The sequence below is a fragment of the Eschrichtius robustus genome, chromosome 10 (assembly GCF_028021215.1).
Source record: "Eschrichtius robustus isolate mEscRob2 chromosome 10, mEscRob2.pri, whole genome shotgun sequence".
NCBI lineage: Eukaryota > Metazoa > Chordata > Mammalia > Artiodactyla > Eschrichtiidae > Eschrichtius > Eschrichtius robustus.
In genome coordinates this window covers 54319396-55455160 of record NC_090833.1, presented here as the reverse complement: position 1 = coordinate 55455160, position 1135765 = coordinate 54319396, and the positions used below count along the sequence as shown (strand labels likewise).

Below are 1135765 nucleotides of genomic sequence, written 5' to 3'. Positions count from 1 at the left end.
GGAAAGACTTGAGGAACATTGCAAGGCTGGCAGTGGCAGCATGCACAGGAACCAAAGTCTTCCGACACCAGGCCATTACTTATGAGACACCAAGCTTTGCCCTTTTCACATCAGTGGCTTCCCTTTACAGCCACTGTGCTTTTTGTCAAGTCAGGCCCTCCCATTTTGCATGCCTCAAAACGGATAGTTGCAATAACTTATACACACACACACACACACACACACAGCTCTTCCCTCTTTCCCATCCTCTTCTAATCTTGCACACCAAAAGCTTCCCAAAGATTGGATTATGTCACTCCTCTGCTCAAAAACCTTCAAAGATAACGCAGTTATCTATAAAATGATTACAAACTTGGGAGTCCAATACCATAATACGGTTGGTTTGTAGCGATTCTCGGACAATGTCACCAGATCATGAATTCCAGAACACATGGGGGAAGAGGGGGTTCTGGAAGGGGTCAGAGCTTGAGTAAGATTAAAGAAGGTGGCTAGCGTTATCTGGGTAAGACTCAGTTATGGGGAACCACTGAAAGGTCTGAACTCGTATAGGGTGACAGGTTATTAGAGGTGTATGTAGAGTTTAACAGAATCAGCCCTGAAGTTCATTGAGGGAGGTGGGTAATCCATGCACATTATTGCCATTTCTTGAGACTTCTTTTAGGAAGTTGACAGTACTGAAAGCTCCAGGGCCTCTGAGGGCCTCCCTTGAATCCTGCTGCGGAGGATGCCAAAGCAAGGAGAGGAACCATCACACCAGGAGTGGATGTTTTGTATATCATCTCATCTTAATTACTCAACAACCTTAAAAAACAACTAATATCTTCTGTAGCAACCCCTGTCTGTGCCCTGTTCATATCCCTTCAGCTCTTACTATTTTCAGTGCAAACCTGCTTAATTTTCCTCCAACAGCACCTAGATCTCTTTGTCTGAGGGTTTTTCCCACCTGTATGGAACTCAGCAGGGCAAAGGTGCTGGGGAATTAATGCCCCGCCCCACCTCCCCCAGAGTCCTCAACCAATGGCTGATGGGAGTTGATGTATGAAAATCCCAGCACCCTTAAACTTTGGGTGAGATAGCTCTGAGACATAGATTCTACAGCGTTTCCCCAGGGACCCCCAGAGATTTTAATCTTCAGTTGCCTACAGCAGGGGTCCCCAACCCCGGTAGCGGTCCGAGACCCATTACGAACAGGGCCGCACAGCAGGAGGTGAGGGGCAGGCGAGCAAGCAAAGCTTCATCTGCCACTCCGCGCCGCTCGCATTAACGCCTGAACCATCCCACCCACCCCCCTCCCCCGTGGAAAAATTGTCTTCCACGAAACCGGTCCCTGGTGCCAGAAAGGTTGGGGACCGCTGGCCTACAGGGGTTACTTGCTTAAGTACCTTTTACCGGCTTCCTTCCCTTCCCCGTATCCTTCCTAGCTCCCTTCTGATATTTCGTGGGAATTCTCAAACTACTTTCACTCAAATTACTGCCTCAGGGTCTTCTTCTGGGCAACTCCAATATAAGTTCTGATTTTTAATATTTGAGAACTGAGATTCAGAGAGAATAAGTGACTTGTTTAAAGTGACATCACTAATAAATGGCAGAACCAGAAAACTTCGTCTGCCTCTCTGTCACTGTCTGTCTGACTGTCTCTCTCATCTCATATCTTTGGAACCCTGAACCTCTAATAAGAAGTCTGGCTACCATGAAGCTGCCATGCCAGAGAGACCACAAAGATTTAGTGCCAGCTGTTCCAGCTGACAGCATCAACTGCCAGACACGGGAGTGAGGAAGCCTTCAGATGATTCCAGTCCCCAGCCAGCCTCTGACAAGTCTTTGGAGCCACCCTAGCTGACACCATATGGAGCACAGATGAGCTATCCTCACTGAGGCCTGCCCAAATTGAGCTAAATAAATGATTGTTACTATTTTAAGCTTTGGGTTCAGGGGTAGTTTGTTACACAGTTATGGATAATGAAACTACATATCCCTGAATCCCCTTCCCTGCATAATTCTGGGTTAGCAAACCACAAGAAACATCTTGCTTGAGATTTCAAAGGCAAACGTGAAGTCACAGCCACATTTTTTTATGTCTGAAAGGTCACTGCAGGGGACCAGGCTCTCTTGCAGCTCACGTACTTATTACCTTGTTGGCATGGAGTAGCAGCCAGGCCCAAAGCTCCTCCAGCTGCCACCTGATCCTACTTAGCAACTCCGACTCCTGGGCCAGCTCTGTATCTACCTCCATGACAAAGGACACCATCTTCTGCTGGTCACTCCCATCACTGGAGTCAGAGGCTTGGAGTCAGTGAGAGACTGATGCAGGTTCCAGCTCATCCTGCTGGCTTTGGGCTCTATCACCAGGCGCAAAGACGACAGCCTCATACAGACTGTGAAACCAGCCCCCACAATTGCATAAGGTCAGATCCCTACAATAAAGCTCTAGTGAGTGGTTCTGCTTTTTTGAGTGAACACTGACTGGTGCACAAGCCATTACTGAAAGCCTACTGAGATTAAGGCTCTATGCTAAAGGCTTTACACACATGATCTCATTTGGTCCTCACACCAACTACCTCAAAAGTTGGGTTTTAAGTACATAGGGGTTTATAATACAGTTCTCTCTACTTTTGTTTATTTTCAACATCGTCCACTACAATTTTTTAAATCTGCTCATAGATTTTTCTTTCACACTAAATGATAAATGACATATACCTTGCTTTGTAATCACTTCCACAAATACTTCCACTTTAATAATGATAAAAGTGTACTTGGCTCAGTAGTGGATTTGGGGGCCAGAGTAGAAACAGATTCTTCCCAGTCCATAAAGAAAGTTACTCAACACCACATTTCTACCCACTCTGCTATCTCATCATCTCCTTTATTCAAATCATAATGGTTCAATGGGCTTTTTCTCACCTCAGCCTGGAACTAATGCTTACACCACTCCAATTTTAGGATGAATGCTTGTGTCCAGTGCTCCTCCTTTGGGCTCCCACAATAACTATTCACAAGTACATTTCTGCATATATATCGTCTTTTTTTTATCATTAATTAATTAATTTATTTATTTTTGGCTGCATTGGGTCTTTGTTGCTGCACGTGGACTTTCTCTAGTTGCGGCAAGCGGGGGCTACTCTTTGTTGCATTGTGCGGGCTTCTCATTGTGCTGGCTTCTCTTATTGCGGAGCACGGGCTCGACGCACAGGCTTCAGTAGTTGTGGCACGCGGGCTTCAATAGCTGTGGCTCGCGGGCTCTAGAGCGCAGGCTCAGTAGTTGTGGTGCATGGGCTTAGTTGCTCCGCGGCATGTGGGATCTTCCCAGACCAGGGCTCGAACCCGTGTCACCTGCATTGGCAGGCAGATTCTTAACCACTGTGCCGCCAGGGAAGCCCCCATATATATCCTCTTCTAACCTCTTGACACCTGTTTATGTGGCAGCCTACCTAACAATACTTTGTGATCCAGTGAGTGTGAGGACTGTGTCCTATCACTTAAAGCAGAAATCGTCTTATCATTGTATGCCCAGTGCTTAGCACCTAGTAGGCGTTTAATAAGTGTGACTATAATTAATTCTAGTTTAATAAGTGTGACTATAGTTAATTAAAACACACATGGCTAGCCTAAATCAATAAACTCAAACTGTCTAAAACGATGGTTCTCAAACTTTATCATGCATCAAAACTGCCTGGAGGGCTTGTTAAAACACATATTGCTGGGTCTCATCCCCAGAGTTTCTTCAGTACATCTGGGGTAGGGCCTGAGAATTTACGTTTCTAACAACTTCCCAGGTGATGTTGATGCACCTGGCCTAAGGATCACACTTTGAGAAGATTAAAAAAAAGCGGGGGGAGGGGGGTGGAATTCCCTGGTGGTCCAGTGGTTAGGACTCCATGCTTACACTGCAGAGGGTACACGTTCGATTCCCTGGTTGGGAACTAAGATCCCACAAGCCATGTAGCATGGCCAAAAAAAAAAAGGCATATGCTTACATACACAGAATGGGAGTCCAGAAGGAGAGGAGAGAGACAGGGACAGAAAGAATATGTGGGCAAAACTTCCGACATTTGATGAAATACATAAATCTACACATCCAAATAGTTAAAGTCACTACTTTAGAAGTTGAAGTTTTATTAGAAGTGGAGCCTCCAGACAAGAACCCAGTCCTGGCTGACACCTTGATGAGCACCTTGTGAGGCTGTGAAGCACAGAACCCATCTAAACCATGCCTGAACTCCTGAACCACAGGAACTGTGAGATAATTAGTACGTGTTCAAGCCACTGAGTTTGTGGTAATTTGTTACACAGCTATGTAAAATTACCACACTGGTTTTCAAACCCAGGTCTGTCTGGCTTCCAAAGTCTGTGCTCTCTCTCCTACACCTGATTAAACGTCTTGTGAAAGGTGTTAACCGAGGAGTTGTTGGAGGTGATAGACCTTCCAAGTTTCAAGAACACAAGTCATATGGTCCAGCCTGTCTATGACAAACAGATGCCCCTCTCTCAAGGGAACATCAAAGAACAGCGGCCCCAAACCGTTTCAGCACCAGGGACTGGTTTCGTGGAAGACAATTTTTCCACAGACCGGGGGTGGTGGGTGGTTTTGGAATGATTCGAGCGCATTACATTTATTGTGCACTTTATTTCTATTATTATTACATTGTAATATATAATGAAATAATTATACAATTCACCATAATGCAGAATCAGTGGGAGCCCTGAGCTTGTTTTCACTTGCCACTCACTGAAAGGGTTTTGATATGAGTCTGCAAGCAACTGATTTATTATACTCTCTGTGCAGTCAAACCTCTCTGCTAATGATAATCTGTATTTGCAGCCGTTCCCCAGCACCGCCTCAGCCCCACCTCAGATCATCAGGCGTTAGATTCTCATAAGGAGCGAGCAACCTAGATCCCTTGCATGCGCAGTTCACAGTAGGGTTCGCGCTCCTATGAGAATCTAATGCCGCCGCTGATCTGACAGGAGGCAGAGCTCAGGTGGTAATGCGAGCGATGGGGAGTGGCTGTAAATACAGGTGAAGCTGCGCTCGCTCACCTGCCACTCACCTCCTGCTGTGCGGCCCGGTTCTTAACAGGTCACAGACCAGACCAGTCCATGGCCCAGGGGTTGGGGACCCCTGTCTAAGTAGGTTGGGACATTGAACTATAAGACAACACCCTGAGTCCCACTTATATTTAGATGATGGCTAGGGACAACCATAACTAACACTTTTAAAGATTCTTATGATTCTCAGAGACACCCTGATTGTGATATTTAACCTCTGTTTTTCTATAATTGTTAACAGTAAAAACACTGATAAAATTCAAAAAAGTTTCTGTGCTTGTTTCAGAGCCTTTGGGAGAAGAGCAGGGTGGGGGACCTCAGTCTTCTTTCACAATCATAAACTCTCTTCATTGACTGTGAGAGTGAAAGAGAAGTGGATGATCGGCAGGTGATAAACAATCAGAGCAGAATTTTTAAGGCACCAGTTGTCAATCCTTTTTTTGTGTGTTTTTGTTTTTTTGGCCACATCACGTGGCATGCGGGATCTTAGTTCCCCAACCAGGGATCAAACCCGTGCCCCCTGCAGTGGAAGCATGGAGTCTTAACCACTGGACTGCCAGAGAAGTCCCACAAGTTGCCAATCTTGAAGCCATCATATCATAATTTTGAAATACTAGGATTTATAACTATGAAACTTCAAATGTTAACTGACGCCTAATACACAAATGCGGCATTGTTACATAAATGATACATTCCTGATTTTCTAGGACTGTCTTAAGTTCCTATATTTTATTCACTATCTCCATCAAATCATACTCATCACTCAACAAATCACATGTTCCAATATTTGATTCAGAACCATCTATATAACAACTCTTTCACTGTCTTAAAAATGCTAAACCATAAAAAGGAGTGTATTGATTCATTAAAAGTTAAAGGGTATCCAAATGTCCATTAACTGATGAATGAATAAACAAAATAGAGTATATCCATAGTGGAATATTATTCAGCTATAAAAAGGAATGAAGCACTAATACATGCTACATCATGGATGAACCTTGAAAACATTATGCCAAGTGAAAGAAGCTATACACATACACACACACACACATTTTGTATAATTCCATTTAAATTAAGTGTCCAAAACAGGCAAATCTATAGAGACAGAAAGTACATTAGATGGAGGCAAACATGGTCATTAGAAAATCCAGACTCATGTTCTACCAGTTTGGCAAACCCACTATGAATAAGCCACCTCTTTCCCAGCAGCATCAGCAAATGTGGGGTAGAGCATTCACTGGCCCTGCTTGGATCACATACTCATTTCTGAACTGACCACGGTTGTCTGGAGGAGTATGGTGCTCTGATTGGCCAAATCTAAGTCACATGCTCATCTCCTTTGTAGAAAAAGTAGTATCAGTGTCTCTCAAACTACAAGAATGGAGCAAGAGAGAGGAGTGGCTCCCCTAAGGAAAATTAAAGTTCTGTTATCACAAGAGGTAACAGATACTAGATAGGCAAAAACAATACATGACAACTTCACCAAACCCACGCAAAGCCCAAGAGTCTCATTACCTAGAATCTCTTCATGACTTTGTGGAGTTAAAACTTCACAATATGTGGATATTTTCCCAACTCAATTCAATTCCATAAAAATTTATCTAACACCTACTAGAGTGCCAGGGTTGGCCGTGCCAAGAAATGTACAAGGATACAGGATAAAGGACTAAGAATGTAGAGATGAGAAAGACTCAGACTCTGTTTCCAGGATATTCACAGCCTAATCTAGTGATTCTTGACTTTACTGTACAAAAAATTCACCTGGGGCTCTTATTAAAAATGCATACTCCTGGGCCACAATCTAAGATTTTCTGATTTGGTAGGTGTGGGATTGGCTCTAGAAATACATCTTTAAAAATTCCCAGGTGCTCATGCTGCAAGGAGTCCAGGAACTACTCTTTGAGATTCTCTGATATGATGGAGAAGAAAGACATGCAAAAAGGAAAATACAAGGCATCTGAGAGTAGCTATACGACCAATATGAATGTCTGGGAGGTACAGAGGAAGTAGTGCCCTTGTTTAGCTTATATCACACATTTTGCACAAGACAGGGTTTTCAATAAAGGAAACTATAGGATTACATCCAGCCTACTGTGAATGTTTCTGATTATGACGAGCCTGGGGATATCTGAGCGATGAGAAGCTAAGAGCTGGCTTCATTCATTACTTGTAACAATCCTGTATATTTGCTCTCCTTTAATCCCACTGAGCATTTTTAGTGATATTACAAATGAATTTACCCTTCAGAATTTATCCTACCCTTCAGTACTTTCTTAACTGAAAATCTTCATCCTTATATGTTCCTTTCAAATTGTTTCAACATATAATTTTCACCTTTAAAAATAACTTACTATTATCTACTACTAGGGTTCCATTTAGATTGACTCTTCTGATCATAAGTAAGAAGGCACCTTAACCTCATGAGTAAAAGGTAGGTACAGTCCTTCAATATATTGAAAACCAACTCTGTAGTCTTTTTTATATTCGGAGAGTTTCTGAGACTATAGTTTTATCACTTTAGGATGTTACAGACCTGTAAAATTAAAAGGAAAAAGGAGACCAATTGTGATGGTTTAAAAATGTCCACAAATTCTCTGATACCCCCTTCAATAGGTAGATCTTAATTAACCTTCCTTTTAGTGTGGTTGGACTCAGTGACTCACTGACTCACTTCTAATGAGTAAAATATGGTAGAAGTGACAGTTTGACTTCTAAGACTAGGTCATAAAAGGCACTGCAGCCTTCTGCCTGTTCTTTCTCTTGGATTTCCTGCTGTGAGTGAAGCTAGTTGCCATGCCATTAGGTCACTCCAGCAACCCTGTAGAGATACCACGTGACAAGGAACTGAGGCCTCCAGGCAACAACGATGTGAGTGAACCATCCTGAAAGAGGAACATCCAGGCTCAGTCAAGCCTTCAGATGACTGCAGCCCCAGCCAATATCTTGACTACTGCCTTGTGACAGATACTGACCCAGAATCACCCAGCTACATGGCTCTCAGATTCCTAACACTCAGAAACCATATGAGATAATAAAGTTTGAACCTGAAAAGTTTTGGAATAATTTGTTATGCAGTAACAGACAGCTAATACACTGACAAAAAAAGATGCCACCCTTTTATTTTAAAGTAAAGGACATTAAAAAAAAAAAAAAACCTACCATCTATTATCACCATCATTTTATAAAATACATGATTAAAATCTTTTAACGTTTTAATGTGTACAATTTTAACATACCAGAGAAAGAACCCTCATGTACTTATCTACCTAATTCAACAATTATTAATTCACAACCAATCTTATTTCATCTAGACCCACATCTATACATCCATCCATATTCATCTTACATTATTTCAAAGGAAATTCCAGACAAGATAACGTTTCATCTGTAAATATTTCTAAAAGATCCATATCTCTGAAAGATAAATACCCTCTTTTAAACGTAACCAGAGCTTCCCTGGTGGCACAGCGGTTAAGAATCTGCCTGCCAAAGCAGGGGACATGGGTTCCAGCCCTGGTCCAGGAAGATCCCACATGCCATGGAGCAACTAAGCCGGTGTGCCACAACTACTGAACCTGTGCTCTAGAGCCCGTGAACCACAACTACAGAAGCCCGCGTGCCTAGAGCCCATGCTCCGCAACAAGAGAAGCCATCGCAACGAGAAGCCCGCACATTGCAACGAAGAGTAGCCCCCGTTCGCCACAACTAGGGAAAACCTGCACACAGCAATGAAGACCCAACGCAGGCAAAAATAAAATAAATAAATAAATCTATTTAAAAAACCCATAAACAAATACCTTTACAACACCTAAAAGGATAATGTCTTAATATTGTCAAATATCCAGTCACTATTCAAAGGTTTTAAAATTTGTTTAGTTTGTTTGAATCAGGATCAATTGCTTGATTTGTTTCACAGGTCTCTTTTAATTTAATGGCTCCTCATTTCTCTCTCTCTCTCTCTCCCCTCTTCCTTGCAATTTCTTTGCTGAAGGAACTACTTTGTCTTTTATGTAGAGTTTCCCACAATCTGGATTTTGTCGATTGCAGCCCTAAGATGTCATTTGACATGTTCCTCTGTTCACAGTATATATAATTGTATATAAGTTGATTTTTTGATCTCAAGTGGGTTTCCTCAGGCTCAGTTTTCTCACTATTGACATTTTGGGCCAAATATTTCTTCATTGTGGGTAGCTGTCTTATGTGGTGTAGAATGTTTAGCAGCAATCCTGGCCTCTAACCACTGGACACCAATAGCACTCCCTCTCCCAATTGTGACAACCAAAAACAATCTCCAGATCTTGCTAAATGTCTCCTAGGAGTAACTGATATTGGACGACTCAGAAGATTCAGGTTCAAATTTGGAGGGGGCTACGGAACAGGAGGCATACTTTACAGGTAGGATGTGCACTTCTGTCATAAGGCATGTAATGTCTAGATGTCTCTTCTTTTTGCCTGTTGACAGCCATTGATGAGCATTGCCTACTTCCATTAATTCATTAAAGGTTGCAAAATGGTAATATTCAAATTCAATTATTTATTTTTCATTTATTATCTCAAATATTTCCATAAAGAGAAACTTACTCTCATCCACTATTTGGTTACCTGAGGTGCAGTTCATAGAGGAAAGGTAAGATGTGTGTTTGTTCCTTTTCATTTATCTACCAATTTTCCAAATAATGAGTTCTTCAAAGGAGTCCACTGGGGATTTGGGGGTATGTGAGCCTTTATGAGCTCATTAATTTAAACATATTTGATGTGTTTCAATCCATTGCAGTTAATATTCTTAATAATGTTCAAATTATCCCCTCTCTCCAAGATGTGACTCTTCAACTTGGTTGCTGAGGATTTTTGCATTATTCAAGTGTATCCTGATAACTTCCTTGCTTTCTTGGATGAGATGATGTTCCAGCCTCAACTTGTATATTTTCTGTCTCTAATCTGGAATCAACCATTTCCCCAAGAAACTCTGACTTCTTTTAGTGGGAATCAGAGGCCATAATCTGGGCACTCTTTGTTACTTTGTCCTTGTTTCTAGGCTTTTTCAGTAGGCAAAGCAGAGAAATACCTTTTCTTTTTTAAGATGAAATATACTGTGAATTCATAGTGGCACTTCCCATTCAAATTCAGGATTCAAGGTATTTAAGTTAACTTCATTGTTCTTACATTTGTATCTCTTTGCTCCCATTGCAAAAAAAACTTGGTTCCCAAGGACCCCAACATAATTACTCATTTGCTTTATCCCACAAAACACAAAACTAGTCTCAGAACAACAATACTAACACCAACAATACAGTTACAGAAAAGAGTTTACAATATTTTTTTGTCCCCAGAGTATACTCCAGGAGGGATGTATAGTGAATTTACTGTGTTTTAAAAGTCCTGAATAGTTCCTCTCTGTGTAGTTGTGCCATCTACTCAATATAGACTTAGGCTTATTTGTTTCATTTTGCTTCCAATTTTTAGGGATTTTTAAAAAAATGTTTAACTTTGTTTCACAATTATATAAAATTTACAAAACATTGTATATATAGAAAAAGGTAGCTACTATCTCCATCCTTTCTACACTGTCCCTTCCCTCTCCCCTATAAAAGACTTATTTTTAAAAAGTTTTTAGTTTATCCTTATTTTGTAAAATATAATTTTATTCCCTTTCCCTTCAGCTTTCTTAGATAAGCAGTACCGTATCACACGGAATTTTCTTCATGTCGGTTTTCAACTGACAGATATACGTTAGAAATCACTCCACAGCAATACATAGGGTTATTTCTCATTTCTCTTTACAACTTCCTTTGTGTGGATGGGCCATTTTATTAAACAATCCACAACAATTTCCAGGGTTTTGCTATTACAACACTGCAGCAGTTAATAGCTCATTTGCACTGTTCCTCAATGTCTTTATTTCCAGACCATTCTCTTTCCCAGTCCCTCACCTCTGGACCATTCTTCAGTCTAATAACCAGGAGGACTCTGAATTTGACATGCACTAGTCTCTACTCATTTCCCCTGCCCGCTCCTCCCCACTCCCCACTGCCACCTTCCCAAGCTGGTAGCTGCAGGATTGGAAGCCCTCCCATAGTAAAACCCGTAAAAGACACTTTTGTTGTGACAATCCTCTAAGAGATCAAAACCACACAGAGTAGAAGAGCTAGTAGTTAGGTCTGGGACTAGAATAATAAAAAAAGGACAAATCCCTGAATTTTGCCTTCAGGGAGAAGTACTGGAACAATGGGCTTATTGCATAATTCCAGCCCATTGATTTTGGGGACCAAAGCTGTCTAAAACCAGAGAAGGGAAACCAGCTGCAGGGAATTCCAAGAAACATCAACATGTGTGTACTTCTTGGAGGGAAATCTCCAGTGAGTTCTGGGAACATTTAGTAACTTCTGTATTTACGTATGTTTGGTGTGTAAAGGCAAGTGCTCACCCCAAAGATATTCATTCAGAAGTAGATATAGTGAGTCTTTATTTTTTAGTTAAAAAAATGTTTCCTACATTTTTCCTGATTTATAAAATACTATACATTATCAAAAAAATTGGAAAACACGAAAAAATATACATAAGTAGAGGGTAAATCATATGTGACAGGTACTCATACAATAAAACCTTTTCACATTCAAGAGACAACAGCATACCTATTAATGGTCATGTTTTATGTAACAAAATTATGGCACAAAATTATTTGTGTCCTTTAACACAGGATTCATAATTTTCAAGTTTTAACTCTCCTTTCTGCTAGAATTAAAGAATTTATTGTAATTCCTTAATTTAATAAACCCGATGACTACTTCAAGGCTGACGAAATTGTCAAAGAAGTTTCCCAGTTTGGCTGTTTGCAATAGCCCATAAGAAATACTTATAGTCATTTCAAACTCAACATGTCTAAAAACTGAACTCTTCCACTCAAATCTGAGGTTTTTTTCCAGTCATGCCATCGTTTTTCTTTCTTTTTTTTAAAATTAATTAATTAATTTATTAAAATTAATAAATTTAATTTATTAAGGCTGCATTGGGTCTGCGTTGCTGCACGCGGGCTTTCTCTAGTTGCGGCGAGCGGGGGCTACTCTTCGTTGCCGTGCGCGGGGCTTCTCATTGTGATAGCTTCTCTTGTTGCGGAGCATGGGCTCTAGGTGCACAGGCTTCAGTAGTTGTGGCACGTGGGCTCAGTAGTTGTGGCTCACAGGCTCTAGAGTGCAGGCTCAGTAGTTGTGGTGCACGGGCTTAGCTGCTCCGCGGCATGTGGGATCTTCCCAGATCAGAGCTCGAAACTATGTCCCCTGCATTGGCAGGCGGATTCTTAACCTCTGCGCCACCAGGGAAGTCCCATCCTTTTTCTTTTTAAGAGATGAAGTAATGTTATTTTTCTGGTTCACCAGACTTACAGCATCAATGCCTCTCTCTCTTCTTCCCAACATATTCACAAAGATAGAAATTCTCCCTTTATCTCATCACAAGAAGAAAAAGTTTTTCCTTTATTCTTTTTTTTTTTAATAAATTTATTTATTTATTTATTGGCTGTGTTGGTTCTTCCTGCTGCGCGTGGGCTTTTCTCTAGTTGCAGAGAGTGGGGGCTACTCTTTGTTGCAGCGCGTGGGCTTCTCACTGCGGTGGCTTCTCTTGTTGAAGAGCACGGACTCGAGGCACACAGGCTTCAATAGTTGCGGCACATGGGCTCAGTAGTTGTGGCGCACGGGCTTAGTTGCTCCACAGCATGTGGGATCTTCCCGGACCAGGGCTCGAACCCATGTCCCCTGCGTTGGCAGGCGGATTCTTAACCACTGCGCCACCAAGGAAGCCCCTTTCCTTTATTCTTTTCTTCTTTTTTAAATTGTATCTTTATTAGAAGATGGGTGTTAGCCAAACCTATTTTAGTTATCATTTCACAACATATGTAAATAAAACTATCATGCTGTACACCTTAAACTTGTACAGTGATGTGTGTCAATTATCTCTCAATAAAACTGGGGGAAAAAAATAACTCTCCTTTAAACTGTCTAGAATTCTATCTTGACACCACACTAGGCCTCATCAACAGGAAACATGTTAGTAAGAGGGTTCAAGTTAATGTCCATCCAGCTGCCTCCATTATTCCCCCAACACGTCCTTATGTTTTATCGGTCCTTTTTCTGAACTGTGTGATAGCTCCTCATTGTTTATTGACTAAAATCTAAACTATTTGACCTAATGTCATTCATTTTAAAACTATTCACTCTGTGCCAGGCATTGTGCGAGGCAGAAAGGATACAAGGATGCATTTAACAGACAAGATTCCCTGCCCCCTGGTGCTGCATCTAGTGGGGGAGACAGACAATAAAGTGCATGACAAGATAAGCGTGCAACTTGTGACGGATGCTCTGAAGGAAATGACCAGGGCGCCCAAGAATCACAGGGAGGGTCTACTGACTGGGGGCAGGGGGTTGCTGAAAGAGGAAGTGGGGAGACCAACAAAGAGACTCCTCCCATGGTCTGGGCAGCAGATGACAATGGTTTGGATTATTGTGGTGGCAGTGGAGAGAGAGGGAAGTGGTCATAGTACAGATTAAGAAGTAGAAATGATAGGACTTGCTAATAGATTTGATATGAAAGGGAAGGTCTGAATCAAAGATCATGTCTAGCTCTCTGGTTTAAACAATTTGGCAGATGGTGGTACCAGTTCTGAGCTACTCAACCATCTAAGAACCAGCCCTAGGATCACAATAGTAACAGCCACCGGGGAACAGGCTCCTGTGACCCCATCCCTTAAACCCAGCTCTCCCAGACAGAACCCAATCCTCTGGGCAGCCAGTGGCTGACCCTTATCCCAGCTGGGGACCCAGCCCAGGGCAGCTTTGACAGAGTGGTGAGTTTCTCTTCTACAGCCTCCAGTACAGGAAGAATCTGGTCAAAGTTCTTCCCCTGCAGCACCTGCTCCTAACCCTCCCCTGGCTTAAGGGAAGGAGATTTCTCCAAAGGCTCCCACATCCAGCAGGGCCACCCTCTCTAGACTGCCTGTGGAATAGAAGGGGAGCTCCTCCCTCCCAACCTTCCAAGGGTAGGATCCCTTCCAGGAGGAAGCATTGCTCTCCACAATTCCCTGTTGGTTAGGAGGAAGATTATCTTCCTCTCTCTGATCTGGAGGGTGTGCTCTCCCTGCTATGAGCAGAGAGAGTCAACGTCAGCCCCTCACTGGTCCACGGCCATCCTGAGGCTGAGTCCTGGCATCGTTGGCCAGTGTGGATAGGGCCTCTGGCTGGCTGGCCTCCTGCCCTCCTCCAGGCAGCACTCCCTGGACAACATGAGCCAGATCTGCCTCCCTTGATGCATCACGTGTTGTGTTGTGCGGCCCCTGGAACCTGCCCCCAGCTGCTTACTCTCAAATCAGCCACCAGGGCAAGGCCCTGGACTTCCTGGAGAGAAAGATTACTGGTAGTGCTGCTGCGTTTACCACTCAGGCTGCCCAGAATCTGTAAAACATGTTCCCTGAGGCCCAGGGCTCACTCTGGCCGGAGACCATCAGTGCTGTCCACAGCTGGGGCAGACTTGGCTCTCCTGCTTCCAGGGGACAGCTCCCTTGGGCCCAGACGTGCCCTTCCTCCCGCTTTGGGAGGACACTGGACAAAGACAAGAACATCTGCCACCTGACACTCTCCTTCTTGGTGCTCTCCAACCTCCCGGCCACTGGCCCCATCCAAAGGTGGCTGTGGGCCTACCCCTCATCATGAGGACAACCAAACCCATGTGGGGGATCTGGGAGGATGCTCCCACCTGCTGCTGTGACCAGGAGCTGGCCAGGAAGTCCCAACTTGCTTGGCTCCCCACCTAATGAGTTTTGAACTTGACAGTTCAAGGAGTAAAAAGAAAGAGAAAGGGAAACTGTATCTCCTCTCATTCCTTTTAAGCACTTCCATCTAGTTTATGCTGGGTCGCTCAGAACTTGAAAGTTCTTTCCACCGTGTCGAAATTACTGTGATGCCTTTAAATTGTGCCTTCCTAATAAGACTGAGACTGCGCTGAGGGCAGGGGTTTTGCTTCTCCGTCTTTGCGTCTATCATTGTGTCTACTGCTCCCCTCCCTTTGCAGAGCGCTGGGAAGCCCCTCCCCAGCCGTCCTCCCTGACGAGCGCCTCGGGCAGAAGCCCCTACCCCGCCCCCCTCCCTGCCGAGGGCCCCCGGCGGAAAGCTCCGTGCTGGGAGGAAAACAGCTCAGCCTCTAGCTCTGGCCCTGCCTGATAGTCTTCCCAGGGCCCCACGCCAGCCCTATCAGTTCTGTGCACGTGGATGCCCCTGGGGGTCGAGAGGGGAGGCTGGAAGGGGGAGCAAGAGTGGGCTATGGGGCCCCTGGCTTCTAGACTGTGAGGCTCACTTCCAACACCTCGGGAGAATCAAGTATTCAGCCCAGGAGGAAGACTCAGGCTTTCAGACGTTGCATTGCAAAGGAAACGACTTTAAAAGGTTAGTCACATAGGCATTTGACAGTCTGTAAAGGAAACGTGGATGACTAACAGAATTACAGGATGGCTCCACCCTCTTACTGAAATGGCTTATTCTTTTGAATGCTTTGGGTAATTTCACAACATTTAGCGCTCGCTGGGAGCAGCTTTCCATCAGGAGGATGGAATAGGGGTAATTAGAATATCTTTCCCTTCTCTTTCATTACCTGCTCAGCTTTCTGTGACCAGCCTCTTTCCACTTGTTTTTCTTGTCTAAGTCTTCATGCCTTCAGAAAGCAATTTATTCATGCAAGTGGGACAATGGTAGACAAACTGGGTAGGAAAAAATAAATTCAATTACTCAGCAGTCTAGTGTTGAATTCCTGTAAAACAAAATTTCCCATCTTCCTCCTCCCCTCCCCCGGCGTAAAAGCATATATGTCGTCACAGCGCCATCTGCTGGTATCTGGAATCGCAGTAGCCGAATATTCGCTTTATATTTGTGTGGCCTTGACCAGTGCTGCCCATTTCACTCATTCATTAGGAACACATTCATTGTGTGCCTACTTTGTGCCAGGCACTATGCTAGATGCTAGAAGTACAAGAAAGCATGGCCGCTGTTTTGTCTAGTGTGGTCAGGATCCTGGCACAAGTCAGAATCTTCTCAGGAAATTTCTAAATGCAGACTCCTGGGCTCTACCCTGTGAAGATTTTGAGTTGGTGGGACCGAGACAGGTCCCAGGAACCTGAATTTTCAACAAACTTCCCAGGTGATTCTGAAGCAGGGGGTCCACGAATTATATTCTGAGAAAAACTAATGATGGAGAAGCAGACAGTGGAATCTAATATTGAAATGTAGCCTGGTAAATGCCACATGCTATGGCAGGGTCTACTGGAGGCACAGAGAAAAAATGTCTAATCAGCATAGGGAATAGACTGGAGAAGGCTTCCCAAAAGGTAAGACTCTAGATACATAGGAGTTGATGAGGTGAAGAAGGGGAGCAGAGGATCCAGGCAGAGGTTGCAGCATATGCAAAGGCAAAAGGTCATGAAACTTCACGGGACTGCAGGTAGCATGGGAAGCTAGTCTGAAGTGTGGCAGAGTGTCAGAAAATGAAAGGCCTGGAATACTAGGCTAACTTTATCCTAAAAGCTCCAGGGAATACAGACACTTTTTAAGCAGGAGAATGACCTGGCCAGATCTGCATTTTGCAAAAATCCCTCTGGCAGCAAACTCAGGGTGCAGGACTAAAAGCAGGGCATCCCTTGGGAAAGAAGTGGCAGGGCTGTGAGTGGAAGCAATGGCAGAGGATGAAGAGGAGGGAGCAGATCGGGAGGAGTTAAGAAGGTACAGACAGTAGAACCTAATGGCTGACACACGGGGCAGGGAGCAAGTGAGAGGGGTCCAAGGATGACACTAAGGGTTCTGGTCTGGGTGACCAGATGTCATTTCCCAAGACAAGGCACACAAAGGGAGGGACAGGGCTGGGGAGGGGCAGGGAAGAGTAGGAGAGACACAAAAGGGAGAGAGGAAATGGACAGTGTCCCTTTCTAACATAATTGTCACTGCCCTCCTCCGCCGTTTACTGTGTGATCTTAATTCTTCCTTAACCCCACTATGCCTTGGTTGTTTCGTCTGTAAAATACAGATCGTATTAGTATCTACCTCATAGGGTTGTTGTGAGGATTAAATGAGTTAATACATGCAAGGTACTTAACAAAAGTGCCCAACACTTAATAAGACTCAATAGATGTTACCTATTGTTTTATTACTTTTTATGTATTATTCATAATAATGTTTATTGCCAGATTACTAATTGTGGTAACATTGGGTCATTGCTCCCAATGCTTCATTCCCTCCATGTTTTAGAATTTTACATCCACGTCCTTTGCTAAAGGACTTTGCACTAGGCTAGAGTACATCCCCCTGTTTGGCATCCATGACTTGCTCTGGCCAGTGCAGTATTAGTGACACTGTGACACAAGCAGAGGCTTTAAAGGTGCTTGTGAGGTTTGGCTTGATATTTTGTGCTTATGCCATTCACCAGCCATGACCTTGTTAGCCACTGGGCCTGGAATGATGAAGACCAGGCAGCAGCCTCAACCCAGAGGGGGCCAAGCCAACCTGTAGACTTGTGAGCAAGAAAACAAATGTTTCTGGTTGTGTGTCACTAAGATATGAGTGTTGTTGTTACAGAGCATTATGGTAACAATTGCGAACTAATACACTGATGTGGGAAAACATTCTCTGGCCAAACTTTTACACTGTTTCAGAGACTCTTGTGTCTCTACACTAGGTTCCTCGCAAGCAGAGGCTGCCTAGGCATCCTAGATCTCTGACAATATACCAGGCCTTTTCAGCCTTTGTCAAGAGTAATCATTTTAGAGGCTTCCCAAGTGGTAGCCACCGAGGGGTTACTTTGGGTGTCTTCATGTCCACAGAAGAGAGGCACTGAGCCGGAAAAGTGGCAGGTGCCCAACCCACTTCTGCTTATACCCTTCCTTCCCCTTGACCAAGCTCAACTCATGGCCCTGACCACAGAATGAACCAACAAAGCTAAATTTAACTGTATGTTTGAAACCTGGGGGTGAGCTCAACTTGACCTCCAACTCTCCTAAGAGCAGCACTGTTCCCAAAGCCATTCTCTGCATAGGTTGGCTACTACAGTGGGTCTTCTTTCCCTTTGTCAGGAGCTCTTGTATTTGACAATCCATTTGCCCACATGCCATGCAGCAACTAAGCCCGTGCGCCACAACTACTGAGCCTGCGCTCTAGACCCCGTGAGCCACAACTACTGCGCCCACGTGCCACAACTACTGAAGCCTGTGTGCCTAGAGCCTGTGCTCCACAACAAGAGAAGCCACCACAATGAGAAGCCCGCGCACCACAACGAAGAGTAGCCCCTGCTCGCCATGACTAGAGAAAGCCCGCACAGAGCAACGAAGACCCGACACAGCCAAAAATAAAAAAATTAATTAATTAATTTAAAAAAAAAGAATAAAAAAAAATACAACTCCATTTCTCAGTTGTATTTGACAATCCTGCTTTACTCTAGACAGCAGAGTGGGAAGGGCACTGGCTCAGGAGTTGAAAGACTAGCTCTGCCTCCTAATTGTCTGACATTGAATATTCACTTAAAATGGCTGACTCTCAGTTTTCCATCTGTAAAATGGGGATAATAGAACCAGCCTCTAATTATCATCTAGTTATAAGGACCAAATGAGAAAGTGCTCACAAAACTGTAAAATGAAATATAAGTGTTAAGTCCTATCACTAGGAGCTTCATTACTGGGGGGTTGGAGCAGGAGGAATAATTCAGGAATGGCGCCTCCTTCTGTGCGTCTCAGGAACTGCAACACATGACTGAGGGGCAGCCTTCATCCACAGCGGGGATTTGGGGCCTCAGGCAGTACAGGTTTCCCCTATCTCAGGTTCCCATCATCAGTTGCTTTACAACTTTCCTCCTCATCACCACTCTCCCATCCCTCAATTTGGCTTAGTCTGGGCACAGGATCTTCAGAGCAGCTTAGAATTCTCCACCTGACCTGTGATAATTTCTTACCCCACTGCAGAGCTCCATTCATCACTGTGGGCCTTTCCTGGAGGAAATTTGTGAGATGTTTAGGACAGATTCGATTCTGACAGAGTTAATCTCGTGTCTTTTTAGCTCAACAATTAGTGCTTGCTGAGAGATAGTCGTCACCTGCTTATCCACCTATTCTGCGTTGTTCTCCAGACAAGTGAACCACAAGCCCAAGGAAAAACTGCAAAGATGGTCAGGGTTTCTCTTGAGGGTCCTTCCACTCACCTTTCTGTCTAGGGGTTTTCTTTAAAAGCACCAAGAGCCAGGAACCAGGTTGTTCTTGAAGGACTTCCCACCATATCCAAACCCCAATCTCACTGTGCCCTGAGGCATCACAGTTCTGCTGCTTAGACTAACTTGAATAATTAACTTTTAAAAAGTTATTTTTTAATAAATATGTTTTATAATAAATATATTTTAGGTGATAGTATCTTAATGTGCTATCTTAAAAGACGTTTGTCTTTTAATAGCAATCTTTAAAACCTTGATTCGAAAATGGGGGTGGTAGGGAATAAAGAGAATTTCAATTTCAAATCACAAGCTTTGCCTAAAGAGATAATTTGGAGACAGAGCCTTTGTTTACATAATGATAAAACGTGCCCACATCACTAAGATCCTAAGTAAGAGCCTCACCACCTCTCTGTGACAGGCGTGATCTCCATTTTACTGTTGAGAGTGAGGCGCAGAAAGGTCAAGTACTTGCCGAAGTTTACAGAGCTAATGAGTGACTGAGGCAGGACTAGGACCCAGCTCTTCTACTTTGCACTTCATTCTCTGACACTTCATTCTGTTGTAGAGAGTATTTGATGAGGCAGATATTGCAAATATTCACTGAAGAGATAGTGATATTTAAAAGAATTCCCTGCAGATTTAAATTTTCCTTTGCTTTATTATTATTATTCTTTATTTTTTTCACAGTACTCATTACTATCCTCTTTCCCTTCCACATACTGGAAGGAAAACTCCTTGAGTATAGAGGTTTTGCTGCGTTCACTGCTGCTACATTCCTAGAACATCAGTAAATGCTAATTGGATTAAAATGAATCTAATTCATGAATAATAAAAGCGTGATGTCATCAATTATACTTCAATAAAGTTTTAAAAAGCTGAAGAAAATCCACTGTCTTTTTTTTTTTAATAAATTTATTTATTTATTTATTTTTGGCTGCGTTGGGTCTTTGTTGCTGTGCGCAGGCTTTCTCTGTTTCTCTAGCTGCGGCAAGCGGGGGCTACTCTTGGTTGCGGTGTGCAGGCTTCTCATTGCGGTGGCTTCTCTTACTGTGGAGCATGGGCTCTAGGCGCGCAGGCTTCAGTAGTTGTGGTTCACAGGCTCTAGAGCACAGGCTCAGTAGTTGTGGCTCACGGGCTTAGTTGCTCCGTGGCATGTGGGATCTTCCCGGACCAGGGCTCGAACCCACGTCCCCTGCATTGGCAGGAGGATTCTTAACCACTGTGCCACAGGGAAGCCCTGTCTTTCTTTTTTTTTTAAAATTTTTGGCTGTGTTGGGTCTTCGTTTCTGTGCGAGGGCTTTCTCTAGTTGCGGCAAGCAGGGGCCACTCTTCATCGCGGTGCGCGGGCCTCTCACTATCATGGCCTCTGTTGTGGAGCACAGGCTCCAGACGCGCAGGCTCAGTAGTTGTGGCTCACGGGCCGAGTTGCTCCACGGCATGTGGGATCTTCCCAGACCACGGCTCGAACCCGTGTCCCCTGCATTAGCAGGCAGATTCTCAACCACTGCGCCACCAGGGAAGCCTTTTTTTTTTTTAAGGTGATGTATTAGATGGGATTTGTTGGGGTTTTTTTTAAGGTGATTTTTTGGGGGTAAAAATTATATATGCTCATTAAAATTTTTTTCAAATGAAACAGAAAAGTAAAAAAAATCAACATGTCACATCCGTTATGATGGCATGCACACACAGAAAAGAGGCCATGTGAGGATGCAGTGAGAAAGTGGCCATCTGCAGCCCAGGAAGAGAGCTCTCACCAGATACCAATCCTAATGACACCTAGATCTTGGAATTCCAGCCTTCAGAGCTGTAAGAAAATAAATATTTAAGCTGCTCAGTCTATGGTATTTTGTTACGGCACCCCGGCAGATTAATGCTGGAAATATGTTTACATTTCTCTTGAGTAAATGCCTAGGAGAGAGACTGCTTGGTTTTTTTGGTAGGTGTGCATTTAACTTTACAAGAAACTGCCAAACTTTTCCAGAGTGGTTGTACCATTTTGTATTCACATCAGCAATGTATGAGAGTTGTAGTTATCCCAAATCCTCTTCAATACTTGGTGTGACCTGGTTTTTAAAATTTTAGCTGTTCTGGTGGAATACACTGGTATCTCATTATGGTTTTATTTTACATTTTCCTGATGACCAGTGATATTAAGCATCTTTTCATATGCCTGTTTTTCAATCATATAGCTTTTTTTTTTTTCTAATTTATTTATTTATTTATTTATTTATTTATTTATGGCTGTGTTGGGTTTTCGTTTCTGTGCGCGGGCTTTCTCTAGTTGTGGCAAGCGGGGGCTACTCCTCATTGCGGTGCGCGGGCCTCTCTTTGTCCTGGCTTCTCTTGTTGCGGAGCACAGGCTCTAGACACGCAGGCTCAGTAGTTGTGCCTCACGGGCTTAGTTGCTCCGCGGCATGTGGGATCTTCCCAGACCAGGGCTCGAACCCGTGTCCCCTGCATTGGCAGGCAGATTCTTAACCACTGCGCCACCAGGGAAGCCCCATATAGCTTCTTTGATGAAGTATTTGTTCAAATTTTTTGCCCACTTTGTTATCAGGTTGTGTGTTTTGTTATTATTGATTTGTAAGAGGTCGTTACATATCTTAGATACAAGCCTTTTATTAGATATATATTTTGCAAAGATTTTCTCCTAGTGTATGTTTTGCCTTTACATTCTCTAAACATTGTTTTTCAAAGAGCATAAGTTTTTAATTTTGGTTAAACTCCAGTTTATAATGTTTTTCTTTTATGGTTCATGCTTTTTGTGTCCCATCTACGAAATCTTTGCCTAAACAAAAGTCACAAAGATTTTCTCTTAGGTTTCTTGTAGAAGTTTTATCATTTTAAACTTTTACATGGAGGTCTATGATCCATTCTGAGTTAATTATGGCATATGGCATGAGGTAAGAATTGAGTTTATGTTTTTCCACATGGATATCCTATTATTCCAGCAACATTGTTAAAAAGACTATCTTTTTCTCCTTTGTCAAAAATGAATTGACCCTATGTATGAGTCTATTTCTGGACTCTATTCTGTTCCATTGATCCATATACCTATCTTTACATCAACACCACACTGTCTTAAATACTGCAGCCTTATAGTAAGTCTTGAAATCAGGTAAAGTTCTCCATTTTTGTTCTTTCTCAAAATTGTATTGGCTAATCTAGGTTCCTTTAATTTCTACAAATTTTAAAATCAGCTTGTTAATTTTTATTTTTAAAAAAACCTGCTGAGATTGTGATTGAGACTATGTTGGATCTATAGATGATTTGGAGAGAACTGAGATTGTAACCAAACTGAGTGTTTTGATGCATAAACATAGTATGTCTTTCCATTTATTTAGATCTTCTATAATTTTTCTCCAAAATGAGTTTTCAATATTCAGTTCTTGTATTCAATTTGTTAGATTTACCCCCAAATATTTTTTGATGTTATTACAAATGGCATCTTAAAAACTTTTTATTTGCAATTGTCTGTTTCTAGTGTGTAGAGATACCAATGTTGCTTTGTATTTGACTTTGAATCCAGAACACATTAGTTCTAGTAGCTTTTTTGTAGATTCCTTAGGACTTTTTATATACATGCTCATTTGTGAATAAGACAGTTTTGTTTCTTCCTTTTCAATCTTCCTTGCTTTACTGCACTGTCTAGGAGCTCCAGAACACTGTTAAAGAGACACGATGAGAGCAGATATCTTGGCCTTGTTCCCCACATTTGGGAGAATACATTCACCATTAACTGTGATGTTAGCTTAGGTTTTTTTATAAATGCCCTTTATCAGATTGAGATGGTTCCCATCTATTCCTAGTTTTCTGAGTTTTTAATCATAAATCGGTGTTGAACTTTATAAAATGATTTTTTGCCTCTATTGAGATAATCATATGGTTTTTCTTTTTAATTTGATAATATGGTGAATTATATTGATTGATTTTTTTAAATGGCTATTGAGATATATTTCACACATCATACAATTCACTCATTTAAAGTGTACACTTCAGTGGTTTTTAATATATTTACAAAGGTGTGCAACCATCACTACAGTCCATTTTAGAACATTTTCGTACCTCAAAAAGAAACTCTGTACCCTTTAGTTATTACCACCCTATCCTCCTTGTTCCCCATATTCCCCAGCCCCAAACACTACTAATCTACTTTCTGTCTCTATAGATTTCCCTACTCTGGACTTACATATAAATGGAACTATATAATATGTGGCTTCTTTCACTTAGCATAGTGTTTTCAAGATTCATCCATGTTACAGCATGTATCAGTACTTTATTCCTTTTTATGGCCAAATAAAGTTTCATTGTATGAATATATTACATTTCATTTATCCATTCATCCATCAACGGACATTTGAAATGCTTCCACCTTTTGGCTATTATGAACAATGCTGCTATGAACATTCATGTACAAGTTTTTGTGTGGACATATGTTTTCCATTTTCTTGAGTGTATACCTAGGAGTGAAATTGGGTTATATGATAACTCTATGTTTAATTGTTTGAGAATTATCAGGCTGTTTTCCAAAGTGACTGAATCATTTTATATTTCCAACAGCAGTGCATGAAAACTCAGATTTCTCCATATTTTCACCCACACTTCTTGTTATCTGGCTTTTAAATTTTAACCTCCTCCTTTCTTTCCAATTTTTCTCTTTCCTTCTGTCCTTCCCTTATTTCCCTACTTCTCTCTTCCCTTGGACAAATCTGCACAATTTATAATACTATTGGGACTAAAGTATTTCCACCAAGAAACCCATTCCTCTGTGCTTTTAACCCCTAAATGCCTCTTCACTTAAAATCACCATTGACCTCTACACCCACATTTCTACTACATTTATCTTTGAATTTCTAATTCTAGCGGCCAAGCCTCCCCATCTGAATGCATTGCACTTCATCAATACTTCTAAGGACCTCAGAGTTTGAGAAGAACCTTAAAAGTTTCCTAGTCTAATTATTTTGTTTAATGAAGAAAAGGGTGGAGGGAAGATTGAATGAAAAGAAGGTGGGAAAGAAGAGGAGGGAAGCAGAGCAAGGAGAAAGAGAAGCAGCACCTAGCATATGCCTGGCATTTTACATACACGATCCTATTTAAATCTCACAACGACCCCATAGGATTAATATCACCCTCCCCCTATTTCATAAATGAGGCAACTGAAGCTAAGAGAGGTTAATATTTTGCTCAAGGTCCCTCAGCTTGTGAGAGTCAAATTTAGCTGTGTGCAACTCCAAATCCTGTGACCCAGAAAACTCTTGAATTTCAAGGAGGAGGACTACCCTCAGGGGCATATGATTACCCTATCCCTGGGTCCTGGGACAGAAATGCCCTGGATGGACCACAACTTCAGAACCAACGAGGCGTTATTATGGGAATAACACAGTGTCTCCTCTCTGGAGGGAAGTCAGTGCTCTGATAGGAGTAGTTTTGTCTCAAAGGACAAGCAATGCCTCAGGCTAGGACAAAATGGTGAGGAAGTATGTTCTATGGCCAAGTTACAGTATTTGTCGCCCGGCAGGAACGCCAGAGTGAGCTATGTGAGATGGTATAGAAAATTCCAAGATAAAACTTCAGAACATGCGTTACCTCAGTAGCAAAGGAAGCAACTCAGATTTCTGCAAGCTATTCAAAGAGCAGTAGCAATGTATAAAAATAGACAGAACCGGGCTTCCCTGGTGGCGCAGTGGTTGAGAGTCTGCCTGCCAATGCAGAGAACACAGGTTCGAGCCCTGGTCTGGGAGGATCCCACATGCCGCGGAGCAACTGGGCCCGTGAGCCACAATTACTGAGCCTGCGCGTCTGGAGCCTGTGCTCCACAACAAGAGAGGCCACGATAGTAAGAGGCCCGCGCACCGCGATGAGGAGTGGCCCCCGCTTGCCGCAACTGGAGAAAGCCCTCCCACAGAAACGAAGACCCAACACAGTCAAAAATAAATAAATAAATAAAATTAAAAAAAAAAAAAACTGGAGCATTTGCATGGACCCTTCCTTCTGTTTCAACTATTAAAAAAAAAAAAATAGACAGAACCAAGTCATTACACAGCCATGTTCATTTGTTTCATTTTGCCTTTTACTTTTTTTTTTTTTTTTTAAACTGCCTTTAACTTTTAAGGCTTGCTTTTGGAAACATTAAAAAAAATTAAGTCTTGCTACATACTTAACAAAGTCACTCATATAAACCAAAGTACAGTCAGAGAAGTCTGACCTCCATCTGCCCCATTCCTTCTGCCCTTCTGCCCCATTCCTTCCTTCTGCCCCATTCCTTCCTTCCCCTAGAGGTAATCAGTTTTTGTTTGTTTAAATAAAACAAAAATTTTAATTTGTTTTATTTTTTTAAAAACTTTGTTTCTATTTTATCCTTCTATTTTTCTAAAACATAAAGATATATTCATATCTTCCTCCCCCTTCTGGTTAAGTGGTAGTATATAACCTTCAGCTTTGCCTCCTTGCCTTTTTTTCACTGGCAATCATGCCATAGCATTCTATAGAGATATTTCTCATTTGCTTTTACAGCTGCGTAGTATACCAATATGTGAGTGGATCCTCGTTTATTTGACCATTCTGATGGACTTTGGGATTGTTTCCACTCTTTTGCTATTACAAATAGTGTTCATTGAACAACCCTATGTATATATCTTTTTGTATTTTTGCTAGTGTATCTTTAGGTTAGATTCTTAGAAATGGAATTTCTGGATTGACAAGTGCACGTATATGAAATTTTGCTATATATTGCCAAATCTCTCTCCATGGATTGTACCATTTTTGTATTCCCACTAGCAAAATATGAATGCCTGTTTCCTCACTACCTTGTCAACACATTATGTTGTCAAACTTAGATTTTTGCCAATATAATAGTTGAGAAATAGTATCTCACTATAGTTTTAATTTGCATTTCCTCTGTCATAAGTATGATTGAACATCTTTTCATATGGCTCTTTCAAGGGCTGTTAAACAGAGCCCTTTATTTTCATTTCTTTGTGCCTCCTCTGTTCTCTTCCCCTACTTTTGTCTAGATCTTCTCTTTCTTTTTTCTCTAACATCCTTGTTCTGGACAGTTTGAATTCTACTCCCAGAATTCCCTCTCAGAGAAAGCATTTTCTATATTTCACCTAACATTTTTTGAAATTACTAATTCAGTTGTTGAATAGCTATGGGATTCTTGGCAAAACTATCCTCTGATATTTTCATTTACACATTGTAAATGAAAAACAATCTCTTTTTTTTAACACTTAGAAATAATTTCAGTCAGTTCTCAGTCCTATCAGCAGAATCTGACTCATTTAATCACTCCCTCCTTCTTGAAACACATTCCATCGACTTCCAAGATACTGCACTCACCTGTTTTCTTCCTAATTAACTTGCCTCTCCTCTCAGGCTCCTTCGGTGTTTCCTCCTCATCCCAAAATGCTGGCGAACCCCAGAACTCAGATTTCAGACCTCTTCTCCTCTAGTCTAAACTCACTCCCTAAGTGACTTTGTACTAGCTCATGAATTTAAATATATCAACAACTTCCCAGATTTTATATCTCCAGCCTGGACCTCTACTATGTAGTCAAAATTTGTACATCTAACTGCTTCCTTATCAATTCCTGTGGATGTCCCAAAGGCATCTCCAACTTAACTTACCCAAAACAACACTGATATTCTCCCCAAACCTGTTTCTCCTACAGTTTTTCCAATCTCAGGTAATGACAGTTCTATTTTTCTAGTAGCTCAGGGAGAAATTCTTTCTCCACTCTCTAATCCACCTACTCCTGGGTTCAGTCCTGTGGCTACAACTGGCAGCTCAGCTGCAATGGCTGGACCGACTCAGATCGCTGGCCCTCTCTCCACATGGTCTTCTCTCAGACTTCTTTGGATCTGGCCTCTTCAGGAGTCCTAGAGGGCAAGCCCCAACATACAAGCATTTTTAAATCTCTTTTTGACTCACACTTTCTGTTGTATTAATGTATTATTTGAGCTCAGTGTCTTTACCACTGGGGCAAGTTCAAGGGTGAAGAACCAGCCCATACAAATGTGTGTGCATGGCCAAATGACTGTGCTAAGCCCAGCTGCCAGGAGATTTCTCAGTTTGGCAGTTACTTATTCATTCCTCATTCATAATCCACAAACTTTAGCAAACCTGCAGTTAGTTGGCATTTTGTGGGGCCTGGTGATGTGACCACAACACTCAGCTTTTCCTCCCCAATGATGGGATGATTCCTCCGCTATTTTGTTTGTTTTCTTTCTAAGCCAAATATCCCCAGGATTTTCTTTCAGGTTTCTTTTGCAGCTAAACCCTCAAATGTTCCCAGCTTTGGAGATTAGAAGGACTCTCTATGCACCTAGTTCTCTAGTGTTTCGTAACTTGTACTTGTCCAGACCTTTTCATTTTTTTGTTAGTTCTGTTTCTTAAGTTCTCTGATCCTTTCATTTATGTTCTTTTTCTTTACTTAATCCCTTCCTCTGCTTTCCATGGGTTATTTTGATGTCTTTTTTCTAACTGTATGAGTTGAATGCTTAATTCATTTATTTTCATTCTTTCTTTCTTAGTAATAAATATGTAAGAGCTACTAAATTTCTTTCCAAGTACAGCACTGTCTACCTATTAAATCCCCCCATCCACTCACCCAGCTCAGATTCACTGGGGAGCAAGATTTCCCTTACCACCTCACTCTGAAATAATTTCTATCTTTTAAATTGAAAGCAGTTTTGGGCCACTCATTCGGCAACTTCTGAAGAGGATGGAACTGTTTATTTTCACAGAGCCTTCTCTCTGCCTTAGCACAGTGACCTTCCACAAAGAAACGATAATAATAGTGGATGACTTTAATGTAACATTGAACACTCACCCTGTAGCTGGCATTACACACATTATTTTAACAACTCCATACTAATCTTCCATGCCTATTTTACAGAGGAAATAGGTAGGAAATTTTTGTCTTGTGTTTCTATTCCTGGAACATGACAAACATTCCATGTTAGGGCCTTTTCCCCTTGACTTTGTCCCTCTCCCTCCACCTTCCCATTCAGTGCTAAGAGCAAATGCCATTTCTTCAAAGCTTTACTAACCACCCAATCTAAGACAGCCTCCCTCCACACATTGTACTTTATTTTGTTCATAGTACTATCTCAAATTACCTTGCTCATTTATCTGTTTCCTTGTTATGACCTGCTTCCACCACTAGACTTTCAAATCCAAGGAGCAGGAATTTTACTGAATAAATATTTATGGCATCAATGCAAACAGTGGAGCCTGAGGAGGAGCCAGTACTTTTAGGCTCGGCTCCGTAAAAGCAACAGTTCCTTTTGAATCCGAAAGTGTGATCCTGGGAAGTAAGAGACACCCCTCAACAGACCTGTGACTTAGAGCACCTCACTCATTTTCAACTGGGATTCCTCTTCTGTGAAATGAGGAGGAAGGCCCTTTTGGTTCATTGCCACCCACTGGGAATCTACCTAGACAAACGTACCTTAACGGCCTGCGTGAGAAAGCAAGCGAGCAGGAAGAGTCGCTCAGCAGCAGAGGAGGAAGGGAAGGGAGGGGAGGGAACTGCGGGCTTGGGAGGAGGAGAGGGGGGACCTCTGAAGACCCAGGGAGCCGAGGGGCAAGGGTGGTGGCGAGGGGGGGCAGCAAGTGGGAGCCGCGCGGAGGACGGCGCTGGGGTTGGGAGGGGCCCCGGGCGGGCGCGGTCGATCCGCTGGGACTGGACAGGACAGGGCGGGGCACTGACAGGTGCGAGGTGTGGATCTGAGGGAAGTGGGGGCCATTCAGGGGTCACGGAGGAGGGCCCCCAGAGGCGGAGGAAAGCAAAGGGGATGCAGGGGGAGCTGGCGGGTGGGGAGAAGGCGCTGAGGGCCGCAGGCTGTGTGGGGCGGCCGAGGCGCTCGCAAGTGTCGCTGCTGGAGTGCCGAGGGGGCGCGGCTTGCGTGGGCCGGGCGGGGCCAGGCGCGGCGGAAGGGGGGGTGTTCCCGGGTCGCGAGGGGCGGGCGCGGCAGCCCGGCGGGGCGCGGGCGGGGCTGGCCGGGAGGCTGTCGCCTCACTTCCGGGAGCGCCTGGGCGCGGAGGTCGTCGCTTTCTCGCAGCGCTGCCAGCCGGCCGGCCCCGACCCGCGGAGCGGGTGGGCGCGCAGCCAGGCCGAAGCCCCACTGTCCGCGCGGCCCCGGCCTCTCTCGGCGGCCATGGGGGCGTCTGCGCGGCTAGTGCGCGCAGCTATCATGGGGGCGCCGGGCTCCGGCAAGGGCACCGTGTCCTCGCGCATCACCAAACACTTCGAGCTGAAGCACCTCTCCAGCGGGGACCTGCTCCGAGACAATATGCTTCGGGGCACAGGTGGGAGCCCGGGCGGGAGGGGTGGCTGTGCGCTGTCGCCCCGGTGGGGATTTGTGGGCGGAGGGACCGGGGCGCGGGAAGTGCGTCCCAGGAATGTGGGTCCAGGCGTGCGGGAGCAGCATCTCCCAATTGCCGCCGGGGGGGTGGGGGAGACCTCGGGCTGCTGAGCTACTGTTCCCTGAAACCTCTGGCCTCTGTGGATAGCTTCAGGTGGGTTATTGAGGGAAGGCACTAGGAAGTTAGGACACATTCGAAGTTCAAAGATTAAAGGAAACCACGTGGCTTTGAGAGGTATGTCCAGCCCCAGTCGCAACTGCTCCTAAGGGTCCATGATCTGTGTGTGGCTTATTCTCTGCCTGCCCTTGCGCTTGGAGAACTGTTAGAGCGCTCTTTCTTTTTCTTCTTCTTTTCTTTTTTGTTTTATAAATTTATTTATTTATTTTTGGCTCTGTTGGGTCTTCGTTGCTGCGCACAGGTTTTCTCTAGTTGTGGCGAGCGGGACTACTCTTTGTGGCGGTGCTCGGGCTTCTCGTTGCAGTGGCTTCTCTTGTGGAGCATCGGCTCTAGGTGCGCGGGCTTCAGTAGTTGCAGTGTGTGGGCTCAGTAGTTGTGGCTCACGGGCTCTGGAGCGCAGGCTCAGCAGCTGTGGGGCACAGGCTTAGTTGCTCTGCGGAATGTGGGATCTTCCCGGACCAGGGCTTGAACCCCTGTTCCCTGCATTGGCAGGCGGATTCTTAACCACTGCGCCACCAGGGAAGCCCAGCGCTTTCTTTTTTAACTTTTTGTTTGTTTTTTAAGCGCTATGGAATTTTCTGGTTTTGACCTTTCCCCCATAATCTGCAGGCCAAGTATTATTCACCCTCGTTGCTGTCACAAAATTGGCTTAGATCTTTAGACACGAAAGCTGTTCTTGTGCAGGGTTATCTGAAAGATTGTTTTGTTTCTCACGCCAAACAAATTCTTGCAACTCAGCACGAAATCTAGTCAACAAACTGTACACTTTACAATGGGTGGATTTTATCTTACGTAAATTATATCTTAAGAAAGCTGTTTTTCAAAAGTAACAGCAAGGTGAGTTTTTTTTTTCTCTCAAAAGTGTTGACCTTTACTTTCCAAAACAAAGTCATTTTGAAACTCCTTTTAAAAATTAGAACTAACCCCTTGCACAAGGTAAAAAAGGATTGGAAACAGGATGGAAGTACATAATATTAAAAGTAAAACTCTCTCTCATTCCCTGCCTCAGTCTCATTCTTCAGAGGGGAGCAGTGCCATATGCTTGCTTTTAGAAATCTGTATTTGTGTATAAGCACATACAGGGTATATGTATATCCCTTGTTTTAATGCAATATGTAACCCTACTAAATATGTGTTCTGCACCAGTGTGTTTTCACTATATCTAGGATATTTTTCCACACGAAAACACAGAAATCCATTTCATTATTTAACATTTGTATAGGTATCTATTTGCTGGATCTGCCATGGTTTATTTAACCGATCCCCTACTGATGGGTTATATAGGTTATTTCTAGGTGGGTTTTTTTTTGTTTGTTTCAGAATACTGACATTCAAATGAAAAAACCGTTTTTAGCTTGTCTCGTGGCGTTCTTTGGTTTATCACCTAATCTGGTGAATTACTACTTTTATTTTTCTCTTCTAACATTGATCTTTAAGAAAATCATAAAGTATTAAACTTAAGAAGGTTAAACTGTTTGGCTCACTTCGTAGTGTTCTTGATGCAACATATTGCATTAGGTAACAATAAACAATCCCCAGTACTGCACCTGCTTGGGGCAAGATTATTCAAAGTGGGAAGGAGTAAAGAATACTTAAGCGATTCTCTGAAAAATAACTCAGCAGTGAGGCATAATTGCGTGTTAGGGAACACCTTCAGTGAAGAGTTAAAGATATGTTAACTTGGGAAAACACAAAACATTGAAAAAATTAAATTTAAGGCAAATTAAGTAAACTTTTATTTTAAATTAAGAAACAACCCTCTTTGTTTATCCTTAACATCCCATGACAAGCCTGCCGTCCTCTTCCTGACTCCACAACATGAAAAGAGAGGCTAGAGGGAGGGAGGAGAGGATCACTTGGAAGGATGTGCAGCCTGCCTTAGCCGCCTGCTCTTTCTGGAGTCTCTACAGGCAATTCTTTAACAAAGAAAACAGAAGATGGAGTTGAGGGAGGTGTCATGAGATTGTTATTACAGATGTTCTGTATCTCAGGACTAAGAATATATTCTCAAAAAATATTTGTGAATGGATTGGATATTTCCCCCAGGATCAGAGCCAAAGGAGAGGTGTAACCTTTTATTTAAAAACTACTGCTTAATGTTTTTTGATACTAAGAGTAAAGTATATTTACTATAAAGTAAGAAAAACACGTCATGAGAGTATAAAAAAGAAAATTAAAGTCCTGTATAGTTCTACTACCCAGAGACAATTATAATTAACTCTTTGGTGCTTTTTCTTACATGCTCTTTTTCCTTTCTCCTTTTTCTTTTTGTTTCTTTTTTTGTTTGTTTTTTTAAATGTATATTTATTTATGTTATTTATTATTTTTGGCTGTGTCGGGTCTTAGTTGTGGCACGTGGGATCTTCGTTGAGGCATGCAGGATCTTTCGTTGCAGCACGGGCTCTTCCTTGTGGTGCACGGACTTCTGCCTAGTTGTGGCGTGCGGGTTTTCTCTTCTCTAGTTGAGGCGTGCAGGCTCTAGGGCACGTGAGCTCAGTAGTTGTGGTGTGCAGGCTTAGTTGCCCCGTGGCATGTGGTATCTTAGTTCCCTGACCAGGGATTGAACCCGTATCCCCTGCATTGGAAGGCAGATTTACCATTGGACCACCAGGGAAGTCCTTCTCATTTTTTCTCTGTTGCATTTGTATGTCTTTGCAGACTTGTTATAGTCTAAATGATTGCTTAGATACCTTTTTTCACACTTACGTGAGCATGTTCACACATCACTAAGCAGTCTTTTAATTTCATCAAGATTGCACAATTGTCAATTGAAACATTTTCCTATTATTATACACATATGTGGTTAACCATTCTTTGTTATAATTAATACTGTTATGACTATCCTTGTACACGAACATTTGGCAGCATCTCTACTTACTTGCTTCAAATAAATTCCCTAGTGTTGAATTTCTATAAATACAGTACCATCAAATATGCTAAGGAAGGATGGTGCCAATTTACTTTCCAACCACCATTTCATGATGATGATGTATTATGTAACCCATGGCTGTATTTTATAGCTAAAGTTTAAAATCATCCCAGCAGATGCGAAAAAGACACTGGAAATATGTGGGAACCTGTTGACTGTAGCAAATCTGGAGTAACTGTAGACCACCATTGAACACTGCAGTCAGGAAACTTGAGTCTGCCCCTTTGTCATTAGTCCAGCCCTCTCATTTAGAGATGAGGAAACTGAGTTCAGGAGAGGTTAAAGAACTTGCTCAATAATAAAAAGCAGTCACTGGGAGACAAAAGTGGACACCCAGGTCTCCTTGTATGCCAGTTAAATTACTCTCTCCATTATGCAGCATTTCCAAAATTGAGGTTCATGAGATAATTTTAGGTAGACAAAAAAATTTCTCAAAAATTTTTCTCAAAAATTAAATGCAAATAAAAAATCAATAAAATTTTTTATTTCAAAGTATATTTGAAAAATGATAACTAGCACACCAACCCTTTAATTTTGTGAACATTATAGCTTATTAAATTAAAAAGCTGGACTTCCCTGGTGGCCCAGTGGTTAAGAATCTGCCTGCCAATGCAGGGGACACAGGTTCTATATCCCTGGTCCGGGAAGATCCCACACGCTGTGGAGCACCTAAGCCCGTGTGCCACAACTACTGAGCTTGCACTCTAGAGCCCGTGAGCCACAACTACTGAGCCCATGTGATTCCACTACTGAAGCCCACGTGCCTAGAGCCTCTGCTCCACAGCAAGAGAAGCCACCGCAATGAGAAGCCCGTGCACTGCAACAAAGAGTGGCCCCTACTTGCAGCAACTAGAGAAAGCCTGCGCACAGCAACGAAGACCCAACGCAGCCAATAAATAAATAAATAAGATTTTTTTTAAATTAAAAAGCTGAGTCACTTTAAAGAAAATTATATAGTAAATAATAGTTCAGCTATGGCAGAAATTGTAAGGTTGCCATGTGGTTGCCCAAAGTTTGAGAAACTGCACTGCAGCTTAGTGCTTCTCAAAGACATAATCCTGGACTAGATGGCTACCCCTTTTGAATCTCATTTGTTCTCATTTGTAAGTCGGGGAAGTTGAACTCAGTAGGTAATCCTCAAAGCCTCTGTCAGCTCCCAAGGTTCTGTATGTCTAACAAAACTTCTATTATGTACACACAGACAGCATAGATGTGCCCAATTAGAATGATATTGACAGAGCAAATTATTTTTGTAATGGCAAAAATTTTGATTTGTATTGAAAATAGGCAATACATTTACATGGTTTTGAATTCCAAAAAATTTAAAAGGACATTTAGTGAAAAGATCCTTTCAGAGCTATTTCAGGCACATACAACCCACAGTTTACCTATTCTTCCCTCTGTTCTTTTTTTCTTTTTTACACAAGTGATAGTAAACTGTAAGTACAGTTTCCTACCTTTAACAATATTGCTTTCTGTGAGGATTGCTCCATTTCTTTTTTTCTACCAAGGTAAGTTAGGCCTTTCTAAAATTCCATGGCTAGAATCCAGGATAGGGACTGCCTGGTTAAGTGGTTAAGGATCTGCCTGCCAATGCAGGGGACACGGGTTCAAGCCCTGGTCCAGGAAGATTCCACATGCCGTGGAGCAACTAAGCCTGTGCGCCGCAACTACTGAGCCTGCGCTCTAGAGCCCACGAGCCACAACTACTGAAGCCCACGAGCCTAGAGCCCTGCAGCAGGAGAAGCCACCGCAATGAGAAGCTGATGCACTGCAACAAAGAGTAGCCCCCACTCGCCACAACTAGAGAAAGCCCACGCGCAGCAACAGAGACCCAACGCAGCCAAAAATAAATAAATAAATAAATAAATATTTATTGGGGGAAAAAAAAGAATCTAGGATAATCCAGGCAGCTCATCTCTCCAGCTATCCATTCATTCATCCATCCATGGACTTGTCAAGCACCCAGTGTGTGCTGGGTACTGGAGATACAGAGACAAATATATTTCATTGCAGGTGCTCACAGTTGGAACATGGGCAGGCCGATGGCCATAAGTCTGCTCAGGCCGCCATAACAGAATAGCACAGACTGGGTAACTTAAACAATAGAAATTTATTTTCTCATAGTTCTGGAGGCTAGAAGTCCAAGATCAAAGTGACAGCAGGGTTGGTTTCTGGTGTAGCCTTTCTTCCTGGCTTGCAAATGGCCACCTTCTCACTGGGTCCTCATGTGATCTTTCCTCTTCCTCTTCTTGTAAGGACACCAGTCTTATTGAATTAAAGTCCCCCTTTATGACCTCATTTAACCTTAATTACCTCCTTAAAGGCCCCATCTCTAAATACAGCCACATTGGGGGTCAGGGCTTCAACATATGGATTTTAAGGGACACAATGCAGTCCATACCAACATGTAAACAGGTAGTTTCAGCAGTGTGATAAGTGCTCAAACAGAGATAAGTCTGTGACATTATGGAAGTCCAGAGGAGGAACTTTTGGTTGCCTCGGAGGTTGAGGGACACCACATCATGAAGGACCCTTTAAGATGTATCTTGAAAGATGAGTGAGAGCTTATCAGGCAACAGAGAGGAGAAAGAGGCTTGTGCAAAGGCTAGGAGGACCCAGAGTATGTGGAGCTCCTTGCTGGGGCCATGGTTTGAGGGTTGGGTAGAAATGGTGAGGAGGTAGGTGGGGGAGAGATAAGATGAGGCCAGACCCACTTGGACCTTTATACAGTTCTTGAGTTGAGATTCTATCCTGAAACACAGTGGGAAGGGGAGGAATATAGACCTGGAATGGGAATTCTTTCTAGATGCTTCACTGAAGAGGAGTCAGATTGAGTGATGGTTGGAGGGAGGACCAGGGTCAAGGGATGTTTTGATTTTCAGTATAATTCTTGTGAACTATCCCATGCATGAAAGTATTATAATTTCTTTGATGGTTAGAAGAAGAATAAAATGAACACCCATTTACCCACCATCAGACAGAAAACCAGTACTTTTGGGGTCCCCATATGTGCCTACCCATCACATTTCCTTCCTGCCACCCCAGAGGTAACCGCTATGTTGACTCAGTCTTTATTATTTGAGAAAGTTTTTTTTTTTTTTTAAGCCCGTGATTGGGTGTAAAGCTATCACTTGACTCATTCCTGTTGTTTTCCTAGTTTTATTTTGTTTTGTTTCAACATGTTTTAAAGTAAAGTTTTATGTACGTTATAATATAACAATGCTAAAAGCACTTTTGTCAGGAACTAGATTAATTCTCTGTAGCCCTTTCTCTTGGCATATATAAAAGAGAACTGTATTTACAGGTTGGTCAGGCCCTCTTTTGTACTTCACAGCTGCTCAAACAATAAGTTGTTTCCAGTTAGTTCGGATATGAGGTGTGGTTGGTTTGAGTAGTCTTATAAGAATGACCAGATGTTAAAAGGAGATATAGAATTAAAAATGTTTTTTTGTGTAATACAAGCACCATCTCTCAGATTAATATTTCTGTGTTTTAGAATTTCTGATTATTATCCTTAAAATCAAAAGCTGGTTTTAACCCTTCCCATTCCCTTTTAACCTTCCTTTTCTGTTTTTATTTGTGAATAACTTTATAGAAAATCAGTTTATTTTGAATGATTTACTTTTAAACTAGCTTTTTGTGTTTTGTAGGTGTGGAAGCTCCCAAATTTGTTAATTTTTTCAAATAAAAAAGGAAATAGTTTTTTTAATGAGGAGTCTATTTAGATACAACATTAAATTATAGGCAATCAAGGGAATAAAAATTTACTAAATGTCCAAAGAATATGCTAGACAAAAGTCCTTGCGTAATTTTGAGAGTAAAAACTTGAAATGTAGGGCTTCCCTGGTGGCGCAGTGGTTGAGAATCTGCCTGCTAATGCAGGGGACACGGGTTCGAGCCCTGGTCTGGGAAGATCCCACATGCCGCGGAGCAACTGGGCCCGTGAGCCACAATTACTGAGCCTGCGCTTCTGGAGCCTGTGCTCCGCAATGAGAGGCCGCGATAGTGAGAGGCCCGCGCACAGCGATGAAGAGTGGCCCCCGCTTGCCACAACTAGAGAAACGAAGACCCAACACAGCCAAAAATAAATAAAAATTAAAAAAAAAAAAACAAAACACTACTGGACCTTCATTTAAAAAAAAAAACAACAAAACTTGAAATGTAATAAACAAACTGCTTAGACTATGACGTAGAGAGTTGAATCATTTTTATTTTTCTTTTAAATGGAAGCATTACAGGCTTCAGATTTTAATAACTATTTGTGTTTAGTGATATAGAAAGTTGTTAGTGATATGAAAAAGATTATTAGACTATGCATGGGACTATCTACTCATAAAATATTTGGAGGTTTTTATGTTATCAGTTTTGATGATAATTATTCCTGAGTAGTGTTGGTTTTATGAGTGGCTTTTTTTTTTCTTTTGTTTTGCTTACCAGGTATTTTTCATCTTTAATTTTTTTTTTTTTGGCTGTATTGGGTCTTCGTTGCTGTGTGCGGGCTTTCTCTAGTTGCGGCGAGCGGGGGCTACTCTTTGTTGCGGTGTGCAGGCTTCTCATTGCGGTGGCTTGTCCAGTTGCGGAGCATGGGCTCTAGGTGTGCGGGCTTCAGTAGTTGCAGCATGCAAGCTCAGTAGTTGTGGCATGCGGGCCCTAGAGCATGCAGGCTTCAGTAGTTGTGGTGCGCGGGCTTAGTTGCTCCACAGCATGTGGGATCTTTCCGGGCCAGGGTTTGAACCTGTGTCCCCTGCACTGGCAGGCGGATTCTTAACCACTGCACCACCAGGGAAGTCCTACTATTTTTAAAAAAACATCTTTATTGAGATATAATTCACATTACATAAAATTAACCCTCTTAAACTATGAATCAGTTTTTTTTTATTACATTCAAAGTTGTGCAACCATCACCACAATCAATTTTAAAACATTTTTATCACCCCAAAAAGACACCCTATTCCCATTAACAGTCACTCTCCATTTTCCCCCAATGCTCCCAGCCCTGGACAACCACTGATCTTCCTTCTGTCTCTCTAGATTTGCCTACTCTGAACATTTCGTATAAATGGTGTGATGTAATACGTGGTTTTCTGTGTCTGGCTTTTTCCACTTAGCATGTTTTCAAAGTTCATACACTTTGGGACTTCCCTGGTGGTGCAGTGGTTAAGAATCCGCCTGCCAATGCAGGGGACACGGGTTCGAGCCCTGGTCCGGGAAGATCCCACATGCTGTGGAGAAACTAAGCCCATGTGCCACAACTACTGAGCCTGCGTGCCACAACTACTGAGCCCGCATGCCGCAACTACTGGAGCCCGCGTGCCTAGAGCCTGTGCTCCGCAACAAAGAGAAGCCACAGCAATGAGAAGCCCACGCACCGCAATGAAGAGTAGTCCCCGCCTGCCGCTACTGGAGAGAGCCTGCGCACAGCAACAAACATCCAACGCAGCCAAAAAAAAAAAAAAGTTCATACACTTTGTAACACGTATCAGTACTTCACTTCTTTTTATGGCTAAACAATATAATTTTGTATGGATATTCCACATTTTATTTACCCACTTGTCATTTGATGAAGATTTTGGTTGTTTTCGCTTTTTGGCTATTGTGAATAATGTTGCTGTGAACATTCACATATAAGTTTTTGTGTGAACTTATGTTTTTATTTCTCTTGGAAAAATATACCTGAGTTGAATTGCTGCATCATGTAGTAACTCTGTTTAAACCTTTGAAAAACTGCCACACTGTTTTCCAAATTGCCTATACCATTTATAATCCTACAAGCAATATATGAGTGTTTCAATTTCTCAACATTCTTGCCAACACTTATGGTTTTTCTTTTTTGTTATGTCTTTTTGATTACAGCCATCCTGGTGAGTGTGAAGTGATATCTCATTGTGGTTTCCATTTGTTATTTCCCTAATGATTAATGATGTTGAGCATCTTTCCATGTGCTTATTGGCCATTCGTATATCTGTTTTTTTGTATTCAGATCCTTTGCCCATTTAAAAACATTGATTTCCTTTTTAAATGCTGAGTCGTAAGAATTCTTTAGATAGTCTAGATAAAAGTTCCTTATTAGATATATGATTTACAGGAATGTTCTCACATTCAGTGGATTGGATTTTCACTTTGGTGATGGTGTTCTTTGAAGCATAAAAGTTTTAAATTTTAATGAAGTCCAGTTAAGAGTTTTGTAGTTTTAGCTCTTACATTTAGGTCTGTGATATACATATTGAGTTAATTTTTTAATATGGTGTTAGGTAGAGGCCCATCTAACCTAACCTGTTCTTTTGTGTGTGGATATTCAGTTGTCCCAGCACCACTTGTTGAGAAGACTATTTCTTCCCCCATTGAATTGGCTTGGTATCCTTGTTGAAAATCAATTGACCGTAAATGCGAGGGGTTATTTCTGGGCTCTCATTTCTGTTCCATGTGTTCACACAAAAAGTTATATATGTATATTCATAGCAACATTATGTCTATCCTTATGCCAGTACAAACAGTCTTTTGAAATCCGAAGTGTGTGTCCTCCAACTTGGTTCTTCTTTTTCAAGATTGTTTTCAGCTATTCTGGATACCTTGCATTTCCATATGAATTTTACAGTCATTTTGTCAGTTTCTACAAAGACACCAGCTGGGATTTTGATAGGATTGCATTGAATCTGTAGATCATTTTCAAGGAGTCTTGCCATCTTAATATTAACTTTTCTAATCCACGAATATAAGCTATCTTTCCATTTAGTTAGGTCTTCTTTAATCTCTTTCAACAACGTTGTGGTTTTCAGATTACCGGTTTTGTGCTTTTATAAAAAAGTATATTGCTAAGTTTTTTATTCTTTTTGATACAATTGTAAATGGAATTTTCTTAATTTCATTTTCATATTGTTCATTTTTGTATACTTTTGATCTTGTACCTTGCAACTTTGCTGAACTCATTTATTCTAAAACTTTTTTAGTAGATTCCTTAGGATTTTCTGAAAACAAGATTATGTCACCTGGAAATAGAGATAATTTTACTTCTTCCTTTCTGGATGCCTTTTATTCTTTTTCTGGACTCATTGCCCTGGCTACAGTCTCTGGTACAGTGTTGAAATGGCAAGAACAGATCATCTTTTCTTAAGGCTATTCTTATACTTAATATAAAATTAAGTACTTTATTAGTTAATCCCATCATCTCAATCTATTTGTTGCCATTAGTTGAGGGCTTGGCCTGAAGAGTGAGAGGGGAGGGGAGGGACCAATACTAGTTTTAGGGACTCAGCCCTGGAGAATTATGATTTTCCTCAGTACTGAATTTGAGCTCTATGTCCCCCAGAGCAGTGGTCAAAACCCTGACAACAGAGAGGTGCACACATATTAAGTATGTGGACCTTTCCGAGAGGGTATTTTAGAGAGTCCTGGGTGCTCTCAGAACCCAGGGCCTCTTCCAGATGCTGTTTATAAACCCAAGCAGTACACCTGTCAAATGGCAGCCAATTTCCATGTAGTTAATGTCCTTAGTTAGAAATCTGGTTTCATGAATTTGACAATTTAGGATATGTTCTGAAGTCAGTATGTCAATCCATACCAAGAATTGTGAAAACAGTCATAAACTTTTTAAAAAATTTTTTATTGGAGTATGGTTGCTTCACAACGTTGTGTTAGTTTCTGCTATACAGCGAAGTGAATCAGTTATATATATACATATATCCCCTCTTTTTTAGATTTCCTTCCCATTTAGGTCACCACAGAGCACTGAGTAGAGTTCCCTGTGCTATACAGTAGGTTCTCATTAGTTATCTATTTTATACACAGTATATATATGTCAATCCCAATCTCCCAATTCATCCCACCCCCTCTCCCCCCTTGGTATCCATGAAAACAGTCATAAACTTTGACTGTTTAATCTCTGAATCCTGGGAATTTATCCGTCAGAAATAACTCAGAAGCCACCCCCCCCAAAAAAAAGAAAGAAAAAAGAAAAAGAGTGTTAAGATCTTTAAAAGCAGAAGTTGTAGGGAAAAATCAAGACTAATTTTAAAATTTAAATGTCCAACAGTATATATTGCCATGATAGAGTATATATTTTTTAATTTTTTTTTTAGAGGTTTTTTGTTTTGACGTAGACGTTTTTTTTGGCTACGTTGCAAGGTCTTCATTGCCGCGCGTGGGCTTTCTCTAGTTGTGGCGAACAGGGGCTACTCTTCGTTGCTGTGCTTGGGCTTCTCATTGTGGTGGCTTCTCTTGTTGCGGAGCACGGGCTCTAGGGCATGCAGGTTTCAGTAGTTGCGGCATGCGGGCTTCAGTAGTTGTGGCTCGCGGGCTCTAGTGCGCAGGCTCAGTAGTTGTGGCGCACGAGCTTAGTTGCTCCGCGGCATGTGGGATCTTCCCGGACCAGGGCTCGAACCCGTGTCCCCTGCATTGGCAGGCGGATTCTTAACCACTGTGCCACCAGGGAAGTCCAAAAGAGTATATTTTTATCAAACATAGATATATACTGATGGAGTATTAGTTACCAAAAATGACTAAATGACTATATAAAATCACTGAAAAGTATTTACAAAATGATGCTAAGTGAAAAAAGAACACAAGGGCTTTCCTGGTGGCGCAGTGCTTGAGAATCTGCCTGCTAATGCAGGGGACACGGGTTCGAGCCCTGGTCTGGGAAGATCCCACATGCCGCAGAGCAGCTAGGCCCGTGAGCCACAATTACTGAGCCTGCGCATCTGGAGCCTGTGCTCCGCAACAAGAGAAGCCACGATAGTGAGAGGCCCGCGCACCGCGATGAAGAGTGACCCCCGCTTGCCACAACTAGAGAAAGCCCTCGCACAGAAACGAAGACCCAACACAGCCATAAATAAATAAATAAGTAAAGATGGATCTAGTGTTGTAATTAAAAAAAAAAAAAAAAGAACACAAAACTAGTAAGTATACAGGTTTTTACAGTGGCATTAAAAATTCTGAATGTGTGTAAATAGTTTGGTAAAAGATGATGAGGAAATGAAAATACTGTTGTGTAAGAATGACATACAATTATAGGTAATATTTAAAAGTTGTTCATAAATTCTTTTCACGTATTTTATTAATAAAAATGTAACATGATCACAGTGCTGATCTGGTCAAAAACTGAATTGTGACAGCAGCATCTCTTTCAGAGGATTAGAAAAATCTCTATAGTAACATGATTGCCAGCACTTAAACTGAGCCACTTAAAAATAATGACTATTTCAGTTTCTTATTTAAAAAGAAAATAATTTCCATTAGTATATATATTTTTTCCCATAGAAAATTTAGAAAAACACAGAAAGTGAAAATATGTTAAAAAAAAAAGATAACATAATTCTATCACAGAGATGACTACTGCTAACATATTGGTTTATAGCTTTCCATTATTTTTATGTAATGGAGATTTTGAAATAGGCTTAGATTATTTTGTAATCTCTGTTTTTATCACAAAAGTTGATGATGCACATTTTCAAACGAGTGTGTTATCCAGGGGGCTTCTTTAGGTAACCAGTTTCCTAGAGGCCTAGAATGGGGTAGAATAGATACACTTGCTGACTTGCCTTTTTTCCCGCCTCTGCTATAGAAATTGGTGTGTTAGCCAAGACTTTCATTGACCAAGGGAAGCTCATCCCAGACGATGTCATGACTCGGTTGGTCCTTCATGAGCTGAAAAATCTCACCCAATATAGCTGGCTATTGGATGGTAAGTGGAATATTGAGAATATTTCAGCTGCCCAAAAGGATGCGTGAAGGCAGGAGAGTGAGGATTTCATGCGCTACAGACATGGATGGTGGGCAGGGGGCCTGAGTGCTGCCACTCCCCACCCTGGGGCCTTGGGGGCCAGTCATCTTCTCTGGCCTGCTTCTTTTTTTAAATGCAAAGAGGGAAGTGGACTGCATGATTTCTAAGCTCCTTCAGATATGACTTTTTGTTCCTTCCCCGCTTTTTGAGAATATTTAGGATAAGGGAGGATCACAAAAGGAAGAAGGAAGGCTGGAGAGTAACTTACAATCAGCTGTAAACATTCCCCAGCCAGAGGTGTGGTGGGATCCTTGAGGATATGTTGATTTTTAGTTTCTAGAGAGAGGTGTTTATTATAAGGAATTCGCTCACACAGTTGTGGAGGTGGACAAGTCCGAAGATCTTCAAAGCGAGTCAGGAACCTGGAGACCCAGGAGAGCCAGTGGTGTGATGGTGTAGTTCCAGTCTGAAGGCAGATGAGACCCAGGAAGAGGTGATGTTTGAGTTTGAGTTCAAAGGCAGGAAAAAGCCGTGTCCCAATTGCAAGGCAGTCAGGCAGGAGGAATTCCCCTTTATCTTCTGGGGAGGCCAGCAACTTTATTCTATCCAGGCCTACCCACATTAGGGATAACAATCTGCTTCACTCAGTCAACTGATTTAAGTGTTAATCTCACCCCAAAAGACATCCTCACAGACACACCCAAAATACTGTTTGACCAAATATCTGAGCAACCTGTGGTCTGGACAAGTTGACACATAAAATTAACTATCACGGTTGCCCTACAACTACAACAAGGTTGTCATCAGCCTTCCTGGTGTTATTGCTTTTGTTCAGATTGCTCAATATTAACTCATTTTCTTCCTTCTCCCCTTTCTCCCCATGGCTCTTTCTTCCTTTGTTCATTTTTAATTTACTTTGTAAAGGTTTTCCAAGGACACTTCCACAGGCAGAAGCCCTGGATAGAGCTTATCAGATAGACACAGTGATGAATCTGAACGTGCCCTTTGAGGTCATCAAGCAACGCCTCACCGCTCGCTGGATCCATCCAGGCAGCGGCCGTGTCTACAACATTGAATTCAACCCTCCCAAAACCATGGTGAGTATTTAGGGGGGAACTGACTTGGCCTTCCGCGTAGCCAACTGTCTCCAGTCCTCTTGCACTCACAGATGACCTTGGATACCCTTGGATGACCAGAATTCCTGAGGGCATGTTCTCAGGTTACTTGCTGTAGTCAACTGGTCTAGTCCAGTCAGCTTGGTAGTAAAGGCATCCCCAGGAGCAACGGGGGTTTGTTATTCCTTCAAAAGCATGTATTGATTTCCTACTCTGTGCCAGGGAGTGTGTTAGAAATTGGGGCGGTAGGGATTAATGACACCTTGGGTTATTTAGGGCTTGCAGTTGAGATTCCCAGTCTGTAGCTGAATCTTTTCGTATATGTATGTTTTTAATATAATATATATAATGATATATAACATAAATATAGTATATAATATAAAATTATCTAGAGGCTGCTTAGAAAACTTTTTGCTCTGAAGAGGTGATTGACACTGTGGAAATGATCGTGGGGTCTCATGGCTCTGTGTTGCAATGACCTGAATTTGGATTTGATTCCATTTATTTAAAAACACATTATTGTTTGGTGCTTGCATAGATGTCTGTTTAAAAATCAGTTAACTACCTATAAAAATATCCTTCAAAAATATGATATTTGATGCCAGCATCTTCTGACTCCCATTTAGGGCATTGATGATCTGACTGGGGAGCCTCTCGTTCAGCGTGAGGATGATAGACCAGAGACGGTTGTCAAGAGACTGAAGGCTTACGAGGCCCAGACAGAGCCCGTCCTGGAATACTACCGGTGAGTTGGTCACTTTTCACAACTTCTCTTGTATGATGAATCACTAAATCATTTTCTGATTGTCCATGCTTTATAGCCAAAATGCTAAAATACCAGAAGATCCAATTCGAATTGGTTTAAATAATAAAGGAAATTTATTTGCTTGGGTAACAGAGAAGTCCAGAAGGTAGTTTGGGCTTCATTTGCCCCTAGGTTTGATGAGAATTTTGCTCTTCTCTCTGTTTTGTATTGGCTCTGTCTTTAGGCTTCCTGCATAGTTATACATGGTTGCCAGGAACAGCCACAGCATTCTCTTTATGAAAGGCTGAGGGGTCACCTTTCCCCCAGTGAACAAAAGCCTTAGATTGAACCAACTTGAACAGCCACTGTGATCAGGGAATGCTTTGTATTCTAGGCCTAGGTTACTGCCCATTCCTGAACCAGTCACTGGGATGGGAGAGATTACACTCATTGGTCCACACCCAGAGCAGGGAGTGGGTCAGTCTCACCCAAACTCTGTTGTCTAGTGGAGGGAGGGCTGGAATGAATGCCGGGGAGGCAAACCTAATGGTGCCCACTCCCTGTGACAATAGAGGACACTACAGCACAGAAGACTCTCAAAGGACATAATCCTCAGGTCATTTATTTGCCAAACAGTCTTTAGAAGTTTATATTCAAACATAGTTTTGTTAACTCTTAAGGGAATTCATATCCCACCACAAATATGGGAACTCTACTGGATTAATAATTGACTCAGGCTAAGAAACAATTCCGTTTCTTTACTCAGCCTTCCCCTCTCCTAACAGAGGATTGGTTACATTCACTTTCCTTTCATTCATTGACTTACTGAAAAATGACTCAGCATTAGGACAGGACAGTGCTGTGGTTAGAGCACAGACTGTGGAGCCAGAGTGCCTAAGTTCAAATCCCAGCTCACCATTTATTAACTTGACCTTAACCTCTTGCTTAACCTCTGTTTTCTCCACTGTAAAAGGGGGATGAGACTAGAGGGTTGAAAGATGGAGTTAATATGTGTAACTCTTAGAATTGTGTCTGACACACATTAAGCACTACATGATTATTAGCTATTATTATTGTTGTTGTAATGGGGTAACTATGCAGTGAATTCTGAAGCAGTAGTCTCCAAATTATTTTAATAGTTATTTCTGGATGGTGAAATTACAAGGGAGTAGCTGTTACTATAATTTTGTGATTGATTATATAAAGAGCCTGGCTCTGCAGATTACCAGCTGTGTGGCCCTGGGCAAGGTGTTTCAACTTCTGTGCCACAAATTCTTCATTTGTAAAATCAAAGCGGTATTAAATAGTACCCACTTTATAGGGTTGTTAAGGGAGTGAAGTGAGAGAGCCCCTGTAAAGACTTACAGCAGTCCTGGCACTTTAACACTTTTAACTTTTACCACTCAGTGGTAACGATTATAATTTACTCGGTTGACACTATGCTAGCTAGGCCCCTGGTCCACACAGATAATTAGACCCAGTCCCTGCCAGCCCCAAAGAAACTCACCTTCTTTATGAGGCAAAGTGCTAGGTAAACAATATTCATCATACAATGTGATACGTGCTTATGTGAATCAGAGACCTAATTCACCCTAGCTTAAGCAAAAGGGAAATTTATTGGTCATGTAACTAAAGAGTCCAAAGTTAGATGGTTTGCGTCCAGGTGTTCAAACAGTGTCATCAGGCCTCAGTCACTCCATTTCCTTGTGTTGGCTTCAATCTCAGGTGGGCTCTCCCTGTGTGAGCCCCTCAACATTCCAGCTCACCTCCTACCAGTTTATCTACCCCAGCAGAAAAGAGAGCCTCTTTGCCTGCAAAAGTCCTGGAGTTGGCACTAACTAGCTCTGATCATGTCCACCCTTGAGTCTGGGAAGTAGGGACAGTACCATCTGAATCTCACGGACTGAGTTTGGTGAAAAGGTTGTTTCTCTAAAAGACGTTTGTTATTCATTCAAAAGTAACCAGAAGAAGGGAGAACACATTGTTGCTGAGCAGATAACAACACTGTGAGGCTATTAACAGAGGTAATAACAGAATGCAGTGGAAATACAGTGGCTGTAGGGATTAGTTCTGTAAAATGTGGAAAGGGAATTTGGGGAAGACTGTAGAGATGAAGTGTATGGCCCGGGTCCCTATCTCAGGAGGTACCCTAGTCTTTCTCGGCTTCTGGCTTTTGCTACCTCTTGCCATCAATCAAAGCATTTCCGTCTCAGCTCCTGCACAAAGAACTAGGACTAGACTTAACCAACAATTAAAAGTGGTATTTGCAGCAGCCTTAGTGAGAGTCTGCATTGTTATTTTAAAATACCGACAGTTGTACTGTTGCTCTTAAAACTCTTCTCAGCTGTGGGACATCTGATAGTGTAATTAAGTCTGTGTTTACAAGCAACATGATGCTCTTACTTTTTAGAGGACCAATAGCTGAAGCTGGCTCCGTTTTATTACGTAGAAATTAAGGTGACACATGTTCGTCCAAGGTGCACAGCTTTAGGACTGAATAGGTGCCTATAGTTGTTCCTTCAGTAATTAACCCACTTCTGACATTGGCTTGACTTTAAGGTGGCTCTTCAAGAGGCTTACAACAGTTAAGAAGCTTGTTCTCTTGAAAGCTTTACAAGATGTCTGTGAATTTAGAAGCAGGAGGGCTTTAGCAGATGTTTCTTACCAAGAAAACAGTGGGAATTATTTAACTTAGTCTTAACTGGCAAATCTTATGAGGTATCCAGAAAGGAATGCTTTTGTTCCCAGTGAAACATCTTAAAATCTAGTGAAAAGGTTGCAGAAGTATGACAGATCCTGGTTTCAGAAAGTAATAAACCAGAGTTCTTCATTTGCTCTTCTGCAGCCTTTAAGCCGGTGTGTATATGAGTAGCTGGAGGAGGAGGGTAAATAAGAGGAATGCCAGAATCTCTGGCAGCAATCTGTCTGTTTTGAAAAGCAACCCCTGGATTCTGATACTTCTCACCATTGAACCCCCAGGAAACTGGAGTGAATAGACTTTGGCTGCTGGCCTGGTAACAAGCCAGACAAATCTGCCTGGGGAGAAATGAAGAAACCCAATAGGAAACACAATAAAAACAACGTTTTAAAATTCCCTTTTCCCTAAAATGCAGAAGGAGAGCATAGAGAAAAAATAAACCAAGTGAAAGAAGGAAGGATAATCAAGTATTAGAAAGCTGTCTTGCAAAGGGGTAAGTAGACAAAGAAAGCCAGGGATGTTCTGGTGTTTGGCAGGACCTGTGTTTGGAAACCTACTACCGTTTTGGTGATTTGGGTTATTGCTTTACATCCCTAACACATAGTTTTATCAGTAAAATAAGGAAACTTGAGCTCTAAAGAGGATTAAATGAATTATTAGCACTTAGCACATGCTCAAAAAATGATAGGTGCATCTTCAAAGTGACCATTTGTATTAGCCAGAGGGCACAACTGAAACCAAAATCTAGGTTTTCCAACACCCAGCCAAGTGCCTTTCTCTCTTGATCACACAGACCTATACTTACTGACACCCTTAAATCTACACTATCATCTTTCAAGAATCATTTTGAAAAGCTCATTAGGAAAACTCAGACCTGTGGGGTTTTTTTCTTTCATTTTTTAAAAATTGAAGTATAATTGACTTACAATATTATATTAGTTTCAGATGTACAACATAGTGATTCAATATTTTTTTATTAGAAAATGATCACAATAAGTCTAGTTACTGTCACCATACAGTTATTACAATATTATTGACTATGTTCCCTATGATGTATATTACATCCCCATGACATTTATTTTATAACCAGAAGTTTCTGCCTCTTAATATCCCACACCTATTTCCCTTATTCCCCTGTATCCCTCCCCTCTGGCAACCAGCAATTTATTCTCTGTATCTGAGTCTGTTTTTGTTTTGTTATGTTTGTTCATTTGTTTTGTTTTATAGATTCCACAAGTGAAATCATACAGTATTTATATTTCTCTGACTTACTTCACTTAGCTTAATACTCTCTAGGTGCATCTATGTTTTTGCAAATGGCAAGATTTCATTCTTTTTTTATGGCTGAATAATATTCCATTTTATATACATACTACATCTTCTTTATGCAATTCGTCTGACACTTAGGTTGTTTCCATATCTTGGGTATTATAAATAATGCTACAGTGAACATGGAGGTGCATATTGCTTTTTGAGTTAGTGTTTTTGTTTTCTTTGGATAAATGCCCAAAAGTAGAATTACTGGGTCATATTGTAGTTCTATTTTTAATTTTTTGAGGAACCTCCATACTGTTTTTCATAGTGGCTGCACCAATTTCCATTTCCACCAACAGTGCATGATGGTTCCCTTTTATCCACATCCTCACCAATACTTGTTATTTGTTGTTTTTTGATAAAAGCCATTTTGATAGGTGCGAGGTGATATCTCATTTTGCTTTTGATTTGCATTTCCCTGATGATTAGTGATGGTGAACATCTTTTCATGTGTCTGTTGGCCATCTGTATGTCTTCTTTGGAAAAATGTCTGTTCAGGTCCTCTGCCCATTTTTTAATCAGATTGTTTATTTTTTTGATGTTGAGTTGTATAAGTTCTTTGTATATTTTGGATATTAACCCCTTATCAGATAAATCATTTCCAAATATCTTCTCCCATTCAGTAGGCTGCCTTTTCGTTTTGTCGATAGTTTCCCTGGCTGTGCAAAACCTTTTTAGTTTGATGTAGCCCCATTTGTTTATTTTTGCTTTTGCTTCCCTTGCCTGAGGAGACAGATCCAAAAAAATATATTGCTAAAACTGATTTCAAAGAGCATACTCTCTCTGTTTTCTTCTAGGAGTTTTATGGCTTCAGGTCTTACATTTAAATCTTTAATCCTTCTTGATTTTGTGTAAATGGTGTGAGAGAGTAATGCAGTTTGATTCTTTTCCATGTAGCTGTCCATCTTTTCCAACACCATTTACTGAAGAGGCTGTCTTCTCCCCATTGTATATTCTTGCCTCCTTTGTCATAGATTAATTGACCATACAAGTGCAGGTTTATTTCTGGGCAGCTTATTCAGTGCCATTGATTTATGTATATGGTTTTGTGCTAGTATCATACTGTTTTGATTACTGTAGTTTTGTATTGTAGTCTGAAGTCAGGCAGCCTGATACCTTCAGCTCTGTTCTTCCTCAAGATTGTTTCAGCTATTTGGGGTCTTTTGTGTATCCATGCAAATTTTAGAATCATTTGTTCTAGTGCTATGAAAAATGCCATTGGTATTTTGATAGGGATTACACTGAATCTGTATATTGCCTTGCATAGTATGGTCATTTTAACAATATTGTTCCAATCCATGAACATGGTATATCTTTCTATTGTTTTGTGTCTTCTTCAGTGCCTTATAGTTTTCTGAGTACAGCTCTTTTACCTCCTTGGTTAGATTTATTCCCAGGATTTTGTTTTTGTTTTTGCTTTAGTGCAATTGTTAGTGGGATTGTTTTCTTAATTTCTCTGATAGTTTACTAGTGTATAAAAATGCAACAGAATTCTATAAAAAGAGGGAGAGGACTCAAATCAATAAAATTAGAAATGAAAAAGGAGAAGTTACAACAGATACCACAGAAATACAGAGCATCCTAAGAGACTACTACAAGCAACTCTATGCCAATAAAATGGACAACCTGGAAGAAATGGACAAGTTCTTAGAAAGGTATAACTTTTCAAGACTGAACCAGGAAGAAATAGAAAATATGAACAGACTAATCACAAGTAATGAAATTGAAACTGTGATTAAAAATCTTCCAACAAACAGAAGTCCAGGACCCGATGGCTTCACAGGTGAATTCTATCAAACATTTAGAGAAGAGCTAACACCCATCCTTCTCAAACTCTTCCAAAAAATTGCAGAGGAAGGAACACTCCCAAACTCATTCTATGAGGCCGCCATCACCCTGATACCAAAACCAGACAAAGATACTACAAAAAAAGAAAATTACAGACCAATATCACTGATGAATATAGATGCAAAAATCCTCAACAAAATACTAGGAAACAGAATCCAACAACACATTAAAAGGATCATACACCATGATCAAGTGGGTTTTATCCCAGGGATGCAAGGATTCTTCAATATACAGAAATCAATCAATGTGATACACCATATTAACAAATTGAAGAATAAAAACCATATGATCATCTCAATAGATGCAGAAAAAGCTTTTGACAAAATTCAACACTCATTTATGATAAAAACTCTCCAGAAAGTGGGAATAGAGGAAACCTACCTCAATATAATAAAGGCCATATATGACAAACCTGCAGCAAACATCATTCTCAATGGTGAAAAACTGGAAGCATTTCCACTAAGATCAGGACGAAGACAAGGATGTCCACTCTCACCACTATTATTCAACATAGTTTTGGAAGTTCTAGCCACGGCAATCAGAGAAGAAAAAGAAATAAAAGGAATACAAATTGGAAAAGAAGAAGTAAAACTATCACTGTTTGCGGATGACATGATACTATACATAGAGAATCCTAAAGATGCCACCAGAAAACTACCAGAGCTAATCAATGAATTTGGTGAAGTTGCAGGATACAAAATTAATGCACAGAAATATCTTGCATTCCTATACACTAACAACGAAAAATCAGAAAGAGAAATTAAGGTAACAATCCCATTCACCATTGCAACAAAAAGAATAAAATACCTAGGAATAAACCTACCTAAGGAGGTAAAAGACCTGTACCCAGAAAACTATAAGACACTGATGAAAGAAATCAAAGATGACACAAACAGATGGAGAGATATACCATGTTCTTGGATTGGAAGAATCAATATTGTGAAAATGACCATACTATCCAAAGCAATCTACAGATTCAATGCAATCCCTATCAAATTACCAGTGGCATTTTTTACAGAACTAGAACAAAAAATCTTAAAATTTGTATGGAGACACAAAAGATCCTGAATAGCCAAAGCAGTCTTGAGGGAAAAAAACGGAGCTGGAGGAATCAGACTCCCTGACTTCAGACTATACTACAAAGCTACAGTAATCAAGACACTATGGTACTGGCACAAAAACAGAAATATAGATCAATGGAAGAGGATAGAAAGCCCAGAGAAAAACCCATGCACCTATGGTCAACTAATCTATGACAAAGGAGGCAAAGATATACAATGGAGAAAAGACAGTCTCTTCAATAATTGGTGCTGGGAAAACTGGACAGCTACATATAAAAGAATGAAATTAGAACACTCCCTAACGCCATACACAAAAATGAACTCAAAATGGATTAGGGACCTAAATGTAAGACCGGACACTATAAAACTGTTAGAGGAAAACATAGGAAGAACACTCTTTGACATAAATCACAGCAAGATCTTTTTTAATTCACCTCCGAGAGTAATGGAAATAAAAACAAAAATAAACAAATGGGACCTAATGAAACTTAAAAGCTTTTGCAAAGCAAAGGAAACTACAAACAAGACGAAAAGACAACCCTCAGAATGGGAGAAAATATTTGCAAACGAATCAACGGACAAAGGATTTATCTCCAAAATATATAAACAGCTCATGCGGCTCAATAAAAAAAACAAACAACCCAGTCAAAAAATGGGCAGAGACCTAAATAGACATTTCTCCAAAGAAGAGATACAGATAGCCAAGAAGCACATGAAAAGCTGCTCAACATCACTAATTATTAGAGAAATGCAAATCTAAACTACAGTGAGGTATCACCTCACACCAGTTAGAATGGGCATCATCAGAAAATCTACAAACAACTAATGCTGGAGAGGGTGTGGAGAAAAGGGAACCCTCTTGTACTGTTGTTGGTAAGAATGTAAATTGATACAGCCACTATGGAGAACAGTATGGAGGTTCCTTAAAAAACTAAAAACAGAATTACCATATGGCCCAGCAATCCCACTACTGGGCATATACCCAGAGAAAACCATAATTCAAAAAGACACATGCACCCCATGTTCATTGCAGCACTATTTACAATAGCCAGGTCATAGAAGCAATCTCAATGCTCATCAACAGACGAATGGATAAAGAAGATGTGGTACATATATACAATGGAATATTACTCAGCCATTAAAAGGAATGAAATTGGGTCATTTGTAGAGACGTGGATGGATCTAGAGACTGTCATACAGAGTGAAGTAAGTCAGAAAGAGAAAAACAAATATCGTATATTAATGCATATATGTGGAACCTAGAAAAATGGTACAGATGAACCGGTTTGCAGGGCAGAAATAGAGACGCAGATGTAGAGAACAAACGTATGGACACCAAGGGGGGAAAGTGGTGGGGGTGGTGGTGGTGGTGGGATGAATTGGGAGATTGGGATTGACATGTATACACTAATATATATAAAATAGATAACTAATAAGAACCTGCTGTATAAAAAAAATAACATTTAAATATTCAAAAAAATACAATTCTATATATTAATTTTGTATCCTACAACTTTACTGAATTTATTTATTAGCTCTAACAGTTTTTTGGTGGTATCTTTAGGATTTTCTATATATAGAATCACGTCATCTGCAAAATGACAGTTTTAGTTCTTCCTTTCCAATTTGGATTCCTTCCCCCCCCCCCCCTTGTCTGATTGCTGTGGCTAGGACTTCCAATACTATGTTAAATAAAAGTGGTGAGAGTGGGCATCCTTATCTTGTTTCTGATATTAGAGGAAATGCTTTCAGCTTTTCACCATTGAGTATGATGTTGGCTGTAGGTTTGTCATATTTGGCCTTAACTACATTGAGGTATGTTCCCTCCATACCCACTTTGTTGAGAGTTTTTACCATAAATGGATGTTTAATTTTGTCCAAAGCTATTCTGTATCTATTGAGACAATCGTATGATTTTTATTCTTCAATTTGTTAATGTGGTGTATCACATTGATTTGTAGGTATTGAACCAATCTTGCATCCCTGGGATAAATCCCACTTCATCATGGCATATGATCCTTACTGTTGAATTTGGTTTGTTAATATTTTGTTGAGGATTTTTGCATCTGTGTTCATCAGTGATATTGGTGATTTTCTTTTTGTATGCTGTCAGACCTTTTTTTGTTTGTTTTTCATCCTTAGGAAAAAAGGGGTGTTGGAAACATTCTCCGGAACAGAAACCAACAAGATCTGGCCATATGTATATGCTTTCCTACAAACAAAAGTTCCACAAATAAACCAGAAATCATCAGATACTCCTTGAGGAAAAGTGCGTGTAACTAGTAAGATGAGCAGAAGTTCCTTGTCTGTGCATTTAGAAGTTCATTGTCCTAAGACTCTGGCATGTATAAATTCTTTGAAAATTGTGTGTTTTATTTCTGCTGATTTTATTCTGGAAATTAAGGATGTGCCAATGAGTCAGATGTGAAGATTCATCTTTTGAAATGTCTGTTGTGTTTTATCCAATTATCTTCTATGGATGCACAATTAAAAAACATCAGAGATGTCTAACTAAACTTTTGAAAATTACTGACCATAATTAAAAGAGCAGTTGGTAATAATCTAAGTTTTGTTCAGAAGAGAAGTGGTTGATAAAGTTTCCTTATTTTTCTTGAAAAGTAAAAAAAGAAAAAAAATCCATGTCATTTGTGCCAAGTGTCTTATCAGAGGCTTTTGTGTAGACTGATGCTAAAAAAGAGATCTCTAGCACTGTGGTACACAGTTTTGTGGGACACTGTGTCTACAGAATTCCAGAAAAAAAGCAACGGGATTTACAGATTAGTTGCAGAATGCAAATTCACTGCTGCCTTTTATTGACCTAAAACAAATGGACTGCCAGATATTTCTCCAGCAACATGGGTTTATTCGAGATCAGCAGATAATTGCAATTTGGGGTCTGCAACCATGGTGAGCCATGTGCAAGTCCTCCTCACAGCAAGGGAAGGAGAACGCTTTTATAGAGGGAAAAGGAAGTTGGGAGGGCTATAGTAAACAAAGAGTCCGTGGCTTTTCATTGGCTGAGTCCTTGCCAGGAAACGAGAGTCTGTCTTCTTCTGTTGGGCTCTACTATCTTCACAAGTCATGAGAGCTCCCCCTTCTGGTCTCCTGACTCTAATTGAGGTGTCTGTTTACACTAGCAAACTTACAGTAGCCATATATGCTATATTTTGTTGTTAAACATACTTTCAGTTTACTCCAGATTTTCAATTTGCTGTAAAAATGTATCAATTAGCATATAGGAAAATATATTTTTCTATGACTTATTTTCTTTTGAAAATAGTTGTGTACTGAGGGATATGATTTGTTAGAAATTGACATCATAAGTTCTTGCAAAAGCACCAAAGTTGAATTTTCAATAGAATATGTAATTAAACTCTTATGTTTTCAGGTGTTACTCAGGTTAAGAAATGTGTGCTTTAGGATCTACTTGCCAGTTTCTCTTTTTGATCCAAATGTATGATCTGCTTTGATGAGTAACAAATTAAAGAGAAAGAAAGAAAGAGAAAGCGAGAGAGACAGAAAGAAAGAAAAAAGCATAAGAGAAAACCCATGGCACTACGTAAAATAAGCATACTTTTTCATTAGGAAATCGATCATGTTTGCCTGGGGAAAATTCCCTTGACATAAATAACAATCATAATTAGTAAAGGTGTAGCAATTAAAAGGATTTACATGACATGTTAAAAAAAACAGGAAACTGATTGATTTTGCTTGGAAGAGTTCTTTATTCCTAATCAAAGAAGTTGACACCTGCTAGTGTTAACTGCTATCCTACCTTAATGGCGAAGAATTCTGCCGGTGAATGTAATCTGAGCAGCCATTTTAAAATGAAAAAGATTTGGTTCCTTAGTGGGGCAACGGGATGCGTGCTTATACAGTGGCCTGGTAGGAAGAGCAGGGCAATGAGAGGTGAAGGAGAAATCCGACAATATCTTCAGTTTCTTACTTGGTGCTAGATGAAATGAAACAAGTCATCGTATAAGCAATTATTAACTGCCTTTGAAAATTTGGCCCATTTTATTCTAGGCACTGAAAATACAAATGCCAGCAAGCGATTCTTACATATCTTGTGGGGAAAAAAACTTACTTTTCTTAGATTTTAAAAAATTCAATATTGATCTTTCAAAAATGTACCAAGGCTTTAAAAAAGTATTATGGTAAACATTTCATCCTTCACAAAACTTCCTTTAATGCCTTATTTGAATGTTAATATTATGTGCATTCTAAAAATGTTGGGAACTACTAAGCTTATGAATTATCAAACATACATTAATATCAGTGAATTAGAATTAAATGAAAATTTAGAACTGTGGATATTGTCTTTGGTAATTCACAGGGCCCACTCTATCTCACCTTCCCTTCTGCTGCCCTGATGTCTCATTTGCTTCTGAATTAGTGTCTGCTTTCTAAATAATCATTGTCTTAAAACAGTACTGTTTTAGGTACATAGGCTGGTTTCATTTTACACTTTATCTCCTGCCATAGTACTGCAGCCATACTGGCCTTCTTGACACCTTCAGGAGATTTGGAAATCAAAAAGAGGGATAGAAGAACATAGCTATGAAAATTAAGACCCTTCTTCCTGTGATCATTCCCTCCCCACTCCCAAAACAACCCAAAGTTTTGCACATACATCCATTACTTTGGGAAACGCCTGCACTATTACAGAAAGAATTTTTCTGCTGTAACTATCATTATGATTTATGTGTCACATGAAAATATGTCTGGAGTTGAATGCCATGGCCAGAAGCTACTATGCCTTAGTTAAAAGCTAGTAAGACTTCAACCCATTACCTTATTTTCTAGAGTACCACACGTTATTTTGGTGCACCTTTCATAAGCAGAATGTGCTGTGGGAAATGCAAAGTGGCAGTTAGTACCATCCAGAAATCTTATTTAATTCCATTTGAAATAGTTCAGATTTCTAAACCCTACCCCACAGCTGCTTCCCCTCCAGCTATTTACAATGGTATTTGAGCAAATTATTTTGGACATTCATACTTTGTGACAAAACTTACCTATGTTAACAACAAATCATGGTAATTACAGACCTCAGATTATATTAAATTGCTGTAATACTGTAACCAACAATAAATTTGTATTTTAAAACATGTTTATAAGTTGTCTTTTCATTAACAAAAGAAAATATTCCAAGACACTGATAAACTGCAGAAATAGCCTTCCTATCTTTCCAATTCAAGATTCTGATTTTAGACGTTATAGTTTAAAATATTTTTTATTTTTTTAAATGGGATTTATTTATTTATTTATTTATGGCTGTGTTGGGTCTTCATTTCTGTGCAAAGGCTTTCTCTAGTTGCGGCAAGCGGGAGCCACTCTTCATCGTGGTGCGCGGGCCTCTCACTGTCGCGGCCTCTCTTGTTGCGGAGCACAGGCTCCAGACGCGCAGGCTCAGTAGTTGTGGCTCACGGGCCCAGTTGCTCCGCAGCATGTGGGATCTTCCCAGACCAGGGCTCAAACCCGTGTCCCCTGCATTAGCAGGCAGATTCTCAACCACTGCACCACCAGGGATGCCCTATAGTTAAAAAATTTTAAACACAGAATAGTCTAGCTGTGTTTAAAGCTTCTGGTAAAAACGCATATGCTTTGTAGAGTCCACACCCAGCTCTAGCTTTTTTTTTTTTTTTCTTTAGCTCACTAATGATCACATTTTTCCATATAGCATTGAGTAAAAAGTTAAACTGTCGTGCATGTCAAATTGCACGACAAAGTGTAAATCAGTCTGGTGATGTCACATTTTACCAAAGGACTCTAAATAAGTGTTTGAAGAGTAAACAGCATGACAAATCATGCCATTTAAAGAAACAAGTGAAATATGTGACAATTTTAAAAAATCATTTTCATACTTAGAAAAGATCAAACCTTAAATCTAATTCTTCAAGGCTTATGAGAATGGTTTCAACTGCATTATTAGATGGTAAGCAATTCATAATCAACTTTTATTCATCTTTGTACCCTCCCCCCCAATTAGCTTACATAGTAAGCAAGCAAATAAATACTTATTAGATGAGTCAGCTTCTTAGAAGACCTGTGAAATAGTACGTACATGTCCATTACAGATGGGAAATGAATGCATAGACTTTTAAAATGCATATGATATAGCAGCAATGAAATGAAAAGCCTGGCCCTCAACTGAGACAAGTACATTTCTGTCCCACATCAATTTAAGAACTGAAATACATGACTGACTTTGAGAACAGTAAACTGACATCTTTTTATTTTTCTCTGAAAATACGCCAAGGTTAACTTCAGGATCACTTTGCCTAAACCCACAATGTTTTCATCCTGTAAGAGAATCTACTTACTAAACTATATTCATGTTCTTTGGGCACCATTTTAGTTCACTCTTAAAAGGGTAATAGGAATGCCAGGCGGACAGAAGTCCCAATTTTCCTAGAGAGAAGTTACAGGAGATTGTGAGCTTTTAGGCAATATTTGAAAGAGCCCATTAATGGTACAAGTGGATGAGAATGTTACTCGTCTATCTCTCCTAGAGAATAATCTTAAATCAGTATTATTTCCACCACCATTAATAAAATGACACTGAGTTAACAGGGAATAGTGAAAACTATTTTTAAAAAATCTTTTATTGGAAGATTAATTTTATCAAATGAAATAATCTCTGATGGACACTTTGATGTCAAAGATGTTTCACTTATTTGTTTGGACTTTCCATGGTTTATATAGTTTGGAGAAAATTGTCCAACATGAAATATAAATTATTCCTTTGCTTAGTATACTCTTATTATTTAAGAAACAGAAGACAGTTCTCCTAATAGGAGTTAGTTCTTAGTAGTAAAGCAAAATAAAAATAAAAAGGATGTCAATTTATTGTTCTGAGTACTATAGTACTGCTAAATTGTAAGTTATAGTCTTTAAGTGCAAATTATAGCATCAGTCAGTAGTTCCCAAAATAAATCCAATCACTTTCACACTGAAAACATACAACATTTCCCTTTGAAAGTAAAAGAATACACATAGCCAAATCTTAAATAGTTCTTCTGTTTTAGAAAACAAAAGCCAAAAAATCCTTCCGGAATAGTTTACTCAGTTTGTTGATAATTTCTCTCCTTCCAGTCTTCAGTTTTTAATACCACTAACCTAAGGCAAAATGAAATTCAAAACAATTTTAAAGCTTACAGGCAAATCCTGGGGAAAAGTGAGAAGAATGGAAAGTAATGCTTCAAGTTACATTTCTGTGAAACTGGGGATTTTATTCCTATGTTCATTCTCCATTTGATAGGAAGGAAAAAGCAAGAGCTTGCTCCAAAACAGAAAAAAACAAACAGCAACAAAAAAACTTCTATAACTAGGTCATTGGTTAAAAAAAAATTCAGGCTGATGAATACTACCATATAAATTAGTCAAACATTTTATTATAGAGTATGTATTTATATCAAAAGCACAAAAACAGCTTTATTCTTAAAACCAGGAAGATTGTGATGTTACATACGTAGATTCAGTAATTCCAGTCCATTTCTATGGGTACTAAGTGCCTTATCACCTCAGATTAGTTAAAACAAGGTGCAAATGAGGCCAAGATAACAGGTCTGATCACCACGTGGGTCCCTTGGCATCATCTGGCTTCTCAAATTGAGACGTGTAGTCCAAATCCCATTTAGTCATCTTCTAAATGTTTGCTACTAGTCTCAATGGGACTGAGCCAAAGACTACATTGGTTTCAAATCAAAGCTCATGTTCCTATAAGTCAGAAGGTTAATCCTCAAATAATAAGGACAGAATAATTAACACTGTCATCTCATTCCAAATAAAATGAATAATCAAATATCCTGGCATATTTAAAGTGAATTATATAGGAAGTAGTAAAGCTCAGAAGCATTCCATGGTAACTGAGCTAAAGAGAGGAATGACAAATGTAGTAAAAGCCATCATTACCAATAAGGATCACCAAATTCTTAGAAATAAGTAAGTAGCTCCAAAAGATTTCTCTTGCCTTTTTAAAAAAGTCTTTGGGCCACATCAGAGTAAAACAAACAATAACCACAATTTAAAAAATCAGATTATTTTTCCCTATTTGTTCTTACAGGCCATTGGTATTCTTTTAAAACTTGCTCCCTGAGAGATCCCAGACTATGTCAAATAAAGAAATTAAGAGTGAGATTGGAGTTCCTCTCATTAAAAAAAAAATCTGTATTAGCTTTATCACTTTTTATATCACTATATAACCCTAATATTAAAATGTCAACAGGGTAAAATCAACTACTAAGGAATACAGTTCTGAGAATACTTGGGGGTAAATTTAGTATCTATATAAAATTGATATTATAGTCAAGGATTTAACTGATGGTGCCGAAAAAACAAATGTAATATTATTTTAAGGGGAAAGATTTTGTTTTAATTTGTACCACCCCGCTTATTTAGTAAAGTAGATTATCAACTACTGATTTATTGCTTTTAATATGATGAAACACCAGATTTGACAGCTAAATTAGCAATAGGATACAAGTACATTTTTATCTTTAATCATTTTTGTAGAGTAGAACATGTACATATCCATATAAAAAGACTGTAGCAGATGCCTCCTAGAATCAACCAGTTCTTGTAAACATTGCATTTGTGCAGATTTTCATACTTTGATTCCAAAATTGAGAACAATAAGATTAAAGGCAAATTTAGTAGCTAAAACCACCAAAAAAAAGTCCAGTTTGACTTCTTGCAACATATGGTACCACTCCTCTCTTCCGAAAAAAAAACAAAACAAAAAAACCTAGCAGCACATAAAAGAAATTTTACAAAACGTTTCAGTACTCTTTGTATTCCCTCCCATCAAAAACCGAACAAAAATAAAGTGCAGCACCCATAAAAGTGTCAAGAAAATAGCCAAGTTCTTCCTTTCTTGTAGCAAAATAGCACTTGGCTTCAGCAGTCTTAACCAAATTATACAGTGTCCATCATTTTGGGTTCATCATCATCTTTATGTACCACTGAGTTTAAACTGCAGAGAGCTGTATTGATAGAATACTGAAGATAATCTGGATTCTGAAAAGAAAAAAGAATGAATGAATGATAATCAGTTTTATGCCAGTATATGCAGTTGCATATTCAGTTTTGCATTCTCTATTTCTCTGCAGTATAGCAGAACAGGAAAAAAGATGGACTTTGAAGTCAGACTTGGGTTGAAACCCAAGAAGGTAAAGAAAGAAAAAAATTAAATAGATTATTACCACTTAATCCAAAGAGATGTGATAAAGAGAGAATGATGTATGTGAAAAACAGAAATGTAATAAACACTACCTTTTTCCTCTGTTTAACAAAACTGTATAATTTTAATTATTTAATCATATAAGACTATATCTTCCGTATGATTATATGTACATAGCTATTGATAATTTAAAAGATAAACATGGCTTTAAGCCAGCAATGTATTATATGTATTATGAAGATTACTAATTATAACAGTAAATACTAAAATTATAAAAACACTTGAATAAGGAAAAAATCTATTTACTAAGTAAATATTATAGCTATCTTCAGAGTCTATTTTGGTTTCTCAAAGGTTAAAACAAACCCAAGTGAGAAACTGTTAATCTTTTGAAAGGTACTTAGACTCGTATTTAAAAAGTTGAAAACAAAAGAACAGTTTAATTTAGGTTTTGTTTATTTTTTAAACAGAAGAACTCAAAAATATTCTACTTTGTTCATTTCTAAAACTAGGAACAGAAAACCTTATTCAATAAATGCAAAAATAAACCCATTATTATTAAAGCATCATGAATAGAGACATAAGCCCTTAGGACCTAGGACTTTAGGAAATTCTTCCCCAAGAATTCAGTTTTGTCTACTCAGTTGTTCTGAATATCTGCTCATACTTAGAGTTTTATTATGTATCACCTACTTTCATCTATTTTATTTAATAAACATCAATGAGGAAAACAGTCCACACAGGGCATAGATATCTTAAACCTCCCCATACCAAAGGGAGGCAGGGTTTTCAAAAGGTCTCCTTAATAAAGTACAATACTTTGTGATTCTTTTATTGTAAAAGTCAAAAAGTAAGCCAGAATTTAGTTGGATTATTCTCAATCAGGTTTTTATGAAGGAAGTGGCACAAATAACTGACTGAGGTCTGGAACACTAAAATAACTTTGGACCTCAGTTCTAACCCTGCCTCTTCCACTTAGTATAATGCCATCCTCAAAGAGAAAATAATTCATCAAAATTTAATAACATTAAACGCTAGTATACAGGATAAGCCTAAGGTAACTGTTACTTATATCTCTGTCCAAGAGGCCTTGGTTTAGTTCTCTCAAAGCTAAGGATAATGGTATTTGGCTTATTTCACGAGACTGTTGTCAATTAAAAAAAGATTAAAAGCTAAAGTGTTATCCAAATTTAAGTTTTATAAAAAATTATTAATAATCTTGTTACATTATCCCATTCTCCAAAGAAACAGAGTGCTAAGATCTTTTCTGACCATCCAGGCCCAATTCCAAAGCCCTTCAGAACAGAGCTTACAATTACTCTCTATTAAGACTAGGCTCCAGATTTTCATGGAGAATTTTGAGTATTAGAACTGGCTAAAGAGATTCTCTAGAATTCATCTACCCACCTCCTTAAGAACTGAAGACATCATCACGAGGAGACTTAAAAAAACAAAAAGCAATCCATATACCTAACCTAATGTACACTTAAATTCCACTGATTACCCTATATTCTCATCTAGTAACATACTCAACACATTTCTTGTCCCAGAGACCAGTTCTTCCCAAGAGCACACAACTGAGGGTCTTGTCCTATTTCTAGCATATGATTCAACAATAGTCTATGATGTAGGTCAGTGGTCCCCAACCTTTTTGGCACCAGGGACCGGTCTTGTGAAAGACAATTTTTCCACTGGCCCGGGGTTGGGGGGATGGTTCAGGCGGTAATACAAGCAACAGGGAGCGGCAGATGAAGCTTCGCTTGCCCGCCACTCACCTCCTGCTGTGCGGCCCGGTTCCTAACAGGCCATGGACCGGTACCTGTCAATGGCCCGGGAGTTGAGGACCCCTGATGTAGGAGAATGAATGAGCAATGGAGTAGAACAGAAATCCAGGATTAGCATATTAGCTCCATCACTTACTGTATTGACTTCAGGTAAATTACTTAACCTCCAGGAGCTTCAGTTTATTCACCCATAAAATGAATGAAAATGTGTCACAGGGTTTTTGAGAAGATTAAATGAGACACCATGTAAAAGTGTTTTGCAATTTATAAACTGATATAATAAAAATGGGATGTTATTGTTATGGTAAGCTCTTCTTCCAAATCTCCTCTCAGTTGACAACTTAGTCCCTCAGGTTGTCTCTCATCTTATCCTATCTATCATCTTATCCTTCTCTCAAGTAACAGTGCTTCTATGGATCTAGCTGAAATCTTATCTTTTCCCTCTTACGTTTAGAATCAACAACATCCTTCAAAAGTCTTTTTTCCTCTGCATTCATTATGTAACACCTTAGTTTTAGGAGGTTTATATGTTGAACTTACAGAGATTTAGTCATAAAATTCCTTTGGAAAGACTGCCGTCCCTATGGGCTATTTCTCACGGAACTGAAGAGAAAATTATCATTTTATTTAAACAGCATTAAGAGGTAATGTGTAGGACAAATTGAGAAGGAATACTGCTTACATGTCTAACTAAGGGTTAACATTACTAATTATTTAAAAATCAGACCTTAATTATTTCTATCCTTGAAAATAATATTTTTGGCTGAGTTGAATATGATCAATTGCTTTCCTTAAATTGTCCCTTTGGCCTACAATACATATAACCAGAATAGTGAAATTATAGATACATAAGGTCAAGATATTGAAAATCTCAATTTCTACCACTCTGAGATTTAAAAATAAATACAGAGCTCTCCTCACATTGCCTTTTGAGTGAGACTTCCCTTTCACTGTGTAGGCAACAGGCTAAACTGGCTAAAGCTGTTCCTAAAATCTTAGGGCCTGAAAATGAGAAAATGAGAGATGACTGGTTCAATTTAAATGCTACTAGAACCAAAATGGGCAGTAACTTTTAATAACTTAAAATTGTAATCCTAAGTAGAATCAGGCAGACCAGTGGTCCAACCTCCTCTTTGACATAAATTCTTTCACACTAGTGACATGGTTTTATCTTATTCTAATAGCAGATTTCCAAGGGGCTCAAAGAGTTGGCCAATATTACCATAAAGAACAGCTTAGCATAAGTTACGTTAATTTGTAGTAAAATGTTACATCTGGTAGGCAACACCAACATTCAAAAAGATAATACTACTAAACTCATGCAACAGATCACCGTGGTTGCTACTTGGACATATGCTTTGAAGCTAATTCATCTCAATAAGTTCTTAACAGTATAGTTCTACTTAGAATGAGATGTTCCTCAGGAGCCATCTTGAGAAGTTTATGATTGAGATGATCAATAGGTAACACTTGCCCTTAAGAATGCTTAGGTGGTCCTCATCTTCTGTATTTAAAGGAGTAGAATTTGGTATCTCTCTAAATACCTAAGAGATGAACAAGATTTAATGCCAAAACATGGCATGAGATGAAACTCAGAGTTATCTTTTGAGGCAAGAATATTTAAAATGACCACACATATATAATGTATAAGAAGAAAGAGAAGTCCAAAAGAACAAAAATTATGTGAACTAATACATTTATAAAATAAATATTTACTTTTCCAACTTACCTGTGGTAAGGATTCTAATAAACCTATAGATCCAACACCAGAATGGGGAACATTATTCTGAACTGTCATAGGTTGGAAACTTGGTGATTGAGAATAAAGTCTTACTCTTGACTTGAAAGCTTCAAGTTCATTTTTGAATGCTTCAAAATAACCTTCTTCCTCTGCCTAGAAAACACAAAAAATAAAGACTGTGTTTTTCAAGACTTCCAGACCACACAGTAAACTCTAGCAAGCATATGTTAGGCCTGAAGTCGAAGAAGTAAAGATGAGGTGAATAATTTAAATGTAGAAACCACCAAGATCTCTGTCAGATTTCTAAAAACTGCCTGTTTTATATGAATATTAACGATTGGTTTGTTCCATTTACCTCTGCTTCAGCAAAATAAAACAAACTAATAAGAAACAACCCCTCTTTACACATACACACTAATAAAATGAAAGAGGGTAGGCTTCCTCTGTATTTCTCTTGATTTATCTATATTCTTGACAGGATCCAAAATAGTCCTTATTTAACCTCTCACGTTCTCCTCTCCTCTTCCCACTGCCAAGCAACAGCCAAGGGATATTCTTTAAACCTTCTAATTCTCTACCAATTAATGAGGGAACACTATTACCTGTTATTAGTAATTCTCTGACCCTAAAATCCCTATTTGCAAAAGCCATGAAAACCAATTAAACTCAACATTCAACTTCGTTATGAAAATATCTTAGTGTTTTAGTTAAGGAAGTACCTTCTTTTCAAGATTATGGAAAGAAAAAAGTACGATGAGTTATGTTGAGGGAAGGGAATTCTCTCCCAAGATGTATATAATATAAGCAAAATTCTTAATGCAAAACATCCTTTTGGCAGTAGCCTCCAATTATAAACGTTTCCTTTGCAGATTAAAAAATGACACAGAGCACATCCTACACAATAGATCATAGAATTTAAGTTCAAGTGGTGGAAGAGATTTTGTCGAAGTCTCATTCCTGAATATCAATGGGCCCATTCGTCTGCAGTGCGGTTTTTTTCTTTAATGTAGTTTACGTTGTATAACTGGATTAAAACCTATGGATTAGTTACTAGCATCAATATCTATATAAATAATGCAGACAATGTTCTGTGCTGCCATTCTATCTTTTTAAGAATTTAGGAATCATTTCCCTTAATTATATTATAGCATTTCACTTTAGTCAATATACGGTACTCGTGTAGACACATGCAATGTTAGCCTTCATATCCAAAAGTAATCCTTCTGAAATGGTTATGTAGCAAACCGTTAAAGGAATCAAGTGACACAACTGCTGACCTTACTTCATGCCTAAGGCCTAGGGATTTAGATCTAGAGACTTGATTGATTTTTGTTTTATTAAGCAACCTATGGGTCACTTGCTCAGTTTCTCTATGCTAATTTCCTCATTTGTAAAAAAGAAATAAAAATCCTTATAAAATGTTATGATGATTTAATGAGTTAATCCATGTAAAGTGCCTAGAATAATACCTGGCACAAAGCAAGCACCTCATGAAAGTTATTCCTTAATTTTAAAAAAATTATTAAGAACACAGTGTTAAGATCTAAGACAGCAGAGCTGTTCAGTTCTATTTTGTCGAAGAATACATATAGTTTGACTATGTTCCATTATCTTACTAAGCACTAGTTCAAACATATCCACTAATGTAAGATGAAAAAGAAAGTGTGATTTTTTTTTTTTAATGCCTATGTGTCAAGTGAAAATTTAGAGTAGTCATCAGAAGCCTAACTAAAATACCAACTCAATCGTTTACTCATTAACGGCTTCCCTGGTGGTGTAGTGGTTAAGAATCTGCCAGCCAATGCAGGGGACACGGGTTCGAGCCCTGGTCTGGGAAGATCCCACATGCCGTGGAGCAACTAAGCCCGGCTGCCACAACTACTGAGCCTGCGCTCTAGAGCCCGCGAGCCACAACTACTGAGCCTGTGTGCTGCAACTACTGAAGCCTGTGCACCTAGAGCCCGTGCTCTGCAACAAGAGAAGCCACCGCAATGAGAAGCCCACGCACCGCAACGAAGAGTAGCCCCCGCTCACTGCGACTAGAGAAAGCCCGCGCGCAGCGATGAAGACCCAACGCAGCCAAAAATAAATAAATAAATAAATAAGTTTATTTTAAAAAAAATTGTTTACTCATTAAAACTACTGTTTTGGGAAAATTTCCTATTTTAACAGTAGAAGTAGAAGGTAGAACTACTGCCACACTAATTTTTTTTAATTTTAAAAATACAATGTTTTTCTCTATTTACAAAAGGAAATATGTTCACTGTAGTATATGAAAAAGAAAATGGAAATCACTTATAATTCTACCACCCAAATATAATCAAAATTAAACTTTTGGTATATTTCCTTCTAACTTCTAACTGTGTATGCTAAAATGTATCATATATGCAAAAAAGAGCATGTAAAATATTTATGTACAATTTATTGGGCAAAAATCTCACTATGTACCCACAAAAATTAGGAAATAGATCATTACTAGTATCTTAGAGATGAGTTTCAAAGAGCATTCCATCTCTCTCTGAGGTTACCATTATTGTAACTTGTCCTAATCACTCCTTTGCCTCTTCAGTTTTACTGCTTAAAATTTATGTATCCGTCAACAATATATTTAGTTCTGCTTGTTTTTGAACTTTATAAGAAATACAAAATTTTTAAAATGATACCAGATATATCACTCTGAGACTTGTTTTTTTTGCTTTCTTGTCTTTTATCCATGCCAATGCTGATTAGTATATTACCAAATGAATATACCACAATTTATTCATTCTACTGTTAACAGACATTTGGGTTGTTCCCAGACTTTTTGCTATTATGAACAATTCTATTAAGCACATACATGAGTGTCTCTAGGGCAGCAGTTCTCAAACTTTATAGTCGCAGGACTCCCTCATACTCTTGAAAATTATTGAGGAACCTAAAGAGTTCCTGTTTACGTGGGCTATATCTATCAATACTTATGTGTTAGAAATTAAAACAGGAATTAAATATTAACTGAAATATAATAACAAACTCATTACGTGTTATTAACATTTATAACATTTTTTTTTAATTAATTAATTTATTTATTTTTGGCTGTGTTGGGTCTTTGTTTCTGTGCGAGGGCTTTCTCCAGTTGCGGCAAGTGGGGGCCATTCTTCATCGCGGTGCGCGGGCCTCTCACTGTCGCAGCCTCTCACTGTCACGGCCTCTCCCGTTGCGGAGCACAGACTCCAGACGCGCAGGCTCAGTAGTTGTGGCTCACGGGCCTAGCCGCTCCGCGGCATGTGGGATCTTCCCGGACCGGGGCACGAACCCGTGTCCCCTGCATTGGCAGGCGGATTCTTAACCACTGCGCCACCAGGGAAGCCCCTATAACATTTTTTAAAAAAAAAACTATATTTCCAAAACAAACAATTTAGTGAGAAGTCTGGCTTAACAGAAGACAGCTGTATTCACACATCTGCTTCTGTATCAATCTATGCTGTACACTGATGAGAGAATGAGAGTGAAAATGGCAAATAACATCTTAGTATTATTATGAAAATAGCTTTGACTCAGGACTAATGGAAAGGGTCTTGAAAACCCTCAAGTGTCCCTGGACCACACACTGAGACGTTTTTCTCTAGGGTATATACCTAGGAGAATTTCTGGCTGTAAGCACTTGTCTTATTCAACTTTACAAGGAAATTTTACAAAGTGGTTATACCAATTTATACTCCTACAGTCAGTGCATGTGAATTCTTATTGCTCTACTTCTTGTACAACTTTTAAATTATAGTAATAATTTAAATTAGTAAATTTAGTGAGTGAAATGTGATTTAATCTTTCTAGACATACCTATTTTTCTTTAATATAGCTGACATCATCCTGTATATGTAAACATGTATCACTTCTTTTGACTTTATAGCAAAGCATTTTCTCAGATTAAAAATTTTTCATAAATATAATTTTGATGGCTGCATAATATTCTGTATACTACAGGGTTTTTTTTTTTAACCATTTCTCTAATTTTCCTGAATACATACATTCATGTGAATGGCTCTCAATTTCACATACATACTGTATAGTATAGCTTATTATATAGTTCCTTTAAATCTATATTAGCATGAAAACAGCAATATAATTTTTCTTTTCCTTATAAAACCTACAGAATTTAGCCTGTGGCATCCTGGTTGGATGGCTTCCATTGATGTGTATGGACAAAAGAGGTCTCAGCTAAAACCTAACCTTCCCATTTAACAATACCAAATAGCTACTTACTTTGGCTTTCTGGAAAAATAAGCGAAAACATCCTCTTGGATCCACATTACAGTTTTTGGCCATTTCCATAATAAACTGCATAACAACTGCTTGATGTGCTATTTGTTCCATCAGAGCCCCTTTCTGAAAGTAATAGATTAAAATTATAAGAAATATATTTAATATTGTGATTACTATTTGGATTTTTAAAATATGATTTTTTTTTAAATAGGTTAAAAACGAAAAAGGTTTATAGTATCAAATACATGGGAACAAGAGAGGTGAGGGGGCAGGGAGGCAGGGAAAGCACATTGGAAACAAGTTTCCCTATGCTAACTGAAATAACTAAAAAAAATTCCAACAGTAAGCTCAAGTAGATGTGAAAACAAAACAAAACAAAATTATAATTTCATTTAATGACCTTCCTACTTTCATTTAAAGTAATGGAAAAAACAAAACAAAAAAGTAAATCAGAATTCCACTAAGGTTCCCAGAAATTCAAGTTTCACATGATACCTGTTCAGCTTCTAGATGAAAACACCATAAAATAAGATATTTAGCAGTTTCTTCACATACAAGGTATGGATGGTCAGACAAAAATCTCTGACTATCATCCCATCGACTTAACATACCTGTAAAAAAAAGAATTAAACCATGAATGTCAAATACCTTCCTCTTGTAAGCAAAGAAATGGTATTTTAAAATGATTCTCTTTAAAGACAACTCACATTACTATAGCAGTATGTTATGGTAAAAAAGCAAATGAAGAGCGATAATAAAGCAATACCCAGCATATAGGGAATAGCTTTCAAAATTCATAGCAAACTTTATTTCAAATAATGTCAGGCTAAAGTAGGTTGATTGGTTTAAAGCCGTAAGTTCTACATCTGGGGAATGCCCGAAGTCCCAGGCAAGAGACTGCTGGTCATTCTAGGCTAAAGTAAGTACAGATAATTTCAGGAGATTCAATATTATTTATTCAGAGAATACAAATTTTTCTGTTAGATGCATAAGAAAGCAAAACCTCAAGAAACTACACTGAGCAAACAAAGACTTAATAAAAGATTCAGAAAAACTACATTTCTTCTAATTTATTAAAATATGTCTAAGATGATATGGTAAAATGTCAACAGCATGGGAAACCAATCCAGTAAGTGTTATAATAGTAAATATACTTTAACCATTTTAGTCATGTTAACCATTTAGTCATGATGACTGTTTATACATAGAAAACAAAATCTTTTTAAAATTAGTTAAGCATATTTGAAAATAGCTGCCATTTTGCTTCAAAATACCAAACCAGTCCAAATACTACTAAAGGTGTACTGTCATCTTTACCCAAATTAGTTAAGAAATTTGGTCAAAAAGTTGTTACCACCCAAATAATTAACAGAACCAGCAAAGTGTTGAGCTTTATTTAGACTCATCCAACCAAGAAAGTTACTGAGTCATCATGGTAATTTTATAAGGCTATCTCAATAGTTTGGCAATAAATCTTTACTCTAGACACAAAATGAACTTCTGAAGTTCCACATCAGAACACAAGTAAAAACAAAACTGAGGACAAATGTCTTACTGAGAAATACACAGCAACACATGGAAATTAATTAAAAATAATGATTTTTTCCTCATTTAAAAAATTGGAAAAAAGCATTTTAGCATTTTTCATAAAGAGTTTTACAAGCTTTATAGAGTTATTTCCCCAACACTTTGGATACAGTGACTAGGTCATTTTAAATTCTGAGAAACAATGATTATTTAAGTTACTTTAAACTACTTCTCAAATAAGATAAAGAATCTAATTAATAATTTCTGTGGGTCAGATCTAAAGAAAGCATAATCCTATTTCTTATACCTGAAGCCATAAAATAAATCCTATAAAGCAATTTTGCCTTAGCTTTGTTACACTTCTGAAGAGGGAATATTTTCAACTCTATCAACCATTCAGAGAGATCACTGCTTCTCCATGGGCAGCACTGTGACTTACTCAGGCACCAAATTCCTATCCATTCTGGTTTCTTTTGCAGGAAAGATAATATACGAAAGGGTTAGTGACACTTGCAGGGGCCATGAAGAAGGGTGTCACTAAACGCTAAAGGTTTTAAACTATCTACTTAATAACTGAGACAAAATTAACACTTGAGGATGACCATAGCTTTTCTTTACCTGAAAAATAATTGTCAATACTTGATTTCAAAAATGCATACTAAATTATTATGAAATTGAGAAGTTACGTTACAGGTAGTCCATTAAGACCTCTGTGGGAAGAGTGTGGAATTTTATGAACAAAAGATATCAAGAGAATCAATGGCTTAGTGGAACAGAACATACCTGAAAGTACACATATTACTTTGGAATTTATAAAGAAACTTAAAATCAAACGGAGAGTAACACAATCTAGCATGATGACTCTAGGACTAAACTGCCTAGGTTCAAGTATTGGCCTTACCACACCTTGGGCAAGTTCTATTATACCTCTATGCCTACATTTCCCCATGTGTAAAAGAGGGCTAAAGGCTTCCCCGGTGGCGCAGTGGTTGAGAATCTGCCTGCTAATGCAGGGGACACGGGTTCGAGCCCTGGTCTGGGAAGATCCCACATGCCGCGGAGCAACTAGGCCCGTGAGCCACAACTACTGAGCCTGTGCGTCTGGAGCCTGTGCTCCGCAACAAGAGAGGCCGCGAGAGTGAGAGGCCCGCGCACCGCGATGAAGAGTGGCTCCCGCTTGCCGCAACTAGAGAAAGCCCTCGCACAGAAACGAAGACCCAACACAGCCATAAATAAATAAATAAATAAATAAAATTTATTAAAAAAAAAAAAAAAAAAGAGGGCTAAAAATAGCATCTAACTCATAGGATTTTTGTGAGGACTAAAGAAGTTAATACATATAAAGCACTTAAAACAGTACCTGACAGAAAGTAAACACTTGATAAATACTAGGTATTATTAACACAATATGAACAATTCATTCATTCATCCATCAAATATTAAGCTAATCTTTTGGTTAAGGATAATCTAGTCATTTAAACTAGCCAATCAACTTCTCTGAATGCTTGAAAAACCTTACTTTGACAAATTAAAATATTTTAATTATGTATCTTTGCCCATATATTTTTTTCTGGTGAACATCTAAATCCCAATCCACCCTTTAGCTCTCAATATTACACCTGATACCTAAAATGGTCCCCAAATACACATCATTATTTATTTCCCTTTCCTTTTTGCATTATCCTGATAGAATGATAGATTTCAATCTTTTGAATTATAGTAAGTATTTTAATTTCTCAATGTACCAAAAACCTCCCAACTAGGTTGTGAATTTCTTAATGAATGATATATGACCTATTTTTCAATATATCCTAAGCTCCAGATCTCCTGTATTCCCAATCACCTACCACCAGACAGCTATTTCTACCTACATGCCTGCACATAAACTCATCTTATTGAAACCAAACCCATTCTTCTCTCCCTGACCATCTACATTGCTTCCTAGGTTCCATGTAACCCAATCAGGCATTTCAGAGATTTTTCTGACATTTCCATTCCTCCCACATCAAACTTATCACTAAGTCCTGTGGTTATGCTATTGCAATCTGTTAATATGGTGAATCACATTAATGAGTCTTCTAATGTTAAGCCATCCTTGAATTCTTAGGATAAACCCTTTAAAAATATTTCTTTTTCAGATTATAAAAATAAAGTATTTTCATTGTGAAGAATTTGGAAAATCCAGAAAATAAACCACCTGCAATGCTTACAAGAGATAATCAATGTTAACATTCTGATGTATTTCCCTCTGGCTTATTTTTTAATGACTTTTAGAGAAACAAAATTAGAATCATATCATACATATTAATTTCCTACTCATTTCACTTCACGTTCTGTTCTAAGAGTACTTTTATTAAATGTTTTTCAAAAATAGTATACTGATGTGTTTTTGAAAAGCAATATATAAGTGATTACATTGAAGAGACTGAATATCCACCTACAGCACAACTGATTCTAACATAGTATCTATGCAAATATTTACAGCTTTTAACAAAATCTCCAGTGGCAACATCCTACACAGATTCAAAAAAATGCTGAATCACAGCTAACTTTGGTTGGAAGTGAACAGATGATGTGCCATGAAAAACTGTGTTAGATCATCAAAAATCAGCTCTGATCATCATAAAGACAGTGATGTCAAAGATGCATATGACTTTGAAGAAAACTGTTCTGTGAAGTTTAAAAGAAAACAGACTTTATTTCTAAATTGGTATTTTATATTTATAAAACATGAATTAACTAAATTAATAAGTAAACATAAATATGGGGGAAAAAATCAATACTTCACAATATTCCATGACATGGTTGTACCATTAATCATTAGATGGTAAATTCCATCTAATTACAAGGGGGTAATAAAAGCAATATAAGAAAGACAGTCAAAAAATATCAAAAAATACCATAAGGGAAAGTTAGGAGGAAGTCTGAAGAATATAAGTACGCATGAGACCACAAAGAAATATGGTGTCAAGCCTTTGCAACCCTTCACAACCTCCCATGTTCTAGGCAGAGTCTTCCACGAGTCTGGAATGCAAACCAAGTTTGGAAAGCCTCCAGCTAGAAGCCCTAATCACAGCTGCTATTCCAAATGTGTTTACTTCAAAGGATTATATCAATGTAGTCATTATTCTGACAAATGCCTTTTTTTCCTTTATTACAAGCCCAAAACTCCAGAAACATTTGCTTACACCCAGGTGGGACAATATTAAACTTTCACTGTCTTGCCTCAGGTCTCTCCGTCAACTCTGTGCCATAATTTAGTCCCCAGAGACTTTGACTATCTCATCATCCCACATGACTGCAAACTGGTCTACTGCACTCTGATGGAACTTGGTGAGCAAGAAGGAGCAGGTATCCCATTTGTCTCGGTACAATACAAACAAACATGCCAGAAAGTGGGAAATAAAAACACAGGAAAATTTTGGGAGCCTACTACCTTAGTAACATTTCTGGGGATCCAATGGGCTGCGGCAAGTAGGATATCTTGCCCAAAGTGAAAAGTCAAGTGTATTTCCACTAAGAAACAGGCACAATGTGAATCTGGGAATGGCTATCAGGTCTGGTTGGCTTTGAAGACAGTAAGGCACTGGTTAGCATTACAGGATGAGACACGGAAGCCCACTCATGCAATGGCAAAACTGTTTATTAGTCACATATTTCCCCACCATCTGATTGTTTGTACAATATTTTATAAACTAAGGAGTCATGGTGGTAGATTTGAGATTATGCAGAGATTCAACAGCATGGGATCTCTTCATCAAGGGTATTCCAGGTTAGCCACTAAATACCTAATTTACCAGTAGCAGAAACCAGTGCTGAAACCTCAATATTGGAGAGGCCAGCCAACCATCAAGCTGGAAGGACCAGCCAACCATCAAGTAATAGGTTGATAATCTTGGTCCTGTTTCATTTTGGAGGGACCAGTGGTTCCTCACTTGAACAAGACCATTTGAGATCTGGTATTGCCCTCCCTCTTTGCCATGCTTCTACCAGTAATGCATCTGTGGTCTTACTAAATGAGATGTTCCCCATACCACATTATTTCTTGACCCCAAAACTCAATTTACAGCAAAAGAAATGAAGACAACAGGCTCATGAAACTCACTGGTCTTATGAACATTACTACACAGAAGCAGTAGGTTTTATAGAATAGTGAAATGTTTTATTGAAGACCCACATAATTATAGTGCCAGGTGGGTTACTACACCTAGTGAGGTAGGGATATTTTCCCAAATAAAATTCCTTCTGACCACAGCACTCAGTTTATAGCAAAAGTGAGGGAACTATTTTACATGCACTAGGTTTCCCATGGTTCCAAAGCAACTAGCCTACAGAATGAGAGCTGTGTGAAAGCACCTTGAGGTATGCTATTCTACCAGATGCATTATGCTCTGAAAGAGTAATCAGTACATGGTACTCCTTTTCCTACAGAACACGCAGGCCTGGGGAGTAAGGACTGTAGGTGGGAGCTGCAACTCACATTATCACAACTAAGATTCATTCACAAAATTTTTGCTTTTTATTCTTATAATTCAGGGCTCCGCTTATTTAAAGATTTTAATATCTACCCAAGGGATGACTGTATATCCATTTTTTCTATTATAAATAATACTGGAATGATAATATTTGCAAAAATAAACTTTGCTTACTTCTTCAGACACTGTTCTTGAATTAAACAGAATACATAACTTATTTCACTTTTTAAAAATAAAAAGTATGAGGGCTTCCCTGGTGGCGCAGTGGTTAAGAATCTGCCTGCCAATGCAGGGGACACAGGTTCAAGCCCTAGTCCAGGAAGATCCCACATGCCATGGAGCAACTAAACCCGTGTGCCACAACTACTGAGCCTGTGCTCTAGAGCCTGTGAGCCACAACTACTGAGCGTGCTGCAACTACTGAAGCCCGTGCGCCTAGAGCCTGTGCTCCGCAACAAGAGAAGCCACTGCAATGAGAAGCCCGCACACCGCAACGAAGAGTAGCCCCCGCTCGCCACAACTAGAGAAAGCCCGTGTGCAGCAATGAAGACCCAACATAGCCAAAAATAAATAAAATAAATAAATTTATTTAAAAATAAATAAATATATAAAAAGTATGAGAAAAATTAATAAATTTTATGAATAAACTTTATGAAATAATTCTATGAATAAACTGCAAAAAAAGGAAAAAAATCTAAAGTAGTATCCGTTGTACTGACATAAGGATGAATAAAATTCTAAACACTTTGGGAGAGAAACACCAATAGGAAAAAGGTCTCAAAATGTCATTTAAAAAGCTTATTAACATACTCCAAATAAAAACTATGTTTACTAAATTGCCACATATATACTTCCCAGTAGCATTTTCACTCCAGCAGTATTGTCACTGCTTATAATTCTTAGAACATAGCATACTGTTTCCCGACTCTGCCTTTGGACATGCTGTTGCCTTGCCTCCCTTATCTACATGGAGAACTCTTACATGTTCCTTACAATCTAACTCAGATGTTATCTCCTCTGGGAAGCCTTCACTTAAATCAACCCCCATCCCACTGCTTTTCCCCAATAAAGAAAACTATTTTTCAGTTCTTTGTATATGTATTTCTATTACTTATTATTTATTATAAATTATATTCTATTACTTATTATTTATCTGAATAACAGTTGAAGGATCTGCATAAATTGTATAGCGTCATATCCAAAACCTGAAAAAAATGAATGCTAATCTTACAACCATAAAATAATCAGATACAAAGGAAGCAAAGATGAAAAAAGACAAAAGCAAAGACTAGTTGGGAAATGGAAAGAGTCTAGGTAGTAAAGAAGACCATGTTTTAGAGGGTAGGATTATATAATAATAGATTGAATTTTGCTTCTCTTCACAATTCAGTTTACTCTGTCACTCTATTTTTTTACGACCAAAAAAAAGTCTAAAACAAGAGCTATACAACTGTGCCAGAAGCAGCTATGCAACTGGAGTTTGTCACTTGTCTTCTTTTTGGTCCCCATTTTATAAATCCACCTTTTGTACACATATTTATGATACCAAACATTACAAAAGAAGGAAACTCAAGTAGTAGACTTACCAAAATGTCTGATTTTCTGCTCATGTTTCTGCATAAATGATTTTGATTTATCTTCATCTTCTGTTTCTTCTCTTTTATCTTGATTAATAAAACTCTAAGAAAAAAATTTTGAAGTTAAAATCAGATTTTATATTCTAATCGGATTTTCTTTCTCAGTTATTGAATGCCTAGCAATCGTTCTTATAGACACTATAAAAAGGTGATGTAGTAAACTCATATTATATCATTAAATTCATCTGTAAAACTCTATTAAAAATAAAAATTTTCTTATAATGAACTTTCATTAGTCTTATTTAAAGTGAGATATATGTAGAAAATTAAACAATTATTTTAGAAATCAACACAGAAAAACAAATGAATTAACCTTTCTGTAAAGCTGAATTTCCCTGTCAAAGGCAGGTATAGAAAGATCCTTTATATGCGTAATTTATGTTTTGCATTATTCATTTCCATTAAATATTTGTAACTCTACTGTAATCTTTGGAGTTCTTGCTGGAAACAAACTCAGAAATTCAAAGCATATAGAGTATATTTACAACAAAATTTTTGGTAAGACATAAACCTAAAACAGACCTTTGCTGTAAACTTTTCTTAGGAGAGGCTAAACAGTTTGATTCTGAAATCAAGTACAAATTTCTATTAAGGAAGTGCTTCTTTTCAGTTAAATAAGTCATAAAACAGACGAAGGTGAAGTTTTTATCTGGCCAGAAAAACTGGCAGAACAATTTCTCAGAACATTATGTGATCACGTTTAAACCTTGAGATCATCACTGCCAAAAATGAAAATTGGAAACTAGCTCTCTGCCAGTTTACAATCAGGAAACACACAAGTTTATATATTTCAAAATAAAAGCATTTTTTTCCTTTATATATTCTCCATCTAGACCAGCACTGTCCAACAGAAATATAATCCAAGCCACAAATGTAATTTAAAGTTTCCTATCAGCCACATTAAAAAGCAAAAGAAACAGATGAAATTAATAACATATCTATTTAACCCAACATATCTAACATATTATCATTTCAACATGTAAGCAACACAAAAAAATTATTAATGGAATATTTTACTTTTTTTGGTACTAAGCCATCGGAATCTGGCATGTATTTTACACTTACAGCACATCTCAATTCGGACTAGCCACATTTCAAGTGCTCAATAGCACACGTGGCTAGTGGCCATCAAGTTGGACAGCACAGATCTAGACCAGTCCTCTCAAGTCTCAAGCTCCCAGACAAAATCAATGTACGATTTTGAGCAAATGACTGGAACATAAAGATGGTCCTAATTAATTTGTGGTATAAATGTAGGCTATGTTAGATCCAACTTTAAAAAAAAACAATTAAAAGAAGAGACAAAAATATTTTCTTTGTGACCACTGTGTTAACAGAGGAGACATTAACTTTATAAACAAAGAAACATTGTTTTGACAATTCCCTCTGGAATAAAAAAAATATTTTAAATAGTTTTGGGGTATAAATGCAAACCAGAAATAAAGTAATACTTAAGATGAGACATCCCTTAGAACAATATATACAGAGATAGTGAATCATTCAGTTAAAGAATTATTCTGTTGAGGGGAAAGAAAAATATATAAATATAAATTAGTACAATCACAGAAAAAGTCTAGAAAGATATGACTCACTGTTAACAGTGGGCATCTCTGGGAAATGGAAATGAAGGAAGCCTTTCAATTCTACTTTACAGGTTTATGTTTTTGTTTTTTACAAGAAGCATGTTGTACTCTTACAATTTATCTCCATTAAAGAAAGAAGTACTGATAGGGCTAGTGGTACTAGACATTTACCTGTGTGTATTACTTATTGCTGTAGCAGGACTAGACCTAGTCCAGGGGAAGGAAATTAAAGGTGCTTGCGGGGGGGAGTGTTGAGAGTGGATGCCAGAGCAGAAACAAGTAGTGTTACACACTACGTCTAGAGAATAATGACGGTTAAAGATAAACTGAATGCGGACTTAGACAAGAATGAGCAGTCCATACCTGAGTCTTGAGAATTAAGTTTAGTACAAATAGAAAGAGTATTACTTTAGACATTAGATGAAAATGACTTTATTTCATTGCCCACTTCTTTTTCAGATACAAAAGTCAAAGAATAAGGCCTATGTATGTAATCCAGTGAGAAACAGAAGACTGCTCTTAATAAACTATTAACGTGGCATAAGTATTTTACTACTCCTTTCAGCAATAATGCTTGTAACACTAAGACCAGATTACTATCTGAGGTTTACTAAACACATACTGGTAAATAACAGTGAGAGACTTTGTTTTATTTGATAAAACCAGTAACTATACATTAGTGTTACAAAATTGAAAGCAAGCTGATAAGCATAGCAACATCAGAAAGCACTGGTAACATCTGAGCTTTACCACATACCAGGCCCCATGCTATCTGCTTTTAAGATGTTACCTTATTTAGTTTTCATACCCACTCTTTATAGTTGATGAAACTGAGCCTTAGAGAAGTGACTTGCCCAAGGTCACAAAGCCAGCCTATGACAAAGTTGAGATTTGAGGCAGTCTGACTCCAGAACCCATGCTTATATGCAGTGTGCTATGCTGTAGCCATAAAACTGGATTAAGGACTACCCACATTAGACACTACTGGGGATAACACATTTCTGTAACAATCACTTTTCCTAAACTGTCAACACTGAGTACTGTTTACAGGATTCTGTTGCTTTGTTAAGATATGCACAACTGGTTTGTACAAACACTTCAGTCTTTCCTTCTTTCATTATGGTCCAATAAAAGAGAGTACCTTATTAAAAACATCCTTGCTAATGGCATCCATGTTCCACATACACATTCTCTCTCTTTGTACTAGAGCCTCTTCTTTCTGCCGCCACTCTTCTTCCCGTTGCCTCAGTTCTGATACTGCTGTTTGTGCTTTGGCATGTTCCTGATCCAAGGACTCAGAGTTATGCAGTGCTAAGCTACCAAGTTTCTGCTGAGCTTCAGCGAGATTCCATTTGCAAGCCACAGAGCTCTTCACAAACTCTTTCTGCTTTTGGCAAGCCATTTCGATTCCATGGCTATACATCTGGATTAAAAAACAAAACAAAACAGTATTTTTAAGAAATGAAGAAGGCAACAGAACAGGTATGTTTATGTAGCACAGTTCAAATTTCTATTAGTCAAGGATTTCTGTACAATGTTTTTGGTACAGAGGTATCCAGCCTTCTGTGTTTGCAGTTAAGAGTTTTATATTATAGACCTTGTTTCATCAACTGGACTCTAAGCTTCTTTGTTAATTTGTGCCTCTCCCCTGACAACTAACAGCAACAAAAAGCCTGGCAACTAGCACAGTGTCCTGCATACAGTGGGGCCTCAACAAACATTTGATTTATAGTCTTCATAATCCTGAAACAGAATAACGAGAACGAAAGCTTAAATCTAGTTCATCATCTTATCACTCAACATGCTGAAAAGCAGACCTTTATAGAGTTTTGCTTTGCAAGTTCTTCACTCAAAGAACCTTTTATTTAGAAGTAATCACTTCTTGGTTTCTATTTTCTTTCTGTATTATCCCAATCCTTGGTAATCTGAGTTGTTATTATTGGAAATTTCTATTTAAAACTGACTACATCAGATAGATAACCTTTAACTTAATCCTAATCAAAACAGACAAAGTTGTTTAAAAAAAAAAAAGTTACTGGTCCACCCTGGTGACTCTGTTTTTTTTTTAACATCTTTACTGGAGTATAATTGCTTTACAATGGTGTGTTAGTTTCTGCTTTATAACAAAATGAATCAGTTATACATATACATATGTCCCCATGTCTCTTCCCACTTGCATCTCCCTCCCTCCCACCCCTCTAGGTGGTCACAAAGCACTGAGCTGATCTCCCTGTGCTATGCGGCTGCTTCCCACTAGCTATCTATTTTACGTTTGGTAGTGTATATATGTCCATGCCACTCTCTCACTTGGTCCCAGCTTACCCTTCCCCCTCCCCATATCCTCAAGTCCATTCTCTAGTAGGTCTGCGTCTTTATTCCCATCTTGCCCCTAGGTTCTTCATGACTTTTTTTTTTTAAGATTCCATATATATGTGTTAGCATACGGTATTTGTTTTTCTCTTTCTGACTTACTTCACTCTGTACGACAGACTCTAGGTTCATCCACCTCACTACAAATACCTCATTTTCATTTCTTTTTATGGCTGAGTAATATTCCATTGTATATATGTGCCACATCTTCTTTATACATTCATCTGCTGATGGACACTTAGGTTGCTTCCATGTCCTGGCTATTGTAAATAGAGCTGCAATGACCATTTTGGTACATGACTCTTTTTGAATTATGGTTTTCTCAGGGTATACGCCCAGTAGTGGGATTGGTTGGTCGTATGGTAGTTCTATTTTTAGTTTTTTAAGGAACCTCCATACTGTTCTCCGTAGTGGCTGTATGAATTTACATTCCCACCAACAGTGCAAGAGGGTTCCCTTTTCTCCACACCCTCCAGCATTTATTGTTTGTAGATTTTTTGATGATGGCCATTCTGACCAGTGTGAGATGATATCTCATTGTAGTTTTGATTTGCATTTCTCTAATGATTAATGATGTTGAGCATTCTTTCATGTGTTTGTTGGCAATCTGTATATCTTCTTTGGAGAAACGTCTATTTAGGTCTTCTGCCCATTTTTGGATTGGGTTGTTTGTTTTTTTGATATTGAGCTGCATGAGCAGCTTGTAAATTTTGGAGATTAATCCTTTGTCAGTTGCTTCATTTGCAAATATTTTCTCCCATTCTGAGGGTTGTCTTTTTGTCTTGTTTGTGGTTTCCTTTGCTGTGCAAAAGCTTCTAAGTTTCATTAGGTGGTGACTCTGTTCTACTAAGAAGCAACAGTAATTAGTTTTAACATTTATTTTTAAAAAATTTTTAAATAAACTTATTTTATTTATTTTTGGCTGCATTGGGTCTTCGTTGCTGTGTGCAGGCTTTCTCTAGTTGCGGTGAGCAGGGGCTACTCTTTGTTGTGGTGCGCGGGCTTCTCATTGCGGTGGCTTCTCTTATTGCAGAGCACGGGCTCTGGGCACACAGGCTTAGTTGCTCCGTGGCATGTGGGATCTTCCCGAACCAGGGATCGAACCTGTGTCCCCTGCACTGGCAGGTGGATTCTTAACCACTGTGCCACCAGGGAAGCCCACTTTTAACATTTATTGAACCACCACGTGTAAAGCATTGTGATAGATGTTTAATTCCTTATATTCCTCAGTTCTATCAAACAAAAGCTAAAGGCACATTCTTTATGATTTCTTAGCCAAAATGTAGATCAATTTCAAACTAGGTATTCAGAATAATTTTACTCCAATCTATTCCCTTATCTGCATCGCTATTCAAGCCCTTGTAATTTCACACTTTAATTATATAAATACAGCCTTTCTCATTTCAAGCCATTCTCTACTCTTCTAGACTTGGAGTGATTTCTCCAAGAAACAAATATTATAATTTTACTCATTCTTAGAGTCTTGGGATAAAGCACAAAATCTGTGGCATGGCACGGTCCCTCATGATCTCACTTCCTATTATCTCTCTAGACTCAGTCCTAGTCACTCTTCTACTTGTTTGCTTATTCTTTACATCCCCTTCCCACCCCCCCACCCCATTCAATGTGGCAACTCCCCCATCCCTAAACCTATCTCCATCCCAGATTCCAGCATCATGTCCCTTCCCTCTTACCCTGTCCCTCTCCACCCAAGTTACGCATATTTCTACAGTGGTGTTTTCACACAATACTGTGCTTATTTGTTTAGCTATCAGCTTCTTGAGGGGCTAGAATGCAATAAATCTTAGATGAATAAACGACTCTTGACTTCTTGGAACAGACTAGTGGTGGTAAGGAATTCTAAGGCAAGTAGCATGCAAGGCTCCTTTTTTAGCTAAGTCTTCAGGCAAACTTAGATTTCTATTGGAGGGAATGTGGACACTTGCTATTCAGATGTTTTACTTGTTTAGCAGGTTTGGAGCCCAGATACCACTTGGTCCTAACTAACCAAGTAAGGTATTTATTTTTACTTTTTGCTACCTTAGAATAGGGTTAAGAATAACTGCAGACTAGCTATGCTTAAGAAGGCACTAGGAAGAGGAGAAAAATGAAGCTATAAAATTTATTTTGTAAGAAAAGACAAGGAAATACTAAGAAAGGTAAGGACAAATGGAAATATCTTGCATTGTCAAATTATGCGGGAGCAAATTCTCAAATCACCTCTCAAATCAAACATAGAAATCTTATTTCTAAATCCTAAAAATGATTTATGTTTATATTCTTCTGCACAGACTACACAGACTATGTTTGGGCATTTGAGTAAACTATCCCACATGTATTGAGATGATTGATTATATTTTAATAAACAAAGATTTGAAAAAGGAACTGTTAGCATTAAGGTCTACTAATGTAACTTTACATAAAAAAAAATTCCCAAACAGGATCTCTAAGTTCCAAACTGCATTTAATTGGATCTCAGAACTATACATCACATATGACATTAATATAGCTAGGTTCCCTATATTTGGTAAAATTACACCAAGGCTGTTTTTATAAAGATTATAAAATGTTTATAAACTGAATTAAATATTTTATTCTTTCCAAATATTCCAAAAGAAAAACTTAAGTTCTAAAACTTAAATCCAGCAAGACAAGTAAGTAGGTTTGTTATAAACACATGAACTAACTTAGGATTAGAAATCATTTTGCAAATCTTAGTACCATTCAAAGTTAGTTTCAGCCAAATAAAATTTTACATTACATCACAGGATGGGCAGTACAGTAGGTGGGAAAAAACACTGTACTAGGTGTCAGAAGTGGATTCTAGTTTTAATTCTGCCACTGCCTAGCTACATGGCCTCAGGGAAATCACTTCTAATGTAGGATTTAAGCCTAATCATTTCTAAAATTCCTTTCAGCTAAATAAGCTTATAAGTTAATATACAGCTATTTTTAAAATTCAGTTTCTCTTAGGTTACTCTTTAGATTCAACCACAATGCAGTGAAATTCTTGAGACCTTTCCATCCTCTCTATACTCCTTCAAAACTGACAATGGCAGCTGCTGTTCATTCTTTTTCTATCTCTGTAACACATTCATTATGTGCTTATATAACACATTTTGTATATAAAGATGACACCAGTGATCCATAATTAGTGGGTGACTACCAACCTATCAACTCTCATTCTGTCCTCCTAAAAAAATGTCTTGTACTTTCCCAGTGACTGGCTGGCCGAAGTACAGTCTGTGGTTATGAAACAGCATTTTTCTCTGTGCAGCCAACCAACCCTGTGAGCTGGGCATAGGATCGATGACCCTACACTTATTGGCAAACAATTTAAATCACTCATTTTCATTAACAGCTAGCAAGATGAGTCTAGAGAAAAACTGTTTTAATTCAGTTAAGCCCTGGGGGGCCCCATTTTGCAAGAAGCCTAGAAGGCAAATACCTATAATCCATTTCATTGAACATATTAGTGTTTAGTCCGTGATCCTGAAATACACTTCGAAAACACTCAGGTTAGGAGAAAAACCGGGACAAAGTGATATGAGTACCTAAGCACTCCCTAAGATAGGACCAAGAAAATCCTAAGTGGCAGTATATCACATTTGGATAAGTTTCAGAGGAAAGAAGGCTGGGCTGAAAACCACAAGCAGCGGCAGGAATCTGAGGAAGAAGTCTGAAGGGAAAAGGCAAACGTGTGCCTATATATTTTTACTGAAGAATGGTGTGAAGCAAAACTAAAATCAGAAACGTAAGGGGAAAATGGTCACGCGAATGGGCGAGATTTACGCCAGCATCAATAGCAAGGTTTACAGAATTTGCTCAGATGTCAAAAATCAGTGAAATAAACTGGCTCTGAAATCTTTATGTCAGGAGCTCAGTGAATTATTGAAATACAACCATTCACTATTCCCATCAACTGTGCACAAATATCAGTGCCTTCAAAAGAATAAAGTGCTCGGATAAAAGCAGGCACAAGAGGACAAAGGGTCAGTGTTATAGAGTGAGCTGTCCCAAATCTGGGTGCCATCAGAAGAGGGGTGGAGGGGAGAAACTTCTTCCAAGAGTGAGGAATTAACCAAGGTGAAAAGGTGTGCGTGGAGGTGAAGGTTGGGGCTATATGGCCAGCCCCTCTTCGAAGACCTCAGTAGATGCTACAAAGTGATGGGATGGCTTCAGGCTCCCGACGCCCGAGGTTGGGGGTCGGGAGTCGGGGGCGAGGGAAGGGGGAGGTGGGGGCTCAGAACAGGGCACAGAAGAGGGTCGCAGAGACAGAGGGCTCTGGGGGCCTGGTGACGGCTCCTCCCCATCCCCGGGCAGAACACGGGCCCCTTCTAACCTGGGTGCCGCCTCCCGGCAGCTGCGGGTAGCGAGGAGAACCGGGGGACACGTCCAAGTCACTCTCTTCCTCAGCCTCACCTTCTGCCCGAGGGACGCTCCAAGGTCCTGGCGGCGGCCACGGCTGCTCCATGTCCGGCTGCCCCCGGCCCTACAATCCCCACTGCCAACAGACTTGGCGTGAGCTGAACCTACTGCGCGGAGCCAGCCGCCCCAGCCGGCTGGGGCCGTTACCCAGAATCCCTCTGCCGGCCGCGACGGCGACGCACACCCCGCGCCAGCCTGTGCCGCGCCACAGGCGGACGGCGGAAAAAGACGTACTCCACTTGGTACGTCACTTCCGGATTGGAAGGCGTGGCCGCGGGAGGTGCGTCCCGGGGCCTGGGAGGAGGGGGTGGGTCTGGAATGGTTTCTTGTTTAAAACTTCTTTTACTGAAGCCTTTCAATGTTGCCAGTTTACCCTCAACGGCGCTGAGGGTCATGTAGTATTAAGTGCTTGTTGTCTGGAGTTTCCTACGCAGTAAACGGTGGGTCCTAGGGGCCGGGAGGTGTTCGGACCAAGTGTTGTCCTCCACTTTGAGTATTGTTTAAAAACTGCAGCTCATTCCTGTACTCGTTACTGATATGTAAACCAGTTTCTGAAGCAGGGGTGAGGGTGGAGGCAGTTGAAGTGGAGAGAAATTTTAAAAGCAGAGCCAACTTTCCTCTCGTTCTGAGTTACAAGCAACGAGGATTCTGCGAAACTTGGCTGGGAAGAGGAGTATGCCAAAGATAAAGTACTGGAAGGAGCAGGACTTTAAAAAATACAGTACCATATATACAATGGAATATTACTCAGCCATAAAAAGGAACGAAATTGGGTCATTTGTTGAGACGTGGATGGATCTAGAGACTGTCATACAGAGTGAAGTAAGTCAGAAAGAGAAAAACAAAGATCGTATATTAACACATATATGTGGAACCTAGAACAATGGTACAGATGAACCGGTTTGTAGGGCAGAAATTGAGACACAGATGTAGAGAACAAACGTATGGACACCAAGGGGGGAAAGTGGTGGGGGGTGGTGGTGGTGGTGTGATGAATTGGGCGATTGGGATTGACATGTATACACTGATGTGTATAAAATGGATGACTAATAAGAACCTGCTGTGTAAAATAAATAAAATTCAAAAATTGTAAAAAAATAAATAAAATACAGTACCACTAATAGTGGATGTGTAGGAAGGGCTTCCTTGTATTTCTACATATCTCGTTTAATCGTAAAGATTTGTGCTCTCATTATCCCCTTTTTTGAGAAGAAGAGATAGACCCCAGCATGCCTAAGGTCACACATTTTAAGGGGAAGAGGTAGGATCAGCCCAGGGCGTATGACTTCAAAACATGCACGTTTAACAGTCAGGCATTGCTGCCCTACTCATAATTAGAGACACAAATAAAAATAACGAGACGCCATTTTTTTCAGTCTTTTGAAGTTTGTCGATACCGAGTGTAGGCAAGGTGTGAGGAAATGCTGTTAGAATGTCATTTGTGTAACCTTTCGGGAGGGGTAACCTGACAGTATCAGAGGTTTAAGTGCTTTGATTCGGCAATTTAACTACCAGGAAATTATGCAACAGTTATTTTTGCACCAATAACTAGTGATTTATCCACAAAGGTGTTTATTGCAGCTTTTTTCTTTTTTCTTTTTTTTTGTGGCAAGGAACAAAAAGCAGAAAGTATATATAACTGTGCTGATATAGAAATATCTCCAAAATGTGAGTAAAAAAAGGCAACTTACTTTCTTATATGTATATTTATATAGCTATACGTATCTATCGAGAGACAGTAATCCAATTTGTGTAAAAACAATTCTCTGTGTGTGTGTGTGTGTGTGTATACATGTGATAGAAAATTCCTGGAAAGTAAACAAGAATTATTAATGATTACTCCTGGCGGGTAAGGCTGGGGAGGAAAGTTTCTGAGCATCTTTCCTTTCTTTTTTTTTTAAATTTTTTCGCCGTACCCCGCAGCATGTGGGATCTTAGTTCCCAGACCAGGGATCGAACACACGCCCCTTGCATTGGAAGTGGGGAGTCATAACCACCGGACTGCCAAGGAAGTCACTGAGCATCTTTACTTTCTACTCTTAGTTTTACTGTATTATGCTGTTCCAGTATTTTCCAGTGACTGTATGTTATACCTTAGTAACTAATTACAAATAAAAGTTGAGGAGCACTGTGCCTGAACCTTTTGAGTTTAAGAGTGAAAGCCATAGGAGAAAACATGACAGCAGCTAAAGCAGGAAGGGAGAGGAGACAAAAACAGCTTTATTCACTTGTGGCTTTTTACTACTTGAAGAACATTTCTCAGAAACTTCCAGTGACTTCCCCTTATATATTATTGGCCAGAACTGGCTTAAATAAATTGATTCATTCCCTGGACCTAAATGCATTGCCACCCGCACAAAACCGGGATTCCATTGGCAAGGAGGAAGAGCTTATGGCTCTTAGGGAGGCAATCACATTGTCTTCCATAACTGTTTAAGTTCCTGTGCCATCTAGTGCCAGCCTAACTCCTGAGTGTCATTTCTTAACTTCCTCTACCCCCTGCCCAGTTTTCTCTTAGTATGCTCATTGGCCTCCTTTCAGTTCCTCAAACATATCAATTTTTTTCCTGACTCATGGCCCTTTACATTTGTTGCTCCTTTTGCCTGGGTATCTTTTCCCTTTGTTCTTTAAAAGTCTTGTTAGTGGTCATGCTTTTCTTTTTAGATCTTAGATCAACTGTCACACCCTTAAAGAGGCTGACATGTCCACTGGGTCTAAATTAGGTTCTTCTTCCCTCTAACCTGTAACTTTCTATCTCACCCCCCTGGATATTTCCTCCCTAGCATTTATCATACTGTTTATGATCTATGTTCACATATTTATTTTATTTCTTACTCCACTAGAATGTAAGGTCCACAAGGGCATAGATTGTTTCTTGTTCACTCTTGTGCCTCCATGGTCCAGAATGGTACCTAGCACATAGTAGGTACTCAATAATATGTGTTGAATCGATGAATAGGGAACAAATGAATGGAAACAAGGAGAAAAGGAAAGGTGTAGGATTACACACAGACAGAAGAGGGTAAAACGGGAATGGGAAGAGTTATATTTTGGTAGGAGAAGAAAGGGTGGATATAATAACATCAGAAGTAGCCTTATCTTAGCCATGGCTGACTTTGGGGCCTGAATCCTGTGCCCAAGTACAGTGGACACTTTTTACAAGTCTTGGAACTAAATCATACTCTTTTCTGCTTTCTTATATCGGATAATATAATTCCTTGGAAATTGCTTTGGGTCGTAGTTATCCTACTACTCCCATGGACATAGAACTAGCCAGCTGAAATGCAAAGGAGCAAATCAATTTTTCCTGAAGATAAATTACTTTAAAATGGAAGGATATGCACTATGTACATAGCCCAGAATGCCCAAGGGCAGTCCTTGTGGAAGGTTTTGTGTGGTATCATTAAGTAAGTATTGATCCTACAAATGCCAGTCAGTCAAAGCAGAAGCCAAAGAGTAACATGAGTTTGACTCATGAACTCTAATAAAGTTTGTGAAATAGATTTCATGTGTGGGTCCAGATCCCAAATGACTTCAAGATTGTTAAAAGCTGTTCAAATGCAAGTTAATTCCTTCCCTGGAAGCATTCCTGATACTTGGGGAAAATTCTCAAGAAGTATGTATGCTTAAAGAAATACGCAAATTGCCAGCTCCTGTTTTGGATATTCATGCAGAGACCATAGTTCTTCTAATACACTGCTGCTTTTTTGAATTACTTGTAAAGTATTACACACCACAATAATATTCTTATGTTATCTGAATCTGAGTTGAACAGATCCACCATATTTTTTCTTTAAACGTACGTAAGACTTTTTTTTTTTTTTTTTTTGGCTGCGTTGGGTCTTTGTTGCTGTGCGCGGGCTTTCTCTAGTTGCAGGGAGCAGGGTCTACTCTTCGTTGCAGTGCGCGGGCTTCTCATTGCGGTGGCTTCTCTTGTTGTGGAGCATGGCACACTGGCTTCAGTAGTTGTGGCTTGCGGGCTCTAGAGCGCAGGCTCAGTAGTTGTGGCGCACGGGCTTAGTTGCCCCGTGGCCTGTGGGATCTTCCAGGACCAGGGATCGAGCCCATGTCCCCTGCATTGGCAGGTGGATTCTTAACCACTGCACCACCAGGGAAGTCCCGAATGTACGTAAGACTTCTGTCAAAGGAATTCATGGTGATGCCACCAAGAATCCTCTTGATGGGCTATCTTAAGACAGAATGAGGTTTACGTAAGGATATGATTACTTTTCTTATTTAAGTATGTGTTAAAGATTTTAAAATTTTTATTATAAATATTTTTAAATACACAAAAGTATATTATTATAGTAAACTCCATATGTCCATCACCCAGCTCAACAATTATCAAGATTTTGCTACATCTCCTTTATCTATTTCTTTTATTAATTTGCTGGAGTATTTGGAAACAAAATCTTAAGCATTAGATCATTTCTGCTACATACTTCAATATGCATCTCTAAACAATGTTGATATTTGTCTTCCATAAACACGGACATTATCATACCTATCAAAATTAATTAATTTTGATTAATTAATTAATTGCTTGGTATTATCTAAACCCAAACCATAATCAAATTTCCCCGAGACTTAAATATTCTGTTTAAGTTGGTTTGTCTGAATCAGGGTTCGAACAAAGTCCACATATTATATTTGGTTGTCAGGGCTTGTATCTTTTAATCTAGAACATTTCTCCTCCCCCTCTTCCTTTTTTTTTTTTTTTTAATTTGCAGGGTTTGACTTGTTGCAGGCTGTTAGTTGTCCTATAGAATGTTTCACATTCTAGATATGTCTGTTTGCTGTCTTGTGGTGTCATTAACATGTTTCTCCATCCTCTATGAAGTGAGGTTAGCTCTAGAACAACACTGTTCAATAGATGTTTCTGTGATGATGGAAATATTCTACTTGCACTATCCAGTACAGTAGCCACTAGCCATTGTGGCTATTGAGCACTTTACAGGTGACTAGTGTGAGTGAGGAACTGAATTTTAAATTTTGTTTAGTTTTAGTTAATTTAAATTTAAATAGCCATATGTGGCTACCTTACTAGATCGTGCAGCTCTAGTGGCTCAGATTCAACTTCAACTTTCTTGGCAAAAGTGCTTCATAGGTGCTTCCTATGAATCACATAGGAAGAAGACATGTGATGTCACCTTTAGTGTTGTTAAGAGTGATCAGTGGGTTCATATGGTGACACCCTGATCCCTCTAATATGAAGTTCCCCCAAAGGGTATGATTTTAACATTAAGATTTTAAAAAAATATAAACTTCATCTTTATGCAGTTTTTGAGAACCAAGGAAAGAGCCCAAAATAGCTCATTGAGCTCTTTTATACATTTATAGTAAAAGTCAGAAAGGTAAACTTTTCTCCTCCATATATCAGACTCTAAGGAAACTATACTGTTAAAGAACATTTCAGACTTTGAAGAAGGCCAAACATAAAGCACAATTAGTTCCTGAGTCTTGAGGCTGGGTCTACACTTAAAAAAACAAATCAGTAATCTGCCATTGCTTTAGGGCTGAAATAATCCGGAGTGTTTCAGGTACTTGAGATTCCCCCGCCCCCAGGCATTTCTCCCAAATCCTAATGAACAACTCGCTTTGGAAACTCAGTTTGCTGGTGTTATTCACATTTGCTAATGAATAATTCACTGGCACAAAAGATTGTAGGGCCTAACAAATGAGTCTGAGTCCAGACATAAAATAATGGCCTAGAACAGGACTTTGAAGATCTTTCTCACTTATTATTGAATCCAGCTGCCGTTGGAGAGACAACTGGCTCTAATAAGTGGGCATGAATGTGATGGAGAGAAGAGCCCCTCTTTCCTTATCTGCCTCATTGTCAGATAACGTGGGTGGCCCTTCTTTTTGCTATAGCAGGGAACTGATTGCAGGACAGTGGTTCCAAAACCTGATTTGACTAACTCTACCCCTTCCAGACTCCAATGAAAACTACAGGCTCTCTTCCCAGAAGAATGCACATATGCACATGCATGAAAGGTTTCCTATCATTTCAGGGCCTTTAGGATCCCTGACACATCCAGAGGTCACAGGATAAAACACACTGCACTGGAAGCAAAAGTAGCAGACACACTTGCGTGGATATTCTCACAGTATGCAGTATACAGGCTGGAGCCCCAATGCTGAAGAAGCCAGTTCCTGGTCCTCCCTATCCTCCCAGATTTATCCTTTCTATTATTTTATATTTTCTACTTGTTTTAATTTGTTTTCCTTTTTAGACCAAATAATGCAAATATTTTGCAAAAATATTTTAAAAGTATCTAAGGCTATTCAATGAAAAGTAAGTTTTCTCTCTGTGTCTCTACTCTAGGTTCTTTCCCCAGAGGCATCCACCATTAGCAGTTTCTAGTTTTTTCTTTCAGAAATATTCTAAGCATGTATGTCCATATCATATTCTCTGTCTGTTGCAAATGGCAGCACAGTTTACACATTTTTGTCCCATGCTTTTTTTTTCTTAGCTCTATATTTTAGAGAGTTTTTACTGCTGGGACTTAGAGCTCTGCTTTATTCTTTTCCCATGCTGCATACTATTCCATCTTGAGGCTTAACCATAATTGATTTAATCTGATCATACTTAATGAACATTTGGATGGTTTCCAGTATTTTTTTAAACTACAAATATTGCTGCAGCATATGTTTTTGTGTACTTGTGAAAGTATACCCATATATACCTATTCCTAGCAGTGGAATTCCTGAGTCAAATGAAAAATTTTGATAGAGATTAACAAATTGCTCTCCAGAGAGGTTATATGTGGTAGACAGAATAATGGCCCCCAAAGATATCCATGCCCTAAGACCTGGAACCTGGGAACGTGTTACCTTTCATGGCAAAGAGAAATTAACTTGAAGATGGAATTAAGGTTTCTAATCAGCTGACCTTAAAATAGGGAAATTATCCTGGATTATCTGGTGGACTCTATATGGTTACAAAGGTCCTTAAAAGAACCAGAGAGATGGTGGCATGAAAAGGAGTTGGTTCAATGTTGCTGGCTTTGAAGATGAAGGAAGGGAGCTATGAGTCAAGGAATGAAGGCAGCCCCCTAGAAGCTGGAAAAGCAAGGAGATGGAAAAGACAAGGAATGCAGCCCTCACATTTTGCTTTTAAAGATCTCTGTTGGATTTCTGATTCACAAAATCAAAAATTATACATTTGTCTTGTTTTAAGCCATTAAGTTTGTGGTAATTTGTTATAGAAGCCATAGAAAATTCATACACTTTATGTATTTACACTCCTACCAACAATGTATGAATGTATTTTCCCACATCCCTGCCATTAGTGATTCCTTTTTTTTTAATATATTGTCCTCCCCTCGTATGAATACTCCTTCCAATGTTATTTGAAAAGAAATGTTTACAATTTAGTGTCCTATATTTTTTTAGATAAAAGGAAAATCTCAGATATAATTATCTGTAATATTTTGTTCTTTGCTCATTATAATTAACTCTTTGGAAAATCCCCATCTGGGACATGTACCATTTTCTTGGCAGTGGCCAGGATGTGAGCAGGATGCATTACTGATGTGTCATTTCTGCAATGCTGTTGTCACTGCTGATCAGCCGGCACTGCAGAAATACTCTGGGAATAAGAGTTGTTTAATGAGATTTGTTTTCTGCCACCTACACAGGTACCTACACAGGTAATAAAGCCAGTCTCTGTAAGAGGTGACAGTCCAATGGCTTTGCTTGGCCTCCAGTGGAGGTGGCAGCCTCAATCTTTGCAAGATGGGCCAGAGACATTGTATATGTAGCAACTTCCGCATCTCCCTGGCAGCTGAGTGCCTCAGGTGACTGGGGTGGGGGAAATTAACAGAGTGTAAATATTTCCTATCAACTCAGTTAATACCCCTATGCCAGACTAGCGGAAGTAGCTCTGCCTGGTCCTTTCTCATTTTGCGTATTTAGTTTGCACTGTAGTGGTGGGACCTCCCCTTACCCGTGTACATACGTTAAACCCTATAGCCTGGCTTGACCATCTCTGAAATTGACATCTATTCAGGATAATTATTGAGCATCTACTCTGCTAGGTATTTAGGATACAAACTCTTAGCCATGCAGAGCTTACAGTTTATAGAGACAAATAGTAATCAACAATCACAGGAGCAAATGTAAATGTGACTGCTATTGTCACAGTTGCCAAAAAGAGGATATATATGTATGTGTTTGTGTGTGTGTGTGTGTGTGTAAATAAATAATAGTGAGATTCTACCTTGTCTGGGAAAGTATAAGAGAGGCTTGGGTGGGATATGTAAATCTGTATACATTTGCTAATCCATACCTACATTGGATGACACCCTAGGTAAAGGATATAGAGGGAGGAAAAGAAAGAACTAGAAACACTGCTTAGCCAGGGAGAGGAGGATGAATAGAGTTAGAGGAAGAATGGCCAGAGAGTTGAAGGGAAACCAGAAAAGGGCTGTGCCCTAGGAGCCAAGCAAGGAGATTCCAGTTATATCAAGGAGAGTTCAGTTAAGCAAGGAGAGTCCAGTTAAGGCTGGGAAGAGCATAGAATGGGACACTGTGTCTCGGAATCAATAGGTTGTCTATGTTGCAATGGCAGAGACATGGTAGGGCACACCTGGATTCAAGTGTGGCTCCTTCCCTTTAGATGTGTGGCATTGGACAAAAGACTGTCTGGCTTCAGATTCTTCACCTGTAAATAAGAATAATAATATCTCCCTGAAAGAGTTACTGTGGGGATGAAGTTAATTAGCATATGCAATATCCCTACCATTTTGTAGGTTCTCAATAAAGATTGATTCCTTCCTTCCATTATGTCTGTCCACTTATTTATTTGTGTTTTGGTTGTCACTATCCTTGATGTCTTAGCATTGGTGTTGATGACGTACTTGTAAGGTCAAGGCAGGTCCTGTCCCTGTATATAAATGCATTAGTAAGGGTGCCAGCAAGTTGTGTGATCTGACAGATCAGTGCTCTGGATGCTGTAGGGAGCCAAGCACCCACTGATGTGCCTCTTGCTATGCTGACAGACAGATCATCGAGGATTGGATAAGGACATAATACATCTTCCTTCATCACACTGAGTTTTTCCCTTTCAGGGAAAGGCACTCCAATTACCAAAATTAATACCTAATTCTTGTCTCAGGACATCTTTTTGCACTCACATTTCTGCAACTGCATAAATCTCCAATGCAAAATATTAGTAATAAATGACTGATTCCAATAAAATTTGTTTTGTTTAGAGACAGCATTGGCCCTCCCAGATTTTTCTGATTGGCTAGAAGCAGCCACTCCCTCCTCTATTCCTTCATTTTTGTCTATTAAATACAGTGAATGGGAAAAAATGCAATTTCTTCTACTGGTTAAGAACTCTTGCCCTGCCTGCTACCTCTGACGGTTTTTACAGTGTAACCCTGGCTTTGGCAACTATGGTAACTACCCATTGGGAGATAATGTAATTCAGTGCTTCCCTTAAGTTAACTAAACCCCGGTAAAGAGACTGAAAAATATTTCTATTGGGGCTAAAACAGGATACGTAACTTTTAAACCTCTTTAGGAATTGTCCTTGTATTTTTAATTAGCACACGTTTCATTTCTTATTGACAGTGGGCATGTTTTCCGAACCAAACATGAGGACGTAACATTTCATAAGCATGATTTTTATAAGCATGAGAGTACCTTTAGGGACATACTACTATTTTAATTGTAATTGTTACAGAATTTCCAGGGCTTGGGGGTCGTATAGATACTAAAAATGGGCAGGGCTTAAATCGTAACGGAGCTATGATCACATTCGACTTTTAGAATTGACACTGTAAACATTTTAACATAGTGACTGGGGCCCTAAAGAGAGTGGATGGAAAGCGCGGTGGAAAGGAAGCTAGGGCTCTTAGCATCTCGTGATCCGGCCACCAGGGCATATACACTAGGACATTCTCTCCCGCTAGCGCACAGTCTGGAAGCCAGTGTCGTTCCAAGTGGAGCACAGGAGGCTCACACTCCGGCGGCGCCGGGGGCCTCGCAAGTGTTCCCGGGTGGAAGGTTGCGTGTTTGAGTGTCCATAGCAACGCGACGCTTCAGCCTTCTGGAAGCCTTGGCTCCAGCTCGCGCTGTATGAGACCGTCCCGGTGGGAGGGACCTGGGCTGGTGGCAGAACTGATGAGGGTACAGGGGGGTGGGGAGCTTGGGAAACTACTGGGAACATTTGCTCCAAGGATTGAGTTAAACTAAGAAAAATCGGTCCAAGGCTCAGCGCAAAAGGATCTTTTCAAATTCAGTCCTTTCGCCCACGTAGGGAACTATGCCTTTGGAGGTGGTGGTGGAACTGCAGATCCGGGCGGTAAGAGAGATCGACGAACCTCTCCTCTTTGGCCCAAATCAGACTCTTTCCCCAGGGTTCTTAAATGGTTCTGGGTCGTTTTCACCACCCCCTCGCCCCACACACATCATTAATCCTACCTCTGTCCCTAAGACTCTCTACATTGGTCTTTTCTTACTTTCTAACCTTTAGTTCAACTCAACCTCTTCCCACCCCTCCCGCCCCCCACCCCGTCCCGCCCCCAAGCCTAGCTGTTTCTTGGCTTTATCCGGAATTTTTCTGTTCTTTTAAAATAACCTTGCATTAAGTCCAAGAAGGATTTTATTTTCTTTTCCGGGATACAGATTTGTGAAGATTAAAAAGCCCCTTCTTTAAATAACCAGGGAAGATTTTAATTTCAAAAAGCCAGATCACTTCCCTGATAATTTGCCACCTCTGTAAACCAATCAAGTATCTTCTAAGCTACTTCCCCTACAGGTGGCTCTGGCTTGCTAATTCCAAAAGGGATCAATCAACAGCTGTTTAATAATTATCCACTGAATCCTGCTTAAGTGAGGTGCTGTGGCAGAATGACTCCATTGTTCCTGTTTGGGGTCAGTCATTCCTTATTTCAGCTTCCATTTTCCAACCCTTCCATGTGTAGTTGGTGACAGACTGTCTGTACACAGCTTTGCCTGAAAGCTATAAGGAGCTTCTCTACTGGCCAGGATTATAAGCAGAACACCAACAGGTTACGGCCATGGAAAATCTGGTTAGCCTCCATACAAGTGACAAATGCTGTGATTTCATCCTACATGCAGCTCTGAAACAAAGATGGAAATTTCCTGGATTTGACCGATTTTGCTGACAGCAAATAGGACCAGATTGTATCAATTGTGCTATATCAACTGTGACCTCTCACAATTGTGCAGTAAGATGAAGGAATTCTTGAGACGTTGAGTGATACATCTGTCTTCCTGCTCATTAAGGCAAAAATTAAACAAGTTTTCATCTCACTTCATTCAACATTACTGGTTAATTTTATTTTGATTTTTAAAAGGCATTCTTCAGTGTACAATTAATTAACAGTGGAATCAGTTTTTTTTACTCTACGGTACTTAGGATGCTTCAAAAAAAATCAGGTGAATTGATCTGTGCTTTAAAAGCCAGCAAACTCAGGCCCCAGCAACCAAGATAGGGAATTCCAGAAAAATAACCAGAAATGAGGTGAGCCTAATTTTGATCTCCCAGTATTCAGACTTGTAGATGCTGCAAGAGGAAAAACTGCTTCCAAATATCTGGCCTGAATATTGCTGCAATTAAAATAAAGGATCCCTCTAAGGCTAAACAATAAAGGAAACCACTTAGAGTGTCACAGTTTGGCTGATTCAGGAAGTGAAGATGTAGTCTGTGTTCAGGATGTTGTGGAAATGCAAATAATTTTGCTTCATTTTGAAAAGAAGCTATTCCTTTTTCAGTGTTCCTCTCACATGCAGAAAGTTCACACTTCCACCCAATCAGAGCCTAGCTGTCACAGCCATTCTCCGGATTCCTATGTACATCTCTATATGACAGATCAAATGCCATAATCCTTTCTATTTATAAATGTCAAAATAATTGGTTGTTAAGATTATCTAAAGACACCAGTTCCACAGGTAATTTAAAGGTTCATGTTTTCAGGCAGAGCAGCATTTAAAGCACACACCCTCTTCCATCTTTCCTGGTCAAAGAATAATGAGCAGAGTCCACCCTGCACTTGGAGGTTTTTGGTCTTGTGATTTGGGGAGGCACCATCGATAAACTGCTTTAATTGTGAGGGTCAATATAAATGGAAATTTAGGAGTTATACTTTGTGCCTGGTATAGCAGTAGGCTCCACTTGATGAATTTCAAGTTAAATGCTGTTACCTAAAGTGTGCTGTATACCGGGAAATGGGATTCCATATGAAAAACTATAATATACAGGGTCATCCTTGTGGTATATATTTGAAAGCTTATGCTCTTGCATTGCAAAGAATCAAGTTATTTTTCCACTTTATTACCTCATTAAAGAAGCATTATTCTTTATTCAGTAGAGATGGTAGGCAGCAGGGCCCATCTTCTTCCATGTTGGTCCACTGACAAAGTATGTAGTGAGCCTACCCCGAGACTCTCAGTTCCTTTGATCTCCTCAGCAGCTTCGCTTTTCTGTCCTCTGTCATGCCATGCTATTTGCTGTCAACAGAATTAAGCATGAGGCCATAGTCCCATCTTTCCTTTTCTATGGGCACTGTCGATATGCCCACCTTTAAGTGTTTCTTCTTCAGGAAAGTTCTTGGCTTGTTCTCTGAATGCAGAAAGACAATTTTAGTGGGAAATAGATATCTTTTTAAAGATCTTTTGAGGAGGTAGAGGAAAAGGAGAGAAAGATATGTACTATAATCTCTCTTCTCACTACCTGCTCTGCAAAGATGGAAGAGACAAAACTAAAAAAGCGTACCAAGAAAATTAGGATTAAGAATAAATCTTCCCAACTGTGGTAACAGATCTTCAGAGGATAAATTAGAAAAACCTATGTCTTAGACTCTTAAAGTACTGTTTAAAATCTACCTCAGGAAAAGAACTAGGATTAGTATGTGGCTCATCTGCCTTTATATTTACAGAATGAAGGTGATTTGTTTTTTCAAAGTTCAGTTTACAAGTGATATGCTGCCTTACAGGATTACACAAAACAAAATTTTCTGATGTCAACTTTTAAAAAGCAGCAATATTATAATCACCTCAACTTGGTTTCTTTGAAGTTGTCCTGGAGATATAAAAAGTTGTTGAATAGGTATATAATAGAGGGGGTTTTTTTTGCTTTCTATAATATGGCTGTCATCAGTAATGGTCAGCACTGTGCTCTAGCCTAGCAACCCATCAAGATTGTAGGACACCTGAAATCCCAAAAGAAAGCCTGAAATCCTTAGGGGGGCAAGCAGGATGGCTGCTGGTTTATGTCAGCATCATCACGTGTAGAAGCCTTCAGATCTGGTGCCATAACGAATGAGATGGTGTCATTGTTGGTTCCACAGTACAAAGAGGACTGGAGCATTGTGCGGTGAAAGCCAGCAATAGTCCACGATGCTGTACTGCATGTAGCCCAGAAAAAAGCCAAAAGCCACGTCGGTGACATTGTGCCGCCCCAGCATGACCCTGGAGAGACCCAAGATGAAGGCCCACAGTACCACCAGCACCCTCAGTGGGATGGCCAGCACTAGGTGGTTCAGGATGAACCGTGACACCAGGGCGGCCCTGGTGGCATGGCCCGAAGGGAAGGAGTACTTGTCCACCGAAAGGGTGAAAAACATGTCCATCTGGTTGTGGGCCGGGCGGCGCCTGCGGACCAGCCCCTTGATCAGGGCCACCAGCAGCAGGTCCAACAGCAGGGAGAAGAGCAGGTTCATCAGCACTTCTCGCCCGGCGCAGCTGTCGCTCCTGGACAGGCAGTAGAGGGTGCCCAGCAGCCAGGGGATGCCGTGTCCCGAGATCTCCAGCAATTTCATAAGGGGCCTCACGCTGCCCCAGGATGAGCTCTCCCCCGCACACACCCCCAGCTTCTTAGACAGCCACAGGTCGATGGCCAGCAGGGAGCGCAGGGCGATGCCCAGGAAGGACGGGTTCAGGTCCATGCGGTCCTCCTCGGGCAGCGGGGGCGGGAGCGCCGGCGAGGAGCCCGCCCCGGCCAGGGGGAACGAGCCGCGGCGGTGCACTGGGCTCTCGGACGCGCGGAGCCGGGCGCAGGTGGGGTCGGCGCCCGGCGCGCGGCTGCTGAGCAGGGACTGGAACTCGAACCTGCCGCCGCCGCCGCCGCCGCCATGGGCCGGGCTGCCGCTGCTGCTCGGGGCGCAGGCGGCCAGCGGGCGTCCCTCGGCGTTCCTCCGGGGGCTCGGCATCGCGGCGGGCGGCCCGGACCGCAGGACCCGGCCGGCCTAAGGAGAAGCTTCCCGGCCCTGCAGCCTCTTCCGCTTCCGCACTGCCATCCTGGAGGGGCGGGGAGAGGAGCCAGCGAGAGGACGATTGTGACACCTGGCGGAGACTTGGGAGGAAATTGGAATTTCCAGTTTGAGCAAGGAGAGGAGAGGGGAGGGTAGTGCTATGGGAGAGAGAGGTGAGGGTTAAGGTGGTGGGGGAAATTTGACATTGTTTGTGGGAGGTTAGGGAAAATAGACCCTTTACAAAGCAAAACGCAAACCCTGTTCTCTATTTTTTTCTTTGTTTTGAAGATTTCTTGCCCAGGGGTGTGCCTTCCTGGCAAGCAAGATGTGTTCCTTGGGGTTTACCTCCTGAATCAGTACCTGGAGACACAGTGCTTTCCTTCCGTGTTCCCTATTGTGATTCAGCGGAGCATGAGGTTTGAAAAGGTGATCTTGACTTTCTCTTTGCTAAATAGAGAAATTCAAATTCTGTTGTCTGAGGATCATTTAGTGGTTCTTATAAAGAACACAGCTTTTATAAAGTTATTTTGTAAATTTTCTTTAAAAAAAAAATTACATGAAGGCACCTCAGCACAGTGCAGAATCATAGTTGGAGGACTTGCTTTTGCATCCCAGATCTGAGCCAAGTTCTGTCAAACTAGTGCTAAGTACCCTGGTAGATGTTTTCTATTTTTGGAACTCCCATGGCATTTTCTAACTGGAACAGAGAGCATTTTCTGAATGTTCTTGGAGGTGTTAGAGGCAGCTGCGTTACATTCTGAGAGAGATTATCAATAAACTAGCAGACCTTAGAAACAAACTTTTTTAGACTCAGAAAAATACCCCAGACTAACCAAATTAGTTAAATCCTGTATCTGAAATCCTGTAACAAAACAAGAAGGCTTTTTAGATTTACTGAGTTTCCTTAGGTCATATCTGGTTTATTTAGCTGCAGTGATAAAAGCTAGATTCCATTCCAGTGAATGTGATCATAATATAAGTAGCCAACACGTTACCAACCCTCTTCCCACTTTCATATTTAATGGAACATTAATTTCATTACTATCCAATCACTGACAATCTCTTGAAGTTTTTGTTTTGGAATTTAGAGATTGAATCAATTTTAACCTTGATAAGCCTATGATTTTGTCCCAAAAAATATCACTGAGGTGGTTCTTTTGGGGAGGAGATGAGAATGGGAAGGCTTCAGGGTAGGGCCTATCACTTCTAAAGGTCTGGATGGTGGTGACCTGTCTATTTCAAACAGAGTAGCAGAGGAGATGAGGATTGATTTTTGAAAGGGCTAGGGCTGTGTGTAATATTTTTATAAATCACAGCTCATTAATTAATTAATTAATTTTTTACATCTTTATTGGAGTATAATTGCTTTACAGTGTTGTGTTAGTTTCTGCTGTATAACAAAGTGAATCAGCTATATGTATACATATATCCCCATATCCCCTCCCTCTTGCGTCTCCCTCCCACCCTCCCTATCCCACCCCTCTAGGTGGTCACAAAGCACCGAGCTGATCTCCCCCGTGCTATGCAGCTGCTTCCCACTAGCTAGCTATTTTACATTTGGTAGTGTATATATGTCCATGCTACTCTCTCACTTCGTCCCAGCTTACCCTTCCCCCTTCCCGTGTCCTCAAGTCCATTCTCTACATCTGCGTCTTTATTCCTGTCCTGCCCCTAGGTTCATCAGAACCATTTTTCTTTTTTTTTTAGATTCCATATATATGCGTTAGCATACGGTATTTGTTTTTCTCTTTCTGACTCAGCCTGTTAATTTAAATAGTCTTCCAAACTGGTTGGTTAAGAGAGGAATAAATGGATATTACCTTGGAACATACAGTCCGAATCCAAAGGAACCTAGTTCTAACCATTTCAATGTTGGTCGTGGTTAAAAAGTGGGTGGTGAAAGTCCAGTCTATTTTTTTCCCCCAAGAATTTCCTTATTAGTTTTATCAATTGTAAATTTGCTTCTCTAGAAGACTTTAAAAATCTTTTTATAAGAAGCCCAAGGACGTAAAATTGTAGACGCTGTAAATCAATCTGTAAATGACCTTGGAGGTCATCTAGTCCAAGCTCCCTGACTTGCAGAAGAGGAGAATGAGTCTCAGAGTCACACTCTAGATGTTGCAAAGCTGTGTATTTGAGATTACTAGATATCACAGACCATTTTTCATTTTATAAAGTGCAATTAAATAAATGCTTTATTTTAAATTTTGAAAAATTGCCTTCTTGTGTGAGCTGTTTTAGTTCATATTCAAGCTTTCTACCAGTTGGCTCTAGCTTTCTTGTATCTGTTCCATTCTCTAGCTGCAAATACTTGCAGGGAGTAGCAAAAACACTTTCTCCTCCTTGGACCTTCTGTATAATTCAGAATTCAATGTTCTAAAGCATTCAGATAAACAAGAAATTACTCATAAAGAATGTATGAGCCATTGTGTTTGAGCAGTTCATGTTGATCATATATTCCCCACAGTCATCCTTGAGAAAATTCTTAGACATGGATGAAGAGAAGGGTTGAACTAATATTACTGAAATAATTTTGGAAAAAAACCCAACTCACTCACATTTGCTTGTTAAATCCAAGTCAGTAAGACAGAAATGGATTACAGGGAACAGCCTCCACTTTTGTAGTTAAAGCAGACCTGGTTTTGGATCAAGAGTAGATTTTAATCATGCTTAAGGTTAAACACCGTTTAAATCAGAAATTTAATGCCTGAAATCAAACTCTGCTGAAAAATTGTGTTTCTTACAGGGTTCTAGAGTTCAGGGAGAGGGTCATGTTATGCCTTTACTTCAGTCCCGTAGGCCCTTTTATCTCAAGGACAAAATAAACATATTTGGCTGTGGGTAGACAGGTATCACAGTGTTTTTCTTGTGCTTCATGATACACCTAAAACTTATGAGGCTCTCTCTCTTGTTATTTTTGGATTCTGTGGGAGTCTAGCTATGAGTACTTAGCTTTTCTTTTGTGTTGCACATAGAATTTTTATTTATGTTCCTTTTTAGCACAACCAATTGCTTGGGAAGAGAAGTCATTTATTCAGTTAACATGTAATGAGTATCTGTTGTATTCAGGATGTTTTTCTAGGTACTCAAACAAAACTCTTTCAGGTAGATGCCAGATGTGCTTTTAGCAACAAACTGTGGGGCTAGGTCAAGTAGATGATGTTTTGAACATGTGGTAGATTCAGCTAACTTAAATTTTCCTTGTACTTGGTGTTGTGTTAATTCTCATTCATTTATTCTATAGTCATTTGTTGAACTTTTAACCACATACCTGTTAAAGGTACTCCTGTTGAATCCTAAGATATTATATGGCTGGATTTGACATGTGTTAATTATTTGGAAGAATATGATCTAGATTTTCTGTAAGTATATATTAATAAAACTTTGAAGATTTATTTTCCCCATTTTTTTTCCTGCAGGTATTTGAAAATGCAATAGATCCTGGAGCTGTAGCAGACATTTTAGAAAGTAGGTACTCCTCCCTTCACCCCCAACAAAAGAGAGAGAGACTATTGTGTATATGTAATTCACAGATATAAAATTCTATTTTCTAAGTTGTGATACTTCCATATTTACCCCATATTTATGTTCAAGATAGTCTGTGTAAAATTTCAGTCATGTCATTGATTCAATTACAAATCCTTTTCTAGATATATATGGCACTTACTGGATGGTATGATTCTGTTTGTTTTATTACAATTAAATGGTTTTTGTATCTTAACTGAGTTGTGTAACCATCACCATAATCAATTTTAGAACGTTTTCATCACCACGGAAAGAAACCCTATACCCATTCTTCCTCATCCCTTCCAGCCCTAGGCAACTACTGACTAATCTTTCTGCCTCTATAGATTTGCTTATTCTGGATATTTCATATTTCATATATATGGAATTATATAATATGTGGTCATTTGTAACTGGATTCTTTCATTTAGCATAATGTTTTCAAGATTCTTCCTTGCTATAGAATGTGTCAAGATTTCACTTCTTTTTATGTCCAAATAATGTCCCATTTTATGGATAAACCACATTTTGTTTATCCATTCATCAGATGATGAACATCTGGATTATTTTTGCTTTGGTGCTATGATGAATAATGCTGCTATAAATATTTGTGTACAAGTTTTTTTTTTAAACATGTTTTTACTTCTCTTGGGTGTATGCCTAGGAGTGAACTTGCTGGGTCATATGGTAACTCAGTTTAATTTTTTGAGGAATTTCCAGACTATACCAAAGGAGTTGTATCATTTTACATTCCACCAGCAATATATGAGATTTGATTTCTCCACATCCTGGCCAACACTTGTTATTATTTATCCTTTTGCTTGGTAGCCATCCTTGTGGGTATGAAGTGGTACCTCGTGGGTTTGATTTGCATTTCCCTGATAGCTAAAGATGTTGAGCATTTTTTCATGTGCTTATTGGCCATTTGTATATCTTATTTGGAGAAGTGTCCATTCGGATCCTCTTCCTATATTTTAATTGGATTTTTATTATTGAGTTGTAAGTTCTTTATATATTATAGATATAACTTTCATATCAGATGTATGATTGACAAATACTTTCTCCCATTCTTTGGATTATCTTTTTGCTTTCTTAATGGTGTTCTCTGAAACATAAAAGTTTTTAATTTTGATGAATTATATTTTATCTATTTTTCTTTTGTTACTTCTGCCTTTGATGTCATAACTAAGAAACCATTGTGTAATTCAAGTTAAAGATTTATGTCTATATTTTCTTCTAAGAGTTTTATCATTTTAGCTCTTACATTTAAGTCTATAATACATATTGAGTTGATTTTTGTAAATGGCATGAGCTAAGGGTCCAACTTCATTCTTGTGCATCTGGAGATCCAGTTGTCTCAGCACCATTGTTACTAAGAGTAGTTTTCCCCCATTGAATGGTCATGGCACTCTTGTTGAAAATCAATTGACTGTAAATGTGAGGTGTTTTTTTGGGGGTGGGGGGTGTCTCAGTTCTATTGCATTGATTCATAAATCTATCATTATTCCAGTGCCACACTATTTTGATTATTGTAGCTTTATAGAAAGTTTTAAAATCAGGAAGTGTGAGTCCTCCAACTTAGTTCTTCTTTTTCAAGCCTGTTTTTGCTATTTGGGTTCCTTTAGTTTGCCATACGAATTTTAGGATCAGCTTGTCCGTTTCTGCAAAGAAGCCAGCTAGGATGTTGATAGGCAATGATAGGTTGCATTGAACCTGTAGATCAGTTTGGAGAATATTGCCATCTGAACAATATTAAGTCTTCTAATTCGTGACATGACACGTGGTGAGAATTAATTGAGTGTAAGGAATTTAGAGACTGAGATAGATTAAGCGCTTTACATTACCATTGGGGTGATGGTTGGAAAGGATATAGTCCTTCTTCCTGTTTGGAAAACCCAAAATTATGGGGTGTCTTGGCTTTTAAGTTTCTTGGCATTTAAAATTCTGTCCTCATGTATTTGTGTTTTTCATAAATCTACAAAGGGAGAATTTTACTTTTATTGTATATATTTTTTTCAGCTTTATTTGAGGATATAATTGACATACAACATTGTGTAAGTTTAAGGTAACAACATGGTGATTTGATACTCAGATATTTTGCAAAATGATTATTATAGTGTTAGCTTACACCTCTAGCACATCACATAATTACCATTTCTTTTTTGTGGTGAGAACATTTAAGATCTACTCTCTTAGTAACTTTCAAGTACAGTATTAACTATAATCACCATTATTGTCCATATTAAAATGTTTTTACTTCTAATATTTTGTGGGAATTATCTTTACTGATTTTTTATTGTTATACCATTTGTATTTTAAATTACTTTTAATATTTAAATTTTATTCTTGGCCTTATAGACATTGAACATGGGCTCACTATTTCCTTTTTTTTTTTTTTAACATCTTTATTGGAGTGTAATTGCTTTACAATGGTGTGTTAGTTTCTGCTTTATAACAAAGTGAATCAGCTATACCTATACATACGTCCCCATATCTCCTCCCTCTTGCGTCTCCCTCCCACCCTCCCTATCCCACCCCTCCAGGTGGTCACAAAGCACCGAGCTGCTCTCCCTGTGCTATGTGGCTGCTTCCCACTAGCTATCTATTTTACATTTGGTAGTATATATAAGTCCATGCCACTCTCTCACTTCGTCTCAGCTTACCCTTCCCCCTCCCCGTGTCCTCAAGTCCATTCCCTACGTCTGCATCTTTATTCCTGTCCTGCCTCTAGGTTCTTCAGAACATTTATATTTTATTTTTTTTTAGATTCCATATATATGTGTTAGCATGAGGTATTTGTTTTTCTCTTTCTGACTTACTTCACCCTGTATGACAGACTCTAGGTCCATCCACGTCACTACAAATACCTCAATTTCATTTCTTTTTATGGCTGAGTAATATTCCATTGTATATATGTGCCACATCTTCTTTATCCATTCATCTGTCGATGGACACTTAGGTTGCTTCCATGTCCTGGCTATTGTAAATAGAGCTGCAGTGACCATTGTGGTACATGACTCTTGTTGAATTATGGTTTTCTCAGGGTATATGCCCAATAGTAGGATTGCTGGGTCATATGGTAGTTCTATTTTTAGTTTTTTAAGGAACCTCCATACTGTTCTCCGTAGTGGCTGTATCAATTTACATTCCCACCAACAGTGCAAGAGGGTTCCCTTTTCTCTACACTCTATCTGGCATTTATTGTTTGTAGATTTTTTGATGATGGTCATTCTGACTGGTGTGAGGTGATACCTCATTGTAGTTTTGATTTGCATTTCTCTAATGATTAGTGATGTTGAGCATTCTTTCATGTGTTTGTTAGCAATCTGTATATCTTCTTCGAGCTCACTATTTCTAAATATATTTTGAACTCAGGAAATATAAAAAAATGTTGTTTTATGTCTAATTTATATAGTCATATAGCATACTGCTTTAAGCAAGATAAACTTTTATAGGTTAATGGGTAACAGTTGTATTTTGAATTTTTAAAATGAAAAGTAGTATATTGTTATTTCCGTGATTTATGAATACATCTTTAAGAGAGAAAATATCATATTTTGTCAATATTTTTCAGGAGACAAAATGCTATGTTTATAACTCAGTTATTCTCACCCCATGCCCCCAATTTATTGGGTCTAGAAATACCTGAATCATTGTTGGTATGCCACTTACTATCAGTAGTAGTAATGTAAATGGGGTATTATGGCAGTTTTAAACTTAGTAATTAATGAAAAACTCTGACAGTATTCTAAAGTATTAATATCTCATTTTTCCTTTTTAGGCTTTCTAACAAGGTTTGAGTTAATACAGCTAGTGCCTCCAGGTAATGTGCCAATAAATGAATTTCTAGATTAGTTTAATTTAATTTTAAAAGGATTTTGGCATGACAAAATGGGGACTGGCATTTAAAAGCTGTGCTCTATATAACACATGCTTTTTACCCCACCGGTCTGTGGAATTTTGCCCGTTTTTTTTTTTTTTTAAAGAAAGTATTTTTTTAAATTTTATTAATTAATTTATTTTATTTTTGGCTGTGTTGGGTCTTCGTTTCTGTGCGAGGGCTTTCTCTAGTTGCGGCGAGTGGGGGCCACTCTTCGTCGCGGTGCGCGGGCCTCTCACTATCGCGGCCTCTCTTGTTGCGGAGCACAGGCTCCAGACGCGCAGGCTCAGTAGCTGTGGCACACGGGCTTAGTTGCTCCGCGGCATGTGGGATCTTCCCAGACCAGGGCTCGAACCCGTGTCCCCTGCACTGACAGGCAGACTCTCAACCACCGCGCCACCAGGGAAGCCCTGCCCGTTTTCAGAAGAGTAACTTTATGGGTTTGAAAAAGCAGTGAGCATAGCTTAAACAGGTTCTTTGACTTTCCATTTTTTCATAATTTTATCTAATAATCATCAAATAATTTTTTTAGTCCTGGCTCAGCTTCTTTCAAGTGTTTGCTTTTGGCTGTGTCGTAATTTGTAGAGTGAGTGAGTGAGAGTGTGTGTTTGTGTGTGTGTGAAACCCAAAGCCATCTTCTCTCTTGATGCTAGAACAGGGTTGGCAAACGACAGCCCCCAGGCCAGATCCAGCCTGCAGTCTGTTTTTGTGTGGCCTGTGAGTTAAGAATGGCTTCTACATTTTTAAGAATTAAGATTTACTTCATATACAATAAAATTCACCATTTTCAAGTGTACAATTCAGTTGTTTTTAGTATGTTCACAAGATGGTGTGACCATCACCACTATCTAATTTTAGAATTTTTATTACCCCCAAAAGAAACCCTGTACTCATTAGCAGTCACTCCTCATTCCCTCCTCCTCCCAACCCCTGGCCACCACTAATCTACTTACTGTCTCTAATTGATTTGCTCATTCTGGACATTTCATGTAAATGGAATCACAATTTGTGCCCTTTTATGTCTGGCTTCTTTCACTTAGCAAAATGTTTTCAAAGTTCATCCTTGTTGAAGCATATATCAGTACTAAATAATGTACTTTTATATGAATATGCCAAATTTTGTTTATCCATTCATCAGTTGATGGACATTAGAGTTGTTTCCCCTTCTGGATATTATGAGTAACACTTCTGTGAACATTCACGTACAAGTTGTGTGAATACGTGTTTTCTGTTCTCTTGGGTATGTATTTGGGTATATACCTAGGAGTGGAATTGCTGGGTCACATGGTAACTCCGTGTTTAACTTTTTAAGGAACTGCCGAACTGTCTTTGGTTTTTACATTTTTAAATGGTTGGAAAAAAATTATTTTAAAGAAGAATATTTACTGATACATGAAAATTATATGAAATTGAAATTTCATCGTCTGTGATGTTTTATCCATGCTCATTCATAGAAGTATTGTTTATGGCTGCTTTTGTGCTGGAATGAGAGTTCAGTAGTTGTGACTATATGGCTTGCAAAGCCTAAAATATTTATTCTCTGGCCCTTTGCAGAAAAAGTTTGAGACCTCTGTGCTGGAATCATGGGACTTTAGGAGGAAACTGTTCTGTGATGACTTTGTTTTGTGTTATGCAAGAGACCTGAGCTAGTGAGAGCACGTAGGAACTGCCACCTGGTGACACCACTTCTCAGAGTTTCTCAATGTGGCTGATTATCTGGTGATTTTAGAGTTTGCGTGTGTATGTGTGTGTGTGTGTGTGTGTGTGTGTGTGTGTGAGAGAGAGAGAGAGAGAGAGAGAGAGGATACCTAAAACTCAGAAACATTTCTAATACTCTTCTGATCTTTGCTGCCATACGCTTTGCCCTTTCCCTTCCCAGCTTCACAGTTTTAACTTGTAAAAAGCATCCCCAAATGATGAGGAAACCTTTATTTATATTTTGGTGAACATGTTTCTTGCTTTCTCTGTGGTTAGAAGAACACATGGATATGGAATTTTTACATAAATAATGTCACATACATTTTCTTCTCTTACTAACTTCCCCAATTATATGTTACTGTTATATTGTAATTTTTAAAAACAGATCGAAAAGCATTATTTTTGATATCATGAAGAATTTCATGAATTTACTTATGTGTTTTTATAGGTCTATAAAAAGTCTGTAAATAATACTTTGGGTTTTACTTTTTCACTCTACATTGTTACCTGTAGGTAACTTATTTGTCATTTTCAATAGCTATGTATTTTCCGTAGTGTTATTACCAATCTTAAATTGATATTGTTGAGCATTAGGATTTCTTTGTCTTTCATATATTTATAACAATTATTTTTTCTCTTGATATATTTGTAAATAATAGAATTGCTAGATTGAACCGTATCTTATAACCTGAGAGTAAACTGATCCCCAGCAAGTTTCCATTATTTCTACTGCATTCAGCACTGTATAGAGTGCCTGTTCCCCATATCCTAGCTAATGCTGGATGCTATCATTTGGATTTTTTGTGTTTATAAAGTGTGTAACAATTCTTTAAAATATATTTTACCATATTTTCCGGTCCCTTCTTTTTAGATACGATTTGTGACAACCTTGACATTTTAAATTTACTTCAGAAATTTTCCATTTTCCCATATTATAATTTGTTTTCTTTCTTTCCTTCTGTATAGTATGACTGTCAGTGTCCTTTGATTACTTGTGGAGTGATGTCTGCATATTAACATTGCATTTTGGTATAAATTCCTGATATTTTTACCAAAGTTTTAAATCAATTATGCTTAACACATATGTATTTCCCCTGTTTTGTTGCATTATTTTGATATTTTATTGTGTGAAACTTTCTTTTTCTTAAGAAAGCATGGGAGAAGAAAGGTGAGTCTGGCAGATGCCTCAGCTAAAGCAGAGGTGGCTGTGGAGGCTTTTATGAGGATCATGGCCCTGCCTACTATGGCTGTTCTGGAGCAGGTCAAGGGCCCCAGTGGAGTGGAGTGGACCCAGGAGTCTGTAGTTCTTTCTTCTGCTGCTTGGTTTGTTGGCAGAGGCAGGTCCTGAAAACAGATAAGAACCCCACTCTCGGTGGGTCTAGGGATGGACACTCTTGTATATGTCAGTGCTTTCTTAGGTAGGCAGAACAGAGGGAAGATCAGAGATGCCTCCTACCTGCTTTTCAGAAATTCTCACTGAATGTTTTGTAGCCTAAAAGTAACAGGCTAAAATCTGGGCATTGAGTTTTCTTCCATAAGTTTTTATTTGACCCAATTTTATGTTCAAACGTATGTCACTGTTAACTGGCAAGTTATATTTTAGTATGCTAACAAAATAGAAGCAGGACCATTTTGATCTTGTTTAATTTTTCGTGAGTTAAAAAGATTACCCAATATCTATAATAAATATTATCACTGTAAAAATTTTAAATAACAAAATAATATAAAATAAAAAGTAAAACGCCACATTCATCAACAACCTCTGACAATAATTACAATTAACAATTTGTTGTATATCTTTTTTAGACCTTTAATAATGCATTTAATATATATAATGCATTTAGTATATTCAATTCTAAAATATATACACATATACACAAACACACACTCACATATATGTACATAAATATTAACTATGTCTAATATTTAGTATATGTATATTTAATGTATATATGTGTATATAGATAGGTTGAATATATATTTCCTGCAACTTTTAAAAATTTGGTATATTTTTGACTGCCATTTTTTTTTTACTTGACCGGAAATCCATCTGTGAGAAGGTTGCAAGAATAGTTCAAAATTGTGATGACTGGAGAATATTGAAGCTGTGTGCATGCTTACAGGTTGTAACTCAGAAGTTAATCAGATACAAAGTGGGGGCTTTATTGTACTTGTCTTCCTTTTGTCTACAATCCTTCAGTTTCAGATTGTAATTTTAGTGGAATTAAACTTGAATTGCTTGATATAATTAATTTTGTTTAGCTTCAGATGCATTACAGATTGATCCATTAATTTGTCCAACATATGTTTATTGAAGGTGTACTTAGAAAATGCCCTACACTGTGCCACTTCCTGGTATTATGCCAGTGGCACCAGGTACAGAGTGGTGACGGTGAGCCACCTTGATCTGCTGGTTCTTGATACTAGATAATTAAGTAAAAATGATTTGCTTAAAGTCTCAAGTGGACTGTGCTGTGGGGTCACATGGGCCACATTTAGGTTCTCAGGGAACAATTCTTCATTGGCCGAATTGTTACCTTTTCATTTTGTTGTAGATATTACTGTGTTTGATATTTTTTCATAGCACTTTCAAACACACTTACTATAATCAAAAGACATATTATGACCATTAAGTTTGTGATACAAGTACCTCAGATTTGCATACGACTTTACTTCTAAAGAATGAAGAGATCCAATGACTTGGCTTAGAAGTAATAAAGACTCCTCTGGGTCTTCAGTTTACAAAGATGGGAAAAAGCAAATAGACACAGGGGGGCAGCATAATTCTGTTTGACAGCGAGCTTGGTGCTTTTTTTTTTTTATTGACCTCTTACACAGAAACTTCTACTTTGGGATAAGTCATGTATATTCAGTCCAGCTGTAAAATGCTCAGTCCAGCTGTAAAATGCTCTTTTTTAGTGGGCACCCATTCTGTGAATCAGAGCTTGATCTTTTTTAAATTAATTAATTTATTTTTGGCTGCGTTGGGTCTTCGTTACTGCGCGCAGGCGTTCTTTAGTTGCGGTGAGTGGGGGCTACTCTTCGTTGTGGTGTGCGGGCTTCTCATTGCGGTGGCTTCTCTTGTTGCGGAGCGCGGGCTCTGGGCACGCGGGCTCAATAGTTGTGGCTCACGGGGTCTAGAGTGCGGGCTTAGTAGTTGTGGCACACGGGCTTAGTTGCTCCGCAGCGTGTGGGCTCTTCCCAGACCAATGCTCGTGTCCCCTGCATTGGATTCTTAACGACTGCGCCACCAGGGAAGCCCCAGAGCTTGATTTTATACTTTGTAGTGATGTTTACTAGGCATCAGCAAGGAAAGAACTCCTGCCTCAGATGATCTGGTTTTGAATTCCTGCTTTGCCATTTGGCATCATGACAAGTGTCTTAACTCTCAGAGCCTCAGTTATCTGTAAAGAAGGAATCAAGTGAGACTCCATATGGGGAAGCAAGCTGTCAATTCTGATATGCTCTCTAAATGTTAGATATTTCTAGAACCAGTATCGTTATTAAAATTACTATTTCTCTTAAAGTCTCATTTGTTTCGTTTTTCAGGGAGAAGTTTTTCACTGATGGCATTGATGATGTCCCTGTCTGTGCCATTAGCCTATTAAGAACACCGAGCTCTTTCAGGCATTTTACTTGGCTTATGAGACTTGCTCAGCCTGTGCACATGTTTATTTATTATTTATAACCTAGGCTCTTGCTGTAACATCCCCTTGGTGTGCTGACATTTTCACACTGGGTGGTAGTTTGGATCTTTAGAAAATGACCAAACCAGAGAGACAGAATTGAGATGCGTCACAGCCTTCTGTTTCTCTAACCCTATTTCAGTTTCTTTTTTATTCTGGTGATTCCAAAGATAGCAGATAACTCACTTCCAATTTTCGGACCTCTCATTTTTATCTTAATTCTTGCTAAATGTAGGAATAGTAAGTAATAGCTATCATTTTGGATGCAGTGACAAGAACTAGCCAAAAACATATGAAAGGAAAAGGGAAAAGCCCACTGTGTAGAGCACCATACCAGGTGTTTGTTCCCAATAGGAACATACGATCGAAAACACACAATGTTTGTGGAGACCAGCATAGTGCTGGGAGCACTGCTGGGCTGGTATCACAGATCATTGCATGTATGACGCTAATTAAGTTAAGGATCTCAAGGTGAGATTATCCTGGATTTAGAGTGAGCCCTAAATCCAGTACCTTTTTTTTTAATATATATATAAATTTTTTACTACGTTGGTTCTTTGTTGCTGCACGCGGGCTTTCTTTAGTTGCGGCAAGCTAGGGCTACTGTTCGTTGTGGTGCGCGGGTTTCTCATTGAGGTGGCTTCTCTTGTTGTGGAGCACAGGCTCTAGGCGGGCTTCAGTAGTTGCAGCATGCGGGCTCAGTAGTTGTGGCTTGTAGGCTCTAGAGCGCAGGCTCAGTAGTTGTGGCACACAGGCTTAGTTGCTCTGTGGCATGTGGGATCTTCCCGGACCAGGGATTGCAGCTATGTACCCTGCATTGGCAGGCGGATTCTTAACCACTGCGCCACCAGGGAAGTCCGAAGACGGACAAATCTTTAAGGTAGAGATGACCTCAGTGTGTTTGAGGGACAGCAAGAAGGGCAGGAGGGATGCTAATGAATGACCAAGGAGGAGAGTGATAATAAAGGAAGTAGGAGAGGTGATTAGAGGCCTGATTATACAGAGTCTTAAAGGCTAGGATAAGACGCTTAGATTTTATTCTAATATGATGGCAAGCCTATTGGAAGGTTTAACCAGGTGAAAGTCACAATCTGATGTAACATCACAGTGTGTGGGGTATAGATTTGAGTTCAGGAAGAATGGAAGCAGGGAGACCAGCTAGGAGGTCATGGCAGCAGTCCAGGAAAGAGGAGGGTGGGGGCTTGGACCATGGTGGTAGCTGTAATAATAGAGAGAAGGGAACAAAATTTAGATTTGTTTTGGAGATATAGTCAACAGAACTTGCTAATGGATTGATGTAAGGAGTGAGAGTGGAATCAAGGATAAATCCTAGATTTTTGGCTTGAGTAACTAGTACTGGCTCCTCTGATGGGAAGGTAGGGGAGAGCTTATTTGTGGAAAGAAGTCAAGAGTTCTATTTTGGACCTGTTATGTTGGAGATACTATAAGACACTTAAGGTGAAACTTGAAAGATGAATAGAATCTCAACAGGGTGGGAAGGGAGAAAGGATGTTTTGTAAGAAATAGCATAAGCTGAGGAAGTGCAGAGCAGAGGAGGGAAAGATGCATCATCAGTCCTTTGTGGCTGGAGCATGTCTGAGAAGGGAAGAAGAGAAAGAAATATGATGAAAAATGTAGAACACATTCTTTTTGCACTTTGATCCTTGTTAGAATCCAAACATTCACATTAAATGGAATAAGTAGGAAGAAATTAATCCATCATATTATTTGATGTAAGGTCAGTTGTTTTCTACAGTTGATGCACCAAAATATACCCTCATCAGAATTCTTCAGACAAATAAAATAGGAGTCACAAAACAGTAAAGTTGAGACAGGCTGGGACCTGGGACCCTTTGCTACAATGCCTGCACCTGGACACACCTATCCTCCAGCAACAAAATACAGAGAAACTATATGGGACTAAAAATAACTGTGTGCATGGGCAGTTGGGGCAAATTCTGGGCAAAAGATACAAAGGGACCAAAAAACGCAACTGCCACTTCTGAAGAGCCTGGAGCAAAAACAGGGTGTCGGGGAGCAAATGCAGGGTACTGCATGCCTGCAGGTATGCCGCCTGCACTCAACACACACCACCGGAGGGGTGGGCAAAACACCTAAGCCACCTACTGGCCTGATCCCTGGACACATCCCTACCCTCACCCCCATATAAGGAACCAGCTCACCCCGCCTCGGGGACTGAGCAAGCAAGGGAACCGTTATTTGTTTTTGCTCCCTCCTGAGGTCGCAGGGGCCCCAGTAAAGCCTTGCCTGAGTTTCTTATCTAGCCTCTAGTCAATTGCTATTGATTGGGGAAGGCCAGGAACCCTGGTCAGTATCAAAGCTACCTCACTGACTACAGTTACTTTTTTGGTGGTGCTCTGTACAGGGGCCACTCTTGGTCCAAACCACTTGTGTAGCACCTGCTTTGTAGAAGGCACCTTCTCCATCCTTTAGCTCAGTGATTCTTAATCATATTACACCCAAGATGATCTTTTGGTAATGAGTATTTCATACTATCCCTTTTGCCATACTGAAATAATATTCGCAGTTAATATAACCAATTATATAGGTCACTGCAAAAAATATATAGTATTCCAGCCATAATATAAAGGAGAAATACAAAGGAAAATGATTTAAAATAAAATGACATGTATACTAATATGTAAATGTTGAGCAAAATGTAATATTTGGATGTGATATGATTTTCAAAATGCCAAAAGGGTCTTGGTAAATATCCAAACAAAGCAAAGTACAATTGTTCCTTAATCTACATGGTACCTGCTTTCCTGAAAATTCAGTGTATTTTTAAGTTGTACAAAAAAATGCTTTGTGTTTATATGTAACAGTTAGATTCCAGGCTCAGATAACTATAAAAAGTTTTCTTGCCTGAAAGAATGTCTGGTAGGTTGTTAAAAAGTCGTGCAGGAGTGTCTTGAGCATTGCAGGATACCTTGAACTTTGGTTCCTGCCTGTGAAATTTCTCCACAAATTTCCAAAATGTCCCTGGGTTTGGTACCAGTACTGCTGAGAACCACAGTTCTGGCTGTTCTCTGAGCCACTGGGATGCTGACATTCCTGCATCACAGAACACATGGAACCCTAGTCTACACTGTAACCTTTGAACAGGGCATTGTCTGCCTGTTCTATCCCTAGGACCTGGCCCACGGTATGTCCTTAGAAAACATTTGTTGATGTTGGATGGAAAGAGATGGATGGAAAGAGATTTTCCCTTTTGTTCTATTTTGTGGAGCAACCCTTTAGATAGTCTTTTTTTTCTGCAGTGACTTGGGAAGGCTTTTAAAAATTATGCATGAGACAAAAAGTAGTAGAAGTCGTTGCCTCTTGAATAACAGGTGCTGTGATCAAAATGTCTATTTTTATCTGAGTGCTGTCTCTGCCATCACTTGTCTAAGCTTTTATTTTGTTAAACTCAGGGATGTAGATACATCATTTTCAGAACATAAATCTACTTATGCCTTTCTTCCTTTGTTTCTAGCGTGGGAAGAGTTGGCCTACTATGAAGAAAACACACGGGACTTTCTCTTCCCTGAACCCAGGCTGACACCTTCTCAACCTGGGATGTGTAGGGAGGTGCTCATGAAGACAGTTGAAGGTTTTCCGGTAAGTGATCTGTGCCCAGCTGGGCTTCTGTTGGGAGAGGAATTCTTGGGACCTGAACATTTTATTCCTGACAGGACCAGTTCATGGGCAGATCACTTCATCTTGATTAGTGTTCCTGTTGTTCTCTTCAGCAGCCCTGATTAGATGCCCCACTCAAAATAATAAATGATACTGATTCCCACTATTGATCTCAGATGTGGGAGTCTTTTTTTTTTTTTCATTAAATACATTCATTTTGGCTTTCTTCCCACAGTGAAATACTCGAAGTAACCAACATTACTGTGAATTGCCCTGGTTCCTGTAGGAGTACCATATTTTAGCACCATTTATAAGAATACAGATCAAGGCATTTTTCATTATATAAAAGGTCTGAAGTACAAAAAAGTTATTTTAAAGTTCAGAATTAAGCTCAACCACCCCTGGTTACTGGGAAAAAGATTGCTGAGACTGTGGTTATCTCCAGCCCTGTATCCTTTCCTTGGATTACCCATGTTTTGGCGAGTTCACCCCTGTGCCACAACTACACTCAAGAAATCAACAAGAATGAGATAAAACTCTGGTCAGTGTTCTCCCTCGCTATTAATGAGCATTCAAAATATGGAAATATACAGATGGCCATAAAGGCCTGGGAACAGAGATATACGTAATAAATGGCTTGTTGATATGACTTTTCACTACAATTATCTATTATCTCCAGGCTTAACGACCACTCCGTATAGTTCAATTATACTTACTAACCCATTCCACCATTCCCAGTAATAAATTTCAATTTACCATGAAAAAAAAAAGCAAACGGCACAGCTCACCTTCACCCTCCCAAATGTGGCCAGGTCTCAGGCTGTGGGACCTCGCATACTTAAGAACGTCACTTTGTGACTGTAGGCCAGTGAGCAGGCACATTCATACACACGCATTCATCCCTTCTGGTCATGGCCGAGCCTACCTTACTCCTACTGCTACTGCTACCAAGGGTGGGAGCAGCTAAACCAGTTTAGTTTTGTGCTTCTCATGGCTCCAAGTTATTAACTGGATCACACAGGTATTAATCATCAGCTGCCCATGTCTTAATTCACTGCATAACTCAGCACTGGCTCCCTGATCTCTCCAGCCACTCAGAAGAGATCACCAAGAAGGTTTTCCGAAAGAGTTAAGCATTACATAGTCTTCTTCTGTTAAATAAGGAACTTAAACTTTAGAGAAAGGAATTTGCAGAATCCACGCACAGAAGTCTTCCACTGGTTCAGATTTTTATCCTTGTGTAACGTTAAGACATGGAGGTCTGTCAGGCATGAGATGTGGGAGTCTTATCTAACCATTCTAAGTCACTGCCATATTCACACCATCACATAGTTATGAAAAGGTTGCTTCTTTCACCTCTTTTTTTTAATTTTAAAATTTTTTATTGAAATATAGTTGATTTACAATGTTGTGTTAGTTTCTGGTGTATAGCAAAGTGATTCAGTTTTATATATATAATATATATATAATTATTCAGTTTTATATATATTATATATAATAATATGTTATTATTTATATGTATTATATATAATAATGTGTTATTATTTATATATATTCTTTTTCAGATTCTTTTCCATTATGGTTTATTACAGGATTCTTTTTGAATTAATTAATTTTATTTATTATCTGCTGGGTTGGGTCTTCGTTGCCGCACATAGGCTTTCTCTACTTGCGGCGAGCGGAGGCTACTCTTCATGGCGGTGTGTGTGCTTCTCATGCGGTGGCTTCTCTTATTGCGGAGCACGGGCTCTAGGCGCACAGGCTTCGTTAGTTGTGGCACGTGGGCTCAGTAGTTGTGGCTCACGGGCTCTAGAACACAGGCTCAGTAGTTGTGGTGCACGGGCTTAGTTGCTCTGCGGCTTGTGGGATCTTCCTGGACCAGGGCTCGAACCCATGTCCCCTGCATTGGCAGGCGGATTCTTAACCACTGCGCCGCTAGGGAAGTCCCTATTACAGGATATTGAATATAGTTCTCTGTGCTATATATAGTAAGACCTTGTTGTTTATCTATTCTATATGTAGCAGTTTGTATCTGCTAATCCCAAACTCCTAATTTATCCCTCCCCCACCCCCTTTCCCCTCTGGTAACCATAAATTTGTTTTCTGTGTCTGTTTTTTCATCTCTTAATGCAGACTAACTGAAAGATTTAACATCAGTTTATTTAATCATAGCTATTGTTTTAGTAATAATAGTAAAATAGAGTAGTGATAGTAATAATGCTACCTCTGATTTATTTTGTGCTTGGGTTTTTTCATGTGATATCTTATTTTCCTCATAACAGTTCTTAAGTCAGCCAAGGCAGATATTATGGTTTCTACTTAATGGAGGGGAAACTGTCAGAGGTTCACAGACTGATATTATTGAAGGATCTTAAAAGATACAGCAGTTATTTAGTTGATTATCTAACTGTTTGGGGGGCATTATCTGAACCCAAATTCAAAATATTCATTTTGATGTTATCTGGGATGATTTTTAACACTGCAGAAACTCTGACAATTTTCTTTACTTTTATGTCACTTGGATGACCTCTGTTTTTTTTTTAATAATTTTTTTTCACTTTTTTTTTTTTAAAGTTTGCTGTTCTTCTTTTATTTATTTATTTATTTATATTTATGGCTGTGTTGGGTCTTCGTTTCTGTGCGAGGGCTTTCTCTAATTGTGGCAAGTGGGGGCCACTCTTCATCGCGGTGCGCGGGCCTCTCACTATCGCGGCCTCTCTTGTTGCGGAGCAGAGGCTCCAGACACGCAGGCTCAGTAATTGTAGCTCACGGGCCTAGTTGCTCCGCGGCATGTGGGATTTTCCCAGACCAGGGCTCGAACCCGTGTCCCCGGCATTGGCAGGCAGACTCTCAACCACTGCGCCACCAGGGAAACCCCTGACCTCTATTTTAAGGGCCACATCTTTGTGAATTATAAAAAGCATACTTAATACTCAACTTTTCTGTTACTGCCCCATGAATCACCATTATTATAATTTAATAAAGTGTTATTGTCTCCATTTTGTTGAGAGTACTGTGCAGAATACATAACATGCAGGACCCCTGTTTCTAGGATGTTTATGATGACAGGACTTCTAGTTCTAATACTTCAAACAGCAAGCATTCATCAAAAGTTCTCCTAATCTGAATTCCTAATGAGCATAACTTTAAGTCCTCCAATAATCTTTGAAGGTTTGGTGAATATCACTGACATCATTTTTTTTTTTCTCAGAGATGTTCTTTGTGTATCGCTTATACCCATGGTACTTGTGAGATGCTCGTCTCTATTATGTTGAGTTATTGGGATTTTGCTCTTCAGAAGCAAAAAGGAATAAAAACCGTTGAGAATTAGGTGGGAGATACTCTTTATATTAACTTTGGTTTGCCCAAGTTTTCTATTAAATAAATTCTATCTACAAACACTGGGCTGGTATCCAGCTAAGTATCAAGACAAGAAGAAACACACTTTCTCATATTTTCCCAAATGTTATCTTTGTTTAACTTTATGGGCATAAGTAGGGAGAAGAACCTACAGGAAGTTGTGTTTGTAGTTATTCATAAATGCAGGTAAATAAGCGAAAGAGCTTTAAAACTGCAGGGAAACATCTTCATGCATTAGAGGTAAAGTATCAATTCTTACAATGAAGTTAATGAAAGTATATTTTAAACAATTTGTAAAAAGATAGAGGAGCTCAATTTCTCTATGTTCTATAAAGCAAAATAAAACCAATTGCTGAAGCTTTACTAATAGCTGACATTCATTGCATGCTCGCTAGAGGCCAGGCACTGTGCTGAGCTCCTTACATGGATTATCTTGTTCAATCCTCCTTAACCCTGCAAGGTGGCTACTATTATTTTCCTCATCTTAGGCATGGGGAAGCTGGCATGGAGAATTTATCAAAGGTACTCAGAGTCACAGACCTGGTGAGCAATGGAGCAGGGATTCTCATGTTGGCCTGTCGGGCTTCGAAGTTTGCACTCAGTCACTGCATGATGCTAATTCTCTCATGTTTATTTCAGCCCAGGGTCCAATTTCTTTTCATTAATATTGTAGGACATGAGAATAAATGACATGTGCAGGTCAGGCAAATCATTCACTTCATTTATTTTCTCTTCTTAGTTCATTAAGAATTAGATTTATTTCTTCCAATAAAACGTGACTTTTTCTTTGTACTTCCATACTTTATTTCATTTCCCTTGTTACGCTAACAGCCTTTTTTTCCTCCTTTTCCTGCTGAGGTCAAGAATTCTGAGGAGGGGAATATAATCTGTTTTTTTGTTAGGTAAAGGCTGAATTTGTAAATTAAGTGGAAACAATATTATTTTTTAATTATTAATTTTTAGTTAATAATTTCCATTTTTCTTTAGTGCAGTGATTCTAGGAAAATCCTACTGTTAAATCCATTTATTGACCTAACCATCATCATCACCATTCCATTGCTGAGGGGATTGCACAAGATAGAGCCTGTAAATTTCAGCTCTAAACTGTTATGCTAAAATCAGTACTTCTGTGAAAAATACCTTCCTCCGTATTGTCTGGAAGTCACTGCCAGGAGTGGAGGTCAAATAGGTGAACAAGATGGTGTTACAGGCTGTGGATTCCTTACTGGTAGGGGACCCTCCTCCTCTTCTGTAGGCAAAGTGGAGCTGCATGTATAGCGGTTAAGTGTGGACTCAGGTGGTCTGGGTTCAAGCCCAGTTTTGTCACTGAATGACTGTGTGATTTTGGGTAAATTACTTAATCTCCAGGTACCTTAGTTTCTTCATCTGTAAAGTGGGACTGGTAATAGTTCTTCCCTTATAGGGTTATTAGGAGGGTTAAATGAGGTAATGTATGTATAGTCTTTAGCATAACATCTGGTGTATAGTTAAGTGCACAATAAATGTGAGCTGTTATATTTTATTAAACAGTCATTCAAGGGTTAATACTACTTCTCCATGAGGCATTAAGAAGACTACACCAGTCTGTGGCTTAAGAGATGACTTGTTCAGGCTCAGGCAGCTGGGCCGCTGGGGACCTGGGGCTTCACGCACCCATGAGGTTTTGGATTTCCACCAGTGATGCTGTGGACCCCAGAACTCCCCTTCCCCCACCCTCTTCTTCATGTGGGCAGTCTTGATAACTGGAGGTGAGGCTGTGCCGGCCATGTTATTGTGCATTTTTTTATGAAATGCCACCTCCCCGCCCCCCGCCCCAATTATTCAACTCTGTGCAGCAACTGGGCTCTTGTGTTTATAAGCCCAGAAATCTTGAGTCACCAGTCCAGGCCTAACACTCTTATGGGCGTACTGTGCATTCTAGAGGCAAAAAAAAAAAAAAAGAGGAGGGGGAGCTGAGGAGGTAGGTTGTGCCTGTGAGGACCTGTTCTGTAGACAAGATGAATGTACAGGACTGAATGTGCATCGGAATGAATGAATGCACAGGAATCGAGCTGACTAGTTCATCCATGAGGCCCCCTGAGAGGTAGCATGAGGTAATAGAAAGAGGATGGGTTGTGCTGTCCAGCAGCATTTCAACTCTTGGCTCTACTGATCCCCAGCTGTGTGACATTGGACAGACTAACCTCTTCAAGCCTGTTCCCTCACATTTAGAGTGGGATATAATTGTCTACTACACAGGTTGTGTGAGGATTAAATGCGATCGTACATGTGAAAGCCTCTAGGAGCACCTGGTACCTGTCTAAACATGCAGTGCATGTTGGTTTATTTTCCCTCTAGGGCTTCGGCCGATGCAAATTCTTCTTGCAAGTACTTGGAGTATGTTATATAAGTGAAATGAGCTGTTAGCAACTGGAGGGAGAAGTCGCTATGGGTGTGCCTGGAGGGGAGAGAGTGAGGCCAGGCTTCAAGAGACAGGTAGGATTTGGATGGGCAACAAGAAGAAAGGGAAAGTGCCCCCAGGACAAAGGGGTACCTGGCCAGGCGGTGTTCTCTGGGGGCGAGGAGAGCAAAGGGTCATGTTCAGAGGGGCTGCAGGTGACTGGATGGGGTCAATTGGAGACAGTGTAATTCAGCTCCAAGTCCTATCCCTGTTTTGACGTTTACAAGACATGTGACCTTGGGAAAATTGCTTAATATCTCTTTCTGCCTCAGTTTTTTTTAAAGAAAAATAATTGTATTTTTTAAATGTACAGTAAAATTGACTGTTTTTGATACACAGTTCTATGAATTTAACACATGTATAGATTTGTGAAACCACCATCATAATCAGGATACAGAACAGTTCCATCACTCCCCAAATCTCCCTCATGTTATCTCTTTATAGACACATCCTCCGCCATAATCCACTAATCTGTTCTCCATCATTAAAACTTTGTTTCCTCTTGAGAATGTCACATAAATGGAATCATATAGTCTGTAACCACTCGAGACTGGCTTCTTTCACTTAGAACAATGTTTTTAAGATTCATCCATGTAGTTGTGTGTATCAGTAACTTGTTCCTTGTTATTACTGAGTAGATTCCATTATATAGATATACCACAGTTTATTCACCTATGAAGAACATTAGAGTTGTTTCAAGTTTTTGTCCAGTTCTCAGTTTTATCATTTATAAAGTGGGTTGATGTTAATAATTGTACTTTCCTTAAGCATTATGAGAATTAAGTAGGATAGGGTATATGTATGTGTATGTATATATATGTGTATGTATGTATATATATATGTATGTATCACAATGTTTTAGATAGGATGGTACTGACAGAAAAAGAAGTATTGATCAATGAAACAAAATGAAGAGTTTGGAAATTAATATAAATATTTTGTATGAGATATGAAGCATGTTTTCAAAGCAGGTAGGTAGGGAAGGAGAACTTCTATCCATCCCTCCCCCTAGGTAATCTCATTCAGTTCCATGGTCCAGTGTTTTAAATAGAGTAGCTAACTGCGGGGACACAAGTTGGAATGCCTGGATTCAATTACCAGCTCTGCCAGTACTAGCTGGACAAGTTGCTTAAATTCTCTGTGCCTTAGCTCACTCACCTACAAAGTGGAGATACTACTGGGACCAACCTCACAGGGTTGTTGTGAGGGTTAGATGAGTTAATATAGGCAAAGCCCTTTGGTTGGGCTCTGGCACACAATATGTAGTATTATATGTGTTTAGCTATTCTTATTATGTATGTATTTTATTTTATTTTCAGCTTTGTTGGTATATAATTGACAAAACCTGTATATATTTAAGGTATACAACTTTATTTTTGATATATATATACATTGTAAAATAATTGCCACCATCAAGCTAATTTTTTTTTTTTTTGGCCGTGCTGTGTGGCTTGTGGGATCTTAGTTCCCTGACCAGGGATGGAACCTGGGCCCCGACAGTGAAAGTGCCAAGCCCTAACCACTGGACTGCCAGGGAATTCCCACAATCAAGCTAATTAACATATCCATCATTTAACATTGTAAACTGTTGTTTCTTTTCTTTTTTGTGGTGAAAACACTTAACATCCACCCTCTTAGAAGATTCCAAATATAAAATATGGTATTGTTAACTATTGTCACATTGCTGTACATTCCACTTCTAGAACGTGTTCATCTTGCCTAACTGAAACTTTGTACCCTTTGACTAACATCTCCCCATTTCCCCCATCCTCCAGCTCCTGGCAACCAGCATTCTATTAGCTGTTTCTATGAGTTTGTTTCAGATTCCACATATAAGTGAGACATGCAGTATTTGCCTTTCTGTGTCTGGTTTATTTCACTTAGTATAGGGTCCTCTGGTTTCTTCTATGTTGTCACAAATGCCAGGATCTTCTTCTTTTTAAAGGCTGAATAATATTTCACTGTATGTATATTCGTTTTGTATGTATTTTAGATAATGTGTATAGATTATGCCAACTACACAAAAGAGCATTTAGGTTCTCGGATGATTTCAAGTTAGGATAGGATGAGCAAAGACCCTCTTTACATTTTATTTGTTTCTTTTATGCTGTTTTATTTTCAGGGCATTGCTCCCAAAATAGAGTTTTCTACGAGGACAGCCATCAGAGAACGTGTGTTTCTGCATAGAAACAGATTTCTTGTAAGTATAATCGAGAATCCAGTGATAGAAATGTTAGAAATTTTCTCCACAAATTTAAAGAATTTCAGCCTAAACTCGGTTTACCAAGTTTAGATGCAACTGGACAAACAGAAACCTGGAGACTTATTGCTGGGTTTGAATTTCCATAGTCAGACTGTTTGTTCAGCCTGTCACGTTAGAGTGAGTATGTTTGGCATGTATTCATCATGGCATAATTGGTAGAACAGAATGATCCAGAAGCTACGATCACAAGCTTGATGTGTAGTTTAGTTAGCTTTTGTTGTTGTTGTTCCATGACTTTTACTCTTGATTTTATCAACAGTAGTGTTTCCTTCTTTCCTGTGCTGAGGCTGAAGCTCAGAGTTGTATTTGTGGGCCACCTTTGGTAACAGTGAGGGTCTTGGGGCATCCATGAGCACTACCTTCATTTTACTCTCTTGTTCAGCCCTAATTTCCCCTTCACCCTGATTTCTTTCTGTTTTTGTTTTACCTTATTGTCCATAATTTTGCAACCATGTAAAATCGTTTCTAAAATGATATAGAGGATTAATGAATATAGTTTGTAGACCTCACCTGGAGTCCTAGAAAATACCTTGAAAATGTGGGCTTTGGGTTAAGAGGTACTGAATGAGAAGGGTCACTAATCTGTGCAAATCCATCGATCCCCTGGGCACCATAACTCATAAATGGGAAACCAGTGGTTAATTTTCAGGAAGGCAATAGCTGCTTTTTAGTCTCTCCTTATTTACCCACTGTTTTCTCCTATCTGTTTAAGTGTGCACAGTGATTTTTCAGTTTATTATTCTTTTTCTTCCACTCCACCATTTTAATCTTGTTTTAATCTCCTAATATAGGTCTTCCTATATTAACTTTTTTAAGTGTTAACTTTTTTTTTAAGTGTTAACTTTTAAAAATAATAGCTTTCGTTGTTTTCTTATAACAAAAGTATCCCATTTATTTTATACAATTAGAAAATACAAATAAGAAAAAAGGACAAAATAAAAATAAAAATTACCTGTTATTCTTACTATCTAGAGATGAGCATGACTACTTTTTTGAATATATTCTTCTGTACACACACACACATACACATATTTTAATTTTAGAAGATTAGGATCATACTATACTGCATATTATTTCATATCATATTTTCACTTCGAATGTCATGAACGTGTTCTCATGTCCTTAAGTATGCTTAAGCCAGGCAATTTTTCATGGCTTCGTACTATGCCATTGTACAGAAGTACCATAATTTTTGGCAATTCATTTTTCTGCTGTTGGGTACTTAGCTAGTATATCAGTCAGGGTCCAGTCTGGAAAACAAACCATACCTGTTACTTTAACAGAAAGATTTAATGTGAAAAAAAAAGAGGGCAAACAAGGGTTGGAGGACTGAAAGGAAAAGGGGAACACTGAAGTGATGGAGATAGTAACTACAGGAAGCAGCTTCCACCTCTAGAGTTGGGGGAACAAAGGGAAGAGGTTGGGTCATCAAGAACATAGAAAGTGGAGGAAGAAACCCCATAGAAAGGGCACCCAGACATATAGGGAGGGGCTGCTCTCCTGGGTGTTTCCTCATGATTTCAGAGGGGAGACTTTGATGAGCTGGGACTCAGACCTCTAAGGAGGGACACTGCTCATTGCTGCTGTCCCAGGAGCTTGGAGGAAGGATCCTGTGGGGCTAGACTCAAATCTCTGAGCAAGGGGCTCTGGCTACCTGGTGCTGTGAGGCTAGTTTTGGATTATGGTAGGAGAAAACTATAAACTGGAGCCATTTGCTGCTGTCAAGGTGAAGAATGGTTGCTGGGGTGATGCTGACAGGAACAGAATGCAAAACTGCAAGTCCCCGGTCCCTTCCTCCTCCTCTAGTCTTACAGTCTCCCTCTAGCGCCCTCTAGTGGTGGACCCTAACAGAACAGCTGGAAAAGCTGAAGGGGGTTTGCAGAGTGCCAGGTCTAGTATCATAAAGCTGAGTATAGAAAGGTGGGTTTGGAGCTGAAAGGAAAGTGCTTACTCACCAATATAGTTGGTTTCTAATTTTTGAAGTGTTCTAAGAATTTCTTTAGCTATACATATAGCCATAATTATTTCCTTATAGTAAATTCCTTGAAGTGAAATTGCTGGACCCAAGTATATGCCGAATTCTCTCTCTGTCTCTCACTATATTTCTACATCTATCAATCATCTGTCTATGATGGGGTGGGGGGGGTATCTGATACTTTCCAACTTTCTCATAATACAAATAAATCTCACTGCTAATAGTTGAAATATACTAGTGATACTAACCTGACCTGAAGAAAAATTTTAAAATGCCCTTCGTTAAATACATGTTTTATAAATCTGAGATGTTCAATCTTCTACCTTAGTTAAAGTTCAATTAAACACAGTTATATTCTGATTGAGTTTTCTTCTTTAAAAATATTGTTTCTTTTTTGGGGTTTCAGGAAGAAAGATGTAAGTCACGAAGGCCTTTATCTACATCAAATGGACCAAAATTCCCCTTAAGTAGTATAAAGATGAAATCAAGGGAGAGTAATCTCGACAGACTGCCCCAAGGCATGCAGTCCCGGCCGCCCTCTCCATACTTCACCAGGCGTTTCTTTCAGGACCAGTCAGCTCAACTGAATCTTGGAGATAGTTTCAAAATACCCAGAGAAAGCAAACCTCCATTTGTAGTAAGACACGTGAGCCTAAAATTATTTTTCACAGTCCTTTGGAATGGTGAGGGTGTGAATGAGGGTGGAATAAAGGAAGGTTGGACCATGAAAACAAATGGGTAAGTAAATAAATAGAGGAAATTCAAATTGAATGACAACTATGATTAAATTATGTTCACTTCCTAGAGTCATTGTCAGGAAAGATGTCTTATGCAGAAGACTTGCTTAGTAAATGTCTGCCATCCCTATTTTTAATTTCTGAAAATTATTAATAGAGAGTGTTATCTACATATGATAACCTGCCACTGTCCAGAAAAATCAGTGAACTGTCAGTGGTAGAAGATGCATATCAAAGGCTGGCATATACTCTGTACCAGTCTGAAACCAAAGCCTCATCTGTTTTAAGAAAACTGGTTTGAGTTTTCTTAGTGAAGTTGTTGCTTAATGGCCACACTTTTAAGAGCAGGAAACATATGTGTGCAGGAAGATGCAATGATGTGCCATAGTCAAAACCCTTAATTAAAGTTATCTTAGATTTAGCCCTCAGGAAATAGTAGGCAAATTTAATCACACTTGTTCTCATAGTCTCAAGATTTTTTGACTACTATAAAAGTAAAGGAAAATGTAGAAGAGTTCAAGAAAAAAATTACCCACAGGTTCACCAGAATAATAAAATCATTGTTTAATTTGATACATTTTCTTTTGCCTTGTTTTGGTGTTCATAATGCCTTATTTTTTCCCACAAAGTTGTAATTATACTGTATATACAGATTCGTTTCTTGATATTTACAGTTAATATCACATTAAAAACACTTCCAGTATTAGTTCATATTTTTCATGAACACCATTCCACATTCTAGTTCATGACTTATTCTTCAGAATGTTAACTATTGATATTATTGTCAAGTTGATAATTGGACTTAAAGTTACCCGTGATGATGTTTATGCATTAGACACAAGAAATGAAGCATATGGTAAATCTCAACGGCAAGGTGCTTTTGAGATGACTGGAGATAGAGTTGGTTTGTAGGTAGAACAGAGATGTTGTTTGGCTAGAAAGTACAGGATAGCTGTTTTCTTCATGGTGACCTGGGTAAAAATGTCTGGCAAAATCTAGCAACCACTCTTTAAACATGGCTTCATACAAATATTGTTGAATTGAGTTTATTGAGTCTGATTTATCTCATGTGACATGAATTTTTATAAAATACAACTTTAGTGTATGCCATTATGGGCTAAATAACCTTAAAATCTTGGAAGTTTTCTTAGGGAATTAAAACTTGCTTGATACTTTTATTTAACAAAGTCTTATACAGTCTTTACTAATGTGCCAAGCTCCTAAGTGCCTTTTTATTTAGCCAGATTTCCTGATGATATCTGAAGTTTAAGTAGCAGCATTAAAATGTAGAGGACCTGATGTTGTCAAGATTGTAAATTCTAATCAAAGTATTTCTTGAAGTAGAATGAAGAGTAATATTATAACATGCTTTCTTGAAATTAAAAAAAAAAACAGAAATAAACAACGTTACAAAGAAACTCCAGCAACTCTATGTCATACATATTCTGGAAGAGTCTCTATTTCAAGTATTTTGACATGTTGGCAGATCATGTTGTCCAGTGTAGGAAAATACGGTTACCTTAAGTAAAATAATACAGTCACCACTATCCTTTTTTTCAAGGATATAGACACTCAGACTGGAAGGGGATGTGGAAGGCTGAAATGTCACCTTGTGAAAATCCCTTGTCTTCAGGGAGGACCACACCTAGGCCAGTACTGCTCAGACTGTTTAGGAACATGAAACTCTGTCTGGTTCTAAAAGAATGTGAAATAAATGTCACGTGCTGTTTTCTGGGCTGGAGCCTTACCAGTGGTTAGAATATGATTTGTGCCTAGTGTTAGCCCATGTCTTCGTGTTCTAACCTCAGTGAAGGTAGGGACAGACAGGTTTCCCTATTGGGTATAACATTTTATATACTTGGAGACTGTGATTTAATCTGTTCCCAACCTCTTTTCTCACCTGCATGACTGTGACTGAGGGGGAGAAAGGCATTACAGGTAATGAGGAGAGGGTAATACAAGCTACAGTGGGTTCAAGTCTCATTCCTTTCAGGTGGACAGTGCAAAGCCCTTTGGTGAGAACAGTTCAGAGCATCATTCCCAGAAGTCTAGAAGAAAATCTGACTTTTCAAACTTTCCATTTCCAGTGAGAAGAGGTACTTGAGTTTCTTGTTATTCCTATACAGTTTCCCCATGGGAACGAATGCATCCTACCTACCTCTAAGTCTTCTTTCATTCTGAGGAATCACATGTTTCTTTGGAAATTCAGGGCCTAATTCTCAGGTGCCCTCCCGCTGTGGAGTTTCCAGGGAGGGAGTTCCCATGAGCAGAGTCAGCTGAGAAGCTGTTTCAGAGTTCCCCTAGCTGTTGAAGGAGACTGCTCTGAGTAGTGTGACCACTGAGCGTGCTCTGGTTGTGGTTGTTCCCTGGCTGGGCTGGAAAAGCAGGGAGCATCTTGTCCTGGTGGAATCTTCTTGCTAAGGTACCACTGATAGCTAACATATAGGACTCTCCATTTCTCTGGATAGGAAGCAGCAGGGGATTGGTGGAGATCAGGAGATGCAACACTTACTTTACAAGATTCCATGTCAGCAAGGAGGAGAGGCAATTTGTCTGAAGCAGTGAGGTTAAGGCAGGGGATCTCAAACGTTTAGATTTCAGTACCCTTTTGCGTTAAGTATTATTGAAGACCCCAGTGAACTTTGTGTATGCAGATGATATCTATCAATATTTAGTGTTAGAAATTAAAACTGAGAAATTTGTAAAATACAAGAATATACAAGCACACATTCCATTAGCCATCAGAGTGGTGATATAATGACATATCATGTAGCTTTTGGAAAACTCCATTATATAGTCGTGAGAGAAAGAGAGTGAAAAAGAGATTAATATTATTAGGAGAACAGTTTTGATCTTGCAGAGCTCCTGAAAGGTCTTAGGGACCCATGGGGAGGCCCCTGGATCACACACTGAGAGGCACTGGGTTAAGGCCTCCCTGGGAGGCCTTTACTTTATGATTGAAATACATGAACCATGTCAATACTGAAGGTCAGGGCAGTGAATTTCAACCATTCCTGAATTAATAAAAATTCTTAGGCTAGAAAGGGATGGTGGTGGCCCATTCTCTTGACTCTTGGTGAGACTGGACCTGTACCATCCCTGACAACAGGGTTTCCTATCTTAGGCTGAAAGGTTTATACTTTTAAGGGGCTGCACATTCTCTTGTGGTAACTCAAGCCGGTGTCCTTGAATCACTGTGACTGTTCTACAGCAGCAAACCAAGGACAGAAGACAGGGTTTGAAGCAGAAAGTGCTTCATCACCTCTGACATTTAAGTCCTTTGGATTGAAAATCACCCATGTAGCCCATAAAAGCAGCACTGTCTTCCCCATTACTGTGAAATCAAGCAACAGGGAATGTCCTTTCCCAGGGAGGACAGTTGGGCTTAATGCTAGCTCAATTACAACGGGACTCATATATCATATTGGTCTCAGGCTTTGTCTTTCTTAATCCTGGCAGGTGGAGAACTAAGGTTCCAGAGAGGTTACAGAGTGTGTACAGGTCACACACCAAGTTTTTGGCATACTTACATTTACAGAAGACGTTCAGACCTCTGGGCTCAGATCCTTGGAATCCCTGTAGCTTCCAAGCCAGACTTTTCCTTAGGTCACCTGTCAGCTCATTCATTCAGGCCTAAGGTAGAATAAAGCAGTGCTTCTCAAACTTCAGTGTGCATTTGAATCACCTGGGGATCTTGTTAAAGTGCAGATTCTGATTCCGTAAGGCTGGGGTAGGGCCTGGAATCCTTCTTTTCTAACAAGCTTCCAGGTGATACCGATGCAGCTGGTCCATGGACTACACTTTGAGAAGCTAGAGAACAAGGGCAAACTCCCCATGAAAGGGAGTGTTCAAAAATCAGTAGCAAGGGGGTTCCTAGGCAACAGGGCAGGTTTATGGTTATAGCTGAAAAGGCGCTTAGCATTACCAATTCCCTGCTCAGCTGGGAGTTGGGTAGAAGAGAGCTTCTGGGACAAGATACCCACACACATACATGCATGCCCAGAGGATATGACAATTAGCTTTAAAAAAATCCCTTTTTATATCTTCCTTCTTATTGCCAGTGGCATTGGGGAATCAGCAGTCCCTTGTCACTGCCTAAGCCCCAGTCATGCTGGGGGAAGCCACGGTGGCCTTAGCATAGCCTTGCAAATACTCATTTCAAAAGCATTTTTTTTTCAACCTGGAAAAATCCCATTTATTCTTGTTTTTTTCTGTGTGTATTTATTACTTCCAGTAATTCTTACCATTCTCTGGCATTAGGTCTCTTTACTTATTATGATTACTTGGGTAATCATAATGATTTACACTTTTGCTGTGTTGTTTTTCCAAGCTCTTAGGTATTCATTTTTGTATCTACCTTGGACAAGTACACTCAAGAGTTTCTGCATAAGTAGGATTTTATGTAAACCAAATATAAAGGGAATGCCAGAAGAGGCAAAGGGTATGAATTTTACATTGAGCCAAATGGCTTTCTTTTAGGCCCTGGGCACCTGGGCAAATAAGAGTTTTCCAGGCTGCCCCAGGGCTACTGAGCTTATTGCTTCACTTTAGACTCCCGTTTACTCTTCCTGTATCCATACGTGCTGTCATTAATATAACCTCATTGTTGACCTCAAGAGGACAGTAAAACTAATAGATAAATTGCTGTGACTTCAGGAAGACTTAAAGGTGATGGTATAATTCACAAGGGAGCATTTAAGTTCTCTGATAATTCATTCATTGTGTAATATTTTTGTACTTCTGTGGAATAAATGTAACAGCAGCTTTAGGGTAACTGGTAATAATGAGTCATTGAAACACCTGTTCCTCTTTCTTCTAGCTTCTTCTCTTGACAGCCTTGCAGCTAACGTAAAGGTAATTTTAGAAGTAGCATTTGTAAACTGATTTATTTCCAGCTATCTAATGTCAATTATTGTGCTTTCTCCCATGAGTGGTGGAAAGTATATTACTAGCTAATGCTGGTTATGGAATTGCTGTAGTTTAACTTGAGTTGCTTTGCTTTAGTTGGTTTATTCCCCTCACATACACTCTTTTCATTTGTAGGATGAATCACCAGTGAGGGTGTATGTAGGCCCAATATCTACTTTATCAGTAGGGATTTTCATTACTTTTTCTCTAATCGAGTACCTTTGTATATAGAGGTGGTAAATCACTTGTTCTTAAAGTTTGATTGGTTTATTCAGGTGAAGGTGCAAACTTCCATGTTACAACATGAGAATGGATATATGCAAAGAAAATGGAGTACACTGAGCTTCCTTTGCCATAGCAGTTAAATATTTTGTCTAAAAAATTATGTCTTTCCCAAACCCAATAATCTCCAATCCTCACAAACCAAAGCTCAGAGCAAGTTTATTATGGCTTGTGAATATATGCCAAATGTACAGAATTTTGGTTATCTTTCCTCGCCCTTGACTCCTGAGCATTTTGTCTCTAGTCTTCTCTACTCCCACCCCTCTTTTATTTGCAGGAGATCTCCAGGGCAGGTGTTCTATCATCTTGCCCTCAGTTCTCTTCCCTGTCCCACCCGGCCCCCAGCTCTAAATTAAGCAAACCAAAGCAAAAACTACAGCTAAAGATTAATGCACATTGTCACTCAGGTTATCAAAGAGCCAGATGAACGGATTGTTTTAAGGAATGAATCACCATCATCGTTAGATTCAAGTAAATTTGGAAAGCCCTCGGCCAGTTACAGTAACCAAGGGGATGCCGATTTCCACCGGGAAACTTCATTTGGCACCTCCCAGCACTCCAGATATCCCTGCCCTCTTCTGGATCAAACCCTTCTCCGAGAAAGGTCAGCAGCAAGCACCCATCTCTTTGCTAGAAGAGTGCCTTGTGGTCTGGCAGGAGTAAAGTCAGGTCACTTCATCAGTTTGCTTCCTTAGGAATATTCAGCTGGGGACAGCTGAATTTTTCCTTGAAAAATAATCCCAAAAGTAAGAATTGAGACTTTTCTCTTACCCTGGAAAGCATATCTCAGAATGCTTGTTGAAAATGGGACAGACAGCTAACTTGGCATAGGTACTATTTATCTATCCATTATTATGTCATAAATTTTAGAACTCAAGCTTTTGATTTCACCAGTATAAAAGAACTCATTATAGAAAGTTTGGAAATTATAGAAGAATGAAAAGGAGTGAAAAAAAAATCACCTATAGTCCTACCACCCAAAGACAAGCATGATTAATATGTGGGTGTATTTTCTTTCTCTTTTTCTAGACATCGTTTGTTGGCTTGTTTATATTATTGTCACACACACACACACACACACGCACACAAACCCACAATTGCATATGTCTGGAGGGCAGGCCAGAGATTGAGAGCAGGAACCTTTATTTTCCAAACTGCACTCCCAGCTGATGTGACTAACCATCCGGTTTGCCCCAGACTATCCTGATTTTAACCCTGACAATCCTGCCTTCTGGGAAACTTCTTGGTCCCAGGCAAACCAGGACAGTTGGTCACAACTCCAGGGAAGTAGCACGAAAGATAATATTTTTAAGATAGTTGTTTTGAATGAAAGATAGGCCAGTCTGCTTTTCTCTGCATTGTTAGTGATAAGAATAAGAAATCTCCACGTAAAAATAATACAATTGCTAACAAAGAGACTTGTAGTAAATATCCCAGAACAAAAGTGGCACTGAAATTTTAGTAGGAATTATAAGAAAGTGACATTGCATTCTTAGACTTTTTTCAGAAATGATAGAATACCTTTATATTAAAATGGACTTGAGGAAACCAAGTAAAATATTTTGATAAAATCTACTAAGTAATGGTGAGTCCTTGATTAGTTACTATATTGGAAGAAAATAACACAACATAGATTTTTAAAAATTGGCCTTGGCTCCCAGAGACAGGTGGTGAGAGACAAATTTACACCCCTCTCTGGGCCTGGTCTCCCTTCTCTTCTGGCTTCTTCTCTTTCTACCAGCCTGCAGCTTAACAGGTGGACAGAGCAGGTGGGGGGTTACCCCAGATGTAAAGACTTAGAATTTATTTTAAACAGAGAAGGGGAGGAACCTTCAACTGGTGGTAGTCAGGACACTTGAGCTCTGCTCACCTGTCTCCAAGTGCTATGTGATCTCACACAAGTACTCAGCCTTTTAGACCTTAGTTTCCTCATCTGTAAAAGGGGTTTAGTGATCAAAGATCCATCCTCTTGCAGCCCACAGTACTTCTTTGCTGCCAGAACTGGAAGAAGCTCATGGATTTTGCCCATGTGCCTTGTTTCTGTACATCACCCAAACTCCTTATAAGCAGCATAGCAAGCTTTTCTGAGGGACTGAATTGAGCATCCATTTATTGAAAACCTACTATGTGCAGTGTATGTGATCGTGACACGTCCTTGCTTCCCAGTGGCTCACACGCTAGACGGGGTGGCAGGCATACCCCCATGTCACTAAATGTGAGATGGATTATGATGTGCACTTAACAGAAGTATAATCGAAATGTAGGGGAAAGGCAGAGCAGGAGGAGGTTAATTCCATTAGGAAGGAGATCTAGGAAGGCCTCGTTTCTTTTTAAATAAATTTGTTAGATGGTTTATGCGTTCGTTCAACCAGTCTTTCCTGAGTATCTTTATGCAGCAGGACAGTAATTCTCAACTCTGGCTCACTGAAGAATTGCCTCATATTGAGTCAGAATCCTTGAGATTAGTACTGGGTGTGTGGAGGGGAATGCAGAATATCTGTGGTTAAAAGTGTGCCTCACCAATTATACCTCAATTAAAAAAAAAAGACACATGAATGATCAGTTACCAATTCATGGCACTTAGTAGACATTCAATAAATACTTGCTGACACAAGGGAAAAAAACAGTGCCTCAGAAGAAAAACAGGATTGATAGTTAACCTGCTAGTCCTGGAATAGAAATGCTAACATTTAAGACATTTCTTCTGATCTCTGAGAACTTGCAGAGGATGTTAAAAAAAAATGTACACAGTTTTCTACAAGGCAGAACTTTGAGAACAGTACAGCCCAAATGCTATCAGAGTATAAAGGAGAAGGAAATGTCTGGAATGTTTTATGGAGGGGGTGGCATTTTCATGGGGGCCCAGAGGGGAGGGGATCGGATTGTGATAGTTAATGGAGGGGAGGGATGGGAGGTGAGAAGGCAGGGGGTGCTGTCAGCTTCTAGAAGTTAGAGCAGCCTTAGGGAATAGTGGGTGCCAAGGCTGAGAGTCTGAGGGGGACTGTGGAAACCAAGCTAAGGAATTTGGGCTCAGTTGGAAGGCAGTGGGGAGCTTTTGCAAGTCATTCACAGGAATTAGCACAGTTGACTGTAGAATGATGACTCTGGCTGCAGACCAGAGTTTTAATCATTTATCTCTGATAAGTCAGCAAATTCTGTGTCCAAAGTCACTCTAAACTGATAAGTTTGGAACTAATCAAACTATGAATTTGTAAATAAGGTGACAAAGTATAACATGGTCACACAAAGGCTATCTGGTTTGCCCAAGACTGTCCTGGTTATAGCGCTGAAAGTCCTGCACTGTGGGAAACCTCTTAGTTCCAGGCATCCAGGATAGCTTGTCACCTTAACCTCCAGGGAAGTGGCACTGAAGATAATATTTTTAAGGCAGCTGTTCTGAGTAAAGGATATCCCTTTGTATCCTTGGGGAAGAATCCATTCCTCATTGACCTCAGTGTAGCCCCTGTGGAAGAATCCATTCCCCATTGACCTCACAGAGGTAGCCCTTGGAACACTAGGTGTTACTGTTATCGAAACAGGTTCGTTTGCCCTATGCACAGCAAGCCAAATGCTGAGGTGCAGAGAAAGTTTATTCACAACGCAGCCAGGTAAGGAGATGGGAGAACAAGTCTCAGATCCACCTCCCCAAAGGCAAGGGACTTGAGATATTTATGGGATAAAAAAGCAGGGTGGTCTTAGGCATGGGGAAATGTGATTGGAGGTAGAGAAAAGGTGAAGTAATTGGTACTTTGCCCAGGCATATCTGGGTTACATGCTTCTTCACGGGATGCATGTTCAAAAATGGAGGTACTTAGCATGACCTGAGGGTGGAGTTTTTGGCCCTCTGATGTCAAAAAATTGTTCGTCAGATAACTGTGCAGACACAGTTTTAGGGTCAGTTATCCCACACAGTCTTAGCCAGCTTGAACTAGACAGGATCCAACTCCACGTTCTTGTAAAACAACTTAAGTCCACCATTACTATAGTGACCTGTGATGTCAGAGGCTTTATCTATAGGGGCGGTTAAGAAGTCTTGTGATATATTACCCTAGGCTATGTGAAGCTTGGAGGGTATGCAAATAAAGAAGGGAAAAAAGAATAAAAACAACTAAAGCAAGCTTAATCAGTAAAGGCGGTTTGTAAGAAGAGGGGTTTTTAACAAGCTGTTTCCTTATCTTCTGTAAGTCAAGCTCAAGAATTTCTGGTAGTCAACTGTAAGGGGCATAGTTTCACTACCAGTGCTTAGGCTCTGCCTCACTCACCGTTCTTTTCACATGAGCCACTGGGACAAGTCTCCCTCTGCTCAGATCACAGAAGTGCATGAGAAATACCTTTTGAGTTTCTGCTGACTTAATACTGAAATCAGCAAGGGCCAAGTTTGCAAGGATGAGATGGGAGGCAAGTTTTGGAGTGAGAATCAGCCCAAGGTTTTAATGGAGGAAGTGGAAAACCCTTTTAACTAGCAGCATGGGAAATGGTAGTCCCAAATGTGGGAGAAACACTCTCAAGCCGGTTCCCTAGCTCCAGTGTCCGGATAGAGTCACATCCCTTCAGCATCCATCCTCAGTTCAGCATCCATCCGCAGTCGTCCCACTGCACAAGGAGAAGGCCATAATCAAGGCAGAGCACTGCTCTTGCCTGTTGACTCATCATTCTCAGAGGTCTTCAAATATAGTGTTGATTGTATATAGTAATAAGGGTAACAAGTGTATGGATAATTCTGGCACTGGTTACTCAAGGCCAATGAAAAAGCATTTGCAGTGTCCATTTGGTGGCTATTTTTAAATGCCAATTTTATTTATAGCTTCAAAATATTTCTATTCCTTCATCTTAAAAATTCTTAGAGGAGTGTAGAAATGATGTGCCTTGCCTTTTCTTAAACATGGGCAGTGCTTTAGGTGGTTCGTTCATTTGCTGTGAGTCATTTTCCTGGGTTGGTAATGGATTTGTGTAGATCCAGTCATTCTCTCGGTCTTGTCTCCCTGGAAACCAGAGGGTACATGCTCCTGGTACAGGGAGCCAGGATGGGTGGCCTGGATGTGGGTCCCAAACTGAGCAGAGGGGCAACTGCACAGGGACCCATTAGTGTGGTGGCCACAACAACAACTGGATTGATTCTCACATGTTTCTGTCATTTCCAGTGTTTACTGTATATTAGTTAAAGAGAACGATTTTATCCAAATTGCTAAAATTTTTAGGCATTTTAAGAAAACAATATCTGTGCTTTTCATAATCAAACTGCAAATTCTGCCTCAACTTAAGAATTGGTACTCACTTCCCTCCCCAAAATGAATGAATGAATGGATGAATTCAATCACTCAAGAAATATGTATTAAATTCCTACTGTGGTATTCAAAGCCCTGAGATGAGCTATTAGCCCAAGAGGCTCAGTCCCAATTTCAGTCTAGGAGGAGAGACAGACATTAGCCAAATAATGACAAAATGTCCACTGGGGGAAGTGCTATGAATGAGGGGTGAATGGATTCCAAGTGCATGAAATAGGGAAGCCGACTTCCTCTACAGCGGGGGTCCCCAACCCCCCCAGGCCGCGGACCGGTACCAGTCCGTACCAGTTAGGAACTGGGCCGCACAGCAGGAGGTGAGTGGCAGGCGAGCACGCGAAGCGTCGCTCGCATTACCGCCTGAACTCCCCCCCGCCCCACCCCGGTGCCAAAAAGTGTCTTCCACAAAACCGGTCCCTAGTGCCAAAAAGGTTGGGGACCACTGCTCTACAGGAAGGGGCTCAGGAAGGATCTTCCTGAGAATTCAGTAACTTGAATTGAGCTCTGAAGGTGGGTAGGACTCAACATGAGCGGGGATGGGGGTTGGGGGTGGCAGCATTCTACCCAAGGGAGCAGTGCTGGCAAGTGCCTATGGAAGGGAGAAAATTCAGCCTGTTTGAGGAACTGAAAGACACTGTAAGATCTGTGATTAAGTTTGGGTCTGGGTGGCCTAAAGTAAATGACACATAAAATACCCCATGGTGGAAAACAGTTGAGATTAAATTTTGTATTAAAAATTTGGGGGTTACATGTTTTAAAAGTAAAAACAGGATTTGCTCTTTAGAGAAATATCTAAAATACACAGTAAATTACAAAGAAGAAAAGAGTCACACACCCTGACACACACCATTTTTAACATCTTGGTTGTTTTTATTCCCAGTGCTTTTCCTATACCTAGGTTTAATAAAGACATTGAAACTACACTATGCACACTGTTTTGCATGTTGCTGCTTTTTTTCTCACCTTTAAGTTATAAATATCGACCCTTATTGTTATGCACTCTAAGTGTCCTTTTTATCAGCTGCATAATACTCCACCCTGTTTCCTCTGTTGAGCAGGTTCCACCCTGGGTCCCAGTCCATGTGGAAGAAGATCCACGAAAGGGTCTGCAGTCATCTGATGTCCCACAGATCTCAGCAACACCTAAACAAGGTCAGGGCTTCTGATGGAATTAGATCTTTGCTGACAAAATAATATGGGAACTGGGTCTCACAGTCTAGCAGGGGAGACAGACATTAATCAAGTAACCACAGAAATAAATGTAAAATTGTGATGCTCACCAAGGAGGTTACATGGTATCCTGAGAGTGTATGAAAAGGAGTATTTGACTTGGTTGGCAGTCAGGGCAGGCTTCCCTGAGGAAGAGACAGTGGAGCTTCAATCTGAGTGATGAGTAGCAGCTGCTTTGGAGAACAGCACGCATCAAGCAGAGGTCCTGCAGCGAGAGGGCGCATGGTCCTGTCAAACAACTTAGAGAACACAGTGTAACTGGCCCGAAGCACATTTCCTTCCGCTCTGGACAGGAATCCCTGTGCAGGGAAGAATCTAGGGACGTGTGTGGTCTGCATGAGCTCACAACATGGAAAAAAGTTTCCGTCAAAGTTCATAAGGTGTTTTTCACTGTTTGACTTTTATGGGGGTGAGGGGAGTGTTTCTGATCCATAGATAGATAAACCCAGCACTTTGTCTACTGCAGATGTACAGCCATTAGCTGTGACCTGTCACCAGTTCAAAAAAATTCAACTGGAAGGTTGACATTGGCCCCTCTGGTTGGATTTAACTATACCATGTAGTTGAATTGGTCATCTTGACTTATTTAAATGCTGGCATTTAAATGAATATTGATTACCCTAATCACCAGGGTCGTGGATTACTTTACTGCCTGTCTGCAAAGTCATTTGCTTTGCTTTGTTAATTCGTAGTTTTTTCAAGTAAGGGAATCCCTTTAAAATGTAAAAAGAATAAAAGGAAGAAAGGGAAGAGGGAGGGGGCGTGGGAGAGAAGAAGGAAGAGGAAAGAGAAAGCAAGAGAGATAAAGGGAGGGAGGGGGAAGAAAAGAAATAATATCTATATACACACATATATCATGAACACAATATATATGGCATATATGGGATTCATAGACCTCTTAAATGCAAAACTACACATCCAGATATCCTTGATCTGTATTACATTATGAGTAATGCAATTGCTGGATTTGTTTTTGTTATATAGGAAGACTCCATCTCTGAAGTAAAGAATATCCTTGAAAGACCAAGCTACCCTCTGAAGAAATGTCCGGTGCATGAACAGAGATATTTTTAAACTGCTGTTCTATGTAAGTAAGCAGCTTAAGTGCTTCTTGTTGATTTGCTAAAATAATTTCAGTTTCCTGCTACAATATAAAGTACCTAGAAAATGTGGCAGACAGGAGTCGAGGAGGAGATAAGAGCCACATTCTTCCTTCAGACAGCACATATGCGGGCCTGCCAGCAGTCTTGCCTCTTGTATCCTCCTCCCTACCCCCTTACCTAATGGTCCCTCTTTCAGCTCCTCAAACACAAGCTCCTTCTGACTGTGGGGCCTTTGCATGTGCTCTCTGACTGGAATACTTCTTCTTGACCCTGTATGGGTCACTTCTCTTTACCTTTCGGGTCTCATGACTTTCCATGACACCCCCTCCCACTCTGAGGTACACCTTTTTAGCCCTCTGCAGTTTTCTTTCATAAAGTATGACACAGTTCATTGTTATATTTTTATGTGGGTTGATTGCTTAAAAGTCTGCTCCTTCTACTTGAATGACACCTTCCCGAGGTCAGGGACTCTGCCATCCTGCTCACTATTTTACAGCCAGAATTACAGTGGGATCCCATTTAACTTAGGTGAACTCAACCACACATGCCAGGTGTGTGCCCTGAACAAGAGCCTTCCTTCCCCCCACCACCCTGTCACCACCCTTGCGTCAGACGACCTTCCACTGTGGTTGGTGCTCAGTAAATATTTTTTGTGGGAGGCTGTTGAATGAGGTGATGAGGCAACTCTTGAATTCAGATGTGTGGTAAGAAGTTCATCATTTTGTGGGCTGTCGTCATTTCTCAGGTTTTCTCTTCTTTCCCTTCCTACCCAGGCCCAGCATAAGAATAGCTCTTCCTTATTAAGTGCTTCCTGAGTGCCAGGAACTGGCCTGAATACTTCACTTGTATTAAATGAATTAATATTTAATTATCACAACAACTCTGTGAAGTAGGTACTGTCACCAGTTCCATTTCACAGGGAAACTGAGGCAAGGAGAGGTTAAGTGCCTTGCTCAAGGTAACATGGCTAGTGAATGGCCCAGCTACAGTCTGAACCCACGTGATCTGGCTTCAGTGACCATGCTTTTAACCATTACATTCCATTGTTCTCCAAAACTGGAGTGTGTGATAGGAGAACCCTGGGGAGAAGGAGCCAGAGCCCTTTGGAACCTAAGCAGAGTCGGTGGACATTGCCCTTGAACACCCCCAGAGGGTCCTATGGTGTTGTATCATGTAGTCCCTTATTCTAGCAACATCAAGATAATTAACGAATCTTTTTAAACAATAAAGGAGTGTGGGATGATGTGCTAGGTTTTCACTGTCTTCAGGCTCCTGAAATTCTGGTTTGAGGGTCATTCATGCTTTAGGGCACACATCGCCTTGCCCAGGGCTGGCCAGGACTTCCCGCCTTCAGCACAGAGGAATGTGGAGGACAGCTCAGTAATTTCCCATTTTGCAGGCTTCTACCTTAGAACGTTCTGCTTGGTAGATTAAAGGATGGCTTCTGGGCCACATAATCTCCAGTTGCCAAAATAGTCATCTAGGCATTTATTAGGTGGTTATACGGAACACAGCCCACTTAATTACCACTTAGGGAATGTGGCCCACGTAATTACCAAATGCCAAATTGTGTTGAATTTCAACATGGCTAACATCAAGTTACATAAAGCCCTGAACCGGCAGATATGTGAACCCTGACGTGAGGGGATAGAGAGAAGGTAAGAAAAAAAAAATTTCGTCTTAGTAAATAGGTTTCCTTTGTAACATGAGTTCCCACTCAGTGGTTTGGAATATGCTCATAGGCCTTCTCTGAAAGCTCTCCATACCATTCTCTTCCTGTCCCAATTTGGGTCATGGATTCCTGGTGAGGCAGGGGTCCTGGAGGGCTGTGTCAGTGAAAGTTTTCATGGTTGTAAAGAACCCAGGTGACTTTGACTCGTCTTAAGCAAACAGGGCATTTAGTAGAATGATGCTGTCTCAGTGAATCCAGGGAAGATCCAAACAAGCAAGGTCAAGCAGCTAAAATGGGACCGTCACGCCTGTGGGCTGGGCAGACAGCAACAGAGAGGAGCATTTGGCAGAAGACCCAGTGAGTTTCCACTCCATGTCCCCTGCCCTGCTTTTCTCAAGGACTCCCCTGCTTACAGCACCAACTCTTGTCCTTCCCTTCTGCACTTCTGCTCTTTCACTGTTCATCATCTTTCCCTCTCCTGGTTTCCTGGTGATCTCAAGATTCAGGGGAAATGAAAAAGTAGATTCTTAGCACTTAGGGATTAAGTTAGGGATGCTTGGACCAGAAACAATAAGTCCAATTGTCTGACCAGGGAATGTGTGGAAGAGATGGGTCGAAGGGGTTGGAATACACCTGTTTCTCCTTACTCAGGATGGTTTGGGCCTTGATACTTTTGGTATAAAACAGATGATCCTTTGTATACTTTAAGATGGTGAATTTTAGGTTGTATGAATTTTACCATTAAACAAGTCCCATAAGCGTGCACATGCACACACGCACACACCCGTTATCCCTAGTTCTCCTGTGAGGTGTGATTGCCTCGGTGTCACCGTCCTTATCGAGAGCTGATTGCCCACGTCTGGTGTGTGCTCACTGAGATTCCACTTTCAAGGTCAGGCTTACAAGGCCTCCTCTGATACCTCCTGGTGCCTCAGGCAGACTCAGGCCCTCTGCCTTCTGCCCCTCCACATGCCTCCACTAAGGACTTCATTCCTTCAGCCTTGTACTGTAGTTGGTTTTCCTTATGAAAACTCTCCCAAGAAGAGGGCGGAGGACTGGAGGGAGGTCTCTGCAAAGGGATGGGAGACTGAGCAGATGGCACCAGCTCTGGCCCACCGACCCTCCCATCCCTGTGAGCAGCTCCCGTGATCCCAGCTGCCGCCGCCATGGCCGGCCTGCAGCGGGAGCTGGTCCACTTGTAATGCTCCCAGCTCGAGGGAGGGCAGAGAACCCAGGCCCAGACGTCCTCAGACACAGACAAGAACTGTAGCACAAAAACTTTTCTAAAATTAAAGAATAGCAAAAAGGAAATAAACCAAGAAAAGGAAAGAAAAAGGACAACAGTGAATTAAAATGCTGGTTTCTGATTCTGTCATAGCTCCTTAGGCCTCCAGCTCCAAAGGGAGGGGCTGCTATGGCTTCCAACCTTACCGTCTCTGCTGGGCAGGCAGGAGCCATTTCACTTCCTCCCACAGGGCCCTTTCGTCTCCCTTACAACCAAAGCAAAAAGCAAACCAGCCTACAGATGCCAAGCTCCAGCCTCGAGGCCCTCCCTCTCTGATTTGCTCACCAGCTTCGGAGGGATTTGTCATTTGATGGCTTGTGGTGATTGACACATGGATAATGACACACCTCCCTTCATCCCAGGGGCTCCTGGTCCTGTCAGAGTCTAACAAACAGACCACACAGGCAGTGGCCATACACCCAAATCACATGGCAAATTCCTGGGTCAGCATTAGAATCACCTGGGGGTGCTAAAAAATACTGATGCCCAGGCCCCACTCTGGACCAGCTTAATTGGAATCTCTGTGGGTGGTGCCTGGCATCGGTATTTCTATAAAGGTTCTTCAGGAGATTCTAATGCACATTTAGCACTGAGAATCTCTGCAGTAGGCTGCAAATGCCTTGAGAATGGGGGACTCAGAACACCCCCAAATCCTATACTGACCCCCTCCACTCTCAAAAGTAATTGTTCCATGGAATAGAATTGATTTGGGCATGTTTAACAGTTCGGCTCAATAACAGCTAGCAGTTTCTGCACATTTACTATGTGCCAAGGACTGTACTAACTCCTCAGAGTAACACTAAGAGGTAGATACTCTGCTTGTCATCATCCTAATAGTATACAGAGAGGCCAGGTAACTTGCCCAAGGTCACACAAGTGTTTGTCTTGCTAACCTAACATTGCCTCTTTCCTACACGTAGAGCTATGTGCCAAGATTTGGATAGAGGGAAATCATCTTCTTCTCCTTGGTTGTGTTTATTGATTGCCTTTTTCTCAGTACCACATGTAGTGTATGAAGTGTCTTCACATTTCACAGGGGAGACGGAATGAAAGCTGGAGGAGCATCATGAAGAGCTCACTCATCAAGCCAACTGAACAACAGTTTTTGTTCTGTGTATCAAATCACCAGTGTCTAACCCCCTTTAAATCAAACCTGTATCCACCCAGTCTTTTGTACCCAGGTAAGAGTCATTGATTAAAGTGTTTGCTGTTTGAGGCTCAAGTTTTCTTGTCAAGCTGGAAAATTTGTGTTTTAGTTTGTTTGTGTGTTTGTTTTGAGCTTGAAAACGAAAATAATAATTGGGTGGCAGAACAGATGGAGAGATATACCATGTTCTTGGATTGGAAGAATCAACATTGTGAAAATGAGTATACTACCCAAAGCAATCTACAGATTCAATGCAATCCCTATCAAATTACCAATGGCATTTTTTACGGAGCTAGAACAAATCATCTTAAAATTTGTATGGAGACACAAAAGACCCCGAATAGCCAAAGCAGTCTTGAGGCAAAAAAATGGAGCTGGAGGAATCAGACTCCCTGACTTCAGACTATACTACAAAGCTACAGTAATCAAGACAATATGGTACTGGCGCAAAAACAGAAACATAGATCAATGGAACAAGATAGAAAGCCCAGAGATTAACCCACACACCTATGGTCCACTAATCTATGACAAAGGAGGCAAAGATATACAATGGAGAAAAGACAGTCTCTTCAATAAGTGGTGCTGGGAAAACTGGACAGCTACATGTAAAAGAATGAAATTAGAATACTCCCTAACACCATACACAAAAATAAACTCAAAATGGATTAGAGACCTAAATATAAGACTGGACACTATAAAACTCTTAGAGGAAAACATAGGAAGAACACTCTTTGACATAAATCACAGCAAGATCTTTTCTGATCCACCTCCTAGAGTAATGGAAATAAAAACAAAAATAAACAAGTGGGACCTAATGAAACTTCAAAGCTTTTGCACAGCAAAGGAAACCATAAACAAGACGAAAAGACAACCCTCAGAATGGGAGAAAATATTTGCAAATGAATCAAGGGACAAAGGATTACTCTCCAAAATATATAAACAGCTCATGCAGCTCAATATTGAAAAAACAAACACCCCAATCCAAAAATGGGCAGAAGACCTAAATAGACATTTCTCCAAAGAAGACATACAGACGGCCACGAAGCACATGAAAAGATGCTCAGCATCACTAATTATTAGAGAAATGCAAATCAAAACTACAATGAGGTATCACTTCACTCCTGTTAGAATGGGCATCATCAGAAAATCTACAAACAACAAATGCTGGAGAGGGTGTGGAGAAAAGGGAAACCTCTTGCACTGTTGGTGGGAATGTAAATTGATACAGCCACTATGGAGAACAATGTGGAGGTTCCTTAAAAAACTAAAAATAGAATTACCATATGACCCAGCAATCCCACTACTGGGCATATACCCAGAGAAAACCGTAATTCAAAAAGACACTTGCACCCAAATGTTCATTGCAGCACTATTTACAATAGCCAGGTCATGGAAGCAACCTAAATGCCCATCAACAGACGAATGGATAAAGAAGTTGTGGTACATATATACAATGGAATATTACTCAGCCATAAAAAGGAACGAAATTGAGTCATTTGTTGAGACGTGGATGGATCTAGAGACTGTCATACAGAGTGAAGTTAAGTCAGAAAGAGAAAAACAAATATCGTATATTAATGCATGTATGTGGAACCTAGAAAAATGGTACAGATGAGCCAGTTTGCAGGGCAGAAGTTGAGACACAGATGTAGAGAATGGACATATGGACACCAAGGGGGGAAAACTGCGGTGAGGTGGGGATGGTGGTGTGCTGAATTGGGCGATTGGGATTGACATGTATACACTGATGCGTATAAAATTGATTCTTAATAAGAACCTGCAGTATAAAAAAACAAACAAAACAACTAATACTAAACTTTCATTGGGTTATTTGTATGGAAATATGTTAATATAAATGTTTCAGACATTACATGAAATTTCTAAAAATCTTATATTTGTATTTGTATGGAAATATGTATGGAAATATGTTAATATAAATGTTTCAGACATTAAAAAAAAAAAAAATTGGGTGGCAGGTGCTTTTTCATTTGGAAAGCACTTCTTAAAATTCTGATGAAAATGTCAAGATGCCTTTTCAGGTGTTCCTCATTTTTGGCAGTGGATGTGTTCTTGGAAAGTTCTTTTCTTTCCCTCCTTCCTCATTTTTTCCTCCTTCCCGCTTGTCCTCACCCCTCCCCCACCTCTACCTATTTCCCTTCCCTTCCCTTCCTTTTCCTTCCCGTCCCTTCCTGTCCCTTCCCGTTCCTTCCCTTTCCTCTTACATTTTCCATGAGCTCGAGGAAGCTGCTATCTAGAGGAATAAACTGATACATCCTCTAGAAAAAGACTGTCACCCTGATTTTCCATTTTTGGTAAATCTGTTTTTTTTGTGGTTGTTTGTTTGCTTTTTAGTGTTAGGCTTGATTTACATGATATCAACTGAAAACCTAGGAAGAGGGAGCATTACTTCTGGAGAATTCAGGTCTTGCTTTAAAGGTTTAATTTCTATGATACATTTGTAAGAGGAGGCTAATTTCTCTTGATTGTAGTTTAAACCACTCCTTCTGTCACCTACCGCTCCTTTTTTCCAGCAATTCTTAAATAAATTTATATGAGGAACAAAACCTTCTTCAAATATTTCTCTGAAATAACTACACTAAGTTTGGCAGAAATGACTGCCAAAACAAGATTTAAAATTAGTAGAAGGGTGCCTTTATGAAATGCTTACCCAGTTTGAGGAACAAGAAGAGGATGGGGATGGATTGAAGTGGACATTTGTCTTCATGGGTCTACAGACCCAGAGAAGAGAGGGCTTGAAAACGGAAACCTTTGTCTTTCCTTCATGCTATAACCTGAGCATTTTCCTCTACCATGCCCTAAAACCCTTTCAGTTTTTACAAGATTCAGTGAGAATCAAGTTTTCTTTTCTCATTATGACCACAGGAATTGGTTCATTAGGTAAATTAAGAAAACAAAATTAAAAATTAAAGGAGAAAATAAGTCCAAAAGCCAAAATAAAACAAAATTCATTTATCCCCTTCTCAGAATTTCAGCCTAATAAAGGTATATATCACAACAAGCATTCCACCTTTGAAAGACAGACGATATGCTTAAATTACACCTGCTTGTATGTTCTCAGTGTGTCTGAAACTATAGTTGTCAGTTTGTTATTTTGAGGTCTAAGTAGTCATCAATAATAAAAAATACTGTATTACATTAAAACTATGGTACAGTTCTCAGAAAAGGGCCACTTAGGAAGGATATAAGCAGCTGAAGGAAATCAGTTCTAATGAATTGGTATCCCGTGGCAGTTGTTGTTCAGATACACACTGTGACACTCATTGTCCTTTTTTTCTTTTTTTATGGTTTGAGCATAACTCCTTAATTCAATTTAGGGATAAGATCTTAAATGCCCATTCTTATTTAAAGTCTTTTTTTCTTTTTTCCTTCGCAAATCAATCTGCCTTTTGCTCACTTTCTGATCTGCTAACTCTATTGTTTAAGTTATTCCTATTTTATCTTTTTTTTTCTCAAGGAGTTATTTCAGTTTTGAGGAGTTACATTGGGGCCAGGATTGCAGCAGGATTTTGCTTTTGGAATATATAAAAATGTGAATAATTTTGTGACATATTGGGGTTCAGATTACTTTGGGAAGATCTGTGTCATTAAATGTAATAAAAATCCCCACCTGTCTTGCTTCAGTTTATTACTGTTTTCTTGACTTTCACAGCTGCAGATCTATCAAAGCCTGGACCATATTTTACAAACGTGTTTCACAGGGTCTGGGTTTACAGAGGCTCCTGGGAAAATCTCCTTGGTGGAGCCTGGGCCCTCCAAGCAAAAGCCACCATACAGTAAGGCCATTTCCCTACTGTCACCTGACTGACCCAAAGTTAGCTGAAGCCTATAGACCTTGAATTATAAATAAGGTTTTAAAAATGAGAGTGTACATGATATGTTTAACATAAGAGAAGTTGGTCGGTTTTAAATGCATAACTGGGGAGGGCTGATGGATTATGTATGCAAGTTCACCTAACCCCTGAATGCCTAGCCGCTCTTACTAGTAGTCATGGCTGTTCTTGATTAGTTCCATTAAAGGAGCCCTCTGACCTCTCTGAAGGCAGCCCGAGGAAAGGACGTGCTCTCTAGTCCATGTGTGACCAGTGAACCTGCTAGTACCGCCTGACGGGACTGCTGTCCTTCCCTGAATGGGAGGCACACCCCAGCACTCCTTGGGGACGTGCAGGTCTTGGAGAGAACTCCGTCCCCTCTTCCCATGGAGTGGGAACCCTGCTAACAGTGAGTGGAGCTGCAATCTTCCTGCTCCTTGGGTCTGCTCCCCCGGCCCCTCCACATGGGGCCTAGGGGAAGCAGTAGTTACTTTGATCATCAGAGGAAAGAGCCTGTGCTTGGTTTCACCTTCAAAACTAGGAAATTTGGCAAAAGCAGGGTCATGCCTAGGACAAGCGCTTTACCCTGGTGCAAATGGATGGCTGGCTTGTCAGAGCTTCTTCAGCAGTCTGAAATTTCCCCCTTGGGCTTCTGTATTTTTAGAGTGATCCTGCAGCACCCCCGTAAGTACATATTTTTATATTCATAAATGTATATTTATATACTTTTCTTTCTTTTGTCTTATCTTTATTTTAAAAGTACCCTGTAGCCCATAGTATAATATCAACCCTCCTTCTCATTCACCATGAGAATCACCTGCCAGGGCTCATTTATTTGCTCTCTGTGGTGCCTACAGCTTTGCCTCTCCAAGACCCTGTGGGCAGAAGGAATATAGCATATTCTGTGGCAGGGTTTGCTTTGTGTGTCATCTCACTTCCAGGAGCTCTGAGATGGCAGCACTGAGGGCCACCATGCCTGCCCAGAGATGGTGTGGGGAATTGGGGGCTGCTAGGTGGCTCAGGTACCAGGATTAGGATTTTCAAATGAAGAGGAAGAAGGGAGACCTCTGGCAAGGCGGAGTTCGCTCTTAGGTAGGAGAGCTGAAACATATGTGATGGGTCTTTGGTTTGTGACTGGTTGGAGCTGCTTTTGGCTCGGCCAAGGTATGTCACTGCATGTCTTGCTCAGCCTGGGTGGGGGTGTGGGGTGGTTTATTCTAGGTCCTTCCACAGAGGAGGCCAGGACAAGGGCAACGTCGAGGGACTTGGGAGAGCTACAGTCTTTTTTTTTTTTTTTTTTTATAAATTTATTTATTTATTTTTGGCTGTGTTGGGTCTTCGTTTCTGTGCAAGGGCTTTCTCCAGTTGCGGCGAACGGGGGCCACTTTTCATCGCGGTGCGCGGGCCTCTCACTGTCGCGGCCTCTCCCGTTGCGGAGCACAGGCTCCAGACACGCAAGCTCAGTAGTTGTGGCTCACGGGCCTAGTTGCTCCTTGGCATGTGGGATCCTCCCAGACCGGGGCACGAACCCGTGTCCCCTGCATTGGCAGGCGGATTCTCAACCACTGCGCCACCAGGGAAGCCCTACAGTCTTTTAAAGACCATACTAACTAACTCTGGGAGACCTGGAATCGCAGGAGAGAAATGGAGTAAAGGTGTTTTTCCTTCTTCCTGCCCCCTCTTTTTCTCTCTTTTATTCCTTTATTTACTGCCTCAGTTTGCCAGGTGCTGTATCAAGTACTTTCCAAGGGCATTAGTAGGTGGTGTTAAGGTTGAGGGCCCTGGAGTGAGAGCACCTGGATTTGAATCCTGGTTTTACCATTTACTGGCTGAGTGACTTGGGCAAATAACGTAACCTTTTTTTGTGCGTCAGTGTCCATCTATGTGAGATGGAGTCAGTGGTACCATCTATTTCATAATGTTGTTGTCATAAGTAAATGAGTTAACGCATTTAAAGCCCTTCAAATCAGTGCCTGGCACAAAACAAGCACTCAGTAAGTGTTAGCTGTTGTTATTCTCATCTCATTCAATTATTGAGGAAAGCATTCCCCTCCCCCCATCCCCCCCCCCTTTTTTTGCTGAGGACACTGAGGCTCAGAAAAGCTGAGTGTCCGAGCCAGTTTCCAAACCCTGCTCTGTCCTGCCTCCAAACCTCATGACCTTTCTGCTACTTTCTGCCACCCCTTGGTTGTCACCTGATTGTGCCTGAGGCTGGTGCATGCTGGATAATTCAACCTCAAGGGTTTGAAAAAAATGAATTCAGAGTCCTTCAGTAAAGTGACAGGGCAACTAAGGTCTCTTGACAGGAGTTGGGACGAGGTTAACCACTTCCTGTTTAGGCCAACAAGAGATGCTTTCTGCTCTCATTTCCTGTCATTGGAATATTATGTTTGTAAATACCATTTTTAGGAAACCACCCCCCCTTCTCCCACCCCAAAATCAATATCCCTGTTCCTTTTCCTCCAGGAACTGGCACTTATTTAGAATGATATCTTGAACTGAGGTAAATATCACACCTATTTTAGTGGGACGACTTCCAGGAAAGACTGTGTGTAATAGGTGTCATTGCTGGAAGTTCTGGATTCATGGTGAGAACTCCTTGTCGTGAAAGGTCGTTTGTCCTTGCATGAGGGGAGTTCAACATGGCGAATGATGACATCCTTTGTTCATTGAGTCATATGGTCTCAGCCCTGACAATTAACTGAACTGATTCTGTAGCCTTGAGTGCAATCACTGTTGTTTTGGGGTTTTTTTTAACATCTTTATTGGAGTATAACTGCTTTACAATGGTGTGTTAGTTTCTGCTTTATAAGAAAGTGAATCAGTTATACATATACATATGTTCCCATATCTCTTCCCTCTTGCATCTTCCTCCCTCCCACCCTCCCTATCCCACCCCTCTAGGTGGTCACAAAGCACCGAGCTGATCTCCCGGTACTATGTGGCTGCTTCACACTAGGTATCTATTTTACGTTTGGTAGTGTATATATGTCCATGCCACTCTCTCACTTTGTCCCAGCTTACCCTTCCCCCTCCCCATATCCTCAAGTCCATTCTCTAGTAGGTCTGCGTCTTTATTCCCGTCTTGCCACTAGGTTCTCATGACCTTTTTTTTTTTTTTTTTTTTAGATTCCGTATATATGTGTTAGCATATGGTATTTGTTTTTCTCTTTCTGACTTACTTCACTCTGTATGACAGACTCTAGGTCCATCCACCTCACTACAAATAACTCAATTTCGTTTCTTTTTATGGCTGAGTAATATTCCATTGTATATATGTGCCACATCTTCTTTATCCATTCATCTGTTGATGGACACTTAGGTTGCTTTCATGTCCTGGCTATTGTAAATAGAGCTGCAATGACCATTTTGGTACATGACTCTTTTTGAATTATGGTTTTCTCAGGGTATACACCCAGTAGTGGGATTGCTGGGTCGTATGATAGTTCTATTTTTAGTTTTTTAAGGAACCTCCATACTGTTCTCCATAGTGGCTGTATCAATTTACATTCCCACCAACAGTGCAAGAGGGTTCCCTTTTCTCCACACCCTCTGCAGCATTTATTGTTTGTAGATTTTTTGATGATGGTTATTCTGACTGGTGTGAGAAAGAAAAACGGAGCTGGAGCAATCAGGCTCCCGGACTTCAGACTATACTACAAAGCTACAGTAATCAAGACAGTATGGTACTGGCACAAAAACAGAAATATAGATCATGGAACAGACTAGAAAGCCCAGAGATAAACCCACACACATATGGTCACCTTATCTTTGATAAAGGAGGCAAGAATATACAGTGGAGAAAAGACAGCCTCTTCAGTAAGTGGTGCTGGGAAAACTGGACAGCTACATGTAAAATAATGAAATTAGAACACTCCCTAACACCATACACAAAAATAAACTCAATATGGATTAAAGACCTAAATGTAAGGCCAGACACTATCAAACTCTTAGAGGAAAACATAGGCAGAACATTCTACGACATAAAATCACAACAAGATCCTTTTTGACCCACCTCCTAGAGAAATGGAAATAAAAACAAAAATAAACAAATGGGACCTAATGAAACTTAAAAGCTTTTGCACAGCAAAGGAAACCATAAACAAGACCAAAAGACAACCCTCAGAATGGGAGAAAATATTTGCAAATGAAGCAACTGACAAAGGATTAATCTCCAAAATTTACAAGCAGCTCATGCAGCTCAATATCAAAAAAACAAACACCCCAATCCAAAAATGGGCAGAAGACCTAAACAGACATTTCTCCAAAGAAGATATACAGATTGCCCACAGACACATGAAAGAATGCTCAACATCATTAATCATTAGAGAAATGCAAATCAAAACTACAGTGAGATATCAGTTTGTTTTTAGTAATACTATGTGCTCAGTATTGTACTGTGCCCTGGGGGGTATGGGACGAGATATGCTAAGGAGTGTAAGATACAACCTGTGCCCTCCTGCAGTCTCTGGAATTACTAGGGCAATGAGATGTTTCACGTGTGACTATCATCAACTGAACAGGTCTCTCCCTTCCCACACCCATCAGAGTGCGTGAGATAAAAGAACAGATTAGGGAAGGAAAAGGCAGGGAAGAAAGAATGATGGAAATGTTTATTGAGACTGAAATGGAACATTGTTCTCTTTTATGAGTTAACAGCACAGCGCGTTTAAGAGGCTGGTTACAAACTCACTCCAAAATAAGGATGACCTGCAGTTCACGAATGGCTCTGCCAACTCCAGTGCCTCAAATCGGAGCAGCCTGCCAAGGGGGTAGAACCATTCAGCCCAAGATAAATTACTTATTCAACTGTATTTATATTTACTTCCTAAACAACAACACAATATTTGCATGTTAAAATTCACATTGAATCATGGGTCCATATTTTATGTGTACATGACCATTTGGTATCATCCTCTTGTAGATTTCAGGTGCAGGTGGTCAATATTGAGCATTTTGTTTTACTATTCCATGATCTTTGGCACAGTTTCTGGTTTCTTAAATATAAAATCACAGGCTTAAATTGGCTACGCAATACTGCAGAAACAGGACTATTTTGGATCTCGGTGTAAACACAAGTATATGTTAAGCATTATTTACAAGATGAGAGCCAAGCACAGACTTCAATACGCTGTCTTCACAAATGAGCAGAAGAATGACAGGCAATGGATTTTAATGAGCAGGGGCCAAGATTACTAGACTACTAGTTAGTTAGAACAAACTTCCCTGGAGGAGGAGACAAGTTTCATACAATGGAAGAATTTCCCTGAACCACTGATACCAATGTCTCATGTTGTGGGATTTACTCTGCAAGCATCTAGGGTAGGGACAGTGCTTTTCTGGCCAATGTGGCTTGTTCAGTCCATCAAACCCATATTAAAATACAACTTAGCTGGTAGCTTGCCATTGTTGTTTGGGCCTGGTGGGTAGGAAAGGGCAAAGTACTGTCGTTTTAAGTAGGTATAATTGACTTTGGAAGAATTATAGTTGGATAATATAATTATTATATTAAACACATCCAGTTGGATAAAAACACATCCAGTCTTATATGAGTGACAACTTTGTATATAGTCTTATATAGAGCTGATATGGAGTCCCTCCCAGCAGTAGAATCTGGAAGTTGTAAATGAGTGGGCCGTGCCACCTCAGAGTATCACCAGAATAACATCTCTGCTTTGGGGCTGATACACAGACGTGAAACGATCAAACAACATGATTTCTCATTCTTGTGCTTATGAGAGAGGGGTTCTGATTAAGCCCCAAAGCAGATCTGGATTGAAATCGTAGTTATTCAAGTACAAGGAGAGCTCTGTATTTCACATTGACAGTTCAATTGTGATCTCTGTCTGGCAAACTGTATGAAAATAATAAATATATACATATTTATATATATATATATCTATATATATCTATATCTAGCTCTATACTGAACACTGGGTTAACAGTTACCAGCGTCCCAATACAGTACATTGAAAAAAAGAACCCTTCTCTCTTCTCCCCAGACCTCACATACATCTTAAAACTATTACTGCAGAACCATGCTGGTCTGTTTTCTTTCAGAGTAGTTTCTTTGAAATTGGGTGGAGATGAGTTCAAAATGGACAATTTGGCACATTAACTTGCGGAGGGGGTGGTGTTTAGATGCATTATAATCTATAAAAATGTGAGAGGTCAAAGGAAATCCATGGCAATAGAAAGCCTGAGTAATGACCATATTTTTTTAAAAAACCCAAAACACTGGTCTGTGCATGAGAAAGCAGTTTCTCTTTCACATCTATTGATATTACCTAATTAAAACAGTTACTACTTTAAATACTTCCTAACTCTGTCTCCCATAGAATTTAAAAATTCCAGATAATACAGCTTTCCTTTCAATCAATTTCCTCTCATATTACCCCACCCCCAAGTCCCAGAACCCGGAGAGCAAAAGCTGTGAGTCCAAATATAGAAAATAATCCAGAGGTCTGTATATCAAATCAAATGTACAGTTGGCCGTTAGTGTTTTTCTTTTCCTTACTTAATGTTTGAATTTGCTAAGAGATGACTCTCCTGGAGAGGTCCTTCACCACTCCCAGTTTTCCAAAGCCAGGGCCCTAGAACTGTGAGGTCTGGGTGAATGAGATGGTGTCGGACTTGTCGATGGCAAAGCCTCCGTTGACATAGGACTTCTTGGCGTCCAAGTCTTCATTGTCGAGTGTCGTGGATTCCAAGGCAAAGGGGTTCGCGATGTTGACCTCAGATGAAACATCCATCTGCTCCAGCTCCTTCTTAGAGAGCTTCTCCACGATGCCAGTCCCGAATGCATCGCCGAGGACATTCACCATGGTCCTGAACCGATCCCTGGGGAGACAGAGGGAGAGTCAGACAGAAGGCCCAGATTTCATTTTCCTTCAAGTTGGAGACGGGAAAGGACCCAAGGAATTCAGTTACAAATTAAGCAAAGCACAAAGTACTGTCCCCAGGGCTGGCTGACCAGAGGCTCTCCTCTTCAAAGGCCTGGGCCAGAGGTGGTTTGTAAAGGCACAGAATGAGCATACAGGCTGCCCTGGGTCCCCGTCAGTCACAGTGAATCTCCTGAATTCAGCACTGAGCTCCCTAAATTCCCTCTTCTCCCAAAGAAATGTGAACACCATCTTCACCGATATTTTGGGGGAGCTGAGGGAGGGTCAGGATTCATTAGTCTTTCACCCAACCTCTTTCTTATGGGCGTTCCTGAGCCTTCTTTTGGCTAAGATGAGAGAACTTGGACGTTTTGGGGGTGGTGTGTGTGTCCCCGGTGTGCTCCTTTCCTTCCCACACAAGGACACTCCATGAGCAAGCCGACAGGGACACCACTGAGCACAGGGTCAGAAACCCCAGCCAGCCTGGGAATAGCTTACTCCTTGTGGCACTCTCAGCCAGTGTTAACCCCCAGACAGCCCAGAGGAGAGGCTGGTGGCAGGAAGCTGAGTAGGTGGAGGAGGCATCCTGGATGCTGGAGCACTGTTGCTAGGAAATGTGTACATGAATACCGTGAAAGCTACACCTGCAGGACAGAAAAGGCTTACGCACGTGCTTACACACGTCCATTCTGGGTGCCCTCCTGCTATTTAGAACATGGATTGAACTAGACCCTGGTGTGGACCAGCTAGTGTCTTCTTGTCCGTGGATCAGGTCAGGACTTTGACTTCTCTGGATGTCTTGGAAGTGAAGGTCACTGGTGTTTCAGGAAGAACCAGGGAAAGGAGAGAAGTGCAAATCCACCATCACCACTAGAAAGAAAAATTGAAGCACTTGCCTCAATGGTAGGGTATCTTGGCAAGAAAGGTGCCACCTCAGTTGGGCCTTGAAGAACCAGCTAGCTGCTGAGGGGGCCCCATAGCAGCTTCCCAAGTGCAGAAGCTTCTGCCTTCTGGGATGTGACAGTATCTTCAAAGCCACATGGAACGTTTGTGCTTTCCTTTCTACTATTTCAGCTGCTACTTGCAAACTACATAGCACTGTACTTCCCAGTAAAGCTGGCTGGTTCTGAGTGAAGGCTCAATATGGAGCAAAGTCTCCCCTGATGGCCAGGGGACAGAGCCACACCCAGATGCTGGAAGACCACTGCACAGAGTGGATATCAAGGTTAAAGCCGGGAACCAGGCTCATTCTAACTTTAACCTCGGGGGTCACAAAAGGCATGTTCTTACCCAGATGTTCTGCTGTGTTCCTTAGGTAGGTGTGTGCATGTGTGTGTCTGTTGTTTTGTGAGAGAAAGAGAGAATGAATTGTTGGTTCAGGCCTGAATGGTCCAACTCATTCTAATCATAACAATTAAACTTGCTGTTAATTGAGCACATACTGCCGGCCAGACACTGTTCTGGACACTCCTCTCATTTTAGCTCACCCAGTCCTTATACCAACGCCATGAACTAGACAAAATCTTTCCCATCTCATAGATAATGCAGCTGGCCCCCAGAGAGGTTAAGGAACTTGCCCAAGGTCAAAGAGCCAGTAAGACACTGAACCAGGATTCAAATCCAAATTAGTCTTATCCCAAAGCCTTTGCTTGTGCTACTGCCCTGATGGTGCTGACGATCTTGGGAAGGTGGGCTGACGTTGAACCAGGTGGTTCTGAACCTATGATGCTGACTCAGGGCTGGGATAGGCTAGGGTGGCCTATTGGGTTTGGAAGGTCTGGGGCCTTGCCCAGCTTCGTCACCTTATTATTTTATGTTTATCTCATCCCACACCCAGCTCCTAACCTTGAGCATTACCAGGTATAATGAGTTAATGGAGATCACTAGCTTTATAAAATCACTGCTTGAAGTTATGAGGAGTTAATTTTTAAGCATGTTATCAGATGGCTTGGTCAGAGGGAAATTAAAGCAGCAACAGATGGCTCATTAGGCAATCTGAGGAGAGAATGATGACAGACTGCAGATTATGCATGGCTGGGAAGCCTGCCTTCCCATCCGGCAGAGGTAATGCGTTTATTCCAACTCACAGGAGCCAGTCGACAGCGATGATGAGGGTGACATCCTCAGTGGGCAGGCCCACGGCACTCAGCACGATCACCATGGTCACCAGGCCGGCCTGGGGCACACCGGCAGCTCCGATGCTGGCGGCTGTGGCCGTGACACTGTAGACAAAACACACCAACACGGTAGGAGTCAGACACCCATTTCTCCCTTCAAGGGCCCTGGTCCAAAACGGTTAGTCCTGTTGGCTGTTACTGCTGTGTCCCTAGACTGGCCAGTCAGAATCTGTTCTCTGCTGAGCACAAGCTCTGCCTCATTAGAGAGCTGTGGAAGACTGAGGAGAGCTTGATCTTTTTCCAGGGGGGAGATATGGCAAGTCATTCTAACGTGAGGAAGTGGAGAGGAACTGCGTGAGTGGCACACAGAAATGAGCTAGAGAGACACTTAAGAGGAAGGCAAGAGTTTACCAACCGAGGTGCTAATGGAGGGCTTTATCCACCCATCCATGTATCCATCCATCCTAAACAAGTGCCAAGTACCTCTCCACCTGCTTTCTTCCTCCCTTCCTCCATCTACTCACCCAGGCAATCATTTATTGAGCATCTAATGTGTGCCAGGAATTTACACTGCCTTGAAGGATGGTGAAGGAGTGGGGATGGGGGTGGATGGGCAAGGGTATTCCAGGTGAAGGCAAAAGAATGAGGCACTGGCCAAACAGGTTTCATGCACTTTCTTTTACATCACAAGTCTCTTGACCTCTCTGGGAGCTGCCCTTTAGGGCACTGAGTTGAGAAATAGCTGTGACTCCTGTCCAAGGTACAAGTGTTCATTCCCGACTGCTCCTTTTTGCCAGTGGATGCACTTTGTGCAAAGGGAAGAAAGATCTGGAATCCAGGAGAGGCAGCCAAATGAACTTCATTACCTTGTATTTAAAAAGATCCCTCTTGGGCAGATCAAATGTGGCACTAGGGATTTTTCTCTTTGGAATGTGCGGTTTTTCATCAGCAACATCTTCCTGATTTAAATCTGGTCATTTTGGAGAAAACAAGGGCTTGCCCTGCCCTGAAAAGTCCCTGGATTTGAATGAGCTTGAGGGGACCCCTATATTTTCTGGATACACGTTCTCATCCTTGGGCCAAGGATGCCATTGGATTTAAAGCTGAAGATGGAGACACTGTCAATTTGAACTAGAAGAATCCCTGATTCTATCCACAAATCCATACTCTGTGGGCTAAAAAAGCCTCAGAGTTCTCACCAAGTTGATTCTACTGTTCATTCATCTGCTTAGTGATGTGTCACAGATGGTCTCTAAGGGCACGGTCAAACACAGGCCAGAGTTCTTTGACAAGTGTGGTTTCCTTCAGTGGCTGTGACCACCAACTTACAGTAAATTAGAGATTTCTGGGGCTGTCCCAATTCCTCTAAAAGTTCCAGGCTTGCATAACCCTTTAGATCTGTTCTGACTTAAGTAGTCTTTGGAAAACCTAAGTTTATGTCAGTGGTGGTTGAAAACATTTAAAGTGAATGCATCAGTGGGTTTTCTTTGTCAGAAGTGATTTGTGTCCATACCCACTGATCCCTCTTGGAAGACCCAACACATCACGGTTAACCACGTCCCTATAGCTTGAGGCTGGGCTTGAAACTCAAAATCCATTTAGTCAAAGAAAACTCTGCCCTTGAGCCTTGACCTTGCTGATTAAACTTCAGCCATTTGCCTGGCTTAGGTCTGAAACTTGGAACTATAAATCTTCAGATGGGGGTAAAAATATAAAAAACCTACTTCTTCTTCTTGAACATACCCCACTTTGACTTTAGAGGGTTTCACAGAAGAAAACACAATAATCATTGGTAGAAAGTTCTTTCCTAGCACTGAGATCTAGTTTTAGGTTAGGCCATTTAAAACTCAGCTCTCCATACAGGTTGGGGACTGAGTCATGAACTAGAATGAGCACAGGTTTTAGAGGCAGACAGATCCAGCTCTGCCGTTTTACTAACGGTGTGTCCTTAGGCAAGTGACTTCTCTAAGTCTCAATTTCTTGCCTGTAAGATGGGGAGAATATGTCTACTTTGCAGGGCTGCTGTTATGATTAGATGAGGTAATATATGTAAGGCATCAAGTATAGCACCTGGATGTAGTAGATGCTTAAAACTGATGCCATTTTGCTACGTCAGCAGCTGTTACAACTACTACTGCTGCTAGTATTACTATTAAAATTATCATAAAAACAACTACTATTACTACTGCTGCTACTTTTTTCCTCTAAGCTCTTTCTAGGCCCCAAATCCCATAATTATCTTTTGTTATAAGAAACTTTATCCCATTTTCAATCAGTTGTAACCTTTGGTAAGTGAATATTTTGACAAAACCATGAAAGGGAATGTTTTAGGTGGATGGCTTCTTTGATGTCCAGTCCAAAACGACCATAGAAAGAGATAAACTATGGATCCAAAAATCTCTGTAACCATCAACCACATGAGCCACAACTGTAACTTGTAAAATTAAAAAAAAAAAATAACACTTATTATTTCATTCTCTCCCAGGTAGAGCCAGAGGATTTTTTAAGTCACTGATTACTCTGGGCCTCACAGTTGTTGTTCTTTGCTCTGGGCCAGTAGTTATCAGCAAGTCTGATTTAAGAATACACCAGAGGGGCTTCCTTGGTGGCACAGTGGTTAAGAATCCGCCTGCCAATGCAGGGGACACGGGTTTGAGCCCTGGTCCAGGAAGATCCCACATGCCACGGAGCAACTAAGCCTGTGGGCCACAACTACTGAGCCTGTGTTCTAGAGCCCATGCTCTGAAACAAGAGAAGCCACCGCAATGAGAAGCCTGTGCACCACAACGAAGAGTAGCCCCTGCTCGCCGCAACTAGAGAAAGCCCGCGTGCAGCAACGAAGACCCAACACAGCCTAAATAAATAAATAAATAAAATTAATTAAAAAAAAAAAGAATACACCAGAGCAGGGAGAGAGGTTTTTCATGTGAATTGATTATTTAGTCTCTAGGCCCAAAGTTTATTTCTCTACCAGTGAGGTTAAAAAAAAAAAAAAAAGGTTAGAAAGATCTAGGAAACTTATAAGCAGAGGAAGGGAATTCATCCCCCAAATGACAAATACCCAAAAGAACTGGCACTTCATACAACACTCCTTGGAAATGAGTTCAGCACAGACTGGGTTCCACAGGCTGTGGTGAGGGAGGTGGGAAAAGGCACTTCGACAAGTAAAAGTAACAACTGCTGGAACCACGGTGGTTGTGGAACTTTCTCAGGCATGATTCAGGGTTTCACTTTTAACATACTCGCTGCTACTCAAATTACAGAATTTTACCCATGCTCCTTGGGGTCTAGCTTCCTTAGCCACTAATACATTTTACAGATCATGAGGCACTGGTATAGCTTCCCAGCTGATGTGCCAAATGGTCTAGTTTGTACTTCAGTTAATTTCAAGCAAACTGCCATACATACTTTATGATTTAGGGTTGGGAAGATTTAAAAATTTACTGCATTAGAACACTGTAAGAACTTACTTTATACCTGGGATTTATGCCTATGTCAAGTGCTGAGGATGCAAGAGTGAATTAGCTCTGAAAGGTTCGGATTCAACTGTCTGTAGGCCTAGGGACCCGGTTTAGTCTTAAACTTCTACTCTAAACTGAAGTCTCAGGATTAACTCTAATCCCAACCCATCACTTCAAAGCAGCACTGTCCAGTAGAGTTTTCCACTATGATGGCACCTATTTCTACAGTGATAGAACCTTCGCTGTCTGCTCTGTCCAATTTGTGTGTGTGGCTAATGGCTATGATATTGAACAGTGCTGTTCCAGAGAAACATCTCTGGCAAAACTCACTAATGAGGACTTCCCTGGTGGCACAGTGGTTAAGAATCCACCTGCCAATGCAGGGGACACGGGTTTGAGCCCTGGTCCGGGAAGATCCCACATGCCACGGAGCAACTAAGCCCGTGCGCCACAACTACTGGGCCCGTGCGCCACAACTACTGAGCCCGTGCGCCACAACTACTGAAGCCCACACACCTAGAGCCCGTGTTCTGCAACAAGAGAAGCCACCTCAATGAGAAGCCCACGCACCACAACGAAGAGTAGCCTCCACTCACTGCAACTAGAGAAAGCCCGCGTGCAGCAACAAAGACCCAACACAGCCAAAAATCAATCAATTAAAAAAAATTCGCTAATGACATTTTCACCATCCACTTGAGCAGACAATTTCAGTCTTCATTTGACTACAATTCGCTGCAAGATTTTACTCTGTTGACCATTTCATCCTTGAAAATCTCTCTTCTCTGGGTTTCCATGACACCATGGTTTCATGGCTCTCTTACCACCTTTCTATTCCTCCTCATTCTCCTGTTGGGTTTTCCCCTTTCTGCCTGCCTCTAATATTAGGCTTTTCTAGGGCTCAGTCCTTCGTCTTTTTCTCTTCTCTACAAACTCTCCCTACGTAATGTCATCCATTCCCAATATTTACTGAGTGCTCAGGATGTAGGCACCCGTTCTAAGCATTTTATATGCATCATCTGACTTAATTATCACTATTTGCATAAAATGTAGGTACTATTATTATCCTCATTTTACAGGTGAGAAACAGAAGCTTAGAGAATTCGAGTAACTTGGTCAAGGTCACAGCCAACCATGGTCAAACATACATAACTGACTCACGACCCACATGCTTGATGAGCACCATCAAGCTGATGACTCTGACTTCTGTATCTGCAGTTGTGACCACATTTCTCACTGCGTATTTCCACCTGCATGTCTTAAAGGCATTTCAAATTCAATGTGTCAAAAAGTGTAATCTCTTTACCTTCCCACCTATACTTGTTTCTCTTATACTATTCCCTGTTCTGGTAAGCACCATCCACCGATCCAGAACCATCCACCAATCCTGGGGGTCATCCTAGCCTTCCTCTGTCCCTCACTCTGAATCCAGTAAATGCCTCTTGAATTCATTAGCTCTTCTCCATCCCCCGTGTCAGTACCTTAATGTAGGCCTTTTCATACCTTACTTGCAATAGTCTTCTAACCGGTCTTCTAGCTTATGGTTCCTGCCCCCACTGGGGCCATCCACCATATTACCAGTTACCTCTCTAAAATGCAAATCTGTCCATAATATGAAAGACTGTCTAAGACCCTTACCTGAGCTCCTCACACAAAGCCCTCCACGATATGATCCCTGCCTTCACATTGTACTCTTTATGCCAACCATACCAAATAATCTGTACTCTGTAACTAGGCCATAGTTACATCAAGACCCCTGTTAATGCTATTCCTTTTTCCAAAATGCTTTTAGCTTCCTTTCTTCTACTACTAAATTCTTATTCCTCTTCTAAGACTTAGCTAAACGTTCCCTTCTTCCAGGAAGCCTTTCCTCGCCTTCCCAGGTAGAGCCAACCCTTTCTTCTTCAGTTCCCTTTGTGCCCCCTCAACTCAAACCTCTATTATAGCCTTTACCATACCACTCAGCACTTACTTAGATATCTTCATACCTTACCTTTCTACCAGGAACCCCATGAAAGCAGGAACTGGTCCTTATTCCACCTTGAGTCCTTGGTACCTACTCTGTGCCTAGCACCTAGTGGGTGCACTGGACTGAGAACACAGGGATGCCTTTGGCTATCCAGACCTGAAGCAGTTTTATGTACCACGATCCCACTACTTGTAATATAGTTGTGCTTAATCTTGGGAAGGGACTTTGTAGACCAAGAAAATCAACCTATCACTGGACCATCCTTGATCTCCCTTCACAGATGATTTTCACTTGAGGCAATTCCAGTAACAGAGATGAAAATGAGTGTGACTTCATGCCCCACCTGATAGTGACAATCTGCCCAATGCTCAAGTCTAAGTCATTCAACTGTGCAATAAACACAGCTGCCACTGCTTCATAGAGTGCAGTCCCATCCATGTTGATTGTAGCACCAACAGGTAACACAAATCTAGTGATCCTCTTGTCCACCCGGTTCTTCTCTTCAGCACAGCGGAAAGTGACAGGCAGTGTTGCTGAACTGTGTGATAAAAGAGAAAGGAACTGATGGTCTAGGAATGCTGGTCCTCGATCCCTGCCTGAAGAGACACCTCTGTTCCAAAAACTAAACCGAGATCTCAAAGCATGATGGCACTTTTGGCAGGTCCAGGAATCAGAAGGCGCTGTGCTTGCCACTGCCCCCCGCTACACTATAACCCCTTCCGGGCTGCAGGCTCTGCCAAGAGGGCAGGAAATATCCAAGAGGTAAGGGAATATGTTTAAGGACATGGGCAGAGACTATGGAGGTCATTTCTCAAATTAAAGGCAGCTACAAAACCCACCAGCTGCAGCCAGTGCTTCATCAGGTGAGGTGAGAGTTGCTAAGGCTTGGCTCACAGACTTCTTCTAGACACCCCTCTTCTATTTACCTGGAGGAGATCATGACAGCTGTCAGAAGAGCCTGGGCCATTCCCATGGCGAATCGGAAAGGGTTCTTTCGTACAACTATAAAATATATCAGTGGGAGAATTACAATGGAGTGGATTGCAAGCCTGTAAACAGGAGAGAGAAACAGGTTCATAGATGATATCATCTCTTCATACTACTTCTTTTTTTCAAACAGCATTTTTACTCATGATATTATCATTCAACTTTCATAATGACCCAATGAGAATATGAAAAAGAGGACAGGAATATATGTCTCCAGTGCACATATGAGGAAGAAGAGACTCAGCAAATCAAATATCTTGTCAAAGTTAGTGGCTAAGCCAGTAGCTGAGCCCATGTTTTGGAGCTCACAGAACAAGTTGTGTCATGCTGCTGAGCCCTGTACCTGTGCTTCCTGCTATACGTCCTAACGTGCTTTCACTTCCTTCTGCTATTGAATTCTTATTCCTCCTCTAAGACTCAACAAAACTTGCCCCTCCTCCGGGAAGCCTTCCTTCACCTTCCCAGGTCAAGCTGACCTTTCCCTCCTTGGTGACTCTGTGGCCAATAGTATTATAGCCCTTATCACAGCACTCAGCCTGGACCATGCCACTGTCTGGTTGGACGGCACCCACCACCTAAGAGGAGAATCAGGGTGCAATAAGGAGGAAGTAATCCCTGCTTTTCCACAGTCATACTTCAGGACTGACCCTCTTTTCTTTGTCATTCCTACCTTCCAAACTATTCCTTGCCAGGGGGCTTAAGAAATGAGACTAATTTAGCAGATGCCATGTAAGTGGCAACTTAGAGTTTACAGATCAGTTATGTGAAGCTGAAATAATAAGAAATGGTCATGGAAAATACAGATCCTGGAGGTCAGGAAAGAGGATCTTATAGACAGAGAGCCTGTGGCTTAGAACTATGAGAAACTGACTTTTAGTTTTCTGTTAGAAACCTAGATAGGTCGATAGAGCAGAAACCAGCAGAACCCCATTATGAAATAGCTCAGCATAATAAACCTCAGCCACACCATGACCTGGACACAGCCCCTGGCCTCCAGTAAGGTGGATGGTCCCACCTCCATTACTACTGGGGCCCTGGGATTTGATTCTGGCTTTCTTCTCCATTGACCAGCAGGGCTATGCTTTTGGTACACACAGATTAAGAACCAGATGCTATGCGGTGGAAACTCCCCAGTGCATCTGAGTTCCAATAGGTGAGCTGATTGCTCCAGTTGGGTGTTTGGGGGCAAGGACCTATGGGAGTCAAGTTGATGATGTTTAGTCATTCCCTTGGTCCATATTTCTTAGCACATGTGACGTATCCTGCCCCCGGCTAGATATCTGGGCACACCATTCATAACCTACCCCACCACATCTCCCCTCAAGAACCAATAAGTGGGCTACAATACATATGCACACGACCTGTCTCCTGCTGCCCTCCTGCTTTGCACAATTCTTACCAATCTGAAGATTCTCCTAGCACCCTCTCCAATGATGCAGGCTGTGACAGTGCTTACCAGCCCCACCAACAGGAGTGGAACCAACCAGCCATCCCACTCCTACTTGCTCCAGTCTGACTTAATTTAGGCCCTGCTTAATTTCTTTCAGACTCGGGGTACGTGGGGCCTGTTCTTACTGGTTTGGTTGGTTTACATCCTTGAAGAAGTTAAGGCCAGGAGCGGGCCAAGAGAGGCCACCAGTGGGTTTTTCTCTTGTTTTAAGAAATGATTTTAACACAGCTAATAAAGGCAGTGACAAAGCATGGTCCAGGCTGTTCTGCCAAGATCTGGAAATTAGCACAGTGTGATCCACCTCCAGTTCAGCCGTTAAAGGGCAGCCCTCCTCCCCGCTGCTCTCTTATCTCTGAACCCCATCTTTCCCTGCACGTGGGAGAGAAGCCAATTTTAACCAACTGAAACCCAGGCTCTCAGCAGCAATCCATTGGCTCAAATGAGGTTTCTGTTTCTTCCCTTGAGTCTGACATACCCACTCAGGACGGTGGCCATGTAAAGGCCCAGCTTGCGGAATATTTCCCAGTCTTCAACTTCTATGATCTTCCCGGCAATCAGGAACAAAATACCAACCGGCATGTAGCTAGAAACCAAACATAAGAAAGACCCACTTCTGTCATCAAGTATTTTCTCAGGGTGGGAATGCTGGGGAAGAAACAAGCCAGGGCATGCACCTGGGCTTGGCATCTGCCCTCAGCTGGGAGTACACAATGAAGCTAAGGTCTCACTTTCAGCCCTGCTGGACCACACTGGCACCAGGTTTCAGCACCCCTGTGCACCTTAACTTCTACCCACCTAAGCTACTGTAAGGGGTACACTTGGTTAGAAGGTGTGGTTAAACAGGTACATACCCCATGCCTTGCTTCTGATACATAAACACCCTGCCTACTGTCACATCTGCAGATCTCTCCTTAGCTTGACCCTCCAAATATGGCCACTAGGCTCTTTCTGGACATGGTTGTCTTGTTTCCCAGGTAGTGGTATCAGCAACAGAGCAGTAGAAATAGTCGTGCAAGTGGTCGTAATAGTTCTGTTTGTGGAGCTGTCATTACGTGCTTTGCGTTGGGTTAAGAATTTTACATGCATCATTTCACTTAATGTACTTCTCCCAGCTCTAGGGGTAGACGTTATTATCCTTTTTTACATGTGATGAAGCTGAGGTTTAGCAGGATTAAGTGACTGAAATGTCACTGTCAATGTCTATACTTTGAACCAACTTGCTATGAGATAAGCGGGGCAGAGGTCTCCTAGGAAAGGTGGACTTTTTGGCATCTCTAGGGACAGGGCAGATACTCAGGTGGTGCCACTGCTATGCTCACCAATGGCAGCTTTTATTTGGATGCGTTAGGGCCCATGTCGTACCAACTGTAAATATTCTGAATATCCCTTCTGCCTGGGGCCTGGTTAAGGAAAGCACTTTGTGTTCTGATGTGCAGGAAACTCTTTCAAATCACTCCTTTAAGAGTTATTTCTTACATAAATGCTGCTTGGTTGCAAGATGATCAAGGGCTTTGGTAGAAAAGACAATGGCTGATATCTAGGCTTTTGTTAGTGACCTAAGTACTAAGTAATACATGGAATTATTTAATACTCCAGTGTCTGGATACCCTCTCTAAGGTGAGGTCAACTGAGAAACATAAATCTCTTCATGCTAGTTTTGAAGGGTCAGGGGAAGCAAGATGGCATTAACCGGTGTGTGCTCACCACATAATGATTTGAACGATTTTCATGGTTGCATCACTCAGAGCATTGAAGAAATCCACCAGAATCTGTCCCCTTTCTCCCATTTTTCCAATGACAATTCCAAAGACGAGGCAAAAGACAATCAAGCCCAGGACATTTATGCCGTCTGAATACATGCCTATGACTTTGTATTCCTTTGTTTTGTTCTGTGGATCAAAACCAAGAAAATACATTGATGCATGATTACAATCTTGTTAGAATGCATAGGCCCTGAAACAGAAAGATATGATAGCCAAACAAACAAGTGGATCTAGCAAGAACTTTGGCTCTACAACTTTGGGAAACATAATTAAAAACACAAACACCTACGCATGGGTCAAATTTTACTGCCCCCCACCCTCTGCCACTGAAGTTTAAAGTGTGTCTTTTTTCCTTTCTTTCAACAAATCCATATTTGAATATTTCTTTTGAAGATTTCTTATTCTGGGGTGTTTTAAATTTTTAATAAGAACTTTAGAATCAAGGCACTTTTCAGGGTTATTTTAACTACTAGTTACATTTGGAGTCTGCATAAAAAAGATACAGATTAATAATGCAGGAAGCTCAAAATATTTACCAGTGTGGACATTTTTAGGACACTTTACTATCTGTTTTATCCTGATAATGAACACAGGAATATTCTTTTCTGCCTCTAATCCTGGATGACCAATAGGATTTTAGAGATATAAAAATTAACCAGACATAGACTACTATGAACCATGTCTTTGTTTTATGCTGGGTAAGAAGAGCATGAGATATACCAAGAGATAACTCAATCTGTGTTGTGCAGCATGAGATTTACTGAGCGATTTCACAGGGAGATAACGTATTCTGAGTGGTGCAAACCAGGTTTACAAAGAATTATGTGGACGAGCCACTGGGGTACCAATTATTTCTTACTTATGATCTGACATGATCAAACATATTTATTGAGCAGTTAAGTGTGCTAACTGCATTGGCTACAGCATAAGGTCTTAAAATGCAGCTGGAGAGACAAGACTAACTGTGAGAAACATGAGCCAATGATAGCAAGATGGTGTGTAATTAGCTGCACAGCCAAGCTACGCGTTACAGGCATCATATGGAGACTGGGGACATGAATGAGGGCTGTGAGGTTAGGGAAAGATAGGCCTGAGCAGTAGGCAGCCAGGAGATGAAAGCACAGTCCAGAAAAATGTAAGGAAAGGCAAAAGTCATCATGCACCAGGTCCCTGTACCCTGCTTGAATAATTCCTACTCATCCTTTATGGACCCCAAACTAATTTAAACCTCCCTGCTGAATGCCCCAGAGTACCCTATTCTTCCCTGTTTTAATATTCATCACTCTTCACATGAGGGCATATGTCACATCTGTCTTTTCTCTACTGTAATCCCAATGCCCAGCAGGGCTTGGCTCATGGAGGGTGCTCAGAAAATCTTTATGGAACCATATCACAAAGCAGGAATAGAAACTAATTGAGGAGGTGGATCTGGATAGAATAGATTGGGCTCACCGAGAAATAAGCTGGGAAACCAGGGAGGAGCTAGGTCATGGAGGGCTTTCTGTAGGAAGAAAGAGGGAGCTAACTGTGGCCTACTTAACCTGAACTCTTAAGTCTACTGAGTATTTCTTTTTTCCTTAAATCTTTCCTTTCTGTGTGAAGGCAGAGTACATTCAGGAGCAATCTACAGGACTACAAATATACTACTTTAGGCCCACACGATCTAATCTCCAATGCTGAAATCCCCAAAATTCTCAAAGCCTGTTGATTTCATTGATAAATTTATGGCAAACTCTTGGTGGCAAAACCTATCCCGAACTGAGATAAGGCTACATATAGCCTATTTTTCTCACTTGGTAGAACATTCATAAGTTAGTTGCAGAAATATTGATGTGCTTGATTCTAGAATGTTATTGTCAATTCCACTTAAGGATGTTGTATAACATATAGTACATATACCACCTGGACCTTCTAAAGTGAAAAGCTCTGGACTCAGTATCAAATACGGGCAAAGAGTTTCGGATAAGGAACTGTAGGCCTGCAGTTTAAGCAGTCTTGCAAATCTAACATAGTTCCCAGAGGTGCCCAACTCAACTCTGAGTGGCAGAGATACAGAAGTGAAAGGGCTCATTCTTTTCTCTGCGTGGTTCAGTTGCTTCTCATTATTCTCAGAAGTTACACTCTATAAAGTGGCTGCGAACACTGAATTAGTGAATATTGAATCAATGTTCCTAGGGGAAATATAGGATTAGGTTCCTGGGAATCAACAGTCACAACATTTTTGCGAAATAATCAACATAAAACCTTGTTTTCTCTGTGTTTCAGTTCAAAGACACCTTATTTAATATATATTATTTAGTTGTTAACATTGAACTCACAGCCAACACACTTTAACTCATGCCTGAATGAAACTTATCTAACATGTATTTTCTCATATGGCACATCAGCCTGCCTGCCTTTGGGAAAACTAACTAGACAGCACTGCAGCATGATGCTTGGGGGACATTTCAAACAGCGAAATCACCAAGACAAAGTACAAAAATGTGAAAAATGTGGCATAAACACACCGCACAAAGGACACTTATTTACCGTGTAAGAGCTGAACCAAGAAGGCTGAGCGTAGCCTTGTTCAGCCTCAGCGGGGAACGTGTGCATTGGGCAACTTAAAATTTTCACCACTCTCTGTGTGTCTGTGAACGTGAGTAGGTGAATTCACAAACGTGGAATCTGCGAACGGTGAGGATCTACTTATTTCCATCTCCTGCTCACTCATGGCTCGGCCCCTGCCTACCAGGGAAGGGAGCAAACAACAGGATGGAAATGGTACCTTGGAAATAGCAGTTGTCATGACGGCTGTGACAGACGCCTCCGTCCTGTTTGTCCCTGGCTCATCGGGACGTTTCACTTCTTCACGTGTGGTTTTGTACTGCACGTTGGCGGGGAAAAAAGGTCAAAGAAACAAACAAAAAAAGAATTTTTTTTAAGCTTCTGAGGCTAAACCATAGGAGTATTACTTTGGCCAGACAAGTGTCACTGAAAGGTTCCACCTCCGAGGCCTCTGTTGGCTTCAGTTTTAGACGGTACCTCCCATGAGGCTTTGGAAGCAAAAATGGGATTGAGAAATCCAACCTCCTGACCTCCATAGCCACCATTCAATGGTGTCAAAATGCCCTCTCACTTCTGTAATAAGGGACCAATTAATGGAACAATAATGTGAAAGAAAGCATGGGTTTTATTTGTAGTTGCTTTACCAGACAGACTCTATAGGAATCCTATGAATCATTTTTGTTTCTGTTTATTTATTTATTCATTTATTATTTTTAATCTGGAAAAAAAAAACCTCACCACTTGGATAAATGTAGTCACCATGACTTTAACAAACATCAAGAACTATACGGTTGTTCCAAAGTCAATAGTCCCTTTAGGGCTATTACGTGAGTGAGATTTCCATTGAATTTCTTCAGCCCTGTTTGATTCTGCTGGACTTCAGCAGAGATGTTTAAGAAAGAGCTAGTATATCATCACGCCAGGCGTAAATGTCACTCCTACGAGGCTTTGCCAACACCAGGAACCTTACAAATGACCACTGTGGCTGAATCGCAAAGGCACTCCCTAAATAGAGGTGGTTCTGTACCTCTTGGAGGTTGGCAGGGAGCAATTTAATTGCCATTTTTGTTGGTCTACACAGAGGTCTCTGTTCCTGTAATTATGTAAATGAATTCAGCAGCTTGTGATAGACTCAGCTGTCTTAAAGTGCACAGATAAACAAGAGAAAAAGCCTTAAAGGAAATGGAGTGAAGAGATTGTTAAACTTCCTAAAGGAAAAAAATCTTGGCTTTGTTATATTGCTCTGTAGAGTGCCAGCAATGGGCATGTAAAGATGAAAGAAAAGACCAAATGCCAGGAACACCCATGTGGGTCAGATACTGATTTCCCAACCTGGGAGGGAAAGGAAAGAAGAGGTGGAGGGCTACTTTTCTAACTGCATTATATCTGTAGATAGTCTAAGTTTCTTCACAAATATAATGTGGTTCTCCAAAAATAGGTACTAGAAGCCACATTTTAAAACACTCATTATTTGACAGGTTCCTGACTTGCTCCAGTTGAGCCCTTTTGGAGGAAAGAAAAAAAGCCTAAGGGAAAACGGAGGAGCTACAACAGGCATGTCACTGTGCCTGGAAATACTAGGGTTACGAAATAGGTCTCCTGATATTCCTCCATTCACAGGTGCATTTCCTGTCATTTTTGACGGGCTAATTCCATTTCTCGGGTCATAGCAGGAAAAAAAGCTCAATTGGTAAGGGAGAAGAGGGGAGCAACTTGAGGGCAAAAGTCATTATTCTTACCTGCTGAAAACAGGCTTGGACAAGGTTCTCAGGGAACATATTCCTGTTGGAGACAGGACAAGCAGTATTACATTAAGGCAAAAGTGTTTTGTTTTGTTTTTTGGGGTTTTTTTGGTCATACCCGATACTTTGATGGAAATGATTATGCGATAGAATTAGTACTCTGGTTTCTCTTCTGGCCTCTCCTTTACATAATACTTCCTTGTATTAAGACTTATTTTTCCCTACTGAGCTTCAACCAGGGATAGATAGAAAGCTCTCCTAACCACCTGTCACGCTTAACTGATTCACTGAGTAGCTGACATGCTTGCTGTCCTTGGTGAAATTCACACTGGCAGGTAGACATGCACAGTTAAGAGACTTCTTTAATATTTTCCACATTTCTGTTTTCATTGATAATGAGAGTTCTCTGCACTTGTTCCCAAATTCTTTATGCCAGTTGCAAATATCGTTGTTATTACTGAATTAAAAATTATGTAAATCAATGCATTATAAGTGTGAAAAGGAAGGAGCAGTTTCTATAAAAACTAAGCTGGAATGCCTGGAAACTCAATCAAGGCAAGTGAGTAAAACTTCTGTGGTTGCATTAGGTAAGAGAAGACAATTGAAATAAAAAACAACTGGAAGAACTTGGCACTCAGCTTTCTTTGCTATTTCTAAGGGTTTTGTTTCTCCACTTCATGGAAACTGAATCTGGAAATTGTAGATGATGCGTTTATAAAGGCAGCCTAGGCAACAGGGAAATGAAAAATCAACTGACACACTCTAAGAAAAGACCTTGGCCCGACATGAAAAAATTGGCAAATAAACGCATTTAAGTTTTAAGTGTAAACAAAATATGTAATTCATATTTATGATTCTCTGCTTTAAATGCTGTGTTTTTTTTTTTAAATTAACTGACCAATCTCCAGCCCTGATTGCTTCAGATAAGAGGGTTTCTCCTGTACAATTAAAAAATGTATTTCTTCAAGTATGCTTCAGAACTGACCACCCAACACAGCCCGGCATCTTAACGCACCAAGTATACTTTAGGCATCTCTGTCCATCCTAAACCCTGACAGAGAACACTGTTCCTTCCATTCCCTCTTGGAAACATGACCTGGTAAGCATGACTGGCTGTGTAATTTGCAGGGTCCAGGGCAAAATAAACATGTATAATGATTCAAAAATTATTAAAAATTTCAAGACAGCAACAGCAGAGCATTAAACCAAGTATGGGGCCCTGTGCGACCACATAGGTCACATGCCTATGAAGCCACCCTGCTGGCCAGACACTCACCTGATCAGGTCTAACATGGCATCCACTGAACTGACTTCAGGGCTGCTGCCTGTCCTGTCAATTTCATTCACTTTCTGGGTGACACCAGGCTTGATGCTCACCACCAGCACGATACCTATGAACAAAGATAGCACCCACAGAGCATTAAGAGCCTCCCAGGGCACCTGACACCCCTCGTGGATCCATTTTAGAAGCAATAGGCCTGGTGGTACCAGGCAATACTGGGATGGGGACCCTGAGGTCCAGCCAAGACGACAAGCCTCAGTGGGGACCTCAGCAGCTGCCTTTATTACTTTTCCATCTAAATGAAGCAGAAAGAACTCTTCATGTGTGTTTTTAAAAAATGAAGGGGCTGTATTCCAGAACTGCTTCTGGAAACACCTGCTGATGAGAATCCTCTTTTTTTCTTTTCTTTAGCTTATGAGATCAGCCTAGGCAGGGGTTAGGGTGAGAATAATTCATTTTCCAACTCAGGGCATTCACTCAACATCTTTCTATAACTTTTACCCACAGTTGCTGGTTATTTTTCTGAGGGTCATACAGAATAAGCCTTATTTTCCTTTCATATCACAAGCCTTCAAATATCTGGAAAGCTGTTGTGTAACCTACAAAAGGATTTGGGTTAGGAAGTGTTGTTCTGTGTGACTCTTAGGGGGTGGAATGAGGACAGGAGTTCCAAGGAGAGATAGTTCTTCTCATTGTAAAGAAGAAATGTCTAAACAGAGAGCATCTGAAAGCCCCATTTTGGCCTCTAGAGGTAATGGGTTCCTCTTGAGGTGTTCAAGCAGAGGTGGGAGGTTTTAGGAAAGACCAGGTTGTTTGACTGGAGGGGAGTGAAGAAGAAAAGGCCCCATGCCCTTTATCACTCTTCCCAAGGAGAAATGCTAGTCCAAGGGGGTTAGGACTTAAGGATGCTGAATGGGTCAGTTTTGCTAATGGGAGGAGTCACTGGGCAATAGAGGGGCAATGAATGGGTGTGGTCCACTCTTCCGTCTCAGGGTTGCAGAAAATAAGCCCAGCTTTGTTCTTTGCGTTGGCCTCCCTCAGGAATCTCATGAGGAGATGTAGCTTTGATTTAAGGCGGGGTTCAGGCCCTCCTAAGTCCCCTGGCCTAATACCACTAAAATGTCACCACATCTTCATCACCTTTTATCAGTTCATTAAAGCAGAGCTGCAAGGGTCAAACTGGCTGCAACATCTGAGTACAGTCCTCTCCTCTCTTCCCACTCTGGGCATCCTTCTTAGGATGTTATGCTAGGTCCCAAAGGATGGAACATACTTTTTTCACAAAAGAGTGCCAAAGGTATAAGAGCAACCATATTCCCTTATTAGAACATTCTCCCTCTTTCAAGTGGAACTTATACTTGGCAAGACTGTTAGCTCTGGCTACTACATGAAATTTGAAATGTAATGAAATGCTGTCTTTCTGGAAATACTTTATAATTATACTCAAAGCCACTATTATAGACTAATTATCAAGTTTAAAGATTATATTTGCTCTTGGCTTCATTTCTTTCTACCCAATAAGGTAGATATAGCACAGAACTGTCACCCTCTTTCTGTTTCTTACTAGAGACACTAATAAGCAGTACCACGGCTGAAATTCAGTCAGTATTATATTGTTCATATAAAATGTGCTGTGCTGACTTCAAGCCAAAAATTTTCATAGTAGTTTGACAACTGTAATTTCTGATTTTAAAAAAGTGTGCATTTTTAAAAGCCAACTACTTTTAAATGGAAAGTCACAATTATACAGAAAAATAAGGATTCAGAAATAAATTTTACCTAAAATTACAGCAATGACAGTGGTACAGAAATAATATACAACAGCACGTAGACCAATTTTTCCAGATATGTTGGAATCCAGTGCAGCAACACCTGAAATGGGGGAGAAATCAAATTATATTACTCAAAAAAATTTCCAGGACTGGTGGTGATTCAATCCTCAAGGTGTGAAAAAAAGAGCTGAGAGCTGTGTCTGCATCTGCTAGGCCTATCTCACACATTTTGTTTGAATAAATGCAATGGGCAAAAGAACCACTTCAATATTCCAAACACAGAATTAAGAGATGGAAGCCTAGTGGGAGGCAAGTTCCCCTCTGGCTAATCCCCACTACTTTAGCCCATAGTGAGTGCTGTGTCTTTGGCTCCTCTTGGGGGTGGTCATGAGACAGTAAAAGGAGTCCCCCCTTTTGCATCCGCTCTAAGAACTTTATCAAGATTTGCACATTATATCACTCAACATTCTTTTGGGATTCAGTATCAAGGAAAAGTTTACCTTGAAGAACTGAGAAAGTTCTTTCATCACATAATAAAAACCATGTAACTCATGATTGTTTCCCTTTCTGCCTTTTTTGTCAGGAATCTCAGAGTCAACTAAAAAACTTTTACATGTGATTATAAAAGTAATATATATGTTTATTGTAATTATCTGAAGAAAATAAAAAAACATAAAGATGAAAACAAAAATCACTTCATGTCATCAGCTGTAGTCAATATTCTGGTGAATTTTATCCCCATATTTTTTTCTCAATTTTTTGTAAACATGGCTGAGATAATTTTATAGTTTTTAATCCTCTCTCTTCTAAATACTGTATTATAAGCATCTTTTCTTATTGTTACAAATTCACCCCGCAGATAATTTTAAAGGCTACATAATCTTCTGTCATGTGGCTGTACCACAGGTATTTAATCATCTACTTAATGATGGATCTTTAGACAATCTCAGGGCCAAATTCAATAATAAATCACAGTAATTTCATTATCCATCCTGGCTAGCAAATTTCCTTCTTTTCATGATTTTTAAATTGCTTTTATGTTTACAACCTTATTCTGTATGGCTTTGATTGTGAGACTCCTTAAAATCCCAGTTGGAGTTGGGATATAAATAAAAATTTCCGAGGGCACAGGTAATCAAAGAGACTTAGGACCACATTGTTAGATCTAGTTTCAGATGGTCTTTGGCTGCCAGTAAAATGACTGAATGTTACCTGACTTGAAATGGTTGTGTAGAATGCCAAGGATAGCTGTAGAGGTGGAAGGCACACATCCCTCCTTGCTAGAAACCTCTGCGTTCCATCAAAGATGCTCATACAAATGGAATCAAATGATGCATCTCTCTAACTGGACTACTTCTACGTGGGACACGAGGCAGGTTCAGAAGCGACCAAGTCATCTTTCAGCAAACTGTCATTTGAAGGTTTCAGACTACCCTGTCCGATTTCCAAAATGAGAATCACATTTTGAATCAAACAATCACCATAGAAAGTGATTTTTGAGTCTTCAACACACATGAGTTGTTCTATAACTGTTTGCAAAACCTGAAGCACAGGGTAGCAGGAAAAATGAAGAGGTTGTCATGAGGCAACCCCGAGGAAAAGGTCGTAAACCTGCAGGCTATCAGCAAGCACAAGTAGCTTTTATATTCACTCCTCATGCTATAAAAAGCCTATCCATTTTTTTTAAGTGACTAGGGGATTATGCTCCTCAAATATAATCGTACATAGTTGACGTACAGGAAAAATCTGTAAGGAAGCTATCATGATGATGATGACAGAAAAAGTCATCTCTCACTCTAAACACGCCATTCCTCTGGCTGTTGATTGCTCCTTATGAAGTTAATATTTTGAGAGAAGGGGCTCTGGCCTCTAGCAGTCACCCCAGGATGTTTTTAAGGGCTCATTCACCAACCTCCGGAGCAAGATTGTGCAATTACCATATGATGGGTATACTGCAGCAGTCACATACTAGAATAACCTGGATGATAGATCCTATTCTCTTTCTTTGGGAAAAAGAATGTGGTATGCTGAGCAGACTTTCTTTTCCTAACGTTAAGACAATTAAAAACAATAATTCTGCAAGAAACAATAACAACAAAAAAAATTAAGAGACACTGAAGGCTACAACTCAGAAACCAATGAACTATCTCATATTTAGCTTTGGTCTCTTAAAAAAGAGCAAACAATAATGCAAATATATAAGCTTGCTAAGTGTATTATTTGATTATAAAATGTTCCTATTCCATTTTTGAGCTCCATACATTATTTTGATAAACAATTATAATAATTATTCATAACAATAATGGTAGGTTAAAAAAAAGAAAATCACCAACTTAACAGAACTCCAAGTAACCTGTACAAACACCTGTATCCCTGATCTAACAGAAGATGTATTTTCAGATATATTGTCCTTTGTTAGACATCCAATTTAAGCATCTCCCAGTCCCTAAGGCACTGACAAGTGACAGGTTCACAGGGTGGCTGCAGAACTGTTCTCAGGTATGTTTTTCATGCCCGCTCAGGATTTTCTTCCAGCAGTGAAACAAATTAACTCTATGTGGGTAATTGTTTCCAGCATATATGAATATGTCTTAATTTGTCTTAATGATTTTGTCATGGGCTGGTGCCCCTGCTTTTATTCCAGGTCCCAGCTGGCAATAAAAGGCTTCATAATAAGGAGATTCTTGGTGGAAACATTTTAAACAAATACAGCCCCCAAAGCAGTCAGCCAGCTCCTCTCTGCTGGAGTACAGCAACTCTCTTGTAGTTACTTTCAGGAAGAGCTTTGTTCCCCATTTCTCAAATCTACCTAGGTCCTACAGTTCTCTTGGATATATCAGAAGTGTATTCAAATCAACAGTCACACTTCTCCACCTCTCTAGAGTTACCACTCTAACTTTCTAGCCACCACTGATTGGGGGCAGCGTTCGCACTCAAATCCAGGTTCTCGACAATTTTTAACAGAATGTTGAGGATGAGGGGTGGGTGACTGCCATAAAGGGAGGGAACATATGCAGGGAAACAGGCTAATATTTGAAAACCTTTATAATAGGAGCATTACTGAACTTAACATGAATATAAAATGTCTGGATAGGTGGTCTAAACACCCCACCTGCCAGTAATAATGATAATTATAATAAAAATGAATATGATAATAGACACTGTGTATTGAGCAATGACTGCATGTTAAGTGCATCATCTCCTTTTATGCTTACTATATAACCCCATGAGGTAGGTCTTATTACTCCCATTTTACAGAGAAGACCGTGGCTCAGAAAGGCTAAGTGACATGCCAAGGTCCTACAGCTGGTGAGTGGTGGAGCTGGATCCCAACCCGGGTTTGACCCCGAGGGCCAGATCTTAACCACTATGTCGTACTGGGTCTATCCACGTGCTACAAAATTCTAGACCAGCACTGGCCCGTAGAACTTCATGTGATGATAGAAATGTTCTTGGTTTGTGCAGTAGCCCCAGCTACACATGGCTTGTGAGCACTTGCAATGTGGCTAGTGTGACTGAGGAACTGATTTTAAATTCTGCTTAATTTTAATCTCAATATATGTAGCCACATGTGGCTAATGGCTACCATACTGGACATCAGCATAATCTCTAGACCTTACCAAAGTGTCCAGCATTTAGTGGGTGCTCAACAATGTTGAATGAATAAACTCAAGCTTAAATATATTACAAAATTCAGTGCAGGGCTTCCCTGGTGGCACAGTGGTTAAGAATCCACCTGCCAATGCAGGGGACACAGGCTCGAGCCCTGGTCCGGAAAGACCCCCATGTGCTGCGGAGCAACTAAGCCTGTGCGCCATAACTACTGAGCCTGCGCTCTACAGCCTGCAAGCCACAACTACTGAGCCTGTGTGCCACAACTACTGGAGCCTGCATGCCTAGAGCCTGTGCTCTGCAACAAGAGAAGTCATTGCAATGAGAAGCCCGCGCACCACAACGAAGAGTAGCCCCCGCTCGCTGCAACTAGAGAAAGCCCGCACGCAGCAACGAAGACCCAATGCAGCCAAAAATAAATAAATAAATAAAAGTATTTAAAAAAAAAATTCAGTGCAACCTGTACCTTGATAGCACAGGGGCGGGGGAGAGGATGATGATAAACCAGATCAGCCACATCTCTTGGTATGCTTTTCCATCACCATGCTGACCATAGTGCTCTAAGGCCGGAGGCTTATTCTTTTCTGGATCCTCCGTGTATTAAATAAGATGATTTATGAATTTTGTACTCGATGCATTCCATGTGACAGAAAACACTGCACTTCTTATTGGTATTCCTCTCCTTACAAAGTGAGCCCATTTCAAAGATCCACTCCTGTGTCAGAGATTAGGAACTTGGCAGGTAATCTTAAAAACCACTCATACAGGGCAGTTTGGTATGGTTCCCAGAGCGGCCGACAAAAATACTTTTCACCCATAACAGACCTCCATGTGAGAACATATTTAGCATCTTAGTGTTTCTCTTTTTTTTTTTTCATTATTGGGTGCTCCACCCCACTCGCCCCTCCCCCAGTCTTTTAGATATTTTTTCCTCATTGCCATCCCATGAAATTTTAATAGCACAAACTGTTCATCTGTTCATGTACTAAATGTATATAAGTGCTCTTCACATGAGAAGAGTAAGTCCCCCCTCCACCCCAAGAACCAGCTTTTGCTGCCTCGAGGCCATATTGCTCCTGTTGAGAATGTGTGGTCTAGCTCAATGGATGTTGTCCTGCAAATGGTAACTTAATCCAGACCTTGGACGCTGAAGACAGCGCTTTTCAAGTGCTCACTTGTCACATGTAGCTGGTGGCTACTGCAATGGACAGCACAAATAGAGAACAATTCCATCATCACAGGAAGGTCTACCGGGCAGCACTGGACTAGATTTTGTAGCACATGCATGGAGCTAGTATGACATAGTGGTTGAGAATACGGCTCCCTTGACAAAGGAGAATGGGGAGCTATTTATGAGTACAGAGTTTCAGTTTGCAAGATGAGAAGAGTTCTGGAGATGAGTGGTGGTGATGGTTATGCAACAATGGGAATGTACTTAATGCCACTGAATTGTACACTAAAAAATGGTTAAGATGGTAAATTTTAGGAGTTCGCTAGCGGTCCAGTGGTTAAGACTCCGCGCTTCCAAAGCAGGGGGCGCAGGTTCGATCCCTGGTCGAGGAACTAAGATGCCATATGCCACAGGGCATGGCCAAAAAAAAAAAAAGGTAAATTTTATGTTATGTGTACTTTACCACAATTAAAAATAATTTTAAAAATTTAAAACTCTTTCAAAATTAAAAAAAAAAAAGAATATGGCCCCCTTCACTTACTGCAGAGGAGGTCAGACAGCAGGCCCACCTTAGTCCCAAACAGGTGAAACGTCACCATGCTTTATCCTGGGGTTTTACTCCAAAGAGCCTCCTAGATTCCTGGCTTTCAGGCCATGCCTCATGCCTGGTGAAGCCTAGAGGACCGCCTCTCCTTACAGTCCACTCCCAAAACTCAATTCTTCTGGAAACTAACACCTGCCCTTTAGCAACTGACAAATAAATGAGAGGGACTGTGCACTAATACACTGCAAAGCAAGTGCGACAGGATCTGCACAGAAATCAAAGGTAAGTGTTTGCAAGTGTTTATAGCAATTGAACAGAATTTTATGTCTGTTGAATGTAATAAAAAATCGGGCAAGTGTTTTGTGTGTCTTTTTTATATCTTCTTCCTAGTAATTCATTTCTATTATAGTTTACAAAGATTATTGATCCATGCAGATTGGAAATTTAAAAACCTGGATCTTTCCCGCCCACTTTAAAAACTGGATGCTCTGTAAAGCGCTGGTGCAGAGAACTGGTCCCATGGGCTTTCAGAGGAGCCAGAGGTGTCACCAGGCTGAGGTGACCAGAAGCAACTCGCAGCAGGCAGCATCAAGATGTGCCGGATTCTGACAAAGATTCTTTGCTTGGCCACACTTTAGTCAGGCTTCTGAACCTTTTCTTAGGCCCATCTGTGTACTTCCTTGCAAAATACAGTTTTAGCAAGAACCCTGCTAAGTCAGTTTAGCCAGAACCCCCTACCCTTGATATCTGATCATCCTAGATATCTGATCAGGTCTCTTAATCCTCTACCATCTCCCAGATGATGTCTGATTACTCTGGCCTGTCTTCAACATCAATCTTATTGGGTCAGTTTAGCCAGAACCCCCCTTACCCCTGATGTTTTCTCTTAATAATTGTCCATCCAGTGCCCCCCACCCCCATTGCTCCTTGGCTATAAATTCCCATTTGTCCATGCGCTATTCAGAGTTGAGCCCAATCTCTCTCCTCCACTGCAAAATCTCATTGTAGTGGTCCCTACACTTGTCTTTATGGTCCTAGGTAAAGTCTGTCTTACCATCTTTAACAAGTATCACTGAATTTCTTTTAACAAGTCCAGTTACCAGTGAGTCCAGGATTGTCCTTTAAAAACAGGGACAGTTTTGAGGCTGAGCTGTGGCCTAGAAACAGAGGTAGTCCTTGGAATTTAGGGGCACCTGCTAGCTCTTTAAGAAACCACACTTGTTTTTTCACCTCCGGAGGAGGCTTGGATGAGCTGGGGTGCTGGCTCCTGACCAAAGCAGTAACAATCTACTAGAATTTTTTTAAGAAAACACTGCAAAGGAAGAAGTTGCCGTGGGCTAAACAATAGTATGTTTTAAAAATAAACAACTGAGGGCAAAAGACTCCTCTGAGAGCTCTCTGATTGAGCTACCACCCACCTGAGAACAAAATTTTGTGATGCTCTCTCCCCACCTTGCCACTAAGGTGTCAGAATTAACTGTTACTGGAAGTTTTTTGGGTCTGGCATCTGATGGTGCTTCACAATTGTGAATGGACACATCATTCAAGAAACTCGTTGCACTGGGGCATCCTCTTATCCAGCGGACTCCTGTCTCTCCATCACCAGCAGACGGACCACTGGCACATGGAGAAACAAGTATGGGCTTCGGTGGGACCCCCTGGGATCAAATCCCAGCCTTCTCCCAAGGCTCCATCTATAAAATGGAGGGGTTTTTTTAAAAATATATTTATTTACTTTATTTATTTTTGGTTGTGTTGGGTCCTCGTTGCTGCACACGGGCTTTCTCTAGTTGAGGCGAGCGGGGGCTACTCTTCTTTGCAGTGTGCAGGCTTCTCATTGCGGTGGTTTCTCTTGTTGCGGAGCACAGGCTCTAGGTGCGTGGGCTTCAGTAGTTGTGGCACTCAGGCTCAGTAGTTGTGGCTCGTGGGCTCTAGAGCGCAGGCTCAGTAGTTGCGGCGCACGGGCTTAGTTGCTCCACGGCATGTGGGATCTTCCCGGACCAGGGCTCGAACCCGTGTCCCCTGCATTGACAGGCAGATTCTTAACCACTGCACCACCAGGGAAGTCCCTAAAATGGAGGTTTTAAATGCCTCTACCTCGTAAAGTGTAATTGTGAGGAGCAAAGTGAACAACCCCATCTTGTACAGCTGTTGTGAGGGTCAGAAACAGTACCATACAGGGCTATAGCACGCCTAGAACTTAAATTTTACTCGGTCAATAGCCTCTGTTATTATTGAATGAAATGATCAATATGAAGTGTGTCACTGAGCACATGGAAGGCACTACACAAGTGTTAACTTGTTCGTTCCCTCACTCCTACCATAATCCTTCTGTGTTCCTTCATCACATGGCCACTAAAGAGATCTTTTTAAAACATAAATCAGACCATTTCACATGCAGGTATAAGCCTCTCGTGGCACTTAAGGTAAAATAGAAAATCTATGTATGGCTGCCTGCCCCCAGGCACCTCTTCCCAGGCTCTGGTCCCCAGGCAGCAGAAGGTTCCAGAATGGAGCTCGAGACTCTGCGTCAGTCCTAGGTGCTGCCCTTATGATCTGTGTAATCTTGGAAAATTGGCTGAATCTCTCTTCAATCTCCTGTTTCCTCATCTCTAAAGATAGAGAGGTAAGGTCCTACTTACTTTCATTGCGTTGCTATGAGGATAAAGAAATAAGTTCATTCCCCAGATAAAACAAGGCTGGCTATGCTCTCACTTTGTTGATTCAGGGCAGCCTGGATTAATACTCCTGGGATGTTAAAATCGGGAAAGAGAAAAGGCAGAGGGGAGCATGCAAAATATATTTCTGTGCACGCTTCACCTGACGTCTATTTTCCTTAGAGACATTAATACAAAGAACTGCCTTGAAATAGGTTTTATCACCTCCCAGACTATTCTGTGAAGTTAAAAAAATAAAATGGTCCCCAGCAAATGAACTAAAGGCTCTCACTTGCAGCCTTTGTCAGCAGGTCCACATTTGATGTTCAAAAACATCTGTCAAGAAGCAATGGGCTGGTCTCCTGGTTCTTCAGCAACCCAGGTGCTGTTTTAACTTTTTTTTTTTTTTTTAATACCATAGAGGACAGTGGTGTTTGTAGTTGGGCCAATTTTTCAGAAGATTCAATGAGCTTTTATAGGAGGCTTCTTGTTCAATAAGCATTAAACACACCTCAGAGGATCTAAGGAGCCCAGCCGCTCTCTTCAAAGTCCGTGCTTTGACATCAGGATAGCTAACAGTTCAGTGAGACTTTTTTGGCTTTCTACCGCAAGCTAATTATTACCGAGCTCTCTCCTTGCTTCTCCTTACCTTACAAAGCTGGTAGCTCAGGCATCTGGGTAGAGGCTGCTTGTATGCTGAGGAACTCAACATTGCTGGCAGAGCAAGCCTTTTCCTATTATTTTCATTTCCAGAATGAGCGCATTGTGTGAACTCACCTGTGTGGGCTTGATTCTAATATTGGCCCTGTAGCTTCTGATGCCAATGTTGGGACTGTCTAGAAACCTCTGATAGTATCAGACAAGAAAGAGTAAGTTAAAAAATTATATAGCTCTTTCAGGGCGCTCTGACACAGTATTATCATTATCCCTACTTTACAGTTGAGGACGCGTTAAGTAACTTGTTCAAGGTTTCACAGCTAGTAAATGGCAGAGCCAGGATGCAAACCCAGGCAGTCTGGCTCTTAACCAGTAGACTCTCCTGTTCCTCTGTGATTGATACTGACAAAGATTCTTTGCTTGACCACACTTTAGTCAGGCTCCAGAACCTTCTCCTAGGCCTAACTGTGGACTTCACTGTAAAATCTAGTTTTAGCAAGAACCCTGCTAAATCAGTTTAACCAGAACCCCCAAACCTCAAAATCTGACCACTCTCCATATCTAATCAGGTTCCTCATTCTCCACCACCCCCCAGGTGATATCTGATTAACCTGGCCTGTCTTCGGCAAGAATCCTGTTAGAGGTCAGTTTAGCCAGAATCCCGCTTACCTCTGACGTTTCCTCACAGTAACTTTCCATCCACTGATCTCACTGCTCAGTTTCTTGGCTATCAACTCCCAGTGGCTCATGTTGTATTCATTTGGAGTTGAACCCACTCTCTTTCCTCCACTGCAAAATCCCATTGCAGTGGTACCTCTACCTACCATGATGGTCTGGAATAAAGTCTGCCTTACCATCTTGGAGTGTCACTGAATTTTCTTTTACACAATACTTCCTCACCTGAAGCTTGTTCAGGGTGTTCCTTTGGAGATAATGGCACAGATGGGAGTCACTGCTCTAACTTGCTTCCCCACGCCTACAGGCTCATGTCGACCCCCCAGGAAGGCGCACAAATCACAGGAAGCCATGCCCTCAGCCTTCCACTCCCATGCCTCCTCCCCAGGTTTGCAGCATTCCAGTCAAAGTCTCACTGTCCTCCCAAGATGCCATGCCTTCTGCTATTTTCTTCTGCCTGGAATGCCTGCCTCACTTCATCTGATTCCTATCTCTTCTTCAAAACTCCACCCAATGTCCCCTCCCCTGTCCTCATTCCCACAAAGCACTTATCACACAGCATTGCAATGTAGTTTCCCTTTCTTGAGGGACAGGACTTCTCTTTATATCTTGTATGCCCAGCACAGAGCCTGGGACATTGAAGATGAAATGAATAAATGAATGAATGTAGTTTCCCAGATCCATGTATTCCACAAAGGAGGTTCCTTAGAATCCTCGCATGATTTCTCACTCATTTTTTCTTTTTTTTAAACAGGAGAAAAGTATACACATTTACTTAATACAAATTTTACAGGACATGGAAGCCCTCATAAAGAATGAAGTCCCAAAGAAATGGCAAAACCTACTTGCTTTTACATTAGGTTGACAAAGAGAGGCAATTATGGAAAAGTGACTAAAGTATATGAGGCTCACTCCTTTTTTTTTTTTTTTTTTTAAGAAACAAAACCAGGTTAACTCAGTTGAACAGAGCTGTGAACCAGTCTAGCAGCACTGGTTTAGGCAAAAGGAAAGCTCATTCAGGGTGGATTCTCTGGGTTTCACTATGTCAGAGACTGAAGCAGGGAATATTTATCTCTTGCCGCTTTTCTCTTTATTACTGTGGCCAGTGGCACATTCATTATGGGAACTCCATTCCTTACATATACAATGTACCCCTTCCTTCTTTGGAGAAAACACATTGTAGAAACCCAGTTAATATAATAAGTCCTCTGGCTTCAGTAACTGTGTTTTAACACAACAAAAATTTCTTGTTGGTCTTAGGGAAATGTTTAATTCATGTGTGCAAAGCTGTTTAGGCCATCTTATTTTCCTGGTTCCCAAACAAGTCTGGGAAAAGAGAAAGGAGGCACTTCTTGAAATGCAGGCAGAGTCCAGTGGTTCCAGATGGTGCACATGAGGTAAGATGTTCATTCTCAGCCTGTGTGATTTTAAGCTCCAGCAGTAAGTTTTAAATTTATAATCCACCTTGAAGTGGCAATTTTCGTAGAGACTAAACTACGTAAAAAAGCCACCAATGTTTCAAGAAAAGCATGCATACTTTCCCCCATAGATGAAGTTGACATTGGATGCTCTTAGTTACCTAATAGCAAGCTGTACAGCCAAGTGATATGTGAGTCTTCAACTCTTACACCTTCTGGCCAACAAGGGGACTCATGGACTTGGGTGGCTAGCAGAAGACCTGGGATCCAAGACCAGGTGGATGGTAGGAACTTCAGCCTCTCGCAGGGTTAGTTTGTTTTCACACGGTTAACCAGTGTTTTCTGAATTAAACTGAACCTGTTTCAGGGAGGCACATGGCATGATTCTTTCCACTGGAGGGTGTGGGACAGCTTCCCAGTACACAGCTGATTATGAGTAAATGAATACGTATCCTTAAAAAAAATGCCCTCCCCAGCCTAGATCCCAGTATGTCATCACCTGCAAAGTCTGAATTTAAAAATAGGGGTCTCGGGCTTCCCTGGTGGTGCAGTGGTTAAGAATCCACCTGCCAATGCAGGGCACACGGGTTCAAGCCCTAGTCTGGGAAGATCCCACATGCTGCAGAGCAGCTAAGCCTGTGCGCCACAATTACTGAGCCTGCACTCTAGAGCCCATGAGTCACAACTACTGAGCCCACGCGCCTAGAGCCCGTGCTCCACAACAAGAGAAGCCACCGCAATGAAAAGCCTGTGCACCGCAATGAAGAGTAGCCCCTGCTCGCTGCAACTAGAGAAAGCCCGTGCGCAGCAACAAAGACCCAACGCAGACAAAATTAAAATAAATTTTAAAAAATATGAAACAAAAATAAAAATAAAAATAGGGGTCTCCAAATACCTTGAGACTTCATCTGCTCTATCCTTCATTCTTGTGTCTCTTCACTTCTTATGAGTAGTATTTGCTTGGTGTGTTGGTTTGTCACTCAGATTCCATCTCAATTAGACTGTATCTTGAGAGTTAGAATCTAGTCTTAAATTTATCTCGCCAGAGGTCAGCTGCCAGCTGGTCTCCTATTATTTTGTAAATAAACATTTTATTGGCAACACAGCCAGGCCCAATCATTTACATATTACTGATTGCTGCCCTTCTGTGATAACCAGTTGGATAGTTGGGCAGGGACTGCAGGGCTCAAAAGGCTAAAATATTCACTATCTGGCCCTTTACAACAAAAGCTTCCAGATCCCTGCTTGAAAGGAAACCTACTCACACATATATTCTAATAAATACTGTTTATATCTAAGCCTTAATAAATACTGGCTGTTGCTTAATAAATACTGTTTATATCAAAGCCTTGGTTAAACCAGTAATGGAAAACCTTTGCCCCGGAGGTGAGATCAAATGGTTGTCATTCCAGCTTCTGCATCAGGGGAGTAAGACAGCATTCTGGAAAGATGCTCAGGGAATTTCTTGGAGCAGGAGCCAAGGAGCTGTTCCATTCCTGTGCTGGAGGCTCCAGTCATTATAATTTGTATATTAAAGAAAATGTGACCTGAATTTAAACTCACTGGCTGATAAGAATGGGCCAGGATTTTCCAGAGCCACAATTCTCAGGCATGGCCATAAGCCATTTCCCCTGCTATTTCCCTGGTGGTGTGATATAAATACAGCTTACAGACCCTAATGTTAACAGGGCCTAAGCACTGATATTCTGCACATGGCCCGAGTGTGTCCCTCAGGATGTAAATTAAGGGTAGGATTCTGTTAGTGCCTACACTATCCGCCTCTGAAAATGCCTTGAGATTATGTCTATTGTGCCTTCTCTTTTTTTTTTAAATTAATTTATTTTATTTTATTTTTTATTTTTAGCTGCATTGGGTCTTCGTTGCTGTGCGCGGGCTTTCTCTAGTTGTGGTGAGCGGGGGCTACTCTTCTTTGCGGTGTGCAGGCTTCTCATTGCGGTGGTTTCTGTTGTTGCAGAGCACAGGCTCTAGATGCATGGGCTTCAGTAGTTGTGGCACGTAGGCTCAGTAGTTGTGGTTCGCGGGCTCTAGAGCACAGGCGCAGTAGTTGTGGCGCACGGGCTTAGTTGCTCCATGGCATGTGGGATCTTCCTGGACCAGGGCTCAAACCCATGTCCCCTGCATTGGCAGGTGGATTCTTAACCACTGTGCCACCAGAGAAGTCCTTCTTTTTTAAAGCAAATTCCAGACATTATGTCATTTCATCCCTACATAATTCCATACACTTTTGATAAAAGAACATTTTCTTACATAACTAAATGCCATTATCACCACTAACAAAATTATCAACAATTTCTTGATACCATCTCATAACCAGTGTATATTCAAATTTCCCTGATTAATGTGACATCTGATCCTCATCATCACATGAAGATTCTTCCTGTTAAAATAGCTATAAAGTAAGTAGTTTTACATCAGCAGAGGCTTTCATGGCAGAGGTATTTTTCCTACTTGTTATGCAAGATTATGCATAAGCACAGATCATTAGTCTTAGGTCTCAGTTTTGCTGTGTCTCTACCACTAATTTATGGATCCTTAGGGCACTCACTCCACTCTCCCCCACTTCCAACATGTATTCTCCTTTGTCCTAATAAATGTATAAAATAAGCTCTTGACCTGCTGGATTTATAAAGGCTTTCAAAACTTGAAAACTGTTCTTCCTGTGTATTTTCCATAGCCATCTTCTGCTTTACCCTCCTGGTTCTGTGCTGGGTGGGGAGGCTGAGGACCACTGCAGGGTTTGGGGGAAGGACCACACACCAGGTAAAGGTGGTGCTGAGCTGCAGGAACAGGGAGCAGAGCTGGGGAGGAGAGGGGGAGGGAAACTACCAGAGGGAAGGCTGGAGGAGCACAGAGCAGAATCCATCCTACTTTCTTCTTCTGGAAGGAAGGAAGGAAAGAAAGAAGGGAGGAAGGGAGGGAGGGAGGGAGGGAGGGAGGGAGGAAGGGAAGGAAGAAAAAAAATACAAAACAAAACAAAAATAACGTGTGTTTGCCTTGAAAATGTGAAGAAAGCTCAGTGAATCACTTCTTCTTAGTATCAGGATCTAATCATTGTTAGCCATTTGGTTTTGATCCCAACTCTTAAAATGTATATACATTTTAATAAAATTTGGATTGTACACAATATCTTGTTGTTTAATTTGTTTTATCCTTCTACTTTATATTGTATTAGGAATATTTCCACCTTCATTAAATATGTTTCCAAAACAAAGTGTTTAATAGTTGCATAGAATCCTAACTTACAGGTATAACATACATTTAGACTGCTTATAATTTATCACCATTATTAAAAAAATGTTACCATGAACATCCTTGTACCTAAATCTTTGAACATATCTCTGGTTATTTCTTTGCGGTAAATTCATCAAAGTAGAAATACTACATGGAAAGATCAGAACATGCTCCAAACTGCCCCCAGAAAGTTTTTTCCAATTATACAGTAACTGAAAGTGAATGAATGAGCCCATTTTCCCATAACCTCGCCTTCATATTGTTATTATTTTTTCCTTTTAATCTGACAATCTAAAACACAAATATAGCATCATTGTTTCCATTCTGCTTTGTTTGTGTCCCTTGAATCTTTGATCATTTTATCACTTTATGTCAAAAGAATGGGTAGTTGTTCTGCTTTCTAACTCCTGTTTAACTGCTGGGTATTTGGTGAAGGAAAATTGTAGAAATTTCCAGACCTGTGCTACACCTTCAAAAAGCAGCTAGGCTATGTGAATGGAATGCTGAGGGTTGCAAATTATTTTCCTAGATTATTTGCAAGGCTGAGCTAGCACCCAAAACAGTCAGACTGCAAAAATCTCACTAGTTATTGAATACCAAGAGCAGTATATATTTTCAAACATCCTACAACTAGTATATGCATACATGTATTGTTACCTGGTTTATGGCATGAGTTTTGGATTTGCTGTCTAATCTGCATCAACTTTCCATACCTTCCTCCATAGACGTAAGTATCAATCACTAAGTAGTTTATGAACTTCGTGCAATTGCATGTAAAATACAGTATATATGTACAACTGTGAACACTTTTCTTGGGAAAGAGTCCAAAGCTTTCATCATTTTCTCAAAGGAGCCTAAGAAGAGATTAAGACTCTTCAATATGGAGAAAATTCTAAGGGGTTGTAACGGCAATGTCTACAGGGGAAGGCAGGTAATGTAAATGAGTGAAGTAGATGAGGTATTAGGCAATAGGGAGTGGTGGGGACTGTGGCATCCTCAAATGCATTTGCTCCAAGTAAACAGAGTAGCTGTTTCTCAGCTCCAAACCACTGTTGGTGTGTGGGAACATGGCTCCAATGTTTCCTGATCTTATTTTTTTTTCAGAGGAAGCCAGAAATCTGGATGCTTACATGAAGTCTTCCAAATTTTAAATGCTTACTATCACTTCTACAAATAAACAAACATTATATGGTACAAATGATTGGTCTGCTGATTTGGCCCTCTGGCTGCAGGGCCTAAAAGAAGCCAGTCATTTCAAAACATAATTATACTCTCTTTAGGTTTGTAATAGGCCAAGAACACCAACACCCAAGGGACTCTAGTCTGATTGGAGTTTGGCACTTCAAAAGGTCAATGGCCAAATCCACAGCTCAAGCAATGCATTGCTGAATGCAGAAGATACTGACACCCACCCTCCCTTCCCCCAGCCAATGTCCAGTACTCTACATAGATCAGTCCTAGGTCTCTTTAGTGGAAGTAGAGAAAAATGTTCTAGAAGAGGCCATGTCGAGAACCCTAATTGCCTGGTTGTATAAAACCATGATTTTCAAGCTGGCAACACTAGTGATTGCCACATTTTACCTACTGCCAGAATGAAGATAAGGACAAGAAACTATAGAATGCACAGAGAAGCTTACCATACCCAGACAAATGACATTTTTGTAAGCCAAATTAATATCTATCTACATAAAGGCGCTTGTTCTTTAAAGAGACCCTGCAATACAATGATCTATAAGGAAAAAATCATTTCCAAATTCAACTGCATCACAAGTTCAGATTTAAGAAAACCAGGTTTTTAAAATATGGTGCCAAGCCATCATTAAACCTTTCCCACAGCATGTGACTGCTGGTCCCCTGGGCAAATTTCCAAGGCAAGTATGTAGCAAGTTCTGAGTTCTGTGGAGGAGTGGATGTGAGTGAGAAGAGGGGACAGAGAACTCTGCAGGCTGCCGCTGACAGGGTAGGGGGCAGGAGGGATGCAACTGAGAAACAAACGAGTAAACTACTGAAAACATGATCAAGACTGACAACCACATTTTCCCTGAGGACACTGGCTGACATCCCATTGACCAAATATGCCTTTTCTTTTTCCTTCCTCATAAGACATTATACGGCTGGTCAAATGAAGATCTGAGCTGCAGTGGACAGTGCTACAGGCAGAGCAATGCCACAAAGCAATGCCACTTTGTGAATAATGAAATATTTCACTCAAGCAAATATACACTTTCCAAGTGAGGGGTGTTTTGTTTGTGTGTGTGTTTGTGTGTGTGTGTGTGATGCATCAAATGCATTTTGACTTTTTCCATAATAAGAAAAGAACAACTCAGGTGATGGGATGGCTCCTTAAATAATCATGGAGAATGTCAGTTTTCTCAAGGTACCTGTAATCATGCTGGATATAATTAATGGTAAAACGATGAGTTTCAGCATTCTCATTAGAATTTCTCCAGGAAAGGAAAAGTAGAATTTCTCCAGGTTAGAGAACTTGCTGTATTCTCGAACCAAAACGCCTATGGCAATCCCTAAGAAAAACAAGAATTGGAAAGAAGAAAGGAACAACATTGAGTTCTTCTGTATAAATTTCTATGGAAAAATACCACCCCCAGTGCAAATTTTAGTGGCAAGAAAAACAATTTTGATGATCTCCCATGAGTCTGTAAATGTTAGACTTAAAAAACAAATCACATTTTAAAAGGTAAAGAGTACAAGTACACATTATTCAGCAAATCTGGAAAAAGTATAGTTCATGTGAAAGCTTTTGTTTTCATTTCTTTTCTTCCCCTTCAATTATATTTATTATCATGACAAAACATCTAAGAATACTGTGAGAAGGAAAAAAAAGTTCACCTTAGTCAACCCAATATAACTATTGTTTTTACACACCACTTTTATTCTGTCTACCTATAGATATTTTACATATTTTATAGTTTACATATCAGTTTGTATTTTTCTCATATTCTTTTAATAATAATTTTAGTAATACTCTTCTCTTTTTTAATTGAAGTATAGTTGATTTACAATGTTGTGTTAGTTTCAGGTGTACAGCACAGTGATTCAGTTATACATATATATATATACACACACACACACACACATATATATATATATATATATATATATATACATATATATATTCTTTTTCAGATTCTTTTCCCTTATAGATTATTACAAGACATTGAGTATAGTTCCCTGTGCTATACGGTAGGTCACTGTTGGTTATCTATTTTATATATAGCAAGGAAATGTTCCATATCAAGAAACATACATTCTCTGAAAGCTTGCCTTAATGTTAATACGAACTTCTTCACTTGTGATGACTTTGACAACTAAAATTCACAAATTCTATCAGTAAATATTTCTTCTTTATCCTCTTCCAAATGATTCTAATAACGTCTAATTGGCTTAACCCCCGCCCCATCCCCAGGAACCCTCACTCCCTACTACCTTTTATTAACCAAGAAAGAATATGGGTTGGGATGACTCACACATCTTTTTTTTCTTCATCAACCTCTGATGGATGACATGCTAATTGGGAGTAAAATGACTAGAGGGCAGGAAGATTCAAGGAGGATATCACTGGATATGTTAATTCACAAATTCAAATAATTAGTATGTGAAAATTTAGAGTTATTTGTTAAGAATTTAGGGCAAATGAAAAGAGATGTGAATTATAATCAATACTAGAGTTTTCATTTAAATTCTGGTATACTTCTCATGCCCACTAGTAGACCAAACAGATGAACCACATAAGATACATTTGTGTAGTAACCTTATCTTTAGCTTACTTTTATTTTCCTGCATTAGCAGGTGGATTCTTAACCACTGCGCCACCAGGGAAGCCTTGGATGGGAGACATAAAAGAGTCCACAAGGAGAGAACGAAAAATGGAGCTGGGGGAATCAGGCTCCCTGACTTCAGACTATATTACAAAGCTTCAGTAATCAAGACAGTTTGGTACTGGCACAAAAACAGAAATATAGATCAATGGAACAGGATAGAAAGCCCAGAGATAAACCCACACACATATGGTCACCTTATCTTTGATAAAGGAGGCAAGCATATACAGTGGAGAAAAGACAGCCTCTTCAATAAGTGGTGCTGGGAAAACTGGACAGGTACATGCAAAAGTATGAAATTAGAACACTCCCTGACACCATGCACAAAAATAAACTCAAAATGGATTAAAGACCTAAGTGTAAGGGCAGAAACTATCAAACTCTTAGAGGAAAACATAGGCAGAACACTCTATGACATACATCACAGCAAGATTCTTTTTAACCCAGCTCCCAGAGAAATGGAAATAAGAACACAAATAAACAAATGGGACCTAATGAAACTTAAAAGCTTTTGCACAGCAAAGGAAACCATAAACAAGACCAAAAGACAACCATCAGAATGGGAGAAAATATTTGCAAATGAAGCAACTGACAAAGGATTAATCTCCAAGATTTACAAGCAGCTCATGCAGCTCAATAACAAAAAAACCAACAACCCAATCCAAAAATGGGCAGAAGACCTAAATAGACATTTCTCCAAAGAAGATATACAGATGGGCTACAGACACATGAAAGAATGCTCAACATCATTAATCATTAGAGAAATGCAAATCAAAACTACAATGAGATATCATCTCACACCAGTCAGAATGGCCATCATCAAAAAATCTAGAAACAATAAATGCTGGAGAGGGTGTGGAGGAAAGGGAACACTCTTGCACTGTTGGTGGGAATGTAAATTGATACAGCCACTATGGAGAACAGTATGGAGGTTCCTTAAAAAACTACAAATAGAACTACCATACGACCCAGCAATCCCAATACTGGGCATATACCCTGAGAAAACCATAGGTCAAAAAGAGTCATGTACCAAAATGTTCATTGCAGCTCCATTTACAATAGCCAGGACATGGAAGCAACCTAAATGTCCATCGACAGATGAATGGATAAAGAAGATGTGGCACATGTATACAATGGAATATTACTCAGCCATAAAAAGAAATGAAATGGAGGTATTTGTAATGAGGTGGATGGAGTTAGAGTCTGTCATACAGAGTGAAGTAAGTCAGAAAGAGAAAAACAAATACAGTATGCTAACACATATATACGGAATCTAAGGGAAAAAAAAAAAAAAAGGCCATGAAGAACCTAGTGGCAAGACGGGAATAAAGACACAGACCTACTAGAGAATGGACTTGAGGATATGGGGAGGGCGTGGGGTGAGATGTGACAGGGTGAGAGAGTGTCATGGACATATATACACTACCAAATGTAAAATAGATAACTAGTGGGAAGCAGCCGCATAGCACAGGGAGATCAGCTCGGTGCTTTGTGACCACCTAGAGGGGTGGGATGGGGAGGGTGGGAGGGAGGGAGATGCAAGAGGGAAGAGAAATGGGAACATATTGTATATGTATAACTGATTCACTTTGTTATAAAGCAGAAGCTAACACACCATTGTAAGGCAATTATACTTCAATAAAGATGTTTAAAAAAAAAAAAAAAGAGTCCACAAGGAATCATTTAAAAGCAATCAAAGGTGACAAGCACAATGAATAGGTTACTGTATTTAGTAATGAAAGCTTTCTATCAAGCTTGTTCTTGAAGTTAAGTTACCACAAATTATATTCTGATATTTGTTATTTTACTGAAAAGGAGAATATAAATGCCAACCAAAACCTGGAAAAGCAGTTGGGAGATTCACCCTGGGCCAGAGATGTCATCCTGGGACTCTCAAGAACAAGTAGCTGGTGAATGACCTCAGCCAGGAGTTATGCTTGTGAATGGGTATGCTTTATCTTGGTCTCAAACACATTTGGAAAAATGAGATGCAAGATAAGAAAAAAGATCACTGGAAGATTTGCCAGGTTCCAAGATGAGGTCAGGATTTCACAGGGCACAGTCCTTCCCTACCCTTTTCCAGAGTCAGAACCTTGGACTGGATTAAGGAGCATGGAGAGGTCTCCATAGCCAAAGGCTGCTGGGAATAAGTGCCTGCCTGGGGGTGCACAGATCAGACGCACATGGTAGGGCCACTCCCAGAACTAGGGAAGATGAAGATCAAGAACCTCCCTGAATGGTAAAGCTCTATGGAGGTCTACAGCAGGGCCAACAAGTAAGCCCAAAGGTAAAATTGTTACGTAGACCTCTGTAGCCCCCTTAATTACCAGGAATTCATTCTTGGCTGCCTTCCCCCACACAGGCAGGAAGATCCCAAGCAGGTACTGACACAGCTTGGGAAGAATATGGTGTTAGAAGAGTAGGCTCAAGTTCTGGTTCCACCACTTACAAGGTGCATAACTTGGGCCACAACTTTAACTTCTCCCGTTGTCAAGTGGTGGGATTGGAGGTAGGGCAAAAAGGTTGAATTACATGTCTTCAAAGGTTCCTTCTGTGGCCCAAGATGCTGTGAGCATCACTGAGCCTTGGTGTCCTCGACTTTAAAATGGGATCATAAAACAAGCTCATTAGTGCCTGGAGAGTTCGCCGTGCTTTCTCCAGTTTTTTTGCGAAAAGTAAGTATATTGGTAAAATGGAAGGGAGAAACTAGGGAGGAAAACAATTAAGACCGCAGCTACAGATTTCTTCTTCAAGTTCAAAAACTTAAGCTTAAAAGATACACAGAATGTCATCTCTTCATGCCCATGTTGTCCCAAACAACAATTGCCAGTCCAGTAGCCCTATTTTGGAAGCAATGGGGTGATTTTTTTTCCTGCAAAGTTTATAAAAAATTATTGTTCATGAAATAGTTCTGGAGATCAAAATAAAAGACAAAAGTCATAAATAATTAATTACACCAACCTATCCACTCCTTTCCCCTCACCATTTTCCAGGTCCCACTCAGTCTTTGTTCTGATGCACACGTGTTTTTAATAGTTATAAAAATTAAACCTGGGGATAGTAGCTGAACTGCACTTGATTCAGATTTATGAAAACAGCAGTGTTCCTGTTTTAGGGTATTTGCAAAAAAGAGATTAAAGTCTTCTGTGGTTTTTTTTTCAATCTTTTTCAATTTATTAAGGCTTGTTTTACCGCCTCACATATGATCTAGCTTGGAGACTGTCCCATATATTCCTTTTTGGGTTTTTTTGACATCTTTATTGGAGTATAATTGCTTTACAATGGTGTGTTAGTTTCTGCTTTATAACGAAGTGAATCAGCTATACATATACATATATCCCCATATCTCCTCCCTCTTGCATCTCCCTCCCACCCTCCCTATCCCACCCCTCTAGGTGGTCACAAAGCACAGAGCTGATCTCCGTGTGCTATGCGGCTGCTTCCCACTAGCTATCTGTTTTACATTTGGTAGTGTATATATGTCAGTGCCACTCTCTCACTTCGTCCCAGCTTACCCTTCCCCTTCCCCGTGTCCTCAAGTCCATTCTCTACGTCTGCGTCTTTATTCCTGTCTTGCCCCTAGGTTCTTCAGAACCTTTTTTTTTTTTAGATTCCATATATATGTGTTAGCATACGGTATTTGTTTTTCTCTTTCTGACTTACTTCACTCTGTATGACAGACTCTAGGTCCATCCACCTCATACAAATAACTCAATTCCGTTTCTTTTTATGGCTGAGTAATATTCTGTTGTATATAGGTGCCACATCTTCTTTATCCATTCATCTGTCGATGGACACTTAGGTTGCTTCCATGTCCTGGCTATTGTAAATAGAGCTGCAATGAACATTGTGGTACATGACTCTTTTTGAATTATGGTTTTCTCAGGGTATATGCCCAGTAGTGGGATTGCTGGGTCGTATGGTAGTTCAATTTTTAGTTTTTTAAGGAAACTCCACACTGTTCTCCATAGTGGCTGTATCAATGTACATTCCTACCAACAATGCAAGAGGGTTCCCTTTTCTCCACACCCTCTCCAGCATTTACTGTTTGTAGATTTTTTGATGATGGCCATTCTGACTGGTGTGAGGTGACACCTCATTGTAGTTTTGATTTGCATTTCTCTAATGATTAGTGATGTTGAGCATCCTTTCATGTGTTTGTTGGCAATCTGTATATCTTCTTTGGAGAAATGTCTATTTAGGTCTTCTGCCCATTTTTGGATTGGGTTGTTTGTTTTTTTGATATTGAGCTGCATGAGCTGCTTGTAAATTTGGAAATTAATCTTTTGTCAGTCGCTTCATTTGAAAATATTTTCTCCCATTCTGAGGGTTGTCTTTTTGTCTTGTTTATGTTTTCCTTTGCTGTGCAAAAGCTTTTAAGTTTCCCGTTTGTTTATTTTTGTTTTTATTTCCATTTCTCTAGGAGGTGGGTCAAAAAAGGATCTTGCTGTGATTTATGTCATAGAGTGTTCCGCCTATGTTTTCCTCTAAGAGTCTGATAGTGTCTGGCCTTACATTTAGGTCTTTAATCTATTTTGAGTTTATTTTTGTGTATGGTGTTAGGGAGTGTTCTAATTTCATTCTTTTACATGTAGCTGTCCAGTTTTCCCAGCATCACTTATTGAAGAGGCTGTCTTTTCTCCACTGTATATTCTTGCCTCCTTTATCAAAAATAAGGTGACCATATATGTGTGTGGGTTTATCTCTGGGCTTTCTATCCTGTTCCATTGATCTATGTTTCTGTTTTTGTGCCAGTACCAAACTGTCTTGATTACTGTAGCTTTGTAATATAGTCTGAAGTCAGGGAGCTTGATTCCTCCAGCTCCGTTTTTCTTTCTCAAGATTGCTTTGTCTAGAGAAATTAAGGAAACACTCCCATTTACCACTGCAACAAAAATAATAAAATACCTAGGAATAAACCTACCTAAGGAGACAAAAGACTTGTATGCAGAAAACTATAAGACACTGATGAAAGAAATTAAACATGATACAAACAGATGGAGAGATATACCATGGTCTTGGATTGGAAGAATCAACATTGTGAAAATGACTACACTACCCAAAGCAATCTATAGATTCAATGCAATCACTATCAAACTACCAATGGCATTTTTCACAGAACTAGAATAAAAAATTTCACAATTTGTATGGAAACACAAAAGACCCCGAATAGGCAAAGCAATCTTCTGTGGTTTTTAATCAAAGCCCCAGAACAGTTCTCTGGTACACAGATCGAATTTGTTTTGATTAAATAAGAATTATTGGCAAAGGAAAACATATTTTTTATTATCACTGAAATAGTTATCTAGCCATGCCATCATGCTATGCACTATTTTAAGCACTGGATTAAGCCCCTCAGGAGCTAATCTAAGATGAACATTGATAACCAGAAAATAAAAAGTATGGAATGAATAATGTTATTAACAAATGACTATGTGCATACACTCAATAGATGGAAGGATGGTTTCTCTATCTTATCCTTCCACTGAAATATACCTGTCCCTTTTTCTCATCTTTTTCTTTGGAGCTGAGCAGCTTCACCAGTGCAAGCTCTTTACATGAACTTAGGCTCAAAAAACAGATGCCTCTGTGTCTGTATAGCTTTTATTTTTAAGCCCTTAAAAATATATTTACTGCACAAGCAATGTTATAACAGCTCTCCTGGAAATCAAAAGTCGTAAAATTCACCCACAATCTCATCAACTCAAATATATGTAAAGTGAAATTGTTTTCATTGTTCATATAGTATTATGGTTAATCATAATACAAAGATTAACAATCAGTGAGTACATACTATATGTCAGACTGTGCTAAACACTTAGAGTGAATTACCTCTTGCATATCTCTTGTAATTCTGAATGGCTTATATAATTACAGGGTTTTGAAATCAATAAAACACCAATCTGGGTATTGCTGTGCAGGTGTCTTGTAGATGTGGTTAACACCCATAATTAGTTGACTTTAAGTAAAGGAGATTATCCCTGATCATCTAGGTGGCTCATCCAATCAGTTGAAGGCCTTAAGAGCAAAACCTGAGGTTTCTTGGAGAAGAAGGAATTCTGCCTCAAGACTGCAGCATCAACTCCTGCTTAGTTTCCAGCCTGCCAGCCTGCCCTTTGGATTTCGGACTTGACTCATCACATGAGCCAATTCTTTAAAATAAATCCCATGTAGGTGTATATAAAGAGATTCTATTTCTCTAGAAAATCCTGACTGATAAATAGTGGCATCTGTGTCTGGATCCTTTCAACTAGCATAAAGTTTTCAAAGTGCATCCATGCTATAGCATGTACAGGTTTTTGTTTTGTTTTTGGTATTTCTCCTTTAACATTATATCACAGGCATTTCCTCATGTTACACATCTCCACCTTTTTAAAATGCTGGATAATACTACTTTGGATGGACATATTTCTTGACCATCACCCAACTGTTAGACATGTCATTTCTTGACAACTTTGCTGAATGTTATTGACTTTACCTAACCACCAAAGAGTACAAGCATAAAATATGATGAAAGGCTTGAGTTACTGTCCGTTTTCAGGTTCAAGGGAAGGAAGTCACATTAAACACATTCTTTGTAGTATATGAATTCAAGAAAAAGCAAAAACAAAGAACTTCTATTGACATCCAACTATATGCCCAGTACTGCACTGAGTGCTAGAAAATCTGAGGGAGAGGAGTTAAAAAAAGAATACAATTTTATTATTATTGCAATAATAAATATTTTCCATCCATCATGGATGGATCTGTCCACTATCAACAGGAAATGTGGTTTGCACTGTTTTGTCAATAGCCATGATTGTTTACATTGAGTCTTTTATCCCTTTTTGTCTACTACCCACAATTAAGAATTTAGTCTGACTCAGGAAGAAAGTTGATTCTGGTGAGGATCTAATAGGTTTCTGTGTATGTCTCTATCCATTAAAATGTATAATGCTGTTTGTATGTGTTTGAAAATTTGACTTACATGGTATCAGTCTGGATGTATTTGTAATCTGCCTTTTCTTTTTGAAATTTTTTCATTACGTCTTTGAGATTCATTCATATTAATGCAGGTGATCCATTTTAAGTGCTGTTCAGTATTCCATACCACACTCCCTATTGTGTTTCTGTTTTCTATATCATTAAATTCTGCTCTTATCTAATGATTTATTTCCTTCGTTTTTTATGCTTACCCTATTCTTTTTCTAACTTTTTGAGTTGACTGCTTAGCACATTCACTTGTTTTTTTCAATATATGCATTTCCTTCTAAATTCTGTGCGTGAGTCCTATAAATTATTATATAGTATTTTCATTGTTGTTTAGTTCTAAATGTCTTATAATTTCTATTATGATTTCTTCTTTGAACTGTACATTCTTTACAAATATGTTTCCCAGTATCCAAATACATGGGGATTTGGGGGCTTTTTACACTCCTTGTTATCTCTCTGTGATGAATTTGACTGAATTTCTCACACTACCTTCCAGTTTACTAATCTTTACTTCAGGCGTATTTACTGGATGTTTAATCTTGGGCAAAATACTGATCCGGCTGCCTGTGCCTCTATTTTCCCATCTGTAACAATGGGCATAATAAAATATCAACCTCAGAGTCATTGGGAGATTTAAAAATGAGACTATACATAAAGTGCTCAGAGTAAACAGTACCTGGCTCATATAGTACATACACAATAAATGTTAACTATTATTATAGGTAATACACTCTTCATAGGGTTTCTCATGAAATCCTCAAAACAGCTGTGGCTCTCACAGGTGAGTCATGGTCACAGAGCTCAAAGCATGGTCAGGAGTTGAGGAGAGAGATTCAGGTAAAATATTTTCAGTGTGACTAAATTTACAAACTTACTCTCTTAGTCTACTGTGTTTACTTTGGTAAAGAAATATTTCCTTTTATCCTATAAATGAAAAAAATGTCAGGGTTAAAATAATGACACCTAAAGGACCCATTAAATGTACCGAATGGAATGTTTGTTCATTTCAATACCACTTGACATCACTGAAATAAAAGTCTCAGGATCTTGGTAGCACCAGAAGAAAAGGCATTTCGATTTTTTTTTTTTTTTGGTGTCTTCTGAAATCATTTTCATTGCGATTCAATAACTTAATTAAATTCTGCAAATATTTACTGTCCAAAGGACGTTAGGTCCAGCAGTGGGAGTAAAGATATAAAAATGGATGGCATAAGACCCCTTCCCTCAAGAAGCTCCCAGTCTAAAGAGGGCCAGTCACAGATATAACTGAGCAGAACCAGAGTCCAGGTGGGGAAAGGACTAACGCAAGGAGGGAGCAGGAGCTCTGGAAAGACAGGGAGGCAGGGGAGAAGGAAGAGGAGAAGAATGAGGAAGGCTCAAGAGTAAACACAAAGAGAGAACTATTTCAGGATTTCTATGAAAATGTTTGCAAGTCTGAGAGCACATCAGGGAAATGCCACTTATGTTTCTTCATCCAGCAAGGAAAGGAAGTTGCAGTCAGTACAGCTGGCATTAACATCACACAGGCCAACCCATGGAAGCCGGAAAGAAGGAGGAAGACTGTTCAGACACACAGATTGAGTAACCACATGAGGTGAGCAGCAACAGGGAGACTGGGACCTGAATACCTGCTTCTTCAACTTCGACGTGCACACACTCACCTGGGGATTTTGTTAAAAGGCAGATTCAGTCAGCGGGACCATGCTTTGAGTAACAAAGAGGTAAATGAGCCTGGCAAGGGCATCCACAGGACTTTGCAGTAATGGTGGCATCCACCTCAACAGAGCAGAAGGACCCTGCCACCAGCCTCAAGCCCAGCGCAGTGAGGACCAGCTCCAACAACACACGAGCAAGTGGGGCTGCTCCTGTAGAGGCCCTGGACACACAACGGTTCCCGCTGACTCCTGGTCTCTCACTTAGCCACCCTCTTCAACCTCAGAGGAAAAGCTTCCTATGAAGCCGCCTCAAACTGGCAAACTCATCTTGACTACAAGAAATGTGCCCTAATGATGGCTGATGAGGGGATGGGAGCTCATCTGCCCCAGAATTTTTCTTTAAGAGCAAAAGACAACCCAATTCTTAAAGACGCAGACGTAAAGAATGGACTTGAGGACACAGGGAGTGGGAAGGGTAAGCTGGGACGAAGTGAGAGAGTGGCATGGACATATATACACTACCAAATGTAAAATAGCTAGCTAGTGGGAAGCAGCTGCATAGCACGGGGGAGATCAGCTCAGTGCTTTGTGACCACCTAGAGGGGTGGGATAGGGAGGGTGGGAGGGAGACGCAAGAGGGAGGGGATATGGGGATATATGTATACATATAGCTGATTCACTTTGTTATACAGCAGAAACTAACACAACATTGTAAAGCAATTATACCCCAATAAAGATGTTAAAAAAAAAAAAAAAGACAACCCAATTCTGAAGCAGAAATGTTTCCATCCCACCACGGATAAAAATGCCATAAACCCTCAAGTTTCTGCCCCCACCTGCATCCTCTGCCTCCAGGGCACCTTCCATTACGAGGGATGGTGACCATGGCTTTCCTCAAGGCAGCGGGGAGGATTAATGCATGACCTCAATGGCAAAACCCGCAGAGAACAAAGTTCTTCCTTCCCACCCCAATCTCCATTCTTTAGTGAAAGTTCTGATGACCTTCCAAATACTAATAGGTAAAAATGAGGTTAGGGCCTGGTAGAGACCACAGAGCTTCACAGTACGGCAACAAAATACAAATTTCTTGAAAACTTTGCTTTGTAATCAACTCAAGAAAGGCAGATAGGGCTTCCCTGTTGGCGCAGTGGTTGAGAATCTGCCTGCTAATGCAGGGGACACGGGTTCGAGCCCTGGTCTGGGAAGATCCCACATGCCACGGAGCAACTAGGCCTGTGAGCCACAACTACTGAGCCTGCGCGTCTGGAGCCTGTGCTCCGCAACAAGAGAGGCCGCGACAGTGAGAGGCCCGCGCACCGCGATGAAGAGTGGCCCCCACTTGCCACAACTGGAGAAAGCCCTCGCACAGAAACGAAGACCCAACACAGCCATAAATACAAAAATAAATAAATAAATAAAAATTAAAAAAAAAAAAAGGCAGATATACAAATCATATATCAGGTAAGGATCTAGTACCCAGAATATATAAAGAACTCTTACAACTCAATAATAAAAAGGCAACCCCAACCCCAGTTTTTACAAATGGGCAAAGGATTTTCTCCAAAGAACATATACAGATGAACAATAAGCACGTGAAAAGATGTTCAACATCATTCCTCATTAGGGAACTATAAATCAAAACCACAAAGAAACACTATCTCACACACATTAGAATGGTTATAAAAAACAAACAGAAAATAACCTATGTTGGTGAACAGGCTTTCCTGGTGATGCAGTGGTTAAGAATCCGCCTGCCAATGCAGGGGACACGGGTTCGAGCCCTGGTCCGGGAAGATCCCACATGCTGTGGAGCAACTAAGCCCGCGTGCCACAACTACTGAGCCTGCGCTCTAGAGTCTGTGAGCCACAACTACTGAGCCCACATGCTGCAACTACTGAAGCCCGCGCACCTAGAGCCCGTGCTCCACAACAAGAGAAGCCACTGCAATAAGAAGCCCATGCACCGCAACGAAGAGTAGCCCCTGCTCACCACAACTAGAGAAAGTCCGTGCGCAGCAACAAAGACCCAACACAGCCAAAAATAAAACATTAATTAATTAATAAAAAAAAAATAACATATGTTGGTGAAGATGTGCATGTATGTAAAATGATACAGCCCCTGTGGAAAACTATTTGACAGTTCCTCAAAAAGTTAAACATAGTGTTATCATATGACCCAGGTAGTGTTACAATTGATGTAGGCAATTCTTCTCCTAGGTATATACTGAAGGGAATTGAAAACATATCTTCACCAACAACTTGTACACGAAATGCTCATAGCAACATTATTCATAATAGCCAAAAAGTGAAAAACAATAACTGTCTATTAACTTATTATTGGATAACAAAATGTGGTGTATCCATACATTGGAACAGTATTCAGCTACAAAAAAGAATGAAGTACTAATACGTGCCACAGCATGGATGAACCTTGAAACTTTATGCTCAATGAAAGAATCCAAACACAAAAGGCCACATATTATATTATTCCACTCACATGAAACGTCCAGAATAAGCAAACCCAGAGAGACAGAAAGTAGATTAGTGGCTGCCATAGGATGGGGGTCCAGGATAGGGACTGACTGCTAATAGGTATGAGGTTTCTTTTGGGGGCATGACTTAAAATGTTCTGAAATTAGACAGTGATGATGGCTGAACATCACAGTGAATATAATAAAAACCACTAAATTGTACACCTTAAAATGGTAAATTTTATTTATGTTATATGAATTTTACCTCAATTAGAAAAAGCAAACACATACTCTCAAACTAAATTGATTTTAAAAACTGAAAAAGAGAAAGGCAGGTAACACTAAATGTGATTCATTTACATTTTGATTGGTTGACAATTTGAAGACTTTTCCATGGGGTGGGAGAGAAGACAAAACCATAGGGAGACTTCTTTTTTTCCTTTTAGTTATCATACTAATAGCACAAAGACTGCCAAAGATGCAGCATTTTGTTCAAGTTTTCACTTAGTATGATATGTATAAGCTTATCAGATCTGAAGGCCTTACCATCTGGAAATACCAATTTGAAAACCCAAGTGATGCCAGACATGTTTATTAACAGCTCAGAAAGAAGATGATCAATTTAAAGAAAAGTTGTGATTACAGATTGTAGTTCATAGCCCACAAAGGAGATGTTTGAGAGCTTAATTTTTAATTATAGGTTATAAAAATCAATCAAAACAACCAATAGAAAACCAGGATTAATCTGAGAACAATATGACCTGAAAATCCCTGCAGGAGAAGAAAAATCAAACTAATGACCTAGAAAAAAGTCAGCTGTCATTAATTAATGACTTGAGTCCCTGCTGCATACAACCAGTTTGCTAAGCTCTATGGAGGATACACTTGTGGTCCTGGTCCTCATCTGGCTTACAGTCTAGCAGAAGATACGAATACAAGTCATATCAGAAACTTCCAGGTGTCGTCCAGATCTGGAGTTGAGTCTGCTCTAACAGGTACTAGCTGTATGACCTTAGGTAACCTACTTAACCCTGTTAAGATGCAGTATCTTCATCAAAGAGACATAACAACAGTAGCTATATCATGTGGTTTGCAATGTTAAGTGGCATAATGAATGCAGATAATTTGGCCCCACCCCTGGCAGGAAGGCTCAGTAAGTGTTAGCTGTGATTGAGTAACAACAGAGATAATAGCAGCAGCAAATGAGAATAGAGCTTTCAGAATTAACTTAGACTCTCTATGGTATAAGTAAAAACCAAACAGGAGCATATAATGCAAAGAGGAGTCACGAATCCAGATTTTAATTCCATTTCTACCACATACTTAGCTGTCAATGCCTTTGATTTTGGTTGCTTCATTGAAGTGCTTGAAGTATTTACTTCAGCAAAGGTACCTCAAAAATATTGTGAGAACCAAATGAGAAAATGTACGTAGGAAGCACTTTGATCTCAACCAAAGTCATGTATTATTCTTATTTCACAATGTATTTAATGTTATTATTGTTTTTTGTTCCTGTTTCCTTGAAGACCATTCAAATTATAGAGCTATTAATGGTGGAAAGTCGGGAGGCCTAAAGACACACTCCCAGTGGAGGGCTGAACAGAAACTTCTTATTTAGAGCAGGCAGAAGCTCAAGTTTTGTTTATTTCAGCTCAGCTCCTGATTGTCTTCCAACTAATAAACACTTATACAAATACCAGTCTTAGAAACGTGGTGGGAAAGGCTGAAGATCCTAAGGCAGACAGAATAGGAAGAATGTGACATAAGTTAGATACAACTGGGCCCAAACTCTGCTCACCATTTATTTCCTTGCTCTGGGACAGAGGGTAAACAATTGCCTCTTTGTGCCTTAGTTTCATCATCAGTCAAGGAATCATACTTGACTCAGAAACATGGGGTAAGGGTTACATGTGTTAAAGCGTAAAGTGAGAGAGTTTTCTTCTTCCTCCTTCTCACTTCAAGGAGGGTGGACCTTCCCTGTTGCTTCTGTCTTTCTCCCTGGGGAGCAGAGGGACCAGTGTTAAAAGGCGACTGTGACAGCAGAGGGATTTGCCATTTTTCTCTTTTCCCTGTTAGACAGAATGGGGCTGACGGCTCCTCCATCTGAAAGAAGCCAGATACTGCATCGACAGGTGGTTGGTGTTGTAACGGGGCTTGAGGCCTCTATCACCATTGATTCTAAACAAATGAAAGAGGTCTGCAGATGGAGAGCACAAAGACATTTACAAAACATATGTAATAGAAGAGTAAACTTTTCACCACCCTGGGAAGCAACAGCAACTTGGTCACCTGCTGTAAAATCAAAAAGGGGGACTACTCCATTCTTTTTAAAATTAATTAATTAATTAATTTATGGCTGCATTGGGTCTCCGTTACTGTGTGCGGGCTTTCTCTAGTTGCGGCGAGCAGGGGCTACTCTTTGTTGTGGTGCACAGGCTTCTCATTATGGTGGCTTCTCTTGTTGCGGAGCAGGGGCTCTAGGCATGCGGGCTTCAGTAGTTGTGGCACGTGGGCTCAGTAGTTGTGGCTCAAGGGCTTAGTTGCTCCATGGCATGTGGGATCTTCCCCGACCAGGGCTTGAACCCGTGTCCCCTGCATTGGCAGGCGGATTCTTAACCACTGCACCACCAGGGAAGTCCACCATTCTTAATTATAGAGTTGAAATATATTTTAATGATTTTTCACAGTTTACATCAAAGGTTGTAAATGTCCAAGGCCAGAAGTCCGGGCAGAAGTGCAAGAACCAGGCCTGCGGGGCCTGTGGTGGTCCTGACAGCTCCAGCCAAGCAGTGTCACATGGAAGTGAGGGTCCAGGGTGGCCTCATCTTCTGAATTTTTTACAGAGAAACTAAGAATCTGGGTCATTGTGTGAAACCACTCAATTTTTAAATGTTAATGAAAGCTTAAAGACAATTGTTAAGCTCTGTGAGGTCACACTAAATACTTCTGCAAGCCAACTTCCTGTTGAGCTGTCATCTTTCATTCTGGTTTTCCCACTGAAGACAGTATAGGAACATGATAAAACACAAGAGGGAAAGCCGCTGTGTTCAAAAGAAAGCAAACACCACAGGGACCAGGAAATGATCATGATGACCTCATACAGCCTCCCATGTTCTTGAGTGAATCCTGCAAGTGTTATCTAACTTCTTGCACATAACACGGGAAGAGAGGCCAAAGAGAGAATGCTGCCCCGGCCATCAAGAACCTACAGGCTAAGAGGCAGGACAGGACACGCACAGTAATGATAGTCAGGAGAGCTTGTGAGCCTAGAGAGGAGGCCACCCCAGAGTCTGTAGGAATTCAAGGCTTTCTTGAAATTCCCATTAGGCTAGATTAAGAAAGGGAGAGGTTCAGATGCACCTTCCATAACAGAACAGGAATTCAAAAGGCAGGTATTATTGAGGAAGAAGGAAAGTGGGGGAAACACCCAAAGACAGAGGAGTCAGGGGAAGAAGAAACTAGCACTCATCAAGTGCCTCTGTCCTAAGCACCTTTACCGTCATCTAATCTAACAAGCCTTTATTCTACAATCTACATTACTTTAACCCCTGCATTACTTTAACCACAGGGGAGTGATTCCAGGAGCCCCCGCATATACCAAAATCCAAGGATGCTCAAGTACCTTATATAAAATCGTGTAGCACAATGAATACATACAAGAAAGGTTAGAAAACTTGCCCATGGTCACATGGCCAGCCTCGAGACCAGGTCTGTCAGACCCCAAAGGGCAGCTCCTGCCACGAAGAGGTTACAAGAATGTATTTGGCCAGTGGTTTGGCTGGTGCTCGAGGGGTGGTTTAGAGAACTGAGACAGAATCCTAAGTTGGGGCATACCATGAAAGGCCTAGAATGCCAGGGAGGAGAATTTATACTTCCCTAAGCGTAGGTCCCTTCCGATAACTGGGTCATTGTGCAGATTAAAGAGAAACCATGTGTTACGCTATAAAGTAATATACCAAGATTAGCTATTAGTAGAGATAATGAGCAGCCACTGAACATGTTTGCATAGGGGTGGGCCTGGATTGGAGATAAAGCTGGCTGAGGTATGTAGGGGCTGAGATATGTAGGATGGATTAGAATAGGGAGATAAGTAGTTAGGAGGCTGTTCTTGGGAAGGAAAGTGAAGCCACACGGGGCTGGGAGATGGAAAAGGAGCTTCATCAGGAGAGGGAAAGAGAGAAGGCTGTAGAAGAAAGGAGGAGGTCAAGAGAAGCCATTCTGACTCTGCCATGTCCCCACCGCAAGCCCTGGCTTATTTCACTTTCTTGCTCAAACTAAACCTACCAGACCCGAGCTCGATCTATCAGGAACTGGTTGATGTGTATTGTATTCAACTGTCCAAATGTTCAGGTCATTCAGGGTAGGTGTATACTGGTGTCTTTCGAAGGATGCCTGGGGCGCAGGGCTCAGCTCTGAAGTCAGACACATCTGATTTGGAACCTGGCTCTTTTGCGGAATCGCAAGTCACTTCCTTTTTCCTTGTGGCAACGCAAAAGAGGAACCAGGCTAGCCCTAGTACCAGAGCGGTTCTCTAAAAGGATCTGGAACTGAAGGCCAGTCACAGGGATGTGGCTTGAATTCAGAAAAATCATTTTTAGGTGACTGAAGAGAAGTGACTTGCCTAACAACTTGCTCAAGTAATCTTTCAGTTCAGGGAAAACACCTGACTGGAAGGAGGGAGGAGGATCTAATTCCTTGCCCCATACTGAAAATGTATAGGACAGAAGCAATCAGAATGCTGTACTTCCTGCACGCACTGCCTGGCCTTGCAGGGAGGGCAGGAGATTCTGACAGTAGCAGCCTGGTGGGAGAGGGGGAGACGATGCTCAACGTGGGTCCTAGAGTCCATTCTGGTTGAAAAGATAACTCTTTGCCAAGAGGATGCCAGGACCCAGAGAAAGAATTCTCAGACTGCAACATCCTACGAGTAAAACCGGATGGATGTCTGCAGGAACCTAGCCAGGCCAAGTAAGCTCTCCATCTCCCCATCTCTGGATATTCCCCTCCACACTGATACTGGTGTTTCCCAAGGAGTTTGTATTCTGACCTCTTCATGGGCTGTCCACTCTCACAGGGTGATCCTATCTGCTCTTATAGATTCAGTTTCCACTTCTATCTCCTGCCTCATTCTGTCTCCCAAGTTCCAGGTCTTCAGGCAATCTCTACCTAGATATATATAGCTCAACATGGGACCCAACATACTAAAAATAAACCTATCTTTCCTTCTCCCAGAAGACTTCTGACTTTTCCTCCTGGGTTAGCTGGTGGTTTTAAAATAGGTCCACACATTATTTGACACTCTTCCCATCAGGAGATGGAGTCTCTGTTCCCTTCCCTTAAACCTGGGTAGGCCTTGTAATGGCTTTAATAAAGAAAATACAGCAGAAATGAGCCTGCATGGATGGAGTCTGAGGCTAGCTTAGAAAAGGGGTGGCTTTTGATGGTTTCTCTTCTTGGGACACTCACTTTGAAGCCCTGAGGTACCATGTAAAAAGTCCAGCTACCCTGAAGCTGCCCTGCTGGAGAGACCACATGGGAGAGCGAGTGAGTGAGTGAGTGATAGAGAGGGAGAACAGCTGTTTGAGTCTTCCAGGCAGTAAACACGTGAGTGATGGCCCTTCAGTTGATTCCAGCCCAGCCACCATATCCCTGCAATCACAAAAGCGACCTCATGTGAGAATTGTTTAGCTGAGCCCAAATAATTCTCAGAACGATGAGGGATAATAATATGATTGCTATTTTAATCCACTAACTTTGGAAGTAATTAGTTACACAGAAATAGATACCTGGGAGTTCCCTGGTGGTGCAGTGGATAAGACTCCGAGCTCCCAATGCAAGGGGCCCAGGTTCGATCCCTGGTCAGGGAACTAGATCCCACATGCATGCTAAGAGTTCGCATTCCACAACCAAGGAGGCTCCCTGCCGCAACTAAGATCCAGCGCAACCAAATTAATTAATTAATTGGCTTATTAATTTAAAAAAAGAAATAGATACCTGGAAGAGTTCCCTATCTTCCTAAATTGTGTTGTCACTGCAGACATTTTTTGAGGGCTGTGTAGACTATGGTCAGGTACTGTTCAAAGCATAATTAACTCTGACTGATCTTCACAACTCTGTGAGGTGACTTCATTTTCAGGTGAGAGACTGAGGCACAAGGAAGTAAAGTAGCTTGCCCAAGGTCCACAGGAAATAAGTGACACAGCTGAGATACCGAAGCAGTCTGGGTCTAAAGTGGTACACTTTGGGGACATTCTAGACAACTCTGCATCCCATCCCAGGCCCACATCGAACAGCCACCAAGTTCTGCTGATTCTACTGTCTAAACAACTCTCCAATCTGTCTCTCTCCCTTCCATCCTCACTGGCACCACCTTGGTTCAGGTCGGCCTCATTTCTCACCAAGACTATTTCAATCAACTTCCTAACACTCTCTCTGCTTCTGGTCTTGTCTCTTCCAATTCATCCTCCAAATCAAAGCCAGAGTGATCTTTCCGAGATGCAAATCTGGCTGAGTCACTTTCCTGCTTAAAGCCCTTTCAATGGTTTCCCATCACGGGGTGGCATGCAAGCTCCTTGGTCCGTCCTACCCCCAGCCCCGCCCCCGTGCCCAGGTCTCTGAGCCTGTGCACATAGGCCCCTCTGCTTTCCGACTTTACTTGTTTACCATTTCAGCAACTTCAAATCTCAGCTCAAGGGACTTCCCTGGTGGCACAGTGGTTAAGAATCTGCCTGCCAATGCAGGGGACACAGGTTCGAGCCCTGGTCTGTGAAGATCCCACATGCCGTGGAGCAACTAAGCCTGTGCACCATGACTACTGAGCCTGCGCTCTAGAGCCTGCAAGTCACAACTACTGAAGCCCGTGTGCCACAACTACTGAAGCTGGCGCGCCTAGAGCTCGTGCTCCACAAGAGAAGCCACCACAGAGAAGCCCGCGCACCGCAACGAAGAGCGGCCCCCACTTGCAGTAACTAGAGAAAGCCCTCACGCAACAAAGACCTAACGCAGCAAAAAATAAATAAATAAATAAATTTATTAAAAAAAAAAAACCCAAAAACCTCAGCTCAAGGGTGTTTGGAAAGCCTTCCCAACCTCCTCCATGTGACCTGTGTCCAGGTAACAAGGCAGGCCCTGGCTGGCCCTGCAGATGTGGAATTAAGAAGATCCCTTATCTTCCACGCCCCAAAATACCAAAAACAATTAGATCAGATATCCTCCGTAGGAGGGCAGCATCAGTCCACTGGAGGCTTCGCTCTTCACAGGAATGAAAAGACACCAGAAAGAAGGAATTCCTCACACCATTTAAACACAGAACACCTCCTGAAACACTGGGCCTGTCTGTACCAGCCAGACTCTTAAGGTGTGTATGTTTAAGTGTATTTATCATACAGTAAAACTGAACTTTAGTGCACAGTCCTATGATTTTTAACATGTGTTAAAATTCTTACAACCACCGTCAAAATTAGGATATGGACAGAGAATAGTTCTATCACCCCAAAGAACTCCCTCATGCTATACCTTTACAGTGATACACACACACACACACACACACACACACACACACACACACACCCTGTCCCTAACCTCTGGCAACCTCTGATTTGTTCTCCATCACTATGTTTTTTTTCTTTTTGAGAATGTCTTGTACATAGAGTCATACTCTATGTAGCCTTTTAATACTGGTTACTTTCACTGAGTATAATGCCCTTGAGATTCATCCATGTTTTGTGCATATCAATAATATGTTCCTTCTTCTTGATGAATGGATCACATCTTAGAGGTGGACAGTATTTATTTTTTCATTCACTGAAGGACATCTGGGTTGCTTCCTGTTTTGGGTGATTATGAATAGAGCTGCTATAAACATTTGTGTATAAGTTTTTCTGTGAACATAAGTTTTTCTCTTTCTAGGGTATATACCCAGAAGTAGGACTGCTGGATCATATGGTAAGTGTATATTTAACTTCTAAGAAACTGCCAAACGGTTTTTTAGAGTGGTTTTACCATTTTACATCTCCACCAGCAAGGTTTAAGGGACCAGTTGCTCCACATCTTCATCAGCACTCAGTACTGTATTTTTTATTTTAGCCATTCTAATAGGCATGTAGTGGCATCTTGTGTTTTTTCTTAATTTATCCTTGTTTTATTGAGATTTAACTGACATACAGCACTATATAAGTTTAAGGTGCACAGCACAGCGATCTGACTTACATACATTGAGATGACGACCACAAGAAGTTTACTGAACATCTGTCATCTCACATAGATACAAAATTAAATAAACAGAAAAAAAAATTTTTCCTTGTCTCATTGTGGTTTTAATTTACATTTCCCTAATGGCTAATAATGCTGAACATCTTTTTGTGTGTTTACTTGACAGCCTCTTTGGTGAAGTGACTTTTTAAAGTTGGATTATTTGTTTTCTCACTATTGAGTTTTGGAAGTTCTTATTATGTTCTGGATACAAGTTCAGATGTGTTGGATATGTGATCTGCAATTATTTTTTCCTAGTATGTAAGATTCTTCAGTCTCTTTCCCCCCACCCAGCTTTACTGAAATATAACTGACAATTAAAAATTGCATACATTTAAGGTGTACAACTTTATGATTTGTGTGTTCATTCTCTTAACAGTGTCTTTCATAGAACAAAGGTTCTTTTTTTTATAAAGTCCAATTTATCAATTTTTTCTTTTATGAATTCTATTTGGTCATAATATCTAAGAACTCTTTGCCTAACTCTAGGTCACAAAGACTCTGAAAATTTTCTTTTTTACTCTTCTTTTAGATCTATGATCCGTTTTGAGTTAATTTTGTATAAAATATGATGTTTAGGTAGAGGTTCTTTTTTTTTCTTTTTTCTTTTTTGCATATGAATGTCTAGCTGTTCCAATACCATTTGCTGAAAAGACTTTACTTTCTTCTTTGAATGGCTTTTGCATCTTTGTCAAAAATCAATTGGGCACATTCATATAGGTCTACTTCTGGAATCTCTATTCTATTTTATTGACTTATGTGCCTATCCCTTCACCAGTACTACAAAGTCTTGATTACTGTCATCTGTGATTCTTCCAACTTTCTTCTTCTTTTTCCAAATTGTTTGTTATTCCTTTGCCTTTCCATATAAAGTTTAGAATCAGTTTGTCTGATACATCTACAAAAAATACTTCCAGGATTTTGACTAGAATTGCATTAAAACTATAAGCCAATTTGAGAAGAACTGACATCATCATTATGATGTATCTTCCAATCTATGAACAGGTATGACTGTTTACTTAGGTCTAGAATTTCTTTCATCAGTGTTCTGTAATTTTCAACTATAGATCCTATTCATACATCTTGTTAGATATATACCTGATCTTTTACTTTTTGGAGCTATTTTAAATAATATTTAAAAATTTCCATTTCCAATCATACATTGTTAGTATACAGAAATAACAAATGCTTTTTTGGGAATTAATCTTGTATCTGCAACCTTGCTAAATCACTTACCAGTTTTAGGAGTAGATTCCTGTAGATTCCTTGGGATTTTCTATGTAGAAAATCATGCCATCTGTGAACAGGGTAAGTTTTATTTCTCTCCAATCTATGTTCATTATTTCTTTTTCTTGCTGTATTGCACTGGATCAGGCTTCCAGTGAGATACTGAATAGAAGTGGTAAGGGTGGACATCCTTGCATTATTCCTGATTTTAAGGGGAAAGCATTCAGACTTTCATCATTAACAGTAGCACTAGGTTGGGTTTTTGGGGTTCGGGGTTTTTTTTTTTTTTTAATTCTTAAGAGTTTAAAGCAAAAATTCAATTGTGGTCCTTGCTTAATTTTCCTTCCCCTCCCTCAGGCTTTAAAATAGTTTCTGTCTTAATTATTTTCAAAGTACGTGGTTATTATCTAAACAACTTCAAATGTTTCTGCAATGCTATGAATTCAATAAAGCTTAGCAATGAGTATACACCGAGTGCATTCAGGGAATAGTTCAGGAGCACAACAGATAAAAGGCAAAACATTTGTTGTAATTGCCACCCAATGTCCATTGTCTCTGCTGTTAATAGCATATCTCCCAACTCTCAATCTGTTTCAGGTCCAGCTCAAGCTATAGAAGTTAGGGGAAGAGGGTGGGATGAAGGAGTGACTTTAGCCTGGCCCATCAGATAATCTCGTTTCCTTCGTCCCAAGACTGATTATGGAATGGTCATATGACCCAATTAGGACTGAGTGAAACTCAGGCCAAGGCCCCAGAGTCCTGTTTGAACAGAGAGAAACTTTCTCTTTTCTGCTGGGTATGAAGCAGGGAAATGGAAACCTTGAACTGTGCTGGCAGCTTATCTTACCACCAGCGGGAGTGTCTTACCTGAGAGTGAAAATAACACAAGAGTGCAGAGACTATATGTAAAGAGAGAATAGGACAGAATGATATTTTTGAACCCGTGAATTCAGCTGTACTTGAAACCACTCGCCATTTCTGAGCTCTTAAATTATCTGAGCCATAAATTCTATGCCGACCCCCCACATTTCTGGCTTAAGCCTGTTCAACCTGGATTTTCTGTCACTTCCAATTAGAAGAGTGGGGAGAGTGAAAGTGTCACTGATATTCTGGGTGCCCCCTCAATCAACCACACTGGCCCTCTCTGCATGAAAGAAAAGCTGGTTGATGTGAGGGCAAGGCCTTCTAGTTGTGGAAGCCATGCGGATGGGCCTGTGGGATAGGGCAAGGCAGGAGAATGGTCATGCTGGTACACGGTTACAGACGATACAGGAGTCATTATACCACTTACTTCTCAAAATGCCCATAGCAGAGGGCTCCAGTATTACCAGACACCATCAGACTAACTTCTCTACCATCATTCGTAGACCTTGATAATGGTGTCCCAAGAAAGCCTCTTAGCATGGCATTCAATGCCATGTGGCTCTGTGCCCGTTATTCTCCCTTTGCCCTTTAGATTTACCTTCTGTCCTTTTTCGCCCCGCTTTGTGTCCCGGGAGACTGATCTCTCTACCAATTGTGTAACCTGGGGTTCCTTGCCCTCTGGCTTTAGCTGGGTTTAGCCAAGGAGAAGCACTAGCTGTGGATCTTAAGACAGAGAGAGAAAAGTTGGGGTATATGTTGTCTTCATTCCTTCCCTGTCCTGCCATGGTTCTGGCAGTGGCTATGTTCCTCTGTGGCCATACAGGTCCTATCAAGCAGCTGCTCTGTCACAGCCCAGTCCCCAATGGGCTGTGATAACACTGTCCCCCCTTCCCTTGCCCATTCTGGCATAGGGGAGTTAACAACTTCCCACAGTTACTAGCCCTGGGTGCCTCACCATCCCTTAACCCCACCTAACTCTGTGAGTAGTCCCTTGATTACAGTCTGTTCAGTTAAATACCTTTGAGTGAGTGGATCATCTGTTTTCTGCCAGGTCCCTAGCTGATATAGGCCCTCACATCTTCATCATCATTGATCTTATCATGTCCGGTCACAAACTCCTTGCTGTTTCTTAAAGATGCTCCTTGTTTTTGTGCGCTTGTTCGCAGATCCCCCTCCAAGGAAAACCCTTTGCCACTATCTTTGCCTAGTGAAGTGCTACTCACCCCTCAAAACAGAGTCACCTCCTCCAGAAAGCCTTCCCCAGGGTCTCTCCCCAGGTGGGATGAGTCTCTTCTCTGGGTCCTTCAGAGCTTCATCTGCATCTACTGTCCCCTCTAAAAGACCTCTATCTCAGCCCCTCCCTCCATCGCAAGTTCCCGAGGCATAAGCATTGAATGCTCACTTTTGTACCCCCCAATGTCCCAGGCACCAGTGCCTGACACTCCACGGATGTTTGGCCAATACCTGCTGCATTGAAGTGAACCAGGAATGCATAATAATTGCTATTTAATGCATATGCCCAGGAAACCACTGCATTTTCTATTCGTTACTCATCAAATCTGATTACAAAAGGCAGGAGAAAATAGCTGAGATAGGGTACCATTAGCAGAGTGTGAAAACTGGGCTATAGGAATGTGGGTATAAATTCTGCCACGTTGTCCCAGGGCCATCAAACCCAGAGAGGCATCATAAATATGGCCTCTCCAGCAATGGACAATGGCTATAGTAATGCACCCATGAGAAGTTAGATGCCTGGTTCCTACACCTTGGGACTTCTCCCAGGCTTCTGGAGCCCCTGAAGTCCAAAGAGTCCCTTGGGTTCAAGTAAGGATAAGGTTGGTTATAGGACCAACCCACAGGAATCCAGTCCCTACAGCAAGCATTCAACTGGCTTAGAGGTCCAGCTCGTTCTAAGCTAGGAACAACCAGACTGTCCCTACCCCCCTAAAGATGGGTCAGTCCCACATACGTGTGTTTGGGTTATTTCCTGAGATACCTATCTATGACTTGACTTGTGGATTCTAAAATCTCCCGTTTCCTACCTGTGGTCGACTTTCTTTATTCTACTTTTTTTTTTTCCTCTTAAAATGGTTCGCATCTGCTAAACTCATGGGTCATTCTACCTATCAGCTTATTTTATACATTCCTGTGAAAGATCTTCATCTACCTTGTGGTCATACTCCACTCTTTCCCCTCCTTGGTACCCAGGCAAATATTTGGTCTCTAAGTCCCTGAAGGAATGACAGGTCTCCTCACTCAGACGTACACAGTTTGGAGAGGCCCTGGAATCCTTTGCTTGAAGGACACACCTTTTCCTCAGGTTTAACACCAGATTATCTGGGAACCCTACCTCTTTACAGTAACCAGTTTTACAACTCCCATAAACACCTTCTTGGTTCATTACACAATCTCAGGAAGGCTTCTTTCCATGTGTAAAAGAAATATGACCTTCTACCCCACCGTGGGGTTGAGTCAGGAGCAATTTGAGAGCAGGAAAGAGATGGACCTCTGTGAGAAAGAAGGGAGCCAGTCATCCTGGATTTTCTAGACCTGTCACAAGCCTGGAATTCCCATCTTGATGAACCCTGCATCCAGAGTGCTAAGTCTAAGTAACTGGGACTCCCCAAATTTCTCAGCCCATTCCTCACCTCTGCCTCAAAACTGTGTCACCTGCTTATTCTTACCATGTTCCTGCCTGCCAACTGTTTATCCCTCTCTTCTCCTAACTTCTATGGAGCCTTAACTCTGACCTCTCCTTCCCCACTCCCAGAAGGACTGCAGAAATATTTACTTTCATCTTCAAATGAGTTAAGGTGTATTTGAAGAATTGTATATAGTCTTTCCTAAATTAAAATGAAAGTGGTACCCACTGTTGAAAGTTTGGGTCAGGGATTTCTGTCTCTAAATACCTCAGATGCTTCTCTTAATCCTAACTGAAAGAAAAAAGGCAAAGACAGACCAGCTTGTTTATTACTTCTGAAAGGAAAGAACACTCATGTATAGAATATTAAACATGTCATATAGCTACAAAGAGCCCAGGTGCCTTTTCACAGGGAAGAGAGTAGGGCCCTAGAAAACACACAAAGATAACATTGTATATTAGTGCCTTCAAGGAATAACATTGTAACCAGGACTCAAGTTTTACAATTTGCATGGCTCCCTTTTTTGTTTGTTTCTGGGAAACAATAACAAACACAAGACACTATAGTTTTATAAAGTACCTCCACATGTATTAGCTCATTTGATAACAACAATGGATTAGATTTAAGGTCTAGAAATAAGTATAATGCATTTAAGATGACTGGCAGAGACCAAAAAAAGAAAAAAAAAAAATCAAACATGGTGAGTATAATCTTTTCACAGTAATACTAGAAGATTTTGTTTATTCTTGGAATCTTGGAATGTTTTACGTTTGTGAGGATCTTCAGCCTCCTTTCTCAGTATTGCCCTCATGAACAGATGTTCCAGGGCATGGGGAGAGGCTGTAAAAGGGGAGAAAGAGAGAGAATCTAAGCAAAAAGTCACAGCTGCAAACCTCATTCACTGTGATCTACCAACACTTTCCCCTAGAACACAGAGCCCTGAGCAGGATTCACAAAGCCTTTAAAAACTCAGCGATGAGCACGGCCTCAGGAACTTCAGGATCTTGATCTTGGATTCAATAAATCCAGTCTTCTATGGTTACTTACTTGCTATTTAAAAAGCAGCCAAGGGGGCTTCCCTGGTGGCACAGGGGTTGAGAATCCGCCTGCCAATTCAGGGGACACGGGTTCAAGCCCTGGTCCAGGAAGATCCCACATGCCGCGGAGCAATTAAGCCCGTGCGCCACAACTACTGAAGCCCGCGCACCTAGAGCCCATGCTCCGCAACAAGAGAAGCCACCGCAATGAGAAGCTCATGCACCACAACGAAGAGTAGCTCCCGCTTGCCACAACTAGAAAAAGCCCGCGCACAGCAACGAAGACCCAACGCAGCCAAACCTTACCCAGTCATTTCCGCTTAAACAACAGTAGATGTAAACTTCTAATTTTTTTTTTCAAAATAAACAAGCTAGTTAGAGATTACTGGTAAATACTTATATTTAATGCAAATGGCAAACCAGTTACAGAGGAGACCTGGGCATGTTTCTCGGGGTCTGTGGCTTCTGCACTGGCAACAAGAGCTCAACCTCTGTTACTCTGTGGAACTCAGAATCTCTCCCATGTGATGAAACCTCAGGAAATTCTCTAGGTGTGAGAAAGAAATCAATGAAGTGGAAGCAGAAATGGAGCAAACCTGTTATGTCTCCTGGTTGACAATTAACTTTTGCTAATAAAAAAAGTAAAAACTCATCTTCAGAATCTTTAACAACCAAGTCTAGTGTTTGTCCAAGCTGTTTAAGCTCAAGGTCTACTGGAACAAGCAGCACAGACAGGCTAATTAATCTCTTATCATAGAAATAATCTCCAGACAGGGACAGAAATGGGCAGAATTTGGACAGGGATGTGAAACGATGCGTGGAGGGGGAAAACCTAGAAAAAAATTCACTGAAAGACATAGGAGTTGCTAAATACCACATTCAAAAAGACTCTACCAACCAAGGGTGATTCAGCTCCACGCCATGGCCCAACTTTGGGAAGCCAGATGGATCTCCCAATCTCTCTAATTCTGTCCACTTTCAGTATTGTATGGAACTATTAGTTAGTCTAATTAGTCCAAAGAACTCTCTGGAGATCAGGCTCATTCCTGTGCTGGTTTCCTGAGAAGGTCAGATCTTCCTCAGGGTAGAAAGATGCTCTCCATTCTGAGAGCTCCAGGGTCATGCTGAGCTCACACTAAAAGGGCTTCAGAACCATTAGTGACTAGGCTTGCTCTTCTTCTGGGGCCCCCAAACTAGGAGCAAAGTACATTTCAGATGACTCCAGCTTGGATAAGAGTTCCTCAGGGTCTTCACTCAAAAACCCATGCAACTTACTGGGTAACTAGGGGATCAGTGGGATAGGCTCATCAAGGATTGACCTCTTCTTCAGTGAAGAAGGTTCTATAATCAGTCAAAAATATTTGGGAGCATCTCTTATGAAGCAGGTTAGATGCTATGAGTGTGACAGACCCATATAAGACAGCACTTTTTTTTTTTTCAACCCTCAGGACACTGAGATAAGAAAGAGAAGCTGTAAAAACATAACAATACATATATTAAATAGTTTCATACAATACTGAAATTGGACACAAGATAAAGACCCCTGTACTCATATCATTATCTCTACCTGGGTTTGTCATCTTTCTAATCTTCAAGCCCAGAAATCCTACCACACCTGCTCAAGGCCATTCCTGGCCTCCTCCAATTCCCAATTCCACCTGTTTCTCAATTCCCCCTCTCCTTTGAAGGCCCAAGGCGTGTTGTAGCTTTCCTGCAGCATTTACAACACTTAAGCTCATATTATTGATTTCTGTGCACATATTGCCTCTGACAGACTAAGACAAAACACAGACTTCAACTCTGCAGCTCTTGCCAGTTAACATCAATACTTGTTCAATTTAAATTAATTGTGAAATGAATAGATTTTTCCAGCAATGGACAATACTTTTCGTCTTACATGCCAGTTCCCTTTGATTAACAGTAGTTGCCTAGAGAAGAGTTTTGAGGATTCTGAGGTCATAGCAAAGCTCCAAGGTAAAGAGTGCTATAATCAATTAGTGATGTCTGCCACAGGGCAGGATTAGGAGTAGTGGTTCAAATGCAGTACAATTTGGGAAAATAAATTAAGGGTTATACGAGCACAGAGAAGGGAAATCATCTCTGACTGGCAGTCAGAGAAGTCTATATGATAAAAGTGAAAATTAGATCCACCATCAAGGATGGGTAGGATAACAGTAGGTGAAACACATGAGCAAAAGCAGTAGGGCAGGAGAGTATGACACATCCTGGGAAAGCAACTCTTAGACAAGCTCAACTAGAATAAGTTCAAATAGAAGGTTTATGTGGGAGATGAATAGGGAAAGGACTAAATACTGTAGAATGCCTCAGGTTGAAGGACATGATAAAGAAAAGCCAAGAGACAGACAAGGGATGGAGTAAGAAGGAGGCTACTAGGCTTTATTTAGCTACTGTACAAGAGTGAAGTCTGCAAGAATGCTCTGAACTATCAATTAGGTGTATCAAGGTTCATTAGGAAGTAGCCTTGCTTAATAGTTAAGAACTGCAGTTTTGGAGTCAGACAGTCCTGGGTGCAAATCCCAGCTCTGACTGTGACCTCACGTGACTTAAGCCTTGTAAGTTTCAGTCTCCTTTTCTGTAAAAAAAAAAAGTACACTTCTTACCTCATTGTGCTGAGGCTCAAATGGGAAATAATGTGCATAAAAGTCATAATAAGCCCTCAATAAATATTACCTATTAGGCTAGGCTTGGTTACCCACAGAAAAAGAAATTTTCAAAGGAGAAAATGTGTCTCCCTCATTGTCTCATAATTTGGGAAATTTTATACGAAACTTGTAAAGTGGTTAAGTGGCTCAGAAAACAATTAAGTATATGAAATAGCCACAGAAATAGAACAGAATCAGTTTATTTTCCAGTAATGCTTAGAGGCTTGGAGATTAGGCTTTTTGTGGTTAGGCATTTCTGGTGATGGTGCATTTTTTTGTTGACTTAATTCTTTACTGAATTATAAGTAACCAGATAACTCCCAAGCAACAGAACAGCGGTAGAAAAATAATTTAATTTTATAATCTCATTTAAGCATTCTCCTCTAAGGGTTTCCTCCTTAGTCAAGTAAGTAAGTACAGTTTTAACCCCCTGAGAGCATAGTTGTCTCAATGCAGCTGTAAAAATTAACACACAGTGCAGACCCCCACTGAGGTCACTTCTGAATAGAAGTTCCAGTCCCAAAGGCCACCACTTTGCTTCAATATGCAGACCTCGCAGAGTCACATGATGCTGGTATCAGGACCCTTCCTGGACACAGGAAAATCTGCTGTGACAACTGTCCTGCCGGTGGACCCAGTTATGGACTCTGACCAATAAGGGCCCTGGGAACAAAGACCTTAGCCTGAGTGTGGAAGGATTGGTGGGAGGGTCTTGTTTCCTCAGTGCTGGTCTGGGTCTCGTGGTGGAGAACAAGGCACAGCGTCCCTCCTCTCCTGGCAAAGCGGGGACCACTGCCCACAGCTCACACAGCTGGGGCTGGACCTGGGAGAGGAACCACCCAGGACACACATCATGAAGTGTCTGTGAGCTGGGACAAGGTCTGCCCATCCCAGAAAGTGCAGGAGTATTTGCTGGAAAGGAAATATTCTACTTCTGGTAATGGAACAGGCAGTGGGCAGATATTTTTCAAAGGTAGGGTAGTAACATTTCTGGCAATGAGTGAGTCACTGAAACACTTCCTTTCCATTAACAGAGGTGTTACTGTGGAGCATTCTAATTACAACAGAGCACTCTTTGTCGCAGTTTGGGGCTGTTTCCTCAGCAAGTATAATGAATCAGCTCCTTCTAAATCTATCTGTCGTGCTAAACTACAGCTCCGAAGTGAATTATTGGCTTAATAGTAACTGTCTTCAATGTTGTCTTCTATTAGATGTATGTTTAACATTCAAAATAGGAAAGGCCATTGAAAAGACTTGCTACTTTAACAGACACTGCTGCGGGGGAATTTAAGTGGGCCACTCAGTGCCGTCTAAGATGAGTTCATTTTCTTCGAGAGTGCTAGAGTCCCCACGCTACACGTGACCCCAGATCTCCAGCGACATCAACATGGGGGAGATCTGCAGTTCCTCAGGTGAACAGAGCTGCCTGGCAGCAGGCCAGCGTGTCACTGACTCCCTATATAGGACAGCTATTTTCAGTCTCAGCTCTGCTAAAGGTAAGCACAATTTCTCCCAAGTAATTAACATGGAAAGCTTTCTCTCTTTATAAGCAAGTGTTCATATGAGCACACATACGCTCTACAACAGCTAATTCCTAATCCCATTTATTTACACGGTGTCTGAGCAACCCAAGGTTTTTACTCATCTGAGCTACTATATGAGCTCCACCAAATCCAAATTTGGCATGTGATAATTTTCTACATCTTATGTCATTTGAAGCTTCCTTTATTTCTTATGCCCACTGCTCAAATTTTTGACAGATGGGTTACGTTTGATCAGCCAAAAATCAGAATCTTTTCAGTGATTCCCCAACTCTGGTGGGTTCTGATTTGGTTTCAAAACTGAAAGCACCAGGCATAGGCATTCAAAGCCCAAAATTGTTTCCCTAATCCTTCAATATGTGGAACTAGGCACAAGTCAGCTAAAGGATCGCTTCTCAAAGGTAATTAATTAAGCAGATACATGCAAGATATATATACATGTGTAGAAACAACTTAAGTTTATTAGACCTCACATTACTGTTGTGATGAATAATTTAAGGCTGACATAGAACATTACCCTGGTAACAGTCCCAGACACAATTTACATTTTAACACCCCAAGTCACAGATGTAGAACAAATGACTCAACATCAAGGTCATTTTACCCTCTAGTAATGACCATTAACCCTTCCTTAGTTCCCTAAGGAAGACTTCCTCTAACTCCCAGCAATGTACTGAGGAATGACTATACAAGCATAGAGCTAAGGGATTTTAAACCTAGAAGGAACTTCAGCGACTTTCTGACCCAGGGTCAACAAGTATGCAGCACACAGGCCACTATTTCCTAACCTTAAGTCCTTGGCAGACATCAGTAATCAATTTCAGAACTTTTCCTTCTCAACAAACATATCATGCTAGACAGTCCACTACCTATAAATTGGAGTTGGCACATGAATAAAATCTCTTTGATCTTCCAGCTAATCCAAACCTCTCTTCCTTCTGACAAGAAACAAAGATTCACTTTTTTATATAGCATTTTAGAGTCAGTCTCATTACTTTAAGGTCTCCTTTCATTTTCTAGTGCCTGCTAAGGGTAATCAGAATGCTTTTGCCCTCTAGGGGTCTATAATCTAGTTTTGAAGAAGAGAAGTTTAACATGCTTGATAAGTATATGTAAACTAAGTGTTAATCTGTCTTACTGATGCAGATCAGAGGAGGCTGAAGTAGGCAGAGAAGAATGTATGGTGGAATTCAAGCTTAGCTTTGGGCTCATTTACTCATTCAATAAACAAGGATAACGTTTAACTATCTCTCTGGATCACAAATGACACAACAATTTAACAAATGTATTGAGCCCACCAGGCTTTGTGACAGGTGCTGTGGGTATAGAGAGGGGCAACACAGAATTCCTTCCCTCAAGGGCTCTTGGGTCAGTGGGGAAGGCAGAAAATTAGAATACACTCTAACTATACAGTAACAAAAAGCAAGTAGACATTGGTTCTGTACAGTGGGAGAGCATGATAGTTCTTTTCCAAGCTGCTGCCCCCTCTGGGACTTCCTCTCCTGCTAAAGATCACCACCTCTTTCTCCCAAGGACTAAACCTAGCCAACAGGTTAACCTGCTGAACACCTCACAGAGCTGTCCTTTCCTTTCCACTCTCACTGCTGCTGCTCTGCTGAGGCCTCCATCTCTCTCTCTCTCTCTGCCTGGACCTTAACAGTAATCCCCTAGGGTGATCTGCCCACTTGCAAGATCACCCTTCTTGGATCCATTTTCCACAGCCATCTGCCTCAAGGATCTTTTCTAAGCACAGTCCTGCCTATGTCATTGTCCAGTTTTGTCCTCAGGAGCATGTCTGAACTTATCAGCATGGCATTCCAGTCTGTCTAGGATCTGGCCGCCAACCTCCGTGGCAGCCTTGCTTTTTCTCCCCCCATGTCCCTCAATCACACCCTTTCCGCCAGTCACACCAAGCCACTTAGTTAGAAGGTAGAAAGGGCAGGCTTTGAAGGTGGAAACAATAGCAGGGCAGCCTCATGGACAGAGGTGTAAGGGTGGCTCTGAGCCTAGAGTGGAGACCAGTCTGGCTGATCAGTCTGGCAAATCCCACAGGAGCAGTGTTCCTCCAGGGCACACACTGCAATTCCGAGAGTCCTGTGGAGGCATGTTGCTGTCCCTTCTCAGTCTCAGGGGAGAAAGAAGCAACTACAGCCCAAAGCGCACACTACAGGATCCTCATACCCTATCCCGATGTGGCATACAGCCAGACCACCATGGTCCCCAGGAGGGTCTGCAAGGACCAAATATGACAGGGAGATGGGGAGCAAGATGGAGGACAGCAGTCCAAAGGTAGGAAAGGAAAAGTATAGGAAGACTGGGCATTGCCAGTTGTTATCTGAGTGATCCTGAGCGAGTCCTGCACTGTTCCAAGTCTGGTTCCTCGTCCATATAACGGTGAACAATAAGGCCTACTTTATAGTTGCAATATTTTTTTCATTGATTTTTCTTAAGCATTTCCTAAGATTTCACTAGCCATGATGGAAATGAGATTAGAAAAGTGTAAAAGTAAAATACATAGCAGGATAAGATCCTAACTTTCTTATACAGAACAATTATAAAATACATCATTTTTTCAAGTAAAAAAAAAAATACATAGCAGGTTAATTGTACTAGCCTCCTAAACTGATCTCTCTGCTTCCACGTTTGTCTCTGCTGTCTGTGGTCAAAAGAGCAGCCAGCCAGGGAAAGCTGATTAAAAGATAATCAGACCATGTCACTGCTCTGCTCAACACCTTTTAATGGTTTCCCAACTCCCTGTAAAAGTCAAAGTCCTTATAAGAACTCACACCATCCTACTGCCTCTTCCCCTCACCTCCTCACTCCACCCCCATGCTCTTCCTTAAACACACCAGGATCTCCCCAGATATCTGTGTTCCTTCACCTCTTTCCAGTCTCACTTCAGTTCTCGCCTTCCCAGCAGGGCTTTCCCATTCTCCCTATTTCAAACTGCAATCTGCCAGCGCCCTCTCTGCTTTATGTTACTCTAGAGCACTCTCACTATCGAACATACTCTACATTGTAGTTTACCTATGTTTCCGGTTTACTGTCTACTTGTCTCCACTTGAACATAAGTCTCATGAGGACAGGAGTTTTTATTTTGTTCACTGTTATGTGCCCTGGTTCTAGAACAGTCCCTGGCACACAGTAGGTGCCTAATATATATTTGTTGAATGAGCGAATGATTTAAGCATTGGTTACTGTACAGGTATATTCCAAGGCTGAGCTGATTAGACGGCCAGCAGCACCAGGCCTGAGACCTGCCAGAGCACATGAGTTTCATGATAACAAAATACATTCTGAACACTGAGCTGCAGTCGTCTCCCCGCCTGACCCCCGATCTTCAGGAGCTTCACAGACACGTAGAAACTGAGCAAGAGAGCTTATACCATGACTCAAATTAGCACTGCCAGATACAAGAGCTCCGGCGTAGGAGACGTGAGGCTGGGTGGAGCAAGGGTTATTACTAAGAACATGAAGGAATTGTTCTCGATTTTGGACAATGGAATCTGAATCTGTAAATGATTGCTTCCTTTAGTGCTCCAAAGAAAATTATTCAGGATGAATAAGCTTGCCAGCTCTGTCCTGTAAATAACAACAGCTATTTCCTTTCCTGAAAATCCATAACCTGGAAATCAGATTTTTCAAATGACTGAAATAAAGCACAACCTGTCTGGAAAGAAAGATCAGGCTTTATGTTGTGAACAGGGTGAGGGTTCCATGAGTGCTTTACCAACATTATACATGCTATGATCAGTATTGGCTGACGTGAATCACAACGCTTGGACACAGAATTCTCACACACAGATTCTGCTTGCACAGAATTCCCACTTAAAGCACTAAAATTCTTCCCTCATAATTTCTGCCCTGTTAAATGAAATGAGAATCAGGCTATGCGGCACAAAACAAAATGATTAATCCTTTCCATATCCTTTTAAAACAGTAAATAATGCTCTGGAGGCTGGTGTTCACCTAGACAGAACATGTCATCAAAACACGTGAATCGGGGCTTCCCTGGTGGCGCAGTGGTTGAGAATCTGCCTGCTAGTGCAGGGGACACGGGTTCGAGCCCTGGTCTGGGAAGATCCCGCATGCCACGGAGCAACTGGGCCCGTGAGCTACAAGTACTGAGCCTGCGCGTCTGGAGCCTGTGCTCCGCAACAAGAGAGGCCACGATAGTGAGAGGCCTGCGCACCGCGATGAAGAGTGGCCCCCGCTCGCCGCAACGAGAGAAAGCCCTCGCACAGAAACGAAGACCCAACACAGCCAAAAATAAATAAGTAAAATAAATTAATTAAAAAAAATTAAAAACAAAAAACAAAAAACACGTGAATCACCTTGGACTCAGAATTCTAGGCTGGACACCAAGCAGAACAGAGAAAGACCACGAGAGACCTTATTTTATAAGAAAGTATTAATTTCCTCAGAATGAAATTATTCAAATCATCTTAAAATGACATTTATTGAGTACCTGTTATATGCCAGTCACACAACTAGATATTTTCACGTTATCTTAAACAACTCTAATAGCAAATGAGGTAATGACCTATATCCCTATTTTCCAGATGAGGAAATTGAGGATTCCAGAGAATAACAGAGTTTGTCTAAATGGTAGAGCATGACAGTATCAGAATTCAAATCTAGAACTCTTGACTCCAGGCTCTGTGCTCATACTACTACACTACAGAAGCAGGGGAAAAGTCTGAAAGAATTGTAATGGATGCAATGAAAATTGTTCCTTATCAGATTTTAGTAAAGGCCTCTCATCTGAAAATCCAAGATATTATTTCCAGGACCTTGTAGGGTTTCACAGAAATTAACAAAGATGGTCACTTAACTATTCAATCCCTTTATCTCATGAATAAGAATATGTGGAAATATTTAGCTTTTAGCATCTCCTTGTCCATGAAAGAAATTAACTTTTACACCTAATAAAGATGACCTTTAATTTCACTTCCCCTCAAAAGCTGTCTTGAAAAATCAGAGGCTTTAAGATGGCTGGTAAAAACCTTTGCCCCTCACTTCAAAAATCAAAATATTTTAAAGTGTCAGGGCTGCTGAATTATAGCAGGGACAAAACATTTCAATTTTAATCAGAAGATGATATTCTGTCAGGGTAATAAATAAATTTAACTGTTTTTTCTTCTTTAAGATCCACATACTGAAAGGTTCAGAAAGGAGGCTACATGAGAGTGCTTGTGATTTCTGTATCAATTAAGACTGTTATAAAAATAAACTTACTATCATGGCCTAAAGGGCTTATGGATGGACTTAGCATCCCTGTTATAAGTTGGCTGCAATTTCAGTTCTGGGTTTAAACCAGAATGAGTTAGCACAGACTACACAGACAGAGGTATGATTTTTGCACTCAAGCCCAAAGCTCCAAAGAATGAGGAAAAGAGGAGGACTCTAGGAAGTGCCTTGTGATGGACACATTGAGGGTGGTGTAGGCTTGACTTCTCAGACCAGGAGCTGAAATGCTCAGGGACTGCCCGATGTTGTTCCTTTTGCAAATGTGCTGAAAGACTTCAGTTGAGCGCTTACGATTTTTATATGGTGCTTTTCCTTTCTGGAGCAAAGTATCTGAATCAAGCTCCTGGGGCTTACCCACATTAAAACTGGAGGAAATTGCCCATCTGACACCAAAGGCCACGTCTACAAAACAGACATGTTATCTCCCGTGACCCTGAAGACGTATTTATGCAACAAGTTCCAAAGGCCAGGGAAAAATTTTCAAAATCTTTGCCAAACCAGTCTCCAGTGAATCAGTAAACTCAACACTGGTGTGCCACACCTGGTTAATAGGTGAGTATCTCTGGAAAACCCCACAGCTGAAAAGGCAGGATCATTTCACGTCCACGGGGGATTGTGAGGGAAATGCCAGGCTACCCAAAACCATCCTTAAAAAGGGATTTAACAATTAATTCTGGAATCTTGTCACTAGGAAAACAAACAAGGCCATCTCATCTATTTGGCTGCAGGGTAAACAAATCACTCTCTCTGAGGCATCTGTTATTTAAAACGTGATGGGGCAGGATAATGCTTCCCTTAAAAACACCCTAACCGGGACTTCCCTGGTGGCACAGTGGTTAAGACTCTGTCTGCCAATGCAGGTGACACGGGTTCGAGCCCTGGAGCGGGAAGAACCCACATGCCACGGAGCAACTAAGCCTGTGTGCCACAACTACTGAGCCCGCGCGCCACAACTACTGGAGCTCACGCGCCTAGAGCCCGTGCTCTGCAACAAGAGAAGCCACCACAATGAGAAGCCCACGCAGCACCACAATGAAGAGTAGCCCCCGCTCGCCGCAACTAGAGAAAGCCCGCGCATAGCAATGAAGACCCAACGCAACCAACCAACCAGCCAACCAACCAACCAAAACAAACGCCCTAAACCATGTGGCTCTTCTTGGGGAAAAGAGTTAAGCAGTCAAGACTTGCTCCTCTACTTCTCTCTTTTCCTCCCACAGGTGGCCTCTGCTAAGGTAATTCCAGGATGTTATTTATTTACTAGAAACCTGACTTGACTTTGCATAAGGATCTGGAGGAGCAAATCCGACCCTGAGGAATCCATTAACCTCCACAGACTTTTTTTGGGGGGCGGGGGTTTGGGCACCAAGAGGGGGAGCAGGCAACACCAAATATTCTGAGATTCAGGAGCAGCAGCTGGAGAGAAAGGTGCATGAGGCTGGGAGAGGTACAGGCTAACCCTCTCCCCAGCTCCACTTTCCAAATGGAAGGTGGGGTTTTCAAAGGAGCCTCACCTGCTGGGTGTCCCCACCTGTGCGAGCTCTTAGAGGAAAGGAGGCAGTCTTGGCGCCAACCCCAAAGACGAGCATCCCAGGACCCAAGGTGTAAAACAGACAACCTGGCAGAAATTCAGAGTCTAAATAGGTGCAACTCATACCCCTGAGCAATGGATCTGACATTCACCTAGTCCAGTGATTTCTCAGGAATGAATCACTTAAACACACCTTGTTTAAAAACAAGCACATATGACTTGAAAATTACTTTCAATAGAAAAGCAATGTGGAGAGCAAGGAAGCTCAGGGAGGCTACCTCGGTAGATTTGCACGGGGGAAAGGGAGAAATCTGATAGCTCTCTTCCCTTTGACATCCTGGGGGCCACAACTGCATACTCCAGAATTCAAGCACGAATCTGGCCGGTTTTCCGTGCCTCCGTGCGGGCATCGGCTCGCCGCGTGGGAAGGCACCTTTCCAGGCACTGCCCAGGGTGAGCGACCTAAGGTAACATCCACCTCCTCCCTCCCCCCGGGAACCGGACCACCCCTGAGGTTAAGGTGTCTCTTCCAGTCCAACCGCGAACCATCATCCACACTCAATCTCTGTCCGGACAACGCATGGTTCAGGAAAAAAAGGGGGGAGCAGATAGGATTTAAAAAATTAAACCACATTTGCTTCCAAACGGGAAGAACCGAGAGCTCTTGCTTCCCTTTCTCCCTTACAAACCCCTTTGATCATTCTGGGTAAAGCAGGAACCCGCAGCTCGCGGAACACCCAAACGGGAGTCCCGGAGGAGCTTTGTTCTTTGCACGCAGAAATCAACACCCTCGAGGGTAAGCCCCCGCGTGGTGTCCGAGGCCGAGGGGGAGCCGAGGGACCCGAGCACCGGGTGCGCCAGCGCCATGCCCACCCTCGCACCCGCCCGCCCCGTACGCGGCCTGGGCGCTGGGAGCGCGTGAGGGTGCGCGCGTCGCCCACCCGCCACGCAACTCACCTAGCACCACCGCAGCCACGGTGGAGAGTAGCAACCAATTATTCCTCAGGAATCGCTTCCAGTCGCGTCCCTTCTTCGCCGGCTTCCCCATGGCTGGCGCCCGGGCTCGGAACCACAGCAGAGGCGGCCGCTCTTGCGCGTGGGGTTCGGCCGTGCGCGCTGGGGCCGGGGGAGCCCGGGGACCGCCGGTGGCTCCGCGGCTCAGTGCAGGAGGGATGCGGGCGCGCTGGGGAGAGGGTGTGCGTTGGCCACTGCCGCCGCCGCCGTCGCCACCTGAGCTCGCGCGCCGCGCCTGCAGCCCGTGCTAGCTCGGTGGCCGTGCGTGGCGGGCGCGCCCGGCTCCTCCTGCCGCCGCCGCGCTCTGCGGCGCCGCAGCCAACCAGCGAGGAAAAAGGGAGGAGCGGCAGTCCCAGGGAGGAGGGCGGGTGGGTGCGTGCGTGCGTGGTGCGCCCGGGGGTCCCGGTGGAGCAGGCGTGGGAGGGCGCCCACGCTGTGGCTGCAGCGGGGACGGCTACTCAGGGATTGCTGCGCTCCTCCCCAGCCTTAGGCTGGAGCCTTTCGCTTTTTTTTTTTTTTTTAATTTAATTGGTCAGGCTAGGTTTTCGGATTTATGGTTTCCTCCTCTCCCTAATCCAGAGGGGCGGAGTCGCTGGCCCCTTTGGTTTGGACTTCATTCGGCACACCCGCACGCCTCCTCTTTCTCCATACCAGCCACTGCCAGTGCAGCACCGCAGTGGGGAGAGTCGGGGGCAACTGAGTTCTGTCCTGGGTCCCATTTGCTTCTCCACTGCAGCCTCGGATTGGCCAGCAGCCTGGAAAGCCTCCTAGAAGCGTCTAGGAGGAGGGGAAAAAAAGAGTGCTGGGGGGAGTGAGCAGGACAGGACTTTGTGAACTTTCACACGAGGCCTCTAACTTCCCTGCCCCCACAGGTATTATTAACTCTTCTCCTCAAGCCGAGGGAGGTGACGCTCCCACAGGATGGTCTGTGGACCCAGGGCTTGGAATGGGCCCTCTTAGGACTTCACTGCTGCTCCTTGCGACTGGCTCTGTGGCCGCCCAAGGCCCCAAAGCTGTGAGACTTGGCAGAATAATTGGGACTGAGAACCCGACGGAGCCGTTCTGAGGAGAAGGTGGGCGGGCCCATCCCTAAGGCCAGATGCTTTGGAAAGGCCAACACAGGAGAGGTGGAGAAACTAGGTAAGTGCAGCTAAGTGAATTTTCTAATTCTCTTCCATTCTTCTACCCAGTTTTTTCACCCTCGCTTATACAAAACTTTTTCCTTCGCTTTTACCACGCCACCACCTCTGCAGCTCCAGTCTGACTTCTCATCAGCTTTCCTAACGTTAAGTCAGCCCTGCACCTTTTTGCTATTGTAGAGTCTCCTCTGATTGGGGAGGGTGGGGGAATCTCCCAGCTAGATGTTCTGGTGACTAACCTCTCACAATTAGAGCTCCATTCCTTTGGCTTAAATTGACAGAAGTGTCCTTGAAGAGAAAATAAGTTTTATGAACCATGTACACTTTAGTATGAATGAGTTTATCAGCTCCTTTCCAAAAAATAAATTTTGAGAGAAGGAAAGCTAGAGGGACACCAACGTGTCCAAGACATCCATCCCACAGTAAAAAAGCTGGAAATACTCAGATGTTCAACGTGAAGAGTGGTAAATATATTATGGAACTGCCATGCAACTGTACATTATGCAGCGTCTATAAAAGAAGTTTATGAAATTTCTAATAGCATAGGATGGCACATGTCATAGTATGAGGGAAAACCGGAAGATGAAAATTGTATATATCATGTGATCACAACTATGTAAAACGAACATAGAACAAAACCATGTACTTAGAAAAAAGTCTAGAAGGAAACACAAAATTTTAACAGTGGTCATTTTTGGGTGATATTATTACTTGAATCTTTTTGCTTTCTATTTTTCTGTATTTTCTAAAGTGTTTGCCATAAGCATACCTGTGCCCATTACAGTTGTGGATAGGGCTGTATTTAAGAAATAAAAAGGTCCTAAAGAGAAAAACGTGGAAGAATCTAAGCAGACTTTGTACATCACAATTTTTTGAGGTGTATGTAGTGAGATAATTACACCTGGGTTTTGGGAGTAGGATATTTAGGTTTAAATCCCAAGACTACCATTTACCAGCTGGGTTACCTTGGGCAAGTTGCTTAAATTTTTTGTGTTTCTACATCTGTAAATGTGGGCATTAATAGTATTTATCTCATGAGGGTATTGTAAGAACTGAATACAAGAATGTATGTAAAAGACGTAGAACAGTGTCTGGCATACAAGTGTCATCATGAGTTTTACTTGGGGGTCAACCTGGACAGGCATCTTTTTACTTCCTCTCGTTGCCTGCCTGTCATGAACACACCCTGAGCCACTTCACACCCACAAGAACCCTTGTATACGTATTTTTTATTATTAATTTTTATTGGAGTATAGTTGCTTTACAATGTTGTGTTAGTTTCTGCTGTACAGCAAAGTGAATCAGCTATATGTATACATATATGCCCTCTTTTTTGGATTTCCTTCCCATTTAGGTCACCACAGAGCACTGAGTAGAGTTCCCTGTGCTATACAGTAGGTTCTCACTAGTTATCTGTTTTATACATAGTAGTGTATATATGTCAATGCCAATCTCCCAATTCATCCCACCCCCCTTTTCCCCCCGGTATCCATATGTCTGTTCCCTACGTCTGTGTCTATTTCTGCTTTACAAATAAGTTCATCTGTTCATTTTTCTAGATTCCACATATAAGCAATATTATACGATACTTGTTTTTCTGACTTAACTCTGTATGACAGTCTCTAGGTCCATCCACGTCTCTGCAAATTGCACAATTACTAGAACCCTTGTATATTGGTCAATAGTAATTGCCTTTAGAATTACAATCAGTGGGCCCTGAATCTATTGTACTTTCACACCTAAAGCCCATATAGTACATATTCATTTTATGCTTATTTAAATTATGCAATTTTAGGATAGTGCAATATAAAAAGAAAAATAGAGTCTAAACATACACACTCATTTTGAAATAATTAAAATCTCCTAAATTAACAATAAAAGTCAAGAATCGAAGAAGTTCAAAGCACGTGGGCCAAGTGAATTATGAACTATGTTTATGCTATTGCTACATGGCAGGTCCACTTTAGCTGGTAATAAAAGGTAATTAATAAGCAAACACTTATAATACACTTAACATTTGCCAGACACCCTTCTAACCACTTTATACATAGTAACTACTTTGGTCCTCACAACAACTTAATGAAGTAGGGACTATTGTTACCTGCTGGAAGAATCAAGTGAGATATTGTGTATTATTATTATCTTCATTTTACAGCTGAGGAATCTGAGGCAAAAAGAGGTTAAGTAACTTGCTTAAGTTCCCTCCATTATTAAGAGAAGGATCAAGGATTGAACTAGGTGGTCTTGCTCAAGCTAAATGCACAAACTCTGCATTAAACCAGGGGTCCCCAACCCTCGGGCCACAGACCGGTACCGGTTCATGGTACCGGTTCATGGCCTGTTAGGAACTGGGCCGCACAGCAGGAGGTGAGCAGCAGGCAAGCGATCGAAGCTTCATTTGTATTTACAGCCTCTCCCCATGGCTCACATTACCGCCTGAGCTCCGCCTCCTGTCAGAGCAGCGGCGGCATTAGATTCTCATAGGAGCGCGAACCCTACTGTGAACTGTGCATGCGAGGGATCTAGGTTGCGCGCTCCTTATGAGAATCTAATGCCTGATGATCTGAGGTGGAGCTGAGGCTGTGATGCTAGCACGGGGGAGCGGCTGCAAATGCAGATTATCATTAGCAGAGAGGTTTGCACAGAGACCATAATAAATCAATTGCTTGCAGACTCATATCAAAACCCTATCAGTGGGGCTTCCCTGGTGGCACAGTGGCTAAGAATCCACCTGCCAATGCAGGGGACACGGGTTCGTGCCCTGGTCTGGGAAGATCCCACATGCCGTGGAGCAACTAGGCCCGTGAGCCACAACTACTGAGCCTGTGTGTCTGGAGCCTGTGCTCCGCGACAAGAGAGGCCGCGATAGTGAGAGGCCCGCGCACCGCGATGAAGAGTGGCCCCCGCTTGCCACAACTAGAGAAAGCCCTCGCACAGAAACGAAGACCCAACACAGCCAAAAATAAATAAATAAATAAATAAATAAATAAATAAATAAATAAATAAATAACAAAAAAAAAACAAACCCCTATCAGTGAGGGGCAAGTGACAATTAAGCTGCATCTGGTGGCAGGCTTTATAATGGCAAGTGAGTTGAAGTACTTCAGTTGTACAGCTGCATCTGGTGGCAGGCTTTAAGTCAGAATCCGACACGTATTTTAGTCCACACATGTCCCACCCATTATTTTATTTACCACTTCCGTCCGTGCCTCTTTCCCACACTGTACACTTGTCTCAGTCACAGTTTTGGTAAGCCCACAAGGTAACCCTAGCCAAAATGAGTAAAAAACAAACATCACTGGAGAGCTTCTTTGAAGAGGGGTAAAGCCCCAATGATGAGACAGCAGAAGACTCTAAGACTGCCAACAAGAAGAAAGAGGCATTTAAAAGAAAATACCGAGAGTCCTACTTAAATTACAGGTTCATTGCAACAGGTGATTCACATTCTCCAAGCCCGCTTTGTATAATATGTGGTGACCGGCTCTCCAATGAAGCCAAGAAACCTTCAAAACTGCTTCGTCACATGGAGACCAAGCACCCTGCATTAAAAGACAAGCCTTTGGAGTTTTTCAAAAGAAAGAAACGTGAACACGAAGAACAGAAGCAATTATTGAAGGCCACTACTTCATCAAATGTGTCTGCACCGAGAGCATGGTCCTTAGTGGCTAACTGCATTGCTAAAGCTAAGAAGCCCTTTACTATTGATGAAGAGTTGATCCTGCCTGCTGCTAAGGATATTTGTCATGAACTTTTAGGAGAGGCTGCAGTTCAAAAGGTGGCACGTGTTCCTCTTTCGGCTAGCACCATAACTAGATGAATTGATGAAATAGCAGAGGATACTGAGGCACAGTTATTAGAGAGGACTAATGAGTCACCGTGGTACACAGTCCAGGTTGACGAGCCTACCGATGTTGACAACAAGGCAACAATGCTTGTTTTTGTGCGATATATTTTTCAGGAGGATGTGCATGAGGACATGTTATGTGAACTTTTGTTGCCAGCCAACACCACAGCTGCAGAACTATTCAAGTCTTTGCATGATTACATATCAGAAAAACTGAATTGGTCATTTTGTGTTGGTATATGCACAGATGGAGTGGCTGCCATGACTGGATGGCTTTTTGATTTCACTACTCGGGTCAAAGAGGTCACTTCTGAATGTGAGTCTATGCACTGTGTCATCCATAGAGAAATACTGGCTAGCCAAAAAACGTCACCTGAACTTAACTGTTTTGCAGGATGTAATTAAAATTATCAACCATATTAAAGTACATGCCCTTAACTCACGTCTGTTCGCGCAGCTCTGTGAGGAGATGGACACAGAGCACACATGTCTTCTCTTATACACAGAAGTGAAATGGCTTTCTAAAGGTAGATCACTGGCCAGAGTTTTTGAGTTGTGAGAGCTGCTCCAGAGATTTCTTTTAGAAAAACAGTCACCCCTGGCAGCACATTTCAGTGACACAGAATGTGTCGCAAAACTTGCTTACTTGTGTGACATATTCAACCTGCTCAACGAACTCAATCTGTCACTTCAGGGGAGAATGACAACTGTGTTCAAGTCGGCAGATAAAGTGGCTGCATTCAAAGCCAAACTGGAATTATGGGGCCGATGAGTGAACGTTAGGATTTTTGACATGTTTCAAACATTAGCAGAGATTTTGAAAGAGACTGAGCCAGGGCCTTCTTTCTCCCAGCTGGTGCATGATCACCTATCTCAGCTTTCAAAAGAGTTTGAGCATTACTTCCCAACCACAAAAGACCCCTGAACTGGGAAGGAATGGATCCACGACCCGTTTGTGAATAAGGCAGGTGAATCGACTTTGTCTGTGCTAGAAGAGGATCAACTGCTTGAGATCTCAAATGATGGTGGCCTTAAAAGTATGTTTGAGACAACTTCAAATCTCCATACGTTCTGGATTAAAGTCAAGGCAGAATGTCCTGAGATTGCCACAAAAGCACTGAAAAGCCTGCTTCCATTTCCAACATCCTATCTTTGTGAAGCAGGGTTTTCTGCAGTGACAGCAACCAAAACGAGATTATGGAGTAGACTGGACTTAAGCAACACAGTTCATGTGTCACTGTCTCCCATCACCTCCAGATGGGACCATCTAGTTGCAGGAAAACAAGCTCAGGGCTCCCACTGATTCTGCATTATGGAGAGTTGTATAATTACTTCATTATATATTACAATGTAATAATAATAGAAATAAAGTACACAATAAATGTAATGAGCTTCAATCATCCCGAAACCATCCCCCCCCGCCCCACCCCCACCCCACTCCGTGGAACAATTGTCTTCCACGAAACTGGTCCCTGGTACCAAAAAGGTTGGGGACTGCTGCATTAAACCACCACCTCTTATATGAGGAACAAATACAGAATTGTTATGGGAAAATTACTCTTGAGTTACATGAATTTTACTTTATGCAAGATCTTCAAGAATCCCTCCGTTCACATCCAAGAGACACTATGGTGTCCTACAGTGCTGTGCTGAAGTGGAAACTGCATACATTTTATGGGGCAGTGGTTGAACTCTCGAATCCTCTCCCCATTGCTGCTACTGGAACTTAATAATTCTATGTGATTTCTCTGCCTAAGACAAGAAATGGTGTAGGAAGCATCACTTTGGGAAGGGGGGAAATTGGAGACCCCTAGTGCTCAAGTTCTATTCTTTCTTACTTTCTTAGCCTGGGATAGTCATGGACACAAATGATCACAAATTCGAGGAGAGTGAAGAGGCATTTCCCTTGTAAACTCTACCTGAGGGGATCTTGACCACTCAGCTCCTGGTACAAAAACTTCACTCTCTTGGGATAAGATCTTAAAGCCAAGTAGAAAGAAGTGTTAGAATTTTACCCCCTCCAGTAGATGTTAACATCTCCCTTTTTCCAGGTCCCTCACATTTCTCATCCTGCTGAAATACACCTTTGGCCAGTTCTTACTAGATTACATTTTGCCAGTGTGCTTGCTTGCTCTTTTCCTCCCTCCCTCCCTTCCTTCCTCCTTCCCTCCCTCCCTTCCTTCCTTCCTTCCTCCCTCCCTTCCTTCCTCCTTCCCTCCCTCCCTCCCTTCCTTCCTTTCTTTCTACCATTTAAGTAACTATGCCATTTCCTTTATTGTTATTGTTCCCCACCCCCCTTTTAAATTGTTAACTCATGGACTCTCTTGTTAGTTATTAAAGAAAGGAGACTTCGACTTTGCCACACAAGGTTAAATGAGCAGGTGACAACCTGGCCTTATATATTAATTGGGATAGAAATGGAAAGGGGCATTCAGAAACAAAAAGTAAGGCATCAGCTTCTGAGTGTCTCTCAAAATAGTATGCTGGTTGCATTCTACCCCTATAAAACATATGCAGTTAGATGCTTTGTCCTCAGGCTGTGGTAATGGGGAGAAAGAGGTCATGGGTACCAGAGTCTCCTTCAGCATCTACAGCTGTGCAGCCATTCATGACTGATAGATGGTAAGAAGGATGCTGTCAGCATATTCAGATGCCCTTTTTAGCAATCTCCTTTTTATCTTCCAATCTTGATTTGCATTTCTCTTGGAATTAAAAATGAAGGAGTAAAAGAACTGTAATTCATTAAATCTTCACAGTAGTTCTCCAAGCAATATTTTATAAAGATGATTTGGCCTGAAGAGACTTACATGTTAGTTAGATATACTTGAACTCTTAGATTCAACAGAACTTTGCCCCATAGGCTTTATTGCTTACTCTGACAAACTGAAGAGCAATTCCGTTTCATTTTAAAATACGAAAAAAATAAGTTATCTGCTTCGTAGAAGCTGTGTGTCCTTGAACAAGTCACTTAATCTCTTTGAACCTCAATTTTCTCATCTGAAGATATCATTTAAAGTAATACAAATGGTCAATACATATTTGAAACATATGAAAAAATTTTCAATCTCACTAGTACTCAAAGAAATGAACATTTAAACCAATATTTGTTTACCAGCTGAACAAAGATACTTTAACATAAAATATTTTATTTTATTTTTTCACATCTTTATTGGAGTATAAATGCTTTACAATGTTGTGTTAGTTTCTGCTGTACAACGAAGTGAATCAGCTACATGTATACATATATCCCCACATCCCCTCCCTCTTGAGCCTGCCTCCCACCCTCCCTATCCCACCCCTCTAGGTCATCACAAAGCACCAAGCTGATCTCTCTGTGCTATGCAGCTGCTTCCCACTAGCCATGCATTTTACATTTGGTAGTGTATATACGTCAATGCTACTCTCTCACTTCATCTCAGCTTCCCCTTCCCCCCCATGCCCTCAAGTCTGTTCTCTACGTCTGTGTCTTTATTCCTGCCCTGCCACTAAGTTCATCAGTACCACTTTTTAAAATTCCATATATATGCATTAGCATACGGTATTTGTTTTTCACTTTCTGACTTACTTCACTCTGTATGACAGATTCTAGGTCCATCCACCTCACTACAAATAACTCAATTTTGTTCCTTTTTATGGCTGAGTAATATTCCATTGTATATAATAGCATAAAATATTTTAAAATTCACAATTATAAAATTTATAGTTTTAACATTTTAATTATAAACTTAGAGAAGGTATGGAAAAATGGGCAGTGTCACACACTGCTGGTGGACCTGGAAAATGCTATGATTTTTCTAAGGATAATTAGGCAATTTGTAATCTTTCCATCAAAAGTGTTTGTATTCCTTAATTCAACCAGTCTACCTCTAGAAATTTATACCAAAAAAGTACTACAGGGCTGTTTATCCCAACTCAGTTGGAAACAACTTAACTGTGTAGTATAGTAGATTGGCTAAAGATTGATTAAGTGTGTAAAAATACACTGGACAATGGAACACCATTCAGGGATTGAAAAGCATATTTTAGCAGAATATTAAATTACATGGGAAAATGTAAACACACACATACAACTATGTTTTGAGATGGCAAAAGTAATAAACAGTGAGTGGGTTGCTTTTTACAATGAAGATGTAGTCATTTATTATTTTTAAACCTAAAAAGATAAAACTTAAAATATGCATATTATAATTGCAAGTAAGTCTCTGTGTGTGTGCGCACGTGTGTATAAGAGTTGTGATATGAAAGTTATTAATGTGCTTTTTTCGTTTTCCTTTCTGAGCATATGTTCTTTGCCCTGCTAGGCCAAGGTGTTCATATGCTTAGGAGATTAAGATTTGTTATAGAAGGAATTTAAAGAAAAAAAAGGTACTAACATTACACTTCTGTGTTATATATTATAATAATAATAATAATAATATTAATAATAATAATTGTGAGAAAGAATGTTCCATATTCCTTCATCTCCCCACTAGAATATCAAAAGATCCAGTTCACAGAATTTTCCTGTAGTGTAGGAACGATACCCTTCTATCTATAGCAGCTGTCACTCTACTGGAGCAGGAGGTTAAGACATAGGGGAATTAGAAGAAAAACTTACTACTTTCTAGTCAAGGGACTGGTGGGAGGAAGAAACGGAGAGAAGGAGAGATGTTGGTCCTGTTTTCTCTCTCCAGGCAGACTTCATCCAGGAAGGGGGTGTATGTTAGCGAAAAGGGGGTGGCAGCTGTCCCCTACTCCCTATTAGGAGGCTGCTTCCCAGGCTTTCCCTTACCAACCTGGGGTGCAACTACATCAGTGCAAATGTGGCAGGACAGTGTGATCAGGCAGCAAGAGGCTCTGAGATTTCACTTCTCAACCACTGTCTGTTCCTGGTGGCAGGGATGCTGAGCTGAGAGTCACAGAATGGTCATGGCAGGATGAGGGGACTCTTCTTAGAGTCTGGGGGGAACCCATGTGAACTGGCCTCATGCAGAGAGACTCACTTATTTGTTACTTAGTGATAGCTGAGGTGAGACGGAGGCTGTGGGTAGATGCCCATAGGCTCTGGCTCTAACAAAGTAAAGCAAAGGACAGAAATACATCTTCACAGCAGCAGATTTCAACCAAGAAGGCCCACAGGGCAAGTTCCAACCAGAAACACAGAGGACAGTGCTCTGGAAACCAAGATCCAAATGAGTCCACACATTACACTGGGTTGTTAATTTTGCATAGTCTCTTTTATTCTACAACAGATGCTCCTTATCTCATTTGTTGAGGGGTCATTTGTCCTACAAAATTCCCCATATTCTGGATTTGGCTGGTTGTTTCTTTCTTTTTTTCCTTTCTTTTTTAAAATATGGAACGCTTCACGAATTTGTGTGTTATCCTTGCAAAGGGGCCATGCTAATCTTCTCTGTATCATTCCAATTTTAGTATATGTGTTTCTTCACGGTGGCAATTAATTTGTTTCTCTACCTCCACTCTTTCCTCTAAGCTGGTGATTAGATCTGGAGGTTTGATGTTTAGCAATGCTAAGATTGAACAGTGGATTCTGATGTTGCCAGCCTGATTCATCCGTGATAAATTCACCCGTCAACCCTTTTGGATATTGTTTTGGCATCTGTTGGTGATGGTTGCTTAATACCATTTTGTTTAATTCATTCTAATTCTATCATTCCTTCTGAACACATTTGCTGAGATTCTTCCGTAAGAAGAATTTCTACCTCATCAACTGTTTGGTTACCCTGAAATAGAGTTTGTATGGAAAAGGCAGGATTCATGCTTAATTTCCTCCCTTTATTGGTTTTCTCAGTAATGAATTGGTACACTAGAAACATCCAATGGCGATTGATGAGGTTTTGTTTTCTTATTTTTTGTTAGTATTATTATGAACACATGGATTTATGTGTTGTGGATGGTTTTATGTGTTTCAGTCAGTTATAATCATGATTCTTTTCCTTGCTCCAATTGTCCCATCTTTGGTCAATGGGAGCCCCTTCATTTTGACTCCTGTGTCCTTTTGACAGAACTATTTGTCTTCAATAGTGTCCTTATTTTCTGGCTCAGCAAGATGTCCCAAGGCCATCTCTTACATTTCTTGCCCTGGAGCTAGAATCAGCCATTTCTCAAAAGAGTCCGGGTTCCTCTTGGTGGAGAATAGTATTTAGAAGCTATGATCTTGGTGATGGGGGGCTCATTGCTACTAGGTTGTCAATGCTTCTAGACCTTTTTAGTGGACAGCCCTCAGAAATACATATTTCATGGTAAGAGACAAATATATAATGAGTTCATACTGATGTTTCCTGTACAATTTTTTTGTTATTGTAAAATACTCATAATTAATTTTACCATGTAAACAATTTTTAAATGTATGAGTTTGTGACATTAAGTACATTCACATTATTCGGCAAACATCACCACCATCTGTCTCCAGGGCTTTCTCATCTTCCTAAGCTGAAACTTTGTACCCATTAAACACTAACTCCCCACTCCCTTTTCCTCCAGCTCCTGGAAACCACCATTCTACTTAACTATATTTATGAATATTTTCCCTTTTGTGGCTGGTTTATTTCACTTAGCATAATGTCCTCAAGGGTCATCCATGTTGTGGCATGTAATTTCTTACTTTTTAAGGGTGAATTATGTATACATTGATGTATATACCACATATTGTTTATCCATTCATTCGTTGATGAACACTTGGGTTGTTTCCACATTTTGCCCATTGTGAATAATGCTGCTACGATAATGGGTGTATAATTACCTGTTTGAGACCCTGTGTTCAATTCTTCTGTGTATATATCTGGAAGTGGAATTGCTGGATCATATGGTAATTCTATGTTTAATATTTTGAGGAACTGCCATACCATTTTTTACATTGGCTGCACCATTTTACATTCCAACCAGCAAAGCACAAGGGTTCCAGTTTCTCCACATCCTCATCAATACTTGTTGTCTTAATAGTAAGTATCCTAATGGGTGTGAATCAATTCAAATGTAAGATTACAGAGTTTTGATTAAACTTCTTTGATTTTACTCATATCAATTTTTTCTTTACTTCGAAAATCGTGGTTCCCAAAGACATTAATTGAAGTATTTATTTCCTAATCTATAATGTATATATAATAGTTTTTAAAAAGTATCAATATTACTTCTAATAATAAGACCACTGAAAGCAGCTTAAGAATTCTTTGTGGTTCTTTTGTCACCTGGATATATACCACAAGGGATATATCGTCAAATTTCTGTGTTTGAAAGTCACTCAACAAACATAACTAAAGAGAAACAGAGTCATAGATACAGAGAATAAACAGGTGTTTCCTCGGGTTGGGGGGATGGGATGAGAGAAATAGATGAGGGAGATTAAGAGGTACAAACTTTAAGTTACAAAGTAAATGTCACAGGTATGAAATGTACAGTGTGGGGAATATAGTCAATAATTATGTAATATCTTTAGTGACAGATGATAACTATTCTTATCATGGTGATCATTTTGAAATGTATAGAAATATCGATTTATTATGTTGGGTACCAGGAACTAATATAGTGTCGTAGGTCAATCATACTTCAAAAACAAACAGACAAACTCATACAAAAAGAGATCAGATTTGTGGTCATTGGGGGTGGGGGAAAAGGAATTGGATGAAGGTGGTCAAAAGGTACAAACTTCCAGTTATAAGATAAATAAGTACAACATGATAAATATAATGAACACAGCTGTGCGTTATATATGAAAGTTGTTGAGAGTAAACCCTAAGAGTTCTCATCATAAGGAAAAAATCTTTTTCTGTTTCTTTAATGTTGCATCTCTGTGTGATGACGGATGTTCACTAAACTTATTGTAGTCATCATTTCATGATGCATGTAAGTCAAATCATGATGCTGTACAGCTTAAACTTATACAGTGCTGTATGTCAACTATACCTCAACAAAACTAGAAGGAAAAAAAAATCCATGGGCAGAATTCCAAGGAAAATGACCTAAGAGTCAAAAATAATAAAACAGCACAGCACTGTTAATGCACTAAATGCCACTGAACTGTACATTTTAAAATGGTTAATTGTATGTTATGTGAATTTTACCTGAAAAAAAAAATTGAATTAAAAAAAAGTCACTTGAAATAATTATTTGCCCTGTGTATTTATGCCATCAATTTGATATACAGTTAGAATCATAGGTTTCCATTTGGTGTCAATTTTTTTTTTATTTTATTCTTTGGCCACACTGCGTGGCATGCGGGATCTTAGTTCCCCCACCAGGGATCGAACCCGTGCCCCCTGCAGTGGAAGCTCAGGGTCTTAACCACTGGGGAAGTGGTTCCGCCAGGGAAGTGGTTTTCAAATTTTAGAAATTGGGGGCGGATCCGCGGCGCGGTCGGTCGGCGCTAGTTCTTCGGTGCGTCCGCGACAGATTGACAAAACTTCACTAAAGATGTCTAAGCAACAACCAACTCAGTTTATAAATCCAGAAACTCCTGGCTATGTTGGATTTGCAAATCTTCCCAATCAAGCTCATCGAAAATCAGTGAAAAAAGGTTTTGAATTCACGCTAATGGTGGTTGGTGAATCGGGTCTCGGAAAATCAACTCTCATAAACAGCCTCTTCCTGACTGACCTCTACCCAGAAAGAGTCATACCTGGAGCTGCAGAGAAAATTGAAAGAACTGTCCAAATTGAGGCTTCAACTGTTGAGATTGAAGAGCGAGGGGTCAAGCTGCGGCTGACCGTGGTGGACACGCCAGGCTACGGGGACGCCATCAACTGCAGGGATTGGTGCGTGCCCCAGAGCCCCGCCGGTGACGAGGCCGTGTGCCTGCTCACGCTTGTTTCCGCGTATTTCAGTCTGTAATGTTGGTGACTGATTGCTGGGTTTGGGGTAGCTGTGTATAGTAAAACAATGAGACAATTTAAGTCATTTTAATTACAGCATTTTAAATGAGGAATTTCACAGGGAAGGAGTATTTTCTTCTGTAAGAGCGTTCTAGTGAGATCTGATATCACAAAGCCAACCATACAGCAAATGCTAGTATAAATAAAGCACGTTGATTTGGACCATGAAAAAGAAAAATTATAGAAATTGGTTTTGAAAAATTCAATAATTTTTAAAATATGTAAAACTTTTACATAGTTCAGTCAAAACTGTAAAACGGCACAGTCAGAGAACTCTCCATCTCCTTTCTTCCTTTACTCCCCTACCTCCCACCATATGTAACAATTAGCAGGTATTTCTTACTGTTTGGTTTATCCTTTAGTTGCTTCTTTTTAGGAAATAGAAAGAAATATTTATATTTACATTCTCCTTCCCTTTATTACACAAAGGTGACATTTTACAAGCCCTGTTCTAAGCCTCACTTTTTTTCATTTATCCTGGTGCTCACTTAGTGTTACATACAGAGATCTTCCTCATTCCTTTTTCTGTTCAATACTCCTTTGTGTAGGTCTTATTGTAAAGAAATCTTCCTCATTCCTTTGAACTGCTACAGAATATTATACTGTGTGAATAAACCCATAGTTAATTTAACAAGCTCCCTACAGCTGCTATGGAGGACAGTATGGAGGTTCCTCAAAAAACTAAAAATAGAGCTATGATATGATCCTGCAATCCCTCTCCTGGGCATATATCTGGAGAAAACCATAATTTGAAAAGATAATGCACCCCAATGTTCAGTGCAGCACTATTTACAGTAGCCAAGACATGGAAGCAACCTAAATGTCCATTGACAGATGAGTGGATAAAGAAGAGGTGGTATACACACACAATGGAATATTACTCAGCCATAAAAAAAGAATGAAATAATGCCATTTGCAGCAACTAGATGGACCTAGACATTATCATACTAAGTGAAGTAAGCCAAATAGAGAAAGACAAATATGATATCGCTTATATGTGGAATTTTAAAAAATGATACAAATGACGGGAATTCCCTGGTGGTCCAGTGGTTAGGACTCCATGCTTTCACTGCTGAGGGCCTGGGTTCCATCCCTGGTCAGGGAACTGAGATCCCACAAGCTGCGCGGCACAGCCAAAAAAAAAAAAAAAAATACAAATGAACGTGTATACAAAACAGAAATAGACCCACAGACATAGAAAACAAACTTATGGTTACCAAAGGGGAAAGGGCAGGGAGAGGGATAAATTAGGAGTTTGGAATTAACATATACACACCACTATATATAAAATAGATAACCAACAAGGATTTACTGTATAGCACAGTGAACTATATTCAGCATCTTCTAATAAACTATAATGGAAAAGAATCTGAAAAAGAATAGATATATATGTATATCTATATGTATAATCAAGTATTTTTTATCATTCCAATCAACTTGTTGGTATACAATCTTTATTCCTTTAGTAGTTATACTGGAGATTACTACATCCATTCTTGAGCTTTTAGTGTCTAATATAAATTAGCACTTCCCACATAATGATAAGACCTTAGAACATATTAACTCTGTTTACATTTGTTGTTTATGTTGTCATGCATTTTTAATTTTACATAAAAACCCCACAAGACAGAATTAATAGTAGTAATAGTATTTTTTTCATATAGTCAATATTCATTTAGGTTTACTCATGTATTTTACCTTTTTTGGTGCTCTTAATTCCTTTCTGCATTCTGTATTTTGGCTTGGGATCATTTTTCATTTTCCTGAAGAATTCCCTTTAATAGTTCTTGTGGTGTTGGTCTCATGGCAATGAACTATCTTTGTCTTTGTTTGTCTGGAAGTATCTTTATTTTATGTTCTCTTTCGAAGAACGTGTTTGTTTTTGTCTTAGATCCTACTCTGGCCCAGGGCAGACACTTCATGGTCCAGGCCTTGTGCTGCCCTTTTAGTGACTGGGCTCCTAATGCCGAACTCCCTCCTCATGCCCACATACCAGCTTTGGCCCATCTGAACCTTGGGAGGGTGTTTCTTGCTTGCCTGGTAACCGTGGAGCAGTTCTTGCCTGGGCAACCCAGAGAACTTTTTCACTGTCGAGTGGGCTATAACTATATCTTCTCCAGCGTGGGTCTGCGTCCCAGCCTTGGGGAAAGGACCTTCTAAATTTGTCCATCCTTGGGTACTTTTGTCAGGACTAGTTTATTCTTTAGCATTCTCTTTATATATTTATAGTTGCTCCCCTGTTGAATTAGTGATTTTTTTTAAAATCAAACTTTCCCCATTTAAATTACTGTGTGATTTCTCTCTACTGGTTAGACCCTGAATGATACACCAACACATATCCCCAGGATAACCCCTTCTGTCATGACGTATTATCCCTATTGGATATATATTATCCAATATAATAAATATATATTGTTAGATTAAATTTGCTAATATTTTGTTAAGAAGTTATACATCTATGTTATGAGGGATAATGTTCTGTAATTCTATTTTCTTTTAATGTCTTTGTCAGTTTTTGGAATCAGGGTAATACTGGCCTCATAAAATGATTTAGTGTTTCTTCCTTTTCTATTTTCTCAAAAATATGTGTTTGGATTGGTATTATTTTTTCCTTAAATGTTGGATGGAATTCACCAGTGAAGTCATCTAGGCCTAGAGTTTCTTCGTGGAAGTTGTTAACTATGAATTCAATTTCTTTAATTGATATTGGGCTGTTCAAGTTTTCTATTTCTTCTTGGACCAATTTTTGATAATATGTGTCTTTCAATGAATGTGTCCATTTCATCTATGGTATTTATCACAATAATAGTTGTTCATAACATATCCTTATAGCCTTAATGTCTTTTAGGTCTGTCGTGACGTCCTCTCTTTCACTCCTCATGTTGGTAATTTGTGTCTTCTCTTCATATTTTTCTTGATCAGTCTGGGTAGGAACTTGTGAATTTATCAATCCCCCCCAAGTAGAACTAGCTTTTGGGTTCACTGTTTTTCTACACCGTTTTTCTGGCTGGTAGACCACATTTTGGGGGTTCCCTCATCTCTCTGATCTTGTACTCTAAAATTGTGGCTGCTAAGGCAATTTTCTAATGATGTCAGATAGACTTACTGCCTTTAAATAGATTTCATTTTTGTATTTTTTTCTGGCTTTTCAAGTTGTTCTCAACAGGAGCACATGTTGCTTCATTACAGCCAGAAGCAGAAACGTGAGAGAAATAATTTCAGGTGGCTGGTATTGCTGGAAAAGCGCTGATTTGGAAGCAGGATTCTTGGGTTCAAGACTTTTCTCTGTTGCTTACTGATACTGCTGTTAACAACCTTGGGCAAGTCAACTTGACTAAGTTTTAGTTTTCTTGTTTGTAAAGTGGGGATAACAGTAATATCTTACATCACATTGCTTCTGTAAGTATTAAGTAATCCAAAGTGAAACTTTTATGAACTATGAAAAATTTCATGAATATAGCATGGCTCATATTTAATTTGTACAACTGTGGATACCTTGGAGGCAGGGACTGAGTCTTTTTGATCATGATTCCTCAACACCTAGCACAATTCTTGGAACATATTTTGGCTTTTAATAAACCTTTGTTGAGCTCAACCAAAGCTATTTTACATGAATGGTTAAAACTCTTACACACTGACTCAGTATAAATTCATACTGTATGCCCATAGTTATTGGCAACACCTGAATTAAGCCAGATCATGCTGAATTGTTGTTTATTATTGTTATTTAGACTAAAAATGTATACAATATCATGTGTAAACTTCCTGTATTATTCTTATGGGATTATCCTTTTTCTGGCCACAAATAGAAACATGTGCTGAAAATCTATAAATAGAGGGAAATCCCTAAGGGTTGTCTCATAGGAGGAAGAGGTAAAAAGATGCCCTGACTCTGGTAATGCTGTAGGGTGAGTGTGCAAATATAACAGAGGTTCCTAAGTGATGTGTCAGTGCAGCTTATAAGCTCTAACATTCCTTTATAGTTTCTGCACATGGGGCTGTTTGGAGGAATTTAACTACACCACCTACAGAAGACAGGTTTGTGTGTTATCTTAATACCATTTCTGGGTCCCCCCCCTGCCCCCTTCCCCCCCATATGCATGCATATCTCTCTCCTCGGTTTTAAATTCAAGGTGAATTTCATTCAGGCTAGATCACTGTTTCCCCAGCTTCAAGATTCTGCATACCACCTTCATAATTCTTTTCCACATCTATGTACCACTTATACTATTTACCTAAGATTTTCCTTGAACTAATTTTATTTTTCCTAAATTAATGTATTTTAAAAGAAAATTATCACTATCGCAAATTGAAAATCAACACCACCTTCCAAGATCGTGGTAAAAATTTTTAAAAATGAAAACAAAACAATTTGTTTTAATTTAAATGCTACAAAGAGATCATTGCCTGTTGAAGACTCTGAGCCCAGGGCCTGCTGTCTTTCAGGGATATACTGGGTCAGATAATCTCTAAGGTCTCTGATTTCAGCTTTCAACATCTATGGTGTTCCAAATATTTTCTCTTCCAACTATTTGTGTATTTCCTCCCTCAGTTCTCACTCATGCAAACTGTCCTTGCCTTATACCTCATGTACAAATGATTCCTTTTTACCAATGACCGCCTCCATTTTTAGTGTTGAGAGTCAGTATGAAAAAAACTTGGGGATTCTATGTAAGAAATAGAAAAAGGGGGGAAATTGTGAAAAGCAGGAAGTGATTGGGAGGAGGTGACTCGGACAAGAGTCATCCTGCCTCCTTGACCTAGAATAGTTTCCTCTATTTTCCCAAACATATTCTTTTCATTTCCTTTTACTTCCCCTTTGAGGTTTGAGTTAAAATAAGCATATTCTCTAAAAAAGACAGATACCTCTAGAAGGATTAAGAGGCCATTAGTCATCTACACCTAAGTGTAAAATAATCCAATCTACTTATTTCCTTAATACTTGAAATTGCCTACACTGAAGGAAAGGGAATGAAATAATTTTAGTGAGTGGTATGTTTTGGAAGACTAGGGGAACATAAGAGGAGAGAGGGTTGACTGAGAAGGTATGGAGAAATAGAAGATAATAAAAGAAGGTGAGAGAGTCTAAAAGAAAAGTTTAGCATAGTTTAACAATTTCTCTCTTTCCCCTCCTTCTTACCCTATCACCTTAATTTCTGTTCTAGAGACCCACAAGTTAAATTAGTATAAAAAATTATAGAGTTCAGCTACTTCTTAGATCAAGTCAACTTTTTTTTTTTTTAACATCTTTATTGGAGTGTAATTGCTTTACAACGTGTGTTAGTTTCTGCTTTATAGCAAAGTGAATCAGCTGGCTAGGATTCTCCCCACCATTAGTAAAATTGCTTCTAAGAGAAAATGTATTCTGCATTCTGTGACACAGTATTTCATAACCTGAGAATTGTACAGTGTTCCACACACAGTGGGTAATTAAGAAATATTATTACTACTGTCTGCCTTTATAAATCTCCAGTGGGACAGAAAATGTCAGGAAGATTGTTAGTATGGACATAGATTTTTCCCAGGAGAACAGTTCAAATTTGCTTATAGTGTTTCTGTGTGGTTTAGGTCCTGTATTAGGTTTCATATCATGCTAAGTGCAATGATTGTTCTCATGACTTCCAGGCAGCTTCTGGGTCCATGCTTTTCAAATTGTCTGTGGTGAAGAGCCAGGATTTGTGTGTGTGTGTGTGTGTGTGTGTGTGTGTGTGTGTGTGTGTGTGTCTGATCTGTGGAAGACCAATCTTACTATGCAGCTTGTGCCACATGTGACTCACCACATCATTCTGACAATGCACACACTGTTCTATTACCTCACTCAAGAAGACAATTTGAATAACCTTGAGTTTGGATGTTCTGGTAATGTCAAATTGCTATAACAGCTTCTAAACACACACTCCTAATTTCTGGACTTATCTCATTGAAGAATTATGAAGAAAAGATCACAGACTACACTTGAGTAGTCTGGTCTAGTAGGTGTGTTCTGAGAGTTCCTCTTATAAAATGACAAGACCTCTTCAGCCCTGGGGAGTCCTTTTATTGACCTAAAATAAATGTAATATTAACAGTGTGGTTCATGGACAAAAATAATCTAAGAATTATTGGTTTGTAACACAAATTTTCCAACTCACTTGGCGTACTCTTGTTGCTATTCTCATTTTTAAAAACTCTACCAGAAAATTAGGAGCCCAGAAAGTTTGGAGCTCTTATAATTTTTGCCTATTATTGTAATACCTATATTACATAAACATAATGTGTAAAATAATGTATAAAGCACTTTCTGTCAGGTTAAGTTATGCTGCAGTAACAAATGGTCCCTGAAATCTCAGAGCTTTATAGCAACAAACATTAATTTCTTGTTCATGCTGTGTATCCATCAGGGGTCCATTTAAGCTCAGCTCCAATTTGTCTTCATTTTAGGACCCACAGTAAGAGAGTAGTCTAGGTGGAACATTGCTGGTCTTGTGGTCAGGGAAAAGAGAAGATGGCAGCCATGTGATGGCTCTTAAAGCTCTACCCAAATTGTACACATTACTTTCTCTCATATTTCAATGGCCAAAGCGAGTCACATGACCAACCCTGAAGTCAAGGGGTCAGGGATGTATAACCTTCCAGAGGGAGGGGCCTGGAAGGAGGGGCAGCAAAGAATTCAAACTAATAACACCTATGACACACACTGTTAAAATCTGAGTGCGAGTTGGGAAAAAGAGTAGAGTGGCATTTCAAAGTGTAGAGAATCTAGTTTGTAACTAAGAGAGATAAAATTACTTTTACTAATTTTAATACCAGTTTAAGAACATTTAACTCTTTTTTTCCAGCTTTATTGAGATATAATTGACATACAACATTGTGTATGTTTAAGGTGTCCAATGTAATGATTTGATACATGTATATATTGTGAAATGATTACCACAATAAGGTTAGATTACGTATCCATTACCTCACATAGTTACAGTTCTTTCTGTGTGGGCTGAGAACTTTTAAGATCTACTCTCTGAGCAACTTTCAAATATACAATAGAGTATTGTTAGCTGTAGTCGCCATGCTGTACATTACATCCGCAGAATTTATTAATCCTAAAACTGGAAGTTTGTACCTACCTTCACCCATTTCCCCCACCCCACCACCCCCGGCAACCACCAATCTGCTGTTTCTATTTCAGTTTGTTTTTTGTGTTTTTTTAGATTCCATATGTAAGTGAGATCATACATTATTTGTATTTCTCTGACTTATTTCGCTTAACATAATGCCCTCAAGGTTCATTCATGTTTTCGCAAGTGGCGGGATTTTCTTCTTTCTCATTGCTGAATAATATTCCATTGTATATATACATATATGCACCACATTTTCTTTATCTATTCATCCATTGGTGGACACTTAGTTTGTTTTCATGCTTTAGCTATTGTAAATAATGCTGCAGTAAATCTGGGGTACACATATCCCTTTTAGAGAGTGATTTCATTTCTGTTGGATCCATACCCAAAAGTGGTATTGCTGGATCACATGGTAGTTATGTTTTTAATTTCTTGAGGAACCTCCATATTGTCTTCCATAGTGGCTGCACCAGTTTACCTACCCTTTCTTTGTATCTTCCTCAGCATTTGTTATCTCTTGTCTTTTTGATAATAGTTATCCTAACAGGTAGGAGGTGATATTTCATTGTGGTTTTTATTTGTATTTCCCTGATGATTAGTGATGCTGATTGAGCACCTTTTCATGTACCTGTTGGTCATTTGAATATCTTCTTTGGAAAAATGTCTATTCAGGGTCTCTGCCCATTTAAAATTGGATTATTTGTGTTTTTTGCCATTGAGTTGTATGAGTTCCTTATATATTTTGGATATTAACCCCTTATCAGATATATGGTCTGCAGATATTTTCTCCCATACTGTAGGTTGCTTTTTCATTTGTTGATTGTTTCTTTTGCTGTGCAGAAGCTTTTTAGTTTGATGTAGTCCCACTTGTTTATTTTTGTTTTCATTACTTGTGCTTTGGTGTCATAGCCATAAAATCATTGCCAAGACCGATGTCAAGGAGCTTTTTCCCTATGTTTTCTTCTGGGAGTTTTATGGTTTCAGGTCTTACAAGTCCTTAATCCATTTAGAGTTAATTTTTGTGAGTGGTGTAAGATAGGAGTCCACTTTCATTCTTTTACATGTGAATATTCAGCTTTCCCAACACTGGCTATTAAAGAGACTATCTTTTCTCCATTGAGTATTCTTGGCTCCCATGTCAAATATGAGATGCCTGTACATGCATGGGTTTAATTTTGGGCTTTCAATTCTGTTTCATGTGTCTGTTTTATGCCAATACCATAATGTTTTGAATACTATAGTTTTGTAATATAGTTTGAAATCAGGATGTGTGATGCCTGCAGCTTTGTTCTGTTTTCTAAGAATTGTTTTGACTATTCAGGGTCTTTTGTGGTTCCATATGAATTTTAAGATTTTTTTTCTATTTCTGTAAAAATTGCCATTGGAATCTTTCTTTTTTTTTTTTAATTTAATTTAATTTTTTATTTTTGGCTTCTCTGGGTCTTCGTTGCTGCGCATGGGCTTTCTCTAGTTGCAGCAAGCGGGGGCTACTCTTTGTTGCGGTGTGCAGGCTTCTCATTGCAGTGGCTTCTCTTGTTGCGGAGCATGGGCTCTAGGTGTGCGGGCTTCAGTAGTTGTGGCACGCAGGCTCAGTAGTTGTGGCTCGTGGGCTCTAGAGCGCAGGCTCAGTAGTTGTGGTGCACGGGCTTAGTTGCTCCGCGGCATGTGGGATCTTCCTGGACCAGGGATCAAATTGGTGTCCCCTGCATTGGCAGGCGGATTCTTAACAACTGCACCACCAGGGAAGTCCTGCCATTGGAATCTTGATAGGGGTTGCATCGAATCTATAAATGGTTTTGGCTAGTATGGACATTTTAACAATTTAATTCTTTATTTTACTCTGTCTTAAAGGCTCTTATGAGATTAGTTCTTTAAGTGTCCTAAGTGGAAAATGTATCCCCTATGGAAGAAGTATAGATAATTTATATTAAAAAAGAGAAACATCATGGGAATTCATCTCTCTCGGGTATATAGGGATGACATAGTAATAAGCATGATTATAAAGGAAAAACAGAAGAGAATAAAGTCTAATCTGATACTAACCCACTTTATGTCTGAGGTTTCAAAACTTCAATGTCTTTTATCTTGATTTGTGTGGTTCATTTTTATTTATTTATTTATTTTTATTTATTTATCTTTGGCTGTGTTTGGTCTTCGTTGCTGCACGCAGGCTTTCTCTAGTTACGGCGAGTGGGGGCTACTCTTCGTTGTGGTGCACAGGCTTCTCATTGCGGGGGCTTCTCTTTGTTGTGGAACATGGGCTCTAGGCGTGCAGGCTTCAGTAGTTGGGGCACGTGGGCTCCAGAATGCAGACTCAGTAGTCGTGGCGCACAGGCTTAGTTGCCCCGTGGCATGTGGGATCTTCCTGGACCAGGGCTTGAACCTGTGTCCCCTGCATTGGCAGGCAGATTCTTAACCACTGTGCCACCAGGGAAGTCCCGGTGTGGTTCATTTTAGAAGATGAGAATATCACAGAAAAAGAGTAACATATTCACGTTCTGAACTTGTCAGAGAATTCCTGATTTGGTAAAATACAATTCCCAGAGAAGAAGTCAGACAGGTCTTAGCAGTTCTTAAAAATTATTAATTCTCTGAGGATAGGAAAGAAGTTTCCTCAAACCTTTCTTAAAATAGGGCTCATTTTATATCAAAGAATTAATAAGCCCCCTTAAGCACGTAACATACAGTCATGGAGTAATTGGGCTCATTTGGGGCTAGTGCTCTTCAAGATCTCTTTTATCTTTAAACGACTTCAGATTTGAAATGCCTTGTCAGAAATAGAAAGAAAGAATAAGGACAAATCCCCAATGCATATAGAGGATTCTTCTTCTTTTTTAGTTTTAATTTTTTTTACTTTTCATTGTCTTTCATTCTTATTGATTTATATTACTAGTAAACACAGTATTTTGCAGTATAACAAGCAGTTTACTGTTCAGTTATATGATTTAGGAGGAGGACATAAAATTTAAACTTTTTTCTTCATAGTCCAGTGTGGGACAGATTACATACCCCTCTACACATTTATGAATATATACATATATCTATTCATATACACATGTACATATATAAATGTATATATACACATGTATTTATATATAAGAATAATATATAAATAAAATAATATATATAAATGAAATCAACTTTTTTTCCCTCTTTTATCTGCCTCTTCCCTTTCCCTCCTTGCCAGTGATTTCTCTTTTTTTTTCTTTTCTCTTTTCTTTTCTTTTTCTTCAGTCTTCTTTCCTCTCTTCCTTCCTTTCTTTCTGTCTTTCTGTCTTTTTTGACTTATGCTACTCTTGGGATGGCTTTTTCAATTTTCTGTTTTGAGAGCTAGTAGGAGTACATTTTCCTAAGAGCTCTCAGTGTTTAAACTTGGGGAAAAGAATTGTGTTCTTCTAGCCAGAACATCCAGCTATAGTTGTTCAAAATATATATGCTTCTTTATGGGGCACAATGTGGCCAGGGAGTGATTCCTGAAGATGTGCCACATGGGTCTGCACTTCCATTTTGTCATCATGATGGTAACCAATTATGCTTGTTGTGGTAACCTATCATGCTTGTATAGAAGTTACAGTATGTGCAGAGTTCATTCATCACATTCTCTTTTTTAATCTGATTTTGACACCAGTTCTGTAAAACTGGGACTTTTAACCCTATTTTATAATTAAAGTTTAAGTTACAGACACAGTGTTGGGGACAGCCTTGGTGACCTCCCCTTCCTCCTTCCTTCCCCCTTTCTCCATCTGCACATATATCTTAGGTGCCCATGTTCCTACCTTACAGCCTGAGAACCCCCACTGTTGATCAGTCTACCACTAACCCATCAAATTACCCTTTCCCTTGGTCATAGTGTATTGGTCTAAAGGTGAGTGCTTGATCTGAGCCACATTAATCAGGGTCCATCTTTAGGATTTTAAAAACTAGAACTGAGAATTCAGCACCTCTTCAGTGGTACAGCTTTTAGAGCATTTGTCGCCATTATTTCACTGAAAACAGCTCTTATCAAGGTCACCTATGACCCCCTGTGGTCCTATCCAGTAGTCAGTTCTCAGGCCTCATTTCTCCCCACCATTTAGCAGCATTTAGCATGGTTCATCAATTCCTCCTCCTGCATTTTCTCCAGATGGCTTGTGGGATATCACTGTCTCTTGCTTCTCCTCCTACCTTGCTGACTATTCCTTCTGAGCCTTCTTTGCAGATTCGTTCCCAGCTCCCAATCTCCAACAGTTGAAGACATCTGGGGCTCAGTCCAGGCTTCTTCTACTCTCTATCTTGGGCTACCTTTGGTTCTCTCCTCTTTTACCTCCACATCCAGTACTTCAGCATATAAAGTTGACTACCTTCAGAATATATTCAGCCTCTGACCATTTCTCACCCACTCTACCACGTTATATCTTTTTTTTTAAATTAATTAATTAATTTATGTATTTATTTTTGGCTGTGTTGGGTCTCGTTTCTGTGCGAGGGCTTTCTCTAGTTGCGGCGAGCAGGGGCCACTCTTCATTGCAGTGCGCGGGCCTCTCACTGTCGTGGCCTCTCTTGTTGCGGAGCACAGGCTCCAGACGCGCAGGCTCAGTAGTTGTGGCTCACGGACCCAGTTGCTCCGCAGCATGTGGGATCTTCCCAGACCAGGGCTCGAACCCGTGTCCCCTGCATTGGCAGGCAGATTCTCAACCACTGCACCACCAGGGAAGCCCCTACCACGTTATATCTTATCTAGATTATTGAAATAGCCTCCTAAATAGGCCCCAGGCCTCCACTTTGCCCCCCTACAGTTTCATCTCCATGCAGCAGCCAGAGTGGTTCTACTAAAACATGAATCAGATCCTTTCACTTCTCAGCTCAATATTTTCCAGTGACTTTCCATCCCAGAGTAAACACCCAGATCCTTACAATGATCTTGGATTTATATGGTCTGGGCATTGTTACCTTTCTGATCGTGTCGCTTAGCACTCTTCTTTTCTCCCACTTCTACTCTAGCACACTGGCCCCTTGCTTGTCCTTGAACATGTCAGAGTATGTTCCCACTTAGGAGTCTTTGTGTTTGCTGTTCCACCAAATATTCTTACTACTTTCTCCCTAACTTCATGGTTTGTTCATATATAACCAAATATTAGAACACTTTCCCTGACCACTTTTATAAAATAACACACCACCACTACCACCACAACCACTCAGCACTCCCTAACTCCTTATACTGGTTATTTTTCTCCATAGCAGTTAACACTACCTTATATATTATTTGTACATTCGTTTGTTCTGTGACTTTCTCCACTCCACGAGAACACGAGTTCCCTGAGGGCAGACATTTTCCTTGTCACTACTATTTCCCTAGTGCCTAGAACAGTGCCTGCCATGCAGTCAGGCTCAAAGGCAACAACTATTGAGTGAATAAGTAAATGTAACAATATAGAGCTGAGAAAGGCAGAGAAAACCAGTCTGAAAAAAAGAGAACAAAGCCAGCATTCTGGGAGGAGCAGAGACCAGGTGAAAGGTGAGTCCTGACTGAGCCTGAGTCCCTGATTGTTCCAGGTGCTCAGGTGCATTTCTGATCTCCTGCAGCTTGGTGGTTCAGTTCTCCCATGGAATCTATGGACCTTGGTGTTTAAGTGGCCTTGAGTTGGCTTTCTGTATCCACCAGAGTCCTAACAAGTACTGTACACCATAGTCATGTATACAGAAGGAGCTACAGGGCCAGAATCCAGGTCTTGGATTTTTAATCCAGCATCATACCAGGCATTTCTGCAGTTCAAATCCCTTATATGATTATAGGGCCAAAGATGTAAGTGCCAAAATCCACTTGAAACAAGGACACAGAGGGTGTCAAATGTGAATGATTTCCTGCCAAACTTGCTAAATATCTGCAGAGGGTGCAATCGCTTTCCTTATAAATACACATTTTCAAGATCTGAAAAGGTACAAGCAACACATAGTCTTTGCGCACCCCATTATTGATCAATTTATGATGATAAAGAGTAGACTTTATAAAATTAATGGCATGAATGACTGGAGAGATCCTACAATGTTAGGTTGAAAGGAATGTTAGAGGCAGTTTCATCCACCCAGAGAAATATGATCGACCCAGGATAACTTGATTAGTGACAGAGTTAGAACTAGAACCCTACTATCCCAAGTCTGACCCTCAACCAGACTCTTTCTACTACACAAGATGCCTCATTCTTCTCCTCGTCCTTGTCTTTTCACTCCCATTCTGTTCACTGAGGCTACATACAGCTATGTAAATTCTATTAATAATCTCTCCATCAACAAATTGTGGATAATGCTATTTAGTTGTCTACAAAGAGTGTGGTGACAGATTTTAAATGAACTCAGGGCAACTGAAGACTATAAGATGGAAAGCAATATCACACAAGCTGTAAATGAAATATAAATCAATCCAAACTCAGCAATTTATGGGCTCACCCATGTAGAAGAATAATAACTTTAGAATATGTCACAAAGGCAGGTTTAAGGCTCATTATAAGTAGACTTTTTAATATTTCTATTTTAGACTGAGAAGTTGATTATTATCTCAGAGCTAAATTCTACTTTGCACTATCTCTCCAGGACTCTGGGTAAAGGTATAAATTACCAGGTGAAGTGGAAAAACACTAAACACTGCTTAATTCTTGATAGCTTTGGAGAGGTGAATGGTATAAGAATAAAGGAAGAGCTATAATAAATATTAAAAAGAATAAAATAAAAAATATTTATCTTCACATATGCACAGGTTAGGTTATATGAAATAAAAGTTTCTTCAAATTTGGAAGATCCACTCCAGGATGCCAGCAAGGGAATGTGTCTCCTCCTACTATATGTTCTTTCTTGAGTAACCCTGCTCATATTGAAATCATGGAAGCGAGAACCTAATAGGCCCAGTCTGGGACACATCACACCCACTGACCACAGGAAAGCAGGATATATTCGCTGCAGTAGGGGAAGGGTAGTTCTCCAAAACAGAAATAGAGGTATATTTACCAAAATAAGAGGAGATCCATGCTAGAAAGGGAGAAATAAGAGGTGTCCACTACTGTCTCCTCTATTTGTCCCTTTGCCCTTTCCCCCATGTTACCATGTTATCATAATGTGTTGGGAAAGCAGGGTATAGGGCAAAGGGACCTGGATTTTAAGACTTAGATTTGATCTTCAGCTCTCTAAAATCTTGGACAAGTCGTAATAACCTTAGTTTTTTATCTATAAATGTGGAGAGCTTTAACATGTTGCAAAGATTTCTTCCTGTTTCAGATGATAAGAATTTATGGTATTGGGGCTTCTCTGGTGGCACAGTGGTTAAGAATCCGCCTGCCAATGCAAGGGACACAGGTTTGAGCCCTGGTCTGGGAAGATCCCACATGCCGTGGAGCAACTAAGCCCGTGCGCCACAGCTACTGAGCCTGCGCTCTAGAGCCCGCGAGCCACAACTACTGAGCCCGTGCGCCACAACTACTGAATGAAGCCTGTGCACCTAGAGCCCGTGTTCCACAACAAGAGAAGCCCCCGCAATGAGAAGCCCGCGCACTGCAATGAAGAGTAGCCCCTGCTCACCGCAGCTAGAGAAAGCCCACGCACAGCAATGAAGACCCAACACAGCCAAAAATAAATAAGTAAAATAAATAAATTTTTAAAAAAAGAATTTATGGTGCAAACTTGGGTGCTGTCCATGGTCCTGCCAATTTAAAGTGAATTATTTCCAATTGTACATCAAAGGCTTTATTATGATAAACAACCCAAATCAGAGTTTATTCTGATGAAACATCAAGAATCTGAAGGTAGACAATCAAGTAGCCACTCAGATTGGGATAATAGGGAGCTGTGGAAGAAATCTTGGACTGGGCATTAAGAGGATCTAGTGCAGTGATTATCTGTGTTTTTGTCTGTCTGGCATTCATTTACCTTTCTTCAGTTAACAGCACCACGATTTTTCTTTGATCAATCTATCATCCCCCATAGCTCCGTACAATTCAGGTAGAGTTGACCTCACCCTCCACTTCCCCCCTCCATTGACCTGTCATTGTTGCAGTAAAGGATCATAGTTCTGTGTGAGATCCCAAACTGCAGTGAATCAGATAAGAGCTCCAAGAGTTAGCTTTAGTGACCAGTACCAGTTAGGGAAAGCTTCACTACTTTGGAGGACAAATAGGACAGGAACAAAAGTGAAAACAACATAAAAGGGCAGGACCTGAACATGGAATACGCTGGCCTCAGGTGCTGAACAGAGGACTGTGCTCAGGAGGTGGACTGCTTTACACAACCTCCCATCAAAAGAAGAGATAAAGTTACCTGGGTCCTTGGGGAGGGTATCCTTCATGAAGTCATCCATGGAGAGACGATTTCAGCATCTCTTTCAGCAGATCAGCAGTACTTTGAGTCAAAGACCAGTCAAGAAGCAGAGTGAGGTTCAGGAAGGGTGATCAGTGGTCACATTGGAATAAGAATGAAGAGTTTAATTTCTCAACATTAGTTGAGATTTTGATTGGAATAACAGACAAAATAAGTACTTGCCATACTATGAGGTAAATGCAAGAATACATGCCGGACATTGTAAGAATATAATGGATGAACACATTGTGTGGTGTTGTGGTGGGGAGATTGTTCAGAGATTAGTTCCTGGTAGAAAGATAAGATATAATATGGGAGGAAGGTTCATTGCAGGCATAAGGTACAACATAAGCAAGTGACAGTCAGTGGGCATGTTTGTGATAATCAGTAGGTGTGTTTGTAGAATTATAAGCTGTTCAGTGCTGCTGGCGCCTAAGCACAGGCAAGGACGGTTAGAAAGTGAGCTGAGAAGGAAGCAGGGGCTGGATCACGAAAGGCCTTTGATACCATGAGAAAGAATTAGGACATTTCCACAGGTTGCAAATTGGTAAATCATGGGCTAATTTTAACCCTCGGATATTGTTTGACCTACACAACATTATTTAAAAAATTGAAATATCATTTAAAAATTAGGAGGTTTTACATATCAAAAAAATCTAGATTTCTGATCTTTCTAGAAAAAATTAGAAGATATGGCAGTCCTGGACCTACATGGTGATATGGTAAAAAATTACCCAGAAACAAATATTATCTGTCTTCTCTGAATGGGGCATATGCATTTCCAGTTCCCAACAGTCCAGTTCCAGTACACTCCACTGATTCCTCAACTGGCAGCCAGCCTCTCTCTCTCTCTTTTTATCTGCATGGCCCTTGTAGTAGTGAGAGTATCTGAGAAGGATTCAGATACCTGTATTCAAAGTCTGAGTTGCCCCCAACATGCTCTATGTCTACAAGTAGGTCATTTAATCCCTCTGGTCCCCAGTTTCCCCATCACTTAAATCCTAACAAGTTTATTTCCAAGGTCCCTTCCTGTGCCATTATTGTATAATTTTATTATAATTAAAACAGTGATGAAAAATGCTCTAGCACTTTACAGTTTTCAGAGATTTTATATATATTTGTCACAGCTCCTGTGAGAACAGTACTACATTCCTGATTGAATGGATAGTAAACTGAGATCCATAGAGGCTAAGAAACAAATCCTGCACCCTTTCTCTCACACTGCACTATACTGTAAGGCTGTGCTTGAATTTCCTTCTTTCCAGTATTCCCCTGGGTTGATGCATACTGATTAAAATAATGAAATGCAACCAACTAGCATGAGATAAAACGTATGAGATGTAACTCCAAGGCAATGGGATAGATTCCATATGACAAACAAAAAATATATACTTAATTCTCATGTTCCTTGTAAGATGTTTTGGCATCTTGGGGAAGAAGGAGCTAAAACTGTGCCCATTAAGAAGGTTTTCAGTCAGTTCTTTTCAGACAATTTATTCAAGCATAACATCTTTGAAACAATTTTGTAATCAAGTCTGAAAACAAGTTTTCAATCCTCAGATGCAATAAAGCCGGGGCTAGTGAGGGTAAGAGGGTGTGTCTGCAGGGAATGCAAATGTCACTGGTTTCATATACACTAGAGGCTTTGGCTCTTCTTATGTGTTCATCTCAAAGGAGAGGTAGGGGAGGGGAGGAAAAAGTAAATAAATAAAAGGAGAGGAAGCCAGACTTCTAATGATGGAATGGCTTGCTGTCTTCATGATAACTGACAAGGTAATCAGAATACCAGACTTGTGAAGTCATGTCCAGCAACCAGATGTTTTGCTTCATACGGGTGAATTTGAAGTTGCTGGAAAGAAGAGACATCAGATACACAATAGAATTACAGGAGTCTGGCTTAATGATTCACATATGAAAGAGAGACCAGAGCCAAAAGCTCATCACTCCAGTTCATTCAAGAAAAGTATGTGAACTGGAAGATACTTAAGATAATGTTGCTAACTCAGAAAGGTGAGAGGAAAGCTTAGCATGTGATTATGTATCACTTCTGTTGGGGAAACAGAAAGGCATTACGTAGCTGTCTTTATATCGTGTATGTGAGGCAGAGTAGTTATTATGATGCTCTTGTGAATTAACATAAGTGGTATACATTATTTTGCAGAAGAGATTTTGCATGTTTGAGATGCTGACTGTTGGAAGGGCATCCCAAGCTGAATTTAAGAACCCAAGATCATAAAAAAACAAACAAACAAACAGACAAAACCAAGATCACATTTCAAACAATCAGCTCCTGTCACTTTCTCCTGGTCATCACTCCAGTGATCAACCACCAGATGGAGAGATTTCTTTTCCTTCTACCATGTTCTTACCCCTTAATTCCTTCCAGGGTTGCTCCTCTGTGGTGAATCACCAGTACCTCACCCAGCTGTAGGGAGTCAAGTCCCCTTGACTCTATTGTGGAGAAGCTTGGGATAGAACCGCTCTACAGCCAAACAAGAGACAGGGACACACACAGCAGAATTGAGCATGTCAACCCGAGATAGATTAACATAATTTGGGCTTCTTTGAACCTACCTCTTTGAATCCAGGCCAGCTAAGCTATTTCCTTTTGCACTTGGGGAAAAAAAGGACCTTTCTGACTGAGTTCCCAGGGCAATCCAGAGTTTAGGTCAAATCTGCTTTCTTTGCAACACTTGACATATAAGCTTATTATTCCTTTTCCTGGACCTCACACTCACTTCTCGAACTGGCCTCCAGAAACATGTTTCACAAGTGTATTCTCTAACAGCATCCTCTTCAGCGTCCTTTAATCCCATCTTGCCCCCCTTTTCAACCCTGGTTATTTCCTTCTCCATCATTGCTCCCTCCCGTTTTAGTCTCCTTAATTGGGTAACACTTCTTTTCTTTGATCCTTCTTTTTCTTTTTTTTTAAAAATTACTTCTTCTTAGAGTTTTCATCCACTTGTTTGTATTTATTTATTTATTTATTTTTATTTTTGGCTATGCTGGGTCTTCGTTTCTGTGCGAGGGCTTTCTCTAGTTGCGGCAAGCGGGGGCCACTCTTCATCGCCGTGCACGGGCCTCTCACTGTCGCGGCCTCTCTTGTTGCGCGGCCTCTCTTGATGCGCAGTCTCAGTAGTTGTGGCTCACAGGCCTAGTTGCTCCGCGGCATGTGGGATCTTCCCAGACCAGGGCTCAAACTTGTGTCCCCTGCATTGGCAGGCAGATTCTCAACCACTGCGCCGCCAGGGAAGCCCCTGATCCTTATTTTTGACCTTAAGAACGCTGCATCTTCGTTATTTATTTTTCTGACAGTCAACTTCCAACTCACATGAATGGGAATTTCATTTTAAGGGAGAGAAGAGACTTATGGTCGAATTGGAAAAGGAAATTATATTTGGACACACACACCCTGCTCCAAAATGCAGACACAACAGATAAAATATGAAAAAAGAAAGCAAAAAATATTAAGTTGAACTTTCTGTGATTGAAGTTCTCATAGGTTAAAATTGTCAAATTTTAGAAATTTTATATGGTTCACGTTAAAAGATAAATGGACTAAAGAAATAAGATTAAATGTCCCTGTATATCAGAAATGAATGAACTGTAAGTGGTAGGTGGTGCTGGAGTTACAGGGTTGCTGGGCTCTGGACCTGGAAGCAGGCGGTAGCAGTTAGGAGCTTGGCTCTTTTGGGTAACAGAGACTTGAAAATGTTCCAGGAGAGTTGGAGGACTGGACACAGGATTGCTACTTGAAGCCAGGTACTGGAATGAGACTCATCTCTCATAAAAGAAGTTTAAGGGGGAAAAAACTGCTACCAGCTAATTCTTGGAGCCTGTACATCCTCTCACATGCATGATTTGGGAGGAAGGAGAATAGAGGCTCAGTGGTTTGACCAGCAACCAAACCAAACTGCCTGCTGACTCAGTGACTTTATTGGAAATATCCCAATTATCACCACAGGGCATTTCTAAACTATTATGAGGTTGTGCTCTGGATTGGGGTCTGGATCACTATGTGGACGCAGCTTCAAAACTCTTAGAATTAGGGACAACAAAGTGGGAGAAAGAGAAAATGAAAACAAAATCCATTTGATTTAAACTAAACCTGCAAATTAATAACTGTAAACATATAAAGGAATCTAATGATAAGGAAGACATGAATTCATTATAGATGAGATTAACTTATTAATTTATTTAATTTATTAATTTTATTTTATTAATTTATCTGACAAAGACTTTGAACTAACTATATATGTTTAAGGTATTCAAGGAGAAAAATGAAGAAATAAAATTCACTGAAGGGCTTCCCTGGTGGTGCAGTGGTTGAGAATCTGCCTGCTAATGCAGGGGACACGGGTTCGAGCCCTGGTCTGGGAAGATCCCACATGCCGTGGAGCAACTAGGCCTGTGAGCCACAACTACTGAGCCTGCGTGTCTGGAGCCTGCGCTCCACAACAAGAGAGGCCACGATGGTGAGAGGCCCGTGCACCGCGATGAAGAGTGGCTCCCGCTTGCCGCAACTAGAGAAAGCCCTAGCACAGAAATGAAGACCCAACATAGCAATCAATCAATCAATCAATCAATCTTTAAAAAAAAAATTCACTGAAAATAAGAAATTGTAAAACAAAAGTAACAGAAATGAAATCTGAAATGAAAAAGGATGAATTAGAAATCCTGGAAAATAGAAAAAAACTGTAGTCTTTGAAATACAAAATTTCATACTTATAGGGAGAATTAATGAATTGGAAAGTAGTACTGAAGAATTCACTCAGAATGCAGCACAGAGAGACAAAGGGACAAACAAAATTAAAGCATGTTGAAGAGGCAATAGACTGAGATTGAGAGGGAGGGACCAACACTGACCATTGTGTACATTTTGATTGCACATTATGACCCTATGTATATAATTCCTAAAGGCAGGACAGACAATGCTATATTTAATGAAAATCTACACGTGTGGTAGGATTATACAAAATATGCAAGGAAACGATAAACACCAGATTCAAGATAAGCTGTTGCTTCGTTCGAAGTGGGGCCGAAGTTAGGGTAAAAAATACTTCCCATTGCCACCATCTCACATTCTCTTTGGCTCATTCCACCCCCCTTAGGAAAATGAGAGTCAGTCTTCATACCCTCAGAGCTTCCTGTTGTTGATTACGGGGTGGGCAGACTTCAGTGGGATATGGATAAATACAGTCTACTTGTTATCTGGCCTTTCATTGCTTTTAATTAATATGGTCTTCACTGCTAAAACAAACATTTTAGTTGTATCTATAATTTTTTTTCTTTAAACATGTGTATCTAAAGAAAATATGGCAAAACATTAGGATTTATTAGGGTGGCACGATGGGTACCTGAATATTGGTTATTTCAGTCTCATTATTATACTTTGTTGTAGAATGGAAATATTTCATTTGAAAATAAATTTATAAAATAAGAAAGAGTAAGAAGCTATGTAGTTGGTGTCAGTGCTTGGGGCACAGGTTCTGGAGTCAGATTGGTTGGGGTCATTTCCTAACTCTTCAGCTACCGGCTGTGTGACTTTGGGCAAGTTGCCAAACCTCTCTCTCCATGCCTTAGTTTCCTAATCTGTGAAATAGTTGTCATAATGGTGTCTACTTCAAAGAGGTACTTGAAGAGTAAATGAAAAAAATTCTATATATATGCACAAAAAGCTAGAGAATTTAGAAAATATAGATATGTAAAAAGAATAAAACCATGTCGTTCACATCATATTAATATCTTAGTGGATAAACCTGCATCTCTTTTTCCTTGTGGATGTGCATATAAATATAATCCTAATAAATGTAAGCCCCTCATGCAGTTTTGGGTCCAGCAAGCAAAATTAATATTTAAGAAATCAAATTCTTTATTGCCACTTCTACAAAACCATGAAGGGGTTCAAATACATTTCCATACTAAGTTTTCACAACTTTCCTCTTCTGTCCCATTTCCTCACACCCTGATGCTGTTCTACATCCCCTGGGAAAGTCTTCCTCTTCCCCAGCTCAAGATACCTTTTCTCTATATTAGCACTTTATTATGTAGATTCAGTTGCCTTTTAGATGGAAGTCCTCCTTTTTCTTCTTCTTTAGTTCTGTCTCTCTCTCCATTACCCAGATTATACATCACAAAACTCAAAGAATTTGTCTGAGAAAAACAGAACTCTTTTCTTAAGGTAAGATGTCATTGATGGGGATGGTATAGGTAGCCTGGAGGTCATGGAGGCAGCAGTACTGGTAACCTGAGCAAGCAAAGACTGGATTCATTTTGGAGGTAGAGGGAGGAAGAAGGTGAATATTACAATGTTACAATTTTTATTGTATTTCCTATTAACATGAGATCATAGTTTATATTAATTTGAAACCAACTTTTTAATGTACTGTATTACGAATATTTCTCTTTGATATTTTTCTATAACACCATTTTCTTTGCATAGTATCCCATAGTACAGATTAAACATTTCTCTATGGTTGTTTCCAAGTTTTTATTACTATAAACAAAGCTTTGATGAGCCCCCTCATAGCTATATCTATGTTTATATCTAAATTTTTAGAAGAGGCATTATTGGGTTCAAGGATATACCAAATATCTAAGGCTTTTCTTTATAGTAAAAAAAAAATCAGCACCAGTGTTGTGAGTCACAAATGAGTTTTCTTCAAGTATTCATCTTTATACCGAATATCCTTAGGATAGCTACAATCCACAGAAAATTTGGGGGGAGATTTTTGTTATAGGCTATTGTCTTAACCTTTTTGGCAGAGATTTAAACTGAAGAGGCTTTTCAGTGATACAGCAAATCTGTTCATTAAATACTAGGCAGACCCAGGATCAGATAAAATTAATATGAAAGGACCTTTGTGAGAGGATGCCTTTTGAGGGTCCTGTGACAATGGTCAGAGACCCAGAGAAGGAAAGAGACACTTGTCTGGCAGTCTGAGGCATACTCCCCACTCTCCAATGAAGAAATGAGAGAATCTGGGGCTTCCCTGGTGGTGCAGTGGTTGAGAATCCGCCTGCCAATGCAGGGGACACGGGTTCGAGCCCTGGTCTGGGAAGATCCCACATGCTGCGGAGCAACTGGGCCCGTGAGCCACAACTACTGAGCCTGCGCATCTGGAGCCTGTGCCCCGCAACAGGAGAGGCCGCGACAGTGAGAGGCCCGCGCACCGTGATGAAGAGTGGCCCCTGCTTGCCACAACTAGAGAAAGCCCTCGCACAGAAACGAAGACCCAACACAGCCAAAAATAAATTAATAAATAAATAAATTAAAAAAAAAAAAAAGAAAAGATGACTACTATCTTTAAAAAAAAAAGAGAGAGAGAGAGAATCTGCTCAGCTCCTGGAAACTCTACCTTTTGATTTGTCTTTCTGGGATTTTATCCAGCCTTCCTTGCGCCTGCCTCCTGCCATTGAGTTTCATAATCTCATTCAGTTTGCACTATCAGTAGTAGTTCTGAGTATGAAACAGACAGTGGAGAGAGGGGAAAATGAAGGGGGTGGAGAAAGGAGAAGAAGGAAAGAAGCAAGAAGAGAAAGTTTGCCAGGCTAGGCATACTGTCATGGAAGGGAGAAAACTTGAGAAATTCTTTAGGCTGGCCATATTCAAACCCTCTCAACAGGCTCAAAGACGTTTATCTCCACAAATTGTTTCAGATAATTGTGAGAGACAGAAATCTCAACTTCAGCTGTATTAATGATTGTGAACTTCCCAAATTCTTGTATAACTTTGAGTACAAATCATACAATTTGGTACTTGCTGGCTTTGTTCTGATTTATTTCTTGAATACAAATCTTGATTCTCTAGTGACATTATAATTTATTGGTAGCCTGGATCGAATCTCCTTTGGCATCTCTCCCCAGCACACTGGGCTCACAGTGAGTATGGGGTTGTATTCAGTATCCCATTTGCTTACATGTGCATTAGGATGAAAATCTCTCATTCTCAAGATTTAAAATTTTTAATTTAACAGAAAGAGAAAAACTAGAATGTCTTCTCTAGAGCTGGAGGTGGAATTGGAATTAAACCTCAAGGCACACTGGAGGTTTGTATGGAAGAAAGACTGACTGACTCTGGGTAGAGGACAGTACAGGGTTTCCAAAGGTTTCTTCACATCCATCCTTCCATCCATCCATCCATCCATTCCCTTTGCAAATATTCATTGAATATACACAATGCTCTGTAATCAAACGCTTTCTCTACTTGAGATGCTGTCTTCCCATTCTCTCGAAAGCTTCTATTTAACATCTCAGCTCAGATATTATCTTTTCAGAAAAGCTTTTTCTGATCCTGTAGACAATTTTAGATGCCTCTTTTCCTATGTACCACTTTGACCTGGACATACCTCACAAAATAAATTATAATACTGTAGTGTAAACACTTGTTTGCTGTGTGACTCTCACGGGCTATCTCTACTACCTCTGGCACCAGTGCAGTATCTGGCACACAGCAGATACTCATAAATATTTGTGGAATAAATGAGTGAATAAATGACTATTAACATTAAATGTCAGAATGAGGCACTGGCACTGGGTGCTCCCAATTTTGCGGCTTCCATTCAGTTGTAGTTTAGGTAGACCTTACGTGAATGTCAGAACAGATTTCTCCAGCAGCAGGTGGAAGCAGGGAGTCCTGCACAGAAGGCAGCTGAAATCAATGCTTTCAAAAGATGGGTTCTGAAAAACAAGCCCAACAGGTTTGTGTCAATTAGGGGTAAGTAGTTCTTTTTTAGGAATCTAGAAATGAAGGCCCAGCTAAATAAGCTTCTGACTTCATGGTTCCACCTCTATGCAAATTACTTCTCAGTATCCAAATGAGTTGGCAAAAAACTTGAGTCTATATTTTATCATGGCATACCCTTCCAGGAATTTCAATAGTTGGCTATAAATCTCTGTACATGTTAACTGAGGAACTTTTCCTAGGAAAGCTTATTTTAGATTAAGACAATGAGAATCAGAGCAACATTTATATAGCTCTATAGCTGAATAACTTTCTGGATATGTTGGTTGAGTAAAACAATTCTTCTTTGCAGATACTTAAAAATTATAAACACCTGAGAAACAAGCTTCTGTAGACCAGTCTGGGCCTCTAACTCCCATTGCTTATAGTGTGTTAGAAAACAGTTTGTGTTTCAAACAACAAATTTACAAACAGATTTTTGGCACCCAAGATTTGTGTGTATACTTCTCAACAACTTACAATGGCTCTCTATTGCCACTATATGTCTAAACCTTAAACCTGGTGTTCAAAACCTTTTTATCTTTCTGGACTTATGTCCCTTGATTCCTCCAAATAACTTTGTGTTACAGCCAAACTCAACTACATGTGCTTACTAAACCTACAATGCTTCCAGCTGCTACACATTTGCTCAAGCTGTTCCCCACTTCTGTTTGTTAAAATCCTATCCTACCTTTGAGAATCAACTGTAACCTTTCCTGATCTCCCTCAATTAAGTATGACCACTTCCTCCTGTAAATACCAAAGATACTTTATTCCTGTATTAAAAACAAAAGATGATGGTGCCATTTATTGAGCAAATCCTACATACTGACCTTTGCACTAAGCACTTTACAAACACTGTTTAATATAATCCTCAGGACAGTTATATGGGGATAGGCATTAATTTTACATGTGCATCTTCCATAGTGCTCACTCTTTATCTGCTGTCTGAATGCAGAGGGACAAGGTCCCAGAGCAGGGGTCAACAAACTACAGCCCACTGCCTGTTTTTGTAAATAAAGTTTTATTGGAACACAGCCATACTTATCTATTTACATTGTGTTAATATAAATTTATTTATTTATTTATTTTTGGCTGCGTTGGGTCTTCATTGCTGCGCACGGGCTTTCTCTAGTTGTGGCGAGTGGGGGCTACTCTTCGTTGCGGTGCGTGGGCTTCTCATTGCGGTGGCTTCTCTTGTTGCAGAGCACGGGCTCTAGGCGTGCGGGCTTCAGTAGTTGGGGCACACGGGCTTCAGTAGTTGTGGCTCATGGGCCCTAGAGCACAGGCTCAGTAGTTGTGGCGCACAGGCTTAGTTGCCCCGCAGCATGTGGGATCTTCCCGGACCAAGGCTAGAACCCATGTCCCTTGCATTGGCAGGTGGATTCCTAACTACTGCGCCACCAGGGAAGTCCTCGATTTACATATTGTCTCTGGCTCCTTTTGTGCTGCAGTGGCAGAGCTGAATAGTTGTGACAGAGACCATATGGCACACAAAGCCTAAAATGTTTTCTATATGGCTCTTTACAGAAAGTTTGCCAACCCCTGGACTAAGAGATGGTGAAAGCACATGATGGAAGGGTCCTGAGTCCCTGATTAACCACGTGGAGCAGAACTCTTCATTCCCCTGCCTCGCCAACCTGCATTGAACTGCGATGGAAGTAAGAAACAAATTTTTATTCTGTTAGTATGTTAAAACTTCTGGGTTACTTGATCTAGTAGTTAGCCTAGCCTCACTAAAGTGATGTAAATATGCTATCTCTCCAGGACAGCAATCAAATGATTCCTCTTTCCATGATCCAGGAATATGTGAAGTTTGTTGCTGATTTCTTCTATTGACTTCTGATGCCTTTTAAAAATTACAAATGAATATAAGAAAAATTCTAGGACTTCAAATTAGGATTATGCTTCACAAAATAACTTCCACGAACGCCATGGCAACTGAGTTGCTAGTGATTTAACTAAGTAAATAAACACCATAGGAAAAAAGATCCCAACAATTTCTGAGGCATGTACTTAGCTCGTGTTTGAGTGGGGAAGGTCAAATTGAGAAAATCTGTGAAGCTCTTCTATATGCCAGGTCCCTCCAGAGTTAGAGGAACTGAAACTAAAAAGCAGATATTTATTTGATCATAGCTTCTCTCTTGGAAGAGCAGTTTGTTACATCTTTTTATTCCTTCAATGAAAAATTCTAAGGAAAGGAACCCGGAATGAGATAAAGATGAACTTTCCCATGATCTCTGGCATATTGAAAGTGACTGCAATTCCTACTGGGAATTTGAATTAAGTTAAGGGCCATTATCAGCTTATCTTTGGACTATATTTTTTTTGGAAGGAGAGTAGCCTAGTCAGTAATCTACACATTCTCCAGCAGTGGCCATTTGAGTTCCTTGCCCATTGCCTTCCTTAGGATCATGGGAGGAAGATGTTTATCTTCCTGTGGTTGTTGTTTCTTTGCTTTAACAGAACATAGTGATCTTGGAACAATAAAGCTGGTTATAGATTAACTGATCCTAACTTTTCAGTTTTGCAGAACCATCAAAGTTCAAGTTGGATAACTATTGCTAAGATTATTTATGAGGGCCCTACCCAAATATTTTCCATGCAAGGTACAAGCATAAGTGTGTACTAACAATAGTACGTCTTTCCTGCTACTCTCCCATGCATCTAGACTGGGGATTGCAAATTGATATCCACAGTCCACATTCCTCCTGCAGACATGCTCTCTTTGGTCTGTATAGTGTTTTAAAATCAGAATGACTGCACACAAAAGTCAAGGTTTGAACTTCTCTTAAAAATTAGGACAGCCTAAAAATACTGGGCCTGCATTCCTGTGTACCAATAATAATTTAGAGCTAGAATTATATACACGTTCCAGCTGGATGTGGTTCCCAACACTCCGTCTTATCTTGGTTCTGACCTGCCTCAGCCTTTACATTACCTGCCCAGCTCCTGTCGGCACTGGAGTTCCTGGCTCTCACTCCAGGGTTCCTTGCTGTCTCCTCTGCTTATCTCAATTGTTTTAAATAGAAAGACGGCTGGATTTGGAGTCAGATAACCTTGATAGGCATCTTAGATCTACCATTTTGTGACTCTGGGCAAGTCATTTGATATCTCTAGTCTCCTTGTTTATAAAATGCCTGAAGCAAAAGATGGAATGTTCTTCAGATTAGCCAAGGTAATGCATGAAAAAAATGGCCTTGGTTTCAGTCGCTCACCTTCTCCTACAGGACCATTGCCTCAGTCTCCACCTTGGTAACCCTGCATCCAGTCTCTTCACTCCTCTATTCCATGGTTTTTAATGTTTCATTTACTCGAAAGCATGTTGAGCACCTACTCTGGCACTGGGCTGGGGATTCAATGGTCAGTGAGAACAGACTCAGTCACTATCTTTATGAAACTTACAGCTTTAATGGGGGAGGCAGACATAAATCAAATAATCATACAGATAAATGTAAAATTGTAATTGGGGCAACTCTATGAAGGAGATGAACTTGGCATTAAGAGAACATATGATGGGGCCCTTGATGAGGCCAGGGAAGTCAGACAAGACTCCCGAGATCTAAAGGATAAGGAGTTGTACAATTGAAGAGGGTTTAGAAGAATATTCTAGGCAGTGGGAACAGCATGTATAAAAGCTCTGTTGGGGAGGAACATGGAAGGGATGAGGCACTAGAAGAGATCCAGTGGGTCAGGTTTAGAGGGAACGAGGAAGAGTGGGAAACAGACAACTTGGGGGAGGTAGGGATCAAATGGCATTGTAGGCCATGCTTAGGAGCTTAATCTTTATCTTAAGAGCAGTAGGAAAGCCGTGGACAGTTTAAGCAGGGGGCAGGTACAACATGATCAAATTTGCTTTATGAAAAGGTAACTCTTTTTGTAGGGTGGAAATCAGATGGAAGGAATATCAGGTTGAATCATATGAAGTTGCCACATGCAGACTATTTGTCCTATAAGATGGCAGTTTCATATGATTCCACCTGATAAAGTGGTTGCAGGGTAAACCAGATAGGAGGCTAGCAAGAGATGATTAGTGGCTTGGACTAGGATGGGGCATTGGAAATGGAGAAAAATGGGCAGATCTGATAGATATTTAGAAGGTAAAAATCAGTGAGCCTTAGTGATGGTTGGTGCAAGGTATCAAGGACAACTCCCAGACTTGTGTGTCTTAATGGGAAGTGGTGCCATTCATGAGTAGGGTGCTTTGGCAGATGACCAGGTTTGGTAAGCAGGGACGATTCCACATTGAGTTCGAAGTGCCTTTGCAACAACCCCAAGGAGATGAACTTTGAAAGTGTCTCTACAGAAATATCTTGCCTTGGCTTTAGCTGGATTCCTGGGGGGATGAATGACCCTAGGCTATGTTAAATCATCAGCTAGAGGTTCCACATTATGAATGTTTTATAAATTAAGGCCCCAAACCTGTGTGATGTGGGCTCAGAGTTTTGATTTTCACAGGTAATTATTTTTACCCCTCTCAAAACCCCAGGCAGATAATGTGTTTATGCAGGGAGTTCAGTTCTATTCTTTCCCTCCTTTGGGCCTGAACTCACATTTTTTTTTTTTTTTTTTTTTTCTGTAGGTGTTAGAAGTCTAGGTCCCTTGCCCCAGGGGGTCCATAACTCCACCTGAAACTCCTGTGGCCTCCTCCTGGTATCAGCTCATATTTGTTCCTCTGACTTGATTTCATGCTATTCTTGACACTTGAAAATTCCTTTTTTTAAAAATCAAACTTGGTTACATGGAAGGTATTTTTTGTCACATTGTATCTAGTATTTCTATGTGGTTATGTGGCAAGGGGCCTATTTGGGTCAGCTCAGTGGGCTGGGTGGTCACAAGTGGTCCAGGTAATTTTCTATACATATTTTTAGAATTATTTTATAATGAAGTATGACATGCTATTCTGCCATTTGACATAAGTATACATCTCTTGTCGCAAGAGAGGAAAATCTTGCAGAGTGGTTGCCATCTGGCATTGGGCTTCAAGCTTATAGAATATGAAAATTTGTATATGACCTGGGTCCTGAGCTTGAATTCCAATGCTAAAGAGCAGCTAGTTTGCAGGAGCCCAAGAAGGACATTTCTGATCCATTACCACAGTGTATGGCACCCAGGAGTTGCTGAAGAGATGTCTGTATAATTGAAAAGGAATTGAAAAAATTTTAATTGGAGAACATGGGAATTCTTGGCATATCCTTCATGGTGTAATAAAAATCCTGGGATTAGGACAGAGAGATGTAATCAGGATGTTTTTTCAAGACCCAGAATGATTTGTAGTCTCAATATAGCATCCATCTTATTGTTCCCTGGCATCTAATCTATTCATAAAATGTAGATGACAACAGTGCTATCTCTTGTTCTTGGATTACATGTTTATGAATGATTCATTTAAATTCAAATATCATATACTAGTTATTTGCTATGTGCAAAGGTTTGTTTGTTTGTTTTTCTTTCTAGGTTCTATGAGGTATAAAGTGATGACTAAGACCCAGGGTCTACCCTCAACTACTTTATAGCCTAATGGTAGGGGGTGGGGACAAAAGCATACAATTAAAATAAAAATAACTAGCCCTTATCAAATGCTTTCAGTGTGCCAGGCACTGCACTAAGAATTTTACATGGATTAGCTCACTTAACACTATGAAGTAGGCTGTTACTGTCTTATTTTGTCAGTGAGGGAACTGAAGCACAGATAGGTTAAGAAATGTATACAAGGTCACATAGCAAGAAAGACACTGAGTTGGGATTGAAACCCAATCATTCTGATTTCAAATGTCAAGAGTTCAAATATTCTGCTGTATGGCAGCCCAAATAATCCATGTTAGAAGATGTTCATACCTTAACAGATGTTCAAGCTCAGGCTGAGAGCACAAAGGAAGTGTTCGGGAAAAGCTTTATAAAGAAGTTTATTTTTCCATGGTCTTGAAGAATGAGTGGCATTTTGACAGATAGTGATGAACGAAGAGGGTCTAGGGGTAGGAAGTTATTGAGCAAAGGCAGAGGGCACAAGAAGGCACCTTGGAATGTTTGGGAAACAGCAAATAAACAGTCCAACATGGCCAAGTATGGGCTGTTTGTGTGAGATAATGCAGGAAAGGAGAGGTAGATGGGACTTGAATTTCAGATAAAGGACTTCAGAGCAGGAAGTGGGGAGGGGTGTGCAGCATTCTTCTCATTGTTGGTCATAAATAACGTAAAGCCCATGAACAATTGACGCTTCCAGAACTGACTTGGTCTACTTTCATTTGAGAGCAGAAGTGGAGAAAAAAAAAATTGGATGACTTCAGAGGTTTTAAAATCTGCTCTGAGGTTCAAAGGCATGACATATACACTACTGTATATAAAATAGATAACTAATAAGGACCTACTGTAGAGCACAGGGAACTCTACTCAATACTCTGTAATGATATATATGGGAAAAGAATCTTAAAAAGAGCGGATATATGTATAACTGATTCACTTTGCTGTACAGCAGAAACTAATACTACATTGTAAATCAACTATACTCCAATAAAAAAAAAAAAAAGACTTCTTAGCCTGGGGGCTCTGGACTCATGAATAGGCTTCAGGGGGCCTGGCACCTCAGGAAATTGTGGGCAAAGTTTTGTGTTGCATGAACATATATGCTTTATGTCTAAGGAGGCGGTCCATAAGATGCATCACTTTCTCTAAGCATTCATGGTCAAATAAATATTGCAAATATTTATCATCCTTAGACCTTATGATGGTCTAAGGAGATAAAGTCAGCAACGATCTCAGTGGGGCCTTCCTCGGAGTCAGGAACTAGAACCAATGTCCTATTGTGTATCCTGAAACTTTGAGATTCTGCAGAAGTCAAAACTGAGAGTTTGAATTCCCCACTGATAAGCAAAACTTTCCACAGAAATATCATCACCATGAATCAGTAGAGGCCTGCCTTGTGTCAGCCTCTGCCTCAGGATTGCAGGTTATCTTGGTTAGCAGTCCTAACCAGGAAGGTATTAGGTAAAGCAAGCCTCATTGTAAAAGTGTCAGTAGGAACTGGGTCACTTTTGAGCTTCTGCCCCTGGATGTTTACAAGGGTAATAGGAAACTATAATTTCCAGGCAGATGACAGCTGTCTGGGAGGATTTCTACCATTGCACTTTTAACCCAACCCACCAGAGTCACTCAACAGTAAAACAGCCTTGACAATTGGCAACTTGTGGGCCAAGCCTATGAGAAAACCCTTCATTTCCTCCTGTTTGCAAAGCTTGCCCAGCAGACCCTGCCATCAGTGACACCAGCTGAGGCGACTGAGGGTGGGAAGCCAGAAATGCCAGTGATGAAAACAAGGTTTCCAGGTAAATCCTTTGGTTTGCAGAAATAGCTGTGGTGGAGGCTGCTTTGGTCATTAGTGTTGTGTTTTATATAATGATACTCTTTGATAAAGAGAAACAGAGTCCTGTGTGTATTAGTCATGATTAGGACTGTCTGCAGGTGACAGAAAACTGAAGACAACAGTGGCTTAAACATGATAGATATTGATATCTCTTCTCATGTAAACCAAATCTAGAGTTGGGCAGTCTGGGACTGGTTTGGCAACTCCATGATCAGCAGGAAACCAGGCTCCCTCTAGTTTATTCCTTCCTCAAACCTAAGGAGCTACTGGCTCCTCAACATCCAGCCTGGAGGAAGGAGAAAGAGGGGAAGAAAGGAGCCCCCTCTTTTAAGGTCACTTCCTCAGAAGTCTCAATTCCATATACATCCCATTGTCCAGAACACAATGGCTGAAGCTAGTGGTGAAGATGGTTGGAATGTAGTCTTCAATATGGGTGTCCAGTGAAATATTGGGGGGCCTATTCCATACATACATATATGGACAATTAGATGTCTCTTACAGTGTCCTCAGAAAAGATGGAATGTTTTGATGCTGTTTTGATAACTCTAGAGACCTTAGCAAGCCTGGATACTCCTCTATTTATTTAGGTTATTTAGTTAGTTCTCCTCTTGCCATGAAAGGCACCTTTAAATAGATAGCATCCTTTATTTTTGTTAGCAGGAGTGTGAGAAGCAAGATTTCTCCATTCACTCACTCATTCATTCACTCACTCATTCATTCAGGTATCAGTACTGTCATGGCAGAGATGATCAGCTATTCACCACATTTATGCCTCCTATTCAAAGCATAAAGTTGCTCCTGGGAAGTGGTTGTCCAGCCAGGGGCTAGACTTAGCCTGTACCATAGAGGTGGGCCCATATGACCAGCTTTGCCAATGGAATGTGAGCAGAGGAGATGCATCCCTTCTGGGAGGAGGTGGTAAAAAAACAAGCATGCTTTCTTCATCACCTATTTTCCTACCTGCCTCTGGAAGCAAGGGATCCTGAGGCCTATCAGATGGCAGAGCCACAGGTGGAAGGAGCCTGGGCTCCAGAATCACCCCAGGAAAGCTGCCCACCAAATATGCACACTGGACCGTTACATGAACAAGAAATAAACTTCTATCATCTTAAGCTTCTAGTACGAGGGTGTTCAGTAAGTAGCCTGCTCTGATACAACACTAGGTTGAGGGGTCAGCTCTCACATGAGATAGAACTAGATTCCAATGCCACGTGCAGTACTTACTCGCTGTGAGATTTCAGGTAATTTTTACTAATCTCTCTGACATTTATAAAATGTGGCTTAATAATAGTACATACCACATACAATTTTTTGGTGAGAGGCTAGCACCTATTAAATGCATCATACATGGTGGTTTTTATTCTTATAATCACATCTTGTTGAGTTCCTCCTTTTCTATTCTATTAGGGTAGCTTTTGCTAATTTAGGGAGCAATCAAAAAGTTTGGGCTCTCTCACTTAGTTCTCCTCTTGTGCCCTGCAGGTTGTAGGTCTCTCTGCTGATGGTCATCAGTGATTCTGCACAGCAGATGTCTCATTCCCCAGCTGCTCTGTAGTAGGCTGAATAATGGCCCAAAGATGTCCATGTCCTAATCCCCAGAACCTGTGAATGTGTTGCTTTACGTGGCAAAAGGAATTTTGCTGATGTGATTAAGTTAAGGACTGATAGATGGGGAGATTATCATGGATTACCAAAGTGGGCCCAATGTAATCACAAGGGTCCTTAAAATATGGGAGAGGGAGACAGAGAGTCAGAGAAGGAGATATGATGATGGAACAGATGTTGGAGTGATGAGGTTGCTAGCTTGGAAGATGGAAGAAGACCATGAGCCAAGGAATGCAGGCAGCCTCTAGAAGCTGGAAAAGGCAGGGAATGGACTCTCCCCTAGAGCCTTAGAAGGAACACAGCCCTGCCAAACCCTTCATTTTAGCCCATCAAGACCCACATCAGACCTCTATCCTACAGAACTGTAAATAATAAACATATATTGTTTGTCCTTAAGTTTGCAGTAATTTGTTACAGCAGCAATAGGAAGCTAATGCATACCCTACCCCTAACATGCTTTGTTGCAACATTCATGTGAATTTCTTTTTTTTTTTTTTCATCTTGGAATATAATTGCTTTACAATGTTGTGTTAGTTTCTGCTGTACAACAAGGTGAATCAGCTACATGTATACATATATCCCCATATCCCCTCCCTCTTGAGCCTCCCTCCCACCCTCCCTATCCCACCCCTCTAGGTCATCATAAAGCACCGAGCTGATCTCCCTGTGCTATGCTGCTGCTTCCCACCAGCCAACTATTTTACATTCGGTAGTGTATATATGTCAGTGCTACTCTCTCACTTCATCCCAGCTTCCCCTTCCTCCGCTGTGTCCTCAAGTCCGTTCTCTACATCTGCATCTTTATTCCTGCCCTGCCACTAGGTTCCTCAGTACCATTTTTTTATATTCCATATATGTGCATTAGCATACGGTATTTGTTTTTCTCTTTCTGACTTACTTCACTCTGTATGACAGACTCTAGGTCCATCCACCTCATTACAAATAACTCAATTTCGTTCCTTTTTATGCTTTATTGAAGCAGGAGGGAAAATCTCAGAAAGGAGTCACAGTGCAAGAAGGACAAAGGCCAGGGTGGGGTGGCTAACATGAACTTTCCTTTGTATCATACAAGGAAAGGTACTTCAAGACTTGGGCTTTCCCAAGGGGGCTGTCCCCAACCCTCCAAGGATGCGCCTCAATTTCTGGCCAGGCTCTCCATCTTTGTTTTGTGTCATGGCACCCCTGCCCCAGCCCTCCCACTGCAAGCTGTGGGCCTGCTAAATCCCATACTAAGTGCCCTTTAAGTAAGAACATGTCTCCTATTTTCCTATTGGCAGGGCTCTGGCTTTGAACTTGAGCAATAGTGGATCCCATACTTGTAGTGAGAGCTTTGGGATGTTTCTGCCCCTCCCACCCCTAGACCAGGGAGCAACATAAAAGGGACACACTGACTCCGTGTGTGTGTGTGTGTGTGCGCGTGTGTGTGTGTGTGTTGAAATTCACATAAGCCATTTTAAATTGTACAATTTAATGGCATTTAGTACATTCATAATGTTGTGCAACCATCACCTCTATCCAGTTCCAAAACATTTTCTTCACCCCAATTAAGTAGTTCCGATTAAGTAGTCACTCCCCAAGTGCCCCTTCTTCCCAGGCCCTGGCAGCCACCATCTGCTTTATGTCTCTATGGATTTATTTTGGAAATTTCAAATAAATTGAATAAAACAATAATACAATATATGGCCTTTTGTGTTTGGCTTTTTCCACTTAGCTTAATGTTTTTGAGGTTCATCCACATTGTAGAATGTATCAGTACTTCAATTTCTTTTCATGACCAAATAATATTCCATTGTGTGGCTATACCACTTTTTGTTTATCCATTCATCCATTGATGGATACTTGGGTTGTTTCCCCCCTTTGGCTGTTGTGAATAATGCTGCTATGAGAATCTGTGTATGAGTTTTTCTTTGAATACCTCTTTTCAATCCTGCATGGACCTGTGTTTTCATATCTCTTGGGTATATTCGAAGGAATGGAATTACTGAGTCACCCTGGCCTTAGACACCTGCTTATTTTGTTGTCAAAGATAAATGTCTCCAGCACCACTAAATTACTTATTTTCAGGATCTTCTCTAGGTGGAAAGTGTGTACGGGGGCAGAGGGGGATGCTAATTTCTCTACCACATTGCTATTATCAGGCATGCTATCCCATGCATCTTTGTAGCCAAAGTGCTACCATGTGCTAAATTAATGGTGACCTGGAAGTGAGGGCTATAGGCTGCATCAGAACCCAAGACACCTTCCGTCACACTCTGACACATTAAGCGGGTTACTTATACATTCACTGTCTAACTCCTTTACTGACTATATGAGTTCCACAAGGGCAGGGATTTGGTATGTTTTGTTCATTTCTGTATCCCGAGTGCCTATGACAGTGCCTGGAACAATGAACACATGAACATTTGGGAGGTCTGACCAGCAATGTTCTCTGATTCAATGTCCTGTCTCTCCTTGAGGTCCCAATCCTAGTAGCTGGGTCTGATACCCAGATGGAGGGTAAGACTCATATCCCGGAGCTCTTTAAATGGCACCTTTGTGTCCATTTTTCCTTTCAAGACTCAAAAATACCCTGGAGGTGTACAGAGTAGGTATTATTTCGTCACTTTGAAGATGAAGAAAATGATGATCAAAGGCATTAATTTGTGTCAAATAACTCAACTAGTGGGTGGTGTCAAAGGAAGGTAAGGGTGATGTAGTAGTTTCCTAGGACTGCGGTAACAAATTACCACAAACTGGGTGAGTTGAAACAACAGAAATTTATTCTCTAACCATCCTGGAGGCCAGAATTCTGAAATTAAGCTGTCAGCAGGACCATGCCCACTCTCAAGACTCTAGAGGAGGACCTTGCTTCCAGCTTCTGGTGGCTCCAGGCTTCCTTGACTATGGCAGCCCAGCTCCAATCTCTGCCTCTGTCTTCACATGGCCTTCTCCCCTGTGTCTCTGTGTGTCCTTTCTGTCTCTTATAAGGACATTCATCGTTGGATTTAGGGCTCACACTAAGCCAGGGTGATTAATCTCAGGATCCTAAACTTAATTCACCTTCAAAAGCCCTTATTCCAAAGAAGGTCACATTTTGAGGTTCAGGTAGACACATCCTTTGGAGGCCACCACTGAACTCACTGCAGGTGGGTATCCCAATGAGAATGTCTCCTGATTGAGCTCTTTCTCAGTGGGAGCCTGATCTGCACTCCAGCCTTCCCAAACTGTGTCCATGTAACCCTGGTTCCTTGAGACAGTAGGTGTTGTGAAAAAGAGGGCTGCAGGCAAATGAGTTTGGGAAACTCTGAGTTAAAGCTAGGCAGGAATTTTTACTGCAGGATTTCTCAGACTCTTTAATGTGCTAGTATTCACTGTAAATCTTCACGAGAGGAAAACATATGGAGCACTCCTCAAATTCCTTTGATCTGGAAATCCTTTGAAAAAAGTGTAATGGAGAACAATGGAACTCTCACGGGGTGAGGCTGCCTGGAATATACGTGGGAAGCGATGCTCCTCTCTTTCTCTTTCTTTTCTCTTGGGGGGACGCCATTCCTAGGAGAGGTCCCGTCAGAAATGGTATAAATCACCCCAGAGAGGCTAAAGTCAAGTGGCATGGAAACGATCAAAAATATAATGCCAGATGTATTCTTTCAATCAGTAAATGTCTAATTAAAAAAAAGAAAAATCCACCAGCTGCCTAAAAATCCCATATGATTGTCATAGTGATCATGCATCCCTTAGTGGACCATATTGGAAGTTCGAAGATATTTGCTAGGATTATGTTCCTGTTAGGAATCTATTGCCTAGTGCCACGTGTGCCTATTCTAATTAGAAAGGCAGAGTTTTAGAGCTGCAAGAGGTCTTAGAAAGAATCTCTTCTAACCCAGTAATTTTACACATTAGGAAACAGAGGCCCAGAGAGACAAAACAGTACAGAGTAGAACCTGCTCAAGTTCACCCAGGGAACCAGGTGCAGAGCTACTTCTGGAACTTACGTCAACTGATTTCAAGTCCAAGGCTCTTTCTGCTACCCCGGGCTTCTTTTAAAATATTGCTGTAGAAGGAAAAAATTTTACACTGATGTTTCACTGGAAATTTAAGGATTTGGGGATATTCTTATAACTGAACTTTCTGCCAAAAGTCCTTTTACCTCAACTCTTGATTTGAGGAAATACTTCTAACATTTATTGTCTTTATTCAAGATGCAATTTATTTTTTCTTTAAGTATGCATGATTTTACAGTGGGTTAGGTCTGTTGTCTGACCACAGACTTAAGTGGAGATATAGACTGTATAGGAAAGAGATTAGCAACACTTTATAAGAGATGTCAAACCTTCACTGATTTTCTTGTGACATTTTAAGTATGTGTGTGGGGGACGCTATGAAAAAGAATAAAGCAACTGAAGGTTTAGAAGTATCTGGAAAGGTAGTCTGATAGGAGCAGTTGGTCCACTTTTCAATAAAAATGGTTCCGTGTGCCCTTTATGGCATTTGTGCAGTAATTTAGCCCACATTTATTATAGGGCATAGGGCTGAATGTTCAATGACCTTGTGATATCCCCTGAAATTATTGGTTTTTTAAAAATAAATCCTTTATATGAGCTTGTTTCATAGCCACTGGGTAGGATTTTTGTAGATTTTAATAAGCTATAAGTGATGTCGTAGAGGCTGCTCACAGACAGGAGCTTTGATGTCGTTTTTTCATAAGGAAAGAGTGATTCTCCTAAAGGTCAACACAATAGGGGCAAACGAGTAGCTTTCCCTGGATCCAGCTGGGAAAAGATGTGAAGATGTTTGGCATAGAACTCTTGTGCCCACCGGCAGGCCTTGAGGTGAAAGTGAGATGCATTTTAGAAGCAAATAGTTGCCGTTCCCCAATCCCTATAATAGAGAGGTTATTTCACTGCTGCAGGCCTCTCAAAATCAGGGGTGTGGGCTCCATGATATCAGGTGAAACATAGTTGTGGATCCTCTCCAGGAATGAGGTGGGACCTCTGCTAATAGCAACTTTTTGTCTGAAAGGCAGACTTATGAATTGGTCTAGGAAGGCTCAGCGTTGTTCAGAGGCAAAAAGGTGCCGCCCCCTGCCTTCGGTACTCCACATGTGGAGAATCTGGACATGGCATATATGAGGGCCCTCGATATACATCCCCACTGCTGTTTCTGACCACCTGTGTCCATCTCATACCCTTGGCCACCCCAAATTTCCTCTTCTGATTCCTGTGATTTGTTTCTTTCTCCAAAAAGCAGGGCATGGCAGGGAAACAATTACTACTAACTCAAGGGAACTGAGAGTTTACTTGTTTCTGTCTCAGGTCCTTTGTCCTATCTGTCAGTAAAATTCCTCCCCCAGATATCCTCCTCCAGATCTCAGCATGACTTGCGTCTTCCGAGAGAGCTTCCTTGTCCCCTCAGATGTCCCATAGCACCTCTTGGAATTTGCTCTTTATCTCATTACCCTGGTTCATTTTCTTCAGGGCTCTGCTTTCTAACAGAAATCATCTCGGTTATGTATTTCCTTATGTGTGGTTCGCTCTGACTTCTTTCACTAGACTGGCAGGCACAGATGCTGTATCCCCAGGGCCCACACAGGGCCTGGCACAGGAGAGATGGAAGCAGAATCTAGGTGGGTCCCACTAGACTAGAAACTGGGGGGTTGGGGGCATGTCTGCTACTATAAGGCATCTCTCACACCTAGACTTTTTAAAAGAGCTCTTAGCACTGTTTTCAATTATATATTGGTGTGATTATTTCTGTAAGGCCTATCTCTCTTACTAGGGCAAGGATTCATAACCATTTTGTGCCAAGATACATTTTGGTATCTGGTGAAGCTTATGGACCCCTTCTCAGAATACTGTTTTAAAATGCATAAAGTAAATATATAGGATTATAAAGGAAACCAAATATTGAAGTAAAATCATCAAAATATTAAAATATAAATTTGCAATATAGTTACATGTGCTTCTTCATTAAGTGACACATTAAATAACAAAACCGACCATAATTTTTTAAAATTTATTTATTTATTTTTGGCTGTGTTGGGTCTTCGTTTCTGTGCGAGGGCTTTCTCTAGTTGTGGCGAGCGGGGGCCACTCTTCATCGCGGTGCGCGGGCCTCTCACTATCGCGGCGTCTCCTGTTGCGGAGCACAGGCTTCAGACGCGCAGGCTCAGTAGTTGTGGCTCACCGGCTTAGTTGCTCCGCGGCACGTGGGATCTTCCCACACCAGGGCTCGAACCCATGTCCCCTGCATTGGCAGGCAGATTCTTAACCACTGCGCCACCAGGGAAGCCCAAAACCGACCATAATTTTTAAGTGGTGATGAGCATAATCAATTTTTTGAGATGTCTGCAAAAACTGTAGTGTGAGATAAAAAGTCTGTGATTTCTACTGGTGACAAAAGCATAGGTACTTTTAATACTGCTGTGTTTTGTCGCCTACGTGCATGATTAAATCAAATGCTAAATTTCAGTTGGAGATTAGTGAAAATAAAGATGTAATTCTTCCCATTCAAGCTCACTGATTCCCTGAAGTCTTTCCACAGATTTGGGGGGGTAGGCGTGGGTGGGGAAGGGTCCATGGAGCCCAAGTTAAGAATTTCTGCACTAAAAAATATCAGTTAAGTTTGTTTCGCCATTTTAACCCTAGTCCCTAAGGCACAGTAGTAGATACTCCTTACATATTTGTGGAAGGAAAGAAAGTAGGAGAAAAGGAAAGAAGGAGGGAAGGGCATTCTTCTGTGCGTCTGACACTTTTTGGTGCTTGCTTGCTGAATTAATGAATGAATGGATCCTGCAGGCAGGGCACTACCCTTAATAAGCTAGTCCTTAATAAATGAGAGTACCCCTTTCCCCACCTGTTCCAAATAACAATTGTATTTTGGGTAAGGTCCTTTGTATACTACTGAAACCCACTGAGTGCCTCACCCATAGCTGACACAAAATACATACTTGAATGATAAAATGCCTCTTTGTGTGAGATAACCCCTACACTGTGAATTATCAGGTATGATGCATCAGTGCTTTGAGACTTCTATCAGACCAATCAGCTTTCCCTTTGGGCTGCCTTGGGCTCCATTTCCTGTCAGCAAGTTCAGAGCTTCTGAGACCATGGCCCTTTTATCATGACAGCACCCGTTAGTTGACACTAGCCACCACCACCAGCCCCCTACCCTTGGTGAGTCATCTTGGAGGGACCTTTTCCTGCTTCATGAGAAGAGAAGGCCCATGGGGACAGCAGGCTCACTAGGAATCTGGCTCTATCATCTGACAGAGATCACTTCAGGCTCTCATGAGTATCAGCTGGAAAGATCAGCGCTGTGGATTACTGCTCTCACTGACGGAACTTAATGAAAACTCAGGGCTAGTGGAGATGAAATCTAATTCTTTATTCAATGCTTCAAAAACAAATCCTAATATATCAGCATCACAGATGCCAACATGCATCTCTTGGTAGCAGACACTTTTTGAAAAGTTTGGAATGCTTTCTAAGACAGTTAAGGACAAATGAATATTTATGAAAGTGCTACAAAAATGAAGGGTCTATTTCTTTTTTTTTAACATCTTTATTGGAGTATAATTGCTTTACAATGGTGTGTTAGTTTCTGCTTTATAACAAAGTGCATCAGCTATACATATACATATATCCCCATATCTCCTCCCTCTTACATCTCCCTCCCACCCTCCCTATCCCACCCCTCTAGGTGGTCACAAAGCACCGAGCTGATCTCCCTGTGCTATGTGGCTGCTTCCCACTAGCTATCTGTTTTACATTTGGTAGTGTATATATGTCCATGCCACGTGAAGGGTCTATTTCTTAATAGGGGAAAGATAAACAGCTTGGGAAATAAACGGCAATAAAAGTGGCTATAAAAACTAGACCTGCTAACACATATATATGGAATCTAAGAAAAAAAAAAATGTCATGAAGAACCTAGTGGCAAGATGGGAATAAAGACACAGACCTACTAGAGAATGGACTTGAGGATATGGGGAGGGGGAGGGGTAAGATGTGACAGGGTGAGAGAGTGGCATGGACATATATACACTACCAAATGTAAAATAGATAGCTAGTGGGAAGCAGCCGCATAGCACAGGGAGATCAGCTCGGTGCTTTGTGACCACCTAGAGGGGTGGGATAGGGAGGGTGGGAGGGAGGGAGATGCAAGAGGGAAGAGATATGGGAACATATGTATATGTATAACTGATTCACTTTGTTATAAAGCAGAAACTAACACACCATTGTAAAGCAATTATACTCCAATAAAGATGTTTAAAAAAACAAAAACAAAAACAAAAAACTAGACCTTATGCATGGACCTGCTTTATTGTAACTGCACAGTGGAATCTTTCTATGTTATCACACAGATCAAATAGTAAATGTGCTCCGTGTTCCCTCACCCATCCTACCCTCAAATTGATTGACTTGCTCAACATAATACTAGGCAGTGACTAACTATAACTTCCTTGAATCACAAAGCCCTATGAGGGACTTCCCTGGTGGTCCAGTGGTAAAGAATCTGCCTTCCAATGCAGGGTATGCAGGTTCAATCCCTGGTCGGGGAACTAAGATCCCACATGCCGCGGGGCAACTAAGCCCACATGCCACAACTACTGAGCTCGCGTGCCTCAACTAGACCCTGCGTGCTGCAAAACTACAGAGCCCCCGTGCTCTGGAGCCCACGCATCACAACTAGAGAGAGAAAACCTGCATGCCGCAGCTAGAGGGAAGCCCACACGCCACAATGAAAGATCCCGCGTATTGCTACTAAGACCCGATGCGGCCAAAAAAAAAAGATTAATAAAAAAACCCAACACCCTACGAGTAATGGTTTGGGGCTAGAGATGCTTGTCCAGCTATATAATCATCAAATTATCTTTCCTCTCTTTAAGTTTGTGGGGTATGTGCTTTCTCAGATAACATGGTCAAGATAATGGAATATGGATTAAGCAATGGAAGAAAGTGAACTTCTTGAACTCCATAAAATTCCTGGTCTATCTGCTAATGTGGCAGTGGACTTGTGGATTCATGATTCCCAAACTGCTTCTTCCTCTCCATGTGGGGTCAGTGGTCTCCTGTTTGATGATTCCTCAAATCTGTGGTTTTCCATCCTGGAAAAACCACTGCCCATTAGAATCACCTGGGAGTGATTTTTCAAAATAACCACACGTGCCTGGGCCCTACTCCAGGCATTTTAAAAGCTCCCTGGGTGACTGCACTGAGCAGCCAGGGTTCAGAACCACTGCTCTAAGATCTCCACCAACTACTCTTGATGACTTCTGTTCAGATCCCTGTACATGGCCCTCAGCCCACTCTCCTGATTGAAAGAGATTAGCAGCTGTTCAAACCAGATGAGCATCAAAATAGAGTCCTTTTCTCTGATGTAATCAGGAAAATTGAACTTTTGGGAGAGAAAGTGACAAAGAGACTCCCATATTTGAGGTCAGAAAGCAATACTCCTGGACTTCATCAATTGGGTCTCCATCTCCCTTTCTAGCTTTGTCTTGAGTTGACTGTGCACCATACTCTACCTTTCATTCCACCACACAGGGCGGCAACTTGTTCCCTGAAGAAGTCCGGAATGTTTCCACCTCTTGCCATGGCTCATACTTCTCCTCCTACATACAATACAATGCCTTCGTCCTCATCTCCACCATTTGAAATCCTACTCATCCTTAAATATCCACTCAAATACTACCCATGAAGGCCATTCTCTCTTCAAGGCCTGAATCAGCATCTTTTGCCAATATGTTTTTATAATACCATTTTGTATTTGTATTTTAGCCTTTGCAAAATTCTTACATAGTCCTTTCCAATAATTAGTTCAGAAAGTTTTACTAGAGCAAATCCTATAACATCCTCTTTTTAATCTTCTCATTTGGGCAGCATTGTGATTTGTGTAAGGTTATAGTCTACATGTTTGTCTCTCCCACGTGAGTACAGTGACCTCAATAGTTAAAGCTAAGTTTCTTTCCTACAATAAACATTTGTGGAACTTAAAAAACTGCTTCAGTATTCTCTAGCATAGTTTAAGGTTCAGGGTGGCTTATTCAAAGGACATCTGGCTATACCCAGTCCATTTGTTCAGGATGGCTCATGAGTGACTGTTAAGTCTTGGTAAGAAGACTAAGACGTCCACCCAGTGGTTCTCAGCCAGGTGGCCCAATCCTAAGAGGGCTTTGGAAATATGAGGCTTTCATAAAGCCTGGAGGTGTTATAGGCATTTAGTGGGCATGAGCCAAGAATGCCAAATGCTTTGCAATGTGTAGAAAAGCTTGTACAAAATGAGTTGTTCCATTAAAAATACCAATGGTTTCCCAAACCTACACCCATCCTAGTAGATTCTAACCAATCCACATTATAAAATACTTAAAAAACAGAAACAAAACCCAACGTGGTTTGGAGAAATGAAAGAGGCTCATAAAACTCACTCTGAAATCACATGAAAAGTGTCCTGGGCATATTATCAGACAGGCAAAGAAAACTTGATGATATCTGGTTGGTGAAACAGGAATTCTCACATTCTGTAGGTGAGAGTGTAACATGATATAACCTTTCTGAGGACAATACTTATCAATATTTAAAACACACATTCCTTTAGATCTAGCAGTTTCACTGCTAGGAATTTATCCTGTAGATATATAAAGGCTAAAAGGTGCATGAACAGGGATGTTCATTACAACGCTGGTTGCCATCACAAAAAAGTGAGAACAATCTATATGTCCATCAATAGGAGGATGGTTAAATAAGCATTGGCACATCCATATGATGGTATGTGAGCATATGGAATGAGTGCCAAGTTTAGAAAAAAGTGAAGCCAAGGGATGCATGATATGATCTCTATTTTTCTTCAGAGTATATACATGTACTTACATACATATATACACACACAGAATATATATATATTCTTTGCATGGCTCTGATATAAACAAATTTTGTTACCATGGCTGAGCTAAACAACACCAGTCCCACAACAACATGATTTCAGTTTTAGTTACCAAGGTATATTAACTGTGAGTCATTGGATAAAGTACAAACTTTGTTGCTACCTCTTCAATCCACAAATCACTACATAAATAATAAATGCACACCATGATCTGTGACTACTCACTAAGACTTCCTTCAATGTCTGTTGGCAATAAGTCACTGAACATTTGTTATCAGTTCACAAACAGACAGCAAAACAAATAGTTGTTTGTCCCTTTGTCTCCCAGTAATAAACCCACGTGACATTTTAGAAAACTGAGGTGCAGCAAAGAATAGTGATAACACTAGAAGGTAAATTTTGAATTGCACGAAATGGAGGTGTAGAAGAAATAGATGACCGCGGAAACATTGACGCTGCTGCCACTTGAGAGACTCAAGATACGCATCAGGAGAAACTCAGTGAAGACCCACTTACCAGGAGCAATTAAAATTGTTGTGAGAAAAGAGATGAAGGTGCCTCAGAGGAAGTGACACCAGCAAAAAATTTCACATGAAAGGAACTCTTGGAATTATTTCCTGACATTGAAAGCATAAAGGATAAAATGTTGGAAATTGATCCAGATTCAAAAAGGAGTATGACAATTCTCCAAGGCATAGAAAAGACACTCTCTCCATATCAAGTTATATGACAAAAAGAAGGCAAGGATTCCTGCTAAATTTTTTACAAAGAAATACGGCACTCTAATTCTCAGTGTTTCTAATGTTTCTAAATAAATAGTAGCTTTACTATTTTTTTTCCTCTACATTTGTAACCAACGGTAAGAGAGTTTTAATGTTTTGATGAAAAATTGTAAAGATAATGAAAGTTATAATTTTCCCCATTGATCATTAAGATCACTTTGCATGGTTTCAGTTTGCAGTTATTTTCACGGTCCAGCACTACTGTGCAAAGCCAGGCCTGCCTGTATATATAAAATGCACATATATCTACATGTACATATATGTGTAATTTAAAATGGAAGTATATACAAGGAATCATTAATAGCAGTTACTTCTGAGGAGTGGGGCTGAGGGAGAGATGGTAGCAAAGGGAAATTTTATTTTCATTTTACACCCTTCTGAAATGTTTGACTTGTTTCCCTTTAGTATGTATTAATTTTTGATATAAAACCAAACCTATAAAAATAAATATAACGAGAAAGATAAGTTAATAAAACATTAAAAAATGTTCTGTGAACGTGATTTGTGCTGTTGTCAGTCCCTCCACCCCCACCCCAGGGAGATAATCCAAAGTTTTTGTTAATTAAGAATTTCAAAAGAATTAATGACACCAAAATGGTTAAAAATCCATTGCTGTAAGATCATATTCACCCTGTTCCCAAGCAGAAAGATTACAAAATGTGCAGGTTCTTCAGATGAATACGATCTTAGTTATTGATTTAATTTGTCTGTAGGGAGAACTGGCCTGAAAACAAGTATAACTGATGGTGATGTTTAGGTGCAATTTGCAAACAGATGCCCTAGACAAAATGCTTCCGCTGTGTCTGATGATTGAACATGCATCTGTTTAGAAGGCAGCAGGATTGAGGCCAAGTATGACCTTGTGCACAACCTTGAAAGTTTACTTGCTGGCAAACAAAAAGGCAAATACATAGCAAGGACCATTTAGAGATATAATGTTGAGATTACCGGTGTATTTACCCTGCCAAGACTTGTATACTCAGAAAATGAAGGGTCCCATCAGGATTAGGCTGAAAACTTAACCACTGATGCAGAATGAGCAACCAGGATTTGGTCTGAGAGAGTTCATAGGGTGGAAAGATCCTGAGATGCCTAAATTGACATAAACAATAGGTTTTGACCTTCTATCACATTCCCTGAGGCCTTCTGGATAGATGAGGAAAATGCAAACTTATTATAACCAGGAAAGATTCTTGAAGGTCTAGGGAGTGAGCAGGAATGACTAGGTAATCCTGAAGCATGCAGGATACAAGGCATCCATCAGTGTTTTATATGCATTATCTTATGTGACCATTAAAACCATCCTATGATTGTTTTTACCACCCTAGTATCACTGATGAGACAACCAAGGTTCAACCAAGTTCAAGGAGATTAAATAATTTTCCCATTACCACATAGGGGGTAACTGGTAGAGCTACGACTCCAAAGTGCTTGGAAACGCCTCTGGGCCATACAGATTTTGCTGCATCTTCCATTTACCAGAAATCTTGCTACTGCTAGATTATCTAAACTAAAATCTGCCCAGCCCTGCTATACTGTGGTGCTTGCCATTAAGGGCACTCAAGCCTTTTGATCTCGGATTCTGCCCTTTTGTGTTTCTCTTACATGGTGTCTGTGGCTGGGAATCTCCTTGCTTTTGCCAACTTCACATTCCAATCAGTTCAGAGGAAATGTACACAAGCCATAGTGTTTCCCCTTAAAGGACAGTATGGTTCTGGCTTTCACTGACTTGGCAAAGGCTTCTTTGTCTACAAATAAGAAACATCTGACCGTGGGTCTATAAATGAAAATGATGACAAACTGGGCAGGGTGGAATTCTATAATCTGGCAAAGTTGACCCATATTTGGATAGTCAAAACTTCATTTAGCAAAATCCAAGTTTTCATTTGGATTAAATCTTATTGGGTCTCAATTAATAATTTGAAAAATGAAATTGTGTTCTTTTGGGGGCATTATAAGTAATGGTTAAAATGGGCAGTGGAAAATATTCCCTACTTGGTATAAGACTCAGGGACATGGAGTCCCCTCCCCCATTTAAAGTCATGCTAGGTCTGGGTGGCACTGTTCAGGATGCTATTGGGGTTCCTTCCTAAATAACAGAGTCAAATCTGAGCTCTTTACAGAACTTTGTTAGCACACTGAAGAGTTTGACAGTCTAACAATTGTCCACAAGCAGGACATATTGAAAAGTATGTTTCTTGAGAGATGGAAACTGGAACTTGCATACTATCTTTGAGATAATACATAGCTGAAAAATTATCAGAGTTCAAAATGTGCAGTATCAGAGGGCAAGCCCAGGTCTGATGGAAACTCCTTTTTTTTTTTTTTTATTAGAAAAGGGATTAAGCGTGAGACCATGAAACTGGAAGAGACCAAGAAGTCAGAGAGGACTGCACTTCCCACAGTCATGTAGTCACACTAATGGTGTGATTCAATGCACTAGGCATTATGCTAGGGTGGCTGTGGCTGATGTGTTTTAAGCCAATTGCCTACAGGTTATTTCTTTGGGAGCATTATTCTGCTTCAGAAGAGGAGTTTAGGTAGTTGAGCATAGAGCATCTAGCATTAGGGATCTCATTTAATCTTCTCAACAACACTGATTTGGGATCAGGGTGCTAAACGTATACCCAACGTCTCTGAGTTGGTGGGTGTCAAATGCAGAACTCAAGCCCAGGACTGACTCTAAATAGCACACTTAGCATTATACCTTTCCTTTGGTAATGTCAATAAAGCATCATCTATTTAATGGGTTGTATTAGTTAGGATAGTACCAGCTGCTGAAACAAACAGACCCTAAATATCAGTGGCTTAACAAAAGAGAACTTTATTTCTTACTCATGTTAAGTCTAATTGGCAGCAAGGGGGTGGCAAAAGAGGCTCATTCAGGGATCCAAGCTGACACAGGCTCTGCCATCTTTGACACTGGCTCAAGGTCATTCTGGGTACTAACATCCAGAGGCAAATGGGAGAAGAAAGATAGCGGGGGATCATATGGTAAGTTTTTATGGGCTGGGCCTGCAAGTGACATATCCATTTTTGCCCAATTTACTGGTTAAATTCAGTCGTATGGCTAGACTTACCTCCCAGGGACCCTTGGAAATGTAGACTAGTTGTGGGCCCAGGAGGAAAGGAGAAAGGGTTTGGTGAATGGCCAGCCAGTTCCTACTACACTTGTGTTTTTCTATAGTTACCAGAATGTAAGTATTATAAATAAATGTTGTCACCTACTAAATACCAAATTCCATGCCAGGTTCTGAGGATTTAAAAGTGATTAAAACCTGAATTCATGTCCCCAAGTCTAGTGGGGGACTAGACAGATACAAACACACAGACTGATATGGATTGTATCCTTTACATAGATAACTAGGCCATTTGGCTCTTAGGTTGCATTTATGGATGCGAGGATCCTCTCTAGTTCAGAATTACTGATTTGGCTCCTTTTGAGGCTCTAGAATTGTCTGCTGCAGGGTCTGAACTTAGGTGCCAGTCTAGGATAGGTTTTTTCCCCCTTAAAAAAAACTTTGATTATAAAAGAACCCATCTGTAGGCTCCCAACACAACCCAAAAGCCACACTGTCTACAGCTCACAACTCATTTTCACATTATCAAGCTGTCATAGCAGGATAAGCATTCCACCTTGCTAGGCCTAAATAGGCGTGCTTCTTAGAAGAGCACCACCTAACCTTTAGGCTAGCTATTGGGCTGTATAGATGGTAGGATAAGCAAGATATTCTCAGAAAGTCACTGAGGACAGGGGTGCTATTAGGGACTTAGACAATTTTGTCAGAGTGACAAATCCATTATATTTTGGCCTACAACTGTAACTAAAAAAATAAGATTACCTTTCCTTCCTGTCTCTATGCTAAGGAGAAAAAGGAACTGTTTTCTCTGTTGTTCTAGCTTCCTCTTAATAAATGAAAAAATAAATATTTAACTTATATGTAACCTAGTCCTTCAGATTTAAAATACATGGGGTTTTCAAGAAATTACTCCTGTTTTTACATGTACTGTCAAAAAAGATACTGAGAATCATTTATAGGCACTTGGGGATTGAGGAAATTCCAGTAGTCATACCTGAAATCAGAACTAGCCAATAACAATGCTCTTATGTATGCTTCCAGGTTTGCTTTCCCTGTGGCCAATATTATTTTTCTTTGACCATCTTTATATTTTATGACCAGTTCCCTTTTTCACATCTATAGTTTGTGGCTTATTATTTCTTCCTCTCTTGTTTTTAACTCATGTTTAATAACTCACCAAGAAAATGACCGTTTGCAGTTAGAAGCATAATTTTATTGAAATTACTAGAATCTTCAGTGTTTCCCCTAATGGTTTTCGTTTATGACATCATGCTGTGACAATAATTCTGTGTATACTCTATAATGATCCAATTATACAAGTAAGCATGTTCACCTGTAGTAAATGACTGAGGAGACTTCCTGTAACCATAACAAGGGCAAATTCGGCCATAAGTACTAGCAAATAAAGTGGTATTCACATATTAATTAGGAGATAATTTGTAGGAATATTTTTGATAACATACTGAAATAATGTGGTACTAATATCTACACCACTGCTTATGTCAAAAATGGAGGACAACACCCTGATGTCCTCATCTCTGTCACACTCACATTTCATCGATCAAGCCTTACTGAGGTTTACCTCCTAAATAGCTCTACCCTTTGCGTCTCTATCCTTCCTGCTATTGTCCTAATTCAGGCCACCATCATCTCTCGTCCATATTATTTTAACTGCCTTCTAACCCAACTCCATCATTTTTCTCATGCCCTCTCTTGGATCTATAGCCACACAGAAGAGCCATCTTTTCTAAAATGCAAACGTGATCATGTCCCTCCCATGCTTAAAATCTTCAGTGAAAAAAAAAAAAAAAAAAAAATCTTCAGTGATGCTCCTTTTCTTCAAACCCCTTATGTGGCTTCTAAGGTTCTTCATAACTGGAATCCTGCTTCCATCTGGGTCTTTTCTCATCCCATTGCCCATTCTCCCTCCTCCCCACCCCACTCCAGCCTCCCCTATCCTGCTCCAGCCATACTATATTTCCTTCTTATTGTTCCTTGAACCGGCCACATGATCTCTCATTTCTGAACTTCACACTGTTTCTCTGCTCAAATATTCTTCTCCCCATGTTTTCCTTCAGTTTTCAGCTAGAATACCATGCTTCAAAGTAAACTTAACCTCATAGCCAACGCTGAATTAGATGTCCCTCCTGTGGGCTCACAGCATCCTACACTTAGCACCATGGTATCACGTATCACAGTGTACTGGTGCTTGAGCAAAGGGACAAGGTCTTGGGAAAAGAATTGCATTCATACACACACACACACACACACACACACACTGAATGTCTAGTAACTAATTACACCTGGCATTGTGGTTATAAAAGAATGTCAGCATGATACAGAGGAAAGGACAGACCAGGGCTTGATCTTGCCTTTGCCTGCTGACCATCTATGAGAACTTGGACAAGTTATTTGATCTTCATGAGCCTTTGTTTCCTCATCCATAAATGGGGGTTATTGTAAAATGTTCTGCTTCTGTACCCTCCCCCCTCCTCAAAGCACGAGGGAAGGAACAGAAGATAATCAAAGGAATCTAAGAACTTGAACAACCATCTCAGAGTCCAGAGGATGGTACTGGGTATAGGGTGAGGTGGGAGATGGGTGGCTGAGAAGCCACTTTTAGCTAAATGAAATCTACTGACCTGTCCCTTAGATGGAACCACTCTTCAGTCTGGGCTCAGGGTGGAGGATGAAGGAGGCAATTCACTCCAGGACCGCAAGGGAACTCCAGCTTAGGTGGTAAAGATGTGAAGATGGTGGTGGAAGGCACTTCAACGTGCACACAGATCACTTGGGACTATTGTTAAAATGCAGATAATGATTCAGTGAAACAGGGTGGAGCCTGAGATTTTGAATTTCTAACAAATTCCCAGGTAATCCTAATGCTGCTTGTCCAGGGAGCGTACTGTAAGTAGCAAGGATGTAGAAAATAACCACTTATGCCATCTCTTACTGGTGTAATGATATGGAAAAACTATTAGCCTCTTAGTAGGTAACATAAGAATTCCTTTGGGGAAGAATACCCTGTGTGTTTAAAAAACATACTCTGATAAATTACTGGGTTTGGGCTGAGGGAAACTGACTCACCAAAGCACATATCGAAATAATTATTGACGATCTTAAACTGCCTTCTCAGGAGGCGGGGCGTCCCATTAACTTCAAGGCCTTTTTGTCTGTGCACCAGGATGAGTGGGGCATCTGGGTTTGAGGGCAGAGAGTAATTACTCTGCAGAGGAGGAGGGGGGAGCCAGAAGGGATACAGATTGAGTGGGGGAACTAGAGAAAGAGAAACCCACATTAGAGAAGTGTCTATATCATTATTTAGAAGTTCTTTGGTTGACAATATACTCATTTTTGTTCTTCCCTTCCAAGGAATCCTTTGGACTTCTCACCAATGCTTTTGTACATGTGGTTTCTTTCTTTCTTTGCAGGGGGCGTGGGCTTGAAGAGGTGGATGAGGGGGACAGCTCACAGCAGGGTTACACTAGTCACAAAGGGCCCCGATAGGTTCTCTTCAGCAGCTGCAGTGGGGTAGGCAGGAGCGAGGGTGGGACATATCCATCTTCTATTGTCGAGTAATATGGCTCTGCTGCTATCAAAATCAGTAATTAAAGCCAAGAGCATTAATGGGTTAGCAAAACACAGAGGCCACAATGACAAAGGAGATGAAAATAGGATGCTTGGGAAAAGGTTAACAGTGCCTGGAGTATTTACCTAGAAAAGAGCAAAGCCATCGTGATGATCAAATTTTATCAGCCATATTCAGGCCTTCTTTATTTCATAACCTCACAAAACCATAACTCAAGGAACTGGCACTAGTTTTAAAACATAGAATCTTAACCTGGGATCCAGGAAAGGGCTTGGAGAAGTGGTGGCTTTGAATTTCCTAAAATTATGTGCAAAAATTATATGCATAAGCATATCTTTCTAGGGAGAGGCTATGTAGCTTTCAGCAAATTGCATACTGAATGGACATATGAAAATAGTTAAGAATCGCTGATTCCAAAATGAAAACCAGCTAGTACTCTTGCCTATGAAAATAATGAAAAAATGGGGAAAAAAGGAAACTAGGAATCTTGTCAATAAGCATTAAAAGAATCAGGCCAATGTTACACTGTCATTCTCTTAAAAATAGTGAGATCCAATCAGAGGAAGATGAAACTTTTGCATCTGCTTAGAAAAGTAAAAATGGCTTCCCTTGATATTATTCAATAGAAAATAATGGCAAATTAATCTCTTTCTCTACAGTAAATAAAAACAACAGCAAAAACATGGCATCAGATTGTAAAAGTACAAATTCAAGTTGGATCAGTAGTTCTCTCCCCCAGGGAATATTTGGCAATGTCTGGAGACACTTTGGGTTGTCGCAACTAGGGGTGTGCTACTGGCATCCGGTGAGTAGAGGCCAGGGATTCTGCTAAACCTCCTACAATGCACAGGACGGCCCCACAGCAAAGAACTCTCCAGTCCAAAATGCCAACAGTGTAGAGGCTGAGAAAGCCTGAGTTAGAATAAATGAAAACTTCCTGGCTATGAGGAGTATGAATAATTGAAATAGGTATCTTAGGAACTGTAAAATCTCCTTCTATGAGGTTTTTAATGATCAAGAACCTCGTCCCTAACTCACAAAGCACCTTCATTTTCTGCAGAGGTGAAGGTACAATCTATGGAGATGAAGCTCACATGAGAAAGACTAATATTTTTCAATTTCATGTCCTCACAGTTCCTGTGTTTGCAGAATGAGTAAATATCTCTATTTACTACAAGTGACCTGCCACTAATTTGACTGCCTCTAGGGTCAAATGCCTTTCTCAATAGGAAGGATAATCTTATTTCACCAACTTGAAATTGTAAGGAAATTTAAATAGGAAGGCCATCACCTGATCTGGAATTTAGCCAGACTGGTGGCAAGAGCCTGCTGGGAAGTAGTAGCAATCCCTGGTAAAGTATCCATATAAGCTTCTCAAAGGACCAGTTTGGCATGGGATCAGCCCCTTTCAGAGGAGAGGTGTCACCAGTACCAAAGTGACCCATGAGTTGTGTGGGGATCCTTTCCCTTTGGATAGAGCATCAAAGCTGGCTGAGTAGCAGACACCACCACATACCTCAGGCTGCCTTTTGAGCCTGAGGCATAAGATGAAAAGCAGATTGAAATCTCTGTAACAGGTATATGTTCACACCAACATATTATAGTGAGTGAGTTGGGGGAAATAGAAAATCATGTCAGCACCTCAACAAAATTATCAGACTACATGTGCAAATCACCTTATTTTGGAAGTCATGTACGTAATCACTGGTCAATGAATATATTTATATTCTGCTTGTAAAATACTGCCTTTTAAGGGAGAAGATGTGATTGGAGTTAAATAAGCTGAATTATTAGGATTTAAATTCATGGGCACAATTTGTAAATTTATGAACATGGTCTGCATAAAACCCTCAACATTAACATTTCGTAGGTTGGAGACATGCAATAGAAGCCCATTTTATTCTTAATGAATAACTGGAAAGCATTTTACACTGTTATAGACTTTCTACAGAGTCATGGTTCCGAATTTTTAAGTTAGCAATTAGTCATCTACTGGATATTCAGTGCAATAATAGTACTCAGTGTGTTTTGCCAAGCCAGTCTGATTAAACAGCTAATTATAGTGCTAGCTATTGCGGCTATGGCCTCCAAGCTTAAAGATATTCATAATAGCTAGACATGGCTATATTTGGCAGTTTTGCTATTGCTGTAATACAGAGAGCTATATGAGTTATAATCTTTTCTCATTGTTAGTGAACGGAATGAAGAGTGCGCTTGCATTAGTCTGTACTCTGTAAAAACAAATGTAGAGTCAGATGTGCAAAATCAGGAAAATCAAATGAATGTAGTGGGCTACCTTTTCTGAAAAACTTCGGCATGAGATACAAAGCTGACCTTTTGAATGGATATGAATTATTTCTCACATATATGTCATCTGAATTAAAGATGAGTCTTCTTTCTTCCACCCACTCGATGGTACACAGCACCACTAAATTAAAGCTTGAAGGTTAACGTTTTCCTTTGCTTGTTGTTCAAGAATTATGACTTTAAGAATTCTTCAGTATTTGAAGCACAGATCCCAGAGCCTAACTCCATGTCCCTTGAGAGACTGAAGGCTCAAAACAGCTCCAGATCACTCCTTTAGTCCTTGAGTTGGGGCTCTGAAATAACAACGACTGAATTGAGCGCTCCTAAGAGAAAGATATGAAAGTCCCAAACTTCATCTCACACCATTCTGTGCTTTATGCATTCCCTGAGAAGAATCCTGAATTGTCAGGGGGAGCAGACCAAGGCAATCAAAATAAATTCAGAAATAAATTCAGTCAAAAATAAATGTAGAATATGAAAGGGATTTTTAAAAAAATGTAGACCAGTTATCCTGGAATTGGGCCTTTAATGGAACCAGGTTGAGCAAGTCCCAGTTCTATGTCCTTCTGGTTCACCCAGAAGTACCATTTTCTGTTCCAGTTTTGGTTACTCTGTGAGTAGGGTAAAGAGTCCAAATTCAGGTGTACTGATCAATGAAGGTCACAGGAAACATAATGCTTTAATTGGCAGTAAAAAGAGAATCTATTAAAACATAGCCCCTCATATTTTTAACAACAACAATGATAAGATAAAAAGACTGTCTCCCATTAATTAAGTGATCAAAGTTAATCACTAAAACAGACAAACTAACATCATGTGCCTCCTGATATGATGTACCAAGAAAGACAAAACATTACTTCTTTGGTTTTCCTGACAAAAATGAATAACCTGAATCTAATCATGAGGGAACATCAGGCAAATTCAACCTATGGGACATTGTACACAATAACTGGCTTGTGCTTTTCATAAAAATCAAGGCCAAATAGCACAAAGAAAGGCTAAGAAACTGTTCCAGATTAAAGAGGAATAAAGAAACATGAAAACGAATGCAATGTGTGATACAGGATTAGACCTTGGTCTGGGAAAAACCAAATAGTTATAAAAGATGTTATTAGACAATTGATGAAAACTTAATATGGACGATACTCCACATTATATATCATCAGGGAAATGCAAATTAAGATGACAGTGAGGTGTTACCACATACCTATTGGAATGGCCAAAATCCAGAACACTGACAACACCAGTGCTGGCGAGGGATGTGGAACAACAGGAACTCTCCTACACTGTTGGGAATACAAAATGGTACAGCCACTATGGAAGGCAGATTAGTGGTTTCTTATAAAACTAAACATACTCTTACCATACAATCCAGTAGTCATGCTCCTTTGTCTTTACCCAAAAAAGCTGAAAGCTTATGTCTACACAAAAACCTGCAAAATGATGTTTATAGCAGCTTTATTCATAATTGCTAAAACTTGGAAGTAACCAAGATGTCCTTCAGTAGCTGGATGGATAAACTGTGGTACCTCCAGAAGATGGAATATTATTCAGTGCTAAAAATTAATGAGCTATCAAGTCATGAAAGACATGGAAGAACCTTAAATGGATATTACCAAAGTGAAAGAAGATAATCTAGAAAGGCTACATACTGTATGATTCCAACTATATGACATTCTGGAAAGGGTAAAACTATGGAGCCAATAAAAAAATCAGTGGTTTCCAGGGGTGGAGGTGAGGAAAGATGAATAGGCAGAACACAAGAGGATTTTTAAGGCAGTGAAAATATTCTGTATGATATTATAATGATGGATGTATATTATTGTACATTTGCCAAATCCACAGAATGTACAATATTTCCCCTAAGGTAAACTATGGACTTTGGGTGATTATGATGTGTCAATGTGGATTAATTCTTAGTAAAAATAATGTACCATTCTGGCAAGTGATGTTGATAATGGGGGAGGTTATGCATGTGTGGGAACCGGGGGTATATAAGAAATCTCTGTACCTTCCTCTCAATTTTGCTGTAAACCTAAAACTGCTCTAAAGAAATAAAGTCTTAAAAAAAGAATATAGATTGTAGATAATTAGTATTGTATCAGGTTAAATTTCCTGTTTTGTTTTGTTTTTTTTTAATTTTTGGCTGCATTGGGTCTTCGTTGCTGCACGCGGGCTTTCTCTAGTTGCCACGACTGGGGGCTACTCTTTCTTGCAGTGTGCGAGCTTCTCATTGTGGTGGCTTCTCTTGCTGCAGAGCACGGGCTCTAGGTGTGCGGGCTTCAGTAGTTGTGGCTCGCGGGCTCTAGAGCACAGGCTCAGTAGTTGTGGCACATGGGCTTAGTTGCTCCATGGCATATGGGGTCTTCCCGGACCAGGGATCGAACCCATGTCCCCTGCACTGGCAGGCGGATTCTTAACCACTGTGCCACCATGGAAGTCCCCAATTCCCTGGTTTTGATAATCACAGTGTGGTTATAAGAGGACACCCTTGTGCTTGTGAAATACACATTGAATTATTGACTAAAGGGGCATGGTGTCTCCAAAATTCTCTCAAAAGATTTAGGAAAGGAAAATTACAGATAGAGATATAAGTAGAAATAGAAATAGAGGTATAAATAGAAATGTGTGTATACAGAGAGACATGCATGTATAACAAATGGAGAAAAAAAGGAAAATGTAAGCAGTTGGTGAATTTATATAAAAGGTATATACAAGAATTCCTTGTACAATTATTGCAAAAATAAAAAGTTATCTTATAATATAAAAAATGGCTGCCATTTATTGAGCATTTACTATGTGTGAAGCCATGCTCTAGATGTTATATACACATTAGCTCAGGTAATTCCCACAATTGATTTAGGAGATAGGATGGCCCCATTTTACAGAGGCGGAAACTGAGGCCCAGAGAAGTTAAGTGATTGTTAAGTGACAGAGAGGCCTGGTCTCATCCTGGGTTGTCCAACGCCAAACCTGGGGTTTTGGCCACTATGCTCTCCTCTCCATGAGAGGCATATTTTTATACTTACGCATGCCAGTTACCACTCAGACCTTTCTAAAGCAAGATCCTCTGGCAACTCTAAGCTGGCTCTAATACACTCTTCCTCCTTCAATGCAAAAGCCTCCACACAGCCATGTGCACATATGAGGACTGGAGTTACTTCTGGGGCCAGAGGACAGCCAATCCCTAAGCAGATCTCTGGCCTCCTCAGCCATTACCCCATCAGTAGAGCCCCCTGACCAGGCATCTCCTTTGATGTTCTTTTTCTCTTCCTTCTTGGTGCTCTCCTGGGCCCCACACTTCTCCATGATGCTCACTGGAACACCCACTGATTTCCCTCTTTGTCATATATATTTTTTTAATTTTATTATTTGGCTGTGTCAGGTCTTATTTGTGGCACGCAGGATCTTCATTGTGGCGCACAGGCTTCTCTAGTTGTGGTGCACAGGCTCTCTAGTTTTGGTGCACGGGCTCAGTAGGTGTGGCACGTTGGCTTAGTTGCCCCTTGGCATGTGGGATCTTAGTTCCCTGACCAGGGATCAAACCCACATCCCCTCTGTTGCAAGGCGGATTCTTAAGCACTGGACCACCAGGGAAGTCCCCACTCTTTCTCATTTTTTTAAGTGAAAGTTGGCTCCAACCTCAGGATGCTGCTGCCTGCTACGTCCCCCTCCAACAAAGATGTGTATTGTTCTGTTTCTCCTGTGATTCATGTTCTTGTGATAGGATTGGCTTTTCCAATTGTCCAAGTGTTGAACTGTGTCCCCCTAAAAGATATGTTGAAGTCCCAACCCCCAGTACCTCAGAATGCCACCTCATTTGGAAATCGGGTTATTGCATTAGTTAAGATTAGATAAGGTCATACTGGAGTAGGGTGGGCCCTGAATCCAATCGGTCTGATGTCCTTATAAGATGTGAAGACACAAGAGTAGAGAACACCATGGATGATGGAGGCACCTATCAGCCAAGAAATGCCAAGGATTACCAGTGGCAACCAGAAGTTAGGAGAGCAGTATGAAAGACATTCATTTCAGAGCCTCCAGAAGGAACCAACCCCACTGACAACTGGATTTTGGACTTCTGGCCTCTAGAACTGTGTGAGAATAAATTTCTGTTGTTCTGCCCAGTTCGTGGTACTTTGTTATGGCAGCCCTAGAAAACTAATACACCAAGGCTGCTTCAAACTCCTCCTACATCAATTGGTAAAAATCTCAGCTCTTTTAAGCGTCCTGCCACTAGGTTGTACCTCTTCTACTCCTTCTGATCACTGAAAACTACCAGCCTCCTGGCCACTCTTTTTTTTTTTTTTAATAAATTTATTTATTTTATTTATTTATTTTTGGCTGCGTTGGGTCTTCGTTGCAGCACACGGGCTTTCTCTAGTTGCGGCGAGCGGGGGCTACTCTTCGTTGTGGTGCTCAGGCTTCTCATTGCGGTGGCTTCTCTTGTTGTGGAGCACAGGCTCTAGGTGCACGGGCTTCAGCAGTTGTGGCACGTGGGCTCAGTAGTTGTGGCTCGTAGGCCCTAGAGCGCAGGCTCAGTAGTTGTGGTGCACGGGCTTAGTTGCTCTGCAGCATGTGGGATCTTCCCGGACCAGGGCTTGAACCCGTGTCCCCTGCATTGGCAGGCAGATTCTTAACCACTGCGCCACCAGGGAAATCCCTCTTGGCCACTCTTAACAGGTTCATTGACCCTTTGGCTCCTTTCTTCTCCACCCCTTCCCGTTACCTGCTGATATTCCATGTGTTCAAATGACCCTGTAGATGAGCCATCCAACACCTGAGCCTCAGTTTCTTAGCCCCAACTCCAGTAAACCCCACTTTACTGGAGCTACCTCCATCTTTGGCTTGGAACCATTCCATATTAGAAATCCTAGGTAACCACTCTCTGACAAAACCCCAAGTCCTCCCCAATATCATGTACCTCCTTTCTTAAAACTCTTGTTCTTTAGCTTCCTGGTGTCCTCTGTACCCTAAATCTCAGCCTATTATTCCAGTCATCCCCCTTCTAGCCTCACTTGTTTCCTTCCTTGACTTGACCCACATGGTTGATGACCTAAACTACAATTCCACTCAATCTCTTAATTCTTCTGCAGCCTGGCTTTTATGCCACAGCCACCAGGCAAAACTCAATCTTGAAATTTGCAATGTGGCTTTCCTTCTGTACCCAGATTGTTAAGTGATAGGTTGGAGAAAATCACATCTTCAGGTGGGCTGGCTCCACTACAAAGCCAGGGTTAGCATAGTTGCTCAACTCTTTTTCTTGTTGCTTGTCATCTTCTTTCCCTTTCCCCTCAGCAACTACTGTGACCCCCACTCTCCTCAGGTCCTTCATTCTCAGCAGAGAAGCTGTCTCCTTCACATACTACAATAGTGAGGTCTTTGGTGAGGAACTATTCAACATTCTAGGTCCCCCTCTGTAAACACAGCCACATCCATATGCACCTTTACCTCTTCCAGCCAATCTAAAAGGAGAGAGTGCCTTCCTCCAAACCACAGCCATTCCTCTGCTTGTTCTTGTGATCCCAGCCTTCTCATTTCCTCTGGGACCCTAATTCTTCTTTCTTATAATTTCAACCCACTATTGAAGTTTCTGTGATCCTAAAATCAATCAGTTCTTTGATTCATCCCACCCTAACCACTGTGCTCTCTTCCCCTTAACAGTTTCTTACTTCTCATTCACTCCTCAACTCACAAAAATCTGGCTTCTAATTCTATTGTACAATGAACTGCTTGTCAAGATCACCAATGACCTCCATACTTGTAATCAATGGGTCTTTTTAGCCCTATGTTACTTGTCTTCTGTGCTAAATTTAACATTGTTGGAACATTCTCTCTTGAAATTTTCTCCTTCCTTGTCTTCCATGACAATAGTTCTTTCTATTTTTCCACCTGTATTTCTGCCTTTTTCCTCCTTTTCAGTTCTCCTTTCCCAGTCTGTACATTTGGTGTTATCTGGGGTTCCATCCTTGGTCTACTACTCTTCCATGGGTCATGATTTAACCCCCATAAGTTATTTCCTTAGAGAGAACTTCCACGACCCCAGCCGCAAATCAGATCCTTCTCTTAACTATCTTGTAGTAGCTTCACCTTTCCATTATTGCACTAAGCAAAAGCACAATTTTCAATGATATGTTTATGTGACTTTTTTGATTAATGTCTGTCTCCCCCACTAAATGGTTAACTCTTTGAGGACAAGAACCAAGAATTATTCTGTGCAACTGTTGTATACCCAGAGTTAAGTGCAGTGCCTGGCCCATAAGGTATGTGACTCCTAGATCCAACCAGGCAAGTATATTCTATGATTTCCAAGTTCATAGCTCCAGCCCTGACTTCTCTCCTGAGTCCCAGATTTACATGGCCAACTGCTTACAAGACACCTCTATTTGTATACCTCATAGTCATTCTAGACTTTTCTAAAACTAAACTTATCTTCCTCCTCCTGATGCACTTGTCGTCTTCTATTATTTATCTTCAACCACCCAGACATCCAAACCAAAACCCTAGGAGTTATCTTACGTTCTCATTCACCCCCACATCTAATCAATTACTTAATCTTACCTATTTTAGTCTAAATCTCTCTCAAAGTCATCCTTCCTCTCCATCTCTGTATCACTGCCCACATGCCGGCCCCACCATCTCTCATTGAGACTATTCCTCTGTCACCTGCCTGGACTCTCTGCCTTTGCACATATGCCTGTCTGAGACTGGAATGATCTAACTGAAATGCAAATCTGACCATATCACTCTCCTTTGGAAAGCCTTTTCATGGCTCCTCATTGCCTGCAGGAAAAAAAAAAACCCTCCAAATACCTCCAGATTCCACAAAACCATGTAAGGTCTTCTGCTATCTGGGCAGAATTAGTTTTCCCAGTTGCATCGACTGTCTCCCATTATCTGGCACTTCCTACCCTGATAATACCAAATGTTCACAGGCTCATCCGTACATCCCCATGCCTTTATTTCCGCAGGTCCAGTGACCAATGATGCTCTTCTCTCCATAAAAGTACATCACACCAAAAGTCATCATCACCAGCATTATCCTCCTCATTTATGTGTCTGCCACCCTCCCTATCTCCACCCAATTAGACTGAGTACCTTGACAGTTGAGCCATGTGTAGTTCATTTTCATTGCCCCGTATCTTACTAGCACCTGCCTGACACATAATAGTTGCTCAATAAACCTCTGACAGCCTGACCTGAATATACTTGGAACATAAGTGTGCTGGGAGCTGGTAGTATGACAGTTTGGTTTTGAAACTGTTTTCCTGAGGTTCTGAATTATTGACCAAAGAAACTTCTTCCTTGTCCAAAGGAAAACAAAGACTTGCATGGTATCAGATATTTCCTAATGCTGCCAGTTCTGGTATATATTAGCCTGTTATAAATGGCCAAGTTAGACAATAAACAATAACTAGTCCACTGGGTCATAATGTCATCTTGAAGTGCTTTTTTACCCCCCTGATCACCCCTGCTCTCCTCACAATTAAAACAAATCAAGTTCTATTCTACATTCTTTCCTTTCCAAATCTAAAAGGATAAATATGTGCCCATAGTAACCAGCAAAATAATGGGAAAGAAAGAAAAATTTACTTTTAAAATTTGACCCTATAAATACTGTAACATTAAACAATTTTTACACACACCATTATTTTATTTCTGTCAAATCCCCCAAAGTGGGATTGCTGGATTAAAGGAAACTCCTTCACTTTAAAAAACAAATTAAGCTCCACTGTTTAGGGAATAAAACAAGCAGTGATTCAGGAAGAACAGTGACCTAAAGAAGCAGTTCTGGATTTTTTCCAGTTATTTCACTCTGGCAAGTGACATCTCTGTGTAGTCTTGTGTTTCCACTTGTTACTATAAGCACCAGTAGTCCTGACTCAGAGAATGGGGCTGCTTTGAGGTGCTCCCACCAATGACTGCAGAAATAGATGATTAATTCATCTAGAAATAAAAGGGTATAAACTGTGTGTCCTTCCTGCCTTAGCTTCAATACTTTGAAAAGAATGTTGCATGGGGGGGGTGGCGAGGTGATCTAGGTAGTAAAAGAAAACATTAAAATCCTGGATTGGATAAAAAAAGAAAAAGCTGCAACTGTGTCCCCCGTTAGAATCTAAGGTTCAGGGCTGCACTGAGAGGTAACTGGCTTCAATCCCCTTTCCCAGGAGGAACCACAAACCCCAGCTAAGCCAGGCGGAGACAGGTTCTACATAGAGATCCTAAGGCGATGCACCTTTTGTAAGAATAATGATAGCCTCCAGGTATTGCATGTGTGTTTCCTGGTGCTAAGTGCTTTACTGAATCTCTTTTGACAATGCAAGCCTCTTTCTGGTTTTTCTGTCCTCAATGGAGATAGAGAAATGTGATTATTTTTCAAATTTCAAATAAACATTTACACATATCAGCTGGAAAAAAGTGAACACCCCATCCTACCCTACTCAACAAACACACACACACACCCCTCCTAGACTTTTATCAGTAAGAAACCTGACAATGAAGAAGAAACTATTTGAGTACAGTTCCATTGTCTCAGGTGACCCAAGTAGAGTGATTTTTCAGTTAATGTAGAAAGCCTTAATGAAAACCAGGCCTGGAGAGAGGTCTAGTGTTACTAATTCAAAAGGAGCAGGGTTAAAGCTATACTAACAAGAGAACATGCTCCCTACATAGACTAGACAAGGTAATCTTTGCAAGTAACTACTTATTTCACAGACGAAGTTTGTTTGCCTTTAAGGAACGTCAGAAGGCAATCTGGAGGCAGGCCCTTTGGAGGTGAAGCACCCTCAGCATAAGTCCTGTCACAGGAGAATGTACCCTATAGAACAATTTTACAGAAGGGGGATCAGAGAAAACCTCCACTGGCATCCAGCTGAAACCAGAGGTTGCAGAATATTCCAGACTCAACAACTGGCTGGCACCAGGACTCTACATCCTGGCAGGAATCATAGGGAGTGATAGAAAGGGGAAGGGGAGATAGGGAAGAGTGGGGTCCAAATAGAAGAGGGGAAGACTCGAAGATAAGGAGACAGAGGAAGGTTAGGACGGTAAGACGCCTTCGTGGAGATTCTTTCTAGAAGCCCCCAAACATGGATGACTTATTCCCCTTCTGAGAAATAAATAGAATGTTAGCTTTTTTTTTTTTTTTTAAAAGCTACAATTTCTGTTTCTGCCCTTAACCCTCCGCTTCTTTGGGTCATACATGAACCTTTCAGGAAAAAATTGATTGAAATCTTCTCCCAGTGGAATCTAGGGAAGGTGAGAAAGTATTAGGAGAGGCAGGCATGCTACATCTGATGACACCTGTTCTGTCCCATGATGGACTGCTGGGTGGGGAAAAGCCACAACCAGCTGAGGGTCCTCCAGCCTGAGGGAGAGTAAGGTGATTCCCTGTGTCCTCTGACTGCCGCCCCACCTTCTCAAAAGGGTCACAGGCTACTCGCAGTTTCAGACTTTACCTAATATACACAAACACTGGGGTTTGTACCTCCACAAAATTTACTTATGCTGTTTACTTACGCATATTATTAAGTGTTGCACTCAATGCATAGTATGAGTTATTGCATACTTCAGCCTCATCTGCTGCTTTTTTCCTGCAAATTTTATTCTCCCCAATTTGGAACGCCGCACAGTTCTTCAAACCCACCATGATCTCTTAGGCATCTGTACATGCATGTGATCTCCTCTTCCTGAAATGTCTCTTTTTCTCTTTGCTGGAAAATGTATTTATCCAGGCTTTTGCTCATTACAGCACATAGTATGTATTCAGGAAATGTTTATGGAATGAAGGAATGAATGACTCCATCCCCACAGAGTTAATCACTCCCTTCTTTGTGCTACCTTAGAACCTTCTGTACATGTCAGTAGTTTCACTTTTCATGCCATGTTGCTTATTTACTTATTTCTCAACCATAGACAGATTTTTTTTTTTTTTGTCACCACCATATCGAATTTTATTCCAACGACACTAATACAGCTGAAGATGCTCATGGTGACATGGCACAAGATTTCCTGCCTTCTAGTTTCTGTCCAAAGAGAATGTCTACCCACTTGTTCCTTCCCCCCTTTCTGGGAGAAAATCCACAAGAGGCCACTTACCCAAATAAACCTCTTCATGTGTTTATTTTAAATTTTTTGGGGGGACATTTGAGTTCCCCTCTGAAGAAATGAAAAAAAAAAGTGTTGGGTGTCCCCTCCCCTCCCCCACCTCCACCTGCCAAATAAGTACCTGCTGCGAAGGCATTTCTGTTGCTCCAAAACCTTTAAATAGATATGAAAAGAAACGTCATCAAACGTCCACCGTGAGCGATGGCACCAAGTGGGCCGCAGAAGGCAGGCAGGCGGAGCATCTCGGGTCTGGACAGTCTCGCGAGGCGTCGTGAGGAGAACGAGAGGCTAGAGGTTGCGTGGGTCGCCGGCCGGACGCGGGCGCTGCGCAGAGACGTGCCCCGGCGGAGGCGCTGTGCAATATGCCGCTTCCAATCTGTCCTGGAAGTTGTCTGGGGCTGGGATGCCTTCCTTCAGGACTGTGTGCTTCCGCGTGTCCCCCACAGCCTGGCTGGGGCGGCTGGTGTGGTCAAAGGGGTCTGCGAGCAGGGTCTGGAGGTGCCAGGAAGGGGAAGGCCTGGCCGCTCGTGTGAGCCCTCAAGTCGGCCGTGAAGCCAAAGGACTTGTCGAAGGGCCTTCACGACAAGCAAGGGGGTGCCGGCCACCTGGGGCTCCTCTAAGACGTGGCCCCGCTTCCTGTGCAGGACCCCCTCGATGCCACCAAGCCCTGTTGCGGCCATCGGATCTCCACAGGTGGAGGGGCTCCACGGGCCGGGGCAGGAGGTCAGCGCGGTGTAGAGGCAGCGCCGGGCGTGGGGAAGCTCCGAATGGATCCACGTGCAGCGTGAAGTGTCGAATGTCGAAGCGCCCCCTGAAGGCCAGCCGCCACGCTGTCCCCATCTCGTTGAGGTACTGCGCGCCCTTGGTGATGTCGGGGAGGTGATGGGGCGGGTGCTTGAGGGCCCAAAGCACCGCAGGCTTCGGACCTCGGTCACGTCTCACTTATGTTTCTTGGCCAGTTTGAGGCCTGTTACTTGAGCTCCTGGTGGGCGGACACCTCTGGTCGGTGTCCTTGGCCAAGGAGTCGAGGAAGGGCCGTGCTTTCGTGTACAGCCGATCGTGCTCATTGGGGGCCTCAGACAGGCACCTCAAGTTAGACTCCTCGCTGACGGTCTCGCGATACTGCACGACCGGCTAGGATTTCTTGGTGGGAATGCAGGTGTGGTCCTTCTCCCGGTCCTTCAGGCAGACCCACAGGTGCTGCTCACCACCCCGCTGATAATGTGCTTCCCCGATTCCTCAGTGGTGCGTTGTAGCACGCGGACCGGCTTAGCTGGCCTCTTCAGCCCCTCCACTGGCTTGGGCAGGTCAGCCAGTTGTTGGCCTCCGTGGTGACCCCAACAGTCGGGCTCATGCTGAACTTCCATCACCTGCATGTTGTGAGCGTGCTCAAAGATGGTGATGGTGCCTGTCTTCACCAGGAACTGGCCCATGCCCAACAGGCCAACAGTGTTCCCCCAAGGCACGTCCTCGATGGACTTTACATAATGCTAGACAGATTCTTGGTGGCCGACACTTGATGGCACTTCTGGTGTCTCAGCTGGTGCCCAGCCTTGTTGAAAAAATACACAGCCTGGAACATAGTCAGCGGAAGTTTTCCCAGTGGTGAGGATGCTCAGTGGTCTAAGGAAGAAAAGTTAAAGAAATCCTGGGCTTGAAAAAGACCTGAGTAGGGCATGGGGATTGAATGACACTTGCAAAGGGCTGTCACCTCACAGGGAGGAGGGATAATGTCTTTGTGGCCTTGTGGTCTAGACCTAGACTGGTGGTTGGTGGCTAAAAGGAAATAATTTTCAGTTCAGAATAAAAATGAATTTTCTAATTGTTAGAGTAGTCCAAAGGTGAAATATTTAGAAAGAGAGTTTACTGTCTTTAAACGTAGATAAATAAAGTGATCCTTGTAGACAGTGTTGAGGGGATGACTCACAGATCAGATGAGGATTGAATTTAAGGACTTTTTGGCTTTTCCCAATATGGCATCCTTTGGTTCACTGAACTTGAGTTGCTTTAGTAAAAACACTAGTCATTTACTCATTGTAGCACAGTGAGGGAATCCTCCTTTATTTTGTGTAATGGAAAGAGCATGGTTTGTAGAAATAGACCTGGGTTTGAATCCCTCATCTGTCATTTTTCTGGTACACCTTTTGAGAGAACTCAAGTAAGTTTCCAAGCCTCAATTTCGTCGTTTTAAAAGTGAGGGTGCTACAATATTTACCATCTAAGATTGTTGTGAATGTGAAGCATGTGACAGAGTACCTGACAGACAGTATGCTCTAGGAATATTTGTCATTAATATTAATGGTATTGTTGTGATTACTCTTATTAGACATCTTGAAATTTTGATTGATTAATTCTATTTCTAAGACTCTATCTCAAAAAATATTCATGGCCACACACAAAGATTTAGTCAGAAAAATGTTTATTACAGCCCAATAATACGTATTTATATAAGTAATTTATTATTATAATGGAATAACACTCTAATACTGTTTGGTGACCAAATTTTTTTCTGAGTGTGGTGATTATGGGGAGAGTTTATTTTTAGTATCTCTCTCTTTTCTCCCCCCTTAATTTTCTACTGTGTATATATGTTTTTATAATAAAGAGATTAATCATAATAAAGCATTAAGGAAGGAGTCAATTCCTCATGCCTAGGGGTCGTTGGTCCCTGAGTGGGGAACCAGGAAAGATACCAGCATCAGATGGGAATAGAGGTGGATAATCTTAAGGTTTCTCTGTATCCTGAAGTATTTTATGCAGTCAATGAGTGGTACAGATGCTAAGTGCTATAGGAGATTAAAAGCTTGTGGGGCTCTCTGGACAGGCTTGGACTTTTGGAAATCCCTGAAATTTTTATTTGCAGAGGGAAGCTGAGGAGAAACTGAGTATGGGAAATGCAAGAGGTTGCAGAAACAGTCCTGCTATCAAACTGCAACAGATGGTACTCTAGCTGCTATTAGTTCACCGGGACAATAAACTGTCCCTGATGTGTGTCAGGAGATTTTCCTTTATTTAGAAATTTGAAACACACTTTAAAATCTCTCATTCTCTGGTCATTTTACAAGCATTTTCTAAGAGGCTGAGCCATCTGCCCTTGGTTTCTGGCCCTCTGCAGGGCAACATCATGAAATTGGAGCAGCTGAATTTTGACAGGTGACTTGAAATTGTGACAGTGACGGTTATAACCCAGCACTGTGCAACAACATCTCAGCTGAGGCTCATATTCCCAATTTGGATATCAAGGAATAGAAAGTCTTTTATCTGATATGCTTTAGATACCAGGGTTGTGTCACGGGGTGGGGGCAGGACACAGAAGTCTGTAGATATTAACCAGCTGATGTTAGAAATTTCTCAAAAAGAAAGGCAGTTCATTACCTAGCTTTTGGATGTACAGGAAGCTGATAGATGGAGAGTTAGGTCCTGAAGTAAAGCAATGAGTTGCATCTTGCTGTCCAGGGAAGAAAGAAGAAAGTGGCTGTTTTTTTGTTTTGTTTTGTTTTTTGTGTTTTTTTTTTTAAGACCAGGAAAACAAGAAAGAACGAAAGAGAGAGAGAGAGGGGAATGAATTTCAGTGCCATTGGCCATGGGCAGTAGTCCTTATTAAAGAACAAAAAGCTTAGACTGACAACTTAGAAAATTAACTTTTACCTTCATGTGGAGTCTCTAGAAAGTTCTTTTCCAGTGAGGGTGAGTCCTGACTAAATGAAGAGTATTGCCTAAAAAGCTGCTCCTGTCTTTTTTTTTTTTGGCAGCGTTGCTGTTATTTCAAAAGAGGCCCCCATAACTGAAACCCAAAGGTCATCAAGGTCCAGCAACCTGGGTTCATTGCAAGTGTGGGTCCCACAAAGTAGGTGGGAGGAAAACTTGTAAACACCATTGACACAGTCTCTGAACAGAGTGCTGGGAAGTTAACCCCAAAAGACCACAGCTTCTTCAGTACTAAGTGGGGAACAGATGGGACTAGCTTGATGCCCTATAAGTGAAATGACTGATGGGCAGCCAAGAACGCAGAAATTCCTCCAGAGGATCATTGTAAAATATAAGTAGAGTCTGGCTGTTCACTGAGAAAATGGGGGTAGTTCATTGGATATTTAGGGGAGTAAGTTTTGAAGGAAAGGAATCTAGGGGTATTTAGGGATTCAGGGTCTCTCTAAGACCACCCAGCTAACACAGGATAAGGAGGGGGCCCGTTTCTACAACTGGAGAGCCATTTACCATTCAGTACTTCCCTTTTCATTGAAATTTAAGCCTCTGAATACAACAATTTTGTGGTCAGTCAATATGAAGAAAGGATAGATTATCCAGGATATTTACTTTTGGAGAAGTAGATGCTCAAATGGAGAAGATCAAGGCATGGTGTTACCTAAGAAGGGTTATAAGGGACCTTTGAAGGCCCCTTTTTGGATCCATAAATCTAGAATTCAGTTCCTTTCAACCATCTTAATGGATTTTTAATGCAGTCAGAGAACTGGAATTCAGAAATGTTAAAATATAGCCAGGTCTCAGCTTGTGTGGAAACTGCTTTTGGAAAACATGCAGTACTCAACCTGTTAGTAATTAAAATTAATTACTGAATAGCTTCTGTCATAGGTGAGGGTTCTATATCACCTTAAAAATAACATAATAAATAGCTCATGGTAAACCTAGATTGGTTTGCTCATCCAGGAGTCAGGAATAATTTAAGTCAATAATGTGGGAACAGTAGACCTAAAAGGAAAATTAAAATTTCAAATAACAACTCCAAATGTTATTAAACAAAACGTGAATAAAAATGCAGTCTGTTTGGAGTTTAGTTTTTCTTGCAAGCTCATTAAGCTTATTTCTTAAGCTTGTTCTTCAGAATGCTAATTCCAAGAACCTAATGCAATGAAATCTCAGGCCTCAGGCCAAGGAGAGGCTTACTTCCGCTCTTTTTAGTTCTTACTTCCTCACTTGAAGCTTGGCAGCCTCAGGACATGCCATCATTTACTTTCAGAGAACTCAGGTTATTTGCACTGTTTAGGTTTTGCTGTCTATTTTCTTGGCTAGGTTTCTACATTTCTCTCTTAGGAAAGAAAACTGATGGAAAGACGGATGAAAGTATGGAATCAGTGAGTCCAGGGAAGGTCAAAGTTTACTACTTGAGATGCTTTTCATTGGGCCAGAAATATTAATTGGGCAGTAGTGACACCACCTGGTCTCCTTGGGAATCTTCACTTAGTCAGTTCATTGAAAAATGGACAAATTTTATGGCCTCTGTGTAAACTGTGTTAGGCACAGTAAAAGCTACATAAGAAATGGGAGGGCCCTGACCTTGAGGGGTTTATTATCTGAGGAATATTTTATATGCCTTTTCTACCCCATCTCGCCCACCCCTTACTCCAGAAATTCTGATTCAGGAGGTTAGGAGTGGGAGTGGGGTCCTGGCATCTGGATATATTTTTCTGAGGATTCTGATGATCACTCTGGCTTAGGAAGTGATTCAGGGGAAGACTCTGACTGATTGTTTACCTGGAGAGATACTCTAGAAATGAGAGAACCGAAGAACCAAAAGAATTCAGAGTATGTAGATCAAGGCTAGCTGGGGTAATCAGAGAGGCTTCAATGAAGAGGAAATTCTTGTAATCTGTGTGAAAAAGCAGAGTGGATAAAAAAAACACAATATAATAAGGTAGTATGAGCTAGGAGATATTCTGGGATGAGAGGAAGGTATTTTATCCCCTACATATGCTATTAAATAATAACCTAATTCTCCAATTTAATTTCAGTTTCTATTCTGGATTCTTATGGAACACATGAAATGTTCTCTAACCTCTGCTTTTAATATCTAATGTAATCACGTTTCCCCTGATTTTACCAAGTGTGTCAGTCAGAGTATTGTCAAAAAAACAGAAACCACTTCTGTTTCAAAAAGAAGTTTCAAACAGAGGGAATTTAATACAAATCTTGGTCTTATGGGTATTGGAAGAGATTTAAGAAAAAAAGAAAAAGCAAGGGAGCTTGAGAAGCAAAAAAGATAAAGAGTGATACCCAGAGATTAGTATTTGTAGGAAGCAGCTATAAACTCTAGGACTGGATCCCAAGATCAGACTTCTAGGGGTTCCACCTAGCCAATGCTAGGGCTGTGGAGGATGGTCTCCCTGGCCACAGCTGGGACCACCAAAGAATAGCAGTTACAGCAGAAGCTTGGATCACTGACGGGATGCAACTACTTCCAGAAACACCAGCCGAAGCAAAAGAGTATGAGAAAGAAATAATGGTTCTTTCTTTTGCCAGCTAATGAATGAGTCTGGGAAATGTAGTTTGTAGATACCAAGCCCCAGCAATACAGAATAGTTGGAAGAAGGTGGATGTGGAGCTGAGGGGAAACAGGTAGATAACTGGTACATCAGGTAAAAAGAATCAAGATGTACTTCCTTCAGGAAGACAAACATGTCCCAGTCAGAGGTTCATGCATGACTGCCAGCATGTATTAGTACTAAAATATGCCAATTCTCGTAACAACCACTTAGCAGCTCAGTCCAAGAAAAGTAGAAAATGAAGCTTATGAAGTTTGGTGAATACTATGTGAATGTGCAACTCTTCCCTTGGCTTTTCTCATTTTAGCCTGATTCACCGACCCATCCATCTACCTACCCATTCATCCATCCAGTTAGTGCTTACCATATGCCAGACATTGTGGTGCACACTGGGGATACAAAGATAATGTCATACAGGCCTCCTTAACTAGCTTCCAAGCCAGGCAGGCAGTGGACAGATTTGATAGTCACAGAAAATGCTTCAAGAAATAACCATATTATTTACTCCTTATGCTTTTCAAAGTAGTTTCTCATCTCCTATTCTAAAATTCTTGTAGGATATTTTTAAAAGATAATTTCACATTGAACATATTTTAATTTATTTCTTGCCAAAAACTTTCCATGAACATTGTATATCATTTTCTTATAAATATAAGGACACTCACATTTTTACTATTTTTCACTCACCTGCCTCTTACTCTCCTTTTTGATGAATAGGCTTTTTCCTCTGACCAGTGACCTTACTGAATCTCTTCCTTCTTTGTAGGCCTCAACAGTGGTACCATGCAAAAGATTGCCACTGTTTATCCTGTGGCCATTTCTGTCCCTCTTCCCATGTTTTTCTTCCAATTTTATATGGCCTCTTAGACTCTTGGATTTGTCCTTTTCCTCCATTATCTTCGCCAGCTGGCTCTTGTTGATCAACTTTAAAGACTTTTTGAGAGATCAGACATTGCTATGAATCCTTCTCTCCTTGCCCTGCTCTCAGGAGGGTCTTGTCTGTCCTGTCCCAGAATTTATATTGAAACAATTGTACTTTCTGCTTTCTACCATTTTCTTTTTAACTCATTGCCTTTAAAAATCTTAACTATATATTTATAGTGACCAATGTTTCCCAAAGTGTTCAGAATGGACCACCTGCCTCTGAATCACCCAGGGAGCTTATTAAATATCCAAATTCCCTGGCCAACTCCAGTCCTACTGACTTATAATCAGTGGTGTGTGGTCCAGAAATTTGCATATTTAACAAGTTCCCCAGACGATTCTAATCACGTGAAAGTGTGAGATGCACTGATAGAGATCTTTGTCTTCAAGCTCTGAAGCTCTGAAATTCTCCCCTCCTTTGGTGCTTTTGAAAACACTGGTGTCTTTAACAGAATACTTTCTTATCATCAGACTTCCCCGATGGGCAATAATGATTTGAAGTTTGCCCCCTTATTTCTGAAGTCATTTCACTTTGAATCAGTTATAATTTCTTCTCATAGTAGCATATAGCCAAGATGTCTTCTAGGTTTGAAACCTTGTCCCAAAATACTCCTGTGGAGTAGAGCAATATTGATGTCAGACTACAGTTGGTGAATATGAGGCTCAGAAGGAGTACTGGACTAGTGGAAGGTCACATAGATCATTGCAGAGCTGAGATCGAAGCCTAGGCCGCCTGGGACACTTTCCCTGTCTTCCCCCAGTTAAGACTTCCTCTTTTTGGATTGGTATCTGTATTAAAAGATAAAACCCACACACACACAAACACACATTTCCATCCTTTGCAACGTACCATGAAATGTATTGAATACTGGCCTTTTTTGGTACCTACCTTTCGCAAAAGTAAAGTGGCATCTTTTCCCCAACAGCAAAAAGATGCTTGACAATGCCTCTGTCATCACTAGTGTCACTGTGAATTTACACAGTGATGTTGATTGTAAATGGGGAGGGATGGTGCACACTGAAGTGAAGCAAACAGTTGTGATCATTTCAAGCTTCACTGAAATAGCAGAAGAAAAGTCGGCTGCCACCATCAAATGGAGATGAAGCAACTCGAGGTTTAGCTCCCAGATCTTGAAATCTAATCAACTCAAAACAACTTATAAGCATTTACATGTTTACTCTTCCACCTCTAGATAATTTGCACTAAAAGAAGGGACTGATATTATCAGTCTTCCAAAATGGCTGATAATTCCAAAGTCATTTAGATTTGACTTTGCAACTTTTTTTTATGTTTAATATTTGAATTTGGGCTTAATGTATTCTGAAAAATTATAACATTTTAAATAACAATAACACAGTAGTGAGAACCAGGTAATAATATCTGCCTTTCTTATTCTGCCTCTTGATTTAACACTTCTCCTCTATATGGTCCATAGTAGGAATGCTGGTGATCTCCTACTGCACCAACCAAAACTGAATCTCTGTTTCCGACTCTCTCTGTCTCTGCCCCTCTTTTTTTTCTCTCTGTCTGTCTCTTTCTCACATATATAATTATTATATCTATTTCAAAGGACTGATTTAGGGTTGCTAGATGAAATACAAGGTGCCAAGTTAAATTTTAATTTCAGGTAAACAACATAAATTTTTCGTACAAGTACATTCCAATATCTCAGATAAACAATGAATAATTTTTAGTATGAGTATGTGCAAATATTTCAGATAAACAATGGAATAATTGCATTTTGGACATACTAAAAATTGTTTATTTGAAATTAAAATTTAACTGGCATTGTGTATTTTTATTTCCTAAACTTTGCAGTTTGAAGTGGAAATTAGATGAGATAATGTGTGTACAGTATCTGGCTCATAGTAAATGTTCATTAAAATTATTTTCATAATTGAGCTTCTATAGACCCTAACAAATAATAATAATTAGCATTTGTATATTACTTTACTATTTCCAAAGCCGCCTAATATTCATGACTCTTCTGATCCTCTTAGTGACTCTGTGGTATCCCCATCTACCTCATGAAGAAATTAAGCCTCATAAACATGTTTTACTGACTGTACAGTAATCCACAGTATGCTGTACAATCTTTTATTTCATAGACGTATTTTTGAATATTGGCCTCATTTCTAATCACTGCTACTATAAATATTATTGAAATGAACATATAAGAGCATAATTTTTTTTTAAGTACTTTATGAGCTCCTTAGGTCAGAGACCATGACTATTTTGTTTTCCATTGCCCAACCAAAGATACTGCTCAATACATATTTCCTAAATGAATGCAATTTCCAGATTTACTGCTAGACTCTTCTAATGAAAATAACAACATTAACATTAATACTATTTCATGATGTACCAGGCATATTCTAGATTGCTTTCATTTACTGATAATAATCTTCACAGTACTTTGTGAAATAGGTAGCATTATTACCTGACTTTATGGATGTGGAATCTGAGGCACGAAGAGATTAGGCAATTTCCTGCCCAATTGTTTGGCTAGTAAGCAGTGGAGCTGGGAGACAATTTCAGGTGACCTGGCTCAGAGCCTGCATTCTTATCCGTTTCACTCTTCAGCCTCCAGCAATGGAATTAATGGCTCAAAGAACATGCATATTTGTAAGCATCTTAATGCACATTGCCAAATCGCTTTTCAGAAACATTGCACCTATATATTCTTCTACCAGGAATTCATGAGTGTCTCAACACAGCTTTTCTAGCATTGAGTATTCTCATTAAAACTTCTTTTCACATCAGTTAGGTGAAAAATAGTATCTAATAGTTACTACATTGTATTTATTTGATTACAAAAGGTTGAACTTTCTTTTTCATATAGTTTAAAAATATATTTCTTCTCTTACAAGGTGTCTATTTATATCCATACCCTTTGGCATATTAGGACTAAACAAGCCAGTCACGTGAGTCTTACTGTCATATGTTGCAGAGGATTTACGAAAATCAAGTTTGCTTGTCTTTCAGTTTTGCCTTTGGACCTTTGGCTTATGAAGTTTAATTATAAAGAGAGAGAAATATGTCAGTCTTTTCTTTTGTGGTTTCTTCTGTTGCTCTTGTGCTTTGAGAGCATATAGGTCCAACATTTTAAACTGGACATTGTAATCCATTGCTTTTTCAAAGTCTTTACCTAGAAAAACTTCAGCCTTTGAAAGCTCTCCTTGTTATCCTAATTTTTTAGACACTTGACACCTAAAAAGGTGGATTAATTTGTCTTTCTTAACCTTTCCCTACTCACCCCTTTTCCTCCTAACAACTTCTTCTGAGAGAAAAGCTTTGCCCCTCCTTCAGGGAATTCTTTCCTCCACTAGGATCGTGTCTGAAAATATTTAAGGAGCAAGGCTAAACTATTTCTTTAAAAAAATCCGCATTGCTAATCCAGCTGTTTTGAACAGTAATAAGGCTTTATATTCTGTCTGGCATTTTAGCATATTTCAGCACCCTTTCTATATGTTATGTGACCTCAGCATCCCTGTGAAGCCCATAGCACAGGTACTTTTTCCCTTTTCCAGGTGAAGAATCAGAGACTGAGAAGTTCAGTGACCCAAGGTCACTGAAACTCATGTAGCTAGGACTGGAGTCTGGTTATTTTAACTCCTGGTCTTGTGATCGTTTCACTACTCCAAAGTTTCTTATAAATGACTTACTGTCACAACAAGAGACCTAAATACTCACATAGTCATTTTTCCTCTCTCAAGTGTTTTAAGGTTCTGATACTTTCCCACTCATGCCAGAATGTTATCAGCTGGGGACAGTGAATTCTCTGAGCATTTGCTTTACGTGCACACATTTTTAAAAAATCAACAAACACTGATGTTTATATTCTATTACTGTAGAAGCAAATATTCCCTTAAAGAGGGGCTTGCAGTCATACTTAGCTGGTATTTCTCATAACTTCACACCCTAGAAAGCCATGTGTCTTCTGATTATCTTCTGTGTCAGCCACAAGATGGTACCCTTGCACATGGGAAAATGTGAAAAAAATGGATTTCAAAACAGTATATTCAATTGTGTGCACAGGTGTGTGCATGTGTGTATGTGTGTGTGGAATTGGATGCACAATAAATGGCTAACAGTGGTTCTCTCTGAAAAATGTAGCGATTTATTTTTTGACCTTTGAGTATAATCTACATTTTCTGTAGTAAGCCTGCTTTGTGTATGTGACCACTCATCCAGGACATGGGAAGGCTCTGCTGTCAACAGAGATTTCATTCCTATCCTTATGGTGGGGGAGATGTCATGCCTGAGTTGACAGCCTCATCAGAATCACACAGAGCTGGGAGTGGGCATAGTTTCCCAAGAAAGGGATGCCAGGGAGACAGATGCCACGTGTGGGCCTAGCTGTCTTGAGGGCCTCGGGCTGGGCCTGTACGAAATGTTCTTTTAGGGATTGGTCAGTAATTGGCTGAAAGTCCTGTCTGGGTTAACCCCAATATTGGTTCTTCTAAAATATGCTATGAGGTGGAAATTTCAGGATAGCTAAAGTTGACCAACAGCACCTTCTATCTTTTTGTTTTGGAGGGGTGAGCAGAGTAGGAAGTAAGGCATAGAGGTTTTTGCCTACAACAGCCATTGATTCAGAGAAGGCAGTTGTTCTAACTCATTTTCTAACTGTTCTTGGAGCAGAAATACTTGGCAGTGATGGCAAATAATAAGAAAGCAATATCACTGAGGCAGTTTCAACAGGGAAATCTTTTTCTGTACTTCAGTAGGAAAATTAAATAGCAGCGGTATGCATTTGGACAAAGATTTCTTGTATTACTTGAGAGCCTCAAGCTACCTGTTCCATTCATTGTAAGATATGAAATGTAACTGTCAAAAAGGTACACACATATGGTATAAATTGTTCAATAGTCACAGTCTGAAAATTTCGTGTTTTTCCCCCAGATAAGGAAAAATAATTAATTTCACCCTGAGTGTTGAGAAGTCTTTTTAGACCCCGGAAAGAATTTGGCCAGGGGTTTTGCATAACATTTATGTAATTCAAATTGATTCTTGGTATAAATTGAGTTGGGTCTCAGAAACATATGCAGCTTCAACGGTTTGTCATCCTAGGGCAATGGTTCCCAAATGCTGGTTTGTGTATCAGTTATATGAGAATCACATGGAAGAGGTTTAAAAATCCCCCACACCACTCCCAAATTCTGATTCAGTAGGTCTTCAGTGGATCCTGAGAACCCCCAACCTTCCCCAGGTAACTCTGATGCAGTTGGGTGGGAAACCATTGATCCAGACAACAGGATGTGGAAGCTAACAGCTCCTCTTCCACATTTAATGCAGTGGGTGATCGGTGATGTCTGAGAAAGGTGTTCTGCATTCCCCAGGTCCCATCATGGCGCCAGAAAAAGTCCAGTTTTATGTAAAAAAAGCAACGTTTCAGAACTCATAAATCACAGAACCCAATGTTTCCATGTGCTTGGGACCTAGGGAACACAGAAATCACCTTCCTGGGGGCAGTGCCTGGTTTTGAAATGTGGCATTTAATAATCCAACTTGCGTTTTTCTTTCTGGTGTATTTTTGCCTTCTGCAAACATTTACGCAGTGCTACTAGTACTAGTTAGTGCATGAGGCATTGAGGTGGATAGAAATATCAGCCATCATCCCTGGCTCAGAGAACGCATTGTCCATCAGAGGCTGGGGAAGGACTGTGGAGTCCTACCATCACTACATGGAGTGACATCTGCCACGGTGGTGGCAGGTGGGAAGAATATGGGTGAAATAAGGACAATAGCACAAGATTCCTTCAAGGGTTAGATGAACTATTATAACTTTAGCATCTTTCCCAATTCTTTTTTTTTTTAAGATTTACTTATTATTTATTTATTTAATTTATTTTTGGCTGCGTCAGGTCTTAGTTGTGGCACACGGGATCTTCGTTGAGGCACGCGGGCTTCTCTCTAGTTGTGGCGTGCAGGTTTTCTCTTCTCTAGTTAGGGCACGCGGGCTCTGTAGTTAGCTGCACGCAGGCTCTCTAGTTGAGGCGCGTGAGCTCAGTAGTTGTTGTGTGCAGGCTTAGTTGCCCCGAGGCATGTGGAATCTTAATTCCCTGACCAGGGATAGAACCACATCCCCTGCATTGTAAGGCGGAGTCTTTACCACTGGACCACCAGGGAAGTCCCGTTTCCCAATTCTTGACTCTATTTTTAGGGTTCTTAGGAAAATCACCTATTTTAGCAGGTCTGGGCCCCTTCAAGCAAATACTGCTTACAATAGGATTTTCATCTTTCGATCATCAGACAGTCTCCTAAATTAGATGAAACTAGGAGGCTTTCTTGAAGCAACTTCCTAAAGTCTAGTAGTATGTGCAGTTGCTGTGTAATTTTTTATTGGAGGGCAACTGTCCTTGGGTGGCCCAAGGACATGAATGCCTGGCTACTTACCATTAACATCCTGACTACACCCTCTGGCCCTCTCTCGGGCAGCCTGCAACAACAGGATATGTCCAGTGGTTCTTGCAGTTGGTGATACACCTGCTAGAAGCCGCTGTGGATTTCCCACTTCTTTCCTAACTAGAGATGGTGGACTCATCCCTAAGAAAGTGCTCATCCTCCTCCCCTCCATCAGCATGCACTGCCTGGAGTGATGAGGTCTGTAGTCCTTATTTCTCCTGGGCTGGGACATCTCCCTTTTTCCCCACAAGGTCTGGGTGCTGTTGGTTCATTTCTGTCAAGGCTGTGTTCCTTGTGTAAGAGACTTTGGATTAGAGGGAAAAGATTCTGTTCTTAATTTCCATTGGAACAGACAATTTAGTCTTTAATCAGACCAAAGCACAACACATAGTAGGCACTCAATAAGCCTTTCCCTCCATCTTTATAAGTGTAATTTGGGGTTTGCTAGTAGTCAGGATAGAAAGTGGTTCCTTTTTGCCTGTGAAGGGCCAGCTACCTAATTTGCAGGGTCCAGTGCAAAATGAAAGTGCAGGGTCCCTTGTTTAAAAAGCATGAAAAAAGTGCCATGAAAGGTACTAAAAAATACTTTCTCCTTTCTTTTTTTTTTTTTTTTTTTTTTTTTACTGTCTCCTTTCTTCTGTAGACTCTCTCATGATTTGTCATGGTGTTTAAAATTTGCTATTTAATGTCATTCTAAGTAATTAAAAATTTAAATTATTACCATGAATTTTACCATTCATAATTACATTGCGCAAATGTCAGTCTAAAAGCAAATATAAGAGCATTTAACTTGTATGCAGAATCAATGTCATTGCACATTTGTATTTCATAGATCATACATGCATATGTATCTCATTCTTATCAGAACAGTAGAAATGCTACACAAAACTAACTCAGCTTTTAAATTTCACTTCTTGATATATGCACGTTCTATCAACATTCTCTACCTGATAAGTAATGAATAACTTAAAGGAAAAGGAACCAAGTGTTACCCTACCTTTCCCTTTCTTTCTGTGTCATCTTTTCCACCATAAGTGATTGGCCAATTCAGGGAAGTAATATGAATAAGGAAGGATATGATAGGGTCCTTGGGCATTCATATTTCTGTCTTCTTTCTGCACTCAAAGCAAATTCTGGTTCAAATGGAAAGAGTGGTCTCCCTAAGGTGTCAGTTTACTCAATTGCAAATGTAACATGCTCACCTTGTACTCACTTTTGAGTCTTTCTGAACTCCCAAGTATGTAGATTTACCAGAATTCTGTACTCATGGGATATCACAAATGCTATATGTGATCGTGGTGGCAAGAAAGAGAAGCAGACACGCATGTTGCATGTATCTCTTACACTCAAACTTTTGCTCCACTGTTCCATCGTATTTCACTTACATAGCAGAAGTTCAAAGATAAAATTATTAAAAATTTCAAGATGGCAACAGTAGAGTATTAAACCCAAGCACAGGGCTCTTCTGAGCAAAGGCCCTGTGCAGCTGCACCAGTGGTATGCCCAAGAAGTTCGTGCTACATGAATTCTTTCTAGACTAATTCCTCTTGCCTCAGGACACTTCAGCCACCCTTCATCTTCATGGCATAAACAGAGCAGGCTGAGTAGAAGTTATGCTGCCACATCTTCAAAATATCAGGGATCCTAGAGGAGGGGAGGAGGCAGCACACAGTACCTGAAACTACCCATGGAGGCTGGATTAGAAGGGGACTGAAACAGACCCAGGTGCAGTTATGGCTAGAAAAGGTGCAAACAGACAGGCAGAGCTGAGGATCCAAGGAAACACTGTTCTGTCCACATTTATTGTGAAACAGAAGGACTAAGAGGTGGCCTATACCCTTGAAAGAAAGAGTCAGGTCCTCGGGGGAGACTTGAGCCAGGCAACAGATTTGAATTTCACTTTGTAGGAAATGCGGAACCACTGAAAAGATTAGGAGAGTTATGGGATGATTTGTATGTTTTATAAACATGACTTTGGCCACAGTGCAGTAGTGGGTGGTGGGAGAGACAAGGCAAGTGGCAGGGGCCAGTTGGAAAGCTGTAGCAATAGTCCAATATCTTGTAGATCACAACGAGAGGTCAGCAAGGAGGGCCACACACTGGGGGTGTTGGGTGTCCCAATGGCAAGTCCAGGCAGGGAAAAGCACTGGAATTGCCCTCACTGGGCTGGGATTTGTGGGCAGGGCTCCAGCCATCAGGTGGGTGAGTGGTCAGAACAACACAAGCCACATACAGAAGCTTGAAGGAGAGAATTAACTCATCTAGGGAGGAGGAGTCTGGGGCTCAGGACTGAGGTGGTATCTAGTAGAAGAAGTGGAGTGAAGCTGAGGGGACAGCTTATGAGAGACAGTATACTAGGGCTACTTACATGCCTTCTGTCCCCCGTCAGTCAGGATTTGTCATGGGCATGCACCGAATCAGCAGGGAGAAATACTGTTCTTCCTTTTGTGAGGAACAGAGGAGATGTCAAGCCTGGGAGCCAGACCTGACCACACAGTTTATATATGAATCTTTTTAAGAACCAAAAAATTATATCTTTTTCTATCACAAAAATGAGGATATTAGACAATACAGATGAGTAAAATGAAAAAAATCAAAGCAAAGTATAATTCCAAACATCCTGGGTCACTATTAACATTTGGGGGCATACACATTCAATATTTTATCTCTGCAAGTTCCCCCCTTCATTTACAAAAATGTTAGTCTTTTAAGCTGAATCTAGGTTGGAGGAGGGATATCTTTTACCTTTTGAAGTTTCACTCATTTGTGGTTCCTATATAATTCATACATGTTTATCTCAAGTCCCTGTCTCTAGAAGCAGGACCAGGTCTGCTGTTTTGTTTTGAATTCCACAGAGGATTCTAATTCTTTCTCCAGAGTCTTCATGAAATAATGTCTTATTGACTAGAGGACTAGTTACCTCAGGAAATGTACATTGAGTATGGTGGATCTCTTATTCCTTAGTTGAAAGAAAGAGAAAATATAATAATATATTTAATTAAATATAAAGTATTTTATTTATATATAGTTATATAAAATACTTAAATATATTTGTTATATATAAAATACATACATGTTAAATATAGTATATTTAGTATCTAGAAAACCTGACATTGTGCAGCTCCCATTCCTTCTGTCCTTCCACATGACCCATAGTTTGAGATCCCATTGCCATCCAGAGGAAAAAAGACTGTGAGCAGATCAAAATCCCTGAAGATTTTGAAGATCTGGAATAATGAACCAAATGAACCAAATTTAAAGAGCTTTATTTAAAAGAGATAAAGACCTATATTTGCAACCAAAAATCTAACAAGACCCGTAGAAGAAACACTCAACTCTGAGATGGTGATGAGGCAGCAAACTATGGCTCAGGGGGAAGGATTGGAAGAACAGGACTGTTCATCATGGAGAAGTCTGAGAAAGTGATGCTGCTTACTTGTCTGAAGACTGTCCTGCAGAAGAGGAAGCTCCTCACTGATACAGAAACCCATGCAAATATTACTTTGGATAGCCACAAAGTGCTATTGATTTGTATTTCGCTTCCAGTCTCCAATTCTTTTCACTGTCTCTTCATTCATGTACTCCTGCAATTTCATGTTTCCTTTTTAGTTGCTTGCTTTTCGGCCATGAACATAGGACTTTGTTAGATGAACTCTCTTTAGATCTGGTGCATGGTTCCAACTTGTCAAACTCCTTTGGGATTCTGATTTGTTCAGTGAGCATCTAAACCAGCTCTTGCAGTTGTATGCACATTTGATCAGCATGCCATTATTATGCATAATATAATCCTCCATGTATTGATGAGAAATAGATCCTTAAGGAGGATAACTACTTGCCCAAGGCCTTACAGCTAGGGTGTGTCAGAGCCCAGACTACACCTGGGTCTTCTATTCTCAGGCCAGTGTTCCTTCCATGGAACGGTACTCTCTCAACACAATTTTGAATTTTTGGTAGAACTTCAAGATAGATGCCCCAGATACAATGTAACAGAAATGTGCCCTTTGAGTAGTGCTTTCACAAACATTTTGCAATAAATTATTTTAATAACTTTAGAGTTGGTATTGTTGCTCTCATTTTATAAATAAGAGGCCCAGGAAGGTTAAGTATTTTTATTCAAGGTCAGAAAGCAACTACATATCAGTTGCTGCAGAGAACAGTTAGGTTGGGAAGATGTCTTTCCTTCCTGGGATTCTTAAAACATCTTAGGGAATACTTCTTTAGAAGACCTAGAATAGTAGCTGAACAGTTCATCAGGAATTATTAAAATGGGAGGACCTCAAGGTCTGATCAGTCAAGATACTAGAGAATCTTTTTATGGTGTACAAAAATTCTAAGATGAAGCAAATTTCCAAAAAGATGCATAACAAGAAAGCATGTAAGCAGCATTTGGGATCTGATTAGAATTCTGAGACTAGTTCTTTACATTTAGAAATATAGAAGTTGGAGAGAATTTTCAGGAAAAAAGAAAACATTCTTTTGGGCATTATTTGCTCTGTTTAATTAAGACTTAGTTAACATAAACAAGATTTTTATTTTTCTGACTGAAGAGTTTGAAGAGGTCTTTTAACACCAAGCAAAATCGCCACCTTATTTCAAGTATAAATCAGCAAGTTTGTAGAGACCAGCTCTACTTTGAATTAGAACAATAGAATCCATCCTCTTCTTTTCAAAAATGAGGAACCAGGTTTCAGAGACATGAAATAGCTTAGTCAAAGTCATCCTTCAGGCTTGGGCTAGTGCTTACCTCCTAACTTTGTCCTCTTCCTGTTTTCTGATTCATGATGCTTTGTTGCCTTCTGGTTGGGAAAGCTCACCAGGGTGACTTAGTTATTTTCTTTGTAGATATTCAGAAATTGAATATCTCATTTTAAAATATCTCTTTTTAAATGGAAGAACAAAAACACCACCTAAAATAAATACCACCGGATAGAGATGATTTTAGCATTATTCACTATTTGAGAATAGTCAAGCCATGTGATGCTTTCATTGACAGGAATAAGCAAGAATTTACTGTGGTCACCTTGGGCTACGTAAGAGGAGGCATCATGCAGTAGAAAGTCCATGGGCTTTGGAATTATACTTGGGTATGAATTCTGGATTTGACATAGTCTCCCTTATAGCTTTGGCCAAGCTACATAAAACCTCTCTGAGCTCCACTCACTTTCCTCACTATAAGTTGAAGATGATAATACTTTCCTTAATTGTATTAAATGAAGATTAAATGAAATAATAGATGTACAAATATCTAACCTAATGCATTGTCCATATTTGACACACAATAATATGTCGGTCCTCTTTTTCCATTCTAGAATTTGCTTCTTCAAACACATTATTTCAATAAATATCTATAGACCCTGTGTTTGGTGTAAAGGATAAAGAGATGACAAGCACAAGCACAGTATCTGTCCTCATAGAGGACAGATTGGGGAAGATACACATTAAATAAGCAATTGCAATTGAGTGTTATGAGTGATTAGGTAAGGAAATGCAGGGTGCTAAATTTGGACTGAACAGGGAGATCTAGTTTAGGGGCTCAAGAAAGGCTTCCCTGAGGAGGTGATATTTAAGTTAAATTCTAGCACATGCATAAGATTTAGCCAGATGAGATGGGGTGAGGTTGGGGAAGGGAAGTCACAACTATTCCTAACAGAGGCAGCAATCAAGTGTGAAAATATTGAAGAGAGAAAGTTCAAGAAATGTAAAGTGAGGGGGAGAGTGACAATTGATGTAGCTGGGGAGGTGAATAGGGGATATATCCTCAGGGTTTTACAAACCATGATAATGATTTTAGAGATTAATTTTAAGGGCAATGGGGAATCATTGGACAGTTTATGAATTCAAGTGAAATGATTTTTGTCATTGAAATTAAAAGACTGTAGATATTAGCTCTCTGGAAGTGTGTAGATAAAGACCATTACTCAAATGGGCTGATAGGATTGCTTCAGGAATTGCCTTCATCCTTCGTTCATGGAATTCGGGGATGTCTTTCTAATGGGAAAGTGGCAGGATTTAGCCATTGTGCTCTGCCACAAGAGGGAGCTAGTGGTCTTCCGTGGTCAAGTAATTTTCTGTTGGTCCATTGTCTAATGACAACATGGTAGCACTGGCAGTTGGCTCAACAGCTGGCAGTTTTCCAGGGACAAGGCCGTTATGGCAGTTGGTGGTTGGTAAATTCAGTCCCTACTCTCTGTGCCCAACCATATGTCCAGACCTTCCTAGTCCTGAAGCCTCCAGCCAGCTCAGAACAAAGACTTAGTCTGAAAAGGCCTCTCCCTGTCACCATCGCAATCACTTGAGCATTTATGCTCAAAACAGCTCTCTGACAGGAAAACGTTTGTGTTCCTCCGGAATGTGAAGGAAGGTTCATGGTTTTTAAAATTCATGAATTGCGTGGAATGGAACGTTCCTTCTCTGAGTACAGGAAAGAAACAGAGAGGCTGTGTCTTCATGACATCCAAGCTATGGGTCATCTCAGGCAGGAAAAATCTAGTCAAGCCAATTATTTGGCATGGTAAAGACCCCTTTCCCTTCCATTCCAAGAAAAGGTTGTAAAATTTTTTCACTTTCCAACTCATTGCATTGGGTTCACTTGAGAATATTCAGGCTCAGGCAACCAGCTGAAGAAACTCAGTATTTCTTTCTTCTATTTAAAATTATATAAAGGCAGTGATTCAGGCTGGGTATATGATCAAGTAAAATCCAATTAAAAGATTCAAGTGGCCTGATTTTCTTTGGTTGGTTAAATACAGCTATGAGGATAGGATAGAGCCTTGGGAAATTGTGGAGTTTATCTTTAACCATTCTTATCACTCTTTCTACGTGCTCTCCTGCCTTCTTGGGTCTGTTTCTTCCTTCTGGATGCCAGATCCCTCATACCCAAATCAGACTTCAGTTCCCCACCAAAGCATATCCAAGGACCTCTCCTACCCTGTTTGTTCTCTCATCTACACTTTTGAATGAAATCTTAGAACCTCTGAGTTTGAAACAAAGACATTTGATTAAATTGATTTACTGTAAGATTTTAATAAACTCTAATGTGTGAATGTAGGAACACCCAGCACACTCTCTAGCTTCTTGACCCTTGGGAAAGATTTTGATAGCCCAAATGAATACTTGGTGGTGGCATTTTAGGAACACAGTATTTTGGCAGCTGGTGGAATGGGGTGAGTTGGAGCAGGCCTTCTCAGCACTGTGAGTGGGTAGTAATAATCTACGTTGCTGTTTTTGGAGTCTTAACTTTTGTCCTTCCACGTGAGCAAGTCAGGGTGATAAGATGCAGCTCAGGTTTTCATTATGTTTGATTTGATCTTTCTCATTTTCATATAATCTTTTTCATATAGTTAAGCCATCTCTATTTCAACTGCCTTCCCGTCCCCATACATAATACTTAATAGCATGTTTGTGGAAACTAGAATTACTGTTTGATGATAGTGTCTGAGAAAGACCTACGACAGACAGAATTTTCTGAAGAGGGAAATACCTCTTTTATAAAGAAATCATATTGAAGGGACATGGAATTTTTTTATCAGTTAAGAATATCCCATGTCTTCACTTTATAGTTTAATTTAATTTATTTATTTATTTATTTATTTTGGCTGTGTTGGGTCTTCGTTTCTGTGCGAGGGCTTTCTCTAGTTGTGGCAAGCGGGGGCCACTCTTCATCGCGATGCGCGGGCCTCTCACTATCGCGGCCTCTCTTGTTGCGGAGCACAGGCTCCAGATGCGCAGGCTCAGTAGTTGTGGCTCACGGGCCTAGTTGCTCTGCGGCATGTGGGATCTTCCCAGGCCAGGGCTCGAACCCGTGTCCCCTGCATTAGCAGGCATATTCTCAACCACTGCGCCACCAGGGAAGCCCCCTATAGTTTTATTTTAAAACCAATACATGGGCTTCCCTGGTGGCACAGTGGTTAAGAAGCCGCCTGCCAATGCAGGGGACACGGGTTCGAGCCCTGGTCCGGGAAGATCCCACATGCCACGGAGCAACTAAGCCCGTGTGCCACAACTACTGAGCCTGTGCTCTAGCCACAACTGCTGAGCCCGTGTGCCACAAGTACTGAAGTCCACGTGCCTAGAGCCCGTGCTCCACAAGAGAAGCCACCTTAATGAGAGGCCTGCGCACCACAGTGAAGAGTAGCCCTCTCGCTGCAACTAAAAAGAAAGCCCGCGCACAGCAACGAAGACCCAATGCAGCCAAAAATAAATAAATTAATTTAAAAAATAAATAAATAAAAGCAATACATGATGACAGCATAAAGATATAGAATATATATAAAGTGTAATAGAAAATATAAAGAAGAAGGTAAAAAAGATCAGTGTGATCACAGTTTTAGAGAATAATCACTGTTAAACTATTAGCATTTTGAAACATTTGGAACTTTTCATATATTTTTCTATGCATACATAGTCATTTTTCAAACATAAATAAGCAATATTATATTATGGTTATTATTTTGTAACCTGATTTTATTCACTTCATTACACATTGTGAGCATTGTTCATATCATCATTTTAAATGGGAGCACATAATTCCTTTGCTTGAAGGTATTATCATTTACTTAAGCAATGTAACTGATCTCCTGTTAATGGAACTGTTCACAATTAAAAATGGCCAAATATTGCATCCTGAGATTTACCCTTGCCAGGGATATAGCACACACTATTTTTTTTTTTTTTTTTGGCTGCGCCAGGTCTTAGTTGTGCTACGCAGAATCTTCATTGTGGCATGTTTTTAGTTGTGGTATGCGGGATCTGTAGTCACAGCATGCATGCTGTTAGTTGCGGCATGTGGGATCTTTAGTTGAGGCATGCAGACTCTTAGTTGTGGCATGAGAACTCTTAGTTGCGGCATGAGAACTCTTAGTTGCGGCATGTTAATTCTTAGTTGTGGCATGCATGCAGCGTCTAGTTCCCTGACCAGGGATCGAACCCGGGCCCCCTGCATTGGGAGCACAGAGTCTTACCCACTGGACCACCAGGGAAGTCCCACCATACCCTGTTTTTGAAGAGGGGGTTTTCTAATGTTCACTAAAAATACTGTGGTCCTAGGTTCTATCTAGTATTTCAGAATGAGCTTCAGAGAGAGACCAAAGGCCTACAGAGATTTAGAGAGGGATTAGCTCTCCTTTTTGGTAATAGTTCTTCAGTAGACTCAAGGATATCTTAAGATGAAATGAGAATAATCAAGTATCTCCACTCTTACAAAGAGAGCCTTGAGTATTCCATTCAGTTTTCAGCTGAGGTTTAACCCAGAAGGGCAGATTTTTAACTTGACTATGCATTTTGTGTCAACTGTATGTGTTTCAACGTTTAGTATACAAGTCTCTATAGGAATTCTATCCAGACTACTGTTGAACCAGAGTTACTAAAGGGGAATTTAAGCAAAGGATCGAGGACTATAGAAACCTCTTTTGTAATATTGGGCTGGGGGTCCTGCTCTGTGTCCTTATTCCTGGGAACGCTGTTGGAGCCTGGCATGAAGAATTGCCACAAGAGGTTGTAAGCAGTTTATTAACCTCAACAGCCATCTAGCCCTTATGAGATTATCTTAGCTGGTACAAAGTGTTGATCAATGACAGTTGTATGTATATATGTGTGTATTTTCGGAGCAGAAGAATTAAATGAATTTACTATGGGTAGAGCAAAGATACCAATGAAAAACCAGTATACTTAGAAATGTTGCTGAGTACCTATTTGTTGAGGACATGATAGAGGTGGAAAGAATCCAGTCTGGATTAAATAGTGCTGGAGAAGCTGACCATTAAGGGGCCTTTTTTTTTTTTTATAAGCGTTATTATTATTATTATTTTTTAAGTATTTATTTATTTATTTATGGCTGTGTTGGGTCTTCGTTTCTGTGTGAGAGCTTTCTCTAGTTGCAGCAAGCGGGGGCCACTCTTCATCGCGGTGCGCAGGCCTCTCACTATCGCGGCCTCTCTTGTTGCGGAGCACAGGCTCCAGATGCGCAGGCTCAGTAATTGTGGCTCACGGGCGCAGCCGCTCTGCGGCACGTGGGATCCTCCCAGACCAGGGCTCGAACCCGTGTCCCCGCTTTGGCAGGCAGATTCCCAACCACTGTGCCATCAGGGAAGCCCCCAAGGGGCCTTTTAATATTAATAGCTCAGACACTAGGAAACATCTCTTGGACAGGACTGTTGCTACTGCAGTATATAGAATTTCTGCTCCAAAATTTGTGTTTGACTTCTAAATGCCTTAAATATTATTTTTTAATTAATTAATTGATTTATTTACTTTTGGCTGTGTTGGGTCTTCGTTGCTGCATGCGGGCTTTTCTCTTTAGTTTTGGTGAGCAGGGTCTACTCTTCATTACGGTGCATGGGCTTCTCATTGCGGTGGTTTCTCTTGTAGCAGAGCACGGGCTCTAGTCGCACAGGCTTCAGTAGCTGTGGCATGCAGGCTCAGTAGTTGTGGCACAAGGGCTTAGTTGCTCTGCGGCATGTGGGATCTTCCTGGACCAGGGATGAAACCTGTGTCCCCTGCATTGGCAGGCGGATTCTTAACCACTGCACCACCAGGGAAGTCCCGCCTTAAATATTCTTAAAGAAATTTAAACACTCTATTTTTTAAAGGCAATTTAATTTTCATCATTTATGCCCTAAAATTCTCTGGTTACTTGGTGTTAATTCAATCAAGTGTTTTATTTTTATTTTTTTAATATTTATTTATTTATTTGGCTGTGCTGGGGCTTAGTTGTGGCACGCGGGATCTTCGTTGCCGCGTGCAGGATCTAGTTCCCTGACCAGGGATTGAACCCAGGCTCCCTGCATTGGGAGTGTGGAGTCTTACCCACTGGACCACCAGGGGAGTCCCTCAGTCAAGTGTTTTAAAACTATCTTCAGCTTATTTATTACTTCTGTTCTTGGTGGTTTTCTAGATCAAGGCTGTCTCTTGGGATTAATGGAACTGATTTCCAATTTACAGAGTGAATAATAGACCAGTGTCCACCTCTCTCCTTTCTTTTCTCTTCTCTCTTTTTTTTATTCTGCCATCATCTTTTTATATTACCAGTATTTCCCCTTCACTACCCTCTTTACCTCTCTCTTCCTTCCTTTAACTCTTCAAATTCTACTTCTTTGTGAGCCAATTTTCTCAAAATTAGGCATCTTTTATGTTTTCCCATCATTCTCCGGCATAATAGCTGGGTTTTCTGGCAAGCTCTGTAGGTCCTGCAGAGTTTACTCTTTGTTTAGGGAAGTGGTGTACTAAGAGTGTGATCCTCAGTTTTTCTGTGCTTTGCTGCCCGTCTCCCTCTTTGCTTGAGCATTACCTGAGGGCCCAACAAATGTTTTTGATCATAAGAATAATGTTCAGACTTTCCCCCTATGAGGTAAGATCCCTTTCCCATTGGAGTCACTGAAGGTGGCAAACATATGACCATGAGCAACTTTAAGGGAAATTCATCATAAAGTGCCTTTTTTAGTGTTGTTTGAAAAATAAGCTGTTGCTATAGGATTTTCATAAAACTGGCCCCATGCCGAGATGGAAAGCATGTGGTCATCAACTACAAAGGGAGCTTCAGCTGAGAGGGCTCATTTGGGGATGAAAATTGTCTTCCTGTTTTCTTACTGCATCAGTGATACAGCAGTTTCTTTTATAATTTCCAGTTGTGCACAAGCCAGTCAGAAGAAAAATGAGTTTCCTTTCCTCCCTAGCTGAGAGAATATTCTTTTAAAACAGGGAAAGAAAGATAAACAGAAGAAGGAAAGAAAGAAGTAAGGAAAAAATCCATGGCAAAAAGTATATTTAAAAAATCCTCCCCCTCCACTGGTTTCAGGGAAGAGAGATTAGTTTGATATACAGTTTGTTTTAGATCTTATCTTAACCAGATAAGTTGCTTCACCAGGCACACGAGGTTATTGGGGGGAACTGATGAGCATTTTTTAGTGATTCAGTATTGTAGGTAAATATATCCTCATTCACTGACCATTTATCTCTTGTTTATTTCTGCTTACAAGCTAGAAAAAGAATATCAGTTGATCGTTGGAATTTCAGTTGGATTTTCTCATAAAACTGTTCACACATTTTATTTCTTTTGGATGGGGGAAGAGAGATAACATTCCAAACTTGCAAAAACAAAATAAAAACTTCAAAGATTACAAGGTCCTTCTCTTCATCATCAGGGAAGGAGCTTCAAATTAGGCTGTAGATTTCTACTGATGTGCAACCAAATTCAGGGTTTTAAGGTGTAATAAAATCATCGTGTTACAAGGTCAGGAAATGTGGTTAGGAGCTTTCACTGACTTTTGATGCCAAGCCTTCCCAGATATATTTGCAAGGTTGGAACAAGGTCAAGTGAGGACTGCTTATAGAGTGACTAGGGTAGGAATATGGGGATCTGGAAGCTTGAGCTTCCACCCAGGATTTATCCAAGGATTGATCTTGGCCCCTTGGGTGAATTACCCAGGAAGGAACAGTTCATACACCACAGCTTTGTAAATCTAAATCTCTGTGCATGTAGAACCTTGTTGACACTCGGTATGGAAGGGAAAGAGACCAACCATCAAATAATTTTTTTACAAGAACTGTTGTCTCAGATTGAGTTCCCTAGGAAAATGGGACATTACCTTCAAAGGAGTGAGGGAAACAGGATTGGGCAGAAATAGAAATCGAACTGCCCTGCAATTGCAAGAGAGATTTCAGCCAATCCTTGGGATCATCAGAGGGCCCCCTTCTTGACGCTAGAGGGCCAGACCTTGGTACTCCCCTCCATCCACCAGCCATTACATAACGACTGCCCACAGGGAGGGGTATAACCTTGAGTGAAGCCACTCCCTTCTGCAGAGAGCAATTCGCCAAGAGGGGCAGCTGGGAGCTGTCAACGGCCACCATTGCCAGCAGCAACACTCTCAGGAATGAGTTTTTTTTGTTTGTTTTTTTTTCCATTTATAAAATAGGGCCAATACTATAAACTTTATGGGGTTAATATAAAGAGTAAATGAGATAATCCTTGTAAAGGGCCAAAGCTGGCATTGTAAATGCCAAGAGCTTAATGCATATTAGCAGTTATTATTTAAATGACAGCAGTGTAATATTAATAATATTTGTAAACGTGTTATTAGCCATCAGCCACATCTGTCTGAGAGTGTGTATTTTCCGGGTGCAAGATGCAGGCGGACTTCGGGAGAGTGACAGTGTCTCTGAGATGGATCATGTTTTTCATATAACAACCAAATGTAGTCAGTCATGTGCTCTTCTGTTGTTGTATCCCTTCACTCCTGGAAGACATGTTGAGACACAGAGCCCTTTGCTGTCAAACAATCTAAAAGCCAGGGGTGGGTCAGATGCTTAGATGATGCCTCCAGTGTTTCTAAGCCCGCTGCCTCCTTGGGAGCAAACTGCTGTCTGTACAAGGCAAGTGCCCTTGTTGAATAAGGATGGCAGAGGGAAATGATGACTTCGTTAGGAGATGGAGAATAGCATAGGTAGGCTTTAATTTCTGTAATTTAAGTTTTTGCAAATTCTGGTATTCTATTAAAATTCTATCTATCTGACATTTGTGTCAGCATGAAAAAAAGTAAGAATACATATATTGGTACTTGCTTTTTTTAACATGAAGCTTTATTATTTTTCAATGTAATTATTGACTGAGGTGGAGACCAGGGTAGCCTACACTTCTCAGTTCAATAACTCTTTTTTTAAATTAAAAATACTTTTATTTATTTATTTGAAATTGATTGTTTTTATTTTTTTTCTCGTTGCGGCGAGCGGGGGCTACTCTACGTTGCGGTGCGTGGGCTTCTCATTGCAGTGGCTTTTCTTGTTGTGGAGCATGGGCTCTAGGCACGTGGGCTTCAGTAGTTGTGGCTCGCAGGCTCAGTAGTTGTGGCTCGTGGGCTCTAGAGCGTGGGCTCAGTAGTTGTGACACACGGGCTTAGTTGCTCTGCGGCATGTAGGATCTTCCCGGACCAGGGCTCAAATCCGTGTCCCCTGTATTGGCAGGCAGATTCTTAACCACTGCACCACCAGGGAAGTCCCTCAGTTCAATAATTCTTGATGTTAACTTCAGCAGATATCAGTGTCTGCTTATTGTACTCCCAAGAGCCATTGCAGGCAAATCTACCTTTTAAAATAAATGTTAGTTCTAAAATTAAATTAAAAGCTGGGTCTTGGCATCTCATGAGTACTGTGTACTCCCAAGTTATTTCTACTAAATGTTAAATAAAACATTTATTGGGTATGTTGCCCCTGTCACCAGGCAGAAGCTGTTATTCCTCTGCAGATGGGAGGGAATCATTATAAGCTGATGAAAGGTGAGCAGTAGCTCCTCAGAGGAGTCAGCCAGAAAGACTGTAGGCCTTAGTCTCATTATAGTAGAAATAACAATCAGAAATCTGTCCTGATCTTTGCCCTGAAGGAATGTAAGCAGCTGTTCCTGACCTCCTGAGGCTAGTGGTTCCAAAAGCAGTTCAGGTGAATCTACAAGGTCAAAGTGGAAGAGGAAACAGAAAAGGTCTGATGAGCCACATGCCAGTTACAGACACTCCAGCAGTGGAGCCAGTAAGAGGTTGGGAAAAAGTAGGTGCAGGGCTTCCCTGGTGACGCAGTGGTTAAGAATCCACCTGCCAATGCAGGGGACGTGGGTTCAATCCCTGGCCCAGGAAGATCCCACATGCCACGGAGCAACTAAGCCCGTGTGCCATAACTGCTGAGCCCATGTGCTACAACTACTGAAGCCCGTGAGCCTAGAGCCTGTGCTCCACAACAAAAGAAGCCACCACAATGAGAAGCCCGTGCACCACAACGAAGAATAGCCCTCGCTCGCCACAACCAGAGAAAAGCCCGTGTGCAGCGAAGACCCAACGCAACCAAAAATAAAATAAATTAAAAAAAAAGAAGTAGGTGCATGAGGAGATTCACATGTATGTGTCTATGGGTGTGCACAGCTGTGGGCATTCCTGGACATCTGGGGTTTAGTACATGCTGGAACAACTGTTACAATTGACTTGGTTGGAAGGAGCTACTTTCAATCCCCAGAGATTGGTAGCTAGGATGACAACCCAGATGAGGTATTTGAAATCTCCCTTTGGTGAATGCAAACCTCTGTCTCTATAAGCTGGCATAGTCTTACCAGATGGAAATGCCAAGGATGGGACTAGTGACAAGTTTTAAGGATTTAGGGACCCAGCCATCTCCTAAACTACAGCCAGCCTGGGATTTAGGGACCTGGCTGTCTCCTGAACTGCAGCCAGAGTGGAAGGTTTTGGAGTGGAGGAGTACAGGCAGCAGCAGCAGAGGGAGCCCCCAGTGAATTCTGTAAGATGACTCTGGTTGTTAGTAAGATTTTACATGTTATGGGGACATTTTTCACACCCATCTAATCTGCTCTGAATAGAGACTTCACTGTATAGGGTTGTCTATGTGAATGCCAGACAGACTGTAACCCAGACACAGATGTTAAAACACACGTGTGCACACACATGTAATGTGCACACATACACACCTGTGTGCTCATCCCTCTGGGAGCATTTGTAGAGATTCTCACTGTATGAGGTATATCAGGACCACATGAATGTGATGCACAGACTGCAAAATTTCTGATGTAAATAGGTAGACTTTAAGAATGATGAAGGCAAAGGTTTTTGTCTCTTTTGGTCAATGATGTATCCCCAGTACATAGAAGAGTGCCAGCACATATTAGGTGCACAATAAATATTTGTTGAATGAAATAGGTAATATTCCACCACCAATAACAGCAGCACCAACTATACTACCAAGAACAATTACACCAGCAAACTAGAGAATTTCACGGGACGAGGAGCACTTCAACTTAGGAAGGTACTTAGCATGTTGCTTGGTATGTGATCCTTAATTACTGAATGAATGGGGGAACTTTTGTATTACTCTAGTTTTTTTTAAATACAAAAGTAATACCTGGCCATGGTAAAAAAAAAAACCCAAACATTAAAAAAGAGTATATAACAAAAAGTAGAATTCCTCATCACTCTGGCCACTAGTCTCACTTTCCAGAAGCAACTAGTATTTACAGTTCATGTGTGTGTAGGGGAACATACTCTACACTGTTCTGTCCTTGCCTTTCTTGTGTTGGATGTCTTTCCTTATCAGATTATATAGATCTACCTCATTTTTTTTTCAACAAAGGCATAAAATATCCATAGAATTGTATCATGTAGATGTAACATAACTTATTTAATTGGCCTCCAGTAGTTGAAAGTTGCACCCTTCTGAAATGTCACTTGACATTTCAAACAGTGTAACAGTGAACATCTTTGTCGTGCTTCAGGGGCACCATTGCCAAAGCCTCAATGGGAATGGTGCCACCTGGCCCAACACTGTGTAATGCAGTGGTCCTGAGCCTTATACTTAGTCTTTGCACACATGTCCAAGTGTTTCTGTAGGATAAATTTCTAGAAGGACAATTGTTTGCTCAAAGCCTATGCTCAGTGTGAAGTTTGATAGCTAATCTCCATAATGTTGAATGATGTTAACATGAATCAACTGATTAGTCATTTGTGGGAGTCTGTATTAGCCAGAGAAATAGAATATCTACCTACCTGTATATCAATATCTATTTATCTATCTCCTATTGGTTCTCTGTCTCTATATGTGTGTGTGTGTGTGTGTGTATGTATATAAAGAGATTTATTATAAGGATTTGGCTCATATGATTATGGATGGTGAAAAGTCCCAAGATTTGCAGTTGGCAAAGAGGAGACCCAGGTGAACTGATGCTATAAGTTCCAGTCCAAGTCTGACTCTAAAGGCAGGAGCTGGATGTCCCAGCTAGAAGAGTCAGGCAGAGGGAGCAAATTCTTCTCTTACTTACCTTATGTTCTGTTGAGGCCTTCAGATTGGATGAGGCCCACCCACATTGGGGAGAGCAATCTGCTTTACTCAATCTACCAATTCAAATGTTAATTTCATCCAGAAACACCCTCACAGACACACCCAGAATAATGTTTAATCAAACATCTGAGCACCCTGTGACCCAGTCAAGTTGACAGATAAAATTAACCATCGCAGTGTACTCATTTTTATTATTTTTTAAATAAATTTATTTACTTATTTATTTATTTTTATTTTTGGCTGTGTTGGGTCTTCGTTGCCACACGTGGGCTTTCTCTAGTTGCAGCGAGCGGGGGCTACTCTTTGTTATGGTGCGCAGGCCTCTCATTGCAGTGGCTTCTCTTGTTACGGAGCATGGGCTGTAGGCGTGCAGGCTTCAGTAGTTGTGGCACTTGGGTTCAGTAGTTGTGGAGCACAGGCTTAGTTGCTCTGTGGCATGTGTGCTCTTCCCGGACCAGGGCTTGAACCCATGTCCCCTGCATTGGCAGGCGGATTCCTAACCACTGCGCCACCAGGGAAGACCGCTACTCACTTTTAAAATGCAACTTAAGACTAAAATATGACTTTTATTTCTATCCTATTTGCATAAATAAATGCACTAATACTCAATGATTTGTATGTGTTAAATTTTGTTTTCAGATTCTTGGTCTTTGGACACTATAAGATTTAGTGCTAGTGAGTATATTCCACCTTTTAAAACACTTGTTAATGTATTACGATAAAGCCAACCCTAGCTCCTGGCATAATGCTCTCCCATGAAAGTCTAATTTAACCTTCCTTTTACATATGTAATATTGCAAACATCAGTGGGCATTTTACATCCAAAGGGCTTTGGGTTCAAACCTTTAGAGATTTCCTTACTGATGTTTCTCAGCTGTTACTTCAGCAAATTCCAAATTCACTCTTGGTGATTTTTATAGCTATAATAGCCATTCAATTTCATTTATAAATGAAATAAGTGGCCTTTGATCATATACTCTTTGCAAAGCCTGATGCACTCTGTTGAATGTGTTTTGTTCCCGCTGTATTTTTAACAGCAGTAGCTGCACTAGAGACAGCTTGACCTTACCGTGAGAAATAGCATTTTATCATGAAACTTGGCAGAGCCTTCAATTTCCTCCCGTTTAGTATCTGTCAGTCATTCCCATTGTCCAGGAAATATTCTCTCTGCTCTCCATGTGAAAGTTGTTATCTCTGGTGGCAGATACAACTTCTCTGAGGCCAGATCATCCTCATCCCACAGCTCAATCATGTAGTATTGCCGGATCCCTGTGGAAAACCAATCATGTTCTTTAAAGTGTGGCTGGAAAGTTAATGATGCAAAAGAAAGACACTGGATCCCCTACACATACCATTAAGTTCCTGCCCACTTCCCCTAAATTGTGTGCCAATCTCTTTGACCCTGCTTATGAACCCAACAGGCATAAAATAGAGGCTGAAATGAAAGGAAGAGGTCTTATTTACCATATCAAAGTATTGAGCTGGAAGGGACCTTAGACTTTGTCTAATCATAAACCTTCATTATAAAGACAAGAAAGCTGAGGCCCAGAGAGGGGAACTGACTTGACCAAGACCACTCAGCTAATTGGTGTTGGAGCTGGGGCTGGAAAGCATATATTTTTATTGACTAATTTAACTGATATGTAATTTGCATACCATAAAATGCACAGAACTGAGATGTCCAGTTGATGCATTTTGACAAATGGATATATCTGTGTAATCATAGCTAACACACCCACGTCCAATCAAGATATAGAATATTTCTGAGGAATTTTCCATATATTCCTTTCTAGTTAAAAAGTAGGTTTTTCACTCCTGATCTAGTATTTTTGCTACCACTGACCTTTTCACCATCATATAGGTACGCTTACCATTTGACGAAAAGAGTCCAGGGCCGGAAACAGGGTATATGGGTTCTCCTTCCAGTTCTTGTTCAATTAACTGTATGATATTAGGCAAGCAGTTTCACTGAGTCAGTGTCTCTAGCTATTATAGGATGGCGTACGGTGGGGAGCCAGATTGTAAAGGTGATAAAGCTTGCCTTTGGTTCTTCCTACCCTTCTTTTCTGAAATCTTTCTTCTCTGGGCTGTGAAGTGTTGCTAGTTCTATCTAATTCCAACTACATTCTGTATGTTGTTTTGATCTAGCTAAGTACCATTACAAAGTAAGCTGAGTAGTCTGTTTTATGTCAAGGTATTAATAACTTTGTTCCTGGAAATGCTTGTATTTAATAATCATAGTGACATCTACAGTTTATTGGAACCTACACTGTATATCAGGCATGTGTTTAGTACTCTATATATGTTGCCTAAATGGATGTTGCCTTATAGGAGCTCTATAAAGTTGTTGGGTCTATAAAGTTGTTGTTTAGGAGCTCTATAAAGTTGTTGGTTGTAAGGCCAGTCTGAGGCTCAAGTAGGTTAAGTCATTGGCCCATAGTTGCACAACTAGTAAGTAGCAGAGTTTGCATTGGGACCCAGATCTGCCCAACTCCACAATCAGGACACTTTCCATTCCCCTTCCTGCCTCAGGGAACTCTTGAAGATGACAATGACTTCACCCAAAGGAATAACTCTTTGAAGGTAGAATTTGAGGTAGTATATCTTTCTGGGGTGAGAATGACATCTGACCGGGGAGCTCATGGACAACATATGCATCACTCCAGGGCTGTCAGTGTGGTTGTTCTCCTGGTCCCAGGACCACAGTGAGAAAGGCCTGAGAAAGCCCTGTGAACAGTGCACTGCTTTGCATGAGTTCTGCTATGTTTAACTGTGTCTGGACAATTCTGTGCACTGGGGTTTTGGACTCAGTAAGATGGAGCAAATGGATTTTGGAGGGCAAGTAGTTATTACAGCCAATATCGCCTATAAAAATTGAGATTTCAGGCCAGAGCATATAACTATATTAATTACAGGAAAAGAGAAAGGAATCACCATGCACTCACTCAAGGAAGTAACTCTGGCTAAGGACCTCATGCCTACTAGAGGGGTGCTCTGTCCTCTTCCCCACAACATAAAGAGAGGTTTCCTGGTTTAAGGGTATGAACTGAATCTTATTCACAAAGAAAATGCTCAGAAGTTTTGCCTGAGGGAATACTCAAGAGTTTCTGTTGGGGTATCTAATTTCATTCATATACCTTTGCTTCTAGTTGTCTGACTTGCAAGTTTAGCATAGTATTCTTTTTTAAAAGCCCTACTGGGGGCTTCCCCGGTGGCCAGTGGTTAAGAATCCACCTGCCAATGCAGGTGACACAGGTTCGAGCCCTGGTCTGTGAAGATCTCACATGCCGCGGAGCAACTAAGCCCGTGAGCCACAACTACTGAACCTGTGCTCTAGAGCCCGCGTGCCGCAACTACTGAAGCCCACACGCCTGGAGCCCGTGCTCCACAACAAGAGAGGCCACTGCAGTGAGAAGACCACGTGCCGCAGCGAAGAGTAGCCCCCGCTCGCCGCAACTAGAGAAAAGCCCACGCGCAGCAACAAAGACCCAAAGCAGCCAAAAATAAAATAAATTAAATAAATAAATTTATTTTAAAAAAATGTATATTCTAAAAAAAAAAAAAAAAGCCCTCTTGGGTATTAAGAGTTTTCCTGAAGTGGTACAGAGGAGATATGAGAAATAAAGCAACTCAACAGATAGAGGTGCCAAATTAAGTACAGCACATGTAATTCAGAGCATACTATCCCCTTGCAGGGGATATGCAGGCCCCAGGAGAAACAGCTGAGAACAATTCTGCTGTGTGGTTTATGGGAGGAATCTAGATCTATCTTAGGAGCATCCCAGACTCTAGCCTACTACTGATTAAGACCCCCTTTTGGGTAACTTCTTGACCTTGGACCTGTTGAGAGACACTCTCAGGCAAGGAATCAGAGTGCAATCCTTAGTTTTGTTAGTAATGCACAGATACACATGCCACCCTTTGGCCAGTGCCCAGAAGCAGTTCTGGAAATGCCTTAGTCATTTTTGAGCTGGGCTGAATCCAGAGACAAACCCTGGCCCCTGAACTTTGGAAATGCTGAGGCTCAGTAGACTTTATTAGTTTTGGTGCTGGTGAACTTCAACACCTCCTTCTCATCTTTTAAAAAAAGCTGCCTGAGGTCAGAGACCTGAGACTTCAGAAAAGCAGATCATATAGCATGCAGCTGCATTCACAACAAGACAGTGGAGGCTTTGAGGGGTTGCTTGCCTATAGAAGTTTGCACCCAGCTGTGGTTTTGCCTGGTCAGTGGGGCACAGAAGTCTGATCGCCTTTGCATCAACAGTTTTAGCCTTTAATGGCACAGAGGTATCGTTGCTTGCCTATAGAAGTTTGCACCCAGCTGTGGTTTTGCCTGGTCAGTGGGGCACAGAAGTCTGATCGCCTTTGCATCAACAGTTTTAGCCTTTAATGGCACAGAGGTATCAAGACAGTTCTCAGAGTCTGAGAGAAAAAGAGGTTGGGTCAAGTTGTGTTTGTTTGCTCAGGTATAAAAGATGAAACCGAGTCTTGGGAGGTGGCTGCCATACTCCAGGCTGGCATAACTTTCCAGAGAGCTAACTGACCTCCTGACCAAACCAATAAACCAACAGACCACTAAGGACTAGAGCTCTGAAGGAGGACCCCATATCTTAGCCTGAAGAGTCGCCACTTACACCTGCTAAATGTGTAGACAGTAGGACTTGTTTTGTGCAAAGGAATGTTTTTCTTTCACAGTTCACAAAATCTTTCAATGGTTCACCAAGCAAAAAATATTTATTTTTGGCAGTGTCTGAGAATATTCATTTATGACCAATTCATTCTTTTGACCACTCCATCAAAGTGTTGTTTCCTGGAGTCTGTGGCACAAAGGTACGAGGGCAAGCTGAACTGCCCAATACCACACCTAGCCTAGCCCTTCAGGCCTGCCTTGGTCCTAATTATCTCTGTGCCCATGAAAGCCTACGGGTGGCCAATGGAAGAAATCTCTCTACATAGAGACAGCCTAACCCAAGACAGAGTTCATTTAATGACCATCTGTAAGAGGCATGGCTATTTGGTTACCATTCTGTGCTCTGTGATACTGGAGATCAGGAAAGTCTCTTGGTTTTACCCAGAAGATGCCCCACTGTGCCTCAGCCAACTGTGTTCTCGTGCCCTCACAGGCCAAAAGGGTCCAGGCTGAACTGTGAGATCAATGGAGATCAATGATGGAGACCTTGCGTAAAAAGCCTAATGTAATTTTAGTAGCCATTGGCCAGCCTCAGGCTTTCCCCTTGTTCCTGAGCCATATGCCTTCATGACCTTGAGAAAATCAGTTAGCCACCCAAAAGAGGGTGTTGCTGGGTGTTGCCTGAGCTTTACAGATGTTAGCAAGTCTCAAGACAATGGCTGCATTTTTTATTTAAAGGAGGAATACTGTGAACCAAGACAGGCTTCTTCTATAATGACAGAAATACCGCTTTCCACATCAGTTGTGAATCTAACTTCATAAACATGATAGTTCAAGTTTACACTGAACACTTTATGAAACGGAGGATATTTTACAAAATGATCTAGCTTACTTATTTCTTAACCAAGAACAGCTATTAACCCTCTAGAGATTAAATTAAATCTCTTAGATCCAAACACAACTCGAATAGAAGCACTATTAGTTTAATTTTTTCTCCAGATTCAGAATCCAGAAATTTTTTAAAAAAGAAAACTGTGCATTCATTTTCTCTGAACATGACTTGTTTGCGGTCCAGATTTCTAGCTCAGATATAAAATTGGATTCTTTGAAGAGGTTCAGAAACTAATTTTAAAAACCTAAGGCTCATCAATAAGTGACAGAGAGTACTTTGGGTACCATTTTATGCTCCCTAGTTCTAGGGACCACAATATTTTGTTCAAAACAAAATCTTTCATTGTCATTTAATGTCCATCATTAGGCAATACAGATTATAAACTTTTTGCTCTTTTTGCCCGTGAAAACTACTAATTCTTGTCAGTTAAATGGAGAGTGTATTTTCAGTGTAAAATCTGAATAATAAAGAATTCTTAGAGAAAGGTATTTTTGTGTTTTAAAATATATATTTGAATACTTTGTAATAAGCTCAAACACTAAACAGTATTTTCTGAATTATGTAAAAGATTTTTCCTCACCCCTCCCTTCTTGATTTATATTTTGTTTGTTTTTAATTTTGGAAATTTACAAAATACAGAACAGTGGGAAAATAATAAACTGTTACCCAATACCCACTAACATTTTATTATATTTACTTTTACTGTTTTTTTAATTAAAAAATAAGACATTTTAGATCAAATTGAAGTCCCCTTTGTTCTACATTCTCTATCTTATCCCATTCCCAGGGACAGTTGCTGTTATGAGTTTAAGATATATTCTTAGAATATTTTTAATACTTTTTATGTGCATACTTATATATCAAAGGACAATATGTACTAGTGTATGTGTGTGTGTGTTTTTGTTTTTGTTTTTTTAACATCTTTATTGGAGTATAATTGCTTTACAATGGTGTGTTAGTTTCTGCTTTATAACAAAGTGAATCAGTTATACATATACATATGTTCCCATATCTCTTCCCTCTTGTGTCTCCCTCCCTCCCACCCCTCTCTAGGTGGTCACAAAGCACTGAGCTGATCTCCCTGTGCTATGCGGCTGCTTCCCACTAGCTATCTATTTTACTTTTGGTAGTGTATATATGTCCATGCCACTCTCTCACTTTGTCCCAGCTTACCCTTCCCCCTCCCCATATCCTCAAGTCCATTCTCTAGTAGGTCTGCGTCTTTATTCCCATCTTGCCCCTAGGTTCTTCATGACTTTTTTTTTTTTTTTTTTAAGATTCCATATATATGTGCTAGCATACGGTATTTGTTTTTCTCTTTCTGACTTACTTCACTCTGTATGACAGACTCTAACTCCATCCACCTCACTACAAATACCTCCATTTCGTTTCTTTTTATGGCTGAGTAATATTCCATTGTATATATGTGCCACATCTTCTTTATCCATTCATCCGATGATGGACACTTAGGTTGCTTCCATGTCCTGGCTATTGTAAATAGAGCTGCAGTGAACATTTTGATATGTGACTCTTTTTGAATTATGGTTTTCTCAGGGTATATGCCCAGCAGTGGGATTGCTGGGTTGTATGGTAGTTCTATTTTTAGTTTTTTAAGGAACCTCCATACTGTTCTCCATAGTGGCTGTATCAATTTACATTCCCACCAACAGTGCAGGAGGGTTCCCTTTTCTCCACACCCTCTCCAGCATTTATTGTTTCTAGATTTTTTGATGATGGCCATTCTGACCGGTGTGAGATGATATCTCATTGTAGTTTTGATTTGCATTTCTCTAATGATTAATGATGTTGAGCATTCTTTCATGTGTTTGTTGGCAATCTGTATATCTTCTTTGGAGAAATGTCTATTTAGGTCTTCTGTCCATTTTTGGATTGGGTTGTTTGTTTTTTTGTTATTGAGCTGCATGAGCTGCTTGTAAATCTTGGAGATTAATCCTTTGTCAGTTGCTTCATTTGCAAATATTTTCTCCCATTCTGAGGGTTGTCTTTTGGTCTTGTTTATGATTTCCTTTGCTGTGCAAAAGCTTTTAAGTTTCATTAGGTCCCATTTGTTTATTTTTGTTTTTATTTCCATTTCTCTAGGAGTTGGGTCAAAAAGGATCTTGCTGTGATTTATGTCATAGAGTGTTCTGCCTATGTTTTCCTCTAAGAGTTTGATAGTGTCTGGCCTTACATTTAGGTCTTCAATCCATTTTGAGTTTATTTTTGTGTATGGTGTTAGGGAGTGTTCTAATTTCATACTTTTGCATGTACCTGTCCAGTTTTCCCAGCACCACTTATTGAAGAGGCTGTCTTTTCTCCACTGTATATGCTTGCCTCCTTTATCAAAGATAAGGTGACCATATGTGCTTGGGTTTATCTCTGGGCTTTCTATCCTGTTCCATTGATCTATGTTTCTGTTTTTGTGCCAGTACCAAACTGTCTTGATTACTGTAGCTTTGTAATATAGTCTGAAGTCAGGGAGCCTGATTCCTCCAGCTCCATTTTTCGTTCTCAAGATTGCTTTGGCTGTTCGGGGTCTTTTGTGTTTCCATAGAAATTGTGAAATTTTTTGTTCTAGTTCTGTGAAAAATGCCGGTGGTAGTTTGATGGGGATTGCATTGAATCTGTAGATTGCTTTGGGTAGTAGAGTTATTTTCACAATGTTGATTCTTCCAATCCAAGAACATGGTATATCTCTCCATCTATTTGTATCATCTTTAATTTCTTTCATCAGCGTCTTATAATTTTCTGCATACAGGTCTTTTGTCTCCTTAGGTAGGTTTATTCCTAGATATTTTATTCTTTTTGTTGCAGTGGTATGGTAAATGGTATGGTTCTTATAATTTTCTGCATACAGGTCTTTTGTCTCCTTAGGTAGGTTTATTCCTAGATATTTTATTCTTTTTGTTGCAATGGTATGGTAAACGGGAGTGTTTTCTTAATTTCACTTTCAGATTTTTCATCATTAGTGTATAGGAATGCAAGAGATTTCCGTGCATTAATTTTGTATCCTGCTACTTTACCAAATTCATTGATTAGTTCTAGTAGTTTTCTGGTAGCATCTTTAGGATTCTCTATGTATAGTATCATGTCATCTGCAAACAGTGACAGCTTTACTTCTTCTTTTCCGATTTGGATTCCTTTTATTTCTTTTTCTTCTCTGATTGCTGTGGCTAACACTTCCAAAACTATGTTGAATAATAGTGGTGAGAGTGGGCAACCTTGTCTTGTTCCTGATCTTAGTGGAAATGGTTTCAGTTTTTCACCATTGAGGACAATGTTGGCTGTGAGTTTGTCATATATGGCCTTTATTATGTTGAGGAAAGTTCCTTCTATGCCTTCTTTCTGCAGGGCTTTTATCATAAATGGGTGTTGAATTTTGTCGAAAGCTTTCTCTGCATCTATTGAGATGATCATATGGTTTTTCTCCTTCAATTTGTTAATACGATGTATCACGTTGATTGATTTGCGTATATTGAAGAATCCTTGCATTCCTGGGATAAACCCCACTTGATCATGGTGTATGATCCTTTTAATGTGCTGTTGGATTCTGTTTGCTAGTATTTTGTTGAGGATTTTTGCATCTGTGTTCATCAGCGATATTGGCCTGTAGTTTTCTTTCTTCGTGACATCTTTGTCTGGTTTTGGTATCAGGGTGATGGTGGCCTCGTAGAATGAGTTTGGGAGTGTTCCTCCGTCTGCAATATTTTGGAAGAGTTTGAGAAGGAAAGGTGTTAGCTCTTCTCTAAATGTTTGATAGAATTCGCCTGTGAAGCCATCTGGTCCTGGGCTTTTGTTTGTTGGAAGATTTTTAATCACAGTTTCAATTTCAGTGCTTGTGATTGGTCTGTTCATATTTTCTAGTGTGTGTTTTTTAAAATTAATTTTTATTAGAGTATAGTTGCTTTACAATATTGTGTTAGTTTCTGCTGTGTGTGTTTTAAATGTGCAAGAGGGACAGTTTACCCTACATATATTTTTTTGCATATATCATCTTACAAGTTGCTTTTGTCATTCAATATCGATTTAACCATGAATACCTTGATTAGTGGATGAGTCTTCTTTGCTTATATTATTTATAGTATGTGACATATTTGGAATTACTTACACCATTTTAGTTTTTTTTGTTTGCTTTTGTTTTTCCATTTTGCTTGCTTTTCCCCTCTCTTCTCATCTTCTATTATATGGTCACATTTCTTTATTTTCCCTTTTTTACTAGTTTGAAAGTTACACATTCTATTTCTAGTCCTTTAGTAGGTACCTTTAAAATTTTGTTGTACATAACTCACATTATTTTAAAATAAATACTGAAGTTAATTTATACTATCCTTCTAAACAAGGAATTTAGCACATTTTTACTATAGACAATCCTCTTCAGTCTCCCATATTAACTATTATTTAGAGTTTTAGTTCTACCTTGTTTTTAAATACAAAAGAGTGTTTGTTATTGTTAGCTAACATTTTTACAATTGTTTTGTTTGTTTTCTTTTCTCCCCATTGCTGTTGAATTCCATCCTTCATTCTGGCTTCTTGTTCTTTCTTGCTAAAGTCTCTTTCAGTAGTTCTTTTGGTGAGGATCAGTTAACTCTTTTGGGCTTTGGATGTATAAAACGTGTATTTATATTACTTTCATTCTTGAGTGATCATTTATCTGTGGATAGAATTCTATTGTATCAGTTTTTCCCCTTGAATACTTCGAAGATTTAATTCATTCTCTTCTGGTATCTGTTGCTTCCAAAGAGAAGTTTGCTGTTAGCCTGCAGCCAGTCTAAATGTGTGATTTTTAATTTTTAGATAATCTGCCTTCTCTTTCTGTTCGATTTTCAGATTTTCTCTTAATATTCTATAGTTTCACTACAATGTGTCAATGTTTTGGAATTGTTTTTATTTATCCTGCTCACGACTCAGTGTGGTTTTTATTTATTTTTTAAATTTAAGTATTTCTTTGGTTCTAAAATTCTCATCCATTATCTCTTTAAATATTGCCTCTTTCCTATTTCTCTATTCCATTCTTTTGGAATTTCTACTAGAATTATACTTTTCCCCTTTCTTTCCTCCATGTCTTTTAGTGTCTTGTTCAAATTCTTAATTTTTAAAATTTCTCTGTGCTATGTTTGCTGTTTTTTCAGCTCTCAGTTCACTAATTCTCAGTTGTTTCTTTTTTTATTTAAATGAGCATATTTTTATTTCTTGTATTTCTACTCAGTTCTTTTCCAAATCCAATAGTTCTCGTTTCATAATCTATTTTTAGATTAGAGGTTTGTATTTTTCCCCTTTGTGATAAGGATACTCTTTAAAAATATTTTCAGGTGTTTTATTTTCCTGTCCTGAAAATCTTATCACCCACATCGCAGTGTGACTGGCAGAAAAAGGGTTGGGAAATGCCCACTATATTTTAAAAAGACATTAATCGGTTTTTATCACCAAGTTAGATTTTCTCTGAATCCACAACAAGAAAATAAGCTTGAAGTCCAGACTCCTTTAAATGTAAAGAAGTTATTCTAACCAGCCTTGAGGTCTAAGCAAGAAGCCAGAATCAATAGGGAAAGTGAAAGTCCAAAACCCTCCACTTTAATACCTGTGTATAGGCAGGACCAGCTACATGGATGTGCAACCTGGCCAGTCACACAGGGACTCATGCTTAGAAGGGACCCGTACTTGGTTTAATGCTCTGCTGTTACCATCTTGAAATTCCTAATAATTTTTGCACAAGGGGCCCTTATTCATTTTGCACTGGGCTCTGAAAATTATGTAGGTGATTCTGGCACTAGGAGAAGTCCTGAGAGACAGGAAGAGGAAGTAAAAGAAAAATTAACTTTTGTTGGCCCCAGGGCATCATGGGTAGAAGAGGCAAGAGAAACAGTGAGTGAGACATATAGATTCACTTCCTCCTTGGCACAGGAAAGAGGATATTATAAGATGGAAGATGGAGAGGAACGCCAGGAAGGGTCCTTTTGTCCCATTTCACACTTTGGACTCTGAAAGGGAAATTCAATCCCCCACCTCTACAATGGAGATAATAAAGCATTCTGAAAGAGGCTTTAAAATAAAAATGTTTTTCAAAATTTCAAAGAGATACAAAGCAGTAGGATTGTAAATTTACTCATGCGGTACTCAGGTGAACAGAGAAAATGTAGTTTAAAGAAATTTTCTATTAATTATCCAAATTTCATTAGTAGGTCTCATCCTTATAGAAGTGGGAAGAAAAATCTAAATTTTAAGTCAAATCCAGTAAGCCTGGTCCAGTGCAATAATTGAAACAATCCTTCTAAGCTTGACTTTTGTTCATGATTTAAACATGCCCAATTGCTCAGAAATCCACCTAGTCTCCCTTTGCTCTCCCAGGTGCTGAGTGATGTCTAGAGGATGTAGCAAACATGGTCGTGCCATGGACCTTGAAGGATGGAATCGATTTCCTGAAGATGGTGAACTGGCAAGATAGGAACCTTGGTTTCTGATGACACTGAAGATTCCATATCAGCCCTGGATTCCCTACCTGCTCTGAACTTCTTTTAGGTGAGAGAGAAATATATTTCTGTTTTGTTTAAATGATGATTATTTCAAAGGTTCTCTTATATGCAGACAAACTTAATTCCGATACAGATACTTAGGCTGATTCTAATTTTTTGCTGCTATAAACTATGCTGCAGTTAGCATACTCGTCCAAACATTTCTGCACATTTGTCTGAGAAATTTTGGAATATATTCCTAGAAGTTGAATTATCAATTAAAGATTTATGAACATTTTTTATTATTTTGTGTAATATCTTGCCTAACTTGGGAAGGCATTCTGAATGGGGATCCTCTTGGGCAATGGACAAATGGGGTGGGAATATGTGGGACACTGATACTGGGAAGTGGTTGACATAACATGGGAAATGTAGATGAGAGCCAGATGTCCCCATGTCAAGCTAAAACTCCATTCTACTATTCCCTTTACTAGAATGGCTGAATCAAGTCAAAATTATAAAAAATAACCCAATAAAATAGTTGCATTTCAAGCCTGTCAGGTGTTCTTAAGACATTCATTTGATATAATTGTAAAGCAATAGATACACACACACACACACACACACACACGCTACTATGCTGGGTCCACTTCCGTCTATGATTTTTAGGTCACTCTGGATTATTGGGAGATTATTATTGTTAGATTATTATTGGATTATGTAAATAATTAGTTCTCAAACTTCAGCACATTTAAAAATCTATCTAAAAGCCTATTGGAAAAGTACATTTCTGAGCTTCACATATTCTGATTCAGTTGGTCAGGGGTGGGGCCCAGGAATATGCGTTTTAACTGGTGTACCACTTTGAGAAGCACTTATCCAGATACTTTAAAGATTAAACTATTGGTTGAAATCCCATCCATCAGTAAATCTTACTGCCTCACTGCTAATTAATTCTTTGGTCAGAGAAGCTGACCAAAGATAGGCATAGAGGTGCAACTGAAATTGGCAGTTCTGGTCCTTTCTATCAGTTGATTGACACTTTATGACTGTGGATTTAAAGTAATAGCCACACTTATGAATAATGAATATGATATTTTAGGAATTATTTAATGTATTTTTTATTCCTCTTAAATCAAGATGCCATATGGCTTCCCATCCTTTTAATCAATGAGTTTCAATGCTTCAGAGGCAGGGTAGTTACTGGCTAGAACACCAAAGTCATCCCTCAGCTTTGACTGTCAAATGAAGCTTTTTAATGTATTGTGTCCCCAGGGAGAAAGTGCTGTTGAAAGCTGGGCTATATCAAGAGAGGAAAGGAATTTCTAAATTTCTAAGCTCCCTTTATATATCATTTATTTCTAATGGCATTGGATTCTTATTAGAGAATGAAGTCTGTAAAATTTCTACTTTCATACTTTCTTGAGGTTTTTTTGAAGCCATGTTCATGATCAATTTTTATAATATGTCTTTCCTTTAAAGGATGTCAAGTTCTTTAGCAATTAAAACAAGTGAGTTGATTGTAATATTCAGTTCCTCTGTATCTGTATTTATTTTTTGTCTCATAGATCTCACTGATTTGAAAGAAGTATATTAAAATCTCCTATATAACTGTATTTTATCTGTTTCTTTTTAACTTTTGCAGTCAAATTGTACTCTAACGCTTAAAGAGCAAGAATTGACAACAAACAAACTGAGCAACATAATCCCTGCCTTACTCCTTTCTATTCCCCAATCCTGACCCCTCAGAGGCAACCACTTTCAACTCTGCTTATCTTCTGGTGGTTACTACCATATTTCAAAATTACATGTAACTTTGATTTTAAATTTAAAAAATTATCTATTGACTTTCTACTTTGGACAATGAGTTTGGGGAGAAATGGAGATAAACACCTGCATTCAATCTGCCACGCTTAAAGTCTTTAAGGAGGGGGAAAATGAGGAACAAAGGCAAGTGGTGAGATATGTGGATCCTGGTTCCTTTTTTGCAGGTCAAAACGTCAGCTGGGGGGTAATGAATATTAGAAGTAATAAGACATATTAAAAATATTTATTGAGCACTTACTGTTCTAGTAAAATGCCCTCATGAGCTTGTATTCTATTGAGAGAGCCAGACAATAAATAAATATGTAAAACACATATGTCAATTGGTAAAAAAAAAAAAAAGCTATGGAGAAAAAAAAGCAAGGAGGTAGATAGCATAAAGAGGTGGGGTTGGGGGTAGGCTTGTGATTTTTAAATAGGATCATTATAGAAGGCCTGACTGAGACGGCAGCGTCTGTGCAAATGCCTGAAGTAGGTGAGGGTACTGGCTAAGGGTATTTCAGGAAGAGCAGAATGAAAGAAAGGCAGAAGTAGGAAATGAGATCAGTGAGGTAATGGTGGGGCCCAGTGGCAGGAAAGGGTGAGAATAGATTGTGTCTGACCTTGTAAACACTTTGACGTTTACTCTGAGATGGAAACTTCTGGAGACTTTTGAAAAGAGGAGTGACCTAATTTGATTGTTGTTTTGAGGACAGACTCAAGGGAGACAAGGTGGAAGCAGGAGATCAGTCAGGTGAGTAATGCCATAGTCCAAGTGAGAGATAAGTACATGTTGGACCAATTACAGTGGTGAAGACACTGAGAAGTGTGAATTCTGGATATATTTTGAAGGTAGAGCCAACAGGATTGCTAATGGATGAGCTTTGGCAATCTGAGAGGAAGGAAATTTTGCCTGAGAAACTGGAAAGAGAGAATTGCTACTTCCTGTATTGAGGAAGATTGTAGACAGAGCTATTTTTAGGGGGAAAGATCAGAATCTAGTTGTGGACAGGTCAGGTCTGAGATGCCTGTTGGTCATCCAAGTGAAACTGTGGACTAGACAGTTGGATATTGGAATCTAGAATTCATGGGAGACGTTTAGACTGAAAATGAAATTTGGGAATCATTAGCATAGATGATTTTTAAAGCCAGGAGACTAGATGAGAACACCAAAGAGTGAGTATAAAAGAGAAGATAGGAGAGAAGAGGCCTAAGGACTGAGCCCTGGGTCACTACATTTGGAGGTCAGAATAGGAGTGGGAAAAGAGTTGATAATGAAGTCAGAAGAAAACCAGGATTTCTAGGAAGCCAAGTAAAGACAGTATTTCAAGGAGAAATCTCCATCAAACTTGTCAAATGCTGCTGGCATGTTAAGTAGGATGAGGACTGGGAGTTGACCATTAGACTGAGCAATAGAAAGTCATTAGTGGCTTAAAAAGAGTAGCTTCAGTGGAATGGTGGCAGGGGGGAAAAAGGGGGACCATGGAGGAAATCAAAATAAATATAGCCAGCTCCTAAGAGGAGCTTTTCTGTAAAGGGGAACAGAGAAGTGGGGTGATAGAAGGGGATGGATGAGGATGTAGGTTCAAGGTAGAAAAGAAATTTCAGTATGTTTAAGTGGGATTAAATTAGCAGAGAGAAAAAAGGTGATGATGCAGGAGACGGGAGAATTGCTGGCAATGGGATCTAATGTTGAAGTGGAGTTGTATTTAATTAGGAGAATGGATTGCTTGCCCTCAGTAACAACAGGGAAGGCAGAATGTATGGGCACAGCTGCAAGAGCTGGGTAGAAGTGATGGTGTAAGCCTATGGATGCTTTTCTATCAGTTTTCATATTCTCAGTGAATTGAATGCCCCTTCATCAGCTGAAAATGAGTATTGATGAGGAAGTGCTAGGAGTTTGGGGAGATGAGAGAAAGTATGAAATAAGTCATGGAGGAGAATGGGAGAGAAAATGATCTAGGGCAGCAGTAAGGCCTACGTGAGATGAGTGACTTCAGATTTAAAATGAGACCAGTCTTCTTAATCATGAGTTTTTCTCCAGCCACACTGGAGCTGTGCACATGTTAGCCTGGGACAGAAAGAGAGTTAGACTGAACCAGGGTGAAATGTTGCCAGACAGTTATGAGTTTGCAATCCAGAGTAATAGAGCTTATCCCTCGCTTCCTTGGGTGCATGCCGGGAAAACTCTAAGCTCCAGTGTTGCCAGAGTGCTAGTTTAGAAATGGCTGAAGAAGGGTGGACGTGGTTGGGCAGAGAGTGCTCTTGACTCACAGAACGTAGCACATGCCTGTGGGGTCAGAGAACGCAACTAGGAAAATCTGTCCCCCAAAAGGGAACACAGAAATGCTAAGAGAAGCTATGGACCAGAAGAGATAAGAGATCATTTGGATTAGAGGTAGGCAAGATTTGCAGCCAAGAGGGTACCTCAAGGATAATGGACTCTAGGCATGGGTGTTTGCAGAGTTTCCAAAAGAATCAGGTGGGATCAGGCCCCCACAATGGTCAGCAGGTTCAGGTATCCAGGGAAAAGATGCCCAGTCTCCATGTCCCCATGGTGGGCAACAGCAAGGACATGTGAGCCATCCCTCCTACTCCCACCCTCCTGCCACCATAAATACCCCCAGGTCCAGGAGCCATCTTGGTAAGGAAAATGGGGAAGAAGCATACACCCTGAAAGATGGAGCATTTCTTCCAAAGACACTGGAGTGAGATAGAATTTTAAAATGTTTCATACTGGAATTAAATGAGTTATATTTAGTTAGTTCGTTGAGTCTTCCCCCACCCTTCTCACTTCTACCCCTTGGCACACCAGGAGCTCAAAAGTCAGGTGATAGCAGTTGTGGGAAATAGAGGAAGGCAACATAATTTTTTCTCATTTGATTTGTAGTTCATAAACTTCTACTTGGGTGTAGACATTTTGGATTATTTAGGGATTTAAATCATACATATTATTCCATGTAACAAAATATTAAAAGTATGAAGAAGTCTGGAGAAAAAGGGAATAGATCCAGACATTCTAGGGGAATACTAACCTCACACTAGACCATGAAGCCATGAAGATCTTGTGAATTTTCCAATGAGCAAGAGGCAAAGCCACTTGTAACCAGGTGGTATTAGATCTTGACTTCTCACTAATCTATGTATATTGGTTAATATCAACATGAGAATGTCTGCTCTGAGAAGTCCACTCTACCACCAAAAACATCCTGGTTTTTTCTTTTTTCTTTTTTGAATAAAAATTGCTATGGAGCTTTCACACCCATTAGGGAGATTTCCAGTTTTGCACTTTGACCCTGAGGTGCGTTAATGATCCCTCCGCCCCATTAGCTCTTGGGCTGTATCTTAGATGTCATCAGCACCCTAATGGGCAGTGTCCTGTGATTTGACAGTGCTACAGCTGTTTGAGGATTTTGCCTTTTTAAAATCCAAGCCAAAGGCCACTGCAGCTCAGGAGAATCATGTGTGCTCTAAGAGTGGAGGTAAAATGAGGGCAAAGTAGGTTTTCCAATGGCCTTGTGCAGTGCTCAAAGTTGTTATGTTCATCAGTGACCCAGTGGGCAGACAAGGGCAATGAGGAAGCTTCCCCGTGGAATCAAAGGCACTAGCACCTGAGAGAATGGGCCATTCAGAACCATCTTGGGCCACATCTCTATCTTTACCAAGAGCTCAGCATGACAGAATGTCCTGCCTTAGAATGGAAGCTGTTAGATGGCATCTGGATTTGGACAAGCTACTATTATCCCTACTTTCCTTTCAGAATTCAGTCCTGCCAGGTTGCTATAAGGATTAGTGATAACGTATTTAAAGCAGAAGACATATACTAGGTGCTCAAGAAATGCTTGCTGTTATTGCAGAAACAATGTGAATAGTATTAGTCTAAAGCAGTAGTTTTCAAAGATCTTCTCAGAAGTCCATGGTTAAAAAAGGGAAATTTAATTTAGACCAATGGTTTTCAAATCTGGCTATGGTCAGAATATTTTCTGAGGCTTGTTAAAAACACATACCCTGGTGTCAGTCCTAGACATTCTGATTCACTTTGGGGTAGGGAGTGGGCATCTATATACTGATAGTTTAACAAGTTCCACAGGTGATACTGATGTACAAACCAGTGGTTGTCAGCCCTGGCTGTACATTAAAATATTAAAATAACTGGGGAGCTATGAAAATTACAGATGCCAGGGCTGTACCCTGGGCCAACTGAATGAGAATCTCTGGGCAAGCAGACACTGGTGTTTACAAACCTCCCCATGAGATTCTGATGTGCCACTAAAGGGTCTCTGGTTTACATCATCATCACCTGAGGTGCTTGTCAAAAATCCCAATGCACAGGCCCCACCAATGCTATTCTGTACTAGATTTATTTGAGTGGAGGCCCAGGGATCTGCATTCTAGCAAACTCCACAGGTTTTTATGCATAACCAGTATTAAGAACCACAGTTATAGACAATAATTCTCAAACTTAGCACATTGGAATCTCCTGGAATAATTTAAAAAGTACTGATAGTTTGGTCTCACCCCCACATATTCTGAATGAATTGGAATGAGCTGTGGCCTGGTCATAAAGATTTTTTAAAGCTCTTTGGGTGATTCTAATATCCAGCAAAGCTTGAGAACCAGTAGTCCCTGGGTCAGTAGCATCAGCATTATCTTCTGGGAACCTGTTAGAAATGCAAATTCCCAGGCTTCACCCCAGACCTACTGAATCAGAAATTCTGGGGGTGGAGCCCAGTTATCTGTTTGTTTGTTTTTGTTTTTTTTTTTTTAATTTTTATTGGAGTGTAGTTGATTTACAGTGTTGTGTTAGTTTCAGGTGTACAGCAAAGTGAATCAGTTATACATATACATATATCCACACTTGTTTAAGATTCGTTTCCCATATAGGCCATTACAGAGTATTGAGTAGAGTTCCCTGTGCTATACAGTAGGTTCTCATTAGTTATCTATTTTATATATAGTAGTGTGCATATGTCAATCCCAGTCTCCCAGTATATCCCTCCCACCCTTATCCCCTGGTAACCATAAATTTGTTTTCTACATCTGTGACTCTACTTCTGTTTTGTAAATAAGTTCATTTGTACCCTTTTTTTAGATGCCACATGTAAGTGTTATCACATAATATTTGCCTTTCTGTGTCTGACTTACTTCACTCATATGACAATCTCTAGGTCCATCCATGTTGCTGCAAATGGCATTATTTTGTTCTTTTTTATGGCTGAGTAATACTCCACTGTGTATATGTACCACATCTTCTTTACCCATTCCTCTGTTGATGAACATTTAGGTTGCTTCCATGTCCTAGCTATTGTAAGTAGTGCTGCAATGAACAATGGGGTGCATGTATCTTTTTGAAATTATGGTTTTCTCTGGGTATATGCATAGGAGTGGGATTGCTGGGTCATATGGTAGCTCTATTTTTAGTTTTTTAGGAACTTCCATACTGCTCTCCATAATGGCTGTACCAATTTACAGTAATCTGTGTTTTAACAAGTGCTTCTGGTGATTCTATTGCACACTAAGGTTTGAGAACCAGGGACTAGACCTTGCTAATTAGCATGAATCAATTAGTAAGATTTCATGGATCAGATTAGCTGGTTGTCACTTTGATTCAAGGGGCTTGACCCAGTCAGTTTCTACTGAAACAGTGGGAAAGGCTGACGGTGTGCAGCCCTGGTTGAGGGGTGCCTAGCTCAAGGCTGCCTAGAAAGGTTAGCCTCTAGGTGTGTGCGTGAAATGAAGAGCTCTGATCGGCCCTGAATGGATTCTTTCTCATTTGAAAAGCCATGTTCGGGGCTTCCCTGGTGGTGCAGTGGTTAAGAATCTGCCTGCCAATGCAAGGGACACGGGTTCCAGCCCTGGTCCAGGAAGATCCCACATGCCGCGGAGCAACTAAGCCCGTGCACCACAGCTACTGAGCCTGTGCTGAAGAACCCGCAAGCCACAACTACTGAGCCCATGTGCCGCAACTAGTGAAGCCTGCACGCCTAGAGCCCATGCTTCGCAACAAAGAGAAGCCACCGCAATGAGAAGCCCGCACATGACAACGAAGAGTAGCCCCCGCTTACCACAACTAGAGAAAGCCCGTGCACAGCAACGAAGACCCAACACAGCCAAAAAATAAAAACAAACAAATAAATAAATACTTTTATAAGAAAGAAAAGAAAAGAAAAGCCATGTTCTACCATAGGAGAGCCCAACCCTCCCAAGGGCTTTCAACAGCTGTTCCAGGCTTTGGTGAGAACTAAACCCTAGAAACCATGTTAAAATTCAGCTTCCTGAGCCCCATGCCAACAGATTTTGGTTCTCTGGGTGTGGGGTAGGCACCAAGAAATAGCATTTTAAACAGGCACCCACGGTGATGCTGATGTAAGTGGTGTATAAACCAAGCTCTGAAAAACATTGGTTTTATGGGCTGCTATCTCGAGGCTTTGTGAGACCAACTTCTGAGACCTTCAGATTTTAGCCCTGGTTCAGCTTCAGAGGTCTGGGCTCCTCCATCGGCGTATGGGTAGCAAACCCAGGTCACTATGTGCAAAGTCACTGGCCGAGCTCTTCTTCCAGCACCTGGTTCCAAAGTGAGGCTTTTGATGTCAGCGAGAAGCTTCTTTTGTTCCAGGCCTCCCCAGCCCCATTGTTGCACTGCAGTCTGGCTTTGAAATGTCACTCTAGTGTCCCCACCCTTGCTTAGGAAACTTTGCTATATGCGAAATCCAATGTGCTTCACCTGACCCTAACTCTTTGTGACTGAGGCCAGAAGCAACAGGTCGAAGAGGATCCTTCTGAAAAGAAATCCAAAACGCTGCACATGTTTGGCCTCCAGGCGGCGCCAGCCTTTTGGAAAAGGAGGTTGTTTATGTAACAGATTGGCAGTTTCAGCGGCTGTGTAAATGTCATTCTTTAAAAATAAAGATGAAACTCTCAGTTAACTCAAACAGGAGCAAATTAAAAAGTAGAGTGAAACATCTATTTCATGAACACAGTTCATCTGCTGTCTCTGGTACTTCAAAATGATACCTTTTCTCCAAATGATAACTGGCACCCTCCCACTGGCTTTAGCTAGGCAGTGACAAAACAACAGATCAATTCACTCACTTCAGTGAAGAAGAAAAATCGAGTCAATTAGGATGGGCTTCATGTAACACACACCTGGAGACTGAATCCTTTCTATGCAACCAAACATATAAGCAGAGCCACTGAAACATGACTGAGGTGTTAAGTTTGTCCCCCAAAATGCAATAAGGAAGTTTGTAATGAATCTCAATTGTTTTTAAACCCAAAGGATGATTATTCTTTGTGAACTCACCAGGAGGGTCCTTGAAATACCAGTTTTCAGCCATTGTAAGGGTATGTCTATAACATGTAAAGCCATCTCATTTAGAGGGCTTTCTGTCCCGTGTGCTAATGCAAAATCTCAGCCTTAGCTTCAAAATGGAATCGCTTGGGAAGCTTTTAAAAATTCCAAGGTTCAGGCACATATCTCAAGCCAATTAAGTAAGGATCTGGAGGTGGGACCCAGGCAACAGTCCTTTTTTAAGCTCCTTAGGCGACATAATGTGAAACCACCCCTTTCTGTTTGCAGCTAATTTTCTCTGGAGTTCAGACCCTAGTCCTTGGGGCTGGGTGCAGGGACCAATCTCTAATACGCACACTGCTTTCTCCCAATTTCTCTTCTCCTAGGGTCTGCTCCAAACCTCGTGCAGACCAGTCCCTAGAGGGCCCATCTCCAGTATCTTATGCCTATCATCCCAGGCGTGTCTGAAATCCAGTGGTGGCTACACCTTGACCTCAAGCTTGGGGCCCCACCACATAGTAGTTGGTCGATATGAAAGATAGCTCATTGTCTAGTATGATGGTTCCCAAATAACAGTCCAGAGTTAATTCTTATCCTGAATAAGAATAGCTCAAGGAGCTTGTTAAAATATGTATTTCTGGGCTCAACATCAGAAAACCCCATTCAGTTGGTCTGGAGAAAGACCTGGAAAGTTGTGTTTTAACAAGCTAAGCTTCTGGGGGAAACTGATTTAGTCCAGTGCCTCCAATACATAGAGGTAACAGAATCTCAGAGGAGATGTGACTTGTTCAGGGTCACTTGTCTAGTTAGGAGAAGAGGCAAGATTAGAAGCAGGTGTCCTGACTACCATGAAAAGAAGACATGCTATGGAGAAATACAGTTTTTGCATTTCAAAAATATTTTAAAAATCAATGAATTTTCTTTCCAGCCTTGCCAATTAAATATTCCAGAAAGAGCAAAGCCTTCTGAAGTCAGATCTGTGTTCTAGTCCCTGCTTAGCAACACATTAGCTGTGTGGTTTGAAGCAAGTATTTTCATCTCTCTGAGTCCCAATTTCTTTATCTTTCAAATGGGGTGCTACTTGTCTCATAGGGTTTTGTGAGGATTAAATGACATAATGTTGCAATGGAGAGGACTTCTTGACCTTTGCCTCCATTCTTTTTCCGAGGTCCTGGATCATCTTCACTATCATTATTCTGAATTCTTTTTCTGGAAGGTTGCCTATCTCCACTTCATTTAGTTGTTTTTTTGGGGTTTTATCTTGTTCCTTCATCTGGTACATAGCCCTCTGCCTTTTCATCTTGTCTATCTTTCTGTGAATGTGGTTTTTGTTCCACAGGCTACAGGATTGTAGTTCTTCTTGCTTCTGCTGTCTGCCCTCTGGTGGATGAGGCTATCTAAAAGGCTTGTGCAAGTTTCCTGATGGGAGGGACTGGTGGGTAGAGCTGGCTGTTGCTCTGGTGGGCAGAGCTCAGTAAAACTTTAATCCGCTTGTCTGCTGATGGGTGGGGCTGGGTTCCCTCCCTGTTGGTTGTTTGGCCTGAGGCGACCCAACACTGCAGCCTACCTGGGCTCTTTGGTGGGGCTGATGGCAGACTCTGGGAGGGCTCACGCCAAGGAGTACTTCCCAGAACACACAGCCACCCCCCCCCCCACCCCCCCACCCCCGCCTCTGCAGGAGAGCCACCAACACCAGCAGGTAGGTCTGGTTCAGTCTCCTATGGGGTCACTGCTCCTTCCCCTGGGTCCCGATGCACACACTACTTTGTGTGTGCCCTCCAAGAGTGGAGTCTCTTTTTCCCGGAGTCCTGTCGAAGTCCTACAATCAAATCCCGCTAGCCTTCAGAGTCTGATTCTCTAGGAATTCCTCCTCCCATTGCCGGACCCCCAGGTTGGGAAGCCTGACATGGGGCTCAGAGCCTTCACTCCAGTGGGTGGACTTCTGTGGTATAAGTGTTCTCCAGTTGGTGAGTCACCCACCCAGCAGTTATGGGATTTGATTTTATTGTGATTGTGCCCCTCCTACCATCTCATTGTGGCTTCTCCTTTGTCTTTGGATGTGGGATATCTTTTTTGGTGAGTTCCAGTGTCTTCCTTTCGGTGATTGTGCAGCAGTTAGTTGTGATACCGGTGCTCTTGCAAGAGGGAGTGAGAGCATGTCGTTCTGCTCCGCCATCTTGAACCAGTCTTGCGATTGAGGATTGGCTTTAACTGAATTGTTTCATTTAGCTATCTACAATTAATTGATCAAATTCACAAGTTAATTGGCTTAGGGCTTCGTTTCACTGTGTGGTATAGACGTTGATGATCTCTGGAGGTATTTTTTATGCTTGTAATTTGTTTTTTGTTTTTTTAAAGGTCAGCAGATTTTTTTTTTAATAAATTTATTTTATTCATTTATTTATTTTTGGCTGCATTGGGTCTTCGTTGCTTCACGCGGGCCTTCTCTAGTTGCGGCAAGCGGGGGCTACTCTTCGTTGCGGTGTGCTAGCTTCTCATTGCGGTGGCTTCTCTTGTTGCGGAGCAGGGGCTCTAGGCACGCGGGCTCAGTAGTTGTGGCTCACGGGCTCAGTAGTTGTGGCACACGGGCTCTAGCGCTCAGGCTCAGTAGTTGTGGCACACGGACTTAGTTGCTCCGCGGCATGTGGGATCTTCCCGGACCAGAGCTTGAACCCGTGTCCCCTGCATTGGCAGGCGGATTCTTAACCACTGCGCCACCAGGGAAGCCCCTGTAATTTGTTTTAATTATGGCACTGGGGCGTTCAGTAAAAATAGGTGGAAAGGCGTGTTTCTTCCGAGAGCTGTTCCGATTTTAGTTGTAGGTTTATGGGAGTGGGCATGACTATCCATGGCTGGCCACACTTTGAAACTTTGAAGGTCAGAAGTAGAAAAGGACCATGGGACACCTCCCAACCCGCCCCCCCGCCACTACAGAAAGCCTTCTACAGTGTCTTTGTGTGCAAGAATGAATGCTGCTTCTCTTAAAGGCAGTGATATGGCTGAGGGAGTGAGAAAGTGAAAGGAGAGGGCAGGCTAGGCAGCCTGGGGACAGCGTATAGCACTAGGCCCACTGCTTACTGGGCCTGGTCAGACTGTTTGGTCTTCACCTAGGTAACCTGTTGCCAGGAGGATGACAATAACTTCCCCATGACAACACTAGAGCAAGGTCCCTGGCATTGCAAACAGGGCCAGAAAAGTCTGCCCTTCATTAGGCCTGCTGGTTAATAAGCATGCATTTGTGCTGCAGTCATTTCCGGAGGGGTGGAGGGGGCAGAGGGCACTCGCCAGCTTCCCAGTCTCTCCAGCCATAAGCTCCTTGACAACACCACTCTTTCTGCCCATCTGCATACCCTGGACTGCCTGTTTTTACAGTTGCTTGTTTTGATCTGGTTCTGTGCTTTCTTTTTTAAATTTGTATAAGCACTGAATACTATATACAGAAAACGCCTTTAGAAACAGATGATTTACAGCCTGCTTGGGAATTTCCCTAATACAGATGACCTTTCATTGTCCCCTTGACTCAATTTCTTCGCTTGTAAAATAATCAATTCCCATTTCCCATATTTGACTGAACTTATGTGATATCACACTGCTGAGTGACACTTGCTGTAACTGTTGGTCTTGAGATTCAAATTCAAACCCCCTGTATTACAAGACTAGCATATTGCCTGCCTCATGAAGAAGTCACTTTTGTTTCTAAGAGCTTAAGCCCCTAGCACTAAATCTTGTCCTTCCCTCTCCTTAAAAGGTCAGCAGAACAGATATTGTGGCAGGGTTCCAGGCAGGATTTAAGGAATCAAAGAATTTCTCAAAGAAAAATAGTTTTCTCTGGTGTTGCCCGAAATTCCACCTTTTTGTAAAGCATTATTTGAAGCTTTATATGAATATAATTTCTTGTGGGAGGATATCGCCTATCAGGTGTAACACCTGGAAGTGATGGGGTCATTAAGGTCACTAAGTGATCCTGTGGTATTGGGTTGGAATATTTCCTTCCATTTCAAGGTTTTACTTCAAGAGATTTAGGCAAGCTGGAGTGGGTTTGGAGGACTTCGACCAGGATAGTTAGTGGTGAGATGAGACTCCAAAGGATATGAGAAATCCTTGGAGGAATTAAGTGTATTTAACCTGGAAAAGAGAAAATTTAGGGATAACAATATACCTGTCTCCAAATGCATAAGGACTCCCAAGTTGGAGAATGGTTAGTATTATTCTGTGTGGCTTTAAGAGATAAAAGACAGGGGCTCAGACTTCAGTCCCAGATGCTCTTCCTCCTAGTCCCTTGTACCACTCTACAACTCAGCCATTTTGAATATCTTCGTGCTCCTGTAATGAATCATATTTCTCTCACTTCTGAGCCATTGTCCATGTGTTCCCTCTGTCTGGAACACTCTTCCCCAATGTCTCTCTTCCCACCAGATCTTCATCTGACTGTTTCCTTCCTGTCCTTCAGGTCTCACCTTAGACATTCCAAACTTCAGGAAACCTTGCTTAATACCCAAGTCTGTGTTTGGTGCCTTTTATATTCCTGTGGCACCCCACATTTCCTCATCATAACCTATTACATTCTATCATAATTGTGTAATAGGTGGGATTTACCACCAACCACTCCCGCCCAAGTGCAGGCTCAGGGGATTTTTCTGCCACTCAGTCACTTCTCTGGATGTCAAGAATTCTACCTTCTATTTCAAGGGACCAATGAGTGTCCTGAGCTGTTTGAAAAGGGAGGGTGAGGGAAGTTCAGTAAAGGTAGTTTGCATGGTATAGTGGATTGAATAGTGTCCCCCCAAAATGTGCACCTAGAACCTTAGAATGTGACCTTATTTGGAAATTGAGTCTTTACTGGTGTAATTAGTTAAGATGAGGTCATACTGGATTAGATGGGCCCTAAATCCAATGACTGGTGGTGTCCTTATAAGAAGAGGAGAGGACACAGAGAGACACACACAGAGAAGAAGGCCATGTGGATATGGAGGCAGAGGTTAAGGTTATATTCCCACAAGCCAAGGAGTGCCTGGGGCCTCCAGAGGCTGGAAGAGGTAAGGAAAGATCTTTCCCAAGAGTCTTCAGAGGGAGCAGGGCCTGCTGATACCTTGAGTACAGAAGTGTTAAGAATAAATTTTTGTTGTTTTAAGCCACCTCATTTGTGGTAATTTGTTATGGTAGCCCTAAGAAACTAATACAAATGGCCCAGGGCATGGCCCTTTCTACTAGACCATCTTAGGGTGGGCTAGTAGACATGCAAGTAGCAGTCAGTAGTGGGTACTAACCATACAGCAGGGGGAAGAACAGCTAACATTATCCTTTGCATGAGTGACATGCAGTGCTTGCTTAAATGGCAATTGGTGACTTGTATGCGCGCTGGCTTAGCTCCCTTCTGGCTCCCCTGATGCTTGTGGTGGGTGATTATGAAAAGTTTCTCAGTGTTAACTCCACTTTTTCCAAGTTACCCTGAGTCCAATCCCTCTTCTTAGAGAGCTCCACCCTTTCCCAGGTATGGCCTTCTACTTCATCTCTAGCTTGCTTCCCAGGCCAGGTGGAGGTCATTTAGTTTCCTCTACACCTTAGACTGGATCTTTCTGTTTTCAATCCACTGTCAAAGGTCTAAATCCTACACTAATGGTTTTCAAAGTGTGGTCCCTGGATCAGTAGTAACAGCATCACCTGGAAAGGTTTTAATAGTGTAGGTGCTCAGGTTCATACCAGACCTACTGAATTAGAAATTATGGGTAGGTACCAGCAACTTGTGTTTTCGTAGCCCCTCCAGGTAGTTCTGATGTGCACCAAAGTTTGAGAACCATTGGTCTCCACCTTGCTGTCTTAGGGACTGCCTCTTGATTTTTAAGAGGCTTTTCTTCTCTTGGCAGTGTCCAGACTATATGAATCAGAATGATTTGGCTTTCAAAACTATTGTTTCTTCTGTGAGCCTACATTGGATATCCCAAAAGTAAGTTTTGACCAGTTTTGTCTGTTAGCATTTCTGCTGGAATACTCCTCATTTTCATGAGGATGTGTAAAAGCCTTTGACTGACTTGGGAAGGGTGTTATTCAAGGAAACATGGAAAAGAAAAGCACAAAGATTAATTAAGCTCAATATGATATCTCACTGCATTCATTTATTCATCTGTGTTTCCATCTAAACTATAAGCTCTTTGAGGACAGGGATTGTTTCAGTTTGGTTCACCATTGTATTACCAGCACCTAGCTGTGGACCTGGTCACTTGTTGAACAGATGAAAAAACTAATAAATTATAAAGATTATGAGTTTCCCATCATTGGAGGTGTTTAAACACAGAGTAGATACTACTGGTAGAGATATTGTATCAGATAGGTGGTCGGACTAGATGGATTTTAAAGTTCTCTTCCACCCTGGAATGTTGTAATTCTTTGTTATAGGACCCCCCAGGGATAGCAGTCCTTGGTACAGTGTCTAGCATATTTTTATTGATAAATGCTTTATAGCCTTTTGACTTCTCAGTGAGGTTGGTGGGGTTACAGTGACTCTGTTACCAGCTGCTGGACACCACCTAGTTCTAGGATAAATTCTGAGGTGTTAGAAATACCCATTGGGAAGTATTTTACCATTCAGAGGTATCTTTTTTTTCCCCCGCTGTCACATTTGTAAATTTGGAGGATTATTCTGACTTCAGTATCGAAACGTTGATTATCAGAAATGAGCTGCAAAAGAAAAGAGTAAGAGCCTCAATGGGAAAAAAAGAAACTTCACACACAAGCGCAAAGGTGCCTCGGCTGGTTTTATGCAGGCCTGGGGTCACAGACTCAGAATGTTATTGCTGGAAGGGACCTCAGAGAATTGTTTACATTCAAGTAAGCTGAGGCCCACAGAGGTGGAGAACTTCTTGAGCCCACTCAGCTGTCCAAGTAGACAATATATTGGGAGGATGAAAAAGGTTCAGTGTTAAAACTATAGCCTGGCAATAAGGCAGGATTTGAGAGTTTTATTCCTCACCATAAATAAGCCTTTTGTGACAAATGCTGTTGGTATCTTGCCCATGTTCCTTTGGAACTCACCTCACAAACTGTGGTCACTGGAGCTTAAAGGAAGCAGTCAGGGAACTGCAACCTGTCAGCTTGCCGTTGATGGCCTGAGAGCAGTAAGTGTCAGACTCCTGTTCTAACAGAGTAATAATACTGAACATTTATTAGATGCTTACCATGCCAGGCACTGACCTAAGTTAAGTGCTCCATGTGTCTAATGCTTTACCTCCTCACATTGCTCTCTATGATAAAAACAAGTAATATCATCCTCATCTTACAGATGAGAACACTGAGGCACAGAAAGCTTAAGAATCTCATCCAAGGTCACATAGCTAAAGACAGGCATAGCAGGATTCCAACCCAGGCTGTTCCAGCCAGACTTCAGGATGACTGCCCTATAAACTGCTCCTTAACATACATGATCATGCTGGGTTCAGGAGTCAGAAGACTTCATCTTTATCAACACAGGGTTTGGCTCCTCTAGGTTCCCCTGCTTCTCGGAGGCTGATCTGCCAGTGGATCATGCTTTGGGCTGGAGCTACAGTTTACCTGTCCACAGATTGGCAAGTGAGGGTCCCTAGATTCCACCCAGTGCGGCCTGTTTTACTGTGACTTTCTGAGGTGTGAACATCTCCACCTGCTTCCATTTAGTGGGTGGAATGGGTCCCTGTCTGGCTTTAGTCAACTGGAACCCCAGGAGGAGCTGTGTCCAAGTCATTCTTTAGGGGCCACAGCATCATGTGGGCTACCTAGGAATCCCCAGAGGCGGCCTGGAGGGGTCTTTGTTCTCTTGCTCCAGCCTTCTTTTTTTTTTTTTTTTTTAAACAATTTAAATTTATTTATTTATTTATCTATGGCTGTGTTGGGTCTTCGTTTCTGTGCGAGGGCTTTCTCCAGTTGCGGCAAGCGGGGGCCACTCACTGTCGCGGCCTCTCTTGTTGCAGAGCACAGGCTCCAGACGCGCAGGCTCAGCAATTTGTGGCTCACGGGCCTAGTTACTCCTTGGCATGTGGGATCTTCCCAGACCAGGGCTCGAACCCATGTCCCCTGCAGTAGCAGGCAGATTCTCAACCACTGCACCACCAGGGAAGCCCCGCTCCAGCCTTCTTAAGCTGCAAAGGGTGAGTCAGTCTCGGGTTTCTGGTCAGACTCTATGGAACATGACTTACTGGCACTGAAGCCCTGGAGTAGCAGCGTGCAAGGCTCTTCCCATCAGCAGACCATGTGACCAGAAGACGTATGTGCTGGGCTACGCGAGCATTGCATTGGTAACAGTGATAAGTGGGGAGAGAGTGAACAACCCTCCAACGTGCCTCCAACATGCCTCCAGTCATGTGTACATGGAGGCTTTCTTCTTCCTACTTTCTTTTTGCCCAGAATTTTTCTAAAGGCCCAGGTTCATGATGTGATTTCAGTGGAATTTGACTTGAACAGCTAAACACAAAACATTTGATTGCATTGGGCTTCAGGCACGTTGGTCACTGATCACAACCCGCAGGTATACCAAGGGAAAATGGTAGATGGGAAGAAGTTAGGCCCAGGTTAGGTAGCCGAATTGTCTCCCTAAGGGTCACATGTCATATGGGGCTGTTGCTTGTGCACAAGGTCAGGAGCATCATTGCCACTGACTGAAAAGTGGATGGTAGCCACTGGAGTTGTCCAGTGTGATGACAGTGATTGAGCCTTTATTCAGTGAGTTTGAAGGCAGTATCCATCCAGCTTCACAAAGCAGAAAGTTCAGATTTATTTGTGACCTCTCCTTGTCTTTCATCCTTCATACTGCCTGATTCTGCATCCAGTTCCAATGTGGGTTTTTTTCCCCACCAACACGCAATTCTCAGGTACCAGCTGTGTGTCCTACAATTCAACTCAATTCTGACACTATCTACCTGGAGATAGAGCCAGATCCCACAGGTTGTCCTCCTCCCACACACATTTCAGATGCCAGTCACAAGTCCAAGTTGTTGACTTGTGTGTCTGACCGACCAGCTATAGATCAGAGGTTCCGATGACCCATTCCTTGGGTTCTATTAATTTGCTAAAGCGGCTCACAGAACTCAGAGAAACTTTTTGCTTTCTAGATTCTTGTTTTACTATAAAAGGATATAACTCAGGAAGAGCCACATGGAAGAGATTCATAGGGCAAGGTATGGGGAAAGAGCAAGAAGCTTCTATGGATTCTTTGAGCGTGCCACTTTCCCCAAATCTCCACATGTTCACCAACCCACAAGCTCTCTGAATCCTGTCCTTTTGGGTTTTTGTGGAAGCTTCATTACATAGGCATGATTGCTTATATCATTGGCCATTGGCGATTGATTCAACCTTCAGCCCTTCTTTCCTCCAGCCCTTCTTTCCTCCTCAGAGGCCTGGGGTGGGGCTGAAAGTTCCAACCCACCAATCATATGGTTGGTTCTCTAGGCAACTAGCCCCCATCCTTAGGTGCAGTCCAAAAGTCACTTCATTAACATAACAAAAATCACTGTTATTGCTCTCATCACTTGGGAAATTCCAAGGGTTTTAGGAGCTGTGTACCAGGAAAGGGGTTGAAGGCCAAGTATATATTTTGTTAAAAGATAAACTGAGCATATTAAAATTTTTAAGAGTTTATTTGAGCAAAAATTGATTTGGATAGTGCCAAACCAAAAGTGTTTAGGAATGCTCCACTAGCAGGAGCTTGGGGAGAGGCTTTTATAGTCAACATGGCATTAGGGCCACATCAGTTTAATGGCCTCTCTGTGTAATTAATTTCCCCCTTTTTGTCATCCTCTCATATGTGAGAGATTGATCAAAAAAATTGGTATTAGCACCACTCTCAGTCACTATCAGAGTTAAGTTTCTCTTGTCTCTTTGTGAAACTCAGGTTATGATGTCACATCTGTGGAAGAATGGTTTTTGCTGTTCATCTCATTACCCATCCTGTTTCTCTTCTCCCAAGTGCAATGAGACCATCTGATAGTAGTATTGCTGATGGCTACAAACATGCATTTAAGACCTTTGAGAGAACATAGTGTACCAGGGAGACTACAGTGATAACTATTGGGAGAATACCAAGAGACTGAAGTATACTCCTTAGCCAGGGCCCCCATGAACCAAATCAGTTGTTATCAAATAAATCAAAGAATGTACCTGAAGAGTCATCAACCTGTTTTAACTAAGTGGCTTGTGTGTTAATTTCTTGTACTTTCTTGTACTTTCTTGTTAATTTCTGTACTACAGTACCAGAGGTGTTGATCCAGGTACAGCAGGAGACATTTGCTATGGCATAGACTTCTCCTTGTTCAGCCAAAAAGTAATCTAAAGCATTTCTATTATCTAAAACCACCTTAGCAAGAAAGGCTAGGGACCTTAGCAGTAGATTCAGCAGTAGTTGCCAGAGTGAAGGAACATTGTCTTCCTGTGCATTAACAGAGAGAAAAAGCAAGTAGGGAAAAGGCAAAAGGAAAAAGACTTCATATTGCAGATGAAGATCTTGATCTGTGATCTTGGGAGAGGTTGTCGGCCTCAAGATGCTGTCTGCTTCAGTGGAGGAACCTCCCTAGTCAATTTTAATTTAATATCTCCAGCTAGTGTGCAGTTCCAAGAGTCAGGAGGAGCCCTTTTTAATTGGGGGATGTGGACCCAAGATTCAAGTCCCTGAAGTTTGACTGCCATCTGGGTAGTGAGGAGAACCTGGTATGGTTCCTTCTAAGGAGGTTCAGGAGCTGTCTTTGTTTTTAGTGATTCCAAACCAGAAGAGTGGAATAAAGTTGGAAACATTAGTTTGGAGAGTTGTAGCCAGATATTTGAGAAAACTAGAAGAATTCAGGATCCAGTTCGTTTTATAGATATATAACAAAACCTCAAAGGCAATAAACAGGACTAGAATATGATATCCACAAGGTTGTGTTTTAAGTTTTTACTGAAATACAATTTTTTCCTCTGTAATCACCTTCATTTCTATCAAAGATAATCATAGTGAGACTAATTTGTTTGCGGAATAAGTCTAGTCTCATTAAACTTGGCCTGATTATTTACATAAGAGCAGTAGGAATAGTCACTGACCATAAACACTCTGCTGGAACTTTTCACAAGGAATCTTAGATTGGACTTTTAAAAGCCTCTCCAGGCTAAGAAGCCAAGCCAAGAATTTACCATCAGACTTTGCTTGCACTACCTATAGATTTCAGTGAATTCCTCTCTTCTTGAGGTACCCAAAATATCTTGAGGTTCCTGGGCATGCCAGAAAGTGACCTTCCGTACTCATCTGGTAAGGCTGCTGGGAATCCTGTAAGCAAAGTACCAGGCCAGTTTTCCCAAGAGGCTTTTATTGGCTCCATAAAGCCAACTTTAGTTCCTTAAAACTGTCTGGCCATATCTGATTTTATGCATGTTCTTTTTTTTTTTTTTTTGAAGACTGGTTTTGTTTGTTTGTTTATTTATTTATTTATTTTTGGCTGCGTTGGGTCTTCGTTGCTGCACGCAGGCTTCTCATTGTGGTGGCTTCTCTTGTTGCAGAGCACAGGCTCTAGGAACATGGGCTTCAGTAGTTGTAGCACACAGGCTCACTAGTTGTGGCTCACGGGCTCTAGAGCGCAGGCTCAGTAGTTGTGGTGCACAGGCTTAGTTGCTCTGCGGCATGAGGGATCTTCCCGGACCAGGGCTCGAACCTGTGTCCCCTGCATTGGCAGGCGGATTTTTAACCAGTGTGCCACCAGGGAAGTCCCTATGCATATTCTTAAATATGACATTCTAGTCAAAGGCTTTGTAATATAACCAATGTTTCCAATTGTGTCCAGTTACAAGGAGAACAGATTCTTTTTGAATGTATGCATATAACTGTATTGCCATGAAAATAAGAATAGAGTTTCTGAATTATAGAGGGATCAGATAGGGAGAAAAAGATAAATGTTTCTTCTTTGTTGACAAAAAATGTATTTTACCAAATTGCTGAATAGCTTTAAGAGGAAAGAGAAAAAGTTTCCTAAAATTTGGGAAAACAAAACACTGAAGGACCACAGTGTTTCAAACAAAGGTCTTAAAGAGTATAATCATCCTCATCAGTTCATCCAGTCCCATGTAATTAATTCTTGTTGATCTTGATCTTTTGTTAGCAGTTTTATGAAGCCATCAGTTTCTCCATTAGCGTTCTGCAAATTCTTAATCAGTTCAGTGGTATGATCTGAAAGTTAACAGAAACCTGTATCTGTTAGAGTCCCTTCCATGAGTCTCCTTAAAGATGAAGTACTTTTGCAGGAACATTTTTGCAAAAGCATCAGAGTAAAACAATAACTGTCTATAAGTGATAAGAGACATAAAAGTGGCCGTGGTTAAATATCTAATGAGAGCTCCTTATAATGCTATTGACAAGAAAACTTGGTTATTTCTGTGACATACAACATTTTAAGATAATAACTAGAACTACAAGTGATAACATTATACTAGGACATACCAGATTTCTAGGACACTTATTATTGATATTATATATACATATAAATTAATGTAAACATTACTTCTTATTTGACAATGCCTCCCATGTAATATAACATACAAAATAAGCCCATCCCAAAGTTACTTCCAGGTCAAAAAGACTTCATTTAGAATTTGAAGTTTGCAAAAATATCAGAAGGATTTAGACACATGGCCAAATAGGATCACAGATCATTATGAAACAATATACTTAATTATCTATTTAACCAAAGTGACGAAAGATTTTAAAGGCAAATACAGAAGGTTACATAGTTGTGAGCAAAAATTAGCTCTTTTAATATTGAGAAGACTCAGTTTTCTTAAGTATTTAAAGACCTGATAAAGACAATACAAAACACAGGAAATTATTTTATTAAAACACAAAATCTTTGCTTTCTAGGCGGATTACTTAAAAGGTAAAGAAAAAATCATTCAGAATCTCTTATTATCAAGAGCAGAACAACGTTGTCCAGGAAAACGTTCTCTTTTTAGCAGATGAAAAAAGAATTAAGTTTTAGTTTTACATAAGCATACCACTATATTAAAGCTTATTTTAAAAATCCTTATAATAACAACTCAATTTTAGCCAGCTTCACTACACAATGTAAACTTTTCTCTCTTTCTCTCTCTTCCCAGCTTTCTATATCCATTTAGTTTGTCTTCATTCTCTTCTTTCCCATTCTGAAGAAACCAGCTTTACTTTAGAACAAATTACTTTCATTTGTCTTAACAAAAGTGCATCTCCATACCTCATAAACTTTTCTTAGCCAAAAACACATCTTACTTTCCTTGCATAGAGTTGTTTTCCTTATTATTTTTAGTAGTTTTAATTACACATTAATTCGAATTCTTAATCCTTAGGAACCTTAATTTATAGTGAAAAGTAAGAAGTAAGCAATTGTGAACTCTTACCCCAGCATTCTTTAGATTGGCAAATTTATGAATACATTTCATAATTTCTAGAAGCATATGCTTCCCATAGCATCATTTTTCAATGAAACACAGGCATGTTTACTAATAGACCCAAGTATGTTTAGTTCCTCTGTAATAACCCAAAAGTAGATAAACCTGTGTTCAGTAATTAATGTTTCAGTATTTTACCTTATTTGGAAGTGGTCTAGCTATTCAGTGAATATCCATCATTTAACTTATTTCAGTATAATTTTAAGGTTTCAAGTTACCAAAAAGATTTTGGGAACTATTTTTAAGTAAATATACCATAAAGCGTAATTATTCTTTAAAAGTTCATTTATAAACTTTTATCTTACCTACATCTATTTACTTGTTCTTAACAATTATGTTTAGATTATTCATGAAAATTTTATAAAATATTAAACAGCTCACCATTATCTTAAGATATATTTCTTGTTGACAAATTCTGTAAGAGAGAACATGAGGTTTTTTTTTTTATTTTAGTAACCTAAAATAAAAGTATTATATTTAATGCTGATAACTCTAAAGATATGCCTATTTTAATTAAACTAACAAACTTAAATGAGCTTTTATTTACCGAAGATTATCCTAGATCATGTGAAGTTGAAAAACATTTGGGTTAGTGTTTACATTTCTGAGAGTATACTTAATTTCTTAATTTACATAGTGCTTGTTTGTCTTTCCTTTTTTTTAGGCTGTGCTGCACAGCTTGTGGAATCTTAGTTCCCTGACCAGGGCCCTCAGCAGTGAAAGCGCCAAATTCTAACCATTGGAGCGCCAGGGAATTCCCCGTGCTTGTTTTTCTTTAAGCCAGTTAAATAGAGCTCTTTATAAACTAATTTTGGCAGTACTATCCAGAGGTAGAAAAATGTTATACATCTATAACATACATGCACAGATGTACATAAACATACAGACAGATACAAATCTTACAACTTTCACTTAAAAATTTTAGCCGTGAGACAGGTATGATAATGCAAAAATCATAGGTTTATAAAAGAATAGTTGGCTCCAAATTGTGTTTCTGGCAGGTGATAGAAGTTTACTTTCTCAATTGGCTTAAACTTTTTACTAATGTTGTGGAGAAGATTTTTAAGATTTTTCGTTTGCCTAGTTTCCAAATAGCCTTTCCCCCACTTTTCTTTTTATCTTCTGATTTAGAATTACCTCCCTGAAGTTTGCTATTCAGAGATAGCCCTCAGTTCCCAGAGAAGACTGGGTAGAACATTTACATCTCAAAGGCACAGGGAAAGAATGCAGGTTCCTTCAAGAAGGACTTTTGATCCTAAATGTAGAATTTTACAACACCTACAAGCCTTTTGAGATGAATAGGGGAGGCTTGGGGTTGGTAAAAAGGATAGGTGGGCTTTGAATTGTTTCTAGAGCAGCATTTCAGTTCTTATAAAGATTTGTAAGACAAGTACAGTTGTTTTTAATTCCTTAAAGAATTTGGTTGCTGCTTGAATGATATCAAGGCTGACCCATCCAACTACTTTATCTTCAGTTTGCTTCTTATGTCAGGGAGAAGATCATTTCAACTAATATGGAAGTCAAAGATTCCTATGTTGTAGATTTAGAGCTGTTTGCCTTTGAATGTTTTTCTTCCCCTCTGGGTACAGAGCTTCTATTAGCTTAGGGGAGCCTAAAAAAAAAAGAACAAAAGCAAAACAGAAAAACCCCTTCCTATCAGGCTCTGAAAATCAGCTTCCAATTTAGCCAACTTTTGACCTTAAAACTACTTAAAAAAAATCCTTTCAAATATCTTATAGGTTTTCCTGGCAGTATTGAACAACTCCATGGACTTAAGAGGCATCCCCAAAGAGGTACAAAAGATACTGTCCTCCTAAAAATCCAAAGCCACTCCCCAAGATTGCTAAAGGAAAGAAAGACTTAGACAATTTCCCTGAGAGCTGGCAGCAGTGAGTAAGACCCTAGCCACAAATAGAGTGCAGCCCACATTTCTGCCCCCAACCTGGTGGTTGCCAAAATAAGTTCTCATGACACAAAATGAGGCAAACAAGAAGGCAACAGCTGTCCCTAGGAGAGAAAGAGTTGACAACCAATGACTACCGGAAAGCAAATTTACGAGTCACAATTCAAAGACCTTATTCTCACAAATGTTTTTTTTTTTTTTGCCTGCCAACCTGAATTTGGAAAGGAGGGGACAGTGTGAAATTTTACCTTACTCTCTTGTCCAGGCACCATAGATAGAGATCTAGGAGGGCTGACTTTGCTAAGAATTTTCACCCTTTGCCAGCTTCTGCCAGGTTTTCCAGGATCCCATCTGCAGGCTCTGAAACAAGTGGGGTGTTCCAGTGGGTCTCATCATGGTTACCAGAAACAGTAGAGGAGGAAAATAAATTTCCCTCTACCTTCTATGGTGAATACTTGGCTGAGACCCCGTTTTCTCTAGGTACCTCCTAAATGGAAAAGCTTATCTAGGTTAAAAGTTCCCTACTGTGGTCACTGTAATTCAAGATTATCTTTGGTAAAGTTAACCTGCTTGTTCAGCCTTAAAACAAAATTTTATTCACCTGAGGCTTCACACTGGCCTGCGTCCAGTTTAAGTAGACCCAGCCCAAACTCAGACCCAGTCTGTTTTCCAAGTCGGACCCATTCTGTCTCTGGCCAGTTTCTGGACCCAGTCTGGAAAAATAAATGCTAAAATGAAGTCTGAAAGTTCATAGTGCAAAAACTGCTGAACTAGGATCTGAGAGGTACTTACCCACCACCTCCAAAGGTGCAGCAAATTCAAGGGGCTCAGCAGGTTGCTTCCCCTTGTTGTTCATTGCTCCTGGGGGCCCTGGGGGGGGGATCTCCTTCAGTTCCCTCTTCTGACATCAAAACTGTCAAAAGATAGACTGAGACACATTAACATTTTAAAGAGTTTATTTGAGCAAAAATAGATTTGAATCAGGCAGCACCAAACCAGAAGTGGTTAGGAGCTCTAAACTAGTGGAAGCTTGGGGAGAGCATTTTATAGAGAAAAGGCAGAAGAAAAGTTGATTGGCTATAGCTTAAAGCCTATTTGGTTGTTCGTGATTGACTGTCCTTAGTGGTTTTGATTTTGTAACCTTGGGACATTTATAGGCTTAGATTTTGGTTTGCTTATATAGGCCACCATGGCCTTAGTAGAGCCACATCAGTCTAATGGCCTCCTTGTTTAATTAATTTAACAATTTCTTATTATAAATCACAATATCATAATAACTGATTCATCTCAAAATCTAACTGCCACTTAAATATGCCTTGTCTCCTCATCTCCAGCACTTCCCTATCCTCTCACATCTATTGTCCCTCATATGGATTACTGAAGTAGCCTCCTAACTGGTCTCCCCGTGTCTCTCTTGACCCTTCTTTCCAAAATGCAAACCTGATTATGACATCTCAACCTCCTTTTCTCCCCTACTCCCACCCCCAACACAACTCCAGTGATTCCTCTTTGCTCTTAGGACAAAGAACACAGGTTTGAACATGGTCCCAGGCTCTGATATCTGTCCTCTGCCACCTCCCCAGAAACATCCTGCTCCCTTTGCTCTCTCAGCTTCACTGCTGTGTTCAGGTCCTGTGGTTCTTTCTGCCTAGGACACACTCCTTTCTCACCTCCACCCCCCTGCATCATTAAATCTCACTCATTCCTCACTCTTGGCTCATGCCTCACTTCCTCATCAGACCTTCTTGACATGGATCAGATGTGTAACCTCCATGTGTGATTATTTGTTTTATGTCTTTCTCCCCCATGTGACTCTAAGCTATATATCTTGTTTAGTGCCGTACCCCCAGTGACAGCACAGTGTATTCAATACATATTTGTTGTTGTTGAAGGAATCACTTTGCCCTTAGGTGGGAGGAGAGAAAACTGTGTCACTGTGAGAGGACAGGCAAGCCCACAGCCATGGATCCTTTACACCAATGCCAGCCCCTCTGTCCTCCCAACCAAGCCCCACACCTCCCTCTTCTGCGGGTGCTTCCAGCCTGAGTACATTTACAAATCGCTCTTGTTCTTTGTCCCCACTGTGGTTACAGACTCCATTATAAAAAAAGTGTGGTAAAATACATATAACATAAAATTTACCATTTTTACTATTTTAAGTGCACAGTTCAGTGGTATTAAGTACATTCACATTGTTATGCAACCATCACCACCATCTACCTCTAGAACTTTTTTTATCATTCCAAATTGAAATTCTGTACCCATTAAACAATAACTCCCCCTCCCCCTTCCCCCTGGTAACCGCTATTCTACTTTCTGTCTCTATGATTTTGACTACTCCAGGTAGCTCATATGAGTAGAATCATACAATGTTTGTCTTTTTATGACTGGATTATTTCACTTAGCATAATGTATTCAAGGTTAATCCATGTTGTAGCATATATCAGAATTACCTTTCTTTTTAAGGCTGAATAATATTCCATTGTAAAAAAATCTCTCTGTATCTATATCTGTATCACATTTTGTTTATTCATTCATCCATTGATGGACATTTGGGTTGTTTCCACCTTTTGACTATTGTGAATGATGCTGCTACGAATGTAGGTGTACAAAAATCTGTTCAACAGACTCTGTTTTTTTTTTTTTTATTGAAGTATAGTTGATTTACAGTGTTTCTGGCATACAGCAAAGTGATTGTTATACATAAATATATCCATTATTTTTCAGATTCTTTTCCCTTATAGGTTATTACAAGATATTGAATATAGTTCCCTGTGCTATACAATAGGTCCTTGTTGTTTATCTATTTTATATATAGTAGTCTGTATCTCTTAATCCCAAATTCCAAATTTATCCCTCCCCCCTTTCCCCTTTGGTAACCATAAGTTTGTTTTCTATGTCTATTAGTCTATTTCTATTTTGTGAATAAGTTCATTTTTACCATTTTTTAAATATTCCACATATAAGTGATATCATGTGATATTTGTCTTTGTCTGGCTTACTTCACTTAGTATGATAATCTCTGGGTCCATCCATGTTGCTGTAAATGGCATTATTTCATTATTTTTTATGGCTGAATAATATTCCATTGTATATATATTAAACACATCTTCTTTATCCATTCATTTGAACAAACTCCATTTTTAATGACATGCTATAATTGTAAGATCAAAGGATGATATCTCCCTCTCATTGATATAATGGAGTCTTTTTTTTTTTTTCCCAGAGAGGTTTTATTGAAGAATGAGCTATTATTTTGACTTTGGTTTGAGGAAAACTACAGCTGTTGTACAGCTACAATGTATAACAACACAACTGTAATATCAGAAATAGAGAAGACTGAATGTGGATTATACAATTAAAATAATATGACAAAATTATTTGGCATGATTCCATGGCTTCTTTTGTTCGATAAACATTTATTATTACAGGAATGAAATTAACTATCACTTTTTAAAAATTGGGGTATAGTTGTTTTACAATGTTGTGTTAGTTTCTACTGTACAGTGAAGTGGAGTTCCCTGTGCTATACAGCAGGTTCTCATTAGTTATCTATTTTATACGTATTACTGTGTATATGTCAATCCCAATCTCCCAATTCATCCCACCCCCCCCCCCTTTCCCCCCTTGGTGTCCATACGTTTGTTTTCTACGTCTGTGTCTCTGTTTCTGCCTTGCAAACAGGTTCATCTGTACCATATAATGGAGTCTTGAACTGAGTATTTACTTCTTCCCAAAAAAGTACCTGCTAAGTCTTTCACCAAGCTGGCTCCAAGTTAGACATTGCCCCCTCTGAGAAATTAACAAGTGTAGGGAAAGTCTGTGCCCCAAATGGCAGTTATACCTGGATGAGGAAACAAGTTCTGTGGAGTTTTGAATGCTATGTTATGTATTAGACAATCAGAATTCAGAGAAGGGAGAGATCAAAGTGGACTTGAGTGTTAGAGAGGTATATTAGTTTCCTATTGCTGCAGGAACATACTACCAAAAACTTAGTGACTTAATACAAATTTATTCTCTTATTGTTTTGGAGGCCAGAGGTCTAAAATTAGTTTCACAGTGCTAAAGTCAAGGTGTGAGTAGGGCTGGTTCCTTCTACAAGCTCTTAGGGGGAATCGTTTCCTTGCCTTTTTCAGCTTCTAGTGACCTTCTGTATTCCTTGGCTTGTGGCCCTTTCCTCCATCTTCAAAGCACATCACTCCAATCTCTGCTTCCACCATTGCATTGCCTTCTCCTCTGAATCTGACTCCTCTTGCCTTCCTCTTATAAGAACTGTTTTGATTACATCAGGCACACATGGATAGTCCCCCCACCTTAAGATCCTTACCTTAATCATATCTGCAAATTCCCTTTTGCCATATAATGTAACACATTCACAGGTTCTGGGTATTAGGATGTGGGCATATTGTGTGTGGGTGGGTATTATTCAGCCTACCACAGAAGGCTTCCTATAGAAGCATGTGGGCTGGCCTTAACAATTGGCAGGCCCTATAGGAGAAGCAGGTGGAGACAACATTCCAGTGAGGAGGTAGATGTGTGCTGTGTAGTCTGCCCCCCACTAGGCAGTAGGCTTTGCAGGATCTTCTTTTTCCTGTGTATGATTCAACATACATGTACCCAGTGCCAACTGTGAGCCTGGACCCTCCGCATTGTACCTGTTTGAGTATTCTGTATTTTGCAAGTACCCACTATGTGTTTCTGACCAGTGAGCAATGCCCTGATCCCTGGAGGTATAGTAGCAGTGGAGACCATTGGCATTGAATGCTCATGGATCTTTAAAAGATTCACTCATCATCTACATTTTTGGGGCACCTCCAAGTGCCAGGACTATGTTAGGCTTTTGGACACAGATAACTGACATGTAGTCCTCTCACCCAGGGCATCTTTTTCTTTTTTATTTCTCAAGTTTCATACCATGAACAGGACTACTTTTATAATTGACAAAAAAACAAAGCATAGTATTTATCTAAAAATATAAAGGAGTTGCTTTCAATGCCAACTTTAGGTGAAAGTGAATCTAAAGTGCGCTTTTTCTTGTTTTAGTGCAGATGAGAGTTAGAGAAGGTAAAAAAGACATCCTTCATTTTGGAGGTGATTGCAGAAACATAGATGTTTTCCAGGAAAGGTATGGATATCAGAGAATGGAGAGTAACCAGAATGTTAAGTGGGGACAGGCTTTGGGACCTGGGCTTAGTAAAAATTCCTAGTAGGCTCTGAAAGTCCATCGCAAATGCTGATTTAAAGATGAACTGGTCTACGGCCATACCACCCTGAACGTGCCTGATCTCATCTAAAGATGAACTGTATGTTCTTCCTTAAACCTTTCTTTCTTTCATGCTTGCCCAAATGTTATGCCCTAGCACATTTCTCAGAGTTCTAGTCATCACATTAGGGGGTCCTCTACTCTTTAAAGTGGTTTCAAGGGGGACTTGTCACTCATCAAGATCACATAAACAGCCTCAGAATAGGTCCTATGCTAGCCTCAAAAGTAAAGCATAAAGGAGGAAAAAAATGTGATAGGGTTTGCAATTTGGAAAACCCAGATTTATGCATTTAAAGGTCAAGAGTGTGCTGAAGAATATGGGCTTTGCAGTCACACCGTATGTGTTCACATCCCAGTTTAAGGATTTACCCACTGGGTGGCATGGGCAATTTATTTAATTTCTCAGTGATTCCGTGGCCTCGTCTATAAAATGGGGACAAAAATAGTACCTACAGTATCAGGCTGTTGTTAAGGATTAAAGTATTTAACATATTATTCAGCATGTAGTAAGTTTTCAGTAAATGTTAATTGCCATTCAGCGGGTCAAGATGCTATTTAAACTTATAGGGGAACATCTTTTAGTCTTTAAAGCAAGGTAAGAGAAAATGACCAAAGTTAATGGCTTTTTTAGAAACTTGAAAGAAATCACCCAAAGCCAAAACAAATCAAGTGACTTACAGAAAATGGGGCAAAACAAATCAAATGATTTACAGAAAGTGGCGCTTAACTGAGTCATTGGCAGGTTTCCTGCTTCCTTGCATTTTCCTTAGCAATTTATTTGAATCCTGGAATATGTGTTCAGATTGACCTCAGTCTCTTTATGAGGAGATATTTCAGAATCCAGACCTGCTGCCAAACTTATGTCGAAGGAGGGAAAAAGTTTGAAACGATCAAGGAAGAATATTTATCATAATATTAGCTACCATAACAACTAACATTTGTATTGCGCCTATGGTTGACAAAGAGCTTTTTCACCTGTTTTAGCTCATATGGTTCTCAAAATAATCCTGTGAGGTATCTGTGGTGGGTGTTATTAATTTGGTTTTACTGATGAAAATACTGAAGTTGAAAGAAGTTAGATAACTTGTCTAAGATGACACAGAAAATAAGTGGCAAGGTTCATGGCTCTACATTTTGTGCCTTTAGAAAAAGTCAGCATCCTATGCTATCAGCATCACTATGAAGAGATTTAAATAATAATAAACACACCCTGTTCTACGTAGCCAGAGAGTGTTGTTTTTCACAGTGGGCACTGTTGGGTGCTGTGAGCTATTTTGACAATGTGGCTGTTGTGCAAGCATTTTTAGGATGCTTTTCCAATTATGACACACACATACACACGCATGTTTCATTATTTTTTAATTCCTTCCCATTGTTGATCCAAAATGCTCAGTGATTCATTAGCCTTGGTTTCAAGTGACTTTTTGCTGTTTCAAAACTCAAATCCGCCCTTTTCAGATGTGACTTGAGATCAGTAAAGATACTCAAATAAAATCCACAGGCCCTATTGATACATCCAAAAGATTTTAAACCAGAGTAGCCTTATTGGAATGTACTGGAATAATGTGTCTCTTCCTTAGGGGACTGTTTTGAAGGGCATCTGTCATATGGGTGTGAAAGTTCTGGTATGTTTGTTTAAACACAAGGGTCATATTACTTTATCACTGTGGGTTTAGGAAGTCAATAAATAACTTCATTTCTTCCCCACCCAAATTAACTACCAGTTGAGAAATGAGACAGGGAAAGCAGACAGATGGAGATCAAAGTGTGAACTCTATTACTGATAAGCTGATGGGAGAACTGACTTGATAACTGTGGCCAAAAGGGTTGCCAACAACCTAGCCCAAAGTTAGAGAGGTTTTCTCACCAATCACCCGCACCCCCATGGTGGAGCCTGTTTCATTAAGGTACCACGCTGTAGAGGGGCAGAGCCGTATGTCTGAATTCTACAGCTGGACTGATGAGAGCTGTTGAAGGGTTGAGAGGGCAGAGAAGAGTTGGGTGCAGGGGAACAGGGATTAGAGAAGCGGGGAGAAAGAGAGAGAGAGAGAAAGATGGAGTAGGAGATGGAGGAGGAGGTGACTGCCGCTAAGCCTGGATGTTCACTTCTCCTAAGTTCACTGGTCTGTTACTCCTCCCCCTTCCTAAAAGAAAAGTGAGTAAGAGGTGGGGGGTGAGGCCAAAAGTGTTACAACAGGAAAACATGGAGTAAGTGGAAAGGGGATTCCTATCTAGCATTTTCCAGGTATTTATCTACTTTAATGTGACCAACATTTCCAAGAGTTAGAGTGGTTGGTTGAATCTGCAGGTGAAGAACCTGTGGAAACAGAGAACCAACTTACTATGTCATTTTATATAAGGGACTTGAGCATCCCCTGATTTGTTATCTGAGCCAGGGGTCTTGAAACCAATCCCTCTGCGGATAGTGAGGGGAGACCGTATAGATAATTTCCAAAGGTCACACAGTAGGTAATAGTAGAAAGGATTTGAACTCAAGTGTGAATACAAAGCCCATGTTTGTTCCAGTACAGCAAAAAGAACTTTGGATCGTGCACAAATAAGTGCTGTGTAAGGTAGTGTGTGATAATAGCCTAGAGACTGAAGATCATTCCATCTGGGAAACAGGGAAGTATTTTGAGGGATGTGGCATTTGAAGCAGGCATTGTGTAGGATTTAAATACTCACAAACGAAGAAAGGACTCTCTGGGAAGAGGGAGCAGCATAACCAGAGATAAGGTGATGAGAAATTGTCAGGAATTGAAAGGTAAAGGAATTGAAAATAGTACATGTGGAAGTCATGCCGGGTTGGGATGGTATATTGGGGTAAGCACCATTTTCAAAGTAGAAAGAACAGAAGTGAGCAAACAATTAAATGTGAGGGGTCAGGGAAAGACCAGAATCAATCAGACCTAATGTCAAAAATTGTAAGCCTAGTTAACTGTTAAAGAATGATGATGACATTAAAAATATATGAAAATCAGGAATAGAGACTGGTTTTACAGTTATTTATCTTTGAACATGTTTAGTTCGATGTACTGTTTAGTACAGATACTTATTTTCATGATTTATCCATTCATTTAAGTAACAGCTTTTATTGAGTCTTTATGATGTGCTAGGAGCTAGGGATTTAATAGCAATCAAACATAGGCATGGTGCCTGCTCTTGGGAAGCTCACAGCCAAGTGGATGGGGGAACAGATCACAATCAAACAATCACATGATGTGAAATTGCTACTGTGGTAATGGCTACAGTGGAGATATTCAAGGTGCTTTGGAGGTCTGTAATAAATAAGTGGGTCTTACCTGGTTATGAAGGTCAGAAAACATCTAACGAGGTAACACCTGAGCTGAGATCTGAGAGATAAGTAAGAGTTAACTGGGCCAAGAAGAAAAATTGCTTTGCAGGCATGGGGTCATTCACATAATGGAATATTACACAGCAATAAAGATGAATGAATCTCTGCTACTCACAACTACCTGCAACTCACGACTTTGGATGAATATTGGTAACATAATGTTGGGTGGAAAAAAAGCAAGTTCTAAAGATTATATACTTCATGATACCTTTTAATAAAGTTTAAAAACAAGAAAAATTGAGCAACACATTGCTTAGATATATATGTGATTTTTAAAAAAGGCAATGAAAAATAAACACAAAATTTAGAAGGTGAAAATTCGGAGTAGGAGTGGCAGGGGAAGGGATGGGGAGGTTCATAAAGGGACATGTAAATTTTTGTAAAACATGATGTTCTAGATACTGGGGTGGTTGGGGAGCTCTGAAAAGTTCATCATATTATTTAAAATAAATAAAGAGGGCCACGTACCAGCCAATTTTAGTGGCATGATAAACTAAGGATTATGATTAATCCAATTTTGGGCACCTGAGATTTTTTTTAAAGGGATTATGCTGAGTATTGGGGACTTAAAGAATATCAGGATGGCTGGAATAGAAAAGCAGAGGGGAAAAGATAGGAAATCAGGCTGCGAAGATGGCTGAGCTCTGGACCGTGTGTTGCAGGCGTTTTCAGGCAGTTTTCCCATTATCCCAAGAGCTGTGGGAGACATTGAAAAGTTTTTAAGCAGGAGACAGGCTTCAAAATTTGCATTTTGAAAAAAGTCACTTTGCCTTCAGTGTAGTGACCAGATTGAAGAGAGGCCAGAAGGAATGTGGATGAATCACTTAGAAAGCTTTGTCTAGAAATAAGATAGTGGGAGCTTAGTATAGGGTGGATGTTGCTGTGGTGGTGGTGATGGTGATGGTGATGTTGGTATTGGTGATGGTGATGGTGATGTTGGTTGTGGTAGTCCTAGATGGGATGGTGGTTTTAGTGTTGGAAATAGAGCTAAATGGACAGATTTGAGAATATTTAGGAAGTAGAATCTTTAGAATTTAGGGATAGATGTGACATATGTGTTGATGGAGAGGAAGGCAGACATCAAGGATAATTCCTAGGTTTTTGGCTTGTCAGTAAAGTGGGGATGGTGCAGGAAGGAGAAATCAGTGATTCAGTTTGGGGCATGCTGAGTTTGAGATGCTTTTTCAGGTTCTACTTCTTTTGTAACCCCTTTCCAGAGATAGTGGTTCACTTTCCTCTTTATTGCCTAAATGAGAGCTCACAAACTCCAATTCTTTTGAGGGTCAGGTGGGCAACTGGTGTGAGTAAAGCAGGCTGAGTCAGGGAGAGATTCAGAATGGCGAGGACTTCAGTGACCTGTGGAAAACATGACCCATCAAAGAGGGGGTGGTGGTGGTGGCTGCGACTCAGCCCAGGTGTCGTTTTGACTCTTGAGTTTTCAAGCGGAGCAAAAAAAAATCATGGTGTTAATGTTTATTAGTTAGCAACTAATCCGACACACAAAAAGACCTACTATAAGGGCTAATCCTGTGGGTGGGCCAAATGAAATTAATCTGTGACCCATAGGTAGCTAGATTAGAATTTTGGTTCTAAATCATTTATTAATATTAATTTATTCATCATATTATTGATCAAGTACATTTCAATACAATTATTGGGATACACATTTTCTGATAACAGCACTATTAAGAGCTACTTGCGTTTGAATTTTACGGAAATGTACTATATACTCAATTTTATTTTAATTTTTAATTTTTAAATTTTGCATGTTACTATTTAAAAAAAATTTTTTTTCTATTCCTTTTCAAATTCTTTTCCCATTTAGGTTATTATAGAATATTGAGCAGAGTTCCCTGTGCTGTACAGTAGGTCCTTGTTGGTTATCTATTTTAAATACAGCAGTGTGTGCATGTCAATCCCAAACTCCCAATCTATCCCTCCCCCCCACCCTTGCCCCCTGGTAACCATAAATTCATTCTCTATATACTCAATTTTAGAACATTTTTTAATATTTAAAATTTTCATTTTGAAAAATATTAAATCCTCAGAAGAGTTGCAAGAACAGAATAATGGTTCCTTCACCCAGATCCACCATTTGTAAGCATTTCTTCACGTTTGCATTCTCTCTCCTCCACCTTCTCAGCCCCTGCCCCCTCACATCTGAACCATTCCAGAGTTAGTTGCAGACATCATGACCTCTAATACTTTAGCATGTATTCCCTGTACAATGACATCCTCTTACATCACCACAACACAATGATTAAATTCAGGATTGATACAACACTGTTATATAATATACAGTTAATATTCAATTTTGCAATTTTGCAATTTTTTTCTGATCCAGAATCCAGGGTAAATCATCCATTATATCTGGTTGTCATGTATAGTAGTCTCCTTTAACTTGGAACAGTTCCTCGTGTCTTTTATGACAGTGACTTTTTTGAAGAGTACAGGCAAGCTGTTTTATAGAATGACCCTCAGTTTGAGTTTGCTTGATTGTTTCCTCATGATTAGGTTCAGGTAATGCATTTTTGGCAGGAATACTATGTAAGTATTGCTGTGTCCTCAGCGCATCACATCAGGAGGCACATGATGTCACTTTGATGATTTAGGGTGGCTTGTGTCTGCCAGATTTCCCCACTTAACAGGAACTTATCTTCTTTGTAATCAGCAAGTAATCTGTGGGGAGATAGTTTGAGACTGCAAATATCCTGTTCACCAACAAACTTTCACCCAATAGTTTTAGCATCCAGTGAAAATTCCCATCTGAATCTGTTCCTACTATGGAGGTTGCAAATTTGTGATTTAAAAAACCCTTAACATTTCTTCTACATGTATTAGCATTCTACTGTAAAGAGGCGCTTTGTGTTGCCCATTTATTTGTTTATTTACTTTGTCTATCTTTTTTGTATCTGTATAGACACCTAGATTCTTTTGTATCCTGCGTTTTCTAACCTATTGTTGTTGTTTTTATGCTAAAATTGCCCACAGTTTTATGCTAAATTTCCAGCACCTTCAAGCTGGCTCCTGTGTTCTTTGACATCTTCCCATCAGTTTTTGAGGATTTACTTTCTGCCACAAGATGCTATGGCTCGCTTTGTACTTTCCCTGTCCTAGCCCTGGAATCTGCCATTTACCCAAGGAGCCCTGCTTCCTTTTAATGGGGAATGTGTTTAGAAACAAAAATCGGAGACTACTTGTGCTAATCACTATTGAAATGTCATTGATTCTGGGTGCTTTCAGTGGACAGAACTAGGAGGCATGCATTTTTTAAAAAAATCCATGGGTTCATTCCGATACTCCTAATTCCAGTCAAACACTAGAGGGCTCTTCCTTGCTTTCCCCTCAGTCCATAGGTGTATTTCTCTTCTCCCACAATGACTGCCTGGCTCCTAACAACATCAGTGTATTTGCTCATTTAAAGAATGTGTTTTATACCAAATGTAAAATAGATAGCTACTGGGAAGCAGCCGCATAGCACAGGGAGATCAGCTCCGTTCTTTGTGTCCACCTAGAGGGGGTGGGATAGGGAGGGTGGGAGGGAGACGCAAGAGGGAGGGGATATGGGGATATATGTATACATATAGCTGATTCACTTTGTTACACAGCAAAAACTAACACACCATTGTAAAGCAATTATACTCCAATAAAGATGTTAATAAATAAATAAATAAATGTGTTTTAAAGCAAGGGAGATTTCCTCCTTTCCTCCCTCCTTTCCCAGCTGCTGAGATAATTTATTTTGACATTCCTCAGTTCCTATAGTTTTTCCTAGTTAATTTTTTTTCATATTTTAGGCATGTTCAGATTTCTCTAAGCATATCTTTGCAAAGATTTCTCCATGTAGAAGCACTATATTAATATTATTTATCATAAATCATATGGAGAGCGAACAATTCCCTTCTTTTGAGTGAGGCTAAAATGAGGGTTGTTGATAATAACTTCCATCTGCTTGGCAGTTTACAGTTTGCAAAGTACTTCTTTACATGTACTACTTCATTTACTCTTAATGGTTTGAATTCTTTAGGTCCCATACAAAATGAAGAATACGTAAACCCAGAGCTTCGTGAATGTTTCACATGGTAGAACTCAAATAATACCTGCTGATTTTTAAAAAGATGCATTTAGAATCTATGGCAGATGAAAACAGGTATTATTTAAAAGTGTTACCGAGTTCAAGCTCACTCTGCTTGCCACACGACAGACGAATAACTGGAGAGACGAGGTGTCGAGGCAAGAAATAGCGACTTTATTCGGAGAGCCAGCAGACCAGCAGACCGAGAAGATGGCGGACTAGGGTCCCCAAAAAACCATCTTATCGGAGTCTGGATGCCAGTTTCTTTTATAGAACAGAGAGGGGGGGAGGAGGTTAGGAAGTAAAAAGGCCATTTATCTTGCAAAATAGGAGGGGATGTGTTAATTTCTTCTTTTCTGCAGCCATTCACAGGTGGGCAGGGTCAGAATGTCTCTCAGTGAGCTGAACAAAGGCCCTTTAGTTTAACAGTCAGGCAGAGGGGCAGGGTTCCCTGTGGCAGTCCATTATGTATGCTTACAGCTTTAGACAGTGATTATAATAACAAAAGCGACAAAAAGCAAAGGTTAAAGTAAAGGAAACAGATCCAACATGGAGTCAAAATTGGCTCTTCCCTGTTACATTTGCTTGCTTTGAACAGTGGTTTTCAGAGTGGTTTTACCTCCTTCCCCCCAAGCAGTATCCATGTCACCTAGGAACTTGTTAGAAATGCACATTCTCAGGCCCTACCCCAACCTACTGAATCAGAAACTCTGGAAGTGGGGACCCACAGTCTGTATTTTCACGGGCTCCTAGGAATTCTGATGTAGGATAAAGTTTGAGAACCACTATTTTGAGGAACACTGCCAGTGTTTCCCATACTTCTTTGATGATAAGAATCACCTAGCGTACTTTAAAAAACCCCAAATCTCGGCTCCATCCTGGATCTATTGAATTAAAAATCCAAGGAGGGGAAAAAAAAAGTTCCAAGGGAACAGGTGCGTAATCTGTATATGAACAAGCTTCCCAGGTGATTCTTATCCTCAGACAAATTTGGGAAATACTGAGATGGAAAAGCCAAGGATTTGTCAATTTACAGCCTTACATTCCCTATTTAGGTTTATCTTGGGTTTTGTGTTTATTATCGCATTTAAATTTTATAACAGCCTTATGAAGTAGATACTATTATCAAACCTGTTTTATAGATGACAAAACTGAGGTTTGACGATCTCAAAAAACACACTGGGTCATTTAGATAGTAAACCAGAGAGCGGGGACTCAAACCAAGAATTTTCTGACTCTAAAGCCTTGGTTCTTAAACTGTTCTAGAGTAACTGTTTGCAAATCATTGATGTTGTTGTTGTTACAATGTAGGGTAGCTTTGCGGACAGATACTTGCCCAGAGACATTCCTTGGGTCAGTATTTAAGAACTGCCATCTGTAATCCCAGCCCAGATTGGCAGACTTTGTTCCCTACTGTTTCTCAACATGAATTGTTCCCTCCAACAAGGCCATATTACTCCTCATCTTTGACCTCCCTTTGCTCACTCCTTCCTTTACTGTTGTATTCACTGTACCTTTACTGATGAGTAGTATCCATCCTCTTGTCTTCTAGGCCTCTTAATTACTCATCCCTTATTTCTTCCCACAAAAGGATTTTCCTTCCTCTTCTCAGTCCAAAATCTGGCCATGCCTCAAGACTGTTTCAGTTTCATTTCCTCTGTGAAGAACCCCTGACCACACTGGGCATCAGTGACCTCTCCCATAAGGACTTACAGTGACACTCTTGGCCTGCACCCTCTATTTGGCCCCCATCATGGAGTGCCCTGCTTACGCATCTTAATCTTTAAGCTAGATTTGAAGGTGCTACTCTGTTCCTGGCCAAGTAGTAAGAGTGCTAAAATATCTGTTGACCTGCAATAAAGCCAATCCAGTTAAAGAATCACAGAAAATGAAGATGGATTTTAAAAGCAAAAAAGACAAGTTGTGGGACCTTCTGGGAGAATCTGTGATGGGGTTACACTGACTGTCACATGAGCCGTCAGTGGATTTGCAAGGGTAGTTAGGTGAATTTAATGATTATTCCTTCGAATTTAGTTTGCAGGAATCGTACCCTCTCTTCCAAACTCAGAAAAAGGTGGGGGCATCTCTTTTGGTGAGGATGGAATGACAGTGGAATTGGGAGAAGGGTTGGAGGTGTGGTGTAGGCTTTGTAAGCGGGAATGGCTTTAATTTAAAAAAAAAAAAATTCCATTGTGATCTCATTCCAGACTAGAATGTATTTTCTTTTAAAAATACAATGGGTAATGCCTATTTTGGTTCCCTTCCAGACGTTAAGGTAGCATCATGTTTTGGAACAACAGCATCCTACGAGGTAACATGAGACTTCAGATCTGAAAGTCCTACATTCTGGAAACCCCGACCTGGAAGAACATGTCCAGGTACCTCTGAGCTAGGGTCAGGGCCAATGCTGGGGAAAGGGTGCCACCTACTGACCAGCCATAGTCACGCCGTTTCCTGCCAGAAACCTTTCATTTGGTTTGGCTCAGAGCTTTTGCCTCAAAGAGGCTGGCCCCAGAGGCCCAGGGAGGTTCTCTGCCAACACCCATTGTGTTTCATGGGGAAGTTCATGAGGACATAGCTACACAAAGTGAGGTGTTCCAAGGGTATGTCTTCTATGAGAATATCTTTCAGGAAAAGAGTTCTCCTTTGAGGAAAAATATCAGCATCCTCTGTGTAGAAAATGACAGAACAAATATTTGGTTGAATGCTGTTACATAAAGTTATGGTTCCATCACATGGATTTCAAAGACAGTTGCATTATTAAGGGGTGGACAGAACAGAGGGTGACGTTTAGGACTTAACTCTGTTTTAGAAGAGTTTGAATCCATTAATGGTTTAAATAATTAGAGGTCCATTTCATTTAAAAATAAAATTATATTTTCTACCATATTATTAAATGGGGAATATATTTATATAGAAAAGTTTTATTCTTTTATTTAGTGTAGGTTGATGGAAGACACTGACAGAAAGGGAACCAGTGTCTCCTGATATACCATTCAGTGTCAAGCTCCTCGACTAGGAGATAGTCATAATTGTTTGTCTTCTCAAGACCCTGTTGGGTCAATTTGAAAAGTGCATTAGAAGTTGACAAGATGGATGGATGGGATTTGTTTCCTCCACCAGGAAAATGCGTCCGGGACACATGATTGCAGGTGTGAGAAAGGCTACTTCCTAAATCAACTGAGATCCAAAATTAGACTCTTTTGCTTCTTTGGTGGGAGTGGCATCTTAAAGAAAAGACGCTTTCATTGAGTCAATACACAGGGAAATGAGAGAGAGTGGGAGGACCATGAGAGAGGAGAAGGAGATGTTTCTGTGGCAGCTGGAGAAGGACTTCACAAGCTGCATCTTGGCAAATTGGCTTTTGGGGGAATCCCACTGTCACCCTCTGCAGCACTTAATCCCCGGGGAATTCCAGCCCTCTGGATCCTGATAAACAAAGTCACATTAAACTAAACCCTCCATTGAGATGCACTATCAAGAGGGTTTTTACCTAAACTAGAATGAGAGGAAGGGAGTGCTGCTTAGCCCAAAGGAGTAGTACTGACAGGCAACGGTTACTGGTACCAGGCACTGTGCTAAATGCTTTCCACAGATCAGTTCATGGGTGCTCCCTACAGTTCAGTGAAGTAGGAATAGCAAAGGCTCAGGGATGGAGATTAAGGAACTTGCCTAATGTCCCAAAGCTGATGAGTGAGAGGGCTAAGATCTGAACCCAGTTCTGCCTGGCTCCAGAATCAGTACTCTTACCCATGTGACATTCTGAACCTCTAATGGTGGCATTTCAGAAATTGCTAGTGGAATTATCTTGGAGTTAGGGAAGCTATGAAAGACACCATGGCTCACCTCTTTTTTTGATACAAGGGGCTACCCTGTGCCATGGTTGACGGAGACCCCCCTAATTTCTTTTCTTTTTTCTTTTGACTGAAGACCACGTAGCTTCCTCAAGCTTGTGTGTGTGTTGTGTGTGTGTGTGTGTGTGTGTGCATGCGTGTGTGTGCGTGCATATGTGCACACACATATACATGTGTATGCATCTTTTTTGCATGGAGTGGGTTTGTTGAACCAAGAGTAGTGACACTGAAGGAATGGAGAGCAGTCAGCTACACAGTGCCGGGAGAGAATTGAAGTACAGTGAGCAGTGAGCAGTCAGCTACACAGGGCCAATGAGAAAACTGAGTCACACAGAGGTTGTTACTTGCCCCAGGTCACACCAGCTAATAAATGGTAGAAAGTTGGCTTAAACTCAGGCGGTCTGACTTACTACACTAACTATTATGTAATACTGTTTCTCAGCTAACTGACTTGTGTCAGTTAACCTTTCTGGGCTTTAGTTTTTCCTATTTATAAATTCATATTTTTAGCAAATATTGAGTTCCTAGCTTGTGTAAGAACTTATAGATCAGGTAGAGATGGAAAAGACCGTGCACACAGAGTGCAAAATGCAAAGGAGAAGGAGTCCACATGCAACTAACAGCACCAGGAAAGGCTGCAGGTGGAGCTGGTATTGGAACTTGATCTTAAGGCTGGACACTGGTCCAGAAAGGGCATCCTAGGCAGAGGTAAAGTTCAAGGTGACTTTGGAGACTTTTTGACTGACGAACAGGGTATTGGGCAGGGGACACTGCCAAAGAGAAAGAGGTTAAGCAGTCACATTCAGGGCCATTACAATCTTATAGTAGTGTGTAAGTCAAATTCATGTGGGGAGAGACTGGAGGCAGGGAGACCAATGAGGAGGCCAGAGAACTGAAGACCTCAAGATGGGTGGAGGAGGCAGGGGTTTAACAATGGGAACAGATGCCAGAAATATCAGGAAAGCAGGATGGTGAGGGCGAGACAGGGTGGGGGGAGGTAGTACAGCGAGCAGAATGGCTAAGTGAGAGGTTGACAGTGGCTTGCAAAGGAGGTCAGTTCAACTGCTGACTTCTTCAAACTAAGATTCCTGTGGACTCTGTACGCAGATACGTTAGACCAGAGCTATTGGATTTATATGGCTGAAGCTCAGAGTAATGATCTTTGGAGGAATATGATAATGACAGGTATGTGCCAGGCATTCCCCCCACTCACAGTATCTCTAGTCAGCAGAAGAATATTGCTGTACGGGTGCATGGCTTTCATTTTGGAGGGATTTTCCTTCCCCAAAGAGGCAGCGTAGCATAGTGCTAGCAGGGCAGACTCTGAAGCCAGGAGACTAGAATAAGTAGAGGAGGTACTGACTAGTTGTGTATCCTGGGCAAGAACTTTAGTCTTTCTGTGCCTCAGTGTATGCATGTGTAAAATGGGGATAACACCACCCGCTTCATAGGGTTGTTGTGAGAATTAAACAAGTTAATATATGCAAAGTGCCTGGCCTGAGTTAGCACATAGGAAATATTAATTATTCCTGTTGATGAGTAAACTGAAGAGCAGAGAGATGAAATGATTGGTTGAGGACTCACAGCTCAGGATTCAAACCCAGGCCTGCCTAGCTCCAAGCCCTCCTTAATTTCCACTGTGCCATGCTGGACTGAGATGAGAAAGAAGTGAAGAGGACTGTGGAAATAGCACATCAGGTGGCAGAGGATGAAGAGCAATATGAGAAGTAACAAGGAAAAATTATGAGGAAGAACAGGAATAAAGAACTTTAAAAAACCTGTCCTGTTTTTCTGATTGTTAAAGTGAAACAGCCTCACTGTAAAAATTAAAACATCGTAGAACTAAATTCCTGTTGTCTAACTACCTCCCCTGCTCCCCTGTCAGACTTTGAAAAAACAAAAACAGACCAGGACTTCATAGTATCATAGAAAGCAGGGGAGACTCGAAAGAGCAGAGGTGGTCTACAAGGCTGGATGCAGGACGGTCAGGGCCACAGGCTTGGTGTTGGGAAGGGCAGAGAGGGGACGTCATGGTAGGCATTCGAGTGGCAGATGATGCAGATCTGGTAGTTAGATTTGGAATGAATCTGGTGTGGGAGGGAGGGAGCAGTGGGCATAGACAGCTCCGGAATAAAGGGGCTGGAGCAGAGAGTTGTGGGGCAGGAGACTTTTGTGCTATAAATCCGTTTGGGAGCCTCATGAAGCTTAGGGACCTCTTCTCAAAAAATGTTTTAACACCTAAAATAAAAGACGTGGGGTTACAAAAGGTTAACACTTCTTTCCACAGACCTCTTGGAATTCAGAACTCCTGTAAAGACACTACCAGTTTTAAGACTTGGTACTTCAGTAAAGTCTCCATCCTTAGAAGCTACTTGCTGCCCTTAGAATCCTCTATACCCTGTCTGTATAGAAACCCAAAGATACCTCCAGAATGCAGAATGAGTCCAGATATCTGGCTCCAGACTGATTTTAGATGAAGACCTATCTTCAGGTGATTTGGATACCCTAAAATGTAGAGAAGTTGTATAAAACATCAACATCACCACCCCCATTTGCTTATTTCAGAAGGATGTTGCCAGAGTGGAAAATGTTTTGGAGACTATGTGCTGATCAAATCCTCATAATGTTCCAAAAAAAAATTTCACTGAAAACCAGAGAAGGGTAATCCTGGGTTATTGACTCATTGTAGGAGGTTCTCGGTATGCTTCACATGCTTGAAAGATGGCTGATGTGCTTTTCTATGGGGTTGGATCCATTCCCTCACTCCCATATGGGCATATTTGGGATTTAAGTTTGCAAATGAAACTCAGAAAATCACCAGTGACTCTTCTTGGACTAGGTGGAGGGCAAGGGGAAGCCTGGCAGCAGGCATGACCCAGGGTAGACTCGTTGGGGCATATACACTAGAAAAATGAGTTTCTGAGATTCTCCTCTTCACCCATTCAATCAGAAACTGGCTGAGCCTGCCTATGAAGTCATTATTAATACAGTAGAGGAGAGGTTTACATAAAATAATCCCATTTACTGTTCAATTATGTTTTTATATTTTTTACCAGGTCACAGGAATGTGTCTATAGGAAAAGGGTTTTTCTACTCCTTGCCTGTAACTTGAAATTAAAATCATCATCCCAACAACATCCACTGTTGGAAGTACTATTTTGGGTTGGCCCTATGTAATGTGAAATGAGGAGAAAAAGTGTGTAGCTGAATCCCGATATGGAAATCCAGACTTAAAAACATTCTCTGATGGTTTGGCATCCGTGGGATAAATTGGTCATAGTTTTCAACAACTCAGATCAAAGCCAAATGCTGTTTGCATTCAGACAGTGATTCAGGGACCATGTCTTATTTGGTTTCTTTGAAAATAGAGCACAGACATTTTTTTCATACCTTTGAGAGAAATCTTTCAGCCGCCAAATTTGTGCCTTGTAAATGTTATTGTACCCTAATACAAAATTTTACATCTTGTCTCAGATATCTTTTTTGCAGTTATTCCACCATCCCCAAGTGAGTGGCTTGTTGCAATGAGGGTCTCCTGATGTAATATAAAGAGAAAAAATAGGCCAACTGGTAAAGATAAAAAAGAAATGAGAGTAAATAAAACACATATGGAATGTCTGCTTTCAGAGTTATAATGTATATGAGCATGTATGCAAATCAGCCATCCAAATAGAAATCTAGACTGGGCCAACCAGTTCTGAAGGAGAAAAGGCCTTTCACTCCCCTTACCTAGATATTCCTCCATCACCTCTACCTCTCTCCTTTCTCAGGCTACTTTTGATCCTTCTCAGTGGGAGAATCAGAATTGCTTGGTTTCAGTATTCGCTTTGGGACTCCTACCTCTGCCATGCATGCACTTCCTTTCACTTCTACTGCCCTTCAAATGCATGTGTCCTTTGCCTCCCTTCTGTGGGCCTTGCTTGTCAGGGAGGAGCTCCAGTGGTAAGAGAATTATTTAAATGACAGTTCTTAAAAAAATTAACTCATAGCCAGTTCTTGATTTTAATGAACAGATTATATGTTTTTTTAAAATTAATTAATTAATTAATTAATTAATTTTTGGCTGCATTGGGTCTTCGTTGCTGCGCGCGGGCTTTCTCTAGTTGCGGTGCGCGGGCTTCTCACTGCGGTGGCTTCTCTTGTTGTGGAGCACGGGCTCTAGGCGCTTAGGCTTCAGTAGTTGTGACATGCAGGCTTCAGCAGTTGTGGCGCCCGGGCTCTAGAGTGCAGGCTCAGTAGTTGTGGCACACGGGCTTAGTTGCTCCGTGGCATGTGGGATCTTCCCAGACCAGGGCTCGAACCCATGTCTGCATTGGCAGACGGGTTCCTAACCACTGTGCCCCCAGGGAAGCCCTATATGTTTTTTGAATTGTTTTCTGATTTTGTTTTGTTTACTTAACAGACTTTATTGAGTGTATATTATACAGAACACAATGGCTCTGGTGTAGTGGGAATTATAGGAGAGCCCAGTTGTTAATTGGGGGCGGGGGTCATATACACAAAATGTTAAACAGCATGGCAAGATAGAGTAACAACTTGGAGATGACACAGCTGATTTTATCTAGTGAATTCTTATATTGTACATTCAGTGTGGCAGACACTTTTCTAAGTGCTTCTCAAATATTAACTCATTTAGTCTTCAAAACAAATATTTAACCCATTTAGTCTTCAAAACAATGCTCTGATATTATTACTATATTCATTCCCATTCTGCAGATGGAGAGATAGGCAGAGAGAGGTTAAGTGACTTCCACAGGGTCACTCAGCTATTAAGTTTGGAACCAGAACTAAATCCCATCTGTTTGGCTCCAGGGTCTGGGTCCTTAAATCATCTTGATGCAGCCTCTCCAGCTTTAGGCGATTAGTGCCAAGTGCAAGACACAGACAACGGCTCTGAGTTTGACAGCAGGACCCACTCTAGGTGAGCTGAAGAGGTCAGAGGGGGCTTTGTGACAGTGGTTCTTACCCTGGCTGCCCATTACAGTGATCTGGGAAGTTTAAAAAAAAGTCCCCATGCTTTGATTACACCCAGGCTGATTAAATCAGAATCTCTAGAGGTGAGGTCTAGTCTGTTATATGAAGAGCTTCTCTGCATATTCTAAAGGGCAGACAGCATGGAAACCACTGCAGGGAGAAGGCACTAAAACTGGATCCTGGAAAGTGGGCTGGAGCTCATGAAGTTGGGAGGAGAGAGGGTGGTCAGGTGGGAGATGGGGAGGCAGAGAAAAAGGTCCCTCCTCTGTTTTCTTTCCCTCTTCTCTCCTACCACCATGCTTTTGGATCTTCTTCCAGCCACCCTTCCTTTTTTCTCTTTTCTGACTTCATCGTCCCCTTCTTTCCCTTGCTTCTCTCCCCCTCTCTTGTCAGCCCTTTATCCCTTTCCTTCTTACGTCCTCCTGCTACCCAGTCCCTTCCTTCTAGTTCATGACCTTTTGGTCATCTCACTTGCCATTGCCCCTCCTCCCAGCAAAAAGTGAGCAGAGGTTGAGGCTTTTGGGTCAGTCGCAAGGCCCATTCATAGTGCTCCTGAAAGGAATTAAAGGAAAGCCTGGGAGTACAGACCCAACTCCCAAGTAGTATAATTAGTGTTAAATACTGGTGAGGACTGTACTGTATTCTTTGGGGACCTAGAGCATGTGGTATGCCTGGCTCTGGGGTGAGAGGAGAGAAGAGAGCTTGGAAGATGTATTAGTTTTCTACTGCTGTTACAACAAATTACCCTCAATATAGTGGCTTAAATAACTCAAATTCATATCTTACAGTTCTATAAGATAGAAGTCTGACCTGAGTCTCACTGGCAGGGCTGCGTTTCTTTCTGACTGCTCTAGGAAAGACTCCTTTTTATTGCCTTTTCCAGCTTCTAGAGGCTGCCCACATTCCTTGGTTCATGGTTCCTTCCCCCGTCTTCAGAGCCAGCAGCATAGTACCTCTCTGGCCCTGCTTCTATGGTCGTCACATTACTTTCTCTACCTCTCTTCTTCTGCCTCCCTTTTCTACTTGTAAGGACTCATAATTACATTGGACCCACCGGGATAATCCAGGATAATCTCCCTATATTAAAGTTATTTTATTAGCAACCTTAATTCCATTTGCACCTTAATTCCCTTTGTCGTGTAGCCTAACATATTCACAGGTTCCAGGGATTAGGATATGGACATTTTGGGAGGGATATTAGTCTTTCTACAACAGAAAGCCTCACAGAATAGGAGGAGAAATGGACAGTAAAGGCCATTCCATGTAGACAACAGCAGATACAAAGGATTGGGGGCTTTGGAGAGTGTTCAGGGTAGGTTTTGAGGAACTATAGTTTAGTATCACTTCGTAGTATCATACAACAGGCCATTACATGTGCCACTTATCCAGTATATTTTGTTCTTAAAGTTTACATATAATTATGTTTATCACATATCTCAGCAAAATATCTTACAATAAGCAGTACTCTTTGGGGGCAGTACAGTGTTACAGCTAAGCGCATGTGCCATGGAACCATAGGCAGTGGGTTCTAGTCCCACCTCTACCAGTTATTAGACTGATACCGGTAAGGATTCAATGAGATCAAGAATCTCAAGTACTTTGCTCTGCCCCGGCATATAATAAGCCCCTAATAAATGTGAGCTGTTATTATTGCCATACTTAAACTATGCCTTAAGCTAATGGCTTATAACTTGCCACTCTCACTTTCTCCTTTTTTTTTTGGCCTCGCCATGAGGCTTGTGGGATCTTAGTTCCCCAACCAGGGATTGAACCCGGGCCCTAGGCAGTGAAAGCACGGAGTCCTAACCACTGGACTGCCGGGGAATTCCCTTACTTTCCCCTTAATGTCCACTTCTTCCTGGAAAAAAAAGAAAGCAGTGATAGGAAGAATATTTCTGACCTATGCAACCTGCTGAGATAACATCGTTATTATCAAGCTCAAACTGTCTAACTGCTGGGCCCTTAATTCAATCTAGAATCTAAGGACTCTCTGCCCCTGCTGCTTATGCCAACAACCCCAAATGGTATCTATAACTGAGTTTTAATTTGGTTACGAAGCAGAAGACAGAAAAACATGGGGGGTCGGGAAGGGGGTGTTCCAGGCTGAATTGAAACTTTCAAAGGCAGGATTAATAACAACAGCAACAGCAAAAGTGAGTGGGACTCAGAGATGCCTGGATACAAATCTTTTTTATTTCTGAATGTAATTCCAGGAAAATCTTGGCTTTATTTTATTTGGGACTGAGATAAAGTCAAATTTCGATAGGAATTTGGGAATACATAGATTTCCTATTAGGTGCTGAGTTCTGAGACTACATTTGTTAACCAGTAACTGAGAACATGTAGAAATGACCTGGCTTTTCAGGTCAGTTGTCTGACAACCAAATGGATACACTACTCTATCTGACCCCCAAAGGTTTACCAGCTGTTCTGAAAGGGGGCGCTGTGCAATTATTGGGGAAGTGGAATGTTTCTTGCTTAATATTATACTGACAATATGGTAGGAGGATCTTGAAAAGAGGATGAGTTATAACGTTTTAAAAAAAATCAGGCTAAAATGATATCACAAAAACTATTTAAGTAATTATTAGATAGTGAGCACCTTTAAGTTTGTCTTGCTTATCTTTGTACCCTCCATGCTGCCTTATAGAACACTGTAGGTACTTCTGTGACTTGTTGTCAGCTATTTGATTAAAAAATAAAAGGGATCTACTGGCTCCCACAAATGAAAAAGTCCAGCTGTCAGATGGAGATCAGGTGTGGCTCCATCAGGGCTCTGGCCCCTGCTTTTTGCAACCTTCTCCACCTTGCCCTCCACAGATGTCAGCTCATTCTGTAGGCTGAGAGGAAGACAGCTTCACTTCTGTCTCTTCACAACACATAGAAGAGGAAAGGTCACCTTTCCAGTGGCTCCCTAAAGCCACTTTCCTTAGAAGCTACCAAAGAAACTTCTCATGAGAACATCTCAATAGCCTAAATTGGGTCACATGCCTATCACTGAGTCAATCCCTATGATCAGGGCTTTCCTCTTCACATCTTATTGGCCCAGAGTGGGTCACATGCTCATCAATGAACCAATCCGTATGGCCAGATGTATGTCATGCATTGGTTGGCTTAGGTATGGATTTATGAGCAATTCACTTTGACCACGGGAGGGAGATTTCTCTCAGAGTCATCAAGCCCATTCCTGGAGCTGGGGCTGGGGTCATTTCCCCTGAAGGTGTTAGACTGTGTCCCTTATCAATAGAGGAAGCCCCTGATTGCACATGTGTGCTGGTCAGTGTTGCAGTTCCCATTCAATCTTTGCAATAACTCACGTAGCTGAACTGAGGTCCCCAGTGGCTCAGGAACTAGCTCAAGGTCTCCCAGTAAGTGATGGAGTTAGAATTTCTAGGTTTTCTGATTCCCAAGTCCATCCTCCTTCTAACACACCACCCTTCCCGAGTGAATGAACAAATAATAACACACCACCCTTAGTGAATGAATAAATAAATGTATGGTGGAAGCAGGGCTCCCTGCTCTGAAAGGGTAAGAGAGTAATGGTTAATGTGGGAGAATGTTTTTCTTTGAAGCCTGGCCATTCCCCCTGGAGCTAGGTGACACTGAGAAGACCTCACCCCTCTCTCTGCTTGTTTCCTCATTTATAAAATAGTAGTTGTGCTAGATCTTACCTCATTGGGATGTTGTGAGAATTAAGTGAGGTAATGCAGATAATGAACTTGGAACAGTGTTCCTGGCCTGAAGGTGGTCAACACCCTTACCCAGGGCAGGTCTACATTGGGGGTAATTGGTTATTTATCCAATGGACAATAAAATTACACTTCTCCCTTCTCTACAGGATTAAAAGGGGATAGAAGTATTTATACATGTGAAAACCTCCTGAGTGTTCAGCATCATAGGGATTTAGAATTTGTAGAAAATTTCCAAACGTATTCAAACTCTCTTGCAAGGGTATTTGGAACTTGAGGTGAGTCGGGGAGAAGTCTGAAAATCCATGGAATCACTTTATTTTAGAGCTTAATCATACCCAAAACTTATTCATTGTTCTCAGTTATCCCAATGACGTCCTGATGCTGTCCTGCCTTCTTCATTTCCTCTCAAAAAACTCATCTTCCTCTCTTGCACCCTCATTCCATCTTTTCTCCCCATAATTTAGTACATATGTATATATTTTTTTCTACAAATTTGAGATAAGCCATTCTTTTTTTGTTTTAATAAATTTATTTTTATTTATTTATTTTTGGCTGCATTGGGTCTTCGTTGCTGTGTGCAGTCTTTCTGTAGTTGTGGTGAGCGGGGGCTACTCTTCGTTGCGGTGCACGGGCTTCTCATTGCGGTGGCTTCTCTTGTTGCCAGCACGGGCTCTAGGCGCGTGGGCTTCAGTAGTTGTGGCTCATGGGCTCAGTAGTTGCGGCGCCCGGGCTCTAGAGCGCAGGCTCAGTAGTTGTGGTGCACTGGCTTAGGTGCTCTGCGGCATGTGGGATCTTCCCAGACCAGGGCTCAAACCCGTGTCTCCTGCATTGGCAGGCGGATTCTTAACCACTGTGCCACCAGGGAAGTCCCAGTACATATATTTTTGGGGAGAAGAATTCATGGTGTGATGCAAATGACCGGGTTTGGAGTGGTGTGAAGGAGGTAGTGGGGTGTCAGATAGGGAGGGATCATCTGGTCATTGGAGGGAGAGGCTAACCCTCCTGGTTCTAAGCATTGCACAGAGACTGAATTTTCTTCCCCAAGAAATAGGAAATAATATTTTAATCTTCAGTTTACAATGAAGAGCCTGGGGGCACAGAAAGAGAAAGACAGGTGTTTAGACTCTTTTGGAGTATTGAAATGATTGTGCATATTCACAAAGACAATAGTTAGTGCTATTCACCATCTCTGCAAGTAGGGAAACCATTCTTTGGCTTCCTCATTAATTCATACATTCAGTTAGCGTTAATTACTTACTAGTGCCCAGCATTATTGTTAGGCCATGAAGGGCTTATGAAGAAATGTAAATTCTGTCCATTATAAGGCATTTACAGAAGGCAGTTATGGATAAGATAGCATCATGATCAGGTAATGAATTTTATAATACTATATATAAATGGCCAGTTTGGATATTAAGTGAAACTGGAAACTGCCACAGGAAACTGGCTGCCTGTGGAACATTGTGTATATCTATGAATTTATTTTTATTTAGGTAAACTCTGTAGATATACTTTAGTAATATGTCAAGAAATATCCTATAAACCTTTGTAGAATATTAGATGCATCTCAATTGGGTTTGTATAAAATAGGCAGAAAGATTTTACCAGTAATACAAGACGGAGAGACATTATATAAAGTAAAATATTTCACGTTTTGGTCAGTTGTTTGTGGAGTGATACATTTTACTCTGACTTACGGTTTTGGCCTTAGAAAGGAAAAGAGGCATGATGCTATGAACGTAATGGGTATAAATAATAATTTTTAAAAATTGCATCACGGATGTGTAAGCAGGAGAGTCTGGGCTGACTGCACTTTTGGCAAAATTAGTAGAAAGATCAGTTTAAAAGTTTTATTAGGGTATCACACACTGATAACTTTCCACTATTTGTATTACTAACTTAGGAAGGTGAAATGGAAATTTTTCATCTTACACATTTAGCTCCCCTCTTTAAGTTGGCAAACACTGACTTTTTCCACTGTATTTCTACGTAACTGGACTCTTGCTAGCTCCTGGGTGTGTATGTGTGTGTGTGTATGTGTGTTGATAGTTAGGCATACTATCACTGGTGCTGTTAGCTCAACTTATCTGCATTTTTGAGGTAAAACTCTCTATAGACACTTTACAGGAGTAGGAATCTGATCAAGGTTCTTTGCAAGTTTGTAAATGCTGTCAGATCACTCAGACTGACACAAGTAACAGTTCTCCTGAAGGTTTGCAGTTAGGATGTTCCCTCCAGGGTCTGCTGTGTTCCACTGCTATAGCTCTGAGATTGTGAATTATCCTATTTTGTATTCTAGCTTTGTGTGAGCAGATACACTGGAGTTACGGTTTTTGTGCCCTTTCTGATGCTGATTCCTCCTCTTGAAATGTTCTCCTTTGTTTATCAATTCTCTACCCATTCTTTGAAGCCCAGCTGAAACAGCCAGGCTACTTACTCCATGTTCTGTAGTAGGAAATTATTCCTTCGTCCTCCACACTCAGTTGTGCTTGTCTGACATTGATTAGAAGATGCCTTTTACTTTATACACTTGCAATGTATTTTATACACATTCAAAGAGCATGCATGGTTATTCTGTAGGATAGCAATGTTGAAAGGACTTGAGGCTTCTAGACTGGCAAACCTAGATCTGTCTCCTACTCTCCTTAACTGTTTACTGAGTTTCAAGCTTCCTTACTCCTAAATAGGAGACTGCCAGTGGCCATCTCATATGATTGCTTTGTTGAGATAATATATGTAAAAAGCCACCATTTCTTGAGTGTTTGCTATATCCCAGGCCCTGGGCAAAATGCTTTATGTAACATCCTCCCATGTACAATGCCTACATGTGTTGATTCCTTTGCCCCCAATCCTGGGACAGAGTAGGTACTCACTGAATATTTCTCAAATGAATGAGAACTGGACTTGAGCTGGCAGCAGGGCCCTGTCTGCTGAGTCAGCTGCCCTGAGTTAGCCGTGGAGATGCATGCAACTAATGACTCCAGAGAGGAAAGATACAACTGGGTTGCAGTTCCCATCTATCTGGCTGAAAGGCTACCATGGCATTCCTAAGCACGATGGAAAGCTCATGGAGAAAGGAGAGTGTCATTTCTGAACTGCACTGTTTCCTTTTCCACCATTTCATTATTCTCCCCTCCCCAACTCATGGTGACCAGTTCAATCCAGAAGAGGTACAGATCTCATTCTGAGTCATCCACGGTTGTATTGGGAACACTGCATTTTAACTCTATCCCATGGAATATAAGGACATTGCAGATCTACCTTCCTAGCAAAAAAAAAAAAAAAAAAAAAATCAACCAAAGCATTGTACCTATTTAGTGGTAGGTAAATGTCTTAGGAATGTTAGAAGCTTGTGAAAATCCCACCTAAATAAAAAAATGGCATTCCCACTCTTGGGCTCTTATAAGTGAAGAGAATTTTGGGAATCCAGGTTGATGACTCATAACTTTCCCAGTGTTTTATTTCCATGACCCATTGATTAAAGTAGGGTGTAACACTATATATTTCTCTTCCAGCTATTCCCATCAAGTGGGAAGTTTTGGAAGCTTCTGTAAGCCCCTAGGATATAATTTCATGCATCGAAACCATTGTATTTGAAATGATATTTAAGGTACGTTGGAAAGGTTTTTTGCAACCTCCATTGAGGCTTGTCTTGTTCCTGGGGAGCAGTATGTACAACAAAAGAATCTGGATGAAGAGAATTTCCCGTGATGCATTGAAGGGTCAGTGTTCCCATCTTGCTCTGCTCCAGAAGGCTGGAGTTAATGAGGAAGAGTTTTTATGTGAATGTCAGGCATGTTGCCATAACTAGCCACAGTGGAATAGTCATGGCAACTTCCATCACTTGGTTTCTTTGTTTTTGTGATGTTGCTGCATGCTTCATTTTATGAGTATTTTCTTTTCTTGTGTGTGGTTGAACCCCCTTCTATTGCCATCTTGGGCTTGGATACTTGTGTTTAAAAAGAGAGGAAGAACAGAGGGAGAAACTGGAAAACTGACAGAATGACATATCTTAAGAACTTATTACTTTATTTCCCTCCCTCCACTTCTGCTGACAGATATTCTGGTGATTAATATTCTGATGAGTTTGTGTCTTTGGGAAAGGAAAAAAATGCCTTCCCTGAAGGGAATCTCGAAAAGCGGATCATAATGAGACAGAGGAAGTATTGTGAAAACTGGACTTTTTTGGTGATGGCATACCTTGGATACAGACCAACTCTAGTTATATTATTTCTGAAGTAAGATAAATGAAAATTGTCAACAATCTTTGGTGAGTCATTTGTGTACTTGAGGGCTTTTATCTTGATCACAGCATCTGCTATCTGAATGGTAATTTATAGTTCAGTGAGAGCCCTGGAATAGAATACAAGGACTGGTGAGAATCTAAGTGTCTTGAGATATCCTCACTCATTTCATTCATGAGGGTGAATAATATTCTCACTGTAGAAAGGTCTAACTGGAGAACACTGTGTGCTTTACATACATTGACTCCCAAGATGGAAGTCCACGCATCTGTGGCAGTTCATGTAGGGAACCATTAACAGTTGGCTTTCTGGGGACAGCCTCTTGAGGGCTCTGACCAAACCAAGCAGAAGGGCTGGGGTCACAGCTTAGGTGGGGTATGAAGTTGAGGATGTTGGATTCTTAAGAATGGTCCACTATATAGGTGCAACATATGCAGGGAATGTGCCTCCATTCCTAGCAGCCTGTGTTTAGAATTTTACATCTTGTAACACTTCCATCACCTTCCTCTCTTTTCTGCCTATTCTTTACTTTAAAAAGTTGCCAAAGGCATCTTCACCTATCCATTTTCCAAGATATGTGCATTCAATCCTGTATATTAGAAAGACCCTTTTGCCATTTTCCACTTTTTAGTTTTTCTCTCCATTTTACTACTGCGTGTTTTTTTTTAAACTTGCTTATGCTTTGACATTAACTGTTGTCGAAATGCTGACGCTTTTGCATGTTAAAAAAAAAACAAACAACCCGTTCAATAAATAAGGCCCAAGAAGAAGGTGAAGTGTCTCCCGGCTGTTACCCGGTTCTGGAGTTCTTTGACTCCCTGGCGCACGGGAAGGACTATGTGCTTGATCGCGTAGAGAGGGAGACACAAGCTCGGCCTTCGAATTGGCCAGCCTGGTGACCAGCGAGCCCGTCCCCCCTTCCCCCTCCCTCGCTCACACTCAGGAAGCAGCTGCCTACAGGCCGGCCCTCGCGGCCGCACACACATCCACTCTCCTCCCAGGCCGCCTCCCTCCCTCCCCCCTCCCTCCCTCCCTCTTCCCCCTTCCCCTCTCCCTGCAGCCGCGTCCACACTGCGCCGCCAGGGCAGCCCAGAGCGTGGCGCGCACGGGCACCAGCGCTGGGGCCGCCACCACTGCCCCTCCCCGCAGCCCCGTTCGCTGCCCGCAGCCGTCTAGGCTCGCACCAGCGTCCTCCCGATGGAACCCGCCGAAAGCAATTAGCCAGCATCCCGCGCCGGCCCCCAGACGCACCCCCAGGCCCAGGGCGAGGATGAACAGGACGCGCGAGGCACAAAGTCGAAAGTCAACTTTTTAAAGATATTATTTGCTCCGTGTGTGTGTGTGTGTGTGTGTGTATGCGCGCGCGGGGGGGGGGGCGGCAGAATGAGCTGATGCCGAGGGTACAGCCACCCCACTTCTGCCCCCTCCTCCCCCTGCCGCCGCTGCCCTAGCACACGCGCGCGCACACACGGCACTTGGGCCGGGTTTCCGCGCTCTGTCCTCCTGCTTGGATGGGAGTTTTCATTTCCGAAGGAGGCAGAGCCGGGGGAGCGCGCTGAAGGGCTGGAGCCCCAAGTTTCTCCTCGCCAGCGCTGGCCGCCCGCTGTCACTCGCTCTGGCTGGCCGGGGGAAGGGACCCGCACGCCAGGCTTTGTTGTGGAAATCCCGGTTACCTGGTAAGTGGATGCCATAGGAACTTTGCTCGCAGGCGAGAGACGGGAGAAGCCGGGCGCTTGAGAATGCGGGGGAGTTGCAACGCTCAGAGATACAAACTAGGTATTAGAACTGTTTCCACGCTGAGCGGGTGGCGTTCGCTCAGGTTTAAGAGTACGTGCACTCCAACACCCAGATTCTCTAAAAGATCTGTTTACTGAGATAGATAGCAATTCTCAATTAGGAGTCAAGCTGTGTTCTTGTCAGTTGCCTAAAAGCGTCGACTGAAGAAGACGGAGAGGTAATCAACAAGGTTTTAAAGTTTTTCTAATGAGTAAGACTTTTTTTGTTTTTGGCTTTTCTTCTAAACTATAGGGTCCAGAAGGCTACAAAATCAGGGCGAGTTACGGAACGCAAGGGCATGGTTGTGCACGCCACCCATGAGTCCCCACTGAAGGGAAACTTCGGAGAAGTGGGAATTGATGGGTTGACATGAGGTCTCTCGCGCTCACCGGGCTTTAGTTGCCTTTGCCAGTTCCACGTGTTTGTGGAGCTCTAACGAAGGCTGTTTTCCATGCTGTGCCTCACCCAAGCCCATGTCCCTCCCCATTGCTCCGGAGGTCCTCCGGTAGGGGGTACATTAACTCCTCTTGGGGACAGGTCCAGCGACTCGCAGCCGCCAGGTCTTGTAACTGTAACTATAAACCCACGCCGCAAAATGCACAGATTCAGACGCGCACACTCCCCACCAGGTTTGTCACCTTGCGTTTACATTTTTATAGGGCCCGACAAAATGTCAGCACTGTTTGGAAAATGTCTCAGTCTTGGGGACTTTGTCCTGCGCACAACTCCAGTCCCTATAAATGACCCTGTGTGTATTTTGAAGTCGCCCGAGGCCGCTTTCTGGAAAGCGTGAGTGAGCAGCCGGCTTTCTCCTAAACACACACCTTGCCCAGAGCGACACTTCCAAGTTACTCACTGGAGCTGACAGGTCACTTCGGTGATGAGGAAGTCACCCAAATGTCTGGAAAACTTGGCCCTGACGGATTTGTCATCCTATGGATGATTCAATTAGGTACCTGTAGGGAGAAACTTTATGAAAGGTCATTTCTGGCTTCCCGAGTCGCACCCTCGACTTGGGGGTGTCTAAGAGGCAAGAAGTGAAAGAACAAGGATTAGGACGATAGCTGGGTGGGGGCTCCGGGCCGGCGGGAGCGTGCGCTCCCGGGAGCGGCGAGCAGGCTGCGACTTCCTCGGGATCCGGGATTGGGCCGGGCAGCGCGCTGCTCCCTGCCTCTTGGACTTCCCAGCCGCGGGCCAGCCGAGCGCTCATTCGGCCCCGACTTACTCAGGACTGGGTTGCACAACAGGAAGCCTGCACGAGTTTGTTTTGTTTTGTTGCGCTCGCTTGCGGACAAGGCCGAGGGTTAGGGGCAGAGGCGGCCAGGGAGTAACGGGGTCGCAGCAGCGCGTCCCCAGCAGGGCTTTGTCGCCTCTGCCCCCCCGGACCCGCCCCTCACTCCACTCCAGAGAGCCCAGGGGCACGGTCCTCGGATCCCCAGTGGCCAAGATAGGGGGGTCATGAGCAGATAAGGGCTGCCCTTCTCCTGTCCTGCCCCACACGCTTCTCCTTCGCCCGGTGGGTCGCCGGCACCTCTCCCGACCTCTCCAGCCCTCCTTCCTGCTGGAGAGGCGCCCCCCCCCCCCCCCCCCCCCCCCCCCCGCCTCGGTATTCCTCACCCTCTTGCTAGGCTTTCCCGGACATCAGCTGGGCCCTCATCCCAGCAGCATCTAAACCCAGGGCAGGGGGTGGGGGTGGAGGGTACTTCCGGAAACGCAGGGACTTGATAGCTGGAATTGCAGCCCCTTCTTGCAGAGAAGAGGGCTTTGCACCCTCTCCCCACGTACTTGCAGGACATAGCGTCGCCCCAGAGTTTGGGCCTGGGGCTCTGGAGTTTGAGAAGAGGAATGTTCTGCAGCTCCCCCCAGTGGACCAGTTCCCTTTAGGTTGTGGAAAGAGGGAATCTCAAGTATGATGGGATCTTGGTGATCACCTACGGATGAGGAAACAGACCCAGAGAGTTTTAGGAGTTTTGCCCAGGGCCTCAGAGCCAGTTGTCACAGTCGCAGGGCAGACACTCAAGTTTCCCAATTCCCAGTTCAGAGAGCATTCCTTGGCCTGAAGGTGAACTCAAGACAAATGCAGAGTCTCATTCTGTCCCTTCTGAAAGCTTTGATGAGTCATGATTTCTGCCTTGGGAGTTAGCCAGACGTCTGTTTCCCTCTCTGTAACATTTCTGACTGGACCTCCCTTTTTACATAAATGGGGAAACTTTTTTTTTTTTTGTATAAAATTGATTTATATTGGTTTAAATTTTCCCATTCTTTCTTTTCTCCCTCCTTCAAGTTTGCTTACAGTGAAGTGTGAAACAGGTGCAACCAGCAAAAGTTTGTAGAAAAAGGATCTGCCACAATGAATGTTTGAAGCCACTTAGAGACAGGAGAGTGTGATGTTATTTTTGCAATTGGAAACTGTTGAAGTTTAATGATGTCCTTTGAATGCTTTACAGTTTTCATATGTTTTCACTAGTTGTCTATGCAGCCAGATTAGCCCTAACACTACCTTGGAAAGGAAGAGTGGGGGATTTCTTTTCCAGTTACTTTCAAACACCTTTCCTTGTTGGTAGTTGAAGTCCTTTCCTTTGTTACCCAGAGGACTCAGTAATCCTGCAGTGTGAATAGTTAAATCTAATTGCTGCTGTAACTCCATCTCTCCTTGGTTCACATTAGGCCAGTTTGAGAGAGCATCTTTTCTCTGGTTCCCGATACCATACAAGTTCCTTAATAGTAAAGGGTTTGTCAAAAATTGAATACTTGGGGGGTCGGTTGGTTTGCTTGGGAGGAACTGATCATGTACCAGCCCTGCCTTCATTTATATGGCAGAAAGTGGTCTTTCCATCATTTCAGAAGAGAGCTCAGTGTTCTCAGTCTTTTTTCTCTGAGTGTTCTTTCCTGCTAGTAAATTAATTTGAGGACGTTCTTTCCAGTGTTGTCTCTCTCATATTGTAGTTATTGATCTCTGGAGTTGGAATGTTAATTTGTAGTTCTTCCAGAGTATAGAAGGAGTACTTCTTGAAGGAGATAATTCAGGAAGTGGCATCCTGTGCACATTCTCTTCCATGGAGAAGTCATTTTCTGTGTAATTATTTTCTGTAGAGGATATTATAAGGAAGATTGAAATACAAGACTTAACATTTAACTTTTCTCAAAGTTTGTTTGGCTCATAGACTCAATCAGGACTGAAGATAAATTTAAAACATAAATAAATGGCACATAGGAAATCTGTGCAATATAACCATGCTGCCTTACTCTTTCCAGGAGGATGAAACTTACAATAAAGTCTTTGAAATGACATTAACATGTAGTTTGATTAAAAGATGCTCAAATTCCAAGTTTTCCTAGTTTTCCACTTACTTTAGGCAGAGTTGACACAAAGTCCAAAATTCTTATTGAGATAAAATATTTTTATTGAGATAAAATAAAATATTGATAAAGTACATACATCTTAAGCTTGATGAATTTTCACAAACTGAGCACAACTGAATAACTAGCATCTGGATTAAGAAATGGAACATTACCAACACCCCAGAAACATCACTCTTACTCTCTTCTCATCACTATCTTCCCCCAGCCCTTCCAGTCACTGTGTTCTCCTCAAGAGTAATGACTGCCTTAACTTCTAAGAGATGTAATAATGTTGCCCGTCTTTTTAATACCTTATGTAAATGGGATAATTCAATATGCACCCTTGGGTCTGGCTTCTTTCGCTGATATAACAACCTTTTAGTAGGTCAAATAATTTGGACTCTCCTTTAAAGTTTAGGGGAACATTTTGGCTTGCAGAAATTGGTTGGTCAGGCGTTACTTAATATGACAGAATTAAGGAAAAACGCTGACAGAAGCAGAAGCCCTATTCTCCATCCTAATGACTGTCTGATTAGGGAGACTGAACATGAGTGAAGCTGTAGAGTGAAGCCAGCTTAGGGTGAGCAAGGAGAATGCTGAGGAGCAGCTACCACCATGACAGCCCAGAATGCATTCGGCAGTCTCTGTTAGGGACAGCAACCACCCCCCCCCCCCCGCCCCCCGCAAAGAAGCGCCTGGGTGAAAGTACTGAAATGACTGTATTTGTTTTGTGACTTTTAGTTAGGATTTCTCATTGTTCACGAGTATGCCAAGGTAAAGACAAGAATAATATGCCGGCTCAGAAGAGTGAGATGGAGTTTTTATGCTGCTTTGTTCTAATAAAGAAAGGAATAGACTAGGAGGAATAGACCAGGAAGCACACAACTGTAATTAAACTGGTTCCACAAGGCACAGAGAGTAAGGTTCATGATCTTATGGTCACACCTTACTTAGACTATATTTATTCAGGCAATAAATGATAAATATAGGATATTAATATATAAATATATAATTATATATTTCATTTATACCATGCTTTTCAGTATAAATAAGCAGTACAGTGTGATAAATATAAATATATGTGCATAAATGTATATGAAAAGTCAATATGTATGACACAGGTAGTGTGAAAAATATAAATATATAGGTATAATATAAAATAATCTGTGTACCTCTAAGGGCTGGGGAGAGTTCAAAGGTAATTTAGACACAGTCCTAAAACTTAATGAAATTAGAATTTAGACAGGAAGATGAAACATAGGCAAATAACTATAAGGCAATGCAGAAAGTTATGAATGTTAAAGGAGGTGTACATAGAGTGGAGTAGTCAACATTTATTGGATCCTTCTATGTACCAGACACTGTGCTAAACAAGTAACGTGCATTATCTCATTTAATATTCTGTAATGCTGTGAACTAGGTACAACAGTGTAATGCTCACCATTTTACAGATCAGAGACAGAGGGATTAAGAGAGGATCAGAGAAGGCCTAAGGTGGGGTGGGCCTGGAGGTTGAATAGAATCTGGATTTGGGGAAACAGAGGGCAAAAGAAGGGAGGAGGGGAAACACCACTCAGGTGGACTCAAAGGCAATATGTAGGATGAACAGAAACAAGGATCTAATCACGTTCTACTTTGGGAACAAAATCAGGGGATTTATTTGTAAAACTGGAATCATGAAGGCTCTAAGTAGTTGAGAGCAGACTTGAAGTAAAGAAAGCTGGTGGGGGCCATTCTTGTCTGACATGATCTCTTCAGGCCAAGAATGGGAACAACTACACATTCCTTCAGCTGCAGCAAGCCTTGCTGAACTGCAGATGGGCAGATAGGATTACAGTGCAAGATCAGACCCTGTCCCAGGCTACTTGATAAAAAGGTCAGGCTCTCTCAATGTCAGTTATTTCGGAAGTTCTGAGCCACATCTATGAAGTTTCATTTCTAGGCCTGCTGAATACTGTACACACAAAACTAACCAGATGCCAGGCCTATGTATGAATTCTTGTTATTCCTGTGTGTGAAGAAATGGATTAATGTTTTCTCAACCTTTGCAGCATGACCAATAGATTCCACTTCTGTCTGTAACTTGACTGAGTCATTCATGCAGGGTTTTTTTTTTTTTTTTTAAATAAATAATGTTGTCATGTTGGTTAAGGGCCTAGTCATTGTTGTGGACATTCATACTTCTGCAGTGATGTCACTGAACATAATTTAACTTGTATAAAATTTCTGTCTACCAACAGCTAAAAATAGTTACATTGGTTACTTTTAAGCAATAACTACACTGAAGGAAAGAAATCACTCAGTTACACAAGTGATAGGGATAATTTAATATATTTGAATATTTTGTTTAATGAGTGCTGAATTCAATTTATTTCTAGAATCTTCCATAGGTAGATGTTTATTATCCTTTAGAACGTATAGTGAGTTTTAGCTTTGCAAATAGCTATTCACATGGGCTGAGTAGTTATTTATACATACTAGGTGACAAAGAATGTACTTTCATTTGCCATATTTTACAACCTGTGTATCTCCTTGTGTGAGGATGGATTTTTTTTTTTTTAAAGAAAAATCTCCAGCCAGTTACTTTTCTTTTATATTTCTGAAGAAGGCTTTGTGTCTCGAACCATGGCCACGTGGTGTTTGTTCACTCTTTGCAATTCAGGTAATTAATTCAGTGGTGACATCACTGGGAATGTGTTCGTTTTTCCATTTCAAATTCCTCTTCATAGGATCTGATGGTTAACTCGTATTAAGAACAGATTTCAAAAAAACTCAGTTCTCAAAGGCAGTTAGTTATGTGTTAATTTATACTTTCCCTCTTTATCACTGTAAAAGTGAAGTTTTATTCCAGGGAAGGTCATGTACCCTTTACAACCAGGAAGATATAAAATTGTCAGTCATTTTGATCCTGATTCTGGTAGTCAGTTGGTTAATTGATATTTGTAGAGCACAGTTGATCAGTTGATACTAAATAAAAGATAAAGTGAAAGATAACAGTGGTAGGAGTGTAGCTTTGTGTGATTTAAGCCTTATTTTTCATAAAGCTAAAAATGTCAAACATTTAGATCTTTTCTTCATTATGGCTGTATTACGGTATTTGTTTTACTTTGGTTGTTTAATTCTGTCTATGTCTACAGATATTCCTGGTAAGTACCTGGGCAGGCAGATAGTCCAAATGCTTCCATAACAGTAGCTTTTATGCTTTTTTGTCTGTAACCCACCAGAAAATATATTTTTTATCTTACCCAGAATACACTATATGCATATAGATATGCAGACATATACACCCACAAATCATTAAAAGGAAACAATTCTTAACCATTAATATATTTGATGCACATTGATAGCTTCTATTTTATTCTAGTTCTATTTCATTAAAAAAATGTTTTGCCATTGAATAATTGATTTCAGGGCTCACCAATGGATTGCCATCAATTTGAAAAACAGTGCTTTAGACACATTACTTTGTTAAACATAGATCTAGGAACTTATGGCCCGTATTCACCTTGGGCCAGTGCATGGGCCAAGGCATGGTTACCTTTCTGAACTTACCTATGTTTGTCTCAAAAATCTTTTTGGTTTCAAGTTTGTTCTCATTGTGTGTGATTTCTTGCAGCTGACTAAGGGAATCCCTAACTATCCCCCTCTCTGTTGCTGTTTTTTGGTAGGGCCATGTTTTTCTAGAACTTTCTGTACTCATTGATGAGTTCATGACTGAGGCAAAGTTGATGAAACACTTGTAGGTAATTGCTACTAAAAATAGTGACATTTAGTAAGTTAGGGGGATATGAGAGTTGCATAGATGCATTGAAGTGTGGAAAGTAGATTCTAAGAGAGGTTATTGAACTTCTAATAATGCCCTCCAGCAGTATTTTCCTGAAGATTCTGAATTTCTTCCAGAAATCCGTAATCACTAGCATCGTGTGGAATGTTCTCAATGCTGCTTCTCATTTTTAAGTTAGGATTAACTAACTACAGAATAAATTCCTGCATTAGATTTGGTCATTTTTTAGCGCTCCCTTCCCCTCCCCTCCACTCTCCTCTCCTTCTTTCTGTCCCTCTTCTCCCTTTCCCTTCCCTTCCTTTCCTCAGTGTCCTGTCCATATTTACTACCCACATTTTTAGTATTGTAGCCACTAATTTGATTAAAAAGGCACTGCCAGATATTTTACTCCATAAATTTAGGGAAGATTATTTTTATTTTTGAGAAAATTTTATATAAAAAAGTTAAAATGTGTATATCTCTAATTCGATAGCAAAGGGTTGTAATCACAGATTAAAACAGTCAGGAATTCTATTAGATGGGATCCATAAGTTCATTATATTATCTTTTCTGAGTGGTCTTTGGTAGAATGGTCTTGAATTTCTGAAGGGAACACTGATTTGTCTTCATACTTTTAAGTGAAGTATGGTATAACTCAAAGCTAAACTTCTTTGATTTCATTTTATTGGTGATTATATTGCTTGAGTAATAGCTATAAACATCTTAGTATTCAAAATAAATATGTTAATATTCTCAAATTACCTATATTAGACCTTGGGAGTGCCCAAGTGACTATATGGTCTATATGTACTGGTTACAAGGTGTAACCAACCTAAGTTTCCACTCCACATCCCAAATGTGGAATTATTCCATCCCTGTTTCTGTGTAACTTCTGTTGTAAAGTCTGTGAGTCTGTCAGTCTCACTGTATAAAGTTATGAAAACACAGAAATGATCAACTAAACTTTGTTGCTGGTTACTTAATATACTTTAAATTTAGAGAAATGATATTGTACGCATCCAATGCATTTCCTCTATAGTATCCTCCAGCTTCACAGGCACATGTTTGCACTTTCCTCTTGTTAAAATTGCAGACAAGAATAATTTTGATTTATTGGTGACATCTAATATAGCTGTGTTTATATTGTTGCCAATAAAATGACTTACACGATTGGTTTTTGTTTATACAATCTTTTCTGAGGAGTCAGTCACCTGTGTTAGGACAAGGTACATTCTGCTTATTAAAATGAACTCCTAGGATCTAAGAACATTCAGCTCTATCTGTCCTTGATTGAATTGCAAAATGTGCTTCACACTGCAGCCGTGCATGAGAATAACTTATATTATCTATCAATAGGCTTTTCATTTCTATATTCTTGTGGCTACAGAGCTGTAACTAGAGAAACCCATGGGAATAGCACGGGCCTATTAGCGATCAAGGCAGTGATGTTGAAAAGGCAATGTTAATGAAATTATACAATCATTAACCCAAAGGGGGAAAAATAAAAAGGATCAATAAAAACTCTATTTTAGATGGTTTAGACGTATATATATAAGAAGCCAGCCCAGGAGCAGTTTGTTTGCTGACCAGCATTTCGTGTCTCATTATCAGGTTTTCTATGCAGGGTAAGAAATGCTTGTGGCATAAGGAATGGAAAATGTAACAAAGGCTAAATGTAGCCTAAGGAAATGAAATGATGTATGAAAATTAATAATTAACTGGCTCATCAGATGAATTATGACTCTAGATGAGTCTATTAATAATATTAACTAAGAAAGGGCTTTTGGCTGTAAATAGACATTATGGAACTCGTGTTTTTGGGATTTTCTTGAAGGGATGAGTTAACATTGTTCTGTGTAATCTTTTAATCCACAAGGCACAGTGCCTCGAGCTTTGGGTAGAAGGTAGAGTCATGATCTTGTATTTTGATTAAAGTCATAGCTTTTCCAGAAATCTAATGAAATTATCATTAAGTGATTTTGTGCCTTGGTTTCCTTAGGAGTTAAGTAACTTCCTCTCTGACTTGACTTACAGGAATGTGTTTTAAGAATTTTCAAGTGGCCGAAAGGAAAGATTTATTAACTTATGTTGACTCATATAGCAGAATGAATGAACATTTTCATTGTTTGAACCAAAGGAGTATTAAAAATCTAAATGTATTAATATGTCAGATCCAAAGTACCCTAAATTTATACTTCCAGGCGTTCCATGCTTTTTCTTTTTCTTCTTTTTTTCTGTTGATGCCTGGGTTTAGAGTAGTTGGATGGAGGACAGAGGAGAAAGTAATGGTGGAGAACTTGATTAAGTTTTTAAATAGAAAGATGCTCTTCCAAGTGGAATCCTACCAGTCAGATTTTGATAGTGATTAGTTGTGATTTTACTTTCTGGCAAAGTGTAGGAAAATTTGACCCCAGTGTTCATTTTTCAAGGTGGGTGTTGTCTTTCAGCACATCGCTGATGTGATGGAGACAGTAGAGATTACTGTTATTTTTGCTTTCATATCCACCCAATCCCTTTGATTTAAGTGCCATAGGTATAAAAATCTACATATTTATCCTTCATCATAGTTAATGAGTATTTTCCATAATCTTCCTTTTCTTAATTATCTGGAAGAACAAAATTTCAAGTGATTATCACCAAATTCTTCATTTTGTGGATGAAAAACTGTCCAGAGATGTTATAAATGATTTGCCACAATTAGAACTCAGGTGTCCTAACTTCTAGTTGAGTACTCTGTTCACTCCGACTCAGTGAGGATGGGTCTTTCTTAAAAGTTAGCTGTTTATTCCTTTTTTGTTACCAAGTGAGCTTAGAATTATATATGATCATATGACCTGGCCAAAAAGCACGTAAAATATTATATAATATGAATAAACAAATTGATTTTTAAATTCTGGTGTCTAATGCTTAAAAAATCTGTTGGTGTAATTAATGTGAAAACTGGATTATTTGGCATATTTTCTCATACAGTTTATTTTATTTTTGTCTTGAGGCTGGTTTTTCTCAGCTCACACACCATTGACCTATTGGTTTTTCTTTATGGTATTAATCACTTTACTTTCTGGCTATTGCTTTTTTAGTAATAAAATTTAAGTACATTTTTGTTGTTGTTTTTACTTTCACCCTAAAGCTATTTAAAACAGGAGTGTGGTTTATAAAAAATAAAAATAAAATAAATATCTGGGCAGGTATGAGTTCTGATAATTAAGTTCTCAGTTCTTTAATTATTTTTCCTTCTTACAAACTCACCTTCTTAATGATCTAACCTAATGCTAAGTACTTACTTACATGTTTTTACCCAGATTTTTCATGAGAATTCCTGCTTATATATGATCTTGCTGCCAAAATCGACTCCCTTATTTTTAAAAAAACTGGAAATGGGCATAGTCTGCAAATATGCAGAAACTTGTCACTTGGCCCATGGTCTTAGTGACTCATATTTCCAGTCATATTGGATAATTCCTCATTTTCAACAAATTGCCAATACAACATATTTATTTTGCCTTTTTTTTTTTTTTTGGTTGGTACTGAATAAGTGCTTTCTTCTGCAGGGTTCAAAGTGCCTCAGAAAACACTGTTTTATCAATGAATGGAGAATAGATGGCCAATATCATCTGGCAAAGTACAGAGACATTAAATGACTCTTGCCCACAATCAACCAGTGAATCAACAGACCAGCTGGTAGTATACTTGAATTCTTCTAAATGGATGCAGCAGAAAAGGCATTGGAATTTTTCCAGCATTAAAAAAAAAAACTTACAGCCAGTCTGATACCAGGGTTCATTTCTTATTGTTCCATAAACAAACTTAAATGATGCAGTTTTGGATAATCTGCATTAGATTTATTTGTCCCTTCTTGGCCACTGTAGTGGAGGGAAGGACAGGAGTGAGACCTAGGATTGTTTCCGAGGAGGCATGTCAGTATTAAATGTGGCAGACTGATAGAATTCTTAATAAAATGGAGACTTGATAAAGGTGAAGAAAACATTCCAGATTTATATTGTTGGTAATTTTGGAAGTTCCTCAACATATGGGCATACACAGTCAACTTTGCAGAAGGCACAGTGAGTGCTTGGCTTTAAAATTAAATACTACAGGTTTCCCCTGCTATCTGAAAGTAGAGTGTTCCTATGAAATCTTTCATCAGCTGAAATGGCATAAAACAAAGAAGCAATTACCTTAGGACACATGTTGCTAAGGGATGCACAAAATCAACTGAGATAAAGCACAGATGCTCACAGACCCAGTTCAGTGCTCTGGAGGCTTGAAGTTGAGATGCTGAGCATAGTTCCCAGCGAAGGAGCACTCTCACTGCTTGGGGTGAGTACTGCCTCTATAATGGCCCCCTGCAGAACAAATGCTAAAGCTGTTTTTGCTTTTCACCTTTTTTCATAAAAGTGAAAATCCTCCTCAAATTTCTTTTGGTTAGTGAAAAACAGGTAGTTAGGTAAGTTTTGTAAAAGCAAAGTGGCGTAAGTTGAAATGTTGAAAAGCAAGGGATACCTGTATTTTTTATTTTCTAAAACAATAAAAAAAAATTCTCCACAAAAGGTTTGCTGTCCTTGATATCTTGTACTTGATGATTTATGGAACATTCATTTGGGAGTTGAGTTGGAAATATTCGTCTAAGACATTGAGTGGATCATAGAGAAAAAGTAGGAATCATCCAGTTCAGGATATCTGGCCATTACTACTTTGCACTCAGTCTGTATTTCTTGTGTTTGTTCAGGTTTGGCTTCTTTCCATGACTATCATGTCTGTATAAAAGAATACAGATTGTGACTATGCCGGTCATTTATTTGGAGTAGTGGCACTTAGTCACGTTATTACACACATTTTGGGGAACTGTTGATCGAGGGAGGAAAAGGCCTTTCCTAACGATTTATAACCAGGGAGTACTGACATTATTATATATGGATGGATGATGATGTCCTGTGGCCACGTCACTACTTTTGGTTCTCCCTCTGCCACTTGAGGAAGGGAGTGGTAGGATGGCAGATGGAAGCTTCATGGAACTACTGTCAGTTTACTGTATGTGGTGCATGATGAACATACTCGGCTTTAGAAGGGTTGTTTTGTCCTTATGCTTTCCATATAGCGTTTCACACAGGCTTTTCCTTTTCTAGGATCTTACTGGAAGGTGAGAGTATTGTGATGTTGATTCTATTTCCATCCCTATAACTCAGGATCAGTATAGAACCAAGACTCTAACGCTGCTGTGAATATTTGCATATATGGATATATGAAGCCTTTGTGAGATTCCCATGCCTATTTTTTTTATCCTTTGTAAATCTAGGGACTGTGAAAAAGATTGCTTGTAGAGTAAAAATCTGACATGGTTTAATGTCCTCATAATCTCTTTTAGAGGTTATATCGGCTTTTTAAAGAATTTTTTTAATTAATTTATTTTTGGCTGCACTGGGTCTTTGTTGCTGTGCAGCTTTCTCTAGTTGCGGTGAGCGGGGGCTACTCTTCGTTGCGGTGTGCGGGCCTCTCATTGCGGTGGCTTCTCCTCTTGCGGAGCACGGGCTGTAGGCGCGCGGGCTCTCGTAGTTGTGGCTCACGGGCTCTAGAGCACAGGCTCAGTAGTTGTGGTGCATGGGCTTAGTTGCTCCGCGGCATGTGGGATCTTCCCGGACCAGAACTCGAACCCATGTTCCCTGCATTGGCAGGCGGATTCTTAACCACTGCGCCACCAGGGAAGCCCTGTGTTGGCTTTTTGTTTGTTTACTGGAATCTTTGAAGCACTAGTCTCACAGCTCATGAAGGTGATGCTTTTGGGTTTCCCAGGATGCACTGTAGCAAATGTGAACTAGTACAGACAAATCCTCTACGGAGCAAAATAAGTTTCATTTTGCAAGCTGGCACCAGTAGATTGGTTATAGTTGCCAAGAGCACTGTATTGAGAAGGGTTCAGTGGCAAAAAAAACAATGCAGTGATCCATAATCCATGTCTACCACGAGTGCAGGAGGGGAGAGTGCCTGCCAATGAACCGTGTATTCGATAACCCTGTTCTACATAAAAGACCGTTTTGCTGAGAGTGCTTCTTTTCTTCCTGATATGAATGCTACACAGGTTGAAAACTCATTGTAATTTATTTTCCTTTTTACTTTTAAAAATGCCTGCATTTATTTTTTTAAACAGGCTAATAAACCACACCATGGATAACTTATTGGACTTTGACTGAAAGGAATCATTAGTGTCATTGGATATTTGACCAACCTGGCTACAGGTTTTGTCAGAATGAATGGAAGGTCATGCAGCATGAATCTCCACCGGACATCAGGAACCCCACAGGGGCCTGGGATGGTCAGTGGCCAACACATTCCTCCCATTCGAGCCCACTCGGGGACTCCTGGCCCCTCGTCCTGTGGCAGCACACCAAGCCCTGCCATTGGAAGCCTTGCTAACAGCCTCCATCTCAAGATGCCCTCAGGAGGAGGGATGGCTCCTCAGAGCAACATGAATGAGAGCCCCATCCATCTGCCTGCCTTGAGCCCCAGGAGACAAGTGCTCACCAGTGGGAAGCCACGTTTCCAGGTCACCCAGACTGGAGGCATGTCAGGGCCACACACTTTAAAGCCAAAGCAACAGGAGTTTGGAAGCCCCTTTCCTCCAAAATCTGGGAAAGGTAGGATTGTCTTTTTGGGATCTTTTAAAAGTGGACACTATTTTTTTTCTCCTCCTTGTCTCTTCTCTGCCAGCAAATCCAATGGAAAAATACATGATTCAGTGTCAGGGTCAAAGTTGATAGTCTCATAATGGTATGTAGCTTTCTAGGAAAGGATGTGGACGTGTACACATGTACATACTTGTGAGGGTGAGGGCATCACAGTGGTAAATGTGTCATCTCATGGGACTGTGAAATAGAGTGGAAGATGAGATAGAAAGATTGGAAACAGGGAGGTAGGGTGGGTGGTGGCAGAGGAAGGGCAAGAGCAAGTTTAGTATGATCCTGCCCTCTGGATACACAGAGCTCTGCCTTGGCTTACCAGGGGCTGGATTCTGCAGGCCATGGAGGAGATGGGTGGCTGGAACTGTCATTATGTTAGTTGGATGCTAGAAGAAAGGTGGTGTTTGGAAGGAAAAGGATTAAAAAGGGAGAAATTTTAATAGCCAATAAAATGAGGAACTAGTACAGAAAATGATAAAAAATTATTCTAAGAGCAAAGCCTATAATTTAAAAAAATTTTTATTTATTTTTATTTATTCATTTTTGGCTGCATTGGGTCTTTGTTGCTGTGCGCAGGCTTTCTCTAGTTGCGGTGAGCAGGGGTGCTACTCTTCATTGCGGTGTGCATGCTTCTCCTTTTGGTGGCTTCTCTTGTTGCGGAGCACGGGCTCTAGGCATGCGGGCTTCAGTAGTTGTGGCACGAGGGCTCACTAGTTGTGGCTCACGGGCTCTAGAGCGCAGACTCAGTAGTGGTGGCGCACGGGCTTAGTTGCTCCGTGGCATATGGGATCTTCCTGGACCAGGGATCGAACCCGTGTCCCCTGCATTGGCAGGTGGATTCTTAACCACTGCACCACCAGGGAAGTCCCTAAACCTATAATTTTTATAATACAGCTAGTGACGAGAGAAGGCAGCTAGAAGAGTATAATGAAAAGATGTATTTTTGTGCTTGTTGAGAACTAGAAAAAACTTGTTAATTTGAAATGCAGAGAGAATGCTTTTAATTCAGCAGTGTTTGAATTACCATACGTTTTAAATTAAGAATAGTTTTTGGAGAATAACAAATTATTTGAGTGATGTGCTCTCTCTAGAAACTGTTGTTGACTTAATGAGGTTATATTGCTAATGATATGTGTATTGGGTCTAGAAAAAGAAGGAGTATGTATCCCATGTAAAATATAGCTTTGTTATATAAAATAGCATGATTATATATTCCTTTAGGTATTTTTAGCATTTAGTTTTAAATGTTTATACTAAGTGTTTATACCACCAAATAACATTACTAGCAGCCTTGTGAGTAGCCATTCACCCAGTTAACTCATAACTTATCCAATTATGATGAATAATGATTTATATCAGGCAAGTAACCCAAAAGTTGTTTGTTTTAGTGTCTGTGTATTTCTGTATATGGAGAAGTTGGTATAAATGGGTAGATTAAAAAAAAAAAAAAGTAAACATGTGTAACTTTTTTCTTTTCTTTTTTTACTTACTTTGGTGTAGGCTTGGTTTTGAGGTGTTTTATTTCTCAGAGCTACTGATATTTAGTGTAAGTATAGGAAAAATTTTCCCTGGGGGCTGCATCTAAAATAGCTCTGTCATTGTCGGGTTGCTATGTTCATGACATGGCAAGCTAAGGTTCTTAATGTCAAGCTCATGTGTTTGTATTTTCAGGGACTGAGGCCCAGTAAAATCTTTCAGCTCATGCTTGACTAGTGAACTGTAGCTTGCTTTTATATATCCTTGTGTTTGAAATCCTGACTGGTAATAATAATGGTGATAATATTAATAACTTGCACTTATTATATCATAACTTAGCATGTGTCAGGCACCATGTTAAGTGCTTTCCAATACATAGTCTCAGTTATTCCTCACGACAGCCCTGAGTTGTATGCTATTTTTGATTAACTGATAAGGGAACTAAGGTCTAGAAAGAATAAGTAACATAAGCCCTGCCAGGCAATAAGGAGTTTGGGAATATTACCTTAATAGTGATTAGAAGTGGTTATAATTATAATCGTAGTTTATAAAAAATGCTTCAGGTACTTAAGGAATAACGAACTCTCAGGGTTAATACATCTTGGAACTCATGTAAAAATTAGCACTGCTTCCTGATTCTCTTCTTTTCTGTTTTCTGGCTCCTTGCTCAGCTTACAAGTTTGCAGTGCCTGTTCTGGATCTGCATGATTGGGGCATGCATGGGCATGGGTAAGGGGTTGAGGACAACTGTATTATTATTCCCCCTTGCCTTGCAGCTTGGATACCGCTAGTGGTCTGGATGGTGCCAGGAGTGGCTGAATGTGTCCCTTTCAGATCTTGGATAACAATTCCTAAACTAAGCCAGTAACTGTTTGAGAATGGTGATCTGGGACTGTTTGAGCTTCATCCAATCATTTGCTCTACAAATAATTATTGAGCATATGTTATGGGTGAGCCACTGTTTTGGGGATATAATAGCCAATAAAACATAGTCCTGGCCCTCAAGGAGTTGAGAACTCAGAAAATATAAATGGACAGTTAGAATAAAGCATAGTTAAGGCTCTGGTAGAGATACAGTCAGGGTGATGTGGCAACATTTGGAGGGGTTCCCAGCCAGTGCTTGAAAAGTGGATCTGGGAGGAGAGTAGGGTATCTAGGCAGACACCTGAAGGATGAGGAGCTAGCCTTACAGTCATGGAAGAGTATGTCCTCTGTGTGTGTGTGAAGGGGCAGGGGCTGTCTGGAACTTAGTCTGGGTAGGGAGAAAAGCACGCTCAAAACCTGGAGGGGAGAGATCATGGTGCATTTCATGGGCTTCTATCTGGTTTCACATTGAGGGGAGGTGCGGAGACTCTGGTAAGAGATGAGGCTGGAAAAGAATAAGCAGTAGCCAGAGGAAGGGTCATGAGTGCCATACCAAGGAGTTTGGATCTATCTTGAGGACACTGGCAAGCTGTGGAAGGATTTTAACCTAGGGGATGATGTGATAAACTTGAGGTTGACATCTCTCCCTGATTTTGCCACTGCTTTCCCATGCACTATTGACAGTGTCATGATCCAAAAGGATAAGTGCCAAAGAACCTGTGACTCTGTGGGTGTATTAGGGTTCTCCAGAGAAACAGAACCAATAGGAGGTGTATCTATTGATATATATCTATTTATTTTTCCGTATATCTCCGATAGAATAAGTTACGTGGGGATTGTCATACAGACAGACATCTGACTTTTTGAAGACTCGAAAATTTCCAGCGGGAGCCTCATGAGAAATATAAACTCGATTGTAATGTTTATGTTACTTAAGGATTGAGTTCTGCTCATATAAAAACTCAAATAACCATGGCTTTAACACTGTAGGGTGTGGTTCCCAAATAGTGTGCCGAGGGCACTGGGGTACCACAGGAGACTCAGAGGGAGCCACGAGATATTTTAAAGTTTGCAGGAAACATGGGATATGTGACATCCCTGAACACCAGGCAGACCACTAGTTTGAGGAGGCTTACAGTTTCACCATGAGATTGCAGTATGTTCTTTTTGATGATATTGTACCTTTGAGAAACTACATATTTGGTAGTTGTGATTAAAAAAAGCAAGTAGTTTGTACATTCATGTTCAGAGCAACATTTTTCACAATAGCTAAAGGTAGAAATAACCCAAGTATACATCAGTGTATGAATGGGTAAACAAAATGTGTCATATCTATACAATGGAATATTATTCAGCCTTCAAATGGAAGGAAATTCTGTTATATGCTACAACATGGATGAACCTTTAAGACATTATGCTAGTGAAATATGCCAGACACAAAAGGACAAATACTGTATGATTCCTCTTACATGAGGCTCCTAAAATAGTCATAGAGACAGGAAGTAGAATGGTGGTTACTGTGGATTAGGGGAGGAGAGAATGGGGAGCTATAGTTTAATGGGTACAGAGTTTCAGTTTGGGAAGCTGAAAAGTGGTGATGATTTTACAACAGTGTGAATATATTTAATGCCACTAAACTGTACACTTAAGAAATGGTTAAGATGGTAAATTTTATGTTATGTATATTTTACCACAATAAAAAAAGCACATACTAAGTGAAAATCAGTGTGGACTAGGAGATGAAGGTGGTGATGTCCAATCTGATTCCAAGGTTTGAGAAGTAGTAGAAGGCATAATTGAAGTGCACATCCCATTAGTAATTGTAGTTATTTAAAAATGAAATAAAAATGCTTTTTTAAAAATTGATGTGTTATTTTTTCAGACAGCTAATAAGTTATTAGTACATAATTACTATTCAGTTATTGATACCTAACTACTTAATAAACAGAACTGTTAGGTGTTCCTTTTGGCCTGGGGCGCCATGAAAAAATTACCGAGACGCTAAGAATGCCATGAACTGAGAACATCTGGGACCCTATGTCATAGGAGTTCATTTTTCTCACAGAAAGAGCAAAGGTAGGTGATTGCTGCTAATGGTTAGAAGCTCAAGGAAGACAGGCCCAAGATCATGGAGCTTCCCTTAGTCTTTCCCTCTTGGTTGCACAGGGGCTGCCTCACTCTAGCATCTCTATGGGTTCTGTCTTCTGAGGAGGCTGAAAGAGGAAGGAAGAAGGACAAAAGGCAAAAAGTCAGAGGGGACTATTCCCCTGCAATCTACCTCCTTTAATTGGCTTTTTCAGGAGCCACACTCAACTACTTCCACTTCATTAGCCAATTGTACATAACTGATCTCTTAAATAAAACTTATTCTTGGTTCCTGAGTATATCTTTTTAAAAAAGTTAGATTTTGTCCTATATCATTTTGTATTACGTTCTATTGTATTTTACTTTTTAGCATTTGCCTCCTTTATCTCTCTCTCAAGTAAGTTGAAACACTTGCGAGCAGGTTGCAGACATTGTGACCCTTTACCCCAAAATTCCTAAGCAGCTATCTTTCATGCCATATAACTAACATACATTAATCATAACCAAGAAATATAGCTTTGATACAGCAGTATTATTTATAAACAGTTGTATCTTAAAATATAGTTCATATTCAGATTCACTATATATTTTACTTTACTTAATTATTATTTATAATATAAAGTATTATTTTCTTCCCCCTCTTATAATCTAGTGTTCTTTGTAGCCATTTTTTCCCCTAGCCATCTAGGATCTAATCAAAGATCATGCATTACATTTGGTTGTCATGTCTCTCTGGTGTCCTTTAATCTAGAATGGCCCTCTCCCCCTGCCTTTTTTTTGTGTTTCATGACAAAATGTGTTGATACTTTTAAAGAGTTCAGGTCAGCTATCTTGTCTCACAATCTGATTTGTCTGTTCATCTCTTCATGGTTGGGTTCAGGTTAAACATTTTTGGCAGGAATACTACATAGGTGATTTGTGCACCACCCATTGTGTCATACCAAGAAGCACTAAATCTTCATTTGTCCTAGTATTTGTGATGCTGCTTTTGGTTGTCTGTCTAAGGTGGTGTCACCAGATCTCTACATTGCAAAGGACACTTTTCAAAATTAACAAATAATCGTATGTGAATATCTTATTCTGTAACAGCCTTTCATAGCATTTATTGATGATCCTTGTCTGAATCAGTTATGCTGCTGATTGCATAATGGTTATTTTCTGATTTTATCATTCTTTCTAGGTTTATTATCTGGTATTCTTCTGGAAAGGAGAGCTTCTCTCCCTTCTCTTTTAGAGTCATTGCAGATTCATGCATTCTTTTAAAAAATTCACTGTGCTATAATTCACTACCATCACTGTTTTTTCTGATGCTCAAACTGTCCCAGAATTGGCCAGTGGGAGCCCCTTCAAGTCAGTTCTATGTCCTTTTGACATGTTCCCATTAAGTACTTCCTTGGTTTGAGACATAGCAAGAAGTTCTAGGCTCATTTGTACTTCCCTGCCCCAGACCTGGAATCAGCCATTTTTCCAAAAAGTTCAGGTTCCTTTTAGTGGGAATTAATATTTGGGAAACCGGATGAAAGGGTGTTCTTACTGGCTCTGGGGTGTCATTGCTTCTAGGTCCTTTCTGTGGACCGAGTGAGGAAATACACCAGACCAAGATAATGAGTTCCCGTTAAAATACATCACAGAGTTCTTCCTCACACTTCCTCATTGCGAATTTGTCAGTGAGAACCCTGGTTCTCAGGAACATGAGTGTATTTGTTTATTTGCTTTGTACTACAACAGAGAAAAAAGTTACTTTTAGCTTTATATTTCTAAGATATAGAAATTTGTTTTAGAGATGATTGCTTACTACATGTCAATTTTTAATGTGCTGAGATAAGAATTTTCATATTTATCTCTGCCGGTGAGTGAGTGAGTTTGGAGGACTTTCTGCAGTTGACAACTTTCTGGCCCTCCTAGAATTGGTGAGTACAGAATCTAAGTTATATCGTACCACTAATGGCATTTCTCCCTACTTCCTGCTCAACAGTTACAGACTGTAATTAGACTGGGAGAAATGCATTTTTCAAAGCATCTGGGAAATCAGTTTTATGATCCTCACTATAAGCACGTTTGACATAGCTGTTTAAATATTTAAGACAATTCCACATTCGCAGTACCCCTAGAACTATATAATTGGGAAGATTTTCATTGTAAAGGTTTTTTATTTTTCTTCGGGGCCTGTGACATTTCTTGTTGGGCTCTGCTGTCCTTGGAGACAAAGGGAGTTAGTTATTCATTAGTGCTTGTGGGTTATTCATTATTGTTGGTCAGAAAAAGCAGAATAATATCAACAAAGGACACTAAACTAATTGCGATTTAAAAACTCTTTTGTGTCACTTAAGGCTGGTGTCTCTTATAAAGACCTGGTCTAAGAAAATGTGTCGTGTGAGCCTGGGAGGTCTAAAAACTAGTGTACTTTAAATAATACATCGTTTTATTTTTATTCTTTATTGTTTGTGGTTTACTAATTTAATTGGTTATAACCTGGAGCTTAGGTTAGAGCTTGATTCCTTAGTGGGTCAACTAGCTTCATAGTTTTCCCCCACTGCTACATCAGAAAATTATAAAATACTGCCACTGATTTAAAAAGTTACGTTCCTATATCATTCCTTTACTTATGTTGATCCCTGGTAAAACAACAGACAATAAAAAAAAAATCTGCTAACACCACTGAGTGAACCATGTTGAGTGTAGTCATGTTAGAAGTGGGGCAAGAATAGCAATTGGGGAATCCCACATTTTTGAAGAGATACAGTTGATATATTAGCTTAAGAAAGTTGGGGCAAAATATGTGGTTACTTTTTTCCCCCCTACTTCTGCTTTTTAATCATTTATATTTCCTTGCACTTCCAATGTGGCTTCCTGCAGAATTAGAGCAAATAAAGTTAATATTCCATAAAAGGTTCCAAAAATAACCAAACTAGTGAGAGACTAAAGGCTTTATTCCAGTTGAGGTAGCCAGAGTTTTCATTTCATCTTGCCAAACAAGACAGGTGAAACACAATGTTTACTTTTGTTTACTCTTTGGTCTGCACAGGGTTCACTTTGTGTGATTTATTGATGCTGAGTATAAGTCAGATTGATGATGAATTTCCAAGTATTACTGAATGGCAAGCACAATTTGTTCCAGTTATGAAAGTGGTTTGTCAGTCTCATAACATTCCACCTTTAAAAGAATATATTCCGTTAACACCCCTACCTTCTACACACACCTCAAATGCTGTGGGGCATGACCTTGAAATGTTACATCCATTAGTAACCTATAGCATTTTCTAAGGCTGTTAAATAGCAACAACTTTGGATTTGTAAAGTACTTTGTAGTTCATAACCTTTCATAGTGACTCTTTCATATGATTTGATCAAAGGCATAATCCCATGAGCTAAGGCAAGTGTAATTGGCCCCATTTTAGGGATGAAGAGACTGAGGCTCAGTTTTCTAGAGATCTCATTTTTCATGTGCTGCATGGGTTGCCATTGAATAGGACTCCATAATCTGAGAGTTCCTGCTACAGGAATTCTGAGAAATCTTGCCCCCTCTCTTCAGTAGAGTCTAAGGTTGCTGCCACTCCTGAAAAAGTATATCTTTAAAAACTCAAAACCGTTCAGCCATCATTTCTATCCATGAGCTGAGGATATGGGCCCTTGCTCCTGTTTTAGAAAATTGTACTTGACACTTTTCAACAATAGGTCCTTCTGAGCAGGGAGAGCATTGTCTACCTGACCAGGAATCAGGAAGCCTTTGTGTGATGGCCACCTGAGTGACATCGGTATATGTGCAAGCATGAAGTCTTTAAACCCAGGCCGGAGGATATCATAAATATATGAATAGATTTGCTACTTCTGACACATCAGATTTTAAGGATACAATGGATGGTGACTTGTATTTAATACCTATTTTCATGGCTGCATTATTTGAATAATGAAAGAAATAGAAGGTGTGTAATTGGCTCTGACATAATAAACAGGTTAAAAAATGAGACTTTTGGTGTAGGATCTTGATACTCAAGGATAGTCTGAGGCCAACAGTGTTAGCATCCTCTGGGAGCTGGTTAGAAATGCACAGTCCCAGGGCTACCCCAGATCTGCTGAGTCGGATCTTGCATTTTAAAAGATCCCAGGTGATTCTTGTGCTCAGGGCTGGCTTAAGGGTGACTGCACAGTGCCCTGTCTCAGAAGGGGTGCCCTGTGCTTGGGCTATAATGCTCTGTGGTCACTGACTTGACATTATTACTAATTTTATCTCTGAAATTGTGTTTTGTAAGTGAAGTCTGGTGGGACACTGGTGCTTGCGGGGGGAGGGGAGCTTCGACTCTCAGTTCATACGTAGTTCCACATCTGGCCAGGATGGCCACTGGCTCCCTCGCCCCAGTGTCCACTACTGCCTCTGCCCTCAGCAGGGACCTGAGCATTGGTGTGGGGAAGTCAGGGTCAGATGTGTGTGCCCCACATGCCCAATCATGGGTGAGGATCTGGGCGCCTTTGAAGGCCTGCATTCACTCTGTGAGTATCCCTGTTTGGAAGCAGCCCAGTGTTAAATAGCAAATAAAAAATACCATGGCAAGTCAAGAGATGGGAGAAGAAAGGAAAATGCTGTTTTCCTCCTTTTTGAACACGGGATCCAGCATTTTCATTTTGGTCCCTGTAAATTATGCAGCTGACCTTGCAAGTGCACACTGAAATTTGAGAAGCATTAGTATAAGAGAAAGAGCATGGACACTAGACTCAGAAGACCCACATCTGGTTCACACTTTGCTGGTGTGTGACATTAGGCAAGCCACTTGACCTCCCTGACTCAGTTTTCTCATCTGTAAAATGGGGGTTATGTCTTATGCTCCTTTCCAAGTGGGCAGGGTCTAGGTAAAGGGCAGACCTGGCGACATGTCTTTGGTAGGAGTGTGTCCAGAACACCTTTCATCTTTGGCTTCAGTTTCTTGAGGCTGGTAAACAAACCTGGACATCATGGCCTGAGGGTGGGATGGAGGTGGAGGGCAGGGTTCAGAATGGGAGAAGAAGGTCAAAAACCTGGTTTTCAAATCCTTGGGAGTGGATGGAAAGCAAGAGTCAAGGAACTGAGGAAGACAGGAACTGGGGATTGTGGGTAGGGAGAAGTGAGCATCAGAGAACTTGTGAGCTGCACGCATAGGTTTCCCAAGTGGTTACCCACTTGTGTGGAAATCTCAGGCACGCATGAAATTGTGGAACAGAAAACGCGTTTGCTCTTGAGAGTTAAATTTGATGATACATGTGAGAATGCATTTTACACTGTAAACTGTCGGACGCATGTAAAGTATTGTTCTTCCTAATTCCAGGGGCAGTATGGCTCTCCATAATCCACAGCACCTGCTGCTGAATGGAATGGCCTCATCCCGATACCCTATTTGTTCACAGATTTGTCCTTTGAAGTAAAGGCCAGCTTAGTCATAACTCTCAAGTCTGGGCAGTTTGAAAAGCTACTTGTTGTGTGGATGTAGAATCCTAAATTCTGTTTTCACGGTTTGCCTCAAAAGCTAGAGAGAAAAAAATTAAAACACAATAAACAAGCCTTGAGATGAAATAACATCTTTTAAGTTTGTCTTCCATCTAAAGATTTTTCTATAGTTAGGGTGATCATATAATTTATTATCCAAACCAGGACACTTTCAAAAGTGAAATGGGGCCCTATTGATAATTATGCCCAGGACTACCCAGGATGAACTGGAATGAAGGCAGGGTTGCCCTACATTTAGGGGAAAGTTTAATTGCGTTTAAATTCGGCATCTTACTCAACTTCTTTAAGGTAAAGTAGTTCAACCTACTTGACAGGATTAGCCCCATGTAAGTTATGTCTTTCAAAATTATTTCTTGGGGCCATTGAGTGATTATTAGCATATTATTAGGTAGAATATATCAGTTTCTGGTTGTTCTACGGTTGGATATAAGTGAGCTAGCAATTATTTAGCACTTTGTATTTTGTATAACTGTGCTTAGCTTCACATATTTTAATTTAATCCTTCCCAGCTCTATGAAGTATCCCCACTGAAAACATGAGGAAAGAGAGGCTTAGAAAGATTAAGTAACGTGACCAAGAACACATGGGTATTTTAGCCCATGCCTCACTGACTTCGGAACCCTAAGTACTTTTATAGGATGTTGTTTTGGTTTTCTGGCACAGGGTTTGCCTCAACAGCCTAGGCTCTTGGCAGTTGAGTACGATTTCCTGAAAGACATAATTATGTCTACCATAATTTCTACTATATAGTAGTGTAGTGTCTTGTATATATTTATTTTGAAGAGAACAGTGAGCTGAAGCAGAAAATCACTGTCAAGTAAATTGTTGCAGGTGTTTGTGTCAATTTGTGTTAAAAGTGTTCCTCCTTACTTGATTAAGATAGTGGTTTTGGTGGCAGTCAGGTAGGCAATGTGATATAAAAAAGATACAGCTAATTTTTTTGAACCCTTACTCTGGGCTAGCTGCTGCACTGAGCAGAGCTGCTGGGCCATGCAACTAGAGAACAATCCAGAAGGCCTAACATGATGGCCCTGGAGCTCAGTTCCCTTTAATCCTTGTAACAACCCTATGTGACATTAGATTAAGAAAACTAAGGTTTGAAGAGGTGAGTAATTTAGCAGCAGTCATGTGGCTAGTATGTGGCAAAGCTGGGAATTGAATCCAGGTACTGTCTGAACCGAGTGCCTTGGGTCTTAAGCATCCTACTGTCTTCTATTGGGATGAGTCAGGTTACAGGGGCCGAGCTGGAGACCAGGGCCTTCTGTTGCATGTGTACTGATTCACCAAGTACCTTATTCAAGCCTCTTTTGGTTTCAGGTAACTGAAATGCACTGGGCTAGCTTATGTAAAAGGGGATTTATTATAAGCAACCAAGGGTGTTTCATGGCACCCCAGAAGAGGATGGACCACAAGATCTTTTGAAGGACTATAAGAACACGATACTTCTCCACACTCCTTCCCTCTAGGCAATGTGATTTTTTATCTCTGCTGCTTCTGTTTGCACATTACTTCATTCTTCTCCCTGCAGATTGATTTTCTGTTGTGTGTGTGTGTGTGTGTATGTGTGTGTGTGTGTGTCTGTATTAGTCAAGGTTCTCCAGAGAAATAGAACCAATAGGATATATTTATTTTTTTGTTTATTTATTATGAAGTATTGGCTCATGCAAGTATGTACTCAGAGAAGTACCAGAATCTGCAGTTGGCAAGCTGGGTACCCAAGAGGGCTGATGGTTTAGTTCTAGTCCAAGTATGAAGGCCTGAGAACGAGGAGAACCTGTGGTGTAAGTGCCAGTCCAAAAGCAGGCAGCCTCGAGATTCAAGCAGAGTCAATGTTTCAGTTTGAGTCCAAAGGCTGGAAAAGACTGAGGTCCCAGCTCAAAGCTGTCAGGCAGGAAATGTTCCTCCTTGCTTGTGGGAGGATCCACCTTTTGTTCTATGTACACCTTCAACTGATCGGACTAGGCCCATCCACATTGGGGAGGGTAGTCTCCTTGACTCAGTCTACTATTTCAAATGTTAATCTCATCTAGAAACACTTCACAGACATACCCAGAATAATGTTTGACCAAATATCTGTTCACCCCATGGCCCAATTAAGTTGACCCATAAAATTAACCATCACAGTATCTATGGCCTCAACATGGCTTTCTTCTCCAGCCCTAAACAGGTAATGTACTCAGAACTTCTGTGCTATGAGTCAACTGGGTAGTGTCCCTCTATCCCATTTTTAGTTTCCTTGGAAAGAAAGAGAGTCTGGTTGGTCCAGCTTGGGTCAGGTCTGGTTCATCCAGCTGGGTAGGGAGAGCCTCATGGAATAAACATGGGTCCCTCCTGCTCAGAAAAGGAGCATGTAGGTTGAGTGATACCTAGGACTTAGTCTCCTAAGTAAAGTTAGTTTGGGGATATGCTTCAAATAACGGTGACGTTTCCAAAGGTATCACAGAAATGGTGTTCTTCAGCTGGCAGGATTCCAAAGTAAGGGAGGAGATTTTGGAATAATGACCACCAGCAAAAGTTAATTCTAAGAGAAGTTATTTTTTTAAATTTATTTTTCTACTTAAAAGATAAACTACTAAACTGTGATTGTGGTTGTGATACTTTGCATTACTTTTCAGTAGTGGCCACTACAGCTTATAAGGTAAACGATTTTTTTAATATTACCAGATTTTCAGTCCTGATGTGGGAATTAAGAAAGGGCATATAATAGTTGATCCATTAAGCATTTAGGTTTATGTTGTGTTGAGAGTGTAGTGAAGGTGAGGGTTGCCAGGGTTCAGATACACAGACCAATGATTTCTATTTGAAATCACCTTGAACAGCACAGCAATTTGAAGTAGTTTGGCTGTCAGTTTTGAAAATTTTCAGCATAGCTATTTCTTGTTGCCTTGGGTTATATAATCAGAGAGTATCTATTGATGATTTGAATGCTCTCGGCTTTTATGCCAGTTTTAATAGGAATCTATCAGGCATAAAACATATGCAATTAATCAGTGAGTCCAAATTTTAAAAGTTGGAGTATATGGATTGGGTGTTGAAAGCATATTTTCTTACATATTTGGCCCAGGTAATTTTCCCACATACATAGAAGCAAATTCTGTATAATTACCTATACATTATTGTGACAGGCAGACTCTAAGATGGCCCTCAATCTTTCCCATCTTCTGGCATTCATGCCCTTGTGTAATAGCCACCCCTTCAGTATAGGCTAGATGTAGGGACTTGCTTCTAACCATGACAAAGGTGATGAAATGTTACTTCCATCATTAGGTTACAAAAGGTTTCACTGTTGTCCTGCTTGCAGACTCTCTTTATTGTCTTCTTGGTTTGTATCTTTGATGAAGAATGCTGTGATTTTGGAAAGGCCCATGTGGCAAGTAACAGAGAGGGGACTCTGGCCAAAAAACAGTGAGGAACTGAGTCCTCAGTCCATCAACTGTCCTGAAACTGAATTCTGCAAACAACCATGTAAGATTTGAAGTAGAGCCTTCCACAGCTGAGCCTTCAGATGAGACTGTAGCTCTAGCTGACACTTTGATTGCAGGCTTGTGAGAGACCCTGAAGCAGAGGGCCCATCCCAGCCATATTCAGATTCCTGACTCACAGAAACTGAGATAATAATACACATGTATTGTTTTAAGCCACTAAGTTGGTGGTAATTTATTATGTAGATAGATAACTAATACAGTTGTTGTCTGGACTTCTCTCTCTTTCAGGAGGCATGAGAAATTAGGCAACATCTAGGAGCAGGTGGGTAGGAATTAACCTCTGGGTTTTCTTTTTTAGGTTTTGAATTTATTTTATTTTTTAAGTTTATTTTTTATTGAAGTTGTTTTTTCTTCATTGTTATGTTTGCCTTCAACACTGTGGGTTTTTTTTTCTTAACATCTTCATTGGAGTATAATTGCTTTACAATGGTGTGTTAGTTTCTGCTTTATAACAAAGTGAATCAATTATACATCTACATATGTCCCCATATCTCTTCCCTCTTGCATCTCCCTCCCTCCCACCCACCCTATCCCACCCCTCTAGGTGGTCACAAAGCACCGAGCTGATCTCCCTGTGCTATGCGGCTGCTTCCCACTAGCTATCTATTTTACGTTTGGTAGTGTATATATCTCCATGCCACTGTCTCACTTTGTCCCAGCTTACCCTTCCCCCTCCCCGTATCCTCAAGTCCATTCTCTAGTAAGTCTGCATCTTTATTCCTGTCTTGGCCCTAGGTTCTTCTGACCTATTTTTTTTTCTTCTTTTTGTTTAGATTCCATATATATGTGTTAGCATGAGGTATTTGTTTTTCTCTTTCTGACTTACTTCACTCTGTATGACAGTCTCTAGGTCCATCCACCTCACTACAAATAACTGTTTTGTTCCTTTTTATGGCTGAGTAATATTCCATTGTATATATGTGCCACATCTTCTTTATCCATTCATCTGTTGATGGACACTTAGGTTGCTTCCATGTCCTGGCTATTGTAAATAGAGCTGCAATGAACATTTTGGTACATGACTCTTTTTGAATTAAGGTTTTCTCAGGGTATATGCCCAGTAGTGGGATTGCTGGGTCGTATGGTAGTTCAATTTTTAGTTTTTTAAGGAACCTCCATACTGTTCTCCATAGTGGCTGTATCAATTTACATTCCCACCAACATTGCAAGAGGGTTCCCTTTCCTCCACACCCTCTCCAGCATTTATTGTTTGTAGATTTTTTGATGATGGCCATTCTGACCGATGTGAGATGATATCTCATTGTAGTTTTGATTTGCATTTCTCTAATGATTAATGATGTTGAGCATTCTTTCATGTGTTTGTTGGCAATCTGTATATCTTCTTTGGAGAAATGTCTATTTAGGTCTTCTGCCCATTTTTGGATTGGGTTGTTTGTTTTATTGATATTGAGTTGCATGAGTTGCTTGTATGTTTTGGAGATTAATCCTTTGTCAGTTGCTTCGTTTGCAAATATTTTCTCCCATTCTGAGGGTTGTCTTTTGGTCTTGTTTATGGTTTCCTTTGCTGTGCAAAAGCTTTTAAGTTTCATTAGGCCCATTTGTTTATTTGTGTTTTTATTTCCATTTCTCTAGGAGTTGGGTCAAAAAGGATCTTGCTTTGATTTATGTCATAGAGTGTTCTGCCTATGTTTTCCTCTAAGAGTTTGATGGTGTCTGGCCTTACATTTAGGTCTTTAATCCATTTTGAGTTTATTTTTGTGTATGGTGTTAGGGAGTGTTCTAATTTCATTCTTTTACATGTAGCTGTCCAGTTTTCCCAGCAGCACTTATTGAAGAGCCTGTCTTTCCTCCATTGTATATTCTTGCCTCCTTTATCAAAGGTAAGGTGACCATATGTGCGTGGGTTTATCTCTGGGCTTTCTATCCTGTTCCATTGATCTATATTTCTGTTTTTGTGCCAGTACCATACTGTCTTGATTACTGTAGCTTTGTAGTATAGTCTGAAGTCAGGGAGCCTGATTCCTCCAACTGCGTTTTACTTTCTCAAGATTGCTTTGGCTATTGGGGGTCTTTTGTGTTTCCATACAAATTGTGAAATTTTTTGTTCTAGTTCTGTGAAAAATGCCAGTGGTAGTTTGATAGGGATTGCATTGAATCTGTAGATTGCTTTAGGTAGTAGAGTCATTTTCACAATGTTGATTCTTCCAATCCAAGAACATGGTATATCTCTCCATCTATTTGTATCATCTTTAATTTCTTTCATCAGTGTCTTATAATTTTCTGCATACAGGTCTTTTGTCTCCTTAGGTAGGTTTATTCCTAGGTATTTTATTCTTTTTGTTGCAATGGTAAACGGGAGTGTTTTCTTAATTTCACTTTCAGATTTTTCATCATTAGTGAATAGGAATGCAAGAGATTTCTGTGCATTAATTTTGTATCCTGCTACTTTACCAAATTCATTGATTAGCTCTAGTAGTTTTCTGGTAGCATCTTTAGGATTCTCTATGAATAGTATCATGTCATCTGCAGACAGTGACAGCTTTACTTCTTTTCCGATTTGGATTCCTTTTATTTCTTTTTCTTCTCTGATTGCTGTGGCTAAAACTTCCAAAACTATGTTGAATAATAGTGGTGAGAGTGGGCAGCCTTGTCTTGTTCCTGATCTTAGTGGAAATGGTTTCAGTTTTTCACCATTGAGGACGATGTTGGCTGTGTGGTTGTCATATATGGCCTTTAGTATGTTGAGGAAAGTTCCCTCTTTGCCTACTTTCTGGAGGGTTTTTATCATAAATGGGTGTTGAATTTTCTCAAAAGCTTTCTCTGCATCTATTGAGATGATCATATGGTTTTTCTCCTTCAATTTGTTAATATGGTGTATCAGGTTGATTGATTTGCGTATATTGAAGAATCCTTGCATTCCTGGGATAAACCCCACTTGATCATAGTGTATGATCCTTTTAATGTGCTGTTGGATTCTGTTTGCTAGTATTTTGTTGAGGATTTTTGCATCTATGTTCATCAGTGATATTGGCCTGTAGTTTTCTTTCTTTGTCACATCTTTGTCTGGTTTTGGTATCAGAGTGATGGTGGCCTCGTAGAATGAGTTTGGGAGTGTTCCTCCCTCTGCTATATTTTGGAAGCGTTTGAGAAGGATAGGTGTTAGCTCTTCTCTAAGTGTTTGATAGAATTCGCCTGTGAAGCCATCTGGTCCTGGGCTTTTGTTTGTTGGAAGATTTTTAATCACAGTTTCAATTTCAGTGCTTGTGATTGGTCTGTTCATATTTTCTATTTCTTCCTGGTTCAGTCTCGGAAGGTTGTGCATTTCTAAGAATTTGTCCATTTCTTCCAGATTGTCCATTTTATTGGCATATAGTTGCTTTAGCAATCTCTCATGATCCTTTGTATTTCTGCAGTGTCAGTTGTTACTTCTTTTTCATTTCTAATTCTATTGATTTGAGTCTTCTCCCTTTTTTTCTTGATAAGTCTGGCTAATGGTGTATCAATTTTGTTTATCTTCTCAAAGAACCAGCTTTTAGTTTTATTGATCTTTGCTATCATTTCCTTCATTTCTTTTTCATTTATTTCTGATCTGATCTTTATGATTCCTTTCCTTCTGCTAACTTTGGGGTTTTTTTGTTCTTCTTTCTCTAATTGCTTTAGGTGTAAGGTTAGGTTGTTTATTTGAGATGTTTCTTGTTTCTTAAGGTAGGATTGTATTGCTATAAACTTCCCTCTTAGAACTGCTTTTGCTGCATCCCATAGGTTTTGGGTCGTTGTGTTTTCATTGTCATTTGTTTATAGGTATTTTTTGATTTCCTCTTTGATTTCTTCAGTGATCTCTTGGTTATTAAGTAGTGTATTGTTTAGCCTCCATGTGTTTGTATTTCTTACAGATTTTTTCCTGTAATTGATATCTAGTCTCATAGCGTTGTGGTTTGGAAAAGATACTTGATACGATTTCAGTTTTCTTAAATTTACCAAGGCTTGATTTGTGACCCAAGATATGATCTATCCTGGAGAATATTGCATGAGCACTTGAGAAGAATGTGTATTCTGTTGTTTTTGGATGGAATGTCCTAGAAATATCAATTAAGTCCATCTTGTTTAATGTATCATTTAAAGCTTGTGTTTTCTTATTTATTTTCATTTTGGATGATCTGTCCATTGGTGAAAGTGGGGTGTTAAAGTCCCCTACTATGATTGTGTTACTGTCGATTTCCCCTTTTATGGCTGTTAGTATTTGCCTTATGTATTGAGGTGCTCCTATGTTGGGTGCATAATCATTTACAATTGTTATATCTTCTTGCATTGATCCCTTGATCATCATGTAGTGTCTTTCTTTGTCTCCTGTAATAGTGTTCAATTTAAAGTCTATCTTGTCTGGTATGAGTATTGCTACTCCAGCTTTCTTTTGATTTCCATTTGCATGGAATATCTTTTTCCATCCCCTCACTTTCAGTCTGTATGTGTCCCTAGGTCTGAAGTGGGCCTCTTGTAGACAGCATATATACAGGTCTTGTTTTTGTATCTATTCTGCCAGTCTTTGTCTTTTGGTTGGAGCATTTAATCCATTTACATTTAAGGTAATTATTGATATGTATGTTCCTATTACCATTTTCTTAATTGTTTTGGGTTTATTATTGTAGGTCTTTTCCTTCTCTTGTGTTTCCTGCCTAGAGAAGTTCCTTTAGCATTGTTGTAAAGCTGGTTTGGTGGTGCTGAATTCTCTTAGCTTTTGCTTGTCTGTAAAGCTTTTAATTTCTTTGTCATATCTGAATGAGATCCTTGCTGGGTAGAGTAATCTTGGTTGTAGGTTTTTCTCCTTCATCACTTTAAATATGTCCTGCCACTCCCTTCTGGCTTGCAGAGTTTCTGCTGAAAGATCAGCTGTTAACCTTATGGGGATTCCCTTATGTGTTATTTGTTGTTTTTCCCTTGCTGCTTTTAATATTTGTTGTTTGTATTTAATTTTTGATAGTTTGATTAATATGGGTCTTGGTGTGTTTCTCCTCGGATTTATCCTGTATGGGATTCTCTGTGCTTCCTGGACTTGATTAACTTATTTCCTTTCCCATATTAGGGAAGTTTTCAACTATAATCTCTTCAAATATTTTCTCAGTCCCTTTCTTTTTCTCTTCTTCTTCTGGGACCCCTATAATTCGAATGTTGGTGCGTTTAATGTTGTCCCAGAGGTCTCTGAGACTGTCCTCAATTCTTTTCATTCTTTTTTCTTTATTCTGCTCTGCAGTAGTTATTTCCACTATTTTATCTTCCAGGTCACTTATCCGTTCTTCTGCCTCAGTTATTCTGCTATTGATCCCTTCTAGAGAATTCTTAATTTCATTTATTGTGTTGTTCATCACTGTTTGTTTGCTCTTTAGTTCTTCTAAGTCCTTGTTAAACATTTCTTGTTTTTTCTCCACTTTATTTCCAAGATTTTGGATCATCTTTACCATCATTGTTCTGAATTCTTTTTCAGGTAGACTGCTTATTTCCTTTTCATTTGTTAGGTCTGGTGGGTTTTTGTCTTACTCCTTCATCTACTGTGTGTTCCTCTGTCTTCTCATTTTGCTTAACTTACTGTGTTTGGGGTCTCCTTTTTGCAGCTTGCATGTTCGTAGTTCCCATTGTTTTTGGTGTCTGTCCCCAGTGGCTAAGGTTGGTTCAGTGGGTTGTGTAGGCTTCTTGGTGGAGGGGACTAGTGCCTGTTTTCTGGTGGATGAGGCAGGATCTTGTCTTTGTTGGGCAGGTCCACGTCTGGTTGTGTGTTTTGGGGTGTCTGTGGCCTTATTATGATTTTAGGCAGCCTCTGTGCTAATGGATGGGGTGGTGTTCCTGTCTTGCTAGTTGTTTGGTATAGGGTGTCCTTCACTGTAGCTTGCTGGTCGTTGAGTGGAGCTGGGTCTTGGCATTGAGATGGAGATCTCTGGGAGATTTTCGCCGTTTGATATTACATGGAGTTGGGAGGTCTCTTGTGGACCAGTGTCCTGCACTGAGTTCTCCCACCTCAGTGGCACAGCCCTGATGCCTGGCTGGAGCACCGAGAGTCTGTACTCCACACGGCTCAGAATAAAAGGGAGAAAAAAAAGAAAGAAAGAAAGTAGAAGGTAAAATAAAATAAAATAAAATAAAGTTATTAAAATAAAAAATAAAAAATAATTATTAAGAAAGAAAAATTTTTTAAGTAATAAAAAAAAAACCAAAAAAAAAGCAAAAAAACGGACAGAGAGAACCCTAGGACAAATGGTAAAAGCAAAGCTATACAGACGAAATCACACACAGAAGCATACACATACATACTCACAAAAAGAGACAAAGGGAAAAAAGAAATATATGTCTTTGCTCCCAAAGTCCACCTCCTCAATTTGGGATGATTCGTTGTCTATTCAGGTATTCCACAGATGCAGTTACATGAAGTTGATTGTGGAGATTAAATCCGCTGCTCCTGAGGCAGCTGGGAGAAATTTCCCTTTCTCTTCTTTGTTCGCACAGTTCCCGGGTTTCAGCTTTGGATTTGGACCCGCCTCTGCGTGTAGGTCGCGGAGGGCGTCTGTTCTTCACTCAGACAGGATGGGGTTAAAGGAGCAGCTGATTAGGGGGCTCTGGCTCACTCAGGCCGGCGGGAGGGAGGGGTACAGATGTGGGGTGAGCCTGCGGCAGCAGAGGCCAGCATGACGTTGCACCAGCCTGAGGCGTGCTGTGCGTTCCCCTGGGGAAGTTGTCCCTGGATCACGGGACCCTGGCAGTGGCGGGCTGCACAGGCTCCCCGGAGGGGAGGTGTGGATAGTGACCTGGACTTGCACACAGGCTTCTTGGTGGCGGCAGCAGCAGCCTTAGCGTCCCATGCCCATCTCTGGGTCCGCGCTGATAGCCGCGGCTCGCGCCCATGTCTGGAGCTCCTTTACGCGGTGCTCTTAATCCCCTCTCCTCGCGCACCAGGAAACAAAGAGGCAAGAAAAAGTCTCCTACCTCTTCGGCAGGTCCAGACTTTTTCCGGACTACCTCCCGGCTAGCTGTGGCGCACTAGCCCCCTTCAGGCTGTGTTCACGCAGCCAACCCCAGTCCTCTCCCTGGGATCTGACCTCCGAAGCCCGAGCCTCAGCTCTCAGCCCCCGCCCGCCCCGGCGGGTGAGCAGACAGCAGACAAGCCTCTCCGGCTGGTGAGTGCTGGTCGGCACCGCTCCTCTGTGTGGAAATCTCTCAGCTTTGCCCTCCGCACCCCTGTTGCTGTGCTCTCCTCTGTGGCTCCGAAGCTTCCCCCCTCTGCCACCTGCAGTCTCCGCCCACGAAGGGACTTCCTAGTGTGTGGAAACCTTTCCTCCTTCACAGCTCCCTCTCACTGGTGCAGGTCCCGTCCCTATTCTTTTGTCTCTGTTTTTTCTTTCTTTTTTTTTGCCCTACCCAGGTTCGTGGGGGAGTTTCTTGCCTTTTGGGAGGTCTGAGGTCTTCTGCCACCGTTCAGTAGGTGTTCTGTAGGAGTTATTCTACATGTAGATGTATTTCTGGTGTATTTGTGGGGAAGAAGGTGATCTCCGCGTCTTACTCTTCCGCCATGTTGAAGCTCCTCCCTTATTGAAGTATTGAATTACAATGTTGTGTTAATTACTGCTGTACAGCAAAGTGACTCAGTTATACATATATACATTCTTTTGCCTATTCTTTTCCATTATGGTTTACCACAGGATATTGAATATAGTTCACTGTGCTATACAGTAGGACCTTTTTGTTTATCCATTCTATATATACCAGTTTGCATCTGCTAATCCCAAACTCCCAATCCACCTCTCCCCCAACCCCCTCCCCCTTGGCAACCACCAGTCTATTCTTTATGTCCCTGATTCTGTTTCTGTTTCATAGACAGGTTCATTTGTGTCATATTTTATTTTATTTTTTTATTTTTAATTTTTTTTGTGTCATATTTTAGATTCTACATATAATTGATATCATATGGTATTTGTCTTTCTCTTTCTCACTTACTTAGTATGATAATCTCTGGTTGTATACATGTTGCTGCAAATGGCATTATTTCATTCTTTTTTATGGCTGATTGGTGGAATTAACCTCTGTTGAGGGCCCATGATATGCCAGACATGGTGACAGTCTCTAAGATTCAGCAGAGCCAAATTGTAAGGCCTTTTTTATTACCTCCATTTTACAAATGTGGAAATAGACATTCAGAGAAGTGAAATTATTTGCTCAAGTTTACATGACTCATAAGAGGCAGAACCAGTGTTTGAATGCAGGTCTGTCTTACTCCAGTGTCTCTGTTCCTTCCATGCATCTGGCTAACTCCTGCAAGCTATGACAAACACTGGTGTGGCATTTTTACCTAGAAAAAAAAGGATTAAACAAAGACAGCTCATATTTAAGCATTCACAAAGTAGCCAAGTACCTTCTGTGGCTTGTTGTCAGGACTCACCCCCACCCCTCCGTCTTTCTTCTCAATGTCATGTTCCCACCAGCTATTCTTTTGCTTCTCTCTTCCTGCCCTCCATCACCATCTAAACCTGTGTTTCATAGCCCTACTTTTATTGCCCCCTTTATTATTCTCAAACAAAATTCATGGACAGTATTGTCTACCTGCACATTTAATTTTTAAAAATGGATATAATTTCATAACTGAAAGACAAGGAAAATAATTTATAATAAAATAAAATGCATTTAAATATGAAGATGTTCCAGCACAACTATACTAGAAGACATAATGAAGTAGATAAGCTTGCATGTAAAAGTGGAATTAGCTAAAATTCTGATGATTTAGAATTGTATTTGTTGTATTGGTGGCTCAGATATCTAGTTGTTTGCTTTCAGTGATAGGATTTCATGAAATGGTGGACAGTACTTCGTAATATTTCTGTCAAAACAATAATGCACTTGATTTGCACTATAACTTCATTTTAGATAATTTAGTGTAAATAAGAATTATGAAAATAAAATTGACTACAGTTCTAAACTCAGATGATTATAAACAGGTTTTCACCTATGTGAATGTCTGGTGAGACACTTGATCATGTGGGATAATTTTTTATTGTGGGGGACTGTGTGGGATCCCTGCCTTCACCACTGAATGCTGATAATGATAACAACCCAGAATGCCCCCAGAATTTCTAGGTGTCTCCTAGCAGGCAGTGTCCCCCAAACCCACTGATATAAATCTAAATTTGCTTTCAGCAAAAGAGATTATCAACTGATTAAAGTATCACAATTGTCAGAGGTGTTTCTGTTTTAACTGGGTCAATATCTTAAGACAAAGAAAGGCATCATTCATGGTGGAATTTGTTTGTGGGGGGTAGAGAAGTGGCAGTGTGAGGGATGAAGAGGATCTCCTTTTTGCAACCCTTAAACTACGTGGCATATGTGTAATCTTTATATTTTTGATTCTAGCCTTTCTTCTTATATCCCTTTTCTTTAGGCTCCGTATACACTTTACATGACAAATTAGATGTCTTTTTTTTTTTATGGCCAAGCTTTGCAGCATGTGGGATCCTCGTTGCCCAACCAGGGATCGAATCCGCGCCCCCTGCGTGGAAGTGTGGAGTCTTAACCACTGGACCACCAAGGAAGTCCCTAGATGTCTTTCTAAGTCAAATTCTTTTTTAATTTTCTGATTGTATTTTAAGAGCTTCTCTATGTGTCTAGTGCTGTCAAAAAATCAACTGATATTTTCTGAGCATTGACTTTAACTAAGATGATGTTGTGCTAGCTACTACGGGGTCAAAGGTGAACAAGATGCAGCCTGAAATCTCAGTATATTTGTGATTGTAACTCAATCCAGCACACATTTACAGGGCAAGGAACAATGCTAGGCATTCTGCAGATACACACGCACACACAAACACACACACACACACACATATGTGTACATACATTTGTGTTTATACCTTCAGGGAGCTGATACATATCAATACATATAAGTATGAAGAAAATCAATATGAACACAATCAAATATGAAGAGAGAAGGAGAAACTTTAAAAAGCAAGAGATTGTATGAATAATAGTTCATTAACAAGAATAAATGAATTTCACAGGCTTTATGTACTTTTATGTAACTCACAACATATAAGTATATAAAGCCTTTGAAATGACATGTATTATATGAACTGTATAATATACTATTTATATTATATATGCTATATATAACTATATATTATTTATATTACAATTTTTATAGAAAGTCTTTTATTAAATTAATAAGTAAAAGTTCCCAGAGGCAACTTTTTCCTCCATTGTTTTATACATTGGAAATATATCTTCATACATAGATACTTTTATATCCCATGGAGTATATCTTTAGTTTACATTGACAAGAGGAGAAGATAAGCTAAGAGGAGAAGATCTCATATCTCAAGTGGATAAGTTGAAATTAGACATTAAGAAGAGCTCCCTTTGAGGGACACAAGGGTGTTTTAACATGTTTCAGGTAAAGGATTGGTGTTGCATTCTCTGTCAATTTTAATGATAAGGGGTGATTTGTGTAGTGTGCGGAAGCTGGGGCTAAATGTCCATCCAATGATGTATCAGCCATGGCCCAGTCAGGAAAAGAGAAACCACTTCAACTATTTTAACAGAGATAATCTAATATCAGAAATTAACAGGTTAAACAGATATTGAAGGACTGAAAAGGGGAAACAAACAGAACTCTGAGGTAACACATAGATAATAATTGTAGGAAGCAGCTACCATCTTAGGGCTGGAAGATCAAAAGGAAGAAATTCAAAGTTACCAGAACCTAGAAATTCAGAGGAAGAGCCCACAGGGCTGGGACCCAGACCTCTGAGGAGGTGCTGCCCAGCTGGTGCTGGTACTTTGGAGAGCTGGGACACACTTCCCTTCCAGTGGCTCTTACAGAATCAAACCAACAAGTATGAACTCCTACTCTCTGTGAAGTATCACTACAGACCCTGGAGTACTCTACACAGATGTCAAATCAATAATGATTCTCAAAACAAAAGTCATGGATTAGATCTAAACACTGGTGGGACATTTCCTCCTTTTATTCTTGTCCTTAAATTACCTAGAATAATTACACTGGTTAGGTCTAGGCATAGGCCGCTAAGCCATGCTATTGCATTCCTTTCAAACTGTTTGTATCAAGTGAAGCTTGCATATTTGAAAAGTGTTCAGAACAAGCCCAGAGAAATAAAGCAAAGTGAGACCTTAACCTCCTTTTCATGATTTCTATACAGTCTTAACAAGATTGGAAATAATAATGTTATCTAATACTTATATAACACTTATGATGTGGTAGATATTGTAAGTGCTTGGTATCTGATTTTTTAAAATGTATTATTGGGACATATTTAAGTTGCCCCCAAACCCAGTGAGATGGGTACCATCATGCTAGTTGTTATTATTATTATTCCTCCTATTTTATAGGTGAGGAAACTGAGGTATGGTTGAATAACTTGTCCAAGGTCACACAGCTAGTAAGTGCAAAGTTAAGACGTAAACCAGCCAGTTTGACTCTAGAGTACATGATCTTAACTACTAAGCCATATTGGTAATTTATATCTATAAAACCTGTGTTCTTATTTATCTACGGATGGATAGCAAATCAATTCATTTCTTCAGCAATGATGTAGTATAGTAGGAATGCTGGCTTGGGGATTGGGAGAATGAGGTTCAAAACCTAAGTTTTCCAATAATTTTCTCAGAGATTTTATGAGAGTCATCCTAGCAATTTGGGCTCTTTGTAAAATGAAGAAGTTGAATGAAATTATTTTGGAGATTTTTTCTACCGATCATTGTTTTATGATTTGTAAGGAGCTTCGTCACTTTTTAGGAACTGGGAGCTAGAGGTGAAGCCTGACTTGCAGGGTGAGTTAGCAGTCAGTTTCCTAATATGTGTCAGACATAAACTTGGTAGTGGTAGTGTGATTGATAGCTAAGTAGACAGAGATTGTCAAGGACAAATAGAGTAAGGACACATTTTATTCAGACATTTGGGCACTACGGGTTGACTGTTGTTTTAATTCCCATTTTTTGCTGAATTTCTGTTTTTCTGCACTAGAAGTCAGTCTTGCCGGGAACTTTCAAAACACTGCTTGGAAGTAATTTCATCTCTGGAGCTTTAGCCAAGAGAGGATGGTCTCTTCTGCTAGCTTCCCTTGCTCCTAAGGGACTGTCTACTTTCCCAGTTTGTAGATAGCTCATCTACAGACTTATCTTTGATCCAAACACTGGAGAGCTAGAGTCCAGAGACTGAAAAATGCCCACGAACTAGAAAAATCTAGCAAAAGTGTTCTCAGATTAGAAGATGGGCGATGAGTTGTGTTGGCTTAATAAACCTTGTCATAAGGTTATGGAGGGAACATGGGTGTGTGTGGAGTGGGTGTATGTGTGTGGGGAAAGCTTTTCTCTTATTCTCTAAGCAGTGACATTCCCTTTACCCTTAAGCATTCTCTTTTTTTTCCATTTCCTTCTCTCCCACCCACATTTTCCAAAGCCTTGATTTTTATGAAAGAGCTGAGTCCTCGAAGCCTTTACATAAATGGGTTGTATTGTAGCATGCAGCACTTATCAGCAGTTCTGTAAAATTTATGGGTTTATTTAGAGTCAAAAGTGATATCAAATTAGGTTCTAAGTGTTGCCAAGTGTCACAGTTGATGTTGTTTTGGTAAATTTAGAACAAAAGAATAATTTTGGCTCATGTTTAGTAGTAAAGTTGAATACAGATACGTAGTTTGTTTTCCAAATAATTCTTTGTAATCTTTGAATTGTGTCAGGATATTTTTTTTTTACTATTTATAATATTGCAGTGAAATATATTTTTTTACTATTTATAATGCAGTGAAATAAATGCATCATTATCATAATGGATGATATCCATCCCAGATACAATCAGGAACCACAAGACTGATAAGGAGGGGATGTGTGTGTGTGTGTGTGTGTGTGTGTGTGTGTGTGTGTGTGTATAAAATGTATGCCTACAGTTGTAGATATGCTAGATAGCATGGGCAGTGAGAATGAGTGACATCTTGATAGGGTACACATACGGGCTATTCCTAATTTATATTGCAGTAGAAGAAAGAAGCGAAGTCACTTTACTGCATCTCGAACTTGTGGTACCTGTTCTTAGGTCTTGTGCTGTTCTAGAATTGAGCTAGAGAATCCCAGAGAATTTTCCTGGAGCTCTGTCAAGCTGTAGGAGGGATCCATCTGAGGCACTCCATCCTGCACAGTCAGGAGTTAATGGAAGTTTGAGGCAAGAAGTTGGTTTGGTTCTTTCTGCATAAGCCAGGTAGCTGATTTTCCTGGTGACAGATAAAGAGCCAGGATGAATGTGTTTTACTGAAGTATTTGGCTTTGGTTTACTCCAGGTTGTGAACTTGTCACCTCTAGTTCTTATTTAAATTTATAATATTTAGAGGGGAAGATTTCATAATGTGGGTAGTATGAGTGATGAAGTAGTATGACAAATGTCTTATTTGATGCCTCATCACCATAACATGGCATGTGATCTCTGTATGTGCATGTCTCTGCATTCGCCTGTGGTCAGTTGTCTTCAGTTAATCGTATTTGGGTAAATGAGTTCTTGTGATTTAATAAAGAAATTAAATTTCAAGCAGTACAAGTGACAGCATTTTTTTTCCTGTGATAGGAGGTAGAATTGAAACATTAGAGGTCATTCTAGCTCAATCCCTCCATTTTACAGGTAATGACATATAGAGGCAGTACATAGCGTAGCATATTGGTTAAGAGTATAGACCAGGAGTATGATAGACCTGAGATTGAATCTAAACTCTCCCTAGGATCACCTCTGGGACCTTGAGCAAGTGACTAAGAGACAACATTTGTACATACCTCATAGAAACTTAAAAAATTAAGATAATATATGTTCAGAATTTCACATAATTATTGATACGTAAGACATGCTAATATGTTAAGTAGCATAGTGTGAAATTAGCACAGTAAACAACAGACTTTAGACCAAATAACCAGGTCTTTTTAGCTGAAGGTCTTTGCCTTGTCATCTTCACCAGATGTAAATTCTGTGAGGACAGAAGATTGTTTTTTCACTAAGAATTTGAGAGGCCATTGTATGCCCATGTGAACAAGAAAAAGTCTCACCTTATATTCTAATGGGAATAGCAATCAACAAGTAAATACCTAAGATATATTTTCATAGGGTGATAAGTACAATAGAGAGAAGCAAAGCAGAATAATGGGGTTCAGAGGGATGGGGATAATATTTTAGAATGGATGTCCAGAGAGAGCTTCTGATTTAAGTGAGGAGTAAGCCATCTGAAGATCTAAGGAAGAGTGTTCCTGGAAGAGATAAAAGCAAATGTATCGGACTTGATGTGATTCTGGTTTAGCCAGATCATTTAGGTCCTTAGAGACTGAAATAGGGAGTTCAGAGATTTTAAGTGTGATGGGAACTCCTTTGAAGGGCTTTAAGAAGAGAACTGATATTATCTAACTTATGAAGAGGAGGTTCTGGTTACTGTGTTGAGAATAGACTGGGTGGGAGGGAAAGAGTGGAAACAGGAAAACCAGTTAGGTTATTGCAGCAGCCCCAGTGAGATGGATGGAGGGTTCAGATCTGAGATGGGTTTTGATGACAGGACTTGCCGAAGGATTGGATATGACGATAAGAAAAGGAAGAACCAAGGAAGAATTCTAGGTGTTTTTCCTGAGCATGTAGTGAATGGCAGTACCATTACCCTACATGGAAAAAAATTGAGTTTGAGGGTAGGAGATCAGGATTTTATTTTGAACATATTATATTTGTGATACCTGTTTAGTCCTTCAGGTGAGGATGTCAAGTACATAGTTGGATATATAAGTCTGGCGCTCTGGAGTGAAGTGGGAACTAGAGATAGAAATGTGGGAGTTAACAGTATAGAGAAGATATTTGATGTCATGGGACTACAAGGGACTTCCCAGGAGGAGAGTGAGGATGGAGAAAACAACCAAGAACTGAGCCTTGGGGCAACCAACATTGGAGGCTGAGAAGAGGGAGAAACTGGTAAGCTACAATCAGTGGGGTAAGAGGAACACAAAGATAGAAGATGTCCTGGAAACCAAATGAACAAAATGTGTGAAGAAAGAAGAAGTGATTAACTTGGTCAAATGTTGCTAAGAGGTTGGGAAAGATGAAACCTGAAAATTCTCTATTGAATTGGAGAAGATGGAGGCCACTGTTGGCCTTGACAAGAGGACAAAGGCCACGTTGTTGTGTCTGGCTTTTTCACTCCTATGTTTCCTGTGAAATACATTGTGTCTGGAACATGATAGAAACTTAAAAACATCTGTAGAATGCTGGATGAATGAATGAATGAATGAATTGACAAGCCAGACTTTCCTCCTTTTTGTAGTCTCAGTGCAGTCTTTGCTTATTTTAGACTTTAGTTTGTTTTTTTTTTAACATCTTTATTGGAGGATAATTGCTTTACAATGGTGTGTTAGTTTCTGCTGTATAACAAAGTGAGTCAGCTATACATATACATACATTCCCATAGCTCCTCCCTCTTGCGTCTTCCTCCCACCCTCCCTATCCCACCCCTCTAGCAGCTGCTTCCCACTAGCTAGCTATTTTACATTTGGTAGTGTATATTGTCCATGCCACTCTCTCACTTCGTCCCAGCTTACTCTTCCCCCTCCCCGGGTCCTCAAGTCCATTCTCTATGTCTGCATCTTTATTCTTGTCCTGCCCCTAGGTTCTTCAGAACCAGTTTTTTTTTTTTAGATTCCATATATATGTGTTAGCATACGGTATTTGTTTTTCTCTTTCTGACTTCACTCTGTATGACATTCTCTAGGTCCATCCACCTCACTACAAATAACTCAATTTTGTTTCCTTTTATGGCTGAGTAATATTCCATTGTATATATGTGCCACAACTTCTTGATCCATTCATCTGTGGAAGGGCACTTAGGTTGCTTCCATTAGACTTTAGTCTTTAGTTTTATCAGGGACAAAATCATATGATTATAATAAAACATGTACATGGCTTTCTCTCAGCTAACAGTCTGTAATATTGACTGAACATTTACCTCACATGTTAATTAATGAAAAGTTTATAAACCAGCATATTTCTAGACAATGTCCTACATTATACAGTAGAATGAAGTAGTTAAAGAAGTGATCGATCCATTAATACTGCACACCCTGTCCTCCCTGTTCCTGAGTCTGCAGAGTCTCTCTGAGTCACCCTGGGGTTTATCAGTTACCCAAAGGCTGCTGTGGCTTGAATGTAGAACACTTTTAATAGAACAGACCAGAGGTTACTTCAGGCCATTTCAGTCTGGGCCATACAGATCTTTTTCCCTTTCTTTGAGATGTAAACCAGCGAGGATACTCTCAATTGGTTGCAGTAGGAAAAGCCCAGCCTTGCAGTTTCTCAAACAGTTCTCTGAGGTACCCTGGGGTGACACAGGGAATTCACAGGGAGGCTGTGGGATTAATTTTTTTTTAAGGAAGACAGAAATAGTTAACATCTGTCAGTTACTCTGTGAACTACTGGTTCAAGGTAGTTCATAGTTTCAATATTAGATCACTGCATTACTTTTTAATGATGTCATATCTTTGCAAAGCTGGGCTCCTGGGGTTCACTGCCCTTAAAAAAACAGTACTGTATAAAAATGTGGAGCAGGAAATGGGGTGGGGAGGTTCAAACTCATTTCAAAGTTTGAGAAGCTGCGCAGTGCCAGCAGCATACACATCTTATTAAACATCGTGGTTATTTAAGAATGAAATAAAAACATTACTTTCATATCAATTTATTTCTAGTTTGTGAATGACTACCAAGTTGTTAGAACATAAGTACTTATTAAGTTGTTTGGATCTACCTATTTAACAGATGGAACTGCTAGGTATCTCTCTTGGCTCAGGGGAGCCATGAAAAAATTACCAAGACACCAGGAACTGATAGAGTTTGAGAACCTCTGGTTTAGCCTTTTAGGCTTCTAGCAAGAAGAAAAGGAGAGAGGGAACCATTCTGCTGCCATCTCCAGCTTGGCCTGTTTGATGCCCAGCATCTCACCTAAGTCCACGCCGCTTAGCATTCTGTGAGGCATTCCTGTGAATGATTGGGTGAATTTGCAAAATTAACAGGTATTGATGAACATTCTTATATTACAGCTGTGCCAACAACCCTACTTATGAGTGGCCAGTGTTACCTCTCACCCAGGAAAGAGTGACAGCATTTTCTGTCCCCTTTTCCTCTTTCTCCCCCTTGAGCACTGTGCCACAGCTCCTAGAACCAGGTTCAGATTTATGGTTAGAGAGACTTTTCGGACTAGCCTGGGTCTCTCCCCTAACCATTCATTTCTGTTTTATTTTCCTCTCCATGGCAATGTATTTTGAGCACTAGACAACTACCTTACATGTGAACTTTCAGAGCACAGCCCTTTATAACATGGGGATCAGCTGGATTGGTGGAGAGCCCTTTCTGGAGATGATATTAGAGGATACACTTAGTTATGATGTATTATATTTGGCCCTTAAAACCTTAAGAAATTCATATCCGTTCATAGGAGGAGCATGGTGCTTTTTTGTGTGTGCGTGAGATTCAAGAGAAGAAAGTGAAAAAGATCCATTTCACAGGTTCATGAGCAGTGCCATGTGACTTTCTGAAATGGGAATTGCGCTTAGTGAAATTGTGGGTTTATGGTCATTGACAAAGATGAAAGGCAGAGAAATGAGGGAATTACATGATGTGTCTTTGTCTGTTTTGCTCAGGGGTATTCTGAGGGCTCAGAATGCCAGAGATGTATCCTTTACCTTCACTTTTGTGCCTTTTTTTGCTGAGTGGGTTGACCCTCTTGAATTATCTCCTTGGTTACTTGTCACTTTATTCTTGATACCAGCCTTCTCAGTTTTAGTCTTCAGAATTACTCTGAGTAGTGGGAAGGGTGTTTGGTTTTTTTCCCACCATAGAGATATTCGTCCCTATCTCTGTCTGTTACTTCTTAATCTCCATCTTTCCATTTGTACGTTCACCATCTCCTCTGTTCTCTTTCCATCTCAATCTACCCCTCCTCCTTCTCTCTTCTTCCCCCTCCCCCCTCTCTTTCATCCCTTCTCCTCCATCCCCATATCTCGTCTTCATTGCTTCCATCACAGCAGAGTCCTCAAGCCCCATGTCTCACTCTCACGTATCCCCAAAGGAAAGAGGTGCTCACATTGAATTGTGGGTATTTACCCCAGACCTGAATTGAGCATCAAAGCTTTTTGATATTTTCTGTGTTGAACTTGTGGATGGGACACAGATGATCTCTATAAATGAGTTTTACCCTAGGATGAGTTAACCAGGACTCAGTTCCCTCATCAGTTTTCTAGAATTCCATAAAATTCAGAAAAATTAGCCTGTGTTCGCTGCTTAGGTTTAAATGTCTCCGATACTAGGACCACATTATCTCCAGAGCAGCACTGCTGTGTAGAAATAATGTGGTAGCCACAAACATGAGCCACAGAAGTAATTTTAAAATGTTTTAGTAGGCACGTGAAAAAGTAAAAAATTAAATAGTGAAGTTAATTTTTTTAAAAAAATTATTTATTTATTTATTTATTTATGGCTTTGTTGGGTCTTCGTTTCTGTGTGAGGGCTTTCTGTAGTTGCGGCAAGTGGGGGCCACTCTTCATCGCGGTGCGCGGGCCTCTCGCTATCTTGGCCTCTCTTGTTGCAGAACACAGGCTCCAGATGCGCAGGCTCAGTAATTGTGGCTCACGGGCCTAGTTCCTCCGTGGCATGTGGGATCTTCCCAGACCGGGGCTCGAACCCGTGTCCCCTGCATTGGCAGGCAAATTCTCAACCACTGCGCCACCAGGGAAGCCCTGAAGTTAATTTTAATAATATATTTTAGTTAACCAAATATATTCAAAACATTATCATCCCAATATGTAATCAGAATAAAAAGAGGTTAATGAGATATTTTACATTCTTTTTTTCTTACTAAGTCTTTGAAATCTGGTGTATATTTTATACTTAGAGCACACCTCAATTTGGACGAGCTCCATTTCATTGCTCAAGAACCACATGTACTAGTGGCTACTGTATTGGGCATTGAAGCTCCACATAGAAGGACATGGAGAAAAAAGATTGATTTTAGGCAATTAATGAACTGAAAGTATTTCTTGAGCTTCATGCTTCCAGAATGCTGAGTGAATGGAGCAGGTGCTCGACTAATAAGATGGACTTGGAAAGTACCTTCAAGTTCGATATCAGTCTTTTAATTACCTTAATCAAATAGCTGGTTGGCTGTGGGGTCTGGGGACTTGACCTGAGGGATAGAAGGCTAGGGGTCACTGCCATTTTCTGTACAACCTCCCAATTCCCCCTCTTCTATATTTCCACCCCCCATGGAATTTTCCCACTTATTGGAAGTCTAGGACTTAAACAAATAAGGATTAGTCCTTCTGGTGAAAATAACTTAGCAGTTAAGAGCTCAAGTAGGTCCTTTAAGTTCTGATACACATTCTCTTCCTTTTTACACCTTGGTTTGCATGGCAAAGGAGGAGATTTACCTTTTTCCTTGAAATTACCAAATGACTTCTTATCCCAGAAAGGCTCAAAAGTCAGCAAATTTAAGTAATATATTTTCATAGTTTGCCTGTCACAGTGACAGGAAGGTGCTGCTTACCTCCACCCCCCATTTTGAACAGAGACAAGTTTGAACAGGCCCTGCCCCTTTCACCTTGGTTAAGCATTATCTTGTGTTCTTTGGGTTACTCTTGCATAACACTATCACAGCATAAACTGAAAGTGCCCCCATTTAACTTTGGTCTGAATCTGCCCTAAGGATGAAGGGATAGGGTTGTGGGGGTGAGGAGTTGGTGAGTTGTCAATAACTAGGTAAATTAAATGGGAATATGGTTAACTTTAACCCCTCCCACCTAAGTCTCCCCACACTTAACTTCCATTTATTTTCTTCCACATGAAATGAGGAGTTTGATTAGATGAGAAACTCCCAGTGTTTCTCCTGAAGAAGGTCTGTTTTCCATTCTTTATGTGCGAAGGGGAAGGTAGAGGGTGCTGCCTGTACTAGTGGGGATTGGGAACTCCCGGTTCTGCAACCAGTTATCTGGACTTTCTTAGAAATGAGCAGCTGGAGACCCTTGGATCTCATGTAACCTAAGGTCCTTTGGTAGTTTCAGTTTCTAGGTTTCTGACTTTTGTAGAATCCTTGAAGTGTTGCTTACCTATGCTTTTGCAACAAAGAGGTATTGATAGGATCTGAGTGGTGGGGTCTCCATTAATGAAGTACCTGGAATGTTTGGTTGCGGCGAGGTGTTATGCAGGCAAGTAGGGGACAGGTAGGAGATGGCAAACCCGTAAGGGCCCATTGGTGTTTACCAGAGTAAATTTGTTTGCTGGATGACATCTGGGGCTTTGTGATAGTAAGCTGAAGAGCTATGTTTAGAAATAGCATTGGAGAAATACAGAGGTTGAATGATTTCCACATGTTAGGAATGTGGAGGGTTGCTTGGATAAAAGAGAAAAGAAAGAAAAGAATCCAAGTAATGTCATACTAGGGTAGTCCAGTATTTTGTTTTCAAGGGACTTCAAAATTTTAAATATATTTACATTTACTTTTGTAGCAATAAAAAAAGAAACCAACACATGAAAACATAAAATCACCCCCAGTTCTGCCACAGAAAACCAACTGGTCTAGTTTTCTGTTGTTTCTGAGAGTTCCAAGGGCTGATTTATAAGTGAACATGGCTCCCCTTGGTGAATATCCTCAGAAGCAAAAGGCCATCTTCCAAATATGCTTCCTTTCTCCCTCCCTTCCTTCCTTCCTTCCTCCTTTCCTTTCTTTCTGTTGCGCCGGGTCTTAATTGCGGCAGGTGGGCTCCTTAGTTGCAGCCGGCAGGCTCCTTAGTTATGGCACGCAAGTTCTTAGTTGCAGCATGCATGTGGGATCTAGTTCCCTGACCAGGCATCAAACCTGCGTCCCCTGCATTGGAAGGTGGATTCTTAACCCCTGCGCCACCAGGGAAGTCCCCAAATATGCTCCTTCTTTACCCATTATGAGTCTGCCTTTTTTTTTTCTTAAAGTAAACTTTTTATTTTGGAACAATTTTAGATTTACAGAAATGTTGCAAAAATAATACAGAGATAAAGCCCCCAAAACAAGCCCCTGATACTTCCCTGCAGGCCAACTATCTGACTAAGGTTATTTGAGGACTGACAATGAACTTTAAGGTTCATGAACTTCCCCAATCGCATCTTACTGGCCAATATTACCTAAATTACTTTATATTACATTTGTCAAACCTAAGAAACCAATATTGGTATACAGCTATTCACTAAACTCAAGGCTATATATTCAGATTTCATGAATCCATTGTGGATCTTTAAGTTATTATGTGTTCATTTAAGTTATTTTTTGAAGTTTGGAATTGTCTGTGATACTACTTTATTTAAATAATGCTTTTTTCTCTCTGAAAACAATATATATATATTTTTTCATTGTAGAAATTAGGAAAATACTGAAAAATATAAAGAATAAAATAAATTGTAAATCCATTCCTGCCCTAATTTTGTGTTGAATGTAAGTATGTATGCATTAGCAAATTAAGTTCATTATGTTTACAGCATAGTTTTGAATTGCGTATTTTTCATGTAGTATTACTTTAGGAGAAATTTAATTAAAAATCTTCAAATCAAATGTGTAATTTTAAAAAGTCATATTCCATTGTATAATTACTCGTTTATTGATGAACAACCCTTAGGCTCATTCTAACTTTGGCTACTATAATTTTTTTTACCACTTCCCTGATGATGTTCTCAGTGTAAATTTCTAGGAGTGGAATTACTGGATCAGTGGACCTGCCTTGGTGTTTGTTGACAAGTTACCATCCAGAAACATGGTACCAATTTATATTCCCAAAGTATCCTTTGAGATACCTTACTTCACCTTTACCAGCACTGAACATCATAATTTTTAATCTTTCACAATTTGATAGGTGAAAAGTTGTATATCTTTATTTTTTTAATTCACATTTCTCTGTCACTAAAGTTGTCCTATATTTTCTTAGCTTATATAAATGACCATATTATGCTTAATATTTTAAACCATCACTGATTAAATATACATTTACTGAATGGTATGATATTAATATAAATGTCTAAAAGGCCTTTTTCTACATAGTTAATGTACCCCCGAACTATAATTGAATATTGCTTATCCTATTCTCACTGAATTGTTATGTTCTTTTTTATAGGAGTGTCTCTATCTGAGATCACTCATCTGTTCCAGTGATTTCTCTGTATCTTTGGCCAGTACCAATATTATTTTACCATTAGAACCATTTTTATTTAGGGCTTGGGCAAATTCCTTATCTTTTTATTCCAAAAATATTTTAGCTCTCCCAACCCTTCCCGATGAACTTTGGAACATTTTGCCAATTTTCAAAAAGGAGTCTATACTGTCCAATTTCATTAGAATTGCTTTATAATTGCTAGTTTTCTCAATCAGTAATATGGCATGGTTCTCTATTCAGTCTTTTAAAAAATTCTGTTTCTCAAAGTGATTTGTAATTTTCCTCAAATAGATCTCATGCATTTCTTGTTAACATTACTTTATGTTTTGTTGTGGTTGATGTTATTGTTTTTGTGAATGGACTCTTCATTTACACATATCTTCTAATTATTTTTTATTGGTAGAGGTAATTACATAGGGCTTGATTGAACCTTATGGATTTTTTTACCCCTTATGCCTAGTGCATTACCTGACATGTAATAAGTGTCAATTAGTTTTCAGTTCTTAATTTTGTATTTTCTCACTATACTGTCATATTCTATAAGTAATGATAGCTCTGTTTTAATATTTAAATGTTTTGTTTCATGTCTTATTGAATTGTCTGTATCTTCCCAAGTAATGCTAAATTATAATGGTGGTAGTAAGTATTCTTGTCCATGATTTAATCGGGATGCTTCTGGTGCAGGAATTCTTAACATCCTTAGAGATCTATGGATGGGCTTTAGGAGAGTCTATTAACCATCCAAATATATGTGCAAATTTGATTTAATGAGAGAGATTGTGTGTGGGAGAGAATATTTATATTTATATAGCTGTTCTTATATAATTATATATTTTATATTAAATTTATAATTTTAAATCATATAAACAATATATCTTTATTTCTGTACTTCTTTTTGCCATGAGATTATTTTCCTTTGTTTGAGTTCTTCTTCTCTTTTATTTATTTTTAAACAACTGTCCTTTGAGCTTTAAGGATATGTCCCCTTAAAATAGCTGGTTTTGACTGATGATACTGTTAGCAGAGGGGAGAACAGCTATTGAGAAAATCCAGGCAATTGTGAGATTTAAGCTTTGTAGGAGGCTGAAGATACTTACAAATGGCAGTGAGAGGCTATTTTAATGGCCTTTTTTGTACACATTGAACTCATGAAGACCAAGGCAAGGATGACTGACAAGGTGTTTTTAAAATCCAGTGTTTGAAACACTCAGATGTTTGAGTGACAAAACATACTGAATAGAGACTATAACCCATCACAATGTATTATCTTACGCTTAAACCAAACTAAGTATGAGCTAGTTTATTTAGGGTAAAGCTTTTACTCCCTTTGGTGTCAGAGTTTGGTTAAAGGATGTGAAAGAGCCTCAGGAAAATGACAGAGACTATCTCATTGGACAGTAGTCATTAAAACAAATTAAATACAATTTACAGTTTCTGTCAGGAGTTAAAAGGGACAGAACTTGATAAGCCCCTTTAAGAGCTCCAAATAAGTTCTACAATGGGCAAAATGAAGTTTTGTTTTAGGAATTGACAGGAGGAAAAGGATGAGACCAGTACTTTCCTTTAACCTTAACAAATTTCATATCAGGTAGATGCCTTTAGTCAGTAACAGTTAGTGGGGATCCTGAAATCCAGTGTTAGTTTGGAAAATACATTACTACAGTGATGGCTGTAGCTTCCTCAGCGATTACTCATTACTTAAATTTTAGTGGGAGTCATTAGAAATCCTAAAATAACCAAAAGAGGCACTTAGAAAAAATGCATGTAAATTGTAGTCACACAGAATCCCCTATGGAGTTGTAGAAATATTTTACCTTAAACAAGATCTTGAGAAGCCCACTTCCTATCTGTGTACCTGGGAACACAATGTGATCTATTTCTTCCTGTAGGCAGTGAATGACTTCATTATCTACACTGTTTTGTGTGTGTAAAAGCACTCCAGATGCTGATCAGCAAAAGCATTACTAACCATTTAAAATAAAAGAAGTATTTTAAGAGGAATTTATTGCTTCTTAGACTCATAAATGATATGGGCCCTCCTTGAAATAGGGTGTTTCCTTTTCTAGCAGATAAGGGAGGTGGAAACACAGGCAAGAATTACTTTTCCCTGATTATTCTTTGTGTAGTTTGCTAAGTCAAACTGGAAAAGGAAAAATAATTGCCAGAGTAAGGAACAGAAGATACGAGAGTGAACAAAACCCATGAGCTTTAACGACTTTGATAGTCAGTTGGAATTCTGCATTCAGACCTACCCTGCTTGGCACAGGGCACTTTGACATACTCTGTGCTGACTTAGAGCTGAAAAGAGAGGTTTCCGTCCTGGAGGCATTTAACAAGAAGGGAAAACTTAATTATAACATAAGGCAGATACCGGGTTATAATAAAAATATATAGTGTTGTGGGTGCCTAGAGGAACTGGAGGAACAGAAAAGGTGGAGAGTTCTTGAGCTTTTCAACCCAGAGGTGGATTTCCTTAAGAAGTCCATTACAAGCCAGAGTTAAGAGTGGGGCAAAGCCTGGGGCATGGAAGTGTTAAGGAAGAGTTTGCAGTCTGTTGTGATTCATGGTGAGAGAGACAAGACTGTGGAGCTGTATAATATGAAGTCCTTCAATGCAGAGTCCTTCAGTGTGTTGGCAGAGGTAAGTTACTGACGGATGTTGAGGAAAGAAATGACATGATTTGAACTGTGTTTTAAGAAGACAACTTTGGGGGGGGTGGAGTCAAGATGGTGGTGTGGGAAGACGTGGAGTTTATGTCTCCCCACAATTAGGGTGCCTGCAGGGTGCAGATGGGGGACCTTGACGCCCAAGGTGATGGGAGGAAGCCACAAGCGAACTGCCAGGGGTCAGGCCGAAGCTCCTGCAGTGGGAGCTCCGTGTCCGAACCACTGGACTAACAGAGAACCTCAGACCCTAGGGAATATTCATCGGAGTGAGGTCTCCCAGAGGTCCTCATCTCGGCACCAAGACCCAGCTCTACCCAACAGCCTACAAACTCCACTGTTGGAAGCCTCAGGCCAAACAACCAGCAAGACAGGAACACAATCCCACTCATCCAAAAAAAAAAAAAGAAAAAATGAGACTGCAAAAAAATATGTCACAGATGAAGGAGCAAGGTAAAAACCTTCAAGACCAAATAAATGAAGAGGAAATAGACAATCTACCTGAAAAAGAATTCAGAGTAATGATAGTAAAGATGATCCAGAATTTCAGAAATAGAATGGAGGCACTGATTGAGAAAATACAGGAAATCTTTAACAAAGATCTAGAAGAACTAAAGAACAAACAAACAAAGATGAACAACACAATAACTAAAATGAAAAATACACTAGAAGGAATCAATAACAGAATAACTGAGGCAGAAGAACGAATAAGTGAGCTGGAAGACAAAATGGTGGAAATAACTGCTGAGGAGCAGAATAAAGAAAAAAGGATGAAAAGAATTTAAGACAATCTCAGAGACCTCTGGAACAACACTAAATGCACCAACATTCGAATTATAGGGGTCCCAGAAGAAAAAGAGAAAAAGAAAGGGTCTGAGAAAATATTTGAAGAGATTATAGTGGAAAACTTCCCTAACATGGGAAAGGAAATAGTCACCCAAGTCCAGGAAACACAGAGAGTCCCATACAGGATAAACCCTAGGAGAAACACACCTAAGGTTAGACACATATTAATCAAACTAACAAAAATTAAATTCAGAGAAAAAATATTAAAAGCAGCAAGGGAAAAACAAAAAATAACATACAGAGGACACCCCATAAGGTTATCAGCTGACTTTTCAGCAGAAACTCTGCAGACCAGAAGGGAGTGGCAGGATATACTTAAAGTGATGAAAGAAAAAAACCTACAACCAAGATTACTCTACCCAGCAAGGATCTCATTTAGATTTGATGAAGAAATCAAAAACTTTTCAGACAAGCAAAAGCTAAGAGAATTCAGCACCACCAAACCAGCTTTACAACAAATGCGAGAGAAACTTCTCTAGGCGGGAAACACAAGAGAAGAAAAAGACCCACAAAAACAAACCCAAAATAATTAAGAAAATGGTAATAGGAACATACATATTGATAATTACCTTAAATGTAAATGGATTAAATGCTCCAACCAAAAGACATAGACTGGCTGAATAGATACAAAAACAAGACCCATATATATGCTATCTACAAGAGACCCACTTCAGACCTAGGGACACATAGAGACTGAAAGTGAAAGGATGGAAAAAGATATTCCATGCAAATGGAAATCAAAAGAAAGCTGGAGTAGCAATACTCATATCAGATAAAATAGTCTTTAAAATAAAGACTGTTACAAGAGATAAGGAAGGACACTACATAATGATCAAGGGATCAATCAAAGAAGAAGATATAACAATTATAAATGTTTATGCGCCCAGCATAGGAGCACCTTAATACATAAGTCAAACACTAACAACTATGAAAGGAGAAATTGACAGTAACAATAATAGTAGGGGATTTTAACACCCCACTTACAACAATGGACAGATCACCCAAACAGAATATAAATAAGGACACACAAGCTTTAAATGACAGAATAGACCAGATAGATTTAATTAATATTTATAGAACATTCCACCCAAAAGTGGCAGAATACACTTTCTTCTCAAGTGCACATGAAACATTCTCCAGGATAGATCACATCTTGGGTCACAACTCAAGCCTCAGTAAATTTAAGAATATTGAAATCATGTCAAGCATCTTTTCTGACCACAATGCTATGAGACTGGAAGTCAATTACCAGAAAAAAACTGTAAAAAACACAAATACATGGAGGCTAAACAGCGCGCTACTAAGTAACCAGGAGATCACTGAAGAAATAAAAAAAATACATAGAAACAAATGACAACGAAAACATGACAACCCAAAAACTTAGGGGCACAGCAAAGGCAGTTCTAAGAGGGAAGTTTATAGCAATTCAGTCTCACCTCAAGAAACAAGAAAAATCTCAAATAAGCAAGCTAACCCTACATTTAAAACAACTAGAGAAAGAAGAACAAAGAGGACACAAAGTCAGTAGAAGGAAAGAAATCATAAAGATCAGAGCAGAAATAAATGAAATAGAGACAAAGAAAATAGCAAAGATCAATAAAACTAAAAGCTGGTTCTTTGAGAAGATAAACAAAATTGATAAACCCTTAGCCAGACTCATCAAGAAAAAAAGGGAGAGGATACAAATCAATAAAATTAGAAATGAAAAAGAAATCACAACTGACACTGCAGAAATACAAAGGATTATAAGAGACTACTACAAACAACTATATGCCAATAAAATGGAGAAATCCTTAGAAAGGTACAATTTTCCAAGACTGAACCAGGGAGAATTAGAAAATATAAACAGACCTATCAGAAGTAATGAAATTGAAACCGTAATTAAAAATCTTCCAACAAACAAAAGTCCAGGACTAGATTGCTTCACAGGCAAATTCTATCAAACATTAAGAGAAGAAGTAATACTGATCTTTCTCAAACTCTTCCAAACAATTGCAGAGGGAGAAGCACTCCCAAATTCATTCTACGAAGCCACCATCACCCTGATACCAAAACCAGAAAAAGATATCACAAAAAAAGAAAATTATACACCAATATCACTGATGAACATAGATGCAAAAATCTTGAACAAAATACTAGTAAACAGAGTCCAACAGCACATTAAAAGGATCATACACCATGATCAAGTGGGGTTTATCACAGGAATGCAAGGATTCTTCAGTATATGCAAATCAGTCAATGTGATACACCACATTAACAAATTAAGGAATAAAAACCATATGATCATCTCAATAGATGCAGAAAAAGCTTTTGACAAAATTCAACTCCGATTTATGATAAAAACTCTCCAGAAAATGGGCATACAGGGAACCTACCTCAACATAATAAAGGCCATATATGACAAACCTACAGCAAACACCATACTCAATAGTGAAAAACTGAAAGCATTTCCACTAAGATCAGGAACAAGACAAGGATGTCCACTTTCGCCACTCATATTCAACATAGTTTTGGAAATCCTAGCCATGGCAATCAGAGAAGAAAAAGAAATAAAAGGAATACAAATTGGAAAAAAAGAAGTAAAGCTGTCACTGTTTGCAGATGACATGATACTATACATAGAAAATCCTAAAGATGCCACCAGAAAACTACTAGAACTAATCAATGAATTTGGTAAGGTTGCAAGATACAAAATTGGTGCACAGAAATCTCTGGCATTCCTATACACAACAATAAAAAATCAGAAAGAGAAATTAAGGAAACAATCCTATTTACCATTGCAACAAAAAGAATAAAATACCTAGGAATAAACCTACCTAAGGAAGCGAAAGACTTGTATTCGGTAAACTGTAAAACACTGATGAAAGAAATCAAAGATGATGTAAACACATGGAGAAATATACCATATTCTTGGATTGGAAGAATCAGTATTGTGAAAATGACTATACTACCCAAAGCAATCTACAGATTCAGTGCAGTCCCTATCAAATTACCAATGGCATTCTTCACAGAATTAGAACAAAAAATTTTACAATTCGTATGGAAACACAAAAGACTCCGAAGAGCCAAAGCAATCTTGAGAAAGAAACACGGAGCTGGAGGAATCAGGCTCCCCGACTTCAGACTATACTACAAAGCTACAGTAATGAAGACAGTGTGGTATTGGCACAAAAACAGAAATATAGATCAATGGAACAGGATAGAAAACCCAGAGATAAACCCATGCACATGTCACCTAATTTATGGCAAAGGAGGCTAGAACATACAATGGAGGAAAGACAGCCTCTTCAATAAGTGGTGATGGGAAAACTCAACAGCTACATGTAAAAGAATGAACGTAGAACACTCCCTAACACCATACAGAAAAATAAACTAGAAATGGATTAAAGGCCTAAATGTAAGACCAGACACTATAAAACTCTTAGAGGAAAACAGGAAAAACACTCTTTGACATAAACCACAGCAAGATCTTTTTTCACCCACCTCCTAGAGTAATGAAAATAAAAACAAAAATAAACAAATGGAACCTAATGAAACTTAAAAGCTTTTGCACAGCAAAGGGAACCATAAACAAGACAGAAAGGCAACCCTCACAATGGGAGAAAATATTTGCCAATGAGACAACGGACAAAGGATTAACTCCAAAATATACAAACAGCTCATGGAGCTCAATATCAAAAAAACAAACAATCCAATCCAAAAATGGGCAGAAGACCTAAATAGAGATTTCACCAAAGAAGACATACAGATGGCCAAGAGGCACGTGAAAAGATGCTCAACATCATTAATTTTTAGAGAAATGCAAATCAAAACTGCAATGAAGTATCACCTCACACCAGTCAGAATGGCCATTATCAAAAAATCTAGAAACAGTAAATGCTGGAAAGAGTGTGGTGAAAAAGGAGCCCTCCTGCACTGTTGGAGAGAATGTAAATTGATACACCCACTATGGAGAACAGTATGGAGGTTTCTTAAAAAACTAAAAATTGAACTACCATATGACCCAGCAATCCCACTACTGGGCATATACCCTGAGAAAACCATAATTCAAAAAGAGTCATGTACCCCAATGTTCACCTCAGCACTATTTACAATAGCCAGGACATGGAAACAACCTAAATGTCCATCGACAGGTGAATGGATAAAGAAGATGTGGCACATACATACAATGGAATATTACTCAGCCATGAAAAGGAACGAAATTGAGTCATTTGTTGAGACATGGATGGACCTGGAGTCTGTCATACAGAGTGAAGTAAGTCAGAAAGAGAAAAACAAATACCATATGCTAATGCCTATATATGGTATCTAAAAAAAAAAATGGTACTGATGAACTTAGAGGCAGGGCAGGAATAAAGATGTAGACATAGAGAATGGACTTGAGGACACGGGGGAGGGGGAAGCTGGGATGAAGTCAGAGTAGCATCGGCATATATACACTACCAAATATAAAATCGTTAGCTGGTGGGAAGCAGCAGCATAGCATAGGAGATCAGCTCGGTGATTTGCGATGACCTAGAGGAATGGGATAAGGAGGATGGGAGGGAGGCTCGAGGGAGGGGATACGGGGATGTATATGTGCATGTGGCTGATTCACTTTGTTGTGTGACAGAGGCTAGCGCAGTATTGTGAAGCAGTTATACGCCAATAAAGATCTAGTAAAAAAAAAAAAAGACAACTTTGGTAGAAAATAACCATACATTTGGGGGAAAGAATAACAACGTGTTTGGGTTGTGTTTAATCGTTGCAGCGATTTCTTAAACAGCCCTTTCTCGGGACTTCCCTGGTGCTCCAGTGGTTAAGACTCCGTGCTTCCAATGCAAGGGGCCCAGGTTCGATGCTTGGTTGGGGAACTAAGATCCTATATACCGCAACTAAGCCCTTGCGCCGCAACTCCTGAGCCTATGTGTGCTGCAACTACTGAGTCCGTGTGCTGTAGAGCCTGAACGCCGCACCTAGAGAAGCCTGCATGCCTCAACTGGAGAGAGCCTGTGCACCGCAACGAAGACCCAGCGCAGCCAAAATAAATAAATTAATTAAAAAAACAAAAACAAAAAACAACCCTTTCTCCAGGTCATCAGGGTCTTAGGGAGTTGTTCGTTTATTTCCATCCTTCTTCCTCTGTATATTCATCTCTTCATTCATTTAGGAAAAAAATGCTGAGCATTCATCATTACATCCTTTCATGTATATAGTTCCTTGTACTTTTCAAAGTGCCTTTATAATATTGTCTGTCTTGCTTCCTGTAAATACCCTGTGAAGTAAGTAGGGATGATGTTATGGTTCTTATTTTATAGATAGAGAACCTGAAAATTGCTCCAAGTCAAGAGCCAGGAAGTAGGGAATTTGTATCAGAATTTGGGTCTTCTGATTCCTTAAACAAATATGACTTCTTCCTTTTGTACAACACTTAATTCTGTGTGGAATGCTGAGGACTCTGGGCCACGATAATCTTTCTTTGAGAGAGGGACAATTTTTGCGGGGTCTGAGGTCACATACCTCCCAAGCAGTATAATCCCTCTTAGCCAGCATGATCTGGACTGGTTATTGTTCAGATAATTAAAAAAAATTGTTCATGTGGGAAATCAGAAAGCTGCTATACATTCATACCTTAAACATGTTACAGCAACTTAAAGCATCTAAATGCATATTTATTTACCAGTCTTTTGATTTGGGACCAAGGTCCTTTGTTTTCATTAAATGTCTTCTTCTTGGAGTCCACTTCAATCATCTGTCTTGTATATCTCTTCTATAATTTAAAAGTATTGATTTATTTAATGTGGAGTGAGAACTTAAAACATTTGTGAAGCAATCTTGAGTATGGAATCATTTTAGGTTTTAAAATTTCCCCCTAATATCTTTTACAAATATCTACCCCACACCTAAGTCAGCAATAGGTTTTTTTTTTAAAGTTGTTGACCTTTTTTTTTTTGACTCTTTCCGATGTAGTTTTTATAGAAAAGCAACCTGCCTTCTTTTTCTTTTCACTTTATGTAATCTTTAATTAAAGTATGTAAACATAACAGCATACAACTGTCATAAACATGTCTATCATAAATGGGTTTGGGAATAAACACAACGACTCTTGGTAAATACCCTACTCAGTTGGTGGGGGCTGAAGTACACTGGCATATTAGGAAGTAGCTTCCTAGCCAAGAGCATTCACTGTGCCATGCACAACAGTCAGTATATTTCACAGAGGGAATGGTGGACATTAGCTGTTTCAGTGAGTTGGTTAAGAGAGATTCAACTGCAATGTAATCTACAGCAGCATATACCACTAAAGAAGTTCAGAGTGTGGGTGGGTTGAGGTGGTCCAGAAAGATTTGTGGATGGCTTGGAACATTTGTTGGGGCGGGAAAGATGGGTGAGATTTAGGAAGGGAAGTTCTGGTTGTGTGGGTGCATGGGTTTGTGTGTGTGTACTCAGAGAGAAACAGAGAGATAGGGAGTAAACAGGGCATGGTCATGTGTTCGCAGAAAAGGAAGGAAGTCCATTTCCTTGGAATACAAAAAAGTGGACAGTCAGACCAACTTCATCTATTCAAAATCCTCTTCTAAATTCTACCTCATGAAGGAAATCTTCTCATAATAGGTGGTTTTGTGAGGATTTGGACGTACTTCCTAATGTAAACAAAATCATTGTGGTTCCCATACAAATTTTTAAAAATTTGTTCTAGTTCTGTGAAAAAATGCCGTTGGTAATTTAATAGGGATTGCATTGAATGTGTAGATTTCCTTGGGTAGTATGGTCATTTTAACCATATTGATTCTTCCAGTCCAAGAACACAGTATATCTTTCCATCTGTTTCTGTTGTCTTCAATTTCTTTCATCAGCATCTTATAGTTTTTGGAGTACAGATCTTTTGCCTCCTTAGGTAGGTTTATTCCTAGGTATTTTATTCTTTTTGATGCAATGGTAAGTGGGGTTGTTTCCTTAATTTCTCTTTCTGATATCTAGTTGTTAGTGTATAGAAATGCAACAGATTTCTGTATGTTAATTTTGTATCCTGCAACTTCGCTGAATTCATTGGTGAGCTCTAGTAGTTTTCTGGTGGCATTTTTAGGATTTTCTATGTATAGCATCATGTCATCTGCAAACAGTGACAGTTTTACTTCTTCCTTTCCAATTTGGATTCCTTTTATTTGTTTTTCTTCCCTGATTGCTATGGCTAGGATTTCCAAAACTATGTTGAATAAAAGTAGCGAGAGTGGCATCCTTGTCTTGTTCCTGATCTTAAGAGGAAATGCTTTCAGCCTTTCACCATTGAGTATGATGTTAGTTGTGAGTTTGTCAAAAATGGCCTTTATTATGTTGAGGTAAGTTCCCTCTATGCCCACTTCCTGGAGAGTTTTTATCATAAATGGATGTTGAATTTTGTCAAAAGCTTTTTCTGCATCTATTGAGATGATCATATGGTTTTCATTCTACAATTTGTTAATGTGGTGTATCACATTGATTTGCAGATATTGAGAAATGCTTGCATCCCTGGGATAAATACCACTTGAAAGTGGTGTATTGACCCTTTTAATGTATTGTTGGATTCAGTTTGCTAGTGTTTTGTTGAGGATTTTTGCATTTATGTTCATCAGTGATATTGGCCTGTAATTTTCTTTTTTTGTCTGGTTTTGGTATCAGGGTTATGGTGATCTCATAGAATGAGTTTGGAAGTGTTTCTTTCTCTGCAAATATTTGGAATAGTTTCAGAAGGATGGGTGTTAACTCTTCTCTAAATGTTTGGTAGAATTCACCTATGAAACCATCTGGTCCTGGACTTTTATTTGTTGAGAGTTTTAAAATTACTGATTCGATTTCAGTACTGGTAATTGGTCTGTTCATATTTCCTGTTTCTTCCTGGTTCAGTTTTGGGAGATTGTACCTTTCTAAGAATAAATAATGCCATTTGTAGCAACATGGATGGGCCTAGAGATTATCATAGTAAGGGAAGTAAGTCAGACAGAGAAAGACAAATATCATATGATATCACTTATATGTGGAATCTAAAAAAATGATACAAGTGAACTTATTTACAAAACAAATAGATTCACAGACATAGAAAATAAATTTATGGTTACTAAAGGGGAAAGGAGGGGAAGGATAAGTTAGGAGTTTGGGATTAACAGATACACACTACTATATATAAAATAGATAAACAACTAGGACTTACTGTATCGCACAGGGAACTATATTCAATATCTTGTAATAACCTATAACGAAAAAGAATCTGAAAATAGTATATGTGTGAATAACTCAATCACTTTGCTGTACATCTGAAACTAACACAACATTGTAAATCAACTGTTTTTCAATTAAAAAAATCATTGTGGTAGCTATTTAGTCTCCCATCTCCATTGTGGACTACACCTACATTACATCCCAGGCAGATTAAGGGCTACCCGATTTTAAGAAAGCTGCCAAAGAAGCATTTATGATTTCCCTTAGTAATCCATTCTGATGTTCTGGCCCTCTGTAATAACCCTTCACATATTTAAAAATGATTATTAAATCTTTTTTCCAATGCCTAGGCTGGATTATCCCAAAGTGATAGAACCGTCATTTCATATGTTCTTTATTCTAAATTTACTAAGTAGAAAGAAAGAGAAATTACAAAGCATAGATTTACCATTCTCAATTTCAAATCAGCCATGAAGGATGTTGGTACTATATGTATATATCTATGTTAGTACTATGTGTGTATGTGTGTGTCTGTATAGTTGTGTTTATATATGTATATATATATGCATGTATGAACATACATATGTGTCTAAAACAGTGTGTAAATATAATATATATACACAAATGCATACATATACATACACACACACCATAGCTTTTGGAAACCAAAAGATAAAGGTGCCAAAGGCAGTCTTACAGGTGTAACTTGAAAGTCAGAATGTTGAGGTTCTGTCTGAGATCACCTGACAGGGAAAGTTGATTGTTTGATACCCTTTTACCTCGATCATTTCTGGCTGTTCCTTTCTGGCCACTTCCTCCTCCTTTCTGTCTTCTGTACTCTGTCACAGGTTAAATAAGAGTTGACCCTCATATCAGTTTGCTGAGCTCCTCCTGATTATTAAGTGGGTTTGCTACTAATAATGCATTAAGGTATCATTCTCCTTAAGGTTATTTGTTTCTTAAGGGAGGACTTTTGGAGACAGAAGTCCTTGAAGACATAGGTCTTGAAGACCCAAGGCCTGGAATCCCTAATGTGGGATCAAATAGTTGAAGGGTTAATCCCACTAGTTTGCCAGGCATACACTGAAATCTCATTGATGTACATACAAAGGTGGGCTTTTCTGTATGCATAGCTTATCTAGACCAGTGCTGTACAATAAAATACAATGTAAGCCATACATGAGCCATGTATGTAATTTAAAATTTTTTGTAACCACAGCAAAAAAAAGTAAAAGAAACAAGTGAAATTAATTTTATTAATTAATTTATTTTTTTGTGGCTTAATCAGTCTCTTCTTTTTTAAAAAAATTCCTTTCCATTATGGTTTATTATAGGATATTGAATATAGTTCCCTGTGCTATACAGTAGGACCTGTTGTTTGTTGTTTATCCATTCTATATATAATAGTTTGCATGTGCTAGTTCAAAACTCCCAATCCATCCCTTCCCCACCCCCTTCCCCCTTGGCAACCACAAGTCTGTTCTCTATGTCTCTGAGTCTGTTTCTGTTTTGTAGATAAGTTCATTTGTGTCATACTTCAGATTCCATATATAAGTGATATCATATGGTATTTGTCTTTCTCTTTCTGACTTACTTCGCTTAGTATGATAATCTCTAGGTCCATCCATGTAGCTGCAAACAACATTATTTCATTCTTTTTTATGGCTGAGTAGTATTCCGTTGTGTGTGTGTGTGTGTGTGTGTGTGTGTATACCATATCTTCTTTATCCATTCATCTGTCGATGGACATTTAGGTTGTTTCCATGACCTGGCTATTGTAAATAGTGCTGCTATGAACATAGGGGTGCATATATCTTTTCGAATTAGAGTTTTGTCCAGACATATACCTAGGAGTGGGATTGCTGGATCATATGGCAACTCCATTTTCAGTTTTTTGAGGAACCTCCATACTGTTCTCCATGGTGGCTATACCAATTTACATTCCCACCAACAGTATAGGAGGGTTCCCCTTTTCTCCACACCCTCTCTAGCATTTGTTATTTGTAGACTTTTTAATGATGGCCATTCTGACCAGTGTGAGGTGGAACCTCATTGTAGTTTTGACTTGCATTTCTCTAATAATTAGCAGTGCTGAGCATCGTTTCATGTGCCTGTTGGCCATCTGTATCTCTTCTTTGGAGAAATGTCTATTTAGGTTTTTGAAACTAATTTTTATAATAGGTTTTATTTAACATACGTATATAATCAATGAAAAATTTCATCAATGAGATATTTTAGTGTTTTTGTATTAAGTCTTCTGAATCTGGTGTGTATTTTGTGTAATGCATCTCTACTTGGATTAGCCACATTTTAAGCACTCAATAGCCACATCTGGCTGGTGGTTACTCATTTGAATAGTGCAGGTCTAGAGACCTCAGAGTGCCACAGTGAGGACAGGGAGCCTGTCATTTCTAAGTGTTGGATCCCACTTAGTACAGGGAGCCTGTTGTTAGACAACCTCCATCTGCCAGGGCAGTTCCATGGTATGCGTTGGTCATGCCCAGTAAGTAGAGGGAGTCAGAGTGTTTTGTTGAGCATGGGACTTTAGAATAGCACTTTGTGTTTGATTTCACCTCAGAAGGAACAGATTGATTCCTATAGAGTTCTGAATAAAGTGAATTGTTCCTCAGAAAGAAAGTTGTTGAGCAACAAGTATAGGATTTCCTGGATAATAGCCAAGCGTGAGCAGGTTTTCTATAGATTAGCTGGCACACATTTTTTTCCACTTCCTGGAGATGCTGGAGAGTTAGAGATGAAAAACAGCCAAGTGTTACAGTGAGGGACTACACAAGACACAGTGTACCTGAAACTGACCAGGTTAGAAGTTGTTTCTGGGGGTCTGGGATGGATCAGGAAGGGTCCATAGCAGCAAACTGGCTTTCTTCTACTACTCAGACTCCTGAGGCACCCCTGTGAGTTTCTTTTCATTGCTGAGGGCCTCAAAGCCACAAGATAAATATGGTATAATTTTACTCCAAGACTTAGAGAACAGCAGTGTTATTTTTGTATTAAAACAAATGTGGCTATTTTATGAGTGTAATGCAAAATTCCCTTGCATCTTAAAACGTAAAACACAAGTCTTGTAAAAACAACGGACAGTGAATTACTTTGGGACACACCATCTTCTTCCTTGAGCTTGGAGCTCATTTTCCTTTGCTTGTTGGGAATACTTGTAGAAGTGCTGCCTTTCCTATGTACTCCACCACACTTCTTCCAGTCTTGAGTTTAATGCACCTTCAGGTTCCAGAGCATGCACAAAAAGGCAAGGAAACTCGGGTAAGGTCATAATTATAAAGGGGGATTGTCCAGTGATGGGAGTAAAGTTATTTTGAAATCAATATTTTGAAAAAGAAGGATAACAAATTGCCTGTAAAGGTTAATTTCAGTAGAAATTAGTCTAAAAAATACACACACATACACACATATACACATACATATTTTCTTTCTCAGAGTAGCCATAGTTCTCTTTTCTTACCCTGTGTCATTTATTTTCATTTGAATATTTCTTTTAGTGAAGCTCAGTGAACAAGGATATGCTGTTTAGATAGTTGTCTTATTCCCTTTAGCATTGTAACTCGTATTTTATTTAACTAGTTAATTAATTTTATTGAGATATAGTTGACACATAATATATTAGTTTGAGGTATGCAACATAATGATTCAATATTTGTATATATCCAACTTACATTTTAAATCTTTTCTAACATTTTTGCTTTACTCAAATTATAAGACTAATGCATTCTGACTATGAATAAGATAAAGTTATCAGTTTTGTGATGTAGTGCTATCTTATAATCTTGTTTATGATTTTTGCTGTTTTTTGAAAAATTTATTTTTATTTATTTATTTATTTTTGGCTGTGTCGGGTCTTCATTGCTGTGTGTGGGCTCTCTCTAGTTGTGGTGAGTGGGGCTACTCGTCGTTGTAGTGCTCAGACTTCCCGTTGTGGTGGCTTCTCTTGTTGTGGAGCATGGGCTCTAGGTGCACGGGCTTCAGTAGTCGTGGCGTGTGGGCTCAGTAGTTGTGGCTCGCAGGCTCAGTAGTTGTGGCACACAGGCTTAGTTGCTCTGCAGTACGTGGGATCTTCCTGGACCAGGGCTCTAACCTGTGTCCCCTTCATTGGCAGACGGATTCTTAACCACTGCACCACCAGGGAAGTCCCTGATTGTTGCTGTCTTAAAAAAAATTTCTGAAGGGAAAACCTTAGGAACAGAGGATCGAAGTTAGGCTTTAGGTGATGAAATAATCATGAGAAAGATAAGATATATGTCCATCACTTACATATTATAATTTTATCTATCAATTGCAATTGCAGTTGTAAAAAGATCAAGTTAAATGGTTGCAGAAATAATTCAGCATGAACAAACTAAAGTTAAAAAAGTAACTTAGTGTATAACATAATGCAGATGGGTGAGACAGGGTCTATCACCCTTTATTCTGATAAAGGTCTTATGATTCAGAGTGAGGAAACAGACACCATTTGCTAACACTCCTGAAATCTAGTGATTGTGGTAGATAGTGCTCATTGTGCATGGTCGTCTTTTCTACTGCAACTAGGCATAGCCTCACAATACTTTTTAATCAGCTGTTGGTAGAGTCAAGTAGAAACTATTTAATGTTTATATTTATTTAATATTCTAGGTGTAATGTAGTCAGAGAAGGGAAATAAGTGGTGGAAAACCATAAAAAATTTTAGATCACTTTTTTAGTGAAAAAAAGGGGACCTAATGATGATGAGATCCCCTACAGCTCCCAATGTCCAAGCCTTCTTTTATATTGAATTTAAGGAAAGATAGAGAGCACTAGTGTAGTAGTTCTCAACCTTGTTTTCTCATTAATGACGAAAGTACTAGAGTTGGCATCCAGGTCTCTAGAAACGGTGCAGAGTCTGCAGCCCACAACTTAGATCTGCTCATGGGAATACAAAAGTATGAGAAGGTCATCGTTCCCAGTCACAGAGGAAAAGAAGCTATGACTGCTGTGGCTAGAGAGAACAGCTCTTTCATAATTTGTTTTAAACTGGTTTCCTCACAGTGAAGAATTTACAGCAGCAGCAGCAGCTGCAGCTGAGTAGTTACAGTAGTTATAGCACATCTCTTTGCTGGCCATTTCAAAAGTCTGAACTCCAGGGAAAGCCTGACTCACAGAATGCTTTAGGACATGAGGGCTTCAGGGTTTAATTTAAAGAAAGCCAACTCTGGAAGAAAGATATCAGGTAGGCACACAATACAGTGATAGAAGGTGTCTGACTCACAAGGAATGACACACAGGGAGAACACTTGTTCAGAAAATTGTGCATTTTCCTGTTATCAGTAACTGAAAGAACATTGGTAGCACTTGTGTTATGCTGCCCATAAATGGTGAAGGTTTCCTTGGTTGCTAAATAGAGGCCTTCTGAGTTCAAGTAGCCACAGTGGTTTTAGTTTTAGCACTGCAGGGTGGGGGGATATTTGGCACTTGACTTTTTTAAAATTGTAAACTGGTAGGTCTAGGTATATTTCAGGAAGGAAGTTAGAATGTTGGCGGATGATTAATATCTTCTCTCATGCAGGAAGGCTCTCTCATTCTCGAACAAATAGGAGTATATTCATATTTCATTCCTCTTCATAGCGAAGCAACAATTCCATCTTCTGTATCACTTCTATTTTGGGCAGAGGTTAGGGATGGAGAGGGATAAATACTGATAAATACTGTCTACTAAGAGATCACCTCCCTCCCTTTTGGTCTCCCTTTTAGCTACATTGTTTTACACTGTCTCTGAGGGAGCTCTGTAGAGGAATCAACTTCACATGAAACAGGCTGAGAAGTCCTTTCTCAGGGGGTGGACCTAAAGGCCCTGATGTTGTGCTCAGTGGTATGGAAACAAGACATACCAGTGACAACAGGAAATTGGCAACAGGAAATTTGGGAGAAATTTTTTGTTCTAGAGCACTCTTAGGTAGAAATTCTGAGAAAGGAGATCTGGACAGTCACTGGTCAAAGGCAGAATAAAGAGAACGTGTGGAGACTCATCCTGTCCATGTGAAACCTGCTGGGCTAGTGAATTAACTGAGGAAGGGAGTTATTTAAAGCCACATCAACTGGGTAAAGCACTGAAGTAGCAGAGGACTAGAAGAGAGAAAATATGCTTCCAGTGTTTCCAAAAACAGGAAGACAGAAATGAAACTGTCAGTCGTTATGCTCTCAGTATAGAATTAATCTCAAGTGAAACAGTGGAAAAAACATTGCAAAACAAAAGGCATATCTTATGAGAGAGTTAATCAGGTCGTGAGAATCAACAGTTTGATAAACCATGTTAAAAAGATTGAATTTATGAAATTGGAGTAAAAAAGGTAATATAAATTGATAATGAAAGTGCTACACCAAAAACCTGGACCTGTGGTTTAAAAAAGTAATTATTCTGGAATGATAAAGATCCCAGTTCTAGGTTTTCAGTCATGCCTCAAGGCTCACTGTTGACCCTGAAGTAGAGATTCCTTCTTGCTTTCACTGGAAACTACTATTTTTGCATATTTAAAAATATCCGTAGTCATAGTATAGACTTAATTTAATAATATGATTTTTTTCTTAGTTAAAGTTGCCATGAGTGGTTAGTTCATGTTATCATAATTTTTACGGCTGCATAATATTCTACTTAGAGACGGTGCTTAACCATGTCTTGTGTTAGATATTTAGGTTATTTCAAAGGGCATTTTCGTTATTACAAATAACCCACTATGAACATCTTTGCTTAGTAAACCCTTTCCTGTTATTTTTGGATTATTTCCTTAAAATTATTTTTAAATAGGATGGGTGAAGAAAATGAGCATCTTTATGACTATACTTATTGTCAAATTGCTTTCTAAAACATTTCTGTGATTTTCACACGGTGGAGTTAGGAGTGGATGTGGCCACTTGTGCCTAATGAGATTATACTGCGTGAAGGATTCCCTAGATTTAATGCAGCTGGAAATGATTCTCACTTGAGGTGATGTTGAGTCATCTCCCAAGGGAATCCTGGTCTCAAAAAATATTTCTAATGAATTGCTATGGAAAAAAGAAAGAAAAGCATCTGCCAATCAGAAGTTTTAGAGCCTTCAAAGGAGGGATTTTTATTTTGATTATTTTTATTTTGGTTTACATTGTCTTATATAAGTATTTTTGGCCTAGAATCTGGGAATAAATACAACTTTAATAAATTGAATTTTGTTTTTTATAAGATAGCACCTAAAAATGCCTCATGCATAGTGGAGCGCAGTAATATTTGTGAGTAAATGAAATGCTGTGGGAAACTTGTCATTGAAAGTAACCCTGAAATGAATTTGTTTTTTGATCAACAGAACAGAAATTAGACTATTCTGCTTGAAACTTCAGATATTTTTCCATCTAGGTTTTCTTAAAATGAGGTATGCTTCTACAGTTCACTGCTACAGCCAATATTTGCAAATACTGTAACAAAAAACTGTTTAAACATAAAAACAAATATTCAGTTTGTCACATCCCAACCCATGTGGAAAAGGGAAATACTTTTTTAAAGTGGGAATTCTTAATATTATAAATTGTTTGGTTGGAGCAGCAACTATTTAAAAACTCACAACTTTAATAAGTGAAGGAGACATACTGATGTAAACCACAAACATGTTGAGTGCATGAGATAGTTCAGACTCCTTCTCACCTTCAACACAAAAGGTTTTCCTTCTTCTCTGGTTTTTTCTTTTTCCTTTCTTTCTTTCTCTTCTTTCTTTTCTTTTCTGTTTTGTTTTTTTTTTTTGACAACCACGTCAAGTTTTCCTGGCTGTGGCCAGGGAGCAGCGCTCCAGCTATTAAGCTGTGTGAGAATAGTGAACTTGGTCAGCAAGGATCATTTGTCTCCAGTTGTCAACAAAGGCTTGTTTTACTAGGAACAATGACTACGCAGGTTTGTGCAGAGTGTTGTGTGCAGAAACGTTAATCAGTAAGCAGCTTGAGCCATACTCAAAATCTCTTTTACATAGTTATTTTGCTTTTTAAGGGTGATTATTGTCTCTGTCAATTGGCACCATCTGAAAAAGAAGTTCATCAGTATGCCGAGATGCTCTCTACCGAGAACGCTTGACTCAGTCCTCTGTTTCTTTCTTTTGGTTCTCTTTAATCAGTTTTCACCAGTGCGCAGCCCCGTTACTATTGATGTTTAAGTACAGCGAAGTGATTAAATGATAATGATCTTGGTTTCCATCCAAGATGACAGATTTTTCTAGCTTTGGGAATTCTTCAGTGCCCTGATGGAATGCATTTTTTACACACTCACCCACTCGTGCATTCACATGCACACATACACTCACATGCTTCACACTCACAGAGGACCTTGATTCCAAGAAGTACAGAAAGGATGACTGTTGGCTATTAGAAAGGGTGCAGTCTAAAGCCAGTAGGAGTAACTGGGGGTGAATGAATTCTTCTGCTCTGTTTGGCACTTACCAAAAGGACTGAATCACTCCAAGAAACATTCTGAACTTAATTCCAGCATGGCTGAATCACTGAGATCAAGTTGTTAGAAATTTGAAGCTGATAGAAGTTTCACTTTGAATCCGAAGGAGTGGTACGTATGTGAGCCTTCTCTCTGTGTACATATTTCAGGAGACTCTTCCCAACATTTCCCACTCAGTGATCACCTCCCTACCCATCACATTTTTATTAAGTTCAGTGGGGTGCAGCTTTCCATGACTGACTGAGGCAAGTGAGACTGGTGTCAGGGAGTACATGGAGTGGCATATTTTCAAGTCCTTCCAACTTCAGAGAGTGTTTGTGAGGGGGCAAAGAGTATAGTGTCTAAGAGCTTGGACTGTGGGGTCTAATGCAGATAGACCTATGTTATAATCTTGACACTGGCTCTCTTTCTTTTTTAAAATTAATTAATTAATATTTGGCTGCGCTGGGTCTTCGTTGCTGCGCACGGGCTTTCTCTAGTTGCGGCGAGTGGGGGGCTACTCTTGGTTGCGGTGCGCAGGCTTCTTGTTGTGGTGGCTTCTCTTGTTGCAGAGCACGGGCTCTAGGCGCGCAGACTTCAGTAGTGGTGGTGCGTGGGCTCAGTAGTTGTTGACACTGTCTCTTAATAGCTGTGCGACCTTCAGCAAGTCACTTAACCTCTCAGTATTAAGAATCAACATACCAATAATGGATTAACATAATAATAGTTTAACACTAACTGAGCTTTCACTATATACTGGGTGCTATGCTTAAGCATGTTACATATGCTGTCTCATTTAATCCTATGACAGTGCATCCAGGTCCATCCTGTTATATCTGTGAGGAAATTCAGACCCAGAGAGGTTAAAAATGAGCAGTCAACTGCATCTCTTGAGCCATATTCATTCCACCATACCATCCTGCCTCTCCCTAAATGCCCTGGTGTGATTTCTTGTATACTAGGATTCCTGTTTCTGAAAGATTGAATAGATGAGATAGGGAGAAATGGTTGACCAAGGATCTCCCCAGATTCTAAACTGTGCTTGCTTTTAACCGCTAATGGTTGGGAAGCAGCCGATGGGGGGATAGACCTATAAGAACTAATATTCTAACTAATTGCTGGTCAAAGTGGTTTGCAGCAAGCAGCTTAGGGGTACTGAGACATGGAAAGGGATACAAAAGGCTGAGGCATCCCGTAGACACATGGTCCTGGGAGGGACCATGAAGTAGTAACATCAGTGACAATGCAGGAAAACCCATGTGAGGGTCCAGTGAGTCACTTTAGTCAAAGGTCTTTCAGCCCTAAGGCTGAAGGTATGAGGATTTGTGTAACTAGACCAGAGTAGTTATACCAAGTCTTGGAGTGTGAGTCTTTAGAAATGCTCCTTGGTGCATCCCATAAGCCCTGTAGACTTCATTGTCCTTGAACAGAGTTTCCCCTAGCCAAAGGTGGACGGAGTTGAAGGAAGTTCTGGATTCCTCAAGATTAGCAAACCTGGGATAGTACCTGAGCAGGAGGGGTCAATACTGCTATAAAGTACAAGCCTTTCTGGAGGGACCTGGTTATTCCCTGGATCAGGGATTTCTGTGGTAATGGTGGCCAGCTCTAACTTCTGCGTATTTGAATGGAGAGTGTCACAAGAGAAGCAGTAGTTAACCAAGAGTATCAAGAAATCACCTCGTCTGCCAGTCTTAAGGACTGAAGATAATGTGGGAATACTCTCTCTTTGAAAAGGGTCACCAGTGTATTTGTATCATTGGTACCAAAATTATGTGATTGGTCATTGGAACTCATCCTCTTTGTTAATATAGATATTACTATCATGTGGTAGTCTTGGGAGCAGACTTGTTGGTAATATTCTAGAGTAGAAAAGAAACAGGCCCGAACACAAAAACACTTTGCCTGCTTACTGATTCCACTGGAGGTATTAGGATTAACATTCTACTCTTCGGAATGACCAGTGTTTCCTGGGTAATTTTACCTATCACTTACTTATATCTTCGATTTTGTTTTTCAGAAGTTTGCTAACCATCTAACTATAGTTCCTTTAAGAGTTTTGCTTTCTTCTGATGTTTTTCTGTTTTACCTCAGTGTATTAGATGTAGATTTATTTTTACTTATCTTGTTTATGCTTTCAATATAAGGACTTGTTTCTTTCTCCAATTATGGGAGATCTTTGTAATTCTCTCCATTCTTTTCTTCTGGAATTGTTATTAGACATGTAATGGAGCCTCTCAGTCTGTCTTCTGAATCTCTTAATTGAACTTTAATATTTAAGAAAAACCTTTTTTCCCCTTGCCTTCCTTTTGGATGAATAAAATAATACCTCCTTAGTATTATCTTCTAATTCACTGTTCCTTTTTGGACATGTAAAGTATAGGTTTTACCTCATCTATTGAATTTTTCTGGTTCAGTTAGTATACTTCCCAAAATTTTAAAGTGTTTCTTTTTTGTGTCTACCTGTTTTTATTTTGCTTTTTTATTTTTATAAATCCATTCTTATTTTTAATGGCTGTTGCTTCTTTATTTATCTTATTAACCATCCTAAACCTATGTACTTTAAACTCTTTGTCTGTCTGTTCTGTGAAATTAATTTCATTTGGGCTGAATTCATAACTTGATGGTTGATTTGAGTTTCTTAGAATTAGATCCTTTTATATGTTTGGAATTTTAGTTTGTGGTTTCATTTTGAACGTGAGGGATTTTTGCTTTCTTCTATTGTTTCTTTCTCTCATTCTTCCTTCTTGACTAATGCTTTTGTGGTTTTGCATTTGCCTTTACCTGGTGCCTCAGGCCCAGTCCATAACTGAGTATTATAACAGTGTTTATTATATCCTTGCTCTGTGATGATTTGGGGAACATCACAGATTCATGGAGCAAGCAGGCAATCTGACCCAATTTCTCTCTTAAGTCTTCTTTCCTCTTTCCCTATGCCCATAGCTGCTGGTAAAGCTTAGGAGTCTTAAGCAGTAGGTCCTCTGTTACTTCATCCAGGTTCCTTTCACAAATGGGTGGGTACTTGGACATTTGCAGAGGAGAGAGGGAGCCTCACTTCAGTCTCTGGCTTCAAGCAGTACGTCAGGCTCCATCTCCACCTAGCACGTGACAGTTTAGGCTCTCATACCCCTCAGAAGTCCACTTCTCTGCTGCTGCTGCCTGCTCCTGATTTGGGAGTCCTGCATTTCTTTAATCTCAGCCCTACTTTATTTCTGTTTCTTTTCTAGTTGATGGAGATTTATCTTGCCTTTGAGACTGATGATATCTTATTGATTTTCTCTTTTTTAAATTAAATTTTAAAATGTAAAATATGTGTTTGGATCAGAGAAGCTGTTTTGGAGTTTGGACTTACAGGGCTGACTTGACCTGAATTTTACCATTTTCACTTTGCCAGCCTGCCTGTTTTAAAAGTCACTTCCCCAGGAATGCCAAGGTACTATTGTATTGCTGTCTGCCTGGCCTTTTTTCCTCTCTTGTCGAATTGCTTCTGAAATTAAGGGGCTTACTTTCTACCTGGTGTTATCTTGATTGCATAATATTAAGAATAAATTTCAAGACTCCATCTTCACTGTAAATGTCAGTATTATCTCTAGTTAAGGAGGATAATATTAAAGAATAAGTAAGCTTACAGAAATTACTCTCCAGACCAAATTTCAGGAGATGTGACATTTGATATAATGTGTACTCAAGTATAAACTTCCACTTGGCTTTCATGTGTGGTTATGAAATAGCTGAAAAAGCTTCATGAGTTGTTAGGGTTTTCTTTTTCTTTTAAATAAGAAATAATATGGTAGTAAAGACTTTATATCAAAGCTTTTAAGAAGGCAAATGTTAATAAAACTGCAAATATTTTCTTTATTTTTTTCACATCTTATTAAATTCAAAGAACCAAAACATATCCATGTTTCAGGGCACTTTTAAACGTACCTTGAGTACTTCAAGTTTAAAGGTAACATTATGCTATAGACAACTTCTCTAGTCCTCCTTTAAAGTCTGTTGAAGACCTACCGTAACTTTCCTGTCATTCCAGTAGCTTGTGCTCTTATGCTCAGATCCTGAGCTCTGGGAACTGGTCATGGTAACCGACCTAAGTTAGATCTCTTGAAATCCTTTCTGTGTGTACAATAATTTAATATCAGCTATTGTTTTCAAAATTGTTATTTATTTTAAATGATTCTTAAAAATCTTTCAAAAAGATAATATGTGTGCATGGTAAAGTTTTCACACAAAGCATATTCAGTAAAAGCAAGTCTCTAATTCTATCCCATTCCTTTAGGCCTCCTCCTAAGAGATGGCGAATGGTGGTGCTCTGTATTTCCTTCTTGAGATCTTCTATGCATTTATGTGCATATTCCGTTTTTTCATAAATTGTAGCATATCATACATACCGTTCTGAACCTTGTTTTTTACATCTAACAACTTACTTTGGAGCTCATCCTCTAATGGTATATATAAGGCTACCTCATGATTTTTTAAATTAAAACTGTTAATTATTGCTAGAATCTTCTTGTATTCCATAAAGCATTATGTAAGAGCTGTTAATATCCATCACAGGTTTACTTTAGAGTAGAGTGGACTCTCTTTATTCGGCTCTCCTGGACAGTAGATTTTGAACTTCATATGTGAGTAGATAATAGAGCAGAGTTTCACTGTATGGAAGTCAGCTCCTAAGCTAGCCTTTCAGTTCTGTGTTTTCAACAATAGGTGGCACCAGCAATTTCTGTATTTGGGCTGTATGTAGATGGGAAGCATCATCATTTTGATAATTTTTCGTTTCGTATCGTTGTGTTCACAGATTATTAATAGCAAAGATGTGTTTACCTGAAAGCCCAGAGGCTTGCAAAACATGCGTACATACGTGGGGGATTAAGAAGCACTTTGTGGAAAGGTACCTGGAGTACTATGCTGCTTTCCTTCCCTTGCCCTGAATTTGTAGCAGTCATCTAATGAGACCAGACATTTATTTAATTATGAATATTATTTTATATATACAAACAGACCTTTGCAGGTGAAACTTTTGAGACTGATTTTGGTGGAAATTTGTTCCTTGGCCACACACATGAGAATTTATCACTGCAGTGAGGAGTCATGCATTCTCAAGCTTAACCTGTCACATCTGTGCTGACAGTTCTTGTCTCTGTCTCAACCCCTCCTGCTACCCCATGATCCTTGTCAGCTGTGCCTAGAATGTCCCCTCAGCATTTAAAACACAGCATTTAAAAAACTAAATTCTTGGCTGCACAAGGGCTTGAAGGTGCACCTGCAGGCCGGTTCCCAGCAGTGCACGTTTACTTTTGAGGGAAGGGCCACTACGCTGTGGTGCTGGGAGCTTCCTGTCACATCACGTCAGGAGGAACGTCCTTTGTTCTTAGGTCGTTGGGAAACAGACTGAGCCTGCATACTTTTTTCTCAGCTGTTACCCATAATGTATTCGGAATCATTTAGCCTGCCATTGTTTCCAGAAATAATTACAGGTCTGTCCTGAGTGGGAAAGAAGTGGCCTGTGCAGCAGGACATCTAGAGCAAAGTCCCAACTCTGGTGCTGTGTGGCTGTATGACCTCGGACATGAGTGTCACCTCTCTCTGGGGGAATAACAGCACCTGTGTTAGCTGGAGTCTATCTCTTGGCCACCTCCTCATCCATCACCACGTCCCATCTCCTCTAGTCTATTTGGAGATGAACCCGACAGACTCTGCCCTGGAGTCCTTCAGAGACAAGAGTGGAGACGTGTGTGAGTATGTTTCCTTGTGTGATTTTTGTCTGTTTAGTTTTGCTTTTACCATTTGGTTTGGGGTTCTATCTGTTTTTTTTTTTTTCTTTTTTTTCTTCCTTTTCTTCCAAGCCATTTGGCTGGCAGGGTCTTGGTGCTCTGGCCGGGTATCAGGCCAGAGCCTCCAAGGTGGGAGAGCCGAGACCAGGACATTGGACCACCAGAGACCTCCTGGCCCCACGAGAGCCCTCCCAGAGATCTCCAATACCAGCTCCACCCAACGGCCAGCAAGCTCCAGTGCTGGACGCCCCATGCCAAACAACTGACAAGACAGGAACACAACCCCACCCATTAGCTGAGAAACTGCGTAAAGTCATAGTGTGTTCACAGACACCCCAAAACACACCACCGGACATGGACCTGCCAACCAGAAGAACAAGATCCAGCCCCACCCACGGGAACACAGACATCAGTCCTCTCCACCAGGAAGCCTACACAAGCCACTGAACCCACCTCACCCACTGGGGCAGACACCAAAAACAATGGGAACTATGAACCTGCAGCCTGCGAAAAGGAGACCCCAAACAGAGCAAGTTAAACAAAATGAGAAGACAGAGAAATATACAGCAGATGAAGGAGCAAGGTAAAAACCCACCAGACCAAACAAATGAAGAGGAAATAGGCAGTCTATCTGAAAAAGAATTCAGAATAATGATAGTAAAGATGATTCAAAATCTTGGAAATAGAATGGAGAAAATATAAGAAACGTTTAACAAGGAACTAGAAGAACTAAAGAGCAAACAAATGATGATGAACAACACAATAAATGAAATTAAAAATTCTTTAGAAGGAATCAATAGCAGAATAACTGAGGCAGAAGAACGGATAAGTGACCTGGAAGATAAAATAGTGGAAATAACTGCTGCAGAGCAGAATAAAGAAAAAAGAATAAAAAGAATTGAGGACAGTCTCAGAGACCTCTGGGACAACATTAAACACACAAACATTCGAATTATAGGGGTCCCAGAAGAAGAAGAGAAAAAGAAAGGGTCTGAGAAAATATTTGAAGAGATTATAGTTGAAAACTTCCCTATCATGGGAAAGGAAATAGTCAATCAAGTCCAGGAAGCGCAGGGAGTGCCAAACAGGATAAATCCAAGGAGAAACATGCCAAGACACATATTAGTCAAACTATCAAAAATTAAATACAAAGAAAAAATATTAAAAGCAACAAGGGAAAAGGAACAAATAACATACAAGGACATCTCCATAAGGTTAACAGCTGATCTTTCAGCAGAAACTCTGCAAGCCAGAAGGGAGTAGTAGAACATATTTAAAGTGATGGAAGGGAAAAACCTACAACCAAGATTACTCTACCCAGCAAGGATCTCATTCAGATTTGACAGAGAAATTAAAACCTTTACAGACAAGCAAAAGTTAAGAGAATTCAGCACCACCAAGCCAGCTCTACAAGAAATGCTAAAGGAACTTCTCTAAGCAGGAAATACAAGAGAAGGATAAGACCTACAAAAACAAACCCAAAACAATTAAGAAAATGGTAATAGGAACATACATATCGATAATTACTTTAAATGTAAACGGATTAAATAAATACTCCAACCAAAAGACATAGACTGGCTGAATGCATACAAAAACAAGACCCATATATATGCTGTCTACAAGAGACCCACTTCAGACCTAGGGACACATACAGACTGAAAGCGAGGAGATGGAAAAAGATATTCCATGCAAATGGAAATCAAAAGAAACCTGGAGTAGCAATACTCATACCAGACAAAATAGACTTTAAATTGAACACTATTACAGGAGACAAAGAAAGACACTACATGATGATCAAAGGATCAATGCAAGAAGATATAACAATTGTAAATGATTATGCACCCAACATAGGAGCACCTCAATACATAAGGCAAATGCTAACAGCCATAAAAGGGGAGATCGACAGTAACACAGTCATAGTAGGGGACTTTAATACCCCACTTTCACCAATGGACAGATCATCCAAAATGAAAATAAATAAGAAAACACAAGCTTTAAATGACGCATTAGACCAGATGGACTTAATTGATGTTTCTAGGACATTCTATCCAAAAACAACAGAATACACTTTCTTCTCAAGTGCTCATGGAACATTCTCCAGGATAGATCGTATCTTGGGTCACAAATCAAGCTTTGGTAAATTTAAGAAAATTGAAATCGTATCAAGTATCTTTTCCGACCACAATGCTGTGAGAGCAGATATCAGTTACAGGAAAAAAAATATAAAAAATAGAGACACATGGAGGCTAAACAATACGCTACTAAATAACCAAGAGATCACTGAATAAATCAAAGAGGAAATAAAAAAGACCTAGAAACAAATGACAATGAAAACATGACGACCCAAAACCTATGAGATGCAGCAAAAGCAGTTCTAAGAGGGGAGTTAATAGCAATACAGTCCTACTTCAAGAAACAAGAAAAATCTCAAATAAACAACCTACCATTACACCTAAATTAATTAAAGAAAGAAGAACAAAAAAACCCCCAAAGTTAGCAGACGGAAAGAAATCATAAAGATCAGATCAGAAATAAATGAAAAAGAAATGAAGGAAATGATAGCAAAGATCAAAAAAACTGAAAGCAGGTTCTTTCAGAAGATAAACAAAATTGATAAACCATTAGCCAGACTCATCAAGAAAAAAAGGGAGAAGGCTCAAATCAACAGAATTAGAAATGAAAAAGGAGAAGTAACAACTGACACTGCAGAATACAAAGGATCATGAGAGATTACTGCAAGCAACTATATGCCAATAAAATGGACAACCTGGAAGAAATGGACAAATTCTTAGAAAAGTACAACCTTCCAAGACTGAACCAAGAAGAAATAGAAAATTTGAACAGACCAATCACAAGCACTGAAATTGAAACTGTGAAGAGAAAATCTTCCAACAATCAAAAGCCCAGGTACCAGATGGCTTCACAGGTGAATTCTATCAAACATTTAGAGAAGAGCTAACACCTATCCTTCTCAAACTCTTCCAAAATATAGCAGATGTAGGAACACTCCCAAGCTCATTCTATGAGGCCACTATCTCCCTGATACCAAAACCAAAGATGTGACAAAGAAAGAAAACTACAGGCCAATATCACTGATGAACACAGATGCAAAAATCCTCAACAAAATACTAGGAAACAGAATCCAATAGCACATTTAAAGGATCATACACCATGATCAAGTGGGGTTTATCCTAGGAATGCAAAGATTCTTCAATATACGCAAATCAATCAATGTGATACACCTTATTAACAAATTGAAGGATAAAAACCATATGATAATCTCAGTAGATGCAGAAAAAGCTTTCAACAAAATTCAACACCATTTATGATAAAAACTCTCCAGAAGGTAGGCAGAGAGGGAACCTACCTCAACGTAATAAAAGCCATATATGATAAACCCACAGCCAACATTGTCCTCAGTGGTGAAAAAGTGAAGCCATTTCCTCTAAAATCAGGAAGATGACAAGGTTGCCCACTCTCACCACTATTATTCAACATAGTTTTGGAAGTTTTAGTCACACAATCAGAGAAGAAAAATAAATAAAAGGAATCCAAATCGGAAAAGAAGAAGCAAAAGTGTCACTGTTTGCAGATGACATGATACTATACATAGAGTATCCTAAAGATGCTACCAGAAAACTACTAGAGGTAACTGATGAATTTGGTAAAGTAGCAGGATACAAAATTTATGCAGAGAAATTTCTTGCGTTCCTACACAGTAACGACGAAAAATCTGAAAGAGAATTAAGGAAATACTCCCATTTACCATTGCAACAAAAAGAATAAAATATCTAGGAATAAACCTAAGGAGACAAAAGACCTGTATGCAGAAAACTATAAGACACTGATGAAAGAAATTAAAGATGATATAAACACATGGACAGATATACCATGTTTTTGGATTGGAAGAATCAACATTGTGAAAATTACTATACTACTGAAAGCAATCTACAGATTCAGTGCAATCCCTATCAAACTACCAATGGCATTTTTCACAGAACTAGAACAAAAAATTTCACAATTTGTATGGAAACACAAAAGACCCCGAATAACCAAAGCAATCTTGAGAAAGAAAAATGGAGCTGGAGGAATCAGACTCCCTGACTTCAGACTATACTACAATAAATAAAGTAATCAAGTATTTATTATACTACAATAAATACAGTAATCCAGACAGTATGGTACTGGCACAAAAACAGAAATATAGATCAATGGAACAGGATAGAAAGCCCAGAGATAAACCCACGCACATATGGTCACCTTACCTTTGATAAAGGAGGCAAGCATATACAATGGAGTAAAAGACAACCTCTTCAATAATTGGTGCTGGGAAAACTGGACAGCTACAGGTAAAAGAATGAAATTAGAACACTTCCTAACACCATACACAAAGATAAACTCAAAATGGATTAAAGACCTAAATGTAAGGCCAGACACTATAAAACTCTTAGAGGAAAACATAGGCAGAACACTCTATGACATAAATCAGAGCAAGATCCTTTTTGACCCACCTCCTAGAGTAATGGAAATAAAAACAAAAATAAACAAATGAAACTTAAAAAGCTTTTGCACAGGAAAGGAAACCAAAAAGACAACCCTCAGAATGGGAGAAAATATTTGCAAATGAAGCAACTGACAAAGGATTATCTCCTAAATATACAAGCAGCTCATGCAGCTCAATATCAAAAAAACAAACAACCCAATCCAAAAATGGGCAGAAGACCTAAATAGACATTCCTCCAAAGAAGATATACAGATTTCCAACAAACACATGAAAGGATGCTCCACATCACTAATCATTAGAAAAATGCAAATCAAAACTACAATGAGGTATCACCTCACACCGGTCAGAATGGCCATCATCAAAAAATCTACAAAGAATAAATGCTGGAGAGGGTGTAGAGAAAAGGGAACCCTCTTGCACTGTTGTGGGAATGTAAATTGATACAGCCACTATGGAGAACAGTATGGAGGTTCCTTAAAAAACTAAAAATAGAAATACCATAGGACCCAGCAATCCCACTACTCGGCATGTACCCTGAGAAAGCCATAATTCAAAAAGAGTCATGAACCACAATGTTCCTTGTAGCACTATTCATAATAGCCAGGACATGGAAGCAACCTAAGTGTCCACTGACAGGTGAATGGATAAAGAGGATGTGGCATATGTATACAATGGAATATTACTCAACCATAAAAAGAAACAAAATTGAATTATTTGTAGTGAGGTGGATAGACCTAGAGTCTGTCATACAGAGTGAAGTATGTCAGAGAAAAACAAATATTGTATGCTAACACATATATATGGAATCTAAAAAAATAGGAAAAAATGGTTCTGATGAACCTAGGGGCAGGACAGGAATAAAGATGCAGACGTAGAGAATGGACTTGAGGACATGGGGAGGGGGAAGGGTAAGCTGGGGCGAAGTGAGAGAGTAGTATTTACATATATATGCTACCAAATGTAAAATAGATAGCTAGTGGGAAGCAGCTGCATAGCACAGGGAGAGCAGCTCGGTGCTTTGTGATCACCTAGAGGGGTGGGATAGGGAGGGTGGGGGGGAGACGCAAGAGGAAGGGGATATGGGGATATATGTACACGTATAGCTGCTTCACTTTGTTATACAGCAGAAACTAACACATTGTAAAGCAATTATACTCCAATAAAGATGTTAAAAAAAATAAAATGAAAACAGACACACACAAAGAAACTAAATTCATCATTATTCCCTTTTCTTTCTATTGCCACCTTAGAGTTCTCTCCACCAGTATCTAGTTCGCCCTTTTGTATTTCAAAAGATTGCCTTTATTTCTGTTTCCTGGCAGTCCAGGGCTTTGGTCAGTTTATAACTCTGTAATTCTCCTGCCCCACCCTCCTTATGTTCTTTTAAAGTATAGGGAGAAAAATCCTCCTGACTTGAGGATGGAAAATCAATAGAGGGGTCCTCAACAAGGTTTTCGAAGTTAAACATGCACTGATTCCAACAAACTCTGTGGTACAATACAGGTGTGAACACACACATTTTGATGTCATCACCAGTTTGCCCACATCCCTTGGGTCCATGGGCAACCTTTGGAAAGGAGGAAATGAAGGGAGATTCTATGACCCTCAACAGTGTTGGCTTTCAGTTGAGTCAGCATTGCTTCTCTTGTCCTTTCTGAAGGGAGTTCAGAACTCCTTGGCCTTCACCTGCTATCATGCTGGAGATAATCCTTTGTCAGTTGCTTCATTTGCAAAGTGTTTCATCCCATGATGGTATTTGTGGGTTTCTGTCTTTATAGAAACTTTTGATCTTGTAGAAGTCCCAGATAGGTCTGCTGTGGATCTTTAAGTCAAGACCTTATATTTTCCAGAGTTCCTAAATCTTCCTTTGTGTTCTGTAATTCAGTACTTTACTCTTAGGCTTTTTCAGGTATTTTTCAGGTAGTTTTCAGATATTTCAGTGACTTATTCAAGTCATTCTGTCAGTAAATAGTCAGTTACGCAGAAATACCAGAGCACACATTCAGAATTATGACTATTCTTTGTGCTCAAAGCTTCTGATTTATCAACCCCGTATTTTGCCATTTTATTAGGACAAGGGTCTGTACCAAAGAGGCCAATATAGTCCTGGAGTCACTGCCTTTTCTACAGTTTTTGCTTGAAAACCTTCAGTAGCTCTTCCCAACTTTCCATTCCAGACAGACCATCATTATGTGGACTTAACCTACTTTTTTGTGTGTGTGTAACATAACATGACCCAGAGCCATCTTTGGGAGTCTGCAAGCTCAGACCTGTCTTTCTGGGACCATGAAAGATCACCTGACTTAGAGAGGAATACCCAAGAGAGAGAGAAAGAGAAAAACAGGGGTGCTTGGTGAGGTTCCAACTGCTGCAGAGCTGTGTCCTTCTGCACACTCTCTGTCAGCAAAGCGAAGGGATGGAACTGCCTATTATCTTTCTGCAGACCTCTCCCAGCAGTATAGGCTTCTTCCTGTGTGCTAGGACTTCTGCTTTTTTTTTTTTTTTCCAAGGATGCTCCTAATGATTATTCTGACTGGATTTCATATATATATATATATGAATATGTATATATGATTAACTCTGCCCCTCTCAGAGATTAATTATTCTTATTCTTTTAAAAACTTGGTGGAGTGATAGTCTAGAAATTTACTTCAAACTAATTAATTAATAATACTAGCCACTGCTTATTGAGGTCATGCTATAAGCTAGACATTTTACATCCATTGTCTTTTTAGTCCTCATCAACAACTCTATGCCATAAATACTGTTACTCCTGCCCCATTTTGCAGTGGAGGAAATCAAGGTTCAGGAAAGTTAAGTAACTTGCCTAAGGTCACATAGATAAGGAGTAGCCAGAAGGAGACTTGGCTCTTCGCTTCATACCTTGTTATCTCCATACTTTGAGGCAGTACTATAAAGTTCTACTTCAGTAAGAAGCAGGAAGCCATACAGTTTTCTTATCCTTGCTTGGCTCCTTCTTACCATTCACTCTCCCTTAGGCATAGACGGGTCGTGATATAGAGTTTGAGCCTAGGCATAGCACCCTTTAACCTTCTCTAGGGAAGAGCCAGTATTTCTCTGTTTGAGTTTTGTAACTTTTCTTTGTTGGTAATTTTAAAAAATTTTTTCGCCATATATATGTATTCTAATGACTGTGTGTCAAGCACTGAGCATACAGTTGTTCAACAGACATATATGGTCCTATCTTCATAGAGTTTTATAGATTAGTTGGGGAGAATACAGGCTATATGTATATAAAAAGGTAATTAGCTAAGTAAGAGACCAACTTCTGTTCATCCTTACTGTCAAGATACTGGAAAGCAGAATTAACTTGAGCATCCAATGCATAGTCTGCTGAGAGAAGATACATACGAATACATTGTCTCATGGGCAGGAATTAGTAATTCAAACCAGTAATGTTTGAAGTTGATTAAAGAAAAATAGTCAAATTCCTGACTAATGATTTAAATGTGCTGGAACATTACCCATTACCCACACATTATATAAATATATTTTAAAATTCTGGCCAGTTGTTGAAATGATAATATTTCAAGTAGGTGGCACTAATAAGTATTTATGCAATCATAGAATGTTGTTCGAAAGTGTTGTTTGACCTTCCTGTTCCTCATTTTATCTGAAGAAATTAAAACTCAGAAAAATTGCCTATGCAGTGTTCCCTTACTTTCCAAATTCATGACTTGTAGAATGAATAGACTCTGGTTTATTCAGAGTCTCAGGAGTTCAAGTTGTCAACATTTCATCCTCTCACACATTAGCAATGTCAATGACTTGGAAATGAATATGATTTGAACTTCGTGATTCTTTCTCTTAGATGTGGTTGAAGTAGTGTGAGCTCATCATCAAGAAACAGTTAGTTAGATCTTCTCTTCAGCCTGCCTTGTCTAAATTTCATCTTCTACTACTAAATGGTTTTTACTAGTTCTAGTGACTCAAGAGGCAGTTTTACTCTGTGTGACTACTAGCAGACCACATTAAAGCATTTATGTTCCTTGTTAAGTTGCAGGAATGAGTCTTCTTAATGCCATCACTGAATTCCAATGGAGGAAATAAATTACTCATGCATTTTCTAATGGTTACAAAATTTTCCAGTGTCTTGGCTGTCTAGTTCTCATCATGCTGAGGTTCCATTACCAAAGAGTAATTGACATGATTTTGACTAGCAGGCTAATACTACTTAGAAAACCAACTAAATAAAACATCTGAGTCATGGATCCTAGGACAAAATTTCAAGAAGTAAACTATATAAGAGACAAAATTTTGTAGTTATGGGGGAAAATACTAGACTTGGGAAAAAAGCCTGTGGTCTTGTCTTATTAACTTATTAACTTTGTCAGTGTGGGCAAGCTGTTTAACCTCTCCAAGCCTGTTTTCCTCATCTGTAAGCATGAAGATAATCATATTAATAACTGCTGCAACTATTTCATATGATTGTTGAGAAAATCAAATGAGATAACAAATGTGAAGTCTCACTAGAAGAATACTATGAAGATCTTTGTAAATGTAAGGGCTGAAAAGTATTGTAGTAATGATAATGATACTCAAAGTGACAATTGTGATCTAAATCTTGGCATAGAATTATGTGTAAGAGAACATTAAATGGGTGCTTGGTGCTCTTATGTGTTGGTATAGTGACAGTGTTTGAAAAACGCAAGTCACTAAAAGAACGATTTTGCTGTTTAGCATTGATGTCAGTAAATGAAAATAGCTTGAAATATCCCCTTTGTGTCAAAAAAGGTTAAAAGTAGTTTTCAAAGATATAAACAATAGAAAAAGATGAAAGAAGGTAAGTGAGGAAATGGGGAGAAGGGAAAGTGGGTTGAAACACAGGGTTAAGTTAGGACCCCCAATGCATCTCATAGGGCCCTACACCATTTGTTAGAGGTGAGTCAAAGATTGGGTTCTCAGTTTTCCTGCAGCCAGTGCAAGGAGGGAAACATAATCAACTATGTGAATCATAGTGCCCTTAAGGTTCTATAGTGAAGCAGGGCTGGCTATTCCTAACAATGAGACACAAGACAAAAGATTTTCCCAGGGAGTCATAAAAGAGGACAGTGTATGATGAGCAGCATCCCACAGGACATCTTGATGATAAGCATTCATACATTTTTTGACGTTGTTATCGGTATGATTGCCAGATGAAAAACTGACAAATTCACTGTTTGTTAGCAAGTTTTTAGTTGCTTGGTTATAATCATGATTGAATGTATGTTAGGACTAGAAATAATCTCTGAGATCACCTTGGTCCCTCCTTACGTCTTGTGGATTAGGGATTGAGGCCTACAGGAGTTGAGTGAAGGCTCAGGGTTAGGTGGTGGGTTTATATCAGAGCGCAAGGGGCTTCAGTGAAGATAGTTTCCTCTGAGCCCAACCTGTGTGATTGCGGGAACTTTCCGTGTCTCGATATAAATACCATTTGGCACTTTCAACATGTTTCTGATTGTGATTTTAGCAGTTTACTGTGGTGGGTTTTTTCTGGCTGTTCGTTGTAGAGTATAGAAGCCGTTGACTTTGATGGCATCTTCGTATCTTGTTTGTTTTGTTTTCATTGTAGAAGTTACTTATAAGCCTGCAAAACTGGATCCGAAATTTATAGAGAACAGGTCTCAAAATGCAAAATTTCCAAAATTTGTGATTATACTGCCTGCAATGCCCCTCCTCATAAACTTAACACTGTCATCAAAGACATAACTAGAAAATGCCCTCCTCATAAACCTAACAGTATCATCAAAGATATAACTAGAAAATGTAGACATCAATATTTTAAGCAAATTAAAAAAAAAAAACCCAAACCGTAGTTTTGAAACATAGATGGAGTTTTAAAATATTGGCTAAAAGCCTAAGGGAATTTTAGATTGGCTTCTGTAGTGAACTTATTTGCTCACATTCATGGAAGGTGGCTTCTAATGTAAGCAGCAATTGTTCAAGAGGTTCCTGTGGTGTTTTAGAGGCTGAGTAAAACAAACTTCTTTTGTCAAGGAACCATGAGATCAGCTGTGAGAATAAACAAGGGGGCCTAGGTTCTAGAGAAAATGAGAGTGGGTCTCCAAAAGGATCAGTCAGTGGGTTTGAGGGATTTTAGGGAAATCTGACTTTTTATGGTCAATTTGTGAGGCAATGTGTGTCTTTGAGAGAGGCACACTTAATGAACTTTTAACCTAGAGGTAGTGAATCATAGAATGTAAACATTGGAAGCGGTGGTTGTGAGAAGACGTCATGTCTGTCTCACCCACGAGGTTAAATGACTTGACCAAAGTCACAAAGTACAAAGGATTGAGACTTGAATATTCTCAGTCCAACTCTAAGATATGTGGGGATGTGCTGGAGTGGAGGGGAAGAAGAGGCAGTGCAGATGTTACATCCTTTCCCGATCTGTCTTTTTCTTTCCTAATTTGTAAAATTAAAAATCGGGGCCAGATTATCTCAAAGCAATTTTATAAATCTAAAAAGAATTCCTCTTGTGGAGTGTAGGTGTGGGAGATGTAAGTACTTTAAAAGTAATCTTTCTCTTTCCTTAAAAAACCCCAGCCTACCTAAAAAGTATTTTTTTCTCTCATTCTGTAAGGAAGAGCAGTTAAAGGAGTTAACCTGAAGGCTACTGAGATGAACAGAGTGGAGACATAATCTGTTATTCCCCTTCTGCTTGGTATAACCCTGTGAATGAACACGTTGGCTCAAGAAATGGAATGCTGCATCATTTTCATCTTACTGACAGCAAAATGAGTTTGACACCTTTTATCTCAAACATAAGCACTTTGTTAAGCCAATTTGTTAAGATGCAAAACGTATACCACTTTTTTTAGTCAAATTGCTTAGCGTGTAGTTAAAGTATAACACATTCCCCTGGACTTGGTACTGCCCAGACTTGGTTCAGGTGATGCCTTTATTCTTTCTTTTAAAGTACCACTGTTCTTTGACCCTTACATCCAAAAACTTGCCTACTGAATTAGTGATCTGTGCAAGCACTTGACACTAAATAGTGACATTGTGACTTGAAGCATTGGGTGAGCTACAATGCTGTGGGGTTAAGTAAAGTCTTGGCTGGGTCTGTTTATGTTTGTTGTTGGTGATGAGTGTTAAGTGATTCATGGATGAAAAGGTTAAACACAAGGCTGGGCCCATTCTAAGCATCTCATTTCTGCGTGTCCATTTTCTAGGTTGTAAGGTGAGTCAGTGTAAGGCTTTCTGGAAGAATTGAGTCATGCAGAATCCGATGCAGAGAGGTTGTCTTTTAGATAAGTGGATAGTGAGAGAAGCTGGGTAGATAGAATAATATTTTGCTTGGGAGCTGCAACAGGAGAAGAGAAAGAGGAAGGTGCACTTTACTACAGTGTCTAGAGAAGTTGTGGTCCGTAATGGTTTATGTTTATACAAAGCTTAGAGCTTGCAAAGCAGTGTCACATACCTGGTCTCACTGACTCTGGATGGAGAAAAGGGAAGGAGGGAGAGGAGTCTGGAGGTGGCACCAGTGGCATTAATGTTAAAAATACAAAGACATCTCAAGGGTCCTTTGGGTCTGTGGCAAAGCTCCAACTCCATCATCCCAAGAGCCTAAGTAGCTTCTTCCTCCTTCCCTTTCTGGTCTGTCCAAGGGCAGCTGATCTGGACATCTTCCCAGACCTGTATGGGTCCTCTTTACATTGGGAAATTCGCCCAGGTGGCCTCTGGGGTCCCTTTCAAGAGCTCTTAGAGATGACTCCTAGCGCTGGGACTTCTTGCTTAAAGACAGATGATACTGCCTTTTCAGACTGTCTGATTCCTATCATCAGGTTTGCCTTGGCCTCTTCTTTCTTGCATTGTCAGTACATGCAGTGCTTTTCTCAACTGTTTCTGCCTCTTGGTATTTCCGTATGTTATCTTTGCCCCTTTCTCTCATGGTATAATCACATGTTAGCCAAAGTCAAGTATTAGATTTTCCATTCTGTGTGTTGGTAGTTCTTTCTTTAGACATTCTTTGATATCAAAAGAGGGTTTTGGAAAAAAATTAGGTCAGTTGCCTGAATTAAATCTAGATAATTTTCAAAACCTCTTAGTGCACTAATTGATCTTTATGTTCTCATTCATCTAAGGAAAAAGTGAGAAAAAATTTTTTCCAGCTAATTCATGGCCCCTGTATTATATATGTATTTTGTGCATGCTTGAGGGTTCCAAGAAAATGCCAAATAAAAAATTATTTATTTTCTTTATTTTTTACCTATATATTTTTGGTTAACTTTAAAAATTTTAAACAATGTTAAACTTCAAGAAAAAGTTGTAAGCCTGGTACAAAGATTCCCATATGCCCTTTACCCAGATTCCCCAAATTTGAACATTTTACCTCATTTTTGCCTTATTATTCTTTCTCAGCTCTTCGAAAATGTCAAGCTTTGACATATATCCATATATCTCTCTATATGTATTTTTTTCTGAATCATTTGAGAGTAAGTTGTAGACATGTTCCAATATCTTGAAATATTTCAGTGTATATTTCCTAGAAGAGAAAAAAAGAAAAAAAATTCTTCTTTTATTTTTCCCTTTCCTTTTTGCTCTGGGATCCAACCTAGAGTGTTACACATTGTTTTCATCATGTCTCTTGGTCTCTTTTAGTTAGGAATAGTTCCTTAGTCTTTTGTCTTTTTCAGTCTTTTTTTTTTTTTTTTTTTTTTTAACTTTGGTGAGCTGACGTTTTTGAAGAGCACCTGCCTCTTACATTGTCCATGTTGCTCACGATGAGGCGTTGTGCTTTGGGTCTGAAGACCTCAGATACAATGCTGTGTTCCTCTCGAGGAATCATATCGGGGCATCAATGTGTTCAGTGCTGGTGATGATAACTTCTGTCTCTTGGTCAAGATAGTTGTGCCAGGTTTCTCCTCTCTAAAGTTAATTAATATTTTGTATTCAGGAATTTATAAGTGACTTATAAGTTTGTGATATGGAAATACTTTGAGATTATCTAAATATCCAATTTTTCATCAAACTTTTACCCTCTGCTTTTAGCTACACAGATTATTTTCTAACCTCATCATTACTTCTAAATTTATTAATTTAATTCCACAGTAAAAAATGATTTATTTATACAGTATGTCATGGGTTTTAATTTTCTCAGCATGTTATAAACCATTGCTATCAATATTTATTTTGATGCCCAATATGTCCCAGATTTGTCCAGTGGGAGCCCTTTCAGACTCTCTCCCGAGTCCTTTTGAAATGTCTCTATCATTCCTTGAGCAATTTTTTACTTTCTGCTATAATTAGATGTTCTAGGCTTATCTAGTACTTTCGTGCCCCTGCCCTGGAATCAGTCACTTCTCTTAAGAGCCCTTTGGTGGAGAGTGGTATTTTTAGAAATCAAGGTTCTGGGTGGTAGATGTGCATATTGCTACTGAGGTATCATAGCTTCTAGGCCCTCTCAGTAGGAAGAACTGGGAAATATATAGGTATGTACACACATACTGTATACACACAAACATCTATATGTCTTTCTATATCTATCTAACTATAGATATTAAAAACCTTGAGTTCGTACCAATACCTCTAATTCCCAGTTTAACACCACAAGGCTTATCCTAGTTGTATCCCTTTCCACATTTGTATCTCCTTCTGCAACAGTGAGAACCTGCTCCTGTTATTCTTGTTTACTTATTTCCTCAATTGCCTGGCCACATGGGCTATCTCCTGAGTCCAGCCTCTTCAACCTAACAGTCATCTGGGACAAGCCCCTATCCCTGCTCTGCCCATTATGGGTCTGCTGCACATGCTGACTGTACCAGCCAAGGCCTCTCCCCTCCCTTAGCTCAGCTACGTTATTTGTGAGTTTTAAAAAAATATTAGTGTTTTTCATTGAAAGATGCTTAGAATAGTGATTGCCATAACTAAAGTCAAATTTGTAACTGGTGTTTTTTCATCTTTCTCCCTGTTCACTATGGGTATGAGAGAAGTGACTGATTTCTAAATATTTGAATGATATTTTGAGGGTTTGTGGTTTGATCACATTTATTAAAGCGTGGGTTCAGTGGGTTAACAGTGCTTCTCAACAAGTTTTGTATCTTGAGGCACGTAGAAAATGGTGATATTTGTTCAGCACACAGAGTTAAATGGATAAGATTTGTAGAGGATGCAGTCAACAGGCCTGGGGGCTGTGGGTATTCAGGTTCCCTTATCTTGTTATACCTGTCACCCAGTAAGGACATACTACGTTTTAGAAGCTCTGGTTTAGACCTTGGTACTCCTCAGCTGCTCAGATAGTTCAAGGACCTAATTCTAGTGTCTGTAGCCTGTGTGCCTGATGTTGGTCAGTTCTCTGTCAGATTTGTGCCAGTGGTCACAAGGGGACTATGTAAGAGGGCATGGATATACAGTGACAGCCCCCTGGCATGTTAGGTGCAAAAGCTCAAAGCACTTGTTATATTAATGGATGGACTCACTAGTCACCTCCATTAGTGGAGGATTGCTGTAAAGCAAAACATAGAAGATAAAATTAAAATTTTTTAAATGTCTATTCCAAATTCATTGATTTATTACTTTAGCAATTACTTATTGAGCTCTACTTATGTGCCAGGCACTGCTTGAGTTAATAAGGATACAATACTGACCAATTTTGGCTCTCATAGGCCTTATATTTTAGAGGAAGAAACAGATAATAAAGACGCAATTAATAAGGATTATTTCAGATATCTATGAGTGCCATGAAAAAAATAAACCCAGAAACCCAGGGGAGTGTTTTAAGGTGATGATGGGGCATGGGCTGATTTGGTACATTGTGATTTGTATTTTTAAAAGATCAGTTTGACTGATATGTAGGGAATAAATTTTAGGGAGCAAAGAGTGAGTGTGGGAGACTAGGAGAAAGATGATGATGATTTACACTTGGGTGTCCAGTATGGTAGCCACTAGCCATATGTGGCAGTTTAATTCAAAATTAATTAACATATCTGACACATGCTACAATATGGATGAGCCTGGAGGACACTATGCTAACTGAAACATGCCAGTCACAAAAAGATAAATACTGTATCGTTCCATTTACATGAGGTATGTAGGGTAGTCAAATTCATAGAGACAGAAAGTAGAATTGTGGTTGCCAGGGGCTGGGAGAGGGGAGTAGTAGTTTAATGGGTGTAGTTTCAGTTTTGCAAGATGAAGATTTCTGGAGGATGGTTGCACAACAATGTGAAGGTACTTACCTCTTCTGAACTGTACACTTAAAATGATTAAAATGGTAGATTTTATGTATATATTTTACTACAATTTTTTAAAAAACAGTTAAAAGAACTAGCTAAAATTTTCTGCATGAGAACACCAGAGATAAGCAGAAGTTTGTGGAGTAAGAGAAGGATGAGAGGAGAAAGAGGGAAGAAAAGAGTAGCAAGATGGCATGAGGCTAGGGTCAAGAGAGGGGGAGAGAGCCAGTCTAACATATCTCAAGAAATAGGACATGGAAAGACAATTAAAAACATTAATGTATCCCCTCCGCCACCCAAAATTTATTAACCTAAAGTCATTTTTTTCCAGTTACACTAGCCACATTTCAAGTGCTCAATAGAAACATGTGGCTGGTGTCTGCCATATTGGACAGTACACATATAGAACATCTCCATCACTGCAGCAAGTTCTATCATACAGCTCTGGTTTAGACCATGGTGGTTGTAATGGAGGTGGGGAGAAAGAAGTAGATGGATTGGGGATGGATTTGGGAAATATCATCAACAGGACTTGCTGATTGATAGGATATTGTAGTAAAAGGGAAGCAACAAATAAGGGATGATGTGTGGCTTTTCTGCTTGAGCAACTGGGGTAGATTGATAAGACTGAGTAGGAACGGGGTCGAGCGTACAAATCAAGAGAGTTCTGCTTTAGGCACATTATGCCATCTCTTCTAGAGCAGAATCTAAATAACTCTTAATGGAAGTAGAGGGAGAAGGAAAAGTCCATTTTGATGAGTTTTTCAATCTCATAACAGATGCTAAATAAGTCCCATATGTTTGTAAGTCCTCATCTTGCTTTAATTTTAGAGAGGCCATTATTGTCTGTTGGTTGTTTTATTAAAATACTATTTCATGCTGCTGCAAAATTTAATTCCACAGAAATCCTTTTGTTTATTTTAATTTTGTTTGAATTGTGATTTGGGATGCCAACTGAAAGTGACCAGAAAATGGGGGGTTTGCTCTTGATTCTTTGCTGAAGAGTTACTTATTTAGAGACCACAGATGGAGGACCCTGACTCAGGCTATGACAGGAAAATTAAATTATACTAGCTTTACCTTTTTGGAGCTTAACACTTGAAAATATATAAGCAAGGCATGTCTTCTAAAGAAGGAACTGTACGGGATGAGGATACTGCAAGTGGCCTGCCTTAGAACCAAATGACATTTCTTGGTCTCTTTAGAGAAGGGTGCTACTTTCAGACACAAGGACAGTCCATGCTGAGCACTGTTATGTGGGTGCATACCCTTAAAGATTTTCCCTCTTAGAAATGTCTGCCAATGTTGCCCCCTTTTTGGAAGGAGTCACTTGCCTGTCCATGTTTAGGGTAAGAGGCCCTATATTGACAGTTGTCATGGGGGAGAAGGCTAAATAATTTTTTTTAATGCCACAATGCTTTTATGGCTAATGGCTTACAAACAGGTATCAGGTCTGAGCCAAGTGAATGAGTCACATCTATGCTCTGTGTGTTTCCCTGCACAATTTTTCTGAAGCATGAAAGTTCTCTTTGGCTTCTTGGGTTGACCACTTTTGTGCTCACGAACCAGTCACTCTGGTGCCCTGCTTCCCATTTCCAGACCCTCTTTATTGTTCCGTGGGAGTGGTAGAGATCACCTGACAAAAGCAAACTGGGGGACACTTGGGAAACATCACCCTCTCCTTTGTTTGCTTTAGTAGCACATTTTCCAGCGCCTCGGCTCCTGGCAGCAGCAGTCCCCTTAGTGTGGCTCTGTTCCCCTTTGAATGTTCGTTGTTTAATGTACTGAGGTCTCCATTCTCTTAGGCTGTTGTGTGGATCAGATCGATTCCAATTTGCCATTCAAGAGAGGAGGAGTTTTGATTTTTAATACAATGCATCTGACATTCTTTGTCTGCTTCATCTCTTCTTGTTGTGACAGCCCCCTCCCCCACATCCTGCTCATCAGATAGAAAATGGATATTTACAGATCCATAGCTTTAGTAAGAATAAACTTAGCAGGAACATATAAAGAGTTTTGAAACCTAAGTCCTCGACCACATTGGACTGAGGGTATACTAGAAATCATAGAAATACTGAGATAGGACTAAAAACAAAGAACAACCAGGTATGCATCACAGTGAACTTGTATGTGACAGCTGAACTTGGCTCTCTCTAGCCTTCCTTCAGAACCCTGGTGGGGCTCTCTAAGTCCAATGCGTTTGCCAATTCAACCCACATTTTCTCCTTGCATGGAATTAATTTAGAACTAGGGAAGAAAAACTGCCCTGGCATCTGTCTATTTAAATAGAAGGAAAAGTCAAAAGAGTTTTTTTAAAAAACAATCTTCTCTGAGCATATGTAATGAATTTATGTGGACATGATTTTCCCAAACATTAGGAAGGCTGCAATGGGACCATCACACCAAACAACATGGAGTCCAGCATCAAAATGAGAATTATATTTGAATTTAGAATTGCATTAGAACCTTATTTTTGATTTTTTAATTCTCCTGTGTCTATCCCTATATTGCAGAACAGTTTTAAGAAAAGGATTTTGAAAACAACTAAGTTCATCTTTCTTTTAAAGGCAGGCAAATACCAACTAAGTATTGTCATACTATTGAAGAAAACAAACATTGAGAGCTGGAACATGACTTTGTAGTAACACAGTGTCATGAGGAAACTTTGAAGTAGTAACACAGACCTGTTTTCAGAGTCTAGAGCTTTCAGTAGGTATTGGAAATGGATGCTGATGACGGGAACATTCAGTGCATCAAAACTGAATCATAGAAAGATGATTCCATGGTATACACCCAGGCAATGGCATTATAGTGAAGCTTCAGGGTTTTTGATGCTTGGAAGATGAAAGTAGAGCATTGGAAAATCCAGGAATCTTTTCTTAGTAGAGTGGTAATAAGACCAAACATACTTTTTCTTTTCTTTTTTTAATTAATTTTTTAAATTAATTAATTAATTTATTTTGTCTGAGTTGGGTCTTCATTGTTGCGCACAGGCTTTCTCTAGTTGTGGTGCACAGGCTTTCTCTAGCTGCAGCAAGCGGGGGCTACTCTTCATTGCGGTGCACGGGCTTCTCATTGCAGTGGCTTCCCTTGTTGCGGAGCATGGGCTCTAAGTGCGTGGGCTTCAGTAGTTGTGGCTTGTGGGTTCTAGAGGGCAGGCTCAGTAGTTGTGGCACATGGGCTTAGTTGCTCAGCAGCATGTGGGATCTTCCTGGACCAGGGATCGAACCCGTGTCCCCTGCATTGGCAGGCAGATTCCTAACCACTGTGCCACCAGAGAAGTCCAAACATACTTTTTCTTCATCGTAAATGGTAACTGATTTGTCAACCTCCACAAAAGCGTGCCATCATAATTAACAAAAGAAGTGAACTCCCTTCCCACCTGAAAGTGAGTGTATATATAATATACACGCACATATTTATTTATATGTGCACACACACACATGCATGTCTTTCCTGTCCCTTCACTGGCAAACGTATGACCCGTGACTGCATGCAGAAGTTTAGCTCAGTTCTAACTGGAGAATTTCAGAGGTGTGGTGGGAGGGTTTGCACATAGATTTATTTGCTTGCATATTAATCCTCTCTTCCAACAAGGAGGCTGGAGGTCATTTCAGTGAAGTTTTGCCTCTATCTGCATGAGGCCAAGTTTTTTATCTATCTTCTCTGTGTTTGAATATTGGCTTACCTGTGTACCAGTCAACTAGTGCTATGAGAGCAAGAATCATCATTTTTTTCGAATGACCATTTATACAGGGCTTTTAAAACTACAGAGTGCTGTCCTGCCCTGTTTCACCTAGTTGTCACAACCAGGAGAGGTGGGCAAATATTTTTAAATTCCAGATGATCCTGTTGGGGAATCTCCTCTTGGGTAAGTGATTAACATAAGCTACATGCTGTTGACCAGCCTTACAATTTTTTTCCCAGCATACGAAATGAACTTTATATTCTGACATGTTTCCCAGCTACATGATTTGTAATCCCAATGGTGTTAGATGCTGCAGTAGCTAAGGGAAATTTCCTTTTATGCAAGATGCTGAATTATGAAATAATTTTGGTTTTAGGAAAGGATACAGCATTCTTGGAGATTTTATGACCAAGGATAAAGAACATTCAGAAGCTAAATGAAAACCAAAAGAAAGAAAATGGTGTAACATGCTCTGCTCAAGTTGTCTTTTTTTTTTTTTTTTTTAAATGTGTGGTTTCTCTTTTTCTTCCTGGTGTGGGAGCTCTTGGAGCGCAGGCACTAGTAGGTTCCTGTCCCTCACACTTAGGGAGATGCTCAGTAAATGTGGAGTAAATTAAATTACAAAACAGAAGATACATGCTGCAGGTGGAGATTTTGATTGTCTGCTGGTTCTGACACATGTTGTGACACTGGGTAATTCAGAAGATGTTTCCCCCAGAGTTTGCAGAAATTCTCTGCCTGCTGGGGCTAACCATTTGACACGTTAATAGCTCTGAAACAGAATATGGGTCAATTTTGCCACTGCCTTCTTTCCACAAAAATGCATACTTGAAAGCTTTTATGACAAGATGATCAGAGAGCAGAATTTATTTCTGAGCAATTATCTTACTTTCTGTTGAAGTTTGTTCCATTAACTTTCATCATGAGTTTTGTTTGATATGTGCTAGAATGCTGGGGCAGCAGAGGCTCTGGCAAATACTATTAGTGAGATAAAGTATCATTAAAACCAGCACATACTCTCTCCATTACTCTCTATCCCTTTACTTTGCTTTATTTTTTTTTTTCATAACACCTCTCTCCGAAATTGTTTATTTTTGTTTTGCTTAATGTTTATTTTCTGTCTTCCCATTAAAGTGTAAGCGCCACAAAAGCAGGGTATTTGATCTGTAACCCTGGTATCTAGAACAGTACTGGGAACTTTCTAAGTGCTTGATAAGTGTTTGTTGAATGAATGAATGCATATAATTATGGCAGTCTGAGCCTGTCTGTATTACTTATTTATTATATAAGTATTTGTATATTTATTAAGTTCCTATTATGTACCCCATGCTTTTATATATGCCAGAGTTTCAGCAGTGAAAAGATACAGTGCCTGTGTTTACAGACTATAATGTGTCGTGCTGTGCTTTCCAATATGATAGCCACATGTGGCTATGTAAATCTAAATTAAATTAATAAAATTAAATAAAATTAAACGTTCTGTTCCTTAGTCACGCTAGCTTACGTGTAGCTGATGGCTACTGTAAGTGCTTACATGTAGCTGATGGCTACCATATTGGACAGCACAGATATAAAATATTGCCATTATAGAAAGTTCTATTGGATAACACACATTTAGCGATAAAACAGATCAATATTTGGGCATTTGCATTGCAGAGGGATATAGTACATGCTGTGTAGAGAATAAGCACATGTTTCAAAGGGAGTGTATAGGAGAGGCTTCTAGCCTAGAATATGGCTGTCAGGGGTTGTCACAGATGGCTTTCTGGAGGATGGCTTCTAAACTGAGAAATCAAGAATGCATAGGGATTAGGCAGGCTAAGGGGAGTGTCTGAATCAAAGGAAAGAGCTGGAGGAGAAAGGGCTAGAATAAGTACCTTAATATGGTTAGCTGCAGGAGGACCTTATACTTTATTCTGAAGCCTACCCGTGAATGGACAGATCGCATGTCCATTCATAAGCCACCTTCCATGCAGGCAGATATTTTTGTCATGGCAGCTGCTGTCTCTTCTCAGGCCCAGCCCAGCATCAATCTATAGCAGCCTCCTAAAGGAACTTCCTGCTTCTAGTTTTGACTCCTCAACATTTTATCTCCAGCGAACTCCAAATTTTGTCATGTTATTCACTTGCTGAAAACATTTTATTGCCTCCCCATACCACTTAGGACAAAGCTCAAACTCCTTAATGTACCTGTGAGGATCTTTATGATCTGACCCCTGTTTACTTTCCCCAAATTTATTTTCCTACTCTTCACTTCTCACACTATGACTGAATAGCATCACTTCTCCAAATGTTCCATTTCTCTGGCCTCTAGGCCTTTGCACCTGCTGTTCCCTCTGCATGGAAAACAATTCCTCTTCCCTGGCTTATCTTTGTTTCCATACTTGCTTTTCAGACCTCACTTGAGAGTTTCTTCAGGATCCCCTGATATCGAAATCAAGGTGAGGTGCCCCACCGTATGCCCTGTCACACCTATGTGTTCCCCTATTGTAGAATATATCACACTGTCTTATTTTGCCCGCTTTTGTGTCTGTAACTCTCAGCCCTGGGACCGCAAGGGATCACATCTGCCTTGTTCCCTTTTTTGCCCCAAGTACCCAGCATAGTGCCTCAGTAAATATTTGCTTATGGAAGGAATGAATAGATTTGATGATCCATCCTCCTTTCCAAGGTGTGATCAATAACAAGTATGGTTCTGAAATGAAGGGGCCCATTAGAAGAAGCTCCTAAAATTCAGCCACTGGGGGAGAAAAGAGATGGAAGTCCGTTCGTGAAGAAAGCAGATCAGTGACCCTTATTATTTGTTTTTATGCTTAATTTTTTTATTGAGGTCTGTTTTCTTTTTCAACTCAACACCATGCACAGAAGCATGCAACCAATGACTTAAGGTAAATTTGTAGAATTGTGCAACCATGACCATAATCCAGCTTTAGAACATGTCCGTCCCGCCAATAAAATTGCTCCTTTATGTTTACAGTTAATCCTTGTTCCTACTCCCAGTCTCAGGCAACCATTAATCTATTCTTTGTCTCTGTGGATTTGTCTCTTCTGGGCATTTCATGCAAATGGAATCACATGATATGTGGTCTTTTGTGTCTGATTTCTTTCTCTTAGCAAAATGTTTTTAATATTCATCCTGTTGGAGCGAGTATCAGTATTTAATTCTTTCTATATTCAATAATATTCCATTGTATGGATATACCACATTTTATTTATCCATTTATCAATTGGTGGATATTTGGGTTGTTTTCAGTTTTTGGCTGTTATGAATAGCGTTGCTATGGACATTCACATATGGATCTTTCTGTGGATGTATGCTTTCATTTCTCCTGGGTAGATATCTAGGAGTGGGATTGCTGGGTAAATTTATGCTTAAGTGTAAAAATTTTTCTTAAAATTTTAATTATGGTAAAATGCACAGAACACAAAATTTACCATAATAACCATTAAGTGTACAGTTCAGTACTGTTAAATACATCCACATTGTTGTGCAACCAATACCCAGAACTCTTTTCTTCTTGCAAAACTAAAACTCTATACTCATTGAGTAACAATTCCCCATTCTCCCTCCCCCTCAGCCCCCAACAACCACCATTCTACTTTCTGTCTCTACGAATTTGACTACTCTAGGTACCCATGTAAGTGGAAACATAACAGTATTTGTCTTTTTGTGACTGACTTACTACACTTAGCATAATGTCCTCAAGGTTCACCCATGTTGTACTATGTGTCAGAATTTCCTTTCTTTTTAAGGTTGAATAGTATTCTGTTGTAGGTATATGACTCATTTTGTTTATCCATTCATCCGTGGATGCTTAGGTTGCTTCCAACTTTTGACTGTTGTGAATAATGCTGCTATGAACATGGGTGTACAGATGTCTCTTTGAGACCCTGCCTTCAATTGTTTGTGTTAATACCCAGAAATGGTTTTGCTGGATCATATGGTATTTCTATGTTTAATTTTTTGAGGAACCTCCATGCTATTTTCCATAGTGCTGCACCAAGGTTTTAATTTCTCCACATCCTCCCCAAAGGTTGTTATTTTCTGTTAAAAAAATCTTTTTTTTTTTTTATTAGAGCCATCCTAATGGGTGTGATGTTTAACTTTTTAATAAATTGCCAAATTGTTTTCCAAAGTTACTACACCATTTTACATTCCTACCATCAGTGTGTCTGGTGTGACCTTTGTTCTTAAGGGCTAACTTTAACCAAGGCAGCATACCCTTTTATCCCACCACCTGGTGTTGTGAGCTGACAGTTAAGTGACACAATGTCTCTTTCCTTGCAAAATAAGGGATTGGCAGGATTGTGGCAAAGCTTGGTAGGTCTCTTTCTGCACCGAGTGTGAATGAAACCTCCTCAGGGAAACTCTGTCTTAGGAGTCTGCTGGAAAGCTCACTGCCCAAAGCCATCCCAATGAGAATTCATTTTGTGGGTTTTGTTAGAGTTGGGCCCAGCGGACCTTGAATTTACATAATTACATGGAATCCAGAAGAAATGTACATAAAGAATAGGGCACAGATTCATACATTTAGCACAATCTGGAATAGCTCTGTACACAAGTTTTTATTGAGCAGTCACCATGTGGCCAGGATTGAGCCAGATGCTGGTGGGATGTGGGTTTCGTAGATGCCCAGGGAATTTAGTCTCGTTGGGGAGACCAATTTAATCCAAAGGAAGCCACAGCTGAACCTTCTAAGATAGCATTTACTTAAGTGGGGAAATGTGTGGTACAGATTATAAGTATGGTAGCAACTCCAAGTAGAGGACTGTCTGTGAGAGCTGGCGGTGTTGGAGTTGGCTTCCTGGATGAGGGAAGGTAAGGGTATATGGAGTTTACCTTGAGAGAGGGAAATGGGGAACATTCCAGGTGGGGGCCAACATGAGAAAAGGCCCGTAACTGAGATGACTCTTGGCTTATTGGTGAGACCATGAGGACACTGCTTGACCAGAGCAGTGGAAAATAGGACGGGGCAATGAAGCTTCATCAAGACCTGGAGCCTGGTGTGGGCCTGTAGGAGCCCCTTCCTCCCCGGACTAGCAGGATAAGTGTTGTATTTCTTTCTGTATTTTGAGGTTTCCATTTTCTAGGGGGCCTTGCTTATTTTTAAACTGAAGACTGAGGTTTTCTGGATTGTAGAATCCCAAGATAAGAAAAAAAAATTCCCCAGGGCAGCTTACTAAAGTTTGCTCTTAAAAAAAATATTCCTGCCTAGCAGTCATAAATAGCTTGCTAGATATGAATTTAAGTAGGCCAACTTTGAAATTCTATTCTAATTCAAAGCATGTTGCAAAGCCCTGTTTTCAGATTGGCAATTCAAATGCTTTCCCAGATAATACAGAGGGATGTTAAGATAAACTTAAGGCTACCACAAAATAGGAAAGGCAATTGGATGCCAAACTTCACTGATAACAACTGGCATGATAATCTGATGGTTACTTTCTGGTTGGGTTGCTCAAAGATGGAATGATTAACCACACCACAGATATTTTATATATTACAAAGCTATCATAATAGGTGCTTTCTGATGTTTTCTCAAGAAGGTCTTTGGGACTTCTGTTACTGGAATTAGGCTCATTTATTAAGGCTTGAGTTAACTAAGGTATGTATTGTTCTGAAGAAGGCTTCTTTCATTCAGTAAATACTTACGGTGCGCCTGCTACGTGCCAGGCATTGTACTAGCACTGGAGATACCAAGCTGAACAAAACATCATCCTTACATTCTGTGAACGGTGTACCCTAACTTCACACCAAGCCATAGACTGATATCGACAGAAAAAATTAAGGATGAGGTGATGGGATGTCTCATCTCCTTATGCCTGTGTAGATTTCTTATTTGCAGTTTTGGTCCAGAGCAGTGGTTCTCAACTGTGGGTGGTTTTGGCAATGCCTGCAGATATTTTGGTTGTCATACTGGGGAGATGTTACTGGATTCTGGTGGATAGGGGTCAGGGATGCTGCTAAACATCTGAAATGCACAGGAGAACTCCCCACACAAAGAATTATCCAGCCCCAAATGTCAGTAGTACCAAGGTTAAGGAACCCTTGCAGAGAGACTTCCCTGGTGGCGCAGTGGTTGGGAGTCTGCCTGCCAATGCAGGGGACACGGGTTCAAGCCCTGGTCCGGGAGGATCCCGCATGCCGCGGAGCAACTAAGCCCATGTGCCACAACTACTGAGCCCGTGCTCTAGAGCCCGCGAGCCACAACTGTTGAGCCCGTGTGCCACAACTACTGAAGCCCGCATGCCTAGAGCCCGTGCTCCGCAGCAAGAGAAGCCACTGCAATGAGAAGCCCACGCACCACAACTAGAGAAAGCCCTCACACAGCAATGAAGACCCAACGCAGCCAAAAATAAATAAATAAATTTAAAAAAACCAAAAAAACAAAAAAACCCTAGCAGAGAGGTAGGAATTCTACAAAGCCTCTAGCCATGAGTCTTTCTGATGACTGTTATGATGAAGGTTGTAGAGAAAAGTGAAATGGAATGAATGTGACTTATAAGAATCCAAGAGCTGGTGCATTGAGAATAACAGAGACTCATCACTGATGACGTTTCTATTGGGAAAGGGAAGCCCATCTTGTGAGGGTTGCTCCCAACAAGGGCCCTATTGCCATCTGGACTAGAGGATTCTTTGTGTGGAGGACTGTTCTCTGGATTGTAGGTGTTTAGCATTCCTGACCCACACTCATGTGTGCCAATGCCACACCCAGGCATTATGACAAACCCAGAGACCTTATGTTCTTCCAAATGTCCTGAGGTGAGGTAGCACAGACCGATGTTGAGAACCTTCAAGGAGTACTGATCTAGGGTCAAGATGTGTGGGTTCTAGTTGAACTTGGTGACTCCCAGTAGAAGTAATTTTACCTCTTTGAGCTGAGTGTCTTCATCTATAAAATGAGAGGATTGGGTTAGATCAGGGGACTCCAAAGTGGAGGATGGATATCCATTTTAGTGCAGGAAGAAAATCTATAATTTTGTCTATTTTTCTTGTGTTCTTTTAAAATGGCTCTTTTATGTATGTTTTATAATGTACCTGGCATGGACAGTACCATGGGTACATAAGTTATATAAAAATGAATGTGCATTTATGATGGGCATGCTCAGTAGTCTTCTACTGAAAGGGTGCACCATCAGAGAAGTTGGGCACCGTATTCCTCTTCCAACAGCCTAAGTTTGGGGAGGGAATGTCACAGGAGCTGGAGACTTTCTAGCCATGGATTCATCTCTGCTGAAGGGCATAAAAGGTGATGGATATCAGTTTTACCAAGAAGCAGTCACCCACAGAGCTTCATCTCCTGGCATGTGGAGATTGGCATAGGACTTTAGGCAAAAAAACTGCATGTTCCCTCGTCATATAGAGCCAGAAGCTGTAAAAACTGGCAAGCCACTGGGGTTTTTTAAATTATTCTCTACACGGGTGTGGAAAATACTATTTCCTGACAGAAAATTTGATTCACACTTTACAAAGAGTATGGGGACACGGTTAAATTGCATAATCGCCACTCACAAAAGGGCCCTGAGTAGAACAGCCTCTTCCAACCCTGCCCACTTCAGCTGGAGCAGAATAGCACACTTGTTTTCAAACACTTATGCTACACCATGTTGAGCAACTTAGTAGACTTTATATTCTTAAGACCACTCCTTTGGAAGCTGCTCAGAGGCACAGTTCTCACTCAGTCCCCTTTCCATTGACGTCAGGCTGAGCTGCAGGGAGATCAGAAGTTGTCCACAGCCATTGTAGTCTCAAGATCTAAAATAGAAATCTTTTCCGTCCCCCATTCCCAAGCATGTTAATTATCACTTCTCCTTTTGTCATTTGTCTTGGGGGAATGTGTATTTGGTAGTCATATAAAGAAGCCATATTTTAGAAATCAGCTAGTTTCTTAGATTACTTATGTGTGGCAGGAATCTGCTTTGACAAATAAAAGTTTCTCCCCAGGGAGTGAAGTAAAATGAAAACTGCAGGCCTGCTTAGGCCTGCACTTGGCAGGAAAGGAGGTTAATGTGACATTAGTAGAATAGAAGTAACTTTGCTGTTGGTGAACAGAATGGTTATTGAGTCACACACACTGACCGTGCTGTTTTAAGCACTCTGTCATTGCCCCCAGCTTTGCTCAAGGGATGTATAGTATTTCTGTGGCTGTTAAGGTGGAAGTACTTTACTTTAGCCAGGTAAAGCAAAGTTAGAATTGTAGAATCACTGACCTAAAAGTGATCTTAACAAATCATTCCGTTTGCTTCCCTGTCTCCTACCCTGCTCAGAGGCAGTGTAGTACAATGGTTAAGGGCACGGACCCTGGGCCAGGCTGCCGGCTCTGAATGCCCCCTCTTCCACTCATGAGCTGTATGGCCTTAGGCAACCTATTTATGCCCACTGTGCTGCTGCTTCCTCATCTGCAATGCAGGCACAATGAGAAAAATGATGCTTATGTCATAGCATTGCTGTGAAGATGAAATAATATCCATAAAGATCTTACTATGTGTAAAGCACATAGTAGTATGTTAGCTCTTATTATTAGCTATTCTTAACTTTAAAGAGGAATAATCATTAATCCCAGATTTGTAACCCATCTTTAAATTACTCGGTAAGCATCATTTTGACATAAAGGCATAATGGGAAAAATGCACATTTTAATTCTGCAAATGTTTCTTTTTCATTCTGAGTTTAGGTAAGGCTGGCAGAGAGGCAACTTCCCCTCCCTATAGTGGAGGAACTTGGGGGGCAGCTACGGTAGGGGGCTGCTTTGTGTGAGGAGAGGACTTGGGGTTAGATCATAAAGTTGAACTGGGTTACAGAAAGAGGTTTTTGATTATTCTTCACAAATCATTAGGAATTGGGAAGAGTGACCTGAAGGTAGGGAATGAATGTGATGACTTCCTAGGTGCCCTCTGGTCTAAGATTCTGTAATTTTCAAAGGGCAAGTTGTCTTCATCGGCTTCTAGCCCCTCTGGCTCCACACAAAAAATGTATTTGGTTTCTGTGGACATGAGTGTCCAAATAAGAATGTTAAAGTTGTTGTTTGTCGGTATCAAGGATTTAGTCCCTCCCTGCTTCCTCCCAGTGCAATATGCCAAGTATCTACTTTAAAATGTGAAAGCTATGTTAATCTCTCAATTGTACTCAGATTTGACAGGTCAAATTTCAATAGACTATTAAAACAGTTCAGCTTTGGCGTAAATTGACCCAATTTACGTTCATATCTATCAAAGATGTTCATTCAGGCAGTTGCCACAATTCTGCATTTTTCACAGATATATCATTTCATTTATGGATGGTTCAGACTCCTCATTAGACCTGAGAATTTGAGGTGTGAGACCCATGGTTCTTCCAGCGCAGCAACATGCTATGGGAGAGATTATAAAGTATTTTGTTATTTCAGTGAGCTCAAAGGTTAGGGAATATGGAGGTTTCTTTAAATGTCTAAAGTATATATACTATTTGAGGTTTTCCTAAGCAGTTCATAAAGCTATGCCTGCATTTTCGACTGGGAGGCATTCTGAGTTTTACATTATCATAGCTTTCCGTTGGAAACAGTAATTTTCATATGTAGAAAATAAACCTCTTTTAAGGTTAGGGGATACCAGCTAGTCTTTGTGTACTGAAATTTAGTGAGCGACATCTTTTTTTAATTTGTTTTTTTTGTTTGTTTGTTTGGTTAGTTAATAACGCTTTATTTGAATGTATCCAAAAATGCAAATGTACTCCTCTAGGTGGACATCTTATTTCCACTTTCATATGCATAATTTTTTCTCTTTAAATATCCTGCTTAAAAACACCAACTGGTGAATGAGACCTTAAGTCAGTCTTTTTGTAAATTTTTGGAAGACTCTCATTATGGCCTCCCTAAACTTTCTTCTTTCCAGAATAAAAAACTTTGATTTTTTTTTAATGCCTTTGGTGAAAGTATAGGAAATAAAACTAATTTGCAAATCCCCTTGAACACTTTTAAGATCTTCTTTCCAGACAGTTCTGTTATAGATTTCCTAACAGATAGACTTTCCCTTCATAATTTTAGAGTGGAAGCATCTTGTACTAGTTATTCACTTTCTCTTCTAGACCTTCAACTCTCCTTTGTTCTAAATCCTAACTATCAATTTTCAAGTTAGATTCAGGTATCTTGCATATTGCAACAAACAAGCAAGCAAGCACACAAACAATGAGCATTAAAACAAAGCAAAACAAAACAAAACCAACCAAACAAAAAACTAAAAAAAAAATCCTCTTTTGACCACAGCTGATCCTTCTTTGGGTGCTGCCTAAATTTTTTCCCTTTCATTCAAATTTCTTTAAGGAGAAATCAACCGCATTTAATGTATCTACCAATCAATTGAAACTGCTTTGCTTCAGGTCACTGGTGACCCCTTGTATCAGCTGGGATTCTTTGTCTTGCTTTGTTGAACCAACTCTAACTGGCTTAAGCATAATGGAGAATTCTTGGCTCATGTAAATTAAAATCCTGAAGTGAGTGGTGGCCTTAGGTGAGGCTTAATCCGGTGCCTGAAATGATTCACCATGGACCTGGGTCCTCTCAACGTCTTTGCTTTGCCTTCCATGTAAAGTCTTCATTCTTTGGCTCTTCAGTGTCACTTACTTATCTTTCCACATCCCAGCTCTAGCCTTTCCCCTCTTATAGCGACATAAGTTGCAAGCAATTCCAGATATCATATCCTCACATTAAAAACCTTACAGGAAAAAGACATAGGAAATGTCTTTTTTTCTCAGAAGCCCCAGCAAATAATATCCTTGCATCCCATTATCTCTGCTTGGATTCCTGCCCATCCCTGAACCAATCAGTCACTCTGGCCAGGGGTTTTGAAATGGGGATTGACCGAAGCCAGTCATGGCTCATCTTTGGAGCTAAGCATGGCATCAGTAAATCCAGATCACATGACTAAAAGTGGGGAAAGAGTGATTCCCAAGGCAAAATTGGGGTGCTTTTAACAAAATGAGAGAAGAGGGTTTTGGGCAGTGACAACAGTGGGTGCTATCTCTGAAATGTCATAACCTTCCTTCTTGAAACTCAACTCCCTTGGTATCACTTCTGTTCTATCATGATCTCTCTACTTTCTTGGTTCTCTTCACATTTCTTAGGCTTTCTTACTTAAGTTCTCTTTGATGGCTCCTCTTACTCTGCTCATCAGTAAACACTGGTTTCTTCAGGATTCAACCCTTTCTTCTTGCTCCTTTTGCTTTCATATTCTGTATCTTCTCAGCTTCTGCTCCCAGATTAGTGAAAGGAGTCTCCTACTCTCAGATATAATGAGTTCCTGAAAATGTGTCAGATGGTTACACGTACAAAAGTCAAATATATTCTAGAAGGCATTGGAATGTGTGTTGAAAAAATGGTAATAAAACACCTAATTATACTTCTCCTTTTAAACAGTATCATCAACCCGAAGATATTTCCAAAAATGTGTACCTATATTCTTTAATTTAGTGCTTTTCCTTCATAATGGATCATGCTTTCATCAACTTAGATCCAATGACTATCTGTACACAGTAATTTCTGACTTTTCTATCAGTAGTGTCAGACTTCAATTTTCTTTTTCTTTTTACGTCTTTTTTTTGGATTAATAAAACAATAAGCCCAAAATGTAATAAACCCTAGTAGCCAAAAAATTACACAAACATTGTTGAGTGAAAACATTGTTGCTACTACCAGAACTGAACATCTGGCTGATAAGTATTGTCACCACGTGATTGCTTAAAATATTTATTCTTCAGCTGAGGAAACAAAATCCATATTTGGCATATGAAAAGTGATTTATGGATTTTAGAGTACAATGTACAGAGGTGAAATGGATGAGAGTTCATTGCAGCTTACATTTCTAGCTCATGTGTATCCAATTGCCTCCAAGACAACTCCACAGAAATGTTTTCAAGGGCACCTCATCCTTCCAGCATCCCTCCTGCATTCTCTAGCTCAGGTGGAGACACCACCACCCTCCCTAGTTGTTCAAAACAGAAACCTGATTTTATCCCTGACGTGACCTTTCGTTGTTAGTGTATAGGAATGCAAGAGATTTCTATGCATTAATTTTGTATCCTGCTACTTTATCAAGTTTGTTGATTAGCTCTAGTAGTTTTCTGGTAGCATCTTTAGGATTCTCTATGTATAGTATCATGTCATCTGCAAACAGTGACAGTTTTACTTCTTCTTTTCCAATTTGGATTCCTTTTATTTCTTTTTCTTCTCTGACTGCTGTGGCTAAAACTTCCAAAACTATGTTGAATAATAGTGGTGAGAGTGGGCAACCTTGTCTTGTTCCTGATCTTAGTGGAAATGGTTTCAGTTTTTCACCCTTGAGGACAATGTTGGCTGTGGGCTTGTCATATATGGCCTTTATTATGTTGAGATAAATTCCCTCTATGCCTACTTTCTGGATAGTTTTTATCATAAATGGGTGTTGAATTTTGTGAAAAGCTTTTTCTGCATCTATTGAGATTATCATATCGTTTTTATCCTTCAATTTGTTAATATGGTGTATCACATTGATTTGCGTATATTGAAGAATCCGTGCATTCCTGGGATAAACCCCACTTATCATGGTGTATGATCCTTGTAATGTGCTGTTGGATTGTATTTGTTAGTATAGGATTTTTGCATCTATGTTCATAAGTGATACCTGACATGACCTTTGATTTCATTCACACACTTTGCTGATTTGATACTATATGTTGTGAAATTGCCCTACCCTCTTTATCCCTATTACTGCTTACCCTAATTCAACCCCATGTCATTTTTCAACTGGTCTTCCTTCTTTTACCCACGTTCTATACCAGGGGTCAGCAAACTTCTCTGTAAAGGGCCAAATAGTAAATATTATAGGCTTTTCAGGCCGTATGGTTTCTTCCAACTACTTAACTCATCTTTGCAATAACAGTCATTGATACTATGTAAATGGATGATTGTGGCTGTGTTCCAATAAAACTTTATTTATAGACAGGGAAATTTGAATTTCATATACTTTTCATGTGTTACAAGATATTTTTCTTGTTTTGACTTTTTAAAAACCTTAAAAATGTAAAAACTCTTCTTAGCACACAGATCATACAAAAGTCTTGCAGGCTGCAGTTTGCTGACCCAAGTTTTACAGGGTTACCAGAATGAGATAACCAAAATATAAATCTGAACATTTCATTTGCACCCTTAAGTCCATCATCAAAGTTCTGCCACCATGAGATAACAGAATAAAGTCTATCTTCCTTGAAATGGTCTGTTAATTCCTTCATGATCAGAGCTCCAGCCTTATATCTTGCCAGTTCTAGTCGTGGACTGCACAATTCAGAATGCTGACTTCCTTGCAGTTCCCTGCCCACACTGAACTTTTTTTTTTTCTTAGGCCTTGACTGCTGTTCTTGGAAGGCCTTCCCTTCTTCCTTTCTCCCTTCCTTCCTTCCTTCTTTTCTTCCTTCCTTCTTTTCTTCCTTCCTTCTTTTCTTTTTTCTTCACAATGTATTAGAATTGTTTCATTGTTTGCTCCACTAACAGGTTTCCTGCTGGCAGGACCATTTATTACTCTACTTTGTGTCCCCATTATCTCACTTCTAGCCCAGTGCCCTGCTAAAGTAGGTACTCAGTAAATATTTGCTGAATGCATGCATGCATGAATGAATGGACAAATGAATAAGTGGAATGGAATAGTTAAATGAGGCAAATTTTCTATTTTGCTAACAACCCTGACCAAAGTGTTGGTGAGTTCATAGGTTGAGACCAGTACAGGCAGTTCTTAACATAGGAATGGGTTGGGTTCCAAAAGTTTGTTTGTAAGTTGGTTGTTCAGAACTTGGAATGCATTTTCCCATATAAATGATGTTGTAAATTATGCCTAACTGTTAGCCCTACTCCACAGAGGATTATTTGATGCATCATGTCACTGAACTGTGGAGCTGAAATTTTAAAAACTTAGAAAATAATAACTGAGATGCCATGGTTTAAATTCTGTTAAAATATTATAAGCCCACATGTCATCTCAAGAAATGTTAAAAGGTGGCATTTTGTAATACTATAAATAAAACAAAACTGAATGCTGGTAAAGGCTTAGTGTAGAAAAGATGGTAGAAAAATTCTACCTCCTACCTTTTTCCCATAGAAAAATTCTACGGGAAACAATGTTTTCAAGAACATCAGTTTTTTTACTCTTCTCATTATCACTTCAAAACTTACAGTTTTCTTTGCTATGATAAATGTTAATCATTAGAACTTCTTTTGGGCTCATCAGAAAAGATCATGTTCAATTTTTGACTCGAATGTAAATGATACATAGACACATTTTAGAGGCCAAAAAAAAAAAAAGCCTTCTTAACCATTTACTTCTAACCTCGTTCAGCAAAATTTCATGTTATTTTATCCTTGGTTTTTTCTTGCTTTAGAATTATTTTCTCTTTTGTTCTCTTTTTCTTCTTGTTTTTCTCTCCGGCTTATCAGTATTTTACTTGTGGTGTTTGATTTCCTTGTATCTTGGCTAAGAGGTCAGGTAGGCACTTGTGGGATCAATGATAAGATCATTAGCTTCAAGTCACTTTCATTTATTAATTGAGTTGTTTACTAAATCTTTCCTCTATTTGATATGTATTTATCAAAATGCTTTCTAAATCTAAGGCAGAAGGCCAGCTCTGCATCATTTAGGGAGAAGGGTTTGGAAGGACAAAGTGGAGTTAGTAGGAATGAAAGGAAGTTTGAAGAGCAAGAGCAAGGCTTGGTATTCAGAAACCATGATGATCTAAGTCTTGGTAATAGAATACACTCATTGTAAAAAAATCCTGACATTATAGAAATTCTTAATTTAGACAAGTAAATTTACTCTTAAACTCCCCCATTGCAGATGAGGTATATACATCCAGATAGTTCATGTGTATATGAACATATTATTAATAACGATTTTTACAAAATTGGGATCATATCTTATTTCATCAAATCTAAAATTCTCAATTAAAGATGTACCATTACTTTGTGTATCACTAAAAAAGGAAAACTTTGCCAATTTAAACAATGCCAGATATATATATGTTGATTGCTCTTCCATATCCATTCTCCACCCTTCTCCACACTGTTCTCTGTTCTGGAAGACTGACTGATCTGTATGGACCATGTCAATGGCCTCCCTTGCCCTCTGGCTTCCAGTCGGGTCTGGCCAATTGGGAACCTCTGCAGGAGATGAGAGGGAAGGAGAAGAGTGAGGAAGGAGGATTTATTGCTAAAACTGTTCCAGGGGACCTTGTGCCGAGTGTGCTCCTTGATAGAAGGACACTTTCTTCTCTTATCTACTCCCCTGCCTCAGCCCTACCTTTACCTTTATATTTAATCCCTTTATTATACCTTCCTCAAATTATCCTAATTTGAGCATGCCATCTGTTTCCTCTTGAGACTTTGACTGATATATAAATGATTGATCCTAATTATTGAGATGTTAAAACGTGAAGCTCTGGAAGTGATGCTATTCTACATCTCCCCCACTGCCCCCCACATAAAAGTCTATGTTGTTGTGTCAATGCACAGATTTGCATGTTAACATTCATAGAAGCGTTATTCATAATAGCTGAAAAGTAGAAGCAACCCAAATGTCTATCAACTGGAGACTGGATAAGCAATATGTGGTGTATCCATAGAATGGAATATTATTAAGCAATAAAAATGAGTGAATTCTGAAATGTGCTATGATATAGATAAACCTCAAAGACATTATTCTAAGTGTAAGAAGTCAGGCACAAATGACCACACATTGTGATTCCAGTTGAATTAAATGCTCAAAAAGTCAAGTCAGTAGAGACAGAAAGTTGATTAGTGGTTGGCTAGGGTTGGGGGTGGGAACAGGGATTAACTGTATACAAGCACCATGAATATTATTGGGATGATGGCAATGTTCTAATTCTAGATTATGATGATCATTACACAACTTGGTAAATTTACTAAAATTCATTGAGTTGTACACTTAAAATGAGTACATTTTTTGGTATGTAAACAATAAAGTTGTTTTGGAAAAAGTACACCTTGGATATCTTTTTATGTCAGTAGTTGTGGCTATAACTGTAACCCATATGTTTAATGCTTTTGTATATAATTCTATTTTTCTGATGTGCAATATTGATGTACAACTTCAGTCCCTCCCACGTTCCATGCCACACCCCCAAATAATCCATTTTCTTAAAAGCAGTGAAAGTGCTATAGTCCCTATCAGAGATTTTACGGGGAGTTAGTATCCACAACAGAGAGCTCTGCTGTCCCAGGTCTCTCCAGGCTTCTCCTCCAACCAGGGGCTTGCCCGTCCCTGGAAATTTTCCCCTGCGTGCAATGCCAACCTGGGTTGTTCTTCTCCCCTCTTCTTCCCCCACCTTCCCTTCCCCTTCTCCCCTCTCCTCCTTTGTCCCCCCCGTCTTCTCTCTAGCAAATAAATTATTGATCATACTTAGTGGAGAACTGTTCTATCTGTGTCTCTCAGTCCTAGATTCTAGTGGCCCCTCAGTTTCAGATACCCACCAAGGAGGCTTATCCACCCAACAAAAAAGGAAGTCTCTGTCTTTGGGGTGGGGGTATTCTAATATAGCTGCTAAGAAAAATAAGTTTATCTTTATATTATTACATCTGTTATTCTATTCGATTGCTGTGTAGTATTTCATTTTATGAATGAAATAAACTTTTTATCAAGTTTTCTCCTGAACAACATGCTTGTGCTATCGCATATCTTCAGACAAGAATATAAGGACTCCCTACTGTTGAATTTAGATTAGATTTAGATTAGACAGTGTTTATCTACAAATTTGCTTTTAATCCATGCCCTCCCACATTGCCAAAGATAATCAAGCATTGGCTGTAATCACTCATACTTTGGTTTGGAATACGTGATTAATTATATGTAAATATTATATCCTGTTAATTGGTGTTTTCAATATAAATGGCCTGAGTTAAAATTTTTTCCAGGGCTTTTTTTTTTTTTTTTAATAACCAGAAAGTCAATCTTTTTGTGTTCCCCATTGATTTCCTGTGGCAATAAAAATAAAAGGTATTGAATTTTTTAATATGAATTTAAATTGGAATTTCACTGATTTAACTATGTAGTTTAATTAAAGTGCCTACTATGCTAGGCAGCAGCAGTATGTTAGAAGAATTATCTGCAGTTCTCTGCCCTCAAGGACCCGAAGGGCTAAAACAACTAACCTATAAAAGATCCAAAATAATTGTCAGGATCCTGACAAGGCAGGAAGAAATAGAAGGAATTCCGTAATCAGTTGGCATGTAAAGCTAGTCTAATTGAAAGTGATTTAGGAACTGTTATTATTTAAAACATTTTTTAAAAAGATAACACAATAAGAAAAAGTTGGATCTGAAGGAGACCTTAGAAATAAATCTAATTAGTGCTCTTATTGTACAAACGAAGAAAGTGGCGTCTAACCTGGTAGAGGGGCTTTATAAAGTCACAGAGCTTGGAGTAAAGGAGTCAGGAAGATGAAGATTCATAGACTTTTCTCCAGTACAGTGTGCTAGACCATGTAATGAAGCTAGATTAAGTTAATGAAAATGAGGCTAATTAAGTTAATAAAAAAGACATGGAATCTTTGCTTAGGAAATCTGTCAAATCAACAGTGAGTGGCATGGTAACCTCTGGATGTAGAAATGTGGGCTCGTTGCAGAACTCCTGAGCTATATATGGTTGGTGTTGCTTTCACAGAACCCTGGACTCTCCTGGTTGAAGTGACCCCCAACACTCATTGAATTTTTCCTTAAAGTTCTATGTTGAATTTAAATTTTTGTGCCTAAGACATGTACCACCTGGTTTCAGCTTTGTATCTCAGAAGTAACATGGAAGTCATGTACTAGTCTTTCACTTGGCAGTGCCTTAACAACCAAAAGATAGTCAGCTGTCTCTCCAAGCCTCTCCAGGCCAAATAGCACCATGGGAAATGCCTTCCAGACAGCACGCTGGCCTGACCACTGTCTGTGTCAGCCACACATAACTGTCCCTCACTGGGATTGAGAAAGGGCATTAGAATGAGAGAGACTGAGTGCCGTTTACTAGCTCTTGTGTGGTGCTTGGCGAATTACATTAATCTCTGCTGCTCATTTCCCTTATTTGTAAACTAGGAGTTGTTGGGAGAGTCAGATGAGATGACAGTGATAAAACATTTAGAATGATGCTTTTATATATAGTATGTGTTCAATAAATGGTGGCAATTTATTGAACACCCTTGAGTGATCCTATTCATCATTACTATTGCTTTTTCAAGACACTAGTGGTGACCAGTCTTTGAGATAGCATCCAGTGATCCACTTTCCTGCTGGTTACACCCTGTATAGTCCCCTCCCATATTGAATCAGGGCTGGCCTATGTGACGAATAAAATATTGCAGAAGGTATGTGACTTTTGAAGCGAGGTCATAAAAAAAGACCAAGAACCTTCTGTCTTGGTCTTTTGAATCCCTCGCTCTGAGGGAAGCCATCATGTTGTAAGGACACTGAAGCAGTGCTGTGGAGAAGCTCATGTGGAGAACTGTGACCTCGAGACTTCCCTGGTGGTGCAGTGGTTAAGAATCCGCCTGCCAATGCAGGGGACACGGGTTCGAGCCCTTTTCCAGGAAGATCCCACATGCCATGGAGCAATTAAGCCCATGCACCACAACTACTGAGCCTGCGCCTAGAGCCCACGAGCCACAACTACTGAGCCTGCGTGCCACAGCTACTGAAGCCTGCGGGCCTAGAGCCCATGCTCCGCAGCAAGAGAAGCCACCGCAATGAGAAGCCCGCGCACCGCAACGAAGAGTAGCCCCTGCTCGCCGCAACTAGGGAAAGCCCACATGCAGCAGCGAAGATGCAGCCAAAAATAAATAAATAAAAACAAACGAAAACTGTGCCCTCTTCCTAACAGCCAGTGCCAGCTTGCCAGCCATGTGAGTGAGTCACCCTAGAAGCAGATACAGGTCAGACGAGTCTTTCAGTAATTGCAGCCCCAGTGACATATGACTGCAGCCTCATGAGAGACCTCAAATCAGAACTGCTTAGCTGAGATACTTCCAAATTTCTGACCCACACAAACTGAAAAATAATGAATGTTTATTGTGGTCTTAAGCTATTAAGTTTTGGAGTAATTTGTTATGCAGGAATAGATAAATGATTCAACATATTTTCTTGTTTTTTATTTCTTCACTGGGGGAACCATGACTCATGGAAAATTTGCCCACATAAAAGATGAAGATGAAGAATGAGGTCTTGTAGGTTGTGAACATTCTCCAAGATGTTGTTGGTTCTACTCCCAAGTCTTTATGCCTTCTCATCACCTCCCCCAGTTTTAATCCACTTTTCAGTTCATATCTCTGCTTTGTCCTCTCACTGATAATAAAATATTCCTATCAGTAAAGGAGGTTCAAGTTTTCTATACCTGGTGCCCTGTAACTTATCACTGCAAATGGTCAAAACTGGGGGGAAATCAGATGTCTCTAGAGCCAGTCAGGTGAGTTAAATGGTTCTAGGAGGTGTGGACTTTATAAAGTGGTGAGAAATGTGGCTGAACTGAAGAGTACTTGCCCCATGTAAAGGGACTCACATTTCAAAAAAAATTTTCAACATTCTGTGCTCTTTGTCTACAGAATTCAACCAGATGGTACCAATTTGATAACTCTGATCAAAATGAACAACCACATTAATAAACCTAAAGGGACAAAAGTTTCATCACTGGAAAATTTTTATTCCCTTTCTATCTTCCCATTGGCACATAAAAGCTCACCATAAATGTACTTAAAGAATGGATACATATGTATCTTGGAAGAGCTATACGTGCTTTCTCACTTACCTATTGCAACGTAACAAACCACTCTAAAATTTAGTTGCCTAAAACAGTACATGTTTATTATGTTTCACAAGTCTGTGGATTGGCAGAGTGATTCTTCTAGTCTGGACTGGCTCAGCTGGGGCTTGATGACCTAGGATTCCTCACTGACTTATATGGGCCCTTAGCTGAGAATATTGGGACAGACTGTCTCTCCATGTGGCCTCTTGATCTCAGGGATGCTAGCCCAGACTTCTTCACACAGTGATCACAGGGTTCCCAGCAGCAATAAGCTTCAATGCTCAAGTACTTTTCAAGTCTCTGCTTGTGTCACATTTGTGAACGCATCATTGGCCAAAGCAAGTCACATAGCCAAGCACAGATTCAAGGAGTACATAGACTTCACCTCTTGGTGGGGGGAATGGCAAAGTTACCTCCATGTGCCTGGGAAACTGTATGGCACTTTTTGTTTCCATAGGTAAGGAAGGCTCTGCTTGGTGGGAAATTTTCCAGATATAGGAAGGAGAGTTGTATGGTGGTTAGGCAAAAAGGACAAATGTCCACTACAGTTCTTCAGGCACAGCCTGGCAGTAGCAGCCTAGATGTCATGGAGCACAGTCATGCTGGAGCACCTAGCTGTCATCCATCAGCGATCAGAGAGATAGGGAGGAGCAGGCAGAGTAACCAAATGGCTGCAGTGGGCCTGAGGATGGTGCCTGCAGGCCTCATGGATCATGGAGGACAAAGGAAAAAAGGGTGTCTGCGTGGAGTAAGTGCTGTCTATGGTTAGCCCCAGTGTCCAAGAGATAGACAGGGCCTGATCAATACCCACAGATCCACAAGAGAACATTTCTGAATGATGCCTGTGGAGAGGAGCTATGCCTAAAGACCTTCTCATTTCAACCAGGCAAAAGCATGCCCAGAATGGGTGACTGCCAGGCATCTGCTCACCTTTCAGGACTGACCCCCACCTGTGCCTGGAGACTGCTCAGCTCATCTTTACCTACATGGGGTGAACACCTGCTTCAACATCCAAGGGTACTTGTAATTCCCTTTACCCCCTACCTCCAAAATAGAGAGTGGCATTCTGGACAGCCAGGCAGATGGTGGCAGACACGGAGTAGAAGAGATGCCACCACTCCCTGCCTCCCCCAGCACCTGTGCTTGGGTAAATCTGAACAAAACCAGTTTGAGATTTTGTTCACTAGCTCTTTACCTCCAGGCACCTGCCACCCCTAGGCTTTGTGTGAGAGACAGGAGGAATTTATGGCCTTTTTTTTTTTTAACAGTCTACTAACTTGCCTTAGGGAAAGGAGAGTAGGAAAAAGTTATGTAAGGTGGGGAGGGGTCGTGTTCTCTGATGAAGCTGAAAAGAAAGTACCCCTGATGAAAAGTGGAAACAGAAAGTTTCCAGAAAAACACAAAAAGATTTCTGATGACAGGCCTGACATTTGATGAGCACCAGCTATGTACGATACTGGGCAGTAAGTCACAAAGAATGTTTTCATTTGGTCCCAAAATAACCCTAAAAATTTATGTGAGGGTTTCCTCATTGTTGACGAGGAAACTGAGGCCAAGAGCAGCTGAACATCCTGAGTGTGCCCACTGAGCTAGGAGGAGGCTGAACCTCATGCTGTTTCCTTGTGTCATACTGCTTCCTGTGACTCTATGGGGGAGCAGGGTGGAGACATCTGGGTAGGGTGGGGTTATCACTGACCTAGGACTGAAGTAGCTTTGGGAATCATGATGATAGGAGACTCTGCCCCATAACTCTTTGCCCCTAATTCTCCCCAGACTCCATCCTCTCCTAGGTATGCCCCCTGCCCCTGATCCCCATCCCGTTCCCTGTTTCAGGATCTCTGTCTGTGCCCCTCACTGACCCTTTCCACCTCAGCCTTGACATAGGTAATCATTAGTAACTTGGAGCTGGAGAAAACTCTAAATCAGGTATCTGTCAAGTGGCAAAAAGAATGTTGTTGCAGGTCCAAGTAGATGACACAGGCTCATGCAGAAATTCAAGTTTGAATTTCAAGCCTACTTTCTTATAAAAATTCTATTACACGGGTAGTTCATTTCTTTTGCTAGAAATTTATTTTATTTTTAAAATTATTTATTTATTTTTGGCTGCATTGGGTCTTCATTGCTCTGGGTGGGCTTTCTCTAGTTGTGGCGAGCGGGGGCTACTTGTCATTGCGGTGCGCGGACTTCTCATTGCAGTGGCTTCTCTTGTTGCGGAGCATGGCCTCTAGGTGCACTGAGCTTCAGTAGTTATGACAGCCGGGCTCAGTAGTTGTGGCACACGGGCTCAGTAGTTGTGGCTTGAGGGCTCTACAGCGCAGGCTTAGTAGTCGTGGCGCAGGGGCTTAGTTGCTCTGCGGCATGTGGGATCTTCCCGGACCAGGGCTCGAACCCGTGTCCCCTGCATTGGCAGGCGGATTCTTAACCACTGCGCCACCAGGGAAGTCCCCTAGAAATTAATTTTAAACGAAGGATTTTAAAGTGCTTATATCTCTTCTCTTTCTATGGGAGGTTGCATCCTGGGTTAAAAACTAGAGAGACAATAACTAGGGTTTTCAAATAATTTATCGTCCAAACTGAGCACTTTTGAGAGCGGAAGGGGGCACTGTTAATAATACCCCAGGACTATCCCAGGTAAACAGGGATGTATAGCTAAGGGAATTTTAGGATAGAACACCTTTGAAAGTTAGGGACTACCTGCACATATTTTATGATTTGCTGATATGTTGTTTTAGGTAGTGTCTTAATAACTTTAAAGAAAATACATGCACGTCTCTGGGGCAGACTTCTAAGCAGTGAAAGGAAGAGTAACTTTTTGGCTTGCTCGTTATTAATAGCCCAGTGCTTTCAAATTGCCGTTAAGTTTCTCTTGTCTGGTTCACACATTTGGATTCTGTCTTTCATACGGAACATTTGCAAACTATCCAAATATAAACATCTTTAATGAAGCAGTAAGATACTGAGGCGAAGCAGTAAGATACTGAGGCGAAACAATGTCCAAGGTGTGAATTATTGCACCATCCATAACTCAGATTGAAGTGTGACTTTTTGTGATTACAGAATAGCTGTTTGCTAAGTTGTATAACAAAAAGCATGGTAATTACAGCCCTAAATAATTCATATTATCTTTAAACATCTATTTTTAAGTTGGTAGAAACTGTAAAATAAAAACCCAAATAGTAAAACCTCATCCTCAATCTTAAGTTTATTTAAATAACTGTGTGTTTATGCTACCTACCCTCAAAGATGTTTGCTTCTTTTCTTAGTAACTTTTGAGAAGTATTATTAATTGATAATTGATGGGGGTTAGATAAGGGTAAAATGTCTTTGGTGAAAGACTTCCTATAAATCAATATACATCAGGCATAATTCTGTACACTAGAAAATGGTGTATCAGACCTTCTGAATTTCTTTAGGAAGTTTAGATTTTTATTTTCCTAATTTTATCATGGTTAAACTGTGATTCCCTTGACATAAATTATATGCACGTACAAGTTTGGAATACGTAAGATATATGTAGGACAGACCCTAGGCAAAATTCAACAACACTCAATAGCTTTTTGTTTGTTTTCAGTAATCTTGACACTGGATGTTCCTAGCTCCAGATTTTCTTATGTATTCCTCTCTGATCCCCAACTCTTCCTTATCCTGTCTCTTTGCCTTAAGATTCTCATCTCTACTCAACCTAAAGACTGTTTTTAAGTGATGATGATTCCTATTATCTCCTATGCCACCATTTTGTTGTTGTTGTTAGGATATCTTTTAGAAAAGTGACTTAGAAGAGTGAGTAGGTACTCAGGCACTGTGGCAAGTCGGTTGTGAGGACTGGAATTTGGGGGGTAGGGGTATATTTCTCAACACCCCGTAGTGTTCAGTCCACCTACCCTTCTTTCATTATGCAACGAGACCATAGTCATTCTCGTTCACTTGGAAATAAGAATGTATCTTTAAGAATAAGAAAGTCCCATGGGAAGATGTACTGAAATGTGAGGCTTTTGAGAAAGGATGCAGTAATTGCTAGCTTTGCTCCATAAATCACTATATTTCCCTGAAGACAGAGATAATCAATGTTCTTTGACTCTCAGCTTCAGCTGGAAGAATCGAGGAAGAAATATTTCACATTGATTTGTCTCATCCAGGACCCAAGCTGTGATGGGAATTAGTGAATTCTGAAGAATGGCTGATACATCTGCTGGAAACATTCAGCATTTGGAATACTCCTGTTTTCCTGTCATATAGTTTATTCAGTATTGCTTTTTTTTCCTCTGCACCAACTGCATTTTCAGAGAGAGAGAAAAAAAACTCTTCAGATTCACCAGGAATACTTTCTATATGAAGGCTTGTTACTGTGCCTCTGGGATGCTGGCTTTCTGAACTCACCAAATCTTAGTGTGTTTTTTAAAGCTTTCTTTTGCATCCTAGGAATGATTGGTTTCGTAGAAGCTCAAAGAGATCTTAGAAATAAACATGCTCAGTAGTGTTTTATTTTATTCTTCAGAGCCCTAGGGTTCCTCCAAGGTGTTTCAGAAGCTATGAGGGGCCCATGCATAAGAAGGTAAGGCCCCTCGCTTCAGTCTCAGCACCTTCATTTTTATCTGTTTTATACAATGGGCTCTGTGTAAAATTCTCTTGACCATGTCAACCAAAACTTGAAAGAGTTTGGTCTCCGTGAAGTGATTAGTCCCAAGTGTTCCAACTAGTTAATGGCAATGTCTAGGTCTAGAATATGCCTTCTGGTCTGTAGACCTCTTGTTTTGTTATATTGCTGTACCTTATGGAAAGGGAACCAAGGCCATAAACTGCCAACCAGTAGACAGAGTCATGAAAAGACCACTCATAAAGAGGAAATAAGCCTTTTTAGAAAATGCTCAACCTCACTGAATTTGGGAGTATAGATTAAAGCAGTGTTTGTTTTTTTGTTTTTTTTTTGGCCCTTATCAAATTGGCTAAGATGATAACTTAGTGGATAAGCAGAACACATTGAGATTGGTGTTATCGATATGTGTTTTGGGGGTATAAATTAGGCGGGAGGCATATTTATGTAGAGAGCTTGAAAAATATTTGATACATTCACATTATCACCTGGTGAACACTGGTGCAGCCCAGCAGATGTTCACAAGCCACATCCTTTCTGACTGGTCCGTGTATGTATTCTGACTGGGGGATAACCATGCTATACAGGGATTAAAGGTGTTGACTGTTGTTCCCCCATATAGCCCAATAACTTTACACTTTTAGAAATTGATGCTAACAAAATAATTTGAACTATAGTAGAAGAAGTGTGCATAGAAATGTTCTTTGCAGCATTTTCACTATTTTTTAATAGTGAAAAATGATCTCCCCCCTAAATGCACACAGTAAAGGAACGGTTAAGCAAACTCTTAATGTCTGGATGGTGAAATATTAAAACTAAGTTTACAAATAGTTTCTTGAGAAGTGTTAAAATAATTTTAGTATACAGTTAAATGAATAGAACTTCATATAAAGTATAGACTGGAATGATTATCTCCGGGCAGTGAGATTGCGAGTGATTATTCATTTCTTTATTGGCTTTTAAAATATTTTCCCAGTTTTCCGTGGTGTGTATGCATTCCTTTTATAAAAGGAGAAGGAATTCGTTTTTTCTCTTCCTGATAATTCCACTGAAAGTGCCACCAAAATCATGGTTTGGGCTATTTTCTGATATAACCCAGGAGTGAGGAGAAGGCCAGAGCCTGCCTTCCACTGTGCTGTTTTGGTTTTGTGAACAGAAGAGATTTTCACGTGTCATTTGTCATTTGGCACACTCATAGTTCTCTGCTGGCAACAGTTGCTCCCTGAGTCTTTTGAGTTAACATCAAGGAATTCCGGGTTTATGTTTGGGAAAGTATAACGGCGATGTGGGGCTTCAGTTAGGGTTTAGCAACTTAAAGACACTTTCTTCTAGCTCACAAAAATGAGAAGCCCTGCGTTTCAGTTCTGGCTATGTCACTTCCTATCCATGTGACTTTGACTGAATGTGGAAAGTCTCCGAGCCTCAGTTTTTTCATTTGTCAAGTGAGAGTGATGCTACCTCTTTTATGGTGCTATTAAAACAAGAAAAGACAGGTAATGTGCCTAATGTAGTGCATGGCATTAATGTAAAAGAAACCTTCAATCTGTGTTTATTCCATTGCTTTATTTACTCTGGGCCTCCTTCCTTTATTATGCGAGTTATGTAAGGGGAAAAGTACTTGTGCTTTGAAAATTTATTCCTTATCCAATACTGTGGAGACTTGGGTAGATATAATCCTAAGAATCAGGAGGATAGTCCTAGATGGGTAGATCATTCTGGCAACTCCAAGAGAACAACAAATGGCAGTTTCTGGTTTTCAGGACCTGTGGACTGACGTGGTTAAGAACTTTGTTTATATGTGTGTCTCAGAGGATATATAAAAATTACAGTTCTTTGTCTTCAGTAGCCAGAGGTCCAGCTTTTTATTATTTGTGACTAGAGAAGGTGCCTAGCACAGAATGTGTTCTAAAACTCTGGAGGAGACATTTCTTTTCAGTTTCCTTAGTCCATCTACATCTACCCAGTACCCAGTACCCTAAATCTTTCTATCTGCCTTTTTGCCCTTTCAGAAAACTGCTGTCAGATCCTTCATTCTGGGGAAAAATATCAGTATTAACAGATTTTGCTGTTCCCTTTTTCTTTTTTTTTTTTTAATTTAATTTTATTTATTTTTTTACACTGCAGGTTCTTATTAGTCATCCATTTTATACACATCAGTGTATACATGTCAATCCCAATCTCCCAATTCAGCACACCACCATCCCCACCCCACCACGGTTTTCCCCCCTTGGTGTCCATACGTTTGTTCTCTACATCTGTGTCTCTATTTCTGCCCTGCAAACGGGTTCATCTGTACCATTTTTCTAGGTTCCACATATATGTGTTAATATACGGTATTTGTTTTTCTCTTCCTGACTTACTTCACTCTGTATGACAGTCTCTAGATCCACCCACGTCTCTACAAATGACCCAATTTCGTTCCTTTTTATGGCTGAGTAATATTCCATTGTATATATGTACCACATCTTCTTTATCCATTCGTCTGTCAATGGGCATTTAGGTTGCTTCCATGACCTGGCTATTGTAAATAGTGCTGCAATGAACATTGGGGTGCATGTGTCTTTTTGAATTGTGGTTTTCTCTGGGTATATGCCCAGTAGTGGGATTGCTGGATCATATGGTAATTTTCTTTTTAGCTTTTTAAGGAACCTCCATACTGTTCTCCATAGTGGCTGTATCGATTTACATTCCCACCAACAGTGCAAGAGGGTTCCCTTTTCTACACACCCTCTCCAGCATTTGTTGTTTGTAGATTTTCTGATGATGCCCATTCTAACTGGTGTGAGGTGATACCTCATTGTAGGTTTTTTTTTTAATTAATTAATTTATTTATTTATTTATTTACTCTCAGCTGTGTTGGGTCTTCGTTTCTGTGCGAGGGCTTTCTCCAGTTGCGGCGAGCGGGGGCCACTCCTCATCGCGGTGCGCGGGCCTCCCACCATCACGGCCGCTCCTGTTGCGGAGCACAGGCTCCAGATGCGCAGGCTCAGTAGTTGTGGCTCACGGGCCTAGTTGCTCTGCGGCATGTGGGATCTTCCCAGACCAGGGCTCGAACCCGTGTCCCCTGCATTGGCAGGCAGATTCTCAACCACTGCGCCACCAGGGAAGCCCCTCATTGTAGTTTTGATTTGCATTTCTCTAATAATTAGTGATGTTGAGCATCCTTTCATGTGTTTGTTAGCAATCTGTATGTCTTCTTTGGAGAAATGTCTGTTTAGGTCTTCTGGCCATTTTTGGATTGGGTTGTTTGTTTTTTCAATATTGAGCTGCATGAGCTGTTTATATATTTTGGAGATTAATCCTTTGTCCATTGATTCGTTTGCAAATATTTTCTCCCATTCTGAGGGTTGTCTTTTTGTCTTGTTTATGGTTTCCTTTGCTGTGCAAAAGCTTTTAAGTTTCATTAGGTCCCATTTGTTTATTTTTGTTTTTATCTCTATTACTCTAGGAGGTGGATCAAAAAAGATCTTGCTGTGATTTATGTCAAAGAGTGTTCTGCCTATGTTTTCCTCTAAGAGTTTTATAGTGTCTGGTCTTATATTTAGGTCTCTAATCCATTTTGAGTTTATTTTTGTGTATGGTGTTAGGGAGTGTTCTAATTTCATTCTTTTATATGTAGCTGTCCAGTTTTCCCAGCACCACTTATTGAAGAGACTGTCTTTTCTCCACTGTATATCCTTGCCTCCTTTGTCATAGATTACTTGACCATAAGTGCGTGGGTTTATCTCTGGGCTTTCTATCTTGTTCCATTGGCCTGTGTTTCTGTTTTTGTGCCAGTACCATATTGTCTTGATTACTGTAGCTTTGTAGTATAGTCTGAAGTCAGTGAGTCTGATTCCTCCAGCTCCGTTTTTTTCCCCTCAGGACTGCTTTGGCTATTTGGGGTCTTTTGTGTCTCCATACAGATTTTTAAAACTTTTTGTTGTAGTTCCATAAAAAATGCCATTGGTAATTTGATGGGGGTTGCATTGAATCTGTAGATTGCTTCAGGTAGTATAGTCATTTTCACAGTATTGATTCTTCCAATCCAGGAACATGGTATATTTCTCCATCTATTTGTATCATCTTTAATTTCTTTCATCAGTGTCTTATAATTTTCTGCATACAGGTCTTTTGTCTCCCTAGGTAGGTTCATTCCTAGATATTTTATTCTTTTTGTTGCAATGGTAAACGGGAGTGTTTTCTTAATTTCACTTTTAGATTTTTCATCATTAGCCTATAGGAATGCAAGAGATTTCTGTGCATTAATTTTGTATCCTGCTACTTTACCAAATTCATTGATTAGTTCTAGTAGTTTTCTGGTAGCATCCTTAGGATTCTCTACGTATAGTATCATGTCATCTGCAAACAGTGACAGTTTTACTTCTTCTTTTCCAATTTGTATTCCTTTTATTTCCTTTTCTTCTCTGATTGCTGTGGCTAAGACTTCCAAAACTGTGTTGAATATTAGTGGCTAGAGTGGACAACCTTGTCTTGTTCCTGATCTTAGAGGAAATGGTTTCAGTTTTTCACCATTGAGAATGATGTTTACTTTGGGTTTGTTGTATATTGCCTTTATTATGTTGAGGTAGGTTCCCTCTATGCCCACTTTCTGGAGAGTTTTTATCATAAATGGGTGTTGAAATTTTTCAAAAGCTTTTTCTGCATCTATTGAGATGATCATATGGTTTTTATTCTTCAGTTTGTTAATATGGTGTATCACATTGATTGATTTGTGTATATTGAAGAAACCTTGCATCCCTGGGATAAATCCCACTTGATCATGGTGTATGATCCTTTTAATGTGTTGTTGGATTCTGTTTGCTAGTATTTTGTTGAGGATTTTTGCATCTGTATTCATCAGTGATACTGGTCTGTAATTTTCTTTTTTTGTATTATCTTTGTCTGGTTTTGGTATCAGGGTGATGGTGGCCTCATAGAATGAGTTTGGGAGTGTTCCTTCCTCTGCAATTTTTGGAAGAGTTTGAGAAGGATGGGTGTTAGCTCTTCTCTAAATGTTTGGTAGAATTCACCTGTGAAGCCATCTGGTCCTGGGCTTTTGTTTGTTGGAAGATTTTTAATCACAGTTTGAATTTCATTACTCGTGATTGGTCTGTTCATATTTTCTATTTCTTCCTGGTTCAGTCTTGGAAGGTTATACCTTTCTAAGAATTTGTCCATTTCTTCCAGGTTGTCCACTTTGTTGGCATAGAGTTGCTTGTAGTAGTCTCTTAGGATGCTTTGTATTTCTGTGGTGTCTGTTCTAACTTCTCCTTTTTCATTTCTAGTTTTATTGATTTGAGTCCTCTCCCTCTTTTTCTTGATGCGTCTGGGTAATGGTGTATCCATTTTGTTTATCTTCTCAAAGAACCAGCTTTTAGTTTTATTGATCTTTGCTATTGTTTTCTTTGTTTCTATTTCATTTATTTCTGCTCTGATCTTTATGATTTCTTTCCTTCTGCTAACTTTGGGTTTTGTTTGTTCTTCTTTCTCTAGTTCCTTTAGGTGTAAGGTTAGATTGTTTATTTGAGATTTTTCTTGTTTCTTGAGGTAGGCTTGTATAGCTATAAACTTCCCTCTTAGTACTGCTTTTGCTGCATCCCATAGGTTTTGGATTGTCGTGTTTTCATTGTCATTTGTCTCTAGGTATTTTTTGATTTCCTCTTTGCTTTCTTCAGTGATCTCTTGGTTATTTACTAACGTATTGTTTAGCCTCCATATGTTTGTGTTTTTACGTTTTTTTCCCTGTAATTCATTTCTATTCTCATAGCATTGTGGTCAGAAAAGATGCATGATATGGTTTCAGTTTTCTTCAATTTACTGAGGCTTGATTTTTGACCCAAGATGTGATCTATCCTGGAGAATGTTCCATGCACACTTGAGAAGAAAGTGTAATCTGATGTTTTTGGATGGAATGTCCTTTAAATATCAATTAAATCTATCTGGTCTATTGTGTCATTTAAAGCTTCTGTTTCCTTATTTATTTTCATTTTGGATGATCTGTACATTGGTGTAAGTGAGGTGTTAAAGTCCAACTATTATTGTGTTACTGTCGATTTCCTCTTTTATAGCTGTTAGCAGTTGCCTTATATATTGAGGTGTTCCTATGTTGGGTGCATAGATATTTATAATTGTTATATCTTCTTCTTGGATTGATCCCTTGATCATTATGTTATGTCCTTCCTTTTCTCTTGTAACATTCTTTATTTTAAAGTCTATTTTATCTGATATGAGTATAGCTACTCCAGCTTTCTTTTGATTTCCATTTGCATGGAATATCTTTTTCCATCTCCTCACTTTCAGTCTGTATGTGTCCCTAGGTCTGATGTGGGTCTCTTGTAGACAACATATATATTGGTCTTGTTTTTGCATCCATTCAGCAAGCCTGTGTCTTTTGGCTGGAGCATTTGATCCATTCACGTTTAAGGTAATTATCGATATGTATGTTCCTATGACCATTTTCTTAATTGTTTTGGGTTCATTTTTGTAGGTCCTTTTCTTCCCTTGTGTTTCCCACTTAGAGAAGTTCTTTTAGCATTTGTTGTAGAGCTGGTTTGGTGGTGCTGAATTCTCTTAGCTTTTGCTTGTCTGTAAAGCTTTTGATTTCTCCATCGAATCTGAATGAGATCCTTGCCGGGTAGAGTAATCTTGGTTGTAGGTTCTTCCCTTTCATCACTTTAAGTATATCATGCCACTCCCTTCTGGCTTGTAGAGTTTCTGCTGAGAAATCAGCTGTTAACCTTATGGGAGTTCCCTTGTATGTTATTTGTCGTTTTTCCCTTGCTGCTTTCAATAATTTTTCTTTGTCTTTAATTTTTGCCAATTTGATTACTATGTGTCTCGGCGTGTTTCTCCTGGGGTTTATCCTGTATGGGACTCTCTGCACTTCCTGGGCTTGGGTGGCTATTTCCTTTCCCATGTTAGGGGAGTTTTCGACTATAATCTCTTCAAGTATTTTCTCAGGTCCTTTCTCTCTCTCTTCTCCTTCTGGGACCCCTATAATCCGATTGTTGTTGCATTTAATGTTGTCCCAGAGTTCTCTTAGGCTGTCTTCATTTCTTTTCATTCTTTTTTCTTTATTCTGTTCCACAGCTGTGAATTCCACCATTCTGTCTTCCAGGTCACTTATCCGTTCTTCTGCCTCAGTTATTCTGCTATTGATTCCTTCTAGTGTAGTTTTCATTTCAGTTATTGTATTGTTCATCTCTGTTTGTTTGTTCTTTAATTCTTCTAGGTCTTTGTTAAATATTTCTTGCATCTTCTCGATCTTTGCCTCCATTCTTTTTCCGAGGTCCTGGATCATCTGCACTATCATTATTCTGAATTCTCTTTCTGGAAGGTTGCCTATCTCCACTTCATTTAGTTGTTTTTCTGGGGTTTTATCTTGTTCCTTCTTCTGGTACATAGCCTCTGCCTTTACATCTTGTCTATCTTTCTGTGAATGTGGTTTTTGTTCCACAGGCTACAGGATTGTAGTTCTTCTTGCTTCTGCTGTCTGCCCTCTGGTGGATGTGGCTATCTAAGAGGCTTGTGCAAGTTTCCTGATGGGAGGGACTCGTGGTGGGTAGAGCTGACTGTTGCTCTGTTGGGCAGAGCTCAGTAAAACTTTAATCCGCTTGTCTGCTGATGGGTGGGGCTGGGTTCCCTCCCTGTTGGTTGTTTGGCCTGAGGCGACCCAACACTGGAGCCTACCTGGGCTCTTTGGTGGGGCTGATGGCGGACTGTGGGAGGGCTCATGCCAAGGAGTACTTCCCAGAACTTCTGCTGCCAGTGTCCTTGTCCCCATGGTGAGCCACAGCCATGCCCCGCCTCTGCAGGAAACCCTAAAACACTAGCAGGTAGGTCTGGTTCAGTCTCCCCTGAGGTCACTGCTCCTTCCCCTGGGTCCCAATGCGTACACTACTTTGTGTGTGCCCTCCAAGAGTCGAGTCTCTCTTTCCCCCAGTCCTGTCGAAGTCCTACAATCAAATCCCGCTAGCCTTCAAAGACTGATTCTCTAGGAATTCCTCCTTCCGTTCCCGGACCCCCAGGTTGGGAAGCCTGATGTGGGGCTCAGAACCTTCACTCCAGTGGGTGGACTTCTGCGGTATAAGTGTTCTCCAGTCTGTGAGTCACCCACTCAGCTGTTATGGGATTTGATTTTACTGTGATTGCGCCCCTCCTACCGTCTCATTGTGGCTTCTCATTTGTCTTTGGATATGCGGTATCTTTTTTGGTGAGTGTCATTGTCCTCTTGTCGATGATTGTCCAGCAGCTAGTTGTGATTCTGGTGTTCTTGCAAGAGGGAGTGATAGCACGTCCTTGTACTCTGCCCTCTTGGTTCAGGGCCTGCTCTTCCCTTTCTTAGGTGCACTTGCTTTTAATGAGAAGCCTTGGAGCTAAGAGCATGGGTTTCTAAATGGAGGAATTCTAAGGTTCAGTTAGCAAGAGAGAATTTTGGATGTTAAGAGACCATCCAGAAAGGCCTTAAAGTAATTCCTGAAGAAACCTCTTGTTTGGACTATTTGATCTTTAAAGGAAGGAGGGCTGAGTTCAGAAGACCAGGTGCGTAGGAAGGGTCACCACTATTGGTGCATTGTTCACTTGTTCCTTTTCCTTTGTGTCCTTGGCCTGTTTCTGAGTCATCTCACTACTCCAAATGTTACCAGCCATATTTGCTGTGAAGATAGTTAGATCTAGATTGTTGCAGGTCTGAGGGATCATGTTGGAAGAACCTAAAATTAAACCAAGTCAGATGCCAATATATAAGGAAAATGCAAATGAACCATTAAACAATTAAAAAGTCAACTGATGTTTACTGCCGCCTGGAACATAGCCCGGGAACCTGGATGCAAGATAGGCACACATCTCGAAAATAAAGCAACTGCACCATGGGATTTAAAAGCCAGTAATTCCAAAGGAACAATTAATTTAAAAAGGAGGTTAATTCACAGTTTACAGACTTAGCAGGTGCTTGTTTAGCATATGCAATAAAAAGCAAACTAGTGGTAGATTTATAAAAATGTCAGTTAAATAATTTATGGTATATACATGCTAATTGTTTTTGCATAATCCAGTTCGCTTTTCCCTCTCATGACCGTCACTGAGATATTGTTTTCGAACAGAATGTGGTGCTTATACCCTATGTCTTTTTATGATTTAAATATTCTAAATGGAAGAATTTATATATTTTTTGGTAAGCTGTTTGTCTTTGGAATTTCAGAACTTGGTTTTTTGGGGTTTTTTCCCTTTAAATCGGTGAATTGAAAATTATCTGCTTGTGTATATATTTTTCTTGGCATGTCCAAGTTATCTTTTTGAGCTGAAGTTCACAGGTTATCTAAGTGTATGTAATAACAGGAGTCCTGTTTATTTTGCCGATAACAGGAACTTAAATGCATCTATTGTAATATGAAGAAATTCTCATGTTATTGCTTTATCCTGGCATATTTGTATTTACCTTTATTCTGTAGGAGCAAACTATTATTTTAATTGCTTCTTCTTCTAGAGAGAGGTCCCTACTGCAAAAGGTTTTTATGGTCTCACCTACTTATGTAGAATTTCCTACAGAGGCCTAAATATACTAAAAATGAGGGTCAAAACTGAGTTAGAGATGTGGAAATCTAAGGTTTTGGTTTTTTTTAATTTATATTTTTCTATATGGGAATGCTTGAGAGAGAGTGTGTGTGTGTGTGTGTGTGTGTGTCTGTGTGTGTGTATGTATTTTAACTCAGACTAGGATTCCTGTCTTACTTTGCTAACGGCTGAAGAACATAAGTCATTTGAAATAAGGATCTTCCAGTTTATTCCAGTGAAAATTTTGGATATAGAATTTTCCAATAACATTTTTTGCTTCAGAAAAATCTCACCCCTCAGGGATCACTTCTTGTGTTAAAAATATATTGCTCCTAAATATAGTAATACACTTGCCTGTAATTAGAATATCATGAACATCTGAAAGATTATTTTTATTTAACATCTTAATTAGAGTATAATTGCTTTACAGTGGTGTGTTAGTTTCTGCTGCATAACAAAGTGAATCAGCTATACTTATACATATATCCCCATATCCCCTCCATCTTGCGACTCCCTCCCACCCTCCCTATCCCACCCCTTTAGGTGGTCACAAAGCACCGAGCTGATCTCCCTGTGCGATTCAGCTGCTTCCCACTAGCTATCTATTTTACATTTGGTAGTGCATATACGTCATTGCTACTCTCTCACTTCGTCCCAGCTTACCCTTCCCCCTCCCCGTATCCTCAAGTCCATTCTCTATGTCTGCAAGAAAGACTATTTTAAAAAATATTTACTTATGCCCTACCTCTTTACAAAAAGAATTTGAAGCTGTTTACAAAAAGAAAAGAAGATGTATATGCCATGATAAATAGGAAGAGTTAGGGGCAAATTAGGGTGAGAATGTGGTAAAATAGGAGGAAAAATATTCCCATCTGAAGTTTGAGCATAATTACTGAGATTTAGGACATTAAGGACTTAGTAATGTATGAGCCCTTACTGGAATTTAGCCACTTAAAAGCTATACTTTGTTTTCCCATTTGTATTCCTCTTTTTTTTTTTAACATCTTTATTGGAGTATAATTGCTCCACAATGGTGTGTTAGTTTCTGCTTTATAACAAAATGAGCCAGCTATACATATACATATATCCCCATATATCCTCCCTCTTGCGTCTCCCTCCCACCCTTCCTACCCCACCCCTCTAGGTGGTCACAAAGCACCGAGCTGATCTCCCTGTGCTATGCAGCTGCTTCTCACTAGCTGTCTGTTTTACATTTGGTAGTGTATATATGTTCATGCCACTCTCTCACTTCGTCCCAGCTTACCCTTCCCCCACCCCGTGTCCACAAGTCCATTCTGTACGTCTGTGTCTTTATGTCTTTATACCTTTCCTGCCCCTTTTTTTTTTCTTTTTAGATTCCATATATATGTGTTAGCGTGAGGTATTTGTTTTTCTCTTTCTGACTTACTTCCCTCTGTATGACAGACTCTAGGTCCATCCACCTCACTACAAATAACTCAATTTCGCTTCTTTTTATGGCTGAGTAATATTCCATTGTGTATATGTGCCACATCTTCTTTATCCATTCATCTGTCAGTGGACACTTAGGTTGCTTCCATGTCCTGGCTATTGTAAATAGAGCTGCAATGAACATTGTGGTACATGACTCTTTTTGAATTATGGTTTTCTCAGGGTATATGCCCAGTAGTGGGATTGCTGGGTCATATTGTAGTTCTATCTTCAGTTTTTTCAGGAACCTCCGTACTGTTCTCCATAGTGGCTGTATCAATTTCCATTCCCACCAACAGTGCAACAGGGTTCCCTTTTCTCCACACCCTCTCCAGCATTTACTGTTTGTAGATTTTTTGATGATGGCCATTCTGACTGGTGTGAGGTGATACTTCATTGTAATTTTGATTTGCATTTCTCTAATGATTAGTGATGTTGAGCATCCTTTCATGTGTTTGTTAGCAATCTGTATATCTTCTTTGGAGAAATGTCTGTTTAGGTGTTCTGCCCATTTTTGGATTGGGTTGTTTGTTTTTTTGATATTGAGCTGCATGAGCTGTTTGTATATTTTGGAGATTAATCCTTTGTCAGTTGCTTTGTTTGCAAATATTTTCTTCCATTCTGAGGGTTACCTTTTCATCTTCCTTATGGTTTCCTTTGCTGTGCAAAAACTTTTAAGTTTCATTAGGTTCCATTTGTTTATTTTTGTTTTTATTTCCATTTCTCTAGGAGGTGGGTCAAGAAAGATCTTGCTGTGATTTATGTCGTGGAGTGTTCTGCTTATGTTTTCCTCTAAGAGTTTTATAATGTCTGGCCTTACATTTATGTCTTCAATCCATTTTGAGTTTATTTTTGTGTATGGTGTTAGGGAGTGTTCTAATTTCATTCTTTTACATGTAGCTGTTCAGTTTTCCCAGCACCTCTTATTGAAAAGGCTGTCTTTTCTCCATTGTATATTCTTCCCTACTTTATGAAAGATCGGGTGACCATATATGTGTGGGTTTATTTCTGGGCTTTCTATCATGTTCCATTGATCTATATTTCTGTTTTTGTGCCAGTACCATACTGTCTTAATTACTGTAGCTTTGTAGTATAGTCTGAAGTCAGGGAGCCAGATTCCTCCAGCTCTGTTTTTCTTTCTCAAGATTGCTTTAGCTATTCAAGGTCTTTTGTGTTTCCATACAAACTGTGAAATTTTTTCTTCCAGTTCTGTGAAAAATGCCATTGAAGTTTGATAGGGACTGCATTGAATCTGTAGATTGCTTTGGGTAGTAGAGTCATTTTCACAATGTTGATTCTTCAGATCCAAGAACGTGGTATATCTCTCCATCTGTTTGTATCATGTTTAATTTCTTTCATCGGTGTCTTATAGTTTTCTGCATACAGGTCTTTTGTCTCCCTAGGTAGGTTTATTCCTAGGTATTTTATTCTTTTTATTGCAGTGGAAAATGGGAGTGTTTTCTTGATTTCTCTTTCAGATTTTTCATCATTAGTGTATAGTAATGCAAGAGATTTCTGTGCATTAATTTTGTATCCTGCTACTTTACCAGATTCATCAATTAGCTCTAGTAGTTTTCTGGTAGCATCTTTAGGATTCTCTATGTATAGTATCATGTCATCTGCAATCAGTGACAGCTTTACTTCTTCTTTTCCGATTTGGATTCCTTTTATTTCTTTCTCTTCTCTGATTGCTGTGGCTAAAACTTCCAAAACTATGTTGAATAATAGTGGTGAGAGTGGGCAACCTTGTCTTGTTCCTGATTTTAGAGGAAATGCTTTCAGGTTTTCACCATTGAGAATGATGTTGGCTGTGGGTTTGTCATATATGGCCTTTATTATGTTGAGGTAAGTTCCCTCTATGCCTACTTTCTGGAAGGTTTTTATCATAAATGGGTGTTGAATTTTGCGAAAAGCTTTTTCTGCATCTATTGAGATTGTCATATTGTTTTTCTCCTTCAGTCTGTTAATATGGTTTATCACATTGATTGATTTGTGTATATTGAAGAATCCTTGCATTCCTGGGATAAACCCCACTTGATCATGGTGTATAATCCTTTTAATGTGCTGTTGGATTCTGTTTGCTGGTATTTTGTTGAGGATTTTTGCATCTATGTTCATCAGTGATATTGGCCTGTAGTTTTCTTTTTTTGTCGCATCTTTGGTATTGGTATCAGTGTGATGGTGGCCTCATAGAATGAGTTTGGGAGTGTTCCTCCTTCTGCTATATTTTGGAAGAGTTTGAGAAGGATAGGTGTTAGCTCTTCTCTAAATGATTGATAGAATTCACCTGTGAAGCCATCTGGTACCTGGGCTTTTGATTGTTGGAAGATTATAAATTCACAGTTTCAATTTCAGTGCTTTGATTGGTCTGTTTATATTTTCTATTTCTTCCTGGTTCTGTCTCAGAAGGTTGTGCTTTTTTAAGAATTTGTCCATTTCTTCCAGGTTGTCCATTTTATTGGCATATAGTTGCTTGTAGTAATCTCTCATGATCCTTTGTATTTCTGCAGTGTCAGTTGTTACTTCTCCTTTTTCATTTCTAATTCTATTTATTTGAGTCTTCTTTTTTTTCTTGATGAGTCTGGCTAATGGTGTATCAATTTTGTCTTCTCAAAGAACCAGCTTTTAGTTTTATTGATCTTTGCTATCGTTTCCTTCATTTCTTTTTCAATTATTTCTGATCTGATCTTTATGATTTCTTTCCTTCTGCTAACTTTGGAGTTTCTTTGTTCTTCTTTCTCTAATTGCTTTAGGTGTAAGGTTAGGTTGTTTATTTGAGATGTTTCTTGTTTCTTAAGGTAGGATTGTATTGCTATAAACTTCCCTCTTAAAACTGTTTTTGCTGCATCCCATAGGTTTTGGGTCGTTATGTTTTCATTGTCATTTGTTTGTAGGTATTTTCTGATTTCCTCTTTGATTTCTTCAGTGATCTTTTGGTTATTTAGTGGTGTACTGTTTAGCCTCTATGTGTTTGTATTTTTTTTACAGATTTTTCCCTGTAATTGATATCTAGTCTCATAGTGTTGTGGTTTGGAAAAGATATTTGATACGATTTCAATTTTCTTAAATTTACCAAGGCGTGATTTGTGACCCAAGATATGATGTATCCTGGAGAATGTTCCATGAGCAGTTGAGAAGAAAGTGTATTCTGTTGTTTTTAGATGGAATGTCCTATAAATATCAATTAAGTCCATCTTGTTTAATGTATCATTAAAAGCTTGTGTTTTCTTATTTATTTTCATTTTGGACGATCTGTCCATTGGTGAAAGTGGGGTGTTAAAGTCCCCTACTATGATTGTGTTACTGTCGATTTTCCCTTTTATGGATGTTAGCTTTTGCCTTATGTATTGAGGTGCTCCTATGTTGGGTGCATAAATATTTACAATTGTTATATCTTCTTCTTGGATTGATCCCTTGATCATTATGTAGTGTCCTTCTTTGTCTCTTGTAATAGTCTTTATTTTAAAGTCTATTTTATCTGATATGAGAATTGCTACTCCAGCTTTCTTTTGATTTCCATTTGCATGGAACATCTTTTTCCATCCCCTCACTTTCAGTCTGTATGTGTCCCTAGGTCTGAAGTGGGTCTCTTGTAGACAGCATATATATGGGTCTTGTTTTTGTATCCATTCATGAGCCTGTGTCTTTTGGTTGGAACATTTAATCCTTTCCTGTTTAAGGTAATTATCGATATGTATGTTCCTATTACCATTTTCTTAATTGTTTTGGGTTTGTTTTTGTAGGTCCCTTTCTTCTGTGTTTCCCACTTAGAGAAGTTCCTTTAGCATTTGTTGTAGAGCTGGTTTGGTGGTGATGAATTCTCTTAGGTTTTGCTTGTCTGTAAAGGTTTTAATTTCTCCGTCGAATATTAATGAGATCCTTGCTGGGTAGAGTAATTTTGGTTGTAGGTTTTTGCCTTTCATCACTTTAAATACATCCTGCCACTCCCTCTGGCTTGCAGAGTTTCTGCTGAAAGATCAGCTGTTAACCTTATGGGGATTCCCTTGTATGTTGATTGTTGCTTTTCCCTTGTTGCTTTTAATATTTGTTGTTTGTATTTAATTTTTGATGGTTTGATTAATATGTGTCTTTGCGTGTTTCTCCTTGGATTTATCCTGTATGGGACTCTCTGCGCTTTCTGGACTTGATTGACTATTTCCTTTCCCATGATAGGGAAGTTTTCAACTATAATCTCTTGAAATATTTTCTCAGTCCCTTCTTTTTTCTCTTCTTCTTCTGGGACCCCTATAATTCGAATGTTGGTGCGTTTAATGTTGTCCCAGAAGTCTCTGAGATTGTCCTCAATTCTTTTCATTCTTTTTTCTTTATTCTGCTCTGAGGTAGTCATTTCCACTATTTTATCTTCCAGGTCACTTATCTGTTCTTCTGCCTCAGTTATTCTGCTATTGATTCCTTATAGAGAATTTTAAATTTTATTTATTGTGTTGTTCATCATTGTTTGTTTGCTCTTTAGTTTTTCTAGGTCTTTTTTAGACAGTTCTTGTATTTTCTCCATTCTTTTCCAAGATTTTGGATCATCTTTACTATCATTACCCTGAATTCTTTTTCAGGTAGGCTGCCTATTTCCTCTTCATTTGTTTGGTCTGGTGCGTTTTTACCTTGCTCCTTCATCTGCTGTGTATTTCTCTGTCTTCTCATTTTGCTTAACTTACTGTGTTTGGGGTCTCCTTTTCACAGGCTGCAGGTTTGTACTTCCCGTTGTTTTTGGTGTCTGTCCCCAGTGGGTAAAGTTGGTTCAGTGGGTTTTGTAGGCTTTCTGTTAGAGGAGACTGGTGCTTGTGTTCTGGTGGATGAGGCTGGATCTTGTCTTTCTGGTGGGCAGTACCACGTCCAGTGGTGTGTTTGGGGGTGTCTGTGAACCTATTGTGATTTCAGGCAGCGTCTGTGCTAATGGGTGGGTTTGTGTTCCTGTCTTGCTAGTTGTGTGGCTTAGGGTGTCCAGCACTGAAGCTTGCTGGTTGTTGAGTGGAGCTGGGTCTTAGCGTTGATATGGAGATATCTGGGAGAGCTTTCACTGTTTGATATTACGTGGGGCCGGGAGGTCTCTGGTGGATCAATGTCCTGAACTCAGCTCTCCCACCTCAGAGTCTCAGCCCTGACACCCGGCCAGCGCTCCAAGACCCCGTCAGCCACATGGCCGTCCAAATATATTCTCCACATAGATCTCTTCCAACTGCACTCAGAGCCGGCGAACTGTAAGTGTACGCTCTCCCCAGGGCTCACTATACATCAGAAACCCTGGTCTTCTCTCCATCCCTCAAAGAAAAAATTATTCCTCTTTTGGCTGATTTCTTCAGTGGTATTGGTATGCTACTTCCACCTCCCATCCTTTGCCAGACTGGAAGATAAGGGAAAAATAAGCAGTGAGTTCTTATTGATATGTAGAAAGACTTAGATAGGAGATTACTAACGGATAGTCAGTTTTCACTGGGAGAAACTACTTGCAGTGTATCAGTTATTCAGTTTGGGCACTGAATGACCTTGGTGGACCAGGCAGTCCTACACCCCTGTCAGTGCCCAGCTTACTCTTAGCTTAATATATACAGCTAAGAGGCTGTATATATTAAGGATTGGAGCTGAGCCATTACTCCAGAAAAGAAAGCTCACTGATAGTAAGAAAGACAGATGCAAATACAAGACTTTCCAAGTAAATAAGAAAATATATATTCATGTGGATTTATTCCAAGCCTGAATGTGATTCATTTTGGGTTCACATATATTTTTTTTTTTTCTCAGATCCTAACATTTGGAGGCAGAGCTAAACTTCAGTTTTCAGAAACCCTTAAATACAAGGTACTTGATATAAAAGAAGCATTTTATGAAAAATAAATATTTAGCAAATCTGTTAATTTTTGGAATTCAAAAAAAAAATCAAAAACTCTTTGGTCATTATTTCCTCAAATACAAACAAAATGCAAAGATTTCTCAACCTTTGATTGTTGACTTCCCTTTAAATGACTTATAAAATTTTATTCCTTAGAAGCCAGCCCTCTCCAGTCATTTAATCTTTCAGCCAATTGACATTTGGGCATTTGTTCTATGTGTGGTACTGTAGTTCCAAATTACACTTGTTGAAAACCTGCAGAGTCTAAACACTGTAGACCCAATTTTAAGCTTAATCTATATTAAAAGAAAAAGAGTTCAAACCATCTTAGTCAGATTCCTTCCATATGACTGCTTTTGTCATAAATTTTTATGTCATGTGATAACTTATCAATCCATTAAAGGCCACACTGGATGATGTAAGCAGTTCTTGTCTCAGATAGCTAAAGATAAATTCTTTAAAGCAATCAACCAGCAAGAATCTTTCCTTATTCCAAATTTTGAAGTCTGCATCTGATTTTCAAATTAAGTGGATGAGGTTTATTCCATCTGTGTTTCTTTCCTTTTCCTTTTTTTTTTAACACTAAAAATGGAAGCCTGAAGACAGCTTATCATGTCTTTTAAGGTGAAGAACAGAATGCAGTGGGTTAAATTTTAACCTAATTTCTCTCTAAGCAGCTTCTATGGAATCTTTATTACTAGGCTTGGGTACAACACATTTCATTTTTGAAGGCTTAACTTAAGCTATTCCCAAAACTCTTTTAGTGAATAAAAAGAACTCTTTTATCTCCATACCGTTTTGGTGAATATTGTACATATATATATATATATATATATACACACACACATATATATATAGTCATGTTCATCCCTACAGAATTTAATCATAATAAATACCCTTTCAATGATGGAAAGTCATAGCATTTCAGGAGTGAATGTCTGGTATGCTAAATATGACTTACAGGTGATGCTAATAAAAGTGCGTTCACCATGTACGTGGTGGTGATAAATCTTATCCTTAGATAAAAGCTTGATCACTCTCATATGACTCTGTGTGTGTGATCTGTATGTGCTAAGTATCATGAACACAGTTCTAGGTATGTGATTTCTTAAATAATTATTAATTGATCAGTTCATTTTTCTACCTTATTGTGTTCCCTGCCTGACTCTGTCTGTGATCCCCAGTTATAAGAGGTTCATGGTTTTTACTTAGTATTTATAGCGGAAGTCTTTGGAATGTTCCTGCTTATATGAATTTAGGTAGTTACTAGTAAAACACACACCCTGAACATACAGATGTTGGATAGAACATGGGCACTTTTCTGAAGACTTTGCAGAGTGGGGAAAGGAGTTCCACTATATGTTTTAGTCCTGAATGAGATTTTCCTACATTGGGGTTAGAGCATTGTGTTGACTGTATCCAGTGCTTGATCTTTGGGATGTTGTATTGGGTATGTACTTGGAGAACAAGACATGCATGCCCCTAGGTGATTATCTCAAAGACTTTAATACACTGTCCATGGCATATTGAGTCAGAGGTTTCTTATCAGGCTGGGAGGGTCCTCTAACCCTGGCTCCCATGCCTTGGTTGCATCCTCACATGTGGTGTTGCAAAACTGATCTGTTGACTATTCCAGTTTCCCCCAACCTAGCCAGACAAACTTGCTTGGTCTTCCTGGCAGGAGACTCCCTCAGGCCTGCTGCCACCCCTCTATTCAAAAGAGTGGCCCTTATATAATTTCACTGTTGATTCATATCTTTACTACTTTTAGGATTCCATTTGAAATTCATATCTTCTAGAAAGTTTCTCCAGTTAGGTTTAACTCATCCTGAACACTTATCCTTATTTTATCATTTCAGCCTTTTTGAAGGCTAGAATCATATCTACTACTATTATTATTTTCTCCATGTGTTACAGGAAAATTACTCTTATCAATGATTCACTGCTTTTCGTGGAATCAGAGCCACGTGGGGATACCTGGATTTTAAAAAATCCTCTGGTTGTACATGTGAAATTCTCTTTTGTCATACGTATGAAGATACTGTTAAATTAGCATTCTGTGAATATTCACCAATTGCTGATTATATACCTAGGATTTATTTTATTTTAAGTTTTTATTTTGAAATAATTTCAGACTTAACAGAAAAGTTGCAAGAACAGTACAAAGAATTTCCTTATATTCTTTACTCAGATTTCTCAAATGTTAACTTTTTACCGTATTTGCTCCATTATTCCCTCTCTTTGTTTTTTTTTTCTGAACCATTTAGAGTAAGTTGCAGACATGGTGCCCCTTTGCTCCTAAATTCTTTAATGTGTGCTTCCTAAAAACAAGACAATTCTTTTATGTAACTGCAGTACAGTTATCAAAATCAGGAAATTAATATTGATCCATACTATTATCTAGTATATAGACCTTAGTGATTTTGCCAATTAACCCACTGTCCTTTATAGCAAAGGAAAATCCTGGATCCCACATAAGTGGCATCCATGAGACTAGCACCCAGATCTTTCAGCTTATTCTCCCATGCTCCTTTTGTCTCTCTACACCAAAACAACATTTCTGAGGCCACCATGGAGTTACCTGAAAGCCTTGGTAAACTGCTTAGGGCTTTCAAAGCTGTTTAGTAACTTCCAGAATCTGGGGCTAGTAATGATGTTATTTTTTAAAGGTCAGTGAATGCAAAGTAGAAATCTTGTCATTCTTCATGCTTTCCTTGTGTATGCCAAGCTGTAGTGGTCTCATTTATGAGATTGAAACTCAGAGAACTACCAGTAGGCAATGCTTGACAACAGCAGAACCTTGGCCAACAGTTAACTAGGGTTGGAGATGCCTGAAATGTACAGACAGAAGAATTAGCTTTCTCCTCCTTCCTCATTGAAGATGGTGGTGATGATCTTTGACCCCATAGGAAAAAATACCAGAATACCGTGAGCTTAAGTTTAAATAGCTCATCACTTATAAATTAAATAACATATATCTTCCTATGTTGCTACCATGATTTTCATCTTCTAAATTCTAAATAAATTAAAATAAATAAATCCAATTAATCCAAATCTTATAAACCAGTTAGAGAATCTGTATAAAACAGAATGATGTTTCAGTGATTAGGCCTAACTAGGGACCAAGGCTCATGTCTATTTCCATAGAGTTTCTTGCTTAATTTACCATAAGGCATCCCAACATGGCCTTCAGCATTAAAGAGAACATAGTAAAGCAGCATATGAGCTGGAAAGGAATTTGACACTGTTCAGAGGTTTGGAGGATAATTACAACACCCATAAAACCAGAAAATGATACATAAATCTTTTATAAAGTAAAAATGTTGGCTTATTTCTCAAAATGTTTCTATTACTTAATACTCTGAATATCAGATCCTTTGTTCAGTACATAATGTTCAGAATAAATTGGTAGACATGAACTAAAGATCCTTTAAACAACTCGCTTTTTTCACAATTCAATTTTATTCCTCTATTCAGGCATGGTGACATTCATTTAGAGACTTTGTTGTGGGAACATTTCTTTGCATATAATATACAGAACTGTTCAAATGTAGTCTGTTTTGGGTCATTATCCATTTCTTCGGGTTTCTTGGATGGAACAAATAGAGTCCAGTTAACAGCCTCAAGTAAAAAATATCTGAAAGACACGGCTTCTCTTATATATATATAATTAGGAAAGAAACCCTTCATTTTCGGATATACTTACAACAGAGAGCTGGTCTGAAGCTTTGGCAAGGAAGAGAGGAGAAAGAGAAAAAGAGAGAGAGGGAAAGAGGAGAAAGAACAATTAATCTGACTTGCTAGCTGTGTTTAACCTTTGCTATCAAGGAGGGAGGGAAAGATTACATTTAACCAGGCCAGTTGTGTTATCTCTACACAATAGGAACAGACTTCAAACTGGAGCCCAAGACCAACGTGCTCTTCCTGTTGTTCTGCGCCTCCTCACTGCTGGCGCTTGAGAGTGTGTTCTCATCAGCACCCTTAGAGATACTGACCATGCTTGGCCATTGCAGAGGAGTAACCAGACCAAAAGTGGCATCTTAAAAAAAAACGCTTTGAAAGCAACCTAGGACTTAAAGAAAAGGATGAAATAGCCATATGCGTGATGAAAATCAGCCACTGCATCTGTTAGAAAATGTGTTTTTCTTCGGATTGGAGAAAAGTATATGAAAGGTGGTCCATGCAGTGAAAGGAACACAAATGTACTATGGGCTCAGACAATCCCAACTTCAACTTCAGATTCCAGTGCTACTGCTTTTACTAGCAACATGACCACCTTGAATACATAATCTCTCTGATCTTCACCTTATGCACCAGGAAAATCTTACATTCATTCAGCAAGCATATATTGGGCACCTACTGTGTACCAGCACTTTGTCAAGCACTGAGGTTCATGGATGAATAAGATGCTGCTCCTCTCCTCAGGAAGCTCAGAACCTTCGAGACTCACAGAGTCATGAGGTATATGAGAACATGCATGAAATCACTTAGCAGAATGTCTAGCACATATTTAGGGCTTAACGTATTCTTTTTCCTTTCCAGTTTGTCCTCTCAGCCTTCCATGAAAATGGGGAAATCCAAAGATCTCCCAAGAATTTAGCAATTGTAGTCAATTATTCCCATTACCTCCCACATAAAACCTCTTATTAGGAGATGTCATAATTTGGAATTTGATGCATACCAGTTAGATGCATATTTCCATGGAATGCATACTTCTGTGGTACTTAACTGAGCCAGCAAACAAGAGCTCCTATTCCAGCTTTGCATCACTAACTGTTTGCTCTCGGGTGATTCACTTCACCTTGGGAGTCATTTGGTTCAATGGTAAAATGAGTACTGTGAATTAGTTAAGCCTGGTCTTTTATTGATTGATTGATTGACTGATTGATTGATTGATTGACTGCTGCCTTGGGTCTTCGTTGCTGCGCTTGGGCTTTCTCTAGTTGCGGTGAGCGGGGGCTGTTCTTCACTGTGGTGTGCCTGCTTCTTATTGTGGTGGCTTCTCTTGTTGTGGAGCACGGGCTTCAGTAGTTGTGGCATGCATGCTCAGTAGTTGTGGCTTGCGGGCTTAGTTGCTCTGTGGCATGTGGGATCTTCCAAGACCAGGGATCAAACCCGTGTCCCCTGCATTGGCAGGCGGATTCTTAACCACTGCACCACCAGGGCAGTCCTAGGCCTGGTCTTTATCCTTTCAGATCCAACGTTAATAGGTTTACTTCTGATTTTCCACCTGAATCAATGTTACCTGCATTTTTGCCTTTCTTATATCCACCTTCTTCTTCCCCCACCCTCAAAGCCTTATTGGAGTTGCTGTGAATAGGAATGCTGCTTGGTTTCAACCTTTTTTTTTTTGTAAATAAAGAAACCACAGTTTTTTAGTTCATTTTTCTTTTTAAAAAATATTTATTCATTGGCTGCATTGGGTCTTAGTTGTGGCACGCAGGGTCTTTTGTTGCGGTGTGCAGGCTCTTTGTTGCGGTGCACGGGCTTCTCTCTAGTTGTGGCACGCAGGCTTCAGAGTACGCGGGCTCTCTAGTTGTGGCACCCGGGCTTAGTTGCCCTGCGGCATGTGGGATCTTAGTTCCCCAACCAGGGATCGAACCAGCGTCCCCTGCATTGCAAGACAGATTCTCAACCACTGGACCACCAGGGAAGTCCCTGGTTTCAACCTTGATTCAGTTGATTTTATCCTTTCTTTCCTCTCATATCTGGTTTTGGGGCAAATTGAGGAGGAAAAAGAAGAGGAGGGAAGACATGGCTGTCTCCACTTCTTAAACTACAGGTAACTCTTGGGTTCTCTGTTTCATGCTGAGAACACAAGAGGCTAAAGTCCCTCTGATCCCTAATGTCTTCACCAATGTTACTGCTTTCACTTGTAGCCATTGAAACCCTTAGGCTAACTTGTAGAATACCAAAAATCATAAATGGTCAGAACTGGAAGAGGTTTTAGTTGGCTGTTTTGCATGTATAAAACTGAAGTTCTGGAAGGAGAAGGAACCTTTTCAAGGATGTGCTGTTGGTTAGCACTCAGGTCAGAACTTGACCTCACATCTCTAGTGCAGCTCTCTTTCACTCTGCCATTGCTGTAAGAATAGTTATTTTTATGGTTTATTCTCCACGTCACCTCTTAGGCAACCAAACATCACGAGCCTCTTTTTTGGTAAAGATTTTCTTGGCCTCCATCTTCATTATACTGTGGTCTCTCTTTGCCTTATGGGGTTCTCCCCCACTGTCTCCTTGGCTGAAGCTTTCCTTTCTACTCTTTCATGTATTCAGAGCAGTTCTAGAAATAGATCTGAGATGCTCCTAGTCACCCATAACCTTCTGTATCTATTCCTATAAACATATTAATCATGGCTAACAGTTTTTGAATGCTTAATATGAACAAGACACTGTGTCAAGTACTTTCCATTAGAACAACTTTGTGATGTGCTATTGTTTTCTCCATTTTCCAGAGGGGAAATGGAAGTATAGAGAAATTCTGTATTTTATTTGGGGTTCCGAGTCTGTAAGCATTAGTTTCAGGATTTGAAGCCAAGTGATTTCACTCCAGAGTCTGTGTCTTTAAATATTGTGGCTTCCCACCTTGCTTCTTCCTGCTCACCCCATCCCACCCCAAAGATACTTTCTCTTCCACTTTTGCAGATTCCTTTTTGCCTACAGCCCTAAACATTGGAGATTCTCAGAGTTCTATTCTTTTTCCTATTCTCCATCCCCTATATATGTGATCCTTGGGCAATCTCACCTGCACTGAAGACTCTATACTTATTCATAGCCCCAGGACCTGATTCTGCCCCATTTCCAGGTTCTCCCTTACAAGTGCCTATGTAGTTCTATCTGGATTTCTACACAGGCACCTCATACTCAACTTGTTCAAAACTGTGTGGCATCTTAGGTGACTGGAGTGATTGCCCTTCAGGCATCCGCCTGGAGGGGGAGATATTTTGAAAGCCTCCCAGGTTCTGCTGCAGTGAAACTCTAGGTATCGCTCTATGTCATAATGTGTAGGTCTGGATGTTAGAAAATATTTTTTATAAACATTTACCTATAAACAAATAAATTAGAAAACCTTTTTTTTCCCCCTATGGAAAAGAATGTAGTTTTATAAAGCATAGGATGATTTTTTTTTTCTTTTTTGCCTCGGATATTCAAGTAGGTGTTTATATAAAAAGGAACTCTGCAGAGATGATGTTGGAAATGGCCTCCTCACCATGTTTGAGGACCCCTCCAGCCTCCACTGTCCTGTATCCATGGAACCTCAAAGGCAGAGGTGCTCTAGAGCCTCTCATAGTGTGGATGAGACACAGCCCATGAGGGTTTCCACAAGTTCCAGTAACCCAGTGTATCAAACCATAGTATGATACCTGAAAGGGAAACCAAGAGCAAAATTCAGAATTAATCTGTCTTCACTCCCCTTCCCTACTTCTAGTCTCCAGCTGCTCTGCTATCTTTGGTTTAAGTGGCACTATTTTTTTGCCAAGATTAAGCATCTTTTTATTTCTTTTAAGTCTGGTTTGTGCCTTGCTTGGGAGTGTTCATCTGGATTTTACTCCCTTCCTCCCTGATCCATAAATTTTTGTTCTTAAATAGCCCTCTCACCTAATACAGTATTATTTGCCTCCCAATATTGTTTATTCCATGCTTATAGGATGTTCTTTGCCATCTAATTTTAGATCCTACATAATGCCCTCTAAGCAGCCTCTTCTTTGGATAAAAGCCATAGTTAAGATGTCACTTCCTATAAATCAGTTTTGGTGAAGATGAAGGCAGCTGTGGACAGGGGAGGGGGGCACAGGAACTCATGAAGTCTGACTCTTTCAAAGTCGACTTAATCCTCCCTCTTATCCCAGCTGTCTTTGTGCTGCTCTTTGGAGGGTGGATGGACCTCTTTAACAAGAAGGAATGAGATTTTGCATTGTTCGACTTTGTCACAACAACAAAAGCCCTGGAAAATTCCAATTAATTAGCAAGCCGTGGGCTAATGAAAGAATAAAACTGAAAGAGAAATGCTCTAAGCTTTCGAGAGGCGTGCGTATGTGAGGACAATGCTGATTTCAAATATTTGGGGCTGTTTGTATAATTTTCCCAAGGTTTGCCTTCCTGAAATTCAAAGAGATAAGATGAGAGACAAGAGCAAGGATTTGTCAGAGTCAGGATGTAATAACACTGTTGGCTTTTCAGGACACTATATGACCCACCATCATTTGAAGAAGTCAGTTAAATGTGGACTCACACAATCAGGGAAATTAAAACCAGAATATAGACCCTTTGTATGTTTGGGTTTAGAGGAAAACATGGCAACTGGCCTGGCATAAAGTAAGTTATGAAATAAGGTTGAAGTTAATTATTATGAAGGACTAGGAAATCACTGTATCATTGTGTCCTTGAATGAGGGAGTGCTTGCAACCAGTGTGGCTGCTAGAAATGTATAGTGATGAAAAACACTGAAGTTATTCATTTGTAGCTTTTTATTGAATGGTAATAATAATGATGATGATGATGATGCAGTAGTAGTAATAAAACTACAACAAAACTGCTACCACAACTAACATATACTAAGCATTTAATGTGCACTAGGCACTATTCTAAGCATATTTAATCTCCTCAGCAAGCTTACTAGACAGTAGATATTATGTGACTCATGTCTTTATTACCTCCATTTTATACTTAAGAATATTGAGACTAAAATATTAAGTGGCTGACCCACATATATAAGTGACAAGCCAAGATCTGAATCTATGCAGTCTAATAATTTTAGTGTCCATATTCTAAACCACCACTTCCACCTACCTGTGATATGGTTTTACTACATAGACCTACTAGAGAGGCTAGATGTTGCCAGGCTGGACGAGGAGGCAGAACCTCTGGGGCTCTCTTCCCAGTTTGGTCACAGTTTTTCCCAGGGACCAAGTCATTCAGTTATCATTTCTATTCTCCATTGTGTTCATCTATAAATTGAAATGGTTGTAGTAGATGATAGCTGAGGTGTTTTCCACTTCTAAAATTCTGAGGATTGGGCTTCCCTGGTGGCACAGTGGTTAAGAATCTGTCTGCCAAGGCGGAGGACACGGGTTCGAGCCCTGGTCCGGGAAGATCCCACGTGCTGCGGAGCGGCTGGGCCTGTGCACCAGAACTACTGAGCCTGTGCTCTAGAGCCTGCGGGCCATGGCTGCTGGGGCCCGTGTGCCTAGAGCCCATGCTCTGCAACGGGGGAGGCCACTGCAATGAGAGGCCCGCACACCGCAATGAAGAGTAGCCACCGCTCGCCGCAACTGGAGAAAGCCCGCGTGCAGCAACGAAGACCCAACGCAGCCAAAAATAAATTAATAAATAAATAAATTTATATTTTAAAAAAAAAATTCTGAGGATTAAGAAAATGCTGTGTTTTAGATACAGGGTAAATGAAATGGTCATTTCTGAAGTGTGTGTGTGTGTGTGCACGCGTGTGCGTGCGTGTGCATGTGTATACGCACTCAGACATAAAAAATGAGGGATCAGCTTTGGATTCAGGTAGATCTCTCTACTTGTGTGACTCTCCTATATGACTTGGGGCTGATTGCTTTATCTCTGTGAACTTTAGTTTCTTTTCTTCTGTTGGAGATGATGATACTATGTGTCCAGAGTGCCTAGAATAATGCCCAGGCGTTGTTGGTACTTCTCCTGTCTGTCCTCACGTAGATGGTCTGAGGGTTGAGAAGAAGATACCCCACTTAGGGAGCTGGGTCCAGAGAAGAAGTTGGTTCAGCCAAAAGGGTCATTTTCCTGAATAGGTGGCTGGGTAGGTATTTTTACATGATGGATCTGTTGGTAATTGACCTCATAGGTGAGAATAATTCAGACCTGGAATCACCAAGCTGTTGGCGGTTTTACTGTTAGACTTTTTTTTTGTGAATTACATCACTTTCCTTTCACTGTTCTTCCATGGGCAGTTATTTCATCTGCACATATTCTTCAGATAGCAGTGTTCGTCAGACTCCTTGAAAGGATGTTGCTTAGCAGTCATACTGGGTTGAATAGTGTCCGTCTCAAATTCACGCCTACCTGGAATCTCAGAATGTGACCTCATTTAGAAATTGGGTTTTGTAGTTGTAATCAAGTTAAAAGATGATTTCATACTGGATTAGGGTGGAGCCTAATCCAATAACTGGATCTTTATAAAAAGAGGGAAATTTGGACATGGATACCAAGATGAGAATGCCATGTGAAAACAGAAGACACAGGGAGAATACTACGCAATGACACAGGTAGAGATTGGAGTGGTGTGTCTACAAGGCAAGGAATGTCAAGGATTGATTATTGGCAACCACCAGAATCTAGAAAGAAGAAAGATTCTCCATTAGAGCCTTCAGAGAGAGCATGACCCCATCAACACCTTGATTTAGGACTTTTACTCTCCATAGCTTTGAGAGAATACATTTCTGTCATTTAAAGCCACTCAGTTTGTGGTACATTTGTTATGGCAGCCCTAGGAAACTATTACAGCGAGTAAGGTACCTGTTACTACTAATAATCAGGGCTGCTTGAGAGGGAGAAAGACACATAGACACTGACTAAGAGGGGAAAGAAAATACAATGCATCCACAAAGGCATGATTTGGAAGCCATTTATTGTCATCATGACTTCTCTGCACAGTGTAAGTAAAAGCTCTTTTTACTTGTATTGTCCAGGGTCAGAACAAGTGTCATGGAAATGACAAAACAAAACACTTGACAAAGATTGGATTCTTAGTAGGCTAACGTTTTTTAAAATTTGACTTTCATAAAACCAATATACTATAAACTACAGTGATTACCAATGAGATACTGAAGTGTTGGCCACTCAGTGAATATTAAGAGAAGTGCTACTACATGGTTTGTCAATTAATTTGAATATTTTTTGAAGTTACCTGCATGCTTCCAGAGGTTGAAAAATGGTTAGTATTTCAGAAACATTTACTTGGCTATAGAATAGATTGGAAAGTACAGTGTTCCTTAGAATCAGGTTATCAGTTGTAATTTGGGAATCAATCTTGAAATTGTAATAAGAAAAATAAATCTTAGTTACCTAAAAGGCAAGGACTTTGCAGAAAACAACACGATAATAAGACAAAACTGTCAAATAGGCTGGGGCTATGTGGATTCAGTTTGTTTCCAAAAAGCTCGTGAATTCTGTCATCAGGCAGTGAGGCCTGTATCACATGTCACTTTACTTTGTTTTTAACATGTGGCTAAAGCTATGCCAGACCTGCTGCTGTGTGGGAGATGTACTTTCTGACAAAATAAGGCATTTTCCTGGCATCAGGCCCCTTCGGAATTTTTACTGGTATGCATAAATCCAGCAAGTTTGCATTTCCCACACATATCCAATGTAGTCACACTTGGCTTTCTGGATTTGTGGTGGTCTCAAAGCCTGTCAATGCCAACCTGGTCATTTCCTCATCACTATTGGGACTTATTCGGAAGAAATGAAACCAGGTGTTCATTCATCCATTATTCAAAAATTATCTCCCATCTACCGTGCCTGATGTGAGGAAGAAACTGAGGAGGCAAAATAATCCAATTTTGAAAGAACTGAAAATGTTTTGTAGAGTAGAAATGAAAGTATTTCTAGTAGGCTATCTCCTTTTCCTCTTTCTCCTTATCCATCCTGATAATAAAGTCCACTGGGAAAGTTCATTTATATTATTTCGTGTTCAAAGTGATGATGATGATGATGACAGTGATGATGTTAATATTAATGTTAATTCTTGGTTGTTCATTATTGGCTGAATTTAAGTACTATATAAATAAACAAATCTCAGGACATGAGTCTGAGCTTTTCTAAGCTACTTTTTAAAAAAAAATTAATTAATTAATTAATTTATGGCTGCATTGGGTCTTCATTGCTGCACGTGGGCTTTCTCTAGTTGCAGTGTGCAGGCTTTTCATTGTGGTGGCTTCTCTTGTTGTGGAGCACGGGCTCTAGGCACGTGGGCTCAGCAGTTGTGGCTCGTGGGCTCTAGAGCACAGGCTCAGTAGCTGTGGCGCACGGGCTTAGTTGCTCCACGGCATGTGGGATCTTCCCGGACCAGGACTTCAACCTGTGTCCCCTGCATTGGCAGGCAGATTCTTAACCACTGCACCACCAGGGAAGCCCTAAGCTACTTTTTGAAATCTTATTGGGTTGCCCTTTTAATTCCTGGTTCTCTTCTCCTGAACATTTTGATATTTCATTCTCAGTCACAAGAGCCATCTGTGAAACAATATGGACCTCCAAGTACAAATTCATTATCTCTGATGGAAAAGTAACTAAAAGAACCTTCTCCAGCATTAAGAGTCCATGATATATTATCTTTGCATAGATAGGATAGAACATGATCATCCATGTTGAAAGAAGGGGCTGAGAGAAGGCAGATTGTACAAAGCAACAGAAAAATCCCCAGTGTTTCACATACAATCTTGGGAAATGCCTCATTTACTTTATTCATTCAACACACATTTGTTGACCATGTGTCATACGTGAGACTAAGGACTAGAGCTGCCAACTCAAGTGAGACACAGGCCCTGTTTTGTAGGAGCTATAGTCTAAAGTTAAAAGATTGGCAAGTCATCTCCAAATTTGTCTGGTACCATGCTCCCCTTTGCAGAGTACATTTCAGTCAGCCTGGTTTTCTTTTCCTTTCTCCAGCATGCCAAGCTGGATCTGGATTTAGGTCTTTGTACTTGCAGCTTCCTCTGCCTAGGACTCTGCCCGTGTTGTTGTATGGCTAGTTTCACCATTTGTGTCTCAGCTTATGAGCCATCTCTTTCACAGGCCTTCCTGCCATTCAGTCTAAAGTAACACCCTCACCCCCTGCCCGTGCTTCTTAAGTCCATCTTCCTGTTTTCTATGTTTCATGGCACTTATCCTTGTTTGAAATTATCTTGTTCATTTATTCATTCACTTGTTTTATTGTGTACCGCCTCACCAGTAGAATGTACACTTTATGAAAAAGCAGATCTTACTTGTCTCGTTTACCATTTTGTTGAATGAGTGGATGAATGAATGAATGGATAACTGTAATACATTATAATACAGTCTGTAATGGAAGCATTAACAAAGTGCTATAGGAAAGTAAGGAAAAGAGTGACAACTTCTGTGTCTGAGCAGGTTGGGGATGTCTCCACAGAGAAGATGTGAGAGCTGGACCAGGAAGGCAGGAGACAGTGTATCAGAAGGCACTATTTCTCTTAGGTAGATGAAACCCTTCCTTCCTCATCCTGACCCTACTCAATTGACCCACCTGCTCCTGGCATTCAGTGAAGAGCCCAGATGATTCACTGATAGAGTTGACTTAATACCTGACAGGATAAGCCCAGTAATTGTGACCCTTGCCCTCTCTGGATGCATGTATCAGGGAAGTAAAGAACGCGTTTCCTGAAAACTTCTTTTTCATGCTATGAGAAGTTGCTAAAAGCTTGTCTGTCCAATAAAGAGAACTTGGGATGTAATGGATAAAAGGAGCTTATGAAACATAAGTAGGCATTCTTGACAAAATAAAAATAGAAGCTTAAAAGATGCATCATTTTTGGAAAGTTAAAAAAGATTTTTTTCCCCTACTGTAAGAAAATATGTGTGGATGAGGCATGTGTTTTAAACTATAGAATAAAATTTGCATATTACTTCAGGGTACTGCAACCATGGCAATTCAGAGTTTTGTCGTTCCTGATAGACTGCTTGCAATATATACATCCATTAACAGGATTATCACTTGAAGAGACAATCGTATTTTTACTGAAAAGGTTTTTTGAGGATAAAATTTATTGATATTTAATGAAGCATGAAGCTTCTAAATGAACCATGAAAGCAATAGCTAAACTAATTAACTGCACACAAAGGCTCCCAGAATACATATGTGATGTGGGCTGTGTGCTTATCAATTGTGCCTGGTTACACTGACATCCTGGATAACATGCTCCTCATATGTGCTTTGTGGAACAACAGTAAATCCTTCTGTAATGCATGCAATAAAAGAGGAAATAACCGTTTAGATTTCCTGCAAATGCGGATGGGATATTTAAGTCAAGCGTTGCAGGGTTTATAGGTTATAATTTAGCGGAGTTAAGACTAGTAATAACAACGTATTATTTCCACACACTTGATTTAAGCCTCTATCTATGCTGTTTCATTGAATGATAAATTGTTCCCTGGTTCTAAAAATACGCATCTTCCTCCCTCCCCTTTCTCCTCCAAAGAAAGACCAAGGATGCTAAACAACATGAGGTGAACATTTCATTGTGCAACAGAGATTCTTGTGGGCTTTTTTCAACTGTATGTGAAAACATGCCCTGTTGAGGGCTCTAATTTTAAAAAGAGAGCAAACCACTCTGGCTTTGGCGGTCATTGCAAGTTGCACCAATTTGGGAGGCAAATGACTTACCCTAACGGAGCTGTTCACATTGACCTTTATCAGTGACCATCTTCCTTTTTAATCCAGTGGCTACCTACTCAGCCATAGACACCTACTCTCTGCCTCATTATCACAGAGTTTAGCTCTTAATGAGTACCTTATAATTTCCTCATGCACCTTTCTGAAAATGATATTCTTATACTAATAAAGGAGTCTGACAAATCATTAAGACCCATAATAATCGTGCATACTAATGGTATAGAGGCAGGCACTCTAATAGACATTGGAGCATTGAACTTGAGTGTGCATCAGAATCCCCCAGAAGGCCTGTGAAAATGCCAGTAGGTAGGCCCTACTGATTCAGTAGGTACGGGGTGGGGCCTAGAATTTGCATTTCTAACAAGTCCTCAGGTGATGCTGATGCTATTGGTTCAGGCACGACACTTTGAGAACCATTGCAGTACTACATGCAGACTAGGATGGAAAAGGCCATTTCAGGGACACCCTTCAGGGAAGTCACAACCAGGGAAGGATATGGTTTGTCTCAAATAGCACCTAGACTCCCATCTAGTATTCTTTTCTTTCTTAAAAAGTATTTCCATTTTTTCTCTAAGACATCCTGGGCCCTCTTCACCAGACAAGGCTTCGAAATTTATTCAAACTTAGGTGTAAGTGACCTTTGGCAGTTTAAAAGGCTGTCCTTAACAAGGATATGTACATTTCAGTGGGGGTGAAATGAAAAGAATGAAGCTCTGAAGAAGATATTTCATATATCTGCTCTGCAAAGAAAACAAATGGGCTGAATATTGAAAGGGTAAAAAGAAAGTTTATAATGCAGTCACACTGAACAATTACATGAGAATCTGTGTCATGGCTGGGTCATGAGCCTGGGAAAATGACTCGGTTGCAGATCAAATGGGCCGTGTAATGGGTCAGTGGTTCCAGGTGTAATTGTCCCTGATGTCACTGGCTGCACTATCATGTTTATTCTCCCGCTTTTTACTGGCTTTTCAGTCTTTCGGCAGTAATTTAGTAACATGTGACCTTTTCAGTTTTTCACCCATTAGTACTAGTATTTTTTCTTTAAATAGCTTTTTTTTTTCTGAGTATAAAAATAATACATGTTTACTGTAGAAAAAAATTTTAAATACTGAAAAAAAGATAAAAATAAAAGAATAATGTAAAATCACCTACCAGTATCAGTATTCTCCAAACACAGAGGTATCCAGTGTTAATATTTAGGAGATAAGTATGTGTGAATATCCTGTGATATATGATAGTGGTAGTAAATATCTTAATAAAGTTTTGTGTTTTCTTGTCTTTTCTTTCACTACCTTGTGTTATGAACTTTCACCCATGTATTTCAGTATTCTTTGAAAGTACAGCAGACATTTTTTTAAGTGTGTGAGAAGTATACTATATTTATTTAATTAAGTTTGGTTTCTTTTTTGTTAAAACTATATTATCACAAATATCTTTTTGAATGATGGTAGATTATTGGGTCAAATGAACATTTTTTTAAAATACCCTTGACTGTATTACCAGGTTGCTTCCCAGATGGGTCATGCCACATTTTACACTTTCTACTCGACCTACTAGCAGAAAATTGAGTGTCTATTTTATGTCTTGTCTACTGGATTCTTTTTTTTGTGAACTGTGGAACATAGGAATGTTTGTCTTTTTTTTTTAATTAATTAATTAATTTATATTTTTGGCTGTGTTGGGTCTTCGTTTCTGTGCAAGGGCTTTCTCTAGTTGAGGCAGATGGGGGCCACTCTTCATCGCGGTGCGTGGGCCTCTCACTATCGCGGCCTCTCTTGTTGCGGCCTCTCTGTTCTGCTTCTTTGTTCAGCCTACTGCGTGCAGGCTCCGTAGTTGTGGCTCACGGGCCTAGTTGCTCCGCGGCATGTGGGATCTTCCCAGACCAGGGCTCGAACCCGTGTCCCCTGCATTTGCAGGCGGATTCTTAACCACTGCGCCACCAGGGAAGCCCGGAATGTTTGTCTTTATTATTGATTTGTAAGGCCTCTTTACATATTAAGCCCATAACCCTTTGTTATGTAGAATGCTGGTATTTTCCTAGTCTTTTGATTGCTTTTCAATTTTGTTTATGGTACTTTCTGAGCTAAAATATTTTTGCAGTTCTATCTATTTATCTTTGCCTTCTGCATCCTAAAATTAAAAAAATATCTCAGATATATTTTCTTTTAGTTGTTTTATATTTTATTTTTAATAAATATTTATTAATAATATTTAGCTCTTAATTTCCCTGGAATTTATTTTGGTATGTTATAGCTGATTGTATTTTCGAATGATGACTGAAACCATCTCTCCCATTCCATGTGCTTTTCTGTAGTGTGACTTTGCTGGTTCCTTCTTTATTTTTCCACTCCTTTGAATTTGAGGGAGTCCTGAGATTTCTTTGGCCAGCAATATATGGCAGCAGTAGTGCTGTGCCTGTGGTAGGCATGGCCCTTAACTGGCCTGAAAGTCAGCCGCTATGCTGTGAGAAACCCAAGCCATATGCAGAGGCCGTGTTTAGATGTTCCCATGGACAGCCAGGATATGAGGGAACCACCTTAGAAGTCTACGCAGTTTACCCATCAGGTAACTGCAGCTCTAGTTGACATCTGACTGCCGTGCATGAGAGACCCCAAGTGAGAAGTGCCTTGCTGACCCAGTCAACTCCCAGAACCACAACAGATAATAATAAATTGTTGTTTTAAAGACTCTAAGTTTTGGGGTGGTTTGTTATATAGCAGTAGATAATTGGAACATATCTAATGTGAATAAGGATTTAGCTTTGATTTTTCCCCAAACAGTAAACAGTTGCCCCACTACCATTTAATGAAGGATCTCCTTTCTCCTACTCATTTGTAATGCCACCATATGCTAGTTGTTATTATATATCTGAGTCATCTGAGGTCATGATCTTTTGCTTCTGTTCTGCTTCTTTGTTCAGTTTAACTACTCTTCCTTCTATATTTCACAAGTTTTACTTTCATAGCTCTATAATATATTTATTTTCTTTTTCAAAGTCTTCTTGACTATTAGTATAGTTTATTCTTCCATATGAACTTTAGAATCCATTGTCAAGGTAGTGAGTGAATGAGGAAGGGCCTGTTAGGACTTTGCTCTAAATCAGTGGTTCCCCACCTGAGCGTTGTTGTCCCCTGGGGATATTTGGCAATGTCTGGGCAGCATTTAGTCTTGGTTATCAACAACTTGGGGGAGTGCTACTGGCATCTAGTGGGTAGAGGCTAGAGATGCTGCTCAACATCCTACAATGCACAATGTCCCCCCTCCGACCACCACCAAATAAAAGCCCGAAGAATTATTTGGCACAAACTGTCATTAATGCAGAGGCTGAGAAACCCTACATTAAGTCTATGAAAAAGTTTGGAAGAGTCAACACACTTACTATATTTAGTTTTCTCACCTGAGAATATGTATATATTTTTTCATGTCTTCAGAACAAAAAGTAGTTTTTTTCATATTACATGCTATTCCTAGGTATTTTTAAGTAAACTTTTTTCCATTAAATTTTGAAACTCATAATTGATAGTATATAAGAAATCTACTGTTTTTGCCATATTTATGTTGTGTGTTGTCACCTTAATGAATTTTCTTTTCCTGTATAGTGATTTTTAGGGGATTCTGTTGAATGTTATGGGTAGGTAGAATTCCTAAATTTAATTTGGTAAAAAGGAGAGAGAGTAAACTCAGTGTTCACTCAGAAAATGTTTGAACTGGAAGGGATTTGAGAGATTACTTAATCCCTGGCCTTCATTTAAGTGATGATAAATCTGAGGCCTAGAGAAGTTAATTTACCTGCCTTGCATCACATAGTAGAAACCTAGAGTAGAAAGAAGCACACACACACACATATACACACACAAAAGCCTTTGAATGAGGGCATTGAAATTTCTCATAATTTACATAAAAATATGAAACTTGACACTGTGTTTTAAGCCTTTTGAGGTGTTACATAGAGGGGGGAATGACCTTAGAAATGTTCTCTTCTAGTTCCTTCTCCCTCTACATTCTCTGCAATATCCTGACAGCCCTTTCGCGTATTCTTTCGGGACAAGAACTCTGCCTCACCAAGAGTTCCCAAGGCACTTCTGCTTGCTAGGAGGTTCTTCCTTTGATTAAGCTGTATTCTGCCTTCTTGAGGCTCACACAGCCATTATAGTTGAATGATGCTGGAGGAAGCAGAGCTTTTACCTGCTGCAGAAGCGGCAAGTAATAGACGTTTGAAGGGCAGTGGGAAAAATTGTGTTACTGGTCGGTTGACTAGGTGAGATATGGGGTTGGGAGGGTTTAAAGTTCTGGTTTCCAGTTGACCCGTGTCAACTGGGCATCCCATAAATACTTGTTGAATAGAATTTAATTTTATATGATGATTTCGCTTTCTACTTCTTCCTCTTCTTTTTTTTTTTTTTTTGAGAAGCCTGTAGATAAAATTTTGGCCCAAGGAGGACTAAGGGTCTTAACCCCAAATGCCTCTCGTTCTGTCACCTTCCAAAGGCTCTCCTTTTGTTGGGGCCTCAGCCAGGGTTCCCCCCGCTGTGGAGGGTGTGAGCAGGTTTAACTAGGAACAGACAATTCTTTTTTTTTTTTTTGGAACAGACAATTCTTATGCTTCATTAGCAGGCTTCGTTACCAGGCAAGGTCCCTGTGCCATGGGGACTCCCTCCAAACTCTCATTGACATAATGAAGAACTCTCATTATTTTAGACTCCTGAAGGCAGAATTCTTCTTCAGAACAAAGACAAAGACAGTCAGGCCACAATGCAAAGGAATTCCCTCAGTGCTTAACTGCTAATTGGACGATTTTCTGCTATTATTATTATGCCTGGAAATAATCTCCTTACAGCCTCACTCATTGCTTGTAAACTTTCTTTGAGATGGGAATCTTTTAAAAAATTATGCTGTCAAGTTTGATATGCTGATATTAGATTTTTTCCTTTTCCTTAACAAGGTGCTTTCTGTCCCCAAGCAGCCTGAACATTGGTTCCATGGCAAATTTATATTTGGCAGGTAAATAAGCAGGCACTGGTTCCAGTAAAACCTGTAGTTCAGCAGTGATTCTACTGAAACCTAAGGTTTAAGAAGAGTTGAGCAAACTCAAACTGAACCTCTTTTTTAAACTATTGAAAAATATGGTAAACCATCTCATTTCTCTTTTCTCCTGAAAATTCATGCATTTTGTCTGAGCTGGGAGAGTGGTAGATTTTGTATTCTCTAGGCTTGCAGATAAAAGGGAGGGAGAATCTCTCTGGGGGGACTTCCAGATTCAATTGGTGGACTGAAATAGAATTTATTTTTGGGCACAGTTGTAAAGTAGGGGGTCTCTGTGTCCCTTTTCACTCCTTATCCCCTCCTCTGTGCTTACACCTTTTCTCCTCCAGCTTATCATCTCTTCATGAACATTCCTGTCCCAAACCCAACACTCATTGTGTAGAAGGAGTCTACCATCTGCCATTTTCATTCTATTTTGAAAGCCAAAGACATTGGTTTTTAACATCTTTATTGGAGTATAATTGCTCCACAAAGGTGTGTTAGTTTCTGCTTTATACCAAAATGAACCAGCTATACATATACATATATCCCCATGTCTCCTCCCTCTTGTGTCTCCCTCCCACCCTCCCTACCCCACCCCCTCTAGGTGGTCACAAAGCACCGAGCTGATCTCCCTGTGCTATGCAGCTGCTTCCCACTAGCTATCTTGTTTTACATTTGGTAGTATATATAAGTCCATGCCACTCTCTCAGTTCGTCCCAGCTTACCCTTCCCCCTCCCCGTGTCCTCAAGTCCATTCTCTACATCTGTGTCTTTATTCCTGTCCTGCCCCTAGGTTCTTCAGAACCATTTTTTTGTGGGTTTTTTTTTTTTTAGATTCCATATATATGTGTTAGCATACAGTATCTGTTTTTCTCCTTCTGACTTACTTCACTCTGTATGACAGACTCTAGGTCCATCCACCTCACTACAAATAACTCAATTTTGTTTCTTTTTATGGCTGAGTAATATTCCATTGTATATATGTGCTACATCTTCTTTATCCATTCATCTGTCGATGGACACTTAGGTTGCTTCCATGTCCTGGCTATTGTAAATAGAGCTGCAGTGAATATTGTGGTACATGACTTTTTTTGAATTATGGTTTTCTCAGGGTGTATGCCCAGTAGTGGGATTGCTGGGTTGTATGGTAGTTCTATTTTTAGTTTTTTAAGGAACCTCCATACTGTTTCTCCATAGTGGCTGTATCAATTTACATTCCCACCAACAGTGCAAGAGGGTTCCCTTTTCTCCACACCCTCTCCAGCATTTATTGTTTGTAGATTTTTTGATGATGGCCATTCTGACTGGTGTGAGGTGATACCTCATTGTGATTTTGATTTGCATTTCTCGTAATGATTAGTGATGTTGAGCATTCTTTCATGTGTTTATTGGAGATCTGTATATCTTCTTTGGAGAAATGCCAGAGACATTTTTGACTGCCTCAGAGGTATTTGCACTATTAAGCAAGTCCAATGAATGTAGTAGAATACAGTAGAAAGTGGGATTGGTTGGGTGCTGATTACCTGGATTTTTATCCTGACTTTACAATTAAATAGCTGTGTGACCTAGGATAAGTCACTTTACCTCTCTGGACTTGAGTTTTACCATCTGTAAGGAAATTGGAAACATGATCTCTATTATTCCTTCTCGACATATATATCTATGAATTCAAAGCGTGGTGGGAGCATGGATCCATCATTTTCTCATGGGGGAAACTCTTGAAATGATTTCATCCTCTATTCTGGTTTGGAGGTAGTCTTTTATATTATGAGAGGTGAAAGGTTTTCAGATGTGATCTGTGGGTAGGAAGGGGAATTAATGCTTACTGAGTATTTGGTTTGTGCCAGCCAGGTGCTAGATAGTTCATTATATGTTCTCACTAAGCTAAGCTTGGCAGGGAGGTTTAGTCTAAGTGATTTGGTCAAGTTCACACAGCTACAAAGCCACAGACCAAACTTAGCCTCCTGGCCTTATGACTTGGCTCCAGCAGGCATAGATCCTTTTCATCTCCATACTGCTGACCCCACCCACCGTACATCCACATTTTTCTCCTCCTTATGTCAATATTTTTATTTCATAGCGAAAGCAGAGAGCAGCCACATGCCTGGGGACAGTTGGTGGCTGGTTAGACTCTGCTTTTAGGTCAGTGCAGTTTTGAAAGATGAAATTTTAAGGCAGAATTTTAGAAAAGATTCCTTTAAAGGCTTCATTTATATTGTTTTTAAGGTTGAGATTTCTAGTAGAAAGGGTCCCTATCGAACAGCATAGGAGGGTGGCCCTTCAAGCACCTCATATTTACCTGTTGAACCTGACACACTGTGTAACTATCTTTGTGCTCCTCTGTGTGTGTGTGTGTGTGTGTGTGCGCGCGTGCGCATGCAAGCGCCTATCATGTTCTTACATCTCTAATATATATCCTGATGAATTGTGCACACTTAAGACTATTAATCAATAGAAAAATCAATAAATACCTTCTATAGTAAGATTCATGGAGATGCTTATTTTCGTATTGTGTTCCTAAATATTGTCATCATTATCATCTCATTGTCTCCTCAATGTTCCAACAGCTTTTTGATCATCCCTTTTTTTAACAGACATCATTTTGTGTTGTAATTCTCTTGATCTCTGTTTTGCCTTCTCTTTCTATGCAATTTAACCCCTGACTGAGTGAATGAAGAAATGAAGTTGATGGTATGTATCAAAAATTCCTGAAAGTGAGAGGGGTTATATAATGGACATTTATCTGCTACCATAAAGGTTAAAATAATGTCATCTATTTATACTTGCATGCATGACACCTTTTATGGCACCTACAGGGAACAAATTAAGGTATTGTTCCTCACTTTTGCTTATATATGGAAACCAAGCTGTTGGAGGCTGTGGGTGGTGTTTGTTCCAGCTTTGGGAGAGAAGAATCAGTTTCCAGTTGTCCTCTCTTCTCCCCATTTTATACTGTCTGTCTAGTCGTGTGGAGGGTGGTGGTCAAGGATGCATGAGCTCATGGACATCTGTGCATGTTTTTGGAGTGGGACTACCTGAGTTTTAATCCTCACTCTGATCGAATTACTGTGTTTTCTGAATCTCAGGTTGTCTCCTCTGTGAAATGGGATGGTAATAATCAGGGTTGTTGTGTGAGCTGACTGGTTAATCCAAGTATAGAGCCAGGCATCCTCCCCTGGTACCAAGTAAATCTTCCACTAGGGCTTCCCTGGTGGCGCAGTGGTTGAGAATCTGCCTGCCAATGCAGGGGACACGGGTTCGAGCCCTGGTCCGGGAAGATCCCACATGCCGCGGAGCAACTAGGCCCGTGAGCCACAATTACTGAGCCTGTGTGTCTGGAGCCTGTGCGTCTGGAGCCTGTGCTCTGCAACGAGAGAGGCCGCGATAGTGAGAGGCCCGCGCACCGCGATGAAGAGTGGCCCCCGCTTGCCGCAACTGGAGAAAGCCCTCGCACAGAAACGAAGACCCAACACAGCCATAAATAAATAAATTAAAAAAAAAAAATTTTCCACTAATGTCAGCTCTCCTTTTTTTTTTTTTTTTTTGGCTGTGCGTTGCTGAGCATGGGCTTTCGCTAGTTGTGGCGAGTGGGAGCTACTCTTCATTGCGGTGTGCGGGCTTCTCATTGTGGTGGCTTCTCTTGTTGCGGAGCATGGGCTCTAGGCGCGGGCTTCAGTAGTTGCGGAGCACAGGCTCAGTAGTTGTGGCGCATGGGCTTAGTTGCTCCGCGGCATGTGAGATCTTCCTGGACCAGGGCTCGAATCCGTGTCCCCTGCATTGGCAGGCGGATTCTTAACCACTGCACCACCAGGGAAGTCCCTCTCATTTTGTTTTTAACGTATAGATGTATTATTATTAGTAGTAGTAGTAGCAGCGGTAGTAGTAAAGTATTATTTCTTGGTGAAGAAGTATGATCACCATGTTGATATCTTTGTAACCTCTACGTCTCCTTTGTGATATTTATGAATCGCTAAGAAGAGGGAGAGGAGAGGAGTTTGTTATACCCCTGTTTCCATGGAGGGCTTCACAGAAAAGGTGACAAGTCCCACAGTTTGGAAAGGGCTGTGTCCATGGGGAGGAACTGTGTGTGTAATGAGGTGTAGAGTCAGCCTGTGGGGAGTGAGAGAGGAGGACAGGTTAGGAATGGCAGGGGCAACAGAAAAGAGGCCCTCTCCCCACCCCCCACCCCCCCACGCTGGGCCTCCCAGCAATCTCCCTATTTTGAATAATAAAACAATTTTTCCTTTTAGCCTTTCTGCCACCTACCTGTGGAAAGTGGCTCAGTGTTAACAATAAAAGGTATGGGCATTACCTGTCCATAGACATACAGTGAGTGTCTGCCCTGAGCACAACAACGTTGTAGCCTGGTACTCTGGGGGCGAGGGGTTGGGGGTGAAGGTAGATAAGGTAAGTTCTCTATCCTCATGTTCCTGCCAGTTATAAGGCGGAAAGGTAAGATATAGGTACAGGTAATATATAATGTTGAAATGATCAGTAACACAAAAGATGCAAAAGTAGCATTACCTGGGATTTTAGAGGAGGGATAAAATCACCTTAAACTTGGGATAGGAGGCAGGAATCTGGAAGGTTTGTTTCAAGGAGTGGGTAGCATGATAGCTGGTCTTTAATGGTGGGAGTTGGGAGTTGTGGGCCCCGAGGGGCAGTGGGCAGGGATTCCCAGCTGCCTGGAATGGAGTATGTATGAAGGAACTGGGGCCTCCTGTGGGTGCAGCAAGGAAACTGATACAGCCAGATCTCATCTAGGGTCTGCGATAATTAGTAAGAGTTTTCCTGCATTTTTGCTATAATAAAAGGGGGGAGGGGTTGAGAGCTAAAGCATTCTCAGTATTCAAAGTTAAATGTTAACTCCTTTGTGTAGTTAACGACTAACTTATTCTTTCCTATGCAAAAGAAAAAAAAAAAAAGAGAGGGAGGAAACAATGCATTAACCACCTAATTTTTAAAAAAATTGCGGTTTACTTGTGTGGTTGCTTATTTTCAAGGTAATACATATGTAGCGATTATAAAGATGTGTGCAAACTTGAACAACAGCAGACACACCTTCGTGAGTTCCCTGTGTGGCTTCTGCAGGGTTCTCAGAGAGTTAGCTGTTTTCGAACACATTCCTAGTTTAGCCATTAGAAAATTATGGGTTTTATTTGTATAAACTCAGCAGCTAAAATAGCACTTCCAGAAAGGTGGGTGAGCTCATTGCCGTCTGAACCAGGCAGGTTAATGACCTGCCCAGTATTGTTCACGCTGGCCAGTGCTGGCTGACTTCACCAGCAGTTCCACTTGAAGGGAGACATTGTTTCTTAGGCTGCATTTGTTAGATGCTTTCCTCTCTGCACACCAGCCCTTGCTGAATGTGCTAGCAGTCCCTGAATGTACAAGCCCTGCGCATACTTTATGAAAGCGAAGAGCAGGTAGACCTGGAAATGTATGCAAAGTACTCTCTGCACAGCTGTCTGAGGCCCCCAGCCAAGAAAAAGATGTAAACACCTTTATCCCCACACCTTTACACAAACTGCCTATGGAAGCTCCCCAGTGAGAGAGCTTCTTACTTCTAACACTTTTAAATGTCAGTGACCAAACAGCCTGGGAACATGAATAACTTAAGCATGAGGTGCTTTTGCTGGTGATTCTGATGACTTTTCAAGAAGAATAATGGTAAAGTATGGAATGGAGGTATGCAGGGGAAGGGGATTAGGGATTGTAGAATTTGTATTTGCTGTGAGAAATGAAAATATACCATGGTGCTGAACTTTAAGAACTTAGGATATTACCTGCATAACGTTCAGTTTGGTGAAGGAATAAATGGCTGGATGAGATGTCGAGTGCTAGGGCAGGGTGGCTAGAAAAGTAAGAGGCAGATGGTGGGTGAAACACCTTTGATTATACCAATAACAGTGAATGTGTTTGACTCTGAAGGTGCTATTCTGCATACAGTCAAAATGGAGAAAGAAGAGCAATGTAGTTTTAAAAAGTCAAATTGAATGCTCTTCAGAATGAGTGCCAAATAGAATCCTGCTACATTGGTTCTGGCCTCTTTTAAATGAGTGGTGTTTGCATTATCCTCTCCTTCCACTGTGCTTATCTAGAGTACTGTTTAATTTTTATTACTAGGCTAATCCCTGTATTAAAGACATAAGACCTTTCGTCTGTAGGTAGGAGAATAGGTGCTTGAGGTGAACTTTCTTCAGGGTTCTGTCCTTACTGCAGAAAAACCTAATTCACTGTTGAGTGGATTGAAACTGCAGATGCTAATTTAGAAATCCGGTTGCCAGATTCAGGTGACTCTGATAAGACTTTTGTTCTTTACAATCTTATGTGTTCGTGCGTGCATTCTTGGGAAGATTGCTGCTGGGTAGTGTTGCATGTCAGAGATGAGGGAAGTTTAGTTATTAACCCCACGTAGAGGGTAAAGGGGGGGCAATAGGCAGACTGTGGAATGAGGAAAGGGCCAGGTTGAAACATTTCCAAAAGGTATTTTTGTTGTTTATACTTGTTAATTATTAATATTAATTATTGATGAAAAGCAGTTTTGAGTTACATGCCACACATTGTTTAGGAATAAATTATCACATTTCTTATCTGGAACTATAGTAGATATTAAACTGTTTCAAATAATCAATATGTATTAATTTAGCAAGATTTTCCCCCTCCTTCAACATTAAAGACAAAAATTCATTAATTTCTGACTCATAAAGAGTTTTTGTGAGTTTTTTAAGGCATTTCCATATTTTGTAGTTTATCATATAGGTTTAAGTGAAGTATATTTTGTTCAAATTCCAGTGGGCAGAGATGTACAGGATTGAAGATAGCTCTGGGAGTCCGAACTGGCTGATGATCATAGCCTGTGTATGTGTGTGTGTTGGTGGGGATTGGGGGTAGAAGGAGAAGAGGGGAGGAAAGAGAGGAGAGAAAGAGAGGTTGAGATTGAAGGTCTCTCTGACAGAAAAGGAATTGATATGACTTGGAGACCTTGCTCTCAGAGTCAGGCTATAAAAGTCAATGTTTAATTCTTAGGCATTACGGGCTTTTTGAATGTTATTAAGATTCATTTTAGCCTCAGTCTTAAGGACTGTGTATTGGGCTTCCTGTGGCCTTTACTCATTCTGATCATTTGGTTCTACTATGTAATAGCACAGCAGTCACAGCATTGGCAACCCAAAGAGTTGTTTGATTGAGAAAATAGCACACACAGTTGAACCATCTCTGGAGTTTGCTGGCGGTGTATTTTCCCAGTAAGGAGGGGTTGTAGTAGTGGCTTGAAAACCTTACCTAAGGTGGAGTAAGTAGTCTGATCCTGGACCAGTTCATTCTCTCTGTCATCTGAAAGACTTGCCCACTGACCTCATCCATAGCTTGGTGTTTGATCTCTGTGAGAAATTGATTTCACCACTTTTCACAGCCCCAATCTAAGATTCTCTGGGGGATCTGGAAAAGTCTACCTTACCTTTATGAAGGTTATGGCCATTTAAACCTTGCTTTTGATGGGCTCACTTCATTTTGGGAAGAAAAATTCTGCGTTTGTGAAAAATGAGAGACACTTGGCTTTTTCAAGGGAGCTGACAGCTATTGGTTTCTCCAGAGAGGATTACTGGTGAAGACAGTTATGAAGAGAACAAGTAACTCTTTTAAATGAACAACGTGTTCTTGCTTAAATATTTCCCAGAACAATTCTAAAGAAATATAATACAGGTAAGTTTTGTTATGTTCTCATTGTGAATTATGTTTACAAGAAATAAAAATAGGATTAGAATCATAGAGGAGGAAAAGCTTCTTTGTACTGGTGGCTTATGTTTTACATGTCATGAATTCTAACCATTTATAAAATTATCTGGTTTCTTGCCCCTACTCATGGTTGATTTTTTTTCCTCTTTTTCCATCTAGAGAACTTTGAATTATTTTTATTCATAAGTGAAAAATGTATTACAGCTTTATTTCCTTTTATTAATAGTTCCTTCTTGCCCTTAACCACATCTCTGACTTTTTGGCATGTAAAGTCCAATGAGCTCATGCTTAATCATGTATAAACAACCATCTAATTATATGGTTTTGAATTTTCATTTGACCGACTAAACAAAAATGACACAGAAAAGAGAAACCTGACAACCTCCCTGTCTTTGGATACCTGGCCTTTCTCTCCCTCACTCTCTATTCTTGCATTTAGTAAAATGCGTGTTAAAACTTATCAAAAAATCAGTTTGCATTTGCCAAGTTTCTGAGGTAAAATTGTTCTTTTCAAGGCTACGTGTCAAAAAACAAGTCAGTTAAGCTGAATTATATGTCTTTTTTACAATTTTTTTCGGACTCCATTCTTTCCTCCTCTAGAGGGAGGTGTTACTAGAATTCTTTGTGCTACTGGTGTCAGATGACAGAGCATCCAATATTCATGGGGCAAGATTTCTCAATCTTCATCCCCTTACCTTCTCTACTGAAGTACAATAACAAGGATACCAGTTGCCACATCTTCCCACCCTCCCCCAGACCACTCTAACACATTTTTGAAAGAAGATAGTGGGAAAGTCTTCCCAAACAAAGGTGCTTACTGTGTTTAAAGAGGAAGGAAGAAGTTGTCCATTCCCTTTTCTTCTCATTGGCTTGGTCCTAGAATTCGAACATGGAGCAAAATCTCTTCTGAAATTTGTGATGGTTTCACCATAGCTAGCTTGCTGTGCTTGAAAGCAGAACACCAAAGAAAAGATAGCTCCCTTTATTATTATTTTTTCTGGATTCTTCACAAGATCAGTACCTAGGCGAGTAGGTTTGGTTATCTAGTACCTAATAGCTATAAGAGAGAAGAAAGGAAAGGGATACCTGTGAAGTTTGGTGGAAGTGAGTTATTTTCTCACTAATTCTTCAGCCTTAAGATATAACTTGATTTCTCAAAGTACTATGACTCTGAAGCATGCATATCTCTAAGTGCTAAAATTTATGTAATTTTATTAACTTACTATCTAAGTAGGTTTATTTAGAAGCAAATTATATTGACTCCATTTTGAAAATTTAGACTTAGAATGATCTCACTAAGGTGATTGCCTAAACAGTTTTCTTCATTGAAAATATTTTAGCAATACCTTTATAATTTTTCTGCTCATTGTAAGTAGCTAATATTACCCAGTGATTCACAAGTATTTATGTAATATTTTATTTCAAACTGTAGATTTGTATCAAGGTTCATGTTCCTCTCATTGTGCAAGACGATCATAGTGAGACTTCTGCCTTTCCTTGTTATTTTTGTTTTGTTACGGGTGTTTAGAACAAAGAGAAGAACAAATTCCGGCAGACTTTATACTTTGGTTCAGCTGGAGCAGTCAAAAGAGGAGGTATCTAACCACCAAATCAAGGCCTTTACTTAATTGACCTTTGGAGAACTGGGGAGGAATTTTATTTCTCTCCTTCCCATTTACATTTAAAGCCATAGGAATTTTTTATGTTGCTTATTTATGATTTGTTATTAATTCTCTTCTAAGAATTTGTAAATTATTTAGGAAATGTTTTTGATTCAATTAGCATTCAACTTTTTATTCACATTTATTTTCAGCTTTCATATTCAAATTCAGATAAATAGTAATACTCCTTAAAAAAAGTATTACTTTAGGGAGAACATGAGCACCACTTTTTTTTTTTAATTGAATGAAAGATTCTTTAAAGTCTATAGTGCTTTACAATTTTCAGAAGTTGTTACATGATTTCATATAATCCCATAATAACCTTTTTCCCCCTACCCCTATGTTGCTCCTCCCCGCTTCCCAGTTCCCACTGGTAACCACTAGTTTGTTCTCTGTGTCTGTGAGTCTGCTTCTTTTTTGTTTTATTGACTAGTTTGTTGCATTTTTAGATTACACATGTAAGTAATATCATATAATATTTGTCTTTCTCTGTCTGACTTACTTCACTTAGCATAATGCCTTCCAAGTCTATCCATGTTGCTGCAAATGGTAAAATTTCATTCTTTTTTATGGCTGAGTAGTATTCCATTTTGTTTGTGTGTGTGTGTGTCTGTGTGTGTGTGTGTGTACCATATCTTCTTTATCCATTCACCTGATGCTAGACACTTAGGTTGCTTCCATACCTTGGTAGTTGTAAATAGTGCTGCTGTGAACACTGGGGTGCATGTATCTTTTCGAATTAGTGTTTTCTGTGGGGTTTTTTTTGGATATATACCCAGGAGTGGAATTGCTGGGTCATATGGTAGTTCTATTTTTAGTTTTTTGGGGAACCTCCGTACTGTTTTCCACAGTGGCTGCACCAATTTACATTCCCACCAACAGTGTAGGAGGGTTCCCTTTTCTCCATATCCTCGCTAACATTTGTTATTTATGTTCTTTTTAACGATAGTCATTCTGATAGGTGTGAGGTGATAGCTCATTGTGGTCTTGATTTGCATTTCCCTGATGATTAGCGATGTTGAGGGTCTTTTCATGTGCCTGTTGGCCATCTGCATTTCCTCTTTGGAAACATGTCTATTCAATTCTTCTGTCCATTTTTTGATTCAGGTTGTTTGTTTTTTTAATGTTGGGTTGTATGAGCTGTTTATATATGTTGAATATTAATCCCTTATCAGTCATATCATTTGCAAATATTTTCTCCCATTCAGTATATTGTCTTTTCATTTTGGCGATGGTTTCCTTTGCTGTGCAAAAGCTTTTAAGTTTAATTAGATCCCATTTGTTTATTTTTGCTTTTGTTACCTTTGCTTTAGGAGATGGATCCAAAAAGAATTATAAGCACTACTTTTAATTTAGATTTTTTTCATACTGGCATCAATCTGTATTATGATTGCTTTTTTGTTTTGATGAGAAAGAATTTGGGTTGGAATTGGTGTTCTTTTTTGTTTGACTTAATTTCATTATTATTAATTCAGTTATTGTTGATATAGTGTCTGAATTAGCACCTGTAGGATATAGAGATAAAACAGTCACAATTACTTTAATGCTAACTCATGCACCAGTTATATTTACAGAAGTGCTTAGATTACTCTAGTTCTCTTGTAAGTTCAAAAATGGCATTAAATAAAAGAAACACAGGGAACTTGTACTATGTAGGCCTTAGTCAGATTGTCTCTGTGTTGAGACTTGTGATGTTAAAATTTTTAAAAATATTTTGGTAGTTGGGGTAATGTTATGTAATTTTACACAATGACAAGTTTCAAGTTGCTTGAGCCAAAGGGTAGATATTTCGGCCTTCCAATCTCTCCAGTTTTAATTGAATCTGTAGTGGATGTGACTTACTCTACCAACTCACGTATGAATGAAAGCGTTCTTTAAATTATTTCCTTTAATTGAAAACAAATCAGATTCCAGTACCCTGAAATTTAATCTCAGTCATTGTTGGTTGGAGTACCTAATACCTTGCCAGAGAGACGAGATCCCAGGGTCTTTGTGCAGAGCAGAATATACCAAGAGCTTTTCTGGTTCTTCGTCCAGGTTGATGCTGAGGTGCCTGCTGACCAAGCCTGCATGGTCTCTAGAAGTCTGCTCCTTGTGCATTGCTTGGGCACAGAAAGCTTTGCCAGAGCTGGAGAGCTGGGAGGCCCTAGACCTAGAGCCTGGCCTTTGTACATTTGCCATTGCAGACATTCTCTTCATCACTGCCTTCTCTGAGAGCTGCCTCACTACTTGGGGGACTGTCAAACTGATGTTCTTCCCAGACTTTGGGCAATCTCCCTTCTCCTGGCTTTCTCTTCATAGGTACTCAGAGCACCTGGGTAATCTCAGTGGATTTAGGCCTCCCCACAGGACTAGAAGAAAGGACGAAATCAAGCAGTGTCTACTTTTAGCCCTTTTATAATAACTACCCTGAGATAAAGGAGCACAAAATACAAGTAGCAGCTCAACAAATTTTCTTGCATATACCTGGGCTGCTGAATGGACTTTGGAGCCCAGAGTCAAGAATCTAAAGCCTAGAAGCAAAAGATATCTGGTTGATGAGACAGTTGAACAACCTGTATGACTTCGGGATGCAGGAAGCTGGGCATTTTCTGGTTCTTAGAAATATGGGTGACTTAATTTTTAGCATAAGAGAATGTAATCTCCATAACTGCCATTTCTTTGGGTCGGATGCTTCTGGGTATCTCATCTGAACTTGCAAGCCTGTGTAGAATGTGTAACAGAAAAAAATTATGATGTGTATGATGTGTATGTATCTCTTTGGACAGTTCTTCAGAATTACTGTTTGGTGGAAAACAAGTTAGCCTAGTAGCTTTTAGTGATGGCTGTGTAAGTTGTGACTTTTAGATACTAAGAAGTTATCTCTGTTATGAAGGATCGAATGGGATTTTCCCTTGGAACCAGCTCTTAGATCCTAAAAAAAAGTTCCATTGATTTGCATTGACTGCCTTAATTAGACTACTCTCCCTTCGTGTCAAGTCATGTGTGTGTGTAGGAAGTAAGGAGAGATGCAGCAAACTAGTAATATTTCCAGCTGTTCAGGAACTTAGAGATAAGGACGTATCAACAGTTGTGTTCACCAGGGATCTCTGTCTTTCTTTCTTCTATATCACAACTCACATTTAAGAGGGAACTTCTCAATTTTATTTGTGTCCTTGAACTATATTTGCCTTAGAAGTCATATTCTTTATTCATTCACCCAACAAGTATTTGTTGAGCACCTCCTCTCTGACAGGGGTCCCAGTCATTGTTCCATGCAATGAGAGGTCTTACCAGTGGGCAGCTTTGCCATTTCTCTTCCAGTCACTGTTTTTGGTTGGCCTAGAGGGGAAAAGCAGCTTAGGGAAAACACGATGTTAATTTATGGAGAAGGGTCTGGAATCTAATACTTCTTACAGTCCCTTCAACAACCCTCTTATTTGTTTTCTTTATAAGATAATTTGGGGTTACTCTGTCCCTTTTATTCACCTCTGCTCAACCTGGTCCAGGCCTTGTCACAGCATCCTGAGCTCAAAGCAACATCTTCCTACCTTGCTCTGCTTTCTTATGTGCTGAAAATACTGAAATTGTCTTCTTCATAGTCCCTCATCACATCACACTCATGCTTAAAAGCCTACTATAGTTCTTTTGGAGGGCCTAGCCTTAGAGGGCCTGTGTAATCTAAGAATGCTTTAATAAGAGCATGAATACCTAAGGCTTATAGAGTACTTACTGTGTGCTGGACACTATTCTAAGTGCTTACATATTTGACCTATTAGTTCTCCAAACAGCCTTATGAAGGTAGGTACAATGATCATCCCCATTTTCTAGGTGAGGAAACAGAGGCACAGAGAGGTTAAGGAACTTGCCCAAGGTCACAGAGCTGGTAAGTGAAGCCATTTTGGCTCTAGCATCTCCATCCTTTACCACTTCCCCATGCTGCCTCCGTATGCCTTCATAGTACATTTCCTCACTTCACTTTGGCAAACTCCCTTTTTGTACCGTTCTCTCCCCTCTGGCCGTTAAAACGCTCAGATCAAGTTTCACCTCCTCCACCAAGCCTCCTCCAGTTTAACAGATCTTTTTCTTGTTTGAGCTATCTCTTTGCTCAGCATATGGCAACTCAGTTTAAGATTGGGTGTTTCCTCCTGTCAGAATGGCCATCATGAAAAAGAACACAAATAACAAATGTTGGCGAGGATATGGAGAAAAGGGAACCCTCCTACACTGCTGGTGGGAATGCAAATTGGGGCAGCCACTGTGGAAAACAGTATGGAGTTTCCCCAAAAAGCTAAAAATAGAACTACCATATGACCCAGCAATTCCACTCCTGGGTATATATCCAAAAAAACCCCAAAAACACTAATTTGAAAAGATATATGCACCCCAGTGTTCACAGCAGCAGTATTTACAACTGCCAAGGTATGGAAGCAATCTAAGTGCCTAGCATCAGGTGAATGGATAAAGAAGATATGGTACACACACACACACACGCACACGCACACACACACACACAATGGAATATTACTCAGCCATAAAAAAGAATGAAATTTTGCCATTTGTGGCAATGGTGAATGGACTTGGGGGGCATTATGCTAAATGAAATAGGTGAGACAGAGAAAGACAAATATTGTATGATATCACTTATATGTGGAATATAAAAATACAACAAACTAGTGAATAAAACAAAAAAGAAGCAGGCTCACAGATAGTGGTTACCAGTGGGAAGAGGGAAGAGGGGGGCAATATAGGGGTAGGGGAAGCAAGGTTAATATGAGATTATATGAAATTATGTGTGTGAAACTTTTGAAAATTGTAAAACACTATAAATTTTAAAGAATCTTTCATTCAATTAAGAAAAAAGATTGGGTGTTTCCTAATTGTTTCATGTGTTGATTAAAACTCTTTACAACTGGTCAGAAGCTCTTTAGGGGAAAACCCAATGGCCTAGGACTCCATTAGTACAGCACAGCACCAAGCCCACAGGTGGTGCTTAATAAATGTGACCTGTTCATGGGCTTTGGGAAACTGAGGCAGTTTTCTCCCATTAAAGTATGCTTCCTTCCTCCTTTTTTTCTCATCCTTTCTTATATTTGTGGAAGTCCTATTTTTATAGGGTAAGTATAATTTCACCTTGAATTCATATATTTTCACAGATTAATCCCATGTGTAAGCCTTGATGTAAGCCTACTAAATGAGATGGTAAGCAAGAATTGTTTAACCCATCTGTGTATCCACACTCCCTAGAGTATATACTATAGCACAGAGCGGGGGCACAATAAAAGAATACCTGATCGGTGAGAGATGAATTACTGAACTATGCCAGTACTGGTATTTCAGTTTTTCAGAGTAATGGTTTGCTTATTTAACAAATATATCCACTCTCTTCTCATGGGATTGTTAGAAAATTTGTCGAGGGAAAAGCAGTAAAATGTGCTTACATTTCCTCTTTGGTTTTCTAGGCTAATTGTTGGTGAACTTTATTTAACACTCTTGCTATACTAAGAGCATCTATGGAGCAAAGCAGCTTTCAGTTAACTTGGCAAATCATTACAAGAGAGAACAGAAGGGTCAGCATAAGCACTCTGTACTAATTAGTTGATAATTGATGTACAATAGCTGACTGATGGGACTTTAGAATATAAACTTTGGGAATGCTGTTTAATATATCTTTACATCTTTATGAGGTGGTTTGGAGCTATGTGTTCTTAATAACATGTTATCAAGAGTGCCCAGTGGTGGTTAGCAAGACTGAGACTTCATGTCCAGGAATCCAGGGCACTGAGTGGTTCAGAAAGGAATATGATATTTTTTAATCTCTGGGAGTATAAATACGATTCCATTTAATGCAGGGATAAAATAAAAATGAGTAATGCTGGTGATTCCATACTTTGTGGCCAACATTCCTGAATACTGACTAAGGTTAGAAGAGTGTTAGTGTGAAAGTTATATTCTTTCTGGGATAAACTTGGTAGGTTTCCTGAGGGCAGAGTGGTGGGAGATTGCCCAATTCGTGGGAATCTTCATTAATCTGGATTAGGATTTAATCTATTTATTATCTGGGATCAAGTAATTAATTTCGGATTGGAGTTACAAAAATAGCCTTTATATGACCTCCTCCTCCTTTTTAAGCTTGATCTTCTAAATCTTTATCAACCAATTATATAATCCACGATCTTACTCTTAACTTGCTTCCCTAACCATTGCCTTCTTACTCTGTCATTTACTACCACATGGGCTTCTCCTCATTGTTTGTCCAACTTCTGGTTCATGTACTCCTCCATCCTTTCTCCCCATCTCCATCAGATTAATCTTGGATGAACTTGGCTTCTAGTGGGATGCACCACTATCTATAGCACAGGGTCCCAGGTGCATGTCAGCAGGCCAGTTATACCAGCATCATCTGGCTTAGTTGGTTTGAAGTGAAGCCTATGAATTTGCATTTTTGAAAAGCTTTCCTGGTGACACTAATGTGCAGCCAGGTTTGGAGCCATTGGTGAATACATAATGTCCAGTTGTTAAATCAGGCCCACCAGGCTGACTAAAGTCCTCTAAGTCTGTCTTCTCCCTTTTTTTCTGGTCAAGCCCCCTCATGCAGGCAACCCTGACTTCTCTTCATTTCCCTAGCACATACCATGCCTCCTCCCTTCTGTTTCCGTGTCTACACCTTACTATTTCCTTCCCATTCATGTGCTCGTTTTTCCTTCATGTTTTACCTCATTGTTTTCTAAAGAGTGTTCTTTAGTATGCCAGTCTTGGATGAGTCATAGGGGAAAAAAAACACCCTAAACAAATATATTTTGCATATTATTTGCTCCTCTGGGAGATTTATTATCAGCATTTGCAATTTTTAAAGGCTCTGAGAAGACCTGTAGTAAAGAGATATGTTTAACTTCATTATATTAGAGTTTCCCAAAGCTATTTGACTATGGATCTCTCCATGACCCCATCTTATTTGTTATCACTGAACACCTTTGGACTTCCTGAAGACCTCTGGGAAATGCCTTTTTGGTTAAAATTGTTCTTCAGTGAATTATCTGGTAAACAGTGATTTCCACCTTTTTTGAACTCCCGTCTCTATGATTCAGTCTCATGCTTTATTCTGTACAGTCTAGTATCATTATCTGATTGTTCCTAGATGAGTGCATCTTATCTCTACAGAGCTGTAAGCTCCATGGAAGCAGGATGCTCTACTCAGTAGTCCTTACCTCTCATAAGTTTTGTGCAGTTTCGAGCATTTGTAACATACACTAAATTTAAATTGCTTTGCCCCTGAATAAGGAAGCCAGCTATTTCATTCTGATTCTCATCCTTTGGTGTTCTTAGTCATTTACCCTTGCCTTAACTGTATTTCAGAGTAACATACTACACACTCACATGTATTCATGAAGTTGTCACTACTGTATTTCAGCAGTAAAACATTACAAATTTGACAAAACACTATATAGCAAGCCTAGTATGTTTAGTAAGCAAGAATATCTTATTTCCAGTTCTAGGGAGGAGTATGAATGAAAGCTGGGGAGAGTCTAAGAGTAAGATAAGATGGGAGTGAGGAAAGGCCTGAAGTCTGGAGTCCATCGATGGGAGGATAATAACTCTACTGTGTGTTGAGTGGAAGCCCTTGGGTGGGGAGGTATCAGCATACCATCCTTGGTCACTCAGGAAAAGAGGTGCTAGAAATATCAGAAAGGTACCAGAAATGAGTTCTTTAATAAAATATAACTAACATTTATAATGCATTTATTAAGTGCCAGGCCCTAAATATATTGCACATATTAGATCATTTAATCCTCAGAACAACTCAATGAGGAAAGTACTAGTATTAACCCTATTTTAGAGATCAGAACACTGAGGCACAGAAAGCTTGAGTAATTTACCCAAGGTCATGTGGCCATTCAGTGGTGGAGCTAGGGTACAAATCCATGCTTTTAACTATTGTGGTGTGTGCTGTTACCTCTCACTTCTTTTCTTTCTCTGATTTTCTACTTTTCCATCAACCTTCAGTGCCTGGGTGTCCATTGATTTACTATTCCATTCTTTTTTTTTTTTTTTTAAATTTGTTATTTATTTATTTATTTATGGCTGTGTTGGGTCTTCGTTTCTGTGTGAAGGCTTTCTCTAGTTATGGCAAGTGGGGGCCACTCTTCATCGCGGTGCACGGGCCTCTCATTATCGCGGCCTCTCTTGTTGCGGAGCACAGGCTCCAGACGCGCAGGCTCAGTAATTGTGGCTCATGGGCCTAGTTGCTCCGCGGCATGTGGGATCTTCCCAGACCAGGGCTTGAACCCATGTCCCCTGCATTGGCAGGCAGATTCTCAGCCACTGCGCCACCAGGGAAGCCCCTACTATTCCATTCTTGAAGTTCCATCTCAGCAAAACCTTTCCTTGAAATGCATGATCCTGGATTTGAAAACAGTTGCTCTAAAGGGTGTTATTGGGATCATTAGTAATATTTGACTATAAATGGTGTATTATGTACTAGTACTATATCATTGCTAAATGTCTTGAATTTGATGATTGTGTTATGATTATGTATTTAGGGGTGAAGGGCATAAAATCTATGGCTTATTATTAAATAGTTCAACAAATTAATGATAATTAAAACAATAATCTCATATATAGAGAGATGGATAGATGAATAGATAGATCAACAGATGGAATTTATCAATTGATAAATTAGATAAAGAGGATTCATGTACTATTCTTACAACTATTCTGTAGGTTTGAAATGTTTTTTTTTTTTTTTTTTTATATTGGTCTATCTCAGTGAAATGTTTTAAAGTGAAAGATTGGGAAGAAAAACCTGATCTTTAGAGATGGTAAAGCATATAATAATATATACTAACCCTTTCAATCCTCATAACAACCCTATGTATTAGGTACTATTACTGTCCTAATATTAGGGACAGGATACTGAGGCACAGAGACTTTTAAGGACCTTGCTCAGTGTTGCACATCCAGTGGGTGGGTGAGACAGAACTCAAATCCTGATATGCATTATTTCTGTTTCCAAAACACTCTGCATATGTGTTAGGTTGAACTATATAGAAACTGCTCTTATTTGATCATGTTTGACCTGTAAAGAAAGACATTTCATATGACCCAACCTAGGAGCAGGGATCTCTTTTATATAATGGTTGCTTTGGTATTCCTCTTCATGGGCAGATTGTGGGCTCTGTGGGGGGATGGGACTCTGTCTATCTTGCTCACCATTGTCTCCAGGGACTGCCCAGCTCATTCATGGTTGGCATTTGATTAGTGTCAGTTGATGAACAATTACAATCAAAAAAAACTTTGATTACTTCTCCCTACCCCCCTCCTATATATATATATATATATATATATATATATATATATATATATATATATATATATATATATATATATATGCTATTTCTGTTCCCCCAATATCTCTGTCATTTTTAGAGGAACCAGTGGATAAACATAAATCATTCTGAAAGTTGCAGCCTCAGCCAGGGTAATTGCAACATAGTCAACTATTTGACTTCAAGAGAATTCTTTCAACTAATGAAGATGTTAATTAAAAACATGCCCCTGCTAAGATGACCTCTCAGTTCAGGAAATGCAAAACGTTTGCGCTCCCCACCAGCATGCAGTGATTTTGGCTAGAATGTATGTAGAACTCAGAATGCCATCCACTCAAATCCTTATTTGAGCAGTAAACACATTTTTAAGAAACACTGTACAGTCTCTAAAAATAAGCAGTATTTCAAAATGAAAACCAGCATACAAGTAGTTGGCACATCTGGTAGTCAGGAAAGTTGTACGGTTTGTTTTCAGGGAATGACAAGCCAAGGAATGTTCAGACTTGGCCAGCTGAAAACTTTTCTTCTATCTGTGATGACACCTGGTTTTGAAAAAATTGGCTCCAGGCTCAAAGCAGAAAGAAATGGGTAGAGAATTAAATAGTATCTTTTACTTGTATCTTGTTTTGTGCAAGGAATTATAAAGAACTGTTTTCTTCTTACTTCAAGAAAGAGAATGTAGGAAAAAAAAAAGTGATGACAGGCATGAACAATAATAACAACAACAACTACAACAAAAATTGCAGCTAACATCCATCAAGTACCTACGATGCCCTAGGCAACGTGTCAAGTCCTTTACGTGTGTAATTAATACTAGATGCACAATAACACCTTATGAAGTGGTGTTATTTTTATTCCCATTTTACAGATGAGAACACATAGATATAAACACAAAAGTTTAAGTAATTTGCCCAAGTCACACAACCTGGGTTGGGGGTTCCCAAGCAGGCTGTCTCCAGAGCCCATACTACAACGCACTACACAATTCTGAGCAGTCTGGAGGTGTTCATTCTGTCCGGCATTATGAAAAAAAATTGGAGTTAGATGGTTGCATTAAGCACAGTGGTTCTTGGTCAAACTGTTATTTGCCTCCCTGTGTGAGAGTGTTGATGCCATTTTACAGAACATTCTTACAGCTGCTCCACAAACATAATGTGTTCCCAAGAAATTTACCGTATGGCTTCATGCTAAATGTATGTGATAGTCAAGTCAGAAGCTGTCACTCCTCTATGGTTAGATGAGGCTCAAGTTGACCAGTGAATTTGGGAGTAGGAGGTGTTACAGTGAAAATGATGGAGACACTGGGGAGGGGAGGATTAATGGTTCTTTATTACAGACGGAGAAAATACTGTGAATGTGAGGGTCCAGGGTATAGGGTTACAAGGGCAACCTTGACCAGTGTAAAATTCTAGTCCAGGGAGATGGGTTTATAGTTACTACTCCCGCAGCTTCATCTTCCATTCAGACCTAGTTAGCCACACTGTGGAGAAACATCAAAGGATTGACTTAGTTTGAGTCTGTTTTTGAAAAATGGCACTGTTTTAGACAAGAAGACTAGGAGGGCTTCAGTGGAAATAATGTGTCAGTATTTAATAGCATGTATAACTATATTTTATTTTCATTCATTCATTCATTCATTCATTCATTCTTAGCTTCATTGACAGACTTTATTGTGTACTGTATAGGCCCTGGGCTAGGTGCTGAGGAAGCAGTGATACCTCAGACAAGAGCTTTGTCTTTAAAAAGCAATAAAGTATAAACGGATGACAGGCATGTAAACATTTCCGTTCCCTGAAGGTGCTTAGGCAAATGTGTTACGAAAGACTGTGGGGGAATGAAGAGAAGAATTGGTCAGATTTGCCCAGTTGGCAGTGGGGGGAGGGGGAGTCACAGAGAAGATGACCTTTGAATCAAGACCTTGAAGACAGAGGTGCTCCTAGGTGGACAAGTTAGAGTAAGGCTGTACCAGGCAGAGAGAAAAGCAGGAACAAGAAAAGGGTTAAAATAATTTTTTCAGCAATCTTATTGGTATTTATCTATGCTAAGGTGTGCATTATTTTCACATCAGATTATCTCTGAAATATTAACACCACGTACTAGTTTAATGTTCTTACTGGTATATAAAATAATGGTATGACTTATAATATATGGCATCTAAGATTTGATGAAATAATGTATTAATATGCTTTGACACCAAGTAGTATTTGTTGGGTGTGCTGTTCCAGCTGCTAATATGTCTTTGTTTTAGAGGTAGATATTAATACCATTTTATGGTGAAGGAAACAGGCATGAAACGAGTGAGTTCCTTAGATGAATATGTGACACTGAATTTGACAGAATACCTGACATCTAACGTTGCTTTTAATCGCAGTGGCTGGTAGGGATAGAACCTGGGGATAGAATTCAAGTGTCTTATATACTGGGCTAGGATATGAACCATTACACCGCCTTTATCCAAGGTAAAAAGGGGGTTTGAAAAGCAGATCACATGTAGCTTGTTGGAATTTATAAAGATATTAAGTTTATGATCATTGCACAAAAATGTACCCACTACTCTTGGTGTCAAGATGAAGCCCTGATGGTACAGTGTTATATGAGTTATGAAAACAGAGAGACTATCATCTGTAACTGATCTTTCAAGGCACAAGAAGATGCATCAGACAGAAGCTGCATGGAGAGGGGAAGGTTCCGGTTTGTGTATCTGAAAAAAAAAAAATCAGACGGAAATTTCTTTTGGACCTTTCTTGGATCTTGGAAAGTATCCAAGGAAGAAACTAAGCATCCAGCACCTAAACTTAAGGACACAGGTGCCATGAAAATATACTCTTGTAGACTCTGTTTCTGCTCTGTCAGTAAATCCCTGTGTGATTTACTGACACAAGTCAATTACTACTTGGATTTTAGTTTCCCAGAGGGCTGGACTAGAGAAGGTTTCCTGCTAGCTAAAGATGCTGTGACTCTCCCAGCACTTTGGAGATGTGGTTTCATTGATGAGAGCATTGGTGATTACTCTAAGGTCTTGTTTATCCTTAGCTTGTGGGCTCTTGGAAGAGAATGTTACAAAAGGTGAAGAAGTCATTTTTTTGGCTATTAACCTAATTTTTGAGAAGACAAAATAAAAAATTATACTTCTTAGGGCTAAGGAAAGTTACTGTGATGCTTTTCTACAACTTTGATCCCAAATATATCGACGAGAAAGATGGGGAATTTGGTGAGAAAATTTTAGAGCCTAATTTGCCAGAAAAACCTGAGATCATATTTATTTTGATTTATTTGAAATGGGAACTGAGACTGGACCAGGTAGTTTGCAAAAAATGTTTGAAAAAGTATATCGATGTAAAAAGAATGTCTAGAATGATTCAACCACTATTATTATTTTTTATAAATGAGTCATGGCAGCATTTACCTTTCTCCTCTTTGCTCTTCACGTTTCTGTAACGGCACAGATTCTTGAGGGTTTCTTCTTTTTCCTTTCCCCTCTGGGATATGTACCAAATTTTACTACGTTCGAAGATTGTTACTAATGAAATGAAAAATTTATGTTAAATTTGGTTAACATGCTACTTTTAGAATGAATGTTTTGTTTAGGGTTCTCTCATCTTGATTTTTTAAAAAATTGGGTGTATGTCCAATGAAAATATATTAGGATGAAGAGGAAAAATAAAGATTGGAGAGACACAGCCAGTCTATATCCTTTTAAAGAGGCTTTTTGGAAGACCAGACTTGGAATGAAATGAACCAGTTAAACAAGTTTTTTTCAGGAGTGTCAACTTTCCTTGCTGGGTCATTCAAGATATTAGCTATTCTAGAAAAAACATGGTTTGATACAAGTAATCCCATCTACTTACCACCTTAACCCTTTAGGTAAAGAGATGATAAAATGTGATTCTTAATATAACTGGACACTTCTATACAGAAGAAGCAAAATGTAAGCATATTTTGTCTGAGTGGTGATTATAGAAGGGTTTCTATTGTAGCATTATGGATTTTTCATTGGAATTAGAGAAAGCTTTTTTCTATCACTAATACTGAAAAAAAAAAAGATGATCCAAGGACTGTCTCTAAAGATGAGTCCTGATATAAGTGTGCACATATGTGTATTTACTGATTTCTGATATAAGGGACATGAAAGCTAACCTGATTCATTTGTTTTTAGGGGCTCTTGGCTTTGGGCCTCAGTGCAAGTCCATTGGAAAAGGCAGCTGCAACAATCTAGTGGTCACCAGCAGTCCCATGATGGTTCAGCGACTGGGACCCATTTCACCACCAGCAAGCCAGGTCTCTACAGCATGCAACCAGATCAGTCCTAGCTTACAGAGGGCAATGAATGCAGCCAACCTGAATATACCTCCTTCCGATACCAGGTCTCAAATTACTTTTTTTTTCCCCTTCTTATGGTATAATCACACCCATGACTGTTTTTCCTTTCCTTACTGAATGCATGCCTGCACAACACACACACACACACACACACACACACACACACACACACTCAAGCAGCTCTCTTAATTTGAGCTTTGTAGGGGAATGTGTATAAAAACTGTGTGTGCCATAATATCATCTTAATTGGGAAGAATGGTTTAATACCTGCTGTCTTACAGTGTGAGTGAAATTAAGGCCCACTTTGAGATTTTCGGGCCTCTGTGACTAAGTACCAGTGTGTTAATCTGTTGATTCCTGGTGAAGCAGGTCATATCATGGCCTAGAAAGATAAGATGTTCCATGCACATCCACCTTAGCTGCTCGTTTTTCAGTGTATATGTTGAAGCATCCTAAGGCTGCTTTACAGTTGTTTTGTCCGTCCATCCATACATTCACCCATCTAACCAAGTATCTTAAATATTTATGGTCCTGCATAATACAATAGTTGAAGTTTAGGGAGATAGTTGAAAAAGTAAAGATAGAAATTATGAATTTCAAGACTTTATGATGTGTCTAGGAAGACATACTTTCGTGTGTGAGTTACATAACATTTCAACACAATGTCTGATTAGGTGCTGGAATAAGTAGGTCCAATAAATGCTATACATCTATCTCCATGGGAGATAATTGAATAGGGAAATTACCTTCTCAGACAAATTTTTATATCTCTTAAGGTTGATATTACAGGGGACATAAAACCAAAATACTGTGCAATGTATAAGGTCTATTTCTATGTTTGAAATGAATTATGTCATCTTCTGTAAGTAGTCTTCTTGGAGAAATACAATCCAAAGTTTTTGCCTTAGTCCCGGATCTGTTGTAACTGTGATTTTGCAAAGGAATTGGACCTCTCTTCCGTGGACCTCTGTGCCTCTTCTTGGGGGACTGGAATCTGCTGAGATGCCTTGTAGTTCTGGGTTCTGTTTCTTCCTCTTCTTCCTCCCCTTCCTTTTTCTTTTCCTCTTATCCCCCTTTCCCCCTCTTGTGTCTCTGCACTGTCCTCCTAGCTGCTATTCGAGAACCTGAAATCACAGTTCCTGGATCATTTTTTATGCCAATTTTTTCACGAGATGGAAACTTGTTTTTCACCTGAGATTTTTTTTGTGATGGGAAGCTGCTCCTGTCATTTTCCTATTGATGATTATGCCTTGAGGGACTCTTCAGACTTGCTGAGTATTGCATGTAAAATTAACTGTACTCGTGGGGTAGGTGCCATTGGGAAGCCTGCAGCTTCCTGTCTGTGGCAAGTCCAGCCCATGCCTTGAAGGCAGAGAGTCATAATTAATGGAGAAACTGAAGGTAGGCAGGGCACAGGCTGCTCCAGCCATGCATGTATCTAGTGCAGTCCCTTTCATGGGTCGGGCAGGGAAGGGTCATTATCTCATTGTTTTCTGGCATATTTGATTCCTTAGCATAAATTTTTATCCTTAAAAGATAATATCTTAGAGACGCATTGACGTATATGTTTTGACTATGTATTCTGTGAGTCCTTCTATGGAAATAGTTTTCTGCAGGATGAGCAAAGAAACAGGAGTTGGGAAGTGGCTTGGTGAAATATCGAATTTACTTTTAGCAATTTGGAAAGGTCACATTTATTTGTGATACTTAAATTGGTTTGTGTGTTCCGTAAGAGGAGAGATAGGACAGGAGGCAACAGTTCAACTTGAAGGCAGTTTGCTATCTAGAGATGAAGAGAAGATGGAGAGAGAATCAGCTTTGTATATTGGGGGCATGCCCAGGGGGAGGGGGAGGTGGGGTGGGGAGCTTGATGGGGACATAACTGTTCAGTCTGAGTGATGGCCACCCTATAAAAAGCTGTAAAATTTGTTGTTTTTTCCTGATTATCTATGTAATTCTTACTCATTGTAGAAAATGTGGAAAATATGGACAAGCACAAGACACAGTATATGATAGTCATCCTGAATCCTACCACTCACGGGCAACCCTGGGTGGAATTTTGATATATATCCTTCTAGCTGTAGGTAAACATATACATCATAAGCATAGGTTTCCCTTTCCATCAACTTATCTACAATGATCTACATAGTATTATATTTACTCTTTCCATTAATATAAACACTTTCCTTTGTAATAACCTTTTGTGGTAGAAATATATTTAGCATCATATAATGACTTCTTCTTGCCCAAGATTCCATTTTATTAAAAAGTATATAAATAAAACTATAATTTGTATCAGTATCTTATTACTGGGCATTTGTTTCCCTTTATTTCATTATTGTAAGTGATACTTTATTGGATCAATTCTGTAACTCTTTTGTTGCACATCTCTTTTTCATGACATATATATACATATATATGTATACATATATATGTAGTCATTCTCTTAAGCATCATTTTGAGGAATTCCTTGTCATATATGCGTTAGTATTTCTTTTGAGCTTGGCGTTGAACCAAGCAGTTCAGCTTGGTCATTACACCTCTTACGGCCCCATGAGAGTTACTGAGCTCTTGCTTCACCAGCTACCCTAACCTATCTCACTGTTGGTTTCTGAGTTTTTCATATTGCTTTTATTTTGTTTGAGTTATCTTTCTTTCACATATAGCTTCAAATTAACCAGTCACCAGAAATAATATGCTTAGGATTAGATGAACATATGGAAATGGAGATTTCTCTAAGTATGGTGATAGAACCACAGCTCTTTGTCACTTTCTTTCCCATAGGCTTGGTGTGGGTAGCAGCAGGGATTATAGGCAAGAGTTCTTTGCAATCTTTCACAGTCATTCAGCATATTGTTTCATAAAGAGAACAGAAAATGTGTGTTCCAGTTGTAGCTCGTGTGACTTTAAGCCTCGTACACCAGGTCTTTTAATCAAGCAGAGCAGCATGGACCACATGTGGGGTATGTTGTGAGGAAAACAGTGGAGGATGTATGTGATCCAGCTAGGTGACTGCCTATCAAATGCTGCTTTATTTGTACTTCTTTAAGGAGTTTTGGTCCTTTTTTTGGTGTCACTGGGAGGAATTTCACAGAACCTTGGTTTTATTCTCTGTAAAACAGAGGTTATTTAAACAATCCAATTTACTTACTTCACAGGCTGTATTAAATGAAATAATACAAAGGGAAAATACTTCATAAGTTAAGAATGATGGTTATCATTATATTGATTGATTGCTCACCTTAATCAACATTTTTTGGGAAAACTTTAACACTCTGGTGGGTACTGGCGGAGATAAAAGTGACCCCCTTTTTTGGAGGACTTTGAATTTTATTGAGGAAGATAACACCCACAGATGCTTGAAGTTAGCTATGTTTAAGGCTCAGTACAGACAGTATATAATTTTTCTGGAAAGAGGACTTTTACTGAGAGCTACTATCTTTGGAGCAGGTTTCATGGATTAGAACTTTGAAATATTAAAAGATCTGGGTAATTGCTCAGAAGGGAGGTGGGCTGCTAGGCAAAGGCCATTTGTTGGAAATTTTGTTCTTATTAGGTGTTTAAGATAGAAGAGAGAGTTCTCCATTCATATAACTGCCTTAGTGAATAGAACATAGAATTTGCTTCCTGAAAAATATATGATAACTGTCTTAGAAAACTGAGATGTCCAAGGAGTTAAGGAATGTGCCTGCATGGGGTTATGCTCAAATTTAAATCGAACTATACTTTAGGTGTATTTTGAGAAAAATAAGAAACATCTCTTGACAATGGAACATATGAACATGTCTCACTCACTATAGGCAGCCCTCAAACCAAATAATATAATTTCAAACGCAAAGTATATACAGATGGGTGAAATACTTTCTGCCTGCTATTCACTGCTTAAAAATCTGAAATCCTCCAGTATGACAGTGACCAGGCAAATGCACCATTTGAGAATGTTATACAAACCATCTCAACCTCAGGGCGTAAAGCAAAGTCAGTTGTCTTTGCCTCATATATGACACGACTACTGATTTGACTTGGGTCAGAAAGCAATTCTGTATCTCCCTGGGGAAGGGACCAAAAGGCCCTTGACATCCTATCACCAGGAGCCTTCAGCTGAGCTCTGCAGGGAGAGCTACAAGCTGCAGGTATGCTGGGAAAATAATTGAAAGTGTCCATGGGGAATTAAAAAACAGATGGTTCAGAAACCACTCTGGGGCTTGCAGAAGGACTTCAGTCCAAATATAAGGATCTGGACAGAGGAAAATAAATCTGTGTCAAGGGCAACTGGACGTAAATTCCTGCTGTGTTTTTCATCGGTAAACATTACTTCGCTCGATGGAAACACCACATCGACAGCGGTGTTATCTACCACCTTATACTGTGCATTTCGGAGCCGAGATGTTTTCTTGCTAATTTCTCATGCTTGTAGGAAACAGTGTTCCTGGCTTCCATTTTGTGAAAAGAAGTAAGAGGAACAGATGGGATGAGAATGCTTCTATTTTTCCCTCAGTTCTTTTGCAACAGGTTGCTGTATAACAGCTGGAAGTAGTAAATGGGTTCATTCTGGGAAAACAGACATTCTATACAATATTTTATTCTAAATTTTTTGTCAGAAAAACGATCTCTGTAGAAAGCCAGTGCAAGTACATATAAAAAAGTCAGGTTTTTCTGATATACACTATTCTGAGTTGGGAGTACAGTGAATTATGAATTATGTCCAGCCTCTTTGTGACAAATTTTCCATCCAAAGGGCATAGCTTTTCTCTTCAATGATTTTTAAGGCAATGATGTCATAGTAAAGCAAAATGAATTTTAAAGTGGCCAGACTACAAAGCATTCTGTTATTCAGCTAATTGTTGTGACATGTGAGGCATGTTTTTTAAAGGGTAAGAAGGACAGGAGAGGAATTGTTGCAAAAGTGAAGTACTTAAGGCAAATGCTTTGCTCTCAGTCCAAATCTGCTCTGATTCAAGGACAACAGTTCATGGAAGATCCAAAACTAGCAGGTGTGATTAAACCCTGCACAGCCCAAATGCATAATTCCAAATATGACTTGATTTCAGGCTGTCACTCCCATATATATTACAGCTGTATTTTATATATATTTTATTTCTGGGGCAATTTGATGTTGTGACTGAGTACTTACAGTGTGAATTGCTGTCTTTTATAGAAACATGTAAAATTCCTTAATATCAGTGAAATAAACTTGTGAAATTATTATTAGGTCCCCTGGATGACTTTGAGGACTTACTTTTTTTTTCTTTTCAAATTAAGCATAGGTTTATGTTTTACCTCACCAAACAGATTTCACTCAAAGGCTGGGACTCTCTTTAGACTTGTGTTCCCTGCGATGCCTATTTGTAGTGTGCTGCACACAGTAGATGCTTAATAAATACTTGTTTATTTGGTTTGCCATAACAAGCTTCAATAATTATTCCTAGGTTTCTAATTTTTTCCCTGTATTAAAAAAAGATATTTAAAAATAAAGCAAGGACTATTTATTATCATTTAAAGTATTAAGATTATTTATAACAATAGATCTTTTTGTTTTATTATTCCAGTGAGCATTAGCTTTTATTGTTCTTCTTGGTAAAATGTTATTTACCTGGAACTAAAAGCCTTGGGTTTTATCTTAGCCAAAGAATGTGTGTTTAGCCGAGAATGTAATTAGGGGAAATACTTAAGGGATTGTCAATGCAATGTTCTTTTAGCTCTGAGGCAATCCATATCCTGCTAAAATGTTTGTCTTTTTTTTCCCCCCCCGCCTTCTGGCTGCTGTTCCAGGTCCCTTATTTCGCGTGAGTCTTTGGCATCCTCAACTTTGAGTCTGACGGAAAGTCAGTCAGCCTTGAGCGTGAAACAAGAGTGGTCTCACGGCTACAGGGCTCTCCCTTCGCTCTCCTCCAACCACAGCTCTCAGAATGGCATTGATCTAGGGGACCTCCTCAGCCTTCCTCCTGGGACAGCCATGCCCAGCAACAGTGTCTCTAACTCATTGCCATCCTACCTCTTCGGGATGGAAAATAGCCACTCTCCTTACCCTAGTCCCCGGCACTCCTCGGCCAGGTCCCACTCGGCCCGCTCCAAGAAGAGAGCACTGTCCTTGTCCCCGCTGTCTGATGGCATTGGGATAGACTTCAATACCATCATCCGCACCTCGCCCACGTCCTTGGTCGCCTACATCAACGGGTCCAGGTCTTCCCCGGCCAACATGTCCCCCCAGCCAGAGGTCTATGGGCATTTCCTGGGGGTGCGCGGCAGCTGTATCCCCCAGCCATGCTCGATGCCAAGCAGCCAGAAGGGCGTGCGGGTGGCCAGCGGCGGCCTGGCTCTTCCAGCCTACGACGAGGACAGCGTGCTGGAGTATGAGCGCATGCAGCAGCTGGAGCACGGCGGCCTGCAGCCCGGCCTGGTCAACAACATGGTGGTGCAGCACGGCCTGCTGGATTCTGACGGCCAGCAGGCGGGCCTGCTAAAGACGGAGCGCCTGGATGACTTTCCGGGCGGCGCCCTGGACTTGCCCCCGGCACCCCCTCTGCCTCCTCTGCCACCTCCGCCCCAAGGCCCCCCGCCTCCCTACCACGCCCACCCGCACCTGCATCACCCAGAGCTCGTCCACCACACCCAAGCGCTGGCCCTGCCTCAGGCCGCCCTGGAGGAGGATGGGGAGATGGAAGACGTTGGGGGCAAGCACTGCTGTCGCTGGATCGACTGCAGCGCCTTGTATGACCAGCAGGAGGAACTTGTGCGGCACATCGAGAAGGTTCACATAGATCAGCGCAAAGGGGAAGACTTCACCTGTTTCTGGGCCGGTTGTCCTCGAAGGTACAAGCCATTCAATGCCCGCTATAAACTACTGATCCACATGAGAGTCCACTCGGGGGAGAAGCCCAACAAGTGTTCGGTGAGTCTCCTAAAGCCCACCGGGAGTTCATTGAAGGTGTATGTGGTTTTCCAAACGCTGCCACAAGTTAGGTGGCATTTTCTTCTTTTATGGAGTTCGGATGCTGGGGGTCTAGGTATCCATGAGATTTGACTCCTCTTCAGCCTGAGAAAGGGGAAGTTTTCTTTAATTATTAGTGGCTGGGGTGTATCTCCACTTCTAGATTCTCTTCTGCAGATGTACATGATCAGGGGAGGTTCACACTGCCACACTGTCCAAAGTCTTGGAAAATTGATTCCCACCAGGCACCAACTAGAAGTTGCTGAAATGTGCAGGGCAGAGGAACACACACTGCACTACCAGCAAGCTTTAGCTCTTTTCCAAAGTAAATATTCAGTGATTTTCCCTTCCCTCCAATAACTGGGTGAATGTTAGGGTTAGAGGGGTGGTTCTGATATTTGGAAAGGAACTCACACTTAGCAACTTGGCTAGTAAAAATGTTGCTGCATACACCCACACGCCTGCACACTGCACACTCCAAGGTTGTAAGACTAGTTAATGATTTATAGGCAGCATGAAAACACTCAGGGTTACCACAGGAGCAGAGTCTTACTGGATCTCACTGAACTTTAAGGAGAGGGAGTTTGGTGGAAGATGTATAAGGAGAAAGAACCCAGAGGGGACTGTGTCTTTGGTGTTGAAGGAAGCGGGCATGGTGTCTCTTTCTCCCCACTTCCCCCTTTCACAACATCAATCCTGGAACTATCTCTGTTTCTTGGCAGAATTTACTGTTTTTGAATAATATGACTCTTAGATGGTTGCACAACCATTTCACACCTAACAGAAACCCTCAGGGTTTACAAGCAGGACATCACGCTTGGGATCCCAGGGTGGCTTTGCACAATCTCAGACAGCTCGCTTAACTCTTGGAAAAAGAAGAGCATGTGTTTTATATCAGTTTAGATGGACAGGAATATTTCTTTTAGAGTTAAGAATCTGAGAATTTTAGGTATTCCCTGGATATTGAATATGCTACAGGTCACTAAATGTGTAAAATATATATATCATTTGGAAAAGGAACTTATTTAGATGGTGGTTCCCCCAGCCAGAGTCCCTTCTTTCTGTAGTATGTCTTGATAATAAAGAATCTGGGCCATGTTTACCAGGTTTATGCTTGATTATAGATTGGCCAAGTTGTCGGATTCATGTAAAAGCAAACCAAACAGGTGATAGTTGTAAGGCAAGTATTAGAAGCGCCTTTTCACCATCCAGTAGGTATTTTTGAAAGAGTTTTAAGAATTTCTGGAGGAATGAAATTGCATTTCTTGTCTTTACATTATGCCCCATGTTATGATTCTTCTTAAGGAAAACTTGAAGCTCATACATTGTAAGAATGCCAGGTTATATGACTGAAAAGAATAATTACATTCCAGCCAACAAAACCTTACTCTGTCAGTAAGGTTCTGCATTAAAAATGCCAGAAAGAGACAAGCAATTGAAGGCAATTCCATTTACTCTGTTTGGAACACACCGGCCTATTGCAGGCAAGAAAGACATTCAGTCTCTGAAGGAAAACAGTCCAGCCTTTTAGTTCTGACTAATCCTGGCTGAAAATAGTTTGCTGGATTTGGCTTTACTGAAATAAACATATAGGCTTGAATTATCCAAAAAAATATTTTTTTTGCATTGCAAAATTAATTTTTGTGCAAAAGGATTTCCCTATTTTCCCACTATCCCCAGATTTTGAAAAGGCATATAACTTTATGAAGTTGACTTTTGCTAAAGTGCATGATAACTATTAAAAATAGAAATACTTCAGTGAAAGAATAAGCTGAGAGGTGAATGTTTGCAGGCGTCTGCATAGCTTTTCATGGTATTATTCAAGATGGGTATGGGAGGTGATTTTTCGCTCTCCCCTAGTCTGCCTACTCCCCATTTCTAGATGAAATCTGTGCAAAATTTGGATTGCTAGATTTAATAGCACATCAAACCTAGACCCACAAAGCATTAAATCACATGTTATAGTGCAAATGTATTGTACAAAACAGTGTTTCTTAGGGGCTGACTAATGCTGCAGTTCTTGCCTTGGGACTGTATATTTTTAGCAGGAATATAAAACGTACATATCATGAGCATCGTGTCTTGTGAAAACTGTTATGTTGCTGCCCGTCATCTGCTTGATTTGTAGGGTTGTAGCTAACTGGCAGCAAATAATTTTGCTCTGAAAGTTTAGCAGTCCTCTCAAGTTGTAGCCCTTGGAGAGAAGACATTGTGCTTAATGTGGATGCGCATCTGAAAAAGATGCATTTTTCTGCCTCTTGCAAAACCAGTCTTTACACTCTTGGAATCCAGACACAAAGAACTATTAAAACTGAACAGTTTTCATCTCTCACTTTTTTAGAAACTGATGGTAGTTGATTCAAAGCTCAAGATCCTTGCCAAGTAAAATGACCACATTCTTCTTTTGGAGACATGAAGTGATCTTTGGGTTTTTGTGGCTATGTCACATGCCGCAAAGGCTAGGAGCAGTTTAAATTATAAGACCCTGTCCACTTCTGTTTTACGTATGTTTAACTGCTATTAATTTTCTGTGGACCATAGTTAGAGTTAGTCATCATTTTCACTCACTTAGCTTATTGACCCAAGAAAGATGTGATGACCCAATTGTGTTTGGTGACCATGACTACAGGCAGCACAATGAGCTTCTGGAAGTCATGTGAAAAGGAGGATGTGTGAAAGGGCTATTCAGTGACAGCCTGCTTACAGTAAGAGGCTACCACTGGTGTCCTCCCTTGATGCCAGATTCCATCTCATGCATGGGAGAACACATTCTCAGAGTCTCTGACTGTAACTCCTCAGCCTTACCCAGAACTCTGGGATTCAGATCTCTCAGGACTTTAGGTGGCAGAACTGGGGGAGGATTGTTAATTTATTATTTGGTTAACTTACTGGAAGGAGAGAATGGTTTCTTTTCCCTTTCCACCCAAACAACTCCACCCTTCTGTAGATCTCATTCTTACTGCTTCTGTGGAGAGCCAAACCAGCTGCTCTCTTTCCGCTCTTGGCCTTGATTACAGAGATATTCCCAGCCGTCGGCAAAGGCCTTGAGAAGTAAAGGCCTCAGCAGGCAGGCAGACAGACCTCAGTTAAATCAGAAACTGGAATATGGCAATATTACATTAAAAACACCTGAGTCCATTCACTTCTGTCTACTAATAAAGCAATTTGTAGGTGCCAGATCATTCTATTTAGACCTTCCTGAGCTTAGACCAACCTCACCATTGATGAATCTCAGAAATATCAAAACTTTTGAGCATTCCCAGGTATAACTTCGCTGAATTCTGTTATGTTTTTCTGAGATGATAAGGTTTCAAATGCTCAAGTCAGAGCAAGTAATGGAGCCTTATAATTAGTTTCTTTCCCAAACCCCTGTTTCATGTTCCTAAAAGGACAACGTAAAGAATAACCCCAAACTATAGATGTACACTAACCATCCCTAACAGTAGCCATAGTAAGTGTTCCAACTGAGTGCACACTGAGAATGTTTTTACCGTAGTAGGTCTTTTTGCCATTAAGTTGAAGAGTGTGCAGCACTTCGGTAGCGTTCCCAGGAAGGTGTGCTCTGAATGAGATCAGACACACTCTGTCTGTCAGTACTCCTCATGAGAAAGCCTATCTGATCAGGGCAGAGTGAGCAGAGGGACAGGGTTCCGTTGCCAGGATCAGAAACACTGATCCTGGCCTTTGTGCACAAAAGAAAGCAGTTGGGCTGGGAGGTTAGGGAGTGTTAATAAGGGAATTAGGGGGAATGTGGATCGCCACTTAAATTTTGCTTATTTTTCCTGGATGAATTTTATCCAATAGCAAAAAGGAATTTTGTAAAACTTTTACCCACCCACAGATTTTCACAAAAATGTCACTGACCAAAGACAGCTTTGAATCTTGTATGAATTGACTCATTTCTCCACAGACATTTTGCCTGGCAAAACGCAGAGTATTTGCTTTGGCTTGACTATTGGGCCGTTTGCTTTTTAAGTAACATTGGATTATGGAATACAAGAAAATAAATACAGAGCTGGGGCAATGTCCCCATTCCTCTTTTATGGCCTGATTTATGGGTTATGGGCCAGCTTTAGCCATGTAAGACATTTCTTGAGGAAAAGTAAACTCATTGTAAAATACGGAAGAAGGACTTTTTTTTTCCACATCCTTTATTTTATTATTTTGATAAGACTTGGCATTGATGTGGTGACCACAATTACCTGACTAGAAGGGACCTCAGGAAAGTATCATCTAAGCATGATTATTGGTTATCACTCCACAATCTTCATATTGGCAACAATTAATAAATTCTCATAATGTCAAGTATTGGAGGGTATGGAGAAGGGAATGTTTTACCATTGTTAGTGAGAGTAAATTAGTGTAACCACTTTGGAAAAAATTTTGAGAATATCTAGCAAACGCGAAGATGAGCATATCCAACAAAACCATGTCTAAGTGTCTATGCTAGAGCAACTCTTGGTGGCAGGAAGACATGCCTTTGTTGTCTTTTTTTTTTTTTATAAATTTATTTATTTTATTTTTGGCTGCGTTGGGTCTTCAGTTGCTGCAAGCGGGGGCTACTCTTCGTTGCGGTGCGCGGGCTTCTCATTGCGGTGGCTTCTCTTGTTGTGGAGCATGGGCTCTAGGTATGCGGGCTTCAGTAGTTGCGGCACCTGGGCTCAGTAGTTGTGGCTCGTGGGCTCTAGAGCCCAGGCTCAGTAGTTGTGGCGCACGGGCTTAGTTGCTCCGCAGCATGTGGGATCTTCCCGGACCAAGGCTCAAACCCATGTCCCCTGCATTGGCAGGTGGATTCTTAACCACTGCGCCACCAGGGGAGTCCCCATGCCTCTGTTTTTAAAAAAAAATATAAATAACCTATCTCTCCATAGATAAGGTAAGTCAACAAACTGTGGTTTATTCCTAATGAAATAATATAAAGGAATTTAAAATTAAGAAACTATATATAAATCGATATATCTATAGATTGATAGATAACAACATGGATAAATAGATAACAATGTTGAATGAAACAATTACATGCAAAAGGGTATATACTGTGTAATATAATTTACATATATTTAAACACATGCTAAGCAGTATTATACAGTTGTTGTAGATACATAATTACTTGGTTAAACAATAAAATCATGTAGGCAGGATCACCTTAGGATAGTGGATACTTCTAGAGATGAAAGAAATAGGAAGATATGGGATGTAGGGATTTTGCTTTATCTTTTATCCAAAGAGGGAGAGAAATGAAACAAATATGGCAGAATATTAAAATGTTTGGTGGTGGCAATACAGCTGTCATAGGTATCTTATAATATTTTCTATGCTTTGCTGCCTGTTTGAAATATTTTATAACTATAAATACGTATTTTTATCTAAAAAGAAAAGAAAAGAAAATCAATGAGTATAACACTCTTAACTCCCTTCTACACATACCAGTTTTTCAGATAGGAGAAAAAAGCCTAGGGCAATTAAGCGATTTTTCTAAGACTAGGAAGTTGTTTGGCCATTGCCTACTTACTCCAAGGAGGTGGTTTTCCACCTTGGCTGACATTGGAATTGCCTGAAAAGATTTATAAAATACCCATACCTGGGTCCTACCCCCAGAGTCTGTGATGTAATTAGTGGGGTGTGTAGCTTTCCAGGTGATTCTAAAGTGCAGAAGGGTGAGAAGTAGTGCTCTAAAAGCTTCCACATTCTGACACTGAACTCTATAGATAGATAAAAGCCTACCTTGTCGTTTCAGTTAAGGTGTAGGGAGGCACTGTTTAGTAGCAACTACATTTTCATTATCATCGGTGTCCTGACAATGATTAGGGTAATTCCGTGTTCCCTTGGAATAAAATTCAGGACAAGGGATAAGAAGATAACAGAGCAGCGCTGGTAGTGGCAGAAGGCTTTCAACTGAGTGTCCATTTCATATGCAGAGTATTCTCTCTCTACAATTAATAGTCAGTTAAAGGTTGGGATGAGACTGTGCTGAGTAATGAATGTCATTGCCACCTCCTTGCCTCTTGAGTTAAAAAAGTGAAACTGACAAATCTGTCACATTGTTCCCATTTTTAAAGGTAAAATAGAGTGTTTCCCCTAACAACTATAATGCAGCCTTTCTGCTTTTAGTATAAAATGATCTTCAAAACATTTTTGCTACTATGGATGTTTCTGAAGAGTTGGTAAATTACTAAAATATTGAATTTTCCCTTTTATCAAATCTGCCTGATGTGATTAAATAAATAAAATTAACATTAATATCCTCTTTGTCTCTTGAGGCTGAAACACCAACAGTGAAACATCTGGTAAAGATCAGAGAGAGCGTAGCTTCCAAATCGTATCCCACAAGGCATCAGTCTGTCGAATATATAATGCAAACTCAGTGATTTAAAAAAGATACAACTAAATCACAAGATTTTTTTTCCCATCGATTTTACATAAGAAAGAGATGCCACCATATTTATCTGTGTATAGACATATACAACATAGTGTAGACATATATATGTCACTATAAATTACAAACCCGTTAGTATAGGTAAAAACAAAACCACAGAAATTCTCATCAGATGGGGCATTGACCACAGTTTATAAGGCGTATGTCAAATTGGATTTTACATCCCAAAACACAGTTTAGGAACCTTCCATTTGGTAGTGGTTTAATTTTATTTCCCTTTAGAAGGCATTTAATCCACTTTACCTGAGGAACTGGCCTTTCATGAACTTTGTCTTGAAAATAAATTCATAGCAGATTTGGACAAACGTATCATAGCAAATCGTGGTTTATGTTTCTTTGCCCGGCACTTCTAGGATTAATGAAAAATAATAGATAATGAGAGAAACTTTAAGAGGCTGAATACTTGAGGCTTTATCCTCATTAAGCAAAATCATTAACTACATGACAGTTAATGTTCCTTTTAGTTCATATTTGTTTTGTGGTTTTTCTCTAATTTCATGCCCTGAAATAATGTTGTTAAAATTACAAAAAATTATGGTAACCTTTTCCTAAGTGATCTGATTAAGGGAATATATTTCAGATCTTCTGAGGTTTGTTCATATGTAGATTTTATTTTATTTATTTTTATTTTTATTTTTTTATCTTTATGGTTTACAATGGTGTGTTAGTTTCTACTGTATAACAAAGTGAATCAGCTATATGTATACATATATCCCCATATATCCTCCCTCTTGCATCTCCCTCCCACCCTCCCCATCCCACCCCTCTAAGTGGACACAAAGCACCGAGCTGATCTCCCTGTGCTATGCGGCTGCTTCCCACTAGTTATCTGTTTTACATATGGTAGTGTATATATGTCCATGCCATTCTCTCACTTCGTCCCAGCTTACCCTTCCCCCTCCCCATGTCCTCAAGTCCATTCTCTACGTCTACGTCTACGTCTTTATTCCTGTCCTGCCCCTAGTAGGTTCATTAGAACCATTTTTTTTTTTTTTTAAGATTCCATATAATATGTTAGCATACGGTATTTGTTTTTTTTCTTTCTGACTTACTTCACTCTGTATGACAGTCTCTAGGTCCATCCACCTCACTACAAATAACTCAATTTCGTTTCTTTTTATGGCTGAGTAATATTCCATTGTATATATACACCACATCTTCTTTATCCATTCATCTGTCGATGGACACTTAGGTTGCTTCCATGTCCTGGCTATTGTAAATAGAGCTGCAATGAACATTGTGGTACATGACTCTTTTTGAATTATGGTTTTCTCAGGGTATATGCCCAGTAGTGGGATTGCTGGGTCATATGGTAGTTCTATCTTTAGTTTTTTAAGGAACCTCCGTACTGTTCTCCATAGTGGCTGTATCAATTTACATTCCCACCAACAGTGCAAGAGGGTTCCCTTTTCTCCACACCCTCTCCAGCATTTATTGTTTGTAGATTTTTTGATGATGGCCATTCTGACTGGTGTGAGGTGATGCCTCATTATAGTTTTGATTTGCATTTCTCTAGTAATTAGTGATGTTGAGCATCCTTCATATGTAGATTTTAAAACGTATTTTTCTTAGTTCATTCTGCATCAGTGTGGAAAATTAGTTTGGCGATTTATTAGAAATGTCTTTTGTGACCTTTGGAATATTTCTTGATTACGTTTGCTCTGAGTGGTCGTGTTGACATCTTTGAGTCCAAATGGAATTCAAGTATGTAGAGTGAAAGACCACATTTATTTTTCCATAAAAGAGGTAGTCTGATTCTCTTTGATCTTTCAGAAGTGTTTTCTTCAAGCTCTGGGTAGAATGATGTGGAAAAGAGATGTTGTTTTTTTTTTTTTTCTGGGCAGATTTATTAGTTTCTACTGTAATTACTGAGTCAGGGCTTCTGGACTATCAATAAGACAATGAATGTTGTAACCCTGGGTGGTGGATGTGTGGCTGGCAAACACACAACCTGGGTGGGCAGGCTCGGTTTCCCCTTGGCTTGAACTGTGGGCAGCCTCAACCAGAGGGGAGAGTGGTTGGTTTAGTGGGTGTCATCACTCATATGGGAGGTTGCTGTAGATAGGAATTTGATGAGAAAATGGAATGAAACCTGTGTGTTCTTATTTTGCAGTACAGTATTTATTTTTATTTTCTTGGTCCATGGATGCTGGATTTGAGTACAGAGAATAACTAATAATTTTGAATTTTGAAGACTTTAAAAAATGGTTAATTTGAAAAGTAACTGAGAAACTGGAAAATGAGATGACCTAGTTCTGGGCAGGCAGGGGCAATGTGCATGAGTAATTACACCATACTCCAAACTTAGGGTGAGCATATAGTTTATTGTTCAGATTGGGACAATTTTGAGAGTGAAAGGGGTTCTCTTTCCCTGGAATATCAGTGTAAACCAGGCTTGTCCTAGGAAAACCAGGATGTATAGTTGTCCTGCCCAAATAGTATACGCAGGGACTTCCCTGGTGGTCCAGCGGTTAAGACACCGTGCTTCCACTGCAGGGGCCATGGGTTTGATCCCTAGTCAGGGAACTAAGGTCCCTCATCCTGCGTGGTGTGGCCAAAAAAATAGAAAAAAACACAAAAAACCAAACAGTATATGCACTGATGTGTCCAACCAATCAATGCATGCTCATTCATTCATTTGATCACTGAGTACAAGCCATGTGCCATGCCCTGTCTTGGAAGCTGGGGGTGAGTAGGTATGGAAATAAATGGGACATTCTTTTGAGGAGATCACAGTCTTCTAGCAGTGACAGCTGTGAAAATAGTTATTTACACAGTAGTGAAACAAGGGCTATGATATAGGACTATGCAGATTGTTTTAATGGGAAAACAGGGGAAGAAACTTCCAGCTCTGTAGAGTCTTAGAGGAGGTGACTGCATCGTGAAAGAAGACAGTGGTTCTTGCAGAGAAAAGGAAGGAAGCCATTCAAATGGAGGACCACAATATGTGATAACACAGGGGTGTGAAAGAGTCCAGGAAAGAAACAGTTCCTAGGTAGTTCAATGGTCCAAGACTAGGTAGGAGTGTGAAGGGAGGCTGGAAATTCACCTTGGGCCAATAACAAAGGGCTTTTACTCTCAAACAGGGATAATATTTTGAAAATTAGGAAGAATTACACACCAGTTAATACAAATGCAAATTCAGTTAAAACAAAAAACGTCTTAGGAGGCAGCATCACTAAGGAAGTAAGCACAGAGCTTTAGTGCATGTGAAATGAAACTTTGACGTCCCCCAAACCATCTCATTGTCTCTTAAAGTTTATAGTTTCATTCTTCATTGAAATGCATCTCTTGACAGCTATAATATGAAACACAAATTTTTCTTACGCCAAATGAGCAGCCAGGGAAGCACATAAATGGAGACAAACATAAAAGTATTTTCTGTGGTGGGCTTTAAAGAAAATTAAAAACCTGAGGAAGACTAGGCACCAAAGGCTATTTGATCAGTTATGTAGAATGACTAAGATGTGGACAGAGGCTGCATACATTATCCTGTGTATGAGTAGCCTTCTATTCGTTAAATATTTCCTTTTATAATCCGTAAAGGAGTGAAGTACTGTTAAGCAAAGGTTGGACTGGTACTCGTCATGTTGAGCTTGTCAGCCCTTTCCAGACTTCCCCCCACACTCCGACTGCTAAGATTTACTATGGAATTTTTTTCTTCTCAGACTGAATTAATACAGAGCAGAGCTAAATGTTTGAGATGGTTAGAGGAGTGCACATTAAGTAAATTCTCATCAAAATGGCACCCATTCCTGGTGATTCAATCTGGAACACCTTAGGGCCTCACGCCTCTCTAGACTGGGGAAGGCAGAGTGAAAGCAGAGACTGGCCTTTTGTTACATGAGCTTCCTGCTCTAGAAGCACTCACCTCACCTGGGGCTTGAGCCTCCCAATGTTGGGCCATTTGCCTGTGTGACCAGAGAGCACAGCCTGGAGCCAACATCAGTAGACTTAGGTGTTCAGAGTGCTCCAGATAAGGCATCTGACTGGTCTTGTCCTTAAAATTTACGAGGCAGCATCTCAGGCTTGTATTTATAGAACAATTTCTTTTTTGTGTTTTAGCGTGCTTATTTGAAAATGCTTTAAGTTTTAAGCTGGGAAAGCTCATCCTTTGATGAGAAATATTGCTACAACTAAACTCTTTCTTTTCTGCCACTTCCATCTCCCATTCCCAGTCAGTTTCTAGTGTGAAACCACCAAATGGTGCTTTGTTAGCCAAGAGAATGGATTTGGAGGTGGAAGAGCAGTTGTAATGAAGGGAAAATGGGGGACCCCACCTTAAAAAATTTCTGAAATGGAAATTTGTCTTCCATTACATTTGTGGTGACTCTTATTGTCTCCTTCCCTCAGAATTTCCATGCTGCCTTAGGACCCGTGCTTTTGCTCCTTATTTTTTCCCTCCGTCTATTCAAGGCTTGCTTTTGGGAAAAAAGTTCAGCAAAGATAAAATTCATACATATAAATGGTGAATGACTGAGAAAAGATTCAGTGCACTGGCCTTCCCAGGGGTAGTTGCTATTTTCACTAGGAAGAAAGTGTTAAACCTCTCCCTTAGACAGAAACTCATTTAGGGAAATGAAAAGGGAAAGAAAATAATGGTGTTACAAATTCTGAGCTACTAGATTACTTTAATCTTCACCATAGCCCTCAGAGTGAAGTAATTTGTGGAGCTTGAGACTCATATTCTCTTCTTTTTAACTACATATTCCAACATCATTATTCATCTTTGAGTCCTACCCATGGCACCTGGCTCAATGATTAGAATAACATATAGTATCTCTCAAATATATATACATACATCTCTGTCTTTTTACCAACCAATCAACTGATCTATCTGTATCTGTGTATATGTATATGTGTGTGTGTGTGTGTGTATATATATATATATATATATATATATATATATATATATACACACACATATGTGTGTATATACATATATTCTTGGAGTCAGGATGGGTACATGGAGGTTATTATTATTCTATTGTTTCTACTTGTGAGAAGATTTGAAATTTTCCATAATAAAATGTTAAAAATAAGCAAATAAAGTTTTTGAGTTAACTTTTAGGAAGCAAAAGGACAGTTCGTTCGTTCCCTCCAACACCTCAGAAAATGTTGCCAGCCATTTTTTCCTTGGGTATCCTGTATTCTGATCTGAAAGCAAGTTAATTTTTTCCATTGCTCTTAAAGGTCTCTGAAATAATTTTGCTTAAAAATGAGATGAGAGATACTCTTAAGCAATAACATGATATTTGAAAAGGCAAACGATAACAAGGAAGCGTTATTGGAGTATGTTAAGATAATCTAACTTCTGTAATAGACAGCCCCAAATCTCAGTGGCTTGGTACAATAAAGGTTTGTTTCTTATTCATGTTGTAATACAGCTTGCTCCTTGTGATTGTGCAGTGGCTCAGGAACCTTCAGTCTAATAGCTCTGCAATCTGAGTCTAGGGTGAAAGAGCATGTTGAGGATTGTGCAGAAGGTTTGGAAGCTGGATCTGCAAATGACACGCTTCACTTCTTCTGCATCCCATTGGCCCGAACTCAACCACATGACCCCAGCTAACTGCAAGGGGGCTTGGGAAGTGTGGTCTTTATGTGTGCACAGGAGGACATTAAACACAGAATATTGTATCTGCAGCAAGCAACTAGACATCCCTCTCCTGCTTCACCCCTGACTTATCCTGGTTCTCTGTATCCCCTTGAAAAGAAGAAATATTCAAATCTTGATCTTTGAGTTTTTCTTGAGTGGCCACCCTATCTCATCAAAGTGGTTTTGTAAAAGACCATTTCTTTTTTCTTATCAGTGCTGGCTTCTATAACTTGCTTTTCAACTTACTAAATCTTTCCCAGCCCAACCATTTTTTTCTTATTTACTCTCCAAGGATTCCATTGCCGTACAGTCACCACTGCTGGGAAAACTCTTGTTATCTCAAGTGAATTACTCAGTTTTTCCCACCTTGTCCAAATTACATGTTCTTGGTGCATAATTCCCCACTGCTCATCATCTTTCTAAGTCATGAGGATGTGTGGTGTCTTCATGTCCCACAGGCACTCACCCTTGAGGGATATCTGCTCATTATCAAGGGCAAGGTCATAAATGAATCACAGAGAGATACACCATCGTGAACAGAAATGTGGTGTGAAGGGCTATTCTACTAAGACCCTGAAACACAATATTCCCCATCTGTTCATAAAGTAACTTATTTGATACACACAGTGTGGTCATAAGTGCTCTTCTATTCTCTGAATGCTTGCTTTTGGTCATGAACTGGCACACACAAAAGGAAAAAATGACAGTGTGCCTCTATGGACACTTTTGGTCCGTTTCCATAAATATATTCAAACAAAATGAAATTGCCTGGCTCTATATAATATGTCCTTTAGTGTGTTTAAGCTTGCAAAATTACCCCCAAGGATGACAAATTGTAAACATCATGCAATACCACAGCCGTGGTTCAAGGCCTGTCTCAGTGTTCTGCCGACATTCACCCTTCCTAGAAACGTTTAAAATGTTTTAGGAAAACGAAGCTAGGCAAACAAGCTTATCAGGAACGACAATAAAAAAATCATTGATTCTAATTAGGAGGCGTCACATATACAGAAACAAAGCTGCTTTTGTGTAGTGGAAAGTCTATCTGTTCTCTGTAACACATGGAGTGTTTTCCAGTCGCTTTAGATAATCAAGCTGACAAAGTTTCAGGGCCCTGACCTTTTGGCCCATCTCAAGCAATGCAGCTGCACTTGTCGAAACTTGTTGAAGGTGTTGGTGGGAGGTGTGCTGGGATACAAGTTGTTATAAAGGTGACAATGAGACAGGTGCTATATTTTCTGAAAGCCCCAAACTACATCATAAATTGAGGTGGGGAGTATTTAGGTTCTTGAGGCAAGGACTGAGTTTATAGCAATTACCTCTAGTTGTTCCTGTAGCAAGTACTTCTCCCAGCAGCCCAGTGCATTGACCCACCACTGGTGAGGACTCCAGCAACTCCGGCTGTCTGGGTCAGCCTGATCCTGTTCCATCGTGTGTCCTGGGGAGATCAGCTTTAGATTGTAACCCTGGTTTTGTGCTATGCTCATGGAATGGGGTCTTTATGATGGAACCAGGCAAGAAGGAGCTGTATAATCTGAGCAAATAATGGAGAAATCACTCTAATTGCTTACTCCATTGAGGTAGTAAATCAGAATCAACAGCTGTGTCACTGTCACTTCTCTTGAATTCAGAACTTCAGAAAAATGAATTTCACTAGACCACAGGGTCAGGAACATAGATCATAGTAAATCAATGGACAGTTTCGTTCAAAATTAAGAGTACATAATGACCATTTGCAGTGTCAATGATCTATTCTCAAGGAGGAGTTTCATAGAAGACATTTCTAGTTGCTTGATTGTACATTTCCTCCGAAGATTGGCTTGCTAATTACCATCAGTGAGTAACAGGGGTTGCCCCACCCTGAAAAATAAAGCCCATTGTGTTCTGAAGGAATGACGCTGCCAAGTGTCTTGACGGGCTCCTGCTGCACTTGTCAAACAGCTGTGCCTGGGTGTGAAATTTTGAAGTTGGATTCTCACTTAGCCAGGATTAGAATAGATTTAATTGAAGGTGTCTGAAACGGGGGACAATTTAAAATTCTTAAATACAGAATTCACGCATTTCTAAAAAACACTGTACCGATCATTTCTAAATAATTTGGTTTCCGCCTTCATTTTTGCTAACATTGATATTATATAAAATTCAAATGATCATAATATAAAAGGAAATTATCTTAATATGGAAAATGTAAAGTTATTTGCATAATTTTTTTTCACTTAAAGATCTTTAAATATTTGGTTTATGTTTACATTTTAATACTGAGTCATTCATCTAATTGCAGGTGTGCGTGCTCTCTGTGGTCTCTAAAAGTGATCCGCAGGTGTAAGACAAAAAGGTCTCTGATGACTATCTCTATTTCACTCATTCAACTATTGAGCAATTGAGCAACTATTTCATAACAACCACTCTTCTAGGCCCTGGGGATATAGCAGTGAACAGATCAGACCCCAAACTCCCTGTCCTCTTGGAGCTCTAGAGGGAAGGATAGTAAATAATGCAGATACTTGGAGGAAGAAGGTTTCAGACAGAGAGAATAACAAGTGTAAAGGCCTTGAGGCAGTAGTGTTGGCCTGGTTTGTTCTAGAAACATCAAGGAGTCCAGGGTGGCTGGAGTAGAGTGAACAAGGATGAAAGAGAAGAGGAATTCAGGGAAAAAATGGGGTCTAGATTGTTTAGGGCCAGTAGTCCATGAAAGGATAGTTTTGAGTAGAGGGATGATATGATTTATATTATGTTTTTATATAATTGTTGAATGCTGTATGGAGTGTACATTGAAGAGGAACTAGGAATAGAAGCAGGAAGACCAAGCCTCCGTAACTGGGATCATTGCAGTAACCTTCTCTCTGGTCTTCCTGCTCATGTCCAGAGGTAGAAGTTAGGATAATCAATTGAGTTCTGGCTATATAAACATAGCCAGAACTCAGTTGACAGAATTTCTCAATGGATTGGATATGGGATGTGGGAGACAGAAGTGTCAGCTGTGACCCCAGGGTTTGGAGTCTGGGAGGACGGGAGTTACCTTTAACTGACTGTGGGAGGTTTGGGGAGAAAACAGAGAGTTTGGTTTTATTTTTATTTATTTTTTAAAATTTATTTATTTTTGGCTGCACTGGGTCTTCGTTGCTATGCGCGGGCTTTCTCTAGCTGCGGAGAGCGGAGGCCACTCCTCGCCGTGGTGCACAGGCCTCCCACTGCGGTGTCCTTCCCCGCTGTGGAGCACGGGCTCCAGAGCGCAGGCTCAGTAGCTGTGGCACATGGGCTCAGCAGTTGTGGCTCACAGGCTCTAGAGCGCAGGCTCAGCAATTGTGGCACATGGGCCCAGTTGCTCTGCGGCATGTGGGATCTTCTTGGACCAGGGCTCGAACCTGTGTTCCCTGCATTGGCAGGTGGACTCCCAACCACTGTGCCACCAGGGAAGCCCAGAGTTTGGTTTTAGACTTGTTAAGTTTGAGGAGCCTGTGGTGTGAGTCCCGGGGTGCGTCTGGAGATCAGGGAAGTCTAGACTGATACTATTTTGGGGTTACCTGTGTATGGATAGTATTCAGGGTTATGAGATTGGCTGACCTGATTGAAAGTGAAATAAGTAGAGTCATGAAAAAATTGGTGCCTGTACTCCTGAATCCCATGAGGGGTGGGTGAAAGGAGAGATGAGTCGTAGGAGTCAAGTCCTCTTTCCCAAACAGCTTGTATCTCCTTTGCCCTGCTTTGTTGTGTTGCCCTGACCCTACCTTCCATATATCTAGGAGAATTTCAAGGTGCCATTGAAGAGAAAAAGATAGGGTTGAAGAGGTTGGTTCAAGTTGGACCGCCATTGACATACCTGTATTTCTGTTTCCAGATCAGAAGATAAGCAGACAGAATACAAGGAGTACATGATTCAAGAGAATAAATAGGTTTCTACCGTCATAGTCTTATGCTCTTGAAATTGGGGGGTTGTTAATAATAGCATCCATATATCTTAGTTTATACAGAACTTAACAGTGTGTAAGCTCCAAGAAATAGTCTTAAGTCAGTTCTATCATTGAGGTGACATGGAGGTGACAAGGAATCCAGGAACAGATTGGATGACTTCTTGGTCAGTTTGTTGAGGGGATTCAAAAAATAATGGGTAATTTATTTCTCCTTTTCCAACAGTGAGATTCTGAGATTCTGTCTTTTAATAAATTAATCTCTCAGTGAATTTGATGGTAGCTTGTGTTCCAGAATTCATGTTCTCAATAGCCTGGCTGATTTCTGCTTAGACAGCCAGCTCCATGAATGTCTCCATAATGTTGATAGGGAGCAATATGAAAGAGCTATGGGTTTGAGGTTTTCAGGGGTTGTACTTGGGTTCATGTCCTAAATGTGTACATTGTGTGAAAGGCTCAGGGATTCTGTTCTTGGCCATTGAAGCCCAGTGAGTCTGTGGAAGTAGTTTTAATTTTAAGATCACACAATTATATTTCTTCCTACTCTAGAAACAACTTAATGAAAAACCTTTTGTGTACCATGTATTGGGTTTGTTTACTGTAGATTGTGATAGCTAGGGAACAAAACCTTACATTTTAGCTTTTGGAAAATTTTATGATGTTCATGTCTATGGCAATAAAACTTCATTGGCTCCAACAAGATGCCTCTTTTGTTTGCCTGAAGTGTTATGTCAGGTCTATATTCAGAGAAGGGATAGGGATTTTTTTACATTTATTTTTCCCTTCTGTTTCCTCTCTTCTCCCCCCATTTTCTAGCACCTACTCATTCACTTTATGTTTTCTTTCTATGCAGAGCTATTGAAGGTGAGTACAAAGAGAAAATGGAGGTTTTAACAGTGCTTAAAATCTGTGTGTGTGTTTCCATCCAGTGACTACGAAAGTATATTTAGTGCTTAAAAACAATGATATTTAATATTTAAGTCTATATTTTATAGAGTTTATATCTGTTGTAGGGACTGTCTTATATTTTCTAGCAGGGTTTACTGTTCTACTAGTTAGGGCAGGGCTTCACAACCTTACGCTATTGACATTTTGGACCAGATAACTCTTTGTTGATGAGGACCTCTCTTGAGCATTGTAGGATGTTTAGCTGCATCCCTGGCCTCTACACATTAGATGCTAGTAGCACCCCCTTTATCCCTGGTAGTGACAAAAATATCTCTAGGCATTCTGTATGTCTCCTGGGGGGCAAAGTTGCTGCAGGTTGAGAACCTCTGAGCTAGGGGAGTCTGAATTTATCTGCCTTATTCATGTGGAGACAGGGCAGTTATTTTGAGATTACAGTCAGTGCTTGAAATGCAAATATTTGGCTTTAAAAAATCTTCACTTGGCATTTCCGAGTGAGAGCTTATGGGAACCTTTTCTTCTCTGGCCTCACCAAGTACCCTGGCCATGGCCTCTGCAACTTCTGATGACCAGTTGATGAAGAAGTAATCCTTGATGCATTCAGGATTGTAGTAGGGAGGGATGTAAATTTTTCCAAGAACCTACTTGACCCGGAATTGCCTTTTCTTATAGAAATACTGATGTAAATGGAGGGCTGGTTCCCTGTTCCAGAAGAATGGCTGTATCTAGAATGTATCCTCTTCTGATGGGGAAGTGGGGATTTATCTAGAGCAGAACTACTGTGATATTTTAAGCCAGAATCCCAGTCTTATGTGAGAATAATCCCTATTAATATTCAACTTCTCAATTTCAGTATTCATAATGAAAGCATAGTACTGAAAATATACAGAAATGTAAAGGTCCAAATTTGCAGTTTCACTGTGTTTGTCTTTGCAATGCTCTGCCTTTTGATTCTAGAAGTGAAGCCCATTTCACTCTCCCATTTAGAACAAGTCATTGAGAGGGTGCACTGTTGGTGCCCATGATGGCGCTAGATATAAATGACTCATTAACAGGAAAGGGCTCTTTCCATCACTACTTGACTTCAATAAGGAAAGCCAAAGAACCTTTCGATCTACAACTGTATCAAGCCAGCAGTGCTTACAAGATTAAACTTTTTTGAAATCAGCTAATTAGAAGCAATTTTAAAACAAACAGCTTTCTGGAGCTTCATCAGGAAAATCATAGGTATAATTATCAGTAGTTACATGTATTATCCTAGAAGAATAATTTTCAAAATATAAGACACTGATTGTTTACCTAACCTGTTCCACCCAGGGGACTTTTTGAGTCAAGACTGGGTTTGGAAATATTTTACACAGAATGACTAGTGGCAGTAATAATAGACATTGACAAATGAAAGTGGCCTTGTATGGTTTATACAGAATAATAAAAATCCCACTATGCTTATGACAGAAGAAAATTAAGTAGAACAGCTGTATTTGGACATTTACTTTTGGACCCCGAGGAAAAAAAAAGTTTTCATGGTTCGAGACAGACTTTTGGGAAACTGAACTCTACCCAAGATAATAACATCTTCCATTTGTTAAGTCAGGTTTACAAAGCACTGTCCCATGCATAATCTCATTGGATTCTCACAATAATCCTTAGAGGTAGAAAAGGTAGTTGCAGTTTTCATTTCCATTTTAGAATAAGGGAGCAGCTCATGTGACTTTACTAAAGTTTTAACAGCCAGTAAGTACTAGATTGTAAACCAAGACCCAGGTCTGTTGGACTCCCAGACCAGCACTTTTTTCCATTCCACCACAGCCTTCCATAAAGCTATTGTGAGTCGTGTTTATTCCATTTCATACTCTGCTTTTTTCTGGGATCCCAATCCTAGTTCCTGCCCCTACTCTACTAGGACAGCTGCATTGCACAACCCGGGGCACCATTCATTTTGCACACCCCATGGTGTATTGCAACTAGAGGATCCCTGGAGAAGCACCGTGTACATAGGCCACATGAAATTCCATCCATCAGGAGAGTTTCTACCTTTGTTCATTACAACTACACAGCAATACAGTGGGTGAGTAAAGTGGCTCTCTATGCCTGGAAACTTTGAAAGAACCATTTTTTTTCCTTCTTTTCTTCCCTCAGTGTTATACCACTTAAAACATCATATAACTCTATGGTACGACTTGTGGAAATGGCTACTTGGGTTCTGCAAAAAAAAAACAACTAAAAAAGCCACCACTGTTTCTTTTCATTTGGTTAAAGAAACACCCTGGTGTCTGACACAGAATCATTTCATCTTGTTTAAGATGATGTAATTTTGTTCTTTTGAATTTGGTTATTCTGGAAAAGGCACACTTTTACTTGTTACAAAAGTATGTATCTCAGAACAAATGTATGGACACCAAGGGGGGGAAGCGGCCAGTGGGGGGTGGTGGTGTGATGAATTGGGAGATTGGTATTGACATGTACACACTGATGTGTATAAAATAGATAACTAATAAGAACCTGCTGTATAAAAAAAATAAAATAGTCTTTAAAAAAATAAAATAATGTCCAGCCACCAAAAAAAAAAAAAGTATGTATCTCTGAACCATATATTATCAAGGAGTATTAGAAGTGGGCTTTTATTTATTTTTTATTCATTTATTTTTGTCTGCGTTGGGTCTTTGTTGCTGCGCGCGGGCTTTCTCTAGTTGCAGCGAGCGGGGGCTACTCTTCATTGCGGTGCGCAGGCTTCTCATTTTGGTGGCGTCTCTTGTTGCGGAGCACGGGCTCTAGGTGCATGGGCTTCAGTAGTTATGGCACGTGGGCTCAGTAGTTGTGGCTCACAGGCTCTAGAGCACAGGCTCAGTAGTTGCGGCGCACGGGCTTAGTTGCTCCGTGGCACGTGGGATCTTCCTGGACCAGGGCTCGAACTCCTGTCCCCTGCATTGGCAGGTGGATTCTTAACCACTGTGCCACCAGGGAAGTGGCACCTTAGAAGTGGGCTTTTAAAAATCATGTTTTTCCTTAATTAGTCAGGTGTCTTTTATACTATTTTGTTGTACCTTTCCCCCATTAAAAATACACTAATACACCCACAAGTTATTTGTCCTCTTTTCATGAGCGATCAATTTTGTGGGAACAAAATGCATGTAAGAAGTTTAGTGACTAGGATAGTGTGTAGTTTAACACGTCAACCCTGGTGGGCAGTAAGGCCAATTAAGATGGAAGGAAAACAACCTGCCAGTGTAAACCTCATTCTCTTATACTACCCCATCTGTTCTGGTTTCTGTTGTAAGAACTCTGATTTCTATTACCAGTGTAAAACAGACAGCTAAGTAAGAGTAAGAATACCATAACTTTTCATTATTATACCGTTTTACACCTTTTCAAAACATCCTCATATAGTATGTGTCATTTTATTGTTGCAAAATCCAGTATGGAAGGCAGAATGGGCAGTCTTATTATTTCCATTCTACAGGCTAGGAAACTGAGGCTCAGAGAAGTTATGTGAGAGGATTGCCCAAGTTAATAAATTATAGGACAGAGTCTTCTTTATATTTTTTGTTGTAAATCTTATCATTTTCACCCAAAAATAATGTTAGGAATTCAAAGGTAAAAACACATTTCAAGCAATTTAAATTCTTGGAATGAGGTGAGATAAATTTGCAAACAACATCTTAGAACATGAAGTCACATATTTCACTTCATACTTAATATATAACTTATTGTGTCCTGCAAATCAGAAACCAATAGAAATTGTGTTTGGAAGGGGCTTAGAGAGTCACACCTCATCTTGGAACAGGGTTTTGTTATGGGTTGAATTGTGTCCCCCCTAAAAGATATGCTGAAGTCGTCACCCCCCAGTACCTCAGGATGTGACCTTATTTGGAGATAGGGTCTATAATTGTAGAGGTAATCAAGTTAATTAGGGTCATTAGGGTGGATCCTAATCCATTATGATTAGTGTCCTTATAAAAAGGGAAAAGTTGGACACAAAAACATACACAAAAGGAAGATGATGTGAAGAGAGGAACATGGAGAGTGCCATGTGAAGATGAAAGCAGATACTGGGGGGATGCATCTACAAGCCAAAGATTGCCAGCAAACCGCCAGACGCCAGGAGAGAGGTCGGAACTAATCCTCACTCATAGCCCTCAGAAAAAACCAACCCTGCCAACACCCTGATTTTGGCCTTACAGCCTCCAGAACTGTGAGACAAAAAATTTCTGTTATTTTAAGCCACTCTGTTTGTGGTACTTTGTTACAACAGCCCTAGGAAACTAATACAGACTTTCCTCTGTGCCTGCCTTTGACAAACTGCTGCAGGTGCCACTGCCACTGCTGCTTTTCCTCCTTTTTTTTTTTTTTTTTTTTTTTTTGGCTGTGTTGGGTCTTTGCTGCTGCGCGTGGACTTTCTCTAGTTGTGGTGAGCGGGGACCACTCTTCGTTGCAGTGCACGGGTTTTTCATTACGGTGGCTTCTCTTGTTGCAGAGCACGGGCTCTAGGCACGAGGGCTTCAGTAGTTGTGGCTCGCGGGCTCTAGAGAGTGTAGGCTTCAGCAGTTGTGGCACATGGGCTTAGTTGCCCTGTGGCATGTGGGATCTTCCAGGACCAGGGATCGAACCTGTGCCCCCTGCATTGGCAGGCAGATTCTTAACCACTGGGACACCAGGGAAGTCCTGCTTTTCCTTCTTGGTGTCATAACTATAGAAAACCATGCAGCAGAATGCTGGACTTCATCTTGAAGGCAGTGGGGAGCCACTGGAATGTTTTCAGAGGAGAAGGAAATGATCAAATCTGTGTTTTAAATGTTCACATTGGCTGCAGCGTAGAGAAAAACATTTGGGAAGCATGATGGGAGCAAGACCATAGACCTGTAAGGAGGTTTTTATGCTAATCCAGTTGAGAGATGAAGAAGGCATAAATTATAGTGAGGACCCACTGAAGTATCATCCATTCCTTAGGTTTCAGTACAGCCTCATTTGCACACATACTCTCTTAGCTTGTGGGCCAGAGCAGGATGGACCAGCTGTCTTGTGGTACATGTTCTAGTCTGCCATGCATCAGGGCTCCAAGCACACTTGTAGTTCATGTTTTCTGAAACCCAACTCATGGGAATTTGGGGATTATCATACCCTGCCCTGGACATAGGTATCCTTACTTTGAGCTCTGCATGTAGGTTTGTTGTGTTTTGGAAGTGTGTGAGAGCTAACTTGGAGAGACAAATGAATAAGCTTCTAGGAGAAATTAAATCATGAGTCTGTCTATATTTGAATTAAGATCCCTGGAATTTTATGTCTCAACTTTGATCATATTTTTTTTTTTTTCACTGTAAAGAAAAAGCAAAAAGGTAAAGAAGAATGACACTATAGCAAGGGATCAGAAGAATTTTTCAACAACTTAGAAATTAAGTTTAGAGCCATCCCGATAGTTTTAAGGCACATTTGTACTGTATACAGTTGGAATAAGGAAATGTTACAGAGAGAGGCTTTAGTTCACATCCAGTTAATCTCTCAGGATAATTTGTTCACTGGATTCTGCTGCCAAACCTATGAGTTGCTTTCTTCAGGGGTGAGAGTTCGTCGATGAAGTGATTTATTATGTTTCTATTACACAGCATATTGATCATGCTCATGGATAATGTTAACGGTGTCCCTTCTACATCATTCATCTTCCACTCTCTCCTTCATTATTCCCATCCCCCATCAGTAGTTCTTGTATCACAGAGGGACATCTCATTAGGAATATACCAAGGTCGGTGAATGACATGGCTCTGTGTGTTGCTGCAGGATTTTTAAAAGGCAGTCATTACTTAGAATTGCAAGAGGGAATTAGCATTTAAGTAAGAAAGTGTTACAAAGTCTTGAAAGTGGATCCTTCCGTAGCTTCGGTGAGAAATTAAATTCTGAGAGACAGAAATTTGTTTTTATTTTCATATCTCTCAACTGTACCAGCTCCTCCTTCTTTAATCATCCAGTGTCCTGCTGTGTAGAAGAACCTGTGGGCCTCTCCGTGTGATGCTGAGACCCTGACTTTAAAAAGTTATGAACTATTTCTGAATACGTAAGGCTGTAAGAATATTACAGTGAACACTCAAATAGACTGATGGAATAGAATAGATCCCAGAAATGACCCACAAATAAATGGAAGCTGAATTTTTCAGAATTCTGTGTTGTTTTGTTTTGTTGCTTTAACTGAATAGTGGGTCTTCCCGCTGCTTTTGGGGGTGATGCAGCCCCAGGACAATTGGGTTCTTGAGACATCATCTCCCAGTAAACTCCCCATGTTGATCATAGTCAGGATATAATGAGGATATATTACTGACAATGCGCAAAGTGCTTCACATTCTACAACAGCACAGCACACTCCCATGATTATATTTTTTAAAAATATTTTATCCTGACGAAATATTTGGTCACTGTGTGATGCTGTAAGAGTGACGTCCTGCATTGAAATATCCACTATGATATCTTCAGTTAAAAGCCCCAGAACAAGGAGGAAACTAGTGGAAGTGGTCATAGGAGATGCCGCCTCCCTCCATCTGCCTTCTTACTGAAGGCTGCGTGGGTGTACCTCTAAGAGGAAGTGACAAGAGCATCAGGTGAGCCCACTCTTCTGCCCTGAGATGAGCCTTGAAGCCCAGGATTTCAGGTAGGCCCCTGATTCTCCCTATTCCTTCTCATAGGGTAGACATCCTATTTGTGCTATAGGTCTTCACTCAGCAGAGACTCACTCAAACCTTTTTGCTCTCAAACCTAGAAGAAACTTTTCCTTTTGTCTCAATTTACAGTAGAGGCAATCTTGGTTCCAAGTGGCTTTGGATGGCAGTAAATCCTAGAAAGGATGTTCCTACCCTAACGGATTAGAGGTGTGCTGCTCTCCAAACCTGTAGGTCCTTCTTGGGAGAAAGATTTCTGCAAGCAGAACCCTCCCCGTGGAGTGAGGAGTGACTTTTTTTCTAGTTTACTCCACCCTTTGTTTCCTTTATTCCACTAATTTATAAGGTGTCTTCCCCTGAGGCCACCTCTGCCGCTCCCCTCCCCTCTCTCTCGAGCCTTGTTTTGAAAAATAGATTACATTTCAAATAGACTGCATCTCAAATAACTTCTAAACTCAGAGAGGGAATAGTCTCCACTACAGATAACCTCAGATTAAGGATAAATTGTGATAAATGTCATTGGAATTTTAATTGCATTGAATCTGTATATTGCTCTGGGTAATGTGGACATTTTAACAATATTAACTCTTCCAATCCATGAGTGTGGACTATCTTTCCACTTCTTTTGTGTGTGTCTTCTTCATTTTCTTTCATTAGTAACTTACAGTTTTCAGCATACAGTTGTGTCACCTCTTTGGTTAAATTTATTCCTAGGTATTTTATTCTTTTTGATGCAGTTATAAGGGATTGTTTTCTTAATTTCTCTTTCTGATAGTTCATTATTAGTGTCTAGAAACACAACAGATTTTTATGTGCTAATTTTGTATCTTACCACTTTACTGAATTTTTTTATTAGTTCTGACAGGTTTTTTGTGGAGTCTTTAGGGTTTTCTATATATAAAGTGTGTCATCCACAAATAGTGACAGTTTTACTTCTTCCTTTCCAATTTGGATGCCTTTTATTTCTTTTTCTTGCCTAATTACTCTGGCAAGGATTTTCAATACTATGTAGAATAAAAGTGGGGAGAAGGGGGCATGCTTGTTTTGTTTCTGATCTGAGAGAAAATGCTTTAAGCTTTTCACCATTTGAGTATGATGTTAGCTGAGGGCTTGTCAAATATGGCCTTTATTATGTTGAGGTACATTCCTTCTGTACCCACTTGGTTGAGAGTTTTTATCATAAATGGATGTTGAATTCTATCAAATGCTTTTACTGCATCTATTGAGATGATTTTTACTTGTGATTTTTCCAGTTTTGTTCTTATAATTGATTCTAATTTCATACCATTGTGTTCAGAAAAGATGCTTGATATGATTCAAGTCTTAAATTTATTGAGACTTCTTTTGTGGCCTAACATGTGATCTATCCTGGAGAATGTTTCTTGTGCACTTGAAAAGAATATGTACTCTGCTGCTTTGGGATGGAATTTTCTATATATGTCTATTAAGCCCATCTGATCTAATGTGTCATTTAAGGCTGATGTTTCTTTTTTGGTTTTCTGTCAGGATAATCTCTCCACTCATGTAAGTGGGGTGTTAAAGTCCCCTACTATTATCGTATTACTGTCAGTTTCTCCCTTTAGGTCTGTTAGTATTTCCTTTATGCATTTGGTGCTCTTATGTTGGGTGCATATTTATTTATAAATGTTTTACCTTCTTATTGGATTGACCCCTTTATTGTTATGTAATGCCCTTCTTTGTCTTTTATTACAGTCTTTGCTTTGAAGTCTGTTTTGTCTTATATGAGTATAGCTACAGCAACTTTCTTTTCATTTCCATTTGCATGGACTCTCTTTCTCCTTCCCTTTACTTTTAGTATATATGTGTCCTTATTTCTGAAATAAGTCTCTTATAAGCAGCATATAGATTAATCTTGTTTTTTTTTTAATCCATTCACCCTCCCTATGTCTTTTGATTGGAGAATTTAGTTCATTTACATTTAAAATAATTATTGATAGATATATACTTATTGCCATTTTTAAATTGTTTTCTGGCTGTTTTTGTAGTTCTTTTCTGTTCCTTTGTTCTCTTGCTCTCTTCCCTTGTGGTCTGATGACTTTCTTTAGTGTTATGTTTAGATGCCTCTCTCAATTTTGGGGCGGGGGTATCTGCTCTAGGTTTCTGCTTTGTGGTTACTGTAAGGTTCGTATGTAACATCATATGTATATAGCAGTTTATTTTAAGTTGAAAGTAACTTAAATTTGAACTCACTCCAAAACCTTACATTTTTACTTTCCCCTCCACCATATTTTATGTTGTTGATATCATATTTTACATCTTTTAAAGTTTATGTATCCCTTAACTAATTATTATAGTTTTAGTTAATTTTACTGCTTTTGTCTTTTAATCTTCATACTAGCTTTACAAGTGATTAATTTATTACCGTTACCTTATAACTACCTTTGCTAGTGAGATTTTTACTTTCACATGCTTTCTTGTTATTAATTAGCGCCGTTGCTCAAAGAAGCACCTTTAAACATTTCTTGTAAGGATGTCTTAGTAGTGATGAACTTCTTTAGTTTTTGGTTGTCTGGAAAACTCTTTATCTCCTTCCGTTCTGAATGATAACCTTGCCACGTAGAGTCATATTGGTTGGAAGTTCTTTCCTTTGCACACGTTGAATATATTATGCCACACCCTTGTGGTCTGCAAAATTTCTGTGGAAAATTTGCTGATAGTTTATGTATGTAACAAGTTGTTTTTCTCTTGCTGCTTTTAAGACTTTTTCTTTATCTTTAACTTTTGCCATTTTAATTATAATGCGTGTTGGTGTGAATCTCTTTGGGTTCATCTTATTTGGAGATTATTGGGCTTCCTGGACCTGGCTGCCTGTGTCCTACCTCAGATTAGGGAAATTTTCAGCCATTATTTATTCAAATAAGTTTTCTGCCCATTTCTCTCTCTTTTCTCCTTCTGGGACCCCTATGGTGTGAATATTATTCTGCTTGATGTTGTTGCATATGTCCCTTAAGCTGTCTTCTTTTTTTTAAATTCTTTTTTTCTTTTTACTGCCCTTTTTGGTTGAGTTCCATTGCCCTGTCTTCCAGATTACTGATCCATTCTTCCGCTTCATCTAGTGTGCTGTTGAATCCCCTAGTATATTTTTCAGTTTAGTTATTATGTTCTTCATCTTCGTGACTTCTTTTTGGTACTTTCTTTTATTTTCTATCTCTTTGTTGAAGTTCTCACTGTGTTCATTCATTCTTCTCCTTAATTCAGTGAGCATATTTATGATCATTACTTAAAATTTTTTATCATTACTTTAAATTTTTTATCTCTGTTTCATTAAGATCTTTCTTTGAGGTTTTATCTTGTTCTTTTGCTTGGAACATATTTCTCTGTTTTCTCATTTTGCTTGACTCTGTTTCTCTGTATTAGGCAAGATAGCTTCTTCTCTCAGTTTTGAAGGAGTGGCCTTGTGTAGGTGGTGCACCTTATCACTCAACCTTGCCCTAGCTCTTGGTTGTCTCTTGAACCTTTATGATTGTCTAAGCAGCCTGATTTATTCTTGATAGTCCCTGTTGTTGAGGGTATGCCAAGACCTGTCAGTGTTCCAAGGGGAGGGATCTCATTTAGCACCTAGTTTCAGGCTGATTAGAAGCAGCAGCTTTTAAAGTATGTAAATAAGTACAGCTCCATGGGACTGAAATCATAAACCCTGCTGATCTCCAGATCACCCCTGGGTGACAGTTGCAAAAATAAAGCTCCAGATGAGTATATAAACTTTTCTGGACGGTATCAGTGAGCTGGAGTGAGACCAGGGGAGTGCTCAAGGATAGTGTCTCCCTGCTTATGTTACCTGGGAGTGCCTCTGTAGCCTTTAGACGTATGGCAAATCTGAAGCTTGTCCCTTATGCGGATCCAGGACAAGTAAATAGCCCTTTTTAGCAGGAAGACTGGGGATGTGTTTTAGTCTGCTGTCTGTGTGGTACCCTGAGAGTGGTAGCCTGCCAAGAACTGTCTTTCTGATTGTTACAATCACATGGAGCCCAGGCATACAAGCCTCCTCGACCACCAGGGCCAGGTGATCTAGAGGTGTCTCCTGTGTTGACTGTGCATGTCTGCTGGCTTTAACAAGGCAACTAAAGAGAAAAGGGGGCAGAGCATGCTCTCTGACTTCAGCAATGCAGCAGGAGAGTGCCTTGTCTGCCTATACACTTGGCTTTAGTAAAGGAGCCAGAGAATGCCATGACTGCTCATGCTTGCTGGCCACAGCCTGGGAGCAGGGGAGTGCGGCAACTGCCTGCCCTTGTTGGCTTCAGCAAGACAGCAGGATGGTGTTGCAACTTCTCGCCCCCACAGGCCTTAGCAAGGCAGCGGGAGGGTGTCATGTCCTCACACACCCACTGTGCTAGCACGGTAGAGTGAGAGTGCAAAAAATGGTATTTGCCAGTGCCTCCATCTCTGGAGAAAGTCCCAGCTGTCCCCCTGCCCCTCCAGCAGATGCTGGAGTAGCAAATGAATCTCCTTCACATATAGTCCAGGCATTTTGCAAATTGCTGCTTTGGTGCGGGGTCCTGGGGCAAATAAGACTGCCTGTGAGCCCTTTAAAAGGAGAATCTCAGTTCCCTATAGCCCTTTAGGTCCATTGGACATAAGCCCCGTTGGTTTTCTAAGCCAGATGTTTTGAGGGCTCATCTCTCTGGTGTAAGTCCCAAGGGTTGAGGTACCTGATAAGGGGCACAAACCCTTCATTCCTCTGAGAGAAGCTCCAGGCTTGTGAGATCCCTTCCTGTTGTGAGTCACCACACCAGGGATGGAGTTTTTGGTAAGACCAAATTTCTCCCTGTCTTACCCGACTACCTATGGTCCTTTTATCTTTTGTTGAGGAGGAGCAGTTCAGCTAGTTTTCAGTTCTTTTTCAGAGGGAATTATTCCATATGTAACTGTAGATTTGGTCCATCCAAGGGAAGAGGTGAGTTCAGGATCTTTCCACACTGCCATCTTGGTCTGCCAGGAGCTCAGTTTTTAAGTGTTAGTTCCTTCCTCCTTTTGTGTCAGCACATTGAGATTCAGCTTAATTTAGCTGTTGTAGAGATGGATCATTAAAAGTGAAGCAAATTTGTAACTAATTCACATTTGTCATTCACGGATGAGGGAAATCAGAGGAGTGAAGTATCTTATTCAAGAAGGCACAATTATTGGCAGAGGAGAGATTAGAACCCGCCTGTCCCCCTTTCTCAAACCCAGACCTTTCTCCTTACAGTAAAGCTTGTCCGTTGATCCAATAAGCCTTACCCTTGAACGCTATAAAACATAGCATCCACCTAAACAAACCTCCCAATCTAATCACCAAAGGAATATGAGCGAAATATGATCTCTATCTGCTTGGACATCATATTTGTTATAACATAATTTGTTAATTAAGATGAAGTTAGGGACTTCACTGGTGGTGCAGTGGTTAAGAATCTGCCTGCCAATTCAGGGGACACGGGTTTGAGCCCTGGTCCGGGAAGATCCCACATGCCACGGAGCAACTAAACCTGTGTGCCACAGCTACTGAGCCTGTGCTCTAGAACCCTCGAGCTGCAACTACTGAGCCCACGTGCCACAACTACTGAAGCCCGCATGCCTAGAGCCTATGCTCCACAACAAGAGAAGCCACCGCAATGAGAAGCCCGTGCACTGCAACGACGAGTAGCCCCTGCTTGCTGCAACTAGAGAAAGCCCACGCACAGCAACAAAGACCCAACGCAGCCAAAAATAAATAAATAAATAAATAAAAATTGAAAAAGAAAAGGCGAAGTTATACTATTAATTAAGATGAAGTTATACTACAAATAACTTTATGTCTGTGGTTATCGTGAACCCCATTCATTAAAGTCTCTCCTGAAATTTAGCAGTACTCAGAATTTGGATGTCTTTTTGGTATAGCATGAGATGTCACCCAGGTATAAGGTTAATATTCGGGGAATGGCTTATTCAAAGTGTGTGTGCATGTAAAATTGGACAAATCTTGGCAGATTTTATCTCCGTAGGCAGTTGTACTGATTTATACTCACTAGCCATATATGAGAGTGCCAGTTTCTCCTACTCCTAACTGATAGAGTATGTCAGCAAACTTTGATATTTGCTAATCTTGTAGATGAAAAATGTTCATCTTTTTAAGAATTCAGTGATCCATTTTGACTGTCTTTCTTGTTCCTCAGTCCCTCTGTCCTCCCTGCCATGTTCCTTTCTTGTCTCTTTCTGTTCATCATCTGGTGGCTTCGGTTGAGATTTTAGGTTACTTGAAGTCTTTTACTGGGAAGCATGCATGGAAAAGGTGATCTAGAAAGGATCCAAAGTTAAGACATTTGCAGGAAGCTGAATTCAAAGAGGATGAAAAAAGCAACAAATTATTCCCAAGAATTAGTCAATAGCAAAATATTGATTCAACACACGGTTGACCTAAAGTTCCTCAGTTTTTGGAGTGGGATTTTATGAGATGAGGCCTCAGGGATATTGAAGAATTGATAAGGCCTTCTGGTCAACTTGTTCTATTGTGACCAATGAATATGTCTTTAGTTTCAAATGGCCCAAAATTCAAATGGGTGTGCAGTAACAGGTCCAGTATACCCACTGCAATCTAGGGAAGTTGTAAATGGACAAGTCAACCTCACTTCTGGGTTTGGAGGGAAGCTGAAGATACCTTGGCCCCCTGTAAGCTTCTTCAAGACCAATATCTAGTCTTCCAGTTATATATAATCCCTCATGGTACCACAGAAGGCCAAGCTCATAAGCATTTGTTCCTTGTTAGTTTAAAACATGCTATAAACTAAATGACTTTGGATTCAGGGCCAGAACCCTATCTTTAGGCTACCCTCCTGTTCTGACTTTGGCTGGAAAGCCCCTGCCAGGCAACACTGAGTTGACCTTTCTCTGCCCTCCAAGTGCCTTTGTCTTCCCTTCGTGTGCACTTTGCAAGAACTGTCCACGCTTATTGAAAACAGTAGGGTCAAAGTGATTGACTCTTTTCAGTATTTTTCTAGCAGGAACATTCATTCATTGTTTTAACTTTTTTTCAGGCAGCATAGCATAGTGATAAAGAGCATGGGCTCTGAAGCCAGACAGCCTGGGTTTAAATCATGACTCTCATGACTCTGCCACCCAACCTGTCACTTACACTGTGCCTCAGTTTTCTCATCTGTAAATGAGGATAATTAAATATACATACATACATATGTACATATGTGTGTGTGTGTGTGTGTGTGTATGTGTGTGTAGCTTAACAAAGTGCCTACCTTATAATAAGTGATCTTGTATGCTTATTGTTATTAATAATAATATTATTATTTTTACTTCAGACACTGTAAGGATAAGTAGAAAAAATGCTTACTATATACAACTCCTGCAAACATTTTATACAAATAACTTCACTCACAATAACTCCATGGATGTTATCATCCTCTTTTTATATAAGGAAACTGAGGCACAGAGAGGTTAAATGAATTGTTCAAGGAACCTACCTAAGTCAGAAGATGGCCCAGCTGGGATTTGAAGTCAGACTCTAGAGCCTGCAGTTGTAAACACTGTGCTGTGCATGAAACTCCTCTTCACAGAGTGCACAATCTAGTGACTCTAGCATGCTGGCAGTAGTAATAACAACAGTCCCAGCAATAGCAGTAGAAGTATTGATACCAGCCTAGTGGTAAGAGGGTGTATTACCCTCTACTTCACATACCTTATGAGGGAAGTACTATTAGAATCCCTGCCGATGAGGAAATAGAGGAACACAGCTACCATGGTGGCTACATATATCTGAGCCATAGTTTGAGCCTAAACCTGTCTGATTCTAGTGTCCTGGGCCTTAATACCACCCTGAATGTCTCCAGTTCAGATTCCGTGTCCTGGGCCAGGTGGCCTGAGTATGTCAGGCAGGATATCAGTGTGGGTTCAGTAGACTTGGAAGCTTTCCTTTTGCCTTCCACCTTTAGCTCTTTCTTACCTGATCCTTCCTGGGAAGCCTCATTTTTTTTTTTTGTTTGTTTTTTTTTTTTGAAGTCCCAAAGAAGGTTAAAATACAAATTCTCTTGTGACACACGAACAGGAGCTGTAATCAAGTCTTTTTTTGTTTTTGTTTTGTTTTGTTTTCACTGAGTGTCAGTTTAAGATCCTCAATGAATTTAAGAGGTTTTCTTAAACTTGAATCAAATATTGATTAAGCCAAGACCACAGTTTTGGATCTGTTGGAGTTTATAGGTAAGAAGCTAGTACTAAGAAATCTAGTGTTCTCTAGAAGATGATGAGGGCACTGGGCCTCTGTAGAAGTGAAGAGGCAGTGCAGATCATCTGTATCACAGCTCTGTCTAATACTATCTCTGGGACAAGTAAGCTGACCTAGATGGGATGAAAATGTGAGATACATACCCTGAAGTCCCTGGGAGCCCAGACAGGACAGCTCTCACTGACACAGGGCAGAAGGGATCCAACAAGGAGCAGAGTTCTTGGACATAACACCTCTTATGCCAGGAACATGGTACATAGGGGGAGGTACCACTTCTTCTGAATAAAAAGAAATATTCCTCTTTTTGATCACATGGAAATGTGGATTTCCCCTCTTCACCACCTGATTAATGAAGACACCTGAGAATTTAATTTTTTATGTTTTTAATACTTTTATACTTTGGCAATGTTCCTTCTCAGTAATTCCCCAATAATTTTGAAATAGTAATATATTTTCATTTCCCCTTTATTTCATATATTTGAATTTTAAAGCCATGTATATAAATACACAATTTTGCATTATCTTCAATATTTTATATGTATATATAAATATATGTATATATTCATACAAACAAACACATATACTTACATTTGTTTTCTCTTAAAACTTTTGTGAAGGGGGAAAAGATACTATCCACTGCATCCACTATTCAAGATTGGACTTTTCAGGAATTTTTATTTTTCATTTTTGCGATAAATTCATTAAACCGAGCTATTTTATAGGTGATCAGTGTCTCCTTTATATAATGGAGTGATGTATCCTCATAGAACCTGAGCTTAAATTGCCACACTGCAGTTGTGACAAGCATTAATATTCGGGTTATTAAGAGGCATGAAAAACTAGCCCAGATAGGAAGATTTGTGACTAGTCCATAAAAATAAAAATAAAGCCAACATTTACATTTTGTTTGAAGAAAGTTGTGAGGGAGAGCCTTTCTACCAGCTTTGTTTTAACGTAGACGCATTGATATAGATGTTTCTGTCAAAATTAAGTCATTGGTAACTCCATTTGAAGAGCTATTTCATTTTCTTTCTGAGGAATGAATACAGGCCTTTTGGGGTGAGGCCCTTTTGACTGGCAGGCTGCCATGTAGGATTTGGCTGTGAAGTATGTGGGCTTTTTGAAAAGGAGTATTAGTATATCTCTTTTGGCCATGGTTTTAAAACATAGGACTTCATAAATACTGTGAAATGCCATCGTGTTTTTTGCATCATAGTAAAAGGCACTGCAGTTTACAAGGAACATGATACTAGATTGTAAGATCCTTGAGGGGAAGGACAAGGTCTTATTTATCTCTTTCCTCCCTAATATCAGAAACATACCCCATATATAGTTGGTACTCAATAAATACTTATTGAAGTGAATTCAGTTTAAAATAGTGAGTAGCCAGTTTTAAGAAGATAATTGCCATGTGAATTTTTACTTAAAATATCCTTTCAAATTTGGCTTAAGGGACAGACATCTTATTGAATCACTTTGGGACACCTTAGGATGGGGAAAATAAGGGAGGATCGTATTTCTCTTCTGTTGACCAACATTCATTTCTCATTTCAGTAGGTACTAATTAAGTGAGAACATTTCTTTTTCTTACCCTTCTCTCCCCTTTGATTAACTAATTGATATACCAAATATTTATTAGGCATATGTTTTATATCAAGGATTGGGCTAGGCTATGGGACTGCAAAGGTAAATAAAATGTAATACTTGCTTGCAAAAGGAGGCAGGTCAATAAATTAAATTAATGGTTGCAAGTTGCCTTGATAAGAAGCATTTATCTACATGGTACTAACCTCTGTTCTATCATACTTTCTTTCCCATCTTCTCTATTCTTTCTCCCTTTGAGAAGTAGAATTCTTGTAGGTTTTGTGGGGGTAGAGGAGAAATCCAGATCTACCATGCTGTGATCAAACATTGTCTGGCCAGTCAGCTGTGTTCCACTGTGGCAAATGCATTGAGAGTTTATTATTTAATGAGATGTGAAGTCTATCTGCAAGTGATCTGAAGTTCATTGGTCGATCACATGGCTGTAACTAACTGTAATACAAAATAGATAATGGTAAATGGGATAATCAGGGATAGCTCATCTCTGGATGTGTTTAGGGGCCAGAGAGAACACTTCTGTGTGTGTGGAGGCAGAGGGGGGAAGGGAGGATTGGAGGAGGAAAAGTGAAGACTTCATGGAGAAAATGGTCAGGTTTGGGCTGGGTAATAAAATGGGGTACCTTAGGGCTATCACGCCACATAGGAATATGGGTACTGCATATTTCCATATTAGGTGCTCAATGAATATTTATCTCACATATATGAATCTTATGTTGTTGCACTTTTTTTCCTTAAATCTCCTATTGTTTTCTAACTTTTAATGTGGTTGTCAATATAACTGTATTTTCAGCTCTGTGAGGACAGAGTTCACATTCTGTACTTTTTGTTCTTCATAGCATGGGGCTTTCAAACTGTTTGAAAGGCACTGAAGGATTTAGTTGGAGTATTTTCAACAGAGGAGTTAGGTTTTAGATCTATCTGGAAACTGCTGATTGTTTTCCTATTTTGTTTGTAAGGATGTCATTTCAGAATCCATTTGCCTTTTCTTCTTTTATCTCAAAACTTTTTATCACCTTCACTCAGTAGTGGTTCTGTACAGTTTTGGCTGTGCATACATTCAAGGCTCTCACTTGAAAGTAAAATGTGTTTTATCCACGACCTAAATAATGGATGACAAAACAAACAGTTGATACGTTTTTACAGCTATTCTACCTCTGCACTCAGTCTGACCATAATAAACCTAATATTTATTGCTATTACCTATTAGCAGTATTTTAGATTTTTCTCTTCCTTGCCTCCACTTAACATGAGTTATTAGCTGCGAACTAGTATAATTATTGCTTTTTTAAATTTGAAACTTAGACATATTTTCTTGGTCAATCCAAGTCTATTAAACAATTGCAAGTTGACTGCCAAGGGTATGCAAAGCACTATACTAGAAGCTTGTAGATGCTCTGGAGGTGAGGAGTGGAGAGTCTCTGCCTTCTAGGAGCTCATTACCCAGCATGGAGGACATGTCTATAAATCATTCCATTATCAGTTAGACTGTGTAAAATGCCACAACTAAAGAACAACATGACTTTGTAGGAATTGAGGGGGAAAAAAGAATAATCTACATAGAGGTTATCCAAGATTATAGGTTTCTTTGGTTAATGAAGTTCCATGATGCCTAAAATCCCGACTGTGCAGAGTGCCAGGTACATACTATAGTGCCTCCTCGGGCTATGTTGAAAGGTAGTACGTATGGGTGGTAAAAAAATCTAAAACTCTATAAAAGGGTATACAGTGGAAAGTAAGTCTGTCTCTTAACATATTCCATCATCTTTCCTCACTAGAGACACCCGCTTTTCACAATTTCCTGTTTCTGATTAATTGTTAAAGATTTATTTCTGGAAGATCCTTTTAAAAATGTCATTGAATTCAATCCAACATAATAAACATTCTGCAAATGCGCCAGGTGCTGTATTAGGTACTGCCAATACAAGACTGGGATTCTGATTCCCAAGAGTTCACAGTATGATACAATAAAGATATGACTTGAAATATAACATGTTCAATGATTTGATAAAGTTATGGGATAAGTGTTCTGATAACTCAGAGGAAGAAATGAATGACTCATTGCCCTAGAGTGGGGCTGGTACAGTTTTAAAGAGGTCATGATCTTTCATCTGGGACTTGGAGATGAGCATTTCACTAGACTGAGGTAGAAAGAACCATATGTTCAAAGAAATAGAAGACAAAATACATGTTGAGTATATCAGTAAGGCTAGAGTGTAGGATGTGTGCAGTGGTAAACATCTGGAGGTTGAGGCCAAATTGTTGGGGACATTGAATTTCTCATCTCATGAAGTGTGGATGTCATCCTGTAGAGGGTGAAAGGAAGTGGTTGGAGGTGTGTGAGAATGGTAGGGACATAAGGCATATCTGTCTTTTGGAAGGATAATTTTGGTGGTCCTCTGAAGGCTGTAATGGGCAGCGGAGAACATGTAAGTTTGGGGATCAGTTAGGATTATAACTCTGGCTACTACCTGGACAGGATGACTTGAGACAGTGTCAGTGAAAATGAAGAGAAAAAAGATCTGACAGATATCACAGAAGGAGAAATGACAGGCTCTGATGATATCAGGAACGTATTGGCCATGTTCCTATCTCAGGATTTGTACTCTTGCTAAGGGGCACTCATGGATGAATTAGACAGTCTAGTGAGAAACAGAGCATTTTCAGGATTCAGAGCAAGAAATGAGAAGGGAATCCTTAGAAACCATCAACATTTAAATGGCGGGTGAATAAAGTCATCAGTGATAGAAGCAAATTGATTGATTATAAAGCAGAATGAGACAGTCTAGAATAGCACAGTGGTGAGAGTTTGAGCAAGGAGAAAGTGTTCCGTAGTGTCTGACCACTGATACTGAGAAGTCAGGTAGAGTGAAGACTGTGAGAGAGCTTAGGCAGTTAGAAAGTCAGTGTTGGCTTCTGAGGGAGAATATGACTTATTTGGCAAGGAAAGAAAGGTCAAGGCGGAGGGCCTTGAGGGGAGAGGAGATGAATTATGAACCGCTGGCTATGAAGTGGGCATCATGAAAAGACATAGGACTGGGCATACCATCTCTCCTCGTGCCATCTACTCAGTGAATTTTGCCCAGGGTGGTTGGTAAATGTGAAACCAAATGTGGGAGCTGGAGGAGACAGAGTTGATTGTCTATGGTGTGAAGGATGGCAGTTGTAAAAGATGGCGACCAAGGCAGGGAGAGGGTGAAGGTTCTGCAGAGCCGCCATGGGGCATCCGTTCTTGGCAGTGAGTCTGGGATGTGTCTGTCCACTGCCTTCACTGGCAAGCTGTTCTGTTGTTTCTGTTGAGTATCTAATTTTACGTATAAACTCAAAGGAGATCATTTTCTCTGGGCTTTTTTTTTTTTCTTGCCCAGAAAAGTTTCGCATTCTTTTGCTTGTAAAACTTGATAGTCGCTTTTCATCACAGATGGGACCAACCCTGTCTGCATCTTTCTGACCTGCATCAATGTGAATGCAGGAGGGTTCTTGGAAAAAAGCAGCACGGTGCCAGATATTATAGAAGGTCCCTGTGTGTAGCTTGAGATGTACAGATTAATGGCCACAGTCCTGACGTGGTGTTCTGGAAACAGCGTCAATCTACACAAGGGGGAAGCTGAGGAGTTTGTTAGGTCACCAGAGCCTGGAGCTTGAAGCGCAGCTTTAGTGTACGACATGCTTCTGTTGTTTATAACTTTCTGTAATGTGTGATAACAAAGAGCAGTGTGTGGTAACAAAGAACACTCTGTTACCACAAGTTATTTTAACCACCAGCCTTCGGCTGCTCATCCTTTTTTCCCCTTCTTCCTCACAGCTCTGTTTCTGGCTCCTTGTCTCTGACACCCACTTCCACCTCCTCCCCAGCTGCTCCTCCTTGTCTCCTTGTGTGAAGTCCTTCCTCATGGCTGTTTCTCCTCCACCACAGCAAACCTGCTGGAGGCTTTTGGCTTCATAGCATTAGCGGTTTGCCATTATTTTCCCCTCCACTTGCACTTACATTTCTCTCAAGGGTTCTTCAAATTTAGAGAACCACAAGATGAAGGATATTTTATGGGTCCTCTCAGTTTAAGGGAAGTCTGGGAATTGTGTGTGTGTGTATGTGTGTGTGTGTGTGTGTGTGTGTGTGTGAGAGAGAGAGAGAGATCAGAGGTTTTGAGGGCTTCATAGTCGTTTTCTCTCTTCCCAGAGGGCTCCATGTCTTTTTTTTTTCTTAAATAAATTTATTTATTTATTTTTGGCTACATTGGGTCTTCGCTCCTGGGCGCGGGCTTTCTCTAGTTGAGGCGAGCGGGGGCTACTCTTCTTGCGGTGCACGGGCTTCTCACCGCAGTGGCCTCCCCTGTTGTGGAGCATGGGCTTTAGGCGCACAGACTTCAGTAGTTGTGGCACGTGGGCTCTAGAGCACAGGCTCAGTAGTCGTGGCGCATGGGCCTAGTTGCTCCGCGGCATGTGGGATCTTCCCGGACCAGGGCTCGAACCGGTGTCCCCTGCATTGGCAAGCGGATTCTTAACCACTGCGCCACCAGAGAAGTCTCTCCATGTCTTTTTAATGCTACTAAGCTAAAAATATAGAATAAGCTTTATTAAATGGACCTGGAGAAGTCAATGTGTTTTGTTCTTAAAAACCTGGCCTCAGACTCTGAATGGTATCCAAGCCCTGGAACAACATGTGACCCTGTGAAGAGAGTTGGGCAATCAGATGTGACCATGGTATAAATGGTGACGAACCCAGAAAGGTCAAACAGAGGCAGTTTCTTTCTCTAGAGATAATTTCTACATGTACTGCCTTTTTTTTTTTCCTGGCATGAAATAGCAAGTGAAATCAGAATTGTTGATGTAGCAAATGATACGTGAGGTAAGCTTTACTGATCATCTTGCATGAATTTAAAGGTAGGGAGTGAGTTTTTATATTTTCCTTGTGCTTTCTGTGGTGGATATTTTGTTTTTCTTGGCTTAGTTTATTGAACACACCTGAAATGTTTTTCTCGAACCCCTTTACTCTTAAATCTTGTTGTTCATGTTTTCAGTAGTATAAATCATACCTGGAAAGAACATAAAAAGCAATTCAAAGATTTCAATTTAAAAATCCCTGTGTATTGACTTTTCGACCTTTGAAAAGTCAATTAACACCTCCATTTCTTAGTTTCCTTATCTGTGGAATGGGGGTGTTGAACAACATAAACTCTAAAGTCTTGTCCATTTCAAGCATTCATTAATAATAGGACAAATTCAGGGCTGGATATACTGGATTTCGCCTAGTATTTCAATTCCATGTGTCTGGTTGCAGCTACCTAGAGGGCTATGTAAGGATTATAGACTGCCAGGCTCAGTTGGAAAGAGGAAGGTATTGATTAGTGATGTCTGCCTTGAATGCAGTATTTAGGAGTGGTGGTATGTGTTTTGAGTTTTTACCATTTTTTCTCTAACCCTACTAAGAGGGACCACAGGGCAATTATGTTTTCATATTACACACACACACACACACACAAATACACATCTCACTTGAACCAAATCATTGATGAGACCACAGGCATGGGTTCTATTCCTTTTTCTGATGATTTAGCTTCAATTAAGTCAAACTTATGCTCCCTGATTCATGTCTTAAAACCAAGAGGAATAGAGAAAAGGGTGTGTAAATGACTTATTTTAAACACATCACTGCTTCAGACCCAGATGTTCTTAAAACTTGTTCACTTGCAGAGGACAAGGTGCTATAAATTATAGCCAGTTACCACCTAATGTAGTATATCATTGAGCCCTAAAATGTTACACTTTTTTAATAGCCATGGGCTAGGAACAAAATGGTGTAGAGAAATATGTATGGGAAATTATGTAAACTAAATCTTAAGTCAGTTTCAAAAGTGAAATTTTAATAATTATAATTAGTTATAATTTTATAACTAATATTTTTTATAATTGCTCTAGGAAGTTTGACAAAATTATGCTTTCAAAATATCCAAGTGAAGAGTGGAAGAGCTGCAAAACAGTATTTTTAGAATGCTAGATAAAGATGGGTGATGTTCATCAGATTTCAAGGTTCATCTTGACCTGCTGCCTCTCGGGACACTGATCAAAGTTTCGTGAATCCTTCTGATGCGGAGTTATTCATTAGGGTTCTCAGCACATAATTATGGACTGTCAGAAGATTTCAGTTTTGTGTAATAAATGAGTAGCATGCCTGCAGCTTGCTGAGGTGTTAGCTTAATAACCTCATAAGATAGGTTGTTTTTCTTCTCCCTCAAGACCTGAGCAAACTGGCTTATATCTTGCCCACCCCATCTCAAATGAAGATGAAAAGTTCAAGACTTAGATTTCTTTAAAAGTTTCTTTCTTTTTTTTAAAAACATCTTTACTGGAGTATAATTGCTTTACAATGTTGTGTTACTTTCTGCTGTACAACAAAGTGAATCAGCTATATGTATACATATATCCCCATATCCCCTCCCTCTTGCATCTCCCTCCTACCCTCCCTATCCCACCCCTCTAGGTGGTCACAAAGCACCGAGCTGATCTCCCTGTGTGATGCAGCTGCTTCCGACCAGCTATCTATTTTACATTTGGTAGCGTATATATGTCAGTGCTACTCTCTCACTTCATCCCAGCTTACCCTTCCCCCTCCCTGTGTCCTCAAGTCCATTCTCTATGTCTGCGTCTTTATTCCTGTCCTGCCCCTAGGTTCATCAGAACCATTTTTTGTTTTTTTTTTTTTTTTAGATTCCATATATATGTGTCAGCATATGGTATTTGTTTTTCTCTTTCTGACTTACTTCACTCTGTATGGCAGACTCTAGGTCCATCCACCTCACTACAAATAACTCAATTTCGTTTCTTTTTATGGCTGAGTAATATTCCATTGTATATATGTGCCACATCTTCTTTATCCATTCATCTGTCGATGGACACTTAGGTTGCTTCTATGTCCTGGCTATTGTAAATAGAGCTGCAGTGAACATTGTGGTACATGACTGTTTTTGAATTATGGTTTTCTCAGGGTGTATGCCCAGTAGTGGGATTGCTGGGTCGTATGGTAGTTCTATTTTTAGTTTTTTAAGGAACCTCCATACTGTTCTCCATAGTGGCTGTATCAATTTACAGTGCAAGAGGGTTCCCTTTTCTCCACACCCTCTCCAGCATTTATTGTTTGTAGATTTTTTGATGATGGCCCTTCTGACTGGTGTGAGGTGATACCTCATTGTAGTTTTGATTTGCATTTCTCTAATAATTAGTGATGTTGAGCATCCTTTCATGTGTTTGTTGGCAATCTGTATATCTTCTTTGAAGGAATGTCTATTTAGATCTTCTGCCCATTTTTGGATTGGGTTGTTTGTTTTTTGATATTGAGCTGCATGAGCTGCTGTTACATTTTGGAGATTAATCCTTTGTCAGTTGCTTCGTTTGCAAATATTTTCTCCCATTCTGAGGGTTGTCTTTTCGTCTTGTTTATGGTTTCCTTTGCTGTGCAAAAGCTTTTAAGTTCCATTAGGTCCCGTTTGTTTATTTTTGTTTTTATTTCCATTTCTCTAGGAGGTGGGTCAGAAAGGATATTGCTGTAATTTATGTCAAAAGAGTGTTCTTCCTATGTTTTCCTCTAAGGGTTTGATACTGTCTGGCCTTATTTAGGTATTTAATCCATTTTGAGTTTATTTTTGTGTATGGTGTTAGGGAGTGTTGTAATTTCATTCTATTACATGTAGCTGTCCAGTTTTCCCAGCACCACTTATTGAAGAGGCTGTCTTTTCTCCATTGTATACTCTTGCCTCCTTTATCAAAAATAAGGTGATCATATGTGCATGGGTTTATCTCTGGGCTTTCTCTCCTGTTCCATTGAGCTATGTTTCTGTTTTTGTGCCAGTACCATACTGTCTTGATTACTGTGGCTTTGTAGTATAGTCTGAAGTCAGGGAGCCTGATTCCTCCAGCTCCATTTTTCTTTCTCAAGATTGCTTTGGCTCTTCAGGGTCTTTTGTGTTTCCATACAAATCGTGAATTATTTTCTTCCAGTTCTGTGAAGAATGCCAGTGGTAGTTTGATAGGGATTGCATTGAATCTGTAGATTGCTTTGGGTAGTATAGTCATTTTCACATTGTTGATTCTTCCAATCTAAGAATGTGGTATATCTCTCCATCTGTTTGTATCATCTTTAATTTCTTTCATCAGTGTCTTATCATTTTCTTCATACTAGTTTTTTGTCTCCTTAGGTAGGTTTATTCCTAGCTATTTTATTCTTTCTGTTGCAGTGGTAAATGGGAGTGTTTCCTTAATTTCACTTTCAGATTTTTCATCATTAGTGTATAGGAATGCAAGAGATTTCTGTGCATTAATTTTGTATCCTGCTATTTTACCAAATTCATTGATTAGCTGTAGTAGTTTTCTGGTAGCATCTTTAGGATTCTCTATGTATAGTATCATGTCATCTGCAAACAGTGACAGCTTTACTTCTTCTTTTCTGATCTGGATTCCTTTTATTTCTTTTTCTTCTCTGATTGCTGTGGCTAACACTTCCAAAACTATGTTGAATAATAGTGGTGAGAGTGGGCAACCTTGTCTTGTTCCTGATCTTAGTGGAAATGGTTTCAGTTTTTCACTATTGAGGACGATGTTGGCTGTGGGTTTGTCATATATGGCCTTTATTATGTTGAGGTAAATTCCCTGTATGCCTACTTTCTGGAGAGTTTTTATCATAAATGCATGCTGAATTTTCTCGAAAGCTTTCTCTGCATCTATTGAGATGATCATATGGTTTTTCTCCTTCAATTTGTTAATATGGTGTATCACGTTGATTGATTTGTGTATATTGAAGAATCCTTGCATTCCTGGGATAAACCCCACTTGATCATGGTGTGTGATCCTTTTCATGTGCTGTTGGATTCTGTTTGCTAGTATTTTGTTGAGGATTTTTGCGTCTATGTTCATCAGTGATATTGGCCTGTAGTTTTCTTTCTTTGTCACATCTTTGTCTGGTTTTGGTATCAGAGTGATGGTGGCCTCGTAGAATGAGTTTGGGAGTGTTCCTCCCTCTGCTATATTTTGGAAGCGTTTGAGAAGGATAGGTGTTAGCTCTTCTCTAAGTGTTTGATAGAATTCGCCTGTGAAGCCATCTGGTCCTGGGCTTTTGTTTGTTGGAAGATTTTTAATCACAGTTTCAATTTCAGTGCTTGTGATTGGTCTGTTTATATATTCTATTTCTTCCTGTTTCAGTCTCGGAAGGTTGTGCTTTTCTAAGAATTTGTCCATTTCTTCCCGGTTGTCCATTTTATTGGCATAGAGTTGCTTGTAGTAATCTCTCATGATCCTTTGTATTTCTGCAGTGTTAGTTGTTAGTTCTCCTTTTGCATTTTTAATTCTGTTGATTTGAGTCTTCTCCCTTTTTTTCTTGATGAGTCTGGCTAATGGTTTATCAATTTTGTTTATCTTCTCAAAGAACCAGCTTTCAGTTTTATTGATCTTTGCTATCATTTCCTTCATTTCTTTTTCATTTATTTCTGAGCTGATCTTCATGATTTCTTTCTTTCTGCTAACTTTGGTTTTTTTTTGTTGTTGTTCTTCTTTCTCTAATTGCTTTAGGTGTAAGGTTAGGTGGTTTATTTGAGATTTTTCTTGTTTCTTGATGTAGGATTATATTGCTATAAACTTTCCTCTTAGAACTGCTTTTGCTGCATCCCATAGGTTTTGGGTTGTCATGTTTTCATTGTCATTGGTTTCTAGGTATTTTTTAATTTCCCCTTTGATTTCTTCAGTGATATCTTTGTTATTTAGTAGTGTATTGTTTAGCCTCCATGTGTTTGTATTTTTTACAGTTTTTTTCCTGTAATTGATATCTAGTCTCATAGTGTTTTGGTCAGAAGAGATACTTGATACGATTTCAATTTTCTTAAATTTACCAAGGCTTGATTTGTGACCCAAGATATGGTCTATCTGGGAGAATATTCCGTGACCAGTTAAGAAGAAAGTGTATTCTGTTGTTTTAGGATGGAATGTCCTATTAATATCTGTTAAATCCATCTTGTCTAATGTGTTTTTTAAAGCTAGTGCGTTCTTATTTATTTTCATCTTGGATGATCTGTCCACTGGTGAAAGTTGGGTATTAAAGTCCCCTACTATTATTGTGTTACTGTCAATTTCCCCTTCTGTGGCTGTTAGCATTTACCTTATGTATTGAGGTGCTCCTGTGTTGGGTGCATAAATATTTCCAATTGTTATACCTTCTTCTTGGATTGATCCCTTGATCACTGTATAGTGTCCTTCTTTGTCTCTTGTAATAGTCTTTATTTTAAAGTCTCTTTTGTCTGGTATGAGAATTGCTACTCCAGCTTTCTTTTGATTTCCATTTGCATGGAATATCTTTTTCCATCCCCTCACTTTCAGTCTGTATGTGTCCCTGGGTCTGAAGTGGGTCTCTTGTAGACAGCATATATATGGGTCTTGTTTTTGTATACATTCAGCCAGTCTTTTGGTTGGAGCACTTAATCCATTTGCATTTAAGGTAATTATCGATATGTATGTTCTATTACTATTTTCTTAATTGTTTTGGGTTTGTTTTTGTAGGTCTTTTCCTTCTCTTGTGTTTCCTGCCTAGAGAAGTTCCTTTAGCATTTATTGTAAAGCTGGTTCGGTAGTGCTAACTTCTCTTAGCTTTTGCTTGTCTGTAAAGGTTTTAATTTCTCTGTCGAATCTGAATGAGATCCTTGCTGGGTAGAGTAATGTTGGTTGTAGGTTTTTCCCTTTCATCACTTTAAATAGGTCCTGCCACTCCCTTCTGGCTTATAGAGTTTCTGCTGAAAGATCTGCTGTTAACTTTATGGGGATTCCCTTGTATGTTATGTGTTGCTTTTCCCTTGCTGCTTTTAATATTTTTTCTTTGTATTTAATTTTTGATAGTTTGATTAATATGTGCCTTGGCGTGTTTCTCCTTGGATGTATCCTGTATGGGACTCTCTGCACTTCCTGAACTTGATTGACTATTTTCTTTCCAATGTTAGGGAAGTTTTCAACCATAATCTCTTCAAATATTTTCTCAGACCCTTTCTTTTTCTCTTCTTCTTCTGGGACCCCTATAATTCGAATGTTGGTGCATTTAATGTTATTCCAGAGGTCTCTGAGACTGTCCTCAATTCTTTTCATTCTTTTTTCTTTATTCTGCTGTGTGGTAGTTATTTCCACTATTTTATCGTCCAGGTCACTTATCTGTTCTTATGCCTCAGTTATTCTGCTATTGATTCCTTCTAGGGAATTTTTAATTTCATTTATTATGTTGTTCATCATTGTTTGTTTCCTCTTTAGTTCTTCTAGGTCCGTGTTAAATGTTTCTTGTATTTTCTCCATTGTATTTCCAGGATTTTGGATCATCTTTACTATCATTACTCTGAATTCTTTTTCAGGTAGACTGCCTATTTCCTCTTCATTTGTTTGGTCTGTTGGGTTTTTACCTTTCTCCTTCATGTGCTGCGTATTTCTCTGTCTTCTCATTTTGCTTAACTTACTGTGTTTGTAGGTCTCCTTTTCGCAGGCTACAGGTTTGTTGTTCCCGTTGTTTTTGGTGTCTGCCCCAGTGGGTAAGGTTGGTTCAGTGGCTTGTATAGGCTTCCTGGTTGAGGGGACTGGTGCCTGTGTTTTGGTGGGTGGTGCTGGATCTTGCCTTTGTGGTGGGCAGGGCTGTGTCTGATGGTGTGTTTTGGGGTGTCTGTGAACCTAGTATGACTTTAGGCAGCCTGTCTGCTGATGGGTGGGGTTGTGTTCCTGTCTTGCTAGTTGTTTGGCATGGGGTGTTCAGCATTGGAGCTTGCTGGCCGTTGGGTGGAGATGGGTCTAAGTGTCGAGATGGAGGTCTCTGGGAGATCTCTCGCCGATTGATATTACATGGGCCGGGAGGTCTCTGGTGGTCCAATGTCCTGAACTCGGCTCTCCCACTTCAGAGGCTCAGGACTGACACCAGGTCAGAGCACCAAGACCCTGTCAGCCACACGGCTCAGAAGAAAAGGGAGAAATAAATAAAGAAAAAATAATTATAATAAATAAATAAATAAATAAATAAATAAATAAAATAAAATAATTAAAATAAAAAAGAATTATTAAAATAAAAAAATTTTAAAGTAATAATAATAATTAAAAAAAGAGAGCAACAAAACCAAGAAACAAATCCACCAATGATAACAAGCGCTAAATTCTGTACTAAGATAAACATAAAAATCAGAAACTAGTCAGTCGCAAACAGCAAGTCTACAGTTGCTCCCCAAGTCTACAGTTGCTCCCAAAGTCCACCGCCTCAATTTTGGGATGATTCATTGTCAATTTACGTATTCCACGGATGCAGGGTACATCAGGTTGATTATGGAGATTTAATCCGTTGCTCCTGAGGCTGCACAGAGAAATTTCCCTGTCTCTTCTTTGTTCGCACAGCTCCCGGGGTTCAGCTTTGGTTTTGGCCCTGCCTCTGCATGTAGGTCGCCCTCAGGCATCTGTTCCCGCCCAGACAGGACTGGGTTAAAGCAGCGGCTGATTAGGGGGCTCTGACTCACTCAGACTGGGGGGAGGGTGGGGTATGGTAGTTATAACTGGAATGTGGGGCTAGCCTGGCAATGGCAGAGGCTGGCGTGACGTTGCAACAGCCTGAGGAGCGCCGTGTATTCTTCTGGGGAAGTTGTCCCTGGATCTCGGGACCCTGGCAGTGGTGTGTTGCTCCCGGGGTGGGTGTGGATAGTGACCTGTGCTTGCACACAGGCTTCTTGGTGGCTGCAGCAGCAGTGTTAGCGTTTCATGCCCGTCTCTGGTGTCTGAGCTGATAGCCGTGGCCCGCAGCCATCTCTGGATCTCGTTTAGGTGGTGCTCTGAGCCCCCTCTCCTCGCGCACCCCGAAAGAATGGTCTGTTGCCTCTTAGGCAGGTCCAGACTTTTTCCTGGACTCCCTCCAGGCTAGCTGTGGCTCACTAGCCCCCTTCAGGCTGTGTTCACGCAGCCAACCCCAGTCCTCTCCCTGGGATCCGACCTCCGACCTCCGAAGCCTGAGCCTCAGCTCCCAGCCCCCACCTGCCCCGGCGGGTGAGCAGACAAGCCTCTCGGGCTGGTGAGTGCTGGTTGGCACTGATCCTCTGTGGGAATCTCTCTGCTTTGCCCTCTGCACTCCTGTTGCTGCGCTCTCCTCCATGGCTCCGAAGCTTCCCCCGCCCACCCCCTGTCCCCGCTAGTGAAGGGGCTTCCTAGTGTGTGGAAACTTTTCCTCCTTCACAGCTCCCTCCTAGAGGTGCAGGTCCCATCCCTATTCTTTTGTCTCTGTTTTTTCTTTTTTCTTTTGCCCTGCCTACGTACGTGGGGATTTTCTTGCCTTTTGGGAAGTCTGAGGTCTTCTGCCAGCATTTAGTAGGTGTTCTGTAGGAGTTGTTCCACATGTAGGTGTAGTTTTGATGTATTTGTGGGGAGGAAGGTGATCTCCACGTCTTACTCCTCCACCATCTTGAAGGTGCCCCCCTAAAAGTTTATTTCTAAGAGGAAGAAACACAGCTTCTCATTTTATCACCCCTTCCTTTGTTCCATCTTCTTTTGAATTGGAAGCGTAACAAATTTTGTTTTTATACTGGAATCTTGATTAGGACGTATACGTTTTTCTCCTATCACGCATAGTTATATACAGTAAGATGTTAGTAAATCAGTGCTGATAAGCACTGCCATGTTTAAATTGCTGCCTGCATGATACTCTTACTCAGGGATGCAATTATTTCCCTTGGTTTTGACAAAGATGTCAACTGTGATATTCACAGAGCACAAACATATCCTAAGACACTGTAGTGCATTAGAAATCTTTCCAGAGGAAGACTCAAGCTTCTGTCTGGGGCTCCCATTCTGACTCTCTCCTCTGTTTTTGGATGTTTGTTTATATTTAGATATTAGCTGATTATGCACATGAAGTGGCATTTATGAAGCATGAATCATTCTATCTAGTGATCATAATTAACAGGGATTTCTAGGAATATTTTTGCCTTCATTTTCAAGTTTGAGAATATAACGAAACGGAGGGCAATTCATCATTAGTCATTTTACTGGTAATGGTGGTGGAGGCACTTGTTTATAATAGCTTCAAGAGGGAAATAGAGGTGGTTAATTTACTATAGAATTTTATTGCACACCTACTATGTTCAGCTCACTGTTGGGAATACAGAGATGCATCAGATACAGAGCCTGCCAGTGAGGAGTTTATAGTCTAGTTGAGGAAGTAGATCAGTCAGGATAGGCTGGCTGCTATATGAGACCCCTAAATATCAGTGGCTTATACACTGAGCTTATTTTATGGATATTTATTTCCAGTCAAAGTATATTTCCAAGTGTGGGGCTTTCCTTGTTTCATCCAGAGACACTTGCTCTGTCTACCTTTGACTCCATTGCCTGGCAGGTCTACAGTATTCTCTCCATGTAACTAGATAAGGAGCAAAGGAAAGGTAGATTATACATGGGAGGTCTGAAAATGGGTAAGTCCCTTCTATTCACGTCCCACTGGCTAGAACTGAGGCACACGGCCAAATGTTGGTGCAAAGGAGGCTGAGAAGTGTAGCCCAATTTACTGAACAGCTGACAGCCTCTGCCACCAGAGATAAGAATGTGCAACAGAGGAGAAAGTGTTGGATGTGGTAAGGACAGAGTGGGAAAGCCTGGGAGAGAGGAACTAGATGCTTAAGAATATTTTGAAAAGAAATCAAGTGGGTCATTTTGTACCAGTTGTGTCTCGCAGTCACATTCCCACATAGCATGGTAATCCTCAGTGCCATGTTGGAATTTGAGTGCCTGGCCTGCGTTGAATATGAAGCTTGTTGTATAACCCAAGAACAGCTAAGGGATCCATGGTGGCCAGTCAGTTCTGAAGCAGACTCTACTGTCCTGACCAAGAGCCAGCCAGGCAAGTCTGGAAAAATGCCCTGTGGGGTGGAAACCCTGCCTATGGAAATACAGTTGCCCTATGGAGCTGCGTGTGTAAACAGACTGTGAAAGACAAACAGAGCCACCTCAAACAGCCTTTGTTCCAAAGGCTGTTTCTTCAGAAGTGAAAGGAGTATGAAGGTTGTATGATGTAGCATAGGAAGATCCAACAGAAGGACTGGTTTTAGGTATTGCTGCTGACCAGCCTTCTGTCATTTGCCCCTTGCTTTTTCTCAGCCTCGAGATTTGCAATATATCCTTAACGTCCCTAGATTCCCCCCATTGGCGACTATGGAATTTCAGGTTTCAGCCAACTATGAGATATGTCTTATTCAGGGCCAGGATTAGAGTCAGAAATCTAAGGCGGTGCCAAAAGCTCATCAATCAAGATCAATAATATTTTACTGTAAGATTTGAAGTAATCAATATTAATACAGAAAAATCCATAGTGGACAAAACATCAAAATTTTAAATAGAACAAGAACATTATTACTAATTTTTCTTTCTGCCTCAGCTCCTGTATGACTCAGCACTGTACTCTTCATGATCTTGTCTTTATTTAAAATCTTAATATTTTATTCATAGTGGATTTTTTTGTAATGGTATTGGTTACTGAAAATATTGCATCAAAGTATTACTTATCTTGATTACTGAGTTTTTGGAGCCCCTTTAAATTGTGTATCTAAGGCAGATGCCTCCCAGCTAACCTTAGTCTGAACCCTGGCCTACTTACTTCTGCATCCCCAGTGTATAGCACAATGCCTGAGATATAGTAGATACTCAAGAAATGCTTACAAATGCAGGAATGCTGGAAAAAATAATGGATAAACTAACAGATGAGGTGTCTTGAAATTGGAATAAAGGATAGTTTTGGAATTATAGTGCACCATTTCCAGGCGAAACATAAGGCCAGGTTTCATAGATACCCAGTACACTCAGAGTCCTTAGGTCTTACTAGCAGGCAGATTCCTGCATGGACATTTTTACAACAGCATTTTCCAAATGCATCCTTGTTTGTAATCTTAAATGATTGTGCATATTTTTCATCTTTTAGGATGAGAGTATTCATAGTGTTCTGTATTTTATCAACAAATATCTGTGGAATACCTAGTTCTTCTTTTTTTCTTCTCTTTCATTATTAGTTTTTTGTTTTTTTTTTTTTTTGGTAGGGCAATGTTTATGTTTATGAGCAGCTATGAATCACTGAATTTTCCTTGTGTGTTCGTTGCTTCTAATGATCCCAGCAATCTTTTGAGGTAGTGTCTTTTGTTTGTTTTTATTTTTTAAAATCCTCTTTCAAAGGTGAAAATAGAGGCTGATCTTGGTTTTGAGTGGTAAAGCTAGGGTTTCAATCTAGGTTTCTCTGGCTCCATAGCCCATGCTCTTCCTAGCACTGAGGACATGCTTGGGGATAAAGGCATTTCCTTGGTTGTGACTTGAACTGTGTCCCAAAGGCAGAGGAACAGGGTGAGGACTTTGAAACTGCCCTGACCTCTGCTGATTGGAGAAACTTTCCTGGAGAGGCAGATAAGAAAATCCCATCAATGGAACAAGTTGCTCCAGGTTTGCAGAAGTTTCAGGATTGGTTGGTCTCCCTATTTTGCTTTCTTTACTTTGGTTTGCAGATACTGCAGTTTAGGAAAGCAGCATACCTTTCAGAGCAAGCACAGGGCAAGCAAGCATCCAGGGAGTCTTTTTCCTAGTCAGACTTTGACAAGGATGTTAAGCAAGTCAAACTCTCTGGGCTTCAATCTTTTCTTCTGTGAAGAGGGAATAATTCTAATACCTGCCACTTACCACCTTTATTGACAGTTGTTGAAAAGATATAAAGAAAAAAGTATTTGCAAGTTATAAATGTTACCTATACAAAATTTAAATGTTTGGAATTTGTTCCAAAAGCAATATGACCCTATTTTTGGGGGATCAAAGAAGGTAAAGACATAAGCTTAAACAAACTGCAGTGGGACATGGGTACAGGAAAACCACCTTTAATATGAAATATATTGTTTGCATTAAACTGCTTTACATTTGAAGAGTCTGAGTATCACAAAGACTTGGTTCAATTTAACAATTTCCTAAAGAAACAAGACTACATTTTTAGCAAATGGCCTGGAATTTTTTTTTTTTTTAAAAGAAAAGAAAGCTTAATAGTTTTCTAGGGGGGAATGGAGGGTATTTCAAAGCACAGATTTCTCTTATTCAGGACTTTCAATGCCCTCTCTGAGCTCTAAAGTAGCTAAACACATTTTTAGTAGCTTCACTGAAAGAAAGTACAGCCTGGAGCCAAGAGCTTTCATGCCAAACTTTAAGCTAGAGCAGATTTTTTAAGTCATGTTAGAAACCTCCAAAAGAAGAGGGATTATAATGAAAAATGTTGACCTGTCCTTAACTTAACAGCAGGAATGGCAGCAGTACAATAATAATGATTTCTCTACTGTATTACTTCCAGCCTGGCTGAAAAGGATCTCTTAGTTTCCTTTTGTGGTCAAAAGATGGGGCTATAAATGGGACAGCTAGACGTATATCAGGCACCCTGTGGCAGGAGTCTTCTGCACTGCTGGAGCTATTATTGGGGCTACATAGATCTCCAGAGAGTCCTGGGGCCATGCAAGAAGAATTACATGGTTACAGAATCATAAGATTTGGAAGGGAACTCAAGTTGTCTGGATCAGTGGTTGCTAGACTGGGTTCTACTGAACCCACGAGTTCCACAGAAGGATGGGGCAGGGCAGGGCAGGTGGGAACAGGGCTCTGTAGAAGCTTCTGGTGGAGTGGAACCATGCAAGTAGGGGCAGGATGCTCCATACCCCTATTTTAGCCAAAGCAGATTTGCTTTTATATGCTTTATATATTGTTTGGCATGAAATTATATTTGCATAGAGGGTTGCATTGATAAAAATAATTTTAAGACTACTGATCTGGTATAACTTTCTCTTAGTCTAGGAATTTCCTTTACAATAACCTAGAACAGAAGTAATTCCTTCTCAATTTACCTAGCTCTAGTGATGGGGAACTGTATCAGTCAGTCAGGGCCCACTGAAAAGACCGCAATCACACCAGTCATTTTAACAGAGAGAATTCAGTGTAAAGAATTGTGATTCTTAATAATTCCAAACCATTTTTAACAATTCCAAACTAGGTATGGGAAAAATGAAAAAGTTAAAAGAAGGGGAGGAAGTAACTGTGGGAAGTAGCTGTCACGCCTTGAAACAGGAACAAAGAGAAGAGGTCAGAATTGTTAAAATTTAGGAGCTTGGAGAAGGGTCCCAGGGAGCTGGGAACCAGGTCTCTGAGGAGGAAACTCTGAGCTGATGAGGCTGGCTCTGGGCTTGTTGGAAAAACTACAAATTGGGATTAATTACTGTGGCCAAGGTGAAGGCCTTCTCGTAGGGTAATCCTGTCAAGAACAGAAGAACCTGGAAGGAGCCAGTCCTTTCTCCCTCCTCCAGTTTTCCTCTAGCACTCCCTATTGGTAGAGGCTAACAGGGAACCACCTGGCAAAGGAGAAATGAATTGCAGCTTCCCAGCTTTAGCAGCACAAAGCATAGCACAGAAGGGTGGTTTTGAAGCTGAAATGCAATACCTTAATAACCAGCATAGGAATATACCCTTTCTCAATGTATCCTAGTGTATTGTTTTTTTGTTTGTTTGTTGTTGTTTTTAACATCTTTATTGGAGTATAATTGCTTTAAAATGGTGTGTTAGTTTCTGCTTTATAACAAAGTGAATCAGCTACACATATACATATATCCCCATATCCCCTCCCTCTTATGTCTCCCTCCCACCCTCTCTATCCCACCCCTCTAGGTGGTAACAAAGCACCAAGCTGATCTCCCTGTGCTATGCAGCCTAGTGTATTGTTGAATCAACTTTAAGTGAGAAACAAAGAAGCAGACAAGTAAACAAAAACCCTTTCCATTTTGGAGGGAATTTATCCTTCCTTCCCAAGTTTTCTTTTCTCCAGGCCAAATACACCCAGTCCCTTCAGCCTGCCTCAAGGACATGTGTAGACATTTTGGTTGTCATCCTTTGGACACCTTCCAGTTTGTCAGCATCTCTTTTAACTGTGGTTCTCAATTTGTTAGTACCAACTGAAAGCCTTAAGAATGTGCGTACTTTTTTCTTAGCAGTTCCACTGCTAGGAATTTATCCTTATGACGTTTTCATAGTCTGCATAAAAGTTTAGCTATAAGGGTATTAATTTCAATGTTGATCATTTTTTAAAACTTTGGAAAACCATAAATGTTCAAAAATAGGGGATTGGTTGTACTGGACAGTACTCGGCAGGTATTATAAATGATGATGAAGAAGAAAATTTAACAATATGAAAACAAAGTCACATTGTATTTTTAGGTAAAAAAGTCAGGTTATGAAATGGCTTACACGTACATACATACATCCACATTAAAAAAAAGATGGGGAGGATATATACTAAATACCCAACATATGATTGGTGATTATTTTGAGATGGAGATATAATGGGCAGTTTTAATTTTCTTCTCTCTAGTTATTTGTATTTTAAACTTATTTTCCAATTAAAATATAGTTCCTTTCGTAATAAACCGAGAAGTAATCCGGTGCACAGATTGGAGCTTAAGACTTTATAGGTATCTTTTGACTAACACATAATGGAATTACAGTTTCCCTTCATCTGAAAAATATAGTTCTATTAAGACAACCTAAGATTGCACTTTTTCTTTCTTTCTTTCTTTCTTTCTTTTTGTTTTTTTTTTTGCAATTATGTCACTTTGTTTCTTCATTGTAAGGTTTTAATCATTTAAAATTCAATATTTTTTTAATATGAGGATCATGGTTCTCATGGGATAGTAGGTAGAACCTATTAATCAAGGTTTCCTCACCCTCTACAGATCTAAAATGTATTTTTAATCAACTTTATTGGGTTTTAATTTACATTCAGTAAAATGTACTCATTTTTAAGTGTAAAGTTCCATGAAATTTGACTAATGCATTTACCTGTGAAACCGCCACTCCAGTCAATATGTAGAATATTTCCATCACTCTGCTAAGTACCCTTGTGTCAGTTTTCAGCCAACGCCTCTGTCAACTCTGGACTGAGGTAACCACTTCTTTGCTTTCTGTTACTGTAGATTAGATTTGCCATTTTAATCATTTGACAGAAATGGAATCATCCAGTATGTACAATTTGCTCCTAGCTTCTTTTGTGCAGTATAATGTCCTTGAGATTCATTTATTATCAAATATTGAAGTAGTTCATTCCTATTTATTGCTGAGTAGTATTGCATTTATATGAATATATCATAGTTTGTCTGTCCATACACTTGATGGGCATTTCAGTTGGGGCTATTGTGAATAAAGCTTCTGTGAACATCCTAAAATCTTTTAAAAACCTATATCTAAGACTCTATGTTAGCTCCTATTTAATATCTTTTATTTGGTTTATTTCCATCATGTCAGCTCATGTCAGCCTTTTAAAAGCTAGTTCTATCATCTAATGTATTTGTCATTCTTCTCGTCATGTGCCAACTACTTATTTGATGAATATGACTTTTATATCTTCATTGTGAAATTGCATCAGTAGAAAGATTGCTGGAGCAGTCAGGAAACTATAAACCCCCTCCTGTGTGTCTTTGAGAAAGTCTCTTAAAAACTTAAGTGTCTGTAGCTGGAGAATCAAGAAGATTGCTGTAGATGATCCTCTTATATTGGCTTTAGCTCCAGAATTCTGTGGTTTGGTGAAAATGCCTGATTACCAAATAGAGGCAAAATCACATTTACCAAGATCATGTTTCCTTTGTAGGTGACACAGATGACTGAGACCAGGTGACTGAAATGTAACTAGATCCTGTGTGTGATCCTATGTTGATGATTTTAACTAATGCTGTCTAAGAAAAGGTCTTGGTACAGGGATAGGGCCCTAAACATGGCTCTTCATGGTGATGGCATTTCCAGATCATTGGAATATGGAAAACGAATCTCCTATGATGTAATAAGGGATCAAGGTATAAAATATAGACCATAAGAGAATATAATCCAATTGGGTAACCTCCATATCTGACAAAGGAGGAAAGGAGTTTAGAGATTGACAGCTGATAAGAAATGGAGAACTGGGACTGAAATGTGGCTGAATCTCTCAAGGTTATGGGGTTTGGTAACACCAATCGTCAAGAAAGAATTATCAGGAGGAGTAGTTGAGTGTATTTAGAGGCATGTAAGCCACAAAAAGCTTAGAAAATAAGTGTTTAGAAAAGGAAACTAAATTCCTGGAATTTCTGTGACAAATCCTGGGTGATGAGGATGCCCAGTCATGGCTTAGGTGGAGCAGTTTCAACCTGAAACCAAAGTATCTGGGGAGACCCTGCTCCTCTGGAGACTCCTGAGTCATGACATTGATCATCCCCAGCCTGGGGCTAGCTCAATGGTAAATTAGCAAGAAGACTCTATTCCCTTGGATTGGGGAGGAAGGAGGAACCAGCCAGCTGGAAGGGAGATGGAGAGATAGAAATGCCAGAGAGTGGGGCAAAATGATTGTAGCATGCTCCTTTTGCAAATCTGAGTGAATTAAACTGGAAACCTGCCCCTTGGCTCTCAGTTTGAATAATGGCATTCTGCAAGTTACTTCTTCAATGACTATTTTGTGTTCTGCATTTTAAGCAGGGGTTTATGTACTTACACACATCAGACACACACAGTTCAACCACTGAGCACCTCCTATATGTCAGGTGCTGCTTCATATACCTTGCATGTTTTGGTTTACTTAAAATTCCCATTAATTCCGTAAAGTAGATGCTCATTATTATTCCCATATCATGAATTAAGAAACTGAGGCAGAGAGAAGTTAATTCCTTTGAGGAGTAAGGATTTGAACCTTGGCAGTCTGACTCCAGGATTTACACTCTGAACCACCATGTTATGTTGCTCTCTACCTTGTATGCCCTGGTCAGGATTGGGGAAGAGTGCTGTGTCACCCAGTAGAGGCCATCCTGAGTTTCTGCTTTGTGGCTGTGAATTGTGAGTATTTCTCAGCCAGCTTTGCTCATGTTGTCATACCCTGAGAGTCTGTCTATCAGCTTTTTCAGCCTGGGAGTAGAGACGCAGGCTCCTCTTATGAGTGAGTCCCAAAGTGTGGTAGTCCATGATTTTTTTGAATGACCTGGCTGCTTGTTCTTAGGCCCCACCTAAGATCTTCTGAATCTGAAACGTTCAAGGTGAAACCTGACAGTTAGAAGGTGTAACACATTCTTGGGTGATTTGGGTGTACACAGAGGTTTGAGAACAGCTGTTTAAGCATCCTGTATTTAGATGATTTTTATATCAATTCTCTTTTGCATGATCATTCTTGTAAATCAATCCAGATGAATGTATCTCTATCTCCACTGTACTATAGAAATCTGGTGGTGGGTATTAGAAGAACAGGTGTGCAACACAAGTGTAGTGGTTGCAAGGTTTTAAAGCTGGTTTCCAATTTGAGATTGGTAGCCATTTGAAAAAGAAAGAAAGATACTTAAGGGGCCAATATTTAAAAAACAAAGCAATAAACCCAAGTGGAAAACGAACATAAATACATGCATCATGCTTTATGGCTAAAGCATATGATTTTATTTGAGTTATTTTACTACTAATTTGGCCTTTCAGTTCTATTTGGGGCTATATGTGAACTTTACACTGATGAGCATGGCTTTGTTAGGCTGCTCATGTATATCACAAGGTTCTCTTTTTTAATTCACTCTACTCTTACGGAAGAAACAAACTAAACAGTCACAACAGCAGCACAATAATATAACAACAAAAAAGAACAGTCCTTTCTAGAAAGCCAGTTCTCTTGTTATATGCAGAAATCTCTGTAATAGGCAGGATGTCATAAAAAAAAGATTCATGCTTGGCTAGACTTTTCAGTAAATTGTAAAGAGGAAGAAATATCATGTTTTATTTACAGTGAATGTATTTCATACATAGGAACTAAATTTTGATAACTCAATAATGGCTATTTAAAATGTCCCTGGAAGTTTTACAGAAAACTCTTCTCCTCCCCTTCTGAAAATTAACTCAGTCGTGCCCAAAGGTTACTGATGGATTGGAGACACTCTGACTCCATTGTCATGGAAGAGTGGACCCGCCATGAAACTACCCACTCACCATGTTGGGAACATTGTACGATTGTCCTTGTGCACTTGTCAACTAAGGGCTTTACAGCCTGGCCCTTTTCACAATAGTCCAAACTTTGCAATGGTTGTGCATAACACAGAAGGCCCATCTTTGAAGGATTTGTGTTGTGTGTGAGCACATGTTCTGAAATGGTCAAAACTAAATATTATTATCAAGATGAACTCTTCTCAAGAGAGAAGATGAGTAGCTTGAAAGCACTCTTTGGAGGAAAGAACCACTGAGAGAGGCACAGAGCTGGAAATAAAGGATGAGGGGACTATTTCCATGATTAGAGAAAGCATCCCTCCACAGCTTTGCCTGGCCTTCTCTGGCATCTGAGACAGTAGGATGACCCAGTAGGTGGGTATATATAGAGCTCCATCCTTTATGTTGTACAGAGCTGTGGGCTTCGTTCTCTGTCCAAAGGGGTGTTATCAAGGCAAGTAAATGCAACCTGTTGCTTTTCTTCTTTGGGTGTGTTTCTTGATGTTGTGTTATCTCTTGCTTTGTGATGGATGAGTTTTTGTGGCTTTTATGAAACTCTCAGGGTGACTTTTTAAAAGATATATTAAGAAAGTACTTTAAAATTATAAAGCCACCTTAGTAATTCTCCTCCCAAAGAATAAAAATGCCAAATTAGGAATTGTGGACTCCAGGGAGTATGACAAAGGGAAACTGAATTTTATCCTTTTCCCTCTGGTTGGTTCTAGCAGTCCTGGGAGCAGATACTAGTAGTTAGATTTCCTAAAGGGTAACAATGTTGGCAGCTGTCACTTAAGCTTTTTCATAGTTCTCTGTTCCTTAACACATGCAGATATCCATGTACTCCTTTTAAAAGTCAAAATCTGAGATCCAGGAAAGAAAAGGAAACATTGGTGGAGACTTCAAGGTCATGGATGATTTAGAAATAGCTTATTTCGTACCCTGATTCTAATCCAACCCCAGCACACTCTGTTGGCAAAGCTAGTATCAAGTTTATTTTCGGGATAGTTATAACTGATATTACTTTCAATTTCCATAGAATCATGTCCGTATTGTTTAAGGAGTTCCTCTGTACTTTGAAAAAAGAAAGAGAAAAACAGCAAGATTTAGATTAAGGACATCTACTTGTGATTTTATTTTCCTTATTCATATTGGCCCAGTGGTTACATAACAGATTGCTGCTATGAATATTTCCCATCACATTGTATCTTTGAAATGTACCTATAGACATTTGAAGCCCATGACTCCCAGTGATGCATTGTCTCCTTATTTAAATTCAAGGAATGTTTTGTGACCATTGCTGATTCCTGAGTGGGAGCTTTTGGTGTATTAGCATGCTTTGCAGTTGAAAGGCCTTATAGATCTCTTTGCATAATATTGGTCAAATCATCATAAACCAATTTTAAAGGAAGAAAAAAGGTCCCAGTGGTGAAAGGAAAAAATAATGACAAAGAAACCTGCTTCCTGTGAGTGTACATGTACATATCTCTGAGTGCTAAAGTACAGATATATAAAGCAGGGGGTTTAACCTTGCCACCATGTTGTGAAGCTCTTTTCTATCTTAGCAGGGCTTTTCTAGCTGGCCCATAAAAGAACTCTAAAAAGTGTTCTCATAAATAATTGGAGGCTCACTGGCACCAGATTAATTAATTACTTAATTATTTGAATATTTGAGTGCTGATTACTTGCTTTGGTATATAAGAATTTGAATATGTGGGGCAGAGAAATAATTTTACCCATTCTCTTTCACCTGGGTGTGTGAGAGAGAATTATATAGAGCTTACACATAAACACACATACACAAACACAAGTTACCACCACCTATCACCTTCTTTGGCGTCTTTTTTGATACCAGAGGGTTTAGAGAGTCAGTAGTCGTGTCTGGGGACATAGTCTTAGATATCTGAGAGATCTTACTTAACAAACAAAATTTCCCAGGAAATAGTCCTTATTTTTCAGTTTTCTCATTATTCTTACTTGGTGCAAATCTGAACTTATGCTAAGTCATTATCCATTAAATCGTTATACTCAAGAGAGAGGAACTCAGTACAGAATGGATCTATATGGAACCTTCTTATAAGGAAGGGATTTGAAAATTGAAGAATCTGAAGAACTTTTCTATAAAGCTATCTCAACTATGAAATATCAACTTTAGCAGAGATACTGAGGGCAGAATTAAGATCCAATATGTAAATTACCTTGAATGTAAATAGATTAAATGCTCCAACCAAAAGACACAGACTGGCTAAATGGATACAAAAACAAAACCCGTATATATGCTGTCTACAAGAGACCCACTTCAGGCCTAGGGAAACATACAGACTGAAAGTGAGGGGATGGAAAAAGATATCCCATGCAAATAGAAATCAACAGAAAGCTGGAGTAGCAATACTCATATCAGATAAAATAGACTTTAAAATAAAGACTGTTACAAGAGATAAGGGAGGACACTACATAATGATCAAGGGATCAATCCAAGAAGAATATATAACAATTATAAATATTTATGCACCCAACATAGGAGCACCTCAATACATAAGGAAACTGCTAACAACCATAAAAGAGGAAATCGACAGCAACACAATAATAGTGGGGGACTTTAACACCCCACTTACACCAATGGACAGATCATCCAGACAGAAAATAAATAAGGAAACACAAGCTTTAAGTGGCACAATAGACCAGATAGATTAAATTGATATTATAGGACATTTCATCCGAAGGCAACAGAATACACTTTCTTCTCAATGCACATAGAACATTTTCCAGGATAGATCACATCTTGGGTCACAAATCAAGCCTTGGTAAATTTAAGAAAATTGAAATTGAATCAAGCATCTTTCCTGACCACAACACTATGAGATTAGAAATCAATTACAGGAAAAAAACTGTAGAAAACACAAACACATGGAGGCTAAACAATATACTACTAAATAACCAAGAGATCACTGAAGAAATCAAAGAGGAAATCAAAAAATACCTAGAAACAAATGACAGTGAAAACATGACAGCCCAAAACCTACGGGAGGCAACAAAAGCAATTATAGCAATTATAGCAATTCAGTCTCACCTCAAGAAACAAGAAAAATTTCAAATAAACAATCTAACCTTATACCTAAAGCAACTATAGAAAGAAGAACAAAAAACCCCCGCAGTTAGTAGAAGGAAAGAAATCATAAAGATCAGAGCAGAAATAAATGAAATAGAAGTGAAGAAAACAATAGCAAAGGTCAATAAAACAAAAAGTTGGTTCTTTGAGAAGATAAACAAAATTGATAAACCTTTAGCCCAACTCATCAAGAAAAAAAGGGAGAGAACTCAAATCAATAAAGTTAGAAATGAAAAAGGAGAAATTACAACTGACACTGCAGAAATGCAGAGGATCATTAAGAGACTATTACAAGCAACTATATGCCAATAAAATGGACAACTTGGAAGAAATGGATAAATTCTTGGAAAGGTACAATCTCCCAAGACTGAACCAGGAAGAATTAGAAAATATAAACCGACCAATCACAAGTAATGAAATTGAAACTGTAAATAAAAAATCTTCCAACAAATAAAAGTCCAGGACCAAATGGCTTCACAGGTGAATTCTGTCAAGCATTTAGAGAGCTAACACCTATCCTTCTCAAACTCTTCCAAAAAATTGCAGAGGCCACTATCACCCTGATACCAAAACCAGATAAAGATGTCACACACACAAAAGAATCTACAGACCAATATCACTGATGAACATAGATGCAAAAATTCTCAACAAAATCTAGCAAACAGAATCCAACAACACATTAAAAGGATCATACACCATGATAAAGTGGGATTTATCCCAGGGATGCAAGGATTCTTCAATATATGCAAATCAATCAATGTGATACACCATATTAACAAATTAAAGAATAAAAACCATATGATCATCTCAATAGATGCAGAAAAAGCTTTTGACAAAATTCAACACCCATTTATGATAAAAAAACTCTCCAGAAAGTGAGCATAGAGGGAACCTACCTCAGCATAATAAAGGCCATATAAAACAAACCCACAGCAAACATCATTCCATCATTCTCAATGGTGAAAAACTGAAACAATTTCCTCTAAGATCAGGAACAAGACAAGGATGTCCATTCTCACCACTATTATTCAACATAGTTTTGGAAGTCCTAGCCACGGCAGTCAGAGAGGGAAAAGAAATAAAAGGAATACAAGTTGGAAAAGAAGAAGGAAAACTGTCACTGTTTGCAGATGACATGACACTATACATAGACAATCCTAAAGATGCCACCAGAAAACTACTAGAGCTAATCAATGAATTTGGTAAAGTTGCAGGATACAGAATTAATGCACAGAAATCTCTTCATTCCTATACACTAACAATGAAAGATCAGAAACAGAAATTAAGGAAACAATCCCATTTAGTGTCACAACAAAAAGAATAAAATGCCTAGGAATAAACCTACTTAAGGAGGCTAAAGACCTGTACTCAGAAAACTATAAAACACTGATGAAAGAAATGAAAGATGATACAAATAGATGGAGAGATATACCATGGTCTTGGATTGGAAGAATCAACATTGTGAAAATGACTATACTACCCAAAGCAATCTACAGATTCAGTGCAATCCCTATTAAACTACCAATGGCATTTTCCACAGAATTAGAACAAAAAATTTTACAATTTGTGTGGAAACACAAAAGACCCTGAGTAGCCAAAGCAATCTTGAGAAAGAAAAACGGAGCTGGAGGAATAAGGCTCCCCGACTTCAGACTATGGTACAAAGCTACAGTAATCAAGACAGTATGGTACTGGTACAAAAACAGAAATATAGATCAGAGGTACAGGATAGAAAGCCCAGAGATAAACCCACACACCTATGGCCACCTAATCTATGACAAAGGAGGTACGAATATACAATGGAGAAAAGACAGCCTCTTCAATAAGTTGTGCTGGGAAAACTGGACAGCTACATGTGAAAGAATGAACTTAGAACACTACCTAACACCATACACAAAAATAAACTCAAAATGGATTAAAGACCTAAATGTAAGACTGGACACTATAAAACTCTCAGAGGAAAACATAGGTAGAATACTCTGACATAAATCACAGCAAGATCTTTTTCGATCCACCTCCTGGAGTAAAGAAAATAAAAGCAAAAATAAACAAATGGGACCTAATTAAAAGCTTTTGCACAGTAAGCAAAGGAAACCGTAAACAAAGTGAAAAGACAGCCCTCAGAATGGGAGAAAATATTTGCAAATGAAATAACTGACAAGGGATTAATCTCCAAAATATACAAACAGCTCATGCAGCTCAATATCAAAAAAACAAATAACCCAATCAAAAAATGGGCAGAAGATCTAAATAGACATTTCTCCAAAGAAGACATACAGGTGGTTTAAAAGCACATGAAAAGATGCTCAACATCACTAATTATTAGAGAAATGCAAATTGAAACTACAGTGAGGTATCACCTCACACCAGTCAGAATGGCCATCATCAAAAAGTTTACAAACAATAAATGCTGGAGAGGGTGTGGAGAAAAGAGAACCTACTTGCATTGTTGGTGGGAATGTAAATTGATACAGCCACTATGGAGAACAGTATGGAGGTTCCTTAAAAAACTAAAGATAGAACTACCATATGACCCAGCAATCCCACTACTGGGCATATACCTTGAGAAAACCATAATTCAAAAAGACACCTGTACCCCAGTGTTCACTGCAGCACTATTTACAATAGCCAGGACACGGAAACAACCTAAATGTCCATCAACAGATGAATGGATAAAGAAGATGTGGCACAGGTATGCAATGGAATATTACTCAGCCATAAAAAGGAATGAAACTGGGTCATTTGTAGAGATGTGGATGGACATAGAGTCTGTCATACAGAGTGAAGTAAGTCAGAAAGAGAAAAACAAATATTGTATATTAATGCATATATGTGGAATCTAGAAAAATGGTACAGATGAACCTATTTGCAGGGCAGGAATAGAGACACAGACGTAGAGAATGGACCTGTGGACACGGAGGGGGAAGGGGATGGTGGGATGAATTGGGAAATTAGGATTGACATATATACACTACCATGTGTCAAATAGATAGCTAGTGGGAACCTGCTGTTACCACTAGCACAGGGAGCTCAGCTCAGTGCTCTGTGATGACCTAGATGGGTGGGGTGGGAGGGAGGTCCAAGAGGGAGGGTATATATGTATACATATAGCTGATTCACTTCGTTGTACAACAGAAACTAATACAACATTGTAAAGCAACTATACTCCAATTTTAAAAAGCCAATACGTAAATTATATATGTATATGATACAATACAATGTGTATTATATCTATGTATATACATAGATATAACGTTTTGAGTCAGAATCACTTGACTGTCTTACTACAGATACATGCAAATGTCAGCTGGACCGAGTAGAATGTGGATGAACTGGCTGCCTATGCACCTTGGTACCATGTTCTGTAGGTCTCTGCCTGGATCCGACAGTGATGACACAGATGGCTGGAGCACATTCAGAGCTTCTCTTCCTGTCACCCATAGGCTTCCCTTCCCAAATGAAAATTTTCAGTTACACTTCAAACTGGAGAAGGCAGAGTGTCCTTGGGGTTGGTTTTCTTTTAAAATCTACTGTGGTATTTTAGAGTGATTCCCAAATCTTCCATAAAAGAGCTTTGGCAAAATAGCAAAACAGCTGTAAAAGGCTCTTGACGAAATTTAATGGCTTAATTTCCCTATAAGTATGCACTGTAGAGCAAAAAGCACCCCTCCACACACACTTTCATTTCAAGGTACTTTCTGCTTCAGTCTGGAGGTAGGCATGCAGTTGGCAAAAAACCTTTTGATGTTCTGGGGAAAAAATAGCCTAATATTTGACAGATAGTCTAAAAAGAAACTTTAGGATTTTTAGATCGTAAGTATCTGTGAGAGCCACTGTGGGCTGTTACAGACTCAGACTGGGCCTTTAGTAGGCTTGTAGGCCCATGTGCATTTACATCTATTAATGATTTTTATTTGTAAATATCTTATCTTTAATCCTGCTTTCTCCTGGGGATAGCAACTGGAATATTTATGAGCCTGAGGTTTGGAATGGCTGAAGCACTATTCCAAGTTTAGCTTCCAGCTGGGCAGCCTCTCCAGTGGTTTTAGGCGCAGAGGCTGAAGAGGACCCAAAGGAGCAACCTCCAAGTCTTGAAATCTGGAAGACAAGGTAGCCAATTAATTTCCCAACCATAAAGTTTTAGAGCTGGCTCGTATCTTAGGAATCTACTCTGCTCAGTAAGTTCCTATGTATTCAACAGGGCATTTTTATTGAGCCTTATCCGAGGCGCTAAAGGCTTTGTAAAACTATAAGTTTTATAGTATTCTGCTAATCCTGTGCATTTATTGGAACTAATGCTATTGGCTGAATGTGTACAAGTTACTTACTTTTCTGAGCCTTAATTCTCAATGAGTGAGACAAGGGGGTTGGATTATAGATGATTTCTAAAAATCCCTTACTTTTCTGATATTCTTTAATTAATGATTAGACCTGGATTTATTGGTCAAGTCTCCATTGAGAAGTCAGATAGACCTGTTAAACACACACATACTCACACACACAGAGCAAAAACCCCCAAAAACCTATAGTCAAGAAAGGAAAGACTCCCTTGACAGCACTCTCTTTCAACGTTTCATATTACGACTAGTCTTGTCTCCTTCCGCTGGTCTTATGGAGGCAGATATAGGACCATGTAGACTGACGTACTTTGCAGTTAATGACAGGAGGAATGTCTTCTCTGAAATTTTAGCTTTGAGTCCCAGGGTTTTGTCTAATATTTATTATTTTGTTTCTGATTATACAGATTATACTTCGTCATTGTAAACAAATTGGAAAGTACAGAAAAATATAAAGGAAGAAAAATAGTAAATTCATCACTCAAATACTTAACATGTTTTGGGGTATAATGTTGGCCTTTTTACTTTTCATACATATAATATTTCTTTGTCCTTTTCACCATTTGTGATTTGGAAGTTGTTACTTTTAGGTTAAAATTAATTTTATAATTAAATAGTGTACAACTTTTTCTCTAGTTGTCAAAATCATGAATGAAATACTCTGTTGATTTTCCACTTGGGCAACATAAGAAATATAGCATCTTTCGCTGACTTCCCTGAACTTTAGAATGAGATTATTATAATGATTTAAAAATTTTTGGTTTTTTTTTTTACATTTTGCTTTTAATACTTTTAATTCAAAAAATTTTTAGAATTTGCCTTTTTTATTATCTTATAAAATTTCATTTAATTTTAATTAGAAAATTTAGTTTCTGAACTCATGCTTACTACCAGCCTTTTCCTACTAATACTTCTCCATTTTTGAGCTCTTAATTTTGAGTCCTTTCTCTACCAGTTGGAAGTTGTTTGAGAACTCTTTTCAGGAAGGATATATAGTGTAATGCTTTCTGACTTTATACACCCTGAGAATTTTTTCTGTTATCTTTACCTAAGAATGATGACTACAGGATATTGAACAATTGTATCATAAGCTTTTTCTTTCAAAGCTCAGTGGTTATTGCTTCGTTTTATTTCTAATTATTGTGGAGGAGAAGTCTGGAATCCATCTATTCTTTGCTAGTGATCTTTTTTCCTTGCTTTGATGCTTAATTTTTTCTTGAAATGAGGCATTATTAATTTTTTTTCTCTCCTAGAATACAGTCTACTATTCACTATCTTAATTGTGGTTTTAAATTTGGCAAATCTGTTTTATCTCTATACTGTCCTTACTCTAGTTTTGTATATAAAGTACCAACTTGAATCTAGTTGAAAAGACAAATTGGAAATTCTCAGAAATATTCTCTTGGTTCTTTAAGCAAAACTATTTCACAGGAATGCTTTTACTTTGATCCTTTGTGGCTGCTTGCTTATTTTGGCAACATCTTTTTACAGCACTTTCTAAACAGCATCTTTTCCTCTGTTCTTTGCTCGTACTCTCTCCTTTGTTCACTCCTATGAAGAAGCTTCTTTGTTTATGCATTGTTAGAATGTTGAGACAGTGCATCAGGCAGGGTCCAGTCAGAAGACAAACCTTGCCAGTGTTTTGAAGAAGAACAATTTAATGTAAAGTATTATTAACCGATCAAAGGTGTTAAGTGCTAAAAAGGATAAGAGGACTCTGAGGAATACATGAGTGGCAAATGCAGGGAACAGTTGCTTCCTCTAGGGCTGAAGGGGACTAAGCAAGCAAGAAAGTAAGAATTTAGAAGCGAGATCCCCTCTTGTCCAATCAAGGTTGAGAATTAGACTTCATTGGAAAGGGTGTGTTGGCAGCTGTGTGGTGGACAAGTTCACTGGGTGTTAGCTGACCAGAGCTGTTCCACATGAAGCCCCTGCCGGAGTGCCAGCTGACCACAGCTGTTGAACAGGAAGTCACCCACCATGGTGCCGGTGGGCTGGGGCTGGTCCACGGGATGATGTGCACTGGGGTACTAGAGAAACTCACTAGAAAGTAAGTACCACTGGGCCTCATACACACTGCTGCAGGAATGCAATAGAAGCAAGAAGAAAAGCACACCAGAACTAGAAAGAGAAGCCCCTTCTTCCACTATGCCTTGCAGTGGCCTTCCAGTTTCTTCTGTTGACAAAGCCTAATATTTTACCAGCTGGCAAAGAAGAAATGCTTACAGGGTTCAGCTTTAGTTTTACTAAGCAGAGCAAAGAAGGGTGAACTGGAGTTGACAGTCAATAAGCTGCTAACTGACACAGATGGTCTCCCTGAGGCACAGATAAAAGAAAGAAGGAAGAGTTTTTAGTATTGTTTATATTACCTGGTCAGAAATCAAGCAGCCTGGAGTAGCAGGGAGAGAGCTGAAGCCACAGCATTGGCGACGAGGAGCATCAGCTTTGTGCTGTTGAGTTTCTTTTTCATTCTTTCTTGACCACCAAGAGGAGGCTGGGACCGTGCTCTTGTTCTGCAGATGGTACAGGTATCAGCATCAAGGGCAAACTGGGAAACCAGAGGGTTTCCCACGCAGGGGGCCTCCCTGCCTGGATGCTTCTATAAACCCTGCGGGGGTTCAGATAAGTTCCCAACGGCCCCACAATAATGAGTGTTAATGAGTTTCTGCTGGAGCCTCTCCGACTTCTGGGCCAGAGAGTTGTATATAAGGTCAGCCTTCCCTACAGACAAGTACCATTTGCTCTTTTATTAAATAGAAATACCTTGAAATTTCTGGTGTGTGAATGTAACCCTTTCTAAATTCCTTAAAGGATGTAAATTTTCCAGGTTTTTTATATTCTTTGGGTCATTTTAATGAGATTATGGAAGGAGGCAGAGTTATATGTATACTTATACACCTGGAAGTCTTATATTTTTAATGTGCCGCAAGTCTGTGTTCCTGTACTTGTTTTAACCGTATATTAAAAAGTCCAGTCTTAGTCTGTATTTCTTATGCCCTTTCTAATTGAATTTAGAACTATGTGACATTATTTCAGGGCTAAAAATATATTGCATGCTTTAATGTTTAATTTTTATGAGTGTCATCTATACATACAGTGTAGCCGAATTCTAGCATCTTAAACAGACCTCTTCACCTGGAATATTCTATGCTTGTCTGTTTAGTTAATTAGCATCACAGTGATTTATGGGTTGAGAAACATTTGGGTTTTGCTACTTTGTTTTTTTTGCTGGCCGGTAAGAAATTTATAAGGTTAATACAGAGAGTTCTATTTTAGTAAACCTGTTTACTAATTGGTAGAACATGACATTTGTGTTACTTAATACATTAAGGCAGAGAGGTGGGAATTTATATAAAACAAACAAATTTGTTATTAAAGTTTGAAAATGACAGAGAAATTCTCACCTGGGCTGTTGTGCAGTATTGGTATGAAAAGATTCAAAAAGGGTAAAATAAAAAGTGAAGGGCTTTATATAGCATTTGGGAAAAAATCCCAAATATTGTAGTACTTAAAAAAATAAGCCATTCCACTTACCCTTGACTCATTCTTTGTTCAGTATTCCCTGATGCTCCTCTTTCTATCTGGTTTGTGTTGCTGGTGGCTCTTTAGAAGAATGGCTCTGAGTCAGGGAAAACCTGAGAAGGGACCCAGAGGAGCCTTTGTCCCAAGGAAGGGTCTGGTTTGCAAACTCCACAGCCTGAGGGAGTTCTGGGGAAAAACAGAATTTCAGACCTACAGAAGAAAAAAATAGCCAGTTCTATATTCTTTATGGGACATGGGATTAAATTTATTGTTTTAAAATTATTTAATTAATAATTTTAATTTGAAAATATTTAATTAATTTAAAAAATTATTTTATAATTTCCAGAATCAAACTTTTTTCCTTTTCTAAAAAATTAGGAACAGTGCCAGTTTTAATCTTCAGGTGTCTCTGCTCTACTCTCAGACAAATTGATAGTGGAGCACTAGTCATGTCTACTAACAGCACTCTGGGGGATTAGGACCCATCAGCACCAGGACACTGGGACCCAGTTAACATGACTACATGTTCTCTTGCTAATTTTTTTTCATCTAATTAGTCTTAAATTTCAGTTTGAAGCCCATTTCCCTATATGAGAAAATGGAAATGAAATGGGAATTAAGTAGCTTCCTCTCTGACATTGGTTAATTTTATACATCTTCTCTGAGCAGAGGGTCTGGAATTGAGTGTGGTAGGAAGGGGATGAACTAAATGGGGATGTGGATATTGCATAACCAATGTTATAAATCCAATATTTATATTTTATAGAATAAAAATTAGAAATGCAGAAAATATGACAGTCAAGGAAAACCTTGAACTAATGTATAAATTTTATGTAAGTAATATCTCTGTGCTTTGTTGTGTAAAAGCTTTACATTTTTGTTAGTCACATCCTTCAATAGCTTCTATTATTTGTGGATTTTTATCTTATTTAAGAAGGCCTTTTTCTCCTAATATTAGAAAAAAATTCTCTGGTATTTACTTCTAATACTTAAAATTTTTCTACTCACTTTTCTCTCTTTATTCCTTGTAGAATTCATTTCTGTGTATGGTACAAGGTACAAATATAGGTTATTTTTTCCCCTCAATAAATGTAAGTTCTCCCGGCATCACTAAGGTCTATCTTTTTCTACTGAGATAATATGCTACCTTTAGCATAAACTATTCTAATTTTTGCCTTATTCTGTTACTTGGTTCTCTCATCTGTTTCAGTGGTCTAGTTGTCAGTTATTGTAGAGACATTTCAGAGTTTCCAAAAATGTCTTATAGCTTTAAAATATGTTTTGACATCCGGATAAGATGTTTCCTCTCATTATTAGACTTTTTCAAAATTTTGTTGACCTTACAGATTTTCCTTTCAATTTTAATGGGCCTCAGAATCAGGAATTTGATAAGTTCCATTAAAAATCTTGTGATTTTGATTGAAATTGCATTCAATTCACAGATAAATATTTAATCTCACTGTTCAGATTCTGATATTTTCCCTGTTTCTTCATGTCTTCCTTTATGTCTCGTAGTAAAGTCTTATGATTTTCTTCACATGCATATTTTACTTCAGTAGGTTTACTATTGGATATTGGACACGCACACTGTCACATATACACACACACTCTCTGAATACCTTCACCTTTCAATTGGTTGGTTGTGTGTAGAAAAGTTATTTTTTCTATGATGACCTTGTGTATGACCAACCTATTAAACTCTTTTATTTGCCTTAATATTTCTTTTCAATTGATTTTCCTAGATCTTCTAGGTATTCCTTTCTAATATTTACATCTCATTTGTTTTCTTGTTTAATTGCCTAATTTAGGACCTTTGATACATAGTTGAGTTCTTAGTGGTGAGATGATAGCAAACCTACTTGTCTGTCTTCGGTTTTAGTGAGTGTGCTTCTAATGCAATATCATTTTTAGAATTCTTATTTTTTTGTTTTTAAATCATGAATTGGGATTGAATCTTATCAAGAGCCTTTTTAACCTCTATTGAGACAATCATCTGGTTGGATTTCTGATTCTGTTAGTGTACTGAATTACATGAATAGATTTCCAGATGTTTAATCATTGTTCATTCCTGGAGTAAACAATTTGTTGTGGTAGGATTTGGTTTTCAATAATATTATTCTTTCCTGCACCAACATGCCAAATATATCACCCCACCTTCCAGGATAATTTGTAACATACCTCTAAAAGTCTCTTCCACACCATATGAGTTATTCATTGTATTATATGTTTTATAAGAGAATTTTACTAAGTGGGGAATAAAAAAGAATAAGTAAGAAGAAAGGGTAAGTCTCATACATTTTGCTCCTGGGAATATTGTAAAATGTACAAATCACATCCCTAGACAGACCTAAGATGGTGTTGGCTCAGAAATACTTTTTTCTTTTGTGCTTTGTTTTTTGCAGAAATGGAACTTAATTTATTAATCATCAATATATTAATCTGATGAGGGTAAAGACTCAAGTGATGTAAATGAGTTTATTCCAAGTGCTTAGTCAACATAACAACAGTAAGAATTTGTGTCACTTGTACACTGTACTACTGTATACATAGCATTCTTAACATACACCATCTAAATTAATCTTCACAGCAATGATGGGGGCAGGCAGAAGAGTTATTATCACCCCATTTTATAGGTATGAAACTGAGGTTTGGAGAAGATGAGTGACTCAACTGAGGTCACATAGCAAAGGAGTGATTCGGTTAAGACTAGACCCCCAAGTCTTCTTAATCCTAAATCAGTATTCATTCCATCTCTGTCTCGGACCTTTTGTATAATGAAAACTCTATGTGGCAGAAACTGGCACAGAAGTAAAGAAAGTTGAGAACTCGTTCTTTCCCTTCCACCTCTGTCCCACTCCCTCCAGTAATTTCAACATGAGGAAATTAGCAGGGAATCTTCAAGGAACATTTCTACAACATCATGAAGACTTTCATTTTGAACTGCCTTTTCTTTCTCTCCTAAATTAAGGAAGTCACTAAGCCACAGGGGCAGTGTATCATTTTAATATGACTCTGCATTTGTTGAGCTCCTTTGGGTCAAAGAACGCACAGTCCTGTATAGACATTATCTTTCACGACCTGGGTACTTAGTGTGGGTAGGCAAGGAAGTAATTCAATCTCCATGTTGTGGGTAATGAAGTCATGTCAGGGAGAGGTGCTGGGACAGCCCAAAACCTCAGAGCAAATGAAGTGAGAATGGAGAGGACCAACACACCTTCAGCCCCTCTCCACCTCCCATGCCCCGTTTTTACCACCTGACTTAAAGAAGCTCAGCTGTCCCAAAGAGAAGAAGCTGTCTCAGGATACACTGATCACTGAAAAGTCAAAGGAACAGAGTAGTAAAATGTGCAGAGTCCTTATAAGTCACATGTGGCAGTCTAGCATAATTCTCCATGGAATATGCAAATACAGGCTTACAGAAAGAATAGCATGTTGCTTTTTTCCTCTAGAAACACTTGAGAATATCATGATGTTGGCCTTCATGATGCTTTTGATAATTCAGATATTTTACTGGACTGTCATGCAAACATGAGACTAGAAAAAATTGTTGGCATCTCATTTTTATACTAAACTGTGATAATACATACTCTGTGTAGTTCAGTCTTTACAGGTATCCAATTAAACCATTCTGTGCCTAGTTACACGAGGTTCCAAGTCTAGAATAGAAAGCCCTCCCCCCCACCACCATGTAGCATTGTAATGTTAACAACTGAGCAGCAGCCATCACAAAGCAGGCAAATAGAGAGTGGTGTGCAAGTCTATCTGAAAACCAGAGGATTGGGGTAGAAACTGTATCTGGAGCATAAAATGGATAGGCCAGAAAGTAAGGACTGGAGGGCAGGCTCTGAGTGTAGAAAATCTATAGGTGAGGGTGGAGGGTGGTCGGGCATAAGAATGGTACCAGTGAGCAGAGCTGAGACTTGCTTCTGGGGCAGAGCCTGGTTGACGTAGGGAGAAGAAAAGAGAATACCACTCTGAATGCAACTCATTGGTGAGCTGGCAGGGAGCACCTCCAGGTGAAAGGGACCAAGGATTATATTCAGTTGAGAGGAACCATTACCCAAGGTGATAAACAGATTGGCTGAGAGGAGAATCAGGTACCAGATTCGTGTTTAAAAAGACAATACTTGTTAAATTGGAAAGTTGAAGAGAAGACATAAATGGGAGACTCAGTAAAGGCAGTTAGTCCTGGAGAACTGAAAACAGAATGAAGTGAGGGGTAAAAATTCCATTAAGTGAGAAGTTCAGGATAGGCTGGAATTCCAAACTGGGAGCTTGGCTGAGACATCTTTGAGTAAAGTGTCCGGTGTGTGCTACGAGGCCTGGCAAATGGGCTCAGAGAAGCTGCCTGGGCTGGTCAGGAGCCTTAGGTTCCAGGAGGAAGGCTGCATGTAGAATTCAACATGGCCTTAAAAGTAGGAGTTGAGGACTTCCCTGGTGGCACAGTGGTTAAGAATCCGCCTGCCAGTGCAGGGGACACAGGTTCGAGCCCTTGTCCGGGCTTTCCCACATGCCACGGAGCAACTAAGTCCGTGCACCACAACTACTGAGCCTGCACTCTAGAGCCCGCGAGCCACAACTACTGAGCCCATGTACCACAACTACTGAAGCCCACGCGCCTGTGCTCCGCAACAAGAGAAGCCACTGCAATGAGAAGCCTGCACACGGCAACAAAGAGTAGCCCCCTACCCCGCTCACCGCAACTAGAGAAAGCCCGCACAGCAATGAAGACCCAACACAGCCATAAATAAATAAACAAATAAATACATAAAAGTAGGAGTTGAGTTCTAGTTCAGATGTAGAAAATTGCAAGAGACCTTCACATCTACTCTAACAATGAGAATAAGCAATAGAATTACAGATGTTTTTAAACCAGTGAGAGAGCCAAGGACACAAAGAAGTAGACATAACTTCTTTCTCTTCCTAGGAGAGAAGAAACCCAGGGCTGCTTTCAGTCCTGGAAGAGTGGTAGGAAGAGGAGGAATATGTTATAGGCAGAGTAAGAAGAAACTAGCCCAATTTTAACTAACTTTGAGTGAATGCATGTTGGCTGGCCTGACTGTTTAGTAAACCAAGGATCCCTAGCCACAGAGCAAGCCTGCATCACCCTCTAACTTTTCCGTGGGCTTTTACCAAGTGCATAGGGGTGACAGGCAAAAGGCTGAGAGTAGGACAGAAAAGCTGATAGTTTCCTTTTAAGACACATGTGGGCTTTCCCAAGAGTAAGACAGTGACTTGGTGAAGGCTGACTGAAGACAGGAGAGGAGAGCTGAGAGAAATTCTGTCACAGCACTCTGGAGTGTTCTGTAGTCACCATCCAAAGGTTGAGGGCACCCAAAAGTAGGGCAGAGAGAGCTTTCCAGAGATACAGAAAGCCAGGAGCTGTAATGGAGAATGAAGAGAATTTCTTAATAATCCCAAAATATGCCTGCTGGACTTTAACATTGAGAGAGATAACCACCAGTTTTGAACGTTGATGGTTTACCTGTAAACCACAGGGAGATCTGGAATCTTATTAGTACTCAGATCTCAACCTGCTAAAAAAGAGTCCTGATCCCATCCTCTAAATATTAAAGCCAGTGGTGAATTGAATTTAACTACAGCTGCAGTAAATCCAGACACAGATCAACTATAGATTAAATGACACAGTGCTCCTTTGCCCCCACCAAAGAAGAATGAGGCCTTTTCTGTGGATAAATATTAACTTAGTCTCCATTGTTCTTCTACACAAAATGTCTGCAAAAAATAAGTTATAGACCTATGAAACTCTTGCCCAAGAGGAAATAGTCATAGACATAAAGATGGTCCAGTTTTGTAATTATTAGGCAGGATTTTAAATGATTATGCTAGGTATCTTCAAGGATCTAGTGGAAAAAATGGATAACATGCAAGAACAGATGTGGAATTTCAGCGGAGAGATGGCAATTTCTTTTTTAAAGTTGGCGCAGGAGAGCCTAGAGGGTCAAAGAGATCAATAGGGAGAGAAAGGCCCTATTCAATAGGGATGTGATTCTGTACCCAGGGCAGTGACTACTTATCCTCTGCCATGCTCTTGTGCTCCCTATTACACATGTGTGTTCATAGTTGCTAATTATGAAAAAACAAAAATAAATAAAACCAAAAAAAAAAAGCAAAACAAAGAAAAGAAAGCAAAGGCCTACAAGCATTTCTTGGTCTGGAGAAATTAGTGGCACAAGAAGCCAGGCTCATAGCTAAATCCTGGATTCACTTCCTTTTCCCTAGGAATAACGTACATTTGTGATTCTGTACAATCCACACAATGAGTGATATTCTTTGTCTTTTTCCTTAGCTTTGTTTGGAGAAATCACTCATCCAAAGGGGCAGATGCACCAGAAGAAAATGTCTGAGTTTCAAAGCCCAGAATAGCGATAAATATCTATAGATAATTTTAGAACATTATATTTTCTTTACAGTTAATTTTGTTTAACCTGTAAAGTAGATCAAAGTTCATAGCAAGGGGCCTGGGCTTTTTGTGTAAGCCCATCATCAAGGCCTGTTTTCTGAGGTTTTTCTCAGTGAAGACCACTTTTTCTTAACAGCATTAAAAGTACTGTCATGTCTTTGCTGAGAATTGTCAAAGACTCCTTTTGATATCATGGAAAAAGTTGAGTAAACTGTTTTTGTTTTTGTTTTATGCTGCATTTTTCTGTTCCCTAGGAAGTTGGTTGACCTTTCTTTCTTTTTTATTTCTTTTTCAATTTTCTTTCATTTGAAGAAGAGTGAACTGGTTCACACAAAATGTGATTTTATGTTGTGCTTTTTAGTCGAGAACAAATAATGAGTCTGAAACAGACCCCAAGTGCCTGCCTTTTCCAGGAAATGAAAAAGTTCTTCTCTTTATTTATCTGTGATTATCCATTTTAAAATTGTTCTTTGTCACCTGTCTCTGTGCTTTCCTGTTCAGCTTTTTAGAATAAAATTTGTATCTTCATTAGATATTTTTCTTGGGTACAGACCCAACCAAAGAAAATTCAGTTTGAAATCAGTCAGGACCAGCTTCATAATTTGCAGGGCCCAGTGCAAAAGGAAAATATGGGACCCCTTGTTCAAAAATCGTTAAGAATTTTAGGCTGTCACCATCCTAGGTGAAAGGCTCCAAGTGTGGAGCCTTTGTAAGGGTGAAGCCCTGTGCAACTACACAGCTTATATGCCCATAAAGCCAGCTCTGGAATTTGGATTATCTCAGCTTCTGGTTCCTTAGGACATCGTTGATCTCTCACGAAGCTGCTCATCCAGATATTCTAGAGTCATGGTCTTGAATGAGATGAAATTTAGGAGCCTAGTTGTTATGAAGTCTGCACGGCCAGGATGTAAGGCTGTGCAGGTTGTGCACTGAACAATTCTAGGGAGCACCATTCACATTCTTAGTCATCATAGATTTAGATAATTAGTGGCATTTTTTCCTGGTATGTGGCAAAAAAATGTCTTGAGGAAGAAGAGCAGCCTTTTCTAATACGCAAAGATATTATTTGGGCAAGTAGTAGCTGCTTTTGCCAACTCCCTTTTCCCTATTCGTCAACATTTTCTCTTTCCCTGTCTCTTGACCTCACAGTTCGTGTGTGCTTGTCTATGTCTGTCTCTCTTTTCTTCTTTCTCTCCTCTCTCTCCTCTTCTCTGTTTCCTTCTCTTTGGTTTTTTTTTTTTTTTTCCTCCTCTCTCCAGCCTTTACTTTGCTCCCAAAGCCTGGCTCCATAGAAAGTCTCCTGAGAAACTGGCATTCAGTCTTAGGTTGAATTTCATTCAGTTTGTGCCATCTTTAAGGGAGTATTCCATTTAAAATCCTCAATTCTAAATCCTCATTTTAAATCACACATTCTCTATCTCATATTTATGTATTCTAAACTTTGATGTGTCTCAAGATTATAAGCCCTGAGAGGTAGCTACTCATCTACCTCATCTTGGAACCCCCGTTTTCTTTGCATATGGAAGGTGCTCAAGTATAGGAGCTTTTTGGTGATGCTGAGAGACATTAAAAAATAGGATCAGGAACCGGGATACACAGAGGAACCCTTGATTTCATCCTACCTAGAATTTAGAGTAATCTGAGGTCAGTCACACTCTGCCTAGTCAAACTCTGCATCTGCAGCTACATGTCTCAGAATAGCCCAAGAAAGAGAAAACAGAGGCTCTTGCCAAGTCTGTTGATGTCAAGGATGACAGCTCCATATGCTAAGAAGAAGGAAGCCCCAGTTGCCCTGCTCATTCTTGGTCCAGGATGAAAAAGTAATGGAAAGAAGAAAGATGAAGCATATCTGGCATCATCTGTTCTTTTTTTCCCCTTACCCACAGACCCGGAAGAGAGGAGAATAGAATTTAAAAAAGCAAGGTAGCATCATAATGTTTTTTTAAAAGCCCTAGATATCAATGTTAGGGCAAACCTTGTTAAATCCCAGAAAGGTTAATTAGTAGCTCTTGTGGGAAAAGCCGTGAAAGCACATTAATTGGACCAATATCTTCATTTTTAAAAATAGAATCTTCTAAGCACTGAAAGCCCGTAGTGGTCAAGTGTGCCAAGGAGCAAGATGTTGAAAACTGCTGTTTTCTCAGGTGATTTGGTTAAGAACACCACCACCACCACCCCCCTCCCACGGCAGCACACACCAAAATTTTTAAAAATTTACTCGGGTTTCAAAATGTTCTAGTTTGGCTATCCATGATGTGCTGCCATTATTATTATTATTATTATTATTTTAGCTGAGGAACAGCACAGGTCTATAGAGAAAATAAGTAAATAAGCCAAGGCCCAGGAAAAGTGATAATCATGTCTTCAAACTCTGAATTGCCATGGAGGCAGCTTTGTCACCAGTGTTCCCTGTGATCTGATTCTACCTGAAGCCCTGATCAGGCCTGCATTTACCTCCTTCTCCCATAGAAGGCCATTTCTGTACCTGCAGAACCCACAGGCTCTGGCTGTTGAATTTACTCCAGAGCACATCCTCATGTGACTCTAACCAAGGTGTTTAATGTCAATCCTTAAATTCAGGTAGTTCTTCAGAGCTTGGGAAAACACATTTATTTGTTTTGTGCCTTTAAAAGCTTGGAAACGTGGAGGTGCTGTGGAGCTGAGGGAACATCTGTTGAGTACACTGCAGGCATTGCTCTCTTCTGAAATCAAGCAGTGACCACGAAAGGCAAGGTCTCTGCCCTCATGGAGCTGATGTTCTGCTGGCGAGTGTAGATGGGCAGTCTGCCCTGCCACCATGGAGCTCTGTGTCTTTGAATAAGCAGTTTACTGTATGAAGCCATGGGGTCTTCATCTCCTAAAAGAAAGAGTGAGACCTTTAGAAGGCTTTGTGCTCAACTCAAACATTTTCTTTTTGTTCCTCTTTCTCTCTTATTCAAACAGCAGGAATCTGATTGTTGTGAAAAAGACCCAAGTTGGGTAAAAGCAAATGTGTACACATTGAAGGATCCTGCAAAGTAACTTGACTTTTTGCTTTGACCTTAAAGTGAGTTCTTGGAGGCTTCTATTTGATAAGCAGAACAGAACAAAATAAAATCAAAGCTTGAAGCAAACTTACCTTAAAGGCTAAGCTCTTTTGTCTTAACCTCAGGAACAAAACCAACCAATTGCAGTGACAACTGGTCTATGAAAGAAAGGCCGAGGCTTAAATGCACAATTGAAACTAAGCAGTCTACAGTTAGTTGGTCAATGGTGTCACTAATTGGGTGGCCTTTGCGGCCACATTTGTTTCCTTTCTTAGGGCTTTAGAGCCTGTTGCCATCCAGAATTATTTTGTTTTGTTTTGTTTTTGAGAAGAAAGAAAATTAATAGGCACTGAGTCTGGCTCTTCCTCTGTCTTGTAGGAATTCTTTTTTGCCTTAAGCACTATTCAGATATTTATTCACTAAAGAAATGCCTACTGTGCCTGGTACTGTTTTAGGCACTGGGGATATAGTGGTGAACAAGACAAAAGAGTGCTGCTCTCATGGAGCTTACATTCTAGAAGAGAGAGGTAGGCAGTTAACAAGCAAATGAATAAATTAATAATTTCAGAGACTCTGAAAGTGCTGTGAAAAGAGTACAATAGGATAATAGCCTGGAAGCACCTGGGGATGGGGAGAAGGAGCTGTTTTAGTTTGAGTGACCAAAGGGTTCTGTCTGAGGAGGTGTCCAGTTAGCTGAATTTGGGCAATATGGAGAAGCCAGCATAATTGCTTGTTCCTGCACTGACTGTTCATGTTATTTAATAATAGTTATAAAATTAAACACGAATGGGGTAGCCCTGGAGAAACGTAGTTTGGTGGTTCCTCAATAAGTTAAATGTAGAATTACCATATGACCCAGCAATTCTACTTTTAGGTATATACCTAAAAGAATTGAAAACAGATGTTCAAACAGGAACTTGTACATGAATATTCATAGCAGCACTACTCACAGTAGCCAAAAGGTGTAAAAAAACCAAATGTCCATCAATGGTTGAATGGATAAACAAAATTTGTTATGTCCATACAATGGACTATTATTCAGCCATAAAAAGGAATGAAGTACTGATAGATGCTACAGCGTGGTTGAACCTTGAAAACCCTGTGCTAGGAAGCTAGACAAAAAGGCCACATACTATGTGATTCAACTTATACGACATAGGTAGGTAAATCCACAGAGATAGATAGCAGGTTAGTAGTTGATTAGTTTATGGGAAGCAGGGAATGGGAAGTGACTGCTAATGGCTATGAGGTTTCCTTTCAGGGTAATGAAAAGGTTCTGGAACTAGATAGTGGTAATGGTTGCACAACACTGTGAATGTACTTAATACCAATGAATTGTACACTTTAAAGTAGTTAAAATAGTCTGTATATTTTACCACAATTAAAAAAAATTAAACCCAACTGTGATGTTTGACACTCGTCCATACCAAGAGACATTTACATACAGTTGGAAAAAATCCTGAGAAGTAATTGTAGATTGTCAGGCTTAGCCCTTTATTTTAGGGAGGAAGTTTAATTTTGTATTTATTTAGGCCCATACCATCTGGATTGATCCCTTGATCATTATATAGTGTCCTTCTTTGTCTCTTGTAACGGTCCTTATTTTAAAGCCTATTTTGTCTGATATGAGTATTGCTTTCAGGGACTTATCAAGGTAAAATTGAACACAAATACTATTGTACAAATATGCAGACGCGCACATCTCTCCAATGAATCTATTCTTTAATGTCTTAAACCATTTAGAAGTGAATAGGATGTGTTTTATACACAGGCCTCCCCCTGATGCACTCTAATGTCTAACTTTTTTATATGTGAGGAACATTCTCACCTGCGAGCTTGCTGACTGTTCCTGGGGTCTTAGTGAAAAGAGAAGGCTCTGCAGTTGAGGAGTGGGGACGGGGGGAGGTGATATTCATTATTAAGAACACCAGACTTGGAAATAAAACAGGTGGAGGAGGTTTGGACAGGTCTCCCAAGACCAAGTTGAAGACATGGCCATAGATAGAGGTAGCATGGGGGAAGGAGGAAGGGCAGAACAGTGGCCTGGCATTCCAGAGGCCTGATTTTAGTCCTGGCCTCACCTGTCCCTAACCTGCCTTGTGCCTCTAGGATGTTATTTCAATACATGTATAAATGTATTATCTATAAAGATTCATACCTTTCACAAGCCTAGCACCTAAAGTAAACACAAATGGGGAAAAATAAGCACCTTTGATCAAACTTCAGAATATTAGCCATAGCAGTAGTCCCATATTTCTTCATTGAGTTTGGTGTGTCATCCATCTGACATTTCTTAGAATGAGAAACTGGTGAAAATTCTGTGGTCCCCCGAGATTATTGATGAAACATCTAAAGAGTTTTCAAACCTCTGGTAAGAATGATGGCTATGCTCTTTAAAAAATATATATATCTCAAGTAGTATTCATTTAGTGTCTCAAGTTGTTATGACCTTATTCTTTCTTCGACTGACATAAATAAAATGCTACCGAGGCCTCCATGTTTTTTCTACCACTTCCTCTGATCTACATAGTTATTGGGAGGTGGAGGTATATTTAGATATATTATTGAAGAGGTGGTTTTGATATATTGAGGCTCAGGTATAAGGCATTCCACCCGACTGTCTTAAGAAAACGTTAGGATTGTCACAATTTCCAACAATCCAGAATGTTCTGTCTACTTGTCAGTGGCAGCCTCTCACCCCCACATACACCTTTCCTTTTTTTTCATTTACTCTTCCTACTACACTCACCATTGGAAATAAGCAGTGCTATGTCTTGCTTAGGCAGTGTTTGAATTCCCTCATAAACACGTGAGAGACGAGAAGTGCATTCTGTTCTGTTTGTCTGAGGCCCATTGTCTGCTTTCATTTTTGACCCAGTTTCTTTTGGGACTGGGAGTACAGGGAAAATTTAGGCCTCACAGGAGATTATCAATGGATGCTTTCAGGCATCCCTCTGAGACGTGTGCCTGAGTGGTAATTACTTGCTTAGGATCCTACATTCACCAGAAGGAGTATATTGTTCTCAAACAGGAGGAAAAACAAATCTTTGTAGTTTATTGTGAAACTTTCTACTTCCCCCAACTACAAGGACCCTGAAGGCAGGTTTAGGGTTTCACCTGCAGGTGTAAAGGCTTACTATCTTTTTTTTTTTTTTTAATAAATTTATTTGTTTATTTATTTTTGGCTGCATTGGGTCTTTGTTGCTGCGCATGGACTTTCTCTAGTTGCAGTGAGCGGGGGCTACTCTTCGTTGCGGTGCGCGGGTTTCTCACTGCAGTGGCTTCTCTTGTTGCGGAGCATGGGCTCTAGGAATGCAGGCTTCAATAGTTGTGGCACACAGGCTCAGTAGTTGTGGCACACAGGCTCAGTAGTTGTGGCGCACAGGCTTAGTTTCTCTGCGGCATGTGGGATCTTCCCAGACCAGGGCTCGAACCTGTGTTCCCTTCATTGGCAGGTGGATTCTTAACCACTGCACCACCATGGAAGTCCTAGGCTTACTCTCTTTATCCCCTCTTACATGAAGGCTTATCTCTGATGGGGGGATTAGAGCCTAGCCAGGCTAATAAAAGTGATGCCAGTGACTTTCGGGGGAAACCTAGTATTGGAATATGGAAAAAAGTCACAACTAAAAGATTTGAATCCTGATAAAAAAATGTATGAGAACAATAAAGACTCCTAACCCAGTATAGCTTCTTCTATATGAGATATATACTCTGTGATCTTAAGACATTCTCAGAGGATTCTTATGCAGAGAGAGAGCTTAATCCTATGTGTCCATATGTGTGTTGGAAGCAGGGAGATGTGTGTAAAAGAGGATGAGGGAGAGAATCCGAATATTAATAGTCTCACAGGACACTCTCGCTAGCATCCCTGGGCTGTGGGCTTTGGTGATAGTCACCGTGTTTAATAGCTGGCCTGGCATGGCACTGTCCAGTTGGAATGGATGCCAACTGTATTGCTGACGCAGAGTCCTGGACAGCCCATTTTGTGCCAGGCTTTCATCCTTTAGCTGTCATGTTGTGGGGAAGGGGTCCTATAGGAGGAATCCAGGTGGCCATGCTAGTGACAGGGGGGAACTTAGGTATCACGGCAGTGGTTATTTACCAACCAGTATGAATGCATTTGAATATTTCAACAACCAGTACACAAGCTGCAGGTCTGTGAATCTCTCTGTATCCTAGGCTTGTAAAGCAGTTCTTATCAAGATGTAGCCTACTTGGTATCTAGGACAGCTGGTTGTTGTTGTTGTTATTGTTGTTGTTGTTAGGTGTTTGTTTCTTGGCTAGTATGATTATGTGATAATTTGCTCATACATCCTTGGTGTTCAGCTGAATTGCTACCTGGTTAAAACCCAGCCATTTGTCCTCAGCAATCTCTATGCCTATGACATTCAGTACAAAAGAGGCCTGCTGACTACATCAGGAACCCAAAACTATTTTGAGTACTGGCTTGCTGTGAGTACTTGAGTACTCATCTTACTGCTTTTTGGTGACTATTTCAAAGTGATAGGATGCAGTAAAGTCACTGAGTCTCCAGAGATGGTTTTTTAGGAGAACTACATTGCCTATTTTCAGAAAAGGGCTAAAATACTGGAAGTCACAAAGTTGTCGGTAAGATGTTTGTGTAGGGGTCCTAATAGGTGTACACGCTTGGCCTGGTTGCATGACGGGTGGCTGGAAGGACAGTATTTGAGAGGGGTGAACTTATTAAGAAAGTTTGCAGCTGGGACATCTGATTTCCACAGAGAAGACTTCAGTGTTGGAAGAGATGCTGCCACCTTTCAATCCTGGTCTTAAATGGTGCTTTCATGTGCTCCATGAAGAGATACTTCTCTCCTCATTAGGTCATTGCCTTCCAAGTGATTTAATGCAATGTAAAAATAAGCACACAGTTGAATACTGTAATGTGGTTAAGCAAGCTGTTTCTGACTGTGCAAGCTAACTTTTTTTCTATTTATGAGAGTGGCTTATATTATATTATGCATATACTGAGCCATGGTGTGACTGTATGATAGCCCTGTATAATATCAGCATTTAAGGTGGACTGTTTAAATAGATCCACAGGGAAATAAGTTTCAGCAGCATCCCTTACAGTGCAGGAACCATCTCACAGCTTGATTTGTACCTTTACATCTTCTGCTCAATATGTTTTCTTCTCTTGATCCTCATGAACGTCATTCAGTATTAAAAAATACTGTTTGCTTTCCATGGTTCAGCTTAAATGTTGCATTATGTTTAACTCTAACATGCCCTGTATGATAGAATCTGCTAGAGAGTCGGAGTAGGGTTCGATGCTCAAATGTTACCACTCACCCCTCTTCTTCAGGGTTTGGCTAAATTCGGTATGAACACACAGAACTGCAGTAAATAGGACAAAGTATGTTTTATTTAGGGTTCTCTGATCATGGGTTAGAGTGCAGCACACAGTGGTGCCCCTAGCCTCACTGCCTGAATCTTGAGCCTTACCCAGACTTCCCATGTGGAAAAATTGGAAAAATTCTGGAAAAATTGGAATTAGAGAACAAAGACCTTCCTGGGTCTACCAGATAGCAGCTGGTTGTGGAGGGTATAACTAACTCCCTGGTTAACTGGGTCCAGTGGATGTCAGAGTCTCCTTAGTATTAGTCACACTCTCCTTCCCTAGGGAATGGCTAGGAGGACCAGAAGCCTTGTACAGAAAATCTCTCTCCTAAGGAGGGCCTTGGAAATCCATTCTTGGATGCATGAGTTTGGTGAAGTAGGGTTCTGCTTGCACCCCTTCTATCCCAACAGAGGTCATCTCACAATAGTTCATTGGCCTTGTCTAAACTACTTGGAGTTACTTTTCTATGTAACAGAAAGAGTATACAGAAAGGTCCAGGATGTGGCTCTAGAGCCATAATGCCAGCTTAAGTCTTTCATAAGGTCTTCCCTGGCTTAGCTAGGGGGCCCCTCTTCTGTGCTATAATAATGTAGCACACTGAGCCCACTCCGTCTCTTTTCTTTCACTCTGACAGCATTATGTTAAAATTCTTTCTCCCCTTAGATTGTGAGCTCCTTGAGGCCAGGGACCATGCATTGGTGATATAAAATAAGCTCTTAGCATAGTACCCAGATTATAGTAGGTACTCAATAAATATTTGTGAAACTAAAATGAAAGGCAAATGAAGCCATCTGGTAGAGGTCTTTAAATGGTAGGTCTAAGGGTGTGGATTTAAGCCTTTTTGTAATTGGGAGCAATAGCATATTTTGTGAAAAGACATGATTGGAACCTGGAATATAAGACTACAAAAGCAATATTTTTTTAAAAGCATAGACTCTTAAGATTAAAAAGGACCTTAAAGATTACCCAGTCCAGCTACACATTTTAAGGTAGCTATAACTTAGTGGTTATTGGGCCTTTGAACACCTGCCAAGGCAGCCTATTCTATTTTCAAATGAGCTAAAGTATCTTCTATAGCTTCATCCCTAATTTTTCCTTTGGAGATACCTAGACAGTATATTGCCTCTCTTCTATATGACAACCTTTCATTTATTTCAAGAAAAATTGTCATGTCCCCCTGCCCACACTTGCTAAGTGAACACACCCAGTTCATCATTCCTCATCTGATACAATTTAGGGTTCCTTCATTATCCTAGCAGCTATCCTCTAAATATTTTCCAGTGAATGTACGTTCCTCAAAAATTGCATCCCTAGAACTGAAGGGGATATTTCACGTATGGTCCAGAGTAGAAAGGATTTATTGCTTCTCTAATCCCAGAAGCCATATGCACGTTGAACACAACTTACCTTATTAGCTTTATTGATGACCTGGTCCCATCGGTGAATCCCGTTTGGCTTTCTGTTGATGAAAACGTAGTCTTTTCCTATGCTGCTGCTTAAACCGGGTATCTCAACCTCTACTTATGTAATTACTTATTTGGACCCAAGTAGAGAACGTTACATCCTGCTAGGTCTCTCACACCTGCCAACCCTCTCTGGCTCCGTACTGTGCCATTTGATGTATCTGCTACCTTTCTCAGCACTGTGACCTCTCAGGATTTGATGGACATCCCCTTATTATTACTGTCTTCATTCAGCTGCATATGAAAATGTTCAGCTGGATGGGCCAAGGATAGGGTTCTGTGTCAAGCTGCTGGAAATCTCTCTGTGGTGGGTGTCGACTTTGGGAATGGTTTATGTTTATAAGTTTTACATCCTCCCTCCCCCCCATAATTTATAATATCGTAAGAGACCTTGTAAAATGCATTGTTGAAGTCCACATTTTGGTATAATCGAAGGGAAAAATGTTTAGGCAGATATGGCCCATTGTGGTAAAATTTTGCTGCCTTCTGGTGATGGCACTTTCTCTTTCTGGCTTCTTGTGAACAATCCCTTTAACCATTTTGGATTTTTCCCAAGCTCTCCCAAGGTGACCTGTATACAATTTTTTGAATCTACCTTCTTCTTCAGATTGAAAACATGAATGACATTTGCCAGTTCCCCAGTTTTTGGCACATCTTCCATTTTCCACAATTACTCAAGGATTTCTGACAGGGCTGGAGCATTAGCCATGTCTTTTGTGAGGATTCATAATATCTAGGCTGTTATTCCAAGGCTATGTTTAATTTCACCTGAAGCCTGTTGTCTGATTTTTTCCAGGCCTTGACTGTTGAGAACACAACTTTTCTTTTTGCGGAGTTGTTACATTATATGTACAAAAGAAAAAAAATCATTTTTATAGCAAAAAATGTCCAGAACACTTCACCTTCGTGCGGCTTTCTAGTTATGTTAAATGCACAAGTCCCAGTGTGTGTGTGTGTAGGTTTCTTTCATAAGTGGGCTTCTTCAAGTAATAGAGCTTGCTGTAAGGCTGCAGGTGGCAATAATAGCAAAAATGGCTCTTTGGAAACACAAAGTTGAATCAAGGAATGGCCAGGACCTGGAATTGGAAAATCAACATCAATTCTAGGGACTGTGCTATCTGGACCCTGCGGTAGCAGCAGTAGTTCACTGACTCCCCACCCCAGCACTATGCCAAGGACAGGCTCAACTCCCTTCTGCCCTCCTCCCTCCCACCTCCCCCCACCTGCCTGCCTTCCTCCTTCCTTCCCTCCCTCCCTCCCTCCCTCCCTTCCTTCCTTCCTCCCTACCTCCCTCCCTTCCTTCCTTCCTCCCTCCCTCCCTCCCTTCCTTCCTTCCTTCCTTTCTTCCTCCCTCCCTCCCTTCCTTCCTTTCCGAGAGCTGACCTCAGGCATAGTTTATTTATTTCCTCAGCTCTTTTCTTTGCTTTATCTTTTACTTCTGTGCTACAATTTATTGACTCTTTACCTCAGAATTTATATTTACCCATATTTTTGACTTGGTCAAAACTTTGCCTCCCCCATGGCATTTTGTGGGCTATTTCTTACCCATTCTCTTGTCCAGGGAGACTTTTAAGATGGTGTCTGGAAGAATTTAGGAACAGATCCGCCCAAAGACTTCAAGACGTTAAATAATCTATATTTGTCCTAGTAGAACTGAATATTCCTCAGGTTTTTGCTTTTCTTTTCAGACAGGTATGCGAAAACTTGCTAATTGTCTAACTCTATGACAATATCGTGAGCAGTAACTTGTCAGTCATGCCCACAGTCTCTTTCTGAGGATAGCTGCTCACCTTCTGGACCACCATGTTTTGTTCCACTTGACCCTGGCTCAAATATGGCTGACTGTATTAAAGGTACGCAACAGACCCAAAGACAGCAGTCCATGGGCTGGCCAGCAAAAAGCTCTTCCCACACAAGGGTGAAATGGGCCAGTCAGATTCCTTCTATCTGAAAAGGAATTCCTTTTCTAACTGAAAAATGGGAATAGGAGCAGGCAAACAGGAGCTCAGAAGACGGAAACCCACAGAGAGACCGTGAAAGACAAGAGAAAGACTAGGTGCTGTTTTCCTAAGGGAAAGGGGCAAAGATTACTTAATGTCTCTCCCAGTCTTTGGGCTGATCCATATAATCATATGCATAAATAAATAACTTTGTGGCCGTTTTATAGAACTTGGCATGAGTGGCTGGAGAGCGGGAGGTTGTAGGTAGAGTTAGGAGCCACACACTACTTCAAAGACTTTACTCTTCGTTCTGTTGCAGGAGCTCCATTCTCCTCTGCATTCTCCTCTTGAGTAGATCAGATTCTTCTCTCCTCTCCTTTCTGCTGGGCATCCCCAGGCAGTCTCCCAGCTTCTCTGGGATACTGAAGCATACCTGCCAGTTTCCTCTTCTGTGCCAGCCCCTATTGGTGATGTTTGTCTGCTTTGCCTCTTGACCCTCACCTGTGCTCTTAACAGTGCCCAGCGTGCTGCCTTCCAGTACTGGTGACACCACCTTGCTGCGGTGCTGGCTGGTGCTCCATGTGCTAGGTTCTGCCGCTCCTGCAGCTGCCATACCTGGGAGCCGTGTCAGAGGGTACCAGATCCCGACATTAATTAAAGTGAAGACTGATTTTACTCAGTAACTATTGTAATAGAGGAAAAGAGACTCCGATATAGAACTGGGCACAATTCTAAATACAAAGACCCATGGGACTTCATATACAAGGAGCAGGATGAGCAGGTCAATGGGTGGAAATGACTAAAAGGAGACATCAAGGGTGGGGGGTTTCTTGCTTAAATGACTTAGCAGGATTCTTGCTACAACTGGACTAGACAAGCCGAAGACAGGACCCAAGGATGAAGCCTAGTTGGAGGAGGGCTCAGAGGAACCTTTGTAAGGTTTGGTTAAGGAGGGAGTCTTTGCCAGCCCTCAACCCATCACATTTTTATTGGATTTCTGGAACCACAGATAAACTGAAGCTGCATCTTGTTTTTGTCTTAAATGAGATTCTCTTCTCCCTTTTGTGTTACTTGGTTACATTCTCCTAAAGAGGTACTCTGTCCGTTCCCAGTAGCTCAAACGTGGTGGGAAAACAGGTCTTTGCATTTGTTTCTTCAGGCTTCATTCACAAGCCCATGGCTGCCAGGACTTGCGGGGTGAGAAGTTTTTCCTGGGAGAAGTCTGAGTAATAGACAAAATACTGTACTCAAAACCATGTCTACTCAGCCCTCTAACAGCTGAAGCATTGTTTGGGACTAAACTTGTCTCTACCCTTGAGATCTTACGTGAGAGCCCCTCTCTAGCCCTTCCTGCAGACTGACCCTAGTGGAGTTGTCAGCCTGACAGTCACCTCAGATCAGCCACACCCGAATACCACCTGGGTGTCCAACCAAGGCTAAGCCAGAACTGCTCCCCACCCTCCTTAGTACTTGGAAAAGAAGAAAATACATCGAAACCTAATGCACTTCACCCTGACACCTGCCTCAAAACTAAGAAAACTGCATTTATTTCTTAACACTCTCCAGTTTATACTTTAAAAAAATTAATTCTGACAGAACCACCTCAGGCCTCCTTCCAAAAGAAGTGAAGTTTTACTGAAAATGGTTGGAAAGAAAGGCACAAATGAATGTTTAAAAGAATTAAAATGCAGGCGTTAAAGTAGGACCTTGAGTGGGGCTGTGGGGAGTGGAGAGGGCTGAAGAGAACCATAGCTGAGTGTATTGTGGCACTGAAACTAGGGGAGAAAAACCATTTTTGATTCTCAGTAGAATGGCCATTTCTTTGGATATTTCCAAGATTGCCGCTCTTGAGGTTTGCACTGCTTTTTCACTGCACCTTTTTTCTTTTCAAGAAACTGCTAATGATTTGGCATCCCACACATAGCTGCATTCTCCTTATAACTATGTGTACTTTCAAGTCTTTACTCAAATTCAGTATAATTTATTTTAGAAAATCATTTTTCAGAAACATGGTATTAATTCAAGAAAGATCTTGATGCTTTTATTGTCACTAAAATCATATATTGTTTTTCACAGAATATTGCCATTTGTTTGTATTTCCCCACAGTTTTTATTTTGGGGAGTTTTGTTCTGTTCTAGTGGTACCTGAAGTGATTTTGAGTGTTTGCAGCATGATGTTAATTAACCAAATGTTTCAACCGGGAACTTTAAACACCTGGGCTGACATAAACTGCTCTGAATCAGTGTGGAAATCTTTGGAACAGTGGATGTTGAAGATTTGGGGTAAAACACAGTAGATAGTAAGAGATTTTATGCTCTACTCATTTTTTAAGGCAGAATAAAAGCAGATGAATAAGTGTTGGGCTCGGTAGCAGAGTTTGTTCTCAGCAGCAGGCATGTCTTATATACTAATGGGTCAACGATCAGCAGCTCCCAGCATCTGTCTGGATGCAGAGAGCATAGGTCTAGTTTATGTTTGGCTGAAATATGACCCTGTTCCCATTTCACTTCTCTATTCTGCCTACCCTTCAGCTTGATAAGTTAAAAATCTTGGATAGTTGCAAATGAAGAGTCAAGGCTAGTCATGGGAATTGCTAGGGCAAAGGATTTGGGTACCTAAATCCTTCCACTTATCCTTTCTTCCCTCTGAGGAATTCTGACCAACAGAACATATGCAATAAGAACCATATTTGAATGGAAAATGAAGCACCGTTTCATTAATAACTGAGCAGGCACCTGATAAGCTCACACAGACACCTGCACAAGAAAGGGGGCTCTGGTAAGGCTGAAGTGAACCAAAATGGCTGTGCCTGTGGGGCAAACCCACCCTTTCTTCCATCCAGTCTAAGGTACAAGAGCTAAAATGGATTGAGAATAGCTGATTTGTCTATCGCAGGGTTTCTCAGAAGCAGCGCTAATGGCATGTGGGACAGATAGTTCTTTGCTGTGGGACCGTCCTGTGCATTGTAGGAGGTTTGGCAGCACCCCTGGCCTCTCTCCTCAGTAGATTTCAGTAGCAAACTTTCTCCACCCTTGTTGTGACAACCAAAAAAGTCTCCAGACACTGCCAGACATCCCCTGGGGGCAAAATTGCCCCTAGTTGAGAACTACTGGCCTATGGGAAGCAGACCCCCAACTGGTCTGGGTTTCCCAGTGATACATAGGTTATAAAACACAAGCTTAACCATGGACCCATGAGGAGAGGGTCTAGAATAAGATTTGTTTAATTGAGCGCATAATATGATTGAAGTGCTTTCAAACACTGGTTTCCAAATGTTACATATTAGAATCACCTGGGGAGCTTGTAAAAATCCTGAGGCCCTGGCCACACTGCAGTGTCAATTAAGTCAGAATCTCTGGGGTGGAACCAGGCCCTCAGGGTTTTTTAAAGCTTCCAATGTGCAGCCAAATTTGAGAACCAGTGCTTTAAAGTACAGTCACTAGCAGGACATGGCCAAATTGCCTGACTTGCAAATATCCTGTGTAATGAACAGCTTCTTGCTGTTATTCATTCTACATAACTGGTGAGTAGTTCTCAAACTTTAGCTTGCATCACAATCAGCTGGAGGGCTAGATGTTGAGAAAGAAATCTTTCTGATTCATTAGGTCTCGGGTGGAGCCTGATGTTTTGCATTTCTGAAAAATTCCGAAGTGGTCTTGATGCTGCTGACCAGGAACCACCTTTGAGAACCACTGCTGATCACCATCACTACAACCCTTTTACCTGAGGAGCAGTGGTCCAACTGTCCCAAGTCAACAGCACCACCCAATGAGAGACATGGAACTATCTACCAGACTTCACTAGTCTTCATCTCTCTTCATCTTCTCATAGTTTTCTCCTTTTTTCCATCTTTCCTAACTCACAGCCCACATCATTCCATTGAAGGCACTCTGTGATTGTAATCAACCTTAACAGTCCTCAGAAGTACTCAGAATTTCTATTCAGAAATTTCACATGCCTTCCATACCCTTATTCGTTGAATCCGTTTTTCTTCCTTTGCTAGCATTTAAAAAGTTTAGGAACAGACCTCTTATTTAGTTTTATTGTTTTCAGATTGCCCTTATCTGGTGATATACTGTCAGTGGGGATTTCTTCCATTTTCGTTGTAGCATGTTGTAATACTTTGTTATTGAAATAGACTTTGAGGATTAACTTAGAAATCTAACCGTGATTTTAAAACAATGAATTAATTTTGACAAAATATCTTTGGAATTTGGAGACTATATATTCAGTGTATTAGGTTGGTTTTTTTTAACCTGTTAGATGCAAGGCTCCATAATTTAAACATATTATTTAAAACACGATTGTCTTGCTTTAGAAGTATCAAACCCCTTGAAGACCAAGGCCATGACTAACATGTCCCTATTTATGTCTCCCATTAAAATGACTACCCATTCAGAAATAGAGATGGTGTTAATGGGTAGATATTTGGTCAGTTAAGTACCAGGGCTATGCAGGGAGCTTTTCTGCAGGATGACCAGAGGATGCCATTTTATTCAGGAGGAGGTCTCAATTACCAGCTGCTTAGAATCCTTTGAAACAGGGCTGCCTGCCCTTGTCTTGCCTCTTGACCCGCAGATCTTCCCAAACAGTTTGAAATGGACTGGCCCTGTGTTTGGTATTTGCCCATTGGCTTTGCAGAGTCAATTTCTCATAGGCATTTCTACAACCCTAGCAGAAGCCATTTGGATGGATTTCGAAAAGAAAACAAATATGTCTTAGGAAATATAGTAAGAATTAACATTGGACTGGGAAGCCAGAACTGGGCTCTCTCTAGTCCAGGCTCTGGCACTAACTAGTAGTGTGACCTTGGACAAATCACTTCACTTATCCTGCTTTCATCTTTCCGGTCGGGAAAATCGAGGGAATTAAAGCAGGCAGTCTGTAAGTTCTTCTCTAGTGCTGCTACCCTGTGATGATGTGAAGTTAGATATTCTGTAGGCTAGAGACCTATGGGAGCATAACTGCTTCTGTGAAGTGTGGGCTTCTTTCCACAGTCAGTAACTCAGGGTAATACATTGTGTGGAGAAGGGAAAGACATGAACAGAGAGTGTTTGGCAGCTTCTCTTTGTTGCCTTTTAGTGCCTGAATAATACTGCATTGAACAGCTAGGAAAAATAAACTTTGTTTTTCAATCAAGCCCTTGAATTTTAGTCCTCACAACCAAATTTAATATATGCAAAAATACCTCACTGAATGACTGTGCTGGACCCTCTCCAAAGGATAGCTAAGTGGCCTATTAAATTCCATGTTAAGCAGGTAGAGTGTGGAAGCACCCTAGGTGTGAAAAGGGTCCTTTAAAATGTTCCTTCTTAACTTCTCATCCCTTCTTAACTCCCCAGAAGTTAAGAAGGGATGAGAGTAAGGTCTGGTGCCCAAGCTTGTTACATTGGTTTTCTTTTTTCCCTGAGTTTATAAGAGATGAATGGTTCCCAGTGTTGTGGCAGGCTCTCCAGCTATGCTCTGGCTCACAGTGAAAGAAGACGTGGGGCTATCAGGCAGTTCCTCAACTGTGTAAATTAGTCTGCCTTGGAGATCAGTGGAGGAGAAAAGCAGGTGATCAGAGTTATGAGGGAGTCCAGTGTGTCCTCTTCCTGATTTTTCCTACAGGTAAGAACACTTGTATGTATAGTATTTAATACATATAAAGGCTGGGTCCATGCCTTTAAGAAATCAGGATTAAGGAAGCTGTACAAATGTAAACTTTGAAGAAAAAGAATGAACAAAAGAGTACTGGCAAGTTGAATACGTATGGCCAAACTATGTCACAAGCCAAAGGGCCAGTCATCTTTATAACATGCTAGCACAGTGGCTTACAGAATGGATTCTCACGCATACTCCTAGGACAAAAACACTAAAGGGACATACCCAGGAAATTCCTTTTCCTTAAATCAGGTTGAAGCAGCCTATTGAGACCTGGGAAATCGTATTAGATTTCACCTTTAATCTCCCAGACGTCAATCTCTTTACAAGTGGTCATTCTCAGAAAGGTACAAGTCGGGAGTGCTTTGGCATTGAGTTCCAAAATGACCTATATCATCTTGATGACAATTTTTCCAATTTAGTTAACAGTTTATTCAGTTGTAAAACTACAGTGACTCACGTAGAGGTTTCCCTCTGTGTCAACAGCGAGAATTTTCAGAGCTTGGTAGTGAGTTGGACAACTTTTCTGCCGCACTTCAAAAGAAGTAGTCAATCGTGGGATAATATTTTTAGAATGTCAGAACTGGAATATGGCCAGATGCTAATCATCCTCAGATAAAACCCTTGATTAATTACAAAATGAATTATCCAAAAGTGACAAAATTTACTTGGGCCTTATTGAAGTTTTACCAGGTTACCTGCTCCATGCCAGGTGAACAGGAAGCGGGAAAAGATGTTCTTCTCCTTCATTAATGTTCAACTTAAAACAAACATACAAACAAAAACAAAAATCTACAGACCTCACAAAAGATGGATGAGAGACCTTGTAAAAGTTTCATCCAATGAAGTGATTTTTTTTTTGTACTTCCTGCATTTCATATCTTCCCTGAATGTGGGCAGCTGAAAGGTGTTTATAAAATATTTCTCAACACCAAAGTGAAATTTCTCCACAGCCGTCATAATAATAGTTCATTGAATAAATGGTATAAAAAACTGCTTGAACATTTCACAAGCATAAATGAATCACAGCAAGTCTTGGAGAGATACTACAAATTAATTAAGTGACCGCAAGGACAGGATGAAAATCTGAAATTTGAAATTTAGGAGAATTCCAGCTATGAATCCCTTGTCAAGGTTGTCATCTGATTTTCTGCCCCTGAGAAGTTTAGTGTTTATCTCCTATTACTTGGGTCATAGGTTAAGTTACGCCTGGGCATTGTGAAAGTTCTGACAGGATCCATTGTTATTGTGTGTGTGGGGGGGGGTGCACCCTGCAGCACACAGCATAGTACCTGGCTTATGGGATAGTCACAATCCATATATTTATGAAACATATATAACATTACTTCTTTAGATAAAAAATTTACTCATTTATTCCCCATGATTGCCCTATCAGATAGTCACTCTTATCCCATTTTACAAATGAGAAAACTGAGGCCTTGGAGAGGTTAATAACATGCCTAAGGCCATAAAACTAGGAAATGACAAAACTGGAATTTAAATCCTGGGCCATGTGGTTTTAGAGTCTGTGATCTGTGCTCCTGTGCTGTGTTGCTTCTCTCAATAAATCTTTGTTGAAATGAAAATAACAGTCTTGTCTATGAAGAGTTTATAAAGCAAATTCACATATCATTTCATTTGATCCTTAAAGTACCCAGTAAGGAAGGCATAGCTATTCCCATTTTAGGATGGAGAAAACTGAGGCTTGGACAGGTGGATGATTTTTCCAAACTCACCTGGCTAGTAAGTCATGGGGACAAAAGGTTGGAACTTGGATGGCCCGTGGCTTCAGCTCTGGCTTTCTTTCTGCCTTAGCTGCAGTGGAGTAGTAACTGTTATGAACCAGAGTCCACTGCACTCTGCCCGTTTTATTTCTAGCCCCCTCCATTGGTTTTCATTTCTCCTTGAGGTCAGTAGTTACACTCAAATGAAATGAGTGGGGAGGGATTTTTGCATCAAAGCAGGTTCCTCCACATACCAGCTTTTCTGCAATTTCTCTTGGTATGTCACCAATCTCTAGTATAGTTTTCTCCAACTCCTGCCCCATGCACAACTAGCAATCACTTATGGTGGGAATGGATTTGGGAAGTCAAAGTTAAGTAAACAATTCTTAGGCAGTGCTCTGTTTACCGGATACCTGGTTCATATCCGGACCTCAGTGCTTAAGGCTATAGCTTCCGAGTACTGTAGCCCCCACCCCCATTTTTTTACTGTGTCACCCTTTGAGTCTCAGGGAGGAAACTGCTTTCTTGTTTCAGTCCTGTATCCTTCCCTTTTGACTATGGAAAGAAACTGTAACAAATTTGGGCTGAGTTCTCCACTTTTTTCCCCCATAGGAATCTTACTTTCAATGCAAGTTGTCAATCATTTCTCAAAAACCTAATCTTTATTTATACGTCTATTTATTTATATGCCATCTTGTTCCATAGGAGTTGAGGTAAATTAAAGGAAATATAAAATAATAAAATACAAGGAGAAAGTAGAAAATAAAGATTGGAGAAGATAGAAATTAGAATAGGGCAGGAGTTGAGGATAAAGAGAGATTTGACTTCTAGCTTTTTAGCCAGAAAAAAACAAATAAGAACAAAAACAAAATGTGAAATGCAGTGAATTTCAGAATTCTTGTTGATGAAGTGGAGGATAAAAACCTTTAACTCTAAAGGAAAATTCTCACTTGAGGTTGCTTTCAGATGGTAATTCCCTATGAAATGCATTGTAGGTACTGTGGTTATAAAGATGATCTTGAATCTTTCAGTCTAACAGGTGAGTCAGGCAAATTGAAACCTATGGAATAAAATAAATGAAGTTCAAGGGCAAGTCAGTGGGAGTGCCTAGGAAAGGAAGGTCCATTTTGACAGGAGATTCCTGGTTGAGCTTTGAAGGAAGGATTTGATTTTGATTGAAGAGAATGAAAAGATGGGCATTCCAGCCCTAGGGAATGGAATGAGCCAAGGTCAAGGTTATGGGCTTGTGTTTGGGGTGGAACAGAGAGACAGTCATTTGGGTCAAGTATAAGAAGACTGGTGTGGAAGGCAAGACAGGAAGAGAGCTTAGTATGAGCCTGTGCCTTTTCGGAAGCTGGATGATTAGCCTGTGCCTTTTAGGAAGCTGGATGATTTCTGCGGAAGAGCTGTGTCCTGACCTTGCTTGGGGACGTTCATTCTGGCATCAAGGTGAAGATTGTGTCACAAAAGTGAGGGGCTGAATGAAAGGAGATCAGTTAGAGCACTGCTGCAGTAACAGAAAAGTGACCAGGTCCCAACTAGGCCAGTGGCAATGGAAATGAAAAGTAGAAAATGGAGAATCTATGGGAGCTAAAATTTAAAAGATTTGGCCAAATGTGGAGGTTAACTAGGAGACAGAAAGGACGTGCAACAGGAGAAAGTTAGGAGGTAGGTTTGAGGTATGCTGAGATAATCCAACATGCAGAGATCTGACTGAATCTTCTGGAGTCTTTTCTACTTTCGTTACAGTATGATACACTGGTCAAGAACTTTGAGTTTGGTTGACTAAACCTGGTTTTGAATCATGGCTCACTAGCTATGTAATCTTCCATAAACAATCCAAGCCTTCATTTTGCCGTTCGTAAAATGGGAATAACATCTACCATAAAATGGTGTGGTAAAGATTGAGGGAGAATGTGCACATTTGGAAAACACTTAGCACACCATGCAGCTGTAGTAAGCAATCTTATTGGGATCATTTCTACTCCTGGTACTTTCAGGCTGGTCTTGGTCCTTCTCTTTGTACGTCTGCTCTGTTGTCTCATCTGCCATTCTATTGGAAACATACATTTCTCAAAACATATTCAGAGCCCCAGTGTCCTGACTCACCTAGCAGTAATAGTACACACAGCAGCATGGTGCAGTCAAGCACAGTCTTGCTGCTGCTAGAGTATCTGAAGTGATGAAGACCCTCAACATTTGTGTTTTGGCCTCACTCACCACTAGGTGAAGAGGAGAGACACTCTAGGATACCAAGTGACATTCAGGTTCTGAAGGCAAGATTTTGCACTCTGCGACGTGAGGGTCTGCACTGCTAAAATCTTCAAACAAGAAGTGCTCTGGGTGAAGTTAAAGTGCCCCTAAGGACAGAGAAGCAGACACTATTGAAAAAGGGAGGGCCAGGATTTCAGTGTCACTTGGTTCCCCAGACTACTTCTTGAAGACATGTAAATGTGACAGTCTGCAAAAGCAGCAGCAAAAGTGACAAGTGGTAGAAATTGTGATGTGGTCTTCTGTGAATCCCTGAGGGCAGCTAACACTAGGAGAGTGTCTCTGATGGGTCAGTCATTTGTTATAACATTCCTAATTATCAGGCGTTGTGGGCTGAGCTTCTTATTGGGAAATTCTCTTTCTAATTAACATATCCCTGCTCTGAACATGCTCACAGGTCTCTGCTAACTCAAAGAACAGTGGGAAAATGTACCAGGAGCTCAGCTTTAATTGAAAATATAATAATTAGATTGTGGAATCCTACTTTTAATTAATAGAGCCAGATTTTCCTTGGTGTCTAACTTATTTTCTGATGATATTATGCCTTGACAGAACTAATAAAGTTTCTGCGAATCTGTTACAATTTTTAAAAAGTCTGTGACTCAGTCTCAGTCCAGAAGTGTAGATAGGACCCCATATCATTCCACTTGTCTTGGATCCTTTGCTTGAGTTGTTGGAGAACTAAACAAGTCCCTGTGTTGTCATGCACATGAATGGAATGTTATTTCATCTGAAATAGCCTACCTTCACTTTCATCGTTGGTTAAGTAGTATATCAAAGGACTGACAACTGCCAGACACAACATCACCCTTCAATTTGGACAAAAGGGGCCCTGTGCCAGTCCCATACTTGAACTTCAATGTGCATATGAATCACCTAGAGATTTTGATTGAGTGGGTCCAAGTGGGGCCTGGGATTCTCCATTTCTAGTAGGCTCCCAGGTGGTGTTCACTCTCGTGTTGATGGAGTACGCTTTTGAGGAACATAGCTCTGAAGGACCCCACTCTGGCCCTTCTCCATCTTCTCCCTTCCCTGTGGGATAAGGAATCCACAGATCCAAGGAGATGTGCCTACCCACAGCCTGTGCCCCCTCCTTCTAGACCTTGCTTTAGGTACTTGGAGTGCTAGAATTCCCTGCCCAAATGGCCTAGCACCTTCTTCTAGAGTCTTCTCTGACCGCCTTCTCAGGTTCTTTCACCTGAAGTGGGTGAACCTCAGGTCTGAGGGGTTGCTAAGGGGCAGCTGTTGTGGATGTGTGTTCAGTGCCCCTTGTGGTATAAGATAGAACTGAGGTGGAAAGAAGGGGAAAAGTCAGGGTATGGGTGGCTCTCCTGGCACAGCTCTATTCTAGTGCAGAACCCTGAGAAGTTGAAGAAGTCTGCATTCAACCTGGATTCCAGCCTCAGGTTCTTTGAGGTACTTCAAAGGAGAATGCCGTTATCAGTAGAGACTGGGGGCGTCTTGTGGACAGGAGTTGCCTATCTTGAATTGGATGGGGTGAGCAGATACTTCATGGCATATGATATATGGGCCTCCATTTGTACTCTTGCTCCTGTCCTACAAATGTTGGGGTAGGTCTAACTGGAAGATGCTTTATGACCCCAACAGAGAGAGATCTTCATCCCTTCATCATTTGATATTTTGCATACATTTATTTTCCTTGATACACATTAGAAATATGCATATTTGTTATGCTGCTCTATGGTATACAGTCCTACACTTTTGTTTTATGGGCTATTCTGCCATCCTTAAATATATTTATCAGCAGACAAATTCTTTTAAAGGTAAGATTTTTTTTTTAAAGTTATAAAAGTTAATACAAAATTTTAAAAAATTTTTCTCTAAGGAAGAAAATAAGATGATATGCTTTTACATTTTATGATTTTGGTAGATTTCAGTAAAAGTTGGTTCTTTATGGTTAGACTAGTGAGGACCGAAGTTCCCAGCTACAGATACAGATTATAGGAGCGATGCTGAGTGAAAGGAGTGAAGGGCCTTCTGCTGAACCCAGCACCTTGTGTTCTGCTTTAAGTTTTCATCTGCGCTTCTGAAACCTCCTTCTGTATGCAGTGAACATCTGTGTTTAAGGACCCTCAGGCCCAGCACAGCAGGCACTCTTCTCAGGACTCAAGGCTAGGATCTAGCACTTCGGACGGGGATCTCCTTAGGTATCCCTTGCTGCTCAGTGCTCCTGTGCTGCCTCTGTCTGAGCTTCTGAACACCCCACCCTTCCTGCCAAGGTTGAGAGGGCCTCCTGGGTTCTTTGGGTTTTGCTGAACTTAACCTTCTATCTCTCTAGATTCGGTATCTGCCAGGCTTTTTAGGCTAGTTGAGTCTAGGCTTCTTGCCTCCTATATATCGGCATGAAAAATGAGGGTTTAAAAAGAGTGATTTCAAACCTTTATTGTGTCACTGAAGAGAAAGCGACTGGAGCCACTGGAGCAATTTCTAATTGATTTCTCGGCTGAATTGCTTATTTGTTTTCTTTTCACCTTTATACCTCTGGGGGTAGTTCTTTCTTTGGTACCTATGAGCAGTTTCTTTTTCCTTTTTTGCCCCCTCTTTTTTTCCTTTTTTCTTTCTTTAATCTCTTTTTTTTTTTGACATTTAAAAATATTGAAGTGAAATTCACATAACATAATTAACCATTCAGTGTGCAGTACATTAACCTACTATATTTAATATAAATGGAATAATATAATATGTGATCTTTGGTATCTGGCCTCTTTCACTTAACATGTTTTTGAGGTTCGCCCACATTTAGCATGTGTCAGTACTTCATTTCTTTTTATGGCTGAATAATAGTCCATTGTATGTATGTACTACATTTTGTTGATCCACTGATGGACAATTTGGGTTGTTTCCACCTTTTGGCTGTTGAGTAGTGAGCCGTGCTGCTATGAATGTATGTGTAGAAGTATTTGTTTGAATACCTGTTTTCACTTCTTTTGAGTGTATACCTAGGAGTGGAATTGCTGGGTCATATAGTAATTCTGTGTTGAACTTTTTTGAGGAACTGTCTCCCACAGGCGCTGCACCATTTTATGTTCCTATCAGTAATGCATGAGTGTTCCAGTTTCTCCATACCATTCCCAGCACTTATTTTCCATTTCTATTATAACCATCCTGGTGGGTGTTTGAAGTGGTTATCTCATTGTGGTTTTGATCTGCATTTCCTTAATGATGAATTATGTTGAACACCTTTATGAGCAGTTTCTTGACAAGTCGGTACATGATGTTATGATGTCAGTGAGTAAATACAGTTCGTAGTGGAATATTTGAACGAGACAGCTCAGCATTTCTTGCCTCATCCTAGCTTTCTGTATGGGCTGTTAACCTCTTGGTGAGTGCGAGTTATGTGAACTCTTATTGCCATGCCATCAAGAATGGTAGCGAGCCACCCATGTTGGTCTAGTGGGAAGAAAAGACCTGTTGGTCATTTCTAATTTCTAATCCTGAGGAGCAAATAGCATTAGAGTTGGATAGATGAGAATTTTTAAAATTTATTTTCTGAGGATCATAAGGGTTTCTGTGATAGTTTTTAAAGTACTAAGGAGGATATCAGTGCAGTTTAAGTTTTAGGTGTATTTGGGTGAAATTACTGGTTTGTATTTTAAGTGTGAGTGATGGCAATTACTTTCAGAGTTAAATAATTTTTCTTCTTACTACAAAATGCACTTCTTCTTGATGTCCTCACAATCTAGTACCACACTAGAAAGCAGGTACGATGAGTTTCATTCAGATACGAATGTGTGAGATTTTCCCCTTTTTGTTCTAAAGTGTTTGGATAAAGAGTAAGAAGAAAAGAGAGCCCAACACTGTCCTAGCAACATATTGACATTGCTGTCAATGTATTTATTTTTATATACTGTCCCTTTGGCTTAGCTGATTAGCTGCAGTATCCTGCATTCCCATTTGCCTTTTGCATGTGTCAGCATTATTAAAAAGTTACTTGATTCAAAAGCAGGCAGATGTAATCTATGGTGTTGGGATTCAGGAAAGGGGTTATTGTTGCGGGAGAAATGGCTGGAATTGGGCCACGAGGGGGCTCCTGGAGGACTGGTTATATTCTTTTCTGATCTAGCTTACATGGGTGTGTCACTTTGTGTAAATTTAGGGAGTTGTACCCTTATGATTTATGCTCTTTTCTGTATGTATGTTATACTTCAGTAAACGTTTTATTAAAAAATAAGAAGAGGGAAAGAGCCCTGCTTCTTCCTCAATGTGCTGTATGTTCTGGATTTTAGTATAAAGGCTGCATGATTTGAGAAAATGGGGAAATCTTTGGTCCTGATAAAGGGAGAAGAAAGGAAGGAAATTGATTTTTAGGAGTCATGCATTATATTACAAAATGCATTATCTCATTTGGTCTTCACAGCAATCCCGTGGCATTGTATGTTATCCCCATCTTGCAGATGGAGATACTGAGACTTAGAAAATTTAAGAAATTTAGGGAGGCTCATATAGCTTTCCGTAATGGAGTCAGGAATTGGCCCTAGAGCTGATGTTGCAAAGTTCTCTACAGTACATGGTGTCTTTGTAATCTAGTCAGTGTTCTGTTACTATCTCCTTAATGGGTGAGGGAGTTAATTAGGAGAAGGAAAGTGCTATGCTGCTCCTCTAGTGTGGATCTGGTTTGTGCTGGTTTGGTCTGGTACAGTTTGCAGATGGGTCCTTAGAAATGGAATTGACAGGACCCCCACCCACTGGGTTCCCCTTTCTCTCAACTCTGAGCTGGTCTTCAGTTGGACAGAGCTGAGCAATCTTGAGAGATACTGACAGATTGACGGCCTGTTAGCCGGAGTGTACCTGTCCTGTGAGGGGTCCACCAGGGCTCTTCTCATTTAGAGCTGGGTGTCTGAATGCCTCGACCTTCTGGAAACTGGCAGGAATAATGGACTGGTTGGGACGCTGAATTGAACAGGATCCTAGTGAGCTGTCAAATGTGATTGCTGAAATGGTTTCAGTATGAGCTTATCAGACTGTTTAGGAACAGAGAACAAGCACAGTACATGTTATTTATGGCATTCACACTCTTGCAGCTAGAAACAAAATATAGCATGTCCCAGGCTCAGATTTAAATTAGAATATTCCGGCGTGCACAGATTAACTGAACAATAGATTTGAAGGATAAGAAAGAGCCTCAAAGTTAGAGGAGGAGAGAGGGAGAGAACAAGCAAGAGCCAGAGTGAGAAAGAGAGATTGAGGAAATGTGTCTAGTTTTACAGTGCAATTTGAAAATGTTTCAGTCCTCAAATGAACTGGTTGTCCTTTACCAACTGTGGGAATGGGAAAGGCATTCTAGTATATCCAATTGTGAACTATTTTAGTAAAACTCCTGCTGTGAACTCCTGCTGAGTTACATTGTTTTCTTGTGGCTTACAGACCTGTTTAGATAGATCTTGCGGTATCTTCTGTAGTTGTTTTAGTGACTTTGAAAGGACTAAGGTTTGTTCAATTAAATAGATGTGTCCTGTTAGCCAGGTTACTAAAATTGTACCCTGGTGGACTGTTAACTACCTTATCAGTGAAACTGATTATAGTGTAGCAGATGAGTGTGTGTTTGTGTCCTGAAGATTGGTTGACTTGTATTTATTGTTGAGAGAAAGATGGGGCAGGTTTGAGATTTGAAGTAGCCTCACTGCTGACCCCCCCCACCTACCCTGCAGGCATCTGGCTGGTGTGACCCACCAACATATGTCCTCAAAGCCTGGGAACCCAAGGCATTTGGAGTCAGGTAGACCCAGCTTTGAATCCAGCCGCACCTTTTACCAGCTGTGTGATTTTTCTCTTTCTCTGATTCCCTCTTCTCATTTATAAAAGAGTGATAAAACCTAAGTTGAAGAGATAGTGTGAGAATGAAATTAGATAATATTTACAGTGCCTGATCAATAAATGTTAATTTTTTCACTCATCTCCTTTCACCCCTGGTAATTTGAATGGATGAAATAATACTGGTAAAAGTGTAACACATATTTTAAAAATAGTCTAATAAGTATGCTTAAATAAAATGGATGTTAAAATATCTTCTTCTTGTTGGGAGGCTCTTAGGTTTGGAAGTTCATTACAAAATGATTAATATTTTACTGCATTATTTTATGTAAACTCCATTGTATATACTGATGATTTTTTTCTTATTTGCATGTTTGTCTCTGTGTGTATACATATATTTTATATATACAAAATATATAATATACATTATAATTATATATTTTATATATATAAATAATATGTGTGTATCCTTTTTTGGGCCACCTCAAATGTTTTTTAGAAAATGGAAGACAATAAAGAAATTTAAAATACATAGATTTTTTTACTTTTGATGAGCTTTCACACTTAAATGCATATTAATAAAACTGCAATCATTGTTGCTTTAGGATTACAGAAAAGCATTTATTCATATACACAATGATAAAAGTAATTGTGTATTTGCTAGGAAAAAATTAATGGACCTCTGTTTATGGGGCTTAATAATTGAGACTGTTTGATAGCGAATCTACTGGCTTATTGTTTCTCGGTAAATACTAAATGGGTAAACCCTCTCTTTCCAACTAAAATAGCGATGTCCTAGCTATCCAGGGATGTTGTGGGCCTGCTTGGTGAAGTACCTGTGCATTTATAACCTTCATGTTGGAAGAAAGCCTTTTTGGCTGTGTTAGGCAGTTGGGCTACTGTGGTTATATGCCAGAGACTGGGTAGTTTATAAACAATATAAATTTATTTCTCATAGTTCTGGAGGCTGGGAAATCCAAGATCAAGATTCAGTGTCTGGTGAGGGCCCGATTCCTTGTTCACTGACGGCCGTCTTCTTGCTGTGTCCTCACATTGTGGAAAGGGCACAGGAATTCTCTGGGGTCTCTTTTAAAAGGGCACTAATCCCATCCATGAAGGCTCCACCCTCATGACCTAATAAGATACCAAGGGCCCCACCTCCAAATACTATGATAATTGGGGATTAGGTTTCAACATAAGAATTTTGAGACGGACACAAACATTCAGTCTGTAGCATAGGCTAACCATATTCTCCTCGGTTTTTACTATCTGCAGTTGATAATGTTCTTGGGAATTGTGATCTGACCCAAAACATGAACAAGGGTATATTATATTAAAATTTATTCCTCTCTACCATGACTTTTGTTTTTAAAAATTATTTGCAACATTTTATCCTAATTGCAATACAGAATAACACAAATCTTTTTCTCTATTGGTCATTTCAAAAAAGAAAACTGTTTCATTTACAAAGCTCCCCATGGTCAAGAATCATGAATCATGTATTCACAGTATATTTCCTACCCCTGAATTCTTAGGAATTTTTATTTCCTTTTGAGCTGATAATAAGGCCTCCATGGGCTATTGAATCTTCTTTAAATTTTTAATTATATGAGACTCATGATTAATTTTATCTTTTTATCTAAAAACGTGGACCAAAGCATTGTATAGATGGTCTAATATCTGGAGACTTCATTTGTTCTTCCATTTATTCACTTATTCGTTCATTTCTTCGTTCAGCAAACATTTGTTGAGTATGTTCTGTTGCTCATTGCTGTGTTTAAGTGCTAGGAATCCAGTGCTGAACGGGACAGGCATGGCTGCTGCCCCGTGGAGCTTACCAAACTGTAGGGGACATGAACACCAGTCAGAAAATCACCGGACTAAATTTATCCTATCTGTGATAAGCAGAAAGAAGCAATCTAATCAGGAAAGTTGAGGAAGGCCGTCTGAAAAAGTGACAGTTGACCTGAGATATGAAGGAAGAATAAACATTAAGTAGTTTCTTGCCTATGAATTCAAAGTCCTGGCCTCCATTTTGCCCATTTGAATCTGTACAGTCTCAGCAGCAATTATAAGGAGCACACCTCCTCCCCTGCACTCCTGTGTAGTATGAGGCAGCCTGTCTACACCATACACTCTGAGTTCCCCCACAACTAACCTTTGTGAGAAATATGAGAAATGAGGAGACAGAGTTTTCTGGGCCAACGTTTAGTTCTACCCTGATTAAATTTAAGCAGTGGACACATGGATCAGCCCCATCTGTGCCTGCTACCTTTGCTGCTCCAAAACTAATGGGGCTGATTCAGGAATGTGTTCCTACAGGGATGAAAAGAATAAATAAATAAAGAGGAAAAGAAGGAAAGAAGAAAAGAAAATTAATTAATCCACTCCTCATAGTCACTATCAGGACCTTCATTTTGATTCTTGATGTGATGACAACCGTATTTGCAGCTTATACAACCATGATACTAATTAGAATGGAAACAGCACTTTTGATAAACTTTCTCTTTGAGAAGGTTTATTTAATTTCTCTTTACAATCTCAGCCTGAACAGCTACAGACAGGCTGGGGGCTGCATGGATTTGACTGGATGAAAGCGAGTGACCTCTTTTTGGCTCTCGCCATCATCACTTTGGGAAAAATTAACCTTCACTGAGTAAGACGTACTATAAAACTGTGCTTCTTAAACCATGTGTGGAGGAGGATCAGTTTTTTCTTTTTGCATTTTAAGCCACTGTAAATGGAACATGGCCCTCCTGTTCATGGCTGGATTCACCAGATGTGTTTGACAACACTGGACCTGGTCTGTACCCTGCTCTATGAGCTTCTCAACACTCTTAATTTCTGTACTTATCTCACTGAGTGTCAGTAACAAATAGTTTGTGACCCAGCACTGGGTCACAAGCATAGTAATCCTAATGCTTCTGTATCAGTGAGAGAGCAATGAGGTGGGAGCACATCCGGAGCTGAGAAAACTTTCTAGTTGCTGACCTCTTGTGGGCTAAACTCTATTTCATCTTCTTTCCCCTTATCCCTTGCCTTATAGAAAACCTCAAGTTCAAGCTCAGGTTTGCCATGGCTTTCAGAAGCAACACTACCTGTATGGCCCACACGACGTAACATGCTCCCCAGCACAAAGAGGGTTTTGGAGAAGTTCTGAGACTTAGAGTCCTGAGTTTTTGTCAGTCCTTACAGGCATACCTCATTTTATTGTGCTTTGCTTGATTGTACTTTGTATTGATACTATAATTTTCACAAACTGAAAGCTTGTGGCAACCCTCCACTGTCAGATGATGGCTAACATTTTTTAGCAAAAAAGTACTTTTTAGACTAAAGGTATGTCGTTTTTTTTTAGACATAATGATATTGCACAGTTAGTAGACTACAGTATAGTGTAAATATAACTTTTATATGCACGAGAAACCAAAATATTCTTGTGACTTGCTTTATTGTGATATTTTGTTTTATTGCAGTTGGTGTGGAACTGAGCCCACAATATCTCTGAGGTATGCCTGTATATGTTTAGGAACAAATGCAAACATTTCCTTGGTGACACTTTTTAGGGTCGGTTGGACAAGCTAGCAGGCTCACTCTAGTCTGCTTCCAGGATGTCTTTGAAAAGCAATGAAAAATAGCAGATTGGAGTTACATTTAGATACAATTCTCTGAAGAGTTGCAATGACTAATGCTGTGTTCTGAACTGCACAGAATTTAAGCTAAAAATGAGAACTTACTGTTGACTATCAGGAGTTTAGAATCTAAAGTAAACAGTGTGGATAGCTCAAACTATATATTGTATCAGATAAGGGCTGGCAGTTTCACAAAATTTTGAGTATGTTTTAAAAAAAGAATTGATAACTGGAGTTTAGTATATACATGGTTTCCTTTAGAAACCCTTATAGTTTATTTTCAAATTTATTGAGGTATAATTTATGTATATAATAAATTATATCCTTTTAAAGAAATCATTGCTCCAAACAAGATACAGAGAGCATTTTCATCACCCCCAAAAGTTTCCTCATTCTGCTTTGCAATCTATTCTTCTCTCAGTCTGCGATCCTAGGCAACCGCTGATCTGGGTTTTGTCACTATAGATTAGTTTACATTTTCTAGAATTTTAGATGAATGGTGTCTTACAGTATGTACTCTTTTGTGTCTGGCTTCTTTCACTACTATACCTGTCTTGAGATTCATCCATGTTGTGCGTTTCAGCAATTCATTCCCTTACAATGCTGAGTAGTATTTCATTTAATGGATACAACATATTTTGTTTATCCACTTTCCTGTTGAACTGTTACCAGTTTTTGACTATTGTGAATAAAATAGCCATGAATATTTGTGTACAAGTCTTAGTGTGGACATATGTTTGCATTTCTCTCGGGCAAGTACCTAGGAGTTAAATGTCTGGGTCATATGGTAGGCATACGTTTAACTTTTTAAGAAATCAAGACAGAGCATTTTTTGGTAAATTCAGCCACTAAGCAATGCATACACATTTGCATTTTAGAAATTTTAATTTTTATACATGAATGGATCGAATCAGTTTGAGGGGGGTAAGGTTTTTCTGTAAAAATGCATGCCGAAATATGCTCTTATAAAATAGACTTTCAGAACAGGGAAAACTGAGATATGAATAGAGTGAATTCTAATCATATAGTTATCAAACCAAGCACAGGATCTGGGGCTTGAGTTCCTCCATTTCCTAGTTATGTGACACAGACCAGTTGCTCAACCTCTCTAAGGCCTCCATTTGCGTATCTGTGAAATGGGGATGATAGTAGTGGAGTGACAGTTCAGAATGTTGCTGTAAGAATTAAATGCAGAAGTCCAATGGTCTTACTAGCACAATGTCTAGGCATAGCAAGTCTTCAGATACTAAGTTGTTGACATCTCTGTTGTATTTAAGAAGGTATCTGAACAAAACCATCTGAGAAGTGCATAAGCTGCATTGGAGACAAAAAAAATATTGAACTGCAATTCAGCATGTTTTGCTTGTGATTGTATGTGTCTGATTTCTGCTCTTTGATTAAGCAGTGCACCAAAATTACTACTTTAAGAGCTTCAAATTGTAGAAACACGTTTCTCCAGATAAACAGAAAAGACTTGAGTTGCTTTGTGAATTATCCAAGTGATGCCCAGCTGGTCACATCCTGAGTTCAGGAAAAAGTGCAGACAGCTTGGCAAGTGCTTCAGCAGCTTGCTTCTGACAGAAAACCAGAAGCTCCCTAGAGCTTGCTCAGGGAAAATCTCTAGGCCCTTGGGTGTATTTTGTTAAGAACCTGGAAAGAGCCTCTTTATGTTAAATGCGATGTTACATTATATTAATTAAAAATGAGATTCTAACTGTGTTAAATTGTTGAACAGGAAATTTGACTGGGACACAACGGAAGCTTGTATTTGTAAAGCACAAATAAATAATGGGTAGTCATCCAAGGCTGAAGTTACCTTGTGTCGGGCAGATCTGAAGCTACATATTGCCATAGCTGTTGTATTCTGTGAAGTTGTGCTGTGCAGAGGATGAAATCTTGTCTCTATCTGCTGGTGACATTAACTCATTAAACTAAGCATCAGTCAGATAAATTTGGCCAGGAGGGGTTTTGCAAAGAACAGAGATAAATTTCTTATTCAGTTGCATCAAAACCACAAAAAAATGGTTATAAATTATTTAAAAATGAATATGAATTAGTAAGTCAGGTTTATTCTTCGAATTATTATTTTTTATTTCATTGCAAAAAGTTAAAAGAGTTAGATATCTGAATTATAGTGCCTAACTTGGGCAGAAGTTAGAATTAGTAAGTCTAAAGATTTCCATGCAGTTACTCAATATATTTTCATATGTAAAAGTAAGATATATATATTTTTTAATATCTTAACATACCTATAGATCAGGAAGAGTATTTGTCTTCATAAGAAATGAGAGAGCAAAAAGTAACTTGAGCCTTTGGAATATATAAAAATTTTTTTTAAACATCTTTATTGGAGTATAATTGCTTTACAATGGTGTGTTAGTTTTTGCTTGATAACAAAGTGAATCAGCTATACATATACATATATCCCCATATCTCTTCCCTCTTGCATCTCCCTCCCTCCCACCCTCCCTATCCCACCCCTCTAGGTGGTCACAAAGCACCGAGCTGATCTCCCTGTGCTATGTGGCTGCTTCCCACTAGCTATCTATGTTACATTTAGTAGTGTATATATGTCCATGCCACTCTCTCACTTTGTCCCAGCTTACCCTTCCCCCTCCCCGTGTCCTCAAGTCCATTCTCTACGTCTGCGTCTTTATTCCTGTCCTGCGCCTAGGTCCATCAGAACCATTTTTTTTTTAGATTCCATACATATGTGTTAGCATACGGTATTTGTTTTTCTCTTTCTGACTTACTTCACTCTGTATGACAGACTCTAGGTCCATCCACCTCACTACAAATAACTCAATTTCGTTTCTTTTTATGGCTGAGTAATATTCCATTGTATATATGTGCCACATCTTCTTTATCCATTCACCTGTCGATGGACACTTAGGTTGCTTCCATGTCCTGGCTATTGTAAATAGAGCTGCAATGAACATTGTGGTACATGACTCTTTTTGAATTATGGTTTTCTCAGGGTATATGCCCAGTAGTGGGATTGCTGGGTCCTATGGTAGTTCTATTTTTAGTTTTTTAAGGAACCTCCATACAGTTCTCCATAGTGGCTGCATCAATTTATATTCCCACCAACAGTGCAAGAGGGCTCCCTTTTCTCCACACCCTCTCCAGCATTTATTGTTTCTTTATTTTTTGATGATGGCCATTCTGACTGGTGTGAGGTGATACCTCATTGTAGTTTTGATTTGCATTTCTCTAATGATTAGTGATGTTGAGCATTCTTTCATGTGTTTGTTGGCAATCTGTATATCTTCTTTGGAGAAATGTCTATTTAGGTCTTCTGCCCATTTTTGGATTGAGTTGTTTGCTTTTTTTGATATTGAGCTGCATGAGCTGCTTCTAAATTTTGGAGATTAATCCTTTGTCAGTTGCTTCATTTGCAAATATTTTCTCCCATTCTGAGGGTTGTCTTTTGGTCTTGTTTATGGTTTCCTTTGCTGTGCAAAAGCTTTTAAGTTTCCTTAGGTCCCATTTGTTCATTTTTGTTTTTATTTCCATTTCTCTAGGAGGTGGGTCAAAAAGGATCTTGCTGTGATTTATGTCATAGAGTGTTCTGCCTATGTTTTCCTCTAAGAGTTTGTTATTGTCTGGCCTTACATTTAGGTCTTTAATCCATTTTGAGTTTATTTTTGTGTATGGTGTTAGGGAGTGTTGTAATTTCATTCTATTACATGTAGCTGTCCAGTTTTCCCAGCACCACTTATCAAAGAGGCTGTCTTTTCTCCATTGTATATTCTTGCCTCCTTTATCAAAGATAAGGTGACCATATATGCGTGGGTTTATCTCTGGGCTTTCTATCCTGTTCCATTGATCTATATTTCTGTTTCTGTGCCAGTACCATACTGTCTTCATTACTGTAGCTTTGTAGTACAGTCTGAAGTCAGGGATCCTGATTCCTCCAGCTCCATTTTTCGTTCTCAAGATTGCTTTGGCTCTTCGGGGTCTTTTGTGTTTCCACACAAATTGTGAAATTTTTTGTTCTAGTTCTGTGAAAAATGCCGGTGGTAGTTTGATAGGGATTGCATTGAATCTGTAGATTGCTTTGGGTAGTAGAGTCATTTTCACAATGTTGATTCTTCCAATCCAAGAACATGGTATATCTCTCCATCTATTTGTATCATCTTTAATTTCTTTCATCAGTGTCTTATAATTTTCTGCATACAGGTCTTTTGTCTCCTTAAGTAGGTTTATTCCTAGGTATTTTATTCTTTTTGTTGCGATGGTAAATAGGAGTGTTTTCTGAATTTCACTTTCAGATTTTTCATCATTAGTGTATAGGAATGCAAGAGATTTCTGTGCATTAATTTTGTATCCTGCTACTTTACCAAATTCACTGATTAGCTCTAGTAGTTTTCTGATGGCATCTTTAGGATTATCTATGTATAGTATCATGTCATCTGCAAACAGTGACAGCTTTACTTCTTCTTTTCCGATTTGGATTCCTTTTATTTCTTTTTCTTCTCTGATTGCTGTGGCTAACACTTCCAAAACTATGTTGAATAATAGTGGTGAGAGTGGGCAACCTTGTCTTGTTCCTGATCTTAGTGGAAATGGTTTCAGTTTTTCACCACTGAGGACGATGTTGGCTGTGGGTTTGCCATATATGGCCTTTATTATGTTGAGGTAACTTCCCTCTATGCCTACTTTCTGGAGGGTTTTTATCATAAATGGGTTTTGAATTTTGTCAAAAGCTTTCCCTGCATCTATTGAGATGATCATATGCTTTTTCTCCTTCAGTTTGTTAACAGGGTGTATTGCAATGATTGATTTGTGTATATTGAAGAATCCTTGCATTCCTGGGATAAACCCCACTTGATCATGGTGTATGATCCTTTTCATGTGCTGTTGGATTCTGTTTGCTAGTACTTTGTTGAGGATTTTTGCACCTATGTTCATCAGTGATATTGGCCTGTAGTTTTCTTTCTTTGTGACGTCTCTGTCTGGTTTTCATATCAGGGTGATGGTGGCCTCGTAGAATGAGTTTGGGAGGGTTCCTCCCTCTGCTATATTTTGGAAGAGTTTGAGAAGGATAGGTGTTAGCTCTTCTCTAAATGTTTGATAGAATTCAGCTGTGAAGCCATCTGGTCCTGGGCTTTTGTTTGTTGGAAGATTTTTAATCACAGTTTCAATTTCAGTGCTTGTGATTGGTCTGTTCATAGTTTCTAGTTCTTCCTGGTTCAGTCTCGGAAGGTTGTGCGTTTCTAAGCATTTGTCCATTTCTTCCTGGTTGTCCATTTTATTGGCATAGAGTTGCTTGTAGTAATCTCTCATGATCCTTTGTATTTCTACAGTGTCAGTTGTTACTTCTCCTTTTTCATTTCTTATTCTGTTGATTTGAGTCTTCTCCCTTTTTTTCTTGATGAGTCGGGCTAATGGTTTTTCAATTTTGTTTATCTTCTCAGAGAACTAGCTTTTAGTTTTATTGATCTTTGCTAAGAGTGCTAAGTCAAGACTCTCTCCTGACTTAGCATCCTTGCACTGGCTGTTCCCTCTATGTGGAAATGCCCTCTGCCCTCATCTACTAACTCTCACCTCCTTCAAGGCTTTGCTCAAATGTCACCTTCTCCATGAGGTATACCTTAGCACCTGATTTAAAATGGAAGCCCACACTTTCCCTGCTCTAACTTTTCTTTTTTACTATAGAGTTTACCAACTTCCAGCAGCCTGTAGAATTTACTTACTGTGTTTCCTGCTTATTGTTGGCCTTCTCTCCCCATACCTCTCCCTGAGGGCAGAGTTCTTTGCTGTGTTGTTCATGGATGGGTCTAAGTGGCACATAATAGGCACTCTATAAATATTTGCTAAGTGAATAAATTTATGGTATGAGCACTGGAAAAAAAAATATCTTGGGTGGTAAGGTTGCCAGACCCTGAGCTGTCTGATGTAATCCCAGAGATGTGCAGGCAGAGTCTGTTCCTATCTTTGAATTTCTTTGCTAGATGCATGATATCAGGCAAATGACTTGACCTCCTGGGCCACCATTACTTTCTAATAATCCCTGGGGATTCTTGTGAGGGACAAAGAAGTCACAAGTATGAAAGCACTGTTTAAACATCCTGTATAAACTTTGATCCTGTGTTACGGAGTTTTAATGTTCCAAAGAATCAAGATTATTTCTATTTTCACCAAATTCTTAACTATCATCTTTTATGTTGCATTGAATGAATCAAACTAGCATTTATTGACTGCCTGCTAGTTGACACTGTGCTGGCTACCTTCCACAAGTCACCTCATTGCTCCTCACCACCACTGCGTGAAGTACCCGCTGTTACCTCATCTGCAATAGGAATTAAAGACCCAGAGGGGTACACACAGTAAGTAGGATGGCTGGAATTTGAGCATCAGCCTGTGTCATTCACAGATTCTTCATGTTTGTTCCTCTAAGCGAGAATACATGATTCTTCTTTTCTAGTTAGGAAAAATTGGTCTCATTAGCTTACTGCCATTTATATTCTGTCCCCCTATCATAGTGATTCCTGAGGAGCATGTATCAATATCACTGGGGACACTCTTTTTCCAAGTGTGTACACCTGCCTCCCTGGGGATTGGGTCTCATTGCCACAGCTGTTACTGAGGGGACTATGGGTTTAGGCCGAAGATAGTTGGAGAGCTATTGCACTTTTGATTTGAAAGCTACTCTCTAAGTCACCCTCCTTAGCTTCTCCCTTCTCTGAGCCCCCTAATCCCAGTCAAGTTCCCAATTAAAGCTAAGAATCTGTGAAAGCCCTGATATTTTAGCCTGTTTTACAGGCTTAATTTAATTCAAAGATGATAAACTGTGACTTGGAAAGAACATCCCAAGTGTTCCTTTAATTCATGAAAAAACAATGAGCAAAAGAGGTGATTCGTCTTGTTTCCTTCCTCAGTGACTTCTCTTTCAACTGTGGGTTCTGGGAACAGGTGTGTGCATCCTCCCCAGGGCTTCCTGAGCCAGCTCTTCTGTAACTGGGGAGGGGGGATGAAGAAGCACAGCCAAGAACTTACCTCTAAACCTCAACCTAATTGTCCTATTTTATATTCAACATCCCTCCTATTAAGACAGGACAAAGGTCACAAACAAGCAGCCAAGTTTATTTCAGTTTCATCCCTCCCTCCTTCCCTCCCTTCCTTCCTTTCTGCCTTCCTGTCAGGATACACTTGAAAATTTTGATTATAGGAAGAGTTTTGCTTCTCTATCAGTCCAAGCATGCAAAAATCATGTGTTTATGAGGTTACCCACAGCCCTGATATGTAGCCATGTTTTCATATTAGAAGTAGGTTCCCTGGGGGTGAGGCTGGGCCCAGGGGACAAGGCCTGCCCCATTGGTTGGTCGGGGAGCAGCCATGTTAAAAAAAGATGGTGCTTTCAGTCAGTTTGGTCAGTACATCACACAGTCCTACTGCTAATGTTCCAACTGCATATTGAACTGATTGACCTTTGCATTCACACAATTTCTGCTGAATATTTTTCATCAGTATTAGCACCCATCCTTAAATATTGTTGCTAGCATGTGTTTTGAGGAGGGTATGTATTTTCCTCCTGCAACTTCTCAGCCTTTTCCACTGACTCATTCTGTCACCAGGCTATTCATTCATAGAGTTCTGTCTTTGCTTGTGGTACTTCCCCTATTGGGAATCCCCACAAACTTCAGATCTTTGCATCTCAACCCTAGCCACCTTTCACAGCCTCTGTCTGATCGTCTCTACTCTGGGAAGATTTCTGGGACCGCCTGAAAGCAGAGGAGGTTTCTACCTTCTCCAAACAGTTGTCCTCACTCTCTGTCCCTCATGTGATATTTGTATACTCCCCGTGTTACTTGTTTGTGTGTGTGCATGCATGTGCCCACAGATAGATTGATGACTTCTTGAAGGTAAAGACAGCATATCTTCTGTTTATTTCATGGCATCCAGCACCCAAATTGCATCATCTGTTGGGTGAAGAGGTACATACCACCTGCTACTCCCTGCTACAGAGTGAAGATTAGTCAAGGAATAAACAACTTCTTGAGCTGGTTATAGTTACTAACCTAGAACTAAACCAGTATCTCTTTTTATTTTTCCAAGCAAACGGCTGCCACTATTCAGAGACAAGCATAAGGCTAGCTTGTCTAGCCAGCTGGTCTTGGCAGATATCTAAGTGGTGGTGTGTTGGGAAGAAGACTGGAACAATTTAGTGGTTTCTGTAAGGTAAAAGGTTTTCAGAGGGGAAAAAAGGCCAAGCTGCCTTTTTCAGAAGCACTCAGGACCAGATGACAGGCACATGATGGACGATTGAATGGTTGTTCCTCGACGTTGGAAGCATTTTGCAATGTGATTGTTCAGCTTATGGATCGGGTATCAGAAGATCTCTCGGGCTGCATTGCCCAAGAGTGAGACCTCAGCAGCTCCTTGTGCGGTTTAAGTGTTTGTGTTTCCTTTAGTTATCATCTGATCATATGCCAGCTTGTAATGAGATTGTAGTGGCTTAGCACAACAATGGAGTCCTCAAAAGGCTGAAAAAACATGACAGAAATGGAGAGTGGCAGAATCCTTAGATGTCTCATTTAATGCTGGGTGATTGAGTGCATCCACGTGGAGGAGTTTTTTCAAGTCAACATCAGAGCAGAGCAATTTCAGAAAAACATCAGAGCCTTCCCCAAATGAGAAGGCATGGATGGGCAAAGGCACTTTTTGCAAACAAGTTCAGAAATCTGAAGGCAGAGGAGTTGTATTGTTTTTCAGCATTAGGGAACCTCACTGTCATTTCACGTGAAATCTTCTAAAATGCCCCTTTGGTGTTTCTGGCCTGATGTACTATGGTAAGTTCATTCAGCCCCTTTGCTCTGTTTAGGAAGATATAATTCTTCATATTAATTTAGTGTAAAGTGGAAATGAGAAAATAAAGGAATCACAAAACTTAAGTTCCCAGAAAGAAAATGAGACAGTTTGACCAGGAGCTCTTTTTCAGTAACAATGGGAATTTCAGTAGTTTCTGATATATCCTGACTTCATGGTTGACTCCATGTAAAATAGCTTCAGATGTGTGAAGCTTTTTATTGGATGACAGTGCTGCGTGGCCACTGACTTTCTGGGTGACTGGTGACTAGTGGTTGGGGTCAGCCAGTCATTCACTGCACTCAGTTTACTTTGTTTTTGTTTTGTTTTAATATTTATTTATTTATTTGGCTGCACTGGGTCTTAGTTGAGGCATGCGGGGTCTTTAGTTGCAGCATGCAGGCTCTTTTAGTTGTGGCAGTTCAGTGCATATAGCAAATGAGAGTTCCCTTTGTCTTTTTTAGGCTGTAAGTATTTTGTGGTTAACATCTCATTAACATAGCTTGATAGGACAATGACATTATCTTGCTCTTGTATGAGCTTCCAGGAAAAGCAGTGTGGTGGAAAGTAGATTGATGAAAAGGTCAGAATCTTTATCTGGAATTTTCTCTTCTAGTTCTACCTCCTTACTCCCTCAAAAACCCCATGTCTGCACACATGTCACCCTTCCATGATGTGGTGAACTAACTTTAATTTATCCTTTAGATTTCCTCTCAAATATCACTTCCAGGGAGCCTTCGCCTGATTTCCAGGTTAGGTCACCCATCATGTGCTCTCATCATCAGACACTATGTTTCCCTTCTGTAGCTTTTGTCCCACTTGTAATAATTTAATAATTGTTTAAATAGTTGTTTATTATCAATCAAATCTATTAGAATGAAAGTTCCATGAAGGAGAGGTCTATCATTGTGTTTTCTAATGCACAGTGACCTCTTCTAAGTATAAAAGCAGTCCATGAATATTTATTGAAGGAGTGAATGAACAGTGAGTGAATTGTCCCAGCTCTGTCATGATTCAGCCCTGAAATACTGGATCAGTTATCCAAATCTCTCTTGGTCTCAGTGTGTACATCTTCCCTTCAAAGGTACTGGACTACATGATTTCTGTATTAGTTTCCTGTGGCTGCCATAATGAAGGAACATAAACTGGGTGGCTTAAAAGGACAAAAATTTATTCTTTCACCGTTCTGGAGGCTAGAAGTCTGAAATCAAGTCATTAGGAGGACCATGCTCCCTCTGATGGTTCTAGGGGAAGGTCCTTCCTTGCCTCTTCCTAACTTCTAGGGATTGCTGGCAGTCTTTGGTGTTCCTTGGCTTGTAGCTACATCACTCTGATTTCTGCCTTCATTTTCACATGGCCCTCTTCCCTCTGTGTGTCTGTGTTGCTCTTCTTCTTATTAAGACACCAGTCATATTGGATTTAAGGCCTACCCTACTTCCAGTGTTACCTCATCTTAACTAATTAAATCTGCAGAGACCCCATTTCCAAAATGAGGTCACATTCTGAGGCTCTGGGTAGACATGAACTTTGAGGAGACACTCTTCAATCCAGTACAACTTCTAAAGCCCCTTCCCAGTTTTTTGATTCTGTGACTTAGCTTTCTGTGATTCCATTCTCCCATCTTCACAGCTCCACTCTCCTCATGCTGGTCTTAGAAACATTTCAGGCTCAGTTGAGACAAAAGCCAGGAGTTGGTGTTGCCACCAGCAGGGCATGTATCAGAGCTTACTGGGTGGTAGGATGTGTTGAGTCCAAATGGAGATCTTCTTCTTCTTCTTTTTTTTTTTAATTTTATTTATTTATTTGGTTGCGCCAGGTGTTAGTTGTGGCAGGCGGGCTCCTTCATTGCGGCTCACCTGCTCCTTAGTTGTGGCATGTGTGCTCCTTAGTTGCAGCATGTTTGCTCCTTAGTTGTGGCAGGTGGCCTCCTTAGTTGCGGCTCGCCAGCTCCTTGGTTGTGGCATGCAAACGCTTAGTTGCAACATGCATGTGGGATCTAGTTCCCTGACCAGGGATCAAACCCGGGACCCCTGCATTGGGAGCGCAGAGTCTTAAACACTGTGCCACCAGGGAAGTCCCCAAATGGAGATCTTCTTGATTCTTGGGCCCCATGTCAATTCTCTCTTCAAGTTTGTCTGCATTTCATTGCCCTTGGCTCTCTCAGAATTGTAGTATGCCCATATGGTACTTTTGCATGAAAGAGTAAAAGATGCCCCCTATGTTTGGCGTTTCAGTTCCCATCACCCCTTCGCTGGGCATACTTGTGCTGAGTACAACCTGCCCAACTGTGTGCTGAGGCCTTGGCCTCTCCAAGTTTTGACAAATGCCTACCTGGACTTCTGTTCCTCTGCCTTGCCTTGCCTTGCCGCTTCACACTTGAGTCATCCAGGTTTGCATCTATCTATCTGGCCTGCCTGTGACTATACTAATCCTTGGAGTCTCTTTTGTCCTCACACAAGACATTTGCCACCAAGAGATCAAGCACTGACTAGAAAAGTGAAGGTAAAGGTGGCCTAATACTTCATACTCACAAAATAATAAGCTAGTAATAGTAGGTCTCGAGCCTGCCTGTGTTCTCCATTTGATAGAGAAGCCAAATGAACATTTATTGAGGACCTGCTATATGTCAGGCCTTATATACCTGTTATAAATGTCTAAATTTGTATACAGAGTAGGCATCTTATTCCTATTTAATGTATTTAAATGCAGCAATCATATAGAAACAATGAATCTCTAAGGACAGAAAATTTATTATATAATGAGAGAGTGTGCTTTGACTCTTAACATAATTGTTACTGCTTCCTTTGATATTGGGAATAAATGTCAGAACCATCATCAAAAGAGAAAATATATAAGGAAGAAATGGAGTTTGCTATGGAAGTGATTTTTAAACTTGTAGGCTATCTTAAAGTCTGTACTGGCTCATCCTCTGAGAAGTGTGTGCTCTGGTGTTTGGAGAATTGGGGACATGGGACATCATGGGCCACCAGAGGTTATAAATCAGTTCACAGGCATCACCACACTGTGATCCCAGCTGCCACAGAGAGCTAAAGATTCCCAAAGATAGTCACAGTTTTGCTCTATTCCGGTACAAGAAACCAGGGAGAGGTGAAGTTCCAACATGTGAAAGAGATTAGAAGAAAACAAAGTTCAAGAGAAATGGTGGCTGGGGCCCACCAGGTGCCCCCATTTCCTGACAGATCATAAAGGGACATAGTAGTTTCCAGAAAAATGTAAGGACGAATGTTTTTACATAGTAGTTAAAGAAACAGGAATCTCGATGTCCTCAAGAAATTGTATAAATATATAAATAATAGCATCAAGAAGGGTTTATATGTTCAGTTCCTTTGGAGAATTATTGGAGGAGAGTTGGGAATGATCATCAACCTTTTTTTTCTTTTTGCTCATGACACAGGTGAAAGAATAAATACAATAATTATCAAAAAGGATCTAGTTTGCCTGGATTTCTAGGCCCTGCTTTTGATCTCCATAATGTACATTGACTGCTTTTATCTACACTCTTCTAATAATTATTAGTAACTCACTGATTCATTTATTTATGGGCATTTTTCAATGCTCCTATGTGCCAGACATTGCAGTGACTGCTGCGGAAAGATTGGAGTTGTAGAAAACACTGTTCATACTTAAGGGATTTACAGCCTAATATTAGAGTACGTATGAACAGGTAATGGGACAGTGGTTTAGCCCCTATACTTATGAAATTGCTTTGAATGACACAAACAGCATTAGAAGGGTTTTTGTTGTACTTTAAAACTTTTTCTTTGTTCTCCCCATGATGTTTGTTTTACAGGCAGGCTTTCTGCAAGTGGAAGCAAAAAAAATCTCAGTGCCTCTAGTACTTCCCTCTCTACTGTCACCTTTCCGACTTCTGCCAAAAGTAATCATTTTTAATGAGAATTCTCAACCATAAAAATCTGACTTTTGAAATCAGTGCTGGAAAGAGAGACCAATCTCTTGGTGGGTACGTCAAAACAATTTTAAAGAAATGTTAAAAGATTTGCCCAGTTTCCTGTGAATAGCTAGAGTTTTATGAAAGTCATAGCAAATGAAAAATGAAGTACGGGGACAAGGTCCCCCCAAACCAAACTGTCCCACCCAAACCAAACTCACCAGATGAAAGCATTACCAAAAATCAATTAGAAAAATAATGATCATACAACAACTCCCTCCCAATTGGTGAGGGCAGCTGGACCAGAAACAGCAGGCTGGGAGCGGTTCAGTGCATTATTCACCAGATAGATGGGATGACAGGTCTTTGGCCCCCTCCCCTGCTTGGGAAGCTTTATATTCTAGACCCTTTGTGAGTGGGCTACCTATCATACCTGTGAATCAGGGAGAGCACTTTGTGGTGCATAGCCCAGCGTCTGCTCGCTGAGGCCTTGCTCATAGGACCAAAGACACTTATAGGCCACCAAATGCCGTGTGCCTCTCACCAAGATGTGTCACCTTATTTTCTGTGTCTTCTGGGCCTTGTTTCTGTTTTCATCTGCCATTTGACTATGAAAATCTTGAAACAGAGACCCTGCTTCTTACTGAGCTCTTTCTCTCCCCAGGGCCGGGCACAGTGCACCTTACAAACCTGCTTCTCTAGAACGATCAATCAGCAGTTGTTTGCTACCTTCTCTGGCTCTGGGAATACTTCCTCTAGACTTCCAGTTTAGCACTTTGTATGCATGGAACTGGTGTGTATTTTAGGATTCTTCTCTTACTACAGGGATTTGCAAATAAGGTGTTTCAGAGGCTTAGGATTCTACAGGTGTGGGGAAGAAGTATGAGCAAGTGGTAAGCCACATGGGCACCCCCTTCACCCAACACCTATCTGTTTTGAGAAGCTCCACTTTTACTTGTTTTATACTTTGGGATTTTCTTTGCAAATAAAGGTTCTATATAGATACACGCATAAATACACAATCCATCCATCCATCCATCCATACATACATGCATACCAGTGCATCACTATTCCCAGGAACACTTCTGAGAGTAGGATTTTAGTAACTTGATCAAGTTAATGGGTTCATAGTTAGAGTCTGGTCTGGAAAACAGGACCCACCCACTCTAGGTACTTTAAGAAGGAGGGGATTTCGTACAGAAAATTATGTCTTATAGAACCATTGGACAGGCAAGTGGAGAAAGGCTCAAGGAAAACTGCATCTGGCTTTCCAAAAATTAAGAGGGTCCAGAAATCAAAAGAAAGAGTCACAGATGACCTCAGTCATTTAGAGCACCAAAGCAGGGACTTTGCAGGAGAAAGTCTGGAATCTGAGGCAAATTTCAAGTCCGTTCTTGTACATGGCTCTGTTTGCCATTCCTAGAGGGGAAAATGGCTTCTCCTTCTCTTCTGTTTCCAAAATTGCACAAGGTGACTCTCCCTGGGAGGCTCTAAAGGTGGAGCCCTGCTGGTAGGGATTCTGGAAGAATGGACTATTTCCTGAGCTCCTCTGGAGGAGAGGAATGCTTACTATGGGCCAGACACCATTCTGAGTATTTTCCATATATGAAATAAGTTAATATTGGAGCCACCTGATAAAGTGGGTTCTGTTATTATCCTCCCATTTTATAGCTGAGGACACTGAAGCACAAAGATCAAGTGACATGGCCAAAGTTATCCATCTTGTAAGTGGCAGAGTTGTGGTTAAGAGCCCAGGCAGTCTGGGGCCTGAGTCTGTGCTCTTGACCTTGACACCAGTGGTTCTCAATTGGGAGCTGTGCTAGGGGACAGGGGACATGTCTGGAGATACTTTTGATTGCCACAACTGGGGAGTGGGGGTTGCTACTGGAGTTCAGTCGGGAGAAACCAGGGATTCTGCTGAACATCCTGCAATGCACAAGACAGCTTCTTACAGTGAAGAGTGATCCATCCCAAAATGTCAATGGTGTGAGGTCGAGAACCCCTTCTATACACCATGCTGAGTGGGAGCAGAGGGGCTTCTCCTGTTCTTTGGTGTGTACCACTTGAGAGCCTCTTTTGTGTCCTATGCCCTGGGTTGAGGTGGCCAGGCCCTTTCCCTTTCCCCAGCTCTACAAAGGACTGCTTCTCCCTTTGCAGTGAACCCAGGTGGACCTGGCTGAGGTCAGAGGATGGGAGGCCCTCCTGTTCCAGAGACTGCCAGGTCCCTTAGTGTTTGGCCCACACCTTTGGCGGTGCCTAGAGCATTCTTCAGATACAACATTTTGTCTCTTCCTTCTCCTTGCTCCTCTTGCTACAGGATTGTCATTCTTCTGCCGAATACAGCACAGACCCACGGGGAGCCTTAGAATAATCTTAGGCTCCAATCATGGCTGTAACAACCCAGCCAGCATGAGTGTGCTGTTACCCCTTCCCACAAATGGCCAGCATGAAGCCGGTCCCACTTCTGCTCTCTGCTGGGAAGTTTGTGGAGGGCTGTGGGATCCAGGGCTTGGGCCATGGGCTGCACTTGCTGGCCCTCAAGAACACTACCCATCTTCTTGAGCGGCAACCGGTGCCTGTCACACGCGTCCTGGTGGCGTCTCTGTTGGAAGTGAGGAGTGATCCATGCCAGCTGGCTTGTCAGCTGTCAAAATAAACAGTGAGCATGAGCTACCTTGTGTCTGCAGCACAGCTGAGGGGCTGCCTTTGCACACGGGCTGTGCGAGGGAGGTGGGCAGCCTCCTCATGCTCCATATGAGCAATTTCCATTCTGTTGTTTTCTCTCACACATGGTGTTCTGGAACGGCTCTGGAGGGAGAGAGAGGGAGAGAGACTGACTCAGTGTTTTAACTGAGATTCTGTGAGATTCATCTATGGATGCATCCATTTTCTTGTGAGTAACAGGAACGCCTCTTCTGTATCGCAGAGTGTCAACCCATGAAGAACTCTAATGCTGTGGTGGAAAGGGCACTGGGCTGTGAGTTATGACTCACCTGGGTCAAGTTCATGACCATGGTTTTCTCACCTCACTTCTCATCACGATTTCCTCATCTGTAAAACGTAGATATTGGAACATTATCACCTTTAAAGTTTCCTCCAACTTTAAACATCAGTGGCTTTAGAGTTCATTTCATAGCATTTAGACTAGGGTCAGAAGCTTCCAGATCTCCAGCCTGTAGCCTTTTTGACTATGTCACAGAATTCCCATAAGCAAACATGTGGAGCCAGTCCTCTGAATCGCTCTAGATGAAGAGATGAACATGGAGTGCTCTGAGAGTCACCCCTGGCCACATACATCAGTCCTTACCCCCTGTGTTGAAAGATGTCAAGTTAAGGATAAAATAAGATAGTGTAACCCATGTAGAATTCTGCAGGCCCTGCCTGTTTTATCCAGGGAGGTACTGTGGGGGGCTAGGTTTGAAATACACTGGGAGCATTTTGGACAACTTCGGTCTGCCTCTTCACCTGGGAATAGAATGAGAGCAGGGAAAGGCACTGGCCGCTATAGCTGGGATCAGTGCTCATGTTGGAAGCTGATGACAACTTCTGAGCCCACATGAAAGGCTGGACTTGTCCTGGCCGAGCAGTTCAGAGCCACTAAACAAATGTAATATTAGGGCCTACTGTGAGCCAAGCACCATGCTCTGGGTCAGGCCTTTGGAAGTGATCCTGAGGAATCTCAGAGCATACCCTTCTGAGCCATGTAAAAACAAGGCCAAGCCTTCTCTCAGCCACTCCCAGGCCCTTTATAGTCAACAGACTTTGCAGAGACTGGGAGGGTTTGTTAGACAGAGAGAATTTAAGAAACTGTGGACTTAAGGGCTTTCTTTGGGCAAGTGAGAGCTTAGGTGCAGAGGCATCAGGCACGTGTAGCCCTGGTGTACACACAGAAGCAGGCTGACGAAAGACTGGCCTTTGGTCCCAGAGCCTTGGCTGTCTCACAGAGGCCTGGGGCGATTCCCCTAGGGACATTGGGTACATCGCGACATTTGGAGGTAGGCAATAGCCTTAGGAATGTCTGTGATTGCCACTGAAGTCTTTATCTCTCCAAAGTGAGAGTACACATCGGTACTTCTTGATTTGTAGCTTATGGATATACTTTTAAAAAAATTATATATGTGTGTGATCTTTCTTTTATATCTTTCTTATGTGTGTATGTCTGCCCACGTGTGCAGGTAAGAATTTGTGTATATCATCAGCTTTTCATAGTTTCTGAAATTCTACCACTAGATATTCATTTCCTTCAGTTTCTTTAGATTTTTTTCTTAAATTGTCAATAAATCCCCACTGAAATTCCAACTATCCCTGGGACTGTTAGCACCATATTTCTTTTATAATTGGCATTTTAGTAGGGATTGATCTATCTCTTAGTTTTGGCAGGGGACTGAGAAGATGGCATCCGGGGAGAGGGGTGTAGCCGGCAGTGAGATGAGGGAGGTGTCCTTGAACCAGGAAGAGGAAGAGGGACATGGAGAGTGTTGGACTTTATTTTTCACATTAGCCTAAGTGGTGGGAAGTAGGGGTCATACCACCTAAAGCTCAGAGCTTGGCTGTTTTCCTGTCCAATCAGAAGGAAGACAGCCAGGGCTTTTTGTTACTGCTCACCCTAAATCCTGGATGTCCCCTCTCTTTTGGGGGCCCCTGAAGCAGGACAACACCCACCAGGCTCAAGCAGGGCTGAACCAAGCACTGTGAGACCCTGTTGAGTGTTTGGATTTGCAGCTGGTTTCCTGTGCTTTTCTCCCAGTAGTCTGTCCCTCTAGGAAGATGAGTCAGATTCTTGGTCTCAAGGCTTGTGTCCCATAAACAAGAACCTCCAAGTGACTTCCAAAAATGCTGCGGGTTACCAATGTATTATCATTTCATTTTGGCCCACAAAGAAGTACATTAATGACATTGGGCCTTGGCTGTTAGCATTTGCCTCTTTCCTGGGCAGCTTGGATCCAGGACTTTCTGATCTGTCACCTCACAGTGTTTCTCTGGGTCAAAGAGCACCATTAAGAGTTTTTTATAGACCTTCTATCTATTCCTACATTTTCCCTTAGCCTTCACTATTACTGAAATACAGTGTCCTTTAGTGGGCTTTAGAAGAGCGAGCACGGGTTTTAGAACCAGCCAACTTGGTTTTTAAATCTAAGCCCTGTCACGTTCCTGCTAAATAACCTCGAGCAAGTCTTTTACGCTCTCTAAGCCTCAGTATTTTCATCTACAGTGTGGAGATGATGACTCTTAGTTCATAGGATTGGTCTGAGTACTTAAGGTATGTATAGTGCCAGGCATTTGTTAGTCAGGGAACATGCCTTGGTTCCCCTTCCTTTCTCTGCTCCTCACCCACAATCCATCCTAGGTCTTCAAACCTTCCTCGTCTCACATATACTGAAGGTATGACTTGAATTCAGTGATGACACATTTTTTTTATAACCTGGCCTGCAACTAAGTTATATTCTCATCTGCTGGTTTGCCCCTTTGTTCTGTTTTCAAAATTTCCATATGGATGGTTGAATGTGATTTAGAAACACTCCCGTTTTCTTGAATCAATGAGTAACTGTAGTTAAAACCAGTGCTCAGAATAATCCATTAAGGGAGCTTTCATGCTATTTACCTGTCAGGCAAGGAGTGTGAAAGAGAGAATTTACAGCAAAGAGCCTAACACTGTAGATCCAGGCAGGAAAACCTGCGTTCTCCCCAATTATTTTGGCAGCTTTTGTGGAAAGTCTGTTGAAAGCAGGGATGAGAAGAAGGTAGCTCAAGTGTTTTCTTCCCATGATAGCTGCGACTTGAAGAAGTGAAGCAGCAGGTAGGAAGGACCTATGTGGGTCTGTAAAGATGTTATGTCCGTGTGCAAATACACATGACTTTAATCTTTGTATTGTCTCACATTTCCGCTCATCCTGAAGCACTTCTGACCATAGCGGTACTATACTAATTCAATAAATGGCTAAGAGACAACTGAGGGGGAAAAAACTCCACAGAGCCCCAGATAGAATTCTTTGCCTGACACATGTGTATTCTTTCTCTTCTGGACAAGCAGCTGATACAGATAGATTTCAGTACCTTCAGTGGTAATATCATTTTCTCTTATATGGATTCCATCATGAATTCAACCATCCTATTCTTGGCAGATGTTTTGGTTATTTTCAGATTATTTTGCTAATACAGTATTTGACTGAAAATCATAATAATAGCAGCTAACATTTGTACAGTACTTTATACTTGTTGGCCTAAGCCCTTTACATGTGTAGTTGATTTAATCCTTTCAACAAGTCAATGAGGTAGGTACTATCCTTTTTTTTTTTTTTTTTTTTGGCTGCATTGGGTCTTCATTGCTGCGCACGGGCTTTCTCTAGTTGCGGTGAGCGGGGGTTACTCTTCGTTGCGGTGTGTGGGCTTCTCATTGCGGTGGCTTCTCTTGTTGCGGAGCACTGGCTCTAGGCACACGGACTTCAGTAGTTGAAGCACACGGGCTCAGTAGTTATGGCACGCAGGCTTAGTTGCTCTGCGGCATGTGGGATCTTCCCGGATCAGGGATCAAACCCGGGTCCCCTGCATTGACAGGCGGACTCTTAACCACTGCGCCACCAGGGAAGTCCCGGTAGGTACTCTTCTTATCCTAACTTTATAGATTAAAACAAAACTGAGGAATAGAGATCCAAGAGGCCTAATGTCACATTAGAAAATGGTAGAAGCAGAAAGAAGCAGCATTTGAATTCATGAGGTTTAGCTCCTAAGGCCATACTCTTATTCACTACATTACTCTGTCTCCTATTATTAGCCTTTTGTGTGTATATGTGTGTATTTGTGGACGTATGCTATATACATCCTTACTTTTATGGCAGGACATACTTTTATTGTAGAACAGTAAATTAAATTCTTAGCAGTGAGATTGTTATATAAAGGGTATGTGCATTTGAAATTTTGATAAGAATTGCCAAATTGCCTGCTCCACTCCCACCCCCCAAAATAGAATGCACCGATTTACTCTCTTACAACAGTTATTTCAAGATATATTTTCCACTGCTAGGTGCCACAGAGAATACTGAATGGAGAAATGACACCAAAACGTGTGAAGGTAGACGCTGAAGTTTGAATGTTTCTGATGACAGTTTAGAATAGACCAGAGAATTCACCACTGAGGGCACTGTAATTCAAGGGGTTAGACCACTGCCTGTAAATTGAGGAACTGCCAATTTTAATCCTACTTTGACTTTGCTTTGGGAGGGTTACTTCATTTCTTCATTCAGTCACATTTTAAATTTATGTCATCATAGATAAATAATACATGGTGGAGCCAGGACTCAAATCTAAGTATGTTTAAAATCCATATTCTAAGTCTAGTAGAATGGGATTACTAATCGGTATCTCACAGGGTTGTTGGAAGGATTAAATGAGTTAATGTGTAAGGACCACACAGTATCTGTTCAATAAATGTTAGTCTCCATCTCTTTCAGTGTTCTGTGAAACCATATAACTAATCCCAGTGCTCCCCTTTCCAGTATTCCCGCAAACCAGTAGACCCGCACAATGAACAGCAGCTGCTGGATGTGCCAAAGGTGTGCTCAGTGATGTTGAACTTCCCTGAACTGTACTTGTCCTGTGACCAACCTTCTCAGTCTTCCAACTATTCCAAGTAGTGTTCATACAACAGTATCTGGCTGGATCCTCATTTAATCCTTCATGTTTTGAATGACTTTGGTACTAGCTGTGAACTCGTTCTCCAATCATGTCTCCAAAGACATTTTTGGTATTTGTGGAGGGATTTGAGTAATTTGTATTCTTCAGTATTAAAGTCCTCCCACTGCCTCATCACTTCCATCTATTCTTTTATTTTCTTTACTTGAAACGGTCCTGATATGTTGACCTATCAAATGTTAAGGAGTCTTTTTCTTGTTTACCACCCTTGCTCTGGTCTTCAATCAATCAATCAATCATTCAGTCAGTTAAAAGGAGGTTTTTTTATCCATTCCCTCATTCCACTCAAATAACTTGTAATTTCCCTTTTACAACTCATAACATATGTTTACTTGTTAATGTCTGTCTATTACTTAACCAGAAACTAAGCTTCACAAGGATAAGAATTATAATTTCTCTCTGCCTCCATTTCTAGCTCTGTGCCCGCCATTGAGTAGGTCATCCACAGAGGTTGTTGACTTCAGCCTCTGAATGTTTCGGTGCACTGGGGCACCATAGTAATAGTCATTATAAATGGAATATTCTAATGAAAAAGCCCATTTTAAATCTCTGCCTTTGCCGTAAAAGATTTACCAAGGAACTTTAACAAATCTCAAATTTTGTAAGACAATTAATGATATGAGCACCAAGGTGAAAATTTTAGAAAGTTGGTATAGTTTCATTCCCAGAATAATCTTCTATCTTCTTTGGCACTGATTTCCTCTAGACAGCTCACTATAATTTTTATTATTGCTCTGGGAATTTTATGTTATGTGTAGTCTCCAGCACACTGGAGTACTATATTTGGAACTGGCAAATTAAGCCTCCTTTAGTAATATTTTGAGTTAATTTGGTTTTGGGTTTGCAGAATGGTGATGGAGAGACTTAGAGACACTCAGTACTTTGATGTTAGAAGGAGTGATTGGGAGCTTGGAAGTCTCAACTTGATTGTCATTGCAAGTTCTTCAATGTGTATTTATAACATGTAATTCTGCAAGGTTGAGCCAATGAAGGTGGATGCATCTATTCTTTAGCATTTCTTTTTCAATTTGTAGTTTCATAGTAATGACTGAAGTTTGATTTTGCATTCCTTCCTTCCTTTCCTCCTTCCCTCCCTCTTCTGTCTCCCTTCCCTATCTCCCTCTTCTTTCCTTCTTCCCTTTCCTTTTCTCCCTCCCCATCTCCCTCCCTCCCTCCCTCCCTTTCTCCTTCTCTCCCTTTTTTTCTTCCTTCCTTCCTCCCTTCCACCTTCCTCCCTTCCTTCCTTCCTTCCTCTCTTTCCTTTTCTCCCTCCCTCCCTTCCTTTCTCCCTTCCCCTCTCCCTCCTTCCCCAACCCCCCTTCCTCCCTTCCTTTCTCTTCTTTCTTTCCTTTCTATATATACCAGTGCATAAAACTATGTGCTACAGAGGATTCTGTTATACTTTTCAAAGCCTCAGTGATCTGGCTGCTTATGGTATTGTACAATGGGGGCTACCAGAGAAAAGTAATATATTAGGAGTGCTTTCAAGCTGCAAGTAACACCAACCATAGTACAGTGGCTTAAAAAAAAGGAGCTATTATTCTCATAAAACCAGAAGTTTCCAGACGTAGGCAACTATTGGCTTCGGCTCCATGACTCAGCAATATCAGAGCCCATGTCTTTGTGGTTCCCTTTGCCTTTTGCTCAAGACAGCAAGACAGCCACCGCAGCTCTAGCCATCACACTCATGTTCAAGGTAGGAAGAAAGGGAAATGGTCACACCTTTCCTTTTCATCAAAAAAGCAAGTTTTCCTCAAATTTTCTCTTTCTCCCAGCAGACATCCATATATGCATCACTTTTCAAAACTGGGTTATACTGTCATCCCTCTTTGCAAGAAAGGCTGGGAAAGAGTGTTTGACTTTCTAGCCACTGCAGTATGAGGCAGCAAGGGAGAGTGAATTGGAAGTGGTTTCAGGGTAATTAATCAACAGTGTCTGCTACAGGCAACAAACAAGTATCAGGTCAATACAAATCATACCAGAGCACAAGGGGATAACCAGTAAGATATGACGATAGTTTCAGAAATGAGAGAATTGGGTATTATGTGGGGCCGAGGAAAATGTTAGGGCAAGAGAATGTATGCAGGGACACAGTCTAATCAGTGAGTGGATTCCTTTTCTATTGCTGTTGTAACATTTACCACAAATTTAGTGGCAAATCAAACGATACAGATTTATTATCTTACATTTCTGGGGGTCAGAAGCCCAGAATGAGTCTTCGTGGGCTTATTGGGTGAAAGTCAGCAGGGCTGGTTCCTCCCGGAGGCTCTGAAGGGAGAATCTGTTTCCTTACTTTTTTCAACTTGCAGAGGCCACTTGCATTCCTTGGCTTATGACACCTTCTTATCTTGATTCCATTGTCACATCTACTACTACTAACTCAGATCCTCCTGCCTTTCTTTTATAAGGACCCTGTGATTACATTAGGCCACTCAGAGAATGCAAGATAATCTCTCCATCTCAAGACCCTTAATTTAATCAATCTGCCAAATCCCTTTACCATGTAATGTAACATATCACAGATTCTGGGGATAGGACATGGACATTGCTGGAGGTGTCATTATTCTGTCTACCACAGTGAGACTAGAGAGAACCGTCCAGGAGGGTCAGAATAAGATGTCTGTTGAGAATGATAATACATTTGTCCACCGAAGAATAGAGGCCAAGGAAGGGAGAAGGAAGCATTCAGATCGCATAGCCACATCATACAGATGATCCTTACTTGCTTTTCTGTGTTTGGTTTGTTGAAAGCTAGTATCTGAGAGATGCATCATTTTCAGTATTCTTTGGCATATACTGTTCATAAGTGACAGATCTGAAGACTGACTGGGTGCCTAAAGCTGCTTAGAAATTTTAAAACATTAAAGAAATGCTTGATTTGGACTCTTGGGAATTTTTTTCCTTTTAAAGGAAGTGAACAGCAAGTTAACATGTTTACAAACAGAGGTTTACTTGGGAGAGACCAAAAAGGAATACTTTCACTGATATTTTCCAGTTCCACACACAACTTGTATTATTGCTTGGTATTGTGTTGTATAGTGAATCTAACTTTTAATTGGTTGGTTCTGGAAATTCCATCAGAATAATTAATAATTAATAATCTCCATTAAGATACACTTTTGGTATTTTTTTCCTTAGATAAACTTTAGTTTTTGACAGATATATACAGTTTACAGCCTTAAAAAGTCATGGATTTGTAAACCCGCTGAAAGCATGATTCATTGCCAAAAGGTTTGTTTGTTTATTTAAATAGGAAAAGAATAGTTCTGTTTGTCCCTTAGTTTGTTCATTCACTGAGTGATTCATTCATTGATTCATCAGACGTAATTGAATAATCTGCAATATACCAGGCACTGCAATCAGCATAAAGAATATTGACATGAGTATAACTAAATTGCAGATTCTTTGAGGGTAGAAAATAGGGCCTATTCCTGATAAATTCAATGTCTAGCACAGTCATGACATAAAATTAACACACAGGAAATGTTGGTTGAACTGAATTGAAAACATAGTCCCTGCCTACAAAGATCTCACAGGCAAGCAAGGAGGGACATATAAACAGATAAATTGAAATATACCTTGTGAAAGCACAGAAGAAAATATCCATCAGGAATTTTTCAGGGAAGACTCTACTAAGGATCTGGCATTTGCCTAGTTTGAAAACAGGAATTGGCTAAATTGAGACAGGAAGAGTGAATGTCAGGAGAGGGAGCTGCAGGTGCATAGCTTAGGTGTGTGCTTGGGGATCTGATAATTCAGGTATCACTAGAATACAGGTTAAGTCATGGGGGGTGGTTAGGGGGAAGATGGAGGGAGGTAAAGCTGCAAAGTTAGTTGGAGGCCTGATGGGGAAGAGCCTATAGTTTTTCTTGGTAGGAAGTTGGATTTTATCCCGTAGGCAACAGGAAGCCACTAGAAGCTTTTAGGTAAAGGACTAAGAAAATCATTTTTTCTTTCCTTCTGTTAGACTTTTTGAAATTGTGAAATGAATCTTACCTACCAAAGAGGGAATATAACATAAATGTCTATTTTAAATGAAAACAGTAATAAAATAACACTGATGATTCTAATAAGAGATGGATAATTTTCCTCTTAGAATCTCTCTGTCTCCTTTACCGATCATATCCCCTCTCTCCCCATCAGGGGAAATTACCATTTTAATATTGTATTAATAATTTTCTTGCTTTTACTTAAAGTTTTACCACATGTGTAAATATCCCTAAAAATATATTGTTTGGTTTTGCCTGCTTTTATATAACGTGTATAATAGAATCATACTGAATGCATTTCTTCTGAGATCTTCTTTCTTGCTCCACATTGCTTTTGAGATTTATCCATGCTGATTTGTGGACCTATGGATCATTGATTTTCACAGCTATCTAATAGTTATTAAATGATTATACCAAATTTAATTATCCATTTACCATCATGGATATTTAAGTTATTTCAAGTTTTTATTATTATGAATAGTACTGTTTAAATTATTCTTGTACTTGTTTACTAGAGGCATGTATATGAGAGTTTCTCTCGGAGAGAAATCATGGGGTCATCGTGTATGTGCATATTCACTTTTTCCACAATGAATCTATCAATTTATACTCCCACCAGTATATGAGCTCTTTCCTCAGATCCTTACTTGGCATTGTCAGACTTTTTAATCTTTGCCCCTTTTTTTGTATATAAAATATTCTCTCACTAGAATTTTAATTTGCATTTTTCTACATACTAGTGAGGTTGAGCCTCTTTTCATATGTTCATTGGTTGTTTGTATTTCTTCTGTGAAATAGAAATTTTTCTGCCTATTTTAAATAAGGTTATTTGGTTTTTACTTATTGATTTGTAGGAGTCTTCCATTTATTCTAGATACTATCCTTTGGTGGTTATCATCTAGTTTGTGACTTGGATTTCTATTCCCTTTAAGATCTTTTGATAAGCATTCTTGATTTTAAGTCAAACATTAATTTTTTCATTATGGTTTGTGTTTTTTATGTTTTATCTAAGACACCTTTCCTACCTTATGATCTTCAAAGTATTATCCTATATTTTTTGCCTAAATATGTTAACCTTTTGTCTTTCACTTTTAAGTTCTTGATTTATTTGAGAGCTTTTTTAATGGTGGAATCTACTTTCATTTTTTTCCTCTGGATGATCAGTTGTTCTGGAAGCATTTTTAAATAATCCATACTTACAGATCTGCAATGCCAGCTCTGTCATATATCAGGTTTCTATATATGTATGGGTCTGTGTATGGGATCTCTATTCTTTTCCATTGGTGTATTTTTCTATCTCCTTGATTAAATATTAAATTACATAATGACTAAGTCTTGTTTCTTGATAGAGCAAGTCCCCAAACCTAGTTCCTCTTTAAGCCTGTCTTAGCCTCTCTTTCTTGGCTGTTTGCTCTTCTGTATACAGTTTAGAATAAATTCATCAAGGTCCTTGAAAAATCCTATTGAGATTTTTGAAAAAATCTTTACTGAATATGTAAGTAAATTATAGGACCATTGACATATTTACAATAGTAAGTCTTTTTTTTTTTAAACATCTTTATTGAAGTATAATTGCTTTACAATGGTGTGTTAGTTTCTGCTTTATAACAAAGTGAATCAGTTATACATATACATATGTTCCCATATCTCTTCCCTCTTGCATCTCCCTCCCTCCCACCCTCCCCATCCCACCGCTCTAGATGGTCACAAAGCACCGAGCTGATCTCCCTGTGCTATGTGGCTGCTTCCCACTAGCTATCTATTTTACATTTGGTAGTGTATATATGTCCATGACACTCTCTCACCCTGTCACATCTCACCCCTCCCCCTCCCCATATCCTCAAGTCCATTCTCTAGTAGGTCTGTGTCTTTATTCCCGTCTTGCCACTAGGTTCTTCATGGCCTTTTTTTTTTTTCTTCCTTAGATTCCATATATATGTGTTAGCATACTGTATTTGTTTTTCTCTTTCTGACTTACTTCACTCTGTATGACAGACTCTAACTCCATCCACCTCATTACAAATACCTCCGTTTCATTTCTTTTTATGGCTGAGTAATATTCCATTGTATATATGTGCCACATCTTCTTTATCCATTCATCCGATGATGGATACTTAGGTTGCTTCCATGTCCTGGCTATTGTAAATAATAGTAAGTCTTTCGATCCATGAATATGTCTTGTCTCTCAATTTATTTATATCTTCTTTAAAGTCTTTCAGTAAAGTTTAATACTTTGTTTACCTAAAAATCTCACACAATCCTTGTTTTTTTTTTTTTTAATTTCTGTTTCCTTTTTTTTTAAATTATTTATTCATTTTATTTTTATTTATTTATGGCTGTGTTGGGTCTTCGCCCCCGTGCGAGGGCTTTCCCCAGTCGCGGCAAGCGGGGGCCCCTCTTTATCGCGGTGCGCGGGCCTCTCACCACCGCGGCCTCTCTTGTTGCGGAGCACAGGCTCCAGACGCGGAGGCTCAGTAGCCGTGGCTCACGGGCCCAGTTGCTCCGCGGCATGCGGGATTCTCCCAGACCAGGGCTCGAACCCGTGTCCCCTGCATTGGCAGGCAGATTCTCAACCACTGCACCACCAGGGAAGCCCCACAATCCTTGTTTTTTTTTCCCCCACCATATATTATATATTTTTGTTGCTGATTTTGTAAATGATAACTTTAAAAATTTACAGTTTAAATTATTGATTGCTGGTGTTTAGAAATGCAGCCTTGCTTTTAAAAATACACTCTATTGGAGAGTCTAGGAAAAAAAGCATTCTCATTCATTGCTAGTGAGAATGCAGAACGATTACAACTTCCATTTTGGGGAATTTCATGGTATCTAACAAATCTGCATACCTGTTTACCCTTTGACCTAACAATCCCACTTCTAAAAATTTACCTTGATGAAACACCTCTAGAAATATGAAGTAACATAAAGATAGTTATTTGTTGTAGTTTTCTTTGTAATGGCAAAATATTGGAAACCCAAATGTTCAATTACAAAGACTGGTTGAATAACCATGGCATAGCCATACAACTGAGTAAGTACTATGAAGCTGTAAGGTATCATGAGTAATATTTCTATAAACTGTTATGGAGTGATAGCCAGAATAATTGTTAAGTGAAAAAGCAAGGTACAAAAGAGTATGTATTGTATGCCACCTTTTGTTTAAGAAAGAAAGGGAAATAAGTCTATATATGTGTGTATGTATGTAGGTGTGGGTGTGAATTGATTAATTTTGCAAAAAGAAATACAGGAAGTATAAACCAAAAGGTAATTAAAATGATTGATAAGATGGGGTGAGTGGTAATTGGGTTGAAGGTGATAGGGATTGGAGTATACCTATTTATATAGTTTTGACTTTTGAAATATATAATATTTTACCTAATAAAGGTAAAATTAAAATCATAAAGGATGAAAACACATCAAATCTTAAAATTGAATGGAAACAAAAAGAAAAGAATCCTAACTGTATATCAAATAGATAACATAACCACGGAACAAATAATGAATTCACAGTATTTTTAAACATAGTACTCAGAATATATATTTTCATGGGATGTATTCTAAGGAAAAAAAGAACTGCAAAGAAATCTTAAACTCTACTTAGTAGGTTTATTGTTAGTATAGTGTTTGTATTATAATTATGAAAAAATATTGTAGGATAAAATAGGTAAGTAAATATACTAATATAATTATAAACCACAATGTTTTACTGTAAGAGAAAAGATATATATATATATATATATATATATATATATATATATATATATATATATATATATACATACATACATATACATATATAATAAAATAAGATACAAAAACTTCTGTGATATTAAATTTGAATTGGTTCTATCAGATGGATTTATTATTTAAATCGTATATTTCCTAGCTCTGTACATTAAAAGGACCTGGGAAATGACACACAATTAGCAATAAGCACACTCAGCACACAGATCTTGGTTTCTAAGTATCATTACTGACTAAAAGGAAACAGGACTTCTTATAGAAATAGCTAATTCCAGATCTGGGGCAGGGAAGGACCAAGGTGAGCCTGGATTATATTTTTGGGCCAGAAGGCAAGGAAGCCCTCAAGGAGTAATCAGGATCATGTCAAAAGAACACAAGAGCTGGCCTCAACAAATTTCCACAGGCAATTTGGGTCAGTTAAAGCATCAAAAAGAACAATGACAATAATTAATTATTACATAGTGATGAAAAGGAAATAAATGAAACTTCATTAAACTTTTTAATTTGAATAATTTGTAGATTCTTTAGGGATTTTTATGTATAAAACTATATATTCTGCATATAATGATTTTTGTGTCTTCTAATCCTGGCGCATTTTATTTCTTTTTCTTATTACAGTATATAAACTAGAACCTTCAGTTTGATATTGAATAGAAATGCTGATAGTGCATGACCTTTTCTTATTCTTATTCCCTTAAGGCCATGTTTTTAACTATTTCACAATTGAGTATAACATTTTCTGTAATGTTTTTAACAGGTTAGCTGGTTCCCTTATATGCTTAAGTTTGCTAAGAGTTTTTATCCTGAATGGTTGCTGCACTTTATTAAGCCTTTTTTTTTTTTTTTTTCTATAGTGGTAGTTATATTGTTTTCTCCTTAATCTCTCAGTGACATGATCAATGAACCTTACATTCCTAGAAAAAATGTTCAGCTTGGTCATGATGTGTTATATTTTTTATGTATTTAATGAGTTAGCTTGCCAATATTTTAAGATTTTGACATTTATGTTAATGATGAGGATCACCTAAAGTTTTCATTTCTTGTTCTAGTCTTATCTCATTTCTGTTCTCTTGGTATATTTTATGTGAGTGTGAACTTTTCTGTTTCTTGAACGTTAGTAGAACTCAACTGTTAAGCCATCTAGACCAAGTGGGAAGGTTTTAAATTTCTGACTTAATTATTTTAATGGGTGCATTGTCATTCAGGATTTCTCTTTCTTCTTAAGTCTGTCTTGGTAGTTTGTATTATTCTAGACACTTGTCCTTTTCATCTCATTTACAAATTTATTGACATAAAATATTATCACTTTTTAAATCTGTGCTGCATCTGTAATTCTGTCCTCTTTTCATTCCTATTATTAATTTGTGTCGTCTTCTCCCCACCTTTTATTAGTCTTGCCAGATTACCAATTTTATTTCCTTCTAAATGAAGCAATTTTGGACTTCATTCATCCCCTATTTTTTTTTCTGTTTTATTAATTTATTTTCTTATCTTTATTATTTTTTCCTTCTACTGCTTTGAGTTAATTTGCATTTTTAAGTAACTCTTAATAATTTATTTGTTAACACAAGCATGTCAGGTTAAATATCCCTGGAAGAACTGCTTTAGCTATATCCTACAAATTTTGACATTATAACATGCATATTTAACTTAACAAAAAGTAAAGTCAATCAGTATTTTTACCTTTTTCCCAAATGGCACTCTATCCATTCCCCACCATAATTGTGTGGGGAGGATGCTCCAGAATTTATCAATCATTATTTTTTAATCCCTGAAATTAAATCTTAGTGTTATTATTTTAATGACCAATATTTGTATTAACCCACATCTTTTCTACCTCCTTTGGTCTACTTTCTTTGGTTCTTTTTCTTGTTATTAGGACTGTCTTCTGAGATAACTTTACTCTTTCTTAAAGGACATCCTTTGGAAGTTGTTTTAGTGAGAATCTCAGTTTTTGTATTTCTGAAAACATTTTTATTTCATCCTTGTTTTTGAAAGATATTTATACCTTGTGTGCAATTTTAGATAGTCAGTTATTTCTCATAGCAATTTGAAGATATATATCATTCTCTGTCCTTTGGCTTCCGTTGTTGCTTTTGAGTCTAACTGCCACTCCTACTGTAATCTAGCTTTTCTGTTGGACTGCTTTTAAAGTCTCCTCCTTACCTTGGTGTTTTGCTACAATGTGCCTAGGGATAAATTTGGTTTTATTTGTTCTACTTAGAATTCACTGGGATTCCTAAAACATTATGTTTTTTTTCAATTCAGGAAAGTTCTTATTCATTTTGTTTTCAAAATATTGCCTTCCCTCCCTCACTGTGCTGTCACTTCCTGGAACTCTGATTAGAAGGCTACTGTATGTTTTCTGTTTACCTTCTATGTCTTTTATATTGTCTTTCATAATTTTTTACCCCTTTGTCTCTCTGCTGTCTCTCTTCTACCTAATTTATTTAGATCCATTTTCCAGGTGGCTAAGTCTTTCTTCAGCCACATCTTCTTTGCTGCTTAACTCATAAATTAAATATTTATTTTTAATTATTACATCTTTCATTTTTAGAAGTAGTTTTTATTTTTCAAAACTGCCTGGTCTGTTTTTTAAATTTCTTGTTTCTTTGGCATACATTAATTTTTCTTTTTTACTTCTTAAAACATTTAAATCATACTTAGGGACCTGATATTTCCATGCTTGTATAGTTGATAATCTTTTCAGGTCTTCTTCTGCAGTGTGTAGTTTCTGCTGACAGTCACTCAGTGGTAAATTTGTACTGTGAGCTCACATCCTTTAGAATTTTATCTTTGGGAATTCTTTGTGGCCTAGGTTGAAAGTACAAAAACTTAAAGACTCTATCAACTCTGTATCACTTTCAACTAAAATATCAGCTTTGAGGTGTTTTAGTCCATACAGGTACATGAATTCAAGATCCGAATTCAGGTTTTGTGGTTAGGAATTCTTAAGGGAGCTTTCCCTCCTTTACCAATTGCCAAGAAAGGCATTTTTGCCTACTGGCTCACTCTATATGTCAGGTTTATTTATTTGTTTTTCCTAGTTCATTTGCTGATTATGTTGCCATTCAGAAGCTCCTACTTTATGAATGGATATCTTTCAAAACTCTGGATCCAAATGTGGATCCATGCTTTGTTTTTCCCCCCACCTAGCCCTTTAGAAGCCATGCTTTAGGATGCCTGGAATTGGTAGACTATCCCCAGCTCTTACTTACCCTTGATTGCTGGGGGTTTTGTGTGTGTGTATGTGTGTCCAGCCTCTAAAGTATTCCCTTACTCTATTGCCAGGTCAGCCATGCATTAAAAAAGATATTCTTTGGATTCCACATAGAAGTGATATCATATGATATTTGTCTTTCTCTGTCTGATTTACTTCACTTAGTATGATAATCTCTAGCTCTATCTATGTTGCTGTAAATAGCATTATTTCATTCTTTTTATGCCTAAGTAATATTCCGTTGTATGTATGTACCACATCTTCTTTATCCATTCATCTTTCAATGGACATTTAGGTTGCATGATACAAATGAACTTATTTACAAAACAGAAACAGACTCACAGACTTAGAAAACAAACTTATGGTTACCAAAGGGAAAAGGTGGGGGGGGGGGAGGGATAAATTAGGAGGTTGGGATTAACATGTACACACTGCTATATATAAAATATATAATCAACAAGGACCTACTGTATAGCCCAGGGAACTCTAGTCAATACTCTTTAATAACCTATATGGGAAAAGAATCTGAAAAAGAATAGATATGTGTATGTGTATAACTAAATCACTTGACTGTACACCTGAAGCTAACACAACATTGTAAATCAACTATACTCCAATATAAAATAAAAATTTTTTTAAAGATATTCTTTAAAAATTTTTCACCAATGTTTTTAGATGTGCTGCCTCAGAAATGATTTCTTTGAGCATCTCATTTGCTATATTGCTAGGGACAGAAGTAAACAGGCAATCAGTTTTGATTTTTAGAAAGATATGTATGACCACATACATAGGGTTGAACATAGGCTGACAGCAGGGAGAGTCTAGACGCAGGGAGAAAGTTTTTGGTTCTGATGATTTATTCTCACAATAATGCACAAATCCTGTGTAAATACTTAGATCTCATTATACAGGCAAAGCGTGTAAAACAACTCAAAATGAAGATATTTAATACTCATTAGTTATGGAAATAGTTATTTACCCCTTGTGGTGTTTTAAATTAGGTTTGTGAGTCAGAGTGTATTTTCACAGCCTAACCTTAAGGAAGACGTATACTTGCCAAATCTTGAGTGAGAAAAATGAATCCCAAATCGAGGTACAGGTGTCTAAATTGCAGTCTCTCCTGCCAGCATTACTTATTTGACAAACATTTTTTAACATAAAGAGAGCACCTGAGCACATGCCAGGCCATGGACTGTGCTGTGAAATGGCAACTGAAACAGCTTTTTATTTCTCAATGGGAGGGTAAAAAGAGATGATACCATAATGATAAGCCTCTTGATGCATCAGTTTCATAAATCCAGCCGGTGCATCTCTAGAACAGTATTACTCAAAGTGTGGTCCAGAACATGGAACTTGTCAGAAAGCAAATTCTCAGGTCCCACCCCAGACCTTCTCAATCAGAAACTCTAGAAATGGGGCCCAGAAATTTGTGTTTTAACAAGCCTTCCAGATGATTCTGATGCATACTAGAGTTTGAAAACTACTATTCCTAGGAAGGCTGGGTTGAAACAGAAAGGAAGTGATTCAGAAGACAATCCATTTTCCATTGGATTTTTCCACTGTCAAAATACTTTTACAATGTGGCAAAGCAAATTATTTATAACAGACAAAAAAATTGGAAGCAAACTAATCGTCTAGCAGTGCAGTATTAGCAGAATGAATTATGGTATAAACATTTGATGAAATTATGCAGTCATCAAAGTTAACTTAAGAGTATTTAATAATGAGGAAAATGCTTATAATAGAATGTTTAAGCATGTTTGCATGCATACACAAACATACATGCTTATAATGGCATATGTAGACATTCATCAGGATCCCAGAGAATTCCTTACTTGTCTTTGGAAATACATGAAAATGATGTTGGTTCTCCATAGATAGTAAGATTATGTGATATTTTTACATATACCTGTAATATACATATACATTACTACTTTATGTATTTTTAAATTGTCTATGACCGACAAATATTATTTTTACAAATATTAGCAACAAGGAAATAAAGTATTTTTTAAGTTATAGTCAAATTGCGTTGAATTGCAGACTTCAGAGATTAAAGATTACACCTGCCTCACTGCTCTTCTGTGGAACAGTTAGGGGAAGAACCAGTACAAAGAGATCCTGATTTGACAGATGGTATGAGGCCATGGCAGAGTAAGGTGCATTGTTAATGGGTTTTACTCTGGGGATATTGTCAGACCAGTTCATGACATTGTTGACTGGCCATAAAAGTTTGAAAGCTGAAAGTTTGAGAGCTGGAGTGAGAACACAGGAAACGCAAAAACCTTTTCCCCCACGATCCTGTAGCTCAGAAAATCCCCAACATCTGGCTCACGTGTGAAGCCAGGAAAGATACGATTTACACTGGCAGCCAGCCTTACTTTGAGCCTTAGCTAGTTGGCTTCGTGTCACACAGGGAAAACACTGGATTTGCTGAGGATTTTATTCCCAAGTGGAAAATCTTCATACACATCAAACTAAACTAAGACAGTTTTGTCTAGCACCTTCTAGGGGACAAAAGTGACCTTATGGGAATTGGTCAAAGTAGAGATTATTGGATATCACACTGTCTGGTCTTTGTTTTACACTGACCAAATTAAATCTGGAATAATGTTCAGAGAGTAGGAATACCTTTACAAACACAGCAAATCCATTGTTAGCCTCTTTTTTTACTTTTATTATGGAAATTCACAAAAATTATCAAAAGTTTAAAGGATGGTTGTAATGAATATGCCTATCACCTTGCTTTAAAACCATTTACTCCTTAATAATGGAAAAAATATATTGAGCTTCTGGGTTAATAATCTTATCAACCTTATCCCATAAATGAGCATCTCTTCTTTTACTTTGAGAGGGGTTTAGTTTAGAACCTCTATACATTCATCATTTACCTATGGGGAAAGGGGGCATGCAGTTTCTTTGAACACTTTTCAGCAGAAACTTTAACAAGGAAAAGCATTTCTTTGTTGCCCCCTTTCTCAAAGAAGCAAGTAACAATAAAATACACAAACTAATTTTCACTAATTCCTTTTCTTTGGTTTTTATGTTTTACACTTTGAATAGCTGAAAACAAAAATCACTTTTTCTCCCCAAAATTACTGCTGGAAAATGTGGGGTTTTTTTATGCTAAGCATTAGTCTAGGCACCATGTAAGATTAAAGTGAATGCCACTATTTTTTTCCTCTGAATGTCCACATTCTAACATCATTAGTTGTGGTTGTGACATGAACAGACAAAGCTGCCCTAAAGCAACATTTTCAAGGGGGACCTCTGTTTTCTCATTGACTTTGTACTAAAAAATCTGACTTCAGTTCCTCTAAAAGTAATTGGCCTTAAGTTACAATAAAACTTCAATTAAATTCAACCCACATGAAGTCATGACGAACTATGTGGTAATAAAATATTGCTAACTCCCAAGGTAAGCTACAGTTAAAATACAAAAATACAATTAAATTAAAACAAAAATGAAAGAATCAATAATTTCATTTATCACCATGTGAAGTACGGCAAATGAAGGTATCGTTAATGGAGTGAACAGACTCCAGGATGTGTATAATTTTCCTAAGTGTTCTCAGCATATTAAACCTTCAAGCAAAGTCATAACTTCAATGATTATATCCAGAGTTTTTTAACCAAGTGATTCACTTTGTTTTACTTCTGCTATCCCTTGCACATACTAATCTTCCTGCAGATTTGAGCCCAGTGACATCTGCTGAAACTCTTTGACATTTTCATTAAAGAGGCTTTTGGGGGGAAGGTAAAAGTAAAAATCAAAATGGACATTTGATGTCATGATAGCTACTGATGTACCAGTTTGTACACTAATTTTCAAGGCATCTCAATAAAATACTTAACAGTTTTAAAAACTGACACAACTTGCTATTGCAAAATGTGTGACGTGCAATTTCTTTTCAATACCCTTTTTATCCAAGTCATTGCAGGAGCTGAGTGCTTCTGCTGTTATGCTAGGAGCTATTTCGGCGTAAGAACTAGTTGGAATAAAGATATAAGGATCTTGTCAAGTTCCATAGCCCTCATTTTCTACATCAGAAACATCATTTCGGTTCCCTGTTAAACAAAACTGTTTCATTTTGACATTTCATACTTCAAAGGACTCCATTGTTGTTTGGACCTGTTTTTAAAATTTGGGGGTTGTGTGTACTGACAGGGATGAACCTTTTCTTATTTGGAAGGGATGGGGGTAAGCTCAGTTCTGTCATTTAACTTGTATAAAATTTAACATATTTTTAAAAATATTAAACATGGAACACAACATTGTAAATCAGCTATACTTCAATAAAAAAATAAAATAAACATGGATATGGTTGGATATTTGACAACTAATTTTGACTTTAAGCCTGGACAGCTTCAGGTTATATCCTTCAGTCTTCTGTATAGCAGAAGGCATGGGCTTAGGCAATGGTTAGAGTGCCAGGAAATTCCTATTTGACCTACAGAGCCAGAATATTGTGAACTCCTAGTTGGCAGGAATTTCTTTTTTAGTCTCACTGTGTTGGGTGTGTATTTGTTTTTCATTCAGCAATCAACCCTACTGAGTGCCTACCATGAGTCAGAGGCTGTGCCAGGTGCTGATCAGTCTTTGGTGAATAAAACAGATGTGTCATTGCCCTCTGGAATTTAAGACTTATTGTTATCAGTAATTGCTAATTGACTGATAGGGTGTTTACTAGCATCTGTCTTCCTCCTGACTGATTCTTATACTGTGTGAATGTAATATTCCTTCCTCCTTTCTCTTATAAAGCAGTGGCTTTTCAGTGATGATTAACTGAATGATGAAAAACTATGCACAAAGGCAGGTTGCCCAAGGCCCTTTCCATGCTATACACCTGGCCTCGCTCGGTTGCCACATGCCGTGTTTGAAAATTAACTTCACGGTAGAAATATTACCTGGTTTCATCATTCAAATTGTGACGGTATTCAGGTTTTTTAAATTGAAATGTTTATTGAGGTAATTATAGATTCACATGCACTTGTAAGAAATAATACAGAAATGTACGTGTGTGTGTGTGCGCGTGTGTGTTTGTATATAATTGTATTGCCTGTTTTTGTCTTCACCACCACGGTCAAGATACTGAACATTTCCAGCACCCCAGGGATCTCTCCTGTTTCCTCTTCATAACCATACTCTCTTGCTGCCCATCTCCCTATCCCTAACCTTTCTAGCATTAATCTGTCTTCTATTGCTAGAATTTTTTTCAGCTCAAAAAGTTACATAAATGGAACTATACAGCATGTCACCTCTTTGGGTTGGCTTTTGTTACTCAGCATAATTCACTGGAAATTCATTTAATTTGTTGTGTATATCAATATTTTATTCCTTTTTATTTCTGAGTAATGTTGTATGGTATGTGTATTCTACACTTTGTTTAACCGTTTACCTGGTGAAGGACAATTAGGCTGATTCCAGTTTGGGGCTATTACAAACAAAACTGCTATGAACATGTGTATACAGGTTTATGTATGGATGTAAGTTTTCATTTCTCTGGATAAATACCCAATTGTACAATTTCTGGGTCATATGATAATTTTATGTTCAGTTTTATAAGAAACCTCTAAACTGTTTTCCACTGTGGCTGCACCATTTTACATTCCTACCAGTAATATATGAGTGATCCAGTTTCTCCATATCTGTGCCGGCATTTGTTGTTACCACTATTTTTTATTTTAAGCCTTTCTTATAGGCAAGTAGTGCTATCTCGTGGTTTTGATTTGCATTTTCCTGATGGCTAATGATATTGAAGTCTTTTCATGTGCTTCTTTGCCATCTTCTGTGAAATCTCTGTACATGTCTTTTCCCCTTTTCTAATTGGATTGTTTGTTTTGTTATGTCGAATTTTGAGAAGTTTTTAAAATATATAATCTATATATTAGTCTTTTGTTGAATATGCATTTGCAAACATTTTCTTTCAGCATAGCTTGTCTTTTCATTCTTTTTCCATGGGCTTTTTCTAAAAGTTGTATGGTTTTATGTTTTACACTTAGGCTTATGATCCATTTTGAGTTAATTTTTGTAAAAGATACTCGGTTTAGGTCAAAATTCATTTTTTTGTCTGTGTATATCCATTTGTCTATGGCGTTCCAGCACCATTTGTTGAAAAGGCTATCCTTCCTCCATTGAATTGCTTTTGCACCTTTGTCAGATAACAGTTGAACATAATTCGTGTGGTCCAATTTCTGGGTTCTCCATTGTATACCATTATCTATGTCTATCCTTTCATCAGTATCACACTGTCTTGATTATTGCAGCTATACAGTAAGGCTTAATGTAAAATAGAGTGATTCTTCCTCCTTTATTATTCTTTGTTAAGACAGCTTTAGCTTTTCTAGGGCCTGTGCCTTTTCTATAAATTTTGAGTGAGATATGGAAACCTCACTTCCATTTAAGTCCTTTTACCTTCCCCGCTTTTAAATATCATTGTCTTGAGTATCATATAGTGTTATAATTTTTATTTCAATCATCAAATGTGATTTGTAAAACTCATGAATAAATGATAATCTACTGTATGTAGCAATATTTCCACTTTTTCATTGTATCTTCTTCCTTCTTAATGCCCCAGAATTCTTTCTTTTATCATTTCCTTTCTGTTTGAAGAACTTTCTTCAGCCAGTCATTAAGGGTAGGTCTGCTAGCATCAAATTCTTCATCTAAGAATATTTTTATTTTCCCTTTATTCCTGATGGATAGTTTCTTTGGATATAGAATTCTCAGCTGACAATTCTTTCAATTCACACTTGAAACCACTTTGTTCTGTCCTCCATGGTTACAGATGAAAAATCCACTGTCATTTAAATTGATGTTCATGTGTAAGCAGTGTATCCTTTCTCTCTTCCTGCTTTCAATATTTTTTTCTTTATCTTTAGTTTCCAAAATTTTAATTATGATTGTGTCTTAGTGTGGCTCTTTCGGAGTCCATTCCCTTTGCCATCACTATGTTTCTTGGATCTGTGGGTTTGTGTCTTTTTCTACATTTGGGAAGTTTTCAGCCATAATTTCTTCATACACTCTTTCAGCCCCACTCTCCTTCTCTCCCTCTGAAACTTTGATGATACAAGTGCTGGATCTTTTGTTACTGTCCCACACTTCCCTGAGGCTCTGTTAGTTATTTTTTCAGTATGTTTTCTCTTTTTGTTGCGATTGGGTGATTTCTCTTGTTCTGTCCTCAAGTTCACTGATTCTGTCCTCTGTAGTCTTTACTACTGAGTCTATCCAGTTAGTTTTTACATTTCAGTTACTTTGTTTTTCATACAGTATTTTCTATAATTTCCACTTGATTCTTTTTTATAGCTTCTATTTATTTCCTGATATTTTCTATTTTTTCACTTGTAAGAAAATTTATAGTTGATTAAAGCATATTAATAACAACTGCTTTAAAATCCTTTTCAGATGATTCCAATGTCTGATCCACCTGATTTATTTTGGTACTGGCATTAGTTGTTTATCTTTTTTTCATTCAAGTTGTGATTTTCTTGGTTCTTGGTTGATAGGTGATTTTTTTATTATATCAGGGACATTTTGTCTATTATATTTGGAAACACTGGATTCTATTTCAATCTTTTATTTTAACAGACAGTCACCCTGTTTAGGTTTAGCATGTGGGTCTTTGCCTACTTTTTAGTGGGCTGTGGTTCCAATAGCAGTTTAATCTTTAGAGCCTTTCTAAAGTGGTGCTATTTTGGTTGGCTCAGATTGTCTGGTGCCACTGGGGCTCCCACTGGTCCCTGTCAGTGCTGCCTGAGGGGGCAGAGAAGGTTTCACCACCAGATGCCTTTCATTGAGGGAAAGGTGTGGTGGGTTTTTCCTATCAGTGTTTCCAGGTAGGGGAGGAAAGTATCAGGCTCATGGGGACAAAGAGGATTCCCAGATAGGGTCACTTGCTGTATCTGGATCCCTTTTACTGGTTCCAGTTGTCTACCAGAGTATCCAATATAAAGTGTATAAATAGTCTCTTTATTAAAGATTTTTCTTTCTTTCTTTTTTTTTTTTTTTGTCCCTGTATTATAAATGCTGGTATCACCGTTCTTTATGCATTTCTGGGCCTCATTCCATCCTCCCTTATTGGGGCAAAAAGTCCCTTTGAAATTAGTGGTGTGTTGGGTTAAGTAAGTGGCATTAGGCCTACAGGACCTTGCCCAGGTTGATGTGTAATAACCTGCTAACTCAACCCCCTGTGCTTTGGTTGTGTGTGTATTATTGGATCTGGTCCTGTTTGTTCACCCCCAACTGTCCATATTCTCTGTCCCTACCCTCCCCCAGGCCTTAGTGCAGCCTGAGTGAGGTACATGGCTTGTCCACTTGAATGACCTCATGTGAGCAAGTAACCCACCAGTTTGAAGCTCCTTCCTGGTCTATGCAAGAGGCATTACCTTGTTGACCAGTTATCACATTTTATTGAATATTGGGCCTGATCTCAAGACTTACTTAATATTTCATTGGAAGACCAATCTTGTGCCTCAAAATACAGCTAGCTGTGAGGAATAGCTTATGTTACTCGGGATCTCAGTGATACATATGGTACTGGGGACGAAAGATCAGACTGTGGATTAATGGTGAGGTAGGCCTAATTTCACAGTTTCCAGTAAATCTGCTTGAGAGATCAGAATGGGGGCAGGCAATGGGGGTGGAATTCTGTGAATAGTTTATTATCACACAAGGAAGCTTCAGTCCATATTTAAAGTTTGATTCATGTAATTATCAAAGCCCCAGAGCAAATTATCTGCAGCAGCATCCACAGCCTCCATCCATTTCCAGTCTTCATTGACTCCTCAACTGCTGAGCAACCGCATTTAGCTCTGCTCTGCTCTGCTCTGTATGGAATTAGCAAAGGGCAGAGGGTCCCTTGTCACAGGACCCAGTGGCTCCAAAGTATTGAGAATTTGTTTGGTAGTCTTCATTTCTATAAATTATTCTATAATTTAACTAAAAAAGACTTCCTTTTCCTTCAGGGAAGCTATTCTTGACAGTTCCTCACTTAATTTTTTTTAATTAACATGACTGATTTATTTCTCTTCTTTTTCTCTACAAATGAGTTTATAATTGATGTGGGTAGAACAAAGTGTGCAGCTTATATAGTTTAATAACATTATAAAGTTTTAGTTTAAATTGGAAATGGCAAAAACTAGAAGGAAACATTAAAAAATAATTTTTATGGAACTAGATTGTTGCGTCACGCAATTATTTTGGGTTTGTACATAATACCCCTAACTAACACATAGGACCTCTGCTTCTGTTGAGTGTTACATATCAATAAACCCTTTCTTTTCCAGAGTAATTTGGGATTTCTTACAGGAAAAGCAAATCTTGCTTTCTTTGCTAAAATGTTTATTACTTGAAAAATCTCTTGCTATTACTAATTGACATATTTTATTAAAAAAAATAGTGAACCTGGTAGTAGCTGATGTATGTCCACACAATCTGTGGCAGAAGATGATATTCTAGAGAAGAACATACGTCTGCCTTCTGGCCTCAAACATCCTGTACCAGAAATCAGTGCCTTGCAATTACTGATCCCTAAAATTGTGGAATTTTATTTCTGACACAAGAATTATATTTAATTTTGACTAAAATGGTGAAGAACAATTTTCTGAGTGAATTCAGCTCTGTGTGTAGGGAGTGTACCAAGTACAAGAGACTGTTGTTTACTGGCTAAGAGAGCCTTAGTTGTGGCCTTTCACCTTTATTTTGACTCAGATTTCTTTTGATTTAGGAAAGTTTGGATCCTGTATCATTCCTGATGATATTTAAGAGCCAGTGACCCTAAAGTGACCCAGACCTTGATTGTCCTACCTTCTTTCTGGCTAGCTACCTGAAGGCTTCTATAAATGACAGGGAAAATAAAGGAAGTTAGGATGTAAGCCAATTTCCTTTCTGTTTCTGAGAAAAGTCTTGGTAAAGAAAAGAGTTTGAAACTATCCTTTGGTTAAATATGTCAGTGGATATAGATTATTTTTGCCAGGCTTATTAGCCCTTCTGACTGAGCAAAAACTAAAAGAACCTTATATGCTTATTAGTTTGTGCTTATTTAGACATTAAATTTATGGAGCATCTTTTCCTGAATTCATAAAGGGCCCCACTATATCAACAAGAAAAAAAAACAAGAAACTTCTCCTTTGTTTTCCGTCATGGGCCACTTGTTAAAGAGGAATGCAGTCAGACATATAAACATTGTAGCATGTAGCAGAACATTTGATCTTTACAAGTCGGAATGACTAGCGCGGTAACAAGCTGTGCAGAGCCTGGCAGAGTAACCATGACTTTACTAGGGTAGGGGACCTGGGGGAGAGAAGGAGTCTCCATGCCAAGATCACCCTGGATAGGAGTCATATTTAATATGAAGGAGGGAGAAAAGAGACAAAAAGAGGCAGTGTAGTCAGTTGATTCCTTTCTTAATTTACACAGCTGTGTAGGGAAAAAAAAAATGAAGTAAAGGTACCCCATGCTGGTAGAGGAAGGGCAAATCATGGGAAAGAGTACATTTTGGAATGTTATGTTCTTTTCTGTTCTCCGCTTTAGCAAGTAAATACAATAACACTACATGGAAACAACAAAGGAATTAAAATGTGCCATTCTGAAAGGCATAATAAAATCAGACAGGCCAATCCAGGACTTTTTTTTAAGTGTAAGCAATTACTTTGCAGGTAGAATAAGATTAAAGCTGTTCCATAATTTCCTCCCTCCCTCTGTGGCAGAAATGCAGAGCTCAGAGCCTACCAGAACTCTCTAGAAGCTTTTGAGGTATCTCTCAGGGTTTTGAATGTCCTTCTGTGAAAGAATTTGCCAGCAAGTGGCTGGGCCTCTACCTGGGAAGGATACCATCTTTTGGACCTGGCTGGTTAGGTAATACAATAGAAGACATCTCATGACAAGGATTAGGTTATGTGATGTCTCCCACAGGCCCAGAAAACCAGATGACAGTCCACATCACAGCCCCTAATCAGTGTTCTTGGGGTTGACCTAAGTTTGTTGTAAACCATGAATAGCAAGGTTCTCTTACAGAGTCTCTTGTTAGAAAACCTTCAAGAAGTGTGCATATGCTAGCAAAAGGCATGAATATGCTAGCTTCCATCCATCTGCCCGTCTATCCAACCATCCATCTAATGAGTTTGGAATTCCTTATTTGTTCAGACTGTTGGGAAGATCTTCATACCAACTTTATTAAAGTCATCAAGGAGCCGCAGACAGCCTTGGATTTTACTGTTAGGTCACCTCTGTTGCATTGCTCTGTTAATGACCAAAGAAGGAGTTCTAGCCCTCCCCCACGGAAAGTACCCCACCAAATTAACTATCAATGAGACACATTTTCAAAAGAGCATGTAAGGTTAGTTTCTACATATTTTTTGATTTCTAGAATGATAAATAAATCAGGAGATAAACTGACAAAGTGATAAGTGGTATGGCTCCAAACCAGCCCTAAAATGGACAAACAGCTTTTCATGCATCTTAGGAAGCAGAACTGCACCCAGGCAAACAGGACAAAAATCTCCCTGGTTTCACTGCTTTGTCTCAGCCACTTGTAGGTGAACCTGAGCAAAATAGCAGGTCTTCGGAGTTTGACTTGTTAATTCCTTGTCTCTTCTCTTCTTTGCATTTTCTCTCTGGGATCGGATCCTTTGCCTGCTGCTCTTTCCCCTCTCCAGTTAACCAGTGCCGTTTGTTTTATTAGCCCCTTTCCAAGTGACTCTGCTGCCAGCCCTTTGGCCTTCTTGACTGACAAACATTTACTATGCATAGTTTCCATATGTTGCCTCCTACTACTTGCATTTTAATCTTTTCTTTCAAGTGTGGATGAAAGTCAAGGCCCCCGGGACGCTGGGAGGGGCTTCTTTCCAGAAATAATTCCACAGTGGGCCTACTTTCCCTGTTGAGGATACTGAAAGTTTCCTGTGACTTCCTACTCTATATGTTCAACTTGTATCCCCTATTCCTCCACTGCAACTAGGCCACTTCTCACCCTCCCTTCACCCCACTTCTCACCCTCCCCTCACCCCACTTCTCACCCTCCCCTCACCCCATGCACACTGTAAGTGCCTGCCCAGCCCTGCCTTTGCCCAGGGGTCTCCTTCCCCAATGGTGGTGAACTTTCTCCTTTATTCCCTAGCCTAACAAATTGTTCAAGACCTCCTTAGTCCTAACTCCTTCATGATCCTCCTGATCTCCTGCCAACTCCCAGTCAACTCCCATTTCATGCCTCCAAAGAGCCTCTGTATTGATGAGAAAGAGGAACCAACATGTTAATTTGACCCCATCTCCGTAATCTCTCTGGAGGCCCTGGAGAGAAGTAAGGATAATTGTTTTTAAGTAGTAATGAAGAGAGAAATTCTTGGACCCCACTTGAAATTCAAGAGATTTAGGGTTAGAATTGAATTGTACCTCACTCATCAGAGTCAATTTTGATCCCTTTGCAGCGTGAAAATTTCTCACGTGAAATAGCCTTAAGCCAGGCAACTTTTAACAAGATATTCCTGGACCAGTAATTTTCACATCGCTTATATCCTTGCTTCCTTGAGATATTCCTTCTTTCTGCATTATTTAAGCACTTTTTATGTGTGGCCATATCTACTGACTATACTTTTTCAGGTTCACTTTTCCTACTAAATTGTAAATTCTGTAGGAATAATGAGCCTGCCTCTTTATTGTACATTGTCCCTAACACTACTCACTGGTCTTCCTGTGAAGGCAGAAATATTTAGAGCATAGTGTCTCTTAGAGTCACTAACTCTGCTGATTTTATGTTCAAAATGCCAGCAAGGTAAGTGTTCAAACTGCATTTTTCAATTTTGGAACCAGAAATAGGTGCCTGGAGCTAATTATATTCTATCCGTGGGACAGGATAGAGAGGAGATGAGGACAGAGAAGTGGAAGGAGTTTGGGGTAAGGAAAGCCGAGGGTATTTTGCAGAATTTTTCATCCCATAGGTAGTTAGTGAATGCCTCCTATGTGTCAGGACCTCTGCTAGTAACTAGGAGTAGTACAACTGTAACCAACATACACAAGGTCTCTGCTTTTATGGAGCTTGCAGCCCCCTGAGAGAGACTAATAATACAGAATTATTTACTTAGAACGGGGTAAGAGTCACAAAAGAAAAGTAAAAGTGTGCTTTCAGAGTACTTAAAGGGTGGGGGGCTTCTACTCAGGAGCTTCGCTGAGAGATTCATCAAGATTCAGCTGGCCTGAAACTAATCTGAAATGCTTTTTCTCAATGTCAGTGAGAAACACCATTGTCACGTCAGGAAGAATTTTCCAGCCCCAGGAACCAATGGCATATTTATAGCCTCTTTTACGTCAACTTGTCAAGCAGCATCTTTAACACAGCCTGCTCCCTAGAAACATCTCACACTCGTTGCAGGCTGTGGCAGCACCGAAGCCAAACATTCTGTGCTCTCCGTTTCAGTATAGCAGAGGATGCCGGGAGTTAGTCTACCCACAGCACACTGTTAGCACAAGCATCTCGAGTGAGCCAAAAGACAATAGCAGCTCCGATTCCCTGGAGTCTGGAGGTACTTCTCTGGCCAACTGGTCTCATATGTAAACCTCTAACCTTGGAACTGGTTGTCGGTAACTGATTGAGAGGCTTAATTCTATCTGTGTTTTTTAGATGGTGATGATAACATGCAATTTTTTTTTAGACTCTTAATACACCTCCAAGTGTAGATTGTTAGAATTTTTGCTGAATAATACATATCAGGTCTAACTAGCAGGAGTGCAGTGATGCTTGTTATTGGGACACTGCACGTTACAGAAATGCGTGCATAAAAAAGAGATAGAATATATTATGCTGCAGAAGAATGATGTTATTCACAAATGAAAGCTCAAACAGAATATTAAAATGAAGACTATGAAGAAAAGATAAACAAAAGGTGAATCTTCGTTATGTAGCTGACTGGACCTTAGGAGTTCACCCATCAAGTTTCCATCATTGCCTAACTTGAATTAGCCCCCGATAGCAATCAAGGTGATTTGATTTTGTGCACAATTCCACATAGGAAAGCTCAGGGAAAGAAATTATATCATGCTCATTATGAAAAATCATAATAATCTGTAGCACATCCATAAGCTTGATGCCAGTTTTCTCTGTGCAGAGAGGGAACTGTATTCATGTAGCAGTGCTTTAGCCATCTCAGATCTTTTGTTCAGAGGAACAGGTCCTTCTTTGGGCTTTCCTTGATGAGTTTCTGACACCTGGATCAAGCATAATTGCTTTTAAATGGACTAGCACTCCAAATCATAACCCATATGAGATCTGGAATTAGGAAGGAGTGGCTGGCTCAATGAGTTAGGAAGGGCTCTGCTGAGGAGGTGACATTTGAGCTGCATCTTTGAGGACATGCAGGTTATGCCCAGAGCACAGAGGATGGCAAGAAAAGTTTTCTCTCCAGAGGGAGCAGTATGTGGTAAAGCACAGAGGTACAGTATCTGTAGGAAGCAGCTAATAGGGGTGCCTAAAGATAAGATCATGGCAGGGAGGGGTGGGTGAGGGGATGTGCCAGCTTCATCTGCTTGCCTCCAGACTTTCTCTTGAAAGAAATGAAGATAAATGCAGCCTTTTAAAGTAGTCAAAGGATGGAATCACATTTATTTTTCAGAGAATTCTGATGACAAGCAAGAAACCAAAGACAGTAAGAGATATGATGAAGCCGAAATGGGAGATGCTGAAGACCCAAGGCCTTATGTGGCAGTGGGGAATGCAGGTGGGGACAAAGTGAAGAGGAGCGTAGGAGAAGTCTGGGTCAGAACCTTTACCAGCAGAGAAAACAAATACTCTGGGGAGATACAGCATGTCCATTGCAGGAGGCCAAATACTGAGAATGGTTGGAGGAGCTGTAATCAGCTGTGACTTCCAACCCCTTTTAGTCCTTGGGACTTGGAATCTGGAGATTTTTCCCTTCAGCTGCAGGACTAACAGTGAGAGAATTTATTTGAGGTTTAATATGCAGTTGGCACTCTGCTAATAAGCATCCTACTGGTGCTGTATAATTATATCCTTATTGCAGACCAACCATATAATGTAAGTATTACTATTATCTCCATTATGTGGATGAGGAAATTGAGGCCTAAGAAGCTAAGTGGTTTTACTGGGGCTTCAATCTTGGGTTCAGACCCTAGAACGCATCCTCTTTACCCCATACCCACTGCACAATGGAAAGATTTCTCGGTTTCCTCATAGGTATATAAAAAAAAGAAAGTTCCAAACAGAACCTCCTGACTCCTGGTTGCATCTCTCCATTCTCCTTTATTTTTTTTACGTTATTAATGAGAACACTTCTTTTACTGGTTTTTCTAGTTTCACTGAAACTAGAAAATGTGAAAGGCCCTGACTCCACCTTCTCTGTCTCCCTCTTATCCATCACCAATTAGTCCCCACCCCCAAACTGTGTCTCCTCCTAAATACTCTACAGTTGAGGTGTTACTCCACTGTGAACCAGCCCTGCCTCTCAAACCCTCTATTCCTTATAAGTGCTTTGCAGTCTGTGGATTCCTGTCTCTCTTACATTCTCCATTGGGTTATAAACTTCTTACAAGTAGGGACTATGTCATATGCATTTTTGTATGCCTTTATGGGCTCTAACATTCTCTGTGTCTTAGCAACAGTAGAAGTGTAAAATTATTTACTAATTGATTTAGCCAAGAGAGCCTTTAACTATATGATGAAACTTTAATTGTGCTTTACTATTCGTTTATTTTTGCGTTAACCCAAATTGGGAGTGTAGTTGGGGGGGAACAGCAGATGGGATCAATGGGTTGGACAGAGTTGAGGATTGGTTTCCAGACCTTCTCAAAAGGGCAGATTTCTGTAGGAAGGCCTTGGAAAAAACATTTGGACTTTCTCCGTGACTCAAGGCTTAGGCAGTTTCAAGGTCCAGTATGGAGTATGAAGTGCTACAAAGCTCCAAAGCCAGCAACTCCCTCCCCCATAGATCAGAGTAAAGAGAACCAACTTCAGGGGACATACGCTAGATTACCAGACATTCCTCAGAAGAGGATCTGTTCTTCTTTCCCTCTTATATTCTTCATTCACTTTACATTTTAAAATTACAATGTGGTATAGTTTGGGTTTTTAATTAAGAAGGGAAGTGAATTCCATATTAAATTACTTTAAAATTTGCAGATGTTATTTTCATGATGAAATAACCCAATTTTATTTACCAGTGAAGTTTTAATTTTCTCAACTTTTCTCTCCTGTATCTAATGATCATTTTAAATCTGTCATCACATGATCTCCATTTTTGCCTTCCCTGTCATTTGAAAACATCTATGTTAGTGTTCACTGGCGGGGTCCAGCCTTCCGCTCAATCATTAGGATTGTGGTCAGTGTATGGGCCTACAGTGAAGATTTTGCATTCTGTAAAAACTCATTAATTAGGATTCTGTTGCTTTAGATTTGTGGTAATTTAGGCCTGGCAAGTATTACTGACATTGAGTAAAATGTTTGGCCTTTTATGTATAAAATTGTCCTTTTTCCACTAATTTTCAAAATTATAGAGCTCAAGGAACCATAAAAGCTTGTCACAGATGCCTTACTTGACAGATGAGGAAACCAAGTTACAGAGGGTGGAAGAATATTTGAAGGAAGAAAAGCCCTGATCCTCTATCTTCAGATCCCCAAGACACCATGTAAAAAAGAGATACCTTTTTAAAAATTCCAAAGTAGCTCTCACTTTGAACCCTGTACTGATACAAGCAAGGCTTAAATCCACTATCTTCTGACCCCACCCCTTCTCATATTATTCTAACAGTGAAGTTATCTTTATATCCTATATGCCAGTAGGACTTTAATTAATCTAGAAATAATTTTGGAGCCATCACTGTACTAGAAATGCATCTCCTCCACACTGCTTTCCTTCAAAGACAACCCTAAAGTGGCCACTTCTGGAAGAAAGAAAAAGAAGAGAAAGCCGTGTGGTCCCCTTTCCTTCACAGCTGATGGTGCAGCCTGGAGCCAGAGCTGGCTTCCTCCTTCTGCCAGCAAGCCCTTAGTTGAGCCACCAACCCCTTAAGGCTGGCCCCCAAGTTGACTTTGGATCTTACAAGTTCTTGAAGTTCATGGGCAAGCTCAAGGAATTGGCTGTGAACAGCTGCCACCCTGGAGGCTACTTCCATTGTAAGCCTTGTCCCAGAATTTTGGAAGAGCACTAGTTAAGGTCAAAAGGCATCTCACATCTTTCTCCAGAAGCTCTAAAACAATGGTGTGCATCCTTTGGGGATATGGATGGCTTTGGGACTAATGAAGACTATGGATACGCCTCCCACCCCATCCCCAAATATAGAGATGCATGTGCATAGACACACAGTCACACAGCTTTGCATGCTATTTCAAGGGATCTATGGGTTCTCTGAATTCCATCTACAGAGTGTAAAAATCAGTCTCCCTAACCTAGAGAGTTCAAATTTATGATGAGTATTATGTAAATTTGTATAGCACTGTATGGTTAATGACACCTTTGAAATACATTATAGCATTTTATCCCAAATACCCTCATGTGGTAGGTATATTTCTCCCATTTAATAGATGTAAAATAATAGAAAATAATAGCAATAATGACATTATTATTATTATTATTATTTATTGCTAACATTTATTGTTTGCTGTGTGCCAGGTACTATTCTAAGCATTTTACGTGTATTGACTCCCCTTTATAATGTCCTTTGTAAGTAGGAACTATTATTAGCCCTAGTTCAAAGGTCATCAAACTAAAGCAGAATAGTAGGGTGCTTACAGGATAGATAGGGCTTCCGGACCATGCATGGGGTTGAGTGGAATCTAAAACATCTTTCAAGGAATTTGCTGGTGGTCCAGTGGTTAGGACTGCGCGCTTCCACTGCAGGGGGCACGGGTTTGATCCCTGGTTGGGGGAACTAAGATCCCGCAAACCGTGCGGTGCTGCTGAAGAAATAAAAATTAAAAATAAAAAAGTAAAACATCTTTCAGAGTTTGTGAATCAGTCTTAATTTTGGTCAGTACACTTTCCCTATGATGAACAATCTCCAACCAATTGAATCGCTTACTCAAATGCAGTGCCCAGGGGAGACTATACAATATTGACCCAACTTTTAATAGATAGCATGCCCGACCCCTGGCTGAACTGGTCCCTGTGGTTTCTCTAGAGAGTGGCCAGCTCCTGGATTTATCCTTGTACTCATACTATACTTCATGATGAAGAACTAATTCTCCCAAAAGAAGTTGGGGTGAGTTAAGAAGGGAGAATGAATATTGGGCAGCTAAAAATGATAAATGGATTGATGATCTGTTATTATCCCTTCCAACCATGGGATTTTGTCACTTGGTGATTCTGTGCCATCCCTCGGTTGAGCGATTGAATGAATTAATGGTGATCGAGTCCATGCCAAATGTCCAGTGCCAGCAGCTGGAACTGAGGCTGAGTCCACACCCTGGGCCTGGAGAGCCCACCACATGAAAGGATACAGGAAGCCAACCCTGTTTTCCTTTAAAAAAAAAAAAAAATGTAGTTGAGCTAACCACCATATTAATATAAGCTATTTTCATGGGAAAAGAATTTTATGTGTGGGGAAATGGACCATAGTAAAAACTTTATTTTATTTTTAATTAAATGCTGGTTTTTCAGGTGCCCTTGGGCCACACTAATATGTGAAGAGTAAATTCGTAACTTGTTGGGTTTTTACAAGGATTTATTGTGTAAAAGCAGCTCTTTGCTCCGCTGTAGTTTTTCTGAGTGCCCCATCACTTTAGCCATAACCAACACACGTGGGGCTGAGTTTTTTACTCATCACACCTCACAACATCTTTTCATGTATTTCAGTCCAGATCTGATATTTTTACAGGGAAGGTCATGAATATAGACTGCTCCCCACACATAAACACTCCCACACAATTTTTCCCCCTTTTAGGGCTTCACACCCTGAGTAGGCACCTTAGCGAGGCAGTCAGATTGCTATAGTTGGGGTGTCATTGATGTTGTGGAGCTAGAAATAGCATGACAGGGTAGGAAGAATACAGGCTTCAAAGCCAGATGTATCTGGCATCCAATCAAAAACTCTGTTCAGTTTTTTTAATTCTCTTTTTTCTCTATGTTTCATTTTGGATATTTTCTATTGCTCTGTCTTCAGCCTCTCTAGCCTTTGCATCTACAATGTCAAGTCTGCTGTTAATCCCTTCCAGTGTAATTTTCTTGTGAGACATTGCAGTTTTTATCTCTAGAAGTTTGCTTTTTTAGGTATCTTCCACGTCTCTTCTTAACTCTTTTAGTATAAAGAATATAGTTGTAACAACTGTTTTTTTAAATTTATTTTTATTTATTTTTGGCTGTGTTGGGTCTTCGTTGCTGCGTGCGGGCTTTCTCTGGTTGCGGCGAGCGGGGGCTACTCTTCGTTGTGGTGCGCCGGCTTCTCACTGCAGTGGCTTCTCTTGTTGCGGAGCATGGGCTCTAGGAGCATGGGCTTCAGTAATTGTGGTGCATGGGCTCAGTAGTTGTGGCTCGCGGGCTCTAGAGCGCAGGCTCAGTAGTTGTGGTGCACGGCCTTAGTTGCTCTGCGGCATGTGGGATCTTCCCAGACCAGGGCTCGAACCCATGTCCCCTGCGCTGGCAGGCGGATTCTTAACCACTGTGCCACCAGGGAAGCCCTATAACAACTATTTTAATGGTTTTGCCTGATAACTCTAACATCTGTGTCATTTATCAATACATCAAAACCAGATTGATTTTTTTTCCTCATTGTGGGTCATATTTTCCTGATTCTTTGCATTCCTGGTAGTTTTTGATCAGATGCCAGACAATGTGAATTTATTTTGTTGGGTGCCTGATATTTTCACATTCCTGTAAATATTCTCGAACTCTGCTCTGGGGTATGGTTAAGTCGCTTGAAAATAGTTTGATCCTTTCCAGTCTTGTTTTGTTAGACAGCCTGGGAGCAGTGCTCGATCTAAGGCTAATTATTCTCCACTACTGAAGATGACTATCCTGAGTCCTCTACTTAACGTCCTGTGGACTCTGAGTTTTCCAGTCTGACTGGTAGGCATAACAGGGACCCTATATGAGTTCCCAGCACTGTTTTCTCTAATCCTTTGGTGTTATCTTCGCACTCAGGTAATGTATTCACATGAATGTGCTTACGTATCTGTTCTTGGCTGAATACTTGAGGGGACCCTGTGCAAATCTCTTTCTGGGCTGTTCTCTTCTCTGTACATTTCTCTATTCTGTCCTGTAAACTCTAGCTGCCTTGTATCTACTTGCTCTATTTCCTCAATTTAGGGAGTCTACTGCCTTCTGCCTGGGCCCTTCTTCCCTGTGCTGCCACCCAGAAATTTTCTTAAGGCAGTAAGCTGGGGCAGTAGTAGACCTCACCTCATTTGTTCTTTATCTTGGGGATCCCTGTCTTTATTGCCTGGTGTCCAGTGTCTTGAAAAGTGTTGTTTTATATATTTTATCTGGGATGTGTGTGTGTGTGTGTGTGTGTGTGTGTGTGTGTGTGTGTGTGTGTGTGTGTGTATATTTCAGATCAGAGAGTAAACCTGTCCCTTTTACTCCATCTTGACTATAAATTAATGAGAAGTGTGGCATATATAAAGAGGGTACCACTCAAGGATTTTTCTCCTTGCATACTGGTTACTGATTTCACTCAAAAATAAAATTCCCATAGTAAATTATTTTCATGTAGATTAGCGCCCCTTCCATCCTCCCTCCCTCCCTCCCTTCCTTCCTTTCTATCTTTTTTAATGCAACAGTGGCTAGCATGTTTAGGGTTGCTCAGTTACTCACTTTTCACAAATACTCATTGAGCATCTACTAGATACCATATGTGCTGCAAGGCACCAGCAATATAAAGAGTGATGTGATGGTTCTTGCTTCAGAGTAGCTATAATGTGGTCATTGATTGAAAATTTCCCCAGAAGCACTCATGAGTCAATTTCTTGCATATAGCTTATGAGTTGCCTTTTTGAATGAGAAAAACAAAGGCTTTTAAAAAGGAAGAAAGAGAATTTGACTAGCAAGTCTTATGAACAATGTATGGAAAATAGTAGGTACTCAATAAATATGTATTATTTGAATGAATACAAATTATCTGTGAATTTAATAATCATACTGATGATTTTAGGGCCATATTTAGCTCAGTATGGCTTGAAGGGATTTGAAGATACTTTTCCATCTTACTTGCAAAGCAGTTTAATTGAAATTATGTATTGCACCATTGATTTTCTTTGGTCATTGTGGTTGGCACTGGGGCCATGAGTGAGACATGGTTCCTGTGCTCTGAGCTTATGGTCTAGAATTGTGTGAAGTACTGGTTGTGTCAGAATACCTAGGAGCATACTTATCCCAGACTCATTGAGTCAGGGAAGGCTTCCAGGAGGAGGTGATGGCTAAGCTGCAGCCTGAACAAATGATACCTTTGGTGAAGAGAAAACTTTTGAATGAATCCAGTTCTTCCAAGGCCTAAACTACAGCTTTGGAAGCTAGACTCAGACTTTCATATCCACTGTCTACTTCTGTCCTCACTAATAGGTTTCATATAAAATTGGGTGAGCCATCAAGGTAAAATCACCTTCCAAGCATGTACAGTGCAATATCCTGCCAGTACCTGCTTGAAATGAAAAGACCTAAAGTTCTGTCGCGTTTAATACAGAATCCATTAAAAAGTATCCCAGCAGAGGGCTGAGCACAGTGGGCTAAGGTCTTAACAAATGCTTGTTTAATTGAATTGAGGACATAAACTCTGAGAGGTGGCCAGGAGAGAAGTTGGGGAATCTGCTGCCCCCCTCCTCTCAGTTCTGGGCTGCTGCCCGAGTTCATCTTTCTTCAGTTGGTCCAGCTCTGCAACAAAGGAGTGCTTCAGTTCAGCAGAGCAGCATAGAGCTTGCTCGCATGCTGAGCAGGAGGGCTGTCGAGAGAGACTGTGTAGTAAATAAAGAGTGCTCATTGAAATGCCAAGTGTCACTACTTTGGCATTTAATTATCTGACTTGCTGGCAGCTGGAAGTAGGGAAGCAGGCAGGAAAAAGAGAAGAAAGGCAGCGAGGAGCAGAAGGCAGAACTGGACAGACCTGATGCGGACACTCAGCCAGGAGCACTACTTTCTAAGCACATCCTTAAGAAACACTCACTTCGTATCGACTGTTAGAATTACCTACATTTTTGAGAAGAAATTTCAGTTAAAATGCCTTATGATTTTTAAGAAATAACCGCTTGGAACATACAGAGGCACAGTCAAGGGACTCTTAAAGTGAAGATCATTTTAGGTTATGTTCAGCGTGGGCTGTCAGAGGTGTCTAAACACACAGCAAGGTCGTGTGGGAGAGACATTCAGGCAAAGCAGTGCCAGTGCTGTGGGCGTTCTGTCCAATGTGAACGAACACCACTTGGCAGCCTGCTCGTCTTCCTTACTTCTCTGGTGAGTAGAGAGCTGTGGGCTCTAGAGGCAGCAGAGAAGGGTTTTAATCCCGGCTTTGCCACTTACAGTGTGAATTTGGGCCTGTGTGTGTGTTGTCAGTTCTCTCAACACTTAAAGCTTAAAACACTTAAAGCTTCCTATCGGAAGCTTTCGTTGTTTGGGTGCTGGCCTAAAAGTCACTTTCTGTAGTGCCTAGCACTGAGCTGATTATACTTGGGGATGTGTTTGAAAAATCTTTTTTTTTTTTTTTTAAAGCAGCAGGTCCCTTTTATTAAGCAAAATATTATATAGGGCATTTGTGTCTGAAACCAACAGAAGGAGCTAGCGCTCAAAGGAGGAAGAGTGACCTCTCCCAACTCCAGATATCTTCAGGTCTTCATTCACATGTCACCTTTTCAGGAGACCTCCTCATACCCCCCTTCTGCCTAAGCACCAAGCCCTCCCCAGCCCACCCCCAACTGCTGGCATTACTTTCCCCTTACTCAAGTCCTATTTTTCTTCGTCAGAGTTACCGTATCTGCCATACAGTACATTGATCTATTTAGCTGTTGGTTTGCTCCTCCCCCACTGGAATATGTGTCACATGTTGTGTTCTGTGCTATATCTCTAGCAAAGAGGTATCCCTAGTACCTGGAACAAAGTAGGCACTCAATCATTATCTTTTCAGTGAATGGTGCATAAGTAGTGACCAATATTAACACATACGGTTCCTGCTCTGATAGTCTTGTGTTGGGGAAGAGCAGGTAGTCAGGCAGCCATTGAACTGTGTGGTTAAGTGTTGTGCTGGGTGAAGTGTGAAGTGCTGTGGGGGCACAAGGAAAGGCCTCTGACCCAGACATGGGAGGTCTGGGAGGGCTTCCTGGAGGAGGAAACCTGATCACATAAGAAACTGAGGCTCATAGAGGGTAAGTCCTAAGGTCAGGTAGACTGAAAAGTGGCGGAGCTGGTGCAAAGTAATGAAATAGCACTGGTACAAAGGTGTTGGTCTCCATTCTGAACATGTGATATTTAGAATCTGCAGAAGTTTTAGGACTTTAGTTGTGCCAATGGGGAGTCAATAAAGCCACGCCTACGTCATTGAAGATTGATCAGAACAGGATGCCTTGCAGGGATTGGGTCCAGGGAAAGTTCATATTATTCTGGAGAGTGAGAAACAGCATTGCTGAGGAGGTAGAGGTGAAATTGTGGATCTGTATGACTATGAAAGTGATAGTAGCAAGTTTGGGGTTTTGTCAGGATCTGATCCAGGAGAAGTTGCCTTTAAAACAAACATTCCATGTCTAGGCATTAAAACGGTGGCCATCCTATATGCAAAACAAAATTTTTTAATGAAGATACTTTGACCTAGGAGTTCCAATTCTAAGAATTTATCCTAAGGTAATTTATTCTAACATCATAATCCAATTATATGTGTGTATGTATATAGTACATGTTCATGTATGGAGAGTACATGTTTATGTACTGTATATTATTGTTAATAGTGTATATGCATATATACATATCATTGCAAAATAATTGGGGACTATCTAAATGTCCAACAAGAGGGAGGTGATTAAATAATATGGGTAATTCATAATGGAATATTATGCAGTTGTTAAAAGTGACAATTTTGAGATATATTTATTTACATGGAAAGATAACTAAGTTATTAAGCAAAACACCTTATAGTATGTGTGTGTGTGTATATATATATATATATATATATATAGCGTGATTTCATATTCTAAAGAAAAGTGTGTGTGTTTATGTGTATATATATATATATATATATATATATATATAAATAAAGCATTTATATATTTCCATGGGTTAAACTACAGAAGGACATACATCACTATATTAACCGTGTTTATGTATATTAACAGTGTTTATTTATGCAATCAATACATTTTTATTCATGTAATGAGAATCACTGGAAAGAAGTACAGTGGTAATTATATACGCACCACCCCTTTAAGAAATGACTAGACATTTGGCGACAGTTTTTCTCCCAGTGCTCATCACCTCCACCTTCTCTTGGGCTGAGAAGTATTCCCAGCTGCATGTGAACTTCTCTGGAGGGCTTCTACCTTTCTCCCAGATCCTCCCCTCCTGTGAGCTTTTCACAAGAAAGGTCCATTTTTCAGTACACAACCAAGACTGCCATTTGTCTCTCAGGTTTAGACCAGCGGAGAGAACACCCAGTGGCATCAACTGGCCTTTTGCTGTCATTAAATATTACTGTTTTACACTCACAAATAAAAGTTAGCAGCATTTCATTGCTTCGTAGTGTGAAATTAGACCTCCTAACCAGCTGGATGCAACAGCCTGGCGTAGAAATGGTGATGACTGCTAGTGTTCGTGGTTCAATTCAATTAGGAGTATTTTTTTCTCCCCTTTGGTGAAAGGGGTAGTCAAGATGAATGCCTCACAAACTTCTGAAATATGTACTTGTATAAAAGAACTATTAAAGTAGAGTAACATCTCTATGATCTTTGAACTAAGCCATCATTCTGCCATTATTGATGTAGCTGCTTTAAGCCGTCTAATTAAAATCGGAGTGACAGATTTGTTATTGAAAATCTGAAACCCAGCTCACATCCCGTACAGCACATCTGAGCAGGGTATATATCTGCTGTTTTGATGGGCTCTCAAAATTGCTAAGCTGTGCCGGGTGCCAAAAGGAATTCAATAAATCTTTTCTTTTCTTACTGAGCAGCTCTCATTAGTCTTTTTAATAATAGCACTAGTGGATATCAACTTCAGTTCTCCAAAATAAATTAAGTGTGTCCATTAGGGTTGTAATTATAGCATCGGATATGAGTTTATTCTGCTACAAAGAGATGGCCGGGCTGATAGAGCCAAGAGCTCTCCTCTCGGCCCTTTGCATTTCAAACATTGTTTTGTGCATAAAATGTGGATCTAATATCTGAGTTGGGGAGAGGTGGCCTCTGAAGGTCTTTCGTCATCTGAACTGACAATATTTCTCCCCCCTTGGAATTCTGAGCATACGGTATCAAGTGGTGTGAATTTTGCAGATACTAAGTGAAAGCTGGTCACCAACGAGCAGCCCGCAGTTCAGAGCCTGCTAAACAAACTGCATAAACCTTGGAGTAGGAGAACATGACAGAAGCCTGCGTTATCTGAAATTTTAGCTAATTTTTTTTTTAAAACCATCTGTCATGGTTATTCAGATTCGAGGGCTAAATGGAACGGAAGGCATTGCTGGGGGATTAAACAAGTTCTCTGAAAATATTTTCATACCCTTCCCTCTTGTCAGAAGCTTTTTTTTTCCCACCAAATATGTCATTCGAGTGTTTGGGTTTTTTTTTTTTTTTTTTTTTAAAGTTTCTGTCTTCCATGCCATGGGAAAACCTTGTTATCCTGTTGGTACTAAACAATGGAGTGGGATGCAAGTAGATGAGTGTGTAGTGTATAAGGTTTATTCTGGACTTCTGGATCTCACAGCCTTATAATGTCATTCTCAGTCCTGATTGAGATGTCTGGATATTCTAAATTAATCCATAAGAGATTTCTGCAGAGGTTGGCAGAGGGTAACATTTTAGCAGAGCCCTTTTCCTCCCCATGCCCAGAAAAGAGGAAGGAATTACTGAGCAGAAAAAAAATGAGCAAGGGGGCCGGAGAGTGCATTTCATAGCAAGAATCTACCAACACTCTCTTGTCATCCGTTATTTTTCCGCTTCTTCCTCCAACTTGGAAGAAAAGTTCCTGTTATTGCGTAATTCATGAACAGTAACACAGATATTAGAAGCTCTGTTTTCTTGGGCAAGTGTGGAAATAGGAAGTTTGAAAAGATATTTACATCTTTTAAATATGTATGGAAGGTAACCTCCCTCCTTTCCCATCTTCTGACTTCATTATTAAAAGAAAAAAATTCACGTGGTGATGTGAAGGCAACTGAGTGTCATTTCCCTTTAAATACTACAAAACATATGGGGGCAGGATTGCATTTGTCACAAATTGTCAAAATATTTTATTTTAAGAAACCAAAATCTTATAGGGATGGTTCCAAATGCGCCTGATTTCCCTGAGCAGTGAGCAGCTCGACCTTTACATTAGCAGATATATTTATAAATACACATATGGCCCACTAGGACCTGATTGGCTACTGATCTGATGAGCCAGCAACAGAATTATGGTGTATCACCTGCGTGGAGTTTAGTTTGCTTTTAGTTTTTTTTTTTTAAGTTACTGATTTACCTTAGAGGTTTGCACTTGCAGTCACCTAATTTAATCTGCGTTCATTGACAGGTGTAATTTGTTAATGCAGTCTGTGAAAGCGGAGAGGTTTTGAATGTTTTGATGTGTTTTGTGGGATCTTTACATGATAGATTTTTTCCTCATGAATCCGTGACACTTGTCAAGATGCGCAACAACCAAGGGCATAAAAGAGAGCTGGACTCGCAAGGTTTGTGTTACAAAAATGAAAGAAAGTTTTCTGTATTTAAAATATAAGATTATAATACTTAATGCCCTTTTAAAAACTATACCACAACCCCAGGAGATTCTAATCTTTTTCCACCTGAGCTGGGAATCACTGATTTAGGAGGCTTCTCCCAGCTGCTGCTTCTTCCTCATCCTCCATATGCATTAACATGCTTTCTAAGCCAATGCCTTTTCTTTTCCTTTTTTCTTTTTCACGTTCACATTTCTGGCTGCCTTTTAATTCCTGAATAATCACCTTTCTCTAGCTGATGACATTAAAGGACATTTTCCCTACATTAAAACAATGAAATTGCCTGAGCGAACTGAGTACTTTTGCAGCTAAGTTCATTTCTTTTTCAGCTTCACAGGCACAGTGAAACGTGTAAATAGGGACCTTAATTTTCCCTCAGCTGCAATCTATAGTCTTTAACACTTTTGAGGTGGAAAAAACATATGAATGCTGTTCTTTTAAACTTGTAATAGTTTCACTGTAAATTCCCCATATACTCTTTGTCCTCTGTAATAGTGAGCAGTTGCTTTTTCTGAAGGCACAAATGGAACTGATTGACTTTTAGAGAATAGCAGAGGCCACATGTGTCTTTACGGAAGTTTTCCGCCCTCACTAGGTGCCTTAACAGTGTTAAAATCACTAAGAAACAAAAATTTCAAATGGAGCAGAGGATCCTTTATGGAAGTAACTACTTCTTTATATGTGTGGACAAGGTAATCCAGAAGCTCTGTTGAATAGAAATATAACCCCACTGTCAGCTCTGTATCAGAGAGAGGTTCTGGATCTAGAAATTAATTAGTAAAGAAGAGAAAGGATAAAATTAAATCATGGTTCCTTCATATCATCGATTTTTTTGAGTGCAGTAGAAACCATTCATTAATTTATTCAAACCCAGTTCTTGACCTGCCACTGTATGTAATTCATAAAATTTCATGTAGGAAACGAAGAAAAAGGTGTGAATCCAGAACTTTTTACTCTGTTTTCATGTATGGTAGAAAAGGTCTTGAAGAGCTTTACACATCTCACTTGCAAAACAAAGTAGAAATGAGTGAGAATTTGTACCATATGTCCACCTATTTTTTGCACTTACAGGAATCACAAGTGATCTGAGTTCATAAAATGCTGATTTTTTCTAAGAATTTTCCTTTCTGTTAGGATATCTCACCTAGGTCTGCAAGGCTTCAGATGGATTACAATAAAAAAATTTGGTTAGCTTTCAACAGCAAAGTTCAGTAAACATGTTAAAAGTTTATAGAAATAAAATATTGGAAACATTTATATTTTCCCCTTCTTAATTACATAGTTTGAAATGATGTGTATTTTTCAAGCTGTTCTTCCATGTCTCTCATTTTATTTTTAACTATTATTTGGAGGTTGCCGTCATGTTTTGATAGTCTTAGTTTTATGTTATCAGAGATATTTATTCCCAGATCTAATTTGCTTCTTATTAAAAATTTTCACAACAGTCTTGTGTGAAAATTATTCCCATAGTGAAGTATAATAGTAAAAGGAGTAGGCTAAGATTAGCATGGTCAGTAAGAACAGGTAAATTATTTGTGTAATAAAGAACTTGGCCTTGCCCAATGAGAAGTTTCCTCTGCCTTCAGCTTCTGGGAGGTAGCCTATGTCATACCTGATAGGAGTGTCTTTTTTAGAGTGGGAGTTGCCCACAACAGATTTAGGGTGAGCTGGCCACACCAGGAAGACTAATCATGTAAGTCAGGGTGAGGGCTTCGGGGTTTCCTGATATCAGTCAACCTCGAGGCTGAGATCAGCCATGAGAGCACTCAGTCAATCAAGTATGCCTATGTAATGGAGCCCTAATAAAAACTCTGGAAACTAAAACTCAGGTGACTTTCCTGGATTGTCCACATCAATGCAGGGAGGGTAATGCATTCTTAGGACAAGTTTTCACATTTGGAGCCCTCTCAGACTCTTTCATTGATGTCTCTTCCCTTGGATGATTTTCATCTGTGTCCTTTCTCTGAGTGATCCATAACCATGAGTATAATCGCTTTCAATGAGTTGAATGTTTCCATTTAGCAAGTTATCAAGCGTGAGGGTGGTTTTGGGAACCTCTCAAACTTGCAGGTGGTGTCAGAAGTGAAGGCAGTCTTGTAGAGGACTGTGCCCTCAAACATTAAAGTTTGGTTAACCCCTGCAGTTAGTGTCAGAAGCAGAATTCTCTAGAATGACCTTGACTCACTGAAACATTTGGTTTGGGAAGAATTATTACAATACAAAAATCAAAATCTTCTTTTCTGTAAGTGAAGTCTCTCTTAAATAATTTTTGAAACAAGTTGAGGAATAAATAAATACATATATATTTACTAATAGCTTATACTGTTACTCATAAAGTAACAGTATAAGCTACACCCACAGGTAGGAAGAATTTTATAATAGTAGTACAACCTCAACTCCTAAGGATTCCTTCCCGACCACATTTCATATTAATGAACAAGGAAGGGCACTTAAAGATAGCTCACCTGAGAAGTGACCCTGTGATAATCCATCAGAAAGCAGACAAAAAACATCAGTCAAAAAACCAGAAATAAAGAGACTTAAAAGATATAACAACAAAATGTAAGGTTCAGACCTTATTTAGATACTAATTCAAACAACTCCTGTTAAAAATATAATTTTGACACAATTGAGAAAATTTAATTTTTGTAATTTAGTTTTAAAAATTTGGACAGTGCTTTAGACAATGCCAGGACAAATCTGATAATAGTATTGTGGTTATGTAACAAAATACATATTTTTTAAATGTACATTGAATTATGTAGGATTTAAATAGCATGATATATGAGATTTACTTTAAAATATATCAGAAATAAAAGGAAAAGGATTAGGTAAAGGATGCATCAAAAATCTTAATAATGGTTGCATGGTAATGAAGGGAATTGGAGGGTCATCACCCTATTCTTTCTACTGTTGTATATGTTTAAAGTGTTTTATAATAAATTGTTTTCAAGTATTTTTTAAAAAAATGAAAGAAACCAGAAATCAGGTGGACGTTTGCTGACCCTAAGTACTGAAGAAGCTCATGCTTACTTGGGGAGCCCCCTGTCTAGGACATCATTATCTGTAACGCAGGGTTCTTGCAGCCTGAAGAAGCTAACATGCCCTCCACAACTGAACAACTGTACTCCCCACCCTCTGTCCCATTCACAGGATCCAGAGGTGTAACCAGTAACCAGAGTGTAGAATGATGAAAGTTTAAAGTTAAACTAAATAGAGAAATAAAAGAATTGGGTTGGTTTGTCAGATGCACAGACTTTATCCTAAAACAGAGAAGAATGATCTCAAAGCCCTCAAAGTCATACTGGGGATGAGGAGAAAGGAATTATATCCAGTTTCATCCTTCCCAAATCAGGCACTACTCTTCAAAACAGAATTTTTTTTTTTGTAAATAATGTACAAGTTCAGCGTTCCATAGAACAACATACCTCTCTGTGGCATCCTAAGCTAGATATGAAAACTAGTGCAGATATGAAATGCTAACGTGCTACAGTGTGTTCCATGAAAGTTAAGTGTCCAAACACACCTTTTTGAACAAAAGCCTCTATCTCCTTGTATCACAGATGGCAGGACAATGCCTGCTTCTCAAGTAGTTTCTTGTTGGCAAACAGGTGCCACTCAAAACAGCGGCACCCTCAGTACTGCAGTACTGCCTCCAGGGGCGACTGCTGACCTGAAGGAGAAGGTGAGATGTGTCACCTGGTCTCTTTCCAACTCTGGAAATAGACTGGCATTCTCAAATGTAGTAGGATCTAATTGTTGGAGCCAAATCATCAGTTAAATATACAGCAGTCCTTTTCAAGGAACTGTTATCACAGGCTTAAGTGTAAATACACCAAATAGAGGAGTTGCAGTGCGCCCATCAGATAACCGTATGCCCATCAGCTACTGTGTGTTCCGCAGATTAATTTATTGTGTTTAGACCCAGCTTTGCATCCTGGCAGTCATGGTGCCAACAGAGCCTGAGCATGTCAGTTGTGTCTGCCTCTTAACTGTGCAATAGATCTCTTTTCATTTCCCTTTCTCTCTTCTCACAAACCTGTTATTTAGTTTCCCCAAATAGCATATTCAGAATTTTCTCATTTCTGAAGAATGCCATTTTTAGGTGCAAATGATGACTGCATAGAAATCGAGTAATGACTCCTTCTGTTATGCTGGGTCAATTTTGTCATGACCCAGTCTTACTTTGTGTCAGTGACACCATTAAAATACAAAATAGAATTCATCCTCAAGCCCCTTCTGATGTAAGTGACATCAGACAGAAAGTGTTTGTTGTCTTCGTGTGGACAGAAAGGATCTGAAATGAGTCCCCCAAATGTCCTCACTTTAAGAGGAGTAACATGGCTACCTTGCCATGGCTCTAGTCATCATTGATGGTGGAAACCATAAGGCTCCTTCTCCCCCTCCCCCTTCCCACCTCCCTCCCTCCCTCCCTTTCTTCCTTCCTTCCTTTTTTATTTTACCCCAGGAGACCAAGGTCATACAGCAGGACAAATATAGCCAACTTTGAACCTCTGAGTCTGCTTTGAATTTAGGGAATACGCATCTTCTCATCTTTCTCTCTTTAATTGCCAGCTTCACGTTAGGGTGGTTACTTGACAAACATTCTCAGAAGTTTAGAAGAGGTTGAGCTGTGTTGACTAGAGTGAGGGTTTTGTCTGTATTTCAGTGATCAAGGCAATCTCAGCTTCTGCTGCCACAAGTAATCTTGTATCACCATACTCTAGGAAAGGGCTTCTCAACCTCAGTACTACTGACATTTTGGGCTGGATAATTCTTTGCTGGGGGACTGTCCTGTGCATTGAAGAATGCATCCCTGGCCTCTATCCATTAGACACTAGTAATGTCTCCCCCTGCCCTCCCCCTACACACACTCAGTTGTGACAACTTAAAAGTATCTCCAGATATTGACAAATGTTCCCTGGGAGGCAAAATCGCCCATGGTTGAGAATTGCTGCCCTAGGATGTAGCACTGGTGGTCTGTTCCAAATTTTTTGAGAAGATGGCTATGGCACACTTTCAGGTTGATAAAATGATAACTTCTCCTCCTTCAAATAATGCATTTGTTTTCCCAAGTTGACTAGGGAAGAGAAAAATTTGCATTTTGAACTCCATGTACCATAAATTACCAGAATTTTCTGTTAGAGGAGAATCAAAACTATTTATCTTCTCCTAATATAAGAACTGTAAGATCAAATTACTTTTGCATTTTTTCACCATTAAGGTATCTTCTTCATGACAGTTTTAGTCCCAAATCTTTACCAGCATTAGTGAAACAACAAGGGTCTTGTTTACTCTCTACTTTAGGAAACCTCTGAGCTTAAGCAGAAGGATCTGTGCCAGATATTTGGTGATTATATGTGTGTACCAGCTCTGAAAACCACCCTTAATAATTGTTTTCAAATTACCTTATGTGCCAGCTTTTTGTACTTAAGCAGATATGAAAGCTAAAACTAAATTACTGGCTTCCTGGTTGAGAGTGAGGGTGTATGAATGCAGTACATGTTATTCATTTGGAATACATAGTGACTGTACAATTCTAAATGAAATATTTTATCGTAGGTAGCATTTATCCCCCAAGTTGCAAGACATATCCTGAAACAGGAAATAACAGAATCCACTTAAAGTCCCTCATCTAGCTTTCTTCCCTAAAAGTCTGAAAATGCTTCTTTTTGAATTTTACTTAATTTCTGGACAGGGATGCTGGATTGCCTAACTTTCCAGTCATCAGGAATGGTTGCTCTGAAAGCAACCATTTGGGCTTCTAACAAGGGGAGCATGGAACTTAAAAATTAAGGATCCAGGTTATTTTGGTTAATTCATACACAGCAAGCTGAGTCCTTCACGGTCGTTCTGTTTGGTTGTGAAAAAGAAATCTCCAGAAGAATCAAAAAGCTCTCCTGGGCTTTCAGAAGCTTTAACACAGAGATATCTGCTTTCATGGAATTGATCCTGATCACCTTATATCAATTCTGATCAAGTCAGCAAATAGCTATGCATCTGGTATGTGCAAGAACAAAATATCGACTTTGAGTGGAAACATTGGACATTAATAAATCGTTTCCCAGGACCTACTCTTCTTTGGAGATACTTCTTGTCATGTATAGGGAATCTGTAGGGTCTGCTTACTTTCTTTTTTTTTTTTTTTAAAGTCTTTATTGAACTTGTTACAGTATTGCTTCTGTTTTATGCTTTGGTTTTTTGGCTGCAAGGCATGTGGGATCTTATCTCCCCGACCAGGGATCACCCCCTACATTGGAAGGCAAAGTCTTAACCACTGGACCACCAGGGAAGTCCCTCTGCTTACTTTTGAACTTCTGCATTTCTTATCTGAATGTGGATCCTAGGCAACGTTTTATTCAAAGAAAGAATGATAGATTAAAAAAGAGATTGATATTCGAGCCTTCTGAGTCTTCACTTTGTGCTGACAAATTAATTGTCTGTTTTACCTTCTTTGAACAGCGAGGTTCTATTCGGTTTGTCAGGTCACATGCATTTCATTACACTACACCTTGGTGACAAAGGAAGCTTAGAGGTAAAAATGAACCCAGAGATGAGTCAAGCATTTGGCTTGAGCTCTGTGGCTCAAAAATGGACAAGTCATTGGTCCTGACGGTGCGTCCTCTGACACATGGAAAAGACCTGTGGCAAGTCGTGTTAATGGAGCCTCACACATTTTCCAAGGGATGTTTTGTCTCTAGACTGTGGAGTCATATTTAAATTTGCTCATTCACTCATATTTAAATTTTACCCAGACAGCCCAGTCTAAACCCCAATGGATGGGATAACTGCCTAAATATACCAAATGTAGTTAGTAATTCAGACTTTCTCCTCTGGAATTAAAGATTGAATTTCTTTTAAGAATAATGATGAAATGTTCTATTTTTTGATCTATGTGGCAGTTACATGGGTATGTTCAATGTGCAATAATTAATTGAGCTGTATGCATATCATTTGTATGGCTTCCTAGATATAGTACTTAAATGAAAAGATTTATTTTAAAAAGAGTCATGCTGAAATTGACAAGAGTAACAGAAGTTTATAAAAGGGGAAAAAACTTACCCATGGAAAAAATAAAATCACAGCACCTTAGTGAGCTTCCAGCTATCATTTGTATAGTTTAATCAAACATCTTTGCAAATGTACCTCTATTAAGCATTTTTATAGGAGGCTTATCACACAAATATGTATTTTTCATATGTGCATACAGTCATGATTTCATTTTGTAATGCTGAAAATGCTATCTCCTTTAAAAAAAAATCTTTGTTGCTTTACTGATAAGATTTCTGTATTATTTAATTAGACCACAATGGGTATTGAGACCAGTACCATTGGACTATATATCATTTCATCAGTGCCCTAATTAGTCTAAGCATTTACTGTATCTCCACTGCTCCATTCAGTTGGAATAATTTTGAGAGCCAGTAAAGGTGAGGTTTCATCCTGAATATCATGCCACTTCTGCTGCATGATAAAATTGTGTTGTCGAGGTCTTCATCCCCTTAAACCAGCACTGTGAATTTGAAATCCAGTTTTGAAACCTCTTCAGTTATAACCCAGCGGTCTCCACAATCCATATAGTATTTTAGCCCACACATTTGGTAAAACCATATGAATTTAGATTTATGGTGAGGAGGGAGGAAGGAGAAGGAGGAGCTAACCTGAGTTAGTGGAAAATGTAATTATCGTTTTTAAAGATATTATTTCTGAGATTTTTTTTTTCAAAGAGCAAAGTGAAATTTGCTCACAACGATGTACGAAGTATTTTCCTCACCTCCTGCCCCCAATCACCCTCCCCCTTAAAATAATGTGTTAACAATTGATGTCTGTCTGTACATTCTTGATGATTATAGAAACATACAAACATATGCACACATATGATTTTTTATTTTGTATTACAGAATGGGATCATACTATATATATTTCTCAGCGCATCGTATATCATGGACATTTCTCCAAGTCAGTTCATATAGCCCTAATACATTCTTCTTAATAGCCACATGACAGCCTATAGCACTGATGTATTGTTAACTGAGGATTCAGGCAATGTCCTGTTTTTCTGCCCCTATAACAAATGAAGCAGTAAATACACTGGTATATTTATTCTTATATATATATATATTGGATAGAGAACTTTTAAAGAAAAGTGGGTTTAAAAAACTATTTTCAGGTGCATGTAGTAACTGAAAATGAGTTAGCCAGGCACAGGCAGACAGAGATTCTTAGTGGTCGTTTTTACTAAATGCCCAAGAAGAATTGCACGTACTGTATCAATCGTGTACGTGATTGAGGAGTCCTCAAAATGTCAATTTTTGGCAGAAAATAGATTGCCTGGGGTTGGGATGGGAACAAAGATTCACTGTAAATGGGCTGAGCTGATTGATATTCTCATCATTGGGATGCTGAGAATGCTCTAAAATTGGACTATGGTGAGAGTTGCACACCTCAGTAAATTTACTAAAGAGTAATTTAATTGTACTTTGAAATTGAGTGAATTTTTGGTATGTAAATTATACCTCAGTAAAGTTGTTTAAAGAGGTAAATTTTTAAAGCAGTTCATGGGACATCTTTTTTTTATATCATCAATTAGCATTATCTGAGAAAAAAAGGTTTCCTTCAGTAAAGGCAATTTCAGCCCACTAACACCTGTTTGATTTATTACAGTCTCAGAATTCTTGGACTTTGCTCAATAAATATTTTCTGCATTTAACTAAATAAACTTTTTTGCTCCTGCTGACCGCAGTAGTCATCTTCCAGGGTGACATTTAAGAAAGCCATGATCTTATTATTTAGACACTGATGAGTTTTATCATCAGTCATTCACTCAGCAGTTACAGTCTCATTCAGTCATTCACTCAGCAGTTACATACTGAGTACCAGTGTATGCCAGGCACTGTTCTAGTAATTTGGAATGTATCTATGTCTAAGAAAGTTGAAGACACCTGCCCTCTTGGAGCCTATACTCTAACTTAAAGTCAGAGAAAGGAGAGAAGACCATTATTTCATATTGTAAAGCAGGGCTTCCCAAATGAATTACCAGGGTTTCTTGTTAAAATGCAGCTTTTGGTTCAATAGGGATGCTGTCTGGACTTCTGGATTTCTACCAAGCAGTCAAGTGACGGTAATGCTGCTGGTCTGAAGACCACACTTTGAGGAGCAAGGTTTTAACATACAATGACATGTATGTACACAACAGTCATGCTTTTATGAGGTTGTACTGTATTTCACACCCTGTGTTCTCCTCGATTCCCTCCATTTGCTGGGACCCAAATAAACAACACAGGTGGGAATGGAAGTGTTGGTGGCCTTGATAATCACCTGGTACCTCTTCAGCATTCTTGGCTGGATGAGAGATGTGCTGCCTGCCCCAAAGAGTAGGAACATAGCTGGTCTTGGAAGTAACATCTTCTGGCTACTTTCGCTGCACTGGCCTTCCTCTCCACATACTTGGTCTGGAGGTTAGGAAGCTTGAATTTTTCTGCAGATCTTTTATAACTCTTCTATAGACCCTTGATGATTAAAACATAGCAAGCTACTGAAAGTTACAAACCAGTGAATTCTAATGATTGAATTAGGAAAGAGGTATGGTGAAGGGAAGCTAATATCAATATTTTTGAGTGACTACTCTGTACATTTAAGCATTCTGTGATGCATAAACCTTAGGAAGTCTTTATTATTATTTTCATTTTCAAACATGAAAACTGTGGCCCTCAGAGTATTTTGCTGAATTTTTTTTTTTTTTTTTTTTAGTTTGTTCAAGATCACACAATGGGTAGTTAGCAGAACTAAGATTAGAATAGAATTATTTGTATCTGACTTTGAAGAAGCAAAAATACCCTTAACCTCGTACCCTGCTGGAAAGTTCTTAGTTAAGGAAAATTTCTTGTCTCTTAAGATCTCCCTCAATTTTAAAACTTTTGAAGTCAAAGCACCACAATTTCCTTGAAAGATACCACGTCATAAGTCAGAAGGAGAAAAACAAATACCGTATGCTAAGACATATATATGGAATCTAAAAAAAAAAAAAATGGTGCTGAAGAACCTAGGGGCAGGACAGGAATAAAGACAGAGAATGGACTTGAGGACACGGGGAGGGGGAAGGGTAAGCTGGGACGAAGTGAGAGAGTGGCATGGACATATATACACTACCAAATGTAAAATAGCTAGTGAGAAGCAGCTGCATAGCACAGGGAGATCAGCTCGGTGCTTTGTGACCACCTAGAAGGGATGGGATAGGGAGGGTGGGAGGGAGACGCAAGATGGAGGGGGTATGGGGATATATGTATACGTATAGCTGATTCACTTTGTTATACAGCAGAAAGTAACACAACATTGTAAAGCAATTATACTCCAATAAAGATGTTAAAAAAAAAAAACAAAAAACACTTCACCCTCATGCCTGACTACTACTCAGAAACTCTGAAAATACAAGGGCCTTGACATTGTCTATTATAAATCATTGCACCTGATAACCTTTTGTGAAGACAGCATAAGAAAAGGTTCTGTTTCTGTCTCTTGTTCTTTTTGAGTATTCCATCATGACAAGCAAGATATGTTCTAGACACAGGCAACTTTAGAGATATAGAAACATCATCTGTTGGAGAATAATTGATCCTTGTTATATGCCTGACAATATTTTTGGCTAGTCATCTTCAGAATATCAGATTTAATTAAACGTAGTCACTAATTAAAGTACAGAATGTGTGATTGAATTCCTGGGAAATTAGAAAAAGTACAGAATGTGTGATTGAATTCCTGGGAAATTAGAAAAAGAAAATTTCAGAAAATAAGTAGAATTCTCTTCATATGTTTCCTCCCCTCCACTTTTTTGGTAATTTCTTGACCTTTTGTCAAATGCAGTGCGAAGAGAATGTAATTAATGCAAGTGTGTTTTGTATGCCCAGTAATAGATTTTTTTCACTGAAACATAACCTTTATATGATGCTTCTGTTATTACTGGCTGTCAGGTGAAAATTAAATGAGCTTGCTCTGAGCTTCAGATTTATCTTTCTGTCTACAGAAGTCTATGTGAGAGTTTGAGGAGTTACATAGCTTTTACTGATGATTTGGTAAATTAGTCCCATCAATCTGTGATAAACATAATACATCCTCTTCTTGAAGCTAATGGCTGGGGCCAGCAGTGGTACTTTGCAGCCCAGCACTCTATCTGTGCCTTCTGCTTGGAAAATACCTCCAGCTACCAGGAACTTCTACCAGTTAGTGTGCTGATGCCGTTGTTTACTTAAAACGTGCATGACAGCCAGAAGCAGTTCATGCACCCTCTCAGATTGGGAAAAGCACCCAATTTACCAGTGTTTGGTTCATTGCAGCCTTACGGCAATCAGATTCAAAAGTGAAACTGAAAACTGACCTAAGGGATACAGAAGGCCAGTCCATACACTGTCTCCAAAGGGCTTGTCCTTTTATACTTTCTGCGCCTCGAACATCGTCCTTGATTGTCTCCCCAAGGGATAGTCCCCACCATCGAAAGCCCCCCAGCAATATTATCAGTCTGGGTTGGCAAAGATACCACCCTTTGCTTTACCTGGATTTCTAAAGCTGAGCCACAAAGCAGAAGTTGACTTCTAAATGGCCCTTCTGCATTGTGTGCATGAAACCTAGGATGGAGGAGGCAGCCCCCTTATCCATCAATCAGTGTTCCTCATGTGTGATGTCTGTTTCAAAGGATAGTCCCAATGAGCTCAGAGCTGACTTGAACTCTGGCTGAGTCACCAAGGACCTGGAGATGGGATCCCACTTGGCCAAGCACCAAAAAAATCTCTGGTTTCCTGTGGCAACTCGGATTTCACAGGGGTGTGGAGTCTGACCTCACATCTTATGAGAACAAGCAGCACACCTCCAGCAGGGCCAGAAATACTGCAGGAGCAGTCCTCGCCTCGCTATTCCAGCACTCTCGCTGCCAGTTTTGTTCAGAGCTCCAGAAGTGCAGGGGATGTGTGAACATGTCAAATTAATGAAAAACAAAGTTAAACATTTCAGAACCTGCAAAACGGTTCAATTCCAGAAATGAGCAAAGGTTTGGGAAGAGCCTTATTTTTTTGGCGAGGTTTATTCATCCTCCATAGACATAAAAATAAGTCTTTCAAAGAACATGAATATTTGAGGCATTTGGCAACATACGGACTCTGGCAACCTCTCCTTATTTATACCATGTAATTATACTTGCCTTTATATGTCTGTCCTTTTCATTATTGAGCCTAACATGGTCTTTTGTGAAATTCCAATTATTGATTAGCACTGGCAACTCAAATGTGGCTTTTTATACGTCAATAAGTCTCTCTTTTCCCCCTTCTTAAATCACAGCAGATCTTGTTGGACATTTGGGGAGAAAACAACTTAAAATTCACATCCAGATCTTGGCTGCCAATTCAGGACTTTGTTACAATGAGATTTGCCAAGCGTTTAGCTTACTCCTCGCAGAAAGTGCAGAGTTTGGGGGTGGGGGATCCCTGTCGCCAGAGTAAAAATGGAGTGACATCATTAGAACTCAGCTAAATCTGCGGCTCCGGTGAAATTCTGGCCTCCACGTCTCCCCCCAACCCCTTTTTTGTTTCTTCCCTCTCCACTGCCCCTCAACCCATTATACACTCAGTTCTCAAACTAAAAGCAAACAAAAAACAGCTCAAAGGCATGACATCAGAGACCAACTATGAGCCTATCAGATTTGTTTGAATAAATATAAATAAACAACCAAAGACTTGGCCTTTTTTCAAGAGATTTAATCCTTTTGCCAGTTGTATACTTACAGTGTTAGTTTTCATTAGGGAACTGGTACCCCTTTTGAAAGGAGAAAATTAATATTTCTGGGGAAGAAACTAATGAGGCATGAGCAGGAGCATCAGGTATTTCCAGCTTCCCTTTAGTATTTACCCAAGTTACCATTGTGTCTAATCTATAGTGCAGCCAAGAAAATACAGTAGCAGCCAGTTGTTCTAAACTCAGTTATATTTAGGGTAGAATCTCTCTAGACGAAAAGAACCAAAGTTCTTTGATAATGCTATTTTCATATTACACATTTATATCAAGGTACATTGAGATCATAATTTATTGGAGAGGGTTACGTTAGTCCATGTATTAAATGGTATCCTTGAGCCTGATAGTGTTAATGCAACTTTTCATGCTGCCTGCTTTGCAGTCACTACAGATCCCCTCATTCTTTTAAAATTAATAGACTTGTTCTTACCTTTGTCTGATTGTGCAGAGATTTGCATGTAGACCTGCTAAACTTGCCAACTGTAGCAAATGGTTAGTAACTATTCTCAATATGGGTGAGCACACAAGGTACTCTTTCAGAACTGAATGCTATTTCCTCACAGCAAGTTTCCTTCTTCCTATTGAATGTTGGCAACCTTGATTTTGGAATATTTTTGCATTTACAATCAAGAAACTTTCAAAGAATGTTTTTCTGTCTTATTAGGAACCCATGATTTATGGCATGTTTAATTCCACCTGACTTCGATTGGGTGGTTGCATGGAGAGAACATGGAATGTGTTCAGATTTTGTCAAAGCCCAAGAATAGCATATTTTTGTCATATATCAGATTCAAGCCTGTATTCCAAGCATTTATATTCATTTTACTTGTGTGTGTGTGTGTATATATATATATGTATATATATATATATATAAACACCAAAGCAATTAGTATGTGGGTTTTGAGACTTATGTCACTTATAGGATACTGTTTCCACATCTTCTGGGGTCAGAAGGCCAGTACGAACCATACAGCAAGAGCACAGTGGGTTCTGATGAACCATTTACTTTCTTGTAATGCAAGAGCCTATTTAGGGTGATCCTGTGCTGCTGTCAGAGCAATGAGGGTCAGCAGTTGCGGTGACAGATTAGTTTTGACAAGCTTAATGACCCCAAAGAAGAAAAGTCTGTGGCTCTGATAGCAACTGGGGAATAATTGGTGAGCTCAGCCAAATAGGGAATGTGTTAAAATTCCCCAATTCTCTATGGCAGGCCAATTACACCATTCAGCACAGGGGTGGAAGGTTGCCATCCACTTCTTTAGCCTTACAAAAGCATCAGCAGGCTATATTTCAATCAATTGAATTTGGTTTGGCAGGACATCAGGACACTGAAAGAAACAACTGGATCTTTCAAACTATGTTCATACAAAAATCTTGGGCAAAGAGCAAAACGAGAATTTTTGTAAGGCACCAGTGGATAATGCTAATCTCACTGTTGGCAGATTCTGCTGGTGCACTACAAGCTGTCTCTTATCTGCCCAGGGTGGGGAGGCCCTGGAAACATAGGTTCCTTAGAGTGCATGATAAGTAAATGATTATCAATTATCAGTCCAGCCAAATGCAATCTTTTCATTAACCTATTCAACAAAAAATTTATTGTGAACCTACTATGTGTCAGGGCGCTTCTGGGGTCAGGGAATGAGATTTTGTTCATCTCATTCCAAGAAAAGACCCCTGCCTGCCTGGAGACTATATTCTAATGGATAGATACAGTTATAAACAAGTAAGAAATAAATCCGATGATTGCTACCATGGTGGCAAGTGCTATGGTGTATTAGTTCGCTAGGGGCGTCCTAACAAGGTGCCACAAACTGCGTGGTTTAAATAACAGAAATTTGTCGTCTCACAGTTTTGAAGGCTGTAGGTCTGAAATTGAGGCACAGCAGGGTTGATTCGTTCTGAGAGCCATGAGGGAAAGATCTGTTCCAGGCCCTCACCTTGACTTGTAGATTGTTGTCTTCTCCCTCTATTTTTGTATCATCTTCCTCTATGCAAGTCTCTTGTGTCCAAATTTCCCCTTTCTATAAGGACACCAGTCATATTGGATTAGGGCCACCCCCCCAATGACCTCATGTTAATTTCATTCCCTCTGTAAAGACCCTGTCTCTAGAAAAGACAGCCCTCAGAATGGGAGAAAATATTTGCAAATGAATCAATGGACAAAGGATTAATCTCCAAAATATATAAACAGCTCATGCAGCTCAATATTAAAAAAACAAACAACCCAATCAAAAAATGGGCAGAAGACCTAAATAGACATTTCTCTAAAGAAGACATACAGATGGCCAAGAAGCACATGAAAAGCTGCTCAACATCACTAATTATTAGAGAAATGCAAATCAAAACTACAATGAGGTATCACCTCACACCAGTTAGAATGGGCATCATCAGAAAATCTACAAACCACAAATGCTGGAGAGGGTGTGGAGAAAAGGGAACCCTCTTGCACTGTTGGTGGGCATGTAAATTGATACAGCCACTATGGAGAACAGTATGGAGGTTCCTTAAAAAACTAAAAATAGAACTACCATACGACCCAGCAGTCCCACTACTGGGCATGTACCCTGAGAAAACCATAATTTAAAAAGAGTCATGGACCACAATGTTCATTGCAGCACCATTTACAATAGCCAGGTCATGGAAGCAACCTAAATGCTCATAGACAGACAAATGGATAAAGAAGATGTGGTACGTATATACAATGGAATATTACTCAGCCATATAAAGGAACGAAACTGGGTCATTTGTAGAGACGTGGATGGATCTAGAGACTGTCATACAGAGTGAAGTAAGTCAGAAAGAGAAAAACAAATATCGTATATTAACGCATATATGTGGAACCTAGAAAAGTGGTACAGATGAACCGGTTTGCAGGGCAGAAATAGAGACATAGATGTAGAGAACAAACGTATGGACACCAAGGGGGGAAAGTGGCGGTGGGGGGGTGATGGTGGGATGAATTGGCAGATTGGGATTGACATATATACACTAATATGTATAAAATGGATAACTAATAAGAACCTGCTATATAAAAATCTAAATAAAATTCAAAAATTCAAAAAAAAAACCAAAAAAACCAGACTCTGTCTCCAAGTAAGGTCACATTTTGAGGTGTGACCCAGCCCAGAGTCGGAGCCCAACATCCACTTATTAAATGAATGTCTAAATGACTTATAAGTCAGGGCTGTGTGCTTAAGAAGAGAAACCATTAAGAACTCTTGGACTAGTGGAGTAGAGTGGGGAGAATGAGGGGCTTTATAGGCACACCAGCATCAGTCTGAATTCAACCGCAACTTGGGTTACTTCTGGGTATTGGTTCTTAACTTCTTAGAGCCTCCATTCCCTTACTAGTAAAATGAGCCTAATGATTCATGACCTTTTTAAAATAAAATAGGGTTTAACTTAGGAAACTTTTGTGACTGCACCTGGTCCATGGCCTGGCACAAACTAGATGCTCAATAAAATGGTGCTTTCTTTCTCTTCGCCTCATCTTCAGAAAGCCTTATTGTTATTACACATGAGGAAAAGCACATAAAGATTCATTAAAACTATGAATTGGGCAATTGTTCACTTAACGGGCTTGGTAGTTATATATATGGCGGATATTTAGCTCAAAAATATGTTTTTCAGCAAACTGAGAGAGTGGAAGGCAGTGTTGCAACACTCTGGTGGAAAATCGGGGATTTGGAGGGGTGGAAGAGTCACAGCTTTTCATTACCAATCAGCTTTTTATGAAGAACTTTAAGAGTGTAACATTTGCTACCACAGAATACCAGCACTGAAGGTCTGATTCATTAACCGTGATAATCCCTTTGTTTGGGGCTTTATTTCCTATTCCCAAGAGGCTGCCTGATTTGCAACGCGGACATTTCAGGCAGAACATTTTGCACAGTCTTGCAACATCGATGGTGTGAGTCTTTGTGTGGACCTGAGCAGATGATGCAAATGCTTAATTTTTGAGACAAAAGGAAAAACATTAAGCAGCTCTTTCCTTTGTGCACCCGAGCCAGACTGGGAATGAGAATTCAAGAAACCTCACCATGAAGTCTGTTGGTTCTAAGATTTCTTTGTCTGTTTTCCAGAGTCGTGGTATATGTATGTGCCTAATAGCAAGGTTTTAAATATGGCTTCTATTTAAAATCACTGTTCTCTTGTGCTGCCTCTGGGGTGAGGATCTCATTTTCCGTGTCAGTACTGACCTGGGGGTATAGCCTTAGGGCGGCTCGATAAGTCTCTTGGTTGACATGTCTGCAGTATGCAAATTCCATCTGGAGGTTTCTCTCGAACTCCCTGTAGTTTTGGTCTTTGTTCCTCGTGCACTCACAGCCTCAGTGCCTTCTCCTCACTGCCACCTCAATAGCAACTTTTACAGTCTTCTTTTAAATGTGCTGATTGTAAAGGTGAAAGCAAAGACATTAACTGGCTAGGCAGCTACACTGGAGAAGTGTTATTCAATCCAAATATATTGATTACTGCATACACAAGAACAGGTTTGATGTGTAGGCAGTGTAAAAGACTCTCAGGCAAGGACTCCAAACCCACTGCTTGATGATGATTTTATCCTGCTTTTCCATTTGGGACCCCTAGGCCACACCTTCAAAGAAAGAACAGATATGTAGATACGGAGCCACTTTGAGATTTTTCTTCCCATTCCACGGCGGCACTGCGGGAGGCATGTGGCTGGGAGGTCTGGTAAAGATTTTTCAGGTTTTAGCTCTAACTGCTTACACAGCGTCGCGAGTCCCCGGGCAAGTTCTCAAGGATAGAGTTCTTAGACGCAGTGCCAGGGAAGATACGGGGGCTTAATCAGTTTGTGACTACAGGTGTAGATTATTCTTCTCGTTTGATGTGCCTGTGTGTTGAGGCAGAAATCTCTCCTTTTGGGGGAGCTCTCATCGTTTCAGCGAAGCTGCGGAAGAAAAAGCCTGATAAAGGCTAAACATCCAAAGTTGTTAAAGCATGGTCAGCCCTCTCATGTATGAGGCTGTTTCTGTAATATAATTACTGTTTGGGGATATTCAAAGTTGGCTCAAGGAAGAAGCCACTTTGGTAATGAAAGGAGAAAAAAATTTAACCGGTCCATGGGATCAAAAGAAAAAAAACCTGCATGTAATGTCTTTTGGTGCACCCTAAAGCTAGAGGTGAGATCCAGTGTGTCGGGTTACTTAAGCATGGACTGAGAGTCAGAATGATGTCTCCAAGCCCTTCGGCTTTCTGGGAAAGGTCTTTATTTGACTGGCCAGAAATATTCCGCTTGAGGATTGGGTCTCCACAGAATTAAACAAAGGACATCAAAGCCTGTTCCATGGTGATCTGAAGGCTTCTGTCTGGGATGTTTCTGTTGATTTGGATACCAACTGTAGTCTCAAACCCAGGGCACTTCGTTGTAACATTTTACTAGTCAGCCTGGATTTTTGGCAGGCTTTAGTTTATTTTTCTCTAAGCTTAAGACATAAGGAATTGAAATTTGAGAGCACTGCTGTGCCTTGGAACTTAAAATTTAAAAAGCTTTTGGAAGTGATTTTCTTTCTTTCAACTACTGCATTGAAGAATAGAATTTAACTTTTATAAATGACCATTGGGTAACGTAACCACAACGGTTTTTGTTTGTTTTCATGGACAGTGTAAGCAGGTGGTTTGACCAGAGTTGAAGAAGTCATTTCATTTTTCTTCTTTTTTTGCCAAATCCAGAAGATGTAGATTGTAGTAGGGAGTATTTATGGGGGGAACAGTCTATGGTATGGTTGTAGCCAATTGCTGGTGCATTTATACTACCTCATTCAGGTTCCTCCTCTTTCCCATAGCTGCCATTAAAGGGAAAGCTCTCTTTACTGATTATATTGACACCTTTCTTTTCCTAGATTTTGCTTTTTATGCTCTCTCTTAGGCAGCCAAACTCAATGTGGGGATTTTTTTAAGAACTCAGTATATTATTCAATCACCAGGTAAATAGTCTATCCTTAAATACAATTTATCAGTTATTTTTCCCTATGGCTTTTAAGTCCCTAAATGCTGGGAGAGAAAACCTGACATTTTGGTACTTTTTATGCTTAACTCTTTACAACTTTATTTGCTAATGATCTGTTCTGAGACCCTGGAAGCATCTTGTATTCTTTAATACAGTGCCAGCCGTAACCACTGCTCATGACCCCTCTTTCATTTGTATGATGCATTTAAGTTTTCAAAATATTGTGTATATATTATCTCTTGGAGCTTCACAACAGCCTCTTGAAGCAGGCCATTCTCTGTGGCAGAAATTCCTTCTCGGGCACCATGATATCTCTGTCCTTATGTCTTCCATGGAATTCAAGTGCAGGGGGTTTTTGTTGAAAACCCTTGGTTGAACTGTCTTTCTTTCCCTCCCTCCCTCCCACACAAAATGACCGTCAACTTTTAATTTAACTCCTGAAAGAGACAGGCAGAACACCACATGTCTTCGTGGGTGTAGTGATTGGAGATGAAAGAGCTGACTTTCATGCACTATCTTCCCTCGCTGCTATTCTGAGAGGCCATGTTTTGGAGACATGTCTCCGATTTACAGCTCTGTTTCCTCGGTCATCTTCATTTGATACAACTGCTAGCTTCAGCCATTCGTGCTCTCTCTCTCCAGCCTGTCCCCTTGTCCCCTCCACGTCGTGAATTCTCTTGCTTTTGCAGAACTTCTGCTCACCAGGTGGGTCCTTTTGAGCTTTCACATCTCTCTTTTATTTATTTTTACCCACAGTCTTATTCCATGTACACCATTGTCTGAATTGTCATGAATTTTGGATTTAATTCCAGATAGTCAAAAGCATGTTTTCAGCTGAACAAACCAAACGAAGTAAAAAGCCTCGTTCCCCTTTTACTTTATTCTCATTACCCATCCCAGCGGGGAGGATGAGTAAAGAATGCATCCTCTAGATCCTGAAAGAATTTCTAATATTCATTCTTTCTCTATAAGATACAGAGCTTAATCCTTTCTTTAGACATTTTCTTTTTTTCTAAATAAACAGGGCCTAATTGGAAAAAGCTGAGAGAGTTAAGCAGAAAAGAATAGAAAACATTTACTGAGTTTGGAAGTGCATATTGAATACTGCAGGAAATTTGCATATGGATTACTTGGTGAAAAAATAGAAACATTCTCAGCCCATTAGTTACTGTGATGGACTCCCACTGACTAAAATCCAAGTACTTTTGCCTTGTTTTCTCCAACTGTTCTTTTCTGTAATCATTTCTCTTTAACCACAGGGCAGCTATTCTGTTACTGCACTTTGTACTAGGGAAAGGACAAAATAAGGAACATAGCTGTGCCTAGAAAATGAGCAGGCGATCTCTGATTTAATCCCCGAACTTTGTACCGTTATTTCTACGCTTTGGCGGGAGGGTTGCCTCTTTGTCAGAGGGGGCTTCTAAGTCGTATTTTCATCTCTATAGTTGTAAGTGACTATCCTCGGTTCCAAACCTTAGGTTCCTCCTTGGTGCCTCAGTTTCTCCAAATGCAAAATGGAAGGTAATATTTAGCAGCACTAATGGAAACAGGAGGAAAAGAATCAATGAATATTTATAAAAGTAAATTGAGTCCCTGGGATATAAGATCCCACAGAAATTCAAAGCATAATTAAAGTAGGGAGAACAGACTAGTGTTAAATGTATGTGTGAAGCACATTTTACATTTCCTTCCAACAAAGAGTGAATTTAATTTACTCTAAGAGGAGAAAAAAAGGAAAAAAGTGGTATTGTGAATTAGGATTCTAAATTTGGTTTCTGATATGTTGATTGGTGTACTACAGACATAAAGCCACATGTTGACTTTTTCAGCAAATGCATGCTATGTGCGTGTGTGTGTGTGTGTGTGTGTGTGTGTGTGTGTCTTGGAGGTGGAGGAGGGATATACATAAGTAAATCTAATTACCATTGGCAGTACTCCTCTAGGAGAGCTGCATCGAGTACTAGCAAAAGAATTGTTATCAAAGAGGTATTTAAAACTCTTTACCTTTAATCCATAGAAAAATCATTAAACATAGATCAGCTCTTTGTATTGTGGTATGAGGCAAGACCATGTGAACAAAGAGATGTTCAGGTATTGCCTACAGAAAACATCTACATGATTGTGTCATTGTTTGAGGAAACAACCCAAACTCTGTCACTTTACAAAAGAATCATTGAAAATTAATAGATGTGGAAGTTGGTATAAAAGATCAAAATATCAATATCTGTCAGCCTGTTCCAGGCTTTCCACAATGGCTTGGAAACTGCTGGAAAAAAGTTTTATGCAACATTGATCACAGAAATGGAGAGAAATGCTAGTAGATAAAGAGGACCCTCTGTGTTTTATAAACACTGAAGTGCTGCATATGCACTAATTTGTCAAAAGAACTAAAAAAAGACAAGTATTCTCAAGAGAGTTTATCATAAAAGTATGTCCTATAGAAAATCCAAGTTCACTTTTTTTCCTGGCCAAATTCCCTTGACACAAGTAAACCTTTTGTTGGGATAATGAGGACATGGCTAAATTTTCTGGTGAGATAGAGTTCACCAGAGAATATGTGTAGTACAGACCCCAGGTCCCAGAGGAAATCAAGAAATGGTGATCCTTCATCTCCCAAGATGACATCTGTGAATACCTAAACCAGGAACCACCTAGGTAATAATCACAATGTGATTTTTTTAAATGCAAAATAAATAAGATTCATGTGGGGGAAAAGCTGTGTTTGAGTTGTCAGTTTGACCCGTAGGAACTTACTACACAAAATGTGGCCTGAGGACCATCAGCATCTCTTGGGAGTTTTTTTTAGAAATGTAGACTCTCAGATCCCATTCCAGACCTGCTGAATCAGAGTCAGCCTTATAATGAATTCTTCAGGAGATTTGTGAGCACATTAAAGTCTGAGAAGCACTGTCCTAGGATACCACTTGGTAGCTGATTGCTTCGGGTCTTATGCATTGTCTCCATACAATAATTAATAAACTTTTGGTAATTGATTTTTGGTCATTGAATAAATGACGATCGAGAGTAGCTTTGACATTTGGATGATCTGACCTAATATTACCCATCAATCCCAGATTTTTCCATTTCATTCAGTGAGCACCTGGCAAGTTCCAGGCACTGTGCTAGGCTCTGTAAACAGGGGTATGGACAAGAAAGAGCTCAGGAGATAACCATTATGCAGACGATTACTGAAATTTTTATTTAATGGCAGATGAATAAAGAATTATGAAGGAGAAATACAGTGTGCAAAGAAAATACAAATTGGGTGAGCCTGGTTGCGTCCAGAAGATCAGAGAGTGCTATGGGATTCCGGAGTGGTGCTACCCTTTGGAGGCTTCGGGTTCAAGTGGGCCTCTAGTGGGTGGATCCCAGATAGGCAGAAGAGCAGCGAGGTAGATTACCATTCCCCAGCAGTAAGGTGGCTAAGAAAGTAGGAAGCTGTTGCCTTTGAGCTAACTTTTTTTCCCCTTGAATAAACATTTTTATTGGCCAAATGATTTTATTTTTTTGAGGTGCCGAAAGCTTACATGGTTTGCTCAAATTAGAAATATAATAAACACCACAAGTCCAGAGAGCATGCAAACAAGAGCTCTAAATAGGGCAGTAGTTCCAGCTCCGGCTTGTTGATTGTTCTCCAGATTCTCTTGGTCTGGTTAGACCTGTGGCTAGGCAGCTTCCTCTTTTGCCTCTCACCTTCACTGGGTTTGTCTTAAAGAGATCAGCAGTGTCCCCATCTATCTTTACTGTGGCTTCAGCTGACCTCTTATCCAGAAGGGCCAGTGTTGTTTTTGTCGTGCTTCTCTCTCCTCTCTTTCCTCCTTTTTTTCTTGTTGAGGTTGCTTTTCCATCTCAGTCATTTCAAGTTTGAATTTGATCTGCATATCTAAACTGCTAATTGTACCAATTACTTGCAGTGCTTCTGAATTCCAAAAAAGAAGTCTGAAACTGACCACTTTCATTAAAGTCAGTGTCAGTTTGCCCTGAAATTTGGAGCTATGGAGACAAGTCCTTTTTTTTTCCTTAAAAATATATTTTTAAAAGGCCAGCTGCCAACGACTGTATTTTTCAGGTCCCAATCGCTCATGTTTCTGGTGGTGTTTTTCTGTAGTCCAGCATACATTCTTTAACTAAATACTACTCTTGAAAGATCAAAAGGAGTACTCCCTGCTTTCATTTTGTTCTTGGCTGTAGCTCATAGATGTCTATTTTTTTTTTTCTTAATTTACAAAAAGCTTTCTTTCAGAAGAAAAAGAAGTGGCTCTGTGGATCATAAAGCAATCATTAGCATTTACTAATACAGTCTGTTCTTAAATTGCTTTCCACCACATCTTTTCAGTATTATTTACTGAGCAGCTGAAATAATTGGGCTTTGAATTTTTAGATTACTATAAAGCAAGACCTATTGTCACTTATTGCTGGGTATAATTGCACCATATATATTTAGTGAAGCTATTTATTCATCTCCCTGGTGGATAACTTTGTCAAAATGAGTTGAGATATTTCTGTGTGTGCAGTTGGAATCTAGAAAACATTTGCATTTCATGTAGCACTTAGAAATTATAGAGAGTTTCACAAATATTTTTTTTTCTCCAGACATGAGGGTCTGTTCTTAAGTTCTACTCATCTTTTATTATTCCCCCTTGTTTGTTAGAAGAAGCACTGTTCCTATGAGTATATAGTTATTCTGAGTGGATTTTAAGCCCTAACAACATAGTTTTAAAAAGAGAAAGGAAGGAAGGGAGGGAGGGAGGAAGAGAAAGCATTTTAATATAAATAGCTTGTATTTTAATATATAATAATGCATTTGTCCATTATTCAACAAATCTATGTTAGGAGCTTTCTGTGCACACTAGTGCATCATGAAAAGGACCATCCCAGTCCCCGTCCTAAAGGAGCTCATGGTCCGTGAGGATGTTATAAGGGCATATACGTGGGAGACTAAGCCTAAGCTTGGGGACAGAGACTGCTTTCCTGGAAAAGGTATATTTAAGCTAAGCTCGAAAAGATGAGTAATATTTAACCAGGGAAATAGGAGGAGAACATTTTTCCAGGCCAAGGAAATAGCATGTGCAAATGCCTTGAAGTAAGAAAGGGCATGACGGCTCAAGGAACTGAAAGACCAGTGTGGCTGAAGCCAAAGGAGCGAAGGGGAGGAGGGTGAGGTGAGGATGAGGCTGGAGAGTAGGCAGGAGCCAGATCAAGCAAGTCCTTGGAGGCCATGGTTAGGCTTTGGTCTTTATCCAAAAACCAATGAGAAACCTTTAAAGAGTTTGACACAGGAGTGACATGATCAGATTTGTAGTTTTCAACCGATTACTCTGGCAGCAGCATGGAGACTACATGGTGGATGAGGGCATGAGTGGGAGGGGGAGACCCATTAGGAGATTACTGAGGTAGACCACGTGGGAGAAGTTGGTGGCTTAGTCTAGGGGAGGTCAAATGTTGATGGAGAGAAGTAGACATGTTTGAGAGATACTTCTGAGGACCTAGATATTAGAGATGGGTGTGTAAGAGAGGGTTGTCAAGGGTTACTTCCACGTGCTGGGCTGTACTGTTGGGTAAATAGAGAGCAGGGAGTGAAGCTGTGTTTTGGCGGAAAGGTCATTGTTAAATGTTGGAATATTTACTTTGAGGTACCTTGGACCATCAGTGTACAGAGATATTGAATAGGCAGTGGGACCTGGAGCTCAGAGGAGAGGTCTAGGCCAAGTTTAACAGTTGATAACCCTGTGATTTCTGATGTGATACAGTTAGGATACATTATATCCAACAAAGTAAAGTGAACTGTTTTTCTCTTTCTGGAGGAATTTTGCTTCAAATTAAAAGTGCTACAACAAATATTTAGGCAAATATTCAATCATTAACCATTTTTCAAAAAAAAACATTTATTGAGCACCTAATACATATTAGGCACCTATTAGATTATCGGAACTGCTAAAACATCTTTGTTTTCTCCATAATTAAAGTTACTTTGAAGAAAGGCTTAGCCACATAGGCATCTAAGAAGGACCAAGTTTTGTCACCACTGGTAAATTGGTAGTAAATTCGGGAGCCCCTTCATTTGATGAAATGAGTTAAGGGTTCATGCTGTATTTTATTGTTCGGCTGAGTATGCAGCCTTGAAGTTCTTTCAGAATGCTCAGGTTGACTATTTCACATTAGGTCTGATGTTGTATTTGTTTCCAGCAGCATAAGCATCTGAGTGATTTACAGATGCATACCACTTTTTTTTTTTTGATTTGAGAATTACAGTTATTAAAACAAAAGATTATCCCAAGAACATAAGGCTCACAATACTTTTTAGTCATTATCAATGACTTCCCTTTATGCTCAGACTTTGGTGAGAATGATTGGTATAATTTAGGATAGTTGATGGTATTTGCTATAGTGAATTTAAACTACTAATATTTTTCACTTCGTAAAGGAACAAAAGAAAAAGCGTGTTTGGATTCCTTCCAAAGCATATTTTTTCCTTTATCTCTTTAACCTCTTGAGAAATAACATTACCCTGGCGTTGTATAGAGGAAATGGTTAAATATTGAGCCAGAAGGCCATGATTCTGGTTATCCACCTGACACTTACTAGCTCTATGTCTGTGGCAAATCACCTGACTTCTCTAGGCCTCGATTTTCTTCACTTGTAAAATGGGGATAATAATACTAGATAATTTGAATACATGAAAGATGATGGTAATAATGGTTAACTTTTATTGGGAATTTACTCTGTGCTAAGTATTTTCACGTCAGGATTGTTGGCTCTGTAAGATGGCTAAGGACATAAAGCAAGAAACATATCTTAGAAACAATACCTTTTACTCATTTTTTTATTTCTTTGGAGAATAAGAAACAATTGTAATTTAAATTCATCAAACTGAAACATCTGAGATGATCCACATACACCACAAACTTGACAATTTTAGGTAAAATTTTATGTAGACCTATTATTCTTGTGATAAATGGAGTCATGTTCAGGGCCAGGGAGGGGAGGGGTGAAGTTGCATTAAGTAGGATAGTCAAGGGGATTGAGATTACAATTCTTAGCCAAGGTATTTGCTTAAGAATTATAGGGATCAGACTCAGTGCATGCATACAGTGATTGAATACCCTGTGGGTCTCAATACCTAAGAGGTCATACTTGGAAGGGGTTAATGAATTTGATGATAGTTTCTTGCCCATGAGTGAACCATGGGCATATATATAGGAAGGTGATTCCCTCAACAAAACAAAAAGGAGAAGGGCTCAGAGATGGGATAGGTAGTTTAAAATCAGAACCAGGAAGGAGAAGAGCAAGTAGAAGGATTGGGAGATTTTTCTGAGCACCTGCTACTTGCCAGTCAGGCATGTGATGGGAAAGCCATGCAGAAAAGCTCAGCTGTGAAAGAAAGAATATTGGAGGTGATGCATTTTGGAAACAAGTGAATGAGTGGCCTTGACAAATCTTGTGGGTTGTCACAAAGGACTGTCAGTTCTCGGACTGTGAAGCTGCCCCAAAGCATCACTCTGAACTCACACCTTTGTGATGGCTGCCAGGGCTAATGCAAGGTTTTAGTTCCATTATTTTCGTATCTGCTTCTTTTTTAAGCATCCGGACACAGATGACTTTTAGCAAGTACAGAATTTATATTTAAGCAATGCATAATGAAAATCGACGGCTTTTTGTTGAGAAAAGCATGGTGTCAGGAAAATATCCCTGCCACACTCTTTCCTCCTGTCACAGTGGTGGAAATTTTACATTTGAAAGTGAAAAGGCTTAAGATATAATTTTTTAATCCCATCTTTCCTGCCCACTTGCATCTCTTCCAAAGCTTGTCAGGGCCAGATCTGGAAAAGTAAGAGCCATTAAAAATTTGGCATCTTGCACTCTGTTTTTTGGAGTAAATTCAGTGTGGGCCAATTTATGGTAAATTATTCTCTTCGTGTGTGAATTTCCTTTTCTCTCTTGGCAAATTCACGCTTGCCTCTATACCCCTGAACACAGATCTTAAATATACACATTTATTACAGACTCTGTGGGGGATATGTGTGCAAGTGTTAGTGTGTGCCCATGGCTGTACCCCCAAGTACATATGCACATATTTGCACCTGTGTGCCTATATGATAGCAAATTGACTTAAACAGTTTGTCTTGGAAGTTTGTGTTGCTGTACGTATGTTAGCATACATTCTGTTGCAACCCACAAACAGTTTCTCAGTCAAGAGATGACAGAATTCAGCAATCATTTTGGGAAACACCATAGTAAATAAATATATTGCTTAGCTCTGTGAAACCAAGCATGCCAATTCTTAATAAAACTGAAGGCAAGCAGTGGCATTTCTCCTCTTTGCAGTCAAAGACAATTACAGGGGAGCCAGTCCACTGCCAACAGGAAAGGCAGAGCCAAGGCCTTGCTACAGCCCCTTGTACTCTGAATACAGAAAGCTCTGGATTTAGGCAGGGTTATAACCTGGGATTGTATGGGGTTGTAATGGCTGCCTCCCATTCAGAGAGGTTGGCTATAGGATGGTGAGCAGAGGCATGGCATGGGAAATTGATTGACCTGCTCTTTGGAGATATTTGACTCAGGCAATTTAGGGCAAGGTCCCAAAGATCTTTTTTCTTTGCATGAGAGGCTCTTCCCTGGCATATTTGAGAGCATATTAGCTCAGCTTAGGGCAATTTACAACAGTTTCTTTTCCTTTATGTATGAAGAAGGCACACATTTATGTGCCTTGAATTACTGCTAATAACATGTTCCCAATGGGTCTGTGTATGTTTAGCTCAAGTTGGTGTGGTAGGAAGACCACTCACTCCAGTCTTCATCAGTATTGCTACAGATTTCTCAGAACATCAGTAAAGAAGTTAATGCATTGCATCTACAAAAAAATACAACCATATGTTATTATTAGTATTGTTTCCCCATGTGATTAGATATTAAAATAATTATATGTTTTACAGTAATTCTATAGAACATTAAAATACAGCAAAACCCATAAAGCATTTTATAGCTTTTGCGATGTTGACCATTTGATGTCATCAAGAATGGTGGTGACTGGCCCTACCTAATTAAAAGGCCTTAATGAGCTTACTACACAAGGAAGTCTAGGAAATCAATACGCTTTTTATACAAAGAGTTCATTCTCTCCATTTCATTTAGCATTTATTTAGCAAATAATCTGTGGTCACTTTGAGTATATGCCAAGCACTGTAGCCAGTGCTGGCAATAAAAAGATTAATAAGACTCAGTCCCTTATCCTCATAAAGCTCACAGCCTAGTGGGGGAGATAAACAATCCAATTAGTGTATCTCCAGGCATTACCAAGGCAGTGGGCAGGGCTTGGTGTGTGTGTGTAGGGAGTGATCCATTGTGCCTTGGTGAAAGCATAAAGGAAGGCATCACAGAGGTGGTGACACCAAGCTAAAGGTTCAGTAGGATGTCACCAGGCACAGGGAGTAGCACAAGCAGAGGCAGAGGCAAAGCAGAGCATGCTGCTTAATTAGGGAACCGCAGCTGGACTGGCCTGGAGTCCAGTGGGAAGGGTGGGAGGAGAGAGGGGAGGGGACAGGCCTGACCACGTACATGCCAAGACCTTCTTTGACCCGTAGCCTCTCTCTCTCCTTCTCTGTTTCTGTTTTTCTACTTCTCCTTTGCTTTTGCTTACTTAGTTCTCTTTTACTTCATCTATCCCTATCTGTCTTCTGAAATTTGAGAGACCTTTAAGAGAAACTAGAGTTTTAGAGAATGTTTCTGCCATTTTTTTTAAATGCACAAAATAATGCCTAAAATCCAAAAGATGATTCCTCCAGTGTCTCTGTTTTCCTCACCGTTAGTATGTAGAAAATAATTTGAGGGTGTTAGAGCAGGCTGGGTCAGATTCAAAATTTGTTCTGAGTATATGTCTATCTCCTGGAATGTACTGTGAATGCAGAAAATGTAGGTTGGAGCCTGGTGGTTCTTTTGTATCATCCACACAGCCTATAAAGTGCTGAATGTACAAGAAACTCAGTATTCCCTGGTCCATTGGTATATAGACTGATACTTAAAAAATTGGAAAAACTGTTTTCTTTAATATAGAGTAGCAAAATACATGAAAGTTGCTTTTATATGTAGACTTTATATATACTTCATAGAAGTACTGTGCTTTGGTAGATCCATGTATATGGAATTGTATATGACTATGTGGTGGTCAGAAACACAGATACACAGAAAATTAAATAGTTTGATTTCTTTTCGGTATATTTATTCAGGGCCAATGATATAGCCTTAAATATATCTGCTCTACTGGCATGTAATCAAAGTGCATTTATTGAGGTCTGACTGTGAACCTCTGAAGGATACATGCTCTAGTGGATATGTATTTTCAGACTGCATGAAATCAATGCTAATAAACAACAACAACAACAAAATTCAGGCAACTTATTGTTATGTTTAAACAACCCCCAAACAACCAGTTTTCCATTATTTACCCACTCACGGAATAACTATTTGCTTGAAATTGTAGTTTTCTGGCATTGTATTGACACAACATGAATAATATATGATACTTTATATTTGTTGAATAACCGGAGACAGCCATATGATATGTTTTAAATATCAGTGTTGCACTGTGGAGTATTCTTTTTCCAGTTGTGAATATAATGCCCATGATGAGGTTCCATTTATCCCCAGCTCCTTTCAATTTTTATAAACCAGACACTTGATAATTTCCATAAAAATTTAATATGGTTCAAATGTTGGCACAAAAATAACATATTTCTCTCTACATTGTCATGTGGCTTCTCCAAAACATTTTTTCCATTTTCAGTTTTTATGTTACACTCTTATTTATTTTGCCACCTCATTTAGAGTGTCCTTTTAAAGATCAGCTGCTGCCCATGACCCAAAATGTTAAAAAACAACAAATTGCCTTAAACCAATAAGAAACACATACATACTGCCCATTTAGGTAACCTTTGTTTTATACAGATTTCTTAATCAAAAACAAGAAGCACAACAAGCCAGGAAGTTGCATTTATGAGCTAGTTAACAGATTCATTTTGTACACTAGAATAAGAAGGAGAAACATAGTAACTGGGATCTCTTTATTACAGTTTAGGAAGACATTACAGAAAGGGTTTTATATTAATTCTACAAAATTTTAATAGTTCCAGAAAATCTGGATAAATGAGTACAGTAGGCCACTTCAGAATGCCAGATGAGTGGCATGCACTGAAGTGGTTGACTCATTGAGGCCAAAGTGTCAGAGTCTCTTCCCCACTCTGGCTGCCCCAGCCAAGCCAAGGGACTGGGAAACTTTGAAGGCTGTCCTAGGAAATGCAAGTGCAAATCTATTTAGATATTTGGAATCTTTGGAAAATCACTTTAGAGTGCACTGATTTCCTTGAAGTAAAGAGAAATATCAAATTAACCAGGGTTACCCTACCACAATTTTAAATAATTTTCCAGTGAGGCCACTGCTTCTCTTGGTAGAACTTTGAAATATTTTAAAATCAGATATTACCTTTAACAACCAAAAGGAAACATAGAAACTCGTTTTCTGTGGGTACCTTCTTCCGTTATGGATGAGAAGGTGATGAAAACATGAGTAAAATCACAAAGTGAGAACCTGCAGAGACATCTTCTCCATCCTCATTACAGAATTAATAGTCTGAATGAAGCATGGAGAGGAAGGAACTCCATATTATGCAGTGTAATAAATTCATGAACTAGATAACTTTTTAAAAGCCTCAAAACATTTGAATTATTTTCTTTTTCTCCCTTTATGTAACACTTTATACAAACTGATGTGGTAAACATTAAGATTTGCTGGAGCATCCAGTCCTAATAAGAATGCACTGGGACCAGAAACCACAGGGTGGCACGAGGCAAGCCGTATGTCCAAATGCGAATGAGACTGAAGGAGAAACAAGATCAGATTGTCCCAATGTGCTTCTGCAGTCTTTCTGTTTTGTTTTCTTGTCCTTTTTTTTTCCTGACTTTTCTTCTGCTTTTCTTCCCCCAGACAACACTTTCTATTCTCTTCCCAACCTAAGTTTAACAATTAGACTTTACTCTTCTGTACTTTTAAGGACAAAGCGGCAATAGTTTGGTTCATCAAAAGTAAGCCCTTTACTTTTTTATTCTTGCCCTAGTTCTTTTTTAATTTTATCTCTTTTTTTTTCCTTTAAATCCCATCAAACTGTACATGTTCAACCTGAGGGTGGTTTCATGATCCCTAGAACCTTACTTTCTCAAAATGGAATCTTTGAACATTCAACATTTAGAAGGATGACCTAGGAGATGGTTAGAAATGCAGAATCTCAGGCCCTACTCCACACCTACTGAACCAAAATCTGTATTTTAATAAGATGCCCAAGTGACTTATGAGCACATAAAGATGAAGCACTGTCCTGGAAGGAAACTTATAAATCTCAGCTGAACACATGAGTCAGATTTCTCACCTCTTCTCAGATGCGTGAGGTGGCTCTGGGCCTTCAGCCGTGCCTTTGGCCCCCTCTTTCTGCGTCACAGGAGAAGCCATCTTTCATTTATACCTTTTGCAGGTATGTCCATGATTCAAGGGACTTGAACTCTTGGGCTTACTGTGGAAGTCATCTTGACTATATCCACAGTGTTATAAATATTTGCTGACCTTTCCACCAGTGCCTTTCATCTCTGTTGTCTTTGGGCTGTACCTGGAAGATGTAAACTAGCATATAATTCATCAGTCAGTCCCCAGCGCTGCACAGCATGACACAGTATCAGCTGTCACTAATGGGATTAATTGGTCTTGACTGATGAAATTGTAAAAGCTTATTCTTCCAAGGGTCGTAAACACTGAGCCTTAATTGAAATCAAATGTATATTTTTAAAAAGCATGTCCAGCATCATAGACTCCTTTCTGTTTTGGTTTTGTTGACACTAGTGATGGTATAGAAACCTGATCAGGAAAGGTTTGCTGTTATTACTGCTTTGAATACGAACTTGTGCTTCTCAACACTCTAAATTGCTGATTAGGGGAGGGAGTAATAGTCTACTTGATTACTGGTTACACATATGGAATAAATCCTATTTTAATGGTGTCTAATGAGTCTTTCATTTTCAAAACCTTACATAAAAGCCTCTAATAGAAAGGGAAAGTAATATTTCAAAGGTCATCTTAATGCCACTTAATGTCAACAATCTGTAATCAAGCCTATATATATAGAGAGAGAGATGGTGATTACAGACCAGTTGTGATCCTTTAAATATGAAATAATCTCCTAAATTAACAAAGTGGTGCAAGCTAAGGGTCTCTGGATTTGAGGTAACTTATACTTTTTAATTAAGGTTTGTTACTTGAAAACAGCCTCAGAGTTAAAGAGATTTTTCTCAGAGTGAGGCTTCATACAATGCAGTATTTTCAAAACCGCATGAGATTTAAAATTCTGTTGCTTACAGTTTCATGCATTGTTCTTACACGTGTCTGTAAAGCCACTGAAATGTGCGATTGGAAAATGATGACTCCCCTTCAGTGCTTTTTCTCAACGGTGAAATGTAGTAGGCGCTAGAAACATGGATGTTTTGTTGGTCAGGAGGCCACTGAGGGAACTGTTAGGCATAACCTGTTTCAGAACTAGACATCTGCTTGGCAACAGATTAAATAATCAGGAGTTTAAAGAATCTCTAGTATGACATTGGCATTCTGGAATTTTGTCTCATTTGCAGTGCAAATGGAGATAACCCTGCTTTATCCTGGGATGGAGATGTTTCTTTTCAGTCCAGGGCTGCTGCAAGCCCATATGACTCTTGTCCCAATTAGAAATGAGTGAATTCTGCAAGACACTTTACTTCTGTCAGGAGATTTTCTTAAGAACATCAACAGTGATTACAATATGAATGGCATTCCAGACTCACACTGTAGCATCCAAATCTCCTGGAGGGCCCCTTATCACTCAGATGTCTGGGCCCGCACCCCCAGGTTTCTGTTCTGTAAGTCTGGGGTTGGGCCAGAGAATTTGTGTTTCTGACAAGTTCCCAAGGGTATGCCGATGCTGCTGGTCCACACACCGTGTCTCTGAGAGTCACTGCTCAAGGTTCACCAGTGTGTGACCTGTCCAGCCATATGCATTGATCTTGCTTCCATCTTCCCATGAGTAAAATTTGAGTTCATCTTGTTCCTCTCATTGCTTAACACATAGTGCCATGCTCATAGGGCTTACTCAGTATTGGTCAGGGGGAAAAAAAGAATGCTATTTAGATAAAGTTACTAATGTGTACCAGACCCATTTCCCACCACCACTCCCTCCCGTATTACCATTCTGCATTTGTCTCTCTTTTTGTTCCACTTTTCCTCCTTCTGCTACTCCCTTGGATTCTGAGAGTCTGTTTATTTGTTGTTTTTCTCTCGTCTTCCTGTATATGGCTTGTGTTTGAACCACGGGCAACTTCAGGCCTGATGACCCAGCTGTGTGTCACTGGGCCTTAGGTACCTGGCTCTACAGGCAGTCAAGGAAGGGGATGACCAGGGACTAAGATATTGGTCAATTTTTGTGTAGAGGTTGGTTCGTGGCAATGACACAAGCAGTCAGGTGACAATTTGGACCTTAGATCTCAGGATAGACTTTGCACTTCAGGAATCTTGATGAGAAAGTATGTGGTCAAATTCAAGGAAACCCTCCTTCTATGGTTCCGGCTTACCTTTATGTTTAGATGTTCCTTTACAAGGTGAGACTCATTAAAGATTTTGAAAACACGAAAAAATATAAGTAGAAAACAAAGCATCCATTTACTCAAACACCCAAAACATCCAGTTTAGCTGTATTTTGTAACACTCTTGTGTAGTTCTACCTAAATGTTAGTTTATTTTTAATGCATTGGCATTTAATTGAACTTATAAATCTTGGGGTAAAATTGCCTGAGGGAGAGGAAATTCTTGTGTTGAATTACAGGTTTATTCCCATAATGAATGATAATGATTCATTATGAAATCATTTGCTTTCAAGTTTCATCCAGACACCTTTAGAGAAATGAACAGCACCTAATTTCTCTTCTTGCAGAATTGTTAGTGTGGCACGTTCAATCAGGTGTGATTCTCTGCATACTCCTGTGATGGGTTGGGTGTTAGGCACACCCCCATGAAGCCATTTGTCAGTTTTTCGGTGCTGGATTTTATTGGTTTAGCGTTCATGGTTTCTTCCCAGTGAATTTCTTCAATAAGAGTGAGTGGGTGATGCTTATTATGAGCCCCTGAATACATGGGGTTGCCTTGTTCTTGCCTTTATTCATATAACTCAGTGTGGTCAAATCCCTTCACTCTTACTCTTTTCTCCTGAAAATTGTATAATGCTAGTGCAAGTACTACAAATACTTTTGTCTTCTGGCCTTTCTTGTTACAGAGGAAACATCTGAGATCAGTTGGATTTTCATGATTTTACTGATAATCTTTTTGTTGTCATTTTCAGTCTGGGTGCTCATATTTTCCTCCATCTTTGCTATTTTTAAAAAATGGTCAGGATGTTCTGAGCTATAGTCTACTTTTCACTGATTTGCTTGGAATGCAGCAAGCTCTTTGGTCTTTGATCATTACTTCTGTTAACAATAATACTAGCAATTAGCTGAGTTTAACTGGACATTTACATGGACATTTAACTGGAGAGACCTTAGAAATGCTAATCTATATTCAGTTTACATCTGATGAAGTGGGCAGTTGGAATTAGTTCTAGGACATGTTTGGGATCCCTTCTAATCACTCTGTGGTAGATCCAGGGGTCTTATCTGTCTGGTGCTCACAGAAACCTCATTAATCTATTCTAAAGCGGTTCTCCACTCCCATGTTGGTGCTGAGACAATGCAGCCTTCTCTCTGACCAAGAGCTAGGGTGACTATAGAAGGGAGTGGGTGTTGGGGCCTACTCAGGTCTGGGTATGCATCCCTGGAGCTGGCCCCAGAATGGTGCCCACCCTACAAAACAGCCTTGCTAGGAACTAGGCTACAGGCTTGATGTGTCCAAAACCACAGCTCATTTTAGACTTAAGTGTGGTCTACCAGGTGATTCTAAGACAAATAAACTGAGCTCCAGAAGTTTGCACTGAGTTATCATTCAGAGTGAACCTTAAAAACAGAGGTTTGGTTGGCAGAGGCCTCTTAGCCATGAATTGGGGGTTATCTTTGAGCCCCTTTATTCTCACATTTGAGACCCACTTGAAAACCTGCAGAAATAAACCACTTAATTCCCCTCTCCCTCTAGCGATATAACATTATATGCCTTTCACTCTTCGTCAGCAATCGTCTTCTGTTCGGGCTAAATTTATTTTTATGTGAAATAGAAATCAGGAAAACACCAAAATTATTTTAAGCAAAATATCAAAATTGAAATAAACCAACATATGTCTGTGAAACATGTACAACTCTCAATCAAAAATAAGTGCAACTTTCATAAATATCTTAAAATACTCCAGCATGCAAAATCTGGACAACTTAAATAGATGGAGTTGTGACATGTTTGATTATTCTTCCTCCTTAGTTCATCCTTTACTTAAAGGTGAAAATTCAAATAGCCAAAACCTGGCCAACTCTGGGTCATCCCTTCATGGACAATGTACTCATCTGTTGTAATAAGTAAGAGAACCAAGGAATTTTATAGCATTTCTTGTAGTAAGCTTAAGTTATACCTGCTAATTTTTAATAAAAACCATCTTCAATTTACCCTTCTTTACTTCTGTTCTCCCCACCAGCCCCACATTCCTCTCCAAGGAGTGAGGTTTCTTAATTGCAATAAACGTATTATGTTTTGTTCTGATAGTTTTGGGGTTTTTTTTTTTGGCCACGCCCCACGGCATGTGGGATCTTGGTTCCCCAACCAGGGATCAAACCCACACCCGCTGCACTGGAAGTGCAGAGGCTTAACCACTGGACCACCAGGGAAGTCTCTGATAGTTTTTTAAAATTTACTTATTTATTTATTTATTTTTGGGTGTGTTGGGTCTTTGTTTCTGTGCGAGGGCTTTCTCTAGTTGTGGCAAGCGGGGGCCACTCTTCATCGCGGTGCGCGGGCCTCTCACTATCGCGGACGCGCAGGCTCAGTAGTTGTGGCTCACGGGCCTAGTTGCTCCGCGGCATGTGGGATCTTCCCAGACCAGGGCTCGAACCCGTGTCCCCTGCACTGGCAGGCAGATTCTCAACCACTGCGCCACAAGGGAAACCCCCGATAGTATTTTAATTGCAGTTTTCCTTGCATTGGGAACTCTAATGGCATTAAAATTGTCAAAAGGACATAATATTCTGGGGCTTAGCATCAAAGAGAGAGTTAAAGGATAAATGCCCATCTCACATTTATGCTTCATGTATAGGCTTTCTCTAACACATTTTCTATTAGATTGTCACTTCAAGGATTGAAATCACTTTGACCCTCTAATAGTAGCTGTTATTTTGCCCACAGAAGACAGTAAGTAAATATTACCATCCATAAATATTATTGACAAACCAATGAAGCATTTCTTGAGATCTTCAACTTTTTATTTTCAGCTCTTCTCTTTAAGAACCAGGTAACAAAATTTCCTGAAAAAATAGAAATAAAACTATAACTTTATTTGGAATATGATTTAGCACTAAATGAATTGTCTTCCAATTCCTTTTTAAAAGCAGGTTAAAAACTTTATCTCATTAGGCTTGGCATCACCCTATATATTAACAAGGTCACTCTTGGGAGTTGAAAACCACTTAAGATAGAGTTAAGAAAGTTTATGATCTTAATGATTCAGCAGACACATGTCCTTTTCATCTCTCACTCTTGGATATTCTATTTACTTTTTTTTCTCATACATCACTCTTTTTTTGTTAGTTTATTAGTTGTAAAAAGTTTCTTCCTTCCTGATTCTTTCAATTTAGACCAATTTGGAAATGGAAAAGTGTGTTAATTTTTTAACAAACCTTTAAGGCACGCATCACTGTATTTTTATTAACTGAGCCAGATGGCTCACAGCAAATTTTCTCTGACATAAGTAATCACAGAAATCAGTTTGGGACCCAAATCTGGTATGGAAAGTGGCATGTATATTCAGTGGGAAAATGCAGTTCACATAAACATACGGATCTTTTTAGAAGTAATATTGTTACTGTTTGTATTTCATCTTATTTTTTTGTTTTAGGCTAAGTACAAACTAAGGACATTTATTTTTCCTGTCCCCCAACCCCAAACATTCAAGGGCCTTCTCAACAACCAAAAATTGTTTTCTTTTTTGCAGTTTGAAGGTTGCAAGAAGGCCTTCTCAAGGCTCGAAAATCTCAAGATTCATTTGCGGAGCCACACAGGCGAGAAGCCGTATTTGTGCCAGCATCCGGGCTGTCAGAAGGCGTTCAGTAACTCCAGTGACCGCGCCAAGCACCAGAGGACACATCTGGACACTGTAAGAACGGCAGGAGCTTTCCAGCTTCCAGCCCCAAGCCCCGGTGTGCGGAAGTGCCCGTTTGACAGTGGGACGGTGAAGGTGTTTGCTTTATGACCTGCAGGTTATAGGGAGAGTGCCAAGGGCAGCAGTGAAACCTGGTAAAGAGCCAGAAGGGGCCCTGTTTGGTTCTTTCTTTTCCATTTTTCTGTAGTCACAAGTTATCCTAAATATTACAGCTGCCTGGGACAAAGGGGGTTCCTTGGTTACCTCTGTATACAAAGCAAAGGCACTTTAGGGGCTGTCGTATAGTAGATTTTAGTACAGAGAATGACTCCTAGAGATTGGACATTGAAGTAAGTGTTCAAATATCAAGGCATACTAAGATAGATAAGATACGCTATTGTTAGAAATAAGAAGCACTTTTTTTCTTACCCTGGTTCTTTTCTTCTTGACATAAGAACTTTGAGACTGGCATGATTTTTGAAAGTGAATCTAGCCTTTTGCTTTAGAAACCACCTGGTATTTTCACCTTTAAGTGATCTAAAAAGAATCTGCAAATCTTTCCCAAGGGTTCAGTTTCATCACGCTTCCTATGTGTTAACAGCCACATATCCATTGACATAAACCTTAACTCTCTTAGTGCTGAAACATTCTGTTCATTTGCTAATGCCCTTTCCTTGACTCTGTCTTTTATTTTCTAAATTATGTTGATCGTCTTCCTTTGCATTTCTCAGGTTTTGATGCCATTTTCTTTACATGAGGCCAGGTAGATTATATGTAATTTTAGTTCACTTAACAAAGCCATCAGGATAAATGTATTATACACATCACAGATCTCTTATCCCACGTTCTTGCAAGTAATGTATTCATGACAGTACTTTTTCAGTGTTAACATTCTGATGTCTATTATTAAACTACACCAGAATTTGAATTTTTAAAAGATACTGTTATTTCTACACACCTTCTCATACATATTTAAGATTCTTCTGATGTCATAGCTGACATATTTATTAAATTTTATATTAGTCTCTATTAGTCATATTGATAGAAGTCATTTTAGCTATATGTCACATAACCTTTCTAAACAGAATTACCTCCTGATATATATATAAATGTGATGGTTTGCCTAGTAAATATCTGAAATATAATTAGAATAATATGGGTGTAAGATGGACCCTTTCTGCTATAGCTGAATTGAATTCAGTGATTTTAGGACCAAAAGAATGGAATATTAAATGAATAAATTTGGTGAATAGCAGTATTTTTTAAAGGTAGAATAGGAAAAAAAAGAATGAATTATGTTAAAATGCCCTATTCTGTATGTCTAAAATGGTCTTGGTAGAATCTAATAAATTTTCCAATTTGTCATTAAACTTTATCATGGAAGAATGAACATTCATGAGACAAGATTGTCTTGAGAAATTGCTTCTTCTCTAGCTAGTTATCTATAGTTTGAAAGAACTATTGTAAGGCTAAGTGTTATGGTTCTACAATACCCTTCTCTGCTTGGAGCTAATCTTAGCTAATCAAACTAAGAGCATTTTCTAAAATCATTTTGAATTAAAAAATATATATCCCTTTAAAAAACTTTTGAGGAAAGCTACCTAAGATAATAATTTCATGATTAAGTTCAATGCAGTAGCTTTTAAAACTTAGCTGTTTTTATTTTTTTTTAATTATTTCTCTATTAAATCTTTTAAAACCATCATTTTTCCTTTGAAGTCCAAACTACCTTCTGTTTAAATTCTTATTGCATTTAAAAAATTGGTAAGTTCTTCTAAAATCTTTTACAATTTTAAGAAATTAAACATTTATTTAAAGAAGAAAACTGTAGTTGCTTGTAGAATTTATTATTTAAATTTAGGTCCCCATTCCCTTTCATTAAGTACTCCTTATGCTAATGCTGTCAGAATTTTGGATAAAGTATTTCTTCAATTAAATGGATTCTTTACTTATAGGAAAATGATTTCCCCATAAAAATTACTCAGTTCATAATTCTAACCCTGAAAAGTGTTATTAATTCATTTATCTGTTAGCATCTTAGTATCTCAACAGGGGAAATAGTTTTACAGTACAAATGGAAAATAATGAAGGATATAGTTTGATGAAGTGTAACATGCCATTTAAAGCTCAGGTAATCTGAGTTAAAATGACCAGCATACCAGTACCACTTAGACCATCCCCTGATGTTGCCCTTTTGGCATACTGACTGATCCCAGGTGGCTGATAGCAGGGGAGAGAGTGATATCTCAAAATCAAATACAAGATGACATTACCCATTTCTTATCTTTCTAACCCAAGTAATGGTGACTATTGTGATAATTATGGCATCGATTTATATAACACGTTAATATTCCCAAAGATTTTTACATGCAACATCTCTAATGCTCAAAACATGAGCTTATGTGGTCACAGCATGACTGCCAATAAAGATGTTGACTAATTGCCCCCATGACACCAGGGCAGGATAGGGAAGACTAGGGCAAGAAAGCTGTGTGAACCCAGAAAAGATTCCCAGGTTAAAGGAAACCTTTGTTTACCCAATGGAAACTTCCTTGGCAAGTGACTTCAGCCCATAATTGGCTCATCATTTTGCAGAAACTGTGACATATTGAGAGGCTGGTTCATCCATTGTTCATTGTTAGATCCCTGATATGTAACACAGTGTCCAGCGTGTTATGGGAGCAAAAGAGCTGCTGGGTGATTTACTCATTCAGTCAATCAGTCAGTCGATGAACAAACACATCAGATAATCAAACTTAGAATTCAAATTTGGAGTATCAAACTAAATTATATGTTCATGACTTTACCTTGTTCTTGGAATCAAAAATGGTTAACAGTAGCAACAAAAAAAGTGAATCACATATATGGCTTCCTGCAGGGCAAATAATATAATCCACATATATGTTGGCCTACAAAATGACAAGCAAGTGCATGAAAACAGGAGCAAAATATAAACCGTAGGGAAAAAAATCTGATTTTTTTGAGGGGGTGGGGTCAACAGAATAGCAGGTTTCTAAAGCAAGAATTCTATTGTAGAGACAGGGTTTTAATTCTCTTCCTTACACTTCACCTCATGCAGGCATAGCTTTAATATGTCACCTGATGAGATACTAAGTAGATGAGTGACTGTTAATACATCTTATAAACACAGTTAATCTTGTGATTTTTTTCCGTTCTTAGGATAAGCAGGTTTTTATTTATTCTACAACTTAAAAGCCGCATTCCCAAACCTTTGGTTTGAATTTCATTGTTACAATAGGAATAGTTGCTAAAATTTGAATCAATGTGTAGTGCTCTCATTCATTAATTCATCATTCCTAATTAGCATCTACCAATCACGAGGGACACAAAAATAAAAGATTCTAGACTCTGCCTTAGGCTCCACACCTTACATCTCTCAGGCGCATGGGGGAATTGGAGTAGCCAAAACTTGTGTTCTCATCATGCTCAACCAAGGGCTTATTCACCTAACCCAGGCTTAACACCAGGACTCCTCTACTACTAATAATATTAATGCTTCTCTGGCTGATTTCTCATGTGTCTGTTGTTTGAAACCTACTGTCTTTTACTCACTTTCCACTAATTTTCCCTTTTAATTTTCTCCCTCTCTCTTTCTGAATCAGGTTTCTTCTGAAACATTCCCAGTCTTTTCTGGACTTTTCTACAGCTTCTTTATACCTGAACTCTAAGAGTATGTGTTTCCTAATTTCTGACAGTACCAAAGATTGTTTTCAGGGGAACATAACTGTAAGTATGACTGAAGATACTAATAATTTCCATATTGAAAAATGCCAGAGGAGGTTTCGTGGTAAGAGTGCATTCTGTAGCAGTCTCTTAAAAATCTTCAAAGATAAGCCATCTCTTTGTTTCTTGAAAGTTTACTTTTCTCTTCGCCTTGATGCAAACTTACCGGGCTTTCTAATTAAAATGCATGAGTATTACATAGCATTTCACATCAGTCAGTTGGTAACAGTTCATGCTCTGAAGTCGGTAGTCTTTGAGTAAACCTTCCCCAGTTACCTTTATGATTTAACCACAGCTGTTTCTTTCTTTCTTTCTTATTTAGAAACCTTATGCTTGTCAAATTCCAGGATGCACCAAACGCTACACAGACCCAAGTTCCTTAAGAAAGCATGTGAAGGCACATTCTTCCAAAGATCAGCAAGCAAGGAAAAAGGTAATTTTAAAAGAGAATTTATCCAGCCAGGACAAGCACATTTAAATTCCTCTTGCAGTACTGGGAGCTTCTGCAGGGCGTTGGTAATTCTCATACTTCTCAAGGTATAACATGTTTTAGACTCTGAGTAGAGAAGTCGTCCATGAAGTAGTAGCAAGGCTGTGATTTTCATAACTGATGTAACCAGATATGAATTTCTGGGGAGGGTTTGTATAATAGGAATTGGAGGAAATTAGTGAAAGTCACCTAAACTGGAAAGTAACAAAATTAAGTCTAAATAGCTAAAGAAAATTGAATTGGGAAAAACAGCACAACAAAAACCCTTTCTGGAGATAAGTGCTTTTTCATAAAATATCAATTGGCTAAAATAATTACGTCTGATGAAGCAGGTAGGGTAAGTATAGAGCATTCTTCCCTTTAAGCTTAGAAAAAAACACGTTCCTTAATAAGTATTACGCAAGAAAGTCTGAGAAAGGAATTGAACCTAAAATTACTTTGACATCAATGAGGGCTTAGTGCATCTCTCAAAGTTCATAGAAATTATAGTGTCTCTCAGATTTGGAAGAAATGTTAAAGATCAATCTGCCAACCCACCTGACTTATTCTCCTGACCTCATAAAATCTCCAGCAAGTGGTTGACCATGCTGTGCTTTAACACCTTGAGAAACGAGGAGCTTACTGCCTTTCAAGGATTTTCTAATAACTGAGTTTGTAAATTTTTGGACCAAAAAGTATCTTCTGATCATGGCAGAAAATATGTTGACCTGACCTTGGCTTTTTGAGTGTTTCATTTGTGTTCAGATGGGTACCTGATTCATTTAAGGGCCCTTCATAACAAATTTAAGGGAAGTTTAAGACTCTGCTTATTTCAAGTGATTGAACCCCATGGTGTGATTAAACCCTATGGCCGTGGTTTTCAGATCACCATGGCTTCTAGTTAACTAGAATCTTTCATTCTTTTATGATTTATAGGGATTTAATGCTTTTATGTTGGGAAATGCTCTATAATCTTTTTGTTACTTGAGATTTTTCTTCCTTGAGAGGTGTTAGCACAATGCCAGTTGAGGGCTCATATATGGGAACAATTTGACCTCTTTGCTGTGAGTTAGAAAAATGGCCAGTCAGAAGGATTTGATAGATATTCTTTTTTTTAAAATAGATATTCTTAATGGCATACAAACCCACTCTTGTAAGTCAATTGTTAAAATTATTTTTTTCTCTATAAATATAGTTAGGTCTCTTTAAGTGGAATCCCAATAAACTGATAACAGATGATCATTATCAAGAGATGATAATAGATGATCATTCAACATGGATTGGATATGTTCCTGTATTTTATTTCATTTTTTATTTTTTTATTTTTTTTTAAAGATTTATTGATTTATTGATTGATTGATTGCTACGTTGGGTCTTCGTTTCTGTGCTAAGGCTTTCTCTAGTTGCGGCAAGCGGGGGCCACTCTTCATTGCGTCAAGCGCACCTCTCACTATCGTGGCCTCTCTTGTTGCGGAGCACAGGCTCCAGACGCGCAGGCTCAGTAGTTGTGGCTCACGGGCCTAGTTGCTCCGCGGCATGTGGGATCTTCCCAGACCAGGGCTCGAACCCGTGTCCCCTGCATTAGCAGGCAGATTCTCAACCACTGTGCCACCAGGGAAGCCCTGTTCCTGTATTTTAAAACAGCAAAGGAACTGCTAAGTGCATTAATAATATACATAAAGTTGTAAGGAGGATGCTTAATATTCTTAAAATAACACACCATTGTTGCATACTGTTAATTGTTTAGGAGGACCATTGTCTAATGGTTTTTGTCATTATCCGTGTATGTCTTATAAACTTGAAGTAATAAGTTGTGTTTGTTAAAAAATAAATAAATAAACCTTCTTGCTGAGAGTTTCTTCCCCCTAAATCTGACCATTCTCCACCTCCAAGTTGTCCCAAATGTATGCAGTTTTACTGTAATAGCCAATCTATCGTAAGATTGAAGAGCACCTTCACAGAGAATAACAACTGTCACGGACACGACAGAATGTAAGTCTCACATGTAGACAAGTAAGCAATAATATGATATTCAGCTTAAGAGGGTAACCTAGGTTGACAGTAGGTATGAAAACATAATGGGGTATTTTTGGGAATTACTAATGGTTTCTGTTGTTCAAACACGGTGTGTTTCAACCTCGTTATAAAGGAAGAGTAGTTTTGATTATGTGAAAGATTTTTGAAGCACTAATTTAAAAATCAGATCTTAAGACTACAGAATACAAATTTATAAACAATTTGCAGACAGCCTTCAACAGGCAATCCAGATAACAAGGATATACTTTCAAGGAGCAGTACTATAATCTAATGTCAAATATTACAATATTCTCTTAATTTTGTCTTATGTAAAATGAGGTATTATCTCTCCAGTGATTTAGCTTTTGACGTTCACTCTTTTTCCTGCAAGTGGTTGAATTGGATTTGGCTGACGTTCTGACGTTCATTGCTTAGTCCTTAGTGACAAGTTACTGTGTTTACTTTCCAAATTTTAACCTGTCCTTTTAATCTGAAGATTTAAAAAATCCTGTGTGGATCTGTAATGGACTAATTTGTGGAAATTAAAATGATGAAAGTTGCTCCATCCAATAAAAAGGGGAAATGTCACTCCCAGGAAAAGCAGTGCTAATAAACCTGAAATCAATCAATCCACATTTTCAAACCTTGTGCCGGTATACCGGTGTGTAGTATTTACATGGTACAATGTTGTTACTAGACCTGGGAGAGGTTCTAAGTGCTATTCACATCAGGGCTTGGTATTTGAAATATTTCCTGGCAGCAATAATAAAAAAAAGTAAGAAACAATAACCCTTTTAAGGCAGAATTAAGATTTTTTACGACTTTAATTAAAAATTGAAAACTGGCATCATTTCAAAAAGCCTTTACAAAAATGTGAATTCATCAAAAATAACCATAAAAATTCCAAGGTGATAAAGGCACTGTGGAGTAATGGTCCCAGCCCTAGGGAATTGTTTTGTTGAAAAGAATAAAACCCTTTTCTGTCACACCCTGTTAGTCATGGACTTGTTTAATATACCCTGCCTGCCTGCCTCTAATCCTCTTTTTAGCCTCCCCCTAGACACTAAATGACATTATTTTGGTCTTAACATGGCCGGCTTTATGAAGTCCTACAGTGAAATCATGGCCAGTGACAAGACATCCTCACCCATAAGACAAATATTTATTAGGAGGGGTAGAGATCTCATAAGTGATGGTCATGGGCATGTGGCCCTTTTCCCACACCTGTTGGATCCTACTGAAAACCAAGAACCTGAAATCTCAGCTTAATATTATTCAAGCTATGAAAAGAAAGAAGAAGAAAAACAAAACTCTATGCAAAAGAATTGGGATAATTTGGCTCACTGCATGCAGAGCGTAACTTTTCTCTTTGTCTAATGCGTGCACACCCACACATCCCATCAGGTGACATGCAGACTTCTTCCATCGAATGTGCTTTGCAGATCTTGAGTCCATTAAATAGTGGGCTACACAGATAAATGAGCAGCAAAATACTCAAGTCACCAGCTATGGTCTCCAGTGAGAATAGAATTTAGCTTGCAGAGCAAAAGACAGAATCTGTCCTTCAATTCTGTCTGATAATGAGTGTTGAAATAAGAGAAAACTAAGGCAATAAGCCACTTGAAATTTTCCTCAAGCCTGTGAGCTTTATCAGAATTTTTCATTTTCACCTTGGAAGTGCCATAAACAAGGAGGTTTCCTTCAACTCTGGCCTGCTACCAACCTGGACTTTTTAAAAGTGAATGCAAAGAATACTGGGCCAGAAGTTAGAGATGACATGAATCTTTCATCCATTTCACACTTCCACAAAGATGCCAGACTTTGGGTGTGATTTATTAAATGTTTGTTAAACATTCACCTTTGACCCACCATGGTTGATAACTTTCACTTTTGTGACCTCTATGTGGGCTGTTTTAAACCAAGCAAGCATAACGTGAATGCAACACGTATGTATATTTCCTACTTAGGGAACAGCTTTATATAGCTTTCTGGCTAAAATAGAGCTGCTTATTTAATGCAACTCTCTTCATGTAGAACTGATGATTCTTTGGAATCTGTTCAGAGCCACCACCACCCCATATGTACTCAAAACTATAAACAATTTCATTAAATACAACATAGGCTCACCTTGCTTTGTGCAGTTGTTGGAATCTTAAAAAAGCTATGTGAAAAAATACATTTTCCCCTGAATGAAAGCATGTATAAAAGAGCTAGTGAGGCTCACTTTTCTATCAGTTGTTTTCTGTCATCATCTACGTGGCATATGGCATATACAAATGGGGTACACAATCAGAGGCCTTCCCAGATTTTGACAATCCTCTTTCCATCCCCCCCTCCCTCCCTCCCTCCCTTCCTTCCTGCCTTCCTTCCTTCATTCCTTTTTTTCCTGCTCAGGAATAAATTAAAAATCATTCCAACTCTCAATGGAATGTCAGTCATAGGCACATATTACAGATATATCATTTCAAGATGTACTGGTAGCTCCCCTTCTTCCTCTCACCTTTAGGAAATCATATTGGAATTTGAGTAATGGTGATGCTATTACAGGGATGACATTAAAAGGGCACTAGTGTGTGTGTTTTTTTTTAAGTGGGTCACATTAAGTTTTCTACTTTAACAATTGTTGCTGACAAATTACGTACTTTACACCTCAGAATGATGGTGAGACATACTACCTGCTTGAATGTCTTGATGTCTCAGTTGAGGGTAATGGATTTCAAGAAAGGTGCTAGGTATGCTTTTGTAAAACAAACAATTTTGGTTCAAAATAGTGATGTTAACTAATAATTAAATTTAAATTTTAAAAAGTCACGTTAACCCCAGGTTCATAATACTGATTTGGAGTTGAAACCAGTTGCCTGGAGGCTTCTATTTTAAGTAGATACAGTATGAAACCAGCTATGCTTTTGAGAACATTTTGATGCTACATGGTGATTGGAGCTTTTAAAAAGGAATTGAGAATTCACATTTGGGGGTGGGAAAGTGGAGGGGTAGGGGTGGTTGTCCATGAGAGTAAACAGTTAGTGAGAAAAAACATCTGTTCATTTCTGGAGATAACAGAGAAACTGTTTTCAGCCTTGTGAATACAGAAAAATAAATATTCGCATCTCTGAGCCTAGCCCAGTGTCTTTTTTAGCCCTTAAAGCAGTGTTTCTCAAAGCACGTTCTTTAGAACCTTATCAGATCCTTATCTTTAGGATCTTATCTGATAATTCTTTTAGAAAGTTTTTTGTTATATAAATTTGGGAAATGCTGAGTTGAAAAATATTCAATGGTTTCCTTCTTGCAAGAGTTCTCAGAGCCTTGGATGTACCAATATTCCAGAGGGAAAATAACATTAAGCATTGTTCAAAATTACTTGGCCAACAAAACAATCTTCTTTTTCCTCTAGAGCATCTCATCGAACTACTCTTCTGTAAATTACTTGAGAAATACAATCTCAAGTAATTTCATTTATTCCATTCAATAAATATTTATTAAGCACCTACTGTGTGTCATGCATTGGATAAGACCCATGGATGCAAGTGTGCATAAGACAGACATATTCTCTGTCCTCATAGAGCCACATTGTCTTGATGAAGTCCAGCAACAATAAAAAGATTGACAGAAAATAAGTAACATAAATGTAGGCAAGGAAGCAGTGAGGGAGTTGATATGGAGATTAAAGAGGGCGACCTGTTGAGGTGAGATGGTCAGGAACACATTCAAATGACCACTTTAGAAATGAGAAAACTGTATTAGCTGCAAAATTTTTTAAAGCACTGCTTAAGTTAAAATACTGTACCTTTCTGTTTGAGCTTCTTTTAAATAATTCTGGTGCTAACTAAGAGCACAGCAGTAGATGTCAGGATCATCTTAGTTTGTTGTAATTAAACTTTTTGGCAGCCTTTCCTCAATTGCAGTGGCATTAGAAGGACTGGATGCTAGACATTGAAAAGCATAGCTTATTATCTCCCACCTAAGAAAACGACTCAGATGGTCAGCATTTGTGGTTCGCTGAGCAATCAGCACAGGTAGCGCAAGTGAGGCCCTACATCAGCTCTGGGGATTTAAAAACAAGTGAGATCTGAATTTGCCCTCCTAAAGATTACATTCCAATGAAAGACATGGAGATACGTGCTTTCAGTATGGTAGGAGAAATGCTGTGATTAAAGTCACACAGAGCGTGCTTGTGGAACATGGTATCTGGGAGTTCCTTTGTGACTGACAGAGATTCTTAAGGAGTGAAGTCTTAGATTCTATTATTTGAAAGAAATGGGGAGATCTTTGGAGTTCTACATTGTTCTTGATTATATTACAGTTCTTTGTCGTATGTGGCAAAGTAGTTTTTGTTCTATCCCCCTTGAAAATTCTTATTTGGAACAAAAAATAAGAGTGTTTGGTCCAGCTCTGGCGAACTATGTAAGGAATGAGGACCGTATGACAGGTGCTTTAGTGAGCTATTTTATAGAAATGTTTCCTAGAAAATTGTTTTTTTGATTCATTGACTGACAGAAACCTAAGCTTCTCCTTCCTTTTCTCTTATTAGATTTGGTGGATTCTTGATAAAAATGATTTTGGAATAGAAGCATTTTTCTCAGACTTTCTGCTGCCTAAACATAATGTCCTCAAATATCATGACCCAGCTCATCGTGGCCCTCCTCGGGTTTTTGCTCTGTCTCCACTTCTGAAGTACTGGTTCCCCTTGCAATTACTGCTTCCTCTGCTAGTTCTCTCTTGTCTTTCCTGTTCATATTCAACTGAGTTTTGTCTTTGATATCCATGAGTAATATGTTTCTATTTGTTTGTGTCTTGGCTCTCTGAGCTCTAAAGATTTATTTTCAGCTGACTTCCCACAAGGGCTTGGATAAGCCTAATGTGAAAACTTTTCATGGTGGTTACTGGACGGGTGGCTGTGTCTGTTTGGATTGGACGTCAGGAGGTATGGGCTCCTTTTATGCAGTGCTATGAATTGCTTTGTGACTTAGCTTAAGTTACGGTCCCCTAGTTTTTCCATTTCCCCATCTTCATAGCTATCTTGAAAGGCAAACACGGGGCCTCAGAGGTGAAAGGGTAATCATTTCAGTGTTGTTACACATACCTGCAATCCAGGGTGGTCTATTGTGAATGACAACAGAACAACAGTGTCCTTGGAAATATTTTTCTTTGTGAGAACTGAATATTCTTGTAGGTGAAGTCCTCTTTTAGTGATGACTATAGCTAGTCTTTCTAGGTCATATGGTTGTTTGGATGACGGAGCAAAAAAGATCCAAATGAGGGAAAGGAAGCTGAGACCCAAACCAGAGGGGATTAAAATCAAACTTGAACCTGTGATATTTGGTTCTATTCAGAGGTTATTAACCCGGGATCCATGGACCATAAGGGAATACATGGAGGAGTGGGTTTTAGGAAGTTCATGAAATCCCAGAAATTATGTAAAATGAATTTTTCTAGGGAGAAGCTCCATAGATTTCACTGATTCTCTGAAATTAAGACTTCCTGATGACCAAAGGAAAAAAAAAAGACAAAAAACTCCCACAAAGGGACACAAGGAAACACTCTGGGAGGTGTGTTACGTGTCTATTACCTTGATTGCCGTGATGGTATCATGAGTGTTTGCATATGTCCAAACTCATCAAGTTGTCCATATTATTATATGTGCAGTTCTTTGTATTTCAATTATACCTCAATAAAGCTGTTAAAAAAAAGATCCTCTGAGCCAAAAGAAATGCAGGATGCCTAGTGACTGTTTCACCTGGCTTTAATTATAATGCCCCCCAAAACTTTGCCCAACTAAGAGCAATCTATGCTTCTTATGTTCTGGGGGATCGACTCCTACTTACCCAGCATTTATTGTGTGTCTGACATTTTGATAAATGCTTGTGAATACAAAAATGGTAAGATAGGCTCCTTTCCCTTGAGGCAACTAGAGATGTTAAAGCAGGACTTCGACAAGCGGTGGTCTGATTGTACAGATGGTGAATTGAAGTATGGAGGGGAGGGTACAATAAGTTAATGGAGGAGTCTGAAGCAATTGCACCAGTTAGGATGGTATGCACTTTTGCAAGATTTAATGAAGACCTGGACAAGGATAGTGGCAGTTGAGATGAAAATGAGTGGACAGGATGTGGTGATGGCTTGGATGCCAGGGGTGAAGTGTAGAGTCAAGATGTCTCCAGAGTTCTTACTTCTAGGATTGGATGAGCAGTCCACCGGTGAAATTTCTTCTTTCTCAGGGAAATCTCAGTTCTGCTCTTAAGGCTTTTCAGCTGATTGTATTAAAAATTGACTATATTGACCCACCTCCTAGAGAAATGGAAATAAAAACAAAAATAAACAAATGGGACCTAATGAAACTTAAAAGCTTCTGCACAGCAAAGGAAACCATAAACAAGACAAAAAGACAACACTCAGAATGGGAGAAAATATATGCAAATGAAGCAACTGACAAAGGATTAATCTCCAAAATTTACAAGCTGCTCATGCAGCTCAATATCAAAAAAACAAACAACCCAATCCAAAAGTGGACAGAAGACCTAGATAGACACTTCTCCAAAGAAGATATACAGATTGCCAACAAACACATGAAAGGATGCTCAACATCACTAATCATTAGAGAAATGCGAATCAAAACTACAATGAGGTATCACCTCACACCAGTCAGAATGGCCATCATCAAAACATCTACAAACAATAAATGCTGGAGAGGGTGTGGAGAAAAGGGAACCCTCTTGCACTGTTGGTGGGAATGTAAATTGATACAGCCACTATGGAGAACAGTATGGAGGTTCCTTAAAAAACTAAAAATAGAACTACCATAGGACCCAGCAATCCCACTACTGGTCATATACCGTGAGAAAACCATAATTCAAAAAGAGACATGTACCACAATGTTCATTGCAGCTCTATTTACAATAGCCAGGACATGGAAGCAACCTAAGTGTCCATCGACAGATGAATGGATAAAGAAGATGTGGCACATATATACAATGGAATATTACTCAGCCATAAAAAGAAACAAAATTGAGTTATTTGTAGTGAGGTGGATGGACCTAGAGTCTGTCATACAGAGTGAGGTAAGTCAGAAAGAGAAAAACAAATACCGTATGCTAACACATATATATGGAATCTTAAAAAAAAAAAAAAAAGGTTATGAAGAACCTGGGGCAGGACAGGAATAAAGACGCAGATGTAGAGAATGGACTTGAGGACGTGGGGAGGGGAAAGGGTAAGCTGGGACGAAGTGAGAGAGTGGCATGGACTAATATATACCCTACCAAATGTAAAATAGATAGCTTGTGAGAAGCAGCCACATAGCACAGGGAGATAGATCAGCTTGGTGCTTTGTGACCACCTAGAGGGGTGGGATAGGGAGCATGGGAGGGAGATGTAAGAGGGAGGAGATATGGGGATATATGTATACATATAGCTGATCCACTTTGTTATAAAGCAGAAACTAACACACCATTGTAAAGCAATTATACTCCAATAAAGATGTTAAAAAAAAATTGTAAATGTTAATCACATCTAAAAAAATACCTTCATAGCAATACCTAGATTAGTGTTTTATTGCATAACTAGGGCCTAGAGGCTAGCCAAGCAGACACATAAAACTGACCATCACACCCAGAAACTAAAATTCATTATGTTAAAATTTAACTGAGGTTACTTTATTTGAAGGTGACACTAGCCACACAAAAATGGGGCATGGTAAACTTCAAAATGTAATTTATATTAGTGCAAATTGATTATTCACTAGGAAAACGTAAGGAAATTAATTATTGGATATACTGGTTCTACTCCCTTTTCTTATACCAGTGATGGTTCAAAGCAAATTTGTTCATGCCAATTAATTTACAGATACTATGCTAAGAGAGTACAAGAGGATTATACTTTAAGCAAATAAGCAGATACTTTTTTAAACATGTATTTTGTGTTATATATCAGAGAATTTACAGAATCATAGAAATTTATCATATGTTAGCTTTTAATTCAGTCATTTTTGTGATAAGTTTGTGTCATATAATGTTTGTTAATACAGTGTGTTTGTATTATAGTAAATGAAATAATGACAGTACAATGCTTAGCATGGTGACTGATACGTTACACATGGCCAATAAAGGTTAGCTGTTACAACTAGAATTACATCATGTTGTCCATTAAGGGTTTCTAAGAGAGAAGACAAGGGTTGTTGAAATTTTAGTGATTTGGTTTTCCCCGCTCCAGAGTTCTCCATTAATTTATTTTACCTCAAGGAGATTTTAGCTGCTTAAAAACAATTAATGGAAACTGAGATTATGACATAATTGTGAATTGTTTATATATCCATTTTGTTTTTTCTTCATACTAGAAACACGTTTGTGTTCATGTTTGTCTGTTTTAAAATCTCAACCAGACAAACTTACTGGAGAGAATCCATGTCTTTGGGTTGAAAATTCCTGCCATTTGTCAGTTTTCCTATAGGTATTGTTATGTGAATGGCAGGTGGATGGATATAGATTTCATGCAGAAGAGTTTTACTTTTATGCCCGTTTTAGACCTTGATTGTTTCCTGACTTTGCCTCTTCTAAATTGCTCTTATTTGTGAAATCTGGACAGTAACAGCAGTGCCGTAGGTATGTGGTAGCTACTAGTGAGGAAACACGTGTGCAGTGCTTGTTGCAAGCCTGCACAAGACGGAGCTCAATCCTTGGAGGAGGTATAGCTGTGGCCACGGTGGTGGGAGTTAGAAGGTGTTACAATAAAGAGCAAAATGCCTTGTCGTCCCCTATTTCTGCTGGGGAAACTGGCTTTTATTAGTGGTGTACAGAGGCAAAAGTCAGATAATAGCAAGAATTTTCTGAGGGAAGAAGAGATTTTTCCTGCCTCAGCTGGTTTATTTGGATTCTTGCTTGAGAAGTTAGGGGAACTTGACGAATAGATCTTTGAGCCTTCTGCAAGGCACCTCTTGAGTTGTTCAGCAAGTGGAATCCAATCTCTGTGACTCAGTTGTTTTAATAGTGATGGTGATAACCTTATTTTGCCCACATTTAATGCTTTAACATTTCAGAGCCATTTTGTATACACTATCTTATTTTATTCTTTTGGCCTTTAGAGTCAGGATGAATTTTTTATTACTACTTCTACTCTCTTTAGTTTGTTTCTGAGAAATGAGAAAGTTTAGAAGTGGAAAGGGAACCAAGTATGATGCCAAAGGTGTTATGCTGTTTTCCTACAAGACCTACAGAATGTGCTCCAGAATTAGCTAATACTGCCTAACGCAAAGCCGTCCGTTAAGTCTTGACGTACTGTTTGCAATCTTGGCATTCCACAGAACGTTTTGGCAAAAGATTATTCTCCGGCCCAGCAATCCAGACCCCTCTTTATAAACTCTAGCAAAGTGTCATGTGACATCTTAAATGCTCACTGTTTCCACTGTTTGTTGAGTCCGGACTAACTCTTAAGTAACTGTTAAAGGACTACAGATAGTCGCTGCCTCGATAGGGCTGTCCTTTTCACTGGAATAGAAAGATGTTTTTCTTCTTTTGGGGATGGGTGCTTGCTGTGCTGCCACTATAGGGGCCAGCTGTGGGCACAGCTGCAGTCCATTAGAATTATAAGAGTCCTTAAATGGACCCTCATCTTCCCTGGAACCCAGCATGGGGAATCACATTCAGAAAGTTCCAAAAGATATTCATGACGACTCTTCATGAAATCTTAAACTTTCTGATTTTTAAGACAATCTCTTTTTTTGTTATTTAGCAAGTCCAATATGTCCAAACATTCTTTATATTATTAAGTCAAAAATCTACCTTCCTGGAACACCCACACAGGAGCTCTAGTTCTGTCTTCCAAGTATGCTTCTTTGTTTCCATCGATGACCTTACTGATGTATGCAGAAATTCTGCATTAATATTCCTGTTACCAACAATTTTTACTTATTACCCAGCTTCCAGATTTTTTTAGCATACAGATTGCATACCTTTCTATTCTCTCCCTTTCATTTGTGCCATAGAATACAGTTTCAGGTAGGGTCACGGGAGACCATCAGTGTCATTTATTGGCTATTGAGGCAGCACTGAACTGAAAAGGTTGACAGGGAACTGATGTCAAAGGGCCTTATATATCATACTGAGATGTTTAAAGGTAGATCGTGGTCAGATTTCTGATTTAGAAAGATAATTATGGTGGTAACGTGGGGCATGATTTAGGGATCTAGGGTGAAAGGAGACAAGACAATTAGGTTGGCATATTTTTGTTAATCAATATTGTTTAGATACAGTGGCTCATCTAATTATGACTATATCCAGCAGGGCTATCATCAATTCCAGGTTTCTCAGTCTTCTCCAAAATGCTATCGTGAGAGACTTTACTAAATAAGTTGTTGTAATCTAGGCTCATTATACGTGTGGCTTTCAGCTAATGGTATCTAAAAAGGAAATGAGGATTCTCTGGTTGTTCTCAATAACCCCATCCTAGCTCCTGTTGACTTACTTTCTCTTGAACTGTTCACGAACCTATATTATTTCTAGAATCTTTCCAAGCATGAAGTTTAAGCATTCTGGTTATCCGTTGCATTTCTAGACTTTATCTTTTTTTGCCTTGTTGAAATTTGAGGTATGGATTTCTGTTTTTCCATTTTTCTGGGCCTTATCTCTTTGTACTTTCTCAAAACATACTTTTATAATCATGTTTACAAGTGTTTTTGGTAGCAGAGTTAGTGTAACATTAGAATCTTGAATTCCCTGACTAGTTAGTGGGCTCTCTTGCTGTCTTCTCTCCTATGCTAGGCCTTGCTGTCCTCTCTCACCCTACTTCCAGCAATCGTTTTTCTAATAATTCCCATTTGGGACTCTCAACTATGGGATATATAGAAGCCAGGTAGTAGCAGAGTTGTGATATAGTTGATCAAAGTGGCTTAACACTGCTGCGTATCTTTCCATATATTTTTCTATCATATATAAACATGGGACCCCTCTGTTTTGATTCTTTTTACTCCGTAGTGTATAGTAAAAATCACTGCCATGAGGAGCCTTTATCACTCAATATTGGCAAGAACATCACTGGTCTCTGGAAAAGGAGACTCAAAAGGGGAAACAGTTAAAAAGGTGACAGAACACAACAGACAAGAAGCTCTGTTTCACAACAATGCTTTGGGCTAGCCTAGCATACAAGCGCCAGCTATAGGAATTTGATCATATTTACCCACTGTGGACTTTGAATAGAAATTGTATTTTGAGATGGTAGTATTACAAAGGACATCCTTGATATTTCCTCATATGTACATAAGCAAACATGGAAATCAGATTTCATTTCTTTGTACTCAAATTAGCAATCAAGGATGATCCATTCCCCTGCTCCTTTAAAAAAATCTTGTTCTTTCATATGGAGAAATGTCAAGAACAAGTTCCCCAATTTTCAAGTCATAAAGATTCAGACACGTTAGGGTGCCCTCAATCTTGGCATAAGTGAACAGAGGAACCCAATGTTCATGATGTTTTCCCCACCTCCCATCTCTACCCCAATTATGAGCCCCCTCCCACCCCAGAATATTTAGCTTGAAGTTGATTAAAGCCTTCAACACAGCAAAACACTCACAAACTCAGTACCACTAAATCTCTTCAACCGTCGGTGATGGCAGAAAGGGGTGAATTGGCATTTAAAATATCCAGTAATAACACAATGGGTGCAATTACCCATTTTTATTCTCTTCCCTTATGAAATAAGTGTTTAAAGGAAACGGGAAGAAGAACAATAAGAACCATTAAATACCTGTGTAGCACAGTTTACTGGGCATTTTCATGCCTGTTTGGCTCTTTAATTTTCACAACAGTTATACAAGGTCAGTGTTGCAATTATTGTAATCCTATTTTAGAGATGAAAGACCTAAGCTTCTGAGAAGCTAGCTGTCTTTACAAAGCACACTCAGTAAGTAGTAGAACCGTACTCCAGCTGCGTTTTTCTGACTCCACATCCAGTGCTCCTTTGACTCTACCATTCTTACTATGGGCTGTCTGATTTTCCAACACGGGAAATTTTGTAACTTGTCCGCAAGTTCTTGGCATGATGATCATTCCCAGAAGCTCTGTAGTAGCCTTCTGTTAGAAGATGGTAGCAGGGCCTCTGACTGAGGCTCTGCCCCTAGAGGCCCCCATGCTTTGGAGTACCTTCCTCAAATTTTTCTAAACCCTTTTTTGGTGACTGGGCCAGCAGTACCATCCAGGTGGGGAACCCTGAGCCTAGACTAGCACCCACAGAGGTGCCAGCCCTAATTTCTCTCCTTCAGGGCATTCTCACCCTCTACCCCATATGTGGGGTCAACTAGGTGCCCTAATGAGCTTTTGGACATGCCTATGAGATCATCCTGAGGCCCTGTAGGCCAGACCTAATTCCAAGAGGGCAGCCTCGTGAGCAGATCACTTGTGCTGGCCAATGTGCATTTCTTTTGCTGAATCACTTGAGATTGGCCCTCTAGTGTGATGCTGACATACTGATTTGGGGTGACTCAAATTAATTATTTTGACAGAAGCCCTGCAAAATCTTTTGCCTAGTGCTCTGTACATCCTGTGGATGGTCTTGTAAGTGGCAGGAACTATAAAGTATCTGAGATTTTACCCTAGGTACAAGCTAGTAAATTAGCCTGCCACAGTTTCATGGATGCTGGCAGAAGACATGAGCCTCCTGGTCAGAGACAAGGTGAGGTTATTACTCACAGCAGTGGCAGTAGCCAGAGTATCATCTTTTTCTTTTTATTTTTTTTTATAAATTTATTTATTATTTATTTATTTATTTTTGGCTGCGTTGGGTCTTCGTTGCTTCACGTGCGGGCTTTCTCTAGTTGTGGTGAGCGGGAGCTACTTTTCATTGCGGTACGCGGCCTTCTCACTGCAGTAGCTTCTTTTGTTGTGGAGCACGGGCTCTAGAGTGCAGGCTCAGTAGTTGTGGCTCACAGGCTTAGTTGCTCTGCGGCATATGGGATCTTCCCGGACCAGGGTTCAAACCCATGTCCCCTGCATTGGCAGGCGGATTGCCAACCACTGTGCCACCAGGGAAGTCCCTCATCTTTTTCTTGTGCAAGTTTCTTAAGTCTCAGTTCCCACAAGGTGACACAAAGAGGGCCAGCTGACACTTGCACACTCAGTGGATTGTGTTAAAAGAGGGAAGTTCTGAGCTTAGGGAACCCAAATCTTTTATATAGATTCACCCTGCTACCCAAAAGTAGAGCATTCCTGTGAAACCTTTCATAAGCAGAAATGGCATAAAGCAAAGAAGCAATTACCTTAGGACACATCTTGCTAACAGATGCACAAAATGAATGGAGATAAAGCACAGATGCTCATAGACGCAGTTCAACGCTATGGAGCCTTGATGCTGAGATGCTGAGTGTAGTGTAGTTCCTGAGGAAGGAGGTTGGTGGTGCCACTCTCACTGCCCTGGGTGTGCACTGCCTCCGTAACACCTCACTACAAAACAAATGCTGAACCCTATTTTCTCTTTTCTCCTTTTTTTATAAAAGCAAAAATCCTTAAATTTCTTTCGGTTAGAGTAAACAGGTACTATGTAGGTCTTTTGTAAAAGCGAAGTGGCATAAAGCAAACTTTAGAAAAGCGAGGGATACTTGTAATGGGTGAAAGTATGCCTGCCCTTTGCTAAGGAGGAAGATACTAACCTAGTCAGTTTTCCAAAGCTGTTTGGTATAGAAACATCCTTAAAAAAGATAGTCTAATAAGGGAGTCAGTGCCTCTGTTCCCAAGACGTAGAGAAACTTGAGAGACCCATGGAGAATTGCCTCTCAACAGTAGGTTCTTATTGCTCCCTCTTGATTGCAAATGTGCCGGAATAGCCAAACAGTAACCCCAGCCTGCCCTGGGATGGCCCTAAATCTTCAGGATTGTCCCAAAATAAATGATTTCCAAAAGAAAAGACTGAAGCCAGGAAAGAAGGAACATGGATGTTTAAAAGAAATGATTGTATACCTTGTGGGTCTGTATATAACTTGCCATTTCCATACATGTTTGTTTCAGATACCACAGTCCTGCCCATGGGTAGCACCAATTATCTCATGGTTTGATTTGTTCACCTGTACCTAGAATTATCTATACCACTAGCTTAGTATTAGCTAGCTATACCACAATGCTTAGAATTGCCACCATTACAATCATTCTTTCCAGTTACTGTCTACAGATTGTCTCCAGAAGATCTTGTATAATTTTGTTCTGTTATATGGCACAGGCAATGCAACAGTCCCTTCACTCCCAAAATGTATCAATATGGCTTCAATTACAAATTTTCAAGTAGCAGGTCTGTCTTCCATGGATATTGTGAGAGGAAGGTGGTTTTAATGGGGGTATGAGATCAGAAGAAGTGAGAAATGATGGGTATACTTGGATCTGGGGGAGGTGGTTTCAGTAGGGTCTCCAGGGGATAAAGGAATAGTTCGGGACCACTGGATGATAAGGCAGAGAAAAACCAAGCATTGGGGAGCATTGGAAAAAAATGGCTGGGGTGATGTTTTAGAAGTCACTCCACAATTTACCCTGGAGCCTATCCTCCTATTGGACTTTAAGAATAGATCTTAAAATGGGTTTTTTGCTATTCCATCTCCTTAGTTTTCCTTGGCTTTTAAAAAGAATGTAGGCAGTACATTCTAAAATGAATGTCAGGGGAGTGTTTTTAAAGGAACAACTCAAATGCAGTTGTGTTTGCTCACTTGTCTATCAATGTCACCCTTCCGTTTTGACGCCCAGCTCAGCATCAGCTGTGTGCACTGTACGTGCAGACATCTTCAGCCCTGACAGCACCTGCTGTTCGTGGCTATCACCTCTTTGGCTACACTCCTATGCAGGTGCTGCCCTCGATGACTTGGATACCAAGCAGTGATATTTGCATTGATATGGTTAAGTTAACTTTGTGGTGGTAAAAGCCTCAGTTTTTCATTTCCTGGCTGGTATTTGCAATGTGGAATTGCAACACTGCATTTACGTGTGTTTTTGCCTTTAAAATGTTCTGTGGTGTTGCAACATTTGAGAAATTCCCAGGGACCCTTAATCTTCCTACAAACACTGGTTTGTAAGCTAAGAGCCAACTCACTATCTCAAAGTAATCTCCTTGTGCCCCTGCTGCATAATTCTGATTATCATTTGTGTATCTTTAGACTGTCCCTGTGCTGTCTTTTAATTTGTTTCACTCTTGAGGATACCAATAAAAGAATGAAGAAAAAAGATTTTTTTAAAAATTCTAGTTTCTTCTTTCAAGAGCAATTGAACTTAAAGCTACTTTCCCTATTGTTTTCCGTGAAGTTGCATTTAAATATTTTACTAATGCAAAGACGTGTATTCAGGACTAAGGACCAGTGAACAGTAGCCATGGCAACCAGGAAGCCACTCAGGAGGTGAAAAAAATGCAGTAAAGAGTAAGTGTTCTAATCCTTAACTTTAATCCCTTTACTTCCTGTTCTCAAAATGAAATATAAATCAGGCACCATGGAGCGCTGCAATTTTTCTCTGAAAAGGATGTTGGCAAAAGAGGATTAGTAATGGACAGACGTATTTAAAGAATTTAATCACACAATTTGTTGTAAAACTTTTGAGACCACGAGTGACCAGTTCTTTTGAGGGGCGTCAATGAGAACCAACAAAACATACTTTGAAACTGATTAGAGAGTTGGCGCAGGGGGACACCTCTGCTTGCTGTTATTGTTACATCATTTCAGCCTGTGGTAATGACATGAGAAACCAAGGAATTTGCTCGGTTCCCCTAGTGGGGTGGTAGAAGACTGGGGGTGGGGGATGTCTTGTTGGTAGAATAGAGATATTCTTTTGATCTTCAAACTACCAGGGAAAAATTAAGTCTCCTGTATTTCACATACTACCTTTCCTTGATGTTTGATTACTATGGGAGTTTTACAAAGATGTATGCTTTCCATTGTGAACAGACTCTTGGATTTCTGCTAAAAAGCACAGGCTTTACTTTCTGTGGACAATAAAACAGAATTCTCAGAAGGATAAATTATTATTTCTTAGTGTCTCTATTTTTTGTTTCTAAGATTTTCTTTTACGTGGAGCACTGCTGCCTTGTTAATTTCTGTTTAAAAATAAAATATCTATTTTTTTTTCCTTTAAAGTCAGACCTAAAATATTCCCCCTACACTGGCTGAAAATGTTGGTTGTTTGACTCTACAACACATCTATTTTCCCTTGTTCTACTTTGGAGGATTATTGGGGATTAAAGGGGACATGTCTTTTGATGGCACTTTTCCTTTCTTATATATATATATACTCATATATATATGAGTATTTTTTTATTTCTACTGGACTAAAAGTTACCAGTACACAGGACTCTTTGCAGAGATCTGAAGTAGCCACAACTTGTACTATCTCCCTGCGTTGTCAGAATGTGAAATCACTTCCAGTAATAACATCTTCCCAAGGGGGTGCTAATAATGATGACAGACAAGCAACATGAGGCCTAGAGCATTTGGGAGTGGAGTTAGACACAGCAGAACACTGAGTTTGGAGTTTCTTATAGACCTGGAAAACAAAAGCATACATGCTAAGTCCTGCAGGTGGCAGAACATCTGGGGAAGAAAAATAGCATCATGTTCTCCAGCTTAGAGGACAACATGGAACATTGACAACACCTGTTTCTGCTTCATCATCGTGACCTACTGTCATTTCTCCCCATACTGTCAGAACCAGCAAGGCTTGCATAGTCTAGAACAGAGCTTCTGAAATGTAATGCATGCACTATGAGTGGCTACTGGCAGCCATCATTATCCTTCCACAGTTTCCTTGGATTTTTGGCTTTCTAGTCTGCAGTTCTGGGGTGCAGTTAATTTTTTGGAGAGGGGATTGGAGTTCATTGCAATGGGTGGATGATAAGAAGAAAGACAAAGTAATGTCAGTGTCCAAACGAGGAATAGTAGGTTCTAAACCTGAAGAAGACTTTGGCAGAAGCTGCAGAGACTACAGGAAGTCTCTAGAAGAGTCCAGTTCCTGTCTCAGGCTTTACTGTAAAGAACTTCTCTGAACCAGGCTTCCTTTCCCATGACCAAAGAGAAGAGCTTCATTTCACCAAAGCATTAAAAGTTTATGTGATTCATGCGTCACTCTTAGATATACAGTCCTCAGACGAGAGGGGAAGTTGCCTTCAGTAAAATGCTTCTGTGCCTTGATGAAAATAACACCAGGGGCAAGCTCTTATGTTGGTTTGCATTACCTCAGGGGGAAAAAGACCCTGGAACAATATTAAAGGCTGAATGTGGAGGAATGACCAGGGAGACCAGGGACATGGCTGGACACTTAATCAACCAGGGTGCAAAAGATGGAGGGTCTTGTTTTGACGCTGTACATTGTCAAAAAGGGCGCTAGAGTGTGTCATTTCAGGTCCACTTGGCTCGAAATTTCTGTTCTGCTTGTCAAATATATGCTAGACAGTGAATCTTTAAACGCAAGGTAGAAAGTTGGATTTGTTCCCAGCCCTTCCAGGTGAATAAGAGATGGGAAGTACAAATGTAATGAATGAGCATTTCTGGAAAAATTGCTCATTTGCACATTCCAATAGACAATATATAAATGTGAATACTTTTATCTAGTGAAATTTGGCATGAACAGGGACTGAGCATTATAAGGAAATAAACTTCCCAAGTATCTTTAAAAAACAAAAAAACTTCTGTTAAGATTTCACTTGTCTAGAGGCAAGACGGGAATAAAGACACAGACCTACTAGAGAGTGGACTTGAGGATACGGGGAGGGGGAAGGGTAAGCTGGGACAAAGTGAGAGAGTGGCATGGACATATATACACTACCAAATGTAAAGTAGATAGCTAGTGGGAAGCAGCCGCATAGCACAGGGAGATCAGCTTGGTGCTTTGTGACCACCTAGAAGGGTGGGATAGGGAGGGTGGGAGGGAGGGAGACGCAAGAGGGAAGAGATATGGGGACATATGTATATGTATAACTGATTCACTTTGTTATAAAGCAGAAACTAACACACCATTGTAAAGCAATTATACTCCAATAAAGATGTTTAAAAAAAAAAAGATTTCATTGTCTAGTTCCTGTTTTATTCTCAGTTGATAATTTCGGCATGCTTAAACTGCCTCACTCTTTTTTTCCTTTTGTATTGCAATGAAGACATGATTTTATCTGCCTTTAGGAGCTGCCCTAAAGGATAAGCATGGATTAATGAGTCCTTAGCAGCTATTGATTCATTTGTTGTTCATTCCTTTATTTGTTCACACATTTCCCCAAATACTTATAGAGTACCTTTCATGTGAAAAGAAGCACTGTTTTAGCTTATATGATTAAACAGACATGGTTTCTGTTTACAAGGACACTTTTTATCTTCTGTGACACACACACACATATAATGTATAAGTAAGTATTATAGAATGTAGAAAACCACAATACTATCAGAGTGATACAGAGAAATTGCTATTGGAATGTCTAAAAAGGAAGAAATTACTTTGGAATGGAAAGATGTGGGACAACTTCGAGGAAGAGGTGACATTGAATTGGACCTTGAAGAATATGCAGAATGTGTTATAGATATGCAGAGTCTGGAGTAAGGGGGACTCCTGATGAGGGAAGCTTGTGGCCAGAAGTACAGCATAAGACATGAATGAGAATGAGCAAGGGTTATAGAGGAGAGCATGTTTGGCTCTGTGTGACATGAGGCATAGGACATGAAAGCACACAGCTAGGGGAGAGCCCACCTGTTAAAGCTGGTGAGTTTGGGGGTAGGTAGTGCTTGGTAGAGAGTCACTAAAGGGCTTTGGAGCGGGGGTGGGGGTGATGCTGTCAGCAGTGTACTTGAGGAAAATTAAACAGAAGGCAAGTGCTCTCCTTTGAAGTGACAGCCTTCAACTTTTAGAAGTAGGCATTTGAAAATTGTCCAAACACCGATATATGTGAAAATCAGCCTTAAATCTTTTTCAGACAATCTGTTTTAATTAAATGAAAGGAAGGAAAAAATAACTTCTGCAGTTAGTCTCTCCCCACTCCTCCTAAACTATAGCATAGGCAGGGGTTGTAGTCAGAAATCAATTCAAAGGGAGACAATAAGGAGCTGGTAAGATGGTTGGGGGAAGTAATTACTAGATAGCTGGCTGCTTTAATTAAACCTTGAGAATACTTGAATAGAAAGAAAAATGCTACACTTGACTGGATGGGATGGAATGTGTGTCGTCACATTAGGGCAATGAGCTGGTGTCAGGAGGAATTTATGAAGCTATGATAGAAGAAACCCTTCTTCCTGAGTCTTTACAACCTCATAACCAGGCCCCAAAGGGTGAAGGAGGATGTTTTTCATGCCGTGTGAAATTCCATGTTAATATTTCTGTATTTGTCTAAAAAAAGAATCCATCCTTCAGTTTAATGTTCTGCCTTTTAGATGTTCCTCCAAATGAAGTTTGAATCTACCTTTAACTGTGTTCATTTGTACATCATTTTCCACTCAGAAAACAAAATGTAGGATTCTTGGTGTCAATTTTAGAATAATATTGACTTAGGAGGAAAATGGTGTTTTTACAAATGTAAACAATGCAGAAAATCCAACCTGCATGCCTTTATGATTTCAACATACTTTTGAACCTCAGTTCTCCAACTCTGTCCAGGAGAGCTAGATAGTGGTACAGATTTTGGTAAATAGGACATCTAGGTAAGTATTAACATCCCCCGAAGTGTTCTGAAAATGTTTTGTTGTTGGTTTTGATTTCTAATATATTTTGGGAAAAGTCCAATTAGAAAATTGAGTAAAAGCTAGCTACATTCTTCTGAGATAGAATAATTTCAGAGTGATATTCATCTGTGAAAACTGTGCTAATGTCTTGAATAAGGCACTGTTTGGCCACAGATTCTATTTATGAGGCTAAGCAAGACCACAGGGGGTTCTAACAAGTATCACTCTTAACAATTATAATAGCTTCTCTTCTTGAGCAAAAAAAAAAAAAAAAAAAATTAACTATGTACTACACTAGCCCCTTTCTGTAGGTCATCTCATGTAATCCTGTAATAACCCCACAGTGTTGGTGTTATCACCACCATTCTACAGAGGATGGTACTGAAACCTTTCAAGGTTAAATATCTTGCCAAAGGCCACGTGTTAGTAGGTAGCAGAGCTGAAATTTGAACTTGTATCTACTAGACCCCGAAGTCTCCATTCTTTTTCCTTTGTCTTATTGCCATATTATGGTATGATAAAAATAAAGAGAAAAGTAACTAAAGATGGATGGGAGAAAAAAGAAAATAAAGGTGCATGTTATACAGTGTTATAATGTTTCCACACTGGATATTAATGGGAAAAATGTAAGAATAGAAATGGTAGTTAACATGTGTTGAACGTTGACTATATACCATTATTGGTGAAATAATTTATTATCTCGTGTTATCTGTTATCCCCAACAACCACCTTATAAACTACCCACATTGTACAGAGGAAACTGAGCTAAAGAGATGTTAAACTACTTGTTAACAGTTGTCTAACATTTCATAAGTAAGGGTACAAAAGCTCAAATCCAGGTATTTTGGGTCCAGAGCCCACACTCTTATTTTTCATGACCCATATGCTAAACTATTATTTAAGTGGCTGTTAATGGCTGTTAATATCAATAGAGCACGGGCTGTTTTTCAGAGATAACTCACTCTTGTTTAGAGATTTAACATCATCATTTACTACCATCTTTGATGCCAGTGGATATTTTCATCAAGTTTGTAAATGGCCCCGAAGTGGGGAATGTGGTAGCCAGCTGAGTGACAGAGTCAAATGAAATGCAGCCAAGAGTTTCTGTACCACCAAATGACAATGGAGATGCAAAAAGTTAGCTTCTGAATATAAAGAGCCATCAGAAATAAAGAGCATCGGGCTTCCGTGGTGGCGCAGTGGTTGAGAATCCGCCTGCCGAAGCAGGGGACACGGGTTCGAGCCCTGGTCTGGGAAGATCCCACATGCCGCGGAGCAACTGGGCCCGTGAGCCACAATTACTGAGCCTGCGCGTCTGGAGCCTGTGCCCCGCAACAAGAGAGGCCGCGATAGTGAGAGGCCCGCGCACCGCAATGAAGAGTGGCCCCCGCTTGCCGCAACTAGAGAAAGCCCTCGCGCAGAAACGAAGACCCAACACAGCTAGAAATAAATAAATAAATAATTTTTTTAAAAAAATGACTTAAGATTTAAAAAAAAAAAAAAAAAGAAATAAAGAGCATCACTTTTGTAAAGAGATCTAGAAATTTTACTTAATGGCAAGTTTCATTTTAGCCACACTATAAACTCCATGAGGGCAGGGAACCAGGTTATCTTGGGCATAACTTTATCTTCTAGGCCTAGCATAGTTTGGGGAACACAGTAAGGGATTCAGTAAATGGAATGAATGAATGAATGAATAATATAACATGGACTTTAAAAAGCTATTGATTCTTTTCGGTTGAATTGATAGAGGTAGAACATCTAGAACAAGGGATGTGTTTGTTCTGTTACACTCTCTCCTGGTCACACAGCTAGTTCACTATATTAGTATTGGCATATCATTTGCACATTTACACATCCAGTGAGGTCCAGTGTTAAGAGTAATTGGTGTGGTGAATGGAATAATATGCTACATGAGAAAGCAGGGACTGACATTTTAGGTAAGTGACTTCTGTGTACCAAACATGGTTTCAAGCACTTTCTCAACCTTATCTAATTTATTTCTTAAAGCAACCAAGATAGCTCAGTGGTATCATCTTTATTTTACAAAAGGGGGACTAAACTCAGGCAAGTCAATATATCTGCTCTGGATCACCCAGTAGTTGAACCAGTTTGTCAAACTAAGAGGCCCAATCTCCTCCTACCTGAGATTACTCTTGTCTATATTAAAAACTAAAGATATTCAGCCTGGAGAAAAAACTGCTAAGGGAGGGCTGACAAAGAAAGTAAACTACTGCCCCTTTTAGAGCTGAAATTCTGTGATACTGTAGCATTTTGAGGGTTCTCAAATATTAAAAGAAATACAAAGTAGACCGCAAGCAAAGTTATTCTGTGTGGTCTGGGGGAAGAGGGGAGAAATAAACTCCAGTGAGTAGAAATTATGGGAGGCAGATTACAGATCAACTTGAGGCAAACCTTTCTAATGATTAGACCTATTTAACAGTGGAATGCAATGAGTTGTTAGGAAGTGAGTTCCCTGTCATCGAAGGGATTTAAACAAAGGCTGAGCTGCCACCATGATATGCAGTAATGTTGGGCAGTTCAGTACCCTACGTTTAAATTTAAATTAATTAAAATTAGATTAAAATAAAATAAAGTTTGGTTCCTCAATTGCACTAGCTACATTTCAAGTGTTTATTAATCACATGTGACTAGTGGCTACCAATTAGTACAGTACAGAACTTTTCTATCATCTGAGAGAGTTCTGCTGGATAGCACTGCTATCGCACTGGTGCATAGCATTACTGGACTCTGGTTCCTTTTTACTCTGAAATTCTCTTTCTGTAAACAGTTCCCCATCAATCACCATTTTTTACTAAATAACCAGTAGTTTTGTTGTATCTATATAGGAGTTGATTTTTCATGTCTCTTATTGAGATATACCCTGGTATGTGTATTTATTCAAATATATTGGCATGTTCATTAAGTAGCTATAGATAAAATGTTTGGCCTTTGGAGTCAGTGCTAACCAAATAAGTACTTCCTATTATAGAAATTCAGGGTGTCCAATTGGACAGTACCTCTTGTTCCCGAAGAGTTTTCTTCCAATACCATTTTTCTAAGTCTTCACTTTCATTTCTTTCCTTCTTTGCAAATTGGTCATTCCCAAAGGAAATGAATTTGACAGCAGATTGTTGGAGATTAATTACCTATGATATGCCAAAGCCACTTCATAAATGTCAGTGCTGAGGAATCCCTAGAGAGAGAATTTTTAGATTCAACTGGAAATTAATTGTAATTAATGTAATAGGTTAACTCATTGTAATTATTTTTAAGCCTTTTGGCAGTGAGTTAATTCCCCAAGATCCACATTGCTCAAAGTGTCATAGAGAGTGCTTGATGAGAATGTTCCGGTACTAAACCTTAACCCTCTTGAAAAAAATGCTGTTTGTCTTTCCTTCTGGCTGAGTTTCTTCAGAAACATATTTTGGTGGCATTTGATTTCTGAAGAACAAAGGAATCCCTGCAAGGTGATGTATAAACATCACAGCCCAGATAGAGGACGCTCATTGGAGAAAGGGAAAACAAAAGGCCTTTGATTGTGCCTCGTTTTCTTTGGAAGTATGTCTTGCTTCAGACTAACAGAATGCCTTTGCTCTTGGAATAAAATGTAATGGAACTGAAAATTGAAGAATCTGGGCCTTTTTCCCTTTCCTAATTATTTCCACTTGACTCACTTAATCTTGGACGATTATTCAATCATATCTGAAATGGGAAAATGATGGGAGTAGAATTTCCGTCTCTTGTTTCAAGAGCTTATAAACATTAACAGAATAGTCTTGAACAAAAAACAAATACAAATCACAATTGACGGTGCCTCGTTTTTAGATATTAGAAAAAAATGCCTGCATTGTTAGGGAAGCAGCTCAAGTTTCCAAATGCGGGAACCTTGTCAAGACTTGATGCGTGATTTCACTATTAACGTTGAAAAACTATCATTTAGAGCAAATATTTCATAATGGCAGGTTGTACAGAAGCTAAGGAGCCAATTTGTTTACTTGCACCTGGATAGGCCAAGAAATTAAGCCCTAAAATGGGTCATTAATGATCAGGATCATTAACACTCAAAGATTCGCAGGTTGGTTTCTGAGACTCAGAGATGTCTCATTTCTTTCTAGTATGTTCATGAGCCTTACTGCAGGTTTATGAATAGAAGGACACATGGAATTCAAATAGTTGCTGAGGGCTAGATCAGGACTCAATGTGCAATAAAATTCCTGACAATTGGGACTGTCTAAAATTAAAGCTAACTGCCAAGATAGGGAAGTAAGTTGCCTGTTACTATAGGGAAACAAGCAGAGTCTGACAGCCACCTACTGGGGTTGCTGTAGGGCAACAGTGCATAAGACAGAGGTTTGGCCCCAGTGACATCTGAGGCTGTTTTGAATGCTAATTATTCTTGTAAATTAGGGTTTTGTTTTTAATTTAGACTCCACAGTTATGCTTTTAGTATTATCCATAATGGCCCAGAATACCCCACTTTCATTAAACATCTAGTTACTATACTGCTGGTGTGTGGGCAGAGCAGGAACTGAAGAAAAGGGAACAGTGTATGTCTGAGCATCTTATGAGTGCTGCTGATTGGCTCCCTGCATTCCTGAGACAAATAAAAAGAATTTGGGGGCGTTTGCTAAATTGGGTGCTCCCAGAAGCAGGCTGTGAGCCAAGGATTCAGGTGCCTGTTAGTTGTTAAAGAACTGCTCCCAGGAGAATACAGGAGAGGAATGAGGGAAGGGGCTAAAGCTAAACGGGGTGTGTGTGGGGGGGTGATCCTACAGGGAGCTCTGGAGCATAATTTACACTTCAGAGTTTGTCCCACTTTGGCGCTAAGCAGAACTGGTTAGCCATGCATATGCCTGTTGGGGGGTGTCTGCGAGCTGCTGGCTGTAATGTACGCAGAAGCTGGGGGATGGGCACGCAAAGCGAGGAGAGGGGGCAGTACAGAGCTGATCAAAGGGATCAGAGGGGATCTGGCAGAGCAGCAGCGGCCTCTGCGCTATAGCTACTATTATCTGTATCTTTTAAAATTCTCTGTCAGGAGAGGTAATTAAGACACGACCACGTTGTATTTTTAGACACATCCACAGGCCACTAGAGATTGTAACGTCCTTTAGATAAAGAATTGTGTCTCATTCTTACAAATCCAGTTAGCACTGTATGATTTACCCGGATGCTGGTCCCACCCTGCCAGGTGCTGCAGGGTTTTGCAAGTTTAAAAGGCAGTCAGCCAACCAGGTCCTCGTGGACTTTATAATAGTGCAGACTAAACTCATAACAAGAAACAAAGCCTTAAACATACGTCCAGTTGCAGGATTGTTGAAAGCAGACTCTTCAGTTCTCCCTGTACCATTGGGGGCCCCGTGTGGGCTGACCTGGTCAGAGGGGGCTTCATTCAGGAGGGAGCCATAAACTGGATCTTGGAGGAATTATATTGGGAGGAGAGAAACCATTCCAGGCAAGAGGAATGAACAACATAATAAATGGGATATTTGCAGACAGCGAGATATTGCTCATGAAAGGAGCAGAGGCTTTTGTCGAGGCCTAGGGGAAATATCTATCCTGGTATGTGGTGGAATCACGTCACAGAAGCTCTTCTTGTCTTCGCCTTTTGGGACTGGTGTACTGAGAGGAGAGGATATTTGTTTCTTGGGTATGGCATAATAAACTCTATTTTAGGAGAGTCTGCCTGAAATCCTAGTATGGATTGATGAGGGAAGAGGGCCTGGAGGGAGAAGTAATGCCTAGCAGTCACTATTAGCAGTCCAGCCCCTTTTTTTTTTTTTTTTTGATGTGGACCATTTTTAAAGTCTTTATTGAATTTGTTACAGTATTGCTTCTGTTTTATGTTTTGGTTTTTTGGCCCCGAGGCACGTGGGATCTTAGCTCCCCGACCAGGGATTGAACCCGCACCCACTGCATTGGAAGGCGAAGTCTTAAACACTGGACCGCCAGGGAAGTCCCTCCAGCCCCATATTGCTCCCTGGATCTTGCCCTCTGAATTCCAGCTGCCTGCAGATTCTTTCCACCAGGATGTCCCAGAATAATCTCAGAGTTAACATGTCTCAAACCAATCTGCTGATTTACCTCCAACCTACTCCTCTGTTCTCCTTTGCTGTTCCTCAGGCCAAAACTTGGAGCCGTCCTTGACTCTCCTTCTCTCATATTTCACACCTCATTCAGCTCCACCGTCAAAACAGAGTCACCAGGGACTTCCCTGGTGGCGCAGTGGTTAAGAATCCGCCTGCCAATGCAGGGGACACGGGTTCAATCCCTGGTCGGAAGATCCCACATGCCGCAGAGCAGCTAAGCCTGTGCGCCACAACAACTGAGCCTGTGCTCTAGAGCCCGCGAGCCACAACTGCTGAACCCACATGCTGCAAGTACTGAAGCCTGCACGCCTAGGGCCCATCCTCCGCAACAAGAGAAGCCACCACAATGAGAAACCCGGGCACCGCAACGAACAGTAGCCCCCACTCACCGCACTAGAGAAAGCCCGTGCGCAGCAGTGAAGACCCAATGCAGCCAAAACCAAAAAACAAAAAAACAAAGTCACCGCCTCTGGCTCTAGGCCTTCGGCATCTCCCATCTGGATTGTTGAGATAGCCCCTAACTGGGCTCTCTTGCCCTCCTACTGTCTGTTTTCCACACAATAATCAGAGTTATCTCTTCGCATTATAAGACAAACCAGTTGCTTTCCTGCTCACACCCTCCCATTAGTTGCTGTCACAGTGAAATCAAACAGTCCGCCCTCGGTATGCTCATGTTCCGCATCTCTGGATTCAACCAACCACGGGTCAAAAATATGGGGGAAAAATTCCAGGAAGTTCCAGAGAGCAAAACTTGAATGTTTCATGTGCCTGCAACTATTTACATAACGTTTTCATTTTATTAGGTATTACAGGTAATCTAGAGATGATTTAAAGTATATGGGAGGATGTACATAGGTTATATGCAAATATTGCACCATTTTACATAAGGAACTTGAGCATACGTGGATTTTGGTAGGTATCCACAGGGGTCCTGGAGCCAATGCCCCTGGATACTGAGGGGTTACTATGCTAAATCTCCCGGTGTTGAAGGCTGGACACAACCTGACTCTGGCTATTTCTCCAACCCCATGAGCCACATCTTTCCCATTGCTCCCTTGCTCCCTCCTCTCCAGGTGGTTGTTTTTAGAACCCATCAGCCTGTTCCCTCTTTAGATTTCTTTCCTTTCTGTTCCATCCACATAAAATGCTCTTTCTACCATCTTGCCTCTCTCACTTCATTCAGGTCACGGTCCGTAATGTCCTCTCTTCCCAGAGGCTTTCCTTGACCCCTTGTCTAAAAGCATGGAGATACGAGTGTCATCCCCACAAAGTCTGGCTGAGCTCCACAGAAACAGGAGTGAGGGCCAGAGAGAACATCAGGGAAGGGATGGTGAGGGGAAGAGGACCCAAGGGAGGAGCATGGAGTCAGAGACTCAGGAGAGAGAGAAGTAAGATGTCCTCTTTTGGAGAGAGGTACTGAGGTCAGGATGCCCCTGGATTAAGATCATCTCCTTTCAGGGGCCCTGAGGCCACTCTGCATGTGCTTAGGATGCAGATCTTAAGGAATGTTTGGTGCCATGCTTTATTTTTCCCAACTGCAGATATTCATATTACTGGCCCAGGACTGAACCAGGTGACAAGCCTCTGGGGAAGGGGAAATGAAAACCAAACAGTGGTGCTTTTTGTTTCTCTCTCTACTCCAACAAAGACCCCTTTCCCTCAAGGGCATGGTGTCAGAATCTACACAGTGATAATGCGATATTCTAGGAACTTTTCTAGAGAACCTAGGGACCCTTTGCTCTTTCCCCAACTAGACCAATCTGAATGACAGTCTCCTGGCTAAAATACTTAAAAGTCCTAAGAGGAAGAAGGAAGTGTATGAATGTATGGGATGTGCTACAGGAAAGGAGGAAGTTGGGGGTGGGTTATTTCTTGAAGCAGTATAATGTAACTTTGAAGAGCCTGATTCGGGATTCTGACACCCAAATCCAAGTCTGACCTTTACCAGATGTGTCATTCCAACTTTCTCATCTCTAAAATGGAAATCACAATAGTGTGTGGCTCTTAGGGTTGCTATGAGGCACACAGTGTCAAGTACACTACACGGATTCCATATATGTTTATTGAAATGGAATGCAATCTTCAAAACTGTGTCATGGTGACTCTGTACATCCAGCCCTTTCCTGTGGAATTTATGTGCATGATCCTCTTTTCCTTCCTGATTGGAAATAATCATCATATGGTTGTGTCTTTCAAAGTGCATTCTAATAGGGTCTGTATCAGTCATGCTTCTCCAGACAAGCAGAACCAGTAGGAGATATCTTTATCTATGCATCAATATCTATATCCATATCTATAGATACAGATAGAGAGAGAGAGATTGATAGATTTCAAGGAATTGGCTTACTCAGTTTGTGGGAACTGGCAAGTCAGAAATCTGTAGGGCAGGCCCACAGGCTGGAAACTCTGGCAGGAGCTAATGCTCCAGTCCAAAGGAAAAATTTCTTCTTTTTCAGGTAAACCTTAGGTTTTTGCTCCCACAGATTGGATGAGGCCCACCCAGGTTATAGAAGATAATCTCCTTTACTTAAAGTCAGCTGGCTGTAGATGTTAACCCTATGTACAGAATTCCTTCCCAGCAACACCTAATGTTCGATTGAATAATTGGGTACTATAGTACAGCCACGTTGACACAAAACTAACCATCAGTGTATCCATACCCTACAACTCATATGGACTCTCAAAGAAAGGGAGACACAGTGCCTATGAGGCTATAGATAATAGGGGATGAGATGAGCCTCCCAGGAAGCAGATGGTGAAGACCCTATAAGGGTTTCCTGCCGTACTAAGACTAAAAGCCAAAGTCCTAACTGAGTGCTGCAGGGTCCTGTGATCTGGCTCTGCCCCCACCTCACCTCTCAGAACTTATCTCCTACTTCTCTCTCTAGGTCACACCCCACTCCAGCCTCGCTGGCCTCTTAATTCTAGAACTCTCTTCCCCTTGATATGTACTTAGCTAATTTCCTCAGTACCTTCAAGTCTTTGCTTGAATCTCTTCTCAACAAGACCACAGTTCTCCCCAACATAACAATCCCACCTACCCTTCTCCTTTTTTCTTTTTTCCATAGCACTTACCACCTTCTATACAACTTACTTATTTAGTTCATTTATTTACTGTTTACTCCCTCCTCTAGAACGTAAACTCCTCAATAGGGATCTTTGTGTGTTTTGATTACGAATGTATTTCAAGCCCCTAGAACAGTGTCTGGCATATGGTTGAGGCCCAAGAAATACTTATTCAGTGAATGAAAGAGAAGGATAAAGAAGGGCAGTGCTACTCAGGAACTCATAGGGTGTGGTTAGGGCAGCTGAGTTGAACAACTCCAGGGGTGCCATTCACATAGATTGCAATATGAGTAAACTTCCCTGGTGTTGTGCAACACAACAGCCCCTTAAAATAGATGAGCTGATGATTGGGGCAGGGGGAGTGATTGTTCAAATTCCATTTCTTTCTATAAAGAGCAGTAAAGGCTCCATAAAGGGCAAGTCCTTGTTGTCCTCTAAGGGTAGGTATTAAAATGGATTGAAATTTTTTAACTTTTTTTATCCCTGTGAAAGGGTAAAAATCCAAATTGTTCTTAAGAAATGAACTTCATGTAACCATTTATTATTATGAGGTCTGAAGGGAGACATAATAAGAAATGGTTACATGAGGTTCATGTCATAAGGACAATTTGGTTTTTATAATTCCTTATTTCTACAATTCATTTCCTCTTCTCATAACCAGAAAAATCTCAGCTCTTCTATAATCAGGATTCTTAGAGAATCTTCTCATCAGGATTCTTAGTGGTTCCAAAGTGTGGTTCCCAGATAACAGCATTATCATGACCTGGGAACTTTCCAGAAATGAACTGCAGACCCAATGAATCATTAGCTCTGCGTTGGAGCCTGCAGGTGATTCTGATGCATGTCCAGGTTTGAGAACCACAGTTAGAGGCCATCCCCCATTGAAAAAGTTTCCCCTTTCTTTTTTATATTCCTAGGAGCTAAGAAGATGTTGTTTTATATAAATAATTGGGTTTCTTACTCCAAATATAAAACCATAGTATATTGAAAGATATCCCTCCCAGGAGATTCTGCTGTGTGCCTCCTGCTTCACCCATTTGACAATTCCTGGACTAGAGAATGTTTAAGAGCCTTAAATGATCTGGAAGGCCTTTTCCTGGTCTAATAATCTGGGAGGGAGAGAGGGATACTAAATTTGCTTATCATTACTGCATTTCTATGCATATGGCCCTCCTTCGGAAGTTTTGCATAAGGCCCTTGAGGGCCTTCTGCAAAAAAAAAAAAAAAAAAAAAAAAAGGTCCTCAAGGCTTATTTAATTTAAGAAGCACTTTCTAGAACCATGTCTAGTCCCAGAGAAAACCAAATTAACTCTCACCACAAAGCTGTATGGAATCACACTCTTGGAACACATGAATACTTGTCACAGCTAAGGAAGAATTGCCTGCCTTTGGATCCAGGAGTAACCATGGCTGTGAAATTCCTTAGAAAGACCTCATCCGTACTCATATCTGTAAAACCCTAGAATAGTGGGTAATAGAAAGCAGAGAGATGTTCATGTCTACTCTTAGTAGAACATGTGGGCCCCAGATCACATTTTAACGATGAAAGATAAATTAAAAGTGATCACCAGAACTCATTCTAAGCCTTGAATTTTTTCCAGTTTTTCTTACGTGTCATGTGATAGGTTAGTACCAAAATAACAAACATACCTTCCAAAGCCCCTGAGAGGGTTAGGCATTAACTCAGATAGTCTTGGTCAGACATTCCAATGTGGCTAAGCTGAGGAAATTATGTCTTGTTCACTACATGTGTTAAACGCTTCTTCCCTATACTTAGGGTCACTGTGCCCTTTTCATATTCTTGGACTAAGACCTGGACATGGACATGTGTTTGTCTCTTCATGAAGTTTTTTCAGTTCCAAGAAATACTGCTCTCTAAATAGTAACTTACTGATGTTTTGCACCTGTGTGTATGTTTTTCTTTCTGATCAGAGTCATTGTCAGTGGTATGCTCGTAGTGTTTAACAACCAGCTTTCCAGATGAAAAAGCCCCAGTTTGTAGCATTTGTCAATTTCCATAGTGTAAATGTTATCACCATGACCAATTTCAAGCTATCAATATGACATCATTGCAAGTAAAGTTTGGAAAAAGTACACACAATTGGTATTCTTGGATTGGTGCAAGCCAGCTCCAACACATCATTGGAATGTAGAAATTTTGGAAAGCAGAGGAAAGGATAAAAAGAAAACAGAGGAAATAAATTCATGATATTGCTGCTAAGAACAAAAATCACTTTTAATATTGGATTACATTTCCTTACAGTATTTTGTCTTTGTTTTAATGTAATTGTTATCATTTTGTATACATAATTTTGTGTTTTGCTTTTATATTCATGAACATCATTTTAATGGTTGCATAATATTCCATCAAATTAATGTAACAATAATGCTATATATCAAACTAGAGCACTGGGTATAAGTCTTCCTTCACCTTTCTGGCTATTTCCTTAAGGCAAATTCTAAGAACAAATGATTTCAATTATGGGTCTTGAAAAAAATATTCCCAAGTACCATTTGGAAAGTTTGAAACAGTATACACTCCACCCAACAGTGTTTAAGAATGCTTCTCTCACTCTACCTTCACTACAGCTACTTTTTTAAAGTTTTGGATAATTTGATAAGTTCTTTTTTTTTTTAATATGTAGAATATTTATTTATTTATTTATTTTAACATCTTTATTGGAGTATAACTGCTTTACAATGGTGTGTTAGTTTCTGCTGTATAACAAAGTGAATCAGCTATACGTGTACATGTATCCCCATATCCCCTCCCTCTTGCGTCTCCCACCCTCCCTATCCCACCCGTCTAGGCGGTCACAAAGCACTGAGCTGATCTCCCCCTGCGTTGCAGCTGCTTTCCACTAGTGAGGTGGATGGACCTAGAGTCTGTCATACAAAGTGAAGTGAGTCAGAAAGAGAAAAACAAATACCGTATGCTAACACATATATATGGAATCTAAAAAAAAAAAAAAAATGGTTCTGAAGAACCTAGGGGCAGGACAGGAATAAAGATGCAGACGTGGAGAATGGACTTGAGGACACGGGGAGGGGGAAGGGTAAGCTGGGACGAAGTGAGAGAATGGCATGGACATATATACACTACCAAATGTAAAATAGATAAGTTTTTAAAAAAAAGTTTAGCATTGCATTTCTTTACAATTGTGCCAAACATTGTTTATGTTTATTTTCATTTCTATTTCTCCTTTTTAAAAATTTTTGTTCATGTCAAGGGCTGCATAGTGAGTCATTCCCCTCCTAGGAGATTCTGCTGTGTGCCTCCCTCCTCACTCATTTGATAATTCCTGGACTAGGGAATGTTTAGGATCTTTAAATGTTTAGGATCTGGAAGGCCCTTTTCTGGTCTACTCATCTGGGAGGAAGACAGAGAGGGACACTAAACTTGCTCCCTCTCTCCCCCACTTACATCTCAGCTTTTTTCTATTTCTCTACTCCAAGCCCCAGACTCCCTCCACTTCTGCCTTACTATCCCTCAGATAATCCAGGCACACCACAGAGCAACAGGTTCTTCCCCCATATGTCTGCAGGGCTCACTCCCTCACTTCTATCAAGGCTTTTTACCAGTGCCATCTCCAACAGACTTCCTCTGATCCCCCTGTCTCAGGTTGCCATCCCTCATCCCTACTCACTGTCTCCCTTCTCCGAATCACTCTTCTCTATAGCATTTATCACCATCTGCTATGGCATATATTTTACTGTTCATCATCTGCTTCCCCTCTAGGGTATAACTTCCATAAGACAGTATCTCTAGAGTCTAGAGGAGTGTCTGATGCTCAATAAATAGTTGTTGAATGAGTAAGTATACTCAAGCCCTGTATCTAAAGGGTTAGTTTTATCTTGATGAAGACAAAATCAATTTATATGTTCTCTTTAAACACTGAAGATAACTATTTGCAATATCTGTCAGAAATATATTTCTAGATTTTTTAAAGATATTATGTTTTTAGACAAACAGAAGGTTGGTATTTTTATGTAACTAAATCTTCCATTGTGATTTTTTTCAATTCAAATTACACTTATAAAGTTCTTTTTCATAAAGAAATTAGATAACTTTGCACCCGTACTTTATTCTGCCATTTTTATGGCTCTTTAATATACAAAGAATTAATTTTGTTATTGTGATAAAATGAAGTCTAATTTTTAAATGTGACTTACTGTTGAGATAGTTTGTTGCTTGTAATGACTTTGGTTTTTCTTGTTATCATGTAGCATAATATTTTAAAATTTAACTTGTGTATTTTCCTCTCATGTAAAATCTACAGGTGTCAGATCTCAACGGACATTCTTAATTATCTCTAAGATATTTTCATGATAGTATCTCTGTATTTTAAAAGCACTTTACGGAGGGGGAGGTGATGGTGGGATGAATTGTGAGATTGGGATTGACATATATACACTAATATGTATAAAATAGGTAACTAACAAGAACCTGCTGTATAACAAAATAAAATAAAAAAACTAAAAGAAAAAGCGCACTTTACAATATAGACTAAATACACTTGAGTTTGTTTTTGTTATCACTACAAGTTCTGATAAGATACAGAACAAATGAAAGAAAATATAATAGGAAGTTGGGTTCCCAGAAGTGGAAATATGAAGGACTGAAGTAAAATCTGCCTCTAGCCACATTTTTCCTGAAACACCTGCCAGGTGTTATTAGAATTAGAAAACTGACCCTTTTATTGACTCTGTAAGTCCCATGCCTAACCTGTAGTTGTTGCTTGATAAATATTTGTGGACTGAATTGCCTGAGCCTTACGGCATGATAGCCTTTCCAGAAAAGTATTCCAAGGAATAGCCTTCCTTTTCCATCTGTCTTCTGTTTTCTCCTTCTCTTAGCTGCGGTCCAGTGCAGAGCTCCATCCTGACCTGCTCACAGATTGCCTCACCGTGCAGCCCCTGCAGCCCGCCACTTCCCCACGAGATGCTGCCGATAGGGCGGTGGGATGCTCCCCAGGGCCCGGGCCTGACCTCTATCCAGGTAATGTCAGCAAAGGCAGACCCAACCACATCAACTACCCTTCTCTAGGCCCTTCACTTTGGTTAATGGAAATGCACACATAAAAATGCTTCTAAGATCATCTGTATTTCACTTTATCAATAGACTGCAAATTATCCCCCTCCCGACCTCCGCATTTGATTCCTGAGCTGGGTTTGGCAGCAGACTGTTTTTTTCTCATAAAGAAACAAAGTAAACTAATGCATTAACTCTTTAGGTTCTGGACTTCTGCCAAAAGTTCAGTGTACCCAACCCTCCCAGGTATCTTAAATTTATTAATTTGATTTAGACTCAAAGGAAATGTTTCCCCTAATGGAACAGTCATTGTTGTCTTTGCATTGTAAAAGGAAGCCCCAGGTCTCTAAGAAAAAATTTCACATCAGTAAATCAACTTGTAAGAATGTCCATTAATGTTTGGCAACCACTGGGGGAGCAGGGTTGGGATGGCACTCCCAGAATAGCTTCCTTCTGCCTAGGTTTGAATAATAGATGACTCTACATTTAGAAGAATGTTACGTATGCAGTGAAAAATGAGAAAGGATTAATATGCAATAAGGATGTTATTTTTTTCATTTACTTTCTTAGCCTGGACTTTTGTGCATTTTCTACTCTCTGTAATGGTGATATACTTGTGCAAACATGATTGGTTAGTCATCCTCATATATGGAAAGCTCTTACTGTCATGCTATGAACATGAAAGCAAAAGTCCCACCAGCTCCACATTCCAGACAATGGGAATTTTCTGTTTTCTGTGAATTACAAATTCTTCTCCCACTCCATCTGGTTCCAGAGCCAGGTTTTGGCAGCAGATTGCTTTTTCTTTTTAAAATTAAGTCCTAATAAGCCGTAAAGAATGAAGAATTTATTGATGCATAACAGTGGAATAGGAGAAAGACAAGCTTGTATAACTTTTTAAACTTCACAGCTCTCAGCTGATCCAAATGCAGGGGAAAAGGCATTAAGCACATATTTCAAGAGGGTCAGTCATCAAGACATCCTAAATGTTGTCCCAATTGCTTTGGGTACTTATGCTTGGAGAAAACAAAGCCTCAGCTTTTTTTTTTTTTTTTTTTTTTTTTAGCCTCAGCTTTTTGAGACCATGGGAGATTAGATTAAAACTTATTTGAAAGGCTGACCAAATCTGACAAGAGATTTTGGGTGCAGGTACACATAACACATGAAATATGCCAATGTACAATGTTACCAGCACCCAAATATTTTATATTAGATATATACATGAAAAAGTGTGACTAGCTTTTGTTTGCACATATGTCCGTTTGATTTGCCAAACATTTGATATATGAACATTTATTCTAGCACATTAAATTAGCAATCAGTTTAAAACAGCCTTTAGGGCATTTCCCTACTTATTTAGTCCATAAATCCATGATCTTACTATTATAAATACCTGGAACCCAGCAACTAGAGAGTAAGAGCTAACCAGAATTGATTGAAAAATGACCCAACATCCAATATAAAAAAAAATAGTTTATGGTGATGGGCTGGTCTTGTTGCATTTAAACTTCTTGGAAATGGATTTGGGAAGCCATGATATCTTTGTCTATGAAAAACATGAGTACCTTTGCTGTATGTGGCATACAGTATATGGCTCACTTTCAAAACTTAGGAGTCACATTTGTCTTGATATGTGCTTTCGGATGTCTGGTAGTATTGTTGAAGTTTTTTAAGAGGTTTAGTTTGAAACGGCTTTGTCATTCCAGACAGAATTCCTCTTTTTGTTCATGATGCTTTTCTGCATTTGATCTTCAAAACAAGCTGTTAGCTTTGAGCATCTAACTGTGGCAGGCGAGCTGCCAGAGCAGACAAGGAGCCTAGGTTACCACGGCGTCAACAGAGCATCTTCACATTGCCTCGAATTTTCTGTGGCTCTGGGAATATTGGAAACAGGCAGGTGGCCATCTTGCTTAACTTTGTTCCTAGAATTTTACTTCTCCAGTTAGCTTTTAAGTATGAAAATTTATCTGCCCTGCTTCTTTCTTTATTCCTGCTTCCTTCAGGCTCTATTTTACTTTCTTTGCTCTTGACTTTTTTTTTTTAGTTGATTATGTTCTCTGTTTTGCTGAGTAGGCAACAAACAGAGCAGAACAAGGCAATGGAAAACTAAAACAAAAAATTTAAGCCTTCCTTTTATAGTTCTAGAAATGCACTTGCCAGCAGTGCATGTTCGCACCAGTTTCAAACCTGTGCTAAAGATCAATGGAAAGAAGCCAAACAGCAAAAAATGCCAAAAGAAGAGGAAGCTGTTCATCAATTAGTTAAATGTAAAATCTGAAGTGTTAAGGTAATTTGATGAAGATTAAGAGTTGGCTAAATGGCAAAAAGAATTTGGAGTCGTTCCCTTAACATTCTATTATATACAAAATCAAGAAAATATTTGTTTAAAGATTGTTGAGAACTTATACCTATAAGTGCTAGTAAATTGATTTATCATAAAGATATTTTGATGGAAACCTGTTGAGTGTATATGGGTGCAAAGGATCAAAAATAGTTTAGCGTGAACATCATGATTATTTAGAAGCCACAGTGACTGGGGACTTGTGGTTTGAAGAAGTCATGGTTTTGAAATGGAAATTGTTAGTGGCTAGGAGACAGTGATTTGTAAGATTCCAAGGTAGGAATAGTTTGCAGAGCATTAAGGTGAACAGGGAAGATGGCAGTTCTGACACATACAAGTCTTGCAAGTCTCCTAACATATTGGCTTCCCTTATTGAAACAAACTTCTCAGTTGATAAGACAGAGTTTGATTGGAAAGGATTGCACGAAAAGACTTTTATTTCTTTGGAAGAAAATAGTGCCCCAGGTTAAAGCAGCCAAATATTACTTGAGGCCACACTGAGGAAGATTTTAAATTGAGGTGTTTACTTGTCTACTATTCTGAAAAGCCCAGGGCTCCCCACACCTGCTCCTGGGTTAACCTGAGAGTAATTTTGTGATCTAACAGGGAGGCCAGGGCAGTGATGAGTAATTCTCAAGGATGGCTCCCTTATATTTTCTCTGCTTTTGTTCAGAAGTTCTGTAACCCAGATAGATAATGCCCCAGGCCAGCCTGTAAATTTAGGTGATTTATCTGGTAATCTGAGGGAGGAGTATTTCATAGCCAGTAGATCAAGGTGTGAATGCCACATTCAAGCCTAAATGCCTGTGTAGATCTTCCCATCAGCGCCCTCAGTGAGCTAATAAAGAGGATAAGCCTATAATTAGTGAGTCTGCAATATCATGGGCAGCCTGGACCAGTGCCTGGTCTTGGCAGAGTCCATTCAGTAACAAAGCATGCTCTGGGGAAGAAGATCTGTCCCATGAGTGATCATAAAAATTACGTCTCCCTCAAAACTGAAACTGTACTACAGACTCAATAAAACATGGCCTTTGCAAATGCCCTTAGCCATGAAGACATCATAGAGGCCAATGTGGTTGAGATATTTGAGTCCCACAGAAACCACCCATGAGGTGAAGAGCTAATGCAACTGGAACAAGGAAATCTGCAAGAATGGGGGGAATTTTATTGTTACCACTTCTATTGGGTTATAAAATAATGATGTTTTAGAGCTTATAAGTCCTACTGAATTATTCCAATTTTGAATGTAACTAGATTTTTCAGGAGAAAAAAATGTGTCATGTTCAGATATCATAGGGGATTGTAGAAAAAATCAAAGACTTGTTTAGGGCAGGAATTTTTGAAGCCGTGTAACAGGCGGTCCTCCGTATCTTCAGATGCAGAACTCAAGGATACAGAGGGACTTCAGCATCCAAGGATTTTGGTATTTGCGGGGGAGTCCTGGAACCAATCCCCCAAGGATACTGAGGGATGACTGTATTGTCATTCCCTTCCTTTCACCTCATTACTGGAAAATGAAAGCTTGTCTCTTACAATATCATCACTTTTTTTTTTTAACAATATCTTCACTTTTTTAATATATAGCACTGTATTAAATCCATATAGTATTTAGCATACTTCAAGAAATAGTTAATGTTTCATTTTAATGTAATGTTTCCTACAGTATTTAGCATACTTCAAGAAATAATGTTTCATTTTAATGTAATAGTTAATGTTTCATTTTAATGCATGGTATATGTTTTAATGCATTTTCTACATTCTTGAGTTGAATATATTTGCTATCTTGGGACAGCTTGCAGAGTTGCAGGGGCTAGAAGTAGTTTCATATAAATGTGCCTCATATAGTCTACTCTCAAAAAGTGGTTGTTAATTCAGGGACTTTATTAGAAGGTTCTAAATTGGCACACAAATTTCCTAATAGGTTGAACTTTATAGGAGAATTGTGAAGATCAAATAACATGATCTATGTAAAAGTCCTTAAGAAGGCATAGTGCACTGTAAAAAATGCAATAGTTATTAATTGCATTATTTTCAAAAGCACTGCTTTGTTTAGAATTCACAAGAGGTGAAAAAGGTACAGAACAATTTGGAATTGGTGTTGGACCAACACTAATGGGCCAACACCAAGAAGGAGGCAGATACTGGGATTACAGAAAGGATTTAAAGGGAAACATTTGGCAGTAAAGTCATTGTCAAGTCTCTTTGATGTTGCCTTGAACTGCTGTCAAAATCTTGCGTTGTTTTTGTAACGTCTCTTGTGTCTGTGGTTTGTCCACAGCTTGCATTGGATCGGTGAGGGTAGGAGCAAGCCTCATCCTTCTCTGTTGTAGGGACTGATAGCTTTAACCTATAGATTTAGCCCTCCCTGCCCCTGAGCCCGTCCTTTAGTATGCATTATATCACCTGAAAGACTTATGAGAATAGGCTGCTGGGCCCCACCCCCAGAATTTCTGATTCAGTAGGTCTGAGTGAGTCACAAGAATTTGAATTTTTTGCCAGGTATTTCTAACAAGTTCTCAGGTGACACTAGGTGTTGCTGGTCCAGGGACCACACTTTGAAAACCATTGCTCCACGATCATAAACTGTGGGAACGTGACTTTTAGCAAAACATGATCCAAATTTTGACTGGTGGAGTTAAAATAAGAATTGCCCCTAATTAACTAGATGGGGGGAATCCTTTCACAATGAATACATATAGCAAATCACCACGATGTACACTTTAAATATCTTACAATTTTATGTGTCGGTTATACCTCAGTGAAGCTGAAACAAAAAAAGAAGTATTTAAAAATGAAGCAAATTTATCATGTGAAAACAGCGTGATGGAACTCTGTCCACAAAAGGGAATTTTATGATATTGCTGATATGCTATATATTTATAATGATAAATGGAATAATGCTGCTCTGGTACTTACAATTAAATAATTACAAAGATAATAAAACAGAATCAAATAGTGGGGAGCAAAATGCCCTGCAGTGTATATTTCTGTTTCTTATTATAGTGACCCTATAGATTGATATTAAGCATGTCCTCCCACACCAGAGTTATAATGGCATTGCTCATATTTTGGTTAAGAATAAGATCTTATAACCACCCAACTAAAGAAAATTAAATTCTGATTCCCAGCCAGCACAGGGCACATTTGTATGTATGCAGCTAATGTTAGTGACTTTATATGTTTACATGCCGCCTAATTTGGTGCTTCAGTTTTCCATATCCACTTATTCCCTTGTATTCATGTTAGTTTTTCACACAAGATTAAGCTGAATTATTCAGTTTTATAATATGTACAAGTTTTTGCTGTAAAAATATTTTTGTGGGTGAGCAAAAACAATTCCACACCTTATGGAGGAGGAGAGGAAGGTAGTGAAGCTGGGTGATTGTAGTTGTGTTCTCACTGGGCAAAGTCTTCATTGTCTTTATACAATATTTCTCCTTTCTCTCATTTTATGTTATTTTGTTGGCGCTTAAATGGGGTATGGGAAGGAAAGGTTGGATCTACTTTGAAGTGTACCCCAAGCAGGTCTTAGGAAGCAGACAGATGGCAAGATAGAATTCAGGATAGAATTTGTGGAATGAGGAGCCTAGTAGCTTTTGTGATTAGGAAGTTATGGGCCAAACTTCTGGGTCCAAAATTTTGACTTTCTGCTCCAAGGAAAGAGGGATAGAGGTAGTTAATGTCTCTTTCATGTGAAGAATAAACAAAAAAGAAAGTGGACATTTTCAAGGTGTTTGTAGCCACAGTGAAAGTTCATTTTTTACATTTGTATGAGCACTGAAAATGAATGTTAGGAATAGCATAAAACTCTAAAGTGAAGGACATTACTGCATTAGCTTCAATATTACTTGTCATGTTTTGCTGTTAACAGTAATAAGGGAGCATATTGCAGGCATTGTATAAAGAGGATTTTGTGGAATTGACCCATTCCAGGCCACCAACAGCACTGACTCCAAAGACTGACTTTTATAGTGTCTTCCTCAATATTGTCAGAGGATTATCTGCTCCTTTCAGGTGCCCTGGCCATGTCTTGAACCATTAACTCTTCTCTAAAAATAGGCATTGATCCATCAGAAGTTACAGCTGCTTCCTTGGGGTCTTAATTTTCCTACCTAAGTTTCGAGGCTGCTCTAGCCTCACTTTCATGACATTGTTTCGAGTTGCTACCTGAGTTTAGCTTCTTGGACTCCAATCCTGTTCTCTCTTAGTGAACTTAGCTGCTCACATCTGGCTTCTGCTCTGACTCTCATCATCTCTGATTTCAGAGCTGAGTCCTACCCTAAAGATCTGTTAACACCTAGCCACATCCTAAAAAGCCGGAGATTTATAATCTTCATGGAACCTTTCCCTGGGGATTTAATAAAAGGTCTATTCCCACATTATAGGAGAGACTGCAGAAGGTAAGCTACCCAGTTGACCCTTGAACAATGCGGGTTCAAACTGTGTTGCTCCATTTACACATGGACATTTAAAAATAGTAAATACTGCCATACTACACAGTCTGTGGTTGGTTGAATTCTTGGATGTGGAGAAACTGCGGAGACGACTGCGGATACTGAGGGCCAACTATAAGTTATACATGAATTAACACCTGCATTGTTCAAGGGTCAACTGTATTCATTATTGAAGAGAAAAGGGGATAAACTCTCATCAGCGTGCATGAGGGTTTGCTCCTCAGACAGGTTCACAGGGATGCTTATCAAGTTTTCTGACAAATGGACGCACTTCATGAAAATGAATTGCATCAGCTGCCCCAGAAGATTTTGCACTTGGTAAAATAATGATCTGGGTTCCATAGTTCTGAAGTACTAAGGCAGTTGGGGGTCATATCTACACAAAAGTAAGGATAGGCAATATTTAGCATCTCTTTTCTTAAGTCACATTACTGGCCACATTTTGTACAAGCCCCCTGATCACTGTGTAGCCAATCTATGCTCAAACAGAACATTTATAAGTGGAAATGTTACTTCTTCCTCTAAGTCAAATTTATTTCCCTCTTACTGAGATCAGTTACTGATCTGACATACATTAAATGACATACAGAGTGCTCAGAACAGTACCTAGTACACAGTAAGTGTTCAGCATCTATAGTTAATATTATTACTTTTATCCAAATACTAGAAAAATATATATTATAACTCTACAAAACAGATAGGAAACAGGTGCCAAAAATTACCCACCACTCCCACTGTTTAAGGAATGGGGAAAATATGGAAGCCTAAACAAATTGTAAATTTAATAAGCATTGTTTAGTAGAATAAAAGAAAACTAAAATACAGTCCTTTATATTTTATATTTCAGTAATTTGCCCAGTAGTTCACATAGCATTTTTTAAATTCTACTGTAGGTCTCTAGAGAAAAACAAACTGGCATCAGAAGCCCACTGATTCACTTGGGTGGCAACGCACCCAGAATCACAAAGTCCAAATTCTGTTTTGATGGGTACCAGTGTTTGTGTATTCAAAAATAACACCGTTTTTTGTTTGTTTTTGTTGTTAATAGGCCAGTGTACTATGACAGAAAGAATGTGGGGCTAGATCTGAGCCCCAGTCCTGCCTCTCCACTCACTGAATGTTTAGTTTGGGGAGGTTACCTTTCCTCTTTGTAAAATGGTGGTAAGTTTACTGATTCCATTCTCACTAATTGTGAGAATTAGGTGAGTTCACATATAAGAGTTCGGTACACTCCCTGCCTCTGTTAGATGCTCAATTGATGCTCCTTTCTTTTCTTTCCTTCCTCTTTGCTTAAAAGCTTAGAGAATTACTTACAAACCAAGTCCATGTCTGTGACAGGGACTAGAGCCTCTTCTATCCATTCCTTTTAGTACTGGGTGCTACTACTTGGAGTTTAGAAATAGCTGTCCTGAGATCAAGTATTCCTTCTGAGAAGAATTCAAGTCAAGATGAGGACTCAGAACTCCCATATTCTAAGACCCAACTTCAGATCTGTACATTAGACATTTTTTTGGTTGCCATAAAGATTAGAAGTATACTTAGGCTGGTCATTACAGAGTGGAAAGGTCCCTGGTTGATAAATGAACTTAATCAACATTGAATCTGTGAGGATGAGGTAGATGGAGGAAAAAAGAAATAGGATTGATGACTTTGACCAACACAGTTTTATACAATCATTGTGTTGACCTTGCTGAGGTATAACCTTGGTCCCTCCTTTTGTCATTTTGTAAATAGACTCTTCCAGGACATGTCATTTTTCTCAAAATACACTACAAGGTGTCTAGAAAACTATTCTTGACTACTTGCTTACTTCAAATTTTTTTCCATATTTCAAAACAGTTCTCTAGTCTTTTCATGAGGGTTCTTAGTAGTTAACATGCAACAGCTAATGTATAACACCATGGGTCAAATCTGGCTTGCCTGCCTCCTGTTTTTGCATGGCCTGAGAGTTAAGGAGGGTTTTAAGATTTTTAAATGTAAAATGTAGAAAAGATTTTTAGCCTTTAAGTGAGAACAGTTGCTCAAAGAATTGAGGACATTGCCTCTTGCCTGCAAAGCCTAAAATATTTACTATCTGGCCCTTTATGGAAAAGGTTTGCCAACCACTGCTTTATATTTACATCTGGGACATTCATCAATTACTGAGAGAGATCAAGGAAGCTTATGGCTGCCATGTATTTTTTTAAATTATTTATTTATTTATTTATTATTTTGGCTGTGCCAGGTCTTAGTTGTGGCATGTGGGATCTTTAGTTGTGGCATGCATGCGGGATCTAGTTCCCCAACCAGGGATCCAACCCAGGCCCCCTGCACTGGGAGCGCAGAGTGTTACCCACTGGATCACCAGGGAAGTCCCTGGCTTCCAAGTATTTAATCATATTTTGTTTTAAAAATCTTCTAGTACATAAGGTTTTGTTGATCCCTGTAATATTTTAGATTTAGCAAATATTTTAGTAGTTTTCTAGTCCATGGGTTTGCAGAGATTTTTTATAAGGCCCAGTGCTTAAAACAGGTCACAGCAGAGCTGTTTTAGTTGAAGGGATCCAGACTACTTGTACTGCCCATTGCCTAGCATTCCTAGTCCTCCCTTGGGCATTCTGTGGAACCCCGAATATAGTGGCTTTCAAATGGAATTATCAGCAGTGAAGTCCTCATGTTGCAAGCAAACACCTTCAGATGCAGCCTGGGCCATGGTGAGAAGGTGTAAGCCCTCAGTGTTGTGGCTCCCCCTTAGGAAGAAGCTGCCAGAAGACAGGCAAGATGTGGTTCTGGTTCTGATGAGCCCAAGGATGACAGGGCAATGAGAGGAAGCAGTCATAGTTTAAGTCTACCCAGGTCTATTTTTCCTAAAAAGAGAAGAGTCTCAAACCCTTGAATATCCAGGATTATGTTTTCTAAAATCCAGGTCTGTTGTAGATATATGTTAATGTCCAGGAGAAAAGCAAAAATTTGAAATATTGAACTTTAGGAACCCATGTGGTCACTTTCCAACAGGAAAGATGCTCACTTCCTCAAAAATAACTTTCTACCAGCAACAAAGATGCTTGAAGTTCATATAACTGAAGACTGAACTGTCCATTCCACAGGTAGAGAACAGCCTTTAAATTCCTTGAGAAAGGTTGTATGTGGGCATAAATTCAGGATAACATGTAAATGACTTAGAGTCTATCTTGAAAGTAAACTAGGAAGAAATACTGAGTATCTGAAGGCAAAAATGGGAAGAGTGTCCACTTCATGGGCAAAGTGTGAAAAAAGAGGGAAGGGATTCTCTGGAGTCACAAGCAAACCAAATTCTTCATCTATGGAGGTTTTCCCCCGGTGGTAATTGCAGGCTTCAGTTCCCCGCTATAGCACAGTTCCCCAGAAGGGCTATTGTAACTCCATCATACAGAGCTAGGAAATAGGGAGAGGTGTCCTGGGAGAGTTCAGAGTTGGTAAATCAGCTCTTGAGTTGGCTGAAAGAATATTGCATTAAAAATTGGATTGGTGGGCTTCCCCGGTGGCGCAGTGGTTGAGAATCTGCCTGCCAATGCGGGGGACACGGGTTCGAGCCCTGGTCTGGGAGGATCCCACATGCCGCGCAGCAACTGGGCCCGTGAGCCACAGTTACTGAGCCTGCGCATCTGGAGCCTGTGCTCCGCAACAAGAGAGGCCGCGATAATGAGAGGCCCGCGCACCGCGATGAAGAGTGGCCCCCGCTTGCCGCAACTAGAGAAAGCCCTCGCACAGAAAGGAAGACCCAACACAAACATAAATTAAAAAAAAAAAAAATTGGATTGGCTATCTGTGCTAAAAATCTGTTTCCAGAAAGCCTTCTCTGTGAAATGTTTTCAGAAGTCACATGAAATTAGAGTGGGTGGAGTTGTCTCAGCAGTATCTGAAAGGGAGGAAATATCTTTTGTGGTTAACATGATACAGGTAGGAGATAGCTAAGGGATGAATAATGAGGAGTTGGAGAACCCAGTATGTTTTTTTTACTAAAATTTCTGTTTTTTTGACTGAGTCGGACTTTATTTCCAAAAAAAGAGATGAGGATCATTCCTGTAAGAACTTCCAGGAATGGTTGTCCATTCCTGCTCCATCTTTCTTCTTTCTTTCTGCTCTCCTACTCTGCTCAGAATGGGATAACATAACACACAGAGGCAATACTGGATTTTTTTCAGAGTAGTCTGAGTTGTTTGCTCGTTCAAATTATTTTACTGACTTTCTGTATAACTAACGCTCTGCGAGTGAATAAGTGTGTAGGTTGGGAAGTGAAGGAAAGAAAGCTACGGTATGTGATTTGAGGTTAGATATGTCATGCATTGTCTGGAAAGACCCAAGAGAGGTGAAATGCTGGTCCCAGAGAATTTGAGAGAGCTGCCAGGTGATGCCATTCTACTTGTAATAACTAAATGTCTTTGTTCTGAAATGCAGATGTTTTAGAAGCTTTTCCTAACATGAAGTTAATTACACCTGGTATTTCAGAATGTTTGATGGTAACCTTTGGCATTTACATGCACGACGTCAGCCGTTATCTTCTAGTTGTATTGCCATGTATTCCAGAAAGGCATGTAAGCATGTATCCTCTTCCAAACACTAATAACTTCTTTCCTGGCTATAAATCCAGCTGCATGACGTGGAAATGTAATTGAGCAGCCTACATAGATGTTTGGAGCTCATGCGGGAATATCTATTTGTAAGAGAACCTGAATATTCATGTAACTGTCCAGACATCAATAAATTTTCATTTTACCTTATTTATTTCTGTTCCCCAGTGAACAGCAGCACTCTTAAGCTCAGAGTTAATAGGCACATTCTTCAGAGATGTACCCTCTCTTACCTTAATAGGACATCTCCCTAACACATTTGTTTATCAGTTGCCAGGTAGCTATCCCATCAGGTGACATGAGTATGTTTTCTTTGTCTTAGTGCACAGGTGACAGTTACCATTGTTTGCCATCAATTAGCTTGGGGTAGCATGTCAAGGATGTACAGGTGGTGTCACCTTACTCTGACAGCCACCCGATCCAGTTGAGAAGGGATTGTTTCATTATCCTCTTATCAGGGCTGCTGGATAATGATACTCTACACTGCAAAGTGGGAGAAAAAAAAGACAGGCAGAAAGAATAGATTTTTAGGGATTGGCAATGTTAAAATTATTCATGCCTCAAGGAGAAGGGAAAGATCAGAGAGCTGACAGGGCAAACCCTTAAGAAGCTTCTTTTTCCTAATACAGATAGAATACAGAATGATACCCTTCCTGCTGGAGAAAGAGAAGAGGGGGGAAGTGCCCAGACATTAGGAGGAAAGAAAAAGAGGAACTAGCCCCTTCTGCTCATAGCGAGCAGGCAAGGATTAGCTGCCATCTCTCTCCCATTCTCCAATTAACCTCAAGTGCAGCCTTCCAAGTGACCGTACCGGGACCTTTTCGTTGCTAGAGAACTCTCTGGTTTGTGGATTTAGGTCATGAGAGCATTTTCCACTGAACAACAGTGCAACTGAATGGTTTCATGGTGGAATACAAAGAACTGCAGAAGGTATTGGGACACAAGTTTTCATTATTGAGGACCAAAACTCCAGTCACCCCCCATGTTGGTCATTTTCTTCAGAATGACTGAGGGGAAGTCTTTTTTGAATTCTGAAAATTAACCACGGCTGGATCTTTATGCTGTTGGAGAAATGAACACAAAGAAGTGCTGAAAGGGTAAAAATACTTCAAGATAAACTAAGCTTCAAGGGGGACAATTGTGTTGACATTTTAGTAACAGCCCATTTTCTCTCCTTAACGAAGTGCAGTCATGCATGAAAATGACTTATCTTTTAAATTGAAACGCATTATGGGTTGTAACTCGAAGGTGTGTATTACTCATGTAAAATAAAGTACAACATTTTAACCCTATGAGGATTCTTTCACAGGCCCTGAACACTTTATACCAACTTGCATTAGAAAAGTTGAACAAAAAATGCTTATTATTAGAGAGTATGATGTATATGCTCTTCTGCATTTTAAAATGACTCTAGTTCACAGTTTATATGCATCTTTAGGTAAGAAGCCATTCTCTATTGGAGATTTACCATTTTGGAGCAACATGCCTTTGTCTTCTCCATCCTGTTAATTATAGGAATAATTACAATAATATAAATAGGCAAGGAATAGCAACGATGGTTTGTCGAGCACTTAACCATGGTCCAGACACTATGCTAAGTGTTTCCTATATATTGTATAATCCTCCTCGCCATCCTGTGAGGTATTATCCTTATTTAAGATGAAGAAACTGAGCTTAGGTTAAGTGACTTGCCCAAGACACATTGCTAGTAATTGGTAAAGCTCAGATTCAAACCCAGGTCCATCTGACTCCCAGTGTGTACTCTTTGTTCCTTTAATAACCACCCTGACACTATCGCTCCTGAGTGCCCAATTTCTGGTAGGCCAAAGTAGCTAAAATTTTCATTGCAGTCCAGCCGTTTCCTGAATCCTTCCTAGGTTCAAATTTCTCCTGGAGGGAGCCTTGAGGAGGAAAGACAGAGACAAGACAGGGCTCACCATTTGAATGGGGCCTCTAATTCCTTTTTAATATCTCTGTGAAAGCTGACTTAGCCTGATTTCATTGATTAGCTTACGCCTCTGTACCCAGACCCTGGAAATAATGCCCAAGAGATGAGTAGTGAGCCCATACCTCTTCCCATGTACCAGCCACCAAGCATTAAATGTCATTCCTCTGTGTCCCAACTCTGGCACTGATTATAAGTGAATTCACAATCTATGGATAAGACTGGTTCCCCCTGTCCTATGAGAGCAGGCCCGCTATGAAGTGCAACACCATGGCTTTTCAAGTAATCATAAATGACTCCGAAAGCATATTTACTGTAACTGCTAGGTGGCAAGAGATCTGCCCAGCACATCTCTTCTTCCTGCATTATTGACAGAGGCAGTGGCCTTTCAGCCCACGACATCAACATCGTGCTCGCTTGTGGTCACAGGTGCATATATCTGATTGCTCATGAAGAGCCCCTCCCTGCCTTCCTTCTTTCCCACCAGTGGATCGACATGCTCCTGACAAGCATCTGAAATCTTTATTTCAGAAAAAGCCCATCTCCTACCAGCTGTTTGTTTTCCAAACCAAATAATTCAGTTAATTTCTTGCCTGAGTTAATTTTCAGAGCTGGAAATTTTCTCTCAGCCACGTTGAGGTCACTTTAGTGCTTTTAGGGTGGATAGAAGCGAAAATGGGAATCTACTTTTTGGATCCTAACCAGCATTTTGGTGGTTAAAACTACCCGTGTGCATTGTGTGTGGTGGAGGAGGAGTGCCTAGTGACTCCAAGCAGCCTTTACAAGTGGAGTATGCAGGGGTTCTGATACAGTGTCAACACTCTTATGCCTTTGTTTTTGCATCCATCTTGCATTTGAGAGGCAGTATAGTGTGATGGTTAGAGGCATGTGATCTGAAATGAGGTTTCCCAAGTTCGAATTCCAGGTCCACTACTTACCAGCCACATGACCTACATACGCCAGGTAACCTAATCAAGAACCTGATTAGGCCTCAAGTTCCTCAATAGTAAACTGGAGAAAGGTTTGCAAAGTACTAAATAAATGTTATCTATTGAGTCTGGGGCATGGGGCAGGCAAGAAGATGAAATACAGCAGAGATATGGTCCAACACCTACTGCTCAAAGTGCAGTCCCCAGACCAGCAACCTCAGCATTGCCTGGGACTTTGGGAATTTGATAGAAGTTCAGAATCTCAGCACTTGCTGCCTCCAAGACCTAGTGAATCAGAATCAATATTTTACCCTGGTGAATTGTTTGCAAATTAAAGCTTGAGAAGCAGGATTCTAGCTGCCCATACAGTTTTGTTTTGTTTTTTTATAATCTTAATTTTAAATTTATTTATTTTTATTTATTTATTTTTGACTGTGCTGGGTCTTCGTTTCTGTGCGAGGGCTTTCTCCAGTTGCGGCAAGCGGGGGCCACTCTTCATCGCAGTGCGCGGGCCTCTCACTATCGCGGCCTCTCTTGCTGGCGGAGCACAGGCTCCAGACGCGCAGGCTCAGCAGTTGTGGCTCACGGGCCCAGTTGCCCCGCGGCATGTGGGATCCTCCCAGACCAGGGCTCGAACCCGTGTCCCCTGCACCGGCAGGCGGATCCTCAACCGCTGCGCCACCGGGGAAGCCCCCCATACAGTTTTGAACAGAAATATGCCTTCCAGTTGACTGTTTTTAATATACCTCAGCCTGACAAGGGAGGTCTTCTTCCCTGCCCTCTAAAACGATGAAAACATAGTCACGAAAACAATGCCTATGGTAGCCTTCCCTGTCTCTGGGGATGGGCCTGAGACAAGTAGACTTCATTTCAGGAAGTTTCCTTGCCTGAAAAACTCCTTGCCTTTCTCTAGTCACACAATGAATACATGACAGCTGAAGTGTCCCCAAGGGTGCCCTGTCCATACCCATTAGACATACAGATAATTGTTTTCATTTGGATAGAGAGAGCGCTGCCTGTTAACCCAAACTAACCTGAGCCAGTTAAAGGCTCGAGCCTAGAATGCCCTGGTCCCAGTAGCTGGTGAGATGGCATCTGGGGACCACACAGATCAACAAATGCTGCTTTGTCAAAATTAAAAAGCCCAACTGAGTCACCTCCACCTACCTCTATAAGGAGATGGGATGAGGGACTGTAGTGAGCTAAGCCCCAGAGAGAAAGAAAGACTAAAGCAGCAGGGAGGCCAGCTCCTGGTCCTCTGCTGGAAGTAGGGCTCACGAATTCATCTCAAGACCAAGCTTTTATTTCCTTGGGGAGTCCACCATCTCTTAATCACAAAAGCAATAAGAATTTCCAATATGTTGCTCCCCCGTGCCTAATCAGTTGTTCCAGCTGCCAGTCATCAGTGCAGTCTAGAGGCTCACCTAAAAGCCCTCTTCCAGCCTTGAAATCAACACTGACCCCTGAGGTGACACTAGACAATGAAGGCTGCCCCCATAGGTAGCCTGTGTGTGCTGGTTGATTTGATCACAACAGTTTTGTTAATATTGCCCTAGATGCTGGAGGGTTCAGTTCTCTTCCTTATGCTTTGATTGATAGGCCTCATTGTATGCCCCATTAGTGGAGTTTGGAAAATCATTTTGAGTGTGTATGGAAGGAAATTTTTCCTTTTGTGAATGACCTTACACTTGCACTCTGACATGGAGATTTTCTTCCTGAGGTTAAAAAAATCACTTGGCAAAGCCTGAGCATCTGTCTGTAAGTATTTGTTGTGGTGGGCAGGTCTGTGTGAAAGTCTCAGGTTTTTGACTTCAAACATTAAGAGACCAGCACCTGCCTGGTACAGAGTAAGGGCTGGAAAATTGTGTTTGAATGAATGAATATTCTTAGACTATAGTAAGGTAGAATCCTGGATGTATGACTTTGATAGCTGGAAATTCCTAGAAGTCAGTGTAAGTAAGAGGCATTTCCTGTGCCATAGTGGCAATTTCTAAGAAATGTGGCTCTTTGGTAGAGGTCAAAGGCAATCCTACTGAAGCCACGGATACCTGACTCCAGAGTTTTGTCCATTTTATATGCAGGATATGTGAGATGGGAGTTGGATGAATGTTGGAAAGCCATGCTCTATTGTTACTTCCTCTGAATCTCTGGTCACAGGCAACATCCACAAACATTGCCCTGGACTCTGCATGCAAAGTGCTCTGTGTAGACACTGAATTATAAGCCTCTTCTAGGTTATCTAACCAGAGGAGAATTTGTCTTACATTTCTCATCCCATTTGTTAGAATATAGAGGCAAGTCACAGGCTTCATTTTGCTGACAGTTGATTTCTTACACCCTACGTAAGAAACTGTTTCATACACTTTTTTTATGTACTTTAAATTGAACCCTAAAGCCCCCCTTTCTTCCTCTTGTGGGGTCCCCAGTCAAAGGGTCTCTGCCTGTTCCAGTGCCATTCACTGGCTGTAGCAGTGGAAGGAAGGGCTGTAGATGTGTGTTTGACTGTTGGTCAGTCAACACGTGACCTCAGCACAGCTGGAGGGCATGTTTCTGAGCCTTCAGCCCTAAACCACACACCTCTTACGTCCCACCTCACATCCCCTTCACCACGTGTTCCTACCAGCGGCCATTGCTATGACAACCAGGCATAACTTGGCAGCACCTCCCCTCAACTGCACTGGCTTTCTGTCCCCAGGCTTCTCTGATGCCCTGGTCTTGGGCATCTCTGAGAACCTTTAACCACTGTGGTGCATGTGCCTACTTGGAAGTGTGAGAGAAGTATCACCCTTTACCAGTGGGGAACAGGAGTTGGTGGATAAATGTTCCTTTCTGTCCTTGTCCTACTCACGGAGCCCAAGACGGGCTCCAGTGGCATTCAGATTGTGTTCGTCTTTGTTTACTCAACAAACATGAATGACGTGTTGGAGACAGTAGGCACCAAGGGTGTCTGGTTCACTAGTCTATCCCAGAACCTGGCTCAGTGTCTGCCACATGGTAGGTACTCCGTAAATATTTGTGGAATAATTGGCTGCTGAGAGAGGAATGAGAAGAATGCAAGTAACTCTGCACACACAGCAAAAATATTAAAATAAGTACAGAAAGGTAGAGGACATTACAGGCAAAAGCACAGTAGCATAAATTGCCATGACATATTTGAGGTGTTGTCAATTGTCTGATTTGGCCAGAGTTTAGGTCACATTTTGGGATTTGGGGGGCACAAATAAGATAGTGTGTTAAAGTGTTGAACACCGTTTGATGTTCTGTATTAGTAAGTCTCAGTATTTTGGTATAATGATTTATGGAGGTCTGTTCCCCTCATTCAACTGCAACCTCCGCAAGGACAGGGGCACACATATTGTAGAGTGGCTAGCATGTAGTAGGCACCAAATAAATATTGAATTTAAAAATTAATGGTTGGAGGATAGATGGATGGATGCATGATGATGGATGGTTGGTCTTGGCTATTAAGCGGTCTGAAGGAGAGGACCTTAACCAGGCCTAACTTTCAGTGTGCGGCAGGCTGCACACAATACCAAATTTCCCAGCCTATTTCTTTGCAGCTAATGCAAAAACATGGCTAATATAGCTAATGTAGGCCTGTGGGAAGCAGCACATTTTCTACTGAAGCATAGAGCAGAGCATGGAGTGTGTACACCAAGTTTCTCTGTTGCTCATGGGTTGTAAACAGCAAGGCAGCACTTCTCTGTGAAAAACACACACACATATATACAAAAATACCTCCAGCGGATAATAAGTGATGGGTGCATTCAGCAACTACAACAAAATAAATAGGAGAGCTCACGTTTCTACATCAAAGCAGAAAAAAGTTAGCTTGTTTCCACAGTGTCTCTGTGACCTTCTTATTATTCCATTAGTTTTTGGAATAGTATATGAAACACCAAGCTTCATGCTGACAAACACCATATTGAAACTATTGCCGCAGTCAATCCAAACAGCCTTCTCCCGTGGGTAAAATTATTATTTGGAACACAAGCAGAATGTGGTTGCTTGAGCAAGCTGAGCATAAATGAGGTAGTGATCCATAAGGTGACTCTAGCGAGTTTGCAAATGTGCAACTTTTCTGGAGGCTGACACACAGCAGAAGCTCTGCATTGCCCTTTTGAGCTGGTAAGCATTTTCTAGTCTCACCACCTCTTCAGGACTTGGAAGACTGTGGAGGATGCAGGCGTCTAAGGACAAGAGTTAACCTGACACAATGCTGACTTACCAAAAATAAAACCTTCAAATGAGATCACACTCCTATCAGTAGCTTTTTGAGCGCGAAGATGATAATTCTGCTTCTTCACCAGTTCCTTTAAGTACTTGAACTCTTGTTCCATTGGATTAAGCTTTCAGGGGCTGGGTCATTTGGGGGTATTAACTCTATCCTGGAGAGGTTGGAGAAAAGTGGTGCTGGTCTAAAAATACAGCTCCCTGAACTTTTAAACCTTCAAATCTCTTTGATTATGTGGCTTCTTTTTCTTAATCCTGAACCTGGTTTTTTAAATTTTTTAAAAATCCATTTATTCTTTGATATCAGTAGAGTAAGTTCAAAAAGAGCAAAGATGGGTATAAAGCTTGGCATAGCTTTGTATAGAGAAGGAAGTTACAGAGAGTCAGCATAATGATGCTGGTATGATTGCAGCATAATGAGACGTCTGCTGAGTAGATCCAGGCACTGAGAGAGCTTCTCTGATAGTGATAGACTCCGAAAGTGACAAGCCCCAGTTTCTTCTGTGACATGGTACCAATTAGCCGATCTAAATGGGCACATATTTAAGTTTGAGGTCACGTACAGTTCTCAAAGGCTAGGCTGGCCCCAACAACGAGGCTGTAACTCACTCTCTGTGTCGTAATAGACAACAGCGGGAGAAGATCCCGGAGCTGCTTTTGAGGCCCCTTTTCCATATTTTGTGGTGTTGGGAGAGGAGTCATGTGTGCTGAAGACTAAGTACATTTATCCATCACACCATTGGGAAATGCCCAGGGTCAGTTAGACTCTGAAGTTAAAAGAATGTAGGATGCTGCATTGGTACTAGGATCAGGGGAAGCTCTGTTCTCATTACATTGATTTAGCAGTGACATGGAGACTGGGCACGACCCACAGCGCCTCACTGCAGCACCGAGAAGAGGAAGAAGGCCTGTGTTGTATCCTGGGTCAGCAGACTGCATATTCTGTTACCTGACTGTCCTCCCCTGTGACTGAAAAGTGCTAATACAGAGACCTTCGCCCAGGTGCAGACATTACAAGATTGGCTAATTATACGGTGTCCAGACAGGGAACTTGCCAGGCAAGGCAGCTCTTATGAGACGAACCGTGAATGTCAGCCTGGAGCGAGCTGAACATGGACTCCTCAGACCGCAGTAAAGGCACATTAGCCGGGGAACCTGTTCCGCCATGAACACAAAAGCTGTGTATATCCAATAAGGGGAGAACTGTTCCCTTAAAAGCACCAAAGAGAAAAAACAAACAAGCCCCTAAAATGTGCTTGCTGTCAGCCTTCAGTATTTAAAGAGTGCGTGCTTCATTTGGGGCGCAGTCTGATGCTTGTTCTCCCTTGGTTTCAGCTTCAGTTTTCTCCAGCAATCATTCAGGCCGAAGCGGGACAGCTGCTGGGGCCATGCCAACCCCACATCCTGTCAGTCACCCTTCTCCGGGACATAATGTACAGGGGAGCTCCCGCAACCCCTCCTCCCAGTTACCTGCACCCACAGCTGCGGACGTGGGAGCTGAGAGGTAAGGCCATCCGTCTCTCTCTTCTAATAGGTGGCACCGCCAAACCTCCCTCCACCAAGAAGAGCTTTGACAGTTGCTGAAGTTTATTAATAATCCATTGGTGGGTTGAATTACCCAAAGGTGACATTTTAAAAGTACATGCACAAAACGCGTGAACCGAATATCTCATTATCTGTTTTATTTTCCATGGGAAAAAAAATAAAGATACTGGCAATAGCCCAATGAAGTGTCTGATGCTGGGGAAATGCATGAGAATGTTCCTGTCGTTCCTCAGTTTGTTTCAGGGACTCAATTTTAAGGTAATGTCCCTACAGGTTGACATGTTTTCCAGATGTAAGATGGTACTTTCAGCACATAGATCAGTGGTGTTATCTTAAGAATATAGCATAAAAGGGCACAGGATTTTATACGCACTACCAGAAAGGGGCTGTTCACTGAATACTTTATGTTGATACCACCGTCATAAGGATTTTCTGGGAGAAAATTTTTCAGTCTTGACACTTCGGTCCCTGTCTTTGGACTGCCCAGCCCTCCAGTGGTGTGGACAGAGTACTACTTCTTTCATTCTCCTCTCCACTCATCATCTGGCTTGAATTGACCTAGACATCCATGGGAAAAAGTTCTTGTGGGCACCCCTATGCAATCCTGGAATAGTAGGCATTTGGTAGACAAAATAATGGGTTGAATAGGCAACAGGAGTAAAAGTTTTGAATCTTTGATTTCACCAGCAGTCTGTGGTTTTGTTGGTGTTGGCCTGGTCTAGGAGTTTTTTAATGTGTTTTTAAGTCCACTAAGCCATATTTTTAAATTTTATGCCTACCCTTTATTAATACATCTGTTCATTTAATAAGCATCTGTTGAGTACTTGCTGTGTGTCATACATTTTGCTGAAGATGAAAAGATGATTAAAACCTGGTCCTGCCATTATAGGATTTGGTGGTGAAGACAGACGTGCAAACAACATATAGTAATGCTGGCTGGATAAATGATGTAACAAAGGTGCCACAGGAGCTCTATCTGTGCCTTGGGGAGGGGGAGAAAAGAAAGACAAGAGTAATCTAGGCATTACAGGAAGATTAAGGCTCTTCCAGATGGATAAATGGGGAAGAGCATCCAAGGTAGCCAGAGGGACATATGTAAGACATGAGAGGGGGAAGGACACATGGAGGGAGCAAGGTGCCAGTAACTCAGGTGGCATCATCAGGTAGACATGGCGGATGAAGTCAGGTGAGAATGGGTTGGCTCATGGGGAACAACCATGCTGAGGATTTTACCCCTGATCCTACTGGAAGTGAAGAACCATTATAGACCCTTTATTAGGAGAGAAACACATCAGATTGTCATTTTAGAGAAGGAACTCAGGTGACAAGATGGTAAAGTAATTGAGGCTTGAAGCAGGGACGAAAGGTAGGGAAAATAAGAAGGAGGTTATTATAGAAGTCCTTATGAACAATATGAGGACCTGAGCTAAGGCAAAGCAGTAAGGATGGAGAATTTATTCAAGGGCTATTAGTTAGGAGGCAGAATCACTAATTATTAATATATGTGTGGGGTAAAGAGGAGGGACCAAAATTCATTTCTGAGTTACACCCCGAGACATCAAGATGGAAAATGGTGCCATTAACAAAGGAAAAGAGGGTGTTGAGTAGAGGTGAGGGCGGGAAAGGAGGAATGACAATAAATGGACTTTAGGGTTTTGACTTTCAGGTGGCTGTAAAACATCCAGGTGGATGTGTCTGGTAGGCAATTGAAACATGGATCAGAATATGTTAGACTTAATCCTAACACTTCTATGTACATGGTTAAGTGTAAACAAATTATTAGCCTTCTCTTGCAGGATCTGTCAGCAAAGCAGTGCAAATGATAATCATCTATTAAGTTCACAGACTTGCCAGTTGTTGGATGTATTTCTATAAGTTCAGATGAGCTTATTCATTTTAGGATTTTATTTAGTTCCCAGTTGAGTTTTAAATGATATTATCCGTGGGCTTTTCATCATCCCATTTCATTCTGCCTGGCCAAGCATCATACCCTACAAGGTAGTGAAGCTAAGAAACCATCCATAGGGACCTCCTCCTCTTTGTCTCATCTTATCGGTAGTTATACAGACTCTTTACAAGAATATAAGAAAAAAGTAATCTGTGTGTCTTCTTTTTTGTACACAGCCTTTAAAAGAATCAATGTAGAAAAAGATTTTAACCATTATTAGAGTCAAAAACCACAGCAACCCAAACATCTGATTAAATCCCAGCTCTCACAGTTGCTAATTGTTTCAGTGTGTTCCTTGGATGCTCCTGCTGCTTGGGTTGTTTCTGGTTTTGTTTTTAACATTTCATTTTGTTTTATTTTATAATTTTTTTTTTCAATTTCGTCTTTTGAATGTTGGTAACGTATTAAAACATTTCAAGAATGGCACAGTGAACACCCATATACCCTGCACCCGTGTTCACCCATTGTTAACATTTTGCCACCTTCTCTCTCTCTTTCTGTCTCTTTCTCTTTCTGACTTGAGAGATCCTTTATTTGTCTGTTTGCTTACTTGCCTGTTGTTTCTGAACCAATCTGAGAAATTGTTGGGAATATCAATGAGCTTTAACCCTAATTACTTTAGGAAAGATCTAAGAGGGACATTTTGCCTGCATAATCACAATGTAATTATCACACTCAGGAAATTTAACATTGATAATGTATATTGTCTAATATGCAGTCAATATTCAGATTTCCCAAATTGTGTGAATAAAGTTCTATATAGCTAGAGGTTTTTTTCTTTTCTTTTTATGATCCAGGATCTAAGGATCACAGTTCTCATTTCTTTTTAGTCTTTTTTACTCTAATGAAATTTCCCAGCTTTTAAAAAATCATCATCTTCTTCATTATTATTATTATTGCTTTTCTCATGACATTGACAGTTTCTAAAGAACTGAGGAGATTTATTTTGCAGAATGTTCCACAGTTTGGACTTGTCTGATTTTTTTCCTCCTTAATAAACTAGTTCGTTTTGGGCAGGAATAACACATAGGTGATGGGGTGTTCCTTAGCTCTTTTGAGCCTTAGTTTGCACTCATGGGGAATTAGCATTAGATGAACCAAAACAGATAAAGCACCTAGCTTGTTACATGGCATGAGGACAGGCAACCTTGGCATGGCTGAGAGATTCAGGTTTGTAAGCCAGAGGATGTTGTCAAATGATTGCAGTGGCTGATAATATAATCATGGAAGGGAAAATGGAGAGGCAGAGGAAGGTGGTGTACTTTGCATGACTGGGTGAATGAAGTGGATATTTTCACTTTTGTGGCTTTGCCTTTTTGCTCTGCTCTCCCCACAGGATGTGAGCCCCATTCCTATGCCAGCCCAAGTGGCAGGAGCAAGGGCGTGGAGGCTTATCTCTTCCAATCAGGTTTGGAGATGAGGATGACTGGAGAAACAGCCCTGAATTATTCACTGCGTTTGCACTAATGTCCAGCATAAAAACACTAAGAGGAAATGTGCTTACCTTCCGCTTTGGGTTTATATATCTTTGCCTCTGTTTGCCTGGGAAATTCCCCAGTAAAAACCCCAGCAGTTTTCCTGACGGAAATAAGATTATCCACTTTGCGATTTTTAGTGGGAAACTGGCATTTTTTTCCTGCTTTGCGGGCATTGATTCATCATTTATTTAGCTTTAACTTGTTAATAAAATAGGCTGAGTCACTGTCATAAGTCAGGAAAGGTCCACCACATCTGTCCAGTTAACATCTGTTTCTTTGATCCTTACCACCGTAAAATAAACGCAAGTTCTCTCAATTTGACGAGGTTCCATTTTTATTTTGAATTATGATCTGAATGACACATCGTTTCAGTGATTTAAGTCGAACTACATCACATCACCTAATGTTGATTTAAAATTATTATGGGAAGTGGTGTTTTACTATGTCATATTGAACGAGCCAGTGGTACTTTACGACAGTGGGAACTCAGCGTCTTCGGAAATGTTAATTTATTGGGTTTCAAAGTATGTCTTTTAGACCAGAGAAAACAAACATTGATGGAAGTCCCTTTTTGAGGTGGAGAAATCTTGCAATCCCAAGAATAAGTCAGCTGGATTTGTGTCACTCATCTTGTTCAGGAGCATGTTGGCTGCCTCTCCCCTTCTAAAGAAGGCCACAAATATGGTGTGCTCTGTAGTATAAGTGACAGAGTTTAGGGGACTTGTGGATTTACCAGAGTGGAGCGACATGTAAAGGGCTTCCTATGAGCCCCACCTCTGAGCCAGAGAAGACTGAAAACAAGGAAAGGATGTGCTCTCCCCGTGGAGAATGCATTCTAGTACAGGAATCAACAGCAGAGAATGTTAGGGACAATTTTTTTGGAGAAAGTAATCTAAACACCTTAACTAAATAAGGAATGTCAGTTTCTTGAATCTGTATGAAGTATTGGGAAGCCTTACTGTTTTCCATTCATATCAGATGTGATACTGCTAGAATTCTAGGGCCTTTGATATATGTGCAGTCTTTCTATGCCTTTGGGTAACCAGGGCTGGTCTTCACGGATAGTATTTTCTTATTCACCATTGGGAACATATTGTAGCTTTCCTGGATGCCAAGGGGTTAAAAATAGCAATTGTTTTCTATGTCATGTCTTTGCAATTATGTAAAGTTCTTTAGCTCTAGTCAAACCAACCTGCTCACTGACTTAGCTTGGTTGTTTTCTGCATCTTAATTCAGGATCTTTCTCTACCTAAAGAGAGAGTAAGGATATTCCCTCATTATCTTATTCTTGACTAAATGTTATCAGCCTGGAGCTTGGCTTAGTTTTCAGCCCAGAAAGCCTCCTTGCCTCTTGCAGCTCCCCAGTTAAATCGCTGGGTCCTTATTATCTGTCTCATTTATTTTCCATTTCCCAGATGTCCACTTGCTAACTGAATTATTAGTTCTTTGAGGGCAGGAACCTAAAATTTCCTTGTAACCTCCAGGGTTCAAACCTGCTAAGGCAGGTTTGACAAGGGAAAAGGGCCAGTGAGGGGAATGCCTAGGAAACAGGGGGCCATTGCCAACTTCCATTGCCCAGGTGGGAGATTCCTAGAAAGGATTACTCCCCTTGATTCACTGGTCTGAAGGATGGTGACCTCAAAGCTCCAGCATCTTATATAACCTGCATACTTCTATACAATACGTAGTTGCTCTAATACATATGTTCACACACACACACACACACACACACACACACACACTGCTAGGAGTCTCTTGCCATCACCCATTGCTGGGGTCCCTTTGCTTTCCTGTGGTCTTTAATACTAGGTACTCAATACCAACTATTCCCACATATTTGCATCTATAGTATCTGAACAGCTCAAAACTAGGCCTGCTGCTTTGCTGTCCTTCCCTCCCCAGGACTTTCTTAGTAAACAGGGACACTGATATCTTCACCCACTCAGCTTTTCCATAGACACACACACACACACACACACACACACACACACACACTGTCTCTCTCTCTCTCTCCACATAATCTTTTCTCTCTCTTTTTAATCTTCTAGTATGTGTGCAATAATGGCTAAAATCATAAGCATCATACAAAATATTAAAGTTTATCAAAATCAGTCCTAACATTGAGGTTCATTCATTTATTGAATCATTCAGTCAGCTGGTATTTGGGCACCAGGCAATATACTGGACACTGAGGACACAGTGGTCAATGAGACTGACAGGAGCCCGGCCCTCTCAAAGCACCTAGTCTAGCAAGAGCTAACCTGGTCAATAGGTGGTCGTAATTTTGGATGCTATGAAGGGGTGCTACAGGAGGCTGTGGAGGCATACAGAAGGAGTACCTAACCCAAAATTGGGGAGGGAGGAATAGAAGAAAAAATATCTCCCTGAAATCTGAAGGTCTATAGAGCCCAGCCAGGCAACGTCATATATACAAAAGCTAAGAGGAGAGAGAGCAAGTGAGGACGGAGCTTCATAAATAAATGCAGGAGGAGGCTCATGAGCTGCGTTAAGGAGCTTGGGCTTTATGTAGAGAACAGGCTTTTGTGTACTTGGCTAAGACAGGTACCCTGGTGACTCTGGCATACATTTCAAAGGCCTCCATATCCTGTTATCCACCCAGCAAGAGTTCAGAACATATTCTGTGCCCAACAGAAGAAGAAATGATGAAGAATGTACGAATGATTTGTCTGGTCCTCAAGCAGACAAAGGCTGTCCTTTCCATATCCTAGACTGATAAGGCAACACAATGGGTTTTGTGTTATTTTCCTTTTTAACACAATTTGTAAAGACGATTTTGTCCCTTGCAATTCCAAGCTTGTAGTTTATATAGTCATGACCTATTTAAGAAGATTTTGAAGAGTCAGTGTCAAAAAAAAAATTACCTCCATGTTAGAGACAAAGTGCCGAACATCTGAAAGTTAGAGCTCTAATATCAATAACTTGGCCTCACTGTTCTTATTATAACAGAGAAGACTTGAGTATTATTAAGAAGTGTCCACATTGCTATGTGTCATAATTTAGTTGCAATTTACCCAGTGAGCACTGCTCTCAGAGGCTCCTTGATGTGTATTACAGACCCTTTCCCACATGCATAGATAGCTGACTTATAAGGCAACAAACACTGGCCAAACAAACAAAGTTTGTCGATCTTTATCACTGAAATAATTGAGAAAAGCCATAGTCAGAAAATAAATATAAGCCTCAAATATCCATTGTTATCAGCCTGAGTATTGGCATCTACATCATCCTCTGTTAGAGTCTATTGATAGGATGCTCACCTAATGTCATGTGGTCAAGAGCATCATTCTTTCTCTTTGGGCTTCAGCACTTTACATTCAGAAAACAGTTATCCACATTTAACATCCCATTAAGGGGTCAGTTTCTTTCTAGAAAAGAGACTTCCACAGATGTTCAAGATTAAGAGAGGTGGGGTCCAAAATCTACCCCCCCCCCCCACACACACACGTCTACTTGAGAACTGCTGAATGTAATGAATGTTGTTCCTGATGTTGATGCTGTGAGCACAGAGGTAGAAACTTCCAATATCCTAGACTTGAAAATGGAGATTACAGCATTGTATCTTAGACAGAAAAGCTTGAGGTCCTTTTTCTGTTCTGTTTTCTTTAAATCTGTGGAAAATTCCTGGTACTTCTTGATGTTTATTCTAGGGCAGTATAGCCCACCAGTCTTAAAACTTCTTAAATATTGATCCATGACCACAGCCATACTTCATCCTCTCTGGAAAATATCAGTTGGGTTATTGGCCTTTGGAATGACCTTTCTTCTCACAGAGATCTTCACCTTACTAATAACTTCTTATAAATACGCCACCCTGACTCACTCGTAATAGTCACACGTACAGGGAAATTGGTGATATTTGTTACTTTCTTCTTACCTACCTAATGACTGTGAATGGCTCCTCTGGAAGAAAAATAAAACAGCAACAGCTACAACAAGGCATTGCTGAACTAGCTGCCATAGTCCACCCTGATCTATCTCTCATTTAAATTTCTGGGTGGCTAACAGGATATGGAGGCCTTTGAAATGTATGCCAGAGTCACCAGGGTACCTGTCTTAGCCAAATACACAAAAACCTGTTCTCTACATAAAGCCCAAGCTCCTTAATGCAGTGTGGTCTGCAAAACTTTTATGAGCCTAATTGCCAGAGGCCAATGTATTTCTTGATAATGGAGGAAAATAATGAGCTAGGTCTACATGGCTGTCTTCAGCTAACTATTAAAAGCCTAAAAAGCCTAGGAGTCAACTTTGATTCCTCCCTTTGCCCAAGCACTTTCATATAGAATTAACCTGTAAGTCCTATTAGCTCTGCCTTCAAATACATTTTAAGCCTAATCAGCTCCACTCCTCCACACCCAGCTCACCAGTATCCCCTCCTGTCTCAAGTACAACAGCCCCCTAACTGGTTTCCCAACATCCAGTCTTGCTTACCCACAACCTTCTACTTTCACCCTACCAGCACACCTGGCCTTTGCTCCACACCACAACAGGAGCTGCTGCCCTTTAACATGTAAATTGAATCATTGAGGATTTCCTGCTCACATCTGTGTTCCCACCATACTTAGAATAAAGTCCAAACTCATTTTTATAGTGTGAAAGGTAGCAGTAACCCTGAGCAGCTGATTGATGCTCTTCCATCTCCACATTCTCCTTTGTGTCACTTCATGGCGAAGCGGGAGATGCTGATGTGAGCACACACGTGTCACTCCAGCAAACAAATGGCTTGACTTGTGGTTCAAGTATTCGTTCACGTCAGTTTGTTTTCCATGGATTTTAAATTTTGAAATGCACTATATCAGCATTTTAGATTAATTATAAACGCACATTACAAACCATCTATTAGAAGGTCTGTAAAAGGAACTATAATTTTTAAGTGCCAATGAAGTTGTTTCACCTCTGAATGCCAAATCAGCCATCTTTATTTCGTTCCCACATTCCAAACAAATCCACTTCATGCGAAGCCCAAGATGATGTTTTTTTAGTTCCCTTGGATTTTCAGTCAGGAAAGTGAGTCATGACAGTAACAAGGAATGCTTGAGGTAAAATAGAATTCCTTTTCTTGAAACCTCTACTTTAGTGCATTAGCGTGAAGCAACATGGAGTTCGCTAAGCCATTATAGTATTCAAATGTGGCAATGTGTTCTTTTCATATGCTTCCTCTGAAACAGCAAGTCATATGGAGCCAGAATTCCCAAAGTGAAAGCCCACAAGCCGTTCTAGCCCGAGTCAAGATATCCACATATTACAAAGTGCCTCATCTCTGATGTAGAAAAGGCTGTTCCAAGGAAAGCCTCTGCTTAATGTTTTAACAGTGTGATCTAGAAATCACCTTCATCCTTTCCCCTCTCAGGTGGGGATAGTTGGAGAAATTGGCTCCTAAGAAACTATATCTTTTTTCAAGCGAAGGACTGTTTGTTCATTAGTGGTGAGGAGTTTATTGAAGTGAGCAGAAACCAAGAGACAAAGTTCTTTGGATTAGTCTTTTTGCCTCCTTTTCTGAGAAATAATCTTTAGTTGGTTTTCTGTTTAGTTGCAAGGAGAAAAACTTTTCTCTGTTTTAATCATCTTCCTCAGAGTAACGGTTGGAATCATTCTCCTGAAGAAGATGTTCTCCCCTCAGAAACAGAAACTGGTTTCTGGACAAATATAATATAATATTCAACTGGCCATTTGCACCAATTCGACAAAGGTACCATCCACCTGGACACAAGAATTGGCACTAAGTTGGGAGCCATGTCTTTGGAACCAGTGGTCTCTTCAACAGCAACAGCCAACATTTATTAATTATCTTTGCATGGTACTGGATGAGGTGCTGAAGATACAAAATGGTAGCAGACAACTGAGGATTTGATGCTCTTTCCATCTGTAAGAGCCAAGAGCCCTTCTCTAATTGTGAATTTTTAAATATATGCTGTTTCTTTTCATTCATTTCTGTAGCCAATTGTTGAGTCTCATCTTCAAGAGAAGGTATAGAAAATTCATTTGTGGTTATTACAATAGTAACCTGACATCCTTCAGATGAAGAAAAAAAAGCACATATAAACAGCACATATTATTACTGACCGAACCACCACCCAGCTAGTTTCTTTTCAAATTTATGGATTATATTGACTTCTGAGGTCTCATTTGGCAGTGGCTTTCAAAGGCACCTGGCTATACTTGGCAGGAGTACTGCATTGGAAGCTAGTTCTAAAAGTTCTTCCTTCTGATGTTGTCAAGAGACTTGTGTTTTCAGTTTGTGACCATGAGAAAGGTATGCAAGAAGCTGTTTTTTAATCTGCCTATACCTCTCTTTCTCATGTTTGGAGAAAAATAACACTTTTTTTCTCATTTCTCATCTAGCATTCTCATCACACTTTCTTCCGAATGTTTTTCTTTCACCTAATGCGTTCTGTTTCAAAGCAGACTGAACTCTATGCCTAACACTATGCTGAACAAGAGAAAGTCTTCCCTTTGCCACAGAACTATGAGTTAATCCCCTTGCTTTGACCTACTCAGAGCTGCGCAAGGGACGATATCATTACAGAATTTTTTTTCACCGCAGAATTTTTGACATGAAATGTCTAAGACCACTCTGGATAAATTTTCTTCTGGTTGGCACTTTTTTTGTAAAGAGGATTTGGCAGAATCAGACTTTTCTTTCCTTTCTCCGCATCACATCAGATTCTGAAATAGACAACCAACCAAGTCACAGCCAATTCTGCAGTCAAGATATTCCAAAAAACCTGGCTCTTGGTTAAATGTGTCCTGCATAATTCATTTTTGTAACATATCCTGGATGTCCTCTCCTCCTCCCTTTGCATTTCCACAGGGGAATAATAGTGTGATACCGTGGGCCGTGTGTCACTGTATACAAGAAAAAATACACTTCTTTGCCTTGGGCATTGATTACTTTGTTTTCTTGACTTACAACTTACTCCCTAAACCCAAGTGGAGAAACGTTCCTCCAGAACACTCTACCCTTTCTATTTCCCACAAACACTCACTCATTATAATATATATGTGTCTTTTTTAAAAAGCCTTGGTGATCATTTCACCTATAGCCAACTTCACAGCCCTCATTTTGTCGTGCTCTGTGGAGGCTCAGGCAGTCATTTTTGAGTCTTAGTCTCGTCCAATGTGATAAATTATTTGCAGTTAATATTGACCCAGACTCTTGTAAGGAGAAAGAAACACTAAGCCCTTCCTGGGGATGGTTTCAGCTCTTCGGCTAGTTTGGAACAGAGTCCGCAGATGGACATACAGCTCTTGGCCTGCTTTGGTCCTACCCAGATGGACAGTGTTGCAATTACCCACACTTCCCCAAGGCCGTTTCTTCATTTCTGAAAGCTGGTCTTGATTGTCTCAGAAGCAGAATTCAATTTGCAGTTCCCCCAGTAACGTGCTGTGATTCATTCGGGAACAAATCTGGATTGAACTGAGTCCAAGTGTCTCTTTTGTGAGACAGAAGGGAAGTATAAGTAGATACTATAGTCACCCAGATGAGTCAGCCAGGAATTCATGAAGTGATTCATAAATCGTTATAAAGACCACTAAAGACTACTAAAATGGAGCGCTGTCTGGCTATACAAAGTGGGGTATTATCATTGGGGGGTTTTTTTAGATGTTAAATCAGATGTGTAATCCTTACAACTGTGCTTTTCTTTTTAGGTTTTGAAAAGGATTCCTTTTTTCCCCCTCTGCAGTCAGCCAACTGCTAAAGCCATTTTTCATTGATTAGTTTTCACAGATGAATTTTAAAACCACTACAGATGATACCCCACAATTCTTTGGGGGAATGAAGAATACCTCCCCAAATCTACCATAGACCAGTTTCTATTCATTATTTCTACTCCCTGGCAGCAAATCAATAATATTTTTCATGTGAATGCAATGAAACTAGCTGTTCTGATGCATTCTTCCTTCTTTGGGAGGTCTATAACCCCCATGGAAGAAAGAAGGTGGGCGGGGAGGGGGGGGGGAACTATCCAAAGCACATACCAACCAACATTTAATCTAGCTGATCATGAAAACACCTCTTTTCAAAGTGTTAACCCCCAAAGCAGTGCTAAAACATACAGTCCCACATGGCTTGCACTGCTTGTGTATACAGTACGAATGAAGAAAAGTGAGACATATTTATGACATGTGCTTGATTTGCAACACAGCCTATTAGTAAATTTTGTTTGAAGAAATACAATTGTTAGTTGACATAGAAATACTTTGGATTTATACACAAGGGAAAGAGTGTAACTGAAAGGCGTTATCCAGCTGGAAAGACTAAAGGTATAAACCTGGCTTGGGCACGAAGAGCCCCAGTTTAGAAATGAGCAAATTCACCAAAGCAAACTGGGGAATCATATTGTCAGATTCTTAAAGGCAGTGAGTTGCTGATACCCCCCATCCCCATCATCTGGTGATGAGGAGCAAAACCTCAGATGCCCACAAGGGTCCTCTTCCATCCTCCCTCAACCCATCTCTCTGCCTTGCTTTGCATCTTCCCTAGAGAGCATCTTACCTTATTGGGGTAAAGTGGTATCTGGAGAACTAGCTGTGTGACTTTGGCAAATCATTTCATGTCTCTGGGCTAGATACAGTGGTGCTCCACTGCCCTTCAGCTCAAATATTCTATGATTGTATGGATTTGTGAGCTCAGGATAATTCGTTGGGAAAGCCAGTACCAAAAAAATGAGACTCTTACAGAAGACCACAACTAACTGCTCCTGGGACTAGGAAATTAACCAGATGAGTAAAAGCCTCACCTTCTTTAAGCCTCTTTCCATAGTCAAGAGAGAAAAGAGTGCTAAGGTTTTTTTTATTTTTCGAGCTTCATAGATATTCTAACACAGTGCTATTAGACAGCTCTCAAGCATTGGGTACATTTTAAATCAGGGATACCTTAAATGTACATTCTATTTAGAGCAGTCATTCCATAAACATGTGTCAATCATCGGAAAGGTGTCAGACATTCACTGTTTAAAGTACTTTGATATCTGTGAGTTCCTAATTTAAAATTGTTCATCGTCCACCCCGCCCCTCACCTTGCATCCTTTATTTTTCTCTGTAGTACTCATTTCCTCTAGCTCAATACATAGTTTGTGGGTTTAAAATTGTTCACTGCCTGCTTCCTCTCACACAAACACGGAGATCTGTGTCATGTGTTACTCTCTCCGTAGTGCAATCGGAGCCCTTGGTTGGTGTTCAGTAAATACCTCCTGAATGAATAAATGAATATGTTATCTCAGATTTTATGATCCCCAGTAAGAGTCGAGGTTATCTTTATTTTGCACTTGAAACTGAGGCTGGGAGAAATCAGGGAATTTATTCAAAACTACCCGGCTGGTAAGGGATGGAGCCACACTCCAAGGCCGGGGGGTCTGACTTCTACTCCATCTGTCTTCTACGACAGCCGTCTGCTTCTCCTGTCATTTGCAATTTCTCTAAACGTGAACCTCACCAGTTCTATGTGTTTCAATTGGGACCTATTGTTCTATGAAACAATCTAAGATTGAGTACTGCATCAACAGGAGAGCTCTTTGCTTCTGGCCCACATCACTGCAAGGTTGGGAAGCTCAATGTGAACAGAGGGTGGGAGCAGGCCACAAAAGAGAAGGAGCATAGCCAAGTAAATACCCCCAAATAATCAGACATTTCCCAAGGTGTGTATAGATAAATATTTGCAGAAATCTTTCCAAGGCGTTTTGGTTTTTTTTCCCCAGATCTTTGGTGAGCACTTTAAAACCTGTTTCCTTCTCTCTCTCTCTCTCTCTCTCTCTTTTTTTTTTTTTTTTTTTTTTTTTTTGCAAACCATTGAACCATGGCTTATGCTAAGGTTATATGAACTCCTCCACTAAATGAGTGGAAATGGTTGACTCAGTTCTCTGGTTTGCTTTTGTGTGATCTGCTTCTGGTAAGCAGTGATTTTTTTTAAAAATTCTGGTCTGTTGTGTGCATTTTTACATAACAATCTTCTATTGTTTCAAAGAAGTATGAAAGGCCAAAGAAGAGACTGGTAAGCTATATCAAATGAAATCTGTGAAATGTCAACTGCAGATCAGCAGCTGGGGAACAGAGTTGGACCCAGAAAGACTTCAGACAGTCTGTCTTCTGGCTCTTGGACACTGCTGTCACTCAGAATGAATGAGAGTGATGTCATCTTGTCCTGACATAACGGGGGAATGAGATACTCCTTAGGAGAAAAATTATAAATCACTGCAGTTTATACTCAGCATCAAAATTATTTATTTATTTTAGTATCAAAAAATTTAATTCATCTTCTTTGGAGTTAAAGAAAATTTTTGTTTGGGGCAGAAAATTCAGACCATATTCATTTGGCCATGTGTGTGCGTGTTAAAAAGACTAGGTTGGAAAATAGGTGAGGACACTAAGAAAACGGGATTTCGAGGCCCCCTCTACCTTCAGTAACAATAACATTTTAGGTTTTGCTGAGCAAGTTTCTGTTTAAGCATGCATGTTTTTTGTTTGTTTGCTTGCTTCTGGAGTAAATGGCCTCAAACTACTCAAGTTTCTTGAGTCTTTTTGGCTTTTTAAATAACATTCCTGGCATCTCTCTTGCTGTGATTTAGTGATTGCTTTTGGTTGCTCCCAGGGCCTTGCCTTGAACAGTAGGGCTCTCTCCTTCTCTGCTCCTCTCCTGCCCTCTCATCCCTGATTCTAATTTGCTATTTCTATTTCTATGAGCTAGTTAACAAGTAAGCAAGTTTATAAAAATTAAATTTAAGTTAATAGATTGTGAGAGATTTTTCAATCAAATACAATGTAGTGTTTTTAGGTAGTAACAAAATTGATTCTATGTGCTGTACTTGAAAGTCAGTCATATTTATGCACTCGTTTCTTACACTGGGCTTTTTAGTGCTAAATTCTTATTTATTTCCTTGTTCCTAGAAATTGTCTGGATCACAATCAAGATCACACCTTGTTACTTTTCATCTTTTCTTTATATATGTAAAAGTTAGAGTTTTTGTACCAGTTCTTTCCTTTCCAAAGCAAAGACTACTTTAAGTGTACATTTATTTCATTTAGAATAGTATATATTTAAATTTTTATTAATACTTTATATGGAGTGACATACTGTATTTTGAAATTATATTAACTTATACCATATAATCTTATTTATTTGAATAACATGGTGAAAAGTCCAGACTGAATTAGCAAAAAGCAAAATGTAGAGTCAGTTGAAGGCTCAGTAAGTATTATTTTATTCCCCCCAGGTCTCTGAGACAGATGATGCTAAAATCTTGATGTGTATGTACTTCCACATTTTTTTCCTTTGCTCAACATTGCTATTACATTAAGTAATATGTAGTAACCAAGAGAGCATGGCCAGGGTGTGAAACTTGTGTGAATAAATAGATAAGAATGATTTGTAATTAGCATATAATTATATACTCTCTAGATAGATAGATACATAGATATATAATTTATATATAGATATATCATCTAAATATAGATATAGAGGTCTGTTGTATGAAATCAACATTCCAGATGACACCTAAAATGCTCAGATGAATTCTGTTCTTTTAGTTGGTTGAATACACCCCTTTTTTATAGCTAGTAATCATAATTCACCCTATAGTCACATCATCCCGAATTATAAAAATGTAAGGTTTTATATTGCTCACAATCTTTGCCTCCTTCCCCTTCCCCATACACATTTTCTACTCTTTGTTAATCAAACCTTCATTTATGAGTCAGAGTTAATGTGCTGTGGGGGAGGGAGTTGTGAAACAAAATTATTCTCCTCCATCAAGCCGGTGATACTAAGGTCCTACTTCTAAATACTGCGACTTGCTCCATCTACACATCTCTGCTCCGTCAATCCTTAAGAGAAAGGAAAGGTGGCAGAAGTACCAGAAGAGAAGACTGAAAAAACACCAAGAGCATGTTATATCTTTTATTCCCAAACAAAGAAATATAATTAAGAAGGCAAAGGATCTTGCTGCTTTGCCCCCAAAAAACAAAATTGAGTTGCCAAAGATGGCTATTTAGCAATGACATAGGTTTCCTTCCAATTCAAATCCACCCCTTTCCCTCACTCCCTGGAGATCTTCCGTTCACAGGATTCTGGTGTTGGTTGGTGGTGTGGACTCCTTCTAGCCGCAAAGTCTGTGATCTCACAATTCCTCCTGCCTCTCCCACAAGCCCAGAGCAGCCTGTGAGACACATTGAGGACATGTTCCCCAAGAAAATAGCCTCTATACGGGGAATCCCGGCATACAAGTTTTAATAGCTATTCTCAGGACAGTGCCGGCGTTCATTTGCTCTGTTTTTCCTCAAGGCCATTCAGCACATCTTTTCAAGCTAATTCCAGTTAAGATGATATGCTTGGAAAATATATATTTACCAGGCACAGGACACTCAGTTACTATTCTCTTCCAGCTGAGTGAAGATATAAGTTCTTGATTAAGCAGGCATCCTAACCCAGCTAGTTTCTTTAAGCCTCCTCTGACTTGTCTTCTCCGTAAGTTAACCAGTCCAAATCCTCCCTTCTTGGTTCCTACATCATCTTACCTAGTCTCATCAGACCTCAGCAAGGGGAATGCAAAAACAAATGAGATTTCATCCCATGGTTTCTTACTGTGGCAATACAAATGTAGAAGCTCTGCCTTGTTAAATACTATGGTTCAAAATGTTGAAAATTGCTTGATAAACTTGACTGGTTCATCCTCCCTTTGATCACCTATGGCCCTACACAAAAAGCCCAGAAAAATGAAGTGACCTGTTTGTATGAAATAAGTGGTGTACACAGATGGCGACATCTACATGTTGGCATAAAACAAAGCCTGTCTTTCTATACAGTGTAAGAAACAGCCTATTGAAGGTTTTCAATCACCTGAGCCTTTGCGGGGAGACTAAACTCTTCATTGCTGATATAGTTTCTCTGCACATCATTGTGATGCTTCTTTTCACTGCACTGACAGAGTCCCTGCTCCTTTCTCCACCACACTTGCACCAGACCCCTACTGAACTGGCAGATAGAATGTCGTTTTGATAGTCTATGGTCATTGCTCAACTTTAACACTGTTCACACAAGTACACTTCAAGGGAACTTCAATGTTAGAAAGTATAAACTGTCTTTTTAAACCTAGTGAGTCAGATCCTGCCATTTTTCTCTACAATTAGAAGATCAATAGATAGTTATCCATTTTATATCTCGGGTTAGTTGATGATGTCACCTTATTTAAACACCTGTATGTCCCACCTCAGAAACTACCATAATCTCATTATGATTGGCACGTGTGACTGCAAAAGATGTCCCAAATCGTGTGTAAGGTTCCTGTTACACCCTGGGCAATGTTCTTTGCCAAGCACAGAACCCACACAGATCTTTTGGGTTCTGGATTTCAAACCACACTTGACCTTTGAGATTTAAGTTAATTTATTCTTGGCAAAAGAAAATGTATTGTTTAAAGAGAATAGGACTAGAGAGGCTTATAATAAAGTCTTATAATACTTCTTGGACCTCAGATATGTCTTACAGAACAAAATGTTTATGAGCTAAGTGTAAATGAATCAGGAACATACAGATTAAATTTCCCTTAAAATGCAAACGGGTCTAAAACTTAGCAGAAAAGGGGTCTGGCAAAAGATGTGCTTTGAATTTCACCAAACCCAGAGTATTTGAAATGCATTTTAAGAAGCTTGACAAACTCAGACTGTGACTAGATTTTCCCTTGGTTGATCTCTTTTATTCCTTCAGCATCTCAATTGAGAAGTCAGTGGTTAAAAATGGGAGAGAAAAGTCTTAAGTTTTTTTTAAAGGGCTTTTTGTCACACTCTTATACAGCCAGAATAGGGAATTAGAATTTGGCTTTGAAGAGTTTGTCTTTGCTCCTGCTATTTTACATCTCTTATGTTTCCTTTTATCATTGTTTTCTCAGGTTTGCACCTTCCGCTCCATCTCCTCACCACATCAGCCCCCGGAGAGTTCCAGCTCCTCCTTCAATAATGCAGAGAACACAGCCTGCCCATACCCAGCAGCCCTCAGGATCACACCTGAAGTCTTATCAGCCAGAAACAAACTCTTCTTTTCAACCAAATGGAATCCATGTCCATGGTAAGCAAGTAGCTGACAGTCCCTTGAGTTTTGAAAAGTGATGTTGTGCTGTTGCTTTTCATCAGGTGTCTTGGTTACCTGTTGTGGATTTCAGATGTCCTGCTATACACCACCAGGCTTTGGCTTTAATAACTTTCCTCTAAAATTTCACACTTAATCAGCATGAAATGTTGCAGTATCTTCCTGGCTTTGACCCTAAGATGGTATGACTTAGGACACCCCCAAGTGGTCAGCCCAAGGTGATGATCCATTCATTGACCCAGCACTTTTAACACCTCATGGTTAGGCCCTAACAACAGCATCTTGTTTCCTAAACAATAAACAGTGTACAAGGGAAACAACAGGAGTCCTTTTGCCCATGCATGCCTCTCCTCTCACAGGTCTTTGCCTTCATTCCCATATGCCCAGATCCTCTCCATCCTTCAAGGCCCAGATGAAATGGCACTTCTCTCTGAAGCCTTCCCTGATCTCCTTGCTGGATGTAATCTCTCCTGGCTTTAAACTCTTGATAGCATATCACCTGTATTTCTGATATTATTGATACTTATGCTCTGTCTCCCTTGTAATTTACTTCTCTGTGAGTAAAACTTGTCTTCACCGGTAATGTGTAAACTTCTTTCTAAAGTCAGAATTTTCTGACCCACTGTTCTTTCTCTTAGAGAATTTAGCACAGTTCTTCACGTGTTGTAAAGACGCATAGATACTGGATGGGTTCATGGAAGAAGAGGAAGGAAGGAAGGCAAGAGAAATCATGATTGTTTTCAAAATGTGTTTAACCTAGAACATGCATGGAGAACTAAGTTTAGCTTAATTTCTTTTCTTTACTTAAACCAATTTTGCTGACTCAGGCAGATATCTTAGTGAACATCCATAGAAAGTTGAGTTGTCAAATCATATAGACTCAAAGTATACATAGCCTTTTACTTCCTAAGGACAGACACACCTTCTGTATAAGCAGAAGGGATACCATACACTTAAACTGAGAGTTTCAGCACCTGAGAAACATGACTCATCTCCATCTGTCTCATGTTGATTCCTGAGTTTGCTCTTTATGAGTTATTACTTGAAATTAATGGGTAGTATCCCCAAACAAATCTAAATCAGTATTCAAGCTGTGTGGATAAGTGTGAATAACTTCCCAAGATGGCAGGATCAAGCAGTACTGTGGAGCTAGGTTTGGATAAGAACATCAAAGCAGGGGTCTAGACAGCCAATGAGGAGATAAAATGCAGACAGTGGCAGGTTGTTGGAAGGGAAGAATCTTGGAAAGCCCAGGGCCACTGGCTCTGGCTCAAAGTTCCATCCATTGCTTCTCCCCTCTCCCTGATAGTAGTCACACAGACCCCCCGTTCCCCAACAAAACTTGGGCCTGTAGTAATTTTTACCTTCTTCTGTCAGTAAATTTCTTCTCAAGCTTTATTATGTGTTTACTCAACCAGGAAACATTCCTTGAGTGCCTACTATGCGTAAAACAATGAATGTGTGAGGAAGACACACAGAGCACTCTGTCTTCTGAGGGGGGCCTCCCAACCCTGACAAGGAGCTCTTCTAATGTGGGGGAGATTCAGGTGCTCTGAAGCCACCCTCACCTACAGGCAGGAGGCAAACAACATGAGTTCGGGGTTTGTGGAATGCAGAATAGGCCACTGATTCTAAGACACACAATTTTTACCTTCATATTTTAACACTGCTGAAATCTGAACATATCCCAGTCAGTGGCATCATGTAATTGGCAGTGATTTTTCTTCCTGGTGCTGTATAGAACAATGGAGCATTTCACAGTCAATGGTGTCATAATTCCAGTGAAATGCAGTATAACACACTTTGATTACAATTGTGAAAAACACATTTTAAAATTTCAAAAATTAACCTACTTGCATGAAAAAATATTGGAAGGAAATTCTTCAAAATGTTGACAGTTTTTTTTTTAATCATGGTGGTAGGATAATGGGTGGTTTCTTTTCTTCTTTTTTCTGCTTTCTAAAGAAATTCTAAAAGAGATTTTGGAATTAGACCAACTTGAATGCAAATACCAATCTACTCAACTGTGTGACTCTGGACAAATTATTGAGCCTCAGTTCACTTTCATTAAATGAGGGGAGTCTTACCTACCTTCTCTCATCAGTTGTTACGAGAATTCAGCAAGCAGAGCACCTGGTGCCGTGTAGGAGCTTAACTAATTAATGCTCTTCCTTCTACTCCCTTTTCTTTATTAGACTATTTGAGAATAGGAATAATATTTGTAGTCTTAGGGCAAGCATAATACTTGGTGCAAAGTAGGCATTTAGTAAGTATTTACTGAATAAGTGATTGACACTTTCTCATTCACCAAATGAATAATGAAACAAGAGGGTACAGATAATGGGATTTACCTTATCATTTTGCCCTGCCTCTCAGCAAAAGACTCTTCTGCCATATTTCTCATTTTTAGTTGAACAATGAATTTTCTCAAGTTTTGTTGAAACTTGAAATTGTGTTTTTTTTTTTTAATTTCACTTTAATTGTTAAAAATTCCCGTGGCCAGTGAGAAACCGCTAATAGTGTTACCGATCCTCCCTAGCTGTTCCCCAACAAAGGTCCTTCTGCCCAGTGTTGTTGGAGCCAATAGAACGAGACTGAGTTCGTTTCAGAAGCAAAGGAAAGCTTTATGCTTTGATCAAAGAATGGAGAGGCTCCAGCTCCTGCTCTAGAACACAGGCTCTCCCAGAAAGGCTGGATGGAGGCTGGGCTGCTTTATAGGGTTCTCTCCTGCAGAGGGGTGGGAGGAGTTCCTGCGTGTCCAGTGCAGCATTTCTGCAAATAGCATGCCATCCTCATCTTCAGTTGCAGTGTCGTGCTCAGTGCTTCTGCACAATGCATGCCAAGCTGAAGTGTCTGGCACAGCAGTTCTGCACTGGGAACGCTAATCCGACATATTAAGTGCAAGGCCCGCTATAGGCAAGTGAAAGTAAACACAAAAGAAGAGGTTATCTTATCACCTAGGTTGTGTCTTATTTTTCCTGGGGACCTCAGTGGACTTTGCCAGTGACAGTAGCAGCTCTAAAATAGATACATACAACAAGCCTTTCTGGAAGAGATAAGATATAGTTATGCAAATTGGAAATCATGACTTTCTCCCAGGAGGATGGGCAAGTGGCTGCAGTGAAGAGCTTGCAAAGGGAGTGTTCATGCATTAGCCCCTGGGCAACTGCTAGAATTTAGGGAGTAGGGATCCAGATGCAGACTTACTTCCTCCTCAAGCATTTTTTCTGAAAATGTTTTTGTGAAACTTTCTGGGCATGAGCATTTCTCATCAACTACTCCTTAGGATAAAGGCCCAAATTGATCTAATATTTTTCAAGTGGGCGCTACAGTGCTGGGAGTGAGGGGAGCAGAGACCCTCTAAATGAGTTGCTGTTATTGGCCGTGCCTTTCAGCTTTGGTTGCACTAGTTTGCTCGATGGTGTTATATAGCATCTTGGTAACAAGGAACTTCAGCCCCGTTAAAAGTAGATTTTTAAAGCCCCAAGCAGTGTCGGGATTGCTAGCACGATAGCTACAGTGAATATTTGTTCTTTCTTTCAAGAAGTTCATGGCTTTAATGAGCGTTGTCACCCCCATCCTCTCTGTGCTCCCTGCTGCAGGTAGAGGTCAGAGAAAAATGTCATCACTGTATTTTTAGAGATGGGAACTGAGACATAGAAGAATATTAAATGTCTAGGCATTGCTGCCTTGGCAAAGTACACAGGTGTCTTTAACAAGAAGTCCACATTTCCAAGCCACATTCTTAAGCTACCTATTTTTAAGTCAAAGGCACATCAAAATAAGTATGTGTTTATATCTATCCGTGGAATATATGCTTGTATGTAGATGCTGTTGCATTACATAGAGCCATGAAAGGTTAGTACTCAGAGTGGCTTTAGTCTTATAGATGAAGAAGAAAATGAGGTCCATTGAGTTTTGCTCATGGTGTACTAATTGATAAGAGCTTAGATGTTGTGTGCTCCATGTATATATTTATTACGAGGTATTTTGTAAAAGGCACACTTTGAAAAGATTAATAGCACTGCTTTTTCAAGTTCCCTTAACTAGTGGATGACCCAGGACCAGAGCTCAGTTTTGTTGATTCTGCATCCACTTCATCCATTCATACTGCCTTCGTTAGTAAGGGTGGATAAGGTGTCATTTCTTTTAATGTTTGAATACTGGTAGCATTTACAGGTCTCTGGGTGGCATCTCCAAGGCAACTTCCTAGTACATTTTAGTCTTTTATTTAAGATGTAAACATAAGGACAACTCTTTCCAATCATGTAAGCTTGTTCTTCAGTCTTTTCTTTCTCTTTAGGACCATTCTCTTGCCCGGGCAAGCTTCAGAATTTTGCCTGGATTAGTTGCCTGAGAGTTGATATTTGTACATTTTGTTATGGTACTAATGGATAATTTCTTTTTAAATGCTCTATTCACTGCAAGCTGTTAGAATGCTGTGGGAATTCCTAGAACAGTATTTTCACAACCTTCCTGCTTCTGGACCCATCAAGGAGAGGCCAAGTTCAATTCAGCAAGTGTTTATTGGTCACGTACTTTTGTCAGGCAAACATGAATGTCATTTAATCAATGCAATGTGATACATGCAATAACAGAATGTATCAGAGGCTCCCAGTTTATTCAGAAGAAGGTGTCAGAGAAGGGGTCCTAGAGGTGAATAGAGTTTCTTCTTGAATAGAGTTTTTTGTTTTGTTTTGTTTTATACTGGAATATAGCCGATTAATAATGTTGTGATAGTTTCAGGTGCACAGCAAAGCGACCCAGCCATACATACACATGTATCCACTCTCCCCCAAGCTCCCCTCCCACCCAGGCTGCCACATAACATTGAGCAGAGTTCCCTGTGCTATACAGTAGGTCCTTGTTGGTTATCCATTTAAAATATAGCAGTGTGTACATGTCAATCCCAAACTCCCAGTCTATCCCTCCTCCCCACCCTTCCCCCCTGGTAACCCTAAGTTTGTTCTCTAAGTCTGTGAGTCTGTTTCTGGTTTGTAAATAAGTTCATGTGTATCATTTCTTTTTAGATTCCGCATATAAGTGATATCATACGATATTTGTCTTTCTCTGTCTGACTTACTTCACTCAGTATGACTATCTCTAGGTCCATCCATGTTGCTGCAAATCGCATTTTTTCATTCTTTTTAATGGCTGAGTAATAGTCCATTGCATGTCCAGTGGTTAGGACTCCGCACTTTCACTGAATAGAGTTTTGATGGTAAATAGATCACTGGGTAAGCCAAGTGGCAAGAGGCATTGCAGGCAGGGGGAAGCAAAGCACACAGGCAAGAACACAAATGACAGCATGGTGTGTGCCTAGAGAGATGAGCCAGAGGCAGTTGGTGTACGGCTGGGATATACAGCTTCAGTCGTGGAGTAGAGGGAGAGAAGGCTGAGGGACCCGCAAGACCAGCTCATAATGGGATCTGTGGCCACACTGAGTGTAATGCTGCCGAGTGAAGAGGCCAGCGTGGTATTTAGGAAAGTCAGCCAGGGCACTGTGTAGAGAATGGAATGGGCGAGGTAGGAACATTACATCCTAAGTCTTGGGATTATATTGGACTGCCTGCATAGAACACCCAAACAGCAGTGACTTAAATAAACAGTCCAGTTCGCTCAGATAGAAGTGGTAAATAGGGGATGTCAAAATAGTGTGGAACTCTGTTTGTTCACACACAATCTTTCCTAGGCAAGAGGAGCTGAAATGGCAAGAGAAGGAGAAAATGAAGAAGCCCTCAGCCTATCTGCTACATAAGCAGAATCCCTTTCTGCTCTCTTTCTATAAAATTTGAAATGAGCATGATCCCAGGGGCTGCGTCCCCAGAAAGGTACACACCTGGCCTGCCCAGCCCTCAGCTGATGGCAGATCACAATTCTTCCTAAGTGCTCGTTCTATCACCTGCTGTCTCAGTTCCTGCAAGCCGTCATTTCCAGTCAACATTTTTGTCCATTTTTAATAACCACCAAAGAGCCTCCAGCCACATTGAACCGGCTGCCCAAATCCTCTCTTGATTATTTTGTTACTCCTGCAGTGAGTAGGTTTCATAGATTTTGAGTGGTCTGTCCCAATCCTGGTTTTCCCAAAGAGCCTGTTATTTGTAATACACATTTGTACAGAGCAAAGGGCGTCTCAGGATTTGTTTATCATGTTATAGCAGCATGCACAGTGTACTCTTCTCATGTGACAAGACATCTAAAAGTAAACAGTGCATGGAGGAGAAGCAGCCCCATGGAGCCAATGGTGCCCCAGTCTCCTCCGGCTTTCTGCTTTGCCGTCTTTAACAGTGGCTTCCATCCTCCTGGTCACAATATGGATGGTGATGTTCTCCATTCATTTCTTGTCTCAGTTTCAGGCAAAAGTGAGGGAGAAGAGTGGAGGACAGGTGTACCCCAGACTTAGTCCCATGGCCACCCTCACGTGCAAGGGAGTCTGGGAAGACAGGGATTTTAGTTCACTGCCATGCTCGACAAAACTGAGGTTCTGTTAATAATGTTTATTGGATAGACAGACTACAGGGTGTGCCAAAGATTCTCTGGAACCGTCTTCTAATCTGTAAAATGGAACTATCTCACGGATTCATTCACATTGATTGCCTCTGGGAAATCAGTGGTAGAGCCTAGAGGCCTCTTTCTGAGGGTTCTGCCCCATTTTATGCCCCTCTTCCCTATTCTCTTAGGTTTCTATACTTTCCACTGCTTGCTCCCATTTTCACCCCTCTGGAGTTGCCAGTTGCCAACACAAAGATTTCCATCATCCAAGATCCAGTCATTAGATTTCATTAGGAAATCACCATGAAGCTGTCTCCCCAGCCTGAGCTGTTTGATATCAAGGCAGCAGCGGGGAAAAGCAGAGCCTTCTCTGCTGGTCCTGGCTCCTGTGGTTCATAAGCTGTCTTTCTCATGATTTAAAGTGTGCCTGCAGGCCCCGAAGAAGCAGGCCAGTGAGCTCCCAGACAATAGTGGCATTTTCCCACCTCAGTGCGGACAACAAAAGGTTTCTAGACACCAACAGGCCTCCAAGAACAAAACACGTTGTAAATGGCTTGTCCTACCAAACAACCAAACCGTCTTTCAAACTGAAGAAACCTCAGAGCACTGATACTTAAATGAAATGGAGTGGCAGGTACAAGCTTAACTTCTTCCTCTGTGTTGGCTGTTTACTTAACAGTGATTGTGCAATGGTACTTTCCAGAAGAGCCCTATGGGTTGCAGCCAAGACTGATCTCAGTTCTGGGAGTTTATAGTGTTAAATGTTTAAAGCTTATTTTTTTAAAAGGCAAATTGTAGAGACAGTAAACATACTTCCCTCCCACAGGAAATTTAGTCACATCTGCATATGTGAGGTTGTGAAATAATAAAGCAGTAAGTCTAGAAATTGTATTGCTTAGAACTTAAGCATGTGTCACAACTTTGCCTTGAAATCTCAGGAAGACAAATAAGATTGATAAATCAACAGTGTAATCGTCTTCACTGAGAAAGTTGTGACATAGTCACAAGGAGAATGAGCCAATGAGTGTACTTCACGTTATTCTGATGTTATCAGCTGATATTATCATCAGCGGTCATAATCAGGAATAATTTTTGGTATCAGCCTTGATGTTATTAATGCTTATATAGTACTGGGGATTGATGATTAGATCCAGGGAAATTCTTAATTACTCTTATATACTTAATTACTACAAAATTATCCCAAGAGCAATTTTACATAACTAATACTTGATAAATTCTTACAGTGTGCTAATTCTATAAAACAAAAGTTAAATTCAAGTGTGTATATGAGTGCAGTCAGAATTTCAACATGTTGGGTTTTACGACAGGTGTGTAAGATGGTCATCTTAATCAGAAGAGCTGTTTGATTGATTATGGAAAATTGAACTGTGAATAATCTACATATGTGATTAAGCATCTGCACACACACTCACAGATTAAACCCATATATCAGTAAGGATATTAGAGGACTAAATCTAAATCAAATAATCATCACTAAATTCTAAGTTTCCTTAGGACAGGAATCGTATCTCCTCACAATGTTTGGTACATGGTAATGCTTAATAAAAGTTTATTGAATAAATATGAATTAATAAAAAGGGGAGGAGGAAGAGAGGGATTTTGCCCATGGTTTCTTAAACAGGTTGGTGGAGCCAGCCGTTGGCAAAATTGTGACTTGGAATCAAGTTTTCAGGGCCCGTCTTTTCTCTGGGCACTTCCTCTTATTTTCCTGTTCATCTCTTTAGATATCCAGTGCTTACCAACTGCCTGAGACCTCTCCCTAGAGGAAATAGGATGATTTAATGATTCACTTATACATTAAGGTAAATTTAATGCAATACTCCTTCTCATGAGTATTTGCACATCTGGTACTGAGTGTCAAGTAGTGAAATTTTGAGCAGTAGCAGCCCTGTGGAAGAGGTATTTTGAGGCATTGCCAGGGCCCGTAGGTGCAAGTGCTTTGTTTTTGAAAGCACTTTTCAGTTTTCAAAGCATTCCCAGCCACTAGCTTACATACCCCCAAATTGGTCACAGTGTCTCAGAAGAGGAGATTTCCAGAAGAGGAAGTTGTGACTTGCCCAAGGTGATAAAGGAAGAGAAACAGTGAGCTGTAGAAAAAGCTGTAGAAAAGTCTGCAGAAAAAGACTTTGGAGTCAGGCAGATCTGAATTGGAATCTTATGAGCAAGTCATGCAGTGTCCTGAATCTAAGTTTCCTGACTATTTTATTTTTATTGAAATACAGTTGGTGTCCAATATTATGTTAGTTTCAGGTGTACTGAAATTTGACATTTACATGCATTATGAAATAATCACCACAAGTTTAGTAACCATCTGTCCCCATACAAAGTTATTACAATATTATTGACCATATTCTTTATGCTGTATATCACATCCCTGGGGCTTTTTATATAACTGGAGATATGTACCTCTTAGTCTGCTTCACCTGTTTCACTGACCATCCTCCCCTCTGCAAACCACCCATTCTCTATATCTGAGTCTATTTTCATTTTGTTTTGATTCTTTGTTTTGTTTTTTTAATTCTGAGTATAATAGGGGGATAGTGATACTTCTCTTTCAGAGTTGGTGTAAGAATGAGAGAAAATGCCTGGTCTGCAGTATATGCTCAGTTAATTAGAGCTATTATTATTGTTGTCATTTTTCTACTGTGTACCAGATACTGGGTGTGCTGGATACTTCCACTTGTATTGTTTAATCCTCACAATAACATTAATAAAAATATTAATATACGCTAGCCTCCCAGGTGAGACTGAGAGTTTAAGCACCTTGCCCCAAGTCACATACCTAGTGAATATCAGAGCTGGTTTTATAAACACAGTCTGACCCCAAAGCCCACACTCATTCTCCTTCATGATGATGCCTGTAGCTACAGTACTGTAAGAGTTTTTAGTTAGCTTGGGAATTATTTTTGTGTGAAGGTTAAATGTGGAACCATTAAAGATGAGGTTCCTTACAGGGCTAAGGTTCTGCTGGCAATACAGGTACTATGATTCATGAGACAAAGTGATTTCCCACCAACCACTTGTCTTGTGTATTTTGCATGCTGATTGCTGAAAATGTTTGCCTTTTTTTTCCCCTGTGTCAGGCAGTATGGTGCATGTTTACAGTGCCCTTTCTTATTAGTCCTCATAACAACCCTATAAAGAAGGCATTGTTTATTCCCATTTTACAGCTGAGGAATCTGAATCGCTAAAACATTAAGTAACTTGCCCATGATTTCTTAATCTTGAAATGGTAGAGCTGGAAACTACACCCAGGACCATCTGACAACAGTCTATGCTCTTCACCACTGGATTAAGAGCGGTCACAGTCCCTGTAGGGAAGGGATAGCTCACCCTCTGATTGCCCGCAGTGGTGTTACCCCACAGGTGTGTATGTGTATTTGTGTGTCTGTGTGTCTCTGTGTGTGTGTGCCCACGCGCATGCACACGCCCATGCTCTCATGTGCCGTGTTTGCTCAAGCACACACCTGCTGGGAGAAATTGTTTGGAAGCCTGATTACTAAATCATCAAACCAGGCTTAACTGGATTCTTAACACATTCCTTAAATGCAGTTTTTAAATTCTTATTGACTTTTTAAATTAGAAAAAAAATTTTACCTGTTCATTTTTTTAAAGGTACTTAGGGTACTTAACCTTATAAAGAGTTTAAGTTGCTTCCCAGCCTATGTTCACCTTAATTCCGCTGCTCAAAGGTAATGATTATTAAGATTGGTGAGTATTCCTTTTAGACTTTTTTAAATGCTTCTGAAAATGAAATATATGCATGTATATGTGCAAAACATGTGCCCTATTATAAAGTGGCCTCACATTCTGCATTTTATTTTATGACTTACTTTTTTTTTTAATTAATTTATTTATTTTTGGCTGCATTGGGTCTTCTTTGCTACGCGCAGGCTTTCTCTAGTTGCGGGGAGCGGGGGCTACTCTTCGTTGCAGTGCGCGGGCTTCTCATTGCGGTGGCTTCTCTCATTGCGGAGCACGGGCTCTAGGTGCGTGGGCTTCAGTAGTTGTGGCACGCAGGCTCAGTAGTTGTGGCTCACAGGCTCTAGAGCACAGACTCAGTAGTTGTGGCACACGGTCTCAGTAGTTGTGGCTCAGTTAGCTTAGTTGCTCCACGGCATGTGGGATCTTCCCGGACCAGGGATCAAACCCATGTCCCCAGCGTTGGCAGGCGGATTCTTAATCACTGTGCCACCAGGGAAGTCCCACTTTTTTTTAACTTAACAAAATGTATGCTTTTGCTTTCTAGATCTCTTTTTAATTGTATAGTATAATACTTATGGGAACTTGTCATTTTTTAATCATTCCACTGTTGAAAGACATTTATGGTTTTTTCCACTTTTTGCTTTTATTAACAATGCTATATTAAATCTCCTTATGTATATTGTGTGTTTACACAAGTACTCACACACATATATATCTCTTTGCATTCTTTCTTTAGTAAATATTTCTGAAAGAGAAATTGCTGGATGAATGGGTATGCACATTTTAAAGCTGGATAGATACTGCCATATATTCCTTCACAAGGTCCATGCCAATTTAGACTCTCACCAGCAGTGCATTAGAGCACTCATTTCCCCACCCTAGATATTGTCAGTCATTTTTTATTATTTTTGTTTGTTTTTTAAGTGTTTTGAAATTTTTTTTGAATTTTATTTATTTTTATACAGCAGGTTCTTATTACTTACCCGTTTTATACACATCAGTGTATACATGTCAATCCCAGTCTCCCAGTTCATCCCACCACCACCACCAGCCCCCTGTCAGTCATTTTAATACCTGCCAATTTGTACAGAAAAGTTGTTTTGATTTTTCCTTTGGTTAGTAATGTGACTGAACATCTTTTAATATTTTTATTGAGCTCCAAAGGTAGTTTAGTTATAATAGGAATTAAGTAACAGGAGCCACTACTTGGGTATCTATATTATTTATTAAGTAGTTCACTTGCTCTTTCACCTGCCAGTCAGGTTGTGTCATTGGCAGCATGACAGTTTGTTTTCTTAATTGGAAGTCAAAAATTTATTGAAGAGAAGGAAAAGATCCAGAAAATTTCTGTTTCATTGACTACTGTGACTTCTCTGTCAGTTAACTTAAAAACTATAGAAAAGTGTTTAATGAACATTATTACAGATTTAGTGGTTTTTCATTCTTTGGGGGAAGCAATGACATTTTTTCCAGAAGCAAATGTTTTGTCTTATATCTGAAACTCATGAAGTTTAGCCTCTAATGAATAGAGATCTTAAAATCAAGTTAAACAGTGTCGTATAACTCTATTTTAGGGGCTGCTCATTTGAACTCTTCAGGTCTGAACATACTAAAGGCAATCCGTGTCTTGTAATTCTTGTATTTTTAGTTGCAGTTTTCCTTGTAAATATGATAAGCAACTCATCGTTTAGAAGAAAAAATGTGAATAGCTTTGGTTGGAGTTTCCTTAAAGGGAAAACCCACACACACATCAGAAACATCTTGTTACTGGTAGCAAGGCCACTGTGTTAATAAAACAGAACAACAACAATAAAACACTAGAATTGGCTTGATCTGTGCCCATTCAGGTCATCTGGGCTCAGACCATGTTGCAAAACAGTCCTAGTTCCCTTAGAATTTCTAGTCGATTTACTTACAATTGTGAGTGCTCTTTCTCTTTACAGAAATTTTTGCTTTCTAACCAGATTGCTCTGACTAAACTCTCTATTTCGTTCTTTTGTAAGGTCTTTGAGAACTAGACCTTAAAGATGTAAGTCTGTTGAAGTAAAAACATTCAGGCATTTTTCTAGATCATTTAAGTGTAACGACCAGCCACTCCTCTCCCACATTCCTCCGCAAACCCAATCTCATATCACACATCCCAAAGCAAAGCCTTTACTTCAGATTCTTAAATTCTGTCATCAGAATGGCAGAATGATTCAGGGGATCTGCATTAGCCAAATATTTACCCCAAGGTTGTTTGTGTCTGTGGATCTGGGCTGATGTAGTGTTTTTATCAATACCATTGAGGTCAGTGATAGTACATAGATTTATATTGCAATATATGTTTTATAAATTACTCTTAGGTACAAGATCATTGTCAGTGCATGGTAGCTATAAAGAAACTGCTCGATAAAGTATTTGTTGGATGAATACCTGAATCCTCATTATAACTTTATGAAGAGAGTAGGAAATATATTTGTGCTCCTATTTAGAGATGAAACTCAGATTAGTTGACTAAGTTCCTTGACCTTGGGATGCTTTCCTAAAAGAGTGCAAAGTGTTCTGTGGATGAGTTGAGCCACTTAATTCTCCTGCCCACTCTTGTTCCTTTTCATGTTCAGTGCCCTCCTGGCATCCAGCAGAAAATGGTGGCTTGGAGCAGCAAAACTCTCCAGGTCATCTTGACAGGGCCAATTGTATTTCCATTGTCTTTGTTTCTTCCTCCATTAAAAGAAAATTTCACTGTTAGAAAGGGAAGTCACTTTATTTTTCTGAAACTCCTGATAAGCTATTATGTACAAAGTTCATAGATCAAAATCTTTGAGCTCAGTTGTGGTTCCTCTTACCATCAGTATCTTCACCAAAGGCTCTATATGTAAGTATCACTCACTCATCCATTTATTCATTCTCAAATATTCAGCTCCTATTATGTGCCAGGTCCTGCTTGGGGTGCTAAAGCTACATCAATAGAGAAAATAGAAGTCCCTGCCTTTCCTGAGCTTATATCTAAGGAATGGTTCTTGGCAAGCAAAACCTTTGAACTCAACCGTGAGACAGTATTCTTCATGGTCCATATGTAGGCAAGGAATCATGTCATCTATTTAATCCCTGTAGTACGTGGCACATTTGAGATGCCTAATACATACTTTAAAATTGAGAGTTTGGTGTGCAGTGGGATGAGAGTAAGCAGGAAAGGAAAGACCCTGTAGACTAGACACACTCATCAGAGTGTGACCCCCAGGTGGCAGTGGGAAGAAGGCTGTCTAGCTGGAGGGGCGGAGCAGAGGATGGCAGATCATAAATTGAGTTATCCACATTAGTAGTCAGTGTCCCCAAGGTTTGACAAGATGAAAAGGCAAGTTTCCTGGTAGCCAGATGGAAAGGAGTGACAGGAATTTGGGGATCCAGTGACATACATCAGGTTTTACAAATGCAGAGTCCACTCTGCTTTCTTAAACCCACCTATATAGATTTCTTTTACTTCAAGCCCAGATTTCATCTCACTATAATATTCTAGACAGCAGATTTGGGGGAAGCTTAACAGTATGTAACAAGGACTTAGCTGTGAGGCAGAGGTTCAGCAGGAGAAACAATCAAGCCATTGGTGCAAGTGTGAGATGGTGCCCACTCTTAGAGAGATTAGAATGCTGGAAAGTTGTATAGTCATAGACTTGGATTTGGGGAAACAAGAAATCACCTAGTTAGTGGAGCGGATATAACGTGGGAGTTTGGTTACAGCTAGACAGCAGAAGTCTAGGCCACAAGATCAGTGTGGGACCAACAGTAAGCCCAGAACTTCTGAGTCACTCAACTGAGGTCCCGTGATTGCACCTTGCCCAAGAAGAGAATGGTACTGGGGTGGGGAGGGAGATCATCCTGATCTATATCTGTAATCTCAAGTCACTTTGGGACAGTCATCATTGCTTTATCCCCAAGAGCCCCCAGAGTCCAGCAGAAAGGGCTGGGGGTGAGCCCAGGGGGAAGAGATGCCCACACAAAGAGCTCTCCTCCTCCATTCCAAATGAAATCAGAGCTGTTCTGTTTTTTCCTATTGGTATTCCATTTGGAAAACTTGCCAAAGATTGAAAATCATGTAAAGATGTTCTTAGGGCTTCTAAACCTTTAGTGTAAAAAACACCTTGTTAACATGAACACTCCCAGGCCCTTCACCCAGAAGTTCTGATTCACTGTGTCTGCCGTAGAGCCCAGGTGGAGCTGATGCTGTGGCCCCCACTTTAACAAGCACAGGCCTAGACCCTAAGTGTAGGACTTAGTGCCACCTCACCGTGCTTCCCCAATCAGAGATAATCCAAAGGAAGCAGTTGGCTAGTGACTGAGGAAATACTTTCCAGCTTCCTTCTCCCTTTACCTTCCCGGGAAGTCCTGTAAATGCAGCACAACCTAAAAGCTGTAGAGGACCAGGATGGCTCTCAGGGGAGGCTGCAGCATTTCATGTTAATGTCCCTTTTAGTCTCTATCTGGAATCCTCTTCTCTGCCAGACCTTTCCTACAGCAAAGCTTGCTTGGAAGGACAAGGGCAGACAGAATTAAATTTTCATTCTTTGCCGTGCTTTCCTTGTTCTGTTTTTGGCTCAAGTACTCCTGAGTCAAAGGGTTGCTTGTGAACTTTATGCAACAGAGCTTGACACAACCGAGGGCAAATTTACCTTTGTACTCAGAGAATGTAGGATGATAAGTAACAGCAGGCTTATAATGAGACAGTAGGAGCTGGAATTTTCAGTGTGTTTTACTGTATGCAAAATATTTTCACACTTATTATTTCATTTGATCCTTGTAGCCACCTAGGAGGGTTATATACACCAGCAACAGAGTAACCCCCTCTCATAGAGAAATTCCCAACTCATTCCTTTCAACCTTGACCCGTGGCCAAAGTGTTTACTTCACACACCCATCAGACTCAGAATGTCCAACTCCTCCACCCTTCATTCTGGGCTTTATATGTATCCAGGATTTTTGAGTCATAGGCGGGTGATGGAGTACAGGAGGCAAATCATGGGCAACTGGGCACTGAATCTCTTTCCGTTTGTTCCCTGTGCTTCTCCCCCTCCCTACCATGAGGATCATGTTGCCACAATAGTATTATTTTCCCCCTTTTATCAATAGGGACTCATAGGCTCAGAGAGGCTATGGTTTCCTCAGGGCCACACAGCCAATAAATGGCAAAGCTGGCTTTAATATCCATGTTAAGAATCTTTGGGTCTTCTGGTTTTGAGCGTCTCTGTTTTATATAATTGCCATATGTGCATTGTCATTATCAGGATTCACTGAACCATTTTACTGTAACTGTATATACCCACACATGGCAATTACTGAGACACATTGCAATTAGTTTACTTCGGCAGCTTATCATTCTGAGAATTTGGAAGCCATAGGCCACCACGCATTAGGGTTTTGGTTGGGTTGAAGATATTTTAATGAAAATCAATTACATCTTTTAACCAAAAGGGTTTTATACATGCCTTCCTTCTCACTCTGCTTTCTCCCATTTCCTTTTTGCCCTTTTCAGCAAAATGCTCTGCCCACTCTCATCCCCTTATTTGAAACTTTGCAGACATCAGTAGCAGACCATCTTCCTCTTCCCCTACCCCAGGTATACAACTTGGAGAGCGAGTGTGGCTCACAGTAATAAATGCTGTTAGCAGCTGCTGCAGACCAGGTGAGGTTCTGTGAGGTGCACGAGCAGAGGAGAGCACCCAGAGTGTGCAGAATGCATCTCTCTGTGGCCTGCAGGCTAGTGGTAGAAGCTATAGTTGAAAATGGCCCCACTTCTTGGAACCAGGTGGACTTGTCTAACTTGAAGCCCTCATGCTGCAACCCATCTGACCAGGGGCTAGGGGACCAGGAGGTTGCTCCACTGGTCAGCTTTCCAACCACTGTAACCTTGTTCCTTCAAAAGGAAGGTGCCAAATGGAATGTTCAGGGTTATTATTTCCATTATTTTCCTTTTTCTTAGTACAGTAGTTGCTTAAATGTCAGTCTTAAATAGCTCGAGTGCTTTGCAAGCTGGTTTAGTTCTCAGCCCGAAGAAAAATCTGTCTTGCTAACACAGTCTGTGAGCTGTTCCTGTGGCTTCCCCATTTATAGACTCCATATTAAAATGAAGAGTCGGTTCTCCATCACTTCCAGGGAGGAAGCTTAGTAGAGTTCTGACTACATGAAGACCTGGCTGAGGTTGTTGGCCAAGACCAGGAGCTAAGGGGGAAAATGGCAACCAAACTGTGGAGGCTTCACTTCAGCATCATTTTATACCTAAGGGTGGTGGGTTATGAGAGATAAATTGCTTAAGAATTGCATGTGCATTATACAGAATCTACAAATACTGCTAAGCTTATTTCATGGTAGTAATAATTGCTACTATTTACTGAGGGCCTACTACATGCTGGGGAATGCACTAGATGCTTTTATAAATGCTCTCATGTATAATGTTTTCCACAACCCTATAAAATAGATATTATTTTAAAAGAAAAGGAGGCTCAAGAAGGAAAATAATTTATGCAAAGACACACAGTTGGTTAATGGGTTATCCAGGCTTTGAACCCAGATCCAGGTAGTTCATGCAATGGATAGAAATAAAATAGTGACTAAATCAGAAAATTGGCCAAGAGAAATTTCCAAAATGTCTCTGTTTCTACTCTTCAGGGTTTTTTGAATTTTTCAGTGTTTAGGTAATTTCATCAGTTTTGTTAATTAATTCAATGCTTTTCTCCCTAATGAAAATGTTTATACTTTATGAAATGTTGATCCAGTCTGAGTAACTTTGCCTATGTGACAGTGAGGGACCTCAACAAAAATGGCAAGATTTTGTTTAAAATGATTTGTCTGTGAGCTTAAGCCCTAATAGTCTCTATGAACTGTTACCAAACAGACCAGAGTTTGAGTCCTAGTTCTGAAACTTGGTAGCTATGAGGATTTAGGTAAGTTATTTGAACGTTTTTGTTTCCTTGTCTATAAACTGGGGACAATATTACTTAACTCAAAAGTTGATGTAAGTTAAAAAGAATGAAATATTGCCATTTGCAGCAACATGGATGAATCTAGAGAATATTATACTTAGTAAAGTAAGTCAGACAGAGAAAGACATATTATATGATATCACTTATATGTGGAATCTAAAAAATAATACAAATGAATCTATATACAAAACAAAAACAGACTCACAGACATAGAAAATATACTTATGGTTACCAAAGGGAAAGGTGGGGGGCAGATAAATTAGGAATATGGGATTAACAGATACAAACTGCTATACATAAAATAGATAAACAACAAGGATTTACTGTATAGCACAGGGAACTATATTCAATATCATTGTAATAACCTATAATGGAAAATAATCTGAAAAAATATATATATATCTGAATCATTTTGCTGTACACCTAAAATTAACACAATATCGTAAATCAACTATATTTCAGTTTTTTTAAAAGTTGTGAAAATGAAGATTTTCTGTTTAAAACACCTAAGATAATGCCTATCTCAGAGCAAGTAAATATTAGTTCCTCTCCTTCCTTCTGAAAGAATTCTCTGAGGGGTTGGTGTAACACTAATCAAAATGTCTATAAAAATGCCAAAGCAAAGGGACTGCAAATGAGAAAACTCTGGACTTAGTAGAAAAGTATATGATGACTGTTTTAGTCTGCTCCCCATTTGTTTTAAGATAAAGGCTAGATCCATGAATAATTGCAAATAGCTGGATGTTTGTAAATATTAAAATGATTGTATGAATTTTCCACTTTTCTCTTATTTGCACAATAACATATAAACATAGTATTGGTTTAAAGGCAAATGATTCAACTTCCATCTCTTTGTCTATAAAATGAGAACATTTGTTTGAATCACCTGCTTATAAGACAGGTATATCAGAGGCTGCCTAAGAAGGAGTTTTTAAAAGTTTTTTAAAAAGGTACCATGTGAATAATAAGTGTATGATTCCCTGGGCCTTTCTCTGAGTAAAGTTGGAGGGCATTAAATCATGCTGAGAAGATGTGATGCCAGAGATCATATTCTTATGGCCTTTAAGAGCTTTACCAGAGACTTACCTATTTTTTTCTCTTTTCTGCTCATTGGCTTGTATCATGGATTGCAGAAGGTATTTAAAGGGGGGAGTGCAAAGGTCCCCAGAGAGTACAAGGGAATGCACAAAGAGCCATAAGAGTGTTGGAGAAGAAGAAATTAGGGTAGCCAAAGGGAGTAGGCCATGCATCTTCTTTCTGTGTCCCTGTCCCTGGAACTCTCTGATTTGAGCCCTCTCGTTCATCACTTAGGCTTATCCATGCCCCTGCACATGCAGCAATCATGACTGAGGCCCAAAACTCTACACTTCCTCAAGTAACCCACAAAATTATAGTCTCTGTGGAAAAATGATTAGAGTTGTAAAGCTCATAAACATACATCCCTGCTTCCACTTGGCTAGCAAAGAGCTGTACCACCAAAAAGCTGAGCACTGCCAGCTCTGCCTCTGTCACTGACATCTGCTTATTCTCCTACCCAGGCACGAATTGATCAGTACCACTGGCAAAAAAAAAACCCCACTCTGCCAGGGCTGGTCCTCAGCAGAGCTATGGGATGACCTCCTAATTATATCTACCCTCACCAGACAGGGCCAAACAAAAGGAACCATAATCACTACTCTTTTTTAAAAGTTTTGGGAGTGCCCAAACTTCTTTCTTATTTGAGCTTTTTCCTCTTCCTATCTTGAATGCAGTCTAGAGAAAAGAGTTGCATCTCTATATATTCCTTAAAGAAAATTTCCTTTTTATTGTCACATATAATATTAAATTGTATTACTTGATTTTTCATTTATATGTTTATCTTTCTTTCTCACTGAAACATAAACTCCAAGAAGGCATGGAGCATGTTTTATGCACCACTGTGTCGCCAGCACTTGAGCAAGTGCTTAGCATATAGTTGTCGACTAAATGAAGGCATAAAAGTTGAAATGTTTGTGTTATTAGAAGAATAGGGAAGAAAAGTGAAAAGAAACATTTGTAGAGTGCTGTGTGCAGGCACATGCTCAGCCCTTCACACGGGTCATCTCTTAATCCTCTAATCTTTGCAGTTACCTTATGAAGTAGATACTGTGAACCCCCATTTTATAAAAATAACAATAGCAAAGGCAAGCACATGCTTAGCCAGTGTTTCTTCTGAAAGGTCAAGGGGACAGATGACTCTGAGATTTGGGCAGTATCTGAAAACAACAGTGTTTGGCCTGGATGCCTAAAATGATACTCTCCGATCACATGGGAATTGAAGGGCTTTCCTGTCTGAAGATATTGAGGGGTCTTGGGAAGCAATTGCTCTCAGCATTGTTTCCAAGGAGCTTCACAAAGGGTCCTGCCCAGCCTGATCAGGCCACACTCTGGTTGAGGAATTAGTTCTGGGGGCCCTTCCTGATGCCTGTGATGGGCTTCACAGGTGGGCTGTCTACATCTATAAGTTGGCATCATGGTCTGGGCAGAACCTGCTGCAGGGAAGGGTCAGTCTTGATTCTGAATGTTGTCCATCCAACTCTTTTCCTGGCGCCCAGAGTTTGGTGGTGGTTCTCAGCCTCACCATAAAGGAGAACAAGAATTTTGTTTTGCAAAGCCATCTGCTATATATATACACAAACCCATTAGGGGCACAGCTCCTGACATAGCACCTTGACAAAGTTCAGGCTGATGGTATTCATCTCCACCCATAAGTGTAAGGTAGAGCCTCTGTATTGAACTTTATTTCATCATCAAGTGGTAGGGAAATTGGAGACCCACCTATGCTGTTGCCACTCCCACACACACAGTGAGCTAGGCCCAGAGTCTGCAGGAAAGAAAGTGGGTGATGTGTTTCCTTTTCCTTCTCTTACTTCCAGAAAGGAAAGTGGTTCCTGCAGGAGAGCTGAATTGCCCTGGAAGTTTAGCTTAAAACAATGCACATCAGCCCTCATGAGGGTTGTGAGTTGGGTGACCATTATTTATTTACTGAAGTATTTATACTCTGGTTCCTTCTACCAAGACTAGAGTATAAATTTGTAAGGAAAGGATAAATGTAATAAAGAGTCTTAATATACTTCCTATCTTGAACGCCAGGAGTCTAAGAATCATTATCTGTCTTTTATTTAAACTCTTGGTGGGTCATATGTTTTTTCTCTAGGAATTTAATCAGAAACATTACTGAAAGTCTATTAAACCTGAGAATGCAGATATCCCTAGAGTTGTGCTGTCCAGTACAGTAGCCACAAGCCACATGTGGCCATTTAAATTTTAATTAATTAAAACTAAATAAAACTTAGAAGTTGGTTCCTCAGTCGACTAGCCACATCTCAAGTGCTCAGTAGCCACGTGCAGCTACTGTATTGGACAGTGAGATGGAGATCATTTCCATCAACACACAAAGTTCTCTTGGACAGCACTGCCCTAGAGAATACCCTTCCATTACTGTATTTAGTCATGCGATTCCTTTCTCCTCTGACTTCTTCCACTCCCCTTCCACGTTGGGAAGGAAATCCACATTGAGCTTCATGGGGCTACTTTATCATCATTAAGCAGCAAGAGTAACCATGAACTCCTGATCTAACGGATCATCACAGAGCTGTCGGTGACCCCACATGACAAAGTAAAGAGGAGAGGTTTTTAAGAATGAATTTTAGGGCTTCCCTTGTGGCGCGGTGGTTAAGAATCCGCCTGCCAATGCAGGGGACGCGGGTTCAAGCCCTGGTCTGGGAAGATCCCACAGGCTGCGGAGCAACTAAGCCTGTGCGCCACAACTACTGAGCCTGCACTCTAGAGCCCTCAAGCCACAACTACTGAGCCCACGTGCCACAACTAGCGAAGCCCGCACGCCTGGAGCCTGTGCTCCGCAACAAGAGAAGCCACCGCAATGAGAAGCCGGCGCACCACAACGAAGAGTAGCTCCCGCTCGCCGCAACCAGAGAAAAGCCCCGTGCACAGCAACGAAGACCCAATGCAACCAAAAAAAATAACAATAAAATAAATAAATTTATTTTAAAAAAAGAATGATTTTTAATACTATATGAGCTCATAGGTAATATTAGGGGAGAAAACAGGATACAAAACAATATGTATAACATTCCAGTTTTGTGTGTATATATCTGGCTATGTCTGAATTGTAGGAATAAAGATAATTTTTCTTTTCTTTGCATATACTATTCTACATTTTCTAGTTGGTATAATTAATTCAAAATATTTTAATAATTAGAAAAACGAGTTTGTTTTTAGAAGGGAAAAATACTTCCCAAAATTGACAAGAGGAGGAATGATTCTCCTTGACCTTCAGGAGCTACAACTTGAGTAAAGTCAGTTTATCTGCAAGTTCCTCTTCTCCTCCTCCATTCTTGGAGGTAAAATAACTTCTAAAATGGGGGAGGGGTGATTTTCTAACTAAATGTGATGACTAATATTTATTGCCAACATAAACTTATATGTGCATTCTTCTGCTATTATAAGTGTATGTGTTCTTGTTCCAACTGCATTATCAATCCTCAAGGACAAGGTGTTATCTTCTACTTCTTTGGTATCTCCAAAAGCACCTTGACCAGTACTCAGTAACTATCATTGACTGACTGACTGACAGATTGGCTGACTTTGCCATCACTCTTATGTTTTATGCCCACAAAATGTGTTAACATCTTGCTGCATTTTGCTTTGGGTCCTCGAGGTAGTGTTCCTTCCAAACTTACTACATGAAATTCAGCAGCTGGAATACAGGAGCCATTCATCAGAAAATGAGTTAGGCTTTCTCTGGGTTTTTGTGTGTGGCAAGATCCTGATGGAATTTTTTTAGATTTTGTTAGTTTTATGGAAATAGCAGTGGGAAGAGGCTATGTTAAAGCTCTTTGATTTGAGTGACCACAGTCATCCACACCAGTGTATTTGGCATCTCTAGTAACTGGCTTCTTGAAGGAAGGGATTTAATAAAGAGGATTTTCTTTCCCTGAGTTGGCTGTGAGAGTGGTAAAACATGCTTGTGGGGCCATTCTGGTTTTGACTGTTTCTCGTGTCAGCCAAGAAAGCCACAGGCAGGAACTACAGTTCACTCGGCCCTCTCACTCAGACCCAGATGGACAGGGGAAACTGGGAGATGGAGCTCAGGATGTTGGGTTTACTATTTAACTTCACCGGGTGTATTTCACTGCATTACGAACCTTTTATACTCTTACACTTTACAGCACTCAAGTGTAGATTGAAGCCATGTGAAATTCCTGCCATGTCTTCAAAGCAGGGAGAAGACAGGAAAGAGAGAATGAATTGGTTTTCACAAAAGGCCAGTGGAAGTCTCTATCACGTCCCTGACATACCTGAATGATCAATGTCCCTATTTGGGGAGTTGTGGGAGTCTCTCTTCCTGGAAGGTTAATATTACACTGAGGAATGCTATCAGGGTATATATGAGTGACAAATATGAACAGAGCCAGCATAGGGATATAAATAGCAAATATTGTCTATTTTGTTCAGTGACGTGACATTACATTCTAATAAACCAACTGTGATGGTTCATGGTATGTTTTCCTCCTGATGGTGATGCTGTGATTACATGTGCCTGGCCACTGGGTACCCAAAGTCAAGATCAGTCCAAGGAACCTCCCAAACGAAACTGCACGTCCCAGGTCTTTCAGCCCACTCAAGTTTGTTGCTGTTTTGAGCCTGCATGGAGGCGAGTGAAGAAATCAGAATGTGTGTCAATTAGTGCAGGATCTAGGAACCAACGTGGGAAAGAGGTATATAGCCCAGGTCCCGAGGGCCAAGAATGTTCCAGAGGATTCCACCTGGGAACTGGAAGTGAGCTACATGCCCACTGCCTTGTCCATTCTTACATTTGGTTATTGTTGAAGGACTTACTTGTTGCCCTTTTGAAAATTTTATTTCTCTTAATAAACATTTTACTTTTGAGAGCTACATTATTGTGATGTAATTTTACTTTTTTATTTTCCTTATTTAGCAAACATATATAAATTATGTTATTAAAATATATAAATATTAATTATATTCTCAGATTATATTGTATAATATGTAAATATTAACTCAATTTAATCTTCATAATAACTCACTAAGTTATAGGTACTACTTGTAATCCCATTTTACAAATTAGAAAGCTGAAATACTGCAAGGCTAAATAATTCACCAAGACTACACAGTTGGTAAGTAGTTGAGCTAGGATTTGAACCCAGGAAGTCTGGCTCCAAAGTACTTGTCCTTCACTGCTATTAAAATTCGGAAAAACATAAAGCCAAAAAAACCCCAAAGACAACCATAAATATGTTGCCTTGCAATCTGTCCTATACATAGTCTTCCACATAACTGAACCCAGTCTCCCTATTCAGTTTTGTATCTTGCTTTATTTTCCAACTGAACCTTATAATGGTCTTTCCACGATGTTAACTCCTTGTAAATACTGTTTTCATGGCTACTTAACATTCGCATCAGGTAAATGTACCATGTTCAACCGTTCTCTTATGGTTGGCCATTTTTCCTCCTCGGTTTTCTGTTATGACAGCTAGTGCTGTGATGACTACCTCTTGCAGAATTTCTTTTGTTTTTCAGAATACACTTTTAGGATACATTCTTGGAAGAAAAATTCCCCTGTCCAGAAGTATGAACACTTTTAGGTTCTAGATGCAGGTTGTCAAGTGATTTACAGAGGCTTATACTCCTTTGCAAAGTCTGCACACTCTGCACAGGGGCCTTTGTCACCACTCTCAGTCCAGCACCAAGAATGACTTTCAGAAATCTTTGCTAATGTGATAGGTAGAATATGGTATTTTATCATTGTCTTGATTTTTATTGCTTTAACGGCTAGAGAATTGCCAGTTGTCCATATTGGTTGATAAATTATATGCGTATTTGAGTGATCTGTTTGGGTCCTTTGCCCGTCTGCCTACTGAGTCCATGCAGAAGACTTAGGGCATCAAAAAGAGAAGAGCCAGTAGTTTTCCATTCTTTCTTCTCCTGCCTTGACATGGAATTTCCTAATGTTTTTTCCTAGTCTATACTGCTAACATGAATTTAATCTGCCTCCCAAACCTTATATGGAATTTTCTCTTGATTCTATATAAAGTATACTACTGGTTACTTACAAAGGATGTTATTTTGTTTTCTACTGTGAGTGTACCCTGTTCATAAATCTGTATCCATCCTTCTGTCTTGTATCATAAGCGCCTAGAGGGCTGGTCTGTGGCTTTGTGAGCAGTTCAGCACACATTCTTTGGTGATATTCCTAGTGACCATAGAACAGGCCTCCTGGCCAAGGGTAGTCTGCCTTGAGAGTACTAATCAGAAATGAGAAGGGTGTGAGCATAATAGGTTGGATGTGTTAGTGTGCCTCAGTTGTACTCAAAGAGAGCTAAAAAGAACCCAAATAGCACCTTCCCTACCTGTTGATAGGTGACTCCGTAAGAAGAAGCAGTTCTAGAGGAGGAAAGCACACAGGACTAGGGCTCCAAAGTCCATGAATTAGTTCTGTATTCACCATCGTGTAATGTTTGTGGAAGGAACCCTGGGGCACTTCCTCTACTAATCCCTTGTTTTTTTTCACCAGAAACAGAGTCATGATATCAATAACTGACATTCATAAAGCACTTTCAAATGTTATATATGGATTTCCTTATCCAATGACTTGCTTAATCTTCATAATCACCCAGTGAAATAGACAATGACTTTCACATGTTAGAGTTGAGGAAACAGGTACCAAGAAATAAGGTATTGAATGAAGATTTCATTATATTTTTAAAACCGTATATTCCAGAAAGTAATCTTTTACTTAAATTTATCATGAGACGAGGAAGAGGGAAAAGGTAAGGTATCATGGAAGGTGTGGAGAATCATAGAAAAGGACTACATAGGACCCCAAGGGAAAAACTCCATTGAGTAAGAAAAAAATTGAAAAGATAAATGAAACAAGATTAGCAAAATGTTGATTATTTTCAAATATCAAGAAATCTTTCCACATATTTCTTCATTATATTATTTATTCACTTCCAGTTTTTCTATTTACTGCAAAGATCAGCAAATAATAATAGTTAAGTAAATGATAGCATATCTGACTATGAGACACTATGTACCTATTCAAAATAATGAGGAAGAAAAGATATAAATGTGTATGAGTGTATCTGTTGGAAGTGCAGATGGATAGATCTATGTTGCATTTTTTAAGGTGAGCATTGTTAAGAGCTTTATTCAGGTTTTTACGAAATGTGAAAAACAGACTATAGAATAAAAGAAGTTAAGGAAGATGCACTTAAAACCTGGTGAGAGGGCATGGGGTAGGAATGTCCCCTGAAGGACAGGCCTTCAGTGTCCAGGACTCTTTGGAGAGTCTAGGGAAGGTGTGAAGCCTTTCAGCTTCAGGTACTAGAGCAAGAAATAAAAAGCCCCTGGAAGTAGAAGAGCTTCTGCTCAGGTAGTGCATTATGGATGCTCGGTCAGAAGGTTTTGTAGGTGGGCTTAAGGGTTAAAGGCATTTTGTCATACGAAGCCAGGCTGAGTGAGGGTCTAGCCAGGTTGAAATGATCTTCTGAACTTGTGCCCTGCAGTAGCTCAATGCCATGCTTGCATTTCAGGATTTTACGGGCAGCTGCAGACATTCTGCCCCCCACATTACCCTGACTCTCAGAGAACCATGCCGCCTAGCAGCTCCTGCAGTGTGGTGCCTTCCTTCGAGGACTGCCTGGTCCCCACGTCCATGGGCCAGGCTGGCTTTGACGTTTTCCACAGAGCCTTCTCAGCTCACTCGGGCATTACAGGTGTGTTGGTATCTGTGACTTAGACACTCAGGCAGACAAGCAGGTGAGATCAGGTGGGTTTCCCGTGACCAGCCTGGACTAGACTTGACCCAGCACATGACCGCATCAAATCCTGTTCACTCTGCCCGTGAAATGTCTCTCCTCTTATCTTCCTCTCCAGCCCTTCTCCAGCCCCACTTCCACCACCCTCGTTCAGGTGCCATCATGTCTCTCCCAGACTTAGGCAACGGCCTTCCAACAAGTTCCTTGAGTCAGCTCCTTATCTTTACCATTCTGCCCTCCAAGCTACCGTAACCATTGGCTTCCAAAAATGAAGGATAAAATAAGGTACTTTCCTGTTCAGCTACCTTCAGTAGTTTGTAGTTTCCCAGAGAATAAAGTTGACTGTCCTCAGCAAGGCATTCGAAGCCCCTAGGAGTTGAGCCTGATGGAACTCTCCGGACCTGCGCTCATGTCTCATGTGCCCTCCTCACATGTCTCCCTACATGCTCTGTACCTGAGCTTTGCCAGCACACTTGGCCCCATGTGCCCCCTCTCTGTCTTCACTCCCTCTTTCCTCCTCCTGGAATGTTCTTTCTTTATCTCTCCGTCTGTGAGAATCCCATCCTTTTTTATGGCTCAACCGTAATATCACCTCCTTTTTGAGGCCGCCCTCACTCTTCCCTACAGAACTTCACTTTTATTGCTACTCAGCCCATCTCTTGTGCCGAGTCCTATTTTAGCCACCTGCCTGCACGTCAGCCTCTTCCCCACCTAAGGACCCCGAGGACGGGGAGACCTGCTGAAGGGCCTGGCCCGGCACAGTTTCCTCCTCAGCCCCAGCCAGCATTTGCTCCCTGCGTGCCCGGCGTCTGCGACAAGGTAGCAGTTGACTTGTGCGCTCTTTCTCTTCCAGTGTGTGATCTACCTTCGGGTTCCTCAAGCCTTTTTGGGGAGTCTCTTCACAGTGGACCTGAAGACACCACGTTCTTGCAGATCAGCGCTGTGGATCGCTGTCCTAGCCAGCTCTCCTCTGTCTATACTGAAGGCTAAAAGCTCCCCTGGCCTCCACTACCACTGGCGTCCAGAATCTTGTTGTTCCTTGCCACCTTTTCTTCTTATACTTTCACAGACTGTAAGAAAAAGGATGTCAAGCGAATCAGCGGAACCTGCCAAGTCCCAGGTGTGTCTTTGGAGGGCAGGGCTGAATGGTCAGAGCTGGGCTTTGTAGGTGTGTTTTCAGCTGCTCCTTTTTCTCCCTGGGTTTGCCGGTGACCAGCAGGACTCTTTTCAAAGGGAATTCAGAGTCTCACTCTACCAGATACCTGTTCCTTTCTGGCTGCCAGCCTTCAGAGGACACCAGTGAGATGATGTGCACGTGGAAGTATAATTTGGGGATTTGCTGAAACTCCAAACACGGAAGGGCGACCCAAATTGCCAGAAGCACAGTGAACTGCCCCACCCAAGAGCCAGGCACAGCAAGGGAAACCCACTTCCAAAGCACAGCATGGGCCCAGCTCTTGGAGGACCCCAGGTTTCCCAGCGCCGGCCTGGCATCCAGTGAGCTGGCTGCCTCTCTCCTCTTAGATATTCCCACGCTAACCAGTTGCTTTCAGTGTTTCTCCAAAAGCAAAATGAGAAGGTTCTGTCAAGCACAGGCCCTTGAGAAGCACTACAACTTGTTTTATATTCATGCAACCTATCTTAGTTCTTTGATTTTAAAGACTTGTTATTTACGCCTACTTTTTAAAGGAAAAAAATATTTAGAGGTCTGTTCTTTGGATGGAAATAATTATTTTAATCCCCCCAGCTACGTACACCTTGCCTCCACTGTGGCTCTGCTTGCCCGCACCCTGCAGCACCTGTGAGCGCCCGGAACATTAGTGTTGCATTAGCAAAGGCTCCCTGAGGGACATGGGGTAGGCCACCCTCTTCCCAGTGCTGCCACAGAGACCCTCGTGGGTTGACTCTTCAGCGGCTCCACCTCGAAGACATTTTTCAAAGGAAAAGGTCGCTTGACTGGCTCACCCGTGGCCTCCGCTCTGGTGCTTTGCCCAGGGACCTGCTAGAAGCTGTGAGAGCAGGGACACACGGAGGTGTGCTCCTGGGTTCTCAGAAAACCAAACTAGAGATGCCTGATGTCTGGCTACTTTGCACAGCCTCTGCTCCCTCCGTTAGGATCTCCCCTCACCTGTCTTGTCTGTTGCTCCCTTGCCTTCCTTCTCTCCCTCTTTTTGCATCACTCTCACCCTCTTCTTGACTGTGGTTCAGACATGCCCCCCACCCGCCATTGCCTGCTCACCACCTCTGAGCAAGGTCTGGCCAAAGGCAGGTAGAGGGGACAGTTCTGGAAAGGTGGCCAGAAGGAGGCAACCTTTCTGTCTGAAACTCTGTTTTGAGGGCCTGGCATTTACCCAGAGCTCTCGGCCATTTGATCTCAAACCTGAATAGGATGCCATTTTCTGTGACTCCTTTATCAAGCTATTAAAAAGATCCAGAGTCCTATGACATAGGCTATAAAAACTGCCAAAACCCCAAAACACCTGGTAGATTCTGACATTCCAGTACTATGACCTCTCATGATTTCTTTTCTCTCTCTTTAAAAATGTTCTCTGAGGGAAAATGAAACAATGCTATTTGTCAAACTGGGATAATTATAATCTTCAACAAGACAATTAAACAGCTTCGTGTCAGACTTGGGATCTGGTGACAGTTTTTATCCTGACAGACATGTCCTTCCAGTCTGGCTGCACGGTCGGTAGCGTTCTGCCTGATTCCGGACTTCATTCTGACACGAAGTAGAATCAGCCGAATAAAGAACAAAGTACAGGGTCCGTTTTGACAGTGCACTCAGTCAGTCTAGTTTCTCTGGCTAGTGGGCTCTGATCTGAGGAGAGCCATCATGCAGACATCCGTGTCTGCAAAAGAGACAAGTCATTCACTTTACAAAAATCTGCTCTGCTTTACAAAAGAATTCACGTCAGGCTTTCTTTCCACATGAGTTCTCAGACGGCACACAAAGTCCCACCCCTCTGGCAGGCTTTGTGGGTTGTGTCACTTGGCCTAAACAGGGACCATGTCCTTTGTCACACCCTGCAGAGAAGGGAAAGCTCTGGTATCTTAGGGAGACAATCTATTCATTCTAAATCCTGGAGCCTCTACAGGGAACTCGAAACACATTTCATTTGTGTGATGAGGAGGAAAAAAATGGAAAGGCAAGGTTGTTACTGCAGCTGATGTTGTCTGCCTGCCTGTGGCTTCTTGCTGTAATTTAAGGTGAAAACAGGTTAGGAGGACAAAGCCAGAAGCTGAACCTCAGAAACTTTGGCTGGAGGAGATCCTCGTGCACATCTCTAGTCTCCCCGTTGGCCTCACTGAGGCCCGAGGGCACCAGGGGGTGCCAGACAGCAGCTGCACCTGTGGGGCCTCCTTCCCCAGCAGGAATTGGCAGAGGGAGCTGGCCCAGTGCAGCCTGCGAGGCTGAGTGGCCCTCACTCCCCTTCCATGTTTCCCCTCAGCTGCAGGTTTGAGCTCAGGGCCCCAGGACATGACACCTCCAGGTTCCTTGTAGACAACACACGCTGCCCTGAGATTCCAGAATCTCGCCTGACCTTAAAATTTGTTCCTTGCTTGCTTTCACACTGCACAAGATTTATATATGCTTTCATCATTATGTTTGTAGCAGTAAAAGTAGAAACTTCAAAAACTCATTTCCTTCCATTTCCTGGTCTTTTTACTCTTGATATGTAACCATTTTCGTAAACATCCGAAGAGAGATTGTCATTCCCCTTTTTAAAAAGACTGGTGCTTGTGAAAGTACACACAGCGGCAAGGCCAATTATCCTATTACATTAAAAAAAAAAAAATCAGTATGCCTAGAGACATTTCACTTGCTGCATTGTCTTAATTCCCTTCAGGGACTGCATCAAAATGTAAGCTGCTAAATATTATTTAAATATTTACTAGTCCTGTGGGGTATCTCCCATTACCCATGTCTACCCCAAATGATTTAGGTGATTCCAAAATGAACAAAAGGTCTTCAGTCAATCACAGCAAAATTTCCACTGATAAAACAGAGCTTTGGTGTTGTTCTGTTGTTTTTAAATTAGCAGCTGTCAAGCACATTAGCATACTAGAACAGAGGTAAGTGTTCAACCCCCTATCCAAGAACCTTGCTTCCCAGTTGCCTTGAAGTATTGGGAATAGTGATTGTAAATGTCCAATTTAATTATTTGGTATTTTATTTGACTGTTTCGACCATGTCATTTTATAGCAGCATTTTTAATGGCACTTTTTTTTGGTGGTGTGGAATTTCTGTGGTTACATTTTTTTTTTTTTTTTTTTTTTGCAATGAGTAAAGAAAAAAAAACACTCATTGGAGAGATGGTGAGTGTAAGAAAGAAGAGATTTATTTTGTACAGACAGCAGAGCATCCTGTGTAATGTTGCTGACATAAAGCACTTTGGGGGGAAAAAGTGGAAATCTGTTTCCCATAAATCACACAGACTCTTGTACATAGTTATATACACTCACGTAGAGAAATGAACTGCATATATCATACTGGATATGGGGCTGATTTTACTCTAGGGGCACATCTGGTGCTTATTGTCATAAATCTTTTAAAGAATTAGGTACACTTTTTTCTATTAATATGTATAGTTTTGTGATTTGTCACAGTTATGTTTCATATAATCATAAGTTATTTTGTCTTGTTTCATGAAGTCCTTTTTTTATGTCGAAAGTAAAATGAAGGGATTGTGCACTTGGTACATAATAAAACTGGAAATAGAGGATGCGCCCACCTGCCTGAAATCCTCCTTTAGCATGTCGTTTTAAAACACGATGGCAACAACCATTTTTTGTTTGTTTGTTTTATTATTTTGTTTAGTTTTACCATCCGCCTCAGTCATATTGGATTGGTAATTATAATTAAAAGCAGATGGGGGTGGGGGAGGGAGTGTCCAAGGCCAGTTTTAAAATGATGCATCGCTTTGGGCCAGAGCTGCAGCCTGGATTTAATTATAGATATGAGGACGAAATGGCAGTAAAAATGAATGTGTCCCTGAATCCTTTACATGTTGGGAGTGTCCATAAATAAAACATGAAGTTTTATTTCATCAGATTTAATTAAAGCTTTTATACATGTTTTATTGGTTATTCTATTAATCTGCTTCAAAAACTGGATAAATGTGTGCTAGGGTTTGGGGTTTATTTGTGCCTTTTCAATGTAGTGCTACATCATGCTTCAGAAATGCCTCTAGTGCATGGTCCTCCAGGTGATGGGGTTTCTTCGGCATGCTGGCCATTGGAGTGGGCCCTTTCTGCGCAGTTTTCCTAAAGCCCTGCCAAGAAAGACACAAGCATCAGCTTCCTGTGAACTAATACCCTGACCTTTAAGTCCTCTGATTTCCCAAAGGAGAAAGGGGCAGTTATCATTTCCCTGATTCCTTGTCCTGTCTGATCGGCTTCTTTCCTCAGCTCCCATCCTTAGGGGGCAGGGAAGGGGAAAGGGTTGTCAGGACGCTCACACATCTGACTGACCCGTGAGCCAAGCACAGCACTGTAAATAAAAGACATCACATTATCTCAAGGCTTATTCTTAGAAAATTGACAGTTTTCTCACTGAATTTTTAAGACTTGAGAATTATGTTAATGGAGGATACAGAGCAGAAGGGATGATGGCTCCCATGCACCTCATCTGGCTCTTCAAGGTGCTGGGGGAACATGCAGCAAACTCATGTGGCTCAGGCTTTGGAGGTGAAAATAGTGCCGACTGACAAGACACAAAGTGTCTCTACTCCCTAGAGGGAGGCAGCTGGTGGGAGGGTGATTTGGTCCAACCTCTTTGGAGGACGGTGTGGCATTAACTGGTAGAGTTGAAGATACACATACCCTGCTATCCAACAATTCCATTCCTCTCTTGGGAGTCAATGGTGGCTCAGATATAAGATGTCCAATGCTATCTACAATGGCCAAAAACTGGAAATGACCCAACTGTCCACCAACAGTAAAAAGAATAAGTGAACTGTGCTAGAGTAATGAAATGTAATGCAATGCAGCAAAGGCAGTCACAGACCTGCAGCCACATGCAGTAATTCAGAGCTGAGTCTCATGAACTGTGTTGAAAGAAAATACAAGACAGAAAAGAAAATATACGGTGTTATTCTATTTATACACAGTTCAAAAACAAAATTCAAATATAGAGTTTAGGGGGCAGAAGTGTAAACAACAGCAAGGAATATACTACCACAAAGGTCCAGATACTGGTGAACTCTGGTCAGGAAGAAAGGGCAACCCAGAGTACTCCCGGGGTGCTGACCAACAGTGTTTTATTTCCTGACCCATGTGTTAGGTTAAACAGGTGTTTGTTTTGTAATTTAACTGTGCATACATATTTCTTTAGTTTTTAGTTCAAATGCCAGGGAAGGTCAACTCTTATTTCCTCTACTCCCAGGGTCTGCAAACTTTTTCTGCAAAGGGCCAGATAGGACGTATTTTAGGCTTATAGGGCCATATGATCTCTGTCTCAACTACTCAACTTTGTTGTTGTAGCTCAAAAGCAGCCATAGACAATATACAAACAAATGGTTATGGCTGTGTTACAATAAAACTTTATTTATGGACGCAAATTTGAATTTCCTATAGTTTTCAGATGTCATGAGATATTTTTCTTCTTTTGATTTTTGTCAACTATTTAAAAATGTAAAAAACATTCTTATTTCACAGGCCATACAAAAAGAAACAAAAAAGGCAGCAGGCAGGATTTGCCATGGGCCATAGTGTTCTGTCCCTAGTCAACTGAGGGAACATTCCCCTGCCCTTCCCATAAATATCTGCCCAAAGAAAATCACAGTGAGGGGCCCCTCTGCTTATTCTTCGGCTATGTTGGGTCTTATTCCTGGAGGAAATTCATGAGTTCTATTGATTAAGCTTTTGTTTGTTTAGATTCTGGGTTCTGCTGCCTGGGATACAGATGAATGCTTAGAGCCTGGAGTGCCACTTGACTTTATCTCTGGATTTGAAGTTTTTAATAAAAAGAACTGGGCATAGATAAATCTGTGAGAATTGGAAAATGAGCACCCATTCTTTCCAAGCTAACCAAATATTTGCTGGATCTTGGCAGCCATAGCCAACCGTTTCCTCCGAAATGCTGAGAGGTTATAAGTAATGGGAGACTTCATTTTTCTCAGGCCATAGCTCTTATGAGAAGCTGGAGTTGCCCCTCAAAACCTGCAGCGTTCTCAGGGAGAGGAGAGTCAGGGTTTTCCGTCCAAAGAGTCCACCGAGAAATGTTTGGAGCAGAGTCAGGGGGCACTGACAGCGCTAACAGTCTGTGCCCTCTCCTCATAGCAGGAGAAGGGGCTTAACACCCCAGCACCTTCTCTGGCCTCTGGTTTCCCGCAATGCCTAGCTCCCTAATTCCCAAACTTAAGGGTTTGTCAGCCCTGGCAGTGCTGCCTGTCAGCCACTCATGCTCATGAGAGAGAATGAGACTGAATTCACGTGGTCGTGAGTGTATACTCTCTTTGTATCTCTAGCTTGTGATAAAATTGATAGTTTTAAAAGTATGGTTGTTCGTGAGTCCTGGGGCACTTTTTAAGTACTAGCATGGACTAATTCCTCTTCAGTGGGTCTCCCTGGTGGTTTTGTGTGCTTGGCTTTGTATGTTGTATATGGTTTGGATACTAAAGCTGCAGGGAACACAGTGTCTTAGGGTGAAATAATCTGAACTTTATAAAGAGAAGTTTAACCAAGAGAAAGCTTAGAGAACATCCAGTCCAACCTCATCTTTTACAGAGGAGGAAATTGAGGTTGTTTCATTCATTTGTTCATTCATTCATTCTTTTAACATTTTTTGTGTAAAATACACAGAGGTAGAAGTGGCTCTCATGCTCACATAGCTGACAACAGAAGATTCCAAGAATCATCTGCCCAAGAACATTGCCCGGGTGCTTATTCAAAATTCACACTCTAGAGCTGCTGAATGCAAACCCCAGAGTTACCGAGTTGGAATTTTTAGGGGTAAGATGGTTGCATCTGCATTCTTAAATAAACTCTCCAGGTGGCTGTCTATGGAAACTAACTTTGACCGCCCCCCCTTGATTTAGTGGAGGAGGCTGACCATTTAACAAGGCAACGTAGTTTAATAAGAGCTAACAAAGAGGGCCTTCCAATCCCTGCCTGGGGAGACAGGAGAGCGGGGTCAGTTCCCTGAGGGAAGGGATGACTGCCTGAGCTAGTCCTAAAGGTCAAGTTAATCTTCAAGAAGCAAAGAAGCAGCAGAAGGGTGTACCAGGCAGAAAACGGCGCGTTTGCAGAGCTTCCAGGAAGAACAGTAACTTGCAGGCGTCACCCAACAAGCCAGTTGGAGAGTTGGAGGTTGTCCCGTCTCTGGGCAGTGAGTGATTTTTCTTCTCTGCCCCTGAGCCCCAGCCCTTCCTGTGTCGGCCCCACTGAGCTCAGGGTACTGTTTCCCAAACCGGCAGGGGATGGTATGTTACCAGTTACTCTGCAAAAAAGTGTTCCACTTTCAAATTAGTTTGGGGAATGGTGGGTCAAAGTTATTGTACAAAGTTGGGGTTTTTTTTCACGGGGCGGAGGGGTGGGTTTTTTTGTTTTTTGTTTTTTTCTTTTCTGCGGGACCTCTCAGAGACTTTACTATGCTAAAGTGCATTGTGACTCTCCAAGAAAGAGTTAGAGGATGAAGTCTATTGACCATGGAACCCTTTTTTTCCAAAAAGTACCTTGTTAGCACTGTAGAAAACAATTGGGCAGGTCCTCAAAAAATTAAATACACAATTACCATATGATTCAGCAATTCCATCCTTATATACATACTCGAAAGAATTGAAAACTGGGACTAAAAACAGGTACATGGACACCAGTGCTCCTAGCAGCATTATTCACAGTAGCCAAAATGTAGAAACCATCTAAATGTCCATCAGCTGATGAATGGATAAGCAAAGTGTGGTCTATCCAACACTGAACGTACAGCCAGCCTTCTGTATCCACAGATTTGGAGCCAGCAAACTGTACTCTGTCATTTTATATAATAGACTTGAGCATCCACAGACTTTGGTATCCATGGAACCAATCCCCCAAGGATACTGAGGGACAACTGTACTTAATATCGCTAAACTGTGCACTCAAAAATGGTTAAAATGGTAAATTTTATGTTAGGTATATTTTACCACAATTTAAAAAAAAGTATAATGTAAACAGAGCGCCTAATAGGGTGCCTGACACCCAGAAGACAATTTTAAAAATAAGTGCCTTGTTAGGTAAGTGTTCCTTAGGACACAGTTTGGGAACGGGGACTCCAGAGACAGGTGTCGACTGCAAATTGGCACTTGCCATCGGCACTTGCCATCTACTTCTACAAGTATTACATCATGTGCTGCTGCAGCCGCTGACTTTCAACACCCCCCTGAAAGGGGTTCAGGGTGGAGAGCAGAAATGAGAAACTCTGTGCTCTGGGAAAAACTGGCAGAACAGGTCTTCAGATAGTTAGATATTCTCAGGAGCTGATTTTATCGAGCCCAATTCTTGTATCTCCTCAAATCTACAAAAGCACTAAAATCCTTCATGGTGACAACTGCTCCTCGTGACTAGCAGAAACCTTCATGAGACTAGCAGAAACCTGCAAAAATACGTGCTTGAAGACACAGAGAATGGACTTGAGGATACGGGGAGGGGGAAGGGTAAGCTGGGACAAAGTGAGAGAGTGGCATGGACATATATACACTACCAAATGTAAAATAGATAGCTAGTGGGAAGCAGCCGCATAGCACAGGGAGATCAGCTCGGTGCTTTGTGACCACCTAGAGGGGTGGGATAGGGAGGGTGGGAGGGAGACGCAAGAGGAGGACAAATGGGGATTATGTATATGTATAGCTGATTCACTTTGTTATACAGCAGAAACTAACACACCATTGTAAAGCAATTATACTCCAATAAAGACGTTAAAAAAAAAAGAGAGAAAAAATATGTGCTTGATTGCATGTACTCCCCTTTCACCCAAAATCACATATGTACTGACCATCCCCCCTACCTCTTTGGAGCAGTTTCTCAGAGCTGAGATGCTGTCTCCCAGGCTGTAGTCCTCATTTTGCCCCAAATAAAACTTAAGTCACAACTCTCATGTTACACACTTTTTTAAGTCGACACAGGTGAGTAGAGCCCTCGGGGTGGGTGTTGGCCCCCGACAGGTGGAAGTGGGTGCTGTGAATGGTACCAGCTGGCAGAGAAAGCAGAAGAGGACGAGAAAGCAGAAAAGGACGAGAAGCAGAAGAGGAGATGGCCAGCTGGTTTGGAGCAACTGCAGAAGGTGGTGCTGAGCGCAGGGTACTGTGCCCGACATAAATTCTCAGGTAACTGAGGAAGGGAGAGGAAGGCAGACAGAAGGAAGGGGGTGGATGTCAGTGTAGCAGAAGGAAGAGGTGGTGAACTGGAGGGGAAGACAGGAGGCACTGGCATAGACCCCGCTGATCCCAATGTGTGCAAATGCAGAGATTTGGGTTTCGTTCATTCACCTAACCATTGTTTACTGAGCTCCATACCCCTCACTGTGTGCCTCTTGCTGTTCTAGGTGCTGTGATCATGCAAGAAAGAAAACACAGCATCATCTCTGCCCTTGTGTCATTGTATTCCAGTGGACTGGCGATTCAAATCGTTTGCTCTGGTGGTCTGTGAAGTATGAGGCTCTGGAAGGTCGTTGACGGTTGGGTTCTCCAGGAAGCAGATGCCGAGGCAGAGTTGGGAGTGAAAACGATTCTGAAGAAGTTTTGAAGAGTGACCCCAGTGAAAGGAAAGGGGCTGAAGCTGGATTGGGCATGAGGCACCATCAGACTGTAATGCTAACTGGACAGACGTTCTGCCAGAGTCTGCTCTTACCCACTACAAGAGCGCCATGCTGGGTGGAAATAGCTAGGCCATTGTACCACCCCCTTGCTGAAGTCCATCCTGAGAAGGGTGTGTCTTGGCTATCACTGTCTTGGTCATTCATTGGCTGAGGTCCTTCCAGAGAGCCAGAAAGCTGAGAGGACACTGAAGAAGTTAATAGTGTCATCTAACCACACACAATGTAGCTGGGGGTCTGAACAGCATAGCTCTGTTCCTGCCACAGAGGGTATTAGGAAAAAGCATAGGTCCCCCATCATTTTGTTTCCCAGTTTGTAATAAAGAGCGTATTGGGGACTTACATTCACACACACTATTGAAAATGGATTTCTGACTCAGCCCTTCCCCTGGTAGCTCTAAAACACACACACACACACACACACACACACACACGAGTCACTGGGATTTCAGCATCTCAAGAGTATTTTCTCTCAAGGCTAGCACACTCCTTCCTGGGAAAGAGTGGTGAGAGATTTTGAGGGAGATAAGGAGGTAGATGACCTATTGCTTTTTCTCTCATCCAGGAGGCATCAAGGACTGTCACAGGTTTGGTGTCAGGCAGACCTTGTTCCCTGTCACTTACACCCTTTGCAGCAGCAGAAATAATTCCTCAACTGCACTGCCCTGAGCCCATTTCTTCTTCTTCCAGCAGGAGTAATCACGTTCATCTCACAGGCAGTGAGATCATGCAGATATCTGGCATAGTCCCAGTTACATGTAACGTACTTTCTAAAGAGTGACCGCCATATTTTAAAAATTACTGATCCTGCACCCAGAGTAGAATGAAAATTTGTGAGGAGACCACAGAAAGGATTATAGTTCTGAGATGAGCGCATGGAAGCAGGAAGGAAATGAGCTAGTCTGGAGAGCAAGCAAGTCATAAAATCACCCAGATGACATTGCCCACAGAGGTCTGTCTGTATCTAGAGCTCAGAGCAGCCTGTAGTACAGACACCTCTTTGGCATCTTCCTGGGACCATCGGGATAGATAGTACTGCCTTTAGAAGCAAACAAGAGGATCTTCTGTGCTGGGCCCTGTGCTTCAAATGCTCCCCTCTGACCATCCTCCAGCCATGCCCTGCCCCACAAAGTGAGGAGTTCATGTGACTAAAGGTATGTCTCCAGCCCAAACCCACTTTCCTTCCACTTCTAGACCCAGCCCAGGTACCTGTAAACTCTGAATTCCCAGTCCAAATGGTCCCACGCTGCTTCCAGGGCCAGCACAGTCTTCTTCCTCAAGCCCATCCTCCTAAGAGTGGATCAGGTCTTCAGTGTGTACATCCCTGGGCCTGCGAGGTAGCCAGAGAGTGGCTGTTAGAGGGATTGTGGATGAAGCTAGACATGGAGACCGGGCTGTCCATAACTGAGCATAAAGTCTCCTCATGGCTGAAAACAGAACCAGCATTTTGGAGAGAAGAGGGGTGTGTTACAGGCTGGAGGCCGGACTGGCTTTCCTGGTACCACCAGGTTCTGGCCAAGAAATCCAAGGAGTCTCTGATCATTCTAAATCAAACCTGGCCTTCCAGGTCATTATGAAAGTATATTTGTTAACAATTGTTTTAGCTTTCTTTGGAATTTTAAAATATTTAGATCTCTGGGTTTGTGGGCTTCCATTTGCAATCCTGCCCTGGGGCCCTGTAAATGTTAGAGGTGGGCCTGGGGGGATGCTTAGAGCCTGGGGTCAGTAGGCCCCCAAAGTACCAGGAGAGAAGGTGTGCAGTGGAGATTCGAAAGCCCATGAAAACTCTTTAAGGAATGTCAGAACATCAGGACTCAACAAATACCTAGACAGTTGCCGGACAGCAAATGGTGTACAATGCAAACATTTGTTGTAGTCTGATGCCTTTAAAAACAAAATAATGCATTGTTATTTCTAATCCAAGAGCTTCCTGACTTGGCTGTGCTCTTCAGTCCCCAGTGAACATCTCTAGACCATGTCCCCGCGTATGGTCCATGGAACATCTGTACAGCTCAGTCCTTGTTGCCCGTGTATATAGCGTGACCCATTACACTGAAGAGTTGCTTCACAGGGTGCCCCTCACCCCTCTCTCCACATCTGCATGGCACATTAAGCTAACAGTCTCTCTGGGGTACTGGGGGGCACATCTGTGAAGCCCAGCCACACAGCTGGGTCTTCCATCATCAACTCCAAATCATCCCCTCCCTTCTCCCTAGCTTGTACCCTGTGCTCACTCCCACTTAGTCTTTCAAAAGGCCAGATTCATGTCCACAGAAAGGGTTTATGTCTGAGGCCTAGGGTTCATGATGGAACAGGTGCATTTGTGCTCCAGGCCCCCATGGATGCCTGAGGAATCCAGAGCTCCATCACTGAACACTATCTGGTCCAGGTGTCTTTGCACAGGAACCAAGATGCAGCATCAGCAGCTTGTCCAAGGCTAGTAAGTGAGATGACCAGACCAAAAAGCCTGGGCTCTTCCATTTATACTGTGGTCACTTTTCCTCTGCTCCCAGGCTTTCTAGAATCTTTGCCCTTATCAAAATCTGACTGGGCTGTGCTGAGCTATTAGTGGTCAGGCTTGCTCACTGCTCACGGTAGAGGCAAAGCTGCTCTGGGAACTCATGGTCTTTGTTCCATTCTTCTCTTTGCAATAGATCTCAGGCTGCCTGGCTGGGCTCTGACCATCAGACCTGAGATCATTGCTTCTCCAGCCATGCCAGTTGCAGCGTGATAGAGGCAGCATGGAGAGAGGTGAAGAGCACTGGTCTGGGCTTCTGAGACCAGGCTCCCTCTGGGTGATGATGGCCAAGTCACTTCTGACCAGAGCTTGAGCTCTAGTGTGAGATGGCCTCAGAATCCACTCCATCTTCACCACTTAAGCAAATTACTTGACTACTCTGAACCTCAGATTCTTCATCTAGACAATGAGGATAATAACCTGAGCCACGGGGTTCTTAGGGATTCATGTGCCCGTCACATGGCTGGGCCCTTAATAAATCTTGGTTTCCCTTCCCCAACTGTAAAATTCAAGGAGAGGAAGCAGATGATCTGTACAGCTCTGGCATGCTTTCATGCTGTCACTTGGCTTCCTATTCCAGGATTTTTCCCAGGACCCATGATCGATTTCCTTCTGGGGTCGTTTCACACCTCAGCCCTGCGGTGTTCATTGGAAAATTTGCTATGAAATTGTGTTGTCCCTCACCTTCCCAGGCCTTGAAGGGCTCTACAGCCAGAGTCATCCACCTGGCGGTTGGCTCTATTAATGATCCACCCAGAAGATGGATCCAGGAAGCGACCTATCACAAGGTCGCCTTCTGTGCTGCCTGAGAGAAGTTCCAGGAGAGCTCTGAAGTCAATGGGACGTGCCATCCTGAGGCATGGGAACCACAGGGATCATGCAGGCAGGGGAACCTCTACTCAGAGGCTGCAGCCCACAGAACAATACCAAGACTTCATCTCCTGGCCTTCCTTCCTCTGGGCTGCAATCTCAGGACAGGTGCAGAGAGCAGAGTACTGGGGGCTAAAGCCAAGCTGTCAGGTAAAAGAACAGCTCTGCACAGCCGGGTGGGACTTATATACTCTTTGTTTATAAGTAACAAAAGCCACGCTGAGTTGCTTAAGCAGTGAAGGGAAAGTTATTGAAAAGACACGGTACAAAATAAGGAGACACCAGGAATGGAACTGAAATGCTAACCCAGCTCTCTCTCCCCCTCTCATCTTTCATCTCTACTCATTTTGGCCTAGCTGTTCTATTCTTCTGTCTCTGCAGACCTGCCTCCCTCCTCTGCTTCTCTGATCTACACACCTGGCAAGTGATGCCATCCATCCTGCCTCTCAAGGTTTATGCTTTACCAGCATAAAGAAAGAGAGTCAATCAGTCAGCCTTTCTCCACACGTGGATAAATATAGATGTAGATGTAGATACAGACACAAACATAGACGTAGATGCGGATATGTATCCTATCAATCTGGATTTCAAATCCACAAAGAAGGCCTTCTGAGGTATCCATCCTGACTCAGGTACCCACCTCTGGTCTGATCAATTACTCCTGGCGCTTGGTAGTTTAGTTAACCGGACCCGCCCCCCTCCAATGAGTGAGGGGATGATAAAGGGAGATCTCTGTGTTCCTGGCATAGGCTCTAAAAGTTATCCATGGCAGCCTAGCAATCAAGCCACTCTGAAAGCCAAAATCATGAGTCTAATATCAAGAGGAGCCCAGTAGTTCCAGGATTACCGTATACTAATAATAAGTGGATAGCGACCCTTAGACAGCAGGATGCTTCTCCAAACCTACCGCAGTTGACTACTGTCCGGCAGACCTGCTTCTTCCAATAGTTCCTCGGTATTTAATTCTCCCCTTCAGAAATAAGTAACACTGCTTTAAGAGGAAAGAGTAGGGAGAGAGATTTTTGAGAATGTGAAGAAATGAAATTTGTTGGGCAAATTGACTGGGCTGTTCACAGTCTGTATACATTACCTCTTCGATCTAAATACAGCTGAGAACTGAGGTGTCTTTGGGCTGAAGGAGCGGGCTGCTGGCATGCCTGTCCTGGTTACTGCTGGTCTCCCTCAGTGGGGTTAGGAGTGGTTTGGCAATTGTCTTCCACTGATAAGGTAACATTTAAAAGAAAACAACAACAACAGAAACAAACAATAAAGGTGTGAGGGCTAACTAGGCTTCCCTTCTCACTACAGTTTGTGTGCAGGAATTTAAGTTTTCTTTATTCCACCAAGACAAATCAGGTACCCCTTTGACAAGTATCCCCTTCCTGCCCACTGACTTTATAAATGCTACTTAAAAGTTGATAACAGTTGTGTGTACGTGTGTGTGTGTGTGTGTGTGTGTGTGTGTGTGTGTGTGTTGGGGGAGAGTCAGGGAGAGAAGTTTTAATGGGGAAAACATTTTTTATTGATTCTCAAAATGTGTGTGGTACACATATGTGATGGGGAGGATATGCAAGTAAGTACAATCTGGGGCACCTCTCTTAACTAAGATGCTTTACACACGTGAATGCACGCACTGCAAGGGATTTTGTCAGGCATTTCCTGTGTACTTGAGGCCTGAGGCCCAGAGTTGAGAACCCCATCGGGATGTTGTGAAGTTTGAATGAGGTAACATAATGATGGTCAAACTTTCTTTAAAATTTTTTTGGAGTATAGTTGCTTTACAATGTTGTGTTAGTTTCTGCTGTACAGCAAAGTGAATCAGCTACACATATACATATATCCCCTCTTTTTTGGTTTTCCTTCCCATTTAGGTCACCACAGAGCATTGAGTAGAGTTCCCTGTGCTATACAGTAGGTTCTCATTAGTTATCTGTTTTATACGTAGCAGTGTATATATGTCAATGCCAATCTCCCAATTCACCCCACACCCCCCTTCCCCTCTTGGGTTATGGCCAAACTTTAATGTGCATTTAAATTAGTTGAAGATCTTGATAAAACACACATTCTGATTCAGTAGATTCGAGGAATGGCCTGAGATGCTGCATTTCTAATAAGCACCCACATGATGCTGGTGCTGCTAATTGGGGACCACACATTGAGAACCACATGCAGAGACAAAGACCGGCACCTAAATCAGAAGTGGACGCTACCATACGGCCACATCCACAGAGGCTATTCCCTTGCACACCCTGGCTGAGGTCATCACTTGCTACTTAGGAAAAAGTAAAAACTTAAATGCACCTGCTTTGTATTTCTTGCCACCTGCCTATTCCATTTTTTCACACATTTATCTAGATGTTCAAAATTTTCTGAAATTTTAGTAAAAACTCTTTCAGCAATAGATTGCAAACCTCTACATTTTTGCTTGAACACAACAGACGGTTTAGCAATTTGTTATAGATGTGAATGTGCACATGTACAGAGATAGACATTTCTCCCTCAGAAAGGAAGATAAGTTCTACTTAAAAGGAAGTTAGCCAATTTCTGACATATTGGGGGGATTACTTCTTTACATTTTCCAATATTCATGATACTTAATATCCTCAGCACTCTGGGCCCATCCCATGCGATTTGGTTGATCCATCTCTGTGTTGTTTTCTTCCTGTTTTGCACAAAAAGTTGCCCGGTACCCACCAGGAAGCATGAGACCAAAGCAAAGAGATAAGAAAGCTACAGTGGACCCATTCGAATGTTCACCCACTCTCTGAAGTTTCCCCCCAACACAGTTGCCCTGCCCTCCCCTCCCCTCGCTACCATTTCTGAAGAATAAATCCTTCTGTGTTGCCACAGGCCTTGGGGCATAGTTATTTACTGATGTCTGCCCTACTTCACTATTTTGTAAGCTCCCCAGAGAGCTTATGACTTATACATCATTGTATTTTCTGAGCATAGCAGAGTGTTTGACACAGAAAAGTTCCTTAATAAACTTTGTTGAATTGAATTAAATTGAACTGCAGGTGAACGAAAAAATTACTTCCATGTTCTTTGGAAAAAGTGGAAATTATGGCTTCTGGAGTAAGAATGGGACAGGGACAGATTTAGAATGCAGAGCTGTGAGAGATCACCCATGCAAAGGACTACAGATAGTTCAGTCTGGTTGGTGTGTACAATGTGAGTAGGTATCAGGAGAGAAAGGTAAGCAGGAAACAGATCCTCAGGGGCCATGGACCCCTACTAAATAGTTTAGAATATATCCTATGAGATGTGGAGAAGTATTAAACTGTGTTAAGCCTGTAACATGATCTTTTTGGCTTGTAAACAGAATACTGGCAGCAAAATAAAGGATAGATTGGAACAGGCTGAGACTAGAGGCAGGGATTTAATGATCCAGACCCTGGTCCTTGGAGGTTAGAAGAATAATGTTCAGTGGACCCAGGGTAGGGGTGCAAATGTGCTTGCATCTCTGGTAGCATCCTAGGGCTGCCCAAAGATGTTCAATAATTTTTCGGAATTTTGAGAACCCATTGGGTTAATTTGAAAAACAACAACAAAAAAGGGTCTCTCCTCCAAAGATATAAGAAAAGCTTTTGCATTAAAAGCCCCGTAAATTTATTTAAGATTCTGGGGCTGGCCATTCTGGCAAAATGAATTTCCCATCAGCCTACTTGATTTCACTTCCTGCCTTCCATGAAATATATGTATAGAGAAAGCATGATACTCCCCAGCGGGTTCCGCGTTCATGTGCATCTGCTGTCCAATTTACAGCTTGCGAAGGAGGTGTTAATTAGCTGGCAGAAGCACCTGAACAGGGAGTACTGGGTTGGCTGAGGGGGTGGGAAGGTCTCTGGCATTTCCTTATTCACAGAGGCAGGAAAAAAAAAAGAAAGGAAACTCACATTGCTGTCCAAAATGGCAACCTCCAAGCCAAGGCAAGTGGCAGAATTATAGCAGGTACCTTTCTCTCTACAAAGAGTCTATTTCTGGATCCGTGTGATTAATATCAAATGTTAATACGAATTTACTTTAAGTTTTACCTTCATATACGACTCTCTGAATTTTAGAGATCTCTCCCAGAAACATGGGTGAGTTTTTAGCTATTGAGTAGGGTAAAATTAACATTGAAGAAGGGATAGAATGAATTCCCACAGGAGAAAAAGCAGAGAACCTGTCTTCCAAGAGAAAGGGCAGTGATCCAAAGCCGGGAGAGTCTAGGAGGTGGAGGGTAGAGAAGGGAAGTCACAAATCTAGGTGGAGCCGAAAGGACTTTTCATTCGGGGTCAATAAAAAAAGTTGGCTGGGTTGAAGTAGGTGGTTCAAGGCAACCATCTGTTGGGAGGAGAATAAGACTAAATAATGATCAACTCGAAATTTCTTCAATTTGTATGTCAACAAAACTCACCAAATCTCTTAACTCAAACAAGCAGTCGATGAAACAAAAGGAAGACAGAGTAACAGGATGTCATCTGATAAAACATTTTCACTGTAGAGATGGCACAGCTGAGATTCAGAGAAGTACAGTAACTTTCCCAAGGATATTCATGATGGAATCATAGCTTGAACCTTGGGTTCCTGACTTTCTGCCCGCTTCTCTTTCCAATACACTCCACTGTTTTCTTAAACGTACTTGGGGCAGGACGCCTAATCTGATCCGGCACAGCAACTCTTAACAGCACTGAGATATTTCTACAATATTATTGCAGAATAGCAGCAGGGCCAGACAAAAAAGACATGACCAGAAAGAAGACACGGACACAGAAGGTATGAAACACCTAGTTATTTTGCCTCTAATGACCATCAAGAGGAAATCAATTTTTAAAAGTTGGGCAAATATAAACTTGCAGTTAGTTAATAAATATTGCATGTACCAGTGTGGCAGAAGACATTGTGTAAAAAATTCAGAGGTGCTTACATTACACATGTAAAGAATACATGGAGACCACTTACTTTCTGCTTTGAAAAATGCCAGTGAAACTTCATAAAGTACAACTTGTTCTAAAGCAAAGCGAAAAGGAGAAAGCGGCATAAGTTGAGCTTTTGGCACACTCAGCAAGTACTCTTTAGGCTGCCAAGGTACAAGGCACCTGCACAAAGGGAAGAGAGACCCTTTATATCCGACCGCAGGATGTCTGCACCGGGTTCCCAGTGAAGCTGAGGTGTCCAAACTGAGGAAGACAGAGTCAAGGAAATTCAGTGAGGAAGACAAATGAGGGCAGGGCCTCTTTGGAACATCAGAGGGCTCCAAGCCCTGCTGCTTCCTTCAGCAAATCCTAATTAGCCCAGGAGAAGACAAAACACAATGTGTTTTCAGGACACACACCCCGGAGAGAGAGGAATTCTTGAGGTATGTAATTAGGAGCAATTAGCCAGGGCTGGAGGGGAGCGGATAGAATGTGGAACAGGCTTGATTGGGTAATAATTTCCCTGGGGAATTGTGGGAGGTGGGCCAGTGGGGCTTCTCTGAACTGACTTGCCATGGACTCTGTGCTCTAAAGCTTGAGGACAGAGATGGGAAAATCAAAGGGGATTTTCCTACTCAAATGTACCAAATATTTTCTCTGAGAATTGCTTTAATCCCCCAGTTTCTAGGCCAGTATGACACGTAGTAGATTTTCTGTAATGTTTACTAATGAGAAAATAAAGTAAAATGAAATGGTGAAGGAAATTCATGCATAGCCTGTCTGTCCTCAACCCCTATGGAAGTTTTGAGGGTGTTGGCAGAGAGGTAGAACAGGCTACTTTTAGTTATAATTCACTTGTCTTGTACTAGCCCCCAAAAGCCTGTAAAACCCAGCAAAGGGATACAGGGTAAAATCTCCACTGCTTGGAGATTCATTAGGTGTAATAAAACATAATGGGCCTCCTATAGCCTATGTGCACAAGATCCAAGATCCATTGCTTCCTAGCTAGGTGACCTTATGAAAGCTATTTGATCTTCTGAGTCTTGGTTTGCTCATCTGCAAAATGGACCTGACTTATCCAGGGTTGTTGTCGGGATTAATAAGATCATGGGCCCTACTGGCTCTAGTGAACAACCCAAGACAGCAAGCCAATAAATCCATTTACACAAATGTGTGTTTTGGAATCAGCTTATCTTGGAGAGCTCACCAGGAAACTTCATTGCTCAAAATTAGATGTTCTAAACCTGGGAGATTTATTAGGATTTTTTATAGCCAAGGTGGGTGTTTGGCAATGCCTACTTTTAAAGATTGTCAAGTTAAAATTATATGGTGAGGCTCTGTGGTGTCAAATTTTGAGGCCATTCATCCGTTTATTGGAGGATTCCTAGTTTACTTTTTTCCATGCTTTATTTCCTAATTGTGGTAAAACATACATAACGAAATTTACCATTTTAACCATATTTAAGTGTGCACATCTGTGGCATTCAGTGTATCCACATTGTTCTATTCACCATCACCACCATCCATCTCCAGAACTTTTTCACCTTCCCAAACTGATACTCTATACCCATTAAACACTAACTCCGTTCTCCTCTTCCTCAGCCCCTGGCAACCACCATTCTACTTTCTGTCTATGAATCTGACTACTCAAGGTCTCTCATATAAAAGGAATTATATAATACTTGTCCTTTTGTGACTGGTTTATTTCACTTAATATAATGTCTTCAAGGTTCATCCATGTTATGGTATATGTCAAATTTCCTTCCTTTTTAAAGGCTGAATATTATTCCATTGTACGTATCCACCGCATTTTGTTTATCCATTCATCTACGGATGGACACTTGTGTTGCTTCTACCTTTTGGCTACAGTGAATAGTGCTGATGTGAACATGTGTATACACCTAATTTATCTTTTAAGAAGATTTGACCTTCTGCATAGGTACTGCCTTGATCTACCTCTGATAATAGCTGGGTTGGTTGTCCCTTCAAGCACATCGCCTCCTCAGATTTTTAACATCTCACACAAAAATGTCAGCCCTAACCCCAGTTCTGTTAGCTGTTGAAACATATAAGTTTATAATTAACCTCCAAACACTGAAAGCTGCATTCCAGGTACTTGTCAGAAAGTATAATCTGAAATTTAATGTGGCTCAGTATCCTTCCAAAGATCAGTTGAAAGACATGCCTTGTGAAATGAGAACTGCCTGAAGCTTTACTCTTTCAAATCTATCCCTAAATTAAGCCAGACCCCATCCCAATAACTGGGATGTATTTCTTTATTGTACACAGAAGTGATCTCACTGAATTATGCTTTGGTGAAAGGGCTAGATTTAGCTTCAGTTTTTCTCGTCTGCAGTTTTATGAACCTGTATTGTATTTAGTGCATAGATATCGTGCAGGATGTTGTTTACTTTTTCATACTGTTTCCTCTTTAGGAGGATCCATGGGAGAAATTATTCTTTGGTGTCAGCATCAGCCATGGCTTCCTGGAGCTACTGGTTTATGTTTTTTTTCCTGTGGGCACAGAACTGTGTAACAAATTGTGTTCCTATCATCACTTTGGCTACTAGGAAGCTTAGATTCAAATGTGCTCCCACCTAAACAAAAGGCATGGAAATGCGTAACATGAATTTTGTGTATTGAAGTCACCTCTTGCTGTGTCCTATTCTTAAATAATTTTCTCTTTGCCATGATTTTCTCCCTTATTGCCATTGTGTGTTTGTGTAAATCACCAACAGGGAGAGGCAGACAGACAGACAGAGACAGAGAAACAGAGTGGGACAGAGAGAGAGGGAGGAAGGGACAGCAAGGAAAAGAGAGGATATGTTTTAAAATAAGAATGTATCATTCAAAATTCTTGGCTGCAAACAAAGAAACCAATTCTAATTAGCTTCACCATAAATTAATTAATTAATTTAAAAGGGAATTCACAAAAAGACTAGCAGCTGAGCTCACAGAATCATTGGAAAGGTGGAGAATGGGGCTTAAAAAATAGGCAGCATCCCAGAACACTTGGGCAATGGGCACTGCAGGACGCTCTGTGCTGGAAGAGGAGGGTAAGACGTGAAGTAAGAGAAGGTTTTCGCTTTATAACCCCAATCCCCATGTGGCAACAACCGCAAACATGTACATCTGACAAGTCCATCTCTTCCTGGCTACCTCTTTAGTACGTGGTCCTACTTCTCCTTCTGACCCTAACATAGCACTCACTTGTCTGAACTTGGCTTCCCACTCTGTTAAACAAAAGCCCTGTAGTGACTAGAACCATACTGCTCAGACTGCAGTCCACTGACTACCTGCTGCTGTCTGAGCGTATCCACACTCCCCCACACCCCAAAAACACACACACATTGATGTCAAGTGGCTCGTAAAACAGTCTTCAACTCTACAAAAGGCTGTCCTTTAGAAGAGTTCAGGTAAATACAAATTCCTCCATCCTACTATACATCAAAATCTTCACCTCCTCATTCAGTGCACTGGAAATTCCACTCTGCCAGAAATGTCTAAAAAGTTTCAGATGTACCCAGGGTCCAGTATTAGCATATCTAAAGCTCTTGACCCTCCCTTTTTTTTTTTTTTTTTTCTCCACAATCCCAGAGAAAGTATATTATCACAATGAGGCATTCTGTGTGGAACCAGAACGAGGGCTGTGTCAGCCCTGTTCACAAGAGGGAGTTTCCTGACCAGACAGCTGGAAGATTCATCCCCTTTTGTACGCAAATACCCAATATTCTCTTCATGTGGTGGGGATGACTGCATTAAATCTGCACAGTTCTACTGCCATGTTCACCAAGTAAACTTCGAATTAAAACTCGAAATATGGTTAAAACTTTTTTTTAAAACTTTTTTTCCCATGTAGCGTTTCATATGAGGGAAGGATACAATGACATGAATATCTGGGTGGCCCCCTTGCCTTGCTGTAGATAAACACATTGGCAGAGGGGCAAGAAACCCTGTTGTGAGTTTGTGAGTCTAGTCTGCGTGGGATAATCCCCCTGGGTCCCTTTAACTGTGATCGCACTGAGGCGGTCACTTTTCTAGATCTATGAAGCTGAGCGTCCCACCGTGATGCCCAAGGCCCATGCATCCACTTACTCCTGCCCTGTGAGGTCCTGTAGACACAGCTGACAGGATTCTTGAATAGTAACAATGCTTACCATTTATCGAGCACGTATAATATGGCAGGCAGTATTATTCCACGTACCCTTTTGTAAAAAAGAAAATTAACTAATTTAATCCTCACAGCATCCTATGAGGTTGGTACTGTAATTATCATCATTTTACAGGTGAGAAAACTGAGACACACAGAAGTTAGAAACTTGCCCTCGTGGTAGAGTCAGGATTCAATCCCAGGCAGTCAGGCTCCTGAGCTTACACTCTAGAATGTTATGCTATAGTGTCCCCAGGGATTGATGACATTTACATCTTTACAACTGTTATATTTTGGACAGATTACAGGTAGCACATCTGGAAACTGTTCATCTGAAGTCATTGGATAGAAGCTATGTCTAGTGGCTTAGAATTGCTTTGATATTGGAAAGCAAAGCAAAACAAAATGGGAAGGAAAAAACCCCAAGTGTGATATATGCCAGGTTGTTCTGTAAACTGCCCCAAAGTCATGTCTTTAGCATGGGAACTGACCAAGGAGACTTAGCCAAAAATTCACATGGATGTTGAAGGATCATTCCAGGGGAAACCGTCCTCCTTCATTGCCTGAAGTGGTCTTTCTAGATTTCTGCCTCTGTAAGCACAGTTCCTCAATGCAGGTGATTTGTGACACCTGCATTCACAGACATCACAAGTGCGGTGGGGAGTTTGGAGAGTGAGCTGCTAACGTCAAGCCTCAAACAAAGGGAAAGATGACAATATGGTGGACGCTTTAGCCAGGGTGTCCTTCCTGTCGAGTAGGTGTCTGATCAGGCCACCCGAGATAGCTGTTCTCCTGCTCTCTGTACATCCCCCGCTCGATCAGTCCCTGCCTCACCTATACCCTACTCACCTAACTGACCTTCCCTCTTAATCATAGAGCCTAATCAAAATGCCTCTGTGCTTGCCTCCAGCCCCAGCTAGTTATTGTTCTAATTAGAACATCTCTCCACTATGATAGCTGATCAAAGGGGCGGTGAGGGGCGTGCCCCTCTGCTAGTTTCCCTGGTAACCAACAAGACAGCCTGAAGTCAATTCCTCCCATAACTGGTAACCTCCCCTCCCCCAGTCGTGAAGGCTGCCGCCATGTTCTGCCCACTGCCGTCTGACGTCTGACGTCTGCTCTCTGTGGGATGTCGCTCCAGGACCTCGCTTCAGACATGTAAGCTCCCCCATCCATTAGAACACTGATGTCTCTGTCACCAACTCTGGGCTGTTCCTTCCATCTCGAGGCTGGGCAAGTACAGGGCTTACAGGCCTGTGGGGTGCAGCCCAACAGCAGGAGTCAGGCATTCTGACTTGCTAAGGAGCAATGTTGCTTCCTTTGACTCTCTCCAGACACAGCAACAGGAGTTACAGCACAAACTGGAGCTGGTTCATTGTAGCCATTCTTTCTTTGCTCTTTTGTAGCAAAAGCCTGAGCATTTCAGGGTTAGAGCATGAGGGATTCCCACCACCACAACTCCACAGCTAAAGCCCAGGCCATACACCAATCAGGGGGAAGCCTGGGTTGAGATGTTCCCATCAATACTGAAACCATTTCTTCTGAGGAGGACTTGCCAAAAGCCAAACATTTGATTAGAGATTCTCCTCTCGAGTCGCCCAGGGTCAACTCTTTGCCTACGCTGCCTGAGAAACCACCAAATCCAAATCTACAGTCTTCTCCACTAAGCTTTACCGCCTCTCTTTCAGTGTTTGTACATTTAACTGTACCATCTGTGGTCATGGAATATAGGATTCCTATAGCTAGAAACAATTTTCATCAACAATAAATTGTGGTAGGAATATTTACTATTAAAAAGAAAAAAAAATTCCACATCATAACTTGCAGCTTCCTGCCTGAGCAGCTGTGCCTGAGAATAAAACCTGGCCCTGCCCCCAGCCTGGCCCCAGTCCCTGCCTTCCAGGCTCCTCTCGCCCAGTCTCCAGTGGGGGTCCAGCCTCTGTAACACATGGCACTGGCCCTGATCCCTCCGCCTGATCTTCTCCTAATCTGTGACCAACCACTGACTCTTCTGCTGCTTGGAACCCTCTCATTATTCCATGACGTCGTCTGCAGGTAACCCCTCTGGCCCCAGTGGCTGAGGACCCAGCCTCTCATGGAATGCCGAGCTCCCTGCCTTTTCCCTCTCCCACTGACCGTACTCTTTGAGTGACTCATTGATTTTCATTTCAATATCTCTGTCCTAGAGGCCAAAAAGCCCTTAAGTAACATGAACAATCTCCCCATCTCCACCCTCCCATCCTCTAAACAGCTGAGACCCTTGCCTTTATGGCTGGTTTAGCAACTAATCAGTTGGCTCAATTAAATATGCATTTGTCACATGTTCTGTTGCTTACAAAATAATACATAGTTACTGTAAAAAAATTTAAATTTGCAAAAAATATATAATAGAAAAAGTGAAGGTTCTTTTTCACATCCCCCTGAGACAACGACTGTTAACAGTTTGGTACACATGGGGATATGTGTGTGTGTGTGTGTGTCTGTATGTCTGTGTGTATGTATTTTAGTGTCTTAGAACTGTATTGGAGTTATACTATACATATTGTTTTGAAACTTTTTTCTACTTAATAATATATCCTGAACATCTCTTCTTATCAGCACATAAAATCTACCTCATTTTTTAAAATGTTACATAGTGTTCCATTGTATAAATGTAGCACAGTTTATTAACAAATACCTAATGATGGACATCTGGTTTATTTTCAATTAATTTGTCCTGACAATGCACAGCGAACATGCTTGGACACTAATCTTTGCTTGCTTGTATATTTCTGTAGAGCTTAGATTTGGGACGTGGCGAGGCAACTCTGAGCCTCAGTTGCTCTTTCGATAAAATGAGGATAACTGCAGGAGGCTGTGAGAATTAGATGAGATCGTTAACACTGAGGTGGACATGTGTAATTCACTCTAGCTCCCTTGTATCTAAAGCTCTATCTGAGTCAGGAATTCTCCAATTATTGAGTCTTGGTTGAGGATACTTTCTTCCATTAGAAATATCCAAAATGCCACATACTCACCTTCCCAGACACCTTAGCAGCCAGGTAAAATCATCTGACCTAGGCTCCACCAATCAGATGATTCCGAGTACACTGACTTGGGAGTCAGTGACACAACAGCCAAGGTTGGGTAGCACACTTACTCTCTCTCTTTCGTGGCCATGGTAGTTGATGATGAAAGCAAGATCAAGTTCTCATCAGAGAAACAGCAACAGTGCAAACTGTAGATGTTGTGTGTGGAGACTGACGGCAGCAGGGGCTTCTTCATTAGAATTGCGCTCCTGATTTTGGACATTGTTTCTGGCAGTTTAACCTCAAGCTTTATTCTTCAGACATCCTGACAACTCTGAATTACTCAAAATCCTATGAATAAAGTCATTTTCTGGTTAAATTAGCCAGGAACACTTTCTATTGCTTGTAATTAGGAACATTGTCTACAACATATGCGTAGCTGTAAACCACCATATGAAGATAAGTGACACAGCAGATGCTCTTTGATCCTCTTCAACAACTAGTCCTCCTTCTCCCTTGCTAACAGGTGGACATCTGACCCAGTTTCAATTAAGATGGTATAAAGGATAGTGTTCTTGGGACTTCTGAGAAAGAGTTTTCATTCCTTTCTGATAGGAGAGAGGTATATGAAGAGATAACTTCTGTCACTCCCCCCACCCCTCCTGCTCCAGCTTTCTCCTTGGGATGTTGTCATGTTAGAATGAGTTGCTTGGCGATCTGGCAGCCATTTTCTGACCATGAGGAGAGATGTTGCCCACACACAGGATGAATGACAAAGTTCAAAGATGTAAAAAGCCTTGGTCCTTGATGACACAAGTGAATTTCCAGAACAAACCTGGTTTGCCTACTTCCAGACTATCTGCTAAACGAAAAATAATCATGACTTAAGACACTAAAAATAAGATTCTATTATTTGCAGCCAAACACACCCTAATTGGTTCAAGATACTTGATTATCGTTAGAGCAGCTGTGAGAGGCTAGGCTGACGGTTTTGAGGTTTCAGAACTCAACTGTCTGACCCTATCTCCACTTGCTGTATTATCCCAAATTACTGATGACATCTAGATAGTTTTAGTCCAAAGCAAACTTTTGGATAGTTCGGTTTGTTAGTGTAAGAAGCCTGATCTCATTGAAGTGCTCTTTGAGAGACTATTAAATCATCCCCAATTGGCATAGATCAAAGTAATCTTCTGTACCTGGGAGCTTAGCCTCATAGTGTTCCCTGGTATAAGGCTATCTGGTATTCAGGGTCACTTGACCAACCTGAAGCTGACTTCTGGGTCTTAGACTCACAGGGTTTTGTTTTTTTTTTTAGGGTTTTTTAAAATTGAACTATAGTTGATTTACAATGTTATGTTAGTTTCTGGTGTACAGCAAAGTCATGCAGTCATATATATACATATACATATATATGTATTCTTTTTCATATTCTTTTCCATTATGGTTTATCACAGGATATTGAATATAGTTCCCTGTGCTATACAATAGGACCTTGTTGTTTATCCATTCTGTATATAATAGTTTGCATCTGCTAACCCCAAACTCCCAATCCATCCCTCCCCTGCCCTTTCTCCCCGTCGGCAACCACAGGTCTGCTCTCTATGTCTGTGAGTCTGTTTCTGTTTTGTAGATAAGTTCATTTGTGTCATATTTTAGATTCCACATATAAGTTATATCCTATGGTATTTGTCTTTCTCTTTCTGACTTACTTTGCTTAGTCTGTTAATCTCTAGGTCCATCCATGTAGCTGTAAATGGCATTATTTTGTTCTTTTTTATGGCTGAATATTGTTCCATTGTATGTATGTGTGTGTGTGTGTGTGTGTGTATACACACACCACATCTTTATCCATTCGTCTGTTGATGGACATTTAGGTTGTTTCCATGTCTTGGCCATTGTAAATAGTGCTGCTATGAACATAGGGGTGCGTGTATCTTTTTGAATTATAGTTTTGTCCGGATATATACCCAGTAATGGGATCGCTGGATCATATGGCAACTCTATTTTTAATTTTTTGAGGAACCTCCATACTGTTCTCCATAGTGGCTGCACAAATTTACATTCCCTCCAACAGTGTAGGAGGGTTCCCTTTTCTCCACACCCTCTCCAGCATTTGTTATTTGTAGTTTATTTTTGATGATGGCCATTCTGACCTATGTGAGCTGGTACCTCATTGTAGTTTTGATTTGCATTTCTCTAGTAATTAGCAATGTTGAACATCTTTTCATGTGCCTGTTGGCCATCTGTATGTCTTCTTTGGAGAAATGTCTATTTAGGTCTTCTGCCCATTTTCTGATTGCGTTGTTTGGTTTTTTGTTATTGAGTTGTATGAGCTGTTTGTATATTTTGGAAATTAAGCCCTTGTCGATTGCATCATTTGCAAATATTTCCTCCCATTCCATAGGTTGTCTTTTCATTTTGTTTATGGTTTCCTTTGCTGTGCAAAAGCTTGTAAGTTTGATTAGGTCCCATTTGTTTATTTTTGTTTTTATTTCTATTGCTTTGGGAGACACCTAAGAAAACAGTTGTACGATTTATGTCAGAGAATGTTTTGCCTATGTTCTCTTCTAGGAGTTTATGGTGTCATGTCTTATATTTAAGTCATTAAGCTATTTTGAGTTTATTTTTGTGTGTGGTGTGAGGGTGTGTTCTAACTTCAATGATTTACATGCAGCTGTCCAACTTTCCCAACACCACTTGCTGAAGAGACTGTCTTTTCTCCATTGTATATTCTTGCCTCCTTTGTTGAAGATGAATTGACTGTAGGTGTGTGGGTTTATTTCTGGGCTCTCTGTTCCATTCCATTGATCTATATGTCTGTTTTTGTACCAATACCACATTGTTTTTATTACTGTAGCTTTGTAGTATTGTCTGATAGACTCACAGCTTATGACTGTCATCTCTTCTCTAGAGACTCTTGATCCCAGGGAATCTACAAGATGTAGCAGTTGTTCCACTTGACATTATTCTACATTCTTTTACATTCATAATCTCAATTTAGCCTCGAAAAAAAAAACTTGATGAGGTATTATTTCTTTATTTTGCCAACAAGAAAAATGATCTTCAAAGAGATTAAATAATATGCTCCAAGTCACATAGCTGGTGAGTTGTGAAAAGGCAATTCAAATTCATGTTTTTTCCTCTGCTTCAGTGTTTCTCATTGGCTGTCCATCAGAATATATTGGGGAGCTTTAAAAAATACTGATGCCTGGATCCCAGCCCCAAAGATTCTGATGTAATGGATCTGGAGGAAATCTTGGACACTGGGATTTTTTAAACAGCTTTATTGACATCTAATTTATATAGCATAAAATTTACCCATTATAATTATAAATTCAATTATTTAAAAATATGTATTTATAGCATTGTGCAGCCATTACCATAATGTAGTTTTAGAACATTTCCGTCATCGCACAAATTTCCCTCCTACCAGTTTGCAGTCAATGCTTGCTTCTTTTCTGGCCTAGACAGCCACTAATCTACTTTCTATCTCCATCCATTTATCTTTTGTGGGCATCCATGTAAACAGGATCAGACCATGTGTAGTCTTTTGCATCTGGCTTCTTTAACTTCTCATAATATTGTTGAGGTTCATCTGTGTTGTAGCATGTTCTTTTTTATTGATGAACAGTATCCCACTCTGTAAACACTCCACATTTCGTTTATTCAGCAGTTGACGGACATTTGGGTTGTTTCCAGTTTGGGGCTATTATGAATAATGTCAGTGTGAACATTTGTGTGTATGCCTTTGTGTAGAAATATGTTTACATTTCTCCTAGGTATATTTCTAGGAGCCGGACTGCTGACTCATATGGTAAGTTTATGTTTAACTTTTTAAGAAACTGCCAAACTATATTCCAGTGTGCACCATTTTACAGTTCTACCAGCGATGATTAGGGGTTTCATTTTGCTAACACTTAGTATTGTCAGTGTTTTTAATTGTTAATTTGTATTTCCATAATGACGAATGATATTGAATATCTTTTCAAGTGCTTATTAGCCATTTGTATATTTTCTTTGGTGAAATGTCTATTCAAAATTTTTGCCCATTGTTTTCATCAAATTGTCTTATTAGTAGCTTGTAAGAGTTGTTTATATATTCTAGAAACAAGACTTTTACCAAACATGTGATTTATAAATATTTTCTCCCAGTCTTTGACTTGTCTTTTTATTTTCTTATTGGTGTTGTTTGAAACGCAAATGCTTTTAATTCTGATGATGTACAAGATATCAATTTTTCATTTTACACATTGTGCTTTTGTGTCATATCTTAGAACTCTTTGGTCAACCCAAGGTCATGTAGGCTTTCTCCTATGTTCTGTCTAGAAGTCTTATGGTTTTAGCTCTTGCATTTATGTCTATGATCCATTTTGAGTTGTTTTTTATCTATGTTGTGAGGTTTTGCATATCTTGATATTAATTGTTCAAGTACCATTTGTTACAGAGACTATCCATTCTTCATTGAATTGTCTTGGCATATTTGTTGAATGGGCACTGGAATTTTAAGTGTCCATGGTGCAAAGTTGAGATCCAAGCTGCCTGAAGGTGCTAGCATCTAGCATTGCTAGGTCTCCTCTGTGTTTCCACATTAGAGAAAGATCTTGATATGTTCTAGAATCTAGAACACTCTCCTAGCCTGATGAGAATCTTTGTGATTTTTCCTTGGATTTTTTTGCAAATGCTGTCACCATCTACCTGGAACAGATTATACAAAAGTGATCTTAAATAACTACAACCTACACTTATAAAGCTGTTCTATTATATCCTGCATGAGTCACAACTAGGTCTGCTTTTCCCATTAGACTGTGAGCTGTTCAAAGGCAAGGACTGTGTTTTAATAATGAAAACAATATTAACAGCTACCATTTTGAACATTTGTTCCAGTGCTATGCTCAGTACCTTATAGATTTATCTCATATAATCATCATTTTCCAAGACTTTTGAGAGGTGTTTCACAGAGGTTAAGTAACTTATCCAAGGTCACACAACCAATAAATGGCAGAGCCAGGATTCATACCATGGAGAATCTGTGTATAAAACCACAAAAAATAATCAAGCAAATATTTCTAGATAGCCCAGTCCTTCTCAGGAAATGGCTCCAAGTTCTCCAACCCATTGCAGACCAATAACATTATTGTAGCATGAAAAATGTATATGTAAAAAAAAAAAAAAAAGTATATGTAATCAACAGGGATGAGAAGCTGAGGCTGGAAGAGACTTCGGGCTTGGGTGGGTTAGGACTTTCCATATAGAGGTGCCACTAATAGGTTTTGTTTTTCTCTTCTGTTCTGATGCCAATTTGGAATTTTTACCCCACTGCGAGAGTGATGGTTCGTTTCATGTTTTACATGGCTGGTTTATTGTGCTCTTGACAGATTTTCCCCTACTCTTGACAATTGTGAGCATTGATCTTTTCTCTGGAGTGACAGGATATTACACTGAGACTTTGGGGAGGTTCGTGTTGCCTCTCACCAGCCATCCACAAATGCATGATGCTTGGTCTGTATTCCTCTATCACTGCTCTCAGCGCCTCTTCCTGGTGAAAGATGCTGCCTGTGCTATCCCTGACACTCCTGCTCAGAGCACATTTGCACAGCTGAGGCTAATGAGCTGGTAAAGCCGTGGGCGGGCCATAGCTGTGGTTGGATCTGGCCTTCTAGACTGTGCCTATCAAAAACCAGGGCAGGGCTCAGACCACCTCTTGACTTGGCTACTCGGGGTTTCATGTGGAAGAATGGAAGAAGCACTACTCGGGTCGTCAAGAAGTCTGCATCTCACCCTAAGCCTGCCTCTCTCTAGCTGCGTTACTTTGGTCAAATCACTTAATCTCTCTATAAGCTTTAGTTTCTGTATGTGAAATTGGGACTAGTTCCGTGTTTTCCAGTTGTTGGCCTATGTATTGCAAACCTGTAATATTCTCCAGTTAAATTGGGCTTAGTAGTCAATTAAGTTGGGGAGTCTTCTTTGGGAATTGGTCTGTCCTCCTGGAAATCTCCTACACCTCCTTCAAAGCCCTCCCCTAAACTTGGATTCCTCATGAAGCCCACCCTGATCATCCTCCCCAATGGAATTCATCCCTTTCTCTCTCCTTCTCCTACACTACTTTTCAAATTCTTCTACCGTAGTCCTCATTCCATAGTGCCCAGTTTATTTTCACATATGTCTATCCATCAACTACCTGAACTCTGAAGGCAAAGATCTTGCCCCACTCATCTTTGTGATACCCAAGACCTAACACAGATATGACATTTATGTAGTAGGTACAACATAAATGTTGATATGAATAACTAATAACTGTTATAATTGGCGATCTTGGGATGTGTTTACACTTAGCTGTGCACCTGTAGCCGTTTGTGTTGGTCATCCACACACCTTTCTTCCTTCTCTTCCTGGGGAAACAGCTTCTCCCCAGCTCCAATCCTATAATCGTGGTGGGGCTGCCAGTCACAGTACTCGGCCCCTCGCTCACAGGAAGAGCCATGATGTGACCCAGCCTGGCCTACTCTTTCACTTTGGCAGGTGTGTGACCTACACTGGGCCCATCGTGGTTCTTCTCTGAGATTTATTTCATTGCTGTTCATGGGTCCTTTATCAGATTTTGTTTTTATGTTAATTAATACTTTTAAACCACCTCTACATGGAGCCGCACATTTATGACAGTTAACCAAATTAACGTGACAGCACGGGAGCACCAAAATTCAAGAAAAGGGCTGTGACAGTGATGTTTACACATCCGCAGTATTATGTGCACAGATAAGTGTGACTTTGACTTTTTTGTGTGACTAATCTGGTAAGGACCTTTTCCATCACATTCTACTTGATCCCTCTGTGGTGTCTGATGCCTCCTCCTTGAAACTCTATCCTGCTCTGGTTTCTGTGACATAGCTCTCCCAGGTCACCCCTCTCTCATCTCCTTTGTGGACTCCTTTTTCTCTGGGCTGTGTCCTCAAGTGGAGAGGGAGAGAGTGTGTCTTGTATTTCGGGCCACAGAAGCAGGAGGACGTGAATTAGAAGCTGTTGGTGGCCGTCTTCCATCATCTGTGGAAATCTGTTTCCAGCAGGAGAGAATGAAGCCAGGCAGAACAGCGTGGAGTGGAGATGAGAGAGAGGATGGGGGAGAAGGTGTCCGAGTGAGTGGCCCCTGACAGTAGCAAATCCCTTAAGTCCAGCAGTTTCTCTCCCTCTGATTCTGTTAACCTCCAGTGTCTTTCTAATATACCCCCTTAATACTTAAGTGAGTTTGAGTTCCCATTACTTAACAGCCCAACTTTACTAAAACACAACCACAACCCATCCTTTAGATTATATCATTCTAGGAACATGATTACTGTACTGGCTTAGCAAAATGAAATAAAGACAAAGTCTAGGTCTCAAACAGGAAGGCAAGATTCCAGGGCCAGAAATGGTTTTTCCAGACCACAACTCAGGAAACTTGCACATTTTGCAATAGTTCTTTCTTCCTGGGTAGACTTTTAAAAATCAGTCTACCCCCTTCCTCCAGCATAGCCCTCTGAGAAACCTGCAGTCCTTCAGAAGGATTCCTATATTTGGATGCTGACTCAGCCAAAAAAAAAAAAACATTTTTTTTTTCTCCCCCAACTAATTGAATTCTACAGGCCCCACCGGTGACTGACAGTGTTCCCAACTGGGAGCACAGCGACTGAAGGCAGCAAGTTGCCTGCTGTTATTTTCTGCTTTGTTCTAGTTTAATTGCTTTTGTACCTGTGCCTATTACATGAATAACTACATGAAAACTCTACAGGACTGAAAATAGCACTTCAGATGGGATTATGTCTCCTCACAGTCTCCTCTTTGACTCTGTAGCTAGACAGGTGTTTTTCAGCAGAGGGAAAGATTTTTTTTTTTTAAGTTATTGTGAATCTGGGGGAAATGATGGCTACAATTCCACCTAGCCTATGCTACCCCTCTGGCATATTCTCCCATTAAAATGACAGGGTTCCACCACGAAGCCCACCAGTAAAACACTTCACATTTGATGATGGCAAAGGAGATAAAAGTTGTGTGAAAATTCCCAAGGGAAAAGTTGTCATTTCCTTAGTTGGATGGGGTTGGGTTTGCATAATGGGAAGCTTTGATTATAAACATGGTGCTGTGATATTTTTACATTGTCCCAACTTTCCTCCCTGTTCAAGCAGTAATAGCGATTGTGGTTACTATACTGTGGATCGGTCCACTCCTTCCCATTCTTCTTCTCTACTTGGGAACATGGGGAGGGGGTGACCCCCATAGCTTTTTCGTAAGCAGCTGTAACATAGGAGGCTTCCTAAAAAGTTGGCCAGTGGGAGGAACTGGTTCTCGTTCATCTTGCCACCAGGATCTGAGAGTCCATCTGAGAATGGAGCAGAGAGAGAACAGGCAGAGGACAGAGGTACAGAGAAAAACTCATTTGGGCTTCTGGATCAAGCCATGCCTGCATTCAGTCCATCTTTGGGCTTTTCATTTATATGAGCCAATAAATGCCCTCTTTTATTTTTGGTCATTTGCAACTGAAAGAATTCAAACCAATACTGATGATTCACTGTTTGGGTTCTTCCCCTATGAAAAAAGATCTTCCAAGGAACCATGAGAAGCATGAACAGCCACCTTCACCTCCACGCCCAGCCCTCAATTCCCAGCTTGTCCTCCTACTGCTGTTTGGCCTCATACCTGTGCTAACTTTGTTAACACCACCTGGGTTCAATTCTGAAACAACTGTTTGTTTTTTCTTCAAGGAGCCATCCAAGTACAAAGCATGGCAGAAGTTCTCAAAGTGTATGATACAAGAGGCAGCAGCAAGTGCAGCCCCTGCCTGGGAACTTGTCAGAAATGTACATTTTCAAGCCCCGCCCCAGATCTCTTGAGTCAGAACTTGTAGGGGTGGGCCCCAGAGACCTGTATTTTAACCAACCCTCCAGGGGACTTGAATGCAAGCTGAAGCTTGAGAACTCCTGGCATAGAGGGTGTCCACAGTCATTGTTGACTGTAGAGCAGACATGAGTAGCATTTATAATGAGAACATTTGAAAAAGCCATAGTAAGACCAGGATGGTGTCTTATCAGGAATGTTTCATGATACAGAGGCTGTAAATTTCAAGTGGTACAACAAGCAAATATGACAAGTGGGGAGACCAAAACAGGGTTAGGACTTAAAGAACCCCTGTACTTTTCTGCACAGCAATGCAAGGAAGCTGGGATCCTAAGAGAGGGGATGGAGATTTGGATGTTTCTTTTGTGGGCGAAATCACTTGTAGTTGCTTCATAATACTTTTCTCGGGCGCTCACATTTTGATATCATCTTAGATGGTTTCAGTCTAGTAATGTGGAAAGTTTGGGGGAGGTCATCATTTGCTGTCTGTGTAAAATAAATTTTGTTTCTGTCGTAACAGCAGCTTATCCAGCAGCATCCTACCTTCTAGGGCTGCCTGTAACCTGAAAGAAGCCAGGAAGTACCTCCTTTTCTCTTTTGATCCCTCAGAGTGCTTGGCGGCCTTACTCACTTAATGGATCACAGCACCTGGGAGGGGCGGTTTATTTCTGACCAAAGCCCATGTGTTTTAGCAAAACACTATCCACCGCCAGCACACCTCTGAGCCTGAACATTTAGAGTGAGCATAAAGTTGAGGAAAGAAACCCGCCCCCTCGGCCAGGGCGAGGAGTGGCCTCGATTTCTCTGCCTCCCCCCAATCCAGACTTCTTTCTAAAGAGGGCCACTGTGATAAGTGGCATTCTCTCCACCCTCGGGGACAGTCCTTGGTATTAATGAGTGGAAGCACAGTATTAACCTGGAGCCTAGAGAAACAGGTAACCTGGCCCCAGCTCCAAAGCCCAATGGCAGGTGGTGACGGCAGGACGGGTCCTGGGCAGCAACTCCAGGAGCAGCCTGGAATTGCCTTTTCTGAGGCTCTTTCCTGAAAATTCAGCCTTGCCTCTCAGGTTCAGAAAACGTACGGGAAGTAAAGGGTTTGTGGGGCACTCCGAAAACAGCACCTGTTGACGATGCCTCTTTCTGGAGGAAGTCTGTGTTTCATCCCGTCAGGTGCACTCTGGCCCATCCATCTCTCAGTCTCTCCCTCTGTTGCCGGATGATTAGTTGGTATTCAATAATGCTGCCTTTGTTCAATGCCTGCTGAATGAGGTAAGGCTCTAGGATGAAGACCAGTGCCGCCACACACACACGCGCGCGCGCGCGCGCGCACACACACAGCATGTCTTCTCAGCCATGAGGTTCATTATTTATTTACTTTTTAAAAAACTACAGCAACAAGACTGAGCGAGAAAAGCTTGCTTTTACTCTTTGCTGCAGCATCTGCCACGCTGCCCCATGTCAGCATGACTAGCGTCATTCCTGCCGCCTGCCCGCGCTGCTATCCATCAAGGCTCCTGGTGGGCTTTCCTCCCCCCTCAGGTGTGACAGCAGGAGCCCAGGACTTGCCACTGGGCAGACCTGAGTACAAACGCTGGCTCTACCACTTCTTTGGTAATTGATATGAGCAAGAAACATAAATCAGGTCAAGGGGGATAGACTCACCATGTGATGGGAGATCAGGTTGCAAAATTCAACAGGGTACTCAGCACCGCCTCCAGGAGCAAAGACCTGAAGGTGAGAGACTTAGATCAGGGGGGCTACTTGGAGGAAGAGTGTTCCGGGCACAGGGCACAGCTGGAGCAAAGGTCCTGAGGCAGGAGTGTGCCTGGTGAATTTGAGGAAGAGAAAGGAAGCTGGAGTGATAGAGTGGAGTGAGCAATGGGGGAGAAGTGAGAGAGGAGGTCAGGAGGTAACGGCAGGCTGGGATTAGCTTGCCATGAGAGACAAATGTCAGGACATTGGCTTTACTTTAGTGACATGGGAGCCACTGCAGGATTTCAAGCAGAGGTGTTAGGTGATCTGACCTGGGCTCTAAATGACTCATCCAGGCTGCAGTACGGAGAGCTGCCTGTAGGGGGCAGAATCAGGGAGAGAGATGGTGGGCTGGGCCAGGCTGGCAGCCGTGAAGGAAGAGAAGTGGTTGAATTCTGGATGTGTTTGGAGGTAGAGGACTAACCTGAGAGCTGGATGGACTGGATATGGGGTGTGAAAGAGAGAGAGGGGGGACGTCTCCAAAGCTTTTGTCCTGAGCAACTGGGAGAATGCAACTGTTTTGTGAGAATTAAATGGGACGCACATCCCATGGAGACTGGCACGTAGTCGGCACTCACTAAGTGTTCCCTTCCTCTGCAACAGCCTCTGGGTCACTCTGCTCCTTCCTCCTCACATGGCCTCCCAATGGGCCAATGGCAGCATCTTTAAGCCTCAGTCTCCTAATCTGTAACTTGGGGTCAGTAGAGCCAGGACTGTGCAGAGGATTACGTATGAGGAAGCATTTTGCAAGGGCTGGGGTTGGAGTAAATGCTCAGCAAATGTTGGCTTTTACTAAACAGAAAAAAAAAAATGTAGCCAGTTGTCGGGCACTTCAGCAGGAGTGATTTTGGCTGGTCTTCCCACTTCCTGTTCCTGTGGCTTCATTGGGGGCCTAATGAAGCTCCTTGAGCACTGGCCTGATCATGACGCCCAGCCGCTCACGTGCAGTGGCTCCCAGCTCACCCATGAGCAAGGCCGGGCTTTTAAGCAGCAGCTACAGGCCCACCACGCTCCACTCTCGTCTCCTCAGTAGCTGTTCCCCAACAACTTATGCTCAGTTCACCAGCCCATATGCTCATCTTCCCAACCGCTGCACGCATATTCAGGCCACAGACGTGGTGGTCCCACTGGGCTCTGGAAGGCCCCCTCCCTTCTCTTCTCGCCCCTCTGGGTGATGTCCTACTCTTCCTGTAGGACACAGACCAAATGCCACCACCCCGGAAAGCTATCTTCAGCTCCCCCAGTGTTATTTTTCCTACTCTGTGCTACCATGGTAGAGTGTACACATGTATCTTGTTGGACTGCTCCCACATCACAAAGTGTGGATGGTATTAAACTATTTAATAGGACACCGACCTATCAGATTAGACACCAGCCATAAGCAGCCGGTGCAGGACAGCTGGATACAGCCTTCCTGTACAGTGTCACGCATTGACTTGCCCACCTCCTCTCTTGCTTCTAAGGTCCCACAGGCTAGAGACCACCACTTATCTATACCTATTCCCCAAAGGGCTGTCTGACATCTGCTAGCCTCTCTATAGATATTTTCTAAACAGTCACAGGGAAAAGGGATGCAAAGGTCCTGGCTTCCTTTGAAATCACCGCAGCAGTAATTTCTCACCCCCGGTGCTGCCTGGATCAAAGAAGCCCTCCTCCCCTCTTGCCTTCTGGCTGCAGGAAGGCCTGTCCCCTTCCTCTTGCCTGATGCTCTGCTTCAATCAAAGACAATCAGATTGGAGCTGAACATGTCTCCCCAAAAGTAAGTTTTCACAAGTGATGAAGCCAAAACCTACAACATCCTCCTCTGCCATCCGTTCCAGAGAGTACACTTGGCCTTGAGTGCCCAGCGGGGCACACGTGTCAGGGAGATGGAGGTGGTTTGAATTTACTGCTTCCAGCTCAGCTCAGCTTTGGCAACTTCCGCTGCCCATTTTTCCTCACTTGTATACTCACCTTTTCTAGCCTGAACTTAAAAGTGGGTTTTGGAAATTTATTCCCTCCCCATCAGGAAAAACAAGCTCCAAACAGGCCAGAGTAAATTGGCTGGGTATTTGAATAAATGATAATTTTTCCTAAGTGGCCTCTCACACATAGCCAACATCCATGATTTTAGCCCAAAAATAAATAGAGGGAAAGTGAGAAAAATTAGATTAAAGAGCATTGGACCATCTACATAGACTTCCTCAAAGTTCAGGCTGGAAGAGGCCGTGGAGATCAGCTACCTCAAGGTTTCTCAAACTGTGTTCTGAGGAGCCCCAGGAGTTTCAAGCACCCCCATCAGGAGGACAGAAGGGGGAGGAGAGCAAGAGGGGCTCCAGGCTCCCCCAGCACCTCTCCAGCCAGCTTCGCTAAGGATCTGTGTGTTTTGTACAATGATTTGTTTAAATTGAGAGTCTTGTAGTTAAAAATGCTTACAAATTACTGTTCCAAGCCTAATCCACACATTTTACAAACGAGGAAAGCAAGGATGAAAGAGGTGAAATATTTTGCCGGGGCTCTCACAGTGAATCAGTGACGGAGTCAGAGCTCAATTTCAAGTCTTCTAATACAGGTACTTACCCCTCAGTACCCAGCTGCCTTGTGATATTCTACACCTGGAATTGTTGTCGCCTACCCAGTATTCTTTTTTCCCTTTTTCCTTCTTCGGTCCAGGGCCTCTGCTTGCCCTGCCACAGGTGGCTGAGGAGTAGGGTACTCCCAGAGCCTTTGGTACCAAGGACAGAGTGATTGGCCAGGAGCGGGTGTGAAATCCAAGCAGAGCCAGCCAGAGTCCTTTCTTAAGAGATAGTAATGACACAGAGAGAGAACAATGTCTGTCCATCTGAGACCGAGAGCACTAAAATCCCATGTAACTTAGAGCTGTTGGAAGCCCTGTTGCAATCATGGGGAAGAGTCCATCTGAGAATGAAATGAAGGCAAAGGAAAGCAAATCAGAGTCATGGAGAGAGATTCAGCAGATTCCTGAAGGCATTGTTTGAACCCTTGGACCCAGCCATAACTAAACCTTGTGCAACCTCTGGTCTTCTCAGTCAGGTGAGCCAATAATTCTTTTTTTTTTTTTTTCTTTAATTAATTTCGTTTCTATCTTTTATTGCAATGAAGTGTCATAACATGTGTCCTAAAGTAACTTTTATTTATAGAACATTTTATAGAATACCAAGCTTTTTTCATTACCCCAAGTCAGAGGTGGATGGAGCTATAACCCCTTCCTCCCAGAATTTCATCGCCTCCCTTCTGGCCACGAGGACACATGAAACCCAGGATGTCGCAACATGCCAGAGAGACTTATTTGCTCGATAGATGCTCTTTGAGAGCCCTCTAAGTGCAATTCCAATTTCCCTCACTCTTGACGTGAACTCACAGTCTAGCTGGCCAGAAGGTAGATGACTTGAGATTGTGGTAGATGTCTTCAAAATAAAGGGAAGAATACGCATGTATCAGTCAATGTCTGATCAGGAAAACAGGAACTACTGCAAGAGTTGATGACAGAGTGGATTTGGTTACAAATGGATTGGTTACAGTGGATTTGGACAGAGTGGGAATTGGTTACACAGGAGGAGCCACATGAAATGGCCTTCTTTCCAGAGGGTTGAAGTAGAGATGGTGTTTCAGCTGGGCCAGAGAAGTACAAGGTCCTTCTCCATGATTTTGAGGCATCTTCAAGCTTTGCTACTTTTGTTTGGGAAAACTGTGTTCTCTTTATTTCTGTCACTTTCACACTGAGTGGCTGCTTGCTACTGTTACATCAGCCATGCCTTGGAAACAAACATGTGGGTGTGAGGAGCAAGCCACATGTCCAGAAGAAACTGGCTGAGGCTTGTGTTCCTTGCCTGTTGTAGTCATTGTTCTGGTGGCTTCCATTCAGCCAGTTGAAGGGACAAATGTTTGTCTCTAGGCCCGCCTATTTCAGGAACTGCACGGTTCTGAGCCTGCCAGTGCGTCATTAAGAGAAAGACAGGCCGTCCACGGGAACCAACCCTATTGACAAATTCCAAGGAAGAAGACAACTTCCTGAAACTCTTTGCTCAACTTCTCTGCCTTGTTTTATTTCTCCGTGGAAGGTGCCAAGCCAAGAAAGACAGAAGGTCATTGAGCAAAGTTATTCATTTATTGGCCTTTTACTTGGTCCAGCCCCAATTTGTTACAGTTTACTTCTCAACAGCCTCAGTCTGGCAAGTAAATACTGCCTAATTTTTGTTGATACTGGGAGGGTCTGCAGTTCGTCAAGTGGAAAATTAGAATTTAATGAGAAATGAGTCTTAGGGAGGAATTGATACATCTTCTTGTGTTTTACGTGTTAGAAAGGGTTGTGTGACTTCTAACTGCTTAATTATGGTGCTATTCACTCACCAAACATTTGCTGAGTAATCTGTTAGTGGGTCTTCTTAGTTTTTCCTCAGAAAACAAAACGGATGAGGGCACAACCATGACAGGCCTTCTGTAAGTATGAGAGATTCACTTTACTATTTGCTCTTTTCAAGAGACCACTAAAGTCTGAGCGATTTTTTAATGACCAAATTTTAGGTGTAGGAGATGTTTTACTAATTCAAGTTGATGTTACAGAGTGGAAAGAGTGCAGATTCTGAAGACAGAATTGAATTTGATTCCTGACTTTACCATGTGTCAGCTTTTTGGATATAGGTGAATCATATCCTTTCTGAATCTCAATTTTCTCATCAAAAAAAAAAAAGGGGGGGGGCTTCACAATACCCACCATGTAAGAGAAGAATTCAGGATAAAGAAACCTCTAACATATTAACACTCTGTTGGCACATAATTGCTCACATAATTGTGCGAATCATTATATTTATGCAGCCTCTTCAGACATGTCTCTTTGCCAAACTGAAGTGAGGTCACATTACTTATCTCTGCCCCAATCTCATAACTTTCTCCCTTCACTCCCTAATTAGGCTAACAAGGTACTAATATTGTGTCCTCTCTGATAAGGTCCCCAGCTCTGGACATTTTGTGATCTCTCTGCCATTGTGCTGTTCTCGCTTTGTGTAAATGCACAGAGTAAGCTCTCAGCAAACACTTGTTGAATGAATGAACAAGTGCTCTACCTGATCTGATAAGTGAAATCATAGGGCTACGTGCAAATTTGTCACCAATCCTAAGTACCTTGTGCATATTTTAGGATGGAACTTCTGAAGCAATTGTAAATAACCAAGAGGAGGTTCTCACGTTAGCATGCGGGGTCAGTGCATAGGGTAAACCTTTTGGGGGGAAGTTCCTTGGAGTATTCCTCAGCTCATACCCTGGAATTACACTCTGACATCCTCTGTAAGGCATTGCTCTTTGCATTTTTTATGGGAAGTATTGGATTGGGTGGTTGGATGATATTTAGATAATTACTCGGACTGGCTTATAAGCTTTTAGAAACATCGCATAAAGATTGTTTTTAATGCCTGAGTGTCTCACCTCTCACTTAGACCACAGTATGACACACACTTCTACAAATTATTTGAAAAGCGATGGTGATCGGTGTGCTCAGGATGAAATAATGGCAGGACCCCAGACTGAAGCCTGGACTGTAGCCTGTGTCCACATAGCACTGGTGCTCATGTGACTGAATCTCTTAATTTGGCCTCATCAACACCAGGCTCTAACCAAGAGAGCTATTAACCACAGACTGTGCACAAATAATCAGAGTTCCCCTGCCTATCCCAAACATTCCTTCTGGAAAAAAATAAACTATCGAATATTTGGTATTTCTGATGATGTTGAATTTAGGAAATATTCTTTTTTTGCATACGATTTATAACTGCTATGTTACTTTCATATGTATTTTACTCCCCACAGAAATAAATGAGGTGGTTTGCTGGTGGTTCTTTGCTTGCACTCCCCCATGTGATCTCTGCCTTTCTCCACCCTGCTCTATGCTTGGAGGAGGATGGGGCTGGCTCTCCAGACCGTGTCATTCAGGCACCCTCACCAATAACTCCAGGTTGAGAAGAGGAGCCAAGGGGAAGTGCTAGCAAGAGATTGGAGGGCAGACCGAGAGAGAAGTCAGGGTATTTCTTCCCCTGCTACTCTTCTGCATTGTGCTTTGTTCTGGCAGAGACTGCATCTCTAAGTCTACACCTTCTTTCAGGGAGCCTCTCTTTATAGCTCCAGTTCACATCAGGCTCCAGGAACACTGTTTCTTCACCTGTCCCTTTAGGACTAATGGCTTCTCACTATTGCTAGTCTCTAAATGCCCAATACCCCCCTATTGGTTTCTTTAATCCTTCCATACCTGTACAGAGACTCCAGTAATTAATTTTCTTCAAAATTCAAGCAGAGTGCACTTTCTGTTTCTTGCTGGGAATCCTGAGTTCTACAGGTAATTGTGACGTAAAAGTATCATTCTCAGAATGGCTTACAGAATAACACCCAACTTATAATGTAGAGGAGCCAGGAAATGGCCTCAAGACTTGAAACTCTGTACCCTCATCAAGTCACCTCATCGAGAATAGAAAATGTCTTGGAATAACAATGCCCTCTTGCGTCCTTAGCCATCTCTTAGACATCTGAAAGTACCTCAACTTCACAGCATTGTACCAAGAGGAGTTACATTTATAAAAATTCATTCATTCAGCATTCAACACTTTCTACTTTGGGGAAGAATTTGGAAATTCAAGACAAGAAAGACACAATTCCTATCTTTGAGGAAATTTTCCATTCTAGGAGATGAATATGGACCTAAATAAATGAATCCTGGAATTGAGTCTTGAGGGATGAATAGGTGTGTTCACCAGATAGACAGGGGTCAGAGACAGAATTCCATGCAGAGAGAGCAATTTAACAATGGTTGAAAGAGGAGAGAAATAATCCAATTGTTCAAGGAACTTCAAATTGTCTATTGTGCCTAAAGTACAAAAGGAAGGAAAATAGAAAGGGGACGACACAAGAGATTTGGTTAATAAGAGTTAAGAAGGGATCAGAGCATAGAGGGCTCTGTGTTCCATGCTTAGGAATTTAGACTTCATATTTAGGATAGCGTACCCATTGAGGGCTTTTAAATTGGGGAGTGCCATGATTAGATTAGTAGCATTTTGTAGTAATCTGATGTCATCAGGAAACATAGGTTAGATGGGGCCATAACTAGAGACTTGGAGATCAACAAGCTATTACAAGAATATTGCATATATCTAGACTTGGGAAGTCTGGAGGAAGCTGGTCGCTGAGTGGGTGGAAAAAAGTGAACAAATCCAAGAGACAGCAAATGTACTAGTCAGGGTCTAATCAGGAGACAGAACCACACAATAATTTGAATGGGAAAAGTTTAATATAAAGAATTATTATCTATAAAAAGTGATTGAAGTAACGAGGAATTGGCTGGTAAGAAGTAAGGAGAACTCTAAAGAATATAGGAAAAGCAGGTGTGTGAAAATAGTCACACACCCTAGGGCTGAGATAGAATACCCAAGGCTGAGAAAAACAGCTGATCTAATTAACAAATCAAAATTGTAATTTAAAAAATTAACAAAATAGACAAAGCACAAGCTAACTTGATCAAGAAAAAGAAAGTAAGCACAAACATACAAATTAAAATGACGAGGGGGATATAACAATTGAAGCAGAAGAAATTAAAAACAGTATTAAGAAACAAATTTCAAGATCTCTATGCAAGTAAATTTGAAAACCTAGATGAAATGGATAATTTCTTAGGGAAATTCAAATTGCCAAATTTGATGCCATCAGAGTTAAAAAGTTTAAGCAGACTAATTTCTACAGAAGAAATAGTGTTAATAAGGAACTAACCCACACTAAAAATGCTACCATACCCAACTGGCTTCACAAATTATTTCCACCAAATCTTCAAAGACCAGATTTTTCCAATGTTTTAAAAATTATTCTAGAATATTAGGAAAAAACAATTCCTAATTCCTTTTATGAAGAAAGTATAAAATTATGCATAAACTAAAGACTATTCAAAGAAAGACAATTATAGACCAATATCACTTGTGAATACAAATGCAAAAATTCGGATCCAAAAATTCCCAATCCTGCTGGGATTGAAGAAAATTTACTGAATGGAGTCTTTATAGAGGAATGGAAAAGTTAAGGGAACCAACAAACAATATTAGCAAACATAATCCTACAACACATTAAATGTTATAGTACAATACGGCCAAGTAGGATATACTCAAGGAATGCACTATTTCTGCAGATGCTGAGAAAACCTTTGACTAAATTCATTACCCATTCATGATAAAAACACTTAAGGAAATAGGAATTGAGGGATACCTTCTCAACATGATAAAATATGTATGCCTTAGTCCTAAAGCTAGTATTCTACTTAATGGGGAAACACTAGAGGTATTTTCATTAAGACCAGGAACAAGGCAAGAATTGAACATTAGGCAGTTAAACAAGAGATAGTAATTAGAGGTATACGAATGGGAAAGAAAAGGTAAAGCTACTTCTATTTGAAGATGATATGACAGTACTCTGAAAAACCCAGAGAATCAATGATAAAACCAATTCGAAGAGTAGGAATTCAATGAAGTGGCAAGATATAAAATTAACAAACAACATCGATAGCCTTCACATATAAAAGAACAGAGGACATAATGGCAAAGAACACCCCATTTACAATAACAGCCAAGAAGATGAAATGCATAGCAATATATTTAACCAGAAATGAGCAAAACCTATCTATATGAGGACAGTTTTGAAACACTCCTGAAAGACACAAAAGCAGACCTGAACAATTGGAAATCCATTCCTTGTTCTTGGCTAGGATGAAAACGTTAAAAAGCTGTCAGTTCCCCTGAAGTTAATTTATAAATTGAATGCATCTCCAATAAAAATACCAAGAAGTTATTTTATAGACAAGTTGATACTGAAGTTCATATGGAGAAACAAACATGCAACAGTCACTAGGGAATGTTGAAAAAGAACACCTAGAAGGGAGGACTAGCACTACCAGACATTAAAGCATATATAAAGCTCCCATAATTAACATAGGGTGCTATGACACATGAGTAGACAAATACTATAGATCAATGGGATAGAATGGAAAGCTCAGGATTTGACCCAAATACTATTTCTGAAAATTTTCTGTAAGCCTAAAGATGGTTCAAAATACAAAACTAAAGCCATATAAACACAAATAGTCAGTAGGGGAATGCAAATCAAAACCACAATGAGGGGGACCTTCAAGATGGTGGAGGAGTAAGACGTGGAGATCACCTTCCGCCCCACAAATACATCGGAAATACATCTACATGTGGAACAACTCCTACAGAACACCTACTGAACACTGGCAGAAGACCTCAGACTTCCCAAAAGCTTTGCTTTTACCGTTTGTCCTAGGGTTCTGTCTGCCGTTTTGTTTTGTTTTTTTTTTAGTATAGTTTTTAGCGCTTGTTATCATTGGTGGATTTGTTTTTTTTTGTCTGGTTGCTCTCTTCTTTTTTTTTTATTACTTTTAATATTTTTTATTTTAATAACTTTATTTTATTCATTTATTTTTTCTTTGTTTCCTTCTTTTTTTCCCCTCCCTCTTCTTCTGAGCCATGTGGCTGACAGGGTCTTGGTACTCCGGCCGGGTGTTGGGCCTGAGCCTCTGAGGTAGGAGAGCCGAGTTTAGGACATTGGCCCACCAGAGACCTCCCAGCTCCATGTAATATCAAACGGCGAAAATCTCCCAGAGATCTCCATCTCAATGCTAAGACCCAGCTCCACTCAACAACCAGCAAGCTACAGTGCTGGACACCCTATGCCAAACAAATAGCAAGACAGGAACATAACCCCACCCATTAGCAGAGAGGCTGCCTAAAATCATAATAAGGTCACAGGCAACCCAAAACACACCACCGGACGCGGTCCTGCCCACCGGAAAGACAAGATCCAGCCTCATTCACCAGAACACAGGCACCAGTCTCCTCCACCAGGAAGCCTACACAACACACTGAACCAACCTCACCCACTGGGGGCAGACACCAAAAACAATGGGAACTATGAACCTGCAGCCTGTGAAAAGGAGACCCCAGACACAGTAAGTTAAGCAAAATGAGAAAACAGAGAAATACACAGCAGATGAAGGAGCAAGGTAAAAACCCACCAGACCAAACAAATGAAGAGGAAATAGGCAGTCTACCTGAAAAAGAACTCAGAGTAATGATAGTAAAGATGATCCAAAATCTTCGAAATACAATGGAGAAAATACAAGAAACATTTAACAAGGACCTAGAAGAACTAAAGAGCAAACAAACAATGATGAAAAACAAAACAAATGAAACTAAAAATTCTCTAGAAGGAATCAAAAGCAGAATAACTGAGGCAGAAGAATGGATAAGTGACCTGGAAGATAAAATGGTGGAAATAACAACCACAGAGCAGAATAAAGAAGAAATAATGAGAAGAATTGAGGACAGTCTCCGAGACCTCTGAGACAACATTAAATGCACCAACATTCGAATTATAGGGGTCCCAGAAGAAGAAGAGAAAAAAACAGGGACTGAGAAAATATTTGAAGAGATTTTAGTTGAAAACTTCCCTAGTATGGGAAAGGAAATAGTCAAGTCCAGGAAGTGCAGAGAGTCCCATACAGGATAAATCCAAGGAGAAACATGCCAAGACACATATTAAACTATCAAAAATTAAATACGAAGAAAAAATATTAAAAGCAGCAAGGAAAAAGAAACAAATAACATACAAGGGAATCCCCATAAGGTTAAAAGCTGATCTTTCAGCAGAAACTCTGCAAGCCAGAAGGGAGTGGCAGGACATATTTAAAGTGATGAAAGGGAAAAACCTACAATCAAGATTACTCTACCCAGCAAGGATCTCATTCAGATTCGACAGAGAAATTAAAACCTTTACAGACAAGCAAAAGCTAAGAGAATTCAACACCACCAAACCAGCTCTACAACAAATCCTAAAGGAACTTCTCTAAGGGGGAAACACAAAAGAAAAGGACCTACAGAAACAAATCCAAAACAATTAAGAAAATGGTAATCGGAACATACATGTCGATAATTACCTTAAACAGGAAAGAATTAAATGCTCCAACCAAAAGACACAGGCTCATGAATGGATACAAAAACAAGACCCATATATATGCTGTCTACAAGAGACCCACTTCAGACCTAGGGACACATACAGACTGAAAGTGAGGGGATGAAAAAAGATGTTACATGCAAATGGAAATCAGAAGAAAGCTGGAGTAGCAATTCTCATATCAGATAAAATAGACTTTAAAATAAAGACTATTACAAGTGACAAAGAAGGACACTACCTAATGATCAAGGGATCAATCCAAGAAGAAGATATAACAATTGTAAATATTTATGCACCCAACATAGGAGCACCTCAATACATAAGGCAAATGCTAACATCCATAAAAGGGGAAATCGACAGTAACACAATCAAAGTAGGGGACTTTAACACCCCACTTTCACCAATGGACAGATCGTCCAAAATGAAAATAAATAAGGAAACACAAGCTTTTAATGATATATTAAACAAGATGGACTTAATTGATATTTATAGGACATTCCATCTAAAAACAACAGAATACACTTTCTTCTCAACTGCTTATGGAACATTCTCCAGGATAGATCATATCTTGGGTCACAAATCACACCTTGGTAAATTTAAGAAAATTGAAATTGTGTCAAATATCTTTTCCGAACCACAACGCTATGAGACTAGATATCAATTATAGGGAAAAATCTGTAAAAAAATTACAAACACATGGAGGCTAAACAGTACACTACTAAATAACCAAAAGATCACTGAAGAAATCAAAGAGGAAATCAAAAAATACCTAGAAACAAATGACAATGAAAACAGGATGACCCAAAACCTATGAGATGCAGCAAAAGCAGTTCTAAGAGGGAAGTTCTAAGAGGAAGCAATACAATCCGACCTCAAGAAACAAGAAAAATCTCAAACAAACTACCCCTATACTGAAAGCAATTAGAGAAAGAAGAACAAAAACCCCCAAGGTTAGCAGAAGGAAAGAAATCATAAAGATCAGATCAGAAATAAATGAAAAAGAAATGAAGGAAATGATAGCAAAGATCAATAAAACTAAAAGCTGGTTCTTTGAGAAGATAAACAAAATTGATTAACCATTAGCCAGACTCATCAAGAAAAAAAGGGAGAAGACTCAGATCAACAGAATTAGAAATGAAAAAGGAGTAGTAACAACTGGCACTGCAGAAATACAAAGGATCACGAGAGATTACTACAAGCAACTATATGCCAATAAAATGGACAACCTGGAAGAAATGGACAAATTCTTAGAAAAGCACAACCTTCCGAGACTGAACCAGGAAGAAATCAAAAATATAAACAGGCCAATCACAAGCAGTGAAATTGAGACTGTGATTAAAAATCTTCCAACAAACAAAAGCCCAGGACAAGATGGCTTCACAGGTGAATTCTATCAGACATTTATTTTATTTTATTTGTTTTATTTATTTATTTTTGTTCTTCCAGTTGAGTCACCTGCAGGCTTATTATTAAATTTATTTTTCTATACAGCAGGTTCTTATTAGTTATTCATTTTGTACATATTAGTGTATGTATGTCAATCCCAACCGCCCAATTCATCACACCACCACCACCACCACCCCGGCGCTTTCCACCCTTGATGTCCATACGTTTGTTCTCTACATCTGTGTCTCAGTTTCTGCCCTGCAAACCGGTTCATCTGTACATTTTTTCTAGGTTCCACATATATGCTTTAATATACGATATTTGTTTTTCTCTTTCTGACTTACTTCACTCTGTATGACAGTCTCTAGATTCATCCACGTCTCTACAAATACCCAATTTTGTTCTTTTTTATGGCTGAGTAATATTCCATTGTATATATGTACCACATCTTCTTTATCCATTCCTCAGTCAATGGGCATTTAGGTTGCTTCCATGACCTGGCTATTGTAAATAGTGCTGCAATGAACATTGGGGTGCATGTGTCTTCTTGAATTATGGTTTTTTCTGGATATATGCCCAGTAGTGGGATTGCTGGGTCATGTGGTAATTCTATTTTTAGTTTTTTAAGGAACCTCCATACTGTTCTCCACAGTGGCTGTATCAATTTACATTCCCACCAACAGTGCAAGAGGGTTCCCTTTTCTCCACACCCTCTCCAGCATTTGTTGTTTGTAGATTTTCTGATGATGCCCATTCTAACTGGTGTGAGGTGATACCTCATTGTAGTTTTGATTTGCATTTCTCTAATAATTAGTGATGTTGAGCAGCTTTTCGTGTGCCTCTTGGCCATCTGTATGTCTTCTTTAGAGAAATGTCTGTTTAGGTCTTCTGCCCACTTTTGGATTGGGTTGTTTGTTTTTTTAATATTGAGCTGCATGAGCTGTTTATATATTTTGGAGATGAATCCTTTGTCCGTTGATTCGTTTGCAAATATTTTCTCCCATTCTGAGGGTTGTCTTTTCGTCTTCTTTGTAGTTTCCTTTGCAAAAGCTTTTACGTTTCATTAGGTCCCATTTGTTTATTTTTGTTTTTATTTCCATTACTCTAGGAGGTGGATCAAAAAAGATCTTGCTGTGATTTATGCCAAAGAGTGTTCTTCCTATGTTTTCCTCTAAGAGTTTTAGAGCGTCTGGTCTTACATTTAGGTCTCTAATCCATTTTGAGTTTATTTTTGTGTATGGTGCTAGGGAGTGTTCTAATTTCATTCTTTTACATGTAGCTGTCCAGTATTCCCAGCACCACTTATTGAATGAAAAGACTGTCTTTTCTCCATTGCATATCCTTGCCTCCATTGTCATAGATTAGTTGACCATAGGTGCATGGATTTATCTCTGGGCTTTCTATCCTGTTCCATTGATCTATATTTCTGTTTTTGTGCTAGTACCATGTTGTCTTCATTACTGTAGCTTTGTAGTATAGTCTGAAGTCAGGGAGTCTGATTCCTCCAGCTCTGTTTTTTTCCCTCAAGACTGCTTTGGCTATTCAGGGTCTTTTGTGTCTCCATACAAATTTTAAGATTTTTTTGTTCTAGTTCTGTAAAAAATGCCATTGGTAATTTGATAGGGATTGCATTGAATCTGTAGATTGCTTTGGGTAGTAGAGTCATTTTCACAATATTGATTCTTCCAATCCAAGAACATGGTATACCTCTCCATCTGTTGGTATCATCTTTAATTTCTTTCATCAGTGTCTTATAGTTTTCTGCATACAGGTCTTTTGTCTCCCTAGGTAGGTTTATTCCTAGGTATTTTATTCTTTTTGTGGCACTCGTAAATGGGAGTGTTTCCTTAATTTCTCTTTCAGAATTTTCATCATTAGTGTATAGGAATGCAAGAGATTTCTGTGCATTAATTTTGTATCCTGCTACTTTATCAAATTCATTGATTAACTCTACTAGTTTTCTGGTGGCATGTTTAGGATTCTCTATGTATAGTATCATGTCATCTGCAAACATGTAAAACTGCAAAGACAGTTTTACCTCTTCTTTTCCACTTTGGATTCCTTTTACTTCTTTTTCTTCTCTGATTGCTGTGGCTAGGACTTCCAAAACTATGTTGAATAATAGTGGTGAGAGTGGATATCCTTGTCTTGTTCCTGATCTTAGAGGAAAGGCTTTCAGTTTTTCACCATTGAGAATGATGTTGGCTGTGGGTCTGTCATATATGGCCTTTATTATGTTGAGGTAAGTTCCCTCTATGCCTACTTTCTGGAGGGGTTTTATCATAAATCGGTGTTGAATTTTGTCATAAGCTTTTTCTGCATCTATTGAGATGATCATATGGTTTTTATTCTTCAGTTTGTTAATATGGTGTATCACATTGATTTGCGTATATTGAAGAATCCTTGAATCCCTGGGATAAATCCCACTTGATCATGGTGTTTGATCCTTTTAATGTGTTGTTGGATTCTGTTTGCTAGTATTTTGTTGAGGATTTTTGCATCTATATTCATCAGTGATATTGGTCTGTAATTTTCTTTTTTTGTGGTACCTTTGTCTGGTTTTGGTATCAGGATGATGGTGGCCTCGTAGAATGAGTTTGGGAGTGTTCCTTCCTCTGCAAGTTTTTTGAAGAGTTTGAGAAGGATGGGTGTTAGCTCTTCTCTAAATGTTTGATAGAATTCACCTGTGAGGCCATCTGGTCCTCAACTTTTGTTTGTTGGAAGATTTTTAATCACAGTGTCAATTACATTACTTGTGATTGGTCTGTTCATATTTTCTATTTCTTCCTGGTTCAGTCTTGGAAGGTTATACCTTTCTAAGAATTTGTCCATTTCTTCCAGGTGGTCCATTTTATTGGCATAGAGTTGCTTGTAGTAGTCTCTTAGGATGCTTTGTATTTCTGCAGTGTCTGTTGTAACTTCTCCTGTTTCATTTCTAATGTTATTGATTTGAGTCCTCTCCCTCTTTTTCTTGATGAGTCTGGCTAATGGTTTATCAATTTTGTTTATCTTCTCAAAGAACCAGCTTTTCGTTTTATTGATCTTTGCTATTGTTCTCTTTGTTTCTATTTCATTTATTTCTGCTCTGATCTTTATGATTTCTCTTCTGCAAACTTTGGGTTTTATTTGTTCTTCTTTCTCTAGTTCCTTTAGGTGCAAGGTTAGATTGTTTATTTGAGATTTTTCTTGTTTCTTGAGGCAGGCTTTATTGCTATAAACTTCCTTCTTAGAACTGCTTTTGCTGCATCCCATAGGTTTTGGATCGTCGTGTTTTCATTGTCATTTGTCTCTGGTATTTTTTGATTTCCTCTTTGATTTCTTCAGTGATCTCTTGGTTATTTAGTAACGTATTGTTTAGCCTCCATGTATTTGTGTTTTTTACGTTTTTTTCTCTGTAATTGATTTCTAATCTCATAGCATTGTGGTCAGAAAAGATGCTTGATATGGTTTCAATTTTCTTCCATTTACTGAGGCTTGATTTGTGACCCAAGATGTGATCTATCCTGGAGAATGTTCTGTGTGCACTTGAGAAGAACGTGTAATCTGTTGTTTTTGGATGGAATGTCCTATAAATATCAATTAAATCTATCTGGTCTATTGTGTCATTTAAAGCTTGTGTTTCCTTCTTAATTTTCTGTTTGGATGATTTTTCCATTGGTGTAAGTGAGGTGTTAAAGTCCCCCACTATTATTGTGTTACTGTCGATTTCCCCTTTTATGGATGTTAGCATTTGCCTTATGTATTGAGGTGCTCCTATGTTGGGTGCATAAATATTTACAATTGTTATATCTTCTTCTTGGATTGATCCCTTGATCATTAGGTAGTGTCCTTCTTTGTCACTTGTAATAGTCTTTATTTTAAAGTCTATTTTATCTGATATGAGAATTGCTACTCCAGCTTTCTTCTGATTTCCATTTGCATGTAACATCTTTTTCCATCCCCTCACTTTCAGTCTGTATGTGTCCCTAGGTCTGAAGTGGGTCTCTTGTAGACAGCATATATATGGGTCTTGTTTTTGTATCCATTCATGAGCCTGTGTCTTTTGGTTGGAGCATTTAATCCATTCACGTTTAAGGTAATTATCGATATGTATGTTCCTATTGCCATTTTCTTCATTGTTTTGGGTTTGTTTTTGTAGGTCCTTTTCTTTTGTGTTTCGCACTTAGAGAAGTTCCTTTAGGATTTGTTGTAGAGCTGGTTTGGTGGTGTTGAATTCTCTTAGCTTTTGCTTGTCTGTAAAGCTTTTGATTTCTCCGTCGAATCTGAATGAGATCCTTGCCGGGTAGAGTAATCTTGGTTGTAGGTTCTTCCCTTTCATCATTTTAAATATGTCCTGCCACTCCCTTCTGGCTTGTAGAGTTTCTGCTGAGAAATCAGCTGTTAACCTTATGGGAGTTCCCTTGTATGGTATTTGTCGTTTTTCCCTTGCTGCTTTCAGTAATTTTTCTTTGTCTTTACTTTTTGCCAGTTTGATTACTATGTGTCTTGGTGTGTTTCTCCTTGGCTTTATCCTGTATGGGACTCTGTGCTTCCTGGACTTGGGTGGCTATTTCCTTTCCCATGTTAGGGAAGTTTTCGACTATAATCTCTTCAGATATTTTCTCAGGTCCTTTCTCTCCCTCTTCTCCTTCTGGGATCCATATAATGTGAATGTTGTTGCGCTTAACGTTGTCCTAGAGGTCTCTTAGGCTGTCTTCATTTCTTTTCTTTCTTTTTTGTTTATTCTGTTCCATGGCAGTGAATTCCACCATTCTGTCTTCCAGGTCACTTATCCATTCTTCTGCCTCAGTTATTCTGCTATTGATTCCTTCTAGTGTAGTTTTCATTTCAGTTATTGTATTGTTCATCTCTGTTTTTTTTTTATTCTCCTAGATCTTTGTTAAATATTTCTTGCATCTTCTCGATCTTTGCCTCCATTCTTTTTCCGAGGTCCTGGATCATCTTCACTAACATTATTCTGAATTCTGTTTCTGGAAGGTTTCCTATCTCCACTTCATTTAGTTGTTTTTCTGGTGTTTTATCTTGTTCCTTCATCTGGTACATAGCCCTCTGCCTTTTCATCTTGTCTGTCTTTCTGTGATGTGGTTTTTGTTCTACAGGCTGCAGGATTGTAGTTTTTCTTGCTTCTGCTGTCTGCCCTCTGGTGATTGAGGGCTATGTAAGAGGCTTGGGCAAGTTTCCTGATGGGAGGGACTGGTGGTGGGTAGAGCTGGTTGTTGCTCTGGTGGGCAGAGCTCAGTAAAACTTTAATCCACTTGTCTGCTGAAGGGTGGGGCTGGGTTCCCTCCCTGTTGGTTGTTTGGCCTGAGGCAACCCAACACTGGAGCCTACCTGGGCTCTTTGGTGGGGCTAATGGCAGACTCTGGGAGGGCTCACTCCAAGGAGTACTTCCCAGAACTTCTGCTGCCAGTGTCCTTGTTCTCATGGTGAGACTCTGCCATCCCCCACCTCTGCAGGAGACTCTCCAACGCTAGCAGGTAGGTCTGGTTCAGTCTCCTCTGGAGTCACTGCTCCTTCCTCTGGGTTCCGATGCACACACCACTTTGTGTGTGCCCTCCAAGAGTGGAGTCTTTGTTTCCCCCAGTGCTGTCGAAGTCCTGCAGTCAAATCCTGCTAGCCTTCAAAGTCTGATTCTCTAGGAATTCCTCCTCCCGTTGCTGGACCCCCAGGTTGGGAAGCCTGACGTGAGGCTCAGAACCTTGACTCCAGTGGGTGGACTTCTGTGCTATAAGTGTTCTCCAGTTTGTGAGTCACCCAGCCAGCAGTTATGGGATTTGATTTTATTGTGCTTGTACCCCTCCTACCGTCTCACTGTGGCTTCTCCTTTGTCTTTGGATGTGGGGTATCATTTTGGTGAGTTCCAGTGTCTTCCTGTTGGTGATTGTTCAGCAGTTAGTTGTGATTCTGGTGTTCTCGCAAGAAGGAGTGAGAGCATGTCCTTCTACTCTGCCATCTTCTGCTACTTCTTCTCTATCAAACATTTAGAGAAGAGCTAACACCTATCCTTCTAAAACTCTTCCAAAATACAGCAGAGGGAGGAACACTCCCAAACTCATTCTATGAGGCCACCAGCACCCTGATACCGAAACCAGACAAAGATGTCACAAAGAAATTAATCTACAGGCCAGTATCACTGATGAACATAGATGCAAAAATCCTCAACAAAATACTAGCAAACAGAATCCAACAGCACATTAAAAGGATCATAGACCATGATCAAGTGGGGTTTATCCCAGGAATGCAAGGATTCTTCAATATATGCAAATCAATCAATGTGATACACCATATTAACAAATTGAAGAATAAAAACCATATGATCATCTCAATACATGCAGAAAGAGCTTTCAACAACATTCAACACTGATTTATGATAAAAACCCTCCAAAAAGTAGGCACAGAGGGGACTTACCTCATCATAATAAAGGCTGTATATGACAAACCCAGCCGACATCGTTCTCAATGGTAAAAAACTGAAACCATTTCCACTAAAATCAGGAACAAGACAAGGTTGCCCACTCTCACCCCCATTATTCAACATAGTTTTGGAAGTTTTAGCCACAGCAATCAGAGAAGAAAAAGAAATAAAAGGAATCCAATTCGGAAAAGAAGAATTAAAACTGTCACTGTTTGCACATGACATGACACTATACAAAGAGAATCCTAAAGATGCTACCAGAAAACTACTAGAGCTAATCAATGAATTTGATAAAGTAGCAGGATACAAAATTAATGCATAGAAATCTCTGGCATTCCTATACACTAATGATGAAAAATCTGAAAGAGAAATTAAGAAAACACTCCCATTTACCACTGCAACAAAAAGAGTAAAATACCTAGGAATAAACCTACCTAAGGAGACAAAAGACCTGTATGCAGAAAACTATAAGGCACTGATGGAATAAATTAAAGATGATAGAAACAGATGGAGAGAAATGCCATGTTCTTAGACTGGAAGAATCAACATTGTGAAAATGACTATACTACCCAAAGCAATCTGCAAATTCAATGCAATCCCTATCAAATTACCAATGGCATTTTTCACAGAACTAGAACAAAAAATTTCACAATTTGTATGGAAACACAAAAGACCCCGAATAGCCAAAACCATCTTGAGAAAGAAAAACGGAGCTGGATGAATGAGACTCCCAGACTTCAGACTATAGTACAGAACTACAGTAATCAAGAGAGTATGGTACTGGCACAAAAACAGAAATACAGATCAATGGAATAGGATAGAAAGCCCAGAGATAAACCCACGCACATATGGTCTCCTTATTATTATTTTTTTAAGTATTTGTTTATTTATTTGTTTATGGCTGTGTTGGGTCTTCGTTTCTGTGTGAGGGCTTTCTCTAGTTGTGGCAAGTGGGGGCCACTCTTCATTGAGGTGCGTGGGCCTCTCACTATTGTGGCCTCTCTTGTTGCGGAGCACAGGCTCCAGACGCGCAGGCTCAGTAATTGTGGCTCACGGGCCCAGCTGCTCCGCGGCACGTGGGATCTTCCCAGGCCAGGGCTCGAACCTGTGTCCCCTGCATTGGCAGGCAGATTCTCAACCACTGCGCCACCAGGGAAGCCCTGGTCTCCTTATTTTTGATAAAGGAGGCAAGACTATTCAATGGATAAAAGACAGCCTCTTCAATAAGTGATGCTGGAAAAACTGGACAGCTACATGTAAAAGAATAAAATTAGAACACTCCCTAACACCATACTCAAAAATAAACTCAAAATGGATTAGAGACCTAGATGTAAGACTGGACACTATAAAACTCTTAGAGGAAAACATAGGAAGAACACTCTTTGACATAAATCACAGCAAGATCCTTTTTGACCCACCTCCTAGAGAAATGAACATAAAGACAGAAATAAATGGGACCTAATGAAACTTAGAAGCTTTTGCACAGCAAAGGAAACTATAAACAAGACAAAAAGACAACTCTCAGAATGGGAGAAAATATTTGCAAATGATGCAACCGACAAGGGACTAATCTCCAAAATATACAAGCAGCTCATGCAGCTCAATACCCAAAAAACAAGCAACCCAATCCAAAAATGGGCAGAAGACCTAAATAGACATTTCTCCAAAGAAGACATACAGATTGCCAACAAACACATGGAAGAATGCTCAACATCACTAATCATTACAGAAATGCAAATTAAAACCACAATGATGTATCACGTCACACCAGTCAGAATGGCCATCATCAAAAAATCTACAAACAATAAATGCTGGAGAGGGTGTGGAGAAAAGGGAACCCTCTTGCACTGTTGGTGGGAATGTAAATTGATATAGCCACTATGGAGAACAGTATGCAGGCTCATTAAAAAACTAAAATTAGAACTACTATACCACCCAGAAATCCCACTATTGGGCATATGCCCTGAGAAAACCATAATTCAAAGAGAGTCATGTACCACAATGTTCATTGCAGCTCTATTTACAATAGCCAGGACATGGAAGCAACCTAAGTGTCCATTGACAGATGAATGGATAAAGAAGATGCGGCACATATATACAATGGAATATTACTTAGCCGTAAAAAGAAACGAAATTGAGTTACTTGTAGTAAGGTGGAAAATAGTTTGGCAGGTCCTCAAAAAGTTAAACAGTCAAACAGAAATTTCACTCCTAGGTATGTATCTAAGAGAATTGAAAACAGATAGTCACACAAAAACTTGAACATGAATATTCATAGCAGCATTATGCATAACAGGCAGAAAGTGGACACAACCCAAATGTCTATCAACTGAATAAACAAAAATGTAGATAAATAAAATATGGTCTATCCATAAAATGAAATATTATTCAGCCAAAAAAAGGAATGAAGTACTGATACATGTTACAGCAAGGATGAAACTTGAAAACATAATGCTAAATGAAAGAAGCCAGACACAGTAAAGGCAACATACTGCGTGAATGGGCACATCTACAGAGACAGAAAGTAGGCAGTGGTTGTCAGGGAATGAGAGGCAACTGGAATTTCTAACATTTACAGGGCTTCTTTCTGGGGTGACGGAACTGTTATGGAATTATATAGTGCTAATGTTGCACAGCATTGTGACTATACTAAAAACCCATAGAATTGTATACCTTTAAAATGGTGAATTTTATGTTACATCAATTTTATCTCAATTTTTTAAAATGGAAAAGACCTCCATACAATCAAGAAACATTGTGCCAGCTAGCACAGGAAAAATATTTAAAAGGGCGAGGTCCACTTACACAGAGCAGACAAGGAGGCTGATTTGGAGACAAGAGGTGATAATAAACCGATCAGTGGCACCGTCCGCCCCTTTGACTACGCAACTTCCACAAGTATCCTTCAAACATCTGAACTCCCATGCACTTTGAAAACAGAAAGTTCTATATAATTATGAATGATTTCACAGGATCTACTTATATTCTTGTATATTTTTTCCTGCCTTTTCTGTTTGGAAACTACTCCATTTGAATTCCAAAATTTTTTGGATCCCACAGGGTGACTTTACATCTCTGCCACCATGTTAGAGGAAGGGAATGAAGATTATATGTGTCTCTATCTTTAGTGAAGTTAGAATTAAAGAGAAGAATGAAACTACCTGGGATAAGTAGTATGGGTGAGAAAGCCGGAGAAATCCCCGAATTTTTTCTATACTCACCTCTGGGCCCCGAGCAAAAAGGGAAAGTAGGACTAAGAGGGTTGCTTATTTATCTCCTTTTTCCCTCTTTTATTTCTCACCTCTACAGACTAAGCCTTCTCCTGCAAGGCCAGACTATGAAGGAGTGACAGGGAACCCAGAGGTGGCTTTAGATGGAAATTTCTAGAATGGAATGTGATATATATTATTTCCCTACACACTGACTGGCTTGAAGATAACTACTTTAGAAACACTGGTCCTTTAAATCTTCCTCTGCATGTCCAATGTTGCCATTTCCCTGAGAGGCCCAGCTGTACACAGGCCTGAGTGAATTCGCTCTGTGAGTAATACTTGATTGTCCAAGAGCCCAGTGATGTCCACTGTCTAGCTCCACGTGAAGCTCCTTAAAAGGTCTGTATTCATCTTAGGGTCTATCAAGTAGTGCGTGTTCTCAGAGGAGAGAGTCCCTTTTTCTGCGGTGAGGTAACAAAACAGATGGCTCCGGCATGCTGTGCTCTCACCTAAGCTGTCAGTGAGCCAGCCATCCTGTCTCAGTTCCACAAACAAACATCCCAGTCCTTGCAAAATGTGGAAACAGCAGAGGATCTTGATTCAGCATTGGCTTCAGCAGTGAGAAAATGAAAGCATTTCGCCATTTCTCATAATAACAATTACCTAGGAGGTAAATTTAAGAGATTTAGTTTCCAATGAACCCTTTCATGGTTAAGGGAATACAGTCTACTTGAATATCCTGAAGTAAAAATTTCAACTGTAGTTTTGTGTGGGCAAGAATTGGGTGAGTAGAAGAGTGTGAAATTGTAAGCCTTCAACTGTTTTAACCAGGACCTCCAATTAACTGGAAGTTCCCTCTTTCTTTTTTTGGAAACAGGGGAGTGGGGGAGGGTGATGCTTTAAGAACTCACATCCAGGATCTTAAAACAATTTCCAGGACTTTTCTTAGAATCAATCTGCCTTCTAGATCTCTAATTCTGTAGAAATAGAACTGATGGTCAAAAGATAATCATGAGTAACTAGAAAATCCCCAGTTATCAAAAGAATCAACTGTGATCATTCTACTACTGTACTGAATAAGACAGGAAAGAGGAGTGATGAATTTATAAACACTTTCAAGTGAGTTTTTTCAAAAATTTAAATGAGAAAATTTTCGGTTATTGTTTAATTAATTACACAATTCACTTGATTTGGGTCCTGAACTTTCTGGGTAATTGAGACTTTATGAGGATTTATATATAAAGTTGTGTATATACATGTTCTCTTTAAGAATTCCTAAACAAGAGAGGGACTTCCCTGGTGGTCGAGTGGGTAAGACTCTGCGCTCCCAATGCAGGGGCCGGGGTTCGATCCCTGGTTGAGGGACTGGATGCCGCATGCATGCTGCAACTAAGGGTTTGCATGCTGCAGCTAGGAGATCCTGTGTGCTACAACTAAGACCCAGAGCAACCAAAATAAATAAATAAGTAAATAAAAATAAATCTTAAAAAAAAAAATTCCTAGAACAGTATGGATGTTCCTTAAAAAACTAAAAATAGAACTACCATACGACCCAGCAATCCCACTACTGGGCGTATACCCTGAGAAAACCATAATTCAAAAAGAGCCATGTACCACAATGTTCATTGCAGCTCTATTTACAATAGCCAGGACATGGAAGCAACCTAAGTGTCCATCGACAGATGAATGGATAAAGAAGATGCGGCACATATATACAATGGAATATTACTCAACCATAAAAAGAAACGAAATTGAGTTATTTGTAGTGAGGTGGAGGGACCTAGAGTCTGTCATACAGAGTGAAGTAAGTCAGAAAGAGAAAAACAAATATCATATGCTAACACATATATATGGAATCTAAAAAAAAAAAATGGTCATGAAGAACCTAGGGGCAAGATGGGAATAAAGACATAGACCTACTAGAGAATGGACTTGAGGATACGGGGAGGGGGAAGGGTAAGCTGGGACAAAGTGAGAGAGTGGCATGGACATATATACACTACTAAAAGTAAAATAGATAGCTAGTGGGAAGCAGTCGCATAGCACAGGGAGATCAGCTCGGTGCTCTGTGACCACCTAGAGGGGTGGGACAGGGAGGGTGGGAGGGAGGGAGACGCAAGAGGGAAGAGATATGGGGATATATGTATATGTACAACTGATTCACTTTGTTATAAAGCAGAAACTAACACACCATTGTAAAGCAATTATACTCCAATAAAGATGTTTAAAAAAAAATTCCTAGAAATGTTTATTTGACTGTTAAGTCCTTATCTTAAAAATGTGGCAAGTAATTGAGTTACTTTTTTTTTCCCCCCCAGTGAAAACATTCAAAGACAGTGTTCTGTTTCAATCTGCAAGGATTATTTGTCTCTTGCTTTGTTTAGGAAACTCTTACCCTGGTATCCCTCAATAAGGCACTATTTGACTTTCACTGGCCAAAATCCGTTGATTAGGAGCCCCGTCTGGGAGTTAATGGGCAAGTGTGGTGGCATGAGGCAAGTGCAAGACGCAATATCCACCTCCCACCGCCAAGCCAGGGGTCCAGCGCTGTCTCGCCAGCTTAGCGATTCATCATGCTCCTTCACCTACTCTTTGTCCGCATTTGACGGAGCCCCGCCGAACGGAAAACAGCTAAGGTAGCACGGAGAAGCAAATTTGACAGAGCCCTTTAATTAGAAGCTAATGGTTAAGCTCGTTTGGTATTCTTCGTACCATAATGACATTATTTATCAGGAATTCTTTTGGTGGGAATGTGGCTGCCTTTTACACTTCCAGCAACATTTCTCATCTATTATCACGAAAGAATCTTGAGTTCTTGTAAATCCCTTAGCAAAGGCTTCTTACAAAAGAACTTAAAAAGGAATAAATCCTCTGAGATATCACAGGATTCTTGCTGTGTGCCTCCCACAGACTTGCATGAGAATTGCTCGGCTTGAACCATGTACGTGGCTTTGAAGATCCAATCCGTGCGCCTGTAATTCAGGCGGAAAAAAAAGCCATAAATATTTGTAACGGAGCTCACGTCTGCATACGTTTGCGATATTTTTGGTACGGTAAAGGAGGGGAGAGTAAAACTCCGATGTTTCTTTGCAGCCCCCCTTTTAGGGGGAATTTCAGTCTACCTCTTAGGGGCAAGGAATTAGAATTTCACGTTGGAGAGCATGGGTAGGGCGACACTGGAGGACGGGTGGAGATGGAAATGAGAGAAATCAAATAATTTTTTGGGCGCCTACTTCTTATTGTTAAGAAGTCATTTATATATTTGCTCACATAAACGTCTGAAATGTTGCCTCTCCCCCTCCCCCAACAAGGGCGTGTATGAACCCCTGCCGCGCACCGCCCTCCCCAGCTGCCAGTGATTTCAGCTTCCCAAGGTATATGGCCCTGCAGCTGCCAGATGAGCGACTTTCATGATTGCAGAGTTCCTATTTTTAATCAGACGTGCAGGAAATTGAGGGCATCTCTGTTTTATTTACTTGGTTTTAAAATGTTTCCTGCATGAGTTTCTTTTCTCAGCAGCGAAAATAAATGGTAGGAGGTGGTATCTGTGCCCTTCAGAAACTTTCTGTTGGGTGGGGGGCTCCTCTTTGCATTGTCTGTATGCGGGCCTCGAATAACCAAAGTCCTGAGTCTTTCGCCACTGTTTTCTACATGGAAAACGTTCTTCCTTCATTTCAGATGTCGCATAAATAGCCTAATAAGTGGAATTTGACTGAGGGATGTTGCGTAGCAGTAAAGAGTTTTCTGGTGCAGCTCTGGTGTGGTCAGGATAGAGCAAGGTCACTTACTCTTCATTCCACCATGCCGAGTAATTCTCATAATACCCAGTCACCAAAGAAAGGGGCAGGGCCAAGATTTTAGTTATATTTCATCAAATCTACGAGGGTGCTAAGAAAGAAAAGAAACCTGCCAATTAACCCTGACAAACCATCAACTGAATGACTGATGTCAGAGGTGTTCAATGTGATGGAAAAGTATGCACCTTGGAATTGATGAAAAGTGGTCATTAGGCCACGATTTTTTCCCTAGCACCTTGTGTGCCCACCCCTTCGGATGCTAATGGCCAAAACGTGAGACATGGCCCTGGTGTCAGAGAACTTATGGTCCCTTTGGGAGAGATAAGATTATGACCACATAAATATCATGGATAGGGCTCAATGCCATGAAGCAGGGAGTTGGGAGAAAATCTCATTGGGAGTGGTTTAGAGGAACCAGAAAAGCTGAATCTTAAGGATTGTCCCATGGGTAGAGGAGAGCATTCTAGGGAAAGACAAAAGCCTTGACGTCTGTGGAAATGATAGGCAATGATGTAGGTGGTCAGACTCTGGAACCAAACTGCCTGGATTCAAATCCCAGCTATGCCAGTTATTGGCTGTATGACTTTAGGCAAGTTGTTCAACCTCTTCTTCCTTCAGGTCACCTACTTGTTAAAGGGAATTAAATTTGTTATTGTGGTTAGCATGTTACTTAACACACAATAGGCAATCAGTGGGAATTAACTCAGAAAAACAATAATAATGGCATGTAAAGGACTGAGTAGGCTGAAACAGGAAGGGAAAAGTAGGGAACCTGGAGGGAGGTAGTTGTGGGGTATTAGAGAGGGTGAAGTTACACTGGTCCCTTTGCTATTCCTTAAACACAGCAAAGTACCAGGGCCTTTGCACAAGCTAGTTCCCTGGCCTACAATACTCTTCCCCTAGCTAGCTGTCTGACTTTCTCCTTTAGATTTCCTTTTGGTCATGTAATCTGATCAGAGAGGTCTTCCCTGACTCTCCTACAAAAGATGGTACCACCATCCCTGCTTAGTCACTTTCTATCTCCTTTACTTTAATTTTTAAAAATAGCTCTTACTACTCCCTGTTATTTTATATGCTGATTTATTGGGTTAAGAGTGTGTATGTGTGTGTGTGTGTGTGTGTGTGTGTGTGTGTGTGATCATTCTCTGACAGCCAGAATGGAAGTTAGAAGAGAATAGGGCTCAGATAGATAAGAATAATGGGAAAGAAGAACAAGTCCTCAAGACTGAAAGACTTGGAAACATCTTCAATGAAGGGGCTCAGAATGTGCCATCCTGAAATATACCACTTCAACTTAAGAATTATTTTGAGCTAAAGGCAATTAAGAAGCAGCAAATGTAGAAAGAGCTTTCTGCCCTACTCCTATCTGCTGAAAAGCAGGACATTAATTTCCCTTTGTGAACATGGTCGCCCTCCCCTCTCCTGCTCCAGGAGGACAGCCCTTGTTACTGGAGACAGAAAGTCTGCCCTGAGATGGGTCTGCACAAACAAACCTTACTAAAACAACCCTTATTCTCCATTAGTTTTCCCCACATATTTACCTTCCCCAAATTTCCTGCCTTGAGAAACTCGAATCCCTTTCCCTTTGTTTTGTCACTGCTCCAAAATTCATCATCCTTTGTTAAAATGGTATATAAGCTCCCATGCCTGTTTTTGGGGTGTTTTCACTTCTGTGAGGCTCCCCTATGTGCATATGAGATAAACCTCTTCTACTGTTAATCTGTCTTTCATCAATTCAATTTACATGCCCTAGCAGCTAAACCTAAAGGGTAGAGAAAAAGATTTTTTCTCTCCCCTACAGCAAAAATAATACCATCAATGAATTCTACTTCCAAGGATATATAGTCTACATTTAAACAATAACAACAACAATAAAAATTAAAAATAAAAACAACAACAAAATTGTGGAGCCCTTTGAAGGCAGGGACTATGTCAGTTTTTTTTGTAACCTCCATATCTGCTCATATCCTGTTCTGTAGTAAATGAAGAAGAAGCATCTCCAGGATAGAGATGCCTCCTTGGGAGAACAATACATTCTCCTGGCCCATTAACTGAAACCCGTGACTCAGAGGGCTTGGGATCTCTCACTGTGGTAGGCTGAATAATCATCCCACAAGGTTCCTAATCCCCGGAACCTGTGAATGTTACCTTGTATGGCCAAAGGGGCTTTGCATATGTGAGCAAATTAAGAATGTTAAAATGAGTAGATTATTCTGGATTATCTGGAGTAGGCCCTAAATATAATCACAAGTGTCTTTATAAGAGGGAGGCAGAGGGAGATTTAACTACGGAAGAAGAAGCCAATATCAGGATGGAAGCAAGATGCCTCAGTGCTGGTTTTGAAGACGGAGGAAGAGGCCAGGTGCTAAGAAATGAAAAAAATGTAGCTCTAGAGAACGAAGGAAGCAAAGAAGTGGGTTTTCCCCTAGAGCCTCAGGAGGGTGTGTGGCCCTTGATTTCAGCCCAGGGAAATAGATATCAGAGTTCTGGCGTCCAGAACCATAGAGTTGGTGGTAATTTGTTACAGTGGCCATAGGAGACTCCTACACTCACTGCTGTCTTTGTGATGTTTCATAGACAGTAGACACCGATCCATTTGTTCAGGGCAATCGCAGTTCAAGACAACAAATCTAGCAGAGTCTTAGCAGTTTTCTAATTTTGTTTAGGTTCAGGACAGAATTTTTTTTTAAACACTTTATTCCATCAAAATGTTAAGTCACTGGCTATAAGTCATGGTTCTCATCATCTTTCAGCTTGTCCTTCTTGAACAGGACAGGAGGCAATATGCACCAACAAATAAGAATTCTCTGAACACCTACTATGTGCCTGTATTTTGAGGCATAAATAAGCTTTAGACCACTTGGTCTAACCTTGATCATACTGGTAAGGGAATTGAGATGTGGAAGAACTCATATGAAAAGTATATAAAGAAAGCTTTGAAAACCAAAATAACCTACACATAAGAGGTATTTTTATTGCCTAACACTGTGTTGGACCCACGTACAGGATCAATAAATATAGTATGTAAGTGACATAGTCCTTGTTGTTAATAAGCTTACAATCGAGGGAAAAATATTTATACAGGAAAAACAAAGAGATTTTCCTGATTAATAAAACGTATTATAAAACTCTGGTAATTAAAACAATGTGATCTGGTGTAGGAATAGACAGTCAGATATCTGGAATGTCATAAAACTCTAAGAATAGAATAAGAATTTAATTTATAAATTTCAAATAGTGGAGAAAGAATAGATTATTAAATAAATAATGATGATAAAAATCAGCTAACACTTTGGGGAAAAAGGCTTTATTCCTCACCATACATCTTACACCAAAAGAAAGCTGGGATATAAATGGAAAAACACACGATATAATAAATTAATAGAAGAAAGCACAGATTAATATTAATTTTATTTTAAAGTGCAAAGACATCTTAAAAACATTGCACAAACAGAAATGGCATGAATTTTAAATTTTATAATCTGGTGACAAAAAATTTTATTTAAATTTTCATGTCCCGAAACAGAATATACAAATTCCAAAGATAAAGAATCTGAGAAATAATTAGGGAGTGTGAAAGTATTTATCTACAAGAGGTTCACTGAAATATATACAATGTGTGTGTATAAAAATCTAGAAGGAAAACACTATTAACAGTGATTATATTTTGTTAGTAGGGTTACAGTAGAGTCTGTCTAGCTGTCTATCTAATCTCTCTATTGAGATACATATATAAATGTTAGATAGATGATAGATAGATAGATAGATATTTAATTTATTTGTTTCTTTAATAATTTAACTCCTGGTAAACTGCCACCCCACTATCTCATTTAATTTCCAGAGTAAGAAACACATCTATTAACATGGATCTGATTATAGGGTTTAGTATCAAAATAGAGTGGAATGAACTCTGAAGGAAAGCAGAAACACTTTAAAATTCTATACTCTTTCCTCAATTTATTACTAGGGATTTCATTGTTATTTTAAAGGCAGAATACTTTGAATGACTATATGTCTGTGTATAGATTATCCTTTAATTCCTTCCGTTAGTTTACAAAATAAATCTCAAACTTTAGTACGTTTAATGTAAGTAAACTCTACTTGGAGTGATTTAAAATCCTTTAAATCACTTACTTTTATTTAAAGAATTTTTAATGTTGGATTTTAACTTTGGAAACAAACCCTGTATAAATGCAGCTGCACTGCGTAGATGAATTTTATTTTTATTTTTATTTAACCTATTTTAATATGGAAACAAGCCTACATTTTTTTCTTTTTTTTCCCCTTTGTTTACATTAGAAGATTCTAACCCATTTTAAGTTAGCGGAGGGAACAGCATTCCCTGTAGGCTGATTTACAAATATTCCTCAGAGGAGTATGAAGATTAAGCCCTAAGGACAAAGAATTGGCTTTTCTGTTGCTAGTGATTCTGTTTGAAGATTTAGTGATCGTGAAATAGACAGTTTCTTTGCTCTGTGAGGTGAGAATTGGGGACTGGAGGATTGGGGTAAGAAGAAGGCAAGAAAGTCACATGACAGATTACCGTAATCTGGGAGTTGATCCTGGGAAGGTAGCCAAAAAAATAAAAAGATAGAAGGAGGCTAGTGGCCTTGGAGAAGGGCCACTTAGAAGGACGATATTCAAAGGGCTTGTGTTCACTAGACCTTTGAAAATCGTTTTTGGGCTCAGGCCCAAAGAATGAGACTCTCCTATCACCAGAATGCAGGCCTGTGACAGTAAATTCTCCAGTAGGTGCAGGTGAGAAGTTGGTCCCATTTGGGCCTCACCAGTTGCCTGATCATCAGGGGCTGTGCCCATCTGTATCTTGAGACTAGGCTTGTCTTTGTCACGCTACTCGGTATGGGCATCCCCCTGCTTACAACGTCACATATTTTTCAGCCCAGAAATTGTGTCTGGGGGTGGGGGGTTAGGAGAGAGTTGGATCCCTGTACTGATGGTGATGAGAGCACTGAATTGAGTAGTTGGAAACATCTGGGCTGGGATATGATTAGCAACACCCCTCACATAAGCATTTTCTAACTTGCCTGAAAATTAAATTTGAAATACCTTAAGCAATGGAATAAAATCACAGAGGGAAATGTCTATAGCTAAAAAAAACCTCAATCAAATTCTGCTTCCAAAAACAATATAAGCCAGATTAAAAGGCAAACAATATACTGGGGGGGGATATTTGGAACAACTGTATCTCTCTTCCCCCCAAGTGGCAATCGTGTCTGCTATGGTCAAGACTGACCACATGTGGGCGGTCAAGCATGGGAGGTTATTTTATTTAGGTTAATTGCTGGAGTGATTGAGGATTAACCTGTGTTTTCTCAGCATGTGAATCCAGGGGCTTTGAAAATCAGGAGTTGCTGGCAGAACTTTGCCCTTTCCAGTGGAAGACAGACCAGGATATTTTGGACAGGGTAAATGAACATAATTTGAAACAGAAAAGAGTAAATATTATGGAAGAGATGTATATCACAGTATTACATGGTTATCTGGGTAGTAGGTTTATAAACGATTTTTCATTCTCACATGTGCTTTTGAATGTTAACCCTGTAAGACATATCTCACCAGAAGTTTCAAAATATGCCTAAATAAAAATTGAAGTCCCAAATGTGAACACATTAACCCTCAGTGCTGAAATGCGTCTATATTTTCCTCATAATAATACTTGTCATCCTTTAAAGATTGTTACACTATTCTGTGCTTAAACTATACCTATTTGTTGTTCAAAGAGGGATGTTATTTTTTGGAAAATTGTTGTATCTATGCTGTGATATAATCTGGAAAACATAAGCCTCATAAACTCCCAGCCTTTTACGTTCTCCCTCAGCGCATTCCTTCTAAATAGGGTACTGACCTTGCTTTGGTGTTAATTCTTTCACCCAGCCAGATTGGCAGATTTACCCAAGAGAGGAGAACAAGCTGAGTGAAGAGGAAATGAAAGAAAAGTGAAACAATCAAAAAATACTAAAAAAAAAAATCACACAAAAAATCTTGATCTCGTTTGAAGGGTATTGAATCGATGTTATCATTTTCCTTTTAATAGAAATGTGTGGGAGGAGAAGCTTCCAGCCTCCCACTACCTAGATGACCACAGACTGTGCCTGCACCAAAGTTGTGACTCTAGGGATTCGATTTCTTTCTGTTTTGTTTCCAGGAAGTGCATTTGTACTAGATAACTCTAGCATAACAAAGGTTACCCTAAAAGCTGGTCAATAATTTATATGAAAGAATTTATGGAATTTTGTTGTTCCCTGATTTTCTTGTCGGAAGGGAGAGCAAAACAAGCAAAAGCCCTAAAAGCTTTTTGAAATGAATGTAACAGCAGGTTCCAACTTTCAAAACAACCACGACCATAATCGTGTGTGTTAGAGGGCAACGTGCTCCTGTGGTTTGGTCTGTGGCAGAGTTGCCAAAACTCACCGGCCTGTGGCTTCATTGTTCTCTGCTCAAGAAGAACAGAAACAATGAAATGGGTTTGGTTTTTTTTTTAATTTCCTTGCTGGTTTTCACAGTTCTTTTCCAGTCAGTGTGTTTGTCCAACTTGGCCACAACCCGGCCTTGTTTCTAGAAATGGGGTTAGTCCTCTCAAGGGTTTACCATAAAATATAATGCAGCACGTCTTTGGCTAAGCTTCCCTGGGTTGCTATTGTGAATCAAGTCTCATGTGTTTTATGCAGAGCTTTTGGATTTTCAGAGTAATTTTAGGTCTTCCCTCTCACTAAGATGAGATAATGGGGATATGAACTATTATCACCCACTTAACAGGTGAAAAAAAAAACAACAAAACACTGATGTTTCAAGAATTTCTACAGGGTATTTATTATTAGTCTGGGGACCTTCTGGCATTCAAATCCCCCTTCCTGTTAATACCCGAATATGTGTTCTGGAGGACCCCACATGATAGCCCAGATCCTCCCTGTTCCTGCCCTGGCACAGTTTCAGGCACATGGCATAGACGAAACCAACAGGATGCTCTTTCCTGGGATTTTGCATCTTGAATGTGACCCAAAGACAAGGGGACAAGAGATAGCTAATGTCCCCAATTCCTTTCCTCCTATTCTCTGCCTCTCTCTCTCTGTCTGTCTCTGGGCGTTTTTTTGTTTGTTTTTGTTTCTGTTTTTTTTTTTAAATTTATCCTTTAAAAAAATCATTATTTACAGTGAAATCTAGTTGAAGAGCAGAGAAGTGCTATATTTAAAGTTTAATTATTTTAAAGTGAACACAAGTATAACGACCATCCAAGTCAAGAAATAGTCCTTTGCCAACACCCAGAAGTTCCTGTTAAATACTTCTTCCTGACTGCAATTCTCTCCTTCCCCAGGGTAACTGTTAGCCTGACTTCTGTAGGTAATTACTCTCTTGCTAGTTTTTAATTTTATCACCCAAAGATGAACCTATAAACAGTACAGTTTAGTTTTGCCAGTTTTTGAATTTTATGCGAGTGAAATCAAACACGTATTCGTTTGTAACTGGCTTCTTTCACTCAGCATTTTGTCTTTGTGGTTGGGTGAAACCACAGTTGATTTATTTTCATTGCTATGTAGCATTCCATTGTATGAGTATAACACAATATATTCATCCATTCTACTGCTGAAGGCTACCTGGGACATTTGGACTGTTACAAACAATGATGGTATAAACAGTCTTGTACATTTTATCCTGGTGCACGTGGACACAGATTTATCTAGCTATCTGAGGCTGAGAGTGGTATAGTTGGATCATAGGTTTTATTAATCTTCAACCTTACTTCATGATACCAAACAACTTTCCAAAGTGGTTGTTCCAATTTATACTACCACCAGTAGCAAATGCGTGTTCCCATCACTGAACATCCTCACCAACACTTGCACTCGTCAGACTCTTAAATATGGGATTATAAAATGATTTGCACAATTGTAACTGTCTGATTTGCATTGGTTAAAAGTGAGCCAGAATATTTTCCTCAAAGTCTCATGAGTGGTGGGGTAGTGTAGTGGTCACAGTGCTGACCTTGGATTTAGTGTGTTTGAGTTTAAGTCTCAACTCTGCAGTTTAGCCGTATGACTGTGGGAAAGTTACTTAACCTTTCTGTGCTTCATTTTTCACATTTATCATAAGTTGGATAGTAATAATGCCCAACCTCATAAGGTCATTGTGATGATTAAATGACTTAATAAACATAGAGCATTTAGAACAGTATGTGGCACATAATGAGTGTGTATAATAACACACTTGTTATTATAACATATTATTATATGTTATAATAACATAGTATATGTTATAATAACATTATATGTTATAATAACATGTTATAATAACATGTTATAACATGATTATGTTATTATAACATATTATTTTATTATAACATATTATTATGTTATAATAACATTATTATATGTTATAATAACATATTATGTGTTATAATAACATATTATGTGTTATAATAACATATTATTATGTTATAATAACATTATTATATGTTATAATAACATTATTATGTGTTATAATAACATGTGTTATAATAACATATTATGTGTTATAATAACATATTATTATGTTATAATAACATATTATTATGTGTTATAATAACATATTATTATGTGTTATAATAACATATAAGTGTTTTGCATTGTTATTACTCTGGTAAAAGCAAAAGCATGTCTGGGATCAGGTGTTGCTAAAGATTAGAATACTTGTGTGTTGGAAGAAAATAAGATTATTTATTTATTTATTCATTGATTTATCAATTCAACAAACATTTGAAGGACTATGGGGTCTGAAAGGATAAGAGACATGAGAGATGACTCACAATTTAAGGGGAACGGCGGGTACACAAACAAGCAACACCAAGCACAACATGGTAAGTGCCATAGTGGTGGATATACACTGAAGAGGAAAGTATTAATTAAGCCTGAGAATGGGGAGTTGGAGCAAAGAAGGCTTCACCTTAATAGTAGCAGTTGAGATGCACTTCACAGTTTGAACAAACAGAAATATGGAGAAAGGACATTCCAAATAGAGGTAAAAAAGCCTGGGGAGAAAAATGACAGAAGCATGAGAGTTTAGTGCCTATTTGGAGGACTTAAGCTGGTAGGAGACTCTTAAAATATTTTGAAAGAAAATTGAAAAGTGTTAGAAAATTAGATTAAGGTCGGATTGTATAAGGATTTTAGGAAATGCCGAAAAGGTTAGAATTTATTCTTTGCTTGATCGGGACTCATGATAAGTTTTAACCAGAGAAATGACTAGAACTTTATGCTAGAGTGATAATAAGCTGTGTTACATGGATCAGCTTGAAAGGGGGAGGGGAAAAGTAGGTATACAACTATATTTGGGTCCTTATCAGAGGAATGGGACCAAGTGTACTTTCTCTGCAGTAGCTCCACTTTCTGACAAGGCTCACCATCATGGTCATAAGACCACTGTAGCAGTGTAGATCTTACAGCCTCTCTTCTTCTAATCCATGAGAACAGAAAGAACAGAAAGAGTTTCTCTTTCCCCAACAACTACTGGTTGACCGGGAAAGCAAATAGATGGTGGGTGGCAAAAATGGTGAGTTGTCCATGTCCAGATCATGTAGGGGATAGTTGAGCAGATCAGACAAGAAGTTGCTAGAAAAATTAAATGGAAAGAAAGGATAAATAGGAAATATGATCATATCTGACAATGGATGGGATATGTGGGAACAGTGAGAGGAGAAGGGTAATATGATTCCAAAGGTGGGGGCCTGAACATTTGGGAGGAGGGTGATGTCATTTACTGAGATAAGAAACACAGGCGGAGGAACAGGTTTGGGGGCCAGATGAGTTTCGTTTTGGACCTGCTGAGCTTGCGTCCTGGCAATATATCTCTGTGGAAAGGTTGACCAAGCAGATGGAAGAGCAGGTCTGTAGGAGGCACAATACCCTGCACGCAGCTTCCCCATAAATGTTTATTAAATACAAAATAAACAAAGATGAAACCAGTTTCCATGTTAGCATTCCCACAGTGATATTTACTGGTTGGGTCCTTGCCGAAGTGAGGCTTGAATATATCCAACTTAAAAATAATTGCTTACCACTTCTGTGCCCTCCCATATGTTTCTCCTTCCAGTTACTAGTACAATTTTTTTTTTTATTTTTTTTATTTTTTTTTTAAACATCTTTATTGAAGTATAATTGCCTTACAATGGTGTGTTAGCTTCTGCTTTATAACAAAGTGAATCAGTTATACCAATTTTTTTTTTAATAATTAAGATTTTGAAAAAAAAAAAAAACACCATTCAAACACACGGTAGTCCTTGCCCTAGTATTATTAATTACTGGAGTGGTAGGGCTTATTAAAAGCATTTTTAACTGTGTGCAATAACACACAGATTGACAAGGCCCCTGAACTTGGCTTTGAAGTGAACACGTTTTTTCTTCCTCATTGTACAATGGATACTGCAGCCTTTGATCTCATGCTGTCTTAGTCAGCTCAGGCTGCTATAACAAAATACCACAGACCAGATGTCCTATAAAGAAGAGAACTCTATTTCTCACAGTTCTGGAGGCTGGAATTTCAAGATCTGGGCGCCAGCATGGTTGGGTTCTGGTGAGAGCCTTCTTCTCAGTTACAGACTGCTGTCTTCTCATTGTATCCTCACATAGCAGAAAGAGAGAGCTAGCTGTCCAGCCTCTTTTCCTATGGGCACTAATTCCATTCATGGGAGCTCCACCGTCATGACCTAATTACCTCGCAAAAGTCCCACCTCCAAACACCATCACATTGGTATTAGGGTTTCAACATACAAATTTTGGGGGAACATTCAGTCCATAACATTCCCTTCATAGCACATACTTCAAAAATTTTGTCTTGTCAGAATATGCTAGGTAATAGGCTCCCATCTTTGGTTCCAGAAATATGCTTAATATAGATATGGTTGTCCAAATCTAAGAAGGTAGCCACATTCCTTTCTCCTGCCCTCAAGTTACACTGTCAGGGTAGGGTTTAAAAGTATCTCCAACAAAAATCTCTCACTTAAATTTGGAAGTAGTAGGGGCAGACAAATTCCATTCTCAGACTGTGTTCCACAAATTCATGTTCTTTTGCCCCCTTCGCTCCCATCCCTGTAATACATAGTTGTTTATCTCTTTCACTGAAATATCGCCCCCCTCAGAAGGCTTGCTGAGCTTGCTTATCCTGGGCTCCCTCACCCTAGCTTAGTGCTCGGCACATAGCAGTTTCTCAAACAAAGCACATGCAGAATACACTGGATCAAACAATTGTTTGTCTGGTCAGGTCTACTATGAAATCACCACCCTGAATGCTCATCTTGTTCCTGTTTAATCTTGTGTAGTGGGTTAGTGGCTTTGTTCAGGCCAATTAGAAGTTGGGATGATTTATGGGATAGGAGAAAACAATGTCATATATTTTTCCATAGTAATAGGACCAAAGTCTGGCTATGGTTTGCTTTTTCTCAACTGGAAGCTGTTTAAACACTTCTCTGCTAGAGTTTCCTTTTAAGTCTTTCAAGAAAGAGTTTCTTTTCACCCCCAACCCTACTCATCCCAGCCAGGTGCCCAGAACACCACAACAAGGGAATCGCTGACTCACCCTCACAAAAGTGAAGCTGTATAATAGGATACATTCTTTTCTGACTAATTTCTTCTTCTCAACACATGTTGACTCATTAGAAATGGTGAGAAGAAATTTAGCAAAAGTCACTGACTTTAACTGCTTCCTTTGCAAAAAAAATTTTTTCTTTATGACAAATTAATTGCATACTCAGTACCATGTAATTCAACACCCATTTCAAGAGTACCTACTAGGAAAAAGGCACTGGGAACTGCTTCCTTTGGAAGTCATAAAAATTAAGAAACTAACTAGGGGAAAAATGGTCTTAGCATGTTTTTATGGCTGCAAATAAAGTACCTCATATCCATTGCTTGGTGAGGTTGACGGGGAATCTTTGAAGAGAAATAGGGGACAGACCTCAGTGTAGAGGAAAGCTTGAAAAGGAACACTGAGCTGGGGGATGTCTTTGAATACATGTATGCAATAAGGTCGTTTACTCCTAAAAGGTCTCTTTCAGATTGCGGCAGAAGGGAGGCATTCTTCCTTGTCTCGAAGGCAAAAATTCTGGTTCTTTGAGCCTTTTTCTTATATTTTTATAAATGGCTGTTTGTTGTGTTTTGCTTCTAAGATAGGACATGTGCTCCTGAGCGGGGCTATAGAAAGTTCTCCCTGAGGGTCCACTCATGCCTGTGAGTCCAGCTCAAATTCTACTTCTTCGGTGAATCCCTCTCAGAGTCCCCTAGTAGTCTCTCTCTCACTTCCAGGTGTTCTGTGGTGTTTCTATCTCTGATGCCCACTGCCCTATAATAGAGCATCCCAAAATAGATGGTTTAAAGCGAAAACGATTTCATTGCTTGATAGTCTGTGGGTGAGGAATTTTAGCAGGGCTCAGCAGGGATGGCTCATCTCTGCTCTGTGTGGTATTAGTGGATCCACTGGGGCTGGAGGATCCCAGAAGGCTTCATCCCGTGTGTGACATCTCAGCTGGAGCAGCTGGGATACATGGAGGATGGTCAAGCCTTCATTCCAGAAGGGTAGTTGAACTTCTTCAGGGTAGCTCAGGGCTCCAGCAGAATGAAAATGGAATCTCTCAGGCTCTTAAGGTCTAGGTACTAAACTGACATAGTAGCACCTCTGTTGCATTCTAAAGGCCAAAACAAACCACAAGGGCAGCCTAGACTCAAGGAGAGGGGAGATGGACTTCACCTCTTGATGGAAAGAGTGTCGTGCCCAGACAGAGAAGAAGAAATTGATGGTGGCCATCTTTACAGACAGTCCTTTGTAGCTGTGTTGAAATTTTTGGTCCCAATATTCTCTTATTATTTGTCTGCCTACCCTGTAATTCTGTGAGCTTCTCAAAAGGCAAAGCCATGCTCATATCCATTGCTGTTCCTTCCCACAGTTGGGACTCAGGGACCGTTTGGATAAATGAATCAATTTGTATAGGCTAGGGACACAGAGTAGAGAAATATCTTGGAAAGATTGTCGGGTTTGGAATCAGATAACGTGGTTTTGATTCCCAAATGTTGCACGTATCTGTGAGCTTTAGATGTACCCCTTATTTTTAATTTCAGTTTCCTCAAGTATAAATTGAGGTGATAATTCACAGTCCATAGAGTGATTAAGAGTGAACAAGTTATTGTCTGTGGAGTTATCTAGCACATGGGCTAAGGTTGGGAAATGAGTCTCATTCTTGACTTTTGGTTTATGTCTTCTTTTCTCTCCTCAAATGTTCAGATACATTTTGACATACTTAATGACACATTTGAAGGAAAATGTTTTCTCATTGAGTGGTTAGAAGTAGAACAATATGTTAAACACAGCCCAGGATATAACCGCATTAGAATGCAGTAATTGGCACTTAGCGGAGTTGCTGACAAAAGACACTCCTGCATTCTCATGAAGCCCCCGGGCACACATGCACATGTGGATATCAAATTAAGGGTCCAGTTGTGCCAGCAGCCAGGTTCCTGAATATTACCTCTCACACCCAGAGCTGACTTTTCTTTCAGAAAACTGTCTATGATCTGTCCATAGATTACCCTAGCAAACCATAACTAACGGACACACACTGGAGGACAAAAGAAGCCAGTAGGGAGATGTTTAATGTAGCAGCCTTGACATCATAAAGAGCAGAGAGCCATCTCTCCCTGGCTAATTGGAATTCAGTCAGTCTCTTGTGCAAAACCAAGGACAAATAGCAATCATTCACATTTCTTTCGTGTAGTAGTCCTCAACCTTCTCAGTCCCAGCTCTCCCTTTATAAAGCACATATTCTCTGCTGCCCTTTTACTATTCTGAAATCAAATTCATAGATAAAATAGCTTATCTACAAGCATAAAAAACCTAAGTAGATGCCCTAACTGTAGCATAACGGACAATGACGAAAAAGTAATGTATAATCAAATAATATGTGTTTCAATATGTAAATACTGAGGAACACCACACTTAAGAGAATCAAGAAGTAGTTAAATGCTTGCACAAACTTAAAATTCACAAATTTGAAATTAAGATAATATTCAACTAAAGTCTTCCTGTTTAAACTTTTTTCACATTTGAAAAATAAAGGTTATGTAAGTATTAGGGTGGCCAAAAAGCTTGTTCGGTATTTTTCTGTATCATCTTACGGAAAACCCCGAATTTTGGCCAACCCAATACATATATATGTGTATGTATATAAATGCATATATGTGTATATACATGTATATTTATATATATGTATGTCTATATAAATTGCTGTAAATACTACAGTTACAAATGTAAACTGAAACACATGTATTTGTGACTCAATGCTGCTTTTGCTGGAAAAGTTGTAAACAAAACTAAATTCTGTATTTCCTCAATTTACATGGCAATTTTCATCTGGAAAATTCAGTGCACATTCCAACCATGAAAAACTACTTGGTGTTTATATATTAATCCAAGTAAGGATCTACAGATTATTATAAACACATTTTTCACTTACACAAATGTCTGACTTCTCAAATTGAAGTCTGTGACTTTAGAAAATTGACTGAAGGCAAAACAATTTTTCCTTGTACAGCACTGTCTGCACATTGCAGGATATATGGCATCTCTGATCCTCGCCAATCCAACGCTCCCCAAATCACAGGCATCCAAAATCATTGTGATAAAACAAAGCCCCTACAACTGTTGAATTCCACCAATTTTGTACAGTAAGTTTCCAAAATGGCCCTTTCCAATGATATGATCTCATTGGATGATCACAGTGAGAGATACTATTATTTTCATTTTTTTACCAGTAAAGAAATAGGCTCATGGAGGTTAACTAACTCCCATGGATGGTAATTAGTGGTGTTGACCCATATCTTCTTGTATTTGGTTTAGAATCTTCCACCATGCTCAGATTTTATTTAAAAAAAAGAAAGACTTGTTTTCATCGTGTGGTAGCCTTTTCAGACTTATTAGGGGCTGCTGAGTCAACATTGCAGCAGTTAGGATTTGCTGACTCACGGTAGAGATATAGCTTCCTTATTCAGCTATGACTTCTGGCTTTTCCTCATTTATCTTTCATTTAGTCCCTTCATTTTTGCTTACCTGCTAAAGCAGGTTGTGGCTGCTCTGACTTCATAGGGGTAGTTTAAGGGGGGAAAATGACTTGATGACTGCAGGATGCTTTGAGCCCATTAAATGAATTACATGAGTTGATACAGACTAAGTGCTTGGAACAGTGTCTCACACTCAGAAAGTCCATAAAGTCAGCTTCATAAATGTTAGCTATTACTACTGAAACATTTTGGGGAAAACAGGGGTTTATGATAATGGTAGTGGAGGTGATAGTGACTGGCTTTCTTGCATTTTGGTTCAACATCTTTGTTTTGATTGCCTACTTGCAAGGCTTTATATGAGGGTATTCTTGGAACAGAACACAATCCTTGCCCTGAAGGACCTTATTAGTCCTGCTGGGGAGAGGAGTCGGGTTGAAGAAGAATGAACAACACAAATAAAAGAAGTACATAGTTTCTTTACAATAGCCAAGTTATGGAAACAACTTAACTGCCCATTGATGGATTAATGGATAAAGAATATGTGGCATACACACACATAAACACACGCACACACACACACACACACACACACACACACACACACAAAATGGAATACTACTCAGCCATAAAAAAGATGAAATCTTGACATTTGCGACAACATGAATGGATCTTGAGGGTATTACACTAAGTGAAATACGTCAGATGGAGAAAGACAAATATTGTATGATTTCACTCATCTGTGGAATATTAAATAAATAAATAAACAAAACAAACAAATACAGAGAACAGAGTAACAGAAGTTACCAGAAAGGGAGGGGGTGGGGGAGGGCAAAATGGGTAAAGGGAGTCAACTGCACAGTGACGGACGAAAACAACTTTTGGTGGTGAGCACACTGCAGTGTATACAGAAGTCGACTTACAGTGTTCTACACATGAAACTTATATAATGTTATAAATCAAAATTACCTCAATTAAAAGGACGATATAGAAAGATAAATGTCTTGAGAGGCAGGAACTGTATTATAAGGCATTAGGACTTCCAACTTCTGGTAATAGCAGGGAACAAACAAGGAGAAATCGCATTCATCTGGAAATCAAGAAAGTTGAGGTGATGCTGAATGATGATAATTTGATTGTGAAACTGGTGGAGAGGCCCAGAAAGATTCAGAATCCTAAGAGGAAAGTACTGCACCACTAAAAGCACCAGGTAGCATTGGGAAGCACGTTCACAGAGCTAAAATCAGCTAGAGTAGCCTCCCCAAACCTGCTAAACATGAAGATCACCTGGGGAGCTTTTAAAAACCGAGTCCTAAGGTCTAGCCCAGCCTTACTGAATCAGAACCTCCAAGGGCGGATTTAGAAACTTGTATTCTTTTGTAAACTTCTCAAAGAAATTCTGATGATCAGCCTGGTGTGGACAAGATCAGAGGTTCTCATACTGGTCCTCAGCACCTATGACTATGTAAGAAATCCAGGTTCTCAGATCCCCTGAGCCAGAAACCACTGGGCTGGAGCTCAGCAATCTGTATTTTCACAAGCCCTGCAGGTGATTCTGAAGTACATTCAAGTAAAGCCCAGAGTAGAAAAATGCACTCAACTGTCAATTTCTTCTTCTTTTTTTTTAATAGAGTGAAGATGATAGAGACCTTTCTGAGTTTTTCTTGGAGACAAGGCATTTCAAGGTATGCTCTGACACAATCAGACTTTTCTTGTCCTTCTTTTTTCCAGCTTATTGAGGTATAATTGACATATAACATTGTATTAGTCCAAGGTGTCAATTTCTTGAGTGTAAAGGGTTAATGAATGGGAGGGTGGCAAAAAAATGGAGATATTGGCTCCACCTGCTTTTTGGTGTGCATTTGTTTTTTTTCCTTTTTTTTGCTCCAAGAATTTTAGTAGTGAAGAATAGAGAAAAAACAAATAAGGTAGAATTCTTCCTCTTCACTTAAATTATAATAGTGACGACCACAGGCATCAACAATGCCAGCCTCTTCTAATATTTTTCTCAAAGTCTCATAACAACCTGAGAGGTAGGTTGATATTATCTCTATACTACCTATGAGGAAACACTCTCAGAGATTTAAAATAATTTGCCCAAGGTCACATAGTTAATAAGTAGCTGAGCTGAGATTTGAACTTAAGGGTCTTTCACGTTATGCCAGGCTGCCTCTCCTCTGATCTTTCTCCAGTTGGGGCAGTTAGAACGGTCAGAGAATTGAGAGACAACGAATGCCAATCTTCTAACTTTACCGCTGACATCTGAGGTCCAGAAGTGTACATTAAATCACCGCAAATCACCAAGCAGGTTGGTGGCAGAGTTAGAGTGAGAAGCCAGAAAGAGCCAGTCCAGGGCTCTTTCGAACATGCCACCTTGAGGTTCCTTCTCAAACTGCTGGGACACTTGTTACATAATGTTTCAATTTATGTAGGAATGTGACTAATCCACATTTTTTGGTATTTGATCAGATGTAGAATATAAATGAGGAAAGTACTTAATTGGAAATCTCAAGAAATGGGAGAGCTGGGGAGGGCTACAGTACAGAGCAACCATGAAATGCAGGCTGTGTGAATTTTTTCAGGCGTTATGGATATGAACCAGTTTAGTTTACTACATCTGCTGAGATCAATTCCGTATTACAGCTAAACAAGCACAGGGCTGTGTGGCATTCATGTCTGACTGAATTGAGGATTTGGTAATTACTAACCTTCCTGACTGATCGCTTCATCTATGAATCAAGCAAAAATTAAATGTTTGTTGCATTGCAACCTGTCTCCAAACAACTGTCTGTTTTATTCAGCAAAGCAGTGATCAAAGCAATCTGCTTATCATTTCAGATTTTCTCTCTTCTGAAAAGTCAATATTTAAAATTCATTTTTGCTATAGGAAAGATAGCAAAGATAGCAATGAGTAGAATTTCCTTTCTGAAGAAACACCTGTCATTTGAAGAAGCACAAAGACTGTAGAGGGAAAATACGTACCTTAATCATAATTTTGTGTCCTTTTAATTATAATTATCTCAGAGCTCTGGTATAAAAATATAGAACATTTAGCTAAAATAGATAAAACAGATCTCAAAATGATGCCACTAAAGGACTCTAATATGTTATTATGCCTAGCTGATTCTAAATGCCAGACTATAATCACCAAAACTTAAAAAATGATCTGTAGGTTGCTGCTTTTGACCTGAAATTCTAAAAGATTAAGAAATTAAGATAATCAGATTATTGAAACAAATTTACAAATTCCAAGTTGAAGTTCTTACGTGGCTGAGAATTTTCTGCAATGTGAGTCAATCATGTTCATGACTGTAGCTGACACTCTTGGTCGTCTATACAATATCTATTGCCATATACCACCTCCTTGCTCTGCTTTCCTCCCCCAGCAAGAACCTCATTTTTACTCAGGTATGCTTCCTCCTTGGCATGGCCATATGGCAGGGGGTGAGTCTTGATTGGTTTCAGCCAATCATGTTGGTCCCATTCAACTTGCCAATAATTGGCCGAAGGTGGTGTTGGGTGACAGAATTCTGGCCTTTGAACCATGAGGACAAGCCTCTTGGGAGGACTTCTGGGAAAGGTGTCTCCACTCTTTGAAAAAGACAAAGGAAGAAATGGCTCATTTTCTGCTTCATGGCTCATTTTCAGCCATGAGGGGAGTCAGCTTGAGAAGAATGACAAAAGTAAGAGAAACAGAGAAGTAAAACCTGGCCCTGATCCTGCTGCACCCAGAGATGCTCTGTACTTCCTGCTCAGTGAGGAAAGTAATTTCTTTATTGTCTAAAACAGTAGCTCTCAAACTTTAGCCTTCCTCAGTATCCCCTGAGGGGGCTTGTTAAAGCACGGATTTCTGGGCCCACCCCCGGAGTTTCTGACTCAGTATACCCTGGGTGGAGCTGGAAAATTTGCATTTCTAACAAGTTCCCAGATGATGCTGGTGTTGCTGGTCTGGGAATCACACTTTGATAGTCACTGGTCTGAAAGTCAATTGCCAAGGGTTTCAGTTACTTGCAGCTGAAAGCCCCTTAATTTATATGCATAGGTGCTGAGAAACACATAAAGATGTAAAGGCCTCCAGCCTTCCAGGAAGTTTCAAGCATGATTTATGTTAAGCTAACCAGAAAGAAACATTCTATCCTTCTTTTTCTTTCCATTTACAATGACACTCCTTAAAAACAAGTTGATCAAAACCTTGAAGCATAACGTGTTTCTAGAGAAAATGCATGGGCGTTGGAGGCAGGCAGTCCTGGATTTAAATTAGAGCTCTACAATGCTGTCTGTACTTGTAAATTATTTAGATTCTCCGTTTTCTGATTTATAAATGGAAATTAAGACTTTATTCTATAGCCTTGTTGTGAGGATTATGTGAAATAACATGCAGAATTCTTCCAGCATAGTACCTGATATACGGTAGATTAATTTTCCCTCTCTCTTTGTGTTTATACACAACATAATTTCTATTTGTTTTCCTAACTTCATAAGTGAAGTACAACATACAGGGCAAAAAATAGAAAGTCCTCATTATCCAAAACTTTGTTATCTAAAATCCTGTATTTATAAGATTGTCAATGGAAACAAGAGTTTTCATAATACAAAAATATTTACCAATGACCTGTCCACTTATAATATTAATACACATTCAAAAATCCTCCCTGCTAAACAGTAGTGTCTATTTCTACCAATCCATCCTAATATTTGTAGATGAGTCTCTACTAGATTGTAAACTGTGAACATCTGGTAATAAAAATCGATTGCAAATTGAGGTTGCATATCTTGCAAGTGGTACAAGATTTCATGACGCTAATTAAAGTGATGTTGAAAAACTCATCATAGCACTCTCAAAGTTCCTGGCATATGAGGATCTAGCAGAAGTAGACCAGTGAAAAATTTGAAGTAAAACATCTGGAATTTTGATACTAGGATAGACTCTTTAAGAATGATGAATATCAAAGGCCTAAGAGAGGCTCTTGGTAAAAGTGATGCATATTTTCACATAGAGATTCTCTCCAAGATCATATAGCAGAAGACAAATGGAAACAAAGAAGTATTAGATCATATTATTTTCTCATCAAAATGATGTCAGATTAAATGATCACAATTTCACTCATTCTTGGAAAAAACTAAGGAATAAGGAATATAACCTAAATCATGTTAAATATTAAATAAAATAAATTAATTTTCAGAATTTTAGTATCAGTTTTCAAGGTAAACTTGCACCTGAAACTTTTCCTTCACTACTTACTGTAAAAATGTAGCTTCTGCTTCAAGTGGATTTACTTTAAAATATTGAGGAGACAGAAATCCAGACAGTAATACTATGTTGTTTTTTTTACAATACCTGCACCTTTTTTAGGACAAACTACCGGCCACATCTCGATATCTGTTCTTTTCTTCTCCCACAATAACAGAAGCCTGAGTGTTAGCTGGGCCAGTGCTCTCCAGATAGATCGTTTTGTTTGCTAGCCTTCTTTGAATCTATATCTGGCTGATGAGATGTGGTGAAAATGTTTTGTGAGGGTTCAAGTAAAGCCGCTTAAAAGGGAGGAGGTGTGCCTCTCTTTCTTTCCCACTTCCCGCTGTCTGGGATGTGGGCAGGGCCTCCAGCAGACATCTTGGACCATGAGGTGAAAACCACACACTCAGATGGCAGGAAAGAAAACTAGACATCCAGGTTCTTGCCATGACCATGGAACTCCCATACCAGTCTCAAAATGCCTACTCTTGAGTTTCTTTACATGATAGATAAATAAATAGTTATCCCATTAAAGCTACTGTTATTTGGCATTTTCTGGAATATATAGCATAATTATGTCTCATATACCCTCTAAGATTTGCTGAAAATCTGTTGTTATTCTTCAAGTGTATTTTTGCTCATCGCTTTAGATGATGAGGATGTGGGAAGTGGGTCAGCAATGTCGGGGGGGCAGGGAGGAAAAAAGGCTCAAGTTTGATATTAAATAGAATTACAAAAAGCAAGGCAGTCATATTTAGTTGTTTCACATCTGATTTAGCTCTGAGTGTAAATGCACTCAGTAGGTTGCTATTGTAGATTATTCACATCTAATGTTATATCGAGTCTACAGTATTTGAGCAGGAAGAGACTTTTCAATCATCTAATGCTGCATCTGTCCATTTCAAGAGTCCTCTCTACCACATCCCGGTAATATGGCCATCCAGCCTCTGCAAAAAGACTTTGGTAAGAAAGTATTAAAGGTATATAGCAGCCCCTTCAGTTGATGGGAAGGGCTTCCTTGTGTTAATTTTGAACCTGGCTATTCAACACTTGCACCTACAAGGTTATGGTTCTACAGAGCTGAACTTCCTCTTAGTAGCCCTTTGGGTTATTATAGAAAGCTAACATGCTGCCTTAACATCTTCTCAGTTTTCGGCTAAACACCCCCAGTTCTTTCAATTATTCTTCTTTTGAGGTCGTCCCCAGTCCTCTCACCCTCCTGATTGCTCATTGATGCATTCTAAATTGTCAGCAGTCTTCTTTGCAAAAACCCATTTCATCATGCTGTGCCTTACAGGAAACAGAGGGTCATCATCAGCTATAATTATACTTTTTATAGCTGATGGTTACCATGAGTGTCCTCTGAAGCATTCTCCTCACAAAACAGAAGCTAACTGGTTTTTTGCATCTTTCTTTAAAGCCCCTTAAAAACATTTAATCTCTATCAAATAGGAGGCATGGAAACAGTCTCGGAAACAAAAACAAACCAGCAAGTAAACAAAAACTTGGCTAGTGAGAGGGCAGATTTTTGAAATATATTCCAGAGTGTTTAAATCCTCCAAACTAAAATGAGATAAGACATATGAGTTTTTAAAAAAGATCACATTCCCCATAGTGTTGGTAACCTGTTGGCCTCAGTAAAATACATGTTGACTGACAATTTTCTGGGTGTGGGGAGACTGGGACAAAAACTGGTGCATCTGAGGATAAGAAAATCAACCATCGTCAGAGGAAATAATGGAGAAACAAATAAGAAATATTGGACCAAGCCAACACACACACACACACATAAACACACACACACACACATACACATACACACACACACACACGCACACACACACACACACACACACACGGTAGTAAAGCCTTTGCAACTTGCAGTATTTCCCAACTGTCTAAAAATAAGAAGCTATGGGCAGCTCCAGGCTCTCTTATCTTTTTCACAGGTATCTGCCTCCCCTTGGTCCTGGGATTAAATCTTCTCTTGATCACTATCTTACCCTTTAGCCATTCATTCCCCATTGACAGTATAAATGTCACTTTGAAATAACTGTCCCTGCTATTTAGTTTGAGAATTTAGTTTGAAAAAGGTAGTATTTTTGCAGGAGTTGATGTTGGATTATATGATTTCGTGTAAAACAGCATGGGGTCAGCAGACAAGTCCTGCTTCTTAAGGGTTATCTACCTCATCTTTTAAGAAAGAGTTTGTGTGAAGAGAAAATAAAAACAACTCACCTTGCCTTGGCCTCCTCCATCCCCCCTACCCACCCCCCCCCCACTTTTTTTTTTTCTTTTGGATCACAAATCCTTGTTTTGTCAAGAGGTTAATAGGTCATAAGTAGTGGTTCATTAACGTAAAAGCCAGGCACTATGCTGTTGTACATTTTGCAGAAATGTTTGTTCTAGACCGGTGTGGAGTGGTGATTTCCAAAGGCTTCTGGATTCTCAGTGGGCTATGCCTAACCAGGTTTCCCCATCTTGAATCAACTCTCCCAATCTCTCTTAATAACAAGCCTTAGCAAGCCATCTTCTTCTGTTGACACAACTGTGATCCCCATGTATTGCATAATATTTTTATTTCACCACTGACGAGCGCAAAAGAGGACGACCAGCAGTCTTGGGGTCAGGAGTCTTGCTTTGCTACCTTGTGGCCTCGGTGCTCAGAGATAGATTTAGCAACTGTGCCATTGGTCAGAATTGATCCCCTCTTTCTTTCCATCCTCTTGACTGCCTTTTTCAACAGTACCCCCGGTTATATATTTTGTATTGTAAATCTTGCCCACATTTTATTTGGAAAGGGTGCCATAGAATAAAGTGAATAGGTCCACTTTTGTCACCAAATGACTCGAAGCAGTACTTTCCTTTTCTGAGGCTCAGTTTGCAAACATGTGAGATAAGAGGATTGAATTGGATTTTGAGGCCACGTCCAGCTCTTACATTCTACGAGCAGGTGACTTTTGCATTTTAAAATAGAGCATAGAAGGAATATAGATCAAATACCTTGAATAACAAGGCTGTTTTTCTGCCTATTTGTGGGCAGGAGGAAGGGTATGTGAAACCACTGTCGATTTTTAAATAGGAGCTATGCAGCCCTGGAAAGAATTCTGCAACCTGAATTTACTCCTCATTGCGGCTGAAGCATGGCTCACTTTCGAGCTTTCAAAGGATGCAATTTGGTTTATTCAGAGGGTACAGGTAAGAAAGCCTCATGCTAAAGACATTTAAGGATGTCACAGAAAAACTGAGATAAATACCCTGAGCTGCTCAAAAGGAGGTCTTCAGTCCAGACACCATCAGGAACACCACGACCTATGGGATCCTTGTTCTTCATGCCAGGGCCAAATCTTCATCAAAAACTTCCATTATTTACTTGTTCAGTGAGGCTGAAAAAGTCTCACAGAATAATGTTAACTTGTTCTTCTGTTGACTTCCTCTGGCCCTCTAGGAACCCAGTTACAGAGTACGATCTGATGAAAGGGTGTCATGACCCACTTGCTTTCCAAGCATGCAATTCAGTTCATGGATCCAGAAAACAGTAGTTTGCTAAGCCTTCCATTTTCCAACTTTAAAAAATGGAAGCAAAGTTTATTAAAATAAAAAAATTAAATATCATTTCCTCTTTCTTCTTTTTAGTAGATTGTTTTAGTTAGAAAAGGCATGTTCGTTATGCATCTAACTGACTTTCTTACTGCAATGCATTGGTAGAGGTCTATGAAGAATAACAGCTCAATGCTAAATAGTGGGGGTGGGCCTGTCGTGGTGTGGGGAGGAACTGCAGGCCACATTTCCTGCTGCACAAGTGGAAAGAATTCAGTAGCTCTTGAGTGTACAGTGTACATAGGAGTCAACAAGTAGACAAAGAAAATCCAGACCTTTGATGACCCCTGGTGAATAAACTAAGCACTGCATTGAAATGCAGCTAGAGCTGCAGACTTCCCTTGCAGGCTAGCCCCTGGATTGCTTCTCTCTCTCAAGCAAGGCAAAGGGTTTTTTCCTCCTAAGTGCCTGTTTCATTCGCATTACAGACATGCATTACAGACTTGAGGCATCTGTATCCCTCTAAACAAACCTGATTTTGGTGATCTCTGTTGGTAGATGAAGAAATGTGTGAGCCTACACTTTTTTATATCTGTGCTATGATCCCGTTAGACACAAACAGTGTTATTTAGGAATTCAGGGATTCATAAATCAAGATCTGTAACTTTCTTTCAGATTGGGTAATTACTTAATATTGTTTTATGGAAGAGTTATGAAGGACAAATAAACCTTCTTATGTAACCCAAATTTAAAGTCAGAGTTTACAGGTAATCACTTGTCTATAAACCCTGAGTAGCAGCTAAAATGCTCTTCTATGCAACAAAAGTCTGCCTTTTCATAAACCACTGTATGTGGCCAGAGTGTGGTACATGTGAGCCAGAAGGCAGGCTTTGTTTTGTCAGCTTGCAGGAGAAGAAAGAAACTTGTTAGTGTAAAAGATGAGGTGAGGGGATGTAGGCATTTTGGGGGTGCACCCAGGCATCTGATTATAAACGTGGTAATGCCAAGTGCCTATTTGTCATCACCCAGAAGGGAATGTACCTGATAGAGTTATCATAGGGTCGAATTCTAAACAGTTTATAGTATTATGCCAGTTAGCCTATCTGTAGTTTGTGTACCATAATCACTGGCTTTTATGTCTCTGTTGCCTGAACCAGAGATATTTTTTATATCTCTAAGGTTGATGTATGTGGGGTGTTGAACTGTTGAATTTATTCTCTCTCCCCTCCCCCTTTATTATCACCACAAAACTAAGAATTATGCCTTTATTTCTAAAAAAAAAAATCACTAAAAATTTTTAATGAGAAACGTTATATATTCCAAAGGTTTGCTTCAGCTTTGAGGGAAGCCGTTTGGTCTCTTCACTGGGATTACAGGGGCTCATGTAGACATGCACAATCACATAAGCAAAGGCGGGGCTCTTCAGCACAGCCATACGAGGTAGTCCTCACCTGCTGGGTCAGGAGGCTGGCATTCTGAGAATTTAATCAACTTGCCAAACAGACATCTAAAATTTCAAAGGTGGCAAGAATCTTAGATGTTGTCTAATTCAGTTCTTCCACCGCCAGCTCCTCCCGAATGAGCAAACTGAAACCTAGAATTGGTTGATAATTCCAATGTCGCAAAGCCAAGCACAGAGGTCTGTTCCGTCCCGGTCCAGCTGTCCATCCTTTGCCTCACTTTGCCCTCCTTGGGTCATGTTGAATGTACTGTGTCTTTGTAGCGGGGACCACATCACCCTTGGGAATTTCGGGTAAATTGTTGACTAAAAAGTGGGAGGCGGGAGAAGGGATATACTGAAACACTGATAATTTGAGAAACAACTCAATTTGAAGATACATTTATTTTATCATTTTTAAGGTTTCTTTTTCAAATTAGAGAAAGTGTGCTTTGATCTTAACCCCCAAATCCATCTATGTTTATTATTGCATTATATGTTTTAATGAAGATTTACATTATATACAGAACATTATAATTTGAAAGGTTTGTCATGATATCCTTATTGATGTGGTTGGGCATGTATGTTCTACTCTGTGGCTGAAGGACAAACAAATTGCTAATGATTTATAGACTACTATACATCTCAACTGCTAAAAGTAATTTCTGAGAATTTTCGCCTAGATATGATGTATTTTGAAATCTTGACGATTGCTCATCCCTCATGTTTATATGAAGTGCATATTTTGATTGAACAAATGTAGCATTAAAAAGCCTCTCCCTGCATGATGCCAGCAGGCCACTGAGGTGGAAAAGTAGCTTTGCATGAAGTGTTGGAAGACATGTCCAAGATGTCTTCAAATTCAAGGTCATGGGCTCTAAGCTACCAAATACAGCGTGAGACTATCCACTCCCGACTCAAGGAATCCTTCCTTTCAAAAGAAAATCGGTTGGACATGATAAGAGGCTCTTAGTAACCTGTTCCGGGTCTTAATAGTCCTGAAGGCTCAAGTATCTCACAAAATCCCTTGTAGATATCAAGGCTTATTTCCTAGTTGTCAATCCCTAGAATTAAGACACGTTTCTTATTGGAGGTAGCAGAGCTTAATGGGAAAAGCAGTAGAAATCTGAAGACTTGACTTTGCATCCAGACTTTCTTCTCTCTAGCTGTGTAACCTTGGGCAGATTATTTAGCCCAATGAGCCCAACATCGGGGCTAGGGAGATTGGTTTTGTCATAATATGTGGCTACAACCTGAAGTTCTTCTAGGCCTGCTTATGGGGTAGTGATTAGGGGGGCCACAGCTCAGGAGAGTGAGCTACACCTAATTGTGAAACCCACTATAATGCTGAAGCAAGAGCATCCCCACAGGAGTGACGAAGCATCCCCTGGGACAGGGCAGGACCAGGTTTCAATGGCCACACTGGCTGAAGACTGACACCTATAGACCGAAGGACTTTCAAGTCTCTCTTTTGTCTAAATAAGTCTTCCAGGTGCTTGGACATTTTATGTCTGGGTATGTTGGCAGGGGAAGGGGAGTGGGTGTGCATCAAATGATTGATCCTAGATTTACTTAGAAGAGCAGGTCTGGGGCTCAAACAGTTGATTTGGAAAAATAATGCTGACCTGAGCAGTTGAGCTTGAGGCTTAGATTTCTTGCATGTTATACTGCTAAGGAAAATTAATAATTTTACTGATAATTCAACCAACTTAAAAAACAAACTCTTCCCACATTAAGACAAACAAGCACCCCACCCAAACAACAAAACATTACACATAGAAAGGTGACTTGAGTTACACTGTTCTCAGCACTACAGTCGTCCTTAGAGGACTGCATTGGAATCTCCCGGGTTGGGAGGAGGCTGCCTTTTCCTATTTCAAGCTTGTCACACGCCCCTTTCTCTTCTTAGAAAGACTGCTTAATTTCATGACAGCTTTTGCCGGTGGATGTGAATTGTGCATGTGAACACTGTGGAGTCTGAGAAGAGGCTGCAAAGTTTGGGTTTAACCACAAATGCAAGTAGATAAAAGGAACTGATTCATGATGAGGTGTAAGATTCTAAAACCGCACAAATGGGAGAAAGTGTTGTTCAGGTCTCCAACAAATATTTATCCAATGTTACCTTAAATTTCCTACAATGATGTTCACTTGGCATGGTATCTAAAGCCTTCCATAATCTGAGTGACATCTACCTGTCTGCAGGATCTCCTTCCACTGGCCCTCTGAGTTCAGGTAATTCAGAATTATTGACCTTTACTTAAACCCATCATGCTGTCTCATGCCTGTCCTCCTTGACAGGCTACTGGTTTTTTCTGGATTGTCTTTTTCCTGTAGTGAACTCCTGCTCATTCTTAAAGACCTAGTTCAAATGCCCTTTGCCACCTGCCTTTGCCCTGCGAAGTCATGATTAATCGCCATTTCTCCTGCATATGCTACATTGCAGTCTAATTATTCATAAACAGGTTTTTATAACCATCTAGACTATAAACTCCAATGGGCAATCACAGTGTTATTTGTTGTTCACTGCCAGTTCCTAGAACATAATAGGTTTTTAAGCAATATTTTTGAGTGAATGAACACATGCATGCATGAATTCTCAGCACTGTATCAAAGGGCTGGTAGGTGGAGCTACAAAAATGAAGAGATGCCTTTTATCCTCAAGGAGACTATAATCATGGGGAGGAAATAGACATGTTAATCTTACCTTCACTGTAAGACAGGTTTCTAAGGAATATGCTAGAGATACAAAGTGCTATAGGAGTATGTATGCCTAGCAGTAAAACTTTTGTTGAAAGAATAATGAAGGAAATAAATATTTATTGAATGAATAACAAAGGGAAGAAGAACAATGATGAGAGAGTTATTTTAAGAGATAGAAAAAGTTTGGTGGAGGAGATACCATTTAAACTGGAGTTTAAAAGGTGATGGTAAAAATTGGAAAGGCTGAGTGGTCCCACTGGTAAAAGCAGAGCCATGAACACATGAAGTGTTAGGGAAATGATCAGCAATCCTGTTTGGTTGGAACATAGTGAATATGGGAAGGGATGGTAGGAGATTTGTCTGGAGGCCTATATTGGCAGCACTAGGAAAGCCTTGGATTTTATTGGGGAAGTCATGGGGAGGTGTTGAAGGTTTTGGAGCAGGGGAGTGAAATGATCTATTAATACATGCCTTATAGGATTAAATGAGATAATACATGGAAAGTGTTTGGAACAGTGATTTGTAAACAGTAAATACTCAATGAATGTTTGTTATCCTAGTTAGATATTTTCTGGAAGAAGAAATAAGGTAAGAAGAAACTGAGGTCAAGGAAAAAAGTAAGCTATAGCAATTGTCTAGATAAGAGATAATAAAGTCCTAAACTTAGAAAGAGACTGTAGGCATGAAAAGGGATTATATTCAAATGACATTTTAAAAGTAGATTGGAAATAACTTCATCACCAATTGGTGAGCCAAGAGGAATCAGAAGCTTCTAGCCTTGCTGTCTAGGAGAAGAGTGATGTTATATAAATTATGAGACCAGAGGATGGGGGGATTCTGGGAGCCAGGTAATGGGTGTGTGTTGGAAATGTTGAGTTTGATGGACCGCTGGGACTCAAAGATGTCCACACACCTGTCAGATACGTGGGTCTGAGCTGGACAAGAGATGTGAATTTGTGAATCACCAGCAGAGAGGTGATGGTTGACACCATGCAAATGATTTAAATGACCTCCCCTCCTCAAATGTAGACAAAGAAAAGTAATGAGGACAGAAAATTTGTGATGGCTGATTTTTATTGGGGGTGGACTTTATGCCTAATACTTGAGAATTTCGGAATATCTTCCTTCCTCACCAGTCATGCTATTTTGAGTGCCAAGGGCTGCTGAGTATGGGAAAAGCAGAACACAGAACAAGGCAACATAAATATGTACAAGCTGAGACAACATAATCAACAATAACCATCTTATCACAAAAAAATGCAGGTGCTTTAAAGGGGTGAAATAAGTATGCTAGGATCCCACCATAGTGCTCCTTCATGTACTACTAACCTGATCATTGACATACTTTAAATTAGTATGCTTCTTCATTAGGAGCAAGCCTGATCATGACACTGAAAGGAAAACTCCGTGTTGCTGGATTTTAAAAACTGAAATATGACTAAGTGCTTCAGAATGATCACATTCCTCAATTTGTGGTACACCATCATTGTTGATCCATGTAAGTTTCTCTTTTATTTTATTTTTCTGTTCTTCATTCCATATCCTCCATTTCCAATCCTTTTATTATCACAAAAGTTACATATACTCATATATATCGAACATAATGTTGGGTAAAAAAGGTAACTGGAATGAGATGTATGGAATAGTATCATGTATGTTCATTTAAAATATATTCATAGAAAAAATTCTATGTATTATTTATGGATAAGTTTATATGCATGTGGGGTGGGGGACTAAAAATATAAAAATGCTTTGTTACCTAGGAAGCTTCTGGGAGTTTTACTTTCCAGAGCAGAAATCTTAAGGTGTAGAGCACTTGTCAAAATTCAGCATGAATCAGAAGCTCCTGAGGGCTTGTGCAAACACAGATCACTGGGACCCACACCAGAGTTTCTGTCTTGGGTAGGGCCTGAAAATTTGCATTTCTAACCAGCCCCCAGGTGGTGTTAATGCTGCTGATCTGGGCCCAGACAGTTACTCTCCAGTGGTAACCACTAGTTTGTTCTCTGTATCTGTACGTCTGTTTCTTTTTTGTTGTATTCACTAGTATGTTTTATTTTTTAGATTCCACAGATAAGTGATATCATACAGTATTTTTCTTTCTCTGACTTATTTCACTAAGCATAATACCCTCCAAGGCCATCCATGTTGTTGCAAAGGGCAAAATTTCATTCTTTTTCCTGGCTGAGTAATATTCCATTGTATGTATATACCACATCTTTTTTGTCCATTTGTCTCTTGAAGGACACTTACATTGCTAAATACTATTTCCTACTAAAAGGAATCAGAGCTTTTTTTTTTTTTTTTTTAAACATCTTTATTGAAGTATAATTGCCTTACAATGGTGTGTTAGCTTCTGCTTTATAACAAAGTGAATCAGTTATACATATACAATATGTTCCCATTTCTCTTCCCTCTTGCATCTCCCTCCCTCCCACCCTCCCCATCCCACCCCTCTAGGTGGTCACAAAGCACCGAGCTGATCTCCCTGTGCTATGCGGCTGCTTCCCACTAGTTATCTATTTTACATTTGGTAGTGTATATATGTCCATGACACTCTCTCACCCTGTCACATCTCACCCCACCCCCTCCCCATATCCTCAAGTCCATTCTCTAGTAGGTCTGTGTCTTTATTCCCGTCTTGCCACTAGGTTCTTCATGGCCTTTTTTTTTTTTTTTTTCCTTAGATTCCGTATATATGTGTTAGCATACTGTATTTGTTTTTCTCTTTCTGACTTACTTCACTCTGTATGACAGACTCTAACTCCATCCACCTCATTACAAATACCTCCATTTCATTTCTTTTTATGGCTGAGTAATATTCCATTGTATATATGTGCCACATCTTCTTTATCCATTCATCTGTCGATGGACATTTAGGTTGCTTCCATGTCCTGGCTATTGTAAATAGAGCTGCAATGAACATTTTGGTACATGACTCTTTTTGACCTATGGTTTTCTCAGGGTATATGCCCAGTAGTGGGATTGCTGGGTCGTATGGTAGTTCTATTTGTAGTTTTTTAAGGAACCTCCATACTGTTCTCCATAGTGGCTGTATCAATTTACATTCCCACCAACAGTGCAAGAGTGTTCCCTTTCCTCCACACCCTCTCCAGCATTTATTGTTTCTAGATTTTTTGATGATGGCCATTCTGACCGGTGTGAGATGATATCTCATTGTAGTTTTGATTTGCATTTCTCTAATGATTAACGATGTTGAGCATTCTTTCATGTGTCTGTAGCCCATCTGTATATCTTCTTTGGAGAAATGTCTATTTAGGTCTTCTGCCCATTTTTGGATTGGGTTGTTCATTTTTCTGTTATTGAGCTGCATGAGCTGCTTGTAAATCTTGGAGATTAATCCCTTGTCAGTTGCTTCATTTGCAAATATTTTCTCCCATTCTGATGGTTGTCTTTTGGTCTTGTTTATGGTTTCCTTTGCTGTGCAAAAGCTTTTAAGTTTCATTAGGTCCCATTTGTTTATTTGTGTTCTTATTTCCATTTCTCTGGGAGCTGGGTCAAAAAGAATCTTGCTGTGCTGTATGTCATAGAGTGTTCTGCCTACGTTTTCCTCTAAGAGTTTGATAGTGTCTGCCCTTACACTTAGGTCTTTAATCCATTTTGAGTTTATTTTTGTGCATGGTGTCAGGGAGTGTTCTAATTTCATACTTTTACATGTACCTGTCCAGTTTTCCCAGCACCACTTACTGAAGAGGCTGTCTTTTCTCCACTGTATATGCTTGCCTCCTTTATCAAAGATAAGGTGACCATATGTGTGTGGGTTTATCTCTGGGCTTTCTACCCTGTTCTATTGATCTATATTTCTGTTTTTGTGCCAGTACCAAACTGTCTTGATTACTGAAGCTTTGTAATATAGTCTGAAGTCAGGGAGCCTGATTCCTCCAGCTCCATTTTTCGTTCTCAAGATTGCTTTGGCTATTCGGGGTCTTTTGTGTTTCCATACAAATTGTGAAATTTTTTGTTCTAGTTCTGTGAAAAATGCCAGTGGTAGTTTGATAGGGATTGCATTGAATCTGTAGATTGCTTTGGGTAGTAGAGTCATTTTCACAATGTTGATTCTTCCAATCCAGGAACATGGTATATCTCTCCATCTATTTGTATCATCTTTAATTTCTTTCATCAGTGTCTTATAATTTTCTGCATACAGGTCTTTTGTCTCCTTAGGTAGGTTTATTCCTAGATATTTTATTCTTTTTGTTGCAATGGTAAACGGGAGTGTTTTCTTAATTTCACTTTCAGATTTTTCGTCATTAGTGTATAGAAATGCAAGAGATTTCTGTGCATTAATTTTGTATCCTGCTACTTTACCAAATTCATTGATTAGCTCTAGGAGTTTTCTGGTAGCATCTTTAGGATTCTCTATGTATAGTATCATGTCATCTGCAAATAGTGACAGCTTTACTTCTTCTTTTCCGATTTGGATTCCTTTTATTTCTTTGTCTTCTCTGATTGCTGTGGCTAACACTTCCAAAACTATGTTGAATAATAGTGGTGAGAGTGGGCAACCTTGTCTTGTTCCTGATCTTAGTGGAAATGGTTTCAGTTTTTCACCATTGAGGACGATGTTGGCTGTGGGTTTGTCATATATGGCCTTTATTATGTTGAGGAAAGTTCCCTCTATGCCTACTTTCTGCAGGGCTTTTATCATACATGGGTGTTGAATTTTGTCGAAAGCTTTCTCTGCATCTATTGAGATGATCATATGGTTTTTCTCCTTCAATTTGTTAATATGGTGTATCACATTGATTGATTTGCGTATGTTGAAGAATCCTTGCATTCCTGGGATAAACCCCACTTGATCATGGTGTATGATCCTTTTCATGTGCTGTTGGATTCTGTTTGCTAGTATTTTGTTGAGGATTTTTGCATCTATGTTCATCAGTGATATTGGCCTGTAGTTTTCTTTCTTTGTGACATCTTTGTCTGGTTTTGGTATCAGGGTGATGGTGGCCTCGTAGAATGAGTTTGGGAGTGTTCCTCCCTCTGCAATATTTTGGAAGAGTTTGAGAAGGATAGGTGTTAGCTCTTCTCTAAATGTTTGATAGAATTCGCCTGTGAAGCCATCTGGTCCTGGGCTTTTGTTTGTTGGAAGGTTTTTAATCACAGTTTCAATTTCAGTGCTTGTGATTGGTCTGTTCATATTTTCTATTTCTTCCTGGTTCAGTCTCGGCAGTTTGTGCATTTCTAAGAATCTGTCCATTTCTTCCAGGTTGTCCATTTTATTGGCATAGAGTTGCTTGTAGTAATCTCTCATGATCTTTTGTATTTCTGCAGTGTCAGCGGTTACTTCTCCTTTTTCATTTCTAATTCTATTGATTTGAGTCTTCTCCCTTTTTCTCTTGATGAGTCTGGCTAATGGTTTATCAATTTTGTTTATCTTCTCAAAGAACCAGCTTTTAGTTTCATTGATTTTTGCTATTGTTTCCTTCATTTCTTTTTCATTTATTTCTGAGCTAATCTTTATGATTTCTTTCCTTCTGCTGGCTTTGGGGTTTTTTTGTTCTTCTTTCTCTAATTGCTTCAGGTGCAAGGTTAGGTTGTTTATTCGAGATGTTTCCTGTTTCTTGAGGTAGGCTTGTATTGCTATAAACTTCCCTCTTAGCACTGCTTTTGCTGCGTCCCATAGGTTTTGGGTCGTCGTATCTCCATTGTCATTTGTTTCTAGGTATTTTTTGATTTCCCCTTTGATTTCTTCAGTGATCACTTCGTTATTAAGTAGTGTATTGTGTAGCTTCCATGTGTTTGTATTTTTTACAGATCTTTTCCTGTAATTGTTATCTAGTCTCATAGCGTTGTGGTTGGAAAAGATACTTGATACAATATCAACTTTCTTAAATTTACCAAGGCTTGATTTGTGACCCAAGATATGATCTATCCTGGAGAATGTTCCGTGAGCACTTGAGAAAAATGTGTATTCTGTTGTTTTTGGGTGGAATGTCCTATAAATATCAATTAAGTCCATCTTGTTTAATGTATCATTTAAAGCTTGTGTTTCCTTATTTATTTTCATTTTGGATGATCTGTCCATTGGTGAAAGTGGGGTGTTAAAGTCCCCTACTATGATTGTGTTGCTGTCGATTTCCCCTTTTATGGCTGTTAGTATTTGCCTTATGTATTGAGGTGCTCCTATGTTGGGTGCATAAATATTTACAATTGTTATACCTTCCTCTTGGATCGATCCCTTGATCATTATATAGTGTCCTTCTTTGTCTCTTGTAATAGTCTTTATTTTAAAGTCTATTTTGTCTGACATGAGAATTGCTACTCCAGCTTTCTTTTGATTTCCATTTGCATGGAATATCTTTTTCCATCCCCTCACTTTCAGTCTGTATGTGTCTCTAGGTCTGAAGTGGGTCTCTTGTAGACAGCATATATATGGGTCTTGTTTTTGTATCCATTCAGCCAGCCTGTGTCTTTTGGTGGGAGCATTTAATCCATTTACATTCAAGGTAATTATCGATATGTATGTTCCTATTCCCATTTTCTTAAATGTTTTGGGTTTGTTATTGTAGGTGTTTTCCTTCTCTTGTGTTTCTTGCCTAGAGAAGTTCCTTTAGCATTTGTTGTAAAGCTGGTTTGGTGGTGCTGAACTCTCTCAGCTTTTGCTTGTCTGTAAAGGTTTTAATTTCTCCATCACATCTGAATGAGATCCTTGCTGGGTAGAGTAATCTTGGTTGTAGGTTTTTCTCCTTCATCACTTTAAGTATATCCTGCCACTCCCTTCTGGCTTGCAGAGTTTCTGCTGAAAGATCAGATGTTAACCTTATGGGGATTCCCTTGTGTGTTATTTGTTGTTTTTCCCTTGCTGCCTTTAATATGTTTTCCTTATATTTAATTTTTGACAGTTTGATTAATATGTGTCTTGGCGTGTTTCTCCTTGGGTTTATCCTGTATGGGACTCTCTGTGCTTCCAGGACTTGATTAACTATTTCCTTTCCCATATTAGGGAAGTTTTCAACTATAATCTCTTCAAATATTTTCTCAGTCCCTTTCTTTTTCTCTTCTTCTTCTGAGACCCCTATAATTCGAATGTTGGTGCGTTTAATGTTGTCCCAGAGGTCTCTGAGACTGTCCTCAGTTCTTTCCATTCTTTTTTCTTTATCCTGCTCTGCAGTAGTTATTTCCACCATTTTATCTTCCAGGTCACTTATCCTTTCTTCTGCCTCAGTTATTCTGCTATTGATCCCATCTAGAGTATTTTTAATTTCATTTATTGTGTTTTTCATCATTGCTTGGTTCCTCTTTAGTTCTTCTACATCCTTGTTAAATGTTTCTTGCATTTTGTCTATGCTATTTCCAAGATTTTGGATCATTCTTACTATCATTATTCTGAATTCTTTTTCAGGTAGACTACCTATTTCCTCTTCATTTGTTAAGTCTGGTGTGTTTTGACCCTGCTCCTTCATCTGCTGTGTGTTTTTCTGTCGTCTCATTTTGCTTATCTTACTGTGTTTGGGGTCTCCTTTTCACAGGCTGCAGGTTCATAGTTCCCGTTGTTTTTGGTATCTGTCCCCAGTGGCTAAGGTTGGTTCAGTGGGTTGTGTAGGCTTCCTGGTGGAGGGAACTAGTGCCTGAGCTCTGGTGGATGAGACTGGATCTTGTCTTTCTGGTGGGCACGTCCACGTCTGGTGGTGTATTTTGGGGTGTCTGTGGCCTTATTATGATTTTAGGCAGCCTCTCTGCTAATGGATGGGGCTGTGTTCCTGTCTTGCTAGTTGTTTGGCATAGGGTGTCCAGCACTGTAGCTTGCTGGTCATTGAGTGAAGCTGGGTCTTGATGTTGAGATGGAGATCTCTGAGAGATTTTTGCCGTTTGGTATTACGTGGAGCTGGGAGGTCTCTTGTGGACCAGTGTCCTGAAGTTGGCTCTCCCACCTCAGAGGCACGGCCCTGATGCCTGGCTGGAGCACCAAGAGCCTTTCGTCCACACGGCTCAGAGTAAAAGGGAGAAAAAATAGAAAGAAAGAAAGAAAGAGGCTATAATATAGTGAAGTAAAATAAAGCTATTATAAAGCAAAGCTATACAGACAAAATCTCACCCAGAAGCATATACATATACACTCACAAAAAAAGGAAAAGGGGAAAAATTAATGTATCCTGCTCCCAAAGTCCACCTCCTGAATTTGGGGTGATTCGTTGTCTATTCAGGTATTCAACAGATGCAGGCACATCAAGTTGTTTGTGGAGTTTTAATCCGCTGCTTCTGAGGCTGCTGGGAGAGATTTCCCCTTGTCTTCTCTGTTGGCACAGCTCCTGGAGATCAGCTTTGGATTTGGACCCGCCTCTGCGTGTAGGTCGCCTGAGGGCGTCTGTTCCCCGCCCAGACAGGACGGGGTTAAAGGAGCAGCTGCTTCGGGGGCTCTGGCTCATCCAGGCCGTGGGGAGGGAGGGGTACAGAGGAGGCGGGGCGAGCCTGCGGCGTCAGAGGCCGGCGTGACGTTGCACCAGCCTGAGGCGCGCAGTGCGTTCTCCCGGGGAAGTTGTCCCTGGATCACGGGACCCTGGCAGTGGCGGGCTGCACAGGCTCCCGGGAGGGGCGGCGTGGAGAGTGACCTGTGCTCGCACACAGGATTTTTGGAGGCGGCAGCAGCAGCCCCAGCGTCTCACGCCCATCTCTGGGGTCCGCACTGACAACCGCGGCTCGCGCCAGTCTCTGGAGTTCGTTTAGGCGGCGCTCTGAATCCCCTCTCCTTGCGCGCCGTGAAACAAAGAGGCAAGAAAAAGTCTCTTGCCTCTTCGGCAGCTGCAGACTTTTTCCCGGTCTCCCTCCCAGCCAGCTGTGGTGCGCTAACCCCTTCAGGCTGTGTTCACGCCACCAACCCCATTCCTCTCCCTGCGATCCGACTGAAGCTGAGCCTCAGCTCCCAGCCCCGCCCGCCCCGGCGGGTGAGCAGACAAGCCTCTCGGGCTGCTGAGCGCTGCTCGGCACCGAGCCTCTGTGCGGGAGTCTCTCCGTTTTTTCCTCTGCGCCCCTGTTGCTGTGGGATCCGCGCTGATAGCCGCGGCTCGCGCCAGTCTCTGAAGTTCGTTTAGGCGGCGCTCTGAATCCCCTCTCCTCGCGCACCAGGAAACAAAGAGGGAAGAAAAAGTCTCTTGCCTCTTCGGCAGCTGCAGACTTTTTCCCGGACTCCCTCCCGGCTAGCTGTGGTGCACTAACCCCTTCAGGCTGTGTTCACGCCGCCAACCCCAGTCCTCTCCCTGCGATCCGACCGAAGCCCGAGCCTCAGCTCCCAGCCCCGCCCGCCCCGGCGGGTGAGCAGACAAGCCTCTCGGGCTGGTGAGTGCTGGTCGGCACTTATCCTCCGTGCGGGAATCTCTCCGCTTTGCCCTCCGCACCCCTGTGGCTGCGCTCTCCTCCGTGGCTCCAAAGCTTCCCCCCTCTGCCACCCGCAGTCTCTGCCCGCGAAGGGGCTTCCTAGTGCGTGGAAACCTTTCCTCCTTCACAGCTCCCTCCCACTGGTGCAGGTGCCGTCCCTATTCTTTTGTCTCTGTTATTTCTTTTTTCTTTTGCCCTACCCAAGTACGGGGGGAGTTTCTTGCCTTTTGGGAGGTCTGACGTTTTCTGCCAGCGTTCAGTGGGTGTTCTGTAGGAGCAGTTCCACGTGTAGATGTATTTCTACTGTATCTGTGGGAAGGAAGGTGATCCCCGCGTCTTACTCTTCCGCCATCTTCTCTCCGGTGACTTGGAGACGTGCGCTGAGCAGGGTAGCTCCGAAGAGTACAAAAGCCAGCTTGGGTACCCAAACACATCCAAGACTATTCTCCATATTTCAGCCAACACCTTCGGGGCCGGGGGTCCTGGGCAGCCGCAACACTCACACACATGCACTCACACACGCATGCACACACGCACACACACACGCGCCGAGCCCCTTCGTCTTCCTCCTCCTCCTCCTCCTCCTCTTCTTCCTCCACCTCTTTCTCCACCTCCCCTGCGCCTCTTCTGCCTCCGAAGCCTTTTTCCTCGTCCACTGACAGAATCAGCAGCAAAAAGGGTCAGCAAAAAGTTCCATTCGGTCCAAGAGATCTCGAGCCCCGGTAAAACCTCGGAAAACTAACTCAAGGAAACAGAGGGAACAAGAGGAGGGAAAACAGCTCTCCACGGGGCTTGCGAAACATCAATAAACAGAATATCCAGGAGGGACCAAGAGGAGACAGAAAGCAATCCTGTGGTTGGGCTGTGCATCAAAAGATTGAGGCTGGGTAAAGTTGAAGAGAAAAATCCGTGCGCAAAACCTGGGGATGCTGTTTGGTTTTCCTCCAAGAGCCGAGGGGGACCTGGGGAGGAGAGGCAGGGCGCTGCGGGGTGGAGCGCTCTCACTTGTTACTGGAATCAGAGCTTTTTAAAGAAAAAGTGATTTCTGGTCTGTGGCAGTAATTGTACAAGGTGAGCCTGAAAGCTAACAAGTTTTTAAAGATTAATGTAGTAATGTCAAAAGGGGCCAGATGTAAGGAGCTTGCACAGACCAAAGTTAGAATAATTTGAATATCAAAAAGAATAATAATCAATGGTCAAATAGGGAAATTTATGGATATCAGGAATTATATTTTTCAATGTGATAATGGTCTTGGGTTATACAGGGAATTTCTTTAATTTCTTTAATTTTTAGAAATGGATGCTAAAATCCTTATGGGTGATATGTCATGATGTCTATAATTTTTTTTTAGTAGCTCAGCAAAAAGTTATATAGATAGATAAAACAAATATGGCCAATTTTTGAAAACTATGACTATGGATAGCTAGTAAATGTGTTCATTTTTCTGATTTTCTGCATACTTGAGATTTTTCATAATGCAAAAAATTCTGAACTTAAAACATTTTAAATTTATATATGTAACGTATATTTTTTAATTTATATGTGCGTATGCATGGAGTACCTTTCACAATTTGTAGATGTTTAAAAATTGTTAGTTCCCTGACTTAGACTCAAAAAAGAAGAAAAAAACAAACCCTATCCTTGGCTCGGCTTTAATTCTTTTTTTAGAATGAAGTGAAGTTTAAACACACAAATAAACAAACAAGCAAACAAACTTCTCACCCCACCCCCCCCTCCAACCCCATTCCTCTAATTGATTTCCTTGGCTTCCCTTTGTTGTATCAACAGAGAGAGACTTCAGCTTTTAATTCACACTGGATAGTGCCAAAGACATTTTGCTCTTATTCAAATCATAAGGTCAAAGAGAGAGAAAGTGGGAGAGAGAGCATGCAATGAGAAGCCAGATGGAGTGGAGAAGAGTTATGAGACAGATGGGCCTCTCGGAACAAGCAATGTAGCCATGATAATAAAACTGTAAAAACAAGTCAAGGAGAATGGTTAAAATGCTAAGAGCCTGACTGCCTGGTTTGCTAGAAATTCAACCAGAGGTGACCTATACTCACCCTAACCTGCCTAAAATCAGAATTCAGGCTTTTTTCCTCCTAATGGAAGGTCACCGTGGCCTATTTACATATAGGCAGGCCAAGTTCATTCACGTATTCATGTCTAGATTGAGGAATGTATAATCATAACTCATTCAACAGATATTTATCAAGCTTCTACTATGTGCCAGGCTCTTTTCTAGCAGCTTGGGATATATCCGAGAACAAAACACATCAAAATCCCTGCCCTTCAAGACGCATAGCGCAGGGAGATTAGCTCGGTGCGTTGTGACCACCTAGAGGGGTGGGATAGAGAGGGTGGGAGGGAGGGAGATGCAAGAGGGAAGAGATATGGGAACGTATGTATATGTATAACTGATTCACTTTGTTATAAAGTAGAAACTAATACACCATTGTAAAGCAATTATACTTCAATAAAGACGTTAAAAAAAAAAGTAAAAAGAATATTACAAGAATAAAAAAAAAAATCCCTGCCCTTATGGAAAGACAATAAACAACAAATCAATTAAACAGGGTGTGGGTTGCAATTTAAATTAGAATGGTCAGGATGGGCCTCATGAGGTCAGGCATTTGAGCAAAGACTTGAAGGAAGGGAAGGAGTCAGCTGTGCTAATGACTGTGGGAAGAATTTCACAGGCTAAACAAATGGCAAGTGCAAAGACCCCGTGGCAGCAACGTACCTCGCAAGTCCCAGGAATGGGGCAGAGGCCGGGCGGGGGGGCTAAGAAGAATGAGACTGGGGAAAATGGCAGGACAAAGGGTCAGAGGTAACAACGGCCAGGTTATGAAGGGCTTTGAATACACTGAAGAATTTGGATTTTTCTCAAAGTGAAACAGGAGCGGAGGAAAAGCTTTGAGAAGAGAAGTGACACAACCTGGCTTATGTTTTTTAAAGGATGGCTCTGGAAGCTATGCTGCAAATAGACTGCAGGAGGGCAAAGGTGGACCCAGGGAGACTAGTTAGGGAGCTGCTGCAGTAATCAGGTGAATGGTGATGCTTGCTTGGCTCAAGGTGAAAGCAATGAAGTGGAACAGCAAATGTAATTGGGTCATGTGCTCACAGTGTGGAGAAGCAAAAAAAATGTACTTAGTTCCCCAATTCTCCATATCAAATAACAAGATGTTTACTTTTTCGTCTAGAGATAAACTTTATCCAACATTTAAACTCTAGGAGTGAATTATCTGGTGTATTTTTCTGTAGAGTTCATGGAACAAGATAATGGGAAGTATGTTTAGGGCTGATGGGGGCAGGAGTGGAGGAAGCACACATAAAAAGGACCCAAGAGTCCACAAGAAATTCCAGGGCCCCACTATACTGGATGTCAATACAAACTTTGTTTAAGACCTTTTAGGCAGACTGCCCTTGCTGGTGTGCCAGAAAAAATTGTTATTGTTGTATTTATGAGAACCAGGCCCACTCTCAGGAGGTATTTTCTGGGGCTCTTTCGTGATAGTTACTTTTTAAAATGCTAGACATCCTTCCTGTTATTTTAAAGGCAAAAATATGAAGTGAAATTGTAATCCTGAAGTCGCTTTTAAGGGATAGCATCAGAGACTTGACACGATTCAGGAATAGAGTTTAGAGAATCAAGAGGACAGAGTGAATCATGTCTGAGCTATATGGCCATCCCCCTTCTGCATGATCTCTGCCATGTCCTGGAACTCTAAGGTAAACAATCAGAAATCAGGGCTGCAGGTGAAGTTTTTTGTTTGATAGTTTTATTGAGGGATAACTGACATACAATAAACTGCATATAAAGTTTATGTATGAAAAGCTTTGACATATGTATACACCAGAACCAAGACAGTGAACATAGCCGCCATCCCCCAAAGATTCCTACTGCTGCTTTGTCATCCCTTCTTTCCCGTTATTCCTTGATCTAATTTCTGTCAGTATAGATTAATTTGTATTTTCTAGATGTCCAGAGATCTTTTTTCTGTGCAGCTCTCTCCTCTCTGGTACTCTATTCGGAAAACTCTAGCCACCAAGTTCTCCCTGGGTTCCAGCTGTATCTCCTCAACCGAAAGAGGGAAGATCCTGAGCTCCACTTGGGTTCTCACTCCCTGTACCGTGGACTGGAAATTCTCTCAAGGCAATCAGCAAGCTGGAGCAATCATAGATCTCACCTCATTTGTTTCTCTTCTCTCAAGGATCACTGTCTTTCATTGTCTGATTCTACTGTCTTGAAAGCTTTTGTTTTATATATTTTGTCTTTTTGTTTGTTTGCTTGGATATTTCAGGTGGGAAATAACTATCCGTGTTATTCCATTTTGGCCAGAAGTCACTGGTAAAGTTTGGAAGTGGAAGAATTCTGTGTTGCTGGCTGAAAAGAGATTCAAGGGTTACAGATTCTGTGCTGTTGGTAGCAGAGCTGAAATTTTGTTTAGGAATTAGAGAGCTTTTCTTGTATATTTTTGCCCTTGGCCTGAAAGTTGGCTGCGATACCAGTGGCCAGGTTTACCTTACAGTTTTCTTACTTGATATTACAAGTGGGAATTAAAGCAGTTAAACTCAACTGATATAAGTCATCTCTCTTAAAATGCAAATTCCCTTAGGAATCAATGTCTAATAACCCTGCTCCTAACAACTTAATAGGTACCAGTCATCGGAAGTGTACTGCTGCCTGCCAGGTACTTTGCTGAACCTTTTACATCCATTAATTCATTTAGTCCTCACATTGATCCACTTAGGTACCTTTGAGCTTAAACAGACTGGCAGAAGTTGAGAAACTTGCCCCGGTCCAAGAGCTCTTGAGAGGATTAGAATCTAGATTTAGATGACACCGACTCTTGCTCTTCAAAGTATGGTCCACGGGGCAGCAGTATGAGCAGAATCTCCAGTTCTACTCCAGACCTACTGAATCCAAACCTGACTGATAACAAAAGTTCCCCAAGTGATTTGTGTGGACAAGTTTGAGCCTGCTCTGATCCATGCTCAACTTGCTCTCCCATCAAGTGGTGGAGAGAAGAACTTAAAGGAAGTTGAAACTTAAGGCAGGCGGGATAATCTGAGGGCTTGGACCACTGTCATGGCTCAGGCAAGGGTGGGTGCCCTGGTGTTGCAGAAGAAGGGGCAGCGAGAGGATGGTCACATCCCAGGTCTCCAGCAAGTCCCTGGGAGGGGCTGCCAAGTGAGGGTCCTTGGCTTCACGCAGGAAGGAATTCAAGAGCGGGCAGAAGTAGAGTGAAAGTGGGTTTATTCAGAGAGATACACACTCCATAGATAGAATGTGGTCTGTCTCAGAAGGTGAGATTGGCTCTGTGGTATGGGGTTGTTAGTTTTTAATGGATCGGGTAATTTTATACACTAATGAGTGGGAGGAATATTCTATTAGGGGGAAGAGGCAGAGATTTTCAGGAACTGGGCCATGGCTCACTTTTTGGCCTTTTATGGCCATCCTCAGAACTGTCATGGCACGAAGGGGGAGTGACTTTTACTATTATAATCGGTATTATAATGAAAGTATAATAAGCTAATGACTAGGCCATCATTGACACCATCTTGGTTTTAGCCGGTTCCAGCCTGTTTTAGTTGTATCCTGTTTTTCTCAGGCTGGGTCCCCCTCCTCATTCTTTTAATGGTTGTGCCCTCTCCCCTTCCATCCAATCTCACTCGTGTGGGCACCGGGCAATCAGAGATGGAAAAGCATCTAACACACTGCGTATTTACTGTGTGTCAGAAATTGTTCTAAAGGACTTTACAATATTCAGTCACTTAATCCTCACAACACCTTTAGTAGATTTGTCCTCATTTTGTAGATGAGGAAATGAGTTCAGAGAGCTTAGGTAACTCACCCAACCAATGTATTAATGGTAGAGTTGTAACGTGACCTCAGGCAGTGTGGCTCTGGAGTCTCAGCTGTAGATCACTCCATCACGCTGAGAAAGCCTCGTGAACCTGGGCAGAAGGGGGAGGAGGAAGGCACGGAACAGGGGAGAGGAGGAGAGGTACAAGAGACCGGACCCTGCTGCTCTGCAGGGGGCAAAGCTGTGCATAGTCATGGAAACACACAGCATGCTGGCATCTTTAAAATATCTAGAAAACTTGGTTTCTTTTGCATATCTGAAATTCCACGTATTATATTTATAGGCGAGCATAACTAAATAGTGCTGAAGACTTCTTGTCTCTCAAAAGAAATGATGAAGGAATAGGGAGTAATCGTTTTGGTTATATAATCTGCTGATTCTGTAGTGAGCAGAGAGAACACAACACACTCAGAGGCTAGATCTGTGTAGTGTAGAGCAAAGACAGATAAAAATATGAGAGCTGCTGGCCTTCATTAAAAGGATAAAGGATTGCTGATTGGTATTTCCTTTTAGGCTTTATAGAAGCTTTAAATTTAAAAGGACATTGCCGCTTGCTGACCCTGGTGAGGCTTTTTGCTTTATGTGGAGTGGCTTAATTGTGCTCATGCTTAGTTGTTAGGTTTACTGAGATATATTTAGATATAATCTATAGTCCTGGAAGAAAAAAAAATGCAAATGCACAAGTCAGCTGGCTTTGAGGGCACAACTGAAGGCCTATGTCTTCTATTGTGCATGCCTCAGTTAATTAGCTTTCTAATTATGATTTATTCTAAGTTGTTATTTTAAATCCATGCCCAGAGAGTGTGTTGAGGTGACATATTACCTTAGAAGTAGTAGGGATTTGGTTCTGTGCCTTTAGCTCTGAGAGTTACACAGTTCACAAAACCCTTGTTTCTGTGCTTTCCTTTCCCACACTAACCCTGATTCTTGTCGAGATTCCAAGTCATCCACAGAACTTGCCCAGCAACCAGAAAATGTGACCATCCAGTTCCATTCTCAGAAATCACACATCTCCCTTTGCTTTCCACCTCGTTTTATTCTGCTCTATTTACACCTAGCCTTTTACTTGGTTTTTGCTCCCTCCTTTTTTTTTTTTTTTTTTAAGATGAACTTTCCCCGTTTAGACTTGCAGTTTATTACACTTTTGTCCAAGGACCCTTGGAGTCCTATAGCAGTTCAGCCCTGACTCAGACTTCTGGCTCCTCCTGATATGCCAGGAATTAGATACCTTGCTCATCCAATTTCAGTCCCTTCTAAGCCAAACCTTGGAATTAACCTGCTGGACAAGTGCCTTGGCTGGGTGTATTTGGTATTCATAGATGAGGAACAGACATACCCACCCCTTGACCCTGCCAAGTCTGGGCAAAATCGCAGTGAGAACAGGTTTGACTTTAGATACTATCATCCTCCTTTGGGTTTATTCTCTCTGTTCCCTCTCCTTCTCCCTTGTATCTAGAAATGTTGATGCTCTTGTGCACCTTTATTCCCTTCAGAGCAGCTCTGATCTAAATCCCATTCTCACAGTAACTTACCATTTTACTGGATGACAGGTACCTGGTCTATTACACCTGAGCATGGATTTCTTTGAAAGATATTAGTTGATTGTGCTTCCCCCACTTCAAAATCATTTGTGTGTCTTCATAAGCCATCTGAATGAGATTTTCTAACTCACATACTGAAAGGGCCTTCCTAGAACATGGTGGGATGTAAGTAAAACCAAACCAAAACAAAACAAAACAATAACAGCAGTAACACCTCAACGTTAGTCTGACATTGTGGCACCTGCTGTGACCGTCTGCTGGTTGTCCTCCAGATCCTTTTTTCCTGCAAACAAAGCCACTAAGCTGGAGACTACATTTCTCAGTGCCCTTTGCAGTTACATGTGGTCATATGACTAAATTTGGAACAACAGTATGTTTGAGGATATGATGTTTTCAAGTACTGTGTCACATGCAAATTAAAATGAGCTTGTGGCTCTGGACTTTGTCTCTATTTGCCACATCCTACGGCCAGAATTTGGATAAGACAGCAACCTAGTTTGACTACCCAGATGGAGACACCACCCAGGGAGATGGCAGAGCCCCCAAGAAGGAAAGAACCTGGGTCCCTGAACGATTTCGTAGAGCAGAACTGCCCCGCCAGCCTATACTGCTAGACTGTTACATGGAAATACTTTTCTGTCTCATTTAAGCCATTGCCTTTTTGTTTCTTTTTGTTATAGCAGCTTAATATTTACAATAACTAATACACAGACCTGTGGGGGGAAAATGTCTGACTCATTCCTGTGAGGAACTAGGTTTGGAGACCTGGGTTCTAGATATTGGGCATTGGAAAAGTTCTGAATCTCCATCTTCCCTTAGAAGATAAATCAATTTATGGATGGGGCCCTTTCCATCTTTAAGTTAATTTATGGATGGAGCCCTTTCCATCTTTAAAACTGTGGTTTGCAGAGTTTTAATGTTCATCAGAATCACCTAGAGGGTTTTCAAAACACAGATTGCCGGGCAACATTCCCTGCGTTTCCAGTTCAACAGGTCTGGGGAGGGACCCAGAATTTTCATTTCTAACAAGCTCCCAAGTGATGCTAATGCTGCTGGTCTGGGCACCACTCTGAGACCCCCTGAGTATTCGCCAGCCTTTCCTCTAACAACATCTTGAAACACATTGACCCAGCATTGGTTTGATGCGTGCACTGTTGGGGCGTTGTTGAGGCCCTACCCCAAAACTCATGGCTTACCTCTGAGTTCTCCTGTAGCTCTAGTGGGCAGTTGCTGCTACACACGGACAGCTTCCTACCCAAGTCCACAAGCCTCTCAGTTTCTCTGCCCAAGGGCTTGCTCCAGCACCAGGGCATCTTGCTCAGCCTGCCTGTAGAGCCACCCAGAAGTGCTGGGGATCTGTGGCTCTCAGTGGAAATCTTTGACCAACAAGGGATGCTGTTGGTGGATGAATACCTAAGCTTCCCCAGCCCTGAGTGGGACAGGTCTGTGACAGGTTCTTTGTAATACTTCAGAGGATCACAAAGGAGGAAACTTTAAAAGCATGAGCTCTGGAGCCACACTGCCTGATTCAAACCCCAGATTTGCTGTCCACTAGCTGAGATGTTGGGCAGATTATTGTGTCTTTATGCCCTAGTTTCCTTACTTATTAAATGTAATAATAGGTCCCACCATATAAGGTTTAGGGGATGATTAAATGAGTTAACACATAAAAAGTTCTTAGAACTGTGTATACACATAGTAAACTCAACAAATGTTAGCTTTTTATCACATTTCTGAGGCTAGGACTCCAGAAGAATGGGGGAGGAGGCTCCAATCCTCTCCAGCCCTGATGTACCTTCTTTTCATGTCAGGAACAGAGCAGCCATCTCTCTGCCACTCTTGCTAGAGCAGACGGCTGGCAGAGAGCTGTGTGTTCTCTAATTGTTTAGTGCGTTATGAGAAGTGAAATGACTCTCTCTTGTCCTTCTGTTAGCCTGTTTTCCTTGTTGATTTTGGTAAATTACCAGTTGAAATTTTTTTTTAAAAAGGGAGGCATGCAATAAAGGACAGTCTTTATCATTTCAAAATCATTAGTGATGGAAGCTTTCTAATACAGTTTCTGCTGGTCACAATCCACAGCATGTGATAAAGAAAAGTAATTACTATTTTCTTTTAAAAATACTTTTAATACAAACAATGCATCATCTCTGGGGAAAAAATTGGGGAAAGTGATATAAGGATCAGCCATAATAATTCAACTTACTCCTAAGAATTTGTATATTGCCTTATATGGCTTTCTCTCTCTGTGTGTGTTTGTGTGTGTGTGTGTGTGTGTGTGTGTGTTTGTGTGAATGATGTTAGATAGATAGATAGATAAAAATGAGACTGCACAATATATGTTGCTTTATAATATTTTTCACTGAATATAGCATGAGCAGCATTCTGTGTCTTGAAATATTTTTCCACAACATTATTTGATTTTCTCTTTTATTCTCAGAAGATGACTTATCTTGAAATCAAAGGGGTACCTTGCTATCTAAATAATGTCTCTGAAAAGAGACAAATAAGAGATAAAGAAAGAAATCGATAGATAAATATCCATACAAAGCTGAAAGGGATTAGCTGAAAACAGCCGATGGGGAAATGTTTCTCACATAATTTTTTGAGTGGAACTGGGCTCACTTTCCTCTAAAACTGCTAAAAATTAGCGTTCAAAGATTTTTTTTATTCCTTCTCTTGACCCCTATCCTCCTGTGGGAACACTTTCCAAAGATAGGTTAAGATAGACATTTTATCAGCATTAGCAAGGAGAGATATCGGTGGATTAGATAGAGTATGACTGAACTGTAAACTATGAAACAATTCTGATTTCAACTGGGGAGCAGGGGGAGGCAAAAAGTAAAGAATGAGCCAATAGTTTGTTCTCTAATTTAAAGGCTATGAATGTGAGCTAATTACACAGAGTACTTTCCTTTGTGGAACCCGAGAGAGGAGGGGTTATTTTTGCCTCTTTCAGGTACATGATGTAGCGGACACAAAAAATTTACACTCTTCCTCCACCCTCGGAAGACGGGGACACACTGTCCCACCTCCCTCCCAAGAGAGGGAAGCTGTCTATATTCTTCTTTCATGTACTGTGGAAAATCAAAAGGCAACATACCACCAGCCTCAAGCAGCATAACCCAAAATTGATTTCTAACATTTATAATTAGTTCCTAAGTCAAAAAAATGTACCAAATGTACTAACATATTATACAAAGGTTTTAATGGAAAAGAATTAGGGATAAAAATAGATTAAAGGATTTTAAGTCTATCTTTGAGTAGTGGCTACCACTAAACTAATTCAAAAATGATTTAACCAGAAGTAGTTCTTTGAAGAACTTGGAAAGAATGAGAGACCCTATTCATGTAAAATCCTTTTAATATCATTCCAGTTGGCAAGTAAGCAAGAATGCCTTGAGAGGCATACCAGGAGAGGTCGAGGTGATTTGGGGGGTATGATGGCCCCCTCCCTGTCCAAGGAAACAGTCTGGTTGTGGAATTTAAAGGGAAATGAAGGCAAGGCAGAAGGACTTGGGATCATGTGGTGGGGGAAGGGATAATATTGAGACCTTTGAAGCAGAGCATTTAACTTGCATGTGGAAACAACTGGAGATGTCACTAGTATCTTTAAAAAATATGACACAATCCAAGTGGTAGGAAAGATGGGAAATCCTGTTTCAACATACTTTAATTGTATAGGATGTAGAAGTAGAATGTAAGGGGAGAGATTGAAAGAACTTGACATGCTTGTTGATAAATGGAAAATGAGTCTGTGGGCAGAGGAGAAAGGAAAAAGGTAATTTAGTTAGATATGAAAATAAGATGTAACACTTGCTAAGGATCCAAATATGTGAAGTGAGCAGCTGCAGGGTAAAAGACAGTGTTAAGCATCTTTTATTTGGGCCTGGAAGAATACATATATTGTTAGAACTGAGAGGAGAAAAGCCTTTAGATTATACTAAGCTAGATAATGGGAGATTCAGAAAAGATGCCAGACTCTCAGTAAGCTGGGGAACTCAAGTGAGAGTCATTGTGATGGTAGAATTTGAACTCACCACTAAAGTGATAGACAAAAGAATATATCTTTTTATCCTGGGAAAAGCAGAGAAATAGAGAAAAGCAAACATTAATGCAAACATCTTTGCATTATTTTCTTTTTTTCACAAAAAAAGTAGAGCAGAGTCAACTAGCCTCCTTAATTTGTTAATGGTAGATCAGTGCTGAAGCTCAAATACTGGGAGTATAGGAATCCTGGGAGTATAGGAAATCAGGTTGTGAATTGGGTCAGTTCACACATCTTTTCCAAATAATTGTTGGATAAAAAGAGGGTGACTCGGAAATGGACTTTAGTAAAAGCAAATATCTTTGCATTTTACAAGTGTTTGAATTTCTCACTTCTCAAATTTTGCCTCAAAGAGGTAAGTTTACCAAACCCTTTTATGTACTAACATCTCAAAGCAAAGTTAGCCCTAACAAGGCAAACAAAAGCCTTGCTTAGGCAAAATAACATGAACAGCCTTGAAAACAGACACATAAACAGAACCTAAAGTATTAGCTTGGGCAGATTTTTTTTCTTTTCTGTTATTTGATTTGCACATAAACAACAGTGTACCACTCATCCAATTCTGTCTTCTGCCCATAAAGGCAATTTTCTTTTGCTATTTGCTTTTTTCTGGAGGAAGTGAACTATTATTGGTTCTTGACAAGATGTAAATGGACGCTATAGTCAAAGCTCTACATCACCTTATGATTGACTCACACCTGTACTGGAGGATTTTGAAGCTGGTGATCAACAGGACCAGGTTTTCGCTCTCTTGGCAGTAGGAGCTACACTAGGGAACTGGACAGAACCACCTTTTAAAAATTATTATCTGCTTCACTCTTATGTGGAAGGATATGACCATAAGGTCATTTCACCATATTATCTTCACTAAGATCACAACTAATTTTCTGAGAAGGACCCTTAGATTGATGGCATTGGTTGTTTACTTTGACAAACTACTAAAAAGCTCTGGTTAGATCCACTTAACTACTCAATTGAAATATATAACAATTTAATTAAATTCAAAATGAAGACAATTGACAAAATCATTAAAAGATGAATTTTAAAAATCGAACTGAATTGACAGCTGGTTTGGCTGAATTATCCAAAATGGGTCATAGGGGGTAATATGTCATAGCCACAGAGAAGAGCTCATGATGACTTCAGAGAGCATCCCACTTGGCTGAGCTGAGACTGGCATTTCTCTGCTTTATCAAGGGAGTCTTCCAGGCAGGGAGAAATGTATAGAGGGCAAGACTGAGCTGGGATTTGAATGTAAGGAGGAAAATGACTGAGTGGGTATGGAAGGGGGTGGTGGTTCTAGGTATCCAAAACAATAAGAAAGGAGCAGGCCTAGGAACCACCTTAAGAAATGAGGCAGTTACTATTTACAATAGCTAAGACATGGAAACAACCTAAAGTCCATCGACAGATGAATGGGTAAAGAAGATGTGGTGTGTATGTATGTATGTATGTGTGTATATATATATATATATATATATATATATATATATATATATATATATATATATATGCAATGCAATATTAGCCATAAGAGAGAAGGAAATGACGCCATTTGCAGCTAAATGGATGGACCTAGAGATTATCATACAAAGCGAAGTAAGTCAAAGAAAGACAAATACCACATACATACTTATATGTGGAGTCTAAAATATGACACAGATAAACTTATCTATGAAACAAAAACAGACTTACAGACATAGAGAACACACTTGTGGTTGCCAAGTCGGAGGGGGGTGGCGGGCATGGGAGGGATGGATTGAGAGATTGGGATTAGCAGATGCAAACTATTATATATAGAATGGATAAACAAGGTCCTACTGTACAGCACAGGGAACTATATTCAATATCCTGTAATAAACAGAATAGAAAAGAATTTTTAAAAAAAGAAACGAGGCAGTTGTTTTTTCTGCCACGAATGCCCACCTTCTTCCCTTCTCTGTCCAGCAGATCCCCATTACTTGCTTAATATTCAGCTAACACATTACCTTTGCAGAACATTCTTCCCGATCTTTTAGTTACATGTTCCAGTTCTGTGCTCTCATAGCACCTTGACCTACCTCTACCAGGTCATGTTCATTTATGACCACTGTCTTTCTCCTCTGCCTATCCTACTTAAATTGTTTTTTATAGTGATACATTCTACAAGCTCATACTGTGAGTCTCCAGGCTCTAAGCATGGCACTAGATTCAGGGGTTACATAAACAGACAAATAAACCCACATTCATGAAGGTTGCAGTTCTAGTGGGAGAGTCAGAAAATAAATGAGCAAACAAAATATAAAATAACTACAAACTGAAACGACTGACTTTAGATAAGGGAGTCAGGTAAAGGCTTCCTGAAAACATGGCAATTAAGCTGAGACCTGGAACTTAAGAAAGAGGGTATGTATGGGTGCATATGTGGGTGGGCGGGCTGGAGGGTTCCAGGAGGCAGGAATAGTAAACATAAAGGGGAAGACTGAATGTTGTTTCAATCATTCACTCTCTAAGTATTTGGCAATGGGAAGTAAAGGCTGATTCCTAGGATTCTGACTTTAGGAAATGTGTGGGGAATCAGGGCACTCTCCATGTGGGGAAGACTGGTGTGGTGGGTGCTGTGTGCCTCTCAGACCCCCTGCTGAACTTGGCCCTTATTCCCCCAGCTGCAGGGAACGTTCGCTGCTAAGGGCTAGACCGTACCGCTCTCTGGCACTTGCGCTTACCCAAGTAACACCACTCCTCAGGCACAGCCCGCGGGCAGGGACTGGTCGAGGCAGGGGTACAGAGCCTAGCCCCCTCGTCTCAGGTTGGGACATCTCCGCAGGGCCCTCCCAGCTCTGGAGTTCCCCATGGAGTTAGCAGAAGCCTGTCACAATACCAGCACAGTTCAACTTCTCCCCCTGCCCATTCCTACTTCTGTGATAATTACCCTTCCACGTGATGGTCTTGAGAACACTCCCTGATAAATCTCCTACAGGGAGAATCTTCATCTCAGAGTCTGTTTCTCTGGAAACCCAACCTAAGCAACTAGAGAGGATCAGGTTTGGGGTCGGATATCAAGAGTTCCATTTTAGAAATATCAATTTGAGATGCCTGTGAGACATCCAAGTTGGTATTTCATATAATTCAGTATACAATTCAGAACTGAGGACAGGCCTGGCTGGAGCTATAACTCTTGTATTTGTCAGCATATGAGGTATTCAAAACCTTGAAAATATATGAGAATAATCAAAGTTGCGTTGTTCAACATGGTAGCCACTAGTCACGTGTGGCTATTAAGCACTTCAAATGTGGTTAGTGTGACTAAGAAACTGAACCTTTAATTTTAAGTAATTTAAATGTAAAAACTGACATATTTCAATTATTGGTAGACTTGAAAAAACTTGGGTATGTGAATCTGCTTTTTCCGCTGTGAATTTTATGAAATCTAAATACAAACCAAGTATTTCCAATGAAAATTTAGCATGTAAATCAAGAAACGCAAAGTGTTAAAAAACACACAGGAATTTGAAGATTTAGTACAAAAAATGTAAAATACTGCATTAATAATTTTTATATTGATTGAATGTTGAACTGATAATATTTTGGACATATTGGGTTCCATTAAGTAAAATTGTTAGAATTAATATCACTTTTTCCCTTTTAGTTTTTTTAACATAGCTACTAGAAAATCTAAAACCACCTATATGGTTTGCATTATATTTTTATTGGATAGCCCTGCACTGGAAAGAGTATGTACACAGGGATGAGAAAATAGCCTGGGCTAAGACCAGGTAGAGGATAAAATGCCAGCAACAGAGGCGAAAAAGTGGCTGGTCTGGGAGAAGGAAAATAAGAAGGGTGTAGTGTTCAGGAATGATGTGAAGGGTGCTTCCAGGAGGGAGTGTTCCTCTGTGTGGACTGCTCCTGAGGACAGCAAAGTGTCTGGTGGGCTAGATGGGAGGAAGCTCTGCTGTGTATCTGAATCCCTGGTACTTGGCATATGAAGAAACACTCAGTAAATGAGTACTTAATGAATTCTTGAATGAATTGACGAGGTGAGATGAAATGCACTGACCTACAATTTCCAGTTCAGAAAGAGAATAGCAAGGATAAAAAGCCAAACTTTACTTCATCCATCTTTTCCACATAAGACAGTTCTTTAAATGGTTCAATTGAAAAAGTTGTATACAAGGGGGAAAAACTGTAACTGTGTGAGGTGATGGGTGTTAACTAAACTTATTGCGGTAATCATTTCACTACATATATACAAATATATAAATATATACTTTATATACGTATATAAAATTATGTTGTACACCTTAAACTAATACAATGTTATGTGTCAACTATATCTCAATAAAACTGGAAAAACTTGTGTAAGCCCTCTTCTGGGAAACATGTGAACGAATCGTTGAGGATGCTTTGAGCAAAAAGGTGAACTCAGTAAAGTTGCTTAACGTCTTTGAGCTTTAATCTTCTTTTCTCTGAAATTGGGGGATAATGTCTCTATTGTGGAATGTTTGTGAAGGGTAAATTAAATAATTTAATGTTTATAAAGTACCTACAGTGATGCCTGTAACAGCAAATGCTCAACGAATGTAGTGTCTATCATCTTCACTGTTAATATTATTGAGGTGTCAGGTTCAAGTTTGGTTTCCAGATAATGGAGTTAACTTTACTCTGTGTGGTTGCCCCAAGGTCAGCCACTTCACAATGCTTATTAATGAGCACAATAATAGGGGGACAGAGAAAAAGAATAGGCCAGAGATGGCAAATAAATGGTTCACATGGCCCATACTCACTCTCCTATGCCCATGGCAGACATAAGTAATCAATCATGATACTCTTTCCCACTGAGCATGAACACAGCCTCAGAATCTTTCCCAGCACACTTTTTTTAGGCAGCTCCCAGCCCAGTGATTCAGAGTGAGCATCTGTGATGAAACCTGCTTGGTAAAATAGAGTTAGTTCAACTATAATAGCACTCAGGGGAAAAGTAAGCTGAAATATATTACTTTTGAAAAAGATAGAACAATGGGTTTCGAAGAAAAAATGAGTTGATTAATGCAATGAGCAAAGTTTGTTCTGACAGTAGATATGAAGACTATCAAAATGTCCTTTTTCTCAAGGTATTATTTTGCCATCAGAAAGGAAAATGTTGAGGGTAGTTTAGGGAAAAAGACAATTTAGCAAACCATATGCTGAACACAGTGTTTTCAGTAACAGCCACTGAATAATCAGGGAGACATCATGTCCTACCTCTAAGTCCTTCACCTTGCTCTTCTAAGTGGAAACACAAGTGCCTGAGGATATTTGAAGCGTGACAAATATTGGAGCGAGTGCTGATGTAAAGCCCTGTAAAGAATTTCCATGGCTGATCACATAACAGATGGCTCCTTACAAGAATCATTTTAATATTAAACAGACAATTCGGGCCTATGAAAAATTCTGCCATAAATCTGTAATTGAAAATATTAAAAAAACATCCATTCAAAATGACTGTAAATTTTTACAAAAGACTGTAAATTTTTACAAGGAACTTAGGCATTTCAGAGCTTATGTCAAAAGTCAGGATGTCCTTTATATTATTTTTTAAGAGGGGATTTAAGATCAAATGGACGGCCTATCGACTTTCAAACATTGTCTTAGATGGAAAGGAGAAAGGTGTGTGCGGAGGTGCGTGTGTGTGTTTTACTTTGATCCTCTCATTTGCTCATTCTCACTGAACACCTTCCTCGTCCCACACTGACCCAGAGGCACCCTTGCTTCTCCTTGTCCATCAGAATCTTGTGGATCCCCAGGTCTTCTTGCCCAGCCACTTTTTTATGCCACCCTTTCTAGGATTCTGGAACCTCTCTGACCCTCTTGCTCTCCCACCACTCCTGTTACTGCAGCAGGGGCCCTGAGGGTGAAGCTTTGTGAAGGCTCAGCAGCTTCTGAAGTCCTCAAGTTGTTGCTGCTGAGACCTGAGCTCAGTGGTTAGACGTGACTTAATCCAGCCCTATTTGTTATTGTTGTTTCTCATTGCTGCCCAATACACCTCCCACCAATTCTTAGCCTGGAGTGAACTCTCACCCCACCCTTTGCCCATCTGCTTTCTTCATGGAGAAAAGGGAGAAGGGACCTGCCCGACATCCCACTCTGGGAGAGTGACCATCACCTGACACCTAGTCTAACAGCCCCTTCAAGCCTTTAAGATGCTTCTTGCTTCGGGACACCAGGTAGCTGCATTCACCTTTGTAGATTCTAGCCTCTCTTAGATCAGAACACCTGTAGTTTAGGAGATAATTTTAGGAGGCATATGGAAAACATTTTTATCAAGTTTAACTATTTGTATATTTATTTCAATATAATTTTTAGAGAAAAAATTAGCTCATCAAAATCAGCCATTTAAAGCTGATTTTGAAGACCCAAGGCAAGGTGAAGGGAGGAGACAGGAAAGGAAGACACCAGATACCAACCTGGGGCTGTGTGGAATCAAAGGATGCTTGATGATCCAAATAAAGGGAGATTAAGGCAATTATCTGGACTCCATATATGCATGTAAATCAGCAAGTGTAAGACTCTCTCTCTCTCAATCTCTTTCTCTCTCAATCTGTCTCTGTCTCTCTCTTTTTCTCAGGCCATAGGCTCTGTCTTCTTCCTTATCCAGACATTACAAGACATAACTTTGCCAAATTCCAGGCTGTTGAGCCAGGCACTATAACCCCTTAGCTCTTCTCCTGCACCGCAGTATCCATAACATCACTTAAGAGTTTATGAGTCAAATGACTTTTTCTTTTCTGCAATACTCCGGTCCTTTCAGAGCCATGGCAACTAAAAGAATGTGTCGGTGTTTTATTGTTGTTGGCTTTCTTTTGCTTATTTTGATTTATTTACTTTACATTTAATGAAAGCAGGAAGCATCAATGCAGGTTGGGGGTAGTCAGCCCCAGGTGTCTTTGCTTCCCAAATAGGAAGTCTTTTGTTCCCATCCCTTAGCATCTTAGGAGATGCTTAGATCAACATGCCCTTCTTGACCCAGATAGCCTCTGGACTATAATAGTTTTGAACCATAAATGGTTCCCTCCTGGAGAAAGTGAATAGTTCCATAGTCCTGAAGAGGGGAGGCGAGTTAGGTTTAAGTTCTCACACAATAAAGCCTCCAAATTTTTTCTTACATAGTGCTTACTATATGGCAAGACTTGCTCCAAGCACTTCCTAAATATTAACTCAGTTACTTTAATCTCCTTAATAACTCCATGGCTAGGTATATGTTTCCATCCCCATTTTATAGATTGGGAAGCTGAGGCACGGAGAAAATAAGTAATGTACCCATGAACCTGCAACTAGTGAGTGGAAATTTGAAACACTGTCCTAGACTAACACCTGTTATTTTCTTTTAGAAAGCCCTCATACGCAGATCTATCTGAACTCTAAGAAATGATGAGGTATAAGTGAATAAAAATCAATATCTTTATACCACGCAGTTCTCCAAGAAGAACTGCACAATGCAGTCCTCAACAGCACACACACACACGCAGGGCTGGCTTCATGGGTGAGCAACCTGTGCCAGCTCACAGGGTCTTGCTTGGAAGGACCCCACCCGTAGTTTTATGCTCTGCTGCAGCTATCTTGAAATTCTTAATAATTTTCAAACAAGGAATCCTGCATTTTCATTTTGCACCAGATCCTGCAAATTATGTAGCCAGTCCTACACGTACGCACACACTCACAGAGACACACACACTCTCAATATGTGTATGCGTTAGGACTAGGAGGGGTCCTTACCCTATTCATGACTTAAGGGCAAAATTGTGTTTGTGTACTGGTGTATCCCAGGTAATTCACCAGATAATTCAAGTGAATGGTTGGAGGTATGGTGCTGAATCTATAAACTACTTGTGTATGGGGCACAATCGAACATCTTTGCCAGTGAGCAACCAGCCCTGCATTGGGGCAAATCTGTTCATTTTACACCCCGGACAGCATCAGCAGCATACCTTGCAAAATATTCTTCTTGTGAGAGGCTGACAGCAAAAATATTCTGTGGTGAGGTCACAAAATTTAGCTCTCACCACCACTGAGGATAGGTTAGTTCCTTAATTTTGTCTATAGTTACCTGTGATCCTCCTGAAGATCAGTATGAATTAACTGGTTAGTAGGCATATAAATCAAATAATCTGATCTGGATTAAATGTAGTCCAACCCAATCATTTAAATGGCTCCTTGCAGGAAAATTTAGTCTCTCCAGGAAAAAAATGTTCACGTTCTCAGAGAGCCTGCTCTTTCTTCCGCTCCTGTCTCTGAAATGACATCCATGTGTTTAGGGGTGAGGAAGCTGGTGTGTCTTTGGGGGGTGTGAAGTTGGGTAGGGAAGAGACGTGTTGTTCCTCGGGTGTGCACTGGCTAGGATCCCCTGGGTCTCTGGACTGATGTTCTTTGCCCACCTGCGTATTCCTTGCCCTGCTGTCTTCAGATGCTGCGTTCTGTGGCTGATTTGACTTACGGTCCATTCTTTTGACTCAAGTGATGCTCCCGTGGTGTTCTGTGCCTCTTCCCCCTCGCTCAGTTCCTGCAGTGCCCGTTCCCACTGAGCCCCTAGCCGTGTCTTCTGTCTTGTCCTCTAACTTGGCAATTCACCCCCAGCATCTCACCCAGCCGTGGCAGACCCCGTGGAATGCCCACCAGCTTCAGCTCAACATCTGCACCACGTAAGAATTAAGGGCAGCTTGGAAATGCTGAACCACAGGCGCTCCTGTCTAACCCTGTTTGCTGTGTTTCTGTGGCTGTCGCCCAGCTTTACCTTCAGGTTTGTCATCACTGATCCAGCGCACTTCCCTGTGCCTGGCAGCCTGAACCCAGAGAGGACAAAAGCAGGACATTCGTATCTGGTCACAACACTCCCGCTCCCTGTCTCCTTTCCTTCCCTCTCCCTACTGTTTTCCAGGGACCAGATGGGTGGGTTTTCTTATGAATTCTGTGTCATGTCTTTTCTCTTTCTGACTACGGATCAGATTAAGGACAGGCTTGGCTTTGATATGCTATGTGCAGTAGGCAGGAATTTGGAAAAATCCTTTCTCAAGAAAATAACCTGGCTCACAGGGCATTCTCTTGTTGCACAGTCCGATTTCTAATGTCAAGAGCTGAATATTCCCTCCTCTTTCTTCTTGCATACCTTCTGCTTTAATTTCGAATCTCTTCTCAGGCAGATGGATACCCGGGGCAGATTAGGTAAAGATACTTAGAAAGGCAAAAGAGAAAGCCACATTAATGTGTAAAATTATTTCTCACGTGAAAACTGCATTCTTCATGACTCTCTGCTTTAGGAGTAGACAAGAACTGTGGTATCTTGTTAGAGTATGCGTCTTCCTCCCTGACAAAAGGAGGGTTGGTGTTGGTTTCCTATACCTCCCCTTTCTTTCTCTTATTGGTCTTGTATAAACTTCTGACAGGATTAGAAAATAACACACTCTATATGCCATTGACTGTACCTACAGTAAAGTCATAAAAATTGGTACCAATTGAATCGCTTAGGAATTGCGTTTAGTTAGGACAGAAATCTAGAAATAGTGGTCTGAAACAAATTAGAGGTTTTATTTTTCCTACTCAAGGAAGGTATACTCCTAGCCTCCCTGGCAGTTAGACAGAGCTGTAAGAATAATTCTGACCAATAGGCTGTATGGGGAAATTAAGTGTTTCATTTCTAGGCATAGAACGCAGTCAGATCACCTGAAGAGTCTGTGTGTTCCAGATGGTACAGCTGCAAGTTGGTGGAGGCACTGCACCTGGGTCCCTGAGTGATACATGGGTCAGAGCTGCCCCAGCAACTGGCAATGGACATGAAACGAGAAATTAACTTTTGTGTGTTGAAGCTCTAATATTTGGCAATTAAATTGTTATTGCAGCATAATTGAGCCTAACCTCACTGATACAAATGGGAAGGGCAAAAGACAAAAGGCACATGCCAGCTTCCTCCTGCCCATTTTTAAGGAGATTTTAAGTCTCATTCAACATCATTCACTTACATCTTATTAGCCAGAACTGTTATAGGGCCATACCTATCTACATGGAAGGTTACTAAATATCATTTCTTAATTTGACATATGCTTCATCTAATAAGATTTTGGTAGTAAGGAAAAACAGAAGAATAGCTACTGGCTAGATAACTAGCATTGTTTGCCATCCCTTTGGTTACCCATCATTCGGATACACTCTTATTTCCAGTGGTATGGAAATAAGCCTTGTATCAGCTCACAAAAGCCAGTTGTTGAAATTTCAGGCATTTTGTGAATTCATGGTTAGACACAGTCATTATCAAAAATGAAATTACATAAACTTGAAATTATATAAACTTTAGTATAACTATATAAAGTATACTAAAAGCAAAGGTAATATTCAAAATTCAACACTTCCTAATTGTTTTACTTACTACATTTTGCTCTTTGGTCTTGGAGTTTGCATCTATCATACCTATATGGTGGAGATACTTTAAAATGGAATGATACAGTACATCTGTTCCCAACTCTGCCCTCAGTGACATCAAGTTGTCATCTTAAAATCAGCCACAGTAGGAGTATTTACGCCATGGAAATCAGCAAATGCTATAAATTAGGGCTTGATTTATTGTTTTTTTGATTGTCTAGACTTAAGAATGATGAAGAAAATGTTACCGATGCAACTTAAACTTAAAACTATGTTGTGATAATAGCGCTTGCTTTGTGAATAACACAAAAAAGTGAGGAAACATTCTTGTAGTCTTTGAGATTTCCAGTATTTGAAAGTTGCTCACATTATTGATGAACGAGTGGAATTCTGACATGCATCTTTATCGTTTCACTTTCATTTTACTTGTTAACATGAACAAACATATCAACCAACATTCATGTCAGAACTCTACTCATTTGTCAACTGCTTTGTTTGTCAAAAAAGTCTGTAAGAATCAATTGGCTATAAGGAATTTATAATAAAGAGTATGATCTTATTGTTTGTAAATTATGTACTATACATCATTTATATCAATAAAATTTATATAAATGTATGTAGGTATATAAATATATGTAACCCTACCCCGGCCAGTGGTTAAACATTTATCAATGACACCAGTTTTTCCCCAGAAAAAACATCCTGAGAGAGAGAACCTCAGTCTATTGCATTTCTTGCATCCAGTTCAAAATGCAGGCTCTTTGGGTGATACGCCGTCTTTCCATCAGATACAGATAGGAAGTTGTTGGTGTGTTTGGTTTGTTACAGGTCTATAAATCAAAGGACAAATGTTGTGCCCTTAATATACAATAGTGGAGAAGGAACAAGATAACCGCCATAAGGTCCCATTCGAAAAAGAGATGATGGGAAATACAGAACCATCAGTTATCCATAGCAATTAAGCAATTCTACTTGGCAGGAGTAGCAGGGACTCCCTGTCTTGCCATGGGATGAGCTCCTTGCTCGGTCAATCTCACTGAACCTGGTTATTTTCTCTGGGAGGAACTCCCTGTTCCCCTGACCCCTGTTCCCCTCATCCTCTGGTTCTTCCCTCTGATGTGGCTTGATAAAAATGCCCTTCCTGTGGTTACAAAGCCCTCAAAGCCAACTTCCTATTGTTGTAGTTTGAGACAAGGGACTGTATTAGGAATTTGTTAGCCATAGGCTATTTCAGGCCAGTCTTGGAGACAGGGAAGTATTTTGGAAATACAGTTCCCTGTAAACTTAGTACAGTTTTCTCCATTTGCTTCTGGTGAAGTCCAAATTTAAGAAATAATAGCTAAGGGTATTGTTCAGATGTAGATTTTAAGCCTGAGGAATCTCCTCCTTTAATTACAGGTCTCTCTGTTCTGCTCGTCTGCTTTGTCCTAGACTCAATAGCTGCCGCCTTGAGACAGTTAGAGTCAACAGGCTCTGGCAGGAAGGCAACATCCTCAAGCCCATCACTGCCAGAAGGTGTTGCTCCTTTTTTCAATGAAGCACCAGTATTTAGGCTACTGTTTGCCCATCACTATTTATAATTGCTTCAAGTTTGAAGAACAGAAGCCATTGGTTTCAAGACTCCCTTCACCATGACGTGTAGACCACAGGCAGGGAAAGATTCCACTGGGAAAATAGTGTTTCCTTCCCTCTCTGTTTGCAGTCTGAGTAGCTGTAGTCTGATGTCATCTCTTCAGTAGGATTTTGCTGAAAGTGCTAGAAGTAGCACATGCCAATATATAAAATGTTTGCTACCATTTCTCCTAATTGTACAGTCTCAGTTAGCCCAGACCTGCATTCCAAGTCAAGCAGACAATAATTTCATCAAAATTTCTGCCATTTCATAACAAAGATCAACAGCTTTCCATCTTAAAGTATCTAAGATCTTTTTGCCCAAAGCCCCATTTTCTTCCGCCAAGCCAATTCCACATTTTAGGTTTGCTTAAAGCACCTCATTTTTAGGTACCAAATTCTGTTATCAGTTAGAAATTATATTCAACTCTGAAGCATAGAAAATTGAAAAATGGTAACATAAACATATTAATGATTTTGTTTTTTCCATGAAATGAGAAGCCTAGATGCAGTTAACACAAGGCTGGTATGAGAGCTCCCCCACTGTGGCAGGTGGCTGCTTCAGCATTTTATCCTTCATCCAGAAGGGGAGAGGCAGAGGACAAAGGGTCCATGCAGGATTGATCTAGTTCCTTTTGAACGAGCTTTACTAAAAGCCCCTTTTCCCAAATAATAGTCATAATGATAATAATAATAACAACAACAGTAATTTCTGGTAAAAACGGATCAAGAATCACCAGAAATGAAAATCTGACAGAGCCACACTCAAATATATTAAGTTCAAAATTTTCTACAACTATAATTATCTTTTTACTATAACTGGAATAATTTCCAGAGAAACTCTCTGGTTCAGTTGTCAAGGGCAACAGTAATGTCAAATTTTGGACATGGGTAACCGCCATAGAACTTTTGTAAGAAGGATTATAAAAAACCAAAATTATCTATTGACGATTGGATAAGAGACCTGCCTCAACTTTACAGTCCTATTGCAATCTCTGCATTTTATAAATTCAAAAGAACTTCCCAGCTGGGATGCAGTAATTTCATTTTCTCTAAAATACCAGTGTAATCATGTAAAAGGGAAAAAGGCCCCAGGAGAAGTTCTCTAGCTATTAGAGTAACATATATAAAACCCTTCTCAAAAAGGGCTGTTAATCATGTCATTGGAAAGGGCTCTATGAAGTCACTTATGCCATCTTGGACTCATAAATGAGTATCCTAACCTTAAAAATATATTCAAAGAAGATTGAAACTCTTCTTTTGTTGGCTTAATAATTATGGGCACTTGCCTTGCAGCAATGTTCAAAATCATTGATGATTCCAGTTCTTTCAACAGGTATTTATTGAGCTTCTACTGTGCTTATAACACTGTAGGAGAAGCAAATATGGTCTTTGGTAGCAAAGAGATTATAATCTACTTGAAGAGATAAAAAATGGAGATGAAAGAAATTTTCCATGGTGTGAAATGGCTTAAAAAGGATTCCCGAAGGAGGGAGACTCTGTTGGGCTTTGATAGTCATAATTTGGAGAGCAAATCCCAGGAGAGAGGACATTGCCATATACCCAATTTTTATCAAATTCTCCCCATTCTTCATTCCTGACACTTCTTTCAACCCCGCCTCCACTCTATCCCCTTTGTTGCCTTGGTTCAAGCTTCCATCATCTTCTACCTAAATTATTATAATAGACTTTAACTTTCCTCCCATTTCTCCAATATTACCCACCAAAGTCTTCAGCAATCCATTCTCAGCACTGTGAAAGAATGATCTTTAAAATATAGATCTAATGGCTTTATAATGAGATTAGGGTGAGGTGAGTGAAGCACTCGTGTGCAAAATATAAGGGCCTGCTAGAAAACTCAGTAATCAAGATAATAATGTTTTTAATAAAAAAATTTAAGGTAAAAATTAATGCAAAAAATCCACGATGAACAAAATGTCAAAATTTTAAATAAAAACAGAGTCTGACAGTGCCATGCTAAACCATATTAGAGTCTGAGACAAAAGTAAAAACGTGTGCCCCTGGATATGAGTTTTTATGTAATTTTTAAATGGTTGTTTTCTAGAACATTAAGACAGCTTAAAAAATTGAAAAGTCAATGAGTAAGCATATTAAAACTTAAAATATTATTTTAAATTTGAATCGTTTACTTATACCATAAACACAACTTATTATAATTTTACTGTCTTGACTTTGATGAATACAAACTTAATTCAATATTGTCAGAATCCATCTCTTGCCCTGATGGCTTTGCTCACATTACTACTTCTGCGTGGAATGCCCTTGCCCAAATGTATACCAGGTAAATGGTTATACATTTTCCAGTGATAAGCTTTTCCTGAGCCACCCACTGCTACCCACTATCCTCAGGCAGAATTGACCACTCTTCCTTTGTGCTTTTCACCATAGCCTATACTTAACCTCTACCAAAGCACCTGTAGCATTTCAGGTATATGTATTTTATTATTTGTCTTCCACTAGAATAGGGATACGCTAAGGGCAAGGATTCCTCTTACTCATCATTGTATTCTCAGTGACTATTACATGTCTGGGACTCTGTAAATACTAATAATATTTCTTGAATGACTGAATTCATTAACAAACAGGGTGAAAATGTGTTTAGCATATTCAAAGAAAAGTAAGTAGAAAAGCTTTATTGGGAAGTTAGAAGATAAAGGCAAACATTTATGTTTAAATAGCAAGAATATATAGAACATTACTACAAAACATCCAAGTCATTCAATTTAATTAATTACTTAATTGTTTAATTGAATTTTACTTAGTCATTTGGTTGACTAACATTTTAGCAAGCCTAATCTGTCGGTCCTCTGTTGAAGGAGGGGAGAACTTCAGGCAGGGAGACAAAATAAAAGTCTTTTGTAATAGTTTGTGTCTGATGTGATAGAGACCTAAAAAAGGTGGTAGAAGAAGAAAAGGAAAGCAGTCTGGATGGAAAAATTATGAAGAAGTATTCCATTGCATTTGATAACTAGAAAGTGGAGCGCCATGTGAAGAATTTGCATCCCAGTACAATTTTTTTCTGAAATTTGACATAGCTAAAGCTTCAAACACTGTTCAGGGCCAAGGTCCTTGTCTACATCCATTTTACCCAGTAAACACTAAGGTGCCATGCCCAGGGTCCCTGAGTTTGTCAGGGGCCTATAAAACATGTTTGAGATATTACCCCCCAGAAAATCATTGACTCCCCAATAAGAAAAGCAAATTATGATATTAAAATCAGCAAATGTTTAATTAAACCTCTACAAAAATGTTTAAAGCATAAAAAATATTTTCTTGGCTCCACAATGTGCAAGGAAGTTAGCAGCAGTGAAATGACCAAGGGTTTAATTAAATGTCTCTAAATTGCGGCATTTAGGTCAACTAGTTGAGGGCAACTCAACTTAGCTCTTCTATATATATTCCATTTAATGTGGAATGTAAGTGCATTTTAATATCTGTAATAAAATGTAGATGGCCTCCAAAAGTAAGTTTTCATAGAGCCTGTGAATGATTTAAGCAACCTCATCTGCTTGCTCAGTTATGGTTCACATCATGCTGACCGTTATCTCTGCAACTCACAGGTGAATTCTGAATGGTGGGTCAATGTCCATAGGAAATGGCTACAACTGCACTGGTTTATGAACATCCAAGCCTGAACTGTAAACGAGAACTTGACATGAGATGCTATATTCCTTAGTTAATCTTTTTTTTTTCAGTTAATGTTGTGTTCATTAAAAATAGGGCGTTTAAAGAACAAGTTTCAGTTAAAACAAATGCTGTTGATGGCATATAGTCACGTAGTAAATGTTTCTCATTAATCGGCGTTATCAGATGATGAGCTGATCTCATCTACAAATGCTTGTAAATTGTGCTCTTTGCCTTTACCCAGCTGAGCCTGGGGAAGCTGGCTTTGGAAGCAATGGATAACAAGTACACATAACTTCATCACTGAATAACAGAATGGTCTATAGGATCAATAACTAAGAACATTAGACAGTTCTTTAAACTGTCTTGTAGTGCAGCATCCATAAATTGTGACAGTTGTGCCATTTTAAAAAGCCTGTTTTAGGGTCTCTAACCGTGTAATGAACTAATGCACAGAGCACTGATCTTGTCCGAGTCTAGTTGATTTCTCACTATGGCAGTGACGTGCGTAGGTAGTAGGTTAGCAGCGTGAGCAGTGGCATCTCATTGGTGAAGGTCTGGGTCCTACCTGCAGTACCTTAACAGGTATGATTGTTTCACTGGAGAACGCCAACGGTGACCTGCATTATAATTCTATTGCCGTGGGCCAGTGTCTGCAGGGACTAAAGGCACACCTGGAAATGACTACTCAGACCCATTCTCCTGATGAGTAAATTATCTTTCAGCAACTGTACCTGGTTGCTAGAGAAATGTCAGTTTAATTCATAAGAGAATGAGAATGGTCTTTATTATTATCCCTGCCTTTGAGCAGATTCAAGGGGGTTCAGCTTTGGAAAGAACATAATTTGGAATCTGAACCACTTACTTCTGGTTTTCTCTACTGAGTCAATTGAACTGAGTTATTCCTAGACATTAAATCACTAGAAATACTCATTTGCTTGGTTATTTTGTGCTGCCCCCCAAAAGCTTACAGTTCCCTGAAATTCCTACTAATGGTTATCTGACAGAGACCACACATGTCCACAAAACCCTGAATTCTGCTAGACATTTGCTTTTTTTTCTCTCCCTCTTACAGCTCAGTCAGAGCACAGTGATTTCCCCAGGGTCACACTGTTCTTGGGTGCTAAAGTTCTCACTAGATGTTACATTTTGTGTTTCGGATCAAAGGATTTTTTTCCACCTGGGTCTCAATATACCCTTGGCTATTTCTTCTGTTTCTTAATTCAAATTCTGAAAAGGCCAAATAGAACTGTTAATGTTCACATTCAACAAAAACATCTGTTATAGGCAGTTGCCGACTGACTAGTAACATTCATCTTCTCTGCCAGATCTAAATTGGACCTGGGAGAATTTTCGCATTTGCTGGTAAACTATTAACGGCTCCATACTGGAGCATTTTCCTGAGAGAAGAAATAGCTCACGTATCTCTTCTTAACGCCTAAGAAGAAAATTGCCCCCAAATGGTAAACTGTGACTTCTTGTGGGAGAGACAGAAGATTTCACAAAAAGTGAAATCTCTCTTGCTTTAGCTAAGAAGCTAACTCCTTTTCCCACAGCCCAATCTAGCAACTGTATCTACATAGTCCACGTTTCCTCATTTCAATGGGTGAACAGAGTTAATTGACATCAAATGTCAGCCACTCCACTTGCGCACTTGTGCACAGAATCCCACTCTTGTGCTCTGCCTCTGCTGCTATTCCTTTCCCCTTGCATTATCAAATTTCCCCTCTCCCCTAGATCCTTCACATTAGCATACATAGATGCTATAATAGCTCCATTAAATAATCAACCCTTTCCTTGAGCTCATATCCCCTCTAGCCATGTCCCATTTTTCTACTAGTTTCTTTATTGTGAATTTTTTCAAAAGGTTTGCCTATGCTTCCTGTTTTCATTTCTTCACCTTTTATCTCTCCTCAGCCCACACCAATCAGGGTGCCATCACTACAACTCCAATGAAACCAGTCTTATGGAGGTCACCAGCAGGTAGGGGGACCCTGTATATGTTCTTGTTTGCCCAGGACAGTCCCAGGTTACACCTATTGTCTTGGTAGAATTATTAATAATTTCCATTTCACTTTTTTTAAAAAAAATCATGGCTTGAACTATAAATTACAGGGACTATAGATCATCCTACCAATGACCTCCATCTTGCAAATTTTACTGGTCACTTCTCTGTACTATTTTTCTCAACTTCCCAGCAATGCTTCTCATTGACTCTAAATGTTGGCATATGCCAGGCTTTTAAATCACCTTTCCCTTCCGTTCCCTTCCCTTCCCTTCCCTTCTCTTCTCTTCTTCTCTTCTTCTCTTCCCATACTCTCTCCATAAGTCATCTCATCCAGTCCCATGGCTTTAAATATTATCTACATTCTGGCTCACAGATTTATACCTCCACCTCTGGCATCTTCCCTGAATTCTAAACTCACCTTTACTGCGTATTTGGTAGTTCCATTTGCATGTCTAAAAGGCATCTCAAATTTAACATGTCCAAAACAGAACTTTTAATTCCCTTCCATTCTTTACCTATCCTTCCCTGGGTGTTCCCACTTTCAGGAAATCACATCACCATTATCTCAGCTGCTGGAGTAAAAAAGTATGCTTCATCCTCTTACTATTCTCTTTTCTTCACAACCCATATTCATTCTTCAGCAAATTTTATTAACTATTTCAGAACCTGTCATCAACCTGACTACTCTCTATCTCTCCTACCATCCTTGTAATCCCAGTCACCCTCTGTCAACACCAGGACCGCCAATGGTCTTCCTGCTTCTATTCTTGCTCTTCCACAGAACAGGCAGAGTTATACTTTCCAACAGTATATCAGGTTATGTTACTATTCAGATCAAACCCTCCATAGGCTTTCTATAGAGCAATGAAAATAAAACCTAGACTTCTGTTCATTACCTTTTGTAGAAGGCCTTGGCTTCCTCCATTTCTTTGAGCTCATTTTTTTTTAGCATTCTCTCCCTTGCTTTCTCTGCTCTGTCTACCACAAAGGCCTTTCTGCCATAGCTCAAACATGCCAAGCTTCTTCCTGCCTCAGGACCTTTGACCTTGCTGTTCCCTCCACCTGGGAGACTCTTCTTCTGTGCCTTCTAATAGCTTTGCTCCCTCGCTTCATTCAGGTCTGACCTCCCCTAACTAAGGTAGCAGTCCCATCACCCTCCATCCCCTTACACTGCTTCATTTTTCTTTCTAACACTTATCACTACTCAAAATTGCACTGCCTTTGTGTATGTTTGTTTTCTATCCCCTCCATCATAACTTTAGAAAATAGAACAAGGATCTTGTCTGTCTTGCTTATCTCTAAATCCATAGTGTCTAGTTTAGTATCACCCTATAGTAGATGTTCAGTAAATATTTGCTGAAGGAATGAATGAATCACCGTTTTTGACTGAGTGAACTCGGAATTCTCAACACTCCTCATCTCACCAAATATCTGTTCCCCCCGTACTTGTTAAATATTGGTTCTATTATCTGCATTTTTTAAGATCTGTCTAGTTGAGGGATACTCCCAAGGCCTGTAAACTCCCAAGTTAATCAATCTGATTTAGCCTCCAAAGAGCAGCACATCAGAGCGCCTGACATTCTTGTGTGCCTTTGAGGCATGCAGACGTATCCATGTTGAACTAGGAAGACAGCAGTGGACTTCCCAGGTGTGAACAGTCCTGGACTCTCTTCCTGGCTAGTATCTTGCTCAATCTGCACATATATTTGAATTTGATTTCACATCTGACTCCAGACCTACCTTTGGCAGAGGGTTCGGGTGAGTTAGAGGAAAATACATCCATAACTCCCCCAACTCCCAAGAGAAATGAAAAGATACTGAAATTGTCAGAAGAATAATAGAATAGTCAAAAGTATATAGCAAACTGGTTATTTATGTAAAATATGAAAAAAATAGAAATTATATCTTTTACCAGTAGATGTATCTGTCATAAACACATCTGAGCAATCAGTATCTATTTCTCCTTTTTGATTTTTGTCATGTGAATCTGTCTCCCTCAAGGCTAGATGCTCAGTCCTCCCTAGTTAACTTTAATTCCCCAGAGTGTCTTGGTCTCTTAGTGGTTTATATCAGCGTGCTCTAGTCTGAAAGCCCAAGGCCCAGCAGTGGCCCTTTAGCTGGTGTTTCAGTTGGGACAAATGAAGCCCTTTGTTGATTGGGTAGAGTAATCTGTGCACATGCAGAGTTTTAAAGTGCTTTATAATATGGTAAATATTGCAAGCCAAGAGCCGACTAAATTGCAGTATAAATAAGGTTTGTGATGACAAAAGATTTTAGTGTAAAGACATCAGTTCAACTGAGGAAGTCATAGATATCAGGCTCACCATGACCTGAATGAAGTATCCTTTAAGACCGCCACCTCTTGCCCTGATTCTATACTCCCTGAGGGAACTTCTGACTATTAGTTTGGCTTCCCAGCTATTCTGAAACCAGAAAGGAAGTGTCTCCATGGGTTCTCCCCCAAAGTAAGTTACTTGATCTTAGCCTTTCAAATGTTAATACCTTTTAATTCAGTAATTTTGTTTTATTTCCTATGGAAAGAATCAGCAGTACAGTCAGAAACTTAGTATATTTATGACAGCATTAGTTACAATGATGAAAATTTTGGAGTAACAAATGTTATATATTTAAGAGTGGTCTGTCAAGATACTTGAAGATAAATTCTTATGTATGCCATCATTAAAAAACATTTTAGTGTCTACAAAATGATATAGGAAAATGCTCACACATGAAAAAAACTGGATATAAAACTCTGCTTAGTATGATCCATTGTGTGTGTATATGTGTATGTGTGATGTAAAATATTGTAAAGAAAGATACCAAAATGTTAATGGTCCCATCAAATGATAATTAGAAGGATGGGTTTTATTCTCCTTTATATTCTTTTTCTTCTGCCTTATATATTTTTTGTAATTTCTGAAGTTTGCATGAGTATGGAATACTTTTTAAATCAGAAAAGTATACATACAGTTACGTCTATTTTTGTGATATTTCAGTCAAACACAGCTTTTTCTGAAATATATCATGTTCTTTCTACACATTTTCCCCCTGTTAGAAGAGTTAGTTTACAGAGGTCACTAAGCTCTAAATTATTTATATACATCACTAAGGATGGAGTCCCTAAGAATATGCAATTTTTAAATGTGACTTAAATAAAGATATAAATGCCACAGTGCAGGAAACTGTAAGAATTTTCATCTTTAAGTATGATCACAGCAATGAAATGATACAATTAAAATTCTTCCTCAAATTCCAAATGCCCAGGTGCTTGTTACTCATCAGGTTCTTGAGTTAATTACCCAAAAAAGTGAGTAAGTAACACAAATTGTGACATATCTATTCTCCTACCCTCCATCTCTGAAAATATCCAGAATTGGCTTTAAAAACTATGCAAAAATGGCAAACCCCCATACAGATAAAAGATCAAGGGAGGGAATGAAAGATGAAGCAGCAGATGAGATAACAGACAAGATAATTACAGAGCTTTAAAAGCCTCCGATTTATTTTTAAGCTGTAAGAGCTCTATTTAGAAAAGCCCATAGCTAACTTTATGTGAATCTTGAATGAATTGTTCTGAAACATGTGACTAGTAATGAAATGAAGGAAAGGAAAGTTTGCTTTGCTTTCTGTGTAACGCCTATTCTGGCTGACCCATAGCTAAGGTGGCCCAGTGGTGCTCTGTCCTTCACACACAGAGTTAATGCCACTGACCTCCCCGTCAGTAGATCAAGGACTGGGTTTTGTAGGACAAACTATTTCTCTTTTTCTCTCTCTCTCTCTCTGATTTTCCACCATGGCCCACACAATAAAACTGCTGTCTTTTCAGAAGAATTAGGAAGCTTCTTTCTGTCCCTCTCTCACTGCTCCCCAAGAGAGGACAAACAACTTATCTCAGTTGTGAGGTAGAGAACAGGCTGATGGTTTTATTTTTGAGCTCAGCTGTTCTCGGATAGGACTTGCTCTTTTCTTTGGAATCTCCCACTGGCCACATGTAACATTCCATCCTTTGGTGTGCTCCGTCCTACAGCTGGGAGTCCTACAGTTTCCATTTGTACTACCTAGATTGGATGGGCAGCCCACGGTCTAGACGCAAGATGTTCCAAATATTAAAAGATGATCTTTTGGTCTCTATCTGGCTCCGTTGTCTAACGTTTTAGATGGTTCCAAATTCAGAGAGAGAATAGGGTTTGACTGCTACTTCAGAGGACCCCAAAAAGCTGCATTTCCTTGAGTGGTCTTAAATTAGTACTGACCTGGCCGCACGATTTCAGGATGGATCTCTCACGTAAGCAACAGTATAAAGCTCAATATTGCCAATGTTGTCAATCCTGTGAAAGGTTGAGATTTAGGCTGCAGTATGTATTTTAACTGGCACATTCTAACTGACAAACTTAACAGGTATGAATAGTATTGCCATATGATCCAACAATCCCACTCATGGGCATATATCTGGAGAAAACTCTAATTCGAAAAGATACATGCACCTTAATGTTCATAGCAGTACTATTTACGATAGCCAAGATATGGAAGCAACCTAAGTGTCCATCAACAGATGAATGGATGAATAAGATGTGGTACATATATACAATGGAATACTACTCAGCCATAAAAAAAGAACGGACTAATGCCATGTGCAGCAACATGGATGGACCTACAGATTATCATACTAAGTGATGTAAGTCAGTACAAGAAAGACAAATACCATATGATATCACTTATATGTGGAATCTAAAGTATGACACAAATGAACTTATTTATGAAACAGAAACAGACTCACAAACATAGAAAACAAACTTATGGTTACCAGAGGGGAAAGAGAGTGGGGAAGGGATAAAGTAGGAGTTTGGGATTAGCAGATACAAACTTCTATTAATATATATAAACTAGATAAACAACAAGGTCCTACTTAGCATAGCACAGGGAACTGTATTCAGTATCCTGTAATAAACCATAATGGAAAAGGAAAAGAAATGAACAGGTATGATTTATGTGAAAGTGGGGTTCTAGAAAACAAAATCTCAGCATTCTTGGGAAGAATAGATGGATTATTGATGACTTTAGGATTAGAGGAAACACTGTGGCTTCTTGGACAAGAAAACGAACTAGAGATTTATTTTGGAACATCATTTATAAGGAATTTTAACCTGGTTCAATTTAGGATCCAAATCTATGCATGGCAATATTATGCTCAAAATATTATGCTCAAAATGTGATACATCTTTTTCCAGCAGAGGACTAATTTAGAGCCACAGTTCTTGACTCTATGAAGATGTTATTTCCTTAGGTGTAAGTAACACAACCTACCTTTAAAACTAAACAGTATGTTATATCAGTCCTGGTCCTCCAAGAAGCAGATGCCAAGGCAGGATTAAACAGGCAAAGGTTTTCTTAGGGGAACTGCCTGTGTGAGAGAAAATGGGGAGGGAGCTGAAAAACGAGTCTGCAGACCTGATGCAAATCTGATGCTAAGTGAAGGAGAGAAAAAGGAAAGACTGAATAGAAGCATCCCAAGACGCAAGGCTGTCAGGGAGTCCTGGAGCTGTCAGAAGATTTCTGGGTCTCCCAGGAATGGAGCATCCCTGCCCACTCAGCCATTGGCTGAGAACAGCGTGGCAAAAGTGGCACCAATCACAGTGTGGTGATGGATTTCACAGTGTCCCAGCTGGGGCCTTGGTCAATTCGCTCCCCCTTGTTGGGGGTCTGCGAGACCTATTACCATTGCCACCAGACCTGGGATTTGGCAACCAAGAGGAACAAAACCAGATGGTTTTCAAAGCCGTATTCCCACTGTAATTTGCTGGGATGATCCCACCAGCAGAATGTTGTTTTCACTTACCTAGGGAAGAACTGCTTTAAAAATACATTGTTTCTGGTATGTCGTGGACATAACTGAGAAACATTCAGAGGAAAACAATTTGCTAAAGAACAAGACAAACTCAAGGGGTATTCAGATTTTGGCAAGAATCATTCATTTGTGCCCCCTAAGGTAGGGTACCGCATACAGCATCCCATTCTGTTCTTTTATCAAGGCACGTGTTTACTCTGAATACTAGGTCCCGGTTACCTACTAAATATCAGAATTCCCAATGTGTGGTGTGCATGTGCGTGCATGTGTGCATGTGTGCACGTGTGCGTGAGATGTGTGGTGCTGAGGAGCTGGGGAGAGAAGCAGAGAGAGATCTGAGCTCCCTAGAGCTCAAACACATGTCAGTAATCAGTCAATAACTAGCTGGCACATGTGGAGCTAAATTTAAACACGTGTTTTTGATTTAAAAAACCTTGTTCTGACTGCCAAAGGAAGAGAGGCTCTTAAATTTTTCTTTTAACCATCCTGAATTTATAATCGGGTGGTCTTATGAAGCAAAACATAATAAAATGCGTTTATTGGAAACACATTTATGCTTGTACCAGAGGAACAGGGTCATAATAATTTATCTAAAAGTTTTATGGTGGATTATGCTAGGCATTTCTTTTCCAAAGCTTTTGCATATTTCACATAGGACTGTGTAATGTAATTTTTACAATGGGTTCCTCAGATAAATCACGTTTGCTATTCCCAAGATCTTTTCTCATGGGTACAGAAGGATGGGGTGATGTTTCATTGTTGTAAGGTGAGAATCTGAAAAGGCTTGTAGGGTACAATCTCATCGGGTCTCTCGAAATTACCATGCAATGGGACGGGGTATAAACTTTCTCCAAAACATGTATGCTGGCTATGTAGTCCTCTCCACATAGAGTGGCTTCCTGGATCCCCAACATCGTCTGAGAGCAGGATAGCTGGCTTTCAGAACTCTTCACCCTCATTTAGGAGCTCTCTCTGAGCTGTGCTCCAGCATTATGCTCAACAGATAGACGTTGACTTCAGTTGATGCAAGTTTTTTAAAAAATGGCTATGTGAAACTTGCTGTTTCTTATTGCAGGAGTATTGGTGAGGCGATTGTCCATTACATTATAATATCCCCTCCTCTTGGGGAATTTCTTACTTGTGTCGGTTCTTTGAAAGGCTGTGTTCCTTCAATGCACCTGATAAATGTTTCCTTCACAGGCGCTTAGCGTCTTGACTCTGATCTTGCTTTCCTCGTTGCTTTGCCACCAGGAAGCTGAGAGGCAAATTCACAATTGGTCTTTAATCATTATACAGACCTCATAGTGCACCTGGCAGTGTCCTAAATTTACTTCAGTTTACTCTTCTACCTTTACTTACTTTTTTTATTGAGGTGTAATTGACATAGCATTATATTAGTTTCAGGTGTACAACATAATGGTTTGAAATTACCTTTACTTTCGTATTTGCTTGTACAGTATTGAATTTTTTTTTTTTTTCCCACTCCACAACAATTGGGTTTCAGGAAAAGACGTGGTATAAGTAAAAAAAAAAAAAAAAAAAAAAAGTAAACTTTCTGGAATTCTACAGTGAACCTAATACCAAATCCAAGTCATTCCAGATCCCCAAGAATCTTTACGCTCATTTTCTGACGATCTCTAGGGCTGCAAATAGTATGGTCTCTCATTCCCCAGAAGAAGGCAGTTAATCGCAACACACAGCGTCTGTCAGAGAACACAGCTCTGGTTTACCGATATGAGAATGTTAGCTGGTCCTGACAGTAGATGTACTGATGCATTCCATGAGCGCATGCTGGTGTGTGCGTGCGTGCGTGCGTGCGTGTGTGTGTGTGTGTGTGTGTGTGTGTGTGTGTGGTAGAAGCAGAGAAGGTTTGATATTCACCAGGGGATAAACAAAGAACATGGTAACATTGTCACCTGGTTGCTTCTCCTGCCTCTCCCTCCCTCATTTATTGGTCTTCCAGAGCTGAGTCACATTGACAAGTTCAATCCTCTCTAAAAAGCACATCTCTGGCCCTCGCATTGCTGCTCACTCGGGTGCCTGAACTCTTCCTTTTGTATGGCACACACTTTTACTACTGAATTCTAACCCTCTTCTTCATTTCTCTTCCCGGCTTGGCTTTTCTTCCTCAGTTTCCTTCTGTTCTTCACAGCCTTCACCACTGAGCAAAGTAACATCTGATGCTCTTGTTACACAGCTTTTTTTTTGGAGAGGCCATTACAAATTTACAGAGATAAAAATAACAATGTGAATGATGTATTGTGCAAATCTCTTTAAAAGCCTACAAAAACAGCGGAAAGAAATCAATTAGAATTACCATGGCAACTACCAACAATTTTATATGCAAGAATGAAATAAAATAAAATAAGAAAAGTCACAAAATAAAGCATAAACTGATTGAAATACCATGAAGTGTTTATGAAGTAAACACTATACACTGAATCCTCATGAAAGTAGATTTCATTAAGGTAAATGAAATATGGTTTAACTCTTCATTACAAACGAGCAAGGTATACATAGTGAAATAAACTATTATTGATGAACTCTTAATGATGTAATTTTTCAGTTAAAAGTATTTTTGGAAAACAATTTTAGACAGATTGGGAAAGTAAATTAAAATGTATAAAATGCAACTTTAAATAATAGTTTTTCTAAGGGAAGATGTCTTTACATCTAAGAATATTTAAAACCCATATATTAAATTTGATAGAGGTAAATTAAAGAAGTGGGGCTTGATGTATAGCAGAAGTAACTGATAGAAGTCAGAAAAGAACACAAGACTCTAGGACATGTGTGATCTGAGTTTCTGTCTTATCCCCTGGAGTCAGAATAGCAACTCCCATTTCCTAGATCAGTGGTTCTTGACTCTGCCTGCAAATAAAAATCACCTGGGTCACTCAGATCTAAATATCCCAACATCACTATGTCTGGAATCCATCCCAAACCTATTAGAACATGTGAGGGTGTGACCTGAGCATTAGTATTTTTGAAGGTGTCCTTCCACACGATTCTATGTATAGCCAGTGCTGAGAGCCAGGGTTGAGTCCTTTCCTCAGCTTGCTTGCACTCCTTACCCACCTACCATATTATCAGGACATTCAGCAACTCCCTGTTGGAGCTCCCCGGGGAGGCAGAATGAGGCCCCTCCCAAAAGATGTCTGCCTCCTAATCTCTGGAACCTGTGAATATGTTAGGTTACATGGCCAAGAGGAATTTAGGTTGCAAATAGAATTAAGGTTGCTCATCAGCTGACCTTAAAATAAGGGAATTATCCAAGTGATCCCAATATAATCACAAGGGTCCTTACAAGTGGAAGAGGGAGGCAGAAGAAAGAGAGCCACAGAGAAGGGGTCAGTCTGATGTGCTTGAGCAAGAGGGTTACCAGCCAAGGAGTGTGGGCTGCCTCTAGATGCTGGAAAATGTGAGGAAATGGATTCTCCCCTGGAGCATCCAGAAGAGATGCAGCTCTGACACCTTGCTTCTACCCCAGTGGAGACTCATTTCAGACTGCAAGTCTACAGAACTGTAAGATAATCAAGCTTTGTTGTTTTAAGCCACTACAGTTTGTAGTGATTGGTTATAGCAGCAATAGAAAACCAATATATCCTGTCTCCATAAATGACCCCCCCCAAAAAAAAAAAAATTCTGGACCTTATATAGTCCAAAACAGTACAACTTCTACACCTAAGATGTTTCTGGCTCTTCAGCCATGTTACTGTGGTGAATTTGCTCTTTGCAGTCCCACAGAAGGTTCTGGTTCACTCTGAGTTGCTGGCTTACTGTCCGGATTCCCATTCAGGCTTCCGTGGTCCTTTAAGAGATACAGCTCCTTCCACTTTGGTTCTTCAGCTGCTTCATTGAGGCTCAGCTTTTCCACTCATCTCGTTTCCTTTCAGGAATCTACACCCTCAAGGTTTAGATAACTTTCCCTTTCCTGACATGAAAACATAAGCTTCCTGATTAAACCTCCTTTTGGGGACGAAAGAGTACTCAACTTCTATTCCTCCATCATTGCTGGGTGCACAGGTTTTCATTTTACTCTTTCCCCTCAAAACAGGATGATCTGCCCTGCCCCAACCTATTGAAGTAAAGCTAGCTTCCAGATGATTCCAGGACGTCCTCACCTCCCTTCTCTAAATGTGAGTTCCAGAGTTGGTTTTCTGGGTGTTCCTTTTCCACAGAAGAGTAAAAAACACAGATTAATTCATCTCCAGCAGGGCATCCTGTTATATGGCATCTCTCACTGTCACCTGAGAATAATGTAAACTCAAGATGTGATGCAGCTAAGGCTAAACATTTTTTGGGGGGGGGGGGTGGTTCATAGGATCTTTTGGATACTAAAACAACTTATATATCTGTTGGCTTTGAATGAGTTAGAAAGTTGGCATAAGGAGTGTCAAAATTTAAGAAAGACATCACCGTTGACATTATTCAGAAAATCACACTGGTGTTCTCACTTTGATGTAATGGCCTCACTGGACTGGAGTCCATCTCTATTGCTGCAACCATCCAAATCCTGTGAGGGAAAAACTTGATATTAATTGTTAATGGTGATATGAAAAATTATATCTCAAAGTCCACTCCTCCTGCCAATTTGTTTCTCTCTGAAGAGAAAGCATCAGGTGTAATTGTAGTTCTGCCCTAACATGGGGATAATTGCATGTTCAAGTTTAATGATGCTATTTTATAGCTGCTCTTACCTTGGAATAAAACATAGTTGGTATGGAATCCTTGAAAGGCCATGTGTGAAAATACCAGGGTGGATGTGTCAATATACTGTGAGTGGAGCAGTGGGAAAGAAAAATGGGGAAGAGGGAGTAAGTGAAATTATAACGGAGACTGGTGGAGTGTAAACTGGTGAAGCACGAAATTTGTGTTTATTATTCCTTTCTTTGCAAGTTTCAGAGTTAGAAATTTCTTATGGGTAGAAACAGTCCTGGGTTGTAATATGTAAATTACATTTCAATAGAGCTGTTGATTTAAAGAAGCCACTGGGTACCTGCTTCTGCATTAGATCCAGTGTCTCCTGTGGGTTAAGAGATGCCCTGGAATCTCAATCCAATTTCAGGAGAAAGAGGCAGCTTAACTGGAGTAGAGGAGTGGGTACAATCTCTTCTTTATTCTGGTCGCTTCGGGCAAGTGACATGCACTGTTGGTTAATTTAATCCACTCTCTCTCCTAGAACAGGCAAAGCTTATTTAACTTCATGCAAAGTGTTTACCAATGCAAGAATCAGCTTTAAACGTGATTATTTTAAAGTCCCTAATGGCCTCTGCTGAGAACTAAAGGTTACAAAAGAAAGCATTTTTTATTTTAATATTCTCTTCAATATTGAGGTGGTTACTATAAAAGCAAATGTTGTAATGCAGAGATAAATTAGAATCCTGGGTTTGGAAGCCAACAGAAAACATGGAATCCTTGTGGGAAAAAATTACGTAAGGAGGTTATAAGCTCCAGAGTGCTCTAAATGAATAACTGGTATGCTGGGAGAATGAATGCATGAATACATGTTGGAAAGTTCAACATATGTTCTGTATAATACTTGGTAAATATGAGAGTCTAACAACAACAAAAACAATTCAAAGAGAAGTGATACAAGCATGCTTTACTAGAGTTAGCAGATTAAAAGCATAAGGTCTAATTTTTGTGTGTGGTTTTAACTTTATATTGACATAAAGGAAATACATTGCAGTAATTTTGGTGTTAGCCAGACCTGGTTTTGTGGGTTAGTTCTACTATGAACCCGCTTTTTGAGCTTTTTGACCTTAGGGAAGTTACTTTACTTCTCTAAATCCTGGTTTCCTTATGAGTACAAAGAAATGCATAAAAAAATCCCTTGAGCAGTTATTGAGAAGAAATAATGTATAGTCAGTTGCTCATTAAATGTTAGTCCCCTCCCTTCACTTAAATAATCCTGTGATGCCTAGTAAAAACTGAAAACTAGTCTTTGGGGAAAATAAGAAAGAAATAGAGAATAAGAAAGGAAGTTGAATGGACAGGAAATATAGAAGATGGTAAGAGTTCCCTTATCGCATTTGCTTGTGTGGCAGGTAACTTAACCAAGCCAGTCATAAACGGATTTTTCTCTGTATTCTTCCATCTTAGCTAATATTTATATTTGGAGACACAGATCCCCCAAAATGGGAATAGCACCAAATTAAATGCATTTAAAACCAACATGAGGAGACTTTTCACTCAAAGAAGCAAAATAAGTTAAACCCTGAAGCAAAGGTTTTTGAAAAGGGAAACATAAAATCAATATGATGGTATCAAACAGCATTTTTAAAAGATTAGAGTAGAAAGGAACATTTCCGGGTGTATGAAATATAGTAAGTTTTATTCCATGAAATTCTCATTTCAGACAGACACATACATGCAATGCATATGTGTGTATCAGGTCACAATGTAAAATGTATTTCTTGCTGTGGGTTGAGGTTAAAAAAAGGAAAAAAGTTTAAAAGTCACTGCTTTAAAGGGAAAGAAATAGCTATGTTCCTTTTCAATAAATTAGATTCTCTTTTGGCCTTGTTCATTCAAAGACAGTGTCATTGCTTCTGGGAAGGTAGACTTCATTCTCAATATCCTTGTCCTTGAGTCATGTCCAAACTATTCATGTATTATTTCAGTTCATGATGTACTTTATCAATACTTCCATACATTTCATCAGGAGAGAGATGTAAGAAACATTGTCAAGTTGAAGTAAGAAAAAAAATGTGAAAGCAAATTGATACTTTCATTTTCTTCCAATTCCTGAAAGGGAGTATGAAAAAATATTAAGTGATGAGGAATACAAAATAGGCTCATCCTGCTTTTTTCTAAAGAATGTTTTCCTAAGTCATCTGAAAGCCATAGAGCAATGAAAATATTTAAGTGAATGAATAGATGGAAGATACCATGAAGGAACTGGCACTGAAAAAGATTAGTGTTGGTAGAAAAAAGCAGAACCCTGGCAACAGAGAGCTAACAATGAACTCCTATGCTGGGACCCACATTCCATCAGGTGCTTCAACAGCATTATCTCATTTAATTCTTAAACAGGGGCCCAGGGTACATATTCCCATTTTACAGCTGAGAAAAATGAGGCTGTAATTGGTTGAGTCACTAGCCCAATACAGTCACAATTCTAACCCAGATCCTCCTGCTAAACTCCAAGGTTGAGCTACATCTGTTCCCATCTTTTTCTTGGGACACCTGTCCTTTCAGTTCTGCTTCTTGCTTTCGTGCCTCTGCCCCTTGGAAACCCATTTCTTCACTCCTGTTAGTGCTTCATGCTTTCTCCTCATCCAAACCTATTTTCTGGGGTAAGTTATTTACACCAAAATGCTGGTGATCGTGCTGGTTTTCCTCATGTTGTAACAGGGGTCAAAACTTAAAGAAATTCCTCCAAGGTGAAATTTCAAAAATCATGGAAAAGGTCTGAGACATTTTAGAAATGGGGGATGGGGGAAGAGGAAAGGGAGAGAAATAGTTCATGATGTTCCTATATCTTTCCAATAAGACACTCTTTAATGTTGCCTATCTTTAATAGCTAGTTCTTTCCAGATGATGGAAAGCTGCCCAATCTGTAATCCACCTCAGGATCAACCTGACTCTTCCATGTGCTTTGCATTCCAGGTCTGTTAAATCCTGTTTGCTTTGCTTACATGCTGTTTAAAACTAAAACAAATTACAGTTAAGTAGGCCACCAAAGAGGTTTTTAAACTATCACCTGGGCAGAGACCTCATTTTCTTCTGCTTTCGACCCCACACTGCACACAGAACAACAAACGACTGACACATAATATGCAGAATCGACGGAAAGAAGTAACTGTTGTCTTTCTTCCAGCAGTGCAAACTTTCCTTGTTGTAGAGTTGACGTCCAGTACTCACATTCTCAGGCCCCAATACATTAAGAAAACCAGTTCTAGCCACAGATAAAAATGCTGGGGCTCTCCTCCATCTCCCCTGGGCTCCCTTTGGTCTAGCGGCCCTGGTTTGGCACAGCGGGGAAGCATACTCAGGCAGTAGCCAAGTGGCGGTAACATAAAGACGCATGACATGGGACACATTATTGCTCCTACGGGGCTGACAAGGGTTCCAGTACAGACTGACCAAATTCCCCGACAACGACTCCATCACTCTCAGCACACGCTCTGGGTGCAGGGGCAAAACCTTTCCGCTAATGCAAAATCATGAAGATATTCTCCTAGATTACCACCTATAAATGTTATTCTCTTGCGTTTCGCACATAGGTCTATAATCCCTCTAGTATGGATTTAGTTATGTTGAGCTGTAGGGCTATAATCTCATTCTTTTTTCCATTTGGAGATCTAATTGCCCCAATTCCGTTTTTCAAAAAGACTCTCCTTTCCCTTCTGCCCTGCAATGCTTCCTTTGTCATAATAGAAGTGTCCAAATACGGGTACGTCTGTTTCTTTGCCTCTTCATCCTGCCCTAGGTCCATATGTCTATCCTTATGCTGATACCACGCTCATTTGGTATCAGGTAGAGTAAGTCTTCCCATCTTGTTCTTCATCTTCAAGAAAATCTTGGCTATTTTTAGCCTTTTGTATTTCAAATTAAAATGAGAATCAGTTTATCCAATTCCTTTAACAATTTCTTGGGGTTTTGATTGAGATTACATTGAATCTATATATCAATGTTGGAAGAATTATAGTTTTTATGGAGTTCAGTTTCCAGTCTATGTTCATAGGATACCTATTAGGTCTTCCTAAATGGCTTTTAATATTTTTTTCATAAATAGAAATGACTTTATTTAAAAATATTTGTGGAAAATTAGATAAAGGGTATATGGGATCTCTGTATTATCTCTCAAAACTGCATGTGAATCTACAGTTTTCTCAAAACAGAAAGTTTTTAAAAATGTGTTATTCAATGGTAATATCTTTTCTTGCCATCTGTAGGTTCCTCAATACATCAATATACACTGAAATATTTAAATTGTATGTACTTGACAATGAAAGAGATCCTGCTCTAGTGTTTATGTTGGCATTTTTAGGGTAATTGACTCAACGTCAACTCCGTATTAATTTTTTTTTTATCAGTAATGTTGCTTTATTTTTTTCTTTTATTTTTTTTATACAGCAGGTTCTTATTAATCATCCATTTTATACACATCAGTGTATACATGTCAATCCCAATCACCCAATTCATCACACCACGACCCCCCCAACCCCCCGCCGCTTTCCCCCCTTGCTGTCCATACGTTTGTTCTCTACATCAGTGTCTCAATTTCTGCCCTGCAAACCAGTTCATCTGTACCATTCTTCTAGGTTCCACATATATGCGTTAATACGCAATATTTGTTTTTCTCTTTCTGACTTACTTCACTCTGTATGACAGTCTCTAGATCCATCCACGTCTCTACAAATGACCCAATTTCGTTCCTTTTTATGGCTGAGTAATACTCCATTGTATATATGTACCACATCTTCTTTATCCATTCCTGGGTCGATGGACATTTAGGTTGCTTCCATGACCTGGCTATTGTAAATAGTGCTGCAATGAATATTGGGGTGCATGTGTCTTTTTGAATTATGGTTTTCTCTGGGTATATGCCCAGTAGTGGGATTGCTGGGTCATATGGTAATTCTATTTTTAGTTTTTTAAGGAACCTCCATACTGTTCTTCATAGTGGCTGTATCAATTTACATTCCCACCAACAGTGCAAGAGGGTTCCCTTTTCTCCACACCCTCTCCTGCATTTGTTGTTTGTAGATTTTCTGATGATGGCCATTCTGACTGGTGTGAGGTGATACCTCATTGTAGTTTTGATTTGCATTTCTCTAATAATTAGTGATGTTGAGCAGCTTTTCATGTGCTTCTTGGCCATCTGTATGTCTTCTTTGGAGAAAAGTCTATTTAGGTTTTCTGCCCATTTTTGGACTGGGTTGTTTGTTTTTTTAATATTGAGCTGCATGAGCTGTTTATATATTGTGGAGATTAATCCTTTGTCCATTGATTCGTTTGCAAATATTTTCTCTCATTCTGAGGGTTGCCTTTTCGTCTTGTTTATGGTTTCCTTTGCTGTGCAAAAGCTTTTACATTTCATTAGGTCCCATTTGTTTATTTTTGTTTTTATTTCCATTACTCTAGGAGGTGGATCAAAAAAGATCTTGCTGTGATTTATGTCAAAGAGTGTTCCTCCTGTGTTTTCCTCTAAGAGTTTTATACTGTCCAGTCTTATATTTAGGTCTCTAATCCATTTTGGGTTTATTTTTGTGCGTGGTGTTAGAGAGTGTTCTAATTTTATTCTTTTACATGTAGCTGTCCAGTTTTCCCAACACCACTTATTGAAGAGACTGTCTTTTCTCCATTGTATATCCTTACCTCCTTGGTCATAGATTACTTGACCATAGGTGCGTGGGTTTATCTCTGGGCTTTCTATCTTGTTCCATTGATCTATATTTCTGTTTTTGTGCTAGTACCATATTGTCTTCATTACTGTAGCTTTGTAGTATAGTATGAAGTCAGGGAGTCTGATTCCTCCAGCTCCATTTTTTCCCCTCAAGACTGCTTTAGCTATTCGTGGTCTTTTGTGTCTCCATACAAATTTTAAGATTTTTTTGTTCTAGTTCTGTAAAAAATGCCTTTGGTAATTTGATAGGGATTACACTGAATCTGTAGATTGCTTTCGGTAGTATAGTCATTTTCACAATATTGATTCTTCCAATCCAAGAACATGGTATATCTCTCCATCTGTTGTATCATCTTTAATTTCTTTCATCAGTGTCTTATAGTTTTCTGCATAAAGGTCTTTTGTCTCCCTAGGTAGGTTTATTCCTAGGTATTTTATTCTTTTTGTTGCAATGGTAAATGGGAATGTTTCCTTAATTTCTCTTTCAGATTTTTCATCATTAGTGTATAGGAATGCAAGAGATTTCTGTGCATTAATTTTGTATCCTGCAACTTTACCAAATTCATTGATTAGCTCTAGTAGTTTTCTGGTGGCATCTTTAGGATTCTCTATGTATAGTATCATGTCATCTGCAAACAGCGACAGTTTTACTTTTTCTTTTCCAATTTGTATTGCTTTTATTTCTTTTTCTTCTCTGATTGCCATGGCTAGGATTTCCAAAACTATGTTGAATAATAGTGGTGAGAGTGGACATCCTTGTCTTTCCTGATCTTAAAGGAAATGCTTTCAGTTTTTCACCATTGAGAATGATGTTTGCTGTGGGTTTGTCATATATGGCCTTTATTATGTGAGGTAGGTTCCATGTATGCCCACTTTCTGGAGAGTTTTTATGATAAATGGGTGTTGAATTTTGTCAAAAGCTTTTTCTTCATCTATTGAGATGATCAGGTGGTTTTTCTTCTTCAATTTGTTGATATGGTGTATCACATTGACTGATTTGCGTATATTGAAGAATCCTTCCATCTCTGGGATAAATCGCACTTGATCATGGTGTATGATCCTTTTAATGTGTTGTTGGATTCTGTTTGCTAGTATTTTGTTGAGGATTTTTGCATCTATATTCATCAGTGATATTGGTCTGTAATTTTCTTTTTTTGTGGTATCTTTGTCTGGTTTGGTATCAGGGTGATGGTGGCCTCATAGAATGAGTTTAGGAGTATTCCTTCCTCTGCAGTTTTTTGGAAGAGTTTGAGAAGGATGGGTGTTAGGTCTTCTCTAAATGTTTGATAGAATCCACCTGTGACGCCATCTGGTCCTGGACTTTTGTTTGTTGGAAGATTTTTAATCACAGTTTCAATTTCATTACTTGTGATTGGTCTGTTCATATTTTCTGTTTCTTCCTGGTTCAGTCTTGGAAGGTTATACCTTTCTAAGAATTTGTCCATTTCTTCCAGGTTGTCCATTTTATTGGCATAGAGTTGCTTGTAGTAGTCTCTTAGGATGCTTTGTATTTCTGCATTGTCTGTTGTAACTTCTCCTTTTTCATTTCTAATTTTATTGATTTGAGTCCTCTCCCTCTTTTTCTTGATGAGCCTGGCTAATGGTTTATCAATTTTGTTTATCTTCTCAAAGAACCAGCTTTTCGTTTTATTGATCTTTGCTATTGTTCTCTTTGTTTCTATTTCATTTATTTCTGCTCTGATCTTTATGATTTCTCTCCTGCAAACTTTGGGTTTTATTTGTTCTTCTTTCTCTAGTTCCTTTAGGTGCAAGGTTAGATTGTTTATTTGAGATTTTTTTTGTTTCTTGAGGTAGGCTTGTATAGCTATAAACTTCCCTCTTAGAACTGCTTTTGCTGCATCCCAAAGGTTTTGGATCGTCGTGTTTTCATTGTCATTTATCTCTAGGTATTTTTTGATTTCCTCTTTGTTTTCTTCAGTGATCTCTTGGTTATTTAGTGACGTATTGTTTAGCCTCCATGTGTTTGTGTTTTTTACGCTTTTCCCACTGTAATTCGTTTCTAATCTCATAACGTTGTGGTCAGAAAAGATGCTTGATATGATTTCAATTTTCTTAAATTTACTGAGGCTTGATTTGTGACCCAAGATGTGATCTATCCTGGAGAATGTTCTGTGTGCACTTGAGAAGAACGTGTAATCTGCTGTTTTTGGTTGGAATGTCCTATAAATATCAATTAAATCTATCTGGTCTATTGTGTCATTTAAAGCTTGTGTTTCCTTCTTTATTTTCTGTTTGGATGATCTGTCCATTGGCGTAAGTGAGGTGTTAAAGTCCCCCACTATTATTGTGTTACTGTCGATTTCCTCTTTTAGAGCTGTTAGCAGTTGCCTTATGTATTGAGGTGCTCCTAGCATATATATTTATAATTGTTATATCTTCTTCTTGGATTAATCCCTTGATCATGATGTAGTGTCCTTCCTTGTCTCTTGTAACATTCTTTATTTTAAAGTCTATTTTATCTGATATGCTACTGAGTATTGCTACTCCAGCTTTCTTTTGATTTCCATTTGCATGGAATATCTTTTTCCATCCCCTCACTTTCAGTCTGTATGTGTCCCTAGGTCTGAAGTGGGTCTCTTGTAGACAGCATATATATGGGTCTTGTTTTTGTATCCATTCAGCCAGCCTGTGTCTTTTTGTTGGAGCATCTAATCCATTCACGTTTAAGGTAATTATTGATATGTATGTTCCTGTTACCATTTTCTTAATTGTTTTGGGTTTAGTTTTGTAGGTTCTTTTCTTCTCTTGTGTTTCCTGCCTAGAGAAGTTCCTTTAGCATTTGTTGTAGAGCTGGTTTGGTGGTGCTGAATTCTCTTAGCTTTAGCTTGTTTGTAAAGCTTTTGATTTCTCCATCAGATCTGAATGAGATCCTTGCCGGGTAGAGTAATCTTGGTTGTAGGTTCTTCCCTTTCATCACTTTAAATATGTCTTGCCACTCCCTTCTGGCTTGTAGAGTTTCTGCTGAGAAATCAGCTGTTAACCTTATGGGAGTTCCCTTGTATGTTATTTGTCGTTTTTCCCTTGCTGCTTTCAACAATTTTTCTTTGGCTTTAATTTTTGCCAGTTTGATTACTATGTGTCTCAGCGTGTTTCTCCTAGGGTTTATCCTGTATGGGACTCTCTGCGCTTCCTGGACTTGGGTGGCTATTTCCTTTCCCATGTTAGGGAAGTTTTCGACTATAATCTCTTCAAATATTTTCTCTGGTCCTTTCTCTCTCTCTTCTCCTTCTGGGACCCCTATAATGCAAATGTTGTTGCGTTTAATGTTGTCCCAGAGGTCTCTTAGGCTGTCTTCATTTCTTTTCATTCTTTTTCTTTATTCTGTTCCATGGCAGTGAATTCCACCATTCTGTCTTCCAGGTCACTTATCCGTTCTTCTGCCTCAGTTATTCTGCTATTGATTCCTTCTAGTGTATTTTTCATTTCAGTTATTGTATTGTTCATCTCTGTTTGTTTGTTCTTTAATTCTTCTAGATCTTTGTTAAACGTTTCTTGCATCTTCTTGATCTTTACCTCTATTCTTTTCCCAAGGTCCTGGATTATCTTCACTATCATTATTCTGAATTCTTTTTCTGGAAGGTTGCCTATCTCCACTTCATTTAGTTGTTTTTCTGGGGTTTTATCTTGTTCCTTCATCTGGTACATAGCCCTCTGACTTTTCATCTTGTCTATCTTTCTGTGAATGTGGTTTTTGTTCCACAGGCTGCAGGATTGTAGTTCTTGTTGCTTCTGCTGTCTGCCCTCTGGTGGATGAGGCTATCTAAGAGGCTTTTGCAAGTTTCCTAATCGGAGGGACTGGTGGTGGGGGGTAGAGCTGGTTGTTGGTCTGGTGGGAAGAGCTCAGCAAAACTTTAATCTGCCTGTCTGCTGATGTGTGGGGCTGGGTTCCCTCCCTTTTGTTTGTTTGGCCTGAGGTCACCCAACACTGGAGCCTACCTGGGCTCTTTGGTGGGGCTAATGGCAGACTCTGGCAGGGCTCATGCCAAGGAGTACTTCCCAGAACTTCTGCTGCCAGTGTCCTTGTCCTCACAGTGAGACACAGCCACCCCCTGCCTCTGCAGGAGACCCTCCAACACTAGCAGGTAGGTCTGGTTCAGTCTCTTATGGGGTCACTGCTCCTTCCCCTCGGTCCCGATGTGCACACTACTTTGTGTGTGCCCTCCAAGAGTGGAGTCTCTGTTTCCCCCAGTCCTGTCAAAGTCCTGCAGTCAAATCTCTCTAGCCTTCAAAGTCTGATTCTCTAGGAATTTCTCCTCCCATTGCTGGACCCCCAGATTGGGAAGCCTGATGTGGGGCTCAGAACCTTCACTCCAGTGGGTGGACTTCTGTGGTATAAGTGTTCTCCAGTTTGTGAGTTACCCACCCAGCAGTTATGGGATTTGATTTTATTGTGATTGTGCCCCTCCTACCATCTCATTGTGGCTTCTCCTTTGTCTTTGGTTGTGGGGTATCTTTTTTGGTGAGTTCCAGTGTCTTCCTGTCGATGATTGTTCAGCAGTTAGTTGTGATTCTGGTGTTCTCGCAAGAGGGAGTCCTAAATGGCTTTTAATACATTTTTATAGTTCTGTCTGGAAAGGCATTAGACATTTTATTTGTATGTATTCCTGTGTACATAGTATTTTGATGTAACTTCAAATTGAACCTTAAAAATATTTCATTCTCTGTTATCGATGACATATAGAAAATGTTGATTTTTGTGTACTGAATTTTAGCCTGCAAACTTATATACTCAATTATGAATTTGAATAATTTGTTACGTTCTTTCTTCATTTCTGCATATACAATCATATATTCTGTAAATAATGTTTTTCTCCTACTTTTCCAATCCTTTATTTCATTTTCTTGCCTTGCTGCACCAGTGGGTAATGTTAAAAGGCATAATGTTAAAAAAAAAACAGTATCTTTTTTCTGTTACTTTGTCCTGCTGTTAGAGGGAAAACTTTCAACATTTTACTTTACAGGAAAGACTTTTAACTTTTTACTTTAAGAATTTTGTTATAAGTGTTTCTTTTTTTCCCCCCCACCGCAAAGATATTTTTTATCAACACAGGAATGTTCACTTTTTTCCTTCTTTTATATGTTTTAATTATGAGTGGATGTTGAATTTGATGACATTGTTCCTCATATTTCTGGGAATATATAACTTGGTCATATGCTTGCTTATATTTTATTTAGGATTTTTGCATCTATATTCATGAGTGAGAATGGCTGATAACATTCCCTTATCGCACTTGTCAGATTTTGGTATCAAGGTTATGCTAGTCTCATAAAGTGATTTTGAGACTTCACCCTATTTTTTATTCTCTGGCAGAGTTTTTTAAGCCTGTAATAATTTCTTCCTTAAATGTTTGGTAGAACTCACTGTTGAAACCATGTGGGTGGGCCTAGAGGTTTATTTACAGGAAGGATTTTCATTCCTCTGTCAATTTTATACAACTATTCACAGTCTTTATTTCTTGAATGGTAAGTTAAATTTGCTTAGGAGTTTCTCCATTTCATCTAAAATTTTTAATATGTCAATATAAGTGACTCATAGCATTCTCTTTTCATTTTTTTAATGCCTGTAGAATCTGTAGTGGTACCCCCTTTTCATTCCTGATGTTGGTAAATTTGCTTTCTCTCTTATTTTCTAAATTAGTCCTACCAGGGCCTCTTTTAACATCTTGTTCAAAGAACCAACTTCTGAATTGTTGATGCTCTCTACTGTATGTTTGTCTTCTTTTTTAAATTAACTTCTGGTCTAATCAGTATTATTTCTTTCCTTCTAATTCTCTGAGTTTAATTCAATTTAATCATTTCTTTACAAGATACAATGCTTAGATCACTGACTTTTTAGCCATTTTTCTTTTCTAACATATTCATTTAAGGCTATAAATTTCCTTTTAAGTAGTACATTAGCTGCTTTCCATAAGTTTTGATTTATTGAATTTTCATCAGAGTTTAGTACAAGTTATTTTTAATCTCCATTGTGATTTCTTCTTTTATCCATTAATTATGTAAAAATGTATTTCTTTTTTTTTGTTAAGGTATAATTGACATATAACATTATATGAGTTTCAGTTGTACAACATAATAATTTGATATTTGTATACACTGCAAAATGACCACCACAATAAGTCTAGTTATCATCTGTTACTGCACATAGCCACAAAATTTGTCTTCTTTTATTCTTGTGATGAGGACTTTTAAAAAAATGTGTATTTATTTTTTAATACAGCAGGTCCTTATTAGTTATGTATTTTATACATATCAGTGTGTATATGTCAATCCCAATCTCCCAATTCATCCCCCCCCCACATCCCCCCCGTGGTGTCCATATGTTTGTTCTCTACATCTGTGTCTCTATTTCTGCCTTGCAAACTGGTTTATCTATACCGTTTTTCTGGATTCCACATATATGCGTTAATATACAATATTTGTTTTTCTCTTTCTGACTTACTTCACTCTGTATGACAGTCTCTAGATCCATCCACATCTCTACAAATGACCCAATTTCATTCCTTTTTATGGCTGAGTAATATTCCATTGTATATATGTAAAACATCTTCTTCATCCATTTGTCTGTTGATGGGCATTTAGGTTGCTTCCATGACCTGGCTATTGTAAATAGTGCTACTATGAACACTGAGATGCATGTGTCTTTTTGAATTATGGTTTTCTCTGGGTATATGCCCAGTAGTGGGATTGCTGGGTAGTACGGTAATTCTATTTTTAGTTTTTTAAGGAACCTCCATACTGTTCTCCATAGTGGCTGTATCAATTTACATTCCCACCAACAGTGCAAGAGGGTTCTCTTTTCTCCACACCCTCTCCAGCATTTGTTGTTTGTAGATTTTCTGATGATGGCCATTCTGACTGGTGTGAGGTGATACTTCATTGTAGTTTTGATTTGCATTTCTCTAATAATTAGTGATGTTGAGCAGCTTTTCATGTGCTTCTTGGCCATCTGTATGTCTTCTTTGGAGAAATGTCTATTTAGGTCTTCTGCCCATTTTTGGATTGGGTTGTTTGTTTTTTTAATATTGAGCTGCATGAGCTGTTTATATATTGTGGAGATTAATCCTTTGTCCATTGATTTGTTTGCAAATATTTTCTCCCATTCTGAGGTTGTCTTTTTGTCTTGTTTATAGTTTCCTTTGCAGTGCAAAAGCTTTTAAGTTTCATTAGGCCCCACTTGTTTATTTTTGTTTTTATTTCCATTACTCTAGGAGGTGGGTCAAAAAAGACCTTGCTGTGATTTATGTCAAAGAGTGTTCTTTCCCATGTTTTATAGTGTCCGGTCTTACATTTAGGCCTTTAATCCATTTTGAGTTTATTTTTGTGTATGGTGTTAGGGAGTGTCAGTCAGAGAAGAAAAAGAAATAAAAGGAATACAAATCGGGAAAGAAGAAGTAAAACTGTCACTGTTTGCAGATGACATGATACTATACACAGAAAATCCTAAAGATGCCACCAGAAAACTCCTAGAGCTAATCAATTTATTTGGTAAAGTTGCAGGATACAAAATTAATGCACAGAAATCTCTTGCATTCCTATACACTAACAACGAAAGATCAGAAAGAAAAATTAAGGAAACAATCCCATTCACCATTGCATCAAAGAGGATAAAATACCCAGGAATAAACCTATCTAAGGAGGTAACAGACCTGTACTCAGAAAACTATAAGACACTGATGAAAGAAATCAAAATGACACAAACAGATGAAGAGACATACCATGTTCTTGGATTGGAAGAATCAATATTGTGAAAATGACTATACTACCCAAAGCAATCTACAAATTCAATGCAATCCCTATCAAATTACCAAAGGCATTTTTTTTTTTTACAGAACCAGAACAAAAAATCTTAAAATTTGTATGGAGACACAAAAGACCTCAAATAGCCAAAGCAGTCTTGAGGGAAAAAAAACAGAGCTGGAGGAATCAGACTCCCTGACTTCAAACTATACTATAAAGTGACAGTAATCAAGACAACATGGTACTGGCACAAAAACAGAAATATAGATCAATGGAACAGGATAGAAAGCCCAGAGATAAACCCACGCACATATGGTCAACTAATCTATGACAAAGGAGGCGAGGATATACAATGGAGGAAAGGCAGTCTCTTCAATAAGTGGTGATGGGAAAACTCAACAGCTAAAAATGTATTTCTTAATTTCCATAATTAGGGGAATTCTCTACTTATTTTTATTAATATCTACAATAATTTCATTGTATTGGAAAATACGTTCTATTGAGAATTTTATGGCTGTGCATACTTGAAAATATGTATTTTGCAGCTTGTCATTTAGGTCACTTTGTTAATCATGTTTAAGTCTTGTATATTCCTTCCTTTTTGTTCTTTCAGTTACTGAGAGAAATGTACTAAAAATTTCTCACTATAATTGTGGATTTGTCTATTTTTCATTTTAGTTATGTCAATGCTTGCTTCATATATTTTTAGCCCATGTTATCAGGCACATTCAAATTTTAAATTTTATTTCCTCATGGACAATAGGACATTTTATCCTTCTGTAGAAAGGCCCTTTTGCTATAGAATCTATGCTAATGCTTTTCACCTTAAAGTCTACTCTGCTATAGTATAACTATAGTTGATTTCTTTGAGTTAGTGTTTAATTGACTTCTCTTTTTTTCTTTTACTCTCAAGCTTCTCATATTTTTATATTTTAAACATGTCTCTTTAAGCAGTATATAATTGAGTTTTATTTTAAAATCCATTCTGCAGCTGCTTCCCAGGGAGATGCAAGAGGGAGGAGATATAGGGATATATGTATATGTATAGCTGATTCACTTTGTTATAAAGCAGAAACTAACACACCATTGTAAAACAATTATACTCCAGTAAACATGTTAAAAAAAAATCCATTCTGCACGTCTACTCATTCAAACTGAATATTTGGTTCTCTTATATGCAGTATAATTACTGATATTTTAGTTAAATCTGTGGTCTTATTTTGTGCTACTTATTCCAAGTGTTCTATTTGGATTACCGTTATTAACATTCCAATTTTTGTCTCTACTAGCTTCCAAGTTGTAATCTTTTATTTTTTTGAGGGGATTTAACTACAAATAACTTTTCTTACCATATCAAACTTTAATGTTAATTGAAAATATTCTGTTGCTTTCTGAATTCCTTTGTTATGGTAGAGAAGTTAGTTTTCAGTCTAACTGTTCTTCTTTTGAAAGTAATTTTTCTTTTTTCTCAGACTGTTTTTAAGATTTTCTCTTCTTCTATGGTTATCTGCAGTTTCACAACAATGTCTAAGTGTGGATTTATCTTAATTTATTCTGTTTAGGGTTCACTGAGTTTTTTGGAATTGTGTATTGATGTCTTTCTTGCTTTTGAAAAATTCGGAGCTATTTCTTCTTCAAATTTTACCTCTGTCCCATTCTCTCACTCTACCCTTTTTCAGCTAGAATGTCTCACTGATATCCCATATACCCCTTACCTTTTCTTTTATAGTTTCCTTCCTTTTGTCCCTTTGTGCTACATTCTGGATATTTTCATTTCCCCTTTCTTCCATTTTATAGATTTTTAATATAGCTACATTTAATTTGCCCTTAAACCTATCTTCATTTTAAGTATTACGTTTTTCAAAGTTTGGGTTTCTTAATGTGCTACATTAAATTTTAGAGTTTCCAGTTTACTTCTGATATTTTTAAGCTTAGACTTTATATCATAATTGTAGCAAGCATGGTTATTTTATGAACCATGTCTGATAATTCTGAGAACTCAAGTTGTGGGTCTTCTTTCTGTTGTCTGTCTTTCTTCTGTTACTCTCCCATTGCATCCTATTGTCCTATAAGCCTGGTTATTTTTCATTGCATGTTGGGTGGTATATTTTACAAATTATTTGGGGGAAATTTTGAGGCCTGGTATGATGATGTCTTCCTCCTGAGAAGATAGTCATTTGCTTCTGCAAATAGCAGTGGGTATCATTCCAGGAATATCTTAACATAAGAGTTTGAGTTTACTTGTACCATTAAATGATGCAAAGCTGATTGCAAATCCATGAAAGGGCTGGTTTACTTAGAGTTACTCTTCATATTGAGGGTCTGGCCCTTCAGATTTTCAACTCAAAGGGGGCTTGATTTATCGAACCCCTATTCCTGGCAGGCTTCAGTCTTCAACTTCTGTTTGTTCATCGCTGGGGGCATCACCAAAAGGGTGGCTCAGGTTTGCAGGTGCCTCCCCAGACTTGGCAAAAGCCCTCAGGCAAAAACGCATTTTTGAGGGCCAGGTTTATCCCTCTGGGTTCTTATTGTCTTCTATATCTTGACCGCAAATTTCCTCACTATCTTGCAAGTCTTTGATGCTTTCAAGAAGATGCTTTTTGTTCTTCATCCAACTTCTTTAGCTGTCCTCAGTAAGAGGGGAAAAAAAGCCTAGTTAGATGTTCAAGGAAATCAACAAGGTATTATGTAGAGATATGTACTACTTTGATAGACTATTTAAAGTCTATACCTGTTTATCTCTAAATGATATCTTAATCATCAAGGTAGCTAAAAGGCAACAGAGTTGGATTCCTCTAGTGGTTTCTTTAGGGGAGTGATGTTGAGGATAAGAAAAGGTAGGGAAGGTGACTGTTATCGTCATAATTCACCCCTCTGTTCTAGTTGAACTTTTAATCATGTGTACATATGGCAGAGGCCACTCAGTGTCCCCACTATCTATTTTCCCTTTTCTTTGGGTAATAGAGGGACTATGTTGTGCAGCCTCTTGGAAAGGTGTGTCCAGCTAGGTAGGGCTCAGTTTTGGCCAATGGATGTGAGTATTACTGACATGTGAAACTTCCTTAAGGTCACTTCCTTAAAGATGAAATCACTTATTCTTTTTCCTTCTTCTGGAATTTAGACATCAAGATGAAATGGCCTCAACTACACAGATGAGGGCAACACCCTACAAGGTAGTAGAACAAAAAGGCAGAAAGAACCCAGGGTCATGGAAGACCTGTGGTTTGTGTGCCCTTGACCACACATGTTCCTCTGTTACAGCACAGAAAATACATTTCTATAATATATAGGTCACTGTACTTGGGTCTCTTTGTTACAGCAGTTTAACTATATAATAACTAAAATAATATGGAATATTTGGGTTAAAATTTTAAGATATTTTATAAGACTAATAATAGTTCCAGGAAATGTGAGTTTGATCTCTGAGGGATGGTGATTTTAGGGAAGAAGGTTTATATGACAGAATTATTCATGGAAATCTGGGAATATATAAACTTATACACATTAATCATAAAATTAAGGAATAGCCTGTGGAACCACAGAGAAGAAAATGAACAGAGTTAAAGGTTACCAAGCTGCACTCAGTAGCAGCAAATGTGCAAATTTGATGTGAAACTTTTGGCTAATGACAAAACTTCTCTCAGTTAATTAACATCAATCATATGAATGATGAGAGTCTGGATATCTGTGATTTTCTTAATTTGTATATAGTTTACACAGATCATAATATGTAGACAGATAATTGATAGGGTACAGTCAAATAATAACAGATGATGCTATAGAGCAGTTACTATGTGCCAAATACCGTGCTGTGTACTTCATGTGCATTATCCCACTTAACCACATCCTAGGGTGTTGCTCTCATCTGCGTGGTTGAAACTATTTCATCTTGATGTCTAAATTCCAGAAGAAGAAAAAAAGAAAAGTCCAGGTTAAGTCCTCCCAACACTACGATGTAGGTACCATTGTTGTCCCCATTTAAAAAGGCTCAGAAAGGTTGGTGATTTACCCATGGTCACACATCCAGTATGTGACATAACTGGCATTCAGACTTAAGATGTTTGATGCCCAAGTCCTTAGAGCCAACAATTATGCAAGATGGTAGTAGCAATCAAACAGTTTGGGGGACTCTTAAAAAGCTAAAAATACTATATGTGGAAGAAGGCACTGTGAGGAAGGGTATTGAAGATAAAGGGCAGGGTGCCAGGTCCTGGGAGCGGACTCCCTGGGGTTGGTGGTAACAAGTGTACCTAAGCCAGAGCATGAGAGTTTCCACCCAATACGTGTTCTGAACCCACTTTAGCAGAGACCCACCAAACATAATTGAGGATGGAGGAGCAGTGCTCAGAATTTTACATTTAGGACAGCCAGAATTTCCCCTGGAAATGGTGGTGCTTAAAGTCAAAAAGCCAGCTGAGAGTAGCAGCAGCAGTAGCTACAGTGGCAGAAAGTGAGTGATGTGATAGTTAAGACCTCAGGGAAAATGAGATAGAAATGGGCTAGGGGCTGGATGGAAGACTCTTTAGAAAATAGTGAGATGAGAGAGTCTGAGGAGGACAGAAGCAGGTTGGCAGCGTTCTGCTATCCTCAGAGAAACAGAAATAATGATAGCTACGTAAACAGCAGCTGGCAGAGGGACTGGAAAGGCAACTCAGGGAGAAGGAAGAAGACTTGGCAGGAACTTGGCATTTTACCTACCTGGGGAAAGCTTTGTGTGTCATTCTTTTTTTTCTTGTGGGGCTTAAGGAAATCATCAGTCTCTCTGGAGACCCTTTTGCTTGAGTGTCTATCTCTTGGACTGTCACTTTACTTAGAATGCAGTATATGGAACAAAGGCAGAAGTGAAGTACTCATGGGGTGATGCTTCGTTATAAATATGACTTGGGCAGATATTTAATTTTTTACTTTATGCAATTAAATACTACATCCTATGCAGGGTTGTGATTTACATTAAGCTATTTGGAGAGGGTCTGAAAGAATGGGGTCCATGGCCAGTCTCCACCTTGAGCTGTTCTGCGATCGGAAGCAGTTTCCTTATCTCTGAGACAAAGGAGTTGGGCTAGAAGATGACTTCTAAGACCCCTTGGTTCTCTGTTTTTGTTTTATGCCTTACTAAGGAAGATTCTGCAAAAGACTGCTTTGAACACTTAGGTTAAATTATGGATCACATTTCCCTTCAACACCTCTCTGTAGAAACACGTGGACCCAAATACCCACCCATACACTGTGATGTAGGCCAACGGTTTATTTGCTAACAATTTTAGTGTTTCCCAACCTTTCACATATCATAGCAGACATAGAAAATGATACTTGTATAGCCACTACAAAAGCTGAGGGTCACATTATCTCAGTGTTCCTGTAACCCATTCCTGCCCTACCATTTGGAATTTACCTCACCCATTAGAAAGATTTGCACTTTGGGCTGTACATTAGAAACACCAGGGAAGTGTTTTTAAAAAAAAAACAAAAAAAAAAAACCAAGACTTCACCCCAGAGGAAGAGAATCCAAATAGCTGGAGGTGGGTCCCTGGCATCAGACCTTTTACCAGGTTCTCAGAATATTCTAATTGCAATAGTTTGAGAACCCCATCATAAACACAGGGACTATGTCTTATAAACCCAAGTATACGGCTTAATATGTAACCAGCACCCAGTAAAGATGTGCTGAATTGGTTAATTAATACATGCCCTAGATAGCATAGCCGGAGACAGTCCTAGACAAGCTTAAAAAGCTGGTTTAATTTTATTGGTTCCTTCCTCCCAGGAGGGCCATCTCCATAGTCATTCCTAAGTTCTCCATTTGCTTTCTCTCCTTCCCTTATCCTAGATTTATGCCACGTCCCAGCTCTCAAATAGCTGTTGCTAAATCCACCACAAGATGTTAACCACTAAGAAATATCTTCACTTCCCAGATCCCATTAAAATCCCCCAAAGATATGGAGGCACTATTGTACATTGGAAACATCAGGGCCCTGGAGTCAGAGAGCTGGTTTTGAATCCTCCCCATGTCACTCATTTATAAGATAATACCTTCCTCTGAACACTGTAGTGATGATTAGAAATTAGTAAGAGTCTGCACATAGATAATTTGTTTATATATAAATCAATCGTATGATAATATTATCATACAGTAGTGTGTGTATATATGTCTTTGCATGTATATATACACACACTCTATTGGTATTATTATTATTATTAAGCTTACAAGAGTAAAAATCTCTTTGGATTACATCTGAACCTAGTCAGATGACATAGCTGAAGGAGAAGGCTTTAGGTGAACTCCAAGGCATTTCTAAACTTCCTCACCAGTACGCAAATTTCTCATGCTTCCTTCCCTCGTGGTCTCAGCATCTCATGTTTCTTTTTCTATTTTCCTTCCAAACAGTGTTTCAATGCTTGGACATCTACTGCCCAGATAGGCCTGGGAGACACAAAGATAGGTCGCTGAGTCAGGGGCTTTTTTCTCCACTTCTGTATAAGGTTTTGTCTTGACCCGAGAGTCAGAAACATAGTGAGCGGCGTGAAGCACCTGGGAGAGATCGCTGGCCTCTGCCTTCCCTTGTTCCTGAGCATCCTTGAGTTCAATAATCAGAAGTTTGAGGCTAATATGAACATATCCCAGGGTAGCAATTGCTAGATTATGGATATAACACTTCATTAATTTTTTTGCCGGACAAATGTATTCAGGGGTACCTGCCTCCACTCCTGCCCTTCATCAACCATTTTCTAGGTAATAAAAATTTGAGAGGTCATTATTTTAAAGTTGCTGGTCACGACCATACATGTGTACGCTGGCTTCTCTCACCTCAAACTTTTCCTCCGCCATCAACACTGACCAGAAGTTATAAGTTTTAGAATTTGTAGTAAACTAAACTTCATAAAATGTTTTAAAGAAAAATATATTTACAGACATCTATGTATACATATTCTCATATACCCCAAAATATCAGTTTGAGTCCTTTGTAGGAATATTACTTTGTTAAGGGTTACCATTTATTGAGAATTCCACATTCTGGTATATTTTTATTGTATAGAAAAAATTTCAAAACTCATTTCTCTATGTTCCATCCTTTGGCACGTGTGGAGGTGATGTTTTAGAGGAGTTATGCAACGTTCAAGGCTGGACAGGGCAGTTCTCACAGAACACTGTCGGTTTGCCTACGTGATAAATCCAGTAGCTCTGCTCGTAGAGCCATGCCAAAATTACAGTTTTCAGAAACTTCTGCAAAAGGATTTAAACAGTTTTGTGCCTTGCCACCAAAATGTGTGTTCATTTTTCTACACCTCCACACCTGGCAGTGTTTCAGCCCAACATTTGCTACAGTATTTTGAGTTCATCTTGTTTATTTTCTGCTTTATTTTTTTCTCCTGATGTACATTTCATGTGCAAAGCCGAAGTTACCATTTCCAATATATACTGCTACCGTTTAGCCCTGCTCCTAAACCATACTCTTCTTAAATAAAGTACACTTCAAACTAACGTGGACTTCAGACTTTAGAATTTTTACTTCCAACCTCAGCTTTTGTACCTCATATCAAGAATGGCATTTGTTATATAGCACAAAAATTGCAGAGGTATACTAAAAGTATATTTGGTATGAAATATTGTTTCTTGGAAAATTATATTTCAGAATATTGATTAGATATCAGTAGTACAGCAGGACAGGGAATGAATGCTCCTTGGGGTGTTGTTAAAGGGATGCAGTGTAGGAGGGTATAAGAGGTCCCGAATTTGAAATGAGATGATCTATATTAGTGGTTCTCTCAAAGTGGGGTCCCTGAGCCAGGAACATCAGCATTACCCAGAAACTTATTAAAAATGCAGTCTTGGGGAATTTCCTGGCAGTCCAGTGGTTAGGACCCTGTGCTTCCACGGCAGGGGGCCCAGGTTTGATCCCTGATCAGGGAATTAAGATCTCCCGAGCCACATGGCGTGGCCGGGAAAAAAAAAAAATGCAGTCTTGGCCCCTTCCCCAAACTCCCTGAATCAGAGATTCTGGGGGTAGGATCCAGCAATCTGTTATCACAAATCTCTCCCCATGTCACACACATCCTCCGCGGTGCTGACGCACAACGAAGTGTGAGCATCAGTGGTTTATATTCAAACCTCAGCTCAGCTGCGACCTTGGTTTATGGCCTTGGAAAGAAACCTTACTGAACGCTGGTTCCCCACTCTGCTTTCTCTCTCTGTTTTCATTTTCTGTGCTCTATCTAGAGACAGAAAGGCAGGACTTCTGGTGACACTGATGTCCAACGGGACAATGGTATGCCAGTCTCTACTTTTTACATTCCCCATATTCACAAGTGATACTCTTGGCTCTCCATAGGTTTGAGGTTCAGAGTGCTGATTCTCTGAACTGGCCTTCCCCGCAAACTTGTGAAGAGAGGGGCTGGCCCCCAAAACTGGGGTCCTCTGGCCTCAGAATGTAAAACACTTCAGGATCTTTTGTGCTGAGCTATGGGCCCTTCACTATAATTCCAAAACCACAGGAAAAACCTCCACTTGCCATTCTGTTATGTTTGTAAATGTGTATAATTATACACTGTATTTCCTCTACTTCACAGAATTATTGTGAGGGCCAAATGAGAAAACGATCATGAAAGTACTTTGAAAACTGTAGAGCCCTACACAAATGCTGGTTTTTGTTGTTATCTAATACTCTTGAGAAATTTTTCTGTTCCTCTTTCTCTATCCTTTGCAATTCTAGTCTCAGTAGAGGAAAATTAGGCCTCTTCACTTCCCCATAAGTATTTAATTGTCAGCCTCATCACTCTCAGTTCTGTTGTATGGAGCTATGGTAGTCAGGCCTGTTTTGGTTACAAATAACAAAAACCTATCTCAAAGTGATGTAATCCAGAAATGGGATTCATGGGGAGGCAATGAGTGTAGCCCACAGAAACAAAGGAAGGGCTGTAGGAACCAGAGCCTCAGGGACCCTGCTGAGGCTTTCCTTCTCCTGCTGTGGCCATCCGACTCCGTCAGTCTTGACTTCGCTTGGGGGATTGCATTGTTTTTTCCATTTCAGCCAGGTTGTGACCACATGGCACAGAACACGGCCACAATCAGCCTCAGCCTAGCAACTCCTGAGAGAGCAGGTAGCATCTTCTTCCCACTGTCCATATGTTAATCCCAGGGAAGAACTCTGATTGGACCAGGAGGATGGAGCCAGGTCTGTGTCATATGACCACCCCTGAAAAAGGGGTAGATGGCAGCTCTTGGGGTTCATAGTGTGTTTCCAGAGGAAGGGTCATGGGAAAGACTGTTAAAAAGACAAACACCAACTGACTAAGATTTCCACAGGAATCTGGCTATCTGGTGTAGGGACTGAGGGGATACTTTAGTGTGGGTACCTTTTCCACTTCCAGTGGCTCATACGAGTACAGAAAAGGATTTACAATATTCACACGTAAGAATATACAAAGATGTCTTTTTAAGCACAAAACCCAAGCCATAAATATAGGGTTCCTTTTTTCGGTTGAATCCTGCAAGTAATTAGCTTATCTAGATTTTGTTCATTAACAAATGATAAGAAATGAAACCTATAACACTTAGATTGTAAAGAGCCAGGAGATGTGTCTGCCCTCAAGGATCTCACCATCTAGGGAGCTAAGCAACTAAGCATATTTGTAGTGCATTCCATGCTTTCTCATGGCAATGTTCACCAAATAAAAGACAAATGAACAGCTTATGGTTTTATACGGGTATTATATAGCTGCAAAGCTTCTCTCTGAAATGCAGATAACAAACAGTCAAATCATGTCTATGCTCTTGAAATTACAGTGTTTTCACTAGGATTTGACCTTTATTCCTTAGATCAAAAACACCTAGCATTTTCCCCAAACTATCTATAATAAGAGACTACAGCCTCTTAAAACAACACACATGTGGACCAGCGCTGTAGTGTAAATTTATGGCTTAGAGGTGCAGAGTTTGAAAAGTCAAGTACTCCCTAAGAGCCATGGTGACAACAACTTACGAATTTATATGTTGTTACAGATTAAAGTAATTACTTAGACTAGCTCAGGGAAGCCCAACATAATCCCCACTCTTAAAACAAGCTATAGATTGCAATTTCATCTTGAAAGCCCTGGTTAGACTGGTACATCTTATCAATAATTTTGAAAACTATATTTCCACAGAGGAATTATAAAAGAAATAACTGCCATTCAATTTCTTGATGCTTTGCATTCTTTCAGAGTCGGCAAACATAAAAAAGTCAGCAGGTGGAGCTCCTATTCCCTTGGCAGGCCTGATAGAAGTCCTTCTCTCGAAAGAACTTTCAATTACAGACGGTCTCTCCGGCAGCCAGTTCTAGGCTCCCTACAGACGGTATCAGAATAATACATGAAAATGTGAGACTGTGAAACATTCCAGAGTGCTGTCATAGGTCAGGAAAGAGACGAGAGGCAGAAGAGCCAGAAATCTTTTATTTTATTATTTTTTTGGCTATTTCCCCCATTTTAAATTTCTTTTCAATTAACAAAGAGGGTACCGTCCTTCATGAGTGAGACCCGACAGGATATACTAATTCATTTGTTTTCTGGGACACTTTGCAGTTCTCTCTCCTGCTTGTGTCCTGTCACCCTTTCACGACGTGGCACTTCCCTACCACTGAGCTCAACACTCGATCAGACAAGAGAAATCGTATGCCAACAGGAGAATGAAAAAAATATGGAAGCCCAAGATGCCTTGGACTCCCCTTCTAAACCTTTTATTGTTGTTATTCTGTTTGACAAGTAAATTCACAAAAAATTTAAGGATCTTTGCTGCCAGCCTCTAAGTCTGATAACTTCTCTAAATTTTTCATCAGGGTGCGTGATTGCCATTTTGCAGCAGGCGATTACAATAAAAATTCCCTTTTAATTCACTACATTTGATATGCACATAATTCCTTTAGTGTGAAACCTACTTAGTGTCTTGTTCAATTTGCCATCTCTAAAGGAGAAGGGAGAAACCGGGTGATCAGATACATTTCATATAAGGACCTGGCACGTGGTATCATGTGACAGCAGATGGCATGTGAAAGCCTTTGTGGGAAATATGGCCCCTGTTAAATAGGCTGTGAACGTGCAAGGTTGTGCGTGTCTCCTCAGAGTGTCATTCAGTCACCCCGGCATCTGCAGGAGAGGAAACAGCATCCCGTTCACTTTCAGAATGAAAGCTAATGTGAACGACCTCAGGAAAGTCATGGAGCTGCATGTACACGCTGCCCATTGCCCGTGCGGTCAAAGGCAGAGACCAGAGCTAATAGCATCCACTCTGCAGGGGCGCTGGGCTCGGGCCAGCCGCCGACTTTGGAATTTATCAGACTGTGCAGTAAGAAACCACAAACGGCTAAAATCTCAGAGGCCGCAAGTGAAGAAGCAGAAAGAACACAAGGTTCCCAGTTTGGTATTAAAATTCCTTTTTTGTCTATCCCACCTGTGTTGGGGAGAGAAAGGTGCTATGGCCATCCAACGGTGTCCCCTCATCTGAGATCTTCCAACCTTTGCACACTCTGAGAATTTCATGGCTCTTCTCTTGATTCGCACCGAGGAGGAGCTATATTTTGCTCTGCAATACACATCCAAGGCAGCATGCTAATGAGAATTATTATTAAGCGATGTAGAGTTGGCACCAGTCTCTTGCAATCTGCTCCACGGCAGAAGCAGGAAGGGCAGAGGCAGAGAGTCAGAAAAGCAGCTTTACTGAATGCTCTTCTGGACCTGATTAGTTTTGGTCACTTTCAACACCAGGCAAAGCCAAGTAGAATTGTAAGCTTTCACAGGCATGCCACACTGTTTCCTCACTGTAATGTATCTGGCCTGTCAAAAAGTCTTCTAGATTTTACTGTTGCTTTAAAAACATTCTTCTCTTTAAGAACTACAAAATCAAGAGTTTCTGTAAATTCAATAACCAGGGTACCAGAAAGACCAATTTGCTGTTCATTGTGAGATTTTTTTCATTTTGGTACCCTATTCAGACAGGTTCATCTCACTCTCAGAACCTTTGAATTATGTCCCAGAACCTTTTATGGCATAACTTTTGGACTAAGCTGTGACATCTTGGTCACATGGGAGAATTAATCAATGTCAAACAGAGGGGCCTGAAATTAGAGCTATTATGAATGATCCTTCAAGCAGTTAGACCAAAGCCCCTTTGTGAAGATGAAGTATGATGAAAGCAACTTGGAGATAAGCCACAAGACCAAAATAAAAGGTCATTTTCACGTTTATGTTGATTTATTATTAAAGACACTTTATCAGACAGGCTTTTATCAGAACGTACTAATGTGAGGTGATTTTAAGACTGAGAGGCAGCAGGCCCATACCTCTGTCTCCCCTGAGTATTAGACCCATAGGCCCACATAGCTCATGGTCATTTGGATGTACCTTAGGCACTCAGACACGCTAAGTTCCAAATTGTACTCACCATCTCCACAGCTGCCACAAAGATGGTTTCTTTTTTCATTGTTATTATTTTTATTTTATGTTGGAGCATAGTTGATTAACAATGTTGTGGTAGTTTCAGGTGTACAGCAAAGTGATTCAATTATACATATACGTATATCTATACTTTTTCAAATTTTTTTCCCATTTAGATTATTACAGAATATTGAGTAGTGTTCCCTGTGCTATACAGTAGGTCCTTGTTGGTTATCTATTTTAAATATAGCAGTGTGTACCCGTCAATCCCAAACTCCCAGTCTATCCGTCCCCCTCCCCCCTGCCCCGGTAACTATAAATTCATTCTCTAAGTCTGCGAGTCTGTTTCTGCTTTGTACATAAGTTCATTTGTATCATTTTTTTAATATTCCACATATAAGCGATATCATATGATATTTGTCTTTCTCTGTCTGACTTACTTCACTTAGTATGATAATCTCCAGCTCCATCCATGTTGCTGCAAATGGCATTACTTCATTCTTTTTAATGGCTGAGTAATATTCCATTGTATATATGTACCACATCTTCTATATCCATTCATCTGTCAATAGACATTTAGGTTGCTTCCACATCTTGGCTTTTGTAAACGGCACTGCAATGACCACTGGGTGCATGTATCCTTTCGAACCATGTCTTTCTCTGGATATATGCCCAGGAGTGGGATTGCTGGATCATATGGTAGCTCTATTTTTAGTTTCTTAAGGAATCTCCATACTGTTCTGCATAGTGGCTGTACCAATTTATATTCCCACCAACAATGTAGGAGGGTTCCCTTTTCTCCACACCTTCTCTGATGTTTATTGTTTGTCAATTTTTTGATAATGGCCATTCTGACCGGTATAAGGTAATATCTCATTGCAGTTTTGATTTGCATTTCTCTAACAATTAGCAATGTTGAGCATATTTTCATGTGTCTCTTGACCATCTTTTGAAGTCAGCCTTGGCTTCTCAGTTTTCCTCAACTTCCAGCAATCACCAAATGCTTCTCCATGCTTCCTCCTCTCCATCCCCACTGCAATTGCCTTTGCTTAGGGTTTTTCCTCATTTCTGCTCTAGACCGTAGTAATGACCTGTTGTTTCACACAACTAACCATCCTCCACACTGTCATCAAAGTGATCTTTCAAGACCACAGTCCTGACCGTGTTGCTTCCTTCCTTGAAGCTGGCTAGTGGCACACCGTTACCCCATCTCTTAGTGTGACATCAAGCTTCTCTGTGATCTGGCACTAACCTGTCCAGACTCTTTTCTAGCCATGACCCAGTGTGCACTTCATACCTGAGCCATACTACAAAAGGCCATGCTCACCAAATCAGGTGTTTTTGTATCTGTGTCTATGTACAGTTGCTTATAGTTCCCCCACCCCAGGCCCCAGCTATCCTCTTATCCCCCCTGTATATCTTTATTTTCAGATTTTCCATTGTAGGTTATTACAAGATCTTGAATATTGTTCCCTGTGCTCTATAGAGTAGTTCCTTGTTTTTTATCTATTTTATATATAGTAGTGTGTATATGCTGGATATGGAGATATATTGTATACATGTTGCTATACATAATCTATATTAGATAAATTTTTACACTATATGTACATACACATATACACATCTTTTTTACATTATTGATAATTTATTAAAACATCATTCTATACCTTGCTTTCCCTCCCCTTTTACTTAACAATGTATGTTAGAATTGCATCCATATCAGCACACTTGAACCTATCTTGTTTCTTATTTATGACCTCCTCAGGAAGCTTCCCCTAATTCCCCAAGACTGCAGTAGGGGGGCTTTTCTGTGTAACCAGTGCTGCTCACCATGATATGTTGTAGTCGCCTATTGTATACGTTTTGAGTATCTTCAGCTTGGAAACAATGGAAAACTAAAGTCAACTGTAGCTCAAAAAAAGGGAGTTTTTTTGTTTTGTCTTTTTTCTACACTAAAGTATGGAGGATGCCAGGCCAGGGCTGGCATGGTGCCTCTTGTCCGTAATGTCCTCAGGGATGTGACGGTCTACAGGGATATGACGGCTTCTATCTTACTGCTCTTCCATGTGGGATCTTTTTTCCCAAGGGCACCTTTGTGCAAGATGGTCACCTCAGTTCCAGCCATTACATCTGCATTCCAGACAGCTCTCATTTCTTTTAATGACTGCATAATATTCCACTGAATGGATAGATCAAAATTTACTTAACAAATACCCTATTGATAGACATTTAATATCCCACCTTTTAAGAAGCCAGTTTTTCTTTGCAAGCCCAAGTAATCCTCTTTCAACGTCCAGGGAGATTTCATATTAAACATCAAGAAAATGCACGTGACAATTTGATTCACATTAATAATATTAATAACAATAATTGTTATCAATGCTGAAGATGTTATATACATGAAATATTTCATTTAATACAACAATCCTCTGAGCTGGTTATTATTATTTCCATTTTACACATGAAGAAACAGGGTTAAAGAGATTAATTGATAAACACAAATTCATCCAACTCTTAGAATTTGATTCTAATTTTGGTTAAATACTCTCAGTATTCTTCATTAAATTAACTCATTTTTACTTAAAATTTATTGTAAAAGAAAGCTTTATATTACTAATAGAAATTCAGAGCTGTTTAACATAAATGCAAGGTAAGAATAAAAATAAATATGAAACTATTCGAATTTAAAATTGTCAAAGGTACCACCTCATGTATATAAGATATGTGTAGCACACTTTAGGAAACACCGAGTCATAAGATAAAATCAACATCAAGACTCTAATTATTTCGTAGTATATTCTATCAGAAGTGAAATATTGCATAAGTATTACGTTACGATACATATTTATTAGCTGAACTAGTAATACACTGAGTAAAGAAATTTCTGTTTCACTGATCTAGTGGTCAAATGAGTGAATGAAGTGGCAAATAGCATCCACTTCCTTCTCACCTTTGGCTTGCCAACCCAGGACTTCCTCAGGTGGGTCATCGAGGCATCTCACACTTCTTTTCTTGGGCTGTGGAGAACTTCAGAGAGTGTTGTGTGGGAAAGAATCAGGAATCAAGAATCAAGCAGAAATATGAAGGAGTAGCTAACAGGCAGGAAACTCCAAAAACAAGGGCCTGGAGTTGGCAGTAATTTATGGCAGGTTCAGGAAGAAAGATGATATTCTGGACTTCATAATCATACCTTTAAAGGTTGGGTCCAGTGCTGGGCTCTGCGGCAGTAAAACTATAGGCAAACATAGTCCAATCTGCTATGTTTTGTGGAAGTTTTTCTCATGGTAATTACCCTAGGCACCCGCTGAGTGTTCCCATTCCTGAGCCCCACCCCAGATTTTCTGAATCAGAATCTTTGTCAATAAACCAGAAGTCAGTCTTTTGGAAAGCTCCCTAAAAAAAAAAGCGATCTGTGCACATTATTTGTCTATCATTTTCAGATACAATTCACTTTAAAGATATGTGATATAAGAAAGTAACTCTGGTTTCTAAAACATACAACATAGTGTGATTATTTTTAAAAACATTTTTATTGAATTTGAATTATATTCTTTTCTCTCTGCTCCTGAGTTACTAACCAAAATGAATAGACATTAGAGAAATTAGGAAACTTTATATATTTAAACAATCACTGTTTATGAACCAAGTGAACAGCATCCATTAATTACCTACTATGCTATGTATTGATATTAAGCATTGCACTAGATGGATTTACTAATAGGGGGACCCTTTGCAGAAAGGTGAGGTTATGGGTGACTTGAAAATATGGCACAGTGATGGTTTCCCATAACTTCCATTCTCCTAATTTTTCTTGGTAACAAAACCCTATATTTTTAGCTAAGAACATGGTATTACATTTTCCAGCCTCTTTTGCACCTAGTGCAGCTGTGTGTCTAAATTCAGTCTAGTAGGATGTAAGTGGAAGTGTTATGTTCAATTTCTAGAACTTTCTTAAAGAAAGCGAGCATTCCCGTCTTCCTTTTGAGTATTCCTGCTATTCTGCAGACAAGCTTGATGTCTACTGACATCTTGAATCTCAAGGTAGCCTTGGGATGGAGGCTGTGCATAGCAGAGGAACAAAATAGAAGGGACCAGGGTGGCTCTCACTTTCTCTCCAATTTATAAGTCTTGCTTTCAGACATAAATTGGAGAGAAAAGCACTTTGAACTTGCTGTTGCCACTATTTGGGGGAGCTTTCTGTCACTTGCAGTTGAATAAAAGCTTAACTAATAGAGATAGCATTTCTTGAACTTGGAGGCAAGATGCTAGAAGCATGAATTTTGTTGCAGATGAGCCTTGATTGTTTCTAGTAAAATCTAGAGCTAAATATGTAGGCCACTATATGCTGGTGGGGGACAATTACTCACAAGTGTTAAGGATGGTGGGCTGGAAGAAATGATATTTGTGTAATAGAGGTGCTAAATATCGTTACAACAGCAGACATTACAATATATAAATGTATTAAATTGACACATTGTATACCCTTAAACTTATACAATGTTATATGTCAAATATGTTCAGTTAAAACAAAGAGAATGGTGGGCTGGGCCTCCCCTTTTGTCTTTTTCGAAGGTTGTACTTTGCTTACTTATAGAAGCCATCAAGGAATTTAATCTATTGTCTCTCAAGCCAAGGGGATCTCCCTACAGTTCAATTAACGAGAGACAGCTTAACTTATAATGCCTAAGAGTAGGGGTTGGGGTGCTATGCTCTCCCCACCATCAGAAATATCCGATGACAAGAAGCAGGACGACCGGGATGGGTGATGTGAGCCATGCTGCAAAGCAGGATCTTGCTAGACAAACATGTTCTGTTAAGATATACAAAATTTTTTGTTTTTAACTGAAAATTCAAGTAGATCTCAAGAAGGAGAGCCACATGGCTGACTACATAATTTGTGGAGTTCAGTGTAAAACAGAAATGTGGATTTCCTGCTTATTCAAAAAGCAGGAAAAGAGTGTTATTAAAGGTATTACAAGTTAAAGCTTTTTCTTTTCTTCTGAAAGTCAAATTGTCATCATGGATTTTTTTTGTTATTTAATGTTGTTCTAACTAAAGATAAATTTAAAATTTTAATAATTAGCATGGATTTTACTATTCTTTATATTGTACAGTACCAGTGTTAAATGCAAATATAAAAGCACTGAACTTGTGTGCAGAATCATTGAAATTACATAATTCGTGTTTCATAGCTCATAGTTGCATATGTATTTTGTTCTTATTAGAACGGAGGAATCACCGCACAAAACTACTGTTTTTCATTTTCATTTCTGTGCACATTCTTCCAACACTTTCTACTTCTAAGTTATTGTTGAGTAAAGAGGACTGACACATCATTTTTAGCATAAGTGGTTAGCTACTGCAGGAATATAACATGAGTAGGAAAGGATCTAATATTGGGTAGTTCATCTTTATTTAAACATCATTGCTTTCTTTCACGTATTTGAAGCAAGTTCTAGTTAAAATGAAAGCCTGACCTTTTGTGGTTGTCAGAGCCATTACTTACTCAGACGCAAATGTAACAAGTTTACCTTGAGCTTGCTTTGAATCTCAGTGAATTCCCACTCACTGTGGTTGGGAGGAATTCTGTTTTCACGGGGCACCCTGAACACTAGATGGGAGTGGGGCGGCAAAAAAATGGCGGCATGAATGCGTATTGCCACATTGGACGTCTCCTCTGCTCAGGCTCCGTTGTCACTTATCAAACACAAAGAAAAAAATAAGACGGCACAGGTAGCGCATCCGTGAAGCTAGCCTCATGGGGCAATAAAGAAGACTAGAGATCATAGGAATTCCCTCTGACTTAATCATTCTTTGACACAGCCTACAGGAAAGCTCTTCCGGATTTTAGCCTCATGAGGAAAATGCTCCCCTTGTATGCTCTCTCCTTCCCTATCTTATAAATAACCCACACCTTTCTTTCTTCAAACCTCCATGTAGCACCCTCTTCAAGGTCTTTTGTGATCCTACCTCTCCTCCTGGGAAATTCTGAGAGAAATGTATTCCACTTTTTGCCAGGATTTTTGGAATCTATCTGTTCATTCAAGCTAACGTGTGGGAGTGTTGGGAGGTGGACACCCACCCTGTAAATGAGGATGAAGATGATCATGGATACTCCAATTTCAGGACAGTTTCCCCAACAGGGAGAGCTGCAAATACTTTTCCTACCACGTCACTAAGAAAGGTTAGCACATCAACAAGGCGAGCATCAAGACCGTACTCGTACTGTCTGCAGTCATAACGAGGAAACACGCTTCTATTTAGTGACTTTGGACTCACCCCCTTCTGAATAATAAACCCTTCTATTATTTTGTTAAAAAGCATTAAGCGCTTCTTGACCCTGGCTTGCTTTACTAGAAAAAAACCATACTGGCTGAAAATGGCTCTCTTCAGTGAAAAGGCAGAGCCAATGTTTGGTCCTTCCTTCTCGGACTTCCAGGCCTTTTTCCACCTCTGGCCACTTGATTGTGGATGGCAAGCACATTTCCCTTCCGGGCAATCTAATTAGTCAACTCATTAGACTGGGCATCTAATAAGTCAACCAATTCATGCTGCCATTATCTGATAATAGCTTAATGAATTCCACTTCAAGAATTTGCATCTTAATAGGGGAATTTTTTAAGTAAAAGAAGAAGGAGGAGGACCTGGAGCGGGAAGAGGAGGAAAATTGGTTTAATACCTAGAATTTTGTGTGTATCCGAGAGTGCAAAGGCAACAGATTACTCTGCTAGTTCTTAAGTTTGTGTTATTTGGGAAACAGTTAACCTTATGAAAATGGAAAGAAAATTGAACTGAGGGTGGAACAATCCACGATAATAGTGGAGGCTTTGCTGAACTCCTTTGACAAACCCTTTACTAATTCACAATTGTGTTTGCCTGAAACAAAAAAGCTTCACAACTATTTTGGTTCAGTTGAATAAGAGAAAGCAGCTTGGCTTCAATAAATATCCTAGCATCATACTAATAAATGATGTAGTGGCAGTGAGGTTGGGAAGGCAGAAAATTATAGAATAAACCGTAGACCACTTCCTTCAGATTGTTTTGAATGATAAAGATAAAATCCACAAGTAGAATTAAAGGGGTTAGATTGAGAGGTTAGAAAAACTCTGACATTGTTTCAATCTAACCCTTAAATAACATCCTTTAATGAATCTTAGCTACCTACAGGGAAGAATATCTCTCATGGCCTCTGGTTCCTTCACACCTTGCCAGCCTTCCCTTTTCCCACACCCTGCTTTGCAGTTTTTTTCTCCAATAACATGAATTGCTTATAATTTTCCCCCACACAAGGCTGTGTCTTCACTTCATGCCTTTGATCACACTTCTCTTTCTGAATATCTTCATCTTCTCTCCAACCTGCCTTTGCCTGGCTAATGCTTACTCATCCTTCAATATTCAGCTCAAATATCATCATCTCCAAGAAAACTTTCCCTTGATCCATCTCCAGACTTAAGGCGACTTAAGTATCCTTTCTAGGTAAAATTCCTAAATACCCATTCCCGTTCCTCATCGTCCCCAACCCGTTCTAAAAATTCTTTTGTGCTAGATGTCAGTTGTGTTACTTTATTATGAACTCCTTGAAAGCCCAGACCAAGTTTGTTTTTTTTTTTAATTCCCAACACCATGATAGGCAGTCAATAAATATGCATTGATTTAATGAATGAATGATTCATGGAGTCTAATGACCTGAGGAGAAAACTGTGACTTGGAGGGGAAAATGGCTTTTCTCACAACTACCTTGACACCTGTATCCAGCTCTCCTGACTTCAGATCATTAAACTATTCTCCACAAACAACTAGAAGTTCCGAGAAACAGGAAAATAGTTGTTAATTTGGTTTAAAAAAAAAGAGCCAAAGAAAAGGCACTAAGATGGAAATCATTAAGGCATATAAGTATGTTTTCACTTTAAGAAAATTAAGAAGTGGCTTGCTGAATTTAGATGCCACTCCACCTCTTCAAGAATAAAATGCTGAATTTATCACACTTGGTGCTCAGATTTATACTTGGTAAATTTATTTCTAAGATTAAAGATATAAACACGCTCATTAAAGAGTGTCAAAAACTTGTCAAACATCAAATAGCTGTTACATAACAACATTTTGAAATCTAGGTTATTATATACAGATTGCATCTCCATTTTTTAAAATCCCATGTTCTCAAAATTAAGGGCAAATTACCACTTAGGTTTTTCCAGACTCCAAATACTTTGAAAGTGTTCAGAGCTATTTGGGAATTCTAAAACCTGGCTAGAGATAGGATATATAATAATATTGTTATTCCCATTCAAAATTATTATGTCATTTCAGCAAAGGGGAAAACTAGATGGGAAAAAGTTTGGATTCTTTTCCTTCATAATTGCTTAAAAGCCAAGTTTTGTATGAAAAACATTTTCTGAAAATAAAATAATTCCCTGCTTCATCCAGCCTCCAAATATTTTAAGTTACTCTTGTTGATTACCCACCCAACACTGATTCCCCTCCTACCAAGAACACCCCAATTTTCATTCATTTATCCACAGCTCCCTTACCCAAAGCTATGTGTTTCAGTAGTAAATCCACTTCCTTGTTAATGATTGGCTCAGAATGAGGGCTAAAGAGGTTGTGTATAGGTAAAGCTGGGACTACCATTTGATGAAGGCAATAAACAGATGAGGGCAGAGGCAAAAGAACCATCCCTGGGACAGAAAGCTAGCCCTGCCAGATTGAGATAGTCCTGAAGTCTGCCATACTTCTGGATTTCCAGTTTATGTGAGTCAATACGTTTCATTATTGTTTAAATAACTTGAGTTTCTGTAACTTGCAGTGGAAAGAATCCTAATTAATAGACAGAAAAATTAGCAATTTCATTTAGATTCGTAAAATATCTAATGTAAAGCTCTAAGAAAACGTTTTACTTTGAAGTAATTCAGCTTCTCTGTATTTTTCTGTTCTTGAGCTAATTATTTGGCATTTGGAGGAGAATCAATTATTTTAAAACTTAATATTCTCTGTCATTGTACCTCTCACACAGAAAACCATTTATTTATGCATTTTAATGGATACTCTGAAAAATTCTGAGGTTTATTTTCCCTCCTTCATCTTGAGTATCGTGATTCCACTAACTAATTGTGAGGATATTAACCCCACACAGAGCAAATTGTGTGGCCCTAAGGAGTTCCTCAGAGCGTTCAGTCATCCAGGTGACTCATTAACTTTTGTGTATTTTCATAGAATGTCAGTGCACGTGTAAGACTCCTAAATTTTACCCTGAAGTCTTGGGGTTACTATATTCAGGTGGGTGCTTTCCTGGTTCTATTTGTCCTAAACATTCAAAGGATCCAATGTTGGTGAGTTAATGAAAGAATTCACAGGATAAGAAAAATAGAAATACAGTGGTATAATTATTGTCAGGTGAAGACAAATGGCAATATTTCATTCTTTTTGATGGCTTGAGTAGTATTCCATTGTATATTATACCATATTTTCTTTATTCATTCATCTGTTGGTGGACACTAAGGTTCCTTCCACATCTTGCTATTGTAAATAAGTTGCTCTGAAGGTTGGGGTGCATGTATCTTTTCAAATTAATGTTTTCATTTTCTTCAGATATATACACAGGAGTAGAATTCCTGGATCATATGGTAGTTCTATTTTTAAGTTTTTGAGGAACCTTCATACTGATTTCCATGGTGGCTGTACCAACTCACATTCCTACCAACAGTGTACTAGGGTTCCTTTTTCTCCACATCCTTGCCAACATTTTCATTTGTTGTTTTTTGATGATAGCCATTCTGGCAGCTGTAAGGTGGTAGCTCATTGTGGTTTAGATTTTCATTTCTCTGATGATTAGTGATGTTGAGCAAATTATCATGTACCTGTTGGCCATCTGTATGTCTTCTTTGGGAAAATGCCTATTTAGGTCTTCTGCCCATTTTTAAACTGGGTTGTTTGTTTTTTTGATATTGAGTTGTATGAGTTCTTTATATATTTTGGATATTAACCCCTCATCAGACATATCATTTGCAAATATCTTCTCCCATTCAGTAGGTTGCCATTTCATTTTGTTGATGGTTTCCTTTGCTGTGCAAAAGCATTTAAGTTTGATTAGGTCCCATTTGTTTATTTTTGCTTTTGTTTCCCTTGCCTGAGGAGACACATCCAAGAAGATATTGCTAAGAACTATGTCAAAGTGTGTACTCCCTATGTTTTCTTCTAGTTTTATGGTTTCAGGTCTTACATTTAAGTTTTCAATCCATTTTGAGTTTATTTTTGTGTATGTTATGAGGAAATGTTCTAATTTCATTCTTTTAAATGTAGCTGTCCAGTTTTCTCAACACCAATAATCGAAGAGGCTGTCTTTTCCTCATTGTATATTCTTACCTCCTGTGTCATAGATTAGTTGACCATATGTGCATGGATTTATTTCTGGGCTCTCTGTTCCATTGATCTATGTGTCTGTTTTTGTGCCAGTGCCATACTGTTTTGATTATTGTAGGTTTGTAGTATAGTCTGAAGTCACTGAGTGTGATCCCTCCAGCTTTGTTCTTTTTTCTCAAGATTGCTGTGACTATTTGGAGTCTTTTGTGGTTCCACACAAATCTTAGGATTATTTGTTCCAGTTCTGTGAAAAATGTCATGGATATTTTGATAGGGATTGCATTAAATCTGTAGATTGCTTTAAGTAGTATTGGCATTTAAAAATATTAACTCACCAATCCATGAACACAGGATATCTTTTCATTTATTTATATTGTGTTCAATTTTCTTAATCAGTTTTTACAGTTTTCACAGTATAGGTCTTGTACCTCATTGGTTACATTTATTCCTACCTTGTACCCATATGATTACATCTGAGGCATATTGCCAAATAATGGGTATCATATTTCAAAAAGGATAATAGCTAATAAGAATTCACCCAGGGGAGGATAAGTATGGCAGGAGTCTAGAAATCAACTCACATGGATTGAACAAATCATTTAGCCAGGTTGATCAATTTTTTAAATGATGTTTTGTTATTATAGAGAGAACACCCAATTGATTCACTGTATAAAATTAGAGAATACAAAGACAAAGAAAAGAATCTCACATCCCACCATCCAGTGATTGACACTATTAACATCTTAGTACATATCTTTGAAATATATATGTATCTCTTATGTCTTTTAAAATCTAAAGTAGTCCCTTTTTTTATGACCATTGAAGACTGAAGGCCAATTGACCTCCAGAATGTTCCACCTTTTTGGATTTGTCTGGTTACATCCTCTTTAACTCTAACCCCTGTGTGAGTGATTTTAAAGGCTTGATGGATTCAAGTAAAACACTATGGATAGAATATCATAGGTGATATTGTATACTTCATGCTTGTTGTGTCACATCAGAAGACATGGAACTTCTAGTTCATCTACAATTAATTTGCTAAAATTGAGCTGCACTGGAGTGATGGCAGTCTGAACTCTCTATTGTATAATTTTATTTAACTTCTTGTGACTAGAACATATTCTGTATGATATTAGTTTGGCACCGAATTAATGTCCAGGTTCCCATCAACCATTTACCTAATGATTTTAACCTTGATAAACCTTGTCTGGATTGATAAATTAGCTAAAGTTTGTAAAATGAAGTTTTACTAATTCTGTTATTCCTCCTACATTTACTAACTGGCATTTATGGTAGAGTGTTCCCTTATCAACTGGTCTGGGCCTCAATTACCAGTTGATGAAATTGCCGGGATGATGTTTGTGGAATCCTAGAAGTATTCCAAGGAACATATAAAGTTATTGGAAACGTTTATAATGCCTGAGAAAAAAGAGTATATAACTGTCTTTATATATTTAAATCTGGCCCTCTGGAAAAGGAAGTAGATCTATTATGCATTGTTCCAGAGGGAAGTTTTGAAAAGGCAAATATTAACTCAACACAGAGAATAACTTTTTGTAGGTTTTCCTCACAAAGAAGTAAGGAAATACGTGTCTCTGAAAATATTCAGAGGCTGAACCTATCATGGTTGTTAGTTCTCAAGTGAATCTCCTCAGTCGAAATATTAGAATTATAAGATTCTCAGCAGAATAGAAAATCCAATAGAAATAGTGCCTAATTTTGTACCAACATTCTAGTAAACCAATAAAATTCTAATAAAGCTCAGTAATAAGACCAGATCTCAAGAGTTACAAACTGAGTGAGTGTCCTTATTTTTGCATTCTTCATACTGGCAGTGACAGATACGGCTGCTGGGGGAAATGGATGAGATGGGCAAGTGAATATGGGTATGACTCTCTGTGAGGGAAATGAAGATTTCAGGACCACTCAGTGAATTGTGGACCTTAGCTTCTTCCCTCCACTCAGGAACAGTTTACCTCCCCCAGTTAGGTGGATTGAATCCTGGAATAGCACATTTAACAAAATATTAGAAGAATTCTAATAAAGACTGGATATTACTGCCTTATCTCTTACTGTTCTTCCTTGCTTCCCATTTCCTTTCTTCCTAACCCTGTACCTATCCCAATTCCTTTAGGTTGCAGAAAATAATCAGTCCTAAACTAGAAACTGAAACAATCTCAGATGTGGTAGGAAGGTAAACTACATGTTATATGCAGTATATTATAGCAAATAGAACGTCCTGAAGATCATACAGTCATACTCTGCACCCATAGCCATTAAGTTTATTGGTAACAACACACAGCTCTAGACCAGAATACGTATTCTAAGTTCAAATATTGATAATATTCATAATAATGACAACTGGACCTAGTCCAAGGTGACTTTCACTTTGTAAATTACCAAACCAGCAAAATTATATGAAATAAAGTGCAAAATTATATGCGATAAGGAATGCAAATGAGTAGTCATGCCTTTCTAGTATAGTACCTCCTGCTATTTTTCATGAGGGCGTACATTAAGTTTGGTGATTAGTATGGCCCAAAATGAAATATAAAATCTGCCAGGCTGGTGGACACAGAGCCATTGGTTGTGGTCTTTTGTACTACTCAGGCTGGGTAGAAAGCACATTATTTTCATATAAGAAATCTGCTGTGCCATAATATATACTTCCATGTTGTTGTTCTTACTATGTCATTGAGCCTACTTGAGTGTTCAGTACAATATGTCTGGCATGGCCTACCACATTTGCCAAAGAGAGAAAAGAGAACTCTATTTAGAAGAAAACACAACTCAGTGGACCAAGAAAAAGACTATCTATGATTACTTGTGAGTTGATTAAAACTTAAGATGCATGGGTACAGGATATATATCCTTTTTCTTTTGTACTTTCTGCTATCTTTTCTCCATATGCTAAACAGAGCTAGAGAAGACCTGTCTCCCTGGTTATCCTTTTCTCTCTGGTACTCTTCTAGACAGTTATGTAATTAGTGAACCAATGACCCTCTCATTTCCCTTAGATCTGCATTAGGGTAGCTGTGGATTGTCATTTGATTCCCATTTTCCTACTGATCTTTATTGTTAGAGATGCATCATGAATGATTTGGGGATGACTAGCAAGAAATAATTTAAGCATTCTAGAATCATAGCAATAATGCCATAAAACTAGCATATGTATGTTTGATTCTCATGTGTTTTTGATTCTCTCTCATTGTCCAATATTTCCATTTCCAATAATTGTATGCCCTTTTAGCATATACTTTCTTAATTAGTTTGTGTTACTCCATAATGAATCTGTGTTTATTTGTGTAATATATTGATACCCAACCTTTTTCACCAAAAACCATGATTCTTCCTACCAGAAAGTTGGGCCAAACTTCATGGGTAAAGGCCACAGTCCTCCACAAGAATACTCTCACTTTAGACACCAGCCATGAGTTTGGGAGTCCTCAAGCCAACCTCACTTACAACCAGCAGGCGACAAAGTCAGGGATTCCCACTATCCCCTTAGTTTTGATAATTCTCTAGAACAACTCACAGAACTCAGGAAAGCACCATATTTATGATTACAGTTTTACTAAAGCAAAGGAATACAAATCAAAGTCAGCCAAAGGGACAGAGGCATAGGTCAAGGTCTGAAAAGGTTCCAAACATGAAGCTTCCGTCAGCTTCAGGGACAGATCACCCTCCATTTGTGATAACACACATAGTATTGCCAAACAGGAAAGCTCATCTGGGCCTTTGGTGACCAGAGTTTTTATTGGGGATTGATCACTTACTGCCCATGTGACTGACCGTTATGTTCCAGCCACCCCTGGAGGTTCTGGCTAATACCTTTAGTCTTCTGTTCCTCCAGAAGTTTGAACTGATATGGCAAGTTTTAAAACCCCTATCATAAATCACATTGCTAGACTGTTCAGTGGCGAAAGCCCTCAGGCAAACAAAGACACTCCTATCAAGTAAGATATTCCAGGGGCCTAGAGATCTCCCAGTCGCTGAGGGCGAAGGCCAGAACTCTCTTTGGGTAAAGTTGATTCTTTACTACACACACACTCCAATCCTGTTATAGAATGTGCATTTAGAATTTTTGGTCAACATTTAACTAAACAATTCTGTCCCTTAATCCTGATAGGATTTTTTTCATTACCCAATACTATATTAGTGCTTCTAAAGTTTAAGCAGTGCGTGAATTGAAGTATATCTTCCATTTTTGCATGACTATAAATGAATATAATATAAATGAATATAAATATTCATTTATATGATTAAGAAATAAATAAAGGAGAATTCTAGGCTGATTGTGTTGGCAGTGAACTTCCCTAAATCATAAAACATACGAGCAAATAGGATAACAAAAGCAAAAACCCGAGCACAACATCTACGACAAAACTAAGTGAAAAAGTATTCCCATTAACCTAAAATATGAACAAGTGTTGGCAAATAACTCACAGCTATAAGATCCATCAGCATCTGTGAAAGAGAAAACTAAGGGAAGGCATCAGGGTGTCCCTGAGAATAGGAGACCCTCAAACTCACAAACAGGTACTCACTAGAAGGGAACATTTTGAGAACAGAATCTGAAACAGAATTCAATGCACTGAAGTGGGTAAAGGAGTCACTATAAGCTCTGAAATGTTAGACTCGTATGGCCCCAAGACCTCTTAAAACCAAAAGAACTAAGCCCTTTATTAGGACAAACTCACACTTAGGAGAAACTTCTTGGAATAGAAATCAAATTGAGCAAGACAGGAACAGTGGGGAAGAGGAAAGAGAAGTTCCAGATAAAGGTGGAAGGAGGAAGAGAGGCAACAGATTTTTAAAAATAAGAGGTTACATATTTTATTAATTCCAGAAGAAATCGAAAAGAGCATCTTAAAGACACACCACTAGAAAAATTATCCTGACCTACCTCTACATTCTGAAAGTCAAAGAAACAATTTTCACTTAAAAAACAAAAAAGCAATAGAAAGGGATCACAGTTGAATCCAATACAATTTTAAGAAAATAAGGAGATGAATAACAGCTTCTGAGATGGCTGAAATATGAAGTGCGGAGAAGAGGAGAGAGCTGCAAAGAGAAGGAACTTGGGCTTTCCTGGTAGCACAGTGGTTAAGAATCCACCTGCCAATGCAGGGACAGGGGTTCGAGCCCTGGTCGGGGAAGATTCCACATGCCGCGGAGCAACTAAGCCCGTGCACCGCAACTACTGAGCCTGCGCTCTAGAGCCCGCGTGCCACAACTACTGAAGACCATGCACCACAACTACTGAAGCCTGTGCGCCTAGAGCTCGTGCTTCACAACAAGAGAAGCCACTGCAATGAGAAGCCTGCGCACCGCAACAAAGAGTAGCCCCCGCTCGCCGCAACTAGAGAAAGCCCGTGTGCAGCAACGAAGACCCAATGCAGCCAAAAATAAATAAACAAAAATAGATAAATTTATTTAAAAAAAAAAAAAGAGAAGGAACTTCACAAACCTGAATTTGGTCCCCTTGAATCTTTGGCCAAAGAGGAAGCTGTGCAAGCATAGGTTAAGACTCTAAGGCCAAGAAAAGCTATAAGTTGAAGGGAGATTCCAGAGCTTGCTCAGGGCTGGGAGATTTGGGGTTCTGCCTCGTTAGATTGGAGAGACCTCAGTGAACCCCTAGACATTCAATTGACACTCAAGAAAGGCCAAATCTAATAAGTAGACCATTCTAGCCCTTGACTAGACCTTCTATACCAAAGCTTATAAACAATCCTCTAAATTATCAAGCTGACCCACAAGTAAATTAATTACCTGCCATAACAAAGTTCAACCCTCTTTACAAAAGAGAACAAAATTGTCCAGAATCCAATAAAAAATTACCAGACATGTAAAGAAGAAGGAAAATGTGGCCTTCAACCAAGAAGAAAATCAATCAATAATAAAGATACCCAGAAATGACAGAGATTGTATATTATCAGACTGAGATGTTAAGACAGATATCTCCAAGGATACAAAGCAAAACATAAGCATAACAAAAGGAATGAATAAGAAATCTTAACAGAGAAATGGAAATTATTTTTTAAATGGAGATTTTAGAACTGAAAAATAAAATATCTGAAATTTTAAAACTCACTGCATGGGTTTAAAAGCAGTTAGATACCAAAGAAGAAAATATCTTGGAATTTGAAGACAGATTAACAGAAATGATCAAATCTGAAGATCAGTCAGAAAGACAATTGATGCAAAATGAATAGAGCCTCAGAGACTTGTAGATCATTAGCAAATGGTCTAATGTGTAAGTGATTAGAGCTCAGATTTAGATTCATACATTAACAGTCAACTGCTTTTCTTCAAAGATGCCAAAGCAATTCAGTGAGGGAAAGAATAGTTTTTTCAACTAATAGTGTTAAAATAATTGGATATCTGTATGGGAAAAAAATGAACTTGGACTCACACTATACAAAGAAAGATCAAAATGGATAATAAACCTAAATGCAAATTCTAAAACTTTAAAACTCCTAGAAGAAAACAGAAGAAAAAACTTAACCTTCAGATAACCAAAGATTTTTTTGACAGGACAAAAAAAGAGCTGACTATAAAGTAAAATAAAAACTGATAAGTTGGACTTCATCAAAATAAGGCTCTTCTGTTCAATAAAAAAAACACCATTAAGAAATTAAATAGCAAGCCACAATTTCTGACAGGGGACCTGTGTTCAGAATATGTAAAGAATTCCTCTAACTAAAGAATAAAAAGACAATCCACTTTTTTATGAACAAAACTTTAAAAAAAGATTTTCCTGAGCAAAAGGACTTTAGCAGGCACTTCTGAATATAGTACATGTAAATGTCCAATAAAGAGATGAAAATGCTCGATATCATTACTCATCAGAGATGCAAATGGAAATCACAATGAGGTGCCACTACATATTCACCAGAATAGCTAAAATTAAATAAACTGACTGTCCCAAATGTTGGTAGGGATGTGAAATACTCATATTTTGTTGGTACGAATATAAAATAGTACATCTAAAAAATACTTCTGGCAGTTTCTCATGAAGTTAAATACATAGCTATACTAAAAAACAAGTCCACTTTTTAAAATTTACTTAAGAATAATGAAAACATATGTACACAAAAAGTCCTACCAGAATGTCCATAACAGCCTTTTTCATAATAATCAAATATCTGTCAATACAGGAATGGATAAACAGATAATGATACATGTACTCAATGGAATACAACTCAGCAATAAAGAGGAATGAACCACTTTCATATGCAACAGTATGGACGAACTTCAAAAAATATGCTGAGTGAAATAAGCCAGACACAAATGAATACATACTTTATGATATCATTTATATGAAGTTCTTGCACATACAAAACTAATTTGTGGTGAAAGAATTCAGAATACCAGACCGCATCTAGTGGGGTGTGTGGGAGGGTGAAAGTTGACTGGGGAGTTACAAGAGGGAACATTTGGGGGTGATAGAAATATTCTATATCTTGATAGGTGTGTGGGTTACATGTATATATACATTTCTCAAAACTTGTGCTTAAAATGTATGCATTTCACTCTATGAAAATTATACTGCAGTTAAAAAGGGAAAATTAAATACATAAAAATTAGTGAATCCAATCCAGCAAAATATAAAAGGGATAACCATGACCAAACGGAGTTATTATTCCACATATGCAAGATTGGTTTACCATTCTAATTTATCAGTGATTTTCTCCATAATAGAAAAAGGAGTAAAAGTATATGAGCATCTAGATCAGGGAGAGACAAACTTTTTCTTAAAGAGCCAGATTGCTAATATTTTAAGCTTGAAAGACATATGGATCTCTGTTGTAACTACTCAACTCTCTGGAGTGCAAAATAAGTTATAGGTAACACAAATGAATGGGCATGGCTGTGTTTCAGTAAAACTTTATTTATAAAAAGAGGCAACCAGCCCACGGACCATAGTCTTATGACCTCTGATCTAGATAGATATGTTTAGTGATACATGAGTTAAATCTTAGCAAACTGGAAATAAAAGAAAATTTCCTAATGTGATTTTTTAAAACTACAAAAACCTGTAACTAATATGATATTTATGAAATATTGAAAACTTTTCCTGTGAAATTGGGTACAAGACAAAGATGCCTGCTACCACCACTTCTATAAAACATTATAGTGGAGGTCCTAGCCAGGAAAATTAGGAGGGAAAAAAGAAAATGGAAAGAGGATGGAAAGAAAGAAATCTATTATAATTTGCAGATAATATGATTGTGTACCTAAAAAAGCTAGAAGAGGCTAAATGATCAGTAAATTTAACAAGATTGCTGACTCAAGGTCAATATACAAATTTCAGTTGTGTTTCTGTACACCATCCACATAAAGAGAGAATATAAAAATTTTAAAAGTATATGATTTACAATAGTATCAAAAACAACAATACCTAGAAATAAATCTAATCAAGAAGTACAAAACATTGACACTAAAAAAATGCAAGATATTTTTAAAGTAAATAAGACCTAAGTAAATGGTGATATATAAGATGTTCATGGGTCAGAAGACTCAATCCTGTAAAGTGGTTCATCTCCAAATTAATCTATATACTCAATCCAATAAAAATGCCAGCAGGTTATTATTACTTTTTTTTTAAACAATTAAAAAAGCTAAAATTAAAAAGCTAAAATTAAAATTAAAAATTAAAAAGCTAACTTAAAGTTAATATGGAAATGCTGTAAGCCAAAAGAGCTAAGACAATCTTTAAAAAGGAGAAAGCCTACACTACAGATGCCAATACCTATTATAAAGCTATAGTGACTAAAACTTGGTATTTGAGTAAGATACAAACCTACAGAAAAGAGGTGAGTTCAGAAAGATCCATATAGTCAGCTGATTTATGACAAATATGATACTTCAGTGCAATGGAGAAAGGGATTTTTTTCAATAAGTTGTGCTAGTTTATTATTTCTGGTTAGATCGCAGTTTTAAATGTGAAATGTTAAACAGTTCAGAATTAAACATAAAAGAGCATTTTTATGACAGTGAGATAGGCAAAGATTTCTTAAACAGCACATAGAAAACACTAGCCAAAATTTTAAAAAGTAATGCTACTATTTTAAAATTTAAAACTTCTGTTCACCAAAAGATACCATTACGGGTTTGAAAAGGCAACCCAAATAGTAGGAGGAGATTTGGCCGAAAAGGGACTCATGTTCAAAACATTTAAAGAATTTCTACAAGTCAATAAGGAAAACTGACAAAGGACTTGACAAGACACTTCACAGAAGAAGATATCCAAATGGCCAACACAAATATGAAAAGATGTTCAACTTCATTAGTCTACAGAGAAATTCATATTTAAAAAGCAATGAGATACCACTACAGTCCCACCAGAATGGCTAAAATGAAACACAGAAAAAACCAAGTTTTGTCAAAAATGTGGAATAACTGGTACTCCCACACACTGCTGGTGGGGATATATATTGATATTAAGAAAATCAACTTTGGAAAACTTTGGAAGTATATACTATAGCTGAAAATATACATACTCTATGAACCAGCAATTCCACTCCTGGGTATATCCCCAACAAAAATGCAAGCATGTGATCAACAAAACCATGTTTTAGTATGTTTGTAGCCACGCTCTTTGAAATAGCTAAAAAGCGGATCTGACTGAAATGTTCATCAACAAACAGTAGGATGACTAAATAAACTGTGGTATATTTACATAATCCAATACTAAACTGTAACGAGAAAGAACAACTTAAAACAGACAACCATAGGGATGAATATAAGAAATGTAATACTGAGCAAAGTCAGAACAAAAAAAGTACATATTGTGTGAATTCATTTACATAACATACAAAAAAATGGAAATGAATCTATGCTGTTAGAAGAGTGGTTACTCTTGGAGGGGTATTAGCCAGAAAGAGGCATGAGTGAGGGGCTCTAATGAGAGGCTCTGGGGGCTGCTAATGTTCTGTTTCTTGATGTGTGTACTGGTTCCGTGGGTGTGTTCACTTTGTGGAAATTGAGAGAGCAATACATTTTGATACTTGCAGTTTTCTATATATGTTATACTTCAAAGAAAAATATTTAAATGGAAAAATAAATAATCCTAGAGAAGAGAGAGTAGGTGAGGATTGAATGCAATAAGATTTAGCCATAAATTGATGTGTTAAGTTTGGATGATGGTTACATGGGGGCTAATTCAATTATTCCTGTTATTGTTACACATGCTTGAAATTTTCTGAAATAGAAGATAAAAATGAGTTGGAGAAAAGGAGGAAAAGAGATATATATATTTTATTTATAAATACAGAGATGTATAAATATGAGATTAGTGACTCGTGGGAGGAGGAGAGAGATAAGGCATAGAACCACTGTTTTTGTTATAAACATTTTAGGACTATTTGATTTCATAAACTATGTACATGTGTTACTGGGATAAATTAAAATAGAATTAAAATGTCAAACAATAACAGTCGGAAGGAAAGAAGATGAAGTCCTATTATTTTAGTCTCAAATGACAATAAAATCATGCTTTGGATTTATATTACTTGAGGGAATTAGAATGAAAGAACAGAATTAGAGTTGAGGTCTGAGATGCTATAATTTTGTATAAAATTTAAAAATTACATACTGAAAAAGAAAGAAAAATCAGTAATGAGCAGTAACTTCCTGCCAAAGAATACATTGGAAATAGGAATTTTGAAACAGAGAGAAATTACATACTCCTTAATATTGTACAAATATATTTTAACAATGTAGTAAGTCAATTCTAATCTTTTAAGCTTATTTGACTACGTAATGCCATGGTCAAATAAGCTTGAAAAACATTCCACTGAATCCTATTCCAAGGAGAACCCTTAAGGGAAATCTGAGCTAAAGACAGTGTTAATAAGCAAAGCAGGAACTTTGCATTTTATGAAACTTATGTAAGGTAGCAGTCTCCTAGAACCCAACTGATAATTCCAATCTCTCCTCTCAGCCAAGTAGGATTCTTGGACCCTATGGCAAACTCAGTAGTTTGGCTAGTCAACACGTATGCACTGGCCTGCTTCTGCTTTAAGGTTAGAAAAAGCAAATACTTTCTGTCCTAGGATTGTTGCAGCTTGTAACGGTCATGTGACTCAGTTTTTACCAGTGACACAAAAGCAAAAGTCAACAGGCAAAGTTTTTGCATTCCTGATAAAAGGGACAGATATTTTAGATTTCTTTTTTCTATCTTGATGGTATAAAAGCTCTCCCTCCACATACTTCCCACCTTTGCCTTCAACTGGGCAAAGCACGACTTGTTCTCTTTGTGTGATTATGCCTTTGTTGCATTTTCAGTTGGGCTTCAGGAAGGGGTGAAGATAAATGTGTATGTTCAACCTGACATGTTTAACTGGCGTCCTGTATATTGTCTATATATATAAACATTTTAAGTAAGCAAACTAAAACATGCTTGAGAATGACTGACACCAAATTCAGGGTCATGGTTATCATGTGGGGAGAGAGAAAGGGAAATGGGATTAGTAAAAGGTTTAAGGGAGCTTCAAAATCAACTATAGCTATGTTTTGTAATTTAAAAATCAAGAAAGTAAAGCAAAATAGTAAATTTGATGGGTCCTGGAGTTGGGTACATGCGTGTTTCTTATGTATACTAAAATATTTAAAAATTAAAACACTACACTCAGAGATACTCTTTATAATTTTATAAATGCTAAATAGGTAATGAAAATAAGGGTCCTAAAATCCCATCCATTTAGGACAAGAAGGTGAGATGTTAGGAAGAGGATAAAGCAGAATATGGAAGAAGAATCCAAAACAGACCAAAGTGCAGACGTGGCCTATCTAAGGGCTGGAAGGTGATATGATACCAATATCAACCATGTAATACATGCACACACATATACACACATACACATACCACATGCATGTATACACATATATGCATAAATATGTTTGTGACTAGATTAGGGGTAGAGTATATATTACTCTCATTAAATACTGTAGTTTCAATCCTTTTAAAACAAATTATTTTCTTGTTTTTATAAAAGTCTAATATTCTATAATTTCTCCAGGTTTTTTTAAGTATGGATACTTAGGTAAACCTTACATCAACGTTCCTGAACTCAGAGAGGTCCAGAACAGGTAAGCAGGCTTCTTTAAAAAAAAAAAAAAAATGTAGTCTTATTGAGGTTGATTTCTTTCTGTGTGATGTTGTTACAGAAGCACTAGATAGTGTGTGTCAGTGATCTATATTTAAAGCCAATATTTAAATCTACACACTTTTAAATATTTGATTACATTTAGCGTAGGACTACACATTAACAATAAAAGTGCAAATCACTTTTTCATTTGGAAGCTGCCTCAAGAAGCTGTTATACTCAGTTATAGCTAAAACTAAACTCGTGCAATATATGTATAGTACTATATCTAGAATAGCCGCTCTTCTGTGACCTGTAAGATCTGATAGCACAATTGGTTCAGCCACAGAAATACTTGTCTAGGAAACTGAATCACCTCAATTATCCAATTTGGAGATTCATAGTGAAATACTGAATAGGTTTTTAATCTAAATATGTTGACTACTTTTTTCGTATAAATATGTCTCTAAATTGTATAATTTGTCTAGATAGTGAACATGCTTTAGTAGAAGAAGCATGATGTATGGAATCAGATCTAATTTCCAGCCCTAGCTGTGTCATTCACCAGATGTGTGATTTGGGTAAGTTATTTAACCTTTTCGAGCCTCCATCTCTTCATCTATAAAATGGGGACATGTGATTACACCTTATATAGTTAGCTTAAGTAATCTATGTAGAATGTAATCAGTACATGTTAGTTCCTTTCCTGCTTTCATAAAATCCATCTCAAAGGTCATTTTCATTGATTAAGATGCTGAGAATCCATGAAGCATTAGCATCCAAAGCTGTAAGGAACATCACATCTTTTATTTTAGTTGTTTTAAGCAATCGATTTATTTTTTCAAATTGCTCAGACAAAACCAATGTATTAATTATACCAGGGCTCTAAATCTACTTGCAAGGCCTCCAGGCAAAATCAGCTGATGGGGGCTTCCCTAGTGGCGCAGTGGTTGAGAATCTGCCTGCCAATGCAGGAGACACGGGTTCGAGCCCTGGTCTGGGAAGATCCCACATGCCGCGGAGCAACTGGGCCCGTGAGCCACAATTACTGAGCCTGCGCGTCTGGAGCCTGTGCTCCGCAACAAGAGAGGCCGCGACAGTGAGAGGCCCGCGCACCGCGATGAAGAGTGGCCCCCGCTTGCCACAACTGGAGAAAGCCCTCGCACAGAAACGAAGATCCAACACAGCCATAAATAAATAAATTAATTAATAAAAAAAAAATCAGCTGATGAACCATTTTGTTTATGCCTTCGCACTGATAATGAGCCTGATAAAATCAGAAGGGAAGCAAATATTAAAGAATGAAAGGTTCATTTTAGGGATGGATGGAAAGAGGGGGTTTATACAATGTTATCACAAACACTTTACATTTGCCCCAAATCAAAATGGCCCTGTGTATATATTTTTGTTTTAATTACTTTTACATTTTGTTAGGTAAGTTGTGTGGTTCTAAATCTATACCTACGCAAAACATTGACAAAAAACCCAAACTCATTACTACTACATTAGATTGTTAGGGCCTTTAGGGAAGATATTGTTGAATGACATACTATCCTGTACCACAAGCTACCAGGCGGGGGCAAAAACATGTTAAATACTTGTAAGAGGTGGGGAAAAGAGTGAAGATACAGCTATGTTATCATTTGCCTTTGATTCTTCTGTTTGGTAAAAATATAAGAAATCGTTTTCTCTTGACTGAATGAATATAGTGATGACCTAGGAGATTTTTGTGGCCTTCTCGGAGAATCAAAATCAGTTTTTCTCCACCGGTTGCGGGGGAGGGGGTGCACTTTGCTTGGGAATTGGATCAGAGTCTTCACTGTGGCCTTTCCATGTTACAAAACCTGTGGCCATCATTATTCCTGTGCTCCTGCTTCCCTCAGAGAATCGCCGAATCAGGGGAAACATAAGTGCTGCAGGGAGTTATGCAGCAGAAGAAAAGTTGAGTTCACTGAGAATCATTTCAGCTGAGTGTGATATGGGGCAAATCAATAGGTGACTTAACTATCCCGGCAGCAATCTATAGGAATAAATTTTTTTTCCTGAAAATACTGTTTGATAAACCAAACAATAAAAACATGTACTACCGTGAGTCAGGCTCTTCCCAGAAAATATGACCTCTGCTTTCTAGCCTCAGTAAAAAGCTCGACTGGAAATAGTGATATTCAGAATAGGTAACATAGAATGGTGAATCCCCAGAACCAGTCTGCTGGGCTGACTGGATGACAGACACTTGGGGAGCTTGTTAAAAATACATATTCCAGACTCTGACCTGTAGATTTTGATTCTGTAGATCTATGAGAGGTCCCAGGAACAAATATTTTTAAAAATTTTCCAGCTAGACTAAACAACTTACGGTGCATCCATACAATAATATACAATGCATATGCAAAAAAGAATGAGGAACTTCTTTGTGTGAGGATATAGGCTCATCCTCAAGATGTTTTATCAAGTGAAACATGCAAAGAGTGTGTATCATTTGTTACCAGTGCTGTTAAAAAGGATGAACATACATATTTGCCTATATATGTGTGAAATATCTCTGGAAGTTAATACAGAAAGCCAATAATGCTGGTTTTGCTTCTGCAGAGAACTGGGTGGTTGACAGATAGGAGTGAGAGAGAGATTTTACCACAGCATAACCTTTTGTACCTTTTGAAGTTTGAGCGAAGTAAAAATATGTATCAGAAATAAATGAAAAATACTACTTCTATAATACTCATGGCAAAATACGGCTTACAAATAACTTCTCCAGGTAACTGATGTTCAGCTAGGATTTTAACTACTGGCCAAGAATTATATAATATGCAACACATAAATGTAATAATGTGTAAATATGTAGTATGTAACCTACCCATGTCTCTAAGAGATTAAGGATTTCGCCTATGCAGATAGAGCACCAGAAAGCTAGATACAGGGTAGTTGCATTAATGTGAATGATACATTTCTGGAAACCTCACTTATTTCTGATAATTCAAGATCTGACAAGGGATGGTGGGTCTTTTGCCAGTTAATTTGCCACCTCCTAATTAAAATAACAAAAACATTAGTTTATAATGTATTCAGTCACTTGGAAGGGATATAGATTATTTCAAAATATACACATACAGACATTATTAATGTTTTATACCACATCAAATTAGTAAACTTCATAATCACATTGAATGCAGCCGCATCTCTCTTGAACTACATTTGATTAACCTCCTCAAAAAAAACTTCACAGAAAAAATATTTTGATGTGATTCATTGGGTTTTTATTGAGAGTTGATCAAGTAACACCCACTTGAAGAACACTTCTGCTTTTTCTCTGAAACTGTTAGAAGACATTGTGACCGTTGGGCTCCTTGATGCCACTTGTGTAAATCATAACTTCCCCATTTAAATTTTTGTACCAGAAAAGGTTTTTAAGAACTGTAGACTTCCTTTTATCAGATAGGAGTTGCTGCCAAGAACATGGGGGTTGAATTTGATGTTCTACCATAGTATATGGCAAATTTCCTAACAAATTTTGGAATGATCTAGCCTTGGGAGAGGAGAAAGGAAAAGCAAGTATCACCTGTTTATAAAATTTGCGCAGCGTAATTTCTTAAAAAGCAAGCAAAACAATCTTCTACTGAAGAACAACTTTTACAATTCCTGATTTTAATTAAAATTTGGCTTCCTGTGCAAGGTAAAACAACTGAATGGATAGTAACGAGGCTCCTTTCTTTGAGGGGATCTTAGGGATAGACAAGACAATGAGAACGTCCCCACCTTTAATGGAGTGATGCTTGAGTGGGTTGGCTAATGAATGCACACCTTAAATGGCTAAACAGGAATAGTGAGGGGATACACTAGGAGCTGAGTGTCGGTCTTAAAGAAAACTAATGTTTGACTCATTCTTCCCATATGTAGGATGCCTTGGGAACCAACAAAATTCTTTTGACTTTTCGAAGTCTTTCTCTTGGTAGGGACCCTGCACAGACCCATCTAAGAGAAATGACTAATCTGCATCTGGAGAATATTTCAGATGATAAGGGAAACCTGCTTGGACTAGGGTGGAAAAGTAATGTGGTTTATAATAACTGTTGACTGTAAAGTGGTGCAGCTACTTTGAAAAACAGTTTGGCAGTTCCTCAAAAGGTTAAACATAGGGTAACAATATCACTCAGCAATCCCACTCCTAGATGTTAGTTTCCTATTTGTCCACCTCACAGGGTAACTTCAGTTAAGCCAGTGGATGAATTAGGGAAGAGAGGTAAATTGTTTTTCATTCTTAAATCAAGAGTCATCTGGAATAAACAGTAATTATATTGGACTCTGTGTTTATCGTCTCTACTTCCTTCTGCTTTATACATACTTCTCTACGTTCAGAGTATATTATACACTCAAGTTTATTACTAAACATTTTACCTGATTGAAAATAACTATCTAGTGTTGATGATTAAAAATGTAGAAAAACACTACAAGCCTAGTACCCAAAGACAGCCACTGTTAATGTTTTGCTGCTTTCTGCTTCTTTTCAGGATATATTTACATATATTTGTATACATTTATGACAGTGGGATCAAACATTTCATAATTGCCCTAATCTAATTTTCTCAATATCATGAAATATTCTACAATATCATTCTCATGACTAACAAATACTATCTCACATGGGCATGCATGCCATATGCTTTTTGAACTAGCTGTCCCTGAGAAATAGATTCTAAGAAAGATTTGTATTGTGTGCAATAATTGTATTGGTGAGTGGCCTTGGAACCAACCCTTATATGGGCGAGTAAAGGAAGTAGGGTTGGGAAGAGTAGAACCACAGTGAAGTTGCAGAAAAGACCTGGGCGGCTCTGGAGCTGGGATGGCCCTTCAGAGTTGTTCCTCCTTGAGGCAGAGGGGTTGAGTCTTCAAATACTCTTATCATCCAGTAATTGAGTGGGAACTGTGCCCCAGGAGTAGGTGTGACTTTGGGCAAAACTGCTCTTTTCAGCTTAGGGTAATTGACAGATAGAAATTCAGCTGAGAGCCGTAAGTTGTCAATGCTACCAGCAACTGATTCCTCAGTCCTGAAGGGGGAATCTGGGTGACTTAAAATAGTATTTGCTAAAGTCTGTCTCCTGTGACACTTGGATTCACTTTTATCTTTTATTAAGTGCTCATTGTATCCTTCCTCTACTATTTAATCTAGATTCCACTCACTCTTGGCTAACATCTCTGCTGATCTAGGTGGCTTACCTGGTAGGGTGACCCAGATCCTCATCCCTCATGGGTCTGAGCCCAGTCATCATGACTTTCTCAGTCCGTGGCTATTGTACTTTCCCAATCTTTGTCACAATTGGGCAATGTAGGACATCAAGAGATTTCCCAGTGGACTGGTGGGTACCAAACATAGTCCTCCTGGCCCTTATTGTGAAGGAACTGTTCTACCCCCACCTGATGCCAGGATGGTGACACCTTTCTTTGTGTACTAATTTCTTTGCTTTCCTCTTGTCATGAGGACCCCAAAGTGACAGTAGTAGTTTTAACTTAATATTTAATGGGAGTCTTGTTATGTCTTTTGATGGAACATTTCCCAATCTGGGGGGTAGAACCTTTAGACCCACATTGTCTAGAGTTGTAGAGATGGGAAGCACAAATTCTACAGGTTGGTCACTTGGAGGGATAGTTAACAGGGATACTACTTCATTCTCTTAGGTCCCAGACCCATACATTCTACCTATTGGGAACATAGCATCATACAATAGACATTGTTTTAGGGTGTAACTAGGTACTAGAGCATAAGCCCCCCATTCTTGTAGAGTCTCATATCCAAGCTGGTACCTCCATTATACTTTCAAAAGGCTATTCTATCACTCTTTCTATCACTGGCAACTGCTGGATGGTGCAGTATGTGATCACATCAGTGGATCTCAAGGTCCTATGTTCACTGCCCTATCTCTTTGTTGTCAAGTGGTCCCTTAGACCGATGCAATGTTGTACAAGGTCCTATGTCAGTGGATCAGACACTCTGTAAGCCTTTGAATAGCGGTGGTGTCTGAGGTCCTGTGGTTGGCAAAGGCAAACCTATACCTGGAATATGTGTTGATTCCAGCCAAGATGAATTGCTTCCCCCTGCAGAGTGGAAGGAGTTCAGAGTGGTCAATTTGTCACCAAGTAGCTTGTTGGTATCCTTGAGGATTATGCTATATGAGGACTTAGCATTGATCTCTCTTGCTGGGATGTTTGGCAATGGCAGTAGCTAGATTAGCCTTGGTGAGTGGAAGTCACTGTTGAGTCCACGCATAACCTCCATCCTTGCCACTGTGGCTTCTCTGTTTATGCGACCATTATATCAGCACTGGGATGGCTGATGACAGAGGCTAGCTGACAGCAATTTTCCATACCATTCTATATTTTTGGTTGTTTAGTGCCTCTTCTATGAAGGATGATGGAGGGAAGGATACACCCTAGAGAACATTAATCTGTGATACATTCCCTGTGTGCCTGTGCGCCTCATTCCCACAGACCCCCACATACAGCTTCCCCAAACACCCTTGTCACCAGTCTTTTAATTTTTCTTTTTCCATGTTTCTGAACAACCAGCTCAATCATTTTCCTCCGCTCATAAACAGGTATACTTTACTTTGATCCACCATTCTTTCCATACAAGGTGGATGACCAGATGCAATGCCTGAAGGTCTGCCCATTGGAAGGATTTTCCTTCACAGCTTTCTTTTGGAGACACCCTTGAGTGAGGCTATAGTGCAACAGCAGTCCATTTTCAGCTTGCACTTCATATCAGGATGACCTGTCTCTGAACCATCTGTTGAGCTTTTTCCTCCTCCATGAGCTCATTATCAGGGCCCCCTCATGTGACCGTAGGTTCATGCTGAGGGAGAGATGCAATGCAGCTTACTTGTGCCTTCCATCTCACTTATGCTTGATGCTGGTTTGCCACTTTCATCTTATGATAGTTTGCTGCTGCAGCCACCCCAAGGGAAGGGCTCGGCTGACAGCCATCAGCTGCCAATCTTCCAGCCGCTGGGGGATTAAATGCCCCAGCTCCTTCCCAAAGAAGGAACTTCAGTTCTCTGATGCTGAGAATTTTGTGTTCCTTGTTTTTTGGTTGCTTTTTATTTTGCTATTTTAAACAATACAACCTTGAAAGTTCTTTTTGTAAGTGGATAGTTTATAAAATTAGAAAGCTATAAACCAAAAATGGAGAAGTAATAAGATGATGAGAAATGAAACTAGGAGACTTGGGTTCTAGTCCTAGCTTTGCTATTATCTTTGAATTTTATATTTGACTAATCATTTCACATCTCAGAGCCTTAACTGCCTTATCTACATTATGAGACAGTTGAATGAGACCAATTTTTTCCAATCTAGAGTCTACTGAGAAAGTAATAAAAATTCAAGAGCTATTTCCAGTATTTTATAAAGTCTAATGAAAATAATTTATCTATCCTTGACAAGGTTGCAGAGAGATCAGGTTGTGGACACTGCATTGACAATTTAGGCAAGCAAGAGGGCAATCAAATAAAAACTGTAGAATAAAAAAAAATCCTAGAACATCATTGCATGATAGATATTTCCAAGGTCATCTGGTCCAACTCACAAACAGCTGCACAAATCCCTCATTTTAATTGTAAACTTTTCTTTGAGGTTTTCCAATATCATAAGTGGGCCTTTTCCATTTCAGGGGCCTCTAACGATTACAACATCGAGAGGTACTTTCTCCTGTCAGTAGTTGCTCTCTTTCTTTTCTCATTTCATGTTCACACATCAGTTTATTCTAACTGAGCTTTGGGATCCACCATTCCACTGGGACTGCCAAATCCAATGGTCTCTGATTTGTTCTTATCTTAATTCATTTCTCAGCAGCATTCAACACATTTGACCACTTCCTCCTCCTTGAAATGATTTCTTCTCTTGGCCTCCTGGTTAGTATTTCTCTTGCTTTTCCTCCTAAATCACTGATTGATCCTTCTCAGTCTTGTATTCTGGCTTCTCCTCTTCCTCTACCCAATCTCTAAATGTTAGAGTACCCATTTGCTCCGTAGCTTGGCTAGCCCTATTCTTTCAAGTAGTATCACTCATTTTCATGGCTTCAGGTAGTCTAAGCTTTCAAATCAATATCTTCCATTTGTCACCTCTTCTCTGAAACTTAGATTCAAATATCCAGCTTCATACATCTCCACTCTTCTTGAATGGCTAATAGGCATCTAAAGCTTAATTTGTCTTGAATGGCTAATAGGCATCTAAAGCTTAATTTGTCTATAAAAAGAACTTTTTATTTCTCCATCCAAATCCATTTCTTCCCCAAGATTGCAAATATCAGAAAATGGCACTTCTACTAATTTTCTCAGGCCAAAAACTTAGAAGAGCTCCGTAATTAAGCACTCTCTCTCTCTCTCCCCCCAATCTAACCACAAGTTCTCTCACCTCTAACTCCCAAAGTTTCCCCCCAAATGACTATCTTTATGTCCATTACTACTACTTCCCTCTAAGTCATTTCCATTTCTTGTCTGGAATATTGCCATAACATTCCAGTTGGTCTCCTTGCTTGCACTCTTGCTTTCTATAACCTAAACACCATGTAACAGCAAGAACAATTTATTTAAAACATAATCAGATCATGTCAGATCATGTCACTCCTCTGTTTAAAACCCACCAAATGCCTGGCTTCTGATCTTAGTCAAAGTCTCAATTTTCTTACCTTGTCCTACCATGTCGTAAATGACCTGGATTCTGCATCTCTGAACTTCCCATAAATATTATCTATCCTGACCAAGTTCAGCCAAGTTGGCCTTCCCTCTGCCCTTGGGATCTTTGTACTAGCTGTTCCCTTTCCTTGGAATGATTTTCTTTCTTGCTCCTCACGGTTCTGGATGCTTATTGTCATTTGTGTCTCATTTGAGATGTCAGCTCCTTAGGGAAGCCTCCCTGGACACCCAATACAAAGTAGACATCTAGTCTTTCCTTATCTTTCTGTCCTATTTGATTCTCTTCTAATACTTATCACTCTCTGGAATTTTTCTTGTTTATTTGTTGTGTCTCCTCACTAGAAGGTAAGCTCTATGAGTGCGCTGACATTGTCTACCTTGTTCCTGTTCTTTTCTGAGGGCTTGGAAAAGAGCTTGGGACATAGCAGATGTTTAAGAAAAAATCGCAGAAGGAACGAAGGAATCAGGAGCCTCTGGGACCCAGAGTTTCTAGCCTGACAAAATATCCAGGATACAATTGAAACCCGTTATTATTCAAATTGGTGTCCTTGTTTCAACATGAAACCTTATTAAAAGTCCAAGTATAGACAATTGTTAACTGCTGTCCAGCTCTCTCCTTTGTCAAATAAAAGGCTTCTATTTCTAAAATTTGTCATTTGGGGGAAGATCTAAGGCAGAGTGCACAGGGGACATAAAATGTCAATTGCCAAGAGATATAAAATTTATTTTATGATAGGAGCATTTTCATTTGTATATACATGTTTTCCTTATTTCAGATAATCCACAGGTACTATAATTTATTCCAATGAGCCACCTCTGCTCATAGTAAAGTGAGAGGTAACTTTCATAGAAATTTTAATAGGATATTCTCAACAGGTTTTATTGTCCTGCCTCTTTATACAAAGCTCAAGAAGTTTGCCCAGGCCTGAGAAATTACTTATCTTCTTGACAATCCAATTTTTAAAAAACAAATAGTAATCAGTTTGTGTTTGATTTTGCTGAGGTATGCGACCTCACTAGATAGTTGAAGATATCCTAACTTTAGTAATTAGGATCCATTTTTCTTCAGCCAGATTTATTCCATGATAAGCACAAGGAAACTCAAATTCTCAAACCTGACCATTGCCATTCTTTCCTTCCCCATCACTCTCTTTCCTGACTGAACCATCATCAAAAGTCTAATCTTTAGTTTATGTTATCCAACAAGAAGAAAATTTCTATTGTGCTTTATTAGTAACTAGAATGTATCAAGTACTTGACATGTACCAGCGAATATTGTCTGTGTTTCATTCATTTAATCCTAATGATGTGCGTACTATTACAGCTGACGTTTGAACAATGTGGTGGTTAATCCACATTTAACGTACAGTGGCCCTCCATATCCACGCTTCCTCCACATCCACAGATTCAACCAGCCACAGACCACGTACTACTGTAGTATTTACAGATGGAAAGAATCCAAGTATAAGTGGACCCATGTGGTGCAAACCCAAGTTGTTCAAGGGTCAGCTGTATCTTGACCATTATACAGATGGGAAAACTACTACACAGAGCAGTTAAGTAACCTGAGTAAGTTTTTCTTTTTTAATTTTTATTGGAGTATAGCTGATTTACAATGTTGTGTTAGTTTCAGGTGTACAGCAAAGTGAATCAGTTATACATATACATATATCCACTCTTTTTTAGGTTCTTTTCCCATATAGGCCATTACAGAGTATTGAGTAGAGTTCCCTGTGCTATACAGTAGGTGCTTATTAGTTATCTATTTTATATGTAGTAGTGTGTATATGTCAATCCCAATCTCCCAACTAATCCCTCCCCCCCCATTTCCCCTCTGGTAACCATAAGTTTGTTTTCTACATCTGTGACTCTATTTCTGTTTTGTAAATAAGTTCATTTGTACCTTTTTTTTTTAGATTCCACATATAAGCAATATCATATGATATTTGTCTTTGTCTGACTTACTTCACTCAGTATGACGATCTCTGGGTCCATCCATGTTGCTGCAAATGGCATGATTTCCTTCTTTTTAATGGCTGAGTAATATTCCACTGTATATATATACTACGTCTTCTTTATCCACTCCTCTGTCGATGGACATTTAGGTTGCTTCCATGTCAACAACTAGTAAGTTGTGGAACTGGGCTATATATATCCAGACAGTCTACCTCTAGAACCTGTGCTTTCAGCCACTACACTACTCTGTAAAGTGATAAAGATCTGATTTTTCCATTTGCTCTTACAACCTATTATTACTCCAATCACTTTTACAGTTTGATAAATAGTGACTAATATCTTCTCCAGGAAAAAATCCCGATATCTTCAAGAGTGTCTCACATTACATGATTTCAAATCTATTCATCACCCAGGTCACCTCTGGAAATACAGGGGTATTTCTATTCATCCTCTTAAAATGTCAGAACTAGGTATTAATCTGTGTGTGGGTTTAGGTATATATATATATATGTATATATATATGTGTGTGTGTGTGTGTGTGTGTGTATATATATATAGAGAGAGAGAGAGAGAGATGATTAGTTCCTTGGAGAGAGAGATGATTAGCTCCTTCTTACTATATATACAATTTTATGAACATAGTATCATATCACCTTAGCTTTTTTGCTAGCCACATCATACTCTTTACTCATATTTCTATCAAATGTATTTTTCACAAGATTCAAAGCTCCTTAGAGCTGCTATACATACTTCTCCAAACACCTACCAGGAACTAAATAAAAAGAAGCTTTAGCACAGCTGCCATAGTCTGAAAATGAGCTTCCCTTAACATCGAGGGACACATGCATATTCAAGCCTAAAATCATTTAAAATAGTTCACATGTGAAAAGATTTTTTTAAAAAACTAAAAATTTTATTTTTTAAATGTTAAAGTAATAAATCAAGAAACATTTGCTACAAAAGCCACCTGAAGGCCTGCTTACAACACAGGTAAAGAAAATAATCAAAGCCCTCAGTAATTGAAGGCCTTCCACTATTACACTACACATGTAAGAGAGGAGAGGAAAATAAAGGGTGTATATGTAAGAAAAAATGAGCATAAAATAGTTTGACTTTTCTGAAATCTTTCTCCCTCTCCTGCTTCAAATTCTCACAATTACTAAACTTGCTGTTTGCTTGTTATCTAATATTTTCCCCTGTGTAACTCTCTGGACTTAACTCTTAGCACTGTTTTTCTACCTGTTTTGGGGGACTTTCCGTAAAGAGTCAGTTCAGTGATCGAATCTTAAGCTTCCTTATCTGAACTTTTTGCTTTGGTGAGATCCCTTTTCCTGGGGCTGTGATACCACGGCTCTGGCACATGAGGAGAAGCTATTCATGAACTGTTGTTAGCTCTTCTGTTTTTCTCCATGTATTATTGGGTAGATTTTTAAAAACCTAAGTGAGAGATTTTATATTTAGTCCTAATATACTGTCTCTTGTTTTATTGAACCTGTGCTAAGATCTTTGGGGGGTCCAATTCTGTCATCAGATACTAGCCAACCAGATTTCAGGTCATCCACATATTTTGATATGATGCCATTTATTTATTTAGCCAAGTTGTTCATAAAAATGTCAGCCAACAATAGGTCAAGGATGGGATTCTGGAATAAGATCACTGGAGATTTCTATCTTAATATACGATGACACATTAATCAATGCTCTTTGAAAATGATCATTCTATCATTTATGGCTCACCCCAAGTGCACCATCAGCTAATTCATCCTTTTCTATCTTGTCGCCATTAACATAATCCAGGTGTACCATTTCAATAGCATTCTTGGGATATACTCATCCTGTACTCTTTAGCGGCATTATAGCACTGCCTATAACGTGACTACCTATGCTTAAATTCTTGTTCCCTAGTTTTAGCTTTGTGATCTTGAGCTATTTACTGCTCTAAACCTCTGTTACTTCGTCTGTGAAATGAGGGGAAATAATACTTAAGATCAAATTTAAAAATGTATATAAAGCATTTAACTGAGAGCCTAATATCAAATAAGTGCTGAAGAAATATTAGCTCTTCTTAACAGTGGTAGTTAACCTACCCAAAAAGAAAATGAAGTTAGTCTGGTACAGCTTAATCTTAATGAGCCCATGCTGGGTCTTAGTGAATACCATTTCCCTTTGTAAGAATTTACATGCTCTCATTTTATGCTGTTTGAAAACCCATCCATTTTAATAATCCATTCTATAATTTTGCACAGGGATTAATGTCAGGTTCACTGATCCATAATTGCAGAATTTATTATTTTCCCTTATGGGAAATTGGCACTGCATTTGCTTCTCCAGTCCTGTGAAACCTCTCCCCTTCTCCACTGTTCCTCAGAGGTAACAGTTGCTGGTTTGGAAGTTTCATCTCCTAGTTCTCAGCAGCCCTGCAGTAAAGTTCATTTCAGCTGGGGCACTTGATGTTCTCAATATCCCCACCTATCTTTGACATCATTTCCCTCTTAAACTAGTTTGTTCTACCCTCTTCAGTCTGAAGATCATTGTCTTTGATGCAGAAGACAGGCAGAACAGGAACGCAGTGGTCCTGCTTCCTTTTTGTCGTCTGTTATCACCATCTGTCTCAAGCAGAGGGCCTACCCCTTCCTGTTTGTTCTTCTTGCTCAACAGTATAACTTTAAAAATTCTCCTCTTTTCCCCTCATTATGTTATACAAAGTTTAGCACCCTGAGAGTTTATGCCTTAATTCATTTTTAAAGACCCATACACATAGTTTAAATTCACTGCTGGTGATCAAAAAGCTCTTTATGCTTTTTGTTTGTCTTTTCAAAATATAAGCTCTGACATTTCCAGTCTAAAATGACATTTGAAGTAGTTTCTCCCTAAAATATCTTTTAAGACTCCAATTAAAAGCAAACATTCATACACAATATGTGACTCTGGAGAAGTTTAAGGTCCTACTGTTTTTAAATGACCTGCCACCCATATCTCAGTTTTAAGTGAATTCAGAAAGTCAATTGTTAAGAAAATGTGAGGTGAATAGGTGATATGGAATAAAGTTATAGTTATGTAGATGGTAGTAATTGGACAGATTCAGGACATATTGAAAGTAATACCCACAGTACTACTGATGGATTGGATATAGGTTATAAGAGAAAGAAGAATCAAGAGTTACAAAACCTATGGGGTTTTTTTGTTTGTTTGTTTGGGCAATTAGGTAGATGATAAATCTGTTTAGTGAAAGGTGGAAGAATTTGCAGCAGCAAATTGGGAAGGGGTATTAATAATTCTGTTTGTCCATGTTTAAGTTTTCTATTAGAGATCCAAATTGAAATGTCAAATAGAATATAGGAGTTTGGAGTTCTAAAAAGAGGAATAGGCTGGAGATATAAATTTGAGTTGTCTACTAAAGATGGAATTTAAAGCCCTGGGACTAGCTGAAATTACCCAGATGAGATCATTGAGGTGAGAATAGAGCCAAAGAGAAAGCCCTGGGTCACCAAAACATTTAGAGGTCTGGGGGAAGAGGGAAAGGAGTTTGAGATGAAGCAGAAAGATGAAAGAAAAGCCAGGGAAGCATAATATCCCGGAAACCAAGTGTGGAGTGTGTCAAGAAGGAGCGAATTGTGTCAAATGTTAAGAGCTCAAGCAAGATGATCTCAGAGAAGTGAACATTAGCTTTACAGCAAGATGAGGTCATTGGTCCATTTTTTTTAAAGAGAAGTCAGAGAAATACCCAATTAGGATGATCTGAAGAGAAAATGGGAGTTGAAGAAGTAGAGAGAGACAATAAGTATAGATAATGCCCTATTTTTATGAAGGAGAACAGAGAAATGAATAGTAGCTGGAACAGGATGTGGAAAGGAAAGGTTTTATTTGCTTGCTTTTTTTGATTGTTTTGATAATCTTAACACATGCTTCAGTTTGGATAGGAAGAATCCAGTAGAGAGGGAGAAATTAATAATGTAGTAGAGATACAGAAAATGGAAGTAAAAAAATTTCTTTAAAAAAATAAAGGTAAGTGAAGAGGTTGAGCTAAGGTAGGAGCAGTGCCTTTTCTATAATAACTAGAAAGGAGGCCAATATGTGTGTACAGATACAAGTAGGTTGATGGCTATCTGGTTGAAAGGTGAGATAGTTCTTACTTGAGTGGAACTATTTTTGTATAAAATGTGGAGACAAGTTACTAGCTTAGATCAAGAGGGGAAGAGGATATAAGAGGATTGAAATCATCTGCTGTGATAATGAAAAAGTGAGTGAATTGGAGTATGTTTGTCAGTGTCAAATGACCATTCATGGTGTAAGGTCATGGATTTGAAATGACTCTGGTCAGTACTGCAGTGATTTTCTCCATGAATATTGAGATACTGTGAACAAATGTAGATAGAGCTGTTTGCATAAGGAAAGTTAGGATTTTTTTCTGGTTATGTACAAAAGTAAGAGAGATAAGCAAATAATTAATGACTGTTATAAGGGAATAATTATAAAGCTGGACAATGGAATCTAAGCCTGGTAACAAGAGAAGTAAAGGAATTGAGTGTGCTAAGTATTGGCTTTCTTTTGCTTGCTTTGAGTTTACTTTGCTCTTTTTTGGCAATTTCTTGAAATAGAAGTTTATATTATTGGTTTGAGACCTTCCTTCTTTTCTAACGTAAGCATTTAGTGCACTATAAATTTCCCTCTCAGCACTGCTTTAGCTGCATCCCACATATTTTATATGGTGTGTTTTCATTTTCATTTACTTCTATGAATTTTTAAATTTCCTATGATCCATTGTTTACAAGTGTTTTGTTCAAATTCCAAGTGTTTGGAGATCTTCCTTGTCTTTCTGTTATTGATTTCTAGTTTGATTTCATTATGGTCAGAGAACACACTTTCTATGATTTCAATTATTTTAAATTGATTAAGGTTTGTTTTATGCTCAAGATATTATGGATTTGGTAAATGTTCCATGGGTGCTTGAAAAATGTCTCTTCTGTTCTTGTTGGGTGAAGTGGTCTACATACATCAATTTTCTGTTGGTTAAATGTGTTGCTCAGATCAGTTCTAGGCACTTTCACTGTATGATCTTTGCCACAAGCATTTTTGCTACCGATATTTTTACCGCATAACTAATTGGCCATAAGGCAATGCTACAATAAAAGATAAAATAATGAAAAATAAAAGAGGGGAATTAAAAAGGACACAATGACACATGAGAAACAATTAACAAAATTAAAAAGACTTCATTGCAAAATATGAAATATTTGAATACATTTAAGATATATAGGTTCATGGCAATACTGCTCAAGGAACTAATTTTATTTTATGGATTGTACCTAAGCATTGACTTCCAAGTCTGTCATTCATAGTATTATATACATTTTCTTGGTTTGTTGATTCTTCCAATCATTCAGCATCACACTTTTTCTTTTTCCTCAAAATGTCTTCCTTCATTAAGAGACGTATCCGTTTTCAAATGCTAAGATGTATATTTGTACCTGAGATTTGTATTGCATTGTGAAAGCCTGTACACTGTTGTTTGTTCTTGGCATATTGTCATGTGTCTGTTGATAGATGTTTCTTAGTTCCACAGGAAATATGGGTTCAACTCTGCACCTCTGAGGCCCTTGACCTCTTTCTCTTCCACTGTAGTGATTTTCAAAATAAGAAACCAACTCTTGGGGCAAATCATCATCCTCTGTCAGCTCAATAAAGCCATTGATAACATAGCTAGGGTTTCCCTGGTGGCGCAGTGGTTAAGAATGTGCCTGCCGGGCTTCCCTGGTGGCACAGTGGTTGAGAATCCGCCTGCCAATGCAGGGGACACAGGTTCGAACCCTGGTCCGGGAAGATCCCACATGCCACGTAGCAACTAAGCCCGTGCGCCACAACTACTGAGCTTGCGCTCTAGAGCCCCCGAGCCACAACTACTGAGCCCGCATGCTGTGACTACTGAAGCCCATGAGCCTAGAGCCTGTGCTCCGCAACAAGAGAAGCCACCACAATGAGAAGCCCACGCACCGCAACGAAGAGTAGCCCCCGCTCAGTGCAACTAGAGAAAGCTCACGTGCAGCAACGAAGACCCAAAAGCAGCCAAAAATAAATAAATAAATAAATAATAAAAATTAAAAAAAAAAAAAAAGAATGTGCCTGCCAATGCAGGGGACATGGATTCGAGCCCTGGTCCAGGAAGATGCCACATGCAGTGGAGCAACTAAGCACGTGCACCACAACTACTGAGCCTGCACTCTAGAGCCCGCAAGCGACAACTACTGAGCCCACATGCCACAACTACTGAAGCCCACATGCCTAGAGCCCGTGCTCTGCAACAAGAGAAGCCACTGCAATGAGAAGCCTGCACACTGCAATGAAGAGCAAGCCCCCGCTCAATGCAACTAGAGAAAACCCGCACACAGCAATAAAGACCCAATGCAGCCAAAAATAAATAAATAAAATAAATAAATTTACTAAAAAAACCCCCAAAATATAGCTAACTGAAACCAAACTGTCAAACCAAAAACTGTCAACCAGTTATTTTATCTTTCATGGCAAAATGCCTTACAGCTAATTAGTTATGTGACCAAAATGTCTGCAGGAAAAATGCTTGCAGCAAAAATGTTTACTGCAAAGAAGTTTACAGTGAAAATACAGGACATGGTTCAGATTTTCTATGTCTTTGCTGATTTTCTGTCTATTAGTTCTATTGCTTGCTAAGAGGGGGTATTAAAGACCAAACAGTAATTGTAAATTCGTCTATTTCTTTTTTTCAGCTGTATTGATTTCTGCTTCATGTATTTTTGAGGTTCTGCTGTGTGGTGCATACACATTAGGATTATGTCTACCTGGTGGATTGATTCTCTTATCATTATGTAATGTGCCTCTTTGCCTCTGGTAACACTGCTTGCTCTGAAGTCTACTTTATCTAATATTAATAGAACCACTCCTGCTTTTTTAAAATTAACATTTCATGGTATACTTTTCTATCCTTTTACTCTCAGCCTAACTCACTTAAAACTCAAAAATCATGTTGTTGCATTTTAAGTGAGTTTTTATAAACCGCATATAGTTGGGTTTTGTTTTTTGATGTACTTTTAATTGGTATGTTTAGACTCTTACACTTAAGGTAACTATTGATATATTAGAACTTAAATCTACCTTTTATTATTTGTTTCCTTTGGTTCTTGTTCCTCTGCTTCTCTTTTCTTGCCTTCCTGCATGTTATTTAAACATTTTTTTAACATTCCATCGTGATATATTTATAGTTTTTTTAGTGTGTCTCTTTGTATAGTTTCTATAGTAGTTGCTCTGGGTATTATAAAATACACGTATGACTTATAGCAGTTTACTGGTGTTAACATTTTATTAGTTTCAGTGAAATGTGAAATCCTTTCTTCCATTTATTTCCCTTTATCTTCCCCACTGCTAGCATTGTCTTGAATATAAGATAGCATTAAAATATTTGTTTCAATCATCAAATATAATTTACAAAACTGATGAGAAGGATAGTATTTTGCATGTACCCATATTTCTGTTCTTGCCATTTTCCCCTGATGCTCACAATTGATTCTTTTACCATCTTCTTTCTGCTAAAAGAAAATTCCTTTGCACTTTTGAAGGGTAGATGTGCTAGCAACAAATTCTTTTAGTTTTCCTTCATCTGGTTGTGTTTTTATTGCCTCTTCATTCCTGAATTATAGTTTTCCCAGATGTAAAATTTGATAATGACAGCTATTTTCTTTATACCCTTGAAAAATGTTGTGGCATATCCTTCTGGCCACCATGGTTTCAGAGAAGAAATCCATTGTCATCCAAAGTAGTGTTCCCTGTAGCTAATGTGTTGGTTCTCTCTGGCTGCTTTCAAGATTTTTTTTCAATATTTTTAGTTTTTGAAAGTTTATGTCTTGGCATGGATTTTTTTTTTTTTTGAATTTATATTATTTGGAATTTGCACAGCTTCTTTATTCTATAGTTTTAGGGCTTTTTTTCTTTTTCTTTTTCTTTTTTTTTAACCAAGTTTGAAAAGTTCTCAGTCATTATTTCTTCAATTGCTCTTTCAGCCCCCTCTCTTTCTTCTCTCTCTCTCTAGGAATCCAATAATACAAATGCTGGATTTTTTGTTATTGCCCAAATTTCTTTGATTCTCTGTTCAGTTTTTTTTTTTTTTTCAGTCTATATTTTCTCTTTTGTTCAGAATGGGTAAATTCTGTTGATCTGTCCTCAAGCTCACTGATTCTATCTCTGTCACCTCTGCTCTACAGTTGTGCCATCAAGCAATTTTTTATTTCTAACATTGTATTTTCAGTCCTATATTTTCATGTCATTCTTATTTATTACTTCTATTTCTCTTCTGTGATTTTCTATCATTTCATTGGTTTCAACAGAATTTGTAATTGCTTACTAAAGCATTTTTAATATAGCTGCTTTAAAATTCTTGTTGGATAATTCCAATATTTGATTCATCTTGGTTATGTCAATTTATTGTGCTTTTTTGTCCAAGTTGTGATTTTCCTGATTCTTGTTATATAACAGGTGACCTTAAAAAACTATATCCTGGACATTTTGGCTATTTTCTTAGGAGAGTCTGGGTCCTATTAAATCTTTTATTTTATGACAATTCTAGTGACAATTTAGTTTTGAGGGCTCTTGTGCTACTGTTTCCATCTGCTTGGTTTATCTCATGCCAGAGGGGATCCCAAAGGTCCATGATAGTGCTGCATGAAGGGGCAGAAGTTTCCCCAAGCTAGGCTGCCTGGTGTCTCTAAATAGAGGGAGGGAATCTGACTCACAGAGCAAAATCTTCCCAGACCAGGCAGCCAGTTTTGCAGGATTCCCCTCCCTGGTGCTACCCAGCCACCTGTATTTTAGGTAAATGGCATGAACCTCAAACAAGGAGATGTCTTTACTCAAGGGTTTAGCTTGTGTTATTCAAGCCAGAAACCTGGAAATCATTTATGATTCTTCTCTCTGTCAACCGGAAGTGAATATACTCAGAATTAATGAAGTTTAAGTTTCAGCGCTCCTCACTTGCAAGAGCCCTGTCAAAGACCCTGGAACCCAAATGTGTTCACATGATCACATATTTTTGTAAAATTTGCAAAAGTAGCATGTTTTAACTGCAATTAATTAAAACTCTGCCTTTTTTTCCTGACTTCCCTTTTATCACTCTCCCCTCATGTCATCACCACAGGCACTTTTGGGATCTGGCTATGAGAATGCTGTGCTAGGGATGCATTTAGTTTGGATTTGGTGAGATAAGCTTATGTTGTCCACAGACGCTACTGTATATAGTTATCACTAGATATTCTTGCATGGAGTGGCTTTAGGAAAGCTCCTAACCACTCCGCTGACTTGAAATTTGGAGATCCAGAAATTAGCCTGTAGAAAATTCTTCCAATCATTGGACTTGTAATATTTAGTATTTATTTAGCTAACTATTAGAACATTTATTTAGCTGAATATTGGAATATTTGAGACATAATGGTACCTAGTCAAAATACAAGTTCTCTCTTGCCACAACTCCTCTACAATGCACAACATATATGATTATAAAATAGTCCATACTTTTTAGATGAAAATTGAATGAAATTGAATTATCAGAATTTTTCATACAGACCACAAGCTTAAAGCTATACTACAAATGGTAAGTACATCTATGTGTGATATCACGTGTTTTATATATCCCAATTCTCCATAATAAAAAACAAAAGTTGATCAACCATGCTAGAACAAAGACTGAATTATCTTTTCTTTATTTACAATATTATCTTACAAAACCATTGAATATCAAAGGCAATATCAAAGAGTTCACTGCCAAAGTGTCTGAAGCAGTTGATTGATCAAAAATAGTATGTCATTATTATTTTTTCTTGGATTTGGTAATGTTTATAGTTTTTGGCAGCTTTTTAAAATTTGCCATTTGTTGTGGCTTCTTTTCTCATTCTAAAGGAATACTCATTTTGTATCTAATTTGGAGTGAGTAGTTTTGTATTTTTTTTTCTTAAAATGATCTCACAAGACTTGGATCGAGTTCTACTTTCTTCCCACTTTCAAATCCACATCCATTCTATCTGGAAATCCAGGTATTGCCACCTTAAGATATATATCAATTCTGTCTCCTTCTCCTCATCTCCAAGGCCACCACCGTTGTAACTACTCTCACCTCTCATCTGGACAACAGCAGTAGCTTCTCTTTCTTAGGCAGAAATGTCTTAATTTAGTGTAACCAAATCAACTGCTTTTTCTCATGTTTTTAAGACTTTACTGTCTTGCTTTCTCCATTCTGAGGTTTAAAAAAGTCTCTTAACTTTTCTTTTGATATTTTTGTCTTGTAATTTTTTTACACTTATATTTAGCCATTGTAGGGTACTTTTATACTCTTCTAGGTAACTAACCAGGAATGCTAACATCATTTAAGAGAGAAAATTTTTTTCTCCTAAATCAAAATACCAACTTTATCATTTATTATGTTCATTTTAGATTTTAGTTTATACTGGTTATCTGTGTGTCCTATTAGTATGCTAGTAGATAGTGCTTTGATTACAGTCGATTTAGAGTACTTTTAATATCTGATTGAGTAGGTCTACCCTTGATATCATTTTTTTAATGAAAAGTTATTGCACATTCTTTTTTTTAAATTTAATTTTATTTATTTTTTTATACAGCAGTTTCTTATTAGTTATCCATTTTATACATATTAGTGTATATATGTCAATCCCAATCTCCCAATTCATCCCACCACCACCACCCACCTACCACTTTCCCCCCTTGGTGTCCATACGTTTGTTCTCTACATCTGTGTCTCTATTTCTGCCCTGCAAACCGGTTCATCTGCACATTCTTTTTTTATATGAATTTTAAACTTATTTTGACCAATTAGAAAAAATTATATTGAGATTCTGATTGGAACTTCAATAAATTTATGTATTAATATAGGAAGTACGGTCTCTTTAATTTCAGATCTTGTGTTATGTCCTTCAATAAAATGTTACCATTTTCTTCATTTAGATCCAATTCTTGTGTTCTTAGATTTATTTTTGGTAATTTATCTTTTTTATTGTGCTTATGAATGGGACGTTTCCCATTTTAATTTCTTTTTTTTTTTTAAGATTTATTTATTTTTTATCTTATTTACTTTTGGCTGCGCCGGGTCTTAGTTGACACAAGCGTGATCTTCGTGGAGGCATGCAGGATCTTCTGATGCGGCGCTCGGGCTTCTCTCTAGTTGTGGCATGCAGGTTTTCTCTTCTCTAGTTGTGGTGCACGGGTTCCAGAGTGCATGGGCTCTGTATTTTGCAGCACGCTGGCTCTAGTTGAGGAGCATGAGCTCAGTAGTCATGGCGCGTGGGCTTAGTTGCCCAGCGGGATGTAGGATCTTAGTTCCCTGATCAGGGATCGAACCCCCGTAAGGCAGATTCTTTATCACTGGACCACCAGGGAAGTCCCCCATTTAAATTTCTAATTGCGTAATATTAGTAGAAAGAAAAGGTATTAATTTTTTATCTGGCCACCCACATTACCAAATTCTCTTATTAACGCTCAGAGATATTTAGCAGCATATCTTGTATTTTTCTAAGTACATAATCATACCAACTGGAAATAAAGATAGCATTATCTTTTCATTCCCATCTTTTAAACTGCTTATTTTCTGCCCTTATGAATCTCCAAAATGTGTTGAAGAATAATGATAATAGCAAAAATCCCTGTCATGTTACTGATTTTAATTTATAAGTGGCTGTTGTATATAATTTAGTTATTGGGTTGAGGGAGAGATTTTTTTTAAAAAAATCTTGTTTAGGTAGTGCTATAGACTGAATTATGTCACCCCGTAATTCATATGTTACACACATATAACTCCTTATGTAACTGTATTGCAGATAGCACCTTTAAGGAGATGATTAAGGTTAAATGCGATCATAAGGGTGGAGCCCTGTCTGGTAGAACTGGTGCCCTTATAACAAAAGGAAGAAAAGGACACCAAAGCTGGCTCTCTCTCTCTGCCACGTGAGGACACAGTGAGAACTTAGCCATCTGCAAGCTAGGAAGAGAGATCTTACCAGAACCCAACTATACTGGGTACCCTGATCTCAGACTTCCATCCTCCAGAACTGTGAGAAAAGAAATTTCTGTTGTTTAAAGCTACTCAATCTATGGTATTTTCTTCTGTCAGCTCAATATGACTTAAGACAGGTAGCTTCCCCTTTTCTCTCCTAACTGAGAATTTATTGGCATAAATGCAACCATGTAAAGCCATAAATTATGATAGACATAGTCATGACATTGTCCTCTAGCCCAGCAGTTCTCGACTGCAATGAATTTGTCTCTCAGGGGACGTTTAACAATGTCTAGAGACATTTCTGGTTGTCACCACTGGGGGTGAGTATTGTGTGCTGCTGGTATCAAGCAGGTAAAAGCCAGGGATGCTGCCAAATGTCCTACAATGATGGACAGCTCCCCACAACAAAGACTTACCTGGTCTATAATGTCAGCAGTGACAAGGTTGAGAAACTCTGCCTAGCCAAGCCCCTAAAAACTCCTGTAACCTAGAGGGAGGGAAAAGCAAGGGGATGTCTCAAAACTACTTGTAAAATGCCCCACTGCCTGAGCCAAAGAGGTGGCTGGGCTGCGGGGAGTGAAGGGCTGACCCTCAGAGCCCTGGTAGTTGATGGAGCAGGACTGCTCGCTCTGCTGGCCCTGGAAGTAGAGGTCAGTAGTAGATTTTGGTATCAGGCCACATGCCAGTGATGCTGAAGGCCACCATGCTTGTTGTCACTGGCCGGTGTCCCTCAGGTAGAACACAGGCTGGGCGGGTAGAGAAACTGGTTCTTTTGTAGCAGCAGGTGAACTTGCCCATACCACCTCCTACTCTGGCTGCCAAGACCCGCTACAGAGCTTTCTCTTATTCCTATTTTACATAGAGTTTTTCTTAGGAATGGCTAATGAACTTTATCAAATGCCTCTATGGCATTCATTGACAGAATCACATAGTTTTTCTCCTGTAATGTTTGGTGTGTTCGATTATCTTGATAGACACCTTCATTTCAAAAAGTAAAACTTACAAACTTTTTTTTGTTGCTTTCATTGTTTTTTTTTTTTATTAAGGCTATTCTAACTTTATTCAAAAGGTCTTTATGTTTTTCTACAGGCTAGAATTGGTGGACTAAAAAAAATTATATATTCATTAGTGTTAGAAAGAATTAATTTCTAAAATGATCTGTGCCTGGTGTCTCTTTTAAATGATCAATTTTTAACCTTTGTGATTTGTTCTATAGCCAGTTTTGAAACAGTTTTGGTCTTGTGCCAGTTTTGGTCATTTCTATCTTTTAATAGTTTCTTGATCAGTCTTGCTTCTTCTGGTTTATATTCTTGTAGTCAGGGTAACCTTTTTAAAACCAGAGTTAAATCATGTCACTGCTCTGCTTAAAACTCTACTCAATAAGTAGCGGAAAACAAAATTTGAACTCTTTACAATGCTTTCAAGGCCCCTAATGATTGGGCTTATCCATTACAACCCTTCCTTGCGGTACTCTTTCCTTTACCATTTCATTTCAGACATACTGATGAACTGCCTATTTCTCAAATGTAGGGATCTCTTTTCCTTTTTATGGGCTTTCCCCTTTGCCTGGAAAGTTCTCCAACCCCTCCATATTTCACATCAATTGCTCCCTTCCAAATTCAGTTTTTAAAATGCAACCTCAGAGGCATTTCCTGACCGCCCCATCCAAATAGATTTCCCCCCCACCGCAAGACCCACCCTGTTACCCAAAGTAGGCAGAGTTTTTCTCTTTTCTGGCAGTCACAAAGACTCAAAGTCAACAGCCACTCAACAGCCACATTTTCCTCCAAGGGAAAACTCAGATACTGGGTTGGTCACTAAGAGAATTATCTTCCCACTTCTCCACCTTACTTTGAAAAAATCTCATTGTTTCAGAGCCCAAAGGTTATAACAGAATCCCAAATTAATTTGTCAAAGATAATTTCTGCCACTGAGAACTTCTCAATTCCTTCTGATTCTCTGTAGACGAACATTTGTGTGCAATCACATATAAATGTCAGGAATTTTTTTTTTTTTTTTTTTTTTTTTTTTTGGCTGTGTTGGGTCTTTGTTGCTGCACGTGGGCTTTCTCTAGTTGCGGCGAGCAGGGACTACTCTTCTTTGTGGTGTGTGTGCTTCTCATTGCGGCGGCTTCTCTTGTTGTGGAGCATGGGCTCTAGGTGCTCGGGCTTCAGTAGTTGTGGCATGTGGGCTCAGGAGTTGTGGCTCACAGGCTCTAGAGCGCAGGCTCAGTAGTTGTGGCACATGGGCTTAGTTGCTCCACGGCATGTGGGATCCTCCTGGACCAGGGCTTGAACCCGTGTCCCCTGTATTGGCAGGTGGATTCTTAACCACTGCGCCACCAGGGAAGTCCCATGCCAGGAATATTTTAGAATTGTAGCCATGTAGAAATTAATATGTGTACAAGAACACTAATGTTCAGAAAAAGGGGAAGGGAGAAATTATATTTTTGATCAAGGTATCAACTACGTTTTAAAAAAAAAATAGTGTCTCCAAATGGCTTGCTGAGAAATACAATTTGGCAAGATATTTCTCAATCTGGCTTATGTTGCCTGTTGTAATTTTACTAAGCCCAGCGTTTTAACATTTTTGAACATATTCCCAAAGATCTTTAATGATTGATGAGTCTTTAAAAAAAAGTCAATAAAGTAAATATGTAGCAAAAACGGGCCACTAAAGGAATGCTAAAAATTGGATGAAGAAAATTCACAGTATGAACAATGAAGAAATAAACCATGTGTCATTACTATATAAATAGGTGTGACAATTCCTTTGAAAAAGATTTCACTGACCAGTTTTAACGTGAAAGTGTTATCAAATGCAGCGAATGTATCTCTTTTCCTACCATATAAAATTTTTGAAAATAGAACCCACCCTGGATGGCAAATTTTCCAAGATAAACACTTGTATTTATTTTTCCAAAAGTAAGTGAATACAAGATAGGCCAGTTCAGGAATCATATTTATGAACATGCGTTATTGGTGTGGATAGGATCTGCTAGGATGTACCAACTAAATATTAATGTTTTCCTGTTTTGTGGGTATAAGTGGTCCAGATTTTGAATCTAGATTCCTTTCATTGTCACCTCAGATTGGGCAATATTTTTGCTTTTAAAATGATGAAATTCATTTCTCAGTGAACTTCAAAAGAGGGAGAGCCACCCTACAGCAGATGCTTTCCTGCTAACTCAGAATCATTCATGGGAGTTGTCAATTTGTTCTTCCAAAAATATCGAGCAAGATGAGAAGAAAGCAAATGTTTTTGCTATCAAGACATAGACATTTGGTCAGAGCAATAAAATAGCCTCCAATGCCAATAAATAATGAAGAAAATGTGGGATGAGTAACTTCCAAAAGTTATGGAAATAATTTGACTGTGTCTTGCTACATGATAAAAACTGACACGATTCCTAACTACCCACAGATGGAAGCACTCCTCTCCCCACGTGTTCAAGCAGAGTCATCATTACAGGCCTTATAATCATGGTGTAGCCAGGAATTTTGCCTGTTTTGAAACAATTATATATGTATATAAAATGTGTATACATGTGTGGTTAATTTTCTAATGGTGGTGATTAGTTTGCTTTAAGCCAATACAAATTCTCTTACAGCAAATGTTACGTATTTAAAACATGACTGCATAGGGCCTCAGGTGGAATCTACGAATATAATCGTTTCTAATCCCTTCGTAGTTCACTGGCCTATAGGTAAAGGGATAAAACCCTACATTTTACACTCAATTAACAGTGTATATCAAATAGGCATTCAAAATCTGCTTCTGCCACACAAATTAACCCTTATTTTCTTTGCTGAAAATGGAAATTAGTAGAGTTATGGAAGATATGGATAACCCCATGTTCTTTGCATGCAACTTAATCAGTTTGAAAAGTATTATGATAAACTGGTTTAAATAGGATTGGAAGAAGCTAGGAAAAAAAGAGGAAAAATAATATTTATGTAGGCTGATGTAGTATGGGGAAAAGGGATGGACTTCAGTCTGGTAGACCTGGGTTTGAATCATGGCTCCTGAATTATGTGTGACACTGAGCAGGTTTCTTAATCAATGTAAGTTCTGTGCTTTGTAAAATTAGGATAATAAAACCTCATAGGGATGTGATGAGAGTTAAAAGAAATAATGAATACAGAATGGTGCAGTGTGGGATACATAGTAGATACTCAGTGAATGAGAGAGATTGTTATTTATTGAGTGCCTTCTACCTGCCAGGTCCTTTTTATATGTTGTCTTAATTTCTGTTTTAATTCTTGAATTTTATTTTATTTGTTTATTTTTATACAGCAGATTCTTATTAGTTATCTATTTTATACAAATTAGTGTATATCCCAATCTCCCAATCAGTGTATATCCCAATCTCCCAATTCATCCCACCACCACCACCCCACCCCATATGTTGTCTTATTTAAACCTTAAATTTGACTCCCCAGCTTTGCTGTAAATTGGAATCACTTGGATTAAAAATTATCGATGCCTAGTTCTCATTCCCAAACATTCTGAGGTGTGACTTGCAGTTTGGGATACTAAAAACTCAGTAGGTGATTCTAATACGCAGCAAAGTTTAGAAACCACTGCCTTACAACAATGCAATGAGCTAAGTATTAGCATATCCATTTTAGAGTAAAGAAATTAGAATTGGGGGATCGATTTACTCAAGATCACATGGTTAATGACTGACCATGGGGAAAATGGTCTTCCTGTATTATTTTATAATAATACTGGCTCACCAAAATAAAAAAAAAGAGTTACAAAATAATATGTAGAGTTCAATGCTAATTTCTTCTTACTGATGTGTAAAAAGGCTATAAATATGTTTATCAAATACATTTGTCAAAAATTTGGGGCAGGTAGGGTTGAAGATTAAGGTTTTTTTTGGCATGGTGATGGTTTTTCCAAATGTTCAACAAAGAATATATATTGCTATTTTAATAAGAGAAAAAAGCATATTGATATTTCTTTAAGAATCAGAAAACTGGAGAAATAGCAGACTTATACGTTCAAGAATGAACATCTTTAATTTGAGGGGGCCTGGAGAACATTCAGATGACAATATCCCAAAGGTGGAAGGATGCATGATTCTGAAGCCTGGAATAGAGGTATATAATCTCTTCTTGGAAATATCTGTTAGAGATCTGAAATTACTGTCAACCTTCCATCAATTGTAAGGTAATAAGGAGTTATAAGATTTTCTTACTAGTCTGACATCAGGATTTGTATCCTTTTCTTTCAATTTCCTCTGCCATCATCTTAGCTTAGCCCTGAATCATTCATGACTTGAAAATCTATAGCTTTTTAATTGGTCTCTTTTATTCCAGTCTCTCTAAATTTCAGTCTTTTCTGTATACCTATGCAACAGTACCTATAAAGCTCTAGTAAGCCTTCTTCTTAAAGACACAATGGCTTCCCATTGTCGACTGAATAAAAATTGAATTTCTGAGACAAGTATTCAAGACCTTCCATAACGTGACCCCTTGCTGGTTTTTTTTTTTTTCACCCTACTCTCCTATCAAACATGATTATTTGCTCAGATACATCGTTTATTTGTCCACTCATGCCCTTTACTTGTGCCTCTCTCTCTGTTCCAAATGCCCCTCTGTATCTGCACCTTTTAAAATTCTGCCCGTTCTTTGAAGCTTATGGTCTTCCATAAAAGCCTCCTCCATTATTCTCATTGCAAGTGATCACAACTCCATGCAAATTTCACACTCACCTGTATCACTTACATGGCATTTATCCCCCACCTGGAACGTGGTTTACTATTTACAAATCACTTCACAATATATGCTCATTTAATTCTCATAAACAATACTTGAATAAGTAGACACTAGATCACCATCCATTTCTAGAATTTTTTTCATCTTGCAAAACTGAAACTCTGCACCTGTCAAACAGTAACACTCCATTCTCCCCTCCCCCAGCCCCTGACCACCACCATTCCCACTTTCTGTCTCTACGAATTTGACTACTCTAGCTACTTCATATAAGTGGAATCATACAGTATTTGTCCTTTTGTGACCAGCTTATTACACTTAGCATAATGTCTTCAAAGTTAATCCACATTGTAGCATGTGTCAGAGTTTCCTTCTTTTTTAAGGCTGATTAATATTCCATTGCATGTGTGTACCACATTTTGTTTATCCATTCACCTGTCAGTGGTTACTGGGGTTGCTTCCAGCTTTTGGATATTGCCAATAATGCTATTATGAATGCAAATGTACAAATATCTGCATGAGTCTTTGTTTCAATTCTTTTGGGTATATACCCAGAGGAGGAATTACTAGATCATATGGTAATTCTGTTTTTAAGTTTTTGACGAACCTCCATACTGTTCTCCACATTGGCTGCACCATTTTACATTCCCACCAGCAGTGTACAAAGTTTCCAGTTTCTCCACATCCCCACCAACACTTATTATTTTCTGTTTTTGTTTTTTGACAGTAGTCATCCTAATGGTTATGAAGTGAATCTTTTGCATTTTGAGAATTAAAAACAGGAGTTACACAAGCAAACTTCCACAGGGGCCAAAGGAGGTTACTCTAAACAACTGGCCCATTAAGACAGTATATGGTTCCAGACACTCAGCCTCAGTCCAAGAAATATTAGGAAGTGGCTGATTCAATGACCATTTGAAGAGCCTATGACTTCTCTAATAGGACAGTTGCTACTCAGCTCCAGTGGATTAGGGCTTTGGCAGATCTTCGTGTATTACATGAAATCTTCTGCTTTTTTTTTTTTAAAGCACTGAGTAATGGATTCGAATTTTTAATCCTCGACAAGCCAATATTCTTTAGGCAACTATATTTGAATGAAAGGGTGCCCATATAGGATCTCGGGTGTGAATAGAAGCCTTCCCACTTTTTGGGTGACAGTCACACTGGTAGGAAAGAGAGCAGAAGTTCTGGGTCCATGACGGAGTGAGTGCTGAAACTCAGTGCCTAGGAGGTGGCTGATATGATGACTGAGAGCCGATGGCTAAGAGCTCCAATACTTTGGGCTCTTGCTTAACAAAGTATAGAGGCGTCATGCTGGGGATTTGCCTTTTCCCAAGACCTTGAAGAACATGCCTTCACCCTGCTTCTGTGTTTTAGACACAACTACCGATCAAGGCTGCTATTACCATTCTGCTGCAAATGCCCTTCTGCACAAGTCAGCACTAGGAGATGGTGCTGAGAGAGACTAAAATTCTCTCAAAATACAGAGAAACACATGCGACCGCTGGAAAAACATTAGAGAAGAGGTTGGGTAATGTATATGTATATGGGGACCATGAGAATGTTCTCCAGTATTTGCCCTTGGGGAACGACTGTCTCCTATTAGTTACATGGAGAACTGTGCGGAGCAGGACTTGGTGAACCTTCTCTGTAAAGGACCAGATGGTAAATATCTTAGTCTCTGCAGCCCACTTACAGACTCTGTCACATGTCCATTTTCATTTCTTTTTTGTTTTGCTTTTTATAATCCCTTAAAAATATAAATAACCTTTCTTAGCTTGCAGGCCACATAAAACAGTCCATGAGCCAAATTTGACCCACGGGCTGTAGTTTGCCAACCAGGATGTTAAAGGATCATCCGTTACATTGTGAGATCCTTTCCTTTCCAGTACATTGTTAAGAGCCATTCAGGGAAGAAATGATTCCTTGCATCCACCACAGTTTCTAACACGGTGCCTTGTAAATATTCGGGCTCAGCAAATATTGATAAGTAAATGAATTCATGATTAAGAAGGGAGTTTTCAAGTATTTTCAGCAAAGTGGTGCTATCATGAATCAGTTCTAGGATCTAACCTTATTACTGTTTAGAGGCAAAAGGGAGCAGGGACTATTTTCTTTTTCTCTATATAAGAGGCTAGAGTGGTTCTGTAGAGAATTGGTGAGAGGCGATGGTAATGGCACCTGTATTTCGTGGAAAGAACAAAAATGATAAGCATTAAAACCCTGTGATAACAACACAGATTTGAGGGGTTTTTTTTAATGTCCCAAATTCATGGGAGACACAACCATTGGGCAAAGCTTTTACAAAAGTAAATACAGTATGTTTCCAATGAGCACATTATTATATATACTCCCTTTGTGAAATGTCTATTTTAAAGGGGAGTTTTATGGTGTTCTTAGGTTTCCAATATAAAATGTAGAACTCCAATAAGGGTTTGAGAGCAGAATTTTATCTCTAGGTCAGTAAAATTATTTCTACTTAATAAATTTCCTTTATTTGGCTTATGCTTGTAGTGCCCTGCACCACTCCCTGGCACTACGTCATGGAGATAAATTAACATTCTCAGGTCTCTAGGATACCAGTGTTTATACTGTCCTCGGCAGGGTGTACTACGTGTTGGCAGAGTAGACAGGCCTGAGTGTGATATGAGGGGCCTCAAAAGAGTGTCTAACCTCAAAATATATCATTGTTAGCACTCAAGAGTGATATTCAGACTGTAAAAGAAATTATTCCTTTGGGTTAAAGCACAAAATCTAGCAGAGTATCCTGTTATAATGGAACACTTTGGAAGAAATAATGACACATTAATTAACCCATGGTCATTAATTAAGAACCCAAGGAGGATCTATTTTTCAGGCCACTAACCCCCCACTGGTCAGCAGAGGGGAAAGCCCTCAGAGCGCAAGATTTGATGATAAAAGAGTTATGATGACCCAGCACCTACAGGGGAAGGAGCCTGGGTAGGGCTGAAATAAGGACACTAGAAAGTGAAGGGAGATGGGAAGTGAATTGTACAAAGTGTAAAGTTTATTTGTAATTTGTATTATTGTTTTTATTGAAGTATAGGTGATTTACAATACTAGTTCCAGGTGTACACCATAGTGATTCAATATTTTTGTGTGTGAGGAAGGATAGAAAAGAAAAATGTGCTGAGAGAAACAAGGGCATACAAAGTATACATGTACTTCCTTCACACTCAACTCTGGTGCCATAAAGGCTATGAAGCTATTATTTAGTCTCCTCAGGTACATAATTCACTACAGAGACTAGAAATTTCAGAAATGGAAACAAGCTACTTTCTTAATAGAGCCTTAAGAGCTATAAGTACCTGTTATAAATATTGCACTGTTCTAGGTGTTATTAGAGATGAGGGGGGAAAGAAACTAACATGTTCTAAGCATATACTATGTGCTCACCCATTAGTTAGTTATCACATATGATCCTTACAACCACCCTGTGAAAGAAGCAGTAATTCCCTCATTACAGATGAAAACTTTAGGGTCAAACAACCCATGTGACTTGTACAAAGCGTTAAATTTATTATTTTTATTATTATTATTTTTATTGTAGTATAATTGATTTAAAATGTTAGTTTCACATGTACAACATAGTGATTCAATATTTTTATAGCTTAGTATTCCATTTAAATTTATTATAAAACAATCTGCATTATGTTTAATTCTAAAAGTAATAGATAATTGTATATTATGATGTAGTAAATATTGAATAGATTGTGAAAACACTTCCCACATGGTAGAAAAGGATGCAAACCACAATCTGTAATTAATTGTCTGTGCACTTTTGTATATTATCAAGCAGTAAGACTGATAATCCAAATATGCAGGTTGTCTGGGGACCAAACCAAAATATATGAATGAAAGTAGAAGAAAGGTACATGGTATGTTTTTCTCAGAATACATCTTTGATTAGAATAAGAAAAAAATTATTACAAAACAATGACTATATTTCCCTGTGCTGTATAATATATCCTTGTTGCTTATCTGTTATATATAATAGTTGTACCTCTTAAACCTCTTCACCTGTGTTGCTACTCCGCCCACCCTTCTCCTCACTGGTAACCACGAGTTTGTTCTCTGAATCTGTGAGCCTGTTTCTGTTTTGTTATATATATTCATTTGTTTATTTTTGGATTCCACACATAAGTGATGACATACAGTATTTGTCTTTTCCTGTCTGACTTATTTCACTAAGCGTAATACTCTCTAGTTCCATCCACGGTGTGGCAAATGGCAGAATTTCATTCTTTTTTATGGCTGAGTAATATTCCATAATACAAAGTGTAATGTTCAGAGCTTAACAATACTTGCTTAGTGTCAAGTACCATTCTGAAGATTTCTATGTATCTCTTATTTAAATGTCGAAGCAGCCCATAAAGTAAACATTAGTAGTTTTTTGTTCATTTGTTTTTTGGTTTGGGGTTTTTTTTTTTTTAATAAATAAGTAATCTGATGCTCAGCCAGGTTAATTAATTTGCTCAAGATAAGTGAGGATGTTGGGATTCAAACACACACACACACAGTTAAAGTTCTGAGCCCTGAAACTGGTGGACTTCATTATCTTTAGGATGACCAGTTCTCATCTTCTGTCCTTTGAGCAGCACTTTATATCCTACTATACCACACTGCATTCTATGCAAAATAGGTTATAAGATGTAACCTATATAGCAGTATGAAAATGTAACAAACTCCCTCCCTTAGGTCGCCACCTTCTTCTTTTCTTTCTCTTCCCCTCCTTCTTCTTCTAAGAATCTAAACTTCCTTATGGGTATGGGCCCTCATTTCCAATTAGGGGTGAGTAGGAAGAGATGAAAGGGAGAATACCTAATCATGTTGACTAAAATTCGCTTAGACCCACCCATTTCATGTGAGTAGTCATTTAAATCAAAGTTCAAATCCCTGTCAGGTCTGTTTCCTTTCTCTCTTTCTAGTTCCAAACATGAAGTGTGTGTTCAAGAGGGAAGCAATGCATCCTTCTGGTGGTGAGAAGGTGCTTCAGGAGTCCAGGTGGGTATTTTGCCTGCCTTGTCTTCTCAGTGTCCATGATGACATTTGTCCCAGTTGACAGTGAGGTACCAGATTGGCACCTCCTGCTGAAGTCTGTGAGTTGTCCTTCTGTGTCTCTGGATTCACTTGTCTTCATCCAGTCTGGTTCCTGTCAGTAGTGGTGTCCAGCAACTGGTTCTATCATGGGGCACATTTGATGGCCATTAGATACCTGCTGGGCGCATACCACCACAGCCTCCTGGCATCAGGGATCTTTAGAGGTTCTGCCTTTGTATTCCCTTTTGCCTGATAATGACTTTCTCTAAAGCTGCTGTGTGAGGTCCCCTTTCCCTGATAGAAATTTTTGAGTAAGGGTAGATGGGAGTGATAGGCACCAGTGAGCTGGTCCTTGGATATACTACTTATGTGGCCTTCTTAAGACAACTGGACAGTCAGAAATCCCTACCAAGCCAGCTCTAGTTCCAGTGCAAACTTGGGGATGATCTCCAGATTTACTGTTTTATCTGTCATTTCTACCTGGCGGGGAGAGGAGGGAAAGGACCACATGTCTGATACTGTGTCTCTCCAAAAAGGCATGAAACATATTTACCCATATGAGTTGAAAACTTAAGTCTATATAAAATCCTGCACACGAATTTTTATAGCATCTTTATTAAAAATTGCCAAAACTTGGAAGCAACCAAGATGTCCTTCAATAGGTGAATGGATAAACAAACTGTGGTACATCCATACAATAAAATATTATTCAGTGACAAAAAGGGGTTATCAAACCATGGAAAGACATGAGGAATCTTAAATGCATATTGTTAAGTAAAAGATGCCAATCTGAAAAGGCTGCATACTGTAAGATTCCAACTTTATGACATTCTGAAAAAGGCAAGAATATGGAAACAGTAAAGAGATCAGTGGTTGCCAGACATTCAAGGAGAGGTAGGGAAGAAAGTGGAACATGGGATCTTTAGGGCAGTGAAAGTATTCTGTATGATATGGTAATGTCAGATCCAAGTCATTAAACATTTGTCAAAACCTATAGAAAGTACAACACAAAGAGTGAACCCTAATGTAAACTATGGACGTTTGTTAATAATATGTGTCAATATTGGCTCATCAGTGGTAACAGATGTACCACAAAAATGAAAGATGATAACAATAAGGGAAACTGTGGGTGAAGAGTAAGGAGGTATATGGAAACACTGTACTTCCCACTTCATTTTTTTTAATAAACCTAAAACTGCTCAAAGATAGTCTATTAGTTTTTTTTTTAAGTCATGGAACAAGACTCCTTTGGGATCCCCTAAGTGTATTTTTCTATCCATATCATCCCTTTCCAGGGTTTCAGGCTTGAAAGTGAGCAAAGACTTTATGTCTGATCTCCTACCTTTTCCAGCCCCCTCTCCAAAAACCTGAAGGGCTATCTCTTACTTACCCCTACTAGCTTTCATGAACGTACCCTATGCCACATCCTCCTCCTTCCTGGGGAGGTATTCTCCCCTCTCTCCCCTACCAGTGGGAGATAAATGTGCAAGGCATCCATGAAAGGAGCCATCCTAACAATGAGGAAGATATATAAGGAAATGTATCACAAATCTTATTCCTAATAACACAAATAGAAAAAAATTGTAATATAACATAGGGCAGAGGCAAACAGTGTATCTGTAAACATAGTCAAACTTTTGAGGATTTTCTAAAATCTTGAAACATAAGACACACATAAAAAGGGTAGGGGCTTCCCTGGTGGCGCAGTGGTTAAGAATCCGCCTGCCAACGCAGGGGACACAGGTTCAAGCCCTGGTCCGGGAAGATCCCACATGCTGCGGAGCAACTAAGCCTGTGTGCTGCAACTACTGAGCCTGCACTCTAGAGCCTCTGAGCCACAACTACTGAGCCCGCACGCCACAACTACTGAAGCCTATGCACCTAGAGCCCATGCCCCGCAACAAGAGAAGCCACTGCGATGAGAAGCCCACGCACCACAACGAAGAGTAGCCCCCGCTTGCCGCAACTAGAGAAAACCTGCGCACAGAAACAAAGACCCAACCCAGCCACAAGTAAATTAATTAATTAAAAAAAAAGTGTACAAGGCATATACGTACAGTTTGATGAATAATTATAAAGCAAACAACTATGTAACTACCAACTAAGTAGATAAATAGAATATTTCCACCCTCTTGAAAGTCCCCATTCCATGTGCCTCTCCCTGATTACAGCTCTCATCCTGTCCCCTAGAGAAAACTATTCTGTTTTTGATAATTGCTTCCTTAGTATTTTTAAAAATAAACGTAGAATTTTAAAAGTGGAAATTATCAATTATCTTATCCCACACATATTTCAGATGTGGGGACTTTGATGCCAAGAGAAGTAATATCCCAAAGTCACACAAACTGATGGTAGAGGAAAACCAACTCTTGTGACTTCCACTGCTTTCGGATGTATGGCATGCATGTTTTAGAAACGCACAGCAGAGGAGTGGGGTGGTGTGTGTTGGGATACTTAGTAATAATAATATTGTAATAACTATAGTTATACCTTATTGGGTGCTCATTATGTGCCTTACAACAACCCTATGTATGCTATGTTAGATATTGTCGTCATCTTTATTATCTTTGTTATTGAAAGAAAATCAATAAGGAAATCAAGACTGAAAAATATTAATTACATTGTCAAAAGTCCGACAATTAGTTTACGGAAAATCTGGATTCTAAGTTAGCCCTGTCTGACACCAAATCTTGGGTTCTTGTGCACTTTCTTTGAACTTAAAGCAATTCTTATTTTATTATAAAAGTAATTCATTCTTACGGTTAAAAAAAATCTGAGTTGTTTTAGTTAGGAATGCATTTGTCCACAGTAGCTGGAAAGCCCCTCCAACTGTGTAGAGAGATAGAAGTTTATGTGACTCGCAGGACAAGACTAGGCAATAGGGAGGTAGGTAGAATAGGGCCATTCATGGCAGCTCAGTGGTAACGTCAGGGGACAAGGCTTCTTCTATTTTCCCACTCCATCATCCTTAACACATAGGTCTTTGTCTTCAGGATTATTACGTCAAGGTGGCAAACAGCCACTTATCTCCAGGTATTGCATCAACATTCCTGGCAGAGAGAGGAAGGAAGAGGCTCCTTATGAAGAAAAAAAAAAAAAAGGTCTTTCCAAGAAACCCCTAACTTCTGTCTCATTGTCCAAAATTGTGTCACAAGGCTACCATAACAGCAAAGGAATCCAGGAGAAGTATTTTTAGCAAAACACAGTGCCACCCTGAACAAAACTGGAATTGTGCTACCAAGAGTGAAGGGGGAATGAATTTTGGGTAGGCAACTAGCATTGTCTTCCACAAACATGATAAAAGGTTAGCAGGTAAAACATAAGTTCATTCTACTACTTCTTGCTATCACCTTCCTCCCATGTAATTAGTGCAGTTGATTTTTCAGTCAAATTTAGAGGACAGAGTGGACATGGATGGAAGGAAAGCATGGAAAAACTTCAATGATGCAAAAAGGGACATGTGCAAAAAAAAAATAGAGTTGAGTCTGAGCAAGTAAGTTGAGGAGCACAAGGTGTGAATTGACAATGGGACTTAAAGGGTAGGCAGAAATTTTGGCTGCTATTCAAAAAGACTAAGCAAGTTACTGTCGATGCTGAACAGAAAAGTGAAATGTTTCTATAATAAGAAAATACATATTTGTTGTCATACTGAGATTCTTAATCTCTTTCCAAGTTGAGTCAATATAGTTATCAACACTTTGCTGCTTACCACCTCCAGAGCAACATGCCAGGGAATAGGAATAGATCACTGGAGCATGATTCACCATTAATTAACAGTATTCTTTTTAGTGATTTATAAAAGACGAAGGAACAATTACTGTTCAGCTAGAAATCTGTGTAGACACGAGTGACTCTTCTTTTCTAGGTTGGTTCTGCTACTAGTATATTTTAAAAAGCCATATGGATATGATTTAAGCTTTAAAATGATCAGCTAATTCCATTCAGGGGCATTGTAAAATTCATTAGAAAATACTTCTTTTCCCATCACTCAAATGCCTCAGAGAATAACAATTTTATATTTTTCACTTGTTTGAATTGTAAATGTCAGCAGCACTAAAAAGGAATTTTTTTTCAGATAACATGACAAAGAGCTTACTTTTCTGAAATATTTTGAGACAGTGCCTAGTGCTATTGGGAGCTTTCAGGACCAAAAGTCCCAAAATTCTTCAGAAAGTCTGGAACTTGTTCTAATTCTTAAGCAATCTGAGCTTTTTAAGGAATCTCTTGTTCTGATATTTAAGGGAGTAACTTCTCTGTGATTCTACCTGTGCATGTTTTTTTTTTTCCTTCTGTAACAATGTGGTTTTGATGTACTGCATTTTGGGGCCATTCTAACATATGAAACTTTTAAATTTTACATTGATAAATTTTGATAGCAGTTGATCATATTGATAGCATATTAATCAAATTAATATAAATATCAATTTATATCCCACCGACTTGTAGTGCATGACAAATTTGACCAAAGTCTACACTGAATTTTAACTTTGAATTATGTACATAAAGTTGTAAATATTGTTTCAGTGGAAATGTAATCTGCTTAAGAAAACACATTTTTTTTGTCACTGTAAAATTATTAATGGCCATTTATATTTTAAAACATGCATAAAGGCCAACCTGGTAAGATCTTAGTAAAAAATATACAATTTTCCTTAATTAAAAATAAAAGCTAAAAGAAACAAACAACCTCAAAATAAAAATACATAAAGTAAAGATTAGAGTTTCCAGGGTTGGGACACAGTGGAAAGTCTCCTTTGAACAAAGAACTGGACTACATAGTCCTGCTTCTCTTCTCAAGATTTGTCTTTCCATTGATGCCTATTACTAGGCATGTTAGTAATTAACTGATGCTGCCACCACCAAAAATCTAGTCTCAGACATGAGCTGTTCCTCCCTTAACAGTCTGCGTCTGAGCCAAAGTTGACCTGTGATTCTTCCCTTAAAATCAGGAAGCAGGGCCAGGACTGAGACATTCAAAAAAACTTTTTTTTTTTTTAAAGATTGAAGGATAACCAAGTGAAAACTAGGTGATCTGACTCAGAAAATACAGCTTTTCCTGTAGGTTTGCAGGCCCATTCCAATTCTGTGGAAACCTAATCTGGTCGGGGAAAGCTAGTTGCTGTGTCAGATAAACTCTGACATCTCAGGAATTTGGTACAATGGATGAGTATTTCTTGCTCTCCTGAGACTCTTTTCCCTTTGTACCTCAGCAATCTTGCACATATCTTCCAAGGTCTCAGTGTTTGGCTACATCATGACAGACAACGGGTTTTGGAGACTTGTCCTTATGTGTGGAGGCTGGGGGGCATTTATGGGCCATGGAGCACTTGCTGTGATGGAAGGCACTGGAGACAGAGGCAGGGGATCCAAGGCTGCCCTCTACTCCTGCAGGTAACTGAAACCCGTGGTTGTACATGGGACCTACACCACCCCACCTTGGGCTACTTCACTCCATATTCTCATCAACCCCTAACACCTAGAAAGCTGTCCTAGTGAAATCTGTGGTCTGGACTGAACTGCTTCTGATGTCTTTCTCTCCCTCCTAATACAAGTGCTGTAATTAGCTCACAAAAGGTTAAGCCATTTCTTTAATTTGCCTTTGCATTGTGAAGTTGTTTGGGTGTGTATTCATATTTTGTCAGTCTAGACTGTTCTTCTTGTTCAAAAAAATTTTTTGAGTGATGTTGGGCGGTATTCAATCTGGAAGCAAACGAGATAAATTTTCCCTGTGTTCCTTCCGACCAAGAGTAAAATCACTTTGCTGCCCCTAGGGGTGTGGGTGGAAGAACACAGGGCCTGGAGGAGTTTACAAGCTGCTCTCCTTGTGTGTGTAGATCTGCTTCTCACTTCATTCCTCTGGGTCTAGAGGTAACCTGTTTAATGGCTAACTTTCTCGAGCCCAGTTGGAATTGGGGAACATGCCTCCTTCCCAATAGTGTATTTTTAAGTTTTTCTTCCCTCCATTTTTCCTTCCTTTGGAAGCTTGAGGGGTACTTATTGGTAGGCTGAAATAAGTCCCTAAAACTTAGAGTTTGAAACAATTGGTTGAAAAGCTCTTTGATCATGTCACAGTTATTCTGAATCTAATACAGTCACTGAGGAATAAAGTCCAAGGGGCCAACCACTCTCTTAGATTCCACTAAAACCCCAAAACACAAAAGTTAGAAAAATGATAAGACAATCGTTTATGAAGGTCAAACTTGGATGCAAAATAAGAATGAGTTGGGAAAAACATTTTACTTAAATATACTGTATATAATGGGAGTAATTGTCTTGGAGACGGTAGCATGATGATGATTACCAGAAGCAAACAGATAGTTAACTGAATAAAGTATAAAGACAAAGAAAAATAATATAATAAAAATAATATTTTATCCATATCCTTACTGTCTAGGTAAGAGAATATTCCAATTTTACTAGACTGATGCCAGATTTTACTAAAAAATTATCCTGAAAGAACAGAAGAATAACACAACAGGCCACATTTAATTGACATGAATTTCCTTGGTTCAATACCCAGTATCCTTAATTATTGCTCCCTAGCAACTTGATGGACAGTAGTAATTAATTAATTAAACAAACGTTTATTGAAATTCTACTTTTGTAACAGATATTTGACACTTGATTTTTAGGAGCTTCTTAACTACTGGGAGAAACCAATAAATAAAAGATTATGTTAGAGAAGGATGGGGCTATGATGACGTAAACACAGTTGCACATGGAGAGGCACAGCAAATCAGCTTGGGGAATTGGTAAAGGCCAATGGTGGTTGACAAGCTCAAACTCTAGCGTCAGACTGTCTCGATTTAATTCCCCTCTCCGTATTTAATTGTCGTAGGACCTTGTGCAAATTGATTCATCTCTCTAAACATCAGTTTCTTAATCTGTACAGTGTGGAATAGAAGCACCTTTCTTAATGAGATTTAAATGAGATTATGTACTAAAGCATCTGGCATAGTGCCTATGGATTGTAAACGCTCAATTTATGTTGGCTAGTAGTGTTTACAGAAGAGATGATGCTTGAGATGAGTTTACGGGATGAGTAGGAGTTAGAGAACAGGGGAGTGGAAGACAGCATTTCAGAGGGAGGCAATGACATGGGATAGACACAGAGACACGACATAGCATAACATTTGTGGGTAACAGCAAGTGGTGTATGTCTATTCTACTATAATTTACCTTTATTAAACCCAGCATGTCCCCACAGTTGGCATGTAAATAACATTAATCATAAGTTAATGATTTGTTACAAACGTTTGTATTTCACCTCAAGAATTCCTTCAGATGTACCTTCCTACCCACACTCTTCACTCCTGATTAGCCTAGTTTCTGAATTCAGTTTGGCTCCCTTCTCTGGTTTCTGCTCTTAATCTAACTCACGGATTTGGAATTGTTTACTGCAGACCTAACTGTACACTTCAGAGGACACAACTCCTGGGGTTTGCTTACTGGCTCTATGAACCATAAAAGTGGAAATATGCCTCACCATCCTCTGGGAAACTCCCCAGCCTCTGATGCTGCATCACCAGACAGGGAGGATGACTGTACAATTTTCTAGAGAGATAGGCCAGTGCCAAATTATAATGAGCTTTCTGTATGTGTTCAGGAATCTGAACATTTTCCTAAAAACTACGAAGAACCACTAGAGAAGTTTAAATAGAGGAAAGACATGATCAGATTTCTATTTTAAGAAGATTACTCTAGTAGCAGTTTCTAGATCAGACATATGAAAAACCATTAGGAGCGTCTGCACAAGTAAGCCCCGTGCAGTGGGACCTGTTGTAAAGCAGCAGTGGTGGGACCCAAGGAAAAGCAGTGAGTGTGAAACATAATAGCGAATGTCCTGGACTTGGTGACTGTGGGAGGTAAGTGACAGAGAGGAGTCTGGGATGACTACCAGATGTCTAGCTCAGGCAACTGGAAGGCTGGTAAGGCCATTCATCAAGAAAAGGGATCCGGCATAAAAAAACAAAGTTTGGGATAAAAATCGTGAGGTCAGATTTTGGATGTTTTGTGTTGAAGGTGTTTGTGGGACTCTAAGTAGAGATGCCCATCAGCAGAGAAGTCTGGGCTTTTTTGAATATTCATGTTTCTGAGTGCACATACAGAAAGAGACCAGCTTTACGAAGATGATTCTTGTTTTCAGACTAGGTATATATCCTTCATTATAAATGAGTAGTTCTTCTGTTCTAGAAATCAGTGTCCGGCGTTTGAATCCTAGAGGGCCTGATTGTCATTGGATTAACTTTTTGAACCACTCCAGAAAGTTCAGCAATCATATACTTTATCTTTTGCTATATTAATAGGCATATCTTTTAAAGCATTTTTAGGAGTCTGGATTTATCATTAATTCAGGCTGGCTTACTCATGTACTTGGAAAAAAAGATTTGTATTCTGTCAAATGTATACAGCTATCAGTACCCTGGAGCAGTAGCATAGTGACATGCTCATTGAGTATGAGAACTACGCTTCCTTACTTGGTTCCTAGATTCCTCATTATCCAATAACCAGAGGGAAAAAAGTATTCAGAGACTACGATGAATGGAAAAGTACAGAAAATACTAATATGAAACTCTACTCATCCATAGTTATTGAAAATGATACCTACATAAATAAAAGTGAAGGAGGTTTTAATTGATGCTGGAAAGGATTTTGTACAGGACCCTCTTTTTCCAAGCCCTGCATATCCTCTACTCTGCCTTCTCTCTTACACGACTGTTTCCTTCCACCTAATTCACAGATTCATTGAAGGCGCAGCTTTCAGGTCTTGGCTTTGTGAAGGGGTTTCAGATGATAAATCTTCACCCCACAAGGTCCAAGGCTTTGTCTTCAGTTTCGAAGAGACCATTAAAATTGAAATTCTAGTTTACCAAGGAACGGTAGATTTTTTTTCCTCTTCAGCACTGCTTTACTGTTTTTGATTTGGGCTTTCATTCCTTTCTAGATCTTTGTGAGTTCCCCTGACTTTCTTGCCAGCTCAGCAATGCATTTAATAAGCTGTTTTTAAATACTTTGCCCAGAATGTTTTGCTGTTTATTCAGCTTACCTAACCCACCATATAATCAGAAATGGAAATAATTTTTATAAATCTAGGCAGTGTAAAAGTATACTGTAACTTGAAAATGGGAATCAGAGGGAGAAAACAGGATGAAGGAAGGGAAAATAGAATAATCTTTTCATCTTTCATTGTAGAGTGTCAGTAGACACTGTTTAAATATGAGCCATAGCTCCACATAAATGTGGTTATTACCAGAGGAACTAAAACCAAACATTGTTAACTTATCTCTGAGACCTGGTGGGGAGGGGGATGTTAGGAAAGAAGGTCTTTTACTTTTGCAAAAGACAGAAGTAAAGTTGTCTTTATTGACAGCCGACATGATTGTCTACATAGAAAGTCTGATGGAATCAGTAGAGAAGCTGCTAGAACTAATAAGTAACTTTAACAAGGTATCAGGATATAAGATCAATATAAAAAATCAATTACATTTCTCTACACTAGCAATGAACAAAAGTAATTTAAAAACAATACATTTACAATAGCATCAAAATTATGATATACTCAGGGATACATCTGACAAAAGCTGTGAAAGACCTATATACTAAAAACTTAAAAAGCATTACTGAGAGAAATTAAAGAAGACTTAAATAAAAGGAGAGATATATCTTTGTCATGGATCAGAAGACTATACTATTAAGATGTCAATCCTCACCAGACTGATCTATAGATTCAATACAATACCAATCCAAATCCCCACAGGCCTTTTTGTAGAAATTGACAAGATGACACTACAATTCATATGGAAAGGCAAAGGACCTAGAATATCCAAAACAACTTTGAAAAAGACGAGCAGAAATGGAGGGTTAATACTACCTGATTGATTTATTTATAAATTTAAAAACTTATTATAAAGTTACAGTAAATAGATAATGTGGTATGGGGTAGAGATAGACAGACATACCAATGGAACAGATTAGAGAATCCCCAAATAGACCCACACATGTATGAACAACTGATTTTTGACAAAGGTAGAAGGGCAATATGGTGGAGAAGGATAGTCTTTTTAACAAATGGTGCTGGAAGAATTGGATATCTGCATAGGTAGTTGTGGACCTCAGTCCTTATCTCACATCCTACACAAAATTTAATTCAAAATTGTTCATAGACCTAAATTTAAGAGCTAAAATAATAAAATTTTGTTAAGAATATAGAGGAGAAAAATCAAATGACCTTGGGTTAGGCAAAGACTTCTTAGATAAAAGGAAAAAGGCACAAACCATAAAATATTAAGCTAGGTTTCATCGAAATTAAAATATTTTGCTCTCTGAAAGGTACCTTTAAGGAAATGAAAAGGAAGCCATGCACTGCAAGAAATACTTGTAAAATATGTATCGGACAAAGGACTTGTATCCAAACTATGTTAAGAACTCATAACTCAATAAGAAGACAAACAACTCAAAATATGACAAAATATGAGGAGATATTGCACAAAAGAAGGTATCGGAATGGGCAGCAAGCCCACGAAAAGATGCTCAACATCACTAGTCGTTAGGGGAATACAAATTAAAACTACAATGAGATAATACTACACAACCATTAGAATAACTAAAAGTAAAAGGATATTTTAATCCTTGCCACAAAGGTTGACGGGGATGTGGGGCAACTAGAACTCTCATACAATTCTGATGGGAATACAAAATGAAAAAGTCACTTAGGAAAACAGTCCACCAGTTTCTTTCAAAGTCAAACATACACTTACCACATGACATAAATTACATAGTAGGTATCTACTGAAGTAAAATGAAATCGTCTGTCTGCAAGAGCACTTATATACAAATGGTCATAGCGGCATTACTTATAATAACAAAAAAAGTTGGAAACAAATTGTAGTATATCCATTCAAAGGAAAACTACTCAGCAATAAAAATAAATGAATTAACTGATATACACATTAATATGGATGAATCTTAAAAATATCCTGCCAAGTAAAAGAAGCCAGAACCCCACCCCCCCCAGCTTTTTTAACATTGTATTTTCCATTTATATGACATTCCAGTAAAGGGAAAAATATAGTTAGGGCAGATCAGAGTTTTCCTGGAGTCAGGGGTGGGGGTGGATTGGGGGGAGAGAGGATTGACTGCAAAGAGCCACAAGGGAATTTTTTGTTGATAGAAGAATTACGTTGACAGAAGGGTTCAGTGGCTTGATTGTGGTGATGATCAAATGACTGCATACGTTGCTTAAACTTTTCTAATTGTACGCTTAATATGGGTGAATTTTCCTCTATGTGAGTTATACCTCAATAAAGCTGTTTTTAAAAAGGAACATACTTCCCTGGTGGTCCAGTTGTTAAGAAACCGTCTCGCAATGCAGGGACGCCAGTTCGATCCCTGGTTGGGGAACTAAGATCCCACATGCCGTGGGGCAACTAAGCCCTTGCTCTGCAACTACTGAGCCTGCGAGCCACAACAAGAGAGCCCCCATGCTGCAAGTACTGAGTCCGCAAGCTCTGGAGCCCGTGCACCACAACTAGAGAGAAGCCCGTGCGATGCAACGAAAGATCCCGCGTGCCGCAGCTAAGACCCGATGCAGCCAAAAATAAATAAATAAATAAATAAATTTTAAAAGGAATATACATTTATTTCTACCCCAAGATGGCATAATACTGATTATAAATATACTTTTCAAATGTCTTTGTCGGCTGGAGAAATTGGTTACAAGGAGTAGAAATTAAAAACCACAGTAGGTATAGGGGTAGATTCATTTCAAAATCCCTTCCCAATAAAGCTTTTCTTGAGGATCAGTACTATTAATAGCCTGAAAGCAAACTGTGTGAGAGACATTAGAGGTCCTTTGCCTTCTGTGTTCTGCCTTCAGAACTTCTTACAGCAAGTGGATAAATGGATTCCTTATTTATGCCTTATTTCTTTGCAGAATTATTGTGCATTAACATCCTCTAAGTAGATCCAGTGGCCTTTCTGAAGCCTTTTATGTAGCCAGATGGGAAGGGAATAGAACAATATCCACTGGTCCAGTTTTTCCTCTTTCCAAACATTAAAAAAAAAAAAAATCAAGATGCCCTTAAAATCCTTTTTTCTTCAGTTTCTCAGAGAGGGGTTAACAAAGCCCAGTAACACTCTTAAAGCTCTCCTGCTGCTAAAGGGAGTACAACAGAGACTGTCACCATAAGGATTGACTCCTGACTGAGAGCTGAGTCTTTCTCAAGAGAAATCTGACAATTAAGTGCAGAAGTTGCCCCTGGACTGCACCAAAGATTAACCCAGCTGGCGTTCTGAGAAGGACTCTGGCAGAATATGGCCAAGAGGAAGCCCCTTTGTGGCATACATCTAAAAGACCTTCTTGCCCTGTGGGGCTGATCACAGCCAGATAACTAGGAAGCAAACGCATTTTAGATTTATAGAGCTTCACAAGAGGCTCTGAAAGTAAAATTTTTAAAAATTAAGTTTAGAAAGAGACACATTGTGAGTAACCAAAACTGTAGCAATTTTTAGGCTAAAATTAACAATGAAAATAAGATTATAGGTATGTAGAAAACTTCACCAATGTTTTTCATTTCATTTGCTTTCCCTCCCTTGATAGACTGTGTAACACTGTTCCAAATTCAAGTGAGATTTTCTTCTTTAGGCTGTAGCTTTCAAAAACAACCCTATTCCCCATACAGGGGATGATTTGGCTTGACACAGTGATTAAGAGGGCACACTCTGGAGTCAGATTCTCTTACTCTGGTTTCAATCCTAAACTCTACGTAGTGGGTTGTTTAGGGAAAAGTATTTAATCTCTCTCTGTCTGTTTCCTTACGGAAGATAATAATAGCACCTACGTATAGAATTGCTACAGGATTAAGTGAAATACAGGTAAAAAAAAAAAAACTGGGAAGAATACCTAGCACATAGAAAATGCTTGTATTAATTAGGATTTGTTTCAGCTGTAAGACAAAACACGATGGTTGTTTCTTTTCTCATGTAAACATAGAGAGTGCTGGGCAGGAGAGTAACCTCACAATCACTAGGGGACTTAGTCTCCTATTCTGTTGCCCCATGTGTTTGTCTTGGTCTAAGTTTGTGGCATCCTTGTTCTAAGCAGCAGGAGGGAGAAGTGGATGAAAGGATAAAGGGGCAAAGGACCCAAGTAAGGTGCCACTTAAGGAAGATCTCTTAGACGTGACCCTATGAACATTCCTGTATATAAGTCATTGACCAAAGCTTAGTCACAATTCCCCATCTAGCTTCAAGTGAGACCAGAAAAGGAAGTCTGAAAAGGTCATTTTGCGGAAAAGGTCCGGCCAAAACAGGAGTAATTCTGTTATCATAGAGGAAGACAACCACTAATCTCTGTCAGAGTACTCCATAAATGTTAGTTATTATTGTTACCTGGTTACCAAAAGGGCTCCCAGTTCAGTCTCCAGACCAGATAGTTCTTTCTAACTCATGTGATTTCTTTTGTACATGCCTTTCCACTTCAATCTGCCACTGAGATTTGCACATTTATAAAACTGTGCTCGTTTAAAAAATCTCTTCTCCCTTTTCTAACGTTCTGCTCAGGGTAACTGTAATACTCTCCTTGTCTTATATTCATACTATACAGACGGTCCCTGACTTGAGATGGTTTGACTTTATGATGATGTAAAAGTGATGCCCATTCAAAAGAAACCGTATTTTGAATTCTTATCTTTTCCCCAGGCTAGTGATAAGCAGTACTGCTATAGTCTCTTGCAGTGCTGAGCACGGGCAGCAAATGCAGCTCCCAGTCAGCCACGGGGTCACCAGGGTAAACAGCTAATACACTTACGACCATCCTATACACATACCACCATTCTCCTTTTCACTTTTAGTGCAGTAGTCAAAAAATTACATGAGATATTCAACATTTCATTATAAAATAGGCTTTGTGTTAGGTGATTTTTGCCAAAATGTAGGCTATGTGTCCTGAGCATGTTTAGGTTAGGCTAGACTGACCTATGATGTTCAGTCTACTAACTGCATTTTCGATTTACAACAGGTTTATCGGGGTATAACCCCATCGTAAGTCAAGGAAAATTTGTAGTCATAATCTTGAGATATTATTTCCTAACTTATTCTGTGTTTTTCTGTCTCAACCAGTCTGTTATGGACTAAATTGTGTCCCCCCTGCCAAATTCATATGTTGAAGTTCGAACTCCCAGTACCTCAGGATGTGACTGTTTTTGGACATAGGCTCTTTAAAGAGGTAATTTAGTTAAAATTAGTTCATTAGGGTTGGCCCTAATCCAATATGACTGGTGTCCTTTTAAAAAAGACAAGATTAAGACATAAACACACACATTTGAAAGACCTTGTGATGACACAGGGAGATGACCATCTGCAAGCCAAACAGAGAGGCCTCAGAAGAAACCAACTCTACCAATACCTTGATCTTGAACTTCTAGCCTCGAATTCAAGAAAACAAATTTGTGTAGTTTAAGCCACCCAATCTGAGGGGCATTGTTATGGCAGCCCAAGCAAAGTAATACACAGTCTGTCATCTTATTTGGCATCATCAAAGTCCCAACCAGAAACAGATGACAGACTAAAAAGAAAGCAATTTGAGGTGATTTAAAGTACAAAAGGCCAGCACTTCCCTGGTGGTCCGTGCTTCCAATGCAAGAGGTGCGGGTTCAGTCCCTAGTCAGGGAACTAAGATCCCACATGCCACGCAGTGCCACCAAGAAAACATTAAAAAACAAAACAAAACAAGTACAAAAGGCCTATTTACTATGATATGGGTGTTGGGGAATCAAAAAGGATGGTTCATTAACCTAAGGGAGAGTGGAGCTACTACCACCTGGAAACCCTAGGATGAGAGGGGAAGGAGCCTTTATCAGAATCTTTAGTGAAGGGATGCAGGTGCATCTTGAAGCAACTTTGCAGGGAGGGAAAAGGGTAATAAGTACCCTGACCCCATTCTCCTCCCTTCCTGCCTCCAATCTTCTGCCAGTGCTGCCCACTGATGGAAACCAACTAACTACCAGAAAGCATGGGAATGCAATTATGTGGTCCAGGAAGGCCAGCCATCTAGAAAGGAGAGTGTAGAAGAGTAGAGAGTGAATGAGTCTGGAGAAACACCTAGAAGATACCTAGCACAGGGAGGAACTTGTCTTCCTCGCTTCCTTGTCCCGCCCCCCCACCCCCACCCCGTCAAAGTGCCCATAATAACTACTATAATATATATAGCAGGTCCTCAATAAATATCTGGGAATTGGGTATTTTTCATCCCCAGTAATTTTCTTTTTTATCTTTCTGCATTTATGCTTTTAATTCTTTTACCAGTTTATTTGTTGTCAATGCAATTTTAGATTTTCCAGATTTAATATTAAACTTATTGAGGTACAGTTGATTTACAAAATTAGACGTGCTCAGTAATTTTCAACTATTGTCAATATTTCCTTTCTACTAGTTTTTAGAATACATCGTCTCACTATTTCTAGTTAAAGCCTTAATCCAAATCTTGGCTATATTTTACTTCGAAGACTACTACTTTCCTCATGGTTTCTTGTTGGTTCATTCTGTGCAAATAAAAAAAGAAGCAAAGCAAATCACCCCACAAAACAATACCTAGTTGTACAACAACATCTCAGTTGATTATACTTTCTGGTTACATTTTCTCCTTCTTTCACCTTTATACTGCTTCATTATAGTTGACACCAGATTGATTGTTTGTGGACATTTAAGTAAGGTTCCTGTCAGCTTCCTTTCCAAAAGTGTTACAACTTTCAGCCTACCTTACCTGTTTCTGACAGGTGAGCATTATACCTTTTGAAGTTTACAATAAACTTTTAGGATATTTCTTTTCCAGAGATGATTCCAAAATATATTGGGTTGGCCAAAAAGTTCGTCCAGGTTTTTCCATAACATCTTACGAAAAACCTGAATGAACTTTTTGGCCAACCAATAGTAATATGGCTTTTTCAAGAGATACTAATAATTAGTAATGATTTGATTAGACAACTAAGTTAAAAAAATATTCTTATAAGAATTACTCTAACTTACATTGGCTACTTCCTTAGTTTACTCTCAGTAGTGAGAATGCCTACTCAAATAAAGCTCCATTTTAGATTCATTTATTTACACATCATTCAGTTCTGCCATCTCTGTAGCTGGTTCCTTAGAAGCGGATATATTTTCTGGCTTTTCTAGAAACATAGTGCTTTGTATTACATTGTTGGGTCATTGAATCAGTGCTGACTTGAAAGAAAATGACATGGTTATTTTATGTAATTTTACTTTTTATCTTTTTGATTTGATTTGAGCAAGAATTTAATCTTAAAAAATATTCACTTTAAAAAATAGGCATGTTTAACCCTATGAAAAATTCCTTGTCAGAGACTTTTACATATCTTTTTAAATTATTCACATTAACATTTCTTGTCTTTCATCAATCTTCAACACAAATTAGTATTCTTTCCTTAAGGGTTATTTCTTCTGGGTGAAGAATGAGGTCACATTTAATAAGAACTCTATAATTAATGTGCCACAAATTTGAAGCTACAAATAGGATATCCCTGTAATGTAAATCCAATTGTCTTTATTTTTTATAATATGTAATTTTATAATGAGGTAAAGATTGTAGTGCCAAATTAGGGTACTGAGTTCAAGCGCACTTAAGTCATCATCTTAGAAAATAATTTTTCTATTTCTTGATTATGTTAGTGTTTTCTGATCTTTGTGAACTAGTACCCACGGTTCACTGTGATTTTATCTCAGTGTATTTCTATGTTTTTCTGGTTAATTAAAACTCCCACCCCCATAGGAAGAAGGAAAAACAAACTAAGTCAAATTGTGTTAAATTGTTTTCCTACTATATTTTAGGACCTTTTATTCATTGAGCACTATGTTCAGGACTTTATTTATTCCTCAAGGTCCTCTGAAAATGTTAGGGATCTGAAAAAAAAGTTGACCTGAAATTATGAAGAGAAAGCTGCAAATGAAAATGAACAAATACTTAATCAGATGTCTACAAAATTTAACAATGTGCTATTTATAAACTCAATACTTAGTTATGTATATTTTGTGTGATATATGGATACATTTTAAGATGTTTGATATGATGTGGGACTGGAGAACTTCAAAACCAAGCTGTAATCAGTGATTTCACATTAGGCCAGATCTACGAAAGTCTTAAAAGTGACCTTAATTTCTTTTATGGAAGAAAGTACTAAGTAAAATTTCAAACAGTGTTTGGAAGCAAGTGTGTTAAATGTTTCGCTATACAATGTGTATACAATGTGCACAAAATACAATGTGTATTTTTTGTATTCCCTGGCCCTCAAAATGTTAGTAAGCAAAACAAAACAAAAATTTTGGAAAAATATTCCATGCACATAAATTCCCTCTTTTCAAAACAAACAAACAGAAAGGCATCAAAGGAGACAAATTCATGTAATTTGATTCAGTGATGTTTATTTTTTGTTTTTTAGTGGCTAAGTTGGTAAAAAAAATATAAGGGTGAAAAAATGTGGTCACATGCTTTAACAGCTGACATAAGTATTCAAAAACAATTTAAATGTAGGCTGTATAATATATTGTGATGCTGGGGGTGGGGAGGGTGAGATGTATGACATATTCCAGTGGGAAGGTACTTTTAGTACACTTAGCATAGGAATAATGGCCCTACCGGAACTTGGGAGATTTTTCCCCCCATACTGTATATTACATTAAAGGGAGGAAAAAAAAAAAGAAAAAAGTAAAGGGAGAGAGAGGGCCAACTTAAGAATTTCTTTGGCAGTTAAAGACTTTGGATCAATAAAAGCATTTCTGATAAATAATTTTTGATAATAATTGAGTAAAAATGAAATACTTTTCATTTAGTAATATATAAATATTATATATAATAGTAATATATTACTAATACTGACATTAATTGTGACTAAGTTATAAAAATTAATCTCTAACTCAGTTCAAGTTCTGTATCTTATAAAAAAATCTACTTGGGGTCCACAAAATTCTTAATAAACGCTAGTAGAAGTATCGTTAACTTTACAGTATTTACTCCACCAAAATTATTTCCTAATTTCACAAAGGTATTCCATGAACATATACGTTTAGCATTTTGAATCAATTCACCTGGTGTGCCATTTCTGAAAATCCATGAAAATTAGAATTTAGAATTGAGATCATTCAAGTCTTTTAATCCATATACAAACATTTCCTTCCACCTCCAGAAGCCCCGAGTCTTTACTGTTACCTAGAGAGTTTAGATGATTTTCTCAACTTGGTCATAGAGTTAGTACCAAAATCTCTGAAGTACTCCTAATGTTACCTCAGAAGAAGGTTATGTGATCTCCACTATGTTTAAGCTACTGCAATTCCAATAAGGAAATAGAAAAAAATTCTCTTTAATCATCTAGACTTGACTTTAAGCCTTCAAAAGCAATTCCTTTGGTTTCTAATTGTATTAAAGATTATAAAGTGGCAGAACTCATTTCTGTGAGCAGCAAACCAACATTATCTACTGTTTAGTCACACATATTACATTTTTGAAAATTTGCCAAGGATAATTTTACTACCTATTATTTGTCCTTTTCTCTGTAGTGTTGAATAAAAATATTAAAGAAAAAGTGGTTAATTAGGTATGTAATACAGCAATAAATACTTCTATTAGTGTTTTCTGGGGCTTGGGGACAAGTATTATTGACATATAACGCATAGATATAATGTGCATTGTATTACGATTTTGACAACTGTAATACACTTTACTACCTAAAACAAGATCTAGAACAGCACTATCTAGTAGAACTTCTGCAATAATAGAAATGGTCTGAATCTGCACTGTCCCATTTGGTGGCCACTAGCCACATGTAGCTATGGAGCACTTAAAATGTAACTACTGTGACTACAGACCTGAATTTTAAATTTCATTTAATTTTAATTAATTTACAATTAGATTTTAATTTTTAGCTAGTGGCTACCAAGTTGGACAGTGCAGAACATTTCCGTCACCCTAGATAGTTCCTTCAAGCTCCTTTCCATTCAATCCCACCTCATTGCCCCTGGCATAATAGGGAAACACTAAATACAGTTTAGTTTTTTCTGTTTTTGGACTTTACATAAATGGATTCATACAGTATATACTCTTTGTACCTGGCTTCTTTTGCTGAACATAATGTTTCTGAGATGCATCCATGTGTATCATTAGTCAGTTCCTTTTAATTGTCTAATAGTATTCCATTGCATGAACGTATCACAATTTGTGTTTCCATCTTCCTACTGATAGCTATTTGGGTTGTTTCCAATTATTTGATTTTAATGCTGCAAATATTGTATTGAGATTCTGCATTAATTGAAGTGAAAAAGCTGTATGTGTATATCAAAAGATATTTTGACCTTGAGAAAAGATAGTCTACTTATGATTCTATTATCATCTTTCATTGCTGGGGTAAAAATTTAATTCCAGGTTATATATAAGGATAGACATCTCTCAGGACTGCTGAGTAAAGAGTTGGTTTGTATTACTTAAAGAAAACACAGTTAGAAAGATAAATCTACCAGAAAAAAAATAACGCAATATTTTCAAAACCAAAATGTACTTTGGGTGGGAATGGGTAGAGTTAGGAGTGCTCCAGAGAATAGTGGCAAATTATGTAGTTTTGAATTACCTTGGCCTCTATCATCCTCTATCATTATTGATTATTATCATATAGCCACAGAACTTCAGATCTACTGATAGTAAAGGCAACTAGTAATGCAGTAGTCTAATTTCCCAGTGCTATACATATCATAAATATTCAATAAATATTGGCTGAAATGAAACAATTCATTTCCATATGAGAACTAAGACTCTAGGTGTCTCTCAACTGAAGAAAATCAGATATTATAATCAAGTGAAAAAATTTTAAACAGGTGTGATTTCTGCTTTATAAAAGGATTCACCACAAATTCAGTGGTAAGCTGCCACAGACCAATTCATTATTTTTTAAAAAATAAATTTATTTATTTATTTATTTAGGCTGCGTTGGGTTTTCATGCTGCGCACAGGCTTTCTCTAGTTGCGGCGAGCGGGGGCTACTCTTTGTTGTGGTGTGCAGGCTTCTCATTGCAGTGGCTTCTCTTGTTGCTGAGCACAGGCTCTAGGCGCGTGGGCTTCAGTAGTTGTGTCTCACAGGCTCTAGAGCGCAGGCTCAGTAGTTGTGGCGCATGGGCTTAGTTGCTCCGTGGCATGTGGGATCTTCCCGGACCAGGGCTTGAACCCGCGTTCCTTGCATTGGCAAGCGGATTCTTAACCACTGCGCCACCAGGGAAGTCCCAATTCATTAATTTTTAAAACTCTCATACATACAATTTTTTGGAAGTAAACCTATCACGTAACAATATTTTATCTTTTTGTATGCAGCTTTTCCTTTTATAAGCATTAATGTTAAAGTAATGTATTAGTTCTTGATTATGCAGTAGATGTCAATAGGAGGAAGTAACCTAATAGATAATATTGAAGAGGAAATTTACCCTTGAGAATGTACTAAAGTAATTTATAAAGTATATAATCCACACATAATCAGGGCTTCCTATTTTTCAAGTGGTTCAGATACAAATGTGTTAATCGATGTCTCTGCCATTCACTCCAAGCTGAGAGCAAAAACAATCCAAGTTCAAAGGACACAGCATTTTAAATTCACAGATATTGACTCTGAGCATTTTACAGACAGGAACTATGTCTGGCCCATTTTAGATACTGGACAAATAATAGTTGCATTGGCAGTTTATTGAATTTGTCAAGCAATGTAAGATATTTTTTGGTTAGGCACTTTTTGAGTCCAGTGTGTTATCACTGTTAACAGGTGATAAAATGTTAAGACACACTGCTGGGTCTTTTCTGTGACTTAACAAATAATTTATTTCTGAAATATATGTACAACATATGTGAACATGCAACTGTAAATGACCACAACAGAGATCCTATCAAAAATGACTATAGGCAAAGGGATTTCTGGGACCTTTCATAACTAGTTATAACACAAAACATGCATATATAATCGTGTTTCCAAATCTACAGCTTGAATCGGTAGCTTGGTTATTTGATTCGGTGTGATGGTAACATTGAAAAATTCATATTATAGTAACCTCACTATGATTAGAATACTATCAATTATCCTAAAACAGGGAGAAATATTCTAAATCCTAACTTTTAAAGAACTCACTTAAAATACTTATTTATAACTAACTCAGAAAAAGGCCAAATGAGGACGTAGGTAAAAAATGTCTCTACGCAGCTTCAAACCGATGTTACAATGTCCTCGCACAAAGGTCACACACTTTTTCTAAAGGAGAGTTCCTCAAAGGACTCTTGAGATACAGCTTTTCATTGTGTGGTTTTCTTCCCTGCAGATTATAAGCAGTAAATTAAAAGGGTGGGGAGGACAATAGAACTATGCTCACTAACAGCAGTAAGAAGCAACAGCTGACAGTGAGGGAAGGGATGGGCAAACTATAACAGACAATAGAACTAAAAAAGCAAAGCTATTCAGAGCTGTGTAGTGTGAGCAAACAGCCCCGCACACCATTACAGGAATAGAGGACTTTATCTGTAAATGTAATTAAATGAATATTCATAATGACGACCAGTTTTTATACAGCTGGAATGCATACTTTATTTCCCATGGGTATGTGGAAACTATTATTCTAAATCTGAAGAGTTTTAACTGCTGTTGGTCACCACACTGTCATCGGACTGGAAGGGCCTACAACCATGGTGCGCCATGAAACCTTTCCGTTTTAGCACCGTGCTCCACACTGTTCACTATTACATTGTAACACATTATTACAAGAACCTCTATAACTCATTATGAGATTACCAAAGGCCACATTGCTTTCTTGAATCCATTGTTTAACTAGCTGGTTCCTAAAGTACCCTTCTCTAATACTCCATGATACAGAGCGGTAAAATAAAACCACTGACGTTTAAGACTCTGTGCCTTCTCCAAGATGAGAGTATTATGTATCTAATAGTGGTGTCGTGAGGATTAAATGAGATAATGTACGTAAAACACTAAGCACAATGTCTGGGGCAGTAAAAGACCTCAGGAACGGTGGCTATTCTTATTTCAGCAAGCCCCAAACCCCTATTCTGCAGGTGCAAAAATTAAGCCTCAAGAGGAGAACTGATTTCCTAATGCTCTAATATCCAAGTTATTGTCCCGGATAAGCAGCTTAGCTGTGTGTGTTGGTTTGGGATATTGACAGGGCCTGGGGGCATGTTCCTGCAGGACTCCGGTCTGCAGAGAACTGGGCGAGTATGTTTGAACCGTGAGGCATTAGAGGCTATTCGATACCAACGGGTGTTCGAGATAGCCAGTTGTGTGCCAACAACATCCATCACCAACGTAAGCCATTCGTCTATCTCAATACACCCGGAAGCAGCAAGACCCTCAGATACAGCAGGTTGTTAGGTAACCGGCGACTAGGACGAGGCAAGTGACAGGACACGGGGGTGAGCTCACATCCTGGTTTCGTCAACTTCAAATAGGGACGAGCACTTCACGCGAGGGCTGAAGATGACGGGAACTAGGAACTAACTGGGTGCTATGTCAGACAGGTGTAAGTTACCCCACCTCCCAACGCCTTTCCCGGAGGGGGACCGCCATGCGTTTTCGAGTCCCGGAAGAGGGCGATTTCTTGCTCCTTAGTAGCGCTTACTTCCCGCCCTGTAGATAGAGAGTCAGGACTTCGCCTCTTCGCTGCGGAGCGAGGGCCGAACAAGCTCGGACCTTCCCCCTGCGCGCCACGCCGCGGCGGGACCGCGGGAGGCCTGCGCGCTGCCCATACGCGCCCCGCGCTCGCCTGCTCTAAGATGGCGGCGGAGGCAGCACGCTCACACCCCGCCGCCCGCCCGCCTCCGAGTCGCGGCCTCAGGAGGCGGGAGCGGGCCGGGACGCGGAAAGCAGGAGCGCAAATGCGGCGCGGACCGTCCAAGCCAGCACGTTGCCTGCCGCCATGAAGC

The 1135765-nt window shown here is 39.8% G+C and overlaps 6 protein-coding genes and 3 pseudogenes across 18 annotated transcripts; 4 read left to right on the top strand and 5 right to left on the bottom strand.

Annotated features, from left to right (window-relative positions):
* The first annotated feature begins 29277 nt into the window (after positions 1-29277).
* AK3 (adenylate kinase 3) lies at positions 29278-56356 on the top strand. Its single transcript, XM_068552081.1, has 5 exons — positions 29278-29578; positions 42304-42423; positions 43387-43559; positions 44204-44322; positions 53386-56356. Exons 1-5 carry the CDS (start codon positions 29428-29430, stop codon positions 53504-53506), a joined length of 684 nt encoding a protein of 227 aa, XP_068408182.1. The 5' UTR covers positions 29278-29427; the 3' UTR covers positions 53507-56356.
* A 2283-nt stretch (positions 56357-58639) lies between these two features.
* CDC37L1 (cell division cycle 37 like 1, HSP90 cochaperone) lies at positions 58640-84403 on the bottom strand. 2 transcript variants are annotated; one of them, XM_068553529.1, is made up of 7 exons: positions 84206-84403; positions 78555-78836; positions 75780-75873; positions 68687-68802; positions 68192-68314; positions 63941-64105; positions 58640-60264 (listed from the first exon to the last, which is right to left on the bottom strand). In XM_068553529.1, the coding sequence occupies exons 2-7, from the start codon at positions 78834-78836 to the stop codon at positions 60163-60165; spliced, it is 882 nt and encodes a 293-aa protein (XP_068409630.1). In that variant the 5' UTR covers positions 84206-84403; the 3' UTR covers positions 58640-60162. The 2 variants fall into 2 exon arrangements, with proteins under 2 accessions (XP_068409630.1, XP_068409629.1); XM_068553528.1 differs by having other exon boundaries at positions 58641-60264; positions 84126-84403.
* A 67-nt stretch (positions 84404-84470) lies between these two features.
* On the top strand, positions 84471-142730 carry SPATA6L (spermatogenesis associated 6 like). Of its 9 annotated transcripts, XR_011075133.1 has the most exons (16): positions 84472-84491; positions 85825-85879; positions 94482-94526; positions 98728-98865; positions 101859-101907; positions 105725-105766; positions 114704-114828; positions 122769-122846; positions 125291-125530; positions 127615-127717; positions 130441-130475; positions 131219-131415; positions 137152-137245; positions 138308-138410; positions 142420-142564; positions 142640-142730. XR_011075133.1 is itself a non-coding variant. In XM_068552606.1 (15 exons), exons 3-14 carry the CDS (start codon positions 94488-94490, stop codon positions 138395-138397), a joined length of 1221 nt encoding a protein of 406 aa, XP_068408707.1. In that variant the 5' UTR covers positions 84472-84491; positions 85825-85879; positions 94482-94487; the 3' UTR covers positions 138398-138410; positions 142420-142622. The 9 variants fall into 9 exon arrangements, 8 of the variants coding, with proteins under 8 accessions (XP_068408712.1, XP_068408707.1, XP_068408705.1 ...); XM_068552606.1 differs by lacking the exon at positions 142640-142730 and having other exon boundaries at positions 125291-125521; positions 142420-142622; XM_068552604.1 differs by lacking the exon at positions 142640-142730 and having other exon boundaries at positions 142420-142622.
* PLPP6 (phospholipid phosphatase 6) lies at positions 94845-98445 on the bottom strand. Its single transcript, XM_068552438.1, has one exon. It carries the CDS (start codon positions 98395-98397, stop codon positions 97519-97521), a length of 879 nt encoding a protein of 292 aa, XP_068408539.1. The 5' UTR covers positions 98398-98445; the 3' UTR covers positions 94845-97518.
* An 8224-nt stretch (positions 142731-150954) lies between the features above and the next one.
* On the bottom strand, positions 150955-227371 carry SLC1A1 (solute carrier family 1 member 1). Its single transcript, XM_068552793.1, has 12 exons — positions 227208-227371; positions 188696-188836; positions 172336-172428; positions 170551-170665; positions 169272-169314; positions 167753-167851; positions 164927-165111; positions 163698-163805; positions 161712-161834; positions 161129-161323; positions 155329-155463; positions 150955-153200 (listed from the first exon to the last, which is right to left on the bottom strand). Exons 1-12 carry the CDS (start codon positions 227296-227298, stop codon positions 152954-152956), a joined length of 1575 nt encoding a protein of 524 aa, XP_068408894.1. The 5' UTR covers positions 227299-227371; the 3' UTR covers positions 150955-152953.
* A 10205-nt stretch (positions 227372-237576) lies between these two features.
* LOC137771111 (U6 spliceosomal RNA) lies at positions 237577-237676 on the bottom strand (annotated as a pseudogene).
* Positions 237677-240585: 2909 nt separating this feature from the next.
* On the top strand, positions 240586-241096 carry LOC137770328 (septin-2 pseudogene; annotated as a pseudogene).
* Positions 241097-305230: 64134 nt separating this feature from the next.
* Positions 305231-308596, bottom strand: LOC137770946 (elongation factor 2-like; annotated as a pseudogene).
* A 94008-nt stretch (positions 308597-402604) lies between these two features.
* Positions 402605-896604, top strand: GLIS3 (GLIS family zinc finger 3). 4 transcript variants are annotated; one of them, XM_068552879.1, is made up of 11 exons: positions 402790-402879; positions 416230-416716; positions 581038-581245; positions 586974-588093; positions 787766-787927; positions 791979-792089; positions 827793-827934; positions 847794-847962; positions 865328-865503; positions 891296-891478; positions 892374-896604. In XM_068552879.1, the coding sequence occupies exons 2-11, from the start codon at positions 416329-416331 to the stop codon at positions 892508-892510; spliced, it is 2796 nt and encodes a 931-aa protein (XP_068408980.1). In that variant the 5' UTR covers positions 402790-402879; positions 416230-416328; the 3' UTR covers positions 892511-896604. The 4 variants fall into 4 exon arrangements, with proteins under 4 accessions (XP_068408982.1, XP_068408980.1, XP_068408984.1 ...); XM_068552881.1 differs by lacking the exon at positions 416230-416716 and having other exon boundaries at positions 402605-402879; XM_068552883.1 differs by lacking the exons at positions 402790-402879; positions 416230-416716 and adding an exon at positions 499994-500004.
* Positions 896605-1135765: the final 239161 nt, after the last annotated feature.

Coding starts and splice junctions, on each gene's coding strand:
- PLPP6 (XM_068552438.1), bottom strand. CDS start 98,397: ATGCCGAGCCCCCGGAGGAACGCCGAGGGACGCCCGCTGGCCGCCTGC.
- CDC37L1 (XM_068553528.1), bottom strand. CDS start 84,257: ATGGAGCAGCCGTGGCCGCCGCCAGGACCTTGGAGCGTCCCTCGGGCA. Junction 68,803..75,779: donor GCAGAAAATCAGACATTTTG/GTAAGTCTACTA, acceptor TTTTTTTTACAG/GTATGTTAAGTCGATGGGAT. Junction 68,315..68,686: donor TTCATCTAGAAGCTGAACAG/GTATCATGTGAA, acceptor TATTACTTTCAG/AAAGGGGCTCTGATGGAACA.
- GLIS3 (XM_068552879.1), top strand. CDS start 416,329: ATGAATGGAAGGTCATGCAGCATGAATCTCCACCGGACATCAGGAACC. Junction 827,935..847,793: donor CGGGCCTGACCTCTATCCAG/GTAATGTCAGCA, acceptor CCTTGGTTTCAG/CTTCAGTTTTCTCCAGCAAT. Junction 865,504..891,295: donor AAATGGAATCCATGTCCATG/GTAAGCAAGTAG, acceptor CTTGCATTTCAG/GATTTTACGGGCAGCTGCAG.
- AK3 (XM_068552081.1), top strand. CDS start 29,428: ATGGGGGCGTCTGCGCGGCTAGTGCGCGCAGCTATCATGGGGGCGCCG. Junction 42,424..43,386: donor ATATAGCTGGCTATTGGATG/GTAAGTGGAATA, acceptor TACTTTGTAAAG/GTTTTCCAAGGACACTTCCA. Junction 44,323..53,385: donor CCCGTCCTGGAATACTACCG/GTGAGTTGGTCA, acceptor TTTCATCCTTAG/GAAAAAAGGGGTGTTGGAAA.
- SLC1A1 (XM_068552793.1), bottom strand. CDS start 227,298: ATGGGGAAGCCGGCGAAGAAGGGACGCGACTGGAAGCGATTCCTGAGG. Junction 188,837..227,207: donor CGTGGCTGCGGTGGTGCTAG/GTGAGTTGCGTG, acceptor TGTTTTTCTTAG/GGATTGCCATAGGCGTTTTG. Junction 165,112..167,752: donor TGACAACTGCTATTTCCAAG/GTACCATTTCCA, acceptor TTTGATCCACAG/AACAAAACAAAGGAATACAA.
- SPATA6L (XM_068552604.1), top strand. CDS start 94,488: ATGCCTTTGGAGGTGGTGGTGGAACTGCAGATCCGGGCG. Junction 94,527..98,727: donor TGGAACTGCAGATCCGGGCG/GTAAGAGAGATC, acceptor TTTGTTTTGAAG/ATTTCTTGCCCAGGGGTGTG. Junction 125,531..127,614: donor CTCCATTTGTAGTAAGACAC/GTGAGCCTAAAA, acceptor CATTCCTTTCAG/GTGGACAGTGCAAAGCCCTT.